The following is a 1153433-nucleotide window of genomic DNA, read 5'->3' as shown; positions in this document are numbered from 1 at the left end:
TATGCTAAGTGAAGTAAGTCAAGGAGAGAAAGACAATTATCATATGGTTTCACTCATATGTGGAACATAAGCAATAGCGTGGAGGACCATGGGGGAAGGGAAGGAAATCTGAAGGAAGAGAAATCAGAGAGGGCTTTAAGCTTTGATTCTGAATTTCACTTTGGTGGAATAGTGGCTCTCAGTTCTGGCTTCACATTGGAATTAGCTGAGGAACTTCTAAAAATACAGATGCCCAGGCCCCCCCTTCCAGAAGGCTGGGTTAAATTGGCTACAGCAGGACTGAAATGTCAGTGTTGTTAAAGACTTCCTTACTTATTCTAATATGTAGTTTAGGATTGAGAGGAAATCTCTTTTTGGGTTGCTGCACTCTGTCTCTTCCTAGCTAGTGGGAACCAGGTTATAAGACAAAACTACTCTAGCAAAATGTTTCTCAAACTCTGAGGGATTATCTGAGCATCTTGTTAAAATGCAGCCTGTGATTTTGGAAATCTGAGCTGGGGCCTAAGATTCTGTCTAACAAATGCCCGGATGCTGCTAAGGCTGCTGGTCTCAAGACCACGCTTGAGTACCGAGGGTCTGGAAGTGGTTCTCCTATTTCAAAGAGTTTTACGTAAAAATGACCTAATAAGCCTCTTGAAAAAACAGATTCCTGGGCTGATTCAGAGTGCCAGGGAGGGGGTCCAGGAATCTGCATTTTTGACAAGTCCTCAGGTGAACTGATGCACTCGATAGTTCAAAGGCCACACTTGGAGAATATAGCCAGCCTACCTATGATTTCCTCAGGCCTTCATCTTTTTAGCACATCCTGGAGTCCACACTTGGCTGGAAGATCTTAAGTCAGTTGGCTGCGAGTTGAAACTGAGCAGAAAGCCCATGATGGGAGGTTCCTGGGCCCGGACCGCAGCTCACTACCTCTGCGGGGCCTCAGCGTTGAGGCTAAATCCCATTCTCACAGGGGAGTGATAAGTGCTTGTGCCTTCTTGGGATAAAGGAGCCATCAATTTAGGTTTGGGTTTTGACTGTAAAGTTATTTGACCTGTCCCCTCTTTGGAACTGTGACTAATGCCTCAAGATCAGAACCTAGATGCTGGCAGAATGAAAGGCAGAAGGCTTTAAAGATGCCTTCCACCTAAGGAGAACCTCAAGCCGGGGAGCAAAAGATGGTACAAAAAAAACCAATGCTCCATGTGATGTTGAAGACATCAAATAAGAAGTCTCCACCAAATGAATGTGCTTTTTTTTTCTTCCCTGAGACGGCCTGTGAGGTAGGATAAACCCAGGACCTGGAATGAGGGGCTGAAAGAAAATTGACACATCTCTCGTTTGGCTACTGTTAGGCCCACCATTCTCCAAGTATGAGTTATTCATCTTGCAGATGATTTTGGGACTTCGTTTTTCTCCTGGTTCTTCTCTCTTATTTCTCCTTGTTTGGACCATTGCCCTGCTTATTAGCGGTTCCACCAGGGATGGAATGGAAATGAACCCCATGTGAGATAGGATAACATCTGTGAGTAGGCTTGCTTAGAGGTTTGATGGGGAGAAAGAGAGAATTAAATACTGTCATAGGTCTTATGGAATTCACCTTGTTGTGCTGCCTAGATCCACTTTTATATAGCAACTTCAAGCCTTATAACAAGAACAGAGTGCCTTCTCCAGAGTTCGACAGCTACCAGCAATAATTTGCTAGAAAAGTTATTACTTGAAAAATGCGTACTTCTTTTACTTATTCAAATATACTTATTACTTTATATGCTTCTTATTCTCTTGGTTGTCTGGTAACAGTGTTGTGAGACGGGGGACATAAATTTACAACCACATATGTGTGACTTTCATGTTTAAGGAAGGTTTTTTTTTCCATCTATTTCTTCTAGCTAGTTACAATATATTATGTAACAAAGCATACCTCCTATTCCCGTTACTTGGTATAATAAATATCTTGGCGAAATTTCTTACAGAGTTTGATTACTCAGTCAAAACCTAAGTATCCTGTGGGGAGAGGAACGATCATTTTAGTGATACTGTTCTATGCTTTCGTTGAATTGAATAGTTACTAATCCAGCCAGAGAAGAAAGAGGCAGGTAATTGGAATTGAGCAAACACACTGAACCCCTCAAAAAAAGACTCACGAGAAGTGTAAAATTTCTCATCAAACCTCTATCCGTCTATTTTCTCCTTACTTACAATAGTCATTGCAGCTGTAGGAAATAACTCTAGGGGCCTGGTCTACATTAGGAGAAAACTGCTATTTCTCATTCAAGTGATCTGGAAATGAGTTTAAACAGACACAATCTGCCATGGTCAATGTTAGGTCAGTAGCTCTAATAGCCAATTTGAATTTTCTTTTAAGAAAATCCACCGCTTTACCTCTCACCGTGTAACACCCTAAGATTTGCTTGGATTGTCTCAGGTAGAACACAGGGAGGTAGGTTGGCCAATTGTCACTGAACTTGCATAAATTAACAGCAACCTTTTTCTCTCATTCATCTATATAACCCAAACTGCCAGGCTTCAATTCTCCAGCAGTGGTAAGAAGGGTTAAAACAATGGGATTGACTGTTTTGGTTGTGTTGTGGTCAAGATCCCCTTGAATAGATGCTTCATGAAAATTCTCTGATGCTTGCTCAGTGCTGTATCCTTGGTGTATAGCACAGTGCTTGGTTCTGGGTAGGCATGGAGCTTGCCAGGTTGGGTTTAAACCATATCAGGCAACAACCAAGTTTTTAACTTATGGGGTTTTGGAGCTAGAAGGGACCTTTGAGAGCATGGAGATCGCTATAAATTTCCTGTCCACCTGCAGTTTCTCCCATTTTCTGTCCACACAGAATCATTCTTTTGTTCACTTGTCTTCCTTCTTCCGCACACTCAGGAGGGGCTGGAACAACCCTTCTCAAGGGGTCCCCTTTCCAGTAATTGTTTCAGAAATGGGTACGTGTGGCTCACCAATAGCCAGTGCTATGTGAGGGGAAGACTTCTGGAGGGATTCTCTCTCCCTTTCCTCCAGATACTTTGTCTGACTGTGATGCCTAGGATTATGGCAGTCATCATATTATCAGCATAGGGATTAAGCTGATACTCAAGATGGCCAGAATGGAGAGAAAGAGAGGAAGAACCCAGGTCATTGATGACATCATCCACACCACTGAATCCATCAACCCTTGCAAGGGTTAGCTCAATGTGTCAACTTGACTGGGCTGAGGGATGCCCACATAGCTGGCAAAGCATTATTTCTGGGTGTGTCTGTGAAGATGTTTCCTGAAGAGATTAGCATTTGAATCTGTAGACTGAGTAAAGATCATTCTCCCCAATGTGAGTGGGTACCATACAATCTGTTGAGTGCCTGAGTAGAACAAAAAGGTGGAGGAAGGGTGGATTTGCTCTTTGGCTTGTGCTGAGACATCTGTCTTCTCCCTCCCTCAGGTATCAGTGCCTCTGGTTTTCTGGCCTTCAGACTTGAACTGGGATTTACACCACTGGCTCCCCTCGTTCTTAGGCCTTGGGGTTTGGACTGGAATTAACAGTTACCAGCTTTTCTGAGCCTCCAGCTTGCAGACATCAGATCATGGGACTTCTTAGCCTCCATAACCGTGAGTCAATCCCTTATAATAAATCTCATTCTCTATATATATCCTGTTGGTTCTGTTTCTTGGGAGAATTTTGACTAATACAGCCTCTAAGCTGCCCTGCTACTCAACTTTCTGTTTTGCTGGATAATGCATTTCCTTCATGTTTAAACTGGTATGAATCAGGATTTCTGTTGCCTGTGGCCCAAAGCATCTTAAATGACTAAGAGAATTTTAAGACCAAGTTCTCATTTCATAGAGGGTGTAACAGAATTTGCTCCATGTCATATTTCAGGTGACAGCAGAACTCAGGACTAGAGGTTGGGTCTTTTGCCTCCAAGTCATTTTTTATTATATGCCACCTCTTGCACAAAAATTTACTTAGTTATAAATTAAGGGTGGCTTAAAAATGTATCTCTGAACACACTGTCCTTGTATTTAACAAAATTGCCCCACCCAGGTTAAAGTCTGGAATTCTCTTCCAAATTTCCCTTATTTGGACACGCTGAATCAAACCGGCCACTCACACATACAAAGAGTATGCTTGTTGACTTTGAAGAACTGAAAACACTTTGTTCCTCATTGCTGGGGAGCACTGGCCTGGCAGACCTGATATGCTGGGTAGCTCTGGGCAAGAAAGACACATTAGACCTGTTTGGGTCCAAACTTGCCATCTGTAAGGTATGGGACAACACAGGGTGTTGTCTAAGGCCTTTGCCAAGACTTCAGTTGGGAGAAATTTTTTTTTTTTAAAAGATCTTGTTTATTTATCAGAGAGAGAGAGAGAGAGAGAGAGAGTGCACAAGCAGGGGGAGCAGCAGGCAGAGGGAGAAGCAGAAACCCAATGAACAATGAGCCCGATGCATGACTCGATCCCAGGACCCTGGGATCATGACCTGAGCTGAAGGCAGACGCTTAACTGACTGAGCCACCCAGGTGCCCTCAGTTGGGAGATTTAATGGAATACACAGGCGGGGGGGGGGTGAGGGTAGCAGGGGGGGATCAAGGGTGGGAAGATGGGCTGCTGCTTTCTGTTCCTAGTGGCATTCCATTCCCCATCTGTAAGGCCTTCTGTTTGCCTCCCGCATTACCCCCACCCTGCCCGTGCTGGATGGCCCAGGTGAAGCTGCACCCCCTCTACCAAGTCTGCTCTGATCACCCCTATATGCACCACTAATTCTTTCTCAGAATGCCATTATTTTCTGGACTCCTAAGTCATTCATTTAGCTTATCATGTTATTTTGGAATATTTCTTTTGACATTTTGCTCATTTTGCCCCTAAATGTCATCTTTAGAGGGAGATCAGCAAAGAAGAAAGGATATAGATGTTAAGGACATGTTCGTTGACTTGGTTTGAATCCTGCCCTGGGGCCCCTGCTTTGCAGAACTCCAGGGACCAGTGAGGCAATGTGGCAGCCCTGCCTGGCCCTACCACTCTGAAGGAACCTTCTCTGGCCAGCTCAAGTCTTCTGTGGAATGCAGTTGGGGCAGGTGTAAATAAGCAGCACACTGTATTACTTTTCTATTGCTGCTGCAACAAATCACCATAAGCTTGGTACCTTAAAACACTGCCCCTTTCTTACCTTACAGTTCTGGAAGTCAGAAGTCAACTGGGTCAGCAAGGCTGGTATCTTCAGGAGGCTCCAGGGGGAATCCACTTCCTTGCCTTCTCTGGCTTCTAGAGGCTGCCTGCCTTCCTTGGCTCATGGTCCCACATCACTCCAGCTTCTGTCTCCTTTGTAATATCTCTGTTGCTCTGACTCTGACCTTCCTACCTACCTGTCATAAGGGCCTTGGATACACCCAGATAATCCAGGGACAATCTCCCTATCTCAAGATTTTTTTTAACTTAATCACTTCTGCTAAGTCATCCCCCCCCTTCTTTTCCCACTTGAGCTAACACATTCACAGGGATTAGAGCATGGACATCTTTGGGGGGACATTATTCTGCTTTTTGGATGCCAGTTTCCATATCTGTAAAATGGAGCTGCTACTATCTGCCTTACAGGGGTATTGAGGCGATTAAACGAGATAATTTGTGTATGTAAATCCCCAGCCTGGCACAGCAGAGGTGGTCATTTCTGGGCAGTTTGTCCCTTGTGAGTGGGTTTTTGTGAGGTGGAGGCCAAGTACTGTGACTTCTACCTCTTTCTAACCCTTTAGTTTCTAGCCAGTCCTGGGTCTGGAAGAGGAAATCAGCAAGTATAATAATTATCTTGATCGATGACAATGCCTTGCACCTAACTCATAAGGTCACTAAAATGATGTGTTGCTTGTTGTTTTGTTAGCAATGGGTGGGGGCCGTCCGATTAAAGGCTGTCATTTATCAGATCCAAAATAGAAACTTGGATTCTTCTGCTACACTTTTACCTAATTACCCTGAACACTAGTGGAAGAGAGGAATTAATTGACAATACGATTTAAAGGAAAAAAAAAATCTTGCTGTCATGGACTTTTCTCCTTGGGCTGGAAACTTCTTGGTTTCCTAGGGTACAGTTGACCGCTCGCTCTGCAACTGAAAAATCTCTCAAAGGGCCCTGTCCAGTTAGGTCACACAAAGCCAGGCTTATTTAGAGAGCACACAATGCCCCCTCACACGGGGCACAGAGAGGAAGGAATTTTTTTAAGCCAATTCCAGCCCCCTGGAGCTGCAAACTGCCCTCAGGGCAAAGAAGCCTGCAGGATAATTGGGAGGAGTCTGGCAGGAGAAAACCCATCCACGGAGGTGAAAGCTGCATCTCTCTCTCTATATATATATATCGAGGGATGCCACGCCACTTTGTAAGCATTCCCCTCTGGGACAAACCTGTATGTCAAGACAAACAATTAAATAATATGCAAGGGCCAAATCACGAAAATTGCAGCCTCAGCCCGAGACAGTAATGCGGGGAAACATCAGCTGTCTGCCACAGTGAAGGTGCCGAGACAGGTTCCAGAGATTCTGCCAGAGAACTGGGTCAGGGAGGAGGAGCTGTCTGCCTGGAATAGGCTTCAGGCCCCCTGAACTTGGTACGTTCATGCTTTCTCAAGGTAATAAGGTAGAAAGTGACCTTACAGCATCCCTCTGTCAAACCAGAGCACAGCTGCCCCAGGATCCCTGACACAGTCGTGGATAACGTGTCTAGGGAATAGAGTGAGAAAGGAACCAGAGACCAGACCCAAAATGGTGAGAGGGAGGGTGGTGAAAGGAGGGCAGACCATTAGATGGGACACCTCTGCCCTTAAAGCTGGATGGGGGCCTCAAGGAGAGGATTGTGCACATCGTCATCCCTGGAGCTGAGTCATCCTGGGTTTTCATACCATCGTGGCTAAGCGCCAAGGGATGGTCAGATACATATGTGGTCACAACACTCTGAACTTCTAACACATGGGGATTGAACTTGTCTAAGGGACTTTTGGGGATAAGGGGGAAGCATTATTTGTATAGTGTATGACCACAATATAGAATTCATAGTCCCGTGTGAAGGCATGGACAGAACTAAATGATCTTAGTGTCTTGTCTTCTTGCTGGAAAGGGCAGGCCAGCAGGGTCTGGGGACTCGGGCTGGCCTAGGTGGCATTCTTAAGAGGCCGGAGCAAATCCCAGCAATAACATCCAGGAACATAGCCACTGGTGCCTGCGGCAGGCAGCCAGAGCTGGCGTCAGGTTACTGAGGTCGTATTAGGCAAGAGAAGGGTGGATCAGGTGAGCGGGCAAGAGCATTTGGGACCAAAAGGAGCTTTCGGGCCCTGGGTGAGAGCCGAGGTTGGGAAAGCATGGTCCAAAGGGGACTCCTGGGTGCCATCTGCAGGGGATCCTGGCACCCATATCTGGGGGCTCCCTAGCAGCATCTGTATCCAGGGCACCCACATGTTAGGGCTTAAGGGCATAACTCAGGAGTGGAGAATAAGAAATGTTCTGCGCAGATTGACCCTTCTGAAAAACTGAGATATACTTAATCTTTAAGATCAACATTAGGAAGTACAATCAGGCTAACCAGGGAGCCATACTCTGGGTCCCTTTGCCACAAAATTGAAGGTGGTCTTTGAGTCTGGCCTTGTCTAATAATTCCTCTATCAGGTCAGCTCCACCCTACAGAGGGGTCTTAGGTATATGTTCCCATACAGAGGGCTTTCTACTGTCTTGCGTAGGGTGGAAGCAAATCCCACTCTGAGAAGCCCCACTGGGGTCTCAATGTTGGATTACAACCCAAGGAAGCTTGATGTTCATACACTCTGACAGAGGAGAGATGCCAGATTTAGCAAATAAAAATATAGGATGCTCAGTTAAATTTGAATTTCAGAAAAACAGTGAATAAATTTCTTAGCATACATATATCTGAAACATTGCACGGAACATACTTATACTGAAAATTATTTGTTCTTTTTCTGAAATTCAAGTTAAACGAGGCATGCTATATTTTCTCTGGCCACACTGTTTGGGAGGCCCCTATAGAACAGCTGGCCTGGGACAAGCTCAGGTGCGGAGCCAAAGCCAATCAGGCAGGTGTCTTCCCTCAGCTCAACCTCTACCAAAGGTCCATTTTTAAGGCCAGATCCGAGTCAGCAGAACACGCTTATGCATTTAGTAAAATATTACTTGCCACTAAAAGTTCCTCAAATTTGGTTTGCAGTCCACTGTGACATGCTCTTCATCCATGCGCCCCACACACGTTGATAACTATATACAACCAGAGCTGCTGCGGAGATAGTGACAGAGCCCGATGCAGGCACAGCACACAGAATCCCGTTGGTTGGTGGCTTTCAGAAAGCTTGCTGATGTCTTTCTTTTTCTTCTGTCCTGAACTCTCCATAGGAAAATCCACTGAGGGAGAAAGCCACAACTGCTTTCCCTGGGCCAGACTCAGGCTGAGATGACCCAGGGGTAGCAGGCAGGCTTGACAATCTGTCAGTTCCTGGGTGGTGTTACTCGTCAATCACTCATTGCTGCTAACCTGCAGAAACTCATTTTTGTGATATGAGACTTGATTTGCTCCTGATGCAGTGATAGCTCAGTTTCTGGAGTGTCTGCTGGGACCTGGACACCTGTCCCCTTGGTCATAGGGAGATCATTAAGTCAGCCCAAGGATTTAACTTCTCATTCTTCCCATCTGGGATGAAACCTCTGGGCCCTCTCCAAATTCTTTGTATTACTTTTATGCTCTGATCTCATTTTGGCTGTGGCCACATTTACAACTTTCTGTTCTTTGATTGTGTTATGCTCATTCTCCAAAAGGGCATCTGGAATGTTCTTCTCCCCATGACCTCCTCCCTGGCCTTTCAGTCTAATCCCTCTCTACTGCCTCATTGGCTTAAAAAACAAAACCAAAAAACCCGTAACACTTATCACTAATGTTGTTTTCCAGTTTATGTGTTTGTTCATTTATTTATTCTGTACCCCTACCCTGGAGTGGAAGCCCCCAATCTTAGCATAGCGCCTGGTGCAGAGTGAGTGCCTCGCAAAGGTGGAGAAGCAGTGAGTGGCTGTCCAGGAAGAGCATGAAGAACTTCCCCTGTAGTGTCTTTTCTCACTCTGGGGCAGGTCTTCCTGTGATTCCTCTCGCCTTCTACCACACCCACAAGCAGAGGCAATAACCCCCGGGGGGCAGTGTTCTGATTGTTTTACACATATAGATAAAAAAAAGTAAAAAAACAACTAGAACTTGGTCCTCCCCTCTACGGAGATAAAAACAGAGTGGTATTGTATTCAAGAAGAATGTGTGTAATAACAGTAATCTGAAAGTAATGATATCCATGAGGTCCTGGCAAAGCCACCCAGGGAAAGAAAAACAATAGGCGAGAAAGCTTCGGGGAGTCAGGACGCCACCTTTCAGCATCAGACTGGCCTGGAATCAGATTCAGATAAACTGGTTTCATCAACTCTTGACTCAGCGGTCCGCGTCCTTTTTTATTCCCAGCGCCAATTGCACATTCTCCAGATAATGGCAAGGGATTGGCTGTCCTTCAAAACATTCAGCCCTGCAGGGGAAGAATGAAAGGGATGCCTTGTCGGCTTCTTAAGGTCTGAACACAAAAAATAACTCCCTTCTTGGGCCTGCCCGGTGGGCTTCCTTTTTCCTCTGGTCCTTACAAAGAGCTACTGGCTGGACCAGTGTTTCTCAAAGGAAATACCCGCATTAGGATTATTTAAAATGTAGATTTCTGGGACTCACCAGAGGCCTAGTGACTCTCATCTTCTGAACAGCGCCCCGGAATCTGTATTTTAAATGACTCCATACCCTGAGGATTCTTACGCACACTCGGGTTGAAGGGCCCCTGGTTTGTCTGGCCCTGTGGCCCTCACCCTGTCCTGCTCCATGTGTTGTCACCTGGCGTCCTCTATGGGAGCATCTCTCCTTCCCGATGCAATTCTAAGGGCAGGGGAGACATTTGACATTTCTTTCTTGTCTGCTTTAGCACCAAATTCACTACAGGTATTCGAAAAGATATTTACTGAATGAAAGACCTGAACTAATTTCCCTTTGCTTCAAACTTGTTCAAAGAAACTTCCCCCAAGAAGACTGGATCTTGAGTTTGCCGATTTGATGTTTAAGACAAATTGATGTCTGTGCGTGTGTGTCTTGCTCTTCCAACTAAATGTTTTACATCAGAGGCTCCTCTTTGTCCGAAGAAGGACAAGGTACATATTACTGGGCAAGATTGTCTAACCCAAAAGGTAGAGGCAATTTTTGCCCTTTCCTGGGACCATTGTGTGAAAAGATGCGTGCAGATTTCAGGGCAAGGGGGTCCTAGGGAATGAGGTGGACATGTGCCCGGTGTGGTTGAGGGGGAACGAGGCAGAGAAAAGGCCCCAGGGCGCGATGGTGGAGGGCACCTAGGGCAAGCCTCACCTCTTTGCTCGTCTTCTCAGAGCTGCTCCTGAGGCAGAGCCCATGGTGAGGGTGCATCGCCAATGCCAATGTGAAGACTGGGAGTGGCAGGGGTGAGGGGAAGGGAGACGGAGATTGGAACCCTCAGAGTTGAATCACTCTTAGTTCGCCCTCCCTCTGGAAGTAGGAATAGGCTCCACAGGCTCCACAGGGAGCAATGCTCAGGGCCTCACAGCCAGGCAGGGGTTAGAAGGCGCTTTCCCCGACTGAGGCACCGTCCGCTCCTGCAGGGTGTCTGCCCTTCACCAGTTCTCCCGCTCCCTCCTTCCTTTCCTAGACTCTCCTTCCTGACAGACACTTACACCGGTGAAGGAGCTCTTAGTCCCCCTCACTTTGCTAGCCTGCAGGTTGAACTCCCGAGTTACTCCCACTTCTCCCCATGTGACTTGCTTTCCTGCATCCTCCTCCTTCTGCTCACTGGCGTTCGCATGTCAAGCCGCCTCTGCCTCCTGATGAGGCCCTCTGTTTCCACCGGTGGCACCTTCTCCTTCCCAACACCCTGGCTTGAACAATAGGCTCAGCCTTGCCTCCTCCTTCTTTCTTACCCTCAAGCTGTGGGGAGTTTTTTCTTGGGGGGGGGGTGTGCATTTTCATCCATCTCGTGACAATTTTTGTCCTGAAGTCCTGAGGCTACAAGTGGAAATGTATGTGGTGTAAGCTTGAGGTTGGTCATATTTCAGGCTGGACTGTCTCAAGGAGAGTCTGCACTCACCGAACTGCCCACCACAGAGGAGGCGAGGTGATGAGGGGCACCACGGTCAATGCAAAATCCTCACCTGCTTAGAACTTTGCAGAGACATGTTTTCCACTGCTCTTGGTATGATTTTAAACTTCCTATTTGGGCGTTCAAGGCCCTATGTGACCTGGCTCAGTGTACCTCTGCAGGTCATCTCTTGTCCCTCACGGAAGGATGCTTTGTACTCCAGCCATTCTGAATGCTCCATGTTTTTTTTCTAACAGCACCTGATCAATTAAGATGTTTGGTTTGGTTCCTCTTAGTAATGGGGGATCCATCAGCACTTTTAAAAGCTGTAGAGGGGAGGGTAACTTGAGTAAGTTTGTATCTTAGAAAGATCAAGCTGGTCTGAGGTTGGAGGATGAATGAGAAGGAAGTGAAGCATTAGAAGAGTAGGGCCGGACTTTACCCTGAAGGTAATGAGGGAGCCGTGAATATGTTTTAAGCAGAGTGGTGAAATAATCATTCTCATTCATTAGATGATGCTGGCTATAGGATAAAGCATGGATTTGAGGGTGACTGATTGGGTGTGAGAATGTGGAAAGAGTCAAGAATGATGCCCCTGTGTCTAGCCTGAGCAAATGGTAGATGGTGGTGCCATTTAATAATACAGAGGTCGAGGAATGAAGAACAGGTGGGTGGAAGATAAGCGAATTTGTTGGTTCTTGAGTATAATGAGTTTGAGGTAGCTTTGAGACAAGCAGAATTGTCCAGAAGTCTTTTCAACAGGGAGAACTGGGCTGGAGCTATAGATTGGGAATCATTAAAGGATATAAATGGACAAGTCCAGAGAATGTGTTTATTGAAAGTAAGGAGGGTCTTGGATTGAACCCCAAGGTACCCCAGCATTTAAGAGATGAGAAACCTGCCAAGAAGGCTAAAAAGAAGAGGTCCGGGAGGTAAGGGAAGATGACCAGGCTGCGGTGTCATGGAAACTGAGTGAAGAGGCTGTTTCTAGGGCCCCATGGGCAGTGTCCAACGCTGCTGAAGTTCCCATGAGAGGAAGACAGAGAAGGGTTTGTTGGCATTAATAAGAAGCAGGCAGTTGGCAATATGAGTAAGAGGGGCTTCTGTGGGTGGTGAGGTCAGAGGCTGGTTGCAGTGGGTTGAAGAGTGAGTAGGAGTTGAGGAGGTGGCGATAAATACAAAAATACATTTTGTTTTTAAAGAAGTCTAATTGTGAAGGAGAGGGGAGAAGAGGCCAGTGGCTTAAGTGATGGTTGAAAAATGAAATTAGAACACATTGAAGTGTGTTTACCAGTTAATATGAAGGATCCAGTAGAGAGGGCGTGTGCACCAGTGAGGGTCCAGGCTGCAGTGGTAGAAAGTGGAAGGAGTTCCACCTGGCGACTCTTTCTACTTTGAGAAGAAGGAAGCAAGATCTCCTGATGAGGGTGGGGGGACAGGTGTGGCCAGCCAGGTTTCAGGGGATCATAGGAGGTTTAAATAGCTGCATGGGGGCACCAGAGAGCTCCTGTGTGAAGCCCCGTCTCTGGGCAGTGCGGAGGCTCAGGTGAGTCCCAGGGACCTTTCCGTACTCTTTCTACATGGGAGAGTCCTTCCCCCTCACACATGATCTGTGCCTCTCCCAGGGCACCTACCTCTTCCTAACTCTTCATACAGCTATTTGCGGGCCTCTTAGCTCTCCCATGAGACTGTCTGTTGTAAGCTCCACAAAGGCTGGCTTTGTCTTTCTATTACTCACAGCCCTGTGACAGTGCATGGCGCATAGAAGGGGATCAAAACACATTTGTAGGATAAGTGAGTGTGGCCTGACCCTGTAGAAAACAGCAGGACACTCACTCTGTGAGCTGGCCAATCTATCTTTAGAAAGCAGGGTTGTATCTGCTGTGCTCTGGGGGTGAGACACGTAGCTGGAGATACAGGTTTAGGAGTCATTAGAGTGTATAAATGACCAAGTTCAGAGAAATTTGACTCTGATGCCCTATTCCCGTTCAGATGTTCCAAAGTTCACCACACCCAAGTATTGAATTCCGGGAATCTTAGAGCAGCATTCTCAACCCTACCAGACACAGCACCCTCTTTCATTAAAATAGAGTTGGTAACTCCCATTTTACTTTCTTGAGGTGAAATTCATTGATAACATAACCCACCTTTTCCATATAATTAAAAAATTAATATAATGCCCTAATATAATAGAGAGGACAAATAAACGGAAAGTCATTTGTAATAAAAAAAATGCTTTTCCAGTGCTTTTTCATACCTAACGTAGAAAAGGGCATCTCAAACTTTTATGTGAAGCTCAGTCATCTGGGGGTCCTAATACTGTGCAGACCCAGATTCAGTCGATCCGGGCTGGGGTCCGAGCTCCTTCCTCTAACAAGGATGCTGGTAGGTGCAGATGCTGCTGGTCTATGGAGCACCCCTTGAGGAGCAAGGAACTAGGGCTCCTAAGGAAGTACCCAGCTGCTTTCCTCGTCTTCTTACCAATGTCTTTGGATTTGAGAGAGGTAGAACTGAATATTGACCCTTTCTTTAGAGTGGCATTTTGAAACATGTATGTGTAATCATAAATGTGACAGTTTCAAAGACAGATTTATACATGTCCTATGGGTGACTCAAATACCATGATATGATTTTGGGAAATGGTGACTAACTCTGGGAAAAGTTTTGGTAAGAGCAAAGTAAATCCATCCCCAATTCCCACCACAGGTTCGTTTTTGGATAATTAAAGGTATATGGAAGCAGCTGTGCAAAAAAAAAATTGTGTTTATATGTAAAACATAGTTAGGCTCTAGTCTCAGAAAACTGTAAATAGGATTTTCACCTGCAGGCATACCTGGTGGGAACCCTGGGCAGTGTTCTGCTGTGACCATCTCATACATGGCAGAATGTCTGCACCTCTGTCCCTGCCCAGTAAGTGCTGATGGTGCTTCCCAGTCACCGACACAAGCAAAAACATGCCCTGAAGCTTCACAGTACCCTCACTGAGAACCACTGACCTCCAGGGACTGAGGAGGAAGAACGACAGTGGATGGTGGATGGCAGCTTCCTGAATTTCGTGAGAAGCTGCAGCCCGGAGCAGAAGCTGTGTTTCTCTGGGAACGAGCCACAGCCAGATTGCCTCCACTAAGCCGAGTGTGCAAATCTGTGATTGCTGAGTGGACAGAAATGGCTTGTGTTCTCTATCACAACAACAGAAGCTACTTTCCTAGGGTAAGACATTTTCAAGATGCTGTCTGAGACATCATCCATACATCTTTCTAGGCACAAATTAGTGCCAGTGGTGTTTCTACTCTAACAGTCAAATGAGGCCCAGGCTGTAGCCTTGTTCTTGTTCATCCTGGAGGAGAGGGAAAAATAGATTGGGTAGGCCTGGCTCCTCCTGGCTACCAGCTACTTCTTTGGCTTCGTCTGGTGCCAAGCCTTTTCACATTTACTGTTTCTTAATTTGTTTTTGATTTTGCTTTTGTGGTTTCTGGAAGCTTTTTGAGGTCTCGGGGGTCTCATATACTGTTCTCTGTGCTTAGGATGTCCTCCTGCTTTCTTATCCAGTTTAAATGACCCTTCTTTGGGGAAGCCTTCCTGGACCCTAAGACCAGGTCACAGATGGGTCTTCCTTTCATGCTCTCATATCTCTCCGAACTTCTCCTTTATGGCTCCAACCACAGTGTTAACCACACAGTGATTCCTACTTAAGGCCAGCCTTCTCTTCTACATGTGAGAGAGTTCTACTTCTGGGCACAGTCCTTGACACCACGCAGTCAGTACTTGTTTGATGAATGTATGTGAGTCAAAGCGAAGGGATTTTACTAATTTATTTTTACAAATAATGATAAGTATGCAGGCTAGGAGTCTGGTAAGATTGAGCTAACCTGAGGAGGACAGCGAGGTGGAGGACAGCGAGGTACAGCGCAAGTGAGTTCTTCCGAGAGGAAAAGGGGACTATGGGATGTGGAGAAGTTTCCTGGCAACCACACAACCTCCTGCTTGACTGTCTGCAGCTCCGCTGGGGACACTTTGGGTGCTTTACATACGTGGTGTCTGGAGAGGAGCAGGGAAAGGAGATGGGTGGACCCAGTGAGAGCAATTTCAGAGAACTTGATGCAAATTTCAGTGGGTGCAGGTCAGTAGATCTGCTATTGAGTTGGAAGGAACATTTAAACGTTTGCCCCATTGGGAAGTGACTTCATGTTAAGGCAGGGCCCTGGCTTGCTTTCCAGTGTCTGTTGTTTCTGGACTTTGGAGAAGTTTATTAAGTCCCTTTACCTTCCATTGCCTCACCGGGATATGGGGACGTTCTCTATCTCAGAGACCGTCGAGGTGGGTAAGTTAAGGCACGGCATCTGAGCAAGGCCTTTGTCCATTGTAAAGTATCATACAAGTATTTATTACTTGTTCCTCTCTTTACATCCCAAGCAGCTTCCTCCACACTGTCTGCGATCCACCTAAAAACCCTGGTGAAGCCTGCACCGCAGTGTTGCTGTTCGGCAGTCACTGCTCTCACTGCTTGGAGGCCCCCCCAGTGCTCTACTGAGCATTCGCCGTGGGCCTCAAGAACCAGAACGTAGGGCAAACAAAGTAGAGCAGATGGGGGGAAGTGCTGCCAAGCAAAGTAAAGAGGGTGAAGGGCTTAGAGATGGATGGAGATGGGCTCTGAGATTTTGGCTCGGGCCAGCAACAGGGCAGGGCCAGCCGAGCAGAGAGATCTGACCGAGTGAGTGAACGAGCCGGGAGAAAATGTATCAGGATATGAACGAGGTTGTTATTGAATTGAATCTTTTCAATAAACCTGAAAGGCAGCTATTTTTGTATGAGGGGATATGGAAGTGTGGAGAGGTGAAACAAGGTGCCCAGGGAGCACGGCTGGGGAGTGCAAGGAGGGGCCTCATCCTGCAGTGCTGCTCCCGGCCCCTGCTCACACTGCGCCCCCCTTTCCATCCTCAGCTATGTTTTTCTGTCCTCCTCTTGCCCTTCCTACCATGGTTACGTGAGCCTTTCTGCAACTTGCTCTTTATTTTCCTTAAATGGACAGAGAGAAGAGGGAGTGAAGAAATCTGATAATGTGATATACCTGGCTGTCGATTTTCAACTCTGAACTGTATCTTGCATGTGCGCCCATTTCTCACCCTACCCCCACCACCTTCCTCATACAGGTTCTCATCGGCTGTTGCTAGCAGAGGCTCCTAACTGTTCTCTCTGCTTCCAGTTCATTCCCTGAGCAGCAGCTCAGGTGATCTTTTGCAAATGTAAATTGGATTGTGTCATTCTGTGTTTAAAACCCTCCAGTGGCTTCCCACTTGTGCTCAGAATAAAATTCACTCTTCCCGCCCCGACTGTAGCCCCGCATGATCCTGCCTCTGCCTACCTTGCCAACCTCATATTGTCCCACCTTCCCCCTTGTGCACTCAGGGCTTTTTTTTTTGGTTCCTCAAACATGTCGTGCTCTCTGCCCTTTACTTTCTGATCCAAGCACATATACCCACTGAGTTCTAGCTAACTTCTCTTCATTTTGCGTCTTCAAATTAAATGCCACCTGTGCAGACTGGCGTCCTCTAGCCACCCAGCCTAAATTAGGTCTCTCTTGCTATTCCTTTCAGCTTCCAGAGCCTCTGATAGAGTACAAAACCTTGAGGGCTGAGGCTGGCCATGGTAGGTGGGCTGCACAGTGGCCCCAGGGACCCAACCCCCGGCTTTTCACAACTTCGGGTAATTCTTTCTCCTTCAGGGTCATCTGAACCCAGTGATTTGATTTCAATCAATAGAATGTGTCAAAGTTGCTAGGATGTCACTTCTGCGATTAAGTTACAAAAGATCACGACCTTTGCCTTGCATTCTTGGCTTACGTACTTTGATGAAGGAAGTTTCCATATTGGAGACACCCAAGTGGCAAGGAACTGGGGGCTCTTTCTGGTCAGCATCCATCCAGGAACTTGGTCCCTCGAGAAAATGAGGGCTTGGAACGGAGCTTGAAAGTAGATCTTTCCTTGGATGAGCCTTCAGGGGAGAACCACAGACTCTGGGCTGACTCTTCCACTGCAGCTTTGTGAGGGGCTGAGAAGCAAAGGACCCAGCTATGCTGTACACAGTTTCTGACCCACAGAAACTATGAGATCATAAATGTGTGTTGTTATGGAAAGAGTCCAGATGTCCATCGACAAATGAATGGATAAAGTAGATGTGGTATATATATACAATGGAATATTACTCAACCATCAAAAAATGCAGTGTTACCATTTGCAATGACATGGATGGAACCAGAGGGTATTATGCTAAGTGAAATAAGTCAATCAGAGAAAGACAATTACCACATGATTTCACTCGTGTAGAATTTAAGAAACAAAACAGAGGATGGTAGGGAAGGGAGGGAAAAATAAAATAAGAAGAAATCAGAGAGGGAGGCAAACCATAAGAGACTCTTCATTCTAGGAAACAAACTGAGGCTTGCAGGAGGGGAGGTGGGAAGGGGGATGGGGTAACTGGGTGATGGACATTAGGAGGGCACGTGATGTAATGAGCACTGGGTGTTATATACAACTGATCAATCACTGAACTCTACCTCTGAAACTAATAATACACTATATGTTAATTAATTGATTTAAATAAAATAAATTTTTAAAAGATGTGTGTTGTATCCAGCTCCTAAGTTTTTGAGTAATCTGTTATACCACAGTAGATAACTATTACATGGTCTGAGCATTCATTCATAAGCCTTTTCCATGATCTGGACATTCTGGGCAGGACTGGGGAAGGAAGTGTCCCAAAGTACCAAGATTAAGTCTATAACCTCTGTAGTTCTTAGCTCTCCCAGGGCTTTTTTTTTTTCCCAGACCACATAAGCAAACCGATTAGAAGGCCTGTTGGCTTCCTGAAAAGCTAGTTTAAAGCAAATGACCTTTGACCTTTCTCAAGACTACCTCTTCACCCTCTCAGGATGCAGTGTTCTAATAAGATACATTCCAAAACCCAACCTGCATCTCTTCCGACAAGGCATGATTTCTCCAACTGCACAAACAACCCCACCCTTTTGCCTAGTTATCAGTGATGGCATGTTCATGTGATAATGCCCCCAAAATGAATAATTTATGGTTTATGAGTACACTTCATGAATATACAGGATGCCATATAAAATAACATAAATGTTTCCTAATAGAATTAATACACTTTCCAAGCAGTTCGGCTCGAGGCAATTACTGCACTTCCTGGGAGATACAAATTACTTTGCCCTCAGCCTCATGCCAAATAACCCCCCTAAGACACACTAATTACCCAGAAATACACTGCCTGCCATAGCTCATTGACTAATTGACAATCGGTTTAAAACTTCAGCAAAATATCTTAAAACTTAGGCGTCGCATTTAGCAAGGAAACCAGTTTTGTTGATCTCCCCATTTTGGTCTGCCTCGCTGGCAAAGTTGTAGCATGGGTTAGAAGTAATGACTGAGCAGGCTTGTTACAATGATCAATGGTAAAGGAATAGCCTTCCATCCTACCATACAGCATTTCCATCTCTCGTTTCTGTGATTCTATTAAGAACAATTACCAATATTATATCCGTTAATATGGTACAAAAATAGAATGCAACCGTGTATGCAACGGTTATTGCTCATGTGGTCTGTGAGGCTCAGGGTACGGCTGTCACCATCTCCTTTCTCTTGCACTTTGAAGATGTGGCCTTTTGACGCTCTGAGCCCTCTACCTTCTGATCCAAACACATGCACCCACCGAGTTCATGTTATACCTTCACGCATTCTTCCCAGAAAAGTCAGCTCTGGGCAAAAGCCAAGTCCTTGGGAATGATACCTCACTATACCCTTCCTATTTACAAGTCCCTGTTAGCGACCTCACTTCTTGATGAAGTGTATGCACCTAACTCTGCTCGAATCTTCTTTCACATCACCTCAGTTGTTCCAGGAGTTGACCTATTACTTCAAAACTGTTTCTGGATTTTTCTAGGACAGGCCAATCTTGTAAGGAAAGCATATCCAAATTTCAAACAACTGCCTTGTAATTAAATGCCTGGGATGTGACCCGTTCACACGTTGGAGTTGCCCGTCAGGGGTGGTGTGGAACACATCTGTAGGAGTATAGGGCTATCAGAGAGGCAATTGTTGTGAGATTGTTAGACTGGCATTTTGTCTGGTTGCAGCCACAGAATAGTCAAACTGGAGTGGCTTGAACAACTAGGAGATTATTTTTCTCACAGAACAAGTCTTCCACAGGCAAGAAGTCGGGACCGGTGTTGTGGCTCATTGGTGGCATCAAAGACCCCACTCCTTTTATTTTTCTCTTCCTCCGCTTTTGCATAGGGCTGGTTGCTCCCTGCTTTGGAAATGAGCTCTGTGGAAGTGGGCAGGGGTCTGCATCAGCTGTGTCTAATGCTTCCATCAGGAAAGCGCAAACTCTGCCCTAAACACTCATCAGACTTAAGCTTAGGTAACATTAGCTAAAACTGTGTCACACAGGCCACTTGTGGCTGGATTGGAGGTCTGGAAACAATATTTAGCAGGGCACAGTGCTGCCCATAATGAATCAGGGTTTTCTCAACAAGGCTTACATGGGTATGGGGAGATGAATGAGTTTGTCATAACTGGGGACGTTCTGAGAGAAGAAGGGATATCTAAGCTGAAATGTGGGGGATGGGTAAGATGTTGGTAAGAGACCGGAGAGGAAAAGGGACGTTTGGTGAAGTTGTAGTGAGTCACTTTGCAAAACAAAGTACTAGTGGCATGTCTAGGAGACTGTGGGAACATTGCTCCAAGAAATTTTGTTCTGAGAACTTGGAAAAAAGTCAGCCCAGTGAGGTGTGTCCAGTTATCTCCCTCATGCTCACATCTGGAGCCTCCCTGGTCAGGTTCAAGCAGCCTTTCTTTTTTTTTTTTTTTTTTTTTAAAGATTTTATTTATTTATTTGACAGAGAGAGACAGCCAGCGAGAGAGGGAACACAGCAGGGGGAGTGGGAGAGGAAGAAGCAGGCTCATAGCAGAGGAGCCTGATGTGGGACTCGATCCCGGTACGCCAGGATCACGCCCTGAGCCGAAGGCAGACGCTTTAACGACTGCGCTACCCAGGCGCCCCTTTCAAGCAGCCTTTCTAATCAGGAAGAATGAAATCTTAAGGGGGTGCTGCTCCCTGCACTTTGATCTTTCCTGGATGCCAGTCATTCTCAACATTGGCTACACATTGGATTAACTTGGGATATGTTGTAAAAATCCCCGTACCAAGGCCCTTCCCCAGACCAATTAAGTCAGACTCTGGGGGTGGGGTCAATGGTATGCTGGTAAAAGTTTAATAACTGGCTCTCTAGAAAAAAAAAAATACATGTATATATATACATAAATTTATTATAAATTTTACTGATATGAAGGATGTGTAGCCTACCACTTACGATGATAATAAAATATACAATACTCTTTATTACAGAATGTTCTTTAGCCCATTGATTCTCAGATAGTGCTTTCCTTTTATTTTTTATTTTTTTATTTTTTTCTGAGCTCTTGTGTCTGTAGTTAACTTATGGCTGTGATTCAACAGTGATTTCACAAAATCAGACTGCTAATGAATGCTTGGTCACTGTCCAAACTCACCCATTGACTCATGGGTAGAGTTCCAACATCAGTGTTAGTTCACATTTTCATTTACATTGACAAATAAGATGAGTATGAAACAGTAAAGATGTATGTTGGAACTTCACCTGCTCACCGATGACACGAGAGAATTCTTTGCTGATGAGGTCATAGTTTTCAAATACTGGAGGAATATTTCCTCAATTTTCTGTGCCATTCACCATATAACAGTTACAGATAGGATATGCTTTTAAGCTTAATTTGTGTTATTAACATCTTACCCATCACTTTCTTAAGTCTAGACCAGGGGTTGGCCAAGTTTTCCAGTAAAGAACCAGATAGTGACTGTTTTACACTTTGTGGACCACAAATGGTCTCTTTCTCCCTGCTCCTCCCCCCTAAAACAGTCTTCTAAAAATGTAAATTCTCGTGAGTCCTGCAGAAACAGACTGCAGGCCAGATTTGACCTGGGCGCTGTAGTTTGCGTACCCCTCATCTGGACATCAACACAGCAAATCAAGCCCTGATTTATAGTATTTGCTGATTCCTGTGGTGTAAATATTCCATAAGCCACCAATGTGACAGCACTGAACGAGGCGCTGGGAAGAGATGCACGACGGCACATCATTATGTCGTGTTTGTGCCATTCGTGGGCAATAGCCAACTCAAGAGCGCAGAGAGTAGTAAAATAATCAGAAAGTGATAAATTTTGAGTATTTATTACCTTTATTTTTAATAAGACTTATGTAATTGTATGCTTATATAATCTATTTTTGAATACTGGTTATGTTTAACCACTGGCTCTGGAAATCCAACAGTTTCTTGTGAGCTGGGAAGAACAGGCTCTAATACATCACTAGATGGAATTCAGGCATCCCTATACGGGGAGAGGGTGTTTTGTTTTATTTTGTTTTAATTAATTAATTTTTTTTTAAAGTTCCATGATTTATTACTTGTGTATAACACCCAGTACACCATGCATTACGTGCCCTCCTTAATACCCATCACCAGCCTATCCCATTCCCCCACCCCACCCCCCTCTGAAGCCCTCAGTTTGTTTCCCAGAGTCCATATTCTCTCATGGTTCCTTCCCCCTTCTGTTTACCCCCCTTTCTTCTTCCCTTTCTTTTCCTACCTGTCTTCCTATTTCTTATGTTCCATAAATGTGTGAAACCATATGATAATTGTCTTTCTCTGCTTGACTTATTTCGCTTAGCATTATCTTCTCGAGTCCCGTCCATGTTGCAGCAAATGTTGAGAAATCGTTCTTTTTGATGGCTGAGTAATATTGTTTTTTAATAGACTTTCTTTTTTAGAGCTGTTTTAGGTTCGTATTAATACTGAGCAGAAGGTACAGAGATTGCGCGTATACCCTCTACCCCAGCCTGTGCATAGTCTTCCTTTCATTTTCAACACCCCCCACCAGAATGGTGCATTTGTTACAGTTGGTGAACATACACTGACACCTCGTTATCACCCAGGGTCCATGGTTTACATCAGGGCTCACTCTCAGTGTTATACATTCTGTGGTTTGGACAAATTCATAATGACACATATCCACCATTATAGTATCATACAGAGTTGTTTCACGGCCCTAAAAATCCTCTGTGCTCTGCCTGTTCACCCCTCCCCTCTCCCGCACAACCCTGGCAACCAGTGATTTGTTTACTGTCTCCATAGTTTTGCCGTTTCTAGAAAGTCATATGGTGGGACTCACACAGTATGTAGCATTTCAGTTGTCTTCTTTCACTTAGTCATCTGCATTCCCTCTCTGCCTTTCCCAGTAGCAAACTCCTGAGTTATTGCTGCCCTGCCGGCCTAACCAAGCCCCCCACCCCCACCCCCTGCCCCGTGGTCACCTGCTCTAACTGACCACCCTGGCTACTTTTCTGCCTACACAAGTAAGTCATCAGCCTCAGTCTTGACTATTTATTTGCTGCTCTAGGCTGCATTCCCTCATCTTCCTCCTGGAACTAGTACCTGGCACACAGTACACAATAGACAGTAGAAGAATGAGCTTTCCAAGGACAGTCCAGGTTCCACCATGGCTCCATAAGCAGGTGAGGCTAGGTTTTGGACGACTTTCATGAAAGTCATTGAGCTATTTGATCTCAGATCCATCATGCGCCTTTCCTGCTTGGAACCTTCAGAAACTGACCTCCTGAGAGCTTCCATGTCACCAGGCTTCTGAGATAGTGTGGTCTGTGGAAGACTCGAGAGCAACCGGACAAAAGGAGCCAGGATATCCCTCACCCTTTCTTCCTGTGTTGGTCAGTGTCACCGCAGTGGTGGTGCCCTGTTCCACACTCCAGATCCTGCTTAGCAGTGCCATCTATAATCTTAACCTCCTCCCAGACAGCCTGGCTCTGGGGCTCTTCCCTTCATTTCTCCAGCCCCAGGCACTGGCTACCACTCGTGCTCCTCTTTGATTGTCTTAGCATCCCTTTCACCTCTTTCAGTGTCTTTGTAACAACTCCCCTGAATTCAATTCCTTCTCTTGAGGTCCTTTCTTGATAGGACCCTGTCAGATTCAGCTTGATGTGCTTGGCTGAGGATTCTGGGCTTCAAGCTGTGTGGAAGTTGGTAGGACACAACTGGAGGTTTCTGAGGAGGAAATGGATATGATCACGTGGAAGAAATGGGTGCTTTAGGATGATTCATTTAGCAGAGGTGGAGGGAAAGGACTATAGTGCTAAGGACCCCTTAGAAGATTTATAGATAGCCTTTATGAGTCTGTGGATACTCTACAACTGTACACAAAATTTTGTGTATATGTGTGTAAGTGTGAGTGAATTTTTTCTTGGGGGAGAGCCTATGCCTTTCATCACATTCTCTACAAGATTCTAAATATGTTAAGAACTACTAGATTAGAAGTAGGGAGACCAGTTAGGAAACTAAGTACTTGAGTGTGTTACTGAGGGTTCTGGTAAAAAATAGCATTCACCTGAGGATGTTCCCATGGCAGCCTTAAAGAAGGGACTACATTCAGAAGTATGGGTAGGGCAGAGATTAGCAACAGTAGGAAGCTTTTAGCCCCCCAGGACTACAGGGCAAGGGGATGAAACTGAATGATGGGTGTTCATGACAGCGGGAGCCCTGGAGGAGAGGCCACTCTGTGGGGACAAGAGTTTTGGAGGGATCAGCCTCTTCAGAAATGGGGGATCAGAGCAGGGAGCCATGAAGGAAGGCACGTGCTGGCCTCCTCCTCCCACTCTCTGACTGACCATCATCAAGGCCTCCCCATGGTCTCTAACCACCAAGTGAGCCTGGGTAGTGCGGTCAGCAGGGCCAGAGCAGGGCAGCAGGTGTGGGTAATTAAATGGATGGACTGAGACAGAGCAGTGTCCCTGCATATAACCAACACAGAGAACACATTTCTTAGAACTTCTAGAGCTGTCCAAGAAAGGAATCAACTTAAGTCAAGTTTGGTAGCTCTGGGCACCATCACTCATTCTCTGACTTCTGAATTTTGCTTCTCATCAGACTCTCCTATACTAAGTTGGCCCTACCCAGTGACACCAGATAAAGAGAAGCAAAATGTAGAGGATTTTGTTGTTGTTAACTTTGTCCTTCCACCACCGCTTACAAGCTCATTGACATTGGGAGTCACAAAATGTCCCCGAGCCTCCCTCATCCATAAAGTCTGGAAGTTGCATTTGATGTTCTCTGTGGTGCCTTCTGGCTTGAAAGTTTAATGATGCTGTATGGTGGAAGGGAGCTTTGGCTTCCTTCCTATGAAGGGCATTTAGTGTTCTGGCTCCTTCCAAATAGGTGAGCAACCCTCCCTTGCCTGCCATCATCTGCAAAGCCTGTAGACTAGCAAAGGCAGCAGCACCCGTGTCCCTCCGAGGAGCCCAGTGCAGGCTATTAGCATTTTATCGACTTTGGCTCTGCTGTTAGTTTTTAGGATTCATAGTGAGATGCTTTCCTATATGTTGGAGTCAAAGTGTTCCCCGGGCCGAAGAAGCATAATTTGGGAAGACATGTTTGCATTTTAGTCTGCGTTCTAGAGAGACCTCATATAAAGGAACACCCTAGCGACTCTGCTTACCAGGTGGGTGGAGGGGGTGGGGAGAGGCGCTGAAGGGAGCTTGCTTTTTTACTCATTTCAGAGATTTAATTTTATTAGCCGATGCAAATGATCTGTTCCACAAATGCAAAACAAAAGGACAAGAAAATGATCCCTATGTCAACATCAGGATGTCTGACTTAAAATCCCATTCAAATAACTCCCTAAAAATGATCAGACACTGAATACATTATTTTTCTGACTTTGACAAAACCAGTCTGCACAAAGCGGCAGCCCCAAGAGGCTACGGATAAACCAACCACGTTAAAACTTCAGCATTTTCATGTCAGTCACAGAATTTCTTAAGGGCCAACTCACTGTTTAAGGACTAATGTGTTTGGAGAGGGGAAAAAAATCGTACTGTGTTATTAGGCAGAATCCCCTTTATAGACAGGGATTGGATCAGTTTGACCCTGATTGTGCTGCCTGCTTTATTGTCCTACTTCAAACACAGGGCCCTGGGCATCATCTTAAGGAAGGGCTGATTGAACTGTCGGCCTGACACTTGTCAGCTGTGGATAATACGGGTTTCAGTCCGTCATGCTCACACATAAATGAACCATGACAGAGATAGACTGTTGAATAGAAAAAGCAGTTTTACTGTGGATAACCTTTCTTGAATAAATGCAACAAATAATAAAGTCTGAACAAGGGGACATGGGCCTTAGGAAAGCAGTGACGTTCGGAACCAAATGGTTATTATCTTTTGGCGCCGTCAAAAATTGCCCGTTTATCAAAGCATGTGAGTAAGACAAAAGGGAGAAGTGCTATGATCATCACAAAAACGGTGGCAGTTGAGGCCATGCCGTCTTCAGTATAGTATCATGTAACAAAACCCGGGTCCAGCTCGCCAGGGTTAAGAAAGGAGGTGTCGTTTGTGTACCAAACGGACTCCACAATTGTTCTTAGAAAATGGTGGCACACATCTTCATTAACCCAGCGGAAAAAGAATCAGAAACTCTTTATTTCTCTAAAACATTTCTCTCTTTTTATTTAAAAAAGAAAAGAACTCCCAGCAGAAATTGTGGAAACTCTACGTTTCAATCAAGACAGTCAAAAGAATGATTTGAATTTACAGGCCTGTAATTGGAACAAATTGGAAACAAAAGAAGAGCGCTCGGTGAGGCCACGTGATGTGGCCACAGTGCTGCTGTGTACAGTATGCTCGGGGAAAAAAAAATCATGTTTCTTTAAAGCAAAGCTAACTCCACTGCAAGCTCCAAGCAATTTGCATAAATGTCTCTGCCATGATTTTTTTTTATTTATGGGCCCTAAGTTTCTAATTAAATACTAATTAATACTATCACCAGAATTGTCTCCCATCCCCAGCTCTTCATAGCTTTGTCACTTTGATTAATGCACAGCCATTTATTAACTTATTTAACAAGCCGGGGTGCCTCATGACAAACTAGATTAAATTATCCTCATAACAGTCTCATTACTGAAAAAAAGGGAGTTTTAAACTTAATAAAAATTATCCTCAATAATGTTAAAGCTTTTTCACCGCACCCTTAAAGGATAGAAATAGGTTTCTTGTTTGATTTATAATATATGGAGTTGTATAAAGCATCCATTAATAAAATTTATAAGTTCATTTAAGCTTGCACATTACAGTAGTGCTGTAGCCTTGGGTGCTTATTATTTAACTTTTGCTGTACTTATGAAGATAATTAATGTCCTGACCAGACAGGGACTGAAATACCCACTAGAATGAGATAATTAGAGACATAAATAATGTTTAGGTTCTTGTGTGCTGTTTTTTAAATTAATTGTTTTGTTTTCCACCCAAACTTGATAAAAAAGAAAATAAGAGTTTACCAAAGAACTGAAGGTGAGATTTTTTTTTTCCCTTGCCGGATCCAGAAACGCTAAGAAGCCTCTCAGTTTCTGGCCTGGAGGAGGGAGTGGGTGTGGAGGGCGGGGGGATTTGGCGCTTCCCGGGGAAACGTTGGGCCCTCGTTGCTCTCTGGCTCCCTCCAGTGGCCAGGTCCTGGAGGCGGACTCGCCGTGCTGCACCTGCCCCGCTAATTGGTGGCCCCGGGAAGCCAAAGGGGGTGAGTCAGAAATGAGAACTGAAGGAAGTCTCTTCATTAAGCGGTGGTGTAAGCTTCTGATCTTCGTCAGGCTGGGAAGAGGAGAGCCCCAGAGGGAGCTGAACAAGCCTATGGCAGCAAATCTTTCCTGCTGACGGGGCAGAACGCAGGAGGCAAACAAATATGTGTCAATGCATTAAAACACACGTGGAAGCCTGCCCCTCGGTGGGGATGCGTTACCACCGGAATTCAGCATGTTCTGTGGGCTCTTTCTGTTCTCGTTTTCAGTTTCTTGCTAAAATAGCACCTTCATCGAGAGTCCTAGTCGTCTAGTGTGAGGACAGTGGAAATGCATGTACTGGTGGCAAAGTGTTTGTTAGTTGAGCTTCCTTTTGGTCTGGGGTGTCCTGAGTCTCGGGGTGGGGGTGTTGGAAAGGAGCATGAGCTCCCTGGCTGCACATAGAGAGCGGACAGCTAGTATGGACACCGGTTCACTATTTCCAGAGCCCTTTGACACATATCCTTAGTCCCGCCGGAATCCCGTGAGACCGGAGAGAGGGCCTGTTACTGGGGCTGCTGAGGAGTCACGTGGCGCCTTGGAGCCACACACCGGCCCCTGGGTTACTCCATCCCTGGGAAGGGCACCTGGCTGCTTTCCTTCTGGTTTCCAGTCTCCCTCCTGCATTTCTGCATCTCACCTCCATTCCTTCTCTCTTATGCCTTCCTTCTCCCTCTCACCTTTCTCTTTTATCCTGGATTCAGAGCAGAGATAACAATAGCTCTCCTTGTTCATGTACAAAAATAGCTCACTTGTCAGAGCTGCTCGGGGTCGGTGCCACAGAAACTCGGGGAGTGGAAGAACGGTTCAGAGAATTTTCTTTGGGTTTAGAGTGCTTTGTGGCCATAGTCATCTCCAGTTCACACCCCATCCCCGGGAGGTAAGTGGATGGCAAACGTCCCTATTATTTATATCCCTTGTTTAGCATTGATTAAGAATTCCATCTTTGCAAGTCTATTAGTAGAGACCTACTATTAGTAGATGTGGCTTTGGCCCCAAATAGATCAACATGAGGCCAGATCTCAGGTCCCTGATTGACTTGGTTTCCTCTTGGCAACTTTTCAGTTCAGTTGAGTTGAGTTCAAGTCCCCGGCTTGCCGAGCATTCATTTTGGGCAAGTGAGCCAAATTAAAATAAGCAAGACCTCTAAGAACCACGTGAGAGGTCATAGATTCAATAAAATACAGTACAGTAAGGGAGAAGCTCGAGGTCAGCACAGTGGGTCTTCCTCCTGCCTGGGCCCTTGCATTTGTGTCTCCACGGGCTTTATGATAATGGCCTGAGGAGTGGAGTGGCAGAGGGGTCGGTGGGGAGATGGAGAGGGGCTGGGGACGAAGGATGCATGGTTGAGAAGAAAAGAGGAGAAGTAACTGTTTTCAGGGGTTCTCAAACTTCACTGGGCAAAACAATGTGAATTCTCTGGCTCCAGCTTCAGTTTCTGATTCAGTCTGCCCGAGGCCCAGGAATCTGCATTCCTCATAGCCCTGTGACTCTGATGTGGGGGTCAGTCCATGGAACTCTGGTTATAAAACATTGACTGGGGTAGAGGGGAAACAGAGGATGGAAGAACTGACAGGAGGGGAGGGAATTTTGCCCGAATCATCTTTACCCCTCTGAGAAAGTGCCGTCATCGTCATGTGTCCTTTGAAAGACCCTGCTTCCCTGGGGTTGCATGTCCAGGGGGCAGGGGGCAAGCAGGGGACAGGGAAGAGGCAGAGTGCAGAAGGTTCCCTAACAAGAGGACAGTTCGGTCACAGGCACATCTGTGGGCCCTGGCCAGCACCTCTGCTCAGCGCTTACCCTAATAGTCATGCTTACATCCACAGCCCCCATTTTGCATCCACTGAGGCCGCTCCTTTAAAATTATTTGTCACTCCCCTGTCCACCTCTTCCTTCTGACAGTGAGGGGGTCCTTCCGTGAGGGGGAGTCTGAAGGAAATGGGGCTGCAGTGGGGCCCCTGGCCCAGGCTGCTCCAAGCGTCTGGGGAAAGTGAAGACGGGGGCTTGAAGGGCCCTATGGCCTGCTTCCATAGCAGCCCGCTGGAATAGGCAAGGGGAGAAATGGGTTTCAGTTAAGCTGCCTGAGGCACATGGGGCCTCAGTCGGGCTGGGGTCCACTGTAGAGTGTCTGGTTTCTGAAGGCCAGTCTGTCATTTGGGTCGGGGTGCAGACAGGTGCTATGAGAGTAAGGGATCCTCACACAGCATCAGAACTGAGCATGTGCCCAACTGGGACCTGTTGACCCATGGGGCTTTGTCAATGTGCTCTTCACACCTTTACCACAAAGCAACCAGAGTGGTGGGCATGGTACCTGTGTTTACCGTTCAGCATGACAAACATGACAAACACTAGGGAGTCACAGGCTAGTGCCAGGCACCGTGCTGGGGGCTGGTGATACAAAGATGAAGCAAGCTTTCTTGCTGGTGGGCTTGACTTTACCCCTTGAGGCTCTCAGTGTTGTTGCCCTGTGGAGAAAGGCTAAGTCTGGAGAGGTCCCCCAGCACCGTATGGCCACCTGGCAGTGAACGGGGCACTTGTGGCTAGGTGGGTTCAGGTTTGGTTGGTAGGGTATATGTGAGGGAGGGAAAAGAGTGACAGGGCTTAGGACTCTGGTTCCCAAACTGGGGTGTGCACACCTCCAGCGGCTGTGAAAGACAGTCCACTGGGAATGTGCAGAGAACACTGAAGGTCTTCCTCTCTGGTCATTTGAAATCTTGTCCTTTATGCCTTTCTATTTTTGTGGAATGTTTTAAAATGAAGACATGTCAGCCCGGTAGTAAAATATATGCAATTTACGAAGGAAGGAAGAATGAAAGGGAGGGAGTGAGAACAAGGGAGGCATGTCAGAGAGAGGTGGTGGGTTCTATCTCTTGTTTCATCATTGGATGTGCGTTATGAAGTAAATTCACAGGCCGTTGGCTTAGAGCATTGTCAGAAGAGTGGCTGAAGTTCTGGGTCTGGAGTCTAGGCTGGAAGGGGAAAGAAGCATAACCATGTGGGAGCTGAGAGAATGGGGCACATGGAAAGAATGGGAGATGGCCAAGCTCGAGCAGATAGAAAGTCAGAGTTAGTGGAATAAAGGGAACAAGGTCTCAGGACAGGAAGGTGTGATTGGAGAGCAGGAGGAATACTGAAAACGCCTCAGGTGGGACAAGACAGGTGATTCAGAAGCCAGCTTGTACGCAGGGCAGGGAAGGAAGGAAGGGGAGTGAGGGCTAGTGTGGTAGATGTGTGGTCCACATGGATATTCAAGTGCCTGAGTTGGTGGCAGATTGTACGATTGAAACAAAGATGGTATGCCACCACAAGCCATTAAGAGGTCTGGGGGTCGTGGTGGGCAACTGAGTGGCAGAGGGAGAGAGGGGGGGATTTAGGTGATGGAAAACAAGTAAGGGTCTCCCTGAGGAGAAGGAAGGACACAGACCTGGGAGTCTGGGAGGAGTGGAGAGGGATGAGTGGTGCCAGCCAAGAGACAGGATTTCAGTAGAAACAGGAAAAAAGAGGATAGTTCTCTGTCCCCAGGCTAAAGGTGAGGGGTGTTGCTCGCCATGGAGCAGAGGTTCCAGAGGGCACTGGAAAAGCTCCGGAGTGAGGGCTACAGTGTCAGAGGAGAAGGTGGCAGTAGGTGTCAGAGGAGAAGACAGGAGCAGGCTGGAGGTACGCTTGTGCGAGCAGGTGCAGCGCTGCCCGCACTGGTCAAGGCTTGCCCTTCCCCACCCGGGGTCTGCTGTGCTCTGTTCGGTGGGTGGTGGAATAAACTTTGAAATCATAGCTGGGATTTAAAAAAAAAGAAAGATACAAATGTCTTTTAGTTCGAAACAAGAATATGTTACCTGTGTGCGGGCACAGTGACAGCCGTAAACCATCATATACTTGGTCATCTGAAACCCATCACTTCTCTTTAGTCTGCAGTTTCTCTGATGCTATTGGTGAGAAACATGCTTTGAACTTCTTGTAATAGTTCATTAGTAGTGATAATGCACTATTTTAGGGATTAGAACATGCCACCTCCATGCCACCTTCATGCGCTCTGCCCATGGCTGGATCCTCCTCCTTTGTGGGATCTCCAAGACACCTTCGGCTCCCTTTCACACAGCCGCAGCGGCAGCAAGGAGGCCCTGACTCCCTTAATAGGTCCAACAGTGCCTCTCTCCACCTGAGCCGCAAAATCTCTGAGCAAAGCATTGCAAGCAACTTCGGAATGGTTTTGCCTAACGTTCTCAGCTGTCAAGGGTCCTTCTGTCGTTCTTGGCAAGGTTATTGCAGACATTTTGAATATTTTCAAAAATAATTTCCGTATCAGTTTTTAAAACCTTGATTCATTGGAGTTAGTGTGTCCAAAGACGGTATACCCTGAAACCCAGCCCAGCCACCTCCTAGAAAGATGCCTTCTTCGAAATCAGCTATGGCGGCATCCAGTGCCGCTGGGACGTTTCCCTTCATTCACTCCACCTCACTTGTCCCATCAGCCTTCAGCACGGCTGTTGCATCCGAACAATTGCCAAACGTTCATTCAACTCTTCCTTTTTGTACCCACTAAGTAGCAACCTTTCTGGAATACATTTTCGAGTTTGTGACTCATCACCTTTCCCTTTCAAGAACATGGGGTCATCTTGGGTCTCAATGACTTCTACTTTTCTGAGGCTGAATATCTTCAAGATTTAGGGTCAATCCCTCCCCGAACACCTGCAAATGCATTTAAAAATGAGTACGTTCCAGGGTATAGTTTTTCTTTTATGATACCAAATTTATTCATAATACATTATGCAGGTGTTTTGATGGGAATCCAGAAACATCTTGAGACACCATATTTCTCTGAAATGTGAGAATTTAAGACCATTGCTGTTCCAACAAGTCTTGTGTATAGAGCTTTTTATTGCATTCATTTGCATTATTTTGTTCACTTCTCAGAACTCTGTCAATTAGCAACAGCTTGATCTTGCAGATGAGAATGGAACACAGAGAAAACTCACCCAAAGTCACACACTTGGAAGATGGTGGAGCCAGGACTAGACCCAGTGTTTTCTCTACTAGATCATTCTGCCTTTCAGAATTAAAAAGACAGATCAGATAATAAGATCATTCCAAGTCAGGCACATGACAGGTTAGAGCTGGAAGGGACCCCTCTCTCTATCTAATTCAACCCCCACCCGCCTAGACATTCAGTAGATGTATCTAACTAGGAAAAATGCAAATTATTTGACTGTATACCTATAAATATTATCCCTGGAAAGAAAAGGAACATTTGGTAAATGTACAAAAAATATGGGAAGAATTTGCATGTTATCCTTGTGTAAGGACCATGTTAATCTTATCTGTATTATTCCAGTTTTAGTACACATGCTGCCAGGCAATCTCCAGAATATTTTTAAATGAATATACTGCAATAGAAAATACACAGCTCTCTCACATATGGTAAAGGTCAGTATTGTTTCATGAGACTTTCACGTTGGTTGCATGTATGTGTAGATATCATGGGTCATGATAGAAATTTTATTTCCTGCTGTGGATTGTGCTAACAGATGTTGGAAAGCCACTGGTACGGTAGAAAGAGCATTGGAAAGTGATTTCAGTGACTTGACTGCAGTCCTTGCTCCGCCAACAACCACCTGCGTGAGCTTGGCCAAGGAACTTGACCCACAGGGGCTCCATTCCTTGTTTTTAAAATGAGCAGGTCGAACTAGATGTTTTTGAGATCCCTTTCTCTAGGACTGTGTCATTCTGGTGATTCTCTCGTGGCCTCGATGAGACACAAAAGGCTTTCCGATGAGGAAGGTGGGTGGAGGGAAGTGTCAGGAGCAGCAGGGCAAGCACAAGCCAGGTGCAGACGCCTGACTTTACCCACAACAGCTGCTGCCCTGGTGCTCATTCTTGCTGTTTGTCATCATGCTGGTAGCACCCCGAGATGCTGCTGCCACGAGGTTGTGAGTGATGACTATGGTTAAATCCAAGTTGGAGCCTGTGGACGGCGGTGGAGGTGAGGACTGCCAAGCACACACACCTGGTACCACTCTTGGCACCGCTAGGTGCCCAGAAGCAGTTCTCGATGACAAGCATGATAAATATTCCAAGGAGGAAGCAAAGAAAAGGCAACCAAAATAGACTAAGTTGAAACCCAGGAGCCATATTTCCGCTACAATCTATGTAGCCCTGGAGTCATAAAGATTTTCCTTAGGAAAAAAAAGGAGGGGAGCCATTTCAGAAAATATGCAATGTGAAATGCTACACCTTTTCTGGTGTAGACCGGCATTTAGTTTTCTGTAAAGAACAGGGACCTGTTATCACTTTCCACTCCTTTGATGGATAACATGCAAAGTTAATTTCATGGTGGAGAAACACCCAAGAGGTTGCTTGCTTTCCATTAATATAGGAGACGTTTTTGACACCAGCACATAGGACATGTATATGTACACGCAGACACACACACAGACACACACACACGAGAGCTGATAAATACACTAAATGCATAAATTATTGATTGATCCGGGGATAGCATGTCATGTGACAAGAAAGGAGATGTATCTGTGCGACAGGCACACACGTGTAGAAATCGAGGGTGTGTTTTCTTTTTACCTCAGGTAGAAATATCATGCTAGAAAACATTCTGCCTTTGAAGAACAAAAGTACAAAGGTATTCTAGCAATTGAAGGTTATGGTTTTGCACAATTGCTTATTATTCGTCGTGCTTGGAAATAGGGCACGGGGAAGACAATTACCTTTCCCAGACTGGATCTCTTTAGCACGCTTCAATTTAGTGTTACCCCCTAGGTAAGATTTAACAAGGTGTGTCTGTTGGCCTGCAAAAAAACCCCTCGTCCACAAGAGCCTTGTGTGTCAGGAAGCAGATCAGAAGTGGACTTGGTTGTTGTTAAACACTGTGTACTTTTAAAGAAATAGATTAATAATGTAAGCCATTTTCGTACTTCTGGAGGGCACTGAATGGACAGCTCTGACAGCCTGTCTGCAGCCCACATGCATCATGGGACAAACCTGGAACCAACCCTGCCCAGTCCCACAGATGAGCCTCTTCCAGTCCCTCTAGCTGGACTGTGGAGAGAACACAGCCTGGGGGTTGGGTCTCACCATGACCGTGGCCCTGCAGGAAGCAGTGCTGGACAGAGTGGGGAGGAGATAACTTGCTAGACTCTCCTTTAAGTGTAGGTGACTGGGGAGCTGTAAGAGATGGCTACGTTTAGGTCATGACCTATGGCGACGGGCACTAAACCCATGAGCCTAATGTGGGATGTTGACGTAGCTTCTTCTGTAGTTATTCTGTCTACTTCCAAATGACAAAAACAAAACAAAATCCAAAACCCAAACAAAAAATAACTCCAAACAAAGTCCCAGCAACAGGAAAAAAAATATCCAGCCCATACTAACCGAGTGGCCGTTATTTTTGGCTGTGGGCTGGCCTGGGGAGACGCTCTTTGGCTGACTGTCCCTGTGCACGGCCGTCTGACTGGAATTTTTGTGAGCCGGGAAAGGCAGGGTTATATTTGGCCTCTGGAAGGGAAGTCACTGAGATAGAAAGGCAGCTTTGGTCATAGGGTTTGAGCTCAGGCCAACGGGAGGGGAAGCAACTCCCCCATTTCCAGCTGAGGAAGCTGGTGGGACAACCGAGCCGGACCCTTTGGCAGGGTCTTGTTGGGGAGGTCTGCAGGGAGCATAGTGCACGACTGGGCTGCCCAGGGAGCTTGGTCTAGGCCAGTGAGACCGGCTGCCCGTGGCTGAGCCAACCGGGAGGGGCAGCCTGGGCTCAGCAATGGTACCTGGAAAGCAGGACTCCCTGCCCTCTGTTTTCCTTTGTATTGCCCCCCAGCGCTCAGCCTAGGTTATCTCCTGGTATTGTATTCATGGAAGTTTCCATGGCGTTTACCAGTTATCATTTACACGTGACACGTGCCCTGCATTCACTACTAGATTGTTTTATCTTCATGATCCACAGAGCTTCCACACACCAGGACATTTTAAGAACCAAACCTGCCTGAAGTTGCCCTCCCCCTCTACACTCTGGGTTATGTATATATATAAAGTTAATGGTTAAATCTTCAGTTGTGTTATAAAAAGAATGACACTTGAGTCATGATAGAAAAACAAGATTGTTGTTTATGAATATACCACGAAAATATGTATTTTCTAAGGCTCATTGATTTATTTCCAATTCGAGAAACCACATAGACGTACAAAATGGTTCATTAGATATTCATTATACCTCCTTAGCTGCTTTTATTAGAAGTGCCCATGGTGCCAATGGCAAGGTTGATGTTTTCAGGGGTTGAATCAATGCTTGAAACTCATCAATTTCTCATAGGCAGTTTTGGTTTAAGGTATTTTGATGATTTTATAGAAATGTTTTATCCCATTAAAAGCTATAACTTAAACTGCGGTGCAGGACAGGCGCACATTAGATGATAAATGGCTTTGTGTAAGAGACTTCAGATTTGTCAAATCTGCATTAAGGAACTATATTTGAAATTGGTTGGAAGGTTGGGTGAATTCTCCAGGTACAAATGACATTTGTTTTATGGATCCCTCTGAAACAATTCCCCCAGAGTTTTCATTTGAATAAATCACGTCCAAGTTCAGTACTCCAGAAACAGCTAGTGTGGTAGAGTTGCATTAGATGATTTTCTGGTTCCTCCTTTTAGGGAACAGGGCTTGATTTTCTCATCTGTAAAGGAGGCGAGCCTAGATAGCCTAGAGGTGTGAATCTTTATACCCTCTCTTCATTCATTCATTCATTCATTCCACATGTATTTATTGAGGAGGTGTGGGCATGTTCTGTCACTAAAGAAATGGCAATATACAAAACCTAGACCTCATTCTCATGGAGCCATCCTAGGAGAAAGAGAGTAAACAAATAAGATCACTTCATAGATTGGCAAGTGCCCTGAAGACAATAAAGGACAATATTGTAATGGTAAGTTGTTGGCAGGTGGCCCCATGCCTCTCTGAGAAAGGGTCCCTTCGGCTGAGGAGAAGCCACCAGAGGGAACATCTGGAGGAGGAGCATTCCAGGAAGAGGTGTCAACCAAGGTCATGGTGTGGCAGTGCAGTAATGTGGTCAAGGAAGAGTAAGGCCTAAGTGTTTTCTTCATGTGTCTTCTTCCCCTACCTCTAGAGCTGTGAATATTCTGCTGCATGAAAATAATGAGGCCAGGGGTGTTGTGGGTCAGGTGCAGAAGGGAGGGAAGTGAGAGGGAGCACTAGGGTTGGCGTTGGTTGCCATGTCAAGGTAGAGTAGGCTACGCTACAGTCCTGAATAGCTCCACATCTCAATGCTTTTATTTTTTTAAGGATTTATTTATTTATTTTGGGGAGGGCAGAGGGATAGGGAGACAAGCAGACTCCCCGCTGAGTGGGGAGCCTGATACAGGGCTTAATCCCAGGACCCTGAGATCATGACCTGAGCCAAAATCAAGAGTCTGATGCTTAACCAATGGAGCCACCCAGGCTCCCCATTCACATCTGAATGCTTTAACCAAGGTGTTTTTTTCCCTGCCTGTGTCATGGCCTAATTGGGTTCTGATGATGTCTCTGTCAGCAGGGAAGCAGATTCTTGCTAGCATGTGTCTCCACCATCTTGAAGTCTATTTCTAGTCTTAAGAATTGGAAGGGGAGGGGCGCCTGGGTGGCTCAGTTGTTAAGTGTCTGCCTTTGGCTCAGGGCGTGATCCCGGAGTCCTGGGATCGAGCCCCATGTCGGGTTCCTCCGCTGGGAGCCTGCTTCTCCCTCTCCCACTCCCCCTGCTTGTGTTCCCTCTCGCTGGCTGTCTCTCTCTCTGTCAAATAAATAAATAAATAAATAAATCTTTCAAAAAAAAAAAAAAAGAATTGGAAGGGGAGAATACAGGGAAGGCTAGATTGAATGTTTTAGGGCCCAGGGATATACTGGCCACTTGACTGGAATCCAGATCCATGTCTCTTAAGTGTAAGGGAGGCTGGAAAACAGGATCTTGCTGTGTGTTGAGGGAGGAGTAGTTGAATTGGTGAACATCAAGCCAGTCTGGCCATAGTAAAGAAGAGGGGAAAAGAGGGGGTGCTCTCCCTATATCCTTAAAGACCTACACAGTGTATGTTCCACCGTGGCCAGGAATGCTCGCCAAAGGGGCTAATATGGGGCAGGAATGTCCTCACAATGATGACTTCTCCCCATCCCACCAGACAATACATACAAAGAAGTCGGGGGAGGGGAGTCCTAATCAGAACTGGAAGGGAGCTCACCTAGATGAACCCCCCACTTTAGGCTCAAATTCAGCCCTTTCAGTGCTTAAGAGTCTCGAGGAGATGCCAGTTTTGATGCTAGAAACTCCTAACTCCTGTTGCCTGGCCTTCATGGCTTCCTTCTGTCTGACTTCACCCCACTTATTCCAACCCTGCTGCTCACACCTCAGACCATCTGCTCTTGCTAGGCTCAACTTCTTGAGGCTTCCCACTCAACAGAGAGCAGACTTCATCTCCTGTGTTCTCACTCTTATTCCCTTGCAATGCCTGGATGCTCCTCTCTATTAAATCTGACAATCGTTCTTGCCTTTGTGGAACCTTCCCTGTCTCCTCAGACTTCAATGGAGTGTAATCACAAAGAGGCTGCATGTCTCTTCCATTCAGGCCTCGAATGCTCAGGTGGGTCCCTGTTTCCCATCCTCTAGAGACATTTCATGCAGATCCCATTGCTTTCTGGGTCCCTTTCAGCTATTAGAAGAGCCTCAATTTTGAAAATGAGGTTTATTATCAAGTATCAGAAGTCTAGTCCACTCTAACGTAAATCTTCAACCTCACCTCCAAATTAGAGTTACTTACCTAAGTTTAAGTTCAGGGTTGTGCAGTTGGGAAGGAGGAGTTGATTCACTGTTTGTCCTCCCTCCACCTCATGCCCCTTTGGGCTCTTCTGGGGTTCAGGTTGGTATATTGGTAAGATTAGAGGAAGAGAGGCAAAAAATGCGTCTCACATCAAGAGTCCCTACAGCCTAATGTTGAAAGGTCACAGAGTGCACTCCTTTCTAGCAGCCACCATCATCCGTTCTCTCCTGGGGTGTATTTTGGCCTACTTTGAAGAACCTCCTCTCACTAATCACATAAACCTCATCCTACCATCCCCTTCTCCACTCCAGCCACTCTAGCCTTCTTTCTACATCTCAGTGTTGACATATTCCATCCTGCATCAGAGCCTTTGCAGTGTCATCCCTCTAGCTGGGACCCTCCCTCCTGAACCCCTTGCCCGGGTAACTCCTAGTCATCTTTCAAATCTCAGCTCAAGCATCAATTCTCTGGATGAGCCTAACTTGAACTCTCAGCCCAGGGCAGCCTCCGATCATGCACTCCTACAGCCATTAATGAAGACATTAATTGTGTAAATTGTTGTTTAACATCTCTCTTCCCCACTTGAATGTGGACTCTGAGAGGGCTTGATAGATGTTCGTAGAAAGAGAATAAGTCAATTTTCCCAATGAGCTCATGAGCACTTGGACACGCCAAGCAGATAGTCACTACTCAATAAATATTTGTGGAACTGACATGAAAGTGAAGGCAGGAGCCATGCCTATTAATCTCTGGATTCATTATAGGACTGAGCACATAGTAGGATTTCACTAAATGTCTGTTACCTAAGTGTTTTGAACAACCTCTTCAGAGTTACCCTAAATAATGGAGAATTGGCTGAAATGCATTTCTGACCTGACCTGACCTGTACCTTGTGGGTACTTCTGAACATCAGCAGAGGAGTTGCTGTGTTAACTTTGCCAAGCTGGGCCTCTCATCTACTGACTTCATATTCCATCATTTGGGAGGAACATGTTGTAGGAAGGGGACATGGGTAATGGAATCATAGATTCAAAGAGTGACAGGTTCTAATAATTTGTCCCTTAGTGCCCTTCAGTACACTTGTGTCTCTGGCAGCCCACCCAGTCTAATTGTTGGTTCCCCATGCAGGGTCCTATGAAGGTCATATGTGCCTTCAACCTGACTTGCATGAAAACTTGTTTTATGAGTCACAATGAGTTGCAGGTGCAAAGACTGAGGGCACAACTAACTGTATGTGGAATCGCCTCCTCACATACGAAATTAAACACTTGCACACTCAGAATTAGGTTCAAGTGGCTAATTGCACCCGGAAGTAGGTAATTGCAGGTGCAATTAGCTGCAAGTGCAATTTTTCACCCGAGACTAATTGCTCCCAAAGTAAGGAGATAGGGATTGAAAATTCAGCACTGAATGGATGTGTGCTTATTGCAACCACCTGTGATTTTAATAGACCTCCCCCTCTGACTTAGAGTGTGGTGGCCTCCCTTTGGTCTTTATGAACAGTTAGGTTGCTTAACTTTATCGGTATATCCTCCTGCAGCGTTCTGTCTTCAAGTTGGGTCTTCTTTCCCTCACCAAGAACCTCTTTCTTCAAGACTTCTGCAATCTCTGGCTTTTTAAAAGACATATGTTCCTCTACAGTTCTTCTGTACCTAAAACCCCTTAGAAAAAAGAAATGGTCAATAAGTTGGACAGCTCGGTGGGTGCTAACTTCCAGCTTTCTTGAGGATTGTCATTGGAGGATGATGGATGAAAACTCTCCTCCCTTTAAGTGAGGAAGAAATGGACCCTCCATCAAACTACCCAGAGAAGTGTCTTCCCTAGCAGGTTCATTCCTGACCTATCTTTTCCTAGTAGCTTTTCTCCAGTGTCGGTATAGTATTCCACCCAAGAAAACAAAAACTACCATAGTTTTTCAAAAAACGATTCTAAAATTAAAGCATAATTGGAAAAAATGCAATGCATTCTAATTTAAATTGGATTCAGTAAAACTAACCAAGGAAACCAAAACTGCTAATACCACTCCAGAAAGTCTTTTGATCATATAAAAACCTTACTGAGGTAAGGAGTTGATCGCCGTAGTTATTTTGACAGAGAGCATTTAATAAAGGCAATGACTTACACTGGTATTGGCAGACTGAAACGTTAAAAAAGGAACCCCGAGGTATCGCAGAGATAACAGCAGGAAGCAGCTACCATCCCAAGGGCTGGGGAAGCCGAGGCAAGAGGCTGGGTTATTAGCACCTAGAAGCTTGAAGGATCTTCTAGAGCTCCTGCAGATCAGGCACACAGACCTCTGGTGGAGGGAGGCTGCCTGGCGGCTCACTGCCTCGGCAGCCTGGAGGGAGGACCACACAGAGCTGGGACCCGGAGCTCGGAGGAGAGGGCACTCAGTGGTTTCTGGTGCCTTGAGGAGCTTAAGGGGGAGACCCTGCAGAGTGGGACCCGGAGCTCTGCCTAGGGCTTCCCCCCAGCTGGTACTGCACTGTGGGCAACCCGTGAAACCACAGCCCATGTTCAGAAGGGAAAAAATGCCTTCAGGGTGGGCCAGGGAGCCCGGGGCTTGTGGTCTTGGATAGGGTCAAACCTGGACTTAATGGGTCTTTATATAAGATTGGGAAGTGGCAGCTGCAGAGAAGAATTTCTGGAGAATGCATGGAGGAGGCCAAGCGGAGCCTGTGCAGAGTGTGTGCTTTCATTTGTGTCTTTTTTCTGGGTCTAGAATTTTCCTTTGCATGGCTTTATTCCTTTTATCATGAAGCAAATTGTGTGTGTGGCGGTGGGGGGGGGGAGGGAGGAAGGGAAGCAGGGAGGAAGAGGGAGAGAGAATACCACTGTCAGCCAGCGGTAGCCTTAAGATGGTGATCTTAGCAGGTGCCTACAGCCAGCCCTGCCCAGGCATCTGTAGCAGATTCCGTCCTCACAGTTCACCTGGCTGATCAATAGCCCTTTCCTTCTTGCTGCCAGAGTTCAGGGCTGCCTGAAGTCGACCTCCTGACTTCTGCAGAATGCTGACTCCTCCGCTTCCCTGCTTAGTCATTCAGAGGTGGGAAGGGATCCCACTTGCTAAGCTGGTGGCGGCCTCAGCTGAATGCCAATCTGCCTGGGCTGTCGACCCCTTTGAACTCCCTCTGGCTGTGGAATCTGCTGTTGTTTAGACCCTGTGGTGTGTAGGGACTGGCTAGGAAGTCTGGTGAGGAAGTGAGAGAGTTGACAGCCCAGGGGGCATCGACGAGGGTGGAGGACTTTGACTTGGCCTGGGCAGCGCTCCGAGGGTGCAGGGTGCTCGCTGCTGCAGGAAGGTGATGTTTACTTGGCCGCAGGGCCAGCTCCTAATGGACTGCTTCAGCCAAGCATTTCCTTTGGCAAGGGGAACAATTGTTCCTTTGCCCTTATCACCCTGCTTGGTGGCAACTGAGGCTTCTCAAGAGGGGACATACATATTAGGGGAAGTTGGGTCACCTACAGTGGTTTTGACTAAGAAAAATAAATTTTTGCTTCTTAGGAAAATGAATAAAACCACATGAAGGAAAGTGCTGGATATAGAGAAAATAACAGTTTAAAAAAATCTGACTAACCTACAACAGCCGCTAGGAGCATCTGATGGTGCTTTTTCCATCCCTCCCCTGTGCAAATAGTTCATTGTTTGTTCATTGTTCATTCATTCATTCATTCATTCAATCTGTAAGTATTAGCTGAGTGCCTACTATTGCCAGTGCCTTGAGGTAGGACCCTCAACAAGATAGATTAAAAAATCCTAACCCCAGGGAGCTATATTCTGGGGGGAGGAAGGTCAACTGTCTTGTACATAAAATTTCTTACCCTGTTTTCGCTTGTCAACCATCTCATGAGCACTCGCCTTATTGTTATTTCATCTTCATACCCATTATTCTGATGAGTGCTTACTTTCCCAAGTGAATGAATCAGAGTTTATTCGACCATGTCACTAGAGTCAGGTATGAGTCCCTTTTCCATTTTCATGGTTTTATTTTTTTTAGAAGTTTTATTTATTTGAGAGAGAAAGGGAGAGGGAGTGCACATGTGCATGTGGGAGTTGGGAGGGGCAGAGGGAGAGGGAGAGAGAGAATATCAAGCAGATTCCCTGCTGAGTGCGGAGCCAGACTTGGGCCTTGATCTCTACCTGAGCCCAAACCAAGAGTTGGAAGCTCAACCAACTAAGCCAGTCAGGCGCCCCCCCCCCCCCAATTTTCACAGTTTTAAATCATGTTGTGATAAATGTATTTGTGTAGGCAGATTAAAAGATTTTTTTCTGTATTTTGGATATTTTCCTCCCTGGCCATATCTTTCACAGTACTAGACAGGACCCTTGGTTACAAACAGCAGAGCCCGTATCTGGTCAACATAAGCAGAAAGGGCATGTATTGGAAGGCTATCCATCCAGTAGCTCACAGAATAGACAGGAGGCTGGAGAAGCAAGCTCAGAAAAGCAGCAGGAATGCAGGGCTGGGGCAGCAAAACTACAGTGCAGGTCCACCCCCAGGAATAGTGGGCTAGGACCCCGCGGTGTCTCCTCCCCCCGGACACAGCTTTTGTGCCTTGGCCCCTGACTCTACCAACATCGGGAAGAATCTTCATCTTCCTTAAACCTCTGTCTCACACCCTTCCTTGAGATTCCAAGTTTAGGGCCGGAGATTTGGCCTAGCCCGGCCCATCACCTGTCTGCCTCTCTATGTCTTTGGAGTGAGGAGGGAATAGCACATCCTTCCTTGGCTGTCCTAGTAGGAGGTAGGTTTCTGCACACTGCCCCTCCACCTCTCCAAGAGTGGTGGATCCCCGATAGGAAAAAGAAAAAAATATGCGCTACAAAGATATCCTCTTATTCTACATGTTTATTCTATGTTGGGGGATGAAGGGGTGGGGACATAGTTAAAAGGACTGTTCTGTGGAGCGCACAAATACTGCTCAGCAGGGCTGGGATATGGCCGGGGATGTTTGGCACCTCCCCCAACCCTGCAGCTCTCAGCACTAGGGCCTGGAATCACATGGGTCAAGTTCACATTGATCAGCTCCACTCTATGGATAAGGAAACTGGGGCTTGGGGTGGATCTGTGGCTTATACAGATCACACAGCCAGGAAATGTGCAGCTGGAGTATAAGTCTTCTGTAACCCACTGAGGTTACTTGACTTATACTGCTTCCTAGCACCGGGCTGGTGACTGGTGACGGGTATAAGGGGTGCCTGGAGCAATCTAGGCAAAGGCCTTTTCAACAAAGGGGCCTTTGTAACAAGCCTTCCTTTGTTTCGCCACCAGGCTGTTCCCTGGAGTAATTAAGGCCTGTAGTTCTTAGATATAAGGCTGGCTGACACTACTTGACATAATGCTGCAATCTGAGTTTAGATGCCAGGGCGGTGTTTGAAATGCACGAGCCAGGGCAGACCTCCTCCCACGCACCTGGGCGCTAGCCACGTGCTTGAATGGCCCTGCCTTTCCTGCCAGTGCTAATGATAAAACAACACCCTCTGGCTCGACAGGATGGGCACGAGACCCTATTGCCGTGGCTGGGTTTTCGGTGCCTGAGAGGGACATCTGACCCGCTTCTGCCCCAAGGAGAGAGGTCGTGACCTCCCGTGAGTCCTTAGGTGTGAGGCGGTGCAGACCTATATCTTTTCCGCCAGTGCACAGTGCCCTCCGGGGGTAGTGAGTAACTGCTATCCTCTCTGTCCTCAGGGATCTTCCCCCTCAATTCCCAGGGGTCCCCAGGGGCCTGCTTGTGTTGTCCTCTTTCCTCGGCGAGTCTGTACCTTCACGTTAAAAGTCCCTCACCTAAAGGTGGGAAGACAAACCTGACTGTCCCTGGAGCTGGGATGTTAGCCTTTCATCAGACTTGTACCGCGGGGGACCGTGACGGCCCCTGGACAGAAGCTCGGTCTCTGCCCTCGGAGCGCTCTTGTTCTCTCTGGGGTGGCTGCCATTCAGGGGAGAAGACTGAGAAGGTGCTTTCATTAAAGACGGTGCCTGGGTCGTGGCCTCGCCTGGTGGCTGAGCCTCTGCTGGAGGCCTTTGCTCTCCCTGCCGCCCTGCCCCGAACACGCTGGTGTGCAGCTCATCTGGCTGGCCAGTTGAGGACCTTTAGGGGTCTAGGTGGAAGTGGAATTTTGGCATTGGTAGAATTAACATTTATAGATTCAACTATTTGTGTGTGCCCTTAAGGGCTCATGACATGAAGTGATTTTTAATCATGTTGAAGTGCATGTTTCCATCGTGTGCGGGGGGGTGGGGGTGGGCTGAGTCACCTCACTCCCAAGCGCCCGGCACCAGCGTTTCACCAGAGCTTGGGGCTCTCCGGGCCTCCTCCCCAAAGGCTATCTGCGAGGGGATCTTCCCGAGTTAGCAGTATCGGGCACCTGGGGAGTCACGAGGGTCCCTGGCTGAGTCCCTTGGCATGTGTGCTCAAGGCCCTGGTGTCGCAGGCTCACTCTGCATCGCTCCCCCTGAGGCCCCATGGCCCTGCTGAGCCCTCACGCTGGGGGTCAGGCTCTCCCAGGCTCCCCCCGCCTGCTCAGCTCTGGGCAGGGGCACTGGCGCGGGTGGCGGGAGCAGGTCTCCCGGCTGCTGCGTGTGGTGTGGGGCTGTGGTGTCTGCTGAGAATTTAAAACCAATAATAAAATCGACTGTAAGTCAGTCTGCTTTTTATTATCCCCATGCCGGCAATTCTAAACAATGTCAGTGATAAAATACTCCTTCCCCCAAATCTTTTGTTGGTCCACGTTCTAAACAATTGCTGTGGCGACTGTTGAATTTTAATTATATACAGTCATATAAATGTATATATATAAATACATAGATATGCTTCAAATTAGCATATTTTATTACTTGTCCTTTAATAAAGAGTATATCCCACCTGAAAGTTAATTAGGAGAACTCCCGGGAAGAACAGTCTGGGATGGTTCGAGCTGGCTTCAGGGACAGCTTCTGTCTCCACCGCCCCCCCCAAGTACTTAGGTTTTCCTGCTTTTAAACAATAGATAAGCAATGATAGCACAGTGATTGCCAAGCCAAGAATCAAAACCCGAGTTAATTCAGTTCTGTCCTTCCACATGGCCACCTATTGTCTTAGTGTATAAAATTTCATAAACGCCAACTATTTCGTAGAGGAAGTGTTTGATTTCGAATAGTATCTTTAAAATTGAAGTTTATTCTGGTGATTGTTTTAAGACTAATGAATAATGAGAATAATAGTAATGACTAATTATTACAGGATTACCACTGAAAATAATTTTGTCCCATAGAGGAGGGCGTTAAAGAAATGGTCCACTCTGGGTGTCGAACACGTGAGGTCTGCTGCTGCCTGGGCCGATTCAGACCACGGGAGTCCCTCTAGTTAGCTGAAACAGCCGCGGGTGAATCATCAGGTATTCAGTGGCCTGTGGACACTTTGAAGCACTGGGCAAGCAGGTGGTGGTTAGAGCTCCCAGGACCGATGCCGGCTCGAGGAATTACTGTGTGCTCTGACGGGAAGGCGGTGCTCCCACCTCCCACTGCGGAACCCGCTGCCTCTGCCATGACCAGGGCCAGCCATGTAAAGACGCCGTGCCTTGCCGCTGACCCCACCTGACTGGGCTCTAAATTGAGGTCTCATGCCAGTGCCCGTGATTGGCTGAACCTAATCCCATCTGGGCGGCCACCTGCAGAGGAGGACTGGAAACTGAGTGTTTCATTCCAGTGTCTGTAGTATGGGATGGTACCCTGGAGGAGCTCGGAATGAAGGTAGAGCAAGCCAGTGACTAGCGTTCTCCACACTGACGCTGCTGGCTCTCTCTCTGTCACCTTGCTTTGGTCTCTGGAAGGGTAAGTTTCACAGCTGGAATCTGTCTGTGTTGACTTCCGGGAATAATGGCTGGCTCTGAAGTCAAGTGTTTCCGGGGAAGCCAATTTTGTGCTGTTCCCCTCTCCTGTCCTCCATAAGGATCTTCCCCGCCAGCCTCCTCCTCATCGTGGCTTTCCTTCTGGGTGCATTGTGAGTGTGTTCTCCAAATGTTCACTTCAGCAACTCACTCACATCTACTGGGAAAGAGTGGCTCCCACACACCCCCAGGTCTCCATGAAGCCACTCCTAAACTCCACCCCACTCACACACACGTGTTTTTATCATCATTATTACTCTTTTATAGTAGCTTTCTTTTTTTTTTTTTTTTTTTTTAAGGGATTTTTGGTAATACCCATTTGCTGATTAATTGCAACACTTATCCTCAAGGATTTTTTGCTACCATTCTTGTAATGTTAAAAAACACTCTAATTTGCATCTACACTTGGGCCCTGAAACCTCAGCTCTCCTGTCTCTTGTGGAGCAATGGGTGGTTGTAAGGGTGATGTTGGGACCAAGGAGTAGGTTCTGTGATGACCGCCTGGAGGGTGACACTGCAGAGAGTGGCAGGATGTGACATCGGCATGGAAATGCCAGTTGAGGCTTGAACCCCATAGCCATCCTGGAGGCAGGACCCACTGGGCAGCCACAAACACTAAATGAAGCTCTGTTCACAAGGCCAGGAGGAAAGAGCCTATGGCAGTCTGCAACCAAATCAGCTGGATTTCTTTGTTGCAGCTTTTTTATGGCTGTGTGACCATAGAACATAATCCTCTCTGGGAAGGGATGTTAGTTATGCTGATGGTGATTCTTTTTTCTGGCCAAGTGGGACTAGGCAAGGACCTGACACAGAGAGAAGCAGGAAGAAGGGTTTGTGGCATTTGGGGTATTTCCCTCTGGAAGTACTGCCTTTGGGACAGCACAGGTTGTCATCATGGCAGGCTGATTCCTTGTTCTACTCCTCCCCACTCACAGCCACTGCCAGGACACTCAGAAATGTGTCCACAGCCCTAAGTCCCAGCATGGAGTGGAGCTGAGGAAAGGAAGTGGGTCCAGCATGTCTATTTCCTTCCCCTTCCCAGTGACCCACACATGTTCATACCAGTCTTCAGAAGCCTCTTCCTCTTCCTTCTTTGCCATTTGCCAGTGGCCTGAACCTCATTTTACTTCTGATAATGGGGTCAGAGAGTTTGACCCATTACCATCACCTTCGCTGATTACAGGAAGTTTCACTTCCTTATTTCTTATTTTTTCTTATTTTATTTTTAAATAACAATTATATACATTTAATGTGTACAAAATGATGATTTGATATACATATACATAGTGGAACAATTACTACAGTTGTTATATAATGTGGATTTTTTTTCCCCCAGAATCTATGTCCTCTGCAAAATATGGCTTCTTATACTTCCATAACATACCACATGTTCAGTTTTAGATATATAAAATGTATATGTTCAGTTCAGGTGTGTATGTATTTGCATACACATACATGTACAGGTACACATGCATGTATATCTGTATATTTGTGTGTATATGTTTGAAAGCAAGATAAAAACTTATTAGCTCACCTAACAGTCCAGAATGACAAGGCATCTTGCCGATGCCTCCAACCAACTAGGAAGTCTCTCCAAAAATGGACGTGGTCAAGATCAGGCTCTTTCAAAAGACACAGCTAATTCCAACCAGCACATTAAGATTCTAAAGTTAAGAGCACATTGTGAAATGTGAATCGATGTGACATTGTCAAACAAAATGACCTGTGGGCTTGGGAGGTTGGCATTTGTAGGAGGAGGCCGAAGTGTGCATCTTAATCTTGATTTCCTTTGGGAATATTTCCTCCATTGTGTTCCTGACTCTGATTATGTTCTTGTGCAATCAAAATAGCTCTAATCTCTTAGACTGGACAATTATTTTTCTTCCTTCCTTCCTTCCTCCCTCCCTCCCTTCCTTCCTCCCTTCCTTCTTTCCTCCCTTCCTTCCCTTATTTCTTTCTTTCTATAAGCACAGGAAAAACTGTTGTTTTGTTTTGTTTTGACCAGCAACAACTGTTTGGTTTTTGAGATGTAGGTCTACATGTGTGCACGAAATCCAATCCCAGTAGGAGAAAAAGAAATGGATTTAAAGCCCTGCTTGGTGTGTAAATTATATAATGCACAGGGACCTCAAATGTTCAAGCAGAAAACCAAAGTTCAGTATTCAGAATTTGACCTCAAAATGGCATGAACGATCCAATAGGTAAGCACAGATTTCTTCTTTATAGCCTTAATCTCAGGATATTATGAAGCCTTTAGCCTTAGGAAAATTTCAGGCAGGATTTGTACTTAACATCAAGTTTATCTTTCCCTTGGTTCTAAATGTATAGTGAGGACTGGGTACGCTGCGTAATAACAGAGGTTCTGAATTCTAATATAAGGTTTGTCACCATATCTCTCCTTTCCTGTCAATACATGATCTGGCAACTTCCCTACTGCATATTGTCACAGCTGTTTTTAGGCATTTTGAACCAAAGCATAGTGTTTAGAGTATCCATCCATCTCCATCTCTGGACTTCACTCAAGCCCTCCCTAAACTCTCTTTCAATTTCTTTGGCTATGTACTTCAGTGAACTGCAAACAAACAGATCATTTTCTTGATGGTGATAAGGTAGTAATAGACTTTACTTCATTGCCTAGTGCCCTTCAGATATGCTTTCTACAAAACTCCTCAGCAGAACAAATATAGTTACTGAATTTGGTTACTGGTACACAATGAAATAATAGCTAAATAACATAGTTTCATGGTTATAATATAGTTAAATCATGCGGCAAGTTGCACACAATAAAAAATGCAGTTAGGCAGGAAGAATGAAATTAAGGGTTAGGGGTAAAAGAAAGTGTATATCTTTAGATGTAATCTGAAATGAAAAGCAGACACCCTGCAAAGGACATAGACAGATGTCACCAGATGATGCCTGAGGAAGTGACTTCTCTTGTTAAGTAAGGCAAGACTGTGTAAGGACATTGGGAAGGGCATGTTCAATTGGCTATATATCTTATCTTATATATCCCTTCCTTTCCCCTTCCAGAGAAGTCATCCTAATTTAGTCCTTAATACCTCTTTCCTGGTCTTGACAATTGTTAAAGAGCTGATCTTCCAGTTCTCCTCTGATTTATCCCACAAAGCATTGCCAAATCAATTGTCCTTTAACTCCACTCTGATTATGTCATTCTTCTGTCCCACATCCTTCAGAGCTGTTTATTACTTGCTGAAGTAGAGTGGGTACCAATTTCTTAGCTTGGCATTCAAGGCTTTGGCATAGTCCTTTCTCTAGCTCTACTATTCTAAGTCTGTACCAACACATTAGCAACACCCAGGAACTTAGAGATGCAGCATCTCGGGTCCCACCTCAGGCTTATTGAATAGAAATCTGCATTTAAAAAAAGATCTTCAGGTGATTCACAGGCACAGAAAATTTGAGAAGCACTGTCCTAGCCAAACAAAATACTCCTAAATATGCTCCCTACTTTCCTGTTTTTGGCTTTTGCATATGGAATTACCTCCATGTTTACTCCATCTTTGCTTGTCCATTCACAGATCCTTTTATGATCATCTCAAATGTAACCTCCCCCATGGAACCTTTCCCAGTTATCCCATGGACCAGGCAAATCAACTTTTAGAGTGCCTGCCAAGAGTTTTATAAACTGAACTGCCCCTGCTGAAGAGACAGCTTTATTTATACCCCCTGACCCCATCCTTTTGGCCATAGAGAATTGGCCTATGGTTGGGTCATCAGCACTAGAGTAGTCCATCTAGTGGCTGACCACTAACCCAGAGTGTGGCCACATGAAATGTGAGTAGAGACAACTAAATTCTCTCTCTCCTCTTTAGAAATTCAAATAAGACAGTTACCAGTGCTTGCTAAAAGTAAACACCACGAGGGAGAGTCAAGGTCATGAGCAGTCATGTTCAAACCATAGTTACAAGGAAACAGAAACTTGGAGTAAGCCAAGTCAGTAGAGTTAGGAGGGCAGAGCAGACCATCAGGCAAGGTAGAGATGCCATAAGACAAAGAGATAGACAGAATAATGAGTCCCTAGTCTTTCCCAGTGGCTTTTCCATGCCAGGTCTGGGTTTTCTTTAATAACACCTGACCCCCATGACTTGAGAAAACTTGCATAAGTCTCTTCCTTGCAAATGAAACAGGCACTTTGAACCCCCCCCAAATGGAGTTTCTGGCTCCATCTTTAAACTTTGCTTTGAGACTGTGTTTTGCATTCTTGTTTGGCTGTTTCCCAGCCTTGCATTGTAACACCCATGGTTCTTCATCAACACCAGCTACTAGGAACTTGTGGTAAGATCATGTCCTTCTCATTTTTGAGCATCCAGCAAGATGCACACTAAAAGTAGTGATAGAATTGACTCAAACTGAATTCCAGGGAAGCAAAAACATTATAGTGAAGAGATCTGGGAAGGAAGGTGATAGGATCTATTATTAATAAGGGCAACTCAACTGGAGAGTGGCCAGCATTTACTTGAAGCCTTTGGTGCATTGTACCAAACAAGAGCCATAAGCCAGTGTGTATTTTTAATACAAGCTGTTCGGTGTCATTGCAGCAAATTAGTAATTCCCATCTCTTAGGAACCTGATCTCAGCTGACACTATTTTATCGGTAAAATAATTTCTTGTAGTGAGTTGAATGTACCAAACACATGTTTCCAGCTGGTCAGCAACCTTCCTTCTTAACCTTTCATCTGCTCCAGGCTGTTCCTACAGATATAGGACAAATGATATTTGAAGAACGATGGGTCTCAGCAGATTGAAGGAGCAGCTTCCTTGCTTATGTTTGGACAGTTGCCTCCCACTGAGGGTCATTGTGGGTCTCTTGTATGTGTGCATTTCAGTGTATGTAAGGGAGCTATGCATGCAGAGAAATGGTTCTGTGTGTATGTGTGTGTTTCTTTTAGTGTGGGAGATCAAGCTGAATTCGAAAAGTGTCATTATGGTTGTTTGGAAGGAAGGCAGAGAGGGGGGCCCTAATTTTACAAGTAGATGGGGATTTCTTTTCCCTTTTCTCAACTCCCTCTTGAAGAACATCATGCTCCAAATCCGGAGGTTTCATCTGCTTTTAAGCTGGAAGCTTCTTCTTTAATGGCTTTGTGACTCACAGGGCCTGGGTGATGGTTGCTTTTTCTGTGTATAGAACTATAATCCTTCTCAATTATCAAAGACATAAATTACTATTATTTCCTTACCAGATCGAACATCTCCCTTAAATATGTGAAAGAAAAATTGTTGGTTGTCTGGTGAATTTTCCTCTTGGAAAAACTGCCTATTCTTAATCTACAAGTTCAATGAAAGTTCAAAAGTTTATCAGTGCAAACTCTATATTCTAATAATTCATCACCCAGCTTCTACATCCACATTAAGAGACTCTAGGTTGAGATGTTTTGTCTTTTCTCCCATGTAAAAGTAATCAAACAGCACATTTCCTGGGCATATCGTGAATATCTATTGATCATAATCAGAGCACAGATGGTTTGAGAGAGCTTGGCTGACATGCAGGCCCTTGTGTCAATCACAGGAACAAATTGATTTTGACTACCCTGCCACGATTCTCCTACCCCAGCAGAATTCCATTCAGGGCTGCTGTTTGGAGAATTTTGAGCACACAGCATTTCTGAAGGAGTGTCATAGTCCAAAGTTATTGTAGAGGTAAACTTGATTACTGAGAAAATGGTGATTTTAATGTACTTCACACTTACCTTTACCACGAGAAGGTCAATACCTTTCTCCAGTGTTGAAAGAGCTCTTATCAATTTAAACTTTATCCTGAATTATGTCTGCTAATTAGGGAAAACGAAAATCCCAATTTGCATTTTTCTATGACAGTACGAAGTACCATTAATACTTTTCTCCAAGGGGGATTTGTTTTCTTACTCGCTTTTTTAATTAATAATTTCTATTGACAAAATTAAAGAGCTTATGCTTATGCCATCAGTCTTTCCCTTATGACTTGGTATAGATATGTGTACTGGAGAATAATATAGGAAGAGAGGGCTAATACCCCCTATACTATTATAAGCATTAAAATCCTCTGTGAGAGCCAGATAAGAAAGGGCCTTCTTTGATACCATCCATTACTGTCCATTACTTTACTGCTTCATACATCAAGGCTGCCAGGGTAAGTTCAATAGGAAGTGGGTCTGCCTCCACCAGGGAAAGGCTTGGGATATGCATGAATGGCTTGAGGACCAGGATATTCTGTCCTTATCCCCCTTCCCGGCTCTGGGCTGGCCTCTTTTCCACACGATCCTCCTTGCTTGTTGCTTAGCCTTCCTACATCTTTTTCCTTGACTTTCTCCCTGCTCGCTCATTGATTGTGGGGGCAGGTGCAGGGGCAGACTAGGTGACTGTGCTTTTATGTTACTTTTTTATTAGATACCTAAACCTGTTCTCCAGCCATACTTGATTGAACTAAGAGTAGTTGTTTGACTCAAAGGGAACCAATCCATAGGCTGGTCTAATCTAACCAGAGGCCCCTCCAGAATTCAAGTTAAGAGATGAACAATCCACAATCAGATAATGTTGGGTGGTTGGAATCAAAGGCATAGAAGCCATGTAGGAATCCAAGGCCACGCGGACCTGGAGCAGCCATTTTCGGCCATGGGTACTCTGATGAGTCAGCAGGGAAAGCTCACCTGGGAAGACAAGCGAGAGATCAAAGCTGGCACAGAGATGAGGGACCCCAGAACCCTATCAGGGGCAAAGAGGGTCATCTTGGCTCTGGGGTTTGTAGTGTCCGTCTCATAGAACTTTTTGTGGCCCAGTTTCCCCATCTCATGTCCTGGCATGCTCTTATGCTTGCCTGCTGTGCTTCTGAATAGGTCCTCTTTTTTCTTAAACTGGCTTGAATGAGTTTTACAACTGGATATGCCCTGACCAGAGAGTATCATTTTGGAGAGATTCAGATGAGAAATTTCTGTTTCCTTCACTCACCTAGTCTAGTGCGTGGGAACTCTAGAAAATCATGGTGCCATCTTTTGTGTTGCTGAACATAGTTCCACAAGAGAGGTTATGCAGGAGAAAAGGTGTTATTATTTGAAAGTTCAGATCTCTTACCTTCAAAGCCCTCTGTACTCATTCTCATACCCGTGCTCTGACACTTGCTCCTGCTCTCTGGCCTTGACTGTTTACTTAAACCATTCTGCTTTATTCATTACTTTTTGTGGTCGATTAAAGTTGACTACAAATTCATTGTGATTTTTCTCATTGAAAGATGGAGTCTAATCCCGTTCCCTTGAATAGGAGCTGCCTTTGTGGCCTGCTTGGCCAATAGAATGCAGTAGAAGTGATGCCTGGATGTTCCAAGGTTAGGTCATAAGAAGCCTTGGAATTTCTGGCTGTGACCCTGAGGACACCCTCTTGGAACCCTGAGTGGCTGTTGTAAGAAATTCTATTACCCTGAGCCTGCCATGCTGTGAGGAGCCAAGTCGAGGTGAGGGAGATGGTAGAAAGAGAGAGAGGCAGGCCAAGGACTTCAAGTGCCCAACCTGAGAGTGAAGAGATGGACCATCCAGCCCCAGCTGACACCAGGTAGATTAGAGATAAACCACACAGCTGAGCTCTTCCTGAATTACTGAGACACAAATATTATAAACAAAATAAAATGTTTGTTTTAAACTACCAAATTTTGAGATAGTTTGTTACACGCCAACAGATAACCAGAATATTCAAGATCATCTCAGGGCTACTTCCATCTGCTTGCCATTCTTTGGATGGTTCCCTAGTGCAAGGACACCCTTTGCCTTCCCCTCACCACTATATCCTTTAGTTATCAGGACAAGTATCTCCCTGTCAGAGGGAGCACATCTGGCCAAAGCCACTCTTGGAACCCTTCGCTTATGCCGGCCTGTGTACCTCTTCGATACAATTTTGTTATCACACCCTAACTTCCCAAGGGCAGAGCCTCTTCCTTGCTTTTGCCCCTTTTTTTTTTTTTTTAGCTTGTCCCTCCTGGGGCAGAAGGGAGTCAGCATATGTTGAGGCTCCTAAATGTTCTCATCTTGAGACTAAATGGCCATGATCACCTGAAACCGAATCTATACTGGTACTAAACAAAGGTTTGTCTTCAATTACACGTTTCTGGTTAGGTACTTCAATATAGACGTACTTCTTACTTTTTAGTCTCAGAATGTATGTAGAGTTTGAACTTTGGGGGTGGTTGGGAGAAAACCCCAAGGGGCACAGAAGGAAATCGTGGGGTAGCATAAGTAATGGGCAGAATCAAGTGACATACTCTGTTTGTTTGCTTGTCAACACATGCCTGTATCATTTATGGGAGGTTAAGGTCAAACTCCGTTTATAGCTCTGTTCCAGCCAGGGTGAGTGAGTGTCTTTTAACCACATCACCTCTTTCTAAAACCTATTTTGTTTGGACTTCTCCCAGCCCACCAAAGTGAACTTTCCCATGTTCCCAGGACATTTTTTTTTCATTTGCATGTACCCTTGGGTGACATTTTTTTTTTTCTTTTCCATGTACCCTTTGGTTTCCTTTCACATGCAACATTCTTTTCCACAATGTTCAGAAAACTCATTAGCGTCCAACCTCCTCAATTAGGCAGAGTAAACATGCATTACTTCGAACTGGCCCCCTACTGCATAGGGAGAGAGAGAATTCAAGCAAAATGTTGGCCTAGTACCCAAGGATTTGGCCACGACGTTTACTTCTCTTCAGTGAAATTCAGGTCACATCTTCCTGGAGTTTTATAAGTAATTAAGCTCTTATCTTCAATTTTCAAAGGATCACTGTTTCCTTTTCTACATATATCCATTTCCTCTTCAATTCACGGTGTGTGCTTATCTATTATTGTATACATACCGTTCGTTTGCAGCATTATCTGCTGTGAGATTTTCCCATTTCTCTTAATCTAACAATCACAGAACCAGCAACATGATAGCAGGCAAACCACATTGAGAGGCAGAGATCTTTTTTCATGCTGCAAAAGAAGAAGGGCACATTTTAAATGTTCTGCTTCTTAAAGGATTCTATTTAAAAAAAACTGTGAAGTTATTGCACTTCTCCCTAGAAATCGCAAACTACATAATTTCTAACTTTCCCCAGTGTTCAGGCGCATGGAATACAGGGAAACATTAGCCGCCTTCTATTCGTGTTCATAGGTCGTGACTAAGAAGAGTAGATTTTCGAGAAACATTGATGTGGGTGGACTTCAAGTGGGAGGAATTTCATGTTTCAGTCTCCCTGCTGAACACCTAGAATATTAGAGACTTGGAAAGTTTGTGCTTGACTCCTTTTAAGAGAGAACCGTGACTCAAGGTCACCGTGCAATAAATCCCTGACATGACAGTGTGAGGGAACAGTCATTGAGCAGAGGGGAGCAAAACAAGCTGGAGTGAAAAGTTCAAACGCATGATGGTATTCTTATGGTGAGGCAACGGAGGGTTATTAAAGAGGAGCTTTTATAGAGGACGTGACTGCTCACCCACACTTCAGACAGCAATGCACTTGTGCGAAATGCTCTGTCTGTTGTCAGTTCTCATACCGTGCGTGTGTGCACGCACACACACACACACTGCTTCTTTATACTTAATATTCAGCTGTTGAAAAGAATTTACTCTTCTTCATCAGAACGCTGAATTGTGACATATATCTTCAGTTCCTTAGCAACAAACTGTCACGTCACCCTTGTGAAAGTCTGGTCAGCTGAGAGGCAAGGGAACGCTGAATTGCGATGGAGAAAATCCTTATTTTAATCACAAATGTGTATACGAACTGGAAAGACGATATGAAAAGGCAGGTCAAGGAAGCTGCGTTTGAACAAGTGTTTTTGATTAAGGTTTGTGTCGGCCCAGAAGTCCCCTTTAAGTTCCTTTTTATTGAATAATTTCCCTTTGATCCTCAAGTAACTAAAAGAAAACCCAGCGCTTGACATTAATGTGGGCCTAGAGCGCTGTGGTAGGATTCCTTTGCCTGACTGCTGTCAGGGGCCCCACCAGACAGGAGCCTCACACAGCATGGCGTGAGCACACTGCTTCCTATGCCAGCCTGCCCCCCCTCCTGGGGGAGGGGGTTTGCAGGACACGAGGCTGTGGCATTCGGTGTATGCTTATTTCCTTGCCTGTCTTTGACTTCAAAGAGGCTTGTCAGGAGACACTGATGACAATGTAAGAAGATGTGGATTAGCTCAAGAAACTGACCCTGGAAAAAGGGCAGGGGGACCAGACACTGGGAATGTTGATAATGCAATCTCATCTTCTTTTCTTTCTTCTATCTGTTAGGAATGATGTAAAAATAATTTTAAGGTAAAACCACATCATTGAATGACACTAAAATTGGAAAAAATAGGAGCAAAATTAGAAGGAAAAAATGCAGAACTCTTGAGAAAAAGAGGGAGAGAGAAAGAGACCCAAGAAAGCAAAGATTATTTAAACAACTCTGAGTGTGGTTTTAAAAAACCGTATCAGTGCAATTTACCCGAATTCCCAGTTTCCATATTTAAATGTCTGATCAGTCATTCAGTTCCAATACAGACATGATGTTTGAAGGCCACTTTGTGATAGTTTTACCCTGGTTCAGATTATTTGCAATCCAGGGGGAAAATGTGCATTCTGTGCGAAAGCAAATAGAAAACATATCTGAGCACAAATCAAAAGAATGATTACCACACTCTACGCTCTGTACCCATTACCGGGTCCCCAAGGCTCTCGTTCTGTTTGTCTTGGCACTTTTTCTTTAGCTGCCTTTGGTTGGACTGGGTGGAAGCAACAGCCACCACCGCCACCCACAAAACCCTCAGCAGAGAATGAGGGCAGGGGAGAGGGATAACCTGTAAAGCTGTGACATCTTTCCAGGGCTGGTGCTCAGCACTTCACTGTGGGGGAGGCTGCCTGGGGAGAACTCCCGGGGCTCTCATGGAGGTCTTTGCTGAGTATGTGTCTGTCAGGAAGCGCCTGACCATCTGCAGAAGGGGCAACTCTGCTCTCATTTCATTCTCCAGCAAGCTCTTCTTCAGTGGATAATGAAAAATGACATTTGTACCAAGTGGAGAGAAAAAGCATTGTTTCTATAACGCATTATGCTTTGCACTGCTCAGGAGACAACATTTCATATCCTATAAAAAGAATTATCTATGTAACTTACTGTGCATGGCAGAAAAGTTGCAATGTATCTTTAAAAGAGCTGTCTCCCCACGACACAACACGTTTTGTCTCTCTGACTCCCCCCTGACAGAATAGCCTGTGTTTATAAGCAAATCCACTCAACCCCTTAATGATGACCTAGAGTAAACATCTGACATACTCTAGCTTTCAAGCTCTCCTGTGTTTAGGCATGAATTGTTCATTTCTATGCCTTTTGTATCCAGTCTAAAGGAAAGACAAACGATACAAGGGATGATTTACATTATCAGTGGAGGCAGGGGTTATGCCTGTGTTTATCTGATCCTCTTTTATTGTCTAACAACCAGTGAGATAACCAGCCTGGTGCACAATGACTATTTCTTTTGAGCCCCCCACCTACCTTGTTTCCATGTTGACTCTAATTTCAAAATATATTAAAAAGGCAGGCCCTGGACTTGCTAGGCAACTTCAGTTCAGGCAGGCCTGGAGGACAAGGTTGGGTTTCTCATGTAGCACCTCTCCATCAGGCCTGCCAGGGTATTGCAACCGGGACATTTCTCTCTAATTGCACCAGGAGAATTGCCACTCAACTCTATGAGGATGATGTGGATGCCCAGCTCAGGTAGATTTGCCTTCTCCGCGGAGCAATGGATATTGGGAACGAATCGCCTAGCATAAGAAAAGACCACAAGGAGTGTGCATGAACCTGGGGAAGAGGTAGGCTTGCTTCTCTTTTGATTAAGTTTATAAGAAAAATCCAGTCATCTTAGGAACCATCGGTCTGGCCAGGAAGAGAACTTCATGAAATCAGCCGTGAGCTACCAGGACCATCTGAACCACATTTGAATAAGATGTCCCAAGGCTTATGAATCACTAAGAATCCCCTCTGGAATCAACTACCAGTTCTCATGTAGTAGGAATTGATCTCGGAAGGAAGGAGTGCTTCTTTGCTCTCCGGGATGTGTCTGGTCCTGGATGTGCCAATCATGCAAGTTGCCTCAGCCTCAGCTGCAGACGATCCCTGGGAACCCGGGGGGACCAGTGGGTGTCAGGGCAGTCGCACTACAAGGGAAGCCCACGGAGATGGAGCAGCGGTGGAGGTAGAAGATAGGATAGCCCCACATAGGAGGTCCCCAAACCCTCTCTGAATTAACTCAAAGAATGTGGGGGTAAGTTTCAGTCTGGATCGGATGGAAGAAACACAGTCCACCTGGTGGTTCTGACGACTGCAACTATAAAACCTGGACAGGATGGGTGAAGACTGAAAAGTAAATAGCAGCAAGAACATTGGGAAAGAAGACCAGAAATTGAAGAACCACGGAACTGGTGGTGACCAGCTTACCATTTTTTCCCTCTGTTCACCCCCACCCTGAACTCGAAGCAGCCAGAAAACTGGAAGTAGTCTCCAGAGGGCAGGCTGGGAGAGCTCCAGGAGTGCTCAAGGACTGGGGAAAGAGACTCCTAATTCTCAGAAAGAGTGCAAAAAGCCATCATTTCTTTTTCTCTTTTCTCTGTTCCCTCACACCCCAGTCCCCAAGCAATCCCTTAATGGCAGCAATGGGAGCGAAGGAAGCAATAAAGAGCAGAAATCAATGAATTGAAAACAGAAAAACAATGGAGAAAATCTTAAAAAGCCAAAAGTTGGTTCTTTCCAAATATCACTAAAATTGATAGGCTTCTAGGAAGACAAAATGAGAGAGAGAGAAAGAGAAGAGAGAGAGAGAGGACACAAATTGCCAGTACTAAGAATGAAAGAAGATATTGCTATAAATCCCACAGACAATAAAAAAAAAGAAATCATCAGCGAATACTACAAACAACGCTATGCACATAAATTCAGCAACTTTGAAGAACTGTATCATTTTCCTTGAAAAGCCCAAACTACCAAAACTCACCAAGATAAAATAGATAACCTGAGTAGTTCTGTAACTATTAAAGATACTGGATTTGTGGTTTCAAATCTTCTGAAGGAGAAATATCCAGGCTCAGATGATTTCACCATTAATTCTCTCAAACATTTAAAGAAATTAGACCAATTCCATACAATATCTCCAGAAAATGAAAGCGGATGGAATGCTTTCCAACTCAACTTAGAAGGCCAATGTTAACCTGATACCAAACAGATCCTATTGTTTCATTGATTTCTGTTCTTATTTTTCTTTCTTTCTTTTTTCTGCTTGCTTTATGTCTATTTTGGTCTCCTTTTTCTACTTTCTTAAGACAGAAGCTTAGATTCTTGATTTGAATACTTTCTTCTTTCCTAGCATTTCATAGTGCTATAAATTTCCCTCTAAACACTGCTTTAATCTGTATTAAAGATGATGATGATACCAAAGATGATACCAAAAGGAAAAAAAACAACAACTTCAGATCACTATCCCTCATGAAGAGACACAGAAACTCTTCAACAAAGTCATAGGAAGTCAAATCCAGCAATATATAAAAAGACGATTCTACCATGATCAAGTGCAATTCACCATATTAACAGTCTAAAGTTAAATGCACTCTTAGCACTACTCGGCAATCCCATCCCTGGGTATTTTACCCTAGAGAGCAGAAAATTACATTCTCACAGAAACCTATCCACGACTGTTTGTAGCAGCTGTCTCCATAATTGCCCATACCTGGAAATGATCCAGATGTCCTTCAACAGGTGAATGGACGCACAAACTGGGGTGCATCCATACAATGGAATGCTTAACTCAGCAATAACAAGCAACAATTTGGATGAATCTCAAAGGCATCTGAAAGGCATTCTGAGTGAATCAGTTCCCAAAAGATTATACACTGTACGATTCAATGTATACAGTAGTTTCAAAGGGACAAAACCACGGTCATGGAGAACAGAGCTAAGGGATACAATGAGGGAGTTTTTTGTGGCAATGGAATTGTTCTGTGTCTTATGGTGGTGGTGGTGGTTGTACATATATCCATACACCCACTAAAATCCATAGACCTATACTTACACACACGGAGTCATTTTTACTGTATAATGATTAAAAAACATAATGTAGGGAGCGAAACCCTAGGGTGGTCCACCACCGTTCCTTCCCCATCTCTTTAGGGTCCCTCAGGGCTTCCCTTCCTTTCCTTGCTCCCCATTCCTAGCCTCACAGTGCCTTCCTGTCCCCCTCCACATCTCTGCCATCACCACGCTGTGGCCCCTCACCCAGGCCTACCCCTGCCCGAGGCTGTCTTCCATCTGCAGAAATTCACTGGGTTTTGATTCGGTTCATTCAACAAACAAACAAAAACAAGAACAGGAACCATCCTGATTTATTTTTTCCCCACTTCTGTATCTAAGGCATCAGTGAAAACTTCCAGCTCTGCTTTCAGACTCAATCCCCAAACTGATCACTGAAGCCATTGCTGTCGTAGGCCAAAACTACTCAGCCACGGCTAATCCCATGTTCCTGCTTCTTCTTCCTCGCTATCATCTGTTTTCAACCCGGCAATCAGAGTTATCCTACTAAAACAGGTCATTCCTCTACTTGAAATCCTCAAAGTCTTTCTGGTGCATATAGAATAGGCCTTTCTCTGGCCTCCAAGGCCCTTGCCTCCTTCCCCAGCCTAGTCTCCTTCCATCCTTTCCTCCCACACTAAGCACCAGCCACCATGACCTCCTTGCTCTTTCCAGACTATGTCAAGCGTATTCCCACTTGAGTGCTATTTTCTCTCCTGGAACTGGCTTCTCCCAGAAATCTGTATGGTCGTTGTTTCACATAGTTCAAGACTCAGCCCTGAAGTCACTTCCTCAGAGAGAACTTCTCTGACCGCTTGTTTTAAATAGCTTCCCCAGCCTTCCAGTCTCTGTCTATCCCCTTAGCCTGATTTATTTTTTCTCAGCACTTAACCACCTTGTGCAAGACTTTATTATAGATACTGACTTCCCATTGCAATATCAAATCCAAACTCCTTACTGTGGCCTACAAGACTCTGTGACCTGGTTCCTGCCTCCCTTTCTGACACCATACCCTCTATTCCCTAGGGACACTCTCTCCTTGCTGCCCAACTCCTTGCTTGATCCCCTCCAGTTTCACTGACTTCCTTATGTTCCTGGGACATGCTAAGCATGCTTCTACCTCAGGATCTTTGCACTTGCTCCGTCATCTCTGTGGAATGTTGTTTTTCCATATAACTTCCTAATGTGCTGCCTGCTGAAATGTTCCTTAATCAGAAATCTTCTGTGAGCATTGTGTATAAAATAGCAACCCCTTCATCATTTGGCATTCCCCTTACCTGATTTATTTTTCATAGCATTTATAACTACTTGGTTTGTGTATATAGGCATATTTTTTACGTATTACCTGTCTCTCATCACTACGCTGATCTGAGAGGGACTTTGTTTTGTTTGCTGTTGTCTTTGTGAATCTCAGCTTTGCTCATACCAACGCCAGTTTGAGGAAGGTTGGGTGCAGGGGAGCACTGGGAATATCAGGAGTCTCAAGGTGGTCCCTGGCAGCGTGGCTGGTTTTCCTTGTCTGTCTCTCTCCCCTGGCTGTAAGCTGTATGTGGGCAGTGGCCACGGGGCAATGCCCAGTGCATAGTGGATGCCTGGGAATAGTTGTAGAGTGAATAAATGACCGAGTTTATTTAAAAAGGATTTTCCAGTTTCTAGGAGGAACATCCCATGTTCGAAAACCCAAATGCAGAATTATTGCATAAATTGGGGGAATGGGGTGCCTGGGTGGCTGTCTGTTCAGCATCCAACTCCTGATTTCTGCTCAGCTCCTGATCAGGGTCATGAGATGGAGCCCTGCAGCCAGCTCTGCACTCGTTGCGGAGTCTGCTTGAGATACTCTCTCTCCCTCTGCTCTGCCCCTCCTCCCTTACACGTGCGCATGCGCTATCTCAAATAAAGAAAGAAACCCGTAGGATCCCTCTTACATTGTTGGTGGGAATGCAAGTTGGTACAGCCACTCTGGAAAACAGTGTGGAGGTCCCTTAAAAAGTTAAAAATTGAGCTACCCTATGATCCAGCCATTGCACTACTGGGTGTTTACCCCAAAGATACAGACGTAGTGAAGAGAAGGGCCATATGCACCCCAATGTTCATAGCAGCAATGTCCACAATAGCTAAATCGTGGAAGATGCCGAGATGCCCTTCAACAGATGACTGGATTAAGAAATTGTGGTCCATATATACAATGGAATATTACTCAGCTATCAGAAAGAACGAGTTCTCAACATTTGCTACAACGTGGACGGCACTGGAGGAGATAATGCTAAGTGAAATAAGTCAAGCAGAGAAAGACAACTATCATATGATTTCTCTCATCTATGGAACATAAGAACTAGGATGATTGGTAGGGGAAGAAAGGTATAAAGAAAGGGGGGGTAATCAGAAGGGGGAATGAAACATGAGAGACTATGGACTATGAGAAACAAACTGAGGGCCTCAGAGGGGAGGGGGTAGGGGAATGGGATAGACCGGTGATGGGTAGTAAGGAGGGCACGTATTGCATGGTGCACTGGGTGTTATACACAACTAATGAATCATCGAGCCTTACATCAGAAACCGGGGATGTACTGTATGGTGACTAACATAATATAATAAAAAATCATTAAAAAAAAATAAAAAATAAAATAAAATAATTTTTAAAGACAAAAAAAGAAACAAACAAATAAATTGGGGTATGAGAGTACCAAATTTAGAGGCTCTTTCTGACATCTTTACATTTGCCCTTGACTGGTAAACACTTTCTGATGGCCTTCTGTTCTTATGATAATAATGCATCCTAGCATGGTGTCTACCCTCTCCTCGGCCACACTCCCTCCTGAGCTCCCTCTCACTTGCTCCAGGCCTCAACCACACAGCAGTGTTTTCAATGCCTCCTACACATGTATTCCCTCCCTGCCCAGGACCTTTGCCCAGGCTTCTTCCTCTGCTTGAACCACTCTTTGAGCCCTCCACCCTTCCATAACCAATACCTCCTCACCTTCCCTCAACTCACACAAGGCCGCGCCCCTGGACGTGCTCTCCTGCTCACCACTGATCATACTCGTGGTTTGACATGTGTCTGTATGATTATTTAGGGAGGGCTCCCATGATGACAGGACCGTGGCTGCCTGTGCCCCACCGTTACAGCTCTGGGAACCCAGCACTGAACTGACTTAATAAAGATTTGTTGAACGAAAACAATGAAGTAATGAAGTGAAATATACTAACTCTTCTGTAGAGCCCTGATTTCAGGATAAGGCAGTGAAGACAATTATTAAAACAAAAGACAAAGTAATCCATTAAGCTCTTAACCCCATGGTCCTGTCAGCACATGAAGGATGTCATGAAGTGCAGGGGATGGGATGTGGGACAGGTGGTCTTCTAGGGGCAGAGAGAGGAAAGATGAATTTCGTAACTGCTAAGACCTGCCCCTCCCTGAGCGGGCTTCCTCATGGTTTGACAGTATCACAGGACTAAACCTTTCATTCAATAATACAGCAGGTGCTCAGACTTTGTGTTTTTACAACATTATGTGGACTTTTCTTTTTGCCTTTCTACTAAAACTCAAAGGATAGGAATAAGAATAGAAGAGATCAATGAAATCAGCTCAACATAAGGTGACCTTCAAGCAGGCAGCTGTGTTCCACTAGGAGCTACCTGGCCTTGTGGGGGGGGGGGGAGAGGTTTCTAGAGGCTAAAGCACCCCTCCTTGTCAGCAACGGTATGGAGGTGACTCGACCCTCAAGTAGGGGATGAGGAGTCCTCTTTCAGTGCCCTTTAGTGAGCCTTTCCACCTGGAAACACCCAGAGAGTATGCCCATGATTTCTGTTCAGTCTTGTCCCTTACCTAACCTTTGCTGGAAAGACTCAGTCAGCGTCTGCCAGTCCTGTAGCTCACTGGAATGGCATGGGGAAGCTGAAACATTCCTCCGATGCCTAGGCCCCACCTGTGACCAATTAAATTAGAGTATCTGGGGTAGGATCCAGGTGTCAGTGTTTTTTAGGTGCTCCCTAGATAATTCTGAAGCGAGACCAGGGTTGACAACCACTGTCAGGCCCATAGCACAGTAGGCTGATTTCCTCCTTCCTTCCCTGTTGTTCATTCTGCTTCTCGGCAGATGGGCTAAATGACATTGGTGTGTGCACTAGCAGACTTCTGGGATGGCCACCAGTGATCCCACCTCCTGGCAGTCCTGCCCCCATGTAACCCCTGCCCCTTTAATGTGGGCTGGACTTGAACTCAGATCAACCTAACCATGCAGAAGAAAATAGCCAACACAGTCAGGGGGGTGGGGAAGGTGAAATGAAAAGCCCAGCATTTGGGCGCTCAAACTGTGGTAATCAGTGACCTCTGCCGCCTCAGGTCCCCTCCTTCTCTCTCCCTCCATCTCTAGCCTCAACCCAGTGGGGATGGTCCAGGGCCGATGAGCCCCTTGGTGCTCCAGGCATCCTCGAAAGAAGCTTTCTTCAAGGCTTCTGGTTCTGCCCTCCTCCTCCTTTTCATTTTCTCCTTATCTCAGCTCCCTGCTCTGAACTGGGAGCTGGTATCGCAGCCCTTCTCTCTCTCAGCTAGAGAAAAATCCTGCTCCCCAAGTAGAGCCAGTCAGAACAGCGCTCTGCACGGTGCAGCCGTAAGAAGCTGCTTATGTAGATCTTTATTACACTCATCAGTGTGGTGTGAGCTCAAGCACTGGGGCCAAGGTCTCGTTGATGCCCTGGCTCTGGCTATGGGCTGCCCTGGCAGAGCTGGTGTGTGGTCTCTGAGAGGGGAGAGCAAACCAAGGCTTCCTGACCATTGGGAATCTTGGCACTTTGCTAGGGCAATTTGGATGGCCTGGCCAATCAGTCCCTTAACACTTCCCCAAGCATCAGAGGAGCTGCTGTGGGGACTCTCTATTCCATGTCCCCAGTTCCCCCTCCTCAGAGGTGCCAGCAGCCCTTTGTTGGTTTGACTCTCCGCTTAGATCATTGAAGTGATTTCAGGTCCAACTGGGCAACACTCAGCATTTCATTTATGTCTTGGCAAGGTTACCATGTTATTACTTAACTGTGCTGCTGCTACTCGATAAGTGGGAACTGATCGAAATAACCACAGGAGTTGCTGGATTCCCCTAATTTTAGCACAGAGTTAAAGCTCACTCCCACAGTTGGAAGTTAAAATAGGCTCCCAGCCCACAGAAATGCCCACCCACCACACTTAATTGTCACACCACTGATGCCTGTCATGGAAGGAGACGTGGAAGGCTGCAGAACATTCTTAGAAGCAAGGTTCTTTCCCTTGGCAGCTGCCTGAGGTCATTTTGGCCAGGCCCAGTTTCTTTCAGACCCTCTGCCTGTGGAAATTTGCATGACAGCTTTAGAGAACTCCCGTTTTCTTCCCTGATTTGTTTAGCAGGCAGTCCAAGTGCAGAGGATACTGTAGAGCAAGGGGAGAGAACAGAAACTTCTGCTTGGGGGTGCCTCTTTAAATGACTCATTCCTGGAGTCCAGATGTGTGGAGGGCTGTGACCCTGAGCAATAAGGGCGATTTGGAAAGCAGAGTACTGATACGTAATCCAGGCTGATGTGCTTTCTCTTGGTGTCACAACCATCAACCACAACCCGAAGGCCACAACTCGAAGAAAAGTTTGGAGTAAATGGCTTCTTGTGTAACTCCCTGCAACCCTGTCCAATTTTTTTGTTTGTTTTCTTACTATTGAAAAATATATTTTACTAGAATTTTTTTTTTAAAGATTTTATTTTATTCGACAGAGGTAGAGACAGCCAGCGAGAGAGGGAACACAAGCAGGGGGAGTGGGAGAGGAAGAAGCAGGCTCCTAGCGGAGGAGCCTGATGTGGGGCTCGATCCCAGAACGCCGGGATCACGCCCTGAGCCGAAGGCAGACGCTTAACCGCTGTGCCACCCAGGCGCCCCTATTTTACTAGAATTTTGAAGGAATTCTCTGAGATGCTATTTCTTATAGCATGCCCACGGCTCAATATTTCTTGTCACTGTGCAATTTTGTTCTCCTGCTCCTATTTTAAGTCATAGTCTGCCCTTAACATTTTAGCACAGCAGAGCTGATCAGACCGTCAAGGGCAAAGTAAAGGACTAGAATGGGGAGACTTTCAGAGAAAGAGAAAGGCTTTATTCATGACACACTTGCCGAGAGGACCCTGGGCAGCTCCCAGAGTTCCGTGAAGTCTTCTTGGCTAGCTTCGATCACTCACCTCTATCCTCTCCGTTGTCACAGCCACGGCGTCTCCTCCTTAGCCTCACGGCTCCTCAGCTAGATTGTGTGGAAGCCTCCCGACATCCATGTTGGTCATTAGTGTCATATTCATCGTCTTTAAAGACATCTTTCCTCCTGCATTCTCCCTTCTGTTGCCTGTAGGATCAAGTCCCAATCTCTTGGGCTTTCACTGAACTAACTGGTTCTTAAAGATATGCTGCCTTTGTGAAAACTTTTTCTAATCAGACTCACCATCTCCTTAGCACACTTGTTCAAACTTACCTTTTCACTTCTGTCAACCCGCACTCCACAAATGCCTTGTCTTTCCTCCTTTTACCCACATCACTCAGTCCCATCTGACCTTCCTGTCTGTCCAAGGCTCAGCTCACCTCTGCTCCTCTCTGGAGCCTTTCTTAATGGTTGCCGACATACCGTGATCTTCCCCCTTTTGGATTTCCCCAAGTCTTTTTTGTGCCATTATCATGCTGGTCCTTCTTTTTCCAATGAGACTCCTTGAGTACCTTAGCCCTTGTAACTATTCGCTAACAGATTATTATTTCAGAATCAGTATTTTGGGCACTCAAAATGGGTAGGAGAACATGGATTCAAGAAAAGACAAGGGAAACACAGACAAAGGAATGGACAATTTTATCTATGACATGATGCTTTCAGTGTTAGCTGAGCACTCTAAAATCTTTCAAAATTCCCACTTTGGGAATTGTTGTGTGATAGAGGTCTGCTGCTGGGGTATCCGGGCCACTGGCACATGGAGTTAGACCTTGCGTTTCAGGAACTGATCATGGTAAGAAAGAGACTTGGGGTGGTTCATTTTTTCCCCTAAAGCTGCAAGGAAATCAAGTCCATGACCATACTTACTCACACATTTAGTGAATCAGGCCAAGCTCAGAACTAAATGATGAAAATGAAAATTAATCAGGGACTCCCATGGGTCTCACATATGGCAGTTTTGAATCTTTTTTTTTTTCACTACCGTAATTGTTTTCTTACTCATTTTCTTTGGTTGAATACACAACTGCAAAAAAACCATGAGGCAGTGGTGGGGATGGAAATGAATAAACCCATGGAAACAGCGGAATATCTACAGAAATAAGACTAGGAAGGAAGGAAACAAAGGCAATTTCAGCATCTCTGCTCACCTTTCCTTGCCAAGACCCCTAGATCAGGTTGTGGGACTAGGTGGCAGGTGCTTCCTTGACTCACACAGAAAGCCAGCCGTGGACCTCTGGTGCCGTTGAGGTGAGTTATATCTGGCACAAAAACACCATATCCTGCTCCTCCTTTCTGTCTTTCCCAGAAGAGATAAAAATGAACAAGTAGTGAGAAAAGAGTCAGAGAGAAGGTTTGGTGCCTCTTCTTAATTCACGGGGATTTAAAATAAAAACGCTTCCTGGCATTATAACATAGGGTTATGTCCCCTTTATGGAATTTTTGTGGCAAAATGGAACCACAAATAGAAAACAAGCAATCATAAAGAATATCATGCCTCAGAACATCATTTTTCTTGGTAGAACATCACCACTTTAATGCACTGAAACCTTTTCACACTAGTTAACAAATAGCATTACCATGACTCAAGTCAGATTTTGAAAACTTGTCTGGTGCCTTTCATTAAGAATTGAAAGCTGTGTAGGACTCTTGCTCCAGGAAACTTTGTTTGACATTTTAATCGTATTGCCTCAGCAAGAGCAGAGAACATCCACGAACTTAGATTTTACAAGGTAAATCACGAATTCATCCAAAATGGAGTGCCTTCTTCTGAGCGATGGGGTAGTTTTTCCATGAGATGTCAATGTCTCCCCTTGACATAAACGTCCCAATTAAAAAAAAAAAAAAAAAAAACTAAACTAAACTACTACTCAATTTTTTAAATCAAGCAATTAAAAAAAAAATCTGAAGTGCTTTTTGGAAGAGACTACCAGGAAAGGACTGGAAAATAGTTATCATGACTAATCAGCTCTAGGGGTTCGGGTAACCAGCATTGGCAGGGAGGGACCTCTGAGCCCCAGGGACCTCTCGGGTGAATCAGATTCTTTCAGTTGTTTGACATGGTCTTCTGGAAGGGACACCATGAGTTAACATGCACCAGAACAGACCAAATGCACTGCCAGCTGGTCGTTTACTCTGGTACTGGAAGGCTGCTTTTCTTACACATGATTCTTTGTTGTGCTAAAGAGACATCATGTATAACAGCCAGAAGTAAGCCTTCAGTTCTTTATGTCTGGTAAAGTTGTCGGTACAATGTGCCTCAAGGATATATCCGCCATGCTTGCCTTGAGGGGTCGTTGTGAACGGATTAGATTGTATGTAAGAGTCACCCCATACGCGTTGCAGTGTATAAAGGACTGACTTCTTCATTTTCTCAGTTGAACCTCGCAACAGCAGTGGGAGGCAGGGAAGGCAGATATTATTATCTCTTGAGAGGGGGTGACCCCGCTGCTGCAGCATATGTGCGGCTTTTGCTGGAGGAAGACTGTTTATCGGTTGTATTTTCAAGTATTTTATATTGTACAAGGGTGTTTATTGCAGCCGTGTTTATAATAAGGAAAAATTGGAGCCTACCTGAATGTTCGTCAATAGAGGCCTGATTAAATAAAGTATAGGAGTGGCCCTATGTGGAATACTATGCAGCCATTAGGAATTTTGATTTAGAGGTTTTAGAAGTAACTTCTTTAGTGTTGAAATATATTCATTTATTTGAAAGAGAGAGCAAGAGAGCACAAATGTGCGGGAAAGGGGCAGAGGGAGAGGGAGAAGCAGACTCTCCGCTGAGCAGGGAGCCCAATGCTGGACTCGATCCCAGGACCCCGGGATCATGACAGGAGCCGAAGGCAGGGGCTTAACCGACTGAGTCACCCAGATGCCCCTGAAGTATATTTATTGAGGAAGAAAATTATTCGTATTATGTTTAAGCCAGTAAAACAATGCAAGATGATCCCTTTGTGATAAGGAAAAATGTGTGTGGTAACACAGTGCTTATCTCTGTGTGCTGAGAATATGGGTGGTATTTGTTTTCTTTTTTCAGGCTCATCTGTCATTACTAAATTTTAATGCTGATCAACATTAACAATGTACTAGTCAACATTTTCAGTCAGATTAGCTTTTGGAATAATAATTCATGAAACAGATACAGCCCTACCTCTGGGCTTCCTGGGCAAAGCAATCCCCTCGCGTGTGAGTATATCAGCCATGGTCCTGGCAGGGACCTGAGTTCAACCAGATGGTGGAAATGCGAAGCATGAAATAAGGCACAGTTTACAGTGGTGTGAAATGGGTGAGGAGAACAAATAGGGATGGGAACATCCAGACACCAGGAATGGGGGAAGCCACGAGCACCCCTAGGGGTGCCCCAGAGCCCAGGGGCAGGTGCTGTAGAGGAGGAGGGATCCCCTCAGTGGAAGCTGGAGTGGCGAAGGGTCACAGCCCTTGGTGGACACCAGTGAAGCAGGGAGGAAATCCTCTGACCCCTCTTCTCCTGCCTTCTTCTTTCCTGCCGGTGCCTCCCGTTGACCAAGCCCAACAGGAACCCCGCTGACAAGGGAGTCACGGAGAACAGTTCGCAGAGGTTAGCCTGCTAGTGCCACAGAACAAAGCAGAGAAGGCAGGAAATGGGTCTGACAATGGGAGATGTGCAGCAAACAGCAGGGAGCAGAACCCACAGTGTCAGTCCCCTGGAGAAAAGGGATGTCTCCTAGTCAGGAAACTGAAACAGAAAGGAAGAGCCTGTTGGGGCAATAGGAGGTGAGTGATCCAGTTTCCCTGCTTGTGTTCAGAGCTTCAGAAGCGTGGGGATGGGCCCGCAAGTCACCTGGCCCAAAGGGAGCACAGAACTTCTTTGTGGACTCTTACACCCAGAGAGAGTTGTGCATTCCTCCCTGTTGCCAGGGGGATGGGAGGGCTACCAGGGAAGAGTAGACCCATGTCACCCCGGCTCTCCCAGGCTGGTTCCTGCTGTCCCAACTCTATGCCCGTGCCCTCTGCCACTTCGGTGTCCCCGCCAGCAGCCCTGAGTGAGAGCGGAACAGGAGAATGGCAGCAGCTCACATTTATTGAGCAGGTGGTCCACACTATGTGCTCTAAGCACTCCACGTGATGAACTCACTTCCATCTCTTAACAAACCCTGTGAAGGAGGTAATGTTTGCCAGTTTATCATGTGGCTAAGAGCAGAATAGTGGATCCAACCACTGGGTTTGAATGCTGCCTCTGCCATTCTCCAGCTATGTGACTCTATTTTCTCATCCGTAAAATGGGGACAAGAATATTGTCTCGTTCAAGGGATCATTATGAGGAAGAAATGAATAAATTTATTTTATGAGTCAAGAGTTCTGAACTGGGCTTGGCAAGCAGTCAGTTGCTATCATCCTCAGTTCTCACATAAGGAAACTGAGGCACAGAATGTTAAAGTAGTTGCCTCACCTCACAGAGCTGAGAAGCAGCAGAGTTGGGACTCTGACCAAGAAGTAGGGTTCCAGGATTATACAAAAGGGCCACTCTTTCCCTCCCAGCTGCTTGGAAGCAGACAGGTAGAATCACCTCCTCGGGTTTGAAGTGGAGCCACACTCTCTGCCTGCCTAAGATGCAAAACAAGTCCCTCACATTTTGGGACACCCTTCCCATCACGCAGGTGACAGTCTGCAGAAGTCTCATCCGCCTTTCAAATCTCACTTCCTCCTGGGTCACTTCCTGCAGGTGTGTGGACCCCTAGCAGTAAGCAACCGGCAGATAGGGGCAAGTGAGTAGCTGCATCTCAATCTCCTATTCCTTGAAATCAGACAGAATAGAAATCACAGTTTTGAGAATTTGGGGGTCCAGGTCCACAGCCCGGGGCGGGGGGGTCCTCAGTTTCCAAAATATGCATGCTGGAGAGCCATGGCAAACGTGTGCTCCAGTTCGGCCACCTGCTCTGGGCTGACGGGGAGGATGGGGACAGACTCTCTCCTTGCACGGAAGATGTCAAGTGCACTGCCATTATCAGTTTATCCCCTCACCTGAGAAGGGTCATGAACAGTCACCTGGGAAAGGCGATGAGGAAAAGCCAGCACCAAATGTTGAGGTAACTGAGAGAGTTCAGACTGGAATTCACCAATTCTTGAAGGCAGGGCCACAGCACGATCCTTCCTGCTCTTTAGTTCATTTCTTGGAAACAAGCTTACCTGAATCTCTTTCTTGGCTTCTTCTTACAGGATTTTATAACTAGATTTTTCATCTGTTTCATCTTTCATTTCACAGTGAAATATGATCAGGTACCAACTACAAGAACAGTCTGAAAGCTATGCCACCAACGAGGCAAAAGGCCGCACTTTGCCACACTTTGCTGGTCTATAGGATGGTTTTCTGGGGTAGAGGGAATATGGTTTCCTTGGGTGGAAGTGCCTCTCAGGTACAGGATTTCATGACCTACCAATACCTTTTGGGAATTAGAAGCAGGCACCCCTTCCTCTGGGCAGATGCAGCCCATTGCCAGGACTGTGGCTGGTGAGTGAAGGCGCACCAAGTCCCCAGCCAAGCCCCCGTGTGATGGGCATTGCATCCACAAACAGAATCTACCATAACCTAAGCAGAAGCTTGATACATTGTGTTCTCCAAATTTTTTTTCTTACCTAAAAACAAGTAAGCAAGCAAGCGACCAAACAAACCAAAAAGCACCTTGGTGTCCATGTGAGTAGAGATTGCTTGAAATACAGCACATGGACATCTCACTTCACAGAAAAATCATGTTTTGTGAAGAGGTCTAGGATAGTGTCTTAGCCTGGGTTCTCTCAGAAAACAAGGCCTGAGAAAGGAGGGTGATAGAGATGGTTTATATGGGAAACACAGGCACTGGAAATGGGGGAGTAAGAGATGTCAAATGAGATGGGAAGAAAGCCAATCCAACATAATTGTTAAGCTGGTTCCTGGTATGGTCAAATGGGCTCCATGCTCCTTGGATCTTTGAGGACAATCCTCTCAAGGAGAGAAAGTGAGGGTGGATCACTTCCTGGTTCCTGGCACCAACTGGTCAAGGGTTGCCCCTGGGGTGTTAGCTCCTCAAACATCTAGATGTGCACGTACATCAAAATGGTTAAGTCGATAGTAGTGTGGGCAGAGACACTGGGTCAGGGAAGGCAAACCCATATCCACTTCCGGTAAGGCTGAGTCAGTGCTCCCTCGGGGATAGAGGGTGTCTGATGGAAAAAACCTACCTCCAAGTGACTGACTGGTTTTCTTAAAGAACGTATGCCATAGGGAGGGTCCCTGTCAGTCTCTCTGGTGGCCTGTACAGCAGTTTCAGTGATTTAGTGCAGCGGTTGTTAGACTGGGCTTAGTGAGATGACACTCATACTGTTGGGGCCATATAGACCCTCTCTCCCTGCCCCATGTCTCCTCTGTCATGCAAGTCCTGGAGGGGTTGGGGAGAGAGGCTGGCTGGCATCCTCAAGACATCTTGTCCACCTAGTGGTTCGGCGCCACACTTGTAGGGGAGGTGCTCTGGTGTGCCTGGTTTTGAGATGGAGATCCAGGTGCTATGTGCCCAGTAACAGAGGTCCATCTACATGATTTTCTCCACCCTTTCTTATCTTCTTGTCTCCTGACTTCAAGCCTTTGAGGCTTCTGACCCAACCAGGAAGCCATTTGCCACTGCCTGTGGGTCCAGATATACCCGTAGCTCAGACGTCTTCCCCCTACCCATAAAGTGAATGAGCAAGTGCGTTGTTCACAGCTCTGCTCATTGGGAGGAGTGACCTTCACTATTCTTCAGGGCCACCATGAACAGGGCTATAGTACAGTGGTCCAGTGACTGCTAGCACTAACTTGTCAAGACAACCCATCTATGAACTAGGTCCAAGTTTTTTTCTCATCTGTTGGCTGTAGGGAACTAACTATAAGGCCTTAGGTGTGAACTGAGCAAGAGAGGTAGATAACACAGGAATCTGAGGCAGATGGAGCTTCCTTGTGTCTTCTGGATCCCTTCTGGCCCAATCTCAAAAGAACCATTTCCATTGTATGATGTACTACTGCTGTGCCTGTCTGACTAACACCACCCAGCTCATAATGGTCATCTGGCTGCATGGTCATTTGATGTCCCATGGTCAGAAGATCCAACTCTGTCAGGGCTCAGGAGCTGCTTTTCAAATGGTTTTTAGTTTTCTGCTGCAGAAGGAAAGTCTAGTTCTAGAACTCTAGGATCTGTACTACAACTCTTTTTATTGGGCTTGACAGAGACTACACACGTACCACATCTTTATTCACAGTAAATAGCACCAAGAGATCTACTGGTCAGAGGGCCTGAGTGGCAAGATCTGCTGCAGATTTTGCTCTGACACTCAAAACTGGCAGCCTTCCAAGTCACCCAGTAAATGAATCAGAGCTGTTTTCCCAAGAGTGGTATATGCTGCCTTTAATTTCTAAAGATTTCTAGTGGTTTTAAAACACCTCACTATTTTTTGACACTCCTGCCATCAAGAGATGAGGTCCATATCCCCTCTTCTGGAATCTGGGTAGGATTTTTACTGCTTCAACTAAGAGAAGACAGCAGAAGATATCTTCTGTGACTTCAGAGGCTATGTCATAAAAGACTGTGTAGCTTCCCCCTTGTTCATTGGAACACTTGCTCTTCCAACTACCCTGAAGCTGCCATACTGTGAAGAAATCACAGTTGGAACACAGTTGGAAGACCCACATGGAAAGGCCATGTTTTGGTGTTCCAACTGACAGTCCTTACTGAGCTTAGCCTTCAAGTGCTCCAGCCCAGGCACTAGAAATATAGGTGAAGATGACTCCCCAAGATTATGGTCCAGTTTGAGTCACCCCTAGATGGTGGAGTTTCCCCACCTCATGCTTCAGCCAGCCTTTCTCAACTGAGGTTCCTCGTTTGAGCCACAGAAGACAGAAAGTGGTTTGATGACTATTTTTTTTTCCCATTCTCCCAAGTACAGTACATAACTAATACCATTCTAGATGCACAGGAGAGAAATTAATTCATTATATACGAATGGATGGCTTAGGGCATCAGGGCTTCTACGGTGGAACCCCAATTTAGAAAAGCTGGCAGAAATCAAGAAGTTGAAATAAGACATTCCAAATTTCTGACCCTCAGAACCCATGAACATAATCACATGGTGGTGGTTGTACATCACTAGGTTTTGTTGTGGTTTGTTATGCAGCAAGAGAAGACTGTAATAAGGTACAGGATCTAACATTTGTCCTTCACCTCAAAGATGGTGTAGTAGCACACCTCAGATCACCGGACTCCTGAAAATGTCAATGATGTGGCAGGTTGGGATATCTTTGAGGGGTTGAATTTCTCTGACACACAACTTGCTGTTTCTATTTACCAGATTAAATCTGCATGATGTCATCATGGTAGTGCTCCACATAGTAAGGCAGTTAAGATCCCTGCAGACTACTTTGCCATTGCACAAGAGCCTTCACATAGCCTTAAGCAAGACTGAATGTGTACTGATGTCCTTCCCATTTAAATGAGACCTACTTTTGATCCTAGCTATTGATGATGGGTTAAAAAGAATATGTTCACCAAATCAATAGCAACATACAGAGTGCCAGAGGCTGTGTTGATCTGTTTTAGTAAAGGTATCATTTATAGCTCAGCAACTGAGTTTGGGGCTACCACTTGGTTATGTTTATGGTAGTCCACTATCATCCTTCCTGATCTGTTAGTTCATGTTTTCAAGGGCCAGACAGGTGGATTATACATGGATATGATGGAGAATATCATCCCCATATACTTTGTCTTTGATAGTGGCATTAACTCTCTTTCAGGATGCAGTGTTGACTTTGGTTTACTCTCTTGACTGGGATTGCGGATGGATAATCTCAGAGGTTTCCACTTGGCTCTTCCTACCTCATGGCTCTTACTCTGGAAGTCAGGGAACCAGTGGAAGGATACTGCTAGCTACTTTGTTTATCCAAATTATGCACTTGGGGAATGGGGAAATAACTAGAAGGGGGCGGTCTGTGGACCTCTTGGATCTCCTTTGAGGTGTGCTTGTGCCCGCTCACAATTTCTTTCCACAGTTCTACAAGTCAGGTACTATCTTATTTGGCTGTTATCCGTCTCATGACTGGGAACCCCCTGGCCTTTAAACCACTGCCGCAGATGTCTGAGGGCCAAAGCATCTTCCAGCCCTTGTGCCCATATAGCAATCACATACACCTTCTACTATCACTTAAGACCTCTGACATCCCAGAATTCTATCATTCTTATTGATGCTAAAGAGTTTAGACTTATGGCACCATTTCTTTCTATCAACCCCAGGGTTCAGGGGACAGCCACTGTTGGAGTTACCAGTGCTCTTTTCATCACTGCATTTCTTATTGCTTTAGCCAAAGCAATCTCTTGTGGGAATTCCTGGGGAATATAAACAGATGGGGACTTCTCTGGTCTCAGGAATAAATCCACCCTCATCCTTGGCCCTTCCTTGATAGTCTGCCAAGTTCATTCTAGCAACTCTATCTTATTTGCTATAATCCATTGTTATATCCAGGTTTCAAAGAGTCATGTCGGCACTGCATTATGACTGGATCCTGATGTCTTTGCCAGGATGTTAAATCCTGAGTCAAGGAAGAATTCTCCCATATCAATGAATTCTTCCCATTCATCTTTATCTTCAGGCCTCCATTGTCCCACCCTCTCAACATGAACTTGCATGAGTGTTTCTGCTGGTTCTGCCAATGCCTACTTGCCAGACCTTGCAACTTCTTTGGTGTACAGTGAGAAGGCATTCTGTTTCCTGGATCAGGCTGTGCTTAGAGCTGACTCTAGTTTTTGATAACGAGAGGAGGGCAAGGTCATACCTTGAGGAGGACAAGCACCATCTTGTGAAGCAGTCGCTTCAGATTAGGCATTGGTAGTGTTTCCACATAAGGGGAAACTGTTTTACTCTGGAAAGGGAGATACAGTTTTTTTCTTTGAGTCCAGAGTGGATGACAAGATCCATTTCTTTCCCTATCCTTTATTTGTTCCCTGTTTCCTCTATTTCTGCCTTTCTTTTAGGTTGGGTATTTTTTATGATTCTGTTTGATCTCTTTCATTGTCTTTTAGCTACAACTCTTTGTTTTGTTATACTGTACTTCACACATAGCTTAAGAACCTTATAATAGGATACATCCATTTCTCCCCTCTAGGGCTTCATGCTATTTTTGTCATATATTTCCTTTATGTAAATTACCAATCTCCCTTTATATTATTTTTTGTTGCTGTTTAAACAGCCAATTATCTTTTAGACAGCTTTAGCTAATTTTAAAATGTCTGATATAGTTACCTTTTCCCAGAGGTCTTCATTCCTTTGTGTAGATCAGGTATTTTTCCTTCTGCCTGAAGGACTTCCTTTAACATTTCTTGTAGCATGGATCTCCTGGTGACAAAGTCTTTCTTCTAAAGACTAAAAAGTCTTTATTTTGTCTTCATTTCTGAAAGGTATTTTCACTGGGTATAGAATTCTAGGTTGACAGTTGTTCATCTTTAAAGACACTGTTATCTCACTGACATTCTTTCTGATGAGAAACTGTTGCCATTCTTTGGCTGTTGCTCCTCTGTACACAATATGTCATTTTCCTATGATTGCTTTTGAGATTGTCTCTTTATCATTTGTTTGAACAATTTCTTTATCATGTTTGCTGGTTTAGTTTGCTTTACATTTCCCATGCTTGGGCTTCAATTGTTTTTCCACCCCCTTTCTACTCTCCTTGTAGACCCCAATTACATGATGTTGGACTGCTTGAAATTGTTCCAAAGAGCAGTGAGTCTCCTTTTTTTTTTCATTCTTTTTTCTCTGTTTACTTAATTAGAGTGTCTACTGCTATTTATTAAAGTTCTTTAAAGGTTTTTTTCTCACAATATCAAATCTATAATTCAATCCATTCAGTGTAATTTTTAATCTCAGAAATTATAGTTTTCATCAGAAGTTCATCCTGGGTTTTTTAAATATCTTCCATGTTTGTACTTCACTAGTTGACTACCTGTAATACAGTTTTCATAATTGTTTGAATGTCCTTGTCTGTTAATTCTAACATCTGTGTCATTTCTGGGTTGGTTCTGATTGGTTGTTATTTGCTCTCATTTTTGGTCATATTTTCCTGCATCCTTGCATAACTGGTAATTTTTTACTGGATGCCATACTTTGTGAATTTTACTTTGCTGGGTTCTGGCTATTTTTGTATTCCTATAAATATTCTTGAGCTTTGTTCTGGGATGCAGTTAAATTGCTTGTAAACAGTTTGCTCCTTTTGGGTCTTGTTTTTAAGATTTGTTAGGTGGAACCAAAACTGTGTTTAGTCTAGGGTGAATTATTTTTCAATCCTGAGAAAAAAAACTTCTGAGTGCTCTACCCAATGCCCCATGAATTATGAGGCTTTTCAGTCTGGCTGGTGGAAACAGGCACTATTTATGGTCCTGCTCCCTCTAATTTTTTCTGTGTGGTAACTTCTTCATTGGGTAGCTTACTCACATGCATTCCTTGATCAATACTTTGCTTGGGGGTTGCTCTGTAGATGTCTGGTACTCTTGTTTTGTGCAGCTCTCCCCTCTTCAGTAGTCTGTTCTGCAACCTCTAGTTGCCTTGGCCTCCAGGAATTATCCCCATCTTCTCTCAGGAAGTCCACTGGACTCCTGTGCCTGGAATTCCCAGCCCTTCACAAGGGCCTGAAAAGTCTCTCAAGGCAGTAAGCTTTTAGAGGGGCAATTGTTTATTTCCCATCTCTTGGGAATCACTGGTTTTGGTTGCCTAATATCCAGTGTTTTAAAAACTATTGTTGCACAAATTTTGTTCATTTTGGTTGTTCCAGATAGGAGGGTAAGTCTCTATTACTACATCTTAGCTAGTAGTGGAGTATCTCTGTCTTTTAACTATCCAACACTACATTCAACCTTTCATTTGTAAAATATTTGCAAAGATCTTGAGTGTAGAAACAAAGTTGACTTAATCTTTATAACCCTAGATGACTGACACAGGACTTTGCATATAGGAGGTGTTTGGTAAATGGTTGGCAAATTGAATTGCAGAAGGACAAGCAGGTAAAAATTTCCCAAAGGGATATTTTTTGTCCTATGAAAGAAAGAAATATTTAACTAAGAGTTCGATAATGGAAACATTTAAGGTAGTAGTGATCTTTCTATTATGGAAAGTGTTCAAGCAGAGTGAGGGTGCTCATTTGCTAGAAGTCAGCATTTCTGTATTGTCCAGAGAAAGCCTCAATCTGATGCCAGTTTTCCATTAACACTTCAACCTTATTATTATTTTTTGCCCAATACGAGATATTATGAGAATAATTAAAAAGGACTCGTTTTCTAGATTAATTAAAAATGATAGTCCCCTGTAAACTTTTCTAAAGTTATACTCTCTGTAATTGACAGAACACCCGCTAATAAGGAAGCTTAGATACTCTTACCCACAACTGGCTGATTGAGAAATGGCAATATATGGGAATTCGGGGACTTGTTTTAAGTTACACAGGCAACTATAGAACCAAGCCAAGAACACAGGTACCTAAATGCAGGACAGCATACTTTCTCTTTGGTTATGTTGCCTCAGAATACCAAAGGAGGTTCAAAAAATCTAAATCTTATGTTTTTAATGTGGGTTTTAAAAGTAGGCAGGAAAAAAGCTAGTGGAACAACTGTGGGATTCAGATAACTTGGCATGTGTCTCCACCATTGAAAGTAAGGCTGAATTAAGGAGGGCACATATTGCAATGAACACTGAGTGTTATATGCAAATAATGAATCGTGGAAAACTACATCAAAAAGTATTGAAGTACTGTATGGTGACTAACATAAATAAATAAATAAATAAATAAATAAATAAATAAATAAATAGTTCTGGGGGAAAAAAGAAAGTAGGGTTGAAATCGGAGTTGTTCTGCATTGGAGGTTAAACAGTAAGAAAATGGAATGGGGCACCCCAAGGCCCTGAAGATCTGAAGAATCTAGACAGGCATTGAATGAAGTCAGACAAGCAGGGGTTCAGGTAAGCTAGACAATTTTCAAAGTAAATAAAACACATCCAGTAGCATAATTTCATTTCAGGTTGTGAAAGAGTTTCTAGATAAAAGAGTTTTAGATAATCAGGACTTTGCAGCATTAACAAAACACAAGGGACACAGAGCAGGGGGAAATAATTGAGAAGATTCAGGTAACAAGGAAGCTGGTATCTATAACCACATTCTCTTTGGCTTCTGAAGGTTAAATTTCCAAAATTTGCTGAGGCAGGGTGGCGAACAGGATAGAAAATTGTTGGGCAAATAAATAATCTCTGTAGCCTACATCATTGAATGCCAAAATAGTATTGCAATTTATGAACACTTTAGGAAGGCAGGACAGAGTGAAGACTAGAGGGGATAAGATGAGAGCATCCTGCTTGTTATGGAGGAGCGGGTCAGAGGGAAGGGGGGCAAAGAGACTGAAGGGCTTCATCAGGGTGTCAGAGTTAACACTGAGGTTTGGTTGCACTCTCATGGCATAGTGGAAGTGGGGAGGAGAACTAAACAAGCCTGGACTGTTCAGCAGGAATACCAGACATGGTTAAGAACAGTGAACTCTATCCAGTACCACCACCAGCTCCCTGCCTCTAGCATTCTCTCTTTTTCTGTCTCCAAGACACAAAAGCCCCTCACCAGCCAGCTGGGAACCCCATGGCTTGAGACCTAGCAGAGTAGACACAGGGCCCTGGAAGAGGGGAGCAAATAAGAAAAAAAGGATCAATGAGCACAGGAGAAGAAAATGTAGAGATGATTCATCCAAGAGGAAGAAGGGGTGAGTCCTTGGTCAGACTGAAAAGGGGCAGACAGTGGATGGTGGTAGAGACTCCATTTCTGATTTCTTTTACAACCTCTGTAACATGGTATTTCTTCTATAGGGTGAAGGCAGCAGAAACATGAAATAATTTTTGTGAGAAAAGTAGTCCCTTTTTTATTGTGTTTCCGTAAGAAGTCTAGAGAGAGCCTCAGTTAGAGCCACTTTTCCCTTAACAGGGTTCCACTGTGGCCTCATCTCTCCCACCCCTCTCCTTGACAATGAGTGAATAGGTGTCAGGTTAAGATCCCCAGTAAGCAACTGTAGCTAGCTGGAATTCAGGCACAGTCCTTTGTTTCTACAGTACTTATATCTCTGATGCTAAGTAATCCGGTTTTCAATTTACAGTAGCTTAAGTTTCCTTTAAAATGAAATTTGGGAAAAAAAAAGTATTGTATTGAAACTCAAGCTGTATGACTGGAAGCTAATTATCCAACAAATTTCATCACTGAGCTAAATGTCAAGAAAATGACAGTTCGGTGTGGTGAACTAACACTGGTCTGGGAAGCAGGACTGTGCCATGGGCCCCAAGTGGGAGTTTAGATCAGAGTGATTTCAGCGTGGCATGAGATGTCCACAGTTTTAACATATTAAGTTACTAAAGTTCTAGTCAAAGACAAAGAAATGGATGTTTTAGTGAGTCCATGCCAACTTACCACACTTATAAGCTCAGATATATCAAAAGGTCATGTGAAGACCCCTATCCTTAAGGGGCTCTTGGATGCCAACCATTGAAGTAGATTATTTTTAAAGGATGTTCTGGTTCCAAAATGCTGTGCCAAGTATTCAACCCAAGGGCCAGCAAAGGCAGTGATCTGATAAGGAAGAATAGTGACAGATTATCGCATTAAAATCTCATTTTCTTTATCTCTACACCTCACCTATCAAGTAGGTAGCCTGGAATGAATCTACGTGAAACAGAGGTCAGACACCAAGCATAACCTTGTCCCCTAAATTCCCCTCTCTTGAGAAAAATGTTCTCATCCAAAGTTTTATGACATTTTTTTTAAGGTCAAAGGAAGCAAAGACCTATTTAGGTGAGATGGGCAAGGGGAACAAGGTAGTTGGCTTTGGTTGGCCTATATCTGGGTCTAATGGGAGAGAATGCACCTTCCACCTCCATGAAGCTTCTCCCAGAAAGCCTGTCACCCAAAGAATTTCCTATCTGTAGACCCCCCCCCCCCCCCCAGAAAGCATCCCTTCTCTGTATTCCAGGGAACAACAGGGGTTAGGATAATAGTTTTTGAGACTGACAGCCAGGGTTCAAATTTCAGCTCCCGTAGGGAACTTCCATTTTATTTAAATTTTCACATTTGTCTAGCATAATAACTCAGTGAAGTAGGTTCAACTTCAGGGCAGTTGCTGTTACTACAAAACCTTTGTGTGAATTAGAAAAGCACATGCCCCTCTCTCTAAACCAAGCCATTCTCTCTCTCACACACACTCTGGGCACATAAATCACAAAAAGCACCCTGATCTCAGGGCCAATGCAGTCTCAAGTGGGGGGCTGGGAGGGCGCAGCTTGCCAAAGACAGCAGGGAGAAGATTGGGCACCTGCCTGCCCCTCCCTTGGGCACTTTTATGAAGGGCTCAGCCTACCAAACCTTACACAGTGGCCTGACAGTTATCACCATTTTACATCCAGGAAAGATTAAATATTTGTTTTAAGAAGATCATGCTGGCTATTTTGCAGAAAGTGGATTGGGGGAGGATGAGCTTAGAGGTGGGGAGTTGCACTAAGCCTGCTGCAGCTGTCGGGGTGAGAGATGATGGGCATTCAGGGTAAGGGGCAGCGGTAGGATGGTAAGATGCACACAGCTTCCCGGCCTCGTGACGGGGCAGAGTGGATAGGTCGAAAGGCTGCTATGAGGATTCAAGAGATGTTGATGATGATGATGATGATGATGATGATGATGATGATGGCGGCGGCAATGATGTTAATGATACTAGTTACAGATGGCTTGTTTATACCAGGCACTAACTTATTTACGTAAGTTCTGTGAACTAGGAAATTGACCACATTTCATTCCTGCCTGGTTGCTATGAGGATCAAAGATAACATCAAGTGTCTATGCCATAGTAGACCCTTCATAGGTGGTAAATACTAGTCTAATTATTAGCAAGCAGCCAGCATTTGAAATTCCTCTCTTATTAAGACGTCCTAGTGTGTGTGGATGGCCAGTGGTAGATAAGGTAGGGGGTTGAGCATAATTAAGACAATGGTTTCATAGCTCACTGACCATCAGATTAGATTCCTTGGGTAACTTTTAAAGGTGACAGATACTTAATCCCACCTCCATCCAGTTGTCTGGAGTAGGGAGTCTATGTATCAACGTTTTAAAAGCTCTCCAGATTGCCAGCATTGATAACCACTGAGTTAAGAGTCTTTGGAATCAGACAAACCAGATGAAATTCTGGCTCTGCTCTTCAAGGTATGGTTTTGAGGAGGATGGTCATACCACCCTTACCAGGTTATATGAGGATTAAATGAGGGGTGGTACATACTCCATGGTACCCCTGGGGACATCTCTGCTCATGCCTAGCTTGGCATGGTGTCTGACCTCTAATGTGGATTCAGTAGGTGGAACTGCCATGCCGGGGGTTCAGGAAGCAAAGGGACCTGAAGAGGCCATGGACCAGCCCCGGAGCTGAGAGCTCCACATCCATCACCTTGTTTAATCCTGGCCCAAAGTATGGCCATCTCTCACAGATGCAGAAACACAGAACTACGGAGTAGATCATCTTCTCGAGGAAGCTGGAATTGGAGTCGGTTCTATGTCTGCTTGACACCACAAATCAAATTCAGGCCGTGCTTGTTATTCTGAAGAAGGACTTGTTACAGAAGCGAGAGTATCAGGGAGAGGAGCCCTTGTCTGTCTTGCTTTGAACAGCTAGACTGAAGCATACAGTGAATGAAAGCCAAAGAGGAGCTCCTAGCCAGCCAGGGCAGCTCAGAGCCTCTCAGACGACAGAGGTGTGGTGGGTGACAGGCAAGGAGCGAAGTGTGGGGAGAGGAGGTGGGCAAGAAGCCAGGAGCAGAGAATCACATATCTAGTGTATGGCCGGGGTAATGAGATGACATGTCAGCCAATACAATAGCTGGTCGACAGTAAGTACTTAGTAATCATTATTTTACCTTTTTCCTCTTTCAGAGCTGCCTTCTGCCACTAAGATAAGAGCAGGAGTCCATCCTCTTTAGTGGGACACATCTGTTGGCTTATCTGCCCACCCTTCCCCTTTCTGGGAATTGCTCCCCCATCCACATGTTCATGGGGACAGCCATGGTCATACAATGTCCCCTTTGGTCTTTGGGGGATTCAGAAGGGGTATCCATCAGAGAAAAGCAGCCACTCTGTCCTAGGAGATTTTGACTTTTTCATGTGTTTTTGCTTTTATCAGAGCAGGTAATCTGCTACTGGTCAGATATAACCACATTTGGATACTGTATTGGGGTCCAGGGACGTCCCAGACCACTGCCTGGGAATGCCAATTTCTTGTAATGAATTAGAAATCAACGTTAGCAGCTTCCCTGCTAAGTGAAAAAATTACATAATTCCTTCTGCACCGCTGCATTAGGCAGATTTTTTTTTCTTTTTCTGAACATACAGTAAATCCCAAGTGTTTTCAGCCATGGTACCTCTCTTTAAGCACAATGTGAAATCACTACCAAATTTAAATAAAAAATAAAATCCATGTAGTGCTAAGAGATTCTCCTGCCAAAAACTCTCACACAATTAACACACTAGCAGAATGTGTTGCTAATTTCATGCCACTGGAGTCTTTTCTACTTCAGAATATAGAAACAAAATCGGGTCAGAGCTCCAATAATAACAGGATTTTGTTAAAATATACAGCCCTGCGGTGCAGGTATGTTGTAGGCATGGGCGAAAAGTGGAATCACAGTGATGCATGAAATAGCTTACCCTTGCAAATACAACTGGAAGAATTTGTCTCCAGCTTCTCTGCCGCAGGAGAGAGAGAGACTGAGAGAGAGAGTATAGAACTGCCTGGTTCTGTGGGCAGAAAACGTGATGATCGGTGTTTGTCCATCCACACACCTCTCCAAGGAAGGCAAGCGCCAGGCGGATGAAACTTGGGGACCTAGAGCCCATAAATCGTAGAGCTCCATTTCCCCTCGTGCCTCCCAGCCTCCCTCTCTCCAGCCTCACCTCCCAACCTCTTCGCCTCCTTAAGCAGGCCTGGTCTTTTCCATAACAAAACCAGCATAATGAAAATATTTTGGCAGCATCCAGGGCCTTTCACATAGTGACCCCGACCTCCAAATCAATTTTCTTTATTCTTAAACCGACCTTGGCATCCATTCTCGCTGGTGTTCCATATTAGTTACAAAATCCTGAACTCCCAGAGACCTTCCCTCCTCCCCCCGATAGCGAAGGCAGGCTACACTGCCGAAGCAGGCGCTTGACAAAGAAAAATAAGAAGGAGATCAACAAGCACTATGAGTTCTATAGGAGTCTCATTTGCACCAAATGCCATTAGCCCCATTATTTACTCAGACAACAGTGGAGGCAGCCGCGCTCCCCTGCTTGCGTAGGGCGCTCTGGATGACACCATGCATCACCGGCCGCCCGGCTCTTCGCTTAAATAGTGATATGTAAGGTAGAGCCCGTTACATCTAATCTATCACCCATGGCTTCGCCTAGTGCAGAGACTGGAAAAATCGTGCACATTTCTCCATTGCTGCCTGCATTAATCCCAGGAAGGGAGTGAACTGAAAAGAGAAAGTGCCAATTTCAGCACACATGTTAAAAAGAGAAGCAAAGAATAAAAGGAAAAGAAAGCATCTCCCTGACGAAGATGGGGGAGGGAGGTTTTTAAAGGAGAAGACGGCTTTTCAGAACTCTGCGCATTTACTATGAGAATAAGTACCCACAGAGACAAGAGTTCGGGGTCATCATACATTTAGGAGGAGAAGTTAGCTGGCAGGGGCTATTTTTCTGCAAATTAGTTTTCTCTCAAGGGTAACGGTGGGGGAGGAGCAGAGGAAAATGAATTGGAGCCGTTGAATAATCGTGTATTGTTTGGCTGGTTGCAGGACCTGTGAACTGATGCTCCGAGAAGCCTTTCTAGGCCTTCCTTTTCTATGCGCCAGGATGGGAAGCCTCTCACAGCTGTTGATGAGTGTCCTATAGGGGCAGCGATGGGGACAGCAGTGTGGCCCCACAAACAATGGTCCACAGAGCGTCGGCTCCACTTGGCAAGAAAGGCACGGTCTGCTGGTCATTACTGCTGAACACAGGGCTGGACAGGTGGCCAAACAGGACAGCAAGAAGAGGCAGGGTCCAAAGTGTGTGTTGGTCACAAAGAACTGAGGCGAGGGGCAAGGTGGCAAAACACAACAGTACAGCAGGAAATGACAGGCTGGCTTTCCTTGGGAGAGGAATGTTTGTAAAATGAAAACGAGCGAGTTCATCTGGAAGTGTTTGTCTCATTGTGTTCGGGTCCAGGGTCTGATTGGAATGTTCAGCATCATGTTTGTCCTGCAGATGTTTTCCCTTTCTCACTTGGGCACTTCAAAACACTGCCTCATCTAAACTGGGTCTTCTCGGGCTCCCCCACACCCGAAGTGCCCTCAGTGGCAGAGGAGCTAAAAGTCCAAATTGAGGGACCCTGTCGGGGGAGCCTAAAGCACCCTCCACAAAGGAGAGACTTGGTTAAAGTATTTGCTTACCTTTTGAAAACTGACATATTGTGCAGTGGTCTAAAATAGTTAGCATTAAAAATACCAACTTAAATTCCTTGCTTTCCTCAATTTTAAGATATCATTCGAAGATGAAGCCCAATCTGTATCTCAAAAAAAAAAAAAAAAAAAAAGAAAAAGAAAGAGGACAGCACCAATTTAATGCATACTTTGAGTGTCAGAGGCATCCAGCCACATTTCCAAAGTTTAGAGCATGAATTAGAAAAATCTCTGTCATAAAATCAAGGAGATAGTGTACTTATAATCAAGGAAAATGGAAACATCAGAAAGTTACAACCAGTTTAATCTGTGGCTCCAGACATACTGGGGCATAGACCAGTTTGCAAAGCGTTATGGAGGAGACAGCTATTGTAAAGTGATGAAAAACAGACTTACCTGGTTGTAACCACCTTGTAATAAAACGCTGTGTCCTTTCGTTCTGATGTTGTCCGGGTGCAGTGCAGCAACAAGCACACAGCAGGTGCTCAATAAATAGTTGTTGAATTGAAAGCTGTTGATAGCACTGTGCGTTCATGCTTCCTTCTAGGTAGCCTGCGGCAGGTAGGGAGTGTGGGAGGGGACATCTACCCGAGCAGTGTGATGGGCTCCCTTCCAGGGAGGGCAAAGCAGGCTGGAACAGCAGGGTGTGGTGTCCTGGGACTTCTGTCAGAGTATAGGCACTGGGCTCATGCCCTCTCTCTGCCACGACCACTTGCATGATCTTGGGATCTCCCTTCTCTGGGAAAAGGAAGCATGGAAATCCACCCTCTCAAAGATCTTGTTTAACAATTCTACAATTCTGTATATTTGGATTTATTTAAGGAGAATTTTATTTCTCACCAGCCCATGAGGGATGAGACTATTCAAGGACTATTCAAGGACGGAAGCAAGGGGCAGGGAGGGAGAGAGAAATCTCTTTTTGTCCCCACTGCACCTCACCTGCTTGGAGGGGCAGAAAGGGCCGGCTAGGCTCCCTGCCTAAGAGGCTGCTCTCTTCCGTGCCCTTGGCCTTGTTCTGGGAAGAAAAAACTCACTACTGAAGACATACTGTAAAGTGTGGTGAAAAATACTGCCATTATCTTATCACGAATTTGCCATAGATGAGGTAATTCGCAAAGCACGTGCTGTAATTCAGTTTACTTCCCCTCCTCCCCCTGCCCAGGTGTCTATTTTCTAGCCCATAACTCACTTAGCACAGGGAACCAAACTCTGGTTGAAGGGAGCAGAATCATCTCAAGTCAGTGTTATGTATTATTGGCTCCACATTTTGTTGTTGTTGAAACTGATTACTTGTTACAATGACCGAGATTTTAGGGTCAAATCAGCAGGAACGGGAAATGAAAAGAAGTAAATGATGATTCCAAGTTTAAAACATCAGGCAGAAATACACTTTTTTATTTTGGGCAGTAAGAAGCAAAGCTGGTGAGTCTTGAAGTGAAAATGCAGTGTTTCCCACTTGAAGAAAACCCAAACTTATAAAACTAGATAAATTAGAGAGTAATGTTTTTAATTATAAAAGGATTTTGCTTTCTACAGTGATTCATCCTATGGCTCCAGCTTCCTAGAAGATTTTAAAGTACGATTTAATCTCCCCCACAAAAATTCATATGCCTCTTTTAAAAACAGATGTATGACCTTTGACTTGATTTCAATTTAGATAGAACACAAAGCATGAGATACTTGACTTAAGATCTCTGTCCTGAAGTATGGAAGCCTTGCAATTCAATCATATTTACTCACTCATGTATTTCATTAAAAAAAAAAAATACTGATCAAGCCCTAATGAGTGGCAGGCATAGTGTTAGGCCTGAGGATATATCCTGATCTCCTGACGATTTTTTCTTCCCCGTGGCTTTCGTCCTCACTGTGTCTCAGGTGCTGTTTGAAACTGTGGGTCTGATCCTCTGGAGAAGGGGGTAATTATGCTAGGATGACAAGTAATGCCCTTCTAGAAGAGTATCAAAGTCAAAGTTACAGTAAACAGTCAAAATAAACTTTAAGTCTGAGGTTGAGGAACTTTTCCTGCTGGAGACTGGCCGAAAGCTGTGGTTCCCGAGGCACAGCCCTTGGACCAGTGGCGCTGGCATCATCTGTGACTGTGCTGGGAATGCTAACTCCCCGGCCCTGCCCCCGAGACTCCCAAGTCACAGACTCTGGCCACAGGGTTCAAGAAATTGTTTTAACAATACTCCAGGTGCTTTTATGCATGTTAAAGTGTGAGAACCACTGCCCTGAAGTTAATCAGGCTTCATCTGGCAAAGCCCCTTAAGAATCTTCTTTCGAATCCTATCAGTGATTGAGTCTTTTCTCATGGCCGTGATGTCTCTAGTTCAATGTTCAAAATCACCCAAATGTCTGCCCACCAAGTCATTTCTGCAATGTTCCAAGTCAGGGAGAAAAATAGCAAATTCTCTGTAATAATCAAAAGGGAAAATATTTGGACAGGTAATTTTAGGAACCAGCTATGGATCGCTATGTACAATAATGAAGTTGAGCAATTAGGTTTGGAAAGCCAAGCACAGAAAATAATTAACCCACAAAGTAATCATCTTGTAAGTCCCAAAGCTAATGATTAAAATAAACCTGAAACAAATGATTGTTTAACTTTTAAGCTGTGCTTGTTTTAGCCACAGTGTACTTCAGGTGCGAGCTCCCGGGAATTCTTCCCGCCTGCCGAGATTGGCTTTAGGACAAGGGCATGTGTCCATTCTTCTGCCTCTCCTTCCCCGGGAAAGGTCGCTTGAGTATCAAAAATACCACTCCAGTGTGGGTCAAGGAGGTTGCGTGGGCTGCTCAGCCCCGCTGGGCCCCGGGGTGCCTCATACCCCAAAGCTGAGTCCGCCGCCGAGGTGGGCTTCAGCCATATTGAATCCTGTATAACCTTGGAGGCTGAGAGGCATGCTTCGTTTTTATGCAGCTCGCTTTGCACTTTCATTGGTGGTTTATTATTGCAAAGCCTGGTGCTCCCCCCCTCTCTTCTCCACCCAAAGAAGTGAATTAATAACTAGAAAACAAGACAGAAATGAGATCTAGAAGGGCCCAAGCTTCTGAATGTCACTGTGAGCAAACAGCAGTGGAGAGAAAAGGTTCCTCTCCATCTTTCTGTGCAGTGCTGTCTGTGCATTGACTTGTTTCCTGACACATGAGCCATGGCTTGAAAGGAATTCAGGCCCCAGCAAATTTTGCATTGCGCTTCAATGTGGCCTCTGGGATTGAATAAGGGCAAATCTATTATACTGTTGCCATGGAGACCCTGGCACAACTGCTGATAAAGAGTGTCTGATGTTTGGTAGGCCTCGTAGCATGGTACATACCATTTAAAGGACGGCGTGTGTGTGTGTGTGTGTGTGTGTGTGTGCAGTGACTGGGGGAGGTGGAGTGCAGAGCTGGGTGTAGTGGAGATGGAAGGAGGAGAGGCTGGTTTGGCATATCATGAAGGAATGTTCTGTGTTTTTACAAAGAATTTGTAAATACTTTCTTGCCTCTAAAAAATGAATTCTGCCTTCTAAGAATCTACATGTTAAACAGATGGGGGCAGCAGAAGATCCACAGACTCTCCCCTTGGTCTAGCAAAATGAGTGTTTAATTCATCTGAAAGAGAATTAAGCTAATACAATAAAAGTGAAAATGCACTCTTTTGCGTTCTTTGATGAATGCTGCCTCCATTCAGCTGTCTGTCTGAGGATCAATAGTAGGTCTGTGAGGATCGCCAGCGCTTGCTAAGCGGGCTAGCAAGATGATGGATTTTAATCATTAAAATGATTTTATAAGCACGAAACAATGCCAATCGTACTCTCACATGCATAATCTCAGTTTTGCTGTTATTGATTTTGCCCGTCCTAAATTCCCTTCCCGTCTTGAAGGCAAATCTTACCCTCCCCAAATTCCATCCCACCAACCATTTCTAGCTCCAAGTGATCAATATGGGCAACTTGCATTTTTTTTTTTTTTTACTGGTGCCCCTTTCCCCACGAGCCCCAGACCCAGAGAAGGAGGGCACCTCGAGCCCCAGCTGAGCCTCCCGGTTGGTGAGGTTTGAGGCAAGGCGTCTGGGGCGGAATCACCTACAGTAAGCAAGCTTTAGAGCATGCGGCTCTAACAATGGGAGGCCGGGCAATCTGCGACAGTTGATAGGATTATTATTATTACAGAGCGCAAAAAGCTTCTGCTTTCTTTTCTGCTGCTTTGCAGACCTCATAAGGCCTCTCTGTGATTTCTGCATAGTTAATTTGTCAGTTTATAAATTACCACATTATGTTAACGCTGAATGCTTCAAAACACAAATATATGCACAGAGGGCTTGAATATTTGAAGTGTTTTAGTACTATGGGGAAATAATTTTGTTGTCAAGCTGTGGCAGATATAGAACTGCTAGGGGATACATGGCCATTTCATCAGGACTGTGTCGATGATGGCCTGTGAACATCCAAGGGGGAAAATCATCTTTTATCACTATTGTGTACCGTGCTGGTCCAGATGGAGGATAAAACATGCATGAGTTGCCCGCAGCTCTGAAAATAATTATACTCATTTGCCAGAAATGTAGAAAGTGCATCCAACCAAGTTACCACCCATCATAGTGACACTCCGTTTGCATACTGATGAAGTTTAAAGCCAGAGACAATGGTGTTGGTATCAATAGCGAAGGGGGGGGGGCGCTGGGCACCACCAGTGCCGTAGGATTAATAGCGCCATCATTTTATATTATGCAGCATTTCACTTATGCTGCATATCAAAAGACTACTGCCTCTGAGGTTCACCTCACTGTTTATAAGATTACAGTTTGCTTTAAGACTCCAAACATGAGCATGGATTCCTTTCAGCTTCCACAAATGAATGCAAAAATATCTGTTCGATAAAGCGCCTAGAATGTAATTATGGGTAAATATGTTTGGATGCCATTATAAGTGCCTGCATGTGTGTGTATGTGTTTGTGAGTGTGGGCGGGTGTGTACATACCCACACGCACACGCGTGATCTTGGAAGACAGTGATGGAATATGAGAAGATAATATGCGCATGCTAACTCCGGGTACTACTGCAGAGTAATTGATGAATGGGTTTTTAAAATGTAGAAAGAGAATGAATACAAGTAGGGCCCAAGAGAATAATTCTTTATATTGCAATCAGCTCAGCTTATACGTACTTGCTTTAATCGTAGAAATCAGCAATAAAAAACATAGACTTGGTTATTTAATCCTTACTGAGTAAAAGAGAATGTCTTATAATGACCCTTTAAAATATTACAAAATATTAAATTATTTCGATATGCCTCTCATTTTTAGACAACCATAAAATAATCAGTGCAGCCAATATCAGAAGATTAACAGAGTTCCTCGTATTTTTGAGTCCTGCAAACATACATGTATGAACTATGAAGAGACTCTTCTCACGGAACCCGGAATTCTCATAGGTGTTCTACAGTTTGAAAATAGCCCAATCATGATGTTGTCACAAGGCTTATTTTTAAGTAATGATTTTAATTAAACCCTCTAAAAAGGAAGCGATTCTGTACCTCTCTTATATGGTCTGTACAATGATGATTACACAAGTGCAGTTTCCCATTTTCCTCTGGTGTCATGGGGGCAAGGATAACGATTTCCATCTCATCACAGGACGGAGAGGCTATACTTCACTCTGCACAGGACTCCAGTGAAATCAGAGGGAGGATTTTGCACAATAAAATTACAATAAAATAACTGAAGACAAAGCAGTTTCTACAGAAGGGGTTCAAAGACAAGAGCATCATGCAGGATACCACAGAAGATTTTTACATGGCAACAAATAGAGATTTTTTTTCCAGCTCACTGGGGCAGACTGGACCAGTACACTTATTGCAGGTTTCCCAGTTCTCTTTCCCTCAAAATAGTCTTTGAAACATGAAGGGGACAGGGCATCCTCACAACTCAGCGATGAGTGGTTGAGGCAGAATGAGGCACGTAAGCCAGGACCCGAAGGGACTTTCACATGAGTAGGTGGCAGGATGGACTTTTGGTAAATCGAGCAGAGAAAGAAGCAGATTTACAGAATGCGGCTTCTCCCTTCCCTCTTCTGAAATAGTGTATTGGCTCTAGTGAGCATGCCACTGGGATGATACCATTGAGAAAACCTGTGGGTCCAAAACTTCTGAGAAGAACAGGTGATGCATTTATTTCAAGTTCACTGAGAAATTAGTTCAATCATCTGGTTTTTCAGAACTGTTGTTATTGATCAGTTTTACATGCCTGAAATTCTTCCTATGGTCTCAGGTCTCAACGGAAAACTGTGAACAAAGAGACAGATAGACACATGCACAGACATAAGACTTTGTCAAGATAGGCAAGCCCAGTACGAGTGTAAAACATTAGAGAATACTTTACCATAGGCAGGTGGGAGTGAGTGAGTATGTGTGTATGTGTGTGTGTGTGTATCTTTATTTTAAAGATATATATAGATCTTTAATTCTTATAAAATTCAAACTATTGATAAATTGGAGTGATTTGAACACAAGTCTGTCTGACTTCTAAGGCAACACAAATTGCATCATATCACTCTGTACTGGGCCTTTGAGAGTCTATCAGAAATGCATAAAGAGCTAAGTACCATAACATAGGCCAGATAACCCTCTCTGCTAATGAAGGAATGAGATGAAAAAGGAAACAATATCTATCAGTAAGTGATCTTGACAATAATAGCAATTGAATATTTGAATGGTGAGAGTTCTCTCAGTGAAGAAGTAATCAGTGTTTTTGGTGACAACACACTTCGGGGGATAAATAAATTTGGAAATGATTTCCCCTGCATGCTACAGGTCAAGATGTGAAGTTTCAAACTGCCTTGTTGAATGCAAACAGCGCCTTCTGTTTCTTGACCCTACTGACAGTCTTCACTGTGTCAGAAAAGGTAATAAAAACAAAAAAGTGGCTCCTCCTTTACCTCTTCCCCTTTTATTTCTGGACAATTCAATCCTAAACTCATTAGGTGATACAAAGCAAAGTTGGCATCTACTTCAAAAGAAGGAGGGAAGCCATAGTAGCCCTGAGTTGGTGGCAGAGAGGTGACTAGGCATGAGGGGACAGAGTCCACATGGGGAGAGGAGGGTAGTGGAGATAATACTGGTTGGTTACATACAGGAGTATTTATCAGATAAGTGAATATAGTAAGGATAATGAGAGCCAAATTATTCATGGTTGGAGAAGGGAGTTACAAATACGGAAAGGGAGAAAACTAAAACCAATTTTGTGGTCTAGGTTTGGAATTAGAGACACCAGTGTGACTTATGGTTTTCAATATATACAAAGAGGTAGATATCTATTTCTGTATATAAATAATATACATTCCTTAGCTGTCTGCTGTGAGGACCTGGGAACAACAACAATCCCGTAGTGATGAGTACACCTAGTGCTCAGATCGTGGTTTCTAATACCATTCTCCTGTGAAAGGAGACAGGACTTCTTGGAGGAATGTCTAATTCCAGGGTTGGGGCTGAGAAAATGCAAGATGAGCATTTTTGCAGGAAGGGTAACTGAGGCACAGGAAGGGCAACTGAGGCACAAAGAGGTTAAGGAACTTGCCAAGTCACACATCTAATAAAATTGTTATTGAATTATATGTGGATGAGGCAATATTATTTTATTTTTATTTTTTAAAGATTTTATTCATTTATTTGAGAGAGAGAACATGAGCAGAGAGGAGGAGCAGAGGGAGAGGGAGAAGCAGGCTCCCCATTGAGCAGGGAGACTGACGTGGAGCTCAATCCCAGGACCCCAAGATCATGACCTGAGCCGAAGGCAGACATTTAACCAACCAAGCCACCCAAGCACTCCTGGATGAGACAATTTTTAAAAAGAGGAAAAACGATTAACATCTAGAATGGTTCTACACTCATATTATTTGACAAATGTCTTTATGTTATAACTCCTCTTTAAGAAAACACAAAGTGGAAATCAGACATATTGGATTCTGACTTATACAAGAAAAACACTGTGGAACTCTAATCAGGAGATCAGGTTGCAAAGAAAAATTATCAAATAAAATGTTTTAGGTATTTACATAACACTTTTTAGGACTTTCCCATTTTGATGGACTTTAGTAACTAACCAAACAACTCCCAGCCCTAATCCCCTGGAATCAAGAGGGCTTCCATTGCCCCTTGGTGAAGTCTTTTGCTACCTACAACAAAGTCAGTGAGCACACAAAGCAGTTTTGGCGGGCTATCGATGATGTGGATGGGAACCGAGGGTTTTCTGAGTCCTGCCACTCCATAGCTGTGAGACCTTGTCAAAATCCTTAACCACTCTGTGGTTGGGTTTGTCTGTCTGTAAAGTAGGAGACTTGGACCAGAGAGAGATCGTGGTGAGTCGTCACATGTTTTTGTTTTTCTCACACTGAGAGGGCTGGATAAGCCTTAAGAAATTCATCTAATGGTTAGTTTTAGGCTAATATGTTCTGTCACATTGATGGGCTGTGTCCCAGCCAACATGGCTGATTAGCTAATCAGGATCCGCCAGCTCTTGAGTGGACCTCAGGCCTGGATGGTTGTCAAATGGTCATATGTAAATGATGAATGAAGTGTCACACTGAAGATTGCAGCTCTGAACCACCAGCCTAGGTTGTTAAAGATAAGGCCATGTGGGTCACCTTTCCCACCTCCCACCCTTCTTAGATTAAAATCCTGTCTCTTCCTTTCTCTCTTTCTCTCCTCTCCTCTCCCAGTGTGGAAAATGCATGGATGCTTTTATCACATTCAGAATACTGGGAACACTATGAACACTATTGTATCTCAGAGTCTGTTGACCAACGGAGAGGTTTTTTTAGCATAAACTTTTAAAAATTTTGAAACAATTACAGACTTACAGAAAAGTTGCAAGTAGAGTATATAGAACCTTTTTCTTGAACCATTTGAAATACACAATATAGTGTTCGTGGATGATCAGGCTGGCAATGTTATTTTCTAAACCATAAGATTGTTGTAAAGATTAAGTCAGTTAATACATGTAGCAAAATAATGCTTCGTCCCTTGACCCAATGCGGAAAGGTAGAAAACTAGAAAGAACCTGTGGGGGTTGGTTTGGAATTGGAGATATCAGTGTGGCTGGTGGTTTTCAATATATGAGATATAGAAATATACACGTAACATATATTCCCTAGCTCTGTCTGTGCACTATCGGAATCCAAAAATGATGAGCATACTACCTAGTGCCCAGATCTTGGTTTCCAATCCCATGCCCCACTTAAAGGACTCTAGGACTCCTTGGAGAAATGGCTGATTCCAGGGTTGGGCCAGGGAAAGTACAAAGAGGAGCCCCAAACATCTTGTGCTTCCAAAGCAAGGAAGTACTCAAAGAATGATGGGGGCATATCAAGCCAGTTTGAGGTAGATGCTATGGCAGAATTGGTGGCATTAAAGTAATTATATCAATAGATTATGACCCATGAATAAAACTATGAGTCCCTATGGAGATAAAGAATGGATGGACTGAGTGTTGGATGAGTGACAGGAGGTTTACCTTGTTTCAAAATACCTCTTTACAAAATACTTATGAACTACAAAGGGAAAAAAAAAAGCAGCTTTACAGTGTAAAAATCTTTCAGATTCCACCCTAGTCAAGTGATTCAAGTGAATGACATCAGTACTGGGACAAATAAAAACTACATTATCAGATCAAATGCATGAAAAGGAACATGGCATCACTTCATCACTTGGATGATACTCCTGAATAAAAGAATGAGGAAACATTGGATAAATGCATAATGAGGACTATTCTACAAAATAACTGGCCTGTAATCTTTGAAATTGTGAACGTAATGAAAGTCAAGTAAAGGTCACAGATTTATTCCAGATTAAAGACGACTGAAGAGACATGGCAGGTAATTGCAATGTAGGGTTTATAACTGGATTCTTCTACTACAGAGGACATTATTGGAACAACTGTCAAAATTTGAATGGGGTCTGAGGATTAGATGGTTGTAATATACCCATTTGAATTTTCTGATTTTGATGGTTATATTGCAGTTATATGGGAGAATGTTCTTGTTTGTAAGAAATACATGTCCTAATTCCTGAACTTGGGAGTATGTTACCTGACAAACAAGATTTTGCAGATATGATTAAGTTAATATTTTGAGATGGGAGATCATAAGAAATCATTCAGAAGGATCCTTATCAGGGGAAGAAGGAAGCAGGAGAGTCAGAATCAGAGAGGGAAATGTGCTGATTGAAGCAGAGTTTGGACTTCCCGAAGGGGAATGTAAGCCAAAGAGTGTGGGTAGCGTCCAGAAGCTGAGAGACAAAACAAGAAACGGATTCTCCCTTCGAGCCTCCAGAAGGAATGCAGCCCTGCTGACACCTGGATTTTCGTCCGTTAAGACCCATTTTGGAATTACTGTTTTTACTTCACAACAGTAAGAGAATGAATCTGTTTTAAGCCACTCAGTTTGTAATGATTTGTTACAGCAGCAATAGGGAATGAATACAATACGTATGAAATGCTTAGAACAGGACCTGGCACATCATCGGTTTGTTTCTTTTTGTTGTTGTCATTCAGTTTTTTCAAAGCATTTGATTGAGTTTTCATAGGGTTCAGAACTCTGTTTTTTGTACTTAGGTTTGCTGGTTTATATAATATTTGATAACATCACACATCTGCGGCACAGGTGGTATAAACAGCTTACCGAGTAAAGAGAATGGACTCTTTGTATTACAGTCTGCTGCCTGATCTCCATTTGCCCCTTCAGTCATGCCCTGCTCTGGTCTCTGGAGGCTGACCACAGAGACTGTATCATGGGCCTTCTCGTCTTTGGCTCTGGTTGGCATCTACAGAGACAGTGAGCAGAGGATTGAGGAGAGAGAGAAGAGCAATGTCAAGGTGTTTGGATCCCTAGCTCTTGCCCTGCTGGCCCGTTGGTCAGCAGTGGCTGCCTTCCTCTCCCAAAAGCCATAGCTCCTATTGGGTGGAGCTATGGCTGTCTGTGGTCTGTGACTTGGTGTCTGATAGTTTCTCCTTGCTCTTGCTCCTTCAGGTTTAGGGGTGGTAACAGCTCCCAGCTGTTGCTAGTCTCTTGGTACGTCATCTTCCTTTTTCAACAATGCCACTGCAAATTCACTGAACTCTCCTCAATGACCCGCTTCCTGTGTACTGTACTGTACATACTGTGTGGGTCATGACTGATACAGTAAATACCCATACATTTCCGTAACAGAGAGCATAAATGCCCAGCAGTGTTGTAAGGAAGGTCCTTGAGTGGCTTAGTAGCCCTAAGTAGTCAGCACACCATGGGCACACAGAAAGAATGGAAAGCATTAGTCTCGCTAGTGGCCGTTGTCAATAGCCTCCAGTGAGGGACCATCAGGAACATACCTGTAGTAGAGTTGGTTTTAGTACTTGTTGCAGTGCAGGAAAAGGCACACTATGGGGCCTCTGGTGGCATCTCAGCAAGGAGGCATTAGGAAGGGCTTACAGGATGTATGGTTGTTGGCTGATTTTGAGGAGGGTTTAAGGAAGCAGGGCTTTGCTCTGGCTTGGATACTATGATGAAGCAGGAGTAATTCTATGATTGTGTATCTCAGTAAATTGTATCTGTAAGGAGGCCAGAATATACCGAGGCCAGTATAACTGGTAAAGTAGCACCAGTCACTCATATTAGCTGGGAGTAGTGTGGGCAGGGGCTCCTTGGTATTTTGTGGTTTGAACATTGTTCTTCGTTTTGTCTGTGTTCAGATATAATCATAGAGTGATCTTGTTTTTGTCTTATCCATCTTGGTCACAGAGTGGCCTTGCCTGATACTGATTTTCTGTGAAATTGTTTTTGTTCATCAGGAGAACACTAGCGCCTAGCAATCAATGACAGGACAGCTTCTAGCAACGTCCATATGGGAGTCAGGAAATACTTTTCTCTTTCTCATCTTGTTTCATGAAGACTGAAGTATGATCGGCATCGAATCATGCATACAGCTTATTAAAATGTAGATCTGCCCCCAGATCTATTGCATTGATATCTAGGGGTAGGGCTTGGAAGTTCATATTTCTAATCAGCATGCTGCATCATTCTGATGCACACCAGAATCTAAAGCCCACTGGTCTAAAAGAGATATCACAAACCCAGGTTTACAAACCTAGATTTATGGCAACAACTCTCAGTATAAGGCACCAAGAACCAAACAAACTACATGTTTAAATTTTAATTAGCATCAAGCTCCAACACCTTGGAATTATAAGATTTTTAACTCCGTGGAACCAGCCTTTGAATTTACAAGGTTATCTGTTCTTATACCCTGTGTGCCAGTTTTAGAAAAATCTTACCTAAGGAGGTCAACCTGTAAGTGACAGAAGAGAAGGGGCTGGTCATCTATTACCATAAATCAATAAAAGGTAGACACCGGTAGAAAGGCTGCTGCCACACAGAGGAAAAAAAAAAAAAATCTGACAACAATGAGGAATTACTTCCAAAGTCAGTGGGAACATTCACAAGGGTAAACCAAAATTCCAGTGGCAGAGCTTTTCAAGATGCATGATTGAAATCCCATTTAACAAGGTAAACTACAGATCAGAAATGAGATGCTTTAGCAGTAAAATGTCTAGTCAGATTACTGCAGATAGAAACACAAAAATCTCCTTCAAAGGAAAATTCTCAAGAAAGAATACAAAGAAAGCAGAAATGAAGAAGTTAATTTATTCTAAAACCACAGCTAGGAAAATATTTGGCCTTTTCAAGTGTCAAAGAAGGAGTACTAAAGTCTAACTAAGACTGAGCCTAATAATGAACTTGATGTTGAACCTGATTTTGAGGCATTAGTGAGATTTCCCTCTTAGGATGACAGGAGCAAGGAGACTGAAGGCTCAGGCACGGCCACCAAGCGTAGTTCAGAACATTTTTTTCCCTGTTGAATTTTCCTGCTCTTCAGATGTGGAAGAACTGAGCTCACCGCAATCAAATAACCCCACCAAAGTTTTCCTAACAGGAAGTTATGAAATGAGTCTTCTTAGCCTGAATAATGTGTTTTGCCTTCAAGTCTATTTTGTCTGCAATCTCCACAGGCAGAGAGTCTGCATCTATAGCTCATTACCATTATTCTGATGATAATGTTACGTCTCATCAATTACTTGGGAGCAAGGTCAAATTTAGCAGCCAAATCTCCCTTTTGGTGGGGCCATCAAGAATATATCTATCACCTCCCTTCCCAAGATTTCCATCCCCTGCAAAATCTTCTATACCACATTCTCTCTCCCCTCCCTTCCCCCTCCCTTTCCTCCCTCTCTCCATCTCCTCATCCTGTCACAGTATTACCAGTTACAAAATCCTGCCTGATTTAAGCCCTGATTCATTTATTCCTTTTCACTTTCACTTGAGAAAGAACAAGCAAGAATGGGTGAGAAAATCATGGAGACAAAAAGAAGGGGAAAAATCACATGTAAGAGAGAAGAGATTGTCTGAATTTGTAAATAGATATTGTAAATGAGAGGTATGTGGTTCTCTTAGAATTTTACTCCATGGGGAGGACGTTTTTGATTGAGACTATGATTGTATAAGCCATACCACTGAGATTTATTTTAATTAAAGAAAGGAAAAATTTCCCAGCCAAGCAAACAAAACAAAAAGAATAGCTAATATATATATATATATATATATATATATATTCCTCTGTATTTTCAGAATTTGACTCTGTTATAAAGCTGTCAGTCAGGACGTTTTTGATTGAGACTATGATTGTATAAGCCATACCACTGAGATTTATTTTAATTAAAGAAAGGAAAAATTTCCCAGCCAAGCAAACAAAACAAAAAGAATAGCTAATATATATATATATATATATATATATATATTCCTCTGTATTTTCAGAATTTGACTCTGTTATAAAGCTGTCAGTCCAAAGTTCTCAAAAATTGTTTCAGTTTTGTAATGAACTCACCTGGAAAAATCTACCCTGATGCATGCATCTTTGACAATTGGCTCAGGTTTTAGATATTTTTTTTTTATGAAAGTTCAGCTCAACCCCACAATTCATTTACTCAATTTACTTCCTAGAATTAGTAAGCAAAAATTCAACTTCATAAACACAGCTGTACTTGGCAAACAAGCATAAGGAGATTAAAAAGACCTGTTTAATCACTTTCCAGAGCATTTATAAATTAACCTTGCTTCTGAATAGTTAGGGTTAAATTGATCCAAAAACCACTCTCTTAAATTTGATTTTTTCTTCTTGAGGTACTAAGCCTTGTGAAAATGCAAAACTCCCAGGAGATGTAGCACTTCAGCAGATTGCCACTGACCCCTGAATTTCTATACATATTTGGAATCTATGCTGTTAAGTGCATAGATTCCATCTACATTCCTGGTAATTTTTTAAATAATGACCCTCTTTATCCATAAAAATTTGTTTTGCTTTAAGATTAACTTGTTTGATACAATATAGCCACAATGGCTGAGAATTTGCTTCATAAATCTTTTCTCATCTCTTACTTTTTTGTCATTCTGTGCCATTATGTTTAGCCATCTCTTTTATACAATTTAATTTTAATTTCAATCTGAGCATCTCTGCCTTTTAGTGGTTGACTTCAGTCCATTTATATTTATTGTGATTATAGACATTTGGGTTTATTTCCACCATATTATTTTCTGCTTTCAACCAGCTATACTTACACTTTGCTTGTTTCCCATTCAACACATTTTTCTTTGAAGAGCTCACATTTTATTTATTCATATGATATAAATACTGGAGCTTCACATTCTGTCCCCCACATTTCTTAATTACTCTTTTCTGTTTTATTTCCCTTTATCTTACTATCACTCACAATGACCCACTTTTGGAATTTGTTTTTCCTGTGTTTGCAGCTTCAGCTTCTGTGGTAGAAGTCCTTATTCCCAGAGGGTGACTGCTTCCACCAGGGAACACAATAGTAGTCCCACTTTACTTTAAACTAGGCTGTCACTGGGATACTTAGGGTTCTTCATGCCAAGAGACTAGTAGGCAAAGAAAAGACACACCAGCCTTGCAAGGGTAATTCACACTGATCAGGGGTAAATACAACTGCTATTACCTAATGGAAAAGAAGAATATGTTTCACCTTTAGTGAGCAATTGGGGCATCTCTTAATACTGTGCTGCCAAATTGGGGTGCTTAATGAATAAGCGCAGTAGACACAACCTCAGAAGGACACATTGTGGTTAGACACTTAGGTCTTCATACCTTCCACCAGTTAAGTTACTAAGACCATGAGTGGTACTAGCCAAGGATGTGGAGACTTTAGAATGGGTAGTAAAGAAAGGAGACAGTGAAAACTGGTTGTGCTTTTAAAACTAGTTGCAGCAGCAAGGACTGCGAAGTTTCTCCACTAACTTCCCTTGTATGATTGCTTAGGAATTGAGAACAACCAGAATCCTGAGGATGCTCTTCCCAGATGGGACACACTTACCACAAACTGCAAATGTAAATGGATCTGGGCAGCTCAAGAGTAGAGTAGAGTGGGTGCTGATGTGTGCTGCTCAGAATCTCCACCTCCCATCTCCAATTTCAGGAATGAGACATTCATATCTTTGTTGCTTGGTGCATTGGCTGCTGCTGGCTCACTTCTGGGTCTCTCTGGGGATTGTCTTTGGCCAAAGGGAGCCATCTGTCCCAGGTTTATGACGTCTTCTCAGGGGCAAGATGCATCCAGTGGCTGGTTGATGTTGGGATATAAGGGCTGCAGTTTTGTTGTCTCAATTTGGGATATTCTTGAAGATTATCCCCCAATTCCAAAAATCTCCATGAGATCAGCTGGGTGCTCTGTTTCAACTGTATCACTGTATTTCCTTCTGCCTGATCCTTTCACATCCTCAAATGGATTCCTTACGTTACTCTCCAATAAACCTCCTGTATGCAAATCTGTATCTCAAAATCTGCTTCCAGGAGATTCTACCTAAGACATCTTTTTCAGATAATACTTCTATTATTGTAGGTTACCCCATACCTATACTTCTGTTTTTGTACCTCTATCTTGAATTATAACCTCACCTTCAATGGAAAAATGGAATGTTCACGTCTGCCAGGTACTCTAGAGATATCACTGTCCCAGGACTAGTTTTTATGTAAATTTCCAATCTTGACAATTCCTAAACTATGACAAGTGGACATTCTAACTTTGATACAACGTGAGGCAGAGGCCCAAGATTTTATTTTTCTGGAAACAGTTTTTTCCTTTTCCATAGCCCAGAATTACAGACTTTATCATTTCTCTGTTAAGGTGGGCCCATCTTTTTTCTAGGCCCCTCATTACCAAGACTATATCCCTTTGAGTACCCCAGCTTCACGAAGAGGTATTAGCCCCCATTCAGTGCCTCCATTGAACCCATAACCTCATATCCTGGCCTGACTGTGTGTTGAAACCCAAACTACTAGCTATTACTGAATTTGATAACCACCCATGGGGAAGCTTCAGGATCAGATCCTAAGCTTATTGCTCTTAATTTCAGGCACCTTGAGATTTCCACTTATTTTTTGGAAGCTAATGTACGTGAATGTGATTTTTAATATATTGCCAGAATCTGAAACTATTGCAAAGTAGCTAAATGTTTCCTGGAGACAGGTGTTAGTAAGAAATGGAAATCATGAAAGAACTGAACTTGAAACTGACATGCAGGAAATGATACAACTGAGAAGGAAATGAAGCCCTGATTGCCTAGGCATTTACATGGTGAAAATTGATCTAGAATCCTAGTGGGCTTCAGGTACCTCCCTAACGGGACTGTGAGTTCCTTGAGGATGGGAACTGCATCTTGTTTGCTGTTATTCCTAGCATCTAGTTCATGCCTGGCACGTACTAGATGTTCGGTAGATACTTGTTGACTAAATGCATGAGTCAGCAATAAAGCAGTGCTATGCAAAAATGATCAGATATTTTAAAATACATGAGAATAAAGCATAACATTACATCAACACTGATCTAAGAAGAATATAAAAAATAATAGGAAAGGAAAATGTGAGCCGAGTTATACTCCTTTTTTCCAATGTTCCTCCAACAAATATTTATTGAGTGTCTATTATTAAATCTGGACTCTGCTAGGCATGGAGAATGTGATGGTGAGAAAAGAAAGACATGGTCTCTGCCCATGTAGAGATCTGGGGGAGGCAGACTTTAATTGAAAACACTAAAAACAGAAAAGTAAGTTTAAAGACTAGGGTGACCAAATGTTCTGTTAGTCCAGGAAAATCTCTCTTCATGCATGTTGTCTCAGTGTAATTATTAATAGTACCCCATTCACTATCAGAAGTGTCTCAGTTTGTATGGCTATCCTGGCTATGACTAAAAGGTATGTGGTATTAGCAAAGTGTAGAACAGAGAATCATCTACTCAGAGAGTAGAAGAAAGGCAAGACTGACCTGAAAAATGGTTGACACACACACAGGTATGTGATTGTATGGGGGTGCCAGGGGGGAGAGCCTGCCAGGCTGATAGAATAGTACGTGCAAAACAGGTATATCAGGGAATCAACAGAAGGCCTGTCTGGCTAGAGTGTCAAGGCAAGAAGTAGCCTAGGAGGATAGATGGCATCAGGCCATGTAGACCTGTGGAATCTTATGAATTTTGGAATTTTGTTCTTTATCCTTTAATCAAGGATGGAGGTGGGGAAAGTAGGGGATTTAGCATTTGGAAAGATTCCCTTGGCTGCAGTGTGGAGAATAGATGTGAGAAATTTCAAGAGGCTACTTGGGATGCCACTTGCACTAGTCCAGTTAAGACTTGGTAGTATCTTGAAACAGAACAGTGGTAGAGATGAAAAGAATTAAATGGATTTGAGATGAATCTAGAAGGCAAAACGAACAAAACTTGGGGATGAACTGGCTCCGGAGAGAAGGGAATAGAGAAGCATCTAGAATAGATTTCTGGCTTATTCACCTATGATTTACTAGGCTAGGGAATGCAGCTAGTATTAAGAATGGCATATTTATCCATCCATGCATTTGCCTCTTCAAGAAACCAGCATTCATTGACACTGGTATATGGCAGATGCTGTGGGGAATAACAAAGGTGTTTATTAGGAAACCTAATGCAATGAATATAAATACACACCTATCTGTTTTACCAGTTGTTATATTTTCAGCTGCAAGTAATAGAACATGCAAGTCAAAATTGCTTAAACAATGAGAACATTTATGAGTTCTAAAATGGGGAGCTCCAGGTTGGCTGATTCAGGGGCCTTAATGACATGAATGATGTTAGTTCCTTCTGACTTCCTACTCTGCTGTCGTTAGTTGACTTTTCTTGACTAGGACCCTCTATGGTTGCATAACTCTTATCCCAGTTCCAAGCTTACATAGACATGACAATGTGAATCAGCTACAGAATGACGATTTTGCCCGTGCATCTCTCTTTTTTTTTTTTAAGCTGAAAAACCTTGCCTACATCCACCCAATAGATTCCTCCTCACATCTTAGCACACAGAACGGTCTCCCTTTTATACCTAAGCGAGGAGTGGCAAGAGAAACAGAATTGCCATGACTTGTCCAGTAAGGCACACAGCCAAGTAGACAAAGATGCCTTGCCAAGCAAATGTGGGGTTTTGTTTACAAGGGGAAAGAGGGAAATGACTATTGAGTAGGCAACTGAGGGTGTCTGCCCTATCTACAGAGCCAGGCAGTATTACTGTCTTAGGAGCGGTTCGCTGTAGTTCAAGAGATTGAAGCGGAAGAAATCGCCTTGGAGATGGGAGGAGAAGAAATGTTTCCAAGGCTGGGGAAGGTTATTAGGTTTATGTCACTCTGAAGGCAGAACCTGAGGTCTGAGATTATAGCACCACTTAAAAGGATACAACATAAATCCATCGTCACCCACTGATCCTCCTGATTTCCGGCGTCCTGGCGGCTTTCCTAAATTCCTCCAAAGTCATATAAATACTGTTTCTTATTGTTTCTAAGCTTCACTGAACTGAAGGAAGAATGGTTGAATAATATTTTGCATAAAATACTAGAAATATTTGTTACTTAGCTTTGGCTCAGTCCGAGCCTGACCTGTTTCTGTCATTACTACTGGAATCGTTCTCCAGCTCTTGCCAGATTTTGAGTTGTCAGGATAATAATTTATCCATCTTGTTGTCAGATTCACAGCTAGTTTGCCTGACTCTAGGGGAATCTAAATGACTATCACTACCCATGGTGTGCAACTCATATTTTAAATGCATTTAATTCCAAATATCCTCCCCTTTCCACACCCCAGATCCAAAGACTGACCAAGCTACTGTTGCGATACCATCTTCTCCTGTTGTGGGAACCTCTACGGCCCATGGAAGATCAGTTTTCCTCTAGTTTCCTTTAAATGCTTACTGATGTAAGCACTATTCACTGAGCACAGTGAGGAAGTCAGTCTCAGGGGCCTCAGGGCCCAGAGCTCTCCTGAGCTTCACACTCCCTCCATCTTCAGTGCCCCAATCAACTCATCTCAGATTGGGCCTGTTCCTCAGAAGAGTCTTAATTTCCTGGTACGGTTTATAACCTTTTTATTTTACCAATGGCCAATGTTGAAGCTTCTCACTTTAAAGACGACTTTATGAATTTGCTTGTACAGGGCCTATCAGAAGTTATTTTCATGTTTATTAATTCATCCCATTCTGCTTTCCCCCCTTACAGTGGGTCTCTGTCAAGGTTTTAACTACAAGCATTAAATTACCCTCCTGACCATCCCTTTCCTCCTCCTCCAAGGAGTGCTTGGAAAGGACTCCAACTGTGGGAAGATGTTAGGTCTTTCTCAAAAGCATTCTGTGTCAAGTAACAAGCATCCGGTTGCAGTTCAAATAAAATACTAATAGTGATTTACATGTTAAGTCAGAGTGGTAATTATTGGTTTTGAAAGCATATCATAATGACTTTTTACAGTTGTACTTATACTCGATTATTCCTTTTTCATTCTCTAGTCAGTGTTCTAATTACATCGCCCCAGGAAAATACACAGGGAGAAAATACAGCAAGACATGTGAGATGGTGAAACACTCTGGTACCCACAAGCAGCTTGCTAAGGTTTGGTAGGTCATGTGGGGTCATAAGGCAGCAGCACAGGGACATTTGGGCTTCCTTCTGCTGCTTTACTTTTCCTGCCATCAAAACCATACATGTAGTGCCAGTGAATCAGGTAACCCAAATATCTCATGTACCTACTGCTGGCTGAGGAGGGATTTGCTAAGAAAGTCGCAACTGATTCATACCTCTAGATGTTCTCACATTTGTTATTGGACACCCCCAGACCAGCAGAGATCTAACTCAACCACGAAATTTGTGTTTGCCCCCACCCCACCAGACCCTATAGAATTGATATTACTAGATTTGACCATGGCATTTTATCACTTCTCTTATCCTTCATTGAAGGACGTTAGAAGAAATGGAGTTACAAATCTTGTGGTTCTACTGGCTGTTAGGATGTGGTTGAGGACACTGTTTATCAGGCAGTGTTTTCTTTATGAAGACTCACTGGGAAAAGTTCTATTTACTTTTATTATTGGAAGTAGTCACACTTTTCCTGAGAGGCCTTCTTCTTTCCTTTTTTAATAAATCTCTTGGTCTCTGTCAGTCATGTCACCAGTCATGTTTCCCCTTTTGCTTTGGCTACTAGGAAGCTCAAGATCATAATGTTGTGGCTCATTTCTAACCAGCATTCAGCCAGGTGTGTGTGTACTGGGCTCATTCATTCTCTACATATTTTTCTATACTCACTTTACACTTTCCTGATAGCTTCCCTTAATTTTTTCACACAATAGAAATTTATTTCTTGCTCACACAGTTGTCAAATACAGGTATTTGACAGCTGGCCTTCTGTGAGGGAATGTGGGACCCATGATGGTTACTGACCTACCATCTTCTAGGGCCTCCCACCCTCTGCATGGAGTCAGCACATGTGTGAAGAAAGAACAAAGGAGCACACAGGAGGGTTCCTGGTCTAGGCCTGGAAGTTCTGTATCTCACTGCTGCTTATGTTCCAGAATGTGGTTATATGGCCACACGGGATAGTAAGGGAAGCTGAGAAATGTGGTGTAATACTGGGTCTGGGAAGAAAGGAAAATGACTATGGTGAATGACTCGCCAATATTTGTCATATAGCATGATGAAGTAAGGTATAAAGGAAATGGCTTGCTTGTGTTCCCTAAGATATTTCTGCAAAGAGCATTAGAATTGTTGATGTCAGCAGAAATAATCATTAATTGTTCAGCACAGAACCCAGGGTGACTGGGAAATTTTCTCTTTGTGACACCTTGCCTTTGTGTCCCTGCTTTCCAATTCTCCCTGCCATGGCCATTGTCCAGGTCATTTCTACCTCGTGCCCAGCTGGAACCTTTACCTGCCTGGTACTTACTTACCTTTACCTGTCTGGGAGAGGACCATCTTCTGAATATGTCTTGTGGTTTCCTTTCTTCTGCAGGCTGGCTGACATATTTTATTGGTACCTAAAGCTGTGTAAAAAAAAAAAAAAAAAAAAAAAAAAAAACCTCAAAGCTCAGTGGCTTAAAATTGCAATAATTATTTATATCTGTTATGGTTTCTGTGGGTCAGAAATTTGGGGAGCAGCTTAGCTGGTTGGTTTTGGCTTAGGGTTTCTCATGAGCTTGCACTGAGATATCTACTGGGATTCTCAGTCATCTGAAAAGTTGACTGGAGCTTGAGGATCCCATGGTGGCTTCCTCCCACGGATGGTGAGCTGGTGCTGGCTGTTGACAAGACGTCTCACTTCCCCTCCATGTGGGCTCTACCCAGGCTGCTTGAGCAACCTCCCGACATGGTGGTTGGCTTCTCCCAGAACAAGCATTTACGAGATGAGGCACAAGCCACAATGCTCTGTATGAGCTGGTCTCAGAAGTCTTGCACTATCACCTCTGCCTTACTCTGTTGTTTACCCAGAGCGGCCCTGATTCAGTGTGAGAAGAAACCACACAAGGGCGTGGGTATCAGGAGGCAAAAATCACTAGGGGCTGTTTGGGAGACTGGTTACCACACACACTTTGCATTTGGAAGATGGCCCTACCTCAATCTCAGTTTTTCAAAATTCTCTCCCACTTTCAACACTCAGATCAGACCTCTCCTTTCCGTGACATCTGTCCTGATCACTCAACAACTAACTCTCCTGTTGTAAGTCTTACTGCTCTTACCATACATATGGTCTTTATCATTTTTTACCTTGTTTTGAAGATCTACACATATGTCTTTTCTTTCACTTGGAATTTAAGTATTTGGAGACATGCCCTCTGTCATACAGTTAGCACTCAATAAATATTTTTTAGATGGATGAATGGTGGAGTGAATGAAGAGTACAAGCCAAAAGCCCTGGGTCTCTGCCCATGGACTTTCCCCTACTGCTTGCCCTTAGCCAATCTCTTCACCCAGTCACAGTTTCTTCCTCTGTAATATAAACATACTAATACCTTCCCCATCTTTCCTCACAGAGGTGCTTTGAGATTTGAAAGAGGTAGCCTCACGAAAGTGTTTTCAGGTGTATAAACAAGAAAGGCAAGGTGAGATTTGTTACCTGGCTCACCAGTGATGGCTGACAGGTGTAGTGTTGTCACAGGTGGAGATCAGTCAATACCTTGACTTCCTCCTCAAGGAATAGTTAACACCTACATCAAGTTGTCAGCATATAAATGCCCTTCATTCCAGCAGCTGCTGTCAACATAGTCCAAGGCTCGGGCGGCCCTCAGCAAAGAGAGTTGCCTGGCCCAAGGCTGAGCACCATCACAGTTAGACTCTGGAAATGTCGAAGCTCCAAGGTAAGTTTTGTTTCTCTCGTAGAATTCTCAGGTGTCCCCTTCCTTCATATAGCATGGTTTTTCAATTTTTCTGTTATAGACAATTGTCTGGGTGCAATATTTTCCATCCCACCCTTTAAAAAGTATTATTCTAAAAATTGAGTAAGCTCATCTCTTTTTGGTGTACAGTTCATGCATTTTCATATGTATGTAGAATTATGTAGCAAGTACCACCACAATCGGGAGACAGAGCAGCTCTGTCACCCCAGCAGATTCTCTTGGGCTTTCCCTTCGTACTTGCAACCCTTCCCCCACCCAAACTGAGGGTGACCACTGTTCACTTCTCCATTACTACAGTTTTGTCTTTTTGGGAAAATCCTATAAATGGCATCATATAGTATGGAACCAGTAGGGATTGGTTCTTCTTACTTGACATGCCTTTGAGATTCATTTAAGTTTGTTCCTTTTTATTACTGGGTTATATTCCTTTGTAAGGATGTATTTTGATGGTTATCCACTCACCTGTTCAAGTGCTTTTGGAATGGGATCATTGGCTCACCCGGTAAATGTACATTTAACTTTCTCTGTAGCTACCAAACTGTTTTCTAGGGTGGCTGTACCATTTCAGATTCCCACCAGGAATATATGAGAGACTCATTTGTTCCTTGTCCTCACCAGCCCTTGGTATTGTACTTTTTAAAAACCACTATCGTAGATAAGTAGTGGCAATTTATGCCTTTAATTTGTATTTCCCTCAAAGGTGAAATGTTGCTTGAAGTCTTTGCCCACTTTTTAATTTTGTTGTTTTCCTACTGTTAAATTTTGGGAATTATCAATGTATTCCAGATACAAGAATGTGGATAGATTCTGCATTATACGTGCATAAATTCATGAGCTACCAGACATAAACAAAATGTTGGCGTACTTGCCCAACATGCTCGCTAGTACTTACTTTTCAGATTCCTCAGTGCATCCTGCCCAGGCCTTATTACTGGGAGAGACAGAGTGGAGGGTGCTTATTCCATTTTATCCAGAAAACTGGAACTATTAGAAGTATATCTTCTTCTTATTCCTTCAGATTTCTGGTTTCTGTCCTCCGAGCAAGACTTATATCTTTGCATTGTCCTCTGAGTCTGGCATAGCTCCTTGAATAAGGTTTTGGGAGTCAAGTTTTCATTCAATCAGGACTCACTGGAGTGGTTATGTCTGCTACACAACTTGGAATCTCAGCAGGATTGGCTCACGTGGCTGGATATGTTTGGGACCGTTTGGCTGTGTTCCTGTATCGGGGTCCTCAGTACCAGCCGTTAGCTAGATTCCTCTGCTCCATGTGCTTGCCTGGGCTACAGTGTCTGAAATTGCTTCTTCACTCATGTGTCTGGTGCCTAAGCGAGGATGGCTACAACAGTGAGGGGATGGCTGGCAGCCTGCTCTCCATATGATTAGTTTGTGCTTCCTCACAGCATGGCAGTCTCAGAGTAGTCAGCCTTCTTATATAGCAACTGGATTCCCCAAAGAAGCTCACCTACTTATTTTTAATGTTATTCTACTTTGTGGTACAAGTGTATGTTTGTAAGATACCTTCAATTCATTTTAGAACAAGGGGGGATATAAATATGTAAATCAAGGGAAATATAAATTAGGTATCGGGGGAAGATAAAGATGTGTAAAGTTGTTTCCCTAAAGGAGTTTAGAGTCACACTGGATGGGAAAACTGTAGTCATTAAAAGTTGGCAAGAGTGGAAAGTAGAGAACATTTATTTCCTAAAGAGTGGTATATACAGTGCTATAATTTTTTTGCAGGAAGTAGTGAACACTTTGGGCACCATAAAGGAAGTGGATTTGAGCTGTTTTTCCTTAATTTTTAAAGAGAGAGAGAGTTTGGACCAGCTGAGGGAGCTGGAACAGTCCGAAAAGAGGGGTGGCTTATGAAAAGGTAGACATGTCAGAAAAGCCCAAGGCATATTTTGGGTCCTGGCAGTTGGCCAGTTGAGCACAATCTGTCCAGTGAAATTCTGGGAAGGATTTTTTTTCCTTGCCTGTGTATCCATTCACCCATCCTCTGGTAACTGTACCTACATTTCCTTTCGGGCAACCATCCTCCGAACACTCCAAGCCCAGTAGGGAAGCATGGGTTCAGGACTAACCAAAGGAGCATATTCCACGGGATAAAATACTGATTCAAGATGTCAGCAAGATGGAAGGCTAGGAGGTTGCAAAGCTCATCTCCACCCCCTTTCCCACCTCACAGGGAAAAAAGACAAAACAAATTACTACACACTGAAGACAAGAGCTGAGGAATGGGCATGTCAGCCACTCTAAGCCAATAACACACCAAGAGAACTCGGTGTTGAATGTAAACTTAACACCGGGCCGAGTGTGCTCCTGCCGTGTTGCTACCATGCAAAGCCTGAGGCTTCAGCTCAGCAGACCGAGCACAGCCTAGAAATGGAGAGGGACTGAGTCCCGAGGATAGAGCACAGCCTTCTTCCACAATACTCCGAGGCGAGTCATCACACACACACACACACACACACACACACACACACACACAGAATGAACATTTGAACCAGGTATCTGAGAAGAGTGAGGTAAAAACAGTATATCATTAAAGAAAAGGCAAATCATTGGCTTAGGGATAAACACCAAAAACACTGTGCAGGCTTCCAAGGCCTTCTGTGATGTGCTAACCGGCTTTCCGCCTTTGCCTTTCGTGTATCTCCCTCCTCACCCTAAACTTCACCTGTTGTGTGCACCACATTCCTATCTCTGAACATTCCTCACTCTTTGAATTCTATGCCCTTAGTTGGTCCGAGGGTTGTGGGTTATAGTTAAGCTGAATTCCGTGTCCTTACTGATGCTGTTCCCTCTCTCAAATTGCCCTTTCTTTTTGATTTTTTTTTTAAAGATTTTTTATTTATTTATTCGACAGAGATAGAGACAGCCAGCGAGAGAGGGAACACAAGCAGGGGGAGTGGGAGAGGAAGAAGCAGGCTCATAGTGGAAGAGCCTGATGTGGGGCTCGATCCCACAACGCCGGGATCACGCCCTGAGCTGAAGGCAGACGTTTAACCGCTGTGCCACCCAGGCGCCCCCCTTTCTTTTTGATTTGGTGCCCTGACGGTCCACCTAGGTGAATTTTTTTCCCCACAGAATTCCCACTTACAAAAGAATTGTGTAATTCTTCCTATACTTCCGTATTGTAGTATTTTCTCTTTGTTTGGCACCATTTTTGTCTGTCTCTCCCATGATCCTGTGAACTTCTTCAAGGAACAAAGTCTTAAAACACCTAAAAATCCCTTCAAAGCATTTAGCACAATACTTAGCAGCTCTGACATAGCAAGAGCCTAATAGATGCTTGTGGACAAGGTAGTGAGTACGTTAATTAGAAGTGACAGGTAACAACCGAAGAGTCCTTGCTGGAGTCCCCTGGCTTCTGTCACAACTATTCCTGGAAGCTCTTCCATCTTTACCTGTGGATTGCTAGGCATTTCTCACTTATCGTAACTTGTTTCTCCTGCGTTTTCCAGCCTCCTTTCGGTTACGTGTGGCCATGAACTGATTTTATTTCAGTGAGTGTAGTAGAAGGGATGTGTACCACTTCCAGGCTTCACAATTGCCATGCTCTGTGCAGATTTTCCCATGTCTCCCATCCCACTGCCTGGGGAATGCCCAGAGTGACCTTGGAAGACAAAGATTGAAAGCAGCCTAGGCTCTGTCAGCCTGAATCCTTAATTGACTGCATAAAACAGAACGCTTCCCCCATCTTTTTTTTTTTTTTTGCCAATCCAGAACACCTGCACTGAACTGCCACACAGAGAGAAAGAAACTTCACTGTGTCAAGCGACTGCGCTTTTGGGGTCTGTTTGTTTCCAAAGCTAACATTCCTCTAATAGAAGACTCAATAGAATTTTCTCAGTGCAAACCAGATTCTGAATATGGTGAATATTATATACAGGGCACAGCAGAGCTGTATTCTGGAAAGCCTCCCTGTGGTCTCTGGCCTTTACTTTTTTAGAAAAAGGTCACTTGTGGTACGAAGCAGCTGGGCACAGTTTTAGAGGAGCAGGCTGAGGGTGAGCAGGTTAGGTTCTATTCCTGGGTCTGCTCCCCACTGGCTTTGGGTTCCCAGCCAAGGAAAATGACAGCACGGATGCTAAAACAGCCACCCAAGGGGAAAACCCATAAAAGCAAAAACAATCGCCCCAGCAGAAATGCAGGTGATGGTGATTTCGGCTGCAGGGGAGAATATGCCTCCTTTCTTCCAGGCTTCTCTAGTCTTAACGCGTGACACCTTCCAACCCTACAGACTGTGCTTACTGATGCCAGGTCTGGCCAGCTGAGAGGAGCATTTGACCTTTCTCCGGTGCAGCCAGACTGCAGATGCACCAATCAAAATGTCTCTGTCCTTGTCAGTGTCAACTTTCTAAGCCATGGGATGAATATTGAGTTTACTTAGTTAAAAGACAAACAACAAAATGCCACAAGGAGCAGCACTGTTGCTGCAACCCGCCAATCAGTGTTTCTGAGCTGCAAACTTTGCTGGCCTGAAGTACAATCTGTTTTTACAGAGCTGGTCCCCAGCATATCCACATCCTGGGAACAGGCAACTTGATTGTCCATTGACCACAGGAAGGAGAGCTATTTCTTACCTTCTTCTACCAGATTTTTCTGTGTTTGGTTATGTGGGGAGGGAATTACAGCAATGGTTTCTCAGGGCCAAAGTTCTCAAAGAGTCAGAGAGCCCTAATTCTTCATGTGGGTGATGAGCACTTTTCTCACCCTCCTCATTGGAATCTGCTGCCATGTAGATTCCTTTCATGTCCCTAGGACTGGATGCCCCATTATCTGGCCCGGGACCCTAAAAGAATTGGTACCACAGACATTTAAATAGGCATCGGAATCACTTGGAGGATATCTTCTAAATGAATGTAGGCTTGGAGCATTCACTCCCTGGGATTCTGGCTCAGTATGTATAAGGTGGGGTCTAAGGTTCTGTGGTTTTAATTGGCATCCCAGGTGAATTTGATGCTGGTGGATCTGAGATCACATATTTAGGAATATCCCTTCCTCTTTGCTGTTGAGTGATTTTTTTTTTTTAAGATTTTATTTGTTTATTTTAGAGAGCATGCAAGTGGTGAGTGAGGGGAGAAGCAGGGGGAGAGAGAGAATCTGAAGCTGACTCTGCACTGAACATGGAGCCCAGTGCAGGGCTTGATCTCACCATTGTGAGATCATGACCTGAGCCGAGATCAAGAGTCAGATACTCAACCAACTGAGCCAGCCAGGTATCCCCTGTGATCTTTTTTTTTTTTTTTTTAAAGATTTTATTTATTTATTTGACAGAGAGAGACAGCCAGCTAGAGAGGGAACACAAGCAGGGGGAGTGGGAGAGGAAGAAGCAGGCTCCCAGTGGAGAAGCCTGATGTGGGGCTCGATCCCAGAACTCCGGGATCATGCCCCGAGCCGAAGGCAGAAGCTTAAGGACTGCGCCACCCAGGCGCCCCTCCCCTGTGATCTTTTAACAACACAAATAGGTCCATAATATAGCTAAAAAATTTTTTGATGGCCTTCAGTTGCAATCAGGATCTGGTCTAGACTCCTCAGGCAGCAAGTGAGGACTCATTAGGAAGTGGCCCTTACTTATTTCTCTCATTTCACCTCTTACAAACTGTGCCCCTTGTCCTCTTCCTTTTGGTCATTTTCAGGATCTGCTTGTATTGCCTTTCACTGCTTTGTGAATGTTCCTTTCTGCCTGGAACTCTCTTTCTCCTCCCCCCAGTCTTTACCTGGCTAACCTGTAGGCAGCCAGACCTCCCTTCTCCTTGGGAAATCTTGTGTGCCCCACCTCTGTGCTCACAGCTCCCTGCCTGTCCCCCTGTGGAGAGAACTTACCCCTGTGTGCATGCTTCACTGGTCTTCATCTCTCACCAGAGCTGGAGTTTTTGTGGCAGGGATCATGTGTTTGTCTTCAGGTCCCCAGGAATTTTGGTTAGGGGACAGAGGACAGCAGTGGGCAGAAGTGAGCCTGAGGGGCCTCTGTTCCAAGTCTCAGCCCTAGAAAGGTCACCAAACATCACCTGAATAACTTGGGAACTGCTTCCCCTCCCATCAAAATAGTCTCAAGGAGGAGTAATAAAATCTTCCTGCTGGTATAAACCTATCACTGTTGAATATTTTTGTGACCTCATCTTGATGTTGGAGTCAATGAGAGTTGGAGAAGAGAACAAGGACCGGCCTAGTACTGTTGACATGAATGCTGGAATGTTTCAAGACTGTTGTGACCCAGGTACTCTTAATCAGAGGCCTCATCCAAACATCCCAGTGTGGGAAAATACCCAACATTCTCATGGAACCCATGTTAGATCTCACTGTACGATTTAAGCAGAATTGCATTCAAGATGATAAAACATTAAGGTCAAAGGAGCCCAGGTCTCAGCATGACAGGAGAAGAGCCACGCCATCTTGACCTGCTCCCATCAGGACTCCTACCCATGAAAGCGTATTCTCAGCAAGTCACCATATGATTGGGTCTTTTTGTTGAGAAATGTAGCCTTCATCTTAAAGAATATGGATGGCCTCATGCTTCCTTGGCAACTATGTCAGCATGAAGAACCTGGCTCAGAAATGAGTTCCTCATTTCTTGCTCAAAAAGTTTGCTGCAAGGAGAGTACCATGGAGAAAGCAAGCCATAGAGCTCAGCTCGGCCGTTCTGTACATGCACCTAGTAATCCACACAATTAACCCCAAAAGCCACTTTCCCTCTTTCTTACTCCCCTGAGGAAACAAAGCAAATAAAAAAAAAGAAAGTAAGCCAATGTTAAGAGTAGGAAGCACTTCCTGCCTTTGAGAATTCAGAATGTGGGTGCCCACCATCAATTAATACCAGGAAAATAACAGAAAATTCTCTGGAGGGAAATGTGAAAAAGGGAGGCACTTGCTTTTGAGCTGTCTGAATAATGAGTCTAGGGAAAGCCAGTATCTTTCTTTTGCAGGCTGTTGCTACCTTCTCATGAATACCACTAGTGCATTTACTTCCAATAGCTTCTAGCCTCCCAGGAAACAACAGAGCCCTGCATTTCCCCCAGCTTCCCAAGAGTCCACAAAGCAGACATCACTGATCCCATTCTCTAAATGGGAAAACAGAGGCTCAGAGGTTGAGTGATTTATTTAAAGTGCAGCATAAGCCAGCAAAGAAGCCAGCAGGAGATAAGAGCTTGTCTAACTCCCCAGTCAATTTTCAGTTCCCCAGATAACAAAGAACCTAAATAAACCTACATCAACACCATATGGTATCAGCAAAGCAGGGGGATGTTGGGCACTTGTATTGAAATGTGCTATAAAGTAAAGATAGTTTGTATGTGTGAATAGTCAGGGAGCAAACCATCCTTTTGATAATTCTCATCATTTTTAGTTCAGTAAGCCAGGATGACATAAGTTTTGATGGGCTAGACAACTTGACTAATACCTAGCCAGTCCTTATTTTTCACACAAATTCTAATAAGTCACAATTGTTAGGAATATTCAATAGGTAACAACTTAATTAAGCATGTTTAGAGCCGTGGCTTATTAAATATTCTTGGTGGGAAATCTTGAGGTCCCTTTCAAGAACTTGCCTTGAGTTTTGAAATGAAAACACATTTCATTGTGTTCTTTTCTGATCAGCTGTTTCAGAGTTTTCTTCACTGCCAGTAGAAAATGTAGATTTAGTTAAACTACATTGCAAACCTGTTAACCTGTAACAGCCACCAACTAATCCAACGTACGGCCCCCTGGACACAGTGATGCATCCCACTAGGCTGCCGTCAGGGCAAATACGATTTGTCTATAGAATTAGGCTTCGCAGTTAGAGTCCCTGCCTTGGGTGTGATATCCTGTGGACTACATGCAGATTTAGTGTCCCCAAACAGATGGGCTTTCCCTTTATGGACCACTCTTAAGTTTTCTAGGCAAACTGCAGCTGCGCTAATGTCCCTTTGTGTAAAGAAGTGTTTAAGTCGAACCACTTCCCTTTACCTGATGGGTGTTGGGGTTTTGAGCCAGAGACAACTGGGATATGCCAACATCTGCAGAAAAGCAAGATTCCCTTCTTTGTGCTCTTTAGGATTCACTGTGACAAGCAGCAAGGGCTTCTCTGGATAGCAGTGAGTTGCAAACAACAAACCTGCTGTAGCTAGTGGAAGCGGGAAGGGGAGTTTGGCAAAGAAGCTGTGGTGGTTCAAGGAGTTGCCACGAGGCCACATTAGCAAGCTAGGAGGGTTTGCATATAGGAACAGTGCCCAGGCCATACTGGATGAGTCGCTACCTTCCTTACCAGAATGCACTCCTCATGGCGTTGTCTTTTTTTATCCTTTCAAGCTGAACTATCATTAGTGATTAGTAGATTAGTGGAAACTAAGCCACATTTTTGAAAACCTATCTCTAGCTGCAAAGAAGGCTGCGAAAGCAAGTGTCTCACCTTTACCCTGGGCAGGCGGAAGATTTCCGAAACACTGACAGGGTGTTCAAAATATAGATGGCCACCCACAACATAAAATATGTCTGCTATATCAACAACCCTATAAATTTTGTTCCATACTAAAATTCTAAACCCCTCCAGTCACAAGAACAAAATGCGTCTGCCTAACATCATGCAAGTATTCTTTGTACAACTGAAAAGCATGTCCATCCTCCTCTTAAAAGGGGGATAGCGTAGTCTTGTCAGTTTGGGCATCAAGCTCTTAGCTCAAGTCATCAGGGGATGTTCACCTTCTCCAAGTCTGTCACAATTCCATCTTGATACTCTGTGGCCCAGAGACTAAAACGTAAAGTTAATTACCACTTGATGTTAGCCTCGTACCCTATAAAAAAAAGGAAGGGAAACAGAAGAAGGAAAGAAGGAAGAATACTCAATACCTACACATGGCAAGGGAGAGAAATAAATGGCTGATACTGTCATCGTCTGTGCAAGTGGTCTTGTGGATGTGGATGGTTTTAATGACATCGTCTTCCACAACACTGCCATGTTATTTTTGCCTTCAGAACCATCATGTCAGCAGGTTAGAGTTCTTTACTTGACAAGGGGACTTCAACTTTCCTTTCCTTTCCTTTCCTTTCCTTTCCTTTCCTTTCCTTTCCTTTCCTTTCCTTTCCTTTTTCCTTTTTCCTTTTTCCTTTCCTTTTTCCTTTTTCCTTTCCTTTTTCCTTTCCTTTTTCCTTTCCTTTTTCCTTTCCTTTTTCCTTTCCTTTTTCCTTTCCTTTTTCCTTTCCTTTTTCCTTTCCTTTTTCCTTTCCTTTTTTCCTTTCCTTTTTCCTTTCCTTTTTCCTTTCCTTTTTCCTTTCCTTTTTCCTTTCCTTTTTCCTTTCCTTTTTCCTTTCCTTTTTCCTTTCCTTTTTCCTTTCCTTTCCTTTCCTTTCCTTTCCTTTCCTTTCCTTTCCTTTCCTTTTCTTTTCTTTTCTTTTCTTTTCTTTTCTTTTCTTTTCTTAGCAGGCTCCATGCCCAGTGTGAAGCCCAGTGCAGAGCTTGAACTCACAACACTGAGATCAAGACCTGAGCTGAGATCAAAGGTCAGATGCTTATGACTGAACCACCCAGGCAATTCACAATCAGCCTCTTCTTACGGTCCTTCTTTTTGTTTCACTGTCATCGAATTTTACCAGTGGACATGGCAATACACGGAGGGACCCAAAGTGTTTTCCAAAACACTCTTTCTACAAAATGGTATAAACTACCCTATTTTACCTTCATCAGAATCAATCACCCTAGTTAATACTGAAAACTCCTTTATTGCCTATTTTTCCAGTGACATGAAAGTCTTTAATATCCTCTTAAGAAGAAGGGGTTTTATTTTCTAATTCGATGAGACACTCCATGTTCCTGGTGGAACTCTCCTTCCCTTGGGCACCAAAACTGTAACATTGGCAGTGCCCAGAAGTGCAGGGATTGAAAACAAAACGTTTTCAATAGGATCAATAGATGTAATACTGAGTGTTGCCCAGTTGTTTTTACCTTTTGGTTCCAAATTCTGTGCCCTTTGGTTATAGAAGGGAAAACAGTATCATAAATTGATCATGGTTCAGAGAGTGTACCACATCCCGTACACACCACCTAGAGCACACAAGGTGGTGTTACTCAGTTGGCTCCAGCTGGCATCATACCTGAGAATTCAGTAGATTTTTTTCTACCATTCTGCAAGTCCAATTGCTTTTTTGGTGATAGGCTATGGGAATTCAGAATTTTCTGAGTTGTTGAAGGCTGCTTCTACATTCCCAATTTAAATTCTCAAGGTCCCATTCTTGCCTACTAAATCCCTAACTCATACAGAAGACACTTAAATAAGCCGTGATTTCAATTGACCTTGTAATTTGGCAACCCTATCAGGATTAAACTCAGACTTCAGCCCTGTACCTGAAAAGGATAGTAGAGCATAGTACTAGGAGGTCCCTGTTGCTCTGACCATGCCCTGAGCAGAGAGTTTAAGCACTCTAGTGCAGTTAGAAGTAACCTCTGAATTATTCATGCCATTTACATTGTTCGAATTCTTCATGCCACTGTATCCCCCAACCCTTGTTTTCACAAGATATGAATTCCAGGTAACCACAGGTGAATATTTAAAATATTCTACCAGTGTCCCATCTGCTAATGCTAGCTGGGTTTTTCACTGCTTCAGCCTTACTAGGTGCCCCTTTCTTCATGTGTTTGTGAAACCACCCTTCCAATCAGTTTCTATATTGGTCAAGGTGTTCTTAGCTGCAAACAACAGAATCTACTGAAGCTAACATGTGTGCAGATATGATGTATTAAACCATAAAAAGCAGTTCACAGAGGACAGAAGATGAGATATAGTGGTGTGAAACCATGAACAATGTCCACATGACTCCAAGCCTGCTGCAGTGGAGGCTGTCCTCCTACTGCTGCCAGCATAGCCCTATGGCTCACTTGGCCAATGATGGGCATGGGATGCCTCCTCTAGGACTTGGCACAAGGCTTCTGAAGGATGGCCATCTCATCGACTCTCTCTCCAACACAGTCTATTCAACATATCTTTCTTTGTGTCACTTCTAAACTTAAATCACAAAAAGGGGTATTTGATCCTAGGTCCTGGTCATGTACCTGCACCCTTGCTTACAGAAGAAACTGGGAAACGTAGGGAATGACAGGATTCACAAAGCAGGAAATTTCCATGATGGATGAAAGATATTCAAAGCATGAATAACGTCCATTACCGTATGAGGCTAGTTCCCATTTTTAATTAGAGTGAGATTGTTTTGATTTTGATGTAATATATTTGATATATTACATCAACCTGCTGGTATATATGGAATCATGAACAGAATCAAGGAAGGGACTTCTAGAGGTGATCTGATTAAGCCTCAAACTTTTACCTCCTAAAAATGGGGGGTAGAGAATTATTTATTCCCATTGCACATGTGAGGCAAATGAGTCCTAAGGAAGTTAAATGCTCTGTACACTGCTGTTCAAATTCCCACTGAGATGTTATCTCATTTTGGGGAGGGGGTGGGGGAGAGAGAGACAAAGAATGAGGGGGGTTAAGAAGGGGCAGGGAAGAGAGAGAATCTTAAACAGGCTTGTGCCCAGTGTGGAGCCTGACACAGGGCTCAATCTCATGAACCTGAGATCATGACCTCAGCCAAAATCAATAGTTGGACGCTCAACCGACTGAGCCACCCAGGGTCCTCAATCTTGTCTCATTTTTATAGGATGTTTGATGTCCTTAAGTGAGAGATCATGGTTTTCCAATCTTGGAAATAAAGAATAATCTCACTTATAATTTTATTTTAATGCTAGGCATAAGTCCATATATAGAACAAGGCAGAACAAGTAGATAGGAAACCCCCATGTTTTTTTGAAGAGAGCCATGGGAATTTTATACAATGCAGTAAAAAAAAAAATTAAGCAACTTTAGTAGGCATCTTTTGTTACATGCTCAGCATCTAGTCCTCTTTCTCTGAGTAGTAGTACTTACTGGGGGAATTTTCCTCCCCCTCATTTTAGCCCTTGTGGTTGGCTGACCTTCTGTCCTTCCAACCCCCAACCTTGGGTGAATATGTAACACAGCTCTGAACAATCAGAATATTCCATCCCCCTGCCTTGGGGATACACGAGCCATTCAAGTCAGTGTGCTAAAACTCAGTATTTGATGGGCATACTCCCTTTCCTTAGGCTTGCAGGTGGCACATGTATGCCGGAAGTTGCCGGGGTCCCCATGCAGACAGCTGCTTGAGAATAAAACCAAAGCTGAAAGAGCCAGAACTGAGGGGCAGAAAGAGTCTGGGTACTGACGACCTGTGTTAACCCCTGGATCCAATCCAACTCACCCCCAGAATTTTAACAGTTAAAGCCACTAAATGTCTTCTGTTTGGGTTCTTGGGTTACATCACTTTTAGTCAAGTTTTTTATACTTGTACTCCAGGGAGTCTTACTGATCACACCTAAGCAAGCTTCCACATTGGTGTGTCTTCTGTGGTAACCTCTGGGTGAGTCATTTAGCCTCTTGGAGTCAAGGACAGTGGAGGGCCTTCAAGGCCACTTTGTCCAGCACTCTCTACTGGGCAATTTCAATTCCTCCAACGGCTGTTAGAACAAGAAGCACCAAGTCAGCCATTCTTACTTCCAGGTACATCTACTCAGTTTATATTCCACATAGAAAGTCCATGTGCCACTTTACGGAAGTAAGAAAATGAAGTCAGGAGGTTCCACACCCAGGTGCATGGACTGTTTTGAAGATGGTTCCCTTAAGGACTTGAAATTTCTTTCTTTCTTTCTTTCTTTTCTTTTTTTTTTTTGAATTTTAAAGTTAAGCTTTTAATTCCAGATTACATTTTCCCTGACCTTAGAATGTACACCGTTTTAAGTAAAAAGCAAAAAACATTCAAATGACAATCGTTATTATAAATATGAATACAAATAGAAAAGACTAGAAGGATACCTATAAAAATGATAATGCGGGTAATTTTTGGCTGGCGGAATTATAGGACTTTTAAAATCTCTTTTTAGCTTAACAATTTCTATTACTTTTCTACAATGGACATCTATTACTTCCATAGGAATTTCTATCATAGGAGAAGACTAAACTATAAAACTTAGTGTATCTTCCAAAAAGAAGATCATATTCCTATTTACTAGTGAAGTTGGATGACTATATAATTCCTTGAGCATCTCAAAAAAAGGTTATATACAAAATCACTGTTTACATTGTCTGTAACGTATGTTATCATGTCCTATCACCACCATCTTGGGGCACGAGGCTATTTCTGCTGTGGGAGGGGAATCTCTCTAGTACAGTGCCAAGGAATACAGTGTGGCTGAATGAAAGAAAGCTGACAAAAAAGAGTACATACTGAATGATTGCATTTACATAAAACTCTGGAAAATGCCTGCTAACCTACAGTGACAGAAAACAGACCAGTGGTTGCTGGCGGACAAGGATCGGGGAGGAGGGGGCTTACAAAGGTGCACAGAGAAACTTCAGAAATGATAGGAATATTTGTTATCTCCATTTCACCAGTATATATATACTGCAAACTTCTCCAAACACATCAAATTGTATACTTTAAATATGTATAGTTTGTTGTATGCAAAATCGACCTCAAGAAAATGGTGAAAAGAAGAGCATATATACCAAACTAAGTTAATGAAGCATGAAATGAAGAGCAAATTGAGCTGTGAGGCATATAGGAATTTAGTGGAAGCTTCCACCATCCTGAGTGAGGCCCTTATGGCTAGAGAAGCTTATCACAAAGTCAGACGAGCTTCCCAAGCATAACCTATCTTAATACGCTTGTCCACCCCGGATTCTCGCCAACCTGCGCATGTCAGTACCTGAAATTCCTACCTGTATTGTCACTCCTGCACAGCCGCTGGAGACAGGGCCTTTTGAACTGAGTGTGCATCATGGTCCCTCATTAGCTAATGCCTTGTTTTATTTACACTAGTGGCTCCTAACCTTTCCCCTGAGGAACCCTAAATTACACACCAGGGAGATTCTGTGACTCTAAGGTTCAAAAGTAGCTCATAATTTTTCAAGTGATGAGTTTGCATGTTGGGCTAATTAGCACAACTCCCAAACAGCTCTTAAACCTTGGGCAGCACTTACCCCTTGCCCAGTCCTTCTCTCCCTAATGCCCTACTGCCCTACTGCGGCCCCTCACCTGTTCACATGAAGGCAAAGATGGACCACTGTGGCTGTGACTGCTGCATTTGACCCTGGCATCACATCGCTCATGATAACAGGGCTGGATTTGCTTTCTATTTCTTTCATGCCAGCCACCCCACCCACCCCCCATCTATATCCTTTATTCTCCAGTGTTTTTTGTTTTTTGGGGTTTTTTTTTGTTTGTTTGTTTGGTTTGGTTTTTTGGCTACTAGGTCACTCAGATGGTTCTTTAAGATCTGCTGTGTAAATCCTTAGAAGTGCTCCTTTCCATGCTAACCTATGGTTGCTTACCAGTCAGGTGACTAACCTTGCAAAGTGATTGGTTGAGTATGATTTACCTCTGTGGGCCCACAGCCATGGTGCCTAGTTTGGTGTGTAGGAATAATCTATAGGACTGGTAAGTGTAGAATGTAGGGAGGACGTGGGGATGAAACCAGGAACGAGAGGGTGCCAGGTCCTGGTGAGGGTGCTGCGGGCTGGAGCACAGGGTGTTGGAGGCTGTATGGAGATGCCGTCTCCATCCTAGGGCTGCAGGCCTTCCTCCCTGTCCTCTGTCTCAGGCGTTTGGGAAACATGGCTTGAGGTTCTGCAAACCCTCTTCCAGGCAGACTGTCCTCCCAGGAGCCTGGAATCCACACATGCCTTGTTTTCACACAGAGGAAGCAACTGAGATTTAAGTCAAGCTTTTAACTTAACGAAGCGCTAATCCGTGCATCTTGAAGGGGAGAGTGTGGAGCCTTGCCTTTGCTATTGTGTCTATACGCTGGTACAGTCACACACACACACACACACACACACACACACGCCTCATTTGCGAAGATGTCTCTGAAATGTATTCACTGAAGATAATTATAGAGGTCTAACGCTTCTGCTCTTCAATTAATGCTATAAAATTAATGGTCCTTCATTTTTACATACTATGCAAATGATGGTGTCATCTCCAACTGTAAGCCTCTCTACTTGCACGCTGAATATGATTAGTATCCCTTCACGCTGAATTAGGGCATGTGACCTTCTGGGGTATGGCAGGAGTGAAACCCTCGAGTGCTATTTTCAAGGTTTCATTGTGATATGTTCTTAAAAAGCAGAATTTCAGAGTTGACACCAAAACATGTCTCAGTGACTGATCTTTTGGGGTTGTGGCCTTAAGAGAGGGCAGACAGGAACTGGAGGACAGCTCATAAATCTTCCATTTTCAGCCTGAGATTCACCAGGCTCCACAGTAATCACGTTTCCAAAGAAAGGACAGATAGATTCCTGTAAGATAATGAGGCAGATATAACAGAAATGCAGTGGTATTCAAACATTGTACCCATTAGAATATCTTTTTGCAAATAGACCCAGAGGAAGGCTTGGCCAGGGACTAGACATGTTTTCTTGACAAGAAGTTCTGAAAACTACCAAAGATGACTGGCTCAGGGGCTCAGCAAGGGGAAAAATTAAGATGTTATGATTTTTTTGTTTCAAAGACTGGAGTCATAGAAACTTAGGACTTGGTGGCTTCTGACAAGGATGGTGATATCTTGCAGGCATCACTGTGCTCACACAGCCATTCCGTGAGGCATGTGCCTACACTGCAGGCAGCTTGCAGGAGTTGAAAATATTGCCTAGGTCGAGTGCCCTCACAATCAGAGTCAGGATCCTCACTCTCATTCGGAGAGTTTCTGTCAAATAATGGGATACCATCTGGTATTTAAGTCCTAGGGAGAGTGTGCAATTGAAGGGGACTGGGAACTAAGGAAGGTGACAGAAGGGACATGAAAGAAGGAAAACATAAAGAACCTTGACCGGAGGGATTGGGTCCTAGACTGATGAATTCTGAGGTCTCTGGAAGCCAGGATCTGTTGTATTCATGGACATACTCCTGAGCCCAAGTTCAAAGACAGCGTGCCCGTTTATCCTTTGTGATCTGCTGAATTGTGTGAGACACAAATATTCAGAGAATTTTTTTCTCTGTGGCAAGAGAGAGAATTCCTTGGCTGCGGGAACCCTGACTGAGTTGAGAAAACTCTGAAGTCTGGAAGAGGCAGGTTTAAATAGTCAGCCTGCGGCCACACGTTTGCCTGGTGGGTAATGCGAGTTGCACGTGGGGAAACTGCTGAGCTTTTGCACGGGGGAGTGTTGCATTTCAGTAAAATAAAGACTTGTGGTGTGGGTGGCATCACTTTGTACAACCGTGTGGCTGATTTCTGCCTAGCTGTGGCCGCTGCACCAGGCAAGCTTCCTTCCTGGTGTCCTGCTCCATTAGGGGAAGACATTCAGGGAGATGCCCCAACACACGGGTTTATGGATGTGTAGGATGAACATGGGGGCTGGATCAGAAATAGGAGCTGCCTTCTGTACTTATAATGAGGGAGAGAAAATCGTATTCACCAGAATTCCTCTTAGAGAGAGCTCTGAATATATTTGGATGAAGAAATATTTTAATAAGCCACTTGGGGTAGAGGGTGAGACCCAAGAGTATCGTCAAGCTAGAGAAGTTATTATTAAACTGTTCTGCATGTGATAAGGAGAGGAATTTGTCATAATCATCAGAGGGAAGAGGAGAGAAAAGAAAGTGAGGGGAAGTGGGAGGTGGTGGTGAGAGGTGGTGCCCTATGTAAGGAGCACCACTTTCCATGGCTCTGACTCCAGCCCTAACTCTTAAAGTGAGGAAAGCTCCTGATGAGGTTTTGTGAAGCTCCCTGAAGGAGCTCAGGTTCCGGTCTAGTTAAGGCGAGGGAAATAGAGGCTAAACCCATGAGTGTGAGCCTCAGCGGGGAGGAGTTACAGGGGTGGACAATCCCAGGATCCTGGTACAGACTTTGGATTTTAATGGGTGGTAGAACCGGTTTTGAATCAAGTTTATCTTCTTTGTCCAAAGGCGGGTTAGGTGGGGGGAGGACAGCTGTAATCCAGGTTATATATGTACAACCATAAAGCAACAGGAATATCTGAAGATGCCTGTTACTATTAGTTTATTTTAGATGTCTCATATAAAATAAAAGGAAATACTATAGAATCTAATGAATTTAGAGATAAGACCTTTATAGAAGAAATTAAGGTAAAATGAGGGAATTTTGTTTTGGTAGCCCAAGCAGATTAATCAAAGAAGGGAATGAACCAATACTGGATTTACCTGCTGGAATTAATCCCAGGCTCTTCTCCCCTCTCCCGAGGAGGATCTGGCTCTGCTTGCGTACCCCACCTTCTTTCTTGCCTTGCTTTCTTTGCTCCTGGCTTCACGTGGTGAGATTCTGGTCCTGGTGATCGTACGTCAGCCCCAGTATGGGGAAAAGTACCTCCTAACTTGTGGAGGTTGGGCACCCTCTGAGGCCACCCTCTGAGGCCACGCTGGATTTTCCATCTGTCCCCTTCCCAGCCTGCCTTTGTCCTCTGTGGACACAAGTAATGAACCTCCAAGGCAGGAATGGACGTTTATTTAAATGATAATAATGACTAACCTACTCAGGGAATTATGATACAGGAGTAGCCTATAATTCTACTCTTCATCTCTCCTAAAAGAGAAACATAGTCCCAATAGTTAAAGCATTTATTATATCTTAAAAGCAAGCTCTTATTTCTGGTTCAGAGACTTAATGTGGCATTTATAATTATATTCTGGAGACAACATTATTAAAAATTTGGGTTTTCATGCCAAAAGTGATTTTTAAAAAATATGTAATTATCTATTAATTTTTCCAAATGGTGTGATTGGCCTTTTCCTTTCTTTCTTTCTTTCTTTCTTTCTTTCTTTCTTTCTTTCTTTCTTTCTTTCTTTCTTTTTTGTCATAACTCATCCTAAACAATCTATTTTTTAAGAAAAACTGAAATAACACATGGGTGCCTTGGCATAGTTAAACTCTGTAGCACATGGTGATTTCTGCAGGAACATTAAACTGAAGTCATAACAATGGGTAATATTTTAATATAATGGAAAATGATCATTAACTTTTCTCGACAGGAAGGAAATGAATTTTCCTCATTGTACACATTCTGAGAAAAGTAGGTATGAGAAAATTTCAAAGGCTGTTCTACCCACCCAGAACAGACTGCAAGTATCATCCCAACAATAGCCTTACAGAGTCTAGTGTCAGCAAACTGAGCAAATAGACCTTCTGAGGGAAAGAACGTGGCTCAGTGGCTCAGAAATATGTGTAAATGAGCTTGAGATTTTAAAGTGTGATTAGTCCTACACAGAGTCAAATACCTTTCCCAGGGGTCTTTCTCAAATCTCAGGTAAATTGTTATCTTTATCATGTTCTTCTCCCCCACCCACTCATAGCAGATATCCTATTAAACCTCCATTAAACCTCCATAGATCTATTTCAACTTAAAATGGTGCCTAGTGATATTCTAAGTATGCATTTATTTAATATTCTGTTTAGGTCACCAGTACTTCAAAACATTTTTATGAGATCTCTGGAACTCTGGTATAAATTGTTTTTTCAGAAGTCATGAATCTCAAAAGTTGTCTTTGCTATAATTTTGATTTTGTCCTGGTCCCTTATGCCACCACCCCTCAATGATTCCCATCTTATCCCACTTCTTGTCCCCTCTGTTTCTTTTTCATTTGGTCTGTCTCCATAGTTCTTAGCTGCCCAAATACAAACTGTCTAGAACAGATACACACCCTAGGATTCTCCTCCCAACATTTATATCCAAGTCAAACCAAAAGGGAACAGAGGCCAGATTCATTAATTCAGTGATCAAACATCAACGAGGGAAATAAAAAGGAGGCAGATCAGTTTTTAAGTCATCAAGTCAAAGTAACCAACTGATTCAATCTCCTTTCACTTCAGTGTTTTCGGGGATCATGGACACACAGCTCTGAGGGTCTCTCCTTGCATCTCACATGTCTTGTTTTATTGCTTTGTGGGTGAGTGCGTACCTTTTTAGCTGTTGATTATTACAGAGATGGAGTTGTGGCACTTGATCCCCTCCCCCACCATCATAAAGCAGCTTGTCGTTACACATATTGGGATCAGCTCACCACCCGCCTCCTCTGTAACAACTGTTGGCCCAGGAGTCTTCTGTGACTGCGCCAGATGTGCGCTCCTTCCCCACAATGCCAGCCCCTGACAGCAGTTCCAATGCATGATGACCCCTGTTTGTAGCTGGCAGGACTGTCTGCAACTTGCATCATTAATAAAAACCTTTTCACGCCTCTCCAGGTTGTCATCACAGATCAAATTTTTGTCTACCACATTACTCCCCTCCACATCCTCCTGATGCCCAGTGAAGCCTTGGGAAAGGAATGTCTGCTGGACGTACTCCTACTCTGAGTGCTTATGAATCTTTGGCAAACCCTGTAGTGGCCCTGCCCTTTCTCTCCACAGCCCCTTCCCTCCCCAAGGCAGAAAGAACTGGCAGCAAACTGCATTCCTGCCCTCCTGCCACTGGGCTGATTGTAGCTGTGCTGTGTTCTGTTCAGGCCTGGGGTACCCACAGCCTGGAACCAAGTTCCTCTGTGAGCAATCTTGGAGGGGCATAGGGCTTGTGAGATCAACAGACAAAAAAACAACATTTTCAAAAAATCCAATCTTGCAAATGGCAAAACCAAACAAACACAAACAAAACAAACAAAACCCTGGGTTTTTAACAATGAAAGTCTGACTTTAGTCTTGACTATCAGAATTCTGAAACAAGTGATGGCCCATGAAATATATTTAATTTGCTCTTTTTTGTTACCCTCTCTATATCCCTATAGTCTTCCTCTCCATCCCTTTTCCATCAGTGTCTTGAGCCTTTGCAATAAAAAGTAAAATTGGGATGGAGTTGAAGAGATCTGGGAAAGGACAGAGAAGCCAGTCAAAAATCAAAATCAAAATGTTTTCCCATGTTTTCCTCTTTGTCCATATGAAAGAGGTCTTCGTTCAGTCCTTCCCTTACTAGCAGGGCCACCATGAGATACTGTGTGTTTCTTTTCCCTCTATTTGAAGCTTAGTTGGGGTTGTCGTCGTCGTTGTTGTTGTTTTAATTAGTATACTAAATACAGAGAGACATCTAGAGATAAAAAATTCTAGAAAGAAGTTTGGGGCATGACAGTGCTGTTGATGGGACAGTGAGGTAAAATAGAGGCCCTGAAGTCAATAACTCCACCAACGCCAGTCCTTGAAATAAAAGGACTGTCTGCCATACCTACTATAGGTGCTCAGTGGTAAGGACAAGAAGAAGGACAAACCCAATGTGTTGGCTGCTGATGTTCATTCATTCCTCACTTCTGTTCACAGTGCTTCCTGGCAGGCCTCCATGGCACCATATGCTTTGGGGAAGTGGGAATGCTGAATGTTGAATGCTATGGTAATGGGGAATTGAGTCTTATTGCTTCACAAGATTCCGGGTGACAGAATCGTTCTGAAAAAGAACACGTCCCAATAGGTGTGTGATAGCAATCTTAGGATGGGGTGGGGCTTCAGAGAGTCCCTCCTCTAAACTCTCAGTTATATACATGAGGAAATGGAGGTCCAGAGAGGCAGCAACTTGCCCAAGGTCACGTAGATGCTTAATGCTTAGGTAGAGGCTTAGAATTTAAATCTGGAACTCCTGATTCTCTTACGCTTCAGACCAATGTGCCACTCAGGCACTTCAGGCTTCATTCAGTGGCTTTCAGGGTGACCCCAAGAGTACTGATACTGATGCGTCCCGTATTTGAAGCCATTAAGGTATCAAGAATCTTTTTGCTTTCTTATACCAAGCAGTTAATATCAAAACAGAAAGGAAAAAAGAGTATAAAGAAAAAAACGGGGCTTTAGAGTGAAAAGAAATTGCAGTTCTGCATAGACAATGGCTTACACTCTTAGAACCTCAATTTCCTAATCTGTAGACTGGCAATCTTCCTCCTCATCACATCTTATAGACCTCTTATGGACATGGGTGATAATACATGGAGAGCATCCAACAGAGACTGGCACGTAGTAAATACCTAGTGACAGCTAGTTTAGCAGAAAGAAGTGTCCTCTAAAATCACAAAGCAGGCCCTGAGTCTGAGAAGCTGGGTCAGTGGGACAGAAGCCTGGAGTATTCATGGCACGGGACGAAGTCCTGTCACATCGAGGTCCCTTCAACTGCTAGTGTAGCCCAGATAAGTAAAATGCTTAGACCAAGGGCGCTTGTGTATGGATATAGGTACTGGAATCATTTTGTAATGAGTGATTTCCCAAAAAGCATCCAAGAAAAGCAGTCTCTGAAGTGGCATCTAAAGAAGGAAAAAGTGGCTTTACAACATTACAGTGATGTATGGATGGCCAGTGAAATAAGAGAGTAGTAGGCTTGAATGGGAAAAGAATTAACAGGAAAAAATGTTTTAGAAAGAATTGATCTTGAAGTCGGAAGAGGGAGATTAAATTCTTGACTTTGCCCTAATGGCTGTGTGACTTCTGGAAAGTCCCTTAACTCCTCTGTGTCTCAGTCTCCTCAACTGTTAAGTTAAAATAAAATTAAATGCCTCCTAGCATTACAGAGATAACATATAAGGAACTCTTTTAATTAAGTAAAATGCATACATTTATTCATTTTGATCATGTAACGAGGATATAAACAGTTTTTCGGATTTGGTCAGGTTTCCCAGTTAACATTCCCCCCCTCCCCCCCCAGCAGAACAAGGTAGGAATTAAAAAGAAATCAGGTTCTGAGGTCTGACATTAGCTTAGTTTCTTCTCATGCAGTCCCATCTCTGAGCGGTGTGCGGCTTCCCACGTGCCAGTCTGTACACCTGCTTTGTCGGTGCCTCATGCCCGAGACCAGCCCCAGAGAGGTGGACGATGGGCAGGAGGTGGAGGGAAGGTCAGTTCAAGGGGTGACCCGTGGAGCGTGTAGAGGGCCCAGCCTGCTTTCCTCCGCTGGCCCCTCCTGTAAGCTACAGTAAGGAATCGGCGTCCCACAGGGAGTAGGGAAGGAAGGTGACAGGGGCGGGAGAATGTTTTCTGAAAACGCAGCAGCTCTTTTGGAACACAGAGGGCAGATGATATTTATTTTGAATTGTCCTTCCTTTCCTGGAATGTGCCCCCATTGCCCTGGATAAAGGCAGGCAGCCTCGTTGTTCCTGTCTCTGGGAGAGGCGTGCCTGGATGCACACACACACACACACACACACACACACACACACACACACACGCATGCGCACGCAGCACAGCCCACAGGTGCCGCAGCCTGCCTGCAGTACTTTGCGCAGCGCGCGCATCCTGGAGCCCTTTCAGCTCACACTTCTGAAGGCCAGAGAGGATGTGAGTTCTGTTTCCACAAGCAGCATCTCTGAAGAGTGATTTTTTGTTTCGGAGTTGGTCTAATAAGAGGGTCAGCTTGCCAACATCATAACAGATTTACTTCTTTAGAATTATTTGCAGTGGTACCCTTGGTGATCCAATCACCCAAGACTCTAAGACAGGGAAGAAAAGGCAAGGAATGAAAATACATAAAGTGGAAGAGGCAATTACTGGCATGCGTCATGATCACTAGAACCACAGGTTAAAAAGGCAAGCTTCTCCACACCCTGAGTCTCTGTCACATTTGGGAGAGACAAAAAAATTCCTTAGACAAGTGCACAAAGGCCTGCCAGGCTGCCCCCTCCCTGCCGAGGTGGCGCGGGAGCTTTCAGCAAGGTGCCGCCACTGTTCTCCACAATGGTGTGTGCACCTTAGACAAGAGCTCCGCTTAAAGACATGATTGGCAACCTTCTCTTTCCCAAACACATAGACACGTGGTGTTTACAAGCCTGATTCACTCCCAAGGAAATATGCTGATTTCTATTTTAAAAAATTAAGAATTTGGAAAAGTGAGTCTCTAGGATAATGAATGGAGCCAAAGGTGAATGGACCATCGCTGATGGTTGCTTTCCTGCTGGCTCAAGCCATGGAGGACAGACTGAAGGCACCCAGCACCATTCAGGAACGCTGACACCACACCCCTGAAGAAAGAATATTCCAGTGCAAGCCAGAAAGATGGTAGTTAAAGGGACAAGCTCAAATCTCTCCAACCTGTAAAAATAAAGTTTATCCCTTAAGAAAGTATACTTACATCTGCCTTCGGCTCAGGGCGTGATCCTGGCGTTATGGGATCGAGCCCCACATCAGGCTCTTCCACTATGAGCCTGCTTCTTCCTCTCCCGCTCCCCCTGCTTGTGTTCCCTCTCTCACTGGCTGTCTCTATCTCTGTTGAATAAATAAATAAAATCTTTAAAAAAAAAAAAAAGAAAGTATACTTAAGCTACTAGAAACAAATCTCTTGCCACAGACTTCAAAACTGATCAAAAGCTCCCTTTGTGACATACAATAGAGGTTGAGGACCACTTTTCCAAGGTAGCTTCTTAAGGGTTCCTTAGCCCACACCCAGTGCTTTGAGTCATCGTGGAAGTAGAGGGAGCCTCTGGCCTGAGGGTACAGCCCAGGACTGTCAGCCTTCTGGCCAGAAATACTGAGTGTCCACTGTGGGCAGAGCCTTGTGCTGGTTGGTGTGGGGAGAGAGAGGTACAAATGCAAACAGGAGGCCTAATTTTTGTTTCGAAAGTGCTGACTAATCTCTCCGGATGAATAAGACGAACACACACAAAAGACCATTCCCAGTTAGTTATTGTTTACTTCTGTGTCTCAGAACTTAGCAGAATCTCCAGCACTTGAGCATCATTGCATTTAAGACAAAACCAGAGGAAAACTGAACATTAGCAAAGCAGTCAGTGCACCTGATGTTTAACTCTGAGACAAAGGAGTCAGTGGTGTGGCTGCTGGTAGCTTGCATGCAGTTAGTTTGGCAATGGACTAAGGAGCATAGGGGATGGCATTCTTTAGTGGAAAAAAAGGCAAAGAGGCACAAGTGGATGAATTTAGAAGGGAAGAAAACACAAAGATGGCTTTAGCAAATGGCCTTTGGCTAAGAGTACAGAGGTCTCCCATTTTAGGTATGTCATATTTCTGGAAACCCTGTGAGAAAGCACATCGCCTCCCAGCAAGTTCCTGACTGACAATGTGTGCCCTTTGCCCGTATTGCTCCCTTTGGCCCATGTGTACATGGGCCAAAGGGAGGGAGGAAAGGAAGAAGGGCAGGTAGGTAGGTAGGTAGGTAGAGGTCTTTGTGGCGGAGAAACAATGCCTGGGATGTAGCGACCATTAATGGGGAAGGAAAGATGAAATGAGAAGCAAGAGCCATTAGAAAAGGGCTCAGTGGGTGGACTGCGGGCCCAGTAAGGCCTTCTGAAATATTTGCACTGGGAGAGGGGTGGCCATCTGTAGACTCAGGAGCATTCCTGTGGCTGAACACCTGGCCTAACCTTAACACATCCCTTTAGGGTCTTCAAGCAGAAATAAGCAGGAAAATATTAAGAAATGTGTGTATTCGGAAAAGCAAAGCAGAGGCTTAACTTGGGGAAATGTCTAACTGCTGTGTAGTGCCAATATCTCTACCGATACTCCAGAAATTTACGTGGTCTGAAGCCCTTACCCTTATTTTCATTTGCTGTCTTTCCTAGGAAAGATTCTGGATTTCAAGTGGGGTGCTTGGTTGCTGGGCATGGTCTTACACTGCAGGCTGCCTGAATGCTGACCAGAGAATCCAGTGAGAATCCCCTAGGGCCCAGAAGGAAAGCCTGGTAGCAACATAAAGACACATTTCCTTCAATTTAAATGAGACCCATTTCTCCGCCACATCACACTCATGAATGCTGCGAGTTCGTTCTTTCTGACATTAAGATGCTTGAACCTGTGACTAAAAGAAAATGGGTCAAATCACATCCTAACAAATCCCAGGGGTTATTCTAATTCTTGGGTAGTCCTTCACGTTGCTTACATTGGGTATTTGCCTAAAGGAAGTAGGGCTTGGAAAACATCTGGTTCTACAGATTTTTGGAGGCGATTCGTTGCAATTTGTTGGTAATAGGATTTGATCTGTACTAAATCTGAATGTCTGTGTTATTTCAATGGATTTAATGAAGTTTTGTTTGTTGCTGAGATACTTGCAGCATCACCCCTCATCCTGTCTTCTTTGAGCTCCGGATGGAAGCCATCAGGCAGGCCGATAATCATAGTATGCTTTCTCTGGAGGCATTACTTTGTCAAGGAGTTCAAATATGATCTCATTAATATCTTACCTTGGGGAAAGCTGAAGGGAGAGGAGATGAGTTGTTCTAAAATAAAAACACGTGTGAATGCAGCCATGAAATAAGGACCCCAATGCTACTTGTGGTGATTGGTTTCCAAAGATGGTTCCCTCAAAGAATCATACCTCCCATTATTCATGCTTGGTGTACTCCTGTTTTCTTGAATCTGGCATGCTCTGTGACTCGCTTTTAACCAATGAAATATGGCAGAAGTGGCACCATGTGACTTGGAAGCCTATGTATAAGAAGCCTTGCATCTTCTTCCTGGGTCTCTTGGAACACTCACTCTTGGGATGCTCCCCCTTAGAACCCAGCTGCCATAGAGTGAGAGGCCCCAGCTGCATGGAGAGGACATACGCAGGTGCTCCAGTGGACAACTCCAGCTGAGCTCCCAGGCAGCTTCAACTGCCAGCCTTGTGAGTGAGCCTTCGTGGACTTAGCCCAACTGAGCCTTCTAAACACCAACCCCAGCTACCATCTGACTGCAACAGGACCAGACAGTCTAAGTGAATACTGCCCACTGAGTCTTGTTAACCTACAGAACTGTCAGACAAGTTAATATTAAACCACTAAGCTTTGGGATACTTACGTAGATATAGCTAACCAAAACATTGCTCTTAGTATTTGATTATATACTGCTTGGCGAACACTTAAGCTAGTCCCTCTTGGAACAGCTACTGAAGACTTCCAGGCATCCCTAACCAAGCTTTCATTGCTGCTTTAGGGAAAGGTTCTCCATGCTGTTCTTGTTAGCTTTGGATTTCCCTCTTCACTTGCTTGAGAAAGAGTGAAACTCTTGTACCTGGGAAGGGAGCGTGGCAGTGGTGGGGCCAGTGAAAGGAAAGAAGGAAATGAGAGGCAACTTTCTCAAGTAACTTCTTATGGAGCAAGGGTTGCAAATTCAGTTGACTGCAAGTGCTAAGCAGGCAAAGTGGTAGAATGGTGAGGGCATAAGACACTTGGGGTGGTAGAGACAGTGTTGAACTGGCCAGCACATGACTGTTATGGGATGACCGTTATGGGGGCAGGTGTTACAGCCCAAGGTGGCCCCTCTGGTCACTGCTGCCGGGTCTTCTAGTTTTTGAAGTGAAGCTAGAAATCTTTCTTTAACGTACACATTTCCTGTGTGTGTGTGTGTGTGTGTGTTAACATTGGCAGTGGATTTTAAATATTTGTAAATGTTGTATAAACACAACATACCCAGGACTCCAATGGCTGCTAGTTTGATGTCTCTACCATAGATGGTAGGATGAAACCCAGGCGCACCTCACAAGAGTTCCCTGAGTCTTACCTTCAGGGGTCAAGACTGACAGCCCTGACTTTCTCCCAAGAAGGGCCATGACTGCTGGTGTCACCAAGCTCGGCGGAGGGCAGGGCCCTGGCAGATGCCTTCTTCCTGTGTGTGATCATCGGATCTGAGCAGCTGTGAGCTCAGCTTCACGGTTCTCTGGAGAACCCGGAGAGAGGAAGGAAAGCAGCATCTGAAACCATTCCCTCCTTAAACAATCTCCATCTCCAGCCAGGGCAAAGCTGGCTGGAGGAGCCCTCCGAAATCTGTCCGTCTGTTAGAGCCAACCTGTCTGGACTGATAGGAGAGAATAGGCTTCTTTATTCAAACAAAATGCCCAAGACTTAACCCAGAAGACTCTAGTTTCTACATTCCTAATGGAACAAGGAGGCCGCCCGGGGGCCAGACTCTGACCTCCCGGGGTCTGTAGCCTTTGTGGAGGGCTGGTCACTGCTGCCCTGTGACACAGTGCCCCCTCCAAGGGCAGGACTTACCTCAGCTCTGGCAGGCTCCATTGGACACAGAGCTACAAACAAAAGGGAAAGCAGCATACAATTATTTTTCTCTACCTCATTTCCCACCCCAGCTCTCACGGGCGAAGTGACTTGGCTTTAACATACATAGCAAAAATTTAGGGAAACTTTCCTGAGGGGCTCAGGTCACCTGGACAGGCCTGGAGCTTAGCACATTGGCTGCCACATTCACAGACCTCATGGAGTCCACAGAGCCAGGGTCCCGGTCATGTTCTCATTCTCCCCTCAGCCTCCAGGATCAAAGCCGGCGAGGCAGGGACAAATGGTGACCCGTGCATCCGGGAGCGCTGCAGGAAGAGAAACTCACATTTACAATGGACAATACGTCAGGCGCTTGCATCTCATCATCTCGATGTCACCTTCGCTGTGGTCTGTGGCTCAGACATCGCTGTGCATGGCTCGTGGGGGAGAGGCTATGTGCATCATCCAGGACTGCACAGGTTGTAAGTGGCTCACAAAGTATGTGAGCCCAGGTCGCTCTGCAGCCTGGGTGTCCTCTTTCCCTGAATTCAGGCCACCTAGATAGAAATATATCAGCCCCCGTTCTTCCCGGGGGCCAGCGCCGCAGGGCACGAGCAGGTTGCGGACTGCCTGACTGTGGGGGCGCATCCTCGCCGGGCTGCGGGCTTTGCCAGCGGCACCCCTGGGGTGGCGCAGGGCACACTCTGCTCGCCGGAGGTGGCAGCCTGCCTCCTGCTGCAGCTGTGATACACTTTGGTTAAATAACAGATTCATTCTCCGGTGGAGGGGCGCTGAGATAAAGGACTTGATGAGCTACCCCAAATTTGGGCTTCTAAGGAAGATCGCAGTATTTTTTTTCATAATAATATTTTTATTATATTATGATCGCAGTATTTTTGTTTGGTTTAGGAGAAGTTCCTCTTTTCAGGTTGTTAATTGCTCTGCATCCCAGAGTTTACGGTGGTCAACCAGAACCCTGCCTCGGAACCAGAACCAGAAGGAGCCGAGCCTTGCCCTCTGGGAGTTGAACATGCTCTGGAGAGACTGCTCTGCCAAACTGGGGGATAAGGAGCTGTTCCCTCCAGCAAACGAACAGAAAGGAAAACAACAACCAACTCGATCTAGATAGGCTTGGTTCAGCTCCTTTCAGCACATCCTCCCTGAACCTGGCAGAGGAGTCCGGTCTCCAGAAGTGAGGAATCTGACTTTTGCTGCATGTCTGCCATACCGGGCAGGCTAGCCTAGGGAGGGAGAGCCCTTACCACCCCTCCCCCCCGATGAAATGCCAGAGGGGACTTCCTAATCAGAAGAGCAGGGCTCCAGTATCCAACGTGGGGAAGGGGGGCAGTGGGAATCCATGAGCGAAGTATCATTTCTGGAAAGAGAGTGCTATGTGCCAGGCGGGGATTTTACTATTCAGGTCGAAAGGGGTTTTAGATGTGACTTGGCATCACAAGCAATAATCTACTTTAATTCAATTTGCCATGAAAAGATGCCACTTTTGCTTTTTACATAACACATGAGAAAATGCGGCACTCGCTTTGCTGAGTACCTTGGCTATATTCCTGTGGCAAGAACACAGGGGATCTCGGATCAGGCTGCTGCAGCTGGCTAGGTCAGCAGGGACTCTCCTTGACCACATGGCTCAGATCCCTATACCCAGTTCTCTTTCCCTTGGAGGATGCTCCTACAAGTCTACCACCTCACGGAGACAAAACGATATCCAAACCATGATCGTAAATTGTCCCTTGTTTCATTTCACTTTGTCCTGATGTCTATCAAGCCACCAAGATAAAGAGAGCTCCTACAACACAGCAAGACAGTTATCATGAATCCAGCCAGTTCTCATAACCTTTCCTCATTTCCTGCTTCTGAGTACACGACGTTAGTCCGTACAGAGCTCATGTTGCCCCCAAATCATTGACAAGTGTTCTTTCTCAGCGTGGTCACTGGGATCAGATAAACAACTGAAACTTTAGCCACTCTACTCCTCTACCCCATGGAGATGAAGAAAAAAATTGCACCTCTAGGAACAATATGTGCAAGGGTGGTCTCCTGGCAATTTGCAGCCAATTACAAGTGTACATTGCTTTGCACAATGGATGTGCTACTGAAAAGGTTATATGCAAATCGAATTTTTGTAAATTGAATTATATTTAACATGCACCAAGGGAACTGGCTATTTTAGGGACACCAAAGTTGAATTCATTTTGTGGAGCAGGGAACCCTTTGTAAAGCAAATTACCATCCTCCAATTCATATATTCTTTGATAAGGTCAGGTTTTATTATTTTGGACCTTTTTGAACTAGAGCATACCTACAGTGTTAAAATGGTAATAATGAGATATTCAGAGCTGTCACCAAATTCTAGAAGCAAGAGAAGACTAACTCTGATTCTTTTGCTAAAAGAAAAGATGAACTGGAAAAAAGAGACTTTCCAGTTTTGATTTGCTAGGATACCCACGGAGCTATTGTTAATGTTTTGGTCTAAGCCCAGCTGACTCCCCTAAGCCGGGGCTCTGTGTGCTCCTGTTACATTAGTTCATTCTGGACCTGCAGGCTCCTAGGCTGGTAAATTCCCAAAGTGACAACCAGCTTAACCACGGCCTTGTTAACCCTTAGGCCCTCTTATCATGGTGCCTGGGGCCTATCAGTTTTTTAAGGGCCCAGCAAATAGTCTGAGAACTGAAGGAATACAAAGGAAAACTGCAAATCAAAATTAATAAATGTTTAATTAAAGATCTACAAAATGCAACATTGTGTCAACTTCATTAATTGTTAAGGTTGGTATTCATGAAAATTTAATTACCTAGGAATTAGAAAGGAAAAAACAAAAGCTCATTATTCATAGCTGCTATAATGGTCCATATAAAAAAAACCAAGGCAGTCTATAGACTGTATTAGTCAATGGAGGCTGGTTATGCTGTGGTAACAATTAATCCTGAAACATCAGTGGCTGAACACAGCAGCAATTTATTTCCCTCTCATGCAGTCTGTTGAAGTTCTGACTGACTCTCCGCCATGTAGTGTGATTCATCAACCCAGACTTTGCCACCTCAGTGCTAGGTGTCCACACCTGTTTCAGCAGAAGGAGAGAAAGAGAGAATCATGCAGGAGCTTTGTACTGCCTTAGCCTGGAAGTGACCCATTTGGGAAGACCGAAATGGGACTTCCACTCCCATTTCATTGACCACAGCTGGTCATATGTCCCCAAAATGCAAGATACCTGGGAAGCGTAGGGGTTTGTTTTGTTTGGTTTTGTTTGAATGCTCAGGAAGACCTCGTGATGTCTACCATGTAAACTATTAAATAGTAAAGCTCAGCAAGATCAATAAAGCCAAATCAATAGCATCCTGATACATCTGTAACAGAGTTACAAAATAGGAATTCAAATGGATACCAACTAAAATGCAGCACAAGCCATTGGAATAAATCCAACAGAAGGTATGTAAGATCTTTGTAGGGATGATTATAAAACTTCATTGAAGGATAGAAAAGATGTCAGTCCTCTCCAAATTAATCTATAGATTGAATGTAATTTTGAGTAAAGCATGTATGGAGTTTTTGGTGGTGTTTACTAAGCTGATCCTCTAGATGATATGGAATAAATAACCCGGCATAACTAAGACAGATTTACAGAAGTAGAAAGGCTATGGGTGGCAGGTGGGCAGTGGTAGTGTCACAAGTATGCATAAACAGACAAATGTTGCAGATGAGAAATAGACTTTTGTATGTATGTGAACCTGGTGTTTGACAAAGTTGTCCTTGTGAATCAGTGCACGGAGGAGCCAACTGGGCTTTGGGATAAGTGGGTATGAAATGAGTGATCATAGATTGGAAATCATTGGAAATATTTTAAATCCAATCATTGCAAAACAAAATTATAAAATACCTTTCCAACTATTTTACAGCAAAAATAATATCTTTAGTGTGCAGTGTGGGCGTATTCAAACATCAAACATCTTGGGGCCTCCAAGCCTAAGAATGGCCTACCCAAGTCATAAATTCTTATTTTTGCAATTGAATTTCCTCTGTTTGATCCTCACTGAGTATCCTCAGGTACTTGCTTGAATACCTCAGGAATGATGAAGGAAAATCACCAGCTCTCCAGACAGCTCGTTTCATCTTGGCTTATCTTTGGGTAGGGAGTGACATGGAGCAGTGAGGGGCTTACAGCGATGGACTGTTTATAAGCAGCATATTCATCCCTGTTGGAGCAGGTCTGGTGACTCTGCTGGTGAGGGCTTGTCCAGGGTGATTCACATGAAAGACACAAGGACTCCCTGGAAGGAAACCACTTTAGGGGAGAGAAAGTCAAGGACACCAAACTGATCCAAAGATTAAGTCCTGGGGAGAAGGAGAAGGTGATTTTGAATCTCACTGAGCACTGTTCAGGTGGATTTTGGTATCTTCCCTGATTTGTAAGAACAATACTGAGTCCTTCCTGTGCCTTTCCTTTAATTCAACATCACCAGCAGGGCAGCCCTCTGTACTGAGCAGCTTTCTTCTGCTCCAAGAAGTGTGCTGGTACACTCTCGAATCTCATTACCCTTTTAGGGTTTCTCATGTCCATTCATTTGCCCCCTGACACTATCAACCAGAATTCCAGAGCAGGCAGCCAAATTGTTCTTCTTTCCTAATAGGTTAGCAGGAGCCACAGATAGAGGCTTTCTCTGGAAGACAGAGGAGAACCTGGGAAGAAAGAGAGGATTCTAGAGAACAGAACATTTCACTTGCCTCCTGACTTTGCCCAGAACTGCCCTGTCTGCTCCAACAGCACATGAAGAAATGCAGGCTGTGAAGAGGCCTGTTGCCCCCCCATACCCACAATATAACCATGTGTCTAGCTTAGTGGGACACCGAGCAACCTTCATATGGGAGCTAAGCAATTTGCCTAGTAACGTTAACATGGGAAATACTTCTGAACTCCATTTGAGGATATCAGAAACACTGTCCTAGCTCTTTAGGCAATGATATAAGGAAGCAAAGATCCCATGGGAGCCATGTGCGTGCGTGTGTGTGTGTGTGTGTGTGTTGTGAGGCATTGGGAGTGGGGACAGTTCAGTAACTTTTACATAGAGTCTCCTAGGGTGAAACCAGAAAGGTCAACACTCATCTGTATTGATGAGGCATTACAATAAAATATTGCGACTGATTTTTGTCATTGGCATGACCTAATTTTAAGACAACGACAGAACTAGAGATTCAATTACATGTTATATAAATATTTTTTTGCGGGTGCTTGGGTGGTGCTGTCAGTTAAGTGCCTGACCCTTGATTTTTAGCTCAGGTCATGGTCTCAGTGTCATGAAATCAAGTCCCAAGTTGGGCTCTACACTCAGCATGGAGTCTGCCTAAGTTTCTCTCTCCCTCTACCTTTCCCTGCCCGTACCATCCTCCCCCCCCCCCCCGCTCTCAATCTCTCTCTGAAATAAGTAAAATCTTTAAAAAATATCTCTTTGACTTCTGGCTCTAACATGAAGAATATATATATATATATATATATATATATATATATATATATATATATATATATATATATATATATATATATATCTCGACACAGTAAGGAGAGAAGTTGAATTAAAGCAAGTGGTAAAACAAAATGTAGGGATTGGAGACTCTAAAACTCAGACTCAACTCTAAGATTTGGCAAGCATGGACAAAGCAACTATAAATTTGAGAGGTACTTTGTGTGTCCCGTCAATGTCATAGGCACAAATCCAGTTGGCGTCCTGGCCTATGGCCTCTTTAATCACTAAGTAACCTAATTCAACTAAAAATGTAGTCCTAAAAACGGCTTGTGAAGGTTACTGCAAAACTGTTTGAAGCAACATAATTCTTTCCTTAGTGGATATGCGTCTCTTGACCCCAGGAACATTTTGAATTAAGTATGTTTTTTAAAAAAATCAATCTATAATATTAATATTTGGGTGTTTATAATATGTGCATATTTAGTATTTTAGGAATTTGTAATGATTAACAGAATTTAGCTTCTTAGAATACTAGGACAGTGCTGTAATTCCAATTTAACATGAGTAGATTTGTAATTTTAAGCTAAACCTTTTTAGAAAAATGTGTTGGCTGGTTGGACAAAGGGTGTACCTAAAAAGAAAATTGAGCATATGAAATTGGTACACTCAGTTTACAATTTCTAAAGCATTTTAATAACTAATTTGCAAATCAGACCAAAAACTAATCAAGGGCCCTCTTAAAAGCACGTGTTAAAATTTGCTTGATTTTGAAATAAAGTAATACTTGGGAGTTGAACTTAAAAACCAAATGTGTTGGAAAGTATAATCTTAATAAATTAAGTATGGGTTTTGAAAACAAAAGTAACATTCTAAGTAGTCTTTTCTGGGCATAAAAAGTTGCATCAAAGACATTAAAACTGATGTTGATCTTTTTTAACATATCAAAACTTTCACATCCAGTGATCATTCTTTCAAATACTCACCTTGGAGGACCCACTTAAGTGATACTTTTATCCTCAAAACTCTTTCAAACTCACTTTGAGATTATTTTCAGAGCCAGTTTGGATTCTCTTTCCCTTTTTCAAACATATTCAGGCATTGAAAATTGGATGACAAAATGAGACTTAGGGTCTTTACCACCTCCACATAGTTTAGGTACCAAGGATCCACTCTTATTTATCTATAGAAACCTCATACACATTATGTTTCCTCAAGAGTCTGAACACTTACAAACCACTAGCTACATAATTCCTCCCACCTTTATCTAATTTAATTAGTTAAGAAGTGGGTCATAGAATGGAGATTTATCCATCTTAATAAATAAAACAAAATTTCTTTAAAAAATTATAGATTCACACGCAATTTTCTTTTTGATCCCCATTAAAGCAATGATGATGAACAAAGTGACGTTATAGTATTTGCTCTAAAGTCAATTGCTTTTAATGCCTGTTGGGTAATCCCAAATCAAATTCCACTAACCTTTGTGGGGAATTTCAGACAGAGGCTATAGAGAAGCTTGTCCACAAATGAACTGTGCACTTTGCACCCACCTGTAGACTACCTGTGGAGCAGGACAGTGCTGACATGCCTGGCGTGCTGTTGACCCACTCCTCTCTCACATGTCTGTATCAATAGTAATGACCTGAGGAGACCAGAGAAGCCTCACGGACCTTTCAAAGTCACTAGTTCATTTGTTCATTCACTCATTCATTCAAATCAAAGCTTTATTAAACATTTAACATGTACAAGACACTATGCTAGGCTCTGGACACCATCTATTCACAGATCGGCAAAGTTTTATAATTTATTTTCTTTGTTTAAAGTATCATCAAGGACACAACACCTCTCCAGAGAGACTTTCTATTTAGCATTGGAAATTGGAGTGTGGCTCTGCAGGCAAAGCAAATCACTAAAGATTAGCAAAGATATCAACAGTGTAAAGGGGGTTCTAAGTTCTCATTTATTCCAGAATGACCCTAGGACCTCAATTAGAATATATGGATAATGGGGGGGGGTAAGGCCTCCTCTCCTGGGAATAATAATGGCAAATTTCTGGTGAAAATGATGGCTGAGTGTACGGGGCAGGGAAGACAGTATGTGTATGTCTGGCGGCGGGGGGGGGGGGGGAGCTGGAGAGGCTGGGTTCACAGGCTGGCTGCCACATCTGGGAGCTAGGATGTGTGGGGAAATCATTCAGCTTCTCTGTGGCTCCGTTTGCTCGTGTATACACCAGATAACAGTGCCCTCCTCTCAGGTTGTTGGGACAAACGCGTACTGTGGAGGAGAGCTCAGCCTTGTGTCTGGCACACGGTAGGCAGGTCAATGAGCATTGAAGGAACGAACCAATGAACAGATAGAAAAGTAGCTCATGTGGAAGCTGGAGAATAGGAATGTGCATCAAGAACTCCAAGGAGGAAAAAAACAGGGTGTCTTTTTCTTTTTCTTTCCTCATACTTGCTTTCTTTTGTCTCTGGGCTGGCGCCAAGGAGGGTCAGGAGGACCATGTGTGGAAAGACCCAGGGCTAAAAAGATGGCTTTTCTGGATTCATGGGGACACGCAAGAAGATGCGGGTGCCGTGCTCTCTGAAATTTCTCCAAGCGGGCAGCCCTATTTCTACAGAAATTCCAGAATTTCAAATACCCTTTATTAAAGATACTTGTATTGAAGCAATTGCCCTACTTTTAGTTTGGAAATGATGCTTGCTGTTCACTTGGACTTCTTCAGAAAAACGGGCCACTAAGATTTCTTCCAGTAGCCAAGTGAGTTTGTCCAACCGTGTTCTCCTCTTACTCCTCCCCGTGCCTTACTTACCTTCCCACTGCTAGTGAGGCTGGGGTGGGAAAGGGGCGTGCCCTCAGGCCACGTGCTCCAGACTCCCCTGCACAAAGAGATAACCACACCTGTCTTTGAGGTACTTGATCTCTTGTCTCCCCACCATGATTTTACCTGCTCTGCTCTCTGGATAGTTTGGAGAGGTGCCATAGAGGATGATTTGTGTCTCTGTGAAAACATAAAAAGTCATAGTACTCTTTAAAATGATTGCAGTTCAGGGGCGCCTGGGTGGCTCAGTCGGTTAAGTGTCCGAGTCTTGATTTCTGTTCAGGTCTTGATCTCAGGGTCGTGAGATGGAGCCCCGCGTCGGGCTCCATGCTGGGTGTGGAGGCTGCTTAAGATTCTTTCTCTCCCTCTTCCTCTGCCCCTTCCTCCCCACCGAGTGGGCATGCTCTCTCTCTCTGTCTCAAATAAGTACATAAATACATAAAATAATAGTGATTTTTTAAAATTAAAAATAAACAAATAAATGAAATTATTTCAGCCTAATTTCTTAATGTGACTCAGCTCTAGTTTACTGATCTGTAAAATGGAACACAGTCTCCTTGACACTGGGTGGTAAAACAAGATAATGTAGGAAGATCACCACTGACAAAGTAGGTGCCAAGGAAAAGTTAGTTTCGATTCTCAGTATCTCACACCACCTTGTGATCCTCAGCTCATCATGTGGAATGAATTCACAGCCAGTGCTTTTCATCAGCATAAGGCAAGCTGGAAGAGATGGTGTCACCACGTGTGAGACACGAGAGCATCTGCGGCCTTGGGCGTAGCATGGAGGGGTAGCAGGGGAACTGTAGACCCTGGCCTGGGCCAGGCTGTCCTTTGTGGGCTGCCACTGTGGGTACAGTCCTACAGGGGGCCTTGCTCCCATCTCCATCCAGAAGATCTTGCTGGACTCAGCAGGTTGGGCCATTTCCTACTGCCCTCTGACTACTCACGGCCACTGTCCCATGGGCATGGCGCTTCTAGCTGTCTCTCCTCATTGAAGGGGGTGTCTGTGCTCTCACCGTGCTCACCCTGTCCCAGCTCTCGGCATGTCCCCAACATCAGTGACAGTATTCACGGAGTCTAGATTTAGAGTGGAAAGGTGTTAAGAGTCTAGATTTCTTCCAACAACACATGGAGGAGTTTGAAGCAGTGGGGGAAATACAAGCCCACAAGTCTGTACTGCAGCCCTTAAATTAGGGAGCTAAGGTGCAAGAAATCAGGGTCAAGTTCCAAAGCCTCAGCCTCGGGCTCCTGGGCCAGGAGGGTGCCTGCCAGGATGTGCACGTCCCATTTCCTAGTCTGTTCTGTCCTGGGTTGCGTTTTACTCCATCACATGGACAGGTTCTTTTTCCTACCATTCCCCCATGCAGACGAGGACTCGGGAGTTATTAAGAAAAGAAGCTCAATTGTCCCCCTTGGCTTATCATTACTAACCAGGCAGAGGAAAGCTTCAGCCCACCATTGATTCAGATTAGCCCCTTCGTTTCAATATTATTAATTACCCCAGTTAGCATACAGCATGTCAACATCAAACCCCTACTTTTTTGAATTAACTGTTTCATTTGCAACTCCATGGCTGTACTTTCGTGCCTCTGGGACCCAAACAGAAATACCTCGCGGATAGGGTTTTAACTATCACAAACAAAGTTATTAGACTGGGGACTGACCCAGGTCACTCCTTTCATGGGAGTCCACCAGGTTAGTCTTTCAAGATGACATTTCCATAATAACTTAACGTTTGCCAAACTTCTCTGTTGCATCCTGTGCAAAGTAAACAGAAGGGTTAATTTAGTTCTCTAATCTCTTGTTATAAGCCTAATTATTTTACATGTCTTCATTTCATTAATGAATTGCTGCTTTTTACATGCAGCTCCTTCCCCATTGCTTTTGTTTAAACCTCCTGGTGGGAAGGGATAGATTAATTTTGTTGTGCCTTAATGAAACTGTATGCTACATTAGATTTAACCATTTGGCATGCACTGCCAACATCACCATTATGCATAATGAATTATTTTTTGTGAGTCCCAAACTACTCTAGACCTCCGGTGTTCTCCTTCAGATACCGTGACTATGCACAGGGCAGGCACAGGACAGGCAGTGTGGTCGTTGTCCCCGGTGTCTAAGACAATGGCCTGGCAGCTTTTTACTTCCTGTCACTTGTGTGGGAGTGTCTCAATTTCTCCTCGTCATGAAGAACCCATATATCCAGCTGGCTTCCACTGAGCATCTCAAATGAAACTAGCAAGTCCATTTGGAGGTTCTGGGAGCAAAACACCGTGCTAGGCACCTTGAGGCAGGACAAAAAGTTGTTTGGTCTTTTGTCTTCACAATTTAAAACAACACTTATTCCTTGTGGCCTCTGCATCTGTGGGCCATCTGAACTCTGCCTAGTCTAGACTGGGCTTGAATGGTAGCTCTGCTTTGGGCTGCAATGGTCAGGATGGCCATGTTCCTCATGTCTCCATTTTCCTTCTGGGACCAGCAGACTAGTCAGTGTCTGTTCTTCTTATGCTGATCACGGAAGTTCAAGAGGGCAGGTGAGAATGTGCGAGGCCTCTTCAGGCCGAGGCTTGGAATTGACACACGATTACTTTTACCCATTTCTTGATGGTTACAGCAAGTTACACGGCCAAGTGTAAAGACAAGAGGCTGGGAAGCATTCTCCTTCGAGAGCTGGCCATGGCAAAAGGAGGATTACAGGAACTGGCGAATAATTGGAGCCAACAATTAAATTGTTCATATGTTTCTAAGGGTTGGCTGGGTTCTGGGATGTGGCCATCCCAGTTTTCAAAACTGGAGCCATTTAATCCCACAATTAAGGTTGGCCCGGGCCAAGACCCTGGAACCAGTCTTGTCCCTAGACAGGGGATTGAAGGATCTCAAGCCAATGACTTCCTGGCTCGTCACTGCGTTAGGCCTGATCCAAGTTCCATTAAAGCCAGAACAAAGTCCTGTCTGAGTTCCAGGTGCAGTGGGGACTGCATTTCCTGACCCTGAACTTGGGTTTCCCACATGTCTGCTGCTGAACCTACCCTAGCATACTTGCCTACCAGCATATTCCTTCTTGGTTACGTAAGTTGCCCTGCTTGCCACCCTTCTCTGAATTGACTTTGTGAATATTTGATCTTAAAATCATTAGTCGTTATTCCTTACCTGGCCACTCCCACAGGACAGAGCTGGAGCTCCAGAATGATTTCCAGATTCAAGACTGGTAACACCTACCCTTTCCTTTGCTCCTGGAATTTGGCATTGCCGTGTCCTAGGGTTTACCTCTGATCCTGGCTTTCCCCCATCTGGTCTCCTTCATCACTCCTAAACCCTGGCTCCAGATTGAAAACCCAGTTAGCAATACGGTGTAGTGAATACCAAAAGTTGAAAGAATGTTACATTTCCTAGGTTCTCTCCATGAGTTTGGAGGAAGGTGGGCCTCTTGAATGGGTACAACCTGGAGCAGTTAGCTTGAAGTGGAGAAGAATGAGGAGCCAAAGAGGATAGAAATAGGCAGTGAAGTGATGGCTCTTTAAAATTGTGTCACAATCAAGGTCAAGTCCCTAATGTCATGGCTACAAAGACAATGAGCTACAAACTCCACCTGGATGGAGTCTTGATGACATGTGTGTTGGTTCGACCGTGTTACCCTGGACACCTTCCGGGGGTGGGGGGCGGGGTGCTGCTGTTACTGTTCCTAATTCAGGGCATTTGCTCTCAGTGCGCCCTCTATGAAGAACATGTTTTCCCATGATATTTGCATCCCTCCTTCCCTCTTCTCCTCCAGATCTGTACACAGATGTCACCTTCTCCATGACATCTTTCCTGACCTCTCTACTCGCTATCACTACTCCTACCCCTCACCCAACCAGACACTCCCTATCTTCCTTTCCTGCTTTATTTTCATTAAGAGCACTTATCACCATCCTCTGCAGCTTACATTTTACTTCTTGTTGATTGCATCCCTTCACTAGAATAGATGCTCCATGATTTGTCTGTTTGCCCCTAGAACATATTACGGATGTTAAATAAATATTTACTGAATGAAGGAAGAAAGGAAGGAGAGACACAAACATTGGGAGGCAAGCCAGAGTGGGCTGGAGGCTAGGGACAAGCAAAGATAAAAGCATGTGTAAGTGCATGAAGTCACAGATCACGCTGAGGACACTGATGAGGTCAGCCCAGGGGCTCAAAGGCATTCTGGGCTTCAGCCTCCCCAACTCTGCTGGCTTCTCACCGTCAGCCAATAAGACATGCTCAAGGTTCTCCACTCCTTGACCTAGAGCTGTCCTTGGCCTCTCTTCTCCCCATCTCATCCACGCCTCTTGTTAAACTAGCCAGCGAGCACCCTGCATGTCCATTTGCTTACCTCCCATTGACTTTGAATGAGACTTTGGCCCAGATCTGCCTGCCAAAAGTCTCCCTACAGTGACCTCAAATGACAGTCCCAAACTAAACTGATATTTACCCTGCCCTCAATCAGAGGTCGTCTTCCTCACCAACCCCCTTCATACCAGGTTTGGTTGTTGACACAATATCTATTTGGATGTCCAGATAGAATCCTGAGCATCTTCTTTGACCTTTAAAGACCTACTGACTTCACCTCCTTCTCTCACCCTTTCCATGACCACTGCTTCTGCTCCCATCCTTCTTATCTCTCAATTGGCAAGTGTCCTAACCCCCTCCCTTCTAAGAGTCTCCTTGAACCTCATCCACTAATGTTTCCCATCACTTGGGGGACAAAGTCCAAACTTGTTAACAGGACATATGAGGTCCTCTGTGTTCTAACTGTCCCTCTCCAGCTGCATGTCTCCTCCCTGCTATTATGCTGGATTTTCTCTGGGCCTTTGCACAGACAGTCCCCCTGCTAGGAGTTTCCTCTGCTACTCCTACTTACCCTTTAAGATTCAGCTCAAGTGTCCTTATGATTTTGCCCATACTGTATACATGTTCACTTTTTTTTTTAAAGATTTATTTTAGAGAGAGTGCGCAAGCATGGGAAGGAGCAGAGGGATGGATTGAGAGAGAGAGAGAGAGAGAATCTCCAGCAGACTCCTCACTGAGCTCAGAGCTGGACACCGGGCTTGAGATCACGACCTGAGCTGAAATCAAGAGTCTGCCATTTAACTGACTGAGCTACCCAGGCACCCCACACATGTTCACTTTTCAAAAGCCTTATCATCTTCAATTGGATCAGCAATGTTCAGGGAATAATGGACTTGATTTTTTTTTTCTGATATGTAGTAAATTCATAGTTACTAAATTAAAAATGCCTATCCAGGAGCGCCTGGGTGGCACAGCGGTTAAGCATCTGCCTTCGGCTCAGGGCGTGATCCCGGCGTTATGGGATCAAGCCCCACATCAGGCTCCTCCGCTATGAGCCTTCTTCTTCCTCTCCCACTCCCCCTGCTTGTGTTCCCTCTCTCGCTGGCTGTCTCTATCTCTGTCAAATAAATAAATAAAATCTTTAAAAAATAATAAAAATAAAAATAATAAAAATAATAAAAATGCCTATCCACGTGATCCCCAAAGATCATTTTGTGTACCATCATAATTACCCCACTTTTTCGAAACCATAAGCTATTTGAAATCATGGAGTTGGAGAGGCCTGTGAGAAGCCAATCATACTGCCTTTAGTATGATCTTAAATAGTATGCTTAGATGGCATAATATATAAGTTGTTAATAATTGTTGAGTGTCTCCTACATGCTGGACACTGTTCCGTATGACTTACTTGCATTTACTCATTTAGACCTTGCAATAACTCTGTGAAATGGGACTAAAGTCATCTTATAGAAAAGAACATAGAGGTGCAGAGTGGTTAAGTAATTTGCCCAAGATCACACAGCTGATAAGAGTTGACCCCTCTCTTCAAACTCAACCATCTGGCTAGAGTCCATGCTCTTACCTTCTCCGTATAGTATCACTTCTAATAGGATTTTGTGCCATCGATGTTCTCTAGATGAGACTGTTCTTGGCACCTAAACTTTGCTGCAGTGAGGTCTGTTCTTGCTGGGGGTAGGAGGGTTGCTTTGCTGGGAGGCTGGCAGGATACCCAGAAAAGGTGACCTCTTGGAAATGGGCAACTCAGTCGTTTGTGCTTCTCCAGTCTTGGTTTAAGAAGTTCTTTGTGGCAGGCGCCAAGTTGGTATTACACTGACAGAATCCCCAGCTGCTGGCCTTTTCTGTTACCCCGTGCATTTTGTGTTCTCCAGAGATAGCTTGAACTTTCCAGCTTTAAGCAAGAAAGCTTGGGAACCAAACCATCCAATATCTGCCTGCAACTCATAAGCCCAACCCCTGTTGAACATATTGGAGACCTTTGTGCTCCTGCAGAGCAGGCTGTCCTCCAGAAGAACCCCCAAGCAGGGTGCTGGGCTCCTGTTCACCGTATCGACACTTCACTTGCCCTTGCTTTAAAAAAAGAAAAAAAAAATCCTAGCTTGAATCATTTATGCACCTGATTGGGAGTTCTGTGGAACCTGTGCATGTCAATTAAACAGCTCATTCCTGTCACATGCTTGTCACATTCACTGGGAGCCTGTGTGTCACAGCTTTTGAAATGACGCAGCCCAGATGCCATGGATCAGCACAGTGTCTCTTGGAGAAACCCATACTCAGCTACATCCCTGTGGGTGAGAAACAGGGTGGTTGGCCCTGTCCCCTGATAGAGCATTTGTAGCTACAAATGTATAACTCAAAAGGAATTACCACCGATATTCTTTTAATTGGAAATATCTTTCTTCCTCTTAAGCAGATACGAGCAAGCTCCTTTTCTGCAGAAGCCGTCCATAGAAAAGGAACATGTGTGTGAAAGACAGCCTGTTTAATCTTTCCCTGTAATCAGCTCCCCCGAGCCCAAATGCTGAGTCTGTAAAAGTTGCAAGCCCAGGCCGCTCTTCTGCTCACTCTTGCTGAAGACCTGCTTGGCCTGCCCTGCTCCTTCTTCCTGACTTTGACAGTGGGACTCCTCGGAAAGCCAGCCTTTTCCACCCTAAGGGAGATTCTCCATCAAACTCAGACACCCTAGAAAAATAGAGCTTAGGCGAAGCGGCTTTTCTGATCCCATTATTGATAAGCTCTTAGAGCTCATCAATGAAAATTAGAACTTGTTAATCCTGTACATTTCCCCCCTTGATTTTTAATTACAGAAGAAAGAAGTAATGGATAACTTATGGGGCTGTAGAGACACCGAGGCTGTCAAGAGAAAATTAAATTTACGGTCAGAGAGTTTTGTTTTCTCAAGTGTCCTTGTAAAATGCAAAAGAGGCTCCTGGCATCACCAAGGCAATTCAACTGGTTTCCTAAACTGGCAGGGTTTTCCTCGAAGAAGCCCTCCTTCATTTGCCAAGAGAGTGTATTAATGACAAGGACTGGACCTAAAGGGAACTCATTCAGAAGAAAACTGCATTAAAAGAACATTAAGGGCGATGTTTTAAAGTCTGATTTAAACTCATGAAAGCAAGGAGATTTATTGTCGAAGCCAAATCGCCAAGCTGACGCGCCCTGCCTGGTAATGCATTCCGATTGGAGCATAGGGGATTGAATTCGTTCAGAAACATCGCTCACCGGGGCCCAGGCGCTCCTGCTGGGGGAGAAGAAGGCAGCCATGGTGGGAAACGGGCTGGGGGCAGCCACATTGCTGAAAGCAGATGGGATGGGCTGACATCCCACAGGGACCAACCCATCAGGGAAGCAGGAGGAAGAGGGCGCTGCCAGCTGAGGTCGGCCTTGACATTAGCAGATAGCTTAGCAGTCTTTGAGCTTCCCAGCACAGGCCCAGGGCCACTGGGGTGCTACTCCCTGGGGAAGCTGGAGGCGTAGCAGGATGTCCCAACCCCTCTCTTCTGAATCCTCAACCCCTCCTGACAATCCTCTTTGGCAACCCCTCCTGAATGCAAATAGACCCACAGCAGAACAGTCACCACCACCCCAACCCCACTCCAACCCATTACTCTGTTTCACTTGACATACTCTGCTTTGGAGTAATACAGTACAGGTGTCTTACCTGGGCTGCAGACCTGGACTCCAGCCAAAAGGCCAGCTGCTTGCCATCTTGCAAGTCAGGATATGATTTCTAGCTTAGAAGCATTCATACCAATGTTGGAAAGGCAAAACGTAGTCACCCTAGAAAAATCAAAGAACACAGCCTCAAGCTTGCGCTCTCCTCCCTTCCCCATGCAGGGGTGCAGCCAGCATCCCTGTCATCCCTCCTGGTGCCAGCTGTTACAGCTCAGCCCTCCATAGCATCATATTCTATTCCGAGTAGCTGTAGCCCTGCAGTTTGGCTTAGTACTTTTTCACCAAGCCTTGGAACTGATTCTGCTCCTGGTATTTCAGTGCCTGGACAGACGCTCATTTCCTGGTGTCTGTGCCCCACTAAATCTTGTGGTGTCTTTACCATGTCTGGAGACAGGCTTGTCTTTTCACACAGTTGAATTTGGACAGCCAAGGGACTGTAGGGATGTGGATATGAGGTAATCTGCCAAAATTAGAGGAGCCAAGCGCATCACAAGAGGAGAGATGTAAATGCCCTTGGTGAAGGCAAATCCAGGGTCCAAGACCAGGAGAGCCCACTGGAGTCAGGGTGCAGACGTGTCTCGGAGGACCAGGCGGCAGGAGGATGGGGAGTCCCAGCAGTTAGCGTGGGCTATGCGATCCTTTCATTGTACATCTCCTTTCTTGTACCTCAAGTGTTTCACAACATCACTGAGCATAAAGCTATGGAAACAAATCAGTGTAGTAAATGACATAGATAATGGAACTGTATAAATTCTAGGCAGAAACAACTGGGGAGAGTGTGGCAGAGGACTTCCCAGAGGCAGTGGCAGCTGAGTTGGGTCTTGAAGATGAAGGAGAAATTTGCCAAGAGGGGAACCAAGTAGGAAGTGGGGGTGGGGTGAGGTGAGGCTTGGAGCATGACCAGGGTGGAGATACGTGGCCAGTTTCCTTTGGGGAGCAGAGAGCTGTGGAAGACTGGAAATGTCCTCAGAATCACAATCACAAAAGCTCTCTGTGTTATGCTAAGAAACATTAACTTTCTCATGCAGCCAATAGGAAGAAGCCATTACGTGCATTTTAGGTAGCTTCTGAATTATCACTAGTCCGAGGTGGCTGAGCACCCACAGCTGACCAGATTGCTAGCCTACTTGGGTTCAAGAGGGAGAGACTGGGGTGGGGGTTTAGGGGTTTGAGCCTCTGGTGAATGCTGTGAATTTCCTTTCCAGCAAACCGCTCATATGTTCAACATTTTGCATGTGATCTCATGGATTTTACGGACCTAAAACTGTTTGTGGGAAATAACTTGTTTCCTAAGGAGAATTTCATACTTCTTTGGAGATATGTGCTGTAGTATTTAAAGATGATATGTCACAATGCCTGCAGCTGACTTTCAAATTGTTTGTCAACACATTTTCAAAAGTGTGTGTGAGTGTGTGTACATGTGCGTGTGTTGGGGAGGGAGAGAGAGAAATGAAGAAATTGAGGCAAGCTGTAAACAGTTGATGAATCTAGGGGATGGTATATGAATGTTCATCACAATTTCTTTCAACTTTTCTGTACTTTTGAAATTTTTAAAAATAAAAGCAAGGCAAAGTAAAACTCTCACTCAAGGCAGAAGTAGTAGGAATGAATGTAAAGTGATGAATTTTATTCATTTATATTCCTTCACCACACACTGTCTGAATACCTACTATAGTTGTTCAATATTTAGTTGGAACAATCAATAGGACTTAGTGCCTGACGGGAGGCGGGTGGGGGAGACTACGGAGGAGGTGCGGGAACGGAGTGCCGAGTAGCCAGCGTGAATGACGGCTGGTTCAATTAACAAAGAGCCGGGAAGGCAGAGAAGGGCAGCAGGCCGGAGGAGGGGAGAATGAGTTCAGTTCCGTGGGCAGCATTTTAAACGGAGTGTCGATGAACTTGAATGAGTTAGGGAGAGCCACCAGAAGCAAGGGGAATTAAAACAATGGTGCACGAGAAACGGGGTGCATGCGGGACAGGGAACTATTTGGAAAGAGATGTGGGTGGGTGGTAAGTTTGGAGTTGTCTGCAGATAGGAAAAATATTAGAAATGTTGTGGCCTGGATTTACATGGCCCGAGAAGGATGCGTTTGGAAGATGGGAGACAGTTACAGAGGTGGTTCTGGGCTCTGGGTAGACAGGGAGCTTGCTCCCCGTTGCACTGGTGCACGGCTTCTGCGTCAGACTGAGCTCGCCGTGCAGTGCTGGGCAACAGTCACAAGCCAGCAAGGCTGGGTCTCTATTTTCCAGGAGCTCCCATTGCTCCATGGGACCTTCACAATCAATACCGAGTAGAAACAGTTTCATTGCTTGACATAGACCTTCAAATCCTTGTTTTTAAAAGATATTTATTTATTTATTTATTTTTTATTTGAGAGAGAGAAGGAGTGAGAGAGAGAACGCAAGCAGGGGCAGAGGGAGAGGGAAAAGCAGGCTCCCTGCTGAGCCGGGAGCCTAGATCCCAGCTAGATCTCAGGAGCCTGGGATTGTGACCTAAACTGAAGGCAGATGGCTTAACATACAGAGCCATCCAGATATACCAGACATTCAAATTCTTATAAAACTTCTAATTGTCTGTTCATTGTCTTCCCATTCTACCCAGGCACTTAGGAGGCCTACAGGTTACCACGGATGCAAAAATTCACATCGTGTATTTGTGGCGAATAGAAATCCCAGGAATCCGAGGTAAGTAGCTATTCCGAAAATTTCATGGTCCCTCTCCAACCTCTCCTACCTCCGTAACAGACAGTACAGCTCAAGAGGACTGGCCTTCTGGAGGGACATTTGAACTTGGCCTTGAAAGGAAGGTAGGAATGTTCCAGGGAAAAGGAAAGAAGACATTCCAAGGTGAATGACAGAGCAGAATGGAAGCTAAACCATCCCAGTCATCCTCCCCTGGTCTCTTTCAGGAAAATGGGATTGACTAAAGGAAAACCCAGAAAGTAGAATCCTAGTTTCTTCCAGGTGCTTGTCTTCTTTGACCTGAGTCTCATACCAGGACAATTTATTTATCTCCCTGGTTTAGCGGCTTTGCTCTTGGTCAGAGGCTGCAGGGTGAAGCCCTGAACTTCTATTCTGGAGATGTTTCAACTCCAGTACCTGCAAGATTTGGGGCCCCAAGCCTTAGTTTGCTTTCAGTTGGTCTTGCCTCTGTCCTCCAGCTAAGCCCAGCGAGAACTATGTAAGCTATGCCCCTCAGTTCCCCCCAAAACAGCTCTGGCATGTTCCCTCACTCCCCCAAGGGAAATATGGAAATTACCTTTTAAAATTCTCAGCAGACAAGTCATCATGTCACTGACACCCTCCTCCTCCTTCACATCTCCTTGGCTAACATTTATGGAGCACTTTCTTATGTGCCAGGCATCTTGTGGGGTTTTTTTTACATTCATTTCATTTCCATAGCAGCCCTATGAGGAAGGTGTTATAATTAACCACATCTACAGATAAGGAAACTAAAGCTTAGAGGGCTTGAGTAATTTGCTCAAGGTCATGCTACCAAGATGTGAGAGAGCAAATGCCAGAATCACATGAGATTGACTCCCCAAACCCAAGCTCTTGAAAATTCACACGAGAGCTACACTGTCTCATTCTAAAGGGCCCCTGTCCACATTCCAAACACAATAATGAGAAACACACACTGACCTAGTGCTACTATGTTTTGGGCTTTCTTCTAGGGATTTTATATGTGTCAATTTCAGGAACTTCAAAACAACCCTGTGAAGTGAACACTGTCACAATCTACTTTTTAGAGATAAACACATGGAGGCACAGAGAGGTTAAGTGACTTGCGTAAGGTCAGAATTTGAACCCAGGCAATCCGTCTCGTTACTATGATTGCTCTGGCACCAAGCCGAAGAGAAAAGCAGGTCGATTATACATGTATGACTTGCAAGGAGGGATCTTTTCAGGAATGATACACACGCAGCGTGGGCTCGGGGCACCTCATGTCGCTACTGATCTTGTACTGTGCTCAACAGCCAGAGAATGCCTGGGTGACCGTCATGTAGCGTCCCTTTGCGGTCCTCCATGTCCCCGGAGCACACCAAGAGAGAGGAGTCACGAGTGTTTCCTGAATGTAGGCAAGGCTTCATTTTCGAGTATTAACAATGTGAAACTCAGGAGAAACCTGTTCAAACTGTGGAAGTCCTGCAGGATATTTCTTTTTTTTAATTAGCATACTTAACTCTCAAAGTTAGAAAGGAAAAAGTTTCTTGCTACTGGCATTTTTTAATAGTTTGTCTCGTTCTCAATGAAAGCATTTTGGTAAAAATTTTTTTCCTGCCATCTGTAAAAAAAAAAAAAAGTCACTAATTTATATATAAAGAAAGGGAAAGAGGGAAAGAGGTAAGAAGGATAGAAGGAGGGAGGGCATGAAGACAGGAAAACTTTTTTTTTTAGATTGAACTATGCAGCATGGTAATGAGAATATAATCTGATCACCTAAAATAGTCTGGCCTTATGGATGCCCTTCTGTTTGGTGATTATTTTTGCCTTCATAGGAAATATTTTGATTTAAGATTTTCATTATATGGAATCTTCCTTAAGTCTTAGAGTGGTATGCCCCTCCAGGGTTACATTCAAAATTTACAAACCAGTGGCAAACCAAAGCTTATAACTGGTTTAGCCAGGGCCCCAATCAGTCAGAGCAGGTGCCCCCGGTACCCGATGTCCATAGAAATCCACTGGATCTCAGCCCTCAGATGTCACTGATCTAGAATTTTAAAATGAGATCAATAGGAAAACAGTACAGCAACCTATCACTCCTCTCAGCTCATTTTCCATAGGATTTAAATAATCTAAAGTCCAGCCAGAAACCAGAAGAGCTCAGCAAAAAGATGACTGAGCCACTTAGCATATCTAGAAGGCAGTCTGCATGGCAAAGCTTGCATGCTCCGCTTATAGGAGAGTTCATACGAGGGATCCTATGCCAGTGGTTTTGACTTTGAAACCACCTTAATGTTTGCCCTGTTTTCATCAATCTGTAGAATGGAAGCTGCCCCTGGAAACTGTAGAGGAAAGAATTGGTTGTGGACACAATGTACATTAATAACAGCAAAAGAGACAAAGAGGTTCAAGAGTAGAGGAAAACCCCAACAACCAGACACAGCAACTCCAGACACACACAACGCTGAGGTTAGCTAGTGCAGGGGCAGGTAGCCCCGTACGGCCCAATCAATACCCCCAGAGCGCAGAGCATCATCACAATTATGCTACTGATGACTCTGGACCACCAGGAAAAGATGAAGTGTTCTGAGTAGAGAAAAAATCAGGGAAGGGTGAATATGATGAATAGAAAAACGTTGTATATACATATTTAAAATTCTAAAAGGAAAAAAACCTGTAAGTAATCCTTAAAAGAATAGCTTGTTGTATGTCTCTTGGGGTATGAAATAAATAATGTTACTGTGTTTATACGTATGTTCTTACATGTAAATGCATAAGAATAGATTGTTCCATGGTATAAAGGAAATGGCATTATCTATGAGATTGTTAACCACTGAGTTTTACAATGAATTAGTAACCATAAGACAAGAAGGAGGAAGATACTATATTTTCCAGAATTTCAAGGAGGCTGGGACAATTCACTTGGTCAGATGGAATTGTTCTCCATCTGAAAAGTGGTTGGAGAGAGGGATGAAGGACTGGGCTGTGCCTTCCAGGGCTGGGGCTGCATAGGGGTGTGAGTTCCACGTTGCAAGTGTGCACTTTTAGAAAGATAGAAGGCATGAGGGGAGGCCAGCAAAACGGCAGAAAGCCGAGAGGTACAAGATCCCATCTTTTCTCAATGTGAATCTCTGATCAATTTACCAGATTGGGAAAGAGGGCAAGATTTTTTTCACATGTTAGTCAGGCACTAAACTAACCTGAGACTTTTGGATTTAGAAGAATTGGGAGAAATCAAGAGGAGGTAAGACCATGAACTTGTAGGAATTGTAAGGATGACTGATGGGTTCAGAATTTGGGAGTTTGAAGCAATTTACCTAAATCTCTGAGGCTCTGAGGAAAGCCCAATAGAAGTCTGGGTCTCTCTCTCTCTCTCTCTCTCTCTCTCTCATAGATATGTATGTATGTTTGTATGTGGTATGTCTGTTTTTTAATGACCAGTAGTTATTGAATACCTGTTGAGTGACAGGTGTTGTGCTAAGCGCTTTTACATTCATGATTTCATTTAATCCTTAAGCCAACTTTTGTGAGGTAGGAATTACTAAGTGAAGACATTAATGCTCAGAGAGGTTAATTCGCTTGCCCAAAGTCAAAGTCACACAGCCAAAGAATGGTTATTATGAAACGCATTCTTCCTGCCCAGCCCCAAGCAAATTTTAATGCACCAGGAAAAGCTGCTCTTTATTTCCAAACCTACGTTCTCTCAAATAGTCAGAGAGTCTGTCTTCTGGTTGTCAAGTTACTAAACCTTGACAACAATGAAGGAGAATTTTAATGTTCCAAGATTTCAATAGATCTGGAGTTTGTGTGGGAAATTGAAGATGCAGGTTTACTGTGGGACAAGGAGGACAGCCGTATCTTGTAGATTTAAGGCGTTTGCTGTGTACGCGTGTTTGCAGTCGTTTACTTCTGCTACCACCGCTGCCAGAGATAAAGAATGAATGATACCGAGTTCACAGGACTGATATCCATCAGCAGCAGTATTTATTTCCAGTCTCATAGGAATAAATACAAGGATGTGCTGATAATTACACCTTGATACGTGAAAGAGGATAGAAAAACTCTTTCTCAATTTGTCTAGCTCACTGTGAATAATCATGCTGTCCGTGTGTTTATGGGAGGTAAAGTATTTAAAGCTCTATTGTTATTTTCACAGAAAAACAACTCTGAGAGAGGCATGTTTTCCGTATTCCCTGGGAATGTGGAGTTTATCTTACAGTACACTGCGGCCTTTCCTTTTCTAACCAGCACCAATTCCTGGTGTTTCAATACATCAGAGACAGTCTACCTTCACTGTGATATGAGAGAAGCTTCCAGAATGTCAAACAGAGCCCTTGTTTCCTGACTTCTGACCTAGCTCCAGGTTTTTGTTTTTTGGGTTTGTTTGTTTGTTTTCCTTTACATAACTCAGACAGGCTCTTTGGAGGCCTAGAGATAAAAGGCCCCATTAGAAGTGCAAAATATGACCATTATTACCTCCTTTAATAAGGCTTCTTGCCAACTTTTCAAACGACTTGATTCTGTTGGCTAATTATTACTCCACAGTTCCTGCATTTTCTTTCCCTGAAGGAGCCCAGTTCCAAGGAAGATGAAGATGAGTGCTAAAAAGTGTGAGTACTGCCATCTATGGGATGGAGCAGGGCTGCCATGGCACTGGGTCCCCTTCCCCTGTAACTCCTGGGAAACTCCAGTCACAAAGCATCGTGGAAATGTGCGTGCACGGCATGCACAGGCATTGCAGGAGTCTCCACAGCAAAACACCCCTGCAAAGTCATTTGCTTAAAGTTTTCCAGAAATATAAAATTCATATTGCTGTTTTGGAGAGTGAGAGAACAAACTCTCCCCAACTCAAGGCAGTCATATTTATATGTATGGTAACATAGGGGCACATGGGCCCCCCTCATAACTCAGGGTTCTAACCTGTGAGCGCCCTCCAATGTCCTAGCAGAGAATGCTAGAACCAGAAATTCACCTGCTGGATGATTCTGAATCTTCTGAAGAAGGCCAAGAAGCAGGACATGATAAAGACTCCTGAGTGGTCAAAATAGATGTCTCAACTTTATGTGCTGTGTGTGGCCTATGAACTTGACTCATGAATCAGGCTTCCCAGGCTATTATAACACATTTTACTGGTTAAGTATCAGAAACTCAATTACAAGATGGAGCAGGAATTTTGAAAGATAGACATATGAGGGAAGCAAAAAGTGATGGTGCTTATCCTAAAACCTAGGGAGAAAGGAGGAAATGTGGAAGGGGGGGGCAGATATAAGGGCCCAAGACAGCAAAACAGCTTGGACAGTGATGGTATAGTATAGTGATCAGTGTTCATATTAATGACTCAATTATCAAGTAATGGTTAGATTTTGTTTGATCTGTCAAGTCACGAACATGAGAAGAGCAAGGGATATGACTGCACAATACACAGAAAGAAAAATATAAATGGTCCTTAAAATATGAAAAAGTGCTCAACCTCATTCAGAAAGAAGCAGCCGTAAATTAAAAGTAAACAAGTTAAAGACAAGCCACTGACTGGCAGAAAATAATTGCAAACCAAATATCAGGTAAAAGTATATTCACAATATGCCAAAAACTCTTAAAACTTGACAATAAAAGAATAAATGCCCCAATTAAAAGGAAGGCAAAAGATCTGAACAGAAATGTCACCAAAGAAGATATACAGATAGCAAGTAAGTATGGGAAAAGACATTCAATATCATATGTCACTGGGGAATTACAAAATAAAATAACAATGAGATACCACTGTCCTATGAGAATGGCGAAAATCCCCTAAGAGTGACAACATGAAATGCTATCAAGGATCGATGGCAACAGGGACTCCCCTTCACTGCTGATGGGAATGCAGAATGGCTTGGCCATTTTGGAAAGCAGGAGTTACACATACTCTTACCATAAAACCCAGGAAACATGCTTCTAGGTATTTATCCACATGAATCGAAAAACTCACATCTCTACAAAAACCTCCACATGAATGTTTATAGCAGCTTTATTCATAGTTACCCAAAATTGGAAGCAACCAAGATGTCCTTCAATGGCAACAGATTAAGAAACTGTGGTACATCCAGACAATGGAATACTATTCAGGGCTAAGAGGAAATGAGCTATGAAGCCATGAAAAGACACAGACGACCTTAAAAGATATGGAAGACAAGAAGGAAGCCAATCTGGAAAGCCTACATATTGTTTGATTCCAACTAGATGACATTTTGGAAAAGGCAGAACTGTGGAGACAGAGAAAGGATCAGTGGTTAGCAGAAGTTGGGGACGGTGAGGCAGGACAAACAGGCAGAGCACAAGGAATTTTTAGGGAAGTGAAACTATTCTCTATGATGCTGTAGTGGTGGATACTTGACATTGTGCATATATCAAAACCCAAACACAAAGAGTGAACTACGACTTAGTGAATAATAATGTATCCATATTGCTTCAATCATTCTAACAAATGTGCCACACTAATGTGAGTGGTTAAGAACAACGAAAACTGTGCGGCAGGGTGGCGGTGGGGCAGAGATGAGGTAGACAGGAAATCTGTACTTCTGGTTCAGTCCTTCCGTAAACCTGACTCTGACCTAAAAAAATAAAATAAATAAGGCTCTCTTAATTTGAAAACAAGGGATGGACAGAGATTTTTAAGAAAAATGGAAACAGTAAGAGTGCAGGTATGGTAATCCTAATGTCAGACAAAGTCAAATTCAAGCCAAACCATATTAGAAGAGACATAGATGGGCACTTTAGAAAAGCCACATTCTACAGCATAAATATTTTTTAAAAAAATAAACGAGTTAGGAGCGCTTGGGCGGCTCAGTGGGTTAAGCATCTGCCTTCGGCTCAGGTCATGATCCCAGAGTCCTGGGATCAAGCCCCGCATCAGGCTCCTTGCTTTGCGTGGAGTCTGCTGCTCCCTCCACCTGCCGCTCCTCCTGCTCTCTCTCTCAAATAAATAAATAAAATCTTAAAAAATAAAATAAAATACACAAGTTAATATTCTTAATTCATGGATTGACAAAACTTCAAAAGAAGGGTGCGGTTGCAGATCAGGCTGCTGAAAGCATGGGGAGCCAGGTCCGCTCAGACAGCGCCGGCAGGAGAAAGCAATAGAAACGTACTCTGTGAAGGGCAGCGTGACGGACGGTACTTCCCCAAATTACAAATGCACCCATCCTTTCTCAGGCCCAGTGCTTCTCTCCTGGGAATTGAACCCACAGATACACTCAAACAGGTATGAAGGAGTAAATGCAGAGATTCCAACTGTGGCATTTTTGCAGCATTTTTGATAATAGCCCCAGACGGGCTGTAACTAGATGCCTCTCGGTAGGGGACAGCATAAACAAATAATGCTGTACCCACACAGTAGACCGGGACACTGCCATCCTAGAGAATGAGGCATCTCTTTACATGCTGATGAAGAGTGATGATCAAGATGTAAGATCTTAAAAAGCAGGGTGCAGGACCGTGTCAGAGCATGTCCCCTTTTGTAAAAAAAATATCTGAGGAGAGAGGTCTGCCCCATACGCTGGCAATGATAGTAAGAGCATCTGCCCGGGATGCGAAGCCCAAGGCTGGGGCGCTGCGGGGAGGAAGATGGAATCAGCACTCTCTCCTCTTTTGTTTCTCTTCTGGAAAAAAAAAAAAAAAGACCCAAAATAATTTAAAAATAAATAAGGCAAGAGCGTCTATAATACATTTTGGGATGTTTCCATTTACTCTTTTTAAACGTTGATCTTTAAAATGTTGGTTAGCTCTAGTTATCTGGACAATTTAATTATGTGGAACACCTCATTTCCTGATGATTCTGGATGAATAAGGCATTACTCTGGTTTGCTGACTTATGCACAATTACAAAGTTAACATTATCATCATAGCACAAAAGAGATTGGAATTTAGAACAAAGGATGGGGATACTTTTCAACAAGACATTAAGGCAGAAGGAGAATGGATGAAGGGGACACTCTGTAACTCTCCCACCGATTGAGGGATGAACGTCTAATGAACAAAATATATGAGCCTTGCGTGAAGGGCCGTGCTTCTGAGTGTAATAGGCAAGGCTTCTGTTCACAAAACAGCAAAGCGGGTTGCTGCCTTTGTAAGAAACGCTTTGTTAGGCCCCAGCACTGACAGGGAGAACAGTTTCAGTGCTCACGAGGTGCTTTGGAGGGATTGTAAAGAAGGCAGAGGCATAACTTCTGCCCTAGGAGAAGCCTGACCCTGGCTACAGAGCCCAGCCAAGAACTTGGGAATGGTAAGCATGCCCTCCACATAAGAACGCAAGCGCCAAGCAACTTCCTTGAAAGAATAGAGCAGAAGTTGACCATCAGGCTGATAGGAATTGCAGAAATATGCTCTGCATGTTTTAAAAATCTGGATGTGTCATATGGAAATTCAGATTTTTTTAAAGCTTTTTTGGAAAAACTGGAAAATCTAACAATGCACGGCCTGCTTTCCCTGCATATTAGCACTAACTAGAGTTGGGCAGGGACTGTCTCCCTTTATATGGCACATTAGCATGGCCGTTAACCATGGTCCCCAGCTCTGCCTCTCCCCCTACTCCTGGCCTTTCCCTCTCAGTGACTTGCCGGTATCTGTAGGTGTTTCAGTTTGCAAGTCCTGAACGAGACACAGAAAGGATTAGTTAGGAAATGTGTTTTGGAAATAGAAGATTCTTGAACAGATTCTGAAAGGCAAGGTAGAGTGGCCTGGTGGGATTAGGTGTGTGAGGCATTTCAGAGGGAAACTTTCTAGAAGGGCAGAGTATTTCTCCTTGACCAAAAATTGGTCCAATCACAGGGTGCCTGTGCTTTGGAGAAATCCAGATAATGCTGGGTAAGCAAGGTCTTAGTTCCGATCCTGTGCCAGGCATTTTGCAGGGGCACATCAGCGAACAAGACAAATGGTTTCAGGGAGTTTACAACCTGCTAGTGGAGGTGGCCAATTAACATGAAAATGAACTCTTACATGTACATTTACACAACAGAACTAGTACCATGAAAGGAACAGACAGAGTATTGTCCATTTTAGCAAAATTTTAGCAAAGGAGGGGAGGGAAGGGGGCATGGAAGCTGAGACCTGAATGATGAAAAGGGTCAGTTAATTGAGGAATGTGATCAAGAAGGTGTCAGGCAGAGGGAACAGCATGTGCAAAGGCCCTGCGGTGGGAGAAGGGGAATATTCTTGAGACTGAAAGGACAACCAGAGCGTCTAGAGCATAGTGAGGAAAGTGGTATGAGATGACGTTAGAGAAGGAAGCTGAGTCAGACCCTGGTCGTCGGAGTAAAGCATGAGAGCTATATTCTACCCTGAGAAGAAGCTATGGAGGGGTTTTAACCATAGGAGTGTCCTGACTCAATTTACAGGTCGAAGGAACGTAAGAGATGAATATAGGAAAGATAAGGCAGGGCTATGTGGAAGGAAGGCAGAGTTCACAGAGACACTTGGTGTTGGCCTCCTTACCCTTTCTGCAGCTCACAGCCAGTGTCAGAACCCTGGGCAGCAGCCTCCCCAGCTTGACAGCATCCAAACCACTCTCTCCTTGGTGTTTCTGTCATCTCTACTCTTGGTGGTCATGTTTTAAAGCTTCTCCCTCTAACAGAATATCGAGGGAGAGTTGGCCTCCCTTGCCTCCTCTTCCCTCCCCTGCAAACTGCCCCCTCATACACACACACACACACACACACACACACACACCGACGCTGCGAGTGTGTGCGCACACACAGTGATCGCAGACAGCCCTGTGTTCAGGGATGGCAGGGCAGGTGAAAAGAAGCAGGTGGAAGGGTTTTGCCTGGCTAGAGCAGAGCGTGCCAACCTGAGCTTAGCGGGAAGGATGGCAGTTAGGTAAAGCAGGGCTAATTGGTAGTGGGCTTTGAAGCCCAGGACAGGAGGAGTTTTGATATGATTTGGGAGGCAGCTGGGAGTCTTTATGGGCATGTGAAGAGGACAGCGATGTCATCTAAGTGACACTGGAGGAAGATGATTCTAGATGATGTGTGTCCAATAGAAGAGAGGGCACCCCCTCAGGCTGGACGAAGGGGAGCTAATTGGGAGGCAGGAGCCCATGTGTGCAGCGATTATGGTTTGGACTAAAGCTGTGGGACAGAGAAGGCAGACAGAGGAAGAAATAGCAGGATTTCATGTTGAACTTCAGGGCCTCTGTATGTATTTGGGGTGGGAGGCGCAGCAACAGAGATGAGGTGAATCAGAAGCTGGGAACTTGCTTGACAATGACATGGGAACTAGAAAAGGATCTGGTAGGACAGCCAAGAGAAATGTTTACTAGACCACTCAAATGTCATTCCTGTGGGAAATCGTCCCTGTCTCCATCCCCACACCTTGGATGGTTAATTAGTTTCTCTCAGGTGTTTGTCCCTCTCTCTGCTTGCACGGTGAGGCTGAGTTGTAATATGTCTTTGTCTAGGCCTGCTGCTAATCTGTGAGCCCCCAAAGACAGAGGCCCTATTTTACTCCCTTTCTATTCCCAGGGCTGAGTTAGCACACGGCCTGGCCCTTAGTAAGTACTCAACATGTTTCGGTGAATGAGCAGATGAATGAATGGAAACTTTCCAGAGGCATGCCATTGAACCCCAGCCACCGTACAACACCATAAAACTTACCAATTGTGCGGCAGCTGCCACATCCCTGGAGCAGTTGTGGAGATCAGGTTACAGCTGGGAGTCTCACAAAGCCCCAGCCTTTCCAGCAGCTGACAGGTGGTCCTGGAAGTGGGGCTTGCGCTGGCAGACGGGAGGCCGGAGGAGTTAGGACGGTGCTGGGGGAATTGGAGATCAAATTGCAGGGTTGTTTAAACACCTTAGGGTTACAAATGGGCCTTCACCCTTAAAATCCCATCTGCAAATACGTAGCCTTAAACTGTCTAAATAGCCCACTTAATGTTGTTAAATCCCGGGGTTGGTGGAGGCCATTGGAAAGGCTGTGTGTGCTCTCCAGTTGCTCTCACTGAAATTACGTTTGTGTTACAATGAAATGTGAAACCTGGAAAAGACATAAAAACAAACCTTTCCCACCACATGTTATGCCACCAACCCACGTCAACCAAATTCATTGAACTTTCTCAATAACTGACTTTTATTCCACTTTTACTACATGCCACACATTGGTTTTATGCCCATTATATCATTAATAGTCAACAACAAGTGCATGAGACAGGTGCTCTTGCTCCCAGCTTGTGTATTTGGTGAGAGCTTTTTGCTGATAATGTGAGAGAAGGAAAGATCTTGGGAGACAACTTAGTTCAAGCTAAGTTTGAGGTCCAGAAAGCTGATGCTCACAAGGGGGTAGCAACTTGCTGATGGTTCCACAACTGGGACAATTGATGTCCTGGGGGTAGAAACCAAGCTTCCTGTCTTTTCTGCTGGCATATTTCGCCTTTAGAGACATAGCCGAATTAAGTGTCCAGATAGAAACACTGTCTCGGCCATGATCTTCAGTGCAGGGATGTTTTTGTTCCTTGTTTTTCATTCAAGTCCAGGCAGGTCAGGGAACTGTCTTGAATGACCAAAGTGGGAGTCTCTTGGAAGCCTGTTCCTGGTTGGAAACCCTTGGTCAGTTAGGACCAAGATCAGAACCATCTGCTTGCTCTGGATTCTGCTGGAGAGCTGAGGGAATTGGGTCTTTGATTTGTGTTCATTTAGATGCTTAATTATGTAGATATGTGCCTAGTTAGTGCACTAAGCATTTAAATCAGACCTAATGGTCATATTGGTTCACTTCCCATACTGCCCAGTGAGGAGCAGATCATTGCCAGTAACTTTTGCACGAGGAGAATTACAAATCGTTCATGCAAACCTGGCATCTTCTTTATTTTGAATACTTTGCTTTTTTTTTTTTTTTTTTTTTTAAGATTTAAAACAGGCCCTTGGTACACAGCTCCTGTGTTTTTCATCCCAGAGTACGTACTGAGTTTATCTTATGGGGTAAATATACTTGACATGCTCCGTGCTCCCAGCTTTCACCTTCCCTGTCTGATTCTAGGAGCTGCCAAGCCAACCCTTCAAGCCAACGCTGGGCTCTGGGCCCTGGCAGCTGGGCAGCCTGGTAACCAGGGGTTGCATGATGCACAAAGCCCTGTCAGTTGCCCTGACCAGTCTCCCACATTGTTTCTGGAACTTCATCCAAGGCAGAATCCCCCACCCCCACCTTGGACTGTTCTGCAACTAACTAGACAACGACGTCATTTTGCTAATGGTGATCCGAATATGGGTTTCTCATTTTTATTTCCTGGGGGCCAACAGCCATAGATTCTGTGGGGATCAAACAAGGAAAGAAGGCAAGGCAGAGTGGAATTTTCCCAGCCTCTCTTTTCCTTCCAAGTGCGGATTCCCTGGCTGGGGTCTGCCTGGCCAGCCTGCAGGAATTTGGGCCTGAGTGAAAGAGGAGACATTGTGCTAGATGGACCGCATAGGTATTCTAGGAGAAGGTGCTGCACACGAACCACAAAGCTCTGAGTATAAGGGGCTTATTAAAGCTTCAGATCTTTTCAGGCCACTCTGGAACTGTTCTTCCCCAGCCGTCTGTTCATATTCTCTCCCTTTCCCCCCTGGTAAGTACTTTCTGGCCTGGAATGTACTCTGTTATCCCCGTAAACAGGTCAGGGCCTCTTTCCATTCTGGACATAAATTTTCACGTTTAAAAAAATAAACCCGCAAAAGTACACTGGAATAGACTTTCTGGGGGACACTAAAGGTGGTTACATTTGGGGGGATTTACCCTGAAGAAACAGACTCCTACTTCGAGCTCTAAGTGCAAGATGTCCATTGGAGTGTTGTTTAGGTGAAAGCAATGGGATTCTGGAGTTTCTGCTGAGTGCGGTCAGGCAACATCTCCCCCACCATATGCATTTGCGTCCTCTGATTTAAGAGGTTGAGGATAGGCTAAGTGAGGGGCCGAAGGACCTCTTGACCATAAAACAATTGAAACTCTGTCTTTTTTTTTTTTTTTCTTTTTGAGATTAAGGCATACATAGGCAGGCCTGGTGAATGTGGCTCCAGTGGAAACCGGGTGGGGGGAGTGCTAAGATGAGTTTTATCATAAAGGAGGAAGCAAGCTAGGCTTAGCAGCAGGACCTCATCATTAGAAGGAACCAGTGGTTCGGAACACAGCATGTTGGCTGATACCAGCACTTGAACCAGTCCAGCATTCTGGTTGGCCTGGGATTGAGGTGTTCCCTGGGGCCTGGGACTTCCAGTGCTGATATGAGAAAAGTCCCAGCAAACTAGAATAGTTGGCCATCCTGCCTCTACTAGGGCGATGCGGTTGGCACTCAGAGGAAGAAGCTCTGTAAGAATGATAGAGTGTGTAACTCAACACTAGATACACTGGGCTAGGAGCAGCCTCGCTGTGGGAGCCTAGCTGAACATGGCAAAGATGTGTCTTCCTTCTCACTTCGAGGGGTAGTACCAGTGATAAAGGTCATCGGTTTTGAAGTACAGTAATGGTATTTTGGTTGTGCCAACATTGGGAATAGCAGATCTTCAGAACATGGTGATGAGTTGGTGTGACAAGAGACGCCAAGTTCTGGCCTAACGTGCACTCCTGTGGGATTGTTCCGTGTGGGAGGCGTCACATTGGCCTGGCTGGGCGTGGAAGCAAGCCCTGCCAGAAATGAGCCACTGATGGATATAAGTACCCCTCGGGGCCCTTGGAAATAGTTAAGAAACAGACTCTAAAAATGATGAGAGTTGGGGCCTTAGAGTTAATAAACGGGGATTTATGTTACAGGGATTACATTGGTGCTCATTGGCTAGCAAAGCCTGAGACATGCAGGTCACATTTATTAATAAAAAATTAAAATACACTATCTGATAATAGGAAATTGATTAAATAAATTTTACTATTCATAGTCATTTGGAACATATATGTATGTTATAGGAGAGTTATAATATTATTGAGTGGAGTAAAATCAGTATGTAAAATATGGCCCTATTTTAATATAGGATGTCTACATTTTTAATTTAGATGCACATGTATGGATAACCAAAAGAGTCTAGAAGATTAACCATTAAATGGATTCCAAATAGTGGGAGTTGGGGTCACATTCTTTATTTCTATTTGTATCTTGGTATCTCTCTATTTTATAATTTTTCTAAAAGAGCCTGCCAAACTTATGCTACACACACACACACACACACACACACACACACACTCTCTCTCTCTCTCTCTTTCTCTCTTACTGAAATTACCTACACATTCTACAGAGTTGTGGTTTTCCAAACCTTTTCATAAAAAAGGCCACCTACAATTGAAGATGTGTTTATATTGAGCACTGACACCTTGGCTATTATATTCATAAAGAACAAATCCCCCGTGGGCCTGAGCTAGGAACTCCGTGCATTTTGAGGCCCTGGGGGTACACAGTATCTGACTAAGTGCTCCCAAGCCTCTAGGTTCAGGAACTGGGGGGGAGGGCAATGAGAACTCCTCTTACATTTTTCTGGCAAAGGTGTCCTCGGTGCCCACACTTGCATGAGTAATGGGCCTGGCGAGCAGCCTGAGCTGGGGCAGCCCCTGAGGATACCGCTCAAAGCTGGGGCCTGCCGAGAGCTCTGGGCACGTTTGCCTGAGCAGAGCACGGGCTGTGGCTGGGGTCTCTCCAGGCTTTTCGTGGTCCAGAGCCTTCACATCTGTTGGCCCAGAGCCTGGCAAGAAACAGAGGTGAGGGGGTCCCCCAATATGTGTTTGCTGCACTCATTAAACAAGGCCGACCACCACGGGAGCCACAGGCACTTTACCGTGCCCTGGAGCTCAGCATTTTGTGAGACCCTTGACGTCATACAAATGCAGCGGCGTTTGTGAGGCTCAATTTGCCATCCCTCTCTGCTCCTAGCCCGGAGAAGTAACCACAGGGAGTAGCAAAGTAGCCGTTCTGGGAAGGGGCGCTGGGCCGGCGCTGCTATTAGAATGCCGGGCACTGCTAGCTGATGGGCCAGACAGTGGAAATGAGAGGACACAAAAGCTCCTCTGCTTGCCGTCTGCAACATGCCTTTACTGTTGATGAGCAGAATCAGAGGGCTTAAGAATTGCATACTTAACAGAAGCTCATCCAAACCTCTTTGGTCTGGATAATGGGCTGGAAATCAAGCTCTTGCTGAGAGTTTCTGGTTCAATCAAGTCAGAAAATAACTTGAATCTCAATTTTTTAAATACATACAGTCTTATAATATGATTGAAGGGGTACTTCGGCCTTGAGTTTTTTGCCAGCTAACCCACATTTCTCCATTCCTCACCTCACATCCAAAAATGCACAGGGGTCTGTTCTAGAAGATTTCATTGTACCCATGCTGTCAAGAAAGGAGCACTTGCTTAAAGTACTTGGTCCATCAGAGGGTTTCAAAAGAGTTAGGCTGACTTCACCCCGTGGAAATATAGAGCATTTTTAAGTTGTGCCCATTGAATTCTTTCAAGTATGATCCTGTTTGTAGAAGCTACAAATGGGACATGGTAACTCCTGAAAGCAAAATACTGCTCAAAAAAAAAAAAAGAAGTGGAGGGAGGAGGGAGAACATTGACAACATAGTCAATCACATGAGTAATAGTACCTTTTGTAACTTTAGGTCACTTCTCTGTCTATCAAAAATACTAAATTATGTGAAACTGCATCTTTTCTACTCTGTGTAAAGGTGAGGGGAGAGGGATATAAAACAGAAGAGAAGGACATACTAGTGATTTAAATTCTTAAAGTAATGGAGATTTCTGGAAATATCAGTAAATGAAGTGATGCTCTTCGGAAGCTTGGACCTCAGTAAAACCCTGTGTCTGGGAGTCTCTTGGGTTACCTGGGGAGGCACTGCAACTCAAGAGTTGGAGTCGGGAGTTCAGAAGTCATAGACTTTTCAATCTCAGCATTTCCCATCTTTTCTGTCCAGATGTCTGAAGCAACCTTAATGGGAACCTTGGTTCCTCGTGTATCCTAAAACTCTGAAACCGTCTCTCGCTGTTAAGTTCTCTGAATGTCCATTAACCGCATGCACACTTACTTAGGCCAATACCGTCCACCTCCTATTGCTCTCTCTCTCTCTCTCTCTCTCTCTATATATATATATATATATTTCCCTGTATTTAAAATTAATATTTCCCTATAGGAAATACAGTGAGGTCTTCTCTTGCCTAAGGTCAAATTCTTCAAGGCTTTAGAGTGTTAGAACTGGCAGAGATCCCAGCCCTGAGCTAGTCCGACCTCTCCTTTCCACAGGTGAGGAAACTGGGGTCAAAATATTTCAGAGACTTATCTACAGTCACAGAATGATTTTCTGCAAAATAGAGAATGGTATGGATTGTGTAGAATGACAGGCCTCTGAGGTTACACAGACGCAAATGCATCCCCAATCCATCTTTTACCCTGTGGCTTGAGGCATAACCACGAAACCACAGACTTTACGTCATCTATAAGATGGGAGTAATAACATATATATTAAGGGTTGTTATGTGGGCTAAATGAGAGCTAAAAGAATGTCTGCCCCAGGATAGGCTTTCCATAAATGTCAATTTCTTTTCTTAAAAAGACAAGACAAGACACCAGAAGAAATCAAGTATTTAGGGATTTAAGATGGCCTGATTCCTCAAATTTATTTTAGGCCACATGTAAACAAGGTAGGACTTCTATTCTTAACTGATTTCTGTGATTTCTATAATGCGTATCATTTCCTAAAACCCCATATCTCCATAGGAACTCCCTGAGACAAAAATATTTCCACCAATGGCAGAACCCTGTATCCCTTTGCTTTCCTCTTGGAGCCTGCAAAGTGCTTTCCCTCCACATTGTGAGGGGGCAGGGGCCTTCTTGACATTGGCCTGGATTACACAGGGTGTAGCTCAAAATCCAGAGGATGGGCCTCCTGGTAAGATTCACTTAGTAATCATAGAAAATCAGGCTGAGCACTTGGTGTAGAATCAGGAAAATTACGAGATGAATGGACCGTTGTGAATATGAAATATAGCCTGCTCTTCAAAGTGAGAAAGAAGAAAAGAAATATAGAGGCAATTATCGCCCTGTAAACATCAGTTCCAGCTGTAATAATTGCGTGTGTGCGTGCGTGCATGTGCATGTGTGTGCGCGTGTGTGGTTAAGTAGCAGGAAAGTGATGATATCAGGAACGATAAGTGGCTTAGGCTTCAAAGAAACAAATCATGCCAGCACAATAGCTTTTTTTGACAGAGTTATGAATAGATGAAGGGAAATGCAAGAGATATAATATATCTTATGTTGGTAAAGATTTGATACGTCTCAGGAAATTTTATTTGCAAAATTAGTTACAAGATCACAAGGAAAGGTTATTGATAAATTGCAAAGTATCTGGTTGCAGGAAGGTACGGTGATGGCTGTCGGGGATGGCCTTATTGAACGCTTTCATCATTAATTTGGAAGAGGGAGTGAATCTCTCTGTGTGCTCATCAAAATTGCGGGTTATACTAAATCAGGACATGGTGCGAACACTGATCAGCCAGAGACTGACACAGAGGGGTCCCAAAAGAAGGAAAATTGGACAGAAACAAGAGCCAACTGAGAAAAGCCACGTTTTTAGGTCTGTTGTGATTTTCTTGTGGCACATAGAATGAGAACCTTGTAACCTAGTGTAACTGGACAAATGGGGAGGAGAAGATGGGCAATAGAAAGGAATCTGTTCACCACACACTCATGGTGACCTGCATCTGCTGGGGGGGGCCACTGAGTGCCACTTCTGCATGTGGACTTGGTACTCTGTGAGCAGGTATTCACAGGAGGCTCAGGGATATTAAGAATCTCATGATAGGAGAGGAACTTCACATTTTGCATAATTTAACCATTACTCACCAAGTAAAATTTGACATAGATTTGATTCCCTTGACTTCTAGGAATTCTGTGGATTTGCATTTTATCTGTAGGTCATTGGTCCACTTTGAGTTAAGTTTTGTAATAGGTACAAAATTTGGGTCAAGGTAAAATTTTTTGTAGAGGGATCTAGCCCCGTTTCTCGAAAAGATTGTCATTTTCTCTTGAATTGTCTTTGTACCTTTGTCAAAAGTCAGTTCTCACCTATGTGTGAGTCTATTTCTAGATGTTCTTCTGTTCCACTGATCTAAGTGTCCATCCTTTTGCCAATAACTCACTGTCTTCCATAGCTTTATAGTAGTTCTTGAAATCACCTTGTGTGAGTCCTGCCACCTTGTTCTTCTTTTTCAAAATTGTTTTGACTATTCTAGTGGCTTTCTTCTTTCATATAAATATTATAAACAACTTAACAATATCAATAAAACATCCTGTTGGTATTTTTGCTGAAATTTCTTGATTCACTTGGTCAATGTGGGGAGAACTGACATATTAGCAATATTGGGTTAATCCATGAACACAGTATATCTCTCCATTTCTTTAGGTTTCTTTGATTTCTCTCATCGGTAGTTTTTTAAAGATATGGATCCTGCACTTGGTGCTAATTATAAATGATGTTTTTTTAATTTTGAATTCTAATTTTTATTATTTACATGTATAAATACAATTGATTTTTACCTATCGACCACATTATCTTGTGGCCTTGCTGAACTGACCTCTTGGTTCTAGGATCTCTTTGTAGTTTCTTTGGAATTTCATAATAAGCAATCATATTGTCTGTGACAGAAAATTTTATCTCTTCTTTTTCAATCTGTATGTCTTTTATTTCTTTTTATATTCCCATATTACCCTGACTAGAACTTCTAGTACAATGTTGAATAAGAGTGGTAAGAGAAGAAATTCCTGCCTGTTCCCCATCATATGAGGAGAGCAGTCAGTCTCCATATATGATGTTAGCTGTAGGCTCCCAGTAAATGCCTTTTATCTTAAGAGAATTCCCCTCTCTTCCTAGATTCCTGGGAGGTTCTAATCATGGATGGATGTTGGATTTTGCCAAGAAAATTTTGCATTCACTTTGAGAATCAAATTATGATTTTTTGCTTTAGATACTCTGTTATCTTTTAGAGAAGCTAAACGTGAAAATGGGAATTTATACCATACCACAGTTCTTAATTTTGTATAAATCTAAGTTTTTGTCTGATATCTTATTCCTTCTGCCTGAAGACCTTTTAAAAACATTTCCTGCAGGACACATATGATGGCAATAAATATTATGTTTTTATTTGTCTGATAACTTCTTTATTCCTCCTTCATTTTTAGAAGGTATTTTTTCCAGGGGTAGAATTCTGAATTTGACAGTTTCTTTTTTTCCTTTTGGTGTTATTGTCACTTCATTGTCTTTTGGATCGTATAGCTTCTGACAAGAAGTCTATTGTAATTCTGATCTTTGTTTGTCTGTCTGTATTGTATATTTTTTTCTCTAGCTGCCTTTAAGATTTCTTCCCCTCCTCCCTTGGTTTTGAGCACTTTGGGTATGATGCTGGTAGAGAGTGTGTGCGTGTGTGTATGTGTTTAGTACTTACCTTGCTCGGTCTTCTCGGAGTTTCTTAAATTTGCAATTTGATACTTGTCATTAATTTTGGGAAATTTTCAGCCACTATTCCTTCTCTCTTCTCTTTCTGGGATTCTAAGTATATCTATGCTAGACCATTTATTGTTCCACAGCTCTTAGATGCTCTGTTCTGTTTGTTTACTTAGCATTTGTTTTACTTTTTGTGTTGTAGTTTTTGTAATTTATGTTGCCATATCTTCAGGTTCACTGATTCTTCCTTCAGCTGTGTTGAGTCTACTGATGAGGTCCTTGAAAGTGATACTGAAGGCTCTGTTACTGTACATTTTTCACTTAAGCAGTTTTATGTGACTTCTGCTTATAGTTTTCATTGCTTTGCTGAAATTACCCATCTTATCTTGCATATTGTCCTCCTTTCCTATTAGAGTCTTTAACATATTAATCATAGTTATATTGAATTCCTTGCCTGAAACTTCCAACATCTGTGTCCTGAGTTTGGTTCTGTTGTTTCTTTGTCTCTTTGTTTTCCCTTATTTTGTTTTAACTGCTCCATAACTTTTATTGAGAGCTGGCCATCTTGTGTAGAAAAGTAGAGACTGAGAGAAGTAATTTTATGCTGAAAATGGGCATAATTTTCTTATGCTAGTCCTTTACTCTGCAGTTTTAAATGAATCCAATAAGGATGTGAGCTGTGTTTAGGTTTTATTGTTGCTATGGCTACCCACAATGCACCACATGCTTCAAATGCCTCTAGTGATGACTTGTGTTTAGGATGGGGGCTGGTTCATCACGGGGTTTTTCTCAGTGGCTGCCTTACCCTTAGCATTAAGTTATTCATTTTTGCTGCCCCTCAGAGACAGTCTCTTTCCACACTATTGCAATTCTCCCTGCAGAAGCCCCCACTGTTACTTGACATGTGTTAGCTTGGTGATGTTGACAGGGGCTTCTAATGTTCAGATAATATGTCAGACTTACATAGTCACTGTGCCCTTGAGTCTCATGGGCTTTCACTGCTTTCTCAGTATTTCTGCCTCTTCCCTGCAGTGGGTTTTCACCAGTACTTAAGGGTGACTGTGTTTGTTGTCCTTCTTGCCAAAGTATAAGGCCTATGTTCCATAGGGGAAGCATCAGGGAGAGAGAGTCCTCCCTTTCCCACAGCTCTGCCATTTACCTTCTGTAAGCATGCACTTCAAAGGATGCTATCTCAAGACCCTCACCATTATTTTTTTGTGAGCACATGGGGAGGTTAATAGAACAGAGTGTACAAGAGGGTAAAAATCTAAAGCCCCTGGCAATCCTGTTTTCTGTACGTTACTCACCTGTACTTAGGCTTTGCTGACCTACACTCGGTCTTCACCAACTTGTTAACAATTTTAGCTAAGTTCTTCTTACTAGTGTCCAGGTGCATTCATCCCAGGTAAGAAAACGTTCTCATCTCCTCTGTCTTTGTAAGCACCTGTCATTCCTTACCTCTCTGATAGGGGAAATAGAGATGTGGATTTGCTGTGTGTGTGTGTGTGTGTGTGTGTGTGTGTGTGTGTGTGTGTGTGTTGTCATTGTTGTTGTTGCTGTGTTTGCTGCTGTTATTATTGTAAGGATGAGTGTGATCCTCTTTCCAGCTTTCTGCATCCCCAGATCGAGCAGAAAGTGTCTGTTTGCTTTTGATGAGACAACTAGAAATCTGCCCTGTGGTTAAGAACAGATCCCATTCTGTCCACCCATGCCTCTACCCTTCCTTGTGGCAGTGTTTTTAGGGATTTGGAATTAAAGGTCCTAATGGAGAACTGAAAAATGCATTCCCCCTATAGGTAAAATGATATCCACCTCCCATATATTTTTTCCACCTCCTCTATTTATTTGAATTGTTTGGTATTTGCTATAGAGTCCATTTTGGATATTTTTTTTCACTATTCTCCTTATCAAGTCAATAAAATCTTCAGAAATTCTCTTGTGTTGAGAGAGCATGCGAATTACGTTATTACAAATTTATTTACCCTCGATCACACTTCACAGAACCTTTTCTGTGGAAACCACATTTCCATTTCCTATTTCAAAAGTATAACGCCAACAGGCTATTCCATTATTTCAAAAAATAAAAGAAATCATTCAATTAGTAGTATGTCAGATGAAAGGGACACTTTGAATTGTGGCATCATTCTGAACATATGAAAAGCAAAGTCTGTACCTGTCATAACTCTGGGATGAGGCATGAATATTCTATACATTTCTGATTAATCAAAATCCATGCAAAAATATCAGTCAGATCAGAAGAGTCAGAATTGATTAAACCACGTTTAGCTTATCTGTATTGTCCTGGTATCACACAGATTAGAATAGAAGACATTGTGATAGTGTGAGAACAAAAGACTTGTCAACCTGACACTATTTTAAACACAGAAACAAATGGAATCTTGCAAACCAATTCTGATTAACTAAACCTGACTCTACCTTGAAAAATGTAATGATATTTTTATGATTTTAATATGGTTATCAGCACATCCCTTCTATTCTAAGGTATCTAGACACATAATCTGCAGGTATTGGGAAATAACATCTTCAGTTTGAGAATAACATGGTCTGCAGTATGCCAGCCACATACAGGAAACTACAGGGCAAACTTGTCTCTGGTGTGATTAAAAGCTCACTTGAAAGGACCTCTTTGCATGTGGAACTTTTCTGGGCAAAGGATAGAGAGCTTCTTTGTCTTCAAAGAGCTTCAAAGGGTATGCAGGGAAAAAGCATGTGCAAACTGGAGAATCAGATGTGTGAGGTAAGGAAAGTATTAACATTTATGCTCAGCTGATGCCTGCTATCTCAGGCCCCTACTCCTTGGCTTCTTCCCCCAAATAAAATGTGTTCAGATGGAAAGGGATAGAACAAAGCCCCACCCAGTTCCCTTGCATTGCTATTGTGCTGGGCAGGCTGAAGACTTTGGAAAAGCTGGGTGACCAGGGCTGGTGATGGAGGATGCAGAGGTGGACCTTAATAGTGGGGGCGGCTGCTGGGGACAATTTTCCTTGCCTGGCCTCAGAGGACCTTCCAGTGGGCAGATGTAGCCATGGGTCCTCTACATGCCAAGAATGCATTTTCCAAACAACTTATTCGTCATGCCTTTTACTGTTCTATTTCCCATCTGAAGATTAAACCTTATGCTCTCTGAGAAGCAAGAAGGAAAAGCGAACAGACATAAGCTTGCTCCTTAATCTTTTCCTCTCCTTTCTCCCTCTCCTGAAATTCATTCCCTTTAGGCCCCTACAGCCCATTTCTTGTACTTGGCAGCCTCCCTCCCTCCAGTGATACACATCAGCATTTCTGATAGAAGCGCCTGCTGGTCCTCTCACCCTGGTTGGCAAGGGGTGAGGTGGTGAGCTCTTTCAATAGGGCTGTGTGCCTTTTTTAAAAAAACAAAAAACAAAAAAACTCCATCTTTGCCAAAAGCCATAAATTGTTTCAATAAAGGCACTTTTTTCTTTTGTTTTTAAGAAGAGAAAAACTTGGGGGGGGACAACATAAATTTTAAAATCCACAATTTGTTCCATTCAAAACCAATTAGCGATCAGAGCAACAATGGGCTTTTTCTGGGCTTCCACAACATCAGTACCACAATAGTTCTTCCAAAACAAGTCAAGTTGAAATATTCTCACCTGACATCCCGCTTTTGTTATTTTGTTAACCCAACCCCTCCCCTTTCTTGGTCCACTTTTCTTAAAATCCACAAACTTTATTCATCGGCAAGCGATGGAAAGAAGTGTGACTTACAACATTTACAAAGGCAAGGCCAAGGCTTCTCATTTAAAGCTCATCGACCATTCACGGAAACACTCCTCTATTTGACTTGCAGTGAAATTCCACTTTGATAAACCCACTGGAAGACATCTTTTTCCTCTCTTTTCTTTGTTTATTGAGATGAAACTTATATAACATAAAATTAGCCATTTTTAAATAAACAGTTCAGTGGCATTTATTACATTCACAGGTTGCACAACCACCACCTCTATCTGGTCCCAGAACATTGGAAGAAATTTTTAAAAATTTAAAAAACAGTAAGACATTTTAGGGGGCCTGGGAGGCACAGTCCATTAAGTGTCCGACTCTTGGTTTCAGCTCAGGTCATGATCTCAGGGTTGTAAGATCAAGCCCTGCATTGGGCTCCACACTCAGCACGGAGTCTGCTTGAGTTTCTCTCTCTCTCCCTCCCTCTCCCTGTGCTCCTCCTCACAGCACATGTGTGGTCTCTCTCTTTCTCTCTCAAGTAAATAAATCTTAAAAAAAAAAACATGTTAGACTCAAACTTCCCTCAAATTCCTTAGATAAGAGATCCTTTTTTAAAAAGAGCTTCTCTAATTCTAGAGAAGGCACTCACAACCCTGATATTCTAACCAGATGAAAAGATGTTTTAATAATTTGTTCCTATAACATCAATCAAATCTGATCTAGTACCTATTCTAGAATTCGCATCCTATTCTGAGGGAAAAAGAACCCAGTCAATCTTTGAATGGGTAATAATGAAACTTCTACAAGTTAAAAGATCAATAATTTTTAATGTTAAAACATTTTTCGTGTGAGTATTGCTTTTTAAAATTGTCACATGCGGCGAAAGGGGAACCTTTTCACCATTGGTGGGAATGCAGACTGGTGCAGCTACTCTGGAAAACAGTTTGGAGGGCCCTCAGAAAGTTAAAAGTAGAACTAGCCTACAATCAAGCAATTGCACTATTAGGTATTTCCCTAAAGGATGCAAAATATTGATTTGAAGGGACACATGCATGCCAATGTTTATAGTAGCATTATCAACAATAGCCAAATTATGGAAAGAGCCCAAATGTCCATTGACTGATGAATGGATGAAGAAGATGTGAGACACACACACACACACACACACACACACACACACACACACACACTGGAATATTATTCAGCCATAAAGAAGAATGTAATCTTGCCATTTACAAAGCTGTGGTTGGAGCTAGAGAGTATTATTCTAAGTGAAATAAGTCAGTCAGAGAAAGGCAAATACCATATGATTTCACTCGTGTGGAATTTAAGAAACGTAGCAGATGAACATAGGAGGAGAAAAAAAAAGAGAGGCAAACCATGAGAGACTGTTAACTACAGAGAACAAATGGAGTGTTGCTGGAGGGGAGATGGGCAGGGGATGGGCTAAATAGGTGATGGGGATTAAGGAGGGCACTTGTGATGAGCACCAGATGTTGTATGTAAGTGGTGAATCACTAAATTCTACTTCTGAAACTAATATTATGCCATATGTTACCTAACTGGAATTTAAATTAAAACTTGTCAAAGAATAAAATTGTCTGACTACTTAAAAAAAAAAAAAACCAGGGGTATTTTAAAGTAAGAAATCTAAGGGATTGACAGAAAAACTGGAGGCAAGTGGGGGCAGGTGGGGAGACAATTTTGTGGGGATGACAATTTTGACACAAAGAATTGGCTTAAAATTTTGTGCCTAATGTACACCAGAAGTAACAATGAAATAACATGGACGAATATAAAGTGTATATGCCAGGACCGAGAAAGCATGGAACTTGAGTGACACCATGAACATAAAGTAGACTCCAAGTGTTGTGTCCTCTCTGGAAAGGCTGCCACACTATGGTAAGAAATGCCATTTGTTTGGTGAGTAGAGAGATGGGCTCCAGAGACCCCCGGTTCCGTTCCACACAGAAGTTAAATGTTAGTCTCTGTTTCCTATTGGTTGTTGTACATGGTGGTGGTGTTGACCTACCCAGCTTCTAGCTCTGCCTTCTCCCTCCCAACAGGTATCCCCCAGGCCTCCACACACCCCAGGAGACTCGGGAGAAGCTGACCCCCACCAAAGTTCCCAGGTGTGAGCCTGACTGAGTAAGGACCATCCTGTTCCTTGTGGACCAGAGATCACAACCCTTTCCTGTGAAGGGCAGATAGCAAACATTCAGGCTTCATGGTCAGACAGTCCCTGTGGCGACTGCTCAAGCCATTGTTGTGTGAAAGCAGCACAAACAATATATAAACGTATGAGTGTGGCCCAGTTCCAAGAAAACTGTGTTTGTGGACATAAAAATTGTAATTTCATGTCATGTTCACATCATGAGGTATCATTCTCCTTTTGATTTTTTTTTTAACCCCTTAAAAATAGAAAAACCATTTTTTTGCTAGCATGTTGTACTAACACAGACACTGGGTTGAGTCTGGCCCATGGGTTATATACAGTCTGTTGACACTTGCTCTGGAAACCAGCATTGTCTAACAGCATTTTTGAGGGGATAGTGGAAATGTTCTGTAAGTTGGCCACTTGTGACCTTAAGTACTCAAAATGTGCCTGGTGTGATTGAGGAATTGAATTTTTAATTCTATTTAATTTTAATTAATTTAAATGTACGCAATCACCTTTGGCTAATGTAATAAGGAATCTGTACTTTTTGACATCTGCTGACAGATTTTAGGCCTCACCCCTCTCTTTTCCCCTTGTGCCTGCATCTATGAAAGCAGATAAGAAAGCCTAGGTGCTCCCTCCTTTGGAACCAATGAGAGATTCAAACCATGCAAGCCCCAGGCCGCACCCAAGAGCTCTGCCATTGGCCCCACCCTGACTACAGTAAAAAATCAGGCCAGCCCCCTTTTCCTGCTCTTTTGAGCCATTTTAAACCTGCTTGAGAGGCCTGCCCTGTTCTCCTGAGAGACCTGAATTATGTAAATTATCAAACTTCTTATATCCTCATGGTGTATATATGGCTTCATCAGCTTTGATATCCAAACCAAATTTTGGGCAAGGGTTCATTTGACTTTCTAGGTGTCTGTATCAGTGAGTCATTATCATATTGGACAACACAGCTCATAGAATACTAGTTTGTTCAGAGATGAGTAGGTGACTCTGTCTGGAATTGGATTGCTGAGAAAACAATGAGAAGATCGCTAGGGATGTCTGGGAACTTTTAATTTTTTGGAAACAGTCCTGTCTTTGACTCAGTGTGAACATGGAATTCTGTAGCCCATTTGCTGCTGGCATCTGTGTTTTACCAACAAGGGGAGCCAGCCTTAGAGAATGAAATTGATCCTGTGATGGGATAGTGGTCTTTAATGACAATATTGAACTGCTGGATCAGCCCCTTCCTGAAGGTGCCATTTCCTCTCAGTTTCCAAGGATGTGATTTCTGAATCAGATGTCTGTTAGTCTGAAACAGTCTAACATATATAATTGATTCTAAGACACTCCCCAACCCAATTTTAAAATCTCTAAAACTAGAATCCGTCTTACAGTCTACAGCACAACATAGTTTATTGAAAGAATCTTTTTTCTTCTTTGCAATACATAAAATAATATTGTGACTTAAAACAGTGGGGTCTTAGATCTGACAAGCTACTATGGATTTGATGACTACTTCAGACTTTGGGATTTCTTTCTTTCTACTTGTGGTTGTTTAATGTTTTATGTAAGCTTTTGTTCTAAGATAATCTTTTCTTTAAGTTGGATATACCCCCCTCAGTATTATAAAGCTGCATTTTCAAGATAGCACATCTTAAGAGCATGCCTAGTTGAACTTTAGTACCAGAGTAAGATTTTATTAGCTGAAGAATACATTCTTTTTTGTGAACTAAAGGCAATATGCAAAACATCATCCCAAAGTGGAAAGATCATTTGGGAATATTGGCTAAATTAAAAAATATCGTTAAGGGGCTGACATACTCTAGCACTATTCAGGCGCTGAATGAACTGGTCTTGGATAAAATGGAAAGGAGGGTGTCTGCTTAATTGTATGCTTGATGCACTCCATTGTCCCTGCCTACTGGTGGGCAAACTTAACTATGAATTACATTTCTGTTATTATTCGGTTTTTAACATTCTTTTTGTTTTATTGCAAAAATTCAGTATAATGCAAGCGTATTATTATGGGTTTTAAGTCAAGAACCACCAAGCATTGCCATTAATTCAAATATACTGAAATCCAAAATAAACACCCACTTTCGAGAGCAAAAACCCCCAATCACGTTGAATTCTTTTATTATAAAAAGGTCCTTCTTGCAAGTATTCCCTCTACTCCACCCCCAAAACTGTCTCAAAATGGGAAGAAGAAACTGTAATGAAAAATAAAGTCCTAGTTCATAATTTCAACAGAAAATATAAAAATACCTCGAAAAGTATGTGACCTATTTGCAGAGTACTACAAAAGTTTGAGATATATAAAAGAAGTCTTGGTTTTGCATTGGAAAAGTAATGTCAATCTTACACAAAATACTTAATAGATTTATGAAATCCTCATTAAACCCCAAGATAAATGGGGAGGAGGGAGCCTGATAAAATAATTTTGAAGATGAAGGGCAAAAATAACCCAGAATATATTGAAAGTAAAGATTAATGAAAGAGAATTTGCCTTATCAGATAATGCAACTTCGATAATTAAAGCAGTGTGCTACTGACAAAGAATTGGCAGACAGATCAATGTAATGGATTTGATAGCCCAGAAATCGACCCCAGTGTAGATGTGAACTTAGTATACATTAAAGGTGGCATCACAAATCAGTGAGAAAAGGAATCATTATTGAATAATGGTGCTGGGACAGATGGTTAACTATTTGGAAAAACAAAGTTGAATTACCACTCTAAAATACATTGCAGTGGGTGACCTTTGACCTATCAAATGCTAGAGGTAAATATAGAATGAGAGGTACTCTTTAAGCATAAATGAATCAGAAGAAATCACAAGGAAAGAGTAAATCACAATAGAAGATGTAGTATATGTGTCTATCTGCTCTCTTGTCCCCAGTGCCCATGGAATAGATAAGAAAGAAGAGTTTGGAAGAATCAAACCCTACATAAAACAAATAACATAAGGACCATTATCAGAAATTGATGAAGCTCTGGAAGATAGGAAGTGGAGAAACTATACTCCAAAGCAGCAAAGGAAAAGGTCCTCCACAGGTAAGAACTGTTCTTCCCAATAAAGCCCTAAACCAGGCATTCTCAAAAGGTGGTCCCAGGACCAGAGCCGCAGCACCTCCTGGGAACTTATTAAAAATGCAAATTCTTAAATCTCAGTGCAGATCTAAAGAGTTAAAACTTTGGGGAGTGGGTCCTAACCATCTTGATTTTAACAAGCCCGTTAGGTAATTCAGACACACATAGCATTCAAGAACTCGTGTTCTAGGAAAACTCCATGTTCATGGTCAAATACAGATGCTAAAAGGACAATCAGCAGGATAATTAAATAAAGGTCTACATTCCTAGCAGCTGGGCCAATAGAAGCCCCATTCTACTGCCCTTGACACTTAGCACAACCTTCTCTGTAAGGAAGGTGCCTAATGTCAATGCTGGGGCTGGAGGAAAAGGGGAACAGAGACTGAGAATTTCATATCCCCTCAATGCCAGCAGAGAATGGAGGAAGAGATTTTTCTCCCTAGAATGATTTCTATAAAACATGGCTCTCTGAAGTGGTAGTTCTGACAAGGTGGACGCTAATAGTTGCCTTGGAGCTGAGGAAACAGGCATGCACCCCAGACAAGTTACTGCCACCAGTAGAAACTGAACCTCTTCATCTGGAAGTCAAAATATCTCTCTTGCCATCTGTCCCCATCTTGCCCGCTTCACTCACCTATATTCAGAGCTCTTGTTCACCAACAGGAAAACAACAAGCATGCCATTTAGCTTTGGAAAATTTGCATGCAGTTTAGAGTAACCATTGTTTTCTGCCAAGAGTCAGATAGTAAATACTTCTGGCTTTGTGAATCAGTTCTCTGTGGCAGCTAGTCAGTTCTGCCACTGTAACACAACAGCAGCCGCTGAGTACACATACAGCATACAGCAGGACTCGGCTTTCTGGCATTATCCCACTTAGTGTTCTCACAGCTTCCTGGATATGTGCTTTACTTTCTGACATTCATTTGGGAAGTTCTCAGTCATTATGATTTCAAATATTTCTTCTATTCCTTTCTATCTTCTCCTTCTGCTATTCCTACTACTCGTGTTATGCCCTTTGTAGTTGTCCCACAGTTCCTGGACACTCTGTTCTGTTTGTTTGTTTGTTTGCTTGCTCGTTTTTTCCCACAGTCTTTTTTTCTCTTTGGTTTTCAGTTTGGGCAATTTCTGTTGAGATATCCTAAAGCTCAGAGATTCTTTCCTCAGCTGCGTCCAGTCTCCCATCAAAGGCATTCTTCATTTCTGTTGTGTTTTTGATCTCTGACATTTCTTTTTGGTTCTTTCTTAGAATTTCCACCTCTCTGCTCACATTGCCCCTCTGTTCTTGCATGCTGTCTACTTTGCCCAACAGAGCCCTGAGTATGTTAATCATCGTTGTTTTAAATTCCTCGTCTGATAATTCCAACATCACTGCCTTACCTGAGTCTGGTTCCAATGCTTGCTCTGCCTCTTCAATCTGTGCTTTTCACCTTTCAGTATGCCTTGTGATTTTTTCCCGATAGCCAGACATGATGTACTGGGTAAGAGAAACCGCTGTGAGCAGGCGCTTAGTAATGTGGTGTGATGCATGGGGATAGGGAGGTGTTCCATAGCCCTACTAGCAGGTCTCCGAGTTTGAGTCGACCTGTATCTGTGCAGTGAGCCTCACATGGGTGAACCCCAGCCCCCTGCCCGTTAGGTAGCACAGGACGGCGAGGGGGGACCAGAGTTGCCTGTTTCCCTGACTCCAGGTTATGGTTCTGAAAAAAACCCATGCAGGTGGGCAGATCTTGTGAAGAAGAGAATGCCCTGACATTACTCAAAATTGTTCCTTTTCCCCTCTCGCTATGGGTGGCATGTGGGGGTTTGGTTCTGATAGGCACCATGAGGACCTGGTAAAGCTCCTGGAGGGAAAACTCTCACAGGTGTGGGGATCCCTAGTGACTGAATCCTGCTGCAGTCTTTCCCCCTCAGAGTGGTCCTCAATGAGCCTCCAGCAACGTGTCAGTTACAGTTCAAGTTTTCCTAGTGCGCACCATTCCCGCAGACACTGCGTTCCAGTGGATTGTGATTCTCCCGCGTTTGCCTGTCAGTCTCTCGCCTTTGGGGGGCTGCTGTTTGCCCCATGACCATCCTTCTCTTATGGACCGAAGAAAAGTTGTTGACTTCTGAATTCGTTCCGCTTTTTACTTGTTGTTGGGATGCAGTGGCAACTTCTAAGCATCCTCCATGCGGAACTGGAAATGAGAAGTCTAAAGATGAAATCCAAAAGTGGGGGTTCTTAACTTGACTTCAGTTAGTGGACTTATTAGTCCCCTGATTTCCCTTCCAAGACACACCGGCAAGAGAGAGAACATGGCTTTCATTGGAAACTCTGGCTGGACAATGAAATTAAGAAAACCAGGAAACAGGCTAGTAGACCAGGAACCTCAGAGCTTCCTGGAGAGAGATTATAAAAGGCACAGAAGAGGTGGCAGTTTTGGGTGAGGAGGCATCTAGCTAAACGGTTCTCATGGAAACCAAGTGTACCGGTTGCATGAGAAATAGCTGAAGGGACCAGGATGAAGGCTGCTTGATCCTGACAGGTAGCTGCTAATTAGCAATCAAAACCTAATTGAGATTAACAGCTGTTTTTATAGAACAGTTACTAACAGGGAGGCAGAAACGGTATGAAGACCATCCAAGCTCTACCAGCTGCATTTTAACATCAGAAACTGTGAGAACAGAGCAATATGCCAAGTGAGCAGGGAGATGAAAGGGGGCCATGAACACAGAGCGGAGCTGACAGGCCAGAGAAGGCTGGATCCATAGGACCAATTAGGATGTCTACAGGGGTGCTGGAGGCAGATTAAAGGGGCAGGAGGCACAACAATAGAGTGTCTCTTCATTGGCTGGTGTGGCCGAGCGACTGCCTGACTCTCCTGGAGAGAAGGGCACGCGGGCGGGCGCAGCTCTCTTAGCTATCAGCCGGGCCTCAGGTTAGGCTGGAAATTCTTTCAAACGCACCGTCTGAGCTCCATCCGGTACTAGTCGTGCTTGTAGGAATAGCTATTGTGTGGAGGCCCCCGTCTCCCCAAGGGGATGAACCCGCTGACACTTCCAACAGGTAAAGCACACTGAATGGTCAGTCTCTCTCTTTGAAATTCTTTCACCAGGTTTCCTTTTTCCAAAGCACTCTCAGCCTAGTGGCTCTGAAGGGGCTCCCTTAATTACCCCGAGTAGAACTGGTGGCTGCCAGAAGTATGGCTCAGGACCTAGGAGGAAGTAAAGCACCGTGCACTCAATCAGCGTGGTTTAAAGCTGTTAGACGTACTGCTGCCTTGGCCATTGCTCATTTAAGTGCTTGACCCATGGTCATTCATGGAATCCTCACAGCAGCCGTGTGACATTCCTCTGCACTGCCAGCACCCCCACTTTACAGATGAGAAAACTAAGGCAGACAGGTTAAGAAATGCGCTCTGATTTTACCCAGCTCTAAATCATACAGGCAGGACTTGAACGTGTGCAGTCTGGCTCCACAGCCTGCACTCGGGGCCACAGGCCTGCAGCCTGCAGCCCAGCAGGAATGTCCTCACTCAGCCTCACTGGAATATGGAAGTGCAGGGCCTGCCGAGAGCTGCTGACTCAGAAGCTGCATTTAGCAAGGTCCCCAGGTAATTCCTATGCATGTTAAGGTTTAAGAAACACTGTCCTATGCTAGACACCCTCTTATGGATAGATGTCTTGTATGTATACAAACAGTTAATGAATATTTAAGAACATAAATCTCTCTTCAAGAACAAGGACATGCTGCAGTTAGAGTAATATAAACAAAACAAAAACAACAACAACAAAACAAACAAACAAAAAACCAGGGGGGGAATGGCCTGAATTGATTGCTTTTCTCTGTTTTTAGTCATTGGGTCTGGTTTTTTCCTAACAGTTGGCTTGTTTACTAAACAAGTCTTGTTAGTTTTTTTACAACTCTCTCTGCCACAGGCCATTTTCATAGCCTGTAATTGTTTTTGTTCTGGCAAATATCCCCTACATTTTGAAGTGATAATTGCCTCTTGATGACCCTTTTTTCCTTCTCAGTCATGCCTCAATTATCTCAACTCTGAAGTTCTCCCAGTTCAAGTAGCTTAGCTTGTTTCTAGAGCACCCCGTTTCTGCTGGAGTTCTCTCCCTCTGTTTCTCCTCACACTTCCTTCCATGATCGTTCTGAAATACGATTTATTAGGAGCATATTCAGCAACCAGACCTCTCATACATCGCCGGAGGGAATGCACCATGATTCAGCCCCTCTGGAAAACAGGTCGGCAGCTTCTTATCAGCTTATCCCTCTACCTTCCCATAAGACCTCGCAATCCCACTCCTGGGTGCTTAACTTAGAAAAGTAAAAATTTATGCCATCACAAAAACTTACACATAAATGTTTACAGCAGCTCTTTTAATAATTGCCCCAAACTAGAAACAACCTAAACTTCCTTCAATGAGTGAATAAACAAATTGTGCTTCATCCGCACAGTGGAATACTACCCAGCAATCAATAGGCATGAACTGCTGAGACACTAGACAATATGGATGAATCTTGAAAGCATGATGCTAAGTGAAAAGCCCAGACATAAGAAACCACATCTTTTATGATTCCATTTATATGAACTTCTAGAAGAGGCAAAGCTATAGTGATAAAAAGCATTTCTCTGGTTGCTAGGGGTCAGGGGATGGTGGCAGGGGATTGACAGCCATGGGCACAAGGAAACAGTTGGGGCTGATGAAAATGTCTGAATCATGATTGTGGTGTTGGTTGCACCACCTTATCGTGTGTCAAAACCCACTGAACTGCACATTTAAAAATTGTGAATCTTATACATAGTTAAACTGTGGTGGTTAATTGTATATGTTGACTTAACTTGGCCTCATGGTGCTTCTGTGAGGGTTTTTCTGGATGAGGTTAACATTTGAATTCGTACACTGAATAAAGCAGATTGCCTTCTCTAACATGGGTGGGCCTCATCCAATCAGTTGAAGGCCTGAATAGCACTAAAAGACTTGGCCCTCTTGTGAGTAAGAGGGGACTTTTCTTGCCTGACCATCTTGAGTGGCTGGGACATCAGTGTTTTCTGGCCTTCAGACTTGAATTGAAATATTGGCTCTTCTTGGGTCTCAAGCCTACTGGCTTTCAGGACAGAACTAACTGTACCATTAGCTCTCCTGGGTCTTAGGTCTTTGGACTGAGACCAAAACTTACACAATCAGTTCTCCTGGGTCTCCAGCTCACCAACTACAGGCCTTGGGGCTTCTCAGCTTCCATAACCAAGTGAGTCAAGGCCTGGCGATAAATAAATATACGTACACACATTCTTTTGGTTCTGCTTCTTTGGAAAACCCTAATACAAAAGTTAATCCAAAATAGAAGAATTGGGGATTCATTGTAGGTTGATATAAGGAAGCAGAGGAAAGGGTGTTGGAGGCACAGCAGCAGCGCTGGTCATAATTGTCATCATCATAGTCATCAGATAATAAAAGAAAAAGCCTGCCCAAACCTAGTGCTGGTAGGGTACTTTGTTCTCTGGAATCATCTGACTAAATTCAATACTTAAGGAAAACACATTATAAACATGTTTACAGTGTCCTGAGGCTTCAGAGTCTGAAATGAGTTCTATATGGATGCCATAAACTTCTTGTAATTAAAGACAGGCTAAATGTTACTTGCATTAACGCTGGGAAAGTACAAATACATAGTCTCAAAGCCCAAGTCTGCGCTGTCTGACCCAGGCCTGTACGTCTACAGAAAAGCCACCCTGAGGCTGTGAGCGCTCCTCCCAGGGCCATTTCCCCCAAAGTCATTTAGAAAGGAAATCTGCCCCACCCCATCATGATCATACTAGGCAGGCATCAAAATGCTTCGAGGTCAGGCTTTCATTATGACTCATACAAATTGAGAAGGAAAACATTCCTCCTCCTTTCTTATGACTTTTGGGGTTCTCAAGCAAGACTGCTTGGGTCTGAAAATATTAGAGCTTTTAGCAAAGTAGGCCATTCTCAAAAGCTCTTTTCTTCCTGATGCACAGGCTGGCCTGGGATCCCTTTCAATACTAGAAGCCACATGTGCCAGGAATCATGACCTCACGTCAGTTAGGTCCTGCTATTGGGTCTGGTGTGCGTGACCAGCGGCCCCCCTCCCCATCTCCCTTATGATCCTTATTCACCAAGGAACCCCCATCACGCTTCCCTGTGTCATCTAGCTCCTGTCAGGGCTACCCCATTTCACCCTCTACCCGTGTATCTCTGAACATAGTCTGTCAGACTCAGTGAAAATCAGTGGCAATAAATAGATGCCTAAAGTGCATATTCCAGAAGCTCCAACTCCTACTCGGCCATGCACTCTATGACACACAAAAAATTGTTCTCCAAGTATAATTCACTCTTTATCAACAGAGTATTTTTTTAGTCTATGGATTGCATTCCAGAATTGAAAAGGCAGCTGAACAGTCAGGCTCTGAAAGGGCAGGAACTTGAACAGCTCTGGGGCTCCAAGGAGCATGGAGTGTATAGTCTCTACTATGTGTAGGATGCCTATATGGGGGTCAGTCTGTTGCAACCATTTGCAATCATTTCATTTTCTAAACTGTGAAATATTTCATAAAGACCAAGTAGAGGAAATGATGTCATCAACAACTATATCCGGTACTCAGTATTATCCAATCATATAGATATTGTGAACAAGCCCAGGTGGGCTTTTCGAGGCTGAGAGAGTGCATGGGGAGAGCTGTCCTAGAAAGAGGTTCAGGCATCAAAGCTGAGACCCCTGAGCTGTCAGTGAGGATGTCTGGGACCAGGCATCTCCAGCTGACAAACCAACTGGAGAAAGACCTATGAGTGAGCACTGTTGACACCACGTGGAGCTGAGATGAGCCCCCCCCCCCCAACTGAGCCCTGCCCAACTGCCAACCCACAGAATCATGAGCAAATACATAGCCGTGGCTTTAAAGGCACTCTGTTTCGGGGCGGTCTGTTAATTGCAGCAACAGGTAACCAAAACAACCCGGTGGGCACACTCCCCAAACTCATTCTCTGTATTCCTCCCTCCCAAAAAGTAAGCCCACCGTCTGTCATTCCAGTGCATGCTTTTAGAATGTTGCTATATATTTGCGCTTCCTTAAAAACTATGTAGCATTGTTTTGCAGTGTTTTTAACTATATATAAATAAGTATTAAACTATATTATTTTATGACTTCCTTTTCTGCACAAAATATATTGAGATTTACACAGATCGATTTCCTTCCCTGAGTTCATTCAATTTTATTACTGTGTACTATTCCATTGTCTAAGTGAACTATATTATTTCCTTCCTTCTTTCCTTGCCACCCTGCCCTCTTTGATAAATATGGTGGTTTTGCATTCCTCATCTGTTCCATCCTCCTCCTAGCATGCCCTACTATAAAACAGAGATTTCAGAGTAAAACTTCATTTTCAAGGATTCCTTGGGGAAAGGGGTGAGCATGGGATTGAAGCCTGGCCAATCAGCTGTAGTCGGTGAGGTCTGGCAGGTGGGACAGAGGGCAGGGGTTTTGCTGTGTCCACTCTTGATCCAGGGGAACTGAGCTGAGGAAGGGTCTTGTTTTCTGTGGCTGTAGCAGAGACCCCAGGGTCTGGGCTCTGGCTTGTAGGTCCCGAGAAGCAGGGCACGACACCTCTTTTCTGCTGGTGCAACAGCCGGATGCTGGGTGTAGCAGCTTCCCGAACCTTCTGTCTTCGGGTTAGAGGACTGGGACCAGGGGTTTGCTGATCCTAAAAGAGACTGCAGTTTCCTTGGTGACCCAGTTCTGTTGTGGGTCATTCCACCTTGACTCAAAGGGCCTCCAACAGTTTTTTAATCTGTTTCACTCTTTGAGATAAAAGTTGCAATTGTCACTGGAGCCTCCCTGTTTGGGGCTGGGCTTGGCTGCATGGCTCTGCTTTGAGCTGCCTGGATGGCAGGTTAGGCCCATGTCTGCTCCATGTGTGTTCATTCAAGAGCCCAGGCTGACAGGATTGCTACCGAGGGAGATGCTCTGCGTGGCGATGGCGAAAGTGCAAAAGCACCAAATATGTTTGGATTAAATTTGTTCATTAGATACAGTTGTCATGTCTCTTAACTCTTTCAGTCTGTAATGTTCCATATTCTTTCCTGAACTTTCACAACATGGTTGAAAATTACCAGCAGCTTATTTTGCAGGCTGTCCCTTAATTCAAGTGCACCTGATGTTTCCTGATGATTAGATTCGAGGTAAGCATCTCTAACAGGAACATCACCGAAGCGATCTTGTGTCCTCATTGACACCTTTCGGGTGGCCCACGATTTCAGTTTGACCTGTTACTGATGATGTTCATGTGGACTGGAGTCAAGTGGTGTCACCCAGCTTTCTCTCCGTAAAGTTACTCTTTGTTTCTTCGTAGTTAATAAGCGCCTTGTGGGAGGTACCGTCACACTAAGTCAATATCCCATTCCTCGGCAAACTTTCTATCACCCAGCAAATCTATTTATTTGTACAGACTCATGATTTCCTATTTTGCTCAATGGGCACAACTTTTTATTGACATTATATTGGCCTCAGCTTGTCACTGTTTTGGCCAGTGGGCGCCACTTCAGGCTGGCGTCTGTGTCCTTCTGGCCTGCCTCCCAAGAGCGCATCCTTGTTTTCTGGTACAGAACCAAATGCCAGTTTCATGCTTGTACTTCCCTGTACCCAACCCTGGAATCAGCTATCTCTCCCGGTTTCTTTTAGGTAAGAATGCTATTTAAAAGTCATGTTAGTACTAGATGTGTTTATTGTTATTGAAAGTTTGCTGTTACCAGGCCTTTTCAACCCCCTCAGTAGCCAAAGCTAGGGAAACATGTGTTGTTATATTATACACACCTGCGCGTCTGTGTTTGTTTCTATGTATACTTACATATACTGATATCCATGCGCTTACACTGGTGTCTTCATTTCCACTACAAAACCAGAGTTCATTCTCAGTTTCTCTCTTTTCATATTTGTGACTTCCTCTTCAACAGTGAACAATTCAGCCCCCTTATTCTTCACATGTGTACTGACTGGGCCAGTCCTCCTGTGCGTAAGAAATATCCCATGGCATCAGTGTCCCACCTCCTGGAATACACCCTCCACACCCCACTCAGCTCTCCCGGACTCCCTACCCAGCTTTTGCCCTGCATGAACACCTGCCTCACCAGGCTCCTGTGCCCTCCCCTCCACTCCTCCTCTCCCTGCATGGGCTGCCCTTACTCACCCCTGCCTGGTCACCCTCCTCACTCTGCTTGGGCTCTGGGTGAGGGGGATAGAAAGGAAAGGATGAGGGAAGGGAAGGAAGAAAGGGAGGATGAGAACAGCAACCAAGCATATTTTAATCCCACTCCTCTCCTGCTGGAAACTGGAATGATCTTTTTCTTCTCTTGTACACAGACCTGACTGTATTCTATTCCTCTCCACTGCATTCTCCCTACAGGCTACTCCTGTCCTCAAAGTATCTTCCCACAAACTTCTTTCCACCTAAACCTCCCATTTTAGATCCATTTCACCCCTGAGTTTCTCCAGAAGGGTCTCTCTGGTCATTTCCACTGCTCTCTGCTTCTGCCTCTAAATCCCCCTGAACCTGTCCTCCCTGAAGGCATCAAGCACCTGCTGGTTAACCACATCCAGTAGCTCCCTTACAGGATCCACCCCCACCCCCCGTTATATATTATAGACTCTCGTTACCATGTTGAAAGTGTGCCCTGCTTTGTTTCCTGGGCCAGCCCTCCCTCTTGTTCTCACCCCATCATTGCCCCTCCATCCTTCCCTGTCTCTTCTGCTGGCAGCTCATCCTCAGCTCCCAGGAGTGGCTGTTCCCCAGGGATCTGTCACTGGGCTTCTCTCTTTAATCTTTATTTGCTCCCTGTGAAATTTTATTTTGTCAGTTTCTTTTCTCATTTCTAGGTGGATGATTCCCAAATTGACATGGCAAGTTTGACCTCTCCACTCTGCTGTAGGATATTTCCCCACAGTTACCATGAGCTATTTCTCTGTCTCCCTGAGTATCTCAAATTCCAAAGTTTATTCAGTGCCTCACATTACCAGGCTTGTCCTAGGTAATATCTGTACATAGATTAATAAAGCACAGTTTGTACAAACAAGATGTTTAATCCAAGCTAGAAACGATGATTGTCTTCAATATCTTCTCCCCCTTACTCCCTGTCTCCATCCCACCTTTCGTATCACTGTAATACTTATCTTTCTAAGGCACAGTTCTCATCATACCCTGCCTGGAAGTTTCCTTTGTCTTGTCATTGTCCATGGTAAAGAGTTTCAGCTCTTCCAAAATGGAAGAGCTCTTGCCCTTGTTCTTTCCAGCCAAACAAAGTGTTTATTTATGCCTCTGTGCCATTGTTCATGCTCTTCCCTTGTAGAGGAATGCTCTTCCTCTCCTTCCCACCTGTTAAAATCTCAGTCTTTTAAGGGTAAACTCGCATGCCATCTCAAGTCTCTCTTCTGCGTCTAACAGAATGGCACCTGAGATTTCCTAGCTCTTTGAATTTTGTCTATATTCTTGTTATGGCAAATATTCCATTGACTTCTAACTGTAGTTTATACATGTCTCTTTGAGCAGGTACAAAGCAGGGACTGGGTCTTACTCAAATTAGTTCCCCTCTAGGACAGTCATTCCCAAACTCGTGGTTCACAATATGCTGGATGTGTCAGCAATTTTTCACAGTGCCCGTGGGCCCCAAGAAATATGTAGTAGTTTCATATACTAGATAGTTAGGTCCAAAAAACAATATATATTTATGTCCTAATAACTCAGTAGCTTTTTGAGAAAAAAATAATACTTGTAAATTGAAGGGAAATATAATATTTTTTTAAAGATTTTATTTATTTATTTGACAGAGACAGAGACAGCCAGCGAGAGAGGGAACACAAGCAGGGGGAGTGGGAAAGGAAGAAGCAGGCTCATAGCAGAGGAGCCTGATATGGGGCTCGATCCCAGAACGCCGGGACCACGCCCTGAGCCGAAGGCAGACGCTTAACCGCTGTGCCATCCAGGTGCCCCGGAAATATAATATTTTTGTTCCATTTTTACATGATGACAGTCACTTGCTAATGAGAAATACATGCTTATTGGGCATTGTACAACTTCTTAAACCTTAGAACCCAGTTGGAAGTCATGACCCTCATTCTCTTCTCCACATTGATTTTCATGCGGTGCTTGCTTTTTACACAGCGACTGCCCGAACCCAGCTTCCCAAGGTTGTGATGTCACTGCCAAGGAAGTAGTCTGATCTAACACAAACTGTGAACTACTTTGGGCCAGTAGTTCTCATGCTGTCTGACACATGTCACAGTGTTTTTCTCAAAAATAGGTGTCGGGATGCCTGGGTGGCTTAGTCGGTTAAGCATCTGCCTTCGGCTCAGGTCATGATCCCAGGGTCCTGGGATCGAGCCCCATGTCAGGCTCCTTGCTCAGCGGGGAGCCTGCTTCTCCCTCTCCTCTCTGCTCCTGCTCTCTGTTGCTCTGTCTTTCTCTCTCAAATAAATTAATAAAATCTTAAAAAAAAAAAATTAGGTAGCTTGTGGTGCTCTCAGGAGTTTGCTCCACCACCAAGAGGCCACTGAGAACAGCTGAGGAAGCTGCAGGCCAAGGGCCTAGCACCATGCCTGCTACACATGGAACCCTGGCGGATTGGACTGGGTCCAGTTACACATGTAGATCATTAGATAGAGGTCTACCTCACATCTCAGGCCCAAATAGCTTTTATAAAGAATGCAAACATTCTTTAAAGAATGTTTAAGATCAGGAGAATTATTAGTGTCATAATTTCAGACATAACCAAGGACCAAATAACATCAGAGTGATAAATCCTGAGGAGCCGTACTGACATTCATCTAGCAATTGCAAATAGGAACTTTGAGTCGCTACTTTCAGGAATGAAATAGGTAGCCGAGGGTGTTAACTTGGAGTCTGTTTATGCAAGATTCTTTGTTTATTTGAAGTTGTATGGTCTTCTGAGGACAGTGTGTGAAGTTTTCATTGGATCTTCAAAGTGATCTATGACCAAAACAGTAAAATTTGAGCTCTAACATTAAACAAAATACAATTTAAAGGTCAGGAATGCCATGCTACTACTAATCTCAAAGATGATATGTTGCCAAAACTGATCTTGTGAATACAATATAATTTTAATTTTTCCCAGAATTGACCATTTATCAATGGAGAAGGAAACAAAGAGGATTCACCACATTCTTATTTATTATTCCTTTATTTATTTCTCTCACTTTATAAAGATGCCTCTCCCCGTTAGAAATAATTATGAATTTTCTTAAGTCACTTCTAAAAATGAACAAAAGGATTTTTTTGTCTTCTTTTGTTTGGTAGATCTGAATTTTCCTGATAGACTAACAAAAATTTCCCTTGGAAAATAACATTTTCCAAAATACATATCATATCCTTGTGTAATTTATGATCTCCATATGAGATTCTGGCTAAATTGATGGCATTTAATAGAGTCTCTAGCTTGGGTGGATCTTCCAAGAGATTGAAAACCTTAATATGAAAAACCAGCCAAATTCCAAAGCTGTTACTACATGGTCTCATAAATTCAAACCAAAATGAAACAAACAAACAAAATGCTTGTAATTTATTGGATTATTACAAAATATCCCAGGTTTGGCATTGTATAGGCCTCGCATCTAAATAGTTGCTTCAATAAACTCGAGTGGTCCCAGATTAAAGAACTGCTGTTAATAACAGATATGTCGACAGAGCTTGATTGGCTTGCCTATTGCTCCTCACTGCTATGAACAAGAATGTTCTTGTCTTTCTATCCAGCTCAGCCTATGCCTCAAATCCTCACCATCCCTGGCCTCCAGCTCAGAGGGAAATCTCCTTTCGCTAAATTCCTATAAAGTTCTCATCTTTAACAGAATTCGTGGAGGCCGCATCTCCTCCTCTACCTCTCCCCAGTTTTGCACATAATATTTTGTAGAAACCATCTTCTCAGCCTCCAATTTAGATTTATCCTCCATCACTCATAGCGATACTGCATATATACTCAGTAGGCAAAACCTATAACCTGGTTTTGACCAGAAACTTCTAGCGAACAAAGAGCTCACTTTTGTTACGTGTTTGAAAAAATTACTTCTTTTCCCTCTTATTTCTTATTATCTATGCAATTGTTATAGATTCTCCTTAACCATGTTCCTACCTCTGTTTTATTCCCACCCCAGTCTGCTTGACGGAACTCTCTGGCTGCTTCTTCTTTTTTTTTTTTTAATTTTTTAAAAAGGATTTATTTATTCGAAAGAGAGAGAGCATGAGCAGGGGGAGGGGCAGAGGAAGAGAATTTTCAAGCAGACTTCCTGCTGAGTGCGGAACCTGACACAGGGCTCAATCCCACAACCCCAAGATCATGACCTAAGCTGGAACCAAGAGTCAGCCACCCAAACAACTGAGCCACCTGGGCACTCCTATCCCTGGCTTATTCTTAACATTGCATAGCTCAATTAGATTGTTGTGTTTTTAAAAATCCCATTGTGGGGGCACCTAGGTGGCTCAGTCCTTTAAGAGTCTGCTTTTGGCTCACGTCATGATCCCAGGATCCCCACATCCAGCTTCCTCTTCAGCGGGGAGCCTGCTTCTCCCTTTCCCTCCCTCCCTTCCCCTGCTTATGCTCCATTGCATTCTCTCTCTCTGTCAAATAAATTAATTAATTAAAAAAAATTTTTTTAATCCCATTGTGGCTCCCATTGCCAAAGAAGGTGTCCACCATATGCCACAACTTACCTTTACACCCTCACCCTCTGCCACTGCCCTAAAATTCACTCAAATTATATTATCTGTCGCTGAACCTGTATTCCTAATTTTCAACTTAGTGTCTTCTCTACTTGTAAACTTCCATAACACCATGCACTGGGATCATTTGCTAGTGAGTATTATAGTTCTTTATATATTTGTCTTACTGCTTTACTCCCTTGTAATCTTTTTCCATACAGTAAGATTCATTTATTCATTCATTCACAGTGTGCTGTTTTACCTACTAATTGCCAGGCATTTTGTAGGAACAGAGGTTCAAATATGAATAGGGCAGGCCTTCCTAAGCCCTGGACTTACTTGGCACACAAAAGGGATTTGTCGAATTCAGAATTCAGGTTCTAAGGGTTTTCAATCAGATATATATATATCTGTATATAGATAGATATAGATATAGATATAATTAATTTTAATTGTATCCTACTTTTGCATTCTTTCATATCTATTTTATTTGTGCTAATATTTTCTCTCCAAGAAGAGAGGGGCCCTGTCTTATTAATCGTTTGTGTTCCCTGGACTCTATTCTACCAGTACACCTACACTGCATTTCCAGGAAATCCATTTTGGTTAAATGACCGAATACTTCATCTTCTCCCATATGTGTGATGTAATGTGACCTGGGCCCATTGCGTGTAGTCAGCAAGTAGGACTGACTTGGCAAGGGGGGGAAAGTTGAGTTGACTGTGCTTACTTACGTATGCAGAGCCTGCGCTGGTATTTAATTTTTACTTCTGCAGTTGGAGTTTTCTGAAGCCAAAATAGTATTCAAAATGAGTTAACCTGGCACCTGATCTTTTGAGTAACTGAAATATTGGTTTAGTTCTTGTTTTCTTATCAAGACATCCAAATATTGGACAAAGACAGATCTAAATGTCAGAAATCACTCCAAAATATTTGTATACATGTTGAATAATTTTTAGTGTTAGCTTAGCTTTTTTTCATAAGATTTCTTTACATGATTGTACATAGAGACGAGGAGATATAGAGATTCAAACCAGATTATCTATTCAGTTCAACAACTCTTACTGTGTCGCGAATATATAAAAATGCTAGAGTCAATAGGACAATACTGCCCTGATGAAGGTCAGGTAGTAATGCACCGATCAAGGCATTTGTTCTTGTGTGCTATTGTGGGTGTGTTCAGGAAAATGGGAAAAATGGGAAATTCAGCTGCCTGAAAACCAAAAAAAAAAAAAAAAAGGCAAATTTGTGATGACTATAATTAATCGCTCTAGTCCAAATGAAATTATGTCTGTAAAGCACTTCACAGAGTGACTGGCACATAGTAGGTGCTCACTGAACATCTGAACATCACTTACCTTTCCCCTAATGGCTGAGAATAGAATTAATCGACTATTTATCATGGAGTAGAATAGTTGGGAAATTCTTACTAGAAACTTTCATTCAGCCAGAAGGACCCAAATTTTTATTGTGCTTTATTTGACTTCATCATGTAATTGTTTAATCTACTACTTTATTTCCCCTACGTAACACAGAACTAACTGTTGAATGTGAAAGACATAAAATGAAAGAGAAACAAAGAAAACCTTAAAATATGAAATGTTGAAAGTATTGTGGAATTGGAGAGGCACCCAAACTGGGAAAGATAATGCTAAAAGAAAACACAAAACATGTATTGTCAATTACCTGCTTCTGAGGATGACCTAAAGCTCCTCCTGCAATTTTAGACACAGTGGAATCACAATAAATACATCGAGATCGACTGATAGTCTATTAAAAGGAACTGACTAGTGTGCCTACTGAATGTCTACTTTTTAACTACACAGAAATAAGAATGGGCCAAAATTCTAAAAGAGACCGTACAAGATGGCATGGCCTAGGCCTGATGATCATGGAAAGTCTTCCATTCTGTGCTTTTCTGAGAGTCTGGCTTACGGGAGCAGGAGCAGAAGCAGGGGCTTCCGGAGGCCAGAAACTTGGCCTCCAGGTCTGGCATCTAGGACCTTCTCTGCTCTGCCGGGAAATTGCCCAGCTGGACAGGGACGGGGAATTGCTCTGGGGGTCCTCAGAAAGGAAGGACAGTGATGCCAGCACCAACTGGCATCTCTACCTGGTCAAATAGCCAAGCAGTTATAAAGGAGAACCCTGGTAACTATCAGTGGGGGGGGGGGGGGGCGGGGGAGAATGGAATTATGCTCAGTCAGCAGGGTGACCTCGAAATTGTGGGAACACATCATACCAGACACATTCAATTGCTATTTGTGTTAAAATTACCACCACACAACGGGTTGTTGTTAAAACTGTAGTTGTTGTATGTTTAGATTTATTGAAGTAATAAAGAATTGGCTCTGTAGTCTTATGACATTTTACTGGCAAATTCTGCTCAAACTGGTTTAGATCTGATTGTAATCATTGTGTAGGCTGAAAACTGGCTGGAACATATTAAAACAGAGCTTCCTGATCCTGTGGAAATCAATCCAGTCAGCAAAGGGCCAAGTGAGTCGCCTCGGGGTAAATGTTAGGCCTCGACGTGGCTTCCCTTCCAAATGCTCAGCCTCTGAAAGCAGTTCCGTAATAAACTGCAGCTTGGGCTTCTCAGCTAGTTCTGGCCAAGTCACTTAGATAATTCACTGCCTGATGGAGACTCTCCCTTCCGCTATATCCATCTACTTTGGTTTTGACAAGAAACTTTTAGAGAGCAGGAAGCATTTCGGTTTCTCCTGCCTATAGAATCGACACCCTGGGCTCTCCTGGCAAGTTCTGGGAAGGATGAGATAATAACCCTCCACAATCATTATGTGCCAGGCACCATGTGAAGCAATTTTATATATTATATAGATTTATATATTTTTTATATATTATCTCTGCAACTCTATGTGCTAAGTATTATTATTTTATCACTATACAGATAAGGAAACTGGTTCAGAGTTCGCCCGAGTTCATGGCAGAGCCAGCTGGCCTCCTTCCAGGGCCTGAGGTGCCTGGCTGCCTCTGTCTGATGAGGTGGTGGACCTGGGTACCTCTGTGTCCTCAGTGGAAGGAAGTGGGTAACCCTGTTATCACCTCTCGGACGAACTCAGAGTTTGTGCCTGTGGGTGGAGTTGTGGCTGCTGAATTGGGAATGTGCTTGATCTAACGGTAACTGAGCCGCCCAGAATTCTGAAGCAGGTGACATTTGTCTTTTGATTCTCTCCTGTTTTCTTTCATTTTAACAACCTTCAATGACCTTCAATTTTTAGAACAGTTTCGGATTTAGAGAAAAATTGTGAAAATGATACGGAGACCTAGTTGGGACCAGGCATTAGTAGGGGATATTGATCACAATGGATGAACCCATCTTGACACATTGTTGTTAACGGCGGTGGATACTTTATTCAGATTTCCTTAATTTTTATGTAGTGTTCGTTTTCCGTTCTGGGGTCCCATCTAGGATACCACATAGCATTTAATTGTTATGTCTCCTTGGGCTCTTCTTGGCTGCAGCAGTTTCTCGGACTGGCTTGTTTTTGATGACCTTGACAGTTTTGAAGAGTATGGTCAGGTATTGGATTTGTGTGATGTTTTTGTCATGAGTAGACTGGAGTTACGAGTTTTGGGAGGAAGATCCCAGAGGAAGTGCCACGCTCATTATACTTTAGCAAAGGCACACGCTATTCATGTAAGCACTCTGTCACTTAGGAGTCACACTGCTAAGGCTGACCTGGGTCACCCGGCTGACCTAGTGTTTGCCAAGCTTTTCCACTATAAAATCACTCTTTTCCCCCCTTACCACACTTTACAGCTTTGGAGGGAAGTCACTATGCATAGCCCAGACTTCAGGAGTGGGGAGTGAGACTCCCTCCTTGAGGGCAAATGAAGCCCCTACATAATTTATTTGGAATTCTTTTGCAGGGGAAATTTGTCCCTTCTCTACCATTTGTTTATTTATTCAATCATTTACTTATATTAATAAGAACTCAGGGATATTTATTTTCTGCTTCGGGTTATAATCTAATACTATTTTATTTATTTTGTGTTCAAATTGTTCCAGATTTGGCCCTTGGAAGCTCTTTGAAGTCGGTTCCTGTGTCCCTTCCACATGCCCCCCTCATTGTGGGGTTTTCTGTTTGTGTGAGCACTTCCTTACTTTCTGGCACCACAAGATGTTCCAGGTTCTTTTTATATATTTCCTGCTCCAGTCCTGGAGTCAGCTATTTTTCCGAGGAGCTCTCTCATCCTCTTTACGAAAGGAAACCCAAAGGATCTTGGGGACAAATGGAAATCATGATAGGAGGCAAGCAAGCGAGATCGTCTGATTAGATTCCCATTTTAGAAATATCACTTCTGGCTGGGTAAGACTGAGACCAAAGGCAGAGTTAGAGAGACTGCTGCAACGGTCCATGCCGGGGGCAGAGGGGAGGGAAGGTGGTATCTTAATGCAAGTGCAGTGAGAGCCAGACACTTGAGAAGTAGGTCAGCTCACATTCTCAACAGAGCCCTGGGTAGTCTAATTCCTGGGACTCATTCTGTGCTGGCCCCAAGTACACATAAACTTTTTGGATGGAAGAGAAGGATAATCGATAATAGTAATCACTAATATTTATTGGGCACTTCTTGTATTCCAGGCACTGCTCTGAACACTTAATTGCAATAGTTTATTTAGTTCTCTCCACTCTTTATACTAAGCACTGTTGTTAGTCTCATTTTACAGATGAGGAAATCAAGCATTCAAAGAACCAGTAAGTGGTCCACGGTCTCATAGTTACCAACCAGCAGGCTGAGACGTGAGCACAGGGACCCTGACTACAGCCCTGCACTCTGCGACACTGCACTGTAGTGTCTTGCTACAATATGGCTTCACAGTTGGCAGCTCCTGGTTGCTAGAGCTGCATCTCAGCTGCCTAGACTGGTTGCTGCCAGCAACATTTCTAGTCCCTCTGATTCCTAGCTCATCTCCCAAAGCCAGCTCAGAAGGACCAACCATTGCATCTGACTTGACACCTTCATCTGTATCTTCCCAGGACCTGCTGCTCATCTGATCTGACCTGCTTCCACATTTTTACCTCCAAAAGCATTCATTGAGCACCTGTTATTGCCTGGCACTCTGGTGAGGTGCTGGAGGTGTAGAGGGAGTAAGAAACATTCCTGTTCTCAAGGGGTTCACAGTGCGTCCATGTGTGTGTGTACGTGTGTGTAGGTGCAAAATACAGCATGGTCTCTGACTCTGCTTACTCCGTGACCCTAACTATCTTTCAGCCTCTCATACCTGTGCCATAGCACTGGGCTTTCCACTTGGCTTTAGACCATCCCCTCCTTCAAATTCTTGGCATCCGGGTCTGTGCGCGTCCGGCCCCTCCTGTGTCTGTTGTGACTCTTCCTGCTTGTCTGTGGCATTTCTGGGCCGTTGCTCTTCTGCCACTCACACCTCCATCCCCGGGAGCCACAAGGGCAGCTTCCTCTGTCTCCTGTTGTTAACAGGGTCAGCCCAGGAGGTGCCAGGCCAGCCCAGGCTTCCAGACTGCTCTGCTCTGAGTCACACTGATTTTGTTTCCAGAATTGTTTTTCATTCACAGTCCTGTTAGAGCTTTAGGCCCTTTTTTGCTCCAGAAAAAGATGGCATGAATTAGGGGGTGATTTGCAGCCAGATTTTTTCCCACCACTCATTTCAGGCCCATCTGGATTTTTCAACTTGACTATTATCTGATTTGGCCTGAGTCATTCTGCCACCAAATAGCGGGACCATTTAAATAATTTGCATTATTTATCTAATGTTTGCAGTTTCAAAATCTATCTCGTGTACATTAATACCTCCCAAAGGGGTACTGCCTGCTTGGTTTAGGGAAACATCTTCTCTAGGTAGAACCCAGTGAAACCATTGCCATGATTAGTGTAGGGAGATACCAGATAATTCCTTGTGAACTTTTTAAAAAGGGATGCTAGCAGGTCTTTCTCCATTGTCTCCAAAGATTCCAAAAGTACATGCACTTAGGTGAATTGACATAATTAAGGGACACACTTCAGACTCTTTTCTTCAGCACCTTATTTCTAGTTTTTAAGGCATCTTGCATTTGTTTTTTCCAAGTTGTGGGCAAATATCCCCCTTGGCCCTCGTCCTGGCCTTTCCAGAATGGCAGATCCAGATCAAAGACTACAAGTGACAGTAGAAAGGAAGGAAACGTAGGAAAATTCTTTTCTACAGTCTTTTGACCCATGTGACTCTCCTTCACCCCCCAACAATTCACTCACTCTCTAGAATAGAGAGTTCTTCATCATGCTCTCAGAACCCACTTTCAGAAGTTGTTTTGCAAATTATCTGCACAGATAAATACCGAAGTTGGAAAATAAGTGAATCTTAATACATGAGTGTGGATTCAGAGTTAAACCCAAAATATTAGCTCTTATTCTCTCACACGACCATTCACTTTCCTGAGTGGGAGGGAAAGTGGGAGTTTCAGCTTGCGGGGCAGTTGTACCGAAGCCACTGAATGTCTTGTCCTGAGTATCCCTGTGGAGGAATGATGGAGAACTATGACAGATTGGCGCCATCTTGTCCATAAGGGGCATCTGTTCACTACTCCAGGGCAAGAGCTTTCTCAGTGGCTTCTGCTGACAGCAGGGAGGCAAGGTAAGTCCCAATCCCAAGAGGTGGACTCATCCACTTGTTGTCCTGTCCCCAGAGAAGTTCTGATAATGGCTTCTGGGTCCAGGCCTATCCTCAGACATCACCAGAAAACTCTCAGCACCACTGTAAGGTGAGGATGAGTAGGTCTTCGTGAAGGACATGCTGTGTAGCAGACAGCAAGTGAATAATGTCTCAGAGACTTCCCGTGAGCCCAGCGTCACTTCTGGGGATCCCCACTGGCTGGGAATGGCTGTGCCTGGGGTATAGCTGGTTACACATTCACCTCCTTTTCACGAGTAGGGGAGCAGGAGAGGAGAGGAGTTTTCTAATTGGGAAACTGTTCAAGGCCATAGCTGCCTGCAGGGACCAGAGGTGACTTCTTATAGGTCTTTGGTTTTGAGCGCAGAGTAGCTGAGAGGGTTGTGTTGCTGCTTGTTGGCTTTGCTTTTCATAGAGGAACCACACTACCTGCTCTTCCTCTTCTCCCACCCATCAGAAGTGCCCATATGGGTCCTGTCTCTAAAGAAAAAAACAACAAAGAAACACCAGAATGGGACCCTAAACCGTGGCCTTTGTGTGACTCCTGCCTTGACTGAGTCCCGGACCTGGACCTTGGTTGAGCTTCCTACTCAGTAAGCCTCTATGTTGGGCTAAAATGTTTATTAGCAAAGCTGACACCAGAGACTGAGGTTGGGGAGACAATAGAAGGAGAATATTTTGGCAAATGCTTTGCCTTTGGCTTACCTTTCTGCAGGCAGCCAGGGGAGACCCATGCCCAAGTACATTGTCATTAGTCCCTGTCTGTGTTTCAGAAACCAATATTAGGCAACTCTTCCTCCACACATCATCTATTGCAGGCATGCTATCACCTGAGCTCTGTTCTCCCAGGGACTGAGCCATCAGAGGGTTCCCCAAAGCTGGAGTAAGGATGGGAGGCCAGTTCTTCTGTCTTATTTACCTTCATTATTGAAAATGTATTTTCAAGCAGTTTGTAAAGGATCTGGCAGCTGCTGTGCCCTGTGTTAGGCTGGTTGCCTCTGATCCACCAGGTCAACATTGCCTCTAGCAGGAATCAAGTCTGTGCTCAGAAACACAGAGCAGAGCTGTTGCTTAAAGAGTGAGAGAATGGCCAGGCCACACTTATCAGGAAAGTGTGTTGGGAAAGGGGCATCTGTGCGGTGTGATTCTAGGCCCCTGCACGGGCCCTGAAATTCCCGTTATCTTAGCTCCATGGTGATGGCATTCTAGCTTCCTGAAGGTAGCTTGCACAGCAGCATGGAGACTATATATCTAATAATGATAAAAAAAATCTAATAGCACCTCAAGTTTTGTAAAATGCTTTTATGTCATTGCATTTTTATGGGATGGTCCCAGGTGAGCCAGTTGCAGCTGAAATTGTGTGGATAATTCTAGAAAAACCTCATCTTCATTGTCCTCCTCTTGCAACTATTCCGCTGAGTAGTTTGTATGGCTAGAAGGAGTCTGTCAGGAGAAAGTATTTGCTATTGAGATCTCTGGGAGGCAGCGCATGGGACAGTTTGGGATGTTAGAGAAGTCATGACCTGTCTCCAGCCCAGCCGCACACTGACCTTTGAGCCTCTGATGGAGGAGAGAGTCTTTAGGAAGTCTTAAAAGAGCTACATTTCTGAGGGTCTAAGACTGGGAACCAAGCAATGTTCTTTGTGATCCAAATTACTTTCTGTGGTACAGAAATGTGAGGGGGGGGCATTCAGCCCATTTGTTCATGGAATATGGTGCCACTGCCGTGACCCAGCCAGAGGTAAAGAACTTATAGCATTCTTGGCACCTCAAGAGTTTGGTGGCTTTAGTAGCCCAGGAGCCTTGTCAGGAAGCAGCGTTCTCATAGAGACAGTAAATGTCAGTGGGGCTTGTGAGGGGAAGACTCGGGGGGTCGGGCCTTGAGCACATGTGCGATGCTTTAAGGACTCCAGGAATATCTGGGGATGCCTGGAGGGGAGTGGGTACTGAGGACCATGCTTAGAGGTGGAATTTAGGGGCCACGCAAACCTGCAAACCTGAAAACAGGTCTATGAACATTGATATCTGTTTATTCATTTGTGCCTCATCATGGCTCTTGCATGGAGCATTCCCATTCTATATATGAAGAAACTAAGGACTGGAAAGAGTAAATGACTGGGGGGCATATCATGGCAGAGTTGGCGTTCTTACGAGTCGCATTAGCACACTCTTTCACAGTGCAGGTCTGCATTTGCCTTTACTGGTCACGGCTCTTCCTTCTCCCAAATACTGTCTTCCCAAAGAAAAGGTAAATTATGACAAACGAGGTGAAGACTAGGGAAAGGGAAATGATGAGGCAGTGTGTGACATCTTGAAGAACCAGGGCCAACCGGAGGGTGCTGGATATGAATGGTAGAGGGATACAGAATGCACTTGTAAAGGATAGCTGGCTAAGGAAGGAGAGAAGCTAGAATGGCAAATCCTGTCTCCTTCATTGTGCAACTTACAAATCATATTTACAGAGGTATACAATTTCCACAACTTACCTACACTTGATTTTTTGAGAAAACTGAGCTCCTGAAGTTCAGTGACCTTTGCAAGACCATGAGTGGCAGGTCCAGAATTCAGATATCGGCCTTCAAATTACAGGCACAGCCTCCTTTCTACTCTCTCATCACTTTGCACAAGCCTCTTCTTTGCTCCGCATCCCACAACCTCATACTTGCTACGCCCTTTCTTTCCATCTAAGTTTATTTCCCTCAAGTCTACTGTCAATAGAGTTTTAGGAACCAAGCAAAGAATAGTGTTAAAAATTACCAAGTCATTAGGGAAATGCAAATTACCACTACTCTGAGGTATCACGGCACATCTATTAGAATCACTTTAAAAAACTGAGAAAACCAAGTGCTGATGAGATTGCAGAGCAACCGGAAGCTCAGAGGTTGCCAGTGAGAATGCACAATGTCCAGCTACCTTGGAAAACAGTTCGGCAGTTTCCTGTAAAGTTAAACACACATCTATATAACCCAGTGACCCCACTCCTTAGTTATATACCCAAATGAACTGAAAACTTAAGTTTATAGCACAAAAACCTATACATCATGTTTATAGAAGTTTATTCGTAATTGACAAAAATCTGGAAACAAGTAAGGTGTCTTTCAGTAGATAGATGAATGGATAGAAAATCTGTGTTACAATCCTATGGTAGAATGTTAGTAAGCGGTGAAAAGGAATGAGCTATTGATTTACGCAACACCCTGGAGAAATCTGAAACACATTTCACTAAGTTATAGTCTAAAATTCTATTTATGTGATATTGTGGAAAAGGCTAACTGTGGGGGCGGGGGGTAAAACAGACCACTGGTGGCCAGACGTCGAGAGCAGAAGGAGCAGTTGACTACAAGGGTGCCCCAACCGGGAAACTTTTTAGAGTAATCGAGCTGCTCTGCCTAGTACTAGGGGGAGGGCTACACAACTATGCATTTTCTAAAACCCATAGATTTGTACAACACAAAGAATGAACTCCATGCACATTTAAAAACAAATCAACCAGAATGTCTGAGACTCTCAAGATAGAATACAGCCTGTGACAAATGAATCTAGGTGTACTGTAGATGTATGGCATAACCTTACCGAAGGGAGGAGGGAGAAAGGAGCTGACCTAACTAACTTTGGAAAATGGTATTTTTAGCAATTACTGCAAAGCCAAAAACAAAAAGAACTGCACATGATACTGTATCATAGCTGGTAAATTTATTTCCTGCAGGAATGTAAATTAGCAATTCTGAAACTACTTTACACGTACACCAGGGTTGAACAAAGAAGTAAATCAATCCTAGATCATGGGAGTCAGTTCTCATGGTTAGGAAAAACAACATTACAAATAAACAAAGGGGATTAGCTAGAATGACCCCAGGGTCCAGGAGTACAGTCAGAAATATCAGTATGAACTCATGTTTATTTCCATATGGATACAGATAGATATATACAGAAGGAGAGCTATGTGTGTATCTAGGGGCTGTTATACACCCATACATTTCGTAGCCCTGACCACTGACAGAATCTGAATGCAGTGTCAGCCCAGTAGCAACAAACACGTGCAATACCCAGATCTTGTTTTTTAACAACCATTATCCAATGAAAGGAACCAGGGCTCCGTGGAAAAGTGATTGATCTTGGGCTGGGGAAAGGAAAATACCAGATAAGCCTGGAGCATCTTGCAATGGCAGAAATCAGGAAAGTAAGGATGTGCTAAAAATAAAAAATTAAAAAAAAAATTTTTTTTTAAAGGTACCCACATGTCAAAAAGACACAGAAGTTCCCAGTGGCCAAAGCTGGGACAACCTGAGCAACAAAATAGTTCCTCAAAGGGGTTACAACAGAGAACAAGATCACTATTCATAAGCCCATATTAATGTAAATAAATAATTGAATGAATAAATGGGGAGAAGAAACAAATCTTACAGAAGAACTGCTATAACAGATGCAGGTATTCCTCTTCAGGAGGTGGAGCTTAGCTCCTCTCCCCATGAACGTGGTCCAACCTTAGTGACTTGCTTCCAAAAAATAAAGTATTGAAAGGACACAGACAAGGAGTGGGGGTCATGACTTCTCTAACATCCCAAACTTAACATCCCACTTAACATCAGCAGTGATAAATTCTGTTGATAGCATGTGCGTCTCAGATGATATGATGAGGACACATCACCTTGGTGGTATCCTCTCCCAAAACTTATAATTTGTATAATCATGGGAAAACACCAATAAAGAGAACTTGAAGGACTTATTACAGGATCATTGAAGAGGAGTTTGAAATTATAAGGTCATGAAAAACTAGAAAAGACTAAGAAAGTGCTACAGATTGGAGGAGACAGAAAACATGACGACTAAATGTAATGTGGTATCTTGGATGGAATCCTGGAACAGAAAGAGGATATTAGTGGAAAAACTGGCGGAGTCCAAATAAAGTCTGTAGTTTAGTTTATAGTATTATACCAATGTTAATTGCTTTGTTTGAACAGTGTACCATGGTTATGTAAGATGTTAACATTAGGGAAAGTGGGGTGAAGAGTAGACAGGAACACTCTGTTCTATCTTTGCAACTTTTCTGTAAATCTAAATTAAAAGTTAAAAAAAAATTTAATGACTAGGAAGCCAGGGTACAAAGAGAACTGGACAATACACACGCAGAATAAATGAGCAGGAAATAATGGAAAGTTGGACACAGGAACTGGCATCTCACAAAGGTTTTACTACTCCAGACAGTTGTCCAGATCATCTTAGGTCATTTGGACTTTGGACACTTAGTCACAGGAAAGGCGAGCAAGGAGGAACAGTGGTCTGCAGGGGACAGGGGGGTCCTTCAGAGATTGTACCCAAAGGTTTGGTACTGGGGAGGTATGTGCATCCATGTATTGCAGAACTGAGTTTATAAGTGGCTTCTTGGGAATGTCTTAGAAGACCAATCTAGATGATATCTTTAGTGAATTAATGATGTTGCCCTTTCATCTGTCATTTTATATTTTATGTAAATATAAGCCTGCCATCTCATATTGCCATTTTATCCACCTCCAATGTCTTGGAGCTTTGTTATCAAAGAGACTTGGGTTCTCATTTGGTGAAGGCATTTTGCTCTGAGATTGTGCCAGTTATAGGAAATTCTAAGGACTTTCCCATCCGTTTTCAAATTATGATACTTGTATATTTCTGTTGGGACCAGGGCTAGCCTTTCAAGTATGTGGAGGTGGTAGCCTCACAGATAATCCAGGTTCTCTTCACTCCAGGCTGGTTTAGTACCTTATGGTACTCTATTACTCTCTATTAGCAGTTCTTTTTGTTTGTCAAGCATGCCACTTGCCAGCCTCTGCGTCTGGTCCTCTGTATGGGACAGTGTGAGCCTGGTGTGTGTCATATATAGGATTCTCTAGAAAAGAGACTTTGAGTCTCTTAGATTTGCGTGCAGGAAGTTTACTGCGGAGTGCTCTTGGGATTGATATCTGGGGAAGACTAAAGAAACAGGATCCGGCAGAGGGACATGGTGAACTGTCACGCAGTTGAGCAGTTCCAACAGAGGTCTACAAGAATCTTCTGGTAATGCTGGAGCTCAGATGGCCCTTTATATTTGAACAAGTTGAGGAAAGAGAATAGCTCCCCACCTCATAACTGGTTATTGGGTATAGGCCGGGTAGGGCTGTAAACTTGGGTAAGGCAGCTCCCATTAGCAGAGGGAAATTCCTGGCATGGGACTTGGGTGTAAGTTGTCACTAACCAACACTCCAGGAAGTTAGAAAAGTAAGTACTTTCACCCTGAAAGGGGATCTCAGAGGCATATCAATGCATCCCTCCATTGCACTGCCTGCATCTTCCTCCAAATGGAGTTCAGCCCATCTGGAAACCACCTCTCAGGATTTGAGTTGGTTTGTCTTCACAAGGAAACTCAGACTATCAAGGTAGTGGAATGAACTACAGCCCCTACCCCTGTAGCTGGTCTGAAAGCCATTATGATACTTTTTATCTCCTTCCTGTGCTGCCCACTCTAGATCCCTCCCACTCAGTTGGCCCTCTGATGGCCATGGTACCTAAACTGGTGGGGCCACACATTTCTCATCGCTGAATGTTCTGAGACGCTGGTCACAATGGCCTTCTCAGGTCGTGGCTGCTGATTGAGTCCATGTGCTGCGAAGATGGGCCAAAGGAATAGGGGATGGTCCAGCAGATCACTGATTTGCTAAAGAATCCCCTACCCTGATAATATAACCTCCCCAAGATCTAGATCCATTACTAGTGACAGGACAGTGACTCCTTTCCTTGCCTGCTCGTTGCTTGGCGTAAGAAGCCCATGGTGACCGGGCAGCAGTGGTAGCTTACAGTTTAATAGGATTCTCACTGTGTCCTCGGGTAGAAGCAATCACCCCTTTCAGAATCAGCACCTTTAGATCTACAGATCCTAGAGCTGCAGGGACAGAAAGCAAAAATTCCCCCGGTCACTGGCAGTGGTGCTGCTTTTGTCTCTAGGTTCTCGGGCATGTTCTCGGGAAATATGTTGTTGACTCAGGGTATATATTGCATCCTGGAAGATAACATGCCATTCTGATAGGGTGTCTTCTCCAAGCTAGCACCTCAGGTGTCCTGTCAAAACATTGTTCCAGAAGCCCAGCAGCTTCTGGACGGTGAGGAATATGATAAAACTAGTAAATCCTACGGTCATGTGCATACCGCTGCACCTCCTCTATAGGAATGTGGGTCCCCCGGCCTAATGTGATGTTATGTGCAATCTTGCGTTAGTGAATCAAACACTCTAGAAGGCAAATCCATATTCAGAATATATGCTAGTTTCAATCAAGATAAATTGTTGCCCCTTCTAGGGTGGAAAGGGTCTAATTTAATCAACTGTGACCAAGTGACTGGTCTCCTCACAGCATGGTACAGGGGCTTATAGTACATAGCTTTCAATTATCAGTCTCCCTTCAAGTCACACTATACCACTCCCTGTATAGCATTTTTATAGCATAATTTAAAAATCTTACAGCAGTATGCTTGCATTTCTCCCCTCCAGGCCATTGTACTATTGTTGTTATACATTTAACTTGTATGGATGTTACAAATTGCACAATACATTGTTATTATTTTTGTTTAAGCAATCAATTTTGTTTTTAAGGAACTGAAATATGAAAAAAATATGAAATATGTAAAAAAAAAAACAAAAAAGAAAAGCCCTGGACTCACCTACCTTTGGAATTCCTATTCAATGAGATCCATTCCTAATATTTAAGCCACAGTTTTTCAGGCTGTCGGTGACTTGCAGCCATATACATCTTAACTGATGGGTACTTTTACCATGGCTCAGTTTCTCAGATTTACCTGATTACTTTCTTCCAGAATAGAAAGATGACGTTCTGAGAAGAGTGGCTGCTGTCAGAGCAGGTGGAATCCCAATGACAAACCACCTACTTAGTGATTTTTCGAGGGAGTGGCACTCTCTAACCAGGGCTGTAGGCAGTCACAGAACACTGGAGGCTTTGCCCCTTAACGTTAGAGTCATTTCGCAGACAATGGCTCTGTAGAAGTTGCGCTGATAGGGAACTTGATGGCCATGTCCCCAAAAGGAGAGCTGCATGGATTCTTGAGTAGAATACTAACTTCCCGTGCCTGTGATCCACAGGAAAAAAAAAAAAAAAAGCCCTAGCCAAAGTTACTTGAAATAATATATATTAATACAGTTCCATCATAAATAATACATACTGTTAATATGGCTTTAAATAATGTATAATGCTAGATTTGCATAATAAATAATACATAAATATGTAATCATCCCGTGAAGTCATATGAAATTAGTAATCATGAAGGAAACTTAACCTATTAACATGCTACGAGAGGAAAGGCTTACAAGTGGCTCGGAGGGCATTAATCAGCGCTGCTGTGCAATAACTTAGCTCAGAGAAACACTAGCCTTGCACAAAGTATTTGATCTGGATTTCGCTCTGCAGAAAATAACTAGTAAGAGGCTTTTCACTGTATAGTCAATAGAGAGTTTCTGAGATCTATGAAAATCACATTGTTTTTTTAAATTTCCAATCCATCATTGAAGGACTACTGAAGAATTATCTCCTAAAAGTGAGGCAATGAAAACCACGGTCATTGACTCCATTAAACCCTTCCATTTTTCCAGGGATTCAGTGGTGTTATTTGATTGACTAGTAATGCAAGTACCCTGTGAGGTAGACACCATCATCTCCATTTTCCAGCTCAGGGAATGGGGTTGGGAGGCGTGAAGTGACATATCCAAGGTTATGCAGCCAGTCAGTGGCAGGGAGAGGTATAGAGCTCTCCTGAAACCAAAGCCTGTTTTCCTTTATCACGTGCTGTCCTGCTCTCATTTTCAACACTGCTTGTCTTCATGGACTAAGATGCAAACCTTCAAAGAATTCCTTTCGTGAGCTTGACACTGTGCTAGACATATCATGCGTCCCCACAATAATCCCTTTGGGCATTTGTACCTTCGTCTTACAGGTTAGGAAACTGAGGCTCAGAAAATGAAATGACTTGCCCAAAGACCCAGAGTGTGAGGAAAAGCTGAGTCACAAGACCCCAAACCCTAGCACACTGCATCTCTGGTAAAGGGTGATGAGTGGCGCCTCCTGCTTTAACACCTGGCCCTGGGGCCTTCTCCAGAGAGCAGACGCAAGACTCCTGCCTGGTCAGATTGGACAGCTTTCTTCCCGAATAGCAGAGGTAACGTTCTAGGAGTGGGGGTTGCTGTTTAGAGATTTGGGAGCTTGAAGAGCAAACTTGCTACTTCACACATTTCCAAAGTGTCGGCACTCTGAGTGGCCTTGGGTACATCAGTAGCCAAGCCTGTTCATGGTACTTCACAAACACTCAAAATCCTTGAGCTTCTCATGTTCTTTTTCTCTACAGGACATTGTTGGTTAAAAGTCCCCATTCCTCTGGTAATAGCCTTCTTGGAAATTGTACTTTGAGATCCGTTCTTCTGGGAAAGACATAACCTACCAAAGAGGTACTGAGAAGAGTTGAAACCCATAAATGTCGAGCTTACCCAAGAGAGTAAATATAAACCACTTGCATCTTTCAGGCTGAATTATAGCTTATCAAGCACACATTAAACCTTTAAGCCTTTTTTTTTCCTTAAGTAAGAATAAATCTAAGTCGACTATTCCAGCATATGTATTTGTTTTCCCTACAGCGTCTATAAACCATGTCCAAGGTGAGTATTTATAAGCCTGAGCGAAAACTAGACAAACAATTCTGAGAATAAGTGACAACTATAACAGTTCATGATAAGACAGTCACAACAAAGGAAACGCTATGCATTAAGTGATTTTTCTTACAAATCCTTTATACATATGTCAGGCTGTGTGCTGGCAGAAGGAAAGAGAATAAATCAAAGAGAAAACCAATGTAGGAAAGGGTTTTTAGGCAAATGCTGTCTTATATGCATAAATCAAATAAATAGTGATTTTAAAAACCCAAAGGAACAGCATAGATTTCTATGGAATTTTATACAGTAAAGTTATTTAACAATTGCACAACAATTCGTATTTATGGAACACTTTACAATTATTTCCTCATTAAATCTTATGACATTTCTGGCAAGTGGGTCCATACCATTAGTATAATTTTCTAGCCAAGGTTACTGATGCAGGGAATTGTAAAGGAACTTTCTCAAGGTTGGGCATCCAGGTGCGGGTGGCCAAGGACTTCAGAACTCCTGTTCCCACAGTCTTGAGTTACAGTTGCAGGGTAGCTGTTCAGCTCTTTGTTGGCTCCCTCTTTGAGGCGGGACAGGTCGGGGGCATAGGTGTGGAGGTGGGTGGTGAAGGCAAAGGCTCCTTCTGGCCCTGAATCAAGAAGTGCCAGTGGTTGGCCAACACCAACGTATTAGCTTTGCAGCTGGAACACAAACCCATCGGCATGTCTACATGTGCCTATACGATGCATACACACATCTGTGACAGAGTCTAGTCTGAGATGTTCATGACCATTACGTCTAAAGCTATAGTTCTCAGCCCAGGCTGCAATACCTGAGGTCCTTTAAAAATAAACTAGTGCCCCCAGGATCAATTGAATGTGAACTCCAAGATTGGGACTCAGACAAGGATATTTTCAAAGAGTGACCCAGGTTTTTCTAACGTGTGGCCTGACTTGAGAACCACTGGTACGAAGATCCTAACAGGTCTGCTATCCCTGGTTGGGCAGGGTGTTCACTGCACAAGGACATCCGACTGAGGGGCCAGTAAGGACTGAAATTCAGCCACACACAGTGTGCCCTAATTTGGAGGTGGCATTTGTTTTCAAAATTGGGTTACCTTTTGTCTAATTTCTACAAAGGAGGCCCTGGGTCATTCTCCTATTCCTGGATGTGCACTGCTGCATATCCAACATATTCTGTTTTCAGCTTATTTTAAATGCATTCATTAGAAATTATATTTAGCATCTACTGCATGCTGGGCACTTGATATAGACGGGGATACAAAACAATCACAGCTCCTGTCCTTATAGAGTTCATGGTCTGCAGGGGGAAGACAAGTGATTGAACAGTGAGTTACATGACACTATGGGCCTAAGTGTAGGGAGCTGGGGAGGACACAGGAAGGGCACTCCACCAAGACCTGGGGCTTAGGGGACCTTATGTGGGGGGAGTGACATTCAAGGCTGAGCTGCAGCACTCAAAGAAATCCAAACTGAAGAGAGACCAAGGATTACTGGGAAATTGGCTGTGGTTCAGCCTGTCCACCCACAGCCTGGAGTGTGGGAAGGCAGGACGGGGGCTGGGGAGCATGGTGGGTTCTCCCAATCTTCCAGAGCTGGGTCTGGCCACTTGCAAGCTTAATCACCGTACTCCACTCCTCAGCCCTGCCTTCCTCCTTCCACATTTCCCTTCTCTCTCCCTTCCTCCCCTCTTCTTGTCAGATACAGTCCTTTATAGAACAGAAAAATACCTGAACCACTTGTATCCTACTTCCTGGAATCTCAAATTCGGAGCACTGGAAAGAAACAAAGAGCTTAGAAGCAGGCCAAGGAACCAACAAACATGGGGACCCAGATGCCACCGCCTTACTTGGTGCCACCTGGCACAACCTCCCAATTGGCACAGAGTCACCCCTGCTCACCCATCTCTTTACTTGGTACACTTGGTCCTGAATTCACAGTCAACATTGCCATCTCAATCCCTGGGCTTATGGGGGCGGAGGAGGAGGGGAGTGGCTGATGTAAATGCGACAAGTGTGGTCTCCGAGCTCACAACATTATTGAAGCCGAATGACTGGGTACATGAGTACTTATTACACCAGCTTCTCTCTTTTTGTTGATGTTTGAAATTTTCCATTATAAAGGGAGAAAAACAAAAACAAACTTGAGGTCCTCTGCTGCTTGTCTACTTTCATTTTGCTTCTCATTGCCTCTAGTGATGCTCTGTTTTTTGTTTTTTGTTTTTTAAACCCTGGTTTGGTTTGATTTGGGTTCTATTTTTTACTTCAAAATATATGCCTTTGTTATATTCACAGGGCTATTTTAATGAGCCAGATTTCATAATATGTTAAAAATCATGATTCAGTTGATCAAAATTCACTTTACCACCCCCCAAAGTTTAGGAGTGTGTTATATAATATACCCATCCATTCCTGTCCTATCTGTCCCCTCGTTAATTCTGGTAGATGGCCGGGCTTCCCTTCTCACTGTGCCTATGGCAACTTGAGCATTCAGAGATTCAGTCAGGCCGACTCCCTGATTATGCCACCCTGTGAAACTGGGAATATTTCTTGCAATGGGATTGGGGGAAAATGGACATTCAGCTTTTGAGCAATTTCAACCCCTTATACCTCCAAGCCAATCTCTTCAATTTCCACTCATTAACCTGCAGCAACTCCAAAGCAACTAAGTTTCTACCTTCCAAGGCATGGGAACTTACACTTGTAAACTGGAATGAGACTTTCCACAGGTCTCGCAGCCTGGGGCCATTCGCTTGGTTTTACAGCACCCTCAAGTCACAGTATACGTGTTTACCATGAAACATGGCCTCCTCTGGACAGCCCGGGTACCTCGTACTTACATCAACCATGTAGTATCCCATCATGTTCCCTGCTCTTCCTTATACCTGCTCCTCCCCATGGATGAGCTCTGAGCACAAGGGTGGGGCCGTCTTTTCTAAACTCCCAATACCTGGGGTTTCCCATTTGATCCATGGTAGGTAATTCACAACTGTTAAATGAATGAATGGCCTACTCATACTGAAATTTAAGCCTATTTAATTTGGAAGGAATTTATTTGGAAATACTGTATTTGGAAATAAAGAATAAGTACATCCCATATTCAAATATTCCAGCACACAAATATGTTATAACCATCTTTTGATGGCCTCGTTTCCCATACATGGGAGCTATGACTTGTCTTCCTAAGGCTGCATCTGTCTGACGAAAACACAACCATTCTGCCCCAACTTTACCTCCTCCAAATCAGTCACTTGAATGAAAAAGAGAAAATTCAGACTTCTCCTCTGTGCTTTGTCAAGAATGAACAACCAGCTTACTGATGAAGAATGTCTTTATTTCAACCAGTCTCTCTAGCTTCAGATGGCTACCACGAAAGTCATCATGGCTCTCACCCACTCCCAAAGACCAATTCCTGTCCCTCTGTGCTGTAATCTCCCAGGGGCACAAATATGGGTTTAGTGAGAGTACGGAACAGCCTTCTCTACAAGACAATGGGAGTGAGTTTACCCCACCCTTTCTTTGTGGGTTCTGTCTTCAGGATACCGGGAACTGGGTGATGATTTGCCGCCCCTTAGAGAGAACCAGCCCTTCATTGCACCTTCAAGGAGACAGAAGGGAGAGTCGGCAGGCTCTGCCCCGCTCCGCTACCGAGGATTACTAGATTACACAGGCATCCAGCCATAAACTTGCTTCCACCAGCATAAATCACACAAACATGACAGAACTGAACATGTGCTAGAGCCGAATGTGCAGAATGCGATTCTTTTGTCATCTCCTCAGCCAGACCTTAAAACAGTAATTTCAGAGCTCTGCCCTCCTTTGAAACCGAACACTGACCAGACGTGAAAGGAGTGAGGCGTCTCACGCAGCTGAGGCTCTCTGCTTCCCACGCGCCTTCCCTGGCTTCCGGTGACCTCTGACCCCCGCATGCGCGGTGGAGTGAGCTGTGCAGACACTGGCTTGGCCCCTCGTTGACCCCTGGTTTGAGTTCATTTTGCAGTTGGGGAGACTGAGGCTTGGAGAAGGTAAGAGCACATCCCTCAGGGCGTTGCGTGAGGGTGCAAGGAGCTCACCGATAAAAAGGCCGTTACTGTGGATGGCCCTGCGGGCGGGCGGTGCTCAACAAACGTGACTTGCCCATCCTCCTGGTTGCCCTTGCTGAGATGCTGCTTCTACGGCGTTCTGAGCCTTGTCTCTTTTCTCTGACTCTGTCATTGTCCTGGCTGCCCCTCAAGGCCAGAGCCCATGTCTCCTCTCTGTCTCATGGCACCTTCTCTCATTAGGCACTCAATAAATGTTGTTGACAGACTGGCTGACTGCCTGACTAAAAATGGCATCTCTCCACCAAGGGCAAGTGTCCTTCACTGCCTTTATTTATTGCTTCATGTCAAATGGTGTCATCAGCATGGTATAATTTTCCTGAAATGCACATCAGGACTAATAAGAGAGGTAAAGAATCCCAAACTGTTTGGGGGTATTGGTCCTATTTCGTGTCATATCATTAGCAGCAGAACTTCAGTAATGTCTTATAGGGGTAGAAATCTTTTGAATTAAACGTTCCAGTTTAACGCCTGGTTTTTTTTTTTTTTTTTTTTTTTTTTTATCTGAATGTCCCCAGTGCTTGTATGCCTATTTGAGAATTTTCAACGGTTATAGGTCCCTTCCTACTACTTTAACTTTGGGGGACAAAAATCAAGTGTAAGAAGCACATTTATATTGTGTAACAAATGATAAGAGCAAACAAACAAACCATTCCCTGCTTTCCAGGTGAAGGTCTCCTTTCTTTTCAGCAGATTGTCAGCAGGCCTTGGAATCAAAGTGAAGTCGTCTCTGTCCGAAGCTACAGTCATCACTATTCCTGTGTGTATGGCTTGCGGGGCAAATCGAGTCCTTAGATAGCTTTTTTTTTTTTTTTTAGTAAAACATTAAATAAACACACACACACACACACACAAAAGGACACAGTAAATCCAGTTTTAGGAGGTTTATGAAATGCTTTCAAAATGTAAAACAGCCCACCCATTTGTCACTTCCCCCTTGCCTGCCATTCTTTTAAAATCTCCATCATGACTGCGTTCACAATCGCTCCCCCAGTGCTGTCAGACGGGTTATCATTGCCTTGCACTTTTGTTCTTTTGTTAATTTTGGATAAAGTCCTAGAGTGTAGCAATATTATTGAACTCATTTCTGCTTAGGTCTCAAGTTTTGATAGCTCCTCTATTACCAAGTGGCAGTGCACCCTATAGGCACAATAAATAAATAATACAACACTGAAGCTATAACAAATCACAAAATACATTATTAAAAAATTAAGAAATAAATATCCCCCTCTTACTTAAATAGAGATTGATTTTATAATGTGGAATGCTGAGGAGAGCTGCTCCAAGATATATTAAAGCCTAGGGACAGGGAGAATACACTGTAATGGGCATTTTGCTCCCTCAGCCAGAGGGGGGAGAAATCCTTCCAGTGAATGGATGTATTTGTGAAATGGAAGCTGATGCTGTCTGTTTGTTCGCAAGCCAGGTGTGATGCACTGCCGCCTTCGTCATGTGAGGGTGGAAGGACCTGCAGGACACATCTGTCTTTCCTAAGCTCAAACTTTTAGTCTGGATGAAGCTGATGAAGACAGATGCTTTCCTAGAACTGAAGTGGGGGAAGCACTGTTTCTTTTCTTTGACTTGAAATCACAATGCCAGCTTCCAAAAAGATGTTCTCGAACTAGGATGCTGCCAAGCTTCCTCCAACGTGTCTTACTTAACAAGGAGAGGGTATGGCATAGAGCGCTCCACAAGGTGTACGGTTCAAGAGAAAAATTAAATAGGATTCCTTCTCCAGAGGCATGGAGACTCTCTGTGGACAGGACAAAGCCCGTTGTGTCCCTCCACCCTCAGGAAGTCACTCTTGTGTCACTCACCTTGTATGGCACCAGCGAGTCACGAGAAGCCACTGCTCCTGTCCTGGAGAAGTTTCCATGGCCCCTGCTCTTACTCCATCCTGAAACGGTGTGGCGTTTTCCTCTCACAGTAAACCTTGCTCACTTCTCTGTCCCCATGAAGGCTCCCCATACCGCTGTGTAAGGGGGAAAGACACTCCCTAGCAACTCCCTCACCTGCTCCCGACTCCGAAATTATGCAAGAACTTTAATCTGAGGACACATGGAGAGAAGCCCTTCATTTCCTTATCTCATTGTTCCCTGTAAAGTTTGCTGGGGGAGACTCAAACATCCTCCTAGACCTGGGAGTTTAAATCCGTGCACAGAGAAGTTCGCACCTACTAAGTAGTTTTTCACAGACCACTGGAAATGGTTGGCTTCAACGAGGTGCTCTATTTGGGGATAAGACAGTGAATGAGTGAGCCCTTCTGGTTCCAAAGGCTCTTTTGGCACCAACTGTCAAGAGCTTGACTTGTCTATATGTTTTCTTTTTTCACATCTGTGTCCTTGTCAATCTCCTGCAAGTCCATAAGGCATGTACGTGTAGGCAAGGATCGTGGTTCTGATTTAGCATTTGCTTTCTTATTTTTCATGGAGACATTTTCCCACCTACACCTGAGATTCTCTGAAACATGTAGACATCTGCGAGCCTGAGATCACAGAGACTGCCATCTTCAGTGTATGGTTTGTGAGGTCACCGCACTCTTGAATACCTGGAAAGGTACTGATAAGAGCAAAGTGGAAGAATGCACAGAGGATTTCCACATGCCAAGCCTTCTGGGGAGTATATCACTTCCATGCATGTTCCGCTGGCCAAAACTAGATACCTGATCTTATCTGTATTTAAGTGGGGCTGGCAATGTCCTCCCCAGTTGGGCATCAGCGTGTTGATGGAGAAGACTACAATGACGGGAAGTCAGAAGGTTGGTGAGAAACGTGCCAGCTGGCAGCCCTGAGACTAGTTAAAACTCAATGTGGAAAACAAACTTTTCCCCATCCCATGGAATGTCTGAAATTCTTAAAAGATCTTGGTGAATTCTCAGGGATTTAAATTCTCAAGATGACTTCTGGCTTTGGACTCCCACTTCTGTCCTTGCTTTCTGCATTCTGCAGTGGGTCAGTGCAAAGGCAAAAGGCAGCCCCTTTTCCATTTTGGATGACCCTGTATGAACACACATGTACACATGCACATACATGCACACAAACTCCACTCACATAAAGTACATGTGAATAAGGTGGGTCCTGCTAAAACTTTCTAGGTCATGGGGATTTATGGAGCACATTGCAATTTACATAGCAACAACTTCCCATCTATGTTAGTTCTGCCTTTGAGAACTTCTTATGTTCTATGTCATTCCTAGAAACACCCAACTTCCTGATGCCTCACTGGCTGACTGGCCTTTGTCTTTCCTTTTGCTTGCTTTACTTCTCTTCTTTCCCCAACCTAGGAGTAAAATTCCAAATTCCTCTGCTTGCCCCGTAGAGAGCACATTGGTTCGTTTGGGCCCCTACCTCCAACGTCTAGCAGTTGTTGAAGGTTTCCCTGAGAGGCACTGGACACGAACACTGGGAGGCAGGGATCTTCCAAGCTGCGTCAGAAGCTGTCTACCACTGTGAGTAAGATATAAATCTGTTATGTGAAGCCACTGTGATTCCAGGTGTTATCAGTTATAGCAGTTGGCATTACCTTCAGTAACACAGGGCAGGAGCAAAGCAGATGGTTCTAGTGAAGAGGTCAGAGCGAGCCAGCTCGTGCAATGCCTTCTATGCACTGATAAGAAACTGGCTTTTATTCTAAGTGCAATGGGAAGTCATTGGATTTAAGTATGAGAGAAAAGGAATCCAAGTTTTGTTTCTTGCTACTGTTTATAAATGTCCTGGAATGAAGGAAACAAGAGTAGAAGCAGACGTATCAGGAAGCTGTTGTCGCCTTCCATCGAGTTGGCTGATAAAGAAATGGTCATGTCCTGGCTAATTTTCTCTGTCAGTTTGGCTGGCCACAGTGCCTAGATGTGTACTCAAACATCAGTTTATATGTTTATGCGAGGGTGTTCTGGATGAGATGAAAATTTAAATCAGTGGACTTTGAGTAAAGCAGATTGCCCTCCATAATGTGGGTAGGCCTCATCCCATCAGCTGAAAGCCTAATGTCCCCTGAGCCAGAGTGAATTCTGCAGCAGACAGCCTTTGGACTTGAGCTGCAATGTGAGCTCTATCTGCTGGGCCTCGAGCCTGCCAGCCCACCCTGCGGATTTTGGACTCACTAGCCTCCATGATTGTGTGAGCCAAGTCCTTAAAATCAATCTCTCTCTCTCTCCATCTCTCTGTACACACACACACACACACACACACACACACACACACACACACACTGGTTCTGTTTCTCTGGACTCAGGACTAATACAGGGGGTGTAAGCCCACCCCAGTATCGAGCAGTAGTGGCAGCCATGACAGCACATTTTGCTGCTTCTGGGTACTGTCCTGTATTCCAGGCACTCTCCTTGATGTTTTATACATATCATCTCCTCCAGTCATCCAACAAATACAGATTTTTACACCCATTTTATAACTGAGGAAATTAAGACTCAGAGAGCTAAGTGAATCACCCACGGTCATGTACCTGCTAAGGGGTAGAACTGCCTGGTCAGGAGCCCATTTTTTTTCTTTCAAATGATTGAATGAGAAAAAAATGAAGAGCAGCAGGAACCCAAAAAATCAGGTCTGGGGCTCTAAATCCAAAATTCCGTTCTGCTGGTGGCTAAAGCAAATTCATTAAATCCAGTACATTTTCTTTATGTATTAAAATAACATTTGCAATCTGCAACGGGCCCTTCTTTCTGCTAACGCATGGCAATTATATTTTTACACTGCAACTGCAAATCTGGTTTTTAGTTTTCCCGTTTTGTTTTCATAAGCATACTTTTACAGCCAATTGTGAACGGATTAACAACTTTGGGTGAAATCCATCAGTCTGCTCTGGTGTACCTCCGTGGCTGGGAGAGTCTGTTGACAAGGACGGAGCACTGAGGAGCTGGCACTATCTCCAGCAGGCCAAGTGGAGCATCAGTTCCCCTAATAAACATTCACAGGGCCTCTGCTATATTCCAGATACTGTGCCATGCATTCTGGACTCTGCCTCATCAGCAGCAAGGAGTCTTTCTTAATCTTCAGGGTTTCCAGAACATGAAAAAAATCCCCATCAGGAAATAAATGCATCTCAACAGCAAAATATTTAGCCTCAGAAACAGAGCCAATTTGATGTGTCCAAAATTTTTCCATCTTTGTATCCATTGATCCGTATCTCTTAACAGTTTCTAAGCAATTATATCTCAATGGCAGTACTTTGAAATAATCAACAAAATGGTAATATCTAAACCCATTCTCAATGGAACCTCTTTTCTGTAACCTATAGCTATCAAGCAAGTCACTCAAGAGCTGCAGTCATCTGAAAGGTGAGGATGGCTAATCCCCAGGATTTAACCCTCTGTCCCGTCCACACAGCTGCACTCCGGCTTCTGGGGGACGAGAATTCAGACAAACCATTCACACTTGGTTTTGCCCCGAGTGGGAGGGAGGCACAGAGAAAGCCAGAGTGTACCAACGTAGCAGCCGTATATTCTTGTAGCTTACATACATTAAAAAAGCAGAAGGTATTCAAAGTAGGCCGACACAAAGACTTCCACAAAGTTAGAATCTCCTTGCGCCTGTTCCCCCTCCTCTGTGCTCCGGCCACTCACTGTGGGCACCTACAAGATGGCAGGAAAGCGATAAGCAACAAAAGCTGCTCAGGAGGCAGGAGGCAGATCTAACTCCAGCTGCAGAAGCCGAGGGAGGCCGGAAGGTTCAGACAGACCCCAGGAGCCAGAGTGGATGGCAGAAGGCAGCTATAGAGGACTGAACTTCTGAGTGATCTGGAAGAGAGAAATATAACTTTGCTTTCTGGCCATAAAATCCCTCACCCTGTAACCACAACTAAAGTTTTGCGGGGGGAAGCATTCTCAGACAATGGCATTTTGGAGGAGGCATTTTGCCCAAGGCATCAGCAGAATACATTTGTCATCTGAAGGCAACACATGGAGAACTGTACCTCCAGCTTTTCTGTGTTGCACAGAATTATGCTGTCACCAACAGGAATGCAAAAAGCTAGATGGAGAGATGCAAGCGATGAAGTCTGAATAGTTCCAAAGGGAAGGTCCTTGCTTTGTGCAGACTGAATTTCTGGAATTACTGGCGGGTGGACTTGATACCTGTCTGGGACACTTCGGCTAGGATGTCCACTTCTGTAGAAGAGAGTGGCCCTTGGGGAGGGGCCCAGCACAGATCGACCTCGGAGATAGGCACTGTGGGGCAGTATGCACACAGGAGCAGACGCAGGGGAGCCCCACTTCATCTGTGCGAGCGGCGTCTGCGGGAAGCAGGACAGAGGGCCAACAGAGAGACAGTCGCTCTTGTGTGGATCTTGCCGGATGAGCAGGAGTTCACTGGCCTCATGGTAGAAGGGAAGAAGCATCCAAAACAAAATACAAAAGCACAGGAATGAGAAACGGGATGGCTTGTTCACCAGTGGCTAGTGAAGAGGGATGATGATAACAATTGCGGCTACGGAGTACATTTCACATTCATTATTTCATTCAGTACTTCTAATGTACCTAGGAAAACAGCATAATTACTCCCATTTTACAAATGAAAAACCTAAGGCAGGGAAGCCAAGTGACTTGCTAAAGGTGGTCTAGTGGCCAGTCATTGAGCTAGAATTCAAACCCAGTTCTACCCTGGACTGCCTATTATTTCAGCCCACTGTAAAAACATTTGTGCATAAATAAATCGTATGTGGCGCATTTAGGAAACCCTTTCTCAAGGTGATGACCTCCTCAAGCTACCACCTTCGATTTCTCTGCCTGTTGCACCAAAACTTCTTGAGTTCTCATGCTTTGTCGGCATTATCTCACCTCCCAGTGAAGCTGCCCTCCACCTGTTGGGATGAACCTTCTGCCCGCTTGCTCCACCAGAACTGCTCTTGCCAAGGTCAGGAAGGCCCATGTTTCATTCAAGCAGTTGAACGCTCGCTGGTGCTTCTCTTAAGTCTTGGCGGCCTTAAACACCGGAACAGTTCTCATTCTTGGCTTCTGTGGATTAGCTGCCTCCGCTGCTTCCCTCTGTCAGTGTCACAGCCCCTCCTCTTCCCCTTCTCAGTCTCTCTTCCTCTCTTCCTCGGCTCAGCCCTCAGGTATGGAAGGGCTCCACATAATTCTGAAACATTCTTTCAGCCCCTGGGCTTCAGTTGCCGTCTGCCCTCTGCTGATTTCTAGAAGAGAAGCTCTGGTTTTTCCGTTTGCTTGTTTCAGGATTTGCTGTCCAGCAGCAGCTGCTTTGGTGATAGCACCTGTTTTTGCTCGCAGGACCCCCCCCCCCCCTTAATCTTAGCATATATGGTTTGATGGGACTGAATTTGGGGTGGTCACGTGATTAGGACCTTCATTCTACACTTCTTGCTCCAGGAACTGCTTCAGGTGTGGATACACAGCTATCTGTCTCAGAACTTTTGTTCCCACTGTTGAGGAAAGAACAGCTTCCTTGATATGGGCCCTGAACCTGAAAAGATATAGGTTGGAGGTGTGACAGCCATTTTGCCACCATGAGGAGGGAGCACATCTTTGAGAATGAGGCCAAAAGAGAAGCAGAATAGAGAAACTGGGGAGAAAAATGGATCCTGTTCCATTTCAATCTCTGTATTCAGCCATGCCTCTAGACCTACACACTTCAACCTGGTAGCCACTAGCCACCTGTAGCTACTAAATGCTTTGTATATTTTGGTGTATTTCATGTTTGTATACAATATGAATATATTAAATATATTAAATATATTCTAATACATTTTGGATATATTGGGCTGATAAATTATATTATTAAAATTAATTTAGACTGGTTTTGGGGTTGGGGGTTTGTTTGTTTTGTTAGAGGGGCTACTAGAAAATTTAAAATTACACGTGTGCCTCACGTTATATTTCTATTGGACTCTGATGCTCTAGACTTTTCAGTTGCATGACCAAAAATTTACTTTTTTGTAGTTGTCATTGTTTACACCTGCAACCAAAAACACAAACTACTGTTTGCAACATTAAAATTTCCTATAATGCAACCACCAAATATATCTCCATACCAGCTCCTCTCCTAGGCATCAGTCCCAAATATAGCAAAATATCCGGTGGGACAGACTTTTATTTTAAAACTAGTAAGGTGTCCTTCAAGTGTTTCTAGCAATTTTCTATCACTACCAATAGAGACATCAATTTATCTTTGGAAAAGACTTTCTTCATTTTAAGAAAATAATTGGCAAAGACACTTTTCTGACCCAAAGGTAAAGCAAATGTCTATGCGTCATTTTTGAAGAAGATTGTCACCCATTAACCTGGATGTAAATGCCTCAAGTTGGCATGTTGCACATTTTGTTTAATAATGCAAATTAATGTATTTTTAGTAGGATTGTGCACTTGAAAAGATTTTTTTTTTCTAAATGCAATTTTTAAAAACGTAATTGTCAGCACATTATTCTTTGTTCTTGGGTGTGTGTATATGCATATGCTCACACACACATGGGCTCCATCTTAAAATTACTCATTGGAGATCAGGAGCAGGAACCAGATGATGACAGGATAGATGGAGAGCATATCTTTACCTTAAACTGGGGGGCAGGGACCTAAAAGGAACCAGATGGGAAGTGCCAAGGTCTACTCTGGAGTGAAAACCTACTTGTGATGTTATTTCAGGTGCTATAATCTAGATTTTGCGAAATTTAACATCAAATTTAGTGATTGCCCTGTCTGAGCTCTTAGGACCAGACCACACACTGTGGTCTAACAGTTGACTTTTCCCCTGAAGAAAATAGCTGCAAAGCTGAGAGGGAGAAGTATTTCTCTTCTCTTGAATGCCAGGAGCATATCTGTCCTCTTGAGTAGGAGGGACATGAAACAGAGCTGCCATTGTGGTCCGACCACTGTAAATGTTACAGCAGGCTGAAGAGTCTAAGAAAAGGGTCAGAGCCAGAAGATGACCACTTATTAAAACACAAGATCTGGGAGTGGAAGTTAGCTAATATCTTAGTTTTCCTCCTCTGTGTTCTAACTACCTTTTAGTATCCTCAAGCCTTCTGTAGAATTTTGTTAAATACCGCTGTCTGGTCTGTGTGTGCTCTGTATGGTTAGGAGAGCTATATGTGTCCATCCTGGGATAAAGAGTGGAATGCAGAGAGTTGATGTAGTTCAGGGAAGTCGAATACAAGCTGCAAGAGCTGATTTACCTCCTGGGTCTCATATAGCATCTAGAGGAAAGATGGCTGGTGGAGGTGACAACTGACCTCCAGGAGGAATTGGTGTGACATACGAGAAAGACTGAGGAATTCCCAGAAGGTAGTTGGCAGGGAGAACCTAGTAGAAAAATGAAATTCCAATGACTTGTGCAGTGTGGGCTCAGACTTTCTTAGCTGAGTATTAAATGAGAAAATGAGTAGGAAAGACAGTAACACTCACCAAATGCTGCATGTGCTTCTCAACACTTCCAAGCATCCTTATCATTAGCTGGGGCCATGTGCCAGTATTATTGAGTGAGCTGTGAGGAGAAGTGAAGAGGCCAGGCACAATTTTCCGGGATCTTTTCCTCCTAGGTGGCAACCAGAGGTGACATATTACAATTAGTATAGCTATAAGATTAACAGGCTGCCATCAGTGTGGGTCCCTATGTGTAGAGCAGAGCTTGCCACCAATCTCTTTGAAGCATATAACATAGCTGAGATATAAACTTTTGTATTCATTAAGCCATGGGATTTTTGCTTGTTTGTTTGTTTGTTTGTTTGTTTGTTTGTTTAAACTGCAGCATAAGCTAGTCTACTCTCATGGGTATACCATGTAGTATGATTGGCATGGTGTGAGGTACAAAGTAAACATAAATGTAGCTATTATGCAAGCCTGTGTCCTGCTTGCCTTCACACCCATTCTTTGTCTTCCTTGTGTTCTGAGATCCATCATAAGAGGACAGAAGGCAGCAGGCTGTATTTTCAGGGCTCCTATGACTGCTGGTTTCTGGATGGGTTCAGGTAACAGGAGGCACTAAAGGAAACAGAAGAGCAGAAGAGTATGAGAAGTCTGGATGTTTCTCCCCCTCTTTCTGCCTTGGATGGCATCTCTAGCAGAAAGTGCATCTTTAAGTTGTTGAAAGACAATAACAAGAAATCTAAAATTCTATACGCAACAAAAGTCTCCTTGAAAAATGAGGGCCAAATAAAGGCATATTCAGGAACACCAAAATGGAGAGAATTATTAATCACCAAACCCATACTAAAACAAATACTCAAGGGACTCTTCATAATCCCAGATGGAAGCTTAGAAATAGAGGAAGGAATAAAGAGCAAAAGTAGAGGTAAAAATATAGGTAAATCTAGATGAACACAGAATGAACAGTAATTTTAAAATCTAGTGTGATTAAAAATGTGTGTACAACTTAAGTTTTGTAAAATCTGGTTTGCTGGAATTTTCTGGTTTGTTGGAAAAATATCAATTGAAAAGTGACTTAAATAAGTCAGGGATGCATACTGTAGAAATAACCATTACAAGAATAGTAGAATATAATGTATATAGTTAACAAGATATTCAGGCAATAGAATAACAATTTTTTGAATAATTATTAATTTATTAATTTATTAATCAAATCCAAAATGTGGCAAGAAGGAAGAATATTAGGGGGCACCTGGGTGGCTCAGTCATTAAGTGTCTGCCTTCAGCTCAGGTCATGATCCCAGGGTCCTGGGATCGAGCCCTGCATCAGGTTCCCTGCTCAGCGGGAAGCCTGCTTCTCCCTCTCCCACTCCCCCTGCTTGTGTTGCCTCTCTTGCTGTGTCTCTCTATCAAATAAATAAAATCATTAAAATAAATACACACACACACACACACACACACACATATATATACGAAAGAAGAATATTAGAACAAAAGAACAGATGGGGGAAAATACTAAGATGGTAAATTTAAACCCAATATATAGCTAAATGTAAATGGATTAAATATTCTCATTAGAAAATAAATATTATCACACTTGATAAAACAAACCAAAACTCAATTTTATGCTATATATCTGAGATACATCATAAATATAAAGATACAGATAGGTTGGAAGGAAAAGAATGCAAAAAATACTATGAATACAATAGCCGAAAGGGGAAAGGGGGGCTAGAGTAACTAAACTAACATCTGACAAAAATAGATTTTAAGGCAAGAAGTCATTACAACAGCCTTCTAACTAGTCTCTTTTACTACTTCTGTGCTCCCTCTAATCAAATCTTCAGCTACAAAGTGGTTTTTCCAGAGTACTAGCCTGATTTTATTATATCCCTATTCAAATCCCCTTAATGATTTCTCTTTGTACCTAAAAATAGCCTCAGTTCTGTCATCTATCCCTTGTCTTCCTCTCCAGGTTGACCTCTTGCAACTTACCACTTCCCTGGGCTTCAGCCAGAGCCAAAATCTTTCAGCTCCTGAAACAGACCAGACTCTCTTTGAAGATGCTCTCTTTCCTCTGGGCTTCATACCTAGCACCCTGTTCATCCACCCTGGACCCCAACTGTTCTTTAGTCTGTCTAACTCCTACTCATCTTTCAGGTTTTGGTATGATGTCCATTACCAAACCAATCTCCCCGTCCCCTAGCAAGCACAAGACAAATGCTGTCTTTTTTTTTTTTTTTAAAGATTTTAATTATATTTGACAGACAGACAGCGAGAGGGGGAACACAAGCAGGGGGAGTTGGAGAGGAAGAAGCAGGCTCCCAGCGGAGCAGGGAGCCCGATGCGGGGCTCAATCCCAAGAGCCTGGGATCACGCCCTGAGCTGACGGCAGATGCTTAACTACTGAGACACCCACGCATCCCAGCCTTAGAAGGCATGTCCCTATTAGGGCTTGTCCTCTCTCTTCCTTACATTTTGGAACTTTGTAACCAACATGAGAAGAAATCTATGCTGGTCAAACAAAGGATGAAAGACCACATGGAGCCAAAACAAGCTATCCAAATGAGACACTCATAGACCAATCTGCCAAAAAGGAGACACATAAGGTCATCCTAGACCATCCAGCTCCAGCCAAGCTGACCCCCAGCAAAAAAAGCCACTTCAGATATTCCAGTTATTCTAGCCAACCCATAAAATTGTGAACTAAATTAAATAAATGTTGTTACAAACTAACAAGTTTTAGATGGTTGGTTACACAACAAAAGATAATCAATACAACAGTCAATCCTTATGTGAAATCTTAGAGTAAATACCTTGAAATACTCATCATATAAATTATACTTTAAAATAAAAAGTCTTCTTTTGGAGCAAGTATACAAAAATAAACTGAAATCAGTTTATATATACTGTTGGCCAACATATACTGTTGGCCACCTGTTACAATTCCTGATGAAATATTTTATATGTTATATAATGTAAAATTTTTATAATGTGATGATGCTCTAGGAGGTATTAACTTACCATCCTCTTGGATACTTGCAACTCTCCTGGTTCTGGCTTCTCAATTGCTTCATCAAGTAGGCAAGTTTTCTCTTTCTGTTGTTGCCATTGGATCATTCCTCATTTAATTCTCTTGTTTATTTGAACCATGAATATGTGTGATAAGAACAGCCATAGAAAGAATAGCATGTCTGCTCTTGACTTTCTTCTACGGGTCTTTATTTGAGTCAAACTGGGGGGAAATAATGTTTGGAAGTTAGAATCAGTGGGTAGGTGGTGGAAATGAGACTCCATCTCTTATTCCATGGATGAGTCCCAGATCTCTCTGGGATAACAACACACACTTCACAGAGCTGTCAGTTAGCCTTGTAAATGTTAATGCCCCGCACACTGGTAAGTTATGATAACAACTGAACAGTCCTAAAGTCCTCAAATGGTTTTCTGTTTCCAGTCAAAACGAAATCAGTATGAAGTACAGGGGCCATGTGGTATTGTCCCCAGTGGAGTCCCTGTAGCCCCATGCCTTCTCCTCGTCTTCCTAAGGAGACTTATTGAGATGCATTTGAGCCAGTTCAACATAGGAGACGTGCTTTGTAGTGGCTCAAGTGTAGCTAGAAAACCTACACCATCCATCAACTTAGCCTGTAACAGGTAACTTGCTTCTTTTGATCAACACATAAGCAAACAAACAACATTGAAAGTAGAGAACTCTGCAACCAGCATTTAAACCAATAGAACCACCGTGGTTTCCTCTAATAGACTAGAACGGACTGGTTTATAAGGAGAGACGTAAGTGACCCCAGGAATTCTTCGTAATCATTTGATAGTGCCAGGGGTGGAAAAGACAACTATTTTTACAGATATCTCTTTTCCTTTTTCCAAGATGACAGTGACAATAATACATGCAGCACTTTGGCCGAGAAAACGGATTGAGGGCTGCCAGCTTCTCAACACTGCATCTGTATATATGTCTTCTGTTTTTGGGGTAGCAGGTTCAGCTCCTATTTCAAGGACCTTTCTGTGCTGACAGTACTTTGTTACCTGAATTACAAGGTACCTTTGCCCTAAGTGAGTGGGTCCGTTCATTTGTCTATTGGCATAATTTCCCAGCAATCAGCAAGTTGCCGCTCCCTCTCTAATGATGCCTGGGTTTTTTATTTGCCAGGCAGCCAGGCAGTATTTATCAATTTCCCTGCTGCTTGCTTTTAAGTGATCGCTGATCTATAATTCCTCTTTAGTTTATCACTCAGGTCTACTTTATAAGATGACTATTTACAAGGCAATATGAATGTTGGCTGGCCTTGGACAGTTACAGCAACAGTTCAAGTGTCCCATTGTTATAAATACATTTTGCTCCACTCGACTCATCACAAAATGGAAATAAATAGAACAATGAATTTTTCTCTGTAGCTTTTCAGTTATGTGAGCTTGTCTCATCTGAGCTTTCACCTCCCTGTCAGCCTACAAGTAAACTCTCAACTCATAAGACATCTAAGAAATAAGTGATTTCTTTCTGCGATTCCAAACATTAGGGTGGAAAGCATTTGATGGGTTTGCTTCAAAAATGGAAGAAATGTCTACTGGGTATGTATTCAAATACAAGAATTAAATTTCAGCACTGCAAAAACAAACACTTATAAGATTTTTCAAATACTCTTTGTCTTTTTCGCCAAATATAATTTGCAATTGCTAAGTTTCTTTTGTGTTTTTTTTTAAACATCTTGACATTTGAATCTCACGAGAGTCTATTAGGTGTTCCTTAATAAATTATTCTAAATCTCATTAATTTCTTATCTGCAAGGTGCTTCTTTTAACGAAAGAGCATTGAATTGTAAATCCTTTTCAAAGTATTTATTAGGAGATATTGCTTTGTGACCTTTATGGCCATTATTTTGGCAGAACCGTTATGAAAATAAACTTAGTTCCTAGAGTGTTTAAACAGAAAGAATACACTCAGGCTAACTTTCCATCTAAAATCATCCAAAATATACTCTAAGGATAGGGAAGAGCCATTTTGTTTAGAAAGTCAATCTTTTTAATTCTGCTTTTTTTTTTTTTTCCTGGGTAGACTAAACAAATAAGTCACCACAGGCACTGTACATTTTTTCTATTCCTTTCTCTCGGGATGAAATATGAAATAATCTACAAAGTAATTTGATCCAGCAATTAAAAACAAGGACATGAATTACACTAACAACTGTCACATAGAAAGAATTAATTCCCTCATAACACTGCTTGATGTTACAGACCCTGGGTGATTACGAACAGATTGTAATTGGAAAAGAGCCAAACCAATTCAGGTATCTCCAAAACACAGGGGTAAGCCTCCACTTGCAAACAGAGAACATTTTTTACTACCCACAGGAGTATCTTTTTGCAATTGGCGCTCAGATGTTTATCTAGTGATTATTCAATGCACCCAGCGATGCAGCCATCCAAGGTGCTGCACGTGGCCATGCCACCAATCCTTGCTTCTGGGAGTTAGCACATTATTAATGGAAAGCAGACCTTCTGGAGGTTGTGTTTCTAGAAATGATGTCCCCACGAGTATGGATTATTGGCTGCTTGTGTTTAGCAGCATAGTATGTCATTCTAAACAATGGACATTAGCTAGCTGGTGTGTCATTGGGCAAAGTAGGTAGAGGACAGTGATGCCTGCTGCTTGGTGGGAGAAATTTTATTTTCCCAATGGTGTGCAGATTTTATGGTCCCTCTCAAATACTTTATCATTCCTGGTCTGAGGCAAAGCTCTTTATTGAAGAAAACTGTTATACTCTGATATAATGGAAAGAACTTAATTTGGAAAGTCAGACGATCTAGGCTCTTTTTTTTCCTGCTTATAAAAGCACATAATACAAAAAGAAAATGTACAAAAAAGTACATATATAGAAGTACATAATACAGAAGTACATAATAATTTTTTAAAGCATGGCAAAACACAAGAAAAAATTCTTAATAATTAATCTACCCAGGGATAGCCGCTATTAACATTTTGGGATATTTTTTTTCCTAGTCTTTTTTGCATTTTTTGAGGTTGGGATCTTTCTTTCTATACAGTTCATACACTCTTTTGTTTTATTCTGTTTGCTTAAAATTTGTGAAGTGTATTTTACCATGTCATTGAAAATCCTGACATATAATTTATAACAACTGCATAATAGTCTATCTTTTGGATGTTCTGGAATTTATTTAAATGGTCTCCTGATGTTGTCTTCATTTTTAACCACATATTTGTACATAAATCTTTGTCTACATTTTTGCCATTTCCTTTGGATGATTTTCTAGGGGAGCTACTGGGGCAAACGATGTGAGCATTTTTTGCAAGTTTCTTTCTCTTTTTAAAGAGAATTTTATTCTCTTTTCTGATTGCAATAGAGACTCATTGCAAAAACAAACAAAAACCATGACACTTAAAGAAAAAAAAAAAAATTACCACTGCTTGCCTGCCTGCCTTCCTTCGTTCCTTTCTTCTCCTCTTTCCATGGAAAAGCAATGGAATTGTATTATTAAAAATAGTTTTATAATCGCTTTTCTCATCTAGCAATATACTGTGGACACAAAAAGAATGTAATATTTCTAAGGTTGTTGACATACGTAAAACTGATGTCCAGAAAGGCCCCGCTCATTGCCACTCTCATCCGTGCGGCAGAAGTGACCAGCTCATTCTACCAGCACCATCACCAAATACAGCCTCCACCGCAGTCTTTGCTACTAAATGGTAACCTACGATAGCTTTCCTTTGTATATATGCACACGTGTGAAGTTCAATGTCTTTTTCCCTTTGGACCCTTGAGTTCCCTCTTTTGTCATTTGTTACCACTTTGCCAATTTACTCCATGCAATCTTACGTGCGTATCGATTTGTATGAGCTCTTGATATGAAAAGTACTTTGGACCTTTTTCATTATTGTGGCAAATGCCTTTCCTTGTTTCTTGTTTGTCTCTTAATTTTATTTACTTTTTTTAATTGGGCTTTTAAAATTGATTCAAATTCATTTTCTTTCCATGTAGTACTTTTCTCTTGTTTTCAAATTCAGACAGTCCCTCCACATTCAGAGAACAGATAAATATTCAACTTTCGTTTCCTCTTCGCAGTTTTTATTTTAATATACCTGGGATTTATCACGGAATATAGCAGAAGACTAGGATCTACATTGAATTCTCTTTCTAAATATTCAACCTTTCCTGTCACATTATTATAGTTTTTTTGTTTTTTGTTTTTAGCATATATAAAGTTCTTCAATGTACAAAAGTGTGTTTCAGAATTATGCCTTACCTTCTAAACTGTAAGGTTCATGCAGGCATGGCTACTCTGTACCCCTCTCTGTTTGGCCTAATGAAGATCAGAGAAACAGAGGAGAATTGGAATTTCTGCAGGGAAGTAAAAGTCCAGCTCATGGTAAACTCACCAAAATGTGTCATCCCACCCCAAAAATGCTGTAGATATGAAAAAATATATATTATGAGCCATGCCTGAAAAAAAAAAGATAGGCAGAAATATCAAATCTATGAAATGTAATTTGTATAGAAAGAAAAATTTATTTGAGATCTGATTGAATCTAGGTATGTAGTACTTTCCTAATGAATAGCCATGGCCCTTTAATTTTATGTTAAATGCTTAATCATAGGGTTTTAGTCCTCCGTATTATGGTTTTAAAAGAAAATGCAAATGTTACATATATGGGGTGTGCAAACAGTGGGGAGAATATATGTTAGGTTAAATTTCTCTGGAAAAAGAGGCTGCTTCATTAACTCCAGTTTCCAAAATACAAGCTCAAAAGTACTGTTTTCTTAAAGGTTTTGATTTCTTAAAACTTAAAGCATAAGGCGATTTTGGGTTTTCATCCTGAGTCTCTCTATCTTTTAATGAAACATGAGAGGGGCCACAATGCCATTGGTTGTGTCTTTAGAGACAGGTCAGACAGCTGAGAAGAAATAAACAGCTTTATTTGCAAGGGGATAATGCCTGACTGTGAAAGGGCAGGACCAAAGGGGCAGATGGAGGGGGGCAGAGAGACAAGAACTTGTCTCAGGAAAAGGTACAGTCACAATTCCCCAAGTTTGCTTAAAGATGTGATGTCCCAGAACTGTCTTGGCCGGTGATTGTGAACAGACACCATTAAAAGTGCATAAACCTGGGTCACAGTATCATCTGGAGTTAACACTTTCTGGTAATTCACCGTTCACTCTTGCTTATTACCATTGAGTTAGCAGATTTCTTCTGAAATCACGACCGGTCATGATAAGATAGTACTGCTGATGCCTTGCTCTGACATTATTAAAAACTCTAATTCATAGTTTGGGTAACCTAGCCGTGCCCCGTGTCACAGTATTAATGCAGAGAGGGAAAAATCTGGATTCAAATTTCCTGCATCGTGAACTTTCTAAACAGGAGCAACATTGTTGCCAATCAAGTCGGCAAACCTGTTCTGATTCAAAGACCAGATTTCTGGATTCAAAATTTGCAACCCAATCAGGTCTTGGAGGATGCAAAGCTGCATGGAACGAGCATTATTTCACATTTCACCATTTTAGCATCGCCACTCGAGCTTTTCCACTGTGGCTTCTGGAACCACAATAACCTTTGAAGTGTTTCAAGCTGTGTGTTTCAGTTGCTTATTGTGGGGACACAATTGGCTTCATTGAACAGTACAGAGCTTGTAAGAACACGCATCTAATTGACACTGCAGGTGCATTACTATAATATTCATCTGCATTTACCAACTCTGTCCCCAGATTCTTCACAGTGGGCCTATTAATAAGTATATTTATAATACGGATGAAAGACACTGAAAAAGACAGTCTAGCTTCAGACTAACATTGGGGCAGTACCTGTTTGAAAATCACCCCAGACAGAAGGTGGTCTTCCCTGCACCCCAAACAGCAATGACAGAAACCACCAAGTAGTTTATACACTGTGAAATGGGACCCTTTTTTTTTTTTTACAAAGAGCAAATGTTTCTTTTATAACCACAACACTTCAAACTAAGTTTTCCTTGGAGTTCCAGATTTAAGATGATCTGCAGTTGAAGGAAGCACATCAGTGTATGTTTGCAGTAATAAAAATCTTCCCCACTATCTAACTTAAATCTGCTTTGTCCCCTCAAGGTAAGTCTGCCTGCCGCTTCCCTAGGGCCCTTGAGTGTCCAGAGTGCTGTGGCGGTGCTCCTGGAGACGAGAATATGGTTTGGCTTTATCTTTAGAGCATCTTTAAAATATAGATTACAAGACAGAGGCTGACTACAAAGCACGGCAGTGTGGTATTTAGAGAACGCTGAGCTCTGCAGACAGAAGCCTGCCTCTACATTAATTCATCTCGCACCATTTTCTGTTCTCATTATAATTTTATCTTAGGAATTAATACATTCTGCCATTTTCTATTCTGGTTACAATCTAGAGAAATCCGTGAGGCTGAATACATTTTGTACCACTTTGTTCTGCTTATAATGTTAAGATGTTTTCAAGAATGGATTAGTTCAATGCCACTCTCCCTACTTTATCTTGAGATTAAGAACTTAAACAGTCAGGAAACTTCATCCGGTGTCGGTGGGAATGTGTTTCCAGCACAAAGATTGTATAAAGAAGAGAAAGTAGGGACATCGTTTTATTGGTCTTTGGTTTTGCTTTTGTTTTTAAAGGTATGTTGACCTCCCAGAAATTTTAAAGACAACTTGCAAATATTAATTTTAAAAATAACTGAGGTCATATGAGGGTGACAAGGCCTTCAGAAAGAAATAGAACTTCTCATCATGAGTCACTTTTTTTTCTAAGTAGAGCAAATAAAAATCCCTCCATCACAATTACATTAATTTTTTTTTAAAAAGCCCTAGCAGTTGAAAGTATGCACACACACACACACACACAAAAGAAAGTACACAAAAATATCCTCTGAGCACTATAATCACCGAAGCGGCTAAGCCATTTTGAAGAATCACGTAATAATCAAGTTCACTTGGCCACCGAAATCAAACTGGTAAAAGTGATTTTTTTTTTTAATGTGGGATTGGAAGGGGGTGCTCAAAATAATGGAAAACCATCCAGTTTAGGGTAATATGACATTTTTGCCTTGTTAAATTATAGGACCAGTCCTTATTCTGACTGAAGTCCGGGTATAGTGAGGACTAGGGCCTGTGCTTCAAATACGAGCCAAGACTGATGATTGGCCAGCGAAAGATACACATGCTGACTGCATTAGGACAGAAACTACCATCTTAAGCTATTTCTCGTCCTTTACCTGCTGGCCCTCCCTCCCAGGGGCTCTAGACCCTTCCATAGTTTCCCACTTGCTTCTCTCTTATGCTCAACAACACACATTTGTGACATTAGCTGGGGGTGTATTCTGTCTGCGAGACAAAAAAGCTAACTGACTCCAGTATCTGCTATCAAATTAGCTGATTTAGCCACAGACACACAATTCAGGTAAAGGCCCTTACCTCTACCTGGCTGGTCAGTTCCCCACTCCCATGCCCCTCAGTGGCTATTGCAGATCTTAACCCTCTTTAAAACCTCCTTCCTTTCCAGTTTCTCCCTATTCTCTTCAGAAAACCATAACTTCTCTTTGCAGAAAGAAAAAAAAAAGTCATCATAGGATTCCCCTGTGCTATGCATCCCACACATGTGTCTAAATCCATTTCTTTGTTTTCTGCCCTGCTCACTCCACGGCAGTCCCAGCAAGGGGTTGGGGCTCCTTCTTGCCTCTGGAGCTCCTCAATCCATGTGGTCAGTCTCAACGACTGCACAACCTCCAAGGCTCACTCCATCAAGTCCCTGACTCTCGTTCCTAAACATTCCACCTCCTTTCTGCTATGCAAGCCGGACCCCTGAGTATACACAAGATCTCAGGCCTCTCAATTCCTTAAAACATAATACCAAACAAATGTCTAAATGGTTTTAATCCCAAATATCGCTCAGATTACCTCTGTTTTTCTTACTACCCTTCACAGCCTAACTTCCTCTGATTTCTGACACTCTGTCCACAGTGTGGTTTCTGCGCCACCATCCCAAAGAAACTGCTTTCCCGACCCTAAAGTCACAAATGGCCTCAGTGTCGACAACATCCAATGGACATGCTCCAGGCATCCATCAGTATCTTAACCCTCCACAGCCATGACCCTGCCCACTGCCTCTTCCTGCTTCAAGCAGTTTCTTTTGCTTCGGGGACAGTATCCTCTCTTAATTCTCTGCCTTCGTCTGGCTGTTCTTCTCAGTTTCCTTTGTTGGTCCTTTTGCTCTCCCCTAAAATGCTGCCATGCACCAGGGTTCCATTGTCAGCCATCTGGTTCTCTTTCTTTCTCTGTGTTTTGTGAATGAACTCTCCCAAATCTATGGCTTCTCTATTTCTTGTATCTTTATAACTTCCAAATCCAAGGCTTTGTTCCAGCCTGTCTGCTGAGCCCCTGACTCACTGCCTTCTGTGTCCATGTTTGTGTATCTCAGGATCAGCACGGCTACTCTCATTGACATCACCACCCCTTCTTAAGTCTCAGCCGGGTCTGCCCTGGCTGACGTGTGGAGGTAAGATACGGGAGCTCATGTCAATTGTAAACAGCTCTCCGAGTGATGGTATCATTTTTCACAACCGGGCAGATAAGAAGCAAAAGACAAAAACAACCCAAATGACTCAACTTCTGCTATTTGTCAAGCCTTTGGATGAGAACATATTAGAATTTCCCCAAATTAAATCAGGCTGTCTTACAAATAAGCTAAAAATTAATGAGCTCATCAAGCACGTTATCACTTTCGTATCAAGGCCTACCCATTCCTCCCCCTTTACCTGGTAACTCTGAAACTCTAAGTCTCTTGTTCTCAGAATGTGAACTTAGCTAGAATATTTGGGTCAGAGTTTACCTGGTGACACTGGGACAGGAGCAGGAGATAGAATCAGAGAATCATTCCAAAGATCAGAAAAGAGTTAGCATGGCAGTAATCTTTTTTAAAAGTTTTGAAGACTAGTTTTCCTGTCAGGAAACCAAAGAATAAAACATCTTAAAATCAACTTTCGAGACACTTAACATCCATTTTATACTCAGGGAAGATTTCAACCAGCTACAAGTGTATAATTTAAAAATTCAGCTTATTCAGCAGCGTGAATACGGAGAAGGTAATTGTATGTCACCAATTTAGAAACATCAATTGGAAGAGAAGTTATCCAAGCTCCCTCATGGTATTTAGGATAAGGTTAAAGAGAAGGAAACATCTTTTATAAATATGTGAAGAAAAGAGGCTAGGGTTATTTCTATCCACTGTTTATATTTAATTGCCTCTTTTATTCTAAAACTACACCATTGTTGCTATTTGAGGCTTAAATGCAACCTACAATAAACAAGGAAATGAACAAACCCTGCCTCTAAAATGTCCAACTGAAGTCGATTTTAAAAACTCTTCAATGGAGGTTCTTCCAAAGAGGGCACATTGACTTCTTGTTGCCTGGATAAGCAATTTTTAAAATAAGCCTACCATCTGAAAGAACTCAGACTCAGCAGTGATGCGGGAAACAAAGGCAGAAGGAAATGTAGATGAATAAATGCCCTTAAGACCTGCAGCCCATTGACAAATACTTGAGGAAGGCAGAGTATAAAGTTCCTCCAGGAAGCTCCCACATGTCTTAATGTTAATGCCTTGCTAGAGGGAAAAACAACCCTGGTTTGAGGAGATAGCACAGCCTTCTGCCTTCTATCTGGTATCTGGTGCGTCTTCTTTAGCATATTAAAGTCCTTTTGGAACTTCCATTACCTTTCTTCCCCCAACCCTGAAGTATATAATCGGGTGCTGCTCCCAATCCCCCGGGGCAGCAGGGAGCAGTCCTGTCCGTGTGCTTTAATAAAACCACTGTTTTGCACCACAGATGTCTTGAGAATTCTTTCTTGGCCGTTGGCTCTGGACCTCACCCCACCAAACCTCACCGATATTCCAAAACTACATCAGATGGTACCCTCCAAAGAAGATGCTTGATTCACATGGGAAGTGCTTTAAAGTAGCTGCTTTACCATTCTCTCTTCTGTGGACTGAACACAGATGGGATTTTAATCAAATATAATTTTAAATGACACCGGCTATTAACACATTATTCTGTGTGAACGCAAGACTTTGTGACTGAACACATGAACAGACATCTTCAGGCCTTCCATTCATTTTCCTTAAATTTCCAAAACCAGGTTTTCCACTGCCTAGGAGAAGAACAGTCCTTAGCTGCTCGGGGACCACCGTTAGCAGTATAGGAGAAGTAGTTCACTCTCCCATCTCATTCAATCCCTGTTCTCTGTGGCACTGTGACAATTAACTCTAATTGTAATGGCAGCCGGTCTGATGGAGACTCTGGGCTGTTAGGGACGGAGCTGAAACCACTATACACTCATTTCCCCAAAGACCATGGACCTTCAGGGGGTAATGACTTTGTGTCATTATACCCAGAGCCAAAATTCAGCTGATAGACTAAAGGTTAACAGTTCTATTTCCCATTACCCAGCAGCCCAGGCTTGTCGTTCCTATTCATGTTGTGGTAGTCTCAAATAAGTTCTGTGTCAAATTTCTTACTGCTTCAAGTTTAGAAAACTTTCCCTTTAGTGGGAAATAGCCTCCCCCCCAGGAAAATTTTAGGAAGGGTTAAACAAAGTAGGGAGGGTGCACCAGAGTGAGGCTAAAAGATAACATAACATTTTTTATATATTTAAATGAGAAAAAAAAGTAAGTATATGTCAGCTCCAACAAGAAAAAACAAAACAGTCTTACTTTTTCCCACTGCATTACAGCTTACATCAGTAGCTAGAAAGACTGTAAACATTTTTCTTTTGCATTTCTGTATGTAACACCCTTACTACAGTATTATGTAAAGTATATGTAAAAACAATATATTGTTTATTTAAAACTAAACAGTTATAGTCCAGGGATTACTATAGAAAGTTGGTAAACGGATCCCTGGGGCCATGGAAACCAGATTTTTTTTTTTTTTTTTTTTTTTTTGGTTCCCAACAGATTCACTTCCAAACCCTGTGGGGGTTTATCAAGCTGGGTTTCAAGTGTCCTGATCTGTTCAGACTCCAATTAACTTGCGTTGTTATACTGGTTTTCATTCAAGCCTGTGTTGCTCATCTCCAGCGAGAAGAAAACCAACATAGGAAGTGAGGCTGAAGAAAGTGGTGGCTGGGAATTTGTTAAATACACACACACACAACCAACCAAACAAACCAGCAAACAAACAGAAGGGTCTCCACGAGAAAGTTAAAACATGCTAAGCTTCTTTGACTCTTAGAAGCAGAATCTCTGGTAACCTCACAGTGCCTGGGCTCAGGGGTGACAACAAAGGTAGACACCCACCCACCCTGACAGAATCAGGGATCCCACGTGGCAGGCCCGCTCGATGCAAACAGAATTTTACAGCATATACCCAGGATCTGGAGAGGGACTCGGGAGGGCTGGTTTTCTTTATTGCCACCCTCTCCCTTTTTTCTGCCCTGTATTTTCGTTTTTTCTCATTTCTATCCCATAGAGTCAACTCTGAAGCTGTTGAAAGAGGATTTGCCTGTTGCTCCCGGCAGACACCTGGTTGTCCTTAACCACAATCAGCTTTACTTAAACCCATGGCTGCCTTCGAAAGGGTAAGCCTGAGGCGGGGTGTGGGGAGAAAAAGGGGAAAAAAGTGTTAAACAGCATGCAGACAGTAGGTAGGCAACTTGGAAGTTTTTACAACGGGAGATGCTGACTCCCCAGCAGCAAGTCGTGGAAGATGTACTGTAAAGGGGACCTAGACTTGAGTGAATCGTGAGTAGTAATCATTGAATGGGACAAGTACACCTGGGCAGGTACTTTAGCAAGGCTTAAACAGTGTGGCCTGTGTGCCTTCTATAGTGTTTATTACATTTCTTTTATAGAAATCCCCAGTATATTAAAAAATTATTTTGTATGCATGCAAGCTTATGATCTTTTCCATGCATGCTCTGATGTTATATGATTTATAAGAAATACAAATTTTTGATGATTCAGATGACCAAGATATATTTCTCATAGATATTTGGTCTTCATTCACAGTCCCTGACTCACAGTTCCCCAAACCCTTGAAATTTCCTAAGTGTGGAGAGCCCTAAAGGCATCTCTTGCTATGTTAATGAGGTGACTTTCAGGGGCGCCTGGGTGGCTCAGTCCTTAAGCGTTAAGCTTCTGCCTTCTGCTCAGGGCATGATCTCGCCATTCTGGGATCGAGCCCCGCATCAGGCTCCTCGGTTGGGAGCCTGCTTCTTCATCTCCCACTCCCCCTGCTTGTGTTCCCTCTCTCACTGGCTGTCTCTCTCTCCGTCAAATAAATAAATAAAATCTTTAAAAATGTATATATATAATGAGGTGACTTTCAGAAAGTACCTGAGGGTGGGTTTGGTTGCCAGTGGAGCCAATTACGGGATTTCAGTCTCACACCCTTACCTCCAGGGCTGGAGTTCAAGCATCGTTGGCTAATGATTTAATGAATCCGGCCTGTGTAATAAAGCCTCTGTGAAAACGCGAAAGGACCGGGTTTGACGAGCTTTCGGGTTTGGCGAGCTTCCGGCCTTGGCGAGCTTCCGGGTTAGAGAGTTTACGGTGCGCCCAGGAGAAGGGCGAGTGCGGAGAGCTCTCCGCCCCCCCCCGCCCCCCCGCGGCGTGCCCTGTGCATGTCTTCCATCTGGCTGTTTCTGAGTTATGTCGTCAACAGTAAACCCGTGGCCTAGTGAGTAAAATGTTTTCTTAGTTGTTCGAGCTACTCTAGCAAATTAGTAAGATCCTAGGAGGAGGTCATGGGAAGCTCGGAGCTATAGCTGTTCCGTCAGAGGTACAAGCAGTGACCTGGAATTGTGACTGGTATATCCTGAGTTAGAAAGCGTTTGGGAACCTTCGACTTTGTAGCTGGTTGGTCAGAAACACAGGTTACAACCTGGGCTTTTGGTTGGTATGGGTGGACTGTGACCTATCTCTTCGTATATAGTATCAGAATGGAGTTGAATTGTAGCTCGCCGGGCCGACTCTGGAGCCTTGCCGGGGTGGCGGTGCTGGAGAAGCCCAATTGGAATCTGGTCCCATTACATGCAAATGCTCAGATAATGGCAAGGATGGAATCCATGCTAACTGTGCCTACATACTTGGTATAAGACTAAGCATTTTACTTGCCATATCTCAATTTATTTTCACAACGATACTATAGGAAAATGCCCTCTTAGGATGCTTATTTCTGAAATATAAAATCCCCTCATTTAGCTGATAAGAAAACTTAGGATGACTTGCTCGATGTCACATGTTAGCCAGTAAGTGGTGGCTTAGTGGGGACTCAATCCTAAGATTTCTGGTTCCAATACCATTTTCTTAATCTTTACCCAACACTGCTCTCAGAGCACATCTGAAGACCTACTTTATCTGAACATCAGATTTTTCAGTTTAATGAGATTGCATGATATCATCTCCCAGTTCTGAAATGATCTGATAAATAAAGCCGTGCTAACTTAGCAGGAAAAAATGAGTGTTCCTCAGCCCTTTCCCATCAGCTTATTGAAAACCCTGACAATTCCAAGATGTGGAAGAGCAGCAGACAACTCTAATCTTCATTAAGTGGGAGTTCAAGATGTACAACCAGCTCTCAATCTTGTGGTTAGAACTCCAGATGTATTTGAATAAGTATATCCATGAATTCCTCATGTATCTGGTAAATCTTAGAATGTCTGCCTAGCTACCTCAAGAAAAGAACCCCTCTCTAGATTCCATATGTCAGCTACAAGCCTTGTCTTTCTGTGCCCCTTCTAACAGGAAGCTCCTCATATGAGTGGTCTCAACTTGCTACTCTTGTCTCCCATTTATTCCTCACCCTACTCCAACTGACTTTGACTCCATACATCCAAAGAAATCTCTCTTGTCAAGATCACCCACAAGCTCCTTGATGTTCTTCATCTGGCAAGGCCTAAAAACAAATTGTAGCACCATGAGACAGAAGAACAGGTAAGAAGAACCAGAATGTACATATCGAAACAACAAGTTATGCGCTATCTTTACTGAAACTCTTAAGCTAAATGCAAAAGGTAAATGCACATCATTAAACATACACATCCTTTAAACAGATATACATTATTTTTTTTAAAGGTTTTATTTATTTGACAGAGAGTGAGCAAGCACAAGCAGTGGGAGCAGTAGAAGGAGAGGGAGAAGCAGGCTCCTCGCTGAGCACGGAGCCCCATGCAGAGCTCCAGTAGTGTGGGATCACGACCCCAGTCAAAGGCAGACCCTCAACCATCTGAGTCACCCAGGCACCCAGATATACAGTATTTTCCAGAAACTCGTATTAACACGGAAGTTTCTTTGCCTTACTACACTTACTATGTTAAAGAAAATGGGTAGTTTAGAATTCATTTAAACAAATGCACCCTCCGATTTCACTATTAGTATGTATTACTCTAACATTCACTGAAGTTCGATTAAATTTATCAAGGCTGCCTAAGCTAAATAAGATTCCAACATTTTGTAGCCATGAAGCTCATCTGAATTACCTTCTTTCCTCATATTCAGGTAGGAAAACAGGTTAGAAGGTTAATGATTCACCTGCCATTACACAGCTGGTCTTGGTAGACATGTGACTAGAAGACAAGTTTCAGAGTTGAGAGCCAGAGTCCCTCAGTAATACCATGGTCCTTTGATATATTTCAAAACAGGAGTAGATTTGACAATCAGATATGCCTTTTATAAGTCAATAAGTGATACCAAGAAAATACTCAAAAAGGAGAAATGAGAATCTCTCCTCTTTAACTCAGCTATTCCCAACCCAGTGTTTTGGCTACTTGGGAAGTAGTCCCAAGTCATTTTTTAGATAGGTTAACTACAGTAATTGGGTTTGCCAATGTTTTACCATTTCAAAAATTAGATTAACTCAAGGTTGTACCATTAATAACCACTTTTATTCAATTGCATTCTGATAGCCTCTCATGAGTAACTAGCAAATAAATAGGAGGTGGAGTTAAAGCTAGTATACCAGGAACTTGGCCTAACATGTAGCATGTTATAGTGATGCCTGGCCTGCCATTTGTCTTCCCCAGTGAAAATGGAATGTGCACTTGTCATTGTCATCATAATGTTCCACAATGCAGTGGTTTATTGATGGACAATAGGTAGCTTAGATGTTTCTTAAAAGACATTCTCATACTCCTTAGCTTTTCTTAACAGTAAGCACATTAAATATTGGCAGAGAATCCTTCTACAACAGGAAAGGGTAGAACCAAATTTTCCTAAATGCTCTTGGTTGGGGGACCAGTAAGGGGCATAGCTTTTCAACCAAATCCCATGCATCTGGCCGTGAGCCAGATGAGCCAGCTACTGGCAGATTGGACCACACTAGTAAGATGAAGAGATGCTTTCTTTAGACTGAAGAGATTAGTTGTATAAGTAACACTGAACTTTTCTTGTTCACTTGAAACATGGCACTATGCTTAGAATGGGGTTGGTATATCCTTGACCAAAATCTTGTTTTAGGTTCTGAAATTAGCAACAACAGGAAAAAGGGGAGAAAGCTACCCTCCTCCATTCCCTGAAGGCCAGAACAGCAGGTGCGCCTATTTTCAGAGGTAAGTGAAATATTTGCCAAATCATTTGGCACATATCAACTCAAAATGTGCCAAATTACCTGTCAAGGCTAAACAGCCTTTTTAAAAGAAAGATAAATGCCCTTCAATACATATTTGCATGGATCCACAGTGCCATCCAGTGGCTCATTATGTTGGTCACAAGTGTGCAGGGTTCCAATTGTCTCCTAGGGTTTCTATCCAAGCTGACTAACCTTGCCTTGGCATTGGTTCCTTTGCTACCCAGAGACTTTGGGGCTTGGTAAGGGGCAATGGATGAATTTAAAATGAGCTGGGTTGGAGGAGAGTTGCTCTCAGGTTTGGATAGCATCTCCATGGTGTCCTGATTGGGAGTTGCCTATAGGATTTTCCAAGCAGCAAATGCCCGTGTACCTTCTTCGATTGAATCAGCACCGAGAAACCTACTCAACACCCTCAGATCTTTGTGTTTGGTCCATTGCCTTGCTGACCTTAAGGGGCCTGGGCCAGCCAGAGTATGGCAACCTATTCCATTATAGTTGGGCTTGGTAAACAGTCTTAAGTTAAGCTTTTAATTATCCAATTTTTCTTTTAAAATGCCTTTTTTAAAAGGTTGAATTTCTCTTTAAAAAGAATACAAGGAATTCTGGGCCATAGAGGTTGATGAAAAGTAGATGAAGAGGAAGGAAGGTAGCAAGTAAAGGAGGGAGGAAGAGCAAAGGGAGAGAGGAGACAGACTTGATTATCTTCTGTTCAGACAACTCAAGTGTCACACTGACACTACCTCTTCTAACATCAGTTTCCAGAAACTGGAGAGCAAAGAGGGACTTTGAAGAACAGTAGATCACATGGTGATAGCAGCAGCTATATATTGCCATAAAGAGACAGATTGCTTTTTAGGTAGTAGCTGTGCCATGACAAGCATGGAGCGGGACCAATCAAGTAACAGAACTGCTTCACACACCAGGTTGGCTGTGAAGAGGTCAGAGCTCTTACTGAAGAAACAAGAATCTGAGTGGGAATTGTTGATCAATACAAATAGGAATAGGAATCTTCTGTGATAAATGAAAGGACTTTCCCATTTGTGTTGTGGAAATGGGAGATTCCAGGTTGCCTAGCTCTAGTGTCCCTGGTGCCCATGGTGACATATTTAGACTGACTCATTTGAACTTTGAATCCTTGTAGTGGGAAAATCGTGGTTTTCTGTAATGTTGCATTTGAGCTAGAAAAAGCCTCTTTTAAAAAGTTGAATACAGTTTCTGATCAAAGACTTGGGAGAATGATATTATGAATGTTTTCTGAGGAGCAGAACCTCAGTTGGGAAGAGACATGGGAAAATTTTTTAGAGGAGGTGTGATTAGGCTACTGGCTGCCAGGAATAGCTTGGGTGGCAGGTTGCAAATGATTCCATATTGGAAGAAGTTTTCCTGAAGCATCAGCCGTAGGAGAGAATGATTCTGGTTAGCAGAGATTAAGGAGAGGGTCCTTAAAGTGACAAGGGAGACCTTGTATTCTACTTTAGTCTTTGGACCTACCTAGACACATAAAGATTCCTTGATTACAAATGACAACTATCACTCTAACCAGCTCAAACTAAACAAAAACAGAAACCAGAAAGACCATTCATGCTTGATAGATGTCATCTGGCAAGCACAGACACCTGTGGGCATAAAGCGAAGCCCAGCTGGTCTTCATGGGGCCTGAAGCTTGGGATCCAGGAGTCAGGAACTGAGGTCCTGAGGTCTCTCTCCCTGTCTTTCTCAATCAGTATATATTTATGGAAATGTGTGAATCAAACATAAGAGTTCCATTCCTGTAGAATCTGGTGTTGTAGATTGTCTATATTCCTTCCACCCCTCTATACCTCACTGCTGTCTGTTCTGTTCTAAACAAATGAACTTCCCTGGTTTACTCTTAATCTCAGCTCCCCTCTAACTTCTGCAGGAATGGACTTTGGCTTGCTCTGTTACAGAATCTGCTTCTGATTGCTTATGACCTTTCAGTTTGTGGAGTGTACCAAATAAAACCTCACAATTAGCCATTTCGTGAATTAGTTGGCTTTGGGTTGGGGGTCATCCCTGATCCAGATTATGGGGTACAAATGTGGTAACCCAGGGTGATCTCTTGGTCATTAATGGATGCACTTATTAATGGGATCATTAACAGACAAAGTTCTTAGAAAAATGGACCGTTGTTGGGGGGGGAACCCCCAAATATATCTATGAGTAGATGACCTATTTTATTTCTCTGCATTTATACAAACTTAATTGTTAAACTGTAGAATATGTCCCTGATTAAATCTTCTTTTGGTATCACCAATTTCAAGATGATAGGATCAATTTCTGCCAAAATTTCTATCATTTTCACATCACTAGCCCAGTCTTTGTTGGTCAAAATCGGGAGATAAGTAGAAATTTTCCTTGTTGCTGCCTCTAACTTCTAAACTATGAAATTATCTACAAGACAAGGGAACGATTGACCAGGTAGGTCCTCTGCTTTTAGCAGAATGATACTGTTCACATCTGTGCAGCTAGAGTAAGAAGGATTTGAGCCATCTTCAGCACGTGGCAAATTAGAGGAAAACATCATCCATATTGTAGTCTGAGATTTTAGGAGTCTGTGCCTAGTTTTGAGATTATGGCAATGGTATGTGACAATAAAGGTATTACTTCGGTTTCTCCTTCCTCTTGTTCTGTGGGAAATGTTTTTTGGGCTAAAATTGAGTAAGCATCAATTTTTCGTGGAGAACTAGGCAGAAGGTCCAGTAATGTGTTCAGCCTTTAGATGCCATACTTAGGAGCAGCCTCTGTAAACATCAGTAGTGTGCACATCTTGTTGGCTATGTGAAGGCTGAACTAGGTCATTCTGAAATGAAAGTAGACCATATTTAGGAAGTAGAATCATGGACAACTGCCAGCAAACTCTTCAATATTAGGGATCTTCTATTTTAAATTCACAAATACAGTCAGACATCCACCACGACAATCAACTTGTCACATTGGTACAGCTGCTAGACATCTGTCTGATTCCTGGCAGGATAATTTTCTTCATCAGATTTATCAGAATGGGAAATGATCTGTTCCTGGTGACAGCAGAACCTCCCTTTGCATGGAAAAGTGTAGGGTCACCAGAAGACCACTAGTAATTTGGGCAAGTTTAGGACATTGGAAACAAAGTATTTGTCCTGCTGGTGCTTTCATTCTTGATCAGGCAAGTCTCCAGAGGACTGAATTGAGAAGCCTTTCCTATAAAATATGTGCTTCAAAATACCTGCTTGTACTCTAAAGGATAGAACTTATTTTGCTTATAATTTTATCAGCCATAACCAACTAGAATTTAAAAAGAGCTTTACAAATAGCTCCTACATGAATGATCTCATTGAGTCTCCACAATAACCCTGTGAGATAGAGCGCTTCTTATTGCTGCGATTGAGTATATGAAGATCCTGAAATGCTTGAGAAATTAAATGACTTTCTCAAAGTCCTATGCCTTGTTAGTAAGCAAAGTGATTAGAACTCCTTCCAGGTGTTCTGACTCCTTACCCAACTCTTCACCCCAGTATTTCATTTTCTCTCACATTGAGCAAATCTCCTCTAATAGTTCCTCTTGATCCAAAATGGCTGCTCCAGCGCCTCTCTTCTCATTTGCTTCTCAGCCATAAAAGCAAGATAAATCTGCTTACTTTACATAGGTTAAAATTTAGCCACTTGGCCACATGCAGCATTTAGGTAACCTGTAAAGTGTACCTTTGTGTGTGTGTGTGTGTGTGTGTGTGTGTGTGGACAATCCTGTGCCCTGCTAAAATTCAGGGGGAGTCTATTAGAAGAAGAAATGATTAAATTTGAGGGAAACATGAAGAGTCTGCTACATAGTATCCAGAGAGAATGCCAGCCAAAAATGGCCCCATGGTGAGTCTCATCTGGTGTGATAGAATTTTAAGAGTAATGTTTTCTGGGTTTGATATGGGGTCTTCTAAATGACTTCCAGAAAGCCACCAGGCAGGTCCTTTCCTGAACCACTCGGTTTTTAAAGAATTATAGTATACAGTTGTGTAGCACTTTGGAATTTATGAAATTATATCCCAACTGTTCCATAAACATTTAAGTGAAATGCATGATCTGATTTTAATACAGACTGAACAGGCTCACATTACAGTGGGAGGGGCAGGGCCATGTGAAGACGTGGACGTTGTGCCCCATCCATTTCAGAACAAAATCAAGAGCTTTCATTCTCTAATTTTTTTTCATACCTCTGATCTCCTGTTCCCCCAAAACACTGGAGTTTGAAACTCTTGCTCTTGGACCTCACTGGGAAACAAAGGTACATCACAGGACCTTCAACATTGTTCTGATGGTAGGGCAGTTTTGAAAGAGCAATCCAGTAGGCCAACAGAGAAAGCCTAATGAATGATGAAGGGCCAAGAGAGGTGGACGCCGAGGAAACAATCTATTTCATGGAAGAACTGAGCACAAGGAGGCAAGTGCACAGCTCATGATGGTGGGTGACATAACGTGTTTCCCCCCCCCCCCCCCCCCCCGGGCTGCTTTCACCTTTCTGTGGCAATTTTATTTCTCTCAGGTCACTTAAATTCACTCTCCCTTTTATTGTGATTGCCGTCTTTTCAGTGGATTTTAAATAATCTGGCCTTGCATCTTTTAAGTAGGTCTATACTGGCACCCCTTTAGTGGCAACTTTGTGTGTGTACACGTATATAAAAAAAAATCTTACAGCATGTCCTCTGGATTTGTTCAGAGTTAAGAATACTGTGTTCCTTTTGGGGGGAGTTTCTTGGGCAGCCCTGGTGACCAAGCAAAGGAGCGGTGGGTGAGAAGAAATTCCTCCTGCTTCATTGCCAAGAGCCCTAGCCTGCCATTTCACAAAGCCTTGCCTTTCTCACTCAGCAGAGTAAAGCAACAGCCCCCCAGGGCAATCTTGTAATTATACATAGCTCTGCTCTTACAAGGCGGTATGCAGATTGAGATCATTTATCAACTCTTCACTTACCTAGGATGATTATTTTAAATACAGTAAAATTTGCTACCAAAAAAAAAATTGTTCCTCCACCGAATTCATTTGGTCTGAATATGGTTATATCTGAGTATACAGCTCAGCGTCCAGACAGAAATAAATGCTTTTCACCAGCCCTTTCTTATTCCAGAGCATAGATATCGTTTGTTTCTAGTGTGTTGCCATCAGTGAACCACCCTTGCTCATTGTTTGAGCTCTGGAATGCTTTAGAACCTCCTGTCTCATGAGTTTCACATGTGCTGAAAAGCCCTTTGCTCCATCTTTCTCCATGAATAATGATGCTAGCAAGAAAGCCTCTTTATAGGACCATAGAGATCACATGCTTGAAGATCATGTGTCCCAGATCATCAGATTACATGCATTCCGGTCAGGTGGGCTGGGAGTGAAGGACCCCTCCTCCCAGGCTTAGGAACCAGGTCCCCCCATGGCTACTAGCCTCCATTGTGGCCTTTTCTTATAGAATGACACAAGGTGATGTGTTATTGTCAGGGATCTTGGGGTATCTGACTTTCTCTAGACTTCTGGTTCCCCATATTATAGTTTGGCTTACCATACTGTCCCAACCCCAGGAACAGGCCTCTAGCTTTGGGCTTTCTCCTTAGTTTTGACAGTTTTTCTATTTAGTCCCTGGTCCCCTGTAAGACAGGACCACACCAAAACCTTCCCTTGTTAGAAAACCAGGATGCTGTGGTCTTCCTGCCAGTGTTCCAGGGCTGGAGTCCTCCCATTCAATCGCAGATGCCCAGAGAACCGGGGCCTGGTCTTTGGGGTACTGAACCTCAATTGCCATAAGAAGGACAATAGCTGATGTTTGCTGAATGTACGTACGAGGCCCTATGCTAAGATTTGTTCTGCTGGTGACATAGGGTCCTACATGTATTGGTTTTCATCTTCACTTACCGTAAACATAAGTAATACTGTGGTCAAGTGGTATCCCCTGTGCATTTAACTTAGGCTAATTCAAGAATGCATGTTCTCTCAAAAACTAAGAGAGATAAGCCCTTATCCATCCATAATTCTTATATATTCTATTTATATATTTTTATGTACTCTCTGTGTTATATATTTATAAACACATATTTGGTTATATTAAAAACTGTAGGCCTAGGGCCAACTATTGCTGAACAACTCCCGAATTTCTAGACAGCCTTTTTGGACTGTCTACTCAGCTATGTCAAGGTCCCACCCCACTTAGCCTGGTCCACCAGGCAAATGTCCCCAAGTTCTTGCTCACACATTTTTGTACCAAATCCATAGCATGATGGATGTGTGATGCCCGAGGCACTAGATGACCACATGCTAGCAAGAGCATCATCTTATTTGATCCACTGAGTAAAGCGGTGAAAGATCCTTACATCACTTAGTTGAGGCACCACCTTTTTAAGTGGCTCTGAACAGAGGGAAATGGTCAGCATTTTGCAGCTAACTATAAAGAAGCACCATTTGAATGCTTTACTGGGAGATCCAGAATATTAATGACTCCTATCTTCATTCTGTTCTGAGTTTGAGCAAATCACCTAACCCTTCTGGGACTCCTTTCCATTCCTGTGTACTGAGGTGGTTGAACCAGATGATCTTTCTTGTCTCTTCCAGGGCTAACACCTTGTAGTTCTTTCCACAAAAAAAGATTTTTTTCCACTAGGCATCCAGCTCTTGCCATTGCCCTAAGTCAGGCCCAACGCATTCTAGAGAGCTTTAGTGCACAACTTGATGGGAAGTTTTCCGGTCAGCACTGGTGGTTCTTCCACCACATCCTGAAGTCATTACCTGCTGTGCTCCCAGTGACATCAGGGGTCTTCCACACTGTAGGGGACCCTATCTGGCATGAAGGCTATGGTGGGTGTCAGTGGAGAAAATGACCTCTTTCCTGTCAAGGGGACCTGGCATGTGTCTTCATATATTTTGATTCATTTATTTCGCATCTCTTTGCATAAATCCAGAAGTGAGAAAGAGGGAGGGAGGGAGAGAGGGAGGAAGGCAGACCACAGAAAGATTAAATGTTATAGAAGGTCAGTTTGAGTTTGCTTCTGGGTATGAGAGAACTTCACAATGGAAAGATTATGAATCAGGTGTCGAGCATTTCATCTGGAAAAACCTCCGACTATTTAAGGCCAGGCACCCCACACAGAGAGCACTTGAATCTGGGCTTCCTCTTCTGTAACTCACACCCAGGTAACGTGGGTGAGTCTGAAGACAAAACTCGATAGGACCATTTACTTGCTGTCTGCATCCACGCTGCTCTGGGACCAGATGTTTTCTGACTTCTCTGAACTAACACATTTCATCAAACTGACTTGATGTGCTGCTCTGCCCAGCCGTTAGCAGACCATCTCCCGGGACTGCCTAAAAGCAGATTACCCTCGTGCTCCTTTTGAATTTGCATCCAGATGAAATCCAGTTCAAGGAAACAGCAGGGCAGCCTTAAAAGGGAAAAGCAAAGAGATTTTACCAGACAGCAACCAGCTCCATGAGGCGCAAAGAAGGAGAAGAAGAGGGAATTGGCCACTGCTTTGGCTGACACGAAGGGATTGCTCAGGACCAAGAGGCCAGCCAGCCACCTGCTGCGCACAGTGGCCAGTCCCCCTGGCATCTCCCCCTGGGGTCTCTCTGGATGCTTCCCTCCTTCCCCAAACTCACGGAGACTAGAAATCCTTTCTCTTTCTCCCTGTTCCCATTCTCTTAGGGTGCTGTCTGCTGGTAGACTCAAGGAGCTAGAACATCCCCTCTGGACTGAAAGTTCCTGGAGAGCAGGGATTACTTGGGAATCCCTGGGTAACTTCTAACTGAATATCAGTTAATAGAGATACAGGTAATTGAAAAAAATGTAACTACATATTAATATAATCCATATATATGGATATCTTGCCTCGTGCCTGGAACATAGTAAGGACTTGATCACTCTTTGGTAAAACAAAGAATGGAGGGGTAAGTGAGATGTGCGCTCAGTCAGTTTCTAATCTCCTTGCTGTTCTCTCATCCTCTGTGCTTTTTTTCTTTCCTGAAAGGGATAATTTACTGAAAAGGAAAAAAGAATCCTAAAATAAAGGGTGCGTGACTTCTGTCTCGTCCGCTCAGTCTGCCGTAACAAAGTACCCTTGGCTGGGTAGCTTCGGCACAGAGAGAGGCTTTCTCACAGTTCCAGGGGCTGGTAGCCCAAGATCAGGGTGCCGGCATGGTTGGGTGGTGGTGAGGGCCCTCTTCCTGACTTGGAGAAGGCCACCTTGGAGTGTGCTCACGGGCCCTGTGCTCTCTGCCTTCAAAGGAAGAGAGAGAGCTTGAATCTTTTCTTAGAAGGTGCGCTAATCCCATCACGGGGGCCCACCCTCATGATTTTTCAACCTGATCACCTCCCAAAGGCCCCATCTCCAAATACCATCACATTGGCGGTTAGGACTTCAATATCTGAATCTGGGGGAGAAACAGACACTCTTTTTTTTTTTTTTTTAAGATTTTATTTATTTATTCTACAGAGATAGAGACAGCCAGCGAGAGAGGGAACACAAGCAGGGGGAGTGGGAGAGGAAGAAGCAGGCTCATAGTGGAGGAGCCTGATGCAGGGCTCGATCCCATAACGCCGGGATCACGCCCTGAGCCGAAGGCAGATGCTTAACCACTGTGCCACCCAGGCGCCCCAGACACTCTTTCTGAACAACTTCTCAGCCTCCGTCAAATTTGGTGGTAGCCTCACTGCCACTTTCCAGCTGCTGCTCCGCTTTTGCTCATCTCTAGCATTTGAGGAGTGCAAATCGAACCCACAGGGAGGGGCAGCGTGCTCTGTGCAGCAATTACCTTCTTGAGAGTGTCTCTCCACTGGCAGATTAGAAGTTCAAAAAGACGCCACTCATTGCTGCCCTGAATAGAATTGTGGCAGCTGATAAGGCAAGGCAGCTCTGGGGTCTGCAGCTGGAGGCTGGTTAGGGAAGGGCTGGGAGCTGCTCCTGGTTCCCCAGCATCCCTGGGCACACAATCTGGTGGATTATTGACAACGCCAAGTGATGTGGATGGCATTTATTAGTTTTCAATAGCTGCTATAAAATGAACTTCATGCCATCTGCAAAATTAGGATTCAGAAGCAGCTCTGGATATTAAAATATTTGTGGCTGCTCCTGCTATTATATAAAATTTTACATTTTATCGGCTCCCCATGGGACTAGGAGTATAAATTAAGATACATATTTAGAAGGCAGTAAATAAACTTAGGAAAGCAGCAGTACAATTAATGAATGGACAGAAAACTGCATATGGGAGGAGAAATAGTTTTTCTACATAGAGAGTCAGGAGCTAAATGGGGTTTAAACGTTCTGTCACTACCATTAAGACAGTAAGAGCAAAAATAATACACTGACATTCATAAGAAAGTTTTTTAGCCAAATGGATAAACAACTCTATAACAGATCCCGCAAGTGATAGACTTCTCCCATCCGGTTGGGCTACAGGACTTGTATCCTATAGTATTCTCTCCAAAAGAGCAACCGTTTTCATCAAAAGAATTCCAAACAAGCCACTCTAAGCCCTTGCTCTAATGCCACCCAATTTTTTAGCATCATTACTACATGTGTCACTTTCTGTTTACCCGCCCTTCCTGCTGAAGACCCAATCACAGCATGATTCAAAGATGCAATAGTAAACCAGGGCAGTCATTCTCTCTACAAAATCCCTAGGCAGGTGGGTTGGACTCATAGCCCCGTCCTGGACAGTCACCTCTTGAATCAGTGGTGCTCACTCTGGTAGTGGCCCTGGGGCAAGACCGCAGGTAAAAGGACAAGCCCCTGGCTCTGGTAAGATTTTGAGGAAACTGCAGTTCTTGCATGTGTCTGGAAAGTTCCCTCCCACATCCCTCCTTCTTCGTGCCCTCAGAGGGAATACATGGAAAAGATGTCTGTCCTCTTTTCCAGCAAGGAAATGCTGTGTCAACCCGTGTTTATTTATGAAGCCTGTGATCAGGTCTGATGCCTCAGAGCGAATGGGGTGGTCGAGTCCGCCTTCATGGGTCAGCGGTCTGGGCCCCATCCCCACCAGGTCAGCACTCTTAACCAAGTCTGGGAGTTGGAACTGCATGGGGAGAGGAGGCAGTGGGTTACAGAGATGAACACTTTCCCGTTGAGGCCACCACTCAGGCTCCCTCTCCCAAATCTGCTCTTTGCTTCTCTTGCCTTCCACATCAATCAAGCCTGGCCTGGGGAAGCAGGGCTCTCTGGATGAGTCTTTGAAATGCTGCTTGTACTAATGGCGGTCAGAGCCTTAGGAGGCCATTCCCTGAAGTATCACTGAACTGAAACATAATCCAAAAGATAGAAGAGGCTTTGTCCTACTGCGTTATATTAGAACAAAAATAATCATGGTAATAGGTTGCCTTCTCCTTGATACCTTTCTTTCAGTAATATCAAGCAATTTGTACGCAAGTAATTAAGAAAACTCTCCTTTGTGTTAAGTTGCTAATTTAGCTCCCATTTTAAGGAGAGACAGAAAGAGGCTTAATGATTTTCCCCAGGGAAGAGCCAGAGTAGGTAGCAGCAACATTGGGTATGCAGTGATTTGTGGCGTAAGATCTCTCCCTGTTCGTCTCTAATCCCCAATATTGGGCTCACAAAATTGCTTCGGAGCAGGGTTGGTCTTCAGTCTCTTGGGTGGTGTTGCTGTGTTCTATTCAAGAGCTGCCTGGTTCTGCTGGGGAGGCAGCTGCATTTCATAGCTGTTGGTGAATATTTTTGTACTCTCCTTTCATCACATGATGTATATCATTCCCTTCGCTGGCATTTCCAGTCACCGAGAGCAGCAGAGCCACGGAATGAATTGGAGCACTGTAATTTTTCCCCCTCATTGATTTGGGGGGAGGGAGCGAGGGGGTAGAGAGGGGAATGGCTAAGGTGGGATGGTCTTTCAAATCTCCCTCGCAGCACGATCCTGTTTCTTATATTCCAGCTCCTTCTACTCCATTGGCCTGCCTTCCGCCAGTCTCCTTAGCTGGTCCAGGCTACTTCTCCCCTCTGAAAGCCAGGGTCTTCAGAGACCCGGGGGGTACCATGAACCTGAGTAGCCAGGGTGCAGGGTCCCAGACTCAGCCGGCCTGTGCTCTTACCCCTTCCTGCTCCTGAGCTAGGCCGTTGGTCTGAAAGAAGTTGGGGGTGGGGAGTAGGGAGGGTCATTCAGTATTAGAGATGGCACTGTTCCATAGTACTGGTCATTATTTGTAATTAGCCTTTTCATGTTGAAATGCTGTGTATGGATGGCACTGTTGCTGCTGCAAGGTATGTCATTAAATTTCTATCTCGTTCACATGAAATTTAAGCTGACAAAGGGGAAAAGACGAGATTGCTTTTAAATGCATTTTTCACTCTGAGGCCGACCACGAACTTGGAGAGTTTGGGGTGGAGGTATAAAATTTCTCGTGAAATAGACATAACTTGGAGGTAGAAGACAGAATTTATAGTTGCTATTAAAACGGTTGCGGGGGTTCTTGAAGGTAACTGTGAGTTGTGTTCTTAAATATCTTCAATAATTATAGCAGTAATTAGCACAGGTAGGCACACATGAAAGTGTAACATGCACGTAGATAAATATACTGGCAACTATATCAATAAAACACTTGCAAACATAAATTACTATATAAATGCTAATTAATTACATAAGCAGGCATACCGGATGGGATGGTTATTCATATTACTGCAAAGATAAACAGGCAAACAGGCAGTGCATTTGTTTGAGAACCTGGCTTCTTGCCTCCCTACGCCAGCCTCCTGCGGTGGTTAGCCCTGGTCAGGGAAGGTGGAGACCCTGCCTCCACTGTCCACCCACACAGCCACTAGCCCCATGTGGCTGACGAGCACTTCAGATGTTGCTAGTTCCAGATGAGACATGCAGCAAGTATAAAACAGCAGATTTGGAAGGCTTAGTTTGGGTGGCGGGGTGATGGGGGGGAGTGGAAGGGACTGAGACAATGTAGCGTATCTCCTTAATAATTTTTATATTGATTACAAATGGAAATAATAATATTTGGATAACTTGAGTTCAACAAAATGTATTATTAAGATTTATTTTACCTGTTTAATTTTACTTGTTTAACATGGCCACTAGAAAATTAAAAATGATATTTGTGGCTCACGCTTGGGGCTTGAAGTATGTTTTTTTTTTTAATCTAGGTCATTTTATTCAATAAAATTTTATAAAACTCAGTGCCTCAGCCACACCCAGAGAAAGCTCACTCGCAGGCAGAGAGAAGGGTTGGACTCAGAGAAGGGTGGCTGGTTGGGCACGGGAGTAGGTGTGTGCTCACGGGGCTTTGTGGAAAGACCACACCTTTGCTTTCCCCCCCGAGTGTGCCCTGCCCAGGGAGTAATAGCAATGCACTCAGGACATGCTGAGCACTGGAATGGCGGTCTCAGCAGTCCCAGCTGAGAGCCAGCCCACCCTGGTCATTCATGCAGGGTCAGCATCCCTGGCAGTGTCATGCAGGCAGCCAGGCTTGGGGTCCCTCACCAGGTGCCCCAGGAGCCAGTGGCACCTACCCTCGGCAGAGGGCCCCTGATGCCACCTTGGTTCATGTCAGGCTGGGATGGAGCTCCCGGGGACCCTGGGCACCCCCTTCCTGTGGAGTCTGGCTCTGCTGAAGGGCACACTCTTCTAAAGTGATGAGACCCCAACACGCACCAGTGGGCACAGGACAGGTTTGCTTCAGGGATCCCAGGAAACTGACTTGGGATTTGAGAAACATCCCCACAAAATAGTTCTGGTTGCCAGTACCAAACCAAACCGGTAAGAAAATGTACAATTCCTCCTAAAAATACAAAGTACTCCCATTTTAGCAAACGTCACTATTAAACAAGGTCATTTTTGGGTTATGTGAAATGGAAATTTTTTTCCTCGGCATTGTGCTGTATTGCCCATTTTGCTGTAAGGGAGTTGAAGCGCGGTTTTATTGGGTGCTCTTGCTCTGGACTGTTGAACCGGTTTGCACGGCAGAGCAAGGCAGAGAGGAGGGCACCACCAGGCTCCCTGGGCCACGTCCTGCGGCTGTAACTCTCCTGCCTGTGAAACAGAAGGGAGAATAAACTGAGGCTCCTTCTCCATGCTGGGAAGGGTGGTGCTGAACCACGGAGGCAGGCAACCCTCAGCACCCCGGGATGACCACCTTTGTGGGCACCAGACACTTAGTGATATAAAGAGGTTCGATATTGAGGCTGCTTATCTGCAAGAGGAAGCAAACGGTGGGATTCTCCTTTGGCATTTTGGTAGACACATGTCTTACTGCCAGACCTGCCAGCTAATTATTCCTGAGGGAGGAAAGGGGTGGGAGCAGGCCTGGGGTGGGGGTTGACCTTAGAGTGGGAAAAAGAAGTACCAGTTAGGTGTAACTTCTGCAATAGTTCGCCTCAGAATTCTCCACATACTGGGCTTTCAAGGCACCTATGTGTCCTGATTTGTCTTGAAGAGGACTTGCAAGAATTCATTCATAAATTATATGACCTGTTATAGTGTTTAATTGTTGGATGAATGTTGATAGTCGTGAACTCTGGGTTATGGTGCTGTAGTCTGGGCTGGGTTCCTGAAAGCACTTGAATTCTTATTTGCATGTTATTTGCATAAGCTTACATACTAACTTCAGAAGGCTGTAACTCTATGCACAATTAAATTAGATTAATTAGGTTGCAACACCCTACAATTGTGTGCAAATCTGATACTCGAAGATTAATGCATTTGCCCAATATAAGAGAGTTATAAACCATTAAATGTCATTTAAACTCAGGAACCATGAATACACAAACTACATGGAACTGGAAATATGCCTCTCCTTACAACAGCCCCTGTGGGTCACTAGGTATAGGAGACGATTTTTAAATGTCCCACCTTTCTTAGAGATGTTTATCTTTCCAAGCACTTAGTGCTCACCTGCTCCGATCTCACCCTGACCCAGGTTGAGCAATAAGGGATGTAAGGCCCAGAGAGGAAATGGTTTTGTCCAAGATAACAGAACCACTGGCAGCTAAGCCAGAACTCAAGTGCCCCCAGCCAGACCCACTTCTCACAGAGGTGGTACTCGGGCCTCCAGGCCTGGGGGAGCCTCACATACTCTAGGGCTGGACATGGAAATGTCACAAATCAAGCCGGCAAACGAGTGTGTCAGACACACCTTCCTAACAGCCTGGCCGGTCAGGCTCCGTGCTGCAATTGTGGGATTTTTCCGAGTACCCAGAGTGGGACCCAGAGGGGAGATGCGTGCTCTGGAAGGGCGTGTGCCCTTGGCCCTGAGGACCACTGTCCCTTGGCGGAGTTGGAGGCTGGAAGAGTGCCAGAGCTGGGTCTTCAGAAGCACAGCCCAGCAGGGCACCCCTGCCAGCGTTTAGTGGGACTCCCTCCAGCCTAACTCCCAGTCCTTCATGTTATTTTCTATGCCACCACACTTCTGTCTGCACAATTTAATGGACATATAGCCCTCTTGTACTGCGATAATAACAAATTCCTGGCAAGGGGAGAAGTTCTTGCATCTCAGGAAATAACAAGAACAAAAAGCTGAAGTGCTCATTTCCTTGGAGCATTCAGATTTCATTGCTTGTCCTCTGTCACCCTACAAGTATGTGCACACGCACACACACAGTCATGCACACACACGCACGCACACAAATGCACTGAGACGTATACACACACACCTGAGCAACCCTTCAAGTAAAGTCAGGGATTCTCCCTTCGGCATAGTAATCAAAGTCTTTCCCATCATTTGTTTGTTTGTTTGTATTGACTCACTAGCACTATACTGATTTGCATATTGTTTTCATAAATTTGCATAGTGCATTTGCCGGGGCCCTCTCCCTTGAGCATCCCACACTGCTCTGGAAGTGTGGCCAGCTTTCCCTGTGTTGTAAAGGAACACAAAGGAATGCTTGCTTTCCGCAAGTATCTGTCACAATGAAGGTTTAAATGCTACAGAACGTAGAAGGATTTTGTTTTAATTAAAGTACCATTGTGAGGAATTTTTGTAAAGCTATCATTTTTTGACTCTGGTCACTGAGCAGCGTAGAAGCAGGAGAGTGAGTTAACAAGGCAGGTTCGAAATGTCCTGCTCTGGGAGGGATATTTTTAAATGATCCATCTGGAACGATGGCTAGAAATCCTCTCAGGATTTCTGTCCTCTTAGCCTCTGAAATGCTGCTGGCCCGGTCATGTGCAGACCACAAGTCCCTGGGTGATGCTGCCGCATCGCTGGGGACCCCAGCCCACCAAGCTCGGCTCAGTGCTTGCTGGCCCCTTAGTGAGGTCTGGACTACCGTGTGAACTGTGTCTGGGCCTGTTCAGGCTCCGGTTTGGGAATAATGACCACACTGTGTATGTATAACCACCTGATCGTAATCATTCAAAAGATTTAAGAGAAAGGTTATCAGCCCCGTACATGCATATGATATTAAGACTCTTGTTGAAAATTAAATCATACGTGCACAGCCCTCACAGTCTCCTACATAATGGCCTGCCCTGTGTGCAGTCCCTGCCTCCTTGTCTCCGACCTAATAAGCCATCCATTTACCTTTGCCATGTTCTTTTTGCCCTTTGACAATGAACTATTCACAGAGTAAAAGGCACCAGAAAGGGATGGGGGAGGGGACCTGATACCTCATCGGTTCTCCAGCCACTGTGCCAGGAACGGCCAAAACAGGAAATGGAGCAAAGGAAATTTACCCAAGGAAGGGGAGAAAGAACTGAAAAGAGAAGAACACAAAGAAAGTGACCTTCCTCAGGGCCATTGCTCTGAGAGCTGATACTACGGATTTCTTTCCTGCGGAGGGGTAGGCAGACCACCACTTGGGACTTGGCTAAAGGGAACGAGCAGGGAGGGTACAGGAAGGTGGGACAGGACTCCTGGCTTGGCCACAAGGACTATGTGGTCCTACCTAATTTGCTTGGTCTTTCAACCTGACTTTGTGGAACTCTAAAACCGGGATAATAATACTGTAACATCCCTGCTTTATTCAGTGGAGAGGATGAAATCATTTCATGAATTATTTTTGAGAGAAACCTATGTTGGGCATTTGAGGCTGTGTCCTCCACATTTTACTTTGCCTCTCAGAAAGTGACAGGAAAAGGAGCTTGAGCTGTTGGGTATTATTTGTTTCTTTTTTAAAGCCAATCCATTAACATTTCTGTATATTCTAGGGTGTATTCAACCTGCCCTAGGTAAACTGCAGTATACAAAGGCTCTAAGTGCCCTGCCTATTCCAGGCACTCCCCCATCCCCTCAGGGGCCTGCAGCTATGGTCCCAGGATTCAGGGCTGAGGCCTTTGTGAGTGAGCCGAAGAGCGGATCATCAATTTTCAAGTCATTCCCAGAAACATTTCATCTTTGTGAATACAAGCTAATCTGTGTAGAGCAATATATCCCCAAACCATATTCACGTACAAAGGCCATGATGCAGCTGCTCCTGTCAGGTCTTGGACCATCTCCTTCCCTGTGACCAGCTCCAGCGGACACTTCTCCGTTCTCGGTCTGTTTTGATTGTTCAACTAATTTGACCACTTCCTCTTTGCTGGAACACTTCCTTCTCTCGGCTTTTGCCAGACTCCTGCCTCCTGGTTTACCTCACTGGCTCTTTTCCTTCTTCTTGTGTCCACTTCCTCTCTGTGTCACATGGTGATATTCCTCAGAGCTCAGTCCTACCCACCTCCCTCCCTCCTTTCTTTCCTTATCTTGCTTGCTTTTTCTGTGTGTAGTCTCACCCAGCGGCCCTCATCATTTCCTCAAGTCTGGAACCAATATCCTTATTCCATGAGAACCAAGTTTACAACTGCATCTCCTACCTCTCAGAGACCGTATTTACATACCGAACTGCCTATTTGATGTTCTTCACCCAAATGTATCAGAAACATCTCAAATGTTACATTTTTAACATTTGCAAAACAGAACTCTTCATTTCTGGTCCCCCAGTGACTTTCCGCCTCCCCACATCCTCACCCAGCCTCTGAAAACAAAACCATAGGGTCAGTCTTGATTCTCCACTTCCCTAAACTCTCACTGCCCAACCTACCAGCAAATTCTGTAGAATGAACTTGAAAAATGCGTGCCAAATCTGACCATCTTCACCACCATCATTCCAGGCAAGACTTACTTTCATCTCTCACCTGATATCACCATCATTCCAGGCCAGACCACCTTCACTCTCACTTCAATACCCCCCAGACTGGTCTCTCTGCTTGCACTTTTGTCCCCTCCCCCACCAACTCAATTCCTCTTCCACGCAGCAGGGAAGTGAATTATAATGTAAATCAGATCAGCAGGAAGCATACATTGGATCTTGGCATTTCCCCACTCAAAACTCCTGAGTGGCTTTCTATTTCACCTGGAACAAAAATCTAGTTTCTTCAATACACGCTGTGGGACCCTGTCCATCTGTCCCACCTCAGCTGTGCTGGGTCTCCCCTTGCTAAGTGATTGCTAGTCACACTGACCTTCTCCCAGTGCCTCAGAGACCCCCAGCTCTTGCCTGATTCTGGGTCTCCAAATGCAGTTTTTCCCACAACACCGGAGCCCTGGTCTCTTTGACTGGTGTCACTTCACTTTAAATGCCATATCCTCTAGAGGGCTTCTCCAGCAAACTTCTCTAAAGACAGTTTTCCTCAGAACGCCCCCTTTACTTTCCATCTTACCTCTTTCTTTGTGCCTTTATTAAACTTGTCCTCATAGGTGATTTTTTTTTCTGTTGAAAAGTTTCTGATGAAACTTTGGGTTCATCTTTGTCCTTCAGTAAATCGTGAGCCCCATGAGGGCAAGAATGGATCCTGTCTAACTTGTTCCCACTGTATTCTCAATGCTTAGCACAATGGGAATGAATAAATGCAGAATTCAAATCTCAGTAATACTGGCAAGAGTTTCTGTAATCCTTTTCCTCAGAGTTGCAGTTTGATTTTGAGACTTTGGACAGACTTGAGACATCTATTCCTGTAGCATCCTCTCCATGGCCATCTTTGGTAGCTACCAGGCTCTTGTCCGCCACATTCATATGTATGAGAATTTGGCACCAGAGAAAATGTCTGAAGTTGAAATCGCGTATGCCTAGTTTGACTTCTTCATGAAAACACTGCTCCCAAATAGCTTTTTATGGAGACAACCATCAACCCAGCATTCAATTAACCTAAATAGGGCAACTGTATAATTTATTGTCTAAACCATGGTGCTTCTGAGAGTAAAAAGGTACACTTGAAATAATAACTCAAGTACAAGAAGCATAAATTAGGACCATCCTAGGCAAACCAGGACAAGATGCCCTAACGTTAAAAGGCATTGTTGGGGTGCCTGGGTGGCTCAGTTGATTAAGCATCTGCCTTCAGCTCAGGTCATGATCTTGGGGTCCTGGGATCAAGTCCCATGTCAGGCTCCCTGCTCAGTGGGGAGTCTACTTCTCCCTCGTCCCCTCAACTCATGCTCTCTCTTTCTCTCAAATAAATAAAATCTTAAAAAAAAAAAATCATCATTTACTAATGTGGCTCACATCTTCCCCAGAGCTTGCAATTAACCAAGTTAACCTACTGGTTAATCTTAAAATTATATTTCAATGATATGTATTAATAGCCTGCTCCACAAAATGTTTTACCATTTTCTCCACAATTGTGACCTATTCTGTGTGACAACAAATAAGCATGTAAGGGAACACAGTTATAAACAGGTGGGAATCCAGAGGGTTTCTTTTGGGGGAATTTGATAGGCATATTTGAGGAGATACTCAAAGGAGAATCACAGTCCCGTGATAGATGATTTTTTGATAAATTGATAATAAAAGTAATAGTTACTGTTTACTGAGCCCTTATCATATGCCTTATCAAACGTAAAATGAGCTTTACATTTCTAACTGAAGGGATCCTCAGAACAGCACCAGGGAATACTTAGTATTAATGTCCTTATATTACATGTAAGGAAACAGGTTTAGAGGTCTCAACACATTGCCGGAGATCGCAGAAGAGTAAGCAGCAAAGCCAGGCTAACCCCCAGATGGGCCCTTCTCCAAAGCCTGTATTCTCATTCTTGTTTGCCTCGTTTGTTTACCTGACTTACTTTTCTTGTGACCACTTAGATAGATACCATACTCTACTCCTGTCCCCACTGGGATGCTCTTCTTCCATTTGGCCAGGTGGTCCTCTCTGTGCTGTGATGAAACCGTGACAAGGGATTCTCTGGCAGAGCATGCAAGGATTGCTGTATGCTGAGTGCTGCTTGTCTGAGATGAACTAGGGTTGTATGTGAAAAAGATCTCGGATACCCCACAGCCCTTTCCCCTCATTTTATACATGAGATAATCAGAGAAGTGAATTGACTTGCCCAAAGTCACACAGCCTTGTTGTCAAAAGCCAGAACCAGGACCCAGGCCTCCTGATTCCCAGTCTGCAGTGGTATAGACATAATATTTGAAACACAGTATCTTCAGAAAAAGGTTTCTGTGTAAATATTTTATAGACTGTAAAGTAGTACATATTCAGGAAAACAATGTAAATATTTTATAGGCTGCGGCACAACTGTGAAGTTTGGAATTAAGTCAGTGCTTCTGAGCAATGCCACGTGCACGTGGTATGATACAGGGCGCTTGTGTCTGTGGACATCTGTCCCTGAGTTGTGTCTGCATTTTCCAGAGTGGCAGAATTTAGACTGCAGAGCCAGCTGTCTCCCCCACTTCACATTTCCGCTGCACACTGGAGTGCAGCCTACAGGAAAAGGGGCTGAGGAAAGAGATTGCACATCCTTAGGGGTTTTGCAGCTATCTCTAGGGAGAGCAATTTCTGGCCATCCTAAAAGACCCAAACTAGAAAAAGTCAGAGCTAGCCGGACATCCTAGGCCACTCTGGGGTGCCACATCCATGCTGCTGACCAGACAGAAACCACTCCTTCCGCTCAGTGCAAAGGTGAGGGTAACCACCCTGCCACATTAGATACTGGGACCCTGTGCCTCATCCTCCGGCTTAGAAGTGCTTAGAATGATTTTACTCTGGAAGAAATTCCTTTCCTTCTTCTTTTATTCAGGTCTTTCTCCCTCATTCCTACTGCACTAGCCATTTCTCCGTTAGTTACAACGTTGGGCATCAGTGGCCAGCAGGCACAGAGACATTGACCTTCAGCAAAGAAAACAGTACTTCGTTGCCATTAATAATTCTGGGCTGATTCTGCCCTATATAAGTAAAGTGACTATCCACAAGTAATGGCAAAAATCTCTAATAACCGGCAACCACAATGGCCCTCACCTGGCATTTAACACACTTCCCTCCTTGGCCCTCGACATGAGCTTCTCATCTTTCAATGGTGGAAAGGATGCTGCTTGGTCCTGGGGCTCTGCCCAGCTCCTGGCTCACACCTCCTACTCTCTTCTGGGGTCCCTGACTGGTGCATTAAGAAGCACCTGCCTGTCTCAGGCTGTGAAACAGGCTGCTTCCTTCTGGGCACATGTTGGAACTCCAGAGCAGTACACACACAGCTTGGTGACACGCTAGCCCATCTTGCTCTTAATACCTGGACTGTAAGCCTGGGCTCTGTTTTGTGGTGTGGCTCCTGCCCTATTTCAGAAACCAGGGTTCTCCTCCTACTCCCACTCTGGAAACCAGGCCCTACCTTGATCCTTATGATCTGGGTTTTTCTTGATAACCAATCATCAGGAACAGACTTAGGAATTTTTAGAGAAATTTTAGAATTTTAAACACCCTAAATATTAAATAATCTCTTTTTCTGTCATAGAAGTCTCCAGAGAAACAGAAGCAATAGTAGATAAATATAATTTATTGTAGGAATTGGTGCATGTGGTTATGGAGGCCAAGAAGTCTGGCAGGCTGCTATTTGCAAGCTGGAGACCCAGGAAAGCTGGTGGTGTCATTCAGTCCAAGTCTGAAGGCCCGAGGACTAGGAGTTCCAGTGTCTTAAAAAAAACCAGATTCACTGTTCCTCTGCCTTTTTGTTCTATCCAGGCCTTGAGTGGATTGAATAATGTCCCCTACACTGATGAGGGTCATCTTTACTCAGTCTACAGATTCAGATGCTAATCTCTTCCGGAAACACCCTCATAGACGCACTCAGAAATCATGTTGTACCAGCTATCTGGGCATTCCTTAGCCCAGTTAAACTGACACACAAAATAAATCATCACAACTTGCTTCCCTTACTCCCCACCCAATGTCAAATTAAAAATTAAAAATTTCTGGGGGAGCCTGGGTGTCTCAGTCGGTGAAGCATCTACCTTCGGCTCAGGTTGTGATCTCAGGGTCCTGGGATCAAGCCCTGCGTTGGGCTCTCTGTTCGGTGGGGAGTCTGCTTCTGCCTCTCCTTCTCCCTCTGTGCTCTCTCTCTCTCAAATAAATAAATAAAATCTTAAAAATTTAAAAAAATTCTATATCATAAAGTTTTGGAAAGGATAGAAAATTCACACATATACCCGAGTTAAGATATCTTCTTCCTAGATTTTCTGTTCTTCTTGATCTGTGTGTATTTGGCCCTCAGCATGAAACGTAAGGAGCTAAGTTAGTAGCTTCTGCTTACAGGTCCTGTTAATGAGCGTACTGGTTACATTTATATTAGCACTCCACTCTTGACCTCGTAATAATTCTGAAATAAACTATAATGGAATTGCATCTTTTATGTATCAGAACAATTTACGTGTGTATTAACACCAGCAAACTACAGAGGCTTATTCAGAAGCCACTCACAGGCACTCAGAACTGAAAGGCGTACACGTTCAGGTGTTAGAGTTGCTGTGCATAAATGCATGGGTGCTGCTTCCCTCGCCATGGAAGGGACTGGAACTTCCACAGCTGTGGGTGGCAGCCACTTTCAGAGGTCCTTGCTTCTTCCCCTTCCTTGGGTAAATGCTGCTTTTCCTGGCCTCTAGAGTGTAGTCAGCTCTTGGTTCTTATTCAACGTTAACCAGCCTGTGGCTGAACCATGGGGGAAAAGTTATGGTTAGTAGATGAATGAAAATAAAAATTTAACTGGGTATAATTTAACAAAAATATCTACATTTTAGAGGAAAACTGCTTGAAAGTATATACCGAAGATGCAAGGCCAATGTCACCCAGCCAACTGTAAACACTCCCAGGGGCTAAACCCCCCCCCCCCCCCCCCCCCCCGGTCCTCCATACACACAGGGAGGGAAGGAACACAGATCCAACCAGCAGCTTTTAATGTAGTGCTAGAACACTGTGGGGCCAAGGTTGCGGGGAACGACCAGGGAGGGAAAGCCACTGAAGGAGCTGACATTAAGAAGGTGGGTAATTTACCTTCCGAGATGGTGGCTTGACTGTGATGCATGGGACCTGGGGTGTGAGACACCGCGCGGTGACACCTCACGCAGTCGGCTGGCGGAGGAGCCCTGAATGATTGTCGTCGTGGCAAGTAGAGGCTGCTAGCGAAAACAGGATCAAGCTGGTGCTGCGCTTTATCACCTCAACCATCTGCTGGATGGCTTAGAAAGCAGAGGACCATTTGCTAAGTGACAACTGATGTCTTTCTATTCTAACGTTCAACAAAAGAAGAACTCTGCCAAGACGCCGACAATGATAGCACACTATTTTGCCACTTACATCAAGCAATTTGTGTGATGTTTTGAATCCCATAAGTATTATTCTTGTGTTATGCTTATACTTTGATAGCATCTGTAGGATGGGAAATGTGTGCCAGAATATTAGATGTCATTTTAAGGAAATTGTTGTTCATCAAACCCATTGTAGACAAAGTTTCACCTGGATTTGTTTGGCTGCCTTTGGGGTTACCTGTAACTTCTTCCCCCTCTCCCGCTCTTACCCGTTCGTGTCCCTTACGTCCAACACCTGCCGGCTGATGGCTTGTGGGTGCCTCTCGTGATGCTGCCGGTGACTTGGATTTGACCTTTGACCTTAGACCTAGGCCACCTGGAGCTCCAAGCAGGTGGTCTGCACATTGCAAAACCTTAGCCAAGTCCTTAGAAATTCCACAGGCCCCTTACATGCCCTGTCTTTGTCTTTGTAACGCAGATGTTTGCTCTGCTATAAATGATGAACTTTGCTTCGGGAGAGGCTGGGTTTTCTTCAGAGTTCTGACGGATATCACTGTTGATCACACACCTGCGCATGCGTGCATGCACACGCACACAGACTCACAAATGATAATCCCTTTATGCAGAGAGTTTGGCTAGATCTCCTCCACGTTTTACCATTGTCTCTGATATGGAGACATCTACGCATGGTTTATAATACCGGATTTATAAGTGACCTGAGGATACGCTTACATTTTACCAAATATGTAAGCTTGCCTTCTTTTCATTCTTCCCCTCTTTTCTTCTTAGAACTTAGATTTCTAGTGATCAAGCCATGGTACTATTTCTAGTGATCAAGCCATGGTACTACTTGTCACTGTTCGTCTTGCTGGTCCTCAATGACAGTTGGAGATAGAACAACTACCATCATTTACTGAGGCCTCTTTGGGGTGTCACAAGCTGTAGAATTGTGGTTCTTGTCATTGTCACATCATGGCCTACATAGAGATTAGTAATACTTAATAGCATGTTGGTGTAAGTGGATGAGCCTGTCTGGACCCAGAGGCCCCTGGCTTAGAGCTCCAGCTGTTCTCAGCGGGAGTCCTGATATTTGAGGGGACAGTGTCTCAACCTACCTTTATCCCTTTTATAGTACAAAAGTAGGTCATGGCTCTGATAGAATCTTTCATTTTTTCTTTAAAATAATACTTGGAGGTAAATATTATTACCTGTTAGTTGCTTTACACATTCACATACTTAGTAAATGGTATGGCCAGGGCTTGAATCTGGTCTGTTTGATCTCAGGCTACTTTTTTCCTATCACAAATTAAGCTGCTTTTATAGCTGCTGGGGCTGACTTTATCAGCCTTGGAGATGCAGATGGCCGTCTAACTAACATGCAGGAGGACCTGGGTTCTGCGGGCCAGGCTGGCACATGAGTCAGGCATCAAAGAGATACCCCTATGTATCTTCACATGGGGAATCTGCAAAGATCAGTGCTACGAAGAGTCCTTCATCAGTCGTATGAAGAAGCCTGTAGAGAAAGGCAGGTTGACCATCTAAAGGTGTCATCCCTCAAGGAGCTAGGCACTAAGGACAGCTACAGGTTTCAGGTCACCACAGAAAGGCACCAGAGATCAGAATCAAAGGAAAGTCAAAGCACCAATGAAAGGTGGGAACTGAGACAATTCCCTGAGCCAGGGATTCTTAATCTTTAGGGCCTCAGAATCATATGGGCAATTTGTCAAACACAGATTGCCCCACACACAGAATTTCAGTTCCAGCAGATCCAAGGCATGGCTGCTAATTTGTATTTCTAACAAGTTCCCTGGAGATGCTGATGCCGCTGGTCAGGGACTATTTGCCTTAGCAAAAAGTAAATGTGGCTGCTTTATATGGAGGGCTGCAGTCTTGTCAGGGGCAGAAAGGGAACAAATGAAAGGACAGAGGTCTCCAGTTCGTTGTTTCCAGCCACTTACCCTGCCCTTACAATGTACTTGCGTTAGGTCAGAAGTCATTAGAGCGACTTCATCTAATGCCCTGTATCAGGCAGCACCTGCTGTCTCCTGTCAAACAGCGTCCCAGGCATTTAGACCGTCTCCTAGTTCAGGGTGACTGAAGGAAACAGGCACTGGTAAATACTTGTAGCCACTGGTGTGTTTAACCTTTGAGGTTTTTGCCAGTAATCCAGTGTTCTTCTAGTTCCATAGTTTTTTTAACCCGAAGCTTAGAAATACAGTGTTAATTGCCCCCCAAAAAAGTAAGGGACCTTGTCTCCATTCTCCTTTCCTTCGGCTGAGATGAGAATACTGAATATTAAATCCTCTTATTTTAGTTGTGGGATTATTCAACGAGTGACATCCTTACAATGCCGTAGGATCCTGAGTCTTTTAAGGGTACCTCTCCCTTAACCACCGTTTCTTTCCTCCTTGTATCCTGAACACAGCTAACACAATTAACGGCACGGACTGGTGGCCCGTAAGCTATTTCAATCCCCATCTGGCTTCATTCCCTATTGGAGAGCTTGTCAAGGCAATCCGGCTCTAAATTTGAGTAAGGCTCTCTTCACTTAACACTCCTTGTTGGCGGGGAGGAGGGGAGGAGAGGATTGAATTTCTTCCGGAGCAGGTTTATTGGTTGTTTCGAAGGATGCAGGTAAGGCACAGGCAATTGAACCTTTATCCCTGAACTTTAAAGAAGCCACAGATTTCAAAAGAAAATAAATCTTTTAATCCTTCTACAGCTATTCTCCCTTTTACTAAGTAACTGGCATTTAAAAGAAACCATTACTGAGCATGCCTTCTGAGCCCTTTTGTAAGTGTTAACAAGAACTTCTAAGAGACAAGAGCTCCTGTCTTTCTAGGAGATAGGTCCCATTGTGAGTATTTAAGAACAAGTCATATTTAGTCAAAATAGACAATTATTTTTATTTCACCAGAAGCAAGCTGAAAATAATACCAAAATACATTTGTAAGCCCACAGTCCATTTCAGGCTTTGAGAACTCCTGTTGGGATCTGTGTGGGAGGGAAGGTGGTCCAGAGAGCATCCTGAAGGGACCAGCAGGCAGCTGCGCACTAGAGCAGGTGATGAAGTTTGAAGAATGCCGACACCTACCTCCGCCATAACCAGTTCGCTGGAACCAAGGGAAGAGTGACGTCATTAATTTTTTTTTTATAATGATTTTTTATTATATTATGTTAGTCACCATACAGTACATCCCCTGTTTTCGATGTAAGGCTCGATGATTCATTAGTTGTGTATAACACCCAGTGCACCATGCAATACGTGCCCTTCTTACTACCCATCACCAGTCTATCCCATTCCCCCACCCCCTCCCCTCTGTAGCCCTCAGTTTGTTTCTCATAGTCCATAGTCTCTCATGTTTCATTCCCCCTTCTGATTACCCCCCCTTTCTTTATCCCTTTCTTCCCCTACTGATCATTCTAGTTCTTATGTTCCATAGATGAGAGAAATCATATGATAATTGTCTTTCTCTGCTTGACTTATTTCACTTAGCATTATCTCCTCCAGTGCCGTCCATGTTGTAGCAAATGTTGAGAACTCGTTCTTTCTGATTGCTGAGTAATATTCCATTGTATATATGGACCACAACTTCTTAATCCAGTCATCTGTTGCAGGGCATCTCGGCTCCTTCCACGATTTAGCTATTGTGGACATTGCTGCTATGAACATTGGGGTGCATATGGCCCTTCTCTTCACTACGTCTGTATCTTTGGGGTAAACACCCAGTAGTGCAATGGGTGGATCATAGGGTAGCTCAATTTTTAACTTTTTAAGGGACCTCCACACTGTTTTCCAGAGTGGCTGTACCAACTTGCATTCCCACCAACAATGTAGGAGGGATCCCCTTTCTCCACATCCTCTCCAACAATTGTTGTTTCTTGCCTTGTCTATTTTTGCCATTCTAACTGGCGTAAGGTGGTATCTCAGTGTGGTTTTGATTTGAATTTCCTTGATGGCTAATGATTTTGAACATTTTTTCATGTGTCTGTTAGCCATTTGTATGTCTTCATTGGAAAAGTGTCTGTTCATATCTTCTGCCCATTTTTTGATTTGTTTATTTGTTTCTCGTGTATTGAGTTTGAGAAGTTCTTTGTAGATCTTTTTGGGTTCCTCATTAGTTTTTAGTCTGTGGTCCCTTTTGTTAATGACGTCACTCTACGTCATTAACAAAAGGGACCACAGACTAAAAACTAATGAGGAACCCAAAAAGATATATATAGGACCTACATTAAGAAAACTAGAAAGGTTTTACTGAGAAATGTAAATGAAGATTTTATATAAGGCTAAATATATAATATTTCTAAGTGGGAAGACTAAAACAGAGTAAAAATACCAATTCTTTCCTCTTTAACACTGTGATTTATAATGAGAAATAAATACGTGGTCTTCCTCCAGTTCCTGGCACCGAGCTCTCTCGTTAAATCCTTTAAATTTCCTAACTGATAAGAACAATAAAAGTATCTTTTGTTATGCATAACAAGCTTCTTTCAGCCACTCCTGAGTTTATACTAATGGGGTAGCTTTTGGAAAGCCAGGAGGTTGGAGGCTGGTTGCCAAGGGAACCAACTGTGTGATTGGAGGGTTGAAGCTTTCAGCCCTGCCCCTCAGCCTCCAGGGAGCGGAAAGGGGCTCAGTCACCAATGGTCAGTGATTTAATCAACCGTGATTATGTAATGAAGCCGCCATTAAAACCCAAAAGGATTGGAGGCAGAGGGCTGCTGGGTTGGTGAACATGTGATATTGAGAGGATGGGTCATCCATAGAGGTTGTGGAAGTTCTACCCCTGCTCCTACATACTTTGCCCTGTGCGTCTCTTCTATCTGGCTATCCCTGAATTGTTTCCTTTTATAATAAAGTGGTAGTCTAGTAAGTAAACTCTTTTCCTGAGTTCTGTGAGCCACTTCAGCAAATTAATGGAATCTGAGCAGGGATTCGTGCGAACCTCTGATATATAGCCAGTCAGAAGCACAGATGACAATCTGGACTAGTGATTGGCATCTGAATTGGGAAAAAGGGACAATCTTTTGAGCTGAGCCCTCAAGCTGAGGGATCGTACGTGATCTCCAGGTACAAAGTATTAGAATTGGGGTAAATTGTGGGATATCTACCTAGTGTCACAGAATTGCTTGCTGTGTTGGTGGGGAAACCCCACAAGGGTGACCTTTAAAGTCCCAAAGTATTGAGGATAGAGGAGAAATGCCCAGGAGTGTTATTACAAAACAAATATATACAATTAATAAAATTCTAATAAAAAATTCAGTGAGACTGGTGTATTACCACCCTTCTGAGAGACAGAATCAATAGAATAAATACAGATACACACACACACACACACACACACACACACACGAGGAGATTTATTACAGGAATTGGCTCATGTGATGATGGAGGATTGGCCCATGATTGGCCTTATGCAAGATGGAAAACCAAGAAAGTTAGAGGTGTATTTCCGAGTGAATTTGAAGGCCTGAGAGCCAGCAGAGCTGATGGTATAAGGCCCAATCCAAGTCTGAGGGCCCAGGAGCCAGAAACACCAGTATCCAAGGGCAGGACAAGATGGATGGCCCAGCTTAATGCAAAAGGAACAAATTTGCCCTTCCTCCACTTTTTTGTTCTACTTGGGCCCTCAGTGGATTGGATGATGCCCACCCACACTGGCGAGGGTAAGCTTCTCTATCAGTCCACCCGTTCTACGAGTCTCTTCCAGAAGCATTCTCACAGACACACCCAGGAATCATGTCTTCTCGGTTCTCTGGGTATCCCTGAGTCCCGTCAAGTTGACGCTTAAATTAACCATTACAGTGGGACTTAGGGGAGAAAAGAACTTGATAAAGCTACACAAAAGTTGACTCATAAAAATAGCTGTGAAAATTTGAAAGTGAGAACTCTGCCTTATCCAGTACCAAACTGTTAATGAAGTCACAAGAATCAGAAGGGTGGATGTAAGAAGCGGTATAGAGGAAATGGCACTGTGTAGACAACCCTGAAACTGAGGCCAATCTAAGTACATTTTTCAACAAATGGTTTTGTAAGAGTTGACTACTCAAAATTCAAGTTCTATCCTCATCTCTCTCCTACACCAGAATCTCACATATGATACCATTTAACTGAGAAAGGAGAGATTTTTTAAAAATTATTTATTTATTTATTTATTTAGGAGCGAGAGGGAGAGGGAGAGAGAGGGAGAGAGAATCTGAAGCAGATGCTGCCCAGAGCCGTATGTGGGGCTCGATCCCGTAACTGTGAGATCACGATCTGAGCCAAAACCAAGAGTCGGATGCTCAACCGACTAAGCCACCCAGGCACCCCAAAGGGGAGATTCTGAATACCAAAACAAAGTATGAAATCAAAAAGAATGGTAATTTTGACTATATCAGTTTAAAAATTTTGGAGGTCAAAAGTCACTCCTCATTACTGTACCATGCTGCCTAAAACACCATTCCGTGTTAAAGAGTAAGGCATTGAGAACCCAGGAGTCTTCCGTAAAAATAAAAACCCTCAGGAGTCAGGGATGAAACGGAGACAAGCACATACCACACGGTAGTATCAGTTGTGAATATATCGAAGCACTTCTAGTCTCACTTATAAATAGCAACTTCGCTGAGACCCCTGCGGTGCCTTCTCTTCACCGCCTCAGCCACCCCGACCTTTCCACGGGATTCATCCTGACCACCCCAAGAGCTAGCAACTAGAGGAGCCGTGTTTGGCCTGAAAAGGCCGTCGGGCTACAGAACCTCCACCCGTGTTTCCTTCTGATCCATGAGCGCCTATGCCAAGTCATTTGTTATTTTTTAAAAACATTCTCCCCTGCTAAGAGGTGTGACAAATGGGCCATTATTAAGGTTTGGTTGATGCAGTAACTGCCATGTTGGACAGAAAATAGGGCCCTGGAAGCAGAGGCGGGAAGTCAGATACGCTTTGATGGACGCAGAGTAAAACAGCAGGTCTCAGCGAGAAGGCTGCAAAGAGCGATGCAGGCATGCAGAGGGCAAGCAGGCAGTTCCAGACCTGTAGAGGAGGCCTGCACAAAAAAGAAAAAGAGGGGGAAATGGGGATATCGAGGATTCCTCAGAGGATTCCCCTGTCTAATTATACAATTTTACCAGTGGCCCTCCAGATGACTGGGTCAACTTAGATGCTGCCAACTCTGACACTTCATTCTGGGTCAATTAAAGTTGTACCAAGCCAAGAGGTCACAGTCATCCTGCAGGATGCAAGTGAAACAGAGTAGGCACAAAGTGCGGAGACTTCGTTGGTCAGCACAACCCCTCTGGTTTGTGGGGAGAGGGAGTATGGCAGGTACCAGGTGCACGGGTACCAGGAATGCTCTATGTATGCCCTGCTTTGCACAAGCAGGCCTGCAGCAGGAAAATTGTCCCATCCAAAATGCCAAAAGCATTTAAGGAGTCCTGAGAAACATTGAGAAGGAAATCCAATGCCATTTTGCATTTACAAATCTCGGTTGCTGAGATTTGGCATTTCTTTTTTGTTGGGGGAGGAGAGGAGCATTTCTTTAATACAGAATAGTAGTTTGAAAGGTTTTTTTTTTTTAAGCCACTTTTTTTTTTTTTACTTTCTTTGGTGTAAAAAGAAAAAGATTCTAATAATGATATTTTGTACCAAGAGTCATTAGACGAAAGTATCTGCCTGAAGCAAAATTTTATGGGCAAGTTATGAACCTGCAAACAGAACCTTAACTATTGTGATAGGAGCTGACCGTAGTAATAAAAGTGAATTTGTTAAATAAAATATGTTTATAATTCACTGGGCTCAGAATCAGGTAGGTGGGAAGAAACCTCCTGTGAGTCGTTATGATTTTGCAAAATAGTCAAAAGAGCAGTTTGCTCGGTAGGCAGGTAGAGGAGTGCATGCCCTATTGTCATTATTACAGTGTGCGATTTCATTTATTCATGGGGTGCCGGGGATGCGTGACCCTTTTGAGCTGCTAAAACACAGTGGACAAAAGCCAGAAAATGAAATGAAATCCTGGCCTTTAAGAGACTGCAGTTGAAATGTGTACCCAAGTTCAGTTTGGCTGATGACAAGAAGCACAGAAAGAATATTAACGCAGTAAGCTTTTGCAGATCCTGGTGGGTTTAGCACCGATTTTGAAAGAAGGTAGGAAGGACAGGATATAGATGCATTTGGAAGTTATTGTGAGCGGCTAAAAGCAAAGGGAAAATAAACAAGGCCTAGCCCAAAAGTAAGAATCTCACTGGGGCATAAGGACTAGAACCAAGTGAAGGAAGGACCCAGGCCTAATACTGCAGAGGTTGGAATTGACAAGTTCTTTCTCTATAAGAAAAAATACCTTGGCTAGCGGATAAAAGAAGAAAAGCTGCTTGAGCTTTTCCCCACAGATGGGTGGTCTGTGTCATCACCATCAATAAGTGAGATGAGGATCAAACACAGGTTGAAAGGACATAGAAAAGAGAATACCAGCTTAGGGAAGGTTGTGCCTCCATACCAGCCCAGGTATTTCTGGTTGCAACAAGTTTAGTTCCAAAACAGCTCTAAAGAGAGAGAATTGTGGGCTTATGTGCTGATCGTGCCCCCTCCCCAAATTCATATATTGAAGCCCTAACCCCCAGGACCTCAGCATGGGACTGTATTTGGAGATGGCACCTTTAAGGAAGGGATCAGGTTAAACTGAGGCCACCAGATGAATCTTAGTCTATTCTGACTGGTGTCCTTATAAGAAGAGATTTGGACACACAGAGATTGGACACACAGCAAAGACAGTAAGAAGGCAGCTGGCTGCAAGTCAAGGAGAGAGGCCACACTGGAAACCAAACCTGCTGATACCTTGACCTCAGACTTCCAGCCTGCAGAACTGTCAGAAAATCAATTTCTATTTCAGCCACCTAGTCGATGGTGTGTGCTATGGCAGCGCTAGCAAACTAAGACAGACAGACAGTGGGAGAGAGGGAAAGATAGGATAAAAGAAAATTTTAAAGTATCAAGAAGAAAGAGAGGAAGAAGCAGCGGCAGCAGCATTAATTGAAAACCCGATTAATAGTAGGTCCTAAAAATGACACAGAAATATACTTCTCTGACCTTAGAAATAATCATTTTACAGAAAAGAAAATTGAAGGCCAGAGAGAGCAGAATTACTGTGCGAATTCACCATCAGTTGTTTCTCCCGCTAACGTTGGAGCTCAGGTCTCCTACCAGTGACCTTGGGCCCTCTTTCCCCACTGTCCCCCTCAGGGTCTTGATGGGGGCAGGCTTGAATGGCTGCCCCCATGCTAGGACTCCTCCACCCGTGCTCCTGCTATGACCAGGGTAGTCTTCCTAAAACCCAAATATCATCCTATAATTCTGTCACTCACAGCCTCACTAGCCATCCTTTGTCCATAGGTTCAAATTCAAACGCCTCCACAGGTCTGCTCATCTCCCTGAAAGCCATTATTTCAGGTCCCCAAGCAGGGGTGTGCTCTCTCTTCCATCCAGACCTCCTCAAGATGCTGTTCTTCTGTCCAGAGCATTCTCCACCTGCCCTCGTCCCCTGCTCCTTTGGATAGTAAGTTCTTGTTCCTTTTTCAGGACCATAGTTCGTCTTTAGAGATCACTTCTTCCAAGAGCCCTGATTCTGGATTAGCTGGGTTTTTTTTCCCTAAATTCTCCTTGTATTTCTCCCATTTTAGTGCTCATCGTATTATGTTGTAATTGAGACTCCAGTGGGCCGTTAACTGGATAAGAGCAAACACCAGGATTGTCTCATGCCTAATAAATACAAGGTGAGGGAATTATGTATGTTTGAGAGAGGTATCATTTGCACTGCTTGGATCTCACAGACAGTTGTTAATCTGACTAGCCCATTGTTCCATGTAGAGGCTTAATAAATACTAGCTGAATGAGTGAAAAACCAAGTTCATAAAATATGTGCTATCAGAACACAGGTGGAAGCCTTCGTATTGTAGCTGCCTCTGCTTCACCAGTAATTTCTTCATCGGACCCATTTTACCCACCCCCACCCAAAGAAATGATAAGACCACAGAGCACAGGATGGGAGGATTCCTGAAGGTCAGCTAGGAAATGGGCCTTCTGAGAAAAGGGTTGAAAACCATGAGGAAACGGTAGAAGAATTTGGGGGAGCCTCTGGAACAGGTATTTCTAGAACCAGTCCAGCTCTGTCCCTGCCAGGGCAAACTGACAATATCCCTAGGGAGCTCAGGGAAGAGGGGCAGAGGTAGGCTTTTTATCCAACAGTCTTCAAATCTAGCCAAAGCCTTGAACACTGTGAGCTTAGGTGATTTGCCCAAGGCCATGAAGCCTGCCAGGTGGGAGGGTGGGGGCTGAGATTGGACCCTAGGAAGTGTGGCTCCAGGGTCCATGCTTTTAATTAGTATGCTTCATGGTAAGATGAATTTCCTGAATTCTTCTACTGGTGAGAAATGGTGGCTAAGGGTCCTAGACCCAGACTTCCTCCGTAGGGTGATTGAGTCGTTGCATGCTTCTTGCACGTTCGACATGTCGGAGAGACCCAGCAGGCCTGTTCAGAAGGAAGATTTTTCTCTGCAGGTCCAGATTCCTACCAGTGGAATGTCACCAGTCAGAATAGGCAGGTGGCAAATTTAAGTAATTAGTGAAAATCAGGACTCACAGTCTTGAGAATAATTAATGTTGTCTTCTAATCTCTTTCCTCTGGGGGAAACTTTGCATATTGCTTAAAAGAAATGTCATCTACGCCTCACTGTTTCCAGAACCTCACTGTGAATAGCAGCACTTCCAGAGCTCTGCAAAAGCATCATTTAAAGGGTCTTTCCCTCAATTACCAGCCAAGTCTATACATTCCCCTGCAGATCTGACACCGCATAGGCCCCTATAATGGTAGAACTGTCAGGAAAGGTCAGATATGTTGTTAAAAGGTGACACGGAGCTTCCTGTCCCCCATTGCCAGCTGGTACCTCAAGAGAAGTGACTGGGACCCCACAGAAGAATACAGCCTAGTTATCTAGAGGAAATACGGAGTTGCTTCACAAGAATGATATTACATGGTATGCGTTGAAGAATATTCACGGGTGAAGAGAGGCAGAGGTTGAAGTCAGAGAAAAGAACAAAGGAAAAGAGGTGAAAATGCAGGGAACAAACAAGGAAGAGATGATTGTGTTGGGTTTTCTAAGGTGAGAGAGGGAAAAATACTGCAGAGGGAAACTGGAGCTAGTTTGTGGTGAACCTTTGAGGCCAGCCAAAGAAATGGGTTTAATCCGGAAGACGTTAGAGCATCATTAAAAGTTTTTGAAGAAAGATATGCCATAGAGTATTACTATCTTAGAACTTGAGGGGATCTCTGTTAAGGAAACAGAGATGAGAGAGGACTTGGCCAAGGCACACCCAGAATTAGAGGCCAGGTCTCTTGACCCACAGTCCAGGGCTCTGTACACCACTTACCCAATCTTGGCCGGTCCATTAATTATGTCTGATTGTATGTTACCTAAGTGGTGTTAGCCATGGTGGCATTCTATTTGTTGTTTTTTGTTTATCATACTCCCATCCCCATCTCATCAAATGCAGGGAAGAAACAAGGAAGAGACAATTGTGTTGAGGTGTGCTCACATGGTCAAGAAGCAACTAGAAACCTGTCACATCCTGGTTGCTTAGTATGTCCCAGGCTGAGAGCTAAATGCCTTATATACATTTTCTTATTTAAGCCTCATCATATCTCTGTCATATATTATTATCCACATAGTAATCGGTCAAGTACTTTGCCAAAGATCTCACAATCACAAAGAGATGATGTCAGCAAGATATGGAAGTACCCTAAATGTTTTGAGAAAAATCAACAAAGAAAACGTGGGTGTGGGTGTGTGTGTGTGTATGTATATATATATAAACACATACATACAGTGGAATACTATTCGTCCTTAAAAAAGGATATTTTGCCATTTGCAACAACCTAGATAAAACGGGAGCACATTATGCTAAGTGCAATAAGCCAGACACAGACAGATACTGCATGATCTCACATGTGGAATCTAAAACAGTTCAAAAACTCATAGAGGTAGAGGGTAGGATGGTCCTTGCCAGACTGGGTGACGGGGGCTATGGAAAGATACTAGTCAAAAAGCAGAAAGTTCCAGTTACAGAGGATGAGTAAGTCCTAGAGACCTAATGCACAGCATGGTAACTATAGTTAGTATTACTGTATTGTATACTTGAAATTGGCTAGGAGAGTGGATCTCAACTGATTTCACCACCAGAAAAGGTAACTCTGTGGTCATGGATAAATAACTTAATTTTAGTAATCATTTTCCAATGTGTACACAGAGACCATGTTGTATCCCTTAAGCATGATATATACAATTTTTATTTGTTGATTATACTTCAATAAAGCTAGGAAAGAAAGTTAGATAGATAGATGGATGGATAAATATTGGTGAAAGGAAACCACTGTTTTCTTCAAAGACCAAGTTTGCTTCACTATGCTTTCATCAGAGGGTGATGCCCAGGGTCCTTTGAAAGCCTGTGAAATCAAAATAGGTGGACGTAAGTCTACTTTGCCCACGACTGAATACCAGTTGTCCCTATCCTCCCATTGCTGTGGCCGGAGTGGCCATGGCCTGGTGTTGGCTCGCTTCCTTATGTCTGTGTGAGCCTGGCGATAGGTGACCCTCACTCGGGCATGCACAAGCAGCAAGCTCCGGTGCCTTTGTCCGGATACAGTTCAGCTCCCCCACTTCTGGGCGGAGAAAAACCAGACGTGTATTGTAACTTGATGGAAATCCAGCCCCGCATGTGCTGGGTCAAATGAGACTTGAGAGGGGTGGGCGTGAGAGAGGGTGAGATTTCCTTCCACCACTCTACTCAACGGTCATGTATCCTAACGTGGGACTAAGAGAGGAGAGAGAAAATTGCCATCCTTGGGTTGTCTCAGTCCTGGGGTGCTTTTCATAGTGACAGCGTATCACCACATGGAGTTCATTCTTGCATTAAAAAGTATCTTTTTCATATAACCTTTCAATTCAAACCACCTTCAACCCATGCTGAACAGAAACAAAGCAGAGGGCTGCTCAATGCTGGAAGAAGAGGCATGTTTTATGCGTCTCCAATGCAGTTCCTTCCTGAAGCATTTTCAAGGACGATTTGCACTGCGTGACACATTTTCTTTGCATTCTGCCTTTAAAACGTAACCTCCAGTAAGATGTAAGTCCACTCTCTGTTCCAACTATTACGGAGAACTCCCTTCTGCTTCTTTCATCTCTCCATATCATCTCTCACTGTTTGCTCTTCAAGTCCAAAGCCACGAGGTGTGGGTGGTGGTAAGAAACTCAGGGTTGATGAAAGGCTTGGCTGAGGCTCGGAATACCTGGCTTTTTTTTTTTCTTTCTTTCTTTTTTTTTTTTAATGGCACGCCATCTGTACTATGCTTCATTCTACCAGCATTTTTTGAGCACCTACTTATGAGCTAGATTCTTTGCTAGAAACTGGGTACAGAGTTGTGACTTCATCGGAGACCTCGTCAGTCTTATTAAGGAAGGAAGCACAAAGTGCCTGGTTTTCTCTATAATATATGATGTGTGTCACAGGCTGAATTAGCATTCCATCACAATGCTCTCATCCTGCAGTTAAATTCACTTTCATCGTCAGCACGCTAAGGCATTAGTGATGTTACTCCAGTATTATTGCAGTAGCTTTACAAAATGGAATAAACTCTCGCATTCTTCACATGCTTGTTTGTTATGGACTGAATGTCCGTGGTCCCCTCCAGATTTATACGTTGAAGTCCTAACTTCCAGTCCTCTCTCTACCGTTTTACCATCTTGTTTTTTTAACTTTTCATCCCCCCAAAATAAGAGATTTAGTACTCTCTAAGTCAAAAAGCAGTGACAGCTTGTCTTTGTTTACTAAAATCCTTGTAGGACTCCTCTGGGCCAACCTCTGTGACGCATTTGCATCCCTGCGGTGCTTGCCCTCTCGCTGAGGCCTGCCCCCGGCCTTTCCGGTGGAGACTTGCTGCTTTCTGAGCGCCCTCATGCTCCTATTTTCCGGCCCCCATACCTCAGCTCTCTGTTTCCTCCCCCTGGAATGTCCTCCTGACTGTATTCACCACAGTCCTTTCTTCACTATCGAGGCTCATCTGAATAGCCATGAACCTGTCCCTGGTCTCACCAACCACGTGTTGACTTCTCCATCCTTTGAATTTCATTTGAACATCATCCCTTTGGGAATTTACCTGACTTCACCTTCCATTTAGTTATGTTTGTAGTGTCTTAGACCTCCTGCTGCACTGTGGGTTCTTTAAAAAATGAGGGTGCCGCTTGGTCCCTTTTGCCTCCTTGGAATGACGTTACATTGGCACACAGCGCTAGGCTGTGAGTAGGCAGTTAAAGAGCCCCGGAATGAGGTGATGCTTTTCTGCATCATTTGACAGTGATCTCCAACCATACCTTTCCTTCTTGACCACGTAGAGTACCGATCATTCACTGTATACATAATGCTTGTGTCTAATTAGGTGCTAGACAACCTGCACCAGAAATCGCCAAAGTGGATAGTCAGAATCTTTCAGTCCCATGTTCCATTAGAATATTGAAAAATCTGATGACCCTCGACTTTCGCTCACAGCGACCATCAGCAAAGGCGAATGTGCAGCTGCCCTCTTTGAGGGGGGCACGCCTGCTCTGGTCCTCCACAATCCCCTGGGCCCGCTTCTTTGACCTGTGTCACCCACCTGGTCCTCTGCTTGTTTGAATTTGCAAGCCTTGGTCTCAATCACGTGCGGCTTTTGCCATTTCCAAAGCACCTAGCCTTGGGTGTTGCTCAGAACAAAAACCCCACACTTAAAGCTTGCAAGTCATTTTTCAAAACTGCGCTCCTCTGAATGCTAACACTGAGAATCCTGAATGATTTCCTGATGTACTTCTTCTTTCTGAAAAGGTGTCTCCAAGTGCCTTTAGAAATTGTAAATCGACAGCACACAAAGGCAGCATGAAAGTCACTTCAATGAATATAAAAATAAAACAAAATTGTAACATGTGAAAATGTCAAACCCTCATTAAAATACTGGAAATGTCATTTAATAAAAGAAGCTTGGAGATTCACATTGTTAAACTGAGAGACTGAGGAACCTTATGCACATATTTTTAACACATAATCAAGAGAAAGAACTGAGCTGGGAACTGTAGGGAAAATAATTTTGCCACATGTACCCCAAAATGTAGTAAATAAACAATGAGCAGAGATATGTTTTTACTCTTTGAATACAACAGCGGGTCCCTAGAGCTGTGCTACAAGTCAACAGTGTGTATTGCATTGAGAAAGAGAACTCACTTTATTAAGCATCAAGAACAAAATCCTCCACAAATGTCTTTTCTAATAGAAATCACTTTCACTGCTAATTTGGAATTTGGAGCAATAGCCTTTTATTAAACTATTTACAAATAGCTTTTTATACGTCAGAATATATAATCATAAATCAAGCCGAGATTATTGCATTAGCCTCAAATAGACTCAGTCAGAGAACCGCAATGGAGATTTTTTAATGCCCTTCCTTCCAATTTTACCCATAATACCTTGCAGCACAACTTAATTTTGATATTGAGTCTTTCATAAAAGTTCTATCTTGACTAACTCAGATAACCCTGTTACAAAATTTAAATGAAAAACGAAACACGGCAAGGAGAAAAAATTAACAGAGGTAGTCAGGGGACTCCAGATACATCTTCGAGTGCAAATAGAAAATATATGGAAAGTCAATAAAGAAGTGAGACAGAAAAGCAGGCTCCTATGTGTAAGCTGCATAGCAAGTGAATTTTCACCAGCTGTGGCCTACTGGCTTGAATAAACAGCCTAGAGATCATGGGAGAAGTCTGCATAAGGAAGTAGCAGGAAAGCATTCAAAACAAAACGGGCATTATAATTGGATTTTGCAATTATCTTTGAGTGCCTTTCCAGCCAGGTGGTATATCTTAATGGAGGAGGACATAGGCTTTGGACTTGGATTTCCTGGTGAGAGAGGGCCTCTGTTTCCTGTGCCCCTGTTTCCTTACCTGTAAGTTGGAAATAACAGTGCCCACATCACAGGGCTGTCGTGCGGTTAAAGGAGCTAATGCACATAACACCCTTAGGACAACGGTTGTTATCCTGGCATCCTTCATGTTGGCATCAAGGCAGACTGATACATTGAAAAGTCTAAATAGGTGTTAAGCTTCCGAACAAGCACACTCAATCTCTTGACTCATTCCCTTTGAGAAGGAACTTACATTGAAACAAGTCATAAAATAACAATGCAACATTTTTGAGCAAGAAAATAAAAAAGATCTTAAAAAAAAACTCAAGTCGACCACTTAAAACTTATAAATAAACAAACATAGAACGATTGGACCAGAATAAAATCAGAATATCAAAGTGTTTTCCAAACTAAAAACAAAACAATTGTTTAGTTAGGTTCAGTCCCTGGGAGAGAAATGATGAAAAAGAGGCAAATAACTGTGCCCCCAAAGTCAAATGATTAATTTGTTAATAGGAGAGCGTGAGCTTAGGTTTGTGGTTCATCTTTCCCCATTCGTACATGTTGGCCTCGGCCTTCGCCATAGCTGTTCTTGTTTGGGGATGTATTTATCTTCTGCTTCCAGTGCGTTTGGTGGCAGTGAATTACAGGTGGCACAGTCTCGTATCTGTGATCTCAGGAAATCTGGGTCTGACTTGAAGGCCAAAGCAGTTCTGAGAAACCACATAGGAGGCCTGGTGTGGAGATTGAGGACCTCGGGCCAGGCTTGTCAAACCTTGTCAGGCTTATCAGTGGTTTCTGATAACAAGAAACAAAAGAACCAGCCAAATCCAACACCTGTTTGGAGAGCAAAGATCAGGACCAGCTATGAGTACAAGTGAGGGGAATGGGGAATGGACAAGAACTGAAAGGGAAAATAAACAAGTATCAAAAGTTCCAGGCAGTCTATCAAGAACCAGGCTATCCAGAGTAGAGCCGGCACATAGTAGGAGGTCAATAAATGAATGGACAAATTAATGACTGTGAGGAAATGAATGAAAGAAAGGATCATGGAAAAGCAAGTAGGAGGACAGGTATAAGCTATGTGGGGGGAGGCAGGAGGCCCTTGATAACACTCTTTTGCCTCTACCTGAGAGTGGCCAGGAGCCTCCTTTAAGGAAGGGTGATTAAGTGTGGATAGCTAGGGACGGGCCAGTGTGAATACCCAGTGCCCCGTGCTTGCTTCAGTAGGAGTAATGGGGGGGGGGATCAGATTGTCACTTACAAGCTACATCTCCTAAACCTAAATAGCTTCTTTCCTTTTCCAAGTGCCCTTTTATTCACAGGTCTCTGAGCAGACACCTTCGTAACTCCAGCTCCCAGGGTTCCAGCTAGGTCTCAGGGATCTGCACAACACTGCTACACTGTTTCTTATTCTCCAGAGATGAAATTCTCTGGGGTCTGCCTTATTCCATTCCATTCCTGGCTTTGTTTAGGACAAAGGAGAGAGAGAAGGAAAAGGAGGAAAAAGGATAATGATTGTCAAAGGATTTAAGTTGAGCCTTATTGAGAGAGAGAAAAAAAAAAACAACCCAAGACTGTATAAAAATAATAATCCTGTTCCTTCCTATCTCAGTCTTTTTTTATTATTATTATTTATTCGACAGAGATAGAGACAGCCAGCGAGAGAGGGAACACAAGCAGGGGGAGTGGGAGAGGAAGAAGCAGGCTCCTAGCGGAGGAGCCTGACGTGGGGCTTGATCCCAGAACGCCGGGATCACGCCCTGAGCCGAAGGCAGACGCTTAACCGCTGTGCCACCCAGGCGCCCCTCTATCTCAGTCTTTGTCAATATTCCTTACCCAGGATTTGCTGAAAGTGGGGCTACGGGATAGCTGGTGCTCCTAGATCTCTTCTTAGGACTAGCCCCTCATTTCCCCAGCTGCTGGGAGTGCTAGCAGCTGATAGCGTAATTGAAATTGCTTTTGGCCACAGAGCCTTGCCTCCTCCCAGAAAGCAGCCCACAGCCAATGACTGGATGGTAAGGAGATTCACAAGTCCCCTCAGCCTCAGAGTGCCCCTTAGGAGGAGATGAGCTGCAAGTGCAGTGCAAATCCTCCACCACTCCTGACATCCTCACTTCCCTGCAGGAAGCACACAACTGTCTGCCTCAGAGTCTGTTTCCAGAGAGCCCAATCTAAGACAAGGCATACCATGTTTAGGGACACATGTCACATAAATTCCAGTAGGACAGAAAATAGACCAGCCATACGTGCTATTTGACTAGCCATTGGCCAGGTAGTCATATGTCAAGAAATGGTTAGCCTAAACGAATGGTTCGAAGTGGCAGAATTACATTTGGAAAAAATAGAGTTGTTCCTTCCCCATGAGAGAGATGACAAAAGGGAGGAAGCTATCAAAACACGGGCACCACTGTTACCTAGAAATAGTTTATGATTTCTCACATTGCTGTGTAATTGGGATATTCTCTCATTAAATATAGAATAACATATAATCCCTTATTGAATCCAAACAATTTCAGTAATGTTATAACCCTCAAAATCTCAGCATGAGTAGTTTATGTAAAGCAGCAGATAGATGGGATTTAACGACTGTCTTGGGGTTTGGTAAAACTGTGTGGTAGTATTTGGATGATTGTGTCCAGGAATAATTGTTTCATTCATATTGGATACCAGGAAGGCCTTAGGAATTAAATAATTTATATTGAATTAAGTTAAATAATCTAGCCAACAAACCTAATGTATCATGCACTGCATTCCGATTGGTGGAGAGGAGACATTAGTCCCCAGAGAGTAGCTAGCTGCGTTCTCTACATAACCACCCAGGCATGCTACAGATAAATTTGCAAGTTAGCCAATATAGTTGCAAAAGAGGAACTGACTGTACAAGATAGATACTGAATCCTCCAGGGTCTGAGCTGACCAGTGCTGACTTGGTGGTGAATACTAAAAAATTATTACAGAAACAATTTAAAGTTAACCCTCAAATTTAGGAAATCAGTTCAAGTTATGCAGCTTGAGAAATTAACCGTGTTGTTCTTTGTAAGATTGCTAATTATGGTTAGGGAGAAGTGTGTCTTTAAAGAGATATACTTAAAGCAAGAATGGTAGATTGGCTTCTGTCAAAATATTGAGCATCTATAACGATAAAAGGAATAGTCATGAATAACAGTAGGACAATTTCTGTGACATATATGTAAAATTACCTTTTATTCGCCATAGCCATTTCGAATAGTAAACACAGGGATAGAATATTATTTATCTCCGAGGATCTTGAAGAACATCCCATGAAAGCAAAAGAATGAATGAAAAAGATAACTAGATATTTGACATTTTTTCAGTAAACACAGTTAATTTAAGAATTGACGAGAGCTCTGCATGGTACCTAGGTGGAGATGTCATCATGTTAGAAGTTGGCGTTTACAGGGTGTGTCCTCATAAAGCTTTTTATTTCTCTGGGGAGGCTTTTGTTGTTGTTGTTGTTTAAGAAAAACAGCCACAGCATCAAAAGTCCTGCTGGATCTGTAGCTAAGAGGACCAGGAGGATGACTTCAGCAGCAGCTGTCACCAGAACCCCCAGAGAAGAGCTTTCTCTTCTAGTTAATTCTTTTTTTTTTTTTCCTGGAGAGTTGAAATCTGATTAAAACAACCAAACATGAGATTTGGTGATTACCATGTTTATTAAGGTAATATACAACTTGAACAAAGGTTTAAGACCTAAAAAAGACCTTTATGTCTTTCTCTTTAATCTTTAACTGTAGAAGTCACTAGATTTTCTAACACTGGATAGAACATAACTTTCCAAGATTTTTAGTTTCCTAAGTTTTTCCCATGCATTCCCACAGACTATACTTTAGGATCGTAGATTAGCTCTTTTTACCTGTTGGGTTTTTTTTTTTTTTCCTTTCTTTAACAGAAGGCTTTACCTACCTCTCTCTTATCCATGGAATGGGTCTGATCACCTTTCCAGATGTCTGGCCCAAAGCCCCTGCCATTTCATGTTTAAGAGTAGGGTCTAGGGGCGCCTGGGTAGCACAGCGGTTAAGCGTCTGCCTTCGGCTCAGGGCGTGATCCCGGCGTTACGGGATCGAGCCCCACGTCAGGCTCCTCCACTTTGAGCCTGCTTCTTCCTCTCCCACTCCCCCTGCTTGTGTTCCCTCTCTCACTGGCTGTCTCTATCTCTGTCAAATAAATAAATAAAATCTTAAAAAAAAAAAAAAGAGTAGGGTCTACATCTGGGTTTTCAGCACATGTTTTGCTCACCTCATAGAGTGGATGCACTTATCAGAAGTTGGGTATGACAGATAGATGTCCACAGGAGAATAAAACTGAGGTTGTTTCTGAAAATCACACTTAAGAAATCAGAAAAACCTTTATCATTATTTAACATTTAACATTTTAGAAATGAATTTTAATAAGTATTAGTAATAGTACACACTAAGTTACTATGTAGTATAGAACCAGAAACTGTTGTTAATACCAGTGTTAGGTGGGCAGAGAGAAAAAAACTACATGTCACAGAAATGCCACAAGAGAAAAGAAATATCTAGTAATAGTTGCTTTGAACAGCTCTTTGTCCTTGGTTTTTCATCCACACATTCAGGGACCTTTCTAGACAACCTTAGCAGAGGTGATAACCTTGTAATTTGATGCAAGTAATGGTAGTGCTGTGTTTACTACAATCAAAAAGCAATGTCTGTGTTCAGGTGGACCCCCCAGCACTGACTAGCTATGGGCAAGTTTTCTCAAGGCATTTCATTCACGTGTCATCATGACACCTGACATGATGTGACTTGCCTTATTGTTTTGCTTAATTCTCTCTCTCTCGACTAGAGTATGAGTTCCTGGAAGGCAGAAATTGTGTCTTTTCTGTCCCCAACTCTCTCCCAAACACCTGTAACGCACGTAGAAGTCACTAAAATATTTGATGAAGGAATGAAGAAGTTAATAAATTTCAAGTGTCAGTATCTTCATCTGTGAAAGGGGAGTAATAAGACCACCAATAAGACAGGTACCAATAAGTACCTGTCCAGTATTAAGCAAATGTAAAACATTTTCTTTCCTTTCTTCCTATTGCAATCCAGGTTAGTCTCATGGTATGTTTATAGTGGTGATCCTCAACCATACCATATCCTTCTTATAATATTTTATAATGTCCGCCATACTATTCTAAAGTAAAAGTGACAGATACATAACTTACCTATCTACATAATTTAAAAAATATATATGCATATATATGTATATATAATGCCTTGTTGTACGAAGAAAAAATTTTAAAGTAATATGTGAAAAGAAAACCCATGAGTTACGTCATTTATTTTTTTTCATGTGTTTTAACATTTAAATGTTCAGAATTTACTAGACTAAAAGACCAAAAAGCCCACAAATTTCCAAAACGCTCCCTGGGGTGAGTACTGTGCCCAAGATAACTGCTGGTTTATCCTTGGCTGGTAAAAAGTCATTTAAACAAGGTGGAAAAAAGGACATGAGAGTCAGAAAATTACATCAGGACAGAAGAGCCCCTGGGAAGATGTCCCCCTTTACAGCCCAGCAAGTTAACCTGCAATCCAGTGACCAGCAGAAGAGCTCCGGAGTCTTTACACACTGCCCGGGAAGTCTGCAGAATCACCTGTTGTCAAACCTAACACTGCAAAATGCAATTGTGTATTCACCAACTCACTAAATGTTAGCCATACAAGGAAACTTAAAGATCATTGTGTTCAACCTCTGTTTTATCAGCAAGGACACAGAGTCCAGTGAGGGTTACTGAGAAGCCCATCTCCCTGTTCACCAGATCTCATCTTAGCAGTACAATTAATGATGAATCTAGTTGAATCAGGGATACTGTATGTCTTGGGTCAAGCTCTATAACAGAATACCAGAGATCAGGGGGCTTATACACAACTTCTGGAGGCTAGAACTGAGATCATGGTGCCAGCATGGCCAGGTTCTGTGGAGGGCCCTCTTCTGATTATATCCTCCAATAGCAGAAGGGGTCTCTTCCAGAGGGGCACTCTTCCCATCCATGAGGGCTCTCTGCTCATGACCTAAACTGTCAGTGGTTAGCAGCCAGAACCTGAAGCATCTTGATAGTTTGGTCACCTCTTTGTTCATGTCACGCAGCAAGCTAGAAAGTTCTCTGACCACGCTCTACTGATTGTCCTCATGGAAGATGCTAAAGAAACCTGCCTTCTCTTTAGTCTCCAGTAAACCAATACAGTGTTTTTCCCAAGATCTGTGGCAAGTGGATCTCATTTTTCCAAGTTTAGTGTCAATTTTTAAAATGTCTTCTATAGGGGCGCCTGGGTGGCACAGCGGTTGGGCGTCTGCCTTCGGCTCAGGGCGTGATCCCGGCATGGTGGGATCGAGCCCCACATCAGGCTCTTCTGCTATGAGCCTGCTTCTTTCTCTCCCACTCCCCCTGCTTGTGTTCCCTCTCTCGCTGGCTGTCTCTATCTCTGTCGAATAAATAAAATCTTTAAAAAAAAAATGTCTCCTATAGGCCCTCACAGTTACTGTGTGCTAATTAATGTGATAATTTTTCCCCTACAACATCAGACCCGTTAATTTGCCCTGCTTGCATCTGGGACTTCCCCAGTATTGCAGCACCAAACATCAGTGTGAAGTCAAACAGAACTGAGATTGAATGCCATCTTCTTCATTTATTACTTGGATGACTGAGGGAAAATCATTTTTATCTGTATGAGCCTCAGTTTATCATCTTAAATGGGGGTGTAATTTCTACTTTATTGGGTTATTGGAAAGATGAAGTGAATTATTCATACTTAATAAATGTTTGTTGTAAACATTTAAGGCTCTTTAAGCCTTTATCAACTAACACTTTTTAAGGATTTGTTGTTGGTTATATAGAGGTCTGAGGTTGGGAGGAAAGGGGTATGCTTGTGTATATGTGGTCCTTCAGTGGTTTCTCCTCTTCCTAACACCGCTTGGATTCCCTTTTGTAGAATTGCTCCTTTGGTAATGTGTGGGGTGTTGGTGGGTTGGTAAATCCAGGTGCCCATCTTCCATTTATAATCTAAAGAGGTCAGATCCTGCCTCTCCCTGGCCTAGGCAGCCAGAGGCTGTGCTGATGAATTTTAACATAGCCAGATATTCTTCTAGAGAACTTGAATTAGAGCATGGGTGAAAGAGATGGGTAAACTTACCTATTTCTCATGGTAACAGAATTCCTTCTGCTGCAACTAAAACTGTGGCCTTCCCATATGTCCCAGGAAGAAGTGTTGAACCCACACCATCAAAAACAAAAAAATAAAAAACATATTTCTTACTGGTTCCATTTCTGGGGCCTGCGAAAGACCTAAAAGCCATCACTAGCTGTTGGTAGCCAGGTTTGGGATTTCTTGAGCAATAGAGCCCTCTAAAAACTTAGTTGGCAACTGTCTTTTTGCTCCCAGTCAATTCTGTGTATCTGCAGCCAAAACCAAAGGTCCAACTTCAAGTTTGGGAAGCCTGTCTCCTGATATCAACCCTCTGAGTTCTGTCACTTGCTCTAGACCAGGTTGCAATGGTGTCAGCCACTGTGGAGCCAAAATGACCTTTAAAGAACCAGGAAGGATGCAGGTAACGGACGTCGAAGAGCCAGGAGCCACACTTGGCCATTTATCTATGGTCGGTTCTGCTCGTTGATTTTGTTTCTTTACAATGATACCCAATGGCCTGGAGTACATGGAATATGAGTAGGATGGGAACCCAGACTAAAGAGAAAAAGTAGAGTAAGAGGCTCAGAATATTGCCCTCTGTCAGCTAGTTTGTGGGCATATCTTGTTCATTTCGGTTTGTTTATTTTTCCATCATGTCCATGGGTATTTGGGGAATGCTTTCTATAGGAATATGGTCAAATAAAGCATATAGTTAATGAAAATGACTGTGGTTCAGTATACCCACAAATCTATATGGCAAAAATGCTCAGAATCCTCTCATCTTTGAAAAAATTGCTCTTACAAAGTCTCCTCAAGAACAAAATAAGTTTTCTGTACTTTCAGTGGTTCTCCTAGAGTCTCTAGAGGGACCTCAGGAAGCCAGGCATGGATGTTTTTAAAATGTCATTAATATCTGGTGCTTAGGATGAGTAAGCATTGGGTCCAGTGATCATTTGAGGGGCTGTGTATTCTAAATGTTAATATTACTTGGGAAGATTACTTTGTGTAGGTCATAGAAAAGGGAACAAATCACAGTTTGCCTTTTGGAGAAAGGAGGATAAAAGAAGATATGTCTTGTATATCTGTAATTAATGGGGTTTACAAATGACTCAATCTGCTTCCCACCTGAGTCCAGGGCTTAGGGAGCAAAGTGATAAATGGCCAAGGAGATGATTTTAGCCAAAGGTAACTCTGCAGCACAACACAGAGGCCTATTATTACTTTTTTTTTTTAATCTGCAAAGAATTTAACATGTATCTGGCTTTCAGTACGGTTTCTTGGTGGATGGAAGGAGGGGGCCCTGAGCAATGAGCATATCCATTACTTTCTTATCATTAAAGCTCTAGGCATCATTCCCTGGTGATGAAGTGCCTCTGCCATGATTAAGACTATAGAATTATTAAACCACCCTGAGTCTCAAAGATGATTTAGAAATGTGTCTACAGAGAGTTGTCTATTCAGGTACTTCACAGAGGAGGAGCTATCCAGCCATGTACACACGTACCCAGCCTTGACCTCTTTGGAATAAAGATCACTTGCTCAACAAGTAAATGCTTCACTTTCCTATCAGTTTGCTTTCCAAAATGCTTTCGTTGTATTTTTAACTTAGTTCTCCCTTTCCGTAAAAGGTATGGGCACACACACAGGGTAGACATGCATGGTCCTGTAACACAGTCATTGTGAACGCTCTGCCTGTATTTACCCCTCCATCGTGAAGACACATATTTACAATGTTTCTTCTGGAGTCTTCTTCTTTAGACATTATCTACACACTTCCCGCTCTCACACTGCTCCCCTCCTCCCTACCGACCAGGGCCCTTTCCATCTCCCAACTCACCCATCCCAGCTATAGAGCTATACCACAGTTTCGGTTGGAACAGCTTTAATGTTGACGTTATCCTAACTATAAAACTTCTGGACCTTGATTTCATTTCTTGCATAACTCCCTAATCTTAAGGGAATTAATAACTCTCTGTGTGTTCAGTTTTTTATGCATTTACCACTGAATCAGTCCTAAACTCTCCCCAGGAGTCTAAATCTCTCCCGTTCAAATACGGCAGGTAGGAGGCCATCTCTCAATTTTACCATCTTGCAAACATCTCTCCTGGCATCTCCTGGCCTGCTCCAGCCCCCAGCTCTTTTCCTCTACACTTAGTGCCTAGTTTTCCCCTGGAATTTCCTTCCATGGCAACTGTGGAGATTTCCTTTGTTCCATCTTATGTCGGTCTTCTGGTTTTCAGGTTTCATCTCTTCTGTCTTGGTTACTCATTTTAGTGTTATATCATGTGAATGACTTCCTAGAAATTAGATACATGAGAGGAAAATTGAGGCCATACAAAAATGTCTTTATTCTACCTTCATTCTTTTTTTTTAGGATTCTATTGATTTATTTGAGAGAGAGCGAGCAAACACTAGAGGAGGGAGGGGCAGAGGAAGAAGCAGACTCCCTGCTGGGCAGGGGGCCCCATGCAGAACTCAATCCCAGGACCTTGGGATTGTGACATGAGCCACAGGCAGATGTTTAACCTACTAAGCCACCCAGGCGCCCCACTACCTTCATTCTTGATCAGTGATTCATCTGAGTAGATAATTTTAGGTTCAAAATCATTTCCCTCAGAATTTGAAGGTATTATTTTTTATTTTCTGCTAGCTTCTAGTGTAACTATTGAGAATTCTGGTGCCAATCTAATGACTTTTTTCACCCTTCCTCCCACTCACCTCCCCTCTGGTAACCACCAGTTCTTTCTCTTTAAGAGTCTGTTTTTTGGAGTGCTTGGCTGACTGAGTAGAGTATGCAACTCTTAATCAGGGTCATGAGTTCAAGCCCCATGTTGGGCGTGGAGCCTACTTAAAAAAAAAAAAAGTATTTTTTTTCTTTCTTTGTTTGCTTATTTGTTGTTTCTTAAATCCATGTATGAGTGAAATCATACGGTATTTGTCTTTCCCTAAAATTTCACTTAGCATTATACCATCTGGATTCATCCATGTTGTTGCAAATTTGGCAAGATTCCATTCTTTTTTATGGATGAGTAATATTCCATTACACACACGCGTGTGCGCGCACACACACACACACACAGACACACACACCCCACATCTCTTTATCCATTCATCTATCAGTGGACACTTGGGTTGCTTCCATATCTTGGCTATTGTAAGTAATGCTGCAGTAAACATAGGAGTGCATGTTCCTTTTTGAATTAGTGTTTCATTTTCTTTGGGTAAATATTCAGTAGTGCAATTACTGCCTCCTATGGTATTTCTAATTTTAATTTTTTGAGAAACCTCCATACTGTTTTCCACAGCGGTTGTACCAATTTACATTCTCACCAACAGTGCATGAGGGTTCCTTTTTTTCCCATATCCTTGCTGATGCTTCTTATTTCCTGTGGTTTTGATTTTAGCCTTTCTGACAAGTGTGAGGTCATATCTCAATGTAGTTTGATTTGTATTTCCCTGATGGTAAGTGATACTGAGCATCTTTTCATGTATTTTTTGGCCATCTGTATGTCTTCTTTGGAGAAATGTCTGTTCATGTCTTCTGCCATTTTTTAATTGGATTATTCTTTTGGTGTTGAATTGCACAATTCCCTCTATATTTTGGATACTAACCTTAACTGGGTATGTCACTTGTAAATATCTTCTCCCTTTCAGTAGGTTGCCTTTTTGTTTGGTTCACAGTTTTTCTCATTGTACAAAAGCTTTTTATTTTGGTGTAATCTCAATAGTTTAATTTTACTTTAGTTTCCCTGAAGGGACTTATCTAGAAAAATAGTTCTATGGCTGATGTCAAAGATATTACTGCCTGTGTTTTCTTCTAGAAGTTTTATGGTTTCAGGTCTCACATTAGGTCTTTAATTCATTTTGAGTTTATTTTTGTGGATAGTATAAGATATTTGTCCAGTTCTTTTGCATGTAGCTGCCTAGTGTTCTAGCATCATTTATTGCAGAAACTGTCTTTCCCCCATTGTTTATTCTTGCTTCCTTTGTTGTATATTAATTGATCAAATAAATGTGGGTTTATTTCTGGGCTCTCTATTCTGTTCCAGTGACCTCTGTGTCTGTCTTTGTTCCAGTACCATACTGTTTTGATTGCTATAGCTTTATAGTATATCTTGAAATTTGGGATTGTGATACTTCCAGCTTTGTTCTTCTTTCTCAAGATTTCTTTGACTTCTTGGGGTGCCTGGGTGGCTCAGTCAGTTGATCATCTGTCTTTGGGTCAGGTCATGGTCCTGGGATCCTGGGATTGAGCCTTGCGTCGGGCTCCCTGCTCAGCAGGAAGCCTGCATCTCCCTCTCCCTCTACCCCTCCTCCCTTTTCATGCTCTCTCTCTCTCAAGTGAAAAATAATAGGTAGGTAGATAGATAGAAGCTTTGACTTCTGATTATTTTATAAATAATTATTTTTTCCTTAAAAGCTTTTGTCTATTCTCTTATTTTCCGTGTTCTGAAATTTTTCAAGAATATGCTTCGTTTTGGCTCTCATACTAAGCACTAGATGTGCTCTTATGATCAGAAAAATTATTTCTTTCAATTGTTGGAAACTCTAAAAATAATTTCCCTCTTATTTTACTTGCTCTTTCTTTCTGGAATTTCAGTTACTGGGATTTGTGTATCCTGAAATGATCCTCTAGTTTTCTTAAAATTTCTCTCCACTCTTTCTCATATATTTTTAATACTTCTGGGAGACTTACTCAATTTTATATTTTAGCTTTCTATTGAGTTTTTATATCTGGATGAGATACACACACACACACACACACACACACACACACATATGTGTATTTATTTATTTATTTATTTATTTATTTATTTATTTATTTATTTATTTCCAGGAACCTTTTCTGTTTTCTGATTTTTTCTTTTTTATACCATGTTATTCTTGTTTCATAAATACAATATCTTCTTTTATTTCTCTAAAGATACTAGGTATTTTTTTCAGGTTTTCAGCGCCGTGCATGGTCTCTGTTTCCTACACACTGCTTTTCTGCCATGATTTTGACCTCTCCCTTTTACCTCATAGACAGTCCTCTAATGCCTTGTGCTCCTTGTCTGTCCTCTTACCGTCACAGTGGGCCACTGTGAGCTGCCCGGAGCCACAGGACATGCAGGAGGGCCTGTCAGTGGGAGGCATTATCCTGTGTAGGCTCATTTGACTCTGCATTTTGGGGGGAGCCCCCAGTATCATTCTCTTTAGGAATTTTCTCCTTAAAATCCCTATACATGGTGGCTGGCATTTCACATTTGCCAGAGAACAACCTTCCGGAGTAAAAGTTCTGTTTTTCCAGTTTACAAACTCAAATCTATATAAAAGTGTCTAGTATAGCAGATAGAGTAACCAAAAACATTAGATCCAGCCTTTTTCCTCACCGCTTTGGTGCAGTTTTTAAGTTGGTTCCATCACATACTGATGGGGAATAACAAGGAACTAGGAGCTCCTCCAGACCCCGTGAAGTGGGGAGACATCTTCCCTATGAAGCAGGAATGCTGAATGGATTATTTTCTCCTTTTGGGTTGAGTTCTGCAAAATCAGAAAGAGATTCAAAATGGCTCCAATGCTTCATCATATTCTATATAATAGTGTCACATGTATTATTTATTTTACAAACATGATCTTACCCTATGCCATCCTCTCCACTTATTAATTTTTAGTGACTCTTCCCCTTTTGGTCTTAACTGTAAAGGTCTTTTTGTATTTGTCTGCTTCCTCCATTTCTGAGTTTGTAATTTCTATTTGAAAAACTCTCTTGCCTTCTTTGAAGAAAACACCATAAAGAAAGAGTTGTAACTAGCAAGCGATAGGCCACAATGACACACAGAACCTGGCTGACCTAAAATGCTGATCCATTTAACAGGTGCCTTCAGCTATATGTCCAGCAGTTTCCAACAGCTTCAAGACTTGTGGAGCTGATCTTACTTTTCAGAATCAGTGTGAAAATTGTGATAAAGGATTTCCTGAGTGAGCCAGCAAGCCCCTGAGAGCTCTTACCATAAATTGGATTAATATTGTTTTGAGGGAAATGGCCCAGGAAGATGACACCCAACTTCTAACTCTGTCTAATAAACCAGAGAGCATTTGTTATTCTAAATAATTTTAATGCTGAGTAAAATCTCAGGATTTCTTAATCAGGATCACCAATATTTTAAAAATGTCATACCCCATTATCACTGGAAAATTAACTTGAGTTTAAAATCATATGCCTAGGAACAAAGTTTGTATACACTTAATGGATGTGCTTAAACAATAATTATATTGTCCTGTTTGCCTTAATTGTCTGGTTAATGACCTTACCAGTCCACTGGTAAGGACTTTGCCTGAAGTCCCCAGTGTCTCTTTCTCTGCTAGGTCTACTCTCGTCTCTCTATCTAAAGATATTCAAATGAAATTGTTTTTTCAATAAGATGTCTCACACCATTCAGTCATTCACCAAATATTTTATTGAGTGTCTCCAAGCACCTAGCACTGTGGCAGATCCTAGGGATAAAAGGATAAGCCACAAAGGCCCTAACTGCTGCCTCTGTGGACCTCACCATCTAGGGAAAGGCAGGCATTAACCAAACACACAACTAAAGGTGTCATTACGCAAAGTATATCATTGTTTGAAGATACATCATAAGGGAAACTGAACTAGGTTAGAAGTTCACAAAGCAAAATACGGGATGTCATCTACAGGAGTTGTAGGTGGTCCCTAGGCCAAGGGAAGGGGAGAGGACCACAGGAAAAAGCTGGCTCCAGGTGAAGGAACACCCTGTGCCAGGATGAGTTTGGCACTTTTGAGGAGAAGAAAGTGCAGTGTGGCTAGAGCCCAGGGCCAGAGAGCAAATTGTGTGAGTCCAGACTGCAGGGATGTTGGGGGTCACCACCAAGTAGGGCTTTGCAAGCCAAAGAAAGGACTTTGGTTCTCATCCAAGAGGCGATAAAAAGTTACGCGAGCGTTTTCACAGGAAGCAGTGCCACACGAAAACATACCGTGCAAAGGCACCTCAGGCTCACTGAGGGGAGCAGAGTGAAGACTGGAATTTAGGGAGACTGGTCAGTGACATAGTGTTGTGGTCCAGACAAGAGGTGATGAGTGATGACAGGAGCTGGGACCAGTGCCAGAGCCACGATGTGGTGGGCGAGTGTGAGGAAGGGCGGTGCTGTCCACCTTTTGTGTTGTAGAAGTGTCTGGGTGATGGTGCCATTACGGGGGCATTCAGGTGGGGGTTGTGACTGCCATTTTGATGTAAGTGTGGAGAACTCAAAGGTTGTATGTGGGCCATAGATAGAAATTTGAGAAACATGGTATCTTGGGCAAGCAAAGCCCTGGTTAGCCCAGTGTTTCTGTAGACATAACACATCCCTGCCTCAGCCTCCCTTGGAGCTATCTGGTTACAAATGCAGGTTTTTAGAGCCATCTCAGAACTATAAAATCAGAGTTGGTGGCAGTAGACCCCAAAGAATTTTTATTTTTTAACAAGTGCCCCAGGTGATTTCTTAAACACTCTATATTTGAGATCCACTGGCCTAGAGACTGAGATGGCCCTGAGGAACTCCAGCATTTATTGCCTCAGTGGAAGAGGGTGGGCCTGCAAAGAGGTACCTACTTGAGTTTTATTCTCCTTACTCACTAAAAAAAATGTAAAATACAGCTCAGGTTTCCCTTTAGAGCTGACTATCTATCTAGATTAATCTCACAATTCACATAAAATTAACACTCCTGCTCCCCAAGGTCCACACAAAAGAAAGTCAGCTGTGATACATGTGACTTGTACTGAGCACCTAGCTTGGGCCCTTGTCCTTTGTTTCACGGGCTCCCTTCCCTCCCTCTCTCAGACATTGACCTTTTGACTCATCCCTTTCCCTAGAAAGACAGCATTTCCAGTGAGCGAAATGTCACATTACCTTTGCTGAACAGGACATTTCAAATAAAATATTAGCAATAACAATTACCTCTAAGCCACTAATCCCTCTGAAAGCTACTTTAAACCACCAAAGGATTTAAGGCAATTCCCTGAAAATATCTCCGGCTTAATAGATTATGGTGCTGGGCGATGAAATATATTGGCTCACGTAGCCTTAACTTGCATTATGTGGCATTTTCACCTATAAAAGAAAGGTGACGTGACACAAACTGGTTCAACTATTATTTAATGTAAAAACCAGGTTCTGAAAATCATCATCATCATCATCATCATCATCATCATCATCATCATCATCATCCTGCAGCACACATCCCACTGTATGACTATTTCCATGCCCAGGGTGTCATTGGAAAGAGAAGCCACTAGAATACCAAATATTCAAATACTCACTTCCCTGGGGCAGGTTGGCAGTTTGCTGCGGCCGGCATGCCCAAGAGCACGCTGAAAGAATGCTCTCCCCGGCAGAACTGAGGGGCATGGGTTAGCGTGGTTGACCATAACTCTGAGCTCTGATCCTTCAGGCGGGTTTCCTTTGCCACAGCTGAATTTCTGAAGATGGGCCTATGCTACATACAGCATCGTGCTTTCTGGAAAAAAATGTGGTGTGTGAGACCCTACTTTTAGAATACTTTTTGTTTTTAGAGATGAGTGAGTGAGCCAACTTTGATAAAATGAAGACATTTCCCCTCCATGCCCTAGTCAGTCAGTGACCGGGCCACGACTCCTGCCCAGACCTCTGTCCTGGGGAGGTATGCCCGCCCCGCTAAGTTAGGCATCCAACAGTGGCCATTTATGAACTCAGACTTCACCAACAGAGGCTGAAGGCCCCGCAAGCACAGACCCCCTTCTTGCAGAAATGCTTCTGCAGTCGGTTGGTGGTGGCTCACCTGATGGTCATTTTCTTGAGAGCACAGCATACAAACAAGTATCTCTCGCCACCCATTCTCTGAGGAAAAGCCGAACCCAGCCCTTTGTGTCTTCATCACTCCCCATGTGGTACGAGACAGGGTAGATGGTTTAGCTACATTATGTCCTTACATGACAGATGGGCAGCATACATCTTTCCTTGTGTAAAAATGTCACTGCAGCTACAGATAGAGTTGGTGGCTGAAAATGGAAAGTGATGCAGATTAGCATTAACCTAGCGGGACAGGCAGGAACTTGAATAAAACACACAGACCCACCTTCTAGAGTGGTTGGTCTCTGATCCTGACGAGCAATTGACAGGCAATAGGGGGAAAGTCAGAGTTTCAAGAATCTGGAGTATTTCCACGCGGTGGATATTTAATTCACCATGATTTTTATCTGTCCTGAGGAAATGGGCTTGAATTTGAAAGGCAGTGCAACTTTTGTAGGTTTCTATATAAAACAGATTGGAGAGACTATAAACAGTTAAAAAAAATTTTTTTTGCAATAAACCAAAGCGTATTCTTTTCCCTTAATGATTTCCTAATGAAATTTTTAAAAATATAAATAGAAGCCCTAGAAATTTCTTTTCCCCTCTCATATAAAAATGTAAGTATTATGGGGCGCCTGGGTGGCTCAGTCGTTAAGTGTCTGCCTTCGGCTCAGGGTGTGATCCCAGCGTTATGGGATCAAGCCCCACATCAGGCTCCTCCGCTGGGAGCCTGCTTCTTCCTCTCCTACTCCCCCTGCTTGTGTTCCCTCTCTCCCTGGCTGTCTCTATCTCTCTCTGTCAAATAAATAAAATCTTAAAAAAAGAAAAAAAGTAAGTATTAGCGTTTTCATATCCTTGGTGATCTATTTTGAGTGATAATCATAGTGATGTATCAGTTTTATTCTAATACCAATAATTAAGCAAGTATAAAAGAAACATTTCAGAGAACCTGTCATTCTCTGGGGAAGTTTAACACCAGGATCTGGATGAAGCAAAAGGGTGTGACGTGTGAGGCCAGCTAACTGTTTTTTCCTACTTCCCTTTCTAAATTCCTGTTTCATCATTTTCAGTGTTACTTATAAACAATAATAATTCACATTGATGATAATATGGTTCAGTGCTAACATCTTAAAGACAAAGTTTACTCACTTTATGTAGATAATTCCTAGGGAAACTCCACCTAGGGGTGAGATTTAACGCGTTGGCAGAGTTATTTCATTATTTTCACTCACACTTTTTTGCTTTTAGAAGTAACTTGAAATATGAAAAGAAATATTAAATAATCTGCTTCTGAAGAGAAAGTTGAAATGTGAATACAGATGTTACTAAGTAAAACATTTAAAAAATAGTGCAAGTTTTGAAAGTGGGCAAAGGACATGAACAATGAGGAAGAAGTAAATAGGATAACTGAACAACATGAAAATGTTTAACCTTACTTTCTAGAACATCTGAAAACTAAAAGCAAGAGTCTACTCATAGGGTATAGAGCCCGTGTGTGTGGGAGCAGTTGCAATGTGACAGTGTGTGATGCTGGTGTGGGCTGGGGAGCAGGAGTGCTCCTACATACCGCTGGAGAGGGCTCGTAGGGACCCTGAGACAGCGCCACAGTTGCAGCCCGGGCAGTCGACTGTAGAGCCCCCTTGTGACTATAGGAAGATGGAAAGACTTGGTACATACTCCAGAATTCCAATTAACAGGACTGTGTGACGGATGAAATGAAGGTGGTGAAGAACGAGAGGTAATTATGGAGTAAGAGTCTACAGTGATTCTCAGATTCATGATGTGGATCACAGCGTGGATGGTAGCGTCATGAGGCAAGAAAGGGAATATAGTTCCTAATTTCCAAAGGCTTTCAAATCTTTCAATAAAGAAAACCACACACAGGAAGGACACCTTTTAGGGTGCCACCGTGACCTGCTACTTGAAATTTGTATCTCTACCGCTGACCCGCTTCCTATGACTATTGACAGATGGTGTAACTTTTCACAACCTCCAATATATTTTGTGTTACATTGTTTCCCAATAATAATTGTTTCCCCTTCTCAGTTGTTGGGACGTAGGCTTCCTATGACTGTAGTAAGGCAGCTGTCCCTCCCTTGTAGGAATCCAGACGGCCTCAGACACTGTACATGACCATTGGAGGTGTACCACACAAGTTATGGAGGGAGGCAGGTGGGAACAGGGATCTGGCTATAGAAAAACTCCTCTTTGTTCTGCTTCCATCAAATGCAACCAGTGGCTTACCCTCTCTAAAGAGTACTTCCCTCTTCAGTAAAACAGTTCTCTTCACACACACCCCACGGAGACTTGTGAGAGAGCCGTGCAGTGGGGAGCAGTCCTCTTGGTGCTTCGTTCTGTTCTGGGATCAGAGATGACGTTCGCCAGAGAGGTGAAGCCACTGGTTTCCAGCCATTGGCTGTGTCCTATCTGTAACCTTTAAGTCTTCCTGGTGGTCTGCCAAATCTTGATCTGGGTAGAAAATTGCCTTTTCTACAACGTACCATCTGAGCAGACAATTCAGACAGTTAACTGCCTGATGGAGCATTTTGCTGAGTGGATTATGTGGCAAGGTGTGGAACTGGGAACAATTTCACCATACAGTAGACTAGATGGAAAAGAAAGCAAACAGGCAAGTCAGCACCAAAGAAAAGATCGTGTCCTGAAATACATGAAATCTTGGCTCTGTGGTTGGAGGCATACATATAATCATCGGGCCACTTTACTTGGAGTGACATTCTGCTTAGGGTAAACTTTTCATATTAAAAGTATAAAACTTTGGGTACCTCTGTAGCCTTTGGGAAATGCTGTCATATGGTGGTAATGACCAAAGTTTAATCATTACCAACTTACTCCATTTTATTTTCGGTCTTAAAGCTCTTCAGTGGTGTTGCCCCGAATCCCAGCATTTGGAAGAGTTGCCTGAACAAAGAGATTGGGACTCAGGGTAGTAAGTGCTCACTTCCGATCATACAGCCTGAAGTGGCAGAGCTGTCATCCCAGCAGGCCACTCTGACTCTGGGCCAGTTTCCTCAGCAATCCCATATGTAAATGGGATAGACCTTTCCTAGCATATGGTGCCTGGAGTGTAGGTTCCCTAGACTCTAAATTCATTCTCTTTGGGGAGCCAACGTGTCTTTCTTGAGTGGTACCTTGTCATGGAGGAAGAGGCAGGCTCTGGAGAAAACTCTGCCATCCGCTCACTTTCCCACCTTAGATGCCTGGGCCACATAGAGTCTCTTTCTGCTTTCTTTTCTCTCACGTTCTTGGGACCTAGTGTCAGTCTCGTCTACAGAGAAATCCTCCTTTGCACCTTCAGAATGTGTCTCTTCCTTCTTTATAGCATATTTTATCTATTTATCTTTTTATATATTTAAGTTTATTTATAATAGACATTAAACGGATCCATTATAACACAGAGGCTCCATGCCTGGCAGTGGTCCCATTAGCTGCTTAAATGTCATAACCAAATACCGAAAGGACAGGCAACAGGTAGATTCTGTCTGGATTTTTTGTACAGGTATTTTATTTTACCCAGCTAACATATGCATATATATTTAAAAAATCAAATACCCCCCAAGGGCTTATCACAAAGGGCAGTTTTCTACCCTACCCCATCCCACCTCCTGTTCTCCTCCTGCACAACTCCTTTACTTTCTCCCCATGTTGGTCACCTCTGTGTTCCGAGAAATATGTATGTACTACTTTTATCAATGTTAGTTGTCACCTAGTAGTCTCTTCTTCCAGTAGATGAGGATTAGCTCTCTCTCATCACTAACCACCTCTCCTCTCTCCCATCCTCCCAATATAGTTATTCACCAGTTTAGAATAAATCACTTCCATTGTTGATACAATTCTGCCCACATAAATACTGTTCACTGCACCGTCAAGTATACTATGACTGCACTTACTTTCCTGATCAACTTTTTTGTTTTCCTTGAAAATTTCATTTGTCTAACTAGTTTACTAGCACCATCTGGAATCTACATATTACCATTGCCTGAATCCTGCTCCTGGACTGCTCCAGCCTCCCAGTTCATTTGGAGTTAGTCACTCTTTAGACCAGTGCTGTTCAATAGAATTTTAGCTATTGGGCACTTGAAATGTATCTAGTGCAATGGAAAAACTGGAGTTTTCACTTCAAAAATTTTAATTGGTGTGTTGAATTCATTTGCATTTAATTTCATTATTAAAATGGTTGGATTGAAATCTTTCATCTTGGTATTTGTTTTATCCCATTTGTTCTTTTCTCCTCTATTTCTCCTTTTCTGGCTTCTTTTAGGTGAATTGGTTATGTTTTAGTATTGACTTATATAACTCTTTCTGATTTTATTTATTTAGTGGTTGATCTAGAAATTACAATATATATCTCTAAGTCCTCAAAGTCTCCCTTCAAAGAGTATTTTATTTCTTCATGAACAGTATGGGAACCCTAACAAGAGCTGGGTTTATTTCTCCGCTTGTGCCCTTTGTGCTAATGCTATTCTTATCCTTTATTTTAACCCCCCAGAAGGCATTGTAATTGTTTTGCTTTAGCTTTCAATCGTCTTTTAAAGCAATTTAAAACACACACACACACACACACAGATACATATATACATTTAAAGATCCTAAAAAATAAAAACCTTTATAAATATTCCTAAATAATTTATTTCTGGTATTTCTAAGGATGTGGCATTCCGTCTCTGAGCCCATTCTGTTTTCCAAGTCCTGTGCGTGTGTGCATGTGTACGTGCGTGCGTGTGTGTGTGCACATGTAGTGGGGAGATGGTGGACGCCCAGCTGTGGCATTCTTTGTATGGAATGGGGGATAGATTTTGAGCATTGATTTCTCTTGACACTAAAGTTGGACCAATCTTTATACTTTTGGCCCCCCACCCAATGATGTGGCAGAACCCGCTCCTGCCAGCCGGAGCCAGTCATGCACATTGCTTCTTATTCAATCCCACATTTAGTGATGGCATGTGGACACCTTGAAATTGGCCATTGTGGTGTATTTCCATTACAAAAATCAGTAAATGCTATAAATTCAGAATCTTTCTCTTTTCTTTTCCTTCTTTCACGCTTTTCTTCTTTTTCCGAGAGGTGTTTGTAAAACATTGAGCACACTGCTGGCCGCACCATAGTCTCACCCTCTACTGTGCCTGACACTGTGCCATGATGTAGGGAGGGGGATGCCTGTTTCTGGCCCCTACCCCCATAAACACCCTGGGCTCTGACCGCCCTTCCCTTGCCGTACCTGGCACCTTCCTTCATATGCTGGGGACATCCTTCTCTTTGTCCTTGTGGGGTTATTACTATTTGAGTATAGTGTCTATCGCTAATCGAATCATCTTTGTCTAAAAAGCCCTATCTTTGTCTTTAAAAGTAGAAACTTCAAGAAATCAGCAACTTCAAGAACTCAAGAATGCTTGGTAATGAATCGGGCCCAATACCCAAAAGTTCTAGTAACCTTCACATTGGTCCAGGTTACTTTTTAATCTTAAGGAAAAAAAAGAATGGTGAGCAGCTATTTTTCACCTCTAATGAGAGAAAAATGAAGAAAATTAGTCTTTAACTACAGTATGAATTATTTAGATGTCAGTAATTTGATTCAAGTTAGCATGTATTCAGTGAATACTATGTGCTACCCAGTATGCTAGGTGCTGAGGAGACAGGAAGGAGCAAGGCAGACATAGCCCAGCCCTTGCAGAGCATACAGTAGAGCAGGAAAGACAATCAGGTAATTTAAAATATCTCTACGAACATGGTGCCCGTTAGAAAAGGAAGAGTACTGTCTACCCTAAGAGCACATGATAAGTTTAGTGTAATCTGGGGTTCAGGGAAGACTTCCCAGAGAAAAGGATGCTCTGACTGAGACTTGAAGGGTGAGGAGCAGCATTCCTTTGTGGCTGCAAAGAACAGAGATCTCATGGCTTGTTTAAACAAAGATGTAATTTATTAAAGAACATTAGGTAGCCTACACAATCTTCAGGAAGGTCAGAGAACCAGGATTGGAGACTATGAAGCCATAAATCACACCCAGATTAAACCATCAGCCTCCTCTTGCAAGGACCCTCCCGCTCCCACAGGCAGAGGCTCTGGGCTGGAACAGCCGAGCTGAGGCGTGGCCGTGCTGACACTCCACTCTTGCCGCTGCTGCTTCTAAAGACAGATTGGACAATCTGTCTTCATGTTACCTTTTTAGAAACTTAAACCTCAGAAAAGGTGTGTTTTGCCAGGGCTGAGTGACGTGAGTGTATCCTAGCTCCAGGCTGAGAAGGCTGCAAAATTGAGTTTGTTCCATCTGTTTTGAGTTGTGGGTATCAGAAGATGGGAAACTCTAAAACATGGAATCTTTAAAAGGTACTTAGTGGCCAAAAAGTATGAAAAATGTCTCTCCTAAAAAGCCACTGTTGCTGGATTTCTAGTGATACTGTTTGGATTTGATCTGTATATGGCTGCCACTTCAAAGTGTGAGTCTCTTAAAGGTTTTGCATAGAAGCACTGCTCTTAATGCTAACAGTGCTTTCTAGAGATCACAGGGCTGAGCCCCCACCTCTTAGAAAGCAAATTGTTATTTCTTCCCACCATAACAGAGGAGGCAGGTAGGTCCTTGGGAGGTCATGTGCCCTGCCTTAGCTCACACAGCCTGTAAGAGGCAGAGCCAAGACCAGAATTCTTATCTTCTGGGTGTTCGCAGCCTTCTAGCAGGTGGTTTGGCACCACTGGTGAGGGGTAGTGGATGTACGTCATACGTGGAGGCAGCAAGTACAAGACCAGTAGCTTAGGTTAGGAACATGGCAGTGGAGATGAATCAAAGTGGGCGGACGGTAGAGATGGATAGGTGGTAAAATTGGCAGGGCTTCGCAGTGGAGAAGAAAGCGTTAAGGGTGGCCCCCAGTTTTTGGTTGATTAAACCAAGGGATGATGCTTTTTACTATAATAGGTCAGAGTGTCTGGCATGGGAGTGAAGGGTAGGCAGAAGAGGTGAGGAATGGAGAACATGATGTGCTCACTTTGAGATATGTCCAATTTGAGGGGCTCAAGGTACAGCTTTATGGAGATGTTAAGGCATGAAGACACAGCTTTTGGTATTGTTGACATGTTTATGGTAACTGAACCAGGAACATGGACAAAACCACCCAGGGAGAGAGTATAGATGAAGAGGAGAGGAGAGATAGGGCTTATCCCCAAGGACTTGTAGGATATGAAGGACTGGTGAAAGACAGCAACATGTGTAAGGAGCAGGGGAGTGAGCCCAGGGAAGGTAGAAATCAAGGAGGAAAGGAGCCCCAGAGAACACAGCTCCATCCCCCTTCCCTGAGATACTTGTTTAACTCATCTCTAGGATCAGATGGGCTATTATGGTTCCTCTTAAGTGTGAATGCTTGTGAGGTGGGGGCTGGATGTTCTCTTTAGGTCTTTAGAGCTATATTTATGAACCCAATGCTGACATGTGGGCTCAGTAGCTGTGTAGTGATTTGTTTGGCTTTCGTTTCAGTTTCAATTAGCTTACTGGTTTTCTTTTTTTTTTTTTTTAAGATTTTATTTATTTATTCGACAGAGATAGAGATAGCCAGCGAGAGAGGGAACACAAGCAGGGGGAGTGGGAGAGGAAGAAGCAGGCTCATAGCGGAGGAGCCCGATGTGGGGCTCGATCCCACAATGCCGGGATCACGCCCTGAGCCGAAGGCAGACGCCCAACTGCTGTGCCACCCAGGTGCCCCAGCTTACTGGTTTTCTAAGCCTGTGCTCCCAGCCCCAGAAAATGAATGTCCAATGAATAAATAGCCTTTGATAGACAAAAAAAGAGAGAGAGATACATAGAATATATGTGGCTCAAGACTTGATGGGGTCAGAATTAAACTTTAAAATATTCTAGGGGTGCCTGGTGGCTCAGTCAGTTAAAAGTTTGACTCTTCGTTTCTGTTCAGGTCATGATCTTGGGGTTGTGAGGTCGAGCCCACATCAGGCTCCATGCTCAATGTGGAGTCTGCCTGTCCCTCTCCCTCCCCCTGCTTGTATTCTCTGTCTCTCTCATTCATAAATAAATTAATAATAAATAAAATAAATAAATAAAATGTTCTATCCTTTTTGGAAAGCCTAGCAAATCAGGATGACTGGTTTGATTTCCATTTCTATCTGTGGCTTATGTAAACTCAGAGAAGTTGTTCAACCCCTGTAATTCAGCAGCTCACTTTGCAAAATGAATATAGTATAACCATGTTCTCTTGGTTTAATGAGTGAATGTCTAGCAATATAAGCCTCTTATAGCCAAAATGGAAAAATGCAAAAAACACAATTTTGAGGGGCACCTGGGTGGCTCCGTCAGTTAAATATCCGTTCTTGGCTCAGGTCATGATCTCAGAGTTGTGAGATCGAGCCCCGAGTCTGCTTGAGATTCCCTCTGCCCCTCCCCCAACTCCCACTCATGCATGCATGCTCTCAAATAAATAAATAAAATCTTAAAAAAAGTTTTTGATTGCTTTCCTTGGAACTGGGGTCTTTATTGTAGACTTGTATAAAATACACAAGTAATAATCTCATGTTGTTAGGTTATATGATGAACCAAAGACTGGACATCAAGGGTCAAAATGAGCTATTTTCCATCTGTCAGACACATTAAGAAGTTCAGTTAGAACATGGCCTATAGACTAGGAATATAAGGACACTGACCTGTTAAGTAGTTATCACATAGAGCACAGAATGTGATGTAGATTCCATTCTACCTGGATAATTACATGAAATTTAACATCTCTCACTGTTTTCATGATGGAAGAGAATTGCTAGAGTTTTCCAAGCCATAATTTCCACGTAACACAAAAATTAGAGTTGCATGCTTTACTGCACTTTGGGGGACCGTTTCTAGGCTGAGTATTTACCAAGAAGCATTTGAAAGTGTCTGGTCTTGCAGATCCCAGAAGAGTTTACAGCATTCTTTCCTGACTTTCTCACCCCAGAACACTATTGCATTTCATATTGATTAATATTAGCAATATCTTATTAATACAATTTTGTTTTACATTATGCCTTTATCCAAAGGGTCATGCACAGTATATCAGCAAGCCTCATAATTGCTGGAAGAAAGAGAAACTATATTTTTGATTTATTTGAATAAAGAAAATGAGGCAGTGGGAGGACAAGTTCCTTGTGTATGTGCTTTTGTTTATGGATAAGCATCATTGTGCAGGCTTCTTTATAAAGGAGAAGTTTCATAGTGAGAGAAGGTGCTGGAATAGGATTCTAGAGACTTGGTTCCTCACTCTGGTTTAGCCACTACCCATCCAAGTTCCTGGGGCCACCAAGGACCCTCCTGTGAGTGGTACAGGAAGGTGAAATTTTTGACCCCCCCCTTTCAAACCTAGACTCTTTAAATACTTATGCAAAAGTTAGAGGAAAGGGTGAAAACTAGGTGTGGGAAGACAGAGAAGTGTGCACTCTAGTCACCCAAACATGTAGCACATTTGTGCAGTTTCTTGGCTCCATCTTCCTTAAAGGCAGTTTTGTGACCCTGTTTGACATCACAAGTGCTCCTTGAGGTTGTCAACATCCCAGACCCATGCAGCTCATCTTCATATGCCTTCAGCTTCCATAAATCCTATAGAGTCTGGGAAACATAGGTCCCTGCATCGTCTTACACCTCCAGGGAGGTAGTTAGCACTCTGTACACTGCCACCCAGGAAATGCCCAGGCCTAAACAGGGGACTTAACCTTACTGAGTCTTGTTCTCAGATATTTCAAACTGGTATTAACAGTGAAACTCTTGTTCAAACAAAATCTACATGGAAACCAAGCCTGTGAAACACATAAAAGCTGGAGAAGGAGAGAGAAAGCTGCCAGAAATCCTCTTGCTCCCTCCCTGTTGTTGCTCTTATATTGTGGGAGGAGGGTAATAAAATCCTAAATAGTCTGTGAAGCATAGCTGGAAATCACTGAACTGGACTCTCTGTAGGGTGAATCCAGCTCTCACATTTTATAATTCTGCATGACTCTGTTAAGGGACTTTGGATAAACAGGAGGAGGGCAAAGAAATAACTGGAGAGTTACATAGTGTCACACACTTTCCCCAACCTTTAGTCAGTCTATCTTTGGATGGTGATTGTCCATCATCACTGGGTTGATCTCCAGTGAGGGAGGGGAAAGAAGTGGTGATTCCCTTCTCTAAGTCAAGGGAAGGAGAGAAACCCTAAGAGAAATCACCCAACTACTCAAATATGGGGGGTTGACCACAGTAACCCCTTCCACTATAGTGGGACTGTTGAGCATCTCCTTCTGAGAGCACTGGGGCTACAGAGCCCTGAGGCTGCTGGAGTATACAGAATTTGGGAGGATAAATGGCAGCATTCCCAGGACTCGCTCTGGCAAGCACCCGCATGTTTCCCCTGGGAGGTGTGGACACTGCGCAAGATGACGGGGCTCAGGGCTTTTGCTTGGGATCCCTCCAACAATCCTATCCACAAGACAGTGGGATGCACCACGTGTATACAGTCTCCAACACTGCCGTCCATAATTCTTCCCCTGTCCGTCAGCACCTCCTGTCAAGAGGCAGAGTTTATTTCCTTTCCCCTGGAATCTCAGCTGGCCTATGATTTGCTCTGACCAACAGATTTTGTTGGAAATAATACTGTCCTCCAGAATCCTGGGAGCTCCTGCTTTTGATGTCTTGAAATGGCTTGAAAAAGCTCAAGTTAGATTGCTGCAGGGTGAGAGACCAAATAGTTTCTGGAGGATGAGAGGCTACCTTGAACATTCACCCTCCATGAGGCTCCCAGCAGAGAGCAGCTGCCTGAGTGACCTCAGCCTATACCAGCAGGAGACCACCACCTGAGCCCAGACAACCTACAGAATTCTAGGAACTAATACATTTTTGTTGCTCTACTGCACTAAGTTTTGGGGTGCTTTGTTTCACAGCAGTCAATCACTGATACAAGGAGAGCAGCAGGCTGGAGGAGAGGAGAAAGCCCTGTCAGATCTCCCCTTGGAGGGGACTGTGCAAGGGGAGGACCCTGTAGAACACACTGTGCGGCTGATACTCATGAGAATGTCTCTTTCCAAAGAGGGACGTGTTCTGTGGTCAGGATTGCAACAACACCTGAGCATTACATTAAAGTCACAGCAGAACAGCAGCGAAAGCAAACACTTAAATAGCATCTCTTCTATTCCAGGCACTTCTCTAAGTGCTTTACATGTATTTTTTCCACTTAATCTTCTGCGGCGTCTGTTAAGGAGGGTTCTATCCCCATTCCATTTTACAGATTAGAAAACTAATGCACAGAGATGTTTAAAGTTTGTAATCTTTAGAGGTTAAAAGACATAGCCAGTATGTCTAAGAGTTTCTAACTCCAAAAGCTGTACTGAACAACCGCAAAATAATACTGCTTCTCATAAGGACCTAAGTGTTTAACAGCCTGGTTGATTTATTAAAACATCATAGGATAACATTTTTCCATTTTTAATACAGAATCCTGCTGTACTTTAAAAGAATGAAACATCATAAATAAATGGGCTCTTCTCTAGAAGTGTAAGATAAGCTCAGTAACTGAATGTTATAGAATATTGTATTAGTTACCTGCAGTTGCTGTAACAAAGCCCCCCACAGACATAGTGGCTTAAACAACACACACATATTGTCGTACAGTCTGGGAGGCCACAAGTCTGAAATCAGTTTTACTGGGGCAAAATCAATTCGTCAGCAGGTCCAAATTCCCTCTGAAGGCTCCAGTGGAGAATCATCTCCTAACCTTTTCCAGCTTCTAGAGCTGCATTCCTTGCATTCCTTGGCTCATGGGCCCTACCTCCATCTGTAAAGCATAACATCTTGCTTCAGTGTCACATGACCTTGTTCTGCGTCAAATCTCCCTCAGCCTCCCTTTTACAAAGATACTTGTAATTACATCTAGGGCCACTCAGATAACCCATGGTAATCTCTCCATCTCAAGAAGCTGCATTACATCTGCAGTTCCACATAAAGTGACATTCACGGGTTCCAGGGATTAGAATGTAGATACCATTGGGAGACATTGTTCTGTTTCTCTTAAATAATAATTATATGATCAGTATAATTCACCACATTAATAAATATAAGGAAAAAATAATTGCATAAATTCTTTAAAAAAGCATAAAAGTCAATATTCATTCTGGATTTTAAAAAGTGATTAATAAAATGGGATAGATAATTTGTTATGTTTCATCAGTGTTAATCCAAGAGACAGCATCCTCCTTAATGGGAAACCCAAGGACATTGCCAGGCCCAAATGTCATAAATGGAGTCTTTTCTATGATCATAACTATTTATTTTGTTGGATGGGACTGGTGAACACAGTCAAAAGGGTAAATGTGTAAAAACTGGAAAAGAAGGGGGAAAACTATCATTATCACAAGTATATGATTCTCTACCTGGAAAATCCAAGAGAAGCAACTGAAAAATTATTTGAAGAAATGGGAAATGTCAGGAGGTATAAAACCAACGTAGAGAAATAGTCTCTATATGCACAAAAAATATCAGTTAGAAGAAATAAAGGAAGAAAACACCCCCAATAAAATAGCAACACACAAGAAACATATAAGATCTATGTAAAAACATTCATGTGCTTCTGAGAGGCGCAAAAGAATACCATGTTCTTGGAAAGAAAGGTATCACCTCATAATGATGTCACTTCTCCCTAAGGTATCATAGGAATAGAATGCGGTCTCTGTGAAATTACTGACAGTGGTTTTTGCAAGTTAGATAAGGTGGTGGTAAAGTTCAAATGGAAAAGTAAACAAGCAAAAGTATTCAGGGAAGTTTTTTGAATTTATTAACTCCATCGGACAGATTATAAAGATAAAATAACAAAAGGACTTGAATAGAAAAATCAATGAAAAAGAATAGAAAGTACAGACATATACCCAAATATAAATTTAGGAGTTGATAAAGGTGACATTTCGACTCTGGTATAAAAAGATGGAATGCTCAATAAATGATGTTGGCACAACTAAGTAGACATCTGGAAAAACAAAATGAAACTGGATCTACACCTCACATGTTAAGGATAGATCCCAGGTGGAATAAATATTTAGGTGTTAAAAAAATAAAACTGTAAAAGTACTAGAAGAAAACGTGGAGAATTTCTGTCATGTCTTCCTGGGGCAGGCTTTTAGAGGTATGACAAAATCCAGATGCCTTCAAGAAGAGATTGTTCAGTTCAACCACAACAATTAAAAATTGTTTTGGCAGGAGCAAAATGATATGACAAGCACCAAACTAGGAGAACTCTTTGGAGGTTATAGCTAGTTTTCCTAACACATGAAGAATTGCTATACATAGCAGATAAAAATTAACAAATAGATAAAAGGGGAAAGGATATAGTCAAGTCACAGAAAAAAAAAAACCACATATGAACACAGAAAAAAAAACATATATTGAAACATATAAAAACATATTTGCAAGAAGAAAAGTAGAAATTTAAACTACACTGAGATTGTTTTTCACTTACCAGTGAGATAAAGATCAAACATCTTACTGGCATACAGTATTAGTGTGAGTGAGAAAAATAGTCATTCCCATACATTGCTCATTGGAGTGTAACTTCATATAAGCTCTACAGAGAATAATTTGGCAGAATCTGTCAAAACAATTCATACACATACTCTTTGGTCCAGCATATCACCTCCATCAATTTATCCCACAGATATACATGTACAAAATGATGTATACAAAAATGTACTAGTTACAGAATTGCTTGTAATAGCAAAAAGATTGGGTATTACCTAAGTATCTGTCAGTAGGCAAATGATTAAATAAAATATGGAATGATAATATATTGGAATATCGTACAACCATAAACAAGAATAAAGAATCTTCTCATGTACTGATATGAAATACAAAAATATATTGTTAAGAAAGGAAACAAATCAAGGTACGCAATAGTGTATATGGTGAGCTACCATTTCAGTTTTTAAAAGGCATTTAAAAAGATTAACCCATGTATTTATTTGGGTCTATTTATGGTGTCTCTAGAATGATAACAAGAAATTGTTAATTTTGGTTGTCTCCGGGGGAGTGACCTGGGTGCCTGGGGACAAGAGTAGAAGGTAGAATTTATAACTTTTGAATTTTAAAAACATTTCCTATTCTTAAAAATGTTTTAAGCATCGATCTTTTAAAGAAAATGAATCATAGTTATATAAGATCCCCCAAGTTACAGTACAATTTAGGTACATATGTAAGTTAAATTGAATTGGGACTCTTTCTCATGAATTTGCTAGTTTTTAATCATGGCTTCATCTCATCAGGGTCTGTCTCTGGGCATGAGAAAGTGCATTCTTGTATTTCATCCTAACCCTTCTGGGCTTATTTTGAACTAGTCTATGGAGCAGATTCTTTGCCATCTGTATGGGAGACCTCTGTATGGTTTTTTTTCCGTTTGCCTCTCATTCCTTCTACTTCCTGACTCTTCCTTTCTTCATATTGATATGGAAAACTTCAAGCTTATTCATAGCTCGAATAGTTTTATTTTGGAATTTTAAACTCCTGCAGCTTCATAGCTCCCAAATGTCTCATGTCTAGGTCTGTTCCCTGCTTATCCTAGAAAAGGGTTTAGGTTGCTTTTGCTCTGCCTCCCAGAACCCACATTTCTTGTACCTGCCAGGGCAAGAGAAATCAGACTCTTCTTATTTACCTGTGGGTCTTCCTATGACTAGTTGATTTGACTAAGGAAGGATCTACTTCCAAGTTCACATAGTTGTTGGCTGGATTTTTTCCTCACAGGTTGTTGGACTGAGGACCTTGGTTCCTTTCTGGCTGTTGGCCAGAGACCACACTCAGTTTCTTGCCACATTAGTCCCCTCCAGCATGGCAGCTTGCTTCATCAAAGCATGCAAGATGAGGAGGCAGTGAAGAGATTCTGCTTATTTGGAAGTCAGTCTTTGAAACCTAATCACAAAAGTGATACCCATCACTTTGACAGTATTTCATTAGATTGAAGCGAGTCATTCCAGGGGAGGGGATTACACAGAATGGTAGGAGGTGGGAGTCAGCGGGGGCCATCTTGGAAGTCAGCCCCACACAGTGGCAGTACAGATTTACTCAGTACTTACCTACACACCTTAACAAGCTGGCGGTGCAGAGGTGGCAGGTGTGAGGAATTGTCAGTGATGTGTCAGGAAACCTGTTTCAGTAAAAATTCACTGTCCTCTCTTTATTGGATGCAGTTTCTACTCTTCCTTCACGGAGCCCTATTCCTCATTAACTAACAGGTAATAATATGGTCAATTCTCCTTCCTTTTCTTCTGTTATCTCTGTCCTTTCTCTAGTAGAGGTGCTAATAACTAGCACAATCTCTCTAAAATTAAGGAGTCAAAGGAAAATAGAGGAGCAAAGGAGCTGCATAATCTATTTCCTTGATCATCAGCCCTTGCTAAAATGTGATTCTTTTTTAAAAAGTGAGAGCCAAGCAGACCACCGCAGCACTGCTCAAAGAAATAACACTGTAAGAAAATACAGAAATGATAAATTTGCTATTTTTGTCATCACTAAGTCTTATATGCCTGGTTGCAAATGACATACACTGTTAAATTATAAGGGGGGAATGAAAACTTTCTGTTAGTCTTTTTTCTAGCCCCAAATAATATGTTATAAGCCAGAACTTTCTCTAAGCTTGTATTGTTCAAGTATCATACCCATCAGTAACAGGAAACTGTATGAAATTGTTTCTGTCTCTTTAATGGTTTTAATCAAATGTGTTCTTCAGATGGAGGCAGCAAAAATCGAGAATATGTTTTATTTGTATTCCAACCCATATAATTTTTTAAAAACTTTTCCTTGTAAATTACATAATCTTCTCAAAATTCCCTATTTTTCTGGACATGGGTTATAACAAGAGGAATTAGAGTACTAATTCCTTTCCCCTACAAAGCATGGAACTCTCATCCACTTTCTTGTTTTGGACGTATAGTATTATCTTTACCTTCTAGATGGAAACAGACCTAGTGAGTGAAGGGCCTGGACCAGAGCCATACGGCTAGGGAGGGAGCAGGAATTCCAACTTGGAGTTCGGGGCCCAAGGCCTAGGCACAGAGGCTGGTTGGCTAACCTATCTAAACAGCACGGATAAGCACTCAGCAAAGCTGGTGTTTGCTTCTGACAGCAAGAAGTGTGTAGGGGGAGAAAAACTGGACTTACACAATTCCTGCTTCTCCTCTTGCAGCTTCTGATGACTTCTCCTTCATATTTAATGCCTGGAGAACTTGAAATGAGCTCAGACCTTTCCACACCAGGTCCTCCTTTTTCCTCAGACAGGAAGAATGTCTGCTCACCCTTCCACACCCCCTGATCCCACACTTAGTTCCCTCTCAGCAAAAGTGTGGCTCTGCATTTTGTCCCACAGCCTGATCCCCAGAAGATCTATTATTACTCTAAAGAAAAAAATTACTATCAGCCTATTGCAAATCCTGTAGCAACCCACCCCACCCCCAGCCAAACCAAACAAAAAGCATATTAGAAAACAGTAGGCACTCTTGGGGTGCCTGGGTGGCTCAGTTGGTAAAGTGACTGCCTTCGGCTTGGGTCATGACCCTGGAGTCCTGGGATCGAGTCCCACATCGGGCTCCCTGCTTGGCAGGGAGCCTGCTTCTCCTTCTGACCCCCCCCCTCTTTCTCACCCTCTTGCTTTCTCTCTCTCTCACTCTCTCAAATAAAATAAAATCCTTTAAAAATTTTTTTTAAAAAAGAAAGAAAACAGTAGACGCTCTTGCCTGCACTTTCAGAAGAAATGGGGGAGACAGTTTGTTTTCAAACATACAACTTGGGCACTATGGAGGGTGTGATCTCATCTAAATGGCTCTCAATTTAACGTGTGACAGGATGGAAATTCAGGAGATTCTTTTCATTTCCCAAAGACATACTTATTCTTTTGGGACACATTCATGGTTTGCTTTTCCATAATCATTTCTGACGTATTACTTATCAGACTCCAAGTTCCCTCAAAGAAGGGAATTAAATAGTCAGTCTCCATTAGAAATGCTCTGAACGACCAAACAATTTTAAGAACCGTACTCTAGCTGGCACAAAAAGAGACATGCTGTAGAATCAGTTCCACAGTTTAGAACTATCACAAGCTCTAATTATTAACATAACAATATATGAATAAGGCAATGATTACAAGTAATTATCTGTATAAAATAAAATGAAATAAAACTACACAAACTTGCGCAGAGATAGCACCTTTTACCAACAAGAAAAGACCAATTCTGTTTACATACACACAAGCATACGCACACACATAGACCCAAACACTCACAGACCTCAAGTGGATTGAACAGAAACTCTCCATGGAAGCTCTGCAACGTACTCTTGCACTGGCATCTCTAAAGTGAAACTATGGTTTTCTGTGGATACCACCTGGTGGCTCAGAAATGAGGCATCAACCAAAAAAAAGTTGTATCAAAGTTGCACTAAGAAATAGAGAGCACCACATCCCCCATGTGTTCTAAAGCCTCCAGTCTCTCTTTACCTACATCACTCTTTTCTACACCAAGAGGAGATAAAAACTAGCCCTGTGCCCACTCTTCTCTTAGTAGTCCCTTTTATGAGACAGAAGCTCCTCCCACACCATGTAAAGTAATCGATAGCAAAGCTGATTGTGAGCCAGAACTCCAAATATTGCTGGGAGAATTTGTGGGGTCCGGATAAGAAGGGAGTTTCTCTGATGTCATCTTCCCAATGAGGCCAACTTTTCAACACTTATCCTAAAACTGCGACACTGGTGTACTTCTGATCCCCTTATTTTACTCTTCATTTTCTTTCCATAGTACTCATAGCCTTCTAATAAACCATGATGCATGGCAGAATATGCCACCCCAAAGTAGGCAAGTTTGGCATAAGGATTATTTTGAGCTGAAGCCAATTTTTAGAAGAAGAAATGTAAGAAAAGGTCTCTGTCCTCCCACTATTTGCCTCAGCAGGGCATAAATTTGTAAAGATGTCTCCCCTCCCCTCCCTATCAAAAAGGACAGAAGTTAATCACCAGAGATAACTCTACACTCGTATCAGCCCATAGATAGCACCAGAGGAACTTACCTAACAAACTTCACTAATTAACCTTTATCTTCCATTAGTTATCCCTATATTTATCTTCTGACAATTTGCTACCCTAAAACTCAAAGTTCTTTTCCTTTGTCTTGTCACTTCCCCAAAAATGTATTGTTCTTTGTTAAGATGCTATACAAGCCTGAGTTCTAACTATTCCTTTGAGTTACTCATCACCAAATACTCCCTTCTATACATATGATGCACATGTTCATAAACTTCTGTTTATTTTTTCCTCTTCTTAATCTGTCTTCTGTCAGTCTAATTTATAAAACCCCACCCAATGAACCTAAGATGGATAGAAGATAAAGAAATTTTTTTATTTCCTACAGCTGGATAATGAATGTATATATTAGATTTACTATGTATTGTTTCTCTTTCCACCTTAATCTAAGACCCACAAGGGCAATGATCTTGGTTTGTTTTGTTCAGTCATATATTCCAGTGCCTAAAACAGTGTCTGGAAAAGTTGTCATCCAATAAATGCTCGTTGAACGAAAGATGATTTGCAAATGACTTACATTTAGCAGGGCTTATCTGTTAGCCTCTGGTTTGAAAGTAAGCCTCATAGTCCTGAGTAAGAAAGTCACAATGCTGCTGTGATTCCAACTCACTGCTCATGTCTCTGGAAAATGATTGTGAACTCTTTGGTGCATCAAAAACACTCCATGTAGGGAAGAATAGAAAAACACAGGAAAAAAGTGAGGAAGGAAATGGCCAGTTGGAGAGAGAGAGAGGAGTATCAAGTGGAACTCCCCTATTCCTCTCTTCTCTGGGTGAGCTGTCCTTACTTCCTGTTACTTGACTCTGTTTCCCTTAAGATAAGCTGTTTCATTCAGAGAAAGCTGTTTGCAGCAGCAATTATTGTTTTCACAAATAATGATTGTTTTTTTTTAAAGTAGGACTGAAGAAAAATTGATAGTGGAGGCTTAGAGTCAGATAGACATTTTTCTACAATTTCTTTTTGTAAATGTTGGGAAGGATAAGCAGGAAATACTTAAAAAAATGTGAAAGTGAATCAGGTAATATTCCTTTATGGGTGAAATAACAGAGTGTAGACCTAAATATGCATTTACTAGTTCCTAATTTGTGTATTATTTATAAGGTTTTAAAAACGTGATATTTTTCTTCTTCCTATTAAAATAGCAAAGATTAGGAAATACCTCAAATAGAATCCAACACAAAGTATCCTTTCCTGGCTATATCTGGTACAGTGCCAACCACAAAGTAAGCAAGTAAGAGTTTGTTGTGAATTACTATGCATGAGTGAATAAAGAACAAAAAATCTGTAAGAGAACATCAGAAGAGAAGCATATTAAAATAAAGACACTGAGATTCAACAGAGAAGTGTAAGGAGGAGGAGGAGAAAAGAGAAAGGGGAGAAGGAGAAACCACAGAAGTGAGAGAGACAAGTAAAAGATAGAAGACTGAACCTTCCAACATTCATTCTCCAGGTGGAGATTATCCTTAAAAGGTTGAGTGAGGTAGACAAATAGGGGTGAGCCCAGTAGATTTTCTCAAAGCTCAAAAGCCTAATTTTATGGGAAGAAAAATCATTTGATGTAGATGATCTGAGACTTTTTATTAAGTGCTGACAGCTAACAACACTCAGCCCGTGATTTATTCAGAGAGCTGGATGTAGCAAAGACACAAGTAACGTGGATTTCATGCTGCCCAGCCCTGAGTTTCCGTCCACACCCAAGGACCACTCTCAGCCCTTAATGTCCCCAGTCACTGTTCCCTCTCACTGAGCTGCCTCCTTGGGTTTAGGGTTAGTGGGGTCTAGTACTGGTTAGTAATCCTGCTCTTTGAATCTTCATTTGAAGGTAAAAGCCATGTACTTCATAACTAACTGTGCACAAAGGTGCTCAGCTCCAGTGTTGGCTTTCCAGTCAGAAAACAGGTTTCCTTGTGGAACTAAAGGGCCATCTAAGTCCTGGGAGAGTGAGGGTGACCTACTCAGTCACTACACAGTGATCAATTCTCAGTAGTTTCCCTTCGTCTTCCTGTCAGAAGGACTGGCAGATAATGTGCAGAAAATTCAAGGTAGTCCTTAGATACCTTAGATGAGCTAATTTCTTCTTTTATTAATTCTAAAACCCACTCATTTTGTGGTCATTTATTTTCCTTTGTTGAAAAACAAAAACACCACACCTTCATTTATATGTACTTTCAACTGAAAGACCCAATAGCTTATTTTTCTTCTCTCAGAAATGCATCATGGGTGTGAATAAATCTGAGCTCGGATCTGACCTTTATCTTTACAATATAACACGAGCACAATAATAATTTATAGGACTCAGTCCTAAGTGTGACATTTCAATGAGCCTGGTAAATATCATTACCTGAAGCCAGCAGCCCACTAGGATACAGACTGAGAGGCAGGTGGGTGAGGGCATTTTCCAGAGAGGAGTCATTAGTATGATGGTAGATATGATCCTGAAATCAGCAAAGGTTTCACTCATCAGAGCTGTGTTGGTTAAAAATTGACAGTAAGGTAGAAACAAAACCAAGGGGGGAAGGGGGTGAAAGGCTTTCATTTAGTTGAAGAACAACAAGAACAAAAAAATCCCTAGCCCTTGCTATGCAGGTTGATGGACCGCTGAACATCCGGATGCATGAATAATTGCTCAGGTCTTCCTTTTCTCTCTGTGCTCGGAGAGGGAAGGTCAAGGAGGTCACACATGCTATGAATGGAGCAGAATCTCCCAGGGGGTTGGGGTTAGGAAAGGAAGCAATTGGGGAGGAAGAAACAAGGAAATGGACTGATAGTTCTGTCTATCTTCAAAGCCCAACCAACATGTAAATCATGAAAGGTCTTTGGCATCCAATCTCACTCTGCTCTGGGAAGGCAGAGCTATCAAATATCCTTTCTTCCCACCTTCCCAAACTCCCAAGGCTACTTACATCTGACTTTTCTAGAAAACATACCTTGTCACATGACCCCAGGATTTCATGAGCCACCTGACGGGCAGGTCACTCCGGGGTGTTTTTGATCTTCCCGTCTCTGAAAATGGAAGCCTCTAGACTTGTGAGAGACCAGTAGATGCCCCTCAGCCTGGCTGTTGCCCATCAGGTTCTTTTTCATGCGGAAGGAAGTGTGGACACCTTTCAGCAAGTGGAGCATATTTAGCAGTGACCTAATATATATGCTTCTTCCCATTTTTGCCTATTTGCATCCTGTTGCAAGAGGCACATTGTCACGCCCACACTTCCCATGTCTTGTCAGTTTATCCTGTCCCCAGTGTAGAGTGGCATTTCTCCCTGTATCACATCAAAGTGATGTACAGAAAGCAGTTTCTCAAAAAATTAAAAACAAATGCTAAAAACAACAACCCACAATATGTTCTGCTAGAATTTTGTGCTTTAATAGGGAAATCACTCTCCCAGGGACGAAAGCCGTCCTTGTGTTACAGAGAAACCCCCTTGGTTCAGAGGTTTCTCCTCTAAGCCAGCTCTGCTCCCCACCCCCACCCCCACTACAATTTCAAATCTCAGGCTTTGGTAGGCTTCAGCAGTATCTTGACAAAATTCTCCTTGGTATGGGAAAGGAAAGTTTGGTTTTTGTGAAATACGTTCATACCCTCGTCTTGCCCATAACCAACAGATTAAATACACACACATATCACTTGCTGAGAGTTCCAGCTGTTTAGATTTTCACCCAAACATGTGAATAAAAACCGCAGGCAAAACAAGTACTGTCTCTCATACCTTTTATGGATTAACAAATAGCCCTTACCCTGCTGATGCCCGTTCTTAATTGGACTGTGCTGTGAGGAGCAATTAAGCCTAAATGGCCACTTGCTGAGAGCTGAAGAAAGAAATGCCACAGCTTGAGGCATCTGCATTCTCCAAATAGAGCACATATGCTTTACTTTGGTGCCCATAAAAAGAAAAAGAAAAAAAAAAGAGAGAGAGAGAGAAATTTACTTTTTAGTCCTTTTAAAAGTGAAAAGGGACCATTGTTTCATGAAGTAGGTAGAAATAATTCAAGGAAGTTTTTTAGGGATAAAATAATTCTTGCAACTTTTATGCAAATAGAAGATGCAGGGATGAAAGAGCTTTGTTCCTCCATGAGAGGGCAGGAACTCACCCACCGTGCGAGCCAGGCCTCTTCTCTCCCTCCACTCCATGGCGGGTCTCTGTTACCTGTGCAGAGGACAGATCAAATGGACACAGTGAGACAGGCAATGAGATAATACCCTGGACACAAACAGACCATCACCTGAATGGCATGGAACGGAGGAAGAGAAGTTTTAGTAAAGAATTTTCAGAGGCCTTCTTTTTTTGATGTGTTTTGCTCTTGAAAACGGAGGAGAGCAAGAATAAGGAGGTTCAGAGAGGACTGGCCTGCCCCTTTCAACCCAGAAAGGTTATTTCAGGCAGCCCCCAAGACATTCTTCTACTATGCATTGTTGGCCTTGGTTACTGATATTTGTGTCATTTTAGTTTAATACGGGCAAGGGACTTTTCTCCTGAGCCGCATGGAGAACCACTGAAAGGATTTTGTTTTTGTTTGCTGTTGCGTTTCTTGTAGGAAAGAAGGGAAAATCCATTGTTTTTGTAAATGTTATATTCATCATTATTGAAAAACAAACTGCAAAGGATTAAGGGAAAAAAAGAAGAGAAAAAAAATCACTCCAAATCCCACTACATAGAAATACCCATCATCAATCATACTGTGAGTACCATTCCAAACATCTCTGTATGGACTTATGTAGATAGAGGAAAGAGGGATAATTTGATAAAACCAGAATTGTGGTATAAAGGCCATATATTTTTAACTATTCAGTTTTATTTCACTTCACTTTAACAACCACAACAAAACTGTGGTAATATTGGATAAATTATTGAATTTTAGAAAAATTTTCTCTTCAACAACTTATTTTAATTTTTAAAATATATCTTTTTGTTGCTGAGGGGCTGACCTGTGCATTGTAGGTGTTGGGAGGGAAGCTTTTCCTCTACTCACTTAGGTTAAATGTTTGGGAGCCTATAAATTAACTGAAAATAGATAGATTGACAGGAGAAGAGTTTGGGTTTATTTACAAAGGCACTTGGGAGCACTAGTAATGAGTAACTCGCTGAAGGGCCAGAGGTACGAGTTTATAAATGAACTTAACAAAAAGGCAGAGAGGGTTGGGCATCAATGGAAAAGTATAGAAGAATCCCTTGGGCTTTTTTCATGCTCCTGGGCAGCTGAGTTTGAACTTCCTGGTGCTAAGTATCAGTCTTCTCCAAATGGGAAACTCCTTCAGAGGAGGATCTATGGCAGATCTATTTTCAGGAGACTCTGCTTAAGGGTAGGTTATGTTTCTTTTTGTGGCTGTTGATTGTTCAGATGGTTTCAACTTAAAGTAATTTTGAAATCACTTTGGTGAGCTCTCAATCCCTTCCTGGATTTTGCTGCATCCCTGACCTTTACCCACTAGACACCAGTAGCAACATCCTCCTTTCCCAGTGGGAAACCAAAAATGTCTCCAGGCAAGGCCAAATGACTCTGGGAAAGGGGTGAAAATCACCTCTAGGTGAGAACAATTACTGTAAGGTTTAAAAAAAAAAAAAAGAATTAAGGGGAAAAAAAACACTGATAGATTGAAAGCAGAATTTTTAACCATACAACTCAATTTTGTTACTGCTGCCATGAAAGATTTTTAAAAATTGGTAATTTCTTCCACATTTCTTCCTTCCATCTCCTGATACCAGTTAGCCTTGATTTTTATGTTTTCAAAATTTAAAACACATTTTATTCTGTAGCTATAATTCTGACAATTAGTAAGCTATTGAAATAAATCCGTATTTACCCCACGTCCTGTACCATAGCTTCTCCATTCTTTCCTGAGTTCATGAAGCAAATGTACAATAGGAATCCTCCAGAATTGGAGATAAAGCCTCCTAATTGTACATAGATATAAAGTACCCCCACATTTTAGAGACAAGTACCAAGGAATCCCAGACACACTCTCCGAAACTTTCAAGATGCATGGCAGTTCCAACCCTGCTATCACCTCCCACTCCAGCCTACATATGCAGAAGATAATAACTCAGGGAAGATTCTGGGGGTCAGTAAGAAGGGTTGTGCTATGCTCTTCCCCCTCCGCTCTCCCCCACAAACACACACAGTGAGCCAAAATGAGGGACAGTGTAAGAATCACTGGTAGAGATTTGTGGTGCCTGAAAAAAAATCTGAGACAGGCCACTCATTCCTCTTTGGGCAACTGCACACTTGCTGATCTTCTACTCTGTGCATAGCTGAGACCGACAAAAAAAGAAAATGAAAACAAAAAAACAAAACCCAGAGAAAGGACGTAAGGCAGAGAGTGCGGTGTTGGTGGGGCAGCCTGTACTCTGGATATTTCTTGACCAGATGCATGAGTTTCCTAAGGGTCAGGTGCCCACAGGCTAGCCGGCTTGAGCCATCTTGTTAGTGTGCCTTCTAAGGAGACAGCCAGCCTGCCAGGCAAGAGAATCTCAGCAGGGAGACAGACTGTGGAGTCAACCGTGGCAGGTAGGAGCTGAGTTGGAGTCAAAGAGGTCTTACCAAAGCACCACGTGCTTGTCTGGGAAGAAAGAGGTCCTGGAAGGACCGCAAAGGACTCAAACATGCACCCCTTAAGAACACGAGCATGTGGACTTCTGTCAGGCAGAGTGAATGAGAAGTAATAACACTCTGAAAAACACACATAAGCCACCACTAAGTGCTCTTCACCCCTCTTTACTCATCTCTCCTCTCCCCACAGTGCACCAGAGGAGAAAAGGACTCAGAAAAAGGAGGGTGTGCAGAAGGGGAAAAGGGGTAGGCAGAGAGAAGAAGGAAGGACGTCTGTGTAGGGGAGGAAAAATCTTTGTTCCTCCACCATCTTGGGTTTAGTGTCTGGAACCCACAAATGAAACCAATCAAAGACAAATTAACAAGAGAAAGAACAGTTTTAATTCTGTACTGCACATAGAAACCCACGAAGCAAAATGTGGCTCAAGGAAGCGGCCAGATGATTGAGGCTAACACGCCATCTTAGGCTAAACAAAAGATAAGGGGTTTTGAGCATCTGTGGTGGGGAGGAATCACAGGAGCATAACCGAGGTGAAGGGGTGCAAGAGCAGCTGGCTACGGGTGTCCCAAACAGCCCATGTTTGGTCACTGGCCGCTGATAAAATCCAGAAGCAGAGAAATAAGTGGTGGTGAAATCAGAAAGGAATTTATTTCAGTGAAGCTATCACCAGGAAAACAGCAGACTAATGTCTCCAAGACTGTTTCTCAAGTGCTGAAAATACCTCGAGGTTCATACTGCAGGTGGTCAGTACAGGTCAGGTTGATCATTGTCTTGGGGTCAATCACATGGGGTCTTGCTGTCGTCAGGGCAGTCGCTGTTGCTTGAGGAAGTAGTTTCAGTTCCCATCATGGGATGCTTTGACCTCCTTGCCAGCAGGGTCTTTTGCCTGAGTTAAGAGATAAGCTGGAAAGAAGAACTTAATCAATTAGAACGTACAGACTGAGGTCAAAATGGCCGGAGTTGAGGTCCTCTTTCAGAAGGAAATGTATGATTAATAAGGTTTGTCTTGTTATGCAGATAGGACCGATGATAAGAGCTGTCTCTGGCAGTAGCTCTCTTCCTGGTATAGAGACATCTTTACTAATGGAAATTTCCTTTATAACGATAAATGTATTTGAAGAAAGGGAAAATTTGTGCTCTGTTTTTAGACAGTTAAGAGAAAGTAAAGAGCTCTTCCTAGTCTGTGGGTGGTCAGTTGTATTTCATTTGAAATAATTCATATGCCAAAGAGGACTATTGGGGTGGCATCTTCTGGTACCCCTCATCTGCCATAGGTGCCCAGCCTTGGAGTGAAAAGAAAATAAGAGTTAAATTGAATATGAGATATAAGAAGCTTTGTTGGAGTCTGAATACTTGAAATTACTGGAAAAGTGATGAGATCGAGCTAAGATATAAGAACAAGAAAGGAAGATTTGGCTGGGGCAGTTGGAGGCTGAAGAATGTGACTAAAGATTTTCAATTTGGCTATCTCAAGATCAACCCTATTCATTAAACTGATTACATTTGTTTTGAATCATCTCTTGGTCCATTGGATTTATTTTTTTAGAACTCCGATTTACTGTATTGCTTAAGTACTTATTGAGAATATCTGTGGCCTTTAGACTTGAACTTACAGTTAATAAACTATTAGTGACACTTTGTTTTATTCAAAACTTTGTTGGCATTCCTTCATCATCTTTCAGCATTGAGCATTCTATGAAGAAGTCTGAAGTCAGGCAGACATTCCTCTTATTTGTGACTTCATTTCTTTTCTTCATGTCCATATAAATCTTTCTTTACCTCATATTCAGTGACTTTTTAAGGGTATGGCTTGGTGTTGCGTCTTTGAAATCTTTTTCTCTGACTTTAATTTTTCTCATAGGAAACATCTTTGAGACTCTGAGAAGAGTTTCTCTGGACTCTTTCTACGGTTCTATAGGCAACTCTTCTTGCAGTATGTTTTACATCAATTTTCTAAAAATTTTTTCTCTATTTTCCAATGCACTGTTGTTGTTGTTGTTGTTGTTGTTGTTGTTGTTGTTGTTGTTGTTGCAGGGTCTATCCAGAGGGCCCCGTTCTGATTATTACTCATTCTTGAATCTTTGAATGGCTTGCTGGTTCTGTATAAAAACATAACATGCATTTTTGCTAAGAAAATGTGATATGAATCACACACTCACATCAAATCCTATTTCCAGCGTTTTGGGGCACTTCTCCCCTCAGTTTTAGGTGGACAGGAACTTCCATTGCACATTGCTCTCTTCTTTACCTCACCTTTGAGATCTTCCCTCAACCTGGAGTTTAGAGCATTTGTGGAAGTTCTTTAAAGAGAAGACTCTATTTGTGGGTGACTAACCTAAAAGTCAAAGCACATAACACAGGAGAAGAATGAAGGCAGTGGAAACAATTATTATGGCCCATGAGTTTCAGCATCCCCTCCCCATTCCTAACAGATCTCAACAACACATAAAGCTATCTTTACTCAGTTTTAGCTCCTCTTTTTTAGGAGTAGAAAAGTGTGAAATCAGAGTTACCTTGAGAAATTTATATGTGCAGACAGTACTCTCTGTCCACATCAGCTAGTGTCTGAGCTTGGAGGAGTGAGAACAGTGTCCCTGTACCAGGTCTATAAGATAACCACACGAGGGGACACCTGGGTAGTTCAGTCAAGGGATCGATTGATCTTGATTTCGGCTCGAGTCATTATCTCAGAGTTGTGGGATCAAGCCCTGGGGTTGGGTTCCACTTTGGATGTGGAGTCTGTTTGGGCTTCTCTCTCTCCCTCTTCCCCTCCCCCACTTGTGTGCACATATTCTCTTTCTAAATAAATAAATAAAACCTTTAAAAAAAAAGAAAGAGATAACCACACTAGACCCCTCTGCATACTACATTATGTGCACATTGTTGCTTTACAAAAGCTATCACAGTTCAAAGCACTCCCCAGCTGACCCTCTCTACCTACACCCGTGAATTTCCTTCACTTGTAAGCTATTGACTAGGTGGAATTTTTCCATGGCCAGCTTGTACTGCCTACAGTTCACTCCAGAAGGTTGGGTGACACGGAGGAAAAAGGATTATATGCCACGCTTTTCATGGTTAGTTTTCCACTTCATCAATCCATTGAAATTGTAGGGGGTGAAGGGAATATTATAACTTTCTCACTAGAAATAAAACATTTGACTTATTGAATAGCATTTCCCATCTAACATAAAAAAATTCCTAGAAGGTTAAGTGGGTAGGGATGAAGACCATTGAGTGCAGCCCTTTGATTTATTAATAAGCAGACCAAAGTAAGAACCTAGACTGACTGATCCCCAGCAGATATTCTTCCACTACTTCAGATGCTACTCCTCCCCACAGAAAATATGAACAGAGAAAGGGAACAAGAGACCATCCTTTTTAAATAATAGGAAAACACATTAGCAGAGAAGCCCCACACAGTTCTTAGTAAGAGAAAGTTCATTCCAGTGCAACTTGCTTCCAGTAGGTGTCTTCTCTAAGAGTTGTTTTGTTTTTTGCTTACATTTAAAATTGAAATTGATGATAAATTTTGGCTAAAGATGAGTGAATATAGGGGCGCCTGGGTGGCTCAGTCATTAAGCGTCTGTCTTCGGCTCAGGGTGTGATCCCAGAGTCCTGGGATCGAGCCCCACATCAGGCTCGTTCGCTGGGAGCCTGCTTCTTCCTCTCCCACTGCCCCTGCCTATGTTCCCTCTCTTGCTGGCTCTCTCTCTCTCTGTCAAATAAATAAATAAAATCTTAAAAAAAAAAAAAGAGTGAATATAAAGGGTAAATTTGGCTTGTCCAAATTCACTGAACCTTTCCCCTCAAATTCTCTCCATGAACTCTGAGTTAAGAATCCTAGTTAACCTTTAAAACCACCAGGTTCGATTTGGAATGCTAGGAATGTATCATCTGGCTACATGCTATTAGAGATTTCTCAGGTAACTGGGGCAAGAGTTAATTAATCACTCTCGGAAGAAGCAAGGAGAGCTTGATTGGACTTCCCAGGAGGCCAAGGGTGGGGTTTCTAGAAGTGGAGTTTCTCGGGCAAGAACTAGGAATCTAAAGATTGCAGCAGCAGCAGTAGCCCAAACTGTGAAGAAAAGTCCTGGGCTTGCAGAGAGTCCTGGTGATAAGATTCCTTCTGCTCCCACTTCCTCTCCTTTTTTTGCTTTTTCCCTCATATTAAAAAATAGGGAATAGCAAAGTCCTTTTGGAATCATTAAAAAGAAATGGCATGAAACACCAACAATAATTTGATCAGAGTTTTGTACTGTGCTTAAATTTAAAGTTATAAAACATTACTAGATGATTGAAATGTCATCAATGAAGCAATGATGATGAATGGAGATAGCACAAGACACAGCAAAGATCACATTGCTAAATAAGACTGACACACATCAGAGATCTTACCAAGTTCCAAGCTTACTAACAATTTCAAAGATACAAGTAATGAAGAGGTACAGATACAAGTGGGAGGGGTCCAGAACCCCCAGTCACACTCCCTGTGTCTTTATCTTCCTGCGTCAGAGGTGCTCTGGCCTGAGATAATAGATGAGGTCACTGAGAAAGATATGCAGGCACCTTACTTACCCAGAAGGAGCTGCTTAGTTATGGAAACATCTGAAACATCTCTACTTTATACTCAGATATTTACATAATTTACAAGATGTTTTCCAGAGAGCTCTGCCCTATAAATCCATAGATTCCAGATTTGTTTACCCAAGAAATTCTAGACAGCAGAGTACATTCGGCTAAAAGGATTCCATGGATAAGGACTCTCGTGCCAACAGAAATCATTTCATTTGTCAGGAGAACTGTCATTAGTGTGTTTACAAGATGAGGCTAGTTTACTTTGCTCTGATTTAGGAAAGCATACCTCCTCTTCCCCAATAAATGGAGAGAGTGGATCACAGACCTACTGCTTCCAGAGTACATTATGCTAGATCCGGGTACTGTATGAAATCATAAACGTTTATATTGACAGAGGATAGGACTTTTGATATATTGTCAATGACAAGAGCATAAGCTCAGTATTTCCATCATCACCTCAACTATGCAGAAATCTTACAGAACAGCTACAAGATACAATTACTGTCAAAAAACTAAAAAGATTTTAGTGTAATGATTATTTCTGGGTCCACAGATTATGGCTGATTATTTTGTCATCTATATTTTCAGTGTTTTCCACAAGAGCTTTGTGTTACTTTCATCAACTTTTTTTTTTCTACTTTAAATTGAAGCACAGGGAAAATGCAAGTAGAACACTGGACAGACCATAGAATTTTTAAGTAAACTGATTTGGATTCCAACTCTGGCTTGACTGCTCGCTGTTATGAGATCTTGGGCAAATCCGCCTGTTTCTTCAGCTGTAAAGTGAGAAGCATAACACTCACCCTCAGGGTTGTGAATTTTAAGTAGATATATCATCCGCAATATTATGCCCCTCCTTCAACACCTTCTGCCTGCTAGCCTCCTGTGGAGGGCCAACCAATCACTGGCTCTGGGAGAGCCTCCTTCTCGACTGCCTCTACGACAGTTGGGCCAACCAGCCACATGCCCGAAGTTGCTCACTCTTTCTGCCATTTCCAGATCTGAATGAAACAAAACACACGGCCTGGGATCTTGCATTCTGGCAGCTGCTGAAGTGTGCAGAAATTAACTCTCCGTTGGACAAACATTAACCAGTGGAAAAAGAGATAGGAGGGATCTGGGAAAATTCCTCACCCCACCTTCTGCTCTCCAATCAACTGCTTTGAGCCATGGTTTTTCTATAGTCTTTCTAGAAAAGCCCCAATAGTTTTGCAAACACACCTGCTAAGTAGCCTGTCCAATCTTTCTGTGCTCCTTACAGAGTATTAGTCAGTGCATAACTTTGCATTGCTTCTCATCTTGTCTTGCTTTTACTTTGTCTTCACTTTTGCTGCTCTGGGTTTGTACCTCAAAATAAATTATCAGTACTTTATTCCCTCCTCAGATTCTGTTCTGCTTTCTGGGAAACCTGAGTCTAAGACAGCAGATAATTTAAATAAGGCACTCAACATATAACAAGCCCTCAAAAATACACTGTGTGTGTATAAACACATGAGGAGTGTGGGTGTGTGTGTGTGCGTGAGCACACGTGCACTGGATAATACACGAGATGTTTCTGTTGTATTTTTTAGGTCTTTAAAATGCCACTGTGCAATAAAAATGTTTTGTTCTCATTCCCACCTCCTGTCACATTCCTTCCTGTAAACAAAGTAGAAACCCGACATACTCATTTTATCCAACGAGATTGCCTTCATACTGTGAATTATTATTGAAAAATATAAATTACATGCCCAGTGTATAAGGGGGGTCAGGCAAATATCATGGCTAAAAGTGCAAACTTAAACATAAAACAGACTTGGATCAGAATCCTAATTCTATATGATCTGAAGACTCTCTCTTCATCTAAAAACTAATGAACTAAATATCTTCCTGCAGTTTTGGATTAAATAATGACTGTAAAGTTTTTAGCACAGAATCTATACATAAGTTAGATTATTATTATTGTTTTATTATGACAATTATAAAAATGTCATTTATAATGTATATTCCAAATCAAGCCATAGCAACATTTAAAAATGTGTTAATGAAGAGTAGGAGTTAGGATGAAAGTGGAGAATAATGCAGTCATGTGTTAATTAAGTTCTAATGCTGTGTATAATCCAGGGAGGATCCAAAGTCCTGAGGCACATGTCAGAACTGTCATTTATCAGTGGTTTGGCTTGCTGGTCGATCATTAACACCCAAACATGGATAGAAGCAGGGTGGCAAGGAGAGGCCGGGCAAGGCAGCTTGGGGCCTGAAGACTTCGACCTGGAACTATGCCTCGTCCTCTGAAAACAGCTATGGAGGCTGGTAGAGAGAGCAGAATCCATCACTCTCTCCTGAGATCTCAGGGACCCAGCCAAGTCGATTGGGGTCCCAGTTCTAGTTTTTCCAGTGCAATGTCAGGGAAGTAGAGACAGCAACCCAGTCTTTAGGAGAAGCCACCATTCCAGAGTTCAGGGGTGCCCTTTCAATGCCTCTCCAGCCTACCTACCAGTCACCTGTCTCAAGCAGCACATCTCACCACAGATCTTAGCAGTCTGGGCTGCTGAGATATCTTCCTGACTTGTCTGGATTCACTCAGGGTAGGGCTGAACTTAGAGCTGAAAGGCATGTAATGATTCAGGTCTGAGAACTGAGAGCCACAGAGGGTGATGGATAGACCTATGTCAGGAGAGAGAAGCCAGAGCAGCTATTGAAAAGTGTGAAGAAGGCCAGAGGCCAAAGCACACCTATGACCAATTCATTGTAGGAAGCCTTGTGTACCTCGTGTCATAGCAAGATGAGAGTAGATCTAAGCCACACACTCTGAGCTTGGCCTCCAAGGTCCTTGGGTCCTCACCCATGCAAGGGCCAACTTTCTGCAGGGATATTTTAAAACCAAATCTTTACTGAATTCTTGTCCAAAATAAATCTCTTAAGAAACTATGCCTTAAACTACCTGCCCCCTGCTTGTTTAAACAAAGATTCTCTGGGATTCCTTATCTTATTCATGCAGAAGCAGTATACCGTGGAACAAAACTTCAGCCTCCCTTGCACTCCCAACAAATACTTCAAAACTCAGTATCATTTGCATCTTTTCACATCAGGATATCATCCATCTCATGGCTTAACATGATGAGATGATGCTGGAGGACATTATTATTTTATGTTTCTATTCTGAGAAAGATGTCTCTCTTCAACTTAACTACTAGCTGACAAAAATAATGTTGAACATCTGCAAGAGATAAAACAACTTGAATCCAATTTCCTTTCACATAGATTAAGAGCCCCATTCTCCTGTCACTTATGTAGCATATAACTCAATTTTTTTGCAATATTTAAATGAGAGGCTAGTTTTTCAGGTCTGTCATGTGGATGACATAAATTTTTTATTTTGTCCCTTCCACTGATGTAGCAGATATATGAGACCCTGTCAGAATGTGGCAGCTCAGAAAAGAAAAGGGGAATCACACACTTAAAGACAGAAAGACCAATAAAAGGGAGAGGCTGTAAGAAAATCTCTTCTTTTAAGAATACAAATAAGTAAGTCATACGGTGAGATATGTTCCTTCAGGAAATGCAGCTAAATGGAGCCCGAGTCACCTGCATGGATCAAAGAGAACATGGCCTATAATTTGTAATTAATTTGATGGCCAAGATACCTAAGCAGAGATGTAACAATTGTGACTAAAACAAAAGGTGTTTTAAAGTCCAGGGGTCATTTTGGTTTCAGGTAATGGTTGATTAAGGACTTACCCGAAGTCTATTTCTTGGTGTCTTTTGGCTCTATTTCTTTTGTGTTGGTTTCATTCTCAGACTTTCTCCAAAATGGGGAAAAGTTGACTCCAAGAGCTCCAGGTTTATGTAACTAGTTGATTAAGCAGAGTCAACTCGTTGGGCTATTTTCTGGGTCATTAGGAAGACATAAAACACTGTAGATATGTAAAGCAGAAGGAACTTAATTCAGGGAATTGGTCACATGGGTGATGGAAGAACTGAGAACCAAAAAGGAGATGAGCAAGAAATTAGAAGTAGCTGGAAGCCACTACCACTCTTGTGGCTGGTAGGACAAAGGGAGAAGGTGGTGTTATTGGAATCCAAAAGCATAGGTCAGCTAGAAGAATCTAGAACCATGGCAAGTCTGACAAAAAATAGAACCATTGAAGAGAAATAGCCACGGGTGGAAATATTGCCAACAGTAGAAGGGAAAGGGAAAATTAGCCTGGCTTCTTCCACCTGCTCTCCCATCTCTTGTCAGTGGCCCCCATTGGAAAAACCTAGCTGGAAGCCAGTTGGCAAGGCAGTGTGGTATATATACTTGCCTATGATACAGAGCAGGGGAAGAGTGGGAGAATACATCTACAAGCAAGCAGACAAGTTACCAGCACAGAACTTAAGCCTAAATGATTTTCTCTATCATAATTACCTTCAACCATAGTCTGTTGAATCTCCCTTCCCTGACCCATAAAGGATGGGTATCTTGACAATATCTTGGTTAGATTCCCCTAGTTTACCGATCACTTTCAGCTCCTGAACCTCTGTCCTGTACCCAAGCAGCATGTGTTGGCACACTTCTGAATCTGAGGGGTTACTCTTGACCAGTAAGCTAACAACACCATGGGGAATTCTCAGCCAGCAAACAAGGGGGTAAATAGGTAGGAGAGATCTCGGTTCTTGTCAGATGCATCATCGGAGCTAAAGGAAACTACTGGCCCACATGCAACCATGCTAGGGAAGGACTTTCAGCCAGTGGGGGCTGGTGTCAGCCACATGCTGAGCCAGTGGAGAACTCTAAACCAGTGATCAACCAGGGCCAGAAGAAGAGTAGCTCTTGGTCTAAGAACCATTAGGGCTGGAACAGGGAAACTCTCAACAGGTCCATAGTGGGGATGGTAAATCTCAGCTGGCATGAGTCAGTAGGACAGGGCTAAGGAGATGGTACCCATGATCTGGAGATTAATTACATACAAGGGACTGAGAAAATAGAGGATTGAGAATAACAAGAGCAGGACTCTTACTGTCTTCAAATATGGAAAAGGAGAAGGCCAGAAAAAACCATTAGATGTCAGATTACAACTGGAGGTATTTGTGTAAACTAATGTTTTTAGTATATATGGATAGAAAAATATAGAAACGCGTATAGGTGCATGTATGTCTGTGTGTGTGTGAGTGAGAGAGACAGAGAATGTGTATACACACACACACACACACACACACAGACACACATCTGTTTTCTAGCTGTCTGTTGAAAGGGCCTAGAGGCAACACCCCCATAGCAACAAGCACACCTAGTCCCCATGACTTGGTTTTTAAATATCATTTTCCACTAAAAGGAACCAAGCATCCTTGGAGAAATGGCTGCTTCCAGGGCTGGAACAAAGACAGTACAGATAAGCCTAGGACATCTTGGGCCAGAAGATAGGGAAGTGCTCAAAGAATAATGGGGACATTTTGAAAGGATATAGGTGCCAGGTGAAGGGGGCTCCCACTAGCCAAATCTGGGGCAAATCCATATGTATGTATGGATCCATACATATATAAATAAATACATAAGTAAATAGGGAAAAGAAAAAAGTCTATAGCATATTGTCAACTAATAAATGTAGAAGGAATGATGGAATTAGAAATATTGTTATTTGGTAGTAATAATTGATTTAGGCAGGAATTGTGGATGAATGCTTTAACTAGTGAGTGAAAAATTGACAAGGAATAATATATTTACACAGTCTCAAGTAGCACCCCATGAAGCATTCATTAATTTTACAGCAGAGAGATCTGGCAGATAATATCTTAACCAAATGAAAGGAGTTCACATCACCAATAATGGAACAAATCAGCATCATGTGCATACTCTCACTTCTTTGGTATTCCTGGAAAAGCTTCATTATGTTAATCTCGTCGTGAGAAAGAATCAGACAAATCCAAATTTAGGGACATTCTACAAAGTCACTGGCTTGGACACTTCAAAGTGATGAAGGGCTTGAAGGGCGAGGAGACGCTGAAGAACTGTTCCCAGCTGAAAGAAACTATAAAGACATGGCGGCTCAACACAGCATGTGATTCTGATTTGGGCTCTCATGGTATAAAGAACATTGTTGTGAAAATGGGTGAAATTGTAATGGGATCTCCGAATTCTATATTTGCATAATATCAGTATTGATTTCCTGACTTTGATGGGAACATTGTAGTTTTAGTGGAGGATGTGTTTTGTTTAATAAATATACACTGAAGTGTTTAGGGGTAATGGGTCATTTGTCTGGCACCCACTCTCAAGTAGATGAGGAAAAACAAGACTCTGTGTGTGTGTGTGTGTGTGTGTGTGTGTGTGTGTGTAAGGAGAGAGGGAGATTGATAAGGCAAACGTTGTAAAATATTAACAATTTGGGAATCTGGGTGAAAGACACACTATAGTTCTCTATATTCTTTTTACAGTTATTCATTCTTTCCTATGTTATGCTTTCTAAAAGATGCTGAAATAGAATCGCCTAGCCCCCAGGCCCTGGTGTTGCAGATAGTTTAATTCTGTACCTACAGCCCACTCTTTCCTCTCAGTGCCTACATGTCTTCAAGGAGTGGCTTTCAGTGGTTTCCTGTGACAGCCACACTGGTATGTAGAAATAGGCCTCAGCTTTGTGGGACCTCAATCTTACACAATCTGAGGAGCATTTCTGAAGAAAAAGAAATGTAAAATTAGATATAAAAGTGAATATTTATTTAGAAAGGACACAGATGACTGACGATCACTAAAGCTCAAACTGTGTTCATGTGAAAGTCAGTCTGCTCTGCCGGCATGGTGAGGCCGACCAGCCCCGCCAACAGGATGTTGTCCTCCTGCAAGAGGCATGGACTGCGCAGATCAGACCAGCTCCATGCTGGGCCCTGAGGCAGAAACGGTCTTTCTTTTTCCCCATTGCTTGGACCTTTCTTACCAACAGAGTAAAAACTACAAAGGTTGAATTGGGGCCTCAGGAAGCAGCTCCAAGGAGACAACTCACTCTAACTCACGTGTTCTAGGCCACAAAGCCTGTCTCCATCGTTAGCCAATGGACTCGGAGTGTAGCCTTGTGACAACTGACTAGAAATAAAGTGAAATGAGAAGCAAGAAAGAGGCTACCATGGGGTCAAGTCTAGGTCTCCAAAGGACCATATCAGTGTTCAGTTGAACACCTAAGGAGTAATAAAGATTATGTGTGTGTTCCTGGCCTTTTTGTCTATACCTTTGAGACCTCATGGGGAGGGTTGTGGCCAAGGGGAAAGTGGCTGTTGCAGAATATCTTCCCATCAGCCACATATGTGCCATCAATATCCATTCTTAATATTAGGCTGTGTGCCAGGATTGAGAAAGTGGCTGTCAGAACCCCTTTGCTTCCAACCCTCCCTCTTATACAGCAGCAAAAGGCAGAGATCCTTATTCTTTCTAAGAGAGTATGTTGTTTGTACTTACTTGTTCATGAAGGAAAAAACAGAATTGAAAAACAGGAAAAAGAAAATGTAACTAGATAGTGAGCCTGGAAATACTGTTCCTTCCACTAAGCATTTCACCACGATGAAACCTGCTTCACTTTTATAACACAACTCATCAAGTAACTGAGACAGCTCATAATATTATCTATCATGCTATGGTAGTGTCCTTGGATGTTACAAAAGAACACATGTGGATAGATTGCCAATTTGTTATTTTTAGTTCTTGAAAAATTTGACTATGGGGGGAGATTTCTAGAAAATCTCTCAGACCCCAGCATGTATATAGAGTACTGAAAGCACATCTGTCAATAAGAAGCACCAATTACATCTGCAGCCATGTGCAGGTGACTGGAGGATTGTTCCCCAGCCTTCCCCCATCCATCCTTCTCACATGGGCTTATAGAGGAGCTTCTTAGAAGTGTCATCTCGGAGCATGGAGCCTGTTAGGAGGGAGGAGCACACTCCTCCCTTGAGCCTTTGCATTTGTTTCCCTCTGGCGGGAGCATTCATCCCAGATCCTCATGTGGGTGGTTCCTCCCCATGCTCCACATCTCACCTCAGGCTTCGCCTCCTTGGAGGAGTCTTTCCCGTCACCATCTGAGAATTCACTTTCATCCCCAACAATCACTCTCTATTACCTCGCCCTGTTGATTTAGTCCACATCCTTCACCACTATGCACACCTAGCTATTGTCTGTCTGCCCCACCTAGAAAGGTATGTTGCCCTGTTCATCACTCTATTTCCAGTACCCAGCACAGGGCCAGGCATGCAGTGGGTGCTCCCTATAGTGTTAATTCAACAGCTCTGAAAAGAAAAAAAAGAGAAAAACAGAGACTCATGAGCTGAATTAGTGAATACATAGATACATCATTTCGTTTGATAAGTTTCTTTCATGAACATGGCCGAAGTACCAGGTACCTCCAAAGGAACTTATGGTTGAAGAGTGATGTCTGAAATAATTCTCAAGATGAGAGTCACGGTTTCAAAAAAAGCAACGTTTCTTTCTCTCTCTAATTTGTTCAGCCATCCTGAAATCTCTAAGAACACAAAAAAATAATGAAAGGAATAAGCCACTTGGCTATGGTGCCTGAAAAAGTGGCTCAATGAGGATAAGAACTCATGATGGACAACCTGTGGTAGAAAATTGAAAGGAACCTGTGATACAGAAGTTCTCTGCAACTCTAGATGCTCAAACAACCAAACCAAAACCCACTGGCTAATAGTCAGGAACTGTGATAAGAGTCTAATGGGTCTCTGAGTTCCATGTAATCCCCTAGACATTCTGCAAGAAAGGTAGAACACTGTGGAAGCACAGGGTGTGCTCGAAAGGTCACACTTCACATTTTTAAAAGCTGCTACCATTGCCAATGTTAGAAACTACATTATGGCACCCAGATAGGGCAACAGCCTCCATTTTGCAAAGTCTGTTGCTAGGGTTCTTCGTGTCAGTAGTGCCACCACGAGAAATCTCTACCGTGAGACACAGGACTAATCCTTCATTAGGTAACTGTGAGGTAAATTAGGCACATACTACATATTTTTTTTTCAATTCCAATGTAGTTGACACTCAATATTACATTAGTTTCACAGCTACAACATAGTGATTCGACTCTCTATACGGTAGGCTATGCTCACCACGAGTGTAGCTCCCATCTGTCATTGTACAGTGCTATTACAGTGTCACTGACCATATTCCTTGTGCTGTGCCTTTTGTTCCCATGACATATTCATTCCATAGCCAGAAGCCCAAGATACTCGATTTTAAATGCACTTAATCAATGGTAGGTAATTTCTACCTGCAAAGTTGGGATTCGAATGAGGCAAAAAAAAAAAAAAAATGGCCAAAATAAACTTTGTGTACCTGTTATCTACACAGCTTAAACTCACCAATGAATTGGCAGTGCTCCACTTTATCCTATGAATAACTACGCTGCAATAAGCCTAGAAACTTGGTGTCTCAGTTAACCTGAAAAAAATTAAACAGTTGTAGTTAAAACTATATTATTTTCTAACAAACGTTCTGACAAATTTTCGGATGTTTCTAAGCAAATGTATGTTTTCCTTTCTGCTTCATTATCTTCATGATTTTCCATAAGGATTACTAGTGATAAATAACTTTATAATTTAGTCTTTAGTGAGGAGATATTCTAATGGGTTCATGACTGAATTTGAGCAAGAATTAACATTTCCCAGAGGTGGAAACAGTGACTGTCAGGACTTTCTGGCACCCTCTTTGGGAGAGTGGGAACATCTTTATTCATAAAATGGATATTTGCATCTCATTAGGCCAAAGCATAGCATTGTTATTGTTACTCTACTGGAGTTCAAATATGGGTAGAAGGGTGTACATGTCCACTGAGTAGCTAAAGAAAGGGGCTGTGACAAGGGGCTGTGTCATATTATTGTATAGTATGTATTATTATTATTATTATTGTTATTATTATTTGAGTTCCATGCCCCCATTGCTATACTGGGGTAGGCACTCGCAAGCCACATTTCTCCTTTGTTGGCTGGCCCCATGTTAGATCCTGCCAATAGGGGGTGCTAGAGAAAAATTGGAAGCCTCCTGGAGGGAGAAGGCAGGGGCTCCTTCCTGTTTGCCTGCTGGCTGTTCCTGGCAGTATTGGTCCATCTGCGACCCTTCACCCCAGGCACCGGAAGTTGGTGCTAGCAGCAGGTGTTTTCCATGGCTGGCTTCTTTCTATACTTCCACAACCAGCCTCATCACACCGCACTCAGCAAGACCAACAGCTGAACCCCTAAGCTCCCGGGTGTCAGGAGCTCTGCCTTTAAAGTCCTGAACTGAAGCAGCAGTTGGGCGATGCCCCCTACTGACAGGTGCAGTCCCAGCTCTGCCAGGCCCCTCTTCTGAGTTTCCAAGTTTTAGTAAGCCAACCTCTTCCCTTCTTTCGGGGTTATTATCTCTGAGATCTGTCAGTGTTCTCTTTCATGTTTTTTCAGTACTGTAACACCTGTTACCAATTTCTTATATTACATTATCTCCAGTAAAATAGCTAGCATGGGTCCCATCTTCTGGAGTCCTGACTGATCCTTGAGTGTAACAGGTGTCTTTGGTGGGGGAAACGGGAGAGTGGAGGAGGGAACAGGGGTTGTTTGTAGTCAAATAACGTTAAGAAACACAGAGCTAAGCAAAGTTTAAAAGGTTTCTCTACAATGGGACTTACCAGAGCCTATGCATATGCTACTGTGCATTGATTGCAAATGTTCAAGTGAAGGACATTTCCCAAACTTAATTGAGCATGGAACCCATTTAAGTGTGAAGTATGTCATGAGATTAATGCTCCATAGAGCACACATTCAGAAATGCTGGGCTCAAATAATAGGTCCTGCAACTCCCAGAAAAAACTTCTCTATTATCAATAGTAAAATACATGACATCCTGTATTATCTTGCTCAATAGAAGGTACTTCCTTTAAAACAAAATAAAAACCTGGGGGAATCTGTAATACATTCATTTCAGGCCAGGACCCCCACAGACAAAGCAAAGTGGAGAGTAGAATCAATTATTTTAAAAAGAAAACACCAAAAAATAAAGGTACATAATGGAAATATGGAAAAAAAAGAAAACATTTTGATGAATATTCCAGATATTTAGATGGCTAGAAAATTATTCATAAAGTACATTCTCACAATAATTTCTTTTTAAAGATTTTTAAAAATTTTATTTACTTATTTGAGAGAGCATGAGCAAGTCCGAGAGGCAGAGGGAGAGGGAGAGAGATCACAGGGGGAGAGGGAGAAGTGGGCACCCCGCTGAGCAGGAAGCCAGATGTGGAGCTTGATCCCAGGACCCCGAGATCATGACCAGAGCTGAAGGGAGATGCTTAACCCACTGAACCACATAGGCATGCCCATTCTCATAACGGTTTGAACTGAAAGATTGACCTTTGATTCTTTCTATATTGATGTGTGATTGCTAAATTATTAGTGAAAATTCTATCCAGCTCTGGTACAGCTAGTGATAGCATTTAATTCTCCAGTATTCTGAAATTATGAATTCCACTGGCTGAGAAAATACTCTGCATTTTATAAAGCAAATGTACGATGATTTATATATTTAATATCAAAGGAAATTTGAGACCTAAAGAATTGCCATGTAAGGGCTTTTTGTGGCCAGGTCTGCAGCCAAAATTAAGTAGAAACTGTCCGTTGAATGCAGATGTGGGGAACAAGACTGCTCATTGTCTTCTGTCATCACTACTCTGCATTCCTATTATCACTGCCACTGTGAAAACCCTCTCTAATTGCTCTCATCCATTAAGCTCTCCCTTCTCTGAACTCTGCTGTTATTTATTGTTTGCACCCTAATTTGGGTATGTCATAAATGCATTTACATTGTTGTTTATTTATAAACATAAATGCTGTGTCTCTAAGTGAATTGCAGATCCTTTGATAGCAAGGACCATGGGGTGTGGCTACAATAACCATAACATCTGGATATGGTCTGAAAAAGAATTTGTTTCTGACTTCCAAGTTTATTCACATGAAGAAGTAGTATTCACAGATAAGAAAGAAATTGACACGGAATACCGATTTGGGGGACGGGAGTGGGTTATGAAGTCAATACAAACACCTGTTTGTTTTAGAACTTAGTGCCTTGCTTGTAATATGTGTTCAGTAAATACAAATTGATGATAATGATTATCATGGAATTAGAATATTTGGGATTCCATTGGGATCTAAAATGGAGCTGGCTAAAGATGTACTCATTTGAGCAAACATTTATTAGGTTCCAATTATAGAAAGAATGGATGGAGTAGTGACATGGAAAGAACACTGATTTGGAATCAGTCAGAACTTGGTGCTTTAAATCCCTTCTGACTCGCTGTGTCTTTTGGCAAATACTTAACTTTCCTTGACATCAATTTCCCAGTTTATAAAAGAAAGATAGTAACTACTTCAAGTTGTTACTATGATGATCACATGAAGTGTTAGTATGTCACACATTTGCAACCTAGTAGGCTCTTGATAACTGGTAGCAGTAGTGGCTGTTGCTGTTATTTTTAGAGAAAGCTTGTACCTTACATGTGTGAAATCAACATCACCCACCCAGCATGAAGGTATTCACCTGCGCCTTCTACTGTCTGAAATCCGAAGCAGAATTCATTTCCTTGGGTTTAAGGATGATTCCCTATAATGCCCAAGACATTAATCCACTATCAGTATTTTTGCTTCATGTGCATTTGTTTATCAGCCCTAATAGCTAACCGATGGATGCATTGATTACCTCATGGAGCGATCATGTACTGAGGCATGAATCTGTTACAGACATTCTAAAGGACAACAGATTAGAGAGATGAGTAAAATGCTCTTGAGCTTTGTCCTTAGGGGACTTGAAGTCTTGCTGTATACTTGCTTGAGAGAATACAGAGGGAAAGGAAGGGCCAAGCAAGGCAACTAAAAGCTGCAAGGATGAAGCATCTCAGGAAGAGCTCTGCTCTACCTTGTTGCCGAGAACTGTCCTGGTTCAGTTTGCAGGAGAGGAAACAATGTCTATAAACAATTTAGTTAATTACAAGGGATTGTCTTTAACAAATCGATATCTGGCTTTATTATACAGAAGAGTGGATAGTTTTGCATTCCTCAAACTGCGCGGCCTCTGCCCACTGCACACGGGACAGTGAGATAAGTAGGGAAGCCTCCTGAAGGCTCCCATCCTGTATATGCATGTCCCAGACTGGGGGCATGTCCTCCTCAACAGGGCTGACGTTTTCTTCTGGACAATAAAGAAAAGGACTTCATAAATGAGTTCATATTTTAAAAAATAAAAGGTTTTTAAAATATAAATAATATAAGAAATAAAAATAAAAGGTTCTTATTGTAAGAATCCTCTGTTTTAGAGTAGTATCATTTGCATGCTAACAATGATTGGGGTAATTAAGCAGGCTTGGCTGGACCCGGATTTGTCCCCAGTCTCCTATGCATTAGTTTTGCATTTCTTTATACTTGGAAAAGAGTGCAAGTGGATGTCTTTCAAAACAGTTTGTAATTTAAATTTTCACTAGTTCATGCTGACCTGAAACTCCCAATTCATCCAAACCAGTAAGGCTGAACTGCAGTTTCTCAAAGCTTTTAGGGGCTGATTGAAGGAAAGCCACGTCTTTTGCTCCTGAATCATCTGGACCCATCCCCAAGTCCACCATAGAGCCGACAGGCCCCCTTCCCCTTGATTGGCTGCGTATATGTACGGAGAAATCGGGACCACTTCTCTTGCCCAAAATCATTTCCTCCTTTCACCCAGCAAGTAATCAAGTTACGGTCTGGAATTAGAATTAATCGCCGGGCATATTTTATAATTTATGAGAGTGTTGCATCTGATGTGAAATGATCAAGTTTTATGATCTACGTCTGCATTTGCCATTTATTGACTCAGAGTTTGGGTATTTAGCTTCTCAAAATGGATTTAATATGGCCAGATTAGTTGGCCCTTTTTATGAAGGCCATCCTGATCGCTACCCAGTAGTTCCAGAGCCCCTCCTAATCCCTTCAATATCCCCTCAATATTAAGGCCGATTCAAAGCTGCATGTGCGCTTCATCAGAATAATGACGGCAACAATTCCTCATATTTGTATAATGCTTAATATTTTTCAAAGCACTGTTGTTAAATGTCATACCCTCCCAAACCGGGTTCAGTGATAGGAAACTGAGAAGAATCTCATTTTCCTCATTAAAATAAAGTAAAAAATGTTAATACCAGAGGAAATGGAGCTGCCAGTCCCTCAGTTCCACATTCATTAGCAGAATCCTGCTAGAAATTGCTGAGATTCACGTTGTACCAAGCCGTCGTGGACAGTCACATCAGTCTTGCTACCTCCCTTCGGTTTCTCCAGAGAGCCCAACTGCTCTTCTCTCTGGCTCTCCTCCACTGATACACAGGGTGATCTGTCTGGGGCAGGCCACGGGAAGCAGCAAGCCGCTGCCTCCCCTCGAGTGGCCCCCTGCCAGCTATGATCAGTGTCACTAGGCAAAGCCCTCTCAACTGCCCTCTGAATCTGAAACCCTCCTTTGGGTTTTTCCTAGGCTCACTGCAATCAGTCCAGCGATGTTAGGCCCTCGAAGCTGGCACAGACACAGTCATGATTCTTCACCTGCTAAGTGGCTCTGGGACTTTGCACAGTCCTTAAGATCTAACAAGCCACACTCCCTGCAATCACAGCTTTGCTAAGGGCCCCGCGACCAGCAGAAGTCAGACCAGGCTCAACTGGCAGGAGCGAAGCCCACAGGGATGCTGGGAAGCCTGGCAGAGGGAGCGGGAAGCAGGTCAGCTCCTAAAGGCTCCAGCAGCATTTTACCACTCTGTAGGTGACAGTGTGTGTCTGACCTTGGCCCAGCTCCTGAGCCTAAACGTGGAGCAAGCATCTGTGTGCTCTGTGGCCCTCGCCTAACTATCCCTAATGCAAGCGTCTTTAAGTTATGACACTTCTTCAAAAATCTAAGCACTGTTTTATGGAATAGCTTCAACCCTGTGGATCTTGCTCTCTTCCCTCAATGGCACCATTGGTGCAACTAGAAAGTACCTAGGCGCCTCAGCAGTATAGCGTGAGCAGTTGTCTAGTCTTTTCCTATTTCTGACAGGAGACATGGTAGTCATTAGTGCTGGTAGCAAAGTACTTACAGCCTCTGCCTTCAGTACCTGTGAAATATACCTCATGCTCTTCTCTGAAGTCAGGCAAAGCCTGGCACTTGCTTTGTCCAATAGAGAGAGCTGTAGTGATGTGTGTCACTTCCAGGGAAAGCTCTCACAGCTGGAGTGTGACTTGCCACATTCTTGCCCAGTGGCCCTAGTGATGGTGGAGACACACCATCTCTTGCAGGAGAAAACCTCCATTGTCCTCGGCCTGGGTGTCTGTGGTAAGCAGATCCCAACAGCCAACTGACACTGGACATGTAGCACGAATAGAAAATCAAAGATGGATTGTGTTGTGCCACTGAGAGCTCTGAGTTGTTACTGCAGCGCGAACTGACCTAATATGAGTACTTGAGTAGAAGGAAGCACTGGCAAGCTTTGAAAACCAGCCCCTGAAAGCTCAGTCAGATGGTTCGGTAGTTCAGGAAGTTGCCTGACCTCCGTTGAAGAGAGTTGTGCCAATCAGCTCGGTCGCCCCAATTTGACAAAGCACTGGGCAGTCACCGCTGCCCCTACGGCCACAGCCAAAATGATACGTTAAATGTGTAGCTTGTTGTCAAGATAATTCCACTTCCTCAAAGTCTCTCTCCTTTTGGAGAGGGCACACATTACACATTTTCTTCCCTACATTTTCAGAAACAAAGGAAGAGAAAAGAGGATCCTGCCAAACAGAATTTATATTTAGCAAGCGCCATATGCACATGTGTGGTATGGAGCACAAAGCCATGTGGCTGTCCCGCCGGATTGAAATCAGCAGGATAGAGAGCAGGAGATAGAATCTGTAAGTGCGAGACTCACAGTCATATAAATGTAGGCATTTCTGAGAACAGAATGGCTCTTTGTGTCTTGACTTCACAAGATTCTTCAGTAGCCACTTCAGAATATTCTAGGGGAGCCTAATCTTTAGATGCAAGGCCATGAGTAAAAGGAGGGCTCGGTGGGCCAATGGTCTTTGAAGTGGAGTGCAGTTACTTAGGGCCCCCGCAGGTTCTTGCTAATCCACTTTACTACATCCTCCACTCTGGAGCTCACTTCTGCGTGGCAAGTTTTCTCCTTAGAGTCACAGAGGGAGAAAATATTTTGAGGGGAAGATGGCGTCTCCCAGCATCAAAGCTGCACTTAAGACTGAGCACTTGACCATTAGAAGGGTTAATGAGAATGAAGAGCTTAGGCCCTAGAGAGAGAACTAAATCTAGGGAACTGCAGATAAAGTAGAAAAGCAAACAGGTGCACACACACCAAGAAGCAGGACGCTGTGATGACTCCCCACCAGCTTTAACCAGCAGAGGAGTGTTAGAAGGAAAGGGCTTTGCCTGGTTCCAGCTTTCCGGAGGAGGGGTTTTCTCTGAATACACACAAGGCTGTCCAAGGCCCTGTACTCAACGTCACCCCTAGCGAGCCCTGATTTTACTGATCTATGGATTATCCATTTAATGGGTAAAAACAAATCCTCTATTAGTTTGATGAAATTCAGAATGTTTTGGTGCGCATATGTACACATTTTGATTGGCTTTACTCCTATGAGGGAAATTTCTGGGTTGTTGGGTATACATACATTTTATTAGATACTACCCAGTAAGTTTCCAAGCGTGGACAAGTTTGCAGTCCCCCTAGCAGTGCATTAAAACAGTTCAGTGTCTCTACAGTCCACCAGTACTTGGAACTGTCAGTGATATTTTGCTGGCTTGTTAGTTTGTTTTGTTTTGCTTTGTTTTAGTGCTTCTGGAGAATGTGTTGTAGTTTTGCAGTTTTAATTTTAATTATGTTAAACACCTTTTTAGTTTGTAATGATAAGCACGTTTTCAAATGCTCAGTAGCCATTAAGGCATCTTTTTGATGAAGTGCCTGTTCAAGTCTTTCTCATTTTCTGATTGGATTACTGGTTACTTATTTGTAGGAGCACTTTTTATATTGGAGAAAGGAGTTCTTTGTTGCATGTATGGATTGCAGTTATCTTCTCCGGTTCTTTGGCTTGCTTTTTCATGTTTTTAATGATGGCATTTGATGAACGGAAATTCTTAATTTTAATGAAGTCCAATTTATCCATTTTTTTTTCATGTTTAAGGCATTTTGTTCTAAGACATCTGCCTCCCCCTCGCCATGTTCTCCTGTGTTTTCTTCTGAAAGCGTAATTGTTTTAGCTTTCGTTTACCAATCTGTAATCCCACCTCAAATTAATTTTTGTGCACAGTATGAGAACAGGGTCAATTTTCATCTTTTCCCTTTTATGAACATCTAGTTTCTCAATATTTTTTATTGCAAAAACATTCTTTTTCTCCCCCTGAATTGTGGTGCCAGCTTTGTCTTAAATTAAGTGACTGTAAATATGTGGGTCTATTTCTGGGCTCTGTATTCTCTTTTATTGGTCTGTTTGTTCATCCTCATGCCTTTACCACCCATTAACTTAATTACTGTAGGTTCCTGACATGTTCTGAAACCTGGTAGTACGGATCCTCCACCTTGGCTCTTTGTTGAGTATGTCATTGCTATTCTTAACTCTTCGAATTTTCATATAAGCTTTAGAATCAGCTTGCAAGGTCCTCAAACCCAACCTCCCAGGACTTTGTTAAGGGTTGTACGGAACCTCTGGGTCAAATGGTCAAACCGACATCTTAACAATATTGAATCGTTAAGCCCACAAATATATCTCTGAATTGATAATAGGTCTTATTTATCTCAGTATATTTAGTAGGTTTTGTGTAGAAGTCTTATACATCCTTTGACTCATTTCTAAACATTAAACATGTTAATTGTTAGTTGCCAGCATAAATACAATTGATCTTATACATTGACCTTGGTAAATTCACTTATTAGTTATAATAGTTTATTTGTCCTTTTTAAATTTCCATATACAAATTATGCATTCTGAAAATGACAGTTTTTTTTTCTTCTCTCATCCTTTTACCTTTTAAATATTTTTCTAGGCATTTTTATTGCCCAGAATCACTAGTAAAATGTTGAAGCAATATCATACATCTTTATCTCACTTCTGATCTCAGAGGAGAAGCTTTCAATATTTCAACATTAACTGTTATGTTTTTTATGGATTTCTATGTATGTTACTATTGGATTAAAAGATTATATAGGTGTGCCAAAACACACACACAAAGGTGTTCATAAACAGCAGTATTCATAAAAGCCAAAAACTAGAAACAAGCTAAACATTCATCAACCATAGGATGGATAGATAAGTGTGGCATGTCCATACTTATTCTATGCAATGGAATACTATACAGCAATATAAAATGATGGCTTACTCCTATACTAGACAACATGGTGATTCTCACAGACATAATGTTCACTGAAAGGACATATGTATATATAAGATAATTTCTCATATTGGGGTAAGTTTTTTTTCCTGCATTGCAGCCATCTGAAGGTTTTTGTCAATATGTTAATTAGAAGAACACCAGATTTCGATGTAACCATTCATGTTAGAAAATAGTTTATCACTCAATCTCAGTCATGTACCATCATCACTGTATATGTAATCAGTTAAAATAATAGTTCAGGTGGCAGACACACCCTCAGGTGGCCCCTCATGAATCATATCCTTGTATAATCTCCTTTCTTTGAGGGTAGACAGAAACCGTGACTTGCGGTGACTTGCTTCTAGCCAATAGAATACGGCAAAGGTGATAGGATAGCCACTCCCTTGAGTAGATAACATTATAAAAGACTTCATTTTCCTCTGAGAGAGAGAGTCTCCAATAGGTTTTTAAAAAGTAAGCTGCCATGTCATGAGAGGGCCATGTGGTAAGGAACTGCATGCAGGTGGCTTCTAGGAGCTAAAAGTGTCCCCAGATAACAATCAGCAAAAAAACTAGACCTCAGTCCTAGAACCCCAAGGACCTAAAATCTGCTAACAACCACAAAGAACCCCTAGTTCTAGAAAAGACCCCAACTGTAGCTGATGCTTTGATTATGGCTTTGTGAGACCCTGAGCAGAGCACCCAGCAAAGCTGTTCCTGGACCCCAGACCCTCAGAAACCAGAGGGTGATAAATATATTTTGTTTTGGAACACCATGTTTGTGTTAATTTGTTACATAGCAGTAGATAACTAATACAGTCCTCCCGACTGTCACTGTACCCATCCTTTCACTCTTGGAGGGAAGGATGGCTAGGACTCAGAACAAGGGTAACCAATTTTGGAAATGCTTTGATGTGGACTAGTGGCCCTGTCACCCTGGTACACAGCTGTCATCCTGGGATCCCCCGTAGTCCCACCTCTGCTGTCTTCTTCCCTTTTTCTGTGTATTTCTTTCAATTAGTTTAATTCCCTCTCTGAGTGGAATACCTCCCTCAATAGTTTCCTTAGAAAGTATGTGTGGGAATTACCTTTTTAAGACCTTGCATATCTAAAATATATTCATGTCACACTTCTATGTGATCGATAGTTGGGCTCAATATAGAATTCTAGGTTGGAAATAGTTTTGAAGGCATTGTTCCCACACAGTTGCTCTTGAGTTAGCAGAAGTTCTGATTCCTGATACTTTGCATAACATCTGTTTCTGTTGCTTTTCTCTAGAAATATTTAAGATTCTCTCTTTGTCCCCAGTGTTCTGAATTGCCCAGTAATATGTTTTGGTGAAGATCTATATTCGTCTATTGTGCTGGTCTCTCAATGAGCCCATTCAACCTGGAAACTCTAGTCTTTCCATCCAGAAGAATTATCTTGAATCATAGCTTCCCCTGCTCTTCTTGATGCTTTTATTCTTTTCCCTTGAGGTTTCATCTGTATGACAAAAAAACACAATCACTAACAGTTCTGGAATTCTACATCTTGCAGCTTTAGTCACTGGTGAGAGACTGACTCTGAATCCGGAATCTCAAAATCCTGGGTAATGAACATGACTAACCAAACTGGACTCAGGTGTCCATTCTTAGATCAGTCAGCTCTAGACAGGAAATCAAGATCACAGAACAATAATGCGAACTGTGTGGATGATAGAGGAGGAGGACCGCTCCCAGATTATGGGTGCTGATGCCCGGGAGACTATCCCTTAGATGGTCCTGATAGCAAAACTTCTTTTCCGGATGTAGGATGCTTAGCAATAGGCATCACTCTTTCTGAGACACTGGGGCCAGATCCTTCAAATGCTTAAATGACATTTGACATCCAAACCCTCAACCCAAATTGAGCTCAAAGTTCAATAGATAATAGACAGCCCAGCAAAGGAACTGGGTTGAATCAATAATATTTGTTTTCCAAATGCATAGTTCCCACTTGGTAAAATCTGGGTAAATATTTCCAGATAACAAGTATTCTTAATAAGGAGCAGATACAGACATAAAGATTTACCTTAATGGGCTTGATTAGTAGTAAACCTATCCCCAGTTCACCAGATAATTTCCAATCTTCCCTCTCGCTGGTGTATACCTGACTCAAAAGGCCTGGATAGAAAATAGTGTTTATTCCTCAGTGGATGGTGAGCTCCCTGAATACATTATAATTTTGTGTAGGTCAAAGATGATCTTCAAACACTTTAACTCTGTGGTTAATAAAAGCAGGAGTAATACAATGTTGTGTCAGACCTCTTTTACTAAACATTTTGGGGGAATGTCAGGTCTTAGGTCTTTCTGAATTTTGTCAGCTTCTCCTGGTCATTTAGTCGTTCACTCACCTTTTGCTCCGTTCTTTACTCATCTCTTAGTCCTTGCTTTCTCTCTTCACTGCGGTCTGTCTTCCACTTTGGGTTGAGATGGTTATCTACAGAGAAAAACAGAATTTCTTCTAAAGAAAGCAGAAATCTAACTTACAGTTGTGAAAACTATTTTACACTATTTTTGTATAATTACTTGAGTTTCCTGTAGTGGAGCAGCTGAGAAAAATTGCTCTAATTGTGTAATTTTCTGCAACTACTCTGGGACAAAAATCTTGGTAATTGGATTTTTTTAAACTAACAAGTCGTCACAATTGGATAGTTCTTGAACTATTTGTGCTTATGCTTCAGAAATTTTCAGTGGATATACAGTGTATTTTAAATGTTTTGCATCAGCTTGTGGTCTCAAATTTGATTTATTTAACTTTGGGTTTTAAAATAGATGACAACTCTGATTATACATTGTCTCCACTAAATGGACCTTTGCTAAGTTTTGTAGCCTGTTCATCCCCACCCCACACGCTGCTGTTGCCATGGGAGCCGAAATCTTGGCCTATGTAGCTCTGCCCCCAAGCGGCTCTGTCTCCCAGAGTGCTTTGCTGTTACTATGGAAATGCCTGCCCATTAATCTTGTTGTCCTTCTACTACCAAAGCACCTTTAACTGTCTCAAGCAATCAACTGATGTTACCTACAGCCGGGAAAGGAAAGCGAAGACTGCTTCCCATTCTAAAACTGCAGCACTGATTTTAATCAAGATTTAATCAAGGACCAGAAGAAACCAAAGCTACTCTAACAGCTCTCTTTTAAAAATATCCAAAGCAAGATCCTGTTAGATGCATAGGCACACGTGCTTGTTCACACCCTTGCTCCGGACCCCTGAAAATGCACACTGCATATTTTTGAAGCTACTTTTGTATTTAATTTACCTTGCAAAATTGTACAGTGAAGTCAGGAGGACAGGTGGTCATTCATTTTTACTGATGAAAACAATATAATGCTTACCTCAAGTTTCTGAAGAATGTATTTTTGGAAATACTCGTGAAAACCACACACACACACACACACACACACACACACACGTGCCTGCTAACTTGGGCAAAACTTTACCATGCTATAGAACTGAAGACTCAAGGGAAGAAAATTAGCTAATGAGTTATAGATACTTTTATAAATTTTGCCTCTTCTCTTACTTTCAGGTTAGGCATCTGTGGAGTTTTGAATTTCACTCTATGGTCATTTGTACAAAGTAAAAATAAGACATCCATAGTTCTGGAAAGATTTTCCAGGTCATGAGGGAAAAAAAAGTATTTGAAAACAAATCTTGGTCTGGCTACCCTGGATGTGAGATGACAACTGTGGGAAGATTAGACTCACTCTGTCCAATAGCTGTTTTTAGAACTAGGAAAATAGTATATATGTGGGGGATTGTGGAATCTAGCTGATGTCTATGGCAAAGAGAGGTTGCCTTTGCTCTGAAAATCATCAAGTGATATTAGAATTGGGGGGGGGAGAATCATAGTGAGGAAAGAGCACAAAGGACCAGGAATGCTCCCTCTTCTCTAAGGACCCACTGGAGCAGGAATGGTTGTGACTCTGGGCCATCTAAACAAGGCTTTTACTTGTTGCTTTGGCCCTTGGCTCTGACGCAAACAACAACAACAACAAAACATGAATGAATGAATGAATGAATGAGCAAATGAACTGGTGTGGCACAAATTTTGAGGAGATTTGTTCAAATGTCAGATAGGAAAAATGTATGTCCATAAGCCTACCAGTTACAGAGTGGGAAGGAAAGTCTTCCTGAAGAAAGCAGATCTTGGAGATAGAATGAGAGGGGGGGGGAAGATTAGATTGGTAGGCTTTTGTCAAAACAGAGAGCGCATCAAGTGACAACTTGCACATTTGAACATCACCTTAAACTTCCAGTGACCTGTTTGGTTAAGTCAAATGACATGTTATCCCCTCAGCGGTATTTTTTCCCATCCCCTTCTGTATTTATTTCCTAGGGTTACTGTAACAAAGTACCACAAACTGTGTAGCTTAACACAACAGAAATTTATTGTTTCACAGTTCTGGAGGCTCAAAGTCCAAAATCAAGATATCAGAAAGTTCATGCTCCTTCTGAGACTTGTAGGAGAGAATCCTTCTGGGCCTCTTCTAGCTTCTGTACTCACCAGCAATCCTTAGCATCCCCAGCTTAGAGATGCATCATTTCAATCTGTGCCTCCATCATCACACAGCCATCTTGTCTAGCGTATCTTCATATCATCTTCCCTCTGTGCCTTCCGACGTCCACATTTCCCTCTCCTTATAAGGACGCAGTCACACTGGAGTAGGGGTCCACCATGCTCCAGCAAGACTTCACCTTAACTAATTACATCTGCAATGACCCAATTTCCAAATAAGGTTATCTTCTGAGATATGGGTAGTCAGGACTTCAGCATATCTTTCTGAGGACACAATTCAGTGCATAACACCTTCTCTCAGAAATAGTATCAAGAAAAGTATTCAAGAAAATCAGTTAATAATTATAAAAATCATTTATGGGAAATCTTGATCACTTTAGGCCATCTGAACTCCTTGAGTTTGTTGGAGTACAAGTCAATGGAGTCATATTTATTAAAGTTCAATTTACCTTCATACCAGGGAGGATACATGAGATAGAGATAATGGTCATGATGATGGTGGTGGTGGTGATGGCATCTAACACTTACTGAATGCTTATTATGAGCAAGGTGATATTCTAAGTACTGTACATGTATTAATTTCTTATAACCACCTCGTAAGGAAGGTTGCTGTTATTGTTCCCATTTTACGGATGAGGAAACTGAGGCATGGGAGGGTAATTTAGTTGGTTTGAAGCAAGGCAGCAAGCAGAAATACCACTGTATCCCCAAAGTCTAGCCTCACTGTCTACCCTAAAGGCCTCAGTCTGATCAATAAAACTTGGAACTTCCTGATTTAGAGAACACCTTTTGTACACCCAGTCCCCCAAAAGTGAATTCAGGAAGGAACTACCTACATGGTATTGTATACCTTTAAATCAGCACCCATTTCCCCTCGCAGGTAAAAGGATGTACATGAGCCTGCCCACATGGGTCTCTCTGGGGGGGCAGTACAGCCAGTGTCTTGATTTCCTCAGATTGAATCCTGAATGCCATGCTTTCTTCAGCATTCCTATCTTATTTTTATGCCTGTAGACTGGATCTGCTTAGTACTAAGTATTTGGGGTATTTTTAGACGTAGGAATATGAATTCTTTCCCCAATACAAAAAAAAATTCTGGGTCATCAGTCTTAGAACAATATGCCAAAAAAAAGTTTGCATTATGCTTATTATTTACCTAGATCTGGGAGAGCCAGGGTGATTGATAGCAATTAAGACATCAGTATTCTCATTCTCTTGGGATTTCTTGGATGAATTACAAGAGCATACAGATTTGACTTGTTTGTCCATCCATGTATTTAATTAGTTCCACCAGACAATAACAAAACAAATTCTTTGTTGTACGTTCGTCAGATCTTCTGTGTCCTAGGGTGACTTGATGTATAAACATAGGACCCTCAAAAATATAAAATGTACAAAATGCATGAATGCACTGGTCTCATCATCGGAGCCTGAGCATTAGGGACAGAAATCTGTTGGGTAATGTAAATATTTTCCCATGAAATGTAAAAGTTTAACACATTATGGGCATTCAATAGTTATAGAACAATAAACAAGTTAATCAATTAAAAAGAAAACCTAACAAGAAGCAATCCCATACCTTAGGCAAAATTACAGAGGTTAGTGTCACTCTCCATGTTTTGAGACGTTCCATCCTGGAGAGAAAAAAAAAAAGAAATCTCCTTTATATGTGTTTGCCTTCTCTGCCCACTATCTGAGGACTTGTAGAATTCCTGTTTTATCTTTGTGGGATCCTGGATAACATTGCCTCTGATGAAGGAAGAGAGTTTGCAACAAAGGATGTGTGTCAATAGAGAGGGTACATGACCACAGGGTCTATTTGTCCTACCATAAGCCAATTCATCCAGTAGCAGATCTGATAGAATACTGGAATGCCCTGTTAAAGAGTCAGATGAGACAGAAGTTCAGAGACAAAACCCTCCAGGTTGGGGAGCTCTTTCAAATGTGTTGAGCCAACAGCTGATCTATGGTACTGCACCCCAGTAGCTAAAATATATGGGTCTAAGGGATGAAGGGATGGTAGTAGAATTGGTACTTGTCCTCTTTGCTCCCAATAATTCACTTCATATTTGTGTTTCCCATTTCTACAACTTAGGTTCTGCTGGATTAGAGGTCCTGGTTCCCAGTGGGACTACCCTTCCACCAAGGAACGTGGTAAGGTAAGGGATCCCCTGAACCTGCACCACACCTGCCACCTAGTCATGCAGGGCTCTTCATGACTGTGGACCAGCAATCAAAGGAAGGGATTGCTGCACTGTTGGGAGAAATCTTTCTTAATTATTATGAGATGCTAGAGTTGCTGTTATATAATGGGGGCAGGGAGGAATATGTCTGAAACTCAGGAGATTCACTGAGATATCTCTTGGTGCTTCCACTCCTGATGGTAATGGTGAATGGGAAATAATAGCAATCATGCCCTTACAAAGGCATCGTAACCAGGGAGTCAGACTCCCAGAAATAAAGGTCTGGATGATTCCATCACGTAAGCAATCTAAAGTAGCAAAAAAGTGATGGCCAAAGTTGGAGGAAATCTAGAATGGCTGTTGGAGGAGGGAGATAGTAAATATCAATTACAGCCTGGGGACCAGCTGCAGCTGTAATTCTGTACTTGTCCTGCTGACTTTCTTATATTGGTTTAATGAGATTGTGGCTGGCCATGACCTTGAAGAGGTCATGCCACATAGTGACAGAACAGGCTTAATGCGGGGCTCAAGTAGATCGGAGAGGGAAATACAGCAGTGTGTCTAAGCTTCCTTTCAAGTGATGTCTTGAAGAACTGGTGATCCACAGAACATACGTTTGGCAATGCTGTTTTTTGTTTGTATTTTAGATGGTTTTTTGTTGTTGATTTACAAGGGGTATCTCCAATGATCAAACGTTCTCTTTGTTATGATGATAGACAAACACTTCTACTTTTATCCTATGAAAGCCCCCCCCCCAAAAGCAAATAGAAGAATTCTGAAGGTAGCAAAATTTTACTGACAAAATTGTTGCCCCACTGTGGGTACTCGGACACCTGAATAACTTCTTTACTATATTGAGAAACCACACTGCTTGGAGAATATTGGTGTCCACATTTTGAAAGCAAACTCTCTCTAGCCTAGTAGAATATCACTTAGAGCCTCGTGTTTTTCTTGAAATGTGTTGCTGTATTTATACTCATTACAGGGATTACTCTAAAGTGATGGGGTTACTTAGCTGAAAAGCCAGCCTTACTCTAGTGAATTCTAACATTTGAGGAGATCAGCATGACCTTAAGGGATTGTGATGTCTGTCTTTCATTTAAGACTTCTGTGTCTCAGAATAATTGCACTTGTAAATACAAGTTTGCCCGATAAGAGTAGGTTGAAAGGTATGTGCATTTGTTAAAGCATAGATCCAAAGACTCACCTCTGAAAAAAGGGAAAAAAGAAAAAGAATAATTCATTCTTTCTTTCTTATAACTTTAAGTAACCCCATAGCAACTGCAGATGTATGAATGTCACCAGTCTTCATATTTCTCTGACTCCAAGCTTAGTAGTCTTGGTAATTGTGAATTGTTTTCAGAACATTACTTCTTCATTTGGCTTTTCTGGCATCAGACTGCATGACATGTATGCATAAATATATTAATCTATCTGTGTCATTTTTAAAGTTTTGCTTTCTTCCTGGATGTTAACTCCCTAATTTTTTCCAACTCCTTGCTCATAATAAATTCCAGAGCAATGCAATATATTACCTCTTCTACACAACTTAGAATTCACTGTTTCACATCTGTCATTTGGAGATAATCAGGATTCTTTCACTACAAAATGACTAAACAGTGTGTCCTGAAAGAAGTAAATGATGGATTTCTTCTTAAAATACAGAGAGAAAAATATTGAAAACACTGCATCTAAGACAGGGTCAGGAAAATAACATTAATGGAATCTCTGCATACAAATAAGATAGGGTCTATCCTCCCTTATTTGCTCTGAAGTCAGTAATATTCTTAAAACTACAGTTATGTTGGCCCATTGCTTGGTCCCATTTCATTTTACCAAACCAATAGTAATAATGAGGAGGAGGATAATAGCTAGAGTTTACTGAGTGCTCACCATGCATCAGATGTGGGCCTTGGTGCTTTGCACACATCCCTCCAGTCCTTCACTGCTCCCCATCTGTTTACCTCCTCCCTGGTCCAAGCCACCATGGTCCAGAGCTGGGACTTTTAGAGAAGGCTCCTCATTGGTTTCCTTGCTTTCATCCTTCGGTCTTTACAATTTATTCTCCAAAAGTAAAATATTTTAGGGCATGCCACTCCCCTGCTTAAAACGCTTTCAGAAGATTCCCACTGTACTTAAAATCCACTCCAAGCTCCTTAGAGTGACTTTCAAAGCCAAGCCTGCCGACCTCTGGGATCCCATCAGCCGCACACACTGGCATTCTGCAGACCCATGAAGCCCATGCCTGCCTGGGGACCGTTCCACTGGCTGCTCCCTCTGCTTTGATCTTCAGACCCTAAGTGTCACCCCCTCGGAGGGGAATTCCACGTGGCTCAGTCTAAACCAGCCACCCGGTCACTCTCTCTCTTTCCATTTGAATTCTTTGCATCACACTCATCACTGACTAATATCCTGTTGTCCTCTTCGCTCCTCCTCTGACTCCTTCCCCTGGAATGTTTGCTCCTTGTGGGTTCCGTTCACCACTAGAACACTACCTGGTACATTGTAGGCCCTCTAGAGTGAATGAATGAATGAATGAATGAATGAGTGTACAACCTTGTGAGCTAAGAACATTATACTGAGAGAAACATTATATTCAAATATGAAAACACCAAGCCTTTGGAAGGGGAGGCAAGTTGCTGAAGCCTCAAAATTCTATGTGGTAAAATAAGAATCCTGGTTCTCAATTTTGAGTAGGGAAGGTATGAGAAGGGGGGGAGGTGGGGCAGGACAGGTAAGCAGGCCATTGACCTCTACTATAAAATTAACAGGAAAGCTGATGTACACCCACTGGACCTCTCTTTGGCAAGGAAAACAGGCACAGAGATGGCACTGCTGCACAGAGGAAAATAAAATATTCCAACAGTGGCATCTTCACTGTTTTTTACCTGGTGACAATATCAAAAGGGATCTCTCTGAGCCCATTTTAAGGAAGGCTCTGGAGCAATTATTCTTATCCTTTTGTGGGTCATAGAATCTGAGAATCTGATAAAATTAAGCACCTTTTCTCTAGAGAAAAAGGGACATTTCATGTACAATCTGAAGGTCTTAAACCTAAAGTATAGTTCTGATACAGAGGAACCACTTGGGTTGGCTTTTTTTTTTTTTTTCCCTCAGTAGCATTAAAAAGAATTTCCTGGCCACCTCTGCTCTGGACAGGGCAGACAGTGTCCTCCCCTCCCTAGAGAAGTGACTGAGTGATGATAATATCCTGAGCCTGAGTCTTTCCTAACCTTAAGAGGAAGCCAGCCCACAGCTTCTAATAATTCAGGCTCGGGTTTAATGACCCACCCCCGCCCTGACCGGTGAGTCCTCCGTTCTTTCATTCAGCAAATGTTTGTGAGCACCTCCTGTGTGCTAGGCATTGTACTGAGCCCAGGGGATCCAGGCAAAGTATGGCTCCTGCCTTCCTGGAACCCACAGACCCAGAGGGAAGGCAGAGACACTCGGAGCCCACGGAAACCCCTCTCCTCCTCCCGCTGCAGTAGTGGATAAGTGAGGCAGTGCAGAAAGAGAAATCCAAATCAGCAGACTTGGTCTGGCTGAAGAGGTTTCTGGGTAAGGTCCATAAAACACATTTTCACATCCACTTTTTAGGTTGGGTTATAGGATGCGCATGATTGACTCGAATCATACAGACCATCTGGAACCTGTATGCTCTCGGACTCAAAAAAGCCGACTTCTGAAGAAATAGGAAGAAGGCTTGATGAAACTGCCTGGAACATTTTGATCTTACCTATTTTTGAGCAACACAAGTTACATTTTACTAAAAGCTGAGAGACACTTGGGGCTTTGGGGAGAGGAGAATCCTTCTTTTAGCTAAAAGCCTTTTATACTAAATATTTAGAGTATAAATGTGTAAACAATTGATACTGCTCACCCACATTCCCACACTTGAGCTTCCATAAATGTGAAAGAGGGAAGACTAAGGGATTAAATGCTGTAAAGACAGGTAGGCTAGGCCCCTAAACCAAAGTTTTGGGGGAGCAGAGAAGCTGCCTGAAAGACAGACAGGGGCTAGCCGCATTTTTGCAGGAATTGGTAGTGATACTGATTGTATCCAGGCAAATAGAAGAGCATATCCAAAAGCACAGAGACCAGAAAATACTCTAAGCTTGGCAGTCTACCTCTGTCTTGGTGGACTGGTCTTTCATCTGAAAATAACACATGGTGACTTTCTAAATTTCCAAAAAATTAATCTATCTAATAGCTACTTCTTTTATCTTCCCTTAATCTGCAACATAGACAAATGCTATAAATTCTCATTAGGGTGTAACCTCAAAATGTCTCCCTATTGTAATCCTGAAGATGAAAAATAAATGCTTCTCATACTAAAAGATAAAAAAAAAATGCTTTGAAAGTGGTTGAGTTGCCTTGACCGTCTAATAGGTTCTGAGTTCTGGGTGTTTATGTTGTTTATGTTCAGGAGCTTAATGCTTAGTCATTAAGAGGTTATATCAATTCCGGCCCAATCACCATTTTAAAACACTACTCTAGTGGAGTTTGCAGGACATTCAAATTGCTACACATTCCAGACAGTTCTGATCCTTAAGTAACCTGGGAGCAGGCTATGAGGAAGGAGGTCAGTTCCTGTATTTTTTGTAATAGTAGTTGCTAGCAGTGACTAAGCACATTTCTCCCCCTGGAAATCTTGTTACATATGTATCTCATTTAATTCTCACACGAACTCCAGACCAGAGGGAATCTTTTCCCCTGTGGTGCAGATAAGAAAGCTGAAGCTCAAAGACCGTAAGTGATCCAAGGTCACACAGCTGAACAGTGACAGAATCTTGACATCTGTGCTCTTACTTACTGTTCATTCTAGAAGAATTCCGGTCATGTGTTCTCATCACACATTTACATTGGTGTGAGTCTCCATATCAGCTAAAAAAATGTTTCTGAACGTTGAGTATTACTAGATGTTCCTTTTATTGGGATTAACTCATATAAGAAGAGAAAAAAAAATGTTGCAAATTCAGAAGTAAATTATGGGACTAGACCTCAAGTGATCCTTGTGGTTTCTTGTGGGCCTCAGTGAGGCCATGGAATATTCTGAAAGAAAATTATTCTGTTCCTTTTAAGAAATAAGACCATGTTAGAAAAGTTCACTAGTGAAAATTGCTGGGATCCAGGTTCAAAAAAAGAAACCCATTCCTTTGGAACCTGGGGGTAGACAATAGGGAAGAAACACTGACCTTGGACCACCTTGACTGAACCTACTTTCCCCCCTAGCCTCTCACCATCCGGACTAGCCCATTTTCCCCTCATCGTCCTGGTCCAGAGCTCCATGAGGCTGTTTGGGGGCATTTGCCTAAGGTGCTCGGTCACCTCATTGACTGTTTTCTTTCCAAATCCCCTCCATCCTAAAAGGATTCAGCTCACAAATCACTTCTCCAATAACATGCTCCTTATGGCCTCAGCCAGTGATTGCTCCCTCCTCTGAATTCCTGAGGTACTTACAGTTTGTAAGGATGGTTGGGATCTTACTTACTGTAGCGTGTGTAAGTCACGTCTTTTGTTTTCTGTGAGACTATAAGGACTTTGAAGGCAGGATCCATTTATTTACTCATTTGTACCCACAGCTTGTTACCTGATGCAGTGCGGGTCATATCATAATCTCTCAGTAAGTACTCCTTGATCTAACTGAACATTCATATGCCTTAACTTCTTCCTCTTTGAGGCTAAGACTGGGTCTCCTTTATGTTTGGTAATGCCTTACACTAGAGAGATTCAGTGGGTATCGAACCAAATTAGATCATGAATTTACAGTGGGAGTTCAACGTACAATCATGCTTCTTATGATAAGGATTTCCATTTTAAGTAAAAAAGTATTTCCTTTTGATAACAGTAATAATAACAATGTATATACACACTACAAAACAAATGGAAAGAACTATATAAAAAAAATCAGTTCTCTTTGGTGGCAAGATTATGAGTAATTGTTTTTGTTTGTTTGTTTCTCTATATTTTTATGTTAAGCGTACTCTTAAATTTCCTACAATGAAGAGGCATACTTAAGTAATTAGAATAAATTATCTTAAAAAGTTGAAAATTTTGAGTCAGCTTTTTAACATCAAAAACTTAAAAAAAGGGGCACCTGAGTGGCTCAGTCAGTTGAGCATCCCACTCTTGATCTCAGCTCAGGTCTTGAGCTCAGGGTTGTGAGTTCGAGCCCCATGTTGGTCTCCGTGCTGGGCATGGAGCCTACTTAAAAAAAAAAAAGAAGAAGAAAAAAGACTTAAAAAGACCCATTCCCCTCCAGATGTCATTGTCTTTTATTTGGAGAAGTTCAACTTCACAGGGCTCTTTATTTTGTTCAACTACTAATGACACACAATAATTTTCTCTGGAGTCCTTTACACATCCCTTTATTGTCCTTTCTCCTTGGTGACTAGTGCCTAGCACCTCTTGCATTCCTTCAAATTTTACTGTGCTCGAAAAAGGAAAGTCAAGTGAATCAAATGTGTCACTTTCAAATTGGACAATTTTGCAAATAGATTACTGATGCAGAGCTGAATATATCAAACACATCAAATGACACTTTTGTCCAAGGCTGTGGGCTTTCCAAGTTGATGAATGCAGCAACTAAAGTTGACACTAAAATGAGTGGGATAATTTTAAAAGCAAAACAAAGATTAAAATAAGAGAAGTAGGCATCCAGAAAATATCAGGAACAAACAAGTTTGCAGTATTTGTTATTGTCATGGCAAGTTTGCTGTCATTCTTGCTGTGGTTACTATTTATCATTAACAATGATGAATAACATTATTTAACTTTTCTCGCAAAGTGCTCTTCTCTTTGTTTTGCTAAGTGTAATTTCTATTATCAGAGGAGGAAAGTCAGGGCTATTGTGTGTCAGCACAGGCTGTGAAGTACTCTTCTCATGTGCCCTGTATTTGTAACTTAAATGTCCCCGCTTTACCAACTGAGTTACAAAATAAGGTCATATATTTTTTCAGGTCTTAACCATCGTGACTCCAGGCCCTCAAATGCCCCAGTGAAAGGAAGGCAGAACTTTCTGTAGATTATCCCCCAATCCAAGTAACAGGAAGCACTGGGATTCTCTAGACCGTTCTTGCATGTGTTACAAATCAGTGCTGGCAGCTACTTGTGCTTTTTCCCACTCTGCCGTGCAGGCTCTGCACTACCAGAGCTTTCGTGTCTCTTGCGTCTTCACCGAATGTACCAGCCCACACTGCACCCTCTGTACGTCTTTGATGCAAGCATGGGCACTGTTCTCTCCGATTGTTTTATTTATTTTTTATTACATTCAGTTAACCAGTCTACAGCACATCATTAGTTTTCAGTGTAGTGTTCAGTGATTCATTAGTTGTGCATCACCCAGTGCACATCACAGCACATGCCCTCCTTAGTACCCATCGCCCTGTTACCCCCTCCCCTAACCCCCTCCCCTGTTTGTTTCCCGGGGTCCACAGTCTCTCATGGTTCGTCTCCCTCTCTGGTTTCTCCCCCTTCAGATTTCCCTCCCTTCCCCTATGGTCTTCCACGCTATTGCTTATGTTCCACATATGAGTGAAACCATATGGTAATTGTCTTTCTCTGCTTGACTTACTTCACTTAGCATAATCCCCTCCGATTGCTTTAAAGGCACAACTAAGATCAACCAATGGTGTTGGCCAAAGATAGAGTAAATTTTTGGCATATATAGAAGTGGGGCCTCAGAAGGATCTCTTCCATTGCTGTTGTCCCTCCTAAAGATCTCAAACCTGAAAGCTGACTTCAGAGTACCTGCTTGCTCTCAGGTGACTGCAGTGAAATGGTGGGATCGACTCCTCTTGTACCCTTCTTTCTACCACCTTGGATGGGAATCTCCAGACCTTTTTGCCCCATAGACATAGGCGACTAATCCCTGACTCAGATAGTAAAAGTGGTCCTTTCCTACCCCAAATTCAAGGCCCATTCTACTTTTACCAGCATGGCTGATGGTGGAAACAGGCAAGGCCTTTAAGGGAGTCATTCACACCCACTCACAGATTGAAATCCAACCTCCATGGCTCAGATCAGACTATTGCAATACAGACAGTACATTTCCCAAAAGTCTGGGTTGTTCATCCCTAATTAACTCTGTGACAGACATAATGCTCCATGGTCCCCAGGTTCTACTTCATTTTCCTCTTTCTGGGTAACACTTCCCAGACCCCCTTGCTGTTGGGCTAGGACCATCCCTCTGGTCTCGCCAGGGGGCTCTCTGTGTGGTCTTCTTGACTGAGATACTGTGAAGAGCTTGTACAACCCTCCATCTCTGTTTTCCTCTGTCACAGTGGCTATAGAAATAAAATTTTAAAATATAAATGGCCCGGATGCTTGAGTCACTTCCTTTAAGGGAGCCACCCAAGAGGGCTAACGTTACCTTGGAGAGGTGGCTAAAAACTTACGAAGTTCTGTTATTTCCTAGTCCACGTGCTGGCCTCAAAAACACACAGTGAGAAGATAGACATGTTTTCTGCCCTCATGTCTTAAGAATTATTTCATGCTAAAAAGGTTTGGAATTTGTCTGATGAGCAGCCATAGAGCTTAAAGGATTTTAAGCAAACCTGTACCATGATCCAATATTCTTCTTAAAGTGATATCTGTAAAAGATAGGTGAGAAAAGTGTTTGAGGGAAAAGACTAGAGGCAGTCATCCAGGGAAGAATAGGATGGCCTAACCTAGCGTGGTGGCAGCAAAAATAAGTGGAGATCGGAGGTGCACTGGGCACAGAGAGAAATAGATGCGTGTGTGAGATGTAATCGGCACGCACATGGAAATTGCAATTCCTATTATTTTTTCAAAAAACTGCTTTATAAAAACCCGTACTTATTTTTCCAATGTACAAATAATGTTTCAAAATAACCAGAAAAGAAACAGCCTGAGCTCCACATCGGCACCACAGCGCTCTCAGCAGCATGAGGCTTCACGTGAGGACTACTGTCTCCGTCCAGAATCATCTGCGAGTCACCTTCCTTCTTCAAAGCTTAGAGAAATCCCTGCCTCCAATACAGAAGAGCCTCAAAACTCAAAATGGAGGGAAGAACTGCGTGCAGGGCTATCAAGACTTGTATGATCTTAAAGTAAGAGAAAAAAAAAAAAACTAGTTCCAATTTTAGACTCCTCTCCCTTGGAAATACTCAATGTGTTTCAGAGATTTCTTGACCAGTGGAGATTGGGGAATGTCAGGGATAAATTGTTGCCCTCTGATGCCAGTCCAACATTTCATTTTCATTTTTATATTAAAGTTCAAAAGTTGATGCCAGTATGATTTGATAAACTGGAACCCATGTTGACTTGCCGTTGGAGATAAAGGAAGATCTGAGAGCATAAATAATATCATCAGTACTGGTACCATTGGATGAGAAAGAGAAAGCCATTTAGGAATAGTATGGTGACCCTTGTTAAATAACCCATGAAAATGTCAGATGTTCCTTAGTACAGAAAAGCCAGGGGTTATGATTTTAAAGTGAAAAAGGTCAAAGTCATGCTAACAAGAAAAATATGCTTTCTTCATATTAGACTAAACAATATGAACGTTAAAAACATTGATGCTAGACCCGGCAGGTTGGGCTGGATTCTTAGGAAAACTAGTGAGGAGGCTCTCGCTCATGGGAAAACTAAACTGGAAGCCCAGTAACCTCAATTCATGGGACAAGGACCGAACACCCACCTCTGTGCAGCTGGCAGCGACCAAATGAAGAAGACATGCCACGGTCATCCAACCAAAGCCTGAGGCCTGCAAGCGTGTGAAGCATAAAATATGCCGACGGGATGCCGACGGGACAGGCCTGAACATTCTCTATTCTTATGTGCAAAGGGAGTAAAAATACCTCCAAGAAGGGGCTGGAGGCACTGGACTAGGAAATTCCAAAAAGAGGGAATGAAAGAAAGAGAGAGTTGGGGAAAAAGAGTATCCAGAGGTGTAAGTCTGTCGGTCCTTCCATTATATGGGACAGGAAGGCAGATTGTTACCACCTCTCCTCCTCCCACACTGTGCTGGGTTCTTGAGACCTTGATGGCCCTTCCAAAAAGCACATTTTATAACTCCATCATAGTGGAGTCATGTTGCTCTGGAAAGCCCTGGCAGAGGCTCTGGAGGAGACAGGGCTGGAGGGAACTCCAACTCAGTCCAGACCCTCTGTCGCTTCATGGCTCAGCCAAAAGCTGTGCCTATCTTTCAGCTCAAAGAGGCAGCGGGTGCTGTCAATCCCATCTACGATAATCATTGGCTGAAGTACCTCGAGCCATTGACTGAGGGGCCTCAAGTTGAGGCCCCACCTCAAATTTGTCCACAGAAGAGGGTAAATTGTTGTCTTCTTCGATACAAAGCTAATTAGTAAAGACCTCTGAAGTTATTTTTTTAACTTCATACAAAACTCAGTACCTCAACTAATTGACAAGTGGAAGAGAGAGCAACAGAAAAAATGAGAAAAGGAAATCCACAGGGATATCAGCGTGGGCATTTGGTGGGTTTGTCACAGACCCTTCTTTAGAGAAATGTGGGTTCCTAAGAAGGCAGACCGCTCTCCAAGCCTGGCAAGTGCTGAGGAAGAGCTATTCAGAAAAAAAGAGAAAGTAAAATTCACACCAAGTCTTCACGCTGTTCCACTCACATTGAAAATGGTACAAAGATAAAAACAGAGGAGGCGCATGGCAAAGCCTGGTAACCTACAGCCCTGCTAAGTAGAAAATGCAGAGACTCACCACAGGGCAACTCCAGAAAGCCACTCTGGATGCCATTTTGCTAATTGTGTTTGCTATGACACCAAGCACCGCTTAGCTGGGTTCCCAGAGTGTCTCCTTAATGTCAATCACTTGCCAGGAGCGAAAGTGATTTTTATTTGATAATCCATACAAAGCAGAAGCAAATGAATTACCATAATGAGAAGCCACATAATGATGTGGAGATGTACAAACTGCCATTGTGTTTAATAACAACAAAGCTTTCCCTTTTGAATTAAATTTGCAGGAAGATTCTTACTGAAGCATCATTATACTGAAACCAAGTTGTTAAAAAACAAAACAAAACAAAAAACACTCCCCACCACACCAAAGTATTTCAATCCTATGATTCCTGGAAAGGTTGTTAGGAGAAATTTTTTTTCAATTTTTATTCTCAGTAAAATCGACTTAGTTGTAGCACTACACAGCTGCGATTTGTGAAGTAAATGGCAAAGCTAAATGTGCGGAAACCCAACATGTTCCCTGAGCAGCAAAGGGATGGAAGGCAAATGTTACAGTATTATTGACAACACTGGTAATGCGCGCATAAGCATCTGCTTCATAAAGGGGAAAAACCTACATTATAAACAAAAGGAGTTTCCAAACAAGGCCTGCCAGCTCAAATTCTGGCTTTGATTTGAATTTTCACTTGTTAGAACAAATATTTCCTCTTTTTACCTTATCCCTCCAAAGGAAAAAAAATCTCTGATTTGCATTCTGGAAACCTCCCTATAACTGATTCCTCCTTTTTGTTTTCTTTCTCAAAAATTATTTCCTACATTTTTTGATATTGACCTGTTTCCCACCTCTTGATTTTCAACAATGGATAAAAATACCATTGGATAACATAGCGTTAATTGAAACCTGTTTTCCTGATTGTTCTGAGGGTTCTGTCCTCCTCTTAGACTGAGTCCAACGTGCGAATGGAATGTGTCCTTCCCCTCCCCTGCCCCACCACATCTTTTCAGGGCTTTGCAGGGCTACCATTGATATCCCTTTACAATAGAACATCTAGTTTTATTAGTGGACACACCCAGAGCTGATACATGGCCTGCATTTGACTGAGCCCGCCTTGAGCACAATCTGAAGTGGAATATTATAGGACTAGAAGTCAGGAGCCTTGGGTCCAGCTCATCTTTGGAGGCAGGTCATCTTCTTTGTGTCTGGCTCAGTTATCCCAGCTGTAAAATAGGCATAATACTGTATCTGCTCCATTCACGTCATAGGAGTGTCTTAATCAAATCCTATTCAAGTATTTTGTAAGCTGTTATTACTATGTTCGTGAGAAACAATGGAAATCTTTAGTAAGCATAAAACATATCTAGAGAATCGTATAATTTATAAAGATCTATATTTTTATTTCTGTCATTTTATCACCCAGCAAATATTTATCAGGTTCCTATTTCGTGCAAGACATGATTCTTAGTGTTACGGAAATATATTTATATGTATATCATGATTCCTGCCCTGAAGGAGGTTATAAAGAAAGTGAGAAAGGAAATACTATATAAAAAGACAGGTAGAGAGATGCCTGGGTGGCTCAGTCGGTTAAGCTTCTGCCTTCAGCCCAGGTCATGATTCCAGGGTCCTGGGATCAAGCTTTGCATCAGGCTCTCCACTCAGTGGAGAGTCTGCTTCTCCCTCTCCCTCAGCCCTCCCCCCCCCAACTTGTTCTCTCTCTCATAAATAAATAAATAAAATCTTTTAAAAAATAAAAATGAAAAGACAGGCAGAGATAGAGTCCATACCTAAGTACCAAAACAGACAGTAGAACACAATGATTGAAAGTACAGGCTTTCAGGGCACCCGGCTGGCTGGGTCAGTAGAACATGTGACTCTTGATCTCAGGGTTGTAAGTTCCAGCCCCATGTTAGCTGTAGAGATTACTTAAAAAAAATAAAATAAAATCTTTGGAAGTACAGGCTTTGGCGTCACATCTTCTGGGTCTGAATCCTGACTCTTCAATTAACTAGCCATGTGACCTTGGGCAGTTGTTATAACCTATCTGTGCTCAGTTTTCTCATCTATAAAATGGGGATGATAATAGTACCTATCTTACAAGCTTGTTGTGAGGTGAAATATGTTACTATACTATATCAATAATTCTTAGAACAGTGTCTGGCACATACATAGGACACGCTTAATATTCCTAAACATAAAGACATTTTATGGTACAATAATTGAGATAGGGAGAGAGCACTAAAGACCATGATCAAGAGTGGCTCGGGGGTCCTGATCTAGGAGTTGGAGGTTGGAAGACTCAGTGGAGGAGGAGGGAAAGGGATGAGGGACTAGACAGGAGAAGCGGTCCAGACAGGTCACATGGTCTGCAGGAAGGTTCAGAGCCTGGTTTGTGTGAGGCACATTTGGGCCAGCATGAAGAGAAGGCTCAGGCTTTCCAAGTAGTAATATTGTCAGGCGAGGGGGCTGTACTAGGTCCTTGGGGTGGGATAGAAGCTAATCTCTGCTTACATCTCCATGGCCAAAAGCTGGAGAGTGCAAAGGGGCAATATTTCAAAGCTGCCAGCAGACTTTCCCTTGCTCTACAGACTGTGGTTTGAATTTAACTTTGAAAGTATATGTCTTCTATATTTTGAAAGGAAAACAATGTACTTTAATGGGATTTTTGGTCCTGCAAAGATAAACCTAAATATACTATTTCTGTAACTACAGAGTTCTCCACAGTGAGATGCTAAACTGCTTTGTAAAATAATGTTGAGGTTATCCCATCAGGATCGCATGAAATTCACAGGACTGTGCCCGACACCTAGACATGCAAGGAGGGAGAAAGGGACACAGGGAGAGAATGAGAAACTTGTTAAAAAGTGTGGACACTTCTGCCCCAGGAGAGGGTAGGAACTGAGCCTCTCTACCTGGTTCTCAGTCCCTGTGCCTTAAGTGCTGTAAACATCTCATCACGGTAAGTGGAATGGTGAAATTAAAATCAACCTTAAACCCAGAACAGCTCCTTCATACAGTGTTCTGCTGAGGGGATGGTAACCTATTCCAGACTTGAAGGGCCAGCCCGGCTCTCCTAGGCTTCCTGAGGAAGGTGTGGCTACTGGCAATGTGGCTCTCGGCCACGTGGTTTCCCAAGTTAATTTCTTACACAGGATTTGCCTTCACACTGACTTTAGAACCCGATCCTCAGGAAAGATCCAGCTCCACTGTACAAAAGATTGTTTTATTGTGGGCAGAATTTATCCCAGGAGATTATGTTTATGGAGAATTATGTTTACGAGAAGGAATATGGGCCTTCCTTGACCCTCTCTTATGGGGGCTCCTATGCTGTGGCTCGAACTTCAGATAGGGAAGACAGCTAAAATCTGTCTTCATGAAGGGTGGTAATCAGGCCCCAGCAAAAAGGTTACAAGACTAGGAGATGAGGAGAGAGACTCAAGGTGGATGCTGTGGGAGGCCTTGGCCTCTGGACTCCAGGGTAATTCATATCTAGGATTCAACGTTTAAGAGTTGGGGAGTCTGTATTATAATTTCTTCTGTTAGCCCTTACTTATCAGTACAGTATTTGTTTTTAATCATGAGCCATGATCTAAGCTATGCTTTGGGCCAAGTGGCAAAAGGTTACAGAACGAAGATGGGCAGTAGTCTTGGAAAGCCAAAGTCGAAAAGATGAGAGTGGAGAGCCTGTGTGACTCAGTCGGTTGAGCGTCTGACTCTAGGTTTCGGCTCAGGTCATGATCTCAGGGTCATGATTTCATGGTTCCTGAAATTGAGCCCCATGTCAGCCTCCATGGTCAGCGGGGGGTCTGTTTGAAGATTCTCTCCTTCTGCCCCTCCCCCTTAAATAAATAAATTTATTAATAATTTATTAATAATTTACTTATTTATTAATAATTTATTAATTAATAAATCATTTTTTAAAAAAGATTAGAGCATCCATGAGGAACAGAACTGCTGATTGGGTCTGGCCCTGGTTGCTGTACCTAATGGTTAGGAAGCTTTTCATCAAAAAAGATTTTACTTCAGTTAATATCTGTCCTCTGCAAGCACATCCTAAATGGAAGTCACAGTACATTATCCCTGAGCAAAGAAATGAAGAAATTCTTCTCAGAAAAGGCAGGACTACCCCTTGAGAAAGGGTGTTCCCATGCCAACAGGAAGCCTTTCAGGACCACCCAGCGCACCCCAGTGCGTCCCCTCTGACTGCATGGGTCACTCATTCTTGTAACCTCCATTTTAGTTCTGTGAAGAAAAAACCAAAATGAGAGACACTGAATGACAGGATCTGGTTGCTGACAGGATGACTGTAGAGAAAACCATAGAACCTTCTTGTTTCCTATTTTGCTTCCTTATCCGTCCTCCCTACTCCATCTCTGTGAAATCTGTCATTATTTCCCAGCTCAGATTTCACATGTCAACAAAAAATTAGAACTGCTTTATAAACACTGGTCCTACCGTGCCAGGCAATTGGCAAGAAGTTACAAGAGTATGCAGTCTCTACTTGCTTTTTATTGCAGAACAGCACATTCCTGGAGACCATGTCATAAAGTGGATCATTGAAAAGCAAATTACATTTTCCCACAGGAACAATGTTATAATTAGAGGCTGTATTCCTGACAAAGGACTTGGCTTCATGTAAATAGTAGATGGGAACAAAAATATTTCACAAAAGCAAAGATTCAAGAACTGTAAATCCTTATAATGGTTTAAAATAATAAAATTTTCTCCCAAGTATTATAAACCAGGCAGGATTAGAGGGAGTACACATTGATTATTCAGGGACTCCAATGTACCGTAAAGTGTACATTAAAATATAACACCTGCGTCATAAATTAGAACCTGAAACTAACTTTAATATAGTCATTACACACTTAATTAACAATGGGAAGGCTGTGAAGAACCGTGGTGAAAATGTGGCATTGTGCGTGAGGAGATCTCATCTGCAGACTTGCCCTCTAGACTGAGTTCTGTGAGGCAAGAGGCTAGACCTGTACATAGGAGAAGCTGCACAGAGCTGGACTCAAAATCAGTTTTACAATGAATGGTCCAGGTTTGGGTTATGGCTTGAAGTAATTAAATCACTTTCTCCGGGTTCTTGTCTCGTCAAATATAAAACAAAGATGCTGAAGTTTAAAGTCTCTAAGGTCCCTATGAACTCCGCAGTTCTAGGACTGCCATTTTGCTCTCTTAGAATTCACAAGAGTTTCTGGGGATGGTCGACTATTACTTTGGTGAACCTCAGTATGAAACTATAAGTATCCATCCCCTTGAGTGGTCCCCATCCACATTCTGGGCTTGGTCATGTGAATGGCTTTCGTCACTGGGATTTTAGCAAGCGAGATATAAGCAGAGGCTTAGTAAGTACTTACACACTGGGGCTTATTCCCTTGGAATACTCCCTCTTGGAAGCCAGCTACCATACTGTGATGATCCCAAGACCCATGGAGAGGCCACCTGGAGGAGAACCGAGACATTATAGTAGACCACCCAGGCTGAGCTCCCAGCCAACCACCAGTACCAAGTGCTAGTCATGAGAGTAAACATTGGACATTACAGCCCAACTGAGCCCCCAGATGACAGCAGCTCCTGCTGACATCCTACGGAACAGAAAACCTCCTAACTGAGCTCTGTCAACCCACAGAATCATGAAAGATAATAAAAACAATTGTTTTGAGACACCAAATTTTGCAGTAGAATTATACAGAGATAGCCAAATGAATCTCCAAGGCATGGTTTAAATGACTTTGGGCTCTTGTAAAAACCATCCAAAGAGGAGTGAATAATGTCTGTTTTCCTTCATGTGAATTTTCCTATATGGGGAAACATTCACAATATTCCAATTATCTTAAAATAGACTGGAAATACTGTAGTAGTATTCAGTAGATACTTGTAGTAGATCAAGATGTTTCCTCTTCCCAAAAAATATTTTTCCTCTTTACCTTCTCTTGAGAAAGTAGAATTGTTCAAATGCACAATCACATAAAGGTCACAAGGAAATGATACTTGCCTTTCAGTCATTCTACTTGACACCTTGTTGACAGCTCTCAGAACATTCCCTCACTACCGATAATCTGTAAAAACAATTATCAAGCAAAACAGAGACTTTAAAATAAGATTCTGCCAGGGTGTGTGGTAGGGCACAACTCCCACTTTTTTCTGATGAAGAAACTGTTGGCATTCAGAGCCAGGGAGAAGTGGGCAGATTTGTACGAGGCAGTACTTTTCTTAAAGGAAACGGATGAGACCGCCCACCTTCCTCCAGAGATCCTAATGACCGAAACCTGTCAGGGGTGCCCCTGGTCAGCGCTCAGTGACAAGACAAGGAGACCACTGAAATAAAGACTAAAGACAGCATGGGGAGTAGTGAGAGACTGAGGCAGGGGGCCATGCCCTGCATGAAGTAGACAAGTCAAAGGAAGAGTGATTCTGGACTCAGCTTGTGCTCTGGGGAAGCAGCTGTGGGGGAGAATTTTTAAAAATCCCTCCAGTCAGACCAGCTGCTTCACATCCATGTGCAGTCCCTCTGGCGGGTCATTAATAAGGGGCGGCAGATGATCTTTCCTCAGACCTTAAAGAACCTGCCTGGCAGCGGGACTGTGCTGGTGCTTGAAATACCAGCCACTTTCCTCAGACACTGCCACACTGTCGTCCCAGGAATGGGGAGGCCTTCTGACTGCCCAGGTTTTGCCCTATCACCAGCTCTGCAACTTGGGAATGCGTTGAGCCGTGCAGAGATGAGTTTCCAGTGGCAGTTACAACACACTCTCACTCCTACGAGTCATGCCTAAACCCCGGATCCAGCAGCAAAAGAGACCCTCACTACACCTCAGCTCCTCCAGGTGATCCCAGGAGTGTAGAACTTGGGAGGCCAGACATTCGAATGTGTGAGGTGGCTCAAGCCATGTCACTGGAATCCTAGAAAGAGATAGGGTTTTATACCATCCTTCTAAGCTGGTCAGGTAAGCTGTGTCCATTTGGGGCCCTTGAAAACACCTCTCGGAGTATCCAAAAGGGGTAGAAGAGTCTCATAATCTTTAATGAATGCTTCCATGTGCCATTCACTATTCTAGATTTTTACATAGATTTTTCATTGAATTGTCATATGTAATTATGAGGTGGGTATTTCACAGGAGGAGCGGGGGCACGAGGAAGTAACATAACCTCCTCCAGGTGATACAGCCAGTAAGTGGTGAAGCCAGAATTCAGACCCAGGGGATCAGTGAGCTACGAAGCCACACTCATGGCCTGCCCGACACCTCAACCCTTGCTGATTTGCCACCCGAAATGTTAGAGGGCAGGTCCCTCAGGAAGCCTTCCTCGGCCTTGGAGTTGGGAGAAAACGGGCTGCAGCAATAATCTCAAAACGTGCTTTCTCTGTAGTTTCCGTTTTAATTTAATCAGCGTATTCAACAATCTGACCAAGTGAAGGCAAACCTGGTTTTGGCACTGAACCAAAAGAAAGACCGTAGCCTACCTACCAACACCCGCCGCCCCCAGAGCTTGTCCGGACACCGAGAGGGAGGTGAAAGGGGAGCTTTAGGCGCATGGTCCTGCTCCGCAGACAGAGCTCAGAACTGTAGCTGTGGGGTTCCTACGGGCCTGACTCATTTTCCCTGAAACTCTGACCTACAGCTCCCTGCGTGCTCGGGGCTCTGCACGCCTCTTGTTGTTATCCGTTAGTGGCAGTATCTGCTATTGATACAGCACTTCATATTTGTAAATCCTTTTCTTCGGGTGTTTGTGCTTGGCTGGTCTTTACGGCCATGGCTCTGTTTGCACTGACAGCACCTTCCCAGGATGATTCCTACAGGTTGAATGATTTGCTTATGGCAATTGCAGAGGTAGAGGCTAGAGAATACAAGATGAGCAGTAAGGAGAAAGAAGAGGAAGGGCACCACCGCCTAGCTTTTTAGGGGAGTCTGGTAAAAGCTCAGAAAACCGGCAGGTTGATTTTAGGTGTTGTTATTTATGATCGTAAAATCATAAAAGTATTATTATTAATGGTATTTTACAATTTATAGCTCCTTTTCAGCTCGAGACATCCCAAGGGTTTTTACAAACTCGATGTGTGTGGCTTCACTGTTTTCATGTAGCCATTGCCCTTCCTCCCTCCTCAAGGGGCCTCTTTCTAACAGCAGAGGCAATGACAGTAGCAAGCATCAATAGAGAAAGCCAAAATCTAGGGATTACAGTTCTCCGCCCCCGCCCAACTCTGCCCTGGGTTAAAAAGGGGCTGGTCTTTGCCCCCACAATATACTGCATTTTCTCGGCAGCAGAGGGTGGTGGCAGCTCAGCACGCGTGGGTGAGGATGGAATCCCTGCCCGTTTGCACCACCAGGGACAATCAGAGCAAAATGAAACTGCAAACATCAACAGGCGAAAGGCTGTAAAGAATTCCAGCTAGAAATCTTAAGATTGGCTCCTGTGTCTTACAGTGAAATACAGATTTTAATGCCCTAAAGACACAAAAATATAATGCCAGCTCTAAGAATGCAAAACAAAAGAAACACAGGGTAAGGTCCTCAAGTCTGAGATTCCGAGGAAATGAGTAGAAGGGTGAAATAGAAAACCACACGCATGTGTGGTGTGAAAGCAGAGAGGTGGCAAGGCTAATAGCTGCATTAGTAACTCTGAGCGAGCATCAAATTCCAAAGTCCCCAAGCCCCCAGCCCCAGAAGCCCAAGTACCTTGCTGAGAGCATGCTGTCTTTGGGGCCTGTTTCCCACTTGTTATTAAGCCCAGCTCTCTGCAGACCCAGAATCCATTTCTTGAGAATCGTGATCTTCTGCTTGAATTAGAAGGACATTTTTACTTACCTGGAAATTTGAAAGGCTGGTTTCGGTACTGACTATTGCCAGCTGCCAGAGGAGAAGTTTGAGAAATAGGCGTTTCTTTATCCCTTCTTCCCCCTTAAAAAGAAAAATGGGTTAGATTCTAAATGTGTTTGGTTGTACTATATTTTATTCTGAATGATTTTAATTACTGAACAAATACATTTATGGCTCTTACCATGTGTCAGACACTGTCTTAAGTACTGAACACTGTCACTCATTCAGTTGTCATCACAACCCTAAGAGATAGGTACTACTACTTTACAGAAGAGGAGATTTACAGATAAGGAAATGGAGGCACAAAGAGGTTAAATAACTTGCCTGAGGTCACACAGAGTATGAGTAGTAAAGCCAAGAATCAAACTTTGGAAGTCTTACTCAAATCCATTTTTACCTCTGTGCTCTGGGGCTTCCCTTACGTGGGCTAAATTATGCATGCAAATTCGGAAAGGCAGTTTTCAGTGAAACACCCAGAAAATATTATCAAAGCAAAGGACAATGAAAACTTATAATTTAGGAAAATGGATGTGCCTGGATATATTGTTATAGACTGCTCCCACGAAAATCTTATTTTTAAAATCATGGTGTTATTAGCCTTAAATTCTAAGACCTTTTTCTCTTAAGGGAAGGAGCCATGCATTCATTAGTAGTACTTCATTTTGTCTTCTCTAACTGCTTTACAACTTCAAAGAAGTGAGGGTTGGTGGAGGTAGGAAGGATTTGACATGCACAGGAGGACGGGGCAGAGGGATCAGTCCCAGCGTTTAAATCCTGGCTTTGCCACTTACTACTCATGTAACCTTGAGCAAGCACTTAACCTTTCTGTGCCTCTGTTTCCTGATCTGTAAGATGGGAGTGATAACCACTTAGGTGGTGGTGAGAACTGAAATAATACACACGAAGTACCTATAGTGCCCGGCACATAGTGAGCGCTCACAGAAATTGGGAAATTGGGTAGTGGGATGTAAGGAGAACTAAACAGAAGACCTGAAACCAACAGAGCCAGCCTCCCCTTTCTGTGAGTTGGGGGGGGGGAGGGTAGGCACTTGGGGGTGGGGCCTGCATCCCCCAAGGGCAGCGGTAAGGCCTGCCCCGCTGGAGCTGCCCCCTGCAGTTCAGTTTCTGAAATCCCCACCTCTCCCCTGCCAGGGCCCACTTTGGCCAGGCCAGGGCCGGCTCCCCTCCCCATGCATCCTGCGGCGCATCTCAGGGCCACATCGAGCTGTCAGGGGAGATGGAGCTGCTGCTTGGGCTGCCAGGCAGGCAGTTGTGAGGGCTGATTGGCTTGGTCTGGACAAGGGGAAGGGAATGGAGTCTGGGCAGAAATCAGCCAGTGGGAAAGTATCTGGGAGGAGGGACACGTGCATAGTCCTGGGGGTCCCCACTGTGTATTCTGGTAGGGGTCTGCAGAGTCCAGCCTGAGACTGAGGCCCTGAGAATTCCTGTTTCTACTTTTGGTTGTTAATCCTTTTCTTTTGCTTATAATTACATACCCAGTGAGGGCTTGTGGAAGGGATATTGTGAAATGGTATAGTGATACGGTGAAAGCCTTTCTTTATCCCATTGCTTTATCACTCTCCCCAGCGGGGGAAAAAAACCCAGGTAACAATACGGAAACCTCCTTATCATTCCAGACTTTTATATACTTACATGCATGCGCACACCCCACCACACACACAGTGCTTTCCTTTTACCAAAAAAAGGGGCGGTGGGGGTGGGGAGGACTATACTGTTTACAGTTTTCAAAATATGAAACATAAGCCTTTCCAAGACAGAACACATAACTCATTTTTACCAGCTACATATTCTTTCATTGTATAAAGTTCCAAATTTTATTTAAACTATTGCCCCAATGATAGTCATTTTGGTTTTTGGTGTTTGTTGTTGATTGGTTTGGTTTTTTGCCATGTCTCTCTCAATGTGCCTGTGAAAGTCCTTATACACGTGGACAAGTATTTCTGCCAGAAAGATTCTTAGAAATGCAACTGCTGGGTCATAACATGTGTGTATTTTAAAAATTGTAATATATGCTCCAAATTGAGGTAGAACCATTTTCTAGATAAAATGCAAATTCTTGTAATGATTGCTATGCTATATTGCTATGATTGTTATGATTAAAACAATTGTTTTAAAAAGCTCATGATTTGGAGAATACAATAATAAGATGCAACATTAAGCACACCACATTCTATAATTAAAGCTTAGAAGATAGATCAAAGAAAGACAAGGGGCACCTGGGTGGCTCAGTCGGTTAAGTGTCTACCTTTGGCTCAGGTCCTGATTCCATTGTCCTGGGATCGAGCCCTGCATTAGGCTCCCTGCTCTGGGGGGAGCCCGCTTCTCCCTCTACCTCAGGCCCTCTCCCCTGCTTGTGCACCTCTCTCTCTCTCACAAATGTTTAAATAAATAATATTAAAAAAAAAAAAAGAGGCAAAATGAATCAGTTCTAAAATACTTTGTTCCCTAATGATACGTATTGGAACCTCTTCATTGCCTGATATTTCCCTGCGGTGGTTCCCAGTTACTCTAAAAAGTCTGTGTGAGCCCCAGACCAGTTCGAATCAGAATCTTCAGGGGCATAGCTTGAGTTTTCAAATGTTTCCAGGTGATTCCGAATTATGGTGAGATTGAGGACCACAGGTACAATCCTTGCTAGTTATGTAACTTCTGAAATTTTAGCAAAAAAGTAATTTGAATTACCTTCAGTGGCATTACAATTATAAGAGAACGTTAAAGTGCAGTTGTAAATGAAGATTTTGTAGCGCTTAACTGGACAGACTTTATTAAAAAGATATGCAGCTTCAAATACCTTTTATTTTCTTGAATTATTCATCATGTAAAAGACAGTTGTTCACAACTAGGGTAAGAGTATTCGTAACAGGCAGATGTACGATGCTACAGAAACCAAACAATAGAATAAGTTAGAATGTTGAAAAAAGAAAGAAGAACAGATGGAGGCAGGCAGGGTTAATGCGTAGAGTGTGAATCCAGTAGAAGTTTCTGAGGCTCAAAACCACGGAAAAATGCTTTGGAAGGCCAGGGCTCTCCGAGCTTCAGTTTTTAAGAATAGACGGGCACTGTCCAATAAGAGGCAGATAACAAGCCTTGGTAAATATTATTATGACAGTAGTGAAATCACGTCACAGGGGATGAAAAAATAATAAGAGAAGAGAGATCAGCACAGGAGGAGGTCAGGCTAGCAGCCAGCTCCAGTTCCTGTCAGAAGCCAGCAATGATTCATAACGCCATAAAAGGGGATTGCAGAACAGGGGCTTGTGAGGCCGTCGCAGGATTGAAACCCAGTCCCTTTTCTGTGTGGAGTGAGAGTGACTCGTCCTTTTTCTTCCTTTCCCCCTGGAATCTCTGTGCCAAATTAAAAGTCAGCTATTCTACACCAGCAAGGAAGGTTTCCTGCCACTGTGTGTGATTTAAGTCCCTCTTTTACTGATCGTTAGTGAGCACTCCGTATTTCAGGTCAGATTGACTATCTAGCCTACGACACCATAGCCACTGATCCCTAAGCGATTTAGTATTTAGGAGTCTGTTTCCTGATTTTGTTACAAAAACCATTTTCCATGCCCTCCCAGCCTTTTGTTAAGATGAGAGCATGGCTCGAGGCTTAGACAATGGATTGGGTAAAAACTCACAGATGGGGTCAAGCACATTTAGAAGGGTGGAACAGCACGTGGAACCCTACAATTAGAAAACAGCCATCAGCGCCAGGAAATACATGACAATCCCGTGGGTTTCAGCAGCCCTGCTCCTGGGCAGGGCCAGGCCCAGGCCCAGGGGCTTCCAAGAAGAAACGGAGGAGCCCCATCAAGCTGATCAAAGACTCCGCATTCAATCTAAGCTGAAGAATGAGCCCCAAAGCAGACAAAGAACTGTGTGTGACAGTAAATAAAGCAAAACAAAAATAGAAACATCCAACTATGACTTTCTAGTACCTTCAAGACAGTATTGGAAGGGGTGCCTTGGTGGCTCAGTCAGTGAGCGTCTGACTCTTGGTTTCGGCTCAAGTCATGATCTCAGGGTTGTGAGATGGAGCCCAGCGTCAGGCTCTGTGCTGGGCATAGAGTCCACTTGGGATTTTCTCTCTCCCTCACCCTCTGCCTCCCTAATTAAATCTTTAAAAAAAAAAAAGGCAGTGATGGGAGCCCCTCATTAGAAGATAGAGTACTCCAGCTTGTGTCTCCATCAAGCACGTGTGTTGCGTTATCAGCCTTGCTATCGTGACACCAATTGAAATTTTAATGGTGAAGTCATATTTATTTTTTCCCTGGAAGATTGTTAAAAATCTCATGGGCTAGTGTATACATCTTAAAACAATATTCAGGTTCACTTCATTGTTTCAATAAATATATAGCACTTTAAAAGAATCACAGAAGGGGTGCCTGGGTGGCTCAGTTGGTTAAGCGACCTTCAGCTCCGGTCCTGATCCCACGACCCTGGGATGGAGCCCCCACATTGGGCTCCCTGCTCAGTGGGCAGTCTGCTTCTCCCTCTCCCTCCCCTGTTCTTGTGCTTTCTCTCTTGCTATCTCTCTCTCTCTCTCTCAAATAAATAAGTAAAATCTTAGGGGGAAAAAAAAAGAAGGATCACAGAAGCAAAATAAGAATAGGGCAAGAATGGGATAATGCTAGTACAAAAGCTTAGGAATTCCTGAATTAGGAAAAGTCAAGACTATTTCAGAAAGCGCTGAATTTAGATTCCCTCGACAGAGGATGTGTGCAGAAGGATACAGAGAGCAGAGCTACACAAGGGCCTGCTCTGGAAGGAACGAAGGTGACTAGTAGAAGGAAGAAAACCATCATGGCGGAAGTGGGGAGCCATGAAGGTAAAAACAACACTGACTCCGATACGTACAGCAGGAGGGAGCCCACAGCGCACTCGCAGTAAAAATCCATGATAGCATTTACTAAGGAATAGAGAAAAGAAAACAGGGCAGGGAAATGTCACATGGTATACATTCTAGACAACTTAGCTTTGCTATTTTAGTATTGATTTTTAGTTTTTATTCCAAGACACTGCGGCTTCTTTGTGGGGAGTGCTACTCAGAAATTAAAGTAACAATTGGACAAAAAAACGTGTTAACAAACACACACCAATAGTGATTGTGTGTCTCTCCCCTAACCATTGCCCCTCACTGGTTGAGCCAAGAGGCCGCTAAAGCTCCTACGCTTGTTTGCTGGACTAGTGCCCCATGAGAACAGCGGATCTTGATTCTTTGATTCTCTCAAATTTGACTAACCGTAAGGTTGGTTTTTACGTTTACAAACATTCAGATGCAGACTGACTTTCCAGTCTTCGTCTTCCCATAGTCTCTCAGCCCATGACCATGGGCCACCTTTCAGGTAGGAGCCCACGTGGTAAGTGCAACCCTTGACTTTCAGGCTGGGTTCTCCTTCAAATTTCGTAGGTGACTTTGAGGGTAGCATAAGAGTTGATGGAAAGAATGGGACCGAGAAGGCAAAGCACTCCAGAATGTCACTGTACCCCCCCCCCCTGTAATATCAACTCCCGGGAGCTGTTGTCTGTCTGGATGCTGGGTGGGGAGGAAGAGTGTGGCTACTCATCCCCGACATGGACCAGTTAACTGAGAAGCAGAGGTCAAATGCCTGAGCGGAGAACTCACACTCTCTCTCCTCTTGTTTGTTGCCTTTTCTGGTTTCTTCTGTTTCAGGAACTGTGGATCCCACACGTTGATCCCTACCTCGGTTTCTAACACAGCCAGCCAGGTTTTAATGGGGAAAGACACAAGAGGGACTGGCAACTATTTCAGCCTTTTCCTCTAAGTGAACATTCTTTTTTTCCATCCCTTCTGCATTAACGTGCTACAGTACTTTAAACTTCTCCCATCATTAAGCCTTCGGAGTGAAATATTGAACTGATTAATGTGGCATTTTCCACTAAACTGTTTCAGGAAATGTTGCACCTTACCAGTGGGATGCTTTTGAATAATGTAATCTCCTTAGTATAATTAAAACTAAGTTCTGAAGTTAGTACCTTTTCTCCCTGGAGACACTCATCAAAATGTCAAGTGTTCCTTCTAGTAGAACTGCAATCCCATACTACAAACAAATATATTACCCACTGCTCCTTACTAGCAAGGGGCCTTTGCTGCATTTTTTGTCACTTATTTCTAAACCTGAGCAAGTGGCAAAAGAAATATGCTTACCAGGTAGCTGGGGTGACCTGACTACCCAGAGCAGTGTTCTTTGCTAGCTGCCTGGTTTGCGTTTACTAATATTTCTTTTGACTGTTTGTCTTCAGCGGATGAACTTTTTGTTGTGTTGTTATTTACGTGTAGAGAACAGTGTAGATCTAGAAGTCCTTGGTTCTCCTAGGGCTTTCACTTAGTTTGAAAGGGGGGAAAAGTCAGAGATGCACGCCCTCTTCTGGCTGAGAAGCATTTAGCAGAAGGATCCTGCAAACCTAGCAGGGTTTTCACCCACCCTTTGAAGACGGCTCGATATGTGGTACATAATAAATGAGGAATCAGTGTCATGCTCAATGTTTGCCGCATTCTTCTGTCTAAGGACAGGGTCAGGCCTGGCCTCAGAGAGTTGGTCCCAACTGCCTGGCTTTCAAGAACTCTAGAGTAAGTTAGGTGGGTGGAGCATTACCCAGGTAAGCAAGAAGGTAGAGAGAGAGATGCTGCCAAGAGTCCTATCCTTCTCTGGAACAAACATTAAACCCAAGACAAGGGTAAGTTCATTCTACAGGTTCAGGAGACTTCTTTCTGAGCAGAAAGCTGAGAGAAGCCAGCATTTCTTGCTAATTACATGCTTTCTCTAGAAAAATATGAAAGGGCTTCAGAGGTTTCTAAATAGCAGCCTGTTATTTTCTGATGAGTATGATTACTCCAATATTTTGCATCCTCAAGATCCTATTAGAATCTCTGAGAACCCACACTGCCTTTGAGGAGCCCCGTGCCCAAATCAGGTGGCCCTGCCAGTCTCCATCTGGGAAGGAGGTGGGAGGAAGTGACAAAGGAAAGCACAGACTCTCGGAGACAGAAGGAGCCCAGCAGGACTTTGCAAGACAAATATTCAGTGCTGGAACGTGCTTCTTACCAAATAATGTTTTTATTCTCTAGAAAACATGCTGCTTTCCAGTGTGAAGGCCAGGCTGGCTGCCACTTCCCTTTTCTTTGCCAGCCAACTAGTCATTAGCAAACAATGAGTGACAGGACAACTGCATAGGAAGAAGGAAGGGGACACGCACCAGCACAGGGGAGTTAGGAGAAGAGTGTCAATGAGGAGAAATTATTCAAGTATCAGGCTGGATGCTGCTGTCTTGCCGGGGAGCTTCGGGGTGAAGAACAAGGTGAGGTTAACGGAGCTGAGGAAGCCTGTCTCCCAGCCACAGCGCTGGGGTCAGGCGTACCTGGGGATATGTGCTGCAAGTGTGTGCACACCCCTAGCTGTGGCTGGAGAAGAGGGTTTTCTGTGGCTACCCAGTGACAGACATGCTGGGAGCCAAGAATTCCAGAAAATAGTTTTCTCTTCATCTCAGTTAAAGCTGTTTGGATGGCAAATATTAGAAATCCTCTTTAACTTCACGAAAGACAGGCATTTATTGGAAAGAATCCTGGAGTGTCTCCTATGATCCAAGGGCAGCAACGACAATGTGGGCTGAGCTGCTTGTGTCTCTGGAGCTGTGAACGAAAAAGCAGCGAAGGCGCCAGGCAGCCACTCTTGCTGCCTGCCTCGCTCTGTTGCCCGGCGCCACGTAGTGTCTCGTCTCCCTGCTGGCTTTGTCCCCGCTTTTTCCTTCTCTCTGTAATCTCTGCTGCGTGTTTATAGGTCCAAGCCCAGGGGCTGTGGCCCCGGAGTTTATTTGTCCTCAGTTCACATGACCCATAAAAGTGAATAAGTGGTATCCATTCTTTCCAATTCCCCATTTCCAGCAGAGATGGTTTGCTCCGTCTGCTGTAGGTTCACCTGTTTCCTAAGCAGCCACAAAAGGAAGAAAAGGGCATGCCCTATAAACATGGCCATCAGGATTCACCCCTACGAGCAAGGAGATATTTCTGAGAGAGGAGGGTGATGGGCTGGGAAGAAGGGCTAATGATAATCACATTTTCACATTGATTCTGAAGGACCATAAAATACAGCTGAAGTGATTCTATGAAGTACCAAAATAATGAGCAGTTTTTTAGGGGGAAAAAAAACTATTAGAATTGTGCCTGTTTCTGAAAACTTTTTAAAAGGGGCACCAAAGTATATTCCATACCAGAAAAGATAACTGATTTGGAAGTTAGAGGATCTGAGAATGACTCCTGGCTCTCCCAAACTGGCCATATGAACAAACAACATAATCTCCTAACACTGTTTTCTCATCTGTATCTAAAAAATAATAGTAGGTACTGTATTTGTGTCATAGGGCTAGATGGGAGGGGAATATACTACGGTACCTATGGGAGAGGTAGGAATTAAGAAGAGTTTGGGGTTCTATGGCTAATAATTACAGGTCACATAGAGACTTGGGACTATGGTACAGTTGGATATAAGAAAGAAAACCACTGGAATTGCTCCGTCCACCACCAGCCTTACCTGTAGCACTCTGGAGGAACGGAGCTGCGAATTCTTAGTCTTCCCAAGCTAGAGCAGTGCTTACAATTGCTAAGGAAGTACTTGGAGGTAATCATAAAAGCTAGGTTGAGAATGATGTTCATGGAGAAATAGGGGAGCTCCGATTGCTGCCCACTGGGTCAGAAATGTGGCAAATCCAAAACTGGTTTGTGGGGTGTAACCCTTTGTTTAGCGAAGCCGTTCAGTGAGACTAAAGTGGTGCTTTAGTGAGTTGAGTTAAAAGGCTGGTTACTCTCCCCTGGGGTGTGGAGGGTCAGGGACAGGAAAAGTCCAATCTTCTGGCAAGTGTATCTTCCCAAGTTTGTTGTGAAGACCTGATGAGATAACAGATATAAAAATGCTTTAAACACTATAAAGCACTACACATATGTAAGTTATTATAATTATGATGACTAACAATGTCATAAGGGTAAACCATTAAATCAGTCACACAGATGGGCACATGTACTCAGTGCCTCAAAGTTATCAAGCAGAGAGCCTAAAGCAATTGGATCATCTTCCTCGCCTTATAAGTTCCTTTTTTCATTCAACTTTTGTGGGTTTGTGCCTCCATAAAATCAGAAGATATATTTGGCTTCAGGCTATTGCTTTCTCAGCTGAATGGAGGAAAGCCGCCTTTGATTATTCATATTCCAAATCTGTCATGAAAGGGAAAATGTATGTCCATCTCTGAGACATATTGCATGCTACCTACCTAGTGTTCCAGAGAAATGTCAAATGAAAGCTGGGATTCTGGTTTCTTCTTTCAGTTCCTTGCAACCAGGATGGGGTATGTGAGTGTTAAAGAGGTGAAAGAGGAAGAGAGGTAGAAGGCAGAGGTTACAGGCAGAGAATGACACAGAGATAGGGACGACTCTGTTTGCAGTGGGTCCTTGTGAGGCTCAACAGAAATTAAATAAAAAAACCAGCAGGGGCACCTGGGTGGCTCAGTCAGTAGGGCGTCTGATTCTTGATCTCGGCTCAGGTCATGATCTTGGGGCTGTGCGGTTGAGCCCCAGCACCCAGCTTCCTGCTCAGCACAGAGTCTGCTCGTCTCTTCCTACCCCCAACTTGTACTCTCTCTTTCTCTCTCTCTAAAATAAATAAGTAAATAAAATTTTAAAAAAGGAAAGAAAACAGCAGTCATTCCTGCAGCTCAGTGGCACTAGGAACCCTGAAGTACAATTCTCGTATATCCAAAAACAGGTGGGCAGCACATAAGAGCCACTTGCACATAGCAACCAATACAACCTGAGATATTTTTTTTTAAGATTTTTTAAAGTAATCTCTACACCCAATGTAGAGCCCGAACTTGCAGCCCCGAGATCGAGAGTCATATACTCCACTGACTGAGCCAGCCAGGCGCCCCTACAACCTGAGACTTCAGGTCAAAGATAGCCATTTTTATTTTAATGATTTTTTATTATATTATGTTAGTCACCATACAGTACATCCCCGGTTTCCAATGTAAAGTTTGATGATTCATTAGTTGCGTATAACACCCAGTGCACCATGCAATACATACCCTCCTTACTACCCATCACCGGTCTATCCCATTCCCCCACCCCTTCCCCTCTGAGGCCCTCAGTTTGTTTCTCAGAGTCCATAGTCTCTCATGTTTCATTCCCCCTTCTGATTACCCCCCCTTTCTTTATCCCTTTCTTCCCCTACCGATCATCCTATTTATTATGTTCCATAGATGAGAGAAATCATATGATATTTGTTTTTCTCTGCTTGACTTATTTCACTTAGCATTATCTCCTCCAGTGCCATCCATGTTGCAGCAAAAGTTGAGAATTCGTTCTTTCTGATAGCTGAGTAATAGTCCATTGTATATATGGACCACAACTTCTTAATCCAGTCATCTGTTGAAGGGCATCTCGGCTCCTTCCACGATTTAGCTATTGTGGACAATGCTGCTATGAACATTGGGGTGCATATGGCCCTTCTCTTCACTACGTCTGTACAAAGATAGTCATTTTTGAGCAGTGAACAGACTGGACCCCAAACTAAAAGATTGTCATGGAGGACTATAGAAGCTTGTCCACTCAGTTCATGTGGGGTGTAAGTAGAGACTGGAAAAGAGTCTTTTGAAATGAGTATAGTAAGGTAGATCCTTTGACCGTATATAAAATTTATATTTTGTGAAATAAAAGATGATGGAACCTCCAAAACCTATGTCAAGCTTATGCTCAGTATTTTTCGTCTCTCTTTTAAACTTCTCACATCCATCAGTGAAGTACTGCATGTTGTAAAGTCAGGGGCTAATAGCCACACGAGACCATTAGCTCCATTCGAGTACAGTGGTTATCTGTGTAAGACATGACCCTGGGCCCAGGCAACATACAGTAGAGTTGAGGAAATAAGAAAAACACAACAGGAGAAGGCCTGTATAAGCATTTTGCATACCGTATGCCAGGCCCAGCATGTGGATTCCCAGAGAATCGGCGGAATTACTATGGCAGTTATTATTGATAGAAGTTTACTCTCAGAAGCATAAGAATGATGTTAAGAAACACATCCCCACTGGTTACATGGCCACCATCACCTTCCTCCTACCCCTTGGAAGGTACCAGGAGGCCTGACCATGAGCCGGTACCCCAGGGGGATCTGCAGGGGCAGAAGGATAGGGGGCAGGCATCTGTCTCTGAGCCGTCTGGAGCATGAAGAGTCAGAATGGGGAGACCAAGCCAAGGCCTAAAGAAGTGCCAGGAGTCAGAGCCCGGGGAATTAGGGCCAAAAGCTAAATCCAGACGCTTCTGGTGAACGGGAGAAGTCGTGGGTCAGGAGCCAGGTAGCATCCAGAGTAGAAAAGAAGCCAATTTGGACAAATCAAGGAAGATCCTGGGAGGTTGTCCAAAACGGTGCTAGAATAACCTTTTATAGGCCACTGGGCATGGCTGTTTAACCATCCTAAAGCTGAAGGGTCAGGGCCATGAACAATACCGCAGGACAGAAAAAAGAAAGAAGAAGAAAAAGAAAAAGGTGATGGAACCAAGGAAAAGAAGTCACAATTTGTTACTAAGTATAAAGAGGATATATAGCCTGGGAAGGGGGAGGTGATGAGCATTTGGGGAAGATACTTACTGCAAGTTTGTAAATTCAGAGCTGAGGAAACCTTTTCCATTAGACCCTTTGTTTGTAAGTAGGATAGGCTGACTGGTAGTTCTGTTTATCTGCACTTCCTAACAGGATGGCCTTCTCCTCAAACTCACTAGATTCACAGTAATGGCCATTCTAGACCTTATGCCCCCAAAAACATAACTCTTATTAAGATAAACAGGAATGATAAATAAATAGAAATACAATCTTACAGAATTATCTTAAAAAAATAAAAGCTCATGTAACTCATACTTCAATTACACTTTTAAATATTAGAGTTACTACTCCTTTCCTTATTTTCCTCATGGCTTCTAGGAACGTAGCTCTTAGCTCCTTCTCATAGGAGTGGCATGGAAATAACGGAGATTAGCGCCAGGACGACCTTGGATGAAGGTCTACTTCTACCTAGCTCTGTGACCTCGGGAGGTCCCTTGATGTTTGCAGATATATGAAATGAGTGATGATACATGTCCTTACTGTATAAAGGAGTGAATGTGTGCGGTGGATGAGAATATATATGTTAAAGACTGTTATAAAGTATGCAAGGTCCTACACAGGTAATAAACCAGTTTTTGAGATCACAGTATTATAATCCAAAGGGAGCTTAATACCTTCCTATCCTGAGCCTTTCAAATCTTTTAAGATGAAGGACCTTGTCTTAGTCATTTCAGGTTGCTATAACGAAATACCACAGACTTGGTAGTGTATAAACAAGAAGCCTTGATTTCTCACAGTTCTGGGGGCTGGAAGTTCAAGGTCAGGGTGCCAGCATGGTTGGGTTCTGGGGAGGACCTCTTCCTGGTTGCAGACTGCCCCCTTCTTGTAACCTTACAGAGTGGAAAGAGAGCAAGAGAGCTTTCCGGGGTCTTTTTACAAAGACAGGAATCCCATTCGTGAGGGCTCCACCCTTATGATCTCGTCACCTCCCAAGGCCCCACCTCCTAATACCATCACAAAGGGGGTGAGGATTGCAACATACGAATTTGGGGGGAACACATATGTTCAGTGTGTAACAGACATTTTCTTCAAATAAAATCGTATTTAACAAATAAGAGCAAGAGCTGTTCTAATAAAGCAAGAAAGAGGAGGTACCACACCCCAGGTAGATTTAGATCACCCTGGGCCCCAGCCCCACGGCCCCGCCTCTGTGCTGGAGAGGGGAGGGTGTGGCCTCGGGTATGACTTGGTACACAAATTTTAAACTCACGGATCTCTTCCAGCCTCCTTAAATTACAGGTGAGGAAACTGAGGTCACAGAGTGGGTTACAGTCCCTTCTATAAAATATATTTCTAAAACACCAATTAGCTTATACATGATTTGTACCTAGGGGAATGATGTCAGTAAAATAGGATGTTATGTTAGTTTATATATGTTTGGGGGGCTAGAATAGCAGGAGAAAATAAAAGGAAAAACCATCAACTCAGCTTTTTTACAAGCAGGAGCCCATTTAGATCTATTAAAAATAAATAAAAAGGTGTGCCCGCGTGGCTCTCAGCTGGTGGCAGGCTGCCCCTGCTCTTGTGCCCACTGTAGTAGCAGCAGCCCCGCTAACGCAGAGTTCCACTTCCATCTGTATTAGCTCAGTGCCCCCACGCCAGCATTTCCACTCTGGTGTTTTTGTGCTTTATTAATATTCCCCGGTGTGGCCTCTGGCCATGCTGAATGCCTGGGCTTTGCCAAGGGTCTACAAAGGTACTGTGTCAGTCCGCTCAGACTGCCATAACAAAATAACTCAGGCTAGGTGTCTTAAACAACACAAGTTCATTTTTTTCACAGCTCCGAAGGCTAGAAGTCCAAGATGAAGATGCTGGCGAGTCCTGGCTTGCAGATGGCTGTCTTCTTACTGTGTTCCCATGGAGAGAAAGAATGCAAGCTCTCTGGTCTCTCTCCTCTTTTTATAAAGACACCAGTCCTATAGAATTAGGGCCCCACCCTTATAACCTCATTTAACCTTAATTACCTCCTTAAAGGTCATATGTCCAAACAGTCACACTGGGGTTTAGGGCTTCAACATATGAATGGGGGAGGGGACAACTCAGTCCATAACAGGTACCAATTATGTTTTTGTTCACATTCTTATTAGTGTTACATCATTTCATTGGTCTGTCACTCACTTTATATTTCCCATAGGATTGAAAAGATACTTTTCGACCCAATGTTGGTTTCACTCATATGTGGAACATAAGGCAGAATGCGGGGGACCACAGGGGAAGGGATGGAAAACTGAATGAGAAGAAATCAGAGAGGGAGACAAACCATGAGAGACCCTGGACTCCGGGAAACAAACTGAGGGTTTCGAGGCGGGGGGTGGGGGGTGTAACAGGGTGATGGGTATTAAGGAGGGCACATGTTGTGATGAACACTGGGTGTCCTTTGCAACTAATGAATCATTGAACACTACATCAGAAACTAATGATGTACTCTATGTTGGCTAACTGAACATAATAATTTAAAAAATATGGAGAAATGGCCACTCCCTCATACGTCTGGTGATAAAATAAAATTGGCACAACCTTTATGGATGGAAATTTAGTAATACATATCAAAAGCCTAGAATTTGTGCATATCCCTTAACTCAGACATTCCATTTCTAGTCATTTATCCTCAAGAAACACCAACCTGTAGCTTCAAGGATATTTACCAAAGCTTTACAATTTGGAAAATTGGGAGGTACTTTAAATGTTTAACAATAGGGGAGTGATAAATCACTTGATGAAATTCTGTAGGCTATTAATATAATAATGTAGAGCATGGAATGTGGAAATACACACTTAATACAATAAGTGAATAGAAATGGATTTAAAATTATGTAACGGATATCCCATATGATTCCTTTTTTACTAAAATATTACACCGTAGGTTTTAGGTATACTTAGAAAAAATGTTAAAATAGTACCTCTGGGTGCTAAGACTAAAGCTGATATTTATTTTATTCTTTCTGTTTTCTCTTATTCTCCGCAATGAAAAAGCAACATGTTTATAAAAATACATACGTAAATATTTACATCTAGATACATATATGTGTATGTATGTACACACACACGTATACACACATACATGCGCACACACACGTTTGTGTTTAAACTGTTAGAGGAGTAGGAACCATAAGGTAAATGAGAACTTTTATTTCAAATGATCATTTGCATCCCTCACCCATTTCTTAGAATCTTCTACATGCTATGAATTCCCTGGAGAATCTTCTCCTTCTTTCAACTGACAAAGCAACAAAGGCATTACAACAATCACAGAAGTCTGTTTCTAGACAAATCGTCTCTGTTAGACAACCAATCACCCCATCTTCCCTTATTTTCCATCCTTTCAAAAGTCAAGGAAAGAAAAGGGGAACCAACAATACAGCTTAATAGTAACACTTTCTTAACAAATAATTTTCTACTCTTCTCCACATGGTCAGTAGCTTGAGAGGCCAAGGAATATCTGTAGGACTGTTCTGTAAGGTGATTTTAAACATCAGCATCATTCTTGTCCAGTCGAGATAGCATTTCCTTGGGAGACTTAAATAGTTCCTTGAGAGTGGTTCAGGTCTCTGAGCTAAATATGTATGTAGGCCCTGTGGTGGAGCGTATTTGCCAGTGAGACTATTCAATGCCCAGGTACACAGGCAGTATGTGTTTTGCTACAAATGTTTTCCCAGTAAACAAGAGCAGAGCCATCAAAAGAAAGGGAATGCTAATTTTAAATCAATTAAATTCAAACAGAAAGGCTTCCTTTGGGTATAGTTGCCTTTTAGTAAGCACACTAATTTTGGAGACTTGTAGTATTTACCCACAAATTGTTTTTGAAGTGTCTGTGGCATTGAGGAGTTGAAATCAAACTGGTCTGTCCTGCAGCTCCTTCCCAGTCCATGAATTATTGAGGGTGGAATTTAATGGGGCCATTTCTGCTCATCCCCCTGTTCTGGTCAAGGTAATGCATACTCTCTCATTGTTGCATGATAGAGCATTCTGTGTAAGGTTCACAGACACAGAAGGAGATGCCCAGGATATTGGGAATCACATGGTTCTGTGGGTCCTTCTTCCAGTCACATTAGGACCACTAGACAGAAGGAAATACATCAAGATAAACTGCGGCCCAGGATATCAGTCTGGGGAGGAGAATGGACTCTGAACTATGGGATCTGTCCAAGCGAGGCGGACCCAGCCCTTGACCTCGCTTAAAGATGTGCCTCTGGCCCTGAGTGGCCTCTAGGGACACGTGGGAAGGGAGAAGGAGCAGCTGGAGTCCTTGCCAATCCAGTTCAGTCAAAGAGAGGATCATGGTCTCGAGCCTATGGAGAGGAAAATGGTTGGATCACTTCCACGCAAAGGAATGGCTCCCAGAGATGACAACCATAGCCCAGCATCTTACACAAACAGATCAAAGGTGGTACAAGAATTTCTGCAAATGGTTGTTCACCTTACAACGCACGAGTCACTAAACATCCAGTGTTTGGGGTTGAGATTTACTGTCATTGTTTTTATTGTTGTCTGGGGTGAGTTATGGGATTGAAAGCAATTTGGATATTGTCTCCCTCCATGGGGCTCTGCAGCCAAAAAGAGATTGATGAAAAGCAGGGGTTTGGGGCGAGTGATTCCAACACAGCGTTTCTCAGAGCAATACAAATGATAAGGCTGTTACTTGGGAAAACAACAGTCCGTAAGAGTGATTTCATTGTCTCTGATTGGGAAGGGCAGGCATAAACATTAAGTACAGTTCATGACATTGGGGAATGACGGATGAGAGGATGCTACACAGTCTTGTTTCCTCATAAGGATTCCTCAGTGTTTGCAAAAGCCATATTTTTGTACAGTCCAGGAGGCAGCAAGACAACTTGGCAGTCGTCCTTGACATTGGTACAGCATTTAAAATGTTACCAAACACTTTAATACATGTTATCACAATTGATCCTCAAACTCACACCCTAGGTAGGAGGGCAAGCACTCCTGTTTTACCAAACTGAGGGTCAGAGAGGTCAGTGACTAGCCTCATTTTACCCAGCCAAAATGTTCCTTCTCATCCACCAGCACGCCCACTCATCGAGTGGAAGTCAGGAGACTGGAAGTCCATTATTTGTTTCTCACCAACTATTTAATGAACATGTATTATATCTCAGTTGCCTGTGTATACTATAGGATTATTAGCAATCATGGAACAATACTGTTTTTAAAATAAGAGGTGTATGACTGAAACCTGGCAACAGTTTTAGAAGCCAATCAGAATAAATGAGGAGCTGCAAGTAATTTTTTAACCTGTTGTGTAAGCGCCACTTGAATCCAACAAGAAGAGCAACCACCACGTGAAAGATGGTCCTCCCGTATGCTGTGTTCGGCCATGGTCTAAATGTGAGGTGCTCCAGCTACATTCTAAGGGAAATGAAATCTCATCTTAATCTTGGATTTATGTTTACAAATATTTTTACAAACATTATTGACAAATAACAATACTTGCTTGCGTTTTGGGGTTACATTAATGACAACCAAGTATTTTTATGTACATGATTTAATTGACTCCTCATTCCACCCCTGAAGACCAATAAAGATAAACATTCTTACCACCTGCCCCTGGAGCCCCCATTGGGAAGGTGGGCACACTAAGACAGAGAGATCAAGGGTCACCTGGGGAACATGCATCACATGTGAAGTGAGCAAACCTAAGCTTGAATGGCAGGTCCACCGCTTGCTGGTATAAAGGCCTTGGAGGAAGCTTCTGAATCTCCCTGAGCTCCAGGAAAAACTTAGTGAACTTACAAGACAGGTCAGTTACTTACCTGTTCTTTCTCGGTCCTGCATCCACCTTTCTCCATTCAGCTGTGTGAAGCTAGAGCTAGAAACCTATGGCCCACGGTTCTCAGGCTCCCTCACCTATGACTTCCTGTTAGTTTCTCCCAGTAGGAAACACAGATCCAGCAACAGAGGGTGGGAGCCAAGGAGAAGCCGTTCTTCTCTCTCAGCTTGCCAGAGTATCTGGAGGCTGCTTCCTTTTGTGATTCTAGCTCCTACAGTGGGCCTTCTCTCCATGGTTCTAGTCCAATAGCACGTGGGCTCCAGATTCTGCCACCTTGATCTCCTCTCTTTTTTGCCCCCATCCATGGAAGTATGACTGGTTTCCGAAGCTACTCATTTCTGGCAATGACCTCTTCTTTTTCATTGTTCTCCCAGTATCTTATCCTCCTGTTCGTTTTTATAACCCATCCAATATATACATAACCGATTTCTTGTATGAAACGTCTTTGAACTATCCAAAATGGGCTCTGTTTTCTTAAATTCATCCTGACTGACACACAGAAGAACCTAGCACAAGAACTGCCACATAGTTATGTGTAAACATCAAACAATTAAGAAAGAAAAGACTTGCCAATGTTATATGTTGGGAACCACCACGCTGCTCTCCCAATACCCTGCCATTGGAGCTTTGTGTTAGGTGTGATAGCTGTATGAGAATTGCTATGTATTAGCAATCACAGAATGCTTCCAAATACCTAGAAGTTTGAGATTTTTTTAATGACGCATGCACCAATTTAATGTAATTTCCAAGAGAGGGATGATAAAAATACTGACCTACCTCATAGAGTTGGTTGGAACAACTAATTAGCTCTCATAAAAATACTTCAACCACCTTAAGTACCTCATAAAAGTTTATTATGAGTAGTAATGCTAATAGTTAAACATATAATGATGGGCATCAAATGGGCACGCTCCACAAGCTGATGGTGTTTTAAATTCTCTTTACGATCTCACTGTTGTTTAGCAGTTCATATGTTGAGAGCTCTTCACAGCTGTAAATTAGTTAATCCCCATGACACTCACTCCTGAGAGATAGGTCAGTATTATTTCCTATTACTATGGCAACAAATCCTATGTAAATACCCAGTGATAGAAGTTGGACCTGAGAGACAAGAAAGGTTAAGTGACTTGTTCAAGGCCACACATCAAGTAGGTGGCAGGGTCAGCTTTCAAATGCAGAGGTGCTGACCCCACAGCTCACACCAGTCTACCTGGTCAGCCCTGAGGGGATCACTGACGTTCATTTGCTTAGAAATTCAGTGAAACAGAAAATATCAGTATGGTCTCTAACTTGGAACAAAATAGGAACAATTATAGTTTGCAGGCATAGAATAAAATAACTATATTTTGTCAGCCCATCAATGACAGGCAGCAACAGGCAGGACAGCATGAATTCTAAAGACAGACCTTTCAATTTCATACCCCAGCTCAGCCTCTGCCGCATACTCGCTATGCAAACTATTCATACACGCTACTTGACTGCTCTGAACCTCAGTTTCAGGGCCTAATAGTAGTAAAATGAAGCTAGTAATGGGATCCACTTCAACGTGGTTACAGTGAGGATTTAATGTAGAGCTCTTAGATAATAAGCATGCAATCAATCTCAGCCCTAGTAGAGAGATGGACCCTAGTACACAAGAAGTTTTTTGCTCTCCAACAATGTTGATCGAGGAAAGGGATGCTTAAGACACAGACCCTGCCCTCAATGAGCTTTCAGTATAATAGGTTCTACAATGTGTAACTTTTTTTTTTAAAGATTTTATTTATTTATTTGACAGAGACAGCCAGCGAGAGAGGGAACACAAGCAGGGGGAGTGGGAGAGGAAGAAGCAGGTTCCTAGCAGAGGAGCCTGACGTGGGGCTCGATCCCAGAACACTGGGATCACACCCTGAGCCGAAGGCAGACGCTTAACAACTGCGTCGCCCACGTGCCCCTACAATGTGTAACTTGCCAAACAATATAAGGAGACATCTCCCTGATATGGGACCATTCATTGTTCACGCAAGGCCACATGTTTCAAAGCAAATGATGTGATTCCTCAGTTCTCTGATAGGGAGTGCTCCTTCGCTCCCTTCCCTACCTATCTTTGGGTTTCTGTTTTCATTTAATTAACTTTATTTACACTTTTTGTAAAAAGGCAGAACACAAGTAAACTGTCACTTCAAGTTTTCACATGTTAGAGTGTGCCATGGGTCCTCAAGGTAGCAGGATCCTGTCTGGCCGAAGTGTGTAGGCAAGAGGTGGGACTGGAATTTGGTCTTAAAAGATAAGTCTGCTGTCAAAGCCCAAAGATGGCTGTGCCCTTTGGTGGGGGCGGTCAGGAGGGTGGCTCTAGGGATCGAGTGGGCAGACGTGAACAATGGGATAGCAGACCTTAACAAAGGAAGAATGGAAGGATGGTTATTGAATGCTTGTTATGATCCAGCAACTAAGTTGGCACCTTACATTATTTAACAAAGGTCACATGACTGGTAAGTGACCCCAAATCAATTCACCTGTTCCAAGTGTGAGGCGCTGCAAGAGAACCATCGATGACTTCAAGAGTGGAAAGCATGACACAAAGTGGAACTTCTCTGAGATTGCTCTGGGCATAGTATTTAGAAAGGATTCAACAGGGAGCCTGGGAAAAGCCAGAGAGGGAGATTAATAAATAGTATGTGAAGAGGGATGAAAGCTGGAATACAATGGTGATGTCAGTCTGGAAGGGAGAGCTGTCCAGTGACACAGTTCTACCTGCATAATAGAACCACCTGGAGAGAGTGTTAAAACTACTAATGTGTAAACTCATTGACTCTTACAGACACAGTAGGTGGGAATCCAAGGTTACCATGTAAAGCTTACACTAAAAAGAAAGCAGACAGAAAGAATTAATTAAAAACAGAGAGCTCAGGTCACTTGTTTTTTATTATGATAAAAATAGACATCATAAAATTTACCATCTTAAGGATGTTTAAGTGTGCAGTTTGCTAGTGTTAAGTGTATTTCCCTGGTTGTGAAACAGATCTTTAGAACCTTTCCATCTTGCAGAACTGAAATTCCATGACTGCTAAACAATTTGCCAGCTCCTGGGAACACCATTCTATCTCCCACAGCTACAGATTTGACTGCTTTACAACCCTCAGGTAAGTGGAATCATATAGTACTTGTCCTTTTGTGACTGGCCAATTTCACCTGGCATGATGCCTCAGAGTTCACCCATGTTACAGCATGTCACAGAATTTCATGTTTTTAAGGCTACATAGTAGTATTCCGTTGTATATCATATACACCACATTTTGTTCATCTGTTCAATGGTTGGATATTTGGGTTGCTTTCACCTCTCAGCTACTGTGAATAGCGCTGCCATGAACATGGTTGTGTAAATATCTCTTCAAGAACCCTGCTTTTGATTCTTGTGGATGTATACCCAGGAGTAGAATTTCTGGGTCATACAGTAATTCAATTTTTGATTTTTTTGGTAACTTCCATACTGTTTCCATAGCAGTTGTACCATTTTACAATCCTACCAACAATGCACAAGGGCTACAGCTTCTCCATATCCCCACCAACACTTACAATGTTCTGGGCTTTTAATAGTGCCCACCCAAAAGGGTGTGACTAGGGGCATTTTTTAAAGGTATTCATACAAAGAAAATTTCCAGAACAAAAATACTTATCATCCTAAATACCAAAATAATTTTGAAAGGAATGAAAACAAATTGTATAGAGAAATATAGCAAATGTAACATAAACATAATAATAACATAAAATAGTATGACAGAATTAAGACCATCACTGTTGTCAGTAAATACCTATAAGGCTTAATTCACTTGCTCAAGGATTCGCTATCTGGCTCACAAAGCAAGACCCAACTATAAGCACTATTCAAGAAACACAATACAAGTAATTCACAAAGGCTAAAAATAGGGCATCGGCAAAGATTTTCTAGGCAAAAAGAAACAGTGAAAAGCAGGGTTGAACTCCTGAAATCATGACATATATTCCAAGGGGGGTGGTGCAAACTGCACTGTGTCTCTATTAAACTCCTAATTTGGGTAATGGCATGGTTATGAAAGAGAATATTCTTCTTCTTAGGAAGTACATTTGAAGGTTCAGAAGAAAATCGAGGGAAGGATAAAATGGTGCAAAATGTAAATATTTGGTAAATCAAGAGTATATGTGAGTTCTTTGCCCCTTCTTGCAACTTTTCTATAAGTTGGAATTTTTACCAGAGCAAAGAGTTTTTAAAAATAATCATGATACCCAGATCTAACTCCCCAGAAGTTCTAATTTTCTTAGCTGCAAAACTGAGCCAAGACTATGGCATTTTTTAAAAGCAGCTAATTCTAATGTGCATTCAGAGTTGAGAGCCAATGCAGCAACCAGTCCGTGGCCTCTAATTACTTAACGGGTTGTATGTGTAACAAAAAGGGAGAAATGAAGGAAGACCATGGTAGCCAGAGAAATGGCCCCCCAAAGATATCCAAGGCCTTATCCCCAGAACCTCTGAGTATTACTAATTTATTTGGCAGAAGGGCCTTTGCAGATGGGATTAATGTAACAGTCTTGAGACAGGGAGATTATTCTAGATTATCTAGGCAGGCCCTAAATGTAGCCACAGTGTCCTTGTAAGAGGAAGGCAGAGGGAGATTTGATTACAGGAGAGATAGATGTGGATGTGACAATGGAAGCAGAGGTTGGCATGATGTAGCCATGAATCAAGGAATTCTTGCAGCCGTGAGAAACTGAAAGAGCCAAGGAACAGATTCTCTCCTGTATCTTCTAGTAAGAACCAGCCCTTGATTTTACAACTTGATTTTAGCCCTACAAAACTCATTTCAGACTTTTGGCCTCCCAAAATATCAGAGAATGAAGCTGTGTTATGCCCCTGTCTTTGGGTAATTTGTCACTAGAGCAATGGAAAACTAATATGAAGACTTCAGTGTTTTAGAGATAAAGGGACAGACGTGGCGCCATGAACAGAGTATGACCTGTTCAAGAGGGTGAGTTTTATACCCATGCATTTTCTGAACCCCTGAAAAGAATGGGAAAGTGGATAATCAGTGGATGAGACATTTCAAACAGGTTTCTGGAAGATGAAAAGCAGAAGGGGACATGCAGATAGGTGGAACAGAGACATGGAACCACATCCCCAAACATTTGAGGTAGGAGATTGCAAGATCTGCCCAGAGCATCCCTTGAAAGCCTCCAAGCCTAGAGCTGGCATTTAAGATGGCAGGGCATGGTAAAACATTGGGCTAACAAAGAGGATTCTTTGAACATCTATACACAAAACAGTTGTATTAGGGAATGCCATCCCCCCCTCCTTCTCCCCTCTTGCTACACACAGCCCAGCATTTATCCCTGATAAAAATTCTGGTGGGCTCCTCTTTAAGGAAACTGAATAAATATTGATTGGGAGAAGCTCAGAGTCTGTGTTGGATGTTTTTGCCCAGAGATATGTTCTCCTCATTTTGACCTGAGGTAAGGGTCCTGGCCTGCTTACCCCAGAGCAAAACCTGCCGGTGATGGGTCCCATCCTCTACACTATGATCAAGCAGAAGACCTTCCTGTATAGGGCAGAGGAATTCTGTATCACCTACTTAGTCCTTGTCTTGTAAATATGAATGGGCAATGAGCCCATTAGAAACTCCAGGGGAAAAAGGGCAACAGAAGCAACAATCAAAAGATAGGTGAGAAATTCGTGGTTCAGCCATGAAGCATTCTATAACTTCAAGCAATTGTAGCAATGAAGAGAAACCTTTTGACCTTGAAGGTACACCATTGTGTCTTGAGTAGCCCAGAGTATATTTCATTGAGCTCATAAAGGAGGAAATGCAATCCTTACATACAACTTGGCTTGCAGTGAGCAATATTCACATAGTTATAATAATGTCAGTGCTGTTCTTTGATTTTCAATCTATAGCACAAGCTCATAAAAGTTAATTATTGTTTCAGAACAGATGTAATTGTTAGCCATCTTGAAAATGTAAAAGTGAAGACATGGTTGAGATGAGGTGGAGTTGGCAAGGGAGGGGTAAAATAGAGAAATGTAGTTAAGAGGATAAAGTGGGAATCAGAGAGATCATATAAATATAATACCTAATATCACAAGTTATCTAATAAAATAACTCAAAAGTAAACAATATAAAGATCAAACACCACGGGAGTAGACGGGTGGGGTGTAATACAAATGAGCTAAGTCTTGGACTTTCGTGGCTGAGAGTCAACATATATTGCCTAAAGCTAAAAAAAAGCAAGAAATGGAAGTATATTATTTAGAGGTATGAAGGTAATTATTACAAGGCTTGAACTCAAAGGCATGAATATAGGAGTTTGCTTCTGGAGACTGGACTGGGATGGAGAAAGGAAGGTTGAAAGATTGTTGCTTTTCATCGTAAATTCTTCTATGTGATTTTTCTTTTTACCACATGGATGCATTTCTCTAATAACTATAGATATAATCTATAGAACATAAGTTACTAAGGACATGGTAGATCTTCAATTACTGGCAGCCTGGTGTTATTTATGACTTGGGACCGTTATTTAAGGACTGATCATGGTTGTACATGAATAGTCTCTAGTCACAGACTCTACAGTTAATCACTGTATTCTTATGTTAATAAAGGGCGTATCAGAAAGAAAGGGAAAGAGCGAGGAGAGAGAAATGATAGGAAAGTCAAGGTAGAAGATAGTTCGAGAGGGTCAAGTTGCTGAAGTCAGATTCAGAGCAGAACAAGTGAGTGCTCAGGGTAGAGATTTCCAACAGGAAAGAGCTTCAAAGAACAAAAACCCAGATGCCATTTGGAACATCATTCCCATAGACCAGCACACTCTTAAAATGGTGGCAGTCCTGAGCTCTGCCGTAGTCGTCCTCTTGGCTTTGTGCTCAACAGACTTCCTCCTGGCACTCTCCAGCCCTGCCCCCTTCACACACACACACACACACACACACACACACACACACACACGAATGCAAGAGCACTGTTTATCTCTACCAGTTCCACAACGTACAAGGCCTTTTCCAAGTGCCACCTTTTAGATGTCTTTCCCAATGATCTCAGACCTTAACAATCTCTCACTTGCTAAACACTTTCACACTTGATGATAGCTGGTAGGTACCATATGCTTTACTAATTGTTTGGGTTTCCTAGCCCTTCATCCCAACTAGATCATAAGTTCTTCTAAAGGAAGAAACCCTGACGTTCTTCTTTTGTCTCATCTATAGAATCTAGCCCAGTTTTGGGCTTCACATAAGTAATTACAACCCTAGTCAAAGCAGAACATCATAGATGAAGTTTTCATTTTAACTGAAACAAGTTTCTTTCCCTACCTTGTATTGAATTATGATGGGGGAACCTAATACATGCCACTTGTCCTGTTTGTAACATGGTTATGACTGCCGGGACCGCATACAATGCCAGTCACCTTTTATTCTGTGAGATAGGCAGCCTAAAGTGTTGAGGGTTGGGGACATTAGGAAGAAGAGGTACAGCACCATGGCTGACTTTTGGTCCAGTACATACTGCCCCTCCTAAAGAGCAGAGTCACCCAGATAGCAGGCCTCAGCTCCTAACTCATGGGTCAGAGGGACGCATGGCATATGACTTAACCTTTGCTGCCAAGAGCACAGGGCTCCTCCGGGAAGCACACATAGGACTTGATGTGAGCTAGAGAGAAAAGACAGTTCGCCGGACATCTGCCGTCCTCACTTCCGCCATCCTTCCCCACTACTCCATACACATGCTGCTGCCTGAAATGTGAGTTCTTCCAATTATTTTGGCATCTATGCCATGGTTACTTTCTTGTATTCATGTTAGCAGACTTCTTTCAAGCTCAGGTCAAGACCTCTGCTCTCAAAGGAAGCACGTCAACATTTCTCCCCCTCATTGCCCCTCATATCATGGCAACCACTTGCAACGTGTGTTTATCCAGAAAGCCCCAGGCAGCCAACATGCTCAGACAAGCTGAACAGAAAACTCTACTGTGTACAGGAGAAGAGTTTTTGGTGTGCCCTCTGGCCCTGAAAATAACACTGGTTTTGCTATGAAGATTTATTTACCTTCAAAGCTTTGTTCCCACAAGTGTACAGAAATACCAACTCACACACCCTGTTGACTTAACTGCCTTTTCTCCTTTGGTCGTGAAAAAATTCACAGAGGCTAGGACACTCCTGGTGTGTCTGAGTGAAAACAATTCTATCACTCACTCTTTCTCCAACTTCTTTCGCAATTTGACAGGAAAGTCTGAATCGAAGGGGACACTTCCATGGCAATAAAGAGGAAGCCAAGAGTCTGGTTGCGGTGGCTGATTAAATCACAGGTTTTAACCATTCCTTCTGGGTTGTAGCACTTTTCCCTAGAGCTGCCTTGTAATGGGGCTACAGCACCATTTATTATTTACAATTGCCTTTTTTTCTTGTGAGATCAGGCTTTGTTTAAAAGTCCATTTAGGACCGGTCATACTTCAACTAAGGGTCAGTTGAAGCTTCCAAGTCATCTGCTATGTGTCAGATGTCATTATGTTACAAGCCCCGAAACCAGCACATAAGGAAATAAATTTACCTAACTTCGAAGAAGTTGCGATATGTGGTAACAGAACCCAAATCCGCACAAGGACGTGTCAAAGAGAAAGAAATGACGGTCCCACCGTTTCCTCTGCTGTCTAGTGTACGTGACACTCTTCCCTGGCACGTGAATATTTATGTATACTTTGTGCGAGTCTTGCTAATTGTAATTATGATTGCTTACTCCAGTTTCCAAGGTAACGGTTGTCACTGCAGTGCTTCACTGCCAACTCAATTTCCATTCTCCTGCTGATATAACAAATATTGTGTGACATTTTAACTGAAAATATCTGTAAATGGGTGTCTGAGTGTGGTGTGTTTCTTTAAAAGGGAAGGAAAACAATTATTAGCTTTTCATTATTCATCTCAGCAGCACATTTGATCAGTAATTACTTCAATTTTATATTTAGAAAGGAATGAACTGGAGTCCCACCAGGTCTCGGATTTGGAGGTTCTGGGTTCTGACCCTGCCTTTGCCAGTGACCCATGCGACCTTGGTTCCGTAGCCAGGAGTTTGTCCAAGCACTGTGCTACGGTAAATTAAGCGGGGCTCTTGGGCATCCCCCTTCCCCAGGGTACACTTACCATGTAGGCACCTTTTATTCTCTGAGACGCACAGCCTGGCATGATGAGGCCTAGAGCCTGAAGGAGACCAGACAGAGCAGGTACTCTTCATTGTGGCTGTCTTCTATCTTCCCCCTAACGAGCAGAATCATTCAGGTAGTGGGTCAGAAATACCTCGTGAACAGGAGGTATATGTACAGTTGATTCTAGTAATGACCACGGTGGAGGAACTGTTCCCCAGCCCCACAGTGCCCTCTCCAGGCAGGGATCTGGTTACGGATCCCACTTCCCGCCCACTCTGATGTCACTTCCTGTCTTGCCAGGAGAGGTAGGTCTCACATACAGTCCAGACAGACTGCTGGCAAGGGAGAATGCTGTGATATACCAGCAGTGTGAGTTAGCTGCACCCCAGAAGCTCTGGTTGAAGGCTTCTTGAGGTTGCAGGTGAAAACAACAGAATGCAAGATTTTTAGTGTGTGTTGGTTTTGTTTTTTGTAATATATCGCTCTTTCAACTATCGTGAGTAATTGCAAATTGTATATTGAGGTGTTCAATCCCAGCATTAGCCAAACCAGGAGCCTAAAGCTTTAGTGAGCACTTCTTATTTGCAAGACACATGGGAGACATGAGTGCAGTTACACAGGAGCAGTCTTTGCCCTCAGAAAACTGACAGTCTCGTGGGTGAAAAATGTTTAAACACATAAAATAGCTTTAGAACAATAAATCTGTGGTGGTGATAAGAGTGTAATGGATGTTCAGAGAAGTGTGCGTGGAACTGGAGTAATCAGGAAGGTTTAGCAGTTGGTGGGCCCTGAGCTGGGTATGAGGGGTAGAGAGAATTTACAAGGAAACAAAAAAATAAGAGTATTACAGGCAATAGAACAGAAAAGACATCTCAAACATCAGTTAGATTTTTACTTGCCTGAATCTATCATTTTACAGATAAATAGGGTCTAATCTAAGAAGAATGTGATTGCGTTCAGTAGCCATGACCATTTAGACCCGGGGAAAGCTAGGAGGACAGACACGGACAGCGTGGGGACCAAGGAACGGATGTCTCCTTTCAGGTTCCAAGATTGGCTTTCCAAGCAAGTCTTACAGGAGGAAAAGCCCTTTGCCCGTTCCCATGGCTCACAGCACCCTCCCAGTTTCAACTTCCTCCCACTCTCTCAGTACCTGGGATTATTCCCAGGAACAATCCATTATTTCTCCCTCCTCCATCCTTCCAGCCCATCAGCGGGCTTCTGGCCTCCTCCCTGCTTGTGGCATCTTGTCCTTCCTGCCACACTCTTGCCAGGATTGTCAACTGGGACCCTCCAGGGCATGCACTAGACCCCTGCACAAATGTACTCGGGGATGAAATCCAGCCCGGCCTCCCGGAGGGGCTGCATCCACCCTGAAGAAGGGGTGATGTTTTGTCATTCATTTGCCCAAAGAAGTAGGTTTTTCACCATTTGCCCCAAGGCACTCTGTGTACTAGCAGTGGCCCTGAGCACCATGGAGTCCGAGCTTTGCTGGATATTTTGAGGTCAGTGCTATCACTTGGGGCTTCCCCTTATGTCCAGCATCAGTTGATCTGATAAATATGAAAGTCCATGGATCCCACATCTCACCTAAAGTGAGTCTGACCACAGTTTGCTCTGAGACCATGAGGCATTGCAGGTTCTTTTCAGGTACCTCTGTTTACTATATGAGGAAACACGGGAGGTCTATAACTGGAGGCGGAGAAAGAAGTCCCCAGACCCTCGGCTCAGAATGGCATTTTTAATTCTGATTGATACCACCATCACCGAAGAATACTACCATGCCACTTGAATCTCTCGGTTTATGAACTAAAGGTTTAGTTGTTACTGAATGTAGTTCCTCCATTCAAGTTCCCTGGCTACCAGCTGATCTGATAGAATATTCTCTCATTGCAACTCATTGGTTGAGGTCTTCCTCATCGACCACGAAAGAAAAATTACTGAAAGATTTGAAGGAAAGATTATTTCAAAGTTTGGAAAGAGGGAACTCATTTAATATCTCAATGAGCTTAAGTGGTTGGATCTTTTTGAAATCAGCATATAACATGACGATGATGATAAATCTTTTTTTCTAAAAATGCCTTTTCGGCACAAACTGAGCGACCACTTCACGAACAATTGGGCACCCAAATAATTGGAAATATTTCAGAAGAGCAAATGAAGCAAAAGAGATCATGGAAAGCTAGAAATATATGGATGCAATTTTGAGCCTAAATGAACATGCAATGCCATCTACAAAATAATCAGTGAGATGTGAAAACGAATGTGGATCCCTTTGATTTGAATCAACAGGGTGTGAAGGGCTCTTATTATGAAAGCCAAACCTTGATGCCCCCTCACCCTTGTCCAGATCCAGACATCCAAGGGCCTGGCTTTGGAGCCGCACAAACAGCGCGGGGGCCCACTCCAGCAAGAGGCTGGAGAGAGTCCTGAGACCGCTACTCATGGACTGTCTCTAACTCAGAAGCCTTCCTCCCTGTCAGTCTTCTGAAAAATTTTCCTCCCCATTGGCAGTGTGAGAAGTCCCTTGCCAATACAGGGCCTCTAATGCAGTGAAGATAGGTGGCCTATCTTGTCACCCTCGGTATAGGGAAACTGATAACGCTGTAGCACAAGGAGCTGCCACAGAACTATTCCTTCTAGAAAATTACCAAGGGCCAAAAAAGAGCAGTGTTCTTCCAAAGACAAAAAAAATCAAGGACCATTTTTTCAGAGCTCGAAGGAGCCCTAAAAACCTTCTTCAGGGATTTCCAAACTGTTCAGCCAAGTCCCAGGATACTGAGGGAGGCTACAGATAAAGAAAAGCATGGGCTCATGGTGAGATCACAGAAGCATTTTCAACCCAAGATTTGCTAGCGGCTTCCTTCAAAGTTGGTTTCAAAGTCACCTTAACATTGACAGGAGAAATAGGAGGAAAATCTGCATGGCAGCAGGATTGCACCTCGAAATCGTAATCTGTGTAGGTTCTGTTCCCTTCTGCTTTCTCAGCCAATACTCAAGGCCATTTTTTTCCTTCTCCTGGCCAGAACGGAAGAAAGAACAAAACTCAAAGAAGGTGTTAGCCTGAGACTAGGACCACACAAAGCCTATGCATAAATGCTTTCCCGTTAAAGACTTGCTGGAGGAAGGGGTAGGCATGGAGGGCAGCGGGCAGAGGAGAGGAGACTCAAATTGGAAAAAGAGGGCTCCCTGAAGTTTTCCAAGTGGGTAAGATAAAAGAACATTCTGCTTTGAGGACTAGAAAGAAGAGAGGAAGGGTCATCAAGGTGAGCTGACCCAGTAATTGAGGATAATCATGCAAACATCCTGGGCATCTGGAACCCTCCAGAGCTAGAGGACGGAGACATGGACTCCAAGAGTGTGGGTGAGGAAGAGATGGGGGAACTTGCCCAAACCAGGGTGGCAACAGAACAGGAAAGACTCATTTGGGAAGCTTCCCCTGAGGCAAAGTAGAGGTGGACACATTGCCCCTGTTTCTATAAAGCCCGTTAACAGGACAACGCATCCGAGAATCCTGTACCTCAGAAATGGCTGAATCAGCCTGGGATAGGAAGGGGACACTTAGAAAAAAAGACCCCCATCAAAGACCCCCATTATTTTACACGCTTTAATTGACCCAAACGCATTTAAATGACTGACAAACTGGGGTGAACCCAGTTCTTTTTACCTTATAGTTTAAAGAAAGCCTGAGGATAAAGCAATTTTGCCCCACAGTTGTTTTGCCCTCCTATTCAGAATGAAGAAGGCCTGTGCTGATTTTCAGCGTGCTTGATGATGTTTCTCTCACTCTCTAGTTGGAAGAATCTTCCAACTAGATAATGTGACTTTTTAAAACCAAACCTGCTATTTCAGTAGCAGTGGTGAGGGGTGGGAGGGCAGGGAATAGCGGACTCATACAAATAACATCACATCAGTGACAAAGTACTGTGGGAATGGTAAAATGCATCAAAACCGTTACACCATCTGACAAAAACAGTAGACACTGTTCACCAGGAATGCCTCGCCCCAATGCATCTGCCTCTCGATTTTCTCACTGTGTCCAACGAGGTGGTAAAAATGGGTCAGATGCTTGCAGCCGGCCACCTTGCATGAGTGACCTGAGCTGCCCTCGGTGAGAAGATACAATTAGTGAGATTTTACCAACAGTTGCATGAAAATGCCCTGAACCTCCTCTGGGGCAGTAGCGACATAGCTTCCAAAACTCTGAAAGTCTGCAGATGTTTATATCCTGATATTTATGAGTTCGAGTTACTGAAATAGTAAGAGAAGAGAAATTAACTGGACACCAAAAGTGCCGTGCTGGGCTCCATCTCCAGTGCTCATCTTGGTTCTTTCCCGTGGAGAGACTCACTGGCAAAGAATCTCACTCACTAATCACTGAGTTAGGTAGGAGACATTGTTACATTTTCCCACAGATCATTACTTAAAATGGTATTTTTATGTTAAAACAGACATAGATACGGAATTTGAAAAGTCACATAAATTTCTAACAAGGAATTTTCCCATTTTCTCAGGGGGTGTGGTTGGAATATGGCCCCAGACTTCCAAAGACAGGAATTCAATGTCCACACTAGTAGGGATGCTTAATGGGAAAGCTTAAGAAGCACCATCCTGACGGCTGTTTACAGAGAAGCCTGGCAGGTATTAACTGCTCAGCTTTCATGACTGATGGTGCCAGAAAAGGCACTTGCCAGCAGTTAAAAGCCCTTGCAGTAGACAGAGTCCTCGAGGTGTTATCACATGGCATTTGAGAAAAGGCGGTTATGGGTACCACTCCGGTGTCCAGGCAGTGTATTTCAATTTTCCTCAAATAATCAATGAACTCGGTTAGAAAAAAGACACAGTCTAGATTCCATGTGATCTAAATATGCTAAAAATAAAATACTCGTGGGGCACCTGGGTGGTTCAGTCAGGTAAATGTCGGGCTCTTGGGTTCAGCTCAGGTCATGATCTCAGGGTCGTGAGACTGAGCTCCACGCTGGGTGTGGGCCCTGCTTCAGATTCTCTCTCCCTCTCTCTCTGTCCCTCCCCCCTCCCTGCCTGCACTATCTCTCTCTAAAATAAAATAAAATAAAATAAAATAAAATAAAATAAAATAAAATAAAATAAAATAAAATACAGTATTCTCAGTTGACGGAATATTTCGTCCGAACATGGTTTGAAAGATGGTAGTGTTAACTTCATCTCCAGATCACTCAGTCGTTAGATTTTCTTCATCTGCATTTTTTCTCTTGATGTGGTCTTTTCTTGGCCAAGATAGCACAAGCAAAAGCCCCACGAAAATCTTCCATCCCTTAGGCCTGCCAGCGCAGCCCCCACCTGCCCCCTGCACCTTGCGAGTGAGCTCTGCTAACGTTCTGCAGTCTTGTGCTTCAGCTGGTGTTGCTCCCTACCCTGCCTTCGCTGGTCCCTTACTGAATCGGTTCTTTATGTGTAATCAACGCCACATCTCAGTTGAAATTTTAAAAAATAATGCAGGCAATATTATTTTGAAATGAAATGAAAACTTCGGTAATTTGATTTGCAGGAAATGAAGAACAAAGTGTCACAACCCGAGTGCTTTTAAATAAGTCATAATTAATTACGCATGCATCTATGTTTGGATGCTCAATTTCTGACTAATTATGCAGCAAATGTAATTGCATACTGAAGTATTCAGTCGTGCCTTCTCTCGCTCTCACGTACACCAACCGGGTTTGCTGTTGCCGCTGTTAATGGTATGGACCACCTGTTGCAATTGCTGAAATGTTGTCAAGGCACAAATAATCAGATGATCTCTCCTAAAATATAGTTGCTCCTGTTGAGAAAATTGCAGAAAGGTCTAAAATTGTTTCCTAACTTGTCCTCCTATTTTTCAAAAAAAAAAAGATTTGTATCTATTTCTATATTCCTTTGTCCTCTCCTGAAATACACTTGCTAAGAAATCACATTAGGCACCACCTGCCAACTTTGTTTCTCCTATGGACTTGCAATATAGACTTTTTATTTTCTTGGTAGAGTCATAAAGCTCAAAGGAATCATGAATGACCATCACATTTATGACATTCTAGACAGGCTTCTTTTTAATGATGCTGAAGGGAATTTATAACCTTTTCTCCATCTTAAGATGCCTAGTAAAGTGGGTGTCAAGGAAGCAAAGGAAATAAAACCAAATTTAAAACTTCCTCTGAATAAGTTATGGGAGTAATCGTATTTGTGGGTATTTTCTCACTAAAGGAAGAAAAAGAGAGAGAGAGCGAGTGAGCAGGCAAAAAAATTTAAAAGCTCTTATAATACTTAGCAGGGTGATGACTACTTTATCGTATTTTTCAGAAAGTCCTAAGAACGCTTTATTACATATAGTTCCCTCTTTCTGTATATGCCAACTAAATTCCAAGGCCCTTGGTGGCCCAGTCTCAGAGTGTTATCGCCTATCACAGAGATACTGTCCAGCCACTGAAAGTAAAAGCAATCCCAGTATCTCTGCACACTTCTAAAGAGCCCATGGCAGATAGTAGCACAGCTCAGCTACATACAATTCTCACCTTCCAGGCTCAGGGAAGACAGCTTCCAAGCCGCCTTGCAGTCACACAGGCCACGGGGCCAACTTCAGGCACATGGCTGCGAGCCAGAGTCCTTGCCTGGCCGAAGCTTGGAAGAATGGCTGTGGGGGCTCTGTGCCCTCTGTCCTCTGCCGTTATAACAGCAGAGCCATAAGATCAAGGCATCTGCAGCCACTGAGTCACCATATGGAGAACTCCTGCCCGGGAGAGTCCCTGGGACCTGCAGCAGACTTTGAGCAAGAAATGAAGTTTTGCTGTATCAAGCCAAAGAGATGTCGTTGTTTGTGACTTGCAGCTACCCCAGAACCTAGCCCATCCCAACATGCAAGCATTCAAGGGAACCCGCTCATTTCCACCCTGCAGCACTTCCTGAAACGCTCTGTCCACTCCTCTCTCTCCCATTCTACCCTGGGCAAGAGCCTCTTACTCTCTCAAGCTCCTGTCTGGCCCGCAGTCAGAACCCTGGGCTGTTTTTCCTTCCTTTGTCCTCCTTGCTCTCTAGCCCTGTCTGTCTCAATAGTCTCCTGATTCTGCCTCACAAAAGCCCCAGAGCTGTGTTGATGAAGTCATCTCTACTCAGAAGGTTGAGAATGGGAATAAACTGCGCCTCCAGGGAAAAAATTTCCTTCTAGGGTGGGCAAAGGGGGTTTAAGTTGTGGAAACACTCACTTGTTGAAAGCTGTTGTCCCCATCACATTTATTTTTGGTCCAAAACAGGTGTGTTAAGATTCACCCTTTAGTGACTTCCTTTTATCTGTCTAACCTATTCCGGTTAGTAACACGTGTTTTATTCTGAAGCACTAGTACTGTGTTCTTTGACCTCCGAAGTAATCACCAGAGCTATCGTCTATGTGAACAGATCCCTCTAGAGTTGTGCAGTGTACAACCGGCATGACTGTATGGGCACCACATCCACAGCACTGGTAATATGATATTAAAAGAGCTGGAAAAGAAGCATCGCCCATATAATAAAAACAGACATTAAAAACCTAAGAGAAAAAAAAAACCATGTAAACTTTTAAGGAAGACTTTTATTCAGTTTTTCAACAATATTATTAGTAAAATCCAGACATGGCCACCATTGTACTAGTAGCTGGGGAAGGTACAGAAAGATGTAGATATGGTCTTGACCCTCAAAATTTTGCCTCTACATAGGGAGAGAGGACACATTCACAAGAAGATTACTATCGGCGGCGGAGGGTAACGGTTCACAACGTGATGCTGAAGGCGTGCTGAAGGAAGACCGTGGGGAAGCTGCGGGTTGCGCTAGACCCCAACAGATGTGTGCAAATCAGAAAAAAGGAAAAGAGGTGTGTCTTTAAATTTCAGGGTTTGAGCTGCAATGTTTGCTGACAGGACTATAAAAGGAGGCTATTTGTCATGGTGTGGGACTAAACTATTTCCAAGGCCACCCAGAACACACTGGAAGGGATATCACGCTCATATTTCCCAGACATGCTTGCTAGTCACAATTTCATACCAGCCAGCTCCCCTCAGAAAGAGCACTTCTTCATCTGCCTTATCAAAATCATCTAATCAACGCTCATCTAAGTGAGGGTGTAAAAAGTGCATTATGCAGAGATGGTCCCTGCCCTCTGGGGGATTACAATCTAAAACCCGCACACCTGGCTCCGGCAAGCACAGAGACGTAATTAACACAGATAAGGATGAGAAATGTATTTCCTGCAAGCCTCACTGCCAGCAGACAGAACAATTTGTAGTCATCACTGATCTGAGCTGAATTCAAATTAGTGACCCAAAGGCTCCACTGTCTGGGTGTTATTTTCAATCTCCTTAGCTATCCAATCTCCAGAAGTTTCATTTTTCATTCTTACTGTGCAGTCATCATCAAGTACCAAAGGGAAAGACCGCAATCCAGACACACTAAAAATAGCATTCTTGCCTTCTGAAAGCCAGACTCAGATTTATGACAGTTTTAAAATTTGGTTCTTCGTCTTAAAAGTCCAACGGTCTACAAGAACTGTGCAAAGTAATACCTACCTGGTCTTTAGAGCATGAAACACTGTAACTTGATGCAGCCAGAGATCAGGCCTTTATATAATCCATTTACATTAGGGAGAGATAGCATTTTCTTTTGCTTGACAGGTTGACATGCCTTCATGTGTTTTCCACTTAATCAGCAGAATCATTAAGGCACTGAAGGTTTTGATGGTCTCAATAAAAAACATCTATTTCTGTAAAACCTATCACTATAAATAATTTAACAAACATGCCCCCCCCAAAAGACTATAAAAAGAGAGGAAGAATTATTCCTTTGTACTTAAATCGCACAGTACTCTGAAGTTGAGCCAAAGTGAGCCCAGATTTAAAATGAGGACAGGCTGATGTCCAACAAAAAAATGATAAAGTTAAAACGAAAAGCAGATTATAGAAAATGATAATCCAATTTCTGTTTTAAATATATGGTATATATACTTAAATATAAATAATACATATTTAAATTTATACTTCCATAAAAATGGTCTGGGAGAATTATCAATATAAACTGTTAACGTGATTAGTCAGAGGGATGACTTGGGGTAGGGGGAACTTACACAATTCTCTGTTTGAATTTTTTACAATAAGCTCATTCTATCAGGAAAAAAAATGGTATTTCCATTCTAAAATGTGTACACACACATTTAAACTGTATATACATATATAAATGGATACCAGTGCTAATCAGGCTGGACAGTGTATCTCTTTTTGACTAGCTGGATATCGCCGCTTTGTTGTCAGGCAAGGAGTGGCGTTAGCCTGGGGATCCATGCTGAGAAGCTAATCTCGGTCAAGAAGGGAGAGACAATCACTGAGGCTGGCTGATGAGGGAACTGACTAGGTTATAGGATGTGTCCCCAGAGGGAGGGCCAACGGTCCACAATGCAATGTCCCAGGGAGAACAGATACCCACAGAACTGAATTATTGATTGGAATCTGACAAGTAGGCATCTCAGGACAGTAGTGCACCCTGGTTTCTAGGTTTGGACAACATCTTGCTTGGGGAACAAGCAGGAAAGGTGTTCATCTGGTTGAAGCAGGACTTCAGCCATAGGGAGAGAGCAGGCAAGACTTTTAAGTCCAGCCCTGCACAAAAAGCTGAACTCAGGGCAGGGCTCTGGTTTCAGCAGAGAATCAGAGTTGCCACCAGGAACCAGAGCAGATCCTAGCCAGGCCTAGGACAGACAGTGGAGGTAAGCAAAGAGCCCACAGCACACCACACACCCAGGTCCACTGGGTCATTTCCAATTCCACATGTTGGTACTGGTGGAGAGAAGGTACCATGCTTAGTCTGAAGCTTCATTCTCCTTGGTTCAGGGACTGGGCCACAGACCCAGAGGGATGAGTACCTAGATTATGGCAATGCTAGGCAGGCAAGAATAATACCAGAAGTTTAGACTTGGTCTTTCTTACCAAAATGAAGAGAATTTTTCCTCTAATTTTCATCAGTTAAATATAGACAAGTTGCTGTGTAGTCCCAAGAGTAGGGGTTTTTTTTCCCCAAAAAATGTACAAAATCCCCTATTATGAAGGCCAGGACTACCTGCTCAACAGATGTGAGCCTTTGAGGTCTTGAGTTAAATTACAAGTAGATAAAGAGAAGTCCATTTCACAGGATCTTAGGAGATTTTATTGATGCCAAGGGAGCTAGCATATGGTCTTTCTAGTCAACTTCACAAATGACATTCAGAATAAGGAAAGAGGAGGAAAAAATCCTTCCTCTTCTAGTGGCTACAATCTTTCCCTTTTTTTTTGCACCTGTTTGCTCAGAAGGCCAATTGCTTCCTACCTTCTCCTTAAAAGCTCTCAGTGTCTTAAGACATTAAGCTAAATGTGTTTTAGTCCCTGTCCTTTCCAGAATCAAGAGATCAAATTAATATAGGTCCTATATATAAACAAGGGGAAAACAAAGATTGAATACTCTAATATTATAAGCACTTCAGAGAGTCATCATGTACTTTATTTTTTGGGTAAGGAAATGCTGGATGACAGAGAAAGGGTTAACGCAGCCCTATAGGATCACTTATTCCTGGGGCACCTCTCCAGATCACTGCTACTATGGAGAGAGATTTAGAATAGCCCCAGATTCCAACTGAAATGATCCTCAACACAGGTTTGTATTATAATCCAAAGACTCTGAAACTCAAATATTACATTTGTTTTAGTGGTGCCGTGATTTTCACACCATGCTTCTTTGGGAGATGAGTATTCTGCTAAAGATAGAAAAATGATGTTTCTCCCCCTTTCCAGTCCTCAAGGGGAATATTCCTAAAGCGATGGACAGAGTTTTCTCAGTTTTAAGATTTTGTCTCATGAATATTTCTTAGTTTTTTGGTAACAGTGGAGGCTAAACCCAGAGCAGACAAGTCTAGGGGAGTTGGAGTCACAGAGAAGGCATGATCCCTGCTAGCGATATCATCCAAGGTGGGGAGAGGATGAGTAGGAGGGCTGGGGCTGGGAAGAAGGAAGGATAAATACCCTGCCTTCTCCTTCCCTCTCTGTCTACAATCCCCTGCATTGGCTTCCTGTTGGCCAAACCCAACAGAAACCAGCTGTCACAGGAACCTGGGAAACTTGAGAGATTCACCTTCTGAGTAACAAAACACAGCAGGGAAAAGCAATAAATGAATCTGAAGGCCAAGAGGGCAATGTATAGCATCTGATTTAGGACAAATTCACAGATTAGTTATGATATGTTTAAAATAATACCAGGCGCCTGGGTGGCACAGCGGTTAAGCGTCTGCCTTCGGCTCAGGGCGTGATCCTGGCGATCTGGGATCGAGCCCCACATCAGGCTCTTCCGCTATGAGCCTGCTTCTTCCTCTCCCACTCCCCCTGCTTGTGTTCCCTCTCTCGCTGGCTGTCTCTACCTCTGTCAAATAAATAAATAAAATCTTTAAAAAAAAAAAAAAAAATAAAATAATACCAATACTCAATGGTGAAAAACTGAGAACTTTTCTCCTAGGATCAGGACCAAGGCAAGGATGTTCATTCTCACCACTTCTATTCAACATAATACTGGAAGTCCTAGCCACAGTAATCAGACAAGAAAAAGAAATAAAAGGCATCCAGATGGTAAGGAAGAAGTAAAACTTTCGCTATTTGCAGATGACATGTACTATATATAGAAATCCCTAAAGACTCTACTAAAAAACCTCCAGCACTCATAAATGAATTCAGTAAGGTCAAAGAATGCAAAATCAATATACAGAAATCCATTGCATTTTTATACACTAATAATGAAGTAGCAGGAAAAAAGAAATAATTAAGAAAACAATGCCACTTAAAATTGCACCCAAAATAATAAAATACCTAGGAATAAACTTAACCAAGGAGGTAAAAGACCTGTACTCTGGAAACTATAAAACATTGATGAAAGAAATTGAAGAGGACACAAGAAAATGGAAAGATATTGCATGCTCATGGATTGGGAGAATAAATACTGTTAAAATGTCCATACTACCCAAAGCAATCTTCAGACTGAATGCAATCCCTATGAAAATACCAACAGTATTTTTCACAGAACTAGAACAAAGAACCCTAAAATTTGTGTGAAACCACAAAAGAGCCAAATAGCCAAAGTGATCTTGGAAAAGAACAAAGCTGGAGGTATCACAACCCCAGATTTCAAGATACACTAAAAAGCAGTAGTAATCAAAACAGTATATGGAACTTGGTACAAAAATAGACATGTAGGTCAATGGAACAGGAAAGAAAACCCAGAAACAAACCGAAAATTATATGGTTAATTTTATTTTGACAAAAGATACAAGAATATGCAATGGGAAAAAAGACACTCTCTTCAATAAATGGTGTTGGGAAAATATGTGAAAGAATGAAACTAGTCCACTTTCTTACACAAAAATAAACTCAAAATGGATTAAAGACCTATATGTGAGACCTGAAACCGTAAAAATCCTAGAAGAGAGCATAAACAGTGATGTCTCTTGACGTTGGCCATAGCAACAGTTGTCTAGATATGTCTTCTGAGGCGAGGGAAACAAAAGCAAAAGTAAATTATTGGGACTACATCAAAATAAAAGTCTTCTGCACAGCAAAGGAAACAATCAACCAAACTAAAAGTCAATCTACTGAAAGGGAGAAGATATTTGCAAATGTCACATTCAATACAGAGTTAGTATCCAAAATAAGTGAAGAACTTACACAGCTCAGCACCAAAAAGTAATCTGATTAAAATGTGCAGAAGACATGAAGAGACATTTCTTTGAAGAAGACATACAGATGGTCTATAGACACATGAAAAGATGTTCAACATCGATAATCATCAGAGAAATGAAAGTCAAAACCAAAATGAGATATTACCTCACACCTGTCAGAATGGCTAAAAATCAAAAACATAAGAAACAGCAAGTGTTGGCAAGGATATGGAGAAAAAGGAACTCTCGTGCACTGTTGGTGCGATTGCAAACTAGTACAGCCACTGTGTAAAACAGTATGGAGCGTCCTCAAAATTTTTTAAAAAGAGGGGCACCTGGATGGCTCAGTTGGTTAAGCAACCAGCTCTTGATTTCAGCTCAGGTCTTGATCTCAGGGCTGTGAGTTCAACCCCCACTTTGGGCTCCATGCTGGATGTGGAGCCTACTTAAAAAAAATTTTTTTTAAATAGAATTACCATATGCGTCAGTAATTTTACTACAGGGTATCTACCCAAAGAATACAGAAACAGTAATTTGAAAAGATGTATGCACCCCTTTGTTTATTGCAGCATTATTTTCAATAGCCAAGAAGTACATATCCATAGATGAATGGATAGAGAAGATGTGCACACACACATACACACGCGCACACACATACACACACAATGGAAGATTATTCAGCCATAAAAAAGGATGCAATCTTGCCATTTGCAACAACATGGATGGATCTAGAGATTATAATGCTAAGTGAAATAAGTCAGAGAAAGATAAATACCATATGATTTCACTCTTCTGTGGAATTTAAGAAACAAAACAAAAAAATAGACAAACTAAGAAACTGACTCTTAACTATGGGGAACAAACTGTTACCAGAGGGGAGGTGGGTGGGATGGGTGAAATAGGTGTAGGGGGATAAAAGGACACTTATCCTGATCAGCACTGAGTAATGTTATATAGAATTGTTGAATCACTGTATTGTACACCTGAAACTAATATAACACTGTATGTCAATTACACTAGAATTAAAATTTTTAAAAATGTATTATCATGTCTGGCTAGCGCCCACTCCACCTCCATAATATCCAGGATATGTTTGAGCATGACTGTTGGATTTAACGCAAGACACAGTGTTGTGTAACACTTGTTCCGTGCTGTGTTCTGTAGACCCAGAGGTCCCATGGAGCTCTCCTGCGGCTGCCATACAGGTAGAGTGCACTGAGCACACCAGCTCCAATTTCTGTCTCTACTGAAGCCAAAGCAATGTTGCTTTTTATCTGTTTTACATACTGGGTCTCTGTAAGATTTTGCTTGGACAAAATGTCTCTGCGCTTAAACAGATAGAAATTCACTGGCATCTCAACTTGCTGCTAAGAAGTATCTCAATGATCACACTTCATTTTTTTCCTTTAGTTTGTTATGATATTGATTTCTTGCCTATGTTTTATACTCTACCACATTTATAGACTAAATATAAATACAGGCCACCCCCAGCTCAGAGTGTGTGTACAAATGTAGTTATGAGCCAACTGTTTGGAATTTCAAATGCTTTTTCCCGAAATAACATCGTCCAGGTATTTAGAACCTCAAACCAGCCCACATAATACCACTTAACCATTATGTGCCCGAAACAGGGTTCTATGCCAACAATAAATAAATTAGAATATGGCAATATTTATAAATAAAATTCCAAAGGAAAAAATGTATTCCAGTTTCCCACCAGAAATGCAGGAAATCCATCTCACCCTCCTGCAGTAGGAGCCGAGGCTTCTCTTTTCACACTCTCTGCATTTTTCAAAGTAGTAGAGTTTGAAACTATCAAATGCTGACAAAGATGAAGCAAAATACTCTCATAGATTACTTGGGGGAATAAGTAGAAACAAATATAACTGTGTTTGGTCTTTAGAGAAGCAGATGCCAAGACTGGATTAAACATATAAGAATTTTATTAGGAGAAATGTCCTGAGAAAAAATGGAGAGAGAGCCGAGGAAGGCTGATAGAGCCATCAGACCATGATGCCGGCTGACGCTAGTGAAGGGAGGGAGGGCTGGTGTGAGCATCCTAGACTCTGTGTGTGTGTGTGTGTGTGTGTGTGTGTGTGTGTGTGTGTGTGTATCTGTGTTCTAATACATCCTATTGATTCTGTTTCTCTGGAGAGCCTAACTAATACAAGACTCATCAATGACATCACAGGTACAGAAGGGGATCAGAGAAAGGGATTAAAGAGTTTAGTAAAAAGATTTATTTGAAGACAGAAGTTATCTTGCTGTGAGTCCCAGCTCTCCCTTCAGGGAAGACATGAGAGGTATAACCTTCTACTTCAAGGAGTGAGAAGGGCTTGGAGGGAACCTCCCAGAGAGCTTTACATTGTGTTCCCTGAATCGGGTGACACTGACAGCTGGTGCCTGAATCTTATAAAGCTAGTGTGGACTATGGAGTGGGTCTGACACCTGGCTGACTTCCACTTAGAGAGCAGAAGGGCTGATGACAAACCCACTCCTTCAGTAGGGGTTCCAGGAAAGGATTTCAGCAATGGGAGGCACCTGATCTCCCAGAAGTTAACACCTCACTAAAATGAAGTCAAAAGACTCAGCCATCGCCATACCAATCATCCTCAATTGCAGACCCAACATAAAGAGATGGGCCATGTACATGGATACTGCTTTACTATCCCCAAGGAGGAAGAGAGGCTTACTTCCTCCCCTCCCCACCTTTCTCCCTCCCCCAACAGCCCCACCCATGAGAAACTCACAGCTTAGCCAATGAGAAGCCACTATACTTCCAACTCCCAATTTACTCCAATGGACTTTTTGTTTGTAACAGCCTTTCCAACTTCCCCTTTTCCTTTACAAAAGAACACTCCTCTCCTGTGTTCTCTGGACTGGGCTGTGGTTTTGCTATAGCTTACTTGTTTGGGATTGAAATTCTTTGCTGTTCTTGAATGAACTCATCTTTTGCTGGTAAAATAACTAGCAGTTTTATTTTTAAGGTTAACTTTACTTGATGATCAGAGGTGGGATCCAGAGAAGATCCAAGGCTGGAGAGCAAACAGGTGACTGTACCTACAGAGCCAGTTGGGCTCACTGCTTTCTTGCTGACTTTGGGGTTTGAGAGTAAGATTTCTGCTGGTTTCGAACTCTTCAATTTGTGTGTGAACTCTTCAAGCCTTGTTCAGGACCTCTTTTAAGGCTTTGGTCTTGTTTTTATATCTGAGAGCACTCATTTGGCCTTCATTCCGACTCCTTTTTGAAATTGGACTGTTCCTGATGGAGCTGTGCTGGCCTTTGGTCTGATTCCTTCTGGACCCAGGCTGTTCCTGTTGAAACTGGTGTTTAGGGATCTCTCTTTTTGGTCTAGAGAAAAACCTCCAAGAAATGGGACTTGGGTCATCAAAATACTTTGAGTGCCCCCCCATTGGGACTATGACTGGTTTTATGCTCAAAACTATGGTCCCTCTGCATTTGCATTTATAATTAAGTGAATTGACTTAACCAAAAGGCCAAGAACTTCAATGGCCATTATAGGAAACTTTTGATCTCCCCAAACTTGTTTTACCCAAAATTAAATTAGAAAGCCACAGTTATAAAACAAACAAACACAAAAACTGAATGGGATACCTATTGCAAAATGGTACCTCAAAGCTTCTGAGTGTTTTCAGGGTTCTAAGTTTGCCTCTTTGCAAAATGCAATTTCTAAATTAACTGAGGCAAATAGACAATTGAAAGGGGTTAAAATGGCTTGCAGGTCCTCTTTTTCCTTTCTCCATCCTCTGTCTGTGGCCACCTTGTGCTCAGACCCCACCTCCAGTACCATTTTCCTCCGTTCCCTCTCCCGAACCTCCCTTTGCCTCCACATCTCTCCCCACTCCCTCCTCTCCTGACCCAATTAAAACCTGCCTCTTTAAAGTTAAGTATTCTAAAGATCTGAATAAACCAAGCTTCTCATGTACCCAGTACTAAGGCCAAACTGCAAGCCATAGTTAAAGAGCTTTCTAAGTGACTAAGGACCCCCAGAAATTTGCTGAAGAATTTAACGTGGCTGTTCAAACTTAGCAGTTTGGTTTCTCAAATTTACATCAATTAGTCCTCATGCTTGTTGGTGAGGACCAAGCCAAACACTGGTTGACACTAGCAGAAAGGGAACACACTAAAGGGGATTTAGAGAAGCAAACCCCTAACTTTTGTCAGGATGCTAGAAAACTCGCTGGAAATTGTCACTGAGCAGTTACTGTAGCTTTTCCCAAGCCTGCTGATTCAAACAGAATTCAGACTTCCTCACAAAAGTCTGATGAACTTCTTCATAATTATTACAATTGACTCCAAATTATCTTTAAAGAAAATTCTGGTCTTCCTTTACATGTTGAATCCAACCAGCTGGCATTTAAATCTATGTCTATTAACAGGCTGAACTGGGATCTTTCACTTTTAAATAAAAGGACCAGGATGGAATGGGAAACTGCTGCTCCAGATTTAGTTAATATGGCAAACCAGCTCACTTACATCCTCGATGAGTCGCTTAAAACAAAGACCGCAGAAATTCTCAGTTTTCAATTCCAGCAGATGAAGACCGCTAAACAAAACTAAAAACCTTCTAGTTTATACTATTGTTGCAAAGAGCCAAAGAATTTAGATAGATAGATAGATAGATAGATAGATAGATAGATAGATAGATAGAAAGAAATTTATGTGCATCAGGTGCCTGTGGCCCCTGAGTCAGTCTTTATGGGGAGGTCCCAAATTCCCAATGTCAAGGCCTGGAGAAACTGCAGGGGCTCTTCCCACTCCTGCCTCTCAATCAGCTCAGCTCTCCAGATTGGGAATGAATCTCTCTAGGTCCTTATTAACACCTGAGTTACACTCTGGGGGCTCAACCCCACTGCTCTAAAGCCAGCCTCTGCATTGAAGTATTAAAACAGTTCAAATAGTGGGGTTCTCTAATAAACCTCAGTAGGTTCTTCTTTTTTTTTTTTAAGATTTATTTATTTATTTATTTGACAGTACAGAGACAGCCAGCGAGAGAGAGAACACAAGCAGGGGGAGTGGGAGAGGAAGAAGCAGGCTCATAGCGGAAGAGCCTGATGTGGGGCTCGATCCCATAACGCCGGGATCACACCCTGAGCCAAAGGCAGACGCTTAACCGCTGTGTCACCCAGGCGCCCCATAAACCTCAGTAGGTTCTTATCTCTGAAACTAATCCCTTTTGTCTAGACCTTTTGAGAAATACACAGAATTTTCTCCTTGGTTCTTCTGCCTTATTAATTTATTGGGCTGAGATTTCTTAGAAAAATATCAAGCCAGAATTTCTTTCTCCCAAAAGGAGGAAATAATTCTAGAATTTGACAATAGTAATCAAAATCACCAACCAGGGGAAATAAATGCCCTTCGGCATCTTTTCTATGCTCTGTGTCTGACAGCACTATAGCTGAGTCTGGGGGCCCTGGTCATTTCTTCCTCTTGGATCAGCTACCATCTTCTTTATGCAAAATTTTCAACTGATATTAGCAGAATCCTGAGTGCATCTCCCACCAAGTTTCAAACAGATCCCTCAAAACCTCTCTCCAGAATTAATCAATACCCTATAAATAAAGAAGCCTTTCAAGGCTCAGAGCCTCATTACTAGTGCCTGTAATACACCTCTTTTACCTGTAAAAAACCCAATGGCCAAGCATGGAGTTTTGTCCAGAATGTCCAAGCAATAAAGAATGTAGTAATCCCTCAGCACTCTGTTGGTCCCAACCCCTGTGTGCTGCTGACATCCATTTGTATTGAAAGCAAATTTTTCACTGTGATTGATCCATTTTTAGTATCCCAGTTGATAAGAATAATCAATATCTTTTTTGCTTTAACTTGGAGAGAATGAAAGTACACCTGGACAGTAAGGCCCTAGGGTTTCACAGAGGGTCCTTACTTTTCACAAACCTTAGATGATACACAGTTTTCATCAGGCTCTACTTTGTTGTGATACACAGATGATTTGCTTCTCTGCTCCCCTTTTCTCAAGTCTTCTCAGGAAGACAGCATCCACCTGTTAAAACTTCTGGCCTAAAGGGACACAATGTGTCCAAAGAGAATTTGAAGTTTGCTCAAACTCAGGTTAGATTCTTAGAGCATATAATCTTGAAACAAGGACTACATTTGGATCCAGACCAAACCCCTCACCAGTGCTTAATGCTGGTTACCTTTTGAATCCCCATGACAATTTACAGGAAACTCTCTAACCAATGCAGCTTTTCATGGTTTACTGATGGTTCTTTTTTTAAAGAATGAAAATAATAAATATGGTGCTGGCTGTGCTATTGCAACTCCTTTGGAAGTCACTGGAACAACACCCTTACATTTTGGCTGCTTCAATCTAACAGGCTGAGTTTTTACTCAAGTTTGTTCCTCAGGGGAGAGTAAAACCACAGACATTTACACCATTAGTTGGTATGCCTTTGGGGTAGTTCGCAACTTAGGAATATTATGGAAACAACGAGGTATCTTCACGTCTCATGAGACTAAAAATTAAAAATGGTTTCTATGTCCAAAATTTATTAGATGCCATACTCTTATTGGCTGCTCTAGCTATTAAGGTTCCCGGGCATTCCAGACTCAACTCCCTGGAGGCCAAAGTAACCCACCTCATTGATATTTCTGCAAAAAATTCTGCTCTCAAGGAAACCAATAGCTAAACTTCTGTCATGGTCCAAAGGGATGTTCTCCCAGATGATGATTTTGGAAAAATTGATGAGATACCCAAAAATTGACCCAAGAGAGGGAAAGCCAATACTAAAAATCTAGTAATTGTTGGCTTGATAAAAAAGAGAACTCTGATTTGGATCAAATAACAATTTGGCCCTCTCAGAAATTCTAAAATTCTCAGTACTTAGAAACTGTAGTACATTAAAACACTGGTTTACTGACAAAATGATAGCATTCACAAACCAATATTGGTGGAGAAAAGTTAATAAGGCTGCAAAAAGTGCCAACCTTGCTTGTCCGATCTGTCCAAAGTATAACCAAGGGAAACCAGTTCATACAGATGGATTTCATACAACTTTCCCGTCTCGTGGGTAAATACGTTTTAGTCATAGTTTGTATGTTTTCTCACTGGACAAAAGCTTTCCCTTATAGACAAGCCAATGCTGCTCCTGTTTGAAAAGATTATCCCTACCTGGGTAACTGCTCTTGAGTTTTGTAGTGATTGGGGAACCCATTTTACTGGTCAGGTGCTTCAACAAATCTGACCTACTTGGCCAGTTTTACAACACTTTCATTGTGCATATTATCTCTGGTCCTCGGTCACACACACTAACAGCACCGTTAAGACTCAACTGGCAACATTTGTAGAAACTTTCCAAACACTTGGCCTAAAGCATTACCATTGGTCTATCATCCACCCTGTTGGGAACTCATGCACTCTCATCCTTTGAGATACTCACAGGATGTCCAATGCACTTGGCTCCTGCCTTGTCTGAACCAAATTTAATAAAAAAGAGATATACTTCAATAGTGTAAAGGCCTAATTGTTTCCATTAAAAATAATCATGCTTTGGTAGAGCAGTCTTTTTACAGTGCACTCCCAGGAGACAACGACCTTATGTATCAAACCTTGCAACCCGGATTTTTCATCTGTTGGAAGAGATTCCACCAGAAAAACTCTTCAGCCTTTCTGGAAAGACCCTTACCAGGAACTGCAAACCAACACTTGTGCTGCCAAACTGCAGGGAATAGAGTCTTGTATTCACACAACACATCTAAAGAAAGCACCAAATCCTGATGAGATCTGCACACCATCTGGTGACCTGAAAGTAAAGATTTCCTGGAATTGAAGCAGTTGACATCTGACGACACTTTTCCAAGATGTGCGGACCAGATCTGTATACCTTTTTCTCACTGTTGCTTCTTCTCGCTCTTTCATGGAAAGACAAGGCTCTGGTCTGCATTTCTGAAACCCCTGCAAAATGGGGAAAACTCTCCTTTTGATTATGGCCTTTTGGAAACAGCCTCATCATGATCCTGGGACAAATTAATTTTTCACTTGCTTTTTCTGAAGGGTTAGAAGGTTCAGCATTCACAAGAGTTTTCTTTCATCTGAACTATTAACTAACTTTGGATTCTTACCCAATTCATGGTATCTGAATGTGCAACCTTAGAGGCTGTTTTACCAATAACACATTTGGATGCAAAGAGTTCTATTGACAGAGCAGTACCGTTTTAAACTATCTTGGACGTTCTACCATTTTGTAAAAAAGTTCATTAGCTATTGCTTCATGTTCGTATCTGGATTGTATCTTCCCAAATGCACACAGTTAATTCTTTCAGTGCACTCTTGCAGGATCCACGATTCTGCCTTCATAGCTGCCGTACGCTCAGACTTCCAGGAGGCATACGTAACTCTGGGTGTACCTTCCTAGGGAGAACTTTTCTCCCCTAAGTCGAAGTGAGTGCCAAGAAATATTTCAGTTGCCTACTTTCAGACCTAGAGTCCTGATTTAGTTCCATCACGTAACCTGGAATTGTTACATTACTTCTGTTTTGTATAATTATTTTTAGTTTTGTATTTTATTGACTGCTGAACTTTTTAGAAACAGTGTACCCAGCAAGGTGATGCTGGCTCAATGTTTTGAGATGATCTCCAATGCTTCAGACCTTGAGAAATGATGTTAGATGGGAAGTGCCTGAGTTTCTCCCTCCTAACCGTCCTTGTTACTCAAATGAGGCTTTAAATGGTTTCTAACTACTTTGTGCTTTCTCTCCACCATGGGACATGACAACTAGTGAAGGTCCTTCCTGGCACTGAGGAACAAAACCACTAAATATAAGGAGTCTGACTATTGATCAGTGATGTTTTCAAAGAAAGATCAAAAAAGGGGAAATGTGAAAATTAATAATGGGAATCCTCACTAAAATGGAGTCAAAAGATTCAGCAGGGGGAGCTGTCACCCTACCACTCATCCTCAGTTGCAGACCCAACAGGAAGAGATGGACCACGCACATGGATACTGCTTTAATACCCCCAAAGAGGAAGAGAGGCTTACTTCCTCCCTTCCCCCATCTCTGCCCCTCCCCCAACAGCCCCGACCATGAGAGACTCACAGCTTAGCCAATGAGAAGCCACTATACTTCCAACTCCCAGTTTACTCCAATGTATTTTTTGTTTGTAACAGCCTTCCCAACTTCCCCTTTTCCTCTACGAAACAGTGCTCCTCTCCTGTGTACTCTGGACTCACCTATGGTTTTGCTATAGTTTGCTTGTCCCAGATTGCAATTCTATGCCTTTCCCAAATAAATCCATCTTTTGCTGGCAAAATAACCGGCAGTTTGGCTTTTAAGGTCAACAATACCCAGGTGGAGAAGAGCGGGTATAGGCTTTTTGTCCAATAGGGCCAGGAGGTTAAGAGATCTCAAGAAAAGACCAGAGACTTAGTACCTAATAAACAATAATTAAGAAAAAGAGTCAAAGGAAATCACCTGAAAGAAAGATACACCTTTCTAGGTAAAGAGACCTGGAGGAGAGAGACACCCAGCAGGGTGCCCTCCCAAAAGCCCACAAAGAGAAACAAGAATCTGCAGCAATCATGTGCCAGGCCTTCACAGCGATGCCAGTACTGACTCCCTACTGGACCTACAGGGCTCAAGAGCCCCCAGCCAAATATGAACGTCACTACCCTAGCATGCCCCTTGCTTCCTGAGCTTCTGGCCATTGCCAGAGGATAGAGAGCGGAAGGACCACACCCTTCCCCACTGAGGACTTCCAGGAAGAAACAGATCTGTTTCTTTCTGAGGAAAGAAGGGAAAAGCCACCAGCAGGTGTGGGGTTTTGATCTCACTGACCTGGACCTTGCAATTGTCAAGCACATCTCTGGTTGTGATTTCAAGTAACTGTAGGGTATCTGTTACTTATGAGGGAGCAGAAAAATCACTGGTTTGGTAGTTTTCAACCATGATTAGCGAAAGATTATTCCCCACTGAACAGAGTTTTGAGAAGCAGTAGAAAAGGAAAAAAATAAGTTGTATTCTGATCACAATCCACATATCATGTTTGTGCAGCATGCCAGCTACATTTGCTTGGCCCAGCTGGCATTACTCTTGTAACAACCATCCTCAAATCTCATCGTGTTTGAATGACAGTGATTGAGATGATTGCTTTCACTTTCAGAAAATCCCCAAAGATGAAAATGCCATCCATGTGATTTGGAGAGAAGGAACTTGGTCAAATACTAAGAACAGGACCTGGTCTGGCAGCAGAGGTAAGAACTTCTACGATTCACAGCTTTTTTATCCCGTCTCTTATTGCTAACTTTGACCTTCACAAAGTCACACTAAGGTAATAAAGAATACACGATTTTGTTAGGCAGAGGACAAATTAAGATTCACCCAGTTTCTAAAGGAAACCAGGTATCTTTTAGCTTATTCTATTTCACTACAGAAGCTGTGACAATGAGAACCAACAAGGTATGGAATTCCCAAGGAAAGGGATAGAAGCTGATGATAGTACAGGAGGTGGGACTCGAGGTCATGGTTAGTTAGGTCGCTCAGTGGGCAGGGTAAGAGCAAAACAGAAGGTGGCAGCTATCCTCAGCAACAACACATCAGTGGGGGGAGGGCGGAGAAGGAGAAGAAAAGTCTCAAGGAGGGGTAATTAAGCAAAGTGTTCTACTGGCCACCTGTCACCTAGCGAAGGGAAGCCATTGCTCCTTGAAGACTCCCGTGTGCTCGAGGAGCATAGTCAGGCAGCCTAAGTCTCCAGGGTGTTTGTAACCTGTAGTCTCCACCATCCCCAGCTCTGATTACCTGTACTCAAGATAGAGTAAAATAGCACTGCCCTGTAACCTAAACCCCTCTACTGAAACTGGCAGAAAGATTAGCTCCATGACAGTAGCAAAAAGACAAATTTTTTACATAGTCAAGTTATTATAACACATTCTGATCAGGATGGCTTTAAATTATACATGTACATTTCTTGCCAAAAGTGTTATTTAATAAAGCCTAGAGTAAAATTGAAAGCAAAAGCGTAGTGAGTTTTTTCAAGTTTTTATTTTATGTTCCTAACTGAAGAGATACATTTAGTAGCTGTTTCTCAGGTGACTAAACTTCGCTGTCTCGCTTCGTGTTTTATGTATTTAATTTGTCTTTAAGCCTGGAATCTGTGCAAAGTTCCATAACAGCTTTAAAATATAGGCTTTATTAGGGATGTGAAAGCTGAGAATGCAGTAATATTTTCTCCTTATTAACTCATCACATGATACCGAGGGAGCATGGGTGGGAAAATGGGAACTTAGAGCACTCAGCTATTCAAATTGGGAAGAGACAAGACCACGTGTGTCTTTTCATGACCCTACACATAATTGAGGTTCCACATAAAACTTGATTCCTTTATCCTTGAAATCCTTTGGTTTGAGAGTTGAATCGTATAATATTTTATTTAAAAAAAATAGTCCTGTTTGTCAAAGGATTTGGGTTGTGTTTCTGCTTTCCTTTTCACTGGTTGGTGGGTTTTTGGAGGCAGGGTTTTTGTTTGTTTGTTTTTTGGTTTTTTAATCTCATTCCAGAAGATACCCCTTGTAAGAGTTGATAAATGAGTGCTACATGTCTCCACTTTTAACTGCTGGTGTCCACTTGTAAGAGGGAGCTATGGGTGATTCTTCAGCTGACTCAAATTCCAGAAAATCAGCTTAAGTCAGCAGCAGCATCATTCATTACTATTCACTGAGGAGATGAACTTACAGTCTAGTAAGCACATAGCGGTGCCTCACAACACAGAGTGGAGAAAAACCACGGGAGTGATGCAAAATGCTTGAGGTCAAAGAAGCTTCAGAAGTCTGATATAGTGAAAGAATATGGGCAGCCTCAAATTTAGATCTGTCCCTTTTTTGCCCTTAAGGGTAACTTGGGCAACTCTCTGCACATCATTTTCTTCATCTGTAGAATTTTGCAAGTGATACCTGCTATGTCAGGTAAATGAGAGAAGGGAAGTACCTAGCACACAGTAGGTGCTCTATAAATGTTAGTCTCTTCTCCTTCCCACAGAAGAGGCGTGAGGGATCCTGTGTTGCAACACAGGGTTAGCTCTTCATATTTTGCAAGAGGAACTGACTGGGCTGTCTCCCTGTCCCCCAGCCTGGAGCTCACACTGCAGTCATGCGTCACTCCTGTGTGAGTGTAGCAGCTGATGGCACCTTCCCGTTGAAATCCGAGGAGCTCCCAAAAGGTGGCTGTTTCAAAGTGAGTGCCGTGTTTCTATGGACTCCTCAAGAAAATTTCCAGTTAAGATGGTCCAAATGGCTGGAAAGCAAGTGCCAAAAAATGTAAAACTTCACTATTTAAAAATGCAAATTCGGAGCGCCCTGGTGTGCCCATCAGTTAAGCATCCATTCTTGATTTCCACTCAGGTTATGATCTCAGGGTCATGAGATTGAGCCCTGTGTCGGGGCTTCTCGCTCAAGGGGAGTCTGCTTGAGATTCTGTCTTTCCCTCTCCCTGTGCCCTTCCCCCCAGCTTGTTTTCTCTCTCTCTCTCTCTCTCTCTCTCTCTCAAATAAATATATAAATCTTTAGGGATGGGTGGCTGTTGAACCCCCCACTCTTGGTTTCAGCTCAGGTCATGATCTCAGGGTCGTGAGATTGAGCCCCGAGTCAGGCTCCATGCTCAATGGGGAGTCTGCTGGAGATTCTCTCTCTTCTCCTCCCTCTGCCCCTCCCCCTGCTCTTTCTCTCTCTCCCTCTCTCTAAAATAAATAAATAAATCTCTAAAAAATTAAATCTTTAAAAAATGCAAATGAAAGGAAAACGCTTCTCTTCATTTTTCAAAGTAGCAAAGATTTAGAAACTATCAAATGCTGAGAAAGAAGAAGCAAAAACTCACTCATGTAGATCACTTGGGGAAACAAATGGAAACAAATATAACTGTGCGTTATCTGGGTCTTTAGAGAAGCGAAGCACATAGCAGGCCTGGGTGAGGCACACAAGAATTTTATCGGGAAATGTGCATGTGAGGGAAAGCAGAGAGAGAGCAAGGAAGGCTGGGGGCTGTCAAAGCACGTGGCCATCTGGCCTCCAGTGGAGGGAGGGAAGGCTGGTGTGAGCACCTCGACTGCCTGGCGGCCTCAGGGAAGGTTCAGCAAGGCATTGGGAGGGTCTCCAGCCAGTGGCAGCCACCAGAGGAGACCCGTGTCTCCCAGAAATAGGCCAGCTCTGGCGTCTCTGTGGCGCTGGCTCATGGGCTGGGAGCAGCCCATGGAGGCGTGCCCATGGGTAGACCCGTGGTCACCTCTGCCCTCTGTGTTTGGAGGACTGTGGGCACATTCCCGTGGCTGCCACAGTCGCTTTTTGGGAAACAAATCTGGCAATGTACATTAAGAGTTTTTTTAAGGATTTTTTTTTTTTAATCTTGTAAGTATACCCCTTGAGATCTATCCTAAGGAAATCTCCTAAAATGGGAAAAATAACTTGAGTTACAAAACTGTTCGTAAGAAGTATTTCTGATAGCAAAAACTTAGAAGCCCGACATCACTTTCAGTTAACCGCGGCAGCGCCCACCTCGTCCATTCCACTCGCTTACTTGGACCACTCGACCCTGTTTTCAGTTTGGGAGTTCTTTTCTAGTGATTTTAAAAAGGTAAAGTCTGCTGGTTAGCAGACCTCCTGCTGAACTTCTTTGTGACTCTAGGACCCAAAGGGATGTGCTGCACCTTAGTCTGGGAGGCGGCGTCCAGGGTTGAAGGCGTACGTGAAAATTCCACTAACTGCGCATATAGGCTTTAAGCACTGCGTGCCCTTCACTGGCTGTGTTTTAGCCTCAACAGAGAAGGAAGAGACGGCATCAAAGGACACGCTGCTCCGAGTTAGAGATCGTGCAACTCTGAGCGTTCGTGATTTAACTCTCAGTCTGACACAGCTGCGTGTTCAGCTGACGTGGGAATCAACCTGTGGACAAGGACAGACTAACCACACAGATTCTTATGTGGCAAAGGACCAGGAGTACTCGAGGGCCACTTTCTCCCCTTACCACCCCTCCCACACTGTGACCACTCCTCTCCCGCTGTCCATGTCCTCACCCTCTTACCACGATGATTTCCCTCTCTTAGCTGCCGCCACTAGTCCTGTCCCTGTCACTAGTGCTGTTGTTCCAAATCCAAATGAGCAATGCCCACCGCCACGATCTCCTCCATTCTTTCATGGGACCTGTGAGTATCCAGGGGTCCTCTGCTTCCTTTATCATTTAAAAAAAATTTATTTTTTAAAATATTTAATTAATTCATTCATTCATTCATTTATCAGAGAGAGAGAGAGAGAGAGCACATGCAGGAGGAGCAGGCAGAGGGAGAAGGAAAAGCAGGCTCCCCGCTGAGCAAGGAGCCTGATGTGGGACTTGATCCCAGGACCCTAAGATCATGACCTGAGCCGAAGGTAGGCACTTAACCAACTCAGCCACCCAGGCATACCAAAAACCTTTTACTTTAATCCAGAAAACACTTGAGTGACATCACTGGATTTTTTTTCTCCAATAAATATAAGTATATTATAAACCATATCTTGCTGTTTAAATTAAAGCTGCAATCTGTCACTTGTTTGACGCATAACATCTGCCCCTCAGAGATGACAAAATTGATTTGAATTCAAATGAGAACAAAATGTCACTCAACCCTGGGATGTGTACTCTGTAGCCTCCATCAGGACATGAGTACAGTTTCGCATGCAGATATCCAACTTGTAACTTAAAACCAAGCTGTGACTTTGAATAACTAAGTGATAAATCAGGGATTTATATTCAGTTCGGTGTGGTGACAGGTTGCTGACCTATTCTTATGCTATGTATTCAACAAATATGTATTGAGCAAAAATATGTATCATTGGCAAATACTGTGGATGACTGCTCAATATCCATTCTCCCCTTCTTCTATACTAACAGAACCTTCGTTTTATTCTGGGCAGCAGCGTGTCCAGGCTCAAGCAACAAATCAGTATTGGTGCACATATCTGTGGCAGTTTTGTTCTATTTAGCCAGATATTAAATATCCCATTTACTTTTGCAGTAGAAATGGCCATGGGAGCCAGTTATGGCTAAGAAGATGTAAGGGGAGATCTTCTGGAGCCATCTAAGAAGGCTTTCTCCTTCCTGATAAAAGAGATGGATGCTACCGACACCAGCCCCTCTCCCCCACTGCCTTTTTCCTAATGCAGAGGTACTTATGGAGCTCCAGCAGCAACCTCAAGATCATGAGGCAGTAAGCAAGAGAATGAATGGCAGTCACACTGAAGACTGCAGAAGAGAAGGTTAGGTCAGTTCCTGAGATCAGAAAGGCAGGATTAAATTAAGGGTCTCAGAAATATAAAGGGCCTGGCAGTGTTATTTAGGCAATAAAACACAGAACCAATGAAAAATGAATAGTTGGAACCCCCAGGTGCATTGAGAGCCCAGGTAAGGCTAGCATTAATTTAGAGAGGAACCCTACTCTCATTCGTGTTTGGTAACAGCATAAAATGAGATAACTTTTTTTGGAAAATAATATAGCAGTATCTATCAGCTTTTAAAATGCACAGATCAATTAAACTAGCAGTTCCACTACTGGGAAATTATCCTGCAGAAAAACACAGGTGCACAAAAGATATATGTACAAGATTATTTATTGCAGCATTGTTTGAAATAGCAAAAAACTGGAAACAACCTAAATATGAAATTGGGAAATTAAAGTACAACCATTCATACGGTGAAATACTATGCAGCTGTTCAAGAAAGAATGAAGAAGTGGGGCGCCTGGGTGGCACAGCGGTTGGGCATCTGCCTTCGGCTCAGGGCGTGATCCCGGCGTTATGGGATCGAGCCCCACATCAGGCTCCTCCGCTGTGAGCCTGCTTCTTCCTCTCCCACTCCCCCTGCTTGTGTTCCCTCTCTCGCTGGCTGTCTCTATCTCTTTCGAATAAATAAATAAAATCTTTTAAAAAAAAAAAAAAGAAAGAATGAAGAAGTATACATGTAATGATATGGAAAGATGCCTGGGAGATAGTCTTAAGAGGAAAAAACAGAGCAATGCATAAAATATCCCATTTTTGTAAAAAAAATCTTTAAACATAAATTCAAAATGCCACGTGTGTATGTAAGTATACACATAGGAAAGGTCTGAAAGAGAAGCACCAAACAGGTAAAATGGACCCAGTTATAATGTTTCTACACCTTTTCTACCGAGTACCATTGGTGCAGCAATATTAACTGAAAGCAGACAATAGGAAGAACTCAAGGATGAAGTTCAGCATGGGTGACAAGCAGCTAAAAAGTCTGCAGATTTAAAATAGCTCCGACACGACAAAGCTTCCAGACAAGATTTGGTAGGGGAAGGATGTAAGTGCCAAAGAAGCATCATAAAGAGGGAAAAAAAGAGAGGATTCAGGAGACTCGAGGTCATTATCAAGGTAAAGAAAAGATTCAGGAAATATAACATGAATCTGCAGAAGGTAAGGAAGACACCTGCGGAAGATATGGAAGATCGGGACATTGTGTTGGGGAGAAGAGAGGCAGCTCTGAGTTTGAGTCCCTGGAGCTGGAACAGATCTGAACAAGGGAAAAAAGCCCCTGGAGGGAACATGCCTGGGGCTGGCTGGAGGGACAGACAAAATTATGATGGCAGAGCCCCCGTCAGTGGTACATCACAGACTATGCTTTCAAATACGAGGGTGGCTCCGTGGTACTCCACTGGGGTCCGTTCCATTTCCGTCCGCTTTTCTACTGGACTTTCTCTCCTTCGCTGCAAGACAGTACGTTCTTAAACTGTCTTTCCCTGGCCTCTGCCCTTGAACAAGTTTACAGTTTCATTTGAGGGTTTCTAAGGGACTTCATGGCTCAAAATTTCAGAGGATAACAGAATAACAAATGTTACTGATCTTTATGGTTAAGTCCATAGAACGAGCCTATTTACGGTGACAGCGTTGCACTTCCTCTCGCTTCTCTCTTAGACCTCAGGAGTGAGCGCACCTGCTAAATGCTGACCCATCTGTCTTTTTATTACTGGTCAGGTTTCCGCATTGCCTGTCATACCGTCTTTTCTCTAGCTTTAGCTCTGTTGGTGGAGTTTTAACACTAATGCAAATGAGGAGTACGAGCTTGTAGCTAAACGTCTGACATTTCAGAGCAAGCTCTGGACCTGTCCCTCTCCTTGCTGCCTCCTTGATGTGCTCAAAACCATTTCTTAACAAAGGCTGCCGAAGCCAAGAAAAGCATGGTGGGTCCCCAGTGAGAATATAGCAGTTTTAGGGAATAAAGGCAGGGGGCTGGATACAGACGCCAACCAACAGCAGCAATGAGCTTAAGCGGCTGCCGCTGCTATGAAATCGTGAAGGGACCAGGGCAGTGGTCTCCATGTAGCAGGGACATAACCCTCCTCCAGCACTGGTGAAGTATGAAAGGGAGTGACCTCAAATGATGACATTTTGAAGGAAGTGACACAAAAAGAGGGAAACAAGTATATCCACCAGAGTTTTTAGTTGCACCTCTTGCCTGGAAGGAAGGACCAACTTGGAAAAGAGGTTTAAAGATGGTGGGACTCAGACCTCACTGGTGAAGGTGTGGTTGCAGCCAAAGGATGAGGAGAAGTCTGTTGGATTTCCCAGGCCAGAGCCGGTCCCTCATCACCAGGTAAGCAAGAAACCACCCTTAGGGCTTCAAGAGCCCGGGCTGGAGAGCAGGTGTGCATTGAAAGCTGGATACCTCTGCAGGCATGAGGTCTGGAGCACACGGTGTCCTTATTGGGAAAGTCACATCAAGATGGTCACAGGGTCTGGACTGCCATGCAGGGTCACCAAGAGACTGTGTAGTGTGGGCACACAGCCGAGGCAGTGTACCACCGGATGCCCCCAGACACACATCCACCACTTACTGATTGGCAAGCATTCTGAGACCCAGAAGAGAAGCCCCCTTCCTCCTGCAGTGGCCTTCCTCTATTGACAAATTTAACATCATGCTTAGTGTAGAGGAAAAAGGCTTAAAGAGCCCGTCCAGTATTGCAGAGCAATTACAGAAGGGTGATTTGGAGGTAAGGCAGTAAATTGATAATTGGCACACACATAATAAAATTAACAATAATTCCCCAATACTGTCTAATCCCTGAGCATATCCAAATTTCTGTAATTGTCCCAAAGGTATCTTGTATAGTTTTGGGTTTTGTTTTGTTTTGTTTTTTAACCAGGATCCAGTCAAGTACTATTATGTCCTTTTAGCCTTTCTTGGTTTAGAGCAGTCCCTCCCAACCTTTTTATTTTAATGACCTTGATCTTTAAAGGGAATTGAGTCTGTTGTTCTATAGATTGAGTCACATTTTAGATTTGTCTTATTATTTCTCTCTGGTGTTGTTTAATTTGGTTTCCGTGTCCTGAATTTCTTTTTTTTTTTAAGATTTTATTTATTTATTTGACAGACAGCGAGAGAGGGAACACAAGCAAGGGGAGTGTGAGAGGGAGAAGTAGGCTTCCTGCCGAGCAGGGAGCCTAATGTGGGGCTCGATCCCAGGACCCTGGGATCATGACCTGAGCTGAAGGCAGACGCCCAATGGCTGAGCCACCCAGGCGCCCAATGGCTAAGGCACCCAGGCGCCCCACGTTCCCTGAATTTCTTATAAGCTGTAAGTTACATCCAAGCTTGAGTAGGATCAGGGGAAATATTTCTAACAAGAATACTTCATGAATGAAGGTCTATTCTGCTGTTCGGCAGCCAAGGACCTAGAGTGGAAACCCCCTGTTTGCCACTCAATTTTCTTGGCAGTCACCTTGGATGCCTTGCTGCGAAATATTGACGCTCGCTCTAGACACGTGATACTGTCTAATTTACAACCAGTACTGGATGCCCGAGTGGCTGGTGGGCAGAGAGGCCACATGCATGAAGGTGCTCTGAAATGAGACATTATTATGTGTTTTGGCTCTTACAAGTAGTGATTTCTTCAACAGTTTAATGACTTACTGGAAAAGTTTTTAAACGACCATCTCATTTAAAATTTGAAATCCTCAACTAGAAACCTAAGAAACCAATTCTAATTTATGTACTTACCATGTTTCCTCACTGCAGGGATATTTTCTACTTGATTACCTTACTCATATTTATATCTCTAGAGCTTTACCAAGTACATTATCTGAACAGAAAAGCAATAAGAAGTCATGCAAGAGTATTGGACGGAGACTTAGGATCTGAGTTCTGGTACGAACCAGCAGGAAAACCACAGGTAAGTCACTTAACCTCTCCTGAAATCAGCTTCCTCATCACTAGAATAAAGGTAATAATTTTGTGTTGTCCAAAGTGAGGGTAGATTTTAAAAGCAGAACAATCTAGGTTCGTAGCCTTTGTCTCCCTCATTCTTGCTATGTGAACTGGGTAAATAAAACTAAAATTCTGAGAGCTTCGATTTCCTTTTTTTAAGCAATGCAAGTCTTTATTTTGTATTTGTTTATCTTTATTCATTTTATTTCATAATACCAGACCCTGCATTAAAATTGGAAATCTGGGAAGGCTCCTTTTTCCTACCGGAAGAGTTCATAAATTTGAGCGGTAAAGCAAGTTCATTCACTTAAAGAGAATTTGTTTGAGAACAATAGAAGGTGATACCCATAGGCATTTCCAACTCCTAAGAAGCAATACAATCTTCAGGCAGCCAGAGTAGCAGGCTTAGTGAATTTGCCTCCTTGTCTCACTCTCCGCAAATTTATAGCTTGACCCCTACACCGAAGAGGAAAGGATAGAATGTATGCAGTCCAACAGGGAAGAAACTCTTCCCAAATGACTCTGCTGGATGAACCCCCATTTTTTCACCTCAAGATGATGTTGAGTTTTCCTTTCTTGTTGGCCTTTTCGATGTTCCTCAGGCGTATTGCTGTTTTGCCCTTTCACTTTTTTTCCACAAAGAATAAAAACTTTCTTTGAATATAGTATGTGATGAGGGTATGACCTCTGATATCTAAACTCGCTGGTTCACATGCGATTGAACTTTCCATGAGAATACCTCATGGGCATTCCTATTTCTGATGCCACACAGAGAGAGAGAAAATAAAGGACCTCAAAGAAATCCAGCAGCCCTCGAATTACAGGACAGCCAGTTCCCCGATATTGTTCGTAAGGCTGGGCTTGCAGGTAATTCACATAAGGCACTCCTCTGATTCCGACCCAGAGCCTCTATCAGAATAGACTCCAGACACATTGGCTAAATCACAGATCAACACAAAAAGGGTGAGGAGCCCTCCTAATGCACCAGAGATCCTCATTGCTTCAGATTAATGAAAAATATTTTTTGTATTAGTTATTTATTGCTGTGTGGTGAATTACCCCCAAATTTGGTGGCTTAACAACAGTATACACATTTATTATGTCAGTTTCTGTGTGGTCAGTTTCTGTGAGTCCACTTATCTGGGTGGTTTCAGGCTCGGGGTCTCTTGTGAGGTTGCACTCAAGATACCAAGCAGGGTGTAAAGGGCTTGACTGGGGCTAGAGGACCCACTTCCCTCTAAAAAAGAGAGAGAATAAGGCAGAAGCAGCAATGTCTCTCTCTCTCTTTTTAAGATTTTATTTATTTGACAGAGATAGAGGCAGCGAGAGAGGGAACACAAGCAGGAGGAGTGGGAGAGGGAGAAGCAGGCTTCCCGCTGAGCAGGGAGCCCAATGCGGGGCTTGATCCCGGAACACTGGCATCATGACCTGAGCCGAAGGCAGACGCTTAATGACTGAGCCACCCAGGCGCCTGAGGAATGTCTCTTTTGACCTAGTGTTAGAAGTCATACCTTGTCCCTTCTTCCACATCAAGTTACTAGAAGCAAATTACTGAATCCGGGCTACATCCAAGGGGAGGTGACTTAGCTTCACCTTTTCAAGAAAGGAGTGTCAACTTGGAGGCATTTTTTTTTTCAATTGGAGGGGGACAAAAACCTCACATAATGTAGAATTTGCCATCTTAACCATTTTTAAATGTACAATTCAGTAGTGCTGAGAATATTCACATTGCTGTGCAGATCTCCAGAACTTTTTCATCTTGGAAAACTGAACTCTACGGCCATTAAGCAGCTCTCTGTTTCCCCTCTGCTCCCGGCCCCTTTTAACCACTATTCTACTTTCTGTTCCCATGAATTTGACACTCTAGATTCCTCACATCCTGGAATCATATAGTATTTGTCTTTTTGTGTCCGGCTTATTTCACTCAGCACAATGTCCTCTAGGTTCATCCATGTTGTAGCCCATGACAGGATTTCCTTTCTGGAGCTGAATCATCTTCCATCAAACTGATATGCCAGTTTGCTCATCTACTCATCTGTCCGTGGACCCTGGAGTTGCGTCCACCTCTTGGCTTTTGTGAATAATGCAGCTGTGAACATGAGTGTGCAAGTATCTCTTCAAGACTCTGCTTTCGGCTCTTTTGGGTGTATACCTTAGAAGTGGGATTGCTGGATCATTTGCCGGAACATAGTTTTTTGAGCAAACACCATACCATTTTCCACAGTGGCTGCACCCTTTTATAGTTTCACCTAAGCGCACAGGAGTTCCAGTTTCTCACATCCTCCCCAACACTTGTTATTTCTTGTTTTATTTTATAGTAAACATCCTGATGGATGTGAGAGGATATCTTGTAGTTTGGGTTTGCATATCTCTAATAATTGGTGATGTTGAGCATCTTTTCATGTATTTGCTGACGATTTCTATACATTCCTTGGAGAAATTTTTTTCAAGTCTGTCCATTTTCTAATCAGGTTTTTTGGTTCTTGTTGTCAAGTTGCGAAGGCTTATTTTTAACCCACACTTGCCTTGTGGGTTTGTTGCGCGATCTAAAACATTCATGTATACAGATCGCATTTAATGTCACATAGTAGGCACCCAAAAAATATTACTCGTCCTCTCAGGGTTGTTACATTACATAATATATGTAAAACTGCTTTAAAAATGATAAAGTGCTATGCAAATGTGAGTTAATACTAAATATCTATATGCAAAGTATTTTAATATTTTTCTCAGGTTCTCCACATTTACATGCATGTATCTTTTCATCCTTAGACTTTTTCTGGTTTTTAGCTGTGAGTCCTTTTTTTCCATTTTATTGCAAGTTTTATCAAAAAAAACCAGCAGTCAAAATAGAATGAGTAAAGGAAGAGAAACAATAGCTAATTTCTCTAAAGCAACGTCAGAGTAGGATCTATGTGAAAATAAAGTAAAATGGAAGAAAGCTGGAAAGATAATACCATTGAAAAATCCTAGGAGGACCAGAGCTGCTGTTCCTTCAGAGGATGTGAGTGATGTTGAAAGATTAATAACGTTTGGATCACGTTAATTACAGTGATGTTATAAACTCTGCTATTCTAGTTGCCATAACAACCCGCTATATGTCGGTTTTCTAATGACATTTCGAACAAGTGCTGAAGCGAACCGCATCACTTGAGCACTTTGATTGCTGTCACTCAGTGATTTTTAAATTGAATTGTTTTGTTCTTAAAGAGTCAGAATATGTCACTGTCTTCGAAAATATGCTCAAAATTATGGAGAGGAAATGATACACATCTCTATACAATTATGGAGTACTCAAGAAAAAGAAATATATTTTGTTTGTCACATGAAATTAACAGATTTTTTTTCATAGGGATAAGGAAAAAACAAAAAACCCCACAGTAGGAAAGGCTAATGCACTTCCTACCTCTCCGAGGGCCTGTTCCCTCAGGGAACAGCTTGACAATAGAATTCTTCCTAGAAGGAGCTTACTTTCATCAGTTGTATTTCTCTCCTGTCCAGTCTCTCTTTCTCCTTCCATCTCCCTTTTTCCTCCCTTCTGGTGAATTCCTGGAACCCGTGATGTTGATCGAGGTGGCTGTCACATCTGGAGGTAAGCGAGGTGAGGTCATGGCCTTCACACGGCTTTCTGCTCTCTCTTCCCTCTGCTGACCAACCCACTCCTCTCTCTCCAGGGGCGGCCCCGGGTACATAAGGAAGGGAAGATTACTTGCCACTGGTTTATATTAGATTGAATTTTAATATTCCCAGGATATGTTAAGTACATATCGCGTCACTGACAAGAAGCAAAGCGTGATAATACTAGATTCGTGTCTAAGTTCCTGCTCAGTCGCCAGCCTACTCTGCTCCTGCTGCCTGGGGGGCACCCCTCCCCAGCCAGCCAGCCAGCAACAGCAATCACCGGCTGAATCAGAGGTGAGGGCCAGAGCCAACGCGTCTAATCAGTCTCTCTCTGTCTTCTCTGCGCTCTTTCTCTTTCCTTCCCTCTCTACAAGTTGAGCTAAGGTGAAAACTCACCATTTGCAATGGTGTTCACAGTAGAAATGTGGTGTTCGGTGGCAAAAAAAAAAAAAAAAAAAAAAAGAAGTGGTGTTCAGTGGTAGAATCCTGCTACAGAATTCTGAAGGGAGAGTGTGTGCTCTCCCCTTGACCACAGATCCAGCAACATCTCTGTCTGTACCCCATATCTCAGGCAATACAGGTGGCAGTCTCTTATGTAAAGCACATCAGAGTGCCCTCTGTGTAAGCCCAGGTCTGCCTCTTGGCCAGGCCAGCCCATTGGCACCCCCTTCCACTCTCTCTCCTCCCCGCTTTCCTCTGTTCTTAGAACTCCCTCCACCCACGCAGCCATCCAAGGGCTTCCATCCTGCCCTCCCGAAGGCCCCCCTGTACCTTCTCCTCACAGTCTTCCCAGGGACCAGCAAAGTGAGCTCATCAAACCAGCCAGGCTTCTGTTGACCCAGAGCCACCGCAGGACCAGAGACATGGCTCAGAAAGTGGGTGTCAGGGACAGAGGTGCTGTCACCAGTGACATCATGTGGAATTAACAACACTCACATGCATTTGACTCATTCTTTTTTTATTATTATTATGGTCAGTTAGCCACTGTATAGTACATCATTAGTTTTTGATGTAGTGTTCAAAGATTCATTAGTCACGTAAACACCCAGTGCTCATCACTACACATGCCCTCCTTAATACCCATCACCCCATTACCCCCTCCCCACCCCCTTCCTCTCTGAAACCCTTAGTTTGTTTCCTGGGATCCATAGTCTCTCATGGTTCGTCTCCCTCTCTGATTTCTCCCCCTTCAGATTTCCCTCCCTTCCCCTATGGTCCTCCATGCTATTGCTTATGTTCCACATATGAGTGAAACCATATGATAATTGTCTTTCTCTGCTTGACTTACTTCACTTGGCATAATACCCTCCAGTTCCATCCATGTCGATGCAAATGGTGGGTATTCATCCTTTCTGATGGCGTAACAATATTTCATTGTATATATGTACCTCTTCAACATCGGCCACAGTAACTTCTTTCAAGATACGTCTCCAAAGGCAAGGGAAACAAAAGCAAAAATGAACTTGTGGGACTTCATCAAGATAAAAAGCTTCTGCACAGCAAAGGCAATAGTCAACAAAATTAAGAGGCAACCCACAGAATGGGAGAAGATATTTGCAAATGACATTACAGATAAAGGGCTGATATCCAAGATCTATAAAAAACTTCTCAAACTCAACACTCAAAAAACAAATAACCCAGTCAAAAAATGGGCAGAAGATGTGAACAGACACTTCTCCAAAGAAGACACACAAATGGCTAACAGACACATTTGACTCATTCTGCGTCCAGGGTGAAGCAGGTTTGCTGACCCCCTTCTCTCTAAGTCTTCTCTGGATGCTCCTTTTCAGGATGCTGATTTCACTGGAACATATGTGAACAGGTTTGGGGAGCAACCTGTGCCACTGTCACTCTCCATCCTTCTCATTCTAGTCTCTGCCTGGGAACACTGACCTGTAGGGGTTTCATCAAAGGACTCCTTTGCCGTCTGGGTTCTGCCTATTAGGAAGTCCCTACGGGAGATAAGAGGGAGAGAGGAGGAGAAGGAGCTGGGGACTTCCTGCCTCTGGCTCCTTCTTTGCAGGAGGGCCTTACAGTCATCTGTGTGTGATTCTCTCCTTCCAGACTCCAGTAACTGACCCTTCCCATGTCTTTTTGAGCTCAGGAGTTGTAACTGAATCCATTGGTACTGTACTGTCCTTTGTGGAGTCCTTACACCTTTGTAAGTAGCCCCCTCACTAATTTTGTGAATAGTCACGTGAGTGGTCCTTCAGTGTCCTGCTGGGATCTGGATATGAGTCCCTAGCTGGTGTGGGCTGTCCTATTCCTCCCAACTGCCTAGTATGGCCTTCAGCCCCATCCTCCCCTACCCCAAGGATGGTCTACCCTAAACCATATCCATATAACCCCACAGTTCTGTTCCATGCCTGACAGTAAAAGAGAAAATGTGGGGGGAAGACTGACTGAGTAGGCACAAGGAAAGACAAGACTCAATATGGCCACTGATGACATTGTAGATTCTAGACACATGGAGGTCAGAGTTGAAGAAAGATGCTCTGAGCCCAAGTTGGCAGGTGCCCAATCAGAAAGAGCATGGATTGAGGTCAGAACACCTAAGAATGGTACAGCCCTGGACCAGGTCAAGAGTCAAGACTGAGTATTAACAAAAGTGGATGTGTGTGGGCAAAGTCACAGGCTCTTGCCCAGGTCTCAGGAGCACAGGCTGGCAGGTTGTCAGGAGGCACTGGCTGATAGGGGAGGAAGGGTGGTGGAGATCAAAGAAGCAAAGTCATGGCCAGATACGGCCACCTCTACAGGTAGGAATTTATTTTTATTATTTTTTATTTTTTTATAATAATTTTTATTATGTTAGTCACCATACAGTACATCCTTAGTTTTTGATGTAGTGTTCCATGATTCATTATTTGCGTATAACACCCAGTTCCCATGCAATACGTGCCCTCCTTAATACCCATCACTGGCCTATCCCAATCCCCCACACCCCTCCCCCTCTGAAGCCCTCAGTTTGTTTCCCAGAGTCCATAGTCTGTAATGGTTCATTCCCCCTTCTGTTTACCCTCCCTTCATTCTTCCCTTCCTTCTCCTACCGATGAATTTCTTCTGTTCCATAAATGAGTGAAACCATATGATAATTGTCTTTCTCTGCTTGACTTACTTCACTTAGCATAATCTCTTCCAGTCCCATCCATGTTGCTGCAAATGTTGTGTAATCGTTCTTTCTGATGGTGTAAGGTGGTATCTCAATGTGGTTTTGATTTGAATTTCCCTGATGGCTCATGATTTTGAACATTTTTTCATGTGTCTGTTAGCCATTTGTATGTCTTCATTGAAAAAGTGTCTGTTCATATCTTCTGCCCATTTTTTGATTTGATTATTTGTTTCCTGTGTATTGAGTTTGAGAAGTTCTTTTTAGATCTTGGATATTAGTCTTTTATCTGTAGTGTCATTTGCAAGTATCTTCTCCCATTCTGTGTGCTGCCTCTTAGTTTTTTTGACCATTTCCTTGGCTGTGCAGAAGCTTTTTATCTTGATGAAGTCCCACGAGTTCATTTTTCTTTTGTTTCTCTTGCCTTTGGATATGTGTCATGAAAAAATTGCTGTGGCTGTTATCAAAGAGGTTGCAGCCTATGTTTTCCTCTATGACTTTGATGGGTTCCTATCTCACATCGAGGTCTTTCATCCATTTGGAGTTTATCTTTGTGTATGGTGTGAGAGAGTGGTCAAATCTACAGCGAATATCATTCTCAATGGGGAAAAGCTGAAAGCCTTTCCCTTAAGATCAGGAACACGACAAGGATGCCCACTCTCGCCATTATTATTCAACATAGTACTAGAAGTCCTTGTAACAGCAATCAGACAACAAAAAGGGATAAAAGGTATCCAAATCAACAAAGAAGAAGTCAAACTGTCTCTCTCTGCAGATGACATGATACTCTATATAGAAAACCCAAAAGACTCCACCCCCAAACTACTAGAACTTATAGAGCAATTCAGTAATGTGGCGGGATACAAAATCAGTGCTCAGAAATCAGTTGCATTTCTATACATGAACAATGAAACTGAAGAAAGAGAAATTAGGGAATCCATTCCATTTACAATAGCACTAAAAATCATATGTTATCTCGGAATTAACTTAACCAGAGATGTAAAGGATCTATATTCTAGAAACTACAAATCGCTCTTGAAAGACATTGAAGAAGACACAAAAAGATGGAAAAATATTCCATGTTCATGGATCGGAAGAATAAACATAGTTAAAATGTCTATGCTACCCAGAGCAATCTACACTTTCAATGCCATCCCGATCAAAATACCAATGACATTTTTCAAAGAACTGGAACAAACAGCCCTTTAATTTGTGTGGAACCAGAAAAAGCCCTGAATCACCAAGGAATTGTTGAAAAGGAAAAACAAAGCTGGGGGCATCACGTTGCCGGATTTCAAGCTATACTACAAAGCTGTGATCACAAAGACAGCATGGTACTGGCACAAAAACAGACACACAGACCAGTGGAACAGAATAGAGAACCCAGAAATGGCCCCTCGGCTCTTTGGGCAACTTATCTTTGACAAAGCAGGAAAAAATATCCAACGGAAAAAAGACAGTCTCTTCAATAAATGGTGCTGGGAAAATTGGACAGCTACATGCAAAAGAATGATACAGGTAGGAATTTAAAGCATAGACTCCCAGAGTTGCAAGGACACTCAGAAATCATATACTGAAGTCACTTCACTTTTAGATGAGGGCTTTTAGCCTGTACACATGGGGTGCTAAGTGACAAAGCAAAGGCAAACACCGGAAATACTCACTTCTAGACCAGTGATTTACCCACGAAACCCATGCCTCCATAAGGATGTGTTGATACTCCATATTTAATTTTTTAATCAGAACCATTTTAAAGGAAAACAAGACATTGCAACCTCGGTATTTTGACTTCATGTGCATTTTAACCTGGCCACAGAAAAAAAAATTAGACATCTTAGAAAAAATCAACACAGATTTAAATCTGAAGAGCTAGCTGTATACATGAAATTTAATAATGACAAAAAGTGAACTGAAGAATCTCATTGTTTTGATAATTCTCAAAACTACAAAAATTGACCCAGTTAAAATCGCATTTTGTAGAAATAATACAAAATAAAACTGACAAAGGCAAAAACTGCTTAAAACCAAACTTGTTATTGACTTTTAAAATTGACTAAAAAATCAAATCATCTTGTCAAAAATTGTACCTATAAAACCTGACCCAGGAAAATTAGACTTGGTAGAAAATGACCACAAAAGAAAACTCAAAATTGCTGAAGCCAAAATTGGGAAAATTTAATACGAGTACAAAATGTAATCATTGAATTAAATCCGAATTATTTCAGTGAAATAAAAATACTGAAAATTATGTGACTCTGCAGTAAAAAAAAAAAAATGATCAAAGAATTAAATTAACTCCAAAGAGTTGTTTCCAGAAAATAATTTTCTGATGATATTCTCAGAAATGTTGGAATAGCTCTGATGAAAGTGTTTGTATTTCATTTAAGAAAAAAGTCCTGAGGGTCAAAACAACTGTGAGAGGAAAATATCCTCTGTGAGATTTCTCAGGTAGCCACCACTCCTCAGGCTTCCAGTTTCAATGCTTTATTGTTTTTTTTAATGATTGATTGATTGATTGATTTTAGAGAGTGTGTGTGTGTGTGTGTGTGAGAATGGGGAGGGGCAGAGGAAGAGGGAGAGAGAATGTCAAACAGACTCCATGCTGAGCGTGGAGTCCAACTCGGGGCTCCATCTCACGACCCTGAGATCATGACCTGGGCTAAAACCAAGAGTTGGATGCTCAACTGACTGAGCCACCCTGGCTCACCTTAATGCTTTATCGTTTTTGAGCAGATACAGGATCTCCTAGGGTTCTAACACCCTCTCCTACATCTAAATACCATGTACTCAGTGAATGACTAGCTGGTTGCTAAGGTCGAAGCTTACTAGAAGGCATGAAGGTTCACAGACACTCTTACCACTTCCAAGGGAATTCAGACTTTAAAAGCAACCTACGCGTCACAGCACACCCATTCAGATGGCTACTCTCAAATAACAACCACCACCACAACCCACCAACCAAGCAGAAAACAGCACGTGTTGGCGAGGGTGTGGAGAAGTTGAAAGGCTTGTACACTATGCAGCCACTATGGAAGACAGTACGGCAGTTGCATTCAAAAATTAATAGAATTAGCATGGGATCCAGTGATCCCACCTCAGAGTATACATCCAAAAGAATTGAAAGCAGGGGCTCAAAGAGATATTTGCACACTCATGTTCATAGCGGCATTATTCACAAGAGCTAAGAGGGAGAAGCAACCCAACTGTCCATCAACAGATGAATGGATGAATGGATAAACAAACTGAGATGGATGGATGGATGGATGGATAGATAGATAGATAGATAGATAGATAGATAGATAGATAGATAGATAGATGGTGTTAGATTTTTCAGCCTTAAAAAGGAGGTCCGATCACTTGCTACAGCATGGACGAACCTGGAGGACATTACTAAGTGAAATAAGCCAACCACAAAAGGACAAATACTGTATGATTCCACTGTACGTGGAATGGAAAGAGGTCAAACTCATAGAAACAAAGTAGAACGGTGTTTGCCAGGGGCTGGGCAGAGAGAGAAGTAGGGGCTTGTTTAACGCGTGTAGAGTTTCAGTCTCGAGAGAGGGAAAGCTCCAGAGCTCTGTTGCACAGCAAAGACTACTTAAGTCTAATGAACTGTACACTTAAAAATGATAAAGATGGTAAATTTTGTGTTTTTCACCACAAGTTAAAAGAAATCAAGCTACATGAATTTGTAATGGGTAGAACTTAAATAGGGTGGACAATTTAGGAAGTTGAGGCAACAGCCCAAAAAAGTGTTTCTCCAACTTTTCCATGACATTCTTTTCAGGTCAGAGCAAAATAAATCCAATTGGAGCAGAAACTTCATGAAAGTCTTGTGCTTTGTCTGTAAAATAGGATAAATTTTGCCTATCACTTCATAGTTTATAAACTTCAGATTTTATTTTTGTATAGAAATAACATTGTAATTACTAGTGCAAGGGAGAGTCTGTGTTTCTTTGAGTACAGCTCCCTGCGGGATCATAGGCTTTTATGCAAGTCAGTGCAAAAATAAGGAAATTTAAGCCTGCATGGAAAAGGAGACTTATGCTAATTTATATAAGACAAAAACGTAGAGATTGTAAAAATTGCAAACTTTTCTCCTCCCGATCGTCTGTGCTAATGACACCCCAAAGAGAGTCATTGTATATACCCTGTAGTTTTATGCTGTCACCCTCCTAAAGCTACGGATATTCCAGCCGAGAAGAATATGCCAATGTTTGAAGCCACAGTGTCTGGGCAGAACCACCAGGCTTCAGGACTTAGAGCCTCCATGAGAGAGAAGATTCCCCTTTCCCACTGCCCTCTCTCTAAGCCAGGGTTCCTGAAGAGAGAGTTTCTGGTCACTTCCCTGGAAGGAGAACCAAGACATTCCAGTTTTGCCACCAGTCATGCGGGCTGCTGGAAGGAACACTGAACCTTTGGAGCACCCTCCACACCTCTGTCTGGCCAACTCCTACGTGGACCTCAGCCCTCTGCTGGGGCGTCAGCTTCTGGAGAGGCCGGGTCCGCCCGCCTAGCCGCCCTGCCGCACTAGCTCTCTGGGCCCCGTCGGAAGTGCAGGGCTTAGACTGTGTGTGGCAGGATCCCAGTGCTGGCTGAGCTCACACGCTTTGGGTGATGCAAGGACACGGCCACGAGAAGGCCGCATCAGCCAGGCAGTTCCACAGTCGCGCCGCGGGGGGGCCGGGAACCCTGGGGAGAAACTAATGGTAAAAACAGACTTCCCCTGAGAGAAGGGACCTTTGGCTCCTTCTTCCTATGATGATGCCAGACTCACAGTTCAGCTCCTCTCTCTCTCTCTGGACTCCCTGCTTCTGCTTCTGACCCGTTCACCTGCCACCTCCATTTCTGTTTCTCCCTGCTTTTACTCTGGTCCTGCAGTTTTCTGGGTTTCTCACGCTGGAAATGTCCATGACAGGTCATCGGTTGGGTAAGTCGAGTCCACTGTTGGGCAGAATGACAATAGGAGGCCTCCCCAGAGGCCCTGCGAAGCCTGAAGATGGTTCCTCTTGGCCGGGTTGCAGACTTGCGGCAGGTCGGTCATGGCCAAGTAACAGGGTTGCGTGACAGGAAGCCTGGCTCACGAGCAATGACAGCCTTTGCTGCTTTGCTCAGAAAGCGGTTTGTGCACACTTCCATTAGTGCATATTTCGTGCTGTAACCGAATTGTTTTTCCACATGCCCAGTTCCCTACAAAACTAGAAACCCGGGCCAGTAACGGCGGTCTCCCATCTTTGCACCTCAAACCCCTAGCGCAGCACCTGCTACGTAGTAGACTCTCAGTACAAGTGTGGTGACAGGAAGTGAAATCTAGGTGGAATCAGAAAACCGGAATTCAGGGTCTGATTTTGCCAGCTCATCGCTCTGTGAACTAGGGTCAATTTTGTAATCTTTCCAAACCTCCCTTTTGTCTTCTGCTAAAAGATACTGTTGTGATTAAATATTAAATGAAATGTGGACGTACCTAGCACAGGGCTTGGCCCACAGTTGCTCTGTGTTTACTCCATATTACATGTTATAGTTAAGTTCATCATATTCATATAATACAATATTGTAATGTAATTATATTAAAATATATAATTACCTAATTATTAAGGTATGCTAATATTTATTAATATGTAATATCTAATTATATAATAAAATTGATGCATAAGTTATATAATCAATATATAATATTATATATTTTTTCTCTGTTTATATCACTGCCATGTGTTGTAATTATGTCCAAATATATCTTCTCTCCCAATCAGAGGGTAAATTTGAAGGAGGGGATCTGTGTCTCACTTTAACCTTTGCACCACCACCTCACCCCATATTTCTGCACTAAGTAAGTAATATGAATGAATGGTGTGTGTTTGGGGGGGGACAATGGATTTGAAGATGGAATTTGTTTAAAATCTCCAGATCTTAACAGTTTTCAAGAGTTAAAAACAAGCAGGACATAGGAAGCATCACCAATAAATTATGGTCAAGCTTCAGTTTCACTAACTCTGGGTGCCTAACAATCTTCTAACGGCCGAATGGAAACAAGGCTGACCGTGATCGTTTTCCAGTGTGTGTCTCCACCTGCTGTATTTACTGGAAAGCAGCGGAAGCATTCCTTCTAATATTAAGTTTTTCGAGCACATATCCCTGGGCAACCTCAGCCCCGCGTTGGGCACATGTACCTGCACATTTCCACAGGCACCGCTAGGGGGCAGGCCCTTCCTCCAGATGCACGCCTGAGCTGGGCGTGCAAGTCTTGAGGAAAAAAATAAAAGAACGTGCCACTCTCATTAGGTTTGTTTCTAAGTGGAAAAATACATGTGGGCATGTCCAGATTTGTATTGTGTTCCCTTAATTAATTATGCAATCTTTCGGCTCACCTTTCCTTTTGTTTTCTATTTCCTTGTTCAGGTTTTTCTCCTTGGGATGGTAACAAATAAACCTTTTATTCATTTATTTATTTTTAGAGGCTTGACCCACAAAAATAAATCAAGATGAGGTAACACAAGCAAACACCGCATAATTTAGTTGATGAAGGTGAAAAAGCTGAGGCTTCATTTGGGTTTGTCATTTTTCAAACAATTTTTTTTTTAAGAAGAGGTTTAATTTCCCTAATTGTTCATATTTTGCTGGCTTGGCCAGATGGGAAAGGGGGAAGGGGATTGGCACAAAGAAGAAAACTAAGACTCAGGGTGTGAGTGTGTGTGTGTGTGTTTGTACAGATGTGAGAGAGTGTGTGTAAGGGTGGTAGAAGGACAGGCCAAGCAGCTGTTGAGGGGTACTTTGGTCCCAGGTCACACTGGCCTGTGAGCTTTATGGGGCCACCAGCAATGGTCCTGGACTCTAGCTCCCTGTTAGCCTTAGAGCAGTCACTCTGCTCACATCTCAGTTGCCTTGTCGAGAATGTGAGAAATGTATACTAAAAGATCTTCTAATTTAAATAGGAGCCTGTGTTGTGGGAGAGAAAACATGGGAGGAGAGTTGGAAATGCGGGATGAATATGCATGGAGAATTCTGAGAATAACCATTACAAAGAAACAACTGAACAAACCAACAAAGACGCTCTGAAGCTGGAAGTTTCTTCCAGCCAGCTTGACTGTGGAGACAGCACCTTCACGCAGACTTCCTTTTGAAATAGTTCCCCACGCGGCTGGAGCTCCCAACCACTGCGCTGCCTTCTGTCCCACTCTCTACTGCCCCGGGGAGACAGGTAGGTCCCAGGAAGGTATCTGAACCATCAAGCGAAGACGCAGCAATGGCGAGGTGGGCTAGTCTTGGCCAGACGAGAGAGGAGCAATCTCCAATCCTAAATGACAGACTAACAAAATTCTCAACCAGAACTGACTCATGCCTAGTTAGAGCAGTGGTTAAAACAAATAATGTTCCCCCGGGGGTGGTACTGCTACCCTTCCATGGCTGGTGTAAGCTCAGTTGCCTGAGTGAGTGTTGGCTTTTTATAACTTTTGGAAAATGCCACTCTTTTTATTTTTCCTCCACAGTTGCAATTACTCTAATCTTATAGAACTCTAATAATCAGCTGGGCTGTGGGTTCAGAGCCATTACTGCTGTCTGACTTCATAATAGCCAATTAATTACTACTTACCAAGTTTCAATTACTTTTTATCTTAATATGTCTGAGAGTTCTCTCCAGATAATCACTGAAGGAGTCTCCACCCCCTTTGGTTGCTCCCATGAAATTATCTCTATGATGAGCATGAAAGATTGTTACTTTGCCTGTAACAAATCTATATTCAAAGTACTGTACTTTAAATTTGTTACATCTGCAATTTCCAGCAGCCACCACTAGGGGATGCTGCTAAATTCTTAACTGGTGATTCTCAAAGTCTGGGTCACAAAATGCAGATTTCTAGGCTTAGTAGAATCAGAATCTTTGGGGTAAGAGATTGGGAAATCTGTCTTTTTAATAAGTTTCTTGAGTGAATTTGAGACAAGAAAAGTTCCGCAGCAGTAATAAGTGCTTCTTAACTAGTGTAAGTTCCCTGAACTCCTTCCACAAAAGAAAATCATTATTTAGAAAATTAAGTCAACCTTGATTAAAAACACAGCTGTGGGAGCTCCTGGGTGGTTCCGTCTGTCAAGTGTCAGACTTGATTTCAGCTCCGGTCATGATCTCAGGGTCGTGAGATCGAGTCCCAGAAAGGGCTCCGCACTCAGCATGGCGCCTGCGTGTCCCTCTCCCTCCCCCTCTGCTCCCTCCAGTTCTGCTTCTTTCTCTCTCTCTCTCTCTCTCTCTCTCCCTCAAATAAATAAATAAATCTTAAAAGCAAACAAACAAAAGCAAAAAAAACCCCACAAGTGTAAGTATCCATCTACGGTGTATCCATGTCAACCTTTTGGCTGGAACTCTCCCACACTGAACTGCCCTCTGTCGGCCTCTCCAGGCCACCAGCGTCCCTTAGCAACACCATTGCAATAGCTAGCCAGTTTCCTTCCTTCATTTCCCCTGGAATCAACTCTCCACATGGCAGCGAGAGTGATCTTTAAAAAAAAATAATAATTCTGTCATCTCACTCGCCTGCGCAGAGCCTTCTGTTTACTACCCATCACCGTCAGAATAAAATACAAATTTCTTATCATGGCCTACGAGGCCCTATATGAACGGGCGCCCGACCAGCCCCTCCCCCCTTGCCGTTCTTCAAGTAAACCTTTGGACCTTTGAGCTTGCTCTTCCTACTGCTTTGCCTCAGATCTTCATAGCTGGCTCCTTCCTCATTTCTTGTACATTTCTGCTCAGATGTCACCTCCTCAGAGGGTTTTTTTCACAGCCTGTTATCAGTCTTACCCATGGTGGCTGGGGTCCCAGGAGAGACTGGGCTGTCAGAAGGAGACAGACCAGGATAGGCGCTTTTGCAGTCACCAGGCTGGAGCATAGTACATGTTTCTTGAATGAAGTAATGGAAAGCTTTAAGCTAAATCTCCGTGCAAACTGAGAAAATATGAAAATACTAAGTGTAGTTGTAAATTGGGGCCCTCTCTTCATTATCTCAACTATTCAATGGCTTTTTAATGAAGGTTTCTGTACGCCTCAACTTTAACACAACCTTCCCTTCCATTGTTTCCTAGGAGTGGTTTTCAGTAGGGGTTTGGGGAGAGACACATCCTTCTAAAAAAAGCACTTCAGAATTTTCAAGGACCAAGGGATCAATGAAGTTTAAACTGTATGTTTAATACATTTCAAGTTAACATTTTAATTATTGAATTAATATCTTTACTATTTTTTAACTTAAAGCAAAAAAGGTTATTTCTTGGCTCACATAACTGAAGAGTCCAGGGTGCTATACCAGCTTCAGGCAGGGCTGGATCAAGGGGCATGAACATTGTCATCAGGACCCAAGTCTCTCCATCATTTGGCTCTACTTTCCTCTGCACTGGATAGCTTGACTACTAATATAAACTGAAGAAATCAGACTTCAACAAAATGTGGCTCTAACCCTCTTCTCTGTAGTTGAAGATGTTCGGTGTTGAGTCCCCCAGGTCCTCTCTCCACCCCTGTCCAGCCTGCCTGGTGGCCCAGGACACCGACCTTCATGGGTTGCCTCATATGGGTTCCACGGTCTGTGTGTTATTTGGGAATTTGGCCAATGGGAGTCATCAGTAGGAGATAAGAGAGTGAGAGAAAACAGGGTGGGTTATTCATTGTCCAGCTGTCTCCCTGTGGCCCTGCTTTCCTCTACCCAAGGACCCAAAGGGTCAGGCAGCCTTCTGCTAAACTCCAGCTCCCTCTGGGTTCCTGTGGCTGCCCCTACCCTTTGCCTCTTTAGGCCTGGCATGCTGATGGGTCCATGCGGTCCCTAGCTCTAGCATGTTTCCCTTCACCCTGCCTACACCTTGCTAGAGTCCCTGCATTCATCTTTCTCTGGTCACTCCATCTGCGTGAGCCATCTGTCCCTCACCAGACTCAGACTGACATGGCCTATGAGGGTTCTGTTGTCGCCGTTGTCTCTTTCTGGTGATAAACATGCCCAAGTTGCCTCAGTGATGGCATTCCAGTCTTTTCCTCTCATTGTCTCGTTCCCCTGATTTCCTTAGTTGTCCTCATCAATAGCTTCGCTAATGCCGACCTGCCCCTCTGTCAAAGCCAGCACCCCCTAGAAAGTCTAAACATTCAGCAGCTCTGTCCAGAGAGGGTCTCGGCCTTCATTTTCTTTCAGGATAGCTGTATCTTAAGCATAGAGAACTTTAAAAAAGACTCAGCTACAAAAGATTCTTAAAAAATGACTCTCCCACAACACCTGTCACCCTATTTATTCTCAACACCCCTTAAGCGACACTGCTTTAGGCAAGACGGGTTGTGTGAGCCTTTAACCAACAAATATCAGCAACTGGGAAGCCCATAAATAGCAGCAGAGAGGACAAACAGGATGACTCAGTAAGCCTTCTGAGTCAGACTGGCAGGGGCTGGCCTTGCCTCTTAATTACGGGGCACCAGACCCATTGTCTCTGAAGTCACCTCAGAGTCTCGCCTAACAAATATCAGCCATCCAGTTTCCTTTGAAGATGTGCAATCTTCCTCCTTCTACCTGCCATTAGAAAATAAAGTGCCTGAGCCAAGAGGCCTCGTGGGGGCTTGCAGTCTGTGTCCTCAGCAATTAACCCCTTTCTGAGATCAGCCGCCATCCATGCCATTGGCTGGTTCTGGTCCTGGCTTTGGCACCCTCAATTTGTGGGACCTCAAATACATCACCCCCCTGAATGTATCTCCTCTATCATGAGAGTAATAAACGTCACCTAGCTGTAGGGTTGTCGTGAAGATCAAAATTCATTTGGCCAAGTCTATAATGTTGTAGAAAAGGTAAAAGTATATTTGCTGTACGATACTCTAATGGTGAACATATGACGTCATACACCTGTCGGAACCCACAGAACAGGACAACACCAAGACGGAACCCTATGTAAACGAAGGTCTCTGTTTAATAATAATGTATCAGTATCGGTTCATCAACGATAACAAATACTATGCTAATGCAAGATGTTAATAATAGAAGAAACTGTGCACTCACTATCTGAATATGTAGACAGAAGCATCTACATGTATTTAGAGATCAATATCCCTAACGAATAGTACTTGAAATTTGAGCTACCTTGAATACAAATAAAATGCAGTGCGTTTGCATGCAGCTGGAGGGAAAAATAGACAAAGGGAAAGACTTCTTTGCTACCTATAACTGTAAGTAGGCATGGAAGCATCGATCTTTGGAATCTAACAGCTGGGCTCACTTTTCAAAACCACTCCCAATTTCAGGACACAAAATGTTTTGGTTGTACCCAAGAGGTTTATTTAGCTAAAGAATGTGGCCAAAGCAAGGAAGCAGCCATTAGGTTTTTCCGAGGATGAGAACACATCCTGTCTGGGGACACACACGCATGCCCCTACGCAGCGTGGGCCCCACAGCTGTCCTGTCCTGCTGCAAGGCCTGGGGGGGGGGGTGTAGAGCCCAGAGAGGGACCTGCTATGGGCAGAATGAGGATGGGCTATGCTGGAATGAGCCACTCCCTCCGAGAGTCTAAATGAGGATGAAGAATTTCTGAACCAACTAGAGACCCAAACCCATCCAAGAATAGAAGTTGGGAGGACAGGCACTTTTTAAGTTCCTTCCAGAGCAATCCAGATTAGAACGTTGTTTCTAAGGAGGCTTTGGATTCCCCTGGGAGAGCTCTGATTTCAGAGCCACTTTACTGCACAAAGAAGTATTCAATAAAATGTGCTGAATAAGTAAGAGTCAGTTTGAATGTGGAGAAGGCCGTGAGGCAAGGTCTCAAGCTTGTGTTGCCACAGGAGGGAGAGACATCTCAGTAGCCAGAGGTATCCAGTGAGAATATTAAGGTACCCAGACAAGAACAATGGCCAAGGAGGAAGATCACGTTGCCTGGTGGTTAGAGTGAGCATGGGCTCTCAGTAAAATAGATTTGAGTTCGAATCTCAGCCTCGTCACTTACTTGCTGACTGATCTGGGGCAAGTTAATGAACTTTGATGAGCCTCAGTTTTCTTACTGTAAAGTAAAACGAAAAAGCCCTAGCTTCTGTAGGGATTAAATGCAGTTCCACGTATAATATACTTAGCACCATTCCCACCACATAGTAAGTGCTCAATATGTTGTAGTCATTACACATGTCACATTTCTCTCCGACGTTGGCTTAAGAGTTATGAAGGAAATAGATAAGTGGGTCAGAGAAGAGATGAGGAAAGAGAGAAAGTTCAATTCTCCGATGACCTGATTAAATGTCTGTGGAAGAAGATAGTCTCAGCACGGTTCTATCAGACAAACTGAGTGGGTCTCTGCCCATACTTGGTAAAGGGATGTTTATCTTCTCAGCATGACTTTGAGATGATATGACCGTAAGGTGCTGGGGGAAACGTAAGGATGCGGTGTGACTGAATTTGGGGTAAGTGTTTTGCTTTGCAGGAGTTGTTTGGTTTTTGGAAGAGAAAGAGTGCTGTGCTGTGATTTATCATAAAACTAGCATTTTAACATCATTCTTCCTTTGTATTACTGTTTTAAATAAATTCAGGAAGGCTTCATTTTTTATAATATGTCCTTAGAAACAGGGTCGGAAACAGAACGGATATAACCCAACCTCCCACCTCATGTGCCCAGTAGAAGGGCAGACGGGCAGCCCCTCACCAAGCTCTGTGGGCCCTAACCTCCCACTTGCCTTAGTTCCTGTGTGCCATTCGGACACCCACTTCAGCACTTCCACTCTGTAGGACAAAAAGGAAAAGCCGAGCAGATTTTTATAAAATACAGTTATAAGATCAAGGGAATGGTTTTGAATGCATTTGCTTACTAATGGGAATTTTTACGAAAGGGAAATAAAAGAGAAATTAGTTCAGATTTCCCTAGACAGATGTTTTAAAGAAATCTGAGCCTTCCAAAGTGCCACCAAAAAGCTTTCCTATTCTGAGAAAAAATAAAAATAAAATTGTTGTTAGTTAAATGCTTAATGTTTATTATCACCAGTATATTAGCTTTAGAGCAAATTTACACCGCATTGGAGTTATATTTTCATGTTCCATGAGTGCATTTTATACATCATTTGTGTCCCTGGTGTAATCGAAGTAACAATACAATAGGCCCATTTTATAGAAGCTAGAGAACAATATTACTATTTTTTAAAATTTGTTTAGAAAGCGTACACTGTCATATCTTTAATAATATGTTGTTGGGTATTTGGCCGAATATCTCTGACCAAGCAATGCAATCTTTAACTATTACATGATTCCCATGAGAATAATTACTGTCACCGAGAGTGTGTGATGATTCAGTTTACAAAAGAGTACATTGTGGCCAGAGCCTGCTGGCCTTGAAGATGACATTCCCACGTGCTCAGGAGGGTCAGAACTAACTGAGTTACATCAGCTGTTTGTTGAAGGCAACCCACTGAAGTCTGATAACTGCCAAAAAATAAAAGGCAGAGTGTTTGCCTATGTTTCCTATATAAAGTTGTGTCAGATTAACAGATCAGGACAAAATAGGGGGCTACCATGTTGCTCCGAGGAAAAGCATATGAAAAAATGCTATTCTTGACCAACTTGGGCCCCTCACATGATGACATATAGGAGAATTTGCAATCTTCAAACTATGAGAAATGAGGGGGAGGGGCACAAAATAACAAGAAACCTCATTTGGTGTCAACTGATCATTGAAGGACAGTATTTGCTACTTCCCCTCTTTGCTAGTTTAACTGCAAATTCTATTTCCTGATGGATCCATCAAGACCATAGCATTTTTGCATTTGCTTTAGGGAGATCACGCATTGAGAAATATTTACTTATAAATCCCAAAACAATCCGATGGAGTAGTGAAAATGAAAGTATACAACATACATTAAGGTAACAGCTACTGACTTCCTCCTGCAAGAAAGTGGAGGTGCCACAAAGACTGGGAGCTTTGCATATTAGGACAACAGTAAGTGATTCCAAGTAGTTCTATACTCCCCGGGGAAAAGGATGACTTCACTTTCTGGGGAGGAGTTTATTTACACAGCATGAACAATCTGCTGAATTTTAATTCTGCCCTTTCTCAAAAAGAAGTTTGAGCTCTGCTTTTCAAAACAAGCCCAAGAAATAACAGATTGAAGGGGCCTGAAATATGAAAATTTTTCAGGTGGTTAGGAGGAATGTCCATATTAATAATCCTTCTGGAACTGATCTCATGGACTTTGAGCTCTTGATCAGGCAGCTCTTCCTCAAGCTAAAATGTCAGTGGCCCCTCAAACTCAGCCTGTGTTTGCCTCAAGCATGACACTAACTCTCACCTTGTCACAGAAACAAAAGCCAAAGGTGAATCCTGGGGACCCTCAGAACTCAGGGAATGACTCAGTATTGATTATGAGCTCTGTGGAGAAACCCAGCTGAACACAGGAAAACAAACAGGTGCCCGGTCAGGATTTAGGCTGATGGGATACTAAGAAATTGTTTTTTCTTTCTCCTCCGTAGATTTTCCGTTTTTGTTGTAATACATGCTTCATTCACAGGATATGGGACACCATGCCTGGAACGGCTCCCCAAAATGGTGTCTTTTCAATGTTGAGGTTGCCCAGAGATTTGTCCTCACTCTGTCATTTTCTTCAACAACATATTCTCCTTTGGTATTCTCATCCATTCCCCCTGAGTAATCTTATCCACAGTTCCAATTATTAACTATATTCAGTCAACACTCAAATCACGCTATCTCCCCACTGAGCACCAGTGCCATATATCCTACCCCTTGCTGGGCATGCTTCTTGCCCAGGCCCCTCGCACCAGCAAGGACCCCACCATCTCCCAGGCAGCAGCACCTCCATCCGGCAAATCACCTAAACCTGACACCTGAAGACCACCTTTGACTTTCTCTTCCTCCCATCCAATTCATGACCCAGTTCTCCCAATTTCACCTCTCAACTTCTCTTGACCTAGTCCACTCCCCTCCATGGCTATGGCCACCGCCTTGGTCAAGGAGGCCACCATCATTTCAAACCTGCGTTACTTTGCAGGCTTCCTGAGTGTACTTTTTTTTTTTTTAAGATTTTATTTATTTATTTGACAGAGAGAGACAGCCAGCAAGAGAGGGAACACAAGCAGGGGGAGTGGGAGAGGAGGAAGCAGGCTCCCAGCGGAAGAGCCTCATGTGGGGCTCGATCCCAGATCGCCAGGATCACGCCCTGAGCCGAAGGCAGACGCTTAATAGCTGTGCTACCCAGGCGCCCCTCAAATCTGATTTTTCTTACCCTCTTGCTCAAAACTTTCTCCCCATCACCCTTAGTCTAAAGCCAAATGCTTTTGTATGACCTGGCCCCTATTTACTGCTATAATTTCAGCCCTTGTACTCTGTAATCTAGACACTCTGGGTTACATGAAATCCCAGGTTGTCTCTTGCTTCCAGGCCTTTCTGCCATGTTTTTGCCTCAGTCTAGAAGGCCTGCCCCCTCCGCTCCCTAGGCCTACATCCCTAGCGCTGGCTAAATCTGTGGATCTTGGGAAACTCTTTCCCTCTGCACTAATTGGGACCCACAGTTCTACATGGCCTTCAAGTCAGAATATCTCAGCCACTGTATTTCAATTGTCTGTTAACTTCTTTCTCCTCCCACTAGATGATTAACTCCTTGAAGACTGGGATTTAGTCTTGTTCACACTTGTAACTTAGCGCCTAGCTTAGTCCCTGACACCTGGCGGGTGTTTGGTCATTAAAGAAAAATTTATGTCTTCCTTAACGTTTTTTTAGGTTTGTAGCTATGATTGAAAGTGAGAAGGGGTACCTGGATGGCACAGTCAGTGAAGCATTGACTCTTGCTTTCAGCTCAGGTCGTGATCTCAGAGTCCTGAGATCGAGCCCCACATCAGGCTCCACGTCTGGGTGTGGAGCCTGCTTGGGAGTCTCTCTCTCCGTCTCCCTCTGCCCCTCCCCCAGCTCGTACTTGCTCTCTCTCTCTCTCTCAAAATAAAATATTTTTTAAAAAATTGGAAGATAACATAAATGAACAAATAGTAAATAAATTAAAAGTTTCGATGTATGAGACCTACTGGCATCCATCTAACAATCATATTTTCTTTTTTCTTTTTTTCTTTTTTTTAGGATTTTGTTTATTTACTTGAGAGAGAACGAGAGCAAGCACGGGTAGGGGAAGAGGGAGAGGGAGAAAGAAGCAGACTCCCCGCTGAGCAGGACTCGATCCCAGGGCCCTGGGATCATGACCTGAGCCAAAGGTAGAAGCTTAACCAGCTGAGCCACACAGGCACCCCAAAGTCATACTTTCTGTAAGTAAATTTTTTCCTGTTCGATGTGAGGGAATTCAATTTATCAATGTTTCATAGTGTTAGAAGCGGAGAACCTTGACTTTCAGGTAGACAACACCTAAGGAAGTCTGATACCATCTTTGATGGCATAAGAGCCATCACGCTCCTGAGCTATTTGGGCAAGCGAGATTCTTCTTTATTACTTACCACCTCATCACAAGTGCCAGAAACCCAACTCAATTAACTTGGGGAAAAAACCCCACAAAACAGGGTGATTAGTTTATGGAATCCAAAAAAGGATTGAGTGACCAACACACAGAAAGGCTAGCCAGCCTATGAAGTCTCAGAAAGGACTGAAAACCAATATTCAAGAGCCGCTGGCCGTCCCTGTGACTCCAGTGTAGCTCTGTTCCCTGCAAAACCCTGCGTACCCCCCCACCAGCCCTCTCTGCACGGTGGGAAAATCGGGCTGGTCTGTTTTGGACTCCAGTTAAAGTCCACCATATCTTTTTATCTATAGAAAATCTGTGTAAGAATTTTTAAAAAGTGAAAATCGCCTATAATCCCATCACTAGTCATTAACATTTTGATATCTAATTTTCTCTACACGTGTGAATCTATATATATTTGTTATTTTTACAAAGTAATATTCATATTATACAGTGCTATGTCCCAGGTTTTTTTTTTTCATTTTACATTTTATCATTAGCCTGTTTCCCATAATCACTGAAAATACCATTTTGATATGCTAATACCATTAGCATATTAGTCTATGGTATAGTATATTTCATTTTACCATTCTTTTATTAAGTTGGACATTAGGTTGCTTATTATGAAGTATTTTTAATTATAAATATGTCACAAATATGTATATGCACGGTTTTATAGTAAACACACCTAATCACTCCTAGGAGAGATGCATAGGCTCTCCGCCATCATGAAGAAAATTTTTATTTTTTCTACGGAAGCAGTCTTTTTTTTTTTTTTTAGATTTATGTATTTATTATTTTAAAGACAGAGAGATGGGGGGCAGGGGGTAGAGGGAGAGGGAAGGAGAATTCTCAGACTCCCCACCAAGTGTGGAGCGGGGCTCAATCCCAGGACCCCAAAATCAAGACTGGAACCAAAATCAAGATTTGGGCACTAACTACCCCCCAGAATCAGCCTGTAAAGGCTGTAAAGGCACCCCCAGAATCAGCCTGTAAAATGAAATAAAATCTAAATCATCAGAAGGAACATACCAAAATGTATACAATTAATAAACATATCCAATTCCTATTTTCAAACTGTCTCCTATATTGAAAAACTCTTCAAGTTCCCTTCAATGTTTTAGAAATCCTATCTCTTGCTAAAAAAGTATTTGTAGAATTAGAAAGAGGCGACGTAACTCCTCTGTGTTGCTGTGTGTTGTTTTGATCAGGCAGAAGGTCTCGGCATCCCACCTTTTTCCTGAGCTCCTAATCCAAACTCCCGTGGGCAGTTTGGTACACGTGCGGCTGCAGCGAGCGCTCGTGGGCAGTTGAAGTAGAAATACGCCCCTGGCAAGATGCAGCCTTGCCACAGCTGGAGCTAATGAGTGTGATTTAGTGAGAACAGCGGAGTTCCGCGCACTACACCTGGGTGCAGATCCAGACGCTGACGTTTCTGGGAGCATGTCTGTGAGCAACTCAAAAGGGGTGAGTCGATTTATGATCCCTCAGAAGGACAAGGGGACAAGTTAACAGTTGTCAAGTCCAGATGTGTTACGTAAGTTATTTCGTTGAACTCCCGCTAAAATTTTTTTTATCCCTTTTAGAGATAAGAAAACAGGCTCAGATTGGTTAATTGCTCGGACTATCTAACGCTAAAGCTCATGTCTTTCCCCGTCCGGGACATGTTGCTTCCCGGACTCACTTGGACTGGGGGCGGGATGTTGGTTTTGAATGTCTCCTCTAGGAGAGTGAGCACATCTACCTTCCCCGTAGCAGTTCTTATATCTGCTGGGTTGGGATTGAGGATTGGGATCAAGGCCAGGACTAGGGGAAGCGACTGAAGAACTCACCCCAGTCACAAAATTTAAGGGGACACAGAAACTCAGTAATAAAGATAAATAATAGTGTAATACAATATTTTAAAGAATCTAAATTAATACAAAATATCTATGTGAACAGAATAACAGAATTTTAAATGAAACCTAGATCTGATAATGTTAACGCCAAGCCATATTGGAGCCTAAAACAAAAGGAAAAATGTATGCCCCAATATACATGTTTTGTGTATGTTTTAATGTTTTAAATTACAGTATGAACTGTGTAATAATACTTTATAAACATATGGTTTTTTTCAGAATATTACGTTAAGAAATAGGTGTATTAAAAACTTCTAGCATTTTAAGTTTATATTTTACTTACACCAAAAATAGACTTTATTATCATTTTTACTTTACTGGCTTTAATGGAAACAAACTCACAGGTAGTATTTTCATGAAAGACATTAACCAGTTTTAAAAATACATAAAACTCTGTAGATGGCTATACACAGCACACAGCATCTATTTGTTTTGCCTCTGGCTTTGAGGTGGCTCAGCATGTTTCCGGCTGGTCTACAAGCTCCAGCAGCAGCCTCGAACAGTGTAAGGGCTCCGTAAATGGGAATAGGAGGTCCAACAATATTTCACACTTCAGCTCTCCTATCACAGCTCCTTTGGGGGGTAGCTTCTCTTTTCATGGAAAAAGATCACTGACAGGCCGACTTCTTGGATAATATCGTAAAGGCTGATAAAGATAAGCTGTGTTCTCACACTGCTGGGTGCAAGTCAATGTCATACGTCTGCACATGCTCTGGGGCTTTCCACGCTTAGCTCCCTGCTGTGCAGCAGTGAGGTCATTGTCTCCTAATACCTGAAAGTTGAGGTTTTGTATAACCTTTCTGGAGCACAAACATTCTTTCAGAAAACATTTGAGAACCGGATCCCTACAATATAAAACAAATCATGCCTGGGTTTGCAGGTGGTGTTTTTCAACCTTATGTTTTTAGAATCCCACTTGATTGTATATTTCATGGCATATTTTATCATTAAAAAAGCATGTGTGAAGCATCTTTTATTACAATCAGAGCTTCTTAATAATACCTTATACTTTTATGATTTTCACTTACACCTGACATGAACGTCCTATGAAGTAGGTAGATTCCATCTTCTATAAGAAATTAATTTATAAACTTGCATTTTATTTTATTTTAAGTAGGTTCCATGCACAGCATGGAGCCCATGCAGACTTGGACTTATGACCTGAGCTGAGATCAAGAGTCAGTCCCTTAACCAACTGAGCTACCCAAGTACCTCTACAAACTTGTATTTTTAAAGCTGGAGTTTACCTAGTAACCAGCCCCCTCACTTATCCTTGTATCTAGTGACTACTGCCCCTGTAGAGCCGGGAAGGTTCTTGGACTCAGTCATCCAGCTAGTACAAGATAGAACTGGAATTATACTCATGTCTCTGAATCTATGTCTCATGCCCTTTCTACCCCTCCCAGTTGCCTTTTCTAACAACTGTGAAGCCTAACAACGTAAGACTTCAGAGAGGCAGGCGTAGACAAATACAGCAAGAATGTAAGGCTGAATATGAGAAGGACTAGAATTACATAACTGATGTGAAATGATGTACCAAGGGAGAGGTGAATTTTCTGGAACGCGGAGTGATGAGGAGTTTCAGGATTACTCAATCTCTGTCACAGCAGCCAAGCTGCAGAGGGCCAAGGCCTGCGGGAGTGGGGAGATGTGTAGATACTGCATGACTGGGGTAGGAGGGTGGTCAGCATAAGCAGGCGTCCGTGGTTGGCCAACTTGACAGCAAGTCGAGTCACAAATCTGGCCAATCAAGAATCAAGAAACTAATGCCCAAGGTAGGTACCATTGGAAAGACCTAAGAAAACCAGAAATAAAATACACTACATGATTTCTTTTCAAAAAAATATCTGGAGGAAAAGATGAAAATGTTAAGGTGACAAATGCTGTTAAAGGCTGCACAGCAATGTGAATGTACTTAATACCACTGAACCACACACTTAAAATTGATTAAAATTATTAATTTTATTAGATGTATATTTTACCACAATTTAAAAAGGAAGTCATGATGTAATTCAGGTTGACCTCCTTCTGTTCACCTCTCATGCAAATCCTTCCAGGTCAGAAAGAGTCAGAATATGTTAAAGCTGTGGTGGGGTAAAGATAGGAGAAACAGACTGCCCTAAGGGAACATTTTGTAATTTTGTGGAAATTTCGGTTTGCTCAGTGAGTGGGGTAAACTGGCCAGGATCCTGGGATTAAAGAAGTCCAATAATACGTGGGTCAGTCATGCAAGCAAAGAGCTTTCTCCTATCAGAGACAAGCTTTGTAGGTCATTCCCAGGTGAGAACCATGTTTATAATGATCTGAGCCTCACTTTACTTTTATTACACAAGACACAGAGTATTTTTGAATATTTTTAAATGCGCTGTATTTTCTAGGAATGCCATGACCATATACATGCAGGGAAGATCAGATGTTGTCTCACTTAGGACTTCACCCAGCACTTTGTACCATTTGGGAAGATCACCTCAGCAATGGTGATACCACGTGTGGTATCTGAGTCATTAACACATTCCAGTGTCAGTCTGCATTTCTAGCTGCCACAGTCACAATGATTCTACGTGTAAAAGCAAGAATCTGGCTACAGTGTTTGTTTCTTTATTATAAATAACTTTCTTAAGTTCTCCTTTATATTATATTAACATCACTGTCTTTTAAAATTATGTGTGGGGTTAGGCTATGTTATCTATTCTTTTTCTTTTATAATAGAAGGTATTTGCAATGGGAAAGGGGTTGAAACTGTTGAGACATACCTACATCCAGCCAAGATTTCTTGCAGTTTACAACTCTGGGTGATTTTCCAAACACTTTGGGGGAATCCATGCATTCTTTTGTCTGGACAGAGGCCACACCTTTATCACTGGCCTGCTATATCCCTTTTGTGCTGGTGTCAAGAATCTAGCCTTGTCCAGACAAGCCAGAAATATCTCTTCCAAATACTCTGCAGCATCTTCACTGGGGAAGAAGAATTTCAGCTGTTTGCATACTGGACGCCTAGCAAAGAGCGTAGTTGGTAAGAATTCTGAGGAAGAGGCAATCATTAGTCAAAAACGGGGAGTCTAGGGGCACCTGGGTGGCTCAGTTGGTTAAGCAACCGGCTCTTGATATCAGCTCAGGTCTTGATCTCAGGGTGGTGATTTCAAGTCCTGTGTTGGGCTCCATGCTCGTGTGGAGCCTACTTCAAAAAAGGTGTGTGGTGGTGGGGCAACTGGGTAGCTCAGCTGGCTAAGCAACTGCCTTCAGCTCAGGTCATGATCCTGGAGTCCCAGGATCGAGTTCCGCATCAGGCTCCCTGCTCAGCAGGGAGTCTGCTTCTCCCTCTGACCCTATCTTTTCTCATGTTCTCTCTCTCAAATAAATAAATAAAATCTTAAAAAAAAAAAAAAGGTGTGTGAGGGGTAGTTTATAATATGTGTTCTAACCCCAAGTGTTGCTTCTAAATTAAGCGAAAATGTTTAAAAATGTCTGTACAGGACTCACTGTATACAATCAAAAGGCAGTTGAACTTAACTAAGGTCGCAATTATTCACAAGGCCAATCAATTCCTAGATCATTTTGCAGAGTTGATCACATTTTTACGCTCCTTGGGGAGACATTGATAAAGTCATTAAAGCAAAGGAATCCCATTAGGAAATGTTGTCTCTGTCCTCCCTGAAAATAGAGGGTGACTCAACTCAAAAATAGTTTTCATTCCACTTCCTTCCTAATAGTCACATCAATTTCCTGTGTAATTGTTTTCCTCCAATACACATTTACATCCATTTGTTCTCATACCTGAGAACCAGAGAACATTGTGTATTTTTTTCGGAGCACTTTAAAAACAACTGTTATTTGCACAATCATTTCATAAAAACATAGCTTACCCAAACTTGATTTCATAATCTAAATTGGGCAATGAAAAAGCCAAAGGTTAATTAGTAAATTTAAATTCTAATTACTTTATCATTATGTTGTTTATAATGGTAAAAAATTAGAAACGACCCAAATGTCCACAGCAGGAACGCCGTTCAGTAAAATACAGCACATTCATAAATGTAATACCATACAGTCTCCAAAATGATCTTGTAGAATTATTGCTGTTAGTGAAAAATGTGCATGATATAATCATGAGAATATTAAAGTTTTTAGTAAAGGTGCTCATACATATGTGTATACGTATATACACATTCATACTAGGACGAAACTGGAGGTATATAAGGCAAAATGTTACAAGTCCTTTGAAGATTGTATTTGGGTAACGACTTTTTTTTTCTTTTTTTTGCTTACCTGTGTTTTCTCAATTTTCTGCATCTATATTACTTTTGCAATAAAAATGGTAAGCCCTATCTAAATAAATGCATTTAACTTTTGTTGACAACCAGCATTTTCTCTGAGGCTGCCGTATTTTTCAGATAGCTACAATACACTAAGCAGCTAGACAGAACAGGAAAGCAGAAGAGCTAAGATCTTTTTCTTTATTAGTTACCCTTGGCAATCATTATCTGAGTTCATCACCCCTCAAATTCTAAACTGGCTCTTCTCCAGGATCCCTTTCTCCTAAGTGCCATCACCAGCTAGCTGCTCAAGTGAGAATTGGTCTCCTTTCTTTCCAAATCTGGTGCCCCCCTCTGCTTAATGGCTTCTCCAACCCCTTCCTTTCCCATTCCTACAGCCAACTTGCCCTGTGACCACAACAAGCCTCCCTGCCTCCAGACAAGTCCTGATCCAGACTTGCCACACTGCTGTCCTTTTGAAATTTCTCATCTGGTCATGTCACTCCCTGCTTAAGCTCCTTCTGTGACTTCCACCTCCTTTGGGTGAAGGGGTATCAGAGCCCTGCCAATTTGGCCCTCGCTTACATCTCCAGCCTCATTTCTCACAGCTCGTCTTAGGTCTCACAGCTCCCTATCAAAATAAGCTAACCACTGTCATTCCAACATGCCTTGGCCTCTCCCAGCTCTCCTTCTTGGAATACCTGCGTTCTGGCGTGGACCACCTTTCCCAGTTCCCTTCGGTAGGTCACTCTTTAGTCCTCTGAAATGCACAGCTATCCTTTCCTACCCTGTGAAGTACCTGTAGGCCACGAGCACATCTCTTATGCCAGAAATCACAGGCTCTGGAGTCAGACCATCCTGGTTCCCTTCTGTGGCCCCTGCCTGTCAAGACTGTGTGCTTTGGGCAATGTATTTTAACCACGAAGACTCATCTTCCTCATCAATGAATGAGGATAAAACTACAACCTTGTAAGGTGGTTCTGAGATCAAATACGACCATGGATATAAAAGGTAATTAAGCTCACTCCATGTTTTATCTAATTTTTTAACATTCTTCGTGTTGCTCTTGTTTTGTTTTGTTTTTCTGTGCAATCAGGTCCTGCCTGGCATGCCATTGGTCACATGGGAGTGAGGGCAGGGGCTGACATGGGACCTGCAGGGCTGCCCAGCTATCTTGATCCACGGATCTTCCTCACAGCCAGGGACAGTGGTACAGCGGCCCTTACAGCTCAATCTCCTGGAATCCACCCCTCCTGCCACCCTGCAGAGATCCTGTCCCCTGAGCTTGCTGAAGGTGAGTTACTTTGTAGGAATTGTTGATCAACCACCTCGCCTTTTTCCCCTTTCACATTCTCTGCTCACTTTTCTGTTGGCTCTTTGTGTTTTTCGCATATTGATCTAAAGCCTTTAAAAAAAAAAAAAAAAAAAAACTTCTGTTACCAGAGCCATACGACCCCTGGCTGGCCCCCCACACGCTGACCTGGGCCAGCCTGGTGCCAAGCTCCAGCTGCTCAGTAAGCCTGGGGCTGGGTCTGCACCAGCCCAGGCGCAACGTGCAGGAGGCCTGCCACCAAGTAACATTGGGTCCCACTGGCCTGGACCCTGGTGAGGGAGGCCCTATGGCTCAGCCCTGGGTCCCCCAGGGGGCAGAGTGGGTGTGCCAGACTCCATTCAGGATGAAGATTTTTTTTTTTTCTAATTCTATAAGCGAATCCATTGTTGGTTATTTTCTGTTGCGAATACTTGTTTCCCAATCTGGCATTTGTCGTTTACTTTTATTTTCTCTTTGTTCTTTGCTCATACAGAGTATCCAGCTGATTTTACATATTAATTCTCTATCCAGTAACTGTGCCTTAGTGTACTTTTTAATTATAATTGCTTCTGGATTATGGTGGATCTTCTATGTATATAATAATGTCTTCCACATATAATGACAATTTTATTGCTTTGAAGTTGATTGTCATGCCTTCTCTTTCTTTTCGTTGCTTTATTTCCTGTATGATACCTCACCTACAGTGCTGAATGGAAATGGTACAAACTGGGTTCCGCTTTCTGGAGGAAAGCTTTCAATAAATGAATATTAATTATAGTGTTTGCTATAGGTTCATTTTAGACAACTTGAAGATTAAGGAAGTTGCTTTCTTTTTTTATTTCAATTTTTTTAATTGAAGTAGAACGTACCTACAGTGTTATCTTAGTTTCAGCTATACAGCGTAGTGACTTACTGCTTCTATGCTTGACTCGGTGCTCATCACCGTGTGGGCCTCACTTGTCGCCAGACTTTACTACGATATTACTGACCTTGGTCCCTGTGCTGCACTCTTCATCTCAGTGACTTAACTAGTTTATAACTGGAAGTTTGTACCTCTTAATCCCCTTTCCCTAGTTCACCCCACCCCTCCCACCCCCCTCCGCTCTGGCAAATTAGCAAACAGTTTGTTCTCTGTATTTAGGAATCTGTTTTTTGGATTATTTCTTTGTTTGCTTTGTTTTTTAGATTCCACAGGTGAGTGAATTCATATAATGTTTGTCTTTGTCTGACTTATTTCACTTAGCTAAATACCCTCTAGATCCATCCATGTGGTCCCAAATGACAAGATCCAATTTTTTATGGCTCAGTAATATTCCATCGTATATACACACCACGTCTTCTTTATCCGTTCATCTATGGAGGGACACTTGGGCTGCTTCCATATCTTGGCTATTGTAAATAATGCTGCTATAACCATAGGGGTGCAAATAACTTTTCGAAATAGTGTTTTTGTTTTCCTTGGGCAAATACCCAGTAGTGGGATTACCGGATCATAGGATATTTCTATTTTTAATTTTTTGAGGAAACTCTCTACTGTTTTCCACAGTGGCTGTACCACTTTACATTCCTACCAACAGTGCTCAAGGGTTTCTTTTTCTCCACATCCTCACCAACACTTGTTATTTCTAACCAGTTTGGTTCTAGCCGATCTGACCTGTGTAAGGTGATAACTCACTGTGCTTTTGATTTGCATTTCCCTGATGACTAGTGATGTCGAGCATCTTTCCATGTATCTGTTGGCCATTGTATGTCTTCTTTGGCGAAATGTCTACTCACATCCTCTGCCCATTTTTGATCAGATTATTGGGGTTTTTTTGGTGTTGAGTTGTGTAAATTCTTTCAGTATTTTGGATATTAACCTCTCATCAGATATATCATTTGCAAATATCTTCTCGTGTTCAGTAGGTTGCCTTTTTGTTTTATTGGCGGGTTCCCTTACTGTGCAAAGGATTTTTATTTTCGTCTAATCCCAGTAGTTTATTTGTGCTTTTGTCTCCCGTGCCTGAGGGGATGTATTTAGAAAAATGTTGCTACAGCCTACGTCAAAGAGATTACTGCCTATGTTTTCTTCTAGGAGTTTTATGGTTTCAAGTCACACATTTAGATCTTTAATTCATTTTGAGTTTATGGTGTAGGGAAGTGGTCCAATCTCATTTTTTGGCATGTGGCTGTCCAGTTTTCCCCAGCACCATTTATCGAATAGATAATCCCTTCCCCATTGTATATTCTTACCTCCTTTTTGTAGATTAATTGACCATGTAAGCATGGGTTTATTTCTGGGCTTTGCTCTGTGTGTTTCTTAAGCTAACCACTGAATTTATTTTTTGCAGCAGGATGGACATAAGTAAGTGGATATGCAATTGTTACACTTCTGCTCACCCTACAGATCTTGGATTCTGTTACTGCCTGTAGGAAGTTTTCCTTAACCAGCCCCTCCCCTGCCTGAGTCTCATTTAGATGGTCTTCTGTGTGCTCACATACCATCTGCTCACCTGTGCAGTCACAGGTCAAAATAATCACTTGCTTCCTCGGTTCCTTTTTTCATTTCCTTTCCTCACGAGAGAGACCATGTCTTACCACCAGTAGATCCACAGGCATGCCTGACACTTACCAAGCCCTCAGTAAATGTTGGTTGAAGGAGTGAATAAATAACCACTTGCACCTTAGGCCTCTTACAAATGAACTCCCTTTAGACCCTTCCATAGGTAATTGCCTGGGACAATTTTGGAATTTTTGAAAATCTCAGAAGAGTCTCCAGCTCTCCCTGCCAGAGGATGATATATTTCACATTGACATCTGTGCTCTTATCATGCCCTTCACCCAAAGAAGGCCTACCTCTCATTTTTGCCATTGTCAAGTTGGCTTTGATTTCAGTGCCACTGAAAACTTTTCCTCTTCCATAATCCCTTTTTCAATTTTTTTCCAGCTCATTGTGATCTTTCATCCTTTGAACTTCTTAAACATCTAGGGACTATGCCATTAATCTGACAATCACCATATACTGCTAAGCATCTTTTTTATATTGTTTATATTTATAACTGTTACTTACCTGCAGTCTTGTAGTTCAACTTCTGTTTATTTCTGGGTCCCCCAGCTCACAGATGACATTCTGTGAAGTCGCTGCCAAGTCTTGCTCATCGTGGCCTTTCCTGCAGTGTTTTGCATGCGTGTACCCACAGATGTTTTTTAACTGAGTTGAGGACAAAGAGATGCCATTTAAGGAGCTATCTTCTCTCTTTTACCACCTCCACTGACCCCTCACTCCCCAACACCCTCCATTCTTTTTCTGGCCTTTCTCCGAGGGAAGCCAGCTCCTTCCAACTTTCTCAGTAGGGCTCCTTTGCCTTCTGGCTTCCATTTGGGTTCCAAATGGTGGCAGGACGGAGAGGTAGGGAATTGCTTCCCATGCTTAGCCAGCCTGCATTGTTTGAGTCCTTCCAAGACTGTGACTTCTCTAGGGTCACCCCTCTTCTAAGCCTCTACTTCCCAACTGGGCTCCCATCACATCATTTTCTCCCTTTGCCTTTCCAGGCCTGGGGTCTCAGCATCCTTTGCTGATTCTGCTGTCCTGCCCACACTATGGTAAATAGCCCCTTCATTAAGGTCTCTCCCAAATCCCAGTAGAGTGTGTTGTTTTTTTGCCAGGAACTTGACTGACACAGGAGCTTTCGGTTTAGTTGGGGTGAGACTAGGGTAACTTTATAACTTATCATCCCAACCAGGACACTTTTGAAAAGGAAAGGGGGTGCTGCTAATAATTACCATGACCACAGGCATAGAGCAGCACAGCCTCAGGCTACCTGGAATGGATGGACGTCCTAGGAAAGTCAGACACGTAAACAGGTAACTGTTATAATGAAAAAATAAAATATTTCTAAAAGCGATAATATTTCGGGATAGCGTAAGAGAAGTGCCAAAGGGTGGAATAGACTTTCAGTGCTATAGCCGTGCCAAGAAAAGAGAGATCCTTTCTCCTAGGGGAAGACAGCTGAGATCAGCATGATGCTCGGTGCTCCTTCTCCAGCTAATGAAGTCACGCGATCCATGTGTGCTTGGCCCGCTTGGTAGATTTTCTCCAAGAAATCTCATTCCCAGTTTAGACCCACCTCCTCCCTCACACACACCCAGCATAATTCTCACTGTGTCTTTCTTCTATTCTGGGTTTGTAGGGAAAACAGTTTAATTTAAATTTTAGTCAGTTCTTCCTTTTAAAAAACACCAAATGCATTCCCAATTCAACTGTAAATCACTATAGATATGTGCTATTTTTAATTTTTTTAAAGCACGGGTTAACTTCATTTTGTAAAGACGTCTGAGAGGTGACTAATAAGCTTTACTTGGAAACTCATACATTCATCCTAATAATAGCATAAAGCCTAATAAGTAATCAAGAAATCTTTTTTCTCGGTGTACATATGTGTATATTTTGCCTCCCTAAACAAAGGACTTGACACCTAACAAATATCAGAAGCCTTGTCACCCGCAGCAGAGGGAATCCAGACTCCTTGCTCCCCTACTTGTAGCTGATTCAAAACCATTTGGCAAGGCAGTGTTTCTAATCCTCATGTTGCCAGTAGAAGCAAGTTGCTATGAGCCCCAGTGTGTGACTTCGGGCTTGCCAAATCACCCCTTTGTTCAGGCATATCATGCAAATGCGATAGTTCATAAAAACACCAGTACCCCTACCTGGAAGCAGAAAGTACCATATAGATTGGTACCAAGAGTTGCTTTTCTCCTTCTTACTAGCCAGCCTGTGCTGGTTAGCATTAGACCGGTGAGAGCTGGGGGAGATTCAGAAAGTGTCCTACAGCACCAACACCCACAGGGAGGAAAGAAGTAAGTGGAGATAAGAAGCAGGCACAGAAGTTTAAGGGAAATGGTACAGATCAACGCAGACAGGTGGGAGAAAAGAGAGAAGCAAAGCCGGGGAAGGGTAGGGCAGGGTCTCAGTCCACGCACGCTGGCAAGCCCTTAAGATGTGAAAGGAGCAGGGCACGCCGAGCAATGTTAGCAGGACGCAAGGTGCAGGCATGAGACAAGCAAAAGCTGCAGTGTGCCTCTGATTGTGGAAAAATTAGAACCGACCTAAGTGGCTTCTCAGATCGAATCCATTCCTGGCCCGATTAGGATTCTTCCAAGGCCCTTTCCGCCTCCTGCTCGCCGTATCCCCAGGGAAGACCTCTTGTTGCTGTGATGGTTCTTCTCTCTTTCCTGGTACACAGTGCACGTAGTATTCTGTAGGAGGAAAGAGAGCACTGGAAACTCCCCGATGAGAATATTCTGGGTCCATATGGGGTGTCACATTCTGTCAGCCTGTGAATTTTAAAAACCACCCTAAGGCCCAAAACTAATCCTTCAATTATGGGCCATTGCCTGCTGTGTTTTGCATGCATTATGTGAAATGGGTTATAACTAATTTTTCAAAGTCAGCAGATTGTTATTTACCCATATGTTGACAGTCAGTCTGAAGAGGCAGAAACTCTGTATCAGCTACTCCGTGAAAAACACTACACCTACTCAGAAGTCTTCACTAGCAGCATTTACACTGCCTTTCCCTTTTAAAATTATATTAACATAATTTTGTATATTAGATATAAAATTATCTGTAATTTATATATAAATATTTTGATAGCATGCTCTATAGCTACAGAAATGTATATTAAAATACCAATAAATGTTATGTAAGATAATTTCTATTATAAACATATTGTATATTATATAGAAATAATTTTATATACAATATGTGTATATAATAAATACTATAAATTATAAAATTATATAAATAGTTTTGTTATAATTTTTAAAGGACAAACCAATGTAAATGTTGCTAATCTCTGTGTGCGTTCAGTATATAACATTGATAGAAACCCTTTTCTAAAATGTGCCAAGGATCCACATGGCACAACATCAATATGGGCGTGTGCATTTCAGAAATCTACCATTACAATTATTTATAATGGATAAATAATTATATTTTTGTACACGTTCATTTCCATTCAGCTCACACACTGTGAAGGCTCCTTTGCAACAGGCATGGTGCCGTATAGCCTGATATGAACTCATGTAAGGTAGAAGCCCTCTTCTCAGGAGTTTTGTAGACCCATTTGAGAGAACCAGTTCTTTCACAGCAAAATGAGTGCCTTGAGAAGTATGTGCTCAGGGGCCAGAGCAGGGGGTTCTGGGAAGAATTTTGCAAAGACGGTGTCTGCAGGAGCTGAGTTTTGAAGGATGTTGAAGAGCTCATTGAAGAGAGGATGAGGGGGACCAGAAAGGATATTCATGCAGAGGGTGGAGGGAACCCCATCCTGCTAAGGCATATGGCTCTGTCTGATGCCTTTATGCCCAAGACTCAGGGTAGACCCTGAAGAATGATTGACAGCAAGACCATAGACAAGGTCCATATCATTAAGGGCCTTGCATGCTAACCTGGGAGCCATGGAAGATTTTAAACAGTGACATAGCATGATCAGATGGTAGAGGGGGGAAAAAAAGAGATGAGTTTAAGGAGAAGGGTTATAGGATGATACTGGAGACTTTAAGCCACCCATGGAAGAAGGGATAAGACACAGTGGAAAGAAAGAGGTGAGATTAATCAAGCTGTTTAGGAGTGAGAATCTAAGCTCTTAGAACTGCTTGGACATGGAGAATTAGTGAGAGGAAGAAGTCTAGGTTGTGACTCCAATTTCAGGCTAAGTTTATAGGGTGAGTAGTGGTACTCTTTGTGAATACAGGACTACTAGAGGATAAACAGACTGCCGTTGTTGGTTGTTTTCATCTTGGGTGTTTCAGGGGGAAGGATGTGGAGATAAAACATTCCATCCGAGGTGTTGTTTGAGAAACTCTGTGGCTCCAGAGCTCGGAGCATGGTCTGAACTGTAAGCTCAGAAACGGGACCTGGCCAGCGTAGGAGCAGCTGTGGAAGCATGTGATGAGGTCACCTGGGAAACGGGAGGAAAAGTGGAAGAACAGAGGCCAAGGATAGAATCTTGGGGTCCCCCGCCAAGGGCAATAAGCATGGAGTATAAAGGAGTAGCCAAAAAGGTCGAAAGAAAAACAGAGTATATTTTTTTCTTTGTAATGGAATAGGGAAAAGGGCTCAAGGAGAGAGGGACTTTGAGAGTGTCAGATACACTGAAGTCAAGAAAGATTTTTTTAAAAGGGGAAAGTGCTTCTTGCTTTAGCAATGCATTTCGGCATCCAGAGAAAAAATTAAGTTTCTGGTATATAATGAATTGATAAACTTTAATGTGGCAATTTAATACTGGAAGTCATCACTGGACTTTAACTCCATGTGTATTCTACTCTCAAATAGTGGATCAAAGATGATTCCCCTCAAAAAGTAGAACGGCTTTCAAGGGATTGACTTTCCATGATGTCACCGTTTGGGTTCTCTGGTGAATGTTGAGTGTAACATGTTCATGAAAGATCGGCACTGAGAGGAAGGAGAGGAAGGAAGATGGAGCAGAGGGAATGTTCTAGAGGAAGTCCCGAGCAGTCTAAAATGCCTGAGCCTTTGTACCCCGTCCCACTCACTCGCTGGATGTGCACCGCGCCTGGAAAGGCAGGGCATCCAGAGGTGGTCTCTAGACCTGAGGCCGACCCTGAAGGAGCGAACAGCTGGAGTCCCCGCCCATACTGAGCCACAAGGGGATCTGGGCAGTGCCCATGTGTTCGAACCTCACATGGCTTGCAGCGTCTTTGGCCAAACATGTGAAGCAGAGCCGTATCCAGCTATGATGGGAAGTTGAAGTAGCCAACTATTTTTTCTTTGCTCCATATCAGTTTATTATAAACCCATTTCTCTGTCATTACAAATAGGAAACAATCTTTGATGATAAAAAGACATAAAATTATGCTCCTATGACATGAGTTATATGGGTGTAAAAACCTGAACTAGACAAGAATGTTATAATTACATTTGCTTTTGGAGTTAAGTGCTGGCTATAGTTTATGTCTGAAGGAAAAGAAAATAAATTGAAGTGTAAGACAGAAAAAGCAATCGAGCTGTTCCAGTAATATCCAAAACAAAGTTTGGATTACAGAGGTTGAGAGGAACATCACTTAATAAATGCTTTGTAGAAAATGCTTTCTAATTGGACAGCCCTGAGAACGTAGAATGAAGCAATCATATTTGGTTATGTATTGCATTGATACCATTTGACATCGCCTCCTTTGCAAAATAAATGTCCTCTGTGCCAGCTGTAATTAGGGGCTGAGATAAAGCTGCCTTAATATTCTGCATATTCGATCAGGGCTGCCAGCAGCTGTCGGATCACTGGCTCTGTTCTCATGTACAATGAAAACATCAAAGACATCTGTGGTTTGCCCTAAAATTAGTGCCAGAATTGCCCTTCTTTCCTTTATTGTGTAACCAGCTTTGCTGTTTGCATAACTAACTAGGGAAACTCCAGACCCTGCCGCCGGAACCGTGAAGGAAAATGATCGAGGAAAGACTGGAAATGGGTGGATAGGTCCTGTGCGCGGCGTAAGGTTTCGTGTGTGGGGTCTGGGGTCACACAGACCTGGAGTTCACACCTCTGTGTCTCCCACTTCCCTGGGACTTGGGGCAAGTTATTTAACTTCTCTCAGCCATGACGTGTGTTTTGGTGAAATGAGATTGGCGATAGTACTATCTCATGGAGTTGTTTGGAATAACAGTGCGGATGACATAGGGAAGGACTCAGTGTGTGCCCCGGCTTGAGTCTCCTCGCCAAGTGTTGCTGTCTTCATTCCTTCAGGTAGTGCCCTCTCGAAGAAATAACCACGGTGCTTGCAAATATTCACTGACTGACAAAACCGAAGTGTGAAGAGTCCATTAGGGTTCAAGTCGTAGATCTGACACGTGCACTTGTGCACAACGTGCCAACCGGCGCACAGTGACAGAGCTCACGGCTGCTGGGCTTTCTCTCAATACCCCGGATGCTTTTGTTCTTCGAGTACAGGGCTCTGGCGCTTTCCCTGCTCCTCCTCCTGCCTCCGAAGATGTGTGTTTTCGGAAACGTGCCGGCTGTCCTCCAGTTGCCCCTCCAGCCCCTATGCCATCGTGTTCTGTGTCCTGGAAGGCGGACCTAAGTGGATGGTACTACCAGCCCCTTTGCCTTCTGGCTTCGCATTGGGTCGGCCGGCGGGGGGCCTTGACAGGAAGCAGAAGGAAGGGAGGAGAGTGAGGTCATGTTATTCTTCCCCTTGGACCCTCCTTGCTGAGCGGTCAGCCTGGGTTCCAGCAGCTCTTCCTCCTTGCCCCATGAGGCCTAGGGGCGGTAACCGCTCCCAGTTGTCATGAACCCTGGGCTACTTCGCATATCCTGTTCACCCCTTTGTCAACAGTGCCTTAATTAAGCTCTTCTCGGTGATCCAGCTTGAGTGTGCTGTTTCCTGCCAGGATCCTGACTGATACAAACATCTCAGGCTCCTTCAAGTTCTCTCTCTTCTAACTCATTTTCTTCACCTCGTCAGCCAAGTGCTTGAGTTCCAAGGGGGCGAAGACTTATTTTCATGATGTGGGGGGAGTGGGGAACGTATAGGGAATTCTGTGAATATTGCCTCATAATTTTTTGTCCCTTATGAGAGAGTAATAGAGATAATATGGATACATTTTTCTGTGCACCAAGAAAATCTATAAGGAGTGCTTAATCCTGGGGAGTCAGGGTGGGGTCAAAAGAGGAAGGTAGGCCTTCACTTTTTTCTTCATGAACAATTTTGTATGATTTTTTTTTAATTGGAGAGAATTTTTCTTTATTTTTTGTTTTAAAGATTTATTTATCTGAGGGAGAGAGAGAGGGGTTGGGGGGAGAGAAAGAGTGCAAATGCGGGAAGGGCCAGGAGTCTTCAAGCAGACTCCCCGCTGAGCATGGAGCTGGACTTGGGGCTCGAGCTCCCAACCCTGAGATCATGACCTGAGCTGAAACCAAGAATGGGACGCTCAAATGACTGAGCCACTCAGGCACCCCTCTTGTACGGTTGTTTTTTTTGTTTTGTTTTGCTTTGTTTTAGAGAGAGAGAGATTGCACACAAGCAGCGGGGAAGGGCAGAGGGAAAGGGAGAGAGAGAATCTCAATCAGGCTCCACGCCCAGCATGGAGCTGGGTGGAGCGGGTCAAAGCTGGACACAGTCTCGATCTCCTGACCCTGAGATCATGACCCAAGCCAATATCAAGAATCAGACACTTAACTGACTGAGCCACCTAGGAGCCCCTGATTTTTATTTCTATAGGCAGGTACTACTTCTCCCTCCCCAAAGTGTATATTTATATATGTGTATTATATATTATGTGTATTTATTATACATAAATATGAAATATATTAAAAATTTAAATATATAAATATAATTTACATATAATTTATATATATTACTTTTATATATATATTATATATAATATATATATATATAACTTTTTAAAAATGTTATGGAACAAATACAGATTCCAGGACCTTCCCCCAGAAACTCTCAGTCACTCGCTGTAGAGTGGGATCCTGGGATGAGAACACGCAAAGTGTTGGTGCAACCGTTCTTGCCGAGCCAGTGTGCAGTTGTATACTCGTCCCACACGTGAGCCCCAGCTGATGTGGGCTGACAACCAGCCTAAGATCCACTCACCAACACTTGAAACCTGACATTGAGCCCCAGCCCCTGGAGGATGGGGCAACTTTTACTGACATACACCAGAGTACCTTAAGACCAGGGGCAGCCCTCTCCTGCCTGTCTGGACCTGTGCTGATTAGCTGCTGCTTCGAGCTTTTGGCTGCTGTCTTCACTGCTTCTACTAGTACTAAAATCTGAATTTGGAGATAAAGTAGGGCTGTGCTGGTGATAATTGGATCTTGCCTATCTTCTTTCCTCACCCCATCCCCAAACCCTGCTTTGACCAATGCTAGAGGTTCTTTACTAGAACAGCTGTCTGCCCCCCAGTTTTTCTGATCTTGCCCATCGCATCGTTCCCTGAGCCCCAGCTTAGAAACTCTAATCATTCTCTTGGACCTTCTCTTCAGTGTTTTAATAGCTTCTTTGCCATTACCTCTGTTACCAGGAGTCATCTAATCTGAATTTAACTTGATTTTCAATCTCTACTCGTATCTAACCTTTTTTTTTTCCTTGAGTAGCTTTCATTTAGAAATACATTGGAATGTTTTCTTATTTTTGTTGCCCTAATAGCCATGGCATAGGACATTATTAAGTCACCTCAGCCATTTCTACAACAGTCCCATCTACCCCCCAACACTGACTCAACAACCTGACTTTTTAATAAGCTGTTTTATTTTGAACCACATGTTATAATTTTAAAGTATTCATTGAAAGTTGGATAAATAAATGTATGTGTGTATCCCTTAAGATCTTTTACTGTACATTGAAAATTTTTTAAGTGGTACATACTGCATTCATGGCTCTCTCCGAATTTCCAAGGGTTTCTGAAGCAAACCGAGGTTCTGTTGTTTTTTTATAGTGGCACTCTCGGGCACAGTTCTACTTGACTCTCCCTAAAACAAAGGGGGTGGGCAAGGAACCAATCGCCTCTCTCCTGGTCAGTGATTCACCTGTAGAAGTTGCCTCATCACTTCTGGAAGCTCAGACATCAACTAATGAACTGAGGCCCCATTCCCCTTCGGTTCAGCAGACTTGTATTCAATTCTCTCTCCCTCCCACTCAGAAGCAAGATTTGGTTACTCATTAATTTTAAGGGGATTTCCTAAGAGACACCGGGAAAGATTTCCTGGTTATGTGGGCTGACAGCTATGGAAGCACTAACAAGGGAAGTCATAAAAATCTCTTCCTGGGAGTCCTTATGAGAAGCAAAATCAAACGGGTCTCATTGAGAAGCAGTACAAGAAGGAGGTAAGAGACTTGGAGCAGGTGAGGTGTCATCTGAGTCTATGATTTTGTAGTAACAGGTGGACTGCTAATTTAAAATAAGCAGCAATCGACAAGAGTTAGTGATTCCCGCATTCCATGGATGTTTTAAGCACAGATTTATGCCAACTGTACTCTCACCTTCTTCGAGCTTAATACGATGTCTTCCCGAGCTACAGGGCAGTATTCACCTTTACAAATAGTGGAAGCTGAACTCGTGATTTAATATCTGATAGTGACCCATCTTCCTCTCCCACGTAGTTCCAGTCTCTGGTAGTGCCAGGATTTGGGGTGGGGGGTGGCTAGAATGTAGGATATGGCTTTTTATTACTCAAGTTCCCTTCTGCTCAATCCCCATCCCTCTTGTATAGGAGAGGATGAGGATGAACACAGCTTGCCTGCCTCTTATTGAATCCAAACAGTCAGCTTTGACACAAACATACTTTCCATACCTGTCTGTCTAATGTACTGTAGTCATCACATGTTTTAACCAAATGTTGCCATCACATGAACACAGCTGAACATAGCAACTATCCTTATCTTTGCCTGTGAAGTCAGGCGTTGTTTTTATTCTTATGTTTTACAGGTTTGCTTATGGTAACCCCATCGCCACCATGTATCAGTGCCCATGGAGAGCCATATTTTTGTGACTTTCTTTTAGGAAGCTTGACATTTTAGTACAGATGATTTTAAACTATTCAAGTAAAAAAAATATACGTAATAGTTGATTTCCAAATGCCGGATAACTGCTGAGGGGAAGAATCAGGTGAAGCCTCAAGTGCTGGAAACAAGAGCCCTCTGTGCCCTTCCTAGGGCCTTTAACCGGAACTCCCTCCAGGGCCCCAGCAGCAATGTGTGGCTATATTTATGTATTGCACTCTGAGATTTTTAAATATTGAAAATAATAGTAATGGAATAATATTCAATTACCGAGCCCCTATTATCTGCCAAACACTAAAGGCTTTACTTGTAGCTTCTCATGAAATCCCACTCAACCCCATGAGGGAATATGAGTCGCAGCTCCATATTACAATGAGGAAAGAGGAACAGAGACATTGAGTAACTGGCTCAAAGTCACGTGCAAAGGAGTAGTGGAGCCAGGGTTTGCCCTACCCAGGGTCCAAGTAAGCTTTTATTAGGGGGCTTTTGTGTACAGAAAAGCACATTTTCAATTATATTTTGATTAATATTCAATTCATTAAAATATAACTTTTAAATCTATTTTTCTTTATGCCTTTTTATATCGTCTAGGAACAATCCCTTGTACTTCTTTGCTTAATGCTCAAATATCTCTTACATTGACAGCTCAAACTCTTGTAAATATTTAGCTATTTATACATTTCGTTAATCAGATTCTCTCAGATGTCCTAAATTACACTGACAAGCACTAAACCACCTGACAAGTTAGTAGAAAAAAAATCTTTCTTTTTTTTTTTTTTTTTTAAAGATTTTTTTATTTATTTATTCGACAGAGATAGAGACAGCCAGCGAGAGAGGGAACACAAGCAGGGGGAGTGGGAGAGGAAGAAGCAGGCTCATAGCGGAGGAGCCTGACGTGGGGCTCGATCCAGTAACGCTGGGATCACGCCCTGAGCCGAAGGCAGACGCTCAACCGCTGTGCCACCCAGGCGCCCTGAAAAAAAATCTTTCTTATAAGCAATTTTATACATACAATAAAGCAGATCTTTAAATTTAGAAGCTCACTTCCTCTTAAGCCTAAAATACAAACAATATACAAAAGTGACTTGATTGCTGGCATAGTTACTAAACTTCTTCTTAAATTTCAATATTAAAGTACAGGTTTCTGGCTTATCATTTCATTATTTCTTTATCTTCCTGGGTTTAAAAATTAATAAATTTTTAACCTAAGCAGAAAGGACAGAGTTACCCCTTCGAGACTGCTTGTCATAGGGACATAGAGCCTCTTCCAAGAGGCCAGTGAATGTTGGGGTGAACATCAGTTTATGGCCAGATTTTACCTTCATTGCCCCTGGTCTTCCTAAATCTCTCCATCCAGCTTAGATAATCAGGTAAATTTCAATTCCTTGTGATCTTATGACTTTCCAAAAATCCCCCATCCCTTAAAATATTGGGAGCTTTTCAGACCTTCAGATTTTAATTCCCTTTTAAAGAACTGCAGGCTGTTCCATTAGTGAAATTTTGAATGTGTTACCCAGACTTCAATTTCCACCCCCCTTTGCCTTTTTATCTTTCTCATCAATCACCATTTTATGGTCATAAACAACCTTAAAAACCTTCCCGTGCTTTCTGTAGCATCTCTATCTCTAGAAATGAGTTTCTAACCGTACTATTTCCAACAGCAAAGTGTGTTATTGGAACACTTCTTTTTCATGATGGAAGTCTTACTGTAGCATTCAGGTGTGCCTCAAAGAAGTTCCTTTTCAGAGTTCCACATGGAACCAGCATATTTTCCCCATCAGAATGTGGTCAGAGCATAAAAATGCCAAGAAACGTTCAAAAAGACCATGAATGTGACCCAAAAGTCCCTGGCTCCAGCCTGTGATCACCAAATAAGGTCAGACCAATTTATAAAAGTACAAGACACACGAGCTTACTTGCTAGAAATTAGTCCTTTTCAAAGTGTCCCCCAGCCACCTCTGAATTTCCCAAGTACTGTCTTAAATGTGCGCAGGATTCCATCCTTGTATTTGACCTCCTTGTCTTCTGTCATGCCGCCACCTCAGGGATAGTGGTCTTCTGAGACTAGTCAGTTCCCTGGGCACTGATGAGTCCTCTCTACCACCACTCTAGTCTCAGGAGAAGAGGACACCAATTTCCTCCTTACCTAATACCCTAAGTTTAGGTAGAATGAGAGGGATGAACAACCTAGTAAATTCTTCTACCTGTCATTTGAAGTGGCAATTAGAGACTGCAGGGGTGCAGCCCTGGGAGGATGTCATCTATTTCCTGTGTGGGGGCCAGCTAACTTCTATATCCAAGAATGATCCAGGTATTTCCACAACTTGGATTCCTGGGCAAAATGTCAAATTCAAAAGACAGAGATTTTCTTCTGCACCAGCCCAAGGTTCACCTCCCAAGCCCTCATTTTCTGACCTGGGACTGTCTTCCCCCATCCATTCTCTTCAAGAGGTCACTGTTCTTATGCCAGAGCCTCCAAAAGACATCAGAACCATTATCGTCCCCCATTGTCACATTTCCCGTGACCCATATACTCACACACTTCAGCATCAGTGCTGCCTTCACCAAGCTATGCCAACTGAGTCTGCCCTAGATCTCTCCCCCAGTGAGAACTGGACACGTCAGCCCTCAGTATATTCCCTGTTATTTTGGAAGGTTCTACTGCTAGCATCCTGAAGGGAAATTCTTTCATAAGGAAACATATATACAAGTCCATACTATATAAGAACAAAAAAATAAATAAATGAACGCAGAGCTTCTAAATTGAGATTGAAGGAAATAAAAATTTTCAAAAGAGTGTTTTCTGTCATGTGAGTCCCTGAGGAACTTGTTAAAATACTGATTTTTTGGACCCAATGCCAGATCCGATTGTAAGAGGATGTCTGGTGACAAGGCCCAGGGAATGTGTATTTTAAACAAGCTCTTCCCATGATTCTTTTGTATCAGGGTTGAGAACTCCTGCTCTGAGGGCAGCCCCACCCCTAACACATGTGGTGCCAAGAGCAAGAGTGAAATGGATGCCCCGGGACCAGCCCTCTCCTTCCACTCAGCTCCATCCCGTACCACAAGGGCCTCACAAGTGGTCACTCCTTTAAGCTCTGTCTGTACACATCTGGGCCTCAGAGCATTCTCAAGAAATCACACTCGTGAAGAGGCTTACAAAAGGGTGTGGATGTTTGAGCAGGGATTTAAGGGGTCGTTGAGGCCCACATTGTGGTCAGGAAGTGGAAAACAGGTTCCAAATAGACACATCCCCTTGGCCCTGGGGATTTCTCCCCCGTGGAGAGTGGTAGGCCTGAAGAGGTCAGAACGGAAGCCTAAATCCTATTTCTAAGGGAAATCTCAGTGGTGGAGACACAAGTTTCCTAATTTATTTACTAAACAGAGCTGCTGTGTTGGATGCATCTGTTCCTGAATGAATTCTCTGCTTTAAGTTTTTTCCCCAAGAACAATGGGAAAAAACTTAATTTGCTTTGTAATGTGGTTTTTCCCAAAATAAAGGAACTCTCTGTTCCAGAGGTAAGTTTAAGTCTCAACCCTTAGTAAGTAAAAATGCTTGCAACTGTAAAAGGGCAAGTTTTTACAGCTGCCACATGCATTAAAGTTTTTTCCCAAAATGCATGAGAACCCCATTACACCACAGTACTCTGTTATTTAACCTTGAAGCCTTCTAAGTCAAGGTGGATTTAAGAAAGGGAAATGCAAGATGGACATTCTCTATCCTTGATGACATAAAGAGGTGGTTACTGGGGATACCCAAGAACACACACCGGGTTGTATACCAAAGGACATCTTCACGGCAAGAAGTCCTGAAATATGAAACCATTTGCAAATCACCATTAACACTCAGAAACTTTTTTCATAAGGAAGAAAAACATTTCCAGAGCAAAGGCCCTAGTTCACTGCTTCCTTGATAGCACCATTGCCTAGAACCCTGGGCATTTCCTCTTAGTGAATGGCACTGTGGTGACACACATGGAGTGGTCTGCTTGGACACCCTTCTCTGGGGATTGATCCCTAGCCCTGGATTATTTCCCAGAAGCCAAGTTTGTGTTATAGAACTCTCCAGCCCTGGCAACAGTTTCCTGGCCAGAGGGCACCTGACTCCAACTGGGTCAGCTTGATTCCCTTAGAGTTAGAAGAGAAAGAGAGAATGTTTCTTTATGTAGCCGAATGTGAAGTGTGCAAATCTGGGAGCCGTGGGCCAGCCATGAATGGTTCCATTTGAGTTGGAAGCCAAGGAAGCCCATCTGCACAGAGACAAATGAAACAGATGTTCAGGGAAGAAAAGGAAATACTTCCTATGTTCCTATAGCAGCTGCATTCCTGGCTTTGGGTTTGATGGGTCACCTCTGGAGCCTTGCAGTAAATTCTTTTGGGGAACTTAAGTTAACTCATATGTTACTTGCAACTGTCCTACCTGGAAGAGCATGACTAGTGATTCACTTACTTGCTTTGACCCCTGTTCTGTCCCTTAGACCTCCATCAAACAGCCGGGAAACCCAATGCATTTTAACTCTTAGTACCTATTCAGTTCATCCTCTTCTATTTTCACTGCCACCACTTGAAGTCAGATAGAAATGAGTTCAACTCCCAGCCCTGCTGACTAATAGTTGTGTGACCCTGAGCAAGCTACTGAACCTTGCTAGAAAGGAGGAAATCATTGTATTTGCCTCATGAGTTCATTGTAAGGATTTAATGATAGTGCATATAACAAAATGTATGACCCATAGTGATCAATAAATGTCTATTTTGTTATACCACTATTGTTTGTATTTATATTATACTGTATTTAAAGGAGAACATTTAGGGGCACCTGGGTAGCGCAGTCGTTAAGCGGCTGCCTTCGGCTCAGGGCGTGATCCTGGCATTGCAGGATCGAGTCCCACATCGGGCTCCTTGGCTGGGAGCCTGCTTCTTCCTCTCCCTCTCTCCTGCTGTGTTCCCTCTCTCGCTGGCTGTCTCTCTGTCACATAAATAAATAAAATCTTTAAAAATAAATAAATAAAGGAGAACATTTAAGTTACTCAGAGATCCCTACCTATTTGCTAATAGACCCAACCATATTTTTTTTTTCGGAATCTATGTTTATTTTAATGACTGTAGTTTATTTTAATGTACAGAAAGGACATTTGCTTTGCTAGACTGTACCTAAAGATTTTTTAATTTAATTAAGGTCTTTAAAAGATAGGAAATATCAATATTCATAGCGGACTTGATGTATCAGGTACACTGATAAGCTTTTAACAGACATTTTCTTAATTTAGAAAAGAAGATACTAGCTCTAATTTAAAGATGGGCAAAATAGAGGCTCACAAACATTAACTTCCTGAGAGACAAGAAAAAACGGATAGATCTCTAGTTCAAATCCAAGTCTGACTCCAAAGTCTACCTTTTCTTCCTTCCTTTCTTCCTTTCTTTCTTCCTTCCTTCCTTCCTTCCTTCCTTCCTTCCTTCCTTCCTTCCTTCCTTTTTTTCATTCTTTGTTTTCTTTAAGATAATAGAAAATAAATATCTGACTAGCTTGAACACGGAAAAAGCCTGGAATGATGACTAGACATGGATTTTTTTGCATAAAGGAGCCTTGGAGTCATATCTAGTCCAGTTGTTCCAAGGAGTAAGTATATTGAAGGGTTGTCATATTCTATCTTGTTTGTAGAATGTCCTAACTCCCTTTATTATATTCCATATTTATCTTTCTTGTATCTCTCATGATGTGTTTTAAATTCTCCTTTTTATTGCACAGTATCTTTCTCCTTCTCACCTTTTTTCTTTTTATAATGCATTACTTTTATTTTTTATTCAAGTACAGTTAACATACACTACTGTATTAGTTATAGGTGTACAATGTAATGATTCAACACTTTTGTACATCATAAGTGTCCTCTTAATCCCCTTTATGAATTTCACCCAACCCCCTACCCACCTCCCCTCTGACAACCACCAGTTCTCTATATTTAAAAGTCTAGTTTCTTGTTTCTTTTTTTCTTTGTTTGTTCATTCATTTTGTTTCCTAAATGCCATATATGAGTGAAATCATATGGTATTTGTCTTTCTCTGTCTGACTTATTTCACTTAGCATTATGCCTTCTAGGTTTAGCTCTGTTGTCCCAAATGGCAACATTTCATTCTTTTTTATGGCTGACTAATATTCCATTGTATATCTACACCACATCTTCTTTATCCATTCATCTATGGATGGGCACTTGGGCTGCTTCCATATCTTGTCTATTGTGCATACATCTTTTAAAATTAGTGTTTTTGTGGTTTTTTGGTTTCGTACCCAGTAGTGGAATATGATATTTCTAATCTTAATTGTTTGAGGAACCTCCATATTGTCTGCTACAATGGCTGCACCAGTTTGTATTACTACCAACAGTGTATGAGTGTTCCTTTTCCTCTACATCCTTGCCAAAATTTGTTATTTCTTATGCTTTTGATTTTAGCCTTTCTGACAGGTGTAAAGTGATATCTCATTGTGGTTTCATTTGCATTTCCCTGATGACTAGTGACGTTGAGCATGTTTTCATGTGTCTGTTGGCCATCTGTATGTCTTTTTGGAAAACTGTCTATTTGGGTCCTCTGCCCATTTTTAATTGGATTATTGGGAAAGGAGTATTGAGTTCTTTATGTATTTTGGATATTAGCCCCTTACTGGGTATATTGCTTTCAAGTATCTTCTCCTATTCAATAGGTCGCCTTTTATTTTGTTGATGGTTTCACTCACTGCACAAAAGCTTTTTCTTTTGGTGTCGTCCCAGTAATTTCATTTTGCTTTTGTCTCCCTTGCCAGAGGAGACCATACTCTTTCTATTATACTATTTAATCTCCTGATTCCTGGGTATATTTTTATATTGGAGAGATAATTAGAAAGATTCATGACAATAATTGTGGATTGCAATCTTATAAACTTACCATTTCAACCTAGTGTGATAGCTACCCAGAATCGTTTTTGGAGGAGCTAATCATTTGAACATGTTGACATCCTGAAATTCTGCTCTCCCCATTCCCACTAACACCACCTCGTACATTAAACTGACATGACAGCACTAACCCTTTAGTTGGCACGCTGGGTTGCTTAAATATAAGCACAAATTTGAATTGCTGATGTAGCAGATAAGAGTCTGTCAATACACCAAATGGTATATAGATATAGATTCACAAGATATTTAGCTTGATAAAGCTTTTGTAATAGGTAACTAACTTGAGTTTGGAATGCATACATTGTTTCTTCTTGGTAAGAAAATTTGGAACACTGCAATCTTTTTCAGAGGTTTCTTTCTTTTGATTGAAACTACAAATGTGGACATATTTACAACAACTTCTTTTAGTGCTTGAGTGTACATATTACCTTCAAGTAAAGTCAAGAAAAGAAAAACAAGCCCAAAGGATGTTTGATGCATAAAAAAATTAAAAATAAGAGAACAAAGAAGTAGTTCTTAGCTGTTGTCATTTCAAAGATTTTTGATGTTCTGAGAGTTATAAAAATGAGTTACACTGTAAAAAAATATTCTTGTCTTAAATACAAATTCAGGTGACATTAAAAATAAAATATTGAAAACCATGGGCTGGATGTTTAAAGATAACCATCATGTTTAATAACAAAGCCTAATTTGCTTCAATCAAAGGAGAAATATAGTTCATCTCATCCTTAAACTAGCAGGCCAGTCACTTAGCCTAATGTAGAGTATATTTTCTCCTGTGTAGTGTTTTCTGTTGTGTTCTGGGAAAGCCTGCATAACACAGACCACCTTTTGTGTCTTCTCTAAACCAAGAAGTTTGAGAGTGCAGTTTTGCTGTGGGATTAAAATAAAGACTCAGGGATATTTTAAAATAAGGAAAGATCTTTCATTGAGCATTTTGGTTACATTGCTTCTACTGGTATTTTCTATCCTATTTCCCCCATCCATATGCTTCTTCAGTGTACATTTCCTGCTAAAATCGAGGGTCAAAAGAGAATCACACTTCTGGTTCCTGCTGATAATGTGAACCCAAAATAACAGCCAAAAAAGGCAAACATCTGTGAAGGCTTAGAGCACATTCTCAGTAGTAATTCTTCCTAAAGTGCTATTGCTTTTACTATGTGAAAAAAATATATGCTTCCTCAGTGTCTTGAACAACAGCACCCTTTACTCACTGAAGCAGTCTTCTGGGAAAACCATGTATACAGAAAAATAACTTTCTCCCCCAAACTGAAGTGGGAGCCAACGCACACAACCCAAGGATGTGAGAATTCACTAGTATAGGCATCAGTCAACAAGAGTGGCATATAGAAATCAGACATTCACATTCAAAACATTTTAAAGTGAAGTTTCAAGGCAGGGCCATAACCTTCATTGGATATAATCATAGATACTGATACAATTGGTGTTTTTCTCTTGGTAAATGTCAATTCTTTGGCCAATTATTAAGAAATCGTAACTAGTTCTGAATTCTTTCTTGTACTTCAAGCCAACATATTAATAGTGTTACAAACATCTGTTTTACTAGAGCATCGATCTCATCTTGAACCTAAAATTATACATCTGGATTTCATTACATTGTGAATAATTAGGGTCACCAGAAGTCAAATGATAGACACTCCCACTAACCAAACTCTTGGCTTTTGGACTTTGTTTTGATGCATTTTGCATGGCAAGCTTTATCAAGGTCAATTTCTTACAGAATCTCTGTTTCATATCATTAAATCTGCAAAGAAATCTGCTTAGAATGTAGATGTAAAACTTCTGACCTGATAGGATATTTCTCCGACCCCATTCTGTGGAGTGTGTATTTTCTATGTTACACTGACACATTTTGAAAAACTCCACTTGCATTTTTCAGATAGAACTTCCATTAGGAAGTGCTCTTGCAATGAAGAGAAGTCAAAGAGGGAGGTGGCTGTTGCAAAAGGGTGTTGTGTGTGGTAGGCTGAAAAGTGGCTCTCTGAAGGTCTGTCCACATCCTAATCTTCAGAACTTGTGAGTGCTGCCTTGAGATAAGATTGCCTTGGATTATCTGGGGGGGCCCTAAATGCCAACACAAGAGAAATACAGAGGGGAATTCGAGACAGATGGACAGAGGAGAAGGGGTGTGAAGATGGAGGCAAACTTTGCAGTGATGGGACCACAAGGGGAGAAAGCTAAGGAATGCCAGCGGTCACCAGAAACTGGAAGAGGCAAAGAAGGGCTCTTCCTTAAAGCCTCTGGAGAGAAATGTGTATTTCAGACTTCTGGCCTTGAGAACTGTGAGAGAATACATTTCTGTTGTTTTAAGCAACCAGATTTGAGGTGATTTCTTACAGTCACTCTAGGAAACTAACATAAGTGCCTTTACCAAATTCACCATGGTCCTCAACCTTGCTGGTCCTGAATATTCAGTTTCATTATTTCAATCTTAAATGCCCTAGTCCTGGATGACTACTTCCCACTAACCAAATTCACAAGAAGCAGATTGAAAGCCAGATTATGAATCTATTCATTCACCAGGGAAAATATCCCTGTTCTAGTAATTAGGATTAATGACATGGTTAGAGCATTTAGAGGTATATTTAGAAGGAATGAGATTCCTCTCATAACCAGACTCCAGCATGAGACTTTCTGGGTCCTTCCCAGCTCAAGCTGGTGAGAAGACTGAAGAGAATCAGAAACAATCTGAGAAGTTTAGGAGAACACTGATGCTGCTAGAGTTGGGGCCAGCTAGGGCCACTGGAAAATGAAATGTGCAAAATTCTAAGAAATGAAAGAAAATAATTTGGGGACAGGCAGATGTAGATTTTGGTGGGGACAGGTCCAAATCCCATGACCACAGGAGAAGCCCAAACAAAGAGCAATGAATGTGAATTAGTCAGGTTCTCCAGGGAAACAGAACCATCAGGATGGGAAGAGAGACAGTTTAAGGAAACGGCTCACACAGTTGTGGAGGCTGGCAAGAGTGAAATCTTCAGGGCAGGCCAGCAGGCTAGAGACCCAAAGAAGAGTCCATTAGGCAGTCTGGAGGCAGAATTCCTTCATCCTTAGGAGACTTCAGTCTTTGCTGTTAAGGCCTTCAACCAGTTAGATGAGGCCCACCCACATTATGGAGAGTAATCTGTTCTAGTCAAAGTGTACTGATTTAAATGTTAATCACATCTTAAAAATCCCATCACAGCAACATCTTGCCTGATGTTTGACCAAGCATCAGGATACCATAGCCTAGCCAAGTTGACACAGAAAATTAACCATCACACTGTCTATCCATGATAGTATTCCAACCAACAGAAAGACAACACAAAATGCAAGAACCAGCTCTCCAGAGAAGGAAACAGGGAATGGAATGAAGAACCCAGAAAAACCAAGCCTGAGCATTATTAAAGGTTATAGAGAGAAGGGAAGTCTGCTCAGAATTGAACTCTGGGAATATCTATAATATTTAAAGTAGGGTCAAGTCTTAGAAAAGAGAGTTTGTTTTGAGCTTTGCCTGAAAGTGTAACTGCCACCTACTGACCACTCAACATGTGGTATTAAGATGTTGGTGGCCCCGCAGTAAGTCAGGGAGCAGCTGGAACCCACATTCCAACCAGCTAGATGACAGACTGTTGTATATCTTGCAGTACAACTTCAGGGCTATGACATCAATAAGCACAGAAGGACAGGATCAATAGAAATTCTCAAATTCTGAAACCAGAACGACTAGAAATGAATCCCAAATAAATAAGGTGATGTTGTTATCCAAGAAATCTAAGCCACACAGTGAAAACCAAATCCAGAACTTTGTCTTTAAGATTTTGTTGATTGGGAGGGGTGGGAAAAGGGTTGTACATAAATATTCCTTGACTTGTCTTAAATATCACTTGTTCCTTTGGAGAGAGGAATAGGGGACCTTTTGAAAATTGCTTACAGGAAATGAAAAGCAAAGAGCGGAATTGTAAAGAGTCAACTTCAGGAGAGACTTTGAGAGACTCTGGTCACAAGTAGGGTTACCTTAGGATCCAGGTAAGAAAGGACAAAAACCTGGGCTCATGGAGCTTATGCTGGCAATATCCAGAGGTGGAAAACCTTAGCACAGACACTGTCACCAGTAGAAATTTCAGATACTTTCGTATCTCATTATGGTTGTTACAGATATCTCAAAATACCATTATATTCATCACTACTTTGAAATTATGGTAGTTATTGGGCTTGATCTTTTAATTAAGAATCAATAAATTCATGTGCTATTTTATTTCAGTTTTCAAAAATACTGTTTCTTCAGTATATTTGATTTCCTTTGTAATCTTATATATTTTATTTTATGCACCAAAAGCACTATCCTGAGATGGATCCATAGGCTTCATTAGACTGCCAGAAGGGTCTGGACACACAAAAAATTTAGTACCCTTAAAGGATCTATAATTTTGTCCTATTTATATTCATTCATTTAACAAATGTTGTTTAGAACTTACTTTATTCCATGGACAAAGTCCTAACTCTAAAAGTGTTTTGGAGGGATTTAGGGCAACGGGTTTAAAAAGGAAACATAGAACATAGTGAAGTATTAATTTAAAGCACAACATAAATGCTACAAAAATAATGACACAACGAAAGCCATGAATTTAGGGACAAATCCATCTGAAGGATTTCTTAACACTATGTAATTTGTTACTGCTAAGCTTTTGATTACTATATAATCAGGCTGACAAATGACTAATGCTGGGCAGGTCCAAACAAGTGAATTCTAGTTTTGTTTGGGACTCTGTCTCCCCATCTTTGTGTAGAGTCTTACAAAATTTAATGGTCCTACCTACCTTTGGGTTGTCTGTCCCTCTGTATGACTGACGAAAGCTTTATAATTTTTCTCATCTAGACTATAGACACTGGGTGGAGTAATTACCCAGAAGCTTAAAGTACACTTACTTTGTCTATCATTCATTTTTAAAAATTATATTCACAAGTGGAGGGAACATACAGATTTTACAAAATGTGTGACATTTTGATAATGAAATACCGAAAAAGAAAGAGAAGGTAGAAAAAAAAAATGTAGATCTGCCACAATTTATAGAACTCGCTTTTAGGGTTGACCATTGATTATTTAAAGGAAATAGAATCATAATGATAACAGGCAGTAAACACTGGCATCGATGAGTTTGAGGTCATTACATCTACATTTGAACTCAAAGTGGAAACCATGTGAATGAGTGACAAAGGCTGCAGATGAAACCGAGACGTCGATGGAAAGAACGGAGCATAAATCATAGTCCCCGCGGTGTGAAAAAGCCTGAAGCAGGGAAACTTGGAAGCCGGGGGCAAAGAACGAGCAAGCCCGTCTGACAGGCAGTGGAGGAGGCTGGGTTATGCTTCCTCCTCCCTCAGCCCACACGAAGGCAGAAACGAGCAGACAACACTGGTGGTGATGAGACCATGTTTGCCTGGTTGTAATGCTGACTTCAGTGGTGCTATCTAAAGAGTGGTGAATGTGGAATATCATACGTGGAAATAATAAAATGGAATATTTGGATTTGGGGGTGTTGAAGAAGGGATTAGGAATAGTCTTCATTCTTCATTCTTCCCAGTCCCCCTACCACCCTCAAACAATATCCCTGCTGATTAGAAGCCATCCATTTAATAGTAATTGCTATGGGTTGAATGTCTGTTCTGCCAAAATTCCTATGTTGAAATCCTAATCTCCAAGGTGATGGTATTAGGAGATGGGTCTTTGGAGGTGATAAGGTTACGCAGGCAGAGCCCTCATAAATGGAATTTCTGCCCTTATGAAGGAGACCCAAGAAAGCTCCCTCACTCCTGCCCTGAGAGGTTACAGCAAAGAGACAGCCATCTAAGAAGTCCGCTCTCCCCAGATACTGCCCAAATCTGCCAGCGCTTGATCTTGGCCTTCCCAGCCTTTAGAACCTTGAGACATAAATGTCTGTTGCCTATTGGCTAGCCAGCCTATGGCATTCCGTTATAGCGGTCCAGACGAAGACGCTAATGTTTTGCAGAGATAACTTCGCTCTCATCATAATTTCTCTTCCTTCTAAAAACTAGATCAGGAACGTAATTTTCTACACCTTCACACTCAGTGGTTTTAAGTTTTCTATTTTATGATAATAGCAACATTTGTAATGGCAGTTTTTACACCTTTTAAAGAACACTTTCTTTTTTTTGCCAAAGTACACAAAACAAAAAGAGTAGGTAGCATCAAAAGACGTTTGAGTTTAAACATAAGCATTAAACTCCCAGATGCTGAAGTCAGTTATTAGCAAATCTACTGTTGTCACCAAAATCTTAGAAGGAGGTAGGTGTTATAAAAAGCCATCCGAATCCTCCTTTATGGCTAAATAATGTAGTTAAAGCTATAATCTGTAGTTTATCTTTTCTGAATCCTTCCTCAACACGTTAGCAAAGGAAATTAAAATATTCATTAAACCCTCTTCATTAGATGTAACAGTGAAGGCAAATGCTTTCACTGTAGCCAGGCTGATGATGTGATAAAATGACTAAAGCATGAGAAATGGTACTTTGTGTCCGACCAAGATTCCAACCAGTCGTGTCTTACAGTGCCATTGAGAATAGCTGGTGATTTCTTATCCAACTCCAGGGACTGTTGTTGGACCTTGAACAACCTTCATGTTTTATGATGACTGTGCCATCCCTTAACTTATCTAAATCTTCCTTGAACCATATACCTGTTGTTTTATCTACCCGGCAACTACTTCCCAAGCATTGCCCTCACCCCTTTGTCCAATTTTTAGGGTTACAGAAGGTTTTACAAAATTCCTATATTGTGACACGGCTCCCATGCGTGATCAGTTGGCCTTGAGGGCATCTGGCCTCACACAGGTCTATTGATCCCTTCCTCAGGAATTTTAAACTAGAACTGAGAGGAACAAGTCGTCTCTAAGTGGCTACACTGTAAACAATACTAACCTGGGAATTGTTCCTACTGACATGTGGACTGCAAACCAGAAAGGTCTGCACTGAGGAAGGGAGGCAGATGTGGAGAGAGGGGCAGAGATAAAGATCAAAAGGAGAAGAATCTCTGGGTTTCCTTTTGTGCTCCAGTTGGTGGTTCTGTTCTTGAGGATCTGACACCTCTTGGATTTCATTAATTACTCTGAGTATTTTCCAATAAATCCACTCATTTTTTATCGTTAAGCTAGTTCCTTTGGGCACCTGTGTCTTGCACCAATAAATAAAGGTCCTAACTAATATTCATTTATTTAATAAACTTTTCCTTATTTTATATTAACATGTGAATTATTTATACTTTAGCTTGTTCTACCTTTTGAAGGTACAAACGTCATCAGCCTTCAACTCGTTTCATCGAAAGGGCATGTCTTTCAAGTGTCAGGAAGTGCCTTCTAATCTGAGATTTGATGTTAATTTTGTGTTCACCTTAACCATATCCTTAATTATTTAAAAACTTTGCTCATATCTTCTGGCTGTTTAATTCAGTTAAGTTCATACATTTTTGGTTGTCTGCTTTGTGTCCGACAATGTACTTGGTGATGTAGATGGAAATGTGAAGGAAGAGATCTCATAACCTAGTAGAAGACAAATATTTGTAAATGAGCAGTTGAGATGTAGTGTACCAAGAGTTAGCAGAGAAGTGCATACAAGGTACGAACAAGGGAGTTATTAACACTCTGACTAGTAACAGACACTAGTTTTTTTTCCCCAGAACTCTTTCCCTAATCTTTCTAGAAATTTCTCTTTCACCTTCTCCATGCAGATAGTAACTTGTTCACTCAAGGGAGTTGAATGTTCTCAACATGAATTTATGTTCCATTCCACTCTGGCCACAAAGACAGGAAACTTAATGCAAGCTGTGCAAATTATAGTGTCCTGTGTCCAGCTCCGTGGCTTACCTACAATGAGCTTCACCTCCTGCTTTCACACACTTGTGTAGTTTCCTCCTACACTGAATGGGGGCTTATCTGTGTCATTATTAGGATATCAGAGAAAAACAGAGTATGACTTCCATATCCAGATCAGAGAAAAAATTACAGCTTTGTGTTAGAAGACAACTATACCTCAAACATGAAAAAAAAATTAAAAATAAAATAATTTTTTAAAAGATTTTATTTATTTTTTGAGAGAGAGAGAGAGAGGGAGAGAGAATGCACAAGAAGGGGGAGGGGCAGACAAAGAGGGAGAGGCAAACCTTCCGCTGAGCGGGGAGCCTGACATGGGGTTCAATCTGAGGACCCTGAGATCATGACCTGACTCGAAGGCAGACACTTAACTGACTGAGCCACCCAGGCGCCCCTAAAATAATTATTTTAAAGAAAGAAAACATTACAGCTTCTGTCTTGCTCCTTTGGAGCACTCATTCTGGGGTAAGCCAGATACCTTGTGGTGAGAACACTAGAGCAGCTCTATGAAGATGTCCACATGTGGAACGGAGATCCCCTGCCAACAACCAGGAATAGCTTAACAGGCATGTAAATGAGTCCCCTTGGAAGTGGACCCTTTGACCTGCTGAAGTCTTCAGATGACTGCAACTTCATCAACGATTCCCTAGCCCCAGCTGAAGATAGAACCACCCAGCTAAGCTGCTCCTAAATTCTTGTTGCACAGAAACTGTGTGAGATAATAGATGTTCATTGTTGTTTAAAGCTGCTAAAGTTTGAACTAATTTGTTATGCGGGAACAGATAATACCATAGCCCATGATTTGGCACGACATAATTGGTCCAAGGATGGACAACTAACCCGTGTTAGGCCAATGACTAATTTTCCCCCAATTTTTTGATAACTATCACAGAAAACATGCAGACAGTTCCTCTCTGGTGGCTGAACTTACAAGACATAAAACTTAAATGCTCTCAGTGACTGTGTTTCAACCAGGTGAAGAAAACCAGTCTTAAATAGCATGAAGTTGACAAAGAGAGAAACAGAATGGCAGGGAGAAAGCCATGATCGTGTTAAGTTCTTAGTTCCATCTATTCCTGACACTTACCTGGGTCTTGCCCTTTCTCTGGCTTCAGTATTTGGCTCTTCTCCAGAATACTCCTCCTGATATTATTGTCTTATGGCCTCTGTGTATCTTGGTTATCTCTCATTTATTCTCTTGACCTAATCCCTCACTTCAAATGCTATTTACATGTCATCTTACCAATGAGACCACCTTGTCTAAAACAGATTATCCAATGTGTGGTGACTTTTTAATTTATCAACTTCTTAGGTGGAACATTTCCTAGAATTTACTTTCTTATATGTTTCCAGGTAGAGTGGACTACAAGGAAGATTCTTGAGAGATTTGGACGGTGATAGGGAAGCAGCAGCTGGGCCTGCAACTGCTCTTTTGTCCCCTGGATCCTCCTTTGGCTCCTCCAAGTTCTGGTCCAAGTGAGTGTGCTTAGCTCTGTGCTGATGAGCCCCAGATTCTGCAGGATACCCTCATCACCAAGGTCAGAGGTAACAAGAGTGAAGCCAGGTTTCTGTCCGTGCTTGTGGAGTTGCATCTCAAGCTTATGGATTCCAGGCAGCCCTTAATCATCTTTCCCACTTTATATCCATTTTCCCCTCCCAGTACCAGCAGACCCAGAAACAACAGCTTCACGGGATTGCTTAACTAGCTCCTTCTGTTCCGGATGGGGTGGGGGGAAGGACATAAACATTAAGTGGAGAAGAGGATGAAAGAGGTCCTTTGCATCAGAGGGGGCCAAGGTGATTCCGAGAAGTACCAAGAGAAAACCTCACTCACCATTTACAAGGCAGAGGGCATCACCTTGGCAGAGTCCAGCCACAGAGGACAGGACCAGACAGAGCCAAAGGAAGACCAGTTACACAGGCAATTCTACCTTCCCTCCTAGTGATCTCCAACCCAGTGAATTAGAAGAGAAAGAGGAGGAAGAGTGAAAGAGCTGACTCTAAAGGTCCTTGGACCCTGGGTCAAGCTTTAGGTGGTGGAAAAGTAAGGATATGACTAGAGTTTTAAGTGGACTCAACTGGCTTTTTAATAACCAAAGTGTCCAGCAAGTTGTGGGATCTTCTTGACACATCATGAAGAACCTACCTAGTCAGGGAGAGCTGATATAGCATAATTGAGGACAGAGAGGGAGAAAAATAAAATTTAATGTTTGTACTCCATCAAGTTTATCCTATTTAATAAGTTGGTGATGTTCAGGTAGACCTTTTTCCTGGGATTGAAGGTCATCATGTTCCCAATGAGTTATATGACCCAGTAAAGGAAAGAATGCATTGTAATTCAGTATGAGAAGAGAAGAAGACTAAGGGCAGAACCCAGACAGAACATTAAAGGGTCAAGAATGGGAAAAAGAGCCAGTAAAGAAGACTGAACAATCAGACGAGGCAAGACAAGGGATGGCTTTGAGAAGGAATCAGTTCCATAGTAATTTATGCTGCATAAACTTGAGTAATCCTAAGCCCTCCCAGCCTATAGACACAAATCTGATCACAGTAGTTTCCAAACTTCACAGGCTCTACCTCTCATCTGTACAACTGCTTGTCACCCTTCTCCTCTGAAGGCTTTTTTTCTATAAGCTCTTCAAGAGAGTATCATTTCTTTACTATCTTTCAGTTCCCCAATACTTCCAAGTACAAAATCCTGAATGAGCTAAAAGAACTGCATTTCGTTTATTTTTGTGTGGGGCAAAGCTACGTTGTCTTCCCTACAAAAGTGGGGAATATGATAGTAGTAGAGACTGCTAGATGTACTTCTGTATCCTTTTGTTTATTGGCTATCCCAGGCTACCAAGCATAAAATAAAATATCAAAAACAATAGCCTAGTTTTCCCTGGAGCTGGGTATGGCAATGTGATTAGATTCTAGCAATACATTGTGACAGAAGTAGTACATGTATCTACCAGGATATTCCCTTTTTCTTCTTTCCCGTCTTCCAGCTGGTTGGAATGCTGAAATCATGCGGAAGCAGCCCTCATGGACCACAGGTGACCCTGGGAATGAGGAGGCCCCAGGAATTGATACTGAGACGTACCTCCCAGTGAGTCCTTCAATGAAGGCTGCTGGGAGTGATGTCAGTAGACAGTCCACTGCTCTCAAACCCCTCAGCTGAAGAGAGCCACCTTGTTCGAGTTCACAGCCATCCCAGGGTGGCCCATATCCAGTGACAGATCACTGTGGAAGTATAAAGGCCTGGCCATTTTGGTCTAACTCAAGACAACTGTGAGGGATCTGCCACAGCTATTGTTGGGCCTGGATCACAGCTTGACCCCCTTTGCTCACTCCTGCTCCTCCTCACACCAACCAGACAGGCCTTTGTGTGCTGCTCCCTAAGGGTGCAGGGCTGTTTGCCCACATAGTCTCAGAGCGGAACTCCTTCCTGTCCTTCTGGTTTTTGTTCAAAACTCACTACCTCAATGAGCCTTGCCCTCTATACCCTACTAGACTATCATCCCACCAACACTCCTGATCCTTGTCATCCTGCTATGTTTCTTTTTTCTGTATGCTTATCATTCTCTAATACACTGTATCACTCATTTATTTATCTTTTCTCTCTCTCTCTCTCTCTCTCTCTCTCTCTCTCTCTCTCTCTCCCTCTCCCTTGGTAGGATGTAAGGTCCCGATAGCATGAGGACAGGGGTCTTGGTTTTATGCACTGTTACATCCCATACACCTACAATAATGCCTGGCACTTAGCAGGCATTCAGTAAATATTTGTTGAATGGGTGAATAATTCTCAAGGAGAATTTTTGCAGATATTCAGTCTTCAGGACCCTCAATTCCAAAAACAGATTGGAAAGAATTCTTTGGCAACAGGTTCACTGATTATTACATATTCTATATCATCCGATAAGAAAAACTTGGCCATGCATTTTTATGGAGTACTCTAAGTCACTCCTTCTATACTTCATATTCATTAGAATCTCCCCCCACCTCACACACATCTCTAAATATTATGATGCCTATTTCACAGGTAAGGCCTGTGAATTCTGTTCCAAAGACGTAGCTATTGAAAAGAGTGACTTTCCTCAGAATGGAAAACTTAGAAAAAACAAACTTGAAATTCTCAAGTGCGGTGATCCGGGATATCTTGCTGGGTCACATGATAGGGTATGGTTACTTCTAACAGGAACTGTCTGTTCTCAAGTACAATTCATCACAACTGAGTTGTTGGAAACTTTGTTTTGCTTCATATTACCAGCTTCTGAAAGAAGTCAGTATTTGTGAGGTTTCAGAAAGTTTCCTTTGAAGTCAGCACTCCAGTAAAAACATGAACTATATCAACTGAGCACCCATGGAGTCAGCCTGAGGACTTATTTCTGTATTCTCAGGGGGCTTTCTTCTCCTGGTCAAGTTCCTGCTTTTTCACCATTTGTCTTATGAGTTAGTAAAGGTTATTTAAATGTCATTCATGAGTAAATAAGAATAATAATTCCAACAAAATCTTGTTATCTGAAGTTGTATTCTTTAATATACTTCTCTAAATTATCAATTATCTTTTCAGTCTTTGACTTCAATTTTGCCTGGTTCTTTCTCAAACTACATTTTATAGTGACACCAACATAGACTACTTCCTACTTTGTGTAATTGTACTCCAGAAAAATTCTAACATCTGGTAATGACAGTCTCCTCCATTCTTAAAAATCAGAAAACTGCCATATCACTGTCCTTTATCCTGCATGTTTCATGTGTAATCAGTTTCTTTTTTTTTTTATAATGATTTTTTATTATATTATGTTAGTCACCATACAGTACATCCCCGGTTTCCGATGTAAGGCTCGATGATTCATTAGTTGTGTATAACACCCAGTGCACCATGCAATACGTGCCCTCCTTACTACCCATCACCGACCTATCCCATTCCCCCACCCCCCTCCCCTCTGAGGCCCTCAGTTTGTTTCTCAGAGTCCATAGTCTCTCATGCTTCATTCCCCCTTCTGATTACCCCCCCTTTCTTTATCCCTTTCTTCCCCTACTGATCATTCTAGTTCTTATGTTCCATAGATGAGAGAAATCATATGATAGTTGTCTTTCTCTGCTTGACTTATTTCACTTAGCATTATCTCCTCCAGTGCTGTCCATGTTGTAGCAAATGTTGAGAACTCGTTCTTTCTGATAGCTGAGTAATATTCCATTGTATATATGGACCACAACTTCTTAATCCAGTCATCTGTTGAAGGACATCTCGGCTCCTTCCACGATTTAGCTATTGTGGACAATGCTGCTATGAACATTGGGGTGCATATGGCCCTTCTCTTTACTACGTCTGTACCTTTGGGGTAAACACCCAGTAGTGCAATGGCTGGATCATAGGGTAGCTCAATTTTTAACTTTTTAAGGGACCTCCACACTGTTTTCCAGAGTAGCTGTACCAACTTGCATTCCCACCAACAATGTAGAAGGGATCCCCTTTCTCCACATCCTCTCCAACTGTAATCAGTTTCTATTCTTGATGTTTCTTTTTTTTTTTTTTTAAGATTTTATTTATTTGACAGAGAGAGAGGCAGCGAGAGAGGGAACCTAAGCAGGGGGAGAGGGAGAAGGAGAAGCAGCCTTCCTGCTGAGCAGGGACCCGATGCAGGCTCGATTCCAGAACTCTGGGATCATGACCTGAGCTGAAGGCAGACGCTTAACGACTGAGCCACACAGGCACCCCTATTCTTGATGTTTCTTAATCTACTTATCTATTAGATCATAGTAGATCTACTACTTGTCTATCATAGCAGGTATACAGAATCACGTCTCTGGTGACCCTAGACCCCATGTAACAATCAACCACATGAATTTTGTGCCTGATACAATTTGAGGATTACTTGATTATTATGGTATTAAAGGGCCTCCTCCCAGGCCAAGGAACTTGGAGGGCTTAAGGGTGGGGAAGATCTCCCTTTCATTTTACTTTTTATCCTTTGGTATTAAAAACAGTTTTATGAGCATTTGTTACATAAGTAAGAATCTATATCTACTTTTTGAGGTTTAGATGACTGACATTAAATATTGATTTTCTGGGTCATATCAGTGAGGAAATACATTACCAATTTCATTCGTTCAGGAGGAGAAAAGACTACCAAATCAAAGGTTATAAAGTTGACAATGTATAATGCAGTTATCAAACTTTCCCTTCATTATTCAACAAATATTTGCTGAACATCTGTGTTTTAGGTGCTGTTCTATGTGCCAAGGATATAGTGAAGAACATTAGATAAGCTTCTTACCCTCAAGGAGATTACTTTAGAGTGGGGCAGGGGGAGATTACTTTAGACATTTGGAGGAATTTGCCCACAACAAAAAAGTTTTACAAACATGTTCACAATGAGAATTTTATATTGGTAAAATATTGAAGACAACCCAACAATACAATGAATGTGTAAGCAGAAAATGATTTAGAAATGCATGGAATATTAAATATCTATTAAAAATTATAAATGTTTAGTTTAAAACACAATGAAATAGTCATAAGAAATGAATCAAGCCAAAAAAATATCTTAACTGAAAGCTAAATCTATGATGTAAAAAATGTTTTTAATATATTTCCACGGTTGAAAAATGTATTTACTCTGTCTTAGCTATGCTTCATTAATGGTATATAACATACATTTTCAATTTAAACAAGGAATCCAGGGGCTCCTGGGTGGCTCAGTCTGTTAAGCATTGGCCTCTGGCTCGGGTCATGATCGTGGAGTCCTGGGATCAAGCCCAGCATCTGGCTCCCTGCTCAGTGGGAGTCTGCTTCTCCCTCTCTCTCTGCCAGTCTCCCTCCACCTCCTTGCTTGTGCTCTCTGTTCTTTCTCTCAAATAAATAATAAAAATAAAATCTTAAAACATAAATAAACAATCCAAACAAGTATCAAAATTAAGTATGTATATTAACAAAGGTTAGGAAAATAAGGCATGTTTGGGGGCTTATTTTTTATTGGAAACTTTGCCTTCTGTAAAGTTGCTCAAATCATTACCAAAAAATCAAATACTATTTTTTAACAATAAGAAATATTTTGGAGCACCTGGGTGGCTCAGTCGGTTGAGCATCTGCCTTCAGCTTGGGTCATGATCTGGGGTCCTGGGATTGAGCCCCACATCAGGGTCACTGCTCAGTGGGGACCCTGCTTCTCCTTCTGCCTGCCACTCCCCTTGCTTGTGCTCTCTCTCTGTCAAATAAATAAAAATCTTTAAAATAAAAAAAACAGAAATATTTTAGTGAGACCCGTTCTTTCTAGTTGTGCTTGAGTTGGCCTGAATACATTGAGAAAACTAATACTACTCATAGTTTTTAAAAATATGTAATGAGGACGTGTAGCATACCATTAATCATTTTGGTTTATATCACTAATGCTCTGTAATATATATATGAGTTTATTAAACTCCTGAATGAACAAGAACTATTGTAAGGATATATAAATGACTTTTGGCGGGGGGCAAGGAGGAGCAGAAGGAGAGAGGGAAAGAATCTAAAGCAGGCTCCACATCCAGTACAGAGCCTGACATGGGGCTGGATCTCACAACCCTGAGATGATGACCTGAGCCAAAATCAAGCTCTGGCCACTTAACCAGCGGAGCCACCCAGGCACCCCAGGATATATAAGTGATTTTTAAATTTAGATATATTACTGCAAATGGTGAAAAGAACACTTCCTGTTATTTCTGAGTTCATGCTCATCAAATTACTGAAAATCTGGTATGAAACCCTGATACTTGCTATGTTTGACAGGGATTAGTCACGTAATTAAAGCAAACATTACAATAATAATTAAAGATTATGAATAACTCAATGTAGACAATAATTGAATGTAACACCATATTATTTGATATTTCTGTATAGATCTATGTCCAGTATGGACCTTAAAAGGTTGTGTACATTAGCTCTCTACCAACAGCTTACCATTAATCCATTTCAATACACTATCAGAAAGTACAAGTGAAAGAATTATAATGAAGAAGGTGGACTAGGAAAATAATCAAAGTCTATTTAGTACACAGTCCCTAAGTGGCCAATGTACAGAAAATATTGAATTATGGGAATTCAGGGAAAATCAATAGATCTCAACCAGTCGTACATACAGATTTTAATCAGTTGTACTTACACCTCAGAATCTCCTGGTGAATTCTTAAAAAGTGGGCCACATTAAGTCCCCTATCCCAGAGATTTTAAACCATTGGGCCCTGGAATAGAGTTCGTACTTCTGTATTTGTTCAAAATCTTTCTTAGGTCCTTCTGATGATCGTGCTTGGGGGAGAATCACCCACACAGGACAGTCATTATAGATTAAATTGAGAGGAGAAAGCTCCATAAAGAAGGGACACTTCCACTGCACCGTGCCACATGGAAAGATTTTAAGTGGAGAAAAAAAGAGAAGGACAAGTCATTTACTAGATAAGCAGAAAGTGAGGCAGGAATGGGCAAGGTGTTGTAGGGAAGAAAGTAGGTAGACCATTCTTCCGAGTTCAAGGCAAATGAAGGTGGTAATGTCCACTGAATGAGGTAATTAGAAGGTAATGGTTCACTTTAAAAAAATACAATTCAGTAGAGGAGTGAATCCAGATTTAGGGCTTAGGAAATGAATGAGTGATAGGGAATGAAGGCAGTGAGTATTTAGAGCACTCATTTGAGAATTTGGCAGGGGAGGGAAAGTGAAAAATAGAATGGAATTTAAATAGGAAGTGAAGGATCAAGAGAAGATTTTTTTTTTTCCCCTCAAGAGAAAATTGCCTGAACATGTTTATAGACAATGGAGAGAAATCCAGTGAAGAAGAAAAGAGTGGGTATTTTAGAGCAGGTAAAATTGGGATTTGTATCTCCAGGCGTTTTGAATATATTTGTGTAAGGACTAAAATCAATTAAAGTAAGTTATACCAGTTTAATTAGAATTTAAATCTGAGTAAATTAAGGGGAATGGGGAATCACCATGAAAAGGTCTAAAAAAATAAGTCTGTAAGAAGGTTCTGGGCAATAGTGGACAATACTAAAATCAAAGACAGTCTCTGCTAACCCTACCTATTTTCTCCATTTATTCCTAGATCCACAAACTGTGGAAGTAATTGAGAATAGATGCAAATACTAAATGGAAAATTCGAACTTAGAAGATGTAGACAGGTACAGATAATCTGAGCCAACTTGTACCTCTACTCTTCCACCAGACGAGCAGATTACTGGTTAAGGTGAGTGCTGGCTGCTGACTCAAAATTCACTAATTTAACAGCCTCTTCCTTGGAATAATCTCTTAGGGTTTGTATACTAAAGACTCCAAAGCACAGAAATTTTTAAAAGAAATCCAGGCATAAAAAGGAGACTGGCTTGGTCGGATTAAAATAACAAAAATTTTTAAAAAACAGTTTGTCAATTCAGTATAGGATAGGTCAAGAGCAACCACTCTTATTAGGTTATGACTTGACAGAAATGATCATTGAGCAGGATGATTCTGCCAGAATGGCCTGGAGTGGGTAAAAGAATATAGACAGATCTGTAAAGCTGTTGCTCTCCTGCCAAATGTGAGGTGATGAGGGTCAGAGCCAATGCCAACTGTGTTTAATTTTATGTCACTGGACATAAAATTCTAATTAATGATTTGAGGATTATAGTAGAGTACTGGTTTATTTTTTATAGGATGGTTTTACTTTGTTTTTAAACTTGTACTATACTTTATAATTATCAAAGCACTGCTGTGTTTTATTATTTCATTTGACCCTCACAAAAACTTTCTACAGTTGAGAGAATAGAGTTACTTTTCCAGTCTTTTCTAAGAGGTAACAGAGATTCAGAGCAGTTTAACAAGTTAACTTATTGAACAAATGTCAGTGTCTACTGTGTCCCAGTCACTCTTCTAGTTAGGGTTATATATTTTGCTAATGCCTGAGCTACCGTCACAATTCTTGATCTAGGATGTTGATGGAAACATAGCCTTGTTGCATTTATTTATGACTGTTCTTTAGGTGGCTACTTGCACAAAAAGCCCAAGATGCAAATCTTGGTAACTATATATGTTGAGATGTACCAAAAAACATAAGCCTTTTGGGTATGACTACAAAGGAAAGGCTTTTATATTTGACATGTGGTATGTCTCGTACTTTTTTTTTATGGAGCAGGATCATATACATCTTTTAAAAATACCTTTGTATACGGATTAAAGGTTTAGACTTCTTAATTACATAACCCACAGGGTACAAGGTATGTGTCAGCAACCATGATAAAACATATTTTATGAAGCAATTTTAAATTTAAAAGCTGTACAGCTTGATTTCTTTACATTCTGTAAAGCATTTTCAAGCAAATAAATAGATGCTTTACACCTCAGTCATAGAGACATCAGAGAATGAGTTCTAGGCAGAATCAGAAGAGTTCAGATAAAACTCTTAAGATTATTTAAAACAAAAAACAACCAAATCTTGATTTGGTCAGATCTTATTTTGAAACAGAGGTCCTGAAGTGAGATTTGCAGTAATGTCATTTCTGGAATAGAAAAGCAGACTTATTGGGGCACCTGGGTGACTCAGTCAGTTAAGCACCTGACTCTTGATTTCAGCTCAGGTCAGGATCTTGGGGTTGTGAGATGGAGCCCCAGATGGTGCTCCACACTGGGCATCAAGCCTGCTTAAGATTCTCTCTCTCCCTATGTCCCCCACACTCTTCCTCTCTTAAAAAAAAAAAAAAAAAAAGTAGACGTTATTTTTTAAGTTGTCTACCCAGCGTTTTTTTTTTCCCCCGTATAAATTATTCTTACTTTTTAATGGATTTAAGAAACTTCATTCTTTTGGTAAGTATGCCTTCAATATGTTCAAGTTACAGATGGAGTCTGAGTCTTTTAACATTTTTTAGGGTCTACTTGACTTGATTATATTGGGTTGAAAATTCTAGGCGTGTGCATATATGCACATATGCACTTAACACACACATGTATCTAGCTTCCAATTTTTAAATTTTAAAACTGTATATTTTTAGTTATTACAGAGAGATTAACAATGACTAGAGAATGTTAAGGCAAAAAAAGTGTTTCCTCCATGGCACGTCTGAACACTAGAAGCAAAAGTCACACTTTTGTTGGTTTCTACATGGTGCTGTAAACAGTTTCCATGTTCCTTGTCCACATGGCCTTCCTGCTCTCCCAGGGTGGAGAGTCTTTCTCTTCACGTTGATGTGGTCTGACTAGTCAAGTGACTGCAGAAACGGCACATTCCTTAGTCAACCTGATGTTGTCTGCCCTCTGTCCTTGAATCATAGTTATTGGCTTTGTGGGCCAGAGCAAATAAAGCCTTGAACCCTACCTACAGGAGAGACTAGACACCAGCTCCGGAGACACCATAAACGGAATAGTCAAGGCGGCTCCAGCACACGGTTTATGTTTGAGTCGCGATGAGCTAGTCACAAGGCCAGGCCATGAAGAAGCAGATCTTCATTCAGATTTAGGGTGGGTGACACCGCAAAGGTTCCCATCCGTAACTGTATGGGAAACCTTACTTGGGCAGGCCACCTCTAAGTGGCAATACAGGTGACACTCTCAGGTGAAACACTATCCCCGTGGTGTCAATGGCAGAGGTCCCTAAATTCACGTCGCTCAGCCCCACATTCCACTCGGACAGCCCAGCACCAAAAGGGACGTTAATCCACTTCGGCCACAAGGACAAATCATGGAAACCAGGGAGAGAGACAGGAAGGCACCAGCGCGCGGCTTCCCGCCTCTTCTAGGCCGCGCGCCGAAATCAAACGCGACCGTGGATCTTTTGGGGCGGTGCCACGCGCGCTCCGCTCCCTCCGCAGACCAAGCCGCGGCCGACGCCCGCGCGCCCTCCCCGCCGCGGACCTGCGCTGGGGGCGCCTCAAGGCAGCGGGGAGAGGTTCGCCAAGGAGGAAGAGACGGGGGAGGCTCGCTCTGCGCAGGCGCGCGGCGCCCCGCCTCCCCAGCGTCGGCTCCCGGGCGGGCGGCGCGGGCCCTCCCACTCTCCCCCGCGCCGCCTGACGGCCCCGGCCCTCGCTTCACCCCGACGCCCCGGCGTGCGCGTCCTCCCGCCGGCCTGCAGGCCCGGGGCCTCCGCCTGCTTCCCCGCCGCTGCTCCTCGCGGCCCCTGCTCGCGTTCACGCTGTCGCCCGGGCCGGCGCGGCCGCGGGCAACCGCTCCCCCTCCCACACCTACCCCGCCCCCTCCCCGCCTTTTCCGCCCTCCCGTCCCCCTCCCTCGGCCCGCCGCCGCTGCTCCAGATGAGGTGATGGCAACGGCCAACTTCGGCAAGATCCAGATCGGGATTTACGTGGAGATCAAGCGGAGCGATGGTGAGCCGCGCCGCCGCCCCTACCGGCCGGGCCCCGCATTCGGGTGTTCACGGAGGGGACGCGGGGCCGGCCGCCTCATTGATTGCTCCTCCGGGCTGTGGGGGCGGGAAGGCGGCGGCCGCGGCGCTTTTGTGTGTGGCGTGTGTGCGAGTGAGGCCGGCGTGGGGTCCGCCCCGGGTGCCGCTGCAGTGCGGGGGGCGGGGAGGGGCCGCTGGAGATGGCCTGGGTGTCCCGGCCGCATCTTCGGGGGTTCGGGCGGGTGAGGCTGAGGGTCCCGGGACGGGGGTCCCCGCTCTTCCCGCGATCTCCATCCTCCCCGGGGACTCCGGCCCGGGGGGCCGGGGGCAGCGAGCTTCTTTAGGGAGGACCCAGCCTCGCGGTTCACCCCGGCCTTTTCATTTTCCGGCAGTATCACTGAGGGGGTGGGGGGTGGGGAGAACGTGGAGACCAGTGGTTTCAATATTTAGAGAACCGACTACCGGCCCGAGGCGGGGGGAAAAAGGCCAACCCTGAAGCTGGTTAGGCTTCTTCGTCTGTCGCTTCTTGAGCATGCCTTTCTTTTTTTGCTAGTCCCTTCCTTGCAAGAAGGATGCGGAGAACGTCGTGCTCGGCCATGAATATGTGGGGGTGGGGGGAGCAGTGGGAAGAAGTGTTCGATAAGCTTCTCAGAGGTGATGAGACTGAAAGGGAAAGAGAGGGATGAGGCTAGTCAAAGCGATGCATTACCGAGAGGGTGGGGGGTGGGCGACCGGATGTTGATATTTTCACACCCTCTAGAGAGGTAACCGAGAGAGAAGTGTAAGATGAGGTGAACATACATGGTTAATTGAAAAGAAAAGAAGAAGCCTTAGGCTTATGTATCTTTCTATAGGCTCCTCTTGAGGAAAATATTTTATGTCACTAGCTTGGGGTGTGGAGTGAGATGCCAGCCAGGCTTGGAAATAATTTATATTGTAAAGGAGAAAACGCATGGAGAGAGATAAGTACAATTTTCTTTCAATTCGAATATTGGAAGAACTAGAGATATGTAATAGGTGTGTGCGGTGTTCATGACTCCATCTCCCTGACACTCACTTACCTTTATTTATGGCTTATTATGCTCTTAACCTAGTCAGTAGTAATGTTGCTATCACATCCACACCCTCCTCGTTTCTAAGCAAGTTTGACCAAGTTATGTGAAGCTAGATTGACTTCCCTGTTATCTGTGTGATATATTGTTAGACCTTATATAGCTAATGATTTTTCCCCTTGTATTTGAGGTAATTTGCATTAACAACCGGAAACATCATTACCCGGTATGTGAAAAGATCACTTACGCCGCTTAGAGCTTTAGTAGTTACCAGTAATACCCCTGGGAAAGCGATGTCTCCTTTTCTTGGGTTGGGGTTTCTTTTTATTTTCTCTTCGAATTGCTGTCCTTAAACAGTACTGTTACTGTCATTTCTTTTTTTAGGTGAACGAGGGTCCACTGCTTTCCATTGAAAGTAGGATTTGTATATTAATATTCGGGGGTACAATAAAATGTGTTGAGTTCTTTACATTCTAAAGAGCCTTTATGATTGTCAGTATTATTTCAAAATATATTAAACAGGCATTTGAAAGCTTTGTATTTTTTAATTTTTTCTAGACGAACATCTTTTTGTTTAAACGTATGACTTGAAATAATTTTGGTTCATTTTAGGGTTCTAGGACAGAGACTTTTCATAGCCTTCAGCCTTTGCCTTTACCAGAAATCCAAACATAAGCATAAGAGCTTTGTGTACTTCTATAGGTGCTAATAACCCAAAGTAACATTTCAAAGCAGTTTGCCCATGAGGTCATAATAGAAATTGGTACAATGTGTTTTATCCCAGCCTTTAGTCACCTACATATTTATGCTCCTCAGAGGCATGATGGAATTGGCGGAAGGTAAAAGACAGCTTGAAGGGAATGGTCATTCGCATTGGATAGTGGGGTGTCACAGTAGAAAAAGATGTCTGGGAAACTCCCCGTAAGCTTTCCTTTTTCACATTAAAGAAGCTGTTTTGTTTCCTCCCATTTCTATAGCACATCTGTATTGGATAAAACACTGGTGGTTATTGTAACAAAAATAAACTTTGTAGTTGGAGGAGCACTAATGCAATGCCCAATGGAAGTCACATGAGTGAAGAAGGGCTGCTCTAGGCTGCTATTAACTGGTGACTTGATGTTCTCCATGCTTCCTAATGGTGATACTTGTCCTTGTTTCAGAGCATGCTTCCCCAGTCAGTGATGCTCATATATAAATAAAACATTCCGAGGGCCAACAGGTAAACTAAAATAAATTTATTATTATCTGTCAAGGGCCTCCTCAAAACTAATCCCACAGTAAGTCTTTACTAATTACTAAAACCAGATAGATGTCAGACCCTGAATTCCTAAGTCATTCAGTATCACTCATGAGGCAGCATATTTCCTAAAGTATTAATATTTGGGTATATTTATTTTAATATTATATTTTCAAACTGCACTGGAGAAGAGGTGGTGTAGAGAATCCAATTGAGGGATGCCAGGCTCCCACATCCACTTCAACCACAATCAGGGTGTTATGGGATTAAAATACTTACTAATAGCCTCTTCAGTTTCCTGAATTCATCTGTGTATCTCCTCCATGTGCCTAGCAGAGGTTCTTGCATATAGTTTTTGACTGAATCATTCATTATTGGATCTTTGGTTTTCAAACATGTAAGTTAACCATTCTGATGAAATCTTACCCGGAAGTGAAACCCTTCTATCTAGGCTACCACCTCCTTATTCTGCTTCACCCCCTCCATCTCACTCCATTCAGGCCTCTTAGTACAACGTCCCCAGAGTTGACTGGAACTGAGTGATCTGCTAAAGCTAATCTGACATTTCTGGTATTCTGAAGTTAAAAATGACAGGTCAGATGTACTGAGATTGTTCCCCACCACAGGCGATAACCTGGTATGAAATGAGACTAGTTTCTGGAAATGGATAGTCATGTATAATTTACTTTTTTGCATATAGTTTCCTATTATCCTTTCCAGTCAACTCATTTTTGGAATCCAGTGACTCTAAAATCTGCAGTCTTACTGTTATGTAGCTAGGTAGTCTTTTTTTTTTTTTTTTTTTTTTAAGATTTTGTTTATATGACAGCACGGACACAAGTGGGGTGGCGGCAGGCAGAGGGAGAGGGAGAAGCAGACTCCCCAGTGAGCATGGAGGCCTACCTGGGGCTCCATCCCAGGACTCTGGGATCATGACCTGAGCTGAAGGCAGACGCTTAACCAACTGAGCCACCCAGGCGCCCCATAGCTAGGTAGTCTTTATTGGGAAATCTGTAAAGTACTGTTAAAACATCTCTTACCTGTTTGACAGTATCTGTAATTATCCTTTAGAGACTGGGGGAGGGATGAGAAATGTTTTGAATATTTGGAAGCTGCGACTCTGATGGGATTGTTCTCTGGGGTCTCTTAGTCACAGTGTTGATATATGTGATCTGAAGAGAAAGATCAACCAGAAAGATCCTTGAAGTTAACCTAGTTCTCATTTTTGTAAATATGGAAACAGAGTCCCATGTCATCTTAAGGGACTTGTCTAGATTCATATACCTTGTAATGGCATCCAGGAACCTGTCTTGCATAGCGTAGAAACCAGACTATGAAGAACTGTGGCAGTAAAGGGAGAATTCTGTTATTTAGGAACCATACACAGCTTTCTACAGGCCAATAAGGATGCGTAGGAAATTGCTTCTCAGTCATAGGAAGAGAGCCCTAGAGAGCAGGGTTACAGAGCCCAATAAGAATGATCTGGTAAAAAGTGATGATGGTATAGTAACTAGAAGGTCACAAGGACAAAATTAATACTATTTCTTAATAAAGTGTGGGTGAAAAGAATGCTTTAATTAAGCATCTGAAATCATGAACTTAAAGATTTCAGAGGATTTATTGGGAATCTTGGGAGTTTAGAGCAGGCAATCTTTAGGAAAGATTTTAAATGGCCTCATTCTCTTATTTTGCCACATTCTTCTGCTAGTTCATCTTTACGTGTCATTATGTAGACTTTGGAGAATGGACTGTGTGAATGTAGGTAATAAAAATGAACAACATAGCCATACAATTATATGGCTCTGTGGAGTGGGTGGAATGGGGGAATTTGTGGATTAATAATTTCTTTTTACATGGTAACTAGCATGATAAATGTTCCATATATGTATAGTTAGGCCTTCATAGTTTTCTTTTCTTTAAAATCAATTAATTAACATATTAGTGTATTATTAGTTTCAGAGCTAGAGTTTAGTGGTTCATCAGTTGCTTATAGCACCCAGTGCTCATTACATCCTGTACCCTCCTTAATGTCTATCACGCAGTTACCCATCCCCCCACCCTTCTCCCCTCCAGCAACCCTCAGTTTGTTTCCTATTATTAAGAGTTTATGGTTTGCCTCCCTCTGATTTCGTCTTATTTTATTTTCCCCTTCCTTCCCCTATGTTCACCTGTTCTCTTTCTTGAATTGCACATATGAATGACATCTTATAATAATTATCTTTCTCTGATTGACTTATTTCGCTTAGCATAATACACTTTAGTTCCATCCATGTCATTGCAAATGGCAAGATTCCCTTTTTTTTGATGGCTGAGTAATATTCCATACACACACACACACACACACACACACCACATCTTCTTTATCCATTCACCTGTGGATGAACATCTGTGCTCTCTCCATAGTTTGGCTATTGTGGACATTGTTGCTAAACATTGGGGTGCATGTGCCCCTTCAAATCACTATGTTTGTATCCTTTGGATAAATACCTAGTAGTGCAATTCCTGGACTGTAGGGTAGCTCTATTTTTAATTTTTTGAGGAACCTCCATACTGTTTTCCAGAGTGGCTGCCCCAGTTTGCATTCCCACCAACAGTGTAAGAGGGTTCCCCTTTCTCTGCATCATTGACAACATCTGTCGTTTCCTAACTTGTTAATTTTAGCCATTCTGACTGGTGTGAGGTGGTATCCTGCTGTGGTTTTGATTTATATTTCCCAGATGCCAGATGATGTTGAACATTTTTTCATGTAGGCCTTCATTGTTTTCAAACAGGTTATCTAATTGGATCCTCACAAGAAACCGTGTGAGGTAATGCAGGGTAAGAAGGTGATAGATTGATCATTTTACAGACGAGGAACCTAAGGTTGGGTTATTTCCCAAGATCACATGTTAATTAGGGGCATAACCTCACCCAAACACTAGGTTCTTTCACTTCTAGTTTTCTTTTTAAGCGCTGACACATGCTTGTGGATGATGGTATGAAGTTGTATACTTTTTGTACTTTAGTGGGTTTTTTTTTTTAATATGTAAAAGCCACTGTAGTAAAATTTTTTTCTACTGCTACCAAAGAGGCTCAGAAAATCTACAGTTGATAATATTGAATTAAATTTTCCAAATTGGTGAGATCAAATTGAATTCTGAGATTTTATTAACTATAAGGATGAAGATTCAGCAGTTTAAGGCTTTAAAAAGCCCTTTTCACTAGTCACTGTTGCTTCTAGAATTATCGCAGAAACCCAGGAATTTATGTTCATTGCCTAGTCACTTGATTCTTAAGGCAAAAATTTTGGAACTTTGGGGAAAGATTATGTGTCAGCTTGTTTTGTGTGTCATAATTGTTGAAAATCTGGAAAATAGCAAAGAGCTAGTTAAGCCTATGTCTTGTTTAAATAGGAAAGGAGGCTTGAGTGTGGAATATCCAGAATAGGGTTCCTTGAGGGAGCATTCGGACCCATTCTAACTAGTCACAAGTACACTTGTCATTAATATTACATTAATGTTTTGCAAAGCTTAATTCTTGGATTCAGCCATCTACTTTGCTTTTAACACTTCTGTCCTATAACCTAAAACAATCTTTCGAGGTGTTTATTTGTTTTGAGATCATACTTCTGATAGAATAGATACAATTTTTAAGCCTTGGGTACAACTAACTCATTTTGACTCTTCTGGTCCAGTTGTGGAGTAAATATAGGTTATGTTGCCCTCCCATCCCATACTACCTCTTTTGATTAAAGTAATAAAAATGGTATTATAATGCCTAGGTGAAAATAGGCATTAGAACCTAACCATCTTAAACATTTAAGGGCTTGATTACACGTAGGGGATACTGTGCCATGTACTTTTATAGAGAGCTAAATAAATTCAGCTTCATGGTATTGGGATTTTTCTTGTGAAAACTTGCTCAAATGAAATATCATTTCATTGTTGGTTAACCTTAAGTTAACTTTTTGTTACTGTCTCCTGGGAGTAAAATAAGTAGAGGAGGTGTCCCTTTTTAAAGTTGTGCTTGTAAATCTAGTCTTTGCCTAGGTCTCTCTCATTTTGGTACTACTTGTTTTTGTCGTTATCCACTACAACCAAACTTGCAGTTCAAGTGGGTATTTACTAGAGAGTGAGGATGTTTTGGTATATAGACCATACGTGATTATGCCATATCACAAAACAGTGTGATCTCATAGTTTTTTCTTTGTACAGATTTAATTAAATACATTTTTATTAATAACTTATTATATGTCAGGCATTCTGATAGGTGTTGGAGATACAAAAAATAAGGCACACACAATAAATGATTGATGTATAGTGTGATAAGTACTGCTAGAAGTATGCTGTTTTGCGTGTACATAATTACCACTTCCCTTTTTAGGTTTAAGCTCTTTATTTAGACTCTTCTAGTTGGGAGTCTTCTGGAAATACTGTCCCTTTCACCTCCTTTGCCTAAGACCAATATCCATTGTGGTGTGCTTTCCTGATAAGGCCATATTCATCCTCAGAATTCTTATTAATACAGTACCACCAGTCCTTGTAGCCCCTGTCACTTTATTGAAATTGTCATTATTTGTTATTACTGACCTATTTTCTTTTCTCTAATACCCATCTGAGTTTTAACTTTATGACTTTTTACCTTTGTTTTGATACCTAAAGGAATCAGGTTTTTTCACTTTTACATTTCTCATAGAGGAGCCCGTGGCATCAGGTTTCTCTCTAGATATTGGGGTGGTTCTAGACACAGGGACCAAGGAAGGAGAGCATGAAAACTGATCGACCACCTGCTGGTGCTTGTATATAATTTGGAAACAACTCTCCCTACACAGGTGGCCAAGGGACTGTAAGAATCAGACACCTCCCTGGGCTATGTATTTTACTTATTTTCAAAGACTTATTTCTTACATAAAAATTTTTAAAGGAAAGACGGGATCAGGATGGGACATACTTACAGTAAAATTTGCATGGTGTCTGCGCTATACAAAGAGTGACTTTTTGATTATAACTCTTGGTCAGCATTTATCTACTCAGCTTCATCCAGATAGCTTGTATCTTCCGTACTGCCACATGAATTCTGCTTGTTTCTTAAAAATTGAACCCGGAGATTTGACATTTGCACCCTTTATGAAGTCAGTTGTTTCCCTAAATATGTTAATATCCAGTATCTTCCTTGATTTTCATGACATCCCTGCAAGGTAGACAGTATTTCACCCATTTTGTTGAAGAGAAGCCCTATGCTCAGAGTATATAAATCACTGTGAAGTGTTTAAGCCTTATGAAGGGCAATTTCACATATTTACATTACATGCATTGGTCAGGACAATGTGATAAGTATATTTTAGTGGTGTGACATACATATATATTTAGAGAACACTGGATAAATGTAGTTGTGGGAATTCTGTTTTTAAACTGGATAGAATCTGTATAGTGATTTCACAACCCTGGCTACTCATTGGAATCACCTGTGGGACTTTGAAATTAAAAACAGCCAAACACAAAAAACAGCCCCCTACCCATCACCACCAATATCTGGGTCTTTTGCATAGAGAGTCTGTTTTTATTGGCCCAATATGGAGCCTGAGCATTAGTATTTTATTTTAAAAATTTAAAACACCCCCCACACTGATGAAACTTAACTTCACACGTACAGGTGATTTCAGTGTGCAGCCAGGGTTGTGATCTGTTATTTTAGAAAGAGTAGCATTTCCTAATAGTGATCTGACAGAATTTCATGGAGAGTGAAGTTTTAATGGTGGGAGGAAGTTGACTGGTAGATTGCCGGGTAGTAGTACAACATGTGAGAAGAATCTGAGCTGGAAATGGAGAGCTGTCAGGTAAAAGGCATTAAGAACAGGTAGAAGGGAGGGTGAGAAGAGGAAAATAAGGAAGGAGAAGTGATCTGGGACACCTTATTAAAGACTTGGAAACAAAGGTAAGGTAAGGCTTCTTGGAATTAATTTCTAGGACACTTGGAAACTACAGTAGGACTTAATCTCCTAAGAGCAGTAATAAGAGTTAGCTAGTGATTAGTGATAGATTAGAGAGAGAATAATACCGAAAATGAGAGCTAGCAAGGGTAAGATTGCATCGGTCCAGGAGGGTGAGCAATGATTAAGGAACAGATGAGATCCAGCAGCCTGCAAAAAGAATTGATGTTACGTGGTGGTGTATCACTTGTGCTGAATAAAGAACAGATGTGTTGAAAGGAATGGACTTAACATTTGGAAAGTCTGAGTGTAGGTTATAAAATCTCTTCTGTTTAATCAAGCTAATCCTATTCATGAATATTTTGTAGAGGACTGTAGAGCCTGTGTACAATGTGATATCAAAGAGAGCATCCAACTCTGGCTGTTTATAGTTTTCGCCACGAGTATCTTTAAAGTAAGTCTAAGGTATGAGTCATTTCCAATAAATGTTTATATGTAGAGCAGGAATTTCTTAAGCTATAACTAACTGCTTTGCCTACTTAAGAAGACTCAGTTATAGTGTATTAGCCAAAACCCTCTAAGAATTCATGGAAGGGAATGGGAAGGAAAAACAACACTTAAAGGATATGGCTTCAGTTTTTTAAGGGATGAAGGGTTTTGGTTCTTAAAATACAGCTACTCTTTTCCTTTGCTTTTATTTTTGTCCTATTTTTTCTGCCCTGGCTTTCACCTTGCCTTTTCATCCTTAAGATTCTGAATTTCATTTCAGCTTTTAGAATGTCTTAACTGCTATTGCAATTTAGGACTTAAAAAGAAATAAGTGCGGGATGAATAGAGCGTATTGGATTTTTAGGGCAGTGGAATTATTCTCTATGGTACTATAACAGTAGATACATATTATACATTAGTTAAAACCCATGGAAGATACGACATGAAGAATGAACCCAATATAAACTATGAGCTTTGAGTATTAGGACTGTGTCAGTGTAGGTTCGTTTATTGTACAAGGTACCCAGTGTGGGCTACTGATGATAAGGGAGGCTCTGGGTATGTGGGAACAGGGGGTTTGCTCAGTTTTGCTATCAACCTAAAACTGCTCTAAAAAAATAGATTTATTTTAACAGGGGGTTATGCACACATTGGGTGTTAAAAGTTAAAGCTGCTTTTGGAATAATGGGCCAATTAATGGGAAGAATTTGTAGTATTTTAAGAATGAGGTTCTTATTCCATATAGGGTTTCAGTTAAGGTTAACTTTTGCTCTTCATTTTTGTTATGCATAGTCTGTTGGCCAATATGAGAGATTTAGGGTTTGTGGACACAGTTTTTAAAATGAGCTGTAGTGCAGTGAGAGTATTGAAATATGTGTGGCCCATGGACATTTTGAGTTTATAGTTCAAATGCTGTGACAAATATCCAAGCAGTTTGTCTAGAAACTTTTTTCTTCAGGTGAGACAGGGTTGAATTTAAGCAAGTGTTTACCTGTTCTAGTTATAAAATAGGGAATTCCTCTTGTAAGATAAATACATGAAATCTGATGATGCTTCATCTTATGGAAGGTGAGTTGGGAGTGCAAACAGCATTAAACTTTTTTGGGAAGAGGTAGTATTTTTAAGCTTGTAGTTTACTGTGGACTAAAAAGAAATGGATATAGTGATTTACCAATATATGGGTTTTAGGAATGGAGAGCAAATTAGAGGCCCTAATTAGAGGCCCTAATTAATGAAGTAAGTCTTAAGAATTTAACCTCAGACAACTCTGATGAAATACTGCTATAGGTCAGACTTGCTTATATTTTTACAGTGAGGAAGTTGACTTTTCTAAGGCCATACATGAAGTAAGTAGCAAATAGATTAGCGCGTAAATACTCTGCCTCTAAATTCCTCTACACTAATTCCTTAAGAGTTCTTTGTATATTGTGGATGTTTCAGGCATTGGAAATCAGATCATTAAATAGTGCTTTCATTTTTCTTTCTATGGTATAGATTGCCTTCAGGTGTTTTTTATTAATGTAACTAGCATATGCTGCATGACCATTGTATGTCCCTTCATCTGATGCCTCTGGGGGCAAAGAAATAGGATTTCTCCCTGGTGAAGACTACTGTGTCAGTCATAGAAGACTGTGTTCTTCCCTGAACAGTTGCAACATTGTGAGAGTTTAGGCTGTTCTTGCTCCCATGACCTTCAAGATTTTAGACAAGGGCATATGTTTCATTTGAAAGAATTTCTTATTAGATGAGCAGTTATATTGCCAGGAAAATACAAGAGATTATAGCAACTTGCTAGGAGTCCATGGGCATAATTGATGAATTTGGGGGCCTCTCTAGATTCAGTCATCTTTATTTTTATAAAATTGTTGTTTGAAATTGTTTTGGGAATAATGTATGGGTTGCATTTTTACCCTCCACTCCCCCCAATAGCTGGTAATTGAGAGCTGACTACAGGATGACCCTAAATACGTGTGTATTTTCTTTTTATGTTCTTTAGGATACACCTTTTTTGGGAGGAGTACACTTTTATTAAGAGTAATACATTGCTTTTAAACCTTACATGTACTTTTGGGTTTCATTAAGAGCCATTCCCTAACTAAACTAAAGGTAAATAAAATATTTTATCTTCCAGCCCTCAGCCTTTCCTTCTTAATCTTTGCGGTGTTCTTTCTCTTTTTCTAAATGTTGGTGTTCCTCAGGGCTTGGTCCTAACTGTGCAGTACTTCTCACACAGTAATCTTTCTCTGAGTGAACTAAATGCTTCTCTTCAGCCTTCACTGGCCGCAGATGGTACTTTTTCTGTACCTAATGGATTACTGAGTATTTTCATGTGGCTTTCTCATACGTACCTCAAATTCAGCATGTCCAAAATTGGACCCATCATCCACTGCCCAGTTCAGAAACCTAGATGTCTTCCTTGACTTCTTGGTGTCTCCTAACATCGTATCCTATCCTCAGGTTCTCTTAATATAACTGCTCAAGTACCTCTTCAGTCCATATGCTTTTTCCATCCCTCTACTGTGATCTTGGTGAGGCTAGTATTGTGTCTTCCCTGAACTGTTGCAACTAATTCCTAATAGGTCTGTCCACCTTTGGTTGATTGTTTCAGAATAACATTTCAGACATACAAATTTGACCCCCTGATCATCTGCTTAAAACTATTTGTCACATGCTCTCTCTATTATCCTTTGGCTAAAAACCCCCACTCTAATGTAGCTTACTCTACACCCTGAACAATGTGACCTCCCTCTCCAGTTTGATTTCTTGCAGCTTGAGGCCCTTCAGACACATTGAACTCTTAGAACACTCTACTTCTACCTACCTAATGTGCATACTGCTGTTGTTCCTTTTTGTCTCTGTTAAACATTCTATTCTTCCTTGATTCTTAGATTAGGATAGATCCTCTGCTTTGTGGTCTCCAAGTCCCCTCTGTTTATCCATTAAAACTCTCATGGGATTGTATTATCTGTTTAATTGTCTTTGGTCCGACTCAAGTTCCATTGTGTCCTTGGTGCCTAGTACAGGTCCTGTTCATGCTTAGTAAATTACCTATTTTTTGAACCAATGATTAAACGAAGTTCTAGCTGTGCTGTTCTTGCACTGCTCAATTCAGATTTTCACATTCTGAAAAAAATTGATTTGTGTTCATCTCAGAGCATCAAGAGGTATGTGTCTTTGCTTTTAATGTACACTTTTAACTTTTTAAATTTAATTACCTGTTTTGAATAATAATAATATAGTCCCATGGTTAATAATTAAGTTCCAAAGGATACATATTAGAAAGTCTTTATCATATCCCTGCCCCCAGCCACTTAAGTCTTCTCCCAAGAGATAACCAGTATTTCCAGGTTCTTGTATATGTGTGCAGGGATTTGTTTTGCATTCTCAAGCAAATGCTTGTATATTTGTACTTATATGTAATATAGATATTTGTAAATATATATTTTTATGTATGTATATTTGTATTTGTAAATATATATATATATATTTTCTCTACATGTGGTATATTGTATACACTGGTGCTTCTTCCCCCCCCCCCCCAAGATTTTATTTATTTGAAAGAGAGAGTAGGTGAGAGAGAAAGAGAGAGAGGGAGAGAGAGCACGAGCAGTGGGGAGGGAGAAGCAGACTCTCCTGTTGAGCAGGGAGCCCAATGAGGGGCTCGATCCCAGGACCAGGATTATGACCTGAGCCGAAGGCAGGCGTTTAACTGACTGAGCCACCCAGGTGCCCCACACTGGTGCTTCTTAATATTATTTTCATTTAATAATAATGATATCTTGGAAGAACCTTTGAATACATCAATAATAGTCTCTATGGCTGCCTTTTATTATTGGTTAAATATATTACTATTTAGATTGTTCCCAATCTGTAGCTCTTATACAGCCAATCCTGTGTTGAATAATCTTGAACTTCTGTCATTTTTTGCATACTGATGACTATATCTGTAGGATAAGGTCCTAGAAGTAGACTTGCTGGTCATAGAATTGTATTTTTTGATTTCAGTAGATCTTGACAGTTTGCTTCTAAGAGAATATGTGATTTACCTTCTTATCTGCACAAGTGCTCCTTGTCCACAACCATGTACAACATAACGTTTTTGAGATTTGCTAGCTTGGATTGTAGAGTTTAGAGTTCATAGAGTTTAGTAGAATTTTTTTTCTGAAGTTAAATGGCCCAGAAAAGATAACATACTTAATGTATAAAGTATTTATGAGATCTAGACATGTAATGAAAAGCGTTTACGTTCTAGTGTTATGATAGCTAGTATAGAAAAGATGCCATATGTTATTAAAAGTTTTCGAAAAATACACATTACTGTTTTTAGCCTAATAAACTCGAACAGCCGTACTAAATAATAGATTGGGATTTTTTCATACTGTGAACACAGTTAAATAAGTTTGTGCTAATGAAATTACTTCTGTATTTCTATCAGTTTGTAGTTGGTTAACTCACTTAAGTAGATTGCCTCGTTATTCGAGACCAGATCAAAGAATTAAATCTCTTAAAGCTAGTTACACCTCTGTTCAAAATGCCAGCTTTTGACTGGAAGGGTAGTTGGGTGAAAGTGTGTGTATTGTTTATTTGTTCATCAACCAATATGTATTGAGTATTTTAGGCAATGCGCTAGCTGTTGAATATAAAGCAATGGGAAAAATCCACAAAAATATGTCTCCACGTGGAGCTTTCATCCATATAGAGGAAGTGGAAGATACACAGCTATCCCATTAATAACTTGTTTTTTTATGAAATCACATCAGCATGTTTGTTGAAGGGAAGAAGCCAGGGGATGAGAAGAGACTGAAAATAAAGAGCAAGGAAAAATTATCAGTATATCAAGATTTTGGAGAACATGGATCAGGTGATCCTTAACACGACCTTTGAAGGGTTTATGTGATCAGGCTCTTAACCTTTTTCCTGTGTCACCTTACACACTACCTCCTACTCCCATTGTTGAGCCTCACTGGCTTTCTTTTAGTGATTTTTACTACCTCAGAGCTTTTGTACAAACTCTTCCCTTCACCTCAGATTTTCTTACTGCCCACTCTGCCTGACTCAATTGTTGCTTTTCGTTCTCAGCTTAAATATTATTTCTATACTTGTCAAAGGGGTCTTTTCTGACTCTCGAATCAAAATTTGATCTCTTATTTTTTCTCAGTACACTTTACATTTTCGTAAACTTTGTCACACTTTGTAAGTATGCATTTATTTTTTTGCTTTTTTTTTTTCTTTCTTTTTTTGAAGCCATATATCAGGTCTCTGTGGTTCTCTAATACATACTTAGCATCTTTGAGCGCCCAGGGGTGGTTCAGTGATTAAGTGGCTGGCTCTTGATTTTAGCTCAGGTCATGATCTCAGGGTCCGGGGATCGAGCCCTACATCAGCCTCTGTGCTCAGTGCCGAGTCTGTTTCAGGATTCTCTCTCCCTCTGCCCCTTTCTCTCCCCTCACATAAATAAATAAATCTTTAAAAAAAAAAAAAACTTAGCATCTATTATGGTACCTGGCACATAGCAGGCATTCATTGAATATTGACTGAATGAGTTACGAACTTAACACCAGCGATGAATAGATTAACCATATCCTCACATCCTCAGTAATTTAGGTTTTAAAAACCTTTTTCAAGGTTTTAAGAGTTAGGAGTGGGTGAGAGCTGACTAGGCAGAATTGAGGATTTTTAGGGCAGTGAAAATACTGTGTATGGCCCTATAATGGTGGGTACATGTCATTATATGCTTGTCCAGACTTTTAGAACATACAACACCAAAAGTGAATCATAATGGGCTTTGGGTACTTATGACATGTCATTGTAGGTTTATCAGTTATAACAAATATACTAGCCTGGTAGGGGATTTTGGTAATGGGTGAGGGTATGCATGTGTGTGGGCAGGGAGTGTTTGGAAAAATCTCTATCTTCTGCTTAATTTTGCTGTGTACTTAAGGCTGCTCTAAAAACAGTAAGTCTTTAAAAAAACATTCTGTGTTCTAGGGATATACCAAGAGAAGTAGAAGCATCTGTCCATATGACAACATGTACATTAATGTTTATAGCATTATTCATAATAACCAAAAGGTGAAAATCCCTAATGTCCATCAGCTGATGAATAAACAAATTGTGGTTTATTAGTGTGATGGGATGTGACAACACAGACATTGAAAACATGTTTAGTGAAAGTCGCCACTTGTAAAAGACCACATTATATGATTTCATTTATATGAAACGTCAAGAATAGGCAAATCTTGAGACAGAAAGTAGATTAGTGATTGCTTACGTTGGGGAGGGGGATGTTGGAGGAATGGGGAAGTTATGGCTAAAGGATATGAAGGCCTTTTTGAGGTGATTAAAATATTACAAAATTAGTGATGATTGCAAATATCTGTGCCTATACTAAAAACCATTAAATTTTATACTTTAGGTGAATTGTATATTATGTGAATTGTATCTCAGTAAAGTTTAAAAAAAAAAACTTCATAGGCAACAGTGGGGAGTATTATTTAAACTTGTATTATTACTAATAAAGGTGAACACTTTTTATATTTTTTATCAATCATAGTACTTTCTATCTCCTCCTACTTTTTAAAACTATTTCCCTGGGGGTGCATGGGTGGCTCAGTTGGTTGGGCCTCCGATTCTTGATTTTGGATCGGGTTGCGTCCTCAGGGTTGTAGGATCGAGCTCCATGTTGGGCTCCGTGCTCAGTGGAGAGTCCGCTTGGGATTCTCTGTCTCCCTATCCCTGTGCCCCTTACCCCACTCGCATGTGTGTGCGCTCTCTCAAATAAATCTTTAAAACTGTTTAACTGGACTTGATTGTATTGTGTTATCTGAGTTTTCTTCCTACTTTTTGATCTGTTCTTAATCTCTTTTCTAAGTTCTTGTTCTTTGTCCATTTCTTAAACGTTGGTGTTTTCCAGTGTTCTGTCATTGGTCCCTTCTATTTGCCTGTGTTTTCCCTAGTTACTGTGATTTACTTTTTTTTTTTAATTGAGACGGAATTCACATGTCATAAAATTAACCCTTTTTAGGCAATAAACCCAAAAATGAGTCTCCATTAAATTAAAAAGCTTCTGCACAGCAAAGGAAACCATCAGCAAAATGAAAAGGCACAACCTATCAAATAGGAGAAAGTATTTGCAGGTCATATATCTGATAAGGGGTTAATATCCAAAATATATTAAGAATTCAGTATCAAAAAAAATCTGATTAAAAAATGGGCAGAGGCTCTGCATAGACATTTTTTCAAAACAGACATACACATGACTGTTAACCAAAAAGACAAGAAATGACAAGTGTTGGTGAGGATGTGGAGAAAAGGGAACTCTCATGCACTTTTGGTGAGAATATAAATTGGTGCAGCCACTGTGGAACACAGTATGGAAGTGCCTCAGAAAATTAAAGTTAGAGCTATCATGTGATTGAGCAATTTCACATGTGGAATGTATTTAATCCAAGGGAAATGACACCCTATCTAGAAAAGATACCTGTACCCCCATGCTCATTGCAGCATTATTTACAATAGTTTAGATATGGAAACAACCTAATTGTCCATTGATAATGGATGAATGGATGAAGAAAATGGAATGGAGTATTTTTTAGCCATAAAAAGATGAAAGGAATCTTGCCATTTGTGACAAGAAGGATGGACCTTGAGGGCATTATGCTAAGTAAAATAAGTCAGAGAAAGACAAATACCATATGATCTCACTTAAATATGGAATCTAAAAAAACAAAAACAACTCCTAGATACAGAGAACAGGTTGGTGGTTGCCAGCAGTGGTGTTGAGGAGTAAGCAAAATGGGTAAAGGCGGTCAAAAGGTATAAACTTCAGTTGTAAAATAAGTCTTGGGGATGGAATATACAGGATGGGGACTGAAGTTAATAATATTGTATTGTATATTTGAAAATTGCTAAGAGTATATCTTAAAAGTTCTCATCACAAGAAAAAAAATGTGTAGCTGTGTATGGTGATGGATGTGAGATTGATGTGATGATCGTTTTACAGTATCTACAGATATTAAATCCTTATGTTGTATGCCTGAAACTAATACAATGTTATATGTCAATTTTTTCAGTAAAGAAAAAAAAAAAGAATCCAGATGAGGAAAAACTTTGTTACCCTTTTAAAATACACAATTCAGTGATTTAAATATATTCACAAAGTTTTTCAGCTATTATCAGTCTAATTTCAGAGCGTTCTCATCACCCAAACAAACTCATACGTATTAGCGGTCACTGTGCATTCTTTCCTTACTCCAACCCCTAGCGTCTACTACTTAATTTTCTGTTTTGTGGACTTGCCTATTCTGGACATTGTAAGTGGAACTATACAATATGTAACCTTAAATATCTAACTTCTTTCACTAACCATAATCTATGCTCAATGTTTATTTTGTAGTATGTTTCAGTACCTACACCTGAATAATATTCTATTTTACTTACCCATTTGTCAACTGATGGGCATTTGGGTTGGGTTTTGTTTTTGTTTGGGAGGGATTTGTTTAATTTTGTGTTTGTGTTTCTTGTTTTTTGTTATGCTATTACGAGTAGCATTCATCTGCAAGTTTTTGTGTGGACATATGTTTTACATTTTCTTGGGTATATACCTAAGAGTGAAATTGCTGGGTCATATGATAACTCTGTACTGAACTTCTTGAGGAATTTTCATCCTGTTTTCCATAGTACACCATTTTGCATCCTCACCGATAATATTTGAGGGTTTCAGTTTTTCCACATCCTTGCCAAAATTGTTATTGTTTGTCTTTTTTATTATAGCCATCCTCCCTGGTTGTGAATGTGCTTATTAGCCATTTGTATATCTTTTTTTGAGAAATGTCTCTTTAGATTCTTTGCCCATCTTAAAAATCAGGTTTTTGTTGTTGAATTGTAAATGTTCTTTATATGTAAATGTTCTGGATATTATTTCCTTATCAGATATGTGCTTTGCAGATATTTTCTCCCATCCTCTGGATTGTGTTTTCCCTTTTTTGGTTAGTATTATTTGAAGTGCAAAAGTTTTTAATATATTTTTTTAAAGATTTTATTTATGGGGTGCCTGGGTGGCTCAGTTGTTAAGCGTTTGCCTTAGGCTCAGGGCGTGATCCCGGAGTTCTGGGATCAAGCCCCCCTCCTCTGCTGGGAGCCTGCTTCTTCCTCTCCAACTCCCTGTGCTTGTGTTCCCTCTCTTGCTGGCCGTCTCTCTCTCTCTCTGTCAAAGAAATAAATAAAATCTTAAAGATTTTATTTATTAGGGAGAGAGAGAGTGTGTGTGTGTCCGAGCAGGGGGAGGGGCAGACGGACAAGCAGACTCCCTGATGAGCAGGGGTCCTAATACAGGCCTCAGTCCCAGGACCCTGAGATCACGACCTGAGCTGAAGTCAGAGGCTTAACCGACTGAGCCACCCAGGTGCTCCCGAAAGGTTTTAATTTTAATGAAGTCCAATTTATTCATCTTTTGTTACTTGTGCTTTTGTTGTTCTAAGAAGCCATTGCCTAATCTAAGGTCCTTTTACTATGTCCTTCTACTTTTACAGTCCTTTCCATGACCTATATCACCTTAAATATTTGCATATGTTCTTTGATCTTAACACTCATTCTTGACCTTTCTACAAAGAGAGCAAATTAATTTAGCATTTTGAAAAATACACTGCACTTTGATAGAGGATGAATAAGGTCTTAGAATATAAAGAAATCTTAGTCTTGAAGTTGACTGTCTTTGTTACCAGAATTGAAAGATTGCTGGAGGGTGCCTCTTATGTGTGTAGGTGTGCATATCTCGTATAATGTGTCTCAGATTTAGAGAAATCCTAGTAAGCACAGCATGAAACCAGACATGAAGAGACACACGGGAAGTGGAGTTTAAATTTAACTATGGTAAAGATGATTTGTTTTGGTTACTTTTGTGGTCCTCGTTTTTGTTTTTGTTTTTTTTTTTTTTTTTTAAGATTTTATTTATTTATTTGCCAGAGACAGCCAGCGAGAGAGGGAACACAAGCAGGGGGAGTGGGAGAGGAAGAAGCAGGCTCCTAGCGGAGGAGCCTGATGTGGGGCTCGATCCCAGAACGCTGGGATCACGCTCTGAGCTGAAGGCAGATGCTTAACAACTGTGCCACCCAGGTGCCCCTATCCTTAATTACTTTAAAACAGATCAATGGCATGGGTTTCATTTGATTGAAAACCCTTCCAGCTGTACTAAACATCTGAGAAAAGAAGAAAAATAAATGCATTAGAAGGAATTGTTTTTTAAGATTTTATTTATTTATTAGAGACAGCTGTGTGAGTACGAGTGGGGGTAGATGAGAGGAGGTGGAAGGAGGGAGAGAGAGAATCTCTCAAGCAGACTCTAGTGCAGAGCCCAAAGGTGCTGGGTCTTAACAACCCTGAGGTCATGACCTGAGCTGAAACCACGGGCCAGACGCTTAACCAAATGAGCCACCCAGGAGCCCTAGAAGGGATTTTTTTTTTTTAAAGTGTAAAAAACACATAAAATTGTTATCTCTATTTATACTGCAGTAAATATGGGTGTTTGATATCTGAGATTTGCTTCTAAATAATCCATTGGGATTATCATCCCATCCATTGGTAGGATGAAGGGCATTAGGATTGGCCTTGTGTTCAACATTTATGAAACTGAATGAAAGGTATTTGGTGTTTATAATATATTGTGTTATGTTTGCAATTTTTCATAACAGAATTAGTTTTTAAAATAAAAACTTTTTAAAATGTCTGTTGAGACCATATCTTTCTCTTGAGTTTCAGGTCTCCCATCTAGATATTTCCACATGGATTTCCTGCCAGTATTTCAAATGAAACTCATCAAAAATAGAATCCATTGCCTTTTATCTCCATATTTCTATATTTACTGTATTCCTTATCTTGGTTAATGGAAACGCCATGTACCTGGTTTTCTAAAATAGAAATCTCAGACATCGTCAGCTTCCCTAATTTCTTGAAGATTTTTGCTCCTGTCTCCTATCCTGTTCCTATCATATTTTTTGGTAAATGCAATATTTATATATAGGATCCTTCCGTTACCCTGGCCTCTCAGTTCTTTGAACTTCTTTCCTTCCTTTCAGTGATCTTGGCCCTTGGCCTTAGCTCACTCACTATATATCCTTACGTTTCCCTGTAGTATCTTTGTAATCTCAGCTCCAGGTACGTCCCATTTTTTCAGTCACCACTCTTTGTTTCCAGCATATTGCTTCTGGTATCCTGATTTCACTAATCTCTTGACCCCACTAGAATTTATAATCCTACTGTCTTTTATTGTTCCTTATTCCCTTTTATGTCCTTACTTAAAAGCACTGTCTCATATGTATATGTATATTCCCTTGCCCCCCCCCCCTTGATTGGCAGACCCCACCCTCACATATATTTTAAACCTCCTTGTCCTTTCTTGATTGTCTGAAATTGACTGAAGGGGAAAAAATCGTACTTATGCTGACTGACCACAATTTAAATTTGTGGTTGCTTTTTTTTTGCATGAGCAGTCATTGTCTCTAGCCCGTTCACTCTTTCTTACCTGACTTCTGTCATAAAATCCTTAGTATTTATTTATTCACCCATAACTCTCAGCAGATGGCCTTGCTTGCCATTTGCCACTAAGAAATATAAACACTCAGAAAAGAGCTTCTGCAAGTCTTCACATCTACCCAAGTAGCAATAACTGGACCTGTAACTCTGCCTTCCTTATTTCGCCGTGAATAAACTCTTTCGGTTCCTATGTTAGGCCATTTATCTCCATTTGTGAACTAGATCCTATCTGCTTTTCACCTGGTCAAAGTCACCACTTCATCAGTCCATTCTTTGCATTGCATCATCAATATTTTCTTCTCTTCTGAATCATTTTCATCGACATTGGAATGCTCTTATTTCAGTCATCTTAAAAAAAAAAACACCTCTTTGATCTCATTTTCACTTTTAGGCATGCTCTTGTTTTACTTGATATGTTAACAGTATTTGACACTGTTGATTCACTTTCTTCCCTGAAATACCTTCTTGCCTCCTAGGACTCTTATGTTCCTGATTTTTCTTAATTTCTTTATGCAGCTGCTTCATCTTTTTTGCTGTTATGTCATTATCTCCCTGACTTTTGTCCATTGAAGACCAGGTCTTCCATCCACATTCTCTTGGTGATCATGTCCCCTTTAATTGCGTTCAATATTTTATCAGTGGTTTCCAGATCTTCCTTAATTATTGCTCTCCTCCAAAGAACTGTTTGAGACTTTTTTCCCTAATCACACCCTCCCATGAGATTTTAATACCATTATGTGCTATGGCCCTTTGGAGAGCTACAGGCCATTGTAATATCTAAGATGTCTGCTTCTAAAGGACCAGTTTTTGTCTTCTTGGGAGCAATATCACTCCTGTAATGAATACACGATCTATATGCTGACAATTCTCAAGCTTTTATTTGTAGTCTGGACCGTCCTTAGTATATCAGATATACACAACACCCTGTATCTCCAGTAGATGTCCAGTAGATACCTCAAATTTAATGTGTACAAAACCGGCTCATACTCTGACATTAACCTATCTGCATAATGAACTTCTGTGGCTTTACATTTCTTTGCATACCTTCTGTTCTAGCCACACTGAATTTGCTATTCCATATTTTACCTTGGTGGTAAAACGGTTTAAAGTAGTGATGAACTATTTTCTCAATCCACATTGGCCAGGCATTGAAAATAGAAATATGCTTGGCTCAGAGCATCTATCATCATAGGCTTCCATAGGTAGAGTGGAGCAGGGATTGTATTAACAAATTCCTGGGAGAAGTAGTGACATTGCAATCAGGCATTGAGAATTTGGCACAGGGCAGGGAATGTGCCCTGTCTTTATATCCCTTTTTCTTTCCTTTTTTGTAATTTTTTATTTAAATTCAATTTAGTTAACATGTAGTGTATTATTAGTTTCAGGGGAAGAATTTAGTGATTCATCAGTTGCGTGCTCACCCAGTGCTCATTATACCAACTGCCCTCCTTAATACCCATCCCCCAGTTACCCAATCCCCCCACCCATCTCCCTTCCAGCAACTCTATTTCCTGTTTGCCTCCCTCTCTTTTGTTATTTTATTTTTCCTTCCCTTCCCCTAAGTTCATCTGTTTTATTTCTTACATTCCACATATGAGTGAAATCATACGGTATTTGTTTTTCTCTGATTAACTTATTTCCCTTCGCTTAATACCCTCTAGTTCTATCCATGTCATTGCGAATGGCAAGATTTCATTCTTTTTGATGGCCGAGTGATATTCCTGTGTGTGTGTGTGTGTGCCATGCATGGGTGTGCGCCCCATTTTTATCCATTCATCTGTGGATGGACATCTGGGCTCTTTCCATAGTTTGGCTATTGTCGACATTGCTCTCATAAACATTGGGGTGCCTGTGCCCCTTCGAATTACTATTTGTATCCTTTGGATAAATACCTTGTAGTGCAATTTCTAGGTCATAGGGTAGTTCTATTTTAACTTTTGAGGAACCTCCATACTGTTTTCAAGAGTGGCTGCACCAGCTTGCATTCCCACCAACAATGTAAGAGGGTTCCCCTTTTTCTGCATCCTCACCAACATCTCTCGTTTCTTGAGTTGTTAATTTTAGCCTTTCTGACCAGTGTGAGGTAGTACCTCATTGTGGTTTTGATTTGTATCTCCTGATGCCGAGTGATGTTGAGCATTTTTTCATGTGTCTATTAGTCATTTGTGTGTCTTCTTCGGAGAAACATCTGTTCACGTCTTCTTCCCATTTCTTGACTGGATTTTTTGTTTCTTGGGGTGTTGAGTTTGATAAGTTCTTTATAGATTTTGGATACTAGCCCTTTATCTGATACGTTATTTGAGAATATCTTCTCCCATTCCATAGGTTGCCTTTTAGTTTTGTTGATTGTTTCCTTTACTGTGCAAAAGCTTTTTATCCTGGTTAAGTCCCAGTAGTTCATTTTTGCTTTTGTTTTCCTTACCTTTAGACATTTCTTTAGCAAGAAGTTGCTGGGGCCGAGGTCAAAGAGATTGCTGCCTGTGTTCTCCTCTAGGATTTTGATGGTTTCTTGTCTCACATTTACGTCATTCATCCATTTTGAATTTATTTTTGTGTATGGTGTAAGAAAGTGGTCCAGTTTAATTCTTTTGCATATGGCTGTCCAGTTTTCCCAGCACCATTTGTTAAAGAGACTGTCTTTTTTCTATTGGGTATTTTTTTCCTGCTTTGTCAAAGATTAGTTGACCATAGAGTTGAGGGTCCATTTCTTGGTTCTCTATTCTGTTCCATTGATCTATGTGTCTGTTATTGTGCCAGTACCATACTGTCTTGATGACTATAGCTTTGTCATGCAGCTTGAAGTCGGAATAGTGATGCCTCCAGCTTTGGTTTTCTTTTTCAACATTCCTTTGGCTATTTGGGGTCTTTTCTGGTTCCATACAAATTTTAGGATTGTTTGTCCAGCTCTTTGAAAAATGCTGGTGTTATTTTGATAGGGAATACATTGAATGTGTAGATTGCTTTGGGTAGCATAGACATTTTAACAATATTTGTTCTTCCAGTCCATGAGCATGGAATGTTTTTCCATTTCTTTGTGTCTTCCTCAATTTCTTTCATAAGTGTTCTATAATTTTGAGTACAGGTACAAGTCTTTTACCTCTTTGGTTAGGTTTATTCCTAGGTATCTTATGGTTTTTGGTGCAATTGTAAACAGGATCGGTTCCTTGATTTCTCTTTCTGCTACTTCATTGTTAGTGTATAGAAATTCAATAGACTTCTGTGCATTGATTTTATGTTCTGCGACTTTGCTGAATTCCTGTATGAGTTCTGGCAATTGTTGGGTGGAGTCTTCTAGGTTTTCTACATAAAGGATCGTGTCATCTGTGAAGAGTGAAAGTTTGACTTCTTTGCTGATTTGGATGCCTTTTATTTCTTTTTGTTTGATTGCTGAGGCTAGAACTTCAGTATTGTATTGCACAACAGTGGTGAGAATGAACATCCCTGTCATGTTTCTGACCTTGGGGAAAAGCTCTCAGTTTTTCCCCATTAAGTATGTATGATATTTGCTGTGGGTCTTTGGTATATGGCATATGATGTTGAGGTACGTTCCCTGTATCCCTACATGGTAGAGGGTTTTTATCAAGAAAGAATGCTGTATTTTGTCAAATGCTTTTTCTGCATCTATTGAGAGGTTCATATGGTTCTTATTCTTTCTTTTATTAATGTGGTGTATCATGTTGATTGATTTGTGAATGTTGAACCACCCCTGTAGCCCAGGAATAAATCCCACTTGGTTGCGGTAAATAATTGTTTTAATGTACTGTTGGATCCTATTCGCTAGTATTTTGGTGAGAATTTTTGCATCCATGTAAGTCATATTGGTCTGTAACTCTCCTTCTTAGTGGTGTCTTTGTTTGGGGGATCAAGATAATGCTTGCCGCATAGAATGAGTATGGAAGTTTTCCTTCCATTTCTATTTTTTGGAACAGTTTCAGAAGAATAGGTATTAATTTTTCTTTAAATGTTTAGTAGAATTCCCCTGGGAAGCCATCTGGCCCTGGATGCTTTGTTTCTTGGGAGATTTTTAATTACTGATTCAATTTCTTTGCTGGTTATGGGTCTGTTTAGATTTTCTGTTTCTTCCTGTTTTAAGTTTTGGTAGTTTACATGTTTCTTTCCTTTTTTTTTTTTTTTCTTTTTGAGATTTGTATTTATTTATTTGAGAGAGAGAGAGAGATCATGAGCAGTGGGGGGAGGGGTAAAGGAAGAAGCAGACTCCCCACTGAGCCGGGAGCCTGATGGAGGGTCTCAGTCCCAGGACCCAGGGATCATGACCTGAGCTGAAGGCAGACACTTAACTGACTGAGCCATCCAGGCACCCCAGTTTATATGTTTCTAGGAATGCATCCATTTCTTCCAGATTACCTAATTTGTTGGCATATAATGGCTCATGATATTCTCTTATAATTATTTGTATTTCTTCAGTGTTGGTTGTGATTTCTCCCCTTTCATTCATAATTTTATCTATTTGGGTCCTTTCTTTTTTCTTCTTCTTTTTTTTAAGATTTTATTTATTTATTTGACAGAGAGCACAAATAGGGAGCAGCAGGCAGAGGGAGAAGCAGACTCCCTGGTGAGCAGAGAGCCCAATATAGGGCTCGATCCCAGGACCCTGAGATCATGACTTGAGCCAAAGACAGATGTTTAACTGACTGAATGACCCAGGCGCCCCTCTCTTTTCTTCTTGATAAGTCTGGCTAGGGGTTTATCAATCCTGTTAATTCTTTCAAAGAACCAGCTCCTAGTTTCGTCAATCTGTTCTGTTCTTTTTTGTTTGTTTCTATTTCATTGATTTCTGCTCTAATCTTTATTATTTCTCTTCTCCTGCTGGACTTAGGCTTTATTTGCTCTTTTTTCCAGCTTCTTTAAGAGTAAGGTTAGGTTGTGTATTTGAGACTTTTCTTGCTTTTTGAGGAAGCCCTGAATTGCTATATACTTCCCTCTTAAGACCTCCTTTGCCGCATCCCAGAGATTTTGAACTGTTGTGTTTTCATTTTCATTTGCTTCCATGTATTTTTTTAATTCTTTAATTTCCTGGTTGGACCCATTCATTCTTTAGTAGGGTGTTCTTTAACCTCCATGAATTTGTTGTCCTTCCAAATTTCTTCTTGTGGTTGACTTCAGGTTTCATGACATTGTGGTCTGAAAATATGCATGATATGATCTCAGTCTTATTGTACTGGTTGAGACCTGATTTGTGACCTCGTATGTGATCTCTTCCGGAAAATGTTCAGTGTGGGCTCGAAAAGAGTGTGTATTCTGCTGCTATAGGATGAAATGTTTTGAATATATCTGTTAAGTCCATCTGGTCCAATGTGCCATTCAAAGTCCTTGTTTCCTTGTTGATCTGCTTAGATGATCTGTCCATTGCTGTGAGTGGGATGTGAAAGTCCCCTACTATTACTGTATTTTTATCAATGAGTTTCTTTAATTTTATTCCTAATTGCTCCCAAGTTAGGGGCATAAATATTTATTTACAGATGTTAGATCTTCTTGTTGGATAGACCCCTTTATTATGTGTGTCCCTTTTTCTTGATCATGGTCATCATTTGAGAGAAAATGTTTTAGTCTTTTCTGGCTGCTCTAACAAAATACATAGAGTGAATTGCTTAAACAACAGACATTTCTTACAGTTCTGGAGGCTGGAAAGTCCAGTCAGGATAAAGATGCTGGCTGATTGGGTTCTTGATAAGAGTCTACTTCCTGTCTTGCAGATGGCCTCCTCATTTTGTCCTCACTTGGCAGAGAGAGAGCATCTACCTCTTCCTCTTGGAAAGCCTCTAAATCCCATGATGAGGGTCCCACCCTCAAGACCTCATCTAACTCTCATTACCTCTCAAAGGTCTCATCTCCAAACACCATCCTACTGGGGGTTAGGACTTCAACATATGAATTTGTGGGGGGACACAATTCGGTCCACCACAAAAGAGTTAGGGTAAATGTTCTGGATTTGGAGTGGTATTCAAGCAATAGAATAATGCATGAAGGAATGCATTTTTTATATAGTGTTTAAGAATGTGACTTCTTTAAAATTAAACTAATTGATTTTCAGTGATGGCTCGTTTGACATTGTACTAGTATGACTAAAGACTCAGCATTTTCAATGAAGATTTCATCTACGTAGCAGTTTTATTTTGAATGTTTAAGTGTTTAAATGTATTACTATCTGGCTTGATAGACATTTCCGTTTTCTTCATTTTCTTGTGAAAAAGTGCTTTTTTAGAATATGGGTTTTTGAAAATCACTTACCATGTGTTTATAACATTCTTCAAGGCTTCCAGGGAAGCTTTTCTGTCCCATTATCCTGGAAGACAGGAAGAGTTCACAGGCTGGATTTTGAATACTAGGGATTTTTTCATATTAGTGTTGGCCTATGTTACTATTTCTGTAGACAGTAGCAAATTTCTCTTCTAAGTGTTACATAGTAAGATTAATCTCAGTAGAATGTTCACATTGCTTTATCAGAGAGAGGTGTTTTTGAAAGATTCTGATGTTATCAGTTGGCTTGGTGTCCTCCTTAACATATCTGCAATGAAACAGTATTGCGTTCAGTCACTGGAGTTCAGGCCTTAAATTTCCTAGTGAAAGTTAGGAGGGTAGCTGAAAACCAGTTGAAATAGCTGAACATCTTATAATGTTTTTGGCAGTTTTGTGAGTTACGTTTAAATTTTGTCAATAAACATACATACACGTTCACATTACCTGGGTTACTGTTGTTGAAAACATTCCAAAAGATCCCTATCTCTTGTTAGGATGTGTTTAAGCATAAGAGAAGATGATATCTACATGTCACTATGAAAAGTTCACAAAATAGCACAGCTGTATTGGTATAGAATTCCCTTTTGAGTAAATAAGAATTTCAGCTAGGGAACAATTAGATAGCATTGCTTAACGTATCCAGCTGAACATCTGTGGAAAGGCAGTTTTTCAAATCTTTGGACTATCAGCAATGTGTTATTTTAACTCCACCGCTTGTAAAACTGGTATTCTAGATAGGCAGATCTTTTATTCTAAACAGATGAGGAAAGATATGTTTTCAGTATTCTATCACCCAAGGGAATGTAGATATAAAGAATGCCTTTTTAGTTAAAATGTGTTGAGATTTATCTAGTTAATAAGCTTTTATGAAGTTTTTTAAATGCTGTTTTATGGTTTGGGGATTTTTTTAGAAATCTGTTTTTATTCCCTTTACTTAGTGTTTTTGGACAGTTTTTAATCTTCCGTTTTCCTAACCCCAAATATGCAAAGTGATATCAGGAAACTACAGTGATTTAATACTTTTTAACGGCATCATGGCCCTTCTATGACAGTTTTCTTACTGCCTATGCGAATTCAGAATGGAACTTCCCTAAAAGGCTGCACAAAGGGTTCTTCTAAATGACAAATCTGCCCAGATTGTTAGTGTACAGTGTGGTTCATTCATCACAAAAAAACACCCCAACAAGATCTGGCATTTTCCTGTCACCCCAGAGAAACTGAGTAGTATTTGATTTTCACATCGCTCTTCAAAACAATGGGTAGATGAGGTAAGAATCCGAAAATTTGTGGTTTGTGTACAATATGAAATTTGTTCCATATTGTAAGTTGTATTTTCTTCGTGAAAATTCTTAGCGGTATCATTTCCAGTTTTTTCTTCTAATATTAAAATTCCAACTTTGTGCTTTTAAAATCTAAGAAGAGAAATGCTAGAGCTTTTTAATTTAGTTATAATAGTAACATCTTAAAATGTGATAAACCAAAACAAAAAGGTCTCTATGTTTGGCAGTCACATTCCCTAGGGATTTTACTGAACAGCAACATCACTGTTACCAGTGTCAGCTGAGGCATTATTTGTGCCCTTCTCTAATGGCTCCTTGTTCCAGCAAAGCTATTGAGGAAGGTGTGACGCTTACATAGTCTTTATTAAGGATTCTTTTCATCACTGCTTAGATTATTTAACAAAACCTGGATATCAGAGTTTGGGAGTTTGACTTCTGCTGGATCTGCTGTAATCATCTCTGACAAATGAGCACATTCTTTTCTGTCCTCATTTACTGGTTAGGGGCATCTAGGAGCAGATTGACATTTACTGTTGGAGAGAATATAAATAATAAATTATAAACTGCTTTGAGGTAGTTGGCAAGATAAGAAAGGATGTATAAATATTACTGTATAGTTAACAATGTTTTTAAATTTCTAAATAATGCTTTTAGTAGTGTTCTTTGGTTGTCCTATTTAGACTTTCTATTTTATTTTAGTAAAGATTTGTTTATTTGAGCGATTGAGAACTTGCATAGGGGCGGGGTGTAGAGGGGGAGAGGGAGAGAGAGAATCTAAAGCAGACTCTCCACTGAGCACCGACCCCCCCCCCCCACCATTGCAGGTTCCATCTTAAGACCTTGAGATCTTGACCTGAGCCGAAATGAAGAGTTGGGGCTTAAGCGACTTAGTCAGGCCCCCTAATCTGTTTTAAAGCAGCATTTTGGCAGTCTGTATTTTCCCACCTTTTTCCAATTTCACCGTTACACTATCAGAAAATCATATTGTAAACTTAGTAAAGAGGTGGGTTTTTTTTTCATGTTCTTGACTTAGCATCCTTTTGTAGTCTAAATTTTAGTAAGTTAACAAAAAGGGATTATACCTATTTTAAAAGACAGCTAGAAAACAGACCTCCCCTAAGACAGTGAAAGTTAGTATAACATGTTTTGCTTTGACTCCACTTGGAAAGATGCACTCAAGTTTTTGAATTTTCATTCTATACTTGCACTTGGTTTCTATAACAATGTACAATTGATTTATTTTACTAGAATCAGTATGCCAGATTTATTTCAGAAAAATGAGAGATCTGTTATTTTAATCCGTCACAAGATTTAAATCACCAAAGTTTTGAGGTCAGTGTCTTTTAAGGTAATTTATCAGGATTCTCTCCTGGTAGGAACTGAGTTGGAAGTGCTCCTTTCAGATATCTGTTAACCACCGATTTGGAGTAAGCATATGCATTTTACTTGCCCTCTGGAAACATTCTGAAGTACTTGTTGTGAATGTTTGATTTCATAACTCAGAGTAATACTTCTTTATTCTGAGAATGGATATTTATGGTTGCTTATCCTCTTTGTCTCTGCTTGCAAAGGTACAAAAGGAGAGAACTAGGGGCGCCTGGGTAGCACAGTCCTTAAGCGTCTGCCTTCGGCTCAGGGCGTGATCCCGGCGTTCTGGGATCGAGCCCCACATCAGGCTCCTCTGCTATGAGCCTGCCTCTTCCTCTCCCACTCCCCCTGCTTGTGTTCCCTCTCTCGCTGGCTGTCTCTATCTCTGTCAAATAAATAAATAAAATCTTTAAAAAAAAAAAAAAGGAGAGAACTAAATTTCATTACCTTTTTTTTTTTTTTTTTGAAGTAAGTCCCACCTTGGGGCTTTAACTCATGACCCTGAGATCAAGAGTCACACGTTCTACTGACTGAGCCAGCCTAGTGTCCCCCTCATTACCATTTTTTTTTTAAGTCAAGATAAGAGAGCCTGTCAAATTATGCAGTGGTATTCTGATTGAAAATTGAGAAGGTTACTACAGGTTTTATTAAGAATAGAGACACTAGACTACTATAAATTTGAATTTATTAGCATATAAGCTAGATTTTTGTATTAGTTTTCATTACGCGGCTATATACACATGAATAATTAGTGACTACTAGGTTTTTCGAAGTTTGTATAAAATATTTTTAAATAATATATTTAGCTAATATTTATAACGCATTACTTTTTATCATTTTAAAATTTATGAAACTTTATTTTTTTATTTTTTTAATTTATTTGAAAAGGAGAGAAAGCACAGAGGGAGAGGAAGAGAGCACAGTGGGAGAGGGAGAAGCAGACTCCCCGCTAAGTGGGGAGCCTAATGCGGGGCTTGATCCCAGGACTTTGGGATCATGACCTGAGTTGAAGGCAGATGCTTAACCGACTGAGCCACCCAGGCGCCCATAAATTTATGAAACTTTAAGCCAAAACATATTTTAACAACTTCAAAAGGTTTGGAAACTGCCATAATAAACAGTCTAATTGAAGTTTTATTTTCACTGATCATTTTAGTTGTGTTATTCTTACATGTTTCAGTTTTGAAAGTGTAATTTAAGTCTTACTATTTACAAGTTTGTAAAGAAGATTTCATTGAACTTTACATCAAAAAAAAAAAAAGAAACAGCTCAAGAGGAACTGATAAAAATAATACTTTTGGGGGAAGACTTAACACATGTATGCTTATGTATATACCTCAACTCTATGGTTAGGGTAATTAGAAAAAACATGGAGTTTGCAATCATAGGTATGCTAGAAACAGCTGTAATCTTTTTAAAAACAGAGTGGGTCTAAAAAGAATTGATTGTTGCATTTTCATGTTTTTCCTAACATTCTACCGCTGTATCCTTTTAATAAAATACATACATTTGTTAGCATTTTAAAATTCAGTCTTTTAAATGCTTGTAATGATATTTTATTAGTATTCTTCACTGTTTTATTTTGGCTGTTGTCTTCTGCATTTGCAACCAAATTATACTTTATATGCTAGACAAGGTTTATGCCAGCCTAATTGGTTGCTGGCGTTTCTAAGCCTCACAGCTGCTGTGAATTCAGCTGTGAACTAAGAAACATATAATAGGATCCTGTTTTCAGAGACCAAAAGCCAATTGTCAACATGTAAGACTTGTTTTTGACAGCTCAATAAATATGAGATTTTGTAGCAATCTTAAGTAACCACATTAATTTTAAAGATTAGAAAGTCCTGAAATGTGTAGAACCTATATGTTATTTTTGTTACTGGGGCAAAAGATTGCTTAAATTCAGGTGTTTGTTCTCTATTCACTCATTTAAAAAAATAATTTGTCTTAATAGTTACTAATATATTTAAAAGTTGAAATCTGAACTATTTTTTCTTTGATTTTACTCAACAAAAATTTGAGACTTAAATGATGCAAAGATAATTCTTAAAATGAACTAAACATAACATGGCTTTTGAAGTAAAGGTTATGTTTTCAAAATATTTCATATATTTATATTTGATTTAGCAGTTAATAATTTTGTAAATTATCCTGACATCTAAATTTGGGATGAAATGTACATTTCTCTTGTGTTGAACCATATGAAATTCACTTTGGTTAAAAATGGTCAAATATAGAGGTGCCTGGGTGGCTCAGTGGTTAAGTGCCTGCCTTTGGCTCGGTTCATATCCCAGGATCCTGGGATCCAGCTCTGCATCAGGCTCCCCGCTCAGCGGGGAGTCTGCTTCTCCCTCTCCCTCTGCTCCTCCCTCCTGCTCATGTGCTCTCTCTGTCAAATAAATAAATAAAATTTAAAATAATGGTCAAATATAGACCTTGTGATTTTTCTTCTTCTTAGTTATATGACTTATAGTTATCATAATATGATTATACTTAAAAGTTTATTAGTTCTCAGCAGAAGCCTACGAGGATCCTGTTTTTAAACATAAACAGTCATCTCCCATTTAAGGTCAGTAATCTGTTCTTAAATCAAATGTTGTATGTGAAAATACCAAGTGGGAGCCCATTTGCTTTTATTTTAAATGGGAAAAATCACAGTGTTTTTTCTTTGACCAAATTCCCTAAAACTCTTTCATAAATGTAACTGACACTATGAAATCACCTACATGTAAGTAAACTATCATGTTTAACAAATAGAAAATAAGGGTAACAAATCAGTTTTATATGCAGTAAAATATTTGCTTTCATTGTAATTGCATTTTGCCCATCAGTGTTTTCTTTCAACATTTTCTTAAATATTTTGGGACTCCTTCAACACTGGGCAAAACAAGAACTAAGTAAATATGAGAAACTGTGAAAGCATTCAGGATGAGCACACAGTGTCAGAAAATGGCTCACAATGAGAATGATGCAAGCATCATCCAGTGCCTACGTCTTGTATCATTTTGATACTCGGCATACTTCTTTTTTTTTTCTTTTTAAGATTTTATTTATTTATTAGAGAGAGAGAGAGCACAAGCCAATGAGGGATGAAGGAAGAAGGAGAAGCAGACTCCCCCCTGAGTAGGGAGCCCGACTTGGGGCTCAATCCCAGGGTACTGAGATCATGACCTGAGCAGATAGATGCTGAACTGACTGAGCCACCCAGGTGCCCCTCGGCATACTTTTTTATATGTTTTTCTGACCATCTATCAGTTGTATTTGGAATGTAACTCAGAACTTTTCTTGCATACTCTTTTGTTTAAAATGTGAATTGAGTTTTGGCATATACAAATTTATATCTTCTGTATAAACATTGGCCACAGTATCTTGCACCGAGAGATAAGTATGTTTTATGAAGTTTGGGTATTAAAAAGGAAGAGGTGTTCTATAGGGAAGATGGAGAGAGATTCTGCAGAATTTGCCTGTACTTCCCAAAACTTTCCAAGTAATTTTTTTTTACTTCCCTCTGAAAAGATGACATTGTCTACACTGTAATTTATCTTTAGAAGTAGTTGAAATAAAGCTGAAAACTTCTGAATCTCTTGAGTTTTGAGGTTGTAATAGTCATAATTTAAATAATAGCAGTTCTATATGATTGTGTGAACTTACAGTTTCCAAATCTGACTCACATTTTTTATGAATGTGATGTATAGAATTAAAGATGGATTGGGACATCTGGTCAAAGTAGTACAATGAAGTTTATGTATTGACATCTTTTTGCCCCAGATATGTAAGAGAAAACCAAAAGGCATAGCTAAGCTCAATAACAAGGTATCGTGGTGGAGTAGAAACAAATCAGAAATACAAAGGGATGGTGGGGCTATTCAGGCAATGTTTAATTCCTGTAGGAAGATGGGAACACTTTAAACACACACACACACACACACACACACACACACACACACACACACACACAATTAGTCAAGTTCACTGTTTGAAGATAAACACTGGTGTGGCTACTCTTGGTAGAGGAGCTCCTTGGAGCTAGGTTTATAGAAGATTTTCCTCTGAGGGAGGCAGTCCAATATGACTGAGGTAGATATATAGGGCTGATACTCAGCCACTGTACAGTGGGGAGGTCATACCAGTTATTTGTAACTTTATTCTCACTGGTCAGGTGCTTCAACTTTGGAAATCATAACAGGATACCTAGAAAACGTCCATGTGTTTGGAATTTGAAAAACACTTTTAGAAAACTCGTGAGTCAGAGATTCGTAAAATTAGGAAATAGTTTCAACTCAACAATAACAAAAATACTAAATAAAAAATGTGTGAGATGCTGCAAAAGCAGTTCTTGTAGAGAAAAGTATAGTTTTAACTGCTTATCAGGAAAAAAAAAAGGAATAAAGATTAATAAGCTAAGCATCCATCTGAGGAATTTGAGAAAAAAATGACCCAGCAAAGTATGCCCAAAGTAAAAGGAAAGAATAATGATAAGAGCAGTAATTAAGTATTGAATAACAAAGGGCTCAACAAAAGCAAGTGTTGTTCTTAGAAAAGACAAAATTGACAAATCTGATACAAGGTTTGCCAAGAAAAAAGTTGAAAAATTACAAATGAGAAAGTGATTATGGTTACAAATGCTACAGGCATTCAGCGTAATTATGAACAACTTTATGCCCAAAATGTGAAAACTTAAATAAATCTCCTAGAAAAATAGAATTATCAAAACAGTCATGAATAGGAACCTATAATAATCTTATAATTGTTAAGAAAATTGAGTCTTTTCACAAATAAAGCTCTAAGCCAAGATGGTTTTAACCAATGCATATCAGACACTCGAGGTTTAAATAATTTTAATTTTACACTATTCCGGAATAAGATTAATAAGAGAAAGGAAAACTGCTGGCAAATATTACTCTTGGTAAATGATGTAGAAATCTAGAACAACATATTTAATGCAGTTCCAACTAGAATCCTAACAGGGTTTTTAAAAAATTATTAGTTTATTTGATTTTTGGAACTTGACAAGCTGATTCTGTAATTTATACAGACATGTAAAAGGCTAAGAAGATCAAAGAACTTCTTAAAGAATAGGTGGGAAAGCTTATTTTACCAACTAGGAAGACTTACTGCAAAGCTATAATAAAAAGTATAATTTTGGCTCAAGGATAAAAAAATAAGCTGATGTATGTGTGCTTGAAATTTGACAGGTCATAGTACAGATAGGTAGGAGAGAAGGAAGCACCTTTCAGGAAATGGCACTGGATTAATTTGTTTTTCATGGTGGGCGGTGGGGGGAGTGGGAATTGTGTTATCATGCACAAAAATGAGAATGACCGTGGATTGCAGTCTTGAATATAAAAGACTTTGTAAAGTTTATTTTTAAAAAAGATTTACTTATTTGAGAGAAAGAGAATGAGCGCACATGTCCGGGCAGACGGAAGGGGCAGGAGAGGGAGAGCTAGAGAATCTCATGTAGACTCCCTGCTGAGCACAGAGCTCTTGGGGCTCCATCTCACCACTTGAGATCGTGACCTAAGTGGAAATCAAGAGTCGGGGCTAAACCTACTGAGCCACCCAGGCACCCCAAGACTTTGTAAAACTTCAAGAAGGAAATGTCAGAACCTAATTGTAATGACCTGAGTGTCAGAAGGAATTTTAGGGCATACAAAGCTGTAATTGAGACATACATATTTGACTCCGTTAAAGTGAATAAATTGAAATTCATCAAAAGACATCATAAAGTGGAAAGATAAGCGCCAAATTTGGAGAAAATATTTATGACACATGTAACAGAAGATTAGTACCAAGAATATATGGAAAATTGCTTCAGAGAAGTGGAAGAAGAAAACAGTCAAAAGGTCCAGATGGCCAGTAGACAACAGAAATTAGTGTCTGAGCCTCATTAAGTCAGAGAAATTAGAACCACAGTATGATACATTAAATCTGACAAATACCAAGTATCATGTGGATGTGAAGTAATTGTTAGTAGGATACAAATCACTATAGGTCCGGCCACTCTGGAAAACATCATAACATTAACTAGAAAAGTTATGTACCTATGTACTCTATATTTCTTACACATCCTGGAGAAATTCTTGCATATTTTTATCAGTACGCATGTATAAGGATGCCTATAGCACCATCGTTTCTAATAGCAAAAACATGAAAACACATGTCCATCAACAGAGTAGATTAAGTTTTGGCATATTCATATGTAGTGAAAATAAGTGAACTGTGCTTATTTACAGCAACATAAATGAATCTTGGGGAAAATAGTGTTGCACAACAGAAACGAGTATTAAAGTAGCATCGGTCCATTTATACAGTTTAAAAATAAACAGGCTGTTCAGGTATTTTTTGAGTGTTACATTTGTAGGTGGTAAAAAAAAGCCACAGTACGATTATCTCAGATATATAGGATACTGGTTACTAGTGGTGGTGGGGAAAGAGCGAGGGAGAGGGAATATGGTAAAAATTTTTGAAGAATTAAAAAAAAGATGGAGATTCATTTAGGGAGGGCGGCATATGGAGTTTCAAAGGTATTGCTTCTTTCTTTTCTTTTCCTTTTCTTTCTTTTCTTCCTTTTCTTTCTTTTCTTCCTTTTCTTCCCTCCTTTCCTTCCTTTTCTTCCCTCCTTTCCTTCCTTTTCTTTCTCTTTCTTTTCTTTTCTCTTTTCTTTTCTTTTCTTTTCTTTTCTTTTCTTTTCTTTTCTTTTCTTTTCTTTTCTTTTCTTTTCTTTTCTTTTCTTTCCACCCAGTGTGGGGCTTGAACCCACAACCCCCAGATCAAGCATCGCATGCTCCACCAACTGAACCAGCCAGGTACCCCTCAGAGGTATTGTTTCTTAACCTGGCTGGTGGTGGATACACAGGTGTATGCTCTCTCTCTCTCTCTTTTTTTATGTAGAAATATATATGATATAATTTACAGTAAAGTAAAGGGAGAATCAGAGAGTCAAAGGGTAATGAATTAGTGAGGTTGGAATTCAGAATTTTCTCAAACCAGAGAAATGGGATGCTTTGGAAAAAATTATTTTTTATTAAAATTAAAAATGAGAAATTTGAGTATCTCACTTGAATTATATATAAAACAATCAAAAAAACCTTCAGAGGCATATTGGGTAAAATTAGACTTAAAACGAGACAGCTTTTGATAAAAATGATCAAAACTCTATACTGCAGGTATTTCTGGTTATCTCATCTACTGGCAAAAAAGCAGACACTTAAAACTTCATTCATTCATTCATTCATTCATTCAGCTTTGGTCTTTATTCATTTCTTGTTATTGGAATTTCATATTTCTTTCTTCCTGTTGGCTGAGTAAACTGGACCATGGTAGAAATAAGCCAGCATTTTCTCAGGTCTGCCTTTCTAAACCTCTAGAGCTTAGTTTTAACTAATGGATCAGCTGCTTTTGACTTTGCTAACTTGTGGCTTCGGGTTTTCTGGGTGTCAGCATTGGTAATTGAACTTCTGGAGGTATCACTGTTGAGGTTTTCTGATAATGGGTTTTGAAAAGAAAATCTTGATTTTCTTTATCCTCTTTGTTGCTCATGTCTCTAGGCTGCCTTTGGAGATTAAGGTCCCTACCAAATAGGTCTTGTAGTCTACTCCTTCCGAAGGGAAGTTGGGATATTGTAGTAGATGCTTAACAGCAGGAATGTGATATTGGTCTTGCTTTTGCAACATGATATGCTTTTCCTCATTCTCATTATTGTGGTAATTCTCTTGGTAATTGCACGGAGACCCTCTCCTCTTCAATAACCTCAACTACAGCCTTTCCATTTCCTGCCAAAAGTTATTCTTTATGATAGTCTATAGTGTTTGAGTACATCTTCTTTGGAGTCATTTCCCATTGATGAAATCCTATCGGTGTTTTATATTAAAATGCTTTATTTTCCCCAGAACCTTTGCTGCAATCATCTTGTTCCTGCTAGTGGGTATTGCTGTTTTGAGGCTATCAGGGGTGGTCGGTTTGGGAGATAGTAGCTGCTGGTCTTAGCCTCACTACTCCTGTTGTGGGGTTTGTTGCAGCAGTGGGAGCTCCTCCTAGATTGTAATGGCTATCATCAGGGCAGCTCATGACTCTCTGGGGTCCCACTCTTTACTTCTGCTACCAATTAAACTCAGTCTCTCTTTTCATATCCAGTTGCAGCTATCTATGTAGATACACTGCTTGGGTCTCCCTTTAAGGACCTTAGCACTCTTTGGCTCCAGGGAGTACATTTAGTTCATAGCTTCTAGGTATTAATACCTTAGGCTCCTTAGATTTTGTGCTGAGGCCTTGTGTTTCCTGGGAAACCTTCAGCCAGTGACTGAGCATGGAGTGGGTACTAGGGTATTTCCATTTTGGGGCAGTGTGGGACTGTTCTAATGGACAGTCTTTGCTTTGGAGCTCCCTGCTGGGTTGGCCAGCACTTTGTCAGATCTGTGTCAGGGTCTGAGGCTCTGTCTGCTCGGTCCTATTTTATGTCCCCTTTCCTTCACAGGGTTCAGATCTGTATCACAGTCTGAAAGTTTTCCATGCCTAGTCCTGTTTTACCCCCTCTTTTATCTTCCACAGTAAGACTCTTGTCCCCTTGTCTCGATATGTGCTTCCTGGTGGACCTGACTGACACCTACCACTTCTTCTGGTTGTTTACTAATTTTTGTCCATATCAAATTGCAGTGAATATTACCTCATTTCCCCTTTTTAAATGCCTCTCCCTTAAATCCTCCCAGTATTTTCTAGCTTATTTCTTTCTACCCCCAACACCCAATTCTCTAATGTCCACTTATCTCAGTAAGTGCCTTATTATTACAATATAACAATGTTTGTTTTATATACTATATATTTGGGGGTTGGTTTGTTTGTTTTAGATATTTAAGGAGGTATAAACTAAAGGTAAATTATTGATGCCCGAAGGATTTCATTCAGGAAATACATATGAAAATTCTGTATGTTCAGCATTTTATTAAATAATAAGAAAATGCAGATCTATAACAAATAGCTTCTATCCTTCTTTGATTAATAAGTGGGTGGGTAAGATGAAAACAAATAAATAAGAAATACAGAAACACTTATAAAACCTATTGATCTGCTTCTTGGAATTTGTTCCAAAGAAATAATCTGACATGGGGTGCCTGGGTGACCCAGTCGTTAAGCTTCTGCCTTTGGCTCAGGGCGTGATGCCAGAGTCCTGGGATTGGGTCCTGCATTGGGCTCCCTGCTCCGCTGGGAGCCTGCTTCTTCCTCTCCCACTCCCCCTGCTTGTGTTCCCTCTCACTGGCTGTCTCTATCTCTGTCGAATGAATAAATAAAATCTTAAAAAAAAAAAAAAATCTGACAAGTGTATAATGACACCTGTGCAACAGTGTTCATTACAGTGTCTATAATAGCAAATAATTGCACATAACCTAAGTGACCATCAATAGATATGAATTAAGTTGTAATAAACATAATGGAATATTCTGTAATATTTAAAAATAATTACTTAGTTCTGTGGTTATTAACAAGTAACATCCACAGTCTGTTAAGAGAGGGAAAACAAGTTAATACATTAGATATAACATCCTCTCACTGTAGATGGTAATGGTAAGTACTAGAGCTGCCAGAGAAAGTAAGGTATAAAATAGATTTGGATAGGCAGCGTGCAGAAAGAGAACATGCTAGATTACATTTCCCAACCTTTTTGGACTTAGAATCCTTTTCTCAGTCTTATAAAAATAATGTCAATTTGTATAATATGTGATAGTGATTTTTACATAAGTGTTTTATATTAGTATAAAAATTGGTTTTTGAAATTTTGTTCTGTAGTCAGTGTCAGCTCATAGTAAGGAAACTTTGTAATGATTAGAACTATATAATGATATAAAATTTCAGGCATTCTGCCATTTTGTAACCATTTTTCGTGTTTGTTGAAAATACACTTTCAGTCTAATGCAGTTTCTTGAGTTCCGGTCTTGACAGCACATTGATTAATGATCACGTGAACAGAGTTCATTCCCTAATTGTGAGAGTTTGGAAATCCCTTGTAAGAAAACTAGTATCATAGTCTTTGAAAAGTTACATGTAAGTCATAAAATTGTATTTGACATTGTTTAGGAATACCATAATTTATGAATTAAAATGTGTATTTTATTCCCACTTAGGCCGAATACATCAAGCAATGGTAACATCTTTAAATGAAGATAATGAAAGTGTAACTGTTGAATGGATAGAAAATGGAGATACAAAAGGCAAAGAGGTATGATCACTGGGTTACATTTTTTTTTTTTTAAGTAATCTTCATTTTTAAGTAATCTTTACACCCAGTGTGGGGCAGGAGCCCACAACCCCGAGATCAAGAGATGTATGCTCCACTGACTGAGCCAGGCACCCCGATCACTGAGCTAAATTTTATTTCTAGTCCTGCAGTCAAGGTTCGAAATATAAAACAAAACTGAAAAGTATATACTTTTGTATATAGTGCATGTATTCTTTATCATCTCTAGAAAAAAACCTTTCAAATGATTAAAACATTTCATTCAAAGAAAGGTAGATTCTTCCTGCACATTTTAAGTGATGGGGCCTATTTTCAAGACCACAAAATGCTTAATAGCTCTCTTAATATGTGGGTTGTAATTGTAGATAATTTTGTTTTCAAGGCAGTAGTATTCACAAGGCTGAAATCATTTGACAATCATTCTCTCTGTAAATTTGTAAAATAAAAGGTTAATTGTCAAAATTTAAAGATATGTGCATTTTTTAAAACAGATTGACCTTGAGAGCATCTTTTCACTTAACCCTGACCTTGTACCTGATGAAGAAATTGAACCCAGTCCAGAAACACCTCCACCTCCAACATCTTCAGCCAAAGTAAACAAAATTGTAAAGGTTAGTAATGAAAATTTAGAGTAGAGGGGTGTGTGTGTGTGTGTGTGCGTGCGTGCATGTGTGTGTATTTTCTGATTTGAAATGAACAGGCTGTGAAGAGTATATTTTAAGTGTTTGTTCATTTTAAAAAACTATATTTCTTTCTACCGCCTACATGCCATGTTTAGGCATACATTCTTTCAAGGATTGAGGTTGGCTAGTTCATAGTTAAAACAATTATTAGGTAAAATCGTAGAAATTCTTTCCTGATTGGGATTTTTTCCTAAAACTCATAGTTCCACAGGAGATAGGGATGTCAAAACCATTTGCTTGTCAGTGTTTGTTGAGTGAATACATAGGACTTAGATAAAGAAAGAATGTTTATTATTCATAATAAATTCCCATTCCGGTAGTCTTTAGAAATAGTAATTCTGCTATTTATTTTTATTAGAGAAAGATGGGAAATGATAGTGTACAGTTTAACTACTTCTGTATTATCTGTGAAGGTAAACTTTAAGACCATGCTATATACCCTCCCTAACAGCTTTATCTTTATAAAAATAAAAGTTATGCCATTTTTATTTCTTCAAAAGATATTTCCTCTTCCTTCCTATTGCAGTTTCTCACCATTAGAATTGTGTATTAAAGTGCAGCTCGTTTGAAACCAGGTAGTTGCTCACAGTTGTTGAATCTGCAGTTCTATGTGTTTAGTTCAACAAGCATTTGTTCATTTTTCTACATTGTTGATTGTATCGCACAAAGATGAATGACATGACTTTAACCCTAGAGGAACTTGGTATTTTACAGGGAGGGCATACTTACGCATCCAAATATCGTATGATAGAAGCTTAACAATATCAGCAAAACATTCTACTTTTTAAATTATGCGTGTGAACATAAGGCAGATTTTCAATTCATATAATTCAGCATATTGAGTGTCACTGCTTAGACGTCATTAGTTATGACTTGTAGATTAATTATTTTTCGTATTTGGCTTCACAGCCATCTTCATAGATGGTCCTTCTTTGTATGTCATTAACAACCTTGGCTGTGCATGAAAATCACTTAGAGAACTTTTCAGAATACTGATGCCTTGCCCACTCCCAGCAATTCAGTTTTATTTTCTCTAAAGTGAGGCCCTCACATCAATATTCTTCTAATAGTACCCATCTGATATAAATGTGCAAATGTTTGCTTTAGTGTTGAGAGCCACGGCATTATTAGATACCTTTTTTGCAGGTGAATAAAATGAAGTCTTGGTAAAAAAGGATAGGATCAAAAATGTGCTGCCCTAGTCTATGCAGTTCGAAGTCTTTGAAAGTCTAATGAAGTCTTTTAGTAGAAATAACAGTGAACATATTGTGCTATTTTGATGTTTAAGTTTAATAGTAGACAGTAGATTGTCTAAAACCAGTATTTTATTGATTACTCTGACATCCAAAGATGAATTGTAATACATACCTTTGAAATGTATTACATGATTTTAACATGGTGGCTAAAACTATACCCTTCACTGAAATAACTTCTCTTTGCTTCAGTTTTCTCATCTGTGAAACCAGAATAATAACAGTAATGACCCCATAGGATTGTTGTGAAGATTGAGTGACAATATAAGCAGTGCTTGCCTCATGCTAATTCTGGAATATTGCATTTTCTGGTGAGGTGGTGGGCAATACTCACATAAAGAAACTTGAATACTGATGGCATTAGTAGTAATTATTAGAAGATTATTTATAGTTTCTTCAATTTAGTTTTATATTATCTTACATTCACCTACTTTTGTTTAATTAAAGGAAGCCTAAATTATGATAAGTATATGAGGAGTAAAGAGAAAAAGTAAAACGAGCACTTTTATTCTTCTCTTATAGAATCGACGGACTGTGGCTTCTATTAAGAATGACCCTCCTCCAAGAGATAACAGAGGTAAACATTTATCTATTAATTTTGTCTATTAACTTTTTAGTGTGACCTCAACAAGGTGAATCGAAAGTGAATATTACCCTTGACATTATTATTCATTTAAACTTTAATGTGGCTAATTTGAAGATTGGTATCTTCTTGATTTCCTAATAAGTAACGTCAGTAATAGGGGCGCCTGGGTGGCTCAGTCAGTTAAGTGTCTGCCTTCGGCCCAGGTCATGATCCTGGGGTCCTGGGATCAAGCCCTGCATTGGGCTCCCTGCTCAGTGGGGAGCCTGCTTCTCCACCTGCTTCTTTACCTGCTTCTGCCTCTCCCTCTGCCCCTCCCCCAGCTTTGCTCTGTCTCTCTCTCTCTGTCAAATAAATAAATAAAATCGTGAAAAAAAGTCAATAATATAAAAAATGATTTATAAAGGTAGGTGATGAATATGAAACTCTCTGTTATATACAATTTTTAATTAATCAGCTTTACCCAATAACTTTGCAGATTTGAGAAGAATATCATGAGAAAGAAAGGAGTGGGGCAGTAGTCAGTTAATCGAGTTCACAAGAGTAAATCTAATCCCATTTTAGATGATTTCTGGCTAACAGTCTTTCCAAAAGATTCATGGGTAACTTGGGGGTCAGCTAAAGAAAAGTTGAACAGGTACAATTTGTAGTTAATTGTAGGTCTTCCATATATTTTCAGCAAGGAAATGTAAATACAGTTAATTTCTTTTCTACTCTTCATCAGTTCAGAATTGTCATTTCTGGTGGTGATGTTTCTCTGTATGTGGGTATGCTGGGGCAAGACAGGCATAGGTATTAGAAGAGAGATTGGAGGTGGAGGGAAAGTCTGGCACTTTAAACGTTATCCTTCCTTTGAATCTTGTGAAAATTTGTATCGCTTTGTAAAATGTGGTGTTTATATTTTAATTTGTATTTATTTTTCCACTTCTATAACATATACATTAGGAAATTCTCTGTTGAAGGTTTGCATATTTGAGGAGCAAAGAGTGGGATTTGGAATTACCCGAAGGGTTAAAGGGTGTTTTTTACTTTATGTTCTTCAGAATTGTGTAAATTTGTCAAAATGACAATGCATTTAAATTTAAAACTTACTATTTTGCACACTTAAATATATATATTTGGGGGGCCGTTTTAAGATTTATTTATTCCTTTTAGAGAGAGAGAGAGAGCTCAAGCGGGGCAGAGGGAGGGAGGGAGAGAAAGAATCCTCAAGCAGACTCCCTGCTGAACATGGAGCTGGACGCAGGGCTCGATCCCAGGACCCTGAGATCATAACCTGAGCCAAAATCAAGACCCGGCTGCTCAAATGACTGAGCCACCCAGGCGCTCCTGCACACTTATATTTTTTAAATGATTAAAAGTCAAGCTTGGCTTTGGTTTTTATATAAATTATTCAGATTGAGTTTTGTAGCTAAAATTACATTGGTGGAACCTAAGTCTCTGCACACATTACTTTGAAAACTTCATGGCTTGTTAGTTTATTGAGCAAAATTGATTATTCCATATTCTCTTTATACCCACATAAGTAGAAAACCGATAGCTCATAAATATCAGTTCTTTTGAGATATCTCTGTTCCTTTTACTAGGGTTCACCTTTACTGATTTTCTGTTCTGAATTTAAAAATTTCGTTTCACTTGCAGTGGTTGGTTCTGCACGTGCACGGCCTAGTCAGCTTCCTGAGCAGTCTTCCTCTGCACAACAGAATGGTAGTGTTTCAGATATATCTCCAGTTCAAGCTGCAAAAAAGGAATTTGGACCCCCTTGTATGTAAATCATGTATCAAGGATTCAGTCATTTTAGGCATACATGTATTCTCTCTTGGTCATCCTTAGAAGTCTCCAAATGGTAAAGAGTCTAAATATAAGCTTGATTGCAGATTTCATTTTGCCACTGTGGAAATTTTTTTTTCTTGTTAGTTTAGGCTGTTAATTGGGTTTTGAAATGTATATTTTGAAGAAAATTTATAAATACAAAATTATAACAATTTTTTACTTGCTTTGAATTTAAAATTCTGGTCAGATGATAATTTGACAGATGTTATGGAAGAATTTCTTATGCTTCTCGATCCTTTCCAATTCATACATCTGTGATTGAAAACCAAGAGATGACATGTATCAATATGTTAAAGTCATTTTTCTTGACTGCTGTCTGTATATTGTCCTGTTCCTGGTTTCGTTAAAGCAGCTCATAAGTTCATACAGTTGTTAAAGGCATGCCTTGTCACTGTGTACCTTTTTTTGGGTGTATGTGGTGAAATTATACATAAAATTTTTGTGTGTAAGTACAGTACTAAAAAATAAAGCTCTACTTCTACAGCTCATCTTTTTTTTTTCAGCACGTAGAAAATCTAATTGTGTGAAAGAAGTGGAAAAATTACAAGAAAAACGAGAAAAAAGGAGGCTACAGCAGCAAGAACTTAGAGAAAAAAGAGCCCAGGTCTGTAACAGAAACACACTTTGTTTATGCATGAACTGAAGATGTGGATGGTGTCATCGAAAGTGACTTGCTTGTGAAAAAGTAGTTGAGGCATTCAATTAAAGATTCCAATATAGTTCCTTTAGTTGATACCTAAACTGATAATGAGAAATAATATGAACTCTTGTGAAAATACGTTACTGTAACAGATTTTTACTACGTGTACTTTTCATTTTTAATGGGTATGTGTTAGCCCTAACGTTTGTTCTGTTTTGAATAGTAATCCATTGTGTTACAATTCTAATGCAGCCATTATACCTTTCAAGAATAATAAGACTTTCACTTTCTAACATTATCTAAAAATATATTCAGAAGAATAGTTAAAGTAGATGGTTATAAAGTAGACGATTTTACTACAAATTTTATTATTGTTTTTCCATGGTTAGTAAGTTCAGCAGATCACAGTGAAAGGGGAAATTCCTTCTGTTTTAATTTATACTAGATATTAAAAGTATATCTCTGTTGTGCCTCTCATGTTCCCTTTAGATGGTAACAAAACTTTTTACTAACAATGGAAGAATTATATAGATGACTGGTCTTTTATCTCTCTAAAGGTCTTCACCTATTAGGAATTCTGTTTCTGTACATATAACTTCTAGTGTGCTTGTATTATATCTATTTTATTCCTTGAACTTGTTTTCTCTATTAAAACATCGGGATTGTTTCTTTACTTAGAAGTATATTCAGGTGCCCTTAATCATAAAGATGTTGTGTAATGGAATTATGGAACCAGTATAAAATTCAGTGTGAATAAATCAGGTTATATCTTAAAGTGATCTGAGAATGGCCAGTTGGGTTTTGAACTAAGTAAAACTCAACACAGATCCATCTTCTGACACTTAGCACTGATGCCACCTGGTGTTTTCTGTGGGAACCTCATAATATTTTCATATCTCTGTGTGATCTCTTAATTTTAACTTTACATTCACTTTTTCCATTGACATAGTTGGTGTTATTTCCTAAAAGAAAGTTAATTGAAAGTAAGTTTCATTAACAGTTTTGAGATTTATATTTAAAGCAAATCTGTACATGGTGCATGAAAAAAATCTGACTCCTTAGAATGTTTAAAAATTTATTACTCATGGCTAGGAGATGCTGTTCAGTATTGATATGTGTGTCTTAATCTGAATTTTCTCAGTTTTGAAGCAAAAAAGTAAATTGTAGTCAACATTCAATAATTTGAATTTTAAAGTTTTCAAAAATTATCGTGTCTTTTGATTCCTTTAAGTCCTGTCCATTTGAGGTGGTTTTACTGTGGCTTAGGTTTTTACATTTTTTAAGAGAGTCAACCAAAACAAAAAATGAACATAAATGAATCCATGTTTCTACTTTGCTGGAACACTGGATTAAGCATGGTGAAGAAAAATCTAATTAAATGGATTTTTTATAGAATTTCAATTTTTCTAGAGTTCTTTATTGATGTTTAAGATGAGTACTATTTCTCTCTTGTTTCATATTCTAGGATGATTAAGTTATATGTGTAACAGATGAATTTTTGAAATAATTCAAGAGTGGTTTTAATGAGCCGTGTTTGGTTTAGTTAACAGAATGTATGTAGACTAACAGAGTTGTGTATTTAATATGAAAGTGATTACTAGGCATATTTTTAATCCTGAACTCTGAAATTAAATTTTATGATGCTTCTAGTTTGAGTTTGGGCTTGGCTATGACAAATGACACAATCTCCTGATTGATTGATTGATATTTTAAAAAACTAAAAAAAAAAAAAAAAAAAAAAAGAGATGCTTCACAGTCTGTGAATTTATTTTAATTTGCAACAGGGGCACCTGGGTGGCTCAGACACTTAAGTGTCCAACTCTTGATCTCAGCTCAGGTCTTTATCTCAGTCAGGATTGTGAGTTTAATCCCCACATTGCGCTTCATGCTGGGCATGGAGCCTACTTAAAAAACAAAAATGCAACACTATCCATTATTGTAATGATAATAAATGATAAATTTTCTCTGTCTCCATATAGGATGTTGATGCTACAAACCCAAATTATGAAATTATGTGCATGATCAGAGACTTTAGAGGAAGTTTGGATTATAGACCATTAACAACAGCAGATCCTGTAAGATTCTTTGTAAACTATTGTTCTGAAATTTTTTTATGCTGTAAATAAAAAAAATAAAAAACCATGTTCAATGCCCACTTAATACTGGATACAGCTATGTAATTTTTTCTTTCTTTATGGGTGTACATTCCGCATGTCTTAAGGTAAAAATCAAGAAATCATTCACATTTATGCTTATCTCCCGTAATTTGATTTATCAGACATGCTTCCCACAGAGGTGTTCTTTTCAAAACAAAGCCTCTCTGTCTTTGGTAGAGCAGAACAACAGTTAAAGGAATGATGTCAGAAGACCCATTCTCCTTTCTGACCGTCACTGAAACTTTTATCCCAGTTGCAAGCTTATTTCCTCTTTGATTTGGGCTATAGATCCCACTGTCATACTAATTTACTATTAGTTAATTTGTTATTTTTAAATAAATGTTAGTCTGGCTTTTCTTGGTAAGTGGTAGTTGTTGAGGACTATACTAGACCAGAAACCTAGTGCTTGAAAAATATTCTGCTTTCCTATTACTCAACTACTTTCCTCTTGAAGAATGAGAATTTTTTGGACAGGGAATAGTTTGTGAATAATTGACACTTAAGAAAAATAATCCATCTGACCTAGCAAAATTAGAATACCTTGGGTACATAAAATACATTTGTGTCAGGCTGATGTATTGTTTAGGATTTCAGAGAGTTGTTCATAATACTTGTGTGTATATTTTAGTCCTTGCTACCCCTACATGTGTTTAACCTACTACATCTGAACTCATACTTTAGGACAGGAATTGGCAAGCTTTTTCTTAAAAGGCCCTGATACTAAATAATTTTGGCTCTGTGAACCACATGGTCTTCATCACAACTACTCAATTTTGTCTTTGTAATATGAAAGCAGTCACAGACAATATGTAACAAATGAGTGCAACTGTCTCATTAAAACTTTACAAAGGCAGGTAGTGGGCTGGATTAGGCCTGCAGACCATACTTTGCCAGTCCCTGTGTTATATATTTATTATTAAAAGGGAAGTATTAGGAGCATAAATTTTATGAAAAAATATTTATGTGTAAGAATTGGCTATTATAAAATTGTTGGAGTTATTTTGCTCACTAATAATCTGAGAATTGCGTTTCTTGCTATTATTAGTTATCTTTATCAACATCTTTCCCTTTAATCAACCTGACGGTACACTGCTTGGTAGGAAATTTTGCTTTTGTTATACGCAGCATATATTGAAGGAAGGCAGCTTCTTAATGTGAACCTTATGCTACTAATAGGAACAGTAGTGCCCTCTGCAAAGTTATTTCCTAATTGTTTACCAAAGAACAAAATGAGTAATTTTACGTTATGCTCAGAATTTTGGAAATCATTATGTATTTTAACTATTATAAATTTTTACATCCTGATTTGTTTTTTAAGCTTATGTATCCTATTTATGTTATGCATAAATTTCTAAAATTTCTGTAGGAAATAGTTGCATAACTGACTTTTCAGTGTTTTATGTAACATTGATAAATATTGAAATAAAATATTTTATTTCTAGATTGATGAACATAGGATATGTGTTTGTGTAAGAAAACGACCACTCAATAAAAAAGGTATGATGCTTTTGAACTCTTAATAAAAGGTTGATTTTGTCCAGTTGGTATTTATTTTGATGATAGCAGAAATTAAATTGGTTTGAAAGAGTTAAATGTAAATCATTTTATTTGTACATAATCATTATGCAGATTTCTTTGGTTAGATCTGCTGATTTGTTATTGCTCTATGAATCATTGCCATTTCTGGTTCTTGCTTCATAGAAATTTTGATAGTTTTTTTTACTTGGTGGTTGAAATATGTCTTCTTGAATGGCGTATTTATGAGATATTTATATTTGTGGAATTTAATACTTCTATTAAAATGCTTATTACTTTTTTAAAAATTATTACGTTCAAATGCTGTGAAAATTACTGGGCATTAATTTTCATTTGTTCTTTTAGAAACTCAAATGAAAGATCTTGATGTAATCACAATCCCTAGTAAAGATGTTGTGATGGTACATGAACCAAAACAAAAAGTAGATTTAACAAGGTACCTAGAAAACCAAACGTTTCGTTTTGATTATGCCTTTGATGACTCAGCTCCTAATGAAATGGTTTACAGGTAGGTAAATTGGTTTTAAATAATAATTTTGTTCTCATACTGTTTATTTATCAACACCCTGAACCTTGCATTGATCTTGGCATACCTCACCAAAAGTGCAATATGCTTTTTTATTCTGAGTTTAAACAAAGGTTATGTCATAAACACAATAATGAGTATTATTACTTGTTCCCTTTAATGCTCCCCCAAAGTCATAGTTTTTATTATTAATATATACATGTCTAAGATTACATTTTATATCTATATCTATCTATATGTAGATAGATACAGATATATATATATATATATAATGTGAAATTTCTGGAAAATGTAGGCATTTCTGTAGTTCCAGGAATGTGATGTGCTCTTCAGTCTCTCTTAGTAAAGAAATTCGGTATCAGTCCTTAAATTTTCTAAATCTTTATTTCACATGTTACCACCATTTAAGACAAAAAATATTTCTGTAAACCTACTTGCATTTGCCTAATTTTTATCATCTTTAAGCATTGAAAATAGTTGTAATACATGAAATTCTATATGATCACATATTCAACTTATAAACAACTAAAACTTTAAAGTATTACACATTGATATCCCAAAGTTGTATGCTAATTTTAGATTTTCATACATAGTTTGTAAACATTGTCTTCTAATTGTAACAGGTCAGTTTTAACAGCAATCCTATTTCAATCTGTATAGGACTGTCTTGACAATTACTTGAATGCTTTTTCATTGCCTTTTCATTTTATAAATATAGCTGGAAAACAGAAAATTAAAGAGTTAATAAGAGTTCTAAGAATTGAAGACTTATTAATGAAATATTATTGAGATCAGCTCCATTGGGCTTAAGCCAGTAAATTGGGAGTTCAGTTGTAAAGAAAGAGGAGAAAATTAAAGAACGTGTGAATGCTAAATGGTATTATGAAGAATTTGTTTTAAAAGGGAACTATTAATATAAATTGTGTGGTTTTTTTTTACCTGAGAGTAGAACCCTTTTCTCACCCCTACTCCCTTCTCTACTTCCACTCCTGCTTCATAATATGTGTCTGTTTGACTTTATAAAGTATGTTTCTCTGAAAATGCTAGATTTAGTAAGCATTTTGTTTAGTAAACATTCTTATATATATGATTCTTTTTTTTTTTTTCAAGATTTTATTTATTTATTCAACAGAGATAGAGACAGTCAGCGAGAGAGGGAACACAAGCAGGGGGAGTGGGAGAGGAAGAAGCAGGCTCACAGCGGAGGAGCCTGATGTGGGGTTCGATCCCATAACGCCGGGATCACGCCCTGAGCCGAAGGCAGACGCTTAACCGCTGTGCCACCCAGGCGCCCCTATATATATGTTTCTTAACTTTACCAATATTGATGCTATCCCCTTTATCTGGCTTTGAGGGAATGCAAGTTAGGCCTTTTTTGGTCTAATCACTCTGCAGACTCATTTTCTACTTTCCTGCTTCTTTTGTTCTGTACCTTTTTCAGTTGTTCCTTAAAAAAAATTCAGAACTGTATAAAGTGTTCCACATACATTATTTTGAAGCATATATAAAAAAAAGGTTTGTTTCCCATTGCACTCTTTAGAGTTCTGGTCAATGAAGTATTTCTTGCCCCTCCTTTTATTTTAACTCTAGCAGTGATTACAATGATAGATTTGAAAAATAATTTAAACCATAATATTTTTGCATCCTTCTCCTGAACTAAGACTATCAACTCCAAGCTCAGTGTCTTATAAGTATAATTTATATTTACTTAGCTACATTCAAGGAGATCCTGTCACTTTTCTACTTGGGTAGATGGCCTTAACATAATATTTTTATAGTTTTTTTTCCTCCGTTGAGATTATCACTCTTTTTTGATTTCTGTTAAAATTTATAATCCAGGTAGTGTGGGTTTTTTGGTTGGTTGGTTGGTTTTGTTGCTTTTCATTGTATAAGCCTTACTTGTCTTGCCTAATATGATTTTTTATTGTTATTTTTTAAAACTTACATATTGTCTTCTATATACACATGTCTTAGTTCAGTTACTGTGTTTCTCTTTTCTTTTTTTTTTTTTTTTGGTCCATTGTGACCATCATTTATTACGGAATTACTTGAAATTATGCTTTAAAGAGCTTTAAGCAATTTTAGGATAAGATTATTTAAAAATTTGAACAGATCACTGAGCTCAATTGTAGTCTGACAGTTGAGCCCATTGATATTAAAACTATTGGTAGGAGTTTTATTTATTTGTAAGACTTGGTATTTTATTTACTTAATTTAAATACTGATGTCACATTCTGACTAGTGCATTTTATTTTTAAGGTTTACAGCTAGACCACTAGTGGAAACTATATTTGAAAGAGGAATGGCTACATGCTTTGCATATGGACAGACTGGAAGTGGAAAAACTCATGTGAGTAATTGATTAGTTACATACATCCTCCTATGCAGCTTGTTTATTTTCCTTATGTCTTAATTCTAAGACCTAAATTCGTAAGATTTATTCCTGAATAATGTCTATTATTATTTCTTTTTTAACATGTAGACTATGGGAGGTGACTTTTCAGGAAAGAACCAAGATTGTTCTAAAGGAATTTATGCATTAGCAGGTAACCATCTTTTCTGCATATCATTTGTAATATTCTTGACTATTACTCAGGTGGCTTTGAAATAAAACTTGGAAATATTGTTCAGGACTTTCAGGATAACCATAAAGTTAAATTTGCTGTATATTATGTCAATTTTAGGTTGTTAGACTGCTTGAAAAGAATTGTGAGGTTAAGCTTTTGGGAAAGGAGTCTTGATTATATTTGTGTCATTTTAATCTGGCATATTATTGGAGCTTTGTATTTGTTGTTGAAGCTTATTAGTATTCATTGTTAAAGCTTATTAGTATCTGTTGAATAGCTGATACATGAAAAGCTTGTTTGGTATGGTTATGGGAATAACCTTCCTATGACCACCTATAATTTTATGTTATTTATAGTAATAATTAGTAACGTTCTTTTATTGAATGTGAAAGAGTGGCATCTATACTTATGTGTAAAAAAACTATTACTATTTTTTGTAAAATTAATGTTCACTTTAGTTTTCATGTTTTTTTAATTGGTATTGTCATTCTAAGTAAAGATTAACTGATTCCTCTAAATAGAAAAAATTTGAGTTGATATTTAAGGATAGTATTTGTAGGGTGCCTGGGTGGCTCAGTCAGTTAAGCATCTCCTCAGGTCATGATCCCAGGGTGCTGGGATCAAGCCCCGGGTCAGGCTCCCAGCTCAGCAGGGAGTCTGCTTCTCTCTCTCCCGCCCGTCTTCCCTCCCTGTTCATGCTGTCTCTCTCTCACTTTCTCTCTCCCTCTCTCTCTCTCAAATAAATAAATAAAATCTTAAAAAAAAAAGATAGTATTTGTAACATCTAAACACATTTTCTCCATATGAAATTCTTGACAGCTCGAGATGTCTTTTTAATGTTAAAGAAGCCAAACTATAAGAAGTTAGAACTTCAAGTATATGCAACCTTTTTTGAAATTTATAGTGGAAAGGTAAGTGGAAACTTTAAAAAAACCCTGATTTTTTAGGGAGGGTGTTAAATTGTGGTTTAATATATGTATAACATAAAATTTAACACTTTACCCATTTTTTTGTGTGTAAGTTCACTGACATTAACCATGTTGTGCAACTATTGCTACCACATATTTTTATATGTGTTAGAATATTATGTTAGCATTTTGTTGCGATTTTTAAAATTCCCTTTGAAAGTCTCAACTTCAGTATTGAGCATTGTTATTCTAATTAATCTAATTTTCTGAAATAATTTTTAGACTGATTCATTTTTATAGAACTGAGTCTTTTTCTTTTTAAAGCTAGTTTTCTAATTTTTTTTTAATAGGTGTTTGACTTGCTAAACAGGAAAACAAAATTGAGAGTGCTAGAAGATGGAAAACAGCAGGTTCAAGTGGTGGGGTTACAGGAACGGGAGGTCAAATGTGTTGAAGATGTACTGAAACTCATTGACATAGGCAACAGTTGCAGGTAAATTTCATTTTAATGAAGAAAGAGAAACTTAATTTCTTATTCAGTTTTAGATAATTTGGGTATCTAAACAAAGCAAAGGTGTTAACGCATCTTGGTAGTAAAAATTTGTTCATAAAAACTTACTGTTACGTGTAACTTTGAGTGATGTCTACTATGTTGATAATCATACTACAAATATACTAGAAGTGTGCCAGATTAAAGTGTATGAATCTGGCTATGTCGAAGTGTTTTATGTCAGATTGTCCTTTTTGTATTTAAATGATGAAAACTGGAGAGTTTTTTGCGTGTTCTTTGATGAAATACTGTGGTTTACAACATAAAAACTTAAGTTTTTTTGGTACCTAAAATATCCTTAATCACATTGTAGAACATCCGGTCAAACATCTGCAAATGCACATTCATCTCGGAGCCATGCAGTATTTCAGATTATTCTTAGAAGAAAAGGAAAACTACATGGCAAATTTTCTCTCATTGATTTGGCTGGAAATGAACGAGGAGCTGATACTTCCAGTGCAGACAGGCAAACCAGGCTTGAAGGTGCTGAAATTAATAAAAGCCTTTTAGCACTCAAGGTAAATAACATATATTTAATTGTGAAAAATCTTTTGCATTTGACTTTGATTTTGTTTAGAGTAGCTACAAAATCATAGTACATGTAACATTTACTAAGGAAGAGAGGTTATCAAAATTTATTTGTTTATGTTTACAGTTATTGATTTATATTATACCCAGGAATTTTCTTTACACATACTCATTTTTTTAGAGTGAATAAAGGATCTAAGATTCCACAGGGCTTTAATTAGTAATATTATCTTAGAGGATGGCCAGAAACCACAAAACTCAGCTAAGAAATACTGTGTCAGAAAAATGTGGATGGCTTTCAGAAAGATAGGGCAATATTCTGTCCCTTCCTTGAGTAGAAAAGGAAGGATTGGGGGCACCTGGGTGGCTCAGTCAGTTAAGCGTCTGTCTTCGGCTTAGGTCATGATGTTGGGGGTCCTGGGATTGAGTCCACATGGGGCGGGGGTGGGGGGGAGTCCCTGCTCGCAGGGAGTCTGCTTTTCCCTCTCCCTCTGCTCCTCCCCTCCCACTTTGCTTGTGCTTGCTCGTGCTCTCTCCCTCTCTCTCTCCCTCTCTCAAATAAGTAAATAAAATGTTAAAAAAAAAAAAAAGGAAAGGAAAGGAAGGATTGGTAAGACTATAAGAAAACATTCTGTGTTTTTTCTTTTGTCATGCCACTTTCAAAGTTGAGCTTTTTATCCTTTGATCTGTTACTTCTAAATACTAGTCAGTCTCCAGAAGAATCTTTTGGAATAATAAGTACTTTGTTGTTGTTACTGTTTTAATAAGTACTTTGTTGTTGTTGTTGTTACTGTTTTTATTTTTTTATTTATTTATTTATTTTTTTTTAAAGATTTTATTTATTTATTTGACAGAGAGAGAGACAGCCAGCGAAGGAGGGAACACAAGCAGGGGGAGTGGGAGAGGAAGAAGCAGGCTCATAGCGGAGAAGCCTGATGTGGGGCTCGATCCCACAACGCCGGGATCACGCCCTGAGCCGAAGGCAGACGCTTAACCGCTGTGCCACCCAGGCGCCCCAGTTGTTACTGTTTTTAATTTCATTTTCTTGAATTAGCCTTTATGAGACCATCTTTATTATGCTCTAAACCTGCTAGTACGATTTCCAGAGCTGATCAGATCTTAAATGTTAGGGTTATAATAAAAGGTCTTTTAAATATATTAATGAAGATTACTCTTTATAAGGAGCCTAATCTGTGAAACTTGCTTTCTTAATTTTCAGGAGTGCATCAGAGCCTTAGGTAGAAATAAACCTCATACTCCTTTCAGAGCAAGTAAGCTCACTCAGGTGTTAAGAGATTCATTCATAGGTGAAAATTCTCGTACCTGCATGGTAAGTTTGTTTGTTTATTTGTTTTGTTTTAACCCTGAGTAATGAATAACTCACAATATCTATGGAAAGATTACAATGCACATTAATAACAAATCATTTAAATCCTTCTATTGTGGGAGATACAGTGATACTTAAGATGTGGTCCCTGCCAGTCTGATAGAGAGGATTATGTTGCAGGTATAATGCAGTCTACTCATTCCAGCATCTAAGTCTTCTTGAGGTTGGTCTTCATTGATTTTTATTTTCCCTGAGTATGGTTCACATTTTTCTTTTTCTTAGTATGTCTAGTAAAATTGGTTTATATAATTTTTATTATGAATAAATATATAGACACTCTGGATTCTCTTATGTTCTAAAGATTACTGATTTTTTGTTGTTGTTTTAGCAAGAAGTGAACTTAACTGAACTTATTTCAAACTCTTGTCTCCCTGCTTTGGGCAGCAGCTGAAATTGAAAACTGTTCTTCTAGACTTAGCTCTGTTACTTGGAGTAAGCCTTATATATGCCTGGTTCAGGAGTCAGCCAGAGATTTGGGCAGTTTATATGTACAATTTTTGGTTGCCAGGATTACCTCCCTTCATGATTCTCTCTCTTCTGGGACAAACCTCACTTTCTAGCTGCTTTAATTTCTACCTTCGAATTCTGTCCTTTAGTTTAGCCAGTGAAATTCCAGTTTTCTAATGAAGTTCTAGTTACCCTGTGTGACAGCAGTGGGACTTGCCTTTAAGCAAAAAAATTATGTGGGGTGGGGAGGGGGTAGTGGGAACACTCAGTGCTTTTCCTTCCTAGGTGTTGACTTCTGTTTTCTGTCTGATTTAATCATTTTCTGGTGCTTTCAGAGAGTTGTTTATATTTTATGTGACTTATAATTATTTGATTGTGGGTGTGATATAGCAAATTATCTTGGAGTTCAGATATCACAAATAAATGTTTATTTTAAATAATCATTTTAAGATTAGATCTTAATGAGCAATATGTTGATAAGACTGTTTTCATCATTTATAACATTTTCTTTACCTTTGCATTTTTCTCCTTTAGATTGCCACAATCTCTCCAGGAATGGCATCCTGTGAAAATACTCTTAATACATTAAGATATGCAAATAGGTATGCGAAGTAATTATTGGGTTTGAAATTTGAGGGGCGTAGAGCAGTATTTACTTTGACTTAATATCTGATAGGATAACTTTTATAATTGTTTTCAATTTAAAAAATTTTTTTGCATGTTATTCATTAAGATCATACGTAGAGTCATTTGGTCAAGTTCTGAAAGTAAATGGAAATGTATTGCGTAATTTGGAAGGAGATGTAGATCTTCAGTAGAATTAGTCTTTCTATTCTAGAACATGATTACATTTTTCTGTTTCTCCAAGTTATATTTCATATTTTTTACTACATTTAGATCATGTAAGTTTTTCCTATCAAGAGTCTGAGTGTAAGGGGACCAGTCTTTATTTCTCAAATTGTTTTATCTATATGCTAAAAATTATTTCTGACAATACTAAGTGCCGTATGTGGGAAATCTAGGGTTTAAATAAGTAATGATAGCGCTTTTTTTTTGTGTCGTATATGAGTTACATTTAATTATTTATTGTCACTAATGTTGCAAAATTTAATGGACTATGATGTTATTACAAATGAAAGGACAAAAAGCATTATAGACTTAAAATAATTTATTCCTTATAGTCATGAAATGCCCTTGGAACTTTGGATTGTGATAGACAGATTTATATTTGTTCCATAAATTGTTCCTGTTGCTCTTGTTTTGAAAAAATGACTTTGTAGTTTTAAATTTCTTTTAAAAATCACGTACTACATTTGTGATTTTAATTGTTAGAGATCAGATTCCTCTTCGCATTCCATTTCGACTGTGGACATTCCCTTAGTTTTGCTGAATACAAGTATTTGTCCTATTTATTTTAATTGCTATGGAAATTTTATTTTTAATCTTGTTTTTAAAACAATATGTATATATACAGATAAATACTGAAAACATAAGTGAATAATCTAATAAATACTTACCTAGTGTAAATTTCTATCATCAGGTTGGGAAATAGAACATTTCTACCTCTCTAGAAAGCTCCCCATGTGTCCCCTCCTGATTACAAACCCCGAATAACATGTCCAAATCCATTCATCTCTGCCCCAAGGTAGACATGCCTTGACTTCTGTGGCACAATTTTCTTGGTTTTTCTCTTTCTCTCTTTTTAAAAATAGTTTTACTACCTATGAATGTATCCCTGAACAACATAGGTAGCTGTATTTTAACTTTACATAAATGGGGTCATGCTCTTTTTTTCTCTTGTGATTTGCTTTTGTTTCAGCTGAAGAGATTTTTTAAAATGATAGTAAAAACTGTTGGAAAGTATAAGCCTATTGACATTTTGCAAAAAGATACTAAAATAACTTCTTTAAAAATATAATACTTTATTTCTAAATTTAATCCTTTTTAAACTTTGAATTATGGGCTCTGAGCTGCAAAGATTTATGGTACTTTTAATTTATTTTTAAAATGAACATTTTTGGTGTGTGGGGTTCTTATCATTGAAGTGCTTCTTCAAATTGTTCCTGGGAGAGATGGGCAACAGCGTAGTATAGCAGAATATTGCCGTGTTACAGAATTAAAACAAAACCCCTCCATGTCTTCAGACTTCTAACTGCAAAGGAATCCCCCTAATGTGAAAATGCTTTATCTGGCCATTCCTCTAGTTCATTTAGGTCCAAGTAAATGTTTTAATTTATTACCATGTAATGTAATTCATCTGCAACATGACTAACCATCTGGGACAAATAATTGTCTTTTCTTTCCAAATCTCTAGGAGTAAAGATTTTCAACCTCCCTTGATAGCCCATTTGAGGAATATAATTCCTGCATATAGTATTTACTGTTTGAGTTGGACAAAAGCCCTTGGAATAAAGGGAAATATTAGCCTATTAGGGGTGGTTAGGTATCTAAATTAGGAGATTCTAATAGAAGCTTAAGTGGAGTTGGGAGTAAAAAGAATCATGTCAGTGTTAGAAATTTAGATTTTGGGGCGCCTGGGTAGCGCAGTCGTTAAGGCGTCTGCCTTCGGCTCAGGGCGTGATCCCGGCGTACTGGGATCGAGTCCCACATCGGGCTCCTCTGCTGGGAGCCTGCTTCTTCCTCTCCCACTCCCCCTGCTTGTGTTCCCTCTCTCGCTGGCTGTCTCTCTGTCACATAAATAAATAAAATCTTAAAAAAAAAAAAAAAGAAATTTAGATTTTGTCAGTCTCTATGGTAATAAGCTTTCCAAAGTGACTACAAAGGATGAAGGGAAGCTGAATCCAGTATTGAACCTGTGACAGCAGACATTACCAACAGGTTAAAGAAAGACTGTAAGTAGAAGAAATAAATTAGTTTGATCTACATGAAATTACTAGTTTGATCTGTACGACTATGACCCAACAACATAGTAATTTTGTTTAGATCAAATCTAAAAGAAGTAATGAGAAAAACATGGTCAGTATATTGGATGTTTAAGTAATATAATGTTTGTACTCAAAGCTAGTTTGAACCTCACTTATACCACATTCTCATTGAATGACTTGGGTAAGATATTTTATTGCTCTGTAGCAATTTCTCATCTGTAAAATGGCAAAGATAGTATCACAAGATTGTTGTAAGGTTTATATAATATAATGCCTAAAATTTACAATCATAATACTGAACATGTAGGAAGTACATAATAAATACTGCTTACTGTTATGAAATAGGATGGCCCCAAAAGGAACATAGGGAATCACAAAGATGGTGTCAGAAAAGCCATAATTTGGTTAAATATAAATGTCAGAGATATTACCAAAAGCAATTTAAATTCCATTGCTAGAGAGGCTTTTCTTAACCAGGGTTCTTCACCTGAACCAAACACAGAAAACTATTTGAGGAACTGCTTTCTCATTTTGTACCAAGGATGGAACCATTCTAGACGCATAGGAAAGAAATTAATTCATTACAAACAGGGGATGCCATAATGACTTAATACTCTTGCGTTCTGTTTTAAAGGACTGCATGAGTATTAAGGGCTCACTGATGCTAATAAAATATTGGCAGTATTGACTGCACAAGGAAATAGATTAATAGTGCTGTAGTTAGAGAAGGGGCATTTAAAATTTAGGTCATGATTGGTTAAACTTCTAGGAAGGATCATGAGAAAAGGGGAAAGTACACCAGAAAGGAAGGACTACGGACTAAGGTATCAATAGGACAGAAAAATGCGAAAACTTCTTAAAATTGATTATTTTTAAAGTACTTTAAATACAGTAAGTCACAACAGTGTTGATATCTTTTTTTTAAATAAACTGAGTACAAAATAAAAACTTGAAATGTGTATTGCTGTCTTTACAAGAACATTTTCTCTTAATTTGTTGCTGTTTTGGTGCTGCAGAGTAAAGGAGTTTGGAATTAGTCCATCAGACATTCCCTTCTCACAGGGTAGTGGCAGTCGCCCTGATCTCTCTCCTTCTTATGAGTATGACGACTTTTCTCCTTCGATTACCAGGTCTACTTCCTTCTATGCATAAGATGTTTATTTTCGTAGTTTCTTTTGAATTGTGTTACATATAATTATTTCATTTATACTTTTGTAATTATTTCATTTATACTTTTGTTCTGAGTCATTTTATTTTTCATTTTCATTTCATTTGGCAGGTGATGGTTGTACTGCATGATCTTCATTTTTGTGTACTTTATTAATTATTTGCTTTAAAATGTTGATTTAGAATTCGGGCTTCCTATTTCCCCCCATATTTTTAAGGATGATGTCATCTTTGCATATTTATGGTTGAAAGGTAAACTGTCTTGTTTAAAATGAGAAGTTTACCATCATTATGTATATTCTTATAAATTTCCTTGTCTGCAAGGAAATAACAAAGATCCTCTTGATTTAGAACATGTACCCTTCCACCGTGTAAATTGAAGTATAATAGGTAAACATTTTTTAAATGATAGAACTTTGTAACTTATAATCTTTATACATTAGAAATATGATTATTTCACATGTAGCTATTTTAATAGAGCATTATTTATAACAACTAAAACTCTACAGAGTGTATTAAGTTCTCTGATTTTGGCAATAATCTATTTATTGATCTAAGTGCTTCTGTTAGCATTTTTCTGTTTATATAATTTAATTGTAAAAACTTTGTTTTTACTTTGACATACTGAATCTACATACTTCGCTAATTGTCCTTATGCACAATAATTATCTTTGAAATAATTGTAAAGTTACCTCAGTAAATTTTGGAAGTTCAAGAGCTGAAGATCCCTTTAGTTCTTTATGCAGATCTCAGGTAAACTTGATCTGGAAAGCTGACATCATCAGTCTTAATATGTTAATTGAATTGCCTTTTTATTGAATAGGATGGTAGTTTCTTGTTCCTCTGCATGTGTCTTTGTTAATTTTAGGTACCTCTTATGTATTTATAGGGTGAAAGAATTGACTGTGGATCCAACTGCTGCTGGTGATGTCCGTCCAATAATGCACCACCCACCAAATCAAATTGATGACTTAGAGGCACAGTGGGGCGTGGGGAGTTCCCCTCAGAGAGATGATCTGAAACTTCTTTGTGAACAAAACGTGAGTGACAGTAGTTAAACTGACCTGATTTTAGTTCATCAGTAGCAGAACTTAATGACTGAAAACTACCATCTACATCAGGAGTCAGCCGACTACAGCCTATGGGCCAGCCATCTCTTTTTAGACATGAAGTTTTACTGAATTATGGCCATGCTTATTCATTTACAACTTGTCTGGCTACTTTCTTGAACAAAAGCAATGACAAAGACTGTATGGCTCACAAGCCCAAAATAGGTACTGTCTGGCCCTTTAAAAAGTTTGCTGACCCTGATCTAAACTTTTTTTTCCCCCCAAGATTTTCTATCAGTATTAAAATTTGGGGATTTTAAAAGTAATATAGGGAAAAAACAAGTAAGAATTATGCATACAACGTATCATACGTATAGGTTAAAAATAATTAACTATGGACACATGCATATAAAAAGTGCATTAACTGTATCAAAAATCAAAGATGGTAAAATGCTAACATTTGTTAAATATGGTTGCATTCTATATGTTTGAAATGGCTAGGGACATTTCATAATTTAACAGTTTGATTCCCAGTTACTCAAAAAATAAAAAAATAATGTACCCTTGTATAAGGACAAAGAGGTATAAAGAAGTAACCAAAAAAGCACAAACAATACACGTTTTCACATGATTTCTTTAACGTATTGAGGGGATTCCTTTCTGTGTGTGAGATATAAAAGTTTATATAATTATTTAACTTCCTTTTTAAAAATATAATGTATATAGTTTTATGTCATTCTTTTCTTGGTAAGAACCTTACAGTAGTATTTTCTCATGATAAAAGGTGGCATTTATTAGTTGCTTTCTACGTAACTTGTATTAGCTAATAAGCATTTTACTGATTATCTGATGTAATCCTCACAACTCTATGTGGTAGATACCATAATTATCTCTGCTTTTTAACTGATTTTCTAAAAGGTGAGGGAACTTGGGGTTCCTGGTTTAAAATAAGAGTTCTAAACTTTGAACCGTGGAAAATAAAAAACTTAAAATGAGATCCTGGCCTTAGTTTATCTCCTATTTCCAGAAGTTTTGAAGGGCGGTATAGTCGCTTTTTGAATTCTTGAAACAAACCATGCAGTGTACCTAGGTATGGTGCCTCTTAAGGATCTGGAAAATGAAAACAAGATAGCCCCCTCTATAGCAGATCTTTTCTGTTATATTCTTCCTATCTGTTGGCCTGGGTCTTTGTAGGACTTTAATTTGGAGACGTTGGCTAGGATTGATCCAGAGGCTTAAAATATAACATCATGAGTTCTTGCAGCCTCCTCTGTATTTGAGAGTGTGTGGGTTTTCTTGAATTTTTCTACCCCCAGGAACTATCTTGAGGTGTTCAGCCTTAGCTTTTAGTTAAGTTTACTGGTGCATGTGTACCTTTTCTTACTGTTATGGTAAAGTCTTAACAAGGTAAATTAAAACGGGATAGTGTCCTAGACATGTCCTACAGATAAAACCAACACAAGTACACACATAGAAGATAATAAAGAGCATTAGCATTCCAGAAGTAGTTGTATAGACAAAAAAAGTATTCTAAGTAGCCTGCATGGAATTGATAGGAACTTGCATAATATCTTAAAGCAAAGGAAAGAGGACATTCTGGGCTTGACGGGGAGGTGGGCAGATAAAATGAGTAAAGTTGGTTGAGCGTGTTTATCATATGATATATTGTATGCCTGCATGCCTTACTAAAAACAGATGCTGGTTTCCCAAAGAGAAGAGAAAAAGTGCGTTGGCTAATTTGATTATATATATAAACTTTTAGGGATGGTAGCATACTGATTGAAGTCAAATGTCTACTTATACTGTTTAACCAAAATCTGTACATACATTTAGAATTGTGTATCTTTGAAAAACATTGCTTTTTCTACTCACATTTTATAATACAATTTTAAGTAAACCTCATCACTAAAGCCACATTTTGAGTAAATAAATCATTAGACATTGGGGTTGGGAAAGAAGCTCAAAAAAGAAAGCAAGGCTGGAGAAATTTTCATTTGATGTAGGACTAAGAATATGTTGTATTTATGTCTGTGGGTTTTTTGTTGATGAGGTAAGTTGTTGATTGCTAATTAAGATTTCTGTAAAAACTGGCAAACATATTGTATGGTGTAATTCAGAAATTAAGATTTAGTAAGAGTTGAGACCTTCAGAACACTAATTTGATAGTCACAGTCATAAAAGACATTGTCTTGAAATCTCTTTTCTGGTGAAAAGATATTTAAGACATACATATGGCTTAGATTGTTAGTGAAAATTAAACAATACTGTGGAAATATTTTAGCATCTTTACAGCTTGTAATAAATATATTTTTGAAAAGTTGCATTATTCCAAAAGAGATTGCTTTTTTAGGGTAATTCTGGAGTAAAGCCTGGGCTAAGTGAAAACTACCCCTTATTGAACGCTTAAATTTGGGCTGTCTTATTCAGTGTTACATCAAATACTTTTGACCCATAAAAAGTTGTGGCTTTGCCTTTTATGTTATATTTTAGTAGTCTTTATCTTGCAAACTTTCTCATTTTCTAAATGACATTTTTATAAATGATGTGGAAAAACTACTTTTATGTAACATCTAAAATGTAAACTTTATGTCCTAATTTTTTAAACTATGTTCATCTTAAGGAAGAAGAAGTTTCTCCCCAATTGTTTACTTTCCACGAAGCTGTCTCACAAATGGTAGAGATGGAAGAACAAGTTGTAGAAGATCACAGGGCAGTGTTCCAGGTAAAGTAAGGCAGGACCTTTCATCAAAATATTTCTGCAGGGAAATTAAGAACTTTCATAATACTTTAAATATTATACTAATCTAAAAAAATTACTCGTGTGTATGTATACGTGTATTTGTAAGGTAGGGTATGTATATGGGATATTTTGAACAGAATGAATGATGGTTACAAACAGTGTTTCTTTTGCACTATGGTGAAAAGATCTAGTTTATTTCCTACTGTTCTCCTGCTTTATTTGCTTTCATTAGTTGTCCATTTTTAGAGAAGGGTTGAACTTCTGCCCTCCACCACCTCTTTTTCTATGTTAGGCCAGTTTATTTGACACCAGTAAGAAAAACTTCTAAGGGTTATCAGAACAGTTGAGAAAGTATCTTTCTTTGAAGAGGAGGAGGATTGCTTTAGGAGAGGGATGATTACCACAGTGGCAGATGAGTGAGGGGTGTTAAATCCCTCCCTGTTGCAGTAACTCCTGACATATTCATCCCTTTGTACATTCAGCCTATTAAAGGCACTGTATGATTTACTGTATGATTGCTTCTTCCCCCACCAATCACCTTTTCTAACAAGAAAATATCCTGGAGAGTGATATTTATGTGAGGAAGTGAAGGTAACATTTAGACATCATTATGGGGACTATAAATATGTTCTGAAAAAAGGTGAACAATAGCTCAGTCTTTCTCTTGACGTGTGTCCCTTCTCTGATGTTTGAGAAATATTTATTTGTAAACAAACAGTAACATGATTCAGCTGTAGGCTCTTTAAACACCTGGATAAAAGGCTCAGAGATATAAGAAAACTATTTATTTTGTAAGTTGAAAATAGGATGTACGCTCATTAAAACTGTTACACTTTTGGGGCGCCTGGGTTGCTCAGTTGGTAAGTGACTGCCTTTGGCTCAAGTCATGATCTCAGGGTTCTGGGATCAAGTCAGCCTCCTTACTCAGCGGGGACCCTTCTTCTCCCTCTGCCTGCTGCTCTCCCTGCTTGTGTTCTCTCTCTCTGACAAATAAATAAATAAATATTAAAAAAAAAAAAACAAAAAGGAAAAAGGAAAACTGTTAACAGTTTTAGTCAAACCCTTATTATGAGAATCTATTTAGAGGCCTGGGTGTTTAGATTAAATCAAGAAAGGACACTTGTAATTTAAGAAAATTGTCTCTGACCTTTTGGAGCAAGGTGTTTGTCATATAAAGACCATCATTTCTCACTCTGCCATTTTATGATGAAATCTAAAAGGTCTTTGTTTTTTTGTCAGAACTGGTTATTTTTCAGTTTCAACCCAGTATTCTTTTTACAATTCTCAATTCATTGTTCCTTACTGTGATCTGCCATTTCTCAAAATAGGGTTTTGTTTTAAAAGATTAAGTGGATAGCTAAAAAAATAGAAAAAATACTGGGGTGTGTATATGTGTTTTAATTGATATATATATATATATGTATCAAATTTGATTTTTATCAATGTTATCAATATCAAAAATATCAAATAATTGACATATTTGATGTACATATGGTTTTCTAATAGATATCTATAGCTAAGTTGCTAATTCAGCCTGATATTACATAGTCTAGTTATAATTAGCTATTAAATTGCATTGAAAGCTAGAAAGTGCCCCTTTTTATATCCAAAACGTCTTTAATTCAGAATGATCTGAACTCGTTCATGATCCATATGATTCATGACATTGCTAGGAAATGAAACTTATAAATTCCACATTATCTAAAATCACTTAAGAATGAATGGTTTCCTTTAATGCATTTATGAATAGTAAGTAGCTACTATTTAGTGATTTGACTCTTCTAAAATTGGCTGTCCATCGGGCTCTTACAGTTAAAATAATTTTGAAGACGTAGTGTTTAGAATTTAGGGTTAACTCTTGACCCAACCACTGTGAGGCCCCAAATGGATTTGTAAATTCTAGGTGATTTGTAAGTGCTAGGCTACCATAGACCTCAATAGATTGCTCAGTAACTTTATTATACCATTCTTCCCCAATTTTAGGGGTAGCTACTAAAGTTTTGAGAATTATTGTGCTCACTGATTGATATGTGTTTGATTGATTCCCTTCCTCAAACCGTTATCTAGAGTGAAGTAAAAGTAGAAAAATGAAGTTACCTTGCTTAGCTTATCATATTTGTGTTTGTGTTACAATTTAAGGAAATATTTCTTAATTTTACTCTGTAAATAAAGATGTTTTATACTTATTAATATTTTAGAGAATACCATCTTAAGTATGCTTGAAGATATTTAACATATATGAAATTTGTAAATTTGGTTTCTGTCTTACAAAGAGGCTTATTGGATTGTTGAATTTTTGTCCTTTTAGGAATCTATTCGATGGTTAGAAGATGAAAAGGCTCTCCTGGAGATGACTGAAGAAGTAGACTATGATGTCGATTCATATGCTACTCAACTTGAAGCTATTCTTGAGCAAAAAATAGACATTTTAACTGAGCTGCGGGGTAATTCCTTTTTCATTTTTGTGCTTGAAATCTTCATCTTTGTATGTGATTGGTGGCAGGATTTCATATTGCAAGAGGATATCTGAAATCTAAATTACGGGCACCATTTAATACATTTCCAGAGGTATAAAGACCGACCAGTCATTCTGTATTTTGTAAAAAGGAAACATGGAGTATCAAGTGCTCTTTAGTTTTCTTTTCTCTTTTAGGCATTGGAAAAGATAAAAGCATCTTATGATTAAAGAGGGAAAATGGATTTTAACAGATTTGTAAGTTTTATACACTCATTCAGATTTTTAGTTTGATAGGTCAGTGCTTGTCAGAATAATTTTGCTTAGATTAGGTCTATTCAGGACCATCCCCTGTGTAGCTTCCTATCTGCATTTCTTTTCTGTGCATCTGTGTCATGTTTTTCCTTTGAAGACTTGTTTTAAAAAATCAAGGAGAAGACTTCAGGACCTTGAACAACTCAAGACCTTTCAACAATTATTCTTCCTACTTTGCGAATGGGGGGAAGTGTGTGACTTACCCACATGCCATGTCGTCTTGGCTTTTTAATTAGCTTATCTATGTAGCTTCACATACACATTTATTGTATGTACTTGTTTCTGAGGCATTGGCAAATTAGTTGTCTCCATTTATATGCGAATGGACATCTGTGTGTGATGAAATGCAGTGTGAAACCAGATTGAAATTGCTCGTTCTTAGCACCAAACTGGCTAATTTTTAAACTAGGTCCTTTGTGAAATTGGTTATTTGAAATCATATCCTATAGAGAGCCAGCAGTGACCATTTGTCCAATTCAGGATTGGTGGTGCAAATGTAGAGTTTCTAAAACTTACTTTTGTTTTTCATATTCTTCATATTCAAGCCTTGATTTAAAGTGTTTTGATCATTTTTCTTATCTGTCAGAACTCAGAAGCAGCTTTTCTGTATGTATTTTATTCAGAACAGATCGTAATGAATTATAATTTTTTTCTTTGTAATATGTGGCATTCAGCTTAGTTGTATCAAGCATACCCATAACTTTGAAGAAATTACTGTCTAGCTATTGTCTATTTTTAGGGAAAAAATTTTTTTTTATCATCCAGAGATAATTTTGGTATTAACATAAGAAGTTTGAGAGCTTTTATCTTATATTAACAGGTACGAGATCCAGAGATCCTTAAATTCCTTTCTAAATTTCAGAAGTTAATTTTTAAAATATCATTGTTCTTTGGAAGAGGGGAAAGAAATTGAGATTCCAATTGATAAATCTCTTTCTTTTCTCCCAAAGGCCATAACCTTTACACCATTAATACATTTTAAGTTGGGTAATTGTTGAGGGTGCTGTCCTGTGCATTGTACATTGCTCACCAGCATCCTTGGTCTCTGTTGACTAGATGACAGTGACCACTACCCCAGTTGTGACAGTCAAAAATGTCTAGATATTATCAGATGTCAGGGGGGTGGTGGGGGAACATCAGCCATGGTTAAGAACCACTGGTATAAAAGGAGAAGAGATATTTCTCATCTTCACAGCTGACTTTTATTTGCCTCTTTCAATTTATTAACCTAGTTCTCATTCTTACGGGAATCTGAATTAATACATAATAGTAGGAATTGTAAGACTAAGGAATGTATTATCCTATAATCCCCCTTCCCCATCCCCTTTTACAATCCCTGATAAGGACAAAGTGATATTTCTTTTTGAAAATTGAAACATCTTTTGAAATTTCATAGGTTAAAAAGTAAAATAGGCATTGGGAATAGATTTCTTAATATTGAGGGAAGAAATGTCTACTTTATAGTTTAATTAGATTTGGAGGCACCTGGCTGGCTTAGTCAGTAGACCATGCGACTCTTGATCTCAGGGTTGTGATTTTGAGCCCCATGTGGGGCATAGAGATTACTTAAAAAAAAAAAAAAAAAGACAGTGTTTTTTTTGGACATGACTGTACACGTTTAACACACATATATAGCCTGTCTACACTCCAAAAGGAATTAAAATAAACTAAAATTCAACACTAAAATGTGCCAAACGGAACAGAAACCTGTTGAAGATATAGAAGAAAGTTATTTTCGTGAATCTTTAAATAATGAAACTGTTGCTATAGTTGAGTATTGTATTTAGTTCTGAGTTTCTGGATAACAAAGAACAAAAGGAAAAATCCTGAGTTAATTTTATGAAGTAAGGCAGCTGACTTGATAGGACCCATGAAGTTGTCTACTGTATTGCATGCAATGCAGTACTTACTCTCTTGTTCTTTTCTTTTTTCCAAGATAAAGTGAAATCTTTTCGTGCAGCTCTACAAGAAGAAGAACAGGCCAGCAAGCAAATCAACCCGAAGAGACCCCGTGCCCTTTAAATCAGCGTTTGCTGCTAAAGGATCCCCAGAACCCACACTGCTGTAACATACGATGGTTCAGCTGTAAGGGCCATTTGAAAGTTTGAAATTTTAAGTGTCTGTGGAAAATGTCTTGTCCCTTCACCTGAATGACATTTCAGTTTTGTGAAACACTCCTTTGTCTACAAAATGCTTCTAGTCCAGGAGGCACAACCAAGATTTGGGAATAGTGAAGCATTTTGTTTCATTTACCCAAATAGTGATTTACTTTTGGAGATCCTTGCCAATTTTATTTTCTGTATGAAGTAAGGTTGTGGACTTGATCCAGAGGTGAATAGTAGGGGGAAGCCACAGCATTTCCTTTTAACTTGGTTCCAGTTTCGTAGCAAGGCTGAGCAGTTTTAAATCCTTTGCGTGCATGCATACCTCATCAGTGATTGTACATACCTTGCCCCCTCCTAGAGACAGCTGTGCTCACCTCTTCCTGCTTTGTGCCTTGACTAAGGCTTTTGACCCTAAATTTCTGAAGCACAGCCAAGATAAATTACATTCCTTAATTGTCATTGTAAATTACCTTTATTGTGTGTACATTTTTACTGTATTTGAGACATTTTTTGTGTGTGACTAGTTAATTTTGCAGGATGTGCCATATCATTGAATGGAACTAAAGTCTGTGACAGTGGACATAGCTGCTGGACCATTCCATCTTATATGTAAAGAAATCTGGAATTATGATTTTAAAACCATATAATGTGGTTATAATTTTCTTAGCATTTTCTTTGTAAAGAACTAAAATATAAACTAGTTGGTGTATAATAAAAAGTAACGAAATTCTGAGAAGAGTTTTATCTTAGGATAATACATATATATGCAGTGTGTGTTCCAGTGTGGTATTAACAGGACTAATAGTGCAATTTGATCCTTACCAATACCATTACTTAAGTTAAAGTGTCCATTAGCACCCCAAAATGTACCTTCTAAATGTACTGATAAAGGAAATTGGCTTCTGATGCATGAATATTTACATGTACACTGAAAGTAGTCCATAATAGAACTGTTAGTTTAAGCCAAGTGTAGACAGTACATAACTCCCTTGAGAAAGAATTAAGCTAAAAGAGAGTTGACTTTGCCTTAAAAGGCAGATCGAACCCAAGCCCCATCCATTACCTGATATGTGCTGTTTCATCATTATTTGGTGAGAATCACCAAATTCTCGCCAATAAATTGGATTAGGGTATGCTGCTTTTTAAATGGTGGCACTTATTTTTACAGATTGCTACTCCAAGGAAGAAAACTGGCCACTTTTCATGTAAATATTTTGTTAAAAGATTTATATATCTCTCTAGGAGTTCTCCCTTAGTTCCTAGGATAGAGTCCAGGAGTAGATTTACAACAAAAAAATCTCCCAAGGATGTCTTGTTTTGATTTACTCAAAGGAACTACTGCTCATTCATTTGGGCCAAAGGGAAGCTATGAATAGAGAGTCACATGAGCCAGATTCCCTACTTCATTGTTCATAGAACCCAGAGGGTAGTTGTGAGAAATCCTAACACCATGGTGAAATGCTCCTCTGTAAACTTGAAACCTAGAACAAATGTAGATTTTCACAATGTGCTTATTAATAAATGATATCTATGGAATGAGTTTTAGAGATAATTTACTTCAGTACAATCACCTTTGTTTTGGAAGGGACTCAGGTTTTCTTGCAGTTGTAAGATATGTTCTATTTGTGTTTATTTCGAAGAGAAGAAGAATGGAGCAGATAACTATTGACCTTGCAGAGGCTGCTTAAAAAGGTAGTTTTTGAGGCTGACCAACCTTAGAGGGCAATAAAGAGATGTGAACTTGCTCATTTAAAGCACAACAGATTACTCTTAATTTATTAATTTAAAAAGATGGGTACTATCTCTGGAAGGTCTCCTTATGTTCAAATATGCTGCCTTATACTATAATCGCTTCATTCTGATCAGTAATCAAGGTCTATAGAAAATTAGTACCAGAAAAGATCTTGGTGATAAAATTCAAACCTTCAGTTTTACAGATAGGGAAAACTGAAGGCCAGAAAAGGGACTAAAACTCAGTAGTTCATAGGGGAAGAGGAAACAGAGGGAAAGCTGAATTAATTCTTAAAAGTTTCCTATAAGGCTAGAGATGGTACAAATGATTTTGCAAAGTAAGTAGTTTTGTGATATTAAAAAAACCTACTCTTAAGGTATATTTAATATTTATATAACAAAAGTGGCTTGATGCAGCTATTATTTAAAGAATACCTGATTTTTTGGATCTGGATTAAACATTCTTTACTTTCTCAGATTTCTTAAAAGCTGATATTCCTATTAATAAGTAATTATTTTATTTATATAGGAGTGTTTTACTATATCACTTTGAAGCCAGATTTCAAAAAAATCTGTTTCGGTAAACAAGTTCCTTTCTAGGTTTACTCTGTGTACCTTTGTTAAAATAATTTGGAAGCAGTCTTTCTATTAAGTTAGGTTTTTGAAAAGTCAGTTATCAATTAAGATATTTTTATTAATTTCCTTATATAAATAAAATAATCAGGTACTATAATTCTTTATTAAAGGACATTAACAATGCTTAGTATTATACTGATGATTTAAACATAGTAGCTAATTGAGACTTGTTTAGGGCGTCTATTGAAATTGTCAACCGACCATTTTAAAAATAGCTTAAAACTAAGCATCAGTATATGAAAAGACACTGGAACTTTTAGTTTTCCAGAAGTCACATGAATACCGAGAGCCTCTAGTTATGAGAAAATGGCTGGTTGAGATGTTTGTTTGTTTTACATAAGCTGAAGGGCAGATTTTGAACTGTAAAGCCAGTTTTGATTTACAAAACCCTTTGAAATTTTGTTAAACCTGTGGCTTTCCCCAAGAAAAAAACATACTGTCTTACAGTTCAGTTCATTCTAGTTGAGCATCCTCGTTTCACAGCTAAGGAACCATGCCCAGAAGTCAGATGCCCGGCACCACCGCATGGTGGCAGTAGCGGACTCACGTTTACCCGGAACCTGATGGAGCCTATGATGCTACAGGACAGCTTAAAGGCATAGGCAGTGAGTGACAGAAGCTGCATAAGATAAACAGAGAAGAAATGAGAGAGGCAAAATAAGAAACAATTGTTTTATTGTGCACATGAATAAAAAGAAATAGTATGGGAAATATGACTGAATTAAGCGTATTTTAACTTTTTTACTATTTGAGGGACAAAGGCCTACAGAGGTCCTCATAGTAATATATAACAGAAAATAGAACAGTAACATCTTTATACAATAAACTGTTAGAAATGATAAGTTTAAGTGTCAAGTTGTGCGTGCCTGCGGCTCTTAAAGATTATCATGCATAGCTCGGACCCTGCCCTATGTTAGATATTAAAAACACACCACAACCAAAAAAAACTTGGGTACTTAGAATTGGCTGACTTACTACCATAAAAATTCAGAGTAATAAATGGTGACAGTAGTAGGATTAAGTCAAAAATAGTTAAGCACATAGTGTTCCAGTGAAGCAAAGGCATAGTTCATCTTCTCAAATTATTAAAAATATATAATTCCAGTTTCTTTTTCTTGAGTTTGGAAAATTCTGTTTTCCAGATACCTAAGAAAAATGTATACCTTCTGCATTGAATCCATGTAGCAATCTGAAAAAAGAAACCAAAATGAGATGGTATTGAAAAGGTAATTTATTGCATATAACAATGCATAGTTCCTATACCATGAATTCTAAAACACGTCAGCAAATCTCTGAAGCCCACCCACTCTTAACACTAGTCATTATAGAAACTTTATTCTTCAATTAAATTTGCAAGATATATATTGGTTAAAATTACATCATTTTCTTGACTCTTTCGCCACAGCCTATGTGTCTTAAATTATGGTGAATTTGACCAAATTATCTTAGACCTCCACTATCCAGACATAAGAGAGCTCACTGACGTTTGTTCTGTTTCAACATGGTAAGTGAACAAGAAGCTGTTTGGAACTAGAGACAAAAGAGAAATGAGTGGCTAATCTTACATGTTCATTTTCCTCTCTGGGCTCACTATTACTGAGGTTCCAATTAAGTACTTAACACAGTGCTTCGATACCTTTGCACTTACCGGGTCCTAGTTAGCAAACTGCATATGCTTAACAACCTTGAAGAAATTTGGTGAGAATTAAAATAAGATGAAATGTTTCTATTTAGACCTGAGATTATTTTCAGGATGGCCCATAGGAACAGTTGAAGATGGATTAGAATGTTTGAAAAAGTAAGATAGGTACTTATGAGTAATGTTCAACTCCTAGGATTAACCTCTGATGAAGATTCAGTCGTACTGCTAGCCTGCCAATATAAAATATAAAACCCATCTGTCTTATATGGAACTGTGCTGCCAGCTTAGAAAAGTCAAACCAATTTATAACAATCTACCCTTATTTTTTATTCAGCTCCTAGAACATGCGTGTTCTAAACATGGATTGGCTCAGTAGGCAAAAACTGTTCAGTAAGTGATAGTTTATTAGGAAATCAAAGTGTTAGTGCTTAAAAACAGCGAGTATAGGTAATTGAAGTCGTATTCTGCTTTCATGAGACTAACTTGCTTAATTCAAGGAAAACATTTTGGTCTGCATTGCCCCATTAATTCTGACACCCTTCTTTTATTTTAGGTGTGTAGAACTTGCCTCAGTCTACAAAGCAAGTGACTATGTTATTAAACCAGTTAGAACTGAAAACCAGGTATGAGTGTAATTGACGTTGTTTCATGTGTAGGATCTGTTTAACAAAGCTCTTCCCAGTACAGAAAAAGAATGAGATCGAACGACATGTATTATGCTTCTACCTTACAGGCTACTTTGAAGACACACACTCTTAAGACTAACTATGAATGGGAGTTGGGGGAGGAGGCTGAAGGGGAGGAGCACACACACCACAACACACATTGACACAGAGGCTATCTCCAGGCTCGGACTGTTCTTTATTACTGTTCTTAAAACGTTCATTCTGCTGCAGCTAACTAGCCTCCATCTTCTACACCAAAAACTATTCCATGCTATGGAAGTGCTATGCAATAACTCCAGGTAGCACCTTATACCGCTTAAAAGCCTTTAAATCTCTAATCTGAAGGTATCACAGTAAAGAAATGTAAAAACTTAGGAAAAAAAAAATGTAATTACCTGATGAAGTCATCTATGTCCATGGAACGGGCCCGCTTGTCACTATAACCTGTGCTGGTTAGGATTTGCTGTATTTTATCTGCTATGCTGAAATCTTCTGGTATTATCTATCAATATAAGATTCAGAATAAATGAACAACATATCTTTAATGAAGTCACGTTGGCTCTTTTTTGTTTTTTTAGTTCAGTAACTGATAAAATAGTCACCTTTATCTGCTCACAACCGTTTGAAAAGCCTATTTGTCCAGATCAGACTTAGACCTCTAATTAGTTAAGCAGTTAATTTTCAGCACATACCAAATACTCAGAAAACTCTGAATGAGTTAAACCTGTATACTGCCCTTTTTCATAAAAATTCTGAAGCAGTTAATAGTTTCAGGGTTAAGGTACTTCATATCAAAAAGTAATTAAAGCTATAAACTGAATTTTATAGCAACTGTTACTCCTTTAAGACTATCTCATATTTTCTTGGCATAAATTTAATTTTATCAGCCAATTTTTCTCAAAGAGATGACTTCCAACCCTGGGGATATTAAATATTTCATACCTCACATCTTTCCTCCACAAACATTTTTCTTAATCCAGGTTAATATTTTCTTACCTAGGCAGATGTTTAATGACTTTGTCCATAAAAGAGAAAATGAAGGTAGCAATTTGATATATTAAATCATACAAGATCTGAGTCAAAAAACAGAATGGAAATTTGCTCTTATCTTTCTGATCTGTTTAATTAATTTGAAAGAACTAAAAAGTTCTCAAATATCACAGTTATATATATGGCTATGTGTATGTGTGCTGACACACATACAAAATTGGTTAAGGAAAATGTTGCACAGATAATAAAGAGGCATGAGGCTTACAACCAAAAATCTGCTATTCAGCCTATACTTTATTCTAATTATTTCAATTTCTGGGTATTAAAAAAACGTACTGGGAAAATGGCAACTTTAAATTGAACTGCTACATGATCAAACAAGGAACAGTCACAATTCAGAACATAGCAAATGGTACATAATTTGAGCTGAGCAAGCTACACATGCCTAAAACTTTAGGAAAATTATGACTCAACTGAATCTCTTTTTATGTCTAAAGACAACTGTAGTTAAAGAAGCTCAAGTGGAGTAATCAAGGCCACTCAGATCTATTCCAAGAATACACAGCAGTATTGACCTATTAAGAGTTCAAGTTAAGGTTGTGCTAGTTATATATCACTTTTAAGGATCCTATGGAATGTACCAAATTGAGACTCAAGTGAGGATAGATGAATAAGTAGTAGAGGGGCATTTTAAAACACAACAAATCGGAACCACAGAGACCACAGAAATATTTTTCGCTTACAATGTTATGGACCGAACAGTGAATTCTGTAGTTTTTTTCTAGTAGCTGTTGCACTGCGCTTGACCTATAGCAAAAAGAAGTGATATTGCTATTATTATTCCAAAATAAGAAATTATAATTTCCTTTCAGCTTATTATAAAGTTAAATGTATGTTCCATTTAGTAAAATTAAGGGACTAAAAAGGTGTTGAATACTTAAGAAACAATCACAAACTAGTTATATTTAAAAAGTAAAGTTCTAATAAAAATCTCTGAAATTCTTAAAGGAGTTCTAGACCCTCCACAAAACAGCACCTTAAAAAAAAAAAAAAAGTGAAATAATAGCTTTCAGAACCTCTCTTTTGCCCTTGGGCTTCAAACTGTTTAAATATGTTTCCAAGTTAATAAAATTGCATGAATTTTTCACAGGTGTGCAAAGGGTCCACCATCACCCCGTTTTTCCAAGGAAGAATGAGACAGACGTGTGGTCATTTTTTCCCCCCTGTTTTGCCAAAAAACCTGATATTAATTCCAAATTCCAGGAACTTTCTTCGTTAAATTTTCCTGCCCCCAGAAGTACAAAGTTAGTGAAAAAGGAAAAGTGTGTCTAGACATGGGTAATCTTTATGCTTTAGGGTATCTGTTCAGGATAAGGACCAAATTCTATCACTTAGCATAGTTCCTATAGCACGGGTCCTTCATACATCATAAATGAGTAAAATACTCACTTAAATGCAGCAGAGAGTGTCTTGTTTTTCCTAACAAAGGTGATCCTTACTAGGCCATCCCATTCCTGAAACAGAAGATGGATCATTTCTTAAAAATATCAAACCTTGCCTATGTCTGCTAGGTATTATTTTGTCTTTTAATATATAAAACTGAAAGAACCTTCTGGAGTGATGAAAATGTTCTGTATCTTGATCTGGCTGACCCATGCAAAAAATAAGATATGTACTTGATTTTTGGCACTTTTGTCCACCTCACTGAAAATTTTATCCTCAGTTTTAAAAATTAGGAAAAAAGTTGTTCCACATCTGAAGAACAATGTGACATTTATTTAAATCAAAGTACCATTTCCAAAAACATAATTCCAAACAGATCTGATTTAGAATATAGCCTGTGCAACATACCTAAATCACCCTCTAGGAGTAATTAACAAACCACTCCATTACCAGGAGTTACTGACCACGCAAGTAATCATGTTTTTATCCAAAGCGACTGCAGTACGGTTTTACATCAAGTGATGCAACTTCTTCTCTTTTTAAATTGCAGAAACATGAATTATGATTAAAAAGTGTTATTCATAATATTGCTCTAAAACAACTATTTTCATTTCATCTTGTTTTCTAAGTCTTACTCAAATAGATACCTGTTTTCTATAGCTATACTCGTTAGCAAAATGCAAAGGCATTCTAAGCTGTACTTTTTGCAAACATTTTCCATGCTTTTTTGTGCTCTTCACAACGATCTTACATCCAATTTAGGTTAACTCAGTATTTTTCTGCTGCTAGAGACACATCTTCCAGCTTGGTCTTTTTTCCTCCTTTACTGAATGACCTAGTACCTCAACCTCACCTGAAAATTGATAGGTGGTGGTGGATTCTTAGGTTCTATTCTTACGACACTGGATTCTACCTTGGGTGGTGGTCTGAAGTTATTCTTTCCAACCTGTTAATCAGAAAATAAGGAATCCTCTCAAAAAGAGTTTTACATTAGTAATCAAATATGCTTTCCTCACAGAAGGCACAACTGGAGGCTCACGGATGAGGTAAGCCATATTATTTCAATAACAGTCACTTACTTTCATCAGATGGTCCACACGTGCTAACAGCTGTGTATTGATGGAGAGTCTGCAGTATAATTTATCTCCAGGCTTTGCAACTAGTCGGAGAGCAAATTCTCTTTGAAACATAAGTACAGCACATCTGAAGAGATAGTAGAAAGGACTAAGGAAAATGGTTACTTTTAACTATAAAGGTATTTCAACTTCAATTAATTTTCTTAGGTGGGAAATAGAGCAAAGCAGCATCTGGGGTTAATGAGAATTTGTTCAGCTGATTAGAAGGCAGAACACTTTCAGCTTTAGCTTTATTATCACAAAATGAGCCGGCTGGCATTTCATTTTATAATGGCTGCACCACTACCTCCTTGCACGTGTCAGCCCTGTGTTCAGATGAGAAAGTATTTCAGATAAACACTAATCCATTATCCCTTCTAGGAAAAAAAAAAAAAACTCAAAGAAAATTGGCTCAGCAGCCCAGTGGTATTTATGGGGAAGCAAACAGCTTTATGGAAGAGCTGAAGCAGGAGAGATGTGTTGTGACACTGGTGTCCTGATTTCCCAGGTTAAGGAACGTGGACGTCTGAAAGCAATGCAGAGGCTTTTTGGTCTTGAATAGAAGAAGAGCATCTTCAAAGCTGGGCTTTGACTCTGAAACTTTTTTGACAATGAGTCACACTAAGAGATACATTTGACATTGCAACCTATGCCACAAATATCTGTACATGTATGTGTTTATGTAATTCAAGCAAAAGGGTCACAAAACTGTAATCACCTGGACCACATGCAATGAATGCCCTCTGATATACTCTTTTCCATGTCATTAAAAAAATTGTGGTCATGACTCAATAAATTTATAACCAGTAAGGGGTTTTTGAATTGCAGTTTGAAAATCCCTGTTACATAATGTGATACTGACTAGTTAGGAGGCCATTGCAACTGTTGAGACATAAGGTAATAAAGAGTCTGACCTGGACTAATGGCAAGAGTATTAGAAAGCAGGGAAAGGCCATTTGGTCTCAGAAGCAGGACTTGCACTGCACCTCCCCCCCAAACTGTCAACTGAATAACAAAAAGAGAGAGAGAAAAGACCTCCACACAAATTAGTATTTTCTATAAAACACATTCTCCAATAGTTTTTTAATTGAATTAACTTTCATTTTTGGCCGTGTTCATGGCAGGAATTTTGGTCTTTTGTCACAAACCTGAAAAAAGGTCGGTGCAGCAACAGCTTGAAGACAAAAGGGGAAGAGATCTGTAAGAGAATTAACCAGTTATTTCTGGGGAAGACACACCACAGAAACATTTTGTATAATGTTCCCAACAATTTGGAAATATACCTGATATGGCAAATTTGCCACACAAGCATCAAAGAATGGCAAATCTGTTTTCAACACATCACCCACCAGTACTTGAAGTTTGCTGGCCAGAGGCCTAATGATAACAGAAAAGCAATTAAAAAAGAGTACTGTTTCATGAGATTGAAATGCACTTTAAATCTATCACGCATACTCATACTTACGTGCCCTGAACTCTTTTGTGAAGTTCCGCTACTAGCCTTGGGTCAAGTTCACAGGCAATTACCTACATTAAAAAAAAAAAAAAAGTATTTAGGGGTTAATTATGGAGGATAATTCTTGTCATCTCAATCCTAACTCTTACATGATCAACATGAATCAAACTTTTCTCCCCAACTCTACCTTCAGTTTTCCTTCAGCTCTACTCTACCATTTCAAACAACAAAGAACATTCAGAAGAGCAGACTGTGCTCTGATGGGCCCCTGTTCAACGACTCCCACTCTTACTGGGCTCTGGTAATGCAGTTCCCTTCTTGTGCCCCTTGAGGCGTTTGGATGGTAACTTTCCTGCTGTCGCTAGCCCATGGGTATTCCAGTAATGCCTACTGGTTCCCTTACTCCCATTCCTACATTTTGGATCCACTGAATTGGATACTGGGTCAGCCACAACACACACAAGCTATCAGCAGTGGCCAGGTGGCATCCCAATCTCATGGTGCAGCTCTTCAGATCTCCTCCTCTACGTTCCAAAACTCTAGCCTCCTTGTCTTATCCGCCTGAGCCTAGAGGTGGTAGCTCCTCTTTGTAATCATTATTTCTGGGTTACTTCAGTGTTCCCATTTTATTCTTTTAGTCATCTAACAACCATGTAAACAACTCTATATGTTAAATACCCTGTATTGAAAAACTGTGGTTTCTGTTTTCCTGATTAATACGCATCCCATATTCTCTTTTTTTGTAATCCATTTTTTGAAATCAAGATATATTTGACATTATAACATTATATTAGTTTCAGGTGTACAACGTAACGTGTATATACTGCAAAATATGTATATATTGTGAAAAAGTCTAGTTAGTATCCATTGCCGCACATAGCTACACAAAACTTTTTGTCCTGTGAGGACAGCTTGTAAGATTTACTCTCTTAGCAGCTTTAAAATATACATACAATACATATTGCCAACTACAGCGACCATGCTGTAAATTCCATTCCTAGGACTGACTCATTTTATAACGGGAAGTTTGTATTTTTGACCACTTTTATCTATTTTGCCCATATCTGTTAAGATAAAGCTGTTAGCAAACTATCAAGGGTTGCTGTTAAAGTAACAGCAATTAATTAAAATAGATTTCTACTTGTAAACCAGGTGAGCTTGCTCACATGGTCATTTCCGATACCAAAACACAAAATTCCCTTTTTACCTTTTTTGCCTTTTCTAGCAACTTCACAGTCATATTGCCAGTTCCAGGTCCAACTTCCAGCACCACGTCGGTTGGTCTTAAGGCAGCCTGCAAGCAAGCACAACCACTTTAGCTTTACTGGCACATCTGAACACATCATTTATTTTACACCTGAGTATCTTCGCTCAAAAGCGCATGGCTAATGAGATCTTATTGTGACTCCATGTCTATGAGATTCCTTCATGATCTATGCGCTTGACAACATTTTCTCATTAACATTAGGTGCAAGCGGAAATCTGTCACCTCTCCTAAGCTGGGGCAATAGTTAGGAGTCAGAAAACTTTAGGAGTCAGAAAAGCAGGAATAACAGTTCTTTCTGGGAATGGCTTTCTGTTGATTCCAACAGCATCTTTTTACCAACTCTTATTATCAGTAAGTTCAAACAAGAAAGGACTGTATACTACGACCTTGCCTGAAAGAATCACAGCATGTTGTACTGGGATTTCTCAATTTTCAACCCATGTATGGTTTCAGGGATAGGGATACCTAGAAATTGTACACAAACCCGGATGTATATATGCAGAAAGCTGCAGTGTTCTGGGCACATAGCTTTCATCAGATGCTCAAAGGAAATCCATGAGCCAAAAAGGTTAAAAAATTAGGCCCTCATTTGGCAAATAACACTAGGTCAAGATGAGAGCCTCTAAATATGTAATGTTCTCTCTAGAGCTCCAGGATGCCTCCTTTGTAACCGTGAAAGTAATCTGTACCACATATATTTCATGTTCCAGCAATCATACAGAACAGTAACAGAACATCCATTACCCATACAAGAAGAATACTCCAAAGGGTTTATATGAGGCACTGAACTGTACCATATAAGTTTCTCTGCGGAAAATACTTAAGCTGTCATTATGATATCTTTTTAGGCTCGGGAGTAAATAAAAACTAACAGTGATAGCTGGTGTCTAGAAAAAGTGATTAGGGATAGAATAATAATCTGGAATTGAACAAGTACAAAGGTCCTGCTATGAGGTAAGTAATCTACAGAAAGAATTTGGAGTCAGGAGAAACCCAGACCCATAGAATAAAGCAAATCATGCCAAATTCAGCCTATGAATGCCAGACAATTCTTCAATTCATTCTACAAATATTTATAGAGCATCTATTTTGTGACATTCTCTGTGTGCTGAAGTATTCCTAAGGGTAAAATCAATAATCCAACAACTCTCCTTTTCCTCTTCCACACCCACCTTATCGATAATACTGTTAACAATGAGAGGATTTTTCAAAATGTGCTGCCCAATCCCCGTGTTGAACATGAGCCCTGGAAGAAAATACAAAAGAGCCTGAATTTGCCAAGGAAAATAAGACATTAGACCGTCCCAGAGAAGAAAGCAGGGTGGCTGGGGGAAGATTTCTGCGCCAACGAGAGCCATCATCGAAACGTCACGCTTGGAGTCCAGGTGACACACTGCGTTAAGTCCACCCTTTTTGGAGGAAAGGAAGGCAGAGGCGGCGCAAGGCCTGCCACCGGCGATCCGGGAGCGCCGCCGCCACCGGCCTTACTGTCCCGGCCCAGATCTGGGTCCGTGTCCCCGAATGGGTCCTGCGGGATGATCACACCTGAACACAGCCCCCTCCCGGCTGTTCCCACCTCCGGCGCTCTTCAGCTCCCGGCTCTGTTTAAGCCGCTCGCGGCGGCGACCGCTCGTCCCCGACTTGATCTTCGGCATTACCGCCGGCGCAGACCCACAGGCCTTGGAGATCAGAGTGGACCAAAGTCGTCTAACCAGCACCACACGTGGGAACTTCCACCGCGGCACTGCCTGCACCACTCTCCGTCACGTAGGGGAGGGGCGAGCACCCAGCCCACGTTCGCCGTGGGCTCCGCACCCAGAAAGGGGACAGACCTTGGGGCCCAGTGGCCGCCGGGAATTGTAGTGATGAGGAGGAGGAAGTCCTAAACTCGAGAGACTACAGATCCCAGAAGACACCGCGCCGCTGATCCTGGCTGTTTGGATTGGTTAGTCTAGAATCGGAGCGGGGTCTCTCTCCCCTGTCGGGGCGGAGTTGGTCGAGTAAGTTTTGGGGTGGTGCTCTCGAAGGTGTGGAGGCGGTTTAAATTGTATCATGCCGTTAGCAGTGTGGATGTTTCATCAAGCCAGGTGCTGGGACCGGCGAAATCCAGAGAAGGTTTCTTTCTGTCCTGTGCTTCGCTCCCGTTTTCCGGCAAACTTTGGGGGTGGGAAACCCGGAATTTGGGATAAGGAGCTTGCTCCTTTGGGCGATTGAATTCGCTGCTTGGGTTGTGGAGAGGACTTCCAAGAATGGAACAGCCGCTAGGGCTCCTAGTTGCTTTGCTCCATTTTGTGCCATTGATTCATTTTCGAAACGTTTATCGGGTTCCAGCTGCGATTAAACACTACTGGTGCTGGAGATTCAAAGTTAAATAAGAAACTGCTCTTCCCAGAGTCTATTCCGTTCAGAGAGAGAGAGAGAGAAAGTCCGAAACGCTGTAAAAGCGTATGTAAGTATGTATTGCGTTTTGTGGTAGGACAGTGTAAACGATTTTAAGCTCCATGAGTACAAGGTTCCGTCTGTTTCGCTGCCAGTGTAATGACTCTCAGTTTTTAATTTTTCAGTGTGTTCTCTATTTTCTTCAAAGTGTCTTCTGTTTGGATTACCAAAGCTGCCTCTTCCTCGTGCAACTAATATGTGTGCATCCCCAGGCCTTGGTCTTTCTTTGCTGTAATTCTAACTCAGGAAAAACCTCATAACCTTAGTAGCATCTTCAACTACTTATGTCATTCCATTAATCATTAATTTACTACACAATTCTGGAGAACCTACGTGTTCCAGGCACTGTGTCAAATATTAGGAGTAAAAAGATGAACATGATACGATCACTGCTTTTAAGAAACTTTCTGTCAAGAGAGGGAGACATGCAAGTTATAATAATAGCGTATTTGCTGTTGAGTTACACGCCAGGTACTTTGGGTACATTATTTCATTTAATCTTTTCAAACAGTTGTCTGAAATAGGTCTTATCATTATATCCATTTTACAGACGAGGCTGAAGGACAAAAATGTTTAATATTTTGCTCGAGGTCACACAGTAGATGACAGCTGCATCTTGAACCTAGGTCTGTATTCCAAAGATTGCGGGTTTTAAAAAAAGGTATGATTATTAACGCAGTGGCTAATATTTGAGGAAGTTGGGGAACATTTTCAAAATACAATATTCGAGTGGAGTCTTTAAAGGACAAACAAAAATTAGCCAGGGGAAACTTGGGAATTCAGAGGAAACCGTAGTGACAAAGACAAGGTATAAAGAGGTTTAAGAGAGAAAAAGAAACTTGGTATAGCTGAGGAATAAATAGGAAAGGTAAATTGGGCCTTACTACGAAGGACCTAAAATGTTATGCCAAGGAGCAATGGTGGTCACTGAGGAACCAGAATAACCGTTTTGCATTTTCTCCTCCTCTCCAGGCTGTGAGAATTGCCAGAGATCACACAATAGTGTAGGTAGGAGACCTTCATGGGCTCCACTTTCAGCTCTTGCTCTCTTAGCTCTAGCACTCTTCTTGAATTTTCTCCAATCTCTCCCATTCTCCGTAAAAGATCTTCAGACCTGCTGAATTCTCCTCAGGCTCATTTCCCCTACTACCTCCCCAGTTCCCTCTGAGCAGAAGACCTCACCTTTTACTTCACAAGAGAAGTGCAAGATCACCTCAAGGACATGCTCATCTTCCTGGGTTACTGTTCTACACTGAGCAAAGCAAAGTAGAACTTACTTTCTGGTGGGGAAAAACACACACTATGGGAGGTGGTGATGAGTGTGCAGGGACAAGGAAAGCAGAGGAGATAGAGATCAACAGGATGGGTGGGAGAGGCTATTTTATATAGCATGGTCTGGCAAGGCTCCCATGACGGAAATAATCTGATCAGAGTCCTGAGGACACAAATCTAGAATTGACTCACATCCTGGCAGTTTCTGCTGTAACTAACTGCAGGACAGTAAGTGAGGAAAGCATGAAGGTGGGAGACTTTGTGAATGTAAGTACATAGTACAATAGAAGGAAAGAGGGGTGCAGTTTTTGTTAGGAGAATTCATATGGACAGGCCAGGGAGAGCTTGAAATCTTGGAGTGGGGAGATAGTTCTACTAGTTGGGGAGAAAAAAAAAGGTTTAGCATTAAACTCCTAGGTGAATCTCTGTCCTAGACGGAATCCCACTTTTCATAGTTTAGGGTACTGCAAAATCTAAGTCTCCTTTGCTTTTGCTGAAGAGTGAATAGAGTAGACAACACGGATGGAAAACCAAATGATAACCAAATGATCTTTTTTTAGGAGTTAAATAGCAAGACCCTCGTAGAAGAGGCCACATGTTTTAAGGCACAGAAAACTAAATGACTAAGGTAAGTGTGTACATTTAGCTTACCTAGAATCTAAATTGGTGTTTGTCTATGTGTGAATCTTGGACCACCTGCATCAGAAACACTACGGCACATGTTATGGCTGAATTGTATCCTCCCAAAATTCATCTGTTAAAGCCCTAACTTCTTGTACCCCACAATGTGTCTCTATTTGGAGTTAGGACCTTTGAAGAGATAATTAAGCAGAATGAGATCACTAGGCTGGGCCCTAATCCAACGACTGGTATCCTTATAAAAGGAGGAAGTTTGTATACACAAAACACTAGGGGTGTGTGTGCACAGAGAGAAGAGCTTATGGGGACGCAGGGAGAAGGTGGCCATCTACAAGCCAAGGAGAGAGGCCTTAGGAGAAACCAACCATGCTGACACCTTGATCTTTAATTTCTAGCCTCTAGACTGTGAGAAAATGGAATTCTGTTCTTTAAGCCACTCAGTCTGTGGTATTTGATATGGCAGCCCAGGCAAACTAATATTAGCACATAATGAAAACTCACATTTACATGCCCCACCCTGAACATTCTGGATCAGAGTAGGATTGGCCCCTGGCAAATGTATTTTTAACAAACCCTCTAGGAAATGCAGCCCTAAAATAAAGTAGATGGAGGAATTTCCACAGAAATAAAAGAAGATGGGGAGGGCTACTGTCATTAGTATGGGAGACTTGTTCTTATAATTGGGATCCCTTATTCTGCCTATATTCACCAATTTTTTTTTTCTGTTAGTATCAAGGTGGCATTCAGAAGTGAGATAATATTGGGTGCACCATGGCCTAGAAAATTGTGTGACCCTGGGTTATGAACTTCATTAAAGACATGAGCATTGGGTATTTATGCCGGAATGTATTTGAGTTATCTTTGCAGACACGAATGGCTTTCAATTATAATAATTTTATGCTTCTCTCGTTTATATTTATCTCCTTTGTTAATTAAAAAAATCATTTTTCAATTTGGGTGTGCACAGTGGATTCATTGCCATCTTATATTTTTTTGTTTTTTACTATAACTTGAAAAAGAATTATAATAACATTTGCTTTGGTACAAGAGGCTCACTTAAATTCTCAGGATGCTTGAAATGATTAACATTTTAAATGTGCCAGGAAATACAATGAAGAATAACAATAAAATGTTGTAAGCATTTTCTTGTATAAAATATAGTTCCTTAAAGATTTTAATTTATTGAAGTCATAAAAATATCAAGAATGTTTAAATTTCACACTTTTAACAGAGTTTCACTAACAAACACTGTGTCCTTTTGAAAAAGGAATATAATTCACTTGGACAAGATAAAATCAAATTGAAATCTAATTAATATCAACTGTTTAATTTGATTAGAACAATGGAGCATTATTATGATTATGCCAATATCCAAATCTTAATGGTAAAATGAAATTCTACTTTACAAAACTGGACAATTTCAAAGAGTACCTAGTGTCTTAATTTCTACTATGCTGTCTAAATCTTAACAGAAAAATATGATGATATTTGGCTGAAAGAAGTTACATACATACCTTGAATACTTTGGGCAAAATTCCTCTATAAGCATGTTCTAATTTTTTTTTCAGATCATTATAAATGCTGTCTTAAGGTAACCAAATTAATTAAGAAACACAATTATGGCCTCTGTTTAATACCAGCCTAAGTCTAAGCATTGTCAGTGAATATCTAATATCTAATAATTGATTCTCCCAAAAGTGTCTGTCAGATAAATGTTTTCATATCATCACCATAAAATAATATATATCATCTTACACAATGAAGCTTTTTGAAGCTTTAGAAATACAGCAAAAAATAAATTATTTTTGTAGTGAGAGTTCTAATTGTGAACTATAATAGAGCCTATTTTACATTTTAATGTCTACATTTATAAATATTGTATTTTTTATATTATGTTTTATGGCGTTGAAGTACTTTTCACACAATTTGATTTTCAGTGAGACCCTGGGAAGTTTGTTAGCGCAAGCGTGATTACCCTGTTTTACATAGGAAGAAACTGCGTCTCACTGAGATTAAAGGTACTTGCTTAGGGTCCTTCAGGTAATAAGCAGCAGAGGTGGGAGTGGAAGCCTGTGCCAGTCCCACAGTAGGACATCTGCTGGCTATGAGTGAGCTCTGCTGGTCTCTATGTTCCAGCTGAATATGGGCATCATAGTCAATTGCTCTCATCACTGGTGGGATGGCTGGGAAGCAAAGTATACTAGCTGAGCCATTCTAAATAGAATTTAAATCAATTTTACTTTAAAAATTTTTTTTTTTTTATTCAGAGAGAGCGAGCAAGTGAGAGAGAGTACACAGAGGGAGAGGGAGAAGCAGACTCCCTGCTGATCAGAGAGCCCGACTTGGGGCTCTATCCCAGGACCCCGGGATCATGACTTGAGCTGGAGGCAGACGCTTAACTGAGCCACCGAAGAGCCCTAAATCAATTTTACTTTTTAATAACAATCTGATATGTTTCATTATAAACAGCATACACTGTAAACAAAATAACAAAACCAAAAATCTAACTTGTAGAAATCTTGGAAAATACAGAAACTAGGAAGAAGATGAAAGATGTATCTGTAATCGCACTATGCTGGGATAACCTTTATGAACATTTTGACATACACTGTTTTCCTCTATTGTTTTAGCAACTCATATTTTTATATAATTGAAGTCATACAATTTACTGTTATTCTTTTCATAAAATACAGTGACATGAAAAGCACTTTCCCAAGTTGTTATACAGTCTTGGTTATTAATATTGAAAGGTGCTGCAGAAGATTTTTTCTTATGAATGCATAAGAGTTTACTAAGTCATTCTCACACCATTGTTGTAAAAAACAGAGCCATACACATTTTAGTGTATTCATGAAAAATATTTTCTATCTTTTGATTATTTCCCTGGTATAGATTTCCAAGAATGAAATTATTTAGTCAAACTGTATGGATATTTAAGTCTCTGGGTATATATTATCAAATTATTTTCTAAAACAGTTAAATCAGTTTTTATTCTTACCAGTAGAAAATAAAAAAAAATGCTCATTTCACTGTAAAAAAAAAAAACTATAGGTAGAGGATATTCTTATATTCCCTCTTCCAAACTAGAGATTGTTTTATGTATTATTTTTCTTTATTAAAGTAATACTTAAACATTGCAAAAAAAGTTTCGATAATACCAAAGGTTTTAGAAAATGAAACCCACCACTCAGAATTAACTTCCATTAATGTATTGATAGTTTCTAAGACTTTCTGGATATATTAGACTCTTTCCTGTTTTTACCTAACTAAATATGAAGGACATCTTTTAATGTTAATGAATATAAGTCTACATCACCATTTTAAATAAGTAGATCGTATTCTGTTATATAAACTTACCATAATTTATGTAATATGTAATAGATCCTTATTGAAAGACATTTGTATTGTTTCAAGTTTTTAAAAAATCATAAACAGAACTGAATCTGCTACAAATTATATTACCAAGGTCAGATCAATTAGTTTCTCAAACACTTGTTTTCCTAACCTGGTAAGCATCTGATGAATTAATCAATCAGCATCTAATGAGAGCTCTATTTTAGAGTTGCCCAAGACCCAGTTTTACACAAGTTGCAGTATTACATGAAATGTAGCAAATTGGAAAGCAAATTGGAACACCTGTTAGTTTTCTCTTGCTGCTGGAAAAAATTATCACAAACTAGTTTAAAAACAACACGAATTTATTATCTTAGAATTCTGAAGGTGAGGAGTCTAAAATCCTCTGCAGGACTGAGTTTCTTCCAGAATCTAGGAGAGAATCTAACTTTTCCAGCTTCTCGAGGCTGCCTGCATACCTTTACTCACGGCTTCGTATCGCTCCGACTTCTACTTCCATGGTCACATCTCTCTCTCACACTCCTGCCTCCCTCCCTCTTATAAAACACCCTTGTGACTACATTGGGCCCACAGGATAATCCAGAATAATCTTCCCATCTCAAGATACTTAATGTAGCTGTATCTGCAAAGTCACTTTTGCCATGAAAAATAATACATTCACAGGTTTTGGGGATTAGGATATGGATCTCTTTTATCCTACCAACTACGAAGCATATATCAAAATTTGAGTCTGGGTTCGTCTATGTAAGAATTTGAACATGGACAAATGACAAATTCCTATGAACATCATCTAATCTGTAAAATAAGGGAAAGAATACTCTCCATATAGGGTGGGATGGAAATTAATGAATTACATAAAATGTGTATAGTTCAATCCTAGACACATAAAAGACACTTAGAACTGGCACATAGGAAAATATTTAGTAGCAGTTAGTTATCATAATATAGTTACTGAGGCAAATGAGTTGCATAGTTATTAAACTTATTTGTATCTTGGAAACTACTTGAGATTGAGAGGTAAGGGAAGACAGTGTTTCTTCAATTTATCATTTGCTTCATCAACTTCCTGCTATCTCTTTGCGGTTCTCAACTGTTTAGAGGGGAAAACACTGAATTTATCTTTATATTTCAAATATATTCTGAACAGGCCCAATGATAATTTAAATATTTGCCTTTTTCTCTACAGAATCTTGAGAATATAAGAATATATCAATGAAATGCAGTAATGAGATTATTTATGTAGTTGTACATATTTGTCTTGTACAAAATGTATGACTAGGTATTACATTCATCATAGCTGAAGCTAGGACCTCCAAGTGCATCCTATTGGGGAACCTGGAATTGCAGGTAAAATTTGTGTGTGTGCATTTTTCTAAGTTATAGCTCTTATTAGATTTCCAAAAGATCCATTTTCCCAAATAGAAAAGATCTATTCTTCTAAATCAAATTCTTCATTTTAATTCAAATTAGGTTATATATATATATATATGTATGTATGTATGTATATACATATATGCACCCCACATACATATATGTTGCATATATGTGTGTGTGTGTGTTGCATATTCCTATTTGACTGGTTACTCAATGTGTTATCTATGGACCAGTAGCATTGGCATTAACTGGAAACTCATTAGAAATGAGAACTCTCAGGCTCCACCGCAGACCAGCTGAATCAGGATCTGTGTTTTAACAAGATCCCATGTGATTCTATGAACATTTAAAACCTGACAAGTATTACCTTTCAGTAAAATGAGAAGATACAGTCAGGCTAAATAAATAAATGAATGAAACATGCCCACAATACCATTCAACTAGTGGCAAATCTTGTTAAGATTTTGGCATGTATTTATTTCCAGAAATGGGACCATACTGAACATATTGTTTTGTAATCCACTCTTCCTGATGCCTTGTGAATGTGTTAACATGTCAAAACACATGCCAACATAATTTCTAGTGGCCAATTTGTGATTTATTATATATGCATATATTATGATTAGGCATTCCTTTCTTGGTGGTTATTTAGATAACTTTTTATATTTTTACTTTTAAAACAGGCCTTGTGTGATAAATACCCTTGTAATGTAGGCTTTATGGTTGCCTGGTTCAAATCCTAACAATGCCCCTTACTAGCTGTGTGATCTTAGGCAGGTTAGTTGACTTCTCTATGCTTCAGTTTCTTCATCTATAAAATGGGCATAATAAAAAGCACCGCATAGATTGTTTTGAGGATTTGTATAAATACATGATTTATGTAAAGATTTTTGGATTGTATCTGGCACATTCTAAATGTTCAATAAGTGTTATTATTTTTATTATTCTTTATGAACCCTCAACAATATCTTTACAACTTCTCTTTCTAAAGAAAACTTAGGTCATTAAGCTAGCTAGTAGCAGAGGCGGGTAGAAGTGGACTTTTTAATCTTTCCATTCTTGCTATAGTTCTGGAGTAGAGCGCCCAGCAAATGTAGGACTCAAAGAAATTCAAAAATAAATTTTCGCGGGAGGGTGGACCAGTGAGAGAGTAAGATATTTTAACTCTCCTCAGCTGAGACGGACCGTAAAACGATACAGTTTAGAACAGATAATCGGAATTGGGAAGAGAAAATGGTTCTGATTCAAGCAAGCTTCAATCAACCCATGACACAACCGATCCTTCTGGTAGTCGGGCTACGCGGAGTTAATGTTCCCATGGTTACAGATCTGGCTGACTCCAGGCTCCCTGCTCTCTACTGCGCAAGCGCAGACAGCTGATTTAGCCCCCGGGCGCCTTCAGTTTCGAAGGGGAAGCCCCTCCCTCCTCTTCTGCCGTCCTCCTATCGCCTTCTCGCTTTGCCTAGTCCACGCGTTCTGGGTGTCTGTGACGCAGTATTCGCGCGTCAGCGTCGTTTGAAGCCGCGACGCTGAACATGGCGCGTTCCTAGAAGCCGCTTTCGGCATCAGTAGGCGGTGGCGTGTAGATTGGAAGCGTGGGGCGCGGGACCAACCGACTTCGCTTCGTGTTGGGGAGTGGAAGTGGGAGAGCCGGGCTATTCCGGACCGAACCAAACGGTGAGGCCTGAGAGCTACAGAGCGCGCGAGTGGAAGGGAGGCGTGAGTTGGGCAGCGGAGACCCGAGAGGCGAGGGAAGAACGTGGGGCAACCCGCAGACGAGGAATAGCAGTAACGCGGCGAGGGCGGCCTGCAGGCTTGGCTCTCTGCATAACCCTGGGAATCACCAGGAGCTGGGGGGCTGGCGGAGTCAGCCCGGGGTTGGGAAGGGAGGCTTGGTTGAGGAGGAATCCGGGTGCAGGGAGACAGGGACTGGGTGCCAAGACGAGAAGAGCATAGGGTGCCCATTGTGGCTGCGGTTGCGGGCCGGGGTGGTGCATTTGCCCTTGGGGGATAGGTGATGAGAGAACGTGGTCGTCTTAAGTATAAAACCAGTGTATGTTGTTATTGCACACACTATATTGATGCTAATAACGATACTGTGAAAGCTTTAATTAAACGTTAGACCCTTCCTTGCCTTTAATGAACAGGTGAAGTAAGTTAACACATTTTCAGAGGGGAGCCGCTTGCTGAGGTATGGCCGCCAATGCTCAAGCCCAGCGACTTCTGCACCTTTATATTGGGGGTATTTGTGATTCAGCAAAACTATTTTGAGGTCCATTGCATTTGTCATTCTTCTTTATTCTTTTGTTATATAGTGGGGAATGAGGAAAGTATTATTTAGAAGTGACTTGACTAAATTAGGCAGAAGTGGTAAATTGCCTGCTGGTGCCAGGATTGCAATTGACATATCTCCTCCCCACCCCATATATAAGCGAGCTCGGTTGTAGTGATGTGTAGTGCCTTTGAGAATTGGTTATTCTTCAGAAGAAGGTAAGAGCAGTTTACAGCCATAATTTTTTTTTTCTTGGATAAGGAGTTCACTCCATTTTAACGTTATTTTAAACTTCTCTTTTCGGTTTAGAGGCTTCAGGTTAAGGGGAGAGTGACTATAAGGCTTCCATTGCATGACACCTTTTGTTTAATCTTTCCTCACTGAAGGTTGCTTTGAAATTAGAATGAAAATCCCTGTTGGTCGTGATAGGATTGTGGAATTTTTTCCTCCTGTAACCTAGTATAGGGAATAGTAGAAACAGTTTAATTATAGCAATGGTTTGTGGCCATATATTATAGCCCTAGGTCAGCTGGGCTGTCTCTGTCCTAGTTACACTTCCTAGAGCAGAAGAAAATTCTCATCACAAATGAATTCAATCGTGGCAATAGGATTGGAGGTTCTAAACAAATACATAGAGATTATTTGGTAATTAGTATAAAAGTCTTTAAATTTTGTGACATTTAGAAAGTGTTTGCATTCAGGATCAAACCATAATGCAAAAGAACCCTTGTAGGCATGTGGCAGTTAAAATATACTGAAGACTTTTCAAGAGCTAAATATGTTTTTGTAGATATAAAAATATTTCGGGTTTTGAGAAAGATAATACGATTAGGTGACCTAATCGTTTTTTGACCTTTGTGTTGTATGTAGGTTCATATATGTGTGCATTTGTATTTATATTTGTTGTTGTCGTTGAAGTATAGTTGACATACAATGTTATATTAGTTTCAGGTGTACAATATGATGATTTGACAATTCCGTACGTTATGCTGTGCTCACCATGATAAGTGTCCCTGATAAGTGTCATTACTATCTATCACCATGCAGTGTTGTTACAGTATTAGTGACCAAATTTCCTGTGTTGTACTTTTCATCCCTGTGACTTATTTATTTTATAACTGGAAGTTTGCACCTCTTAATCCCCTTCACCTATTTCTGTGCATTGTGTTTAATCTTGCTTCTCCTAATATGGTGTTATTGGTTCCAGTATTACTCATTTCTGTCTTTCCCTATGTGCATCAAACGAGGACTATCCAGTTAATTTCAGAATGTTTTAGGGAATGGCAAGACATACTTAGTGCAGGTGTGAGTCTGGAGCATCGTTGTTTAGTTTTCTAAATATCAGGCTGATTACAGATAAGCCCACAATTAAAAGCTTTGTAGAGCTTGTGCTGGATTAGTGTTCTGCACCCTCGCTACTCAAAATGTGGTGTATGGCATCACCTCAGCATTTGTTCAGAATGCGCAAGCTTGGGCTTAACCCCAAACCTAATGAATCAGAACCTGCATATTAACAAGCTCTCTAGATGATATGAATTTATATTAAAGCTTAAAACTCACTACTTTGGCTGAAAAAAGTGGAAGACTGAGGTCATGCATAAACCTGCATAAAAATCATAGCATTTATTTTGATCTGAGGCCGTCTTCTGCTGATTATCAAGTCTGATTCATCTGGTTGAAGGAACTGAGACCCAGCAATGGTAAGTGACTTGCAGGAGGTCACGTAATCAAATTCATAACCCAGGTTCTGACTTACTCCAATGCTTTTCTTCTGCTAGTTACTCCTTTATTAAAATGGAGCTAAAGTATTCATGAAAGAGAGCTAGGTATTCATTCCACAACAAACATTTATTTAGTAATGGGCAAGCAATCTGATAATTCTGTGCGTTGCTAGTAACTCCTGTTTCCGATGGTGATTATGAACCCACTACCTTCCCTCCTTACTCTTTAGTGGATGAGGTCACTTCTTCTTCACAGAGGAAATGAAATGCCTTGGTGGGGACGTTGTTTTTTGTCCTCTTTCACCTGTAAGCAGGTCTACTTTTGTCCATCTCTCGTGCTCTGAGTTTCTTCTTCACAGGGACAATGTTTCCTTAATGTGTTATATTAGTTTTCTAGGGCTACTGTAAGAGAGTAACACAGACTGGGTGGTTTAAGCAATGCAAAATTATTTTCTCACAGTTCTGGAAGCTGGAAGTCCAAGATCCGGGTTCCCATGGGAGTGATTTCCCTAAGGCTTTTCTCCTTGACTTACAGATAACCACCCCCTTGTGCACTAGAATCTCTGGTGTCTTCTTTTTCTTATTAGAATACCACTCGGATTACGCACCACTCTGATGACCTCATTTTAACTTAATCACCTCTTCAAAAATCTTACCTCCAATACTGAGGGTTCTGGGGGTTTGGGCGCCAACATGTGAATTTGGGGGGAATACATTTCAGTGCATAACACTTGGTTACTCTTTTTTTACTCTCAACTAGCACTAACTTACTAAGATTTAAACACACTTATCTTAAATACACTCTTTTCACTCTAGATTCCTGTTCAGTTTCATCTCTATTTCCTTTGAGTGTCTGGACGAGTTACCTATATTCATTTTCTCTGCCACCTTATTACTCTCCCCTCCCCAACCCAGTATATTGGAGTCTGACAATCCACTGCAGTCACTGAAGTTGATGGGTGGTGGTTACCATTGATGTTTGTTGTGAAGTCTAGTAGAATCTTTTTCATCATTTGACATTTTGGGTAGTTGTCCTCGTTGAAATTCTCTTTTACTTCTTTGACCCTGTGGTTTCCTTATTTTCCTCTTGTGTCTTGACCAATCTTTCCTTGGTGTATTTTTCTCTCTTTGACCCCTTCAGATACTACTTTCACACTAAGGTACGGTCTTCTGCTCTCTTGCCTCTGCCTGCTCTTGAGTGGTCTTATCTCTGGTGACTGCAACCACTGTCTTTATTTTGATGAATAGCAAATCTCTGTCTCTTTAGCACAGATTACTCTTCAATTCTGACGCATTGTGGTTGTCTTAAGATAATTTAAGTTCAGCTCAAAAATTACATATCTCACTCTTTCTGAAGTTGCTTCTTTTCCTCCTGTGATCCTTGTCATTTAGTTGGAGATGCCCCAAATCTTAATTTTTCCCTCTTATTACCCTTAAGTGCTACTCCCCCCGCTCCGAAACCCTCTAATCATTTGCCAGATCTCGTTCTACATCTTTCATCCATTTTTCCCTGCAGCAACCACCTTGGTTCAAACTATCATTATTATCTGGACCTTTGCGTAAACATTCTACATAATTACTTTTCTCCTAAGAATGAATATCAATCCCTCTTTACCCTTCCTTTTATTATAGGCAGGTTGTACTGTTTTTCTGCAGTCTTTCCATTCAGGTTTTCAGATTACAATCCAAACTACCAAATTTAGGAAATACAGACCTTAGTGATTTGGACTTTGCTTGCCTTTTGCTTTCTTTCTTTCTTTTTTTAAAAAAGATTTTATTGATTTATTTGACAGAGAGAGACAGCGAGCGTGCACAAGCAGGGGGAGCAGCAGGCAGAGGGAGAGGAAGAAGCAGGATCTCCGCTAAGCAGGGAACCCGATGCCGGGCTTGATCTCAGGACCCTGGGATCAGGACCTGAGCCCAAGGCAGACGCTTAACCGACTGAGCCACCCAGGCACCCCTGCTTTTTGCTTTTTGCTTTCTTCTGCTGTTTTCTGCCTCACGTTATTCTGTCATGCTGAACTATTTGCAATTCTTCAGAAGCGTTAGAATGTTTTTTAAAGTTGAGACATTAATACGTTGTGTCTCTTCTGCCTAGAACGTACCGATCATTTGTTTGACAAACACCCATAACATACTCATTTGGATAACTCCTACTCCACTTTCATGACCCAGCATAAACGCCTTCTTGGCCCTCTTTCGTGCCCCACCAGGTTTTCCCCGCCTGCTTAGGCTGAGTTATGTCTTCCACTTGAGTTCTTCCAGAACAGCTTTGTCGTCTTTTTTCCTCTTCAGAATTGAATGGCAAGATTCTTTCATTCTGTTTTTTGTGATCTAATCTAAATTATGTATTACGCCATCTCCTGCTGTAACTAAAGGGATGGAAGATCAGTATACTGGTCATCATTTGATACAAGTAAGGAAGGTGAGCTTAAGGTTCCATTTAGTTTTCTGGTCCTTGTGCAGAGTCCTGGTCCAGACCAGTGCTGTGGTCCGCACTGGATAGTGGTCCGGGTTCTCTTTTTTCATCTCCATAGCCAGTCCCCAGGGAAAGGCCTTGAACCTGATGTGAATTTGGAGGTAGGTGATGAACTCAAATCTCTCATGCTCTTGTGATGCATCTTTGGGAAGATGCTTACTCTCATGTCTGGGAGCACCACAAAGTAGATGGGGGCCTTCCACATGTGAGCAGAGCCCTCCTTGCCCTGCACGACAGGAACCGTCCCAGCTGGGCCCTGGACCGACCTAGCAGCCTGAACACTCAGGACCCAGCCACTGCTGCCATTTTTGAACTGAACTTCAAAGACTCTTTTTTATTTATTTTTATCTCTCAGAGTAGTGGCTGGCCAATAGAAGCTCCTTCTTTGTTGAGTACTGTGAATGCAAGTTGAATTACTGGAGAGTTGAAATAAGGTGGATTGTTACATACTCTGGAGGTGAGATTGAGTGGGCTTGAAAAGTCAGAGATGGGTTCATTTTTGTGCTTTACATAAGGATAAACAGAGATTGTGATTTAGTGATTGAATTCATTTATTTAGCAAATATTTAATGTTGCTTTCATATGTGCCAGATACTTTTTTAGATTCTGGCAATACGTCTTTGAGCAAATTGAAGTTCCTGGTCTCTGGACCATAAGTTCTAATTGGGGAAGTCAGGACAATAAACACATAGATAATAGAATGTCAGATAGTTACAACGTTATGCAGAACAATTAAGAAAGATATCCAGACTAGAGGGATTCTGGGTTGGAGGGTCATGTAGTTTAAACTGGGTGGTGAGGGACAACCTACCTGAGGAATTGATAACTTGAGCAAAGACTGAATTGAAGTTTTTTTTTTTTTTTTTTTTAAAGATTTTATTTATTTATTTGACAGAGAGAGAGACAGCCAGCAAGAGAGGGAACACAAGCAGGGGGAGTGGGAGAGAAAGAAGCAGGCTCATAGCGGAGGAGCCTGATGTGGGGCTCGATCCTATAACACCAGGATCATGCCCTGAGCCGAAGGCAGACGCCCAACGACTGCACCACCCAGGAGCCCTGAATTGAAGTTTAAGAGCAAGACATGCAGATGTCTAGAGGCTAGAGTTTTCCAATCAGAGGAAACCAATTGTACAAGATAGAGTTCATGTATCTATTCCACTATAGATGGACATATCTTATCTTTTATTTCTTATTACAGACAACTCCCAAGATGAGCTCCTTTACCCATGTCTCATCCCTATAAGCCAGTGTAGGAATTTCTTTGGTTATAGCACCAAGTGTGGAACTGCTGGGTCATAGGATACACCATGTTTGGTCGTAGGGTACACACACACACAGGCACACGCACTTAAGTTTATTAGAGATGGCAGGATTGCTCTCCAAAGTGGTTGTACCAATGTATAGTCTTAGCAGCAATGCGTAAGGGACTCTGTTTCCATATGTTTTTGCTAGTGTTGAATATCTTTGGACTTTTTAATTTTTGCTAATCTGATGATTGTAAGTGATAGCTCTTTTTTAGATTCGTGATAACCAGTAAGGTAGCATACCTTTGGTATTTATTACCCATTTGCCTTTTTTTTTTTTTTAAAGATTTTATTTATTTATTTGACAGAGAGAGAGAGACAGCCAGCGAGAGAGGGAACACAAACAGGGGGAGTGGGAGAGGAAGAAGCAGGCTCATAGCGGAGGAGCCTGATGTGGGGCTCGATCCCATAATGCTGGGATCACGCCCTGAGCCGAAGGCAGACGCTTAATTGCTGTGCCACCCAGGCGCCCCCTCATTTGCCTTTTTTTGTTCATGAATTGTCTATTTATACCCTTTGTCCAATTTTCTTTTGTATTTCTCGTTCTGTTGATTTACAAGGGTTTATCATATATTCTGTATAATAATTCTTTGTTTAGTTGTTTAAAAACGTGTTCTAGGTTTTATCTTGTTAATGTTGCCTACAGTATTTTCATAGACTATTAATTTTTGTTTTCAGTTTTTATGTAATTTAATTTAGCAGAAAATCGAGCTATAGTCTCGATGTTTTATTTTGGTTCTCAAGTCTAAAACTAAAAAAAAATTGTCCGTTCATTTCACTTGAGATATTAATGGATAACACTGTGATCAAAATGAAAAATGTAGTAGTCAGAGTATTGGGTTGGCATAGTAGACTTGTAATCTAGTTCTAGAAATGTTGGTAATGAATGAAGGGGGCTAAACAGACGGGGGATGAACCATGAGAGACTGTGGACTCTGGGAAACAAACTGAGGGCTTCGGCGGGGGGGGGGATTGGGATAGGCCAGTACTGGGTGTTATATGCTAATAATGAATCATGGAACATTACATCAAAAACTAGGGATGTACTGTATGGTGACTAACATAACATAATAAAAAAATATTTTAAAAAATGTTGCTAATGAGGCTGGAACTTTAGAGAAGTCACAGTTTATTTCCTTAACGTCTTTGAGACACAGTTTCTTGGTCAGTAAAACAAAATGTTTAAATCAGATATGCAGTTAACCCCTGACCAATATGGCTTTGAAATCTGTGGGTCCACTTACATATAGGTGTATTTTTTTTGATACAGTATAGTACCGTAAATGTATTTTCTCATCCTTATGATTATCTTAATATTTCTCTAGCTTATTGCATTGTAAGAATATAGGATATAATACTCATGAATTAAAAAATATTTGTTATTCAGCAGTTGATGTTATTGTTAAGGCTTCTCCTCAGTAGGCTATTAGTTAAATTTTTGGGGAGTCAAAAGTTATAGGCATTGCTTGAGGGTCAACTATTATTTACTACTTAGAAAACTGATACTGATAAACGGCTCCAAGGTGATAGAAAAATTATTTTAATGATTGAAAACATTATTTTAATGATGGGGCGCGTGGGTGGCTCAGTCGTTAAGTATCTTCCTTCAGCTCAGGGCGTGATCCTGGCTTCTGGGATCAAGCCCCGCATTGGGCTACTCTGCTGGGAGCCTGTTTCTTCCTCTCCCACTCCCCCTGCTTGTGTTCCCTCTCTCGCTGCCTGTCTCTCTCTGTCAAATAAGTAAATAAAATCTTTTAAAAAACCCATTATTTTAATGATAAAATGTATTCTAGTTCCTTATTGTGGGGACATTGCTGGCATGCAACCCATTCATGTTTTAATGAATGAGTTTTTATAAATGCAGTGACTCCTTAGGTTGGACTCTTGCAAGAATGAGATTCTTTTTTTTTTTTTTTAATAATTTGTCCTGTTTATTTTTTTTAATGGTTTATTTATTTATTTGACAGAGAGAGTGTGTACGCACAAGCAGGTGGAACAGCAGGCAGAGGGAGAGGGAGGGGCTGGCTTGAGTCCAGGATGCTGGGATCATGACTTGAGCCGAAGGCAGACGTTTAACCGACTGAGCCACCAAGGAGCCTCTAGAATGAGATTCCTTTTTTTTCTTTTTTTTTTTTTGAAAGATTTTATTTATTTATTTGACAGAGAGCGAGACAGCCAGCGAGTGAGGCAACACAAGCAGGGGGAGTGGGAGAGGAAGAAGCAGGCTCCCAACAGAGGAGCCTGATGTGGGGCTCGATCCCAGAACTCCGGGATCACGTCCTGAGCTGAAGGCAGATGCTTAACGACTGAGCCACCCAGGCGCCCCTAGAATGAGATTCTTTTAAGAAAGGGTTATAGACCGTGATGTCCTGGACCAGTAGTTGGAAACTGTCAATCAAAGTTGTGTGTATTTGGAGAGGACTGATGATCCCTTAGCACTTAGTGAAAGGTTCCAACTAGACTTAAATCTGATCAGTTATAAAGTCTATTAAATTTAGGCTGTGTTATTACTCCAGTTCAAAGAAGTGTATCTTGCTCAAAATCTAGCTTACTTCCTTTCCTTCCTTTTTCTTTGTTTTACATAAGAGAAGGAACTTTAAAGCCAATAACTGTAATTGCTGTTCTTTAGTAGTTTTTATACAGATGTGTTTTTTTGTGTGTTTCAACTAAAGATGTCAAAGAGGGTGATGGTGATAGTAGTTGAGGCCTCAGGATTGGCAGTACCTCGTTTGCCAAGGGGTCACTTGTTTAGGGTAACCTTTTTTTGTTTTTAAGATTTTATTTGTTTGAGAGAGAGACAGAGGACAAGCGGGTGGAGCGTTAGAGGGAGAGGGAGAAGCAGACTCCCTTGTGAGCAGGGAGCCCGATGTGGGTCCGATCATAGGACCCTGGGTTCATGACCTGAACCGGAGGCAGGTGTTTAACCATCTGAGTCCCCCAGGTGCCCCTAGGATAAGCTTTTTAACTTTTCCTATTAGGAAGTACTCAGTCATGGGGGACACCTGTGTTCACTGAACAGGCAAGAGATTTATTGTAGTTTACCAATACTATTTTACTAAAAACTCCCAGTGAGACACACACCTTTGGGTTTATTGAATTGGACTTCTCTTACAGCTGTTTTTTGGTTTTGTTTTCTGCCATCTTAAGTACTGTGTAGTTTACCCATTTATTTCCCTGTCTCTGCCACTAGATTATCCTTTCTATAAGGGCAGGGATTTTTTTTTTTTTGTCTTTTTAGTTTATCGATACATATGAAGTGCCTAGAATGATACTTAGCATTTGTAGGTGTTCAGTCAATACCTGAATGAATGAATGAATGAATGTGGAAAAGTCTAATGATAAACTGCGTAAATATCAGGAAGTTGATTAGAGGGCACAGGATTAGAACAAAGGGTGTTAGATATTCCCAGTAAAAGGTACTGCTAAATTTTATTTCCTTGTTATGCCCCATTTCTTTCTTTCTTTCTTTCTTTCTTTCTTTCTTTCTTTCTTTCTTTCTTTCTCTCTCTCTCTCTCTCTCTCTCTCTCTCCTGTCTTTCTTTTTTTTTTTTTTTTTGATACGGGAGAGGGGCGGAGGAAGAGGAGAGAGAGATTCTCAAGCAGGTTCCACGCCCAGCGCAGAGACGTCTGACACAGGACTTGATCTCACGGTCGTGAGATCAGGAGTCGGTCGCTTAACCAACTGTGCCACCCAAGCACTCCAGTGTGTCCCATTTCAGTAGCTGAAGATACTGACTGGGCTGTTCATTCATTTAGTGATTCCTTCATTTATTGTTTTCCTCTTTGCTTTCCCTTCATTCATTTTTTTAATCAGCCATTTGGGAAGCATACTGTTTATTCTTGTAGTATGTTTTGTAAATCCTTTTGTCTTTACTGTGTTGTAATTTCTGTTCTTCCAGAAGGATTGTTGTTTCTGTGAACTCTTTCTTTTTCACCTTTTCTCCTTCCTTCCTTCCTTCCTTCCCTCCTTCCTTCCTTCCTTCCTTCCTTCCTTCCTTCCTTCCTTCCTTCCTATTTTCTTAAGTAATCTTCATACCCATTGCGGGGCTCAAACTCACGGCCCGGAGATCTAGAGTTGCATACTCTTCCAAATGAGCCAGCCAGGCGCACTCCTGTTTTACCTTTTCTAGGTTTGCCTTCCACCCTTAGAAGTCACGGTCACATTATTGCTTTGTTCAGTTCATCAGACGTTTACTGAGCATTTGCTGTATCCCTGACATTGTACTAGTTGCATATATAGATGAATGAGCACAATTTTTGCCTTTAAGCGGCTCGTGATTTTGTAGATGGGATGCGAGTAAATAAGAAGGAGGTGTAATAATAGAAGTATGTACTACGCAGAAGAATAGCGTGAGAGGAGGAGTGCTTTACGATCTAGTGCAGTTGTACTTTTCCAGAGGAGGTGCTGTTAGCTGTGAACAACAGCTTCAGTGATTTGTGTCATGGTCTGTTAGCTACCATTTTCAAAGAACACACTCAGAAGTAGAATTATATAATGAACCTCTGTCTACCTGTCACCCAGCTTTAACAATGATCAGTCATGGGGTCAGTCTTTTATCATGTTACCTCCACCCAACTTCCCTTCTAAGTTCGTTCTTAGCAAAGATCTAGGAGCTTGGTTTGATTTAGATTTAACTGATTCTTTTGGCAAGCTGCTTTCTTGTATTTAAGACTTTGGTTTCTCGAAATAATAAAATGTCAGGGCACCTGGCTGGCTCAGTCGGTAGAGCACGTGACTCTTGATCCCAGGGTCATGAGTTTGAGCCCTACACTGGTCATGGAGATCACTTAAAAAAATAAATAAAATATTTTAAAGCAATAAACTGTCTCTTTACGTTTCCTAATATAACTTTTCTGTTTTTATTATCTTTGAATTTTTCCCTGGTCGTCACAGAAATTCATTTCTTTCTTTTCCTAGTTTGCTTTTGATTCCAGACATTTGGCGGTTTTGTAATATTTCCTATCCATTATTCTCCAAGAATGTGTTTCTGTCTCCTGTTACTTTGTAGACTTGAGCTATAGATCATAGTTTGACTTAGAGGAATTTAACTATCTTTTAAAAAAAATGACCTCTTCCTCTCATCTCTCTTTAGGGAAATGCTCTAGTAATACACGGTCAATACTGTATTGCTTATACTTTTCATCTGCTTCTTCCAGGAAGAAAATTAGGAGCTTTCAAATTATTAATACCACTTTCTCAGTGGCTTATATCTGGCCATTCTTTTCTTTCTTTCAGAATATTTATATTTCTCTTCGGTGTCGATTCTGCAGTGCTTTTCCCACTAGCTGATTTCATCCCTTTCCTCCCATCGCTGTAGGTCTTCTTGTTCCAGTTTCTCAGTCACATTTTGTTAAAACATTGCTTACACTATTACATTTTCTTAAATTCCATCATATTTACCTGTGTAAAGCTCTGAACACATTCATGTCTTCATCTCACGTTATCTTTGGTAGAGAGTATTTTTAATGACGCAGTGTTTAACTACAAAAGGAGAGACAGTGCTATAAGGAATTTCTGTGGTAGTCATGTTTTGTTTGCTTCAGGGTGAGGTTTTCATGTTCACGTTCCATCCTTCTTTGTATTACATTTTTTTTTTTTTTTTTTTTTTTTTGCCCCCGTTCATTTCTTTCCCTCAGAGCCTCTCTTTTCAGCGTTCTTTGCCCTAGGTTTTGGAACCCTGAAAACCCTTGCTCTATTTCCAGATGGTTGTGTTGGCCAAATGGTCACTGAGAATGCCAGTGTCCTCTTCCCCTGGCCCTCCTTGAGGGGAAAAAGGTTAGGATGCTTGGGACATACTGTTTGGGGTGTGGTATGGACTTTTTACCATCAGGTGGCACTACAGGTTACTCGATTTCTTTTATTATATCTTGAGGACTAGTAGATCTAGTAGTGTGTTACCTGCTAAAAAAACAAACACTGGGATGGAGAATACTTAGAAATGAAATTAAAGACCGTTTTGCCAACAAATAGAAATTTGTTTTCCTTTTATGTAATGGGTGTGTATTGTATACAGTATATGAAGCTTAAAGGAAAGGAAATAATAAATATGAATTTTCAGATTAGTTTCATTTTTCTCAGACTGTTAAATATTTTAGAATCCTGCCTTTATTAACCAAATAGTAAGAATATTAAATGCCTTGTAGAGATGACTGTAGTTAAAACTGCAGTTTGATTACAATATTCAGAGTCCCCTGAGTCAGGAAGATTGTCTTTTTGGTAAACATTGCCATCAGAAATTCAGGTAATATGGCAGAACTGTTGCTTATCTACTCTTGCTACTGAAAGATGAAGTTTTTAAGTTTCTCTTGTGAACTGTTATGACGACAGTGCAATAACTGACCACATTACCTATTTAACTGTGGTATCTTTAATATATTGCCATGATTTCTTGGTGTGTACTTGACAAGAGAAATAAATGAGGATTTGCAGCTCTTGAGAATTTGTGATGTGAAGAGAAATCAAGCAAATACTCCCATGGAAATTTAGAACAAATATAAAAGGAAAAATATTGACCTTTTAAAAAAAGTGTTTTTTTCATCACTAGGTTTTAATTTTTAAACTAAAAGAATCCATATAACCCCTGGGACTAACTTAGCACAACGACTGTTCACAGTTTGTTGTGTTTCCTGTTTGTCTTTTATTCCTAGGTGTTTTTATATTTATACTGTCTTATACATATATTTTATATAGTCTTATACATACACTTTATATAGCATTTATTATTTGACATCATAGATATTTCTCTAATTACAAAACAGACTTAAAGAGTATTGTTAAGTCGTGATTTAGGAGGATTTAAGCTTACATGTAGTGTCTGTCTCCAAGTAGGAATTTGTAGGTCCTTTAAAACTCTTGATTAAATAGGATATTTTAGCAGCAGAGAAGAGAAAGCAAGGAAATATCTCCTCTTGTCTTTGTTACATATGTCTTGTTGCATACCTTTTATTCCAGGGTAGACCAGTTTTTGACAGTCTGCGTGAGGTCTCATGGGGAATGCTTCAGTAGCCCGGATGATTCCTTAACTTGAGGGTATTTGGAGATCTGTGGAAGCATCTTTAGTCAAAATCCATAGGAAGTGTTAATAACATACAGTATGTAGGGTTGTGAAACCACCTATAATGTGTGCACAGAGAAGAATTTTCTTGTTCCAGCTGAAATGGTCTCTGTCAAGAAATGCGAATGAATCCGAATGGTGCAGTATGGGTTTGAATGGAGTTAGTATCTTTGGAATCTCCTTGGTTTGTGTCACAAATCTTCCGTGCTTTCATCTTGCTTTAGTTTCTTGAACCAGTGGTCTTCCTTGCTCCAAATTAACATCAGTTAATAGTTGTTGATAATCCAGCCACATGTTTGTCATTTTTATAGTCACTTCCCTGTTTCTTGCTGACTTCAGCATTTACATAGTCAAGGCACTTCAAACAAACAAACAAACAAACAGCTTTATTAAGGTATAATGCACAGACCATATAGTTCATCCACCAGAAGTGTGCAATTCAGTTGTTTTTAGTGTATTCTCAGTGTGACTGTCACTACAATCAATTTTAGAAAATTTTCATCAACCCAAATAGAAACCTAGTTTGTTTCACTAAATCACTTCACATTTTTCCACAATCCTCCAGTGCTAGGCAACTACTTATATACTTTTTATTTTTATAAATTTGCCTCTTTTGGACATTTCATTAAAAGAGTAACCATGTGGTCTTTGTGACTGGCTTCTTTCACCTAACATAGTGTTTTCAGGGCTCATTTGTGTTGTGGCATGTTGTAGGATTTCATTCCTTTTGATTGCCAAATACTCTTCCATTGGATGGAAATACTACATTTGAGTTGTTTTCACTTTTTGCTATTATAATGTTGCTATTCACCTTTTTTTTTTTTTTTTTTTTTTTTTTACAAATGTACAACAATGTAGACATAAATCTTCATTTCTCTTGGGTATATACCAAGAAGTAGAATTTTTGAGTCTTACACATCTCTTTGATTAATGTTTTGAGACACTGACAGACTTTTCCGAAGTGTCTACACCACTTTACATTTCTACCAGGGGTGCATGAGAGTTCCAGTTTTTCCACATCTTCATCAGTATCTTTTACTATGTCTTTTTGACTGTAGCCATGCTAGTAGTTTTTATTTTTCATTTTTCTAATGGCTAATGATGTTAGGCATCTTTTTATATGTTTATTGACCATCTGTCTATCTTTGTAGAACTGTATATGCAAATTCTTGGCCTTTTTCTTAATAAACTTTTTTTAGAACAGTTTTAGGTTTACACTAAATTGAGAGGAAGGTACAGAGATTTCCAGTATACTCCCTGCCCCCATACATGCACAGTCTCCTCCATTACCACCATTAGTCACCATAATGGTACACTTTTTCACCAAGGTTGAACCTACTTTGACACATCATAATCACTCAAAGAGCATAGTTTCCTTAAGGGTTCACTTTTGGGGTTGTCCGTTCAGTGGGTTTGGACAAATGTATAATGACATATATCCATCATTAGAGAGTATTTTCACTGCCTTAGAAATCTGTGGTCTGCCTATTCATCTCCCCTTCCACCCAACTGATCTTTTCATTGTCTATAGTTTTGGCTTTTCCGGAGTGTTAAATAGTTGAAGTCATACAGTATATAACCTTCTTAGAGTGCCCTCCTTCGCTTAGTAATATATAGTTTAGTTTCTTCCATGTCTTTTCATGGCTTGATAATTTCTTTTTAGCATTGAATAATATTCTGTTTTCTGGACGTGCAGTCGTTTATTTGTTCACCTCCTGAAGGATATCTTGGGTGTTTCTAAGTTTTGGCAGCTACGAATAAAGCTGTATAAACGTGTGCAGGTTTTTGTGGACATAGTTTTTAACTCCTTTGGGTACCAAAAGCGCAGTTGGTGCATTGCATGGTAAGAGTATGTTTACTTTTTAAGAAACCATCAGATTGTCTTCCAAGGATATTTTGCATTCCTTCCAACAATGTATGAGAGTTCCTGTTGCTCCATATCGTCACTGGCATTTGGTATTGTCAGTGTTCCGGGTTTTGATATTTTAATAGGTGCATAGTGCTATTTTGTTGTTTTAATTTGCATTTCCCAAATGATGTATGATGTGTATCTCGTTTTAATTTTCATTTCTTGGTGGCATATATGATGTGTATCTCATTGTTTCAATTTGCATTTCCCAGGTGACCTATGATGAGCATCTTTTCATATGCTTATTTGCCATCTATGTATCTTCTCTGGTGAGGTGTCTGGTAAGGTCTTTGGCCATTTGTAAATTGGATTTGTTTTTAATTTCAAGAATTCTTTGTATATTTTGGATAATAGTCCTTTATCAGTTGTGTCTTCTGGAAATATTTTCTCTCAGTTTCTGGCTATTCTTCATATTCTTCTGAAACTGACTTTTACAGAGCAAAAGTTCTTAATTTTAATGAAGTCCAGCTAACCAGTTATTTCTTTCATGGACTAGGTCTTTGGTATTGAAGCTAAAAAAGTATCACTGCACCCTGGAAAACCTATGTAGGCTTTCTCTTATGTTTTGGGCATTTGACAGTTTTGTGTTTTACAGTTAAGTCTGTGATCCACTTTGAGTTAATTTTTGTGAAGTGTGTAAGCTCTGTCTGGATTAATTTTTTGAATGTGGATGTTCAGTTGTTCCAGCACCGTTGGTTAAAGAGACTGTAGATCAGTTGAAGGGGTCTGTTTCTGGGCTGTCTAATCTGTTGCATTGATCTGTTTGTCTATTTTTGCTAGTACCAAACTGTCTTGATTACTGTAGCTTTATTGTAAGCCTTGAAGTTGGGGGGTGTCACCGTCTTACCATTTCTCTCTCTTCTGGTTCTTTTAAACTGGAAGTCAAGTCTAGAGTCTTGGTTAATTTTTTTTTTTTTTTAAGATTTATTTATTTGACACAGAGCATAAGCAGGGGGAGTGGCAGGTAGAGGGAGAGGGAGAAGCAGCCTCCTCGCTGAGCAGAGAGCCTGATGCAGGGGCTCGATCCCAGGAGCCTGGGATCTTCACCTTAGCTGAAGACAGACTTTTAACTGGCTGAAACACCCAGGCACCCCTAGAGTCTTGATTAGATTAAAGGGATGATATTCTGTATTTTAGAGGTGAGGTTGTATTCTTATTACATCACATGGGGTGGCACTTCAGGTCAAGTTGTGCAGCTGTTGTTGATGCTAAGTTTGTTGTGTTGGCTGAGCTGGTGATTGACAGATAACTGCATTTTAAAGATCTGTTTGTTTCTTCACTACATTTAGCAGGTAATCTATTTGAACACACTGGGAATATTCTGTTCGTAAAAGTTGTTCTTTCACTTAATGGTTTTAGCGTCCCTTATTGATCCGTGCCTGAATAAGTTATTGCACGGGGGGAGCCTTTTTTGATTTTGAAACTTTTTTCGTTCCATTTTTACTGTGCCCCTTTTTTTCCCCAAGTCATTTCACTCACCAATTTAATATTTAATAATGGTGTGGAATTATTGTTTGTGTGGCATGTTTTAAGACGAAGGACAAATAAAGATAATGTAGTAGAAAATCATCATGGCTGAAATCAATGTCATTGCAGGCCTGGCAAGTCTGTCTGTTGGTGGCAGGCAAGGGTGCTGAGTTTTCCCTTGTCTCCTTGTTTGTTTTAATGAAAATTAGTAAGTTTCCAACTACTGGCATATCTTTATATCTTTGGACTTTGGATTTTTCCAAGAATTTGAAAAGTAACTTCTGTAAATGAGCCTAGAAAGTCCAGTTACAGAGTATGAGTATTGCTAGGCTCTTGGACACTTATTTCTGGGTTGCTTAGACCTTAACAGTGTTAAAGACTACAATAAGTCCAGTAATAAATTGAACTGACTGAATTGTAAAATAGTGAGGTGAAGTGCCTGTCCTTTTAATTTGCACCTTCTCCTATCTTAGTATTCTTAGAGAAAAAATATACATTTAGATTTTGAATAATTCTATAGTTTATAGTTTAGTTCAGAACTAATAAAATACAAGCACTTTCACCTCTTGCCTATGAATTTAAAGTTAATGCACATTAGTGAAAATCAAAAAAGGATATTGAAGGTTAGTTCGCTGGGTGTACCACCCTCTAACCTGACCATCAGTAGTCAGTAGTCATGGATCTTTTATCCAAATGAAGTTTATTTCCACACTGTTGACGTTTGAATGACTCAATACATTTCTCCCTGTTCTTCACTTCTTCATTGCCTTTGCTGTCCTTTCAAATCTACAGTGGAGTACTGTATGGATATTTACTACATGGAAAACATAATCCTTGTAGATAATAATGGATTAAGGAATCTTTTTGACTGTTTCTCCAGGAAGCTATCATGTGAAAACACAGTGTGTTTGTAGGTGTTGGGGAAGTCGGGTGGTGTGGTGAGGCCATTTTCTGTTGTAGCAGGGAGAGCTTGTGTCCCAGAGATTTGGTTATAGTCCCCACCCACTCTGCCATGTGCTAGTTTGCTACCTGACCCTGGACAACTCTGCTGATAGATCTAAGTTCTTCCTCTTATAAAACAGTGATATTATTCCACATGCCAGATTTGCTTTTATAGTCTTGTTATGGCATCTTTAAAAAATTTAATAGGCTCTAGCAATGTGGTATTTTAAATAATCTATTATAGGTGTGTCATTCCTGAATCGTTATTCTTTTTTTTTAATGTTTTTTTATTATATTATGTTAGTCACCATACATTACATCCCCGGTTTTTGATGTAAAGTTTGATGATTCATTAGTTGCGTATAACACCCAGTGCACCATGCAATACGTGCCCTCCTTGCTACCCATCACCGGTCTATCCCATTTCCCCCACCCCCGTCCCTGAATCGTTATTCTTGATGATGCATTTAATCTGCAGTTTAGGAACCGATTGCCTTTTAAAGCTTCCTTTATAAGTTAAGTAGCACTTAGTAATCTTTCCAGTAGAAGATCTGAATGGTGGTTTCTTTCTCTGACCTAAAAGCCTTTTACTCATTAGATGAACCACTCATAATATTGTTTCTCTGGAGGAAATATACTCTGGATTCCAACCGGTATTCCAGAATCTTACTTTTTATGGTGTGTTTTGATGATTAGAATAGTTGTCTCTGGTTCCCACCTCATTATCTCCCAGAATTTGGGGAGAGAAAGCGACCTTTCTGATTTTACCATCCTAACAACGATCGTAGTGCTTGGCACAGAATTGACTTTCCAGAAATATTTGAACTGAGCTTTGTCCCAGGCTGCATGAGCTTCTTGGAAATAAGGTTCAAAAGAGAGGGGAGGAAGGACAAGGTATATACTTCTGTGGAGGACCTGATGGAGCAAGAGAGTGGAAGGGAGGTAGGGATGGAAATTCTCACACCTTCCCTTAGAACAGGTGAATGTAAAGGGAAGCATAAAGGATACAAGTGTATAGACTTAAGGATTGCCTTGCTGGGAAAGTCCAGACACGTGTGAGGATATGTGTGTATCTGAGTGCTCTGCACAATTTCTGCTGTAGTTAAAAAAATGCTCTGGAAGTTGATGATAATCAGTGATTTTATTTTTCAGGTAGTAGCTCCCAAAATGTTAAAACCAGTAGGTGAAAGAACTTCTGTTGGGGAAACAGAATATTCCCTATGTGTCCATAGATGATTTGCTAAATGCAGTGAAGAAACAAACAGACCTTTAAAAGGAAGAGATCTGTCAGTCACCAGTTCAACCATGGACATGGCCTTTTTCTTTTTTCTTGAAGGGTAGGGTTGGGTGGGGATGAATTCTGGCAGAACCTTTTGTCTATTATATTCATATTCATATATTCACATATTCTTCCACTGGCTTTTTTTGTACACGTATAAAAGTCCAGACCCTTTTTTTCTCCTGCAGGGTCATACATGATCTGTTCCTGCTTGCTTCTTCAACTTCATCTGGTTCCATTTTCCCTTTTTCTCATTAAGTGTCAATTATACTGGCCTTCTTCAGTTTGTTTCTAATCGTAAGGCCTTGTTTTCAATTGTTTTCCCTGTCTGTCTGGAGCTCTGCTTTCAAATCATTGCATGCCCCGGTCTCTTGTGTTTCATGTCTGTTGTAAATGTCACTTACGAGAAGCCCTCCCTGAACACCCAATGGAAACTTGCCGTTGGTCTTTAACATTATTTTATTTTCTTCATATTACCACCTCTGTTTTTTTCTTACCTTTTTTGTTTTGTTTTGTTTTGTTTTAAACAGAAATCACTTCTTTCACTAGAATGTAAGTGGCGTGAAGCCAGGGAAACTGCTTTGTTTGCGGCTTTACTCTCAGTCCCTAGAACAGTGCTGTGGGATGCTGCAGGCTTTCAGTAGTTTTACCGAATAAATCTGTTAATTAGCTGCCATGTGGTTCAGTGTAAAGTACTCTTTGGTTCAGTATTGACCACTTTCCTTTATTCAGCAAATACCTATTAAGCATGCATAGATCGTGTACCTTGTTGGGCTCCTGGGACTACAGAGTTGTGGTAGACATCAGTTCTGCCCCTTGAAGAAGACAGTATTAAATACTGATTAAGACCAGGCTTTGGTGTTCAAGTCTAAGCCCTGCTATTTTGTAGATTACGGCCTTTGCAAGTTAAGGTCTCTGATCCTTTAGTTTTATACTTAAAAGATGGGGATAGTAGTATCTACTATATAGAATTATTATTAGGAATAAATAAATGAATAAAGAAAGCATTTAGTACAATGCTTGGCATATAATATGTATGCTCAGATATTAGTGCTTTTTAAATTTTTTTTTTTATTTTAGCTGGCTACTCTCCCATTTATTGGGGAAGAATCACTGACTTTGTGTTCTTCATATCACAAATGGTTCCTTATGAGAAGTGCAGATGAGTGCTGGTCTGCTCTTCTTTTGTAGGAACGTACGGTGGAAACTGCTGTACATTTTGTCATCCGCTGCGTGAGGTGGACATTCAGATGTGCCTCAGTTTTAGATCCAGACTTTGGCTTCTTGGACTTTGGCAGTTAGATTGACCTAGAACTTACTAAGAACTTACAAATCTTTGACGTCCAGCCCCTGTTTTCATGATGTAGGTTTGGAGAGACAATTGAGAATTTTTATTTCTGGTATGTGTTCCTGGTGTTCACAGTCCTTGGACCACACTTAGAGTAAGACTTTTCTAGACTTATGCTAATATAGTAGCTACTAGCCACATGTGGCTGTTGAGTACTTGAAATGTGGTTAGTTCAAAATAAGATATGCTTTGAGTGTAAAATATACAGGATTTTGAAGACTTAGTGTAAAAAAAGCACAGAATATCTAAATTAGTTTTTTCAAAATATTGATTATATGTTGAAATGATAATATTTTGGATATGTTGAGTTAAATATGATATAATCTTAAAAATAATTCCACATCTTTTCACTTCTTAACATGGTTGCTAGAAAATGTAAAATTGCATACATAGCTTGCTTTTGTGACTTGCATTGGATTTCTCCTAGACAGAAAAACATACTGCCTGTCTCCTTAAAATACCTGTTAGGGCCCCGGTAAAGTCAATTGCTCTCAGGTAGCCTGTCTTTGAAATCATACATGACCAACAAGCCCTCTAAATTGAGTGCAAATCCATTTACTTGTTTTCAACTGATAATGAACACAGACACTTAAATTGTTGAGGAAACACCTAGTTAGGGAGGCGGTTTACAAGGTATCTTCCTTCCTCAGTTCTAAAATACAGACAAGAACAGACTACCAATTTCAAATCTCCACCTCCACCTCCATTGCTAATTGCTAGTATTTTGTCTGATTCCAGTTATTGTGTCCTAGCCCTGTTTACTAAAGTAAACAGGGCTTTACTTACTTAGGCTTTAGAATGGTTAGTTTTCCTTGAAAAGTTTAGTATTTTGGGTTATTTCTTGTTGAGTCAGCCTTTGGGACCTTCCATTTTCATTAGTTATTGCAATTACAATTCTTAGGAAGTGTTTGCTTTGGCTATGTTTATGGATTAATGACCTTCAGACTTTAACTCTGGAACACTTTTCAGTTTTAGATACAACTACAATCACAGGGCTAATTCTCAGTCACTTCTGCACTGAGGTTTATTTTCTGTCCATTTTTAGCTTTTAATTTTAATCTTATATACTTCATATATGTGTATTGTGAACAATTATATATACCTGGGTTAGAATTGTATACTCTTTCAGGGGGCGTTTAGAAACAATGCTAGAGAATTCAGTAAATTGCTAAATGAATTTAGAATGGCTTCAGATAACTTGGTATAGGATTAGATGATCCAACTCTTTTTTTTTTTTTTAAGATTTTATTTATTATTTATTCGACAGAGATACAGACAGCCAGCGAGAGAGGGAACACAAGCAGGAGGAGTGGGAGAGGAAGAAGCAGGCTCATAGCGGAAGAGCCTGATGTGGGGCTCGATCCCATAAAGCCAGGATCACGCCCTGAGCTGAAGGCAGACGCTTAACCGCTGTGCCACCCAGGCGCCCCAGATGATCCAACTCTTAAGATCCTTTCTAACTCAGGGCTTATATTTTTATATTATATTTTATATTTGTTGATTTAGTTCATTTTCCCCCCACAGTATTTCTTGAATATACATTCATCTTTTAACTTGTAAAAAATGTTTTGGACACATATTTTTGGTGGCATATAAGATGATGTTCTGAGGTACTTAGCAATGAGTCAAAGAACTTTTTCATTTTTCTTCCTTTTGGTCTTAACTAGGGATAAAGGGGTTAATTCTTTTATAACACTTATTAATCTTTTAAAAACAAGGCAGAAGGGGGGGCATCTGAGTGGCTCATTCGGTTAAGCATCTGCCTTTGGCTCAGATTGTGATCCTAGGGTCCTGGGATCAAGCCCCGCATCAGGCTCCTGCTCAACAGGGAGCCTACTTCTTCCTCTGCCTGCCGCTCCCCCTGCTTGTGCGCTCTCTCTGACAAATAAATAAATAAAATCTTAAAAAAAAAAAAGAGTACATACCTCAGTATCATAAAAACAATCTATGAAAAACCCACAGCGAATATCATTCTCAATGGGGAAAAACTGAGAGCTTTTCCCCTAAGGTCAGGAACACGCAGGGATGTCCACTATCACCACAGTACTAGAAGTCCTAACCTTAGCAGTCGGACAATAAAAAGAAATAAAAGGCATCCGAATTGGCAGAGAAGAAGTCAAACTCTTACTCTTCGCAGATGATATGATACTTTATGTGGAAAACCCAAAAAACTCCACCCCAAAACTGCTGGAACTCATACAGGAATTCAGTAAAGTGGCAGGATATAAAATCAATGTAGAGAAGTCAGCGGCATTTTTATACACCAGCAACAGGACAGAAGAAAGAGAAATTAAGGAGTTGATCCCGTTTACAGTTGCACCCCAAACCGTAAGATACTAGGAATAAATCTAACCAAAGAGGCATCTTAAGAATCTGTACTCAGAAAACTATAGAATACGCATGAGAGAAATTGTGGAAGACACAAAGAAATGGAAAAACATTCCATGCTCTTGGATTGGAAGAACAAATTTTGTGAAAATGTCTATGCTACCTAGAGCAATCTATACGTTTAATCCAATACCTATCAAAATACCATCAACTTTTGTCACAGAAATGGAACAAATAATCCTAAAATTTGTGTGGAACCAGAAAAGACCCCGAATAGCCAGAGGAATGTTGAAAAAGAAAAGCAAAGCTGGTGGCATCACAATTGCGGACTTCATGCTGTATTACAAGGCTGTAATCATCAAGGCAGTATGGTACTGGCACAATAACAAATACATAGGTCAGTGGAACAGGATAGATAGCCCAGAAATGGAACGTCAACTCTCTGGTCAATTGATCTGCAACAAAGCAGGAAACAATGTCCAGTGGAAAAAAGACAGTCTCTTCAACAAATGGTCTTGGGAAAATTGGACAGCCACACGCAGAAGAATGAAACTAGACCATTTACTTAGAGCACACACAAAAATAGACTCAAAATGGTTGAAAGACTTAAACGTGAGACAGGAATCCATCAAAATCCTTGAGGAGAACACAGGCAGCAACCTTCGACCTCAGCCACAGCAACTTCTTCCTAGACACATAGCCAAGATAGGGGAAGCAAGGGCAAAAATGAAAGATTGGGACTTCATCAAGTTAAAAAGCTTTTGTACAGCAAAGGAAACAGTCAACAAAACCAAAGACATTGGACAGAATGGGAGAAGATATTTGCAAATGACATATCAGATAAAGGGCTAGAATCCAAAATCTATAAAGAACTTATCAAACTCAACACCCAAAGAACAAATAATCCAATCAAGAAATGGGCAGAAGACATGAACAGACATTTCTGCAAAGAAGACATCGAAATGGCCAACAGACACATGAAAAAGTGCTTAATATTATTCAGCAATATATATAATGGGAAATATAAATCAAAATCACAATGAGATACCACCTCACACCAGTCAAAATGGCTAAAATTAACAAGTCAGGAAATGACATGCTGGCAAGCGTGTGGAGAAAGGGGAACCCTCCTCCACTGTTGGTGGGAATGCAAGCTGGTGCAGCCACTCTGGAAAACAGTATGGAGGTTCCTCAAAAAGTTGAAAATAGAGCTACCCTATGACCCAGGAATTGCACTACTGGGTCTTTACTCCAAGGATAAAAATGTAGTGATCTGAAAGGGCACATGCGCCCCAATGTTTATAGCAGCAGTGTGCACAAGAGACAAACTATGGAAAGAGCCTAGATGTCCATCGACAGATGGATAAAGAAGATTTGGTGTATACACACACACACACACACACACACTGGAATATTATACAGCCACCAAAACTTGGCATATGCAACGATGTGGAGGGAACTAGAGGGTATTATGCTAAGTGAAATAAGTCAATCAGAGAAAGACAATTATATGATCTCACTGATAATGTGGAATTTGAGAAACAAAGTAGAGGATAATAGGGGAAGAGAGGAAAAAATGAAATAAGACGAAACCAGAGAGGGAGATACACCATAAGAGACTCTTAATCTCAGGAAACAAACGAGGGTTGCTGGAGTGGAGGGGGTGGGAGGGATGGGGTGGCTGGGTGATGGACACTGGGGAGGGTATGTGCTACGGTGAGCGCTGTGAATTGTGTAAGACTGAAGAATCACAGACCTGTACCCCTGAAACAAATAATACATTATATCTTAAAAAAAAGAAAGAAAAAAGAAAACATTGTGCTTAGTCTTAGGCACACAGTGATACTCAATTAGAATTAAGTAGTTTTGGTATTTGAGTGTGGATTTCTTGTTCGTTCCCAGTTCACTATTACCTTCTATTTATGGGACAGTGAAGGCAGTTTCCATCAGAAATAAATTGATTTGGGGATGCCTGGGTGGCTCAGTTGGTTAAGCGTCTGCCTTCAGTCCAGGTCACGATCCCAGGGTTCTGGGATCGAGTCCTGCATCGGGCTCCTTGCTCAGCAGGAAGCCTGCTTTTCCCTCTGCCTGTTTCTCCCCCTGCTCGTGTTCTCTCTCTGACAAACAAATAAATAAAAATCTTAAAAAAATGAATTGATTTAAGCAAAAGCGATTTGAATTACCGGAATTTTAGAGTATAGGTGATACATAGTAAAAATAGAAATCCAGTAGAAACGTGCAAGAGTAGGTAAATGATTGAAGGATGGGAGTAATTCAGAACATTGAAGCTTTTTCTCCATTTATGTTATTGTTAGTTTTTTATTTATGTTTATTCAAGTATGTTAACTTATCGTTACCAGGTTTCCATGGATCTCAATAGTGCCAGCACTGTTGTTCTTCAGGTCTTAACACAGGCCACCAGTCAGGATACTGCTGTGTTAAAACCAGCAGAGGAGCAGTTGAAACAGTGGGAGACACAGCCAGGTTTCTATTCAGTGTTGTTGGTAAGTTCTGAAATAGTTTACTATTGTTTTTAATATACTATTGTTTTTAATAAAATGAGACACTGTTATTTTGGTTGTTCTAAGAATCTACTTGTATTGGTGGTTTACTTTAGTGAAACTGATTAACTGTCATTGCCACTGCCATGTATTAATTCAAGGCATGGCTCTTTTAGGGTGTTGAAATATTTGTTGATTGTTGAATAAATAATTGAGTAGGGTATTGGTAGTTTCTGCTCAAAAGGCAGCACTGTGCCGATATTCTATTCTGCATGTTCATGCTGAGCTCAGCCTGTAGGTGGTACACTTTCATGTTTTGTCTTCATTCTTGCCCTACTTAATTTATGTTGTCAGAGTTGTTCACGTCTCTCCATGCACCATCCGTCTGGTCTCCCTTGCTCACTGTGTTACTTTAAAGCATCGTTTTCTTCTAAAAATCTCATTTTCTTGACACATTTGTTCTTTCCCTGTGTAATAATGGAAAATAGTATAGCAATTAACAATATATGCTTTAACTAAAATTTACTAGGAGTTCAAGGCTTTTGGTTAATCAAAATTATTTTCTCGATGCCAGAATAAAAGAATGTCTTTTTGTATTGAGGGTCTTTTTTTTTTTCTGAGAATTTCAGAACTCTGGTTAATGTTTGAGATTTGCTTTTGGCAAGGGCAGTGAGGCTACCAGTTGGATCACAAACTTGATCGAGTTTTGGGACTGGGTTGCAAATGCAAAATAAAACTGTTTACCGTATCTTGTAAAAATAGAAAATTGTAGAGGTTGACGTATGTGTTTTTTATTTCATGGCTAAAATATTTGAATTATTTGGTAAACTTAAGAAGATACTGGTCATGTCTAGGGTCATACTTGATATTCTGAATGTAACATGAAATCTGGGTATTTGGCTTAGTAGAAAAAAAGTAAAACAGATTGAGTAAAAAAATTTTTTTCCTTAAAACATTGATTTTTAAAGATACTAAAGAAAATATTCTGTCCTTATTGAGATAATCCCAGTATCATGTTTGTAAAATTTGGGTGCAGTATAAATCTCTAGAATATTTCTGAGTATCTTTATTTTTCATATGCTTATTTAAATGAATATGCTGTATAATTTGTCTTGTGTTTTTTCAGGCCAAAATATAAAACACTTCAATGTTTCTTACTTTGGTTACTCCTGGACCTTAAAAAAACCAATAGGCTTTTAACTATTGACTTTTTGTGCAATGTATGAATTATTAATAATACTAAGTGCCTAAGCCTTTTGTTTTTATATTTATTACCTCTACTTTTCTTAGAGGGGTAGTAAAATTGCTTTAGATGGAGTAGATTGTATTTATAATAGATGCCTTTACCTAAGGTAAAGGCAGGAATTTTTAATTTTTCCCCTACTCACTGTCTTGGCACTTTTAATCTGTTGTAGCCTTAGCTGTTCTTTCTAGTTTAGAGGTCCTGAATTTGTGTATTTGATCCTCAAATTTGTGTTCCAGTCCTGTTGTTCAAAATACTTAAGGACTGTTTCTACTTGGATTCACACCTGCAGCTTGACTTTCCTTGGTTACCTGAGTGCAGCCGGGACAGGCTGATATCCACCATCTTTCCACAGCATTCCCACATTACCTCCAATCGTTCATTTGCTCCATGGATATTTATGACTCAGTCTATTGTGGAAGGTCGACATGTTAAGTGTTAAAATCGAATGTGATTAATATGGTGGGAGAAGTTCATTTTTTGGAAAGATGACTCAAAAGAAGGTCTCTGACTTAGTTGTCAGGGGTGTTAAGGATTAAGTGGGCATTACACAACTATCCTTGTAATTTTTTTTTTCTTATGTACACGATTTTTAAAAAATGGAATTATAGTATACGTGCCTGTTTTTGATAGCTTACATGTGGTGTTTTTCTATATTAAGGAACATATATCTACATCATTGCTTTTGATTTTGAGGTTGTCCCACACAAGGTTGTGTTTAAGAGGTCACCTCTGGGGATTTGAGTTGTTTTTGGTCTGAGGTGTAGTGCAGTTTAAGTCAGTCAGCATATTCCTACGTTTGCCCTATGTACCCACTATTCTAGGTACTTTTTTTTTTTTTTTAAGGAAATAAAACACTTTAATTCTGTCTTTGTCATGTTTTAAATTACAGTATTAATATTTTTTAATTTTTATTTCCATATACAAATGTTATAAATTTTTGATAATGTTAATAAATTTTTGGTAAAAATGTGTAAAGGTCACAGAACAGTTGTAATTTTCACCTTGACGATTAATGTTCTTGCGTGTTTAGCTCGCACAGTCATTTCTGTGATCTCCCACTGCTCTGAAAAAATAAGGACTGCCTGTATTCGGGTTAATGTTCTGCTGTCAGACTTATTTGTAAGCATAATTGTTTTGATGAGGATACTTGGAAATAGTTCATTTCATAGCATGTGCTAAGAACCCAGGGGCGTTGAGTCCTTAGAATCTTTGAATATATGCTTTGATGCGTCTGTTTCTTTTTAATTGAGAAGGTTTTTATTTCAGTGTTTGTATGTGTGTAGGTTGTGATACACGGTTAGGTTTGTTTCTGAGTTTAATTTTTTATTCTGAAAATTTTCAAACATACCTAAAGGTAGACTAGTTTAGTGAGTCACAGATATTTATTACTCAGCTTAAAGAATTAACATACTTCTACCAGGTATGCTTTCTTATATGAATTGTGGAGCTATAGATATTTAGAACATATCTCTGTAGCGATAAAATTTGAGTGAAACATTTAAAGTATTATCTGTACTTTATTATGGGTATAATAATTTTACTTTAACTAATGACATACTTATTTTAATACTGTGTTTTTTATTTACAGAATATTTTCACAAACCACACTCTGGATATAAATGTAAGGTGGCTTGCCGTGCTGTATTTTAAGAATGGAATTGATCGTTATTGGAGACGTGTAGCGCCTCAGTAAGTTCTGTCACTCTTCCTTTCCCAGCGTAATCCTTTTCAGATTCAGGGACATAGAAGAACGTTCCTATTAATCTTTATTCTTCACGTGGCAGAATGCATGTGTGCTTATTTCAGCACACGTACTAAAATTGGAACAGTGCAGGGAAGGTTAGCACGGTCCCTGTGTAGGATGACATTCGCATTCGTGAAGAGTGTGATATTTAAAAGAAAATGTGTTAACTACCGAAGAAGTAAAATGTTCTGCATACGTCATTGTTCATATTGCTTTTCTCCCTGAGTTTTTTTTTATCTGGGGAGGGATGTTGTGAATTTCTTGTCCTCTGCTTTTGAGGATATCTAATACTATGGGCACAAAACAAATGCTGAGTGAATGAGTCATGTTGAAAAAGTCTTTTTTTTTTTTTTTTTTTTTTTTAAGAGAAGTATGAGGTTAGTTAGGATTTTGAAAAAAAGTCATTGAGAAGAAAACCCCAGGTCATTTCTGAGCCAGCTGGATGTTAATTTCCAAGTCTTCTGCATAATTTCCTTTGTGGGAGGAATGGGGTAGTAGACATTTGTAATCTCATCAGATTTGGTTATAATTGCTCCGTAGATGGTTAAGCAAACAGATTTCTCTTAATAGTTAGTTACATGTTATATGGTTGATAGAAATGCAGTGTAGACATGACTCTGGATTTTGTTTGATAGAACGTAGTGAACTTTGCCAAAGAAGTAACATGGTCTTTGTTCTCCAGCAGATGGCACTGTAGCTCTTTATGTTCTTACATTCCTAAGTCCTTTAAAAACCATAAACCTGTCTGGGGACTTCAAGATGCATATAAAATATGCCCTTGAATAATATCAGAAGCAACTAGAATATTTTAAGGCTGCACTTAGGATACTGTAATGTAAAGCAAACCCTTTGTCTTATTTTAGAATTCATAATTTTGAGAGAAATGAAGTATTTAGTCATGAGAAATTGTGTGTAACCGAGTTCCTGGAGCCATTGCAGCAGTGCGCACTCCTCTCCTGCTGTGTCTAGGTAAATTCTAGGTGCCTCCCAAAGTGCATTTCGTCTTGCAGTTATATGGAGAATATGGTGATAAATGACAGCTTTGGAAGGGAGACATTGATGTTCCTAATTAATCCTAATTAATTAGATACTATACAGTTTCTACTTGGAGTATAATCTGACTTCATCTAAAGATAGTATGTGCATGAAATTAAAGGTGCACTATTAGCTGTGTTTTCTAGGTTAATAGCTTGTTTCTTTAACATCTATATATTTTCTTGCATATTCACTCTCTATTTTGGTAGCTAGTCATTGTATTATATTCTCTTAGTTAAAGTTATAAAAACTCTTGAAGCTGGCTTCCTGGCATAGAGGAAAACTTGAATTTCAAACTTGAAGCAAAAAAATTTAGTAGAAAGCATGATTTCACGGGTTTGGTAATAGAAGGGAGCTATCGAAGTTGGAAAGTACAGCACAGTCATAAAAGCACTAAAGAGATCCTTTCTCATGGGAAAGCACAGACTTGCCTTAGGCATGCATTCTTTTCCCCTGAATGTTTATCTTAATCTTGTTTGCTCGTTTGTTTACTCACCTTGAATAAATCACTGTTAAGGTTTAAAGAAACTTTTATGGAAGTATAATATAGAACATAACTGAAAAAGTGCATAAATGGTAGGTACAGTTAGAATGTTGGTAATGTGGCCACATCCATGTAACCACCCCTCGGGCTAGGTGGAACATGACTAGTGCCCGAGAAGCCGCCTGCCTGCCCCTCACAGCCACCTATCCACCCCCTCTCCAGCAGCATTTGACATCTCTCACCCTAGATTAGCTTAACCTGTTTCTGAACTTCATACAAATGGAAGGCTTATAGTATATGTTGTTTTGTGTCTGACTTTTATTCATTATTACACTTGTGAGATTGATCCATGTAGTTGCATGAAAAGCTCACTCTTAGGTAGGAGTAAAACATTCCATTTTAGGAACATCCCATATCTATTCGTTCTACTGCTGATGGGCATTAAGGTTGTTCCTAGTTTTTGGCTATTAAAAATAATGCTTCTTTGAAAACTCTTTTGCATGTCATATGACACATAAGTGTGCACTTTATTGTCACGTATGGTCAGATGCTGGGTTCAGCTTTAGTAGATACTGTCACTTGGTTTTCACAGTATTAGTACTAGTGTACACTTCACCAGCAGCGTATCAGTGGTGGCATTCGTTCCACATTCTCACAGCATGCTTGCTCTTAGCTGTCATTTAGGTAGTTTTTCCATTTTTCTAATGAACAATGAGTACCTTTTTTATACACTAATTAGTCATTCGGATATCCTGTTTTATGATGGGCCTGCCATTTGTACATTAAAAAATGGGCTACTTTATTGATTTGTGGGACTTTGTATATATTTTGGACTTAGGTCCTTTGCTGAAAATACGTATTGAAAATATTTCCTTGTGCTTTGTCATGTGCCTTTCAGTTTCTTACGTTTTTTGTTGAAGAGAAGTTCTTAATTTTAATGAGGCTCAGTTTAGCTAGTTTTATATTTAATTCTTTGGGGGGCCCATTTACAAAAATTTTGCTCCTTCCAAGATTACGAAAATAATCTCTGTTTTCTTCTAGAAGCTTTGTTCCATGTTTCACAGTTCTGTGTGTTATCTGTCTGCAGGTGACTTCTTTGTAAGGTGTGTATGCGAAGGAGGGGCAGCCGCAGGTATTCTTGCCCTGTCCCATTTCAGTGGTTCCCTTGTTAGAAATCAGGCTTTGCAGCTGTAATGATCTGGTTTTGGATTCTCTGTTTTGTCCTTTGGCCTTTCTGTCTTTGCTTTAGTTGTTACATTTCATAAGTCTTGTTGTACTTTCTATTACTTTTTTGGAATTAATTTGCTGTTTTCTAGTTTTTTGAAATGGAAGCATAGATAATTGATTTTTACTTCTTATACATGCATTTAAAACTGTAGGGCTTTTCTTGTAATCTTAGCTTTAATTCAGTTTTATTACCATTCAGTTAAAAACTATTTAAAAATTCCTCCTGTGATTTCTTTTTAGACCCATGGGTTAATTAGAAGTATATTGCTTAATTTCTGGCATGTGGGGCTTTTTAGTTTTTTTTTTTTTTTTTTTGTTACTGATTTCATCCTTTGAAATGTGCTGTCTTGTTTAGTAATCTCAGCATATGGTATTTTGGTAAATGTTTTATGTGCCCTTGAGAGGAATTTGTGTTTTGCTGTTGTGGATTGTAATGTTTGATATATGTGATTTAGGTCACATTTATCATTTATGCTACTCACGCCTTCTATATCCTTGCTGATTTTGTTGCTACATTTTTCATCATTTTCTGAGAGAGGTAGGTTAATCTCTAGGTATGATTATGGACTTGGTTATTCTTTACATTCTGTTTTTGCTGTCTGTGTATTGAGGCTATATTATTCAGGTCATAAAGGTTAAGTAAGGGTCATTATGTTTTTGTGGAATTGACCTTGTCCTTATTATGAAACGTTCCTCTTTATTTCTAGTAATGTGTTTCGGCTTCCAGTTTGTCTAATTTTAATACAGGCACATCAACCATCTTATGGTTGCATGGTATATCTTGTTCTGCTTTTTTCTTTCACTATTTCTTTGTTTTTCTATTTAAAATGTCCCTGGTATACAAAGCAGCAAGTAGTTGGGTTTTGTTTTTTATCAAATTAGATAAATGTCATCTTTTAATTTTAGTATTATGTTGATTTACATTTGTTGTAATTAAAGATAAAGTTGGGGTTAAAGCCATCATCCGCTATTTGTTTTCCATTTGATATTTTCCCCCTTTTTTCTTTCTTGCCCTCCTTTGGATTATTCAGGAAATTTAGTGTTACTCACTATTTTTTCCCCGAGGTTATTAGGACACTTTTTTTACCCAACTGATTTTTCTTGAGCTTATAATACGCATCCTCTACTTATTATAGCTTATCTTTATATTAGTAGTTTACTTTTTCTAGGTAATGTAACCTTATACTTTGACTCCATTTATGCTTTCCTGTCTTTTATTTTTGTTGTGGTTGAATACTTTAATTCTACATATATTCTAAACTCCACGACATACTATTTTATATTGTTTTGCCAGTAGTATTCCTTTTTTAAAAAAAAATTAATTCCAGTATAAAGTACAGTGTTACGTTACTTTCAGGTGTATGTATAATATAGTGATTCAACAATTCTGTACTCAGTGCTCATCATGATAAATGTACTCTTAATCCCCTTCACCTTAATCATATCATCCATTCCCCACCCTTCTCCCTTCTAGGAACCCCAGTTTGTTTTCTTTTTTTTTTTTTTTTTAAAGATTTTATTTATTTATTTGACATAGAGAGACAGCCAGTGAGAGGGAACACAAGCAGGGGGAGTGGGAGAGGAAGAAGCAGGCTCATAGCGGAGGAGCCTGATGGGGCCTCGATCCCAGAACGCTGGGATCACGCCCTGAGCCGAAGGCAGACGCTTAATGACTGCGCCACCCAGGCACCCCCCCAGTTTGTTTTCTATAGTTAAGACTGTTCCTTGGTTTGTCTCTCTTGTTCTTTGTTTTCTTTCTTCAATTACACATATGAGTAAAATCATGTGGTATTTGTCTTTCTCAGAATGGCTAATTTGGCTTAGCATTATACTCTCTGGATTCATCCATGTTGTTGCAAATGTCAAGATTTCTTTCTTTTGTTATGGCTGAGTAGTATTCTTGTTTCCGTGTGTGTGTGTGTGTGTGTGTGTGTGTGTGTGTGTGTGTGTACACATACCACATCTTTATCCAGTCATTTGTCAGTAGACACTTGGGCTGCTTCTATAATTTACTATTGTAAAGAATGCAGTAAACATAGGGATGCAAATAACTTCGAATTAGTGTCTCTGTAGTCTTTGTGTAAATAAGCAGTGGCAGAATTACTGCATCATATGGTAATTCTGTGTTTATAGAAAACAGTATGGTGTCTCCACAAAAAAATAGTGTCTGCCCCAGTTTGCATTCCCACCAACAGTGCACGAGGGTTCCTTTTTCTCCATATTCTAGCCCAGACTTGTTTCCTGTCTTTTTGATTTTAACCATTCTGACACCTATGAGAGGTGAAATCTCATTGTGGTTTTGATTTGCATTTTTCTGATGGTTAGGGATATTGAGCATCTTTTCATGAGTCTGTTGGCCATCCGTATGTCTGCTTTGGAGAAATGTCTTTTCATGTCTTTTGCCCATGTTTTGATTGGATTATTTGGGGGTTTTTATGTGTGAAGTTGTATAAGTATTTTATAGATTTTTTTTTATTTTTTTTAAAGATTTTATTTATTCGACAGAGATAGAGACAGCCAGCGAGAGAGGGAACACAAGCAGGGGGAGTGGGAGAGGAAGAAGCAGGCTCCCAGCAGAAGAGCCTGATGTGGGGCTCGATCCCAGATCGCCGGGATCACACCCTGAGCCAAAGGCAGACGCTTAACCGCTGTGCCACCCAGGCGCCCCAAGATTTTAAATACTAACCCTTTATCAGATATATCATTTCCCAATATCTTCTCCCATTCAGAAGGTTGTCTTTTAGTTTTATTAATTGCTTTCTTTGCTCTGCAGGAGCTTTTTATTTTGTTGTCATCCCAGTAGTTTGTTTTTGTTTACCTTTACTCAGGAGGAATATCTAGGAAAATTTTGCTATGCCGAGTGTCAGAGAAATTACTGCCTGTGCTCTGTTGTGGGATTTTTGTGGTTTCAGGTCTCACATTTAGGTCTTTAAACCATTTTGAGTTTATTTTTGTGGATGGTGTAAGAAAGTGGTCCAGTTTCATTCTTTTGCATATAGTTGTCCAGTTTTCCCAGCACTATTTGTTGAAAATACTTTTTCCCATTGCACATTCGTGCCTCCTTTGTCAAAGATTAATTGACTATATAATTGTGGGTTTATTTCTGAGCTCTCTTTTCTGTTCCATTTGTCTGTTGATCTGTGTGTCTGTTTTTGTACCATTATCATACTGGTTTGATTAATAGAGCTTTGTAGTGTATCTTGAAATCTGTGATTGTGATGCCTCCAGTTTTGTCCTTCTTTTTCATGTATTGCTTAGGCAACTTAGAATCTTTTATGGTTCAGTACAGATTTTAGGATTATTTGTTCTAGGTCTGTGAAAAATGCTGTTGGTATTTTGATAGGGATTGCATTCAGTCTGTAGATTGCTTTGTTGCTTTGGGTAGTATGGACATTTTGAGAATATTTGTTCTCCCAATCTGTGAACGTGGAATATCTTTCCATTTCCTTGTGTCCCCTTCAATTTCTTTCATCATCGTTTTATAATTTTCATAGTACAGGTCTTTCATCTCCTTGGCTAAATTTATTCCTAGGTATTTTTATTATTTTTGGTGCAGTTGTAAATGGGATTTTTAAAATTTCTCTTTCTACTCCTCATTATTATTTTGTAGAAATAGACCAGATTTCTGTATATTGATTTTGTATCCTGTGACTTTACTGAATTTGTTTGAGTTCTAGTAGTTTTTTGGTGGAGTCTTTAGTGTTTTCTATGTATAGTATCATGTCATCTCCAAATAGTGAAAGTTTTACTTCCTTACCAATTTACAGGTCTTTTCTTTCTTTCTCTTGGCTGGTTGTTATGGCTAGGTCTTCCCGTACTGTGTTGAATAACACTGGTGAGAGTGGACATCCTTATCTTGTTCCTGATCTTAGGGGGAAAGCTTTCAGTTTTTCACCATTGAAGATGATATTAGCTGTGGGTTTTTCATAGATGGCCTTCATTATGTTGAGGTATGTTCCTTCTGAACCTATTTTGTTGAGGGTTTTTATCACAAATGGGTGTTGTACTTTGACAGGTGCTTCTGCATTTCCTGAAAGGATCATACGATTTTTATCCTTTCTCTTATTGATATCATATATCATGTTGCTTGATTTGTGAATACTAAAGCACCCTTGTATCCCAGGAATAGATCTCACTTGATTGTGGCAAATGAATTTTTACTGTATGGTTAGATTTGATTTGCTAATATTCTGTTGAGGCTTTTGAGTCTATGTTCATCAGAGATTTTGGCCCGTAGTTCTCTTTTTTTTTTTTTTTTGTAGTATCTTTATTTGGTTTTGGTATTAGGGTAATGCTGGCCTCATGGAATGAATTGGGAAGCTTCCCTTCTCTATCTTTTGGAATAGTTTGAGAAGAATGGGTATTGACTTTTCTTTAAGTGTTTGATAGAATTTGCCTATGAAGCCATCTGATCCTAAACTTTGGCTTGTAGGGAGTTTTTTGATTACTGATTCAATTTCATTCCTGGTAATCAGTCTTTAAAAAATTTTATATTTCTTCCTGATTCAGTTTTGGGAAGTTATATGTTTCTAGGAATTTATCCATTTTTTTCTAAGTTGTCCATTTTGTTGGCATTTAATTTTTCATAATACTGTTTTATAATATTTTGTATTTCTGTGGTGTTGGTTATTCTTGTTTATTTCTGAGTTTGAGTCCTCTCTTTTTTTCTGGTCTGGCTAAAGGTTTTTCAGTTTTGTTGATCTTTTCAAAGAACCACCTCCTGGCTTCATTGATGTGTTTATTGTTTTTATAATTTCTATTTCATTTACTTCTGCTCCAATCTTTATTATTTCCTTCCTTCTACTGGTTGGGTTTTGTTTGTTTTCCAGCTCTTTTAGATGTAAGGTTAGGTTGCTTATTTGAGACTTTTCCGGCTTCTTGATGTAGGCCTGTGTGACTATAAACTTCCCTCTTCATCCCAAAGGTTTTGGGCCATTGTGTTTTCATTTTCATGTCTATGTACTTTTTTATTTCCTCTTTGATTTCTTGGTTGACCCATTCATTGTTTAGTAGTATGTTATTTAACGTCCCTGTATTTGTGTTCTTTCTAGATTTAATTGAGATTGATTTCTAGTTTCATAATGTTGTGCTCAGAAAGGATGCCTGTATGACTTCAGTGTTTTTGAATTTGTTGAGGCTTGTTTTGTGGCCTAGTAGGTGATCTGTTCTAGAGATCATGTTCCATGTGCACTTGAAAAGAATGTATATTCTGCTGCTTTAGGATGGAATGTTCTGAATATATTTATTAGGTGTACTTGGTCCAGTGTCTCATACAGAGTCACTGTTTCCTTGTTGATTTTCTGTTTGGATGATCTGTCCATTGATGTAAGTGGAGTGTTAAAGTCCCTTACTGTTAATTGTATTACTGTCAGTTACTTCCTTTATGTTAGTTATTAGCTGCTTTAAGTATTTGGGTGCTCCCATGTTGGGGGCATAAATATTTACAATTGTTAAATCTTTTTTTTTTTTTTATTTTGTTTATTTATTTGAGAGAGAGAGCACATGTGAGAGGGCACGAGAGAGAGCATGAGAGAGACAGAATGGCTGTGACAGAGGAAGAGGGAGAGAGAGAAGCAGACTCCCCGCTGAGCAGGGAGCCCAGTGCGGGGCTCGATCCCAGAACCCCAATACAATGACCTGAGCTCAAGGCAGACGCTTAACTAACTGAGCCACCCGAGTGCCCCTTTGTTATATCTTCTTGTTGGATTGTTCACTTTATGATTGTAAAGTGTCTTTCTTTGTCTCTTATTACAGGGTGTGATTTAGAGTCTGGTCTGATGAGAAGTATTGCTACCCCAGCTTTCTTTTGACAACCATTTGCCTGATAAATGCTTTTCCTTCCCTTTACTTTCAATCTACATGTATCTTCAGGTCTGAAATGAGTTTCTGGAAGGCAGCATGTAGATGGGTCTTACTTTTTTATCTGTTCTGTCACCCCATGTCTTTTGATTGTGGAATGTTTAGTATGTTTGCATTTAAAGTAATTATTGATAGGTATGTACTTATTACCATTTTGTCACTTGTTTGGTGGTTGTTTTTGTAGTTCTTCTCTATTCCTTTCTTCTCTTCTTTCTTTCATGGTTTGCTGCCTTTCTTTAGTGATATACTTGTTTCTTGCTCTTTATTTTTTGCGTATCTGTTACCATTTTTTGATTTGTGGTTACCATTAGATTTATATATGACATCTTTTGCATATAGCAGTCTACCTTAAGTTGATGGTTGGTTAAGTTTGAACCCATTCTTTTTTTTTTTTTTTAAGATTTTATTTATTCATTTGAGAGAGAGACAGCCAGCGAGAGAGGGAACACAAGCAGGGGGAGTGGGAGAGGAAGAAGCAGGCTTCCAGCAGAGGAGCCTGACGTGGGGCTCGATCCCATAACACCAGGATCACGCCCTGAGCCGAAGGCAGACGCTTAACGACTGAGCCACCCAGGCGCCCCTGAACCCATTCTTGATTTACTACTCCCCTCTCCAGGTTTTAGGTATATGGTATCCTGTTACATCCTTTTATTTTGTGAGTCCCTTTACTGATATTTATAGATATACTTAATTTTACTGCTTTTATCTGTTGTACTTTTCTTACTCCAACTTAGGGTCTTTCTTTTTTACTCAAGGAGTCCCCTTTAATATTTCTTGTAGGACTGGTTTAGTGGCCATGAATTCCTTTAACTTTTGTTTGTCTGGGATACTTTTTAATCTCTCCTTATTCGGAGTGACAGCCTTACTGGATAGAGTGTTCTTGGATGCATTTTTTTTTCCTTTCAGCGTTTTGAATATATCATGCCTCTTTCTCTGACCTGCAGAGTTTCTGCTGGAAAATCCCCTGATTTATAGCCTTGTGGGGTTTCCCTTGTATGTAACTGCTTTCTTATTTCTTGCTGATTTTAAAGATCTCTCATCACTGCTTTTTGCCATTTCAATTACCATTTGTTCTGGCTTGGACCTCTGGGTTGTTTGTTTTGGGAGCCCTTGGTGCCTCCTGGATTTGGATATCTCTTTCCCTAGATTTGGGAAGTTTTCAGCTGTTTCTTCTTCAAATACATTTTCTGCCCCCTTTTCTCTCTCTTCTCTTCTCTGTCTGGGATCCCTATAATGTGAATATTACTATGCTTGCTGGTGTCAGTGAATTCCCTTAGTCATTTTCATTTTTAATTTTTTTTCTCTCTCCTGTTCACCTTGATTGCTTTTCATTACTCTTTTCCGGGTTGCTGCTCCATTCTTCTGCTCCTCTAGTCTACTATTTATTCCATCTAGTGAATTTTTACTTTGATTTATTGAGTTCTTCATCTCTGATTGGTTCTTTTTTATGTTTTCTGTCTCTTTGTTAAGAGTCTCACTGAAATCCTCCACTCTTCTCAAAGTCCAGTGAGTAACTGTGATCATTACTTTAAGTTGTCTATCAGGCATATTACTTATCCCCATTTTGTTTAGCTTGCTTGCTCTGATTTTGCCCTATTCTTTTCATTTGGGACACACTCTTCCGTCTTCTCATTTTGTCTAACTTTCCATGTCTCTTTCTGTGTTTTAGGAAAGTCAGCCACCCCTTCTGCTTTTGAAAGTAGTAGCCTTTTGAAGAAGAGATCCTGTATTGCGCTTTAGTACAATTTCTTGTTCACCAGAACCTGGCGCCTGAGTGGTGTCTCTGATGTGTGTTGCATGCACTCTGCTGTTGTGACTGAGCCATGTTTGCCTCCAGTTCAGTCATTTGTGCTGTTTCTGTTTGTATGTTGTGGACAGGGTTTGGTATCTTTGTCTTTAGTGGGCCAGTATGGGGCTGCCTTGGGCTTGAGTTGAGGTAGACCAGGTGCTTGTCAAAGATGCGGTAGCACCAAACTTCAGGACATTCTTCCTGGGTTTCCTCTGAGAAGCTTTCTTCGCTGGGTGGGTCCTACAGTCAGAGCAGAAGTCTGCCCCCAGTCTAGTGCTGCACTGCGTTCAGACTGGTGTGTGTGATTATCTTCTCCTCTACATGGGGGAGGAGTCTCTTTGTTCTAGTTCTGTGCAAAATGTTGTCGGGATTTTGATAAGAAGTGCATTCTATGTGTAGATTGCTTTGGGTAGTATGGACATTTTAAGAATATTCTTCGAATCCGTGAGCATGGGATGTCTTTCTGTTTCTTTGTGTCATCTTGAATTTCTTTCATCAGTGTTTTATAGTTTTCGAAGTACTGGTCTTTCACCTCTTTGATTAAGTTTACTTCTAGATGTCTTATTGTTTGGGGAGCGGTTGTACATGGGATTGTTTTCTTAATTTCTCTTTCTGCTACTTTGTTCTTGGTGTGTAAAAATGCAACAGATTTCTGTATGTTGATTTTGTATTCCGTGATCTTACTGAATTCATTTATCACTTCTAGTAGTTTTTTGGATGAGCTTTTGGGTTTTCTATATATAATATTATGTCATCTGCAAATTGGAAGTTTTACCTCTTCTTTACCAATTCGGATGCCTTTTATAATTTTGTGTTTCTGATTGTTGTAGGTAGGACTTCCAGTACTGTGTTGAATAAAAGTGGTAAGAGTGGACATTCATGTCTTGTTTCTGACTTTAGAGGAAAAGCTGTTAATTTTTCTCCATTGACGACGATGTTAGTTGTGCGTTTTTCATAGATGGCTTTTATTTTGTTGAGGTATGTTCTCTCTGAATCTGTTTTGTTGAAGGTTGTTGTCATGAATGAATGTTGTACTTCGTCAGCTGGTTTTCCTGCATCTATTGAAATGATCATAGGGTTTTTATCCTTTCTCCTAGTGAAGTGATGTATTGCATTGATTGATTTGTGAATATAGAGCCACTCTGGCAACCCAGGGATAAATCCTACTTGATTGTGGTGAATGATTATCTTAATGTATTATTAATTTTGCTAGTGTTTTATTGAAAATTTTTGCATCTGTGTTCATCGGGGATATTGGCCTGTAGTTCTCTTTTTTTGTAGTGTCTTTACCTGGTTTTGTTATCAAACGAATTCTGGCCTCATAGAATGAATTTGGAAGTTTTCCTTCCTTTTCTGTTTTTTAGAATAGTTTGAGAAAATAGATATTAATTCTTTTTTAAATCTTTGGTTGAACTTGCCTATGAAGCTATCTGGTCCTGGCCTTCGTTGGGAGTTTTTTTAATTACTGACTCGATTTCTAGGCTGCTTGTTGGTCTGTTCAGATTTTGTATTTCCTCCTTTTCAGTTTTGGTACTTTCTATATTTCTAGGAATTTATCCATTTCTTCTATGTTGTCCAATTTTGGGGATAACTTCTTATAATATTCTCTTATGATTGTGTTTCTGTGGGTGGATTGTTACTGCTTTTCTCTCATTTGTGATTTTATTTATTTGAGTCCTTTCTCTCTTTTTCTTGATAATTCTGGCTAGAGGTTTATCAGTTTTATTAATTTTTTTCCAAAGAACCAGCTCCTGGTTTCATTGATCTGTTCATTTTTTTTTTTCTTTTTTAGTTTCTGTATCAGTTATTTCTGCTCTAATCTTAATCATTTCCTTCTTTCTGCTAGTTTTAGGTTTTGCGTGTTCTTTTTCTAGCTCCTTTAGGTTTAAGGTTAAGTTGTTTATCTGAGATTTTTCTTGCTTCTTGAGGTAGATGTGTATTGCTATAAACTTCACTCTTAGAACCACTTTTGCTGTATCCCAGAGGTTTTGGACCATCATGTTTTCATTTTCATTTGTTTCCATGTACTTTATTTCTTCTTCTATTTCCGGGTTGAGTCATTCATTATTCAGTACTATGTTATTTAACCTCCATGAAAACCTCCATGGTTTTTACAGATTTTTTCTTGTGATTGACTTCTAGTTTCGTATCATTATGTTCAGATAATAGGTATGATTGCAGTCTTCTTGAATTTGTTGAGGTTTGTTTTGTGGACTAATATGTGATCTATTCTGGAGAATGTCCGTGTGCACTTGAAAAGAATGTGTATTCTCTTGTTTTAAAGATTATTTATTTATTTGAGAGTGAGAGTGAGAGAGCAGGGGGAGTGGCAGAGGGAGAAGCAGGCTCCTTGTAGAGCAGGGAGCCCGATGTGGGTCTCGATCCCAGGACTCTGGTATCGTGACCTGAGCCAAAGGCAGACACTTAACCAACTGAGCCACCCAGGTGCCCCATATTCTCGTTTTAAGATAGAATGTTCTGAGTATATCTGTTAAATCCTTCTGTTCCAGTGTGTCATTCAAAGCCATTGTTTCCTTGCTGATGTTCTGTTAAGATGGTTTATCCGTTGATGTAAATGGGATATTAAAGTCCCTTACTACTGTATTATTACCTATTAGTTCCTTTATGTTTGTTACTAACTTCTATGTATTTAGGTGCTTGTATGTTGGGTGCATAAATATTTGCAATTGTTATATGTCTTGTTTGATTGTCCCCTTTATTATTATATAGTGTCCTTCTTTGTCTCTTGGTTCATTTTTTGTTTTAAAGTTTATTTTGTCTGATAAAAGTATTGCTACTCTGGCTTTCTTTTGACATCCATTTGTATGATAGAGCTTTCTCCATCCTTTCACTTTCAGTGGTGGGAGTCCATCTGGAGTAGTTCTGGGCCCTTTTGGGACTGCTTGCCCACTGCTAGGATTGTGGCATTGCTTTGGATGGGCTTCAGCCAAGTGCATTTTGGAGGGGCAAGATAGGTCAATATGAGTGTGGGGCATGCTGTTAGCAGGCTAGGTGGGGAGTGTTGGTGCTGACTGGTTCCAGCCATTTGTCTGCTTATCTAGGCTGGGGTTGAGAGGGGAATGGCACCTGTCAGCTCTTTTGTTTTCAGAGAAGTCTCCCAAAGTTCCCTGCCTCTCCAGCACAGGCTCTGTGATGAGTAAACAAAAATCTCTTTCCCATGCACTGTAGATGTTTTCCAAACTGCTGCTTCTATGCTGTATCTCAACAGGGCTGTTTGTCGTGCTTTGTCTTTAAGGGCAGGGACTCCCATCTTCCCAGCTTTCCCAGGGCCCGGCCCACTGATTTTTAATGTTCCAGGTGGTAAGCCCCAGTGATCCTTAGGCCTCATTGGTTTTCAAAGCCAAAAGTTATAGGGATTGGTCCTCCCTGTGTGTGTCTCCCATGCCTGGGGTGCCTGGTATGGCGGTTTGCTCCTCTTCCCTCTCTGCACCAGTCTCATCCCTCCTTCCCTTGAACAGTCTTGCAGGTCCGTTTTGCTCCTAACCGTGTCTTGGCCCTTCCTACCCTCTTGAGTATTGCCTGTTCTCTACATTTAGCTGTGGAGAGTCTGTTCTGCCGGTCTTTGGGTCGTGTTCTGTGTTACTTACACAGATGTGGGTGTTACTTAGTTGTATGCACGGGAAGGTAAGCTTAGGATCCTCCTGCTCTGCCATCTTCCCTTGAGAAGCCAGTAGGAGTGTTCCTTTAAATTTCTTTATAGAGTTCTTCATTTCTTTCATTGGTATTGGGTTTCCATCTGGATCCATTTGTTTTCTGCCAAAGAATTGCCTTTAGTATTTTTTTGATGCACATCTGTCAGTGGACAGCCTTGAAACTAGAAGTCCATTTTTTCTGTCCCTTTCTTTCCCTCTCTTCTTTCTTTTTCTCCCCCCCACCCTTTTTTTTAAAGTAAGTTCTACACCCATTGTGGGGCTTGAACGCATGACCCAGAGATGAAGAGTCATATGTTCTACTGACTGAGCCAGCCAGGTCCTCCTAGACGTCTATTTTTTTAATTATATTTTAATCTGGATATTTTCTGCTGACGTTTTTTCAAGTTCATTACCTACATTTTGCCTTTTTTTTTTTTTTTTCTTAAATCAGTTCTAGGATTTCCCTTTGGTATTTTTTAAAAAATGAATTCCACCTCTGTGGTGAAATACTATAGTTTTCATCTATTTTCTTGAACATAACCATAATTTTTTAAAGTGTGATTTTGATAACTACAATGTGTATATCTCCTGTTTCTATTCGTGTTTTGATTTTAACCATTTTTATCTGGTTTGTATTGTGCCTGATAAGTTTTGACTCAATGCTAAACATTGTTTAGGGAAAATTGGAGAGGCTTTTTTGTTTTTGTTTTTTTTTTTACCAGGGAGAATTTCAATTTTTCCAGGCAAGCAAAAAGAATATGACTTGAGCCTTGGTTTAGTTGTGGGTGGTCTCTTTCTGGTTTACTCTTAATCCCAATTTTTAGCCTTCTTGGAGTTTCAGCTGCAAGCTTTGGGTATTTACCAAAGTCTTGCCTTGTTGGTTGGCCCTGAGCTTCAGTTTTTGTCCTTCCAGCCCTGAGACCTGGTGAAATCTCTTTCTTGCTTATTACTCTTGTAGCTGCTGCTGTCACCTTGATTTCTTGTGGGCAGATACCTCGAGGGGGAAATGTACTGGTTCAGCAGTTCCCTTCCCTTCTTTCTAAGACCCCTTTCTCTCAAGTCCTGGCTGCCTACATTGTTTTTCGATGCTGCATTAGTTTTTTAGGTCTGCCATCACTAACTACCAGATACTGGGTAGCTTAGAACAGTAGAATTGTATTCTCTCACAGTTGAGAAGTCTAGAAGGCTTAAATAAAGATGCTTGTCACATTGCACATGCTTTGCACATTCTTAAGGTCCTAGATTTTAAACTAGTGGATTTCTAAGAAGTCTTTCATCCCAGATATCCTCTGATTCCTGATCCTCCGTAGGATAACCTTACTCAGATTTTATAAAAGAAGTCAGTGGAAGACTAATACATACTCATACACATTTCTTTTAACAACCATTGATTTTTTTTTAAGGCAACTGTTTTTGTATCAATAAAAGCACATGTCAAAATATCACATTTCTTACTCTGGATTTTTCTTGTTTCCTACTGTTTACTGTTTTGTGCTTCATATTTATTCAGTTGTGAAGGAGTTTTAGGCTTTATGAATTACTTGATATGCCAGTATTATAAGTAATGGAAATAATTCTGTTTATTTACCAGAATTAATCAGAACCCCTTGTTTGAAAGGCTTTTTATTGTTAAAATTCAAAACCGTGTTTACCCATGTTTATTGTTAGGTAGCATTCTTTTGCATAATAAATAAATATTTTTACAGTGCTCTCTCAGAGGAGGAGAAATCTACTTTGCGTGCAGGGCTAATCACCAACTTCAATGAACCAGTAAACCAGGTTAGTGAGAAAACGAATGCTAAATATTCTTTCTCTTGACTTACTTTTTACTTCTTTCCCTAACTAATTTTGTTTTTTGGCATTAAAAATGAAATTTTATAATGTCCATTTGTGTGGCTTATGGGTTTTAAGTTCTGGGATTCAGTTTGAGCTGTTAAGAATTTTGGTTGTATTTCGCTATTATTTTAAAATTCAGAAGTCATTTTAAGATACACACTATTGGAAGCAAGTCTCTCTATTACTTATAGTCTTAGAAATTAATTTTAATGGTTTATGTTATTCATAAATAACTATTTTTTTAAACTACAGGATGTCTTCTCTATTTCCTTCATCCATCACATTTTCAGTTCTCACTGTGTACTCGGGATTAGATAATAGAGTACACAGTTCAATTTTTTTCTTTCCTGTAGAGCAAGATTTTTCTTAAAAGAACAAGTTTTGCTTATGGTTACAAAAATTCTTAGATTTTTACAAGATACTATTTATTACACTTAATTACTTTAATTTGAATATTTAAAAAGTATTCTATCTTTGATATTTACTGTGTTAACAATTAAAACAAACTTAAAAATAGTAATTGAGGGGCGCCTGGGTGGCACAGTGGTTAAGCGTCTGCCTTCGGCTCAGGGCGTGATCCCGGCGTTATGGGATCAAGCCCCACGTCAGGCTCCTCTGCTATGAGCCTGCTTCTTCCTCTCCCACTCCCCCTGCTTGTGTTCCCTCTCTTGCTGGCTGTCTCTATCTCTGTCAAATAAATAAATAAATAAAATCTTTAAAAAAATAGTAATTGAAAATAATAAAGCCATTAATTGTTAATAGAATTTTAAAAAATGAACCATAGCTCTTTCCCCAAATATTTAGTGAGAAGAGTAGCTGTGTTGTGCTTTTTGTATATAGCCACAGTGTCTGGCTATCTAAAAGAAGACATCTGGATTTTGATATTTGCTTCATTTACTCTGTTGGAATATATTATTTTGGGAGAAGTTACATGAAGAAAATCTAGCTTCACATTGATGAATGAGGGAAAGGGAAGATCTCGCAGACCCTTGGAAAGTTCTTAGTCCTGTCCTCTCTTCAGAGGATTCATAGACAATACTTTGTGAATCACTGTCTTCAGTAAGCAGTTTTCAGTGAAATTTTATTCACTTTTGTCAAATGTCTAACTAGCCAAAAGGTAATTTTCAACTGTGAATGCATTCCTTATCTGTTGATTTGATTGCATATGTGTACTTCTGATGATTAATTTTTTTTTCCCCTTTAGATTGCAACTCAGATCGCAGTGCTGATTGCCAAAGTTGCTCGATTGGACTGTCCTAGACAGTGGCCTGAACTGATTCCCACTCTTATAGAATCTGTGAAAGTCCAAGATGATCTTCGACAGCACAGAGCATTACTTACCTTCTATCATGTTACCAAGACTCTGGCTTCCAAACGTCTGGCTGCTGATAGGAAACTGTTTTATGATGTAAGTGATTTTACATAGTTAAATTTGATAAGGAAAACTGCTACTGGCATAAAATATCTGTTGTTTTACCCCTCTAAATATTTTAATCAAAGACTTTGAGTTCTTTGCAGTGGACTGAAAAGCTTCAGAATAATAGATAACTTCTGAAAGATTTTAAACTGGATAGTGATATAATAAGTAAGATTGCGTAGTTGCCAGTAAGCAGGGATTGGTTGGTAGAGAATGGTCTGAAGGCAGAGACTGTTTTGAGGCTTTTGAGGTTCAGATGGAAAAAGAAGCTGTGATAAAAAGAACATTTACGAAGGATAGAGTTGCAATACAGACAGTTAAAATGGACATTCCTGGGTAACTGATGCATGTAGGGCAGATGTAGGGAAGGAGTCTGACATAACTGGTGGGTGAGAGTACTTTATTGGGTGTTTTAGCACCATTTGTTGAAAAGACTTTGCTTTTTTCATTCACTTGCTTTGACATTTTTGTATTTGATTATTTTCACCTTATTAAAATAATGATTTCCATATTATTCAACCTAATGTTTTGGACTGTACCACGTAACACTGGTGAGTCTCGAAGTATTTTTAACAGTGTTCTTGTTTGCCTTTGTCATCCTCACTTTGAGGATATAATTTGGGAATCTGCATTTCTAACAGGCTTCCCAGGTAATTCTCATATATACCAAAGCTTAAGCCAGAATCACATTAGGTTCTCTACCTTGAACCCAGTTGGTTTAAATAGCAAATATTAGGCCAACGATGTTGAGTGTAAGAGAATTTTATTTTTTGTTGAAGGTTGCTTTTCAAATCCTTGTTGCTTTTGCTCGATATTCAACTAGGGTTTAAGAAATGGACTGTTTAGTCTCTCAGGACTTTCTGTGAATTTCTTGCTGATTTCGCTTGACTTTATCTCCTTCTTACACTCTTCCACTTACTTTTATATTGGCTCTTTTCCCAAGTCAAATGTCTAGAAGGTTGAGGGTTGCAATTATTTTATGAAAGAGTACCCTTCCCTAGAAGTCTGAGTTCATAGTTCAGCTTTCTCAAGTTGTACTCTCCTAATGTGTTGCTTTAGTTTTCAGGTATAATTTATATTTAGCCTAAGCAGTTTTTATGAATCGTATCTAATCAGAGGCTGTACTCTTGGTAGCTTATTTGAGTTGGCTTTGTGAGCCCTTCAGCTTTCTTGGTCAGTTTTCCTGTAGTATGAGGAGGCTGTTTCCTCTCTGCACACTGTAAAATATAGATCTTTCTAGCATCTTGTACGTCCTTCAGGCATAGTATTTATTCCATAGTGCTGACTTAGAATTGTTGACTTATCTTTCCGAGATCCACTACTCTATGAGTTTCATGAGAGAAAAATTGTAGCCTTTATTGGTATAGTCTTATCGTCAAGCCCAGAAGAATGCATAGAAGTGGGTGGTGCTAAGTAACTGTTAAATGAATGAATAGAAAAGGAGACTTGTTCTTAGACACCTTCTAGATTTTAAAGTGGCATAGTATAAAAGAGCAGTTTTGGGAGGATATGTAAAACTTAAGATACCTGGAAAAAAATTCAGCTTAGCACCTTTCAATATGGATTGGAGTAGCTGAACCTGGAAACATGGAGCATAGAATAGAGGGAAATACAGTCATGTCTGATGGGTTTGGTGGGGTATGAGATGTGTAGTTGAATTGAAGGTAGTATATGTAGGAAGACATCATTATAAAAAGCAGTTTTGTTAGTTAATAAAGTAGCCCCTATTATTGTGGTAATCTGAAGTGTAAGAAAGTTCTTTTAAAAATATTTTTACCATGATGCTAAGATGGTCTTCACGTACTAAATTAGTTTCCCACATAAAAAAACGTAAAGTCATAGTTGAGCTAGTTCTTCTGGCAAAGTACAATTTCTATATCCTGTTTTTCTTTCTCATTAAAATAAATTATGTTCTTTTGAGGGGTGATGTATTACAGAATCAGCAGTTGAGAGAAAATTGTTTGCAATCGCAAAATTGAGCTTGATTTGACACAGAAACAGATTTGTTTTTTAATAAAACTATGCTTTTCACAGAAACCTGAATATAAAATATTGATGTTAACTGTTAAGGCTAAAACTTAAAAATTTTAAAAACTGAAGGGTTGATGATGAGTAAATTCCCACTGTGAACAGCGTGTGTGGTGTTTGCATGATAGGGCTAAAAGAAAACTGAGGCAAGGTAAAACCATGTTACAATACAGTTGACCCTCACACAGCTCGGGTTGAACTGCACAGGTCCACTTATACACAGAATTTTTTACATACCGTTCTGTAAATGTATTTTTATTATTTTTGTAGTAACAGTCTCTTTTTTATAACTTAATTTATTGTAAGAATACAGTATATAATACATATGACATATAAAGAACATGTGTTAATCGACTGTTTATGTTACCAGGAAGGCTTCTGGTCAACAATAGGCCGTTTGTAATTAGGTTTTGGGGGAGTCAGAAGTTATTCACAAATTGTTAACTGCGTGTGGAGGTGGGGGCTGCCCCTAACCCTCATGTTATTCAGAGGTCAGTCACACTTGAGAATAGTCTTCTTGATGAATTAGTATGTTTTCCAAATAAGCTAACAAAATGGAACCACACTGCTACTTTGAGATAATTTGGTTAGTGTAAGATCGCTCAGCCTCGTAGCAGAGACTTTCACACTTGATTCTAGGACGTGTGGAATGACCTGAGCCGAAGGCCAACACTTAACCGACTGAGTCACCCAGGCACATCGTAAATGTGTGTTTCTAAGCAAATCATTAAATAGGTGAAATAGCTTGTTTTCAGTTTTGTTTGGGTGATTCTAATTGCCTCACTAAATACCATGTTGATTCTAGACCTTGTCTCTTGCTCTGCCAAATTTTATATTGGCTTTTTAAAAACACATTATTTAAAGGATGGCTTCAGATTTATAAAGGATCATTTCTGCTATGAGCCTGTGTGGGGATTTGAGCGTGTATATGTGTGTTTAGGCTTTTATTAGTAGGAGGGAAAGAAGAACCTTTTGGTGGGAACTTTTTTTTTTTTAAAGATTTTATTTATTTATTTGACAGAAATAGAGACAGCCAGCGAGAGAGGGAACACAAGCAGGGGAAGTGGGAGAGGAAGAAGCAGGCTCATAGCGGAAGAGCCTGATGTGGGGCTCGATCCCATCACGCCGGGACCACGCCCTGAGCCGAAGGCAGACGCTTAACGACTGAGCCACCCAGGCGCCCCTTTTGGTGGGAACTTTTAAGGGAGGAGAGCGACTCATTGGGACTAGCTTGAGCCAAAAAAAAAAGGAGCTGTGCACTGAACAGAAGAGGTTTTTAGTAGAGCATGGCGCTTATCTTTTCTGTAGTATACAAACTATTACCTGGGTCCTAGGAAAACGGACTCGGAAAAAGGAGAATAAAAACTCAAAAAATGTATCGCTACAATCTCTGTAAGTTGGTTGGAAGGAGTGTTGTTTGTTCTATCCACCTGACAAATACTGTGTTCCTCCTGTGCCGGTCACTGTATTGGATACTTCAGTCACAGCTGTGAACAAAGATGCGGTCCCAAGTGGGAAGACGGGTAGTTTCACCTTTTCCTTCCCCTTCACGAATTGTGGTTCTTTGTATACACGAGAGCATCATTTAGACACCAGTGACAGAACCCTCTAATCCTGGCTGTGCTAGGATTAGAGGACTTTAGGGATCTGTAAGATGGGCCACAGTGACCCTCCTGGGCTTGAGCTGTACCAGTGGCAGGTTTGAGAACAAAATGAAAATGAGGGTTTGCTAAGAGATATGTAGGTAACAGATGCTCCCGGTCTTTAGGAATGTCCTGCAGTGAAAATACATAAATACCAGTTGAGAGACTTTGGCAGTTTGATTGGAAATTGTTTTTGAGATCGATCTTGTACCCACAAGAACTTCTGTCCTGACACGTTTTGTTGATTTGATATATACATGGTTCATTGGAAGCAAATTTATATTTAAGCCTTGTATTGAAGCAAAAACTGATTACCACCAGAATAACTACCTTTTTTGTCATTAAGAACATACAGGCATTTTTAAAATTTATTTTGAAAATTTTTTCTTGTTTTAAAATTTTTTAAACATATAGAAGGCAAGTGAAAAATAGAAACTGCCATATACCCATCACCTAGATTTGGCAGTTAACATTTTGCAATTTTTGTTTTTTCACTTTTTCTTCCTAAGGTATTTTAAAGCAGTTCAAAGATTTAATGATATTTTATTACTAAATACTTGAGTATTCATCTGTAAAAGGATACTTATTTTGTTTATAATCATTTACCTTTTATCAAACCTAAGAAAAATAAAAATAGTGATTTAGAACCCTTTAATACTTTGAGCAAATTTTCTACATTGTTTTCATACATACTTTAACAAGTGATTTGTTTGAGCCAGAAAAATGAATAAGGTGGGTACATTTGGTCAAGTTTTTTAAGTGTCTTTTAATTTAGAATAGTATTCATTTTCTTCCTCTTTTTTTTTTTTTTCATGCCACTTGGTGAAGAATTGGCTGACTTGTCTTAGAGGATTTTGTAACATTCTACATCTCTTGATTATATGCCTTGTTGATGAGATTGAGGTTAAGCAGGTTTGACAACTATAGATTATGGGTAATATTTTGTGCCCCACTGTTGGTGATGCATTACAAGACTTTGGTTTAAAAGTTTTTCAGTGGTAATGTTTCTTAGGAGAAAATTGTGAGAACCATGATCTGGAGGCTAAAAAAGTATAAGAATATTTTAAATGCTAAAAGAAATAGAACTTCCTGTAATGGTTTCCTTTTGACATTCAAGGAGCAAAGTCTTTGTACTTACCTGTTAAAGTCACTCAGCAGTCAGTGGGTGGCAGTGTTTCTTCTGGTTTAGAAAAAGAAAATAGAAGTATTTCTGGTTTTTGTGAACCAGTACCTAAAATGTTTCATTAAATAGCTTATTTTCATATTGTCTCCCTGAATTGTCTCTCTTCTCCCTCCACATTTTCTAGAAGAAAATGTAGAAGAAATATTTTTATTTTGCGTACTTGCTTCGTTATTTTCCCTTTTCCAGCTGAGCCTTCTGTAAGCATACATCGGGCAGTGTTTTCTGGAGCAGGCAGAAGCTTGTGCAGGGCTTGATTACATAGGGTAGTTGGCAGTGCCTCTTCCCAAATTCCTGTAGTTTCTTCCTTCATTATCTGTCTTCTTTTCCCGTTGGGCTGAAAGGGTTGTACCATTGCTAATTCTTTATTCCAACCATCTCTATTTGGGTAGAGGCCTTTTTTTTGTAGGCTAGCTAAAAAGAATCTTGAATTAGAGCTTTGATAGATGCTTAATGTCCTTGACTAGGTGCTTAGCTCCAGAACTGGAATGAGACAAAGGAGAATGTCAGTTAAAAATTTCTTCCATCATACTACCAGCTCTTTCTTGATTTTTGTCTTAAATGCTGTATGCCTTCATTCAGCAGTACCTGCTGTGTGCCAAGCTGCTTAGGTGCTTTTCATATTTATATGACTAATTAAAGTGCTAGTTTCATACTATTAATTTTCAGGGCTAGGAAGCGGGAAGAATTAATAGATAAAGATCTAACTTTGGGGGCGGCTGGGTAGCGCAGTCGTTAAGCGTGATCCTGGCGTTACGGGATTGAGCCCCACATCGGGCTCCTCCGCTGGGAGCCTGCTTCTTCCTCTCCCACTCCCCTGCTGTGTTCCCTCTCTCGCTGGCTGTCTCTGTCACATAAATAAATAAAATCTTTAAAAAATAAAAATCTAACTTTGCCCTTAATATCTGTAAATGTTATGGCATGATTATATTTTTCTGTTAGAAATGGGGATAACAATTTCAAAAATTACTGAAAGTTGCTTAAGGTAGAATGGATAGGACCTTTGATTATCTGAATTATGGAACTTTCTTACACATTTTTTAGAGTGAAATGATAAAAGGAAAAGAGGATGATTTTATGGAGCAAATTGGAATTTTATTGTAATGACTTTGATTCCACCGTAATGAAAAACTTCCTTTTGTTCACTTTTGTGACAGTAAGAACCTTTGATACAGTGTTCACAGATGTTCTGTGGTATATTTTGTTTTTTGTGTTGGGAGTGAGTGGGGAGGATTTTATGTTGGGTATGCATACTGTAATTTACATTGTGCATATGCAGGTGATGGAACTCTGTAAAGGGATATTCTCCTGGTAACAGAATCGTGCCTGAAAAAATTATAACAGTTAAAGTAGTTTTGCCATTTTGCTGATGTTATTGTAAAATGCCTTGAAAATACATCTGACATGTTTTTGTTAGCTAGAATGCAACAGGAAGTTACTCACGGAAGAGGGCTCAAATAACACCGCCAAAAGCTATCAGGAAGGGAGGAGGGGAAGGGACAAAAGCAGGGAAAGAACGTATTTTGTTTTGCAGAACCAACAGTTCTAGCCAAGGAGAGGCCCAAACTACACGTTTCACTTGAGAGCCCCTTGCTTGTGTATCTCCCCTGATAGCCCCTTATGTGAGCCAGTTTGAGCTGGATTAGAAGTGAGGGCCTACGCAGAAGTCTCCCTGAGTTGTCCTGAAGTTACCTCTAGTTCATTATAACTCCGCCTGTGGGGAGAGTTTTCTGCCAGTTTTTGAACATAGGACAAATGCACTAGCAAGCCCAGCTGAACCAGAGTGCTTATGTGAGCTCCCTGCTCCTGCCTCCTGGTACATCGAATAAAGGCTTCTCGTACGTACTAACCTCTCCGGGAGAGAGTGCTTTGAGAGCTGTCTCCTTCTTTGTGACAGATGATACAAAGTTCTTTGCTTTCAGCACTTTCTTGGGTTGTGTTGTATTTGATGCACCCCAAGTGAGCGAAGAACCTCTTGAGTTCAGTTACGTTATGCTGGTGATTGAGGATGGTGGATTATCCCTTACAAGTTTTTTTTTCTTCGGCTGGTGTCAGATTCCATTTGGTCAGCTTTTTTTCTCAAATCTAATCTTACTTTTTAATTAAGGAACTAGGGGATGGTTACCATAGTTTTCTTTATTGAGTCTGGCATGTAGTGCTAGAGGAGTACGTTGAGAATTAGATGAAAGGCACTATGACTCTTAGGATTAATGAATGGGACTTGCTCCAAATTTTATATACATACAAAGATTATACATTTATATATGAACAACGTTCAATTTATATTAGCTGTCTTGCATAGGTGCTGCATGTAAATACTAGAACAAAAATTTATGTTTTTCTGTTGAGTGTTGTACCAAGGAGGGTGAGACTTATGGAAGAATTTGTTAGGTGAGATTCTGATTCAGTTGCATCCATATTAGCATTATTGATCTCGGCGAGTGTGGGGCAGTTTTCCTTTTCGTTGTTATGAAAAGAAAATTCTACCATTATTGAATTGTTACATAACTTTTGGAGAACAGGATTTACTATATTGATTCTGAATGTATAGGATAGTATCTACTTTGTATTTTGGTATTAAAAAGTTTAAACAGAATTTATACAACTAATGTTTGTTTTTTTTTTACCAAATTACTATGTAGTTAATTGCTACATACCATATTGAGAGGCATTAGAACATAGAGGTTAAAAATGTAAGCTCTGAGCACCTTCCTTGATTTCAGTCCTGTCTCTTCGTCTGACTAATTACACTCTTTGCTCTTGGGCAAGTTACTTAGCCTTTCTGTACCTCAGTTTCCTTATTGTGAAATGGGACTGTCTACTTTTTAGATTGTGATGGTTAAATCAGGTGATAAAGGTAAGCTGAGAGCACTGCTTAGTGCAGAGTAGGTTCAATAAATGTTTACTCTTATTCTGTTGTAACTTTGTTAATTTTATCGTAATTACCATTACTGCATATTCCCGTTCATGTTCATCACTTGTTTCTTGAAAATCCCTTTTACAAGAGTTCAAGGGACTTCAAATAACACTAGTAAAAAAAAAATTATATAGACCATCCTTCTGAACATTTTAAATGAAATCTATATATAAAAGTTATGTGAAACAAGTAGTTTTTAAAATTTTTTAAATAATTTTTAGAAAAGATTTTGTTTATTTGACACAGAGCATGAAGGTACAAGAACAAGCAGGGGGAACAGCAGAGGGAGAGGGAGAAGCAGGCTCCCCACTGAGCAGGGAGTCTGATGCGGGACTCAATCCCAGGACCCTGAGATCATGACCTGAACCAAAGGCAGAGGCTTAACCGACTGAGCCTTCCACGTGCCCCTGAAGCAAATAGTTTTAAGGAGGAGATGCGAAGGAGGGCTAGAAAGTAATTTGTAAGCAAGAGACTGCTTTAGAGTGTAATAGTTTTCTGTTCTTGTTTGAAATTGGGGCATGGCCCCTTAGATTTTATTTAGTACATACGTATAAAATGGGTTAAAAATTATGGCCAGAGCTGTAGACTTCAGTTTATTTTGTTGAAATATTTGCTGCAATAAGAAATTTACTTTAGTTTGAAACTTTGCTTTTAGGTCTTATGTACCATTACTACTCCTTCTCTGCCTCTAAATCTCTTTCTTTTCTTTCACTTTATTCTGGCAGACAAATAGTTTGATGATTTATATGTTTGGAAAAGTATAGAATGCTCTAACCTACATTTACCAGTAAGTGTAATAAAAATTAAGATGATGGATTTTCCAATTCTAGACATATGTTTTAGCTTCGTATTCTCAGAAAGGACTTGATTTACTAAGAAAAATATTGAAGTTCACTATAGTTCTAAGTAAAGCTTACACATTTTTTGAAGTGTTTTTTTTTTCTTCAGATTATATCCCTTCTGATTAGATTGAGTATTTGCTTCTCTTGTAGCATTGTTTCCTGGAATGATAACCAATTTTAGAGCCTAAACTTTTTATGATATTGCTGCTTGCTGTAATATGGTATTGAGCTAATTATCACTACTATATTTTGGCTATCATGAAACATTAAGATTAAATAATTTGCTTTTACTCTGTAAAATATTCTATGTGTATTTGAGAATATGCTGAGTTTACTTAATAAGTAGTCATTGTACCTGTTTCAAGCATATGCACAAGGTAAGGGAGGGCCAGAGCTCTGACTGATCAGTTGGTGAAGACAGGAGGACTTTTAGATTCTGACAGTTTATTACTTATTTTGGACAGATAAAAGAAATTAGGCATATAGGTACCAAGTCACTGTGATTTTTGTTCCACATACCAAAAAGAATGACCAAAGCAATATGGGCTGAATGACTCAGGTGCAAATTGTGGGATGCCCCATTGCTAAGGAGCCACTTCTAGACCATAACTAAGTGGTTTTATTTTCTGCAGCTCTCATTTGAGGGAGATGGGTCAGAAAACTTTATATCTCATCAGAACCTGGGAGGTGAGGAGATGAGCAGGAGATCGTCTTGTAGCAGTTCCTTACAAGCTTTCCATCTCTTGTTTTCCAGGAGGATTGTAATATGTTCTGCTGATAGTCCTGTTAGTTGAGGTTCAAGCCTTTGCCTTTGTGGCCTATAGAGATATGTGCAAAGTCACCAGGGGGATTTGGCAAAGCTCTTTACCTACATCTGTAAGCATAGGCCATTAAAATTACTGAATTAAAATAATAGAAATGGAATTTTTTTCCATAGTAGTTTTATTTTATTTATAGGATTGCATTTCTGCCTGGTTTCTGATGCCTAAAATTACTATACATCCAATGCTTAGTGGAAATGATATACTTTTATCTGGAATAAGAAAAAGCATTCTAGAGTATGCTAATAATAACTAGTTATTCATGTGTACTGTCATCTCATTTTTGTTTAAATTAAATGGCCATGTAGGCTCAGCTGGATTGGTCTTAGACCTTCTGGAAAAACAAACAAACAAAAAAAGCTGAAGATAGCCCTGGAAATGGTTCTGCCTCAACCTGGGTGGCAGAGGCCAGCTGCATCCCAGTGTGAAAGTGAGGTTTGTAAATATTAGTACATATTAGGAAAGCGGCCTGACAAACTTTGTGGTTCCTATATTCCTGCTTTAAATGCCCTAAAACCATAATGGGTAGAACTGGCAGAACACAGAAATTTGATTCTTTTGTATTTCTTAGTATATTGTTTTATATGTTACAGTCAGTGACAGTCTGTCACTGTTTTAAAAACTGAGTGTTGCAACATATTAGTGAAAGAAAAAAGGTATAAATAGAAAATGTCAGACTGCAGTGCAGGCATTAGACTAAGCACTGTCTCCAGAAAGACGACTGTTTTAGGTGTGTTTGTGTTCACAGCAGCAGCCAGCACACGGTCCTTGATACTGTACGTCTGTCTTAAAAAGTTTGAAACGTGATAAATGACTTAAGTATTTCTCATCTCATTGAAAATGACATTAAAACTGTAATTAAAAGCTGACCTAAAAACTGAAATGTATTGCTGTGTAGCTCTAACTGATTACTGAAATATGTGTTTTTTGTGAACAAATATGTTGATATTTCTTTGCAGTTAGCTTCTGGAATTTATAATTTTGCCTGCTCTCTGTGGAATCACCATACAGACACATTCCTTCAACACGTTTCTTCTGGCAGTGAAGCTGCAGTTCTAAGTTCACTAGAACGAACTCTGCTGTCATTGAAAGGTACTATTAAACTTGATATGTTCATTTTGGAAGTGACATACCTCAGGAGAGTCAGCGTACAGCTCCTCTGATGCATTATCTGTTCTCACTTGCCCTGGGACAGTAAGTGGTAAGGCTCTCCCTCACAGACAAGGCCTGATTTGTGGTTGCTTTTTCTTTTGTGAGAATAGCCTTTCCTCTCATTTGTAAAAGTGTGGGATAGTTTTATGTTATAGTCACGTTTCTGGGTTCTCAAGGTTCTGAATACGTTCCTTTCAAATACTTCTACTTTCTTTTGCTTCTACCTTACACTTCTCTTTCTGGGCTCCTACCCTTATCACTGCTATGCTGGCTTCACTAAACTTGGGGCCTCAGGTGTTAGTTGAGCTTGGTCTCCCTGTTCTGTTTTCCATGAGGACTCAGCTTCTTTCTTGTTTGTACTTCAGACTCACTTGGGTTTTAGAAGGGGCTTGATGGCGTGCCATCTTAGCCTGTGTTTTCCTCTGCTTTGCTTGTAGGTATCCCTTAGTATAAATCTCTATTTTACCTTCCCTGAGCTGGTTACCTTGACGAATGTATTCTGAGGTTCCTTTCCTTTAGAAAACACTCACGTTTGGCTCATTCTCTTTGTCTTCCAGTCTCTCTCGTCTTCTGGTGCTTAGGCTTTTTTAGTTGGTGTTTCTTAGTTTGATCTCAGGCAGCCTTTAGTTCTCTTACTGTGGCTTATTTTGCATCCTTTGGCTTTACTTTTAAGCCCTTTTATCACACTCCCCTTTAGTACCTTAGGGTGCCGTTGTATACTCTTGGCACTGCTCTCATGCATCACTTAACATTGATCAGACAGTGGTTGCTCAGACTTCAGACTGTCAGCACATTCTGGTGAACCTTGTAGACAAAAGCGTGAATGATCTTAAGGGACTGTTGACAAGTAAAATTCATGGTACAGGTAGTTGGTTATATAAGTGAGTGGAGATGGTTTTGTCAACATCCTTGAGGGAGAAATTAAAAGGATTTAGAGAGAAACATTTATCCAGAAAGAATTAGAGGAACTGGTGTACGGTTATGTGTACAAAACTTATGTAAGTTCTGTATTTAATGATTAAGGAATTCTAACTAGTACTTTCGATTGTGGTTTTCTTACCTTACTTATTTCAAAGAGTAACTCCTGACAAAAAGGATGCAGCACTACCTTACGTTAGCCTGATTTTAGCTTTTCAGTACTTCCCTGTCTCAGGGTCTTTAGGTATCCCTTAGCATTTCTAAGATATCTTGACCTGGAAAAATCCCGTAGCATTTCCTTTTAAAATATTTGTTCTGCCCAGCTGTAAATTTCTATGACTTGAGCAATACTTAAGACTGCAGTTTTCGTTATATGTAATCTGAGTTTATACCTGTGTGCATTTAGTATCTTTTAGACATGCATATATATATTATTTCATATATATATTTCATTTTATATACATATATTCATTATTTCAATAAATTTGTGGTTAGGTGTTTGACCCTAGGTAGACAGACATAATAAAATGGTTACACAAATACTTGTAAAATGACACGTGACAGTGCTATTGCAGTATTACGGTAACTGACAATGTGGTCAGAAAGGACTTCCCTGAGAAAGTGATGTTTGAACCAGAACCATCATAGGGTAAGTGAAGTTAACCAAGTGATGGCGGGGGAAAGAAAGGACTGTACCAGGTGATGTGGAGCAAGTTCTTTTGTGGGAATGAATGAATCCAGAATGAGAGACTCAGTTTGAATCTTACTTTCTCCTATGATGATGTAGTAACTTCTGAGTTGCGTATAATTGTAGTATGAAACTGATGGTTTTGTAGACAGTTGCATTCTAAACTTGACTTTTTTTTTTTAACCGTTACCCCCCTCTAGACCTGTTTTCAGTATACTGCCTTTGAACTTCACCTCATGAACCCTAACTCTCAGTTATAGAGAGAGCAGTGCTATCCGTAATGTTTTCTTACGATGATTGTGACTTTGAATTTTGTAGTCTCTGATGCTGCCATCATCTTTGTGTTACTGATTTGTGCTGAGTGTTTTAAATACATTATCCTTTAATAACCTTATGAAGTAAGACGTATTAACCACAGTTTACAGACAAGGAATGTGAGATCTAGAAAAGTTGTCCAGAACAGTAGACATTGGAGCTAGGCTTTAAATATAGATCTGACTTACAATCGTTTATCCTTCTTGTCTCCCTGTGTACACCCGTTACTCATAAAATGTGATATTTATATTGAGCACTGTAGTCCTGTTTCAGATTTAGAAATAGTTTAGCTTTTATATCCTTCATAGGAGATACTATATTTTCATTAATGTAGTCTAAGACTAAATGAAGCTTTTTGGTCAGTTTTGGGACATATTTCAAGGTTATGGAATAGAGGTAACTTTCTCAGTTTCAACTTAGAGGGGTTACTGCAGGTGAGAAGTACTAACAATTATAGCAATTAAATTAACTTTTGCAATATAATTTTAGAAACTTAAGTAGTTAAGATACGTGAGAAGAACACAGCTTTTGAGTCACAAGAACTTGGCTGTCATTCCATCGTTCCTATTTGGAAACAAACCAATGATCAGGGATTACCTTTATCTATTATATGGAGGGATGGAGCTAGAGTAACCCCCAGTCTTGATGAGGCTTTGTGATTCTGAGTCTTCGTTACGATTATGATTTTAATAGGATAAAGTATGAGACATTTAGATGCAATAAAGCTCTATTTTACTTTTCAGTGCTGCGTAAATTAACTGTTAATGGATTTGTGGAACCTCATAAGAATATGGAGGTGATGGTAAGTGAAAGCAGTTATTGATTCTTTGTGGCTTTGGCAAAGTGCTTGGTATTTTCCTGAATGTTTTAAAGCTTATTCTTTTACTTGACATTCATTTATAAGTTTTTATTAAGTGACCTTTTACCTTTTTGTATATGTTATATTATACTTTTTAGACTTAACGGCCTGTTTTCAGTATATCAAAGCAGCTCCTTTGTGAAGGGGAGGAAATAAGCCTAGGACAGTTCTAAAGTGCTATGGTACATTGAGAGAGTTATTTATAATTTGAATTTGGGTGAACTTCTTGAATTTGTATGCTATTATTACATTTCTGGGTCCATCGTGGATGGTTAATAATATCCTTGATATTTCCCTTTGTCTGTTTCTATATATTTAAAATGAATTCTTTCGTTTGATCATAACATTTATGTGTGCTCTTTGTAGTCAGTTGAAAATATATATACCAGAAGGGAGAACTCTATTGTAAGCCCATCATTTGTGATGTATATTCATTGTTTGTATGGCATCATCTACTTTTTCTGTGTACGAGAATATATAGCTGTATATATTTTATCCCGAAACAAAGTGAGATTGTATTATATATTTACTCAGATCTGTGTTAGTTTTCGCAGTGAGTTTAAGTCAGCTAAAATGTTGCTTTCGGAGGTTGCTTTGGGGGTTGAGCAAGAATTGTGAAAAAAGTACATCTAATTGGGTCTTTGGGTATGCCCTACCAGATTTGATCAGAGTTATTCTTTTTCGTTTGTTTGTTTTAAATCTTTAGTATACTGTGCCTGTCAGTAAGATTTTGATTGCAATAATGATTCTACTGTTAAAAGAGTTTAAAAGCTGGTGATATACATCATTATAGTGTGATGTACATTTTATTCTATAGAAGTGTTACATGCTTATTTTTTTAAAAAAGTTAAACACAGAAGGAAATAGAAAGTCATTTGAAAACTTGTTATCAAAGATATTGCTAAAATTTGTAAGTATGCTTGTAAGACATTTTATGCATAGTCTTTCAGATATACTTTTCTCTCTTCCTCAGATTTATGTAAATGGGACCCACACGCTGTTTCTTGACTTGCTTTTTCTTAAACTTAGTATGTCATTTTTCTCATGAGTATTTTTCTCATGTCAGTAATATATGTTATGTTTTTAATGATTCTGTGGTAAATCCATGTGATTACTGTCAGTGAGCTAATTTTTAAAAAGTGATAACATTAATATAGGATTCCTATAATTTACCTGCCTAGTTGTCCATTGATGGATATATCGGTTGTTTCCAGTTTTTAATTGTTGTTCAATGATGTTGGAATGAACATTTGGATATATATGTCATTGTGCACTTTTCTGATGCACTCTTCAGGCTAAATTACTAGAAGTGGAAATGGTCGATTCAAGTATAGGCGCATGGATAGCATTGATTGATGTTACCGAATTGCCAAAATACATATCCAAAACCAGCCATAACTTTAATGCTGATATATTTTAAATATTTATATTTATTGCCATACTGCCAGAAAACACTTCCAGAAACCAATTTAGACAGCTTTTCCTAAATTACTGCACTGGAATGCATTAAGTTGCATAAAGGCAGAGACTGTTTAATTCACTGTCCATCCCAGAGCTTAGAATAGTCTCTGTTAATAGTAAAAGCTCAATAATTACTTGTAAAATGAATGAATATGTGATAGAGTAGAAATATTAGGTCACAAGGCTCAGTAATTATTTTTATATGCAGCATGATTCTGAATGTCATAAAATTATATAAACTAAAATATTGATTGTGTTCATCGGAGTTTTATTTTTTTGGTTAAAAATAAATTGATTTGAATCACATTCCTGTAAAGTGGACTAGTGGTTTTCAGTGGAAACTGTCAATGTTCTGTGAGTTTTTGGCTTTCCCTTGAGAGTCTTTCTTCTATCTAATGAAACTGTATGTCAGCTTTTACTCAGTTATAAATGCTGTTTTGTAGCAGCTAAGGTATATTGACTTGTTGGAAACAAAATAGAATTTTAACAAGTTAAGGGCGGTTTTTCAAGTTACATAAAGATCTTAAAAATAACATGGAACTTAAAAGATGCTTTAGAAGCGCTGTATGATAATGGTGGGATTTTGGTTTCTGGAGGCAGATAGATTTGGATTTGAATCTTGACTTGCCCTTTTCCTGATAGTGTGGCCTCCAGCTGTTTATCATCTACCCTGATACCGAGTTTCTTTTTTTTTTCTTCATAATGTGAATATGAAATAAACTACCTTACTAGATGTTGTGAGGATTAAGGGAGATAATGATTTTTTGTAAATGGTTCTGCTAATTAAAGTGCTCTGTAAATGACGATTTAATGGTTAATTTGTTATTGTGTTAATTATATAACATAAATCATAAACTGTAACTGAATTTATTTGGACTGCAGATTAGTTAGCTGTCTATAATTCTATAAATTCCTGATTCTCTTGATCAGCCTACTAAAATTGATGATTTTTATAATTTTCTACTTTCTTCAGAGAACCCTGATTGATAAACTAACATTATTTAAAAGAAAAAGAGTAAAATTCTATGTTGTCATTACCATTGGACTACTGTATAAATTTAAAATACATACAGGATCTCAATGGTCTTATTCTTCCTATAATAAAACATTTTGCTCTTTCATCATCCTAGGAATCATTTTTTTGTTAGTTATCATTACTTTTCAGTTATTATCAACTGTGGTTAAAACGACTGAAATAAGGTGACAAGTGTTAGATGATGGAATTGCCAGAAGGATGAAGCAGTAGTGAAATTGTCATCTTGCAGTTTTCTTATAGGGTTGTGCACTGTTTTCCATCATCTTTAAGAAGTAATAAAAGAAGACTGGAAGCACTTTCTTTTTATTCTACTTTCAGCTTTTGTTTAACACACTGAGAATTCAAAATTCTTCATTTTCTGCCCGAAATAGCAGAGAAGAAAATTGACAAGAGAAAGAGGTTTCATAATTTTTACATGAATCAGAAGATGGAATCCTCTCATACAGACTGGGAAGCAGCATTCTAGGCCCTGATGATGATGGTGAAATTGTCTAAGGGAAATCTGTTTCTGAGTCATCAGATGATGCTATCCTAGTTGAATTGTCTCAAACTCAAGAATGGATGCGTGGACAACATATTTCTAAGGGCAGAGAGGAAATAGCACTATTCTAGTCAGTCATCAGGAAGGCCTTCACCATGTAGTTATTTGTGACAAAGACCTGGACCATCCTATTTGTTGAAAGAGCATGTGACATCTTTTATGATGTTTATAAACCAAAATTTTTTGATCCAGAAGGTCTGTGTGGTTTAAATTCTTCAAAATTTTAATAAAGTTGTTTTTTACTATCCCTTTATATCTGTAAAATTTTTATAACGTTTCTTAAAATACCTACTAACAAATAAGGGTTGTTTAACTTTTTACCAGATCATAAATGGTGATACTTGTCTTCTCATATATCTGAAAGCTAGTAAATTTAATACTTGGACTTAAGAACTTCTACTTTAAATAATTAGTACCATTTATTCATATATTGAGTACTTATTATTCTCAAATACTATTCCTGGATTCTGGGATAGAGTTCTAAACACAGTGAATTTCTGGCTCTCAGGGAATGTACATTCCAGTGGGAGCAGACAGATAATAGATGAACAGTATGCCAGGGGATTATAAAAGCTGTGAAGAAGAAAAAACAGTGAGGCGAATAGAGAGTATTTAGTTAAATAAAATGCTTAAATAATGTTTTATTTATTGCAAAGTGATTTAGGTAACTGAAATGAGACATTGAAGAGATGAAATACTGTATTTTCTAATGGAAGATTTGTTAATAATAGAATACTTTTTATTTCATCTCATTTTAACTTTCTAAAATGTGATACATTTTAGTATTTTTGAAAAAGTATAAGGAAGATGTTTACAACAATAAATTGAGACCTTAAAATTTTTTTTTCTAGGGTTTTTTACATGGAATATTTGACCGTCTGAAACAATTTCTGGAATGCAGTAAGTACTCCTTTGACAGTAGATTTTACTTGTTGAATCCTTATTCATAGTTCATGCTATGCACTTGCGTATTGGAAGAGGCTAAACTCTTGCATCTTGATCATTAATCCTTCGAGGTTGAATTGGGAGCTCAGCTTTGTCTTCATACACCTGTCTTGTCCTGAGTATTGTGGAAACTTTTTTTTTTTTTTAATCTATTTTGTGTCCTATTCCTTTGCAGATATTTTTACGGCTACTGCTCTTCTCCATGCATACATCCACAGCGGTCGTGTATTTAATACTCATTAAATGTAGCTCTTGTGCCACATGCTCTTTAGACTTTGTATAGATTCTGGTTTTTTTAGTTCATTTTATGTGTGGGTATGATATAAATTACCTTAAATGGTACTTCAATTTTGTTAGGTCTCTCGTGTATTACTCTTCACTGGCTTATCTCTAGGACCCTCTCTCATCCACTACACACAAGAGAATTTAGCATTTATATTTGTGTTATAATATGCTGGTGGTCTGTTTGTTATCCTTTTCCCTATAATTGTAAGCACCTTTGCTCAAGATACACACACCTATAAACACAAAATATACACACATGTGCTGGCATGCACACATACACATTGCACACGTGTACATTCCTCTGTGTGTGTGTGTTTATGTGGGTGTGTACTCGGGGACTTAATAGTCCGAAAGATATTTTAGTGTACTCACTTTTTGTGAGTTTGTTGATTGTTTTATGGTAGTCATTTTCAGCTTAGTAAAAGGTGAAAGATTTGTACGATCTGAAGAGAAAGCAGAGTATTCGTTTTCAGCTTAGTAAAAACATTGTTGAGTCTTTTGCCAGGCACTGTTCTGGGTACTGTACATGAAAGACGAATAAGACAACTTATATAAAGTAGTTTATTTTTATGAAAATGGTCATTTTCTCTGGTCACCCTGTGGAGAAACATAGGGAAGAATAGGAATCCTCCCAGGAGAGGAGAATGACATAAATGATGAGGTGAATAGGAAGAGTATGATTATGGAGAGTAGTTGATGGTCTGGTGGATACTATTCTGAATGTACAGAATTAATTAATTATGCCAGGGAGGTTACCTGAAGAAAATACAGGAAAAATAATGAGGATGTTACTCTTTGAATGCTTTGTTTTTACTTACTTTGCTTGTAAATTTCAACTATAACTAATTAGATTTTGAAAATATGATTGGTAATTTATGGATAAGATTGCTACTACCTTTTAACTTGGGCTCAGTTTGTATTTTACGATAAATTTTGTGAAACATGGTACTGGGGATTACTGTGTTTGTTAAGTGTAAATCTTTTTAAAAACGCGATTAATTTTTTAAAGTTGGGAAAGCACAGTAATGAATTTAAAATGCAAAACATGGGGCGCCTGGGTGGCACAGTCGTTAAGCGTCTGCCTTCGGCTCAGGGCGTGATCCCAGCGTTCTGGGATCGAGCCCCACATCGGGCTCCTCTGCTATGAGCCTGCTTCTTCCTCTCCCACTCCCCCTGCCTGTGTTCCCTCTCTCGCTGGCTGTCTGTCAAATAAATAAATAAAATCTTTAAAAAAATAAAAAATAAAAAAATAAAAATAAAATAAAATGCAAAACATGCAAAAATATATATGACAGTATTTTTGTAAGTTTTGTCATTGTTGTGATTGTGAATTTATGCAGTACTGTAAACTTGTACTAATATTTGAATTGTATTTTTAACAGGTAGAAATATAGGTACAGATAATGTATGTAGAGATAGACTGGAAAAGACCATCATTCTTTTTACTAAAGTGGTAAGTTTTCATTTTATCTTAAGTATGTTTTCTTAAATAAAATACATGTACTCATATTTAATAAGGAAAAATGTGCGCATACATTCTTTAGTGCGAAGTGACTTATTTTCCGACTGTTTATAGCAAAGTTAAAAATACTCCGGTATTTTGATGTATTTAAATATAAAAATTAAATTTACATGCCATGTATCAGTTATAAGTCACTTTGATGTAAAAAAAAAAACCTAATAAATATTGGAGAAGTTCATTCCTCTGAAGTTTCTTATTCTCACGCCTACTGGATAAAAGCAGAGGTAAAGAAAGTACCAGTTTTAGCTGAGCAGGAACTAGATCGTATGTAACAGGCAGTGTCATATCAGGAAGTACTGTATTCAGAATGACAGATTATCATCAGTGTCACACATCTTTTGAATAGAATTATAGGTGCTCCATGCTAGGCAATGTGTATAAATTTCTGATGAAACTAAGTTTTAGAGAAACTGATTTTTATGAAATTTTGGCATGAGGATGGTTGGGAGACGGACATAGAGTTGGGAACACCTGGTTTGAGGACTGCATTGTACTAAAACAGGTCGTTGAAGATAGCAGTATCTACACTTGTAGCCTGTTTTTCCTTTTCTTTCCTGAAACTTCATTAATATGGTTAAGGTTGTCTGTTCCCTGGGAGGGGAGAAGGGGAGTAGAAAGGAGCTGTTCTGCTTGAAACTTGTTGTCATGAGATACAGTCTGACATAATCCACATTATAGGATGTATCCCAAGAAATCAGTTGCATGTGTATTAACATGTAAAACTGCATGTACGTGGATTCCCCACCAAGGTTCAAATCTTGCCAGATGTATATTAGCAAAGTTATAAGATGTACTTATGGATGATTATATTCCTATATGAATTTGGAGAAAATGCATTTTAATTTTTTTCTTTATAGCTTTTGGACTTCTTGGATCAGCATCCATTTTCATTTACTCCTCTAATTCAGAGATCACTGGAATTTTCTGTAAGCTATGTATTTACAGAAGTTGGTGAAGGCGTTACATTCGAACGATTCATTGTTCAATGCATGAATCTTATTAAGATGATTGTTAAAAATTATGCTTATAAGCCATCCAAAAATTTTGAAGGTAATGCCTTACTGGCAGTTTTTTTCCCCATTATTTCAAATGTGAAGTAATTGCTATTTTTATGTATTTGAAATTCATTTATTTGAGTGTGAAAAATAAAACGTTGCTTGGACATGCAGTAGAGTTAAGGATTAGAGACTTGAATATGTGAGTGCCAGCTTTAAAAGCCATACATAGTAAACTGTCTTCTGTAACACAGTAAAAGATCAGTTGAAGCCCTGGGACTTTAAGAATTAAGTACTCCAATAACTACTGCAGTTCATGTTGCAAGCTGTGTTTATTTATACAGTTAAAATTTTTCTCTGACTTTAATGAGCTTACTTCTAGACATTGGAATTCATTCATGTGCATATGTACCAGGATGAATGAGGAATTCTTGTAGAAGAGAGAAAGACATATGTATCTAAGTCACTCCAATATGGTGTGATGATCTAGCACGGGGAGGTACCGGCTGTAGTGGGAGGACGGCTGCAAGACTGATGTGTGTATGGTGTGAATAAAGAAATGTCTTTGAAATTTGCCCTTAAGAAAGATGAAAATTTATACACCACTTTATCTTTTACTCCAAAAGTGTATTTTTAAATTTATTTAAGTTACGTAATCCAACTGGTAGAATCTTTGTATGATTAACTTGGAAATTTTATTTTTCTAGATAGTAGCCCTGAAACTCTAGAAGCTCATAAGATTAAGATGGCATTCTTCACATATCCCACTTTGACAGAGATATGTAGAAGATTAGTCTCTCATTATTTTCTGCTAACTGAAGAGGAACTGACCATGTGGGAAGAAGACCCAGAAGGGTTTAGTAAGAATCAGTTTTTCAGTTTTCACCTGGCTTTTTTCCTCCTGCCCTAAGTACATATCATCTATTTGAATGATAGCATAACAACATTGTATACATTTTGATCTGAGAATCTTGGCTTTTAAAAGTTAACGTGCCCTCTGTTTATTATCTGTTAGAACAAACCGAGAAGCAGAAAATGAATGATTTTTCAAATATATGGAGTTCTCTCCAGAAAGAGACCTTTTAAAATTTTTAGATATTCCTATGAACATATAATTTAAAACAAAAATATAAAATAAACTGTCACTGTTAACAGGTCAGTTTACACTTCGTGATTCACTCCATCTTATTTTTTATTAGTAGACATTTTTATTTCGAAAAGAAATTTGGAGAATTGCTGAATAGATCATCTATTTAAATTTTAATTTAAAATGAATTTTTTGATGATTAAATGTTTCTCTGGGAGATCTTTTTTATCTGTTTGAATTTTAATAATAGAATAAAAGTATCAAGGTCCTTGTTACAGAAAATCAAGAACTCGTGTGCCTAATAAAGTGCCTGTGTGCAAGTTACTTAAGCCATCCTCAGACATAGGCTAGATTTTAGGCTCTCCTCATCCCTTTGACTGGGTGACTTTGTGTAGTTCTATCCATATGTTTCGTTTCCTAAGATTCGAAGAATCTAAGATTGGAAGACTCATCTTCTCCCTCTTTTTGTTATTTAAGACTAATTTTACTTCGTTTAGGAAATATAGCACTACACACTGTATATATCCTGTTTTGTTTTTGATTTTTCTCTTAGCTAAAATCTTATGTTTCATATTGCTTTCCTTATGCAGTATATATAGTAGTATAATATGAAACACTGAATTCCTAGATTTGTTAAAGTCCCTGAAGTATTTTACTTTTTTAAAAAAATTTACTTGAAATATAGAACATTTTTGAAAATGTTACGAATTATTTTAACTTATAAAACATTATTATATAGAAATGAAATAATCTCAGGATTATAGTTATATTCCAGTGCTTACTGTGTTCAGTCAGGTGATACCACATACTCTGAAAGTGACAAGCCCTTTGAGCTTTCCTCCATAGAGAATTTTTAATGAAAGTGAGAGTGCTTATGTAAGCACTTGATGGGAGAGTCCCATACACAGATGTGATCTATAGTGTATAGTAAAGAAATCTGTGTAAGGCCTTGTGTTCCTAAGGATTTGCTTTCGGTGTTACGTTTAAAACCATTCATGGAGATAGACTGATATTATTTAAAATCTTTGTATTCCATACTGAGATTTTGGAAACACCACTATTGCACGGTGAACATCATTTGTCGTATTTTTAATTGCAGCAGTGGAAGAAACAGGAGGAGATTCTTGGAAATACAGTTTGAGGGTAAGTATTGATTGAAAGAAAAATTGATAGGGAAATGCTTAATGCTTCTACAACTCTTAGTAGAGAATGTTTTGTTGAAGATTCCAAGCATTAAACCAGACAAATAGGAAACTATAATTGTAGGAATCTGTATTTGAGAGGAAAGTAATTAAATTATGAACTTTAACCTCAATATTTGTTGTTCAGTTGGGGGTTTACATACTGAATTTTTCTGCATTTTGTAGTTACATTGGTGGGAAAGTAATTGCCAATGCAGAAATAGGAAATGTTTCTGAAAATGAAAACTACTACTTTTTGGCTAGAATGATTTTTTTTCCCTTACTAAGTATTTCAGTAATTCGGAAGCTTTTTTTGATACGTTATTTCTTGTACCACTGAGTGTGATTCTCAGAGACCACCAGCCCATTGCTTTTAACTTTAGAATGCTTTCTAAGCATACATTTTTTGGTATGGGCAACATTTGAGGAAAATTAGTCAAATGTAGTCTTTGAACTATTTTTTTGTGTGAAAAGTTGTGTTTACATAATTTACACTATTATTTTTCTAAGAATGTATGTTAACATTTTTAGTTTTGTAAGGTTACATAGAAAACCAGAGAGATTGTTGATTAGAGAAATTATTAGTGCTCTAAATTAAAAAAAATAACTGCTTTACTTTTTTAAAAACTTTGTTTTATGGAAAGTTTCAAAGATATTAAAAAATAGAATAACATCATGAGCCTGTGTTGTATTCCAAAGCCTCGCTACCAACTCATGGCTAATGTTATTTCATATGAGTAACCCCCCCCACTTGGATTATTTTGAAGCAAGTATTTGATGTGACCTATCATTTCATCTGTACATATTTCAGTATGTATGTAAGATTTGTTTTAAAACATAAAGCATAGTACCTTCAAAATTTGTAATTCCTTTGTATTATGAAATACGTGGTGATTCGGTACTTTTCAGAACCAAAATGAATCGTTCTTTTTATGTAGCCAACACTGACTTCTGTTACTGTTTGTGTCTGTTACAAGAAAGGCTATTCCATGTGGTGAATTGAATTCCTGGGTTGCAGTTGTTACTTACTGTGTCATTGCTAAGAGATATATAATTTTAAACAAATTAGTTCCTGGATAGTCATTAGAGTACTCAATCTGCAGATGAATGTGGCTTTAGATTTTTTTTTTTTAATTTAAAGAATTATGAATTAAAAATGTAAGTTATTTTCTCTCTGGAGTTTTACTTTTGAATACCTAATGCCAAAGGACTGAAATAGTAAAATAAACTTTCTATGTGTTAAGAATCAAATTACAGGGGCGCCTGGGTAGCGCAGTCATTAAGCATCTGCCTTCGGCTCAGGGCGTGATCCTGGCGTTCCGGGATTGAGTCCCACATCGGGCTCCTTCGCTGGGAGCCTGCTTCTTCCTCTCCCTCTCCCCCTGCTGTGTTCCCTCTCTCGCTGGCTATCACTCTGTCAAATAAATAAATAAAATCTTAAAAAAAAAAAAAAGAATCAAATTACAATTTGATTTTCTTTCCAGTGTATCTACAATTGTAATCTACTTTATATAAAAACATTAAGAATTGGAAACATTTTTGGAGTGTTAGGATTTTAAGAATGAGTATTCTTTGCTTTATTGTAGAATTGATCAGCACAATATATCATTGTTTTCACTAGAAAATTGGTTTCTTTCCTCTCCAGCCTTGCACTGAAGTACTATTTATAGATATATTCCATGAATATAATCAGACTCTTACTCCTGTACTTCTAGAAATGATGCAGACACTTCAAGGTGAAGTATATTTTTTGCTATTTTATTAATTCATGTTCAGTTAAAATAGTTTGAGTCCCTGCTTACTATGTACAATGCATTTTTTTCTACACCATGTAATAGATGGGAATCTGAGGAAGAGCCGAATGTGTTCTTTTCTGAAGGGATAGCTTTCAGGGTACAGAACAAGAATGGGCAACTGAAAAAGGCAGCCTTGAGATAGGCATTGAAGGTGATAGTTGGATTTTGCTTCTTAAGCATACTAGCAGCATAAGCAAAATAGTAGGCAGTCAAGTATATTGCATGGGGAAGTGGTCTTCCTGGAGCATGTTGTGAAAGTAGTGGGAGAAAACATCAAAATAACAAATGTTAGGCTCAGGTTGGTGGCAGTGGGAATGGAAAGGAGATAATGGATTTAAGAGAGTATGAGGATGTGAATTTTTGGCACTTGATCGCTGATTGCAGCTTGTGCACAGTAATTATTATCCACTGCAATTTATCATTTCTGACTTATACTGTATTATAAATTCCAGGAAGGGAGGCAGTGATCACATTTGTTTTGTTCACACATTATTCCCAGTGTCTTGTACACTCAGTAACTCTTGATTGACTTCTGGTAACTGATTGTGTTGGGCAAGGGAAAGTGATTGGACATGATCCTGAACTTTAGTCTTAATAACAAGGAGGCTGTTGTTAGTACTGGTTGGAGATAGAGTTTTACTTTTGGAGTGTGTGTATAAAGGGCCTTGGTAGAGGAAAAGGAAGTTCAAGGACGGAACCCAAGATTTTCACCTTCAGGCATATGAAAAGGTAGAAGTCCTGCAGAAAAGCCAGAAACTGTTGCAGAGGTGTGAGGAACGATATGGGAGTGAATCCTGGAGAGAAAAGCATGTTATTAGAAGTGTCCAGTGATAGAAGAGGCAGAAGGTAGTGGAATCTTCCGAGACAATAGATTATTTGAAATATTGGGGCAGAAATTACATTGTAAGGGATCAGGGATTGAGCCGGTGATGATACAAGAAAATAATAGCAAGAGAAGCTTCTGTAGGGAAGGAAGGAGACGCCTGATCTTGTTTGTGGTAGTGAGAGGCAGCTCACTTTTTAGGCTTTTGTTCTCTGAAAAACTTAAAGCCTTCTTAAATTATAAACCAAGGGGGAAAACTGCCAGGTTTTACTTTGTTCATCTGTGAAGATAATTTGAGTGTTACTTGTATTTCATATGGATTGATTTCTAAGATACAGTTATTTACTAATTTCTTAATGCAGGATTACTGATTCTTAAAGTTGATAATATTTATACTGCTTCAGTTACTTTTTCTTTTGAGTTTAGAACATCATTTTCTTCTATCTATTATTTTTTTTAAAACCACTCTGGGGAAGTGGGTAAGCTATTTAGGTTTCACTATGATAAGTTGTGTGGCGGTAGGGATTTCTGTGGTTTCAGAGTTTAGTTTTCTTTCCAGTCGTGAAGCAGTTGGCTTATTTAGGGCTGTACTTATTCCAGCTTCTTAGACTAGTGAGCTTAAGAATTCATACTTAACAGCAGAAGAGTGCTTTGATAAACTTGCTAGAAATCATTCTATTCTAAAGAAATAGACGTAGTAAGGAAACTGTGTTTTTCATGGCTTACACATGACACTGTCCTCTCTGGACGGTGGTAGGAGACTGCCAACTTTTTATTCAGAAGTTTCCACCTGACATGATGGCTCTCACTTTCTGTCTCTACTTTTGTTGCCATCCTTTAATGTACTGTCATGACCTGGTTTGTTTATTATGTTTAGAGCTTCTTGTGTGAATGGCCTGTGCTTGTTCTTTTTTGTTAGTTGGTTTTTCTTTTGTGGAATTCATCTTTTTATTTTTTCTTTAAAGAGTTCTCTTTTAAATCAGGGTATATAAGGTATTATACACTAGTTAGCAATGTGTGGCATATTTTTTTTTGGATTGTTGCTTGACATGACATTTTTCAAATATGTTACAATGATTTTTAAAATTGTAATATGGCTTTACATCTTGTACCTGTGCTCTCTAATGGTGACGATAACAAAATCTAGGCTTTCCCTTTATACCTATATGTATATTTAATGTCATGAAATTTATTGTACTAAGCCGAAATAATAAACTAGTAAACTGAGTTGAAATAAAGTATCCTTTAGAAACTAGTTTTATTTACCTTTGCTGATACTTATGTTTTCAGGACCCACTAATGTGGAAGATATGAATGCACTATTAATCAAAGATGCTGGTATGTTAAACTAAACTGATTCAGAAATATTTCTTCAGTAATAAATGTTTGGTATGTCTGCTTTGTGGCAGGTGTTAGGCTGGGAGATTGGGATACAGCGGTACCTAAAATATAGGAACTGTCTAGTGGGGGAGATAACCGAGTAAGCAGACAATTGATTATAGCATAGTACCAGCTGATTATTGCTAAAATAGGTGGCAATTAGGTAGTCCATTGGAAAACCACAAGGTAATTTGGGTGTGCCTAGGGAAAGGCTCCTAAAGAAGTATAATATGAGAACACCAGGATCAGTGGGAGTTAAAAAGGGAAGGGACCGTGTGAGAGGAGGGTTCCAGGTAGAGGGAGCAGAATGTACAAAAATTTGAAGAGAAGAGGAGCAGGCACAGTTAAGTTTTGAACTGGGAGCATTTTGGTTTAATTGGAACATAGAGCGCAAAGGGTTATGGTCAGAGTTGAGGCTGGAGAGAGGTTAGGTAGGGACCAGATCATAAAATATTGTGTCCATTTAGAAGCAGATGTTATTTTATAATTTTTATAATTTGACTTGAATATGTTTCAATGAATGTAGTTTTCTGTTTGAAACCACTAAGGACTATTTAGGAAAAACAGTGTAAAGTAACTTAAATAATGATTCTAAAATGTCTGTTTAAATAATTTCTCTGATTAACATTGTAAATTTCCCTGTATTAGCATATTACATGTTCTTAAAGTAGTCCCTAAGGATTAGTTTCTCATATAAGACACTTAATATTGGGCCCAGCATCTGAAATTTAAATTTTTTTTCTCAAATCTTCTTTGTAGTGTATAATGCTGTTGGATTAGCGGCTTATGAGCTGTTCGACAGTGTTGATTTTGATCAGTGGTTTAAAAACCAACTTCTTCCAGAATTACAAGTCATTCATAATAGGCAAGTATAAAACTTTGTGTTAATAATACACTTAATTTACCTTATTAATTTTGTGATGAAGTAGGAAGGCATTAAAATTGCTTAAAATTTTTAAAAAGTTATAACTTTGCTGATCATATCTAGTGTAGAATAAGCCTTGTGACTTGAAAAATAAAATTGGTCTTTTTTTTTTCTTCAAATGTGAATTGTAATGTGTGAAGTATTTGATGTTAGATGAGATAGTTTACAGGAGGAAGTTTTATACAAAGGTAAGGAAAGATGGAGATCTCTGAATTCTAGAAAAAAATGTGTACAAAAGAAAGCCAATTGGAGACTTTGCAGGGACTAGGGCTGGTGTAAGCAGTAGTCTAACAAATAGTAGCTATGAAGGGTGACTGACTGAATGCCTTGGGATCCACGTAGCATACTGCAGGTCCGGGAGAGGGTAGATAGGATGGAGAGGCACCATGGCAGAAAGCGTTTGGATGCACCTTAGGCTTGTATTGGGTTGCCCCGTTCAGTAGTGCAGAGCTATCTGATGTTTAGTGGGACTTTTCCCAATTCTTATGCTTCATATACTTTTAAGTACTTGACTAATTTTAGGTACCGAATGGCTGAAATGGAAGGGTAAAGGTCTTTTATAGCTTTTATAGTTTTTTTTCTTAGTTTAGAATTAGAGACTTAAAAATTTCAAGAGACTTTGTTCTTTTTTTGAATTAAGCATTTCTGTTGATTTATTTCTGTAGACGTGGTGCCTATCAGAATGCCTAGCATATAGTCCTAGCTCAGGTAACATTTTTTTGACTGCATTAATGAATGAATAGAAGGCTTCTATATAAATCTCGAGAGCTGTAGAATTGTAGAGTTGAAGATGATTTAAAAGTAATTTTGACCCACCTAAAACCAATATTACACTATATGTTAACTGAGTAGAATTTAAATAAAAACTTGAGGTTAAAAAAAAAATATTTTTGACTAGTAAATAGCTGTTTATCTATTCAGTCAGTAAATATTTTCAGTTGGCCATGAATTTGCCATGTCCTGTAAAGTCCTTGGTGAATAAGATGGACTGTGACTGTGCCCACAGGAAGCTAGAGAGCCTTTGATGTAGAGAAAACCTCCATTAGGTAGACGCATGTGCCTTTAGTGGGAACACGGTGTGGTTTGATTGTCCTTAAATCCTGGAGGCTAACTCTCCGTGTTGTCCAGTACAGTAGCTGCTCTGTATGGCTGCTGAGTGCTTGAATTGTACCTAATGCACTGAGGACCTGACTTTAGTTTTAATTAAAATTTAAATCGAAAAACTGAAGAGTGTAAAATATGTATTGATTCCATGTGGAAATGATATTTTGCACATATTGAGATAAATAAAAATGTTAAAATTTCACCTGCTTTTTACTTATTTTAATGTGGGTACTAACATTTAAAATTGCATAGTTGGCTTGCATTATGTTTCTTTTGGACCGAGCTGATCTAGACCAGTATTTCTCAAAGTTTAACGTGCATAAGAATCTCTTGGCGATCTTGTTAAGATACGCGTTCTGATTTAGGTAATGTGTTAGGGTCTGGGTCAGACAGTATGATTCCATCATGCTTCCAGGATAACGATGTTGCTGGTCCAGGGAGTACATTTCGAGGAACAAACTATCCCCTGATTTTAACTCTGCCCAGAAGTGACTGTGATCTAAGTGAATTTAAGATTTGACCTTTCTGAGATTCGTTCTCTTTATCTGGAGTGGAAAGTTGAATGAAGCAATCTCAGAACTCTCGGTTTAGAATTGATAGTGCTGTGGCTTCTCCACTACACTGTACACAAGCCTTATTTACTTCCACCTCTGTGACTTTGTTTACAAACAGTCTCTGTTCCTCGAAATGGCATTTTTTCAGTTTTCTGCCCAAAATGGTGTTTATCTTGAAGGCTATTCAAATCTCATTTCTTCTTACCCACGCTTCTCTGTTCCTTTTCTGAAATCCTATTATATAACTTTGCATTCTTTAATTCTTACAGCTGAGATAAACTTTTTGAGGGCAGAGAGTACTTAAACACATTTCTTGCATCTTTAGTGAGCAATTCTTTCTATGTGCTTGATCATCTTGTAATTTTGTAATTTTCTAAAAAATGTGGTATATTCATTACCTTATTCCGTTTATACCCTGAAACAATTATCATCTCACTGTTAAAATTTATGTAGTATCAAGAAGAGACCTCCTGGGTGGAATTCTTATACGTAGTTGTTTATAGCTTTGTGGTTTTTCTCGTCTAAAGAAACTTCATTGCCTTTAGCAGAGATGGTTACAGAGGGAGAAATGTGTGTATACGTGTTACTGCAAATGTTCTACAGCTTTTACAGTATAAATCATTATTTTGATAATATGAGCCACATTCTGTAATAGGGCACTTAAAAAATTAGAGATTTTACCTAAAATTAGTGTAGGCTTATGTGAGTATTTTATCTAAATGTAGAAATCTCTCACAGTGTTCTGGAAAGTAATCTTTGTAAGATAAACAGACTGGATTTAGAAAATTGAATACAGGAATTCCTCTATTATTACTTTTTTGGGGCCTCTTCAGCCTTAGGGTTTGGGACATTAGCTACTTTGCCTTTTCAGATTAACTGTTTTTGGTTACTTGAGGAACAGAAATGGACTTGTATTTATGTACGTATTTATGTTACAGTTCTTAAATATAATTAGATTTACAATATATCTGCCTGTGGATTTTCAATTTTTGTAGATCAGAACTTTTATTGTTAGCAGTTATACTGTGGTATGTTTAGAAGTAGCTTTTTTGCTTTTATATAAAAAATACAGATTGCTTCTTCACTATATTTAAAATTTAAATGATGAAATATACTAAATGAAATAGACTTTGTAAAATATTTATCATTTAAATTTCATGATTTTTCCTTATCCAGGTATAAGCCATTGCGACGCAGGGTGATTTGGCTCATCGGTCAGTGGATTTCTGTGAAATTCAAGTCTGACTTAAGACCCATGTTATATGAGGCAATTTGTAATTTGCTTCAAGATCAAGACTTAGTGGTATGTTCCTTAAATGTTTAAGACTTTTTTTTTTTTTTTAATAAGTTTAGCCTGTGTTAAACTTCAAGTTCAGACATGGTTTTTCTGTCTTCAGAGTGTTGGCGGCCTTTCACTGTTGTAGCTCTTCCTTGGTGCGAGTAGTTTGATTCGCGGGAAGGAAGTCCTTTGATTATTTGCCCTTCCCATCAATAATCAATAAAAAAAAAAAAAAAAACCCTACCTTTCTAAAATTTATAATTTTTTAGTAAGAATAAAAGACAGTGTTTTAAGATCCTTCTATAGCTTACGTGGTTTTTTTTTCTTAATTCAGGATAGATTTTGTTCTCACATTTGGGGTTGTGCCATCATTACTTTCATCCTTAATGTTGTTGATTCGTTCTCATTTTTGGAGGGCTTTTTTGGTGTGTATTTGTGTTTTTTTAGCCTTTGGAATTGTTTCCTTTCAGACTTTTTATTTATAGTGTTGATATACTCTTGATTTTTTTGATAATGGAAACTTGATAATGGCTTCTTTGTTGCTTTATTCCCTTAAAAGCAGTACGTTTGCTGCTTTGATATTTAGGTCAGTTACTTAAAGAGTTATTTTGATTTCTTTGTTTTTTAAGAAGTTCCACATTGTGTAGAATACTCTTTTTCCCCCCTAGTGGTGCTTTATTTTGTGCTTGAGTGACTGTATTCATGACTTACTATACATTTTGTCTTGGACTTAGGTCTGACTTTAGCATAGTCTTGAAAAGATTGAGTTTAGTCTTTTCCTGACTTTCAAATTATTTTTACATAAAATTAAGTGATCCCTCCCCCCCCCCCCAAGTAGGCTAAGATCTTGTTTAATCATTTCTTGGTATACTCCCTTTAAAAATTTTTTGAACCCATCTGATAACCCTGTTTTTCAGGAAAGGCTTGGGCCATACTTTTCTCATTTTCACTTGTGTACCACGGTAACGGAAACTACTTTTAATGTTCAGTGAAGGAAAACATAACTGGAAAGGTAAACCTAGTGTAGAAGCTCAGTATATTCCAAAGGCAAATAGAACTGATCTTTGGATTTTTTTACTTAAGCATTACCTACTTTGTGTAAATAATTGAGAATTTGCTCTAAATATCGTGCTGTAATTATTAAATATTTTAAACATGGGAAGTTACAAGGGAATCCAGTTTTATTTTACCACGTTTAAATTCTTTGAAGTTTATTAATAAACCTAGCTGTTTCTGAGATTAGTATTTGCTGGACTGAGTTTACTTTTGTAATAGCTTTAAAATAAAGTATTTATAAGATTTGAATTTTTGTTTTCTCATTCGGAAACATTATTTGCTCTTCTGTCAGAGGTATCAGAGAGAAGACATTAAATGCTTATGGAAGTATTATGAAAGGATTAAATTTGAGCTAAGTTTTCTTTGGGAAATAGAGAAATTTTTTGGATCTTGTACTCATTTTAAATGAATCCAGAGAGAAATAAAGAGAAAAATGAGCTATTTAGTTCTTCACTTTAAAAGTGGATTATTAACCATATACTGACAAGTATTACTGGAGCAAAAGGGTTTCAAGGCCGGCTAGTTTGGAAAACATGGAGCTAAATATTTCAGTAGTCCTCTTTACTTTAGGACTGATCAGAACCTTTCAAAAAAAAAAAAAAAAAAAAGAACCTTTCAAATGTACATTTGCATTGTGACCATCCAAGATGACAGTACATTAATATCCAAGAGATGCATTTAGAGGAAATGCTGCTGTAGGTTCAGCTCTTGCTCTTTTCCTGTGTATGTTCTGATGATTTCCTCTCATTTTTACATCTTCTGCAGTTGTTTGATCCTGCTACCATTATTTTGTTACTACTTCTTAAGACTGTTTAGTAAGGTGTACCAAGTTCATGTTGTACATTTTGGCCTTTTGGTGTGTATCAGATATACTACTTCAGTTTCAACTTGTGAGAAATGCTGGCTAATGAGGGAAGATACTTCATACACATACATACATAGACAGCAGGGTTTAAACAGACATGCACATGTACATGTGTGGATAGATAGGTAGGTAGGTAGATAGATACTGATGGATCTGAATGTTCTCTGGCTTTCAGAATCCATGTTCTCTTGCTTGATGTTGCTGTTAATGGAGTTGGGATAGATTTAATCTTGAGCAACTGTGGTTGTCGTGTGGCTTCCATATCTTACGGCCATGTTATTATAAGACTGGCTATGACAGAGTAGAAATAGTGCAGCAACTGGAGAAAGCAACTTCTCCAGATAGTATAGGAACCCATAAATCTTACAATACCAGAGGCCACTGGGAGGAGTACATCTCTATCTCTGATAGTTGCGTGACAGTTTGACATTATCATTTGGGGAATATAATGCAATTGAGTGATTTTTTTTGCTTTAGGTGAAATATTTAACCTTTCCTCATTGTTTAACAGTTTGACTTATTAGAGATATCCAGATTTTATAAACTAAAATTTGATGTAGGCATAATGAATAAGCATTTATAGTACTGCAATATTTGGAAACTTTTTGTAATAAATGTTGGGAAAATTTGGTAAGGTTTAAGATAATTGCTGCTTGGAAATTTTTTACTTCTGAGCTAATTTTTGATTCATATTTAAAAAGAGGAGGCTTTTAACTTTCTAACTTTTTAAAAGTTAAGAATTATATCAAAGAAAAAAATGTAGTGACTAATATAACAAGCACCTATATGCTCACTTTCCAGTGTCCATATTTCCATTATAATAATTTTCCATACATATTTAAAATATTGAAGAAATAAAGCCTTCCAGATGCAGTTGAATCTCTTTCTACTCTCATTCTGTTGTGTTTTTGTTGAGCAAAGTTTTTTAATTTTAGTGCAGAGTTCTGTTCTTTTTGTTTCTTGTTTAGTCCATTTCTTTACCCTTGGTTCTGTATCTAGAATTTATTTTTGAATGTGATAGGAACTGTGATTCCATTTTTATTATTTTTTTATAAGGACAACAGTGCTACACTATGCTCTTATTGTAGTGCTATTCACTCTAGTGAACTAGAATGACTAAATTTTAGGTGAGGAGAACCTTCTTTTTGTACTACCCCTGATGATTACTAACCATAATGTTTGATTACAATACTGGGCTTTTTTGATTTTTAAGCCTTTTTAGCCAGTTTTGTCTTTAAAGTTTATAAACAAAATTTTTTTTGCCAGTTTTACTTCAGTTATTTGCACAGACTTCAGTACCATAAGCAGTAAGTTACTAAAAAATTACCATTGGTATATTGTTTTACCCTGTAAAAGGCTGTATGAAATGTGAACTGTGGTGCAACCAGAACGTTTCTAGTTTGGAAGTGTAGGGTGTCGTGGGGTTGTCACTAGCAAAAAAATGGCCATTTTTATGGGCAGGTTGACTACTGCTGTAGAAATAGTGAATTTTCACGGTGGAAAGGCAGCTAATGGTGTTAAAAACGGACTTTTAGTAGCATGTACAGAACTGCAGCAAACCCTGAGTGTACCAATGGGAGGTACAGCTGGGATTGGGCAGACATATTTTAAGGGTGCATTGAAATTTCTGTCTTTCCATTCTTGTGCCTTTTATAAGTCTCCCATTCCTGCCATTCATTCTATCTTACCATTTTGATTTTGTTTTTCCATTTGCCTATTCTTTGTGTCTCAAAAATACTGCTAGAGATTTTCAACTCTGGGGGTAATCTGTGTCTTCACAGAATTAATTGAGAATTCAGTTACATTCAGTAAATAAAATTTCCAAAGGAAATATCAACAAAAATCTGTGTTTGAGACATCAAATTATTAGGCCACTCTAAAACATGGAAGAAAGGAAACTTTAGTGAGTTTCCTGTAGTCAGTTTTAGGTTTATACCGGTATGTCTGATACTTAGAATATATGAAAAGGAGCTGTACACCTGAAGCTAAAACAATGTTACGTGTCAATTATATCTCAATTTTTAAAAAAAGTAAAATGAGCTTTAGAATTTTTTTTCTTAAAAGGAGATGAATAAATTGAACATGATTTTTATCCTTCCAGGAAACTTACTTTACACATGTATTTCAGGAGAAGTACATCAAATAGTGTAATCACGTGATCTTGACTTTATTGTGGAAGAGAGCAAAAAAAGTTAGCATACTAATAGCAAGCAGTAATAGTGCAGATGTGTAGGGTAATATTACTTATGTTAGTATCCATATGCCTAGCATGGCGTCAAGCCTTAAGTAGTGTTTATTGAAGGAATTGGGAGATTGGGATAAAGAGAATCCAGGGATGAGGAGGGATAAAGAGAATCCAGGAATGAGGAGGGATAAAGAGAATCCAGGAATGAGGAGGGCTCTCTTAAATAGTTATGTTATGAACTCATTATTCTGTTTCTTTTTAGTGGATTACTTTATTCTTTACTGTTAACTCTATTTACATTTTCCTGGTGGTTTTCAGTCCCTGAGACATTGCCATTTCTCTCTGGCCCCTGCACCATGCTGTTTTAGTGTGTGGATGGCCTTTACTGTCATGGGCAGGCTGTGGAAGCGGTTGAGGCATTGAGCTAGTTCAGGTGTGGAATTCAGATTAGCCACTTTGACAGTTCTCCCAAGGGTCATTGTCACTGAAGTGGGGCATGTAAGTATCTGATTATTTTTTCTTTTATAGCAATCCTCTTTGGCAGTAGGGCTGACCTCTGGTGTCTTCTCCTTCATTTCTCTATTGCTCTTATGCTTTTTTGGATCCTTCCAATGTTTCTTATACTTTGATGGTACTTCTTTGCCCTAGAAAAGGAATTTGCTTGTTAAAATTTCAGGAGTTTTCTGAGATTTGAGCGGAGTTAGGATAGACCATAGACTGAGTTCTCGCAGTCTGGATCCACTTCTGGATACTTGGGATTTTATTCTTCGGAGGGATTTATTCTATGAAAAGTCATTGTTTAGAGTACTTTGTTTTCTTTTCTTGCATTTACTAGCAAGTATTTATTGAACAATTAGTGTCCTAGGAATTGTTAGACTCTCTTCTACCCATCTTCTGTCACATTCCCCAGCTCTTTATTCCACGAATTTGAGTTTTGCCTTTTTCCCATTACTTTTGAATCACTGTGAAATTCATACTCTTTGTGAAGAGACTACTTCTTTTATAGCTCAGGAATGGCTAATTTTGTTCTTATTTTTCTCATATTTTAAATGTGCCTCTGTTTTCTTAAACTTGGTGGGCTTTTTGTTTTCCCTCCTAATTTGGCTTCTGGTTTTTGGAGTTAAACTAGAGTGCAGGCAAGTCATCTCCTATCATTTCATCTCTTCCTCTGAATGTCATACTGCACTGACTGCCCTTTGTTAGGTAGGAAAAACAGCTAGTTTTTATTCCGATGCCTCTTTTGGTTTCTCTACTTATTTGTGTAGCTGTCAGGCTATGTGTTAGATGTGTCTGTGGTCCTTTTGTGGAAAAAAATCAAGAGAATGGAAGGTTAGTGTGCTGGCAGTTTGATGGCCATTTTTCTTTTTGGGGGCTTTTATGTTCTGTTGTCTGTGAATGTAATGATTGACACAGTGCCAGCTGTATGCCTCACCCTCTAATAAATGATGGCAGTTTAAAAATGACCAGTCAGGGGGCGCCTGGGTGGCACAGCGGTTAAGCGTCTGCCTTCGGCTCAGGGCGTGATCCCGGCGTTATGGGATCGAGCCCCACATCAGGCTCCTCTGATGTGAGCCTGCTTCTTCCTCTCCCACTCCCCCTGCTTGTGTTCCCTCTCTAGCTGGCTGTCTCTATCTCATAAATAAATTAAAAAAAAAAAAAAATGACCAGTCAGTCCATGCCCTCAAGGGGGTTATCCTGTTCTTAAGCTTTTCAAGTTTGACATTTTTATTGATAATTATTTAATATCTGGGTGTCTGGTACCCTTCATGAATGTAAGTTCTCTGAGGGCAAAGACTAGATCTTTCTTAAAGCTTTTTTCTGTAGAATCCAACACATTGCCGGGGAGATAATAGTTCCTTATCAAGTAGTTTTAATCACACGAGTTTACCTTGTTTTCATTAGGTCATTTCGTGGTAGACCGGTTGGCATGGTGCTTTACATGTATTAGGCAATCAGCAAATTTGTTACATCATTTAAAAGTCTGGAAATATTCACATTGCCTTTAGAGTGAATAAAAAGAAAAGGCCGGCAAGAAGACATCTGCACTGTAGGCTTTTGGGTCGGTGGATTTGGCAGTAGAGTGTTTCACATTTGGTGCACATGCCTAATCAGCCTCTCAGAACTTCAGAAGCTCCTGTAAAATGGTTAAAACTGTTTCTTTGAAAAATAGCTGCTGAGAAAAAGCCAGTTGCTAATTCAGGTACAGTAAGTGTAGCATCTAAAAAAGTAATGACCCTCAGCTGGGAAATTAATGTTTTAGATATATTGTTTTACAGTATAATACTGTATTTAGTCATGGCTTGAGTTCATGTTACTTTTCTTGGAAACTCTGGGTATTGTAGCCTGTGCCAGTTGAGCTGACCAGATCACAGGTAACACTGGAAAGGAAATAATGGGGAGATTAAGTTGTCCTGATGTGATTTGCTCAGGGAACATGCTGATAAACGAAGAAAATGTGATTTGGGAAGGTCAGGAGCTTGTGCAAATCTTTGTGAACTTTGGAATTTAGAAAATCTTGGAATATATCTTTGGGTAGTTCAAGGATTTCCTGTAATGGAGGTTGCAGATGGGAATGTGTATTCTTCCTCCTCCCTTCTCTCACTACTTTTCTCCTCCCTCACTCTTCACTGAACATCTTCCAGTCACCGGCCACACCCCATTTGACTGTCCTCTCTGATCTCAGAATTCTCCTTACCTGTGGCAGCCTCTTCGTACTGTCCTCTCAGTCCCACCCTCTCCGCACACATACGGCAAATTATTTTTTTCCTGGAAGCACCCCCTGGATTAAAGCCTCCTGAAATATGAATTATGGGAAACTGAGAAGGGTGGGACTTTTTACTTTTCAACTCTTGTTGAAAAGTAAGAGGAATATTCTTTTATTTCTAGATGATAATTTGCTCCATGACTTAAATATTACCAAAAAGAGTAAAGAAAGTGATTTGGAATAAATTCTTTTGCCGTTTGATATTAATGATATTTAGTAGCTCTAGAATTATTAAAAATAATAATGTACTTTTTTTTTTAGGTCCGTATTGAAACAGCTACAACACTGAAGTTAAATATCCTTTAAAGAATTTAAAAATACTTCTTTGTGATGGGGCGCCTGGCTGACTCAGACAGTGGAGCCTGAGACTCTTGATCTTGAGGTTGTGAGTTCGAGCCCCATGTTGCCTGTGGAGATTACTTAAAAAAAAAAAAAAAAAAAAAAACTTCATGAGCGCCTTCATGGCTCATTCGGTTAAGTGTCTGCCTTCGGCTCAGGTCATGATCCTAGGGTCGTGGGATGGAGTCCCTCATTGGGCTCCCTGCTCAGCGAGGGGTGTGCTTTTCTGTCTGCCTCCTCCCCACCCCCTGCTTGTGCTCGTGCTCGTGCTCTTTCTCTCTCTCAAATAAATAAATAAAATCTTTAAAAAAAAAAAACTTCATTGTGAAGAATTTTAGCAACACATTTAAATTAATTTTTTGGTAAAATTTGTTAATTTAAAATTAGGTTTTGAATGGTTTATTATATTTGGTTTTAAGACATATTTAATTCTGATATACCTCACACATTCTCAGTTTTCCTTAACTACTCTTTACCTGTTGATGATTTTGAATTTAGAACAGATCAATTTCTACCGGTAAGAATATTTATTTTTAAGATTGGGGACAATTTCTGCATATGTCCTTTGAATATTGAGTGTTATTTTATAACTGAAATTGTATGTAATTGATTAAAGCCAAATTTAGAAGTATATTGGATTATTTTGGAAGTAATTACTGTATTGGTAATTCTGATTCATAACTTTATTTTTATTCAGCTTATTTTTGTTTAGCTGTCTTAACTGTTTCAGAATTAACAAACTTTTTTCTTTTTCACAATTATAAAACATCTAGTTTCATTTTATCTGTGTCTATTACTTTTACTCCTTAGGTTATCCTCATCTATTTGTTTGTTGTGAGCCACTCAGGCGCCCTGGTAGTATTGATTCTTAAGAACCAATACAGGGGCACCTGGGTGGCTCAGTTGGTTAAACGTCCAACTTTTGGTTTCCACCCTGGTGGTGTCTCAGGGTTGTGAGATCAAGCCCCAAGTCGGCCTCCCTGCTGGGCGTAGAGCCTGCGTAAGATTCTCCCTCCCTCTGCCTTTCCTCTCTCCTCCCTCTCTCTCTTTAAAAAGAAAAAGGCTGAAATAAAATCTTTTAAAAAAAGGGGGGGGGCGCCTGGGTGGCACAGCAGCTAAGCGTCTGCCTTCAGCTCAGGGCGTGATCCCGGCGTTGTGGGATCGGGCCCCACATCAGGCTCCTCCGCTAGGAGCCTGCTTCTTCCTCTCCCACTCCCCCTGCTTGTGTTCCCTCTCTCGGCTGTCTCTATCTCTGTCGGATAAATAAATAAATTCTTTAAAAAAAAAAATAAAAAAAGAAAAAGAAAAAGGCTGGGCAAGAAAAAAGTCAATATGGTAAAATGTCTATCTGTACTTCTTGTGTAGCTCATATATGGAGAAACTTGTAGAGCAGGTTTTTCATTAGTAAAAGAATCATTAGGTATTTTTGGATGAAATATATTTTCAAAATCTTCTTAAAATTAAGCTAAAGATCTGAAAGATTAGATGTTTGTTTTATGTAAGTATCTGGCGTCTTGTGATTCGTTAATTCCTACCGTAATTTTGTAACATGGGAAGGAGTTAATAGCCAGATATGGGGTATTTGTTTTCTATTTCCTAATAGTATTTTGTCATTCTTTGAATAACAAATATATATGTACAGAAATTGATATCTCTATGTAGCATATGTTAAGGGCCACATCAGAGAGCTAGTATGCGAGTATAGTTATTGATATTCCTTTTGCTTTAGTAAGTAGACTTTGCAAAACAAAACATTTTGTGATTGGCAACAGGCATATACGAAAGGGCAAAGACAAGAAAGACACTGTTAGCAGTTTAGATAGTGGTATGAAATATAAACTCAAAGTTTAGACATAATTTTCCTCTGAAAACATTATTGAGTTTGTGGATGAATTAAATTCTAAAATGGAGCCATTGAGCAATAATAAAAAAGAATCACCATTCTAATTATTGGCAACTTGAACAATTTGAAAAAGTTACTTAGGTAGTGCTGAGGTTTTGGTTGCTTGTCTGTTATTTATTGCTTTGAGATTATTATTTAATTTTATTTCTTATTTATGTTTGTGAAGATATTTCTGTTTCTCTTCTGATCCTCCTTTTATTTCTGTTTCCCTGCAGTATTTGGAAACCATGTTCACACTACTTTTCCAGCTACTGCAGCAAGTTACAGAATGTGACACAAAGATGCATGTTTTGCATGTCCTTTCTTGTGTGATTGAAAGAGTCAACATACAGGTAAATTTGTTGTAAAACATTAAAATAAATGTCAGAGAGGTGAGTAGAGTATATGTGGAAGGCATTAATATTTTTGCTTTATGTACATTATTTAAAAGTTAAAATGTGCATTAAAATTCTTATAACCTATATGGTTGTGATTTCAGTTATATTGACATTTGTACTTGAGTTTTTAAAAAATGACTTGAGAAAGTTAAAATCTAAAATTTAGAAATGGGATCAGTAATATAGAGGTGTTTAGAATGCAGAATTTTATATCTTTCAGTAGATCCAGTTTATACGTAATAATACTTCTTAAAATTCGTTGTGTTTAAGGACATAGCCACACGTGCCATCAGATGCAAATATTCTCAGAGGTCGATTATTTTTACCTTCAAAATTAAATGTGTTTTGCAGTTTGGTCTACATTATATACATGTTTAGTTTAATATAAAAGTATGTAAAGTTTTCAACGATTATATTATTATTAAACTGTTAAATTATTCAACTTCTCTGTCCTAATTTGTGTGAAAAATTGATAATCCAAGAAACTACCCTGTATTTATCCTAGTAATTTCTCATATCCTAGTTCACCACTGTATCCTTGTTTGAGAAGTACTGAAGTAAATCTGTGAGATACTAGGGAAAGATAATTGAGTTCATATCCACAGATTTGCAGTGTGTTCCTGGATCTTCTCGTAAATTCTGATACCTTGAGCTTGTTTTTCAATTCTAAAGCAACTGTTGAGAGTTGCTCTCAGTTACTGAATAAGGACAAGTTAAAAACATCTGTGCTAAGTGATTTGCATATATTTCTCGTTTAATCCTCACAGAAACCTTTGGGTGAGGATTGGAATTTGTTATCAAATAGTTGGAGATTTTAAGGAATTTGTTAAAGTGCATACATCTTAGTGGTGTTACCAGTACAGTCACCATGCAACTCCAGCCGCACTTCTGAGTCTCTCTTTATCACTTGCAGCAGATACAGGTCTGAGTGTCTAAAAATAGTAGTAGCTTACAAGTTTATTAGCACCTGGGATTCTTATTACATTAGTTACATTATTTCATTTTGGTATTTGCTTCTAAAGAATATCGAGAGATTTTGATCACAACTGTTAAGAGTTAATTGAAACTCTTAAACTCATTTCAAATGCCTGTCTCTGCTATTTAGTTTCGGAAAGGTCTTTAACTTTGTGTCCTTGTGTATAAAATAATAAAGATAATTCTGAAATCACCTCACTCACAAGGTTTCATAAGAATGAAATTATTTTAAATGTGCAGTATGCTTTAGATCGTTATACAAATGCAATAAATTGTTCATTAAAAAAATTGTAGAAACAAGGCTTGGCCATTTTTTTATGATCTTATTTAGATATCATCTGGCCAATGGAAATTTGTTAAAGAATTTTTTTGTGGAAATGAATTTTCTTACCTCCATCTTCCCAAATCTCTAAATCTTTTTAACCTAGGTTGAAATTCCTCATGCTTAGTAAATGTAGAAGTGCTTTTGTCCTTTTATCCATATTTGCTTTTCAGAACACAAATAGCCTAAGCAGCTTAGGTGACTGTCATCAGTAAATAATGAGATAGAGTTATCCAGTGGTATTTTGTGTTTTCAGAATTCAGGTAGGAAGTGGTTATGAAAAGTATCTTCAGTAGTCTGATTGTTGAGCTTTCCTGTGTTAACCCTTGAACAGCTTCATCATTTATATATCGTAGATCTCTCTTCTGTATGGTAAATTTGATTTTTGTCCATTCGGTTGTAAATAGTTTGAGCCATCTTACAATAGTGAGATGACACGTAATGGTTTAATTGTGAAGTTTCAGTGAAGTCACCGTCTTCATACTATAATGTGCAATTATTTAAAGATTATATTTTCTCTGCTTTTTGAAAAAGTAGTCGAAAACTTGCGGTTGAATTATTCTCTTGCAGCGATCCCGTAAATACATAGAAAAAAAACAGGTAATCATCAGGTTTGGGTGTGAGGCAGACATTCTTTAAACTTACGCATTTCTGAAGAAAAAGGACAAAATTAAAGGGCCTTTGTGAAATATTAAATATTCTGTGAAAATCAGATTTATAAGATGAGGTGTCATTGGGTACTTACTTTTTAAATCCCCTTTGGATGGAACTCTTGTTAAAACATTTGTTAGGCTCTCACATACTTGATTTTTACATTATCAGTAACATGTTACAAAGGAAAGTGGATACCTCCCTACATATGGTGAACTGACTCATAAGACTATGATTCTTATGGTATTCCCCTGCATTCTGTTTTGTTTTCCTTTTGATTGGAGGTGCCAGAAGATGAGTGAGTGCATGTAGTGTACTTTTCATCTCATTTGTGGTAAGCTGATAGTTTAGTTTCTTTTATAGCCTGATGTCTAGAAAACGTTCTTGATTCCAATTGTTCTATTAGATGTTGAGCAAATAGTTGATGCTGGCCTACCGAAAAAATGCATAGATTATAATCATTTTCAGAATTGTGTACGGGCAGTATTTTTTTACATATCTTTTTATTGAAATATTTCAGATGTACAGAAAAGTTGGTATAAATCAATACCTGTATACCCTTCATCTAGTTTTATCAGTTATTAACATTTTGCTATATTGCTCTTTTTTAAAATCTGTGTGCATATACAAATTATTGTTGTTGTTATTAAGCCATTTGAATTTTAGTTTCAAGTATCATGGCACATCACCCCAAAATACTAGACTTCTCCTTCTCTTAATCATAGCCATGTTTAGACTGAGGGAACTTAACATTAATGCAGTACCGTTAGGTAATACCAAGTCCATAACAGGTTTCCTCAGTTGTCCCAGTAATGTTTTTTTTAACCCCCTCCCTTTTTGCCTAAGGGAGTATGTTTGGCTCTCATGTCCTCACTCTGTTTGCTAATCCCCAGTCCTGTGCTGGGGGATTTTTGCATTTTGGGGGGATGTCTTTTGCAGTAGTAACTCTGTGGGTGATTATTGAAATCCGTTTTGAAGCATTAATTTTAATTTAGAACATCAAAAATTCCAGCATACAGCTAAGTTTGGGATGTAAGTATTTTATGACTTGCAAATGTACCTGGGTACTTGGGTTTTAATTCCTACCTTATCTATAATTTATCGCATGTACTCCCTTTGTGCCCTTCCTTGAAAGGGTTCTCACTTGAATATCAAAACCAAAATCAGTTTATTTTCTACATCAGTAGAATATGCTGTTATATACTGTTTTTAGTTAAGTATGAATGAATCAAGTCCTTTGAAACCTGTGGTTTTAAATACTAGTTGGTCTGCTTTTATAAGCTAATAGGAGTGATCTTTAAGATAGAGTGCACTTAGCAAGATTAGGTGCTCAATAAATAATAGTATGGGTCAAAATTTGAAAATAAGGTGATAAATAATAAAGAGTCTCATAATATTTTTTTCAATTTTATCTCACCAAAATATTTGGGCAAATATTTAACTTCTTGTCTTTCTGTAACCTCCCTTGTATCCCAAGGGGCAAGGAATTCTACTTTTTTACTACTCTTTTAGTGTATGATGTTTTATAAGCAAAAAAAGGAAACTCACTTTTTCTGGGAGCACTTTTAAATTTTAATCCATGGGATTGAAAAAGATATTACTGAAGTTGTGAAGGTCTAGTATTTCTGTTTATCACGAAGCTTACTCTCAGAGCAATTGCAAATGCTGTAACCAGAAAGCGAGAGACTAGAGGGCTGTCCAGCTTCAGTGTAGATCTGTTTTCTTTTTTAAGAAACTCAACTGTCAAGCTGTACTGTGTCTCAGGGTATATTTTTAAAACTGGTTAGCTTAATCCATGTGGTCTTAACAATTGTGTCTTTTAAAAAGGATGTTGTTCAGTGTTTTCAGTATACCTGCTGTACACCTTTATCTTTATGCCTCCTGTACACCTGATCTTTTCTCATTGTAAGGGTTTGTACGTCTACCTTTACATTCTTTTTTTTTTCTGGTGCCTTGTTCTCTGGAAGGTGCCATCAGATAATTGTCGAATGTGTGAGTAAATGCTGACTTTTTAAAAGATCCAGGATATAACAGCATTTTCTATTAAACTGTAGATATCTGGCTGTATTATGTTATTTTCCTAAATTTTAATTCATGCAGTAAATTTATTTAAAATTCTTTAAAAATAGTTACCATAGAGCTGTATGTCTCTGTGTAATACCTGATTTATCTTTAAAAAGATACATGTATAATACATTTCGTTTAGTAAATATTAAATATTTCCTGCCTGGGACTTAATAGTGTTGTGTTTTTGTTTCTTGAAGGAAATTGCCTTCTTTCCTAATAGAGTTCTTTTGCTTCTCCTACTTCTATTGTGATAGATACGACCATATGTAGGATGTCTGGTACAGTATTTGCCTCTTCTTTGGAAGCAGAGTGAAGAGCACAATATGTTGAGATGTGCTATTCTGACAACACTTATTCATCTTGTTCAGGTAAGTTACTTTCCATTTTCTTAATATATATATATATATAAAATTTAAAAAAAAATTGAAATCCGATTAACGTACAGTGTTAGTTTCAGGTGTACAACATAGTGATTTGACAATCCTGTACATTACTCAGTGCCCACACAATAAGTATAGTTACCACTTGTCACTACACTTTTATTACAGTATTATTGATTATATTCTTTATGCTGCACTTCTAATCTCTGGGACCTATTTATTTTATAAACGGAAGTTTGTACCTTTTAATCCCTTTTTTATATTTCACTGATCACTTCTCCTCTGGCAACCACCAGTTCTCTGTATTTAAGATTCTAAGGTTTTTGGCTTTTTTTTTCTTTTCAAATTTTATTCATTGTTCTCATGTGGTTTATTTTAATGTAGTGAAAGGCCTCTCACTTTATGTCTTTTTCATGTGTGATCTAAACAGTTTTAAAAACTACTTCTGTGTGTTGACTTTGGATGTTTTTTTGACATCTGGAAAGTACTCTCTACTTTTTTTTTAATTAAATTCAGTTAGCCAACATATTTGCAGTAGTAACTCAGATTTAATGTTCAACAATTTATCAGTTGCGCATAACACCCATGCTCAGTGCCCTCCTTAATGTCTGTCACCCAGTTACCCATCCCCTCCAGCAACCTGAAGTTTGTTCTCTACAGTTAAGAGTCTCTCATGGTTTTAAAGACATTTTCTTTCATGAGATGTAGCAGTCTCTCATGGTGATAGACTCATGATTTGTGCAGTCCAGTGTACTTTCTATGCATTTTCCTTGGGTTCAGGGCTTTTCTGCATAAATTTACTCCCCATTTTCACTCTTTTTTTGTGATTTGAAATAAAAATTTTCCTTTTCATCAGTTGGGAAGGTAGGGAAACAGGTGACTTACTTTTGAAGGAAGGAGTGAATATGATTTTAGGCATCTTGACTTTGAGGTGTTGGGGTTGTACAGCGAATAGAGAGAAATCTAAAATTTCAGATTGAACAGGACTATGTAGGTGTCGTTTGAACGGTTATAGTGAATTATATTCTGATGGTGAGAGGATAGAGAGGGAAGGGCTTAATGCCAAGTCTGAGAATATCTGGACCCAGGTATGCTCAAGTGATTTTTATTGGCCTTGCCCCAAAGTGTGATAGATTTTCCAGTGGGGTGATCTCTGAGTTAATGGCTACTTGACAGTTTTCTAGTAAGTTAAAAATTGGGGGAAAAAACATTTTAACGTTAGTCTTTAAAAAACCTTTCTCAGGCACCCTAACACTTTTTTTGATTTGTAAATTTTTTTCTTTCATTAACTGTTTGTGGATGAGTTTGACGGTTACAAATTCCTACCTAACGCAGTGTCAGATAGATGAATAGTGATACAAAAATTTTTTTAAAGCACTTTGTTTTTAATAAATGTCTCATGTAGCATCTCTTCTTATCTACCATTTAATTCTTGTAATCTTCTGTGAAGATTATGTGCGTTTTACAGAGGAGGATACAAAGGCTAGGATAAGGTTACTGACTACCCTAAGACTGCTCTCATAAGTAACAGAATGAAGAGTGATCCACATTTTTTTGCATCATATCTCTGCCAAAATGTGTTTTTATGTTCAGTTTTGAGAGTTATGTGACGGAGGTGTGAAAAAAAACCAGCTTCTCTTATCTCCTTAGGCAGTGTCACCTCAGGAGGTCTTAGGCCAGAATAACCTGCAGGGAATGTTTGGAGTATAGTGTAGGGCCTTTTCCTTTAGTCGTGACTATTCTGTATCCTGTGTTTTTGTTTAGGCCAAAGGTGCAGGGTTCCAGCCAAGTGGTCATCCATCCTTCTTGGAGAAAGCATAAAACATTTAATATTAAAGTTGAGATTGTAGCTTAAAATGTGCTTTTCAGTCATTTGAGAAGTTTATACTAAGGGTTATTGTTAAGTCTCATTTTGTAGAAGACACTGCCATCCTTGGGCTTTTCAAACTTAACAGGGAAACATTAGTGTATTTGTATGTTTCTGTTTTCATTTTTTACGTTCTGGGAACCCAGACTAGTAGTCTCTGACTAAAGAGATCATCTGTTGATCCTTGATCATCTCCTTTTGTTATTATTATTTTTTAACCTGTGAAAAATTTGAAGTGTACAGAAAAAGGAAGAAGAACAGTATAATCAGTCTGTCCTTAGGTAACTATCACCCAGCTTCAAGAACCTTCAGCATTTTGTCGGTATAAATTTAGGGCACTAAAAAGCTGATTGAGAGGGTTGAAAACGTATGGGAAACTTACTAATTATGAATTTTTCCTTTAGTATAAAATCTACCTGGGTTTTTTATAGGGGATGATCCACGTTTTTGAGATCTTTCCTCAGTGAAAGAGCTTTTAGTTTCCTGCCTCTTGCATATTACAGCTCCCTGTTTTTATATAGTATCGCTCCTTTTGACTACCTGTTTTCTCCTTGTCTCCCTGTCCTGAGAGCATTCGCTCTACCGTATCAGAGGATCGAACAGGGCCAGTGGTTTGTTTGTGGACTTTATGAAATCTTGGCATCAAGTCGCTTTGTGAACACTTTCTGGAGGCCCTTAGTTTTAATACCTGACTTTTAACCTACCCCTTCCCAAACCAGAGTACCTGGCACTACCAATTCTTGAGTCTTTCGGAGTTTCTGTAACATAAGTCAGCTTGCTTCTTGCCGTTATTTTACTGCTGTCTTCGAGCTTTGGTTTTCCGAGTTTGCTGAGTCAGTTGCCACTTGTCTTTCTAGCTTTTATCTTTTCTTATGCTCTCTCTGTGCTTGTGGTTATAGGTCTTTAAGGCACATCCTCCTAGTTTCTTTCAGTGGTTCTTGACAGAGGATGCTTGGATTAAATCTGCCCGCTTTCCAGGTGTTCCCATAGTACTGCTAATACTCAGTTGTTTGGTGTAGCTGGAACATAGTACAGAACTTGGGCTGAGGGTCAGGAAGACCAAAAAAACATCTGAAGTTCAGAACGAGGAGTGTTATCATTTTTATTTTAGAAAGGTGATCAGGGCACCAGTGGGGGCGCGGTTGGAAATGGAGTAAAACTAAGGTCAAGGAAAGTAGTTGGCAGACTTTGTGTTAACCATGAAGGAGATGATGCGGATCTGAAGTAAAAGCCATAGAAAGAAGGAAAAAGATTTGAAAAATATTACACAGAATGAAGGATTGTTTAGATGTTGGGTGAGTAAGAAGAGGAACTAGGTGGTTGAGATACCATTCATCACTGAGTAGATAGATAGTGGTTCAGGTCACTTGAGTTTGGAAATTCAGGGAGAGGAACCAATTTTAGGGAGACATTGAGTTGGTTCAGTGGTCAGCTTAAGAGTTCGAGCTGGCTTCTGGGTGATGATGTCCTGTAGTTATTCACCGTGTCTGGAGTTCAGAGATTGGGGATTGGAAATAATAGATTTGGACATTTTCAGCATGCAGATGACCCAGGAGAAGGCAGTCAAAAACAATACCCTGCCAGTATTTAGGGGGTTTTATCCTTTTTTTCTTCCTTCACCTAAAAAAAAAAAAAAAGAAGTATAAATTCACAGGCTGTTGCAAAGATAGTACAGAGTACCCTTCACCTCATTTTTCCTTTTGTCTTATGTAATTATAGTAGAGTACGATTTCTGTCCCTTGAATCATTTCTGATAATTTTAATAACTGTTGAATTTACTTTCGAGCTTTCGTAGTATTGTAGACAATGTCCTATTGTGATTATTTCATGGCGTTGCAGACAATGTCTTATAGTTAGAGCTGTGGGCTGTGACAATGGTCAAATTTATTTAAAGCTGAATATCTGGGATTGGACACAGTCTTCAGGCCATTAGACTACAAAGGTGAATGTCTTCACTTTGACCGAGAGAATCTTGCACGTTTACCAGTTGCTTACTTTTGTTTGGCTAAAGCTCTAGCATCTTGTGCTTATTGGATGTGCACTAAGTAAGTGGATGGATTCTAATTTTCCTAAGGAATTTTAATTCTACTCGATAGTCAAAATGAACTTGACTGGTTTGTCTTAATGTTCTTTTTGTTGTTGTTCTATTAAAGATTGAACTATAGAGACTGAAATTAAACTAAATTTTAAAATCCAGTGTACTACTTTGTTAATTGTGTCATTTTAATAATTCTCTTCCTTTAAAAACATCTTTAATAAGATCTTTCAACTGATTCTTAGTTACAGAAAGGGCCAAACTTTTTTAAGGATAAACTTTATGTATTTCTACTGAGGTAGCTGTCCCGCTAATAAAGATTGAACTCAGGTATACATGTGGCATTGGAAGATAAACACATGTAGATTTTGTTGCACTGTAATTTACTATATGTTGTCATGATATTTGAATTATTTCCTAAATAAGAAGGTGTTTGATACTTTATTGGTTTCCTTTCTGTTTTTATCAGATTACATAGATTATTGTGGATTAGAAATTGACTTTTTATCCATTTCATTTTCCCGTAGAGTGCTTAGACTTAGTGTGCTTCTCTGAGTCAACATCTGTAAGACAGAAATTAGGTAAACTAGAACTTGAGATAAAACCCCTTCTTCTTCCTCCATCTTCGTGTTCTTGGGTCATTAATACGAGCAAACACTGTTCATTTAAAATAAACCTTACAAAAGCAAAGAAAGAATCTCTTCCTTTACCCTCTTCCAGCATCCTTTCCCCTTCCCATATTTAATTAGTGTGAATTTTTTCTATTTGCTCCCAAGAAACATTTTTATGCATATATCTCATATGCATATAGGTAGAAATTTTAAAAAATTCTTGGGCATTGTGCAGTTGTTATACACACACTTTTGCACCCGTTAAATCCAGTTAGTAATAATTTTTGAGGTTGTTTTCATTCCATGCTTAATCCTTCTTCGTTGGCTGCTCAGTATTCTGGAATATGAATGTACTATGATAGTTATTTTACTGATGAACATTTTGATTGGGTTCATTTAGAGATGATTTATAGAATTTAGCATAGCAGTGTTAGTACTTCTTAAGAGTCAGAGAAGAGAAAATATTTATATGTGGAATCTCTTAAAACGAACAGATGTTTATAGCTTTGGTGTATATGGTTTTATTACCATTAGGCAATTGAATAGTATTTTGCTACTTGCTGTTCAGTTGTAAACAGAACTAACCTTGTTTTAGTAGTGCTATGGTTAGGACCATCCCGGAAGATCTGACTGATTTATTTTTTCTAAGTTTGTTTTAGGACCTTTTTATATGATAGGTTATTTTTTGGTGGGGGTGGGATCTTAGAGTGTCTTATGTTAAGTTTTATTTATACTTCCCATAGGGATTAGGAGCAGACAGCAAGAACCTGTACCCCTTCCTGCTCCCAGTTATTCAACTGAGTACAGATGTTTCCCAGCCTCCACATGTTTATCTTCTGGAAGATGGTTTAGAATTATGGTAAGAGGAAAAATTTGATACCCTGGATTTTTTTTTTCCTGGCCTTCCATACTCTCATGCCAATAAAGCAAAGGTCCTGTAACAGGGCTTTAAAACTCAGCATTTAAAAACAAAAACATAAAATCACTTTTCTCTGAACTGGGTCACATAATAGCTCCATCTCTTCTTCGCAGCTGTCACTCAGTATAGGCTCATAGGAGTCAAAGTTAAAAGGGGAAATATCACTAAGAACTTGGCTACATTTGATATTTGTGAATTTGAAATGTAAAATGGGGAGAGTGCATTAAATTTTCAAAACTAAAAATGACTTAAAACTTGCAGCCTGTTAAATGGAATGATTTGGGGGGTGTTATTTTTCATCCTCTTACTACCTTACCCAGTAAGTAATGAGATACTCTCCCTCAGCCCCAGATGCTGAGGCTACTTAGTCTTGACTTGACTGTTTTACCAAGTGAGTAGTATGTTGTGTCGAAAAGTAAAAAAGAAAAACTCTGTTTCTGAGGTGTCTCGGTACCACAGACCTGTAGTGACTGACCGCTCTGTAAGGAGCTGTGCTAGAACATAGAAAACCCTTTTGCTTTACTAAGCTTATCTTACGCATAGCAGCAATTTTCTGCAGGGCCAGTTATAGGAAAGGCTTAAACATTCTGATATATAAACTGACTTTTGAAATTAAAAAAGAAAATCACAGAAATAACCATAGAAAAAAAATGAACATTTCTGGTTTCCTTTCCTCCTCCTCCTCCTCCTCTCTCTTCCTCCCTTCCTTCCTTCCTTCCTGCCTTAGTATTTTCTTAGATGTTTAGGAATGAACATTTTTTTATTTTTAGAAATTGTCTTTGGTGCAAATTATAAATTAACGATCTGTAGCAGAATACTACATGAACAATTTTAAAACAGGTAGATATTCAAATCACAAGTTGGGTTTTTCATATTTTCTGGGTTATGTTGTTTGAACTTAAATGACTTTGGATGGTTCGATTGCAAATTAGCATGTGTTGAAACCTTTTATATTCATATATTTTTATTTGCACAGGATGGATTACTCTAGATCAGATGTTGGCATACTTTTTCTGTAAAAGAGCAGACAATAAGTATTTTAGGCTTTCCAAGCTATGTGGTCCTTACCCTTACTATTCACCTCCGCTGTTTTTGTGCCAGAGCCGTCATAGATAGTATGTAAAATGGCTGTGCTCCAGTAAAACCTCATTTACAGAAATAGGCTGTGGGTTGAATGTGACCAATGTTTGCCGGTCCCTACTCGAGATTGCAAATCAAAACATTAGTCTCTAGCACATTTCTGTAGACATGTAGATAATTTATGATGTTAAAACTATTAGAAAAACTAAAAATATTAGCTATGGTAATGAAATAGACTCAGATACGTAGCAGTATATTAGCATATATGTATATATATTAGTAGAATTAGTTTATTAATGTGTTTATTAAAGGTCTATAAATTTTTTGAGGATTACATGAACAGGTAATAATAAAAGTACTTGCTCTGTTAATGGTGATCTCTTTTTTTCCTAGCCTTTAGTTATATGTAACAAAATGAAATCATTAGAATATTTTTGGGGTGTTTTTGTTTTTGTTTTGCCAAGTTGCTTAGTTGCTAAGATTCTTTAAATCGAACCAGGTACACCTTTCTTTCTTTTTTTTTTTTTTAAAGATTTTATTTATTTATTTTGACAGAGACAGCCAGCGAGAGAGGGAGCACAAGCAGGGGGAGTGGGAGAGGAAGAAGCAGGCTCCTAGTGGAGGAGCCTGATGTGGGGCTCGATCCCAGAACGCTGGGATCACGCCCTGAGCCGAAGGCAGACGCTTAACGACTGTGCCACCCAGGCGCCCCAGGGTACACATTTCTTCATACATTTTTCTTAGTGAGTTAGAACTCACCTTTGGAATCAGATATAGGTGCCAATCCCAGTTATACCACTGCATTAGGTGTGTAATCGTTGTCTGTGAGACTCAGTTTCTTATCTGTAAAAAGAGGAAGTACAGTTCCTACCTCACATGGTTGTTGTGAGGATGAGATAGTGTTTGTAAAGTGGTTAGCACTTTGCATATGACGTTGAAAGCCTGAGAATCATTGAGATTGCCTGAGAAGCTTGAAAGGGCAGGTATGGAACATTCAGAATCCCACAGAACTTGTAACATCCCAAGGTCATATCAAAGATGACAGAGAAGAACTGTCTAGTGATAGAGGAGGAGAACCAAGCCAAGAGGGGAGAATATTTTCTGAAAGAGAGAGTGGTCAGCTGTGTCAAATGTTGCTGATTGTCCCTTGTTAGAGGTACAAAGAAGTGAATTTGGCCCATGGAGATAATTGGAGGGGTTTCAATAAAGTAGTAAGAATAAGTTAGAATTATAATTATTTAAGTACAGACTGTGAACATTGACAACTTTGGGAGCATTTACTAGGAAGAGGAGTGTAGAAATTGGACAGCAGTTGGCTGGTGTGGGGAATCCAGGGTCTAGAGGGATGGATGAGGCTCGAGAGTGATATAATTGGAGACAAGAAGGGATGGCATTTACCCTGTGTAGGGTTTTGTTTTGTTTTTTTTAAATAGCATGTGGAATACTTCATCCATTTTAACTAGGGGCAGAAAGATGGATTTTTGTATTATAGTGGGATGAGATAGGAAGGTGTTCAATCAAATGGATTATGTTTTCTCAACTAAATGTGAAGTGTAGCCATCAACATACTGTTACAGCTGGAGTTGAAGTATGTAAAAGATATGAGGGATTTGTGGAGAAAAACGATGTAAAATAGTTATCTTGGAGAATGGGAATTTGAACTTAGTAGGGATAATCAGTAGCAAGATATGTTTGTGGTCATACATACCAAGTAAAACTCTTCAGACTGATTATGTCGGTTTTTTCCCCCCCATCAAGTCCCCCCCCCCCCCACGCCCTTGATTCAGAATGCTGGAGATTCGTCAGTGTTACCAGTCTTCTCAAAGAACCAGCCTTTGGACTTGATTCTCTTTGTTGTGTTTTTGTTTCCTATTTATTAATGCTCTTTAAGTTTTTGTCATTTGAACTACCTTCTGAGAGTTAGCTCGGAAATTTTTATTCTTCTTTCCTAATATAAACATGTAATATTGTAAAATATTTTTGAATAGAATTTGAACAAATCTTACATAAACAGGTTTTTTGTTCTTTGGTTTTTTTTGTTTTTAAAGGAAGTACGGTAGGGTAATGGAGACTGGTCAAGAATAAGCATCAGCTATACACCATTAATTGTAATATGCTCTTCATCATTAAAACAAAACCCAGAAAACTGGTTTGATTGCCTTTTTCCAACCACTTACGAGATTAGAATCTTAAAAAAAACAAGAACAAAAACAAAAAACAAAAAACCTCTCTCTTTAAAAAAACTGACTGCCTGAAATAAACTTTTCTTGCTAGGATGAATTCTACTTTTAATATGTCATACAAGTCTACTTTCTGGTATTTTATCAGATTTTATTTTTTCCCTTAATTATAAATGAGTTGGATTGATAGTCTGTATTTTGTGATATTGTCTGATTTCATATCAGTGTCATGTTTGTTTTACCAATTTACCGGTTTTTTTAAAAGTGATTTTTTTTTCATACTGGAATGATCTCTGTAATACAGTAACTCTCTTTGGATAATTTGAAAATTCAGTAATAAGGGAACTGAAAATGGATTCGTGGCAGTGGCTGGGTAGTCATTCACAGTTTGGTAATATTCTCAGGTTGTTTCTTAGTTGTTAGTTTATACATACTTAACTTGGGTTTTGATTTTCCATGTCTGTTACAGTTTGGGTGCTTAATACCTTAAGATACTATTAAAAAAACCTTACATACATTTGCCTTATCTCTGGTATTTGCAGTTTTATTTTTGTCTTACCTCTTTTAAAGTACATTTATTAGAGATTTTTTTTTATTAATGTGAAAGAAGTATATGTTAGATTTTCTGCTGTGTTTCTATCCTTTCATTACTTTATTTTTCCTTCAGATTTTTTACTTCCTACACTTAGCTGGGTATATTTTCTTAAAGCTATAAAAAACGGTTACTTTATTACCTTTGTTTTTCTTAAGTGCTAAAACATGTAAAGCTCTGAATTTGTCTTGGATTATAACTGCCTATTTCCCTTAAGTCTTGATATATAATGTCCTGTTTTTTATTTTGGTGGTAGCATTATGGATTTTTAATGTCTTTTTTAGCTCATTCTTATTTTTTGCTGATACTGAAGTACATGATTCAGGTCTGGATTTATTGCATTATAAATACAACATATCACTTGTACAACTTTTAAAAAATTAATAGGAATTTTAGCGACTAAAGGCTTTGCTTTTGTAGCATATTCATATCAATAATAATGATATCAAAGATGCAGACTTTGTTCTTTTTAACTAGTAGGTTGTATAGTTCAAATCAGTGTATTTTTATTTTGACACTGGTTTATTAAAATACCCATCTAGTTTTCTTGTGTCAGTGTCCCTTTTTATTTCTAGCATTCTTGATCTGTAACTTTTAAAAGATATTATTTACTGCACAAAATTTGAGTATTTTTGTATATTGGTAAAATATTTAATAAATAAACAGTATTTAAAATATTTTCATGAAACATCATGTGATGTAATATATATGTATGCATTGATTAACTTTTCACCTTTTAATTATTTTGCATTTAAATTTTATCTGATGTTAATATCATCTTATGGTTTATTTAGATTTGACTTAACTGTCTTTGTTTAATGTTTGCGTTTTAGCTTTTCTGTTTGAAATTTAGTTGTGTCTCCTACACAGAGCAAATTTTTATATTTTGTATTTTAACTTAACCAAAGATGCTTAACCTCAAACAAATTTTCATGCTCTCACCTATATTTGTTAAATGGATATTCCTGTCTTTTCACCTGATGTGCTATGTTTCCTATATTTTTTGTGGAAGGGTAACATTAAAATTTACATTTCTCTAGTTAAAGATGCTGGTACATATAACTTTGTCTAATTAGTTGTCAGAATAGTAACTTGTTAAAAAAAAAAAGAATAGTAACTTGTCTCTTCACTTTCCTTTAGTACTTTGTCTCTATTCCTTTCTAATTCTTCATTTGTTTAATCTGGGGTTAAATGCCATGTCATTTTATTTTTAAGTACTTTAAACTTTTCAAGATTTTTTTCTTATTTATTTATTTATTTTTAAAGATTTTATTTATTTATTCGACAGAGAGAGAGACAGCCAGCGAGAGAGGGAACACAAGCAGGGGGAGTGGGAGAGGAAGAAGCAGGCTCATACCAGAGGAGCCTGATGTGGGGCTCGATCCCATAACGCCGGGATCACGCCCTGAGCTGAAGGCAGATGCTTAACCGCTGTGCCACCCAGGAGCCCCTTTTTTCCTTTTTTAAATAGTATGGCTTATATTGTGGGAACCAGCATAGGCAGTGAGAGTGACAGTGACCTGACTGGTCTTTTTACCAAGGTAATGACATTGGGAAGAAAGAATTCATATGGAATCTTAATTTGGATCCAGTGACAGAGTTTGAATCATCTTCTGAGATTTAGAATATGCCCATCAATTTTTTTTCTCACTGAAATATCATGACTGGATGGTGGCTTTTCTTTTAATTTCATTGTTATTTTAAAAATGAATAGGATAAATTTTTTTTTAATCTTTTGTTTTATTCTTTAAAAATAGAATCAAATCCTGTTGTTATTCATCTGAGTAGAGAATTTAAAAATATCATTGCTTGTGTGTGTGGCTCGTACTTCATTTTCAGGATGGCTGCTTTCTTTTGTGTCCCCCGTCCTCTTCCCAATTTTAGCATTTAAAATTTGTGAAATAGTTCATAGATAAAAGTACTAGGGAAGTCATATTATTTGTAAATATTTATAACTTACGTAAAATGAAAATTCATTTCTTGTACCCTCGTTAAGAAATGGGATAGTAAGAATGTCTTCGAAGCCCATGGTATGGCATGTTTGTTGAATTCTCCTGTTTTTATTTCAAGGATGACCCACTGTACCAATTTTTTTGTTTTCATTCCTTGGTTTTCTTTCTTGTAATGTTTTTAAAATCACGTGTATGTGTCTCTAAACAATATATTCTAACTTCATATAAATTTTATAGCTTGTGTTCTAACTTGCTTTTTTTTTTTTTTTTTTTGGCTCCCTGTTCTAAGATTGATCCATATTGATGAGTTTAAGGGTATGAATGTAACAGTTCATTTACTCATATAGCATTTTGGTTGATGTTCAAATAATGCAGCCGGACATTTTGTACATGACAATGTATGAGACCTTATTCACTAGGTCATAGCTATTTGCACATACACATATTTCACTTTTGTAGATAATAATTACTTTCCAAGTGATAAGACTAACTTCCTCCTGCCGGCAGTGTGCAAGAGTTCTCACTGTTCTGTAGCTTTGCCGAAACCTATTATGTCAGACTTTGGAAATTTTGCTAATCTGGTAGAGGTAAAATTGTACCTTGTTTTGCTTATAATTTACATTTTCTTGATTACTAGTTCAATATCTTTTTATATTTTTTATAGTCAGGTTTATTGACAGTTTTTAGGTGGATCCTTTGTGGAATGCTTGTTCATGTGCTCTTTGCATTTGTTTCTTATTAACCTCTTGTGTATATTCCTTTGAATACTGTTCCCTTTTCAGTTCTATGTATTGGAAACAATCTTCTCCCAGTATGTGACTTATGTTTTGACTTTTTTGAGGCATCTTTTGATACACAGTAATTGTTAACGTTAATGTAGTCATATTTATCTCTTTTTCTTTAATCTTACTTTAACTTAAACCTATAATTATGTTCTCCTGACATGTTATAAAATAAAGGCTTACCCTTCTCATGTAAATACTGGAATTAATTTCTGTATTTTGTGTGAGATAGAGGCCCAGTAGCTCTCCACCAGTGACTGAATTGTCCAACCTTTTCTTAAGTTGGAAGCTGCCTCTGTCATAAATGAGCAGGTCTGTTTCTTGTGTTACTCTGTTTACGATATTAAATACATTGATTTTATAGTAAGCCATAATATGTGGTAAGAGAAGTGCCCCCTCCCCACCATATGTTTTGTTTTTTTGACAAATTTCTTGTTTATTCTTGGTCATTTGCCTTCCAAATCATTTTAGAACTCAGCTTTCCTAATTTTTAGGGGAAAGCCTGTGGGGATTTCAATTGAAGTTTTATTGATTCTGTGTAATAATTTAGAGAGAATTGACATCTTTATGATGCTGGATTTTTGTATCAGTTACATTCAGTATCATTACTCTTATAGTAAGATCTATTTAAATCTTAAGTATTTGTTTTGATGTATAGAAATTGATTTTTGTATATAGTGTATTGATAGATTCAGCAACCTTGTTGAAGTCTTTTAGTGATTAAAGTCCTTTTTTAATGAATTCATTCTCCCTCTCTTTTCTGTCAGTCATATCTTCTGTGAATAAAGACTATTTAACTTTTTTCTCTCACCCTTGTGTCTTTTATTAATTTATTTGGTGTATCATGTGAGGAGCCCTCCATACATACACTTACTAGATGTGAAGGTAGACAAGATAAAAAAAAAACAAAACGGATATTTTTTGAGGTGTGGTTCTGTTTTTCCAAGAGTATGGTTTCAAATATCATCATTAGGTGTGTTTTTTCTATGAGTGTTTGGTAGGTACTCTCTTACCAGATTAAGGACATACTTTCTGTTTATGATAGGATAAGAGTTTTGTGATGCATGTTAGATTTCGAGTAGGATCCCCTCCTATTCTTTTCTTGCAGCTGTTGTGACAATCATGTTTTTCTCCATTAAGTTCTTGAGTGGGGAGTGAGGAGGTGAACCAGCTGCATACTTCTGTGATAAACCACGACCCATATATATCTTATTTTTTATACATTGATTCTTTCATATTTTCCAGTGTCTCTTGAAATTTTGGCACACGAATTACATGTGACAGAAAAAAAGAACAAAGCAATTTTTGTCTCTCCTTGATGATAATCATGCTTTTGCTTTATCGTTATAATTTCATTATAAATATTTTAGTACGTAGTTACTTCCCTTACTATTTTTGCTTTGTATATAGAAATAATAATATATGATTTATAGATAGCCTTTAATGTGGACAAATTTGGTAATTTTTTTCCTGGGAAGATAACTTTTATAATTTACTGTATTGTCCATTTTTCTTTTTTCCTTTAGATGGGACAATTTTTTAATAAGTTGTATTGTTAACAGCTTACTGGTTATAGAAAGAGGCTTAATCATCTGTTTTTCTTCCTAGGTTAGTGACTTTGGAAAACAGCCCATGTGTTACACCAGAGTTGCTTCGTATATTTCAGAATATGTCCCCACTTCTTGGTATGTGTGAAAGTGTAAACACAGTACTGTTTTTGAATGAAGCCGTAATTTGGGGTCTTAAGGTGACTTTAAATTGTATCTTCCATTTTTACTGAAGTCCCTCATATTCACAAACGAGTTTAATAGTATTTTAATAGTTTTTAGATATGTTTCTATGTAACTTTTTAGAACCATTTCTGCTTATTAATGAGTAGACACTAAACTTACTAAATAACTAAGAACAAAGAAGTGTTCTTGGAAAATTAATTGCATATTACGTTTGTACTTTGCCTGGTTAGTTTTTTATGTTTCTTAGGAGGTTCTGTAAGGTATTTAAGAGACTGTATTGTAGAGCTGCTCCTGTATACCATGGTATTATCCGTTTCCTTTACAAAATGATTCTGTGCTGTCACTTGTTCACAAATGAACTCTGTACATATTTCTGGTTTAGCTAAAGCACCAACGACATGAAGACTATTAAATATTGGCAGATCATCTTTATTGTTTAAGTATTTCTGATTTATAGAGATGCGAAATCATGAAGCGTAATTCTAGAAGCATCATTTGTGGCACATAGGATGGGAGAACTGGACACGGTGCTAGGAATGGGGCCTTAGTCTCTCTCGGCCAACTGGGATGAGATCTGATTAGTTTTCTCTTTTTTCCAATCTGAACATGTTTTCTGAGAATGATAATTAATACTAGAGAATACTTTCCTGTTACATGTCACCTACTGTTCACAAGTATATAATACTCTAAAACACACAATATTTTGTTTGTAAAGTTGTTTTGTGAGGGATTTTACCAGTGGAGATTTACATTTAAACTCATGGAGGAATGTAAAGATTGTATACAGTGCTGTTTATGGGTCTTTATGATTCTTTTTTAGTCTGCAGAATACTATCATTTATTTATAAAATGTAAAAATTAAGTTTTTGCATTCATAGTAACCATTCTTCAAGAGTGATCCATGAAGCATCTTTAATTCCTTCATTAGAACTTTTTGTCTACTAACTAAATATTGTCGGGAGAGGGCATTTACAGCAATATCTAAAGACTGTTTTTTTTCTGGGAATTTATTTGTAGTGAGTAGTTTTATTAGAGGCAAAATATTACTGAGGTATAGTGATACACCAGAAAAGTAGATTTACTTTTTGACAGATCAACAAATGTGGACTAAAACACTATTATAACTGATTAGAAAAAAGCTCTTTGCTCAGCGATCATAGTGGGTAGATAATGTAATTAGTCCTTCACATTTTCTCTGAGATTTTCTATCATTTTACCCCATTCTTCAGAATAGATCTCAAATAATACAAAATACTATATGTTTTCTAATAAAGAGCCACTTGCCATTTAGCATCTAGTGTCCCTATAAAATTGTTGAAAAAATGCCCAAAGATGAAGACTGTGGCAATAGACCAGTCACTTGTTGCTAGTCTCCTAAAGTTTTATCTGTCTTTAAGAAACCACAGGGAAAGAGAGTGGAAAATGTCCTTTTCACTTCCCTTAACTCTCTAGTGAAGGCGTTTTAGTTCTCCTCTTCCTAACTTTGAGACCAAATACAGTGTCATTTGTGGGTAAGTTCACAGTGCTTCTTTGTACTTGACCTAGGAATAGAAACCTCAAACAGAGCCATTGTCAACTTTGTCATGAACAGGATTCAGCCATTTTCACTTATGGGTGATTTCACTTTGCCTGTGTTGTTTGACCCCCAAATTCAGCATGTCTGACCTTTACAGTGTAACAAGAGAAGGATTGGTAGATAGGAAAAAGAGACTTAAAGAGCACTGACTAACCCTACTAAGACTTCATGAAGCCACTTTGAGTGTAGATTTAGGTAAGCACTATAGGACATTAACCATAGCAAGCTCTGCAGTTGATGCATAATCCTTACGAGTCAGTAAGGACTTCTATGTGTTTGGAACAATGTCTCGTGGAGCACCTGGGTGGCTCAGTCGGTGAAGTATCCGACTCTTGATTTCGGCTCAGGTCGGCATACCAGGGTCATGAGATTGAGCCCTGCATCTGGCTCCACCCTCTGCGGGGAGTCTGCTGGAGATTCTCCCTCTCCCTCTGGTCCTGTCCCTGCTTGTATGAACGTGCACACATGCACGTGCTTGCTTTCTCTCTCTAATATAAATAAATCTTTAAAAAAAAAAAAAGTGTCTGCCACATAGTAAAGATTATTTGTTTTGCAATTATATGTGTTACTGTTACTGTTAATATTACTGCTATTTTAAAAGAAAAACCAAACACAGTCTCTGAAGGATTTGTTAACTAAATCAAGAAGAACTAGTGAAATTTCATCCTCGTGATAATTGATATTTGATTTACGCTTTTTTGATACTCAACAATTTAAAAATTCTATATTTAGAGATAGTAGCAGTGAATATAGATTATATGGATGCTAATGAATTAGTTTATTTCCTGCTTTTCTCTTTGAAAACAAACACTGTAATCTGTTTTATGCATTACAGTATGTATATTTGTTTCGATAATACGAAGAAATTCTGTTTACACGTTATATCTGCGCATGTTTAGTATATCCTGACACAGTGTTACTTTATTCTTGAGTATCACAAAACTAATTTTTACATGTAGCATTTTGCATATACATTCTTTTATATGAGTTTTAGAATTTATTTTGAAATATAGCCAGAATATTTATTTTAATCTTTTAAGAATATAGATCAAAATGAATACTTACTTTCTTATCAGTGAAAACATATTCTTTGTCATTATATCCGTGATTTTTAAAAATTTACTTACTGAATATGATAGCTATTACTTTTTTATAGGTAGAAATAAAGCTATTGGCAGGAATTTTCTCGTTTTTATTTAAAATACATAAATCCAACAATATTGAATACTATTTAGCTGTTTAAGTTAATGATTTTTAAGATATGTTAATTGTGAATAAATACAAGGCTAAAATTAATTTTATATCCTTTTTCCTAAATGTAAGTAGAACCAGAGGATTATAAAGTAGACCCAGAAGCTATCACTAAAAGTAATTTTGTTAACTTAGTTCTAAGGGCTTGTTTTTAAAATCCTTTAAATCTGTTTTATGGTGTTAATTTGCTTAGTATTCTCATTAATTAAAAGATCCTTACCTGACTGGTTCTTGTCAGTGCTGTTACAAATGTCAAACTAATGTTCCTTGACCAGTTGAATTTTTCTGCTGATGACTTTTTATCTAATTTGGAAGGGGCTTTTCCCTACCTGTCTTCAAGATGATGTAGGCTCTCTTACACATTTTAGCCCTCATATATTATCAGAATTTAAAATAAAAGGAGAAATGATGATAGTTGCCTTTCCAAACACAAACATATTTTGGTTAAACGTAGATTCCTACTGAATCTCTTTACATAATTCAGTAATTTGTTTTCTTTGCCCCATTACAGAGACTTTAAGAAAATGAATAAAATGTAACATGAAAGCACAGGGTACAGGAACAAAAGAATAGAGGGGGGGGAAAAAGAGGATTCACAGAGTATAAGTTATAATTAGACAAATAGATATAAATCATACATGCACAGTATAATTAGATACTTTGGGCCAGAGATTTGCCTCTGAATTCATTCATAGGCTGTGGAAGAAAAACTTGTTCACTTAAATTAGGGATTTTAAATCTGGACACTGTTGACATTTTGGATCAGGTAATTTTTTGTTTTGAGGGGCTGTCCAGTGCACATTGTAGGAAGGTTAATAGCCTCCTTAATTCAACCCGCTAGCAGCCAATTGTAACAACCAGAGTTTCCAGACCTTGCCAGATATCTTATAGGAGGCAATAGCCCATGGTTGAGAGCATTTGATTTAAATTATTCACAGGGTCTGAAAGTAAATACAGATCTCTTTGCATCTTGAAGTACAGCTCCTTCTGATACTAGACCAGACCATATTCCTCAGAGTCTCACTAGGAACTCATGGATATAATGAACAACATTCACTATACTTTAAACTAGGAATGATAGCATGCCCTAGAAAATTTTGTAACGGCTAACCTTGCCATGATGGAGGCATGGAAAGCAATATGAGGTGACCTAGTCACTTGAGTATTTGCTTGTGTGGATGGATCCAGGAACAGTTTTTAAAGCAGCTGCAAAAAGAGGTGGACACTGGTTTTTGAAATCAATCCTTCTTAAATACTGTTTCCTTCTTCATGTATCTTGATAAAACTTTAGATGGCAGTGATTTAGAAATTAGATTCCCTGACATGCCTGGAGTGTAGCCATTTTAAGTTCGCACTTGAATAAGACCCTCCTGCCTTACTTACCACAGTCATTGCCCGTCTGCTTTTCAGTGTTGGTCTGCTAGGGAGTATGCACAAGTCTAAACTTGACGGCACTTTCTCCTGGAGGAGAAAGACACTGAATTTTTCATAAGAATAACCTTATCCAGTATAAAGGCCTACTCCTTTATCCTGAGATTTCATCTTCTCATGTGAAAAATACTTCGATGACAGCCACCATTATTTCTTTTCAGGTCTTTCATTAGTACGGTAACAAGTTGGTCCATCGCTGTCCCTTCCACGATTTTCATTTTAAAGTACTCTGTTGAATCCTAAAGTATATGTGTCCTTTTAAAAGACGTTTTGAGCTGGGAGTAAGATTGTCCCTTTCTTGTAAAAGTGTATGGGGAATTCTTACCTGAACAGACTGTCTTCTCACTGTGCTAGGATAAGAGTTAATTAAGAGCCAGAGCCTAGGTCAATATTCTGTCAGGGGAAAAAAAAAAGTCTTCTTTAATATGTCCTATTGCACTTAAAGAGAATTTTGAAAATATTAACAACAAAGAATGGCACGTTTTAGATACAGATATTTTGGGGTCATGTTTTGATCTATAAATTATACACATAAGATCTGTATTCTGTTGTATTACATATGATAAAACATGTAAAATAACATTATGAACATGTCATCATATACAGTTTTAATAAAATAGCTTTCTACTCTGCATTAGAATAGCTAAACACAGTATCCTTTTCCTATGCTATTCTGGTAGTTACATTTTTAAGAATATTTTTTATGTGTAAATTCCTACAGGGGAGCAGATTTGGAGACGAGTCCAAGGACTGAGAATTATCTAAACACAGTATTATAAGTTTTTGGAGTGTAATAGGACTTTTTTCTTAAGTAGCATAGCATATTCAATGCCAGTGCAGTAGCACTCAGTAAATGCTTATTGAATGAATGAACGATTTAAGCACATATAAAAATATGATAAAATGATTCAGTTCCTTGTCGTTTACCATGCTGGCACTAGAAATAGTTTGAAATGAAAGTTTGGTTCATACGGTTATATACTTGGTTTCTGAAAGAAAAAAAAACAACTTGGGAGCTTAATTTTTTTCCTAAATTATTTTAATTAGTGGTAGGCAAATGGGGAAGTACTCGGTTATGGGTTGATGTCAGTTTTTAGATAGCTGTTTATATCCCAGTAGTCTGAACATCACTCAAAAGGTTTGTAAAGAAAGGTTTATAGCTTAGTTTTAAATAAATTGCTTCATTTAAACTGATTTGGAACATTGAATTAACCTGTCCTTTTTAAAATCAATTCATTGGCAGAACTAAGTTCAGAAAATCTCAGAACCTGCTTTAAGATCATCAATGGTTATATCTTTTTATCATCAACAGAATTTCTACAGGTATGGTGTAGTAGTTTTTGCATTGTAAAAATTCATAGTTCTTACTTGGCTTGTTTCTCATTTGAAATGGAGGTACCTTTAAAAAATTTTAAAGATTGATCTGTTATTTTAAGGGGAGGAAAAAACTTATTATAGTCACTGTAGGGCAGATGCGATGCAGTTCCATGAGCTGTTACTTAACACAGAAAGTATGCTCTATAAGTAAATACAGCCTTATATTTCTGTAAAACTCGGTATCGCAGTAAACTGTATTTTTATTTTCTAATCTTTTTCTAAGAGTTCTAATTGAAACTTCATATGCTTAGACCTTAAGTATATAATTTTCAAATAGATTATAATGAGTTCCAAATTTAATTTTTTCCTGTTTTGATACTGCAAGTATATTTATATGTATATTTTGACTTCCGATTGAATTTCAGACATATGCAGTGGGTCTCTGTCAGTCCTTTTGTGAGCTGCTAAAGGAAATTACTACAGAAGGTCAAGTTCAAGTGCTCAAGGTATTATCATATTTTAAATGAATATTGTTGTAAGTTTCCTATCTGTATTTTGCGAAATTGGACCTTCATTTGGGTTTGGATGATTGGCAAGGAAGAGAAAAGTACTTCCGGACCGTATTTTCTTTTAGTGGTAATCAATTGCTATAATACCTCTGGACCAGGGATCTCAAATTTGAATGTGCATACAGATCTCCTGAGGATGTTGTTAAAATGTGGATTCCATGTTTCTGACAAGGTCCCTGCTGATGGTATCCTAATCAAGGTCCATTTCCCTCCCCCCCATCCTGAGACCTCACTTTTAAGCAAGGCTTTAAAAATGTTTACGAATTGTCCAAAGGCTGATGAAATGTAATACTTCTCACTGCTCCAGTTGGTTAGCCTACTTTTGGAAAGAAATTTTATTGTAATTTGAGACTTTTCATTTGCACTGGCATCATAGTGTATGAAACTTGTATAGATTGAGTATGATTTAGAGCCAGTATCAAATCCTTATGTTGTATACCTGAAAATAACAAAATGTTATATGTCAGTTATACCTCAATTGAAAAAAAAACTTTAAAAAGTAAGCTCTGAGTTAATGTTTATGCATTATATCTTTATATATTAAAGATGTATACATTATCTTTATGTATTATATATAATTGTGTAGAATTAATAGGCTGAGTTGGATATATTTATGTATTAAATAAAGATACAAATAGTATCATTTAAATAGATACTTATAAACAAGTGTATTTGTAATATTATTATATATAGTGAAATACATCTTTACATGTATATGTGTATGTGTATACATATATGCATATGTGCTTTATGTTTGTATTTTACAAGGTGTAGCTGTTAGAAGTTTCAGGCCTTCCTGCATTCCCCCCTTTTTCCTGATTTCTTAGCTGTGTTCTACGTCAGGTATGGTCAGATACACGAGATGGTTAGGTGAAGTGTTAACTGTCATAACAGAGTTGCATTTATTATATGAAAACCATGGCATTTCTTTAGATCCGAAAAACTATGATTTTCTCCTGGTGAAGTTAGAAAGTCTTTCCCCAAGGTGGTTCATTGTAAGAAACATACAATTGACCCTTGAACAACACAAAGGTGAGAGGTCGAGACTGTCTGCACATTGAAAATCCAGATTTAACTTCTGACTTCCCATAAACTTAGCTATTAATACCCTGCTGTTGACCGAAATCTTAAAGATAATATAAATAATCAATTAAGAAAATCATGAGGTAAAATGAAAAACTCATGAGAAAATGCATTTATAGTACTGTACTGTACTAAAAAGAATCTGCATTTATGTGGACCTGTGCAATTCAAACCCTTGTTCAAGGGTCAGCTGCATGTAACTAATCACAGTAATTGTCATAGTAATCCACAGTATATTTGGGGGATTAAATCGTTAAAGTTTGTGCAGGTGGTAGAATCTTCTTTTATGTTAACCATTATCGTAGCTGCTGTACATCTAATAAGAGTAATCATCACTTTGAACTTATTCAAACATTATATTTAATGTGTCGTTCTTCAGAAATTTATCGTACACACGCACATATAAAACTTCACATATCCATGTTACAGTGCTTGTTAATTCAGTGCAACTTGGTTGCATTTGGTATCTTTGGTCATTATTTATTTATTCACCATATAGGTTATGGGTCAACAAACTTTTTCTGTAAAGAACCAGGTAGTAAATGTTTTAGGCTTTGTGGGTCATACAGTCTTTGTCTCAACTATTTGTATCTGCTGTTGTAGAATTGAAAGCAGTTATAGATGATAAGTAAATGGATGAGTGTGGCTGGCTGTATTTCATTAATGCTTCATTTACAGAATTATGGCGTCAGCATAGTTTGCCAACCCTTGGTATTGGTATTCAGTTATCAAGTGATCAGGCAGGGAGGCACCTATAATTAAGGACTTCGTATGTTTCCTAAGGCTACCATAACAAAGTACCACCACCCGGGTGGCTTAAAACAACAGAAATTAATTTGTAGTATTTATAGTAGTTACCTTTCTCAGAGTGTACTAGACACTGGAAGTCTGAAATCAAGGTTTTGGCAGGGCCATGCTCTCTCTGAAGACTCTGGGGGAGAGTTTGTTCATGCGTTTGTCTTAGCTTGTGGTGATTGCCAGCAGGCTTTGGCTTCTTTGGTTTGTACATATATCATTTCCATCTCTGCTTTCCCTTGTCACGTGATGTTCTCCTTGTATCTCTGTTTTCTCTTCTAATAAGAGTACCAGTCGTAATGGATTAAGGACCTACCCTAATAATACCATCTTAGCCCAATTACATCTGCAAAGATGCTGTTTCCAATCATATTCATGGGTACCTGGGATTAGGACTCCAGCATATCTTTTTGGAAGACACAGTTCAACCCATAACAAGCATTTACTGTTAAAAAGTGAAAAGATGGCTTTTGTGTGTGGGGATGAAGTATGGAGGACTTGCTTAGAATAAGTTTTGTAGATGAAAGTGATCCAGTAAAAGGGAGGATGGCTCTAGATGATACAAGGGATTGGGATTTCCTGTCAAGAGCATTTGTGGAAAGATAAGCTTGAAAGAGGGGCAGGAGTTTGTTTTCTGAGAGAGTTGGCAAAAATGGCAGTGATTGAAGCTGTAGATAATCAGGTGAGAAGTGTAGGGAACTGGTGTTTTCAGTTACAAAGGAGACAAGGTTAGAGCTGCCTGATACCTGTCACTCTTGAGGCAGAGGTACGTTGCAAGATGATGAGAATATTTGTACTTTCTACAGGGTTGGGGGCTTGAAGATTACTCATCTCAGTATTCATCCTTAAATGAATTCTTCATTACTGATGTTAAAGTTGATACTTAAGATTCTTGATTCACTTATATATTAGAACAATGTCTTTAGGCTTTAAGAGAATTCTTATAATATAGAAAGGCTTTTAACAGGAGTTGAAATAAAAAGATCTTTGGTTAATTCTAATTTTTTCCCAGAAAGTCCATTTATCAAACCCATTGCTGACTTCACCATATTGTCCGTGTTTGCTCTTCTATATTTGAAATCACAGCAGAAACTTTAAACCAAGATAATGTTGTGAACTAAAAATAGGGCACATACAGTAAAATATGATAAAACTCTGATTTTAGTTCCATAGATTCTTTAGTTTCTTTTTTAGTGTAGGATTAAAGCATGAATGTAAGCCTCTGTTAGGAAAGAAGAAGTTCGGTCTCTGAAGGAGTAGTTACAGAAATCTGTGGCTTGTAGAGACTCTGGGTGCTTGAGGCCTGGTCTATTGCCACGTGTCTATCAGTCCTCACCCCAGTTGTTTTCACAGTATTCTCTAAGCTGCAGAGATTACAAGTGACATTGGACATGTTTACAAAAATGTTCTTGTGAATTTTTAATGCATTTATGCCCTTCCAAACTGACGTAGTAGAAATATAGAATTTTACTGAGGAACCTCATCTGTCTTACGTAATCTTAGCTTCATCTTTTGCCTTGGTGATAATTTCTTTTCTGGAAGTAGAAGAGATAACAAGGAGTCAACATTATGGCCTTAATTCTAGCTGAGGAAAAAGTGGCTGGCTATGTGGAAGTGATAGAAATTTGAGAGGAAATTGCCATGTCATTTTGATGTTGTCTTTATAGATTTGTGTGTGTGTGTGTCTGTGTCTTTCTCTTTCTCCTCTAGCCTTTCCATGATCCTAACTTCAGTAAAGTATGTATTCTCCTTCCTCTGAATGCATACTACAATGTAAGTGATTTGGAAGCGTGGGGAATCCGTAATTCTTACGTTAAGGATCGCACAGTGGTTATGCCTCTGCATCCAGTAGAAATGCCACCTGCCGCATACTAGCTGCCCGTTTCCGGTGTTACTCTCCTCTTCACCTGCGCTTGGGTTTGCACATCCAGCTCTGCTTCTTAAGCAGTTCTTGAGTATATTCGGGGCTTCAGCGCTCTCATTTGTTTTAAAAGGGGTTGTGCCGTGTGAAATTTTAATAATTTGTAACTGCATTATCTGAAATCCTCTTTTAAATTTTAATCTATATATTCTAAGTGATTAGGAAAAGAGGTTTTTGTTTATGTTTAAACACCTCAGAAAAAGTTTGGGTTGAAGGTGGTTTTCTCCCCCTCCTGCTTTTGTAGTACTTTTAGTAACTACTGAAAGACAAATTATTCCGAGCCATATGAAATGGGCATTGTGAAATTCATTCGAAAAATGAAGCAGGTTTTTAAGGATATGTCCTAAGGAGAATGTTTACTTTCTTTTTACTGTTTATTTTTAATTATATTCTTGCAAAAGCACATAATTAGAGGCAGTAGAGCAGTAGAGCCTAGTAGGTCAGACTGTAGACTGAAGTGAAGCTGCCGGGGTTCGGGTATGGGCTCTGCTGCTTCACAGCCATGTACAGTGAGCAAGTTCATCTCTACTCCTCACTTTCCATCTATAAAATGGGGTTGAAAACTTGGCTTGTATCCTAGAGTTGAGGTAAGGATCCCAGGAGCTTACATGTATAAAGCACTTATAACAGTGCCTACTATCAATGTTAACTGTTGGCTATTTTTACCTAACTGTATAATTAAATAGTTGTCTAATTATATAATTATATAATCTCCTTTTGGGGCAGAATAATTTCTTTGGTTGTTAATATTTTTGGCTGTAAGAAAAAACAAATTATTCTCTCTCTTTGACCATTTCTTCTAGATAAGTGTTTATTTAAAATGAAGAATACATTAGATAAAATTTCAAAACTAAGCAGGCTATTTACACAATGATAGAGATTTATTTTTTATCAAGAAATATATATCTCAGCTGGCCCTTTAAAATTAATTGTATTTAATTTTTGCTTGCTTTCCAGAATAGTAGCATAGTCTTTTAAAATATTTTTATTATGAAAATTTCCAAGTTTATATAATGTATAACACCACCCTTACAACTTTACTAGAAAAAAAATTTTTGTTTCTTCTTTTTCCTTTGATGTGAAAGAAGGTGATATTGTTTCTTAGTTATACCTAATAATATTTGATTTAAAAATTCAGCACAAATCATTTATCATACAAATATAAATTAAAATATTTGTATCATTTAACATAAGTTACAAATTAAGCCAACTTAGAGTTATGCCAACAGTTCATTGATAGGATATAAGTACTTGAATTAAAAATTGGCCACCTAATAACATTTTAACACTATTTTTGTGTAAACATTGCTGTAGCTAAACCAGTACATTTTATTTGAAATCTCAGAAATTGGATTTTATTATTTAATTGATGATAAATACTAGGAGTATGCTAATTATCATGAATAAATTATTTGTTTTTTAAATGAATATTTTAGGACAGTGGTCTTTTTATGCCTTTACTTGAAAGCTAAGAGAACTCTCAAAATTTTTGACTTTCTCCTATTCTCAGAGTTCCAGTAAAGGTATAATAGTAATAGTTTTTAATATTAACTCATTATTTTCATTTTTAATACCTCTCAGATACTGTTTCTTAATATAGTATGCCATATAACATTTTAAATATATTTTTGGCTAAATGTCACTGTTGTACTTGTTTCTGACAGTATCTGGAAGTAACTGCTTTGTTCTTTGAAGCAGAAAATTACAATGTTACAAAAATTGGATAGAGAGACAAGTATGCCTGCTTTTGGAAAAAATAGCTAAGAGCAAAAATAGGCTTATTATATTTTGTGAGTCAGAACAAATTATCTAGGTGAATACAATTATATTCTAAAAATACTCAAATTTGAATTGTTAACTTCTCTTTAATTTGAAATTTGTCTATATGTATACATACCACTTTGAGTTTAGAAATTCTCTTGTCATGGTCTTATGAAGTAGTAATAAGCCACGTTGCTTTCATTCACTGTGGTAAGGCTTATTTAAGATGGCACAAATATTTTTAAGGTATACTTTATTCTGCAATAATACTAGCATTTACTATATGCTACACATTTCTAAGCACATCACATAGAGTTCATTCAGTCCTCATATAAACTTATGATGATAGTACTGTTCTTTCCCCCATTTTACAGATGAGAAATTAAATCACAAAGAGGTAAATACCTTGTCCAAGGTCACACACCTAGTAAGTATTGGAGCTGTGATATAAATGTAGGCATTCTGACTTCAGGATCCATGCTGTTAACCACTTTGTTTGCAATGTAAGCCTAAAGCCAGGAAATAGTTTGAGTGCAAAACACTAGCTAAAAGCCTGCATTTTTTAACAGGGATTTTAAAAACATAGTCTGTTCCAAGTATATTTACAAAAGGGATGGATTAAAGCCAAAGTGTAGAGGTTTAATTTGTAATAGCAAAATGCTGGTAAAAAATAATTTATAATAGGTAATTAGATGATTGGACATACCCCAACTTATTAAACCACACAGACGAGTACTGTGCAGCTTAGAAAGAAATGAAGACTGCCTCTGTATACAGTGCTAGAGTGATTCCGAGACTCTAAACAAAGACCAGTGTCCTAAGTTTTCTTATGTTTAAAGAGTGCAACCTACAGAGCAATAGAAAAACAAGCCAAATTAACAAAGGTGGTTATGTAGGTAGAAGATGGAGAGAGGATAGAAGGTTAATCTTTCAGGATGTGTATCTGGTTTTTTCTTTGGTTTTTGGAGCCAAATAGATATTTTACATGATTTAAAATAATAAAGTAAAAAGCAGTTTCTAAAGATCAAAAACAAGCTAAAACATTTGAATCTATTATTGTGTTGGTACCGTAGCCATCGGAGAAGAATATTTCAAGTAATTTTAATATATAGTATTTTACATGTGGATTGCTAGTGGGATACATCAGAACAGAGGGAAACACAAGGAGATTATAAATTGCATTCAGCAGTGTTATTGTTATTAGTGATGATTTATATGGTTATTTTGAAACCTTTAAGTATATATGTGGAATGTTACATATATTAGAAACAAGTTAATGTTGTTATAATCTGAGACTTTTCGATGTATGAGAAAGATGGAAATATAAGATCAAAGAATTTATATAAAATGCTGTAATGTCCGTTGGATTTGGTGAATTTACGTTATATACTTTACAGGAAAAGAAAATAAATATCCTAATGCTGTCTAAGTAAAAGACCTAGAAGCAGTGTCAATCCAGTGGCAATAAATGTCCCAGAGCATAGATTGTGGTCTGTAAATATTGTTTCCTGCTGGTTGAGCCCAGAGTTCAGACAAGAGATACTCAAGATAAACTGGAGAGATCTCTTTGTGCCAGAAGGAAGAGAAGGTGGGATTCTGTCAAAAGGATGCAGGAATCAATTTGAAGGAGCTCCCACATCGCTAATGATGGGACAGTTTGAGTATCAGAATGAAACTAAATTGATTAAAACACATCAAACAAGCTAAGATCCCTGAGAACGTAATGATTCCCCTCCCAAGAAGAGTAAGTTATGAGTTAAATTCTATTAATTACTGTAAATTACCTTACTTTAAGTATCTTTGATCATATCCGTTGTCTTTGGAGTTCTTTGCTTGTGGAAGCTGCTTGTCCATGAGGGTGTACATACATCTCACTTTAAATCTGTAAAATTGTTTATTAACACTGAAATCATTAGATGCATTTTTTTTTAAGATTTTATTTATTTATTTGACAGTGAGAGAGACAGCGAGAGAGGGAACACAGGCAGGGGGAGTGGGAGAGGAAGAAGCAGGCTCCCAGTGGAGCAGGGAGCCCGATGCGGGGCTCGATCCCAGGACCCTGGGATCACGCCTTGAGCCAAAGGCAGACACTAAACGACTTAGCCACCCAGGCGCCCCCATTAGATGCATTTTTAAAAATTTTGTTTAGAATAGAAAGCACTGGTTGCTGATCAAAATGTGCAGGAGGATTTTGATCCTAGGTTTACAGAGGAGCCTTCTTCAGTGGAGGTAGTCATAATTTGAGCTCTGTGGCTTTTATTTTTTTTTTTTTAATTTTTTTTTTATTATATTATGTTAGTCATCATATAGTAATCCCTGGTTTCTGATGTAAAGTTCGATGATTCATTAGTTGCGTATAACACCCAGTGCACCTTGCAATACGTGCCCTCCTTACTACCCATCACCAGTCTATCCCATTCCCCCATCCCCTCCCCTCTGAAGCCCTCAGTTTGTTTTTCAGAGTCCACAGTCTCTCATGCTTCATTCCCCCTTCTGATTACCCCCCTTTCTTTATCCTTTCTTCTCCTACTAATCTTCCTAGTTCTTATGTTCCATAGATGAGAGAAACCATATGATAATTGTCCTTCTCTGCCTGACTTATTTCACTTAGCATTATCTCCTCCAGTGCCATCCATGTTGCAGCAAATGTTGAGAACTCGTTCTTTTTGATAGCTGAATAATATTCCATTGTATATATGGACCACAGCTACTTAATCCAGTCATCTGTTGAAGGGCATCTCGGCTCCTTCCACGATTTAGCTATTGTGGACAGAGCTGCTATGAACATTGGGGTGCATGTGGCCCTTCTCTTCACTACGTCTGTATCTTTGGGGTAAATACCCAGTAGTGCAATGGCTGGGTCATAGGGTAGCTCAATTTTTAACTTTTTAAGGGACCTCCACACTGTTTTCCAAACTGGCTATACCAACTTGCATTCCCACCAGCAATGTAAGAGGGATCCCCTTTCTCCACATCCTCTCCAACATTTGTTGTTTCCTGCCTTGTCAATTTTTGCCATTCTAACTGGCGTAAGGTAGTATCTTAGTGTGGTTTTGATTTGAATTTCCCTGATGGCTCATGATTTTGAACATTTTTTCATGAGTCTGTTAGCCATTTGTATGTCTTCATTGGAAAAGTGTCTGTTCATATCTTCTGCCCATTTTATGATTTGTTAATTTGTTTCTCGTGTATTGAGTTTGAGAAATTCTTTGTAGATCTTGGATACCAGTCTTTTATCTGTAGTGTCTTTTGCAAATATATTCTCCCATTCCGTGGGCTGCCTCTTAGTTTTTTTTGACTGTTTCCTTGGCTGTGCAGAAGCTTTTTATCTTGATGAAGTCCCACAAGTTCATTTTATCTTGTTTCTCTTGCCTTTGGAGATGTGTCATGAAAAGTTGCTGTGGCTGATGTTGTAGAGGTTGCTGCCTATGTTCTCCTCTAGGATTTTGGTGGATTCCTGTCTCACATCGAGGTCTTTCATCCATTTGGAGTTAATCTTTGTGTATGGTGTGAGAGAGTGGTCAAGTTTCATTCTTTTGCATGTAGCTGTCCAATTTTCCCAGCACCATTTTTTGAAGAGACTGTCTTTTTCCCACCGGATGTTTTTTCCTGCTTTGTCAAAAATTAGTTGCCCAAAGAGCCGAGGGTCCATTTCTGGATTCTCTATTCTGTTCCATTGGTCTATGTGTCTGTTTTTGTGCCAGTACCATGCTGTCTTTGTGATCACAGCTTTGTAGTACAGCTCGAAATCCGGCATTGTGATGCCCCCAGCTTTGTTTTTCCTTTTCAACAATTCCTTGGCGATTTGGGGCCTTTTCTGGTTCTCTACAATTTTAAGGTCTATTTGTTCCAGTTCTTTGAAAAATGTCCTCGGTATTTTGATCGGGATGGCATTGAAAGTGTAGATTGCTCTGGGTAGCATGGACATTTTAACTATGTTAATTCTTCCAATCCATGAGCATGGAATATTTTTCCATCTTTTTGTGTCTTCTTAGACACAAATGTCTTTCAAGAGTGATTTGTAGTTTCTAGAATATAGATCCTTTACATTTCTGGTTAATTCCAAGGTAATGTATGATTTTTGGTGCTGTTGTAAATAGGATGGATTCCCTAATTTCTCTTTCTTCAGTCTCGTTATTCGTGTATAGAAATGCAACTGATCTCTGAGCATTGATTTTGTATCCCGCCACATTACTGAATTGCTCTATAACTTCTAATAGTTTGGGCGTGGATTCTTTTGGGTTTTCCATATAGAGTATCATGTCATCTGCGAAGAGAGACATTTTGACTTCTTTGCCGATTTGGATACCTTTTATCCCTTTTTGTTGTCTGATTGCTGTTGCAAGGACTTCTAGTAGTATGTTGAATAATAGTGGTGAGAGTGGGCATCCTTGTCGTGTTCCTGATCTTAAGGGGAAGGCTTCCAGCTTTTCCCCATTGAGAATGATATTTGCTGTAGGCTTTTCATAGATGGTTTTTATGAGATTGAGGAATGTACCCTCTATCCCTGCACTCTGAAGGGTTTTAATCAGGAAAGGATGCTGTATTTTGTCAAATGCTTTTTCTGCATCTATTGAGAGAATCATATGATTTTTGGCTTTTTTCTTGCTGATAAAATTTATGACACTGATAGTTTTGTGAATGTTGAACCACCCTTGCATCCCAGGGATGAATCCCACTTGGTCATGATGGATAATCCTTTTTAACGTACTGTTGGATTCTATTAGCCAGGATCTTGTTGAGAATTTTGGCATCCATATTCATTAGGGAAATCGGTCTGTAATTCTCCTTTTTGATGGGGTCTTTGCCTGGTTTGGGGATCAAAGTAATATTGGCCTCATAGAATGAGTTTGGTAGCTTTCCTTCTGTTTCTATTTTTTGAAATAGCTTTAGGAGAATAGGTATTATTTCTTCTTTGAATGTTTGGTGGAATTCCCCAGGAAAACCGTCCGGGCCTGGAGTTTTATTTTTTGGAAGGTTTTTTATCACTGTTTCAATCTCTTCATAATTAATTGGCCTGTTTAAAAAATCAATTTCTTCCTGTTTCAGTCTTGGTAGTTTATAGGTTTTCAGGAAGTCCTCCATCTCTTCCAGATTGCTTAATTTATTGGCATAAAGCTGTTGATAAAAGTTTCTGATAATCCTTCCAATTTCATTGGTGTTGGTTGTGACCTCTTCCTTTTCATTCATAATTTTATTAATTTGGGTCCTTTCTCTATTCTTTTGGATAAGTCTTGCCAGCGGTCTGTCAATTTTATTGATTCTCTCAAAGAACCAGCTTCTAGTTCTGTTGATCTGCTCTACTGTACTCCTGGTTTCTAATTCATTGATCTCTGCTCTAATCTTGGTCAGCAGCTTCCTCGTGCATGGATTAGGCCTGTCGCTCTGTTGCTGTTCCAGCGTCTTGAGGTGAGAATATAAAAACTGCATTTTAGATTTTTCTGTTCTTTTGAGTGAGGCTTGGATGGCTATGTATTTCCCCCTTAGGACTGCCTTTGCAGTATCCCATAGGTTTTGGACCATTGTGTTTTCATTCTCGTTGGTCTCCATAAATTGTTTAAATTGATTTTTGATTTCCTGGTTTATCGAATCATTCCTGAGCAGGATGGTTCTTAGTCTCCAAAGTGTTTGAGTTTCTTCCAAATTTTTCCTTGTGGTTGAGTTCCAATTTCAAAGTGTTGTGGTCTGAGAATATGCAGGGAATAATTTCAGTCTTTTGGTATCGGTTGAGACCTGTTTTGTGACCCAGAACATGGTTTATTCTTGAGAATGTTCCATGGGCATTAGAATAGAATGAGTATTCTTTGGTTCTGGGGTGTAGTGTTCTATATATGTCTATGGGGTCCAACTCGTCGAGTATGGCATTCAAAGCTCTTGTTTGTTTGTCGATTTTCTGCTTATGTGCTCTGTCTATGAGCTCTGTGGCTTTTAAGTCAAAACTGCTATATCCTCCTTGGAAAGTGGACTGTAAAGTGTCATGTGTCGAAATAATCACATCTCAGGGTCATCATGTCCACAGCAAAACCTTATTAGTGGGACCACTGTTATACCCATTGGCCAAATATACAAACTTGGAGCAATTACAGCTTCTTCACCTTTGGTTAACTCTTCAGTTGGTTTTCTAAATCTTACCGGTTCTACTTTCTGAATTTTCTCTTGCTTCTGTTTCACTACCTCTGTCTCCAAGTCTGATAATAGCATTTTCCAACATAATTTTTCAGAAATAATCTCATCTTCCCTAGCTGTGGTTCTTAACCTTTTCGAATACAAGGATTCCATTTTAAGCCCTGATATATTTGTGGATCCTTTATGCAATAATGACGATATCTTAATATGTAAAGAAAATGCATACTGACAGCTGGTTTGTATTGAATGATACATGTAAGTGAATTTATATTCTGAAAGTCATAATGATCTACATGTGTGATTGCTTCTCCTTTTTTGCACAAACTTATGTATCTTAGGAGTTAATATTTTTTTTTAATGTTATTTTCTTATACACACTACATTCTTTGCCAGTAATCTTTGCTCAGTATGTTCAGACACATCGACCCGTCGGGTAACTTATTACTTTAAATTCCTTGTCCAAGTCTCTTCCAGAGCCATTCTGACTCTCCTACCTTCTTCCTCCTCCCCAGGCTTGTAGCTTCCTCTTGTTCCTAGTGTCTTGAAATTTTACAGCTATGTGCCTTGTAGATTTATTTTAGTTGATTGTACTGGGCACAACTGGGCCCTTTTAATCTGGAAACTCTTTTAGACCCTTTAAAGATAATACACTTATCTTCTTCTGCCGGGAGAGATGGTCAGTTGCCCAGATATGGAGATTTGGGAATATCTGGCAACTTGTTTCCTTACGTAGACTTTTAATCAGTCTTATTTTTAGCTTTTTCCTTTCCCTCTTCTCCAAAGGAGGTACTAATTTCTGTGGGTTTTGATGAGAGATAGGGAGAAGACAGAGATGGCCAGAAATCAAGTGGCTTCTCCACCCTGTCCATTGCCTCCTCAGATTTTAGCTCTCTGTGACCTGATCACTTTTTAAATTTCTTCTTTATATCTTTGAGTATTTGTCTCTCGTCCCTTGGTCCTTTTAAAATTCCTCCCCTTCCCTTTAAAATCCTTATACTGTAATTATAGTAGGGTATCAGGAGGAAATGAAACTAAATATGTGTTTAACCGTCAGCAGATGGCTTTATTTTCCATTCATACCTAAAATAGAGACTTTGCGATGATATGAACTTCTGAGATTTAGTTTACTAGCTTATCTACATCTTCCTCATCTTTATTCCAGATTTTTAAAAATAATCTTTATTGAGGTCAGATTTAATTATTTTCTGAATTTCATTTCCTGTTGCTTTTAATCAGAAACAGTGATAACTTTTATCCTGTTATCTTTTAGTAGATAGCACAGTACTTGGCCCACTGTAAAAGTTTTTGTATTTTTAAACTTTCCTTTGGACATTCCCTTTACCTCTTGCTGAAAATTAGAGAAATGCTGTCATCCATGGGTACTATCTGCCTACCTTGAGAATGTTTCAAATTGCACGGAGATGTATTTGATAGTGATCATGTTTGGAGCATGCTCTCGGCACATAATGAACAGAGACCAGAGATGCTAAAAGCCCCTCGATGCATGTAGTAGTCCTGAACAATAAATCCTTGTCGCTCTCAGAATGTCGATAGTCACCCTTCAGAAATGTTGCTGCAAGCTTTAAGGGCAACTTGGCTCTGCCTTGAGATTAGTACTTGCTTATAACCCTCTCATATGGTGTCTGTTTTCATTCCTTCGCTCTTAAGAGTGGGGCTGGAAGCATGGAAAATTCCTTCTTGGTCCTCATTGCTGCTTCCTGACTACTGTCTTCCTATTTTCCTAAAAAATAAAACAAAAATAAAAAGATCTCACTCTGCTTGAATTTCATGCTGTCGTTGTTATAAAGGGAAACACTCTCACTCATCCTTCAGAATTTTTACCTGTGACAATCAGTGCTCATGATTGATAACCTATATAATTATATTATAAATGAAATAAGATTATTTCTCAATATATAAGCAACATGTATGCAACAAGCTGTTTTTGTCTAATTTATTGATAAACTTACAGGTAGATTGATTTCTGGACAGTGAGTTTAGTTTTTACTAAACTTTTTACTTTTCTCTATTAAAAGCCAGCTCCCCCCCCCTTTTTTTATAATTAACACACGTATACTGTTTCAGGTGTACAATATAATGTTTTCAGCAGTTCTATACATACTCAGTTCTCAACACAGTAAGTGTACTTGTAATCCGCTTCACCTGTATCACACATCCTCCCACCTACCTCCCTTCTGGTAACCACCAGTTCTGTTTTTAAGAGTCTGTGTTTTGGTTTGTCTCTTTTTTTCTTTGTTTTGTTTCTTAAATTCCACACAGGAGTGAAATCATGAGGTATTTGACTTTCTCTGACTTATTTCATTTAGGATTATACCCTTTAGATTGATCTGTGTTGTTGCAAGTTACAAGATTTCATTCTTTTTTATGGCAGAGTAATATTTGTGTGTGTGTGTGTGTGTCCCACGTGTTCTTTATCTTTTCATCTATAGGTAAACACTTGGGTTGCTTCCATATCTTGGCTGTTGTAAATAATGCTGCAGTAAATATAAGGTGCACATATCTTTTCGAATTAGTGTTTTAATTTTGGGGGGGGGTAAATAGCCAGTAATGGTACTTCTGTTTTTAAGTTTTTGAGGAACCTCCATATTGGTTTCCACAGTGGTTGCGCCAGCTTGCTTTCCTCCCGACAGTGCATGAGGATTCCTTTTTCTCCACATCCTTGTCAACACTTGTTTCTTGTGTTGTTGATTTTAACCATTCTGATGGATGTGAGATGATATCTCATTGTGACTTTAATTTGGATTTCCCTGATGATGCATGATTGAGCATCTTTTCATGTGTCTGTTGGATTATGTATATGTCTTTGGAAAAATATCTATTCATGTGATCTGTTCATTTTTAATAGGATTATTTGTTATTTTGTTTTGATTTTTCTTTTTGTGTTGAGTTGTATAAGTTGGATTGTCTTTTTGTTGTTGTTGATGGTTTCCTTTGCTATGCAAGAGCTTTTTATTTTCATGTAGTTGCAGTGGTTGAATTTTGGTTTTGTTTCCCTCGCCAAAGGAGACATATCTTGAAAAATGTTTCTGAAGCTGATGTCTAAGAGGTTACTGTCTGCATCTTCTTCTAGGAATTTTATGGTTTCAGAAATCACATTTAGGTCTTTAATCCATTTTGAGGTTTATTTGGTGTATGGTATAGGAAAGAGATCCAGTTTGATTCTTTTGCATGTAGCTATTTGAGTTTTCCAAACACCATTTGTTGAAGAGACTGTCTTTTTCCCATTGCATATTCTTGCCTCCTTTGTTGATGAATTGACCATAGAATCGTGGGTTTATTTCTGGGCTCTCTATTGTGTTCCACTGATCTGTGTGTCTGTTGTCATGCCAGTACCATACTGTTTCGCTTATTACAAAAAAGCCAACACTTTTGAAATGCGTTTTGCTGACTCTATTAGTGCACCATTTTGTAAGGGCTATCTGTTTAAAATGCAAATGTAATAATGAACAACATGATACCTGTTATTAGGGTGTGATTATATAATTCTATGCGAGATGTGTCTATTATACACTTCACATCAAATTTTATATCCTATCCGTTTTTAATGGATTGTCTTGTAAAAGTGTGTCTAGTGCCAGAATATTGAATACCTTGTGTGTTTGTGTGTATTCTGAGATTTAGTGTGTGATATTTAATACATTGTTTTCTTTACCTGTATTTTACATGAACCAGTGACTTGGATTATTAAGTGTTACCATTGAGTCTTTCTGGTTTTTAGGTTGTGGAAAATGCCCTTAAAGTGAATCCAGTATTAGGTCCACAAATGTTTCAACCGATTCTACCCTGTGTTTTCAGAGGTATTATAGAAGGAGAGGTAAGATTTTCCATAAGCTTCTAAGGGTAGTAATGGACTCTAGGGTTCTACTTTCAATTATTTTTCCTTCTTCTTTGGAAAATTATTTCTTCTTTGTTGTTAGATATAAAAAGAAAGCTTTTCTTATTATTGAATTGTTTTTAAGTAAATTAAGTAATTTTCAGGATAATTATATAGCTTGGCCTTTTCTTTATCCACAAACTATAGCTTCTTTTTTTTTTTTTTTCCTTTTTGATAAATCTCTCACTGAAATGCATGTGTATTCATCCACAAAGAGTAATGGGAAAGAACAGTGCGAGTTGTAGTACATATGGAATATATGAAAATACCAGTTATTTTCTAAGTCAGTCTCTTAAGTGGATCCACATAACCATGTATTATACGAGTATTTACAGTAATATAAATAAATAAATAAGCCGTTGGTAAGTATTCTTTCTGTGTTCCTCTGTCTTTAAAATTCACATCATATATATATGTAGCACATGTATATTACATTGTCTGACATATATTTAGAAAGTTATAACTCAGGTAATACTGGCAGTATATCCTAAAGCGATTTTGAAGGAGAATATTATTTTATATCCCTGTTGACTGTTACCATGTCTATGATTGTTCATAGTCATATTTATACTCATACCTTGATATAATTTTATGTGTGTTGTATTTTGATTATACAGAGGTATCCTGTTGTGATGTCAACATATCTTGGAGTTATGGGTCGAGTCCTGCTACAAAACACAAGTTTTTTTTCTTCACTTCTTAATGAGATGGCACATAAATTTAATCAGGAGGTAAGAATCAAATTACTTACATTGAAGAAAGTCTTTTCAAATAAGGATTGGAAGTAATTGGGGAAATAATAAATCTACAGAACTCTTGTATTTAAAATTTTATATTTTAAAACTTTAATACCTTATATTGTACCTCTGATTTTGAAGAAGAAAGAAAAAAGAATCTCTGAATGGCAATTGAAATTTACATTTGTTCTCTTTCATCATAGTCAGTTTTATTCTGCTTAACCGTAAGATGGAATTTTGATTCATTCATGGTTGCATTTTTTTTTTTACTCACACTTAAAAAGGAAACAAATATTTTACATATAGTTATTTACAATCTTTGTTCCATTCCTTTATTGAACTTACTCTTAATGTCATGTGGTGAGTTTCTAACATAATCATTATGGGAAGTGACTTTTTCAGCAAAGTCTTATTTAACAAATACTGTAACTGAAACCAACTACCAGGGAAAGTATAGAATAGGTTCTTGAGTGAGTTGGTTGCTTGAGACTGTATACATTATATTAAAATATGTTTTTTATGTATTAAGTCCTTAATCTTTTAAGATTTATAAGATGTAGAAAATTGAAAGTACTTGAATGATGTCTTTAGAATGGAGGCAATTTGTAAAATCTTTTGGTTTGTGAAACAAAACTATTTCTACTTCAAAGAAATCTAGAACAAGAAAGTGCAAATTTTAGAACGTACATAGTTTTTCTAGAGTTAGATTTAGGTATAATCTAATTAGAAATCCTAGCCTTGGTTTAGATGAATAGATAGGTAAGATTTTTCATTACCTTTATTAAATTTAATTGCGATGGGGTAATTAAACAGTTAAATGAGTTTATTCAGTAGAGTTCAGCAAAATTTGTTGAGTGATTTTAATAATAACAATATATTTAACAACAATATAAATGTCATGTATTATACTAAATTCTCACAAAAATCCATTGAGATAATAGTATTTTTATTTCCATCTCACACATGAGAAATCTGAGGCTTCTAGAGATTTACTGACTTGCTCAATTTCACACAGCTAGTAAATGATGGAGCTGCTTTATGTACTCCAGCAACCTGAGTTCAGAGCCTGATATCTCAGTGACCACACTGTGCTGCCTCCTGTCCATCCTGGAACAGGCACTTTACACTATACACTGGAGACACTTGATTTGACAAGCCTAGAGTAACCTTCAGGGAGAGAGTACTTGAACGGGCAGTTGCACAATAATAGTATGAATGCTATGTCAGAGATAGGTTCAGTGTGCTGTGGGAAGAGAAAAGGTATCTACTATGTTACATTTTTTTCCAGGTTTTTTTTTTTTTTTTGTGATAAAATACATATAACATAAAATTTATCCTCAACGATTTTGAAGTATATGGTTCAATACTTTTAAACATATTCATAATGTACAATCATCAGCACCATGCATAGGCCGCCTCCACTGGGCTTAATTTCCTATTAAGAAATAGTGAACTGTGGGGGCGCCTGGGTGGCACAGCGGTTAAGCGTCTGCCTTCGGCTCAGGGTGTGATCCCGGCGTTATGGGATTGAGCCCCACATCAGGCTCCTCTGCTATGAGCCTGCTTCTTCCACTCCCACTCCCCCTGCTGTGTTCCCTCTCTCGCTGGCTGTCTCTATCTCTGTCAAATAAATAAATAAAATCTTTAAAAAAAAAAAAAAGAAAAGAAAAGAAATAATGAACTGTGGCTACTGCTGGTACTGTTGGAACCCACTGGCAGCGTGAAAGATTGAGGAAAGACCTGGTATCATTGGTTCAGACTTATTTCCAGTCCTGTCTTTAGAGCACAGGCTTTTCATGGAATACTTCTTATCGTTTCTCTTTTCATTTTTCATTATGAAGAGGACTTTTTTTTTCCCCTCAGAGAATTTGACAAAACATGTCAAGCCATCTTTTTTGAGTGTAGAGATGAAGTGAATTAAATAGTATTCTGGTTCGAATGGCTCCTTCTGACGGTGAGCACACTTCTGAAGAACATCAAAAATATATGCAAGAATTAAATAGGGCTAGGCAAATGAGTTCCAGTAAATCTAGAGAGCTTGGAAGGAAGCAGGGATCTTGGAGAAAGATTTCTCAACACTTGAAAACAGTATGATATAGTAGAGTAAGCCAAGTTAAATTGAGAGTGACTTTATATCTATGGGAGAGGAGCTGGGCTCATTGCAGAAGTCACTGTTAGAACAGTTTGTCCTCCAAGCGTTTGTTATTCAGTCTTTCAGAGTTACTTGTTTATGTTGAGTGAATAATGAGAACTTTTTAGACTGATCACCTAATTTAGAGCTTAGAGCCTTGGGGTATTGAAGAATGATAGTTTGTTGTAAGGAAATTTCCTAGAAAATAAAAGTATTTGTAGGCCCTTTTTTCCCTTTTTCTCCTGCAGGGGTAGCCTCTCTTTGGGTATGAACAAGTGTTTCAGAACTCGGGGTGGGGAAAGGGCTTTGCTGATGAGGGTGTCTCACTGTTCAGGATCTAGATTTTCATTTTATGTGGGAGTGGGAAAGGGGATTTATAAGGTTCTAATTGTTCCTTATACAGATTCTCAGTCAGTTTTCCTGTTTTGAGTTCTGTACCTCACGTCTGCCTTCTTTGTGGCCTGGTGATTGCAGGGTTCTCAGAACCAAAGCTGCGTACCTTAGATTGTTACTCCCCTGGCAGGCAGCTTGGTTTCGGGCTTTTCTGTTCTGCCCAGTCGCTTACCATTCTTTCGTCCACCCGACATCTTCCAAACACTGTTGCCATCTTTACCCAATGTAGTTTCTCTTCTTTATAGACCCTATGGGATTATTCCTTTGCTTTTTATATATCTTTACTTCGATTGTAGTGGGGTTTCAGGGGGGTCCAGCAAATGCATATTTTCAGTACTAAGATTGTTTTCATAATGTTTATATGCTTCCAGGGTAAATAATTGTAAAGATATAATAAAAATGTTTGTAGCTGAATAATTTGAGTAGTATTACTGGTTTATCTTTGTACAAAAGGTTTGTTCCATTTGTCCTATTTAGAATTTTCAGACTTTACTGAACGTTTACTTCAGAGCAACCATGCAGAGTTTTCTAATATGTACATAGGATTTTATCACATCCTTGTTGCAAACCTCGGTTTTGAGATTTTGTTTAGATTGAGGAGGAAGTCTAACCTGTCTAATGTAGGTTTGCCTACAAAGGCCTGCCGTAGTCTGGTTCGTGACTCCTTTAGCCACTTCTGAGCCTCCTTTCGGAGCTCATTGGTCAGCCGTTCCTCACACACAACATTTTTCAGTTTCTTGAGAGCGCCTGTCTTCCTCTTGCTCCAGGGTCGTTGCATACAGACTCTTCATTCCCTGTCCCTCAAACACTCCCTCCCAGTCTCTCACCTTCCTTACCTTGATTCCTCATCTTGTTCTGTTCTGCTTTAAAGCTCAACTCCTTACATTTTGCACCCTACACACCGTTCTTGTTTTATCCTTGTTCTGGCTCTGTTCTTCATGCTCCTCAGAGTCAGCAGACTATGTGTGGCCTATGGGCCAGATCCAGTCTGCTGCTTGTTTTTGTCAAGTCTCTGAAGAAAGAATGGTTTTTATATTTCTTATTGGTTGAAAAAGTAATAGTATTTCCTGACACATGAAAGTTATCCAAAGTTTTGTGCTGGAACACATCTGTGTCCATTTTTTACATGTTGTTTATGACTGATATTGGGAGTCGAATAGTTGCTTCTGAGAATATATGGCCCACAAAGCCTTTAATATCTACGTAACTGTCCCTTTACAGATAAGGCTTGCTGGTCCCTGTGTTCTAATTGCTTGTTTAATTAAAGTTCCCACAAATTCACTGTTTTGTGCTATTATTATTTTTATAATGAAGAAAATAAATAAGTTACAAATAAAAGTAGACTATAGAGATATCTGTCTATGCTGATTGAATCTTTATTCCAACCAGGTACATTATTGCAGCTTTAGTTGAATTTATTACATTTTAATGATAACTTGATATTTGCTTTCATAATGGGTAGTGGTTTGTTTTGTAAATCTTGCTTACTAGACAATCATTGCAGTAAGTCTGGAGAGCATCTCTACCATTTGTTTCCAAATTAAATATGAATTGAAGATGTGGTATATATCAGAAGTTACCAAATGGTCGTGTTTCATGGTTCCCTTAGTGTGTTTGTAATATTTTCACAGTGCTCATAGGCCAAAAGAAGTAAAAATATCTAATAATTGCTTCTATTAAGTGGTTGGGTCCAAACAGCTTAGTATGTATTTTTGTCCTGATAACTTAGTAGTTATTGAAAAATAATACACAAAAATCTAAAGAAAGAATAATATATTTATTTCATTCTTAAATATCCACAGATACTCTCTAATGGAATTTATGTACCTCTTGAGTACCACTCAGATTCTCAAACTTCAGAATCTGATTGGACTTTCCCACCTTCACTTTTTGTTTTACCTGGATTTCTGGGTACTATTTTGCAAAGATAAGAAGTAATCATAAGGAACAATTTTTGCAGTATCTGACCGATGTTTCTGTGTTTCTCTGAATAATTATAAAAAGTTCATTGTGGCATCTTAGGATGCAGCACACAGTTTGCAGAGCTCAAGTATAAATAACTGTCTTGAACTAGTAAGTGTTCCCTTGACTGTTTATGTTTTTTAAGATTTATTTATTTATTTTATGTATAGAGAGAGTGCTTGTGGGAGCAGGGGGAGGGGCAGAGGAAGAGGGAGAGAAGTGGACTCCCCATGAGTGTGAAGCCCTTCCTGTCCTGGGGCTCCATCCCATGACCCTGAGATCATGACCTGAGCAGAAATCAAGAGTGGGACGCTTTACCAGCTGAGCTACCAGGCGCCTGTCCTTGACAGTTTTTTACTTTTAAAAAATGTTGAAGTATTTCTTGGAAAAAATGTAGAGGCATAAAAGTAGAAAAGTGTGGGAACTGAAGATTAATTTGAAGTTACCAAAATCTAGGAGGTAGAGATTTTGATATTAAGTGCATTTTTTAAAGTTGACAAGTGTTTATGAGGCAGACCCTGAGATTCACTTTCAGTCTGTATGATCAGCACAGTTGGTTGTGTTTTACGTTCTAGATTCTAAGTGTATTAGTCAGGGTTCTCCAGAAAAAATAGAATCTGTTGTGTGTGTGTGCATGTACTCATGAAAAGACAAGAAAAAGAGAGAGAATGTGAGAGAGATATGAGAGAATGGGGGGGAGGAAGCAGGGAGGGAGTGATTTTAAGGAATTGGCTCACATGATTATGGGGACTGGCAAGTTCTCATTTTTTAGCGAGGGCTGAAAACTCAAAACGGGATTTCCGTTATAGTCTTGAGGCAGGATTTCTTCTTTTCTGGGAAACCATAATTTTTGGTCTTAAGGCAAAATTCACCTGATTGAATGAAGCTCAACCCACATTATCTAGGATAATTTTTCTTTAAGTCAGCTCCTTGTACATGTTAATCATATCGACAAAATGCTTTCATGGCAACATCTAGACTAGTATTTGGCCATACAACTGGACACTTTAGCCTAGCTGAGTTGGTAGGTACAATTAACCAGCACACTTTCTACTTCTGTATTATGTTGATTTAATTTTTTTCTTTAAAGATTTTATTTATTTGAGAGAGAGAGGGAGTGTGAGTGAGAGTGTGCAGGCAGGGGGAGGAGCAGAGGCAGAGGGAGGAGCAGACTTCCCATTAAGCAGGGAGCCCGATGTGGGGCTCAGTCTCTGGACCCTGAGATCATGACCTGAGCTGCAGGCAGACGCTTAACCTACGGAGCCACCCAGGCGCCCCTTGTGTTCATTTATTTTTAATATAGCACATAATGTCCTAGAGACTGACTTATTTTTCTTTGAAATTGTGCAGTTTGGGGTTGTAATCTGCCCTTTCTTCTGAAAGTGGCAACAAATCAGTCCAGCAAATTACACCTTAAACATGGAAATACCTAATCATCCAGCAGAATAACTATAACCTAAGTACAAGTTGACAATTTTGAAAAATGCCTGTACTTTTTTAATGTACCCGGAAGAATGTATTGGATTGGTGATTTATTAAATGAAATTACTAAAATCACTCATGGGCTATATACTAGTTTTGAACAGTCTATTTAGCTCTCAGAATAAATTGGCTCCTAAGATTAATTAGAGTCATTTTCTGATTTTGCTCAAATTATTCCTTTCCAGTTCAAGGCTTGCCCCAATTTCTTACATTCCAATTCTGTGGCTTGTTGGAATTGAACTTTAACTATGCCTTATGAGGTTTTAGCCTTTAACAATACTTAGCCACAAGTGAATAGCATTTCAAATATTTCGAGATGCCTTTTGCTCTTTTTTCAGATGGACCAGCTTTTGGGAAATATGATTGAAATGTGGGTTGATCGCATGGACAACATTACGCAGCCTGAAAGGAGAAAACTTTCAGCTTTGGCTTTGCTTTCTCTTCTGCCATCTGATAATAGGTAAGGAAATGTTTTTTAAGAATTTGTTTCTTTAAAGCATCAAGACATTATCACCCTTTTTGGCCATTGGTATTGCTGCATGTTGCTGGGCAGTATTGTTTTATGTATATTTGTGCTCATTTTGTTAGTAGTTAATGCTGGGGCAGGTGTTGGTCTGGATCTAAAAAGTAGTGAATGGGGGTGGTGGGCACTGCAGTTCAACTTGGTCGCATTCATTTAATAATTTAATTTTGTCTGAATTTTCATTTTTTTGTAATCAGATTTTATTTGTTTTAGGTCCTTTTTTAATATAAGATGAGTATGTAATATAATGTCAGTAGCACTTCATAAAAAACTGTCCTCCTAGTAATTCAAAAGAATATTATGTAATTTGTTGGTTTTTTTAATTTTGAATTATCTCTAAAAAAGCTTGCCAAATACTTTTTTCTCATTACATTGATGACCTCATTTTATTATAGCGTACAAACTTTGTTAAAATTCTCATTTCCGTAAAGCAAATGCAAAATGCTTTGCTTTGGACATTAAATAAGAATATCTGTTTTCTTTATTTTTACCTCTGTCTTTGTGGAGTTTTGCATCACCTGCTGTTTTTTTGTACTTTTAATTTTAAAGGCATAAAAGCAGGTCTTAAGACTTGATTTTATATGAGAAGAATAAACTAGATCATTTTGTCTTAGGGAACTTTCAAACACATCTATCCTAATGATAAATTAGTGAAATAAATCCAGTTAGCTTTGGACATTGTTAAAAATGTAGGTATTATTAATTTCTAGTATCATAGTTTGAATTAAGCACATAAGTAATTGTTTTGTCCTAACGCCATAATAATAGGTACTAATTACTGAGCACATACTGTATGTCTTTATATTTTGCTTCATGTTTGACAGTTATATCTCATTTAGTTTTTAATATAGTCCTGAGGCATAGGCATATTATTTTCTTTTTATAGAGCAAAGAACTAACTTAAAAATGTAAACTAACTTGCCTAGAGTGTGGCATGTGGTGTGACATAGGGCATATTTTGACCTGGGGCAACTTGATTCCCGGGTTTGCTCTTTTTAACTACCAGGTGGTGCTCTTTCTCAGGTGGACATGCACAAGACCAGTATATTCCCTCACTGTGAAATTGGGTGGCATTTTATTAATTTTTGAAAACTGGATTTTAGCTACCTGTATTTTATTGCTCTTTCCTTTTCTTCATGAATAAATAGTGACTTGAGATTATTCAGGCCTTTAAAATGGAATTGTTAAAAGAACCTGCTCTTTGGCAGTAGCCAGCACGCTATGCAAACATTTGTGAAATAAATTTATGAATGGAAAAAAATGCTAAGGTTAGAAAAGCACATTAGGGTTTTCTCTAACATGAAATATTGAAATCACTGAGGGTAAATAAGAAATGACACACATTAGATGAAGAAGGATATCTAATTGTATCTAAAGCATATTTGTTTCACATTTTTATGAGACACCTATTTGGTTTGATATTTAATTTGATGTAAGTGTGTGGTCAAAAAATACTTTTTTTATATAAGTGGCCAAAATAGTTGGCTTCTTTAAGGAAAATACAAGGCTTCTTCAAGTCAGGAATAAATGGGTGGGGGAGCTCATGACACCCTGTCTAAATTGAGGGGCAGAACTTTATTAAGACTTGGAGTTCTCTTAAACATTAAGAGTTCAGATTGAAAAGTTGGGAGGAGATAGTCGTGATAGGAAGAGTGGATCTTGTTTTTAAAATGAAGTAAGTATTGCAAAATGTTTTGGGCACCAGTGAATTCACATCATCTTAAGGGTACCAAGAAAGTTTTGAATAATGTAGTAATAGAATTTTAAAGAATAATTATTTAACTTTATAGTCAGATTAGTGACTAAAGAAACATCGAGAGATACAGAAAATGTAATGATCTGCAAACGAACAAAAAACTTAGTTGCTGTATAAGTTTGCCACATAGTCATGGCTCATGATAGAACTTAAAAACACTTATATTCACATTATCTAGTGGAAGGTAATGTGGAAATTTAGATCAGCAGTTTTATTGTTTTATCACTTTTCCTCTACTTAAACTACGTAGTTGGAGTTTAGGAAAAATTTCCCCTTTCTGCATCCCCAGTAATAATACCTGGTTAATTTCCCATGTAATAGTAATTTTCTGTTCCTGCATTTCTTTTAGACATTGCTGTGTAACATTTTCCTTGCTTGAAATAAGCAGATCTGTAGTATAGTATCTGTACACCTATTCATTAATTTATTTTAAAAATATGTGTTAACCACATATGTTCTAAGGAATGTCACTTTGTGCTTGATGATATTTTACAGTATTCTGAATTATCACCAATTTAAGGATTCATGATTTTGTTGGTATCTGCTGGGCACATTCTTGTTTTATCTTCTTACCTTCTTAACATAGTACAGTCTTTTTTTTTTTTTTTTTAACTTGTGCAGTGCACCTGTCTTTTGTCCTTTTTGTTTTACTATTTCTCTCTTTAGCTGGAATAATTCCAGGTTTGAATATTCTCCCTTTCTTAGGATCTGTATTTAACATATAGGGAATATTTTCTTCATCTGATTTTTGTATCATAACGTCTTTTCATGTTTTCCTCCAAAGGCATAGATTACACAAAACTATGATTTGGAGATGAGAATGAGAATAATCAAACTTTACTTCGACTTTCTTCTCTAAAATACCAGTTCATCTTCCAGCTTCAAAAACACAATTTCATAATGCAGTTCTAAGAATTTCAGGTGTGAATAAGTATTCTTTGAGAGCAAGTGTTGTGAGAATTTTGACTTTGACTTTTAAATTTAAGGGTGTCACTAATGGGAATATTTAAAATAAGCCATTTGAATAATTATAAAAGAGATTGGCAAAGCAGCATGGTTTTTAGGTATGACAGCTTGCTTTCCAGGAGAAATTGCCTTTATAATAAACTCCTAGAGTATCAGATTTAGTAAACCTTCTTGGTTTGGACACTTGGTACCTCTCCATAATTCTCGCTTATCTCAAAATTAGTACATGTAATAGCCACATTTGGAAATTTATTATTATTTAAGGAATTTCTAAGATAGTCTCTAAGATAAATCATTTTACAACTTTTAAAACATTAGACTAGTCAAATCAAGATCACAGGTTCCAAAGAGTAGTATTTTGGTGTTAAACATAGTTAAATAAAAGGCAGTTTATAATTTTTACAGTGTAGACATGTTGTTTTACCTGTTTACCATGTTATGTTTGGTGTAAGCTGCCCATTTTTAAATGAGTATTTAATATGATAGACTTTTGGGGTACCTGGCAGGCTCAGTCAGAAGAGCATGTGACTGTTGATCTCGGGGTCATGAGTTTGAGCCCCACGTTGGGTGTAGAGATTACTTACAAAATTTTTTTTCCAAAGAAACATGATAGACTTTAGTTTTCATCCCTTAAAGTTGGAAGCATGTTTTACTTCTAGGTCATGTATTCTTTAGTATTTTTTAGTATTTGTATTTTCTTTTATCTGTAAATCTGTGCAGATTTTAGTAGCTTTTCTTTTCTCTTTTCTCTTTTCTTTTCTTTTCTTTTCTTTTCTTTTCTTTTCTTTTCTTTTTAAGGTGTATGTATTTATTTGACACAGAGAGAAAGAGAGAGAGCACAAGCAGTGGGAGAGGCACAAGGAGAGGGAGAAGCAGGCTACCTGCTGAGCGGGGAGCCGATGTGGGTCCGATCCCAGGATCCTGGGATCATGTCCTGAGCCAAAGGCAGGTGGTTGACTGACTGAGCCACCCAGGTGCCCCTTTAGTAGCTTTTCTGTAGTAAAAATTGGTTCTCAATTTTTTAGTCTTTCACAAGAAAAATACCTTAGAAACATTGTGTGTGCTAACAGCTTTATTGAGATGTAATTCATAGACCATGCATTTCGTGCACATAAAGCATACAACTCAGTAGCATTTAGAATATTCACAGTCATGCAGCCATCACCACAGTTGATTTTAGAACATTTTCATTACTTCCAGAAGGAAGAATGTACTCTTTTGTAGTCTTCATTCTCTCACCATGCCCCCCCCACCGCCCCCCAGCTCAAGGCATCAGAGCAAGGGCTTGAGGCTTGAGAGCAGTAAGGCTGGAGAGTAGAACACACATCCTAGAAAGGCAGGGCCTTCAAGGTAGAGTCAGTTTTATTCTCTGTGATGAATTGTGCAATTGTTAGTTTCCATCTAAGAATACTGTTAAAGATAACCTACTCATTGGCCTGTGGGGAAATTAGTTTAATCCATTTTGCTGCTGCCCAACTTGTCACATATTGGAAATGCTAGGATTCAGGTCTTTAAATTTTGATCTAGTGTTCGCTTGCCTCTTTGTTGCCAGCATTCAGTCTTTGCTTATTCCTTCATTTATTTGTTCAGTAGACATCACTAAATATGAATGCATCATTAGTAGGTCCTGAGTGCTTTAAAATGCAGGTTTTATTCTTATTCAGATAAGGCGAGGCCATCAGATCAGGGGACAATTGCCATTGAAAGATATTTTGTCCGATTCACAGTTACCAAGAGGAGGATGCGAGCCACATCACACAGAACCACAAGGAAACAGCAGGGTTGGTGTGGAGACAGAGGGAGCGAGGGGACAATGTGGGCAAGAGCCTTTATTCCGTGGGAAGGAATGGGAAAGTGAGGGTAAGGAGATTTAGGATTGGCTAGTTTAAATGATTTCAGTAGGCTGTAGGGTGTAGGCACTATTGCGAGTTGTCTGTTACCTGGCCCTATGGTGATTAAGGGCAGGGGGATAGTGGCCCTGAGTGTTAGAACCTCATGAAAGAGGTAGTTGGGTATGGGCTCTGGATCCCTTGGTTTGCATGTGTAATTTATGCAGGAAGGCAGTCATTTACTGTCTCTCTGAAGTGGGTAGCCCTGGGAGGGGCAGTCTTTCCAGGGTCATTAAGGCCCCAACTGTCAAACCATCAGCATACGGAAAGTAAGGAGGCATGATTAATACACCGAGTATTAACCAACCTTTGTTCTTAGCACCATGTTTAACACCTTAGTAGGTCCACAGTAAGTTTAATGAATGAGTGACGAATTTAGTACTTATAGTAAGAGTGTGCTGTTTTTTCTCCCAACTAAGTAACATTTTTCTGAACTTCTAAAGAATGTTTGTGCCTGAAAAATTAAGCTAATTTGATCTCTCAGTTTGTCAGTCCTGGGAGGAAGTATAGTATACTTTTTGGTCACTCTGTAAAGTACTACTTGAGGCAGTAAACAGATCATTTTTCAGTTTTGTCATATTAACACACCATAAAACATTTTCACATTTAGCAGCCTTAAAAAGGAGAGGGTTTTTTTTTTATAGATTCTCTGATTTGTAGTATTGTTGGAAATTAAAGAGTTTCTTGAATGGGGCTACTTTAGGAATATTTTTGATTTGTTCAGTTAGTTGTATATATAAATTTTGCCTCCCTTCCTGTTAATACCCTTTCTCAAAAAAGAAGTACGGAATGAATTTTGATGTATTTTTAAAATTTACGGTAGTCATTTGAGCATTAAATCTATTTTTATAAGTTGAGAAAGGATGTAGTGTGAGATTGTGGGATTTGGAATTACATTTTTGTTCTAATTCTTGGGAAATCACTTAGTCTCTCTGAAAATCAGTTTACTCTGGTGAATAAGACAGTTTATATTGTTCTGAAATGCTACAATTAAAAATATGCACAGGATATACAAATAAAGTATAATAAATTCTTCAGGCATTCAGCAAACGCTAAGTAAATCCTTTTGTGTCATTTATTGTTTTCATTGTAATGATAGTTAATTTTGAAATGAAAAGCTATTAGTGGACACATTTGTTTATACTAATTTTCTGCCTCAATTCAAAAAAGACAAGAGTCTTCAAGACTGGTTCTAACCTGATTAATCAAAGTCTCAATACTAATGTATTACCAATTCTATTAGTAGAGTAGGGCAATGGGTAATTTTAAACAACAAATTCTCATACGTTGTATACGTCTGATTTTATGAATGGATTTCCGTTGGTAGGTTGAGCTGTTACCGGAAGTCAAATTACCAATTAAAGTTACATTGTCTCTGTTGCTTCTAAAAAGCTGTGCTGTGTCTGTGTGTCAGATTCTTGTGTTTGCTCTAGAGTCCAGATAGGAGAAGACAAGCTGGGAAGACTGCCTGATGGAAAACATACTTTTCCCCTGCTTCTTGTGTGCGGTTGATAGACAAGATGGTCCAGCCTTGGCCAAGCTATTTCAGTGTGCCCTACAGTATACTAAGTTCAGAGTTGGAGTGGTAGAAAGCACCCTTAGTGATTACCTACCCCTTAGCTGAATGATCATTCTCTGCCCCTTTCCATCAAATACTGACCCGAATGTCCGTGGAATGCTAGAAACAGTGAGGTTACTGGGAGGAACAAAACAGATGCATCCTTGCCCTCGTGGAGCATAGAGTCTAGGGTTTTAGTTTTGTGGTGGTTGCTCTTATTGTTGCTGCTTTTTTCCTCAAGATTGACTTGAACTGATTTCTAACAGTTTGTATTATCTCATTATGTAGTAACTTGCAGAAAGGGGCAGTGAGGTGTCATTGGGAAAGTTGTTAAGAAATTTTATTGTGCCAGAGTCGACCATGAAAGGAACAGTCATTATAGGATATATTGAATGGTGATTCTATACCTCTCCCCTTGTTTGATAAGGAGAATAAAACATGTCTAAGAGTACTTGGAAATTTTAGAACCTGAGCTGTTGAGGCTCTGCTTTCCATCTTCCCTTTGAATATATGGTTTACAAATGGGAGAGATACCCTTAGCTTTTCAAAAACTAATATTTGGATTATGGATTTCCTTTGTATGTAATCTAATGTAGTTTATAGTAGTGACTGGTTATGATCATTCAATTCAACTGGGGAAAATCCCTCTGTGCTGAAGCTTTTAGTGATTTTATTTTTTGACTAGGCTATGCATATGTAGTTTTTGGTTCTTGCTGTCAATTTACAGAATGGTTTTCTTCCCAAACAGAAATTGAATAACATGCCTACTTTTGAACTGGTTAATATTCATATACTGAATTTTGTTAGCTTTAATCTGACAGAAGCTGGAGGATACAGACAAGGTGGTTTAGGAAGATGAACAACCGGGGCCGTAATTGCAGGTTTACTGCCTTTATCTGTATATGAAACAGTTTTGTGAAACAAGAGGTAAATTACTAATTCCTGGGCTTGGTGAATTTTTTTTTTAATTGAAAGGTAATAATCATTTATAAAACTTTTGTTTTTTAAAGCTGAGCATCAGTTTGTTTTTCTGTCAGTGCTTTGAAATTTCACTTTCTTCCCCCTTCCCCCCAAAAGTTCCACGCTTTTTAAAGAGTTTGGAAGTGTTTCTATCCCCTTACCTTAGAATTTGAATGGAAATACTCCATTTTGGTTTTTCAGTAAAGATTCACTTTACTCTTGAAACATTTGTAGCAGAACCTAAATGCTCCTACATTCCTGTCCTAATATAAAGCCTGCGGTACTGATACAACCAACATTCAGCAGTATTTTGGGAACTCCTGTTACGTGCTAGAGCACCCTGCTGTGCATTGATGATACACCCCACTGCACCTTTAGGACATACTATTCAGTATGCCTTTGCATCTTAGAGCAACTATTTTTGTCTTCTGTCTCCTGTCCTACTAAGGAAAGTTCCTGAATGCTTGTGAATATGGGACCTATACTCTCAGTGTCTTCCTCACATCTAGGACCAGTGCCCCATCTACAAACTAGATAAATGCTTCTGATGAACTTTTCATAAGGTGTGGCAGTCATCTTACAGACACTCGGTACCCTTAACAAATCAGCAACCATTGTATAGCATTAAACTTTTAAACATATCACTCAAGAGACCGAAATTATCCAGTAAGATGACTTTGGAGTTGCAGGATCTCAAACCATTTTAGAATGAGATGAAGAGAAGTTTGTGAATGAGAATGAGGTATTGGGTCTAGACCTAAAATAATTGACAGAGTAGCTAGCCCCAGCTAGGGTATAAAAGAAGTAAAATCGCAAATCCCGTGTGCCTTCTGGTTTTTCTTGTGTAGCTAATATACCCTCATGGCTTGAAGAGCATTTTATTTTGGGGGATTCTTTTCCTTGAGCTTCTGCTTTCACTCTATCCGGCAGTTTCAGAGAGAAAAATACACATAGTGGTGGAGAACAGAGCTAAATTTGGGTTCACATGCATGTTTTACCTGTTGATGTGATGTTGCCTTTCTGGCTCTTGGTTTTTTGATATTTCTTTTGTGAGGTAATGATACCAGCCAGTACCTATGGGTTATTTTTTTAAGATTTTTATTTATTTGAGAAAGAGTGAGAGAGACAGCACAAGCCGGAGGGGGGATGTGGGCAGAGGGAGAGGGAGAAGCAGACTCCCACTGAGCAGGGACCCCGATGCAGGGCTCGATCCCAGGCTCCATCATGACCTGAGTCGAAGGCAGACGCTTAACCAACTGAGCCACCCAGGCATCCCTCTATGGGTTCTTTTGAGGCTAAATTGGAGAATGTATGTACAATGCCCATTAAAGTGTTGAATGCATAAGGGTGTTAAATGGTAAATAATTGAATATTAATCTTTCAATTATTGCTATACTATTGTCTCTCTATTAATATGTGCTACTGTTAATGTTACTACTGTCAATTATTTTGACAAAGTGTGTGAAGGTACCAATTTAGGCTTTCCTGAGGCTCTCCCTCATTGACTCCGAGGCTGTCTCCCATTCAGACTGTCCAAATGTGACCCGTGCCAACACTTGAAGAAAGACACTGTCTCCCCGCAGCTGTTTCATGCAGACACCTTGTGCATGCCTGCCAGTGCTCACTTTTCATTATTCTTGTTCATTCATTACTGCCGTTGCCTCCGTTTCACCTTTCAGAAATTGGCAGATATTTCAGCTCAGGAAGAGGCTTCCATTGACTCATCTGTACAGAGTGGTTGTGTAAAGTTGACCCTCAGTTTGTATTTGCCAGACATTTAAAATAATCGTTAAATGTGCAGCCAAAGAGCAGCATGAGCTATTTTTGTTAACATTTGTCAGTGATGGAGCCCTTAAGTCCCCAGATTTATTATAGATCCGGCAGGTTTGGAGTAGAGGCTGTAAGTTGAAGGGAAAGTGGAGAAAGCGTGTAGAATTCTAGGTGGTAAAAGGGCACCAGTTTTATTTGCTGTCCTTGGACATTTTTTATTTGTCTTCCATTTTTTCATTCGTCAAACTCCTTCCAGTTTCTCAGCCTAAAAGTGATTGCTGCCTTCCTGAAATTTTTGGACTGCATCATACATTTATTATCATGTATTCCTTGCTCTGTTTCTATGTTTTTTATGTAGCTTACCTTCTGGGTTTTTTGGAGGTTGGACCCATGTGTCAAGGGCATACAGTGAAAGGCTTAAGGTTTAGGCTCTGAACCACACTGCGTAGATTTGAGTCCTGGCTCCTGAATTCACTGCGTGGTCTTGAGCAAGGTATTTAACATACCTCTATCCTCATCTATAAAATAGAGCTACACTGTTGGATTGTTCTCTGTATTAAGTGACGTAATACATGTAAAGTACTTAGAACAATGGTTAGGAAGTGGTGTATGCTCAGTAAATAAATTCTGGCTGTGATGACAATAATGTGCAGATTTTTTTTTTTCTCTGCTTAACACCAGACATAGGCTGTTGGCTTATAGAATACCCTGCATGGTCAGGATATTATTATAATGAGTATGTCGACTGAACATGTATTCTCTCACAGAACATCCTTGAGATCAGGGAGCAGATTTTATCTTTAGTATCCGTAGAGCCTAGCACAATGTTTGACACATGTAGGCTCTCAATAATGTGTCTGAATTGGATATATTTGATGAAGGTAAGATAACCAATGTACTGTGTTCTTCTCAGTCTTGGATACTTCTGAACACCCAATTATTCATGTCAGAAACTTGGAAATTGTCTTTGACAGTGTGACCTCTCACCGTCCACATTTAATCCATCACCAAAGCTGTTGGCTACACTTCTAAATATATCTCAAATCTGTCCCCTTCATTTCCACTCTCTTCAAGTAAGCTGTCTTACTCTTCTTCCTGGACTGTTGAAGGAGCCTCCTAAACTGTTCTTTCCTCATCTATTCTGATCTCCTTCAAGCCTAGCCATATTGCACAAGAGGAGGACAGCTGTGTTTTAAAAGCAAGAAAGGTCTCATTCCTCTTCTATTTCAGAATCCTTCAGTGGTCTCCATGGGACAGCTAGTCAGGGTTTGCCTTTTGGCTGACCCCCCAAGCCCTATTCCACCCTGGTCTCTCTCAGTCATTTCTACCAACCATGCTGGCTGTTCTCTCTCTCTTTGGAAAATGCTGAGCTTTTTCGTGCCTCAGAATCTTGACAAATTCTATAAATTGACATGCTTTCCAGTAGCTGCAGAACACTATTTTTCCTTTATAAAACTGATCATGATTGTAAATCAAACAAGTTTTGGTCTAGTAGTTTTTTATATGTATTTTATTTTTTAGCCACAAATATTTGTATTTTAAAATAGAAGTTTAAAAAATTTAATTTACAAAGAGTAAAATTGACTTTTGGGGAGGTTATACATTAATATAAATTTTAATACATGTAGATTGTGTGATCGTCACTGCAGTCAGAGCACAGGTGAATAGTTTCATCACCCGAGGACACGCCCTCGTGCTTGTCATTTTCCCCTGACTCCCAACTGCTGGCTCCCACTGATCTGTTTTCTTTTACTGTAATTGTGTCTGTTTGAGGATGTTACATAAATGGAGTCTGGCGGTGTATAACTTTTTGAGACTGGCCTTCTTGGGCAGCATAATGCCTTTTATATTTGCCTAAGCTGTTGTGTGTGTCACTAGAATGTTGGTGTTTTTGTTTTTGCTGAGTAGTATTCCATCATATGGATGTATTACCTTTAGCCATTGAAGGGCGTTTGGGTGTCTAGTGCTTTTAAGCTGTCTCCCCCACCAATCTCTGTTTCATGAGCGTGATGGTCTGGACATTGTTAGCATGTGTCCCTCTCCCCCGGCCCCCATTACGTGTGTATACATGCATTATACACGCACACACAACACACTTGATGCTTTATTTTCTGAATTATTTGCATTTAAGTTGAATAGATCATGGCCTTTTACTCTTAAATGCTTCAGTCCAGGGTTAGGTATTACATTTAGTTGTCTTTGTAGTCTCTTTTACTCTGTATTATTTCCTGAGTTTTTTATTTCTTATGACTAACATTTTTGAAGAATACAGCCCTTTTCTTGTTTCCCTCCCTCCCTTTCTCTTATTAGAATAGAGTATTCCTCATTTGTGATGTGTCTGATGATTTGTATTGATGAGATTGCGGTTATGCATCCTTGGTTGGAATATTATCTAATTGTTTGATGCTGTCCTTCTTCAAGTACCACATCCAGTGGCACATGGTGGCCATCTGCTTCTCCTTAATGTTGTTAATTCTGGGGCAGGTGTTAGATCGCTCCACTGTGTAGTTACTGTTCTTCCTTGCAACTGATAATCAATCTGTATTGAGATAAGGCTCTTCATTAAAATTTCCTCCTACACTGAGCAAAATAATATTTTTTTTTATTGTTACTAGAATGTTTTTAATTGGAAACACCATTTCAGATTTTGAGGCTCTTGATTTTACGGCCTGTAAGTAATTTTTAAGACCCGTAAGATCAGTAAGCACTACTGTAAACTGTTGTTTCTATGTAAACCCATCCTGGTTGGTTTATATGTAGGTGCTGTATATCTAAATAATATCGGGGGAATATATTGAAAAGGTGGTAATAGAATAATTATTTGATTTACACATTGTCTTACTTGTCATGAAATTTCTGAATGGAAAAGAAAATAGATTTGTATTGATACTTGAACTATGAGATTATTTGAAGGCAGCGTTAATGAAAGCTCCATAAAAAGAGAGAGAAAAGAATAATTCAATGAGTCAATTTCCTGGGGAAAAAAAGGAGGAAGCTTTTTTAGGAGGCTGAGTGTCGTGTTCAGAAATAGTTCTAATGAAAATTAGTAGGAATCAAAAAAGGGATATGAGGAACCATTTTGCTGTGTTATTCTAGAGCAAAACCAAATGTCAGATCAGGGAACATTATTATGTCTTGGAGATCATATGAAGATTTCACAAAACATGTTAGAGGATTGAAAAGATAATGAGATGTTTCAAATTACCTAAATAATATGAGTTGGCTGCAAAATGATAGTATTTAAAGCATGGGGACATTTACCTTCCAGTCAGTGCAGAGGGAAGCTGGAAAACTTGAGTTCTAATCTAAACCTTGAGTGGCTACTTGTGCCACTAATCAGTGATGTGCTCATAGCCAGTAAGAGGAGGTCTCTGAATTCTGTTCCTGTATCACCCTTTTTTGAGGTCCCGATTTCTGTGTTCTTCCGTAGTAGTGATCACTAACAGCAGCAACCCCTGTGAACCCAGTGAACGGAGAGGCTAAACTTTGTTGTTCTGGATCCTAGATTTAGATTTATTGTTTGATGTAGTCACTTTATTTAGTTTACCTCAGCTTTTACATTAGGAGAAAGACAAAATTTATCTTGTCACTTTTATTTAGTGTAATTTACTAAAAATTTTGTTTTCGAGATCTAATAAGAATAAATATTTTTGTCTGCTTTGGATCTTTCTGCAGTGGAGGACAAATTAATTAATATTCAGATCTTATCACCTTGTAATTTTTCCTCTAAATTTTATTTTGATGTCGATGAGTTCTTCCAAACTATAGAGGAGGAAAAAGTTTCCCTTAACTTTCTTGGGTCCCTAACTGTGTCTGAAAATTAAACTGACAAAGTCAAGATTAACAGGTGAAAAGCATATAAATTTTTTTTTTAAAGATTTTATTTATTTATTTGACAGAGAGAGACAGGCGGCGAGAGAGGGAACACAAGCAGGGGGAGTGGGAGAGGAAGAAGCAGGCTCCCAGCAGAGGAGCCTGATGTGGGGCTCGATCCCATAACGCTGGGATCACGCCCTGAGCCGAAGGCAGACGCTTAACGACTGAGCCATCCAGGCGCCCCGAAAAGAATATAAATTTAATGTTAAGTTTTACATGACATGGGAGCCCTCAAAAGGAAGTGAAGACCCAAAGGAGGTTGTTAAGCCTCTGTGTGTGTGTGTGTGTGTATTTTATTTATTTATTTGAGAGGTAGATAGCATGCACAAGAGAGCACAAGCAGGGGTGGGGGAGTAGGGAAGAGTAGCAGAGGGTGAAGCAGATTCCCTGTTGAGCAGGGAGCCCAAGAAGGGGCACAATCCCAGGACCCTGGGACCATGACCTGAGCCAAAGGCAGACACTTAACCGACTGAGCCACACAGGTGCCCCAAACCTGTGTGTTTTTATGCTAGGTTTGAGGCAGAGTGGAAAGTCGTGGAAAGATAGTTAGGGCACAGGGTATGAGGTGAGTGTAGCAAAGGGGCAAATTTTGCAAGTCTCTTTGTCTTTGGAGGTAAGAATGCTCATTTTCTCCTACTATAGTGGAGGGCACCTCTAACATCAAGTTTTTATGACCTCCTTCAGGGGTGAAGGGCAGGTGATATGAGAGTGTGGCTGCAGGTAGGGGAGGGTTCAGAGAGTCCTTTACACTTCTGCCTTTTTCTCACATTCCTTCAGTTTAGAATATTCAGTATGCCACAGTGCTGTATTTTGGGATAGCGTGTCCTGAACCCTGTCATAACTCTTTAAATTGTATGACGCAATAGAAAAATTCTTCATTATGTTTTATGTTATTGAAAACACTAAACACAAAATGGACTTCAGAAACCTAGCTCTTATTCCATCTTTACCTCTAATTCATGTCATTTCTCTGTTGTGGGGTTTTTTGGTGGTGATTTTCTAATTTCTTCATTCAATAGCAACAACGGTAGTTGGCCACAAAGGATAGTTGTGAAAATTGTAAATCGTTTTGATAAAAATCTGTTATCTAGTATGTCTCTCTGATTTTGTATTGTCGTAGAAAGTGCTGGGTATTTTACCAGATATTTAATGTGGAAATAATTAATATTATTATCTGAAATAATTGTTGTCTTGATGTAAAAGATGCTTTAATAACAAAAGGGAGTTACTATGCAATTTTATATATGTGTGTGTGTCTATATATATATATATATATATATATAATTACTGATATTTTAAGTGTATTATCAGAGTATTAATAATAGTAATCAAAGTCAGAATTAGAAAGTCTAAGCAATGAGCTTTTTGGGAAAGTAATGACTAAACAATATATAATATAAACAATTTATAGTTAACTCTTTAAATCATTACCCTAAAATAGTACATGATGCAGAGATAGATTTTTATTGTAAAAGGTTCACACTGTTTCAGATGTATATATGTTGAAAAGTCATTACAGGGTCCCTTTCACTCTCCCCAACTTTTCTTGCCAACAGTAATCTTTGCCAGTAATTTGGTGTGCAACTTTATATCATTTTACAATGTAAGGCATATACCTTAACAAATTAAGGTGCTAGTTGGTGATAGTCAGTATTTTTTATATCCAAAAATCTCTTCGAAAAGTTAAAAAGGAAGAGCACAGAGGTTAGTGTAACAACATATTCTAAGGAACAACCATTCTAAAGTTGTTTTTGCTACCTTTTTTTTAAGGACTAAAACAAAGTTAAAGTCTGTAATGTGTATTCAAAGCAATGTAAATATTATGTGCATTTAAAAAAATTAACCAAAATTATATTACTCTTTACTTTTTATTTTACCTTTTTCTATTCAATATCTATCTGTTGCTGATGGCTACAGCTTGTTCATTCTGAATATTTAAAATTTTTACATTTCCTTGTAAAAAATACTTTTTTAAATTATCAGATGTTTAGGTATGTGTGTTAGGAAAACTCAAATTAACTGCTTTTTGAAAAAAATAAGTTCCTGAGATTTCCTTTCAACAATACTTTTGAAACACAGATAAAATTACTTCCTGTCTCTCAGTTTCCTGTATCCATGGCAACCTCTGTTTTACACACTGACTGTGGAGGAACCAATGTGAAGAGTGGTGTTTCCTGTGAACTGTGACTTAAAAAAAAAAAAAAAAAAAGGTTGAGGGGTGGAGGTCAACAGTGCCACAGAAAGAAATGGAGTGTAGAAATGTCGCTCTTCAGATTTAGAAAGAAAACCTTTACACGAATCAGCCGAGTGTCAATAATATGAATTTCCTGGTTTTGGTAAGATGATTTATTTAAATACGAACTTTTAATTGAAATGAAAAATAATTTCCTTTTGTAAAAAGCTGTAGTTTAGAGTTTAATTGCTCTTTTGTAGTGAGTTTGTATTTTCATAAATTATAATGTTACTTAATATTGACTTTAATTTGGTAAAGGGACATATTATATCCAAAGACCATTATCCCTACATCATCATTTGTCACTTTTGTTACTGTCAGTTGTAATATTTTAAATTAGCTTTAGCAAACATATTATTTTGCAGTTCATTAAATTTGAATTATCATTTTGTCAAGCAGTGGGTTAATGGCCTGGAGGTGTTAATTCTAGAATACATTCCAAACTCATATAATATTATGCTATCACCATAGTACAATTGATGATATTTAGTATTGTTGGCTGATACTAATAAAAATAAAAGAGAACACAGAATTTTAAGTATTATAGCACTTTAATTTTGAGAACTTATTGATGATTTAAAGTTTCACCTTCTTTTTTTATAGCCAATTCTGATATGAACAGAAAAACCAAGAACAGGGCTATGTGTGGATTACATTTTTCTCTGCCTTGCCTACGACTTTTTCTACTTGTTACCTGTTACCTTCTATTCTTATTCCATAAAGAGATTCTTGGATGTTCGTCTGTTTGCCAGCTCTGCACTGGGAGACATATTAACTGCCGTAACCTAGGCCTTTCAAGTATTCCTAAGAATTTTCCTGAAAGTACAGTTTTTCTGTATCTGACTGGAAACAATATATCTTACATAAATGAGAGTGAATTAACAGGACTTGATTCTCTTGTAGCGTTATATTTGGATAATTCTAGCATTGCATATGTATATCCAAAAGCCTTTGTTCAGCTGAGGCATCTGTATTTTCTATATCTAAATAATAATGTTATAAAACGCTTGGATCCTGGAATATTTGAGGGACTTTCCAATCTTCGTACTTTATATTTACAGTCTAACCAAGTAGCTTTTGTTCCAAGAGGAGTATTTAATGATTTAGTTTCAGTTCAGTACTTAAATCTACAAAGGAATCGCCTCACTGTCCTGGGGAGTGGTACCTTTTTTGGTATGATTGCTCTTCGGATACTTGATTTATCAAACAATAAAATTTTGAGGATATCAGACTTAGGCTTTCAACATCTTGGAAACCTGGATTGTTTGTATCTAGAAGGTAATAATTTAACAAAAGTACCATCAAATGCTTTTGAAGTACTTAAGAGCCTTAAAAGACTTTCTTTGTCTCATAACCATATTGAAGCAATACAGCCCTTTGCATTTAAAGGACTTGTCAACTTGGAGTATCTCCTCCTGAAAAATTCAAGAATTCAAAATGTTGCTAGGGATGGGTTTAGTGGAATTAATAATCTTAAACATTTGGTCTTAAGTCATAATAATTTAGAGAATTTAAATTCTGACACATTTAGCTTGTTAAAGAATTTAATTTACCTTAAGTTAGATAGAAACAGAATAATCAGCATTGATAATGATACATTTGAAAACATGGGAGCATCTTTGAAGATCCTTAATCTGTCATTTAATAATCTTACAGACTTACATCCAAGGGTCCTTAAGCCATTGTCTTCACTGACTCATCTTCAGGCAAATTCTAATCCTTGGGAATGTAACTGCAAACTCTTGGGCCTGCGCGACTGGCTAGCATCTTCAGCCATTACACTAAACATCCATTGTCAGAACCCCCCATCCATGCGTGGCAGAGCGTTGCATTATATTAAGTGGACTGACTTTACAAATTGTGTTACATCTTCGACAAATGTATCCAGAGCTTGGGCTATAAAATCTCTTCATATTCATCACAAGACTACTGCGTTAATGATGGCCTGGCATAAAGTAACCACAAATGGGAAATATTTGGAAAGTACAGAGAGCGTTACTTTCTGGGAACGAAGTCGTACTTCACCTGCCAGTAGATTTTTTCAAGAGAATACCTTTGGTAATCCATTAGAGGCTACTGCAGTGTTACCCGTGCAAATACAGCTTACTTCTTCTGTTAACTTGAACTTGGAAACAAACAGTGCTCTACCGATTGATGATGCTTCGGTGTCAGGGAAAACATCTCTCGTTTGTACGCAAGAAGTTGAAAAGTTGAATGAGGCTTTTGACATTTTGCTAGCTTTTTTCATCTTAGCTTGTGTTTTAATCATTTTTTTGATCTACAAAGTTGTTCAATTTAAACAAAAACTAAAGGCACCAGAAAACTCAGGGGAAAATAGACTTGAATACTACAGCTTTTATCAGTCAGCGAGGTATAATGTAACTGCCTCAATTTGTAACACTTCCCCACATTCTTTAGAAAGCCCTGGTTTGGAGCAGATTCAACTTCACAAACAAATTGTTCCTGAAAGTGAGGCACAGGTGATTCTCTTTGAACATTCTGCTTTATAAGTCAACTTAATATTAGTTACAGGAAAACTTCAGTGTCATGGACATGAATTCAACTGGAGCCTCCGTAAAGAATTATAAGCTTTATTTGGAAGTATAATGAATTATCTGAGCTTAGCATTAATAAATACATGTTTTTAATAATTTATGAATACTGTATTCTTTCAGCATATATCTTTGATAGGTGCTGTGTTAAGTAATAACACTAGCTAATGTTTCTGGGTACTAAGCACTAAGCTAATAAATATCTCATATATCACATTTATCCTTAAAAAACCTTGTAACTATCTACGTTTTACAGATAAGGAGACCTAGGGAAAATGAGCTTAAGAAACTGCACCAGATTCTTACTGCTTGTGACACTTTTTAGGTCTGTCTGACTCCAGAGCGCATGCTTTTAATTTCATGCTATGCTGCTGTCTAAGTGCCAGTAGTGAACAACATAGGCATGGCTCCTATTCTTGGTAGAGCTTGAGATCTAGAGGAGACGCATGGTTTCTGTACAGGATGTAAGTAAGTATTGTGCTTGGAGGTGCTACTGGGTATAATGTAAGTGGAAGTGGGAGGTGACTTTATGAGAACAGTGACATTGAGACTGGATCATGAAGGATAAACAGAAATGAGAGCTAAGTAATAGGTAGAGGTAACATCGTATCATAGGAATTGAAGAAAGAGAAAGAATCCTGCTTTTCATGAAGTAACATTCAGTATAACCAAAGTTATGAGTAGTGGTGTGAGATTTGCAGTGGAAAGAGAGATATCAGATGATGAAGGATGTTGTAATTTCGTGTTTTTCCTTAGAGCAGCAGGGAGCCATGGAAGAATTTTAAACAGTGGAATGACATAAGCAGATTTACTCTTTATAGAGTACCTTTTTCTAGAAGGAGCCACGAGACTAGAGGCAGAGTTAATTGGGTAGGAGTTTGAATCACCAGTCCAGAGGAGAGGTCCCCGAGGCGTGTACCAGAGCAGTGGCAGAGAGAATGGATGGATTCTGGAGCTTGGTGATTGTCTAAGGGGTGGCAGGTAAGGGATAAGTCAAAAATGGCAACTTTTGGGCTTAGGCAACATTCTGTTGCATTTAATGAGCAAAGGAAGCAAAAGGAGTAGGGATATGGGTGGGGACAAAATAATGAGTTCAGTTTTGGATACACTGAATTTGAGATTCACATCTGATCTCCAAGTGGCAAGATATTTCCACGAGCAGAAAATCGCGGGAGAGATCTGTCTGGTAAAGGTCAATAATTTTGTAACCTTCCGTTTGTCTAGTACACCAGAAGTATATGATATTCTCGTAACAGTAACATCAACCATTTGGGTCGTGATTTTGGGAGACAGGTAAGTGAGGAAGAGTAAGATGGAGAGCTCCCAGGAGATATTAGTAGCCTTGACTGAGAATCTTTAATGTAGATAGATCTAATTCAAGCCATGGAAACTCTGTTTTTCTCTATTAGCATAAATTTATACTCTGTAGAATATTGGGCATATAGTAGGTGCTCATGCTTGTTAACAGGGACCTGAACCATGAATATGTATGAAAATTTTTCCCTAGAGCATTATGTATTTCGTGTTTGTAATGTCCTTCCTCTTCCCCCAAATTTCTCTTTTTTATTATTAAAAGTTAATACTTCCCGTATGAAATTAGCCTAAGGCAGTCTGGGAGTGTTTAAACCAAGTGATAATTACTGAGTCTGTATTGTGAACCTGAAGTTATTGTAAGAATGGCTGTGTTGTCCAGTATTCCTTAAGACGGTGCTTCTCAAACTCAGAATCACCTGGGTTGTTAAAATACAGATTGTTGCCCCCTACCCCTCCCAGCGTTCCTTATTCAGTAGGTCTGGAGTGGGGCCTGTTGAGGGTGTGCGTGTACAAGTTTGCTGATAGTGCTGGTCTGGGGGTCATGCCTGGAGAGCCACTGCTGAAAGATAATTGAGGAAAAGCAGAAAGGAGCTGAGGAGTGGTTTTGAGATAAACTGGAAATTTCAGAGAAGTTAAAGCTACAATTCCCCCCTCCCCAGAAGTTTTTACTGTTCTCCTTTTGCCTGCCTAGTTCAAAGCTTTGTCCTTGATTGTGAGTTTAGCAGAAAACCTGAATACATTTTAAATAAATCTGTTCTTACATAAATTACTTGTTTCATTAGAGAAAGGCGTGTGGTGTTTGTTTCATCTTGAAAATGTTTTTAATAATACACTTTTGTTGTTGTTGTATCCACGCTACTCCCACAACTTCAGTTAAGTTTTTTCTTTAATTACTAAAAGTACAAGCTCTTTGGAAAAAAGAATTCAAACAAAATGGAGATACTTAAAATGAAAGGTGAAAAGCCTTCCATGTCTCCCTTCCCCACCACCTAGACCACATCCTCTCGAAAATGTTAGAAGCAGCATAGGTGGTTATTTAGAGTTAGGAAATATCCATAAACAAGGTATTTATCTTGACCTTACGAAAAAACTCCCCCCAATTCAAAGAAAGTAATTTAGAAGTTTTATCAAGATTTTTTTTTTGTTGTTTTTATGTATAACTTCTAATTGATGAGTGATATAGGCTCAACTAGAGAACTTTTATTAATACTGTTTTATGTATGGAGTTGCAGTTGGCCATGGTGGTATCATTAAGTACTCTTAACAGTTTCAGCAGCTTTTCCTTTTAAAAATGTTAGCTCACATGACACTGTTGTTTGTTATTGCACAGTTTAAAAACTTATTTAAGGTAAAATTGATTTGAAATGATATATGTGTAGAAATTTTTAGTGGTATAATTTATGCATAAGATTGTTTCACATTTAGGCAGCCCCACCTCAAACAGAACAGCAAAGTTAAAACTAAGTGATATTCTAAATTAGTATAGGTGAAGAAACTTAAGATTTCTGTGTTTCTCTACCATTTACTAGTTTTTTGATGAGAGCCCTCAAGAATAAAATGGTTGTGTTTCAAAAGGATAGCTTTATATACAGATCTGTTTTTTCCATTAACTTCTATAAAAGTTGGGTAAGGTTCCAGGGCATACCAAAAAAGCTCCTCTCTATACTCCCCCATAACAAATGAGAAGTATAGGACTCAACTATCATTTATTTATAGCATTATTCTTTTTGAATACATTTAAAATTCCAGGGTGGAATTTCAGAAATATGTATCACACTTCTAGGATAATTGAGAACTTATTCCCACTTCCCTCCTAGCATCAGAGTAGAGATCTTTGATGTTAGATTGTCCTTGAGGACTTGATTGGCATAGAACAGACACTTCAGCAGGAGTAAGCAGGAAGTCAGGAAGGTCCAAGGCGACAGAGTGGGAGCCTGGGTAAGGTGTCTCACGGGCTTCTGGAGGTGAGGGGCTGCCAGTGTTGATAGCCAGAGACAAAGTGTTGGGGCAAGGTAAGGGTGGACATTGTTTGAGAGTGAGGGAATTGTGTAGAAGTCACTGGTAGCAGGGAAAGGATCTGTGTTCTCCACCAACTTTGTACTCTTAGTGGAGTTCTCGACTTTTTCCTACATAAAGTGCCAGGGTTACACTCTTCCTCTTACATGTGTCTTCATTCAGCAAGCATTTTTACTCAGTTATCTTACCTGTATCACAACAATAACAGTAAAATATGCCATATTTGTTTTAAAGGGTTGCAAAAAGGGGGGGGAAGACTAGGGAACCTTTTATAAGGTTCTGTGAAACAGCTGTAATGTGAGGCCTTCCTATGAAATTGGTCTCACAGGCATTCACCCGTGTCCTCCCTGTACCCAGGTCCTCCCACACCTTTACTTGCCTTTGTTACCAAAGTCCTCTTTTGATCATGTAACACTTTTCCAGTGCACGTTCTCTTTATTTTGTTTCGGGCTGTGCGACATACAACACTTCTCCAGGAATATAACTCCAAGCCACAAGTATCTTTTCATATAACTTTAATGACAGCATAGTTGGCTTTTTTCGTTTGTCCTGAAGGTATCGATTCATGATTACCTTGTAAATATTTACTGCATAGTTTTATCATCAGCAATACCTAGTGTTTACAAATGGTGAGGTCATATTCCCACCTTCATAATTATGAAATCTCTATTAAGTTCTCTTATATCCCTTTTTAAAAATCAAGAACTACTCCGTCAAATGACTCCTGTAAGCGTTCAAAGCAAGCATTGCTGGAGTTTTCAGCCTAACGTATTTTGCACACAGTTCTGTACCAGTCATTTATCATCTTTTTTTTTTTTTTAAAGATTTTATTTATTTGACAGAGAGAGAGACAGCCAGCGAGGGAGGGAACACAAGCAGGGGGAGTGGGAGAGGAAGAAGCAGGCTCCCAGTGGAGGAGCCTGATGTGGGGCTCGATCCCAGGACTCTGGGATCACGCCCTGAGCTGAAGGCAGACGCTTCATAACTGAGCCACCCAGGAGCCTCATTTATCATCTTTATGGGAACTTAGTGTTGTCGCTGGGTATTGTTTCTTTCTCTTGAAAGTCACGGAAGGTGGCAGTTTCTTCTCATGGCATCATACGTGGATCATTAGAGTTTTTCTTAGTATCTTAAAAAAGATTATGGGCTTCTTTGTTTTGCTTGTGTATGTGCACTCCAAAAATTAATTGAGGGAATAGTTTATAATAAAAAGCCTTTGTAAGGATTATTGTTGGATGTAAAATTTTCATTTTAAAACAACTTAGTGAATTTCCACTAAGAATTTTTTATCCTATTTCCTTGTCAGTATTTGTCAAGGGAACTAGATTTATTAACACTCTTTTCCATGACCGTGTAGAGAATTACTGTGTAGAAAGAATATATGTTTCCATCTAAGTGACAAAAGTATTTGCAGCTAGCTAGGTCCTGGAAAATATCTAGAGAGGAAAAAAATGAATTTTAGTGTAAATGTCACCACTTTGTAGCCTCTGGTGTGGTAGAAAGCCCGGAATAAGACTGATTAGTCAGAGCTTTTTTATTTTGCCTTTTTCTTTCAATAAACTGTTGTTCTTTGCTTAATCCTATTAAACAATATAAGCAGAGAAGTAGAGTTAAGAGAATATTCTATTTGGTTGTGGCTTTTAATGCTTGAAGCTTATGATTTTCTTAAATTACCCTAACTTCAGTGACCTCCTATATTTAAGGTATAAGAATGCAAGAGTGACTTCAAATATTAATCATTTGTATTTGATGTATAGTGTAATTGTGGTCTGGTTAGATCAGAGAGTGCTATCTATTTTTTTCTTGGACCCCCTATGAAAAACTGTTAAATCATCAATTTTTGATTTTAGAACTGTTCAGAAAAAATAATTGGAAATTGTATGTTCCTGCATGCCTTTGTTTCCTTCCCAGGTCCAGGGGGATGAAGATATGATGCAAATCTATCAGTCCATCACTTAGAAAGTGTAAAATACATGGTCTATAATGAATAGATCATTTCTCTGAAAAATAGAACTATAAAATGCTCACTATAAAAATGCTAATAAAAATTGGACAGTTAGAAACTAGAGTTCTGTTCACATTCAGTGTAATATTTATTGTTTGGGCTGACCAAATGAATATTAGAAATTTCATTTATTTGTGCCTTTGGGGTTAAAAGTTTTATTTTTCTTTTCAAGGGCTATTTGTTTTCTGAACCCTTGTGGTTAGGTTCATAATGACACAAAAGGATAGAAATAATCTTAAGCCAGCATAGTTTTTAAAGTTGGTTCAATAAACACAAAGGTGGATTGATTTTTTTTCTTTAGTACTTAGTTTTCAAAAACAAAAATCATTCTGCATGAAGTCTCTGCAGTTCACAGTCTACAGATATTTTTATATACCCAGAAAACGCCTTAAAATGCCATGGCCTTAGAAAACACTAAGACAAGATTAAAAACTATAGTTTTACTCATGTGAATTTAACAGAAAAAGAAATTTACAGAAAACTATGTGGAATTGTTTTAAATGGTCAAATAACACTTAGTACAGTTTTTCAAGCCGTCACCTATTTAACGTTTGTGTATGTCTAACATCAGTTACACCACACTTGAAGAACCAAACAAAAGGACGTGCATAAAAGCTTGTCTTCTTTCTGTAGTGTGTTTGTAACTCGTGTCTATGTGAATACATTAATATATCTACTAAGTATGTGAAATAGAAAAAGGAAAAGTATTTGTGACAAAAAGGAGGAAAACGTTCACGTTACTAGTACTTTTTTCCCTTCAGTTTTACTTTCATTCTCCTCTTTCATCTTCAGTGTTAAACTTTCCTTTGCATTTTCTGAAATGTTTCAGAAATAGATTCCAACACAGCTACCTTCTGCTCTGTTTTCTGCCTCATGTTTAGTGTAATCATTTGCAATATGTTATCTATAATTAACTCTCCATACTTGTAATTTCAAGAAGAGATAAGCAAAGATAATATTGCAAAAAGAAAATGAGGGAGGGCAGTTCTTGAGCTGTGGGGATCATTAATTCCCATGATTATTTATTGAGTGTTCACATTATTTATGTCCTGTGGGACCTAGAAAAATAAACATCATACATGGCTGTGCTTAAAGTTAACTGATGATCTTAGAGCAGGCGTATAGGCATGAAAAATTAAAGGACATTAGGAGAAAGAACTAGATGGTACATGAGTTGCATGCTAAATGGGTAGTGCAGACGTTTTATGCTACTGGAAGTTCCAAGGACAGAGTGCTCACGTACAGTGGGTTGGAGTGTCCAGAGGAGGCCTGTGAAGGAAGTGCGAATTAAGGTGAATAGAAAAAAGGAGGAAGAGCATTGTGAGGGGCAGGAAGGGAGTAAGCAGATATGAGTTAGCAGCTATTATATTCAAGAAGTGATGACTTAACTGCCTGAAAGCCATGAAAGGAGGAGTAACTTGGGAAAGGTGGGTTTGTTCGAGCTTGTTGAAGTTCTTGATTGCCCCCTGAAAATTCTTGAATTAAGGAGAAAGAATGAAATGTAAGAGGCTGGACTAGAAAGCAACGTTTGCCTCGCTGAACCCTCAGTAATGGGGTGAGTGGGATCGGTTGGATCCCATTTAACTTTGTGAAATGAAAATAAATTTATATCAAAATTGGGGGTTTTTTGTTTGTTTTTTACCAGGAGCATCTATCCTAATGTTATCAGTGTAAAGTGGGTTCACTCGCAAATGCTAAGATCTCAAGTGATGGTAGAATGATGAAGATTCTGGGGACCGCTGATGAGAATTAGGGATAATTTGCCAGTGCTTCTTTAGCTCCGTTCAGGTGACAGGATGCTCTCCCTTCAGACAAGTGCCACGTAGTATGTCAGAAATACCCATTAAATGGAAAAAAGTACTTACTCAAGATATCACACTTTAATTTAAAAGAAAAATAAAAAACATCTCATTTGTTGTTCGTTTTCTTTGTCCTTCCTACAGATTTTCTAGTCCATCATGGATGGACACTTGGGTTGCTTCCATAATGCTGCTGTTGGTAAACAATGTCGCAGTAAACATCTGGGTGCATATATCCTCTCAAATTAGTGTTTTCATATTCTTCGGGTAAATATCCAGTAGTGGAATTACTGGATCGTATGGTAATTCCATTTTAATTTTTTGAGGAACCTCCATACTGTTTTCAACAGTGGCTGTACCAGTTTGCATTCCCATGAACAGTGCACAAGGATTCTTTTTTCTCCATATCCTGTTTCTTGTGTTTTTGATTTCAGCCATTCTGACAGGTGCGAGGTGATACCTCATTGTAGCTTTGACTGGTATTTCCCTGATGACGAGTGGTGTTGAGCATCTTTTCATGTGTCTGCTGGCCATGTCTTTGGAGAAATGTCCGTGCATGTCTTCTGTCCGTTTTTAATTGGATTATTTTTTGGTGTTGTATAAGTTCTTTATATATTTTGGATACTAACCCTGTATTGGATATGTCATTTGCAAATATCTTCTCCCATTCCATAGGTTGCCTTTTAGTTTTGTTGATTGTTTCCTTCACTGTGCAGAAGTTTTTTTGAGGTAGTCCCTAGTTTATTTTTGCTTTTGTTTCTTTTGCCTCAGGAGACTTATCTAGAAAAATGTTGCTCTAGTTGATGTCAGAGAAATTACTGCCTGTGCTCTCTTCTAGGATTTTTATGGTTTCAGGTCTCACATTTGGGTCCTTAATTCATTTTATTTTTGTGCATGGTGTGAGAAAGTGCTCTAGTTTCATGCTTTGTCATGTAGCTGTCCATTTTTCCCATTTACGTTTTTTGACGAGACTGCTCTGTTCACATTGCATATTCTTGGAGGTGGCCATTTTTTTAACTCCAGAGCTTACCATGATGTCTAACACATTTTATGGACTCATAAAATGTTGATTAAAATGAATGAATGTAACCATGGTGACCTATTCACCAGGAAGGTTTGGCAAGGGTAATATGACACTTACTCTAATCACTTACTTTTTTGTAAATAAATTGGTATCCTGGTATAAGTCCACCTTTTATTAATACTCACTGAGCCAGTCTTCTGAAATCTGACCTTGGGACTATAACAAGATGTAAAGTTTTGGCTGGAATAATAATCAATAGGAAGTTTTTGTTTTTTTGTTTTTTTTTTTTTAACCTCTTAAGTTTTGATGTATCTGCTGTGCTATGGAAGCTGTATATAGGCCAGCAGGGGGACTAGCAGTTCCTTTCAGGACTCTAGATTGCTGCCTCCTACTTAATGTGAACTGTCACTTGTTAGTAAGCACAGGTTTGAGAGGTTAAGAACCAAGTGAGGTTTAAAATTACATGGTTCCGCCTGGCTACCTTTACTTCTTCCACATTATATACCGTATTTGATACCAGATTTGACTGATGTGCACGACAGGACATTAAAGATGACACACTGAGAAGAATGCTTATGAAGTGTTAACTTAGAACTCAATATGTAGCACATATGGAAGAAAAAAGCGGGCTGTTTTTTATTTAAAAACAGAACAAAATAGGGCACCTGGGTGGCTCAGTTGGTTAAGTGTCCTGTTCCACTGTTGATTTTGGCTCAGGTCATGATCTCAAGGTTGTGAGATCGAGCCCCAGCTCTGTGCTGGGCATAAAGTCTGCTTGAGATTCTCTTAGTCTCTCTCCCTTTGCCCCTCCCCACTGTTTACTTGCTCGCTCTCTAAACACACACACACACACACACACACACACACACACACACACCCCTACACACCTCTAATACTTGTCTTGTGTTTAGAGAGGTAATCTGTATAAGATTAATTAAGTACAGGGCGTCTGGGTGGCTCAGTCGGTTAAATGTCTGCCTTTGGCTCAGGTCATGATACCAGGTCCTTGGGATCGAGTTCCGTGTCTGGCTCCCTGCTCAGCAGAGAGTCTGCTTCTCCCTCTCCCTGCTGCTCCCCTTGCTTGTGCGAGCGTGCTCTCTCTTTCTGTCAAAAAAAAAAAAAAAAGATTAAGTACAGTGCCTTTTCTCCTCCCAAACCTATTTTTATTTCATTTCTGGTTTATAGCTCTTATTTGATTTGTTTCCATTTTAAATGTCTAATCACATTTTAAAGCATTTAATTCAGAAAGATTATATATTATAGGAAAACAAGATTGATTCTTAATTTGTAAAAGATAAGGGTTCGGAGAGTATTATATTACTAAAAGCGAAGTGATTATTTAATATTCAAAACTTTATAAAAATACTGTAGGTAAAAAATCTAAAGTCTTCATTTTAAAATGTTACATTTACACATTTGGAGGGAGCATTTTTATAATAACTTTAAAAAGGAGAAAAAAATTTTTAACTTCTTAATGCTTATTTACTTTAAATAAATATGTGTTGTGCATGCCAGGAAGTACAAGCCTTTTGGGGTTTTGTTATCCCAAACTGCTTAATGAGTGGAATTGACGTACATCTTTTGGGGTGTTGTCGTTGTTGTTTGAAGTTTGGTGCTTTGAAGAGCATTTCTGTGTAACAACTTTTACTGATTCCAGAACATGGCATGGATGCTCCCATTTCCCCTCTTCAGTCCTTCCTTCTCCTTTTTGAGAGTCACCTCTTCCCATCTTCCCATTCAAACCCAGCTTCTGGACCTTTCTACCCTGGGCCGTAATCATTTCCCCCTTTTCTGAATTTGAGGTCTGTGGTCACCCCCTCTGACACCTAATAGGTGCTCGAGCGCAAGCACGGTTTTCCCTGTCTGCTGGCATGTGGTCCCCCTCCCATGCCTACATCTCTGCTTCCGCTGTCCTGTGCAGAATGAGTCACATCCCAATGAGAAACAGTGACTGCCCACTGATGGAGGTTGCCTCCCTTCCCGTACCCCTTCTAGACAGTCATGTGTCCACGCCCCTCAGCTGGTAGAGCTAGAAACCCCACTGGAGGCCGGGGAGGGAACGGGGTGGGTAAACCCCACCGATCGCATGACTGACTTCTCCTCCAAGCCTGGATGGGCACGCGCAAGCCGAGCAGAGTTTGGACCTGTATCCTCTGGCCCATCCCAGTCTGCTTCCATGAGTATCATTTTCCATTCTTTATTCTGATTTTCTTAACCCTTCTTTTTGTCAGTCATTGACTGTTTCTGGCTCTTGGCTTTACATAAATCTCAGGTTCCCGAACTCATTAGGTTTCTCTCAGAACTTTTCAAGCTTTATTTTGGTTCCAGCAGTGTTCTCTATAAACAAAGTCACCATTCATGAGAAAGGGGTGAAGTTGAGCCTTTCAGCAAGAATTATGTAGTCACAGGTTTACCCTATTCATGCAGCGGTTTGATTATCAAAATCTGGCCTCAGCCTTGAAGGCTCAGTGTGGTGAATGTGCATGTCTGTAGAGGTTCGGTGTTCTAGAACCGTATCCTTTATTCAGCATATTGCTAATTTTTTCTAATTATGGCAGAGGTAGAACTTTCTACCTTCTTTTCAGAAACATGTGCTTGTGCTGGTAGCATCATCATTGATCAATATGATAATTTATAGTAAAACCTATAATCAGATGAACTGGTTGTCAAATATATACCATTTTTTTCTCTCTTCTACATTTCCTCCTAATTAACCTTCACCCACCTCGTAGACCATGCACACTCAGATTGCCAGGTATGTGTTAGGAAGATTCATATTCAGTCTTTTGAAAAAATACACTGTACTCAGAATTCTATTCCACTGATCTCTCATGAAATTACTGGTTTTCCTAGAAGGGGTCAATGCTTGGAGATGATGTGAGTGGAGAAGACAGCTGCCTGCGTGGATTATCCCTAAAAAATAGTGACAAAAAGGCCTGGTGAACAGCTGTAGTCGAAGATTTTTCTCTTTTTCAACTAATCAAGATCAGTGGTTGATAGCTATCTGGAATGCTCCTGTATTAAAAAGGAATTGCAGAACCTGCCTGCTTTAGCGTGCTAGAATGGATTAGTGGCAAAGTACTCTGCAGTAGGAAGTGAAAGTGTCTGTAGTCCCTCCATGTATCTGTCATGCTTCAGTCCAGCCTTCATTTTACTGACAGGGAGACCAACATCCAGAGAACTGAATTAACTTCAGTGGGATCACATAGTTAGTGGGTGAAACTTCAGGCACAATTTTGGTTTTCTAGTTTTTCTTCTAGGGTGTTGTTCCCTGAACTGAATAAAGTCGATTGCATGTGTCTTTCTTAAAAGATTTTTTAGTTCTTCTACAGAGGAAATACAGTGACTTAAAAAAACAATAAGGTGTTATATGCACGTTAAAATGTATCAGAGTATCAACTAGTTATTATTTTGCCCAGCTGGTGATTTAGTTGTGTAAAATCTGATCCCATATGAATGTACAGACAAAACATTTGACTTTACAAAGGTGGGAACATGACCCAAGATATGGTAACTTGAGTACTTCTTTACTGAACATTTAAAAAAGTAATCATCCCTGTTAATGCAGAATGAGAAACATGGTATGTCTCTTGTAGGAATGATTCTAGAGGATCCCTGGAGATAAGAGTTATAATTTATTCAGTTAGTTTTAAATTCAAATAGTATAATTTAGTATTTCAGTGGATGGTTTAAGTACTTCGACTTTTTATTTTTATTTATTTTTTAAAGATTTTATTTATTTAGAGAGGGGGGGGAGCGGCGGAAGGAGAAGCAGGCTCCCCACTGAGCAGGGAGCCCGATGCGGGACTCAGTCCTAGGACTCTGGGATCATAACCTGAGTGGAAGACAGACGCTTAACCGACTGAGCCACCGAGGCATCCTAACTTTTAAAAGATAGAGTAAAACTCCTTAAGGATAAAGTTTTCACAGATGTTCACGGTGTATGACAGTCAACATAGAACACTCCCGTCACCCCCGAAAAATTCCCTCGTGACCCTTTCTCTAGCAACCACTGAACAGAATAATTTTGCCTTTCCGGAAAGGCACATAAATGGAGTCATACGGTATGTAGCATTTTGAGTCAGTTTAATTTCTCTTAGCATCTATTTTTGAGATTTATCCAAGTTGTTGCATGTACCTTTAGTTCCTTTCTATTGCTGACACCCATTCGTTGAGTAAGCATCCCACAGTTTGTTTAGCCATCCACTCGTTGATAGACATTTGGGTTGTTTGCAGTTGTGAATTATTGTGAATAAAGCTACCATAAATATTTACGTACAGATCTGAGGCTACTTGTTTTGGTCTTGGGTAAATATGTGGGGATGGGATTGCTGAGTTGTGTGGAGCGTGTTAATTTCGTTAAAACTGCTGGTGTGGCTGTGCCATTTTTTTATTCTTAATAGCCATGTATGGAGAAGTCGTCTTTTTCTTGGCGTTATCTTCAGAAGAGTAGAGAATTTTAAGCTTCAGGATTTTTGTATCTTTATCTTTTTAGTTATAAAATCAACTCAGGTCTATTGTAATAAGTTAAAGAATATTAAAATGTTTTTTTCCTTTTGAATCTACCTTTGTAGTATTTAATACTCTAGTGAAAGGGAAAATTTTAATGTTACGTGCAAAGATAAAATTTCTGCTACAAGAAACATGTTTTGAAAGTTTCCTTTGTATTTTAGAAGTAAAATTTCTCTTCATGTTTAAGGGGGTAATTAGAAAAGGAAAAAAAAAGAATAACCTGGTAAATACTCCATTTTAATCTGTTTTGCTTTCCTTTTAGTGTCATTCAAGATAAATTCTGTGGGATTATAAACATCTCAGTGGAGGGCCTACATGATGTCATGACAGAAGATCCTGAAACAGGAACTTATAAAGAGTAGGTGGATCATTTAATTAATTGCACTTGAACTGGGGCGGGGTGTGGGAGGTGGTTATGTCCTACATGATTTTTGTTCACTGCCCCCAAATAAGCACAGTGTGGTGACTTTTTAGATTTTGTCTTTTATGAAGAAAATTTTGTATTTGTTTTGCCTGTAATTAGTTTGATCTTGAGATCACCCTAACTTGTTAAAGTGGAATGAGAAGTTGGACTTCTTTAGTTTAACAATAATTTTATGATTTGACATAAGTTGGCTCATGACATTGGGTTTTTATGTTAGCTTGTAAATGACTTTTTAAAGATATTTTTAATATGTTCTTTTTTTCAATTAACAAAGTTCCCCTGCCCATCAGGCAAGTTACGGGGAAAAGAGGATTGGTAAGCATCCTGTATTTGTATTTGCCTGATAGAAGCATACCTGGCACCTTTACATATTAGAGTCACGTGGTACTTGACAGTTTTAAAAGAGAACTGTGAAATGACATTTTTTGTGAGAATAGTTATCATGTTATCAAGAATGCTGATAGTCTCATCCTTCTAGAACTATTAATTTGAAATTTCATTGTGTCCTTTATAGATAGTAGAATTGCTGTACCTTTTCTCTTATTATTGTTAATAACAGGCGTGTGTTATATTATGATAAGCAAGACTTAATGAGATTTGAGGCTGCTTGACTTTACATTAATAGTATACTGAGCCTGTTTTCTTTGTTTTTTAAAAAGAATCTGTGGGAGATGGGAAAGATTGCCATTTGAATCCCATTTTGTTGAAAAACATGGAAAGCACATTTGTGTTGTTGGATCTTATTAAACATATGTAGACATAATGTGTCTGGCATTAAGTTTGCTTTCAAGAATATAAACGTTCAGATGAGGTAGAAACTTCACATTTCTCTGATTACAACCAAAATAAGAAGCCATGCATGTAGGCAGGTTTTTTCAGGTTTTTTTTAAAGTTAACATAGCGTTTATGGCACATGACTATAAATATTGTGTATTTATGCATAATATGTGACAAAGTTTACAACTATTTGAGATTATTTAGGATACAATCAAATGTTCCTCGTCCTCTTTGGAGTATATAATTTAGTTTGGGGGAGGATGTGTCTAATAGAACAATGAAAACACTAGTAATGAGTAAAGGCAATTATGTATGTTTCGAACAAAGCACACAAAACAGAATTCTAGCTTGTGCTTTAATAGAAAGAGAAGTAGTCACTGTGTGTTAGAGTCTTCAGGAAGGGATAGGACTTAGGATGCAGGAAATGGACATAAATATAGCATGGTCTAAGTAGAAGGGATGAGAGTCAGGAAGTTGTTAGAAATAAAGTTTAGAAATTAGTGTAGTTTCATTATTTTTAGGATTAGGATACAGAGGCTTGGAAAAGTGCAGTGACTCAGCAGATGAGTGGAAGAGTCAAGACTAGAACCATGGTGTTCTGACTCGTGATGCCAAGCTCAGCCAGGAAGAAGATTTTGGTTTGGAAGGGGAAAATGTTGGGCATAAGGAAAGCAGACTGAGTAGGAGACCATGATTGGGATCCAGATTACAAAGGCCTAGACTTGAGGGCTATGGTGCCTGGGTAGCTGAGATGTAAAACCACTGTTTTCTTCCTCAGAATTGTTTGGTCACTGCTTTTTACCCTGGGGTGGAATTTGGCATATGGAAGCACAGTGAGTGTGAGAGACTATTTTCCTAACTTTTCTAGGTTCCTAAGAGAGATTAGACTGGATCTCTGATAATCTTCCTATTCTGTAATTCTGTGAACTGCATAAAGTTCTTCTTCTTCTTCTTCTTCTTCTTCTTTTTTTTTGTAAACTACATAGAGTCCCAAAAATTCTGGTCCATCAGACTGTAGGGTATAAATAGACTTCCAGAAAAGGGCACACGAGAAACGTAAAATATTTACTTATGTAGCTAACTTATTCTCCAGCTTCCCCTTCCTGTTTATTGGAACAGTTTATTCAAAGAAAGTTAATATTTTTAGTTCTGTTGAATTCCTGTTGTATTCTCAGTATAGAATAAATCAGAGCAAAGGGAGAAAACTCTGTGTTGTTGTTGTTGTTGTTTTTACCTCTGTAAGTAGTATACTAGTCAGTGTTTTCCATATAGACAGAATCAATAGGAGATATATGGAGAGAGACAGCATGCCAGAAAGAGATAAATTTATATTTATGTTATATATTTATAATAACATAAATGTAAATAGATTTATTATAAAAAGTTGGCTCATGCAATTATGGAGGCTGAGAAGTCCCAAGATCTCCAGTTGGCAAACTAAAGTATAGTTTCGGTTAAAGTCCAAAGACCTAAAAGCAGGAGGGCCAGTGGGGTGTAGTTCTAGTCTGTGTCACAGAGCCAGAGAAAACTGATGTTCCAGCTAAAAGGCAGAGAGTGTGAATTCTCTTTTAATTAGACCTTTTGTTCTATTCAGGCCTTCAGTGGATTGATTGAGACTCACCCACATTGGGGAGGGCAATCTGTTGTATTCACTGTACAAATTCACATGTTAATCTCATCTAGAAACCACCCGGAATACTATTAACCAATTATCTGGGCATCCTGTGGTCCAGTCAAGGTGATAGATTTAACCACAGTAATGAAGCCTGGTTGACAGGTCATCTCTTTATTCAGACTTGTTTATGCCAGACATTGTGCTGTGTGAGGAAGCAGCCGAGGCTCTGTCACTACCTAGAAGGGGAAATGGGGACCGGTGGAGCAATGCCAGCTACAGAAGAAGAAGGGTTTTGGGGAAACTGCGAATAACTTCTGAGAATATGTAGTGGATTAGAGCCGACTAGTAAAGGAACTTGAAAAGGATTTTGGACTAGCTTGTGTAGTCAGTGGAGGTTCATTTGGCAGTTTTAAAGTGTTTAGGTACAAAGAACGGATTTATATGTCAGAAGAGTCAGTTGATTGCATTGTAGAGGATGACAGGGAGGGGTAGAAAGGCTCACACTGAGTGGTCTTAGACCATCGAAACACCTTGTTGAATATGCACATTTCCCTTCCCCAGTCCAGACCCGTTATATCCGAATCTTTGGGGCTGGGGCAGTAGAACCTGCTTTGTAAACAGGAACCCTGGATGATTCACATGCCCTTTAAAAATTGAGAATGTACTCCTGAGAGATGGAGAAACCCTCCAAGTAGCTGTTATACTACTGTTGATATGAATTTGAGATAGACTGTGGAAGAAGGATTGGCAGGAAATGATGACAGGTGGGTGTGGCTAGAGAGTTGACAAGTATTTATAGTTTGGGGGACATGACATACATAAATTTTTTAAGATAACGGTGCTTACACCTAACAACCTATATCTATTTTTATGCTTCAATATGTCTTCATAACTCTATTCTCATAGGCTTTTGAAAATTACATGTAATATTTTATGTGGGAAGAATGGAGGTGGGTTTTTGTTTGCTTTTAAGATGGTATCGTTTTTTACATAGTGGAAAAGGTTATCTTCCAAGATAAATGGGTAGTTAATAGTTGACTTTTACTGGTCTGATACTGGTGTTTCTTAAGAATGGCATACAAAATGAATCCATTTAGAAGAAAGAAGAGTTCTATTTTCAGAGATTAAGAATCTGGATTTTTTTTCTTTTTTTAATTGGACTATAATTGGCATGTAACATTATATTAGTTTTAGGTGTACAACATAATGATTCGGTGTTTGTGTTTATTGTGAGATGATCACCACAGTAAGTTTAGTTAACATCCATCACCATACATAGTTAATAATTTTTTTTCTTGTAATGAGGATTTTTAAGGTTAATTCTCTAAGCACCTTTCAAATATGCAATACAGTGTTATTAACCGTGCTATATATCATATTTCCATGACTTATTTTATACCTGGAAGTTGCATCGTTTGACCCCTTTACCCATTTTGTCCACCCCCGCACTCTCCCAACTCTGGCAACCACTATTCTGTTCTCTCTCTAAATTTTGTCTTTCGTTTGATGTAGAGTTCCACATGTGTATTTTTACTTTTGTTGCCTTTGCTTTGGAGTCAGATCCAAAAAAATCATCACCCGAAGACTGATGTCAGGAGCTTACCACTTAAGTTTTCTTCTAGGAGTTTGATGGTTTCAGGTCTTACATTCAAGTCTTTAATCCGTTTGGGGTTAATTTTTGTGTAAGGTGTAAGATAATGGTCCAGTTTCATTCTTTTGCACTGATTTCTTCGTATGTTTGCATTTTAGTTAGTATAGTTAATGCATTAAGCCAGGAAGATATATTAATGAGGCTTGAGATTTGCCTTCTACTTCTCTTTGGTCAGAGTGGTTTTCCTTTTTTTCCTGAAATAATATTTTGTTTTTAGGCGCATTGGGAAATGAAATTGACAACCCCTTGCCAAAGTTTGGGAAGTACAAAGAAAGGATTCAGCCAGCATTTTCATGTATAAGTGGCTAGAATTTCTTAAATGTGCTCCTGTCGAAAGCAGTCATGGTTAGCGGAATAAGATTGCCATGATTGCCCGTCGAGCCACTGTCAGTAGGGCTGGAATCAGCTTTTCCTGAAGCAGACGGTGACATGGACGCTTATAGAGTCATGGAAAAGGAAGATGCTGGACAAATTCAGGGTTCTTCTGGAAGGAGGATGGTTACGTAATCAACCAAAGTGTCCACTGCAGACCAGTTGAATAATGCTGTCAGTTCTAGTTTTATTGTGACATTCCGAAGTGAGTTTGTTTAGATTAAACGAAAGGTTTTATTGCATGTATCTATTAATTAGAAATAATTTAAAGGGTTTCATGTTGCATGCTAACACTATTGGCTGTGTTTCATTGGTTAGAGTTTCTTGTTGGGAAAGATTCTGATTTTTTAGCTGGCTAGAGTGCCTGGATCTACTTAGCATAGGATGTGAGAGGTGTCTGGCTGCCTAGGTTCACATATTAGTTGTCCCTATTTTAGACTATTATTATCATTATTATTATTATTGTTACATTCATTGCCTACATATTTTAGCTTATTAGAAATCTATTAATTCCCACCATGCCTTTTATGTAAGACATGATTCCCCATCTTTAATGTTTGTCAAAAAAATAAGATTTGACTTTTAATTGGAAGTCTATCTGCAGGAGAGAATTTCATCTTTAGGTTTTTCAAATTTGTTTATTTTTTCTCAGTTTATACCTTCCAGAGACCCAAGTGAATGCAGTTTGCAGAATTGCAAAGAAAAAATTGTGCCCTCTCAATAATTTTTGGTCTCTGGAAAAAAAATATGTGTGTAAATGTCTATTTATATTCAGAATATATTCCATTATTTATGTGATAAATCATTTAGCTTATGGAAAGGAGAATGGAGAGTTTTTACTCTTCAAGTAAGCTAACAGATTTAGGAATGTGGTGAAGGAATTTCAGGCAACATAAAGCATACTTTCCTGGAGGTCCAGATTCACTGCAGTTAGAATTCAAATCTGCAGCAGGCATAAAATAGCTAGTACGAAGGAACTCCTTCTTATTCAGTTCTAAAATATAAAGTGGGATTTAGATTGTTTTCTAGACATTTCACTTTACTAAACAGCGTTTGGGCTGGGATGCTAATAGAATCTCTCACTTTGTGGCGGAGCCCCTTGGCCGGCTAGCTGTGCTATATCCTCTTCTCTCATTGGTGGATGAGAGCATTGGCACGTCAAGAGGTTAAGACCCTGCAGTGGGTTAGGAGTTAAGCTCTTGCTGTTCCTGATTGCAGTTTAAGGTTCTTACTATTTGAATGCACCTGCATGCACTGACTGGGTCAGAAGTAGTTGTCCCAAAAGTTGGGGGTTTTTTTAATGGTGGGGAATTGGGGGAAAGGGACGCTCATATCCCCTGCAAGAGTGAGCCTGATCAAGTTTCTGGTGTCAGCACTTGTCTCTAACCTTGAATTAAAAGTTACTTACACAGCTGAGTCAGGAGGTATATTTCCTCTGTACTTGCTACAAAACATAAGAGAAACCAAGCTTTTTTTGCCACAGTTTATTGGTTAGGAACCTTTGACTCTGATAAATTACTGAATTCTGCTATTCTAAATCAGGAAGCAGCGAGGTTTATTCCATCAACTGGATTCACAGACAATTATTTATTTCTTGTCTCCCTGTAAGAGAGAAACTATTGACTGAAAAGGAAACTCTGTTTCTATTATCTCTGTTAATGGTGAGGAGCAGTGGTGCAGATAATCAAAATAAAATGATTTATAACTGTCCTGCAGGTACAAGTGCTCTCAGGGACACGTTCCTCATAGCATAGTAATGTCATTCGGAGCACGGAGTAGATTATTGGTTAATTAATGTTGTTTTAATGAGGTTATTATTTAAATGATTGCTTTTGTTATGAAACATGTATAATAATCTACCGACATACGAAGATTGATGGTAAAAGAAGTGTTAATTTTAAGTGTCTATAGGTATCATTTTTTTAGAAAAATATAAAGGATGCATCCTGCTTTGTCAAGTGATGTATGGTTTAAAAATCACATATACATAAATTCCTTATAACTTGCTACCTTAAATTCTCAAGTAATATGTTCTAAAATATTTTGGTATGGCCCTTTTTCTAAAAAGTGAGGTATATTTTTATAATTAAGCCTTAAAATTATAAATCTAACTTATCTAGCTATTCCTCACATTTTGGTAGAAATTAATAGAAGCATTAATGTTCTCAGTGATTTTCAGGATTTGTTTCAGCATGTTACAGACATTTTTATTTACTTAAAACATTTTTTTTTATGTAGCTGTATGTTAATGTCTCATCTTGAAGAACCGAAAGTCACAGAAGATGAAGAACCACCCACAGAACAGGATAAGAGAAAAAAGATGGTAAGTTAAAAAGTAGCTTTTACAATTTGGGAGCACCACTTATTATATTCTTTAGGTCTGAAAATGTCTTTTGGTCCGTTCGTCCATGTATCCATCTCTCTATCCATCCCTTGTGGAATAAATGTAGCTGAGTTTTGAAATTTGTAGTGTCCTCCTAAGACAGAGAAATTACGTTCCTAGTAATCCTAGTAGTACAGGAAGTAGAGTTAAACTCTTAATCTGAAATAGCTTTTTCTTGTTTTAGCAGAGCAAAGGTTTTACTCTTTCACTTACAGAAAACATGTGACCCTCAGAACTCATTTAAGTTGTAATGCTTACTCCTTGGTTTTGAGGAGATACTGAAATTGCTTCATTCCCTGTTACTTCATGAATTTTCAAGTGAATTTTTTCTAAGATAATCACAGGCCTTAATTAAAATTCCTTCAAATTAACTAACTAGGAACAAAAAATCAGAGACCTCTAAAATATCTTGCCTTTAAAATTATTTGTAATCTTGAACTTATAAATATTTACTTTGACACATGAATGTAAAATAGCTACATAAGTTTAAAAAAAAAATAGCTACATAAGTCAACTTTTCCCCATTTCCTCATGGAATTTGTTTTGGTCCCCTGGCCTCACCGTTACTAATTGCATTGTGCTGTCTTTCCTCATTTGCACTTGAGATATCAGTATCCCTCAAAAGTAGAGTAAATAAGTCAGTATATAAGATGGTCATGGGATGCTGCTGAACGCTAGTGATTACTGCTGATCGTTATTTCAGTCTGCTCACGACATGCCCTCGAATTATGCCGCACTAACCCTCAGGGGGCTTCAGTCCTCAAGGTGGAACTGACACTGTGCTGCTCTGACAATCTTCTTTTAAACTGTGTTAGAGTTGAAGCCATTTTACTTGGCATTTTCACTGGAGTGATGATAGCCTTTCCGTTTGGCTCAGAGTCTATCTTCTCCTTCCTTGCCTCCACTTTTTAAAGCATTGAATATATAATTGGTGCTCTGGAAAATATAACATCTTCCTTTGTAAGATTCTAAACTTGTACATGAGTAACAGGTGTCCTGCTTCTGTTCATTCCTCAGCTTTTGTACACACTTTAGTCATGTCCTTTAGTCTGCCTGAGTGACCCTTAGCAAATTCTTCTACTCAAAGCTATTTTTTCATCCTATAGAGAATCCTCAGTAACATCATATAGTACTAATTTTAATCCTAACTGGATTTTGAAGGTAAGTGAAATATTACCTTAAGAACAGTGTAAGAGCATAGTTTCAGAAATAACACTTAAAGTTTCATGATTCAGTTTTGTAATTTTAAGTATTGTTCGAGAGCTGGTGGTTTTATCATTATTATTCTAATCATAGGCAATATTATTTTACAGAACAACCATTATTTTTTCCACGGGTTGATTTTTATTTGAAATTAGTTGTCACAGTAGCTTTTTGTTGTAGATTTATATTGTCATCTCTACTGAGATTTCCAGTGCCTTAGACTTACAGCATTAGTCTAATGCCGGTGATACCTCAGCATCTATGGTTAATGCTGGGATTATTTATCTTAGCCTTGAATAGGTCTAATTATGAATGCCATGATAATTTTTCAGTAACTCTACAGTAACAATATTAGTTTCACTGTATCTTCAGGGTTACCAGTATAAATAACGTATTTTTTCAGTAATTATATCATCATTCTAATAGTGTGTTGTCTTTAACGTTAGAAATTTTTTGAGGGGGCGCCTGGGTGGCGCAGTCGTTAAGCGTCTGCCTTCGGCTCAGGGCGTGATCCCAGCGTTCTGGGATCGAGCCCCACATCAGGCTCTTCCACCGGGAGCCTGCTTCTTCCTCTCCCACTCCCCCTGCCTGTGTTCCCTCTCTCGCTGGCTGTCTCTGTCAAATAAATAAATAAAAAATCTTAAAAAAAAAATTTTTTTTGGGGGGGAACTATCTAGGTGTGTCCTGGTTATAATTTCCAAGGGAAAAAATGTTAGCTGGTAGATGATTATTAACTATTATTTAAAAGAAAAACCAATCTAGTGTTAAAGGTTTTTCATTTTAAAGTGAAAATGTTTACTTACAAGGAAGAAAAAGCATACCTGCTTGGTTCCACAATTACATAATTAAAAGTTGGATTTACTTACTGCCGTTGTTGTCTTCCAGTGGTCCCTAAAATGTGGTTTCTGCATTTCAGTAGCTGCTTTGCAGAAGATAGCAGCAGTGATTGTAATTCAGAAAAGTGGATGATTAACATTACATTGAATGTGCGAGCTGATGTTGCCTGTATTTATGAGTTCTCATAGTTTGTTTTTTTTTTTTTTTTTTTTTTTTTTTTACAAATTTCCCATAGAAACATCCTTTTTTTTTTTTATATAGATTTTATTTATTTATTCGACAGAGAGAGAGACAGCCAGCGAGAGAGGGAACACAAGCAGGGGGAGTGGGAGAGGAAGAAGCAGGCTCATAGCAGAGGAGCCCGATGTGGGGCTCGATCCCATAACGCCAGGATCACGCCCTGAGCCGAAGGCAGACGCTTAACCGCTGTGCCACCCAGGCGCCCCTCATAGTTTGTTTTAAATAAGGATGGAATTTCCACTCAGGAAAGCTATTCAGCAGTCTAGACTTCTGATCTTGCCTTTCTTCATCCGCTCCTGTCTATACTGCCTGTTTGGGGGAAACTAATGGAAGGTCCAGTGCAGCTCAAGCATTTCATTTCATTCCTAAGGTCTCTGTCTATCCACTGTGCTCCAGGAGTAGAACGGTAATTTTCTGACCTCTTCCATAAAGAATTAAGCTAATACATTAACATTTGAAGTTGCTTATAATTTTTGTCTTGTGACATGTGACTTATGAGGCATTTATAAGTTGTACTTTTACAAATTTTAAGTTTTTGAGCACATTAATGCTTTCTGGCAACTTGATGGTACTGGCCAAGAAAGCATTATTAATGAAACATTAGATATAGTGAGTAAACCTGTGTTAATGAGGTATTTCTGATCATACTTTCATGTTAAACATTTCTCATTTAAGCCCCAGAAATATTTTGGTGATCTGCTTCTGTACCTAATAATCTAATTTCATATATACTTACTAGATGCTTTAGTTGATAATGTCAGTATAGATAAGCTTGAAAATTATTAAAACTACACTAACTTTGGGGCACCTGGAGGCTCAGTTGGTTAAGTGTCTGACTCTTGGTTTTTGACCCAGCTGATTATCTGGGGGTCATGGGATCAAGCCCTGTGTTGGGCCCTGCTTGAGATTCTTTCTTCCTCTCCCTCTGTCACCCTTTCCTACTCATAAGCTCATGCTCTCATTTTCTAAAATAAATAAATAAATCTTCAAAAACAGAACAAAAGTACACTAGCGTCTCATTTTCCTGTGCCGGTAGAGCAGTAGCACAAATTATGGTCTATCAGTAATATCTTCTGTACGCAACATTATCCTTTTTTCGAAGAATTTTTTTAGAGTCTCATCTTATTTACCCCTGTAACAGTTTTATGGCCAGATATTGATGAGGAAACCAAGTCACAGAGAAGTTGCATCTTAAGAGTTACAGATTCTGGGAAAGAGCAAAATTAGAACTGAGCTTTTTTGACTCCTAGGCTGATGCATTCTTTATGATTTTAATTTCTAAAATTTCTGTAGATTTTCTAAAATGTTTTGAGAAATCCCACACACCATTTTGCTGAACTGCACAGTGTATGGGAACTACGTGTTTCAGGGGGAAATATACCAGCTTAAACCACAGCTCAGCTACCCCAAGTCACTGGAATTGAAGTAAGTAGTATAGTATAATTTGGATACTGTAGAGTGTACAAGAGTTTAGTTTGTCATGTCCTTGTGATGAGCATGACTAGGAAACGGGTGTTTACTAATTTGTACATTTGCTTTTACGGTTAAACGTAGTTTGCCGTTAGTTTGCAATTACAAACAAACGATAAACGAGCTAGAGAAATGACCTTGAGGAATAACCGTTGAGAGAGATTAATTTCAGGGAGAAAATTAATGATAATTCACAAAGATGCTAATTATTTTGTGAGTAGCATTGAGTACTTACTTTATTTAAGTATTATTTTAAGTTTTTTATGTGCTTATTGAATGCTTACTAATGACACAGTATTCTCGAATTGAGGTTATGGCGGTGAATGGAGCTTACAGTCTGAAGAAATTATTTATGTATAGTAACAATGTCAAGTTTATGAAGATTTAGTTTAAGTAATAAACATCACAGTAGCTTTCTAAATTTGTAGCGTGTTCATGAAACTTGGCAGTTTTGTATATAGTTTTGCTAGAAATATATTTTTACTGTGTTTTAATAAATCAGTTAAAGAGTGTAACCCTCACTTCATTGACAATAACTGTTCTCTCTCTCTTTTTTTTTTTTTTAGTTTTATAGATCTTTTGCAAGCCTTCTATTTGATTAGTTTTTTCAAGAGAAATATCATTTTGGGAACTGTTTTAACAGTATTCAAGATGATTTGTACTTGCAGTGAATTTGATTTATTTTTCATCTTTTATGTACACATATGGGAATATATCTTAATGTATTTTAGAAGAAAAATTTAGAGCTATCTTATATCTAGCTCAAGAATATGAACTATTATTTTTCCATTATCTCTCTCAAGAGGTAGATTAGAATTGAAAACATTTATGCAGTATTACAAACCAGTGAAAATATCATTTTAACATATTGTACTTTACTTTTAAGCTGCTATTTGTTGAGTGAGCTCTACAGGTGAATTTTTACTGGTTTGTAATCAGGTCGTAAGCCTTTTTTTTTTAAAGATTTTATTTATTTATTTGACAGAGATAGAGACAGCCAGCGAGAGAGGGAACACAAGCAGGGGGAGTGGGAGAGGAAGAAGCAGGCTCATAGCGGAGGAGCCCGATGTGGGACTCGATCCCATAACGCCGGGATCACGCCCTGAGCCGAAGGCAGACGCTCAACCGCTGTGCCACCCAGGCGCCCCAAGGTCGTAAGCTTTTGATAGGCTCAAATATTTATATGATTAGCAAGAGTTTTAAATTTTAACTTGTACCATATATAGGTCAATCAGAATCTACAGCCTAACTGAGCTAAATTTTGGGTGGAACCAAGTGTTTGTAGACCGAATGACATTAGCACGTCTGGCGTCACAGTCTTCTGCTTTGGCTGTAGTACATCTAAGCAGATTGTCTTTTAGGTTGGGTTGCATTTTATTTGATAAATTCATAACCAGGTCCTAAGTCTCATAGCAAATATAATAGATCCTGGACATGGCTTGCATATTGCCTTCAAGTGGCTGTTGTCTCTGTGGTCCTATTGCCAAATACAGAACTGGATCAGAGAAGGACGAGACTAGGACAGTGTGGGAATGAAATTGTCTGAAAATCAGAGCCTACAGGTAGCTAACAGTTTTTTTCCTTTTTTTAGAGTAGGTAAATCACATCAGTCTTCACCTCTGCCTCCCTCCCCTGTTTCCTCCTCCCCCAGCACCTTCTGTCATCAGCTCTTCCTGAGAACTTGTATTTGCCTTTTAAATCCATCAGCTTTCCTCATACTTTTTCTTAGTAGAATTTAGAATACATTGTTGGAGAGAAAGTTAACTTGTTATCAGTTGAAAATACGCTGTAATGTTGTTTTATAAATGTTCAGTCAAAATGTAATGTTAGCAGGGCACCCTTTGATAGTGGTTGGGTTGGGAAGTTGTAAACTCTCCCAGCATGCTTTTGATCACTGAGAACCAGTCAGATGATTGTTCGACCTGCTCTCATTTGCCTCTAGAAAAACTCAGCAGAGCTAGTAGAAAGAATTGTTGGCTGTCACTAATAAGGTACTGTGTTTTTCTTAGTTAACTAGCAGTAATCTTGAAATTCACGTACAAAAGGCATTTTTATTTTTCAGATAATATTATGAGATTAACCCATCATCTTATTGGTAGTTTCTGAACTGCCTTTTGAGAGTCCTTGACCTATTACATTCAGTAACGAAAGTAAATATCAAATTGTTGAAAATACTCTTTCTTACTCAGCTTGCATGCATTGTCATGCTACTTATGACTTTAGAGAGCTTTCTTGTTGCTTTTTCTCACCGTGCCCAGTTCCATTACATTTTTCCCTTCTACTTTCTTGCTACATCGTGATCTCATCCTAATTTAGAACTGCTCCTCATCCATAGTCCTGAACTCTGACCTTTCTCCGTCTCATCCTCTTCTTCTTCCTTGCTAACCATTCCATGTGTCCTGGAAGTTCTGTTTTGTGCCTTAATCTGGAGTCCTATAATTATTCTTATAGTCATAGTCTTTATACAAACTTATTTTCACAGACTTTCCCATCTTTTAATCTAAATTTTCTTGTTTTTCTGCTGCTCTTATCTTTGGACAAGACATTGCTTTTGCCACCCCACGTTGAGATCCGGAAATCAGGCTTACATATTTCTTAAAAAAGCTTCACATGTTATTTTGGTGTCCAACCAGGGTTGCGAACCACTACAGTAGGAATTAAACTCCCTCACGGTCTTTTGTAGACTTCTGCACTGTGACTCTACCCATCGTTTTGAGCCCTGTCTGCCTTTTCCCCACTTTTTTTCCTAAACAGGACGACTTGTCTCCGTTCATGTTATACATTTTCTTCCCTCTGTTACAGCACAGCACTCTCAGACGAGTCCTTACGTGTAAAGGAGCCCCTTCCTCCTCCTTCTCTTCACTCAGCTTACTTATTGACTGTTTCCCTCACAAGGCACCTTCTCCACTCACTGATCACCCTTCCCACCCATGCCTAGTTACAGAAATAAGCTTTGCCTCTCCTGGACTTACGTAGCATCTTCTCTATACATCTCAACTGCTCATACCACCTTTAGGTAGGTAACCTAGCAACTCAAATCAGTGATGTCCTTGAAATTAGGAACCATGTCCCACTTATCTTTGTATATGTATGTATGTATATCTTTGTATATTTCAGTAAAGCTTTGTTGAATAAACATTTCTTGTATTACATATTATTGTTTCTTTACGGCATTCTCTTTAATTTGTAATACTTAAGGCACCTTAAGAAAATCAGTTAGCTAATAGAATATACAAGCAAACAACTGAACTTTTTTTTTTTTTTTTTTTTCTGTTTTACCTTCCAGTTGAAAAGATGCACTTTAAAATATACCCCTGTTTTCTTTTGGTCCTTGGAAAGCTATATTCACATTGAGGAGTGTAGCGTCATTGGATCTATTTCCCTCTGCCTTAAGATTACAGAGTTCTCTCCTCTTTTCATTCTCAAAACAAATGTAGATCCATAAGCTACTACCTTTTTCCTTATCTTGCAGCTTATTAGCACCAGTGGGAAAGTAGCCATAGCACCACACGGGCACAGACTTTGTAGCTAATTAGGCCTGGCAGGAACTGCGTATCCTGTGCCTTATGGTCCATCATATTGGTGGTCTTTATATAAAATTTAAAAAAAAAAAAAAAAACCCGCTCCAGAAGACTATTAACCTTTAACTTGGTTATTCAGTAAAGTTGCTCTTGTGGATTTTAGTCTTCAAGCTTTTTATTGCTTTAACAATGCACCCTAGAGGACATCCTTCTTGTAAAAATTTATTTTGTAACCTCTAAGCAATATTTTGAGGGAATGGCAGTATTTAGTATTATTTGGTGTAAGTAATTAATGTAAGTCTACCAAAAATTATGTCATAAATAGAAACTAGAGACGTTAAAGACACTATATGTGTTTATATCATACCTTTCCTCAGAAAAAAAATGTTTCAGTGTATATGAGTATCAATGTCTAAAAATAAAGTTCTGCTAATAACAATGTATAAATAAAGACCTGGGAAAATGTCAAGTGTGCATTTGGGTTGGGGAACATCCAAGGACCCTAGTTTCAGAACCGTTAATTCAGAAGCTGGAGGAGGAAGTAAATTTTAGGATCATTATTGTATTTATTTAGGCAGAAATTCTTACCCTAACATTCAGGCTGTGGGGCAGTTTTAGAAACACCAGTGAGATTGTATGCAGATTTGGGTGAGAATGTACATTTGGGGAAAGAAGGAGGTTATAAATCTTCTGTAAGATTTCTTTAGGGACTAATAAAAGGTTGATTGAAAATAATCTCTTGACTCTTCTAGTATTTTCTCCTTTAGGATTTAGATGTAGTTCTTTTGATTTTTTCACACACAGGTATATACTGTCTCCCCATCCTGACTAATTTTCCTCCACTTGGTTTTACTTGGCCCATAGGCTGTATGTGTCTTGAGTAGTGAGTGAACATTGAAGGACTTTGAACCAAACTGTTTTTAAGTCTAGCCAGTTGGTTATACATAATGTTTCCATGCCACCAGCTGAAAGAAATAGTAAAATTGGGCCTAGGGGCCCAGGGAGACCATGGGCTAGTGCCCAAAGGTAAAAGAACCTTGGGATAGGATTATTCTTGTTGCCCCCCCCCCCGCAGTTCACTTGAGAATTATTCATGAATATCGCTCATTGTTTCCATAGCAAGAGTATGTGTTTTTAACCAACTAGTGTTTGCAAAAATTCCTTTCCAGTTTCCTCTCAGGGCCCTAAAAGTAAGAGGATGCCTCTCAGGTTAATGCACATTTTATCTAGTTTCTTGAACCATTAAATGAAAGTACCCATTCAGCAAGCAGTCACTGAGTTCTGTGTCAGGTACGATGCGGGTGTGAACTGAATGTGTGGGGAGATGACAGCTGAAGATGAGGTGTGACAGGGCGATTAAGGAGAGAGGCCTTTCCCCACATCATGGATGCTTTAGACAAAAGATGTAATTTCCTTTGTTTTTTTAGATTGTAAATTTGTTAAATTGGAGTTGTTTCTTGCAAAGTTGGAGATAATAGGCTTTGAAATTATCCTTCAAATAGTAAAATAAGTGAAAAACAAGACAGAATACATGAAACATTTTTTTAAAATACTAGAAATCAGAATATGAAGAATAATGACTTCTGAGAAACAGAAAACAAACCCAGTGAGTCCTCCAGTTGTCACAGTTTACCGCCTGGAGAGAGTTTCCAGGGAGTGGCACAGGGAGCCCAGTGGTCTCTTTGATTTGAGGAGATGGAGCTGCTGAAGAGACTCAAGTTACCAGAGAAGAGGGAGCAGCCCCCTTAGAACTTGCCAGATCTTTGGAGGGTCCATTGTGAGTCTTCAGCTGAGTACTGATCAGCACACACAAATGTGGAAGTTACCCATAGCCAAGGAGAGAACCTCCAGGAAGGATATCTAGGGGAACAATACTCTGAGCTGACAGACCCAGGAATAGATCCTGTGTCAGGGTGGAAACCCCAGAAATGATAGGCTATTAGGTAGAGGATTCTGAAGTGTGTGTCAGTGGTGGTCCAAAATTATCCCCATATTAGGTATTGCTCTGATCCTGCCAAACAAAGGTAAAAGCAAAATCTGAAAAGATCAAACTGTTTCCAAGCAATGTAACCATGTCCTAGAACAAAACTCGAGACTATAGTCATACAGAAATTTCCAGTATCTAACAGGGCAGAATTTATAATGCCTGTCATGCATTAAAAACCTAAAGGCATACAAAGAACCTGGAAAATATCCATACTGAGGGGGTAAAATCAATTTTAACTACCCAAGAATAGATACATATGGTGGAAATGGTAGAAAAGATCATTAAAACAGTTTTTATAACTGTGTTCCCTTTGTTAAGAAGCTAGAGAAAGATCGATCATGTTAAATAGAGATGTTGAAGATACTTTAAAAAGACTGAAATGAACCTGTAGAAATTAAAATCTATAATATCTGGTGGGGTTAATGTAGATTAAGTATTAGGGAACAAAAGATTAGTGAATTTTGAAGACCTAGAAGTAGGAATTCTCCAAAATGAAACAGAAAAAAAGATGGGTGGAGGGGTAAGCCATGTAGGACATCTTCAGGCAGCCTAATGTACAAGTAGTTCAAGTCCCCACGTGACAAAACGGAGAACAAAAGAAATATTTGAAGAAATAATGGCCAGATATTTTCCAAATTTAATGACAACTATGAGCTCTTGGGTCTAAGAAACTCAGGGAACTCCAAGCACAGGAATCGAGACTATCCCAAGCCACGTCATCATCAACTTGCCACTTAAACCCACTGTTAAAGAGAACACCTTAAAAGTAGTCAGGGGGGAAATGAATGAATTACATAGAAAAAGAGGTGAGGGGGCGCCTGGGTGGCGCAGTCGTTAAGCGTCTGCCTTGGGCTCAGGGCGTGATCCCGGCGTTCTGGGATCGAGTCCCACATCTGTCTCCTCCGCTGGGAGCCTGCTTCTTCCTCTCCCACTCCCCCTGCTTGTGTTCCCTCTCTCGCTGGCTGTCTCTATCTCTGTCGAATAAATAAATAAAATCTTTAAAAAAAAAAAGGTGAGAATGATAACAAACTTGTCATCAGAAGTAATACAGGTGGGGGGACAGTAGAACAGCATCTTTAAAATACTGAAAGAAAAAAAACCTGTTTTTTTAAAAAATTATATCACTGAATTAATGTTTTAGAATAAATTTTTCCTCTTGAAAATAAAAAAAAATTTTTTTTAATTTACTCCCTACGTAATTTGTAAAGTTAGCAAATTTTATTTTGGTGATAATGAAAGCATTTTGTTTTCTGGGTTTTTTTACTCAACAACAGTGCTACATGTTTACAGAGTATTTGCATAATCCATAGCGGTATTGTAGGTGACCGCAGAAAACCTATTAACTGTCAAATTTATCTTACAATATTACTGGCTATGTTTTGTGCTGCTGCTTGAATGAAGCCACAAAAGAGTAGGCAAGAGTGCTTGATAGTCACCAGTGTAAAAGTTCGCACGTTTGTTACTTACGGCTTGCCATCTGATTCTTTTTTCCCTTTAAAATTGCGGAGATGATTTATTTCTCTTTCTCTTTTCTTTTCTTTTCTTTTCTTTTCTTTTCTTTTCTTTTCTTTTCTTCTCTTCTCTTCTCTTTTCTTTTCTTTTCTTTCTCTCTCTCTCTCTCTTCTTTCATTTATTTGAGAGAGAGAGCGTGCGCACATGAGCCAGGGGAAGGGCGAGGGAGAGAGAGACTCTCAGACAGACTCCATGCTGAGTGCAGTGCCTGATGTGGGTCTGATCCCAGGACCCTGGGATCATGACGTGGGCCAAAATCCCGAGTCAGCTGCTTAACTGAGCCACCCAGGCACCCCTCATTTTTTTTCTTTAGCCTTTGATACATAGTGATCTTTAAAGCCTGTAGATAGATTATAGGAAAAAGCCAGCCTACTCAAGAACTTGCCTGCTCAGAAAATCAAGTATATCCAAATTGTTCATTACGACTGTTTTTTGTCAGTATCTCATGAAGCCATTACCAAGAGGTAAAATTTGTCTGTGCCTCTGCCTCTTAGAAATCTTTAAAACTTAATTCTTAAACTTTAATATTAAATAACAGTTTGCAAAATTATGATTATAAATTATTCTCAACTTGCAAAGAAAGCAGTTGTACTGTTAAAAATATACACGTTGTTATCCATGTGACTTATTTGCTGTCGCTTGTATGTTGTCTAGTTAGCTGAAGACCTAATTTATTAAAATTGTGTGCAAGTCCTCACACTTCTCCATTCTCTTAAAAACAGTTCTGTTTACTCGTAGGTGCCAGATAATCCTGCCTGCTGCAAGTTACGCACCTGCCACTCTTGACCTCAACACACTGGCAAGAGTAGCATCTTTGAAATGCATGATTTGTCTTTTGTATTTATTCAACATACATTTTTGTATGCTTACCATGTGCAAAGCATTGATCGTTATAATTAGTATTTCCTTCACTAGTGGTTATGTATACCCACAGGACCTATCTTCTGATATATGTCCATCAGGAATGTATACATATTCTTTAAAAACATTTAGTATCATTAGTTTATTACAAAGCCAGTTTCCTGAGAGGATTTACTTGTTTTTATGTATTCTTTGCTTCGAGTCTACGTTCCCTAAGTTCAGCTACCTGACTGTTAATACTATTGTTAATGATTCTTATCTTCATTTCCAGATGATACTGAAATGTAAAAAGGGGTGTCCTAAGACACATAACTTTACCTAAGGCTGGCTGTATAAAAAAACAGGAAATATTTCAAAGTTGTAGATTGAACATAGCTTTCCTTAGAAGTGAGACCCTCAAAATTAATGTTAAACTTACCCAAGTCTTAGAAATACACTGTTTTAATGGGTCATTCAGCTCTTACAAACTGCAGGCTTTGCAAGTGACATTAAAACAGTCCAAGAGGATGGGAAACAATGAATTAAAATAATCCAGCTGAGATGTAATAAAGATACAAATTGATAACCAAGCATCCTTCTGAGAAAGCAGTTCCTCCTGTGATCAAGCTAAAATGTTAATCAAAAAATAGTTTGAGATCCAGAGGTTAAGATCTTTCACAGTAGGTAGGGTACATAATTGTAATCAAAAGATATTGGAAAGAAAATTCTATTGAAAATGCCCCTGAAACTAATAAAGTGATGGTTCCTGAGTTTCTGTTTTTAGTTGAGGCTTGAGATTAATTGCTTGGTGACCTCAATATTGTTCTTGAGTTTTAGAAAGCAGGCAACCTCATTACTTCTTGAATTGAATTTATTTACCTGAATTGTTACTTACTGAACCTTGATCACGAAGAGTTGCTACTGTTCATTTGGAAACTTCGGCACTGGGGTATTGACTCAATGTTAAATGAAGTCTTCATCTTTATACATGAAGAATACAGCCTCATCTGGGAGAATGTATTTTCAGTAACTTAGGTAACATTCCAGTGAACATTAGACTGTTTCTTTCTTTTATGCTTCCTTTTCCCTTCTGCTTCTTTTATAAGGAGCCTATCTTTTGAGGGAGGCAAAATTAAGGACCCTTTTCAAAGAATTGTTCTTTGTAGCAAGTTCCTATTTTGAAGACTTTCTTTTAATTATTAAAAGTAACCTGTAATTCTTTTAAAACCCACAGTATTAATTATGATAGAAAATACCCTTTTCCCAAGGTAGCCTTCAGTAACATAGTATTTCTTTCCAAAGATTTCATTTGTATTATATAAACATCTGTATGTAGTTCATAAATAAGAAATACTGTACATCGTATTATGCTGCTTGATTATATTTAAGTATAGTAGATACCGGAGCATACTTCCACATGCCTGCATTTGATGACATTCCATTGAATGGATCTCCATCGCATGTATTACAGAGCAGCACTTTGTAAAGTAGAGTGCACAAGGGCGGGGGTGGTCTTTCAAGTGTGTGATTACTGCATAACTGATATTAGGAATCAGTATTACGAATTAGGGTATTATTTACCGTGCTAAAATATTATTTTTTCTTTTCATCCTGGGGACTTTTGCCCTGGTGGTGCAAAAACAGTCCTGGGTATCCAAAGGCGGGTATAACTGCTGTCACTTGAGCATCAGTAAAGGCAATGGCAGCAAACTCTGCTAGCGGTCGTCGTATTTTTTACTACCGTATACTCAACAGGTTTTTTGTTTTTTTAAAGCCAGTTTCGTTTAGGAACATCCTTGATGAAGTAGTACAAATTACCAATTTTATTAAATGGCCACTCTGTGTCACAATAGGGATATTCTCTGTGACAGTGGTTGTCTTGAGGAAAAGTACTTTGCGATAGAGTCGGGAGCTGAATTAACTTTTTCCTGCAACACCATTTAAACGTGGAAGAATGGCTGACAGATAACCATTCAGACGGGTATTTGACGCACATTTTCTCAAAAGCAGGCCTCTCACTTTAAGGAAAACGGCTAACAGGTAAACCTCTGTGTCCACCGGTGGTATGTGAATTACTCCATAGCCTGGAAAGTATGATAGTTACAAAGTAGTAACTTGTTGTTCAATGTACTTTCTCTAATTATGAACGAGGCTGAGCATTTTCCAGATTTTTATAGTTCATTTATATTCCTTTGGTGAATGATTTTTCTTACCCACCCCCTTTTTCTATTAGAAATGTTATTTGGTTGTTTGCTTTTGCTTTAAAATAAGAGTTCTCTTTAAAATCTTTAAAAAAATAAAATAAAATAAGAGTTCTCTGATGCATTGTATTTTCCAAGAATGGCCATACACCTCCCATTCCACATGCTGTTCTTACAATGTGACTTTGACACTTTTTTTCATTCAGAGGCTGGGTCTGTATTTCCTTTCCTTGAAGTTGGTCAGTGTTGATGATGCTTTATGACTTTCAAGTCAAATCATAAGATAGACCTTCCACCTTGTCCCCTAGAGATACTTGTTCTTGGAACCCAGGTACCAAGTGTCCACAAGGAGAATGTGGGTCTTAATTTCGCCAACTGAGGTCCCAGACAAGAGCTAGCATTCACTGAAGACACATGAATGAGTGGAGTGACCCTTCAGATGATTCCCCAAGGTGGTGTCACTTGCCTCTAGCCTTCAAGTCTTCTCAGGTGAAGCCCACAGACGATGGAGCAGAGACCATCCATCCTTATTCTACTCTACAGAATTCATTAATATTAAAAAATTGTTATTTTATGCCACCTAATTAGGAATAGTTAGGCAGTAATCAAAAACCTGAACAAACTCTTGATAGATACAGAAATGAGCCCTTAATTCCTCATCTATGTTTCATTTGGTTTGTTTTTTGATTTTTGTTTTTTAAGCCAGGAACAAACTTAAATTGATTAGCTTTTCGTTGTAAAGGAAAGTGCACACTTTGTGGAACTATGGGTCGTGTCCCAGTGGGTAAATCATGGAGGGATTTTATCAGATTTAGAGTGCCGGAGTTAGTCACAGAATGGTTTTGTCAGGGATTGATTGATCAGAATTTGTAAAAAGACAGTCACTGGTCTTGATTTTCACACCAGTCTCGTTGTAGCCCCACTGGATCAGTTCCTCAGTTGTCTCATCTTGGAACACGGATCGAAGTCAGCTGTGTTGAAAGAGCGTGGGTTTAGATTACTTGTCTTGCGTTTCGTAGTTGAGGTTAGTTTTTCTATTGTCTGAGTCCTAGGACAGTCTTGCAGGTTGTGGTCAGCTTCGTTTCACAGGTGTGCTCTTACAGCTATCCAGGGGGTCTCCTCACCCGCAACCCCATTTCATCAGACTCCTTTTCTGAAAGATGAACTGTTAGCTTCTGGGCTGCGATCAGTCCAGATCTGCACTGCTCTCGGGAGGTTTCTGTGAGTTTTCCGAGCTGGTGGTTTTCATCTCTTCCGTCATCCACTGTTTGCTTACTTTTGACTTTGTTTTCTCACTTTGGTCTCCTCTGGCTTTATGGTGTGCACAGAATGGCTGCCCCGCGCTCAAGAATATAATTTCTCTTGTTTTTACAGGTCTGTTTATTTCATTTAAACCTTTAATCCAAGTGAAAATTTTTTGCTGAAGTAGCATGTTTGCTCTTTTTAGATACAGCTAAAACTGATCAAAAGCCTGTCTTTTCCTACTGTTTGGAAGTGCCACCTTTATCAGATACCGCACTGCCAGCTTTGCACGGATCTGTTTCAGAGCTCCACATTATAGTCCATTGCTGACCTATTTTAATTACTCTAGCCTAACAGTGTATTTTAATCCTCATTGATGATACTTGCGAGGTTATTTTACTTGCAAATTTATCATAATTTTTAAGATAAACTGAACGCTAAAGAATTATTTAAAAATCTCAATTGTAAATGGGAGTAATGCTGGGCACCTGAGTGGCTCAGTCCAGTAAGTGTCTGCCTCCTGCTCAGGTCATGATCCCAGCATCCTGTCCTGAGTTTGAGCCCTTCAGGGACTGGCTCCTTGCTCAGCAGGGAGTCTGCTTGTCCTTTTCCCTCTGCCCTGTCCCCCCCACCCCCCACTTGTGCTGGCACTCTTTCTCTCTCTCTCTCAAATAAATAAAAATCTTAAAAATAAAATAAAATGGGAGTAATGCTAATTGGAAAACACCAAAAACAGTATTGTTTGAAGGTATAAGGTATAAGATTTTGGCTATTTTAATGGTAAGAATTGCAGATTTATTTTCCTTTTAGGGTATTTTGTAAATCAATCTAATAATACTCCAGCTTGTTCTTTCAAACAGTGCATTGAAAGTAATTGCTTCTTTATGGTCTCAACCTGAGATAAAGACATAGTTTATATGAAAAGCTAAGGTGTACTACCATGATTCAGGGGCAAAAAAAAGAAAATATAAGAAAGAACATGTCCCTTTACATTAATTTAAAACCACCTTAAAATAGCTTAATTCTTCTCTACATAGTGATATGTTCAAAAATAAAACATTACTTCTGCTGAAAGGGAATTTATTAAATTAAGGCATTTACTTATGAAATGGTTTGGATGTCATTATATCCTAGCCACTTTAATTCATTTTTGTATGAACCCAAGCAAGGTGAAATGATCTGTGACAGACTTTAATAGTGCTTTGCACAGTTTTATACTTACCTTACATGTCATGTGTGATAATGAATGTGAATATCATAGTAATAAGTCATTTCATTTTTGGGGGACTGTGCCCTTGAAATAAAGCACTTTAAAATAAGACAGATGTAAATGGGGAAATGTTTTGTTTTAGAAACTATCCAGGTGTTGTGACTTTGTTTCAACTTAAACATGAGTTAATTTCTTCCCCTCCACTTTTTTTCTTAGCTGCAAGAAACTGCAATGGAGAAACTAATGAATTTCTTTCTTAACCCATTATGTCCTTGTGTGAGTTAAGTGGTTACATTTACTTCTAATGCAAACAGTACGTCCATGTTTAATAGGGATTCTCAACTAAGTGTTATTTTGTTCCTGCACCCCCCAGGGCACTTACAGCATTGTCTAAAGATATTTTTTATTGTCACAAGGCTGAGAAGTACTATTGTACTTTAGTGGGTAGGAGCCAAGGATGTTGCTAAACATCCTAGAATACTCAGAACAAGTAATAATTTATTTTATTTCAATGAATATTGGGTAGTGGGAGGAGTGTCACTTCAGAAACATTTATTCAGTTGTCTGCTGTGTGCCAAATAACAGCCGGCTTGTATAGGGCCTGCTGTGCCGTATGATAAATGTGGGAGGAAAAATAATCCCTGTCACCCCCCCAAAGAAGTCCATGTCCTAATCCCTGGATCCTCTGAATATGTTATGTCCCCTATGGATATGTTTGGTTACATTGCGAAGTGGTTTTAGGGTTGCTTATCAGGTGATTGATTTTAAGGGGGATTATCCAGGTGTAATCGCGAGAGTGCTTTAAAAATGGAAGAAACTGGCGAAAAGAGGGTCAAAAGGATGCAGTGTCAGAAAGACTCAGCGTGCTGTTGCTTTGAGGATAAAGGAAGCCTCTAGATGCTGGAAGGGGTAGAAAATGGGTTCTCCCTTAGGAGCAGCCCTGCTGACACACCTTGACTTTAGCCCAGTGAGACTGTTCTGGATTCCTAATCTACAGAATTGTAAAATAATAAATTCGTGGTAGTTAGGGCAGCTATAGAAAGCTAGAAATTTGGATTTTGTTTGGTAGGAATAGAGAGCCAATAGAAAGTTGTCATCAAAGCAAAACCACAATGAGGTATCACTCAAATCTGTCAGAGTGGCTAGAATGAAAAGACAAGAAATAAGAAGCGTTGGTGAGCTTGTGTAGAAAAAGAAACCTTCGTGCACTGTTGGTGGGAATGTAAATGGGTGCAATCACTGGAAAAAACAGTATGGAGGTTCCTCAAAATATTAAAACTAGAAATAGTATATGATCCATTAGTTCCACTACTAGGTATTTACCCAAAGAAAATGAAAACATTAATTTTAATTCAGAAAGATATATGCACCCGTTTTTACTGCAGCATTATTTACGATGGAAAAGATAGGGAAACAGCCCAAATGTCCGTCATTAGTTGAATGGATAAAGAAGATGTGGTGTATGTATATACAATGGAATATTAACTCAGCTGTGAAAAAGAATGAGATCTTTATATTTGCAACAACTTGGATGGACCTAGAGGGTATAATGCTAATAAGTAAAGTAAGTCAGACTGAGAAAAATGAATACCATATGATTTTACTCATCTCTGGAGTCTGAAAAACTAAACAAATGATTATCCAAAAGCAGAAACAGACCCATAAATACAGAGAACAAACGGATTGGGGGGGGGGATGGGCAAAATGGATGAAGGGGAGTGGGATATACAGGCTTCCAGGTATGGAATGAAAATCATGGGGATGAAAGGTACAGCATAGGGAAAATATTCAGTGGCACTGAATTAGTGTTGTGTGGTGACAGACCATAGCTACACTTGGGGTGAGCGCAGCATAAGGTATAGAGTTGTCAAATCACTATGTTGTACACTTGAAACTAATGTAACATTACGTGTCAGTGATACTTCAACAAAAACATTGTCATCAAAGACATGGCTTGGTCAGATTTTTGCTCTAGAAAAAATTGTTGTACAGCCACAATGTACCACAAATTTACTTATTCTTCTGCTGTGACTGTGACTGCATAAATGACAGCAGACCATAAATCTTCAGGTATCATTTGAATGTGAATTTTGTATAAATCCCAAATTCTGGAAATACTGTGTCCACATTTTCATAGTCACATCCATATTTCATGGGTAAAATACTTTGTTTACCAATAGTTGTTACTTTTCCTTATTTCAAACTAAAGTTACCCACATGGATCATTGAATCATAATTCCTTAGCATACTTATATATAAATTATATAAATATTCTTTTTTTAAAGAAAATGGCTATTTTATAAATGTGACTCGTTCCTATAGTATAGGCTTTCTTGTTTCCTTGTACATTTCTACAAACTCTGGAATTATTAACCACGAAGCTTCTCCGTTAGTCTTTACCTTTCATCGTCCCTGAGAGCCTGCCACCTCGTGGTGTCCATGGCACTAAAACTTTTTTTTTTTTCAAATTTTTATTTAAATTCTAGTTAGTTGACATATAGTGTAATATTGGTTTCAGGAATAGAATTTAGTGACTCATGACTTAAGTATAACACCCAGTGCTCAACACAAGTGCCCTTCTTAATACCCATCCCCTACCCACCTCCCCTCCAGCAACCTGCAGTTTGTTTCCTAGAGTTCAGCATCTGTTATGGTTTGCCTCCCTCTCAATTTTCATCTTACTTTATTTTTCCTTCCCTTCCCCTGTGTTCATCTGTCTTCTTTCTTAAATTCCACATATGAGTGAAATCATACGGTATTTGTCTTTCTCTGACTGACTTATTTCGCTTAGCATAATATACTGTAGCTCTGTCCACATCATTGCAAATGGCAAGATTTCGTTCTTTTTGGTGGCTGAGTGATATTCCAGTGTGTGTGTGTACACCACATTTTCTTTATCCATTCATCAGTTGATGGACATTTGGGCTCCTTCCATAATTTGTTGTTGATAAGGTGCTGTAAACATCAGGGTGCAGGTGCCCCTTTGAAGCACTATGTTTGTATTCTTTAGGTAAATACCTAGTAGGGCAGTTGCTGGGTCGTAGGGTAGTTCTATTTTTAACTTTTTGAGGAACCTCCATACTGTTTTCCAGAGTGGCTGCACCAGCTTGCGTTCCCAACAACAGTGTAAGAGGGTTCCCCTTTCTCCACACCCTCTCCATAATCTGTTGTTTCTTATGTTGTTAATTTTAGCCATTCTGACAGATGTGAGTGGGGTGGTATTCATTGTGGTTTTGATTTGTATTTCCCTGATCATGAGTGATGCTAAGCATCTTTTCATGTGTCTGTTACAGTCTGGATGTCTTCTTTGGAAAAATGTCTATTCATGTCTTCTGCCCATTTCTTAACTGGATTATTTGTTTTTTGGATGTTGAGTTTGAAAAGTTCTTTATATATTTTGGATACTAGCCCTTTATCAGATATGTCATTTGCACATATCTTCGCTCATTCTACAGGTAGCCTATTAGTTTTGTTGTTTCTTTCCCATTGCAGAAGCTTTTTATCTTGATGAAGTCCCATAGTTGTTTTTTTTTTTTTAATTGAACAGCTATAGGTGCATGTTATAATGGTTGTTGGGTGTTTGTTTTGTTTTGAGAGAGAGAGAGAGGGCATGCACACATGATGGGGGGTTGGGGAGAGAGAATCCCAAGCAGGCTCCATGCCCAGTGTGAGCCCCGATGCAGGGCTCAATCTCGAGACCCTGAGACCATGACCTGAACCAAAATCAAGAGTTGGTTGCTCAACCGACTGAGCCACCCAGGCGCCCCTACACTAGTTTAAATCATGCATGAGGTCATGTCAAGTACTCCAGCAAATGTAGGTTAAAGAGCCATAGAATAGTTTCCTTTTCCGGAAATAGTAAATTAATGCAGGTCTTAAAATACAGCAATTTCTTCCATGATTTTGCTGTATCAGCAGATGGTCACAATAGAAAGGTTTTGTTCCCCTACTCATTCCCATCATATTCTGTCATTTTTATAAATTTTTAATGGTTTATACTTTGATGACATGATAATCCGAGTTTTTGAAATAGATTGGGAGCACTGACGTACTGTTAAATTTTCTTGCCTTTATAAGATCCCTTTCAGGGTTCCTATTCATACCACTTTTTAACCTTTCATCTGATAGCTTTAGCTTATAAAGCATTTTATCAAAAAACTTGAGATTCTCGTAAGATGTGCCCAGTGATCTCTCTTCTTGGAACCATAGAGGCAGTTGGAGCAGTAAGGAGACGTAAGGGAGCAGGTGTTTCCTATAATGGGGGGGCTCACGCTTGTGGTGTTGATTTCTCAATCCCTTTCATAACAGTATTGGCAGAAATAAGTGCTATTCAGAGAACTCAATGCAAAGATGTTATTTAAATTGTAAATAGAAATCTCATCTGATTTTTCCTGTTTCTCTTTATCCTCTTTCCACTTTCTTTATCATCTGGAAACTACATTTAACTGGATCAATGGACTATGGCACATGTTTGGCTTTATAGTATATTCTCTCACAGAATGGACCGACATGAGTGTTGATGTTATTTCTGGAAAGGAAGTAGTAGAACGCAGGCACTACTGAGAAGTAATACATTTAGATTTGTCTAGTAGGCTTTTTTCCTAATTTAAGAACACTGATTGCACACCCCTAAATAGTCTGTTACACTTTGTTATGTAGTCATTTTACTTTGATAATAACATAAATGGAAGAAGGATATCTTTCTATTATTTGTTTAGTGATGCATTAGAATTGATTTTTTTTAATATTAGCGATAACTCTATGAAGATCGTCCTTAATTTACTGCAGTAATTTATAGGATTCTAAAAATGCACCTATGATCTAATATTTTTTAAAAGATTTTATTTATTTATTTGACAGAGAAAGAGAGACAGAGCACAAGCAGGGGAAACAGCAAAGGGAGAGGGAGAAGCAGCCTCCCCACAGAGCAGGGAGCCCGACATGGGGCTCGGCCCTGTGATTGTGACCTGAGCCGAAGGCAGACACTTAACTGACTGAAGTGCCCCTGATCACAACATTTTTAATGGTGTAAAATTTTGTGTTCTCCTTAAACATTACCATTTTGTGATATCTCCTAATCCATATGGCCTTCTGAGTAAACCGATGCTAAGGATAGCCTCTGGTGGTCTTGGGATCTTACATGTTTAGTTGAACCTAAGATGGTCTCCTACAGGTTATGTGGTCACAGAACTGAACAATGTAATCAGTAAACTTAATTTAGTGCCTGTAAATAAAAATTCTGTCCTATGGTAGAGCATATATTTTTTAAATGTTCATGAAATGTGTATAAAAACTGAGCGTATTCTAGACTTACAAAGGAGACCAAATTTCTCGGAGTAGAAATAGTGCAGATCATGTTTTCTGGCTACAATGAAGTAAAACCGAAATTAAACAAAGGTTGAAAAAAAAATACTGGTCACATAAGGTTTTTAAAACAGTATTTTAAAGAGGGAGCTTCTAATTTTGAACAGGTCACATACCACAGTGAGATTATTACACCTAAAATATGTGGATACAACTAAATTATTCATAGCCTTATGTAATTTTATTATCAAAGAAGAAAGAATGAAAATAAATTAACTCAGCACTCATTTCAGGGACGCCTGGGTGCCTCAGTTGGTTAGGCATCTGCCTTCGGCTCAGCTCATGATCCCAGGGTGCTGGGCTCGAGCCCCAAGTTGGGCTCCCTGCTCAGCAGGGAGTCTGCTTCTCCCTCTCTTTCTCCCCCTCCCCCTGCTTGTGCTCTCTCACTCTCTCTCAAATAAATAAATAAAATCTTAAAAAATATAAAATCATTTCAAGATGTGACTAAAAGAAAGTCAGCCTTAAGGAAACCCAGAACCCGGTATGGGGATTCTGCCAAATGCTAAATATGTTCAGTCCAGTTATGCGTTCTGAAACTGGTAAGTTACAGAGGATGGGCAACCCACAGGGCCTGCTGGAAAATGAAATGAAAAACTCCATTGCTCACGTGACCTCCCTGAGGCCTACTCTGGTGGGCCACAGTTAAGGGGGGGTGTAGCAGGGGTGAACATAAATATGAAATATTAGGGATTATATATGCAAGTCCTGGCTGGTCAATGGAAAATCTTGTCAGAATAGACAGTTTTTTCATAAAGTATAATTACCAAAAAATGAAAAATTAAAAACCAACTTAGGACCAGGTAGAGACAGACTTATAACCATGGAAGAAATATTTTAGATTGATTCCCCATTTTTCTAAAAAAAAAAAAAAAAAAAAAAAAAAACAGAAAAAACCTCCCTTAGTGATGTTTCTCATTTCATAAGTGTTTTTTACTGGGATGTACTATCAATTTAAAAAGAAATGTAGTTTAATGCATTTAATTTTAGCAGCAACTTGTTTTCTGTCACTCTTCTTCCTTTTTTCCTTTTTCTTTCTCCCCGTTTTCCTTTATTCTTTTTTTCTTTCTTCTTTTTGTACTGTAAAAAAACCAGAAAACTGTGGCAAATTTCAGGAAAAGAATAAAACAGAAAAAGACAATAGTAAGTTTTTAAATTTTTCAAAGTAGATGAAAAACAGTAAGGAACCATTAGCAAATTTAATCCAACATTAAATTCGGCATTTATTCCTGGTAAAATTTGTTAATGAAATAAGAATAGAAGGATTTGACTTTAATGTGATTTTTGAAATAGCTATTTGAATCTAAATACAAACATACCACTCTTGAGAATGATCTAAATGCCCGAGAATGCCATCTTCTAAAACAGACCCCTGGAATCTCAATATATTTTCTTTTCACTCAGGAAAAACAGAAAAAGGAGAGGATTATGAGTGAGTATGTAGTTCCCAGAGTCATTCAGGGATGATCTAGGTGAATTGAGTTTGCTGCCATCTTGGCTTCTGTCTAGTTGGAAGATAAGGAGAAAAAGAATGAGTAGGAGTGCTTTAAGAGTCAGGCTGGGTTATGTATGACACATGTCTTTTGCTCACATTCCATTGACTGGGAGATGTGGTCTATCTGTGTACCTAGGAAAAAATAAAAAATTTTGGTGACGGTCTGTCATATAGAATTTCTAGCCAATGTGATGAGAAGAAAGAGAGCAAGAGTGCGTTTAAGTGAGTGTGGGTAGAAGTATTGGCAAAGAAGAGTAAGTCATTAGTCATTTAAATGAATGTTTAAGTCAGAAAAGGTCCAGAAAAATCAACAAATCAAGTGAAGAGAGTTTAACAAGGTAGCCAGTTAAGTGATAAACTTGTCAGTGTGTGCAATAACCAGTTAGGAAAAGCAGGCAAAATAAGGGCCCTTACAGTTTTGTATTTTACTTACCTTGTGATGTGGGGAATCCTTTGGAATTCTGGAATCAAAAACTAGCATCAAAAAGGCATCAAACTTTTGGTTGGTGAAGGAGTCAAACAGTAAAAGAAAAAAAAAAAGGGATACTGCCACTGCCTAGTTTGCCTGCAGTAAAGCAAAAGGACCTCATGTCTTACTGAAACTGAAGGAGAAAGGAAGCCCTGAAGAGTTTGTAGAAATAGGTGGTTGTATATGGAAATTAAGTTTATAGGGCTTAGAATTACCAGTTTAAGAGTTTTTATTTTGAAGTGTCATATGTTTTATTTAATGAATATGAAGATATCTATAGGGATTTACTTGAGTTTACTTGAAATTTCAGTCCTCAAAACTGGTTTTTTCAAAATTTTCTATTAGCACTCTTTCTCACTCTTAAATATACATCAGATTCTCATGAGCTTTTAAAAATTCTAGTGCCCCAAACCAGTTACATCAGAATTTCTAGAAGTGGGAGTTAGCCATCAGCAAGTCTTAATGTTCTTCAAATGATGCCCAGTGTACTGCTAAGGATGAAAATCACTCCGCACAAATGTTTGGTTCCGTGCTGTGGGTTTCCCTTCCTCCTCAGGATTCCTTATTGTGAGTTTTAAATGAGATAATGTGTGTAAAAGACCTAGCCTGTGCTTAGCACGCACCTTGCTTGTGGTTGGAATTTAGTAAATGCAGATACAATATTGTGATTGCTATTTAATCACTCTGAGGAAGAACATACCATACTGAAACAAATGTGAAGAAATAAGCAGATGTTCTGTTGCTCAGATCTGGGCTTGAAATACTTACTATGGCTCATTGATTAAATTGTGCTTTTTTTCTCAAGCTTACTTTGTAAAGATTTGAAGCACCTAGAAAGGCATAACCAGAATAAGACTGAAAGTAGAGTAAAAATACCCAAATAGTAATAGTCTGGGACTGATGGAAAAAAAAATAAGCCTAGGTTACAAGCTAAGTGCTAAATTGTAATTTGCGTTTTTGTCACAGAGACATATATGCACTGTCATTTTTATCTCATGAAGTCTGGATCCCAGTCATTCTAGACTTAGCAGTGTAAAATAGCTCCTTTACTCACAAGTTTTTCAGACGTAGTCTGAATTCCTCAGTGGACAGCTACAACAGTGATGATAAAATAAAAATCTTGCGAGCTGCCTTGGAATTTGAGTTCCACACTGGGTTTGATTAGTGACTGAATTTGCATTGCCGAGCCCTTTTGATGAGCTGGGTTCTGGTTGGCAACTCCGGGACTCAAACTCTTTGTTAAGCCACCGAGTTAGGAGAGTTTACATCCAACAGGTTTTAGAAATTTAGATGTAGATGTATCACAGTTCCCTTTAGCGAAACAATGAGAGGTCACAAAAGGGAGTTTTAAAACCAAAGATCAACTAAGGAAGTTTTTGAAGACATGGTTAAATACATTGTTGTAGGCAGATTTTCCTTTAAGATTTTCGGTCTGTTGGCATAGCTGGTGTGGTTATACCTAACCTACCAGGTTTCATGGAAAGTATATCGCCATTCTTCCAAAAATCTTCTGCATTTTTTAAGGTAGAAAACTTTTTCTCTCTAGCAGAATTCCAACAGAAGTAACTTTACCGAAAATAATTTCTGAAAAATTATCATGGGTATATGGAGGCTCATAAAGTGAATAGTGATATGATACGCTACATAATCTAAGAAAAACAAAGCATTCAGCTGTGTGAATTCCTGCTGGGTGAAATTGCTAATTTAATGCAGTGAAATACTTTTTAGTTTTAAGGACTCAAAATCTCAAAGAACACGAAATGTACATCCTGGTAAGTGGCACCATGGGAGCTAAAATCTTACACCTACTTGAAGACTAACCACCTTGAGGGTCGAGACAAATGTCAGAAGGCTGTAATTACCAGTAGAGGAACCTGATAAACAGTTCAACCAGAGCCGTTCTGTCTTAAAGTAATAATTTCACAGTCAAGGAGTACCAAACCACTTGCTTATTAAAATCCAATGTATGGACTTTTGAAGTGAGTTAGGCTATTAGCATTTAATTTATTTGGCATTGCCCTGGAGTCAGGATTTCTGGGTAATTATCTTCTAATAACAGAAACCTATTATAAGGTTTCTAATTTTATCTTAACCATTTTAATGGAAGTATTTCTTAAATGATCATGTACTTTCTTGGAGGATGAGAGTGGGGGTTAGGCATATGGAAGAGAACAAAACCAGGTATTTGGAAGTCTGTATTCTGGTTCTCCTGGTGTGATTAACTTGAGAAAAATCAACCTTGAATGTCACTCAAAGCCTAGGGACCTCATTTTTTTCTCATTTTAAAAATACACTTGCCAGCCTTGCTGCTTAGATGTTCTATAATTGAACATTTGTGTAGGTTAATTGAGGTGTCTAGGGCCGGTTTTACCCACACCAAATGACTACAGAGGGATGTACTTTTTTAGTTTCTTTAAATAACTTATAAAAATTGTTTATTGTAGTCTCCCTTGGCAGTTTTCCTTTTGTTGCCTGTGCTTTTGTTGACATATCCGTGAAATCTTTGCCAAGGCCAGCGGTGTGAAGCTTTCCTCCCTATTTTCTGCTAGGAGTCTTACATTTAAGTCTTACTCATTTTGATTGGTTTTTGTGTGTGGTGAAAGAGAAGGATTTCATTCTTTTTCATTTGGATATCCAGTTTTTTCAACACCATTTGTTGAAGAGGTTATCCTTTCGTCATTTTCTGCTTTTGGTACCCTTGTTGAAGGTCACTTGACTATATATGTGTGGCATTATTTCTGGACTTTCTTTTTTTATTAATTGTTCCGTATATCCTAATAATACCTGAAATCCTAGTCAGAGCAATTAGGCAAGAAAAAGAAATGAAAACATGCAAATTGCAAAGGTAGAAGTACAATCGTCCCTTTTTGCAGATGACATGATCTTACATGTAGAGAACACTAAGACCTATTTTTAAAAAGTTCTGGAGCTAATAAACAAATGCAATAAAATTGTAGGATACAAATTCAATCTACAAAAAAAGTTGTATTTTACATACTAAATGAATAATGTGAAAAGGAAATTAAGAAAACAAATCCCACTTATGACAGCATCAAAAAGTTAAAAGACTTCAGCATAGATTTAAGGAAGTGAAAGACTTGTACACTGAAAATTACAAAACATTGATGAAAGAAATTAAAGACACAAGCGAGTAGATACTTGTATTCGTGGGTTGGAAGACTTACTATTAAGACGTCCATATTACTCAAGGCAATCTTCAGATTCAGTGCAATCCCTGTCAAAATTCCAGTGGCGTTTCTTACAGAAATGGAAAACACGGTTGTACAATTCATAGGACCCACGAAAGAGTAGTCAAAACAGTCTTGAAAAAGAACAGAGCTTGGGAAGCATCACGCTTTCTGATTTCTGATTTTACCACAAAGCCACAGTAATTAAAGCAGTATGGTACTGGCGTAAAGAGAGATGCCCTTTTTATTTTGGAATAGTTTCAAATTTGTGGGAAAGTAGCAGAGGAAGTAGAGAGCTTTCACGTGCCCCTCAGCCAGTTTTCCCTAGTGTCAGCATCTTACGTTACCAGGGCACGTTTGTCCAAGCTCAGAAACCAACACCGGTGTGTGACTGTTAACTAAGCTGCAGTCTTTATTTAGGTATCACCAGTTTTTCACTAATGCTCTTAGTTGCAGGGTGCGATCCAGAGTACCACACATCCATCCCGTCTAGTCTGGGTTCGTTTTGAATAGTTTGCTGTCTCTTCCCATTATTCCCAATATTTCTGTATTGTCAGTGGAGCCTCAATACTGTTGCCTCTGTTTTTTCTGTAGAAGGTTTTTAATCTCTTCACATTTGTACGTCTGAGCAAACCTACACCAGATAATCACACTTGTTGGAAATGTGTGGAAAAGAAGAATAAACAGTTTCTGATTTTATAAGATTCTTCGCTGATTAACTTGTTTTAGTTTGGGCCTGTAGGTACCAAACTAGTTTGGTCATTTACCTTTAGGAAATCAATGCTGTGACTCCCAGTGTATTCTTGGTGATTGAGGTCCCCAGAGCACAGAGCTCTGTGGTTTGTGATGTGTTGCTGTCTGTGTCCCCCACTCCATAACATCTTGCAAAAAAACTATAGCATCACGACCAGAGTGTCGGCATGAATAAGAGTCAAGATTAAGAATGTTTCCATCACCCCAAAGACCCCTATTTTGCCCTTTTGTAATTAAACCCTTTTCCCTCCTGCCCCTGACACCTCCTTTTGGTTATGAGCGTTTTTTGTTTTTTGTTTTTTTATTGAAACCTGGATATTTTTTTGGTCTTACTCGATTCTGAATCTTATTAAACCTTCTGTTTTAGCCCCCTTCTTTTGACCGCTCTGACAGAAGTGACTGTTGCACTTGGTCCCTGCCGGGAGGGTGCAGAAGACCAGGTTCCCCACTAGGCCTCCACTCATGCCTCCCTGGGATTGGAAGGGGGGTTCCAGGCTCCCCAAGCATCTCCACAGACTCTCTTGGTGGGTGGATGGGTCAGATCCTTTTAACAGCCTGGCATGAGTGGGATGGAGCCACAGTTTAGTCTTGGTATTTGGCTCATTGAAATAGACCAATTATCGTCTAAAAGTTTTCTGTCTTGCTGTGTGGTCCCTTTACTGGCCCTTTGGGTAGAGAGGCGACTTCTTGTTGGAGCTTTTTTCATCTGTGCTTATTAGCATGTCTGGGTTGCTGGCTTCTTTAGTCCCAAATTTGTGATCTATGAGGCGAGAAGAAAGCCAGGACGCTCACTCCTGGGGCATCCCTTCACTTTCCACTCTGCCTTCTTCTTTTCACCTTTTAGAGTTTCCTATGTTTCATATATATAATGTCCAGGGGTTTTAGTTGTACTTAGCTGGAAGAAATAGAACAATATTTTATTCTTTTATTTTGGAATTAGAAGTCTACTTCACATCTACTTTTGCGGTATAGTTTTCTCAACAACAGTTATCTTCCTAATTATAATTTGCTTATTACATTATAAAACTAATTATTTTCTCAGGAATGTACCAACTGGTGAACATGTAAGTGTTCTGTATTTTTTTCATATTAAATCAGATAATTGAGTTTATTATGTAATGTGGGCATTTATATAAAAATAATAGTTTTGAAAACGCTGTTAGTCACTTCAGTGTCTTTTAATTCTAGTGATGACACTGTAACATTCAGAGAAATGATATCTGGGTTTTTAGTGGATGTGCAGCAGGGATTTTTCTCTAGAAAATCATTTGGTTAATCTCATAGATTTCTTCAAAAGAAAGTATTAATAGCTATGATTAATGAATTTCTACCATGAGCCAAAATAGACATTTAATTGCTAACGTGATAGTTTTAGCTAAAAAAAACTTGTTTTTTAAAAGATTTTTTTAAATGTACATTTGGAGATTCTGTATTTTTTTTTCCTTCTCCCTTCCACAGCCTTCCTTCCATAGGAAACTAATGCTTTTAATCTTTGCATGACTGATGAATATACTTAAAATATTATACTGATATAGTGGTATGCCGTATCTGGTGGGTACTAATATTATGATATTTTTCCTTTTAATTAACTGTTGAAAATTAAAGGGTGGAGATTTGATAAGTTAACTGTTTGCAGTTTTTTATAGCAAATTAAAATGGCATTTAAACCACTCTCCTAAGCTCATTTCAATAGTTGGAGTCTCTTGTTCGAACATCAATTTCAAGCTCAGTTCTGTTTCTCTCATATTGTAGCAGATGGTTTTAGTTACAGATAATCCATGATATTTCAACAAAGTGCACATCCCCTTTAGCAAGAGATCTATTTCACTTTAATTAAAATAATACTGAACATTACTGCATTTTGCTTAAGAGAGCAAATATTTGTAAAAGTTCATCTTCAGTTTTTGTGCATCTTGTACAGTGATATCTTCGGTCTTGTGAGGGCAGAGCTTTGTGTTGACAGTCTTCTTAGTGTTCTCTCTCCCGTCATCCTTCAGTGAGGTTTGAATTCGTCCTTGCCTTGGATTTATCACAAGCTTGTGTGCCCAATACGGCTGCACAGAAATTCTTCTTTTCCCTTACAGAGTCTCCATTCTGTTTCAGGGAGATGAAGTAGCTGGATCACACCTCCTGTTTGAGCAATGTCACGAAACTGGAAAATACCACAAATGGAAACTATAACTGAGAGGCAGGGACAAAGGTGGCATGAATTTGAAATTAAACCCCTTAGGTGACCAGTCCAGAGGAATATGATTTCAACATGCCTGTAACAAAAAATTATGACATTAATAGATACAGGATTCTTAAAAATGTGTTGGAGTAGCGTTCTTGTGCGATAGTGTAAATGTGAAGAGCGGCACTAATTGTGTATCTGTACGTGTGTTGCACTCACAGAAAGACAAAAGAGGCCGTGGCGTTTTCTGTTCTAATCGCTCTCGTTAGGACGTGGAATAGTGGGTTACTTTTCATTCTCTTTCTTTTGATTTCCAAATACCCCAGTGGGAGAGGAGGAGTACGTGTTTGTTTTTTTTAATCTGTTTTTCTTTATTCTTTTTCTTTCTCTTTTTCTCTTAACCAGAGCATATATGGGAATGTCAGTAGTACAGCAGCACAGCACAGGACAGGGCAGGTTTCCTCTGTCAGGCCCGAGGGCCTCCCTGCAGGGCCCCGGGAGCACCTGACCTTCCTCCAACCCCGGACGGTTGTGTTTCTTTGCTCTGCAGCGCGTTCTACCAGTTTTGATTCTTTACATGGAGGAACCCTGAGCTGTTGAGAAATTGGGCTCGTCAGACAGCTTCGGCTCCAAGGCCCTCGGGAACTGAGGCTAGACAGATGGAAGGAAATCTTGGGCCGACTTTTCCACAGGGTGACTGTTCGAGAATCTCTTGTCAGAAGGGAGGCGGAAGCAGTTGTGTGGCTGCAGAGGAGACCGCAAAGCCTCGTGGTCACAGGTAAGAGGGACGTGTTTTGCCTCTTTAACCCAGTGTGGCTGCTCTGTGTCCCACAGCTGGCCCTGAAGGACCCGGTGCACACCGTGTCACTGCAGCAGTTCATCTACGAGAAGCTGAAGGCCCAGCAGGAGCTCCTGGGGGAGCAAGGCTTCCAGTCCCTCATGGAGACCGTGGACACAGAGATCGTCACGCAGCTACAGGAGTTTCTGCAGGGCTTCTGAGAGCACGTGAGCTGCGGCGGCCTCCCCTTCCTGAGGCCAGCCGAGGAGCCCAGCTGCCGTCTGTGTGAGAGCCTGCTGAGGCGGTGGAGAAGTCCCTGTGTGTGACAAAGAAGTGAAGACCAGGCATTTTGACTGCAAGATTGAGTGAATACATGTAAATCCCGCACAACTAAAATCACAAACCTACTCCTCAAAAGAATTTAATTTTATATTTCAGAGGGGCCCTGTGTTTACTAGATATAGATTTGATGACACTAGCTGCTTAGTTTTCTGTTAAGAGAGGAAACCGTGTGATTACCTTTTAATCATGTGCTCTTAACACTTGAGAAGATGAAGGTTCATGTCTGCGATGTCTTTCTGCAACCAGAATTAGTATTAATTTGGCTGCTTTATCCCTTTTTTAAGCTAATGAAACTGCAAGTTTGAAAGATGACAGAGCTGTTCAGATGATGCAATTAAAGAAATTTGTGCACCAGGCAAAAATATATAAATAGTGACAAATATATATTACTGAGGTTATCTTGCAAGGGAGTTGCTTTCATCTGACACAGAAAATGTGTTTTATCAAATGCTTTTATTTTCATTTTACTAATTTGATACAAGAAATTAGTAAAGGGATTTTTTCTCGTTTTATTTTCAGTAATTACATTTAGTCTTTAAATGCGTATTGTAAGGCCCGCAGAAGGGAACCTGGGGTACTGCGGTATCGGGTGGGAGACCTCTGGTCGTGATTTGGCCCTAGCTCCTTCATTACTCCTGAGGGTCAGGAGCACTGTGAGCCCCGAGAAGCCCCGGGCAGCCCACAGACCCTCCTGTGCTATGACGCGGCTGTGACAGGCCACTCCGCACTTAACCCATCCCAGGTTCCTCACCACAGGGGGGCATCGGGGTCGCAGTATTATGGGTGCACCTCGGAGGACCCAGCAGCAGTCCCCAGGGTACCAACACTCACGTGACAAGTCTTCCTTATTCCTCCAACACGCAGTACCAAAAAAGGGGAAGAAGGAGAAAATAAAGCCTTACGTTGTTTTACTTGCCATTTGTTGTAAGGAACCTTTAAAGCATTTTTAAGGAAATACTCAAAAGCAAGGTTGGAAAATGTCTGATCTTTCTATAGAAAGTTGGGTACAGTATGTGACTGCAGGAAACCCACTGCCCCTTTGTAAGCTGTGGAACCCAAAATGTATGGAAATACTTGGTGTTTTCAGCAAGAGAAAGAAATATGGTCCAAATTAAATTTTCCAAAGATACCTTTGATTTGTCTGATTATTTTTCCTGCTCCACAAAAAATGAGTTTGTAAAAATTGCCCCGTGGATTTGAAAGGGTTGTTTTCTTTCATACTCTGGGTGTTGGCTGTGCCCTGGTAGGTGCTGGTGCTGTATGTAGCAAATCCTAGTTATTCTTCTTTAAGTTTCTCTTTTCATTTAAAGACGTAAAGCTTTCCTTTAATGTGATATTTCTTTATCATTTTTATTCAGTCCTCAAGACTGATCTAAGAAGAATAATTTCTTTTTATTGATGTAATTATTTTCATTTAGGGCACTATTCCCAGCGTTACCAGAAATTCCCAAATGTGCTCCAGTTTTTCAGTTATAGTAAGAATAACTCATCTTTCCAGTTCCCGACAGATTTCATTATAGCTTTATAGTAAATATTACTAAAATAGCTACCTTGCAGAAACAGTAAAAAACTTACCTCAGGGGAAGAGTTTGGTTCATTTTTTTATATTGAAATATTTAAAATAGGCTTTAAGAGGGAACATTAAGTAACATTATTTAAGTAAGGGACATTAAGAAGGAAATGTTTAACAAAGCTCAGAAAAAAAAGTCACGTATCTTAAAATTTTAAGTGCTCAATTAGACATAAAATACAAGTATTGATTTATAGAATTCTGTTCATTAATGCAGCCTTATAGCAAACGTATTAAGCTTTGGACAAACGAGTTACCTCAGCCAGGCCTCTCGTTGAAATGTGGCCCCTGATACAAGGTAATGATCATTTCTATTCCGTAAATACAGCTGCTTTTCTCTTTATGTTATGTTTCACAGACTTCTCCCATTCCTCTCACAAAGGCCCATGTGGTCAACAATAACATTTCAAAGTTTTTATTATAAATGGTCCCGTGTCTTTCTCCTACTAGTCATCTTAGAGAAACCACATCATTACATGTTGAACACTCACGTTTATCGTTTCCCTTGAAAAACCTTCACCTTAGATCTTTATTTTACCTATTCCTCTATTTAGGTTGTAATTGTTAAAGTTCCTGTTTTTGTGCCATGGTTCTACGTTAAATTCTGGGGTTAGAACAGGGTGCTTATACCTTATGAAATGTTATGCTTTGGTGGGAACTCATATTTGCCAACATGCTATTAAAAAATAGTGGTTCTAATGGAAACGTATGTTCTGGAGCAACAGGAGTGTGAGAGAAGGAGATCGTATACAAAAGAGAATGAGGCTGGCACTGTATAATTTGTTATGTATTTAAAAACTACCCTGAAACAGCATAGTTTGGCGAGGTTATGTAGAAATCAGTGGCATGCTGGAACTGGGACGCTCTGATTTCAGACTCAGAGCTACTTGAAATTACTCTGACATACAGTACCATCAGTGAGATTCTGGAACTGTCAGAGCTCGACAGCCTCACAGCTAATCCCTTGTTCCACAAATTAAAACATAAGACTCGCCTACTAAGGGTAGTGGTCTTCTGCTCTACTTCTACAAACCTTATAAATCCCACACAAACAGAAACTTAGAAGTTGTTGGAGAAGTGATGAAGGAAAGACAAGAGGTACATGTCGTGAAAAACAAAAATACTTTCTTCCTTCAACTTATAAAAACATTTTAGTCTACAGAAGCATTGAGAGAATAGTATAATGACCAACAGCCCTTTATCTGGATTCACCAAATTGTTTAATTTTAACACATTCTCCATACTTACACACACACACACACACACACACACGCTTACTCTTGCTGAGTCATACGGAAGTAGGATATAGACACTCCACCCGCACATAGTCCAGTATACCTCTGTGTATCCACTAATATGTTAGAAGGTTCACGCAATAATATACACAGTTCATATTCCAATTTTCCCCAGTGCCCCGAAGATGTCTTTTATATGCTGCCCATTAGTCTTATGATCCAAAATCCTTTGAATGTGTATTCATTGCATTTGGTTGTTCAATTTTTAAATCTAAAATAGTCTTTTTTACGTGTCATTGACTTTTTTGAAGAATCCCAAGTAGTCATCTAATAGAATGTCGTTTACGGTCCAGGGTCCTAATTGTTTGCTCATAATTCGATGCAGTTAACATTGGTTGGCAATGAGACTGCATTGGTAACGTGGTCTACCTGCCTTGGCATCACGTCCAGAGGCACGTGACGTCAGCGTCACGTCATACTGGTCATACTGTAATGGTTAAAGTCAGCCAGTCCTCTCCATTATAAGGATAAGTTTTCAAAGAGAACCTTACAGTCCCAGAAATTTCCAGTGCTGGTTTTGTTTCTTTTGTTCTGTTTTGTTTTTACCCTAGAATTCTTAACCACTACTAACTTGCCTTTTCATTCACAAAAAGTTGTGCAATTTTATTTTAACCTTAGAAAGGTCTTGTACCTGTGGGTTTCATCAACCTTTTCAAGTTCTGAAAATCCGTTATTGCCCTGGCACACCTCCTAGCCAACGTCTATTTCTTTCCTATTCTTTTCCTCTTTCTCCCCTCTGTCCCCCAGTCCCTCATGTTTTTGAGAGGTGTGTAGATCTGAGTGAATACCAGTATGACCCGAACTCACACACCACTAAAAATGAAGTAACAAAGGGAGGCGCTGTCTTCCTGTTTCTCATTTGGGTTTGTAAGCTGTTGGCCAAGACGCAAAAATAGTTTTTATTTTATTTATTTATTTTTTCTTTAAAATGCTTTATCACATTTGGGCTGGACTTAAAAGGCAGAAACATGCCAGACTTAGAGTTTTCATTTCGTGTGGTTTAGGAAGAGAAGCAGTACATTATCAGCTGGCAAAATGGGGAGAGAAAAGAAAATAATCATTTCCTGAAATGTGCAGCTTTGATCTTAGTACTGTGACATCTGAAACAGCGGGTTAAAATCACCCTTTTCTCCTCAAGAAGTGCATTCTGTCGCAATCACATCCAAATTAGACCGAACCTGATGTCCTGTGAAGTGGTGTACAAACCAACCCATCCAGCCGTGGAGGCTCAGACTCTTCCGCAGCCCCTGCTGTTGTCTGAGGAAGAGCTTTAGAGCCCTTGTGTGAATACCCTTAATACCGTGGAAAAGGCTATCACTATTAGTCAGAATTTCTCCATTTTTAGTTCTGAGCAGTTGAATTCCTGGCCTGAGGGACTCCTTAGGGTCAGAAACATTTGGATAAAATTCAAAACTGAGAGGCACTGACCATGTTTTCTCTTCAATTCTTTCTTACTCTAACAAATAGAGTGTCCAATTAGCCCAAGATCTTAACAAGCAAGATTTGTTCCTCGTTCCAGCTAATGCCTGCATCCAACTTATTTGGGCCATTGGAATTTATTTAGTCAAGTGTGCTTTGAAGAACTGTCTAATCCGGGAAGGAATGTATCGATGTCTGGACATCCAGCCCTTTCTTCCTTCAAAATGAAGTATTGATTTTCATGCCACTTTAATTTCCCAGTAGGACAAAAATGGAATAGAAGTAACTGCTAGAACAGGTAGGAGTCCAGTGAGGCTTAGCACATTTCTATCTGTCTGGTACTGGGCACATGACTTTAAATTTGGAAATTGGCCTTGTGACTCGAAGTCTGCCAGTTGGGGATTTTTATTACGAGGGGTTAGAGCAGGAAAGGTTGGAGATGAGACTGTGAGTAGACCTTCAAGTGAGCTTTTTAATATTTCTCAGTAGCTTTAACCCGAAGCAAGATCAGTATCTCATTTCAGAAGGGGCAGGTCATTTTCCCAGTGTGCTCTAGGCTAGCTCCAGAGTGACTTTTTCTTTTTCCTTTTTTAATGAACTGCAATTTAAGCAGTGATCTAGAAGGGCAAAACTTTTTGATTGACAAGTAAGTTGTAGCTCATAACCGCGTACACTGACCTCAGAAGTGTACTGACAGCCAGGGAAGGAAAGTCTATGGACAGATCTGGAGGTGATCACTAAGTATGAGCTCTGTTTAGGAAAGGAAAGCAGCTTGGTTTATTTCCTTTTTGGATTAAAGGGCATGTATCTTGTCCTGTCTCTGGCGATGAAATCAATACCGTGAAATGGTCTTTTCCTTTCAGCCTGGTGTTCTTTACTCAGCACGATGCATGAAGAAATGGGGAACCAGGTGAGCAATATTTTAAGTTCCCTATCTAATAAGTCTAGTAATTCTAACATCTGTGTCATTTTTTATTATACTTGATAGATAAGCCTGCTAAAGGCAAACTCACAGTACGGAAATAGGAAAGCCTAAATTTAATGAAGTAATAGATTAGGGAATTGATTATTTCGATTATACCTTACAAAAGCTCCTCCTTGCAGATATCACTCCTTGTAGATAGAGTTAAAGGAAGGTTGGCTATTTACTTATTTTGCTTCATTTTTTTTTCTTTTTGCCGTAGAATTTAGAGCAGGAAGGGAGTAAGAAATGACTGTCTTAACTTTATTATTTCACACATGAAGAAATGGGCCCAGAAGGTGAGGCATACAGCCTAGTGTTCCTGGTGCCTCCTCCAATGTATTCTAATTTGAATTACATATATTATATAATACATATAATATATTTACAAGTTAGTGGTTGCCTCTGTTTATACTGTACCTATTTAATGTACCTTCAGATAACACTGTTCTTCATACGTAGTGTGTGTGCTGTACATACCTTTCAGCAGAGCATTCCCAGTTCCTCCCCACCCTTCTGATGTTGCTATCACTTGTCTCGTCCATATTCTATAATCACCAGTACGTTGCTACCTTATAGATCAATTAAAAATTTAAAACTCAAGATTTGATTTTACCTTCATTTATTTCCACTATCCTTTCTTCATGTAGATCCAAATTTGTGACCTATATAATATTCCTTTTAACATTTTTTGTTTTGTAGGACAGGTCTTCAGGCGATAAATTCTCGCAGTTTTTGCTTGTCTGAGAAAGTATCTCCAAATTTTGAAGGATATCTTGCTGCATATAGAATTCTAAGTTGGTGGGGTTTTTTCTTTCAGTGCTTTAAATATTTCATTTTATTGTCTTCTTGCTTCCATGGTTTCTGAAGAGAAGCTCACTGTTACTCTTTTTTAAGATTCTTTTTAAAAATTATTTTTATTTAAATTCAGTTAATTCACATATAATGTATTATTAGTTTCAGAGGTAGAGGTCAGTGATTTATCAGTCTTATATAATACCCAGTGCTCATTATATCCCATGCCCTCCTTAATGTCCATTACCCAGTTACCCCATCCTCCCACCCACCTCCACTCCCCTCCAGCAACCCCTCGTTTGTTTCCTATGATTAAGAGTCTCATGGTTTGTCTCCCTCTCTGATTTCATCTTGTTTTATTTTTCCTTCTCTTCCCCTATGATCCTCTGTTTTGTTTCTTGAAGTCCACACATGAGTGAGATCATATGGTAATCTTTCTCTGATTGACTTATTTCACTTAGCATAATACCGTCTAGTTCCATCCATGTCATTGCAAATGGCAAGCTTGCTTGCTTTTTTTGGCTGAGTAGTAGTCCAGTGTATATATATACCACATCTTCTTTATCCACTCATCTGTTGATGGACACCTGGACTCATTCCATAGTTTGGCTAATTGTGGACATCGCTGCTATAAACAATTTGGGGTAAATCCCAAGTGGTGTAATTACTGGATCATAGGGTAGCTCTATTTTCAACTTTTTGAGTAACCTCCATACTGTTTTCCAGAGTGGCTGCACCAGCTTGCATTCCCACCAGCCCTTTAAGAGGGTTCCCCTTTTCTCCATCCTCACCAACAACTGTTGATTCCTGACTTGTTAATTTTAGCCATTCTGACCAGTGTAAGGTGGTATCTCATTGTGGTTTTGATTTGTATTTCCTTGATGCCAAGTGATGTGGAGCATTTTTTCATGTGTCTGTTGGCCATTTGTATGTTTTTGGAGAAATGTCTGTTCACGTCTTCTGCCCATTTCTTGATTGGATTATTCTTTGGGTGTTGAGTTTGATAAGTTCTTTTTTTTTTAATGATTTTTTTATTATATTATGTTAGTCACCATACAGTATGATAAGTTCTTTATAGATCTTGGATACTAGCCCTTTATCTGATATGTCATTTGCAAATATCTTCTCCCATTCTGTCCAATGTCTTTGGTTTTGTTGACTGTTTCCTTTGCTGTGCAAAAGCTTTTTATCTTGATGAAGTCCCAATAGTTCATTTTTGCCTTTGTTTCCCTTGCCTTCGGAGACCTGTCTAGCAAGAGGTTGCTGTGGTCGAGGTCACAGGGCTTGCTGCCCATGTTCTCCTCTAGGACTTTGTTGGATTCTTGTCTCACATTAGGTCTTTCATCCATTTTGAGTCTATTTTTGTGTATGGTGTAAGAAAATGATCCAGTTTCATTCTTCTGCATGTGGCTGTCCAATTTTTGCAACATCATTTGTTGAAGAGACTGTCTTTTTTCCATTGGATATTCTTTCCTGCTTTGTTGAAGATTAGTTGACCATAGAGTTGAGGGTCCATATCTGGGTTCTCTATTCTGTTCTATTGATCTGTGTGTCTGTTTTTGTGCCAGTACCGTGCTGTCTTGATGATGACAGCTTCGTAATAGAGCTTGAAGGCCACTGTTATTCTTAGCCTTATTCCTCTCTCTATAGGGATTCCTCTGCAGGCAGAATGGTTTTCCCTCCCTCCCTCTGACTTCTTTCAAGATAATTTCTCTTTGTCTTTGGTTTTTTGCAGGTTGAACATGATACACCTGGATGTCTTTTTTGTTTTATGTCTGTTCAATGTTTTTAATTTCTAGCATTCACTTTTGATTCTTTCTTAGAATTTCCATTGCTCTACTTACATTACCCATCTGTTTTTTGTCTAGTTTTTTCTTTAGAGCCCTCAACATGTTAATGATGGTCACTTTAACTTCCCTATCTGATAATTCTGTGTCATATATGAGTCTCATTTTGATACTTGATTGAGATCTTCGCTAATTTCTTTTTGATCACAGAACTTGATCTGTGTGTTTTGTTTGCCTTTTAACATGCCTTGTAATTTTTTATTGAAAGTTGGACATACTATATGGGGTAATAGGAACTGAGATAAGGGGCACCTGGATGGCTCAGTTGGTTAAACATCTGCCTTTGGCTCAGGTCATGATCCCAGGGTCCTGGGATCAAGCCCCCTATGGGGCTCCCTGCTCAACGGGGAGTGTGCTTCTCCCTCTTCCTCCGCCTGCCACTCTGCCTACTTGTGTTCTCTTTCTGTCTCTCTGTCAAATAAATAAATAAAATCTTAAAAAAGAAAAAAAAAGAAACTGAGATAAATAATTGTCCAGTGTGAGCTTTTATGTTAATCTAGCTAAGAGTTAGGCTGTGATTAATGTTTGGTGTAGCTCGTGGTATTGTGGGTCTCAAATTCTGGGGTTCTTGTTTTGTTACCCTTCTTTGGGCTTCCCTAAGTACTCCTCCATACAGAAAGCCTGTATCTTACAGCTCTTTCAACAATCCACCATAACACTGGAGCCCTGTTGGTGTAGTTCCAAAGTGTGTGGAGAAGAGAGTGTTCTCCAGTCTTAGGATTAAACCTCGATTCTCTTAGTGAGCTTGAGTTTCTGGCCTACGACCCTTCACATGTGTTTCTTCTTGGATAGCTTATTCCCATGAGCATGCTACAAAGACACACACACGAGGTGTGTCTTTCTACAATGTCAGCTTTATTCAGTCATAAAGCGAAGTTAAATCACAATGATAAAGCAGGTTCAGTGACAGTTCACCATGCGGTTAAACTTGGCTTCTTACACAGCACATAGAGCAGGACAGAAGACAAGCTACACGACAAACAAGCTAACAGAAGGGCACAGGAAGTGAACGAACCAAACGTGAAGTCAGTCTGTGGGGGTGCAGTTGACATGAGGCCTCCGTCTGGTCGGGTCAGCTCTCGGCACTGACTGCTTCTTCGGTTACAGCAGCGAAGGCTCTCGGTTCTGTTCAGAGATCCATTGGGCAGAACCTTTGGTGGCTGTTGTCTTTTTTAAGTGGTCGGACATCGAGGGGTCAGGTCTGAAGAGTCAGTGTTTGCTGCCAAAATCCTTCCCTTTTTAAAGGGATTTCTTCAGTTTGGGGTCCCTGCAGACCTCCTCCAGTTCTGGTTATCAGTTCTGGGGCGTTAGCTGACATGGGTCCGGCGACATTTCCCAGCGGCAGTACCTTAACTGCCCGCGTCATTGCTTGACACAGGCCCCTGCTTGACATGAGAGACTCCATTTTGCTCTCTACACTTCCCCATCCCTGAAGGTGAGACAGGAAGGCTAGCAGGGGCTGGAGTGAGAGGAATGCCATTCTCTCACAACTTCAGGACAAAGCCTTGCTAAAGTGCTTCCCTGGGGAGTAGGCCTGTGTTATGGAGAAGGCTCTCTGGCATGTTTCACAAACATTACCTTTCCCATCCACCTGCCAGAGCCATGAAGAAATCTTTCTCTGATTTTCCCCCATGAGACAGTGGTGGGGCTTCTGGAGGTAATGCCCACCAAAGCAAGAGGCTTTCCCGGAGACGGTGTCCCCCAGTCGTAATGCTGCCACTCTCTGGCTCTGGCACTCCTTACGCAGACAGTTGGTCCTGCACGCTCAGTTCTCTGAGGAGTCCAAAAAAGGTCACCGATTTTCAGTTTGTCCTGTGTTTTACTATAAGGAACGGAATGATGACTTCCAGGCCCTTCATGTGGGAGAGCTGGAGCAGTTGGTCGAGTGTATTCTCCGTACGGTCTTCCATTATATGAATAACCTAAAAGATGAACATTAAAAAAAGGAAAGTTCCTCAAAAGACTAGCAATTTTGTCCCCGAAATAATTCAGAAATAGCAGTTGAAAAACTGTTAAAACACCGGAGAAATCTTTCGAGCAAATTATATGCTCAGTTGCTTTTTAATTACATTTTTTCCTCACTGTAAAAGCAATGTGTGTTCACGGTAAACAGTTAAAAATACAAGGAGGTATATGGGAGGAAATATAAATTGTCCATAATCTTGCTCCCTAGAAATAACCAGTTGACATTTTGCTGTATCTTGTTTTATTTTTCTTCGCTATGATAGAAACACCTGCCCCCCAAATTGGGATCATACTAGTGTCCTTTTGCTAGTCTGCTGCCCTTTTAATTATTAAGTGTTCTATTTAACCATTTTCTCATCATTTAAATATTCTCTTAAAAATTTGTATTTAGTATCTGCATAAAAAATTCCCTGTGAGGACGTATCAAAATTTGATTATCTATTTGAACATAGTACTGTGGTGAACATCCTTGTTCATAAACGCCTGTGTACATGTCTTAAAATTGCCTTAAAATTACTAGAAACAGAATTACTAGGTGAAGAGCTATTGAGAAAATTCTAATATGCTTTTGGATGGAAAAGGTTTTCTCCCCTGAATTTAGCCCCAGGGGGATGTTATCTCTGACCCTGCCTGTGGCGGTGTTAGCAGGGACTATTTTGTGACATTTGAGTGTGACATTCTAAGAAATAGAGTACACAGGAAAGAAGATGAGCTTTATAATCAGACAAGCTGGATGAGTCTTTGATTATCTACTACTTAAGTAATTTAATTTTCCCCAGCTTCTTAATTTTTCTCATTTGAAAAATGGGAATAATTGCTTCCTTTCCAGGTGGTCATGAAAATTAAATATTCACTCAACTTTCATTGAACAAATTATTGAGTGCCTGCCTATGACGTATGCTGGGTGCTAAGGATACAGTGATAAAAGCGCGTAAGACTGTTTTTGTTCTGAGTTTTCTGTCTACTGGGAAAGACACCTATCAAATAAGCCTGCAAATAAATGTAAAAACGGAGGCGTGGCCTTGAGCTCTGAGGGCGTCTGATAGGCAGGTCTGGCCTCGGCAGTTACAGAAGGCTAAGTCTCTGTGGAGGTGATGATGGCAGGGAGGTAAGAAGAACGAGGAGGTGACATGGCATGGAGTGTGGGACGACGGTGAGTGTTCTTGTCAGAGGAGCAATGTAGAAAAAGGCTCCGTGGCAGCGTGAAGGAGGGAGCCCATGGGAGGGCTCACGTGGCCTGAGTGGGAAGAGCAGGGGAGGCACCTTGCCGATCTGCCTCCCACAGGGTCTTGTTGGCCAAAGTCAGTTTCTGTCATTCTTCTAAGAACAATAGGAAGCTCCAGGGAGAGTGGCATGGTGACAAGAACAGGTTTGCATTTCAAAGTCAGAATCCTGAATGCAGTCAGAAGGCAATGTGTGGGGGACAGGGACGGTGAGATTGGGTGGAGAGGACAAGTGACTGGAGGCTCTGCAGAAACTGTGGCAAGTCTAGGATGGAGACGATGGTGGCTTGGGTTAAAGTAGTATGGAAACAAATTTCTAGGCGCAGGGTAGAGCTGCTGTGGCCCAGGGTGCTGGGCTTCCTACCTTCCGCCCTATTTTGCAGTTCTCTGGACTTGGGAATGAGCTGCCCACTTCCCAAACTTGAACGCCTCCTGTTACATAAAGTCTCTCTGTATCACCTAACTTGTCTTTAATCATGTTTAACAGTGGTGATGGTCAAAATAGAAGTAATCGGAGGAGTTTTTAAGAGGTGCTCTGAATAGGAACTGCTGAACTCGGAGTGAGACGAAGCTCTGTGGTGTGTGACTCTCGCCAGCAATCTCGTACAGCTCAGTGCAGACGGGGGGGTGGGGGGTTGCAGATGCTGTTGCTGAAAGTCGGAGACGGACAGAGTTCGAGCCCGATGATGGGCTGCAGATCCTAAGACGTGTAAAAAGGAAGCGCAGATAGGGGAAAGGCAAGGAGGGGTGACGAGGGGGCTCAGTGGCCTGCAGATGCTGACACCGTTACAACAGAGGCGGCAGGCGTGGTTGATGGGCGGTGTGGAAGGACTGGCAGGTGGAGGCCGTGAGAGACAGGTACTGAGGATACCGCCTCAGAAGGAGGAGCGCTGCCAGGGATGACAGAGCTCATGGTGGGACTGGGGAAGAGAGTTCTTGATGATCTCGGTCATTCCTCGCCTTCTCCCCCTCTGCAAGAGGTCACAACCCAGAGGAAAATGTTTTTTGTTTTTGTTTTCATTTTACAAAAGGGAGGAGTAATAGTCTGGAAAAATATGCCCATCCTGCACCCAGCACGGTGCTTGTCGCACAGTAGGTGCTCTACACGTAAGCGGGTCCTCAGCTGATGGCCGCTGCCACTGCTGAGCTGTCTCCTAGGTCCGGGCTCCATAGTTACTGTAGAACTTCTTCCCGAAGCCAGGCTTAGAAATGCCTGTCAACTTTATAATGAAGAGTGTCCTGGCAGGGTTTCTATGGTGTGGTTTAGATAACATCCTGGAATCAAAATCATTCTCTGGGACCACATCTCTAGTGTTTAAGTCCTGTTCTGACCACTGTTGGATCTGTATTCACCCACCTTTTCCAAAATACATCCATTCTGTAAAGTGAGAAAAAGAAGTTGTAACATCTTGAGAGATGGTCTTTTTCAGTTTGCCAGGGCTGTCGTAGCAATGCCCCAGAACCTGGGGGACTTCAAACAGTAGAAATTTACTCTCTCACAGTTCTGGAGGCTAGGAATCCAAAATTCAGGTGTGGGCAGGATGGGTTTCCTTCTGAAACCTGTAGGGGGCATCCTTCCTTGCCTCATCTACCCTTGGTGTTGGCTGTGCTGTTTGGTGTTCCTTGGTTTGTAGATGCGTTGCTCCAGTCTCTGCCTCCGTCGCCACGTGGGCACCTTCTGTGCCTTTTTACTCTTATGAGGAAACTAGTCATCTTAACTGATTACATCTGCAAGACCCCATTTTCAAATAAGGCCGTATTCTGAGGTACTGGGGGTTAGAACTTCAGTTATTTTTTGGCAGGGGTACATCATTCAACTATAGCAGATGGGCTTAAGAGAATTGACACTAAATATTTCTCTGTTCAAGGGCACCTGGGTGGGTCAGTCGGTTGAGCATCCTGACTCTTGGTTTTGGCTCTGGTCATGATCTCTGGGTTGTGAGATCCAGCCCCGGGTGGGGTTGTGTGCTCATGGTGGAGTCTGCTTGAGTTTCTCTTCCTCTTCCCCTTCCCCCCACTTACACTGTCTTTCTCTCTCCAATCAATAAAATCTTTAAAAAAAAAAAATTCTCTCTTCACATTGTCCTCATGATGTGTCTGATAGCTATAAGCCTGCTTTTGTGGATGGGACAGCTGCTCAAAAACTAAAAGCAAGTTCTGAATGCACTCATGAAGTGTGGAATGGGTTTTGGCTCCTTGTAAGGGCTAATCTCTGTCGACAGGACTGCCTGTCTGCTGTGGCGGTGGGGAGTCTAAGTGATGAGGTGATCACGGCCCCTCAGTAGTCATCAAACTTTCTGCAAGAGAGTTCAGTGTTCAAGGCTCATTTACTAACCTTGCTTCAGAATGCTTGCTTGGAAGTATAAGTAATTAATTGCCAAATCTTAAGAATATCCCTTAGTTTCCATCTTATTTTTCAGTTAGGTTAAATAACGAGTGGGAACTACGGGTAGATATTTGTGCTTTCTCCCAAGGCACTGCCATTGTGCAGAAGAACTGGGTTTCACTGAGTCTAAGGAGAATGCAAAATGAACTGCAATAAACAAAATCCTATTTTAGTTCAATTTAAAATGATAATGGAATTCAGGCTGCTACAGCAGCAGCTGACTTAACACTCCACTCTTGATTTGGTCTCCAGAAGACACAACAACAACACTCAATGTGGCTGCCATTTTGAGTTGTATCCTGGATGGAGTGTGGACTCTAGAATCAGATCTGAGTTTGATTCCAGGTTCCAAATCTTGGTTTTCCTACCGTGGTAGGCAGAATAACGGCCCCCAAAAGATGTCTGTGCCCTAATCCCTGGAAACTGGGAATATGTTCATTTTCATAGTAAAAGAGATTTTGCAGATTTGATGAAGGTACAGACCGTGAGATGCAGGAGTGCCATGCGTTTTTCAGGTGGGCCCAGTCACATGAGTCCTTAAGAGCAGAGGTGCTTTCCCAGTTATGGTTGGAGATGTAATGAATGCAAAGGGTCAGAGATACTGTCTTTGAAGATGGAGAAAGGGACCCTTTGGAATGCAGGTAGCCTCTGGAAGCTGCCAAAAGAAGAAAACTGATTCCGTCCTAGAGCCCCTCAGAAGGAATGGATTCTGTCATAGAGGCCCCTGGAGCCAGTGCCTTGATTTTAGGACTTCTGATTTCTAGAACCAAAAGATAATAAACTTGCCGTGTTTAAGCCACTAAGTTTGTGGTCTTTCGTAAAGCGGCAGTAGAAAACCAACACACCCACTTACTGACTGCGTGACTTTCTGAATCTTGGTTTTCTCATCCATAAACAATCGTATAGTAATCCTGAGCTGTGTAGCGTATGTGTGGCTTTGCTGAGATGAGGTATCATCAAATCCGTTGTTAATCACTTCATGACTTAGTTGTGAGTTCAGTCCTAAGGAGTCTCACGATTTCCTCTCCTGTGGCTGATCTCCAGTTTGGGCCCAGCCGCTGGCAGTGAGAGGCTGCCTTGTGTTTGGTGGTTTGTGCCTTTTGGGCACAGGATGATGTGGGGACGGGCAGCAGCCTCATCTGAGAGCTTGTTAGAATTATTGAATCGCAGGTCTCACCCCAGATCCAGGGAGTCCGAATCTGTATTTTTTTTTTTAACAAGATTCCCAGGTGATTGATATGCACTTTAAAGTTTGAGGGATGCCAGACTGGTGGTTCTCAAACAACACAGATGCTAACAGAACAGATGCCTGGTCCAGAATTTATGGGGGTGGGACGTCGTCATCTGTATTTTTTATATGCTTTCCAGTTATTTCTAATGCACAGAGAGTTATAACTACCAGAATAACTACTTAGAAATGCACTTGAATATATGAGACTCAAATCAGAACTGTAAAATTTTCAATTAATACCTTTTTCTCTGAGGCAAACAGCTCTGCTGTGTAAGTATTACTAAGCGTTACATTTTAAAAAGCTATGTAAAGGAGGAAACATCAAAGAACAGGAGAGACACTTTCTCACTGTTCTGATTCCTGTTCCGGCTTTATCATGTACACTTAATTAGACTTCTTCCAGAAGACTCATCCAGCTTCGCTTCATTAAGAAGCAATACTTCTTAGATAACTCAATGACTGTGGAACCTTGGCATTAAAAGCTCTTGGCTATTTTCTCTTTAGCAAGAGAGATCTAAACACTTCTTACTATTATCAGAAGACAAGCAAGAGTATTTGGAGAGCTTTCTCCATCCTAGCATTACCTGCACCCCTTCCTTCATAGACAGAAGCATGAGGAGGAAGCTCGGCAGTTCCATTAGGGGCAGCCCAGCCACACTTGCAGTGGCCGTGACCCAGAGCACAGAGTTGCTTTCCAAGAACCCAAACTAGCGTCTGCAGCACATCCAGGGTGGAAGATCCACAGAGAGTGTTCAGAGATTCAGACTCTTCTCTGGGAGCTCCGAGTCCAAACACGTGGATAAAGACTACAGACAAGAGCCAGAATCGAGAATAAGGAGGTGAGTGCAACTAGGACAGACAGGTGGTGGGTGAGGAAGACCGTGACAAAGTTCCTGCATAGCCGCCACAAACAGATTTGGAGGATTTGAGCTTCCACTGTGAAAAGCAGAATGAGCTGGGACCTCGGCCCAACCAAGGGGCCTCAAGAGAAAACTCACCATGGTATCTAGCAAGGCCTTGGCAACCCTGCACACTGACCACCACGCTCTTTGCAGGATTTCACAGCTCCGGACATGGTCTTGTGGGATCCCCCCAGCCTCAGCTCATTGGCCCAGAGCCCAACAGTCGTGCCCATTGGCAAGCTTCTTCGGTAGAGTGTGGTAATGCAGGCCGGGGCAGGCCATTCTGGGGTTTCCACCTCAGTGAACATAAGATGCTATGACAGCCTTTTTATTATCAGAAATTACAATTTTCCATCATTGTTAGAAAAAAAAATAAGACATGCTTTGTTCTACACTTACTTCAGAGTCCTGAAATATGTATGTGATACCTATTCTTTCATAAAGGTGGCTGTTTCCCTCAAACGACTACCCAAAATGAGACATAAGAAATTCCATGTGGTGTAAAATAGAGAATCTGGTTTTACCACAGAGACTGCAGGGGCTGACTGGACACCTGACGCAGTTTTATTCTCTACTGCTGGCTGTGGCTTCTAGCTAGTGCAGTTAAACGCTCCTGGGCACTCTAGGGTATTTCTCCTATTCCTCTCTTTCCTTTCCCTTGTCCCTCCCTTCCACTCTCCTTCCCTGTCTTCTCAGTCTTACACGCAGAGTCCCAAACCACTCTTCTCTAACACCGTTTAATCATTTCAAATTACACATCACCCATGAGTAACTTCCAGTAGGATTCCGGAACATCAGACTCCGCAGAGGTCAGGGTGGTCAGGACCATAGAGTCCTGGGGAGAGAGCCTTGGGCAACTAACATCGGGGCTGTCATCCCCCGAAAACCCATCTTCAGAGACGGTGCTTTGTTAGAGCCCAAGAGTCTGGTCTTCTCTAAAGTTGTGCTTCTCATTGTAGATTAATGTGTTGGCTTTCCATTTTCATCGAAAAATCATATAAAAGTCAGACTCTTAAGTTGGAAAGCCACCCACGAGCTGGTCCCATTCCTCGAAGAATACCTTCCTTCACTCTGGACCGAGGATTATAACCCACCAAATAACAACAAAAATAATTATGGTGGTGGTACCTATTTGATTTGATTCTCACAATACCCGTAAGAGTACGGTTTCCTCCCTTTTCTACATGTGAGCATAGGCTTAGAAAGGCCACGTAATCTGCCCTGAGTCATATGGCTGGCCACTGTCGTCACTGGCGTCAACCAGCCTGCCCGACATCGGGCCGTGCACTTCAAGCATGTCACACACATGCCTCCTGCCATCCATTCTTCACCTCTGTCCCCTGTCTCCTCACGCCCGGCAGGCCACTCCCCTTTACCTCCCCCTGCCACGCAGCCTTCTCAAGCGCTGCCCTGCTCAGTCCTTCCCCCAGGCTTACCACGCACGCGCTGCCTCAGCCAGGGAGGCCCATCCCTATACGCATGCGCACTCTCTCTCAGGCCGTGCGCGAGCGTGAATTCTGGGAAAGAAGGTAACACCCACCAGGGCCTACACTGGCTGCTCCCTGGGTCTCCCCGCAAAGGAGAGGTGCTTCTTCCTCCGCCTGTCGAGCCAACCCTTGCCAGGGCACCCGCCGCGTTGTGCAGAGCACGTGAGGCCGGCCAGGCCCCAGGGCTGGAAGGCTGCCAGCTCCAGCTGCCCCACGGGTCTCTGCTCCTAGAGACTGGCTGCATTTCACCACTGACGAGGCAAAAGCCAAAAAGGACACAGTACCATGACTGTGCTTCCTTCAGACATATCAAGACTCCTGCTCAGGTAACCCTGCGGCCCCTTCGGAGTTGCCAGGTCTGTGTGATCTGTGCAGATGACCTGCCCGTGCTTGTCGGAAGCAGATGTTCGCATTTACAGAAAAACGCCTGGTGAGCAGCGACCTTCCCTGTCAAGCCAGGAAGGTCTTTTCTTGAACCAGCAAAAGAATAAGACTGAGCAGGTGAAAATTGCAAAGCCGAATTTCTGAAAAGCAACTTTGCCATCATCCCAGGACCCAAGTCAGTCTCTTCTGAGAGCGCACGTCCTGCTCCCCCCACGTCTCGCTAAAAGCCGCTAATATAACCCTCCTTGAGCTCGCAGGGACGGCCTGCCAAGGGGTTGCAGTGCAGCTGAGTGGCACATTGGTTCAATCATCTGAACCCGCTGCAGACGTAGCAGGAGCCCTTACCTCCAGAGAGAAGCCTTGTTCCGAGAGTAATTATGGCCCAGCGCTTACTGTGTGCCACTGTACCAGAAATAATCCTGAAGTGCTTTGTATGTATTAACTTATTTACTTTTCATGGTATTACCCCGTCTGTGGAGAAGGCATGCAAGTCGTTAAGTGATTTGCTCAAGGGCACACTGCAAGTGAGAAAGCAAAGCTCTGAAGCTGGGCTTCCAGCTCCAGTGTTCACACAGAGAAGGATCAACTGGGATCCATATGCTTCCTGCCTTGTCCTCTCTGCAGACAGCAAATGCTACAGGATCAAATCTTATCAAAACAAGGCAGGAGGAAATCAGGAATGACTGGAACCAGGTCTCCACACTCCCCCACAGGCAGTGGGGCTTTGTGCGTCGTGCAGCTGTTGTGCATAGGCAATGGTGGTGTAGAGAATGTCTTTTCTTGTGGCTGTACTTGAGACCGAGTATGAAGCGTGCCCTCCTTCCTTCATGACTGGCCCCCTCAAATCTCTGAGATCAAAGACTCCCCAGGTGACTGGGTGAGGCACAGTGCACTCTGGGTGGGTGTGATGAAAGCAGGGGGCAGACGAGAGACGCTGCCGGAGCTTGTGGCCAGCCCACGGGTCCCCTTCTGCTGCAGCCTCTGCTGGAAGGAGAAGTGGGGCTCCCCGGAGACAAAGGTTGAGTGTCTAGGAGGGGCACTCTTTCCCACTACCAAGGGTAGGGCCCGACAAAGTCTCCCGTGAGGCTCAGGTCATTCTGGAAGCGAGGCTGCCAACTGCCTTCTGTTGGAGGTCGGATGAGACCAGGAGCAAACTTGAACCCATTGGTCATGTGAGTGACTCTTGCCTTCCCCCAGCAGCCATTGCTGCCCATCGATGGTCATGGACAGGACCCTCCGGTGATGTCGACGTAGACCAGAGCAGGTAGGTGGTAACAAAGGGAGTCCTCAACTGGACAGTCAGCCAGAGCAACAGTACCTGAATTTGAATATTTACCCAAGAAGAACTACATATTCAAATAGTAGTAACTAAAAAAATACCATTGTGGTTTGAATTTACTGGATTGGGACAAATTTCATTTTCCCACTGCTGTGTGGGAGCAGGACTCCCTTTTTAAGGAAAGACCATACAGTTACATGGGTAGAACAAGTTTCATGTTGGTCCAGGGAAGATTTGAGAAGGTCAGTTTATAGGCACCACACATGCAGTAACACATTCGTCTTCACAGCCCAGGTAGGGAGGGCCATGTGGTGGGAGGGAAGAAGAGCTGGAGTAGCTTCCTCCTCGAAATTTCAGGTAGAATTCTGCTGGCGACTGCTGTTACAGGATATTTTCACAGGTGGAGACTATCAAAAATAGTTCTTATACACATGCACACACACACGCGCGCGCGCACACACACACACACACACACGGTATTGCTAAGAAGAAAGATTAAGCCGTGTATGAGGATTGAAAAGGCAGACACTGATGGCTGGAGTTTTAGAAAGTTTGGTCATGGACAGCTGGTGACAGCTGGTGACATTCAAACAGATGGCTGAGTGAAGTGAGACACAGCTAAATCCTGTTTGAAATGGGTAATGGAATTGGGGTGGATTTTTTATTTGTGTTATGGACTGAATGCTTGTGTTCTCCCCACATCTGTGTGTTGAAGCCCTTCCCCTCCCCCCATGTGATGGTATGTGGAAGTAGAGCCTTTGGGAGGTAATTAGGTCTAGACGAGGTTGAAGGTGCCCCCCCCCCATGATGGAATTAGTGCTCTTATAAGAAAAGAAGAGACACCAGAGCTCTTTCTTGCTCTCTCTTGTGAGGACACAAGAAGGTGGCTGTCTACAGGCCAGGATGAGGTCTCTCACAGGAGCCGAATCTGTGGCCACCTTAATCCAGGATTTCCCAGCCTTTGGGCTGTGAGAAATGCGTATTTGTTGTTCAAGCCACCCAGTCTATGGTGTTTTGTTATAATGGCCCAAGCTCACTAATATAGTTTGATTTTTGTCTTGTTGAGTTGATGTCCACTCTTACTCATTTTAGAACTTCTGGAGGTAAGCTCAAGAAGTTCTCCCTACAGGATCGGAATGCCATCTCCCTGGTTTCGGGAAGGTACACAGTAGCAGTAACATGAACAAGAGAAGTAGTCATAGGAGGAAAGGTAAGGAGTCTAGGATGTTCTCCTTCCTTTAGTTGGCATATAGAGAGGCCTCAAGTGCCCAATTTATTATAGTCCAAACCAAACTTATGAAATTATTAATACACCAGGGTAACAGACATCAACGGAGCTGTTAGAGCAAATTGGAATGTTGGTTATCTTCGTTTAGTTCCTGGTTCAGTGGTAAAGATCCTAATCCAGCCCTGGCTCTTTTCTCACGACTACCCCTGGGGCACAGTTATCACTGCTGCAGCTTGAACAGCTGGCTGGTAATAAGACCTGTATTTAGGTTTAAGGGAAGGCACAGTCTTTCTTAGGCCTCATTCCCAGGTGTCAAGTAACAGAATAGGAAAGCAGCTATCTTGCCATTGTTCCTTGTAGGTATACTTCTCGGGGGAGCGATTTACAGTTTAGGATGGAAGAGGTTTGTGCAGGATGCTGACGTGCCTGCACTCCATGCTCGTATGTCATCTTGATCCCATTCAGAGCAGCAGAGTGTAGCCATTCAGAATGAAAGCTCAGACACCCAACTGCTTGGGTTTGAAATATGGCTCTGTCACCTTCTAGTTGTAGGACATTGGGCAAGTTAATGAACTTCCCTGTGCCTCTTTTGCCTAAATGTATTTTAGAATATATCTTTCTCACAAGGTGTATGAAAGTTAAATGAGGTAATTCATGGAAAGGACATAGGCAGTGCCCCACATATATTAAAATGCTCCATAATTGATGGCTCTTATGATCATTATGATTAACATAATTACGTTTTAATAGCTAAATCTCTAACAGATTACTGTCCTACTTATGGGTAAGGAATCTGAGTTCGAGTGTGGGTTATTGTGGCCAGAGGAAATGGAGAAGAGTTGAGTCAGGTTATGGAATGTGGACCAGGTAGATGGGTGAACAGGAGGAGGTTGAGGAAGCCAGGCAGGGAGGACCCCATCTGTGGAGTCAGGAGAACACTCGATGTGGTCTGGGGACAGCAGTGAGACCACTTCCGCTGAAGGTGGTAGATTGAACTGGAGGACAGTGACTCCTACAGTGAACGAAGATAGTGGGATAGAAAGTATTTAGAGGGCCTCCTATAGCTGGTTTTCTCTCCTGGCTGCCTGAGGCCTCTCTGACCAAAAATGGGTGGATATTTTCCTAGCATGTTGGGGGAGGTGCTGCTTGGGTCTTCAGGGGTCCATACCAGCTCTCCCTCCAGTAAGGCACAGACTTTGAGTTAAGGGTCTTGCATGCTAGGCAGGTACAGAGAAGCAGAGTGTGCCTCCCAGTCTGGGGGCCATCCCACCTCTCTGAGATAAGTTTATTTGAGCCTCAGCTTCTATTTCTCCACTGGTTGTGACTCTCTCAGTCATGAGGATGGAATCCAATTCAACCTGTCTTAAGGAAAATGGGAATTTATTGGCTAGCGTAATTGACTTTGTTGGGAGGTACTGGATTCAGGTACAGTCTGACCCAAGGGCTCAGACAGGGTTATGAGGATCTACTTTCTCATCAGGTCTTGGGTCTGTTTTCCATAGTGTTGGCTCTCAGGGCAGCCCCAGGTATGTGTTATTTTATTTATGGAAATTCCAGTAGGAAAAAGCAAGTACCTTTTCCCTGCTGCCCAACAGAGGTCTTGCTGTAGCTCATTAGTTCTTGTTGGGCTACAGATCAACCCTGAAACAATCATGGTGGCCAACGAAGGTGGCATTCTGATGGCCACGCAGGTTTGGGGTGCAAGCCTCCATTGGGAGCTGGGACTAGAATCATGAGGATGTGGCCTGAATACAGTGGGGGAAAACTGCCAGAAGGGCTAAAACAACAACAAAAAAACCAAATAAAATAAAAGTAGCGTCTTTGCACAGAGCCAACAAAGGGATTGGTAAAAATAGATTTGTGTGTCTAGAATACAGACCCAGGTGACTTTTAGTCTTAGTTACACGGAGAGCAATGTCGGCAGCAATTTTCTTCTTACTTGCTATAGAGTTCCTCAGGCTTTTCCAAGTGGGCCCTGCACACCCTACTGTTTGCTTATTTTTAAGCTTGACTACTTATGGCCATCTATCTTAAAGCACAGTATTTCAGCTTCATTTTTCTAATTGAAATTATGTGACACTTGGCTCTCCTTTCTTGTTCATTTAATCTCGACTTGTCCAACGTCTCCCTCCTATTCTATTGCTGTCTGACCAGAGAGCTGTTTGCCAGTGACCCAGCACTGTTGTTTCATTGTATCCAAGGTTGACCAGTGTTTCAGGAAGCAACTTATGGTATTTCCTCACTTGCCCCCCTGGAACTGAAAGATTGAACTGGTAGAGAAATTCTGTGATCTGTGACTTACGCTCTGTGATGGAGGGGACCTGTGTCATTTAATTCTTAAATCCTCTTGCAGAGGCTTTTGGGCATTTCTCAGGAGGACCGACGGTGCCAAGATGTAAAGGCTGTGAGTTGATTCTGTGAATAATGTTATCAAGATATAAGTAGGGGGCTAGCTAATGGAGAGCTTTTGCAGCCAGGCCAGGGTGCCTGGACTTAGGTCTGATTCCAGTGAGGAGACATTGACCATTTTTTTCAAGATTTTATTTTTAAGTGATCTCTGCACCCAACATGGGACTCGAATTTACAACCCCACGATCAAGAGTCACGTGCTCCACTGAGCCAGCTGACTATTTTTGAACTGGGAAGAGACACCCTCCTCCTCATGACCACCATGCATTAAGCACGTTCTGTGTCAAGCCTGAACATGAATCTTCTTTACGTATGTGATTCCATTTCATAGCTGCAATAATTCGGCAGGAGAATCCCCTTTTCAAACGGCACCTACTCACTGGAAATCACACCTCATTCTTGGCAGGAATCCCTAAAAACACAAAGGACAGACAGCAAACCAACCATCCAGCCCAGCTGCATGCCCACGGGGCAAGAAAGGCTGGTGTGGTGCCATGTCATTGTATGGAAGAAGGCGTGAGGGAGGACTTCATCTCTCTCTGCTTGTTTGGCAGGGTAGCTGAGGAAGACCTCGTGCAAGGGTTAAGATAACAAGGAAAAGGAAATGATTCAAATCCCCTTCAAATCCGTTGCTTCCCCCTTGCATCTTGGGTCTTGCTTTTTCAGGGTGGAGATATCTGTGCCCCTGCATTTGCATTCCTTCCTCTTGGCTGGCAGTCTGTCCATCTGTCTGTCACTGATTCCTCTGTTATTTCATATCCCTTATGCCCGATTCACGTGCTCACTGCCTTCCTGTCCACGGCCCTTTCCATCACGGATCGGCCTCTTTGACCTGTGCCACTACGACCCCGGCCCGCTCACTTCTGCGTGTCTGCGGCACTCGATCTGTTTGTCTCTCCGTGCGTGGTTACTGGCTTTCGCGTGGCGTCCTCCCTTGTTTGTTCAAGTTTGTATCCTTTTGTCTGTTTTGACTAATTTGCTCCCCAGTGAAATCGCGCTTTCCCTGCTGCTTATCTAGCACCGACCAACTTCGTTTCCGTCAAGGACAGCCGCTGTGTATCTGAGGGCATACTTGGATTTTGTTCTCCGTCTTCTCTGTGACGTCCGGCGCCCAGACCCCAGCTCCACTGCCCGCCGAGCCTGTGGTCCCGACGCGGTTGCTTTACCTCTTTGCACCTGTGCACCCTCCTCTGTTAAACGGGGATGGTATTTGCACTTCGCTTGTGGGATTCCTATGAAGATTAAATGAGCTATTTCATGTATGGAAAGTGTTGAGAACATTGTCTGGCACATAGGAGTCGTCTGATAAATGTTAGTTCACACTGTTGTGTTGGTGGTGCTGTGACATTGTTCTGACATTTTTAAAATGTTTTTTAAAAAGATTTTATTCATTTATTTGTCAGAGAGAGAAAGAGAGCACAAGCAGGGGGTGCAGCAGTCAGAGGGAGAGGGAGAAGCAGGCTCCCCACTGAGCAGGGAGCCCCATGTGGGGCTCGATCCGATGACCCTGGGATCATGACCTGAGCAGAGGCTTAACCAACTGAGCCACGCAGGTGTCCCTGTTCTGACATTTTGATTCACTGGGCTTCCTCAAGAACAGCAAACACAGGGGTGGCTCCATGGGGGAGGGACAGCCAGCGAGTTGGATGGGCGCTAGGAGGAGGGATAGCCGAGTGTGCCCCATGCCTGCTTACTGTTGCCCGATGTCCCTTTTGCAGACTCAGGAGGAAAGTCATCTGTCCTTCAAAAAGAAGAAGACACACCATTCTTGCTTACATAATAAGCAATAAAATAAAAAAGATAAAGTAGCTTGGTTAAATACTAACTAGTTAGAAATTTCTTTAAAAGCATAACGAAGCTAAAGCAAGCACTGCTCCGTAGGGCTGGTGCTCCATCTGCTTTGTTCTCTTCTGATGCTCTGGCAAGATTCCTAAATGCAGTTCGGATTTTCAAAACATCTGGAATCAGCTGTGCATACTTTCAAAGCTGTTCAGCGGTGACATTATAATCTGTATTTCTTGCTACTTAGCTGTACCTGACTCCTGTGCCTTGACCTCCAGAGGGGAGGCCAGGCCCTGCTCTCCGTTCAGATGGTGTAGAACCTCAGAGGGACTTGACAGTTGTTATGGGCACTTTGTGTGTGTGTGTGTGTGTGTGTGTGTGTGTGTGTGTGTGTGCTTGCGTGCGCTTTATTTTTGTTTCTGGTAATGAAGGTAATAAAGCTTATTATTGAAACATTGAAAAATAAAGAAAAGGGTATAGAAGCAGCAACAAACACTCATAATCCATTCAACTGGAAATAACCATTCTCAATGTTGTGATGTGTATGTGCAAAAGATTTTATTTGTATATATACACACACACCCCTATTGCTCCATATCATTTTTAAAAATAAAAACAAAACTAGGATCATGTTGTATGTACATTTGGAATACTGGCATTTTTGATAACATCATATCCTATTTTTTCTATCCTTCTCTATTTCTTATAAATATATTTGAAAATTGCCTTAATAATGGGTAGGTGAGTGTTCTTCCAGGTCAGGTCCTCCACGGAGCAGATGCCAGGAGAGGACTGACCGTACAGGAAATGTATAGAAGTCCCTGTGAAGGACAGAGGGACAGAGAGCAGGGAAGTCCGACACCTGTGAAAGGAGAGTGGAAGGAAGGTTTGGGTGGGAAGAGCCGCGTACTTCTGAGAAGGTCTTGCCCAGGCTGATGGGGGGTCGGTCCCTAGGCACAGTTGCCTATTGGGCCATTCTCATGTTGGACCAGAAGGGCCTGACTCTGGCACCCACACCATGTTTAGTCAGTGGTCGGGGGCAGCAGGGAGGAAGCATGGCCTCCACATGAACACTGGTGTGGATCCAGTGGGATGACAGCAGGAGGCTTCTGGTCAACTCTGCTCCCCCCACAGAAGATTGTGTTGAAGAAGATCTGAATGGCACAACTCCCCAGTCACCACAGATGTACCATGAGTTCTTGAGTTAACGCTTTACTGTTAAGAATTTTGACCATTCTCGTTTTTTGCCATTATAAATTATGAAGCAATACACATTATTTAACATAAATCTTTTGTTCTTTATTGATAACTTCCTTACAGTAAATTAATATGCAGACTTCTGATTGCATGTGGTACATTGCAAATACAAGTTTTTTCTGGGCTATCTCAACTCAATAAGAAATGTAAAGAAATCAACAAAGTCAAAATCTATGAACTTAATCCTAGAGACAACAATGGATGAGACTTTCATAGAAATTTTAGAAGATGGAAAAACATTAAGATAAATGTTAACAGATCAATGGAAGGGGAGAATGTTGAAACACAAGCTGCCTGCAGAGGAGGAGGCCAGTAAACCACGGAAGCCCTGAAGGCTTTAGGGATTAGAGGTGTCCCGTGTCTTAGAAGAGTGTGGGGGTTGAGAGCAGGATTGCTTGGAAGTCTCCCTTTGCCCCTCTCTCTGCTCTCACGCACCTCTCTCTCCCTAAATAAATAAATAAATAAATAAATTCTTCTTCTTCTTCTTTTTTTTAAAGATTTTTATTTATTTATTTGTCAGGGAGAGAGAGAGAGAGAGCACAAGCATGGGGAACAGCAGGCAGAGGGAGAAGCAGACTCCCCACCAAGCAAGGAGCCCGATGTGAGACTCCATCTCAGGACCCTAGGGTCATGACCTGAGCCGAAGGCAGATGCTTAACTGACTGAGCCACCCAGGTGTCCCATAAATAGATAAATTCTTTTTAAAAATCATATACATATATGTAAAACACGTAGAACAGTACCTGGCACCTAGTAAGTGCTATGTCAGTATTTGCTACCATTGTCCTTGCCGCCATTATATCTATATCTATATCTATATCTATATCTATATCTATATCTATATCTATATCTATATCTATATCTATATCTATATATCTATATCTATATCTATATCTATATCTATATCTATATCTATATCTATATCTATATCTATCTATCTATCTATCTATATATATATTGAGCTTTCTCTTTTTTCCATTTATCCATTTTTCTGATCTTATGTTGTTATACTTTTTAAAGCTTGTAATCCTTTGTAATTTGTCTCCTCTTCATTAGACTATTTTACCTGAAGCTAACTTGAACATGTGGATTAATTTGTAAAACATTGACCTCTTTACAGCTGTCCACTTTCAGAATGTGTATGTCTGCTCAGTTATTTAAATATTCTGTGTCCTTCAACCATGTTTTTAGTTTTCTTATTAGTTGTTGCTAGTGCAAGGGGTAATTTTGAGTCCAAAATATTTTATAACTAGTAAATACTGACATTTAAGAAGGCTTTCCATACTTATTTTGTAGTTGGCTAACTTAATATTATTAAATATTTTTAGTGTTTCTAATAGCTTTTTGGTAGATTTTCTTGAGGTTTTATTTAACAATGTATTAATTCAAGAAATATATTTCAAGCTGGTACTAAGAGGTAGAAACACAGTGGTCAAAGTGGCTGACACAGTTGCTTCTTCTGGTAGGGAAACATGTAATAATGGGTAATGATGAGAACAGATCTTGTCACTAAGGCTTCCAGGAGAGCCACGGTGATAACTACATCCTTACAGAAATTGAATCAGTAGTGGAAAGTCTATAGTCCTCCTAAACCACTTGCATGATAGGTAAATTCTACCAAATATTTGTGGAACATAATTCCAATCTTGGGACAGTTCTTTAAGAGAATAAAAAAGTGAATGTTCCTTCATTCACCTTATAAAGTTAGTATAATCTTGGAATCTAAACTAAAGGAGTCAGGTGTAAATGAAGACCTGGCAGCATCCGATGTATGTATACCTGTAACTGTAGCTAGAGCTTTAATGCCCTAGTTTGATTTATCTTCAGAAGGCGAAGATGGTTGGATCCTAGAACGTCCATGAATGTCATTAACAAAACTAGAGAGGAGGTGACAGAGGAAATCAAGTACAGTAGAGCCATAGTCTAACTTATACACGTTCAAGTATATGTTTTTCATGCAAACAAAGGCAAATGGTTAAGCAGCACATGCTAGACGTGCTGGAGCATTGCTCACTGGGGATCCCCACGAAGACAGGAGCAGGAGAAAGCATGTCTGTCCGCTCTGACGGTCTAGCTTGGGCCTGGTGATCTGGGAGAATCAGGCAGCAGACTCTAGGGAGGTAAAAAAGCTGTGGGCTTTTAAGCTCCATGATTAGGAGCTTAAAACACTAACTCTTCCTGATGTGGTAGGGAGAGGGGCTGTGGGCCAAACCTGTTAGAGTGTTTGTGGCCAGCTTATACCAGGATTAGCCGTCTCAGCTCCACCCTGGCAAGATGGGCGACTGAAGTCCAAATCTTGTGCTTGACCAGGATATATTGCTTCCAACAGTGGGTCTGAGCCACTTTCCTTAGAACTTTGCAGAAAAGCAGCTCTTTTCTGGGAGGTCAGCCTTCAAGAGCAATCTTGAAAAAATAAACCCTTGATACTGTAAGTCTAAAAGAAGAGAAAAACAACAAAAATTGAGAAAGTTAGCTGTTACTTACCTAGTTCATGTTATATGCCACATATTGTATACGATACACACTTTTTTAACATACTCATTCTGTACAAAGTTGAATATGTCAAATCTTATGTATTTATTTGTAGGTGATTCAGTGAGATTTCCAAGGATTGGAACATATGCAGATTCTTCTTTTAAGGGCTGATTTTAGAACCTAATTACCCATATGAGTTAAGAAGCCCCTAAAAATTGCTTTCCTCTAATGTACTTCTTGTACTGATAGTATGTAAAAGTACTTAAAAAATCACTGGGAGGGGCGCCCGGGTGGCTCTGAGAATGGGAACTATGCTGTTGGTGAATCTCGTCTGGGGCTGGTCGATCTTTCTTCCCCTTTTACTCTTCCCAACCACCTCTCCTTCCATCCCTGTGGAATGCTGCCAGGTAGCACCCCTGTACTCAATAGTATGAAGTTGAAAATAACCCACTACCCCAACACATCTGCTTTTGTCTTTGAGGATTGGCTTTCTGTTCTTGTTGATATGCACACAGACTTTTGCATGATCATATCCATACTATGCATAAAACTTTGAAGTCTGCTTTGCTCATCTAATATTATCTATCAATATTTTATATATCTAAAAATTTCCATTTTTTATGAATGCATAACATAGTATAATCAAATTAATCATAAAGCTATAAAATAATTTTTCTATTATTGACATTTGGGTTCCTTCCATTTTAGGGTATTGAATATGGTTCTACAAAATATATTTATTTTTTTCTTGATTTATTGCCAAAGGACATAGTCTCAGGATTGGAATTATGTGGTCACATGAATATTTTCTTTGGTGATAATGCCACCAGCAGTGTCTGTGTCTACCATTTTCACAGTACTCTTGTCAGCACTGAGTATCTAACGGCTTTTATTCACAAACAAGAGTGCTTGTACCAGGACAATGTTGACTCAAGTGATGACAAATCATCTCTGGGTGTTAGTGGAAAGAACTTGATAGTTCCCAGGTTAGAAAATGTCCCTGTTTTATTTCACACTCAGTTGAGAAGCACCATGACCTTTAGCTCCACATAGTGCCTTGTGTAGTAGGTATCCAATAACTTACTGATTTAATTTTGTGTCCTAGAAGATGCTGACCTAGAGCAGTCATACTGTACAGAGGCCACGGTACCTACAGTAGAAAAGAGGAAAGTAAAATGGGAGGTTAGGCGAGAAAATGTGGAGATGTTATCAGATTTCCCAATAGGGAAATTGGGCAGCATCTCCCCAAAGGCAGGGTCACAAACCTGTCCAGGAGTGCTGTGGGCGTTATGGAGTCTGGCCATGTCTACTCCTGAGCCCTAAACGTCAGTCTCCTCCCTCCCCCTCCATGCATCTCTCCTGCCTCAGCTTCCCTTCCAGTCCCTCTCCCCCAGGCTGGCCTGAACCACCTGCACTCGCCTGTTTGGTCAGGGTACGGCACCGTTCTCAGCCCTGCGGGACATCCAAAGAGTACACGTGTGTGAGCCCTGCCTTTCCAGAGTTGGAAGTCTGAGAAGAGAGGGAGAAAGCATTTTTAAAAGGGAAGACGTGAGAAATGCCCTAAGAGGACTTCTGATGAGGTCCCCTTGGAGGTTTCTGCCGGGCAAGGTATTTGAGACCACTTTACAGAATTGGCATTGAGACTGGATTCTGAGGGGTGGGAAGGATTTGGACAGTGGATCAGATGATGTCCCCCAGCTTCTCAGGGGCCTCAGTTTCCTTCAGATCCTTTGCTCATCCTTTGCAGTTGCCGACCCCTGTACTCCGAGAGCTGGCTGTGCCCGGGGGCAGGCACAAGGTTAAAAAATACCTGGCTTATTTCCCTCCCAAGTTCAAAGATGGTTTTGATGCTGCCTTTTCTAGGGGCACGAGACAAATTTCTTAAAAAGTAAGTGTGCTTGAGCAGGGTGCGGCAGGACAGGGCCACCAGCGTGGAGCCTAGATACAGGAAGGAAGGCGCCGGCTGGGCGCTGTGTGGGGGTCGAGGCTGGCATGGCTCGGGCTGGTCCATGCCTGCACCTTCCTGGTCTTCGCTTGTGTTTTATTCACCACGGCTTGTGCTCCACCAGTTAGGTCTTTCACTCATTATCCCTGGGAGAAGGGATGCTGGCGTTTCTTGTAATCTAGGGAGAGTGCGGTGCAATCTGTGAAGCTGGGTGGCCAGGGCTCTGGAGCCAGTCATGGTGCCGCACGTCCGAGAAGAGTCCAGGATGCAGATTCTCAGCGGATGAGAAGCGGATCATGGGCCTTCTCTCTCTGCTTGTCATTATCTTCCTGCTTATCTTCCTCCAAGCCAAGCTTCCTCAACTAGTTCCCTTTCTTTAAGTTAAAGCTCTGTGAACCTGTGTACATTGTAGTTGATCCTTTTCCCCACTTTCACCAGATGTACCAGGCTGGGGGGTTACTACAGGTTTAGAGGGACGTCATCCCAGGTGATGTCGTGTTGGAGGAGGAAGCTCAAACCTCTCAGGCTTTATTGATGTTTCTAAATGTGAGTTTAGTTTCAGTGTCCCAGAATACCTGTAATTGCTGTATTGTTATGATACAATATGGACAAACACATTTATCTTCTGCTTTTTCCTATTCTAATTCTCATGATAATGAAGTTGGCATTCAACTTCTCCAGCCACAAGGAGACAAGGCATCCCAGAGAGTAGAGCCCGCTTACACCCAAATGAACTATGTGCCTCTCTGAGGCTCTCCACAGAACGTTGCATCTGGAATTTTTGTGCTCAGGGTTTGACCAAGGTCTTTCGCACTTACAGTCGAGGAGCTGTGGTTGTAAGAGTGGCATGCCTTTCCGGGGATGGGTGAGATGGGGTCAGGCGCCTCGTCAGAGAGGCTATAGTACAAGGAGAGTATTTCTTACTCTCAGTCTATTGATGTGAACTGAGGTGCCTCCCTGCTCTTCCATTTGGGGAAATGGTAGTTGGTCTACAGGTTGAGTCCTGAGCAATGGAATTTATTCCTCATAAAGTAAAAATAGGCAAACTGTGCACCTCCCACCTACCAATAGGTCTTCATCCCCTTGCCTCCCACCCCGGGCTGCAGAGTTGGGGGTGACTGGGCATTCATAGAACGGTCTTTCAAGTCATTTTTTCCTGGGGCTTGGAAAATGTAGATCTTGTCAAAGAACTCTCTCTTAAAAAAATGAGTTCCTTTTTGGGACTATAACTCACCTAACACTATAGTAATTCTGTGTTCCTGGGTCTCTTTTTAAAGAACGCCACGTGCTAATCATTGAATTCTGATTCTGGAGCATGGATGCACCATGCAGATTATTTTGGTCTCCCTTGAGGTCTTGTGCATGTTCAAGGGAGCATTACCATTTGAATAAATCAGAATGGGCTTGCATATGTTAAAGATAAATCCTGAAGTCTCAGTGGTGTCCCTCAGCACAGTTGTATTACTCACTCATGCAAAGTTTATTCTAGACTGGATGGCCTCCTTAATCTTGTAGCTCTACCATCTGGTATGTGTGGATTTCAAGGTCACTGCTAAAAGGGAAAAGGGGGATTGAAGAGGCACACTGTGTTTCAGCCCAGAAGTAATACAGTTCATTAGCCAGAACTAGTCCCATGGCCCCACTGTAGCTGTAGGGGACACCGAAATGTCGTAGGCACATGAGACATTTAGTGAGCACCAACCAACTTTCTCTGCCACATCATTCTTATCCTAGAATCTTTGTAATTTGGAGGGCAAAAAGTAGTTCCTCTTGTTCTAAAAGCTTCTCAAGTTTCGGAAATAGCAGGAGATCTCTGTAAACGGCATCCGGTTCATGTCTTTCTTAGAAGAGCAGGTGATCTCCATCCTCCTGCAGTTCCTCTTGAGTGACATGCTTGGCGCCCATTGGCACACTCTCGGCTAGCGAGTTACTCCGGAGGCATTCTCATTCATCTCTGTCCCCATCCTTTGGGTTGTATGTTTACTGGCTGTGGAAGACTGTGTAGGAAACATGTTCACAAGAAGCTCCCTTCCTGTATTTGTGCCTCTTCGCAATGACCGCAGTTTCTTCCATCCAGAGGTGGCACCCTTGCCCGTACCCTTGAAGCTTGGCTGGCCTTGGGACTTGCGTTGAACCTTGGAATGCGACAGAATTAACATGTGCCCTCAAGAGGCTTTGCACACTGTGGCTCCCTGCACAGGGCAGTCTGCTAGATGATGGCCCAGTTGCCGCCTTTGCCTCAGGCCGCATGCACCCGGCCCTCCCACCCCTCGGAAGCAGAGCCGCCCAGCGGCCTTGCAGCCGACCCAGGGAGGCGCTCAGCAGAACCCAGCCTGAATGGCTGACCGCAGTCGTGAGAGTTTGAGGATGGTTCGCAGAGAAGCAGTGGCTGATACGCCAAGGGTCAGCGTGTGCCACAACATGTGTGTGCCCGCTGTGTTGTTTTGTGATGAAGAATTCAGTCAGATATTACTTTAAAAGGACAAAATATGAATGTAAAAATGAAGACATCTGTAAAAAATGGAGGGAAAGTCCTCAAACTGTGATGGATTCTACCCTCCAGTTGTTTCCTGTATATATATTTCTTTACGTTTTTAGTCCACATTAACAAGTTGAAGCTGGACTGGACACCCCAGATGATTGAATTGTGAGGGAAGACTAAGGCTGGTGAATGAAGAGGCTCCATTATAATTCCGTGGCTCCTGGAAGATCAACTTTTATTTGCTTGTTTGCTGCACTCTAGGTCATTCCCTAACATTCTAGAGAATTCTGTGTGTGCAGGCCTTCAGAGGCCCAGGTTTTTTCATCATTTTGACCTGTGCACCCTGAAGGTCTCTTGTTATCTATGGTTTCAAGCCTGCTATGGGTTCTGGAATCGGAAGAGGAAAGAGCAAGGAAAGAGCCTAAAGAAGGCATTGCCCTTATCCTGAGCCCAGATGTCTCTGCAAACACTCTCTTGCAAATCCATCACTTTTGCAAACGCTCTGTTGATGAAAACTCAGGCATGAGATCATGCCTCACTGCAAGAGAGACTGGGAAATGTACGGTGTGGGGCCAGAAACACACTGAATTGCAATCTGTTCTCATGGAGTGCGGGAGAATAAATTTGGGTGAAGAGCCAGCAGTCTCCACCAGAGTGATGTGTCTTAATTTTTTTTTTCTTTTTTTGCAAGAAGTACAATGGGAAGTTTAAATTAATGGACTCATACCCAGCGGGAAGGCCTTGATGAAGTGATATGCGTGTCTATATTTTAAGTTAAAATAACATGTTTATGGTACAGTGTATCTGTTTTCCTGATTTACAGCCTTCATTCCTTTAAATTAATTGACCAATTAGACATGAGGACTTTGCATTCTTTTTATTCTTGGTTCTTCAATATCTCTCTATAATAGTTTCCTTTTTGTTTTCACTTCTGGGGGTCGAGAATATGGCAGACTACTTGAGTGCCCATATGTCATTTTGAAGTGACGTGTATTTCTGAAGTAGTCTCCTGATCTTGAAAGAAAGTGTAGTTAGTACAGTGCTTCTGAATCAGCCAGCCAGGAAAAAAGGGATGTCTAAACTGACCCACACCCCATTCAATGCCAAAAGAAGAAAAGGTTAAGATTACAGATGATGAGAAGGCGCTCCCATGTCCAGTTTTGCTTCCACACAAAGCCTGCTAAACAAGTTCAAATGACTCCATTTTTCTTGGGGACTGAGGACACAGGAGCTTGATTTCTGGGAACCCAGGGAACTGTCAGAAGTCCGCGTCAGAGTGCCTCTTGGTAAATGGTCCTCGTTGGTCCTTCTGCGTCAGGAAGAGCCATCCTGAAGCACAGAGGACGTGGATGCTGGTTCTGGAGGTGAGTGCTTGCCATTTAAAACTCCCGCCTTCTGAGAAGCTGTCTCTGCTCGTCCCTGATCCCAGCAGACTTGGGCCCCAGATGTGCCCTTGTTCCGGGCACCTGCGTCAGACCCCGGTTCTCCTCGACTTCGATGCTTCTTAAGGAGCACTTAGCTTCATCATCTCACCTCCCTGCTCATCTCCTTCACTTCACAGTGGTTGGCCTGACTCTGGAAAAGGGCTCTGAAATAGAAGAACGTTGTCTAACCTGAGAGGAAGTCACTTTTTCTCCATTTGCCTACTGGAGTTTTTGAAAACTGGGCTTCACAGTGCTAATGTGAAGAGTCTAGATAGATACGCAGCAACAGGATATTACCGACATTTTCAGCTTGACAGTGTGTGAGAGAGATGGGGTTTGGTGTGTCAGCTTCCTGATATTGTCCCTTATCTGCTCTGAACCAGTCACACAGGGCTGATCTGGGAGATATTATTTATTAAATGCAGGATTTTTGCTTTCTCACTTGTTAGATAAGGAGAAACAAGCAGGGCACTGTTGCAGGAAGCCAGAAATTCCAAGTTGCTGTGTTATGTCCCCTTCCCAGGGTGGGTTTGGACGGTGGAGCTCCTGGTGGCGCCTCTTCCTGAATACCTACTGTGTGCCTGATGCTGAATTAAAGCTCTGCTCCTATCATTTCTCTTTCTTTTTTTTTTTTTTTTAAGATTGTATTTATTTATTTATTTATTTGACAGAGAGAGAGACAGCCAGTGAGAGAGGGAGCACAAGCAGGGGGAGTGGGAGATGAAGAAGCAGGGCCCTAGCAGAGAAGCCTGATGTGGGGCTCGATCCCAGATCGCGGGGATCACGTCCTGAGCCGAAGGCAGATGCTTAACGACTGCGCCACCCAGGCACCCCTGCTCCTATCATTTCATTCATTCTCTGCAGCAATCCTGTGATCATCGTCCCCAGTAGACAGGCCACAGACGTACATTCCCAGAGCGGTTCAGTGCCTCTCCTAAAATCATCCAGTTATCGAGTCATGGAGCCGACACCAAGTCCAGTTTTCCTGCCTGACTCACAGCACAGCATGAAGGACCCACACAGCAGTGTTTATTCCAGAAAACCAAGAAAGGGTTTCAGGATTCAGCACTCCCAGAAAAGAGGTCAGTCTGTATGGCTAATTTTATGGAGGACACTTGATAGTGGACGAAAAAAAAAAAAAGGCAGATTATACTCCCTGATAATGTGACAGAAGATAGTTACTACCGGTTCCCTAAGAATGAATAGTACTTTGTAGTTCAGGATCTGAGCATGGTCTTGTTTTCTCCAGCTCGATTTTGCATGTGGTCCTCAGCATCTCAGCTCTGGTTTGCTATTTTCCCAAAGAAGTTTCTGCTATGGCAATTGCTTCCTCCTTGTAGATGACACCAGGCGCCCATTTCGTCAGCTTTTTCTCTAGCTTCAAACCCTCTCAGAGTGTGTCATTTCTGAATTTCCACGTAACCTTGGGGTTTAGGAATGTCCGTTGTTTTTTCCTGTTCTTTCTGGAAATCTCTGTTCCAAATCAGAAAGGAAAACGCCATTCAGGTGCTCACAAGATTTATTCAAAGCACCATCTGGCTTTGGTAAAGGATTGCAAACAAAGGTTGACCCAGACCCCACAGCCACAGTGCATGACAGTTGGGGGTACAGACTCGAAAGTGAAAGGACAGGACTGAGGTGGGCAGAAAAAAGACATGTGCTCCCCAGATGAAGTGTGGGAGCCCTGCTGTGTTCTTGCAGTGTTCTGCATTTCCACCTCTGGGGCATTAAAGTTGCGGTTCCTAGGGCACCTATATGGTTTAGTCAGTTAAGTATCCGACTCTTGATTTTGGGTCAGGTCATGATCTTGAGGGCTGTGAGATTGAGCCCCGTGTCGGGCTCTGTGTTCAGTGTGGTCTGCTTGAAATTCTCTCCCTCTGCCCCTCCCACTGCTCTGTCTCTCTCTCTAAAATAAATAAATAAAATCTTAAAAAAAAAAGAAGTTGCTGGTTCTCTTGCTGTCTTCTCTGGTGCACTATGACCCCATGAGGATAGTACCTGACATTCACTGGGTGTTCAACAGGTGTGGAACGAATGAACAAATGAACGAGAGTTCAGATCTCCAATTCAGGCTAAAGAAGTAAATTAATAAATATCTCAACACTCACCTTCATTTTACCCTCTAGAATGGAACAAATTTGGGAGAAAGGCTATTTGAATTGCTATTCATTTATTTAAGATTTATTTATTTATTAGAGAGTGCCACAGAGGAGGGGCAGAAGGAAAGGAGAAAGAATCTCAAGCAAACTTTGCACTGAGCAAGGAGCCCGATGTGGGGCTCAATCCCACCACCCTGAGATCACAACCTGAGCCGAAATCAAGAGCTGGATTCTTAACCAACTGAGCCACCCACTGCCCCGTTTGATATTTATATGCCCAGAGCTATACCTTCATATTATATTTGAACAAGGTTTTCATTCCTGCCTCTCCCTGTGATTCTAACTTCTTTGGCCTGGGGTGGGCCTATGGAAATCAATATTATTTTTAAAGGTTCCCAGGAGTTTCTCCTGAGCAGTCAGGATTGAAATTCACCATTCCACGTACCTGGAGGAATTAGTGCCCCACAGCTGACGAACAGGTGGATGGCTCCTGAACTGCAGAATCTGAGCTTGTGGGGAAAGATTCCCACAAACCATTTTCCCAGGGACGGAAGACAAGGACATTTTCCGGAAGCCCCACTCAGGGGCTCAGCTCTGTTAAGACGCTCTGCTTAAGTAGCTGCTCGTCTGTAGGACATCCCAGCATTTAACTGATGCCCTAAGTGGTTTCTTCGAGAAGCTTCAGTGTCTTTCGTACATCAGCCTTCTCCTTCCGATGTCCCAGTAAGGGCGGTGGCTTCTCTGACAACCCTGAGCATGAGTGAAACGTAAAGGTGCAGCTTCCCGGCGAAAATGCTGAATTGAAGACACTGGGATTAGAAACAGATCTGTAAATCTCTTTAGCCTCAAAAATGGTGTTTTGAAATGTGTTAAAATGCTGAGATGCCTGAAAAGTTCTGTGTATGTAGCTAGTGGAGCAGGAACTGTGATTGTTTCTCTCAGCTGTCATATCAAAGACTTAAAAAGGTTTTTGGCTTCATTGATTTCTGAATCCATGAGCCCGTGATGGAGTCCGGGCATGGGACGGCTCAGGTCGGCTTGCTTTCTGCTGCGTACCTGGCCCGGGGGCAGGGGGTCAAAAACAGGAAGAGGACAGACGAGCTATGTTTCCCTTCTGCCTTGCAAGCTCTGTGTTCCTACTGTATGTGTATCCAGCCCACCATTTCCTGTTCCTCTAATGATTTGAAAAGTGGATTTGACGTTACACTTTTATCCCCTGTCCTTTGAAAGAACAAGAAGGATGTGTACAGCAGATGTCCCTGTCCTGGAGTTTCTGGAAACAGTCACATAATGTGCTTTTCCAGGGCCATTTGCAGAGAAATGGACCTTTACAGACACTAAGCAGCATCCCCTATGTGAGTTGGGCTGATAGTTTTATACACAGGAGCTGTGATTCATTGGTGTCAGGAACTGTGAAAGGTCTGAGATTTTGCCCTCTTGCAGTTCAACCAGATCGTCTGCGACAGTGTCATGGATTCTGGCAAAGTCGGGAGCCTCCCAAGGGGGAGATGAAAGCCTTTACACACAGCGATGTCGGCGATTTCTTGCACCCATTCTCCAAGCCCCAGTTCTCACGGGGTGACACTGACAGGACCAGGTGACACCTGCCTGTGCAGCGGAGTCTGTTACGGGAGAGGAGCTCTGAGCTTACGGCCCTCAAATCTTTTACGGTGGGCAGGAAGCCTGCTTACCCAGTGCTCCGGGGGCCACACTTATCTTCTGAGGCTGTGCACTACACAGAAATTCTTGAAAAAATATCCTGGAACAAAGAGTCGAAGCCTCTGCTTGGAAGACAGGCAGAAATGTGAGGCACCGTAGGGAATCGCATCCCGGGAGTGAGTCCGTAATCACGTGGAGTGCTCCCGGAGCTGTGGATCAAGCTGGAGGCTGAGGGAGACAGTGGGCTTTATGAGGCTTCCTAAGACCCATCTCCAGTGCGTGTCCAGTGCCCCCACCTATCAGTGAGTGTTTCTGGCTAACAGACACCCCGCAGCTTAATGGTTTTAAACAACCACCGCTTATTTAGCTCATGCATCTGTGGATTGACTGGGTGGTTCTTGCGGCTTGGCAGGTTCACCTGACCCACCCGGGCTCAGGCATGCACGAGCTGGCGGTTGGCCTGGCTGTCAGACTGTTGCGCAGGACCAGGGAGGCAACTGGCAAAATGTCTCCTGGCATCCAGCAGGTGGGCCTCAGCATCCTCAGGTGCCGGAAGTCATGGGGCTCCCAGGAGCAGCAAGAGAGGGAGTCCGATGTGCCCGTGCTTTTCAAGCCTCTGCATCACGTTTGCTGACACCCCATTAGCCAAAGCAGGCCCTACGGCCAAACCAGACTCAAGGGCAGAGACATAGATCCCACCTCTTGAGGGAGGGGAAGAACATGTGGTGACTTCTAGGATCTTCCACACTCCAGATCCGTGAGCGGCTCCTTCCAGCTCATCATCCAGGTCCTTGCTGCTCAAAGTTCTGCCCTGTGCTCTCTTGCCTCCTGTCATCACTTCCACCTCATGACCCAATTTCATGCACATCACCATCCTTTCTACATTCTGAAATTACTTACTTACTTATTCATATATTAAAGTAAAACAAGGAAATAAGATAAAAAATATATATAGAAGTAAGCAAAAAATAATGTTTCTCCCCCCACAAAGCAAGCTCTTGAGGGCAGTGACTTATCTTCAGCACCCAGAGCAGTGCGTGGATTGAGTAAGCGCCTATAAACATCTGTTAGCCGAGTGACTTCCGCGACAGTGGATTTGGTCACCTTTATGGGAATGGAGAGGCAGAACCAAACCAAATTCCTGCCCTGAGATGTAAAGGCAGGGAGGGTTTTGGGGATGGAGGTTTGGGGGAAAGGCAGAAGCCAGGGCAACTCAGTCATTTAATTTTTTTATCTGCCAAATGGTAGCAACTTTCAGATTGTGACCGTGTCTTTTCTTTCAACTGAGGAATGATTCGACTTGTCATGATTCAGGTGATGACTCTGGAATTCACTGTTGTTGTGAGGAAAGTAGCCTTTTTTTCTGGGGGGGTGAGTGCACTGCATTTTTAGGATTTGGAGGCTTAGAAAAAATAGCTATTGAATTTGTAATTGTTTCCTCTTTACAGTGTCACTTAGCCATTCTATAAATCACTCCAACCTTGCTTCAAAGCCCTGGGAACAATGACATGAGGCTCTTTTCCTCTCCTTTAGGCTTACTTTTGTTTTTGTTTTGTTTTGTTGCAAGTTCCACAGTTGAGGACTTCAGGGACACTTGGACTTCCTGTTCGCAAACCTCACTCCTGGTACCAAAATCTGTATTAGAGTTCAGCCAGGGAAGCAGAACCAGCTGTAGGAGATCTACGTCTATATATTTATGCATTTAAGCATCTGTCTGTTTCTGCATCTGTGTCCATATTCATCTCTACTTGTATCTATTTACCTATCAATTAGCTATTTATCCATCCATTCATCTATTTTTTACAAGGAATTAGCCTATGTAATTGGAGCCGGCAGTGTGAAATCTGTCGGGCAGCACTCCAGGGTTGGAAGATCACGGACACGCCGGGATCCGCAGCATGGGCTGGGGCTACTCTACACAGAAAGCTGCCTTCTCTTTCTGTGAAAGCCTCAGTCCTGCTCTGAAGGCTGAAACTTTCAGCTGGTTGGTCAGGTCCAGCCAGATTCTTCAGCATAATCTTCCTTACTGAAAGTCAGTTGGTTAGAGACTTCAATGACATCTGCAGAATGCTTTCACAGCAACACCTAGATTAATGTTTGACTGAATAAGAGGGACTGTAACCCAGTCAAACCGACATAATCAAAAAAGCCATCATACTGGACCTGGATTATTTCAGTTCTTTTTCAGATTTTGATGAAATATGAGAATGCTTTGTGGAGGTCTGAGTGGGCAGGAAGGGCCCCCATTATCTGGAGAGATGAGAGCTGAAAGACAGAAGATTGAATGGGAACAACACCACCTGGTAGTTTGGTTGAGAGCTGGCCCAACCGATCTACAGCATAGAAGTTTCAGGTAGTTTTGCGGATTTGCATATTTCCTCCCATCCTTCCTCAGAAATCAGGTATAATAATACGTATGGCCAGTCAAGTCTGTTTGTTTGGGTTTTCTTTTAAGATTTTATTTTTAAGTAATGTCTACACCCAACCTGGGCTCGAACTTACAACCCCCAGATCAAGAGTCGCATGCTCTACTGACTGAGCCAGCCACGCACCCCAAGTCTATGTTACTATCATGAGTTTGTACCAGGTTTATTCAGATTTCCAAAGGGAAATTGATCGTGAGCACAGCTCTTCCTTTTCAGACCGTAGCTCCCAGAAATAACGGTAAATAAATGCTGGAATGAGACTTTTTTGGCAAAGCCATCCCAGGATTTCCACAGGGGACAGGAAGAGAGTTGAAGATCTAAAAAGGTAACCTTAGAGCAAAATAAGCCTCCAGCTGGTCTGGGCAGGGCCACCAACCCTCATGGAGGGAGGTTCTGCCCTGGAAGCCGAGAGAGTTCTCCTTTGAATGTGGTGTGCATAACCGAATGTGAATCTAAAGTGAAATCAAATGTGAAAACACTTAAAAACAAAATTAAAAAAAAATCTGAAAGGTGAAGCCTTTGGAAGGGGCTTCAGTTCTTGACTGAAAACGAAATTGAGGAGAGCTCTTCAGGATGCGAAAGAAGGGTGAAGGGCTGCTGAAAGTCTCTCAAGTTTGAGGTAGGTCAGCTGACTTGGGGCTCTTTTTAGAAGGTCTTTACGCAATAGTTGTTTGACTTTTTGGAGGCCACTCCTGCTGAAGCACTATACAAAGGCTTCATTAAGTCGTGTTTCCATTTGTTTAAACCGCCGTTACTCAGGAGCCTAACACGTGCAATGCCAAGTCCAGTGCTTGTGTTCCAGGCCCAGCGTCCGTGACACTCAAAGTGGCCAAAGGGGACCCTTGCCTCAGAAAGAAGTCTTCCCTGGTCTCTCCAAGAGTCATGTTTCTGTGTCCATGCTGTTCCCCTAGCAGAGGGCAAGAGCGCCCCTGCCCACTTCTAGAGGCCTCCCTCCTCCTTCCGGAAGCTCCAGGCCTTGAGAATGGAAGTCCGTTGAAGGAGTGGTTAGGGAAGCTCCTGCTAGGTAATTCCTTTTACTAACAGAAAGTGTATAGCAGAGGGGCCCTCTTACCTCCATGTGGCTCTGATATACTCAGTCTCCAAATTTCTTACTTATGTTCACCAACTTATGTTGGTATCATGGGTCTCTTTAGCTTGTGAATGTCACTAGGAGGTGCAGAGGTTGACCCACTTGTTCACTGGCATCCTTGGCAGTGTCTGAATGGGTGTGTGCTTCTGTCTTACTGGTTCCAGTGTGGGGAGAGAGGAGGCTGGGCTGATATTTTTCTCCCCAGGGAGCTCTGATACTCAGAAATGAGCAACTACTATGTCTGAATACTGTCAGATTGAAAAGGCATCCTGTGGATTTCAGAAGGCTAACTGCTGTGCTGATGGGTCCTGGTACCTGAAACTAGAATCGTGGATTCACAGAACCCTAGAATGAGAAGAGCCTTAGAGTCGTCTAGTCCAATTTCCCCCTATACCAATGAGGAGACGGAGAGATAAAGTGATGGACTGGGGCTGCCCAGCCAGTAGAGAGCAGAGCAAGGACAAGAATCTGGGTTCCATCTCTCCAGATCTGGGGTTTTCAGTCATGGTGCAGCCAATGCTGCATTATGGGTGTTCAATTTCTATTGTTGTCACTGTGTTAATAACACAGAATTGTTAAAGTAGATTTGTTTCTATTTTTATTCTCCCCAACACCTGGTACATACATGTTTCAGGCCATTGAAGATATTTGCTTCTGACCCAGGGTGCCCACTAAAGAAGTCACTAAATCTGTTGCTTTGAGGCTAACGCTGAGCCACGGGATTACTTTTTTTGGTGAATCCAATGACTCTGTTCCTTGGGTGCAGGGCTAACTCGGGGGGCTGGTGACAGTGATGATGACCGCAGGAGCGACGATCCAGTGAGGCATCTGATGGAGCTCCAGGTTCCGCTGGTCTCACAGCATGAAAGTAAGAAGTTGTCAGTAGCTTGTGCTTGAGATGGTCATGTCCAGTATTACTGTGTGCTGTTTGTCAGCACGCCAGGGACTAGACCAGATGCTATTAATAGGAGCATGTTAAACTCTTCAGTTATAGATTCAACCTATATAGTATTCTTATTGGTTAGTTAGTCTTAACCAGGTACATTGGCAATTTATTTCCACCTCACAGAGGCTGAAGTCCAGCTAAAGAAATTCAATGACCTAAGAGATTTATTCCTTTTATAGGTAATCCAGACAATAATGGTACTATTGTTTGGGATTTATGTAGTGCTTTCCTTTCAAAGAGCCCTAAGTGCTTTTAAATTAACCCGTTCATCTTCAAACACCCCTGAGAGCAATTACTGTCAATAGAATGCTTTCCTGCAGAAGGAAGTGAAATAAAGAGTTATTGTCTGAAATCGCAGATCAACCACAGATCCGGCATGAGCTTCTAGAAGTCTTGTATCAGACCAGTCAACACTTTGTCAGCTGATGTTGATTTTAAGATGTGTCCACCTTGAATGCAGTTGGCAAATATATGGCCCTGGGCGCTGCCAGCTCTTTGCTGACTGTTTATGGCGTTCTTTTCCATTAAGGCACTTTGTAGCCTCAGCATTCTCCCTAGACGTGCTCTCCAAGCCATGATTTCAGTCAGTGTTTGCAGCAGATAGAATTGCCATTATGATCCAGAGATTGGGCTAAAATCCTGACAGGTCTTGTCTTCTGCCTGAAGTGCTTGCATCCAAATCCCCTTGTGGCTCTTGAAAGGTAACATCATTCTCACCGGAAACCTCACTGGAAGCTGACCTGGAAAAGAGAATGATGTGGGACAGATGGGCAGAGGAACCAGGGGTCCCTAAGGAGCAGGGACTCTGTAGCTCCTATAAAATGGGTGAGCTCAGGATCGAAGTGAGAGCTACCACTGGTTCAAGTCAGCTCAGACATTTTCTATTGCTGTTGTCAGACACTTTGGCTGTGTGTGAGGATCAGGTCCCTTGTGTCTGCTGTCACTGTTGGGCTGAGGCTGTGCAAAATCAATAAAAGCAAAGGTTTCTCCTTTTTGTTAGTGAGTCAGCCTGGGAACCTCAGAGGTCAGGAATGAGTAGAAAATCCGGGAAGAGTAACCACCCCATGTGCAGCTCAGGAAGGCAAGGAGTGAGTTTGCTGATTTCGAGAAGAGGAAAGCAACCAAGATTTGTTCAACTCAAGGATATAATTAGCTGACAGGTCTTCTTGAGAGAGGCAAGTTCCCCTTCAACAGATTTTATATTCCTGAGTTTGGAAGACGGCAGAAGAAAGTCAAGATCATTTGGAAGGGACTAATTATAACAGCTTCACCTTTCAATTGACACTAAGTGGGTGGCAGAGGTGGAAACACCCTTATAATTTCAATAGTTTCAGGTTTGTAATATGGCAAAGGGGGAACGAACATATTTTTAGCACTTAGCGTGTTGACAGCCACTGATTTGAAAATAAGTACAGATTGCAAATCCCACTGGTCTCTTGATGTCTAAGATGAGAGCTTTTCAAGTTTTCTAAATAGCCTTTGGCTTTTCCTCAGGGCCTCTCCATGGAGAGGGAAATGAAGGGAAATGAACCTTCCCACTCTCAATAGGCTAAACCCTGCAACGTTCTGTGAATCTCATTCTATCTGAGGTCATCCATTTTCTCCCTTTGTCACCAGAGACGTGGCCCACCAGGAACATACCCTCACCTCACCGCTCCTCTGTGGTCCCACCTCTTCTCTCTCCCAATCATTCTGTCCCCAGCCCCTCCGTCAACACCAGCTACCTGATGCCCATGTTCCATTTTCTTGGGTTCTTGCATTTCTGTGTCCCCAGTGATGGCTTGCTGTCTTATGCCTCTCTAGAGAATGGTTACATGTCAACACTGGGCTTGTGGATGCACACACGTGGAAAATTCTGCTCCGTAGAGGTTTTAGTGAGGATATTTGGGGGACTTCTCCAAATGTTGGTGATGGCCCTCATCCTTCACCAGCACTGGGTGGTCCTCCCGGCTTCTCTTGGTCCAGACTACGACACACACATCCAAGGCACAAGGACCCATGATAAGTACAGGAATGCTTTGGAGGTATTGTGGATTTGGTTCTAGACCACTGCAAGAAAGCAAACACTGCAATAATGTGAGTCAAATGAATTTTTTGGCTTCTCAGGGAATATAAAAATTGCGTTTATACTATCTCGTAGTCTATTAAGAGTGCAATGCCATTATGTGTAAAAACCAATGTACATACCTTAATTATTGCTAAAAAAATATGAACCATCATCTGAGCTCTCAGTGAGTCATAATCACTGTTCACAGATAACAAATATATTAATAATAACAAAGTTTGAAGTATTGTGAGAATTACCAACATGTGACGTGAAGACATGAAGTGAGCAAATGCTCTTAGAAAAATGGTGGATAGATTTGCTTGATGCAGGGTCGCGACAGGCCTTCACTTTGTGAAACCACAGAACCTGTGAAGTCTGATGAAGCAAAGTGCAACAAGAGGCATGCCTGTACTGCCTTGTCTACACTTAAGTAATGTGGAAGGTTGGAAGCGATTATCTGCTGGTAAGTAATTAGACACGGTTCTCCAAATAGGGGCTCGTCGAGCTCTTTTTGCAGAGTTAGACTTTGTGACCACTGATGGTGGTAATTTATCATGTCTCCAGCTTCTTGTCCCAGAAAAGAAATCCCATATTTTATTGTTTGCTCTGTGAGGTCCTTAAACGATACCGGTGTGGAAATGGGTGAGAATTTCAGTAAGCTTACTTTGATGCAATCTCCTCTCTTTCATGTTTCCTTAGAAGCTTCTAAATGGAAATTTTCTTTGAGGAAACTGTTATATGATGCTTGACTAAAACTTTGAAATAGCTAGAGCATGTAAAGGATTCCAGTGTCGTTTGTAACCGTGTATTGTAGACGGCAAAGATTTTGACTAGAAGTCGGGAGACTTGGCTTCTTCAAGACCTGACTCACCCACTGTTTAGCTGTGTGATTTTAAGAAAGTTACTTAACCACTGTGTTTCAGGTTATTCATTAGGTGTTAGCCCCTAAACACATTAATTTCCTTAACACACGGGTAGACTGAATAATGTTCCCTTAAGAGGCATTCTAATCTTTTGAACCTGTAGAATTACCTTGTATGGCAAAAGAGTGAATATCTCCTTATATGGCAAAAGATGTGATTGGGTTAAGGATTTTGAGATGGGGACATTTTCTTGGATAATCAGGGTGGGCCCCAAATGCCATCACATGTATCCTTGTAAGAGAGAATCAGAGGGAGATTTTATTACGCAGAAGAGAAGAGGGCACGTGACCATGAAGGCAGAGATAGTGGTGTTGCCGCCACAAGACAAGGAATGCTGACAGTCGCCAGAAGCTGGAAGAGGCAGGACGGAATCTCTCCAACATCCCCCAGTGAGAGTGTGGTTTTGCCAACACCTCGATTTCAGCTCAGGGAAACTAATTTTGGACTTCTGGCCTCCCCAACAGTGAGAGAATAAATTTCAGTTATCTTCCCCTGGTAAGACCCACTGAAGCCTGGTTGCTTGCTGTGGGCTGCTCTTTCAACTCTTCGCAGACTTTTATTTTCCCTCTCCTCCATCCTGCTCCATTTCGGACCCTCTGGGACAGTAGCCGGGAATGGGAGAAAAGAAAAGGCCAGGAAAGTTCACACTTGACTAAAGCTGTCAGGAACTGGCCTGTTGTTCTCAGGTCTGCCGGGTGTTTGAGGTGGACACTTTCCTTAGCTATGGTTTTCAGGCTTTTCAGAGACCGGCAAACCCACTCCGCCCCCTCCAACCCCCCATCTGCTGGCCATCTCTCACCTGTGGTTTCTTTTAGTGAGGGCGATGTTCTCATTATGGTTGGTAGCTTCCTCTTGCTCGGCCTGAGGCGTTTGGTACCTTTGGCATATTTGTGTTCAGGACTATTTGGCCCTCTAGGTCACCATCTTGGAGAGAATGTGAGAAGCCTTCCATTGGCTCCCTCACATGAGTTATCTGCCTCTAGTCCAAAAGAATGTGTTCAGGCAACTGTGCAGTGGCCTAACACCTCCATCCTTTGCTCTGCCATTGAAGCAGTCAGCCAGATTTCTCCATGTGGGGGTCACAATATCCCCTAAACCAGAAGACACATATCAGACCCTTCATGTGGTCTTATTGTGGCCCCTTTCCTTCGGCTCAGAGTGAGAGACCCCTAAAGCGGTGTCTGGACTCAGAATAGCAATAAGTGTCTCATAAATGTTTCCCGTAATTTTAACACTCATCTTTTTGTGTGTGAGAAGGCTGGGTGTGAGACAGAAGGGTTCAAGGGTCAGAGGCACAAAAACAGATTTTGATCTCCACTAATGTAAATCCTACACCATGATGGTCTCACGCCCACTTTGGAATGTGGCATTTATCGTTCTGGTGCTTCGGCAATGCCTACCACTTCACATCGCTACATCTCTCTTTACCTGAGGGACCAAGTGCTGGGGCCATTACTCAACCACCAAGGTAGTTCTCTTCTAGTCATCTTGAATTCTTGGAAACAGAACATTTGACTAAGGCAAGCTTAGTCAAATGACCAACCCTTTGGTTAAGATTTGAGTCCAGTCCCTGCTCCCTGGATGTGCTCAGCACATTGCTGAAATTCAATAACTAGGAAATAATACTAACTCATAAAACAAGAGTATGTACCAAAGAAGATGAAAGAGCTACAATTGTAAAAGCTTTCAGCTGCTGCTGCTGTTGGTTTGTGGGTCATCCCGTGAATGGCGTGTGCTCAGTCTGTAGCAGTTGTTGTGCTAGAAACTATCCACCTTGGTCTTACAGGGGACTTTTTTCAATGAAAAAATATATATTTTTGATTACAGTGCAGGTCACATGGAAATTTGAATTTGCTTTACAATATAAGTTTGCCAAGTGAACCCGTCCACACACACTCCTTAGACTTTGGAGAATTCACTCGGGACCTGAAGCGCTCGTGTGGTGGGCTCCTTTCCAGGTAGCATAGTGAGTAGAAAAGGCATGGGTTTGGGGTCATAAGGACTGAGCTCAAATCTCTGCTGACTCTTCCTGGACATGTAACTTCGAGTCAGTTGAATAAACCTTGTGAGCTTTAGTTTTCCATAGGGAAAATGGGGATCATGTTTTCAATATGTAAAATGGGATTTTGAGTAAAGTAAGTAAAATCCTATGTATCTCAAGCAAGTGGCTTGGTGCCCAGTATGGAGTAGGCCCCATTTGATTGAACTTAACCTTATGATGGCGTGCCATCCACCGTGACAGGCAGGGCCAGTGCCGAGATGGAGTGAGACTCAGAGTCTGCTTGATGTGCAGGGGTATGGAGGGAGGGACGGACAAAAAATCCCAGAAACGACAGCAGGCCTGATGGGTCCCTGAGGAACCAGCTCTGAGCACAGGTGAGCCCCATTGCCATGAGACAAGGGGACTCTGCTTTCTTGTGTGTGTTCTCATTGTCTGACAGGAGACGTCTCTTTTTTACAGCCTCTGTGAGTAGAAAACTCAGCAGTCCTTTCTCCAAAAAGGTGTGACTCGACTCAGTTTTTTGCCCCCCATGGGGTTAAACTGAAAGACCAGATAAATCTATGTTGGTTTCATAGGGAGGTATCATTTAAAATAGAAAAGGGCTCAAAATGCCTTCAGAGCAGTTGGTCTTTCTTTAGGGAGTAAGGAGAAACTGCAGACCAATTCCATCATTTTTCCCGGGGAAAGAAAGAAAAAAGGTAAAGAAGAAACTCCACAGCCCCAGAAGGGAAGAGTGCTGGTTCTTCTGAAATTCCTTTCGAGGAAACAGGTTTGTTCCCTGTTTTTTCATCAGACTCCAATGCAGGCTCGATGCCCAGAGCCTCAAAACTTGAACCCCAACTCTGTAGTTACAGGTTATAGGATTAGAGACAAATGCCTTTAGAAACCTTTCTGTCATTGGAAGGAGTTACTTTCTCCCCTGAGGAGAACATGAGAAGAGCTGCTACAGAAATCGTCACTTTAAAACAATTCAGGGAGATACTGGAACTTCGGGGTGTTGAGACACCGGAAAAGTCCACACAGGGTGTTTGCCCGCTGAACCGCCCCATTTCGGTTGATGATGCTTGGTGCACACGGAGTGGCTGGGGTGGAGGTGGGACAGATGGCTCTGCCATGTGCCCTGGCCTGAGTCAGGTTCCCTGTGGTGGCTGCTGAAATGCAGACTTTCTGAGTCAGGTGTGACTACCCCAGGTGCCGTCAGTGCGGCTTCCTGGTGACAACATGACACCTCACAGGTATGATTCGTGTGTCTTCCAGATGAAGGAGGGGACAGAGCTGTGCCTGCCCCTTGTCTTTACGTTTCTTCCCTCTTCAGTTCATCCTCCACCCTTTGGCCAGAGAGGTCTTTCTAGGCACCAAATCTTGGTCCGGGAGATCTAGTAGGGAAGCCTCCACAGGCTCCCTCCCCGGCTGGCTCTAGGACGCATTCCATGCTGGGGGAGGCCACGTTTCTCACCGTGCACCCTCCTCCAGCTGCTCTCAACGTCTCCCATTCCTGGGAGAGCCCCCGCGTTCCTCTGCTGGCACATGTCGCCTTCCCCCTGCATCTTGCTGCCTAAGTGCTGATGCATTCCAACAGCTCGGATGTCAACTCGCCGTGAAGCCTTCCTTGGCTCTTTCAGGATCCATGAGTCTCTCTCTTTTGGCTTCTACAGCCCTTGCTCACGCCTCTTCAAGAGTCCTTTCCACATGGTTTTAAACTGATTTTTTATGTCTCCCGCTGCAGCCCTGGTGCTGTGTACCTGGCATCTACGAAGTCCCAGTGAATGATTACTCATCTGAAGCATCACCAAGAGGGGGCTGGCATTGGTCTGCTTCTCCTGACTCAAGTTAGAAAAGGTTTTGTCTAATTTGACTGCTTGTGGTAAATCCAGCCTCACAGAGATGTTTTAATGATACATGCACGTATACATGATTCATATCCTCTGATTTTGTTATTTTGTAGGTGAATTACCATTTACCAAAATTACACAATTTTGTGGGAAGTGGGTGCTCTTTTATTTTAAGGCTTAGGGAAGCCTTGGAATTCGTCAACCTGTGTTGTATGGCTATTCAAGGCTAGCTTTGAGCTTTGGAGAGTCAGAAGGAACTCTGAGAACAACTCAAGTCTTCTCAAAGAATTCAGTTCTGTCTGGAGATAATATGAAGTGATTAAGTGTTGAATTGTGGGTAGAGAGATACACCACGTGCACACAGCAGGTGCTCCACAAAGATGGCTCACTGAGCCCTATGTCACATTGGAAGAAGACAACTGATAAGAGATAGTTATTTCCATGTCTGAAATGACTCCAACCCTTTTGATGTCCAGCCTTCTGTTTCATACAAAGAGTGAACAAGGTTCTACCGATTTTGAGGCTCAGGGGTAAATTTCAGAAAAATTTCAGAGAATTGCATTAGTATCTCTCAGAGTCCCTATCATGGAAAGGCATTTCTCACTTCTTTGAAGGAGACTGTTAAATTTTTATAGACTCTTTTCTCTGAAGAGCTCACATACCAAGATTTATGTATGTACCAAGGACCTGATTTTATTTGCGTATTTTAAATTTGTCATTTCCTTGAAAACAGATCAGGGGATAATATGTTTTATAATTTAATGTTTAGGACCAGGAGGAGATTTCACTAAAGGACTTCATACCGGGAGTTACCCCAGGAGGGAAGGATCTGACTCAGCACCATGAAAGGTGTAGGAAGTGGGTCCTAGGACGAAGTGTGCAGACCGTTGGCATGAAAGACACAGGGGAAGACCTCACCTTCCTTCAGGTGTCCACAGGCCGAAGAGGTGGGCCAGTCCCGGAACTGGAACCTGGGGCACTACAGACAAAGACTTTCATTGGTGTTTGCATTCCATATTTATTAAGCTCGGTTCTGTGTAGTGGCCTATACACTAAGCAGCAGTGACAGGAAAGAAGAAGGAAGTGAAAATTGCTTTACCCCTCAAGGTGTTTGCAGCCCAGCAGGGGAGACATAGAAATAAAAGGTGGGGAGGCTTTGGATAGCCTTAGGCTAACTTGAAAGCCCTTTGTGTAAACTTATCACCTCAATGTTATTTGCCATGTAAGGTGCTCAGAGAATGACCCCAAATGGGGGGATTCAGAACTGCTTCTCTGAACAGGAGGGGAGCCCTGGGGATGCCAACCAGCAGCCTGATCCCAAAGGGCAGATCCTGGTTACTCGGTTTGTGGCCTCCATATAGAGACCTCAGGCTCCTGTTTGCCTAATTTGTGCCCCCCTTCATCCCCTCAGCACTTTGAAGTGGGGGGCAAGGTCCCAGGATGTTCACTGGGTCTTGGTCCATGGGAGGAGATTTCCTGTAGATACCAAGTGGCTGAACTGCGTGTGGTGCCCAGGGCAGGACCTCTCTTGTTGCTTCTCCCTGGCGACATTCAAGCATAGTTTCTCTCACTTTCTTGCATGGCTGGGCGTGGGGCTAGAACAGGCCTGGAGATGCTCCTGGGCCGGTAAGTCGTGGCCAGTTCCACCCCAGGCCTTTGGGAGAAATCCTCTCTTTGCCCTTGTTTTCCTAGGATAGCATTTCCTTGAGTTTATTGTCAGTGAAAAAATCTGGAAGGCTGAGATGAGGACAGGGAAAGAGGCCTAGTGGCGGTTAGGTCTGCTTTTGTCCTAGGCCTTCGGCCTGCCTGCACCTATAATGCTCCAACCCTCCCCTGCTCAGCCTACCTTATGGTGAGGCTCTGTTGAGCTCTGGAGCAAAAGCCACAGGAGAAGGCCACTTGAGGGTTCAGGAATACTGATTTCCAAACAATAACCCAGCTGCCGCACCTAACAAGTTTGAACAAAATGGTGAGAAAGGGGGTGGAAAAATGATGTCCTCCACTGGATGTGATTTGAACAATTGAGTGACAGTTGCTATAGCTGCACTCTAGAAAAACCTTAGATCAATAAAAGAAGGGGGAAAAAGAGCTCATTGGGAATAAATAGCTCATAGTCGTCTTTTTAGTCAGCTTACAACAACTGCAAAGAAGAGGTATCAGGGCTATGGCCAGCACCATGCTCCCGCCCAGGTGTGTGTCTCCTCTTTTCCTGGCACACATCTCGGTACCTCCCCAGGTTTGGCCCACCTGTCTCACAGAAGCTCTTCTGTGATCTGAACCCCAGCTTCTCCAGCCGCCCCGACCCGTCTAGTGCCCTCCTGTGGCAGCAAAGCAGCGCCACCTTCCTGCGGGGAGGGTATATCATGTTCTGTTCTGGTGAGGTTTGTCTGGTTCGGGGCATCTGAGGCCTGGCTTCACATTCGAAACACCTGGTTACTTAAAACCAAGTACTGATGGTTGAGTCCCGTCCAGAGTAATGGAATCAGCATCTCTGGGAGTGGGGCCCAGTGCTTCTGATGCACGGCGAGGGCCCCACACTACTGGTCTCAATCTTCCTACCTTCCCCATTAGATTATGAAGTTCTGGAGGTGGAGGCGTTGGTGGTGGTGTGATGGAGTGTTCTACTTCCTTGACTTTCCCCATCAATGTTGGTGAATGCTCAGTACTCATGACTCGGGGCTGTGATGTCCCCGAAGGCTCACTGGGCCTGGGTGGCTCTCCTTGGGCTTTCTCATCTCTCTCTAGTGTCTCAGAGACAACGTGCAGCAGAGGGTGCACGTCCCACCTCTGCCAGGAGGAGGCAGCATTGCTCTGCTAGCTTGAGAAGCAGGGACCTGTACAGGTCCATTAAGGGAGAATTCAGAAAAAAAAAAGGGTAAACTTGTGAACAGGGGCCTAGGTGCTGTCAGATTGAGATGGCAGGACGTTTGAATTTGAGGGTAAAATATTTGAGCGGGGCCTGAAAGAAGAAGAAGCCCACGTGGCAAGTCTGTATTGACTGTGTCTGAGTCCAAATAATGAGTGTGTGTCACCGAGGTAGCAAGCAAGTCCGTTAAAGCTCAGTTGGATTAGCTAAGCTGTCAGCTGCTCAGAGAACTCAGCCAGACCCTGAAATGTAGCCAAGGATGCTGGGCCAGCCTCCTGCTGTGATTTCAGAGCAGGCATTTTAATTTACTTTTACTGTCATCCTACTGTGAATGAGGTTTGTGCTTTCAAGAAAAAAAAATCATCTTAATCATGTGTGGGGGTTCTGGAAAAGACTCTGAACTTGGAAGACACAGATTAGACCTTGACGTTCGTTCAGATGAAGTGACCTGCCTCTCTGAGGCTCAGTTTACTCATCTGTAAATTGGGTTGTGATATCTGCTCCAGGAAGGAGTGATGTAGGGATGAGATTAATGCCTTTTCCAGAAGGTGGCAGCACACACTAGAAGTCACAGCCACCAGTGATTTTCATGTAACTAGGATCCCTTGAGGAAAGTCTAGGAAAAGCCAGGACCTTCTCCTGACTGGAGCTCCCTCACTTCTTGCCCAGATGCTGGTGTTCAGCCAGGGCTCTAGCAGCATAAACTATCCCGTGGCTGTCTGGGAAATCTTCCCCTAATGGGCTCTTATTCTTTGAGTAGTCCCTTCCCTTCCTCCACGTCCCCCTTGGCGCCTCCCCCTTTCCCCCCATCCCCCTAGCTTGGATTTCTGAACATGAGTCTAGAGAATAAAATTGGAGATTGTTTACTTTCTTATGCAACCTAAATCTCACTTGGTGAGAGAGGAGTGTAAAAAAAATACGTTCTTTTTTGCTTAAATGTTTCAGGCTTTAACCAATTATCGTTGGGCTGTCTGGAATCAGTAGTGATAGGTACCAGTGAAATAAATTACAGGTGAAAGTAGGACCACATATTAGAAGGACACAGTATCCCAGGACAAGCGCCGTGGACAGAACGAGAGGCCGATGCCTCACTGCCTCAGTCCTCCAGCAACAGTGAGTGAGGAGCTGGAATTTCTTGACACAAGGTCAGAAAGTGGTTGAGGCTTTTGGGCTGAATTAAAAATTTTAAACATAAGTAAGTGAGTAGGACAAGGTTCTCCCTACTAATTGCTGGGTAGGGTTATTATTGGCCCCAAGAAAACAAACATATTAATGTCATGAATCAGCCTCAGACAGGGGCATCCACAGAGGAGACTGAAAGTCAAGGTAATCCAAATGCTTTTCAACAGGAACCCAGCGGCTCAGTCCTTCGCATGCTTCAATCACGTGTGGAGCCCTTAAAATGCAGGTTCCCAGGCCTCCTTTAGACCCCTTAGGTTTTTCCATAGCTCTCCAGGTGATTCTAATGGGTAGCCAGCTTAAGAGCCATTGGTTTAACCTGTGGGTGGGAGAGCTGATCTTTCCAGACTTTCGTCAATATCCTCTCCATTACCAAGGAAAGGGGTGAGTCTGGGGGCTTTAAGTCTTGATTCTTAGGAGTCCATATGTAATCGCTTCTGCTGGATAAGTGAGTGTAACAAGGACGGTCCACAACAAAAGGCCTAGAGACAGGATTAGAAAGAGCTGCTGCTCTTCTATATTGATGGACTTGAATTTCTCTCCTTTGAGAAAAATACGGAAGGCAAAGGCAGTACATTTATGTACTGACCTTGTTCTGGGAACTTGACATAAAATCTCTCTTTTTAAGATTTATTTATTTGACAGAGACAGCCAGCGAGAGAGGGACACAAGCAGGGGGAGTGGGAGAGGAAGAAGCAGGCTCCCAGCGGAGGAGCCTGATGTGGGGCTGGATCTCAGAACACTGGGATCACGCCCTGAGCCGAAGGCAGAAGCCTAACGACTGAGCCACCCAGGTGCCCCTGCAAATGGGTATTTTTGTCTCTCACATATGAAAAAGCTGAGGCTCAGAGGAGTTAAGTAGTTTGCTCTAGGGCCAGATATAAGATACTGCTGGGATTCGAACCGGCGTCTGTCTGACTCCTCCTCTCAAAGCTACGCTTCAGAGCACACTGCTCCTGCTTTGGCAAAGTTCAGCAGTGAAGACATGTTCAAGCCGCCGGGAAAACTTTAAGAGGAGTTGAGGAGCAGGCATCTGCTTCCAGCAGCTGGGGAGCATGATAGAATCAGCTGCATGGTTCGGGGGGCCCTCGCAGGCCTGTCCTATCCTCCTGGAGTTGGGAGTCAGCAACAGGGAAGTGCAGACGCTCCTGTGACTTGCCTTCCCAGGAGACTTTTGTCCGATGGAGCTGCGGCTTTGGCGGAAGAGACAGTTGAGAGCAGGGAAAAACAGTAAGGAGTGAAGAGCAGACAGGATTTCTCCATAGGTCACTGTGACCTCTGATCTCCTTGCGATTTAAGGAAACAGCCCTCGCTCAAGTTCAGCGTTCCTTGTTCTTATTAATATTCGTGAAATGAAAGAGCCACATGTCTTAGAGGACCTCAGCTAGATGTGTGTCGCTGGAAGGCCCGAATTCTGGAATGGGACCTGGTCCCAGGTGAGTACACTCTGCGTGCTCTGCTACCCATGGCTTGACATGGGTGGAGGTGAGAGGTCCCTGGCGAAACAGTCAGAACCTGGTTATCATGAGTGGCCTGTCAGAATCTGAGTACAAATCTGACCCTACTTGAAAACCATGATGTCTTTGAAAATATGCATCTGAGTGTCTGTGGTCTTTCTAGAAGGTATCCTGTGTGTTTACAGCCTGGGAGTAAAAACAAGTGAGCCTGTTAATAAATACCCATCTCTTACTCATAGAGACCCAGACGGCCTTCCACCTGCAGTCTGTGTTACTAGTATGCTAGACCCCGAGTGATTATTCCAGACACCTGAAATAGTGAGCTGAGGTAGGAAGCCCTGAAATTCTGGAGTATTTTGGGTTTTTTGGTTCTGTATCTTTTCCAATAGCAAACTATTTTTGGAAAGTACTCTCCAGACATGATCTGTATCTAACCATCTGGAGAACATGGGAACATGTACTGCCAGGATATACGTGTCTATATGTTACTCCTTCAGGGCTTTGAAAAGTCTTACTAGGCAAGACGTAAGAGAAAGGACAGGTAATTACATTACTGCAGAGTGGAGTTGACTTGTTTCTGGCCAAGTTGTTTTGTGCTTTATGCGGTGCCAATAAGGAATCTCATAGATACATGGACATTTTTAAAGATGAAAATTTTCCCAGTAATGATGCAGCTTATTTAAAAAATGAAATACTCTTGCATCCGAGTCAAAGCAAGAATGAAGCAAGAAGAGAGCAAAGATGACTGATGGTCTTCCCCCTGCCCCTCTCAAAACCAAAATGGCCGCAAGCGTCAGAGTTCCTATAGGGAAGTGGAGGGAACTCTGTGCTGTGTCTCAAGCTGTTAGATGGGCATTGGTGGTTGATTTCCTCTCTCCTTGCCCGCTTGCTCATTGGTTAATGAGAAGTAATAATGGCCACCCTTTCTCACAGCAGTGTTGGGAGTATCCAGGGAGAGGTATAAATGATTTGAAATGGTTGAAGTCCTTTACAGATGTAAGATTATTAAACTCCACTGCCTCTTCTTTATTTGTCATGCATATGTTGATTTGTTTCAGTGTGCTTAGACTGACAAATATTACTCTCAGGATGGGGGGATCTGGTGATAACACTAGACTGGGTTGGTTTGGCTAACTGGATAGGAGTCCTTCTTTTCTCACGCCCTATTGATTGAAGTGAATGATCTTTCTAGAAAGAGACACGGGGTACTTCATATATAGGTGTTACTACAGCAAATTGGTTGAGTCTATCTTCAGGAGAACATAGCCTCTTAGGAGATACATTTTCATGTTGAAAATCAATCTGTCCTCTGTTTGCCATTTGTAAGGTACTTAGACATAAAGGAACAGAAGTTATGGTTCTTATTCATAGGATGCTTGTACTTTGCTGCAGAGAAGCATGTGGTGTAGATACATAGAGACATTGTGTTAGGGTAGCTCCTGGTATGAATGGGAAGTAGTCTTACTCCCTCACTTAGAGACAGGGCGGCATAGATAGGCAGGCTCCAGGATAGGACCACGTGAGTCCTCCCTTACATATTAAACAAAACTCTCTGTTGATAACCTAAACCCCCTACTTAGAGAGCAGTTCTCACACTTTTTGGTCTCAGTCCCCTTTACACTATTAAATATTACTGAGGATTTTAAAGAGCTTTTATTTTATCAATCTTTCCCATGTTAGAAATTAAAACGCTTAAAAAACTGATTTCTTTGCTTAAGAATAACAATAACAAACCCATTATATGTTAACATAAATAATGGATGTTTTATGAAAAATATATTATGCAAAACAAAAAATTTAGTGAGAAGAGTGACATTGTTCTATCTTTTTGTAAATCTTTATGATGTCTGGCTTAAAGGGAGACAGCTGGATCGTGCTCTGCTTCTGCATTCAGGCTGTTGTAATGTGTTGTGTTGGTTGAAGCATGTGAAGAAAATTTGAACTTAAATGGACATCTGGTTGAAAAAGGACCATTATTTCATTAGTCTTTTCAGATAATTGTGAGTATTCTTTTTTGGTAATAAAGCATAACTCAACCACAGCAGAGCTTCTTAACTTTTAGTTGCGATGGAGAATCTGAGAACATATCAACTAATTTTTTTTCCTCTGTACATTAAAATCCATTGGGCCGGCTTGCACTTTGAAGGGATTGTTTATCGTGCATGATTTTGTAGAGTGCTGCATTGGTCACTAAGTCATATAAGTCTTTCAAATGTTGACGTGTTTTATTACATGGTATCAAAAAAATCACAGTTGTTTATATCACAACCCATCTTATCGGAAAAGTGTTTAAATGTTTGGAAGTTGTCAATATCGTGGTAGATCAAAATTTTCCAAAATTCAAATTTTTGCTTGAGAGCTCAAATTCCTATTGCTGCTAACAAGTAACCGTCATTTTCCTTGAAAGTGACAGGCGTAATTGGTTTGTTGTTGGGGAAATGTCCACCAGCCAGTTTGTCTGTCATTCTTTGAACTAAAGATGTTGTTTTGTGAAGAAAGCAGCTAGTTCAGGTCTCATCTGAACAGTGAGACCATAGTTTTTCCTTGAGACAACCTCAGGATTGCAGAAGCGCTTTATGCGTGCTTCCTATTTTGACACAAAGCTTATTAAAAAGATGTGTACCCAGAGTTGAGATGAATAAGATTGCTGTTTTTTTTAACTGACTCATAAAGGAGATTTTTAAGTGAAAATACTTTTTTTTTTTTTTTAAACTGTGAGCGCATCCTGCTGAAAGATACAACGAGCATGAGTACAGTTTGCTGCTGCCTTTGTTTGTGTTAAAATGCCAGCGGTGTTACTCCTCACTGCATTTGCAAATGTCAGGCACAGTGAAGAAAGCAAATGATGTCTTCATATTTTTATGAAAACAATTTCAGTCTCATGGACCACCCACCTGACAGGGTCTCAGGGCCCCAAAGGTCTGTGGGGGGACTCTGAGAACCACTGACTCGGAATATTTGACTTCCCTCAGACGATGTGCACAAGTCTTAGAAATATGGTTTTCCCTTAGGCCTTTGATGCTGAACACAGTTGAGGGACCCAGATACTTCTAGAAAAGTCAGATCTTTCAGTGCTTAGGGACAACAGGCCACATAATGCCAAGTCCCTAAGAGAGGATATGAAGTATCCCGCAGAACCCATGTCTTAGAGAAGAGCGAAGGTTGCTAGGACGAGCTCATTTCTCTCTTTGGGTGATGTTCTCTTTCTTTCCTGTGGCGTGGGCGCTTATGATGGTGATCTGCACCTGGGGAAGGGATGTTCATTTTTCCTTTCTACCTTCCTTTCTTTCCTGTAAGCTTGGCTCAGAATACCCAGTTGATGAGCCGTGAGGGAGCCTTCCTATCTGAGAACCATGACCTAAAGGTCAATCTTCAGACTTGTAAGTTACTTGTAGTCCTCAAAGGACCCAATTGTTGCAAGAGGGATCCTGGCCCTGGCCAAAATAAATAACACCAGGCATCAGTCTGTTTAGCTTCTTAAAGACTTGTGTCAGAGTTCAGAGGCTGGAGCTTTCTTGGACACTGGGCTAATACCTGGAGGAGGTGATCTGTACCCGAATGTGAAGAAAGGGCAGATGGAGGGGATAGTCTGGCTGCAAGACTGGCTGGTGCAAAGATGGCCCCACTCAAATAACCCACAGAGTCCTCAGCAAATGATCGACCGGCAAGGAATTGCTGACCACCACAGTCTCTTCGCAGGCTGTTCGTTACAGTGAGCTGGGCCCTGCTACTGCTGAGGCCCTAGAAAAGGGGATCCTAGGAAGGCTTCTACCAAGTAGAAGGCCCTTAGGTCCCTTACCTTCTGTAAAGGCTTTGTACATCAGCTCTGATTCTTACTACCCCCTGACCTTGGGTAACTTCCTCTACCGTTTTATGCCACATTTTTGTCTATAAAATGGGGATTATGCTTACTGTACAGGGTTGTGAGGATTAAATGGGTTAATACATGTAAAGCACATATTTAGAAACAGTACTGGCCAGGATAAATGATCAATAAAATACAAACTATTATTATTATCATTATTATTATTATTAATTTCACTTCGTTGAATCCTCTCATAACCCAAAGAGATAGACGTGATTATTTCTGGCAAGGCATAATTTCACATGGATAAATTCACGAGTCTCATGCAATGATAAAAGGGACACATATCCAAGATTTTAGTTAGCTCGTTAATTAATGAAAGAACCATTAAGATGTTAAGCCTAGTTCAGAGAGCAGTTGAGAAGCTGGATATTCTGCAGGCAATGTTAGGATGAGATGCTGGGTAAGATACCAGGGTGAGTAATGTCCACCAGGAGTAAAACCCATAATATTTGTGGTTATATCTTCTGCTGGATAGAAATTATTTACATCCTGTAGAGGATGAAAAAAGTTTTCCTTGACTCTCTTAAAGTCCCTGGCTGGGTCCGAGAGTTAAACTGACAACGGCTGATTAACAGGAGAAAAGCAGGCAAATTTTATGGATTTTTTTTTACAGGAACATAGGAGCCTTCACCAAAGAGTGGAGATTCAAAAGAGTGGCAAGAGCAGGAAGCTTTTATACCTTTTAGCCAAAGAAACAGTAAATTTGTGAAAAATTGACAAGATGGAGGCGTTTGGGCTAGAGGTAGTAAATGGTAAAGAAGTAACCAGGAAGATAAGGTTAGTTTAAGAAGATTTGCTTGAACAAGTTTCTCAGCCTCAGACTCCCGTCTTTGGTGATGAGAATGTCCTCCTTCCTCCTGGTGCAGGGAAAGCACCTTTCACTTGGGGGTGTTACAGCAGCTTTCAGGGAAATGGGGGGAGACGGGGAGATCAGAGTAACCTTCCTACTTTTGCCATTTTTGTCACATTCTTTTAGCTTAAGATAGTGAATACACTAAAGTGGTCTGTTTTGGGGTAGTGGGTCCCGAACGCCATCAATTCCTATGGGGCAAAAATTTACAAGTTTAACTCTGCTCCTATAGAGTTGAAAAATACTCCAGGCGAGAAAAAGGAACCCAGAATGGAGCTCAAAGAACACCCAATAATCCTTTTTGCCGGTTTTGAGATTTTGGATAAATTTTCCCATAACTTCAAGGTATGAATAGGGAAACTGAGTCTCAAAGATGCTAAATAGTTATAGGGCTAGAAACGGCAGAGCCAGAATTCAAATGCCTACACATCCATCCATGTTCTTTTCATTAAACCTATTTCTTCCACTCAAGTAGAATTCACTCTTTAAGGAGATGACTCGAGTATATACAAGGAACTCCTGGTCTCGGAGGGACGTGGGAGAAATTAGAAGAGACTTAAATTAGCAAAACATCCTAGCAAAAACGTTTCTTTTCTCCTTCCCTGCTTTTTTTTTTTTTTTTTTTTAATTTACCATGAAATGAAGTGAATTTCAGGCCACGGTGGGGGTCCAAGTATGTGTGAAATCATTTATAGGTTATTCCTGGATTGGAAGAAAATACATTTGTTACTAATTTAATAACAATGTAAATTCTTCTTATACTGTTAGTATAATTACTTTTGAATAGGAGTGAAAATTTTTTTTGTACTTAGAAAAACAAGATTTTCTAATTTAAGTATCCATTTCCTGAGTTATTAGCAAGAAGAAAATTGAACTTTTTAAGATGAGTTTGAAGTGAAGGCAGTTGGTTCCTTCGTATTCCTTTTTGACTTTGTCAGAATTTGTCAAAACACGATATAAAGCAAAAAGGCATGGAGTAGGTGAACCAGAGTAGGTTGATTTAGAAGCAGGAACTCAAGCCGAATGCAGCAGTAAACTAAAAAAATGGAATAAATCACATTAATTGGTTTTTAAAAATAAGGAAAACCAGGCAGAATTAAAAAAAAAAAAGTTAATGAACCATTTTTAACCAGATCTGAGTAGTGCTGGGGTGGAAAACTTGCCATCTGAGTCGTTAGCACCAGGAAGTATCTGAGGGAGGGCACTGCCTTAATTTAGGAAGAGCTTTGTGAGCCACTTAGGGAGGAAGGTGATGCCCTGGGGGTGTGGCCTGGAAGAAGTCGCATCCTCCTGGGACACACCTTGTGTTGAGGTGCGGGGTGAGGTAACCACCGTGTAGTAGCCTGGAGCATTGGGAGGCGTGGACCAAGAGACTGTCCGCATGCAGGAGTGGGCAAACCCGTTTAAGAACGGAGATTTTTTATATTCATTTTAAGATTATTTATTGTTTGCTTTGTCCTACCGCAAACCCCTCTGAGCTCTGGTAGCCTTACCCTACATGTGCTAAGGACTTGGGTGAGTGGTGTTTGGTTTTTGTTTTGTTTTGGTGGTAGGATCATCAAAGTTGCAGGGGAATTGGAGAGAAAATGACTAATTTCCAAGAAAACAGCCTTGAGAGGGATGTCTGCAAGATTTGGAGGGTCTCCAAGGAGTAGAACTTGAGGGCTGGTAGTGATCTTAGGACTGGAGATCCTGGAGGGGGGTGTGTGTGGGAAAAGCGACCTGAATTAATGTGTTTTCAATACTGGAGGACAAGAGAGTATTTTCTGGTGAATTACATAGTGAAGAAAACAAAGATAGAATATTAAAATTTTCTCTGGACCAGATGTCCGTGGCCCTGAGTTCCCTCAGCTGCATCAAGCATTGGGCTGACACTTTTGTTAAGAAATCAAAGAGATCATAATCAAGTGTTGTTTCTTGTCTATGATTCTTTAAAGGATGGTGCCTCTGAGCTAATGATTATGAGTCAGAATGACTTAGTGCTTGTGTGTTCGTAAATAAGTACTAGGGAACATGTGGAGACTGTTCTAGATGCGAGAGAAGGTAACTTCTGTTCTGTGATCCTGCAAGCTAAGGGAGGGCATGACCATAACCAGAGACGGCCCGGGGCTGAGCTGTGGTTCAGCAGTCCACCAGGCTTTCCCCCACAACCACTTGAAGGAAGTTGGCATGAAAACCAAGTGAGGGTTCCACGTATTGAAGGCCGCTCTCTTCTTCAGGGAGCCTCTCATCTAGTTAGGAGCTCAGTTTTCTTTCATTCAGTTAAAAAAAAAATTTTTTCCCCCCAAATTCTCAGTATAAAGCACTTGCTTTCTCCCTCTTAGAGTAGTGGTTGTAAACCTATAATTAATTTATGGAAGCACATTTTCTGCAGTATGAATGAGCATTTTCTCAGCGGAGGTGGGTAAAAAACAAGGAAGTCTATGACAGGGAGTGAGGGGTTTCGCAAGGAATTTATCAGTAAAGTACAGACGTGAAGGATTTCCTCACAGTGTCCACTGTCCTGGCCTTTCTGAATGTTTTCCCATCAAGAGATTGCAAGGCTTTCTTAGTTGTGGCCCCTGTGGGAAATGGAAGGAGACATGCAGATGCCACCACCACGGCTCTGGCTCGGTTCCTGCTCTATGATTCCATGACCCCACGAACTGCATGGTGCCTGCAGTTGCTTCAGTTAGAAGCACCCTCCTCTTTCTTTTTTTTTTTTTTTTTTTTAAGATTTTATTTATTTATTCGACAGAGGTAGAGACAGCCAGCGAGAGAGGGAACACAAACAGGGGGAGTGGGAGAGGAAGAAGCAGGCTCATAGCGGAGGAGCCTGACGTGGGGCTCGATCCCATAACGCTGGGATCACGCCCTGAGCCGAAGGCAGACGCTTAACCGCTGTGCCACCCAGGCGCCCCCCCTCCTCTTTCTGAACTGAAGCTGAGGTTGGTACTTTAAAAACTTGTGCCCAGAGTCTTGCGAACATCTTATCACCTCCACACTTGCTCATCTTAGCTTCTGGTTCTCCAGCCTTGGGCCTGGCCTCATCAGGCCGCAGAAGCAGCCTTCTTCTGGGTCTCTGTCTGCAGCAGGGATGGTGCAGGGAGGGCTGCCTTATCCTCACTCCGCTCCTCCTTTGGAAGCCGACCCAGCTGAGCTTTACTGTATGAATCCAGCTCCTTCCTTTGGGCCTGTTCCTTCTTTACCCTGAGTCAGGTCAGGGTTGGCAGGCAGCTTTGGTTTCTTTTCTTTCCATCAGGATTTTGTATTCACGTGTTAGCGCTGCCCTAATAACATACTGCAAACTGAGTGGCTTAAACACTCAGTATTGTCTCAGGACTGTGGAGGCCAGCAGTCCGAGCTCAGGGTGCGGGCAGTGCCATGTTCCCGCTGCAGGCCCCAGGGAAGGATCTGTTCCAGGCGGCTCTGGTGGTTGCTCGGCTTGTGGCAGTAGAACTCCCATCTTCACGTGGTGTGCTCTTGCGAGTTTCTGTGTCGATTTTCCCTTTTTTATGAGGATACTGGAATAGGGGTTCACTCTACTCCAGTGACCTCTTAACTGATGACAATTGCAATGACCCTATTTCCAAATAAGGTCACATTCTGAAGTACTGGTGTTAGGACGCCAGCTTGTGAATTTTGGAGGAACAGAATTCAACCCATGACAGATCTATATAGAGATTTCTTTTCTTTTTTTTTTTTTAAAGATTTTATTTATTTATTTGACAGAGACAGCCAGCGAGAGAGGGAACACAAGCAAGGGGAGTGGGAGAGGAAGAAGCAGGCTCCCAGTGGAAGAGCCTGACATGGGGCTCGATCCCAGAACGCTGGGATCACGCCCTGAGCCGGAGGCAGACGCTTAACGACCGCACGCCACCCAGGCGCCCCAGAGATTTATTTTCTGAACATACCCCATCCATTTTCATTCACTGGGGTCCCCAATACTTAGAGGTTTCTGAAAAGTCTGTTAATTCTGGGATCACCTAAAGCGCCCTTTTTTTTTTTTTTTTTTTAAACCAATCCTCCTCGCCACCCACTCTGTGCAGGCTGATTCCTTCCAAAGTGATGTTAAACGCAGGCCTGCCCTAACCAAGTGCTGTCCTAATGAGTCTCCATTGTAGGCCAGTCTGAGCACCAGGGCTGAGGCCCTCATGACCAGATCTGAGTGTGTCTCATGGCATAGGCCAGGCCTGTCACCTCGAAATGTTCCTGTGGCACCTGAGCTTTTCCTCACAGCCTGTGTGTATTAGGTTCTTGCCACAGAGTTGATGGCCTAACACAACAGAACCTTTTTCTCGTAGCGTTCTTTAGTTTGCAAGTCCAAAATCAGTGTCAACTGAGCTTACGTCAAGTTGTGGCAGGGCTGATTCCTTCTACAGGCCCTAGGAAGGATCTGTTTCCTTTCCTTTTCTAGCTCTGGAGGCTGGCTTGACGTTCCCTGGCTCACACTCCTGTTCTCACAACATTCTAGTGCCTTGTTTCTGTCGTGATAACTCCTACTTTAACATCACATCTCCCTTTACCTCCCTCTTCCATGGACACTTGTGATTACATTTGGGGCCCACCAGATAACGCAGGATCTTTTCCCCATCTCAGTATCCTTAATGTAATCATATTTGCAGATTCCCTGAGGTCGTGCTCAGAGCTCGTGGGGCTCTGGATGTGGGCCTCTTCGAGGGCTGTTATGTAGCCCACGGCAGCTTTTCCCAGCCTGGCCTCTAAGTGCCTTTCTCTCTTCTTGAGGACATTCCTTCCTTCCTTCTGCTTCATTTCCAAGTCTTCTTTAAGTTGCTTTTGCTCTCCCACTGCTTTGTTTTGGTTATAAAAGCCCAGTTCCTTGAGTCTATGGACAAATTTGACCCTCTAGATAGGAGTCAGGTTGGGCAGAGGTCGTTTACATTTTTCCATAACGTAACAATTACTACAGGTTGAAGTCAAGCAGAATAATAATAATAGTAAAAAAAACCCATTAGTTTCTGACTCGTGTTCAGTCCTCCAGAAATTTCTCATTAGAGATTTGCTAGTGCTTATCCCGGCCTTGATAGCCTCCAGTTCTGATGGGGGAAAAGCCTGTTAGGCATGGGGAATGGTAGAGGAGCTGACGGAAGACAAGGAAATTGCCTATGCAGTAATGCTGGTGTCAGAGACAGCGTTTGTGGGAGCACCCGTGTGCACCACCCTATCATTTTCCCCAGTAGGACTTGGTTGCCCGAGTATAGATAGTAAGAAGGCCGACAGCAGCATTGATCTGGGTATGGTTTTGCCCAGCGGCTGGGGCAGAAGGACAAAGAGTGAGCTGGGGAGAGTGCTGTTCTACTGTGGCCCAGTATAACAAATTTGTATAATGACCACAGGATGCCAAGTGCCTTGTAGTTGATTCTCACACAACCTCTTCGACAGCGTTATTACTCTCAGAGGGAGAGCTAGGTGCAGAGAGGTTGAATAATTTGCCCAAGGCCACGTAGCCTGTATGTGGCAGAGGTTAGGTGCGACCTCAGGGAGACTGGTTTCAGGAACTCTGTTCCTTACCTCTTCACTGTGCCATGAGGACGGGAGTGAGGGCGGTGGGCTGGGATGGAAGGGGAGTCTCTGGGGACTGAGAGTTTTCATAAAGTCAGAGGAATGAGAGGGTGAGAAGGTCAGAGTGGACACATGGAGTGGGGTGTTTGACTCAGTGTGGGCTAATTCGGGGTTATGACAAAATCTAGAAGGTAGCCGTGGGTGTGGGCAGCTGAATTGGAGAAGAATGGAAGGTCACTGGAATTCAGAGGTCACCATCATCTGAGGGCAGGTATTGACTGGGACATGACACAGACCTGAGGTGATCCAGAGTACAAGGGCCAGAGGTGAAGAGGAAGAGCAGGAGCCAGCTGCCAGAGTGTGACAGGTGAAGGGGGGTGTCTGGAGGGTGCTAGGCAGCATGAGGGGAGAAGGTAGTCTGAGCTTCCAAGAAGAGGGCATTTTATACTTGGAAGTATCATTGATGAACAAGGAGAAATGCCACCCTACCATTTGACTCTGAAATTCGATGACACAAGGATGACTGTAGGTAGAGCTGAATTTTTAATTTTAACTAATTTAAGTTTAACAACCGATTCAGTTAATGGAAAACATTTTGTCTGTTGGGAACAGCTTGGGTACATGAATCTACTTTTCCATTGTAAATTGTATGAAACCCATATCAAGGCCAGGTACTTCGTATGAAAGCATAAAGATCTAAGTTGAGATATGCTGTAAACGTAAAATATTTACCAGATTCCAAGGAGTAAATAGGGAGAAAGACTATAAAATATCTCATAGTAATTTTCTTATCTTGATTACATTGATATCTAAGTTTGGATACATTGGGCTAAATGAGTATGTTGCTTAAGTTAATCTAACCCATTTCTTTTTAAGTTTTGAATGTGACTATCAGAAAATTGGAATTTATAGATGTGGCTCACGTCATGTTTCCTTTGGGCAGTGCTGCTGAGACCAAGGAAGACAGGGATGGGAAATGCGTGCTTGAGATCTGCAACCCTTCTGTCAGCATGAGGAAGGGAGAGCAGACCAGGATGGTGAGAGCATCTGCGGTAGCAGTGTTGCAGGCTTCATGGAGTCCAGATGGGATGGCATATGTGTAACTGGGATCAGGAAAGGCTATGGCATTTTGTTTGTGGGAGACTTTCATATGTACTGTTTATTTATCTTCTAGGTAGAGAGGTATTTTAGGAAACTGCTGGATGGAAAGGAAAATAGAAAAATGTCTTAGAGAGTTGGAGAGGGTGGAATCTAACTCCTAGAGGAGGAGGAAGAAGAGAGTAGTGGAGTGAGTGAGGGTTTCAAGCGTATAAAAGTGAGTCAAAGTCCTTTGTACCAAACTTGGAAGATGCAAAACTTTGAGAGAGAGCACTGCAAAGTCTAGAGAGGAGACATTAGTGGACCAGATAACTATGCAAATTATGCAGAGCTAGGCTCCTAGAAATGAGAGCTAGGAGTATCTTTTCTTGCTCCAGAAAATTTTGACTCTTAAGAATGGGAACAGAATTCCTCGGTTTTGCTAAGTGAAATGGTTCTTCCATGGATAGCCTAGAGAGACAGTGTAGTTCTCAACATTCAGCGGTGTTTCTCTCTGGAAGTGTAGCAGTGTTGATAAGAACTTATCATAACATAATTAGCATAATGAAGACTTGTCAGTTTTCTTCTCTGCCTTTGCAGCCAAATGCCTAGGGGGAGGCGGTCAGGAGCAGGGGCTGTCGGGAAAGCTCAAAGCTGGCTTAATTTTGGATTGTCATTCTCAAAAGATGAATGCAGGGATGATACGTTGTGAACTATTTAGCTTTAAGACTTGTGACTAGTTTTAACCTCCCTGTTCCCTTTCCGGGTCAACCTTTATCCTTCCATTGTGGAACGCTCTTAGGTATAGAGACCAGGTAACTGATTCATGTGGCCATGCTAATTGTCACACTGTACCTACTTCCTGCTTTCAAAAAGAAGTCTTCTAGGACTCCTCTCCATAAACAGCTCAAAAGAGGGTTTTCCATTTCTTTTTTGATCAGAGTCCATAGAGGATGTATGGGATCAGGCCATCTGTGAGCCAGGCCCATCTAGTCAGAGCAACATGGGGACTCCCTCCCAAGCAGCTCCTTCTGATCCAAATGCCCTCTGGGATAGCCCAGAATAGGAAAAAGGTAGATGGAAGGGACAAAGGCCATGAACTCTGAGTTCCATATTTCTTTTAGCTGTGAGCATTTTCATGCTCTCACTGTGCTCTCTGGCTGCCCCTTCTCTGGCCCTTCCTTACGTGGAATTAGAAAACACAGAACTCTGGGAAGATACCTGGCTCACTCTGCTTTGTGGTAAGACCAGTTGGCAGTGACTTTGGTTTAATCAGAATTTAGCTTCTACATCATTAGTCTTTGTACGTAGTATATTTTTAGCCTGCAAGAGCATTTCCCTTTATAGTCAAACAAAGCCGAGAAATGAGGATTCTTTCGAAAGGTCTATTGATTGGCATACATTGATTTTTATTTTTCAACCCTTTCGTATATATTAAAGTGATTCATCAAAGCAAACACGGGTGCAAGTTGAGGGGGGGCGGGCAGGAGGAACATTGAGCTTCTGTGTCTTGGGAACCTGCCTGTAATAAATCTCCACAGTGAAAAGGAACAGGAACCAAACACTGAGCTGGCCTCTGGAAGGCCTGACATGTGGCTAGTACTTAACACTGCCTCTGGCATGGAAAGGCTGTCTGTCTGACCCATTGTCTATACACGTGGAAGAGACCTGAGGAAGCTTTGGGGGTCTGGTTATCCCTTGACCTCTAAGGAAATGTGCTAGGTGGTTTTATCCTGTTCTAAAAATTCTCCTGAAAAGGAGATCTCATGGGCTTCCCTGATTAATCTATATTCCGCCTGTCAGACTGCTACTTGGAACTCCTTGCCTGAATTCTGTATTTGCTATTTTCTGGCTGTTTCTTCCTGCTTTGGCTTCAGTGATGTAAGTTTCTTGGTTTTAACTCTTGCTTAAGGAGAGTGAGTTTTAAATGATTTATTTTTTAAAAAGCCGAGCGTCAAGTTTTGCTCTAATGTGGGATGACATCTCATTTTCCCTAATCATCTGCATATTCTCTCTCCTTTATAGTTGTACTGAAGTTAAGCCGATCTAAGAAGTCTTGAACTAAGATGTACTGCTCTGATACCTACTTGCGTATACCTTTCTGTCTGCCTCTCTTCTCCCTAGAGCCTTTGCTTAAGTATTAAACAAAGAGATAGACAAGTGAGCTGGCTACATCAGTATCTTGACATTGCTGGGATAGAGCTGCTATAAGACTTGATAGAGAAACTTTTAACTCCAAAGATGTTCTCCCCAAAGCCTTAATCATTTTTTAAGAATAAAAATGAGCAACTTATTTAAAAAATATTCCCGAGAAAGATAAATGGTTTTCTCCTTCAAATCTGAAACTATGTTGAAACAGCACCCAATTTAAAAAATTAAAAACCACTTTCTTCTGCTGAAGGTATGGTCTTAACTGACACGGGGGATATTTAAACTCAGAAGCCCTCTTGGAATGCCCCAACTTCATGGCTTTGTGAAGTGGTATGTTTGGCAGGAAGTAGCTAGTGTCCCACACTAAGGGTTGGGGAAGAGAGAATGGAACAGAACAGGATTTAGAGATTCCTGAAATTCCTGAACTTAGTGGCTTCCTTAGAGGAGAGGATAGAACCAAACTACATGGAGTAACTGGCAGACAGTTCCAATGCGACTGAATAGTTACCCCCGGAACCTTCTATCTTTTCTCTTTCAGTATTTTGTTTTCCAAATACCCGCAGACTAAGACCTCAGTAACCCCTTCCCCCGCTTAGCTGCTCTGCCATTCCCAGTGCATTACCCTCGTGTGTGATTAGTTCCATATCCAGGATTATTTGTTTCTATCAAAACTTAACCACCTTCTGTTTCATTCCCTGATGGTCCTATTCTCTGCCATGGAGTGGATGAATGTAGTGGGGCAAAGGTATTTTTCACTGGTAATGTCTTACTGTATCTTCTCGTCCAAAACATATTTCATTTAGCAGTTGTCTTCAGGGGTATAATCCAGAGAAGTTAATGATGACAAGACGATGGGGCTCTATTCCGGCGCAAGTGTTTTGCCTTCGTGAGAACCTTCTCCAGAACTCTTCATCAACCGAACAGACGACGTTCTCTCCAACCAAAACTTCACATTAACCCTAACTATGAAGCAGCCTTTGCAATTGACCTGCCACAGTATAGGTGACCCAGGGCTCTTCTTGACCTGTGGAGGACCCAGATTTGGGAAGGAAGAGAGGAAAGAGCTGATGACAGCAGGAAGAGTCTAGAACTACACTGTCCAGTGTAGAGGACACTAGCCACATTTCCATCGTTGCTTTAAGTTTTATGGAACAGTGCCTGGCTAGCAAGTGAGGAGGACATTACTAAAAAGAAGGTGATTCCTCCCAAGAAGCTACTTCTTCCTGGGCATGCCGAGATCTCTCTCACTTGCTGGTAGACCTAAGGATTATGATCTCTAATGGGAGAAGAGGTACATACATCACTATGATGGATGCCTATTTTAGAGAATTAGCTCTTATGAAGGAAGACTGTAACTTATGTAGATTTAGTAATAATAATGAATATCTTTCATTGTGTGCGTGTTTATATTTTAATGATTTAACATATTTCTAATGCAGTGGCTCTTCAAAGTAGGTATATTAATTTGTACTGTACATATTATAGATAAGGAAACAGGGCTTTACAGAACATAAAGGGACTTGTTTATTTGCAAATGAGGGAAAGGCTGCCCAGCGAGTCCTCGAAAGCAGCTGCCAACCCAGGCCTCTCCCTCGAATATCTGGTTGTAGTGAAGGCCGTCCACTACAGTCTTCCTGGATGAGCTACTGTAAGTCCCTTCAGTGAATGGCTCTTCATAACATCATTTCTCAAATTGTGGTCTGCACATACTGTGTTGTATGAAATAGGATTCAAGATCAAATAACGTTGGCAAATGTTCGGTTAAAGAAAAGTAAACATATTTATTGCAGAAGTTCTCAGAGCCTTTAATAGAGTCATATGCATTTTGGATCTACAAGGAGGGACGTGATAGGCAGGGTTTCCAAAAGTTACATGGCCTCAAAACCATTTTGCAGCAGAGTATTTTAAAGGGTAAGTGTTCTGTGGGACACTCTGAGAAGTGAAGTTCTATACCAAGATACTCAGAAGATATCCCTAACCAGAGAAAGTGCTTCTCTGTTACTTGTAATCTCATAATTGTTCGGCCCGTATTAACTGCTCGATGAATACTTTAGAATGAATCTCTGTTGAATGTAAGACTATGGAGTTTAGGCCTCTTCTGGTCTGGATCCAGGAATCAGGGTGGGTTTCTCAGTGGGTGGGGGAGGGTACTAGGCGCTGTGTGTGGTGATGGAGGCAATGCTTGTGCGTTCTCTTAGTTTATCTATAGATGGCAGTGCTTTTTTTAACCTTGATAATTATTCTCATAAGTGCTTAAAATTATTAATTTTTCTTGAAGTTTTTCATAGAATAATTTTTGGAAGAGTTTGTGGGCAGGTACGACGGTGAGTTTGATGTCGAGAGCAGGAGCTGAGTCTGCTCAGAGCGAGTAGGTCAGAATGCCTGCTAAGCGGCCCGTGAAAGTAAGTGACTGCTCAGACATTCTTTGTCAAAAATGCTTCCTGTGCCGCCGTGACCTGTCACAGAGGCCTCTGCTGTGTAGTGTATCTTTAAACTGGTTTGCTGGGTGGGGCGGCCCCTTGGCCAGTCCGTGGGCATCTCTGGCCGACTGGCTCTGTGTGCCTGAGCGTGCATTATGAGGCAGTTTTCTCTTTCCCCGTTGGCTTGTTGAAACAGAAAGACAGTAAAACAACACAACCCGTACGAAACAGAGTGTGGCAAGCCTCTGACCTTTCACCCTAGTCTCCAGGCTCTTCGTTTAGCTGGGCGGATAGCAGGTGGGACCCAAGCTTTCATGCTGTAAGTATCCCTCCCAAACCTCACCCTACAGCTCATTTCTATTCATCCTAGGTGCTGTTCCCTTTCGCAAAATCCCATCTGAGCTAAACGAGCCTGCTGCACAGTGCATGCCATTCTTTCTGCGCCTGAGCACAGGTTCTCTGTGGACCATAGTGTTTCCTCTTTCTACTTTGGAACGAATCAGTAGGAGTGAAAGACGCTGCAGTGTATCATTCAGGGGGTACGAGCTCAACAAATCAACAGTCCCCTGGCAGGGAACTTTGTTTGATTCCTCTTTATCAGTAGTCAAAATGCAATTAGTTAGGTGGCCAAACAGAAATTAGTGTATACGTCACAAAAACGTGTACAAGCATTATTCGAATTAGCCCCAAACTTGAAATACCTCGCCTCTCCCTGCGCACGCCAATGGGTGAGTTGTGGTGTAGTCACACAGTGCAGTGTGACCCAGCAGAGGCTACACACAACAACATGTACCCTCTTGTAGCCATGATGCAAAAGAAACCAGACCCAGGTTGAGTTTATATACATTTCAAGGCCAGGCAAAACTAAGCTCGGGTATTAAAGTCAGTTTGGCAAGGATGACCAAGATCGGACACAAGGAATTCTTTGGGGATGTTGGTGTGTTTACTCAGTACCAGTTCATTGACCGGTATACTTGTTGTTTACTCTTCTGTGTGTATGTTATCCTCCAATGAAAAGTGTACTTAAATAATGTAAAGAATATAATTAGGAGTCTTGGTAGTCCGCTTCTATCCTTCAGAGTGTTTATAGCTGAAATGCAAGTAGACAAAGGTAGGAGAGTGTGGTGAGACCGGTTTCTTCTTGCAAACTCTCCCCCTGGGCAGAATGAGTGAGAGGATGGGGTGAGGTGGGTGTGTCATTCTGGGGAAATCTCTCCTTAGGGTGGGAGAATATAGTCCCCAATGGTGTAGATTCTGGTTCTGTTTGCTTCCAAATGCCTTATTTAACCCAAAGGAATGGCACAGATGTAGTATTTCAGACTAACAATACATATTTTAGGATCTTGGCTTTAAAGCAGAACTTCTTACATCATCCAGATAGGTTCCCAGCACCCAGAGACACGCAGTTGGAATGGCTGTTCCCATTTGATGCTTCTCACTGGGAACTGATGGTCCCCTCACCTGATCAGAGATTCACAACTATGTTGTTAATGGTTTGTGGCTGCACATCCATCAGCAGCCAAATTATATATTGATTTCTCAGGAAATTGGAAAACCTAAGTAATATTTGATTAATGAGGATTATGTTGGGCAGTTGGCTTCCACTCTGTATATATTGATGAATACTCTTAATAGCTGATCCTTTTTAGGGGGTGGATACATTTATTAGGCAATGGAAAATTTCTACAAATAAAATGAGTTGTTTTCTTTTTTCCTTCTAGAAACACTTATAAGAGAATAAAAACACCCTTGGAGATTCTTTCATTACAGTGCCGTCAAGGAGACAGGAATAGCTTAAAATAACCAGAACTCATGTTTAAAATCACAAATTCAGCATTCAGCATTGTCAAACCCCTCAAATACACAAGCTTGACTGTCTAAGGGGACTCAACATTAACTCTATCAAAAGTGGATTCGTAGGATATGCCTAATTTGCAAGAAATCTTTGAGTTCAGAGAACTTGCTTAGTTGAAATTCTGTTATGTATAATGTTGTTCAAGTCTGGTTCATATATTAAAACTCTGCAATTTGCCAGCTGTGGATTGTGGGGAAAAAGAAAGCCTGACAGTTTTAAATGAGAAGACCAAGGCTGGGTCACCATCGAAGGCCAAATTAGGGCTATTTAAACTTTGGGTCATTAAGCAAAGAGAATTTTGATATTTATTTATTATGAAGGGATGACACTTAGTTGTGTTTTAATAATTCTTACTAGCATAGGTCTGGGCAAAATTATGTAAATTTTGTTTCTAGATCTCATTGCCCTATGATGTCTCTCTCTCTCTCTCTCTTTCTTTTTCACTTTCTTTAGGTCCCGCCCCCAAGACAAAATTGCTTTTGGCCTGCCCTGACTCGAGCATGTATATTTTCTGTTCATTTGTTCTTCAGTTCATTCATTCACCCATCTGTCCATTTACCCAATATATAGGTTTATTTAGCGTGTACTATACTAATGGATTAGAATCAATCCTAGGAAATATATACTCTTTATTTTGGATCTTCTGGAAATGATATCTACCCTTCTGGGATTTTATCTGTTAGTGATTATGAAAGGAATTCCAAATTGGCAGATTGAAAAAAATACAAATATCAAACAGTGGGATAACTCTCAGTCAACATTCAGTGGGCTTTGGACTTGATTGTGGAAGGAGATCTTTCTTTTCCTCCTTTTTTCAGTGTCTCGTGTTTCACATCAGAAATGTGAAGAAATGTGCCATCAATGAAGCCATCATTTATGTACTTGACAAAACGGACAGCTTAGTCACCTACTTAGAGTCAAAACCTTTATCCAGGGAGGTGCATGGTAGTCTGTACTTTGTAGCTGGGTACAGGACTCTGAGTTTTCCTTCATCTCTCACCTGGGAGTAAAACTGATCAGAGGGTAGTTAACAAAGCGAGTCACTTAACTGGGGCAGCAAAGCAAGTTTAGTAATCCACAGCTATGGAGTGGTCCGTTCTGAATGGACTTTGAGCTCTCCTATTACCTCAGGTCTCAGAGGCCAAGTTGAAGGTCTAGCTTCTGTTCTGGTGATCGTGTTGTTGGTCACTCTAGGCATTTCAGTAGGTAAGTCTCCAGGGAGTGGGTGATTGCCAGATGCTGCTTCTGGTTAGTGTATTTCAAAAGAAGATTCAGACGATCCCAAGGGAGCCCCCTAGATGTCTGGGCCCCATCCGATGTACCTGTAAATGGAAGAACTCTTTCTTTTGGTTAGATCTCAAAAATGAAAGAGTGTTATCTTCCCTTGTCCTCCTTTTTTTGAAAGTTGCTCTTTTTTCTCCTTTGAATTATTTGGTATCTTACCTGTGGCAATATCACTGAAGTAGGGACCTTGGGACGTTATGTAATTCATTCCTTTCTCATGTCCTCAAGTTATGATCCAATTATGTCCATATAGGAAGTACTGCTATTGATTGCAGGTGGTTTATTGAACATTTCAACTCAGTGGAATTCAAATAGAAAGTTATTTTTCTCCTATCACTAATTCAAACATACTCTTTTGAACTGACTTTTCTTTTGTATCCTTAACAACATCTTGGGCAGGTTCTATGTCTTCAGTCATTTTCAGATAGTGGAAAGTCCAGTCTTACTCAGTCTTTGTTAAAACTTCAGTCTCACATCCAGTTTAGTGCTCACCTCCTCCTTGACACAGAGGCAGCCAGGCCTTAGCGTAAGGGATTTGTATTGATTGCGAAGGCACGGTCTTTGCATCCGTCCCTCCCTCCCTTCCGTCCTTCCTTCTTTTCTGTTTTTGGCTCCTCCTGGGATGGACCAGATGAGAGATCTCAGAAAAGAGCCAAAGTCATTTGCTTTCACTGCTGCTGTTGGAGTTCTTCTCAGGTTGTCTTTGGCTGCTGTGTGGTTGGTAGCCAAGTGCTGGTTCTTTCCGGTGTGCATGAGTGGGTCCTTTGGGAAGCATAGCAAGCAGCAGAGTTTCCTGCCTGGGCACAGAAAGAGAAGGGGAAGCCAGAGCATTCACCATAAGCCAGTGTTGTTTAACTCCAAATATTCTTCATTTTCTGTTCTTGTGGACCATTGGTTCTCCATACTGGCTGCCTTGGAATCACTTGGGTAGCCTTTAAAAGAATACCAGTGTCTGGATGCAACCATAGAGATCCTGACTCAGGCCTGAGTATTTTGGAAAAGTTATTTAGCTTGTTTTAATATCCAGCTCTGTTTGAGAACCACTGATGTGGTGGGAATGGAGGGGCTCTGGCTAGTGGGTGCCAGGGAATATGGCTGGCATATCCTTGGTGGCTGGGTCTCTTTAGAATGTGGGATATATAAAGTCATTATTGTTTTTTGCTTTGTGACCATAGCTGAAACTCAAAATCAGTAAGAAAATTTCATTCCACCTTGAATTTTGCTGTCATTTTTGTGAATCTACCTGCCTGTCTTGGCGTCTTGGCATATCCTTCTGTGAGGAGAAGGCTCACAGAAAGAGCTGCAGGTTGCCTTTTACTGATACAGGCTGAGAGGCTCTGACAGTTAAATAAATTCTGTGAAATTGTACCTCAGTCCAGCAATTTCTGGAGCACTCTGGAGGGCTCATGAGCTCATAACACACTGTTAGTTTCCAACGACGTTTTAACAAAGGTTTTCCTCAAGAAACCACAGACACATTCAAGTGACATCTTATTTCCTCTCATGCCCATCTTTCCTTTCTCTAAGACATTTCACTAGCAACTTCAGTATGAAAATAGTATTTCTGTGACAGATTTTCATCAGTTCCTGCTACTTAGGCTATCCATGAAGTCATCATCCTTTGGTGTTTTGACGCAACATCATTGTTTTGATAGCAACAAATTTTAGCATCAGAAACTAAGATGATGACTTGAGGTGAGGGATAAATAACAGGAGCCACTGAAATTGGGGGGACCGAGTATACTGCTCCAAATGCAACGAAAGCCACACTGAAAAAAAACCAGGATTCAATACTGAAATGGAATCATCCCTAAATAGAAATTAAAATTTTTTTCCCCATGAATCATCAGTGACTTTAAATGCAGTTCTTGTTAGCAATAAATTGACACAATAAGTTTTGGGTATGGATGCTGCCAAAAAGAAAATGAGTTGCTAGACCAAATTAAATGTATGTGGTTCAAGATAGGAACATGTTGACCGTTTAAAGTTATTCCCTTCTAAGTATGAAAAACAGAGGCCTTCCTGGTAACTCATAACCCTGGGAATGTGAAGTTATACCCTGATGATAGGTATGGACAGAAGTCTACAAGTTCTTGTGGCATCATTTGGTTAGAATGTGAAATTCTCTTCCTCTCCATCTGTTCTTTCCAGAGGTAATTCTGGGGGCGCCTGGGTGGCTTAATTGGTTGAGCATCCGACTCCTGATTTTGGCTCAGGTCATGATCTCAGGGTTGTGAGATGGAGCCCCATATTGCGAGATGGAGCCCCGTGTCAGGCTCTGTGCTTAGTAGGGAGTCTGCTTCTTTCCTTCTCCCTCTCCATCTGCCCCTTCCCCTGCTCACGCATCTGCACCCTCTCTCTATCTCAAATAAATAAATCAATCTAAAAAAAAAAAAAAGAGGCAAATCTGTGTCTTAAATTCTACCTGGAAAGATTTGGCCTAGGTGTTTTGGTAGAAACAAAATGGGTGAAATTGCATTTTAGGGGAAGAGTATCTGACAGTGTCAAGGGATCAGAATTTTTGTTTTTTTTTCCCTGACAATAATGGGTTTTGTGGTTTAGGGAGATTGGCCTCATTGGATTCCATTCTTTGTTGTAAAATGAGATGAGCCAGCCAATCTCTATCTACGCTTCACAGCTCGAGTGTTTTACGAATTTCTGACCTGTCCTTGGTCCATCACTGTGTATTATGTGGGAAAATCATGATGTAGTTTATTTTAACTGTGGATTACCCATGATTTGGTAGAAGAGGCTAACTAATAATCAAAATACATGCATTCCTTTCCATAGTATAGAATTTATCAGCGCTCTTGAATTTAAGAGTGTCTCTGTGACTCGTTTCTGCTGCTACTGCTACGATACAAGAATTAATGAAGGCGCCCGGGTGGCTCAGGCAGTTAAGCGCCTGTCTTCAGCTCAGGTCATGATCCTGGGGTCCCAGGATAGAATCGCATTGGGCTCCCTGCTCAGCGGGGAGTCTCCTTCTGCCTCCGCCCCTCACCCTGTTCGTGCTCTCTCTCCCTCAAATAAATACATAAATAAAATCTTAAAAAAAAGAATGGGTGACTTTTGAGTGACAGTGGAGAGGAAGGAATGTGCCTTTTCCATGGTGTCTCCCCTCTTGTTTGCTGGATGTTAATGCTCAGAGCAATTTGGAAGGGTAAATTGAAAACAGCTGCTCTTTTGTTAGCCTGGTTCCTTGAATGACTATGTGAAACACAGTACTGTGGTCTCCAGGAAAAGAACTTTCATAGATGTGTATGTATGTATATTATGTATGTGTATATACACATATATATAATATACATATATAATATACGTATATACATATATAATATACGTATATATAATATATATACATATATACATATATACATATATAATATACATATATATACACATACATATTTTAGACAGCTATTTTGCAATTATCCTGTAAACCCATGATCTTCTGTAATTTGTATGTTTTACTTAACTGATGTACATATTTAAAAGCATCACGATTTTATACTTCTGTGTTTCATATATAATAAATGTTAATATTATATATTTCATATAATTATGATTTAAACCTTTTCCCCCTTATATTAGAGACCCACTCTGTAACTCTCCTTCATATTTTTATGACTGTAGGAGTAGGTATCACAAGCTGTGTGTGTGTGTTTCCTCTTCGTAAATAAATGGTAACATGTTGTTTCAGGCCTCCAACAGTTCAGTGACGATTTTTAATGTTTGGTCAACCATTTGTTAACAAAATTAAATTTATTTTTAAATGTTCTCTCTCTTTTTTTAACCTCCTTTTGGCCCCTTTCACCCAATTCTCATACTCCCACCCTTCAGCCTCAATCTGTTCTATTTATGAGTTTTTTTTTTTTAATTTAAATTTTATTTTTTATTATGTTAGTCACCATACAGTACATCATTAGTTATTGATGCAGTGTTCCATGATTCATTGTTTGCATATAACACCCAGCGCTCCATACAGTACGTACCCTCCTTAATACCCATCACCAGGCTAGCACATCCCCCCACCCCCCTCCCCTCTGAAGCCCTCAGATTGTTTCCCTGAGTCCAAAGTATCTTGTGGTTCATTTCCCCCTCTGTTTTTCCCTTCCTTATGAGGTTTTTTTGATTCCATATTTAAGGAAGATTATATGGTATCTGTCTTTCTCTGTCTGACTCATTTCAGTTAGCATAATGCCCTTGAGGACCATCCATGTTGTCACAAATGGTAAGAATTTCAATCTTGTTTGTGGCTGGATATTCTCCCACTCTGTGTGTGTGTGTGTGTGTGTGTGTGTGTGTGTATACACACACACTGTGTGTTTTTTTTTTTTTTAAGATTTTATTTATTTATTTGACAGAGACAGAGATAGCCACTGAGAGAGGGAACACAAGCAGGGGGAGTGGGAGAGGAAGAAGCAGGCTCACAGCGGAGGAGCCTGACGTGGGGCTCGATCCCATAACGCCGGGATCATGCCCTGAGCCGAAGGCAGACGCTTAACTGCTGTGCCACCCAGGTGCCCCGAACACACACTGTGTTAAACCAGGAATATTGGAACATTTATTTCTCATAGTAACTAGTGTTACCCTCACCAATATAGTTTGAAACATTATTTCTGTTGTTTTTCTTCTGTTCTCCACAATTCTGAGAGAAGCCTTTGTATTTCAGAGGTGGTACATCATCATTATGATCTGGTTAAGTTGTCTAAGAGGGTTTATCAATGGGAAATTTTGTGTGTGAAGGTTTGGGGATGGCGGTCCATTTTTCAGAGGCATGCATTTAGTTTCCCTGAGACTGATGCAGAATTGGAGCGGAAGTTTCCCTGAGATTGATGCAGGATTGGGGCAGAAGTGTCCCTCAGATTGATGTAGGATTGTGGTGGAAGTTTGAGAAGCTGAGCAGATGTAATTCCAGCAGAAGGCTTCCACTCTCCTCCCAGAGAAGGCAGAACCTGGATTGGGATGGCACAGGGGCAGCCATGGATACTAGAAACTGACAGCCTTTGAACGGACTGTGCAAACCTGGGGCCTTCTTGATTTTCTGAGCTAGATGAGCCCCAGTGGTTTGTTTGTTTGTTTGTTTATTTATTTTTTGCTTGCTTGTTTTTGGTCCCTTTTTACAAGGTGTTATTGGCTTCTGATTGATTTTGATTTTCTTGTGAACGTTGGCCCACTGAAACTTGAATTGGATTTTAATTTTATTAAATAAAGCATTGTGACATTTTCTGCACTCTGGGTATCATTGGTACTAGTTATAAATGGACCGATAATTCCTATGGATGCCATAGAGGTATATGAATAATGCATAGCGTTCAGTTGTGGAAGGCTCTAGTCTACTAGGTCAACATATCTCATAAGTTAAGCAAATACTGTCTCTTTTGCTTCGTGAAGTAGTTCAGGACATGTTAAATTCCACATGCATATTTTTCTATGGTGTTAAACTGTATGTATATAACTACATATATGCTTTATACTTACGATGAGTGTGTGTGTGTGTGTGTGTGTGTGTGTGAGAGAGAGAGAGAGAGAGAGAGAGATAAATATATGTATTGATGCTTGGATCACTTTATCTTCAAATCCCCAGCCCTATTTAGTATGTGCTTTGGGTTGCATACTCATTTTAATATCAGCTTAAGAAAAATAGAGTTAGTAAAATAAATCGACCGATACTATATTGGAGCAAAGATTGCACAGTGCTCGCTAAATCAGACAGAAGTAACTTTCAAGGTTACTTGTGTTCCTGTTAACCATCTTGGTTTGCCTGATTAGGCATCAGCTATACCTAGAAAATGTTATGTGCAAAAATATTAGAAAAATGTACACCTTAGATGTTAAATAGGGGAATAAATATTCTGAGATTCAAATACTTTTCTCTTTTAAGTAGATAGTATTGATGAGAAAGAAAAGCTCATATTGGAAGAAGGGAGGGGAGGTATCAGGACTAACTAGGACAAATGGAAATTGCAAAGTAGCGGATTTAGGGATACTGGTATTGGCACAACAATCTTAGATACAGGAAAAATAAGAAGGGAGAGAAGGCAGGTGTAATGGTTTGTATTCTTTTTACCACAGTTGGCGATTAGCGAGTGTAGCTTACCCCACACAGAACAGAAGGTTTAGCTGAATGTGTCTTACTTCTTTGGGGCTAGAAATGCTCCTACTTTATACTGATGGATTTATATCGAGGGGAAAAACTACATTAAAATGCCATCAAAGATAATCAGAAGTGGGGCTGCATGTGGTCTAGCTGGATCCGTGAGAGAAAAAGATCTGGGGAGAAGGGCTGGCTGGGTTTGTGGCCAACAAAGGAGGTCATGAAGAGAAGGGGTCTGGAGTTGGGAATAAGGGGGGAGTTGCAGCCCCGCATGCTTGGGAGAGCTGCCCCTCTTGCTGCCCTGTTGCTCCTTCCAGGGCTGCTTGTGTGTGGTGTAGGCAGTAACTCAGGCAGCCGCATATCCGCAGTAGCTCCGTGTTTCGGCAGGGAGAGGACAGAGACTGCGAAGCGGGCAGGAGCTCCCTCCCCAGGCTCTGGGGACCTTGGCCTACGTTTGTAGCAATCTACGCAGCCTGCTGCTGACATCGTTTGACTCAGTTCTACCATGCAGGGAGGGCATGAAAACAGCCAGGGACACCTTGCACTGGTTTTCGTTGTCAAGATGCCAGCTCGTTGCTAAGGCAAGGATTTAACTACTTAACTTTTGTGTCCCAGCCGCACCTAGTAGAGCACCAGGCATGTGATACGTGTCCGATAGCTTCAAGTGAAGGAATGTGTGGATGAATGAAGCAAGAAGCACCCGGGAGGAAAATGGAATCTATTTTTGCATGGGCTTCCCAAGGAAAAGCTGTCATTGTGTCCATGTAAACTTGACATTGAGAAAGAGAACTCATCAACGTAATATCACAAAATTAACTGTTTTCTACTAGACCCTGCAGAGGCGTTCTGTGAGTCTTCATCTTTTGCCCTCTTGAAGGAAATTTTTAGATCGATTCCACAGCCTATCTGCTCACTCTTAGGAATAAAAAGTCTTCTGGGCTCTTGAGAGCTCAAAACTGGTGCAGTTCCATAACTAATATGTCCGGTGTCACAGGCGGGTTTCCTCTTGGCGGTTCAGCAAGGGGGAATGTGGGGTGGCTGGTTGCACTGAATGTCTCTACCTCTGCCCCCCTCTGGTTACCCTTGGAGTTGGTATTGGGAGTTGGGCGTGGGATGACGGTAAGGGGTCAGGAAATGTATCACCTGACGGGTGATGCCATGATCTGCTCTTGGCACTCTGTGGGCTCAGAAAGTGATCAGAGCTGACTCTCTCTGGGCAACCATTTTTGGGTTCTTGAGAGACTTGCTGTGTTATTGTTGAGAATCTCTCCCAGTTCCTTTGAGATGGAAGAACGTCACTGCTCTGACTGGTCCCTGGGGTTTTCTGAGATGTTTCTTCCTGGGCTGACCATTCACCTTCAGCTTCTTTCTGCTCCGCTTCCTCACTGTCTGGGCTGCCATTTTGAGCAGGATCTAGGATAATTTTGTGTTGTCTCTCACTCTTTCAGTCTCTCTTTGCCTCTCCCCTTTTCTGTCTCTCTCTCTGTCTTTCCATGTCTGATCCACATGAAATAGGCATCTTTCACCCATCGTTGGTGGGAGTTTACTTGCCAACATAGCACTCTTGTCCCTAATTCCCAGGCAGGCAGCTTTAGCTGCAGCCGGTGTTCCCATGTGAGTCGGGCCCACGTCTGCTGTGCATCAAGTTCCAAGGGGTCACAGCCACTGCGTGGTCTCCAGGAAGACCCTTTCTCTGAGTCTGAGGTAAAAAGAAAGCACCCAGTCCATCCCCCATGGAAGAGGAGGGGGCGGAATTCCTACAGCTCTTCCCGAGAATCTTCCCTGATTGCCTACTTCAGGAGAACCCTTCCGTACCTCAGTGTGAGTGTGTCCCCGGGGCACAGACTCTCCCTTTGTCCGTCCTTCGTGGCGTCTACCGAACTGATTTTGAGGTGCAAAAGTAGTTGGCTCCTCTCCTCTTGGGGCCTCACATGTGCAAGTTATTGTAGGTCAATTACATCGATAAATTCATTCACAGAAAGTTTTTGGGCCTTCAGGTCAAAAGGGCCTCTAGTCCCACACCCTCTTGGTTATTAGCCATTGTTTGCACATGGCTGCATGGAGAGGTGGGGCTGCTGCCCGACAGAACGCAGGTGCTCCGTTTCCCAACACGCTGCCCCTTGAGTTCTCAACATGGAGGGAGTGGCATGTCTGCTCAGGGAGCCTGGACTCCTGGTTTTCCTTAGATGGAAACTGATGAGCCGATTGTTCCAGAAATCCCAGGGTATTTGAGCCTTTTTCACATGGGCGAGTGGAGACAACTGGTGGGTTGATCTGGAGAAAAAGGGCAATGGGGACCTAAGTCAGTCGTTGTAATGGACTCTCTGCCTCCTAGAGCTGAGAACCAGGACCAAACAAAAACAAAAAGGCAACAGTGACAAAGAACAATTCCTGCAAACAGAATCAAAGATCAAAATTTAGTTTAACCAAAAAGCCATTCTGTAGTCTCTGGCTTGGCGTGGAAGTGCTCTTTTCATTTATGTAATATTCATTAACTTTCCTTTATTTTCTCTTTATTCTGCCTGTTTTCTGAAAGGATTCTGTCAATGTTTGAATTATTTATTAAAAAAGGTAATTTCTGGCATCTAAACAAATTCGGGGATGAAATCTCTGACTTTTATATTCATATTTTAAGTACCAAATGATTTTTTTGGACCCATTTCTGTGACCTAGTTCTTTTCAGTCTTTGATATAAAACAATATCTCAATAGTCCTTAAAGTTCAGGACCCACATTCTGTAGTGTTAATGGAGAATTATGAACTTGAGTAGGAAGCTATTCTATTTTGACATAGTAATTTTAGATGGGGGAAGAGCTTTCTGTATTCTTAACGAAGTAAACAAAATTTCCCTCTGAGATAAGCAAGTGTGTGATTTATGGATTTGGGTCAATTTGACTATATATTTGTTTATGAGAGATGGCTTTTTTTGGATAGATATTTAATTGGATTAATTAATTTAAAAAGTATTACTCCGTATCTGTTATGTGCATTGTGGTGCGGGCCTTGGGCACAACCATGATGAGGCCGCAGTCCCCGTATTATTCTGGTTTATTCATGTGTCCTTGGATTTTTAGCTGGAGACAAGAGCCTTTCATTTCCTGTTTAAAATTCTTGGGGGCATGTATTTGAAAGGAATATGGAAATAAGTCGCATATTTTCCCTAAGTGAGAAAGTTCAAACAGGAGCATAGAAACTCAGATTTCAGACCCAATGGCTTGCTGGGTCACCTTGCACACGCTTTCTTTGCTCAAAGTCCCTTTGCCTTTGGCAGCCCTGTACTAGGGAGCTCAAAATTGTTTGCATACTGTTTTGAAATCCTCAGAAGCTAGCTGTTGTGTCAAATGGTACTCAAAAGACAAAGGATCTGAGGCTAGTGTTGGTTTTTCTTTTCCTTATGCAAATACCTGTTATTTTGGGGGGGCAGATAAGTAGACCCTGGAACCTGCCAAAGATTTGTGATACAGATTTCTTACTTTGTGTTTTGGATTCTTTGAGGTGATTTTTGATGATTTCTAATTGTTTACTTTCAGCTGGTGATGGAGTTTTTCTTTCTATCTTGTGATTACTTATTTTATAGTTACGATGTTGAAAGCGTGAAGCAGATATTGTTAAGAATTTCCCATTGTCCCATTTCTGGTTCCCTGTCCCTGGTAAAATAAGCAGAGTAATCACACCATTTTCGGGACTGGTGTGTGTGTGTGTGTGTGTGTGTGTGTGTGTGTGTGTGTGTGTATGTGATGAACATTTACCAGTTATCTTACTGAAATCTGTCTCTTGTGGGTTGACTTCAGAAAGTGTTTTAGCATTTCCTATGTAATACTCTTGGGTTAATTCTAACTCTGTATCATTGATCTTGTCAGCTACTGTGTTTGCTGTTGTTAAAAATAAGGATCCCAAGTTTGTGACGTGTAATCATTTTGAACAAATTAAATTGTCTCAATTCATTAGAAGTTTGCTTTATGGTATCAGAGTTTCTTGAGTTGAAAGTGTCCTTAGGCCACAGGCCATAAACTGCTAATAGAATAGGGGCCAGTCAATATAAGCGAGTCCATTGGAGTGTCATGAGTGTAAAGTAAAATAACTCGTATGAAAGATGGAGAACACCAGGTCTTTGCAGGCTAAAATCTTCTCACTTTTGATAGAGATGTGCACTTAAAGAAATATTTTTCAACAATACAAAGGTAACATCACGCAGCAACACTGAACCAGGGCGCACCTGGCTGCTAGGAACTCCAGCTCTGCTCATGAAAGGAAGACGTGCTAGGAACACGTCCTTGTCTTTGTCCTGGGCCTGTGTGAGCTGTGGGTGGGTGCTGGGTGAGTTTGCAGCCCCGGACTTCTGGACCCCAGTCGGGTGGTGCTGGGGATTGCCGCAGCACCGGGTCATTTCTGTGGACTCTGGAGTCCCTTTTCTCCCAGGGCTCTTCATTGTCTCCCATATTTCCTCCATCCTGATGTTTCTTCTCTCACATCCACGGTGGCAGTGGAGAGGGAGGGGGAGCCGGATTCCGAGTGGCTCATAGCTTCTGCACCTTGCTTCACTCAGCTGGGCTTCCATGGCCTGCGCTCTAAGCAGAGCTAGCACCTAGTAGCTTCCTTTCTCTTTCTTCTCTCTTCTTTTCTTTTCCTTTCTTTTCTTTCTTTTATTTTTTTTGAAAATAGAATTGACCTACAATGTTACATCAGTTTGTAACTGTACAACATAGTCATCGGACAGGTTTATGCATTATGCTGTATTTACCACAAGTGTGTACCGTCTGTCCCGATATATCACTATTACAATATCATTGACTGTAATAAAAGTACTGTGCCTTTTATTCTCGTGACTTATTCATTCCATAACTGGAGGCCTGTGCCTTCCACTCCTCTTCACCCATGTTACCCAACCCCCAACTCTCCTCTCCTCTGGCAACCACTAGTTTGTTCTCTGTATTTATGTCTGATTCTGCTTCTTGTTTGCTTAATTGTTTTTTTTAAATTGTTGTTGTTTATTTGTTTAGATTCCACATATGAGTGAAATCATATGGTACTTGTCTCTCTGAGTTATTTTACTTAGCATAATACCGTCCAGGTTCATCCATGTTGTCTCAAACTCCATGGTCTGCTCCTCTTTAAAGACTGCAGTATTCGTGTGTGTGTGTGTGTGTGTGTGTGTGTGTGTATCTCACATCTTCCTTATCCATTCATCTGTTGATGGACACTTTGGTTGCTTCCATGTTTGGCTATTGTAGATAATGCTGCAATTAAACATGGGTGAATATATCTTTTCAAATTAGTGTTTTCATTTCCTTTGCGTAAGAACCGTATAGTGGAATTATCGGATCATATGATATTTCTCCTGATGAGAACTCTCTTGTGTCTACACATTAGGTGCCTAGTGGACATCTTCATGTCGGTGTCCCGCAGGCATCTTAAGTACAACATGGTCAAACCTGAACTCATCATCTTTCTTCTCAAACCTGCTCCTCTTTCTTAATGTTCAGTCTTTACAAATGACACAGCCATTCACTCAGGAGCCCGTATGTAGCCAGATGCCCTGGTGTTATGTTTGACTTCTTTCTCTCTGTCACCCTGACGATCAATCAGTTGCCAAGAGTCACTGCTAGCACCTCCCAGCGACCTTCTACAACTGTGTACTTTCCTCTTTGTACATTTGCACCTACCTCAAGTCTGCCTCCACCCGCTGTTGTCGGGATTTCCTACCTGGCGTCCTTGCTTCCATTCCTCCTCTTCTCTCCTCTTCCTCTCAGCACCCAGCCAGAGTGATCTTCCTCGAATGTAAGTGTGATCATGTCACTCTTCTGCCTCAGACCCTTGAATGGCTCCCTTCGTGTTTACTGATGACTACGGTTGGCTGCAGCCTTAGCGCTCTCAACTCCCCAGTCGCACTTCCTGCTCTGGTTGCACCAAACTTACCTCATGCATTTTTTGGTCATCAAGGCCGGGTGCATTATTGTGTCTGGGCCTCGTCTGTTTTGTTCTCCCTGCGTTAGGATCACCTCCTCACAAATGCACATTGGGCCATTTGAGATGTCCCTTCTTCCACGAGCTATTTCATGACCCACCCAGTCTGGGCTAGGCACCTTCTCATGTGCTTTATTCAGAGCACCGTGTCTTTCTCACACTATTGTATTTATTTATTGTTGTGTATTTTTCATGTGTGCTTCCCCCTCTTGCCTGCCATCAGCTCTGTGAAGGCAGGAGGCAGGAATCTTGTTTATCCTATTCAGTGTTCTGATTGTATCCCCAGCGCCTGGGCAGATAGTAGGCACATAGTAGGTGTTGAGTGAATATTTGTTGATGTCGTTGATTGAAAGGCCCCCTTACATCGGCTGAACTTACAGGAAGTTTGATTGAGTGACTGCGGATGTGCATGGTGTTCTGTGTTGAACAGGATCAAACCCGTGGTCTTAAAAAATACAAAGTTGAGATGCAATAGGTAAATCAGCTGGAAGCTGTGGACTGTTGTTTCTGATGGGTGAGCAGATGCCCTGGGCTCCCAGAGCTGCTGCTGGACAGGAATCGAGACAAATTTTGGTTCTGGTTCTTGATGATGCTTCTGTTTGCTCATCATGTTGGACATTTGGTCTCAGAGTGACTCTTTGGTGGATGAGATGTTTTCTCCTGCCTCCTCACTCTTCAACTTATCCTTATACTATGCTTCCAAAATAGGATATAACTGGGGGAAAAAAAAGAAAAAAAGGATTTTACTGAGACCTGTTTATTTTTGCTATCCGAAAAGAGTTTAACTGAATATACTTACATCTGTGCTTGTTTTCTTCTACCTTTATTTAAATATTGTCTATTTGTACCTTGTCTAATGCCTAGTGATATTGACGAACACTTCTGTGCCTTCCTATCTCTGTCTCCAGAGATCTACTCTGAGCGCTCAGTCATATACTAGACGGCTGAAATCATTCCAAACTTAGTTTTTTTAGGAAAAGAAAAAAGGCACTATATTCTATGATTAGTTCTTGTCCTATCTTTTCTGTTCTCTCAGTGCCTTGACAAATACTTATTCTTTGCTTGGCTCTGTTTTTATCTTTAGCTGGTCCTCGCTTCACCCTGGATTAGATATATTTTTCTCCCTACCCCCTTCACTGCAGATAAAATCCCTCAGATCAGCACTCCTTGACTTAGTAGCTCTTCTCCTGCCCCAATCTGCCCCGTTTTGTATCAGGAATGTTCTTGAAAGCTGTATGTATGTATCACGGCTGTGATGGTTGTGCTGTGACTCAGGGAAATATGCCAGCAGATACCATTTATCAACACACCGTTTCTTTAATTGCAAAATGCATAAAAATTCACCTGCTTTATGATGACTACACTAAAGAGATAAGACAAGATGTTCGGAGACTGATACATGGGTTTCTGCATGGGTCCAACCTTCCTAGCTGCTGATGGCTCCACCTGCACAGAGCGAGGATGCTGCCAGGTACATGAAACTCACCTGACACCCTTTCAGGAGTTGCTATATTCTTTGGGCCTTTCTTGGCTGTCCTGGAGACTCATGCTATATGTCTACCTCCTTTTTTTTTTCTTTTAGATTTTATTTATTTATTTGTCAGAGAGAGAGAGAGTGAGCGAGCACGAACAAGGAGAGCGGCAGACAGAGGGAGAAGCAGACTCTCTGTTGAGCAGGGAGTCCAATGTGGGACTCGATCCCAGGACTTCCGGGATCATGACCTGAGCCAAAGACAGATGCTTAACCGACTGAGCCACCCAGGCGTCCCTGTATGCCTGCCTCCTAACCAGGTGCAGTAACCAGTGCCAAGCAACCTCAGACTAGTCATGGATGTTCACTGCGAAGGTCAGTTCTCTAGGTTACGTGTTCCCTAGCAAGACCAGGGCTTCAGGCCTGCCTGTGATCTCTTCCTGCAAGTTAGTTCGATTGTTCTCTTTTGTTATACCTATAGAGCCATTAAAAAGGCAGAATATTTCAATCTAGAATCCAGAGGAGATACTACAGGCCTGCAGAAGTTAGCCCTTGGAAAAGCTCCAGGCAGTAATCTCTGGAACTTTCATTCTCTGGAGGCCCTTTCTGCAGAACATCTTTATTGTTTTCAACTAGGCCTATAGCATCCACGGCTGGTGATAGAGGTAATCACTAGAGGCTTCTAGAAATAAAAAGGAGAACATACTGGCCAAGGACAACCTTGAGACAGACCGGAGTGGCTGCGTTTGTATTTTGCATGCCCTAAGGCAGTGTGATTAAAAGAAGAGCTAAAATGTATAAACTACCTAGTTTTGTTCTTGCCACACAGGTTCTCTAAACACAGTCATGTTCATTCTTCTTCTGACCCTCCACCCATCAGTAGCAGTGATAAACCTCAAGTGACAAAGGCGTGTGACAGATATCGTTGCTGATCCTAAGCAAGGCAATCTCACGGTCAGTGTGGTTGAATATACACTTTTACACTCGCGCGGCCACTGTGGTAGGTGATACGTGGGTGGCACTTACAGAGCTGTTTCATCAGAATGTTGGGATGAAAACTCCGTCAGAATTCACGTGGAATCATTACAGACTAAGAGTTCTGGAGGCTATGCCCATTTTCTTTCCTAGAGGATGGAATTGATATTCTGTTGCTCCAAGACCTGTGGCATACGTTGAGCCTTGGGGATTTTTTTTCTCTTCTGCCTAAAATCTTTCCCCTGCTCTTAACAGCATCGTAGTAGGTTCATTACCTTGTTGCTTCTGGAAGTTGTCTGGTGGGACTGTGGTCAGGTGCGCTGGCCTTCACTAGCCAAGAGCCGAGATTTGACCCCATTGGATGTTCCTTCCCTGGAGTAAGAATCTTAAATAGAGGAACAAAGAGACCAAATGTGGTTGGAATCCACGTATCCCACTGGCAGAAGGTCTTGTTGAAGATCATTCCTGACCTCCTCTTACTCCCCTGCCCTTGGAGCAGCGAGGTTCTGCTTGTTTCTAAGTGTTCCATCCAGTTTTTGATCACCTTCTAATAAACACATCCGCTTATGCTGGTAGCCAGTTTCTGTTGCCTGCAACCGAAGAAGTCGAGCCGCTCCAAGGACCTGCCTGAGCCACAGGCCCGCCGCCCAGACTGTAGCCCCTGGCCTGCCTGTACTCCTGTAAGAACAGGAGGGACGAGAGGGAAGTACATTCTGGCTCATACTCTAGGCTCCAGAAGTGACAGGGGTAAAGCGAAGTTTCTCGTCTCTTACTGAGGCTGATCTTCTTTGCTGGATTATAAACTCTTAATTATTCACTTGACTCCGCAGCTGCATCGTAGCTTGCAAACAGCAGGTGCTCCATGAATGTTCAATGAATGAACTGCGGTGTTGAAAGGTCCGAGTGCCAGTGGTACCTCTAGCACTATTAGCAGTGGGAACTTCACTTAATCTTGGCCCGCCTTTCTTAATAAAATGGAATCATAATATCCGCCCCTTCTACTTCTTAAAGTTGCCACGAGGGTAAGCTGATGTGCTGTGTGAGGAAGGATTTGGCACGTGCTAAGACAGTGAGAAAGCAGTTGGAAAAATTAGACGTGGGGTCTAGCTTTGGCTCTGCCCAAGGTCCACTCAGTGTGGACCAGCCCCTCGCCCCTTGATCCTCACTTTCCTGATTTATAGAGAGAGGGGTTTAGACCATGTGATTTCGAAGTTCTCCTTGACTTACAACTTTCTGTTATTCTGTGAATGGAAAGTTGGAATTCTTTGATGTGTGGTGGCTGTAGTCACTCAGAAAGTTAGATCTGCTGCTTCCCTTCCACCCCCTAGTCTAAGCTTCCATCATCTTTGCTAACAGGCTCCTGTCTCGTTTGTCGCACGTCTGCTGCCCTCTGATATGCTCTAAAGCTAGAGTTATATTGTTTAAAAAAATCAAATGTGTGAGTCCAATGAAGGTCCCACTAGGTGGTAAGTTCTGTAAGCTTCCATAATTGTTATCTATTTTTACACAGCAGATCCAAAAGTTGGTGGCTCACCTGTGTAGCCATTGGTTTGCTCACAATCTGTACATAGTCACTTTGGACAGGGTTCACCTCAGATGGCTTTTCTCTGTTCCACTCGGAGTCCACTGGGTTCACTCACGCTCTTAATGTAAACTGAGTTGGCAGATTGGCTGGGCTGTTTCTCAGTGGCATCATTCACATGTCTGTGTTCTTACTTGGGGAAGCTGGAGTGGATGGGGTGCCTGGGCTACTCTTTCCATGTGGTCTCTCTTCTGCAAGGCTGTCATCCTTGAGGGGGCTGACCCAGCATTTCCACAAGGTGGCGCTGTTCCAGAGGGTGAGTGTGGAAGTTGCCAGGGATTGGAAGCTTGGAAGTCACAGGTCATTTCTGCCTCATTCTGTTGGTCAAAGCGCATCGCAAGACCAATTCGGATTCAGGCAGGTGGAGAATGGACTCCAGTTTTTGTAAAGAATTTGTGGCCATATTTAATCTATCACAGAGAGGCATGATAGAAGATACTGGGAGGACCAAAAGGCAAAAATTACATTCATACATACAATAAATCTCCTGTTCTGAATGTAAAGACTAGAACATTTTCATATAAAATCCTTTCTGCATTAAATAAAAGTAAACAAATGCTTAAAAATACTAATGTAAAGTAATACCCTACTGTTATCTTGCTGGGGTCCCCATATGCCTTGATGGGGCTCAGTATAATTTGTTGAAAATGGATACATCCTCTTGTCCAGGGAAGTATTTGAGGAAGGAGCTTTTTATGCCAGATGACTTAGGGAGGATCTTGTAGGGGAGGATCCAAGTTTTATGAGCCCCAAGACTTTATAATTTCAGGAACATTGTTTGAGAAAAGGAATTCAAACTTGCAAATACAAGTTAAAGTATGAAAGTCAAGTTTTACTTAGAACATAAAAAGAAATGACATCAAAGTAGTGTTATAAAAGACCTTATAAGTAGCATAAGCATAGAAAAATAGCTTAGATTTTAAAAATGTATTACCTGTTAATAAATCTTATCAATATTATTATTTTCAGCATCTTGAGGCTGTGTACCCTTTGATATCTTCTTCACGTGACATTAATTTTGCGATATCATTTCTACAGAGAGTAGAAAGATCATTTGGTCTTTTTTCTAGCATGTTGCTTATAAGTTTTTCTGTTATTGATGATTAAGAGAAGTTTTTTTTTAGCTTCACAGCTCATTGATAATGCACATTTTTAGTAATATTGTCAAAAGTGGGAAACTAAAGTTTCATATGTGAACTGTTAGAAGCATACTTGCAATTTAATCTGTTATTATAATTTCTACTCTATCAATACAGGAATAGTAAAGATTCTACGTAGCATGTTTCCCCCCCAAAAATGGAAAGAAAGGATGTTATGATTTCATGAATTGCCTTATGGAATATATTCCTAATAAGAGAAAAATCCTTTGTGCCGGGTGTCACAATTCCTTTTAACCATGAGAACACAATCTTCTGTTTTATAATTTTTTAGATTGTATAATTGGAAAACTTTTCCTCTAACTTTCACCTTCTTGCAGTCCTTATTTCTCCTTCATTACCCACATACTTCTAGCATTGTGTGCTCTAGGACCCATTTCTATAGTAATCTGACCTCTGCTCCCACATTTTCATGCTCCGTGGCTGGGGGAGTCAGCATAGTGGCAGTAGGAATACCCTCCCTAGAAGCTATTCCTATACGGTGCCAGCTCGCGATCATTTAAGTACGTGTGGAAGTGGCTGTGAACTGCGTAACTATATCCCGTCAAATTTAAACTTAATGTGTTTCCAACTCAACTTCCTCTCTTAGCTGGATCCCAAAATAGCTGCAGCCACTTCAGTACTCCTCTACTGCAGTGGGTTGATTACGACTGCTGTTTCTTTCCATTTCAGCATCTGCATGAGGAAGACACTGGAGTGGAGAGGAATCGCGGTCCTAATCAACCAACACAATTAAAATATTTTGCTTTTGCCATTTTACAGAAACATATAGTCATGTGACGTTGCCAGCATGCTTTCCAGGGCTATGGTGGGGGACAAGGCAAGTGAGGACCTTGAGCCTCCCAGCAAATCTGCTTCTGCTAAAGCTGGACACTTTCTTGTGTCCCTGCAGGGCCAGTGTTTACAGACCAAATGACTTTATCTGCTTCTCAGGAGAACTAGCATGAGTCAGGATTCTAAGTACATTGACCCAAGAGAGACATTTTCTTATTAGAATCTGTTCCTCTAACTGACAACAATGAAGTTCATACTTTACAACCTCTTTCAAACTGGATGAATGACACAGTTTTGACTGTAAAGAAAACTTAAGAATGAAAACCAAGGTAGCTTTAATTAACGGCATTTCCAAATCCTGCCCTGGCCCTTAGATCTATCTTTCCAAACATCATCTGGCTTCAATTCTTTTTTTTTTTTTTTTTTAAGTTTTTATTTATTTGAGAGAGAGAGAGAGCACGTGCAAGTGTGAGGCGTACGAGTAGGAGGAGAGGGACAAGCAGACTCCATGCTGAGCACGGCGCCTGACGCTGGGCTTGTTCCCATGACCCTGAGATCATGACCTGAGCTGAAATCAAGAGTTGGACGTGTAATCATCTGAGCCACCCAGGCATCCCTATCTGGCCCAGGTCTAACACTTCTTTTTACCTAACATCTTACTCCCATTATTCTTGACCACATAGTTCTGTTTTTGTCTCCACGTGTGGTGTAAGTCTGCATGGTTGATTTTAAACCGTTTACCAACAATCAAGACCCTGCCATGCTTTTGCTCTGTGTATCAGTAGACAGAGGAATGGGTTACTGGACAGAGAATATCAACAAGGTTTGCTGTCTTATCTCACCAGAAAATGGTCATTTTGTTGGATCAAGTGAGCTTTCTGGTACTACCCAGTCCCCAGATTCCATGATTCTCTGAATCCAAGGGTCTTTGCAAGCCTGTGTTTCCAATTTACACGTTCTGTTATTGAGGGTGATGGAAAGCTTCACTCACTTATTGGGCCCTCTGGTTCAGGATTTTAGCTGTAATTAGCATGGGGCACACAAGTAGAAGAATACCTCTTCTGTTTTATTTTATTTTTTTTTTTTTAAAGATTTATTTATTTATTTTAGAGCGCGTGCACATGAGTGGGGGGAGGGTAAAGGGTGAGGGAGAGAGAGAATCTCAAGCAGATTCCCGGCTGAGCAGGGAGCCTGATTCGGGGCTCAGTCTTACAAACCTGAGATCATGACCTGAGCTGAAATCAAGAGTCAGACGTTTAAATGACTGAGCCACCCCAGCACCCTCCCATCTCTTCTTTTTAAAATTTTTATTTTTTTTTTAAAGATTTTTTTTATTCATTTGACAGAAAGAGCACATGTGAGCAGGGGGGACGGGCAGAGGGAGAGGCAGAAGCAGATGCCCTGTTGAGCCGGGAGCCAGACATGGGGCTCGATCCCAGGACCCTGGGATCATGACCTGAGCCGAAGGCAGATGCTTAACCAACTGAGCCACCCAGGTGCCCCTCTTTTTCTTCTTTTTTTTTAATGAAGAAGATACTGTCCTCTGTGGTGGGCCTCTGTGACCATCTTGGGGTGAATAAGAAGACCAACAGCCCCTCCTTCTGCTTCAGAAGGTAGTTAAACTCAGGTGCCAAGAGAGAGGCAAAGAGAAAGGAAGTCTTGGAAGTTTCTGAGAGTGAAAGTCCATTGTTCCCTCGGAGTGTGATATGAACTAAGTCGCCAATCCCCTGATGCTCAGAATGTAATGGGGGTTGTTGGGAGAAGTAAATGAGAAGACACTAGTCCAAGCTCATGTTTATTCTTCTAAGTTTCAGTTTGGCCATGAGGAAGATAGACAAGCTGAAAGTCTGTGGGGGTGTTGGATTAAAGGTATGTGTAGATGCATCTATGTATATGTAAATGTATGAATGTGTGTGTATATGTACCCAGATACACACACACGCATATGTGCATACAGATATGTAGGTACTTCTGGGCCCCAAGCAATTATACAGTGTCAGGAAGAAAAACAATTCAAATAGTGGCCACTTGCAGTCTTTTCTCTGTAACCTGGAGAATAGACAATTTTGACAACATCTCACTGCGAAAATCCCTTTCACCTTCTGGTGCCACCAGAGATGCTGGGTTCTTTGGACGCAGCATAGAGTTGGGTCCCTGACGTGTCTCCTCTGATCTGAAGGTGCTCTTTGCCCCTTATGAGCTTGGAGCACGCAGAGGCTGCTGGTCTTTTAACCCGTGAGAGATTTTAGTTCAACTTGGATTTCCCCACCACGAGCCAGCACAAGCACAGGAGAAACTGTACTCTCTGATGTTATTTCGGTTTTTATTCTGACCTTGAAATTGTTTTTTTTTTTTTAAATTATATTTAAATATGCACATCACTTACCTGAAACCAGTGAAAAAGTTTCCTTAAGAATTTTGAGATTTGACATTCACAACTGAGTTCTGATTTAACACATTCCCTTTTATTTCACAGAAAAGCCCCTGTCAAATTTTGCACTGGTAAATTGTTTGAATATAGCTTACTGACAGCATTTTTTTCTTAGGGGAAAAGGTACCTTGTTATAGAATGAAAGGACTTCATTTTAATGTTGTCCTCACTTTTAAAAATTACTTTAAATTTCAGTGTATTTTCCCTTTTATATTCCTGTAATGTCTGGCTATGATTTATAAAAAATGCTTTGTTCTCTGATGCAACAAGGTTTTCATAGGTAATTAAAAGTCCTCTCCAGATAGGGAGACCACTAGCAAGATTAACAAATTATGTAACTTCTCTAGGTTTTATAATATTTACAGCAAAACACATGTGTTTCATATGCAGGTAGAATAACCTTTTGTATTTACTTGGCCCAGGAAATAGGGATGTTAGTGGATAAGGACTTTCATTCTAACACTGAGAGAGATGAGACATTTCTATTAAAACAAGCTTGTCTTAGAGCCTTTTTAGTCTTGTTTCTTAGTGTTCCACATTGCTTTTATAATTAGTTTCAAATTTAATCCTGTGAAATTTGGCAGGAAAAAGAAAGAAGGATTTAGTGAAAACTCACATTTGCAGCTGGATGGGTGTTAAACTATTTAGCACAGACTTTTGATACCATATTAAGTCAGAGATGCCCAAATGAAGAAAGAAAGGGTTTATAGTCCTGTTATAGATGTGTAATTATAGTAGCTTTCCCTTCAGAGGTAGACTGATAATCTGGAGGCTCGGAGGTTGTCCTTAAGAATAGGGAAAGTGTCTGTGGGTGCATACTGAACTGCATTGATTCTTTTGTATAAAAATTCTTTTTTTTTTAAATGATTTTTTATTATATTATGTTAGTCACCGTACAGTACATCCCCGGTTTCCGATGTAAGGCTCGATGATTCATTAGTTGTGTATAACACCCAGTGCACCATGCAATACGTGCCCTCCTTACTACCCATCAGCGGTCTATCCCATTCCCCCACCCCCCTCCCCTCTGAGGCCCTCAGTTTGTTTCTCATAGTCCATAGTCTCTCATGTTTCATTCCCCCTTCTGATTACCCCCCTTTCATTATCCCTTTCTTCCCCTACGGATCATCCTAGTTCTTATGTTCCATAGATGAGAGAAATCATATGAGAGTTGTCTTTCTCTGCTTGACTTATTTCACTTAGCATTATCTCCTCCAGTGCCGTCCATGTTGCAGCAAATGTTGAGAACTCGTTCTTTCTGATAGCTGAGTAATATTCCATTGTATATATGAACCACAACTTCTTAATCCAGTCACCTGTTGAAGGGCATCTCGGCTCCTTCCACGATTTAGCTATTGTGGACATTGCTGCTATGAACATTGGGGTGCATATGGCCCTTCTCTTCACTACGTCTGTATCTTTGGGGTAAACACCCAGTAGTGCAATGGCTGGATCATAGGGTAGCTCAATTTTTAACTTTTTAAGGGACCTCCACACGGTTTTCCAGAGTGGCTGTACCAACTTGCATTCCCACCAACAATGTAGGAGGGATCCCCTTTCTCCACATCCTCTCCAACAATTGTTGTTTCTTGCCTTGTCTATTTTTGCCATTCTAACTGGCATAAGGTGGTATCTCAGTGTGGTTTTGATTTGAATTTCCTTGATGGCTAATGATTTTGAACATTTTTTCATGTGTCTGTTAGCCATTTGTATGTCTTCATTGGAAAAGTGTCTGTTCATATCTTCTGCCCATTTTTTGATTTATTTGTTTCTCATGTATTGAGTTTGAGAAGTTCTTTGTAGATCTTAGATACCAGTCCTTTATCTGTAGTGTCATTTGCAAATATATTCTCCCATTCCATGGGCTGCCTCTTAGTTTTTCTGACTGTTTCCTTGGCTGTGCAGAAACTTTTAATCTTGATGAAGTCCCATAAATTCATTTTATCTTTTGTTTCTCTTGCCTTTGGGGATGTATCATGAAAAAGGTTGCTTTGGCCGATGTCGTAGAGGTTGTTGCCTATGTTCTCCTCTAGAATTTTGATGGATTCCTGTCTCACATCGAGGTCTTTCATCCATTTGGAGTTTATTTTTGTGTATGGTGTGAGATAGTGGTCAAGTTTCATTCTTTTGCATGTAGCTGTCCAATTTTCCCAGCACCATTTATTGAAGAGACTGTCTTTTTCCCACCGGATGTTTTTTCCTGCTTTATCAAATATTAGTTGCCCAAAGAGCCGAGGGTCCATCTGGGCTCTCTATTCTGTTCCATTGGTCTATGTGTCTGTTTTTGTGCCAGAACCATGCTGTCTTTGTGATCACAGCTTTGTAGTACAGCTCGAAATCCAGCATTGTGATGCCCCCAGCTTTGTTTTTCCTTTTCAACAGTTCCTTGGAGATTCGGGGCCTTTTCTGTTTCCATACAAATTTAAGGACTATTTGTTCCAGTTCTTTGAAAAATGTCATCAGTATTTTGATTGGGATAGCATTGAAAGCATAGATTGCTCTGGGTAGCATGGACATTTTAACTATGTTAATTTTTCCGATCCATGAGCATGGAATATCTTCCCATCTTTTTATGTCTTCCTCAATGTCTTTCAAGAGTGATTTATAGTTTCTAGTATATAGGTCCTTTACGTCTCTGGTTAAGTTAATTCCAAGGTAACGTATGGTTTTTGGTGCTATTGTAAATGGGATGGATTCCCTAATTTCTCTTTCTTCAGTCTCGTTATTCGTGTATAGAAATGCAACTGATTTCTGAGCATTGATTTTGTATCCTGCCACGTTACTGAATTGCTCTATAACTTCTAATAGTTTGGGAGTGGCTTCTTTTGGGTTTTCCATATAGAGTATCATGTCATCTGCGAAGAGAGACATTTTGACTTCTTCTTTGCCGATTTGAATACCTTTGATCCCTTTTTGTCGTCTGATTGCTGTTCAAGGACTTCTAGTACTATGTTGAATAATAGTGGCGAGAGTGGGCATCCTTGTCGAGTTCCTGATCTTAAGGGAAAGGCTTCCAGCTTTTCCCCATTGAGAATAATATTTGCAGTAGGCTTTTCATAGATGGCTTTTATGATATTGAGAAATGTACCTTCTATTCCTACACTCTGAAGGGTTTTAATCAGGAAAGGATGCTGTATTTTGTCAAACGCTTTCTCGACATTGATTGAGAGGATCATATGGTTCCTGAGTCTTTTCTTGTTGATATGATGTATCACGCTGATTGATTTGTGAATATTGAACCATGCTTGCATCCCAGGTATGAATCCCACTTGATCGTGATGGACAATCCTTTTAATGTACTGTTGAATTCTATTAGCAAGTATCTTGTTGAGGATTTTGGCATCCATATTCATTAGGGAAATTGGTCTGTAATTCTCCGTTTTGAGGGGGTCTTTGCCTGGTTTGGGGATCAAGGTAATATTGGCCTCATAGAATGAGTTTGGTAGCTTTCCTTCTGTTTCTATTTTTTGAAATAGCTTTAGGAGAATAGGTATTATTTCTTCTTGGAATGTTTGGTAGAATTCCCCAGGAAAACCGTCCGGGCCTGGAGTTTTGTTATTTGGAAGGTGGTTTATCACTGACTCAATTTCTTCATAATTAATTGGCCTGTTTAAGAAATCAATTTCTTCCTGTTTCAATCTTGGTAGTTTATAGGTTTCCAGGAAGGATTCCATCTCTTCCACATTGCTTAGTTTATTGGCATATAGCTGTTGATAAAAATTTCTAATAATCCTTCCAATTTCAGTGGTGTTCATCGTGACCTCTCCTTTTTCATTCATAATTTTAATAATCTGGGTCCTTTCTCTTTTCTTTTGGATAAGTGTTGCCAGTGGTCTGTCATTTTTATTGATTCTCTCAAAGAATCGGCTTCTAGTCTTGTTGATCTGCTCTACTGTACGTCTGGTTTCTGCTTGATTGATTTCAGCTCTAATTTTGGTCAACTGCTTCCTCGTGCGTGGATTAGGCCTGTCCCTCTGTTGCTGTTCCAGCTTCTTGAGGTGAGAATATAAAAACTGCATTTTAGATTTTTCTGTTCTTTTGAGTGAGGCTTGGATGGCTATGTATTTCCCCCTTAGGACTGCCTTTGCAGTATCCCATAGGTTTTGGACTGTTGTATTTTCATTCTCATTGGTCTCCATAAATTGTTTAATTTGATTTTTGATTTCCTGGTTTATCGAGTCATTCCTGAGCAGGATGGTTGTTAGTCTCCAAGTGTTTGAGTTTCTTCCAAATTTTTCCTTGTGGTTGAGTTCCAATTTCAGAGCGTTGTGGTCTGAGAATATGCAGGGGATAATTTCAATCTTTTGGTATCGGTTGAGACCTGTTTTGTGTCCCAGAACATGGTCTATTCTTGAGAATGTTCCATGGGCATTAGAATAGAATGAGTATTCTTTGGTTCTGGGGTGTAGTGTTCTATATATATCTATGAGGTCCAACTTGTCGAGTATGGCATTCAAAGCCTTTGATTCTTTGCTTAGTTTTTGCCAGGGTGTTCTGTCTATTTCTGATAGTGGAGTGTTGAGGTCCCCTACTATTAATGTATTTTTATTTATATGTCTCTTTATTCTGGTTAAGAGTTGGCTTGTGTATGTTGCTGCTCCCCTGTTGGGGGCATATATATTTATAATTGTCATATCCACTTGTTGAATACTTCCCTTAAGAATAATATAGTGCCCTTCTGTGTCTCTAACTATAGTCTGTAGTTTAAAATCCAATTTATCTGATATGAGAATTGCTACCCCAGCTTTCTTTTGAGGTCCATTTGCATGAAAGATGGTACTCCATCCCCTTACTCTCAGTCTGAATGCATCTTTGGGTTCGAAATGAGTCTCTTGTAGACAGCAAATGGATGGGTCATTTCTTTTTATCCAGTCTGCAACCCTGTGGCATTTTATGGGAGCATTTAAGCCATTCACATTAAGACTGAGTACTGAGAAATATGATTTTAATGATGCCATGTTGCCAGTAAAGTCTTTGTTTGTATTGGCTGTGACTTTCTGTTCTGTATCACTCTTGGGGCCTTTTTACTTTTATAGAACCCCCCGTAATATCTCCTGTAGGGCTGGTTTCGTGGTTACGAAATTGGTTAGTGACTGGCGATTCTGAAATGTCTTTATTTCTCCATCAATTCTGAATGACAGCCTTGCTGGATAAAGAATCCTTGGCTGCATGTTTTTCTCTGAAAGAGCTTTAAATATGCTCCCCCAACCCTTTCTCTCATTCCAGGTCTGTGTAGACAGGTCTGACGTAATTCTGATGCCTTTGCCTTGGTACATGAGAAATTTCTTTGCTCTGGCCGCTTTCAATACTGTATCCTTGGATCTAATATTTGCGAAATGCACTATGACGTGACGTGGCGTAGGTTTGTCATGGTTGAGCTTGGGAGGGGTCCTCTCTGCCTCTTGGACACGAATGTTTGTTTCCCTCGCTAGATTAGGGAAGTTTTCAGCTACAATTTGTTCAAATATCTCTTCTAGACCTCTGTTTTTCTCCACCCCCTCGGGGATGCCGATGATTCTAACATTGGATCGTTTCATTGAGTCAGTAATCTCCCGTAACCTACATTCGTGGGCTTGGATTTTTTTAAGAGCAGCTTCTATTTTGTTTTTTTCTTCTATTAACCCATCCTCCAATTCACTAACCCGTTCCTCTGCTTCTGTGACCCTGGCCATCAGAGCCTCTAGTTTTGCCTGCATTTGGCTCATAGAATTTTTAATTTCTGTCAGATTCGTTCTCATTTCTGTCCTTAGGGATTCTATATTCTCAGTAACCTTTTCGTTAATACTTTTTTCAATCCTACTCATCATTTTGACCATCGTTACTCTGAATTCCATTTCTGATAATTTGGTTACATCTATATCCATTATTTCTGTGGCAGAGGCCACAGACTCACTGTCTTTTCTTTGCTGGGGTGGGGGGGCTTCTCCTTCTTGTCATTCTGATGAGGAGATGTTGCGGGGTTGTCCAGAGCCCAAATTATTGACTGGGTCCCAGGCCGTGCCCCTTGTTTTATAGGGATCTTAGGGATGTGGGCTTCTTCTTTAAAGATTTTATTTATTTATTTATCTGAGAGGGAGAGACAGACAGCAAGAACGGGAACAGAAGCAGGGGAGTGGGAGTGGAAGAAGCAGGCTCCCAGCGGAGGAGCCCGATGAAGGACTCCTTTCCGGAATGCCGGGATCACGCCCTAAGCCGGAGACAGGCGCTCAGTGACTGCGCCACCCAGGCGCCTCGGGTTGTGGGCTTCTTGATTTTTCAGTCTGCCTTCTGTGTTCTGGGGGAGGGGCCTTTCTGGGGGAGGTTGCCGATACTCAGGCAACCCTGTTTGGGTAGAGTCTCCATGTCCCCTGCGAGAGGGGATGGGGATGGGCACGCTGTGAGCCGGTATTTCCAGGCTTTTGTTTTCTGGCGGCTTTCCCTGGCAGTTGGCTATGCCTCTTCTGAGAGTCAGAGCAGCAGAGGCTGCATTGTCACAGAACAGAGGGATTGCGGACCGTTCTCCACTGATGTTCTGGCCACTTTAACTCTGTTACTGTTGGTGCTGTTCAACCCTGCAGTGTCCCGGGATGTGCGCCCCACACCCGGCGTCCCAGCCCTCACTTCCAGGGCTGGTGCGTCTCTGTCCTTTGTGTTTCTAACGCCGCCAGCAGCCAGCCGCCCCGCGCGCTCCCGGGTCTCCCGGTCTCAGTCTATGGCCTGTGAGCACACCGGAATTCCGGTGTTCCGCGAGAAGCCTGGTGGCGCACGCTCCCCGCTCACGGTCTCAGTCCGCTCTCTCCCGGGTGCCGTCCATGAGTCCGCTTGCACCCCCGTGCAGGTGGCTGCCGCTTCCCGGCGCCCGAACACGGGGGCTCCCTCCCCCTTCCGTTTATCTTCGGATATCTGTGCGCGGTTTCACGGCTCCCCTCTTCGTACCTCAATACTCAGCGCTGGAGATGTTCATTTGTAGAGATCCAGATGTATCTTCCTGCGTCTCAGGCTGGTTCCGTGGTTATTTAGGCTGGTCTGGTACCTATCCAGCTCGACTCAGGGGACCGGCTGAAAAAGGGGTCCCCTACTCCTCTGCCATCTTAACTCTCTCCTGTATAAAAATTCTTAATGGACTATACCATGAGAAGAGCTAGCCTATAACAGAGAAATGGTTTATATCTTAATATACACATAAAGAGTCACTACCAATCTATAAGACAGAGATGAATGCTCCATTAAAAAACCACAGTTTGACAGATGTCATTATTTGATATGTAAAAGAAGAAAGATACCTGGTTAATAAACATAATGAAAAATAGTCAATTTTATTAGTAATCAACAAATGAAACTGAAAACAAAGTAAGATGTCACTTGGACTGTTAGATAGGAAGAGATGGGATTGAAAATCTCCCATGTCAGCGAAAGCGGCGAGAACCAAACTTTTAGCCCAGGAGCAGGGTGCATGCGATGCCTGTAAGCTTCCTAGAGGGCAGTGTGAGGTGCATGAAAGAAAATGTTTCTAAAAGTTCCTAAATGTCTAACTCTGCAATCCCATTTCTAGATGAAACTCAAAGAAATAATGAGACAAGTCTGAGAGTGTTAATGATGGCTTCAGGAACAACTAAAATTCCTCTTAAGGCACTCGTTAAGTGTATCGTAGCACTGAGAGAATTGAACAGGCAGCTGCTAGAAAGAGTGCTGTGCATTCTGCTGGGAACAGGTTCTCTGTGAGTCTCTTGTGCTTTTGTTTTGAGAAAAGAAACACTGACTACTGTTACTCCAGACTACTTTTTTGAGTATGTTTGCATAACGAACAGCCGTGGAAAATAGAAATCTCTTCCTTTGAGAGTAAGGAACAGACATACCCAGTATAAAAGATTCAGAATCGTCAAGCTCAAGGTTATTCTCTTGGAATACAACCCAGAGTGTGTGCAGCTCTCATCTAGCTCTCTTTACAATATTTTTTGGAAGTTGGGGAGCTGGTATGAGAAAATGCTGACACTCTGGCTATTGCCGGTTTTATGAGAATAATATTCTTATCTCCGACCCACGAGTCTTGTGTCTTTATCAAACTCTTCCATGTCAACTTGTTAACTTGTAGTGTAAAATGTCAGTCCCTTTACAGTTCTTAACCTCCCCTTTTTCCTAATTAAAACTTTCTTGATTTATTTTTACCAGTGCCTTTATTGTTTTGTAGCTCTTTTTATTTATCTTTGATTCTAAGTCCAGTATAGTTAGCATGCTATATTAGAGTTATATTAATTTCAGGTGTACAGTGTTATGATTTGACAATTTTATATATTACTCCGTGCTCATCATGATAGAGCACCCTTAATCCCCATTACCTATTTCACCCATCCCCCCACCCCTTCCCCTCTGGTAACCACCAGTTTGTTCTCTGCAGTTAAGAGCCTGTTTTTCGGTTTATCTCTTTTTCCCCCTGTTGTTCATTTGTTTGTTTCTTAAATTCCACATGTGAGTGAAATCATATGGGATTTATGCTTCTCTGACGGACTTGTTTGGCTTAGCATTATACTCTCTAGCTACATCCATATTGTTGCAAATGGCAAGATTTTATTCTTTTTGGTGGCTCATGATATTGAATTGTGTATATATACCGCATCTTCTTCATCCATTCATCTATTGATGAAGCACTTGGGCTGCTTCCCTAATTTGGGTATTATCAATAATGCTGCTATAAACATAGGGGTGCATGTAGCCTTTCAAATTAGTGTTTTCATATTCTATGGGTAAATACCCGGTAGTATAATTATTGGATCATATGGTAGTTCTATGTTCAATTATTTGAGGAAGCTCCGTACTATTTTCCAGAGTGGCTGCACCAATTTGCATTCTCACCAACAGTGCACAAAGGTTCCTTTTTCTCCACATCCTTGCCAATACTTGTTGTTTCTGTGTTTTTGATTTTAGCCATTCTGACAGGTGTGAGATGATATCTCAGTGTGGTTTTAATTTGTATTTCCTTATTTTTATCAGTGCTTTTTAAAAATTTAAAGTAATATACAATGAGGGGTATAAAGATGAGAAACTAAAAATTATTACCAAGACCTCTTTCTAGAAGTACATACTATTCTATAATTTGTTTTGTCATGAATACCTGAAGAAAAGATTTCTTCAAAGGTACAAATCACTCACGATAACTCTAGGCTCTCTGCTGAACTTATCAAAAGGTGAAAATTTTATTAAATACTGAGAAAACGCTTAGGATAGACAGTCTTTTTAATGGGAATCTATGCTTCCTTTGTATGGAGGTTTATAATTTATCTAACCAGACTCCCATTGATACTTCTAGTTTTTTACAAATTTAAATAATAGATACCTTGGTGGATTGATAGGATAAACCTGTAAATGAAAACAAGAACATTCTCACTCTTGTTGAAATGTTTTGACCACAGTGATCAGTGGGGAGCCACAGGCTCATTTCACAGTACTTGGTCAAAAGAACAAAACAAAAAGCTGTAAGTGTGTGTAGTGTGTCTCATTTTGAATATATGAGTAAAGAAAAGTTTGAAGGGAAGTTACTAGATGTTAGCAGTGGTTAATTCTGGATTATGGTATTAGCATTGACCTTTGTATTCTCTTTATAATCTTTTGTATTTTCGGATTTGTTTTTTGCATTGAGCATGAATTACTTTTTTCATTTTTCATTTTCATTTTTTCTTGAACATTTTGTTTATTTATTTGAAAGAGAGAGTGAGTGAGAGCATGAGGGAGGAGGGGACGAGGCAGAGGGAGAAGCAGACTTCCCACTGAGGAGGGATCCCCATGTGGGGCTTGAACCTGGGACCCTGTGATAGTTACTTGCGATGAAGGCAGACACTTAACCGACTGAGATATCCAGGTACCCCGTGAATTACTTCTTTTAATCAGAAGGGTAATAAAACGACTAAAATTAAGGGCCGATAGGCAAAAAGGGCTGGGGTGAAAATATAGGATAACACAAGACATCAAGAAATATGAACTAAAAATTTTATGTCAAACACATTAAAAAAGGTTACAGTTTTAATTAGAATTGTTTGATGCAAGCTTAACATTTCTTAAATCCAGAGGAAAGAAATGCTTCCCAATAAAGCAGATGTAAGCCTTTGTAAAAAACAGACATTTATTCTTTTATTCTCCATGCATGCTTAGCTGTTTCTTCTCTATATTTATTAATCGATTATATTTCCTGAGTAATTACTCTGTGCCTAGTCCTGCTTTCGATGCTGTGTCAGGTGTAACATCAGGAATATGCTTTATGTATTATGAAACAATAATATGCTTTACAGTGGTTTTAGCTAGGACTCTCTCTCAGTTAGTGGTTAATTGAGGGCTTTATTTCTCTCCAGTTTTATTGTGTTATGAATCATTTTATTGCTCAGTAGTCCATGTACTAGAAATGTATGGATATGGGAAAGGATGCATGCATAAAATTAAGAGTCATGAATTTAGTCACATACTGGTCAAATGAGTTCCTGCAGAGAAATTGCAGTGAATCCCATGGTATGTTAGCTGCCCATTTTTGGGAAGAACGCGTATGTGTGCATTGGGTGATTTATCAATGAACAGACAGCTAGTGGTTTAAATACGGTTTCCCTTAGCTGTTCACATGGAAACGCTAATGCCCGTAGTGGCAGGAGTGAATGTGAACATCCTTCAGTTAGTGGTCATTGGATTTAGACCATCCCACTTAGCCTTGGTGATGGAGAGTTCGTTCCTATTAACACTCCTTCGTTTTTTGTACCCTCTTCCCACCAGTAAAAAACAACTGTCCATTCTAAGGGATGCTGTCCTGCATCTTCTGTTCATTTGGTCCAGAGTCTCCTACAGATAGTGTTGATGATTCTTTGACTGCTTTTGGAACATCTCTGACCTAGTAGCCTGGAAAGAATATATCCTTGCAACTCAGAGAAATTCCTGGTAGGCCAGGAAGCATTTTAATTTATTGAAGGAGACTTTCAGCTCTTACTGGGGGAAGGCAGTTAATTTCTAAGTTTAGGGCAAGACTTTAAGTGCTGACATTAAGCTTGACAGAGTAGTTGGTGCCATTTGGTCAGATTTTGGTCTCCTAAAAGCCTGTGGCTGACTTAAAAATAAATCATTAGAGACATACCATTAAATTTTATGAACTATGAATGTGCTTAATAGTCCAGTATAACAAAACACTCTAAGTTTCTTCACGGGCCATTGCTTTTACTTGAGGCCATGTGCACATTGCTGATACCGCTGACGATGTAAAGGGTGATTATTCCGAAGAGATGGTAGCATGGAGGGACCTTTAAAGCATTTGATTGTGTTTGACCTCATGGAAAGTTAAGGTTGAAACTTTGGTGGTATTACGGAGAGTGTGTGTTAGCTCTAATGACAACTTGAGGTTTCGGTCAACATCTAATTAAAACCACTTATAGGGGCACCTGGGTGGCACAGTGGTTAAGCGTCTGCCTTCGGCTCAGGGCGTGATCCTAGCGTTGTGGGATCGAGCCCCACATCAGGCTCCTCCGCTATGAGCCTGCTTCTTCCTCTCCCACTCCCCCTGCTTGTGTTCCCTCTCTCGCTGGCTGTCTCTATCTCTGTCGAATGAATAAATAAATAAAATCTTTAAACAAAAAAAACCACTTATGACTATATATAGGCTATGGTTTATGAAAATTGTGATAAATTTGTTGGATTTTATCCACATTTTAAAAAAAGTGTCTCCAGGGCAACTCTAGTTTTCTATAACAGAGAATAATAAATGACTTCCTAATTTTTTATACTTATTATGCACAAGGTGACATTGGTTCTTATTTTATAAAGTTTCTGACAAAATGGCAAGGGATTCCTTGTGGTGGTTAGCAATTGAGTAAGCCCACTTTTTAAGCTGCTGGACACTGATTCAGGTACCCAGATCCTTTGAGACTTCATTTCTAAAATGAAATTAATACCAGAGTTGTTGATTATTTTAAGTAAGGTAATGCCACAAAAGCAAACTTATAACTATGTGTGTATGAAAATTTACTGCTGTTGGATTTTCATTGATATTTCTATAACACATAATGATTGCTTGCACTATTGTGAGATGCATAGGGATGGACATATGATCTTTAGGTATCAAATCATTTTACAAAGAACCTTGATATGGTCTTTTTGTCACCTGGAAGCAGCATAAATGAGGAATCCCCAAGGCCTAAGAATTTGATATTGTTAAAAAAGCAGCCCCATTATCTTTCCTTTTTCTTCTTTTCTGGATTTGTTGTTGTTGTTCTTTTTTTCTTATTTGTTTAAAAAAAATACTTCTTACCAACCTTCCTTCTTTATCAAGGCTGTGCATGTGGCCAGGTAACTTTATGTCGAGACCCTCTGACCAAAGACCATTGGAAATAGTTCTGCAGTCAAAAAAGGTTAAACCTAATAGTTTATTTCAGTAGGGAAGCGCGCACGCTATGGGTGACCCTGGGTGTCTCAAAAGGGAGTTAGGGAATCCTTGTAGGGTTTAGGAGACTAGAGTTAGCCACACAGTGGTCTTGCTGAAGGCTGGTCAGAGTGGTAGAGCAGGCGAGCCAGTGCTCGTATCTGGGAACGTGTGGTCTGAATGAGATGCTGGTAGTGCGTCTGAGTTGAGACCGTTTGTCCTGTGTGCCTCAGTCTGGTTCAGTTGATCTAGTTCATGAGTCACGGTACAATTTTGTGGGCGATCCATTCTGTTTCGATTCTCAGTGACCCTCTTCTGGTCTGTCTTCAGCCTAAGCTGAAGGAGAGGCGGTGATTTTGGGGACACAGTCAACTCAGACCTGCACTGTTGTCTCAACCTGCTGATCACACATCTGTACAGAGAACGTTGTCCAGGGTTGAGCTAGAGTTAGTCCCTCCTACCTCTTGGGGTGCAGGATGCGCTACTGAATCCCCTGATTCAGCTGCACAACAGTGTTGAATACTCTGAAGACCACACATTTGGCACCTAAATACAGGCAAACCTAAGACAAGAATTATTATTCAAGTTCAAAGCGTGCCCCCATGTTCTCAAAGGTTCTGATATTCCCTTAAGTTGGTTATGGATTGTGTAGCTTTGTCAGTGTCTGAATAATTACTGCTTTGTGAGGGGCGAGGTTCTTGAGATGACCATGATTAAAAATAGAGCTCTCTACTGACAGTTTGTAACATTGAACCAGCCTAGAGGCAAGAAGATAGCCAAGAAAATAAGGAACAAAGCCACGCAAAGCCGTGCATGACAGTCCGTGGTTTCTGCCTCTGGAGAGGTGAGGTTTGGGAGGTGTTGCATGGAGGCCATCTGCCTCCATAGTCCTGAGTTTTCACATGGAGGCAAAAATATTTTGTATGAAGTTATTGTAATAATCAGCCTTGTATATGAACATGAGGATGTTTCTCTCTGAAAAGTACATAGTTGTGGAAACAAAATTTTTATTAACTGACTTCCCTGTATATCATTCATCTTAGAAGGCTGGACTGTTCTTTTAACTGACACTCTTAAAATAAAATTGATGGTGGAGCATATCTCAGGATGACTTATCACCTGTTTGAGTAAACTTGGGACACTGTGTAGAGACTATGTAGTCTTAGAAGAAGCATCTAATTTTTAACCCAAACTATTTCATGTTTTTTTTTAATTTGCTAAGGAATCTAATTAGACACCCTCACAAGCTTCACGAGCTTCATATCCGCGTTACTATTAAATGTAAAAAGTGAATATGTTTAGACTACTCTGGATTCATGTGTGTTTTGATTGAAAAATACTATGAAAAATTCATGCATTATTGCTAGTTTCGAGGAGAAACTAGCATTTATGTCCTGTTGTAAGTCAGGAGTTTTCTTGAAAAGTTGCAGGTGAGCTAACTTGTTTTGTAGGTGGAATCATTTTTTGAAAAAAAGATTTTATTTATTTATTTGACAGAGAGAGAGCACAAGCAGGGGGAGGAGCAGGCAGAGGAAAAGGGAGAAGCAGGCTCCCTGCTGAGCAAGGAGCCTGACACGGGGCTCGATTCCAGGACCCCAGGATCATGACCTGAGCTGAAGACAGCTGCTTAACTGTTTGAGCCACCCAGGCGCCCTGGAATAATTGTTTAAATATATGAGGAGAATCTGTGACTTAAGGGATTTTATGAAGAATCTCGTGATATAAATACTTACTTGCTTTTTGGGGAGGTAGAAATCCAGATGCCATGCGTCATTGCCCTGTTAAGTTTCTGTAGCGTAGAAAGATACGGTGACGGCATGGAGCTGATCACCAGAGACTCAAAAACTTTCATTACACATGTCAATTAGCATGACTAATTGATGCAAATATTCAGATAATTCACACCAAACTCCCTCTTTCTGTTTGAAATATATTGGGATGAATTGTTACCCCCCTCCCCCAAATCTCCAATCTGTTTTTTGATTTCTCGACCACAGTCTCAGCAATATGGGCAATATTTCTGAGAGGATGTTCTTAAAAGAGTCCCAAGAGGAAGTTCTGAGAAAAGGTTTGTGGTCAAATAAGTTTGGGAAACACTTCCTACTTGTCCCTTCTTTTGGAGAGTCACCATGTATTAAAGATTATGAGAAGTCCTGCAGAAAAGAACACTTTAGAACCCAGTGTTTCCTCAACTTCTTTGGCAGGGGACCCTTTATTTACATAAAATTTATTAACTTGGTGCAAAATGAGTTTTCTTTCATTTTAAAATTATTATTATTTACTTTTTTTTCTTTTTAGAGAGAGAGAGAGAGAGACAGCAGGGAGGGGCAGAGGCAGAGGGTGAGGGAGAGAGAATCTTAAGCAGGCTCCATGCCCAGCATAGAGCCTGACATGGGGCTTGATCTCACAATCCTGAGATCATGACCTGAGCCAAAAATCAAGAGTTAGATGCTTAACTGACTGAGCTTCTCAGGTGCCCCAAATTGGTTTTCTTTCAAATACACTTTGGGAAATGTGTGTTTCAGGGTTAGACATAATTCGGTTTATTAAAGGAGCTTGATAGGAGGGGTTAGTCAATATCATATCATCTCTCAGCTCCTACCTGTGGTTCCAGGAGGAAGAGGTTTAATGGGCTCTAGTCCCTTTAGGAATCTTTATTGGAAACTCATGTGGTGCAGAAATTTTATGGGTGCTCACAGATCCAGACATGTTTAATGAAATTCTCGATAAAATATACAGTGAATAATATTACTGAGTAACATTCCATTGTATATATATATATACCACATCTTTTTTATCCATTCATCTGTCGATGAATATTAAAGAGGGCACAGGATGTAATGAGCACTGGGTGTTATATGCAGCTGATAAATCACTGAACTCTACCCCTGAAACTAATAATACACTATATGTAAATTCACTGAATTTAAATAAAATTTAAAAACGTAAATAAAAATATACAGTGAATGATCCACACCTTATCCAAAACCTCAGTTAAACTTCTGATTCCCATTAGCCTTTAGAAAGCCAAAATCTATGACCCAAGCCATAATTAAAGTATAATGAGATGCAAAACCATATTTGTTATTTTTTTCCTATAGTTTTTCTTCCATTTACCAGCAAAGAATTTTAAACTGTGGCCACAGTACTTAACTGTGTGCATTTTGAGTTGCCTAAGGGGCGGGGGGATAGGGTGAATCATCAGCAGGATGATGCACTAGAATATTTTTACGAGAACTTTAAAAACATCTATAATCGAACTCTTTGATTTATTCCTGTGTCAGCTATTGCTTAGAGTAATTGAATATCATCATCAAATTGAAGTAACAGAAAGTATATTCTATAACCTATACTTCGACACTGGTATCAACCTTTACACTTGTTACTGAGGACAGTGAAATTTAGAAAAGACTAAGTAGCTGCCTAATTTCACATCGTAGCCATCTTGGGAGGGAAACCCATATATTTGCACAGCCAGTCTAGAGTTTTTCTGCTCAACAATTTGGTTCTCTGCTGTGAAGTTTTCACTTTTGATTAATAGACATATTGATTGCAACTTACATTTGATTGGCACTTCTGGCTTGATGTTCTCGATGGCCTTCCAGTGTCCCAGGAACTCATAAAGCTACCAGTGTCAGGCAGCTCATGCAGATGAGTGTGGGGGGCTGGGTGACCGAACAGGGTGTGCGTATGGGGACTGTGTTGAGAGCGTACACCCCACTTGGGAGAGAGTTCACTTGCTGGTCTCCACCGGGCATGCTGGCCTGGCATTGCCAAGTCTCTGAAACGTTTGAGAGGAGCCAGAAGTCTAGATTTTATGTGAAATCTCTCTTTTAAGTGTTGGCAAATTAAAAAAAAAGTTTTTCTTTTAAACGTTGTAAACCAAACAAAACACATCTACCAGATGGATTCAGCTCATGACTGCCGATTTGTGACATGGGCTTTAAAAAAAATTTTTTTTTTAATGTACATTTTGGGGAAGGAGTGAAGGAGTAAGGGAAGGTCAGCTTCATTCACTTAGACTGTCGCTGCTCACTCTTCCTCAAGCCAGGAAGTCTGAGCAAAGCTGGAGAACTCCCTTGTGGGTTTCCAGGCTGCTTTAGTGTGGGCTATTTCGGGATTACTGTCTTCCTGCAGAACGGTCTGAAATGAGGGGAGCTTGCCTGTGATTAGTGGCTCACCACCAAGCACCTACTCCGTCTCTGAGCACGGCCCACACTCCGGTACTTGGCTGTGAGCGTTGTTCAGTGTTTTTCCTGCTCTTCATGCCTGGCCTCTCCCTGGGGAATTGCACTTTCCACTAATGATGATAATTGAAGTCAGTATCATTTGCAAACCTTCCAGACTAAAGGCTTTAGAAGGGCAAGGTTGATGCTTCAAACTAGATTTCTTTATGTTTGAGTGATCTATGGATTTTATTGATTCGGTTTCCTGTCTGTGCAAACACAGAGAATTGAAAACTAATTTGATTGAATTTTCCCAGGGGTGGTCTCATGTGTATTTCATGTTGGTTTAATTTAAAGTTTATGAATTTTCATCAAATCTGGCACAAAGAGAATATGTCACTGTTATATACCACCCCCCAACTCCCTGCAAAAGGAAAGTACCACTGTGATATTTTTCTCTATTGTAAAATTCAGACCTTTGGTGTATGTCTGATAATATTCCATCTAGTTCGTTTAGCACGCAATATGGCCAAGAGATTCTTTTACTGTATCAGTGTAATGGTTGGAACATTCTTGATCCTTGGAGGTGTGATGGAAAGGCAGAAAAAGCATGCTATGAAGAAGGTTAAAAAACTCTAGAATTAAAAACTGTTATTTGCTGGGCCCTTACTCTTTGCCAGGCACTGTGCTGAGGACTTTACAGTCATTTTATGTGATCTCATTTAATCCATTAAACTACAAGTAAGTCAGTCGCACTTTAAAGATTAAAAAACAGATGGGCTCCTGGGTGGCTCAGTCGGTTAAGTGTCTACCTTTGGCTCAGGTCATGATTGAACCCCTCATCTGGCTCCCTGCTCAGTGGGGACGCTGCTTCTCCCTCTGTACTCCCCCTCCCCTCTCTCATGTGCTCACCCTCTCTCGAGCTCTTGAGCTCTTTTTCAAATGGATGGATGGATGGATGAATAAATAAATACATAAGAAAAAAAGATGAGAACACTGAGTCTCATAAAGTTTTAATACCTTGGGGGCGCCTGGGTGGCACAGCGGTTAAGCATCTGCCTTCGGCTCAGGGCGTGATCCCGGCGTTATGGGATCGAGCCCCACATCAGGCTCCTCCGCTATGAGCCTGCTTCTTCTCTCCCAATCCTCCTGCTTGTGTTCCCTCTGTTGCTGGCTGTCTCTATCTCTGTCAAATAAATAAATAAAATTAAAAAAAAAAAGGTTTAATACCTTGTTCCAGTCCTACGGCTACTCAATGGTAGAAGTTGGATTCAAAATCAGATTTATTTGATCCTCAAGTGCCACCATGTCATCTTACTCGAAGAAAGGATTTTATCCACTGCTTCAGGAGCCATGCATTAGAGTACGTTAAGCAAAAAGAACTAGTTAAAGTGAGATGTGAAGATGATTTGGCAAGAGCAGAGCTCTTTGGTCATAATTAGCTGGGCATGAACGCCATAGACATCCTAAGACTGATGGAGAAGTAGGTTCTGGCAATGCTGGCAAGGGCAATAAACTCATCTTGCTTGACTAGTGATGTGTGGGTATGTAATATGTGAGAATATTATGCCTTCTGCAGTCTAGGATGCTAGCGTTGAATGATCATTGGAAGAAACTATGTCAAGTTTGTGTTGAAGTTGAATATTGATTTGTGTCATGTTTTGCATGAATTCAGTGCCTTCTTAGCATTTCGGTATATGAATACTCCTTAATTTATGTAACCAGTTCACTATTCACAGATACTAAGAATTCGATATCTATATATTTTGTTTTCCAACAAGTTGTTGCTGTAACTAATCATTTTTCTTTGAACTTTACCATCTGTAGACCCCCATTTAGATTCTAGCGTTTGGTATCACATTGGTCATGGTACGTTGTATTGGAAAAAAACTAAGTCTAAATGAATATCTCATCTCCGGCTTTCAAGATCTTCTGTGATGTGATGTTCCATATAAGTACATGGCTGGTTAACAAGATCGGAGCCAAGATCTGTGGTTGAACCTATTCCAGGTACTGCTTGTGCTCCCACAGAAATTTATGCCTTGCCTGATGCTAAGATTGTTTGCTCCCACACATCTAGACAGACTGCTGGAATTAATATAACTGGAAAATAGACAAGAATCAAGCTATTGTCTTAGTACTTCTCCGGTTTGGGGTAGCCATTAAGTCCGAGCTTTAGCAGTCTTCAGTGGTCCAGTGTTTGCCATCTGTTGGCTATTAAAACACTCAGAGATTTTCAAGACTATGGAAGGACAATTTGCATCTGTTTTCTTAACTGGATGTGTTTAACTTTCAAGTGACATTTACAAAGCCAAATTGAAATAGATATTTTAGGGGTGCCTGGGTGCCTCAGTTAAGCATCCAACTGTTGATTTTGGCTCAGGTTATGAGTTTGGGGTTGTGAGATCAAGCCCCAGGTCGGGCTCTGTGCTGAGTGTGGAGCCTGCTAAAGATTCTCTTTCCCTCTCCCTCTGCCCCCTCCCCTTGGCTCATGCTGTCTTTCTCTCTCTCTCTCTCTCTCTCTCTCTCTCTCTCTCTCTCTCACACACACACACACACCCAGAGAAATAGATATTTTGTGGCTGCTAATTTTTAATTTTTTTTGCAAATAGTTATTAACAAAAGTAACTAGCAAGATAAAGGGAACAAAGAGTTTAATATTACAGCCTTGGAATAAATTCCAGACTGGGTACCTCGCAGACAACCAGGAATGTTCCTATGTGATGAAGTTACAAGAGTTACTGTCCTCTCAGCCTTTATCTCAGGATGAGGTATTAGTGTAGTTACTGTGATAACTTATTTAAGTTTGCTGTAAATAATTTAAATGTTAAAGAAGGGTGTTGTAGAAAGTAAATACACCTTCATCCCCTTTGAGCACTCCTTGGAGGCAACTCTACGTATTGAAAGATTTTTCTTTTCTAGTAATCGTCTGTGACTTTAGAAATACCTATTAATAATCACATTGGTATGTATGTTCCATATATTTAACTGTTAAATATAACTATGGACAATTATTTTATAAAGATCTATCTTTTGTTTTTTTTTTACAAACGAGATCATAGTATTCTCAATTGTCCTATAACTTGCTTTTTATTCACTTAAGAGTACCACTTTAACATATTTTTCTATTATTATTATGGGATGGCTAATAAGTATAATCAGAGTTCTTTGTCCTTCAGAATATTTAGGTAGGGAAAGAAGGGTCAGGAGTGTGATTGGACTTTGATTGGTCAGGATTGTGGTTGGTCAGGAGTGTGATTGGTCAGGAGTGTGATTGGTCAGGAGTGTGGTTGGGCAGACCTCTGGACAGCGCTGTGCTCTTACTTCCTGGTAGATTGTGGGCTCATCTGTAGTTAAACAGCTTCAATCCAGTTCTTAGCACATATTATCTCTGTGATCTTGAGAAAGTTACCTAACCTTCCTGTGCCTCCATTTGTTTTAATTGTAAAATGGGGTAATGTACCTATTTCCTTGGTCATGAGGATTAAATAATATTGTAAAGTAGCATAATATCTGACAAGAAATATTAGGACAGAGGCCAATAGAGAAAGGGAGGGAAAACTGAATGGGAAGTCATCAAAGGGGGAGAAAAACCATGAGAGGCTTTTAACTATAGGAAATGAACTGAGAGTTGCTGGAGGGGAGGTGGGTGGGGAGATGGGGTAACTGGGTGATGGACATTAAGGAGGGCACATACGTGATGAGCACTGGGTGTTATAGGCAGTTGATAAATTATTGAACACTACGTCTGAAATTAAAGATGTACTATAAGTTGGCTAATTGTATTTAAATAAAAAAAGAAAATTTAGGTATTATTGAGTCTCAAGTATGTTTTAGCTTTGTATATGATTTCTGAGAATTTAAATGTGGAATTATTTTCTATGCACATTTATGGGTGGTTTAAAGCACCAGCCTTAATGGGCCACTTAGTTTTTTAAAAAATTAAAAAAATTAAGTGAGGTTAGCCCTCACATGCCAGTCAAATTGGAAAAGGTTCATTTTCATGCAAATAAACTATTAACTTACAAATAAGTGGGATAAAAATTTTGTTTTATTTTACATATTCAAAAAAATAGAAATTGAATGGGCTCTTTAGAAGACTAAAAATCTAAAAGAGAAAAATTTTGTCTATGAAGAAAAGTTGAAGATGCTGAGATTTGTGAACTTCGTTAATAAAAGTATAAGGGATGACGATGGTTCTTTTCAAAACAATAAAGTATTTTAGAGAAAATGTACCTGGGAAAATGGAATCAGATTGTCCCACTCGAGAGAGATGAGGAAGTGAATGTGCAGTGGATATAACAGTGGGTGAGGCTATGAAGAAAAGTTGGGGAAGTTCCTGGAATTCTTTTGGGCATTTTTGGGCATGTTTTTATACACACATATGCACACACACACACACACACACCACAGAACAGTATCTCATGGTCTATATCTTCCAGTTGCCCCCTCAGACCCTCTCCACCTGCTCCCTTGCCCTCTGCCTTCCAGTGGGGCCACTGGCAGCAGCAGTAAGAGATTGGGGGCTGGGATGACCCTGAGGTTGGCTGTTCATCCTCCTGGCTCCCTCTATGCCTGCATTTACCTGCTGATTGTAGTTGGTGTGGCTGCTGTTCTCCATGGCACATCTTGTTTATTTTCATGGGGTATTTCTGTAATGATTTTGTCTGTTTATTCATTGGCTTATTGTCTGTTTGCTTCATTAGAATCTAAGTTCCAAGAAAGCAGGGACCATGTTTATGTGTTCACCCCAAATCTGTAGGCTAGCATAGTACTGGCTCACAGCAGGTGCCCAATGACTAAGTATTGCATAAATGCGTGCAAATAGAATTTTTTTTTAAGTGTGGCTAATGATCTATTATTTTCCACCTATAATCTTTTTGATACTGCTGATTACCTGTGGTCTCCTCAACTAGACTGTAAGTGCTCAGAGAACAGATAGTTTATGCTAAAATGAAAATAAACAACAATCCCCCCCCAAACTTCCATACTGCTTAGGATTACATAGAACAGATACAAAGCATTCAAAACATACTTGTTGATTGGTTGATTAATAGCACGTGCTGTATTATTAGAATGACTAGTTAATTAAGTTAATGAACCCTTTGTTTCATGTCAAGGATGGTTTTAGGCTCTCTAGATATGTCATTGAACAAAATGAAGATCTCTGTTCTCATAGAGGGAGAGAGGCAAAGATGGGGGTGGGTGGGTGCTGGGATGGTGGGCAGCAGGTTGTGACAATAAAAAAATGGCTAGGGAAGTCCTTCTTGGGAAGATGACATTTGAGCAAAAACATGAAGAAGGTAAAGGAGTTTAGCAAAGTAACATGGGGGAAGAGTTTTCCATGCCATGAGAATAGCCACTGCAGTACCCTAAGACAGAGGTGTATTCAAGGAGCAGCAAGGAATCATACTGACTGGAACAGAGTGGATAAGGGGCAGAGTAGCAGAAAAAGAAGTCTTCGAAGTAAAGGGAGGGACCTGCAGGTCATTGTGAACAGCAGAGCTCTCACTCTGAGTTCCTGGGGAGATGTGCAGAGTTTTGAGCAGCATAGTGACACGATCTGACTTTGTTTTAGAATGAAAGGCGCAAGGGTGGTGGTAGGGGAAACAGCCAGGGAGCCGTGGTATAATCTAATAGACAAATATGTCCGCTCAGACTGGGTAGTGGCAGGTGGTGAGGTGTATCAGACTCTAGACATGTTCTCAAGGTTTCGGTAGCTGCTTAACAACCAAGTTTAGCACATTGGGCAATAGGTAAAGAGTAGGAAAGCATCTTCAGGTAGGTGTTTGTGGCAGCAACCACGACTAGCTCCTGGAAATGGGGACAGAATGCCTCCTTGGGGAAGGAGTGACTCAAGAGATAGGCCCAAAGGGAAAGCCCACCTCTGGGTTCCTTTCATTAAATAAACTGTGGGCAACTCTTTCTCTGACCTGTTGTACTTTTCAGGGATGAAACTGTTGATGAACCCTTGGGAGAGAAAATATGTGCAGCTGGACAACAGTTATCTCTTCTTTCCCTTTTTGTGGGGGATATATGCAAGTAAATATAATACTTTCAACTTAATTTTTTTTGGAGATTTTATTTATTTCAGAGAGAGAGCACGAGCAGGGCAAGTGGCAGAGGGAGAAGCAGGCTCCCCACTGAGAGCCCATGTGGGGCTCGATCCCAGGACCCTGAGATCATGACCTGAGCATAAGGGAGACGCTCAACTGACTGAGCCACCCAGGTGCCCCTTAACTTACTTGATTTTTAAATGGGTAAATGGCATCAAGGGTTCCCCAAATTTAAGCAGTTCAATGAACAGTGATTTTTTTAAAAATTTTCCTTTTGAATATTTAAGGTTTAGAATTAGAATTTGAAATTCAAAATGGCTAGTGTTGATTTTTGTTTAAGCCCATATATCTGGAAAATGGAAAAATGGGTAGTATTTTGTTCAGTCTACAACATTATAATATGACATCATTTATATGTTGATCTTATTGAAAAGTCAGTAAAGAGTGAACAGTGATCTCTTGCTATAGTACCGAAAAACTGGAAGTTAGATTTGGCCTGTTTGCCAGTGGATGCTTTCATTTTCAAGGCTGAGTTGTTGCATTAAAACAGGATGTATAACAGAAATGGTTACCTGTCCTAGTAAGTTTTGAATCAAGAGGCACTGCTAGGAAAATACTTGTCATGAGGAGATACAGACTACACTTAGAGAACAATTCATCCGTTTTACATCCATTCATTGTATGAGGGTCTACCAGATGCCAGGCACTGGTCTAGGCCTGAGGGATACATCCGTGAACAAAATAACGTTTCTGCCTCATGGAACTGACATCTCGGGGAGGGAGACAAGAAAACATCTTTTATAATGTCGGACAGTAAATGTGCAGTAAAATAAAGCGTGCAGCTCCATGGAGAGTATATCGTGGAGAGGGTGCTCAAGGAGGGGGTGCACTAAAGCCGAGGCCTGGATGAAGTAGAGCTGTGAGCCATGCAGATGTCTAGGACATAAGCATCCTGGGAATAGGGAACGCCGAGGGCAAAGTGCCGTGTTGAAGGTCCACAGCTCTCCGTGTTAAACCCAAGGTCGCCCTGCCACTGCATGTGGAACCACCGTTCTGCTCTGGTCCACTGTCGTGGACGTTCCTGGAAATGGGGACAGAATGCCTCCTTGGGGAAGGATACGCAGCTGCACGTTCCTTGCAGAGTACAGGTGGCTGTTGGGGTGACCGGTGACTCTGCTTCCAGACAGGCGCTCTTGGATTCAAAAGTGTTGGTCTCCTCCATGATTGGCTGCCCTTTGCTCTGCCGTCACTTTATGATGGCATCTCTTTTAAATGTATTCACCTGGTATGTTGTAGGCTCACAATGATGATTGTTCTGTGTCCTCAACGATTCATACCTAGATTGTAACCCCGCATATTTATTTGCAGTCTTCTGGCCTTCCAAGGGATTGTCAGGAAGGTCATTCTGTTTTTCTAGTTTGTCCTTTGGAGCTGTGAAGAACAAACTTGTGCCTTAAAAAAAAAAAAAAAAGTTTGTTTTTTAAACAGGGCAATTCAAATGTTTGGGGACCGCTCCTGTATAATGCCTACCGGTATTGTGTTTTCCAGCCTGAGTCATAGGACCTGCTGAGTGTCGGGGTGAAAGGGTGAAATCTCCCCCCATCTGAGTATTGTATATTGTACTTCCTTGATAGGAACACTGTACTTTTCCTTGCTTAAGTCAGAACTTGCATCATATTGTTTATCTATATCCTCTTGCTAATTCATATGTAGATTAGAAGCAAATAAGTCTCAGCCTTGTTCAAAAGGTAGGTTAAATGCAGATTGTGCCATGTATTAGCTATGTGTCTTTAGGCAAATTACACCTAACTTCTCAGAGCCTAAATTTTCGTAACATAATCTAATTTATTGCTCAGTTGGTTGATGAAATCAGTAAGATCATATATAAAAATGTGTGAGAGTTTTGGGAGCTGTTTAGTGTCATTAGCTCCTTTCGAGTTACACCTTAATCCATTCTTCAGGGTCAAGTTCTCCTGTCAGTTAGTGTCTGAAAAGAAGAAAGCTGAAGTGATTCCAACCCTCTCATTATGTATGTGTTGCCCACTGACGTGGAGAAGCTAGACCTGGCACATGGTAGACCCTCACTATATGCATATTCTTTTTATGATTTTATGGGATTTTATCTCAGGGAGGAGACGTGAATGACTATAGGTTGTCCTGTGAGGGCCGTGGGTGGGCGGTCTCTTAGTTTGCCTGTTTGCAGAATTGGCTTTGTCTGCTTATTATTCTCACAATTATGAAGGATTGGCAAGATGATCAAATGTCATTAGTAAATTATAACTAAAAGGTTGCTGTTTGTATGGCTGTTAAGTCAGCCTGGCCACTGAGAGCCATTTAGTGCCTTGGAATGGGCAATTTGTTAAATGACACATAAGAAAGCTGAAAGAATAATATTCCTCTCCAAAGAGTAATTACTCCATCTCTTTTTTACAATTCATTCAGCCTAAATATTTATTCAGAGCCTTGGGTTCCTTATAAGAGAAAAGCTATAAAAAACAACACAGTCAACTTCTCTTTATTTTCGTATTTAGAGCCATAAGACCTGAGGAAGAAACATAATATGCAGAATGGATACTAGCACACCTAGAGGAGTGTCTGTAGATAAGAGAAGCTTGCCAAACTGAATATAAGAAATCACAGATGACATATATACAGCATTGACAGAATATCTGAATTTGCATAGAACTTTGTCAGATGCATGACAGTTAAGCCTGTTGCACTTTTTGTTATCAAAAGCAGTTAACTATGGCGGCCAATGTGAATTTTAGTGCTGGTTTCCTGAAAGTTGGAATTCTTCCAGGTGGGTGGGATGTAGTTTCTAACATGAAGCGTGGAGTTCTTCCCATCAGTAAAAGGGTTCTTGTGTCTTTGCGTCTCTTCTCACCCACACCAGTGTAGAATGTCTATGTTGCATCATCTGAGAGCACTCAGTTATCAAAGAGCCCGAAGGGAAGAGTCTGTGGGTTATTTGCAGGCTTCTCAGACCTATTCAGACTGTTTGGCTACAAGGAAAAGTATTAGTCCAAATTAAAACAGTACCTTCACGAAAGCTCCTAGCCAAAATAATTCAGCAATAAGACATCAGTGACTGAAAGAAATTTGGGCAACTTAAAAGGGCAAACTTTTCAATTAATACAGTGTAAAGCCTCCTTAATCCCCTGGGAATTGGTCAGACTTGTTAAGAGTCAAGTGAATATACATGAAGGGCAATACTGTGAGATCCAAAGTGAGATTCGAGGCAAATTACAAGCGGATATTACAATGTGGATATTGAATGAACCCAGCATACCGTGCTCACCCCTTCAGCTGTTTCAGTGTTTTGCTTGCCTGCACTGAAAATCTCATCCACGAGGTCATGAAAAAATAATCTGTGAAGCTTTGCCATCAAATGGATTTTTTTTCCCCCCAGGGGAGTCCAGTTTTCACTTGTCTTTTATTGGCATCAGTCCTTAGTCTAATGATGGCCTCAGAGAATGTGGGGTTTTCAAGAACCATGCTCCTGGACCCGGAGATCCTCAGGCACCATTATAGTGACCATTTATTTTGATCCTTGAAACTGGACACAGTCTAATGACTGAGGGTCATATGGTTATTTGGTTTTCCTGGAATAAACCTACCCTGGATGCACTGACTGGAAATCATGGGCTTGGGTAAGCCAGGAGTGCTGGCTATCTTCAACATTTCAGTGAGTGCATGCTGCTGATTACGTCAAGAAAGACCGGTGGGCACCTAACCAATCTCTCCCCATGGAATGTTTGTCACCCCCGTACTCCCTTTCTTCTTCAGTTCCAGGTTGCATGGATGAGGAGCAAGCAGGACAGAACTAGTTCTGCAAACCCTGGCTTCTCAGACACATCCCTCTGATTGTTCCATCTCCTTTATTGTTTCCAATGTGGCATTTCGTTAATGAATAGCTATTTAAAAACAACCAGAAAGTACACACAAGCCTTGAATCAAGGTTTGTCAACATTGGTGCAGTGACTGATGGAGGAAGAAACGCTATCAGATGGGGAGTGTCGAGGAGTAGAGTAGCTGAAGGTAGGTAAGAGGAGACTCTGCAGATGCGGGCGTGGGGCTGAATTTTAAGATGGTGGCGTTGGTGACCACAGACAGCTTCTTTTGGGACAGGCCTCATACTGTAGTCAGACACCATGTCTTTCGGAAGTGATGGCAGCACTTGACTCTTTCTAAATTACAGGCATTCCTGATTTTTATGCCAAAAGACACTTTCTCCATTATGCAGCAGGAAGGCCAGATGGCCTTGTCATTGCTAATCAGTGGATCACGGGCCCTGGAGAGCATGCTGAGGACTCTGGCTTTAGCTAATTAACACAAGCTCCAACTCAGAAGCAAGAATTAAGCAATCAACTCCTTTTTCTAATTCTTATACATTTTGGACATGTGCCCATGATTAGGTTGGCCTGAAAAGCCTCAAAATAGAAAAAAACAACAACAACAACAACAACCCAACACTTGGGCTAAGCAACAAATGAAAGGAAAACTCCCATATGGACTTGGAAAGAGAGCTTAAATGAGATGCCTAATTAGGGCACAATCAATAAAACCAGAGAGAGTCAAATCCATAGTACTTTTTTGTTGGGCGAATGTTTATTTCTATTGATGGAAATTGTGTTAGGTTTTAAAAGTTAGGTGAAATCTGATAGTCTATAATTAAGTTGCACCTTAATATTTGATACATATTTGAGGAAAATAAAAGCACTATTATACAAATGCATCTTTTTTTAAAAAAGATTTATTTTTTCGAGAGAGTGTACACGTGCAAGTGGGGAGAGGAACAGAGGGAGAGGGAAAGAATCTTAAGCAGACTTCCCACTGAGTGCGAGCCTGACGTGGGGCTTGATCTCATGACCCCAAGATCATGACCTGAGCTGAAATCAAGAGTCAGACACTTAACTGACCTAGGCACCCCTATTTAAATGATGTAAACTTTATTTTTAAAAAAATTATTGAGTGCTTCATAAAGACATTTTTCCTTTTCCTATCATCCTTTTTATGTGTATTATTTTTATATACACAGCATCTAATAGAGTGATTGACACGTAGTGAATACTTTAAAATGTCTTTTGAGAAGAATGAGTGGCAGATTTGGAACACAACTCTGTTGTTATTGCTCTTGCATGGCTATGGCATGGGAAGCTATCAAGCTGTTGATTAATTTGTTTGCTAAACAAATAATTGTTGGTCTCTTATTATTGGCCTATGTCCTAGGTTCTAGGGATATAGCAGTGAATAAAACAGAAAAAATTTCCTGTCTTCTGGTAGCTGACAGGTTACTATTTTCTGTTAGTATGGAATCTTTAAATTTGTGAAGATTATTGATACTGATTTGACTTTTTTTCTACTATGATATCTTACAGTTGGATAGTAATATGATGATTAAATGCAAAATCATACCGACAACTCTTTGGACTCACAACCAAGGGTGTGCAACATACTCATTTACTTGTTGCCTTGCTCTATTCCCATTACTCTACCCATAGGGTGGACCCCTTTGCAAAAGGGGGTTGCTTCTGTTTCCCAGATCAATGTTCCTTTTAGGCATGAGGCCTGTAGGTAGAGAGCAGTGAGACAGTGCAGATCAATAACCTTTGCTGGCCTGGAGAGAAAAAATAGGTTTGCAATATCCAAAGGACTCTTAGGTGTGCGTGCTCAAGCTAACTCTTGTTTTATACATAACTCTAATCCTTTGCTTTATCATGCAGCCTTTGTCCACAGCATAGCTTTTTGACAAAATGCTCCAAGGCTTTTTCTTAAAGTGGTACAAACTCCAGGGTTGTGCTGTCAAATATAGTCGCCACTAGCTGCATGTAGTTATTGGACACTTGAACTGTGTTTAGTGTGACTAAGGGATGAAATTTTAAATTTTGTGATTTTAATGAATTTAAAACTGATAATTCAGTTTTGGGAATTTTTGGAATATTTGGAACAATATGGTATCTCTGAGAATCTAGTTTTTCAACTGTTGATTTTATGAAATCTAAATACATATATCATGTATTTCCAATGAGTATTTAGTGTCCAAATTAAGATGCCTTGTGTGGGTAAAATACAGACCAGATTTTGAAGACTTAGTACAGGAAAGGTAAATTACCTCATAAATAACTTTAAAAAATATATTTGCAATGATGATACTTTAGATAAATTCAATGACAGAAAATATCTTAAGGATAAATTTCTCTCTTTTTTTTCTTTTTAAACAAGCATCAGAAAATATAAAATCACATATGTGGCTTGCATTATATTTCTATTAGATAGAGTGACTCTCAAGTACAGTTTCTTCTTCACCATTTATCTGTTTTTTTCCTCATTGTAGTTACCGTAAGATGCAGGTGACTGAAGTCACTACCCCAGGGGAGCCAGGAGTGGCCTGCCTGGTGTGAATCTCACTGAGGTGTTAACTCTACTTTGTTAAGCTCCTGGCAAGGCCTTCTTCTTCTTACCAGTCAAAAGAATTCTGTCTGCTGTCTCTCTTTCCTCTCCTTTCCATTCTTCTCCCTCTATTCTTTCTATCTCTACTGACTTGCAGTTTCTTTCTAAATAATAATTTTTTAAAAAGATTTTACCCATTCACTTGGGGGGCGGAGAGAAGAGGGAGGGCACAATCAGTGGGGAGGGGCAGAAGGAGAAAGAGAAGCAGACTCCCCACTGAGCAGGGAGCCCAACACGGGGCTTGATCCCAGGACCCTGGGATCATGACCTGAGCCGAAGGCAGACACTCATCTGACTGAGCCACCCATGCGCCCCTCCCTAAATAATTTAACTCCTATTATTTCTGCTGCCTAACCTTGACATCTTTTCCGCTTCCTATATATCATAGATTTCTCCTTGGAAATCTCCCCTCTGATCAGTGCAGACTATGTGTTGATAAGTTTCTACTTGTTTGACAAACAAAACATGCATTCAGTCATATTAGTTTGCCAGATCTGCTGTAACCAAATAACCACAGATTGGAAGGCTTAAACAACAGTTTATCTTTTCACAACAGTTAATTTTTTCAGACTCCTCCAGATTAAGAATTCCAAGATCAAGGTGTTGCTAGGATTTATGACACTTTTCTTGTTGGCTTGCAGGTGGCTACCTTCTTTCTGTGTCTTCATATGACCTCTCTGTGGTACACATGTGCTCCTGACGTACAAATTTCCTCTTCTTAGAAGGACACTAGTCAGCATGGATTAGAGCTCACCCTAATAGCCTTATTTTAAATTAATCTCTGTTTTTAAGGTCCTCTACAAATATAGTTATATTCTAAGGTATTGGAGGTTAGGACTTCAACATATGAATTTGGGAGGAAATTTAGCTTATAACACAATCGAATTATATTATTTTAAGTTATTTTTAAAAAGTGAAAAGAAATAAGCTGTGAGTTGACCCTGAACAATGTCACTTAGCATTAGGATTTTATCTGATAGAAGATTGTTTCTGCTCATCCTCATTTTATAACTCAGAGAACCAAATGGTTTGATTCAGAGATGAGATAAATGGACAGTATTTAATTAAAAGGTTGAGGAGATTGTGCCTTAGAAACAACTAGAATAAGTAGTTTGGCAAGGAATGGGACCCGCCTCGCAGGACAAGTTCTCAATAAATCTGAAAGCAAGACATTTTCTAGAATTCTCTTCAGTTAAGTAGTGAGATGGTTTAGAGCAGATACATTTACTGGAAGGATCCTGTCAGCTATGAGGTGCAGAGGGTTTATTACGGGTCTACATGAAAATATATGTTGAAAGAAGAGCTCAATTACTCAAACAATCTATTTTGAGAATAAAAATGTAAACATCAAAGCAAATTACTTGTTGGTAATTTCCTTTCCTGCTTTGGTCATTAGCCAGCATTATTCATAGTTTATTTGTGAGTGAGTGTGTGTGTGTATAGATATTTGTTGCGCTTCATCTGTTCAAAGTGACAGTTTAAATGAGACTGCTAGTTGTATGTCCTTACGGTAAATAGATTTATTTTTATTTCCTGGAAAACGTACCAATTTCAGTTAAAACTCTTCAATTCTGAGTTGGATATGTGGTTCGTTTTGCAGACTTGAACCAAAGGTAATGATTTTCTTTGCCATGTGTTTTTACTAGAGAGGCCAGTCATTTCTTCCACCGGTCATTTCATCTTAGTTCCTACGTTCCTTCTTAAAAGACAGTCTGTGCCCTCACATCCCGATGAGCGGGCAGTAGATCATATAATTGTTTGGCCCCTCCCCCATAAGAGATAATTGAGTAAGGGATGGACAGAGTCTGCTTCCTGGAAGTTTGGAATTGGACTCAGAGATTCTAATCTCTGTGGATGCCTTGAGGTGAAGAAGCTGAGAAAGTATAGTGGGGACAGAGGGAGATGGGGCGAGCGAAGAAACAGGCAGAATTGAAAGACCACGTGGTTCCTGAAAGATGAGTAACTTGTTTCTGACTTCCGAGTTCCCCATACTGGTTTTCCGGAAGCTTGGTTTTACTTTCTGGCCTTGGGATTTATGAGCTATTCCTTCAGCCGGCCAGTAATGCCTCTTGTTTACTTAGGATCACTTGCCCTTTCTAGCAGATTTCATTGAGGTGATTATAGCAAAAAACGGTTTCACCAAGAGCATGCCCGCCTGTGTGTGTATCAATTGCACAATTTTTGGTACTTAAATTTGAGTTCAGAGGATTGATGTTTGCGTTGAGTGGTCCTTTTCAGGATGTGTGAGTGATAAGTAAAACCATTAGTGGCCATTAAATCAATAAGCAGATACATACTGGTTCTTAATTTCCTACCCACTGTGTGCTGGATGCTACGAGCATATTTCAGGTGCGCTGTATTCCTCCGTCTCAACAAAACTGTGTGGTGTTGGTGTGGTGATGATCTCCACTGCGGAGATGAGGGAATGGAGGAAAAGCCTGTGTTCTCACTGCTCTCTTCCTGTTGAGCGTGGCTCCTGGTGGTTGTTGTCTCCTGGTAGTCACACCCTTACGTCCTGCCACCTAGAATCAGGGCTGGTCTGTGTGACCAGTATACTATAACAGAAGCGGGAAGGTGACTTCTGAGATGAGGTCACAAAGGGAATTGCAGTGTTTATCGTGTTCTCTTGGGCTGCTCGCTGTGGGGGAAGCCAGTCGCCATATTGTGAGGACATCACGTCACTCTGGGAAGAGGCTCCTGTGTAGAACTGAGGCCTCCCGCCAACAGCCAGCACCAGCTTGTTAGCCACACCTGTTAGCCTCTTTGGAAGTACAGCCTCCATTTCCAGGAAAGCTTTGATCTGACTCCAGCTGCAGCCGACACCTGACTGCAATGCCCAGAGGGGCCCTGAGCCAGAAATGCCTAGTCAAGCTGCTCCTGAATTCCTAACCCATAGGAACTGCAACGAACAATAAATGTATAGTGTTGTTTGAAGCCTTTAGGTTTCGGACTCATCTGTTGTACTGCATTAGGCAAATAATATAGTTTATATGTGTGTGAACTTGATTGAAACATTTTTGTGGGTAAAAAAAGTGGCTGTATTTGCCCTTCATTTCTCATTTCATCTGTAGCTCAGTACCTACTACATGCTTATTCAAGGGAATTACTAAGCATGGCTTTGGAAAATAGAGCTGAATAAGAGAGCGAGGGTTTGTCAGGGTTAGCCAGCAGTTAACATGGTCCTGCTATGTAGCTGGTTATGTGTTATGTGAAAATAGGTACAGACACAAAACACCTTTTCATTTCTGAGGATCCAAGGAGGGTGTTGAATGATAGTAATTAAAAACGGACGTGAAGTTAATGAAACTGTGAGGGAATGTCTAGAAACGGCTGGATTGCTAAGTGAACAGGAGCCTATGTTTTGCCTGATTGAGAGACACCAAAGTCTCTGATTATGGGAAAACCGAAGTGCAAGCAAACTTCTGAGCCACCAGAGAAGGGGCGACGGGGAGTCAGCTGACAGGGTGTGAGCAGCAGATTCAGAGGTAAATTCTAGTTTTGGTCCAGATGGTAGACTCGTCAGAAGACGATCTGGGTCTTTACTTCCCATCATTTATTAAAATAAATTCCACACTTTTATCGGAGTCGTAGATGAAAATATGATCTCTGGGTAGGGAAGAACTTTCTCAACCTAACAACTCAATGGGAAAAGAATACTGATTTGAATAATAAAAATTTAAACTCTGTAAACCGAAAGCATGATAGGGCAAATGAAAAGACACAGGGGAGACATATTTTTAGCACATATCATAGAGCGTTAATATTCTTATATTAAGAGGCTTTGCAAATCATAAGAGAGATTCTGAAGAACACTTTAATACCATAAAAGCTAGGGAAGACCAGTCGTATTTTTAAAACAGAAAAAAAAAAGTTATTTCTGTTAAATAGTTATAAAGTATTACTTGAAAATTATTTTAGCCAATACAATTATGCTGTGGTGAAGTGTGTTAGTAATTTTGATTATGTTATGCAGTGAAATATTTATATTTAAGTCGCTCTTAAGTTTATTTTATTTATATGCGTTTTACAGTTAAATGTTTGACTTATCACGGAGCTTATCAGAGAGCACCTGTCTAGTGCAGTTGACCCTAACGCCCTCAGGCACACCATTTCATGTTTCCTCCTTTGTGTGACAGCGCCATCCTTCTCTAGGACCCATACCCTCGATGCTGTCATCCCCTGTGGCCGTCGAAATGAAATCAAAGATCCAGGCGAGGGCTATGCTAGGATTTCTGAGTGGGTATCAGACAAACTTGTTCTGATTTTGTTCAAGTGTCTCAAGTTGCCCAGGAAAGAAACCAGTCTGTCCACGATAAACCACAGGACCTCAGGGGGACATCCGTGCTAACCGGGCCTGCCCGGGAGTCAGGAAAGAGACTGGTGAGCCATATGGAAGTCTAAAACGATTCCAGATAATTGACTGATGAGTTCCTCACTGAGGCGGGTTCACCAAGAGCCGCAACCTGGTCTCTTGCGTCTGTCTGGTTCCCCCGCCCTGTGTGGTACCGACCGTGCACTCCCCATCAGAACACCACTTCAAACACAGGCTCTCAAGGTTTCTGGAAGTTGAAGACAGAAGCTAATTTGTTTCCCTGCAGCACGTTCCTCACTGTCGTAGCAGCTTCACTTCGGAAGGTGTGCTCGTGAAGCGGGAAGTCAGGCAGCCTGGTGAGAGAGGGTGGAACACTTGAGCCCCAGGAGCCCCGGGTTGAGTCAGCTGAGCTGGGGCTTCCACGCCTCTGAGTCTCGGCTTGGTCACGTTTCCCTCGGGGCTGACGTGTCCTCTGGAGCATCCTATGGAAACCACCAGCTGGAACAGAGTCCTTGTGAAATGTCTCTTTAACTGTGAATGTTTGCAGTCATTAGGAAAAGCAGCTGTGAGAAAGCAGAATAAGGACTATTAACTCCTGTGCCCATCCCAAGCACCAGGGACCGTGCTGGTGTCTGCTGGGGCCTGGGGTGCTAATGTGCGGTGCTGAGGCAAGAGAAGGAAAAGAGAAAGACCCTGGTGGATGGGATCCCTCTGACTCTGAGGGCTTCTGTGCTTAATAAAGAACTTACTGACATGGCTTCTGAGTCTCAGGATGGAGAGATGGGTGGAGATGTGAAGACCCGGGCCACATTTATACAGAATCACATAGCACTTCCCCTGCCCTACTTGAACCATCATTTTATGAGGATTAGGTGATGCTCAGGGGTCAAGGAAAGGGCAGAGCCAACTACGGGATGCTATTTTGGGACCTTTGAGACTGTAGGAAATTACTGTCTGGTTGAGTCTCTGTCTCACTCTCTATCTTCCTGTGCCTGTTTATTTCCTTCAACTTCTCTTCATTTCCTTTAATATAAGATCCTTGTTTTCTACCCTATCTATGAAATCTTTAAGAAATTTAAAACTAGGGGCACCTGGGTGGCTCAGTTGTTTGAGTGGCAGACTCTTGATTTCTGCTTGGGTCATGATCTCAGGCTCATGAGATGGAGCCTTACTGGGCTCTGTGCTAAGTGGGGAGTCTGTTTGAGATTCTCTCTCTCCCTCTGCCCTTCCCCCTGCTCACATGTGTGTGCTCTCTCAAATAAGTAAATGAAATCTTTTAAAAAATTAACATTTAAATCTATGAAAAGCAAAATGAATCTTCAGTGCTTGAGAAAAAGATGACAATGTGAGAAATATTCACTGAAATGGGTGTGCCGAGGACTGCATAAATTGCAGAGGTTAAACAATTCTGGTTTTATGGCCAGAAACTTGCAGTGGAATATAGAGATCTCTAGCAAATGGTGAGTGCCAGAAGAGGGCACCACAATGCTGCTCTGGGAGAACCAGGAGAGGATGTGGCTAGGAATCTGGGTAGGCTTCATGGAAGAGGTGGGGGATTGACTTGGACTTGTCTACTGGAAATATGGGGAGTTACCTTCTGTGATGGGTCATCCTTCGTTATGAGGTGATTTCCTCTTCTGGCAGTGAGGTTGGATCTAGAATATAAAGCCACAGTAAATGCCCTTTAAAAAAAAAAAGGTTCTATTTTTAAGTAAACTCTACAGCTAACGTGGAGCTCGAACTCACAACCCAGAGATCAGGAGTTGCATGCTCTACTGACTGAGCCAGCTGGTGCCCCAGTAAATGCTCTTTTATCCAGGATCCATACCAAACAACAAACAACCTCTTCTCCTACACCCCAAATCCTCATGTATTTGTTTTCTTCCTATAGCATTTAACCATGTAAGTAGGGTTCATAGTATGTTACCTTGAGGCCAGCAAAGATCCTACAGGGCCTTCACAATCAAAGAAGATTTAAAAAAGTGTTAAAACAGTTTGCCAGTATAATGTAATCTTACTCTGATTTATTGACTATTAGTCATGGTTGAATATGGGGCGAGTATATGAATGGATGCCTTCCCAAACATTCTTGATAAATGGACTTTACTAAAATAGAGCATGAATGGACTCTAAATGTGAGGAGTTTTCTACTTCAAATGATTCTGCTCTCCAAGCCTGATTCCAGGAAAAAGTGTGGAGATTGTCTTCTTCACCTTTTTACTTCATTAAGACATTTAACAAACATTTGTTCTGTGCTAGGTGTTAGGGAGGCAAATAAGATAAAATCCTTTTTTGACAGAAGCCAAGGGAAGTCAAATATGAAAGGAAGTATCTACAAGTTATGTTCACTCTACAAAACTGAGTAAGAATCAAGTAAAATGAAAGAACATATACAATATTAAAGATTGGGCTCATTTTTCTTATTATTTTTGCAGGTTTAAATACAAAGGAATCTTGACAGTATTTACAATGGAGGTGGATAAAATTCAGACACAAATTGGGGGACCCTAAAGTAGTGATGTGTTGACAGCCCGCAGTGAGGGAGTGTGACTTCAGCCCACCCATAGTGGAGGGCAGGCTTTGGGCTGTTGATCTGAGTGGAACTGCTGTCCAGCCACAGAGTAGCACAGGTCAAGTGCTTTCATATTTTTTTTACCTATACTTCATTGTGTTTTTCTCCAGCCGTCCATTTGCTGGTGGGGCAACCCTTTGTTGGCTCTCAGCTTTATACACAGGGCCTAACTGTAACTCTTACTTTTTTGAGTACTGAGTTCCCTTCCTGTTTCTGGTATATCTGCAGATGGTAATTTTTTGTTTTGTTTTGTTGTCATTCTTTTGCTTCTAAGCCCAACTATCTCCTTCTAAAGTGATGTTTTTGTAGCCAAGCATGCCTATGTGTATACTCTAGGACACTCAAAGTTGGCCATCTTGACTGGAAGCCCCCACCTGATGCTTTCTAGTGTTGTGATCTGGGACTCCTGTGGCCTGGGCAGTGCACAAGGGTAGGCAGCAGGAGGATGAAGACCATGAATGCTCCAGAATGTGTTAGAAGGTGACTGTCTACAGAAAGGAACTAAATTCACCTCCACTTGTTCAGGCTTCCACAGTTGAGCTTCACATGTGATTTCTTGTCTCCCCTCTTAAATTTACTTTCTAAATGGTTTGAGCTATGTGTTATTATCATCTCTTTCCATCCTCAAAATAAGGCTTACTTATATCTTGATCTGGCATGCCTTCCAATAGGACTGTTCCCAAGTTAGCATATCATCATGGGAATACATCTCTCATGACAGATTGGTAGGAGCTTTAATGTAGGCAAACATTAAGAAGTGAATAGAAGTTTTCTTAAGGCAAATTCATTGCTTATGCAAAGTGAAAAAGTACTTTTCAGTAGAAGAGATGTATGCTTGATGTAGAAGATGTTTCTAATGGAATCATACCTTATATATGAGTTTTTCCAGTGGATATTCTTCAAATATTTAGAAAATGTGGCAAGATGTCTTGAAAAGAATCTGTGCAATCAGTATTCTAATTGCAAAAATTCTAGGAAAAAACCTTGGAAACTAGAATGAGAACATTGATGGAGATAGGAAAGTGGTGATGATCGTGGTAACTATTCATCTTGGGCACCCGCCTCGAGAGTTGGGTTGGAGAAGACTATGGCCATCTGTCTTGATGTCTCCTTTGGCCATCTGAGAGCTTGGTCTTCCAATACCCTCATTCCTTTAATGACTTACCATGGATAATTTACCTGTTGATGTAAACATGTCATATGGTGTCCTCATTCCATCATGATCTAGAACCAATTATTTCATCTTCCACAGAACAGGTTTCTATATGAAGTACCCTGGCACCGGAGGTACTCAGGACTTATTAGTACCTGTGTCAGCCAGATTTTTATGAAAATAATTCAGTTTAGCAAATAGCTACAAAATCATAGTTGTGTACAAACATAACCATTTATTTCTCACTCATGGGTCTGTGGGTGTCTCTGCTTCAGGCTGTGGGTCAAGTTCATGTTTGCTCCATGTGAAGTTATTCTGGGACTGTAACAGAAGGGCAGAAGCTACCTAGGACAAATTCTTCACTTGGTGGTGGTCAGAAGCTTCAGCGGGGTGAGGAGGTACATGCAATGTACCAGGAAGGTCTCTGTTCCCATTCCATTGGCCAAAGCAAATCCCAGGACCAAAGCTAGAATCATCAGGACAGAGAAGAATACTGTCTCCATGGAAGTGGGAGGTGGGGAGGAGTAAACATTTGCTAAATAATGCTTTAATCTACCACACTTCCCTTCTTGATCTTTTATAGTTTTTAAGAATATATGAGTAGTCTGTTCTAACTCCAGTTCTAAGCCTACCATAAATGTAGTAGGTTCTTTAGAAAGCAGTGCTTCCTTTGTATTGTTATAAAATTAAGGCTGTCTTAAGGAAGACGATGTTTTGCTCACTTCCTTTGTGACGCCAGTCAGATCATGTTGGTTGGTAATTGAAATTTTTGTTCTATTTAATCTAGATCAGCTGGCCTGGTTACTGGCTGAGGATTATACCTGTGCTGTCCCATATGGTAACCACGAACTACAGGTAGCTATTTACATTTAGATGAAATTCAAAAATTTAATTCCTCAGTCACACTAGCCCCATTTCAAGTGTGCAGTAGCTACACGTGGCTGGTGACTACCATGTCAGGCAGCACAGGTATAGAGTATGTCTACCATCACAGAAAGTTCTGCGTAGCACTGGGCCGGATACAACAATAATAACCGTAAAGGCCTTCATTTATCTAGCACTAACCATGTGCTCAGCACTCTGCCATATATGCTCTATGCCTCATTTAAGATCATCCTTGCAACGGTCTTGTGAGGTCAGTACTATTTTTCTAATAAGGAAAGTGATGTTTAGTGATGCCAACTATAGGAGCATGCTTGTCAGTGGGTGCCTGGCAGTGTCCTGTTTGCCTAAAGATCCGCCTCTGTCTCTAGCAACCTCTTTGTCCAGTGTCTCAAGAACAAATGTCCTGATGTCCTAGCACAGGAATGGTAGGGGGCTGGCTGCTTTGTTTCCTAGTCTGGGACAGGTAGGGGCAGGTCGGGACCTGGCTGATCAGATAGCACAGTACTGGTCTCCTTTTCCCACAGTTGATCCAAGGAGCCAAAGAGAGTGGGCTTGTGGTTGATCCAGCAATTCCCAGAAAGATGTGCTACCTCTTCGAACAAAGCAGTTCATGATTCTACCTGATTCTGCCCCAATAACTCCTGCAGAGTTAACTTATCTGTGCTCTTTGCTGCTGAGGGGCCTTTGCAGGAGAAGTTGAGAACATTTGAGAAGCATCTGAACACTCTGGTCTCCCTGGCCGTCTCCTCATTATTGTGGTCGTAGTGAGTTCTCAGGGACAGTATATGACTTAGTACTAATTATAAGTAGCTGGGAGTTGTCGTTGAGAGACCAGAGTTCAGATTTTGCCTGTGACATGGGGCCCTGAGCAGGTTATACATCTTTTTTGCCCCACTTTTCTTAGTGGTAAATGGAGTCGAAATGCCGTCTCTCATCATTGTTGTCAGGGCTAAATGGATTCCACAGCACGCCAGGCACCTTTATGGTAGGAACGCAATCACGCATACATGCTAAATGTCAGGGCCACCACTCCTAATGTGTTACGCAGTCTGAAGACCTAAAGCAAGGAGAGTTCATGGCCCATCATGTTCACTTAACTGTTTCAAACCTTGTAATCTGAAACATTGTTAATGTTCAGCTAAGGTTATGTTCAACACTGACGTTGCCCTTGTAAATAATTTTTTAAAAAGATTTATTTATTTATTTGAGAGCGAGAAAGAGTGAGTGCAGGAGAGGGGGAGGAGAAGAGAGAGTCTTAAGCAGATGCGGGGTGCAATCACACGACCCTGAGATCATGACCTGAGCTGAAACAGAGTTGGAAGCTTAACCGACTGAGCCACCCAGGTGCCCCCTGATGTTTCCCTCCTATAGCCACACCAGCTTCCCTCGCACCCGCACTCCTTTCTTAGCCCTGACCACCACTAAATTTCTGTAATTTAATCTTTCCGAGAATGTCATATAGGGCAATCTGTTCTGGTGTAAGAAACATGCTAGTTACGGTAGTAAAGAAAATGGATGTTAGCTGTTCCCTTTTATTACTTCTGCAGGAGGAAAGAACCTTTGTTACTCAGACACATTCAGTAGTGGACTGGTAATTGTTTAATGGAAGTGATGGGCTCAGAGAAAAGAACCCTGGAGAGGCCTGAGAGTGTAGCTGAATTTCCCCTGGGAAGGGTGCAGTTACTGGCAGAAGACAATGGAATCGATAGGGTAAATGGAAGAAGTGGTTCTTCTGGGGCGACGGCTTGTGGGGTATTTAGGAGTATGTAGAAATGGGAAAGAGAGAGCACCCCTGTGAATGAGCAAAACTGAGAGAAGAGATGGCGAAAGGAAATTTTAAGAAGTGGTGTATGTTATAGATAGTGCACTCCTTCAGTCATTTCCATAGAGCCACAGTCTTTTTGTTTTTTTGTTTTTTTAAATTAGTTTTTAACTGTCCTGATGGTTCTTTCCTTGAGTGCAAGAGCATATATTAAAAATGGCCATGAAGCAGCTGAGCTTTATACAAGAAAACTGACATTTGACATAAATAATAGTTTCGGTAGGAAAAGGTGGTTTAAGAGGTAGAGATAGTAACAAAGTTCGATTTGTTGAAATTCAAGAAAATGGATGTATGGCTATCAACGCTGAGCTTATCTAGGATTTACATCTTGGATTTGCTCCCTAGGATTGACCTTTGTTTTCCTTCTCCAGCTGCACTGTTACTGCACATTCTTACCACCGTCACCTTCTTTGTCCACTACTGTGAATTGCAAGCTGAGATGTTGCAAGTGCCACAGGTTTATTACAGTATCTAAGAAAAAAGTTATAAAACAGCTTAATATGTATGTGTGTGTGTATATATATATATGCTATTATATGTATATGCAATTTTACATACATGTACATGCTATTGTAGCTATGTGTATATATACATACATATTCATATATATACATATATATGTGTTGAGACTAATTAGGTTAAATATTCCTAAGAGTAGGAAGCATGGATATCCCCTAAGAAGTAAAAGTTACCGTATGATCAAAATTTAATGTATGGTACTATGAATATTCTATTACCTATGAAAAGTATAGATTAAATATATTTGACTAAACTAAGGCTTACATCTGCCTCTTTATCTCTGTCATTTACAGAAAAGGTTTATTGTAGAAGTAATGTTAAATTAAAAAAAAAAACCCTCTATGAGCCATTTTCAGTGATAGGCAGGGATTTCTTTTGGATGATTTGTCACAATTACTTTGAAAATATTTTCAGAAAACTTACCACAAGGCTTAAGTGAAATGAGGGCCTCCTTTATCACTATTGTGCAATCCCAAGCAGAAAGATCGTAATTGGTTTAAAAATTATTCTGGCATCACACTCTGCTCACCTGCAGGGAGGGCAAGTGAGATGTCCTGATTAGCACCCTGTGGTCGAGAGTTAATGACTCTGAAAAAGAACTTACTGTGATCATGGAAAGCATCCAATCTCTGAATCTTATTGAAATTTTCCAGCAGGTGAATCCTGCATAGGAAGTCTCCTGACTAAAACAGGCACAGAAAGTTGGATTAATCAGACGCCAGGTACCCTTTCGTAAAGGTCAGATTTATACCTGTGGAGATTTATGCATCCTGTATTTAAATGAGTATAAGACACAGAAACCTCCCAATGAGTCCTGTTTCGCTTTCAGAGTAGGGGTCAGGGCTGATGGTGTGAGACACCAGTTCGACTGACAAAAACCATGGAAACACAGTTATTCAACATTATATAAGATAGAAAGCCCAGACTCTGGGCACGTGGGCGGGAGCCATAAGACCTACAAGGACTGAAGGAACAGAAAGTTCCTGTAGAAATTCAGTGCCACAATAGCTCTTCTAATTGGCTTTCCCTTTTCTATCTAAGGCTGCCATTTTATGGTTCAGGTTCTTATTATTTCTTGATGATACCATTTGGATAACCTTTGACATGGTTTCTACTCTTCCTTCTCTTCTCTCTTGGATTCATCATGCCTCTAGAATCGTATTGGTCTTCCCCAAATAAATAGCCAGTTGAACTGCCCCACTGCTCTAGAACCCTCGGCAGCTCCTCACAGCTTTCCAGATTAATTATTTATCTATGTTCTTTAGCTTGGCTTGAAGGACTTCCACTCTTACATTTCACACGATTTTTATAGTCTTATAGCTCCTTATTCTTTTATAATTACTTTAAGTGACATCTGAATGGCTGGTTTCTGAATATGACCTGGGTATTCCCCTTCTGGTTAATTTCTGTTACTCTTTTCCCCTCTTCACTCATGGTTTAAGTCTTTTCTCAACTGCCATCTCCACTGAAGATAAATTCCCTTCTTTGGACTTTGTCTTTTGTGAATCAGTACTGTTCAGTTCTTTTGTAGTACTTCTTTCATTTTCTTCCGTCAAAATGATTGACTTACTTTCTCATATACCCTAATAAAGCCAGCGCTGTTTAATTTATGATAAACTCCAAGTAGAACTCCTAGGACCTAAGAGCTTTGTTAAAGTATTTTTTTTTTTTTTTAAGATCTTTAAAATTATACGTCAGGGCACACCCAGCTGCATCATCCCAGGGTAGCTGAGCTCTGTGCGTGAGCTCAGGCACCTCGTGCACATGAACCTGCTGACAGGGGTGAACACAGGACTGATGAGTCAGAGAGTCTGAATGGGGAACTTGGGGCTCTTAGGACAGATTGCTGCTCCATCCAAGGTGGGCTATCAGGAAGCTCATTGACATGGAGATCTCCTACCTGCACATGCCTTGGGCTCTGCCCCTCGGACATCAGGAGACACCCGCAGCAGCTGCTCCAGGGAGATCTGGATGTCTTGTTCTCAAATATAGTTGATATCATCAAGGTGAGCAGCACATTTCTTCATGATCTGGAAGAGACAGCGTTGAGGGAAGAGAACAAGTGTACCTAATTGATGCTATTCTCTCATTTTACAGTTGAAGAAACTGAGGCACAGAGAGAGAGGAAGTAACTTGCTCAAGGTCAGGGTGGCTACTGGCAGAGCCTGGATTTGAATTCAGGCTCTCTGCTTGGGGAGCCAGTGAGTGCTCTTAGCTGCTGCATTGAATAGCTTACGTAGTAGAAAATGGGATTAAAGCCTGTATATTGTATGTTTGTTATTCCCTTGAACGTATAGCTCCTTATTCAAACAAAACAAAACAAGTACATCAGAAAGGAAGAAATTAAACCTAGAAAGTATTCGATTGTGAAGATGAATGGTAAGCAAAGAAATTCCTGATCATGTAGGTACTCTAAATATTTACTAAAAAACTAATAGTGATAACTAATTTGGAGTGTTTAAAAAAGAAAGTTGAATAAAAATACTTGACATTCAAACACATGGAAGATGGATTCTAAGGTCCTTGTATGGTTCAGGAGGAGGGTAGAAATACCGAAGAAAATTCAAATATTTATGTTAAAAATTGAAGGATAACGTTGGAAGCAGGGAAATAGAACGATTTCTTCTAACCAGTGAACAGGAAAGAAAGGAGTGGAAGGGTGCCTGGGCGGTGTAGTTGGTTAGGTGAATGACACTTGGTTTTGACTCAGATCATGATCTCAGGGTGGTGAGACTGAGCCCTGTGTGGAGCTCTGCGCTCAGCACAGAGTTTGCTTGAAATTCTCTCCCTCTGCCCCTCTTTGTGATTGTGTGCTCTCTCTCTCTCTCTAAAATAAATAAATATTAAAAAAAAAGAAAAAAAAAAGGAGAGAATATTTGGTCCAAAGAAGGGAAGAAAGAAGAATAAAAATGTACCTCCTTCTCCAATTAAAAAAAATGTTAAATAGAACACATAAAATAAAACGTTAAGAGTAACTAAAAATATATTAGTAAGTTGGTTAAAAATACGTAATCCTGCTACATTCATTTTATACCTATTGAGTAGCCCAGCAAAACCAAAATGTCGTAAAAAGCTTGAAAAGCTATACAAGGCAAGCGTTAACATAAACACTAATGCAAGGGAAGTTGGAATGGCCAAATTAATACCAAACTAGGTGTTAGGGCAAAAAAGTATTAATAGGAATAGAGGGTCACTCTATAATGCTGAAAGAAACAATTCACTATGAAGATATAATAATCTTCAGCTTTTAAGTTCTTAACATATTTCTAAATTATGTAAGTTAAAATTGCAAAGAATCACAAAAATAAAATGATAATTCTATAACAATGATGGAAACTTTTAGTAAACCTCTAATGATAAGTCACAGAAGAAAATAAGAATTAAAAAATTGAGTGTGACTTGTCAAATTCAGAACCCTCAAATTAGAAAAGACACCTTTAAAAGCATGTCTAAAATATTTACAAAAAGTGATCATGTTCCAGGCTTAAATACAAGTCCCTACAAATATAATTCATAGTATTATATAGACCACAATCTTTGACAAAATGCAATAAAATAAAAAAAATTGATAACAGAAGAATAGACAGATGAATGGAACAGAATAAAGAGCCCAGGAATAGACTCACATAAATACAGTCAACTGATATTTGACAAAGGAGCAAAGGCAACACAAGGGAGAAAACATATTATTTTCGACAAATGGTGCTGGAACAAGTGGACATCACATGCCAAAAAAATTAAAATAAAGGAATCTTGACACAGACCTTATACCCTTCACAAAAATTAAATGGACCATAGACCTGAATGTGAAGTGCAAAATTATGAAACTCTTAGAAGATAACATAGGAGAAAGTGTCGATAACTTGAGTGTGGTGATGACTTTGAGATTCAAAACCAAAGGCATAATTCATGAAAGAAATGATTGACAAGCTGGACTTCCTCAAAATTAAAAACTTGTGTTCTGCAGAAGACACTGTTAAGAAAAGGAGAATACAAGCTACAGACTGGGAGCAAATATTTGCAAAAAGGTACTGGTAAAGGACTGTTACATGAAGCATCCAAAGAATTCTTGAAATTCAACAATAAAAAAAACCAACAACTGAGTTAAATAATGGACTGAAGACCTGAATTATTTCACCAAAGAAGATACACAGGTGATAAAATAAGACCATGAAAAGTTGCACCACATTATAGGGAATTGCAAATTTAAACAACAGTGAGATACCACTAGACACGTATTAGAATGGCCAAAATCCAGAACGCTGACAACACCAAATACCGACAATGAAGTAAAATGATAGGAAGTCTCAGATAGTGCTGATGGGAATGCAAAATGGTACAACCAGTTTGGAAGACAGTTTAGCAATTTCTTAAAAGACTAAACATACCTTTACTTTACAATTCAGCATTCATGTTCCTTGGCATTTACCTAAGGGAGTTGAAAACTTATGTCCACAAAAAACCTGTTCATAGAAGATGTTTGGAGAAGTTTTAGATTGCCAAAACTTGAAAGCAACTAAGGTGTCCTTTAGTAGGTAAAATAGATTAAAAAAAAAAAAAAAGAACAAAATGGGGCGCCTGGGTAGCGCAGTTGTTAAGCGTCTGCCTTTGGCTCAGGGCGTGATCCCGGCGTTCTGGGATCAAGTCCCACATCGGGCTCCTCTGCTGGGAGCCTGCTTCTTCCTCTCCCACTCCCCTGCTGTGTTCCCTCTCTCACTGGCTGTCTCTCTGTCACATAAATAAATAAAATCTTAAAAAAAAAAAAACAGGTACATCCAGATGATGGAATATTTTTCAACACTATGAAGAAATGAGCTACCATGCCATGAAAAGACAAGGAGGGACTTAAAATGCATCTGACAAAGTGAAAAAATCCAATCTCAAAAGGTTACATACTGTATGATTTCAACTATATCACATTCTAGAAAAGGTAAAAATATGGAGATGTTTAAAAGATCAGTGGATGCCAGGGTTTGGTACAGGTAGGGAGGGGTGAATAGGCAGGGTACTGAGGATTTTAGGGTAGTGAATCTATTCTGTATGATACTATAATGATAGATACATGTCATTATATGTTTGTCAAAACATGTAGAATGTACACGAAGAGTGAACCCTGATGTACATAATGGACTTTGGGTGATGATGTGTTGATGAAGGTTCACTGACTGTAAAAAATGTACCGCTCTGGTAGGGGATGTTGATAGTGGGGAAGGCTCTGAGTGTGTGGGGTCAGAGTACTTGGAAACTCTCTGTTCTTCATGTTCAGCTTGCCCGTATACCTAAAACTGCTACAAAAACAAAAGACATTAAAAAAAATTGACAATAGGCAGGTAAGGGAATTCCACTCTATGTATTTAGAAACAAATTATGAACTTAAACTTAGTTATAAAAATAAAACATGAAATTACATTTTAAAGATTAATATTACATTATTTAAAAAATTGTATATAATACTGAGGGAAAACATCACAATATTAACAAGACTGAAAAGCAGATATAATAAGGTACAAGTAGAGGGAGAGTAAAAGTGTTCTAGAATCTTTAGATTAAAAATGTGCAATTTTATACTTGATTGAAATGATTAGAAAAAACAAAGTTTTTGAAAAGCTGGAAGAAATTGGCTTTAGATAGAATCAAGCAATTGATATTATAATAAGTTCTCCCTAAATCAGTCTATAAGCATTGCAATGCCAAATTATCAACAGACTTTTTCTGAAACTTGACAATCTGGCTAATGATTATCTGAAAGAAACTACATGTGAGAAGAAAAGGAAATTCTAAATCAGAGGAAATATTAACAGGACTTGCTGTGGCAAATAGTAAAATGTGTTATAATAATGCAATTCTGGGGTACTCTGAGGGTAAATTTAACAATATATGGAAATTTATATGATGAAGATGGCATTTCAAATCTATGAGATAAAGTGGATTATTTAGAAAAAAATAGTGCTGGGAAAATTGTATAGTTATTTGGAAAATAATAAACCCCCATTCACTGGTATAAATTCTAGATAGACCACAGAGTTAGATGTATGCATACAGAAACAAAAAAAACCAAGTCCTAACCAACCAAACAAGAAACTACAAAAGCAGTAGAAGAAGCATGGTTGTCTGTTTTTAAATTATATTTGGGTGGATAAGTCTTCCTAATTATGAATTAGCATGAAATCCAAGACCCGTAAAGGAAATTTGGATAATGATGGACAATAATAAGAGTTATCAATATTTATGGAGAATTTTCTAAGTGGTAGGCACTGTTATGAGCCCTTTAAATGTTTTTTTACTCATTTAATAACCAAACCCAATGAAGTATACAGATTTTATTACTATACTTTTTTCATAAGTTTGGAAACTGAGGCAGAGGGAGGTTAAGTAACAGTAAGTAAATGGTAAAGTTGGAATTGTGGACCCAGTCAATTTGATTTTAGACATCAGCTTCACTCAAGTCACTACGTATACTATACAACACCACCCCATATAACACAAAAAATGTGCACTGCAAAATTCAGTATAAAGTTGAAAGAAACATGACAATTTTTTAAAATACCTAAGGCCATTATGCCTTACATATGATAAACAGTTAAAAATTAATAAGAAAGGGTGTCTGGGTGGCTCAGTCAGTTAAGGGTCCAACTCTTGGTTTTGGCTCAGGTCGTGATCTCAGGGTCCTGAAATTGAGCCCCATGTTGGGCTGCATGCTGGGTGTGGAGCCTGCTTGATTCTCTTTCTCCCTCTGCCCTCCATTCCCATCCCAGCTCTCTGTCCCTCTCAAAAAAAAAAAAAAAAAAAGAGACACACCACTATAGATAAATGGACAAATTTCATTAAGAAATAATTCATATATAGGGAACACAAATGATTACTAAACAAATGAAAAGATATTCATTCCTGGTAATGAAGTAATACAAATTAAACAGATAGCTTTTATAATGTTATATTATTAAGGATTACAATATTGGCAATATCATTTTATCAAAAGTATGGAGAAGCAGTTCGTCTTTTACACATTATTAGTTGGTGACAACTTATACTGATACAATATTTAGCAGTGGCAGTTTAGCTGTATCTATTAAAAATCAAACATTTAAAAAAGCATTTCCATATCTGGGAATCTATTTTATAGAAATATCCCACATATATACAGAAGTGTGTATGTATTCAATAAATTATATATATGTATAATTATACATTATAATGTTTATAATTGCAAAAACCTTGAAATCATCCAAACTTTCATCAAAAGAGAATTAACTAAATTCACAATAAGCCAAAGAATTAATAGTGATGATTTTCAGAAGGAGAACTGGAGGGTCATGGGGAATTCCAGTTTTTTTCTTCTTGCGTGTCTTTATTTTGATACTTTTCAAAGTTAAAGTATAAACATCAAAAACCAGGGATGTACTGTATGGTGACTAACATAATATAATAAAAAAATATTATAAGAAAAAAAAGTTAAAGTAGTACTACTGCGGTAAGAAAAATAAGATTTTTTTAAAAGTTATTTTTAGAAAAAGTCTGCAGTTATTAAGACAGGCTAGTAATACCAATAAACACTCATAAGTGGATACAAGCACTGTATTACAAAGATTAAATTATTGTTGGTGGAGGAAAATTTCAGGAATTCAACGTTGGTTTAATATTAGAAAATTTACTTGTGGTTTATCAAAAGTCAAAAGAGAACAGATTTGACCATTTTAGTGAATATCTAAAGATTTTAGATATCAGTTCCAATTTTAAAAAATCTTAGTAGACATAGATGGGTATCTCACCACAGTGATTAAGATTATCTATTGGAAATGAAGAGCTAACATCAGACATGACAGAAACCTCTGGAATCATTTCTTTGAAATTTGTAAAAAATACCAAAGCTATCCCCAGGATGCCCAAAGATACCCGCTATTTTCATTTGACAAGATTCTGGACATTTCAACAAGAAACTACTCAGGGAAAAGAAAAGTATATTTTCAAATGATATCACTGCCTACTTAGAAACTTAAGAGAATAAAATTACAAGTAATAACGGAGGTGTTCAATGCATGTAGTTACAAAGTAGGCATATAAAGTATTTACAGCTTTCCTATATACAGGGAAAACCAGTTGGAGGAAAAGGGAGATCCCATTTATTTTCATAAATAGTTCAGTGGATAGAAAGTGATCTGCAAATATATTGAAAGAAGATATTAAACTGTTACACAAGAGATGGTAATGACGCCTTTCTAAATATTAACTGTAGTTATCATTGGTGGGATAATGTGGCATACCAAAAATTGCTGTTTTAACTTTCCTTTTATCTTTTATAAGCTTTCTATATTCTACAATAAGAAAAATTACAAATAATTTTAAATGCGCTATAATCTGTGATTGCCAAATTCCCTAAGAAAATCACCTGTAAATTGATGATTGCACCAGTAATCCACATTTCAATTTGTACTGTGGAGAAAATATCAAAATTTGCATAACATTTTGCCCAACATATGTCAATTCATTCTGCCATGTTTTCCAAAAAAAATAATCATGGGAGATGAGTGTGGCCGCCAGTTCAGAATGAGATTCAGCATTTGTTCCACGTATTTCAAACATTTTAACACATTAGAAATGTGCTGCTCATTTACCAAAGTGTCACAGCTACTTTTGTGCGCAATTTTTAGCAGAGTAATCTTTCGAATATTTAACCATCCACAATAAAACAGAATGTTCCCAATTCTGTGTAGCTAATCTTCTAAATAAACAAAATGAAGTTCACCGGCTTTGACGTTGTCCTTAGGGAAGAAAGTGCTCTCCACAGTGGAGATGAATTCTAACTTGCCCTTGGAAACCATGTTACCACCCTTGCGTTATGTTTTAAGGCAGATGCTACTGCTAACGATCATATTAAGTATAATTGTGGTGTGTGTTTGCCACGGAAAACCTTTATTTTCGTAAATGGTACAATAGGGTGGTCAGAAGAGATTCTGAGTCCTTCACCCCTTTCCCAGTGCTTGAACATAAAGGACAGCCATATGGAGTACTCTTCCTGCTATTGAGCGAAAACCCGGTTGGACATGAAGAGCAAGTTCTGAGGTAATTTCAGTTAGAGCTTCTTTGCTGAAGCGGCTGACATGGTGAGACAGACCCTGGAAAGAGGGGCCAGAAGGGGAGGAGAAAGGAAGAGAACTGAATGTGATGCTTCGTATTTGAGAACTTAGCATTATAAACAAGCCCACTCTTGGGTGAGTCAAGAAACACATAAAAATAGATCTCTGACTGAGGCAGAATGGGAGCCAGGTAGGACCAAATCAGGTAGAGTAGAAGTAGAGACAAGTGTTAAAACCGGGGTTGTGGGGGTACTCTTTTGGGGTGTGTGTTACCATGACAGAAGTTGCACTTTCCTGCCTTCTGTTCTGAGTCTCGGGCACCCCTCATGCTGTGCTCGACAGTGCCAGTGGTACCTGGAGAACCCCGTTATCTGGGCTATGGATGGTCAGCAATGAGACACGGCTTATCACTTTTTGTTTTTACTGCTCCCCTAGGTGGTACATAGGCTGGAGGTTGTAAAAGATCAGAGTGCTAAGAGTGACACAGGGACTTGTTAAAAATGGTCATTCCTGGCCACCTCTCCTGCTGTTTCCGATTCGGTAGGTCTGCACTAACACATGGGAATATGCATTTTTAATCAGACCTCTGGGTGATTTTGATGTGACTTCCGTGTCCCTGGAAGGCAAGAGGGAAAGCTGAATGGGACCAAGTGGCAACAATAGCCTAGGAAATTGTGGGCAGTTGCTCTCCTTGGCATGTTCTCTGCAGTCCTTGATTTACTACGGGTAACCTCTCAAGTGGGGCAGACTGAGGATGAGGGAGTGAGTCCACCGGGAATGTGAACAAAATGTGGCCCAGAGTCCTTCCCCTGTGGGAAGCTCCTTTTGTATTGGTGACATCTGGAGGGGAAGTCAAGACACACTGACAATTTGAGAGGAATGGTTTCTACCAGAATCATGCCTTTTTCATTCTTATCAGTTATCTCAGAATTCACAAGGCCCAAAGAGGAGAAAGTAGATGGAACTTCTGGGCAGATGGCTCAGTACCCGGTACATTATGTTATTACCAAGTCTTAGTAGGACTGTGGGTTGAGTCGAGTAATCATCTCGCAGAAAGAAAAAGAAACTTCCACAGAGCTAATCCTGACCCATTTGAGACTCTGTAAGTGAACTATAAAATTATAACTGTGCAAGAGGGACTCCATAGAAGCCGTGTTTGTTTATATATATGGCAAAGTCTGAAAAGCACAGAGTCTCCAGCTCTAATCAACCCATTTAAAATTGTGCCTACTGGAGCTCTAGTATAATAGACCAGTTGATCTTTATTTTAAGAGAGTAAAGACTGCATATTCTACACCGGACTTTGCTCTCTGAATGGGTCCTTAGTGTGCGATTAGTCACTTTTTTAGCCATTAATTTTAAACCACTTACTGCAGAATTATTTCTCAGTACTGCCCGCCAAGAGTGCATATGTGTTAAGGTACATATTGTACTAATTCACAAAATTGCTGAGAATGATGAAGTGATCTGATTGCATGGGTCCATTTTCAAATTGTGGGCTCCTACTTGGGGGATTAGTATAAAGCTGAGTTTTTCACCATCATACACACAGCAAGACTTTTGAAAATCTGGGAGTGCTGTGCTCGTACCTGAGAGCAGGAGTAAAAAGGATTTTAGAAGGCACTTTCCTGGTAGAAAAGACTACGGAAGAAGACTAAGAGGGAAAGCAGCTGCCTAGCAGGGTCACCCTGCATGGAGCTCTCTGCTGCGACCTCAGGAGGCCTGGTCTATAAGCTTAGTGGAGTTAACATAGAGCCAAGGTGTTGGAATAATGCCACGGAGGAAGAATCAGACGTGTCAGATTGTAACTCAGAGCCACTGATTTCATGATTAGGAGGGGATAATATTTGGCGTTGGGAAATTGGGTCAAACTGTTAGATTGGGTCAGGGGATGTCAAGGCCACAACTATAGGCATATGCTGCTCTGTTAAGATCTCTTTCATCCTGTTTCAAAGAGTTCTAGTTCAGGGGCACTTGGGTGGCTCAGTCAGTTAAGCATCTGACTCTTGATCTCAGCTCAGGTCTTGATCTCAGGGTCGTGAGTTCAAGCCCTGTGTTGGACTCCACCCTGGGTGTTGAGCCTCCTTAAAAAGTAGACTAGTTCTAGTTCATAAGCTTATTTTTATCAAGTGGTATGTTCCAGAGGTAAAAGTTTGGTATGGATTATAACGTGAGGGATTGCCAAAGCTTCTTTCCTGAGCCAGAACATCCGGAAGAAAATAGATGCATCATTTGGACATGGAAGGGCAATGTCCCGGAGTTTGAGGCATCACAGATTGTTTCCCTGAGATAACCCTGAATGCAATGATATCAAAACTTTCACAGCCAACTTTTCATTAATACAGATATTTTGTGAAGCTAGAGCTACCTCTAGCTACCTCTACTTCAGTAGATTCAGATGTTTATCAAACCCACAAAGTATCCTCAGTCATAGCAGTGTCACTCATTAGGGTCTGTAGAGTGATATAAAATGAGACAATGACTAGCATTTTCCACATTGTTTTGATTCATTAACATCTGGTTGTGATGACTTGTTAGCTAATTATTTGGGTTATGGGATTATAAAATTTGTGAAGTGTTACAAATTCCTTTTAATGAAAAAAAAAATGCCTAATGAGGGAATGGAAGGCAAACTTGGTTCTGTGAAGTACAACCAGGGACAAGTGGGAAATGGAATCCTCCCAAGCAACATTTCATTTCGTTGCACTTTTCATCCCTGTTAGCATTTCACATGTTCTTTTTTCCAGTGCAAATTTAAAAGAAGATTTACCTACATCAAAAATGAATTTAATAACTACTTAGGGTTGGTGTTCACAGCAACTTTGCAGTACATGTATCAGAGAAGAAATTTATCTGTTCCAGGGGTTTTGGGGCATGGGCATTTTCACATGATTAGACATTCCTTCTATTCCCCTTTCCTTTTTACCAGCTGTATACGCAGGTCAAACCCAAAGGACAAAAGCCGTTCCTAGAACTTGGGAAAACCAGCATGACATCATAAAGATGATAAATCAGGAAAAAGCGAGAACCCCTGTCAGAACTCTAACAGCGCAGTTCCTACAATTTGCCGTCTATCATAATTATTTTTTCCAAGCAACATCTACACTTTCCCATTACATTCTCTTGTTAGAATCCGCATTTTACTTTGTTTTGGACAGGAAAAAAAATGATGATAGGTTTCTGTTTTCCTCATTGATGAATCATCCTGACTTTGAAAGATGAAGGGAGGACTGAAGAATTTAGCCTCAAATGAAATGACTCTTTCTGCCTGATAAGTAGCGTCTTCTGTGTCTCCCAAGTTTTAGACTTGCATTTGCTGTTGTTCAGAGAATAGTCTGTGGAATGATTCTAAAAGTTTTGAAGTGCCTCAGGGGAAGTTGGAAAGTGAAAGTTCCCTGATAGTATTTTAAAAATCTTTTAAACATGAGTCATACAAATGATATAAATGTGTATGTACTTTCTACAGTGTAGGAATATCCCATGTTTAATCACATAGCAGAGGTTTCTTTGAAATCTGTGAATTTGGGAAGATTTTAGATGGCTGGAGAGAAAGGGACATTTGGTGCAGTGAAGAGAGCAGTGAACTGGGAATCACTCTATGTGGCCACTCCTGGGGTGGGGGGGATGTACCATGCTTTCCCAGGCACAATCACTACTATTGTTATCCCTGAGGGGTAGCATGACTAGGAGGGCGCTTTTCAGATGCTGGTCATATTCTGCTGCTTGATTTTGGTGCTGATTACATGGGTGTATTCATTTTATGAAAATGATTTATGTGCTTTTCTGCATGTGTGGAACACTTTAATAAAAAGCTAAAAGAATGTTTGGTGTCTGATATTGAGGGGGAAAATAGGGTCATGGTTTTGATAACAGTAGCAACGACAAAATCCCTTCTCTCCTGTTCCCATCACAACCTATGCACACCTCCACTGTTGCATTTCCCACATTGTGTTCTAATTATCTGTTATATAACTGTCACCACTATTAGACCGTGAGCACCACCAGAGTAGGGAAGAAGATAGTTGGCAGAAAATGTCTAGAGTGGTGCCTGGCACTGGTTTGAGCTCCCTAGTTGACTGTTTAGTAAATCAACAATTTAATGAAAGGGGAAATGGACTTTGGTTTTTACTCTGCGTGTGGGTAACCATATTGTATTGCCCCCAAAACCTTGCTAGGTCTACTTGTCATGTAGAAAAAGAAGAGATTTCAATACAGGATTGCTAAGACTTCCTCCCGTTTCAAAATTCTATGAGGTCATATTAAAAATACAGTATAAACACCAGAAATATTTTAGAATGTAAAACATATCCCATGGTGATTGAAATTAGTGAAAATAACGATAACCCCCAAAATGAAAACTGCAAATAAAAGATGGTTTTAAAATGCTTCTGATTTATGAAAGTAAAAATTGAGTTAATCTTATTTCTCAGTTTAATTCAGTCTTTGTCTTTAAGAGAAAAGTATTTTATGTAACTTGAATTTGTGATGATAGAGCAAAAATAAAAAGCAAGAAACCACTTTCTTAAGAAAATGTGCTTCTGGACAAGAAAGAGTAATAGAGACCGAATTTTTCCTCCCACCTAAAAATTGGATAAAATAGAGGAAACAGTGGCCTCCAGACATTGTATATCAGGAGGTGTAGGACCGTTATCTCTGAGAGTGGGAAGCCAGGTGCTATTCTTCAAGATGAGGAAAGAGAGGGACGCCTGGGTGGCACAGCGGTTAAGCATCTGCCTTCGGCTCAGGGCGTGATCCCGGCGTTATGGGATCGAGCCCCACATCAGGCTCCTCCGCTATGAGCCTGCTTCTTCCTCTCCCACTCCCCCTGCTTGTGTTCCCTCTCTCGCTGGCTGTCTCTATCTCTGTCAAATAAATAAATAAAATATTAAAAAAAAAAAAAGATGAGGGAAGAGTGACCCCCCAGGTGACTGAGCAATCATCAGGGATTCCACTCCCACTAGAGGCCCCGAGAGCAAGGGCCAGGAGCCTGAATGGTTTCAAAGGGTGGGACTGCCGCTGTAGTTCAGAGAACCAAGATGCTTCCTCCAGTGTCTCACTAGGGGTGGGGGGACCCTGCAGAGAGCTGTGGCCTGGACAGGGCCCTGAAAGAGAGCTGTGATGTGGGCAGCACCCCATCCAGCCACAGGGATGGTGCTCTCACTCCAGTGGGTCCAGAAGACAGAGCATTGAGCCAGAACGGGTTATGTTTGAGCCTCAAGGCCTAATGGAATTTGCCTTGTTAGGTTTTGGACTTAGAATCTTTCTGTACTGTATGGTGACTAACGTAACATAATAAAATTTAAAAAAATATATAAAAGAATCTCTTTGTCCCTCTTTTCTTCTTTCTTCTTTCTCCCTTTTAGCATGGGGATGTCTTTCCTAAGCCTGTCCCACTGTTGTATTTGGCAGCACATAACCTGTCTGGTTTCACAGGTTGGCACCTGGAGGGGAGTTTTGCCTCAGGATGAATTGTCCTTCGAGTGTTATCCAGATCTGATTTAGATGACACGTGCATGAAACTCTGGACTTTAGACTTAGAGTTGATGCCAAAAAGAGCGAAGATTTTGGGGGATAATGAATGTATTGAATTAATTATGTATTAATGTTGGGGGTGAAATGAATGTATTTTGCGTCTGAGAAGGACGTACATTTTGGGGTTCAGGGGTTGGAGTTCTATGGACTGTATGTTAGAAAATTCATGTCTTGAAGTCTAATCCCCAATGTGGTGGTATTAGGATATGGGGCCTTTGGGAGGTGATGGGAGTGGAGCCCTAATGCATGAGACTAGTGCTCTTATCAAAGAAACCCCAAAAACTCCTTTGCCCCTTCTGCTGTGTGAGGACAGCTGAGAAGACTGCTGTTTATACGAGGAAGTAGGCTCTTACCAGACACTGAATTTGCTGGTACCTTGATTTTGGACCTCGCAGCCTTCAGAACTGTGAGAAATGTTTATTGTTTAAGCGTCTTAATATATGGGTGTGTGTGTGTGTGTGTGTGTGTGTGTATTCATTCATTCATTCATTCAGTAGCAGTCTGGACAGATGAAGACATCACCCCTTAAACATAGCAAGTGAGGCTCCTACCCATGCTCTGGCCTTCTTCCCCATCCCCTCCCCCACTACCCTTTACCCTATAGGTTAATAGCTTTTTCCCCATGGCTGGCTTGGCTAGGAGTGGAAAGAATAGTTGTACCGCTTTTAGCTACCAACCAAGAGGGAAGGACAAAAATCACCCCATCAGCTGGAACTGAATTAGACAATTTCCCCCCCTGCATTTTATAAATATCTCCTTAAACCTGTTTCAGTATTAGAAAAACGGTGCTTTAGTATTTGACTGTCAGATGTTATCTTGTGTATGTGTTAGGGCTTTCCCCCAATATTTCTGGTTTTCTTCCCTTCCGGCCCATGATAGGGCTGTATTTCTCGGCCACGTTGTGCCTAGCTGAGACCAAGTGATGAGTCTTAGCCAAAGAATTGTGAGAAGTGACACGTGTCATTTCTGGGCTGGAACATTGAGCCATTGATGTGAGATCATCGGACGGAACTCTCTTCATCCCCTGCGCATTGGTCTGTAATTTTAGGGAAGGCAGTTCCTCTGTCAGTCTGAGTTCCTGAGTGGTGGTGATGAGCTCCGCCTCCCTGCCTGTCTGTGGTTGGGCACACAGTATGACTGAAAAAAATGCACCTTTTTTGTTTTAAGCTCCTGAAACTTCCTTCTACATAAGAAGGGTATTTGTAGGACTAAATGGTAGGTTTTCATAATTAAAAAAAAAAAAAGTGAGCATTTTAATAACATAAATGGTAGAGAAAATTTACAGCTTTAGGTAATTTTTTAAAAGATGTGGTGTGGTAAAACAGAAAACGCATTAGCTTTAGACTTACACTGGGGTCAAGTCAGCTTTTTTACCTCAAGGTCAAGGCAGGTAATTCCCTGAGCTCCTCAGATGAAGAGGATATACCTATGTCTGCACTACTGTGACTTAAAAAAATTTTCTTTTTAAATTTAAATTCAATTGATTAACATATAACTTACTATATGTTTTAAGGGTACAGGTCTGTGATTCATCAGTCTTATATAATAAGCACTACTGTGATTTTTGAGTAAGACGTTCTATGTGAAGTGCCTGGCACAAGAATAGTAACAATTACCATATATTTACTACTTAATGCATTTTAGACGCTGGTCTAAAGTCCTTATACACACTGCTATGGAGGGAGTTGCATTCCCTCAAAATTTATAACCTGCACTGTGACTGTATGTGCAGATGGGATCTTTGGGAGGTAATTTGGGTGAGATGAGGCCGTGAGGGTGGGGCCCTTGTGATGGTAATAGCCCTACAGGAATAGGAGGGGAGAGAGGCGTGAGAAGACAGTGAAAAGGTGGAGGTCTGTACGCCAGGAAGAGGGTCCTCACCAGGAAGCAAATCCTGCCAGAACCTCGATTTCAGACTTTCCTGCCTCCGGAACCATGAGAAAATAAACTTCTGTTGTTTAAAGTACCCAGTCCCTGGTATTCAGTTATGGCAACCCAAGCAAACTAATACATACTCATTCACTTCATCATCATAAGAGCTCTCCGAAAAAGTCCTATTATTATTCTCTTTCTACAGAGAGAAAAACTGAGGATGAAGAAAGTGACTTGTCCAAGGTCACAGCGATTCCAACCCATGCAGTCAGACTCCAGACACATGCTCTTAACCACCGTGCAATATATGAAAACACAAGAGCAAATTCTCAAACACAAGCCACCTGTTAGTACTGACAAACTATTGGACGAGGCGCCCTGCCAGCTCAGTGAAATGTCCTCGTGTTCCATATTGTGACTCCGCATGGGACAGGGTGTGGTGCAGCTGGTGTAGTCATTTGGTTGCTCACTTATAATTATAGGGTGGAAAACAAGAACTGTTGGTTTTGAGCGCAGAGGATAGGCCTTTGGAGCTGTGGGGTTGGGGATACATAGGACACTCAACTTGGCCCTTTAAAAATGAGATTGACCTGAAGTGTCTGAACATGAGTTCTTTGTACCCCAGGGTGACTAGCTGCAGGACATACCCCAAAATGGTGCCCATGACCTTGAAATCAAAGTTCCCGGGGATGCACATTTCTATACTCAGGAGGCACAGCCTGTTAGGTAGTTGTGCATTCACTGTTTCCTTCATCCTGCCTCTAAATGCAAAGCTGGTCTTTGTGCGGACATGATACTAATGTCGTTCTCTTTCCCCTGCATACAGATGGAGCATACAAAGGACCCAGATGGATTTGTGACTTGAGGACAAGGTTTCAGCAGGAGATTATACTAATCACTGACTCCGTAGGCCTGTAAGCTTGAGTTCTACGTAGGTAAGTATACAATGTTTTTCATAAACACTAAATTAAATGCAAACATACTTTTATATTGTCATCACTTTGAAGAGTTTTATCTTTCAGAGCAAAGAATTATCTCTAACTCATAAATTCTGTCCATGCTTGACTTAGAAGAGTGTTTGTTTTTCTAAATCTAATCCTCAGAAATCAGCCATGAGCTTCCCAAATATTTCAATCTTGTTAATGATGCTCGCTTTAAATTCAAATCCCATTTCTCAGTATCTCTTTGAAATAGTCAAGAAGCCCTGTCATTTTTCAGCTATTCCTAGATTGTTAAGAGGATTTCGAAGCTATCTGTTAATGAGCCCTGCTTCCCCCGTCTGTCCCCACTGCAATTCTCCATAGCAGGAAGCAGGGTGAATGCTTACTTGGTCCTGGGTTTGCGGAAGGAGGGTGGACTGAGCAAGTCTGAGATGCTGTTAGGGATTGAAATCGAGGGTGTTTGGTTTACAAGTGTGCTACCCAGAGGTCACTTTCCTAAGGGTAGATATTTGCTGTTTGGCTTTGGAACAAACATAAGAAAGCGGGTAAGACAGCCTCCATTGACTGAGTACTCACAACATGCACAGCGTTGGGCTAAGTGCACAGAGCTCCTTTTAGTAATCCCTTAGGCAAGTATTATGACTGCTTACCATTTAAACAAATGGAGGCTGAGAGGGGTTAGATAACTTACTTACTTAGGAGACATAAGTTTGCAAAGCTGGTTGGTGTCACAGACTGGATTTGAACCCATCTGTCTGAGCCCAGCATCTTAGTTTGTAGCCCAAGGCAAGGCTCCATTCGCTCCACATAGATGATTAAGGGGGAGTCAAAGGAAGGCACCAGAAGGAAGCATTTCTCACTTCCATAGATGAGAAATGACAAGATGCTATTTTTCAACATTAATTCAGTGAACATTTATTAACCCCCCATGGTATGTGGGACTCTTAGAAGGATATTAACCTCTGAGAGGGGTCGTGTGTTAGAGGCACAGCGTTAGCGATTCTGTGTTACGAGCACTCTGTTACGGGCACTGGCATTTTCAGACATGGACTCTAGCGTAGCAGAATCTTCTCTCCTTTTGCTTATGTCAAGAGTCAGAGTGTAAACAAAAAGATATCTCATCGGGACTGAAGTGCTGAGTCAGTCACTCAAAGTTCTAAACAGTTTTTCAGACCTTCCCGAAGATTCCCTGGGGATGTTTCAAAATTCAGTTCGGTGAGTGTTAAATAAGTGCTGACAGTGTGCCTAGCAGAGGGTTTGTACTAAGGAGACAGAGGTGATTAAGATGTGTTTCCTGTCCTTGAGGAGCTCTCAGTCTAATGGGGGCCATTTTTCTGGCCTAGGTGCAAATACAGAGATTGTGTCACACATGGAAATAGATAAATGTCTGAGCGCCTCTATTCCAAATAGTGTTTGAAAATCAGTACGTAAACATCTGCAGTATAAGACCATGGGAAAATAAATGTAAAGTCATCAGGAAAAAGGGGGGGTGGGAAGAAAAGGTCAGGAGGAGAGAATTACTCCTGGAAAATGATGAGGACACGAGGCAGTGCCTAATGCTGTGCACAGCTTTTCCAAGTCAGCTGGTTTTCAGCTTCCCAGCCGTCAAAGCAAACAGGGAAATATGAGCAGTCCCAGGGCTCGTAGTAGCCACAGAAACACATCTGCTCCTCAAGAAAGGGAGTTGTTTTTCCTGATTTCGAAACCTGGGGAAATGTTTTGCTCTGAATCTTCCTAAACGAGAGCCCTGTGAAAGAGTGACCCATGTCCTCCCCTCCACAGCATGTTCCAGTAATAAACACCATTGCTTCTTCCAAGTGGCAGCTTATTAGATAAGTTAATAATGCCACCGTGAACTTCCAGAAATAAACATCCGTTGGAGCCAAAGCGGTCAGTCCAGGGCCACGTTGACTATTGCTCTGGCTTAACTTCGGGCTGGAAATTCACCTCTGCGGATGTGTTCTGAGGCGATCTCTGGAAAGCAGGTAGCTGTTTTCCTTTTTTTAGACCAGGTACACTCAACCTCAGGCTTATGACAGCGATCAACCGTTGGTGGGTTTTTTGTGGTTGGCGTGTGTTTTGGAGTGAGGCAGATATTTGTCTTTGCTCTGTTCCTCAAGTTATGTCACTGTGCGTGATTTGCTTACCCCTCCTAAGCTTTAGTTTTCCTCTTCTATGAGTTGGGAGAGTAATATTTCTTTCACAGGTTCCTTGGGCAAAGCAGGGGAGACTGCACGATCACAGAGCTCTGTGCTCAGCGCAGAGCACACGCTCACTGAAGAGTGGCTAGCAAGTCGCAGCTACTGCTAATTTGGGTAAAAATGTCCCTTAGCTTTTTTACATTACAGAGGGATGGATGTCCTTTTTTCCTTTATGACTTTAGTGTCTTCAGAAACTTTTATTACATTAGTATATTTTGCTGCATTTTGTCCCTACTAGGGAGTCAGTATAATATTTCTAATGCTTTCTCTAATGTTGAGTAATTTTTCATGTAATCCCAAAACTTTTTGCTAAAAGCCAGGACATATGCCTGATCATCTTAGGTTTATTAAAGAAAATGTAAGACCAAATGAAACAAAAGCACTTCAGACCAACAGACGCTTCCTAGGCTTTAACAAAGCCCTGGGTTAGCATCTGCTAAAAAACCACATCCAAGGGTGCCTGGGTGGCTGGTTGGTTAAGCGTCTGACTTTGGCTCAGGCTGTGATCTGGGCTCCTGGAACCGGGCCCCACATGGAGCCCCGCATCAGGCTCCCTGATGCTCAGCGGGGAGTTTGCTTCTCCCTCTGCCCCTCCCCGCAGCTGGCGTGCTCCCTCTCTGCTCTTGTGTTCTCTCTCAAATGAATAAATAAATAAATAAAATCTTAAAAAAAAAAAAAGAAAAAGAAAACCACATCCATAGCTTAAAGAAATGCACTGGAGACCTGTGAGCCTGTGGGTCTAATTTTAATTAAAATGAAGATTTTCAGAAGGAGTCATTTTGTTGATGTCCTTGGTTAATAGACAAGTACTAATTTGCATATCTGGACAATACAAACTGAGCACAGGTGATGAAAGCTTGCAGTATAAGAGGCTCAGAAGGCAAATTGCTGGCTGACCTCCATCAGCCGTATGTCACGTCCATAAACCTGTGGCCTCAGAAAAGGCCTGCACCTCTAAATGTTGGTAGCTGTAAATGCGTGCTTGCTCTGTTTTTCTAATCCTGGCTCTTTCTTTCTCCCTCTCAGTACGAGTCTCTCGAGTCTCTTGAGTCTTTCGTGTAGGTCCCCTCAGGTTACGTGACCCAGGGGCCAGCTAAGCCTCTGACCCACTCTCGGTTCTCAGGGGACTCATCTGCAGATTTGTATCTTAGTAGATAGAGAGATGTGAGTTACAAGGTTTCTCTTAAGTATCCCTAGGAGTAGGTGCAGTTGGAATTTCAACAGCTATTTGTTGGAAATCAGAGCCCTGTAGCTAGGAGTTGAATGCCTCCAGGATGGCATGTGGCATTGCATAAAGTCACGTTGTCTCAGTCCTATTTCACAGTTCGATTTGGATGGTGGACTGGAGAACATCTTATTAAGTGTACAAATTAGATCATGATAAGTAAGTGGCTTGAGGACCTGGGAGAGAACAATTAGATTTCAGAGTAACCTTAGAGAACGAGTCAGACATAGAGGAGGATTAGGCAGGATTTTATGAATGCACACACACATACACAAATACACACAAACACACACACATGCACAGAGAGAGAGTGAGAGCGAGAAGGGGAGAAAGAGAGACTGAGATCATTATATCCTGGGTATCTCTCAGTGCTTGGCACAGAGTAATCACAGGATAAATATCAATTTAGTTGAATTAATCTAACAAAGTTTCCCTCAAAAAGATTAGGACAGCCTGTCTAGCAGCCTGGTTCACAAAGATATTGAAAGTTAAGAATTTTTTTTAATCAACTAAAGAAAGCAAACTGTAATTTTCACCTATCTTCAGTGTTAGTTGTTTTAGTTGCTAAAACAAAAACACTTTATAGAACAAAAAAGAAACAAAAGCTGGTGCTCTTTTTATGCCTTTTATTTCCTATTCCCTTTATCCTAAAGATGCACTTAAAGCTCCAATAGATACTGATATAACTTTTAATTTAGATTTGTGGTAGATTTTTTCCCCCATTTATTGTTTACACAAAATTCTCCCACCCACCAGGAAGCAGTGGGTCCTTGGTAATTCTGGGCCATGCCGTCTCTTCCCTCCACTGCAAACACAGTTGGGATAGACAGACCTATTGAAATTATCAATATCTAAGAGCCTCTGGAGTGCGGAAGATGATCAAGAACTGTCAGAAGAGGGATTTCAGGTGGAAGAGTGTCCTTGTCCGTAGTTTACCCTGCTGCACAACCTGAGAGAGCATGTCTACTTAAAGGAGTAGTACTCAGCCATGAAAAAGAATGAGGGGCACCTGAGTGGCTCAGTTCCTTAAGGGTCTGACTCTTGATTTCGGCTCAGGTCATGATCTCAGGGTTGTGAGATGGAGCCCCACATCGGACTCCATGCTGGGCATGGAGTCTGCTTAAGATGTGCTCTCTTGGGGCACCTGGGTGGCTCAGTAGGTTAAGTGTCTGCCTTCAGCTCAGGTCATGATGAAGGGGTCTGGGATAGAGCCCTGCATCGAGGGGGGGTGATTAGCAGGGAGTCTGCTCCTCCCTTTTCGCCCCTCCCCAGCTTGTGCTCTCTCTCTCTCTCAAATAAATAAATAAAATCTTAAAAAAAAAAAAAAAGATGTTCTTTCTCTCCCCTGATGCCCCCCTCTGCTTGCATGCACTCTTTCTCTCTCACTCTCAAAAGAAAAAAAAAATGAAATCTTGCCATTTCCAATGACGTGGATAGAACTAGAGAGTGTTATGCTAAGTGAAATAAGTCAGTCAGAGAAAGACAAATACCATATGATTTCACTCATGTGGAGTTTAAGATATAAATGAGCAGAGGGAAAAGAAGAGAGAGGTGAACCCAGAAACAGACTTTTAACTACAGAGAACAAGCTGATAGTTACTAGAGGGGAGGTGGGTAGGGGGATGGATGAAACAGGTGATGGGTATTAAGGAGTGCTCTTGTATGGAAGTGTTGAATCACTAAGTTGTATACCCTAAACTTATGTTACATTCTATGTTAACTAACTGGAATTTAAATAAAAACTTAATTAATTAATTAATTAATAATTAAAGGAGTGGCCTGCCTTGGGAGATGGCCTTCCCCAAAACAAGCCAGTTCCTATTCATAACAAGTTATGGAAGTTTCTTTTACTGTGTGACCTCTGGCCACTGTCTCAAGCAGCTATTTCTCTGATTATTCCTCTTCCTCCAACCGTGTTTTCTTTTAGTGTTTCACACTTTTTTGGGTAAGCTTTAAATAAAATCAACCCAGGCTAGAGAACTTACAACTTGAAACAAAAAAATTCTCACTTACTTGGTGGATTTTCTCAGCGTGTTTAGATGTTTTCATTATTTCCAGCAGTTAGGCTAAATTTAGAGGAAAAAGAGTTTCGAAACAATTAACTCTTCATGGACTAGATAAAGTTGTTGTGCTTTTTTTTTTTTTTTCTCATCTACCTTTGCTATTTGTGCAATGATGAAATCTCCTTGGAACTCTGGCACTCTGGAAGCCAAATTTTAGGGAGAAACAACCCCAGGATTAAATATAGACAGACAATTTTCCCTTCCTGCTTGTGTGACTTCTGGCTGCTTCTCCCTCTATAAAATTAAAATAATGAGACCTACTTCCCATGACTGAAATGCTGATGAAAAGCTCTGAACATAGGGGGTAGTTACATCATCAACAAATGAAAAGGCAACCGACTGGGTGGGAGAAAATATTTGCAAGTCCTATATCTGATAAGAAGTTCGTATCCAAAATATATAAAGAATTCATACAACTCAATAGCCAAAAAACCAACAATTTGATTAAAAAATGGGCAGAAACTCTGAATATTTTCCCATAGAAGACGTAGAGATGACCAACGGGTACATGAAAAGATGCTCGACATCACTATTTACCAGGGAAAAGCAAATCAAAACTACAGTGAGCTACTACCTCATACCTGTTAGAATGGTTACAATAAGACAGGAGGTGACATGCTAGAGAGGATGGGAAGAAATGGGAACTGCTGTGCACTGTTGGTGGGAAGGTAAATTGGTGTGGTCAGCATGGAAAACAGTATGGAGTTTCCTCAGAAATTAAAACCAGAGCTCCCATATGATCTAACAGTTCCACTTCTGGGTAAGAAGACAACACTGACTAAAAATAAGCACCCTGATGTTCATTGTAGAATTATTACAATAGCTGAGACTTGGAAACAACCGAAATATCCATTGGTGGAGAAATGAATAAAGAAAATGTGGTATATACATAAAATGGAATATTATTTAGCCATGAAAATGTAATTAAGTCTTGGCATTTGAGACAATATAGATCACCTTGTGGGCATATCGCTCACTGAAATAGGTCAGACAGAGAACCCAAATACTATATGATCCCACTTATAATGAGGAATCTAGAACAGCAACAAGAACAAAACTCAAAAAGCAAGTTCATAGATAGAGTGAACAAACTGGTGGAGGGGCAGGGGTAGGGGATGTGTGAAATGAGTGAAGAGGGTGAAAGGTACAAACTTCCAGTTATAAAATCAATAAGTCATAGGAATGTGATACAAAGCATGGGACTATAGTTAATAAAGCTGTTGCATATTTGAAAGTTGCTGAGAGAGTACATTTTACAGGGCTTCATCACAAGAAAAAAATTTTTTTGTAACTCTATATGGTGATGAATGTTAATTAAACTTATTGTGATCATTTCACACAATAGACAAATATTGAACCATTATGTTGTATACCTGAAACTAGTATTATATGTCAGTTACACCTCAATAAAAAAATTGACATACCCATAGTGAGAGAATTATTCTTTCACCTGACTTTAGATAGTCTTTTTTGCTTTTAAAATATTTTATTCATTTATTTGAGAAAGAGAGAGGGAGAAGCAGGCTTCCTGCGGAGTAGGGAGCCCGATGCGGGGCTCAATCCCAAGACCCTGGGATCATGACGTGAGCCAAAGGCAGATGCTTAACGACTGAGCCACCCATGAGCCCCACTTTAGATAGTCTTTGATTATATAGCCTAATAAAATGTGTTTTAAATACAAAAGGAAAAACCAAACAAACACAAAAACAATAAAAAATGGCAGTCATTATTTATTTAGTAATGGGTTAATTAACCTGTAAGACTTGGAATTGTAGTCATAGTGAAAATAGTAACATTAAAATATTATCAGATTTGAGACTTGTTTATGTTTGAGCAATTACTCGTTTGAATTTCCCGTACCAGGTGATACAGTCTGTCACAAGAAAGAATGGGGATGAGTTAAGATGGAGGAGAGGCTGAAGTCATACCTATGCGGACCTTCAACAGCATTCCCGTTCTGTGCTTCCCAGACACTGATGTTTTATGACTTGTTAGGAAGCACAGTGGGAGAGAGCGTTCTGTGGTCAAATGCATTTAAGAAATAGTTCCTATTGCAGGAAATGGACTGATGTTGCCTTGGGCTGTTATGGTAAAAAACCTAGGAATCACTTTTGTTTCCCTTTTTCCCTCACCCCATGGTTTCCAATCCACCAGTGAGTCTTCTCATCCATTTCCAAAGTATGTCCTTGGGCTCATTCCCTTCTCTGTATTCTTTGCTCTCCCCATGCAAACAGTTTATCCTAAGCTGTGATGCAACCCACCTGCCCACCTCCATGCCCCCCACTGTTGAGAGTGATTGCTGAACAGCTCAATCCCAGTTCTCCGTTCCCCTGCTTAGAGCCCTCCATAGCTTCCAAAAGCACAGAGAATAAATTCAAATGGTTTCCCCATTTCTGCCTGTCTCTCTGACCTCATCTGAGACTACTGCTTCATTCCTTCCATTCTGCCCTGCAGGCCTTATTTCTGTCCTTGAATATGACTGTCTTACTTCCGGCTGAGTGCCTTTGCCTGGGGAGCTCTTCTGGAGCTCCTTTTTGTAGCTAACTCCACACACCACCTACCCTTACATGCTGTATCACGTCTGCCTGTTTTATGTTACTTATTTTTAGAGATCATGCCACCATCAGAAATGATACTGTTCATTTGTTTATAACTTGCCCCTAGCCTTGCCTGGAATGTCAGTCTTTTGAAAGCAGGAAAGTTGTTTTATCACCAAGTGCCCAGGACAGTGCCTGGTATCTCGTACTCACCTGTTTATTGGATGAGTGCATGAGATTCTGCTGAGTAGCAGCAGGTGCTAGACCTCACACAGCCTGAAAAATACAGCCATATTTTTGTTCACTAGTTCCTTTAAGAAATACCCTTTAGCCATAACGTGAAGCACCCTTTGTCTTTCCTGCAGTGACATCTTTAGATGAAACTTGCAAAGTTAAAACTTTTTTTCATCCACTTGGGTGCACTTTTAAAATTTAAAGCAAGAAAGCATACCTTGGTCGCCATGACTGTAAAACTGGACTTCAAGTGCTACAAAGTGATATTTTTAGACATTCAATTAAATGCTTTTCTTCAGCCCTGGAGCACCTGGTAAACATCATACACTAAACAAAAAGTCTTTTCTTCATTTTGTGTTTTACTTTCATATATATATTTGATAAGTTTAATACATTTATTTCAAACCCTAAAGCAATTTTAAGAGAACAAATGTCAGATGGAGATTTATTTTTCAAAATTCTTGGGCTGGCTACATAGACTATTTATTAGATGGAGACTTTAATTTTTAATTAAGGTTAAAAAACGCTTTTGTCATTAGAAACCAGTTTAGTAATATTTCGTTTTTTTTTTTTTATTAGAGTATTTCCTCTGTAGACTTGGGTTTTCAAAGCAACAGACATATTTTTTCAAATGAAATATTCAAGAACTCCAATATTTTAAAACAGAATTATCCCGATTCCAATTGTCATGAGCTGTGTGAGATTTGGAAAAATTACTTAACCATTGAGTCTGTTTTCGCTTCTATAAAATGGGGATAGCAACACTTATTTTATTGATTTGTTGCAAGAATTAAATGTGATACTTCCAGCTAAGTGCTTGACATAAAATAGCCCTTCAGTAAATACTAGTTATTTTCTGTGTTGCTCTCCTTTTACTGCAGTCACACTCATTGAGTTCCTACTATGTGTCTAGCCCTTGCTAGCTACTAACTATAACCGCGGGGAGTAAGATCTGGTATCTGACCTCAGACTTAGAGAGGGCCTTGTCATTTCTAGTGTGTCTTAGAGTTTGGTGATAGAGGGTTTATAATATATATGTAAACTTATATGTTATAATTATTATAAATAAAAGAATAAAGGATATATGCAAATATATATATATAATTTATTAAAAATATGTGAAATGTATGTATATACATACATATAAATATATATATATAATAAAAGAATAATGTATTTATATACATACATATATATGTAAATATATATATAAAATTTACCATATATGGTAGTCAAAGTTCCAAAGTCAAGCTAAAAATCATTAAGGTATAGAGCTGTAGAATCACTATGTTGTACTCCTGAAACTACTGTAACACGTGTGTTAACTATACCTCAATTTAAAGAAACGCCAAACATTGGGGTAGACAAGTGTGCTTGTGTGATAGTCACTAGTGTTTGGTACCCAGGGTTCCAAAGGCAAGTTTAAAAACACTGGGGTGCACCACGCTGTGTAATACCACTCTGAGACGTCTCAGAGTCTTACCTTAGGAAAGTGCAGTCTGACTTTCTAAGAAAAGCTCTGGCAGTTTTGTGCACATATTCGGGTCTCCATATTTGATTTGTAAATATCGAGTCAGTATTGCGCACACTTTATGGGACTTTCTAGGAGGAAAGGAAATTTGCAGTTGAGGCTACCATTCTTCTTTTGACTCTACTTCCCCATGTGGGATTCGTGTTGGATCTAAAGATGAATCCTGTGTCAACAGGTAGAAAAGAGGGGTAAGGAAGTCACTCTGGAAAGGAGAACTGCATGAGATAGGTTCTTTGTTGTGGAGTAAGCATTAAGCAACTATGTTTTTTTCCTATGGAGTATGATTTAAATGAATTTATATATAAATGTATATGATATGAATTTAATAAAAATTAGAATAAGAACAAAAGCTGGCATTCAGGTAGTGCTTGAAAAGCTGCAGCACATTTGTATTCTAAGATTTTCAACTTTTCCATTGAGTTTTGTAATAATTCTGGATTTCATTCTTCTTTTTCCAACTTTGTGACCATGATAGGGCAGTTTTGGTAATTGCATGATTTCAGTGCTCTTCCCAAGACTTGTTTGTCTGAAATCACTAACATTTTAGAACAAAGCAGAAGCATGGCCAAGCTTGTGAAGACAAACATGTTTAGAAGTGATTTTATGTGTGTATGGGAAAGGTGTTGCTGACTATTCCTCCCTGTTTGCCATTCCCCCTTTCTTCCTCCTCTCCTGTACTGGGTGTCTGAGCCACGAGCCCCACAGTCCTGAGTGTATCCTCATGTGCCCTCATTCTGGCCCCCGCGTGTGTCACTCCTCCCCATTTCCTTGCCCTCTGATTGCATGGATTGCCATATTGGCTTTCTAGACATTTGGGTTCAACCAGACAAGTACATATTCTGAATCCCATCCTGTCTCTACCTTGCTAGAGGTAGTCTCTCATCACTCTGTTAAATTCTCATAGGAGAAGCTTAGAGGAAACATGAGGGGCTCTCCTTTACTTCCCTCAATTCTATACAATTTTAGGAGCTTTCTCAAGGCCAAACTCCATCTTTAAAGACTATAACCCAGTGTTTCTGCCACTGACAATCTGTCTTACAATGTTTTTCCTTTGACCTCAAATTTTACAAAAATTTTATCTAATGAACACATTAAACTAAGGATATATTTTCCCATTAATTAGAGCTTCAATTTGGCTTGAGATAAGTATCGGCATCCTGAGTTCGTATGACTATAATCACAAGGGAGGATATGTGGTGTTTTAGCTTGTGCATCATAAACATGTTATATTTCAAATAAATGAATAATATACAAAGAGAATTTTGAAAGCAAAAAGGCTCTAGGATCCCAGAAGGAAGGGATTCAAGGCTAGAAAAATCATTAAAACTAGAAGAAATAATCTAATGGTGAAGATTTCAGTAGGGGATATCCTCTCTGGCTTGTTGGAAGATTTGAAGGGCAAACAGGATTTGATCTTTTGCTCATTTCGTACATATGAATACTTGCCAGTGTTTATTAACACATTTCCTCGTTCACTCTCACGTATGCTTACACACCAGATGTGTGAACGTTTTCTCACTGGAGAGATTGGAGTGGGGGGGAATACCTGAAATGTATTGATTTATATTGATAATTTGTAATATGAATCTATGTAATGATCACTCTTCTCCAAAGTTAGCAAATAATAGGGGATAATCTTAAGTTAGTCCCAGGCAGATTTCAAAAAAAAATATGCTAAGTGTCAAGGATTGAGTGACTAAGAAAAGAAGAAAGGACAAAGGCCAGCTTCCTTTTTCTCCATTCTCACCAAAACATGGCTTTATCAGCGGCTTGACCCAGCAGGGAAGATCCTTAGCTATACAAGTCATGTTTATCATTGAGAATGGACTTTTCTGTTCATGGAAATTTGAAGAAAGAGAGGACCTCAGCTCTTTATAGTATTTAAGGAGAGCCAAGAGAGATTCTGTACTGCTGGTGGAGGGAACAAGCTGGAAAATCAATCAGGAGCTGAAGTGGAGGAATCTTGGTAAATGGATGTGAAAAGCACCTGAGAATTAATGTTGAAAGAGATAAATGAAGATGTTGCAAGTCTGTACGGTTGCCAGATTTTACAAATGGGCTCCCAGTAATACTAGAGCAAATAGTGTGGTTTTCACATGTAACAACAAAGGAAAGGAGAGAAAAGTTCTGGTTTGAGAAGAAACAATCACATTACTTCTATGAAATGCGATGGTACATTAGTGCAAGAGAAAGACTTGTTGGAACAGACAAGAAGCTAACTTTCAGGTATTTGGTAACTAAGATAATAGGTGTAAAGGAAGTCCCTGTTGCAAAAGAAAAGTAGTTTTATACATAGATATATTTTTAAAGTTTTCACTTATTTATTTATTTATTTAGAGAAAGAGTGCAAGCAGAGTGGAGGGGCAGAGGGAGAGAGAATCCCAAGCAGACTCCCACTGAACTCAGACCCTGCTGTGGGGCTGTCTCAGAGCCCTGAGATCATGACCTGAGCTGAAACCAAGAGTTGGACACTCAACCGACTGAGCCACCCAGGGACCCTACACATCTATTTTTAAAAATTCTGCTGATTCCAGTTAAATTTTAATTGAAATTTATTTCAATTAAATTTATTTAAGATTTATTAAAATTTATTTAATTAAAATTTTAATTAAAATTCAATTGGAACCAGCAGAATTTTAAAAAATATGTACTTAATTTTAGAATACTTTTCGATATACAGAAACTTGCAAAGATAGTTCAGAGCGTTCTCATACACCCCACACCCAATTTCCTCTATTATTAACATATTAGTGTAGTACACTTATAATTAATGAACCTATACTGAAACATTTTCATTAATTGAAGTCCATACTTGATTCAGAGTTCCTCAGTTTTCCCCTGATGTCCCTTTTCTGTTCCAGGATCCCAGCAAGGATAGCACAGCACAATTGTCACATTTCCCTTCATCTCCTCTTGGTTATGATAATTTCTCAGACTTTGCTTGCCTTTGATGACTCAAGAGTTTTGAGTATCGGTCAGCTATTTTATGAAATGTCCCTCAGTTGGGATTGGCTTGATGTGTTTCTCATGATGACACTGGGGTTCTAAGTTCCGGGGAGGAAGAGCACAGACATCAAGTGCGGTTCTCACCACACACTTATTTATCACTTGTGATGTGAACCTTGACCACCTGGCTGAGGTAGCGTGTGTTCATCTGGTCTCTCCACCCTTGAGTTACTCTTTTCTCCTTTCCCATACTCTTTGGAAGAAGACAGGGTAAGCAGCCCACACTTAAGGAGTGCAAAGTTGTACTCCACCTCCCTGAGGGAGGACGATCTACATCAATTGTTTGAAATTATTCTGCTTGGGAGCTTTGTCTCTTCTTCTCTATTGACTTATGTATTCAGTCAGTATTCACATTAATATGGACTCGTGGGTATTTATTTTATACTTTGAGTTATAACTCAATACTGCTTTATTTATTTTCTTCCTCAAATTTTTTGATCTTTGGTCATACAGAGTTCCGTCAGTTGGCTCCTATGTGCTGTCGACATACTCCCGTGATTCTGGTTGTTAAGTTTTTTAAAAAGAATTTCCTTACTTCTGCTACTGTACGAACCTTCAGGCTCATCTTATTTATTTCTTGCTTTTGTCCTAGAATCAGCCATTTTTCCAAAGAGTCTTGGTTCTCTTCATTGGAGGACGGTTTTATAAACTAAGGTATGGGCACTCACTGTGCATAAGCCTGAGTGTGGACAGGGGACAGGGAGTGACCTACGAGTAGCTCTCTCACCATCCCTGCCCCCCACCCCATTCTACGGGAAGTCCAGAAAACTATAGAAAGTGGTCAGTGAGAATGAAAACTGCCTTATTTATCTGCCCACTAAGCCTTGGTACCCAGAGATTCACTTGCAAAGGGCTTTAGGCTTCAGTTTAACCTGCAGTCATGGTAACATTTGTCAAACACGTGTTAATGTTGCTGAAGATATACACAGCCTGGCATTTGAAAACCTCATTTCACTGCACCTTTGAAAATCTCTGGTAAGAAGTTGGCTTGTTCAGTCTAAATATGTGGGGGTTTGTAGTTTGCAGTCTGAATTTCATTGCACAGAATTTCGTTGTGTGGCGCCACATTTCACTTTGTAGCTGAGCACTTGAATAAATGTGTTTTCTCGTCAAACTAAACAAGCAAACAAAAATACCCCCGAGCTAAAAGGAATAGAATGCCTGCTATCTTCCGATGCCATGAACCCAATAAAACTCCCACTTGCCATTGCATGCATCCAAGCAGCAAGGTGCAAATCAATCATCACACATTTCTCTGCCGGGGGAGCAGCGTGCATTGCTATGTGATCAGAAGTGCAAGTGAAACTAAGCCAGCTGCTTTTCCAGAGCTATAATTCTCTTAGGAAAATGAGAGAGGAAAAAAGCAGATTTTAAAATAGAACCAACAAGAAAGAAACAGGTCCACAAATTGGATAATAGTCATGGAGAGCATTGTAGTCAACTGGCCTAACAGGTCAACTGGTCTCTCTCTCCAAGGCAGTTGCTGTTTTCATGCCTCCTTATATTTAATCATTAGATAAACTTACAGCTAGTTTATGTTCAATGTCCTTGACAAGTCAGAACATAGATTACACATCTCTAAGGTTTCATTTCTTTTCCTAGGGAGAAGTATATAGTCGTAGACAGGGTATAATCTATGGAGATCTCATTCTTAAGTCCTCAAATAGTCTTTGGAAGTTATATTTTAAGCCTAAATTAGGGAAGCAAGGGTCAGCATAGGCAAAGGGGGTGTGGCACTGAACATCGTTTCTTGCATCCCACATTTTCACCCTATCAGAGAATCTTTGATTAATGTCCAAACCCAGGATACAGCATCATTTGGACAACTTTGTCAAGGCTTTTTTGATACAAAGATGAGAAACAGACTGGCGCAAATTAAGGGAGATAATTATAAGAATTAACAATGAGTGTCCTATATTTAAGGATAGGAAATGACATACCATCAAGCCTAAGAGAGGGGTTGGAATTAAAGGATTCTCAGAGAGTCCTAGAGTCAGCAAATATTTACTAAGTAACTGCCAGGTACTTAGGGACATGAGAATGAAAAGTTCAAAGTCGTTGCCTCAAGGAGCTGACATTGCAATGGGACAATTCAAACAGTAAACGTGCAAATGAGTTAATGGAGAAAATTTCAGATACTGATAAATTCTATGAAGAAAATAAAATAGGGAAATATGATAGACAGAAATGGGGCAGGAGCAAGAAAACAGAGGCAGTGAGGATAGACAACCTCCCTTTAAGGAGCTGGAAGAGAGCAGAGATGATCAGTGGTCACTGGGGAGGATGTGGGCTCCAAGGACGGGTTCTGAAGAAGGGCAACACTGAGGCATGTGTGAATGCCAATGTGAAGCACCCTGCAGAGATGGAGAATGGAGGAAAAAAGAAAGAGAGTAATTGCAGGAGGAAGTCCTTGAGCAGGCATGAGGAGTTGAGATCCATAACCTAGGTGAAAGGATTTTCTTTAAGGGCAGGGACAGTTTTTCCTTTGTAATGGGAAGAAAGCAGCATGTGTGGGCATAGATCAAGTTAGGATGACAGTTTGATGGTGGGAAAATATTCTCATCTGATTGCATTTCGTTTCTCTGTGAAGTATGAGGTAAGGTCTTTGGTGTTTGACTCTTTCTTCTCAGCTCTTCATTTTTCCGTTTCCCAGATTACTTAGTACTTTTACTCTTCTATAACGTTAGTTTGAAAATGACTTTGGTTTGCCTCGGGACCCACTCTAACGTCAAATCTATGGGACTCTACAGCTCTGATGACCAACATGGTCTTAACAATGGTTTTTATGTCTCTTAGTTCACATTCTTGAGAGGGAAAATCGGAATGCCTTATTGTAGTGTATTGGCTTTGGGTCACTGTCTGCTTTTGGTCCCATTAGCTATAGCTGAAGGTCTCGGTTACCTTGAACAAACATGTAATTTAGGCTTAGCTCTTTATCATGGACTATTCTAAAGAAGACAATATGGATTAGACAGTGTATTAACTTCCTGTGGCTCCTTTGACAAATTACCATTAACTTGGTGTCTTAAAACAACGGAAACATATTCTCTCACTGTTGTGGAGGCCAAAATTTCGAAATAAAGATAGCAGCAGAGTCATGCCCCCTCCTGAAGCTCTAGAAGAGAAATTGTTTCTTGCCTCTTCTACCTCTAAGTGCCTGCTGGCATGTCTTGACCTTTCTTGACTTGTGACCACATCACTACAATCACTGCCTCTGTCTTCACATTGCCTTCTCCTCCAGGTGGGTCTCTTTTCTGTGTGTCTGTTGCAAAACTCCATCTACCTCTGTCTTATAAAGTATGTATGATTATGTCTAGGGCCCAATAGCATAATCCAGAGGGGGCATCTTCTCAGGATCTTTAACGTAAGGACATTTTTTGCTACATAAGGTAGTGTTCACTCTTTTGTCATATAAGGCAATATTCATAGGTTCTAAAGATTAGGATGTGGACCTACGTTTTCTGGGGGCCACCATTCAGCACCTTATAGATAGGTACTTGGACTCTATAGAGAATATTTTCCAGCACTTTTCCCTATGACAAAAATTTTCTAAAGGTTAAGAATGGGGATAAAGGATGCAAGTTTTGGATTCAAGATTTTGCCTTAAGCAGTCTGAATAACCATCTCATGAAAAGGATTTGTGGTAACTTAAATGTATGGATTCATAATCTTACTGAAAAATAGCACTAATTAACACCATTTTGGTTATGTAATGAGAGAATGCATTTGAACCAAACCTGTTTTCTCCTTGTTGAATATCTATATATACAGAATGAAAGCAGCAGATAACTATGAAAGAGAAATTGACTAAGTAGGTATTATTGTAAAGTGTGGTAAAACGATTTATTAAAGGAACAGTCTGCCTTTACCTTGCTGTCTTGTCAGTCAAAAAGGGAAAACAGATATAAAAGTGGGAAGTAGCTTCTGGGCTTAGAAGGGGATGAGAAAAAATAGTTGTAGTTTTATTAAGGCTGTTGGAGTCATTTCCTCTGTCTCGTGTGTTCCTTGTGTAATTCCCTCACCCTGCTCTCTGAGATCAGGAAAACAGTTATACTGCTGTCCTTGAGTCAACCTTTCTTGAAGAAATCCTCTTTTTATATAGTTGTTAGAGCTTTTCAGTCACCTCACTCCCAAGTCCCACCTACTAAATGAGATGAGAGGAATTATTCTAAGCATCCTGTTAATAACTTTCTTTTCTGGGATGTCTGAAAACCCTGGCGTTATTTCTTGTGAGAAGCACTTTCTTCATGTTTCTATCTAGTCTGCCTAATTTGACTATAAACAGGAACCTGTTTATAGTCTGACTGTCCAACACCTCTCTTTGGAAAAATCTTTTTTTAGGACAGTAATAAAATTGTCCTTTAGATTTCTCTTTTTCAGGCAAGTTCCTTAATATTTCCTCTTTGGACACATTTTCTATTTCTTTAATCATTTATAATAACTCTTCTCTTTACGTTTGTAAGTGAAACTACCCATGATGTTCATCTATAGGTCTTCCTGCCCCTTAGTATAGTACAAAGTTTATCTTTAGACAAGATATTACCACTCTCATATTTGCTTAGATTGAGTATTATGGAGAAAAGCCTGATTTTTTGGTGATAGTTAATTTTATGTATTGACTTGACTGGGCCATGGGGTGGGCAAATATTTGCTTAAATATTATTTCTGGGTATGTCGTTGAGGGTGTTTCTGAATGGGATTAAGATTTGAATTAGTAGACTAAGTAAAGCAGATTGCCTTCTCCAGTGCGATTGGGCCTCATATAATCACTTAAAGTCCTGAATGAAGTAACAGGCTAAGAAAGATATCTCTTTGCTTAACTGTTTTCAAGCTGGGACATCAGTCTTCCTCTGCTTTCCACTCAGACTCAGACTGGAACTTGCACCATTAGCTCTCTTGGTTTTCAGGATCTCAGACTTGGACTAGAACTATACCATTGGCTCTCTTTGGTCTCCAGTTTGCTGATTGCAGATCTTGGACTACTCAGCCTCCATAATGGCACGAACCAATTCCTTATACAACATTCATGTCTCTCTCTCTCTCTCTCTCTCTCTCTCATTCTGTTCTCTGGACAACCCAGACTAATATAGTTCTTTTAGGCAGAAAATAAATCTGAGACATCTACTTGTGCCTTGAAGCTTAAGCCATCAAGGACTTCTTGAGTCATGCTAATGGGAGTCAACATCAAGGGCCTCTTACTGGGTAGAGATGGGAATATTTAAGCATTAGAAAATGATGGCTAAAAAAAATATATATTGCTATTGTTTATAGTGTCTCTTATGGTCTGGAAAGAATCTTCTCTCAGTGGACCAGGAAATAGATGAAACTTGGTGACCAGTTCTGGAGCCCTTACTATGGTGCTCCCCTAGTAGACTGAACGAGGGTAGCAGTCTCCAGGTCCCGAGGGATGGGGGTGTTTAGGATGTCCAGGAGCACCATGCCCCACCATTTGTGTGCTGGTGCTGTAGCCCGTCCCTGAAACTTGGCATGAGTTTCAAAATCTGGACCACATCACTGTCTAGGGGCTTACAGCTCCATTAAAAAAAAAAAAAAAAAGAGAGAGACTGCTATGGATAGAAGTAATAAAAATCGATGAATTCCTAATAATACTTTGAAAAGGAGAAAATATACAGTGTTGGGTACCTTTGTAGGCTGCCAGTGCAAAAAAATCATTCTTCTGAAGGGAAAGAATTGAGTCTCTGCTGTCTTTCTTTGTAGATTATAATTCATGACAACCATATATGTATAAATGTCCCTCCTCCCATCCTTACCCCTGAGGTCACAGAGCACCAGGAACATAGCTGGAGAGCTCAGCAAGTCAGTTTTATTACTTGTCCCAGAGAAGGAAACTGTGGGGAACTGGGGCATCTCAGTAAGATGGTGTTAGAAAGGAAACATTACAGGATTTGGACAGTGGATAGATGATATTGGGGAGGATTCAAGGAAGAGGGGATTTAGGGACTTTGCTCTGTGTTGGAAGGGAGGATAATTCTATGATTGGATATTTTAATCTAATTTAAAGAATGATATGATTAGGTATTTGCTAAATCTTATAAGGCAGGCTAGAGCAAGACTAAAGCTGTAATTATCGCAGAAGCAGCAGTCATACAGATCGGGAAAAGGTGACTGTTTGATATTTTTGCGGTCTGCACAGTGACCTTGTTTTTGCCTGTGGTTAAACAACATTATGAAATGGTGGTTGTTTTTTTTTTTTTTTTTTTAATCTCACTTCTTCAAAGTCACAAGGTGATTTGATGTTCTATGAATTTGTTCACAACCAGCAAAAGAACATTGAGGTCTAGCTATGAGTGTCAGGCCAGCTTTTAGAGTCTAGGGGCTGCTTTTCTGTTTCTGTGAGAAAGGGCTTTTCTTTTCCTTTTTCCTTTTTAATAGAAAAATAACAGGAAGTAAAAGCAGAAGAAATGAAGGATTTGCATAATCCCTTTTCAACTCCTAATGAAATAATGGATCTAGGCAATCTAGATGCTAAGTTATTAGCTGAAATATTATTTGGGTACTTTATTATGGGTGGTTCAGCATGGTATCCTTTGAACCCCTGATCAATCTTAACATCACTGAAAGTGGGACAGAGAGATACTATATGCCGTCTGATGTGACTTGCAGCACCACCTTTGAAATGTTCTTGCCAAAAAATTTGAATCTGAATTTAGTCAAGTCTCGAGTTTAACTATGTATAGGAAACAGGAGGGATAGGGCATCGTTTTCTATAATACCTAGAGGTATTATATCAGCCAAATCTAGAATCTTTAGCAAGTAAATGTCATGAAAAAAAAAAAAACAAAAGAAAGAGAGGGGGAGTTGTTATAGATTAAATGAGACTTACAAAATATATCAACAAATACAGTATGTGAATTTTGTTGGGATTCTGATTCAAACCAATCATGTTAAAAGACATTTTTGAGATAATCAGAGAAAACTGAGTAGATTTGGGGCTTAGATGATATTAAGAAATAATTAGAAATTGTGTTGGTTATGAAAATGGTACTGTTATTTGCAAATGTTTTTATCTGTAGAGATACATTCTGAAGTATTTGTGAATGAAATGATATAATGTCTGATACTTCTCCAGAAAAAAAGAAAAGATTGGAATTGGATAGAGGAAATAAAAAATGATAGAATGTTGCTAGTTCCTAAAGCTGGGTGGTGAGTCTATGTAGGCTGACTGTTCTTTATGCTTTTGGGATTATTTGAGGAGTTGCAGATCAAACAACCTTTAAAAAAAGATGAACATTTTGTTACACAACATTTGTCCTCTCCTCGATAGGGTACCGTCACCCACTATTTAGAGTCAGAGGAGAAGTCTGTCATTCATCTCCCTTTCCAAATGCTCAAGCATTGGAAATGCTTCTACTTCTCAGATAAATGGTTCTAGTTCTTAGAGATCTATTCCATAATTCCCAGGTGCTGTTTTTGCTCGATCTCTATTTAATATGGCCTTTATGGGCTAGGGGTTCTCTGAAATGACAAAGGTCTCCAATAGTTTTATTGATTTGAAACCTTATGTATTTTCTGCCTCATTCATTTCTTCAAGGTTATGTGCCCATCAGAATAAGAGGCCAGCTATAGAAAGAACAGAATAGATTATATTATGGACTATAATTTTTATATGTGGCTGTCCTAATCAGTATGTAAAGGCTGAGCTGAAAGTTGATGACCATAATATTACTTTGAAAATTTCTATGGAATTCAACATTTTATAGTACTTTCCACCCAGGAGTAGATCTTCTGTAAGTATTCAAATTTTTAGACTCCCCATGAGAATGGAATAATAGTCACTGCCTAAAATGGATGAAGACTAAAAGCCAATACTAAGCAGTTGTACCTCAACCTCTTGGGGTCTCTGTTTTTAGCCCCAGTTTTGCTCCCAGACATAAAGGTGAATAACTTTGTCATCCGTTTCTCCTTACTAAATAGGCACCTTCACCTTCTCTCTTTAGTTACTCATCAGATTGACATTTTTGGTGTCTAATCCCTTTCAGATGTTCTGACTACCTTAAAGATTTTTAATAATTGAAAGATACTTCCTCATTAAAATATGTGTGTGCCTATAACCACCGAGTGGGAGTAGAATTCTGTGGTGTTAGAGAATGCATGCTGGATGGAATAACGCACAGTGTCTAGTTGCTGTTTTGTGGATTGTCTCTTTTGCAATTTTGTGGGAGGTTTTTTAAAATAGACTATATATTTCTCTGGTCCCCTAAATTCTGTGGCATGGATTTATTTACTTGTCATTCAAAATTATGTCTAATGTCATGTTATGATCTGAGGGTAACTCATGGAAGCACTTTAGTTTGGCTTTTTTAGAAAACGATGCCATTGACGGGTAGTGGAAAATGACGTATTCTGCATAAGGGAGGGGTCAATAGCACTGGCTTTGAAAGATGGAGTCCTCAAATCTTTTCCTTTTCTTTGAAGCGGTTACCACACTTCCTTCTATTATTTACATAAATGAGACCAGGCCTGCGTTTTCGGGGGTTCTAGAGGGAAATAATCATATAAGGTTACTAGCTCTCCCACATGACTTGGTCAAGTAGAAGTAGGGGAACAAAATGAAAGAATGATGTATGGGGTCTCTGACAGCTCAGAAGAGGAAATGACTAGAGTCTGCCTGGAGGGAAGGAGAGAGGAAAGATTTCACAGGAAAGGTAATACTTAAACTGAGTCTTAAAAAATGGGGAATGACATGCTAGGAAGGGAGAGGGATATGAACAAAGTTCGGGATATGTGAAATAGTATAGTACGTACAGGGAACAGCAGCTCTCTCAGTAGTGCTGCAAGATTGTGGCTGGGAATGCAAGCTGGTGCAGCCACTCTGGAAAACAGTATGGAGGTTCCTCAAAAAGTTAAAAATGGAGCTACCCTATGACCCAGCAATTGTGCTACTATTTACCCCAAAGATACAGATGTAGTGAAATGATGGGGCACCTGCACTCCAGCTTTCATAGCAGCATTGTCCGCAATAGCCAAACTGTGGAAGGAGCCGAGATGCCCTTCAACAGATGAGTGGGTAAAGATGTGATTCATATATGCGATGGAATATTACTCAGCCATCAGAAAGGATGGATACTGACTGTTTACATTGACGTGGATGGAACTGGAGGGTATTATGTTAAGTGAAATAAGTTAGTTGGAGAAAGCCAATTATCATATGATTTCACTCATATGAGGAATATAAGAAACAGTGCAGAAGATCATAAGGGAAGGGAGGGAGAACTGGGAAGAAATCAGAGAGGAAGACAAACCGTGAGAGACTCTTAACTGTGGGAAACAAATCGAGGGTTGCTGAAGGGGAGGTGGGTGTGGGGATGGGGTACCTGGGTAATGGGCATTAAGGAGGGCATGTGCTGTGATGAGTACTGGGTGTTATATGCAACTGATGAATTATTGAACACTATATCAAAAACTAATGTTCTATATGTTGGCTAATTGAATTTAAATAAATTTTAAAAAAGGATTGCATGCGTGTGTGTGTGTGTGTGTGTGTGTGCACATTTGCTCAGGTGGGTATGTTGTAGAGGCAGGGTAAGGATAGAGATGATTAGAGAAGTTATAACAAGAAATGTGATGTGAGCAAGGGCGAGCTCATAGAAAGTTTTGTGTGTCTTACTAAGAAAGGAGCCTGTAGGGGCGCCTGGGTGGCACAGCGGTTAAGCATCTGCCTCCGGCTCAGGGCGTGATCCCAGCGTTACGGGATCGAGCCCCACATCGGGCTCCTCTGCTATGAGCCTGCTTCTTCCTCTCCCACTCCTCCTGCTTGTGTTCCCCCTCTCTCGCTGGCTGTCTCTCTCTGTCAAATAAATAAATAAAATCTTTAAAAAAAAAAAAAAAAAAAAAAAAAGAAAGGAGCCTGTAGGAGACGGGATGCCTTAGGTTGTTGACCTCTTAGTATTGCCCAGTCTCTGTCATGGGCTTTCACCAATAGCTTAGGCACCCTCACACAGTCAAAGGCCCATGATGACCTTTGGGGAGGTTATCATAATCAAAGCCAGATCTGTACTATGTGTACATTTGTATCAGTGTTGCTGGGTGGGGGCGGGGGTTGAAGTGCTTCAACTTTTGAGAATTTTGGCACATTTCCTTTTTCATAGGGCTAAAAGCATGGTGCAGGACAACAACCTGGCATAAGCTTATCATGGGTGGGATTTTTTCCAGATACAGCCTTTACAAGATGCCATCTTAATTAGTACTTCCAGAATAACTATACTTGGATTCTATGCAAAATCTTGATATGTCCATATAGAACTCTCTTGCCTTCATTCTGTCTTCATGTTTCACTAGGGTTTTTATTTTTTATCATTTACTTTAAGTTATCTATTGCACACACAATGTTTATGATTTAAAAAGGGGAGTTAATTTGCTACTGTTTCCATTTACAATTTAAGGTCTCTGATGTAATAATTTAGTCTTTGATTTGTATGGAAAACATAAAGCGTTTAGGCATCAGATATTTCTGAAATAACAGTTCCAATTATTTCCTTGATGAACTTCAGAGCAAACAACTCACTGTCCTTGAGAGAAGATAATGTTCATTCCCATTTATGCTCTAACAGGAGATACTGCTCTAAACCTCTGGAGTCAGAGGGTTTGGAAGAGGAAGGTGTCATGATAATCCAGTTCCCTCAGTTAATCAAGCAAATTGTCAGCTTCTTGAAGGGCTTAGATGCAATAAAGATATGTCTGGGGAAAAATCAGGAAGCTGCAGTTTTGACAATTTAGATTAAAAGCTACTTGCATGGAGCAGCATTTTTCTTTTATTAAAGTGATCCATTTTGCTCATCCTTGCTAGGCTCTTAAACACAGAAGGCACCTTGAGCTATTCTGTCCTTCAAGCTCTTAACCCTGAACTTACGCCTGTTTGCTGAAAGGAATCCTCTTTACTGAGCATTCTGGTTATCTATCGCTACTTAGCACACTGTCCCCAAATATACTACTATTGTTTTGGTTTTGAGGGTCAGAAATTCAGATACAGCACAGTGTGCAAGCCCACTTCTGTTCCCAGGGTTTTGGGCCTCAGCCAGATTGACTCAAATGTCTGGATCCTGGAACAGCTGGAGGCTGGTAAGTCATCGTTCTCTGTATGTAGTGTCAGGGCTTCTCCTTGTTGTCTTTCCATGTGATCTCTTTAGCATGGTGGTCTTGGAGTAACAAAACTTCTTACACGATGGCTCAGTGTTCTGAAGGCAAGTATTCCAAATCACCAGGGTAAACAACCTGCTCTTGAAAGTTATAAGGCATCACACCATCATATTTAGTTTGTCCTTCAGGGCTAGCCCCCAGTCAGTATGGGAGGGGACCTCACAAAGATGTGAATACTGGGTGGTGTGGAACATTGGGATAAGGGGTGGGGGTCATCTTGGTGGCTGGCTACCACACTGAGTCCTTACCAAGGGTAGTGAGCCTCACTTCTGTTCACTGTACTCTTCTTAGAAATGAAGAGAAGCTAGTTTTCTCAGAGGCATCCAGTGTTGCCCACCATACCTATCCCCCTTCTCCCAGAACATTGTTTTCATGAGCAGCTGAAGAGACCTTAACAATTTTTATCTGATCATGAGTCTTCATGTTTAAAGCTTTTCAATGGCTTGTTATTGGTCTTAGGATAAAGACCTTCATTCATCAGATATTTATTGAATGCTAAATGTCTCAAGCAATATTCCAGCCCCACGGGTAGCACAATGCCTACAGCTGGCAGAAATTTCTGTCTTCATGGAGCTTGCATTCTAGCATGTGTGTGGGACGAAGTAAATTAGGGCAAACATTTACTGTGATTTATTAGGGATAAAAATAAACTGGGCAAAGAAAAGGGGAAGAGTGATTTGCAACTCTAAGTAGGGTAGTTAGGGAAAGCCTTACTGAGAGGACAACATTTGAGCAAAGAGTTGAAGTAGGTGAGGCTGAGAGCCGTGTGGGTGTTTGAAGAAAAAGGATATTGGTACAGCAAATAGCAAGTGCAAAGGCCCTGAGGGGGAAGCATGTCTAGCTCTCAGGGCAAGCTGGGATATTGGGTCTGGGGCACACAGAATGAAAAGGAGAGAAATGGGGGGTGAAGTCAGAAGCTTACTTGTAGACCAGGTTATGTAGGACCTTGTGGGCCATAGTAAGGAGAGACCAGGGGGTAGGGGTGAGGGTGGGGGTTCTGGAGACTTTGGGAAGGGCGGTGATATGGTCTGACTCATGTTTTAAAAGCATCCTCCTAAGGGGGCTATGGGAGAGATAGGAAGACCTTTACATGACTATTGCAATAATCTAGGAAGAGAGGAGATGGTGGCTTGGTCCAGGTAGCACAGTAAAAATGATGAAAAGAAGTCTAGTAAAGGGTATATTTTGCAGATAGGATGAATAAGTTTTTTTGTAGTCAATGTCGGATATGAATGAAAGAGAGGAATCACGGATGATATCAAGCAACTAACAGGATAAAGTTGCCATTTTTTGAGATGGTGAAATCTATAGGCAGAATAGATTAAGGGGAGTGTTCAACTTCGGCATATTAAAAAAATCTTTAACATGACCTTCAAGGACATACTTACCTCCCTATATTCTGACCCCCTTACTCCATACCTCCATGATTCAGTCCTGCTGATCTCTCACTTTTTTTGAGTGACCAGTGCCTCTTCTCCCTTTAGGGCTTTTGTACATACTTTTCCCTCTCTCTGGAATGCCCTCCCTACTCCCATGCAGCTAGTTAATCCCTAGACTTTCAAGGTCCAGGTCAACTATTACTTGCTCCAAGAAGCTTTCGTAGTCTCTTTAACTGTTTCATAACACCCTGTAAATAATGTTCAATGTCTGAAGGTTATCTCTGGCAGAAACGTGTGCTATGTGGGGAGATGTACCCTTCTGGGCTGCTCATCTTCTTATCCCCAGTACCTGCTTGTTGCCTGGAACCTGGTAGCACTCAGTAATTAGTTTAACCACCCTCTATACATGTTCGAATATTGTAACATCATCACTCCACAATTTTTTTTTTTAAACAGACTGCCCACAGACTACTTTATTTAATACAGAATCCTCCTTAATATGGATAGAAATTTGGCTAGTGGCTCTGGAAATCATCTCAAATGCCTGAGGATTCTTTTTTACTGTTAGTATGGCCATATCATATTCATCTTATATTTAGACCTGCCCAAGGCTTTTCTCCATCTGAAAACCCACTGAAGCCTTCCATGGGAGATCAGTTAGTACAGGGAGGGCTGCCCTGGTGTTTCCCACACTCTGGACCATCATTTCCTAAAGCCTCACATTTTCCCATGTACGGAGGCACTTATGCCATATGTATAAAGAGCCTAGGCTGTTTCAAGGAGAAGAGATGCTGATTCACTGCTAGTGAAATGTCATATTACTTCTTTGCTACCTTTCATGGAGATTATTTGTAGAAGTGACTTTTCAGCACAGGTGAGAAGGGAAACAGTAGTATCTGATAGATAGAAGGCAGTTTATTCCCAGCACATATTTAGTAACTTACTCTCTAGCTGCCCTGATGAAAGACACAGCACCGCACGGGTAGGGTAAAGTACTAGATGAGACAGTGCATTTGGGTGAAACTTCGTATTTTTAGTTACTTACAGTTTAGATGTAATTATTGTTAGTGGATAGATTTATCTCTATTTAAATTTTTTAAAAAACCAGTATACATTTTATTTTTTAATTTAAATTCAATTAGCCAACATATAGTGGTACGTCATTCATTTTTGATGTATTGTTCAAGGGTTCATTAGTTGCTTATAACACCCAGTGCTCATCACATCACGTGCCCTCCTTAATATTCATTTTTAAATTAAACTTGTATAGCATAATTTTCTGGGACTAGCAAGTGAAATATTTGGGGATCTGACATTTGGCCTGAAAATCTCTCTAAAAGTCATTATGGGCATTTTTAATTAACACCAAGGCATTAGCCAGACGTAAATTCTCTAGTGGAGATAAGCTGTAGGCAGGGGTCCTCTTTACCTGCTCTAGAGACTTGGACTGTGACAGCGGGTTACGTTTTCAGGAAAATTGAAGTGGGCAGAGATAGTTCCCACATACCAGGCTCCTTGACGGCAGCCGTCTTCCTAGTGTTTTTGTGATTCCTGTCCTCTTCCCACTTGAGCTTGCCAGAGATATTAGCAGTTCATCTCTAGTTTTCGAATGAAAGAAAGCCTTACTCCTCTGTAAAGGGACTTCGGAATGTCACGGATCATTAATGCAGGATCTTTATATTGGGTAATGGTGCCTCTGAATACTCCAGAAATCTTACCATGCAGGCAAGTTTCTGCATAAGTTAAGGTAGGTTCAGGGGGCAGTTCTTCATCCCTTGCCTTTCCAGTTCTCTCCTGGGCCAATCATTCAGCTTCTAATCTCTCTATACTTGGCTTATTCCACCCACCAGCACTCCTGCTAGCATTTCCCTTCCAGCGAGGGTCGACCCTAGGAAAACTTGCGAGGAGGGAGAAATCTGTTCCTTTGGAGTATGTTCGGCAAAACTCTTTTCGTTGCAGGTGATCGAAAATACTAGCTTCAACTCAAATAATTTTTTTAAAAAAGAATTCATTGGTTCATTTAATCAGAAAAGTCCAAAGGATGAAGGCATGGCTGAAGGTATCAATAATAGTTTCAGATAATGGGGTCAGTTTCCTTGGTGTTACGCTCAGATTTGGGCTCTGCACAGGACGGTTCTCAAGCTTGCGGTCTCAGCGTAGGAGAGGCTCCCTCCTTCCTTCCCGGTATCTGTACCCCAAAAGATCTGGTGATCGAGGGTGACAGAATATATTGCTTAACCAGTTTGAGTCATATGTTTACTTCTGTGGCAGGGGAGGTAAGATTCTGATGACATTTCTTCCTAAGTCACATACGGTGGTACATTCCTCTGGGGAAAGAAATTTCACACCCAACGCCTACTGGAGATGTCTCGCCGCTGCCCTCCCCACAGGGTGTGTAAGGACCACCCTGCTGCGGACGATTTTTACACATCAGGCTGTGGCTCATTCATCACCACACAGTGTTTTTTCTCCACCCAGCAGTCTAACTCATGCTGCAGAGGGCAGAAGAAGGATGGATAGACAGATGTTTCAGGGAAGTAAATTTCAGCTAAAAATAAGGAAGAACTTTTAACTAAGAAGAGTCTAAGGATGAACTGTCTTGAAAACAGTAGCTTCCATGTAACTAGTTTTTAAAAGGCTCTGCTGTCGACATGTAGAATATTTTTGGAGAGGATTTGCGTGGTAGCTAGAAGTGGAAACAAATGATCAGTACTTCTGACTGTGGACAGAAGGGCTTTCCTGATCATGCCCATGGGTACAAATGCAGTCAGGATGACAACACCCTTGCGGAACAGGTCTGAAGCTTGGGTCAGGGAAACATGTAGATCCTGTCACACACTTTTCTCTTTAAGTTCTTAGTTGTTGCCTCTTAAAAGATTCTTAAAATTGTCTTTTCCTCCCTCTGGTTTTATTGAAATATAATTGGCATAACCTGCTAAAGATGGTCTTTCATTTGTAAATTTTTTGTATACACATAAAAGACTAAATATTTTTCAGTTTTATACATTGAAAAAAATTTCTGCTTGAAATGGATTTCCATCTATTTATTTAGCCTTCATACCTTCATAGTTTCATTACTCATTTCTTTAGTATAACATGTAGAGACCTAATCCACACATTTTCTGATCTGCTCTAATATTTCTTGTGAATGCATTTTCATCTTCATAGGAATGCCATCAATAATTTGTAAACATGTTTTACCAACTTATTGCCTCTCATTATTTTCCATGAGTTAAAACTGAAACATTTGAAATACAGAGTTTTGCATTATATATTTCATTTATCAAATGAGATGCTTTTTTTGCAAGTGGCTGTGTTGAATGCATGGTATTTTTGTAATAAAGAAACAACATATTTGAGAATTTAGGGTTCCTCCAAAAATAAACTTTGTATGATTTGAGTTGTATTAAGTGTCTAGAGATTTAGAGCCTGCGGACTGGATTCAGACACCTGGGTTCATATCAAACGCTCGACCTAGAGCTGTGGCTTAGGAATGCTAACAACTATTTTATATCTCAGTTTTCAACTCTGTAAAATACTGGCAATAAAAATGCCTGCTCTTTAGGACTGCGATGAATTTCAAAAGAGATAATGCAGGCAAAGTCCTTGGCCCAGCACCTAGATCTTGGTGACAATTCAGCAAACTCTTAGCTGTTACAATATTATTATTTTCTATGTAGTAGCTTCCACAGGTGTGAAGACAGCTGTGTGCCAGGGGAAAAGGTCTGCCTGTCATCAACAAATAGCAGTTTCAGTGGTCGTAGCGATTGAACTTTATGACTCTGATCATTTGCTTCATTTGAACTTTATTTTGAGGTGAGTTCAAGCCTTATTTCTTTCACGTCCGATAAGTACAACAGTTGTTAGAGTGTTGAAAGCCCTGGTATTAAGGTTAGGATTATGGCAGACACTAAAATCATCGAAACAAAATGACTAAAATCGTAAGATAATTTTTAAAATGTAAGCGATAAGAAATGATGCATATTGTAGGTGCCTGTCATTCAAGCCACATGGGGACAGTGTCATGTCCTTCAAAAAGAGACAAGGGTAAGTGATCAAGTAGCCCTAACAATTTGCATATGGCTAGATTAATAATATTTGATATCCACCAAAGATGCCAAGGAGTTCCCTTCAAATCTGCCTCAGTAAGTTTTTAATGTAGATGAACTGGTAAATTTTGGCGGCGGGGGGAGGATAATGGGTTGTATAACACCAACGATAAGTAGGATATGACTGGCTTTAGTGTTTCAAAGGACTAATTTGTGCTCTTACTTTGAGGAAATGCATTTGGAAACTGAAATCTTAAACTGCTCTTAGTATGAAGTTACAAATCTGTAGGTTTATTTAGAACAATGTTTCAAAAGCGAAGAGAAGCTTCTATGTGATCCAAATAGTCTTATTTAGACAATATCCTATGAAATTAATTCCATGTAATTGGAAATGACATAGAAAGTATAATTTTGAAATGTAATTTGAAACACCATAGTAATCAAAGCCTCTTGCTTGGCCATAGGATGTGAAAAAAAAATGTCATGCTAGGAAAAAAAAATGTCATGCTAGGAAAAAAAAATGTCATGCTAGAATTAATTTGATGGACCTTTGCCACAAAACAATCATAATACAATGTATTTTCTACCATTTTATTTTATTCTTTCCATTTATTAAAATGTTTTTTTTTTGCATTATGAAACAAATTAAATAGCATTTTTAAAGGTCCTCAGCAAGTCTCCCGTGTGTCAAATAGTTTCTTTATTTTAAATGATTTATAGTTTTTTTGGGGAGTAGAGTAAGATATTGCAGCATGTAAAGCACACTCGGAATAATTCACTATGATAGGGAAAGGCAAATGGGTCATAGTAAACCGTTCAATTTCCTTTTTCTATTTTAGGAAATATACCTTAAAGCATTTTAGAAAATAAATAATTTTATAGTGCAGATATAAAATCAGGTGAAGTAGACAAGTTAAAGGATAATGCTATACTTTGCATGTTATAGTAAAAATTCAGCCATCACTCATCCGAAAGTTAAACATCACAGTTATTTTAAGGTAACTATTGGAATGAGTTAAAAACTGAATTCTCCCGAAAAGGATATGATATGACTTAGAGAAGTAATCTAAGAGTTGAGTATGAATATATAACTTCAGATTTCCTCAGTCATAACTTTTCTTGTTAATGCAGGTCTTTTGGGCCCAATTACCTCCCCATCCCCCACCCCCACCTCCCACATCAGTTCTCTCCTGGGAGTTGCTATGGCGGCTCACTTTTCCTCAGCTCAGGATGGCACCTGCCCTTTCTTCTTGCCCTCCTTTGGCACACTCCTCAATGCCCGCTGCTCAGGTGTCTGCTGCTGATTGAGCTGCAGAAGAGCCCGCAGAGGAGCCGTTTCTCCTGGGAATCACTGTCTCCCGCAGGCTGTGGTCATGCCAGGTGTTGCTGCTCCCTCTGCTCAGGGCTGTAGTGCCCCACGGGTACCACACTGCTGTGTTCCTGGAGCCCTACACTTAGTTCCACGCAGAGACGAGGAGCACACTTCATGGTGGTACTAGTGTCATCAGAGTTTGCTTCCAATGTCCTACAGAAACAGCACCGTCAGCTTTGTGGCCAGACAGCCCTGTGTGTCCACCCACCCCCACCTCTTAGGTCTCTTTTTTTTTTTTAAATTTTTTTTAAGATTTTATTTATTCGACAGAGATAGAGACAGCCAGCGAGAGAGGGAACACAAGCAGGGGGAGTGGGAGAGGAAGAAGCAGGCTCCTAGCGGAAGAGCCTGATGTGGGGCTCGATCCCAGAATGCTGGGATCACGCCCTGAGCCGAAGGCAGACGCTTAATCGCTGTGCCACCCAGGCGCCCCACCTCTTAGGTCTCTGACCCTAGTTCACCAGAAGGGGAGTCTTCAGGTGGTTTCTCCTGATCTCTTCCCTATAGACTGCCACTTCTTCTCCTTTCTCCTCCTTCTCCCCCCCTCCTCCTCTTCCTCCTTTTTCTTCTTCCTCCCCATCCTCCTCCCCTCCCCATTGTCCTCATCCTTCTTCCCCTTCTTCTTCCTCCTCCACCCCATTCCTCCTCCCGGTCCTCTTGCTCCTCCTCCTCCTCCTCCTCCTTCTTGAGATTTATTATTAATTTGAGAGAGAGAAAGAGAGAGCACACTTGCATGTGCAAGTAGGGGGAGGGGCAGAGGGAGAGACTCTTCAATCAGACTCTGGGCCGATTGAGGAGCCCAATTTGGGACTCAGTTTCACCACCTACGAGATCATGACCTGAGCCAGAACCCAAGAGTCAGACGGTTTATCAGTTGAACCACCCAGGTGCCCCTTTGCTGCCACTTCTAATATTACTTGTTTTGACTGAGAGTGTTTGATACAGTATAAATCGCAGACAATTCAAGGTTTTTTTTATTTTTTTAGGACCAAAGGCACCAGGAAGGGAATGTCCATTTTTTGGGTCCTTGGTTTGTAAAATGTGATTGATTTTTAAGTTGGATTCCCTGACTTGTAAGCAGAAGTCTGAAAATTCATAAGGGAAAATATTACTTAACATTCATTAAATATTAGATAAAATATAACCAAATTCTTATTAATTCCAAATCAGTAAAGTTCAGATTAGTGAGATTTCCCTTATTTCTATTCTTTTGGGAAATTGGGTCTTTAATGCTTACCTCAAATTTTTGTCTTGAGGGATTCATAAGCCTTTGTTAAAGTCCCTCACTGGTAGGGTGCCTGGTACTTTTTATGGGAATCCCTCATGTGACTCCGAGATGCACAGGATGTCAGGGGCTGTGTAGCCAAGCAGCTGAGAACCCAGTCTCTGGAGCAGATAGCTGTGTTTGAATCTGGCTGCTTTATTTAGTATCTTTGTGTCCTTCAACAACTGAACCTTTTTGCTTCAGTTTTCAAAGTATAAAAGGGAAAAATGACAACAGTAACTACGTCATCAGGTTCTTGTGAGGACTAAATGAGTTTAAAACTTGTAAAGAGCTTAAAGCAGTACTTGGCTTATAGCAATACTTCAGCAAGTATTAGCTACTCTTGCTAGTAGATGCCAGTCCATGTTTTTTATTTTACAGAGGGAATTTCCCATTTGAGAGTAAAACTCAGGGAAATATTGCTATGATTTAGATCAGTGGTTTTCAGACTTTAGCCTTCATCAGGATCATCTGGAAGGCTTTTTACAATGTCACCCTCAGAGTTTCTGATTCAGTAGGTCTGGGTTGGGGCTGAGGGGGTGTAGTGCAGATCTGTATTTCTAACGAGTTCCTGGCTAGTGCTGATGTTGCTGGTCAGGACGAGGCTTGTATGTTTTTCAGGCAGCACCTGGGGTCAGACACGAGTGGAGGTAGACAGGGTTGTCAGTGGGGCTTTGTCGACTGTGCTGGAATGGAGAGCAGGCTGCTATGTCATGCGGAGAAACTGTAGGGTGAATTCAGAACAGCTGCATGAGCTGGAAGGAGGGTATGGCGCAGCTCAGTGGGCACCTCAGACTGTGAGGTAAGGATGTGAGATTCTAATAGGTGCCAAATGTAGCGAGCAGCTGAGCGTCAAGCAGGTTGGAGGCATCCATGCCTGAAATTGAACACAACCAGGGAAGACAAAGTCTGATCAGGAAAGTATTTCTTCCTAGTTATTTTGTATCTTATCTGCCCCTCCCCAACATTTACTTCCTGAAAATAGGATGTGTCTGACAATTAAGTGTAGTGATTTTCACCTCCTCAGAAGGATTATTGTATTGCCAATGGCTTCTTAAAATTATTCTTATCATAAAATCAAAAAATAATAAACTTCCTTAGCACAAATTTAATCCTTTAGATTGGATTTAATTTACAAAACCTCTTCATAAATCCCCTTTATCTCTTCCCTCTCTCATTTGATTACCATTCATTTGTGCCTTAGAGCAGGTACTGCTTTTCTTGACAATGAATTTTTTTTTTTATTTTGGGGCAGGAGCATCTCTCTAAATGCTTCAAGGTTGAATTGACCCTGGCATTCCTTATTTAATACCATTTAAAATCACAAAGGTAACAAGACCAGAAAAGTTTGTACAACTCTGGTACAGTTTCTTAGGACTCAAGCATGAAGCAGAAATACCATCATGTCTTTTCATATCAGTATTAATGTTGCAGTGTTGAAAAGAATAAAGGCTTGTTGGGATTTCTAAATTGAATAAACAGGAGAGGCAGAGAAGAAATATATTTATGCCACTCCACGTGTCATTTATACAAATGATCTCATACACGGGAGAAATGCTTTTAGATCAACAGATAGCATATTTACATAGGTATGTTTCTAAGCCTACTGGCAATATATTTGATAAATATCTTTTAATATTAAGGAACTTCAGATATCTGCTCTGGGTGGCACAAGGTTCCTCTGCTCATTTTTCTTTCTTGCTTTTAATATCAGATCCCTCTGAAGTAACAGACACACAAACATTAATGCACAAAAGAAAGTAACAATGCATGACTTGGAGCCTTTTATTGAATTTGATGACATGAATACCACAAAAGATTACTTGGGCAAATGTTAATGAAATAGTAGGGTTTTGTTTTTTGTTTTTGTTTTTTTATTTTTTTTCCATCATGATATAGCATAGAACAATCTTATCTATCTATCTACACATGTGCCAAAATGTACGTGTTCCTGCAACTCTTCTTTTGTGTGATGGACCCCCCCCCATGCATTAGAAACCAATGAACTATATTTATCCTTTTTAGAGCAGTAGTAAAAGTAGTATTGCTTTGTTTTTTTGTTGGAGGGGGTTATTTTCAGTATAATTAAAGATCTTAGAACATGGTAAGATATTTTTCAATGTTGTTGAAATGACATTTGTGTTCTTGGCATTATCAAACAATGCAGAGACTACCAAACGTGGTCCCTTAGTGCCTCATTAACACTCCTGGAAATGACTTGGAAAACACAAAAGGTTCTGTGTAAGTAAATGTTAAGTGGCAATATAAAGTTGGCATGGAAGTTGCATAATTAAGATTTGGAAGGCTTTGTTGATATTTCTTCACAGTGTCCCGAGATTTCTTCCTGGGTTTGTTGTTGTTTCTAAACTATGTCCTGAGATTTCATGGTGTATTTCTCTGGTTGCATGGCAAGTTGGGATAAATCTCTGTGACCTTGTCGTGTCACAGCATTAGGCAAATAATCAAATTCCTTTTCCAGGTCTGTCACTTTATCTGTTATGACGTATGCTTAGCTAGTAATAGAGATATAACATCAGCATCTTGGAAGATTTTTTCTTCTATTTTTCATGTAACAGTAAGTCTGAAGTAGGTAGTTGGTGTTGGGTTGTTAACTCAAGAATTCCTGGCCAAAGTCTCTGCAGTTCTTGTGTTCTTTTCCTCATGGTCCTAAGATGGCTGCTGGAGCTTCAGCCATTGTGTCTGCTTTCCTGTTAAACAGGAAGGAGGAAGGGCATAGAGGTAAAACAGATTTCTGAAAAGTTCCAGTAAGAGTTTTGCTTTTATTTCATAGGCCATCCCTATCTTCAAAGGAGATTGGGAACTGGAATTTTTCAGCTGGAAATATACCCCAGGTTTCTGTTACTAAGGAAGAAGTTGGCAGGCACCCTCTGCCACATTGGCTGACTTCCAGAGTGGTCTCCAAGTAACCAGGAAAGCATGCAAGATGCTTCATATTCTGGCCCAGTCACTTCCCAACATACTACTCCTAAGTCCCATCACTTTAGACTTCTCTGCCTTTAGACACATTATTCACCATTTTAGTCTGGCTGGTCTAGAAGCAGACCCTAAGACAAGGTTTTGCATGTAAGTGGTTTATTTGGGAGGCACAGTAGGGGAATAGGGAGGTAAAACACAAGGGGAGACAGCTAATAAAAGGTGTGTTTTTAAGGCTACAGTGAGTCTTTTGTAGGCAGCATATTGTTTGATCTTATTTTTTTGTAATCCATTCAGTCATTCTATATCTTTAATTGGAGAATTTAAACCATTTACATTTGAAGTAATTATTGATAGGTAGTGACTTACTATTGACATTTTATTAATTGTTTTCTGGTAATTTTATAAAAGCCTGGATGGACTCAGTTGGATTCTACACTAGGGTATCACAAGGCTGAAATCAAGGTGTCCAGTCTGTTCTTAGCTGAAGGCTCTGGGCAAGAATCTGTTCCAACTGACTTGTTGGCAGAATTCAGTTTCTTGTGTTTGTATGAGTGAAGTCCTTTTCTTGCTGGCTGTCAGCTGGAGACTGCCCTCAAATTCTAGAGGCCGCCCACCTTCCTAATCATGTGGCCCCCTCCACCTTTAAGTCAGTAATGACACATTATATCTATCTCATGCTTAGAATATCTCTGACTTCTTTTTCTGCCACCAGCCAGAGAAAGCTCTTTGCTTTTAAGAACTCATATGATTTGATCTGGCTCATCTGGATAATCTCCCTATCTTGGGATCAACTTTGCCATATAACTTAACCTAATTGTGTGAGCAATATGTCATTGTACCTACAGGTTCTAGGGATCAGGACATAGCATTTTGGGCAGGGATCATTTTTGAAATTCCATCTATCATACTGATAAAAGCCCTTTTTTATAAAACATCCTTTTCCGTCTTCCCCTGCATTTTTTGCCACCACAACCCAAGTTCCCATTGTACTCTGTTCTTCCATTAGAGCATATAGAACTCTTTGTTGCACTGATTATTATTCTGAAAGGCAAGGTTTTGAATCATGCAGTGAGGATGCAAATATTATCTTGTGCTATAAGACTTAGAGCTAATTGCTGACCTCTCCACATTTTAATTTTTCTTAACTGTAAAATTAGCTTGCTGTGTTGTAGTGAAATATAAAGGAGATATTGTATGTAAGCTACTTATTTGATACATCTATAAAGGTTCTCCCTAAATGGTTGTTTTTTTATTTTTCTATGTTTATCTGTTTATTCTTTCTTCATCAGAAGTCCTTGGTGTGGATAGTGTTTTTTGCATATTTGTATTTCTAGAGCTTTAGCATATTCCCTGTGTTATTTGTGGGTTTAAATATTTGTTGAATACATGAATACATTATCTCCTTGTCTATTTCCTTACCTAGTAATTGAGAATATAAATATATTTCATCCACTTACAGACTTAGTTGTTATGAACCTATAGGGGAGTTAATATAAATGCATTTTGTTAAATATAAAATAATACGTCAATGGCATAGGTGGGGTTGATGTACCCAATTGTTGATAAAGGCAGAGGAGGGAGAAGACAACTTTGATTTGTTAATGATTCTTATGCAGCCATTAGCTTTAGTTACATTTCCAGGTGTGGGGAGTTGGTTCTAAGCCACAAACTTGCAATAACTGATTTTGCCAATAAGAATACCTTTCATCTTTTCTTTCTTTCTTTTTTTTTTTTTTGTAGCCTGGGATTATGAAGATCAAACCACATGATACATAAATATATATACTTTCAATGGATCAAAAACTCTTGAGTGTAGTCTCTATAGTTTATTTTTGCTTTTGTTTCCCTTGCTTTCAAAGATATTTCTAGACAAATTTTTCTATAGCTAATATCAGAGAAATTACTGTCTGTGTGCTAAGATTTTTATGGTTTCAGCTCTCACATTTAGGTCTTTAATCCATTTTGAGTTTATTTTTGTGTATGGTTTCATTCTTTTGCATGTAGCTGTCTCGTTTTCCCAACACCGTTTATTGAAGAGACTCTTTCCCCATTGCATATTATGGCCTTGTTGTTATAGATTAATTGACCCTATAAATGTGGACTTATTTCCGGACTCTCTTTTTCTGTTCATTGACCTATGTGCCTATTTTTGTGCCAGTACCATACTGTTTTGATTGATTCGTTGTATACCTTGAAATCTGAAATTGTGATACCTCCTTTGTTTTTCTTTCTCAAGATTGCTTTGGTTATTCAGTCTTCTGCAGTTCCATACCAACTTTAATATTACTTGTTTAAGTTTTGTGAAAAATGCTGTTGGTATTTTGATAGGGTTTGCATTTAATGTGTAGATTGCTTTGGGTAGTGTGGACATTTTTACAATGTTGATTCTTCCAACCCATGAGCATGGGATATCTTTCTATTCATTTGTGTCATCTTCAATTTTCTTTCACTGGTGTTTTATAGTTTTCAGAAAAAAGATCTTTTACCTCCTTGGTTAACTTTATTCCTAGGTGTTTTATCCTTTTTGGTGCAATTTTAAATGGGATTTTCTCATTTCACTTAAAGCTACTCCATCTTAGTACATGGAAACCCTAACAATTTCTGTATATTCATTTAGTATCCTGTAACTTTATTGAATTCATTTATTCTGATAGCTTTTTTGGTGGCATCTTTAGGGTTTTCTATGTATACTATTATGTCATCTGCAAATAGTGACGGTTTAACTCCTTCCTCACCAGTATGAATGCCTCTTATTTTTTTGATCTTGTTTGATTGCTACAGTTAGGTCCTTCAGTATTATGTTGAATAAACATGGTGAGAATGGACATCCTTGTCTTGTTCCTGATCTTAGAGAAAAAAACTCTGTTTTTCACCTTTGAGTATGATGTTAGCTGTGGGGTTTTCCTATGTGACCTTTATTAAGTTGAGATATGTTTCCTCTACATCCAAATAAAAAGATTTTTTACGGGAAAGGAAACCATCAAGAAGAAAAGACAGTCTACTGAATGGGAGAAGATATTTGCAAAGAAACCATTGATAAGGAGCCAATATCCAAAATACATAAAGGAGTTATATAACTCAACACCAAAAAAAAAAATCTAATTAAAAAATAGGCAGAGGACCTGAATACACATTTTTCCAAAGAAGGCATATAGATGGAATCCAGACACATGAAAAGATGCTCAGCATCACTAATCATCAGGGAAATACAAATCAAACCACAATGAGATATCTCCTTTTACTTGTCAGAATGGCTAAAATAAAAAAGATAAGAAATAAAGAACAAGTGTTGACGAGCATGTGAAGAAAAAAGAATGCTTGTGTACTTCTCTTGGGAATACACAAGGGAAAACAGTATGGAGATTCCTTAAAAATTAAAAAATAGAAATGCCCTATGATCCAGTAATTTCACAGCTGGGTATTTACCCAAAGCAAATGGAAACGCTAATTTAAAAAGTAACTTATTTACAGATTGGAGAGACTTTTGCTTGAAAATGATTGAAACAAAGATACTAATATTGGTAGCATAAATTAATATCCTAACTGATTCAGTGGTTTGGATTATACTGTCAGATTTAGTCAAACAGCCTGTCAGATTCATTTTAATGAATTACTTTCACCTTTAAAATAATTCTCTATTAATTGGTTTTATTATCAATGGTAGGATGTTACTAAATGAACTCTTTAATTAAGCCTAAATGATGGAAACAGTTTTATATGCTAAGTCCATCCAGTACCCTATTGTTCAAAAACACCATCATTAGATCATTGCCTGTCAGAATATTTTTCCAGTTTTCAGTGGATGAGCTACACAGTCTGTCTGGAAAATTCAGGCACAACTTCTGCTTTTATCGAGCAGGAGTAAAGACACATACTCACCAAGGGGCTTCGGTGATTCATGAGATTATTCTTTTTTTTTTTTTTTTAAAGATTTTATTTATTTATTTTGACAGAGAGAGACAGCCAGCGAGAGAGGGAACACAAGCAGGGGGAGTGGGAGAGGAAGAAACAGGCTCCCAGCGGAGAAGCCTGATGTGGGACTCGATCCTGGAACACCAGGATCACGCCCTGAGCCGAAGGCAGCCGCCTAACGACTGTGCAACCCAGGCGCCCTCATGAGATTATTCTAAACAGAAATTCTGAAAGGCAGTGTGATGGGCTTGTCAGGTCTTTTTTTTTTTTTTTTTTTTTTTTTTTTTTTTTTTTTTTTTAGATTTTTTAAATTTATTTATGTAACAGAGAGACAGCCAGCAAGAGAGGGGAACACAGCAGGGGGAGTGGGAGAGGAAGAACCAGGCTCCCAGTGGAGGAGCCTGATGTGGGACTCGATCCCGGAACGCTGGGATCATGCCCTGAGCTGAAGGCAGCCGTCTAACGACTGCGCTACCCAGGCACCCCATGGGCTTGTCAGGTTTTAATGCCATACAGAGTTTATTCCCCTCATGAGGGGCTTAGGTTGTCACATTGTAGGCTAATGAAGGGATATGCAATAGATTCTATTCTGCCAAACATTATTTTTCAAAAGTTTTTATTTTTATTATTTTTAATATTATTTTAATTATTTATAATTAATATACTGTATTATATTAGTTTCAGGTGTACAACGTAATGATTCAACCATTCTATACATTTGCTCGGGGCTCATCATGATAAGTGGACTCACCACCTGGTACCAAACGGTGTTACTACAGTTATATTATTGAGCACAATAATTGTGAAAGAAATTTTGTAATGAGAAGCACTCAGCTATTCAGGGATACCATTTATTGTTATTTAAAGTGACCAAAGATTTTTTGAAGCCCATAAGATAAATATCATATTTTTCTAGAGAGAAGCTTATGGAGAGCAAATGTGGCTAGTTCCCTTCCATTTACAGGATAAGAAAAGAACTTTTAAAACGATGACATATAATAGCTTTCATGAAGATAATTTTCCTATTTTTGTTCCACTGAAACTTGAGTTTTCCAGCTCTAATTGGGATTTCCAGCCATGTTGAAAAAATGTCTTAAATCCTTGTTGACTAATAAGTGATGTGAAAGTAACTCGTCCCACACATTGAAGAGAACTATTTTTTTCTTCATTATATTCTGTGTTCAGTCATTGGATCAGAATTTTTTTCAAAGTAAAGTGTTATCAAAAGTGGGTTTATTCTCTGTTGAAATTTTACACAAGGGAAGAGAATTTGTAATGGTAAACTATGATTGACTAATTCATATCCTGTCGTCTTTTTCAAGTACCTCAGGTGGATCAGATCCGCTGATTGCTTTTTCTTAGTTCACGGTACACCGTTGTCAATTCATGCAATCATTGTCTTCAGTTTTATTATTATTATTTTTCAAAGATTTTATTTATTCATTTGAGAAAGAGGGAGAGAGAGAGAGAGAGAGAGAGAGAGACAGCACAAGCAGTGGGGAGAGGCAGAGGGAGAGGGAGAAGCAGACTCCCCACTGAGCTGAGCTGGGAGCCCAACGTAGGGCTCTATCCCAGGACCTGGAGATCATGACCTGAGCCCAAAGCAGACACTTAACCAACTGAGCTACCCAGGAACCACAGGTTTATTATTTTTTAAAAATAATTATTTTTATCCTCAGTCTATCCTCAGATGCATTCATTCCTGCCCGTAAGCCTCCAGCATATTGTGTTTACTTAGACGTTTGTATAAGCTTTTGTAAATTTAGTGTTGGTTTTGTTTTGTGTTTTAATGCACAAAACTATGTATTATGTACAATTATATTATTATATAAATTTATGTTTCACTTAACATTAATACTGACCTCCATCCATGCTATATATTACTTCTGATTGCCGTACACTTTCCCATTGTGCAGATGTGCTACATTTTCCTTTTTTATTCCAGATTCATTGACTATCATGCTATTTCCCTCTGCAAATAAAACTACAATACATGTTCTCATGCTAGGACCCATGTGTTTATTCCACCGAATTATGGAACTATAAGTGTTCTCCATTTCTACTTAATACTAAGTTCAGATTGCTCCGTTTTCTCATTTTAGTCTCGTTTGCAGTGAATTCCTTTTTCCAGTTGCTCATTTGTTGAGGTATCTTTCTCAGTGCAGTGGAATTTTAGTTCGTGCCTCAGCTTGAGTTGTGTTCTCTCTCTCTGCGTTCACACTTGCCCACCTAGCAATTTTCTGGGTACCTTCGGTACTTGAGCTTTCTGTCTCACTCTGATTATCCGTGTCACTGAGCTGTGGACCTAGGACTAAGGTCCCAGTTGGGAAGTTAATTTTGCTTCTTTCAGTCTCTTGAGTGTGCATACATGTCCCGGCTGTCATCTCAGTTTCTAGTGCGCCAGCGTCCTTCAGAGGGACGCGGCCCCACTCCGGTTGTGGTTCGAAGCAGTCAGCCGGGCTTATATTCTTCTCCCCTCTTGGGTTCTTTGGCGCCCCATTATTAATCATACTAGTCCTTACTGGCTGCATATCATCCTTGTTACACGCTTCTCTACCAGAAGTACATAGTCATGAATTTTTAAACCTTTTCTTTTATTTAACTGATTTTTACTTCAGTACTTGACGTGCCATTAAAAATATATACATATTGTCAGTTCCTGAAACTCTTGTTCTTTCTTCAAGTTGTTGGTTGTTTTTTTTTTCTTTTTTCTTTCTTCTTTTCTTTTTTTAAGAAGCTGAAGTTTTTCTTTTTAGATTCTCTTGGTTCAGATGACATGGAGTTCAGAACTGGGTTGAAATGTCCTGAGAATGTGCCTGTTTAATTCATATGCTTTGTTACTGCAAAAACACAAGCTTTGTTCTTGGCACAAGTGTTCAGAGAATTATAGGCCATCTTTAGGCACTCTGATATTAGAACTTTTCATTGCTTTAGTCTGTTAAGATGTACAATAAAATGACTTTTTGAATTCAAGGGATAAAAATATACATGCGTTTCTTAAGCTTTAAATTGGGTAGTCAGATATGTTCTTTTAAGTAATATTATTCACCTCAGTGTTTTGGATGTGACTACTGTAATCATACTGTGATTCCCTGATCAGCAAACTCCCGCAGGACTCCTTCTCTGATTATTCAATAAGTGAGCAGATTTCTCCTCTAGTGAAGAGAAGCCAGCACATTGGAGCCTGTTTTCACAGCTTTCCAAGGGAGCTTCCTTTAATTGATTACAAATATCTACACTTTTTCTTTCTCCAAGGATTTGAAGTATCTTTACCTCAATTTTTGGAAACATTCTTGAAGGTAGGGGAGGCATCCCTGATAATGAGATTTGAAAATAGGCCTTTAGATGTGGACATCTTTGACTGTTTTTAGAAAATATGAAAGTTCAGCATTGGTATTCATTCCCCCATACTTTAGTGTATTTTTTAAAAAGCCTCCTGACAACAACTCTTACTTTTTAATGTATGATTTGATGAGTTTGACAAATGTTTAGAATCATGTATTCACCACCACTACTAATATTACAGAGTATTTCCATCTCAAAAAGTTCTCCTGTACCCTTTGTATCCAGTATTCTACTTTGACCCTTTGGTATCTGACAACCAATGATCTACTTTATATCACTACATTTTTTGCCTTTTCTAGAATTTAATATAAATGGTATATAAAGTAATAGACTTATTTATTATTATTTTTTAGAGATTTTATTTATTTGTTTGACACACAGAGAGAGAGAGCAAGCATGCAAGGAGAGGGACTGGCAGGCAGAGAGAGAGAGAGGGAGAAACAGACTCCCTGCTAGGCAGGGAGCCTGTCATGGGGCTGGATCCCAGGACCCTGGGAACATGACCTGAGCCGAAGGCAGACACTTAACTGACTGAGCCACCCATGTGTCCCTAAAGTAATAGTCTTCTGCTAATGAATTGTCCCATTTATCATTACGTAACACCCCTCTTTACCCATGGAAACGTTCATTTTCTGACATCTACCTTGTCTGATTTTAACATGGCCACTCTCCTTTATTTTTATTAGTTAGAGCACAGTATATCTTTTTTGCAGAGGGCAGAGGGAGAGGGAAAGGGAGAGGAGAACCTTAAGCAGACTCTGTGCTGAGTGTGGAGCCTAACTTGGGGCTGGATTTCACGACCCTGAGATCATGACCCAAGCCCAAATCCTGAGTTGAATGCTTAGACAATTGAGCCACCCAAGCACTGCTATTTGTTTTCTATTTGTCCCACTCTTCTTTGCTCCCCTCCCCTCTTTAACTGCCTTCTTTAGATTAATTGAACATTGTTTCAGAATTCAACTTTATTGCTTTTATTGAATTATTAGCTTTCTCTCTGTCTCTCCCTTTTTCTCATGGTTGCTCCAGGGTTATAATATATATCTATAGCTTGTTACATTCTACATTCAGTAATATTACATGAATTTACACCTATTATAGGAATCCTGAACAGCACATTTTCATTTCCCCCTTCTATGTTTTGTGCTATTGATGTCATACTTTTCATCTCTGTATTCAAAATGTTATTATTTTTCCTTAAGCAACCAATCATCTTAAAAATAAAATTTTTAGGTAAGATAAAATTTTGTTTATTTACACATTTATCATTTATGGTATCCTCAATTCCTTTGTGTACATGGAAATTTCTATCTTGTATAATTTTTTCTTCTGTCTGAAGAAATTAATTTAACATTTCTTTTGTAGTAGCTCTGCTGGAAATCGGTATCTTAGCTTTTGTTTCTCGGCCAAATCTCTATTTTTGCTTAACTAATGAAAGATATTGTTGCTGGGCGCAGGGTTATAGATTTAAAATATTTTCTTCTGTACATTAAATATTTTCCCCATTGTCTTCTATCTTGCATATTTTCTGATAAGTCTCCTGTTACTGTTGTATTTGTTCCTCAGTATGTAATGTGTCTTTTTTACTCTGGCTACTCTTAAGAATTTGTTTTTATTAATTTGATTACCATGTGCCTTCATGTAGTTTTCTTTGGGTTTCATGTGTTTGAATTTCACGAGATTCTTGGATCCGTGATTTTATAGTTTTGAGCATGTTTGGAAAACATTTTGGCCTTTATTTTTCAAACACTTTTTTACTACAATTACATGCATTAGTTTGCTTGATATTATACAGGTCATTTTCTGTTCATTTTTTTAAGTTTTTTTCTTTTTTTCCCTCTCTGTATTTTAATTTGGATGGTTTCTTTTTTCTCCTATTCATTAAAAAAAAAATCTCATTGCCTTCTGGAAAGAAGATTCATACACAGACAAATGATCAAGCAGCTAATCTATGTTATCAGTGGGGAGAAGCTGTTTGCTGGAAATTGAGAATAGGAAGACTGGGAAATCCTTAACATGGGTATTTCATTTTTACCTCCCTATATCCTGTACCTCACCACCTATATATTGTAACTTCATGTAGACTGACTTCAGGAATAACCTGGGCATGTATGCCATGATTGCTGTGAGGACTATAATTTGTGACACTGTCCTAATTAGAGAAAGAAGGGAATGGTGAACTGAGACTATGGAAAATAACTTGTCTGGCATTCAGGAAGTTTCTGGTATACTTTAGAGAAATGTTGGAACGTTATCATGAGCCCATTGGAGGTAAATTATAATAAAATAAATATTTTCAACTGTCTTTAAAGGAAGAGACCAAGACATCAGTCCTCCTTCATTTCGTCTCTCCTTCAATGCTGTTGTCACCTGATAAATATAACCACACATGTCAACTCCAGATGCAGGGTCCTGCTATTTAATGTCATTCTTCATATGTGGAACTTTTAGATGACAAAATAGATGCACTTCTAAATGATGAAGAAGGCAGAAACCAATATAAACATTCAAGGAAAACCCTTGTATGTGTGGCAAATTCAGAGGTTTGATGAGTGGTATGATTTGATATAATGCACTTTGGAGTAAGGGGAAGCTGCTGTAATATCACAGGTCTAAGGGGCTAAAAGGAAGACAAAGTTCTTATAAATGTGAAAAATGAGATAATGTATTGAGCATACTGTGAGAAATGCACCATGTCAATTAAGATTATTACACAAGTAAATTTGAAATTTCCTCCTTGACTCTGTATTTGTTCATTTATAATGGACCTGTAGTCTCATTTATACACCAAATAATCTGGTTCTCAAATTTTGGTATTGAGAGGGTGGCATCTAGTTAACAACCTGAAGTCTGTCCACATTCTCTGTGCAAAGGGTTACTATATCAACATGTACAAATCCACCAGTTTCAATGCAAAATGGGCATTCTTCATTCTTCCCTGACACATACCTCTCAGGAATCAAAGTTAAACTGAGTCCAAGAGTCAATAGAGTAAAAATTACTGGAGGGAGAGATGGAGTGACGGAGTGATAGAGAAAGGATATACTGGAATCATCACCAGCTTTACAGAGAAGAGCAGTCTTTGTTTCTACTTTTAAGAAAAAAGGTGGTTTAAAAATTCTTGTTTCAGTTTAAAAGTTCTTCCTTCTGTAGGCAGAAATATGCTTAATGAGTCCCACAGAAAGGTTAGCAACATGGGAGAATATGCCTCAGGGGTGATTATTTTTTTCACATTTGAGATTGAAGCAATAAGGTGAGAGATGTCACTCCAAGCACTCAGCTGCTCGGTGGCATATTGTAGTTTCTTCCAGTTCTTTTGCTTATCGTTGGTTGGTTTTCTTGTAGTTCATCATCTCTCTCCCATCCCTCCAGATCCTGGAAGCGGAAGAAATACTAGGCCAAGTTGAGTTTATTCTCAGTTGGACCATTGGTGAAGCCCGTCTTGGTCATCCACCCTGGGTGAGGGCACACACCTCTGCCAAGGGCAAGTCTTGAATATCAAGACATTGTGGTTCTTGGGGTAGAGCCACCAGGCCAGAGGCAAGAATGGGCATCTATTTGGAGAGTTTCTTTTATTATGTCTTCAAGGTCACTGATGTTTCATTCTGTTGTTATATATAGATAATTCCATCTTGGTTATTTGTCATTTCATAATGTATATTTTGTCTCCAAAAGTTAATTTAGGGTGTTTTTATGTCTACAGTATTTTTCTTCTTATGCTCTTAATTTCTCCTAACTTAAACAAGGGAGTATAGATATAACAGCTCATTATCTATATTATATATAGATAAATGTTCTTAAATGTATGGACCATAGGTACAGGGATATAATATCTGCCAATATCTACTAATTCTATAATTTTTGTCATTTCTCTTTTTTAAGATTTATTTATTTATGTTAGAGAAGGTAGGGGAGGGGCAGAGGGAGAGGAAGAGAGAGTCCCAAGCAGACTCCATGCTGAGCACAAGCCTGAAGCAGATCATGACCTGAGCTGGAACCAAGAGACAGGTGCTTAACTGACTGTGACACCCAGGTGCCCCTAATCTTTGTCATTTCTGGGTCTGTTTCTATTGATTGCTTTTATTCATGATTATGGGTCACACTTTTCTGATATTTTTGCATGCCTGGTAATTTTATATTTGATGCTGGATATTGTAAATTTTACATTAGTGCTTCATGGATTTTGTTGTATTCTTTTATATACTGTTGGGCTTTGTCCTGGGAAGTAGGTCTATCATGTGAAATTAATTTGATCCTTCCAAAGCTTCTTTTAAAACATTGTTAGTGTGGGTCAATTCAGCCCTTAGTCAAAGACTAATTCGTCCCCACTCCCAGAGTACTTTCTTTTGGAGGATTCCACTCAAGCCCTAGGTATTAGGAGGTATTTCCACTCTGGGTGATAGGAATAAAAACTATGTCTACTCCAGTGTGGATTCTGAAAACTTTTTGCTTACTTCTTCCAGGAAGTTGTTTTCTAAGGCCTTTGGTCCTTTCTTCTTGTATACAAAAAGATCAGTATTCAGCCAAAGACTTCAGGAAACCTGAAGACCTCTGCAAATAACTCTATATGAGGTTCCTTCCTTTCTTTTATTTTGTCCCACAAATTCTGGACAAGTTGGCTTCCACAATATCATATTTCTCTCTTCTCAACTCAGTGAGTCGGTTGGGCTCTGATTTCTAATCTAATTTGTTTCCTTAATATTAAGGATCACTCTCTTTTACTGCCTATTCTCCAATGTCTAAAAAAACCCTCTAGATTCTGTTTCATTTGGTTTTCTAGCTTAAAATATCATTTTAAGAATGGATCTGGTTCTTATTACTCAGTTATTGACTGAAGGGTGACCTGGTGATTTTAACCCCAGTAAAGTTTACCCTGGGGTTGAAACTGGGCCCTTGGGACAGTTTAAGACAATTTGTCATCCTTTTGATGGTTACTTCTAATGGGTGCTCAGGGCCTACAAAATTTCTCCCACGCAGAATTTTTATTGAAAATTATAAGAATTCAGAGAGGGGCACCTGGGTGGCGCAGTTGGTTGAGTGTCCTGATCCCAGGGTCCTAGGATTGAGCCCTGCGTCAGGCTCTCTGCTCAGTGGGGAGCCTACTTCCCCTTTTCTCTCTCTGCTTGCTGCTCCACCTGCTTGTGGGCTCCCTCTCTCCCTGTCAAATAAATAAAATCTTAAAAAAAACTCAGAAAAACAAATTAGAAGATCAAATCATATCTAAAAATAAACTGCACAGATAGTATTTCAAGCTAATGTTTCTAAGCTCAAAGAAAATAAAAACACTTAGAAGTACAACATAGGACATAAGTTCAATTTGCTGAAATATTAGAAAGATTTAAAGAATTTTGTAGCTCCAGTCTTTCAATGACATATACTAACTTGGAAGAATTATAAAAACATAAGGGGCAAAGAATGAGGTCCTCGTGATGATAGGTGTTTATCTCAATGACTGCAATGTGCATTATGTTAAACAGTGGTACATTTATTTTTATTCACGTATGTCAGTAGCCCCATCACCTTCTACTCAAGTTAAAAGGCAATATCATTAAAATAGTGTTAAACTTACTTCTGTTGCTTGGTTGTAGAGCATCATAGCAAAGAGTTTGCTTTATTTTTCCAGGGACCTCCATTTCTCTCTCTATTCCATTTCCAAGACAGATTTCTTAGAAACTACCATAACTAGAGAAGTCATAAGGTGAAATGCAATTTAATTCAATTTTGACACGCCTGCTGTGTTCATGTTACTATATACTATTAAGACTGCAAAAGAAGTAGAATTCCCAGTTTTTGCTTTCCAAAACTGTGTGCTGTATTTGGTGAAACAAGATTCATCTAAATGAAACAGAATAAAGACAAACCTTCGCGCACATGATGTAGTCATCCAAACCATAAAAATGATGACAAAATGTAATATAGGAGAGACGGATTAACCAGACAAATGTTCACAAAAAAGAGGGGAGGTATCAGCTGATTTTTAAAGAAGGGCATTGTCATGGATAATAATAAAGGCTCATGTGCTAGAAGAGCCATGAGGACAATAATGATAGCAGACTTCTCAGTGTCAGTGAAAGGGATGACAGACTTCAGTGCTTGGTAATAACTTTAGATATTTTATCTGCACAACAGTAGGAACCACAGTAGTTTCTTAAAGAAGCTGGGATGGATGTGTTATTATAGGGAGATTATTCTTAAATGTGTATACAGGATTTCTACTTCTAATCCAGCTCTTTGGTCTGATTTTCACACCTACAGATCTAAGATAATTTGAACTCATGGTCTGCTTCCCCCAAACACATCTTCTTTTAGCATTTCCAGCACAGTGAAAGAAACCTTTGTCATCTTATCCAGTCATCTTACATCTACCAGACCTAATAATCATTCTCAAGACCTCTATCTCCCTATTCTTTCCTTCCCATATTGAATACATTGGTAAAGTCCTATTAACTTCATTGTCTAAAAAAGCTCTTGAACCCTCCATTTATCTCCATATTCACAGCTACCATCATTTCTTACCTAGCCTCCATGTAGTCACTCTGGCCTCCCTCTAATTGGGAGGATATATACCTTTGCGTAGAGTGAACTCTTTGCACTGCATTTTATGCCCTGCTTAAAATCCTTTAATGATTCCTCATTGCTTTTTGGCCAGTGACTCCATTCTTAATTTGAGACTCTGAGGGACCTCTAATATGCCTGTCCAGATTCAACTTGGATCTGTGCGCTGAAATCACACAGATCTCCCAGTTCCTCAACTATGCCAGAGTTCCTCCCATCACGGGCCCTTTTGTGTGTAATTTTCTATACCCTGACTGTTCTTTTTACCGGCATGGTGGATTGAAGATGTGCACAAATTCCTTGACACTTCTCCCATTGAGAGATGGAGTCCATTTTCCTTCGGTTGTATCTGGGTGGACTGCCATTACTTTGACCAGAGGGGTATAGTGAAGTATGTCAGTTCTGGGACTAAACTTTAAGAGAACTGGTAGCTTCCACCTTAGTCTCATAAAGCCTTGAGCTTTATGAAGCTTTAGAAGTCTGCCTGTCTGTAGAGAGAATGTGGAAGGGAAGAGTGAGAAGGGGAAGATGGAGAGGAGACCAGGGAAGCCCAATTTTCTAGCTGTCCCTGTGGAGAATGCAGCCATGTGAGTGAAGCCATTTTGGACCATCCAGACCAGCCCAGCTTCCAGCTGAATATCATGGAAAAACTGCTTTTGATGCCACATGGTGCAGGAAATTGTTTAGTTAAAGTCCTGACCCACAAATTTGTAAGACATAATTATTGGCTAGGTTTATAACCAGATTGACTCATTGAACAGTTTAGTCCAATTGTCAGTTAATGCCAGAGTTACCAGTTGGTTTGTTCTGTTTCTTAAAAACATGAGTCATATTGGTTGTCTGGTTAAATAAAATAAAGAAATATGTAAAAGAGTATGTATCTTTATCACATTTATATTTTATATTAGAGAACACGTATTTTAGATCATGAAGGAAGTGACAACTTTGATATGAAATTTGGCATCTGAAATGCTTCTTTTCCTGGAAACCTTAACATTTATGAAGAAATCAAAGTCAAATCAGTGAATTTTCTGGCAGTTCATATAATATTTATGGATGAAGTGACTCCAAAGGACTATGTCTGGTACATTTGAAGTTTCCTTCAATCACAAAACAATTGAATCCATCAACAAATATTTTAAAATATATCTATAGTATGTTCTAGAACATGTTGGCATACTATGACTATCCCTTCCTACCCCATCTCTATCTGAGGTTGGCTCAGCTATAGGTGTCAAAGACCTCCCCCTGTAGGCTCGATGCTGGTCCTCCACCCCTCACATCTGCTCCACAAGGGCAGAGACCCTGTCTATTTAGCAGTCTGACCCTAACACCTAGCGCAATGTCAGGTTTATTAGCAATGTCTAACTCTTCCTTTCTTCCTTTCCTTCTTTTCTTTCCTTTCTTTCCTTCTTCTTTTCAATTGTTCCCCATGGGTAAAACGAAGCCAGTCAAGCTGTCTGTGTAGAGATGTGTCACAATAGAAGTAGTGCTTAATCTTGGAAGAGAAGGTGGCAGGATTGTTGGGGAGAACTCCAAGAACTCATCCCAGAGTCAACTGAGTTGCGTGTTTACTAACCTCGTCAATAAAAAGCTGAGAAATGTGGCCTAAAAAGGAGTTGATTGGTGATCTGTATACTCTCAGATAACTACTTTTTAATTCTGTCAGGATAAATGAGAAGAAAATATTACATGCTAAAACTGTTTCTTTTTAAAAAGAAGTGCTGGATGTGTGTGCTTGGTGTAGTATGAATATGTGTTGGTTCTCTTGCTAAGAATTAGTGTTAATTAGTGTTATCCTTACATCTTGTTTATGAATGTGATCACATTTTGGGTCTCACCTCCGCATAAATCACCTCACAGAAAATAAAAAAAGAGACTGCAGAGAACTTCAGTATGACCTCAGAAATACATGCAAATGCCTGTATTGATATATTTCAAGGAAACATTAAACAGACCCCATAATAGCAGTGGTTCGTATTCATGGACAAATTGCTGTTCAGTTCTGTTTTATCATTCATTCATGAACTTCTGAAGTGACATAGGTTATTGCCAGAATTCTGTGTACTCATAATAATAGAGAACTACCAACACAAAACCCCAGAATGCCCATGTGCCTCGGGCTGGACCGTCACACAGTAGCAGAGCCATTCCGGAAATGATTACTGTCTTATGCTAAACCTTATGCTGGAGCATTTGGTCTGTCTTCTGAGCTGTAAGCCTAGGCAACCAAATAGCCGTGTCATTTATAAACAGTGAGTGAATTTGAGGTCAATGATACTTTTTAATGAGATACATATTTTACTCAAAAATTTATCTGGTGCCATTTACTCAGCTTATTACATGAAAATAATTTTTGTAGCAAGGGTTCTCACGTTCTGGTTCCTGACCAACAACATCAGCTAGATGTTAGAAATTCAAGCATTAGAAAATCAGATTCTTGGGCCTTATCCCAGAACTACTGAGTAGGAAAATCGGGCTAGGTCCAGAAGTCTTTATTTTAACAAGTCCTCTAATATGATTCTAATGTCTGCTTAAGTTGGAGAACCACTGGCCTATAGAATTTGGTGGGACAGTAAGTTTAACGGAATTTTTTTTTTTTTTAGAAAGATCAGCTCTGTTAAAAAAAACTAAATTTTTGTGTCTGAACTTTTTATTTATAGATATCTTATTGGCACTATTTTTATAGAACTCACCACCTCCTTAAGAATGTTCTTAGTAGTTCACTAATTCATTGTAATAATATATTAAAGTTTTGAAATATCAAATACAAAAATATATGAAGTGCAAAAAATAATACATTTGTATTAAGTAGATGAAAAATGTTTCTTTCACAAAAGCCAAACAATAAAGACCATTCTATAATTAAACTTGTACTTTGTTAGACTATCGTTATTTAAATGGGATAAAACTCAGCTTCAAATTCCCTACTTGGTGGATATAGAATCAGATAGTCTCAGTGAGTTTCCAGATGTCCAGCTAGACAATTCATTAGTCTGTCTGAATCTCTCTCCCTATTCTTCAGTGCTTTCTACTGTCCTAATATCTAGCATTGACTCATAGCACTCCACCTGGGATGGCTTTCCATTGAAGTATCCAAGGACCTACACTTATATCCTCTCTTCTCTAATAATATCTCTTAGGGCAAATCTCTGTTAGTTGAGTAAAAAAAAAAAGCCATAGGATCAACTTAATTCCTGTGAATTGCTTATTGGAAGTAGATACTTATTAGCACATGCTAATTTTTAACTGAAAGCAATTGAGGCATTATGCAGAAGTAGAGGAGATATTTTGAAGCACTAAGGGGCAGCTATTTTGAGTCATGCAGAATTTTTCTTTCTTTAAATCATATTGCATAGGTAACCTTAATTTTGTGTACTTTCCTACCATCACGTGCTCATTTAGCTCTGGGCTAAGTGTTAAAGGGACAGCAATGGCCTCTTTCTCTGAGGACTTTCTTGGACATGCGTTTAAAGCACACTTTCATGGAAGATCACAGCAATTGTTTGGACGATGAGGCCAGTTAAAACACTCGTGTAACTTTAGAGAAAATTGTGGTAACAACTACATAACACAATTTACCAGTATGGAACCATTTTTAAGTATAGAGTTCAGCAGTACAAAGTAGATGCATATTGTTGTGAAACAGATCTCCAGAACTTTTTTCATCTTGCAAACCTGAAATTTTGTACCCATTAAACCCATTAAACTCCACTTGCACCATTTCCCCCAGCTCCTGTGAACCACCGTTCTACTTTTTGTTTCTATGAATTTGCCTACTTTATATACGTCTAAAGGGAGAATCATATAGTGTTTGTGTTTTTGTGACTGGCTTATTTCATTTAGCATAATGTGTTCAGGTTTCATCCATGCTACAGACAGTAGTTCCTTCCTTTTTTACGACTAAGTAATATTCCGTTGTTTGTATATATTAATTTGTTTTTCCATTTATCTGTCAATGGGTGTTTGTGTGGCTTTTACCTCTTAGCTATTGTGAATAGTTTACTGCTATGAACATGATGTGCAAATATGTCTTTGAGATCCTGCAATTCTTTTGGTTATTTGCCTAGAAGAATTGCTGGATCATATGGCAATTCTATTTTTAATTTTTTGAAGAGCCACTACTGTTTTTCATTGGTTGCACCATTTTACAATTCAGTTGACAGTGCGCAAGGCACAAAAGCTCCACATTTTCTATATCCTCAGCAACACTTATTACTTACTGATTTTTAAAAAATATTAGCCATCCTAATGGATTTGGAGTGGTATTTCCTTGCGGTTTTGATTTGTATTTCTTTGATGTTTAGTTATTTTTAATACATTTTCATATACTTGTTGGCCTTTGTATATCATCTTTGGAGAGTCTAGCAAAACCCCTTCCCCATTTTTTTTTAAATTTAAATTTTGCTTAGTTAGCATACAGTGCAATATTGGTTTCTGGGGTAGAATTTAGTGATTCATCGCTTATACACAACACCCAGTGTTCATCACCGCAAGTGCCCTCTTTAGTACCCATCACCCTTCCAGCCCATCCCCCACCCAACTCTCTCCGTCAGTCCTCAGTTTGTTCTCTATTGTTTGGAGTCTCCTATTGTTTATTACTCTTTTCCCTTCCTCCCCCCACTTCCCATATGTTCATCTGTTTTCCTTCTTTAATTCCACATATGAGTGAGACCATATGGTGTTTGTCTTTCTCTGACTGACTTATTTCACTTAGCATAATGCACTCCAGCTCCATCCACGTTGTTGCAAATGGCAAGATTTCATTCTTTTTGATGGCTGAGTAATACTCCAGTGTGTGTGTGTATTTGTGTGTGTGTGTGTGTGTGTATATATACACCTTGTCTTATTTATCCATTCATCAGTCAATGGTTATTTGTACTCTTTCCATAGTTTGGCTGTTGTTGATAATGCTGCTGTAAACATCAGGGTGCACAGATCCCTTTGAATCTGTATTTTTGTATCCTTTGGGTAAATACCTAGCAGTGGAATGGCTGGATCATTAGGTAGTTCTAGTCTTAACTTTTTGAGGAACCTCCATACTGTTGTTCACAGTGGCTGCACCTGTTTGCATTCCCACCACAGTGCTAGAGGATTCCCCTTTCTCCACATCCTTACCAATACTTGCTGTTTCTTGAATTGTTCATTTTAGCCATTATGACAGATGTGAGGTGGTATCTCATCATGGTTTTGATTTGTATTGAGCATTTTTATGTGTCTGTAAGCCATCTGGATGTCTTCTTTGGAGAAATGTCTGTTCATGTCTTCTGCCCATTTATTAACTAGATTATTTGTTTTCTTGGGCGTTAAGTTTGATAAGTTCTTAATAGATTTTGGATACTAACCCTTTGGCCAGTATGTCATTTGCAAACATCTCCCATTCTGTAGGCTGCCTTTTAGTTTTGTTGATTGTTTCCTTCTCTGTGCAGAAGCTTTTTATCTTGATGAAATCCCAGTAGTTCATTTTGGCTTTTGTTTCCCTTGCCTCTGGTGACAAGTTTAGTAAGAGTTTGCTACAACCAAGGTTGAAGATGTTGCCTCCTGTGATCTCCTCTAGGATTTTGATGGTATCCTGTCTCACATTTAGGTCTTTCGTCCATTTTGAATTTCTTTTTGTGTATGGTGTAAGAAAGTGGTCCGGTTTCATTCTTCTGCATGTAGCCGTCCAGTTTTCCCAACACCATTTGTTGAAGAGACTGTCTTTTTTCCACTGGATATTCTTTCCTGCTTTGTCAAAGATTAGTTGACCATATAGTTGTGGGTCTAATTCTGGGCTCTTTGTTCTGTTCCATTGATCTATGTGTCTGTTTTTGTGCCAGTACCATACTGTCTTGTTGTACAGCTTTGTAATATAGCTTGAAATCTGGAATCGTGATACCTCCAGTTTTGTTTTCCTTTTTCAGGATTGCTTTTGCTATTTGGGGTCTTTTGTGGTTCCATACAAATTTTAGGATTGTTTATTCTATCTCTGTGAAAAATGCTGGTAGTATTTTGATAGAGATTACATTAAATGTGTAGATTGCTTTGGGTAGTATAGTCATTTTTAACAATATTTGTTTTTCCAATTCATGAGCATGGATTGCTTTTTCATTTCATTGTGTTCTCTTCAATTTTTTTCATAAGTGTTCTATAGTTTTCAGAGTACAGATCTTTTCTTTCTTTAGTTAGATTTATTCCTAGGTATCTTCTTGTTTTTGGTGCAATTGCAAATGGGATCGATTCCTCGATTTCTTTTTCTGCTGCTTCATTATTGTTGTATAGGAGTGCAACAGATTTCTGTTCATTGACTTTATATCCTGCAACTTTGCTGAATTCATGTATTAGTTCTAGCAATTTTTTGGTGGAGTTTTTCATGTTTTCTACATAGAGTATCTGCAAATAGTGAAAGTCTGACTTCTTCCTTGCCAATTCGGATGCCTTTTATTTCTTTTTGTTGTCTGATTGCTGAGGCTAAGACTTCCAGGGCTATGTTAAATAGTAATGACAAAAGTGGACATCCTTGTCTTGTTCCTGACTGGTGGAAAGGCTCTGTTTTTCCCCATTAAGGATGATATTAACTGTGAGTTTTTCATAAATGGCCTTTATGATGTTGAGCTATGTTCCATCTATACCTACTTTATTGAGCGTTTTTATCAAGAAAGAATGCTGTATTTTGTCAAATGCTTTTTCTGTACCTATTGACAGGATCATATAGTTTATATCCTTTCTTTTAATGTGGTGTATCATGTTGTTTGATTTGTGAATATTGGAACACTGCTACAGCCCAGTAATAAATAACACTTGATCGTGGTGAATAACTCTTTTAATGTGCTGTTGAATTTGATTTGCTAGTACTTTTTTTTTTTTTAAAGATTTTATTTATTTATTTGACAGAGACAGCCAGCGAGAGAGGCAACACAAGCAGGGGGAGTGGGAGAGGAAGAAGCAGGCTCCTAGCGGAGGAGCCTGTTGTGGGGCTCGATCCCAGAACGCCGGGATCACGCCCTGAGCCGAAGGCAGACGCTTAACGACTGCGCCACCCAGGCGCCCCTGATTTGCTAGTACTTTATTGAGAATGTTTACATTCATGTTCGTCAGGGACATTGGCCTGTAATTCTCCTTTTTAGTGGAGTCTTTGTCTCGTTTTTGAATCAAGATAATATTGCCTTCATAGAATGAATTTGGAAGTTTTCCTCCCATTTCTATATTTGGAACAGTTTGAGAAGAATAGGTATTAACTCTTCTTTAAATGTCTGGTAGAATTTCCCTGGGAAGCCATCAAACAAATCTTCACTTGTTGGGAGATTTTTGATTACTGATTCAATTTCTTTGCTGTTTATGGGTCTGTTCAAATCTTCTGTTTCCTCCTGTCTCAGTTTTGGTAGTTTGTAAGTTTCCAGGAAGTTGTCCATTTCTTCCAGGTGCCCAGTTTGTTGGCATATAATTTTTCATAATATTCTCTTATAATTGTTTGTGTTTCTGTGGTGTTGATTGTGGTCTCTTCTCTTTCATTCATGATTTCTCTTTTCTTTTTGATAAGTCTGGCTAGGGGTTTATCAATTTTATTAACTGTTTCAAAGAACCAGCTCTTAGTTTCTTTGATCTGTTCTCCATTTCCCCCATATCATTTATTCTTTATTATTATTTTATTCTTTATTATTTCCCTTCTTCTACTGGCTTTAGGCTTTATTTGCTGTTCCTTTTCTAGCTCCTTTAGGTGTAGGGTCAGTTTGTGTATTTGAGACTCCTTGTTTCTTGAAGTAGGCATGTATTGCAATGAACTTCTCTTTTAAGACTGCTTTTGCTGCATCCCAAAGGTTTTGTTTTTTTTGTTTTTTTTTTTTTTTAAAGATTATTTATTTATTTATTTGACAGAGATAGAGACAGCCAGTGAGAGAGGGAACACAAGCAGGGGGAGTGGGAGAGGAAGAAGCAGGCTCATAGAGGAGGAGCCTGACGTGGGGCTCGAACCCGGAATGCCGGGATCACGCCCTGAGCCGAAGGCAGACGCTTTAACCACTGTGCCACCCAGGCGCCCCATGCATCCCAAAGGTTTTGGACTGTCATCTTTTCATTTTCATTCAGTTCCATGTATTTTTAAAATTTCTTTAATTTCCTGGTTAACCCATTCGTTCTTTAGTAGGATGTTCTTTAACATCCATGTACTTCGGGTGATAATGATGGGTTATGTAGATTCGATTACAACAGACTTACCACTCTGGTGGCGCATATTCATAATGGGGAAGGCTGTGTATAAGTAGAAGCAGGGGATACATGAAAAATCAATTTTATTGTGAACCTAATTCTGTTCTAAAGAATATAGTCTATTAATTTTTTTTTCTTGTGATAAACTTCAAGTTTCATAGCATTGTGTTCTGAAAATATGTATGGTATGATCTTGATATTTTTGTATTTGTTGAGGGCTGATTTGAGTATGTGATCTTTTCTGGAGAATGTTCCATGTGCACTTGAAAAGAATGTATGTTCTGCTGCTTTAGGATGAAATGTTCTGAATATATCTATTAAGTCCATTTGGTCCCGTGTATCAGTCAAAGCCATTGTTCTCTTGTCGATTTTCTGTTTAGATAATCTGGGGTGTTAAAGTCTCCTACTATTATGGTGTTGTTATCAATGAGTTTCTTTATGTTTATTATTAATTGATTTATGTATTTGGGTGCTACCAAGTTGGGGGCATAAATATTTATAATTGTTAGATCTTGATGTATGGACCCCCTAATTATGATATAAACCCCTTCTTCATCTCTTGTTACAGTCTCTTTTAAAATCTAGTTTGTCTGATATAAGTATGGCTACTCCGGCTTTCTTTTGACATTCATTAGCATGATAGATGATACTCCATCCCCTTACTTTTCAATCTGCAGGTGTCTTTAGGTCTAAAATGAGTCTCTTATAGGCAGCATATAGATGGATCTCCCCCCCCCATTCTGATATCCTTTGTCTTTTGATTGGAGTATTTAGTCCATTTACATTCAGAGTGATTATTGAAAGATATGAATTTAGTGTCATTGTGTTAGCTGGAGAGTTGGTGTTTCTGGTGATGTTCTCTGGTCCTTTCTAGTCTTTGTTGCTTTTGGTCTTTTTTCCCCACTCAAAGAATCCCCCTTAATATTTCTTGCAGGGCTGGTTTAGTGGTCATGAACTCCTTTAGTTTTTGTTTGTCTGGGAAAGTCTTTATCTCTCCTTGTATTCTGAATGACAGCCTTGCTGGAGAAAGAATTCTTGGCTGCATATTTTTTCCATTCAACACGTTGAATATTTCCTGCCGCTGTCTTCTGGCTTGCCACATTTCTATGGGCAGATCTGCTCCTAATCAGATCTTTCTTCCCTTGGAGGTTAAGGACTTTTTTTCCCTTGCTGCTTTCAGGATTCTTTCTTCATCTTTGTATTTTGTGAATTTGACTATGATATGCCTTGGTGATGGTTGGCTTTTGTTGAACTGAATGGAGTTCTCTGTGCTTCTTGGATTTTGATGTCTGTGTCATTCTCCAGATTAGGGAAGTTGTCAGCTATAATTCATTTGAATATACCTCCTGCCCCTTTTTGTCTCTCTTCATCTTCTGGGACTCCTGTGATACAAATGTTATTTTATTTTAATAAATTGCTGAGTTCCCTAAGTCTACCTGAGTGGTCCATTACCTTTCTTTCCCTCTTCTTTTCAGTTTCATAATTTCCCATAATTTTATCTTCTGTATCACTGACTCTTCTTACTTTTTTTTTTTTTAAGATTTTATTTATTTATTTGACAGAGATAGAGACAGCCAGTGAGAGAGGGAACACAAGCAGGGGGAGTGGGAGAGGAAGAAGCAGGCTCCTCGCGGAGGAGCCTGATGTGGGGCTCGATCCCATAACGCCGGGATCACACCCTGAGCCGAAGGCAGACGCTTAACCACTGTGCCACCCAGGCACCCCTCTTCTGTCTTACTTATCCTCATTTTTAGAGCCTCCATTTGGGACTGCATCTTGGTAATAGCATTTTTAATTTTGGCCTGACTAGATTTTACTCTTTTACCTCTGCAGTAAGGGATTCTCTAGTGTCTTCTGTGTTTTTTTCAAGCCCAGCTGGTATCCTTATTTTTTTAAAATATATTATTTATATATTTAAGAGAGAGGGAGAGAGAGAGTGAGCACAGAGGAAGAAGCAGACTCCCTGCTGAGCAGAGAGCCCGATGTGAGGCTTGATCTCAGGACCCTGAAATCATGACCTGAGCCAAAGGCAGACACTTAACCGACTGAGCCACCCAGGCACCCCTTAGCTAGTATCCTTATAATTGTTATAAATTCTAATTCAGACATCTTACTAATATCTGTATTGATTAAATCTCTGGCTGTCATTTCTTCCAGTTCTTTCTTTTGGGGTGAATTCCTCCGTCTTGTCATTTTGGAGAGAAAAAAAAAGCAAAATAAAACAAAATATAATTTTAAAAATTGAAGAAAAAATAAAATACAAGAAGCTAGATATTAGATGTGTTTTGGTTTGCTTGTTATGAGAAACTTGATAGAAAAAAGGTAGAAAGAAAGAGAAGAAAAAGAAGTAAAGAAAAAAATTAAAATTTAAAGAAATACATATATGAAAATAAAATAAATAAAAAATGAAATATTCTTTCTGTATCCAAAAAAGCAAAGAAAAAAAAAAAAACCAAACAACCCAGACAAAACAAAAACAAAGATAAAAACAAAACAAAAAAATCCCAAAGGATGTTAGATCCCGTTTCCCCTAGAGCTGAAGCTTTGCAGCTCTCTATGATCAGCCGACTTAGTGTGGGCAAGGGATTTGTGCTGGTATTCTGGGCGAGGGGCGTGCTGCCCTGATTCTCAGGTGGTTTTTGCCCTAGGAAGATGTGCGCCCACAAGGTTCAGGGGGGAGGGGCACGGTCGAGTGGCTCATTCTCCACTTGGTGGCGCTGTTTAGTTTACTGAGGTGGACCAAGCTGGGGGGGGGGGGGGGGGAGAAAATGGCTGCGCCCTGTTCTCTTGTGTCCCAAGGAGGAAATGCAGGGCACCCTTCAGTAAGCCCTCCAGACGCACAAACAGTGACCCAGCCTGTGTCCCTGGTTTCTGTCAGAATCACACCTTCACCCTGCGTCCAAGCTGTCCATCTGCCAAACCATGCAGCACTCCTGTGTTTTATTTCAGGTGAGGCTGTTTCAAAACCCATTACTTCAGAGAGCCCTGCATTGCAAACCCACACTGATTATCTGGGGGAGGGTTTCCCTGCACTGTGGTCGGTGCCAGCTTGTTGCGGAAGGTAGCCACGTGACGTGGAGTGGTTCAGAGTTTATGGTAAATCATAACACACAGCCTGCGCCCGGGTTTGCAGTGCTCTGCCAGTGTCTGTGAGCCTATACTGGTGAGCAAGATGGTTTGATGGCCCCCACAGGGTCCTTTGCCCCAAGAGAGGTATCACCTCTACCAAATGCGCTATAAACAGGAGAACCGCTTCTCCCTGGGTGACCCTGGGGATCCTCGGGCTGCCTGCTGCTGGGGCTCAGCTCTGTTGTCCCACCTGAGCACAGCTCATCCATCTCCTAGGCGGGAATGTGGCAATGTTACAGACCTCTGAAACTTCAGAATCTGCGCTCTGCTATTTATAGAAAACTAGTGGTATTGGAACCCTCTCCTTTTTCTCATCAGAGGTTTTGGGGAATAGCTTTTTGGTTTAGTCTTCTGCACGTGTTTTCACTCCCCCCGCCACTCCCCCCCCCCCCCCCTTATCTCTCTTTTCCTTCTCTCTTGCTACTCCCTCCACAATCAGGGCTCCCTCCCTGGGCAGTGCCCATGATTCTTTTCTTCCAGGAACTCTCTGCAGTTCCTACCTTCCACGGGTTGTCTTTTTGGTTTATAGATGTGCAGCTTTGTTCTGTAAGACTTCAGATTGACTTCGTGGATGTTTAGAATGATTTGATATTTATCTAGCTGTGTTCCAGGGAGGAGGCAAGCCTAGGATCACCCTACTCTTCCACAATCTTACCTCCCCTCCCCATTTTTTAATTAGGTAATTAGATTTTGTTGTTGTTGAGTTGTACGAGTTATTTACATATTCTGGATATCAACCTCTTATCAGATGTATGATATGCAAATACTTTCTCCCATTCTGTAGTTTGCCTTTTCATTCTGTTCTTTGTGTCCTTTGATGTACAAGGTTTTTACTTTGATGTAGTCCCATTTGTGTACCTTAGCTTTTGTTTGCTGTGCTTTTGGTGTCATAGTCAAGCAGTCATTGCCAAGTCCAATGTCATGAAGCTTTTTTCTTATGTTTTCTTCTAACTGCTCATGTAGTTTTAACTTAAAGAGCTAAATTGTCACTCTTGATAATTTTTTTTTTTTGGCAAGGTATGTAATTTTAATCACAAGTTGTAACATTATGGATGAAATTAAAGAAAACATTTATTTGAGATATTATCTGAAGAAAGAAAGGCACAATTCTAAAATTTGTCCATTCTTGAGAAACTTAATAGCATGACTGAACTATTTCAAGTCTTCTTTATAACAAGGGCATAATAATATCTTTTTAAATTTAAAATGAAAATATCTTTTAAAGTTAGGAGTATACCTTGATATATTGTTTCAAGCAAGGAAGACAGACTTTATTTTTTATTAAACTTTAAGACATCTCCTATTTATAAAACGCTTGGCTTTGATACTTTTTTGCGTTTCATTCTGACCAACTTACGAGTGCTAAAATTTCATATTTGGAATATGGTGCAATTGAAAAGATACAATCAGTGATCTCAGAACCAGCAATTTCTCAGGGAAAAGATTGGCTATTTGGCAATGAAGAGATGACATTTCAAAGTTTAACATTTGTCTGTAATTCTGGAAAAAAACATCAAACCACCAATTGAAGAGTTGCAGATTTAACAAATTTGGCTTTATACTTATACACTCTTCAAGCAAAATGTAGGTTCCAAGGTACAAAGAATTGGCTTATGACAAGCTATTTTCAGAATAAAATGAAATATAAGTAATTTAATTCTGAAGATATGATGGGATGAGAATGCAGTGATTTTCTAAAATGGGCTCTCTTGAATTCCGTGAAATATGTCTAAAATAAATGGCTAAGCATACCTCACCCCCCCAAAAACCCACAGAAATCAAAGAGGCACTCTTATTTTTTGTTCAAAAAGTTATCTCTTCGTAAGATAACTAGTGTTACGAAAAGAAAGTATAGGAGGACGATTTAAAGCTCATTGATAAAGAACAATAATAGACTGAATAACATTTAGTAATATTTTAATAACACAGAAGTAAATAACTTCAGCAAATTTAGTATGTATTTAAGTCTCCTCTCTCTTTTCACTAGGGAGGAAGGGAGTTGAGGTTTTTCACAAATCACTGGTAGCAGAAGGAGGGCTGAGTAGCTATTGTTCACCTGATTCACAAGGGGAAGGGCCAAGTAATGGGCTGACTGGGACAAAGGAGATGATGAAAGTTACTTGTGACTTTCTGAGTGGCATGATGAAAATAATTATATTTTGTGCATTGATTCCACAACAATTTGAATACCCACTATGTGCCAGGTTCTAGTTTAGCGGCTGGGGATTCACCAGTGAAAGAAACCAGCCCACCAACCAGCTATTCAACCAACCAAACAACCAACCAACCAACCAACAAGTGCCCATTCTCATTGAATAGAGAGACAGAAGGTGAGATAAGGGAGATGGTTTAATCAATCAGTTGAGATAAGGACTATGATAATAATAATAATAATAGTAAAGAGCAGTGCCAGGGGGCTTGTTACCTTAGATAGGGTGGTCCCAGAAGACCTCCCTAAAGAAACAAGGTTTGAGCAGAGACCTGAGTTCAGGAGACAGCAAGCCCTGTGATATCTGAGGGGAGAGAGTTCTAGCAAAGCAAACAGCAAATGCTAGGGTCCTGAGATTAGCATGTGCTTTAAGGAACAGCAAGAAGGTCAATATGGTTGGAGCACAGGGATTGAGGGAGAGCGTAGAAGGATTGAAGGCAGAGAGTGAGGCACAGGTAGGATCACAAAGTCCTTATAGACTTTGGATTTTATTCCAAGGTTGTTGGGAAGGCCCTGGATGTTTTGAGCAGACGCTGAAATGAACAAATTTGCTTTTTAAAAGTTCTGTGGAGAATAGGTTGTATAGGGATAAGAGAGTCTGTTTCTGAAGATTCCTTTATGCTTCTATATGGGTAAATACAAGCATTAAAAAATTTTGTACAGGGATGAAACTGATGGTTGACAGAGGGAGAAGTGTAGAAGGATGGACAAAACAGGTGAAGGGGAGTGGGAGGTACAGGCTTCCACTTATAGAATGAATAAGTCACAGGATTAAAAGGTGCAGGACAGGGAATGTAATCAATACTATAACAAGGTTTTATGGTGACAGATGGCAGCTACACTTGTGGTGAGCATAGGATAACCTAAGAGAAGTTGAATCACTATGTTGTACACCTGAAACTAACATTGTCTGTAACGTTGTATGTCAACTACACTCAAATTTTAAACAAGTAAAAAAATTAAAAATTTAATATCATACAATAATATATTAACATTTTAGAAGGGGTATAGAATTCCATGAATATTTTCTTTTAAAGATTTTATTTATTTATTTGAGAGAGCAAGAGAGAGAGAGAACACAAGCAGGGGAGAGGGGTAGAGGGAGAGGGAGAAGCAGACTCCTCGCTGAGCAGGGAGCCCCATGTGGGACTTGATCGCAGGACCCTGGGATCATGACCTGAGCCAAAGGCAGATGCTTAACCAACTGAGCCACCCAAGTGCCCCAAAATTGATGAGTTTTAACATATGAGTTGATTCATGAAGTCACGACTATAGTCAGGATGGACAACCAGGATAAACTGTCTCCTGTTTTACCTTTATCATTACAACTTCCTCCCACCTCTAACCATCCAGCAGATAAATCTGTTCTTCATTACCATAGTTTTATATTTTGAGCAGTATTGTATAAGTGAAATCATATAAGGTGTAACCTTTTGAAGTGGGCTTCTATCTCTGAGATCATCCAGGTTATTGCATGTTTCAACAGTTCCTTTTTCTTTGCTGACTAGTATTCCACCGAAAGGATATGCTGTGATTTGTTTATCCGTTGACTGGTTATAAGACATTTGGGTTGCTTCCAGTTTTTGGTGATTATGAGTAAAGGTTTTATATGCATTCTTGTACAGGTTTTTATGTGAACATGAGTTTATATTTCTTGAGGGTAAATACCCAGTGCTGGGGTTGCTGAGTCATATGGTTTGTGTATGCTCTACTTTGTAGAAACTGACAAACTGTCTTTCAGAGTGTTCGTACAATTGTGCATCCCTACTAGCAATGATTGCGAGTTCTGGATGTTCCATATTTTTGCCAGCACCTTGTATTGTCAGTATATTTCATTTTAGCCTTTCTAAAGAATGTATAGTGGCATATAATCATAGTTTTAATTTGTATTTCCTGAATAACTAATAATGTTGAACAACTTTTCCCATATAAATATAGGAAAGTTAACATCCTTATATCCTTTTGTCGAATTGTCTTTTGCTCTCTTGTTGTCTTTGCTCATTTATTAATTGTGTTGTTATCATACGAGTTTTGAGAATTCTTTATATATTCTGGATAAAAGCCCTTTGTTGGATATGTGACTTGTAAATATTTTCTTCCATACTTTGATTTGATTTTTAGTTCTCTTTACAGTAAGTAACATTTACAGAAAGAAAGTTTTTAAGTTTGATTAAATTAATAATTCTTTTCTTTTACAGGTTGTTTTTAGACTCATGTCTGAGAACTCTGCCTAACCCTTAGATCACTACTGGTTTCTTCTAAAAATTTTATAATATTGTGTTTTACATTTAGATCTATAATCCTTTTATCATGTCATATTTTTTTACATATATTTTCCTTTATTCTTTTAAAAACAGCTTTATTGAGGTATAATTGTTATACCAAAAGTTGGACATATTTAATGTACACAGTTTGAAGAGTTTGGAGCTATGTATACATTTTTGAAAGCATCACCACAGTTAAGGTAATATATCCCTCTGAAAGTTTCCTCCTACCCCCTACCTTTTTTTTTTTTTTTTTTTTGTGGCAAGAACACTTAACATGAGGTCTTCCTTCTTGGCAAATTTTTAAGGGTACAATACTGAATTATTAACTATAGACAATATGCTATACAGCAGATCTCTTGAACTTATTCATCTTTCATAACTGAAACTTCACACCCGTTGAACAACTCCCTACTTCTCCTTGCCCCCAGTCCCTGGCAACCACTGTTCTCTGTTTCCATCAGTTTGACTATTTTAATTATATAACTGGAATCATGCAGTGTTTGTCTTTTTGTGATTGGGTTATTTTACTTAGTATAACATTTTCCAGGTTCATCTGTGTTGTCACAGATGGCAGGATTTTCTTATTTTTAAAGTCTGAATAATATCCCATTTTATATCTTTACCACATTTTCTTTATCCATTCATCCACCAGTGAACATTTATGTTGTTTCCATATCTTGGGTCTTGTGAATAATGTCGAAGTAAACATGGGAATGCAGGTATCTCTTTGAGATCCTGATTTCAGTTCTGAGAACTACAACACATTAATGAAAGAAATTAAAGAAGAGGCAAATAAATGGAAAGACATCCTGTGTTCATACATTGAGAGATTGAATATTGTTAAAATGCCCATACTACCCAAAGTGATCTACACATTCAGTTCTATCCCCAGCAAAATGCCAATGGCATTTTTTTTTATAAAAGTAGAAAACAACAATCCTAAAATATATGTGGAAGCACAAAAGACCCCAGATAGTTAGAGCTGTCTTGAGAAAGAAGAATAAAGCTGGAGGCGTCGCAGTTCCTGGTTTCAAAATATGTTACAAAGCTATAGTGATTGAAACAGTATGTTTACTCATACAGCGACAGAGACATATAGACCAATAGAACAGAACAGAGAGTTCAGAAAAAACCTGCATATATAGACAACTGATTTTTGGTGAGAATGCCAAGAATATACAACGGGGAAAAGATAGTAGACAGTGTCTTCAACAAATGGTGCTGGGAAAACTTGATATGCATACGCAGAAGAATGAAATTGGGCGCTTATATTACCTCATACACAAAAATCACCTCAATGGATGAAAGCCTTGAGTGTGACATTTATAACTGTAAAACTCCTTAAAGAAAACGGGGTACAAGCTTATTACTATTGACTTCAACCATGATTTCTTGGATCTGACACCAAAAGCACAACAAACAAAGCTAACATAGACAAGCGGGACTCTGTCACACTGAAAGCTTCTGCACAGCAAAGGAGGGAGTCAACAGAATGAAAAGGCGACCTACTGAGTGGGAGAGAGTTTTGCAAGTCATTTATCTGATAAGGAGTCAATAGCCAGAATATATAAATGACTTCTAGAACTCAGTAGCAAAAAACCAGTAACCTCATTACTTACTAGACATTTCTTCAAAAAAGACATAAAATAGGTGACAGGCATATTAAAAGTCTCAGTGTCACTAATCATCAGGGAAATGCAAATCAAAACCACAACGAAGTACCACCTCATACTTGTTAGGATGGCTATTTTGAAAAAAAAAAAAAAAAGAAAACGTAAGAAGCGTTGGCACAGATGTGGAGAGATTGGAATCCTTGTACACTGTTGGTGGGATTGTTATAATAGCACAGCCACAGTGGAAGACAGTGTGGAAGTTCCTCAAAAAATTAAAAATAAAACTACCCTATGATCCAGCAATCCCACTTTTGGTTACAATCCCAAAGAATTTAAATCAGGATCTCAAAAGAGATATAATCCATTTTGAGTTGACTTTTGTGTAACATGTAAAGCTTATATTGCAGTTCATTATTTTTACGTAGAGATGTTCAGTAGTTCACTACTAGTTGTTAAAAACATGATTGACTTGGAATAAGAATTCCCATCTGAGGGAATTATATGCTGGAGAGGCCCCACAGAGCTCGTGTCCTCACATCTGTGCCCTATAAGAGCGTTAGCTTCTATTCACCAAGGTCGTTGTGACAATTCAGGCTCAGCTAGATAAGCAATGACAACAAAAGAAGGTGGCAGCAGTGACCAGTAAGAGTCATGTGTTCTTTCTCTCATTTTCTTACCTCCTCATCTCTCCGCATCAAAGTAAAAGGCTTTGAAAAGGAATGGGGAAGAAGTGGTCCCAGAGGTATAACATAATTCCTCTGCTCCAAGGTCATGAATGGGCAGGAGAGGTAAACAGGCAAATTCTGTCTTTTTTGCTTGAGACTCTCCAGGTAGCAGATGCAGCTCTTCTGGTTTGCCCAGAACTGAGGGGTTGTCTGGGGACAGGCTCTCAGGGCTAAATCTGGGCAATTCCAGGCAAACTGGGGTGGCTGGCTTTACAACCACCAGGTCTCAAGAATGGGTTGTAGTAGGGGACAGGGAAAGTTGTGAGTGAAATTTGAGTTGGAGCTTTAAAATAGTCAGTTTTTAAATTGTGAAATACAACATATATTAAAAACTGTATAAACCATAATGCACAACTTAAAAAAATCATAAAATGAACCCCCATGTACCCAGGGCCCGTGGTAAGTAGACCATTATATGTATCTTAGAAGCTCCCTGTATGTCCCTCACTGTGGCGTTCTTCTCCTTGCTGTACCAGAGGTAATCACTATCCTGATTTTTATCAGTGCTTGATTTTACTTATAGTCTAGCCACCTATGTATATATTCTGAAAATGTTATATTTGCTTCATTTTGAATTTCATATAGTTGAATAATACCATATGTAATCATCTATGACTTATCTCTTTGGCTCAGATTATATTTTTGAGATTTGTTTCAAATTTGACTCTATGAATATTTGTTATTTTTCTGAAGGGTGTTTGGTTGTTTCCAGCTTTTGCTTTTACAAACAGTGCTGCTCCGTACATTCTTGTGCATACCTGTTTTCTGGCGCAAATGTACTTTATCATATATATTTAGAATTGAAGTTGCTGCATCATAGGGTTTGTACTTAATAGACTTTACTGGATCGTTCTGAACCTTTTCTCAGTATGGTTGACTAATTTGCATTCCCACCCACAGCATATGACAGTTCCCATTGCATTACATTCTCACCAATATTTGATATTCTGGCCTTTTAATTTTTGTCAGTCTGGTGAGAAATGGTATTCCACTATGATTTCAATTTGCATTTCCCAAATTAATAATGAATTTGATAATTTTAATATAATTTTTTATTAAAGTTTAATATACTGTATTTTCTATCTTCTGGAATAGTTGCCTGGGGTTTTTATTGTTGTTATACTAGGTTTTTTAAATTGACTTACGGGAGTTCTTTACATATGTACACACACACACACACACACACACACACACACACACACAGAGTTGACCCTTGACCAAGTGGAGGATATGGGCACTACCCCCCCAACACAGTTGAAAATCTGTGTTGAACTTTTGACCTCCCTAAATCTTAACTATCGTAGTTCTCATCCTTTGTTGGTTATATGAGTTGCAAAGATTTGTGATGTGGCTTGGGTGTGGCTTGTGCTTTCCCATTTTTCATTGCTGTCTTTTAATGATGGACGAAACTTGCTAAGTCTTGTTACAAAAAACACTTTCATACTCTAAGATCATAAAGATAGGTTCTATCTTAGAAAAATTTTAAACATTTTTTGTTTTGCATTGAGTTTTCTTTTAATTCACCTGGAAATGATTTATTTTATATGTGTATGATGTAAGGTAGAGATATGATTTAATTTTTCTAGATATGTAATTAATATGTATTAATATTTTCTACATATAATAAACTAACATAATACACATTGAGGAATAATTGACAAATATAATTGTATATATTTGAAGTATACAACATGATGATTTGATATACATATACACTGCGGAATGATTGCCATGATCAAGATAATTAATACATCCATCACCTCGAGTAGTCGGCCCTTCCTTCCTCCCTCCCTCCCTCCCTCCCTCCCTCCTTCCCTTCCTCCCTCCCTCCCCTTCTTTCCTTGCTTCTCCCTCCCATCTCCCTCCTTTCCTCCTTCTCTTCTCTTCTCTTCTCTTCTCTTCTCTTCTCTTCTCTTTTCTCTTCTCTTCTCTCTCTCTTTTTTCGTTCATTCTTTCTATGATAATGCTTAAGATCTATTCTCAGCAGCTTTCAAGTACACAATATTATATTCATAGCAAAGACTATAATACTGTGCTGTACATTCGATCCTCAGAACATATTCTTTTGGGATTGAATTTAATGTTTTTGAAATTTTCTAGAACCCCAAGGTAAAGCCATCCAAGTATGGTGATTTTTTGGTGGTTTGCGTACTTTTAAAGCAATGATTTGCTTTTCGTGAATGGTTATATGTTGTCTTTGGTGTGTGGATTCTTTCACCTAGTATAACTTTTTTGAGATGTATACAAGTTGTAACATGTATCAGTAGTTTGTTTCTCTTTATTACTAATAGCAATTAAGTTATTTGATTTTTGGGTTTTAAAGCACTTTTTATATTCTAGATATAAATTTTTTATCAGATAAGAGATTAACAAATATTTTTTCAGTATTCTTCATGTTGTCCTGTATATACAAGTCATTGCCATGTCTTTCAGCCTGAGACACTTCTTGTAGGATTTCTTATGAGGCGGATCAGCTAGCAGAAAATTGTTTCTGTTTTTAATCTGTATTGAAATGTATTGATTTTGCTTTCATTTTTGAAATAATAGTTTTCCTGAGTGTAGAATTATTGCTTGACAGTTTGTTTGTTTTCCTAGTACTTTAAATATTCCTTCTACTGCCATCTGGTCTCCATTATTTATGAAGAGAAGTCACCTGCTAATCACATGTGTTTTCCTGCACATAATGACTCACTTTTATCTTGCTGCTTTTACTATTTTCCTCTTTTTTTGAATTTCAGCAGTGTAATATGTTTTATCTAGGTATGGATCTCTTTGTATTTGTCCTTCTTAGAATTCATGGAACTTTATGGATCTGTAGAAAAATATTTTTCAACAAATTATGCTTTTAATAACTGTTTTTGGCCATTACTCCTTTTTATTAAAAGATTTTATTTATTTATTTGATAGAGAGAGTGCATGAGAGTGCACAAGCAGGGGGAGTGGCAGAGGGAGAGGGAGGAGCAGGCTCCCTGCTGGGCTCAATGCTGGACTTGATCTCCGGACCCTGGGACCACAACCTGAGCTAAACCAACTGAGTCACCCAGGCGCCCCGGCCATTAATTTTTCAAATATTTTTTGAAATATTTTTCTCTCTCCTTTTGGGATTTCTCTTTTATGTATGTTGGCATGTTTGATGGTATCTCCTAAGTCTTGGTTCATTTTTTTCAATCTTACTTTTTCTCTCTTTCCCAAATTGGATTATTTTCATTGATGTAGCATTTAGTTTCCCAATTCTTTTGCCATTTTAAATTTGCTGTTGTGTCCATCTAGTAAAATTCTCATTTCAGTTATTGTGCTTTTTACCTGTATATTCCATTGGGTCCATTTTGTAGTTTTTGAGTTCTCTATTGAAATTCCTTATTTGTTGACTCTTGTCATAGTATTATTCCTTTAATTCTTGCATATAGTATTCTTTAATTTTTTGAGTATATTTGTGATCACCACCTTGAATTTTTTAAAGATATATTTATTTATTTTAGAGAGAGAGCATCCGGGGTGAGGGACAGAGGGAGAGAGAGAAAATCTCAACCAGACTCCCTGCAGAGTGGGGAGTCCCACTAGGGTCTCAGTCTCACGACCCTGAGATCATGACCTGAGCCAAAATCAAGAGTCAGACATTTAACTGACTGAGCCATCCCCCACCCACTTTTAAATTTTTTTCTGCTAAATCCAACATCAGTGTTGGTTCTACTGATTGCCCTTTTCTTCCTTTGTATGAAGTCACAGTGTTTTTCATTTTGTTTTGTTTTTTGGTGTGCTTCATTTTTTGTTGTTGTTATAATTAAAACTGGATATTGTAGCAACTCTTGATTTTTTTTTTTTCCCTAATAGCTTTGTATTGTTCTTAGTAACTAATTTGGACTTAACTTGTGTACCTCTTTTCCCCCTGTGGTGTATGGCTGCTGCCGTTTCTGCTTAGTTTGTGTTATTATTAATATTTTAAAAAATATTTTGTTTATTGGAGAGAGAGCGAGCAAGAGTGGGGGCAGGGGCAGAGGGAGAGGCAGACTCCCTGCTGAGCAGGGAGCCTGATGCTGTATTCGATCCCAGGACCCCGGGATCATGACCTGAGCTAAAGGCAGACACCTAACTGAGCCACCCAGGTGCCCCATTATTACTATTTTTTTTTGTGGTGTTAAGTTTATTGCTTTACTTTGATTTTTAGAAAAGAGCAGTCTAATTGAGATATAAGTCACATACCATACAATTCACCCATTTGAAGTGTACAAGTAAATAATTTTTAGTATATTCACACAGTTGTACAACTGTGACCACAGTCAATTTTTAGGACATTTTCATCACCTTTAAAAGAAACCCTGTATGTATCATCAGTCATACCCCATTTTCCCCCAAATTTCCCTGTTCCCTGCCCCTCAACAACCACTAATCTTTCTGTCTCTATAGATTGGCCTGTTCTGGAGAGTTCATATAAATGATATGGTCCTTTGTGATTGGCTTCTTTCACTTAGCATAAGGGTTTCAAGGCTCACCCATACTGTAGCATATATTGGTAATTAGTTCTTTTACATTGCCAAATAACATTCCATTGTGTGAATATAACACATTTTATTTATCCATTCATCAGTAGGTAGACATTAGGGTTGTTTCTACTTTTTGGCTGTTATGAACAGTGTTGCTATGAACATTTGCATATAAGTTTTTGTGTGTATAGTAGTTCCCATTTATCTGCAGGGGATATGTCCCAAGACCCCCAGCGGATGCCTAAAGCTGCTGATAGTACTTAACCCTATATATACTGTTTTTTCCTATACTATGTAACTGTGATGAAGTGTAATTTATTGGTTAGGCACAGTAAGAGGTTAATAACAATAACCAATAATAAAATCAAGTAATTACAACAATATAGTGTAATAAAAGTTATGTGAATGTGATCTTTCTCTGAGTGTCTTGTTGTACTGTCCTCACCTCTCTTCTTCTAGTGATGATGTAAGATGAGAAAAGGCCTGAGTGATGAGATGCAGTGAGGTGAATGATGTGGGCATTGTGATGTAGCTTTGGGTTACTGCTGGCCTTCTGACGATACATTAGCAGGGAGATCATCCGCTTCCAGACCGTGACTGATCACATAGAACTGAAACTGCAGAAAGAGGAACCCTGGATGGAGCGGGGGCTACTCTACTTATGTTTTCATTTTTCCTGGGCATATACCTAGAAGTGGAATTTCTAGGATATATGATAATTCTGTGTTTAACTTTTTGAGAAATTGCCAGACTGTTCTCCAAAGCAGCTGCCCCACTTACAAGTCTCCCAGCAGTCTATGAAGATTCTTGTTTTTTCAAATTTTTTCCAACACTTGTCATTATCTCTCTTTTTAATTATAATCATCCTAGTGGGTAGTTTGTGCTTTTCTTATTTTAGAGCCTGACTTCCTAGAGGTCACCCCTGTGTTTATGTAACTTGATGACAAGTCAGTGATTTGGGCAGAGATTCTGCTCACACACCTCAAATGTGTAAGTCATCCACCCTCTGCTGATCTGGTTGGAGATGGTGGGTTCATTTTAAGTTCAGCCAGTTGTCAAGTCTGCCTTGGCTTTTATTTTAAGCTTGGCTCTTTTGGAGTTCCCCTGCACATGTACATATTTTCAAAGAGATTCAGGATGGGGGGAGAGCACATACAGCCCCCTTGTGGGTCTCTCATTTCCAGGATCTCCCCACGAAATTTCTGGTGGTCTATCACTTACCCTCATCAGAACAAATATCCAGGCTACAGATCTGTAAGTTTTCTTTGTTTTCTACCAAGTCAGATACTTTTACTGTCAATGTGTCAGGCAAGGTTTTCGTCTTTTACCCCAAATCAAATCCTTTTCCTGGGGCAGCACATGGGCTGGTATTCATGCCCAGCCCCATGCTGGTAAAACTTTCAGTCTTACTAAGTGAGGGGGAGTGGTGGTGAGAGCAGTCCCAGCTGCAGAAGCCTCAGACGGACATGTCCTTATCCACATTTCTCGTGGTATTTCATCAATAAACATGTCTTCATTTGTTGTTTGCTTTTAGTCAATTTCCAAAGTCCTGCTGCAGCTGATTTAGACAATGTTGCCGTTTTATACTTGTTTCTTTGAGGGTAGAATTTGCTGAACTTTTGACATGCTGAGAGCAGAGAGTCCTGCCACCATAACTTTTTAAAGATTGATTCTACTGCTTACTTCTACCTTATCAGATAGGCTACTTTTCTCATTAGTATGAGACTTAAGTCTAATGTAAGCTTTCCCTTTGAGTACTGCCTTAATTGTATCCTTCATGTTTTGATTTGGAACTTGTATTAATTATCATTCAGTATAAACAGATTCTAATACCCATTATCATTTTTTGACTTCCTCATGGTTTAGAAATGTTTTATGCTTTCTTTCTGAGATATCTTCCCGTTATTGATTTCTAAATTCATTCCTCTGTTGGGGAAGTATGTGGTCAAGTGTTGGCTCTTTCCATACGTACTTAAAAGTAAAGGTGGGGCTCCTGGGTGGCTCAGTTTGTTAAGTCCTGGGATCGAGCCCCGCATCGGGCTCCCTGCTCAGCGGGGAGCCTGCTTCTCCCTCTCCCTGTGCCTGCTGCTCCCCTCGCTTGTGCTCTCTCTCACTCTGTCAAATAAAATCTTGTAAAGGTTTATTCTCCAATTTTTTTTTAAAGACTTTATTTTATTTTATTCGACAGAGATAGAGACAGCCAGCGAGAGAGGGAACACAAGCAGGGGGAGTGGGAGAGGAAGAAGCAGGCTCATAGCCGAGGAGCCTGATGTGGGGTTCGATCCCATAACGCCGGGATCACGCCCTGAGCCGAAGGCAGACACTTAACCGCTGTGCCACCTAGGCGCCCCTTATTCTCTAAATGTTGAGTGTGATATTCCATATATGTTCATCATCAGACTTGTCATTGATACTTTTAAGTTCCTTTTAGCCTTCTTGATTATATTTTGCTTGTTTGATCAAAAAGAGAGGAGTGTGTAAAAATCCCCCACTGTGATTTCCCCCTGGTACTTCTGTCCGTTTTTGTTGTGTCTACTGTAAGGCACGAGAAAACTGAACGTTGTTTTATTATGTAGCAACCATTTCTAATTGTGGTTTTGTATTTTGTCTGAAAACCTATTTTGTGTGCTACGAGGGTAGCTACATCATTTTTTTGTTGTTATTGTTACTATGTGCCTGGTATATTATTATCTGTTTTCTATTTGTCTGATTATTATGTTTTTTCTTTCCTACATTCTTTTGGATTTTCCCCCCATTGTGTCTGCTCTCTCTTTACTGTTTTGAATTTATCTACTCCATGTGTATTCTTTTAGTAGTTCCGCTATCTATTTTAAGTATGCATCATACTTAGTCTAAAATTGATGAGTACTGTTACTATTCTGAATAATAGATCATTTTGCTCCTAACTTACATGCTTTTACATCTCCCACGGCCACACACATCCCTAGAATCCAGTAAATCCAGGATTTAAATTCTGTGTTCTTATTCTGAAGACTTTTGAAGGGTATGTGAGATTTGTAGTATTCTCACTTATTTTTAGTGGTTTCCGCGCTAAATAGCAATGCTGAGCTTGAAAAGAGGGTGAGGAGAAACCCGGTCTAGTTTGCCTACTGGTAACACTTAGCTACAAAGGAAAACAGTATCACTGTGTTTAATTCTTTTGTGTTTATTCACCTGCCTTTCTCATTGGGTTCCTTTCCTTTCCTTCATCTGTTGCTTTTTACTCTTTCCTGTGGGAACTCTCTTTACTCTTGATTTTGTTATGATTATAACTTCATATTACAGGACTCCTAAGAGGTGTTCTATAAAATACTCCAGCTTTCTTGAGATCTGAAACCCCTTTCAAAGTGCTGGTTACACAGCATGGATACTGCTTCTAGTGTTATGATGATGACAACAATGAGACTTACGATTCTGGTTTCACCTTTCTTCTGAAATGTCCCACATGCTACTTATTTCAAGTTAGTTGAACTATCTAGGTCTCCTTAACAGAATGACACATGAACGTGATGTCGAAATGCACATTTAAAGTAAACAGATTTGATTTCCGACCTAGTGCCCCCTCTTCTTGCAGCAGCATTTACTATTGATTATAGTTCTCATGTATATCTGAGCATGCCCTGCCTTTCTAGCTCATGGGCTGTCCCAGCTCTTGAATTCTTCCTCCAGATGTTCCAACAAAAAACACAATTTGAGGCATTGATGCCGAATATCAAAACTATACCCACTCCAGCTGTCATGAAAAAGCCTCTGTCCAGCTGCCACTAACTCTGCCTTTAAATGCTAGTCAGGGCATGTGAGATCGAAGTAGGTGGCAGGGTGCTGGGAGTCATCGGGATAAGTTAAAGCATCTCATTGATACTCATCAAGGATGAAAAGTGAGATGGAGTTTTACATACAAATGAGAAACAACCTTAGAAAAACAAGCCGTGCTTCTGAGCCAGCTTTTGAAATTAATACGCAAAATAAGATGGTAGGGGCAAAAAAAACTTTTCGGAAAATCGCTTTAGAATTTTTGAATTTATCAAAACACGAAGAGGTAAAAGCTGTGCCCATTCTGTTACTAAGTCAAAGCTCAAGGGATCATAGTTCAGGCTGGTTTGGAAAGTATGGTCTGAAATTGGAGGAGACGTGATCACCATCACCACTTTCTCTTCTTTTCTTCCTCCCTCCCACTTACGTTCCTGTAAATGCCCTTAGCCAAAAATAACTTTGTGCTGATTGGATCTGCTTACTGAAAACGGAGAGTGGCGCGTCTTGTGATTCAAGACTAGATACACATCTTTGTGGCCAGGGGTATTGCTGGAAACTTACCTGTGCTTTTAGAAACCCTGGCGTCATCAGCAATTAATAATGGTAGTAATAGCATATGTGTATATAGTGCTTACACTGTGTAAGGTATAGTATTAAGTATTTTACACATATTAACTGTTTTTATAGTTTTTATATTAATTGTTTGGCAAACTCTATTACTGATGAGGAAACCAGGTGATAGTGATCTTGGGTTACTTGCCAGTAGTTGAGAGCAGATCTAGGCTTTGAAGGAGATGATCTGGCATTCTGAGTTCAGCCTCTTGCCCTCTCTTCCACACTAACAAGTAGATGGTGTTGTAGTCTAGCCTTCACTGAGAATTTGACAGTGTTGGATGGTCCACTACCCCAAATTACACTCTCGTGGCTCCATCCCACACTGTGGAGCCCTGCCTTACCCACGCCCATCTTCTCAGGGCTTGAATTCTAGCAGTGCTTTCTCCACTCCCTAAGTTTGGTGGATTAGAATGTATTTGAATAGTCCTTTGTTGTTGTTGCTCTTTAACTGTCCCATGGACCCGTTTTCTCTTCTGGCTTACAGTAAAACATTTGGAAGCTAGAGACTGTGTCTTACACCTTTATATTGTTACCAATCTTTAGTGCAGTTCTCTAGACCTATTGCCTAGAAACTGTCTCTGTTATATTTGTAGATAAATGAAATGAATAATTGGAAACAAGGATTGAAAAATTGTATGAATATCTGGGAGAGAAAATTCCAGCCTAAAAGTAGGGTAGGGATGGAAAAAACAAACAAACAAAAAATTGAAAAATTTTGTTTATTTTAAAAAAGTAAAGAAAGAACCTATCAATTTCCATGTGGAAGGATTTCAGATCAGAAAAATAGTAGGATGAATTAATCTGACAGTCACAATTCTTTCTTATTGAGAGAGGGACAAAGCTGGCCTTGGAGATTCCTCTGTGATTTTATTTTCTCATGTATATGTTGTACCCACATATCTACTCATTCCTTCAAGACAGCCATTTTTCTTGTACTCAGGAAGACCAGCCTGACAATAATATTGCTGTGATAAAGAGTCACCAGGAAGATGAATAAAAGGATCTGTAAGGGAATGGCCCCATTCTAAGGTCAGAGCCACAAGGAAAATCCAAAACTCTTGGAAACAGCAATGAAATTAGGCACTTTGCTAAATCGTCCCATTAACCCCTTGGTTCACAGAAAATTCCTCCAGAGATCTTGAAGTTTTCTGGCAGAGTGGGTATCCTGGCCACATTAGCAGACAATTGATTCTTTAAAAAAGATTTATTTATTCATCTGAAGCGGGGGGTGAGGGGCGGAGGGAGAGAGGGTCATTAAGCAGACTCTGCACTGAGTGCAGAGCCCGACATGGGGGCTCAATCTCATGACCCTGAGATCACGACCTGAGCTGAAACCAAGAGCCAGATGCTTAATTGACTGAACCACCCAGGCACCCCTGTATTGATATTTCTATCATTACATTAGAATAGAGTAAGGGGAAGTATGTTTTAATTAGACAGATGAAAATTTTGAAAACACTTGAAAGGTCCAAGTGAAGCTTAGAGAAATGATGTTTCATCTGGTCAAACATTACATTATGAGATTTTTGCAGAGACTATCTGTGGTTTTCAACTGGATGCACATATTTGTGCCATTAATTTTAATAGTATACTTTAAATCAACTGAATGATCTGTTTTTGTATTTTAATCTAATATTCTTTCATAAATCATATTTATAGGCAGTATTAAAGAGTTTGCTTTTTTCTCTAATAATGTTTTGTGTTTTTCTCTCTCCAGACTTCCCATTAGATTTTACTGTATTACTCTCTAAACTATTTCTGAAATAAGCAATTTTAAGGAAGTCCCGCTCCCACCACGATCTTCTGGAAGACTGTTGTTCCAAGATAACCACAATTAATTCACTAATTTCCTTCATAGTCTAATTAGCAGCTGTTATCATATTAATCTGAAATTACTTGGAAAGAGTTCATAGAATAGTTTTAACAAATACGAACTTTCAGCCAAGTAAAATTTTGCTTTGAGTATTTTTAATCCACTTATCATGTTAAGGTTCTAATTGCACCTCCTACATAGTTGCTTATAATGGCTCAAAAATCTAACTCAAAGTTCTGTTGTTGTTGTTGTTTATGGAACAGTTTGTGAAAAAAGGAATTTAAAACCATTCACTTCAGCCCTAACCAGTAAACGAGTGTGTTTTCTCCCCTTTGGCAGTTCTCTGTGGATCTGCATGTGGGTGCCTGAGGCTGTCTTTGATCCATGGGCTTTAAGGTCATTTGCACAATTCTCCTTCCTCTGCCTCTATGCACACCTCATGATTCTCTGATTATGTTTGACTTCCTGAATGGATTATCAAAGAGAATGTCTGCATCCATGCGCGACACTGCAAATCGTGGTCCACTTTTTCTCATTGGCATTTTGGTGGCTGCAGCAGGGTTTAACGAGCCTGGTTAACATGAGAGAAGAGTATTAGTTCCTTAAAGAATGATGAACTTTGGGTACACTGACAAAATAACAATTTTAGACTTTAAAATCCAGACTGCACCAAGGAAAGGCCGCTCTGGCGAGGTCTCCCTAAGGCACTAGATCATCGCACCAGGTGGCATCTTCTGCTAAAGCTCTAAATCCAAATGGGTCTGATTGCTCTGAAGTGCTACCTGTGACAGTGGAGGATCGGCTTCCTTGAACACCGGGGGGAGGGGGGGTCTTCATTGACTCTCTTCCTAGCCAGCCAGATCATGGGGAGGAAAGGGTTTTCTTGCTTGGCAGCTCCCTTCCTGGGAAAACCAGAGTAGAACTCTATCTTCGTCCAACTTCATGGAATAATTCCATTCTTCTCTGCATGACTTAGCTTTTCCTATTCTTTTTTTCCCAATCTTATTTTCAGAGGTAAGCCACACATACTGTCTACATTTTAACTCTGCAAATGCTGCTAAGTATTACCAAGTACTACTTTAATAGTTATATCGCAAAAGAGAGTGGTGAATTCCTCTTGTACTTTGTTATATACAGAATAGCATATATAAAGTTTTTACTTCAGCAAACACTGATCACTCATTAGTTGTTCACCATGCCTAAATACAGATCCTTTCTTCATGGAATCACATGAATAAATTCCTTTCCTTCTATTTCTTTTAGTACCTCATAGACCAGTTCCTCGCTTGGGTCATGGACTATTGACTATGCAGAACTCATAGTGTTTCTTACAGGCCTTTAATGCTACGTGGGTATAGTTCTAAGAACTTTGACCCGGGAACCAGGAGATACATGTCATGAATAAATGTGAGTGTGAACAGGTCAGTCATCTACCCAGACCTCAGTTTTTGAACATGAAGGAATGGGGATAGGCTAGAATGTTTTCAGGAGCTCTTGCTGTACCAAAGGAGGATTGCTTTGGCATTCTTACAGCCCCCACCTCCACCCAAAGTCTCCAAAGGCTCTTTACTCTTTAAAGAAGAAACTTGAGGAGCTTAGATCTTTATATTCTTTATATTCTGGGAAAGGCTAATTTAAAATACTTTCTTCCTATTTGATCTAATTTTACTCATATTTCTACACACGTGGCTTACATTATTGGCTTTTCCCTTTTTGCTCTTGTTGCTCTTCCTATCTCTTGCTTCTTCTGTGCTTAATTGAGTCTTATGCTTCCTACGGTGTCTAAATCAGCCTGTGTACCCATGACACCATCTCTCATCCTCTTCCAGTACCCACTGATTTGCCTTCCTTGAGCTCCCGTTTGGCCTGCATGTGTTCCTGGAAAGTGTTGTTTTCTGCACAATAATGTACTGAAAAGACCAGAACTCCTAGGGAAAATGGGTTTGGGGCAGATCATTAGAAATCTCTGCAACTTTGTGACCACAGCACTAATGAAAACAAACATAATCATAAAAAATTTTAGTATAGTTTCAAAAGACCTGTTCCATTTCTGAAAAATGAGAAATGCTGCAGTAAATGTAGGACTTTATGTAAAAACAAAACAAAAGGTACTTTGATGGAGGGAGAGTGGGGCAAGATATGAGGCAAGGGCAAGGCTGCTGAGTTGAGACAAGAGCAAAATGTACAAGAGCTGGAAGAATCTACAAACAAGGTCTTCTAAGACAAAGTACTTGACTATGGAGTCAAGAGGAAGGACCTGGGGCACAGGTACAGCAGCTTGCTTTTACCCTTTTTACTGAGCTTTGTTAGTGTTGTGTGAATTCCTCCACGAATACTTGGCTGGCACAGATCATTAATGGGCTAAAAAAGAAAAAGATGTATAAATCACTGCAAACGTTATGCTATCCTGATACCATTCTCTCATTTATCAATCCCATATTAGGTAATTTGCATTATGGTAACAGACATTGTGCTAACACACACTATTCCCTTCTTTTGTCTCAGGTATTTTGTGTGTCACCAGATATTTTAATTTATTTTAATAGTAATGAAAAAGGACTCAGACCTATGAAGAACTTCACTGGGTGCTAAGCTTGCTCATCTGTTTTCTGTACAAACTGTTTCTGAACACAATGACTTTCAGGATAGAAATCTCTTTTCCTGTCTTCTAAATTCCTTGAAGAGCACCATGGCTGAGAACTGTTTGGTTTCCTTCACGTACTGTGTTTTGACCCAGAAATCGCTGAGTATCTTCTTGATTAATGACTGATTGCCCAAAACACACACACTAGTATAATTAGAAGTAAATATTTAAACCTTATTTCTCCAACACATTTGTCTTTAAACCGTCATTTGAAATATTTCTCTCACTGGTCACAGATAAAATGATGGAAGTAAGTGAGCAAGGTTTATATTCAGTAAATTGTGGACGGAAAAGCTATGCAATTATCTGTATATTATGGCTTGTTGAATTTGTTATTGTTCTGATTAGAAATGAAATGCAGCTCCAAAGGAAGACAACCCACAGTATACCAGCATCTCTTCTGCCATTGTGGGCCTGTAGACAGAAATATTCTAAGCATATCCACAGTCCTACCCTAAGAAAATTAAAAGTGTTTATCACAAGGGAATGGAGTAGCAGCTATTAAGAACAGAATGTGTCTATTCCACATACGCGTGCGAGATCAAGCATGCTGCCAGTGCTTAACAGGCATATGGTGTCTGAGGGGACAACTCTTCAATGAATGTGTGATGACGCCATCACGCATTTTGCATACGGAGTAAAAGCCTTTGGGTAAAGGTTCTGTGTTGCCAGTGAACATGTTGTTAAAACTGCGTTACTCTGCAAATAATCAGAATAAGAAAATATGTTTTCTCTCTCCTCTTTCTAACAGAATGCCAGCAAAGTGGTCCCTAGGGTCTCCACGAGCTATGTGGAAGTCAATATATTCCAAATTGAGAGAAAGGAGAAAACAGAGCATACCCTTTTTGAATCTGGGGATTTTTTTGGTGTTCCTGAGAAGCCACTTTGGCAGAAGAGAATTTGATGTCAGGGCAGCTGAAATTATTAGCTTGTCTCTCTGGGAAAGGGATATTGCTGTAGGAAATAGACGAAAGTTACTCTATGAGGCACATGCTGCCCCGGAGCCACCGTTGGTGAGCAGGGATACTAATAAAATAGGACACCTTCTTTTTAAAGTGGGTCTCATGGTAAAGGAGAATGACTGAAGAGAGGTGTAATTCCAGGAACAGTTGGAGTCATCGAGCATGGAACCCCAGAGTTCCAAATAGTTACTTGGTTATACTGTGGCAATTAGCAACCAGCAGCCAACATCTTTTATCTGCTAGATGTGACTAAAAAAAATTTGACACTAATTATGGCAAATGACAAATATACTGAAAGTTAGAGTCCAGGGTTGAATGCTTGAGGTCCTGGTAGTTATTAATGTTATTCTGGTTCTTACAAGAATTCATTTCAAACCTATTAATTCTATGGCCATATCTCCTCTTTTAAACATATCAGGACAGTGATGCTTTTTATTAGGCTATTTTTCCCTTGTGTTTTATAAATTTTGGGAAGTGTTATCTCTTTTGATTGGAAAGAGTATGACATGAGTCGGTGTAGCGTATAGAAAAATAGCAGCCTTCAGTACTTACCGTGTGTCGGAACCACTTGGGGAGACGTAAAGAATACGGATGTCCAGGCCTCACACTAACAGGTTTTGAAATAGTTGGTCTGTAATGGGTCTGAGTGGCTGTATTTTTTGTAGCTCTTGAACTTCTGTGGTGCAGCTGGGATTGAGGACACACTGCTTTCAATCACACATGTAAAGGTAAGATGTTACGAGGATAGTGCCTGCTACGAGCCATTGTTCAATTAATGGTAGGGCTGCTGCTGCTGAGGGTGATACAGTGGGAGAGGAGCAGGAGACAGAGGAGGAGGAGGAAGAGTAAGTAGATTCTGACTGACAGTGTCTTGAGGCCCAACTCCCTTTGGGCAAGAAATGACATTACCACTGGTTTCTGTCAGTTTATTCTTCTTAAAAATGAACTCCCTTTGTTCCTTTTGGTTATAAATAGGTTCATCTATATTCTTGGATTTTAAGTCCCTTTTTCATTCCAAGGTGATCAGCAAATTGATAGGAGCTCTTTTTCAAGGGAGGGGGACCATGGGTAAAAATACACTCAGTTAATTTACATGTCATTGCAAATCACATTCTGATTTCAGGAATGAGTAACGTGTGGGAGAAGAGTTTGTAAAGATGAGAAAATAGGCTGTGACTTTCCCTTCCTATTCAAGTCTGAAGGACCATCACCCTGTACAATTAGTTTAATTAATGAGGAGAGCCTCCAGGAAAGTTTTTCCATTTACAAGTGACATAATAAAATCATCTTATTCAAGAAAAAAATAAATTTCCTCTATCTTTGCATTTCAATAAAGTCCAAATCACTTGTCTCTTTTAAGTACTACTTTCAAACTTCAAATATGGTCTATTATTGATATTGTTGCTTCAAATCATCAAAATAGTTTCATCGTTCACCTTCAATTATGTTTAGCTATTATGTTTATGAATACCAGCTACTAAAAACACTTGCTAAACCAGCAGACTAAACTTTTGAACCGGTTAGAAGTGTTCTTAAGGTACAACTGGTCTACTGAGAAAAAAAAAGTTACACATTACCTACAGATTGAATTATATAGTGACTCCGTAGATCAAAAAAGTTTATCCGATATGAAAACACAAATTACATTTCAACTCTTGAAAGATCTTATAATTTGGTCATACATTTTGATACAGAATTTCTATCTTTTTTTATCTTTCATGTTGAGAAAATAATTGTCATCTCAAGAGGATGTTAAATTTCTCAGAAATTAGCAGTATTAGCTATGAAAAGCATCTTATCAAACGAATTTTCATTAACCATTTGATCTTTTTCCTTCCTTGGAGTAATCTCTTTTTACAATGGTTCTTATAATTCACATATAATATTAGAAAAAAGGGAGCCACTGGACTTTCTCTTTCTGGACTACATAGACCAGATAAAGCCTTTGTTCTCTTCGGGAGTAGAAAACTAGCTAATGGTATTATTCTATCTCTGATTGCACAAGGAAGCCAGAGAGATTCCTAATACTGTTCTGAGAAACCCTGGTTTTCTAGACATACTCTTGTGTATTTGCTATTAAGCAATTTTACCCCTCCTGCAAGTATAAAATCAGAATAGCTAATTAACAATGCCAGGGTACATGCACATTGAATTTTTGTTGTCCCCCATCACTGCCATGTTTTTATTTTTGGAAGGCATTGGAATATAAGAGACTCGAACTTTTGATGTAAGCTTTTCACTATGAGCATGACATGTGGGGAAAGGAAAACAGGCAAAGATTGTACCTGCAAATTTTCTGCAACTTGCCTACTATGAGAGCATCTCCCCCACCCCCGGCCAGCTTTATTGAGATATAATTGATAATTAATGTTGTTTAAGGTTAAGATGTACAAGGTGTTGATTTGATACATTTATATGTTGTAAAATGAAAAATACCATGGTGTTAGCTAACACCTCCTTCACATCACATGGTTACCATTTTTTTTTTTTTTTTGGTATGTGTGTGGTGAGAACTTTTAAGATCTACCCTCTTAGCAACTTATAAGTATGTAATATAGTATCATTAACTATAATTGCCATGGTGTACAGTAGACCTGCACAACTACTCATCACTGGAAGCTTGTATCCTTTGAACATCATCTCCCCATTCTCCCCACCTCACTCCCAGTGGTAACCACTTCTTTGCTTTCTGTTTCTATGAGTTTGGCTTTTTTAGATTCCACATATAAGTGATAATCATGTAGTATTTGTCTTTCTCTGTTTGATTTATTTCACTTAGTTCTCACGGTCCCTCCGTGTTGTTGCAAATGGTAGAATTTCCTTCTTTCTCATAGCTCAATAATATTCCATTGTCCATATATACCACATCTTGTTTATCCATTTATCCACTGACAGACACAGTTTGCTTCCATATTTGGCTATTACAAATAATGCTGTAATAAGCATGGGGAATATAGATATCTATTCAAGATCTTGTTTTCATTTCCTTTGTGTATATACCCAGAAGTAGAATTACTGGATTATAGGATAGCTCTGTGTTTTCTTTTAGGAGTTTGATGGTTTCAGATCTTCCATTCAAATCTTTACTCCATTTTGAGTTGATTTTTGTGTACAGTGTAAGATGGTGGTCTGCATTGCATGCATGTAAGATGAGTGTGGCTGTCCACTTTTCCTGGTACCATTTATTGGAGAGACTGTCTTTTCCCCATTGTATATTCTTGGCTCCTCTGTTGTAAATTAATTGATCGTGTATGTGTTGGTTTATTTTTGGGCTCTCTATTTTGTTCCATTGATCTATGTGTCTTTTTAAGTGCCATTTCCATACTGTAATTATTATACCTTTGTACTATAGTTTGAAATCAGAAAACATAATTGCTTCCAGCGTTGTTCTTCTTTCTCAAGATTCCTGTATCTATTCTGGTTCTTGTGGGATTCCTTCGAATTTTAGGATTATTTATTCTATTTTCGTGAAAGATGCCATTGGAATTTTGATAGGGTTTGGAGTGAATCAGTTTATGGATATTTTAACAGTATTAGTTCTTCCAATTCATGATCATGAAGTGTATTTCCATTTATTTGTGTCTTCTTCAGTTTCTTTCATCAGTGTCTTTGAATTTTCATTGTATAAGTCTTTCACCTCCAGGGTTAAGTTTATTCTTAAGTATTTTATTCTTTTTAATGCAGTTGTAAATGGAATTGTTTTCTTAATTTCTCTTCCTGATAGTTCATTATTAGTATATAAAAATGCAACTGATTTTTTTATATTGTTTTTGTATTCTGTAACTTTATTGAATTCATTTATTAGTTTTAAGAGTTAGGTCACTTCTGACAAAACCCCAGTAGGTTAGGGTCTGGTAAAATAGTTTCTCTTAAAGAGGGCATATTTTTTTCAGAATAATGGAATTCTCAGGTGTATGAAAAATTACTACTTTTCCTTTCCTCTTTCTGGAAGGCATATTTTATCTGATTTTCATGGTGAGAACCTGGTAGGGCTCCTGGAGGTAAACCCCACAAAACTGTGGGGTCTTCCATATGAGTTGGGTCCCCTAGAGTTTTTAGCTCTGAGACATTTGTACACTGAGCCTCCTGCATTTTTTTCAGTTACAGTTTGTGTTTTCCTACCCTGATCCTGCATTCTGGGGAAATTTCTTCTCCTGGATTTCTGCTCTGGTAAATTGTGATTCTCTGTATTCTCTTGCAGATCTCTTCCGTTTGGGGGTGGGTAGTGATTTGCTCTTATTACCTTATTTCTCTGACAGATCTAAGAAGAGTTGCTGAATTTCAGTTTGTTCAGCTTTTTACTTGTTAGGACGGAGTGACAACTTCTGAGCTCCTTACATGCTGGACTGGAAACCAGAAGTCTTACGTTACCCTTTCCATGTTAGGTTTATACCTACGTATTTAATACTTTTTGTTGCTATTCTTTTTTACAATTACATATTCTAAGTGCTGATGTTTTATACATGAAAGCTATTGTTTTCTGTATACTATTTTTTTTCCAGTCATCTTACTAGATTGTCTTACTCTTTGTAATAGTTTTTCAGTAGATTCTATTGGTTTTCCAGGTGTGCAGTCATGCCAGTTTGCTACACTACACAACCACGCTACAATGGTGGTGATGGTCCCAGAGGTTGTGAAGCATGATGGTCCTGTGGATTCATCTCACCTGGAGGAGAGAGAATTCTACCTTCCCTTTTACAATTTTTATGCATCTCATTTGTTTGTCTTGCCTAATTGTATTGGGTAGTTCCTCCAGAACAATGTAAAAAATGACAGTGGAATTATTCACTGTGTTTACCATGTTCTTGACTTCAGCAGGGACAGTGCTACTATTGTTTCTTTTTAAGCATGATCATGTTCGAGATATCTTGGGTTCTTTCTATTTAAGTTTTTTCTTTTTTTAATCAGGTTGTAGGAGAGAATTTTGAATACAGATGATATCTGAGACCATAGATGTCACCATGGTTGCAAGAAAGGCAACTGTATATATAGAAAAAGGAAAGGGCCAGGAGTTAAACCCGAAGAAACACCTGTAGTTAACGGTGGAAGGAGTAAGGAAATAAAGAAGCAATGAGAGGAGAGTGCAGGCCAAGGTAAAATTGCATGACGGTGTTTTGAAAACTTGTCAGCACTATTGAAAGAAAGAAATGTAAGCTATTCATGCTTGAACAGAAGGCCCAGCGACCAGTAGAATAACAAAATCAGGATAGTGCTTCTTTGGTTTGGAAGAATAATGTGTATTGGTTTTGGAGAATTGTTATAGAAGTTATAAATGATGTATGAAATCAAAAAGTATCTCTGTGTGCTGCAACATTGCTTTCAGAGGCAATCAGATAGGTCTATTGAGCTCAGAGCCCAAGATGAAGTAAAATGAAGCCCTTTCCTCTATATTCAGAAACGTTGAACTATTTCTGGTTTTCCTAATGTTTCACAAAATTGAATCTGTTACTCTAGAGTGATACCTCATCTTAGTTCTCTGTTAACAGGGATAAAAAAAGTGATTCTCAGTTGTGCAAAGTTTCCTCAAAAATATTCTGCATAATGCATATTTCAGTGATGTTCTTTGAAGAAATGGTCAGTTCACTAAATTGGAAAGTATAGATGGAGGCCCTGGAATAATTGCATCAACAGTGAGATCTTGAATATATTAGACATACAGAAACACACAAAATACAATATTAAGGAAAGAATTCAGAGAATACGTTAGTTTACTTTGAAAATGTTCCTACAACTGGCTTTCTGTTTTCCTTCTTTATCTAATATTTGTCTACCTAGGGAGTTCATTAATTATCTGGAGATACATTTTTGACAGGTAATGTAAATCTAGGGCATTACTCTTTGAACTCATTCTTTTACCTAATTATGGAACTGTTGGTGGGCCCGCTAGAAGTTGATTTGCAAGAGTCCACTCTCATTAGGATGTTCTTTTAGTGAAAGGAGAGAGGATAGACACAGAAAGACACAGAGCCAGTGGAAGGGAAGAAGCCCGGAGAGTATGGAAGGCATTGTTCATATATATCAGCCCAGCCCCCACGATTTCAACCTGAACTGTAGGAAGAAAGGCTGCCTGAATAAGCTCTTTGTATAAAACATTTTTTAAGATTCTGGGACACAGACATCATGGATTTGCTACCCAGAAGATAAACTGATAGAGTGAGTGCTTTACCCTGGTAGCTAAGAGAGAGCCCTGGAGACATTTCCTTGAGTTTTAATCCTAGCTGTATAAATTTCTGCAAAATATGACCTTAGAAAAATTAGTTCACTAAGCCTCAGTTTCCCAGCTGTATTATTTTTCTGTGGCTGCCATAGCAAATTATTACAAGCCCAGCAAACAGAGTTTTACTGTCCCACAGTCCTGGAGGCCAGAATTCCAAAATTAAGGGGTTGGAATGGCCGTGCTTCCTTAGGCTCTTGGGGAGAATTTGTTCTTTGCCTCTTTTAGCTTCCAGTGGTTACTAGCATTTTCTAGAATTCCTTGGTTTGTGGTTGCATCATTCCAAGCTTTGCCTGTCTTTACATCCCTTTCCCTCTCTGTCTCTCTTGTGTGAAATCTCCCTCTGCCTCTCTCTTACAAGAATTACTTATGATTGGATTTAGAACACAGGTAGATAATCTAGGATAATCTCCCCATGTCAAGAACCTTGACTTGATCACATCTGCAAAGAGCCTTTTCCTTTATAAGGTAACATTTGCAGGTTCCGGGAATTAGGACCTATAATTTTTGAGTAGTCATTATTCATCATACTACAACATGTTATAAAGCAGTGACAATGCAAATGCCTGTCTCCTGGTTTTGTAACGATGAAGGAGCAAACAGAGATAACATAGTTAGCATAATTCCTGGAATACTATCAGTAAGCGTTAGATATCCTTCTTACTAAACTCTAAGCTCTTTGGAAGCAGTTACCATGTCCATCTTCACAAACCATTGTAGCCCTAGGGACCAGCACGGTGCTAATCAACAATAAACATTTGTTGGAAAAAGTAGAATAAAAGAGAGCATTGTCCCCAAATTTGTTTGCTCAGAAGGTGTCATGAATATAATGAGGAATCTGGAGAGTACAGCAATACTTTGGAGAGTTGGCATTTGCAGCCTTGGGGCCATTCGGAGATAACACCTGTGGGAGGAATATGAATGTTATTAAGTGGGGACCACATGGCAGGTAGTGGCAAGGAGGCTATCTCCAAATGGCCGGGAGTGAGAGAGATCAGTGTTCATAATTACCTTGGGACAGTCTCAGACAAATCAGGATGAATGGTCACCCTAGGTAGAGGTCCCGAGTTGCTACTTTAGAGAGATGTGGTGTATTTCCTCTTATCTCAGGACATGTCTGGCCATGGATGGGGAGACCAGAGCCTAGAATCAGACTTACCTACAAACTCAGGGAATTACCCCAGCTGAAGATGCAAATGTAATAATCAGTTTAGCAAGCACATCTAGCATTCAGATGGTGTAGCAACATTTCTCAGATAAGCAGACCATCTATGACAAAAGACCAAGATAGTGTTATTACGTTAGAATAGGTGAACAGAAAACAGAAATGGGGAATCCAGATAGTTGTCAATAAAAACAGTCAGGTTATGCACTCAAGAAAAAGATGCCTGTTATGATTTCAATCTTCTTAATTTATTGAAGCTTATTTTATGGACTAATATATGATCTATTCTGGAGAATGTTCAATGTACAATTGAAAAGAATATGTATTCTCTTATTTTTTGATAGAATGTTCTGTACATATCCATAAAGTCCATCTGGACTAAAGTGTTTTTCAAAGCCATTGTTTCCTTATTGATTTTCTGTCTGGGCGATCTATCCACTGATGTAAGTGGAGTGTTAAAGTCTCCTACTATTATTGTATTATCATCAGTTTCTCTCTTTATGCCCCCTAATATTTGCTTTATGTATTTAGGTGCTCCAGCACTGGGCATGTAGATACTTAAAATTGTTATAGCCTCTTGTTGGATTGATACCTTTAGCATTATGTCCCTTCTTTGTCTCTTGTTACACTCTTTGTTTTAAAGTCTATTTTATCTGTTGTAAGTATTGCTGCTCTGGCTTTTTTTCACTTCCATTTGCATGGTGAATGTTTTTCCATTCCTTCACTTTCAGTCTGTAGGTATCTTTAGGTCTGAAGTGAATCTTTCATAGGCAGCATATAGATGGGTCTTAGTATTTTTATCCATTCTGCCCATCTATGTCTTTTGATTGGATCATTTAGGCCATTTATATTTAAAGTAATTATTGATAGGTATATACTTATTGCCATTTAAAAAATTTGTTTTCTGATTGTTTTTGTAGTTCTTCTTTGTTCCTTTTTTCTTTGCTTGCTCTCTTTCTTTATAATTGATGAGTAGCTATAATGGTTTTGTTTGTTGTTTTTTAGCTTTCTCTTTATTTTTTGTCTATCTATCATAGGTTTGGGGTTTGTGGTTACCATGAGATTCATGTATAATATCCTAAGTAAAGAGAAGTCCATATTAATTCGATGGTAATTTCAGTTCAGATACATTCTTTAAAAAAACAGGAACAGAAAAAAAAACCTTTTCTTTTTCTCCTTCTCTTCCTTTGTTGCTTCCTTCTCCACATCTTATGTGTATGTCATATTTCACATCTTTTTATTCATATTTTTCTTATGTCTAATTATGGCCATTGCTTTTCCACTTAAAGAAATCTCTTTAACATTTCTCGTAAGTCTGGTTTATTGCGACATATAAACTCCTTTGTCTTTTGATTGTCTGGGAAACTCTTTATCTCTCCCTCAAATCTGAATGATAACCTTGCCGAGTAGAGCATTCTTGGTTGTAGGTTTCTTCCTCTCAGCCCTCTGAATATATATATCATGGCGCTCCCATCTGGCTTGCAAAATTTTGCCGAAAAGTCAGCCCATAGTTTTACAGAGCTTCCCTTGTAGAAAACTTTTTGTTTCTCGCTGCTTTTAAGATTCTCTCTTGATCTTTAACCTTTGACATTTTAATTATTATGTGCTGTGGTGTGGACCTCCTGGGTTCATATTGTTTGGAACTCTCTGGGCTTCTGGGACTTAGATGTCTATTTCCCTCCGTAGGTTAGGAAAGATTTTGGTTATCATTTCTTTACATAGATTTTCTACACCTTTCTCTCTGTCTACTTCTAGGACCCTCATAATGTGAATGTTTATTTGCTTGATGTTGTCTAAAAGATTTCTTAATCTGTTCTCATTAAAAAATTTCTTCTCTTTTTGCTGTTCAGCTTGTGTGTGACGGCACTTGCTTAACCAGCTGAACCACCCAGGCACCCCACTGATATATTCTTATGCATCCTCTAATGTACTGTTGATTTCCTCTAGTGTATTTTTTATTTCTGTTATTGTATTCTTCAACTCTGATTTTTTAAAATATTTTCTATCTCTTTATTGAAGGTCTCTTTGAGTTCTCCTATTCTTCCATCCCTGCAAGTATCTTTATGATCATTACTTTAAATTTTTTATCGGGCATATTGCTTATCTCTGTTTCATTTGGTTCTTTTTCTGACATTTTTTCTTGTTCTTGGAGCATATTCCTCTATCTCCCCATTTTGCTTGACTTTCTGTGTTTGTTTCTATGGTTTAGAAGAAATGGATATTTCTCCAAAAGTTGAAGGAGTGGTCTTTTGTCTAATGTCCCCTATGCGGATTATGTATGCTTGGTGGCTTTTGCTGGCTGGCTGGAGCTAGGGTTGTATATGTTCATCACTCTTTTAAACTCTGGCAGGTCCCTATCAGTCTTGCTCTTCTCTTGCCATTCTCTCCATCTTTGGTTGTTCAGTAGCTGATCAGTCAGCCCTCAGGTCTTCTTCAGGAGGGATTGTTCTAATAATAGGTGTAATTTGGTATATTCTGTGGAGGAGGTGAGCTGAGAGTCTTCTTACACCACCATTTGTAACTGGAACTCAGGAACGGAGAGGTTTTTATAAGCACATGGAGGCAGCAAACAAGTCTGGATGTGTATTGTGATTCTGATTTTCTGCCTTTCATAACTAAGGGCCTCTTGCATGTTTTCTCTGTGCTTATTTTATTTGTAGGTGCTGCTTTGTATGTGCATGCATGTTCCTTCTCTGCCTATTTCTCTTTTAGGACCAATGACTCATTTTTCTTCGATATATGTCCCTTTGTGCCTGTTGCTCTACTTACCCCTTATCTCCTATTCTATTTTATCACCTCCTTCTCTCTCCTTGCTCGGTTTCTTTTATCTAAAAATAATACAAAATGGAAGTTTATTTTGTATTTGTTGTATTTATTAGATACCATTTTATGTTTCTTGCTAATTTAAAAAAGTCCAAGTAAAATGTTTGTTTTACTCTGTTTAATAGGAGAGCAACAAAAGAAGATGAATTGCATTACTTTTAAGTTATATGGCCTCCAATTGATTTTTTCTTGCTCCAGTAGATTAGTGGTTCTTTACTAGAGGGGAAAAAAGATTTTTTTTCTTGATTTAAGTGTTTTATTTCTACATAGAACTTGATGTGCTTTATAGTTATTGTTGCTTTATCCAATTACCATCTGTGTAAAGTGAGGAAGGACAAATATTAACATTTTCATTTTACTGAGAACAGATAAAGTAAGTAATCTGTTCCAGATCAAATAGGAACATTAACATCAACATTAGAATTTAGTGCTTTGAATTATTATTTTAGTGATTTTTAAAAAATGCTGAAAAAATAACAAAGTATACAACATAACAAATATTCATGAAACTATTACCCAGTATCTTTTCATCCTAACACTTCGCAAGTTTTAGTTATATTTTTCTTTTTTTTGGAAGAATAAATAGCTCAGATACAGTTGAAATATATACTCCCCTATATTCCTTAATTTTCTCACATTTCTTCTTCTCTTCCCTGAGGTACCCATTTCTGAGTTGAGTTTCAATCATTCCCACATATTCTTTTATACTTCTAATTCATATGTATTAGCTCTTACACAGTATACAGCACTGTTCTGAAATTGCAAATACTTACGTAGATTGAATAGTAAGTACCATTTTGCAACTTTTAATTGCTCTGATCATATTTTTGATACTTATCTATGTTGGTACATGTACTTCAAGTTCATTTATTATAATTGTACTGTAGCATTTTATAAATTGTATTAATATACACGATTTATAAATTCATTTCAGCCTAGAAGTCTTTCCATTAGATTTCATAGCACAGTATTTACATGATTGTGTTACAAGTTGTAAGAGGAAACATTCAATCCATATTATTACACCAGTAAACCTTTCTCTAGTATTTCCTTAAGTATTCAATTGTATCAGAGTTTCTGCTTCATTTTAGCAACAAGGACTATTTCATTAAGTGTATCTACACTGGTATGGATTTTAGGAAGTAAAACTAAAGGTAGAGAGTAGAGTTTCATTTGTTGTGACATCATTTTTAGGTCACATGGTTAAGAATATGAGTCCAACAAAGGTGTCTATGCTTGAACATTTTAGTGAAAAATAATGAGATATTTAGGATTCTGGGATATTTACTTTTGTTTTCTTTATTGCCCCAAACAGAGATAATATTGTAAAGCTCATAACAAAATGAGGGAAAATATAGAGAACAGTTAAGTAAGTTGTGCTGTATTCATCCATAAGATGAAATATAATGCAGGTAATAAATTGCCATTTAAAAGACATTTTAATTAACAAATGGGACAAATGTTAAGGGTAAAAATACATAAGTGAAAATTAAATACAATACCATTTTTAAAAATCAAGATGGAAAAGTCACTAAGGAAAGCATTATAAAACCTACTTTCTATTTATCTATATTTTTCATATGCTCTTAATCTTGGCTCTGCATCAAAATTACTTGTAAGAAAAAGAATATGGTCACAGATCACCCCACATTTGTTAAATTAAAATCAGTAGAGTTAGTGCTTGGGCTCTATATTTTTGAGGAGCTCCACAGGTAATTCTAATGCTCAGGCATGTGAACTAATTGGTTAAAATATACATTCACACCATGAATGAAAATATAAGATTAATCTCAATAAAAACTAGGCAGGATCCCTGTGGGGGGGAAATGAAAGATGTACCGTATTCAAGATGAGGGCAGTCAGTATAGGAAAGATGGTCATCCTTCCCAAATTAATGTACATATTGAGTTCAATAAAATACCAGCTAAATTTATTGGAACTTGGCAGAGTTATTCTGGAAGAATATGGAAGTTTATATGGAAGAATTATCAAGTCAGGCAAAGTAGCAAAGAGAAAAAACCCAAATTACCGTTATAAGCGTCAGTGTTTTATGTTGATGAAGCAGAAATAGCACATTTTTTAAGTGACTAAGCTCATCTGCAAGTTGGAAGGCAAGAGATGACCAACCAGAATGATCTTTTAGAAGTTAAAAATACTGAAGTAAATTAGAAATACAAAACTGTGTTAAACAATGAATTCAGATTAAAAAAACTGAACTGAGATCAAGAGCTCATATGTGTAATACCACTACTGTCAAATTCCCATGGAAATGATCAAAGATAAAAAAAAGATAAAACTTTTTATCAACATTGAAAATTAGATGTGTGGATTTTTATTTCATACCATAAACTGGAAGAAGAGTGCAAAAAAGAGATTAAGAGATACATGTCTTACCACATATTAATATATTATAAAGCAGTATCTCTAAATAATTTACTAGAACTTGAATAGAAAGACAGATCAAAGGATTAGAATAGAAAGTCCAGAGGCAGTTCTACGTGTATAAATGCCTATCTTATAGTTTAAAAGCAGTGGGCAAAGGATGAATTATTCAATGCATGTGCTGAGAACCATGGCAAAACATGTTTAAAAGAGAAAAAAGCCCTGCTATCCTACCTTACTTCACTGAACAAAGTACATCCTAGGTGTACCAAGACAGAAAATCCAGGAGGAGATTTGATGCCTCTATGACGTTGAACTGGGCACTTCAACACAGCCTAGCAATTCTGCGATATTTATCTAACCAGCTTCCTTTCCCCTCTCTCACCCCTTCCTTAATCCGATCAGGGTCTCCAAATGTCTGTGTCCCTTACTCAAATGATGATCTGTCTCTCACAGAAAAAGAAAAGCCACTATTTGGGTACAATTTACCTACTTATTTATTATTTTTTTAAAAAGATTTATTTATTATATATAGAGGGAAATAGAGCTCAAGTGGTAGGTAGGGGCAGAGGGAGAAGGAGAGAATCTCAAGCCGACTCCGCACTGAGCAGGGAGCCTGACTCCAGGCTCGATCTCCGGACTGTGAGATCACCCTTAGGCTGAAAACAGGAGTCAGACCCTTAACTGAGCCACCCTGGTGCCCCCACTTGGGTACTATTTAAACTGTTGGAGATAGTAAAAACAAAAAACCCCCAAAGAAATAAAACAGAAAACAATAAACAAATGATCAGCTTACCTATACATACTCCCATGTTGTTTTACTTTCTTTTGCTTCCGTGGAACTGGTGTCTCTCTTTTCACAGGCCAAAGTTTTTTCTACCCTTTGAGTCTTCCTATAGTCTGAAGTATTTAAAGGTGTTCATCCCTCCTCTCTCTACTCGATCTTCACTATCTTTTTCTCTGTTAAATTTTTCCCATCAGCATAATATGCTTTAGTCACTTCCCTCCTAAGCAAATTATTATGTATATGTGTCTCCTGTTTTTCTCCTCCCATTTACACACTTCGGGGAAAGTATTTTCTCAATGCTCTCATGTCTCAGTCACGCCTGCACCCGCTTGAATCTCCCCACCCTGCACTTTACCACAAAACTGCTCTCACTAAAGATAACTTCTCTTTTGCTAAATCTAGTGAACACTTTGTTCTTACAAATTATCTTTTGGTTTTCTTTTATTGTAGACTTGTTTTTAAGTTTAAAAATGTAACCTATATGGTATAAAGAGCACCCATTTTTGAATATACTGCTCAAAAAAGTTTCAGGAAGTGAATATACCAGTGTGACCACCATTCAGAAAAGTTGATAGACCATTACTTGTTGCCTGGAATCCTGCTGTCCATTCTCATTTCCTAGTGGTGACCACTGTTAGGCCTTCTCTCACCACATACTACTTTTGCCTATTTATAAAATATGAATCTTAACAATATGCACTCCCCCAAATCTAGCTTCTTTCATTCATTGCGTCTAGGAGAGTCATCCATGTTGTAGGTTTCATTTTTATTGCTGAATAGTATTCAGTTGCATGAAAATCTCACTATTTATCTGTCGACACATCTGTGGGTTATTTCCAGTTCTTAGCTACTATAAATAAAGCTTCTATAATGGAACTGGAGCCTTTGAGAACCCAAGACTAAGCTTTTGTGCCTTTCTCTCCCAGGCTCCAGTAGCTGTTTAGATGTGTATTTCAGTTTCTGCATTCCTCAAAGAAACAGTACAATTTCAAAGATGTGATAGGTTTAGCTCTGTGTTTTGTAAGACTGGTTTACAAAAGAATTTTTTTTCTGTTCGATTGTTCACGTCCTTTCCTTTTTCAGCTTCTTTGTTTCCTGCTCTTTTTCATAGCATTTCCAACAGGAGTAGAACCCCAATGTTAAAAAAAAAAAAAAAAAAAAAGAAAAGAAAAGAAAAAAAAGAAAGAAAGAAAGAAAAAAAGAAAGAGAAATCCTATAGGTTAAAAAAAAAAGGGCTGTTGGGCAAGACTGGAATTATAATTAAATAACTGAGTAAAAATTCTCTTCTCTTGTGTATTGCCTCTGATTGGCTCTAATATCAGTGTTATAATGGGGTTCTTTGTACTTATTTGAAAATGGGACTGAGTGAAATTCTGCTAATTCTGTTGTATATGCTCTTCTTGCTTAGTCATACCTGTTTCTAATACTTTGCCCTTGTTCACTTTTGCCTTAGGAATTATTTTCCTACAGTTGAGACAAAAAATTTTATCAGAATTTTCATGTCTTTTTTCTCATTTCTGTAGAAGATATAAAGCAAAAGGAATTATTTTTAATTTTTTAACTCTCAAGAGGGAGGACAGCCTTCAGTGGGTCTGAGTCTATGCTCTTGTCTTAGAGATTTATTAAAAAACTTTTCTGTTTTATTGCCAACATTAGAAGTTACCAAGCATCTGAGGACAGTCTCACACACAGGATTTTGAGGGATGTGAGAGGCCTTTGAGAAAAAGGGACTTTGGAGCTCATGTTGGGGGTTATGGAGGAGGAAGACAGCCCTATATAACAGAGAGACAGATAGCTTTTCTGAAACTGGGAAGGAGATGGGTTTGGAGGATCCATGAGCAACAGAGATATAAGCCCTGAGTGCTGCAGGGCCCCCACTGGCCCAGTGGCTCAAGGAACGTTCCAGACGCAGTGGTGGGCTATTGAAGACAGGATCGGAGACTGAGCCTGTTTATAGAGAAAGTCACGATGAAGGGCTTCTGTGGACAACCAGGACCGTGGTGTCTGATGGACAGCAGGGAGTGAATGTCAGCAGTGACATCATAGTAGAAGGTGTCAGTGTTGAGCAGAATAATGGCTTCTCAAAGATGTCCATGTTCCAGTCCCAGAAATCTGTGACTATGATACTTTACATGGCAGAAGGGACTTTGCAGATGTGATTGGTGAAGCATCTTGAGATGAGGAGTTGATGTTGGATTTATTTGGGTGGGTCCAGTGTCATCACAAGGGTCCTAATGAGGGAAATAAGGAAGCAGGAGAGGCAGTGGCAGAGATGTGGGGGTAGAAACAAAGGTAGGAGTGATGAAATTGCTGGCTTTGAAGGTAGAAGAGGACCATGAGCCAAAGAGTGTGGGCAGCCTCTAGGAGCTGCAAAAGGCAAGGAAAGGCCTCCTAAGGTAATGCAGCCCCACCAACACCTTGGTTTTAGCCGTGGGACCCATTCTAGCCTTCTGACCTCCAAACCTATAAGATAATATGTTTGTGTTGCTTTAATCCACTATATTTGTGGTCTTCTGTTATAATGGTAGTAGAAAATTAATACAGTGGTCACAGCAGCCTAAGGGTCAGACTTTTCCCTCATTTTTTGGGTTTCCCAGAGGTTCTTCTGAGTTTGAGTTTGTCCTAAGGAAGTAAACCTTTCTCCCACCTTCAAAACAAAACAAAACAAAACTAAAAACCAAAAACCAAAAAACAACACACACACACAATAATAACAGATCAAAGATTTTTACCATTCGAACGACTGGAGCTTAGAGTCAGATATAATTTTATTAAAGAAAAAAAAGCTGTTTTGTGCAACAGTATTGTGACACATATGTGTTTCTCAGTGTGCATGACTACTTTAATTGTGACTCAAAGCAAGCATCATAGGAATCTCAAACGGTTAATCCTTATTTCCTTAAAATTTCTCTACAGTAAAAGTTTAACCCATATGTACTGTTAAGAAATATTTGACTAATATTTTACGATGATGAGGTCTCTAACAGATGTAGCCATAATCTTAGGGGCAGAAAGTTCTCTTGCCATGCCATATAATTGTTACACAGTATTTGCAATGGGAAATAGGAAGGACAGCTTGCAGCACTTATTTAGACTTAAGGGAAAAGAAGAGGGGGGGAGTCTTTTCAAAGAAACTTCTGGAAGCTAAGGAGATAACACATAGTTTTCACATAGCAGAACAAAAATAGTTCTTCTTCCTACCAGCGAGAAAGAATCATTCTTTTCCTTGTCTAGGAGTAAGCAGTCCTGGCCTAGCGCAGAGTAGGAAGGTACAGAGGCAGGAAGAGGCAGAGAAAAGAGCCAGGAGACACCGATAACAAAAGTGACAAGAGCACACGTTGTGCAGTTTGTTGAGAGCCCTTTGAATTGACTAATTTCAGAGGAAGCCTAGGCCCTGAAACAAGTGTGTAGCCAAGGTGTGTATTGTGTCTGGAGAAAATGGCCCAGAGAGAAAGTTTTAGAAGACAGTGAGTCGGGAACAATGAAGATCATGCATGGGGAGATGAAGAAATGACAGTAAGCCTTGGACATAGTGTATGTCCCTGATGATAGTGACTAAGTGGAAAACCAGATCCGTAAGGACAAACCCTAGGAATTTAATTCAGCAAGAAGTTATCATTAAGCTGTGCAATTATGGGTGACTGCTTTTTCCCATTTTCAAAAGTTCTGAGAGTGATAATAAAATTTCTTAAAATTAAAAAGTTGTTTGGGAAAACTATCTTCAGAAGACACTGCCACCTATTCCTCTGCCTCTTTCTTCCCTCCATCAGTGGTGTCTTTGCAACCAGTCTCCAGTCTCCAATCTCCTTGCCTGAATCTCCTTTTTCCTTCATGTTGTACTGAATCTTTTCTAGAGAGAGGCTCATTGTCGTGGACTCAGACTGCACAGCGTGAGCGTGAGACCCACAGAATCCTCTCTGTAGACATTATCGGGTGCTTATGGGAGTGTTTTGCTGAATCTGCCTAAGCAGTTGCAGATCTCCGTCCTGGTCTTCCTGCTTGCAGATCTCCGTCCTGGTCTTCCTGCTTGCAGATCTCTGGTGAAATGATGGAATGTTAGGAAGGATGCAGAAGTTGAACAGCAATGAGGGCACCTCTCTGTGGTTGTTGCCTCCCACCATGCAGAGAAGAGCACTTGGAGTCCTTCCAGACTGGATGATTTGGAGCTTCCAGCTGAATTTTAGGGGGGATGGCACAACAGATAAGGTAGATGAAGAGGTTATGAACCGAGGGAGCTCCTCCTGCCTTTATGTTCCTTCCCTTAGTGAATCCGGGCCCACCTCCTCATTTCCCGTAATTTCAGGGGTAGAGGAACCTGGTGCCAGACAGGAATTCAAACAGATACTCTTAAGCTTTTTGTTCCCAGAAGTCTAGACCTTCCAAGGGAGTAAATGATGAAGATTTGACTTGGCAATGGTCTTTTCATCCATGGTCTTTTATTTGGATTCAGGTCCAAATAAAATGTCACCTAGGATTGTGTCCTTATGGATATGGTTTGATGATTAGTCTGAGACATTTTTGTTTTATTTGGCATTTTGTTCAAGGGTGGTGAGAATGCCGTAGGAGAAGAAGGTGAGCCTTCACATCCTTACCAATGATGGGGAGGGGGAATCCTTCAGTGTAAAAACACATCATAGTTGTGCTAGGCGAGGTCATCTATTTTAAGCAAGAGAGAGGTTCATATTTTCTGTAAGTGCCACTTCAAAATATCCAAGGGTAGAGCTAGTAATAGAACCAGGAATGGTGATCTTCTTGACCTTATTACGGAAGTAGTGTCAGGACAAAGGCCCTGAAGCCAGTCACCTGATGAGAAGGATGGATTTCAGAGTGGCTTGGGGTTGATTTTCTACGAACTGGGAGGCAACTTGATGGGAAAAGTAGAGGCTTGTTCTTCATCTCTATCTTATTACTTACACCTGTGTCTGCTCAGCCGCTAGCAAGATCTGACCTTTTCGGTGTGGGGCTGAACCTAGACCCCCTTGTGGATGTGTGGTGCTCTGGGTAAACGCTGCAACACTGAGAAAGAGCTGAGCTCCAGTCATGACCCCAAGGACAGAGCTCGAGGAGACACTACCCGCTGCTCTGTTAGGGCCCATGGAGTTTGCCTGTAAGCCCCTGCTGAATTTTGTCATTTTTCCCAAGGCGGCCCTCAGAGTCAGAGGGAACTGGGCTGAGCACGTTCCGAGAACAAAATATATGAGAATGACAGAGGCTGTTTACTAAATTCCTGAGACATCAAGGAGAAACGGACACTAATTTTTCTTTTTCTTATTGCTGCCCTTGTCTCAGAGTGTGAGCATTCAACTTTGATTAAAATGTGCCATTTCCAGCCATCGGTTTATTTGTACTTTAGTCAAGACAGACAAATCCCTTAGAAGATGTTATCAGGCCGGTGCAGAAGAACTATTATGGATGTGTGACAGTTTCAAGACACAGAGGGCTGATGGAGCTGACGTGTTGTTGCTCATCATTCAAGAGCAGTGGTGCCAGTCTGGAAAAACGAACAGATTCTTCTTAACCTTATTACTTGCATCAGCATTAATAAGCCCCCCCTTTTTTTTCTTTTTAAGATGGAGCATTCATCTCCACATTTATGTGCAAAATGCTTCTCCAGGACTCCTGTTACAATTTTTGCCAGACACTCATGTGATAAGCCTTAGATATTGCTGAGTGCAGTTTTTATTTACAAATGAACTAGTTCTGATTTGTGTGGGATTGTACAGCCTGCATAAGAAGAGCAAAGGACTAGGAAAGAAATGACTGGACTCCATTCCCTTCATCTCCACTTACGGATTTGACGTCCAGCTGCTCACGGTGACCCACGTATTCCGGTATTGTGTTTTCCATATTTGTAAATAGGGTAAGCAATGCTTCCACTACACAGAGTGAAGTAAAAGTGAGGTTTGTTGAAAGCAAGGCATCTGGTAATTGCTTTTCATAGATAAAGCAGCAAAACCAATCCAATGCGCATCAAGTCAGTCCTTGAAAGAACAGAGGCTGGTGTTCTAGAATTTCCCTGTTAAAATAGGCAGTGTTCAAAATCACAGGTGCCCACTTTTCAGTGGAATACTTGAAGGCCAATCCAAAATTTCTTCAGAACTTCAGTTGAAAAGGGCCAACTTTGATTTACAATGTTCTTATGGACTAGTCATCTGGAGAATATATCCTATCAAAAATTTTAAAAAATACCTATTAAAATATATTTTAAAATGGCTAAGCTAATAACAAAGTAAGGAAAATTAGAGTAGCCTAGAAACAATGAGAAAGCATGAGTCTAGGCAGGTTGTAAATATTGTATCTGGCCTTTGCCTACGGGCATTTGTCATGGTGGGTTACACTTTAGAGGGTCACATTTATGTATGGGTGGATAAAGGCTACCTATGAGGAGGGTGGAGGTCAAATGAGAGGCCCTTGAATAAAGTTAATTCTCCCATAAATGTAGTAGGAAGAAGCCTGCATCGCGCAGGCAGATGGTGGAATTAACCGTCTGTTTTTACCTTAGTTCCACATAGAGTGGGGAAAACACATCTTTCTTGAAATTGCTCATTTCATTCCCATAGTTACATGAATTTGGGGATGGAAATCACACTTCCCGTGGAAGTCTAGTGTGCTGTTGGATTGGCTGTGCCTCCAGACCCCTGGAAGAAGGAAACATATCTCTGAAGGAAAACATTTTAGACTGACTTCAAAAGATTCTTACAGATAAATTCCTGAAAAACACGTGTGCAATTAAAAAAAATCACAAAACATATGACGAGTAAGTCACCATAAGCAAGAGTCTGTTGGAAGAAAAAATAACCGAATCATACTTTCAAGAATAAATATTTTGGAATATTCACATACCAAATATAAAATAATATGATCTAAGGAAATAAACCATTGAAGGTATGGCAAAAGAACTCATGTTTATTGAAAATAATTATGGGTATTTGAAAAAGAACCAAGAGAGAACTTTTAGGGAAAAAAATATATAACTCAAATTAAAAATGTGGTACAAGCTAAACAGCAGGTTAGACACTAAAGGGAAATGAAACAGTCAGCAAACTGGAGGGCATCCCTGAAGAAATTGCTCAGAATGCAGCATCAAGAAACAAGGAGATGGGACTATTACAGAAAGATTTCATACGTGTTGGGATCACATGTCTAATGTAATATCTAGTTTGTTGCATTGAGAGTAAAAGTAAAGCTAAATCATTGGACAACAATTTATAAATCAAGAAAGTGGATTATAGGAGTAAAAACATTCTGAGGTCTTTGGGTTTTTGTTTTTGTTTTTGTTTTTTTTTTGTTTTTTTGCAAATATTGGTTTACTTTAGACTTTAGTAAATTAAATACTCACATTAAAATTTCAAGGTAATCATCAAAGAATGAAAGTAGAGTTTATATCTTCTCTCCTAGGTTTGAAAAAGTAGAATAGGGAATAAGAAATAAGCCTTATTCTTCAGGAGAAGAAAACAAGGACATAGAAAATATTGAGCAAAGACGAAACATAAAATAAGGTAGTGAAAAGAACTTCAGTTACATTAAATGTAAATGGCTTTATGCCCTACTTAAGTTACAAATATTTTCAAACTGGATTAAAAAAAATCCCAGTTTGCTGTTTACAGGAGACAGTGTCTTGTGCTGTTTATAAGGACCCAGAAAGAGTAAAGGTAAAGGAATGGAAAAAGATATACCAGGAAATATAAAGCAGAAAAGAAAGTTGGTGTAACTGTATTAATTAGAAAAAAGTAGCCTTCATTGTAGAAAGCATTACTAGAAATAAAGAAGTTTATTACATTTTGATAAAAGTGTCACTTTTTCAGAAAGATTAATAATTTCTATTTTGGAAGTACTTGATAACATAGGTTCAAAATATGTAAATTGAATGAAGTAGAAAAATTGAACTAAAATATAAGCAGAAACTGACAAACCAGTTATCATAGTGGGAGAATTAATTTCTCTCTCTCTGTAACTGATAAGTAAAGCAGACAAATATCAATAAGGATATCGAAGATTTGAAAAATGTAATCAGCTGTCTTGATCTAATGGTAATCTTTTTTATTTTTTAAAGTAGTTTTAGTTTCACAGAAAAAATTGTATGGAATGTACAAAGAAGTCCCATATACCCTTTGTCCCCACAGCTGCATAGCTTCCCCCATTATGAACATCCTTCCCTGTAGTGGTACAAGTGTTAGAATTAATGAACCTATATTGAAATAGCATAGTTACCCAAGTCTTTAGTTTATGTTATTGTTCCTTCTCAGTGTGTACATTCTCTGGGTTTAGACAACTGTGTAATGTCATGTATCCAATTAGTTATTATTTGAACACTGACTGCCCCAGCATTTGGAGAAGAATAGATAGATAGATAGATAGATAGATAGATATAGATATTTAAAAATACAAATTTTTCCTAGCTTATGAAGTATTTACAAAAAATGGACATGGTCTAAACCATAAAGTGTGTTTCAACAAATTTCCAAGACACTTCCTCATAGGCAATATTCTCTGACCTCATCTTAGAAGCACTTAGAAGAGAAACTCATGTACTGATGCTACAAAGGAGTCAACCTTTATATATAGTTCCCTCCATTTCTTAATACCTGGTTCTATTTAGGAGAGAAGGCATAGTCCTTTTTTTTTTTTAAACAGTATGAAATATTAGATCAAAGGAAAGAATGTGTTTATGAGAAGGCAAGGAGAAAAACAGTGCTAGAATCCTCCCTGTGATCCAGGCATGTTATCAGTTTCTGAAGTTCCTGGTGCTACATAGATATTTTGACATCTTGCTGCCTTACTGCTGTACAAAACCAAACATGCTAATGTTTTCAAGTTGTTTACATGGTGTTTTGGTGTCCTCCATTGTGAGGATCTTAAAGGAGAGAAGGCACTCGGGTATGAGAAGTAATATCTGAGACATCCAAAAGAATAGCCAAAAAGAATGGTTAATGAATTTCTCTTATGAGACTTTATCATTTATTATTTCAGTCAGGCTGATCGACTTTTTAAAAACATTTTAGTCTTTTTTCGTGGCAGCTTGAAAAGAATTATATTTAAATAGATTTTAGAGCAGTTCTTAAGAGGTGTTCAAGTTTGGTTTTAACATTCTGCAAGTAACATTCTGCCTTTGCATTGCTCTGCTGATTTGATGTAGTCTCCCGAATCTCAAAGCCTTTGGAATTGCATTTACTTTAAGCACTACATATTATGAATTCATTAGTTATATTCGTCGACTTCTTACATTTTACAGAGATTTCTGATTGTTCAAAAAAATATCAAAACCTTAAATATAGAGGGTAAAGTCAAAATTAAATTATCTCTAAGTTAACTACTCTGATTCTCAATTCTTCAGCTTCAAACAAAAATTGTGCTGCTTTCGTGGCATAAACTGTCCAATTGATATGACATAGCTTTAAAATTTTTCATTGTAGATATTTGAAAACTAATGAATTATCATTTCAGTAGAAATCAGTTAACAACAGGGAATAAAATGACTTCAGTAGAATCCTAAATCTAAAGTAACTTGAAAAGAACCACCAATAGAGGATAGAAGAAAATATTCCAAATACAGATTCAGGAAAATATTAAATAAAGTCTCATAGTTCTGCATCTAGCATCATTCTAGCTTTTATGAGTCTTATTTAGAAAGTAAGCCATAGTCCTTATGTTACATAAGGAATAACCCAGTATTAAATGGGGTTCATGAGAACAGCAAGGCTCCAAGTAAGAGAAGTTAACATGGGTTGGAGAAGTTAGGAAATTACCCCAAATAAATAGGGGCCCTTGAAGGCCAGTGAGGAATGTGGGAAAGAAGAGGCCAGGGGAAGAAGAATGAAGTCTGGGAAACAGAATGAGTATGATGTGTTTTATGTGGAATAGTCATTTTTTTCAAATTCATTCATCCTCATTCATCTGATAAAAATTATTTCCTTCCAAAGGCAAGTTACTTCCAAATGCATTTGAGTTTATATGCAAGGTATATTAGTTTGATATGACAGGTGAGCCACCATAGTTGCAAAGTATCATAAGGATTTTTATGTTGGTCATTGCTTTTTTGATTTTGAAGGCGGGCACCTTGGTTGAAGATTTCTCATTTGTCTGGTAGTGCTTGAACAGTCACTGCTTTTATTAGCTACTCCTTGGTAGGTAAATAAGATAAAAAGGTAATGGCTGCTGGATTTTTTCTTTTCCTTAGCTTGCTTTAGAAGATATAGCAACTGGAGGGCAATTCAAAGATGAAAGCAGCCTTGACGTATGAAATGTCACCCTATTGATCAGCAAGCACTGCTGTTCCTCTTGAGGGTCTCAATTTCAGCTGAGCAAGAGCTGATTCATCATGGGAGATAGGTTTTTGTCTGAAAACCAACATAGAACAAAAACTTCATTTTTTTGTTCTTTCGTTTTTTGTTGTTTGATTGTTTGGCTTATCTGAAAAAATTGTGAAGGTGAACTGTGGGCTTCTATGTTGTGCTGATTCCAGGGGCATAGGGCTTCTCAATTCTGTTCCCTAGCTGGATTGACCTTTTGCTCTTGTGAGTTCTAGTCATAGCTAGGGCAGCTATTGAGAGTTTCTTAGTAGCCTAGAATTTGATCAATTTTTGTAAATATTTTCTGAATATTTAAAAGTAATCTATATGTCTTCAGATACAAAATTTTTAATTCTACAATTATATTTCTCTGTTAAGAACTAACATAGTATATAAAATCTTCTACTTTAATTGGGGCTATTGAATTTATAATTTATCATTGTTTTTCTGATAATTAGGTTTTATATATGCCTATCCTATTTTATTCAGCCTTCTGATTTGTAAATGTTTTCTTGTTTCCCTTTCATTTTTCTGTTGCTTAGGTTTTCTTTGCAGTTTGCTATTTTACTTGATATTTCTTTTCTTCTAGTGGTTATATGAACTCATACTCCTCTCCCTAAAAAATTTAGCATTTTTTTTCTTTTAGCAACTTGAGTGCCTGCTATGTTCCAGGTAGCAAATTCAATGCTTTGCATATGTTATTTAATATTTGCAGCAGCCCTGTAGATATTAATATCTCCATTTTTTGATGAGAAGGTAGATTCCTTGACATTGTCTCATGCTTTAGAGAACAAAGCTCAAAACTGGCAGTATCAGAATTTGAACCCAGGCCCGTTGGCTCCTTTTATGCACTAACCTCTGTCATCTTCCTGCCTTAAAATATTTTTCTCTCTGTCTTTTCTCCCATCTTAACTTGTTTCAACTAACATGAGCTATTAGATCAAGATTTTTGTTACTATCTCCTTGTCTAGGTATGAATTTTTATTTTAAGGTTCATTTACATTTCCTTTAAATTTCACAATAATGTTAGTGGTCCAACTACTTAAATAGAACCTGATGTTTTACTGATTACATTGCATTTTTTTCTGTGTAATTATTACTATTATTAATATTATTTTTGCTGTCCCTGAGAGACACTTTTCTACTTAAAATTTAAAACTTTATTCAAGATCTGTAGAGATGCAGTACTTTAATTTTTCATAATTAAATGTATAAGTGTACTAAATGGACCCTTTCAATCTGAAACCTAATGTCTTCCTTTCTTTCTTTTTTCAAATCAGGAATATTTTCTTGCATTATTTGTTTGATTTTTACTTCTCACCCAGCCCTTCTCTCCTCCTCCAGTACTTTATACTCTGGATATCTCCCATGCTGCTAGGGTTTTGTTCATTTTTTTTATCTCTGTAATTTCCTTTTGCATTCTGGGAGAGTTGTCAAAGACGTCCTCTAGTTCATTAGCCTGTTTTAGTGTCACCTAATTAATTGCACTTTACTACCTCCAGTAAAATTTATCTCCCTCAATTTTCACCTGAAAACAATCTTTCCTAACTTACATCATTTCTTTTTCATGCAAGCAAATACAATTGAAAACGTGAGTAAATTACTTTTTGCAAACTTTACAGTATTTGTCACAGTACATTGCAGTTATTTGTTATGATTCCCCAAATAGTTCACTTTCTTTTAAACTACGAAAATGTTTCTGTTGTCTAGTAATTTTTGTCATTTGTCATCTTCACACATAGATGATTTTATATCTAGTATTTAAAGTTGAGCTGTATTCTATCAGAAATTGTTCCTTTCACTCCTTTGGTTCCAGATACATGGGAAAGTAGAGGTATATATTTTCTGATGTTTTGATTTTATCTGTTTTGGAAAAAGGCACAGCAGCACTTCCGTGTCTACACACTTCATTATTCTAGCAAAGAATTTATCTGTTCAACATATTTTTATTAAGGGCCAGCTCTGTGTTTGACCCTGCTGAACACTGAGGATATGGTGATTAATACGATGATGGATCCTTGCTCTCATACCCTTTGCAAGCTCCTGGGGAAGTCATATATCAAATAATTACACAAAATCTTAATTACCAATAATGGTAACAGTTATAAAAACTTACTGGGCTCCTGGCCAATTGGACTGACAGGAAACTGTTGTTCAGAGTGTAGTGAGCATACAGAAGAGAGATGGGAGGAGTCTGATCATGCAGAGCCATGAGGCTGCACTGGGGACACTGAGAATAATCCAAAAGCACTAGAAAGCCATTGCTGAATATGAGGTGGATGAATAGTATATTTAAATTTGTGTTTTAAAGGCCTACTGTAGCTTCCATTGTGGAGGACAGATTGCAGGGGCCAAGTGGATGGGGGGAGACCACTTTAGAATGCTCTTGCATCCATCCAGAAAAGACATGATTGTGGCTTGGACCAGGCTAGTAATGGAGATGGAACTAAGTGAACATATTGAGGAAATACTTAGGTGGGCTAGTGCCATGAAGAGGAACGGATGACTGATATAATCTCATATGAAAAAAGGATTTCATTTTCTTATTTGTCACAGTAGCCTAGAGTTATCTGGTAGCACACTTCTGTCTCTGGCACACTGCCTGCTTAGGAGCTATGACCTCATTTAGCATACCATTACTCCAGGGGGAAATGAGACTAAAGATGGGTTCCTCTACTCATGCCACTCTTCATGTTGGCATTCTGCTTACTGAAACTCATGGTAGATTCTAAATGTTCTGCCAACTGCTGCTTCTAGGACTCATGAGGTAATATAGGATTGAGAATGCAGATTCTAAGGCCAGATTCTAGGTTCAGTTTTGATTCTGCCACTAACTGCCAGAGTGGTTTGGGGCAAATTGCTCAGTTGTTTTGGCTCACTTTTCTATACTTGTAAAATGAGGCTAATTCTAGTACCTACTTCATTGGAGTGTTGCCAGGCTTGAGTTAAAATTTACAAAGTACTTAAAAAGCACCCGGCACATTGTAAATGCTCTAATGTTAGTTACAATTATTAATCTGATTTTGCAGTGGCTGGAGATCTACTAGGCATCTTATCTACTCACTTTCTTGGCAATCACTTCCAATTTCAATAAATCTTTTTCCAGTATGGTTCCATATATGCCACAGATTATGTAATCAAAAAAATTTTTTTTCTGGCTTATCAGTATTACCCAAGTAAAAAATTAATATTTTCCTCTATTAAAAATTATTTGTTCACTTAATTGGGAAATTGGGCTTTACCTCTGATTCTTTTCCCTTATTAAAACATTTTATTTTCCTCTATTGTAAAAATTCTTTGCTCACTTAATAAAGAAATTGGGCTAGGACCACTGCCCTTAAACAGAAATTCTCCAATAACTCTTAATGGTTACCAGGTTGTACCTTTCTGGTATATTCATTCTGGTATACTCCTGATGTAGTGTATCTAAGAAGCTGGCCTGTGGACATGAGCAGGAGGCAGATTTGTGACATAATGAATGGTTATAGAGGAAAATGTATCAGTCAGGACTCAGCCAGAGAAACAGGGCCAGCAGGAGGTATGTATCAGGAGACTTATTACATGGCATTGTGATTGGCTTATGTGATTGTGAGGGCTGGCTGGGCAGATCTGAAATCCACAAGACAGGACAGCAGGAAGGGTTGCTGGGACTCTCAGGCCCAAGTGAAGCTGCAGTCCACAGGCAGTATTTCTCCTCAGGAAAGCGTCAGTTCTAATCTTAAAGTCTATCAGCTGATTGAGTTGGGAGCACCCAGATTATTTAAAAATAATCTTTGTTTAAAGTCAACTGATTATAGGCTTTTTGTCATATCTACAAAATCTTTTCTGGAACACTTAGATTGGTGTTCGATTGAATAAAGGGGACATAACCTAGCCAAGTTGATACATAAAACTGAGCATCACAGAAAATAATACTTGAAAGCTCTTAGAAACTAGTTCGTTTCTTTTTGGGGGAGTAGGGGAAGAGGTTGTATGGTCTAGGAATGCAGTCTTTGAGAAATCAATTTCAAGTGGCTGGAAAACACTTTTCTCACACTTGAACTTAATAATTTGAATTTTAAAAATAACTGATGGGTTTTGCTATTTCAGATGTATTTATGCTGTATTAAATTTTTATCCTTCTTCCTCCACCGTTACCTTCCCCCAACACAATTTACTGCATTCTGAGTCAGGTGACAGAAGCATCCATGAATTTTTGGTTGTGCAATCTTCTATATAGCTTTGTTTTCCAGCTCATTATTTAAAAATTCATAAACCTGTTTACCTCTGTTCTTTTCAAAACTCTTCTCTTCTCAAAAACAAACAAACAAACAAGCAAACAGCTACAATGCCTTCTCTCTTTTTTGTAATCTTAGATCCCCAGATGGTCTTCTATGTAGCACTACCCCACCTCATCCATTACCACCTCATACCAGAGGCTGGTCAGGATTTACTGTTCTTCAGGATCTCTGGCCAGCAGGAGAGCCAGTCAAGTAAATAATGTTTTTATACTGTGTGGGTGGACTTTTTTTGACCCTACAAAAATAAGATGGGGCACATTCTGAGGTGAGCCTATCCCATTTATGTTACTTTAGTTGTCTGAATTTAATTTAGAATGTTGAGTTTTAGTTAGCCTAATCTTCATTAAGTTGAAATCAGCTAAGGGTAAAACCAAAACAACAGGAAAAATCTAGGGGAGTCAGCAACTCACTGATAGCAGTCAGAATAGCATGCTGTGTGGAGAGGAGTTCCAAGAATAGAGGAAAAAGAGGGCTAAAACAAGTATCAATCAATTGAATGACAGTGGTGTAAGATAAAGGGAAATATCAGGGACATGGCAAAAGCCACAAAAGCTAAGCAAATGGGGAGCAGACTGTAAAACAAAGGATGTGATGTCTGGAAAAATATGGCAAAAAGACTTCGAGAAAGGAAAGTTTATTGTCTTCAGCTGTGATGTACTGACTTCCTTAATGTTATGTTTGGTCAAAAGCTCCTAAGAATTATTTCATCAGGATTATTTTTTTTTAACTTGCCATTAATCTATTTCTCCTCCATTAACTCAAGTAAGTATTTTCCCCTTGGTTTCTTTCATTTTTTCAGATATACTTTAAACCAGAGGTTTTCAAAGTATGGCCCCTGAACTGCTGTGTTAGTATTATCTGGGAACTTGTAGAAATGGAAATTCTCAGGCTGAGTCTCAGATCTATTGGACTAGGAACATTGGGAGCAGGGCCCAGCAATCAGTTTTATCAAGGCCTCCAGAAAACTCTGATATAAGCTCAAGTCTTTTTTTCTTCTTTTAAAGATTTTATTTATTTTATTTTTTTAAGATTTTATTTATTTATTTTAGAGATAGAGCACATGCGCATAAGTGCAAGTGGGGCAAGGGCAGAGGGAGAGAGAATCTGAAGTGGACCCTGAGCTCAGCTTGGTGCCCCATGCAGGGCTTGATCCCACCACCGTGAGATCATGACCTGAGCCAAAACTGAGAGTCAGATGCTTAACTGACTGAGCCACCTAGACGTCCCAAAGATTTTATTTATTTTAGAGAGAGGAGGAGGGAGGGGCAGAGGGAAATGGAGAGAGAGAGTCTCAAGTGGAGCCTGACTCTGGGCTTGACGTCACGACCCTGAGCTCATGACCTGAGCCAAAATCAAGAGTCTGACGCTTAACCGGCTGAGGCACCCAGGACCCTGATGTAAGCGCAAGCTTAAGAACTACTGGTTAAAATATAAAAACTGTCTTCAAGAATGCCAACTTTCAGTGTTCCATACCAAAATTTTCATTTCTTGAGTTCCTATTAGAGAATGCTGAGCCCAGTGCCTAGTCCATTGCTTCTTGTAGATCTGTCATATTTGCAATGTCATCTAGACTCATTTGTGGTATGTGAATCTCTTTCCTGTTCCTGAAGAAATAAACGGAAGTTTTATCCTTGCCTTCTAAGTGGAAGTACAAAAAGTTTTCCTCACATTTCTGGTCCTTTGTACCTTTGTGCTATCCTTAAAATAAATTCAATTTCTTTCCTGGTCTGAAGCACACGTAAAATTCATATATTTAGGGATTTGGTATATTGCAAATGCCCCTTGGGTTCATTTCAATTGAATTTATAATCAGGTTCCCTAATACACATACACTGCAAGTGACTCTCTCAACCTTTTGAAGTGATACACAGCAAATCTTCCTCGAAGGGATCCTCTTACAGAAGTTATGTATGTTTGATCATTCTTGTTCACACTCTCCTGTAGTTTTCGTGAAACATAAAATAGACTCACCAGGGGTATTGACTTCCTTTCAGTGTCCCCTTCCTTCCCTCTGTATTACTGTACAATTTTAGCTCAATCTTGTCTTTTTATTTTTTCTGATATCCTGTTTGTAATACATGTCAGATACACTGTCCGTGTGCATTACAGATTCCTTTCTACGTGAAAGGAATGAGGAGAGGATGGGGTAAATGCATAGGAGGATGGATTTGTCAGTTGAAAGCTAAGGGAATTCCGATGGCTTTAATTTTCCCTGTGGAGTAGGAGGTGGGGTCCTCTGTTGGAGATTGGGGCAGGGGGTGGTAGAGTGAGTGAATTGGAGACATGGAGAAATATGGCCATATAGGTGCTTAAAATATGGAAATACTCCTAAACTGTGCTGAGTCCTCATTTGCTCTATTCCTGTGCCCTCCCTTTATGCAGGATTTCCAGACCTTCCCAAGATCCAGGATCTAGAGGATAGTTCTGTCTGGCCCCAGTGCTACCTATGACCTCTTTTCTGATCAGTGGATGCCCATTTTTTACTGGTAGCTAAATATTTTGAAGATTACCATCATCAGAGGTTTTATGAGAGAGGAAAATATTTGTCATAGATGTTATATAGAATGGGACAGTGAAATGACCATAGAAATGCAGTAGAATTCCTGAAGGCCATATCATTGGTTCAGTTGCCGGTGGTCATTATGAATTTATGGTCTTCATCATTCTGGGATTTTTCTCAAGTGCAGGCAAGGAGAATGCAAATAGTTGACTCCATGAGGAGTTGGGGTTTTAGACGAGTTCAGTAAAAAGATAAAGAGGCAGAAAATAATTCTTATCTCTATATATCAAGAAAATTTGTAAAACAAAAAATAAAATGAACAAAAAGGAGGGTGTTCTTTCAATGGAAGCTTGAAGATGTCTACAGTACTCCCCTAGGTTTTTTCTCAATCCAGGAGTTTGTATCTTTCCTTGTCTTTGAGCTACTTCAAAACTCTGTAAGTTGTATAAAACTGATGGTAATGAATATTTTTTTTTGTCCATAAAGATAAACTAATTTTGTTCAGTGGAGTTGTAATTGGCGCTTAACACGTGGATGTTTATTCATTTTACATCTTTTAGCAAATTCATTTCAGCGTTCTTGATTGCCCACGTATATGTTGGTTCAAGTTCCCCTTTGAATTGTTTTTGTATATCTTACTGGATTTCTCATGAATTAATGAGTTAAACAAAATCTCTTACACACGTTCATTTTATGTTTGCATATGAGTCACAAATATATGTATTATATAAAATATATCTATGAAATACATATAGAAAAATTACATAAAATATATTAATGTATATAAGTAGAATAATAAACAGTTTAAGCTTCTCCGTCTGCTACTGGTCAGGCTGGCATTGTCTAACAATGGATTCGTTCATTGATTCATTCATTCATTCACTTGCTCATTTAGTAGATTTTTACAGAACACTTATGTGCTAGATGCTGAGTGTGGTTAAATGTGTTTATGGACAGCTAGCTCATGCCCTGGCCTCTTAAACCCATTCACTGTGGTCACATCTTCTTAGTATCCATCTCTCACGAGTGTAACTTATTTGGTACATTTTTACCATGTGGGTTGTGATGACCATGTATTGTTTTTCTTAATTTTTGAGAAGGAAACACTTTTTTTGAGAAAGAGTCCTGGGACCAGAACCTGGCCCCTTAGGGCTGAGTGCCTTCGCCATTCCTCCATAGAGCGCCCCATCCTGGGATGGGGCATGCCATGTATTGATCTATTTACTTTGCCTTCTTAAAAGGGGGAATGGAGCTCTAGTGGTCAGGGGAAGTTTACATGAATAAAATAAGTAAAAGTGTTCTTTCAAGTTTACCAAGACCATACAGAAAGTGCAGTGAAGTAAGAATAGCTGAGCATAGGGGTTTTTGTGTACTTTCTCAACATTTGCTCTTTTACCATTTTTCCTCAGAGACCTATTTGCTTCTCCTTGCAGTCTGGCTCCATCCATTTATATTCATTTGAATGTTTGTTTCTCTTTTTCCATGTTCATTTTCTCTGTAGCCTTCAGTCATTTCTGACAAGGTGATTTTAGCCTCGTTTTCTATTGGTTCTTATTTCATTTTCTTTCAAGAGATGAAAAATTCTACTTTAATGGGAAAGAAAAGTAGAGTACTTCCCAAAACTTTCAGTCGTGCAGATTGGAGAAAAGATTTGTGGTTCTGTATTATGGAAGATGGAAAGACTCTTGAACACAGAATAAAGAGAGATCACTTATATTATTAGAAAAAAAAGACAGAAATGTGCTCTAATGAGAACCATTGTCACCAAAATAAAATCTGAATATATTATCTTCAAATTAAAATACTCTAGAAATCTTAAAATAGGTGTCCCTATTCCATCTTGTAGTAATAACATTTATCTGATTTGTTCAAACAAATAAAAATGAAATCCTCCTGGGTGTTCCTGATGAAAGCACTGAAAATAAATTGCACTTGAGAATTGTGTTCTTTTACAAATAGAGAAACAGACTCTTCAAAGACGTACACATGCTTTGACTATTTCACCCAAGTGCAAATTGTTTTCTGAAAAAAATATTAGCTACTCAGAAATGAATTTAAGAAGTGAGTTTCATTGAGAATTTAAAGAATTACGCAGTCAGACCTGTTATGATTTTCCTTTGGTGGCAATTTCATATATATTTGCAAAATATATATGAAAAATAAGCTCAAGATAATAGGGAATTTATTTAATAAAAAGACCAGCCAGTTTAAAGAGTTTTTGGAAAACTCGTTTTGGGGAAAACATGTCTTATGTTGTAAAACTTAGAAATTATTTGAGAAGAATGAGTATAAAAAGAAAAGCCAATGGCCACTATCAAACTTATCCAAGGCCCCCGGATTGATTTTTCAGGCGATCAACTGAGATAGGTGGGGCATTACCTATGGCACTGACAAGGCTTCACCTGGGGAAGCCAACTAATTACATCTCCTTTGTAGTTTTCCTTTTCCTGAAACAGCTCACCTCCTTCCCTGTGTGCTGCCTGCAACCTCTGATGGTCAGGCACGTGCCCAGCAAGAGCCTCCCAGCCATGGATCCCGAGTCAGATAGATTAATTCTGCCTACTTTGAAATGAATGCAGCAATTCCTTCAAGAGAACTACTTTCCAAGAACTTAAACCCAGCCGTTCTAAACAATCCCTGTTGTCACTGAGTTAGCCATTACTCTCTTCCACCTGCTAGCTTAATTGGAAAAAAAATGATGTACTCATGTATCCTTTTCCTTTGGTGACAAACTTTAGATATAGGTAAAGGCTGATTTATAATATTTAAATAGACAAAGAGTGGTGGGGGTATGGGCAATCAGGCTGAGAGACACTGAGAAGGGGGAACAGTGAAAATTGCTAGTTGTTCTGCTGTAGGTTGGAAGAGCTACCTATGAGGATTGGTAATGTTGGAGATGATCGTTTCGGTAGAACTGTGAGACAGTTATTCTACTTCAAGGAGATGCAGATGGGGTCGACCTGAGGAAGCAGAATCAGAGGTTATAAGTGACATGCTTACTAACGTGTGTTAAAAGAATGGGAATTGAGGAAAATAGCAGTATGGCCAGAGGGGCCGATGGAGTTCGGGCTCCTATTACAGAATATTATAGATGGGGTGACTTAACAGAAATTTATTTCTCACTGTTCTGGAGGCTGAGAAATCCAAGATCAAGGGGCCCGTAGATTTGAGGTCTGGTGAGGGCCTGCTTCTTGGTCTTTCCACTATGTCTGCATGTGGCAGAGGGGCCAGGGAATTCTCTGAGACCTCTATTATAAGAGCCCTAATTCCATTCATGAGGGCTCTACCCTCATGACCTCATCACCTTCCAAAGACCCCATCTCCAAATACCACCACATTGGGGATTAGTTTTCAACATGAATTTTGGCAGGACACAAACTTTCAGGCTACAGCAGGAGTCTAGTAAGGTTTTGTCCTGATATTGAAGACCAGAACATAATTGTAGAGAGTGGAAAGAATTTGTTGAAAGATGTGGGAGGGAGAGAATATTAATGAAGAAATGATCATGAAAGGAGAGAAAAGCAAAGGTAGCCTGGAAGGTAAGGAGGGTCATGATGTCCCCTGCAGTAGGAGGGAAGAAGGTAAGGTGCCTGGTGTTGTGCTGAGTGCTTCACATTTATCTTTTCACTTAATCCTCTCACCACATATAAAACACTCAGATCACTGTTGCTATTTTGTATATGGGGAAACTGAGGCTTAGAGAGTATAAATCACACAGCCAATAAATTCTGTGACAGAGTTTAAACCCAGGTTTCTTTGATTCCAGAGCATTAGCATAAAACTGCCAGTATTTAACCGTTTTTGACCTGTAAAAATGTCAATTCATATGCTCCAAAGTAATAGAATTAGTTGAAGTCTGTAAGAAATAAAGTAGAAAACCTTTGCTTCATGACCCTTTTACTACCCAAAAGTCATAGTGACAATCCACAGAGTGCACTCTGGCTACTTCATGATTAGTAGTCATGTGATAAATGATATTATTTGGGTTACAGAATTCCTAGGGGGCCACAGAGCAAAGCCATGAAGCCACACAGCCAGGAGCAAAGCTCTCCCAGGGCTGTTCCAGAAATCTCAAACTCAAGATGACAGAAACTAATCATTTCTCACCCCTAGAGTTCCCCTCTCTGATTCTTCTTAATGGCGTCAAGGTTAACCACCAGGAGCAGAGCCGTCCCATCACGAAGTCTTGGTGCTATCATTTCATCATGTTACAGTTGATTCACTGGAACTCAGTTGGTTAATTCACTCACCCCCCTCTCTACCCTGTCTCCAAACCTTTTAGTTTAATACATCTGCCATTTGTTTTCTCATAATTCTACCAGCCCCCTTTTCCCCCTAATCCTGCCTGTGTAACACTTGCCTGTTTTTCTAGTTTCTTTGCAAACACTCTGTCTTTCAAATGGTCTTTCATAACCTTCACAGGCAGAATCTTCCATCCCGCTTGTGCCCTCTCCTAACACTGCTCTTCAGGATGGTATGGATCTCATGTGTCCTTACATCAAAGTGTTAGTGTGACCACTTTCTCTCTTCTCTTTTTCTTCCAAAGGTCAGTGCCAGGCTCCCTCCCATGGTTTGTGTTTCCTGTGGCACCCAAAACCATCATGTATAGCAGGTGTTCAGTACTTGTTTTAAAAGTTTAGCAAACTTTTAGCTCCACAGGCCAACAGAGTGGTTAGTGACAGTGATTGGCTTACTACTTAGTCAAAGAAATAATGGATAAAACAAAACAAAACAAAAACAGAAAAAACGGTAGGTTTAAGAGTTACAGGAAAAGTTGATGGGAGTCAAATGGAGAGAAAGCAAAGAAACAATGCCATTTATTTATTTATCAAACTTTTATCAAGTGCCTACAATGAACAAGGTAGTATTTGAGGCCCTGGGGGCACAGCAGTGAACAATTAGACAAGGTTTCTGTTCTCAAGGACCCTGTGTTTTAGTGGGAAGAGGGGAGAGAGATAAGAAGCAGATACATATTTAAAATGGCGGGTTGTGGCAAGTTCTATAAGAAAAGTAAATCAGGGTGGGAACCTAGTGGATTGTGGGAATGAGAGGTACAGCAGGGCATGGTCAGGGAGGGTATCATCTGAGCAGAGATCTGAATGAAGTGAAGGGTTTCTGGACAAACGACATTCTAGCAGAGGGTGTATAAGAGCTGAAGCTTGTGCTGGAACGTTTGACACATGCTTGGCACATTGGAGGAACAGCAAGTAGACCAGTGTGACTGGAGCAGAATGAGGGGCAAAGAGAATCGTAGGAGACAGGGTCAAAGAGACAGTTGACTAAAGAGAACCACAAAGAATATCCTTGCAGCATTAGACCCGCGCACTGCTGTGTTATTCCTGTACGAACAGGCTTTCTGACATAAATGGGATTTGGTGATTGGGAATAATACTCCCCCACACACCATGTTTCCGTAGAGTGGAGTGGTACCTCCTGGGAGGCAGCAGCATGGAAGCGATACTTTAGCATGGCAGTGGTGACCGTGACAGTCCCTGAGCACCTCCTGGGTAGCTAGGATGGGTCAGGCTTGCTCTGTGTGACCAGCTGAGCAAGTCTGGATTTGGCCTCAATTCCTCATGGCATTCTTCAAACCAACTTTACAGGGCTCTGTACTCTAAGAAGATTGTACTTTATCTGCCTTGGTTACTTCTTTGGGTACGTAAGACTTCCAGGGGAACCAGGAAGTGGGGAGAGGCTTACCAGCTTCCCTGTAGAGGCATTACCCCAGCAGTCAGCTTTTTGTGTCAGCCTTCCTTCTTCACATCTCTTTCTCATCTCTCATTGCAGGGTTTTTCAACCTCGGGATTACTGATGTTTGGTGTGAGATAATTTTTTGTTGTGAAGGGTGGTCTGCACATGGGGGGACGTTTAGCTGTATCGCTGGTCTCTATCCGCCTAGATGCTGAGAGAACCTTAGGCCCCAGACATTTGCCAAATGTCTCCTGGGGATCAAAATTGCTGACAGTAGAAACCAGTGTCTTAATGAATACAGGGACTTTGGAGAATGGAAGATTCCACAAAGAGAGCAATGAATATGTGCTCCATAGTGACACAAACAATTACCTTCTTTCCTTGGAAATCGGAAATTTTCTGTAGCATACTATTATTTTCTTCCCAAAACTATAGACAGGCCTTTTTTTTTTAATTTTTAAAGTTTCTTTTTTGATTATTTACAAAGTTGTGGCTCAGAAGAAGCAATATATTTGAAAATCATTTTTCCCCCAAGAATAACAAGTCAACAGCAACAAAAAAATAGCAAGACTTGGCATTTTTTGTCTTATGACCAGGCAGTTTTTCTGTAGTCATGATGGTAAATGGCTTGTGCACAAAGATGATTTTAACTATAGGGTGTTGATGCATCCAGGTCAAATAGCTGTCTTTGAGGTATATTCACCTGTCCTCTGTAGGCATTTCCGAGTGCAGAATAGCTTCCCTTTTTATCTTTTTCTCTATAGCTTCAACAGAACATTCTGAATCACCACACGGATGGCCTCCTTCAGGCTTTCCCAAGGTGGAAAGGACAAAACTGTTTTGGGAAGTGATCTTTGATTTTCAGTAGGTAAAGTATTTGTCCTCCCCACTTAACTCACTTATTAAGAGGTAAAGGCATAGACACCCAGGGACTTTGCCACAGCCCCAGCAAATCGAACATATGGAATAGGGCATTCAGGGTGAAGGTGTCTTTATACTCACCAGATGTGATAAGTATGCCAAACTCATTTCCCATAAAGCTTATTTTTATGCCATCCCCAGCTCATATTATAAACTTATATTTTATAGTATATCTAACAAATGTCTGAAATGCTGAAATGATAAACAACAACCCTAAATAGAAAACCAAGGCTCTTTTGGCATTTAAATTTTTTTCTTTATTACTAGTTTTCTTCTTCTTTATTTTGCCTATTGGGATTCATGTAAGTAAGTGAGCAAACAGTGTTTTAGTTGCAAATTTGCACTGTTAGCACTTACCCGTCTCCTCAATTTGGAAACCTCTAAGTTCTGTAAAACCACTGATGCTTTTAGAAGGCAGCTCTCTGGTGAGAAAGGACTTGGGACTCATTGTAAAATGTTCCCCGAGAATATTCATTCACTATACTGCTGAGGCCAAACAAAATATTGGGCATCTTTAAGGGAGATATTGAAAACAGGATTTATCTTTCTTGCTTCTATAAGTTTTGATACATCTGTAGTGGAAGTGTGGTGGGCATTTTTTGTCACTTAACAACAGAAAAGATATTAGAGGTAGAGAAAGCCAGAAAAAAGGCAACTGAAGAGAATATATGGGGTGTGTGTGTGTATGTGTGTGTGTGTGTGTTCACATGCACACACATGACCCCTCATGTAATGAAGCGTAGGTGTGGGGAAGAGGACGTTGGGGAACTGGGGAGAGAGTAGTGGATCCTTTGTGAAAGGTATTCCACATATTAGACCTGCATTTGGGAAGCCAATGATAGGGAAGGCACCTGATAGACAACACTAAAATCACAAACAACCTAGATAAGAGCGAGAAGGGCTTATCCAAAAATTCTTATTTCTGTGTCTTAATGTTGATAAGTAGGCTAAAGTTATTTGTCATGATTTTCAACCACCAGCTTCTACACATCTTCTATCCTTCCTTTGAATCACCACCGAAGAGAAAAATCTGGAAAAGTTCTCTTAGAAAACACAATGCCCTTGGTCTCCAGACTGAATGGTCATTTAATTTCTGGATGGGTTGAAAGACACATGGAGGCCTTATTGAATCACTAGCTTTATTGCTGACATCTATAAATAATAACATTTATTAATATCTATGTAGCAGTTATTGGGCCACATACCCTAATTTAGTCCCTACAGCAACCCTATAGGTAGAGTAGGTGCTCCTCTTACTCCCATTTTACAAGCGAGGACTCAGATACAAAGAGGTTTCCTTGCTCAGGGTCACAGGTTAGTGAATGAAAGAGCTGGCATTTGATCCAAGGACTGTGATTTCCACTCTGCAAACTTAACCACATGTAAACTAGCTTCTTCCTATCAGAAGAGTCACAGTGATTCCCATGAAGCTACAATATAACCAGAGGGCAATGTGCAAGCTCTCCAGAGATGATCAAGAGTAAAGGAAGAATAATCTAACAACAACGAGATAACATGTAATGGGGATCAGCACAAGTATCATTTAAGGCTCCAAATATTTAGGAAGATAGAGTCACAAATGTGAGGGTGATGGGTGCTCTAAGCCAAGTGTTCATATGTGGTTTTATCTGGAAAACTTTATGGGATTTTTACTTTTTCCCCTAGTGCTCTTTTCACGAGTTGTGTTTATAAAACCTTTCAGACTCTAAGCTTAAAAGTGCATATACTCTGACAAATAACTTTCCCTTTTGAAGTGACAGTTTTAGAGGAGTTTAAAGTGAATGTTTAAGCTGAAGTGTGTCTTAAAAATACCATGACAGACCAGAGGCAGAAATGCTACTGGGTCAAAACAAGGCTATGGGAATGCTTTAGAGAGAGTAGCAGGCCGTGAATTATTTAGAGACGAGGGGTGTTGTGTTGGTAAGAGGACTTGTCTAGATGTACCATACTTTCTCTTCTCCAGGTGATTTGAAAGAAAACCATGAAATATAGGAGCTGATAGTTGAAAATAATGACATATAATTGAGTCCCAGTGATCAAAACACCCCTGACCAACTCAGAATGGTCCTTTTCGTCTTCAAAGACTGTGTCTAGGTAAAAATATGGTGCATTGGTTTAGCCCAATTATTTCCAATCACTTTCATATAGAGTCTTGTCATCCTTTCTTCCAAGAAACCTAGTATGTATAATACACAAAACCTAGCTGTTCAAGCTAATGATGGGGTGGGAGTGGAAAGTCTGGTTGGGTTGCTTCTAGTCCCTTCCTTTCAGAACCAGCCTATCCCTCCCAAAGGTAACCGAGACATTTCATGTGGAATTGAAAGCACACTTAATAAACTTCAGCTTTAGCTTCTTGTAAACTTTGGCTAAATTTTGAAATAATAAGGCATAAAAGACATTATTTATGCCCAGCCTCCCAGTTTGAAAAATATGCATTTTTAGGTTTTATCAAGCCAGTACCTTTTGAGTACTGTTTTTATTCAAAGTAGGCTAAACTCATGTTCTCTAAAATGTATTGGCAAAGAACCTCATATTGATTTTTCTTGTTTGATTCCATTTAGCATTTAATATCTTTCTGTTGTATTCTTTATGGCACCGACAGTTATAGAATTTATAAAGCTTTCCAGATGGCAAAGAGCAAATATGCTGCATTACTTTGAACTTGAAGCTATCCAATAGTTTTTTCTACTTTAAGAGATGGAACGTATTGTGTTATTTGTAGTAAAACCTGGCATTTTTAGAACAAATGCCAGTCCTAAGAACCAAATCGGTCAAATAATCTATTGTCTTTATTCTTTTATTTTTTTAATCATTTTTCTCTTCAAGTGCTTTCTCATCAGCTGGTCTCTAGGGAAAATTCTGGATCCTCTGATCCACTTTTTTGAGTTCTGAAATGAAGGTGTTCTGATATAAATGATTTAATCATTTGACTGACGTATGTTTACAATACCTGTTTCTTGCTAGACACTAAGCTCTGCTCTCATACTGCAGTGGTGAGCAGACCAGAATAGGTTCAATGTTCCTGTCCTCGTGGAGCTTAGACGAGACAGGGAGACAGACATATTTATACAATCACATAATATTAAATTATAAATTGTGACAAATGTTATGAAGGAAAGTATAGAAAAGAATAAAATTGTGTCCTAGAGACACCTAATTTGGTTCCCAGGAAAGGAAAAGCCTCTCTGTGGAATTGATGTTGGCTCCCTTAACTTAAAATTGGAGTGCCAGGAGCTTGGAGAATTGAAAGTTACATCAAGAAATTTCTCACATGGAATGGAGCTTCAAGAACAGAGACGGTCTTTAGGAACGATCTGGAGTCTGGAAGCCTCCCCATCGTACTTTTCTAATTTATGTTAGAAATAATAGAAGCTACTTGTTGAGACAGTGAGGAGTCTAAATGGGTTGTGGGTTTTTTTCTTCCAGCATAGAGGAATCATAATGTCACAATAAACCTGTTGATAGGAAATTCTTCCCAACGAATTTAGTGTTGACATATGCTAGACTCCAGACTGCATGTTGATGAAGGTGAAACTATAGCATATTTTTTTCTGTTCCTTTTGTTCTATCACCTTCATATAGATGACACTGTATTTACTTAGATGTGGCCGATGTCTCTAAATTCCAATGTGGTCTAGGTTCTAATCTGTGCTTTTGTTTGAGAAATGATTTTGCATATGTTTGTTGATTCTTGACTTGTAGATTTTTTCTACCTTTACCTATAGGCTAGTTCTAGGGATTTGCTTGGGTTTTTTTTTTTTTTTTTAAGATTTTATTTATTTGACAGAGATAGAGACAGCCAGCGAGAGAGGGAACACAAGCTGGGGGAGTGGGAGAGGAGGAAGCAGGCTCATAGCAGAGGAGCCTGATGTGGGGCTCGATCCCGTAACGCCGGGATCACGCCCTGAGCCGAAGGCAGACGCTTAACTGCTGTGCCACCCAGGCGCCCCAAGCTTAGGTTTTTTAAATTCTGTAAGAGTGGAGCCAAGGCTGTGATAAATTTATGTTTTCTATTGACTCTTTTCAGATTGAGCAAATGGATGACAGAAGGTTTGGGCTAGAAAAATCATGCCTGGGGGTGCTTGGGTAGCTCAGTCGGTTGGGCCTCTGCCTTTGGCTCAGGTCATGATCCCAGGGTCCTGGGATTGAGCCCCACATTGGGCTCCCTGCTCAGCATGGAGCCTGTTTCTCCCTCTCCCTCTGCTCCAACCCCCACTTACTCTCTCTCCTGCTCTCTCTCTAGTTAATAAATACAATCTTAAAAAAAAAGAAAAAGAAAAAAGAAAAATAATGACTGGAAGAGCTGAAGGAACATATTTTTGGCAGTAAATGTCCTTGCCTTTATCTACTGAAGTAGAACCTAGACTTTAGCTTGCCAAGGGTAAATGCTTTTGATGGAACCAAGCAGAGCGAGAAGGACAAAGAACTAGGGGAAGAGATATGTTTTCATATATATTTTAGGATCTTCATTTTCTGTGGGTCAATAGAAGAGGAATTTAATTTAGAAAAAAAATGATCATGTGAATTTTTTTATGATTAAAATTTCAGGCATTTGGACAAATAAAATGAGATTAAGGCATTTATATTATTGAGGTTATATTTCCTGAGTTGTCTTCATACTCGGTTCACATCATTTTACCCTTTTAAGCATGCTTAGGAAATGGGATGAAAACATGTCTCAGACTGTGAATAATACGGGCTTCAGTCCTGACTCATCTTATAGACTTCTACAGTATGAAAGAAAACATGTTTTTAAACCAAAGGTGGTTCTGCCTTGTTGTTTTTTGGTTCCAACAGATATATGGAGTTTCAGGATTTTGAAAAGTAAGCATAACTTTTTTTTTAATGTTTTTTTATTATGTTAGTCACCATACAGTACATCCCTGGTTTCTGATGTAAAGTTCGATGATTCATTAGTTGCGTATAAGCATAACTTTTTTGACTGACTGCCCCTGGGATTTACAAGAAAAAGAATAAAATGTGATATATTATTGGCTTTAAGGCTCCTTTTCATCCCCTTGGGTCAAAATTACAGACCAAAGTGTTACAGGTTTTTGGTGAGGTGCTGACTTGGGTTTCTGCCTGGCTTGTCCTAAAGATATCTGACAGCTTTGTCCAGCATCCATGGCCTCTTCCTTTTGCAACAAGAGTCTCCTTTCCCAAAGGTAATTACTCTTCCTTCATTTCTTGTGATCTGGATAAGACAATCACTCAAGATGGACCAGCGCTCTGTCCATTGGTGAGCTGTGACTCAAGCAAGAGTCACTGGAATCCCTCCTGGAAATTTGAGTTGAGGCCAGTGTTCCCCTTCCTGCCTCACGAAGACCCGCATGATTGCAGGTGACTGTGGATCCTCTCATTAGGAAATGTTACTAAGTAGATTTTAAAATCAGTTCAGAAAAGAATGATTGTAGGATGGAAAAGTGTTGGAGTGGAGTCATTTTAAATGTTAGAGATGAAAAGAGACCCTCTCTGAGATGCTGCTCCCCAGATCCTCAGGGCTGTCCTAGTTCTTGTCCTTCCTAAGCATTTTATGCCGTTCTTCATTTCCCTCCTGTTGTGCTTACATTACCTGGGTATGTTCTGGCTCTCATGATGAGAGCCCTGACTAATTAGTATGCTCTTGTTCTTTCCGTTAAGATTGACTTTCTTTGGATGGATCTCTTTGCCTTGTTCTTCTTATGCCTCTGGAGTGTACGCCTTCCTAGGAGGGGGCTATGGCGAGGGGCAAAGGAGGCTGCCAGACTTGAATTTAGTGTAGTCTTTGGTCCAGAGGCACCAACGGAGTCTGTTAATCCAGTCCTGTTCATCCAGGCTAGAGGTTCTTTATCAGGATTCATGTAAATCCATTTAGCAACTAAAAATGAGCGTTTGCCCTTCCTGTCCTCTTTGCGTACATCTTGCTCCCAAACCTATAGTGGTTCTAGGTGGCCAGTTGAGGTGGAAGAATTCTAGCCAGATGTGGCTGAAGATGTCACAAAAGAAAACCATGATCTTAAATGATTTCACAACACTTGATGAGATCAGGAGGGTCCATATTTTCACTTTACGTTTACATAAACTACTGCTCAGAGTCTCTGGTATGATGGTGTCGGGACAGAACTGGGGCCACTTTGTCCCGTGCTCTGTCTCCTGCATTATTGAGGCCACATCATATATTTTGATTCACTGTGGATTAAGGTTCTGATTTAGAGATTTTAAAATTAGACTGACTTCCGCAAAGAAATTGCTTGTTGAATGTGCTTATTAGTCCCTGCCCTCACATATTGTGGATAATCCATTTATATCGTTCTGAGTACTTGCTTGCAAATATTAGCTTGAGCTATATAAAATTGCTGTTTGGTAAGTGAAAACCTGCCGAGTATTTGTGTGATTCAAGTCATCCTGTTGAGAGACTGATCTCCTCCCTTGCTATTGTCCCTCCTCACTAAGCCACACTGGCCTCTTCACTGTCTTCACAACATCGTTCCTGCCTCAGGGCCTTTGAACTTTATATTGTCTCTGCCTTGATTGCTCTTCTTTCAAATAATGACTCCTGTCCTCACTTTCTTCAGAAATTTCATGCAAATATTATTTTCGCAAAGAGCCTTTATTCACTATGCCGTCTAAAATTTCGGTCCCCAGTCCTGACCAAGTACACATTTTCTAACCCTATCTCTGCTTTTCTTTTCCCCATTAAAGCCCAGCACTATCTTATAGACTATGTATAGCTGTTATTTGAGTGCAATGTGTATCTCTATCTTATAACGCAAGTTCCAAGTGGGTAGGGGTTTTAGTTTACTTTGTCTCCAGCATCTAAAATAGTGCCTGACACACAGTGAACGTTCAACAATATACGCTGAATATGTGAATGTGAAGTAACAGGGAACTGACCATATCCATGGGCCCAGATCTTTGAAAAATACCACATTGGGAATGTTCACTTTGTTTTGTGCCGAAAAAGGCATCGTGGACGTCTCTATAGCCTTGGCACAGAGAGTGAGGGAGAGGCCGAGGAGACATGTAGTTACTTTTTGCTCGGAAATTGACCTCCGTGCTCTACTAGCCAGGAGCAAGGTAAGTAGGTATGAGGAGTAACGGGTCTTAGTCTACATTCCCCCAAATTCCTGTATTTTAACACATTTCTAAACATGTAATGACATGAACATTGTTAAGGCCACAATATAAAGATTTTAGAAGAATCTGTGTGAAGCAAGATGGTGAATCATGCAGAGAAAATAATCAAGAGATGTCTGTCTCTGTTTATTCTCCCAGTCACCTGGCCCAGAACCCTGCCATGTGGCTGCCTCTTGGTCACTTGACAAACTGGTTTTACATCTAAGGGAATACTCGCCACAGATATCCAACCCAGGGTTACACAGCTAAATGCTCGGCAGGGTTAGGATTAGAACACAGATCCCCAAGTGCTGCCTTAATCCCCTGTGTCTCATCATACACTGCTTCCCTCTTCAATGTCCTTCAGAACGGCGATGCACATTGTATGTCTACATTCAGCTGTGCCTTCTTGAAAATGCAAACGTATAAAGCAAACATCAGAAGCTCTCACTGACCTATCTGTATTTACAAATTCAAAGGAAATGTGCTAGCCAAAATAAGCATTAGTTAAATCATTAACTCATAATTCTTAGAATAGAAGAGTAATTGACTAATATTTAAGTAATCATAAATAATTCTGAGGATAGAAGAATAACCATTTATCCTGCAACTGTGAACATGTAAGACTACCAGGGGAAAAGTGGATGGGACAGAAAAAAGTAAAGTCTCCGTGATGGTGACAGCAGGGCGAACGAAATTCTGATGAGTGACGATGAGAGCCTCCAGGTCAGTAAGAAAGAGGGGAGGGAAAGGGCCCAGTGCTCTCATAACATGGAAAATGCAGCTGTTGTAGTGAGATGAGCTTCTCTGAGTATTGTTTTCTTGGCCTTACATTGTTTCTGTTAAATGTAGTGGTTCTTAACCTGTTTGGATCAAGCAGCCTTTTGGTAATCTGGCTAACATTAGAGACTATCTACCCAGAAAAATGCCTGTAGGCACAGTGTTCTCAAAGGCAACACGCAAGGGCATGCAGAAATAGGACCTTCCTCATTTACCCACAATGGCGTTTCATCTCTAGCTCAAGCCTGCCTTCTGCCTGATAGCAGGAACGTCACCAGCTCCTGGCAATACACCATCCCTCAGGTGACTTCTCCATGATTTGGGCTTTAAAATAACAACAACAACAAAATCATCTGTTTTCTTCCCCCTTCTTCCTTCTGGGGTTTAATTCTAAAGTCTGGGGCACTGCTTCTTGTTTTTGATCTGCCTTGAGCAGGTATCCCGGAGACATCCAGCCAGCACATCGGCGCTCCCGGTCCTCGGTTCCTTCAGCGCTCGCTTTCCTCGCCTTCAGCGCTCGCTTTCCTCGCCGAGGCAGCTATGTCCTCATTGCGCTCCTGCGGTGCAGCCCCAGCTGCTGTTCACTGCCCTGGCTTTGTGTCCTATCCGATTCTCTGTCTCAGGGCCTGGGAAGGTAGGGCTGCTTTCCTGCTTCTCTGGAACTCAGGAGCCTGGGGGCTTGTGCAGGCTCTCTCTGCCCCTCACCCCTGCTCACTGCGCAGACATGCAGCTTGCAGCTCTCCCCCTTTGCGGGTAATCCTTAAACCCCTGACCTCAAGACATAGCTTCTTTTCCAGTCCTTGGGGTGTGGGCAGGTGCAGGACTTCCCACAGCTCCGCCCTTCTTCCAATTCCCTTTCCTCATTGCAGTGTGGAGCTCTGGATGGGACAGGAGAAATAGCTTGGTCATCAAGTATTCTTTGGGGAATTTAAGAATAGGTATATGTATTTCCTTATTTAAAAAAGTGACAGTAAATGAAAAAGTAACAACATTAATTACAATAGGGGATGAGTGGACATGGAGTAAAAGGGAGGGGGAGGTAAATGAGACATCCAAGTATACATTTTTAATACTTTGGACTTTTAAACCATATTAACAATTTATGTATTCAAAAGTAAAATCAAATGAAAAGGGATTAAAAAGTCAAACCCTCAAATTGTTTATAACAGAAGCAAATAATCCTAACTATATCAAATTGATAACATAACAGAAAGGATATTAATTGGATATATTTGAACACGTATTTGTTTACTGGCATATAATCTAAGATAACAAAAGAACTGCAGGGAAATCTTAAGCTATATTTAATAGTCTGCTCTGGGCCATGGTATTGTTATTATAATTCTAAAACTGTTTTGTGTGTCCTTTAGGATAGAATACATGAATCTCTGTACTGATATTGTTGGCAACCAAGATTTTCCCTAGGAGAAGGGAGTTACATGTGTGGGTTGAGGGACAGTAAGGAAGAACTCTGTGGTATTAAATGTGGATTAGAGATATTAATATAAATTCATGATTTTCAAATATCTGTATGTAGGAAGAAGTATGTATTTATGTTATATAAATCCTAGAGAACTAATGCTCCTATTCAGAGATAGCTAGTTAACCATATGCATCACTCTTTCAGGACAGACCTAAAAGCTGATACCCAGTGGCAGTGAGTATTCCTAGCATCCAGATTTTGGTTGTAAATAAAACTGGAATTTCTTAAAGAAACGGCGAATGTGGGGGAGATTACAAAGTGAGTGTTGCACTTCTTGTGCCAGGAAGCAGTGAGGTGTTCATACATGGACTGGATTTTGTCAAGAACACACCATGAATAGTAATGGTTAATACGTGTTAAAAAGTCCATGTTTGGGACCCCTGGGTGGCTCAGTCATTTGAGTGTCTGACTCTTGGTTTCGGCTCAGGTCATGACCTCAGGGTCATGGGATTGAGCCCCACGTCTGGCTCTGTGCTCAGTGGGGAGTCTGCTTGAAGATTCTCTCCCTCTGCCCCTCCCCCTGCCAATAAATAAATCTTAATAACAAAGTTCACATTTCACAGTAATATCCAGGACTAGAGAGGGAGGAAGGGGGAAAGAGAGAGGTTGAGAGAGAATAATTTTCCTTTTTAAAATAGGATAAATGCAGAACAAATGCTAAAACCCCATCACCACTCTGTAATCTCCAACATGTTAACATTGACTTAGGCAAGCATCGCCAACAGATGGTGTGGTGTTTTGGTCGCCGAATTATAGCCTCCAAAGATGTTCACAGTCTGACCCCAGGAACGTGTTATTTGCCATGAGAAGAGGAACTTTGCAGATGGGAGAAAGGGTAAGGACCTTGAGGTGGAGGGATTAGCCTGGGTTATTGGGTGGGCCAGGGAACTTGTGAGTGGAAGAGGAAGGCCCGAAAGAGACTTAGGGAGATGGCAGTGTGAGAGGGACTCAGCCCACAGTTCCACAGTTACTGGCTCTGGAGACGGAGGCGGTGGACCGTGGGCCACAGGAAACAGGCAGAGAGGGAAATGGTTGGAAGGAGTGAAGCCGGATATTAACACCTCGTGGCCCAAGTGTTCGTCGTCATTTTCTACACGGCTGACAGTATTCAAGGTTAAAAAAAAATAGTTAAAAAGAAAAAAGAAAGCCTACACTCTGAGTTAATCTAGACCTGGATGATTTTTCTCATCTTGTACAGAGGAAAGGTGAAAAACAGGAACGTAGACACACACACCGGAGAGTAGCAGGGATGGCGTGAAGCGGTGTTCCAGCCACACATCTGTTGCATGTTTCATTAGATCAGGGTTTAACCCCTGCTGGGCCCTCGTAGCTTTGGCATCTACTGGAGAAAGTGTGGTCTGCAGAAATGGCTCTGAGCATCCAGCTTCGTCTATAGATAGAACAATGCCTCACAAATATTCTGTTACTTTGCAATGCCAAGTCAGCTGTTCTTATTTTTAAGATATTTAAAAACAAAAGTATTCTCCTTCTATTAAACATGTACATGGAGGGTTTTTAAAAATGGAAGAGCCACAAATTTAGAATCTTTTTTTTTTTTTTCCTGGTTACTTCTTCACTGCTTGTTGTCACCCATCCGCACAGGACAATCTTGATCCCAAGTCTTGTTTCACCAGAAGGACTTCTTTGAGGGTGGTGAATTTGATCTGTTTTGTTCTGTGCTCTATTTTTAGAGCCTAGAGCAGTACACTGTATTTACCGTGTGTCCAAGAAACCCTGGTTTGTGTTAGGAAAAAAACCCAGTTCTTTCCTCCTGTGTCTCCTTCCCTTCTTCACACAGCACTTACTTCTGACACCAGATATGTGGATTTTCTCACCACCAAGCAATTCTCTGTGACACCCGCTGGGTGTCCTACGGTTTAATTCAATACTGGCATTACCTACTTGGAGATAGTGTCAAATCTCACAGGTTAAGGACTCAGTCCCACAGGACTGCTCCTCACTTCAGATGCCAGTCCCAGTTAGGAGGTCCCTGGGTTACCTGCAACTTCGGTTTGACTGAACTAGCTACAAGGTCGAAGTTCCCCTAACTTCCTCCCATTTTGGATTCCATTAACTGCTAGAGCAGCTCACAGAATTCAGGGAAACATTTACTAACATTCATCAGTTGGTTAAAAGACTCAATAAAGGATACAGATGAAGAGATACATAGGGCAGGTCCGGGAGAGTCCTGCAGGCAGGAGTTTCTGTCCTCAAGGAATCGGAATGCATCATCCTCCCAGGTACATAGATGTGTTCACCTGTCTGGCAGCTTTTGGAGCCCCATGCTATTGGGAACTTATGGACGCTTTATCCGGTAAACATGATTGATCATTCCTTCCATTTACAACCCTTCTCCCTTCTTAAAAGAATGGTGAGAGGGGGCAGGAGCTGATAGTTTTTTTTTTTTTTAATTTTTTTAAAATTATTTTTTATAATTTTTAAAGATTTTTATTTATTATTGTTTTCTATTATGATATGTTAGTCACCAGGCAGTACATCATTAGCTTTTGATGTAGCATTCCATGATTCATTATTTGCGTATAACACCCAGTGCTCATTGCAATATGTGCCCTCATTAATACCCATCACCGGGATAGACCATCCCCCCACCCCCCTCCCCTCTAAAACCCTCAGTTTGTTTCCCAGAGTCCATAGTCTCTCGTGGTTCGTCTTCCCCCTGTTCCCCCCCCTTCATTTTTCCCTTCCTTCTCCTAATGATCTCCCTGCTATTCATTATGTTCCACAAATAAGTGAGACCATATGATAATTGTCTTTCTCTGCTTGACTCACTTCACTTAGCATAATCTCCTCCGGTTCCATCCATGTTGATGCAAATGTTGGGTAATCATCCTTTCTGATGGCTCAGTAATATTCCATCGTATATCATGGCGTGGTCTTTCTGGTGACCAGCCCCATCCAGGAGTCCTCTAGAGGCTGCCCAGAGTCAGCTCTTTAGAACAAATTACCCCTCCCCCACCACCGTCACCCGGGACATGATAAGGGTTTTAGGAGCTCTGTGCCAGGAACTGGGGTCAGAGACCAATATGGATTTTCTCTTATCTCACAGCTTGAACAAAGGCATGGGGCCGAACTGCAAGTAGGGAACCATATAGCTGAGGTGTTGTGTACTATCCATCCACACACACCTAAAATTCTATGTTTTAGAGCCACTGCCCAGCTCCCCGAAGTCCATCCTTCAACTGTAAATTAAAACCCCCTCTCTACAGTTCTTCCTTCCCTCGCCATAATTTTTCTAATGATCTTCTGGTCTTTATTTCTCCATTACTCAACTGTCATTTCTAAATAGGACCCACCAGCTTAACTGAGCACCTTGTTTTGCTTGTATTATTTTTGGGAACACATGTTAAGCTCATAAGGACAGAAAGTACTTCTTACGTATTTCTTGCTACTCTCTCTTCAAATCTGGATCCTGACACAGGGCTCCTTTTTTGTGGGCATTTGTTATTTTTGGCTCTTCCAGTTCATTCATTCCTCCTCTCATGGAAATAACATCCTGCTTTCGCTCTGGGAAATTATCTCACCTCCATTATATGGAGAACTGTGGGTAAAACAATGAAGTTGTCCTGCCCTCTCGTAGCCAAGTTGGGGAGAGGGAGTCTGTGAGAAAAAAAAAGGTTAGCAGCTAGACTGCAGTCTTCCTCAGCATCATAATTACTTGAGAAAAGATAGACCGCTGTCAAGCTTCCTCTGATACCAAGGAATTTCCTCATCGCTAGTAAATGAGAATCTTTCTAGGGCTGCTATGAGTGGATTGCTGACCGATGAATATTCTTGCACACTGTCCTCTGTTGTCAGGATAATTTATTGTGTGACCTGTAATTTTTGATATGTAGGTGCACAAAAGAAAGGAAGCTAGGCAGCCTCTCCTTCAGTCCCCCAAGGACAGTCAGTGGGCAGGACATTTCAGCCGAGGGGCCCTAGACCCTGCAGTTTTCTTGTGCTTATGTGATTCACACTCATGTCAGTATTTGTAAATTGTATCCCATGTAGTGATTGGGGCATCAGAAGACATGTGTGAGGTGTCCAGTGTCTCCATGAAATTGTTGTCGCTGCTGTATCCTTTCTGAGAGCTATGTAAACTTAGTGTGAGGTCAGCCTGTTGTACCCTATGCATTTGGTTGACACTTCTGCAGCATGTGACCCAGGCTCAGTCAATGCCACTTGCTCCTGAGACTCTGAATATTCGGTTGGTGGCACATGTTCTAAATGGATTTTTTTTTTTAATTTTGCTGCCAGCAGAGCACTCTGACGAAACAACAGATTTCTTGTTCTCTAGACTTCAGTGCTACTTGTGTTTCTATTTCCAAACTTTCCCATAAATTTTGTTAGTGCATTCTTTCCAGTGACTTACTATTTACTGAAGTTAACCAGAGATGGTTTCTGTTGGCTGCAACCAAAGAATTCTGACTGATAGAGCAATGAATAAAGTAAGTCTTTGATACATTTTAATTATATGGTTAGTGTCTCCATTAATTACTGCTGTGTAGTAACCACCTCTAAACCTGGAGCTTGAAGCAGCGACCATTTATTTAGCTCACAGTTACACAGTTCTGCACATTAGACCGGGTTCAGCTGGATGGTTCTTTTGGTCTCAACTGGATTTTCTCATGTTTTCATGATGAGGTGCAAGTCAGTGGGGCAGCTTTACTTCTGGAAGTTGCCTGACCATCTGTAAAGTTGTCCTGGTCTTGCCCCATGGTGGCGGTGGGGTCTCAAGAGAATGATGGACGAATAATGGGTTGAATTATGTTTTCTCCAGACTCCTATGTTGAAGTCCTAACTCCTAGCATCTCGGATTGTGACTCTATTTAGGGACAGGATCTTTAATGCAGCTGAGAGGGTGGGCACTAATCCCATCTGCCTGAGGTTCTTATCAGAAGACGAAATTTGGACACAGACATTCAGGGCGCACACACATAAAGGAAAGGCCATGTGAGGACACAGCAAGAGTACGGCCCTCTGCGAGCCAGGGAGAGAGGTCTCAGAAGAAAGCAAACCTGCCAGCATCTCAATCCTGGACTCCTAGCCTCTGGAACTGGGAAAAATGAATTCTGTTGTTTAAGCCACCCTGTCTGTGGTTATGGCAGCCTTATCAAACTAATATAGGCTGCATATAAGGTCTTTCGTGGCTTATGCTCAAAATGGATACATCACTTCACATGCATTATATTAAACTGAGTCACAAGTCTAGCCCAGCTAGGCACTTACATTATTAATGGGTGTAAATATAGAGAGGAGATTAATCGTGCTTGTATTTGCAAAATACCTGTCACAGTAGTTTGAATGGTAAGGAAGCATACAGAACATAAATAGATATTAATGTGGGAAACATTGTTAGGTACTTTAATCTTGAATTGAAGTGTTTTATATAAGGCGCATTTCTATTTCTTAGAGTGTAGTAGGCTAACTCATGTTTATCCCATAGCCTGTGCAAGGAAATAGGGCCACCAGCTTCAAGGAGTCCCTACTCTTTGTAGTATGAACCAGAAGGTCTTGACAAATGACCAGAAGGGGGAGGGGAATGGTAGTCTTTCCTTGACAGATCAAGTTACATCATTAGGTCTTAAAAATTAGTTCTCCCTCCCCACCCCTCCCCTCCCCTCCCCTCCCCTCCCCTCCCCTCTCCTCTCCTCTCCTCTCCTCTCCCCTCCCCTCCCCTCCCCTCTCCTCTCCTCTCCTCTCCTCTCCTCTCCCCTCTCCTCTCCCCTCTCCTCTCCTCTTTCTTCCCTTTCTTTCTTTCTTTCTTTCTTTCTTTCTTTCTTTCTTTCTTTCTTTCTTTCTTTCTCTCTCTCTCTCTCTCTCTCTCTCTCTCTCTCTCCTCCCTCCCTCTCCTTTTCATCCTTCCTTCCTCCTTTCCTTTCCTTTCCTTCCATCCTTTCTTTCTCTTTTACTTTCTCCCAAATAAAACTTAATTTCAGTGAGAGCACGAGGGGACACTGAAGTACTCCTGAGGCCACACAGAGGTGCCCAGATGGGTAGTTGCCCTGCACAGTGCTGGCTGTCTTGCTCATTGCACACCAAGCTCAGTGAGTGAGCCCTGCCTCGTCTTCCCATCCTCACAGCCACCAGGTTTCTTCCCTCTGTCTGCTTTCCCATCTGTACTCTGCCTTCTTGCCCCTGCCTCACATTTTCTAGATCTCTTCCTGGGATTCTTAATCCCTCTTTACCTTTCTTAGGCAGAACAATTTAGTTATATAACAGCTCTAACTTCAAACTCTGATACGCCCACTCACTAGTTTAAACTGCCTACAGTAACATCAAAGGCCATTATATGAAGGCAAAAGTTTTCTTCTGTTTAACAAATAGAAGTTCTTCTAAATACCAGAATTCACTTTCCTCAGAAGGCAATGGGAAATAAAACATTTACTGTGAGAAAATTTCTATAGTAAGATACAAAATAAGCAATTTCGTACATGGTCAGCATCGGATTGGGGGCCTGTTTACATTTTTCCGTTTCATAAAGACATGTTTTAGTGTGTCACCGTGAGTTAAAATGATTCCCATGGTACTTGAGCATCCCTTCTAGAGTGGAGTCCTGAAGGCATTGAACTTGTCCAACCCTCAATACACCCTCAGTTAACCATATCTGAAGAACAATCAGTGGCAGCATTATTTGGAATATGAAAGCTTTAAGCTATATCTGCCCCTGTTGCTGGAGCACTCAGCCCATCACACTGGCTACCCTAAGTTATTCTGGAGCCGGAGAGCTGTGGCTTGAAAACATCACCAGCTTTGTACTAAAATGGTCATTAGTTGCTATAGGAATAATATTTTGGGACCTAACATTACCTTAAGATAATTTTGATTTGCTCACATTCGGAGGAATTAAAAAGGATATCAACACAATTTTTCATTTAAAAAATACCTCTCGAAAAGGCGTCCCTTGAGAAACTTAAGAGCTAGATTGCTCTCTACCTTGTGTCCTGCACACAAAAAGCATCAGGGCCATCTTGGAAATGTAAAGAAATGACTTAGACAGACACACACCATGCCTGCACACACGCATGAATGGGTAGTGTAGGATGCTGACAAGAAGAGGGATTTGAAGGGTATTATTTTAAAACTAGCACTGCATAAAATATTAAACTGTGTGCCCATCTCAGTCTGACTTGGAACTTTAATTACTTCGTGATTTTTAGAGAGGACTCTGAAAATTCTGAAGACCAAGTGACTTTTACCTCATCAGATTATTTTGGCATCAGCTGATCTTATGCCCGTCGCTGCTGTGGAACCCACTCTGTGCAGATGCACCCTGACCACACTTCACCTCAGGCCTCTAGCTTCCTGTACCAGGGCTGCCCGGCTGATGCTACACTGTATGTGTGTGTGGGGGGGGGAGGGGAGGTGGGGGGGGTGCTGAGACGTTGCAGGAACTCAGAAGTGCAGGGAGTTCAGGGTCTTGCAGGATGAAATAAGAAACCATATGTTGAATGAATGCTTCCTCCCTTTTCCCCTCCTCCTCTCAGATGGTCCTGAAGTGCATTTCGTGTGACCCCTCAGGAGGTCCTGTGAACAGAGCAGCCAGTTTCAACTGCAGTAGCCACCACCATCATGCATCTTTCTGTTGCTTCTCCCAGCTTTCTGCTTCATTTCACTGCTCCTCATACCTTCTCCCTGGATCAGATTCCCTGAGAACTTGGTCTTTGTTTTCTGGGAACCAGAGCTAACATACTCATCAAAAAAGAGGATAAGATTGGGAAAATAAGAAAACTTTAAACTCAAACTTTGCTTACTTGGGAGTGTCTTACGTACAAGGGGGTAAACACCTATTCCCCCTCTAGGCAGCATTCTTTGAGATATTAGAAAAGACTTGATATTTCTATTTTTTCCCCGAAGACTGACTAAATTCGTAAGTGCATTGGAAAATAAGAAAAATGTGGAGTTCCTAGAAGACAGAAAGCAGCTGAGATTCTATTGCAAGGCAGTCAAAAGCAGAGAAATTCATGTCTCAAGATCCATCTCAAACTTATCCATATCTTTCCATCTCCACTGTCACCTTCTTAGACCAAAGCCCCTTCATGTCTTACTGGGGTTCCTCCTGGTCTCTCTGCTTCACTCTTGTCCTCCTACAATTCCTTCTCCATGTTCTACATCCGACGGCTTTTACCATTACTGTTCTTTTTGCCTAGTATGTTCCTTATCTACTTTTTCCCATGGCTGGCTCCTTCGCATTTTGCAGATCTTTCTCAAGTTGGAGGGCCTTCTGATTTCCTGATCTATTCACCCCCTCTCTCTACTCACCTCTGATCACCCTTAACCCATTTTTCTGTTACTTCCTTCCTGGCACTTATCAAATCTGTTACGGTGTTGTTTTTGTTTGCCTCCACGCCAGTGGATGTTTCTCCCATTAGAGTCTCAGAGCCATGAGGGCGGGGACCTGGTCAGGTATCTTTATTGCCTTACCTGAGCTTGCAGCCCAGTTAATGATACACAGGGTAGAAAGAATGACACTTTCCTTCTGACTCTTCATTCAGCCAACAATCTCTTTGCTGACTGTTGAGCTAGATATTGGCAATCAAGAGGAATAAGAGAGGACCTGCCTTTGAGCAGCTCTGCGTGGAGAAAAGCGTGTACTTCCGATTTTCTGATTCATAGTTTGGTCATTTGTGCCACATATTTTATTTTTACTACTAGACTTCAGCATTCTGAGTGCAGGATGTCAATCATCTTTGTATTTCTACGGAGACGAGCATGTACCAGGAAATTAAAATAATATTTTTGGAAAGCACTTAAAAAGTTTTGAGGGAGCTTTATAAACATGATTAATAATAATTATTATTATTAACTGTCCAGTAACCTTTTAATAATTGCTCATTAACTATTTGTTGTCAATGACTGGATGAAGAGGAGGAGTATCTACCTGAGAGTGAGAGGGAGACAGTGATGTTGGTGAAAAGGTAGAGTCAGTGGATGACAGGCGAAGGAAGTGGAAGAAAATTGGATTTGAAAGCCAAATCCTGTATTGCTATGAGGATACTCTACTACTGCCTGTTTTCTTTCCTGGGACTTCAGAATAATTTAGTAATAATTATTTCTTTACATGTCTACAGGAAGCTAAGAAATGAGTCTGATGCAATTTTAACACCATAAGAACAGAAAAGCTCACAAACCATAGCATGTTCCTCTGCTTGAAAATTTGCCTCATTATTTTCCAGCTTCAGCCTAAGAAGGTCACACAAATTAATTAAAAACATACATCCAGCGGCATTCATTTAATCGTGATCTTTTGGGAGAAGGCAATCGTGTACTTGTTTCACCGATGTAAGCTGGGTAGCCTGGAAATTTGATATACCTGTAATTTTATTAATTTTTAATGAAGACCAGTATAAATAATGCATTTCCTGTTGTGTTTACAAAGCCAGAGGGGCTCAGTATAGTCTGAGATAGTATCACTGCCTAAGACAAAGAAAACTCTAGCAGCTCATTACTGGGTAGTTTGCCAAAAAGGGATCTGGCTACTATTAGTGAATTTATAAAAATGCTGTCTCTGTTTTGACACTCTGTAAATACAGTTTGATGATGATGAAGTGGGCTGTGGGATGAAAAGTCTCTGTAAGGTGAGACCTGGTGCTTTTTCAGATTGGGCATGTCCCCCAGATGTCGCATACACTTCAGAAAGAAAATTAAAGGAAATTTCTGTGTGTGTGTGGTCCCATGTAAATCCTCACCAAATCAACTTCAGCATAGGAGAGTTTTAATAATCAAATGGCTGGGATGACCCATTCTGTAGATATCAGTCAGTTTCATTTCCCAGTCAACCCTGTCATTGCCCAATAGGCACATGAAGAAGGTGGCACGATGGCAGCAATGAGGGTTATGCATGAGCTCAGCAACATAGACTTCCATTCACTATTGCTGACTTTGTGATGGTCACCACTGAGTGCCCAGTCGGCCAGCAGCAGAGCCCAACACTGGGCCCCTTATATGGTACCATTCATTGGAATGATCAACCAGCTCACCTCGTGGCAAGTTGATTCCATTGGACCACCTTTATCAGAATGCAGCCGTGCTTTGTTCTTACTGCAATAGACATTTACGCTGCATACAGATTTACATACAGCACTGCTTCTGATAAAGGAACTCATCTCAAAGCAAAATAAATGTAACGATGGGACACGGTCATGGAATTCACTGGTAATCGTACCATGTTCCCCACCATTCTAAAGCACCTGGCTTAATAGATGGGTAGAATGCCTTTTTGAAGATTCAGTTATAGAGCCAGCTAGGTGGCAGTACCTTGCAGGGCTGAGGAAAAGTTCTCCAGAAGGCTGTATGTGCTCTGAATCAGCATACAATGTACGGTTCTGTTTCTTTCATAGGTAGGATTCATGGTTCCAAGAATTAAGGGTGGAAATGGAAGTGGCACCACACACTTTTACCTGTAGTAATCCACTAGTGAAGTTTTTGCTTACTGTTCCTGTGGCTTTATGCTCTGCTGGCCTAGAGGTTTTAGTTCCAGAGATAGGAATGCTTCCACCGGGGCACACTACAGGGGTTCCATTGGACAGAACTTTAAGACCTGACCGTTTTGGACTCCTCATGCCTCTGATTCAGTAGGCAAAGAAAAGAGTTATAGTACTAGCTGGGGTGATTGATTCTATTTATCAAGGGGAAATTGGACTGCTGCTCTATAAGGAATATAAGGAAGAGTATGTGCGGAATCCAAGAGGTCCCTTAGGGGATCTCCTAGTATTACTATGTCCTGTGAATAAGGTCAATGGAAAACCACAACAACCCAATTCTGGCAGGACTACTAGTGGCCCAGACCCTTCAGGAATCAAGGTTCGGGTCAGTCTGCTGGGTAAAAAATCATAACCAGCTGAGGTACTTGCTGAAGGCAAAGGAAATACAGACTGGGTAGTAGAAGAAAGTAAGAAATATCATCTACAAGCACATGACCAATTCTAGAAATGAGGACTGTAATTGTCATGAGTTATTTCCTATTTATTTTTTATGAATACACTTGTGTGTATATATACATATATTAAGTAAATGTCTTGTTTTTCCCTCTCTTATTCCCTTATCATGTAAGGTAAGATGCATTGATGTGATATCAGTATTTATGTATCATTGATTCTACATCATAGTATTTAAGTTACAGAATATCAGTAGAAGAATAAACATCACTCAAGGACTTTGCCTCCTCTTCTGAGGAAGGTATTAGTACATTTTTGATTATACATGGGACAGTTGTATCATGTTAGGTGGAATTATGACTTTGCTATTGTCTTTATCTGGAGATGAAGTATGGCTTGAAGAGATGCATATGGTTGCCAGGTTGAAAGGGATAGACTTGTGATGGTTAATTTCATGCGTCAACTTGATCGGGCTAAAGGGATGGTCAGATACCCGGTAAAACATGATTTTTGGGTGTGTCTGTGAGGATGCTTTTAAATTAGTAGACTGAGTTGAGAAGATTGCCCTCCCCAGTGTGGGTGGGCCTGAATAGAATAGAGGCAGAGAAAGGGTGGATTCACTTTCTCTGCTTGAGCTGAGACATTCATCTTCTGCCCTTGAATTGGTATTCTTGGTTCTTTGGCTTTTGGACTAGGAACTAGGACTTACACCATCAGGGCCTGGGTTCTCAGACCTTCAGATTCATATTGAATTATACCACCGTTCCTGGGTCTCCATGTTGATTACAGCTGGTAGTGGAACTTCTTAGCCTTTATAAGCCAATTCTTATAATAAATCTTTACACACACACACACACACACATGAATTTATTTTATATATATATGAGTGTGTGTGTGTGTGTGTATGTGAGACATATTGGTTCTTTTTCTCTGGAGAACTGTTACTAATGCAATGTGTGTATATGTGTGTGTGTCTGTGTGGTGTTTATGGAGCTAATATTTGATATAAGAAAAATCCCACTGAAGAGTACAGAAACAAAATGTAAATAAAGAATAAAAATTAATCCTAGGGAATAAATAAAAACATATTATCCAGGCCAGAATTCATATCTGGAAGAATAATAAATGGTCATTTGAATTAAAAGAAACCGAATACAACCTAAAAATGTAAAATGTGGGGAAAAAGTGCATTCTTTCTTCATTCATTCTGTACTCTTCCCAGGTGATTTCATTCACTTCCAGCATTTCAGCCCAGATGTCAGCATACACATGTTGCCTAGAAGAGAAATTTTTAACAAAAGTTTACCAGATAATGTTCTACCTGTGGCCCCTTCACCTGAGCCCCATACATTCAGCCACCTCTAGATAATCCCTGTGGGTACTCTAGCCCCTCACATTCAGTGTACCCCCAAGTGGACCCATCCATTCCCTTTGAAACCTGTTCCTCACTGTCATCACTATCCAACCAAATCTCCCACAGTAAACCCCAGAATCATCCTCTTTTCCTCCTTGTCATTGGCTCCTCATGTTTGGTTGTTCATGGAATCCTGTTGCTTCTCCCTCAGAACACTCATGGATGCAAGGCTCTCTCCTCTCTACCCCCCTTCCCACTGCCTTCGGTCAGATGCTCATCCGTAGGTCTGCCTTCATCCAGTCCTTCCGAGTTTCTCTTTATTGTCCATTATGCTGCTAGAGCCGTCCCCCACTCTGCAGGCCTCAGGTGACGCTCAGACTCCTCATCGCGCCATACAAGGCCCCTCACTGCCAGGTCCCAACATACCGCTCCCCCTTCTTAAAGCCCAGCTCCTTGGAACTCACTCGTTGCCCCACCAGCTGGCTCTTCTGCACTCCCACTTATTTGTATGCCAGCCGCCTCTGGCTTGAATTCCTCTGTCCCTCCTCCTACATCATCCTCGCAGCTGCCTCTGAATGGGCGTCTGTCTTGGGCATTGGTTACGAGTATGGGCTGGGAAGACAGTCTGGGTTGAAAACTTCCATTAACTTACAGTGTGATCTTGGGCAAGTCACTTAACTTCTCTCATTTTGGTTTCCATGTCCATAAAATGGGAAGATGAATGCTGGTTGTTATGAGAATTAGATGGTAAAATAATGTGTAAAGCTCCTTGCCGTGCTCTACAGCACTCTTCACAAGCAGGCCTCCCCCCCCCACCCCCCGTCTCAGCACACAGTCAATATGCTATAAAAGTTAGCTACTATGACCAACATTTCTTAAGGAAAAGTTAAGTCCTTCTACCACTGAGGTCTCTAAAGATGGTGGCTCCGGTGTCTAGAAAATTTGCTTTTACTTAGAGGCATGAGTGAGGTCCTGCATTTCTTGGAAATTACTACGGGAGCCTTCATAGTTAAGACAAGAAGAATCATCTCTTTTTTTCTTTAGCGTCTTAGGTGCTGGTGATGCAAGGTGACTAGTTTCCTGAGCCAGCCTGATGCACCTAAAATACAAAATTCAATTTTTGTTTCCTCTGGTCTTCAAACTTTCTCAGCCACTGGAGAAAAATCCATTAAGTCCTATGGATGTGATGTTCAGTCTTGAGTAATAGGCACTCTTTCTGCCACCTAAGTCACACACACAGTCTAAATTCAGTAGAATTTCCAGTCTAACACACAACTAAAGGCCTAGACTTGATTTCATGTTACATCTTTTCCTTCTTCCAATTCTGCCTGCTTCAGGCTGGAAGCCTACAGTGGGAAAGTGAGTGTGATGCTGGACGATGAGGAACAAAGTACAGCCCTCCTTGCCAAGGAGCTCACTGGCTTTCAGAGGGAGAGACAAATTGGACCGCAGTGCGATCTGTGCTGTGATAAATGTATGCTTAGGGGCATATCGAAGCAGAAGAAGGGTGCTGAGATCAAGCCGTGAGAAGGAGAAGGCTGCTGTAAGAGACGAAACACAACCAAAGCTAGATAGTTTCTGACGGGGGATCTGTGCAAGGCAGGGAAAGGATGATGAACCTAAGTGTCACTTGTCAAAGAGATGAGCTTTGCTGTACAACCCAAGGGAATCACTTTTGTTATTTGTGCCAGTAATCACGTCTGTCCACATAACGTAGGAATGGGGTATGCTTTAGGTATGGATTAGATTAGATATGGAAAAGATTGTGGGTTACTATTTGGGGTTCTGCCATTTATTAGCTGCATGATCTTGGGCAAGTTGCTGAACCTCTTTGAGCCTGAGTTTTTTCATCCAAAATGGGAAGATTATTACTCAGTTCAAAGAGTATAAATTTAAATGAGAAAACACATCTGCGAAGTCCTTTGTACTGAGCCTGGCACTTAGTTTGGGCTTAATAATTATTAGTTTGCTTCCTGAAACTATCTCACTCACTGCTTTTACTTTAAACTGAGGGTAAATTGAAGGAGCAAAAGCTATTCGGCAGAATCAGGAACATCATTTTTAGGCATGAGACAGCAGGAGCCTGAATTAGCGTGTTGGTGGAAATGGGAGGAAAACCACATACAGGTGGAAAACACTGTTTTAAAGAGTCAGAGAAAGAAAAATCCATATGATTTCACTCATGTGGATTTAAACAACACAAACGAGGAAAGAGAAAGAGAAGGGGACAAACCAAGAAACAGATTCTTCGTTATAGAGAACAAACTTGTGGGTGCCAGACGGGAGGTGGGTGGAGGGATGGGTCAACTAGGGTGATGGGGATTAAGGAAGGCACTTGTGATGGGCACCAGATGACGTATGGAGGTGTGGAATCACTAAATTGTACACCTGAAACTAATGTTACACTGTATTTTAACTAACTGGAGTTTATATAAAAAACTTTAAAAATAAAAGAAACAGACTAGCTGTGTCTGTTGTGAGTGTTAATTTTCCACCACATTTTGCCCACTCACTGATGGTGTTTGTTTGGGCTGGCTTCACAGTCCATGATCATTTTCATGGTATTTTAAATGTAGCTTTGTACACAGTTTGAGATCTCCAAATAGAGGTTTTTTCCTATAAAAAATGATTTCCTCATTAAAATGAGCTGCCGCCTGGGATCTTATAACCTAGGGGCATCATTACTTTATTAGTTGAGCCAGTAATTGTTGGGGCAAGATTACCTCTCGTAAATAGACGGTGTGTGATTCTTACTTGCTTTTGATTTCTAACACAGGTTATTTTGTTTTAACTGAATTGGATGTCCATTTATTTGGAGTACTCTGCCTAGGAAGGTAGGGGCTGTGAATTCATCCCAAATAAAGGAGAATCATCAGATGAAATGGAGGGAAAGTGCCACCAGAGGAGTAAGAACGCCCTGGTTTGTTTCTGGCTCTATCACTGACTCACTGGGTGACTGGCAGGAGCTTTGTTTCTCTGATAAATAAATACGGGCCACCTTCTGGTGAAGCAGTTGCTAGTGTATTTTCTTCCCTCCCACCTCTTACCCCTTTGTCTACCTCATTGCCTTTTACCTGTTCACACCACTAAGGCTTACCTACTGCAGAAGTTTAAATATAAGTAAGGGAGTGTGAGCCTGTGGACCCGATTGTATTATTGGTCCTTTCTTCTTGTGACCTGTTGCTAATGCAAAAACAGAATTTCTTTTAGTGACTTTGATCTAGAAACTATTATTATTCTTAGTGAACAGTATTTCACACAGATGATATCATTTTAAAAATCATGGATATTTACCAGTATTGTTCATGTTTACTAATGACGCTGTCAGGGCTTTGGATGACAGAGTAGCTTGAAGCAAGACAATGTTTTGGGATAATTGTGTGTTACCTGTTGCTGGATTTGTTCAGCACATAGGACCATTCTGGGTACACAGAAGAGAGTCGTTAAGTGGTGTGAACTGAATGTGAAAACAAGCAAGTATTCATTTCCTAGTTGATTGCTTTAGTTGTGATTTAATTTAATTTCTTTATACCAAAGTAAGTGAACATCTAGTATCCATATGGAAATTTAATACCGTGACTATGCTATAAAAACTGGAATGGGAAACTGAAGTATTTTGGAATACATCCTATATAAGATCATACCAAAAATGTTTTCACTGAATGTCAAGAAATAGGGTCCTGTTGTAAGATTTAGTATACAGAGAGCTGTCCCAACCCAAATATGTGCTTTTAACATATATTTTCATGATCCGATCTTTAGAAGAAGAGGAAAGCTTTCTTAGTTAATAGTAGCGACTGAGAAATTTATGGCATTTAAAACAATCTTGAATGCCCCACTCGTTAACAACTTCTCTCTGTTTACTCTCACCAAATACCATAGGAAGTTGGGACATGACACTGAGTTAATTATGGGTGCAGAACTTTGCAAAATAACATTGAGTTGAAGACAGGTTGACATTTCCAGTAATGTTATGGGTCAGAAAGGTAAGCTAATTTGGACTCACGTAAATCTGGAAAGCAGCTTTATGTTTTACTCAGTAGAAGAAAAAAGCAATCCCTAGAGTCACACTGCAGCACGGCATTGGAAGGGCCCTACAGGCCAGCTGGATTAGCTGCAGCTCCTCTGGTCAGATCTGTTGGATCTAGAACTCCAAGGAGCGCTTGACCTGGGAGGTCTACGCGAGTTACAGAAGCACGGGACCAACTGAAGCATTTTGAGCCAAACAGTCCCATCTAGCCAGATGAATCTGCTCAGTTCGCAACTTCCTATCCTCAAGGTGCCCCTGTGTATACTCACCTGTGTGCATGTGCCCAAGTGAACACACACACACACACAATGGTATGCAAAGAAAAGGCTTGAGAATATGAAAGCCTGTGTTTTTGTGTCTTTTCTACTACCTAATAGCTCTGTGCTCCAGGGCAGAGCACCTCACTGTAAGGTAACTGCCTGTTGCCCTCTGGATGCCCTTCCCACCCCTTCTCTAACCCCTTTCTGTCCCAGGTGGCTGAACTTTATGACTGCGTCAGTGGCTTCCTAGATTTCTGGTTTCCTCGTGGGTTTGGTAAGGGCAGTTCCCCAGCAGGAGCTTGGAGGGAGAGTCATGGCGAGCTCATATCTCTTTCTGTGAGGTCACTTTGGGCTGACTTTGTCTTTCAGCTGAAGGTCATAACTCCTGTCAAGTAGAGCCACCCTCCCATGACTCCCTCTGCTGTTTCCCTTGCCCTGACCCCCATAGGCCCCCCCCCATTTTTAAAATATTTAAGTATAATTAACACATAGCATTGTAAGAGCCTCGGATAAATGATTTAACAGTTCTGTACATTTCTCAGTGCTCATCAGGATAAGTGTACTCTTAATCTCCTTTATCTTACCCATCCTCCCACTCCCCCCGCCCCCGGCAGCCAACAGTTTGTTCTCTGTAGTTAAGAGTCTGCTTCTCTGTCTTTTTAAAATTTGTTTATTCATTTGTTTTTATTTCTTAAATTCCACATATGAGTAAAATCATATGGTATGCGTCATCCTCTGATTGACTTATTTCACTTAGCATCTAGTCCCATCTGTGTTGTTGCAGATGACAAGATTCATTCTTTCTTATGGCTGAGTAATATTCTGTTGAGTATATACTTCTGGGGTGCCTCAAGTGAGGTCTGCTCCTCTCCCTTTTCCATGCCTCTGGTGTCCCTCCCAGTTGTGGTTTTGTCTTGCTGGGAGCTTGGTTCCCTTCCAGGGCCCTCCCCACCCCCCTTTATGATGTGTGGAAATCCTTTATGATTAACTGTGGAAAGCTTGTTCTGCCAGTTTAGGGGTGTTTTCTGACTTAGCTGCACTGATGTGGCTGTTACCCAGGTGTGTCCTTGGGATGAGAGGCGCTTAGGGTCCTTCCTACTCTGCCATCTTTCTCAGACATCCAGGGATGTCCCTTCCCGTTTTAAAACCTGAGGATTTTCCCTTGATAAATAGTCTCTTTATTAAATTCCCTTTTCAGAGGTGCTGGAAAGCTTTAAAATTTGTTGTTGTTGTTGTTATTATTATTATTATTATTATTATTTGGTTCTCTCATCAAATGAGATGAAGCGTTCTCTACTCTAGAGCCCTGCACATAAGTTCTGGTCCACAAACGCCAAAATGTGTTAGAAATGCAGGATCTCAGGTTCTTCCCCAGACTTAATAGAATCAGAATTTATACTTTAACAGAATTCCCGGGTGAGTTATATATGCTTTAGAATTTCAGAAGCTATTATATAAGATTCCAATATTGTAATTCATGGGTGTAGGGAAACAAACAGATCATGGTCTAACGTTAAAAGGGCATGAAGACACCTTTCCCTAAATACTGCTCCAATTAAGATACATGTTGGGTGCAAACAAGTCTGCAGAGAAAACAGCGTCAAGGAAGAGAAAATATAGAGGGCTGTCCTCCATCTGTCTTGGCCACAGAGTGTGAAAATTCAGGCCTATATTGTATAAGAAAATGTTCAAAGGGTGGTGAGACACTTTTATGGCCCTGGTTGAGGGCGATGGTTATGTTGGTTCTAGTTCCTTTATCTTTTGAAAGGTAAAGCAAATTCTGATATAGGAATAGGAGAGTGAATAGAAATAATAAAAGCAGTCCGATTGTAACTATTTGTTCAAAGTTTATCCTAGCAGGATACAAACATGCAAGGGTGTTGCTTCTTTTTAACCAGTGCCTTTAACTTCATTCTGCTGAATCGGATTTTCCTGGACATTACTGATATCTTCGTCAGATCTCTTTCACATAAATCCCAGTTATTCAGTCCAGTCCAATATAAAACTTCAATCACACCTACCCTCTTTTCCTAGCTGAGGATTAATCAGTGGCTCAGGGTTGATCATTGGCCTAAGGGGGCATGCAGTGGGGGGAGGGAAACTTGCTATTATATTGCACTTCCCACCTTTCTTCTCCCTTTGGTGTGTTGGGCTGGGGAGGAGGGAGATGAAAAGAGAAGGGGAAGATAGAAATGGAGGTTTGGACACATGTGTAAACTCCTTAGGTGGCCCTGTGGGAGGGAGTCCTAGTTCATAGTTACTCTTGCAGGTGATCTGTCTCTGACTCACACTCTTCCTATTTTCCTATGGACTTTTGAATAATCTCTTTGAGTAGGAAAATAAATGACTAAAAGCCCAGACTATTAGGAGAAAAGAGGAAAGACATTTTTAGCAAGGTATGGAGAAGAAATATATTTCTTTGCATGCAAATGTCTCTTTTCTCGAATAATATAAGGCCTCTGATCATTCTCCCTTATTCAGCACAAATAAGAACATTGTAATGTAGCAGTTCCAAATCCCAGGAAAGTAAAACACATTTCATTTATGGTTTTGAAAAGGATGGCCAATTTTCTGCATGTTTTATTATCCATGGAAACTTTTTATTTCTCCAATATTATTTGCAATCAAATCAGTGGAAGTTGCCTAGAGATTTCCAGGTCTCTAATGCTGGATAGTTGCTTAGTGAAGTCTATCCTTTTAAGATAGAATGCAGGGACCCTGACGCTTGTGGTGTTGGGTGAAGAAGGCAAGGTCATCTACATGGGGAACTCCCTTCTCCTGCTCTCCCCCTTCCTCAGAGATTAGAGTAGGTCTAGCAGGTAAAAGAGCCATAGATTCCTCTTGGGTAGACTGTACATTCCTTCCAAAATATGCTTCAGGGTTAGTCCATTTTCCTGAGTGCAGAAATTAAAAGGAGCATGTTTTTAGTAATTTGCAGGGGTGGATATGATTGCAGGTCAGTCTTCCTCTCATAACTTTAATTTGTGTCCTGTCTTCATTTTTACAATCATTATGTGCATAGGTTACGCTGGTGATCATTATATTCACTGGAACCCAAGAGGCCACTCCCAAGAAGAAAAGCATTTGTAATGGGAGAATGGTCTGTGCTTGCCATCGGGCTGCTCTCACTCAGCACAGGGGATCACATATTAGGAGCCCAGGTGGAGAGATGGGAGAAGCCAGTGGGCACTCTCTGGTGATATCTTGAAATCTTCAGTATAATTCCTCACTTCACAAGATACTGGCTAGATTGGGTTCCCTTGGCAGTACAGAGAAAGGGCAGAAATTTCTGTACAGCTGTAGGGTGCTTAATGGAGATGACGTCCATGGATGTTGGGAGTTACAGAGAGCTTTGTGGAAGTAAGTTTGGAAATTTGGAGAGAGCTCCTGTCTTGCAAATGGGTTTGCAAACAAAGTTAATTAGAATTTCTGGGGTCAAAGGAGCTTAGTGGAAATATGAGTTCTGTTTATTAGAAACCCTTACTGTAACTAGCACTCGAACTGTGCTTTACAGCATACAAAGAGTTCTTATACACATCAGATTTCATTGCATCCTCCCAAATAGTGTATGAAGAAACTATTATTGTTCCTATATTTCTTATGAGGAAACGTAAGCTAAACTTCCTTGCTTATTTTTCTTTGGCTCACACCGTGAGTGAGCGTCAGAGAAAAATCATGTGACCTTGGCTAGGGCCCTTTCTTTGGTATCCCTGCTCTCCTGATGACTTCATTTTTTATTTCATTTTTTACATTACAAGGATTCTCATTTCAGGCTAAGAAACTGAGCTTCTGATGTTCTGCTTTATAGTTCTAAGGCGAAAAGCATAGATTCTTTATTCCTTTCCAGTTTTCTTGACTAAAATTGACATTATTTGATGTTATCTGCTATTTGTCAAATTATTTAAGTCAACACACAGAAAAAACTCTAAGTTTAAAATGATTCTGGTAATCTCTTTCTTGTTTCTCTCCCACGAATGATTTCCTCTTTCACAGTTGGTTGGCCTGCTTGTTACTGTAAAAATCACTTGTGGAAAGCTATTTTTTTTTTAAAAAGTTGATTTTTTACTATAATGGAGAAACGCTATTTTCAGAAGCACTAATGTAATTCAGTGTTAGATTGCTAGAGCCCCAAAGAGCCAAGTCAGTAATACACATAGCTACTACTGTCAATTGGGCGATACTACAATGGAAAGTAAAATTTTGGTAAATAATAAGAAAGATTAAACAAGTATAGAAACAGAAGAATGGGATTTTATTCCCTAAAGGCAACAATATAAACTGAGAAAGAATCCTAGGTGGCTTCCTCAGGAGGAAATTCACTGCCTTGTCATGACGGAATGTCAGGGAAGGGCATGTATTTTCTGGACACATGTATAGATCACGGAAGTGTGACTCCTCAAGGAGAGGTGAAATATTCAAGCCCTTGTAGGATTTTAAGCCATAATGTAATCAGTTCAAAGGTTACATTCATAGTAAAAGGTTTTATCTAGGTTAGAATTATGGGGAAAAGCAGGACACAGGACTCTGGACAGTTAAAGACATAGGGTGACAGCATTCCTAGGGTGATAACAAAGGTTGTGGTGAGGGGCCCGGCTCCTCATCTTTCTGAAGACAGTCCAACAGTACTCCAGCTCAATTTCTTCTCTAGCAAAGACAGGCTGACTATCCTGCAAACAAATTAAGAGATAAAAAAATATATAACCTTTTATATTACTTGGGTTCCTGATACAACCGATGTGGTTGGTGAAGAGTACTGAGCTGGAAAGTCCACTAGAAATTATTTGTTCATGCTGAACTTTGTCTCTTGGAAGAACAGTGCCAGCTCATGCAAAATGGTGCTGTAGACAAAATTAGTCTTGGGTTTTTCTTATTCCCACTGGCCTCCATGACCCTGTGCCCAGACCTTGCCCACATTTCCCATTTCCTTGGTGCCCATCCACATCCTCTGGTTCCCCAAGACTTCACTCCAGTGCCCCTGCTGGGGGTGTTGCTGGCTGTGTCCGTGCTCCAGCCCTCTCCTTTCCATGTAACTCCCATTTAAACGTACACATTCTCAGTCTCGCGATCCCAGGACCCTGTTTGCTGTTAGGTGAGAGTTTATCTGGTGACCTGTCATTTCCCAAACTACTGCTAGTGTTCCTCCAGATCTTAGTAGATACACAACTTAGGGGAATAAAAAAAGAGTTTTTGGCAAAATACGTTTGGAAAATCCTGCATCCTATACCATCGTCTTAAAGATTCACAATGCTCATTAGCTCGTGATGTCTTTCAGAAAGAAGTTTTTGTGATGGATTCAATTTGGAAAGCACCATTACAGCAAAATACAAACTAACATGCAAATTTCTATTCTTCCCGGATGTTGCATTTATTCTAACATGAGTCTATAGGAAAAAAATGTCTTGACCTTGAGGAATGACCCCAGTGACTGGTATTTCAGGTGCTACAGTGGGTGTGATGGGTGATATTTGGCACAAGGATTCTGGTGATGGAATTCAAATTATTTTTTGTTACTTTAGGTTACTTTCTGCTCTTCTAAAGTAAGCCATAGTTTCAGGATAATTTGAATAAGTCTCCATTAGGAAAAAACAGATACAATTTGGGTATGTCTGGGTCTCTTGTTTTTGCAATTTCTATATTCATTTGTGTCCAGATTTTCTTTTGAGAAGTGAAATGTCCTTCTTTTCCCATCAGTGCAGTAGCGTCAGGCCACTCAACATTTAAAAAACGGGTGAGATTGGAATCTTTTTCTTGTTGTTGTGGGCGCACTGGGTCAGGAGCAGAGCTCTCGGATAATCAGATCAGATGACTCAGCTGCAGTCTACTTCCATTCAGTCCTCTGCTAATGAAAACGTTTCTGCTTACCTGGGAACTGGGCTGTTTGGGAAATTATATTTTAAAGTGCTTATATTAAGAAGATGCCTTCTGGAAAGCCTCAAAATGAGGTCACAGACCTGAAGGAAATGCATGCCGCCTTAGGAATTTAGGCTGTCAAGTGGAATCTGGAGAAAAACGCTGTCAATTTAGTTTCCTCCTTCTCTTCCTTCCTTCTCTGTGCCTGGAGCACAAGATCGATCTCTCTCTCTCTCTCTCTTTCTCTCACTTTCTTTGTCTTCATGTCTCTGTCTCTGTTTCTCTCTGTCTCTCTCTGTCTCATATTCTCCGTCTGGATGCCAGCTCTTTTTTCCCCCATAATATAAACATTTATTAGTTCTCTGGTCTAATAACATTTGAAATCAGACCTTCTTTTCATCTTTGATTATGGTGGTTAAGTTATTTTTGATGCAGAATCTCCTATTTCTACCAGTTCAGTGTCTCACATAGTTGAAATGGGTTTGGCTGGAAGCCTTTCTCTGCTCATACCTTTCCCTTTTCTTACTTTTTGTTGTGTGTGAGTAGAGATGAGAATATTTTTACTAAGCCATCTTATAAATCCGGCCATAGTGATGTCTTAGATACATGACATGGGTAGTTCTGCTAGAGCAGAAACCTGTTTTTGAAATTCCAAGTTCCTTAAGCATGCCATGTATGAGTTTTAAAAATTTCTTGCTAATGAAGATACACATTGATAATTTAGCTTAACTTTCTAATTAAAAAGAAACCTGTTTTATGATTTCTGTCCCTCTGAGAATCAATGTGATGACTGTTTCTTCTCAGAATATTGAGAGTCATGCCAAGCAAGGTCCAGAATTTCTAAAATGTCAAATCACTATTTTAGTGGTTCCTATAGTCACATTATTTTAGTTAAGAAACTAAGTCTCATTTCTGAACAATAGACAATCGTGATTCCTATCATCTCCTCAGAAATGGAATTCTTGGTCTATTCGGAGCAACTTTCTTTCTGTTTCTAGGAGTAATTTTACTGTTGTTGTTGACTTATATTATTTCTCCTAACCACTTGGCTCGACTTGATTAAGGTGTCAGCAAAGGACTGGGAAGAGAAATAGCACAGAGGGTCATCCAAATGTTATAATCTAAGGCAATCTATAAAAACATCAGGAAAATACGCTGTATCTTCTCCTAGGCCTGGGAATTTTTCCTATGTAACAGTGGTCACTAGTAAGATAAGTCAAAGATTTATGAGTCTGCTTGTTTATTATATTGACTGTGTTTATGTTATAGTGAAAATCTTAGATCTGCTCTACCCCCTACTTGACCTCCCAGATTCAGCAAAATCACCCTCATATTTAACTGAGGACTACCAAAGTTTCCATCCTTTGTGGGCCAACTCATCTCACATTTCTTTCCTTCCATAACATGTAAGGCAGTTGTAGGCAATTGTGTTGTCTTGCCCCTGTTTATGGGTTAGTTCTTTTTCTGGTGATTTTCTAATTATAATGTGACTGGCACTGGGTGGGTGGCCCCTAAGTTGGGGCAACTGAGAGCACTGTTTGTGGAGTGTAATCTCGGTAGGATCTTCTACTCTATTTAGATGGACTGCAAATCTTTTCTTCACGCTTTAGAGGATGAAAGAACGCAAATTGTCTTCTATCTCCTCCTCTCTTTCCTGTCTCTGTTTTCCAAAGTATCCGGTGAATTAATCATCTTTACACATTCTGTTTTTTACTAATAAAGCCTAATGCTTTTCTCTTTCCTAAATGGATGCATTTTCCTTCTAATAAGTACCACTCAATATATATAATTGAAGAACAAAAATTATTAAGTGAAACACTTTTCAACTTTTTATTCAAAGTCCTCTAGTATTAGGAGATATTAACAGATATTTCACTAAAGAATCTTATGAAAATAAACATGTATGAAAAGTAATATGCAACATATCCCTCTCTTGGAGATTCAACATATAAAGTATTATATTAAGGACCTCAAGAAGTCTTACAATATCAAAACCTGTTTACTTTTGCTTATTCTTACATTTATAAAACCCATTTAAGCTCCTATCTGTTTTTGTTACCTACCCTGTGTCAATACCACATGCAACAGCGTTGCATGAGACAAAGAATTATTATTCTGTTTTCTATTACTAAAGGTAGTTTTGGAGTCAGAGTAGCTCTGCCACCTACTAGCTGTGTTAACATTTCTGTGCCTCAGTTTTCTCTTATGCAAAATGGTGATTATATTGCTGATTTACTAGTATTGACAGAAAGACTGTATTAATTAGGGTTCTCAAGAGAAACAGAACCAATAGGATGTGTGTGTGTGTGTGTGTGTGTGTGTGTGTGTGTGTGTGTGTTTCTATTATACACGTAGATAGAGCAAGAGCAAGAGTTAGAAATTGATTGATTTATTCTAAGGAATTGGCTCATGCAATTATGAAGGCTGAGAATTTCCAACTGCAGTCATCAAACTGGAGACCCGAGAGAATCAATGCATAGTTACGGTCCAAAAGTTGATAGGCTTGAACAACTGAGGTTTCAGTTTGAGTCTCAAGGCTGGAAAAGGCTACTGTCCCAGCTCAAAGCAGTCAGTGAGGAGAAATTCCCTCTTACTCAGGCTTTTTTCCATTCGGGTCTTTAATTGATTGGACAGGGGCCACCCACATTAGGGAGGGCAATCTGCCATGCTCACTCTACTGATTCAAACACTCATTTCATACAGAAACACTCTCATAGATATACCTAGGATTATTGGTCAAATGTCTGGGTGCCCCATGGCCCAGTAAAGTTGGCACATAATGAGACCTAATGAAAAAATGTAATTGCTTTGCCCAATGCCTGAAAAGAGTTAAGTAGGGGATGTTGGATACCATAGTCATGATCATTATCATCACCATCATTGTCATCATTATCCTGTTCTCAGAACCTTTTCCACTTCAAAAAAGAAAACTTTGACTAATGAGGGATAAGAGCTAACAGATAAATACTCTCTTCTTTTGTCTTTTGACAAAGCTATGAAGCTCATTTTACAAAACTCTTTAGAGGGTCTCCAGTCCCCATTGCCTGTGGCAGTGACTAGCTTAAAAATTCATCTTTGAATTGGCTTTCCCTCTTTCCTTATTCCCAGTCCAACTCCCATTCCTTGGGATCATTTCCTAAAATAAATTCCTTGTACGCTAGCCCTTGGCTCAGGCTCTTCTTCCTTTCAGAACCCAAACTAATACAAACAGCACAATTTCAGAAGAGTTAATAAACAGTTTTCCCTCTAATTACAGTCACTGCAATAAGGATGCAGAAAATTTTACAGTACAATATGCTAAATGACTTCCTGGTACAAGAAAATAATTTTTCAAGTAGCATTCAGCCTAAGTTATATTTTCCTTTTTTCTTTTTCTATCTCTCCCTCTCTTTTCCTCCCCCTTCCTTCCTTCCTCACTGCTTCCCTCCCTCTTCCTTTTTTCTTTTCTTTTCCTTTCTTTTCTTTTCTCTTTTTCCTTCCTTCCTCCCTTCCTTCCTTCCTCCCTTCCTTCCTTCCTTCCTTCCTTCCTTCCTTCCTTCCTTCCTTCCTTCCTTCTTTTTTGTGTAAAGTCATATTTTTCTAAGAAAAATTGTGGCAGACTATAAAAGTTCTCCAAGAGCAGGGGAGAAAAAATTTTGTGGTCATGAAACCCAAGATTATTCACAAGTGGTTATAGCAGAATTATTTGTAAAAATGAGAAATTGTGCTTACAAATTTTATATGAACTTGTGATTTTTTGAATTGATAAAAGCTCTGTCTTTGCAGTCTGATCTTTGAATAATGGTGGACAGAGTAAGACAAAATTTTACAATGTATGTATTTGTTCTGATCTGAGGCAGAGACCAATCTGGCATGGACCGATATGGATTTATATTGGAATGGTATCTGAATATAGAAAATGATCAGGGGATTGTACACAACTTAAATGGCAACGAAAATAGAGAAACTTTTTTAGAAGCCACTAAAGATATAGGCTTTTACTAATGTTCTTATGAGGGGATTTAGGCAACAAAGGACATTACACTTGTCAGCTGCACATTATATGTTGCTATGTGCATATTTAAGTTTAATTATTTAATAAAACATGTCTAATTCATCCCATGTATTGCTTTATTTTTTTTTAATTGCTTCTTCTCCTCCTTCCATTCCCGTCCTCCTCCTCCCATCCTCCTCCTCCTCTACCCCTCTTCTCTTTCTCCTTCTCATTCTTCTTCTACTTCTTCTTCTCCTTTTTCTCCTTCTTCTCCTCCTTCTCTTTCTTCTTCTTCTTCTTCTTCTTCTTCTTCTTCTTCTTCTTCTTCTTCTTCTTCTTCTTTCTCCTTCTCCTCCTCCTCCTCCTCCCCCTTCTTCTCCTCCTTCTTTTCCTCCTCCTCCTTCTTCTCCTCCTTCTCCTCCTCCTCCTTCTTAAGATGCAAGCTAAGAGAAGCCTCCCAGATTTTAGTGAACCTCCAGTGACAATGGAGGTCATGACACTGGTGCCCAGGGAAAGTGGTCCCTTTCCATATCATGCCTGACCACAGCTTCCTCCTGCTGGCATCTGCCACATAGCAGTGATGGGGAAAAGAACACTACACGGAACAATTCTGTACCAGTTTTTATGTTGTTCCGGAGGATAACTAAAAGCATTACAGTTTTTCCCATAGGGGACAAGTGATGTGTTGCACAGTTAAAAAGTGTCTGATCTGGGAGAGTTGGGTCAAGAGGTGGAATAAAAACAGAATTCAGAAGTTACTTTTCTCTTTGGATTCCAGTTTCTGAAATTGCTTGCTGGTACCTAAGGAGGACATAAAGGAAAAAGGGGAAAGGGAATTTTTAAAAAGAAAAAGTGAAATTGGAGAAAAACAGAAATTTGTCTAATGACAATAGCAATGCCACTTTCTCTTTTTCTTAACCTTCCTCTGCTGTCTCCCTCTCTTCTTTTACTCAGTGTCTGCTTTTTCATTGCCAAATGCTGTTTTCTCATCTCTTCAAGACTACGACTGAATTAGGTTGTCTTGAATTACAGGAGAAAACCCTCAGCAGCTTTCTGCCATGGTGTTGGTTACAAGTACGTTTTCTAAATAGGATGGGATCTTCTATATGATTTTACGACCATTTCTTTTCTTTCAAAATCCTTTGTGATTGATTATTCCGTTACATGACTACTATACACCAGTGTAGAAAATATAGGTAAGAAAAAAATGATCTGCAATGATGATAATGATAAACTCTTTCAAAATTTTTTTATTTACCCTCTGGGCTGAAGCGCGCCGTATGGGGGTGAGGGTGAGAATGGTGGTTCGCAGACTATCTGTCTCCCAAGTTATTTGGAATAATTTTTAAAAATGCAACTTCTTGGGTTCTCTCTAAATCCCACTGAATCAAGATTCTTGGAGTGTGGGTCTTGGGAGTATATATTTTTCATAAGTGAAGCAGTAATGATAGTCGCCAGAGATTGAGAATCACTGCTTTAGGCTCTTTTTGGGAGTGGGTGGGGGTGCTACAAATCAATTTTAAAAGAAAACTGATACAGGACTCCCTGTTTTGAGTATTTATTATGGGCAATTTTTCCTTGCAGTGCTTGATGGAAACAATGTGCCACAAACCCCATGGATATTAAATATATTAAGTCATGATCCTTCCTTTTAGGACATTATTTAAACCAGATATATGCCTGATATGAGGGAGAACTTCCATATACCAAGTGGTATTAAGGGAAAACATTTCACTCGGCCTTCTTCAAGTCTGAAATGACTTTCCCCAAGCACAAACAGCAGACCAGCATGAGGGCCATCCAAGGTCTTGCGATAACTGTCTCTGGGCTCTTCCCATTCCTCCCGGTTAAACATCATGCTTTTCCTGTCTATGAGGTTGGTTTGCTGATTGGAGAAGCAGTCTACTGATCATAAATTTCCAAGGCAAGAAAAATTCAGTCATGTAGTGTAACTTGTCAAAGGACATAGTTAAATTCTTCCACTTCTTTACCCAGGACACATTTCTGTTCCTCTGCTCTCAAATTGTTGGGGCAAAGGTAATGTCTTTTGGTCACATCTATAGCATGCATTTTATAGAAATAGTTTCAAAGCATTGTATTTTTTCAAGTATATTTGCACATAATTTATTTTGCCAGGGTATCCTGATCTAGGAACGGGTAAAGTGGCTTTTGTTGTAATTGTTCTTGTTATAGTAATCATACTTCAAATACAGCACTCTTCCCACTCCTTTGAATAAGTGTGCAGGCTGAAAAAACATCTCCCGTAATTAATTTGTTAAGTGTTTTTGGAGTGAGGGCTCTATATTAAATGTATCCTCATATATCCTCACTCCCATCATATAATAGCTTCTTTTGTTCGTGGTACTTAATCTGTTGGTTTTGTACAAGTGTTGTATGAATATATGTTTTAATCACTGGAATTTATCACCAAGAGTGCCATTAACAATTGTTTAGCCACCCTTGGCAAATTTGAAAAGACAAAACAAAACAAAACCAGAGATGACAACTTAGACTTTCCTGCCTAAGAATTCCCATTTTATAAAAGTTTATTTTTTGTTACTTAAGTTCAGCTTTATACAAGAGACAGACTCGTATGGTGTAAAACTTTTAACTCTTTCTTTTTTTACAAGTAAAACATCTGGATAAAGAGAGTTTAGCAGTATAAGCAAAATCAGGTTAACTTCTGAGCATAAAGGTGGAATGCATGGATTTGAGAGTTTCCCTCAATAGGCAAAGCGGCAGGAAGATTTTAGATTGCATGAAGTAGGTAATTGCACTTTACTTATTTAGTAAATGAAAAGTACTCCTGAAGCGTTTAAACTTGCATAATGATATTTTTCATAAATATAACAAGTAATGAGCAATTGAAAGATTAGTGCCTTGTGGAAAGTTGATGCAAAAAGACCAGTGCCCTGGTTATTATATCCTGGACGTGGGCCTTACCTTTTTGGGGGCTCTTCTTCTGGGATTTTGCAGCTGTTTCCAAAAAGGATTTTTTCTTCTTCCCAGTGGATTTATCTCTTGTTATGTTGCCTTTCAGACAATTGAGAAATACATTAAAAAGCATGCAAGCATATGGAAGATAGGCTTAGTTGCTCAAGGTATTCAGGTGCAGGAGAAAAAGAACAGTTTTAGAAGACTAGGAAATTTCTTTTTTATTTGGACATAGTTCCCTGAAGAATATTAAAACATTTTTGTGTTGAATTAAGTAGCTATTACTACAGTAATGCAGTATAATTATCAGCCATGAAAATATCTCTGGCATGCAGTAATAACTGTACATTTCTTCTTGATGCATTTGCAGGTTGGCTGAGGCTCATGTGATCTAGGCTAGGCATGTGTGAGCTTTACTTGTTGCTTATTTTTCTGGAACCATTGGGCTCTTCAAGACATGTTCTTTCCTTTGCAATAACAGATACCTGAGGCAGAAAGCCCAGTTCAGCAGATTCGAAGGCTCTGCTTGGGACCAATTCATTAGAAGTCTTATTGGCCAAAGAAAGTCACATGGCTAAGCCCTACCTCAGTAGGGGTGTTAATGTGTAATCCTTCCACAGAAGTGGTGTGTGTATGTGTGTGTGTGTGTGTGTGTGTGTGTGTGTGTGTGTGCCTGTGTCTATTTACTGAACAATAATATGGTCTTCTACACTTTTATTGTCAACACTTACCCAAACGTCTTCTAATTTTAGCTTAGTTGTGCTCTGTGAAACTACTGAAGAGAAGTCTTTCTCTAGCAAAACTGAAAATTACAAAGTTCCTCTATTCTTTGAGGCCATTGGCTACTATGGATGTTTAAGGAGTTCTGAAAGGCAAAGAGTAAGCTTTTAATGGAGCAATAGTTGCAGTAGTAGTAGTTGTACAGAATACAATCTTTGGGATTCATCTCTCCCCATGAAAGAATTCTTGAAGAGGTCTCATAAATCTTGGCTCCTGAGTAGAATTTACACAGGTGGTAGATAATGGCTAAGCCTTTGACTCAGTTCTCAAATCTTCCCCAGGGAATGTGATGCATGTACATGGATTCAGAAGCTACTTGAGAAATCAACACTCAACTGACATGCCCTCATTCTGAATACAACTATATGGAGATTATTCCTAAACTTGGGTTGGGTTTTTGTGGAAAGTGCACTGAAATTTCTTCATGTGGACTCAACTCCTGATCATGCCACTGGCTAGCAAGTTGACTCATTTTCTGAGGTTCAGTTCTGCAGTTTGTAAAATACAACTCTTAATGCCTACCTCGTAGAATGAGATAAAATTAAAATGAGATAACGGATGTGATTGTGGAGACTGTACCTCATTGTGATTTTTAGCATGAGCACCTGAGCACACATGTGATTAGCATGTGTCTTCTGGGGTCGAACTCCTTTCTTGACCACGTACTCAATGGCTGACATTTCAGTTGTCTCTCGGAATTTGTTTCCTAGAGCTGCCATGCAGAGTTACCATAAACTGGATGGATTAAAAAAACACAGAATTAGTCTTTGATTGTTGAGGAGGCTTGAAGTCTGAAATCAAGATGTCACCAGTTGGTTCCATCTGGGCCTTATGAGGGGGAATCTGTCCCATGCCCGTCCCTTAGCTTCTGTAGTTGCCAGCAGTCTTGGGCTTCCTTGGCTTGTGGCAGAATACTTCTAGCCTACACCTCCATTTTTATGTGCTGTTCCTCCCTGTGTCTTGTGTATTTTGGGATTATTGTGAGGATTAATGCAATAAGCTACAAAAATTGCTTAGCCCAGGAAACGGCACTTTGCAAATGATAATGACAGTTGGCTTTTATTTGTTAGGTTGAACCACAGAAAGTTGATATCTTGTAGGTTTCAGATCGTTAAATATCAGCATATCCTTGTGGCATAAATTTGGATTATATGGGATTGCCAATCAAATTTCAATAATTTCATATCGTTTAACCTTAAACTTCATATTAAATAAAATGTTGATATATCAAGACAAGGTACCCTTATTAAGCCATGGTATTTTATCCTTGAAAAGCATCCCGAGGAAAACTATGTTCAAGCTGAAACTGGTTATTGTTAGCTTTATTAATTCTTATATAATTGAATTGTTAGATTAGATTGTTATATTAATGCTTTATTATACTCTTTGTAAAAACAGGTGAAAAGTTGAATTTCGTATTGGTAATCAAATATATAGTGAAGAAATATGAAGTACACATCTCATCTATTATTTAATGATTGGTAATTATCTGTCACTTCTCAAATTAAACATATATTTACATTAGGATGAGAGCTGTCATCACTGTACTCCATGGGGATATAGTAGTTTCACACTCTGATCTTCATCACTTTTTAAAACTTAAACTCAGATAGTGAAAAACAGGGAACCAAAACAATTTGCACAATACTGTGCAGTGGTCAACTAGATTATTTATTTTATAGAAGCTGTCCCCAGGAAAGAGGAGAACTGCTGTTAGCAGAAAAATTCACTGCTACTGTAATTTTCTGTGGAGATAGTGGTACAAATGGAACAATTAGTTGAGGGGTAACTTTTGAAAATTAAAGTGTGTTTCTTAGTGTCCCTTAAGTAACAGTGCAGACCAGAAATGAGAAATTAAAGTGAGAGTGTAAAAAAGTAGGAAATGAAGCATATTAGAAAAAGATGTGTATACATTAAAAGGCTTGCCAGAGGGCCAAGCAGAATGGTGGATAAGTAGCATTTAAGAATTTCAAAAGATGGGCACCTGGGTGGCTCAGTTGGTTAAGGGTCTGCCTTCGGCTCAGGTCATGATCCCGGGATCCTGGGATTGAGCCCTGAGGAAGACTCCCTGCTCAGTGGGGTGTCTCCTTCTCCCTCTGCCCCTCCTCACTGCTTGTTCTTGCTCTCTCTCACTCTGAAATAAATAGATAAAATCTTAAAAAAAAAAGAATCTTAAAAGATTACTGCTTTAATATTAAACAAACAAACAAACAAAAAACCCCAAAACTTGGAAGGCCCAAGGCAGGTTGGAAGACACCTGAGGTCCTATAAAGAGGACTAAGAAGAAGCCAAGGAAACACTTATCTTTTCAACAAAATTTCTTGAATATCTTCAATATGGTAGTTGACTTGTACAGCTTCTGTATATAACAGGTTCTCCAAAAAATGTTTGTTGAGAATTTGAATAATGAAATAGGATAATATTAATCTGGCTCTGGACAAACTTCCCAGAGATTTTAAATAGTGAAAACTTTCCATCCTAGTTTCAAAATAGGTGGCCAGAGCTTCAGGTAGGATTGCACAGTGGAAAAGAACTACATCTGGACTCAGACATATTTGAGTTCAAATCCCAGGTCCCTTTCCCAAAGGGTGTGTGATCTAGTATAGTTACTGGTTCCACTAGTTTCCCTAGTGAAATGCGTGGGTCACACCTTTCAATACTTTTTTTTTTATATACTTTAAGACAAGAACACTTATCTCTTTTAATTTTTAAAGATTTTTTTTCTCACACCTTTCATACCATTTCTCTTTATTAGTTGCCATTTCTTGCAAATTCTTTTTATGATCACATTCACTGGATCACCAATGACAACAACAGTAGAAATATACTTGATAACATCTGCCCATGTGTTTTTTTCCATATTAAAAAAAAAAAGCTTTTCATGGTTTGAGGTACACTCAACTCGTTGGGTTATGAAGTATAAGTCTTGAGAATATATCTACCAAACATGCTAACATGGCATTTGAAGTGGTTACGAGGAATTAAATGGCTATCAAATTGAACTTTAAAACACTTTCTAATAATGTCAATTTAGTAATTGACTTAATGAATGTCAGTCAAAAGAGGCAGTGTCTAGCCAGATGGCCTAGAGAAACATCAGTTGTATTAACTGGGAATATTTGTATATAGAATTTTAACATTAGCCAATAACAACATGTCACAGTAACTTGTCTAGGGCTTCAGTCATATTTGGAGGTTTATTTCTGCTTGTGACATAACCTGCCTGAAGAGAATGTCTTGGGCAGTTGAGCTTATGCTTCTCTGAAAATGTTTCTCATTCACCATTCAAGTTGAATTTTGTCTGCATGGTCCCTGTAATTTCTGCTTCATATTTCTTTAGGAGAGATAATTTAGTAATAAGTATCCAAGCTAAGAGGTATCTGGCAGGACATTATCAATTATCAATTCACCCAGAAAGTTCTATGGTTGAAGGGCCACTGACAAGGGCCAACTGTAGGGAAAGTTGCAAATTGTACTTACTGCAAACTTAATTCTAATTGGGAATCCTTTTTCGTAAGAACTACAACGTGTTCATGAGGCAGTGAAGATGCTTACTTGAAGTCTGGCCATTTGTCCTTTTTTGGGTCTATCTCGCATTCCTTTTGGCTTTCATCTGCAAATCCCTTCCCCCAAATGCCAATTCACACTCACCTTCTACGACTTGTTCCCCCAAGCCTAGTCTCTATGTTTTGTAATAACCATTATTCACTGTCTAATTCTGTAGTCTTAGGCATATGGCATGCTGGGATTCCCTTACCAATGTAGTAGCTTGCATGGCAGTCAGAGTAGATTTCGGGAAAAGTGACAGGCCTGATGTCCTGGGGACAGCTACAAGGTTCAGGGCTGTGCTGTGTCTGGAGGGGACGAGTGTACGCAGATATGATTAAGTCAGTCATCTCCTGGATGAAATAATAAATTCTTTTTCCTCAAAAGAAAAGTTTGTGAGTTTTCAATCATTTCATTTCCTGGGGAGACAAATTAATATAAGTGAATTGTAGCATGTTTAGGTGGAAGAGTTGTAGTGTACAGATTAATTTAGCAGAGATAATGCCGTGAAGGTTCACTAAGCCATTCTGTTTGTAGTTAAGATAAAGAATTAAAGTGTGGTTTTGTAATTTTGCCTTTGAAGTAATTATGGTGGGTGGAAAGACATACAAAGCACTAGACATACGTATGTTGATCATAGTGACGTGTTACTGTAATAAACTACTAGATACACTGTGTTTAATGGGAATGATTGGTGACTGTAGCATCTAATTATAGAATTTATAGGAAGAAACACAAACTTCTAATATTTCAAGATTATATGACTTCTTATAATATCTATGAATTGATATGAAGTTGATAAACATGTGTTTATCTTAAGAGTCCTCATTTATTTATGCACTATCATCTATTTGGCTTTTGACAGTTTTTTTTTTCTTTTTATAATAATTGTTTATTATGTTAGTCTCCCTACAGTATATCCTTAGTTTTTGATGTAACGTTCCATGATTCATTATTTGCATATAACACCCAGTGCACCATGCAATATAAGAACAAGAGCTCGTTTCATTATTCTTCTAAATACTTTTAAATACCTTGTGCCTCTTTAAGATTGTGATTACAATAAAAAGCAAACATGCTCATTTATATGTAATTTTACAAGAGGATGAATGCAGATAGAATTCTAATTAGAACCATATTTATAAAGTAAATTGGTGTAAGTTTGCCTTCTTGGTGAAGCAATACGAGGAACAACGCAGGACCTATGGTCTTACAAAGACACAAATGTTCCACAGGAGGATGCCATGATCTCATTAAGTGGGGAGGAGGGACTGAGTAAAGATGTGCGAACACCTTTAAATTACCTTCTCATCCTAAGCCAGTGTAGGGCCATTTGGCAACACCAGAATGGGAGCCGTGCTCGAGGTAGAACAAGAAGAGTTTATTTTGCCTCTTAAAATTGTTATGTGTTTTCTAGCCTGCAAAAATGTGTTCTTCCAAATTTCTTCAAAGGGGTGACTCTTTTCTTATTCTATTAGAAACCTCTTTTCCAAACTTTTCCTGGAAGAGCTCACTCCCTACATCTCTAGAGCCCCAGTGGAGCCCCAGGTTTGAATTTCAAGAAGTAGGTGGAGATCACAGAATTCATTTTCTTTATTATTAGGTCCTGAAATGTTACATGAACATTGTATCTGCTCTGAGGGATAGCCAGAAACGAATAGTTCTCTCCTTGTGTTTGTGGTTTTGTTTTAATACAAGTTTTCTTCCCAAAGAAATCTAAGGGAACATCTTCTTGTATATGCATGTATAAATTTATCTTCCATATCAGGAGGCCAGAGAAATCCAATTAATTAATTTGGTTTTGACAGGCTGTGGGAACAGATGGATGATGGTTACCAAAAGCCTTCCATGGGCTGCTAAATATGCAGATAGGCCAGTAAATTATTCCTGTTCTTGTTTTCGAGAACGTATATTGGCTTCCTAAGCTCTATAGAATTCAAATAAAGAATAGTTTATTAGTATTCAGTATATTTATTTTAGAGTCACATGACCGTTGATTTCATTAGATTTCACAACATATATAAATTCTGTTGATTGTGGTTGTGAGGTTTTCACTAATTCTTTAATCAGTGGTGACTTAGCTGACTTAAATTCTACTCGTTCATTGCACCATATTGGAAGCTAGAATGTAGTTGGCTGATTTTGATTTCATGCTTTTGATTGGAAATTGCATTGTGGAAATCAGCTTGTCATAACAGAATAAATTTGACGAAGACGTTAAGGGCACCTCTAACATACTTAATATGATACAGATGTCTTCTCTGGTTGCACAAGATTCTGTGACAGTTAAAATGAGTCCCCTTGTTCCTTGGTGTCTCGGCATCTGATTTTAGCTAACCCCGAAACAAAAGTCCAGAAAGCTGCCCTGAAAATCAGCAGAGACCAGCTCATCTGGGCTTAGAATGCAGTGAGTCCCCTGAGCCTGGAATGCAATGATTTGTCTAGGCTTAGAATGCAGTGAGTAAAATTTTCATAAAAATTAGGGATGGATGCCTTCTGGAGGATGCTTATTCTGTAGACTCTTGATGGGAAGTCACTATACAGTAATATATGTGGGAAAGCCTATTAATTTTTAGAAGTAGCAGTTTTTGGAAGTTGAAAGACGACCTTGTGTTTTTTAAACCTATGTATAAACAGTCCTGCTCCCTTTCTCTTTCTACTTTTTCCAGTCTTTGTATTTTTTTTTCTCTCTTCTTTCAACCCTGGTTTTGTCCTTTTTGTACCTCCAGAGTAAAGAGATGGTGGATGGGGAGATATGTTCCAATAAAAGAGAGGGTCATAATAAGAGACTAGAGCATGTATTTCAGTTAATTTTGTACTTGGATTTCATTGCATATTTTCACATAGTTATTTTGAAAAGTTGGCAAGCTGAATTTTTATTATTTTTCTCAATTTTTTTCCTCACCGAAAATCAGTAACATATTTAGAATCAATGTCAGAAATATTTGTTTCTAGATTGAGTTAAGTTTTATATGTTAATGGTATCTGTATTTTAATTTTTAGAATTTTTTTTTTAAGATTTATTTATTTATTTGACAGAGACAGCCAGCGAGAGAGGGAACACAAGCAGGGGGAGTGGGAGAGGAAGAAGCAGGCTCATAGCGGAGGAGCCTGATGTGGGGCTCGATCCCACAACGCTGGGATCACGCCCTGAGCCGAATGCATACGCTTAACCGCTGTGCCACCCAGGCGCCCCTGTATTTTAATTTTAAGAGGTTTTTTTTTTTGGTGGGGGTCCTAAAGTAAGGAGGAAGAAGTTGGCTCATCAGATAGTTTACAGGCGAGGTGAGAACAGGATACAAGGCATGATGCCAAAATGGAGTGTGGGCTGGGGCACCAGGATAGAAGAGATTTAGGTTTAGTGAATAGAAAAATAGGAGGTGGCCTGGAGGAATCCTAGACCAGGGGCCAACATGTTTTCTCCTATTTGGGAGACTTGGATTCATTTGAAGGTCCTAGAACAGGCTGGAAACCATGATTTTCACATCCCTTTCACTCACAAAACTCTTTTATTAAATGAAATCTTGAACAGATTGCACTCTGTTAAAGAGATGGAAGTGGTCACAGTCAGGTGGTGCCCCACTTTCTGGGCTTCGTATGAAAACGGTCTCTGAGTGAACCTCTGTTTCAGCAGAGCACGGCTTGAAAACTGTGTTAGCCGTGCATTCTGATTGTGTTTCGGAAAGCAAGGTCGGTCTGACTGATTTTCGTTGTCACCTGTTAGTTCTTTATGCATGTGGGATTCAGCACCTGGGGGAGGGGCGCCTTGCCGGACGCCACACGGAGGGCCTCCGAGGGCACTGTGTTCCTGGATGGTACAGCAGGGTGACAGAAGAGGGCCTCAGGGAGACAGAAGTGTGGTCATGTTGAAGCCATCTAGCCTGCCTTTCTCAGTGCCGTAGTTAAGGTCCACAGTGTTTTCTAAGGCAGAGTTGCAGAGTTCACTCACTATTCCCACTGCCTAAGACGTTCTTCCTCCAGCTCTTTGCACAATGGCTTCTTATCCTTCAAGAGTTAGATCACAGGTCACCTGCTCAAAATGACCTTTCCCAACTGCTCCCGTCTCTTAGGTCCTCTTCTGCCAGTTGCATTATTAATCTCCGTCACAACACCCCTGCTCATTGTTGTAGAGACTTTAAGAAGACTTTCAGCCTGCTTAGGTTGAGTCTTTCTCACTGGAACATAATTTCTGTGGGACTCTTTCTGTCTTACTCACTCTTGTGAGTTCAGTACTTGGTGGGTACAGTACCTGGTACATGGTAGGTGTTCATAACTGTTTGTTGAATGAGTTGCATGAGGTCTTTTATGTGAGAAGTATGAAACATAATAGGGACCTCAACAGTACTCAGAAATATTTCTTTTTTGCATTTTCCCATAACAGTGAAGCATTAATGTTTTGCAATATTTCTATTAAAGAGAATAGTGGAACTTTGTGCATTAGAGCACTAGTAGTAAATAAGTCAATGCTTGTAAGTCAAAACAGAGTATATATATATATATATATATATATATATATATATATATGTATATATATATATATATATATATATATATATATATATATAGGTTTTAATCAGTCATTCATGGTAAAAGAGATACACGGTCTTAGGAAACACAATAAATAAGATAAGGTTACCAGGTAGAGATGTAGGGTATAGATTTTCCCTCCTTTTGTTATTATAGCTAAGAGACATTAGAACTAATGACATATATATTTGTCCTGAAGGTAGTGCCGTTTTGTACTACTCCTTCTGTCATGATACTTAATAGCACTTGGGAGTAAATGTTCCCTTCCTGAGTGATGACACTTGGATCCCCAGCAATCTCCTGCCAACCCCTGCAAGGCTCATGTGGGGGATTTTGATGAGGGGGACATAATGCTGTGTGCAGAGAGGGTACAGAGGGCTGTGATGGTGACCTGCTGGTAGATGGGTGTTAGAACTAACGAAAATGGTTTTAATAGGCACAGGACATTTAAAAGAGATTGGGAAGAGTTGGCTCTTCTTGTTTATGCCTATTTTTTTAGACAGTGGAGTTTGTTCATATTTCATTTCAAGCTCCAGTGCCTTAAGGAAACAAGACAATTACAATCAGGTGAGTTAGTAATGTTGGAAGGAGGATGGGACGAGAAAATGATAGTTATGGAGTGCCTGCTGGGTTCTGTGCTAAGTACGTTTATGCCCATTATCTTCTAGAAAGTCCAGATGGAGACTCAAGTATGGAATAGCTGACACCTGGATCTCCCATTCCTGGCAGAGAGGCACAGAGCAGATAAAAGGCTCATCTGTTACCATCACACCCTAGTTATAAATGATGTTAGTGTTTGACTTTCCCTACTAACCAAAAAACAAGAGTTAGAATTTTTGCTTAGGAAGATTTTGGTCTGTACTCTGAATTAGCATTCATTTACGTGCTTTTTTTTCCATTGGGGGGTTGGGGAAATGATGAGTCATGACAGTAAACCATATCTGTACACAATTCTACTTTTTTCTTACCCGATAGATGTTACAATTGTATTTATTGCTTCAATTTCACTTATTAGACAGCTGCTGTTAAAGTAGCATGGATTATTACTTTTGTAAATATGAGAGCTTTGTGAAGTTTACTCATCTCTATTGTGTACTGAAAGCAAAGTTAAATCACGTGTATATGTTTAAAATTATACCCATCCGAGTTATTAATGATTAAGCGATGTTTGAATGTGTGGGCTTCTGATTTACAGTGACAGAATCCGGATTATGAAATTTAGAAAATGTAATCTGGAATGAAAGTTGATAAAAATCAGTCCCTAAGAGTAATATAAACAAGGATATCATAAATACGACATTGCATCTGATTATGTGGCTATGGAGTGTTGGCATTTGAGTTAGCTTATTTAATGTGAAAGTATTCAATATTTGGCTGTCCCATGGATATGGGATAGGTTTCCTCTGTATGCATTGCCTTCCTTCTCTTTGCTACTGGCCCCAAATCTTTATATGGCCTATGTGAATGTTTAAAAGTAAATCATATTTGCCTTTTTTAAACTTTTGGAAATATCATGGCCCCCCTTGAGCCCTTGAGTCCTAACCCTGTCGTGTGGCTGCAGACACAGCTTGGAGTCCTAGGACACTGGTGATGCCAGTCCTGCAGTTTTGGGGATGGCCAGAAGCTTAATGTGTCCAGGCCAGGCAAGTGCCTCTGATCCGAAAACTGCTCTTTTCATTAGTGCATCCTACTGTTGGAAGAAATGTCATCCCTTTCACCCTAAAACCCTCCCTTCCACATGCATTTTACCCGAGGGTGCTCTAAGGCAGAGGGTTCTGGAAAGTAATGTCTGTAGAATCATTTGTTGAATCAAAATAACCCCCTGGTTTTCTTGCCTTACCAGCCAGGACACATTCCATTCCGAAAGGCCCCTCACCTCGTGCTCTGTGCTCTTCTCTCAGCCTGTCACATCTGCTGTTGCTGCTCTAAGGTGCCAGGCCCACAGCACGCTCGGCAGGTCCAGGCTGCTGTGAATGACACACCTCAAGGGGGGAGAAAAATGAACCAGGGCTGGTGGTTAGAGCCTTCTCTCTTGCTTTAACGTGGAACTTGGTTCATCCTAAAAGTGTCGGGGACTCTGATGTCTTGGTTACTGGGACTGCTTCGCAGCCTTTCTTCCCTTTGACACCAGAATTTCCTCAAAATGGGTAGTGGGTAGCCTAGATTCTTCCATTTTAACCCAGCTCGGCCGAGGACCATGTGGGGATTGTGAATCTGTGGTTCAGCTGAACAGGTTCTAATGAAGAATCCATTCAGTTTAGGCTTGTGTATTGATTTTTAAAAACCTATTCTGCTTCTCTTAGATCCTGAGAATGTGAACAAGTGATTATATTCAATACTGCATACACTTGCTTGTATGTGTTTTTAAATCGACCATTATGGCACAAATTACCTTGAAAATGTAATAGTACCTGGTCAGATGTTAGTATCCTTTTGGAAGTTGTCATCAATTACATGTTCAGATTACAGGCTGAGTAAAGGTCATTCCTACTCTCTAATTCTGCCAGATGTACTGTCAGGTGAGAGAGTTGCTTTAGAATGCAGTTTAGTTTAAGGACAGGGCATCCACTTACAAACCCATCTCTGAGGTGGGAGCTATTTTCATTAACATTTATTTATTCATGAATTTCCCAAAGCACAGGGAGGATGATTGAAGTTTCCCTTCTCCTTAAGAATGCATGAATTTAGCTTCATCGTCGTTATATGCTTCTTGATTTTTAGTTGGAATAATTCAGAGGGCCTTGATTTCTTGCTCTCAAGAAGTGGGCCCTTGCCTAATCTGTCAAAGGCAATTAGCCGCCTTTGGGGAATTTGAAGAAGCCTAGGGAAGGTCAGGACACCAATTCTCACCAGGGTGCCCCTGTTCGGATATCATCTCCAGTCCCATTGATGGAATTTTATTTATAGCTTTTGTAAATTAAGATATTTGTAGAAGTTAATTTGGATGAGGGAATCATTATCCAAGGGAGAAACACGGAAGGGGAGAATAATAACAGAAGCAGAGAGCCAGCTTAAGTTAGGTTCAGAATGGAAGGAATCTTCACATCTGCTTGAATTGGACAAGATGGGGTGGTAGAGAGTAAAGCTGAGATATTGCCTCGGGGACTCTCTGAGTGTGGGGTCGCAATGAAGAGTCCTCCCTGGTGGCCTCAAGAGGAAGAAACTCGTGTGTGCACCACCTCCTTTGAACAGATGACTGGCCTCACGCTCCCAGGGAGCAGGATCCGAGCAAGTACACCAGCAAAGACCCGGACAGAACATCGGTAGGGTTAAAAGAACAAATTTCTGAGACAGCCTGGCAGAGATTGAAAGGTTCTGACATAGCCATGGCATCAGGGGCTAAATGACCACAGAGAAGATATCAGTCCCAAAAACTGTTGACACTTAAAATTGGAGACAGATCCATAGAATGAAGCAGATCCCTGCAGTAGGAAAATGCTGGACTCTTCAGCTACGTTGTGTACCGTATTTACTTACTTCAGTGGTTTATGCTGCAAAGATGAGCAGTTACCAGATGGACTGAAGTTGCTCCAGCTGTCATGGTGATTGATGCTCCGTGACTCCTAAGTTCTGATTTAGGAATAGTGCTATGTTGTGTATATTTGTCTACTGGGGGTAGAAAATAGGAAAAGCCAGTGAGGGAGAGTTCTCTAATTCTTTCTCCTTCCTTTATGGAGGGCTTTGAAAGCCAGGGAACTGAGGGCTTCGCATTCCTAAAATGGTGGCTGGAAAACCTCAGTTCTTGCCTGGCCAGTGCTGGCTTCGTGAAGCCACAGGCATGAGGAAGAGTTTCCTCACATTGCAGGTGTCTGGGAGCTTTCTGTGATCTAAGACAAGTGCCAGGTGAGTCTGTGTCTCTCGGGCTCTGTAGATCGATGTCCCTAAGAGGAAGATCAGTGACTTGAATTTCTCTGACATCTTGTAGTTAAGCTTCTGAATCTCTTTTTCACTTCTTGGGGAATCCATACCAGAGTGTTGGAAGGTTTATCCCTGTTCTTCTATGATGCTGAAGGACTGAGGAAATGCTTGACCTAAACCTAAAATGCCACAGGTTCGTATTCATGAAGTGATCTGTGCACCACGTCTCTGTATCAGAAGATGCTTTGCTCGTTATGAAAGTTTTGTCATGGATTCACAGAACCAAAGTCAGATGTAATGTCAATATAAAAATATGGTGTATCTGTTTCATTACTGAAAAGGTGGGACAGTTTCGGTTCAGAATGCAGTTTCTGAAGAGACCTGAAGGAATCTGAAGTTGAATTTAGTACTAATCAGACCGTCTGCCACAGTTTCCTGAGCTAGTCTCATGTTTCAGGGCTGGAAACAAAGGCAAAAGGCCAACTCTAGACTTGGAAGCACAAATTCCAGAAGAGCCCCATTCCCCCCTTGCAAAGAAATATAGTTTCTCGAGAGAGACAGACCAACTAGGAAGTTTTCAAAATGCAGCTATTCCACATCTTCCTCTGGTTCTCCAGTTTGGCCTAGAAACCCCAGCATTATTACAGTCTCTATAGGCTACAGGAGGTCGGCCTGAACCTGTATTCTAGAGCAGGAATCTCCAAAGAGGTGCACAAAGGAGGTAGCTTCCATTTCCCAGAAGCCTGGGGATCGCTGTAGGGAGTGGAGGCTGCAGATACGGAGAGTGAAGATCTTGAATGGAAGGATATTGCTGCAAGGGCATGGGTATGGATGCATCTAGAGGCAAGAAAGCAGTTAGGGGCTCCTGAAGTAGTTTGGAGTTGCTAAGAGCCTCACCTCAGGAGGTCGAGTGGGGATGAAGAAGACAGAGATTAGGGGCGCCTGGGTAGCGCAGTCGTTAAGCGTCTGCCTTCGGCTCAGGGCGTGATCCTGGCGTTCCAGGATCGAGTCCCTCATCAGGCTCCTGGGCTGGGAGCCTGCTTCTTCCTCTCCCTCTCCCCTGCTGTGTTCCCTCTCTCGCTGGCTGTCTCTCTGTCACATAAATAAATAAAATCTTTAAAAAAAAAAAAAAAAGAAAGAGATTATTTGAGCCATGTGCCGAGGGTGAAATCCCCAGTACGACCATCCCTCTTATTAAATTTTAGAGTTTGTCTCCCCTTACGATGCTGCATGGGATCTTCAGGTGTGAGAGTGAGAGAAAGTTCAGGATGGATGTCCAGAAATTAGACAGAACCTCACCCTAGTCACACAGCTTGTAGTTCACAGCCCCTACCCTCACTGCCACCAGTACCAAGTTACTTCCGGTGCCAGAGTCCTGAGTTCAGCTTTTTCTGTTGTTCTCCTCAGTCTCCACAGCGCCCAGGAAACCCTGTGTCCCAGTATGAACTAGCCCATTTATAAGTCATTGTGATTCACTACACCATAGTTTTATTAATTTGTTTTGTTTTTGTTTTTAAATCAACTCTCCTGCCCCTAGGGGACACAGCAGTGATTGAAAATAAATGAAACCTGTGCTTATTACAACTTTCCTGACATAAGTCACCTCGTGGGGGGTGGCTGGGCACGTGGCTAATGGGAGGCTGCAAAGTGACTGTATTTAGGCGTGTGAAAGAGCACAAGTCAAGAGTATGAAATGAGAATATTCAAGAAGGTTGTTTTAAGAAATTTTGGGTTTGTCTTTCCCCTTCAGCTCTAAAATATTCTGTGTTCTTAGAACTTGCCCAGGAGTGGGGGAGCAGCTTCTCCAGTAGAAGGCTCACTGTGAGTGTGCTGGGTCCACGGGACTCTTAGCATCTTTCTCAGGATGCGAGAGGGCATGGTAATCATCACACAAGGCTGTGTCCAAGTAGAATTAGAAGCAGATCAAAGGTCATAGGTCTCTGGGCAGAATTGTTTCCACAGTGGTTCCAAACCTTGCTACATGGCCAGATCTCCCCCGGAGTTTAACTATAGATCCATGAACCAAACTTGAGATTTGAATCAGAATTTTTAAGTTTGGGCCCTGGAAATTTGCATTTTTAGAAAAGCTCTTCATGTAACTAGGAGACACGATCAGGTTCTTAAGCTCCTGTTCTGCTGGTTGGAGTGAGAAGGTAAGAAACCCAGAAACGAAGTTAAGTTTTCCCACTCATTGCAACCTTGGCGAAGCACCTCTAGGTTTCACTTCTTTCTTATAAAATATGAGCCTCCCAGGTCCCTCCAGGCTCTAAAATGTTATGATGCAATAAATGAGAGTTTTGAGCATAGTTTCAGCAGTTCTGTTTCTGTTTTTGTGCCTTTGGGCTTAGAAACTCATTTTCAGAGCCCGCCATTAATGTAGATGGAGTTGGTGGCTGACTGTGGAGTCCATTGGAAGGGTGCCAAGGAGGACTTTCTTCCTCAGCACGTCTTCAACACCAACCTGCTTTAATGTCTCTTTCTCCATTACAGAAAATAGGTCTCTTTATTTACACACTCAGGTCCCCTTTAGTAGAAGTTAGGAAGTGTATTGGCAATTATTAATAGTTTCATATCAACATTTTAGGATTTCTCAGCCACGTTTTCTATTATGACACTGTGATAAATGACGTTTATGTGTGCTTTACCCTCTTACTGATAGAGTCAGGCTTGTGTGTGATGCTGGCTGTATCTCTTCCCCTTTCCTTCCTTCTATGAAAGCATCTCTGAATGCAAATACTGACAATGACATTATTATTAAAATAACCTAGAATCCGGTCAAGTTGTACAAGAATAAAAGATGTTGCTAATTCTCTAAGTTTGATATGAGTAATAAAAAATTACTTGGGCCATACCTCTTCTCAGGGTGACTGTACTCCTTTGCTCAGGCTGCCACAGCAAAGTATCACAGACTGGGTGGCTTAAATAATAGACATTTATTGTCTCACAGTTGCGGAGGCCAGAGAGTCTGAAATCAAGGGGTTGGCATGGTTGGTTTCTTTTTAGGAAAGAGGTATTCCAGGCCTCTGTCCATGGCTTGTAGATGGCCATCTCCTCCCTGGATCTCTTCACATTGTCTTCTCTCCAGGCATGTCTGTCTCTGTGTCCAAATTTCCTCTTTTCACAAGGACACCTATCGCATTGCATTAGGACCCATCCTGATTACCTCATTTTCACTTGATCCTGTGCCAAGACTGTATTTCCAAAGGAGGTCACATTAACAGGTATGGAGGGTTAGGACCTCAACATCTTTGGGGAACATAGAATTAAACCCCTAACAGTGGCATTCCATTGCCTTGTGTCATTGATGCAGAAAAATCAGTGAAATAGTTTAGGAGGTGGGTCATGGTCTTTAGGAAATTAAAAAAATTTAGACAAGTTTTTTTCTGGTGTGAAATGGAGAGATTAAAGATGGAGCACAGGAACTGCCAGGGGAATGACTGGCCGAGATTGAAAGGCCTTGAACTTGCTAACAAAAAGTAATTAGTAATGAATGGTTCTAGGTGGGTTGCCATAACTAGGGAGATTATCTTATACTAGTTGTAAAGATACCAAACACAGAGTTAGCCTTCTTCATTAGATGCTCCTTACAGATAAGTGTGGGAAGGGTAATCTTTTTAATGGTTGTTTTTTTGTTTTGTTTTGTTTTGTTTTTTTAAGAGAGGGAAAGGGGGAAGGGGCAGAGGGAGAGGGACAGAGAATCTTGTCGTGGGGCTCAATGTGGAGCACGATCTCACGACCCTGAGATCATGACCTGAGCTGAAATCAAGAGTCAGACACTTAATTGACTGAGCCACCCAGGCGCGCCCCAAGGGTAAGCTGTTTAGAGTAAGTTTTAAGTCAACTGCTGTTTCACATCTATGCCCCTGAAAGTTTCATACAGAGTAGCATTAAGTTTTTATGATACATAACCATCTTACTGTTATGAGAAAAACATGCATCCCACCATTAATGAAAGGAATACTTTATCCCAAGCCTGGTGGTTTTGTTTTGGTGTCTATTAAGATGGTATAGTTGCACAGCACACGTATTGAACACTGACATGTATTTGGAAGCTAATAAGGAAACAACTCGGGAAATGGGAGTGGGTATTTGGTAGTATTTTGGAAATAAAAAATGGTCCCGGTTTGCACTGCCATGAGGCAATGGTGTACATCTCTTCCCAACTCTGATGTTGGGATCTTGGAATTGTTCAAGATGGGATGTTTACACTTGGCAATTGGCAAATGCTACAAATCGGGGCTTCACCTTTTTTCGTTGTTGTTGAAAGCTGGTTATTAAACAGTCACTCATACACCACTGGAAATGAACTACAGTTTTAAACAAATTAATATACTCTAGTTTTGGGGAAAACTGCCTTTCCTGAAGAACAAAAATGTCCGTTTCTTTGTACCATGCTTGAGAATTGTTTGTGAAGAAAAACTGTAGTCAGTTGAGGAAACAGACGAAATGCTTTTGAATGCAATTCAGTAGCAGCTTCTAGAGCTGCCAAGCAAATTGCTGAGATGATTTTGGCATGTGAGATATATTCATTAAGAAGAGTTAAAATTCAAACTCCCAGCTTCCCTGACAGCAGGATGATGATTAATAGGAGGGCTAAAAGGATAGGCATTTTCATGGGAACCCCTGGAAATCAGTTTCAAAGCTGTCCTTAGTGGAGTTTTAAAAGTTTAAAAGGAAAAAAAAAAGCGACGAATTCAACATTTGTTAATTTAACCTGCCTATTTTATAAGTAGTTTCACCACGTGTAGTTATGTGCAGAAAATGAGCTCTGGAACTCGGCACCTAGAACGGTGTCGTGGGTAGTGGCTTCTTTAGGCTGAGTTGCCTTACCCCACCTGGAATTACTAGAGGAAATCCAAAGACAGCACTAGAATGTCTGCTTTCCGAATGAGCCAGACTCTAGTGCTTCTCAAATTTTAATGTTTGTAGATCACCTGGGGAACCTTCTTGAAATTTAGGTTCTCACTCAGCAGCTCTAGGCTGGGGCCTCCGCTATGGCCCCCCCAGCACATGCTCAATGATGAGCTGGAAACCCTTCCGAGGATGTGAGCGTGGAGACTCTCCCGCACATGTGCTTTTCCCCTCTTGCCTGCCTTGCCCTCTGCGGAGACGTTAATGTGATTTGCAAGTATTCCTATTTTCTCTTCTTCTACACTTGCTTTCTACTTGGACTTACTAAGTGGTTGCGAATAACACTATGTGTCCCGTGGAAATTCCTCTGAGGTCACTCTTGCTAATGTCTAAATCTTTCTCTCTGAAGCTTGAAACTTACTGGGATCTCTGTAATTCTGAGCAGCTTCCACTAGAGGTCATTGTCTTGTTATAGAATTATTTTTTTTCTTTCTGGAAGGTAGTCCAGTGGCTGGGATGATTTTGCATTCCGGGTGGGAGTTGGGGGTCAGCCTATGGGGCCATTTATCCCCAGGGCCCCTGGTTTGCACATAATAGCATCTCCATCCAAGAATGGGAGCCCTTTCACCTCCTGTCGTCGTTTAATCTGAGTGTCAAAGATGGGCAGACTTTTCCAACTAAGTAAAAAAAACCCAAAAAACAAAAACCCCACTGAACCATGGCCAAAGTGTTACAAAGTTTATGTGCAGTGTACTTTTTCGCCGGATGGAGCTGATGATTTAAACAAGTGAAATTTATTTTCTCACGGTTCTGGAGGCTGGAATCTGAGCCGAAGGCATTGGCAGGGTTGGTTCCTTCTGTCCCAGATCTCTGTCTTTGGCTTCTCCTGTGTCTTCTCATCATTTTGCCTCTGTTCGTGTCTGTGCCCGAAGTTCCTCTTCTAATAAGGCCATCAGTCGTATTGGATTAGGGCCCATCCTAATCTCATTTCAATTCAGTTACCTCTTTAAAGGCCCTATCTTCAAATATAGTTAAATTCTGATGTCCTAGGGGTTAGGAATTCAACATACAAAATTATAAGGGGACACAATTCAGTCCACAACATATAGTAAACAAAGAAACTGTTCTAAGGGAACAGCACTTCTTCAAAAAATACAGCTATGTTGACAACTGTAATTTATCTGAAAAATTCAAATCAAAACTTTATCTTTTTCTTCCATGATCCAAATATCTCTGCAAAATGAATTAATATAAAAATCATCTCCACTTGTCTTATAATTGTTTATTTTCTTGTAGATGCTACCTATTGAAGGCTGATCTAGGAAGAGGTGTTAGGGGAGGAAGACTCTGAAGTAGGAGACAGGATGGAAAACTCCCTGTTATGTTATCCAGACTAGAGGCATTTTCCTCTAAATTATCTCACACTATGATTTCTTTCTCCCATAATCTGTGGCTGAGTTGCCTTAATCTTGAAGTCTTTCCAGATCACATGAACTGAAAGTTAGTTTCTTTCCTTTGATTTCATTCATTCATTCCAAAAACATACTCCAAAGCACCCACTGTATTTATAATAGTGTGGGAATACAAACTTGAATATGTCAGTCCCTTCTCCCTAGTAAGTTACTGCCGTGGAGTAGAAATGTTTGTAAGAGATCTGTGGCCGAATGCCATTACAAAACGGCCAGAGGACAACTTTTGGGGGGAATCAGGAGATTTTGATCTATCATTCACTTGGTATTTATTTATATGCCTTTGCAATCTTCTCCTTACCCACCCATAAATTGTCATCTTTGTGGTTCTCAGAAGACAGTGCACATTGTAATGCTCAGTGAACACTTTTCAAAGAATGAATAAAATCAGATGTTCTAGTTCTCTTATTCATCAATAAATGTTAAGGCGCTCTTCTGGAAGGTGAGGCTTGTGTGACCTGCCCATTCTGAGCACAAGCCGTAGCCCTTCAGGGCCCACAGGGGCTGCATCATGATTTATTCTACTTCTGGAAGGGCTTCACGTGAACAATAAAAGGATTTATTGCAAATGAATGAACATCAGTTGTAGACTTGGAGCATTATAGACTTTATTTTGTAGATGTGACAACTAAAATGTTGTAGACTAGGATTTTGAGATTAGCATTTTACTTTCTCATTTTTAAGGAAATAGTGAAAACCTTAGCTTTAGCTGAGAGAATTGTCCCTGACTTGACCTTCAGATTTTTAGGTTTATTACCTTAATTCCTTTGTTCAGTATTCTACTCTGTTCTACCCCATGCCTTTGGTGTCTCACAATGGAGCTCTTTTTAATTATAATGAAGATTCTAAATTTTCTTTTCGTCCATTTTAAGTGCACAGACTTCATTGATTGCACCAGGAGGAGGTTTCTCAATACTTGCATTTAGGAGCCTTTGAAAAATTAATCTGAAAACTTTTCTTCCTTATTGCAGGGTCTTTTTCTTTTATGTTTTCTCTTGAGTATTCTGATGGCTGTATCCTTTTTTTTTTTTTTTAATCCAGCTTGCTTTAGAGAATGAAGAGTCTGTTCATTTGATCCCAAATGAGATAGAAGCCTCACAGCCAAGAACCATGAATACCAGAACATCCTGTCTGCTTTCAGCCACCAGGGGAAAGTACTATTTAACCAAATATTGAAGTGACTCAGCAGTAATTTATGAGCCCATTGCTCTCTGCTGTTTTAAGGTAGTTGTCACATCTTGGAGGAAGACTGATGAAAAGAGCAGCTTTGAGGGGATTTCTCCGGTGGTAGTTTTCCACTTGACTTCCTAGGCTAGTTGACTTTTTCTTCCCCTTACTAACCCACCCTCACGGAGGCAAATGAGCTTGGTCTTCTGCTTTAGTTTTTCCTGATTCCTTTTCAGGAGACTATTCTTGGCTTTGAGGTAACATGATGGAGTGAATTCCTGGTCTGGGAGTCCAGAACATGAGCAGCTGTGAAAGCCCCATCACCAGGACATCAAGTGCTTACACAGAAAGAGCGAAAACAGCAATCATCAAATTGTTCCCAGGCACCCTGTCTTGTAAGAGATTTAGCATTCTGTTCGGTATTTGGCCAGACTATTCCACAGGCATTTCAAATTCAAAGTAGATGTGAATTAGGTATAGAAACTTAAATGTGGTGCTTTAAGTCCTCTGAACATGACGTCATTCAAGTGGATTCTCTTTCTGCTTGGTTTGCGCTTGGGCCCATTCTGTCCTGGCAGTTTTGTTTTGTTTTTTGTTGTTGTGTTTTTTTTTTTTTTTTTTTTTTTTTTTGTGTGTGTGTGTGTGTGAGTGTGTGTGTGAGGTAGGGGGTCGGGATGTTATTATTTGTTTTCTTGGCATAGGTTAAAGGTTTGGATCATAATAAGGCCTGCAGAGGAGCTATTCATGAGGGTTATTTGCCACTTTATCATAAACTGCATCTCTCTCCCTAGGGAGAACACATTCTCTGTTTCCTTTAATCCCTTTTACAAGGGATGACAGCATATATTAACAGAGGGCAAGAATAAATCATTGGGTTTAAGTGTTAATGATGATCTAATAATAAGATGTGATAGGATTATATTAGAATTGCAGAACTGGTCTGTTTATTAGGAGTGGTGTGCTATCAAATTGTAAGCCTCAGAGGACATAGGGATAATTATAATCTTATAATTATAATGCAAAATGTTAAAGTCTTTTTGAAAGTTTATTTTATTGCTTTGCTAAAAATTATGGCCAAGTAAGGTTAACTCTGAGAATGTCTGATATGTGAAAAAATAAATCATTAGAATTTATACGAGACGTCACCTTCTAACACTTTCTTGGTAATTTTTAGAGGAATTCCACATTTTTGATATCTTTGTTATGCATAAAAGTGTTAAGGCCTAATTTGTACCATAGAAATTGATGTGCTTTTAAAAATATTTAATTCAGTGTTATAAAATTAGTATAGCTGCAATTTTATTACATTCTCCAAGAGCTCATTACAAAACATGTTAGAAATATATTAGTTATGGGGAGTCTGGGTGGCTCAGTTGGTTAAGTGTCTGACTCTTAATTTTGGCTCAGGTCATGATCTTAGGGTCGTGGGAGCCCCCCATCAGGCTCTGTGCTCAGTGGAGAGTCTGCTTGAGATTTTCTCTCTCCCTCTCTCTCTCTCTCATCCCCATGCTCCCACTGTCTCTGTCTCAAATAAATAAATAAACCTTTTTAAAAAAGAAATATATTAATTTTTTAAAAAAAGGTTTATATTCAGCCTGTGATGTCTTAAAATATGGGGTATGACCAATAAGCTAAACACAGGAACTCAAAAGTGGGAATTAAAAATTCACCTGAACCCTTTAACTGACTACTTACAGAATTTCCTCTACAAAACTGAAACAAATCACTTCTTTGATAATATCAACTAATTGGTTATTCTTTGAACCAGCTGAGTGACCTTGATAAGCCTCGTTGTCTTTCATCATCTCCAACCTTGCCTTCCATTTTGAGTATTTTCCATTTTTCTTTCTTAGTTTCCTATCAGAGCATCTAATTGGAGCTCCCATCCAGTTTCTTGTCTTCCTTTCTCGAATATTCTTGAAGAGCATTTGCACTAATTCGTTTAATTTATTTGTTATTTTTCAACTCAGTGCATCTTGGCATCATTTCCTACCATTTTGCCAAAACTTTTCCTGATTGCTAACCCTGGCAATATTTTTTTTCTTGTCATTGTCTTTTTAATTATGTGAACTTGATATAATCAATCCACCCCTCTTTCCCAAACTTTCTTGGCTTCTGCTGTATAACACTCTCCTTACTAGGAATATGCTATTGGCTCTCAGGATGGTAGGGTAAGTAACACTTTGTCAGCTTTAGATATGATTCTGATCCCACAGGATAAATTCTCACCCAAAATCTGTTTACCCAATATTTAAGTCTGGTAAATCTGCAATCATTATGTTACTAGTCCAGTTCACCAAACTTCCCAAATCCTATTAAACTGTAGAGGTACTTTAGGTCTTAAATTGTATAGATACTTTGAGGGCTTATGTAAATTTAATTGTTATATGAGCACTTGGCACTTCAGAGAATTAAAATGACCTTTTAGGTTCTCTCTCTTGGGTTTAACATCAATTATTCAAATTAAAGATAGTCTGATGCATGTGGTTTGGGCATTGGCTTTGAACGTAATATTGTTTCATACCTGTAGACCAGCTTGTTGGAACAGAATGTCACCAAAAATAGTGGTAACATCTGCGTCTATAAAAATTGGTGGGAGTAGAAGACTCTAACACATTCTCCCTAAAAACTCTAGCCAAACCCTGAGTGGTTCCTCAGGATGGTCAAAGAATATAATTTATACATTAATTGTTCACTCTCTTTTATGAAAGTGGAATTGCTGAAACTTTTAACCACTGATAAAATACAGTAATCAAATTTCAGTGTACCGACAGAGGGATAATAAGCATCGGCTATTATCCTCAGATCTTCGATTCAGATTTTTGAATCCTGGAAGCGCAGTGTGTGTCTACATAATGCTAACTTTGCCCTCTCTTATCTCTACATGGACCATTTAGTATAAAGAGATTGCAGCTAATGGTACCCTAAAAATAGGAACTGGAGAAGTTAAGAAAGACCTTACACAGGGTATGTCAGTAAGTACATTTATGTAGTTTGACATAAATAAACAGCTTGGGTGCCCAGGAAAAATATATAAAGTTCTAGAGAAACAAACAGCCATGGTGAACATGGACTCATGATTTTTTTTTTTTTTAACATTTTATATATTTATTTGAGAGGGCGAGTGAGAGAGATCACAGAGGGAGAAGAAGAGGGAGAAACAGATCTGCTGCTGAGCGGGGAGCCTGATGAGGTGCTTGATCCCAGGACCCTGAGATCACGACCTGAGTCTAAGGCTGATGCCTAACCAACTGAGCCACCCAGGCTGCCCGGCCTCATGATTTTCATGACATTTTCATGATTAATATAATGAAGTAAGATAATGAATGTCTCTGGCATGTTATCTGGGTTTCTTGTTAGTTAAAATCAATGCATAAAATGTGTTCATCCTAATAGGGTATAGTCTCCTTACTACATAGCTATACCTAGGAAAAAGCGGGAAGCTGCTTCATGACTAAAAAGTTATACCAAAATAAGTGGAGAGGTAGAAATTGTAATACCTGGATTATACAGATAAAGTTGGTCTACCTTTCCTACCAATGTGACTGTGTCTCCCTAGAGGTTTCAATTATAGTATTTAGGAATTTTTAAATTCCATTATCTGCTTTACCTATATTGATGGTCCAGAAGTCATTACAAGAAACATTAAACTAATCAGATTTAGACAAAGTTATTTTTGCCTTAAACATGTAAATACCTTAGAGAACTGAGAGACTAGACTAATTTTTAGGACCCTAGATATATCAATTATTATTGCTGCAAAATAAGCCATCTTAGATTTAGAAAATTACTTTAATCTGTTCACAGATTCTTTACGTCAGGAATTCAGAAAGAACACAGTAGGGATAGCTTTTCTCTGCTCCGTGATCTCTGGGTCCTTGTTTGGGAATACTTAAAGGATGGGGGCAGTGGCTCAATGGCCAGGGGCGAAAATAACCTGAAGACTCACTTATTTGCGTCTTGCACTTGGGATGGAAGATTCAAAGTCTTGGACTGCTACCTGGGATACCCTCCAGTGGCCTCTGACTAGAATACCAGTATGTGGCGTCATTGTCTAACATGGTTTCCTCACAACATGGCAGCCTTAGGATAGTCTGACTTCCTATATGGCAAGTATCCCAACAAACAAGGTGGAAGCTACATAGCCTTTTATTACTGTTAAAAGTCACATGAGTCACATCTGCCACAATATTTATTCTGTTAGTCACAAGTGTAAAGGCCAGAAGTCACTCCACCTCTTGACCAGAGAAGTGTCAAAGCTATATGTAGGTAATATATTGTTGGGAGATATTGTTGAGATATCTTCGGAAAATAGAATCTGTAAAACCAAGACTAAGCTTATCTAAATTATGTACCCAGAGAACTACGAGGTTGGAAGTCCTCAGCTTCAGGTTGAGTTCAGGTAGTAGCCCATGTATATAATTATAGTGGTCCTCCGGGAAGAGCAGAGTAAGTACTGAAATAAGGCTTCATAATCAAAAGAGACAGAAAAGTTAAGGAATCTGGTCAATATGTCATTGAAGAACCTAGTATTTAGTAGAAGAAAAGGTTCTGCAGGGCACAACTGGGAGTCAGTTAGTGGAAAAATAAGTGTTACTTGTTTTTTCCCTAAAATACTGACTCTTCAGTAAGCTGGTTTCAAGCATCTTGACTCTCCTTAAAACTCCATATACCGCTTATTTTTGAAAATAATACAATCTGCATTGCACACACTTTCCCTGACAAATGAGTGTTATTTAAATTTTAGGTGATTTTTGTCTTAGATTTTAGGTAGTCTATAGGCCTAAAGCAATGTCAGTCCTAAAACATTTAAGAATGATGAATACGTGGAAATCCAAGCTCCTGAGATTACCAGTCTGGTGGTGCCAGGGCCTTATCAGCCTTAAGGCAGTTCCAGACAGCTCACACTTAAATGTCACATAGTGAATGCTGGGAGCTTGAGAAAGCAGGCGGGAGTTCAGCCTTTTTTAGAAGACTAAAATGTTTAGCCAAGGTCAATTTCAGACACCTATGCTGCTGCCTTCCGGCTCTGAAGGAAGCGAGGTAACACAGTGCCCCCTGGAGACCAGGCAAAGGAACAACAACCTAAATTACAGATGCCGGCCATCCGCACCATCAAGGGTCAGTCTCCATCTAGTCTAATTGTTCCATACATCCAGTTCTCTGCAGTTCTCCTTACTGAACATCCTTTTCCTTTGGAATGTTCTCATAAATTGATGTTCTGGTAATATGGTTACTAATTTCATCTGAGATTTTATAATACCCCTGGTTTTAATTAGCAGAACAAATTTTCCTCAAGTACGTAGAAAGGCCACTATCAATTTGCATCTGGAGTGGCTGGGACTTTTGATGGAAGGATCTGTGAGGAAATGTGGTTGCTCTTTTTCTGCCAGATAGAATATTTTTTACTAGCAAAAGACAAAGTTACAATGGATTCATGTTTGTCCTGGCTAAGATCTCCCATGACTATATGTTGGACCTATCATCGGCCTACTCACAGAAAAATGAAAATCAGACTTACTATATTTGTTATTAGCAGTCTACAAACTAGAGAGAATTAGAGGATTGCCTTTATAATTGTGAGAGAAGTCAGGGGTTTGGTTAATAATATTTTACCACTGTCATTTTCTTTGTTTTGACAGCTATAATATGGTAATATAAAACGCTAGTAGTGTGGGACACTGAGTGATGGGGACATGGGGAACTCTTTATACTATCTTTGCAACTTTTCTGTAAATTTAAATTATTACAAAATGAAAAGTTTAAAAATTTGTGAGAAAAAAATTTTAATTAGCATTCTAAATCTAGCCAAACTATCAAATAACTATGAAGACAATATCAATATATATATCGAGATACTCATTCATGCATTGAGCAGATATTCTTCAAGTAACTTCTAACTGCCAGGTAATATTCTAACTGGAAATTCTGGTGGACAGATAAAAATCTTTGGCTTCAGGGAGATTATATTCTAGTAGGGGAATCAGAAAATAAGAACAAAGAAAAATATACAGCATGATAGAAAGTACTGTGGACAAAGGCAAAGCAAGGTAGGGGGATTGGAAATGTTGGAGAACTGCAGCTGTTAAAAGAAAGTTCAGGATCAATTTCACTGACTGAATATTTAGTAGAGATCTGAGGAGACCAGGATGTGAGTCCTGCAGATATTTGAGAAAAGAGAATCCCAGGCAGAAGGAACAGCAAGTGCAAATGCCCTGAGACAGAACTGCATCTGCATTGTTCAGGAAGGAGCAGGAGGCCAGTTTGGCTTGAGAAGAGTGAGAAAAGGAGGAATCCACAGTAAAAGATGAGGTCAGGAAGACAATGGAGGAGGGTAGTTCAGTTAGAATCTTGCAGGTCTTTGTAACAATTTTCGCTTTAAAATATGTTCTTTATGTAACACCCAACATACAATTTATAGAAGAAAAAACTGATAAATTACTTCATCAAAATTAAGAACTTCTGCTTTTTGAAATATATGTTAAAAGAATGACAAGATAGCTCATGAACAGGGAGAACATATTTGCAAATCAAATTTCTTTTTTTTTTAAGATTTTATTTATTTATTTGACAGAGACAGCCAGCGAGAGAGGGAACACAAGCAGGAGGAGTGGGAGAGGAAGAAGCAGGCTCCCAGCAGAGGAGCCTGATGTGGGGCTCGATCCCAGAACGCTGGGATCATGCCCTGAGCCTAAGGCAGACGCTTAACGACTGCACCACCCAGGCGCCCCTGCAAATCAGATTTCTGATGAGGGATTGGTATTCAGAATATATAAAAAATTTTAAAATCTTGATAGCAAGACAAACTACCGCCCCCCAAAGGGCAAAAGTTTTGAAGAGACATTTTACCAAAGAAGATAAACAAATGACAAATAAGCATATAAAAAATATGCTATCATTATTCATCAGGGAAATGTGATATAATACCGTTCTCCGTGTATTAGATACCATTATGTATCTATTAGAATGTCTACAATTAAAAAGACTGATGACAGTGTGCTGATGAAGATGTGGAGCAGCTGGAACTCTAATAAGCCACTGTGGGAATGTGAAGTGTGAACTTTGGAAAATAGTTTGGCTGTTATTTAAAAGATTAAGCATACACTACTTTATGCTACTCCAGTCCTAGCTTTTACCCAGAGAAGTGAAAGCATATGTCCACTCACAGACTTGTACTATTCATTGCTGTTTATTTGTAATGCCAAAAATGAAGCATTACAAATGCCCATAAAGAGGGAAATTTATCCACACAATGGAATATTAATCAGTAATAAAAGAATGAGCTATTGACATGTGCAAAGATGTGCACATCTTTGAATGAGCTATTGAGCTATTGAGCTTTTAATGAGCTATTGAGCTATTGATATGTGCAAAGATGTGGATAAATGTTAAAATAATTAAGGTGAATATGGGGTGCCTGGATGGCTTAGTCGTTAAGCATCTGCCTTTGGCTCAGGGCATGATCCCGGGGTCCTGGGATCAAGCCCTGCATCCAGCTCCTCCGCTGGGAACCTCCTTTTCCTCTCCCACTCCCCCTACTTGTCTCCCTCTCTCACTGGCTGTCTCTCTCTCTCTGTCAAATAAATAAATAAATAAAATCTTAAAAAAAAAAAAGCTGAGTAAAAGAAGTACAAAAAAGAATACATACTGTATATTATGGGTTGAATTGTGCGCTCCCAAAAGACATGTTTAAGTCCTTACCCATGAATGTAACCTGATTTGGAAGTAGGATCTTTGCAAATATAACTAGTTAAGATGCTCTCCCTTGACCTACATGGAAGAGCCACAAGGGTTTTGAGAGTGTTGCACTATGAAAAACATTGCCAACTTGAACTCAAGGGTATAGAGATGGGATAGAATGAAGGAAGACTGTCAGGCTACAGGGATTCTACAGGTAGGAAATGAGTCAATGAAGCATATGTTACAAACATGTTATCCTGAAGGAAAGGAGAGAATGCCTCTGAGGGCATCTCAGATGTTGGCAGAGATGATGGGGTCTCCTTGGGCCAATAAAGACTGGGGTCAATGGTGGGTACAGAGGGCTGAGCATCAGGCCACAAGGAGCATTCTCATGCCTTGAAACCTAATCAATTTGCCTTACTGTGTTTGAGATGTTTTGCAACCATTACTCCTTTATTTCTTCCAATGTCTCCACTTTGGAATGGGAATGTCTGTCCCATTAGGGGACTTTTGGGGGGGGGGCTGGACATGAGTTCTAGGTGACTACATGATGGACTATTATGGGTTGAATTGTGATTTCAAAAAGATATATTGAAGTCCTCACCCCAGTCCTTGTAAATGTGACCTTGTTTGGAAATAGTCTTTGCTGGAATATCCAATGATTCATATCCTTAGAAGGAGAGAGACATTTGAGAACAAGCAGAGACATAGAGAAGACATAGAGAAGAAAGCCATGTTAAGGCAGGGGCAGATCCTGGAATTAAGCTACCACAAGTCAACAAATGTGAGGGATTCCAGTAACCATCAGAAGCTAGAAGAGACAAGGAGGGAATCCTTTAGATTCTAGAAGAGTGTGGCCTTGGTGACACTTCTGATTTCAGACTTCTAGTTCTAGAACTGTTAGGTAATAAATTTCTCTTGTTTTAAGACACTTGGCCGGTGATGATTTGTTATGGAAGTCCTAGGAAACTAATGCAATGTAAGATTCCATTTGTAAAAAGTTCTAGAAATAACAAACTAATCTCTAGTGACAGAAATTAGATCGGTAGCTGGCTGGAAATAAGGGGGGTGGGTTGTATGTTGGGGATGGGAGGGAGCAGCAAAGGTTTACAACGGGATCTTAGGAAACTTTTGGGGGTGAGGGATATGTTTATTATCCTGACACAGTGATGGTTTCATGTGTGTATGAATATATCAAAGTTTAGCAAAGTGTACCTTGTAAATATGTGCAGCTTATTATATGTCAATTATATCTTGATCAAATGGTAAAGAAAAGTCATTTCTGGGGACTAGGATTGGGTGTGGAATGGAATTGAGTGAGGGCTGATGAAACAACAACATAGAATCTATTTTCCTTCTTTTATCAATGTTTCAGTTTCTTTTTTTCCCAAGAAAAAGAAAGAGAAAACATTGCACTTCGTTAAATTCTTGGAAATTAGCTTCTTAAGTGGATTTAAATGAGTTCACATTAATCTCCCTTGGGCACTTTTGCCGTTGTCCACTTAGGGCACCTTTATCCTAACATTTGCTTTGGTTGTGTTCTGTTCTCTCTGTTATCAAGCCCAGTAATTGGAAGTCTGCTTGGAATTGCATTTGTATTATTTGTCCCATTTTCTGTGAAAAGCCCTTTCCAAGGCACCCTTAAACATTTTTAGGTGTTTTATCCATTGATAGAAACTTTGTCCTAACCAATGCTTAATTGTGACAACTATTTTACTCTGCTGTGGGGCAGATGAAGCTAACAAGCTTGCTTGCTTGCTTGCTTGCTATTTTTTTGTTTGTTTGTTTGTTTTATTTTTGAGGTTTTATTTATTTATTTATTTATTTATTTATTTATTTATTTATTTATTTATTTGAGAGTGTGCTCATGAGTGTGTGTGTGGGAGGAACAGAGACAGAGAATCTGAAGCAGACCCCTCGCTGAGCGTGGAGCCTGATGTAGGGGTTGATTTCAGAACCCTGAAATCATGACTTGAGCCAAAACCAAAAGTCAAATGCTTAACCGACTACACCACCGAGGCACCCCTAATTAGCTTTCTGTTAAGGCAAGGTAAGAGTTGGGAATAAACATCTGTTTTTTCCTGACCCAGTCTGGCAGTGCTGGATCACTTATATACATTAACGGTCTTTGTAAAAGGTGTTGTGTGATTTGATGATGTATGATTGGTGAAAAGGAGCCAACAAAAGGGATTTAAAGCTTTGTAGTCTTTTACATTGTTGAACAGTTTCTTCTTAAAACTTTTAATGACAAGTCTTTGGTTCTCTGATTTCCCTGGCTCTTCATTTCCAGTTTCTTTTTGTGCTCCTCTTTTATTATTCTTTTTATTTCTTTTAAGAGTACTTCTGTACTTTTACTTTGGATAACATTATATAAATGATCTAAATTAATGGCACCAAGCATATACTTACCAGTCGCTGTTCTTCTCAGCCTTACACTTGTACGTATAGTTGCCTAAAGAGTATTTCTGTTTGCATGTCCCACCTCCCTGTACTGACACTCACCCATCCTCCCAGTATCCACTCCGTAAATCTAAACATTGTAGGGACTTCTGCTCCTCCTCCCTTCCCAGGCAACACTTTATAGTCTTTTACTTTGTTTATCTCTTACTCCTTTCCTTTCCAAGCCTACCATTTTCTCTGCATTTCAGTCACACGTTACAATTCAACCACTAGATTGCAGACTGTTACCTATAATCTTCTTTCTTTCTAGCATAGTCCATAGAAATATCTTTTCAAAATCAACATAGGATCTGTTGAAATCTTTCAACATTCTCCACAACGTTCCTGAAAATTTCGAAGTGCTCAGCTTAACCCATATAATAATAGACCCTGACCACACTTCTAGCCATATTTCTGATGTTTGCTATACAGTTTTGAAAATACCATGTTACCATTTTATCAAGTTAAGATATTTCCCTTATTTTACTTGATAATTGTTTTTGGTTAATATGTTGATTTATCATAAAGCGTATTGAATTTTATTGAATGATGTTCCTTGATTATTAATGAGATTCTATTGTTTTCTGCTTTACTCTGTCAATGTGATAAAGTCAATTAATTGGATTTTCAAAAAGTTAAACCAGCTTTGCATTCCTGTGTTAAAAAATCTTATCTATGATGTATTATATTTTTTAAGTAATTCAGCATTGATTTGTCTATATTTTGTTTTGATTGGGGTATGTGTTCATGGGTGAGATTAGTGCATGATTTTCTTTCCTTACATTGTACTTGTCTGGTTGTGGTATCTAGTTCCATTTAGCCTCATAAACAATTCCAGAAGTTGGGACTCTTTTTCATAAAATTCTTTGGAAAATTTTAATAATTGGAATTATCAATTTTTTAAAAGATTTTATTTATTTATTTGAGAGAGAGAAAGAGAGTACAAGCCAGGGGGAGAGGCAGAAGGAGAAGCCGACTCCCCGCTGAGCAGGGAGCCTGATTCGGGGCTGGATCCCAGGACGCTGGAATCATGACCTGAGCCAGAGACAGACACTTAACCAACCAAGCAACCCAGGCACCCCTGGAATTATCTATTTCTTGAAAGTTTGGTGGGACTCATCTATTGGACTAGCTGGGTCTGGAGCCTTCTTTGTGGATGTAGACATGTTTTAAACTTCTTATTCAAATTATGTAATGTTTTATGGAAATAGAATGGCATTAGATTTCTTCTTGAGCCAGGTTTTTAAAGTTACATATATTTTTGTATTTTAACATCTCATGTGTATTTTCATGTTTGTTTGTCATCTATTAATAGAATCCTCTTACATTAAAATTTTTACTTTATCTGTAATTAACTCCTCTTTTATTCCAAATGTGTTCATTTGTGACTTCTGTTTTTTTCTGGTAACTTCACCAGAGTTTTCTCTGTTTTGTCTTTTTAGAGTACTAACATATACCTTTTTAAACTTCTCTTTTGGCTCATCATTTTATATTCCATTAATATTAATTTTGCTCGTATCTTTATTATATTCTTCCATATACTTCAGATTTATTCTTATTCTTTTCCTTATGTCTCAGCTTCAGTGCTTAACTTTGTGAGCTTAATATGTTCATGTTTACTTTTATAACTAACATACCTGGGTTTATATTTCTTTCTTATTGTGTGATTTCTACTTGTCTACCTTTCTATTGGGTCCCATTTTTCTCCTTTCACACTTTCTTTTGGATTGATTGTTTTCTTCCATTCTATTTATTTTTCTTCTTCAGGTTTGCAATTTACATATTATATTTCTATGCTTTAGTGATTTATACAGAAACCACAATATATCAACTTAAAAAGCTCAAACTTATGAAATGATGTTAGGAATAAAACAGGGGACATAACTCATAGATTCATATATATTAAGAGAACAGTGGTAACAACTTTGTGGCAATAAATTAATAACAGAATACAATGGAAAATATTCTAGAAAAATAGAATTTATCAAACCTGAATTAAAAATAATTTGCACATATTATCCACTAAAAAATCGAGTAGTAGTTAAAATTTACATATCAAAATATCAGCAGGTTCAGATGATTTTTTGAAAGCAATGTCTCCTTCCTACACGTATTATTCTTAAGAATTAAATATATGAAAAGTTTTCCCAACATTTTATTACATTCATGTAATCTTAATATAAAAAATTAGATGAATATAAAGAAAAGAGAATTATGGGGGCATTTTAAATATCTTTAAAAAATGAGTACATAATCAAAGAAATAATGTATAAATAACTTAAACTAATATGACCAAATTGGATTTAACTCAGGACCCTATGTCTTTTGATTGAAAGGTTTAGTCCATTTACATGCATACGAAGTATTGCCATTTTGTACTTATTTTGTGGTTTCGTTTGTAGTTCTCAGTTCCTTTTTTCCCTTGCTTTCTTCTGTCATGATTTGTTGGCTTTCTTTAGTGATATACTTGGATTCCTTTCTCTTTAATTTTTTCATATCTATTAGCAGCTTTTGATTTGTGGTTTCTATTACATTTGTGTAACATCTGCATATAGCAGTCTATCTTAAGTTGATGGTTGCTTAAGTTTGAACCCATTCTTTACTCCTCTCCCCCTCTTTTTTTAGGTATACGGTGTCGTACTTTACATTCTTTTATTCTGTGTGTCCCTTGACTGATTTTTACAGATTTACCTATTTTTACTGCTTTTGTGCTTCCTATTTTTCTTACTCTTACTTATGGTCTTTCCCCTTTTAAATATTTTGTAGGGCTGGTTTCCACTCAGAATCCCCTTTCATATTTCTTAGAGGGCTGATTTAGTTGCCATGAATTCCTTTAACTTTTGTTTGTCTCGGAAACTATCTCTCCCTGTATCCTTAATAATAGTCTTGCCTGATAGAATATTCTTTTTTTAAAAAATATTTTATTTATTTATTTGACAGAGAGAAAGAGAGCACAAGCAGGGAGAGCAGCAGGTAGAGGAAAAGGGGGAAGCAGGCTCCCCACTAAGCAAGGAGCCTGATGTGGGGCTCGATCCCAGGACCCTGAGTCATGACCTGATCCAAAGGAAGACACTCAATGGTAGAATATTCTTAGTTGCAGTTTTTTTTTCTTTCAGCAGTTTGAATGTATCATGCCATTAGCTTCTGGCCTGCAAAGTTTCTGCTGAAAAATGAGCTGATAGCCTTATGGGGTTTCTGTTTGTATGTAACTGTTTTCTTTTCTCTTACTGCTTTTAAAAAACTGTCCTAAGCATTGCTTTTTGCTGTTTTAATTATTTTGTGTCTTGGTGTTGACCTCCTTAGATTGATTTTGTTGGGGGCTTTCTGTGCCTCCTGGATCTGGATTTCTGTTTCCTTCCCCAGATTTGGGAAGTTTTCAGCTATTATTTCTTCAAATAAATTTTCTGCCTTATTTTCTGTCTCTTCTTGTGGAGTCCCTATAATGTGCATGTTATTAGGCTTGATGGTGTTGCTGGGTCCCTGAGTCTGTTTATGATTTTTATTCATTTTTCTCTCTCCTCTTTAGCTTGGTTGCTTTCCATTACACTCTCCTCCAGGTCACTAATCTGTTTTTTTGCTCCCTCTAGTATACTTTCTAATTCTACCTAGTCTATTTTAAATTTCACTTACTGAATTTTTCATCTCTCATTGGTTCTTTTTTATATTCTCTATCTCTTTGTGTCTCACTCAGGTCCTCCATTCATTTCTCAAGTCCAGTGAGTATCTTCATAACCATTATTTTAAATTCTCTATTAGGCATATTACTTACCTCTTTTAGCTCTCTGGCTATGATTTTGTCCTGTTCTTTCTTTTGGTTCCTATTTTTCTCTCTCCTCATTTTTTAATTCTCTGTGTCTGTTTGTATGTGTTAGGAAAGTCAGCTATGTCTCCTGCTCTTAGAAGTACTTAGCCTTGTGAAGAAGATGTCCTATAATTCCCTGCAGTGAAATGTACTCTGTCACTGAAACCAGGTGCTCCAAGTGTCTTCTTTGTATGTTGTGTGCACCCTACTATTGTGGCTGAGCCACTTTTGCTTTCTGTCTGGTCATCTAGAATGGCTGTCTTTGTTGTTGGTAGGCTTCGGTCCCTATGTTGTTAGTGCGAGCCAGTCTGGGGCTATTTTGGACTTAAGTTGAGTGAGACTGGATGTTTCCTACAAATGCAGTAGTTTAGAATTGCAGGGTGCTTTCCCTGTGTTGTCCCCTGAGAAGCTCTTGTTGGTGGGTCGGGCCTGCAGTCAGACCAGATGGCCACCTCTATCCCATTGCAAGGGCTGCTGTCAGGCTGGTTTGTATGGGTATCTTCCCCTGTCCCCAGAGCAGGAGAAACTTTGGAGTGGTGCTGGCCCCTATCAGGGCTTGCACCCTGCCAGACTTGTGGTATCACTTTGGATGAGCTCTGGCCAAGAGCATACTGGGGGAGGGGGGTGCGCCTGGGTGGCACAGCGGTTAAGCGTCTGCCTTCGGCTCAGGGCGTGATCCCGGCATTATGGGATCGAGCCCCACATCAGGCTCCTCTGCTATGAGCCTGCTTCTTCCTCTCCCACTCCCTCTGCTTGTGTTCCCTCTCTCGCTGGCTGTCTCTCTCTGTCTAATAAATAAATAAATCTTAAAAAAAAAAAAAAAAAGCATACTGGAGGGGGAAGGCCATAGGAGAGCACCAGTGCAGGGCACACTGTGCCAGGAATGTGCATGGGTCTGTTCTGGCAGGAGACCTGCAAACAAGGCCTGGCTGGAGAAACCGGATATGCAGAAGTGTGTGTGGCCAGGTGTGCTGTTTGTAAGTTAGGTGGGGAGTATTTATGCTGCGTTCTTTCCTGCAGCTGTCTGTATATGTAGGCTGGGGTGGGGGTGGGGGGCAAGGGAGAGAAATGGTGCCTGCCAGGTCTTTGTTCTTGGAGAAGTCTCCCAATGATCCCTTACCCTCCAGCAGATACTTTGAGATTAATAAACAAATCTCCCTTCGGTATATCCCAGTCATTTTTCAAACTGCTGCTTCTATGCTGTATCTCCATGGGGCTCTTGGGTGTACTTCGTCTTTAAGGTTAGAGACTCAGTTTTCTATTGCTCTCCTGGCTCTCCCAGAGCCCAAGTCCAGGGTTTTTAAAGTTCCACATGTCAAGCCCTGCTGATGTAAGAACTCATGAAATTTTGCCCCTTTGGTGTTCTAAGCTAAATGTAATGGGGATTTGTCGTCCCTATGTGGGTTCCCTGTGCCTGAGGTGCCTGGTGTGAGGGTCTGTTTTCTTCCCTTTTCAGTGCCTTTGTTGTCCTTTGTTTCTTAAGACAGTCCCACAGGTCCATTCAGCTCCCAGCTGTGTCCTGCCCTTCCTGCTCTCTTTGATGTGGACTTCACTCCACATTTAGCTCTGAGAATCTGTTCTCTCATCTTTGGTTTGTTTTCTGGGTGTTTGCACTGATGTGGGTGTTATCCAGTTGTATCTATGGGATGAGGTGAGCATAGGATCTTCTTACTCTGCCATCTTCCCCAGAAGTCTTGAACAAGGAATTCTTACACCCAGAATTTGTAAAGAACTTCTCCGAGTTAATAAAAACAAAAGATGTAATCCAATGGTACAAAAAAGGTAGCAGGAGCTTCACAAAGAGGATATTCAAATGCCAGTAAACATATAAAAAAAAGGATCATTTATTTCATTAGCCATTAAGAAAATGAAAATCAAAACTGGAATAAGATATCACTGCATGACTAAATTTGCTTAAATAAAAAAGACAGAAAATACTAAGTATTTACTCATATATGGAGCAATTAGAATTCTCCTTTGCAGTGGTAGGAATATAAATCAGTATAATTAGTTCGTGAAATAGGCAGTGTTTACAAAAACTAAAATATCCATTCCTCTGATCCTATAATTATACTTGTAGGTATATGTCCACCAGAAGTAAGTACAGATTTTCACCCACTGGCATGTACATGAATTTTCATAGCAGTACTTTTGGTAAAAGCCACAAAATGGTAACTACCTAAATGTCTTGCAACCATAGAATGGATAACTAAAGTGTTGTGAGAAATGGATAAATTATGGAATTCTGTAGATTGAACCATTTACAACAATTAAAGAAGCTAGATTGCAAAGATGTACTGTATGATTCATTTATAAAGATACAAAGCCAGGGAAACCTAATTTACACTATTTTGTCAGGTGGCGGTTATCTGAGATGAAATGGGTCAGGGCAGTGACAGGAAGGGAGCATAAGCATGACTCCTGGCATGGTGTAATATTCTCTTTCTTGATCTGTATGCTATTTATATAAGTTCTTTCAGTTTATAAAAATTCATTGAGTTTATGCTTATGATTTGCATATTTTACTGCATTATTCTTCTATAAATATTTTTTAAATACCCTCTTTGGGGTAATCTACCCAATATCTATGTGATTTGAAGCAGGAAGTCTTTTCAACCTGCCCCCTCTGCTATATTACTAAAGGCTCTAGTACCCCTGGAGCATCTTTCTTCATCTTGGCTTATCCCAGCTCTTTGGGACAAAGAACAGAATACATTTGTGGTTTCTAAACTTGGCTGTGTATCAGAAAACCTTGGGGGAGTTTTAATAAAATATGGATTTACATTCTTGGGTAGACCTGGGGAAACTATAATTAAAACAACAACAAATTTTTTCAGGAAAACTTCATATACATACAGGTTTGGAGACCTAGGTTAAACTACTCCAAAGAGTCCCAGAGGGATTTGTGAAGCATAATGTAAATTTATAATTTCATGGGTATAATTTTGACAAAGTTCTGACCTTGGTTATTTCATAGCTTTTTTGCTGATGGAATCCATATTTTTTTTATTTTAATGTTTTTTTTTTATTATATTATGTTAGTCACCATACAGTACTGGTTTCTGACGTAAAGTTCGATGATTCATTAGTTGCGTATAACACCCAGTGCACCATGTAATACGTGCCCTCCTTACTACCCATCACCAGCCTATCCCATTTCCCCACCCCCATCCCCTCTGAAGCCCTCAGTTTGTTTGGCAAAGTCCATAGTCTCTCATGCTTCATTCCCCCTACTGATTACCCCCCTTTCTTTATCCCTTTCTTCCCCTACCAATCTTCCTAGTTCTTATGTTCCATAGATGAGAGAAATCATATGATAATTGTCTTTCTCTGCTTGACTTATTTCACTTAGCATTATCTCCTCCAGTGCCGTCCATGTTGCAGCAAATGTTGAGAACTCGTTCTTTCTGATAGCTGAGTAATATTCCATTGTATATATGGACCACAACTTCTTAATCCAGCCCTCTGTTGAAGGGCATCTCGGTTCCTTCCACGATTTAGCTATTGTGGACAATGCTGCTATGAACCTTGGGGTGCATATGGCCCTTCTCTTCACTACATCTGTATCTTTGGGGGTAAACACCCAGTAGTGCAATGGCTGGGTCATAGGGTAGCTCCATTTTTAACTTTTTAAAGAACCTCCACACTGTTTTCTAGAGTGGCTGTACCAACTTGCATTCCCACCAACAATGTAGGAGGGATCCCCTTTCTCCACATCCTCTCCAACAATTGTTGTTTCTTGCCTTGTCAATTTTTGCCATTCTAACTGGCGTAAGGTGGTATCTTACTGTGGTTTTGATTTGAATTTCCCTGATGGCTAATGATTTTGAACATTTTTTCATGTGTCTGTTAGCCATTTGTATGTCATCATTGGAAAAGTGTCTGTTCATGTCTTCTGCCCATTTTATGATTTGTTTATTTGTTTCTCACATATTGAGTTTGAGAAGTTCTTTGTAGATCTTGGATACCAGTCTTTTATCTGTAGCATCATTTGCAAATATATTCTCCCATTCCGTGGCTGCCTCTTAGTTTTTTTGACTGTTTCCTTGGCTGTGCAGGAGCTTTTTATCTTGATGAAGTCCCACAAGTTCATTTTCTCTTTTGTTTCTCTTGCCTTTGGAGATGTGTCATGAAAAAGGTTGCTTTGGCTGATGTCGTAGAGGTTGCTGCCTATGTTCTCCTCTAGGATTTTGATGGATTCCTATCTCACATCGAGGTCTTTCATCCATTTGGAGTTTATCTTTGTGTATGGTGTGAGAGAGTGGTCAAGTTTCATGTTTTGCATTTAGCTGTCCAATTTTCCCAGCACCATTTATTGAAGAGACTGTCTTTTTTCCACCGGATGGTTTTTCCTGCTTTATCAAAGATTAGTTGCCCAAAGAGCCGAGGGTCTATTTCTGGGTTCTCTATTCTGTTCCATTGGTCTATGTGTCTGTTTTTGTGCCAATACCGTGCTGCTTTGTGATCACAGCTTTGTAGTACAGCTAGAAATCCGGCATTGTGATGCCCCCAGCTTTGTTTTTCCTTTTCAACAGTTCCTTGGCGATTCGGGGCCTTTTCTGGTTCCATACAAATTTAAGGACTATTTGTTCCAGTTCTTTGAAAAATGTCATTGGTGTTTTGATCGGGATAGCATTGAAAGTATAGATTGCTCTGGGTAGCATGGACATTTTAACTATGTTAATTCTTCCGATCCATGAGCATGGAATATTTTTCCATCTTTTTGTGTCTTCTTCAATGTCTTTCAAGAGTGATTTATAGTTTCTAGAATATAGGTCCTTTACGTCTCTGGTTAATTCCAAGGTAACATATGGGTTTTGGTGCTATTGTAAATGGGATGGATTCCCTAATTTCTCTTTCTTCAGTCTCATTAATCATGTATAGAAATGCAACTGATTTCGGAGCATTGATTTTGTATCCCGCCACATTACTGAATTGCTCTGTAACTTCTAATAGTTTGGGAGTGGTTTCTTTTGGATTTTCCATATAGAGTATCATGTCATCTGCGAAGAGAGACATTTTGCCTTCTTCTTTGCCGATTTGGATACGTTTTATCCCTTTTTGTTGTCTGATTGCTGTTGCAAGGACTTCTAGTACTATGTTGAATAATAGTGGCGAGAGTGGGCATCCTTGTCATGTTCCCGATCTTAAGGGAAAGGCTTCCAGCTTTTCCCCATTGAGAATGGTATTTGCTGTAGGTTTTTCATAGATGGTTTTTATGAGATTGAGGAATGTGCCCTCTATCCCTACACTCTGAAGGGTTTTCATCAGGAAAAGATGCTGTATTTTCTCAAATGCTTTTTCTGCATCTATGGAGAGAATCATATGATTTTTGAATTTTTCTTTCTGGATCAAATCTAAGACACTGATAGATTTGCGAATGTTGAACCACCCTTGCATCCCAGGGATGAATCCCACTTGGTTATGGTGGATAATCCTTTTAATGTACTGTTGGATTCCTTTAACCAGGATCTTGTTGAGGATTTTGGCATCCATATTCATTAGGGAAATCGGTCTGTAATTCTCCTTTTTGATGGGGTCTTTGCCTGGTTTGGGGATCAAGGTAATATTGGCCTCATAGAATGAGTTTGGTAGCTTTCCTTCTGTTTCTATTTTTTGAAATAGCTTTAGGAGAATAGGTATTATTTCTTCTTTGAATGTTTGGTAGAATTCCCCAGGAAAACTGTCCAGGCCTGGAGTTTTGTTATTTGGAAGGTTGTTTATCACTGACTCAACCTCTTCATAATTAATTGGCCTGTTTAAAAAATCAATTTCTTCCCGTTTCAGTCTTGGTAGTTTATAGGTTTCCAGGAAGGCCTCCATCTCTTCCAGATTGCTTAATTTATTGGCATATAGCTGTTGATAAAAGTTTCTAATAATCCTTCCAATTTCATTGGTGTTGGTCGTGACCTCTCCTTTTTCATTCATAATTTTATTTATTTGGGTCCTTTCTCTATTCTCTTGGATAAGTCTTGCCAGTGGTCTGTCAATTTTATTGATTCTCTCAAAGAACCAGCTTCTAGTTCTGTTGATCTGTTCTACTGTACTCCTGGTTTCTAATTCATTGATTTCTGCTCTAATCTTGTTCAGGTGCTTTCTTGTACGTGGATTAGACCTGTCGCTCTGTTGCTGTTCCAGCTTCTTGAGGTGAGAATATAAAAACTGCATTTTAGATTTTTCTATTCTTTTGAGTGAGGCTTGGATGGCTATGTATTTCCCCCTTAGGACTGCCTTTGCAGTATCCCATAGGTTTTGGACCGTTGTGTTTTCATTCTCGTTGGTCTCCATAAATTGTTTAAATTGATTTTTGATTTCCTGGTTTATCGAGTCATTCCTGAGCAGGATGGTTCTTAGTCTCCATGTGTTTGAGTTTCTTCCAAATTTTTCCTTGTGGTTGAGTTCCAATTTCAAAGTGTTGTGGTCTGAGAATATGCAGGGAATAATTTCAGTCTTTTGATATCGGTTGAAACCTGTTTTGTGTCCCAGAACATGGTCTATTCTTGAGAATGTTCCATGGGCATTAGAATAGAATGAGTATTCTTTGGTTCTGTGGTGTAGTGTTCTATATATATCTATGAGGTCCTACTCGTCGAGTATGGCATTCAAAAACCTTGTTTCTTTGTTGATTTTCTGCATGGGTGCTCTGTCTATATCTGATAGTGGAGTGTTGAGGTCCCCTACTATTAATGTATTTTTATCTATATGTCTCTTTATTCTGGTTAAGGGTTGGCTTGTGTATCTTGCTGCTCCCCTGGTGGGGGCATATATATTTATAATTGTCATATCCACTTGTTGGATACATCCTTTAAGAATAATATAGTGCCCTTTTGTGTCCCTAACTATAGTCTTTAGTTTAAAATCCAATCTATCTGATATGAGAACTGCTGCCTCAGCTTTCTTTTGAGGTCCATTGGCGTGGAAGATGGTATTCCATCCCTTTACTTTCAGTCTGAATGTATCTTTAGGTTCAAAGTGAGTCTCTTGTAGACAGCAAATGGATGGGTCATGTCTTTTTATCCAATCTGCCACCCTGTGACATTTATGGGAGCATTTAGGCCATTTACATTGAAACTGATTATTGAGAGAGATGATTTTAATGATGCCATGTTGCCAGTAAAGTCTTTGTTTCTATGATTGTGACTCTCTGTTCTGTATCACTCTTGGGGCCTTTTTACCTTTAAAGAACCCCCCTTAATATCTCCTGTAGGACTGGTTTCGTGGTTATGAAATTGGTCAATGGCGATTCTGGAAGGTCTTTATTTCTCCATCCATTTGAATGACAGCCTTGCTGGATAAAGGATCCTTGGCTGCATGTTTTTCTCTGAAAGAGCTTTAAAAATGCCCCCCCCCCAAACTCTTTCTCTCATTCCAGGTCTGTGTAGACAGGTCTGACATAATTCTGATAACTTTGCCTTGGTACGTGAGAAATTTCTTTGCCCTGGCCGCTTTCAATACTGGATCCTTGGATCTAATATTTGCGAAATGCACTATGACGTGACGTGGCGTAGGTTTGTCGTGGTTGAGCTTGGGAGGGGTCCTCTCTGCCTCTTGGACACGAATGTTTGTTTCCCTCGCTTAATCTAGCGAGGGAAGTTTTCAGCTACAATTTGTTCAAATATCTCTTCTAGACCTCTGTTTTTCTCTACCCCCTCGGGGATGCCGATGATTCTGACATTAGAACGTTTCATTGAGTCAGTAATCTCCCATAACCTACATTCCTGTGCGTGGATTTTTTTAAGTCCAGATTCTATTTTAGCTTTTTCTTCTACTAACCCATCCTCCAATTCGTTGATATGTTTTTCTGCCTCATTCACCCTGGCCTTCCGAGCCCCTAGTTTTGACTGCATTTGGCTCATAGAATTTTTAATTTCTGCCAGATTCGCTCTCATATCCGCCCTTAGAGATTCTATATTCTCATTAACATTTTCGTTAATACTTTTTTCAAGTCTACACATCATCTTGACCATTGTTACTCTGAATTCCATTTCTGATAATTTGGTTATATCCATATCCATTAGTTCTGTGGCAGAGGCCACAGACTCATTGTCTTTTCTTTGCTGGGGGGGATTTCTCCTTCTCGTCATTCTGATGAGGAGAGGTTGCGGGGTTGTCCAGAGCCCAAATTATTGACCGGGACCCAGGCCGTGCGCCCTTGTTTTATAGGGATCTTAGGGATGTGGGCTTCTTGATTTTTCAGCCTGCCTTCTGGGGGAGGGGCCTGCCGCGCCCATACTCAGGAAAGCCTGTTTGGGTAGAGTCTCCGTGTCCCCTGCGAGGGGGGATGGGGATGGGCATACTGTGAGCTGGTATTTCCAGGCTTTTGTTCTCTGGCGGCTTTCCCTGGCGCTTTGCTGTGCCTCTTCTGAGAGTCAGAGCAGCAGCGGCCGAATCTCAGCCTGTGTCTCAGAACAGAGGTATCGCAGACCGTTCTCCACTGATGTTCTGGCCACTTTAACTCTGTTTCTGTCGGTGCTGCTTAACCCTGCCGCGTCCTGGGATGTGCGCCCCACACCCGGTGTCCCAGTCCTCACTTCCAGGGCCGGCGCGTCTCTATCCTTTGTGTTTTTAACACCTCCTGTTGCCAGCTGCCCCCCACCCACGCACTCCGGAGCTCCTGGTCTCAGTCTGTTTCCAGTGAGCGCACCGGAGTTCCGGTTTTCAGTCTGGTGGCGCATGTTCCCTGGCTCACGGTCTCAGTCTGCTCTCGTGGGTGCCACCCCTGAGTCCGCCTGCTCCCCCATGTAGGTGGCTACCGCTTCCCGGCGCCCTAACGCGGCGGCTCCCTCCCGCTTCCGTTTATCTTCCGATATCTGTGCACAGTTTCATGGCTCCCCGCTTCATACCTCAATACTCAGCGCTGGAGATGTTCATTTGTAGAGATCCAGATGTATCTTCCTGCGTCTCAGGCTGATTCCGTGGATGTTCAGGCTGGTCTGGTACCTCTCCAACTCGACTCACGGGACCGGCTGAAAAAGGGGTCCCCTGCTCCTCCACCATCTTAACTCCTCTCCTCTGATGGAATCCATATGAATAGATAAAACTTAACTTGTTTTGCTAGCATTATCCTAGTAAGTTAGATCCTTTTTTTAGAAAAAAAAAATTTCAAGTTATTATCAAATTAAATTGCCTAATCTCTTCAAAGCATGGTTCCTACATCTGTAGTTGGAGGATAATAACTATCTCATATAGTTGTTATACGGATTAAATGGAGAATACAGTCAATATCTTAGTGTAGATAGTGTATGGTACACAATAGATTTGTTGAAGGAATTTCAAGGGTCTCTGTAAAAGTGGCATTTCTCAGTCAAGTCAGAGCTCTCTTTTCAAATTCTGCTGTAGTTGGAATACCAAAAGGAGACAGCTGCCCACTGGCATCAGGCACAGCTTTAAGCTGTTTTTCCAGCCGTGGTGCTATCGTAATGAATTTGTGCTCATCAGCCATGATCTCTTCATGTTGCTGTTTTGGATCATCACCACACTTTTATAAAATGCTTGGCATTGTAGTGTTAGGGGGAAATTCCAGAGTCTGTGGTCATGGGCAAAACCAGTCTTTCCAAGTGTAAAATTAAATCTCCTCTCCATTCTTTCTTAGCATCATGATTGAACCAATGAGCCAACCAGCCACAGGGAATTGATTTAACAACAACCATGTAATTGGTATGAAATGCTCCACTAATTCAGAAGACCAGTTTGGTCACATCTCCTTAATTTTTTCAATTAATCACTTCAGTACCCATCTTCCTTATTTATCAGGAAACCTAGAATCTTCCTCTTGGGTTTTCCCCTTACCCTGAGTTTACCTAAGAAGTCTCACATAGCCACAAAGCAGTTCGTATTTTTATACCAACAAGAAGTAATCTTAGGGTCTTACCAGTCTAAAGCCATGGTATCTGTTGCTGTATGGTGGGCTTGACTTTTGAGTTTAGTCCTGCTGTTGTGGAATTAGTATGGAATCACTGATATCGTGACACCTACATAATCCAGAGTCCTGCAGAGTCTGTTGTGTTCTTTGAAGATGGGTAATCCTTTAGTGCTAAGCTGCTCTCATGGTTCCTGGTAGTGCTGAGACAAGATCAGTTAGGTATTTTGGTCACTTCACAGACCCAAAGCCATTGTCTTCTTTCCCTACATAGGGATCAACTCTCTAACTCCAGAATATCTGCTATTATTTCTTTTCTCCAGACTGTGGTTCTACTCACTCAGCCTTCTAAATAAGAATAACTTTTATGACTTCTGGAGTTCATCTCTATATGTTCTGTATACTTTCGGTATTCATCTTCTAATAGCCATGACATTCAAAGAGGGGCATCTGTCCTGCTGCTTCACCATACTTAATAATCTGCGGTTTGCCTTCCATATGCCCATGTCCTGCTCCCAAACCTATCTCTTCTCAAAATGGTAGACAGTGGGAATATTCTCTACCTTCCCGGTAAAACCACATTATTCACTCAGAGGATCATGTCTTTTTTTCTCTGCAAGATACACATAGAATAATATTCTCCATAAGCAGTACATTTATATCTGGGAATTCCAGCCTAAACTGTACTGTCAATGGGAGAATATTAACTTTACAGTTGTATGGAGCAGTGCTTGGTTTTGACCAGTGGTTCTCAAACAGTAGTCCTCAAACCAGTATCCCTGGTATTACCTTTAGCACTACATTGATATTAACTTTCTGGAAATGGAAACTCTTGGACCTCATCCCAGATTATATATGAGTTAGAAACTTTGGGAATGAATAGCAGCAATCTATTTCAACCAGTTCTCTGGGAGATTATGATCAAGGATAGAGTTTGGGTGTTGGGGGAGATCATCGAAAAGACGTGACTGCTGGTTGACTTGTAAGTGGGACCTGGGCATTTGGAGGCACCTCACTCCCTCTCCTGTTCTTGGAATATGGGTTCTGCTTGTGTTTACTGTTCCTAAAAGTTGCTCCAAGGACATAGCTTTGAGATAGTGATGTGGTATTAAGAACACCTACATGGTACACATGACTAACAGTAGTTAAGATCTTTATATAAACTTCCAAGGTTTGCTGGTGGATACAAGGATCTATTCATCTTGTTGCCACCCAAGATAACCTTGTATGTAAGTCCCATTTGCTTTCTTTCTTTCTTTCTTTCTTTCTTTTTTTTTAAAGATTTTATTTATTTATTCGACAGAGATAGAGACAGCCAGCGAGAGAGGGAACACAAGCAGGGGGAGTGGGAGAGGAAGAAGCAGGCTCCTAGCGGAGGAGCCTGATGTGGGGCTCGATCCCAGAACGCCGGGATCACGCCCTGAGCCGAAGGCAGACGCTTAACCGCTGTGCCACCCAGGCGCCCCCCCATTTGCTTTCTAAAAGTGCCGTCTACCAACCTGGAGTGGCCCGCCTCTTTCTTTGGTTTTTCTCTGCCTTCTGCTTTCACAGGCAGTTTCAGATTGCGCCCTGAAAGCTCCCCTGGGGCTTGCAAACCAACACCAGGAACTGCTGGTCTAGACAGAAACATACTTTATAATTGTTTTTCAAATGAGAAGCAAAGAGCTAACTTATGTGTTCTTGCTGATGTCTTCTGAGTGTCAGCAGTTCTTCAAACATGAACACACACATACGTCTCCTCTAGAATAAATAACAGTTGGTAGAAAATGTGTGGTATAAACAGGCTTTGCTTGGAGTTTAAAAAAAGATCTGTTCCCTTGGTGGTCCTGAATTGGAGGCTCAGTGTTCTATATCTGGGTTACAGGAGGAAGCACTGAAGAAACCCAGGGAACTTACTATGCTGTTCCTTAGATTCCCCAGGTGCCTTAGGCTGTCTGCCTTCTTCTTTATAGATTTCAGTATCTTCCTTTGCTTGTTTGTGGTGTTACATCTGCAGTGTTTTTGTTGTAAGAGGACAGAACTGGGAGGAATAGAGACACTACATCTTGGCAGAACTAGAAACGTTGTGAAGCTCTGGATGGTCAGGTCACCATGACCTTGTTCTAGTGTTTCACGTCTTTTCCAATCTAGATATATTTTTGTTAATGGGATTAGGAACGGATATTTTGATCTATGCTGAGATAATTTGAGCTCAGATACAGTATATAATATTATAGGGCAATAGGAATGATAAATTTTTAAGAACTTTGCTACTTGTACCCCGCGATCTCTTGTCAAAGAATGTGTTCCACCTGGGAAAATGTATCATAAGAACAGAACAAAGAGAGCCCCCAAAAGAAATAGTGACAGCGGCAGATTTTACTTCATCTAGGTGACAAACTCATGGCAAGGTTACACATCTTATATATGTATCTATCTATCTAACTCAGAAATAGAATTTCAAGATTTGGAAAATGTTGGGAAGTACATTCTGCAATGCAGTGTGCTTTTGCCACTGTCATCATTTCTCAGAAATGAGAAAGAGCTTGAGGAGCACTTTTATACTTTCAGGTCTTAGTTTCCACTTGAATTGCATGGTTGGCATGAATTCAATCAGGAAGAGATTTACCTGCAACAGAGAAGAGCTAAAAAGGAGCATGTGTCAGAGCTCAATTAGAGTGTGATAGTTTCATCATTTAAATTACAAAAGATACACTTTCATTAAATGTTTTCAGAAAATTATTTGAGAATGTAAATGTGTATACACTTTTATGATACTTGTGCACAAATCTGCTCATACTGCTCATCAACCACTTTTCTTGTTTATTTCCTAAATACTCATTTATTCTTCCATTACTTATGTGATTTAAATTAACCAAGCTGGTTGTGGGATTACATTGTGGGTTCTGTTGTAAATAATGTACTTAACCCTAATCATTATTACAACAACTTGTGTGAACTCCGTGGTTTACTGCTTTCTAGTCCTTTTGCATAATGTAGTATATGGTTGAAAAAACACATCTACTTAGATATCTACGACAAAATGTTTCTAAAATGCTATATACCCTGTTTAATTTTTTTTCTTTGATGTCCTTATAATCTACAGAATCTATTTCTTTGTTCATCTGTCACATTTTTAGTGTACTGTGAGATATCTAGAAAATTTAAAATTTGGCATGCATACTTTGATATTTATTTAAACAAGAAAAATCCATTGTTGAAGTTTTTGTTTTATGGGGTGTTTTAAAACACAGTTTTGTCTTATTTTAGACTTCATGAATATAATATCTCAAAGTGAGGAACAGTAGGTATAATTAACAGCTACTTGTTAAATGTTGCTAAAACCCTTTTTTGTGTTATGCTGTAGAATCTATCTTCCCAGTAATGGTGAGTAATAACACTCATGGAGCATTGCCATGGAATGCTCACCCAAGGCTTGGTGTGCAGGGTTTTTACTGGGGATCAGTTATGTGGGCAAGGCTGCCTGCCTGCCTGATCTTAGTATCCAGCTCCATTAAGGGTTCAAAGCTGGTATTGCGTAGTTCAAGCTCCACCACATAAGTAGTATTGTTAGTATAGACTATGTAGAGTGGCCGCGTTTTCCAGGTAAACAAAAATTCTCTTACCAGGCAGGATATTCCAAGAGCAAAGAGGTTACCTTCTAGGAGCTGGGCAGGGGACAACCTGTTCTTTGGCTTATTGAGGGTTTAGACAATCTAGATTTGCTGAATTAATCCTTTGTTACACAGTTATATGTTGAAAATTAAATACTTTAATGACTGTGTAGCAAATCCTTTTGCAGGTCATGTAGTTTCCATTTTTTTTTCTTTTAAATATTTGTGAGCTGACAAATCATTAAAACCATTTTGGATGATGATCATGCAACAATCTTTTTGTAAGTCACGTGGCTTCTATTTTTTTCTTTTAAATAATTTAAATACTTGTGAGCACATAGATCATTAAAACTGTTTATAAAATCAGTATGTGGTTTTCAGCATACAACTCTTTCTATTCAGTTTAATTTTTATGTATGTAAGATTTTACATATTTATTTGTGAAATATATCAGAATAGAACCGGTCTTGAACATGTTTTATCTAAAAATGGATGACACTCACCAAATTGATACATGGACTAATTCTTAAAGTCTCATTCATCTCTTCAAAAGTCCATGTCCAATATAACTTTAACATTATATGTATTAATATTTATTAAAATTTTATTATAATCATATAGTAGTGTATAATTACAATGATAATTTCAGAGTATTTTTAAACCTTAGAATATTATGGCCATAGTAAATAACAAAATAAATTTCAGTTACAAATAAGCATGATAGAATCATTAATAAAATATTTCCTGGTTTAAAGTTATAATGGATAAATTTTGTGTTGGAAGTGGAATGAAAATATGAATTCAAGGAGGAAAATGAATAATTAAAATCTCTATTGTAAGAGTTTGTATAATTTTTAAATAGATGACAATGGGTATCAGGTTATAACACTAGATGACATTAGGTGCACTTAAAAGAGGTATATAACAATGTTATTTTAAAATATATATAATTATAATATGCTACAAATTTGGAAGACACTTCTCCATAAATCTCAGATTTCTGTACGTCTAGGCAGTGTCAGCCAAGTGCTCCATACCTGTTTTTCAGAGATGTTTGTTAGAAGCAGATAGGTTAGAAAGATGGAGCCAGTGACTCTGGTGCAAATTAATTTAAATTTCCTGCGTTAAAGATGGGGACACCTTCCTCCTTTCCCCAGAGGAATTTGCTTGTATTCCAGGGTAATAAGGACAAGGCCTCTCTCCAGAGGAGATTGTGGGCAGATTTTCCAGGAGTCCTGATAGAAGATCAGAGTCTCCAAATTCAAGACTTCACCTCCTGTAATGCATCCCCAACGTATGTGCCGGCAATACCCTGCCCTAGTCACATCACCATGTAGAAACTGGGGCTGGGGATCAATGGCAAGATGGTACTATTACTAAAAGTAATAAACGGCCTCATTTGGACTCCTGGTTTCCCTACTGACTGAATTTGTGGAAGTGCGACAAGCCAACCTTGCAGCTGCAACCATAGCACTGCTTAGGTACTGCTGCACTACTTGGCATTGGCGCACTTCGCAAATATTTAAACATATGAAACAATTCAGAAGTGAACCTAAACATCAAAACCAGAGACTTTTTCTTTAGTTCCTATAATAGTGCTTGGCCTATACTGGGCATTAAATATATTTACTAAATGGATGAATAGAAAAATAAATAATCGAATTCAAGAATGTAAAATTTTCTAATCCATTTTTTCTCCAGACTGCTGTGGGCTGGAAAGGATGCTAAATATGTTGATTATCTCTACAGGAAGAGATAATTTAAGAAATCAGTTTCACTCATTTACACATTTCTTTAAAAATATGTATTCAATTCCTACTCTATACTATTTAACGGGTAGTGGAAAGCAAAAGGGAATAAGAAGCAATCCTTTTTTTCAAGGAAGTCTAGTGAAAAAATGCACAAATATAATACAATATTATTTGTTCAAATGAAGCAATACACAAAATCTCAGGGGACTACAGAGTTTAGAATGTTTTCTTTTGTCTGAGGGACTTCCCTGAAGAGGTGATACTTTGAACTGACTCTTGAATTAGAGGTAGGAGTTTGTTAGGATGTGCATGCTAATGAGAAGAGCAAAGGAGTGAGACATCCAAGATATTAGTAGAGATGTGGCATAGTTTTATATAATTTAATTCTAAGTGAAGAGCTAAATCATCTTCAATATATGAAAAATACCACACCAACCCCTGAGGAATATATGGAATCACTGTCTTGTACACCTTAATCTAATGTAACACTGCATGTTAACTACATTGGAATTAAAATTGAAAAAAATAGCACCAATAAGAATAACCAAATTATGATGGATTGACTTAAAATCTGAAACTGTCAAAAATAATCATTGTTTTTTTTTTATTTTTTGATAATCCATTTTTTGATGAAGCATTGAAGAGGTCAGCCTCCAAGCTTAGGGTTTGACGACCTGTTCCCTAAACTGAGTGCTTTAATCGCATTCCACACATCATTTTTTACATTTTGAGAAGTTTTACAGGAGAACTTAGGTTCCCTTGGAAAGAGCTCAGAGTTAAGAAGCAGTCAGCCAAATGAAATATATTCTAAGTCAAACGTGGACACTTTGGTAGAGCCAAAATAGATGAGTAGCTGTGAGCTAAGTACTGTAATTCTTATAATTCCACCCAGATCCTTATATTTAGCTTTGAGCTGTTATCGATCTAAAACATTGTGCTAAGTCAGACTTTATAACCCAAAAGGAAATTCTTTAGGAATGGAAGAAACTTGAGACAAGAAATATTACCTCAGACCTCTGGGTTTGTGTTGGATTTTGTTACAATGACATTTTTCATAACATTTTTCAAGGGCTCAGTAATGTCATTCTATGTAGCATTTAATTATGATTTTCCACAAAGACTTTAAGGTTACTTTTTTAAAAAAATGTGAGTTTAACACAATAGTTATTTTACATTCTGGCATCCTGACCTTTTAAAAACATGCCGTTTCATTATGTTTCAGATATGTAAGTGATGTGCTCTTTTATAGCTTTGCCCAAGGGAGAACTTATAATGAAGACAAGAGCCAGCTAGAGCTCATACCCTTTGAATCTCTGACGTTCTCCTTTCCAGGTAAACTATACCTGTCAACAGAAGGGAAGCTTTCTAGTGCCTGGCACCTGAGATAATTATGCTTGCTCTTGTATAGAATAGAGGCAAAAATAAGCTGAGTAGGGTACCGGAAAAGTTGAATCAGATCTGGTTCAATATTTGTCCCTTTCCTATGGCTTCCTGAAGTGTCTCTTGACAGATGCACTTCACCCTGGTATCCTCTATCTCTGACCCAACCGAGGCCTGTGTTGTCTACATAATACGTTTTGGCACTTAATCGTTTACTGTCCTGTAATATAAATGTTTATGTGTATGACTTGTGTCTCTAATTAGGCCATAAGCCTTTAATGGGAAAGAATTTTGGCTTCTACTTTTTGGTATCCTCTTTAACTCTTAATACTTAGCGTATAGCAGATGTTCTATACATTTTTATTTGACTAAACTTAGCTTATCATCTTTAATGTATGGTCGCAGAAGAATCATGGAAGTATCATTCACCTGGGGATGCTAACTGGTCATGCTAGTGAGCCAGCTGGATTCCCTGTCCAACCCTCCCACCCCTTCCTTCCTCCTGTCAGTATAGCTGTATTCTTTGCACTGTTCCTTTATATACTGTTTAACCCAGGGACATACTCTGGGAGAGAACAAAATGTCCTCTTTTCCTTTAGAGAAGCTCAAAAGTCATGAAAAGTATATCATAAAACATTACCAGTTGTTCAGGTTATATGAGGCAAATGAGATACATTTCAGAATGCCAGGTAAGAAGAACTGTATCAGTAAAACATTGCTGGTAATAACAAAATTATGGGCAAAGTGTTAGAAGTATAAGGTATAAGTCCTAGGGCAGAAGAAGAAAAGGTCTTAAATTGGAAATGGGTATAAAGAGAGTTGGTCTGTGGTTAGGGAAAATGGGGAAGATATTGAGGAGGTCTGCAGGGAGCATTTAGACTTGACAACACCAAAGTCCAGATTAAATCTGATATAAGTTCCCTCTACATGCAAAGCTTGGGGGAGAACTATCTCAAGTAGCCACAGACGTTTTAGCTCTTTGAATATGACCTCTGAGGAATCAAGCTGTAAAAATACCAAATGCAAGTGGGCATGACTAGATTTAGATCCTCCGCATGTTGGGCAGTGTATTAGTTAGATTAGGCTAATTGCTGTCACAGATAGACCCCAATCTGTACGGTGGCTCAAGCCAAAAGAGGTTTATTTCTTGCTAAGAGTACTGAGTGTTTGCCCAGCTTGGCAAAGTGGTCTTCCTCCATGTCGCTATCCAGGGACCTGGTTGATGGAGGCTCTGGCTTATGTAGCTTCTGAGGTCTCTACAGGGTTGAAATACATTGTCTGTGTTTCAGCCAACCACAGGGAAGAAGGCAGAGGGGGAAAAATGTGGGATGTTTTAGGGCCAGGTCTTGCGGTGGCATATATTTCCATTGACATTTATTGCAATGTCTAGAACTCAGTAATATGATCACCCCTAAATGCTTGTATTTAAGGAGCTGGAGAATTAATGGGAGGTGACGCGGGAGGCATACTTGCTCATGGAAAAAAAGGATGAGAATCCTGGAGACTTCCCAGTTTTGTTTTATTGATTGTACCTGCAACCCTGTGTGTGTGTTGAGGTATGTGTGCAGTTGTGTCGAATACAATTATGCATTGATGCATCTTATAAATATCTCTGGGCCTGAGGCACATGAACCATGCCAAAGTGACTTTCCCTGATTCATAAAGATTATTGTTTATTTGACTTAAAGTCATTTTCTTGACTCTAAAACAACTTCGTCCCCTGAGCTGTATTGATTAAGATGCCCTCTGGTGCCATCTTACTAGCACAACTTACATTCGATGCCTTGGATAATCTTTTTAAAATTAGAAAATGTACATTGAAATTTATCCAAGGTAAGATTTTTGGTGTTTCAGCGAAGAATTATATAGAATATGAATAATTTAGTGCTAAACTAATCAAATTTTGCATCACATAGTCTATAAAAGTCTTCCAGTGCCTTTCTGAAACTTTAATGAATTTGCACATTTCAGCTTTTGGTTTTTTTGCTTTTACTTTGTAGGGTGCTAGCACAGTTGCCAAGAATTACTCCACTGGAACAGCTGTGGGCGATAGCATTAACATAACCTGTTAATGCATTAGTCTGTAATGTTCTGAAGCATTCTTCCTTTGTTTTAATACTTCCCTAACATTCAGAGGGAATCACTAAAATGACTTTAACCTAGTTTAATTAGAAATATTTGTGTGACTGCACTTGGCAACAGTTTATAAAATATCAGAAATTCGATAGGAACTGAGATAACGCTGGAAAGATGAAATTACATGCCACATAGTAGGTGCTAAAAATATTTGTTGACGAATGAAAATATACACGATCCCATCCCTCTCTTTTGATCTAATTTATCACCTATTATGGAATAATGAAGGATTCATTGAAACACCTATATATCAAGAATGTTGTCCTTGATCAGTGCAGGCACAACCACCAAACTTACTGCGTAGTAGACCCATTGTAGCGTGTGACTGAACTGGCTGAATTGTTAAAAGTCAATTCTGAATCATGATACAGAGTCGGAAAGCAGATATTTTATTTCGAATTATATATTTTATTTATTAGTTTTGTCTTAATTCAATAATTATAGACTTGCTCCCATGTGTTATATAGTTTACAAGTTAAGGCTATAGCAGACAGACTAAATGATAGTGTAATAAAATGTGGGTGTCTGAATTGGAAAACTACAAGACTTACATATCAGATCTAAGAAGAGTAGAATAGCATTTCATACTCAGTCAACCTTTCCTGTGATTATAGAAACCTGGCTTCAATCATCTATTATACTGTTTTCAAAACTTGATTAGTTCTTTTTATAGGTTATTTCAGGTAACTTGAATCCTTGGCTTATACAAAATCACTTTACTGTGTTTTAGAATGAAGTTCTTAAATCAATACAAAAATAAATTAATTGAGCATTTACTTTATACAAGCCAATTCAATAAAATAATTCAATTTGATTCAATTTAGTAAACATATTGATTGCTCTCTATTGAAAAACGCAGAGCTGGTTTTGTAACTATTCATATGGAATTGAATTAAGAGATATGTCTATAATTAGTGAGCTTTTGGCCTTGTTAAATATTATGATTGTGAAAACTCATCAGTCTGCTTGATATATGTCATCTCTGAAAGAAGGCTCCTTGATTGGCATCTGAAAATGCTACTGTGTGTGCGGGTTTTTAAAAGATTTTATTTATTTGAGAGAGAGACAAAGCACAGGTCGGGAGATGGGCAGGAGGAGAGGGAGAGGCAGATTCCCCGCTGAACGGGGAGCCTGTTGTGGGGCTTGATCCCAGGACCCTAGGATCATGATCTGAGCCGAAGGCAGACACTGAACCGGCTGAGCCACCCAAGTGCCCCTGAAAATGCTATTATTGATGCATCAAAATGTAATGACTGTATTTTATATGTTTCCTATTCTATTCGTTAATGATCGGGGAACATGGTCCTGTTCAGTTAGAGATGCATGTTTTGCCAGACAGATACGTACACACACACTCCTTTTAGCTCCTATTTAGCATGTACCTTAAACTGCCCCTTCTGAGCTAGTTTGGATA

The 1153433-nt window shown here is 40.4% G+C and overlaps 5 protein-coding genes, 2 long non-coding RNA genes, 1 other non-coding gene and 1 pseudogene across 18 annotated transcripts; 6 read left to right on the top strand and 3 right to left on the bottom strand.

Moving 5' to 3' along the window:
• Positions 1–32111: 32111 nt before the first annotated feature.
• On the bottom strand, positions 32112–32206 carry LOC123790626 (U6 spliceosomal RNA; annotated as a pseudogene).
• A 209098-nt stretch (positions 32207–241304) lies between these two features.
• Positions 241305–443463, top strand: LOC148110083 (uncharacterized). 4 transcript variants are annotated; one of them, XR_015724500.1, is made up of 9 exons: positions 241305–241405; positions 242473–242661; positions 244183–244274; positions 352809–352872; positions 392889–392983; positions 406691–406845; positions 421829–421919; positions 423790–430873; positions 443386–443463. It is a non-coding gene; the product is annotated as an uncharacterized LOC148110083 (long non-coding RNA). The 4 variants fall into 4 exon arrangements; XR_015724502.1 differs by lacking the exon at positions 443386–443463 and adding an exon at positions 410499–410608 and having other exon boundaries at positions 423790–434994; XR_015724499.1 differs by lacking the exon at positions 443386–443463 and having other exon boundaries at positions 423790–434994.
• Positions 294706–320588, bottom strand: LOC123790161 (uncharacterized). Of its 3 annotated transcripts, XR_006779024.2 has the most exons (7): positions 319651–320588; positions 319065–319158; positions 300918–301278; positions 298960–299134; positions 298663–298882; positions 298166–298362; positions 294706–295391 (listed from the first exon to the last, which is right to left on the bottom strand). It is a non-coding gene; the product is annotated as an uncharacterized LOC123790161 (long non-coding RNA). The 3 variants fall into 3 exon arrangements; XR_006779022.2 differs by having other exon boundaries at positions 298663–299134; XR_006779025.2 differs by lacking the exon at positions 319065–319158 and having other exon boundaries at positions 298663–299134.
• Positions 443464–443478: 15 nt separating the features above from the next.
• Positions 443479–574055, top strand: KIF2A (kinesin family member 2A). Of its 4 annotated transcripts, XM_087862129.1 has the most exons (25): positions 443479–444830; positions 453695–453876; positions 455276–455531; positions 461312–461509; positions 490194–490316; positions 497907–498047; positions 540407–540501; positions 541011–541130; positions 542978–543032; positions 544680–544802; positions 545375–545475; positions 547491–547586; positions 549110–549164; positions 549549–549711; positions 551989–552079; positions 552212–552275; positions 553116–553207; positions 553555–553697; positions 554068–554272; positions 555502–555612; positions 556651–556718; positions 561058–561208; positions 563838–563939; positions 566266–566401; positions 568664–574055. In XM_087862129.1, exons 7-25 carry the CDS (start codon positions 540424–540426, stop codon positions 568747–568749), a joined length of 2040 nt encoding a protein of 679 aa, XP_087718255.1. In that variant the 5' UTR covers positions 443479–444830; positions 453695–453876; positions 455276–455531; positions 461312–461509; positions 490194–490316; positions 497907–498047; positions 540407–540423; the 3' UTR covers positions 568750–574055. The 4 variants fall into 4 exon arrangements, with proteins under 4 accessions (XP_087718255.1, XP_045650246.1, XP_045650235.1 ...); XM_045794290.2 differs by lacking the exons at positions 443479–444830; positions 453695–453876; positions 455276–455531; ... (1 more) ...; positions 490194–490316; positions 497907–498047 and adding exons at positions 500828–501150; positions 560018–560131; XM_045794279.2 differs by lacking the exons at positions 443479–444830; positions 453695–453876; positions 455276–455531; ... (1 more) ...; positions 490194–490316; positions 497907–498047 and adding an exon at positions 500830–501150 and having other exon boundaries at positions 544680–544745.
• DIMT1 (DIM1 rRNA methyltransferase and ribosome maturation factor) lies at positions 571858–581626 on the bottom strand. Of its 2 annotated transcripts, XM_045794291.2 has the most exons (12): positions 581354–581626; positions 580950–581023; positions 579718–579804; positions 578520–578581; positions 578338–578431; positions 578203–578252; positions 577019–577142; positions 576793–576885; positions 575946–576010; positions 575240–575303; positions 573902–574008; positions 571858–572388 (listed from the first exon to the last, which is right to left on the bottom strand). In XM_045794291.2, exons 1-12 carry the CDS (start codon positions 581430–581432, stop codon positions 572346–572348), a joined length of 942 nt encoding a protein of 313 aa, XP_045650247.1. In that variant the 5' UTR covers positions 581433–581626; the 3' UTR covers positions 571858–572345. The 2 variants fall into 2 exon arrangements, with proteins under 2 accessions (XP_045650247.1, XP_087718257.1); XM_087862131.1 differs by lacking the exon at positions 580950–581023 and having other exon boundaries at positions 581354–581624.
• Positions 581627–581800: 174 nt separating this feature from the next.
• On the top strand, positions 581801–792018 carry IPO11 (importin 11). Its single transcript, XM_087862132.1, has 30 exons — positions 581801–584116; positions 615320–615463; positions 618295–618395; positions 634204–634276; positions 635538–635741; positions 646141–646273; positions 648998–649056; positions 653003–653051; positions 654764–654834; positions 655761–655953; positions 656606–656758; positions 658085–658128; positions 659812–659902; positions 662076–662123; positions 662925–663030; positions 665925–666051; positions 673159–673192; positions 673713–673753; positions 675355–675471; positions 679786–679899; positions 685168–685283; positions 693538–693614; positions 699164–699243; positions 699663–699743; positions 715232–715327; positions 716005–716118; positions 722431–722552; positions 753108–753203; positions 759923–760007; positions 790604–792018. Exons 1-30 carry the CDS (start codon positions 584108–584110, stop codon positions 790766–790768), a joined length of 2943 nt encoding a protein of 980 aa, XP_087718258.1. The 5' UTR covers positions 581801–584107; the 3' UTR covers positions 790769–792018.
• LOC123790622 (U6 spliceosomal RNA) lies at positions 618500–618602 on the top strand. The gene has a single exon (XR_006779150.2). It is a non-coding gene; the product is annotated as a U6 spliceosomal RNA (small nuclear RNA).
• LRRC70 (leucine rich repeat containing 70) lies at positions 736744–749174 on the top strand. Of its 2 annotated transcripts, none has more exons than XR_015724498.1 (2): positions 736744–737726; positions 739280–739414. XR_015724498.1 is itself a non-coding variant. In XM_087862130.1 (2 exons), the coding sequence occupies exon 2, from the start codon at positions 738238–738240 to the stop codon at positions 740131–740133; it is 1896 nt and encodes a 631-aa protein (XP_087718256.1). In that variant the 5' UTR covers positions 736750–737726; positions 738227–738237; the 3' UTR covers positions 740134–749174. The 2 variants fall into 2 exon arrangements, 1 of the variants encoding a protein (XP_087718256.1); XM_087862130.1 differs by having other exon boundaries at positions 736750–737726; positions 738227–749174.
• A 275442-nt stretch (positions 792019–1067460) lies between the features above and the next one.
• On the top strand, positions 1067461–1080832 carry LOC123790508 (uncharacterized). The gene is given in 9 exon segments (XM_087862454.1): positions 1067461–1067601; positions 1068857–1069054; positions 1079437–1079591; positions 1079593–1079714; positions 1079717–1079880; positions 1079882–1079932; positions 1079935–1080034; positions 1080037–1080264; positions 1080267–1080832. Coding segments are annotated over 9 exon segments (1725 nt in total).
• Positions 1080833–1153433: the final 72601 nt, after the last annotated feature.

The sequence above is a fragment of the Ursus americanus genome, chromosome 5, assembly GCF_024610735.1.
Source record: "Ursus americanus isolate L20-20 chromosome 5, mUrsAme1.1.p, whole genome shotgun sequence".
Classification (NCBI taxonomy): Eukaryota; Metazoa; Chordata; class Mammalia; order Carnivora; family Ursidae; genus Ursus; species Ursus americanus.
The sequence above is the reverse complement of the archived record's forward strand: the minus strand, read 5'-3'. Positions and strand labels throughout refer to the sequence as shown.

What these genes read in the sequence shown, in the direction of transcription:
- DIMT1 (XM_045794291.2), bottom strand. Translation starts at nt 581,432, where the DNA reads ATGCCGAAGATCAAGTCGGGGACGAGCGGTCGCCGCCGCGAGCGGCTT. An exon ending in TGCTAGAAAAGGCAAAAAAG is followed by an intron (nt 578,582 to 579,717) that starts GTAAAAAGGGAA and finishes TTTTTAATGTAG; the next exon opens with GTAATTGCCTGTGAACTTGA. An exon ending in CACCACCTATCAATTTTCAG is followed by an intron (nt 576,011 to 576,792) that starts GTGAGGTTGAGG and finishes CTTCTGTTTCAG; the next exon opens with GAATGGGATGGCCTAGTAAG.
- KIF2A (XM_045794290.2), top strand. Translation starts at nt 501,087, where the DNA reads ATGGCAACGGCCAACTTCGGCAAGATCCAGATCGGGATTTACGTGGAG. An exon ending in AAGTAAACAAAATTGTAAAG is followed by an intron (nt 541,131 to 542,977) that starts GTTAGTAATGAA and finishes CTTCTCTTATAG; the next exon opens with AATCGACGGACTGTGGCTTC. An exon ending in CTGGAAGTGGAAAAACTCAT is followed by an intron (nt 552,080 to 552,211) that starts GTGAGTAATTGA and finishes TTTAACATGTAG; the next exon opens with ACTATGGGAGGTGACTTTTC.
- IPO11 (XM_087862132.1), top strand. An exon ending in AGAAGACCCAGAAGGGTTTA is followed by an intron (nt 656,759 to 658,084) that starts GTAAGAATCAGT and finishes TTTTAATTGCAG; the next exon opens with CAGTGGAAGAAACAGGAGGA. An exon ending in CTTCTGCCATCTGATAATAG is followed by an intron (nt 722,553 to 753,107) that starts GTAAGGAAATGT and finishes CTTTCCTTTTAG; the next exon opens with TGTCATTCAAGATAAATTCT.
- LRRC70 (XM_087862130.1), top strand. Translation starts at nt 738,238, where the DNA reads ATGAACAGAAAAACCAAGAACAGGGCTATGTGTGGATTACATTTTTCT.